General features: G+C 40.7%; 2 protein-coding genes across 7 annotated transcripts; one reads left to right on the top strand and one right to left on the bottom strand.

The window, feature by feature from the left end:
• Window positions 1-495,374: 495,374 nt before the first annotated feature.
• On the bottom strand, window positions 495,375-1,041,266 carry TDRD15 (tudor domain containing 15). Of its 6 annotated transcripts, XR_014796493.1 has the most exons (10): window positions 1,041,038-1,041,266; window positions 1,016,552-1,021,896; window positions 1,015,280-1,015,493; window positions 966,749-966,900; window positions 878,987-879,111; window positions 804,189-804,230; window positions 627,567-627,676; window positions 565,676-565,864; window positions 496,976-497,086; window positions 495,375-495,438 (listed from the first exon to the last, which is right to left on the bottom strand). XR_014796493.1 is itself a non-coding variant. In XM_084900718.1 (2 exons), the coding sequence occupies exon 1, from the start codon at window positions 1,011,164-1,011,166 to the stop codon at window positions 1,004,900-1,004,902; it is 6,267 nt and encodes a 2,088-aa protein (XP_084756844.1). In that variant the 5' UTR covers window positions 1,011,167-1,011,425; the 3' UTR covers window positions 997,066-998,739; window positions 1,002,704-1,004,899. The 6 variants fall into 6 exon arrangements, 1 of the variants encoding a protein (XP_084756844.1); XR_014796496.1 differs by lacking the exon at window positions 1,041,038-1,041,266 and having other exon boundaries at window positions 1,016,552-1,024,843; XR_014796495.1 differs by lacking the exons at window positions 1,015,280-1,015,493; window positions 1,016,552-1,021,896 and having other exon boundaries at window positions 1,041,038-1,041,257.
• A 753-nt stretch (window positions 1,041,267-1,042,019) lies between these two features.
• Window positions 1,042,020-1,079,874, top strand: APOB (apolipoprotein B). Its single transcript, XM_084900717.1, has 29 exons — window positions 1,042,020-1,042,214; window positions 1,042,568-1,042,606; window positions 1,043,566-1,043,681; window positions 1,045,060-1,045,205; window positions 1,047,173-1,047,326; window positions 1,048,126-1,048,281; window positions 1,049,598-1,049,722; window positions 1,050,581-1,050,666; window positions 1,051,626-1,051,845; window positions 1,052,594-1,052,821; window positions 1,053,041-1,053,158; window positions 1,053,263-1,053,409; window positions 1,054,120-1,054,331; window positions 1,054,608-1,054,845; window positions 1,055,370-1,055,546; window positions 1,056,950-1,057,141; window positions 1,058,012-1,058,179; window positions 1,058,615-1,058,829; window positions 1,059,611-1,059,775; window positions 1,061,217-1,061,347; window positions 1,063,470-1,063,680; window positions 1,064,294-1,064,469; window positions 1,064,593-1,064,780; window positions 1,065,255-1,065,388; window positions 1,067,866-1,068,239; window positions 1,068,757-1,076,298; window positions 1,076,681-1,076,795; window positions 1,076,898-1,077,081; window positions 1,077,923-1,079,874. The coding sequence occupies exons 1-29, from the start codon at window positions 1,042,148-1,042,150 to the stop codon at window positions 1,079,573-1,079,575; spliced, it is 13,677 nt and encodes a 4,558-aa protein (XP_084756843.1). The 5' UTR covers window positions 1,042,020-1,042,147; the 3' UTR covers window positions 1,079,576-1,079,874.
• Window positions 1,079,875-1,153,433: the final 73,559 nt, after the last annotated feature.

Below are 1,153,433 nucleotides of genomic sequence, written 5' to 3'. Positions count from 1 at the left end.
AATAGATATAATAATAATTTCTTGCTTTGTAGTGATTTTATAGAGATTAAATCCAATGAATGATATGGCAAACAATGGTGATGATGGATCCGACTTTAAAGAATGTAGGTTTGCCAAAATTATAATTTATAAACTAGATACATTTGAGAATAAGTGTTCATATTGGAAAGTATTTTTTTTTTTACAAAAATGGTTTTCTTTGACTTTCTTATACTAGTACTGGATGACAGCAGTGCATTTTTAAGCATATTTAATCTTTTAGAGCTACAACTATTGCACAATTTGAAATATTGATATATCTGTGTAATAATAGCAGAGCACAGATTAATATTTATTTCAGTACCCAGCTCAATGTACAGAGGCGTAGGACTGAGCTGTCTCTATACCAATCAAAACACTGAATTTGATATTATATGTTTAGTGTGAAACTTTGGTTTGGTGGTTAAATGTGAATGAATTTTGAAAGAAACCCTTATAGCTAGAAGGTCTAGAAGTAAAATAAGTTGAACAGATTCTAAAGTATAATTATTCAATTCATATGTCTACTCCAGGTGCCCATTGTAAGCACTTGCTACGGGATGTGCAATCAAGAAGGCTTCACGAAGAATAAGTGATTTTTGCATTGAATCTTGAAAATTGCATAGGGGTTGATCATGTGAAAAATGAGTCTAAGGGAAAACAGGTACAGAGGACTGTGTGACCAATTGAAAAGCCGGATGATGCACCATGGGAAGCTGGTTTGAGCAGAGGAGCAGTGGGGCAGCTCTGATGGAAGAGTCTGCAGAGAGAGTCAGGAGACATGCTGGGGAGGGCCTCCTCTGCCAGGCTGTAACCTTGCTGCAAATGCAGACAAAGGTGTGAGAGCTTAATAAGCAACCCTTTCAGAGCATGGCAGCTCATTCTCCTCTGGACATTTGCTCTCGCTGAGCCCAGGAGGCAAGAGCTATTATGCTAAAGATCACACTCCTAGGCCAGTGTGCTGATGAACTAAGGCCCATGAAGACACACACCTGTCTGGGGAAGTCAGGTTGAATGTGATCTACCCATTAATTTTTTTTTGTAATGATAGATCATATGGATTTTTTTTTCCTAAAGCACTTGCTATTGCCTTAGTATGTACAGCATTTATATAGTTATTAAAAAGTTGTCACAAAATCATATAAACTGGGGTTGAGAAAGCATTCGATCCCTAAGAATATATAGTGCAAGTAAATCCAGTTATTTCAGAGTTCTGAGGCTCAGAGAGATGTGAATATTGGGGTCAATGGATGTGTTAAGAGAGAAGGCATGAGCTGACTAAGGTTCTGAGGGGGAACTGATGACAGGGACAAGGAATGATAGAAAACCCAAGAGCTTAAAACCAGGACTCTGAGTTTGGCTTGGAAAGCACTTGGAAGTAGAATAAGCTATAAATGCTCATTTGTGCTGTGGTGCAGAAACATCTTTGGTAGGAGCCATCTGGAGAGTGAGAGGCAAAGACGGGCATTGAGCTATAAGGCTTGGAAGCCCTGCGCTTGCCCACAATTGCAGTCATACAAAAGAAAATGTTCCGAGAAAAGTCAGAGGTTACCGGCAGCAGCAGTTGGAGGCAGAATGAACACAGGGAGCAGAGAAGAGTGGAATCTGGGAGGACTCCTGGGCTACTTGGCCGCGAGGACCCAGCGGGGAATGGCACTGCTCAATGCTTTCTTGTTGTTAATCATTTTTCTCATTTTCCCCAGTTGTTAACCCTGGGACCATACTAATCAACTCCTCGTTTCCCTGCCCGTGGCTTACATGGTTCCTTGGTTATTACATCTGAGTTTAATCATTGGCCAAACTGAGCTCCATGTCTTCCTTGCAATTTCACCCCTGATTCAGTTTGTGTTTGGCCAGGAAATGTAGCTGTGCAGGAATGGAAAGAATATATATTTAGAGAAAGGAAAGTCAGGAAGGGGAAGCCTGGTCTAGAAGAGAGAGGCATAGTAGACTTTTTCCCTCCTGATTCCTAAGACAGTGATAAAACAAAACAACAACACAAAAACAAAAACAAAACAAAACAAAACAAAAAACTCAGAAAAAATCAATGTTGTGCGTGGATTATTTTCTTTTTATCTCAGTGCACAATGAAGAAGTTAGAGATGTAAACTGAGAATCAGAAAAATAATTAAATCAAAATGCAGTCAACTTGGCAGTTAAGTTGGCATTTCTGGAAGTCAGGTTTGGCTTCCACGCCCACCTTTCTATGCACAGGCTCCTTAGCTCTAGGAATCCCTCATGCTTCAAACACAGAGTGAGGAGGAGGCAGAACCAAATCAATCACAGGCTCTTCAATATACACCAATTGACAGGAGCTGTCAATGCTGGCCAGCATCCATTGATGCTGTGAGACATCGGAGGTGTTATTGGGATCTCTCCACTTTCAGGTTGTTTAATTTGGAGATGCCAAAGATGAAAACCAGCTCCTTAAAGACCAGCTTTTAAAATCTTAAGGGAATTTATAAAGCGATATGCATATTTTTCCCCTCAGAAACTGCTGTCAGATATTTTGATACCCTGAGAAATACCTCGCTCTAGAGAATGGAGCATTTTTTTTTTATCAGTACAGAAACATGCCATTATTTTCCCCGTCTTTAAAACTGACAAATATATATCTTGGCCCTCATTTTCCACATAAATAGCCATCTCATTTTGTTCTTTTAAATGCAAATCTCCTCCAAATAGTTGTTTATTATATATACTGTCCTCAAATGTTCCATTCCTGCTCTCCTTTGAGTCCATCCAAATTGGACCTTCTCCTACACCATTCCAATGTAAATGCTTGTGACATGAACCCCCTGTATGACAAACCCAATGATCACTTCCTAGCCCTCACCCTATGAGACTGACCAGCTATATCTGATACAACTGTTTACCTTTTCCCACTGGGCACAATTCCTTAGTTTGGCTTCCAAGTAAACATATATTTCAAGTTTTTGTCCAATCTCTCAGGTTGCTGTTCCTTCTCAATTCTCATCCTGGGTTCCTTCTTATCTCCCTGACTTCCTAATATTGGAGTGCTGCAGGGCTTGATACTCAGACCCTGGCATTCTAGATCTTTCTGTTGCTCCTCGCATTCTCCATGTACCTGGTGTTTTAGATTATTTGCCATTTTGTTCACCCTCTTTTAGATAAGGACATTGCAATTCTTACATTTCTATGTAAGAGAAGTTTGTGGTATTGAATTTGAATTTTTAATTCTTATAAGTTAAACTCTGACAGTGGATATGGGCAAAATGTGATGAAAGCAAATCAGTTAAATCCTGGCATAGATGGTCATGTCATGTATTTTGACACATTATGGAAAAGAGTTTCTTTCCCTCACACATAAAAAAGTACTATATTAGACCTAGCTACTTCAACTTAACTTACTGTGTGTACTTTTTCAACCTGTTAAAGATCCTAGGAACCAGACACAGCCATTAGTTGCTATTTAAATTCAATTAAAGTGCTATTTAAGTGAGTTTATATTTGGTTCTATCTATGTTTACAATTAGCAGGATCTTGGTGCCAAAGCAAGTGCCCAGTGTGTTGCAAAAGCAAAGAAGTTAGGTATCCCCTCAAGTTTGTAATATGAGTCAAGTTAAGGCATGCTATTTTTGCCCTGGTGATAAATATCACTTTCCCTGAGTGTCATGTGAATTTGTTTCTGTTTTTCTAAAAAACTTGATTTATTGAAAAGTTAAGTTGGCAGAGGAAGCTTTCAAACTATATATAAAGCACCTATCCCCTTATATAAATTTCTACCCAAATAAGTTTCATTTTATACTTGGGAAGGTATTTTAATATTACAAAAGGTATTTCTTCTTCAGAATATCTTTTTAGACCTTTTGAAATCCTATCTATCATTCAATGTTCATCTAAGAATGATTTCAAATATGAGATTTTTCTTAGCCTTCAGCCAAGTAGTATTTGCTTTCAGTGCCAAGATCTAGCCCAGCACCTCACCTATATCATCTATCCCATTAAGTTGGTTTCATAGTTATATATGTCTATACATGATCAGGATTCCATTTCCAACTTCTACTCCACATTGAAGCTTCTGGTAGACATTCATCTTCTTCTTTCTCTAGACAGTTGTGAATCCTAAACATCTTCCTCTGGTAGAATATATCATTGTGTAAGCTATGATGATCATCCCTGCTTCTGACTACAAATACCAAAAAGTCTGGAAAATAATTCTTTCTTGCTCCCAACACTGGGGTATAGCAGGTAGCATAGTACTACCTAGAACCTTAATTTGTAGTTTGATATCCATTACTAGGGCTGTTGAGATTTGATTCCAGCCATGGTGGTGATAGGATCCATTGTCTGGTGGAGATCATGGCTCTGGCTCAGCAGTGGCCTCCAGGGTCTAATGCTCTATCCAGACCATGAACTTGCCTCTGGTTCTAATTCCTGCCCATTTTCTGGGGCAGGCTTTTCACTTACATGTCAAGATTGCAAGCTACCTAGTTCTTTCTAAGAAACCACCATTTGTGTTATTTACAACCCAAATCCCTATTTGGTGGAGGAGGAATCTTTGTTTTGTTCAGATTTAATTACTTAATACATATTGAATTCTCGAGAGAATGCTGGATTGTGGGAGCTGGGTGCAGATAGGGGCCAGGGGCAATTGGCAGGCCATATCAATTCATTTACTAAGCTGTCATGTTAAATTTGAGTGTGTGAGATTCTGGATCTGTATGAGATCCTGTACTCAGCTTTTCTTTCTTTCTTTCTTTCTTTCTTTCTTTCTTTCTTTCTTTCTTTCTTTCTTTCTTTCTTTCTTTCTTTCTTTCTGAATTTAGAATCTTAGTATAGACTTTCAGCATCCTGAAGGTTAGCTATTTGCCTTTTTTTACTTTTGAAGATATTTGGCATTCAAGTGTGCTAGAAATCTCAAGCTTGAGGACATTTGGAGTCATTAGAGGATTTCCAATTTAGAAGGGGCATAACTGAGTGGATTGCACAGTCCTCCTCTATGGCCTGCAATGGCTGCTTAGTATTTAATGCAAGTATCAGGAATCCAGGTGCAGAAGAGAGGATGCCATTAGGCAGTTTCTCCTTGTTATAGTTTATGTGGATCCTGATCTTTCAAGAAACTAGCAGAAATGAGAGCTTTCCAAACTCTGAGAACTGAAGTGCAGGGTTAGGAGCAGGGGAAGCCCTGTCCTTCCTACAACCAGACTTTCCGTGTACAGACACCACTTGGGTCTAGAAATGGCTTGAGGTTTCTTGGTAGTTCTATTGCTTTACCACCTCCTGTCTGGGATCCCCTGGCCCTGGCAGAGCTATGTGTGTGTGTGTGTGTGTGTGTGTGTGTGTGTGTCTCTGCGTGTGTGTGTGTGTGTGTGTGTTGAGAATGTCCTCTCAAAACAGCATTCTGCCATAAGGGATGGGGTAGAAGCTTTGGAAAAGATGAGTTAGACGGAATTCCTTTGAATTTCCTGGGTAGCATTAGCCAAAATTTGTGAGGTGATTTCTATATGATGCTTTACCTCAAACACTAGTCTAGCTTCTGCCCAGGGGTCTTCCATACCTATTTATGCAAAACCATTTAAATTGAAAACCCAACTGAAGCTTCTGAGTGTGTGATGGAGCCAAAGACACAGCCTGCATGTTAAGACAGGGCAAAGGGCATCTGTTCTCCCTGGAGTGGCTACAAAGCATTTCCAAAAACATTTGGAGACAAAATGATTTTGATGTGACATCTGATGAAATCAATGTGTTGTTTTTCAGAGAAGGATGAGAGGCCATCCCTTCATTACACAGCCCTGGGTCTCCTTTAGAAACAGACAGCCTGTGAGAGCATCATCTTGTATTTATTAGCAGTACTTCTAGGGATGATCCTATTAAATAAATTGTTTTGAGGTCAATGTGAAATGCCAACTGGAATGTAACAAAAATATATCAACATAGAATAGCCTTCTTTGTGATCATTAAGATGATGTTAAAAGGGGAGAAATCTATACTATTGACTCAACTTTGATATTTGTTGCTTTAGTTTAGGGTCGTCATCACAAATCTCAGTTACTAAACTCATTACATGTTGCAGAGACTCCCTAAGCTGCGTGATTAATAATCCTCTTCTGAACCACGACATCACAAATAGTATATTATCTTCTCTGATGCATGAGAAATATGGCCATCAGGGCCAGCTAATATTATCTGCAGCCTGGGACAGTGACTTCTACATGAGCCTCTTCTGACAAATTCTTGGATCCCGAATCTCTAGTGACTTAAGTTATGGAGGCCATGTTGATTAATTAATGTAAGTTCAGATTTGTAGTTCTAGCTCTCTGGTGGGCCATAGACCAGTAGCATCACGTGAGTAGAAGCTACAGAGACAGAATCTCAAGGCCACCTCAGTCCACTGTATTGGTACCTGCATTATTAACAAGATCCTGAGGTGACTTGTATGCACATTAAAATGTGAGAGGCACTCCCACTGTTCTATTCAACCAGAAGTGCCTGCCCCTGTTCCTTGGCTAAGTGAAGAAGATTTATTAGGGTCCTATCCCAGGCTATTTTGAGATGGATTCTTCTGGAAGTGCTCTTTGGTGAAAAGGAAATAACCAAATGCTCTATAAACAGTGATTCTCAACCTTTGCTGCACCTTGAAATCACTTAGAGAGCTTTAAAAGCAGTCTAGTTACTGGGTCCCACTTCCTGATAATTGGATTTTGGTGGTTTTAGGTCTGGCCTGGTCTGGGGAAAGTTTCCCACCTTTTTAGTTGAGTATAATCTGTAGCCAAGCTTGGAAACCACTTCCATGAATGCAGCATTGGCCCTAGCCTGTCTGGCTAAGTGGATAGAGCATCAACCAGGGACTAATGGGTCCCAGGTTTGATTCTGGTCAAGGGTACATATGTAGGGTTGCATGATCAATCCTTGGCCCTGGTTAGGGCACATGTAGGAGGCAACCTACTGATCTCTCTCTCTCTCTCTCTCTCTCTCTCTCTCTCTCTCTCACACACACACACACACACACACACACACACACACACACGCACACACGGATGTTTCTCTCTTTCTATCTCTTCCTCTCCCACTCTCTCTAAAGATCCACTTTTCTTTAATGGAAAATATATCCTTGTGTGGGGATAAATATAAATAAATGAATGAATAGAGCACGGAAGCCCTCCTGCCATGTAGATCCAGTTCTGAGTCAGATTGGAGGCGAACATTTTGCATACTTTTTGTATTTTCATTGACTCTGGATATACAGAGAACATGGGCAGCTTGAGGAACTGTGGGAGGAAATGTTGAGGAATAGAATGAAGTCCAGAGGCAAACAAGGGAGGCATGGGGAGATACGTCTGGTCTGCATTCTTTACAACCTCATACTCACGTCCTGAGTGTGTTTCTCATTTATTCCTGATGGCAGGAAATATTAGCTATGAAGTGTCATAAAATTTCAAAGCACCATAAAACCAGTAGGTGCAGTTACTATTTTAATTTGATGAATATCTACTCTTTCCAACTCTGAGTAATGATTCTTCCCTTAAAGGTCATAGAGATTTTACCCATAACAGTGTCATTTGTTCTCTCTGACGCTACCATTTCTTTTTCTTCCTCCTGTCCTCCCTCTCTCCTTCCACCCCTCCCTCTTTTCCTCCCTCCCTTCTGCCTTCCTTCTCTATTGAGCATACAATTATTAAGCACTGTCTGTGTACTTGAATATAATTTGTCATTGTCCCTTTGATTATGTGTACCTTGTGCCTTTCTGAACCTTTTTTGTTTACTCACAATCCTTTTAAAATTTTGAGTCCAAAATGTCATCCAGAACTTTCATGAAGGTCTGGAAAAGAGAAAGGGTGGGGGATGTGTGACTCTCTTATGTAGGATATTTGTATTTAGCTTGTGAGCAACTTGGAGTCCTTGTTTATATTTTCTTGTCCCAAAGTTCAAATGTTATTCCTGTCTTGTGGAGGGATTAGCAAATCTGCCTAACTTAGTATAGTCTGCGAATTTGATGAGCATGTTGTTGATTCCTTCATCCCAGTCATCAATAAAGATATTGAATAGGCAATAAAGATATTGAATCCTGTCATACAAAGGCAGGGGTGTTTACAATAACACTTGTGATCTAAGAAATCCTGCAGATTAAACTCATACTTTCTTCTCAGATTCAGGCATCAAGTTCATGGGGATTTTAGTTACACCAAAACTTCAAATGTCACTAGAACTGGTGTCAGCCAGTCACCTAATCTCCTTGCTCTTTTGATACATCAAGTGCTTCCCACCTTGGAACCTTCTGTCTTTTGTTTTCATCTTTCATTGATTTGGCAACTTGGGCTTTGGATCATGTTAAAGCACCTGCATCCTGCCCTTGAAACCTTATGATTTCTGGCCATGACTATTTCTTTTCTTCCTCTCCAATTCATAACCTTTGTATCATAACATGTTGTCCCTGCTGTTTATCTGGAAAGAAGCATGGGAGACTGTTTTTGATGTTGATAGGTATGCTGAGTCTTCTTGGTCAATGACCAAGAGAGAAGTGGGCTTTCATTACTTTAAATACTTGAGATATAGTTTCTTCTACATATGGTGAGATAGAAGATTAATACAACTTATTTCTAAGTTTTACTGTAACAGTTTCCCTACTGGGGTAAAGAAGTAGCTCTTGGAATATTTCCGAGGCAATGATTCTTCATTCTGAAATGTCAGGTGGTCAGCAGCCTGTGGCGACGGCTCTTCTCAGTGCTTCCTCTCTATTTGGCCTTGGATTATCCTTTGACTTAGAAATAAAGTGCCAGTGCAGTTAATAATGTAACTGGTATAGAGACGTAGAGTCATTTATCTCCATAGAGGAAATCAAAAGCCCTTATCCAACCAAACAAACAAATGATAGTCTCCCGCAAAGGAACTTTTGCTCATCACTGTCCATCCAGGAAGCTTCCAGACTTTGCTTTCATTTCAACCACTCATTTGAAACACCCATCACAACTGGAAATAGAGACAAATGATGTGCATCTCACTGCACATCATCTCACTTCTTATCTCTGGTCCCCTAACTGCACACATCCACTCTCCTGTGGTAGAATATGAATACCTTCACTGTTATCCATGTATGGAATACTTATCCCAGCATCCAGAACTTTTTATCTGTTCAGTTCCATAACTGGAAAGCAGCCTCCCCATCCACACTTCTGTAGCTGCCTAAATTCTAGTCACAGTCCCACCTTCTCCATCATTCCCTCTTCTGGTTATTGCCTCACCAGAGGAAACATCCTTACCCTCACAGCTACTTCTCCTTTCTCTCCTTTACCAGACACTTCAACACTCGGGGATGATCTAAACTGTAACATTTGTTGTTCACTCATTCACTCCTTCATCAACATTATTATTGACAACTTACTATATGTCAAGAATTATAATAGGATTCAAGGTCCAATAGTGAGCAAGACAGATGTGCATCTACCCTCACAGATCTTATAGTCTGTTGAAAGACACTGACATGAGCAATTGAACATAGTACAAAATTAAAAACTCTTTAAATGCTTGTCTAAGATAAATATTGAATGCTTTGAGAACTGCTAGACTTCTTCCCCTTGACAATGTAATTTTTGAGTTGAAATAAAAAAGATAATCAGAAATTATTTAGGAAAGTTAGGGGAAAGGTAGAATATTCTTGCCACCGGGGGCATGAAATCCCAGAGTAGAAATCAGAAGATCAATGTAATTTGGATGGTGGGGCGTGTGTGTGCTATGGGACAAAACTGCAGAGGTGGCAGAGCTCAGTAAGCTTGTAGATTGTAGATCCTGGAGAGAATTTTGTTTAATCAGGGAGCAATTGGAAACCATATGGGCTTGGTAGCAGGGCAGAGCTATGACAATGGTTTTGTTTCACAAATTTCACTCTGGGCTATCTGAGAAAAGATCAGACAAGAGTGAATGTTTTGGAAGATCATTTAGTAAGTTACTGCTGTAACCCAGAAAAGAGAGTGTCAGCAAGCTTTGGAAAGGACGATTGTGGCAGAGATGGACAGGGTGAAATGGCATAGGAAGTCAGATGAATCATACTCGGTGATGGCAGAGGGTGATGTTAAGGAGAGCAAGAAGCCAAGGATTGCTCCCAGGTTTCCTGTCTGCACATTGTTGGAAGGTGATGTTTTTCATGGAGAGGAGGAAATCATGGCTTTCGTCTCAGTGCTGTTGAGTTTGAAATATTTTTCAATCACAGTAGAGGTCAATGTTTGGCCTTTAGTTTTGAGGATAGGTCTGGACTAGAGCTATCAATGTGGGGTGATTAGATGTGCCAAAGTTCATGAAAGCTCTGGATGTGGGGAATAATACCTAGAAAAAGAGGGTGAAATGCTTACAGCTTTACCTAAACATTGAAGAATTCTATGCTGTGTGTGTGTGTGTGTGTGTGCGCGCGCGCGTGCGCACCCTTCATTATACTGAGCACAAGCCTTAGTTTATTCATTAAGTCTAATTAATATTCACAAGATACTATCCTAGTCTATGACTATTTTTATAATGCTTATTCATTGTTTTACATTTCCCTTAATTTTTACAAATTATTACCCACTAGTCAGCAGTCTTTGTTTACTTCTCATATCTTTCCCATGATGTAGATAAGATTATTTTCATTTTAAAGATAAAGAAACTAAAACTCAGAGGCAGTAAGCAAATATTCAACTCAGACAACTAGCAAGTGCCAAAGCTGGATGAAAACATTCCTTTTCTCAAACATTCGTCCTAAGCTCCTGTGTATAAACGTCAACCAAAGGAGATCTCAGTATAAATACTTGTTTGTTGATTGATTGATGCCAGATAAATTAAATGTCTGAGAATTAGTAAATGTTACTGTCTTCCCATTTTTCTAATCACTAGCTGTGAAATAAGCCTCCTTGTCAGGTCTACCCAATATATAGTACGTTCCTGTCCCTGGGATTAGGACATTGGACAGAGCACATGCCCCAGGTGGTTTGGCCAAAGTAATTAAAAATGGTGGCCCTGGGACCTGAAACAGTTTAAGAATACAGACAACTGTGCTCCCTAATGTATGAGGCCCTATGTAGTAGAGGTCATAAAGATTCACATAAAAAGAACACTGTTGGGAAGTTATGTATTCATAGGAAGGAACATGGAAGTAAAAGAACTGTATTATTTGTCAGTTCAGGTACCATAGGAAAATATCCCACATTGGTGACCTAAATACCAGGCAATATTTCTTGCAGGTCAGAAGGTTGGATAAGAGCTCAGCATGCCAGCAGGGTCAGATCCCATGAAGCTCTCTTTTTGGCTTATGGATAACTATGCTGTGCCCTTACATGGCAGACAAAAGAGAGAATATGAGCCTTCTGGTGTCTCTTATACAGGACACTAAGTTCAAGGGAGAGAGAGAAAATTAGTGAGCCAAAGGTAGAAGGGCAATAATGGCAACCACCCCAGTGGAAGTGTAGGGATCTTAGAAGAATCTGTGGAATCTTGGAGTTCCATGCTGGCTTCTTGGGCTGGGAAGAGGGAGGAAGTGTTTCCCTAAAGGTAGGGATGCAGGGGAAGGTGGGAGACATGGGTCTCAGGCTTCAGAGGAGCAAGTGGAGATAATGGTGGAGTGGAAGCCAATGGATAGTAAGCAAGTTCTAATTGGGCAGAGCCAGGGTGCAGAGCCAGAAATCTGAGGGTCCTGGGAACTATAATCGCATTAATAGATAATATACAAGACAGAAATAACCTGGGAAATTGCTTGGCAAACTACTGTTGTCTGAAGCCAGCTTTTCGGTGCAGGCTGCTAAGCAGAGGATGAGTAGGCCAGCTCACTTAAAGGGCCAGTGTGGTGCAGACAAGCATAAAGAACTCAGAAGGGAATGTAGATGTTATATGACTTCCAGAAAAAAATTTTGATGAAGTAGAGAAGGAATACAAGCTTTAGAGTCAAATAGACCTGGAAGAAAGGTTGGCCACCTTACTTATTACATGCATGGCCCTGAGCAGGGAACTGTACCTCACTGAGCCTCTTCTCTCCTTGTAGATTGGGGTTTATGATATACACCTGGATGACTATGTAATTGAAGTCCCCAGCACAGAACCCAATGCACTAGCATTTCATCTTAGCAAACGTGTTTTTCTTCACACCTCTCTCTTATCTTTCTCAACTCATTCTTGCCCTCTCTACAACACACCTTCTTTCTCTGAATGGTACAGTCCTAAAGAACAGGTGACTAATGGAACAGATGTGTCTGCTTCATGAAGGGAGCTCCCTGTCACTCTGAGTGCATGAACCAGCAGGGTTGGGGGAATAGGGGGAAGAAATGACAAAGGCATATAATTGCCTTTACCCACTAGCAGGGCTGGACCTGAATGCCTATGTAAGCATTGTGTGGTCTGTGGGTGAGCTCTGAAAGACCCTGCCTTGTGTGGAGAAACTAGGCAAGAGCAAACACTCAGCAGAGGTGGCCAAGTCCTCCCTCTCCCCAGCCCAAGAAGCCAGCATGGAACTCCAAGATTCCACAGATTCTTCTAAGATCCCTACCCTTCCACCAGGATGGTTGCCAAAATTGCCCTTTTACTTTTAGCTCACTAAGTTTCTCTCTCTCCCCTAAATGTTCCAAATTTCTCTAAGACAACTCATTTAAAAATGTATATATTTATTTATGTCAGAGAGGAAGGGAGAGGGAGAGAGAGAGAGAAAAAAAAATCAATGATGAGAGAGGAACATTGTTGATCAGCTTTTCCTGCATGCCCCTGCTGGTGATCAAGTCCACAACCAGGACATATGCCCTGAAGGGGAATCGAACTGGTAACCTCTAGGTTCCTGGTTGACGCTCAACTGCTGATCAACACAGGCTGGGCAACATACTCATTTTAATTCAGCCATTCAACCAAGAATTATTGAAATTGAACACCCAATATAAACCCAGTGTTGTATAAGGAACTCACAATAAAAAGATGAAATCAACATTGTTCTTATTTCCAGGAGGAAAAATCAGTGTTTCATAATTCATTGTGATAGCAATTATGTTAATTTATAGAAATGCTGTAACCAAATACCATTCACCAAGGGGCTTAAGCAGCACAAAAACTTATTGCCTGGCAGTTCTGGAGGCTCTGAGTCTGAGGCCAGGTGTGGGCAGGGCCAGGCCCTCTGAAGGTGCCAGAGAAGGATCTGTTCCCGCCTCTCTCCTGCCTTCTGGTGGGTGCTGGCCCTCATGGATGCTCCTTGACTTCTGCTGCATCACCCCTATCTCTACCTCCATCTTCACATGGCATTCTCCCTGTGTGTGTGCCTCTCCTGTCTAAATGTCCCCTTTTTATAAGGACACTGATCATACTGGATCAGGAGTCCACCCTACTCCAGTATGGCCTTCATTTAACCAAAGACATTTGCAACAATCCTTTTTCCAAATAAGGCGTTAGGGGTTGGGACTCAATATACGAATTTAAGGGAAACAATCCAACACATAACAATTAATGGAATGAAGGTAGAAGCTAAGGTTTCTGTAGGGAATGTCTCTGTTCTCTCTCTTTCCTAAATCCTGCACATTCCACAGGGTTCTTCTCCTCCTCCCTTAACTCCTCCTTGGCTCCTCCCCTCCATGCAGACCTTACCTTACATTCCTTCCTTAGGCCTGTGTCCTCTACTAGATGCTAAATTCTGTAAAATTAGAGAATGTAGTCTTCTCCTTCCCGTTGGACTATCTCAGCAGCAATGAGTCATCAAAGCCAGCATATGTAAGAGTATTGGAGTGGGTGACTTGGTGATTTTCCTGCAGGGAGCAGAGTGGTGCCAAGCACCAGCCTTCCCTGCCCTCGTCCTCTCACTGGTCTGTATCCTGTAGCCCTGGATCCTCTTGGTCATAAATCCCACAAGAACCAGCTCTGGAAATATAGGCTCTCCCAGAACTGCCCCGCCCCCTCTCAGCCCCCCAGCAGTGGCACCAAGGAGAGAATTGGGAGAGGTGCCAGCCCGTTTCTAGACATCTGGCACCCTCCCTGTGAGTAAAGCTGCAACAACAGCAAATTATAGCCCTCCTTTGTGAACAAAGAAAACCTCACCAGCGAGCCCACTGATTTCCTTAAAAAGTCACAGAGTGTACATACAACACACAAGCTTTTAGCAAGCACATCAGGTCCAGGAATATATTCACAGAGCTGTATTTTGACATATACCATGAATTGGACACACACACACACACACACACACACACACACACACACACCAGATGAATCTTCACTTGAATTGGTAAAAGAATTCCAGAAACACATATGTAATTAATCTACAGATACGATTTCCATATTGTCTAGAATATTGAGCCTGATTACACACGTATGCTTCTCTGAACTCTTTGAGTAAACGGTTGGGTTTCATGGACCTGGGGTTAGAGACCCTGGTGGCCCCTAAGGCGGCAAGGCAGATGGTACATTAATAATGGGGTATTCAGAGGATAGGTTTCCCAATTCCAGGATATTCATTAATACACTTTAGACAGTTTAATTGCTTCCTGAAACACTAATTGAAAGAGGTTCATTTGCAAATGCCTAGGTTCTAATAATGTACATCTGGCACCCGGCCAGAGAGAGCCCTTAAATACCATCCTAAGATGAATGGTGGCACTTAAATCAAGGCAGCACCATTTAAAAAATAAAGCCGGCGCGGTGAAAGATGGTGCGTCATATTTCTCAGTGCGGGGAAGAGAAGGCACAGTGGGTGTGGGATCCATCCGGTATGGGGGTTTGTGAGACGCCAGCGTCACACACCCGGGCCCCGGGATTGTGAACAGCTGGTACCCTTCGTGGTTTCAGCGGATCGGAGCAGAATGTTCTTGTTTACATAAACCCGTTTCCTAGAGGAATAGCTATGGAATCTGTTATTTCAAGAGAATGTGTGACTCAATGTTGTTACACCTTTGAAGGAAGGCTTCTCCCCTCAGCATCTTCCTGCCTGCTGACCTTCCTCAAATTGTATTTCATGCCTTTGTAGGCATATTGATTCTACACAGGCTCCCCCAGTATTTACCAACCAAAGCTCTGAGCAGTGAGGCTAAACATATATAAAGGAGTTTGCTTCCATGTGAAACATAAATAAATACAGATTGATCAGCACCCAGATTTTAGGAATTCTCCATTTCTTTTGGGAGAGTAACTATCCAGTTAACTAATGACTTGAATTACTGGCTGATGGAGACATGGGCAGACTATATACAGTGATCAGAAGTCCCTAATCTTGCACTAATGACGAGGCCCTTGGATGGTTTCCCCTGCTTATGCAAAAGCAGGAACAAGGCTCTTTACATAAATTGTCACTGATTTAATTTCCAAGAGCTGAGCTGGGTTTGGTGCCCAGGGTTGCTTTGGGAAAAAGTTGAAATCTACTTACTTAGAGGAAAGGCAGGTGAGACCCAGTGCAAATGCAAAGCGTTGCTTGCTGTGCCAGTGGCCGGGGCACCAGGAGTGTGCCTGCGCCTTTTGAAGCAGAGTGGCATCAAGGAGAAAGGAGAAGGGCCTGGGAGCCTTCAAGCTAAAGCAAAGAAGCTTCTTTGTGTCAGGAGACCATGCGCTTTTTAGGGTGGGGGCGACAGTGTCCCTGAACAAACGAGAAACAACTTATTGTTTTCAAGTGCTGTTTTCGGTCCTGTTTATTGCTATCCAGGTGTGAATCTTTGCGTGCCTTCCCACTGTAGATTGTACCAGCGATAAAGACCAACTGACTTCTGATAGTATCTATGTAATAAATGTAGACAGTTCGCAATATCCATTATTCTATGATTGTGCTTTTAAATTTATTGTGCCTTTGATGCAGGTTATAATTTGTTGCTTTTTGTTGTTGTTGTTTATAGAAAAGTTAAATGTTTATTTTTAAATTTAAAAAAATGATTTTCATCTTTCCCTGTCTCTTCATCCCCTCAGCCCTTGGGGACGACGGGATAATGATTTCAATCAGATATTATATATTGTAGAACTAACTGCAAAAGAACTTATTTTATGCTCTCCTCAGGACCTTCTGTTTTTGTTGTTGTTTTTTGTTTCCCTTCTCTTTCTTTCTCTTGATTTTATCTCAAGAAATATTCCCAAGTAGATATCTGGTAAGTTTTGCTTGACTTGAACAAGATAAATACTTTTTCAGAATGCATTGAAAGAGCAGCGATACTTCAGCCCAAGCTGGAGGTGTACAAAGTCAAGATGTCCCCATGTTTGATTTAGTTGCTGAGCGCAGGGAACTGTTGGTTTGACATCCCGCCAAGGGACTAACTTTGAGAGATGATTGAGCTCCGCCCACAATGTCTGAACATCTTCACCCCTATTTCTTTCCATTTAGATAGGGCCCCCTCATACCACATTTCACTGCATACTCACAGACCTGGGGCCAGGCTCAGAAACAAAACATGTCCCCAAAGAAACCATGCCCTCCCCCCATCTCTGTCTTCTCCCCACAATGCCAAGAATTTAGAAAACTCTGATTCTCAGCTCCTCCCCTCTATCATCCTACCCTTATCTCATTGGCCACCGATTTTGCCTGCCTTGCCTCCTCAGCTCTTAATTGGCTGTTCTGTCTTCCACCTCATCCTCTCCTAATCCATTCTCCACACAGTCTCCCAGGTGAAAAGGAGCCTGATCACTCCATCTCCTGCTTAAAGCCTGCAGGATAATATCAAACACTTCAGAAAGGCGTTCTTCCATCATAGCTGTTCAGAGCTCTCGGTGATAGACTTCTGACCCACCTCCAGGTAAGGTTATCTCTCCTCTGAGTCTCCATTGATCTTTTTATGCCACACAGCCAGTAATTACTTGTTTACTTTCCATCTCTAATAATTACCTCGTGGAGGCAGAACCCCTCTTGTTTTTTTGTTTTTGTGTTTGTTTGTTTTTTAACTTTTCTATCCTTAATCAGTTGCCAAAAGATTGACATAGTGCTGTAAAAATGACTATCGACAGTAATTGAATAAAACAAGAAAGCAAACAGTAGCATTGATTTTTAGGTAAGAAAATAAGCTTAAGCAGAATAAGAGTCATATAGTGTCACATTAAAGAGTTCAAAACCATGACTGGTTTACAAGGTATGCTGAATATTTGAGTGCTATATCCAAGCAATCATATCTGTACTACAGTAACCAGACTGTGAGACCTGGATGATGTCGGGACTCTCTGTGTTTCTAAAGAATGAAGACAAATTTTGAAACATATAGAAAGGGATACATTTTAATGATCATAAAAAGTTACCCAGGTAGATTATTACTTGATATCAAACATACTTTTATAACTTGGTAAATTTGATCAAACCGGAGTTTTTTTTAAAAAGTCTCAGATTACCTTCCTGAGGAAGATTTATCTGTAATATAACACCATCCCATGAGTTATATATTGTTGCTAATGAGAAGTTCACCTGATACTGCTTTAGCTAAGGACCTTGAAGTGAGGGTTTAGAGCAGTGTTTTCCAACCTTCTCTCATGATGAGAATCACCTGGTGGAGTTGTTAAAACAGATTCCTGAATCCCAACTAAGAAGTGCTAAACTAGAATTTTTGAGAATATATAGGTAAAATTGCATACCTAACTTAGTGCTCTGTATATAAAATCTGTCTTAGAGCACTAGTTAAGTATACAATTTTACCTATATGTTCCCAAAAATTCTAGTTTAGCACTTCTTAGTTGGGATTCAGGAATCTGTGTTTTAACAACTCCACCAGGTGATTCTCATCATGAGAGAAGGTTGGGAAACACTGGTTTAGAGAACTAGTTCCTAGACCTTCAGGAAAACAACATAATTAGCTGATATTATGATGGGGAAAGGTGAAAAAGAGGGATTTTGAGCCATATTCTGACTATGAGCATGGTACTTTTACTTGATTTTGAGAAAACATCTATTATGAGTTTGTTACTTGTCTCTGGTAATTAGTAAAAGCAGATTCAAATGAAAAGGGTAAGGGTGAGGGTGCTTTAAGGTTAGATACCCTAGGGCTGTGGTCAGCAAATTACGGCTCAGGAGCCACATGCGGCTCTTAGGCCCCTTGAGTGTGGCTCTTTCACAAAATACTAGGGCTTGGTTGAGTCTATTTTGAAGAAGTGGCATTAGGAGAAGTTTAAGTTTAAAAATTTGGCTCTCAAAAGAAATTTCAATTATTGTACTGTTGATATTTGGCTCTGTTGACTATGAGTTTGCTGACCATTGCACTAGGATAAACATCACCTAGTCACAGAGTTTCACCTGCACAGAGAGCCATTACTGTTTGGATCAAATCAAGTAAGGCATTTGGGGTTGAATTGGGATTAAAAGTTACAGCCACCAGAAAAAAAAAACAAAAAATAAAATGCCTGGTATTGATAATAATTTCTAAAGTGTTCCAATTTGAAAATTAGGAAAGAATGAAAGCTTTAGAAAAATTAGAAAAGAATGATTATATATATATATATATATATATATATATATATATATATGAAGATATATATATATATATATATGAAGATATATAGATATAGATATATACACACACAGAGTGAAGATCACAAAAGTCTACAGTAAATAATTTCATTTCAATTTGTTTGCATTTTGCTTTGTACAAGACTTGAAAGAATTAGTCTTACAAACCAAATATAACAACCGAGAGCAGAAAGAGACATGTTTCAACTAGAAACAAGATTAGTTTCAAGGACTTGCACGAAATTATCTGTCTGTGTATCTTTCTATTCATTAAAGAAGGTCAAATACATTTTTTGCTAGGGGAGAATACTTCTTAGGAGTTGTCTCTACTTGAACATAGTGAACTCTCTCCTTTGAGTAAAGCTGGTTTCACACAGAGGACATGGGTCATATTTATTTTGCCTAAATATCAAATCTTCTACCTATTTGGGGGCTACCACAGGTCCTAAAATAATGTTTTGTTCATTGTTTTCTTATGACATTGTGAGATGGCAGAGCAGCATAACTCTTGTTGATATCAATTAGCCTGTGATAACATTGATTTCATGCTTTGTGCTTGCACTTAAAGTCACCAAACCTGTGGTGATTTTAAATGAAAACTTACTGTATTCCACTTTTGTAAGTTACTGTGGAAGGGTCCATCATGAAATTTAGAGGAAGTCAGACACTGCACCTCCCTTCCCCTTGTTTAAAAGATGCAATCTTCTTACGCCAATCGACTTCTACTCCAAAGGCATAAAGATGCAAAGACCATTTAGAATTCTTTTTTTTGTTTATTTGTTTTAAGGTATTTTTATTGATTTCAGACAGGAAAGGAGAGGGAGAGAAATAAATATCAATGAGGAGATGAAATCATTGATTGGCTACCTCCTGCCTACCCCCTACTGAGGATTGAGCCCACAATTCATACATGTGCTTTGATTGGGAATGAAACCATGACTGCCTGGTTCATAGGTCAATGCTCAACCACTGAGCCAAACTAGCTGGGCTAGAATTCTCTTTAATGATGGTGATGTCCAGTGTCAACAAGAGAGATATCAATCACTAGGGTCCTAACCATACTTGACCTATGGCTTGATTTTGGCCCTGAATTCTGCTCCCTCTACTTTCTTCATTACTCTCTTAATTTGGCTAAGAAATATGTTTTTTAAAATTAAAAGATGATCTCATGACCATTGCATTCAATTTATAATTTCAGTCAATTTAACATGTATTTTTGTACCCTCTTACATGACAGACATGTAGAATAATATGTGCTCTGAAATATTCATCATAGTTTTAAATAAATGCACTTCTTTTAAATTTTACTTGGAAATATTGTTTTGTTTATGAGTTGTCTAGTTGAACATGGTGGATTGACTTTCAAGTAATCTCAAATTTTACCCTATCTCTTCTCCCTTCTCATCCAAGCGCCCTGAAGCTGTGATAGTTTACTAGGATTAAACTTCAGAATGGAGCACAGTTTGTTCCTTTTATACTTGGTGTATTACATTATCACTTGGCATTATTATCTAATCTGGGTTATGTTTAAAAGTCAAAGTCATTAAATATTATATGTTTCCTTTGAGGTTTGTCTTATTAGGGCTGGGGCATGGAGAAAGGTATATCTCAAAGAAATTGGTAATGAAGGTGTCAACTCTCTTGTGTAAAAAAGGTCAGGTCGCTATGTAAGACAGAAATTCTAGCTCCCATAAAGATGGACTAAAGAAATCTTGGATCCAAATCTCAGAGTTTCAAGGAGATTTAGAGGTCAACTTTATCTTCCTTCTATCTAAAATAAAAAAGATCTGAGGCTAGAAGAGGGACTTGGTAGCAACCTATAGGTGCCATAGGTCAATCTGCAGAGCCAAATCCATTTTAAAATGTTATGTTAGAAATCCTGCTTTCTCGTTGGTGGTCTGTTTTGCACCAACAGTTAAAAGGTCAGAACTGAGCTGATCAAAATCAGTCAGGGTGTAAGAAAATGCTACTCCATACTTGCCTGCTGGGGGCAATGTCTCAGTTGGCAAGCCAAGCCAGCCTTCCAAACATGGTTCAGCTGTGAGGCAGGCTGCCCACCCAACAGTGAGGACAGATAGAGGTCAAGGGACACGTGTTGTGTATCTACAGGAAATATAGAGAGTTATTTCCCTTTCTTCCCTCTTTCCTTTCCTCCTTCCTTCAGTTTTCCTTTCTTAACTCCTTCCTCCCTCTCTTCCTCCCTCCTTCCTTCCTTTCTTCCTCCCTTCCTCCCTTCCTCCCTTCCTCCCTCCCTTCCTTCCTTCCTTCCTTCCTTCCTTCCTTCCTTCCTTCCTTCCTTCCTTCCTTCCTTCCTTCCAGGATTTGGTTATAACACATTCATTTTCAATTGCAATATATAGTCCTGAACAGAATTTGGATGACAGCAGGCAAATCTGAGTTTCTCCATGGCTTCTAGTAATTGATGTGACAGCTTTAGAAAGACATATTGATTAATAATTCTGTCCTGGCAGTAAGCATCCCCACCAAGCCCTTCTGCTTTTATGATCATGTAAATATGTAATCTGCATAAAATTAAAGCTGTTAGGCTCTTTAAACCCTGCCTGCTCAAGAGATACTTATTCTAAAGAATAGCTATGGCTGACGTCGCTACTCTTTTGTTTTTTAAAAAAATCAAGCCTAATTTTTCCTCTCTCCACTTTAAGACTGTGTTCCCTTGTCATGATCCCCTCTGAAGTAGTCTGTCTTCATCTTAGGCATGTGTTTACAGAGCTGGAAATGGTTCTGAGTGTGAACAATCAGTGATCATGTCACCACCTCTGCCCAAAACCCATCTGTGAAACGCTAACTGCGTGGTCTTGTTTCACACCATGCTGGCCCAGGCTAAAGTGCTCCCAGAAGAAATATCCGTTTTCATCTCCACACGCTGAGCAGGACATGTCTTCCCCCTGGAGCGTGCCCGGCTTGTGGAAAAGACAAGCAGCGGTTTCAGAGTCCACATGTGGCTCTTAGGGATCACACAGCTGGTTTAAAAATTAGTGCATTTGGAATAATTAACGGGTGACTGGAGGCATTCTACTGTTAGTTGGATCTAAAATGTTCTTGACAACTAGAATGCTAGAAATGTCCCCTAAAATTCTTCCATGTCACTGTGTTTAGAAGGCAGCCACAGTGAATGAGATTCCAGGCAGGATTAACGCAGTTTTTAATATAGACTCTAAGTTCCAAGCTCATGATAAGTCTGCTCCCATGTATTGCAAAGATTCAATAAGTTAAAACATGTGAAGTATCTGCAATTGTATCTCCTACATGGGAAGCACGTCATACAACTGTCTGTTCTTATTATCCCTTCTCTTAGTCCCATGACTCTGATCTCCCTGTAGAGTACTTAGAAATGGACAATATCAAAATGTTCAGTATGGTTGTATTGGAGAATGATGTCATTTCAGGAGTTCAGGAGTTGGTAGGGTTCGGAACAGAATTGCTTTCTTATTTGCCAGCAGCCAGAAGGAACACCTTTATAAGTGGTCTCTTAAGACTTTCATTCATGCACTTTGGTTTTTAGAGGAGAAGTATAAAACCCCAGTGTGAAAAGAACCCAGAGAGAACCAATTTTAGGAAACACAGGTCCACGTTTGCAAAACAGTTCATGATCTAGTCATAATGTCCAAGACAAGACCAGTGGGCTCACCATCCTCCAGCTGTTCAAATATTCTGAGGGAGTCCCCATATCCTGCAGGGGTGACTGTAAAAGAACAAGTAGATGCACAGTAACTTTTAGCAAGAAAATAAAATGCTGAAACTGCATGATGAGACTGTGGGACAAGAGCAGATGAGAAGCACGTCTTTTGGTTCTAGAATCTTCTCTGGGCCCTAGCCCAGCCTTCTTTTTCAACAAACTACTGTACAAGGTGGAAAACCCAAATTCTTTCAAGCCTGTTGGATTTGTCTCCCCTGTTAAACTGTGAACAGGTACCTCATCTTAGATTCTCATAGGATCTAGGCATGGGTAGGCAACTTCTAAGATTTTTAGCTATAAAGACTCACTGTCAGTATTATTTGGGGAAAATGAAACAAAAATAAAAACAAAAACCAACAAGAGATAACAGGCATAGAAGAAATATGGTTTTGGTCCTCATCCCTATATCAACATTTTTTAACTTGGACAAGTTTTTTAGGCTGTTTCTATAACTAAGATAACAGACGTTTAACATTGTACATAAAAGGTACTTGGTATATTCTTGTTACAAAATAAGTAAAATAAATACATTAAGACTTCAAAAAGTTTTCTTAGATTTTTATTAAGTTTCTTCTCTGAAGTAAAATCTATACCATCACATAGACCTTTGGAAGCATATTCCACGATGCTTTCTACCTTCAGTGATAGTGGATAGTGTGCAGGTGGTTGGACTTCAAGCCTCAGCTGGTCCATTTTAGCTTGACCTTGTAGAATTTCATACAATGTGATCCAGAGTGTGACAAAAAGAAAATTAACATAAGTCATACCAGCCTCCTTGGAACAGAGTTGGATATTCTGTGCAAAAATCTGCTATTGGATTATATTATGCTCATCCATTCTTTCATCCATTCATTTATTCAAAACAGTTACTGCATACCTACATGGGGCAGGCATTGTTCTTAGGATATAGCAGCGAGCAAAACTGACTAAATTCCTGCTCCTATAGCTTATATTCCAGGTGGGAGAAAAGAACAATATCAAGTAAGCAAGTACACCAGGTAATGAATAGTTCTATGCAGAACATCAGGGAAGGATTAGGGGTTGAGAGAGTGGGGGTTAGGGAAATAGTTTCTCTTTGGTGGGGAGACCTTTCTAATAAACACTTGTATAAGACCTGAAGAAAATGAGAAGCAAGCCTCATGGGTTTCAGGGGTTGGGTAATTGGAGCAGGTTAATTAAAAGATAAGTTAGAGCCCTATCTGGTTGGGTTCAGTGGATAGAGTGTTGGTCCTTGGACTGAAGGGTCCCAGATTCGATTCTCATCAGGGGCACATACCTCAATTGCAGGCTTCATCCTCAGCCTCAGGTCAGACACACGTAGTAGGCAACCAATTGATCTGTCTCACATTGATGTTTTTGTTCCTCCCTCTCCCTTCCACTCTATCTAAAAAACAATGGAAAAATATCCTTGGGTAAGGATTAAAAAATAAAGATAAAGACTTGGAATTTGCAGTTCAGTGGCTAAATGTTGTAATCTGAAAATTAGAAAGTCTGAGCAATTCCAGACATAGAGGCTGGGAATGTGAGAGGACACCCCCGAAGGTGTCAGAATGAGCAGTTAGTGAGATAAGAAGGGAAGCAATAGAGAGCAGTAGTCAGAAACCAAGAAAAAATGTTAATATCTAAAGGACTAACCAATACTAATGACTACCTAATCTAATAAATACCAAGTCAATTAAATATAAATAATTCAAAGCATATATCAAACAGATTGGTAATGAATATCCCTTTTCTCAAGTATGATTCCAGCTACAATAGATCTTTGAAATCTTCTATAGATCATTAAGCATTGGGAAGGTAGCATGGGTGTCTTGGAGGCATTTCACTGATTTAGGTGCAAACTAAGTAAATGTATATATCTAGAAATGATACAGGAACGGCTGAAAAGCCTGTGAGCACTTAGCTGTATTTGCATGGTCCTCCACCAAGTTTGAATTGGTTGATTTAATTCCCAAACATGCTTCAGTTTCAGCAGAGATTCAAACAGTTGTCTCACACCCACCATCTGGAGCTGGTGTCCCAGATGGAGTGCAAGGTCTGATAACATTTCGTGCTTCCAACTGGGGCTTTTTCTGGAGGCAGTTCATAGGAGAGCATTCCTGTCGGCCCAGGAAACACAGGGATAAATAAAGAAAACAAGCCATGGTTGTGAACGTGTTACTGTTTTGGGAGAAAATTCAGTGATTCATTTGACCAATTGTGCACAAAAAGATCACTAACCTGATAGGTTGAGAACACACACACACACACACACACACACACACACACACACACACTCACACACATACACACAAAAACACACAAAAAACAAACAAACAAACAAAAACCCAACAACAACCAGAGTGGGAAAATACAGTAAAGTGAGAAAAATAGGATACACAATTATCATGTACAATATACTTGGGCATTAAACAAAAATGTTCATACTTGGGCATTAAACAAAAATAAAATCATATATTAAAAAACTGAAAAAAATTGAGTATAATTTTTTTTAATAACAGAAAGCACATGCTAATGAAAATAGAAGAAACTCAAATATTTATAAATTTTGTTTTAACATGCAACAGGGGTGAAGAATAGCACTTATTCCTATTATCCTTTCATGAAATTTACCCCTATTTATAAAATTCAGCTTCATCAATGCTAATAGCCGTGAAAGTCAGGCAGCCACCCTCCCTGTCACCAATGAATTGCCTGGGGTGCTGCCTTCTCAAGCTCCTGTTTTATTAATGATCTTGAAACTGAAATACCAGGGAATGAAGAAGTGTTAAGTCTTAGTGATATGCTACCAGCATTTGCCAAGATAATGAAATACGCTGAGATGAGAAAACACTGGGGAGGCCAATGAGAAGCCAACTGTTCCATTTTCAGAGCCTCTGACCTCTGCAGTCATGATTTCTAAAGATGAGCCCTCCTTGGCCGGACTTGGGTGATTCACCCTCTGCCCTTGTGCAGGCATCTTTCCTCTGAGAGGTGCAATTTGTCCTTGATGAAGCTTGGATTGATTGATTTTATTTCCAAACATGTTTCAATTGCAGCAGGGTTATAATTTGGGAGGGAAAAATGGGCTTTAGGCTTTATAATACTCTCACTTTATTAATTTTTTTAATAAAGGAGAAGGATTATTCAAGATATGATTATCCAGTGGCCCAGTTTGCATAAGTTAAATTACACATCATTAATATGTTAAGTTTCATAAAATTAAAAATGCTGTTAAATGGTTCCAGGATCATTTTTTCCCCTTTCAGGCTACATGTAGATATAGTTTCACCACTTGTTTTATTTAAACTGAAAAAAGATAGTGTGTGTTCTGAGGCTGTAATAGGCACCAGAGACAAATTAAAACAAAAGAATGAAATTGTCGTCCAGGTAGTCAGTAGTTGCTTGCTTCTGTCGATGGTCACTGCCTGGGCAGCTCTGCCCAGAGCCACCGGAGTCTTGGGATCACCAAGACATAGCAAGATTGGGAAGCAAGATCTTTGTAGCATCAAAGGAGTTCACTCAGTGTTTAACGTAGCTGACATAATCTAAGATTAAATAACTGAACTGGATATTGGAGATCTGGAAACTTCTCTTACTGGGTAGATGGTGTCAAGGGTCAGATGCCTGGGTCTAGTTCCATCGTTTTGATGATGCTGAAGGATCCCAAGAGATGACTGGGGAAGATGCTTGATAGCAGAAGGACCAGGTGATGGGCATTATCCTCTACTGAGTGTTTGCTAATGTGTGTCCTTGCATTTTATAAACGCTATCTTCCTACTGCTCACAAATGGTCGCTTAAGAGGGTGGTCACTTCTAGTCTTCACGAATGAAGAAATGGAAGCTTTTCAGACTTCATCATTTGCCCAAGATGACATAACACAACAAGCTTTCACACTTGGAGTCCAGAATCCATTTTCTTAAACACTAAACTAGTCTAGACTTTGATGTTATTAGTCTCTTTGTCCTTATCTTTATATTTTTAAAACTTTAAGAACTTTTAAAAACTCTTTTCTGTCATCTCATCCTGAGCATCTGAAAACAATCAACACCTCTAACATGAAATTCACCCAAAATAGCAGGGCTTTCTACTATAATGAAACCCATAGAAAGCACACCTGGAATTCCTGGGAACATTCTCTCTGTGATGAATTTAATTTGGATTTCAGTAACAACAGACACATTTCACCCAAAATAGATACATGTGACTCCAAATCACTAAGTGGTCAAGTGTACCTTTGTGAAACCTTACATCAGATAGTGTGTGCTGATGTGATTCACTCAAGGTGAATCTACATGAATGGTTAAATTCCCAGAAGTACTACAGACATTTTGAAAAGTGTGTTCCCCCCAGGCACCTACAAATGATGAGATTCATTAACATAAGTGCCTGCACTGTGGCCATCAGGCCTCTTCCGAGTCGAGTGCTTGGCCATCTAATTGGGTGACTTCTAATCCAGGACTGTTCAGATTCCCCATCATCTTCATCTCAAGAGCTTTGGTTGATTGGACAGAGATGGGCTATGAGGGTTTTCTCAGAAAGCGTATCCTTAGGCCACTCTACATCAATAGCAGAAGGAATAGGCCCTTAAAGAGGCCTGAGAGTGACATGGCTAGCTTCTCTCTTATCCCTGAGAGGTATACTCTCAGCTTCTCATAATGGAATAAAATGATCTCAGTATCTCCTTTGCTGCATATCGACCTGCTCCACCTGCTGCTGTCCTTCACTTTCCTAACTTAGCATCCTCTTCTCTGCTTTTCCCACCAGAGGTCCTGCTTCCTTCTCTCACAGTAATTAGACTTTTCATTATTGGTAATAAACCATCAAGAGTATGCCAACACAAAAGGAGAACCTGTTTTGCATTGATTCATTAAACGAATATTTATTGAACCCATGTTAGGCACTGTTTCAGGCATTGGACATGATTTAGTGAAAAGAAAGCCTTTGTGAAGCTCCTATCCTTGGGATGGGGGTAGATCACAAACGAGTAATGAATTAGAAGGTCAGACTCTGATTCGTGCTCTGGAGAAAAATAATGCACAGGGGTGGAGGTCCTGGGAGGAGGTGCTATTTTCTTGTGAATAATCAATGAAGATCACAACTTCTTGAGTGTAAAATGAGATATTGAAGAGGATATCTGGGGGAAGAAAGTCCCAGGCAGAAGTACTAGCAAGTACAAAGGGCCTAAGACCTGAAGGGAGGTTATTGTGGCTGCAGAGAATGTAGCAAGGGAAGAAGATTGGAGGCAAGGCCAGGTGAAAAGCCAGATCAGGTAGGGTCTTCTAGGCCATTATAAGGGCTTGGGCTTTTATAGAAATACGTGAAACCTCTAGATGGGTTTTTAGACAAAGAGTAACATAATCTGATTTTCATTTTAAAAGAGTTACTGTAGCTCCCAAGATAAGAATAGATGATATGAGGGTTAAGGAGAAAGCTGGGAGACAATTGCAATAACCCAGGAAAGAAATGATCCTGGCTTACATCAGGCAGAAACAATAGAGGTGGAAATCAGCTGAATTTGGATGAGTGTTAGGGTGAGTATGTTAGGAAAGTTGAATTAGTTGTTGCAAATGTTTTGAACTTCTCCAGCTCCTCAAATTCTTATACCCAGGAAGAAAGTTTCCTGCCTTCTAGATGCCCTCTTCTCCCCTACCTTAGGTCAAAGGCTGCCTGTACCGCACACAGAAAGAACTGATGGTCCTAAGCTGAACACTAGTTCCATAGATACCTGACTGGGGGGGGAAGTTAGTTAAGTTCCCTTAGCCTCAGTTTCTTTCTCTGTGAAATGGAAATACGAGTAGCATCCATCTCTGAGGTTTGCAGTGAAAGTTAAATGAGGTATCTTTATGGAGAATACTTAGTGCAGTGACGGCATAGAGGTAGAATTGAATAAATGCTCCCTATTATTATTATTATTAAAATCACTTTAAATTATTAAATTATTTAATTTTTAAATTATTGGTGTATGCCCATCTTGCTTCCAAGTCCTCAGGGAGGCCCAGCACATTTTATTCTTCTTCTCTGAGTCCTGAAGCTTTCTGTCTCAGCCCCGAGAGGAGTCTACTTCCATCACATGTACATATCAGGCATTTTGATGAAAGGTGGCTTCCCTCTCTTTCATTTCCTAGGTCCATCTGGAAGCCTCTATACTCCTATTTCCTAGATTTCAGACCAACAAAGCTGGACTCTGACAAACACGCATTAGGTCCTTGCATCTATTTGCAAATTTACTGTCTCCTTCCCATACTTTGCTCTTTCCAAACCTCCCTCTTCCCTGCATCTGGCTTTCCTTTGTAATCAATAGTCAATCCAGAGGGCCTGCCAGAGCCTTGTGAGTTGACTTCACTCATGCCCTGCTTGCTAAGCCACAGTGCAGTCCCCATTCCATCCCTTTCTGTTAACTGCCAGGTGTACGTAGCTCCTAGGGATTACTCCTGAGCTGTTATGTGCTGGTGGGCATTTTGAGGATGGGTCCATGGGAAGGAGCTTGTTCAGTACATCTTTGCCTGCAAAGTGTTTACATGTACCAGTTAATCAGTCAATAGATCCTGGTATAGCTGGGTGAGCCCCATATTCTTTTTTGCTTTCTTTTTTTTAAAAAATGTTTTTATTGATTTGAGAGAGAGGAAGAGGGAGAGAGAGAAACATCAATGATGAGAGAGAGACATTATCCATCTGCTGCTGCCTCCAGCATAGCCTTTGCTGGGGATCTAGCCCAAAAACTGGGCATGTGCCCAACTGGGAATCAAACCAACAACCTCTTGGTTCATGGGTCGATGCTAAACCACAGAGCCACACCAGCTAGGCATCTTTGCTTTCTAACATAGCAAATAGAGGTGCTGCCTCGGGGTGTCCCTGCCTGGGTTCCCTGGCTCTGTACCACATTTTCATTCCTGGGGACCTAAGTCACTCTGATGGACTTGCAGTTCCATAGAGCTGGGTGTGATCCTCTCAATCCTATGCTCTTGAAGTGTGCAGTGACCCTCTCCACTTCCTGGGATTTATCTACCATCATAACACAGCACCACTAGCTTTTCCCCATTTCACAGTTTCCTGATTTCCTATGATAGCACTTGTATTGTGGATGCATTCCAAGGAGGACTTCAGAGCACTTAACTTTTATTAAAAGAATGCAGAAGAGGGTCCTCAGAGAAACACGAAGCCATAGGAATTATTATGTAGTGTAAAGGTAACTTTTAGGATGTGACATATTGATACCTTGAAATTTGGTTCTTCATTTTTTACTTAAAAATTCACATATTTTCCTTCTTTTACTTTAATTTCTTTCTAAACAAAAGAATTTAAACAGCACTGTGCAGTTTTGTAATGTGCAGTTTTTCACATTCAGTTATTCAAACAAAACTGGAGGGAGAGAAACATAAATCAGTGTTCTCTCTTCAAGAAGTTTCCCCTCGGGTGGGATGAAGACAGAAGTAACATAATGAACAGCACAATTCTGCAGTTGGAACTATCATCCTGTGGTTGAGCTAGAGCTCTTTAATAGAAATATATCCAGACCAGAGTCCACAGGGCTGAAGAAGCTTCTGATGTAGCTCTGTTTTTGTTGGCTGAGCCAGCAGCTTAATCCTCCTTCAGCTTCCCCACCTGTCTTCTTGGGAGTGCCAATAAGTAACCACCCATTCGCCCAGTTCCAGCCAACTGTGCTGGGCTAGGTGTGTGAACTGATTGCATATGTTACCAAGGAAATTATTGGGATGTCAAATGGTGGTGTCATCTTCCTGGCAACATACTCCTGACCAGATTGTGATCCAGTGACCTACAGGTCTATCATTCAAAATGCCAGTCCCACTGCTGGTCCATCCCCTCCTTTGTTCTTCAGGCAGGAACTCCATGTGGCAAGGGAGACATAGAAGAAGATCCAGGCCTGTTCTAGGGCTGCTGCTCCCTGAGTGACACCCAGTCCATCCAATAAGGTAAAGCCTGAGCCATGTGTATTTATTCCCTCTCCACCTTCTACATTAACTTTTACACATCCCTCTAGATAGCTCTCTACCAGGACTGACAAAAAAGGGATGACAATTTTCTTAAAATATTTTGAATCATGATTTTTCTTATTTTAAATCACAAAATGAAACAAATACTTAAAACATTTGCTCAGAATAACTCCTCACTTTTTCCCCTTTCCTGGGTATCAAATACTTTCCCATCCTCTCCTCCTTTTTTTGAGATCATTATGTATATGTGTTCTTGGACTGTCCCAGGCTTTTCCATGTCCTTTTAATGTAGACCTATTATGATATTCTAGATGACTATTTGTTTAATTATTTTAAAACATACTTATTTTCAGAAGTCAACATAAATCTTTGAGCTCCTCAAAGCTTGCCTTACACAATCTAGTATGAAAGTCTAGCTTGTTTCATTCATTGATATGTAAACTTCTATTAATCCACTCTACAAATTATTATTGAACATTGAGTAAGACATGATGCAATATGAGTTAGAGAGATAACCAAACCAATCTTGTACTGTTTGGCAGATCACATACAATACAAAAGCAAGTGTAGTTTAAAGTTGAAAATGACAAATGCCCAAAGAGAAATGAGTGGGGTAATTAATAGTTCTTTTCTTTTTTAAGATAAAGAAACACATTCCTACATCCAAGCAAATGTGCCTTCACCTTTTTATAGATTTTGCCAAACATCTCTTATAATCAATGGCGCATGCTTCCTACCATTGATGAACACTGGGTATTTTTCACCTCCACTTTTCTTCTGGGCCAATTTTATGGATAAGCAATATAATCTAATTTTTATTTTTATAATCACAAGATAACCAGTGGGCTGGAGTCCCTTTTTATACATATTCATCAGTTCTTGGAATTTCTTTCTGCCTCTTTTATTTCTAGTAGAATCATGCTCTAATAAAGATTTTACCTCGGTGTCCATTGTGTATGCAGTAAATAATGCTTCCCAGTCACTTACTAGGATGTCGGATAACATTCTTAGAAAGATCCAATGCGTAATGTACTCTAATCTCTTTACTGTCACTGATCCATGTGTCATTAGCGCAGGACTTTTGTGTCACAGGAATTAGCCAGAGCCCTGCAGTCCCCAACAGTGCTCTGTAACAAAGATTTCACAGTGCTTCAGTCCCGAAGGGAGTTTGAACCAATAGGTAAAACGAATTCCTCATGCTACTGAATATTTAAGGGAATTGGGATCCAGGTTGGACTGATATGAAATGCGTGTGCTGCCTTCTCCCCAGTGAGCTCCTTGGTGTTCTGAAAAGCATGGTAGTGATTCTGACATGCCCTTCACAGTGTAACAACTGCTTTCGAGTGGGAAACTGCACCCCTACACATTCTGCTGCCCTCTGACCTGGCCTCATCAGAAGCCCGGTCCTTCTACAGCAGGCGGCTTCTCTTAAGTGTACTTTCCTGGGTTGAAGTTTTCCCTGTGATTTTTGTTTCAGACTCTCGGGTCAGAGGCCATTGATTATACCTGCAGGTTCATTTTCCCTTGGCTCTTGTTTTATTTGAGTGTCAGATGTAAACAATTAGCCCATTTCCATCACTTTGAGGGAATGCATTAGCTCATTACTCGCCTTGAAAAATTAACGTCCACCTGCCTTCATCCATCTGTGTTGTTACCAACTAGAATTGTATTATCTAGTCAAGTGAAGATATTTTCATATTAAAGAATTTCCTAGGACTTCTCACAACTAGAATTAAAAGAAAGCACTTGTGTAGAATGCAGTCCAGGTTCTTTGCAAACTATGGCAATACCATCCATTCATGACATACACATACACTGATCTTGTATTGGTATTGTTCATCTTATAATTCTGTCTGAATTTTAAGACTGGCATTCTGACCTATCATATCAATCCATACCCCCTTCCATGGCATTTTTTAAATTATAGCATAATTTACATGTAATAAAACTTACCATATTAAAATATAACAATTTGATTAACTTTTATGACTATGTGTAATCAGGATGTGTACAGCATAATTTTTATCACCCCAGAATATTCACACATACCCCAGACAAACATGTTTCCTATTCCTGTAATTTTGGCTTTTCTAGAATTTCATAAAAATTGAATCAGATAGTATTTTTATATCTGGTGTCTTTTACTTAATACAATGTTTGTGATTCATCCAGTTGTCACACGTATAAATAGTTTATTTCCTTTTATTATTGAGTAGTGCTCAATTGTATGTATTTAACATAACTTCTTAATGCACCAGTACATGTATATATAGGTTGTTTCCAACTTTTGGATATTAAGAAATAACGCACTATGAAATCTTTGTGTAGGTGTATGCATTTACACGTTTAAATACCTACAGGTAAATCTGCTGAGTCTTGTGATAAAATGCCTACTTAGTTGCGAGTTACTGAATTATTTTCCAAAGAAGTTATATTATTTGCATTCCCATCAGCCACAGCTATTTTAGTTTTTCCAAATCTCCCCTAGCATCTTCTATTATTAGCCTTTTTAATTTTAGTTAATGTAGTGGGTGTATAGTGAGCGATACTTCATTGTGGCTTTAAATTTACATTTCCCTGGTAAATACTGACATTAAGCATCTTTTCATATACGTGTTTATCATCTATTTGTCTATAATTACATTTATGTTCAAAGTTTTTTCAATTTAAAAAAGTTGAACTATTTGGATTTTTTGTTGAATTGAAGGATTTCTTTATATTCTGTATCCAATCTTATGTACAGTATATCTGTTGAAATAATTATATCTAACATGACTTGTCCTTTTATTTTCTTGAAAGTTTATTTTGGCCTGGCTGATGTGGCTCAGTGGTTGAGTATAGATTTATGAATTAGGAGGTCACAGTTCGATTCCCTCTCAGGACACATGCCCAGTTGTGGGCTCCATCCTCAGTGTGGGGATGCAGGAGGCAGCTGATCAATGATTCTGTCATCATTGATGTTTCTTTATCTCTCTTTCTCCCTTCCTCTCTGAAATAAACAAAACTATGTTTTAAAGAAAGTTTCTTTTGAAGAGCAAAGGTTTTTCATTTTGAAAAATCCCACTTTGTGTGTGTGTGTGTGTGTGTGGTCTATACCTTCTGTGTGCTAGGAAACCTTTGCCTACCAAGATTACAAAGATTATTCTCATATGTGTTCTTTAGAATCTTATAGTTTTAGTTCATGCATTTAGGTTCATAGTCCATTGCAGGCTAATGTTTGAATGCTATCTAATAAGAAATAGTCAAAGTTTATTTTTTTCACATGTCCAATTATTTCATAATCATTTTCCACACAGAATTCCCCTATTATTTTTTGTAAAAAGTTATTTATGAGTCACTATTTTTGGGGGCTCTATTCTCTTCCAGGGGTTATATACATATAATCACACTAGTGAAATACTCCCTTGATTATGCTTGTTTTATAGAAAATATTTTTAAAAGCTTGTGCAAGTCTTCCAATTTTGTTATTTTTCAAAGTTGCATTGGCTTTTCTAGTTTCTTTGCATTTCTATGTAAATGTTAGAACCCACATGTCAATTTTCACACACAAAAACAGAAAACAAACAAAACAGAAAACAAAATCCCTAGATCAATTTAGGGAGAATTGACATTTTAAAAATATTGAGTCAACTGATCCATGAGCATGGTATATCAATCTATATTTTTGAGATCTTTAATTTCTCTCAACACTGTTTTATACCTTTCGCTATATAATTTTACATATTTTGGAAAATTTAGAAAATTTTATTAAACTTTGCAAGTGTGATTAAATTTAAGAACTTGCGATGGGAGGGCATCCTGGATTATCTAGGTGGGCCTAATGTATCCATAAAAACCCTTAGTAGAAGAAGGCAAGAGTGTCAGGGTCTAAAGAGGTGTAATAAATGGAAGCAAAGTCAGAGTGGTATGGGGTCATGAACCAAGAAATATTCACTATTAAGCCCCTATTTTGATTTCTCAGTAACAGTTTCATTTTCAGCTCTAAAAGTTACATTTGAAGATGTAAGCTTTATCATTTCAATCTTGTCATCTACTTTCTTGACCTCAGTTGGTTGAATAGTATTTATTTTAAAGTCCATATTTAATCATCTCAATATCTTGGTCACCTATGGCTGCATTTTATTATCCGTTTTATTTTCTTTTGGTCCTGTTTCTAGTTATGCATAGAAAGTTTTGATTGCTAACAAGACATCGTGTATTAAAAAAAGTATAGAGTTTCTGGCTGACATGATGTTCCTCTGGGGATGATTTTCTTTGTTTTCTGGCAGATAGCTAGAGTAGAGCAGGTCACCTGTAATCAAGAGCTAAGCTCCTTCAGTGCTGGTTTGACTATGTTGTCAGTCTCCGGCTACAATGGATCATCCTAGTCCTGACATAGAGCCCTTCATAGGCACCAGTGTTGAGGTTGGGCAGTTTACTAAGATCCCTCCCCTAAAAAATTCTAATTTTTATCTCCTCTCAGTACCTAGTGACTTCAACATTCTGCTCCATTATTTAGCCTTTAAATTTTTTCTTCGTGCCTTAGCCTGTTACTCTGCATACCTTAAGGTTTGACAAATACTTTAAGCCTCTACCTCCTGGTTCTCCATCAGGGTGATTTTGTCCTTCAGGGGGCATTGGACAGTTCTCACAACTCTGGGAGTGGGGGTTGGGGGTGGGTTGCTATTGACATCTAGTGAGTGGAGGCCAGGGATACTGTTCAACATCCTACAATGCATTTACCCCCAGGATAAAGAATTATTTGGCCTGACATGTTAACAGTGTGGAGGATGAGAAATCTTGGTCGAAACCACTGAGGGCCATCTTTGCTTCCTTCTGCCTCTCTTCTCTTATAGATCTTATTTCTTCCTGACTAGATTGCCTTGCCAGCTGCAGGAGTCTATATTTTAAAAATCTTCTGCCTCCTGAGGTATTAAATATCTTTGCTAGTTTTCTGTCTTGTAGCACAGAGGCTCTGCCAAGCTCCTCAGCTTCACCTCCTGTGCCAACAATAGGCAAGTCCCCAAGGGTAGGCAAGACTTCCAGAAATTGTGCTCATTTCAATGTGCCTCCTTTTCTGTATCATCAGGCGCCTTGAGTCCCACCTACCTTATTATATCTCCAACGTCATCAGTGTTTTAAAAATTCTGTTGAGTGTTTTTCCAGTTGTTGTTGACCGGAGTCCACAGGCTATGCCTTTATAGCTATGGACCATTGTCCTCCTCACTGAGGAGAGAGTAAGACATGGTAGGCAGAAGCAGTGCTCAGAGGAGTAACTGTGAAGAAAAGTGTTCCATATTCCCTGGGAGACAGGAGGCAGCCTCAGTGTGTCCTTCACAGCCAGTAAAAGGAGACTGAAAAAATCTTTCACGGAAGATCTGTTTGCTCCAAAACTTTAGAGAAAGCTAGAAGCTAGAGAGGTAAGGGGAAACACACACACACACACACACACACACACACACACACACACACACCAAAACAGACAAACAACAACAAAAAACACACACAAACAAACTCATAACAAGGAAACCACCAGCATAGCCAGGAGCTGAATCTGTAATGCTCTCAAGAATCACTTTCAGGCAATGCCCTGCGATGCCGTTTTATTTTTTTTTAATATGTTTTTTTGATTTTTTTACAGAGAGAAAGGAGGAGGGATAGGGAGTTAGAAACATCAATGAGAGAGAAACATTGATCAGTTGCCTCCTGCAGACCTCCCACTGGGGACGTGCCCGCAACCAAGATACATGCCCTTGACCGGAATCGAACATGGGACCTTCCAGTCCGCAGGCTGATGCTCTATTCACTGAACCAAACCGGTTAGGGCCTGGGAGGCTGTTTTGAACCTAGTTCTGGGCTTGGCATGGGGCAAACTCTGTACATTCAGAAACCTGAGTACAGCGGGTAGGATCCCTGCACCCCCAACGAGGCTATACATACAGTTCTCATACAAAATACCCAATGTGAAGAAAGAAAGCTCATAACTAATTGCAATGTGAATCAATTCTTGTGAAATGAATTTTATATGGTTTTAAATAATGTATATCTAGGATGTCAAAAAGTAAATATTTAGAGAACATCCACTAAAATAAACTTTAAAATTATAACAAAAATAAACTTGAGAGGAAAATAAAATGCCTAAAAAGGTCAAATTAAAAACTTGGAATTTATAGCAATGGAAATTAAATAGATTAGAAGAAATGTGGAAAAAGAGCCAGTTGAAGTTGAATTGAAGAATTCATTGAGAATCAAGTCATGACCAACAGAAGGAAAAAGTGGAAGATCATTAAGTGAGCAGCGTAAGGTTGATAAGCCCCCGCTATAGATGCACAAATTCTGGAAGGAGTGTGGAAAAGCAATGTATGAGTGAGATTTTTCAGGTTTTAAGAAACTCGGAGTCCTTAGTTAGAAAATACACAACAAATGCCATGCAGGAAAAATAAAAACAAATCTATAACTTGACACGTAGGAGTGAAATTGTAAAACATTTAAGAGAAAATCTTTAAAGCTAGCCAAGGGAGAAGAGATTACCTTCACATGAGTTGTAATTTGACTCAGAACAGACTTATCACCCCAAAGCATGTCCAGAAGACAGAAGAATCTTATATAGAAAATCCCGAGGGAAGCTCCCTGTTTTCCTAGACACTTATGCTCAGCTAAATCTTCATTCCTGTATGAGGGTAAAGCAAAGGCGGTTTTAGTCACACAAAGACTCTTCCCATTTACAGAATAATACCAAACGATTTGTTACAATGGGCACTTCAGGGAGAGGAGATGTAAGCACAGGGCAGAGACCAGAGGAAAAACAAGTGAGCACAGAAACAATAAAATTATGTCTGTAGATTAAATTTTTTGTACATTTAAGAAGGTAAAACAAAAAATATAGCAATAAGAAAAAAGGTGTGCAATGCATTTTTAAGGCCTGCTAGGATTTCTGACAAGTTCTGCAAATGATAAAAGCATAGAATAACATTAGCCTTTATAAGAAAAATGTGAAGTTAAATTTAAGAAAAATATTTGAAGATTAGTAACATAATTTATAGCTCCAAATAAGCAGAGACAAATGGGTGATAGAAATATTTATTAGTCAATTAGAAACGGGGGGGGGGGGGAAGCAAAGAAAAGGGAAGTAAATAAATTTAAAAGTTCTTATGGTATACAATTTATTTTAGAAAATAAGAGAATTCAACTTATTCATGAGACTTTCATAACAAAACAAAAAATTACAGTATAATACAAAAAAAGAAAAACAGACTGATTTCACTTTAGTTATAAGTCCAAAGGTCTAAAATAAATGTCAATGAATATAGTAATGTCATAACAAAAATATGACAATATACATTTTATGTCAATAATGTAAGGTCATATCAACATTAAGAACTATATCAATGGCAAAAAAGAAACACCAGAAACTTGACAATATCAAGTGTTGGCAAGCAAACACAAAATTTCTCTGAAAAAAACAAAAAACAACACATAACTTTTTCCCTATGACTAAAATTATGACTATAATTAACTGAAAGACAATCATACAGAGTCAAAATAAGCATATTTTAAAATAATGTAGGGCATTAGGAATATGATTGGCTGTTGAAATTAACACTATAGAATGTTTTGTTATGTTATTCATTTTCAAACATTCTACAGGAAACGATGCTTAGTGGTGAAGTACTGAAAGTTTCCTGGTATCACCATCCTTTCTCACTTGGATTAATGCTCCATTCTTTCACAGTTCTCCCTAAGACACATTTAAAACATTTGTTAGATTGTAACAGTTCTGTGCTCAAATCTATTTCAAAGTGTGGCCCGTGGATGATCTCTATTACCTCTCCTATAATTTCTTATCCCTAGTCATGTTTTTGTTTCTGTTTTTTAAACCATTTTTCCCACCCTGATATTTCTTTTTTTTTAAATTAGTTTTATTGATTTCAGAGAGGAAGGGGAAGAGAGAGAGAGATAGAAATATCAATGATGAGAGAGAATCATCGATAGGTAGCCTTCTGCACATCCTCTACTGGGTATCAAACTCACATCCTGGGCATGTGCCCTGACTTGGAATCAAACTATGATCTCCTCGTTCATAGGTTGACACTCAACCACTGATCATGTCAGCCTGGCCTCCCTGGTATTTCTTTAACATGCCAGACACATGCCTGCCCCAGGGCCTTAGCTCTTGCTGCTTGCCTGCCTAGAAAGCGTTTATCCTAGTACCTAACTACCCACCTCTCACCATCATTAAGTTTGTTTCTCAATTGTTATTTTCTCTAAAGTGTCATCCTGTCACCCCTATTTAACACAGTAGCTCCCACCTCTAGGACCCCCTGATCTGGTCTATATTTTCTTGTTCCCTTGGAATGCACACCATTTTTGTTTACTGTATTATGTATTATTTATTTTCCCCTGCTACAATGTAAGTTTCACTAGGGCTTGGATCATGTCTGTTTTATATCCCGAATGCCCACGTGCCCAGGAATAGTATATCACATTTAGTAGGCATTTAAGAAATACTTGTTAAATGATAAAGTGAGGAAATTTTGTTAAAGCTACAATAGTTGCATTTAAAAGTGTGTATTGGAAAAAAAAATTAAATACATTTAAAAGTATGTTTTAAAAATATATAAAACTTATATGTATGTATAAATTCAAAACAACCGTGGGGATGTTTTTGAATTATTTGCATTCTAAAATGAGTCTCTAGTTTATTCATTTAAAATATTCACCCCTCAAAAAAATGCTTCAATTCATTTTTAAGAAATCTGTATCTGATATTGTTTGTGTATGTTTCAAAGTGGTTTTCAACTGGAAGGCCAAAAGCTCAATATTTGATTGATTTTAAGTACTAAACACATAATTTCATGGGTAAAAACCCACCAGATTACTAAATGAATACTCTCAACATCCATGAATACACACATACTACACATGTCTATGTGAAATGGATATATGCATTGGTAAAGTATGTTGCTGAAGGTATTTGGATTCTGTTCTTGCAATTTACGGTGTTTAATATGGAGGGAGAGTCTCCCTTTCAAAGTTTCATCTTTCTTGTTTGTGTTAAAGAGAGTAAACGACATGAGCATGGGTTCAAATCTCAGATCTACAAGTACTAATTGTACAACTAGTAAAATATTTACCATTTTTGGTTTCACTTTTCTTCATCTGCAAAATAAAGTTGTTCATAGTACTTACCTTGATGGGTAGAATTCAGTAAGTTCATAGAGTTAAAGCATTTAGGACAATGTCTGGCATGTAGCAAGTGCCAGATAAATGCATTTTTTCTTTTGATTTTGTGGGGAGCAAAGATGGGCTTGGGAAAATCAATGAGAAGCACTTACGTTCTCTCACATGCACCTTTTCCTCAGACAAACCTAACTACTATGTTTGCCATGCACCCTGCTGTTCCAGGCATTTGTATCTTCACACACATCGTCCTCTTCTCCTGGAAACCTGGGTCTAAGTCCTGTCACCCTCCCAGACCCATCCCAATGCGTATTCCCCCTGAGCACCTGCCTTTGCCATTCCCCCTGTGATCCCTGTCCTCTCCCCATTCATGCGCAATATATGTGTCAATAAATACAAATTTAACATCAAAATTTAACTAATACTTATTAGATTTTTCACTTTGTATTTAGCATTATGATAGTAACTGTATTTGTATTGTCTAGTTAAATTCTTCTTAATAATGCCATGAGATGTTAGGTGTTATTTCCAATATTTACAAGTGAGGATATTGAAGGTCATAGACAAAACTTGACTTCTCCCAATTCTCAGAAACAATAACTGGCAGAATGTGAATTATACATTTGCTTACTTCAAGTCATAGACTTGTTTTTTACCCTCACTAAAGGATATTTTTTCCCATTGATTTTTAGAGAGTGGAAGGGAGAAAAGAGAGACAGAGAGAAACACCCATGTGAGAGAGACACATCAATTGGTTGCCTCCCACATGACCCTGAGCAAGAACAGAAGCCTGCAATTGAGGTATGTGCCCTTGACTGGAATCGAACCCCAGGACCTTTCAGTCTGCAAGCCAATGCTCTACCCACTGAGCCAAGCCGGCTAGGGCAAGTCATGGACTTTTTTTTAATGTTAAACTGTGATTGTTGGTTGTCAGGATCTTGAACTCCATTAGAAGCCTCCATTGGAAAACATGTTATCAATTAGGTTTCATAATCACAGGACAATTTCTGTTAAAGGTAGGCATTAGATGACTATAGGTTGATTGAAAGAAGGGATGAATGAATAGTGCATGAAGGAGATGACAAGAGATTAGGAAACGTGGTATTTAGAACAAAACTGGGGAGGGCTTTTTATAGTATATCATGAATTTAAACTTAGCTTATAGATTTTTAGCAGTTAATGCTACATTTGCTATTGAAAAATAATGTATTAAGAGACCAGGCTGGTGATCTGCCAGAAAGGAGAGGGTTTAGGAGACTAGGGAAAGATGTGAGGAATTAAGAAGCACAGATTTATGGTTATGGAATGGTCATGGGGATGTAAAGTACAACTTGGGGAATATAGTCCATACTATTGTAATAACTATGTATGGCGCAAGGTGGATACTGGAAATATTGCAGGGAACACTTGGTAAAGTCTGTGTAACCACTGTGTGTACACCTGAAACTGATATGAATTGATACTGAAAGTAAACTTTAATAAAAATATTTAAAAATTAAAAATTAATTAATTAAAACTAAAAAATAAAAAAGACATACATTTTCAAGAGATATGCACTGCAGGCAAGTGTGGAGAGAGAGCTTTTAGGAGGTTGCTACAGTAAATGAAGGCCAGAGCGTTGCCCAGACAACAGAAATGTCAACAAATTAATTCAAACTCTGTAAGTTACACAGGGGTCATGAGTCTGGGAACAACTCAGCTGGGTCCCCTGCTCAGGGTCTCCCAAAACTACAATCAAGATGTTAGATGGGCTACGTTCCCACCTGAAGCTCAAAGTTCCTCTCCAAGTTTAGGATGCTATTGGCACAATTCAGGTCAGAATTCACACCGAGGTCCCCATTCTCTTGCTGACTGTCACCTGGGCTCCTCTCATCTCTAGAGATCCCCATGGTTTCTTCCCATGTGGCTCTTAGGGGCTCTCTCCTCACATGGCAGCTCGCTTCTTCAAACCCAGTAGCAGAATCCCTCAGTGCTGATTGCCAAGACAGGGTCTTCTGTGACATAATATAACCACAGAGGACTATTCTCATCATCTTTGACATATTCTGTTCTCTAAAACCAGTCTCAAGTTCTGCCTGTACTCAAGGAAGATTCATTTTAAGGTTAGACATTGAGATACACAGATTGATCATCTGCTAGACCAGCATCAAGGAAACTAGTAGAGTGGTTACAAATGTAGATTCTACTAGTAATAGCTGACTACCAGGGTCCTGTATAACCGTGGGCAGGAAACCTAGGCCTCTGTGTTTTACAGTAGTTTCCCCATCTGTAAAGGAAGATGATAAAGCATTGCTGTCATATGAGGTGGCGCATGTGAAAAACCAGGAAGCTAGCACGTGCTCATTATATATTCACCAACAGTACTTACTATATTTTGGCCAAGATGGCCTTAGCATTCCCTTCAGTTTATCTAAACTTTCGACTGGCCCATGATCTTCCTTTTTTTTTTTCTTTTTTTCTTTTTAAAAAAATATATTTTATTGATTTTTTACAGAGAGGAAGGGAGAGAGATAGAGAGCTAGAAACGTCGATGAGAGAGAAACATCAACCAGCTGCCTCTTGCACACTCACTACCGGGGATGTGCCCGCAACCAACGTACATGCCCATGACCGGAATCGAACCTGGGACGCTCTACCACTGAGCCAAACCGGTTTCAGCTGACCTTCCTTTTCTTATTTATTTTAGAAAACTTGTGATTGGGAATTCTTTGCTCACTTAAGATATAAATCTCCTCCTAGCTTCTTGCCAGTTTTACAACCCAGGGATGTCTTTCTCAAGGAGCCGGGAGCCATCCCTTTGAAAGGTAATCATCAAGGAGGTTAGTAGCCTGACTTTCCTAAGGGACAATCAGCAAACAAATAATGGCTTAATCACACTGACCGACCAACCAACCTCTCCTCTAATGTCCTCTAGCACTTTCTGCTAGCTCACCCTATTTATTAAAACCTACCATTTGATGTTGAAAAATTTTGTTTTGGTGGAGTCCAATCTCTCCCCTGTTGCAGTAGTCTTAAATAAAGTCTTCCTGGTCTATTTAATTCTGGGCAGTATCACAGCAATCCATATGGGAAGCTTCCTTTTATGACCTGGCCCCTGGGTTGCAGCTTTGGAATCTGACCAATAGGCAAAGAATAAAACCAATGATTTTTGCCATTCTTCTACCACCCTTCTTCTCTGCCCCTCTTCCATGAGTTATGGTTGCCCTCGTTGCTATTAGAAACTTCATGTAATTCCCACACTCCAGACCCATATTTTCCTTTTCCCTCTTGATTCATATAACGTAAAGAATGCCATACAAAATTTCTCAGTGGGTTAAAAGCCATATAATGACTCCTGGTAGTATACCTGCCAAGAGAATTTCCATTTTGACAGGCGATTTCCTTACCCAAAATAATTTTTTTTTTGAATTATGGAATTTTATCAGTAATTGCAACCTAGGGGGAGAGACACTATTAGACACTGGCACTTTCTAGAAACTTGCAATTAACTGAACAAATTGCATCCTATTTAGCTGACAAGTGGGCCCTGGTTTGCAGAAATGGACAGAGCATGCATTTACCCTGAAATGAAACGAATGAGCATATCTACAGTGAAGCGAAGAGAAATTCAAATCTAAGTCACATGGGCGCAGTGGAATCAGGACTCATTAGTCCCTTCCTCTACTTAGACACAAATAGATAAAATGGGATGGATCTTCACTTATAATTGACAAGAGGTTTAAACACAGTTTAGTAAGTCTAATGTCACTTAATGCCACAGAAGCTTATACTCTGGGGAATAAGCAGAAGTCCTAACAAGTGCTTTCACCGAGTTGCTCACTCGCAATGGCCAGTCATAATTTCAGAGGACACTGGTCTTCCGATAAATAAATCTGTTCAATTGAGGCAATATAGGACCATCTATCAGAAGGTGTGTGTGTGTGTGTGTGTGTGTGTGTGTGTGTGTGTGTCCACACACGTATGTTTGTTGGGGCCAGTGCTGTGAAGTGCCTGAATAATGGCGGATTTGCATAAGGTCTTTCAAACTCAGGTAGAAGGTGTACTGTACCTATGGGAGGGCATTCTGTTGGCTGAATAGAAAACTGACATTTCCAAATATAGTGTTTGCATTTCTGGAGAAAATGTCGATTCTCTGAGATGTCTGATTTTTGGAACTTTGGGTGTATGGCTCCTTACACTTATATGACCTGAAGACAGATTCCCTCACCAGAGAGTGCTGCTTCTAATTTTGTGAAATTGGAAGTTAGAATTCCATAACTCAGTAAAACCAGCACTAGGTTCAAGATGTTATCTTTGATTTTAATTATTTTTGTTCTCATAGAGTAAGAAAAGTTGATGGCTGAAGCATGAAAATAAATCAAAGATGCAAAAAACCCAAATGAGACATAAAACCCAGTTCTCTTCCAACTCCAAAAAATGATATTTTCTTGATTTGTCTTCTGTGTGTGGTGTCAGAGGGTTTCTTGGTCACTCTGGTGACTCATGCTGAAAAAACCAAGCTCTTTCTGGCTGTTTCTGAGATCCGGTATTTAGAGTGCAAAGACAGGCTGTGGCCTTACCCTGTGAGTGTAGCACATTTCGGTACAATAGAACCTAAGAGTTCTGAGTTAAGATGTCCTCTAGCTCAGGGCCAAGCTGCTCTGTCAGAAGATAGAAGTGCTGAAGGAGGAGAGTTACGTTTCGGTGGCAGAGCAAGGCAAGTAGCATATGAGGCACCATCCACTCTGAAGGAGACCTTGTGAGCAAGTGCCAGCTCCTTAAACCTCCTTGCACTTTCAAGCATGAGGCGGCGTTTGTGATAAATGACGTGGAGACGGAACCACAGGCGAAATACTTCAGACAGTCTCTCTAGAATGAAGCTGGTCATGTATAGATCTGGGAGTCAACCTTTTCAATCTGCAGGGAACAGCCAAGATCATGACCTACAACCCAGGCAGGAGGGAAGGCTTAACTTGAATAAAAGAAAATGCACTGTGGGATAGGCCGCCTCGAACTTGATTCAACCAAGAGGCCCAGGCTGGAAATTAGGCCCCAGGTTAGTATGGGCATAGATTTTTTTGATACATTTCAAAAACCTGGACTTGACTTCCTGGACTTATTCAACACACACAAACACACACACACACACACACACACACACACACACACCGCCTCTTTCATACAGGACTGGGCAGGGAGAAGCATCTAGCATATACTCTTGCCCCATCACATAAAGAATTCACCCCTTGCTCTCAGTGAAGACTGTGAGGACTTCCATCAGAGGGCCTTCCTATGGCTGTTGTCCACCTGGGTGTCTGCGTACACCACAGCATCTATCCCCTCACTCCTTTGTGGTCCGGTGGTGCTGGAGACTTGCAAGGGCCTAGACTATAAAGATGGGAGTGGTGGTGTCTGGGCTGTTGAACAAAATTGTGTAGATTTCCCAAATTCTTTCCCCCGATCTTGTTCCCTGACACAGGAGTTAAGCCTTTAATTTTGCAGAGAGATCAAGGCTAAAGCTCTGAGTCAGCCCCAGAGGGAGCACAGAGACAAGCCCTCCCAGTTCAGAGCCCTGAGGCTGAGGGGCTTGGGAGAGGAGGCTGGCAAAAGGGGCAGGGCTTAAAAGAGATGAAGGGACATAGGTGTTCAGGAGCCAGGAAGGTAAGTGCACAACTGGGTACCCTCTGGAGGCGCTGACGCCTACTTCTGTATGGTGACTGCGTGCTCCCCAAATGCACAAAGAGCTCTCTGCAACCACTGGCATGTAAAGAATGCCTGGTGCAGGCAAAGACCCCTGGGCTGGATGTGACAAATCCTGGTTCAAGTCATGGACCCTCTGCATTTCACTTCTGCATCCCAGTGAGCAGGCTGCTCCCGACTGTTCTGTATTTCACTTAAAAAGGTAGTGTTGGGAGAATATAAAGCACATTCCTTCCTTACCAAAGCAGCAGATAAAAAGTAGCACGTAGACATACGTGCCTGTGGGCCAGAGAGCAAGTTATTATTACACGTGCTGGTTCTCTTTATTCGTCTCCCTTATGTCTAGGGGGCAAGGACATAATGGCAAGAAAAAATATTTGTGAATAGTTGTTGCCTGTTCTTCCGTGACACTCCTCTTGGGGCAGTGTCCACAGTGTAATTGACTAGCAGCATGTCATTCTGATGTTTTACTGTCAAAACAATAGGGTGGTTTTTAAATCTATCAAAAGCCACCCAAGTTCCACCTTTGTAAGTAAACATTTAATTCCTTTTGTATTAATCTTTGCTTTTTACTTTTATAGATATTCATACTGTAAACAGGTACAATCAATTATAGGCTGCACACAGCATTGTATTTTATCCATTAGCCACACCTCGTAAACATTCTAAGCATTCTCCTCTGCTTTTCTCTAGTCTTCCTAATTACTGTTTTCATGGATGCACGATGATGCTGCAGACAGTTAGTTGGTGGAGCCTACGGGATCAGCCGCCTCTTACTAGCTGTTTGTATTGCTACCATTGTTTTGGCAATGAAACTTGCCAATGCTCTTGCTTTATGTTCATTTTCTAAAATGTGTCTGCGGATGGGTTCTAGCTCCTTGGGGAAGCTGCAATGAATGTTGTCAATTTTGGTTCACACATTAAGGAGATGGTGAGCTGGCCTTCTTCTCAAGGCTTGAACAGTTGAGGTTGAGGACTACAATCCCAACACCCCTCCCTGTCCTCTCTTTTAGACCCCTGTCTCTTCCTGAAGAAACTAAGAAGAAAATCAAACCCACTATGCAAAAGACTGGAAACCTGTATTTCTTCCAGAAGAAGTCTAATGTGTTGGAATGGAAAACTCTCCATAGAGTCCATTTGATTTGACAAAATATATTAAGGAGTTACTGCATGATGCATCTGTCATCTCAAGACAGACAGTAATAGTTAAGCTCTGAGACTTTGGCTCAGAGATCTGGGGTTATATCTCGGCTCTGTTACATAATGATTGAGGTGCCACAGAAAGTTACTTCGTCTTTTGAGACTCAGTTTCCTTGGTTGAAAAAAAAAATGTGGAACACATAAGACAAGTACAATGTTTTGCACTTCTCTGGCATCTAGGCAGTGTACCATGAAGCATAGCTACCGTTGTTATTATAATTATTATGTGTCTTCCAGGCTAAAGCAACATAGGCACCTTAACTTCTCTGAGCCTCAGTTTCCATGGATAGAAAATAGAGCTCACACTAGAAGCTGTCTTATAGTCTGTTATAAAGATGAAAGGAAGCAAGGTGTGCAGATAGCTCAGAATAGTGCCCAGCACTAATCCTTCAAAAAAAAAAAGTGGGTTATTTTAGGTTTTCTTTTAATGATCAGAGCAACTTGGTTAGGCATATATCACTATCTCTCCTTACACCAGTAAGGACATGAAACCCCTGAGGGCTTTAATAACCTAAGTCAGTCACTCACCTATTGAATGTCAGAGTTGGAGTTTAAATGAGACCCGTGTAACTTCAAACCTTCTGCTCTTCCCACCCTTTCAAACTCTGGGGAATTCTAGATGAATGAGACAAGTTCTTGGTGATCAGCATTCCGTGGTGTAGTGAGGGGAAACCCCTCGCCTGGGTATCTGAGGTGGGAGGTAGAGGCACTGGCAGGACTGGTGAAGGTGTGGGGGCCTGTGCTAGGGGGCAGCCAGAGCAAGATGAATCCTGCCTGGGGAGAGGGGACCTGTCCTGGGCCTGCTGCTGTTCCCTGAACTACATCAATTGTGGATTCCGGGAGAGCAGTGTGGAAATGAAGTTAATATTTCTCCAGATGAGAAAAGGTGCCCTTAGGGAAGAAAAACCTGGTTGGGCTTTGACATTCAATTTCCAAGCACTTTAGCTTCTAAAGATGCCTTCCTAACCCACTTTTCTGCTACATTTCCCAGCCCCCTCTTCCCACCCTCACCCTTTTCCCTGTAGGCAAGAGATTCTCTCATGAGGAGTTCAGTTCTCTCTAGAAGATAGGATTTCTGACCTGTGTTTTTTCTGGTGGGAAGGCTGAAATGGAGGGTTGAAAAGCAGGAGAACAGAATGAATGATTGACTGAAGAAGCCACACACGCCTACTTTCCTTTTCTTTAATTCACTGGCAGCCGACTTAATGGAAATGTATTGCATTCTTTTTTGGAAAAAAGGGAAGAATGAAAAATCTCAGCGAAGTCCTTGTAGTTTGGGATTTAATTTTGCATTTGACAGAGAGTGAAAAGCATCTTTCCACTTCATTTTGAATCAATATTTGGTGTGACACGTCTCTCAGCACTGGCTGTACTGGTATATTCTCCTGGAGAAAATCCTAAGAACATGTTTTGAGTAAGTTGTAAAGAAGAGATAGGTTGAGGGAGAGTTGGACAGAAGCCATGCGGCTTCTTCTCCTGCATTTCAGAAACCACCAAAGACAGCTTGTTCAAGATATCAAGGCAGAAGTGGGCTTCCATTTCTGTAGTCCACCTTGAAGGTTCTCTTCCATCCAGCCTTATGTAGAGGCAGCAGGCATTTGGTCAGAGCTACTAAGCTTAAATGTAGGTGGGCTTGCCCTTTGGATGACCCCAGAAGGTTAAATGGAGCTGGGAATTCAAGTCCGCACACATCTTTCTATAATCACATGTAATGTTGTCTGTGTAATGTCAGCAACTGTGTCACACTCGTCCCCTGATGAATTTGTCTCCCCTGGTTGGCTGCGAGGTCTTTGAGGTACCACATACTTTATTTTGCAGTTTCTGGGCAAAGAGGCTGCTCTGTGTGGCACAGTGAGCGGTAAAAGCAAGGATTCCAGTGGGAGGCAGCCTCGGTTTTAATGCTTGTTCCACTGTTCACTCTGTGACACAGGCCACGTTACTTGACTTCTCGATGCATCAATTTTCACACTTACACAATTAGGCTAATTTTTAGGGCTCATCTTCAAGTGTAGGCTTACAGAATGAGATACATACTGTACTGAATGCAGTGCTAGATACCTTGAACCCCTTCATAAAATGGCATTTGTAATGATAGGTTTATCACTGTTTTCATGCTTGAAACATTATAAGTGAGCATGGGAAACAGGCATGTGTTGCAATGAGCATTCCAGTTTTGAAACCAGGAAAATGACCTGCAGGTCCAGCTAGCTGCCTCAATGAAAGCCAAACTCATGAGATAGGTGCTGATGTGGAGGAAAGTGCTTTATTCAGGTGCCGGCAACCTGAGAAGATGGCAGGCTCATGCCTCAAAAACCATCTTAACGTCTCATTGCAGGCAGACATTTTTATGAGGTGGGAGAAGGAAAGTAGAACAAAGAGATTAGAGGGAGGGGGCTAGTAGAATTTCTGGCGATGTGAAGTCCTTGCTGAGGCTCATTCTTTCAGTTCCGATGTTCCTTTTCAAAGTACATCAACTGGACATATGTGATTTCATTGCCAGTGTTAGGTAGCATTCCTTGTTTCTGGTACAGAGCTGTTAAACTGTAATGAATGAGAACTAGCCAGAGGTGAACAAACTGGGTTTAATGTTTATAAAGATTAACATGGGTAGCTTTATAAAATATTTTTATAAACTTACTTTGTAAGTATATTTTAGTTTTATTCTATGGCTAGTCAGACCAATACACATAGTACAGCATATTCATTACCTGTTCCAATTTTGCTTTATTTTCTTACCTCCTTAGTCTGAGTTTGGACATTACAGGTAATGATTTCATCTTACCACATTAACATGCCATATATTCACATACATACTATATAATTACTATTTATTTATCATCTGTCTTCCCCCACTGGTGGGCAGGGACTTTGGTTAAGGTTCCTCACTGCATGGTTCCTAGCACATCGTCATTGCCTCTCAAATATTTGTTGAGTTAGTGACTAGATGACAGACAACATCCCTGTAGTTTTACATTTTCTAGTTTTAGACACCAGCAGAGAGAATGGCTATTAGTTTCAAGTTAGAAAATCCCAGGGGAAGGGGACTTTTTCTTGGTTTGGGTCAAATATCCAGTCAGTGGTTGTGGGACCCGATCACATGGTAATATCTGTCATGGATGTAGAATGGAGAGAGAGAGAAGGGCAATCCCAGAACAAGGATATATTACTGAGCAGATTAAAACAGCAGATGCTAAACAAAAATTACACAGTTCTTTCCTCTAGGGAGGTTACCTGTAGTAATTTCATCCTTTTCTCTATAGCCTTGAATTTAGAAAGGGCAAGACCATCTTGACCCAGAAAAACCCTCTGTGCATTTCCCTGAAAGAAGATTACTTCTGTCTTATCCTACAAGCAGGCAGCAAGTATTTACTGAGTAATGATTGCCTGCCAACAGCATGCAGTAAGTACCCTGTGATGTAGAGAGATAGACATGCAAAGCAGAGAAACAGATTTGGGAGTCATTTACATCCTGGTGAGAGAGGGTGTGCTGCAAGCAGATGAGCTCTCAGGGAGACAGGTGGAGAGGGGCAGGAATAGAATCCACGTTCTCAGGAGACATCTCCACAAAGGGAGGGAGGGGGGAGGTGATGTGCCAGCTGGAACCCAGAGGGGACACACTGCAGAGAGCCCTAGTTCTGCAAGGACCTGGACCAGAGGAGGGACCTGCCCAAGGAGGAGCCTCTCCCACAAATACTACAAAATGACAGACTGATAAGCCCATGAAAATGAGCACTCTGAGGGCATAGGTTCTGTCTTGCAAAAAGTTGTTTTCTCGCTCTGTAGGATAGTTTCTATTTCTTAAACAACCACAGGTGGTTTAGGTGCTAATAAAAATTCTTTTTTAAAAATGTATAATGCCGAAACCGGTTTGGCTCAGTGGTAGAGCGTCCATCTGCGGTCTGAAAGGTCCCAGGTTCGATTCCGGTCAAGGGCATGTACATTGGTTGCGGGCACATCCCCAGTAGGGGGTGTGCAAGAGGCAACTGGTTGATGATTCTCTCTCATCGACGTTTCTAGTTCTCTATCCCTCTCTCCTCCTCTCTGTAAAAAATCAATAAAATATATTTTTAAAAAATGTTTCATTGATTTTTTTTTTACAGAGAAGAAAGGAGAGGGAGAGAGAGTCAGAAACATCAATAGAGAGAAACATCAATCAGCTGCCTTCTGCACACCCCCTACTGGCAATGTGCCCTTGACCTGAATCAAACCTAGGATCCTTGAGTCTGCAGGCTGATGCTCTACCCGCTGAGCCAACTAGTTAGGGCTAAAAATTCTTAATGTAAACACACATTGCAGCCTTTAGTAGTCATGATGAACACCACCAATCTCCATGACCTTCACATCGAAAGGGCAAATGGCCCAATGCCCTTAGCCTTTGTCTGATGCTGGTTACTCTTACCTTAACAAGCCTCCATGGGGTGTCTCCCATGCTTTTGAGAGATCCAAAAACACAGTCATATCAGGAGCACATGGTGTCCATGGGGATAGTCAAGCATCCTGAGTTCTACCAGCCTGTGAGCTCAATTGAGAGACTTTTAAAAATGTTTGAAAATGACCAATAGCTGGAGGTTTTAAAATTTATTTCATGCACCCTGTGAATACACTGCTTCAGCTTCTATTTCTTAGAGGGCTTGTGATCCACCCACTGCAGAAGGAGCATGTTAAAAATTGTTCAAGGGAAATATGGTGAACAAATCAAATCAGACTAGATCAGATACTTGTTTGATGACTGAATCCCAGGGTGTTTACTTGGTTCAAGGTCTGTGAGCCCTCCTGCCAAGCAAAAGGCAAACTTGCTCATCTACTTAGCATTTGTTAAGTACTAGGCAATGAAATATCCATGTCCTTTGTTCTCAAGGATGTTAACTAACAAGGGAGGATAAGAGAGGTCTACTTTAAGTGTAACACAAGAAAACAGGTCGTCATTAACAAAGGACAGTGTATTTCCCAGCCAGGCACACTTTAATGTTTTTGAGGAGATGAATAAAAGAAGGCATTGCCTGGGGAAAGTGTATGTGAGCTCACAGAAGGGAAAGGGGATCTCAAAAAGTGATCGTATATACCTTTCTGTTGGACATAGAGTTAGAGAGGAATAATAGGGTTTGGGCATTTAAAGGTGAATGAGGGAAGGGATAGAATATATTTGGGAGAAAAGCAGGGGCAGAAGCATAGAGATAAGAACCAGAGAAACTGGGGAAGCCATGTGGGCAGGTTCATGGCGGATGTCAGGAAAGCTTGCTCAGAGGACAGAAAGGATCCTAGAAATACATGGTATTTATCATGGCTGAACACAGTGTGCTAGGGACCTGGTTCTCGTTTTTTAAATGCCCAGTAAGCTCTCTAGACACAATGAGTCTTACAGAGTTCAGGCTACCATACTATACAGAAGTCACTCTATTATATGGGATCTTCAACCAATTTTTGCACCCTTTACAGCAATAAACAAAGATAAAGTAGAGAGAGTCTAAAAATAGCATGAAAATAATAACTTCAAGAGGACAACGATGTTATGTATATGATTCTAATTGCAAACCCTCTAACCATTATAAAATACCTACTTAAAAAAAATGACACATGATGTTTTATGCAGTCTCTTTGAAGCCTTTTGGTTTTAAGAAAATAATTGCTATTCAACAAGATTTCATGATTCAAACACCTCAAATATATGTAAATGAAATAATGCACTCTTGTTCTTTCACTTTGTGTTGTGAACAAACTGGGTAAATATTAGGAACTTTTTCAAGCACATGGTGTCTGAACATTCTGAGAAGAAGGCTAACCTTGGAGGACCTGACCAGTTCACCATGTTACAACATAGCCATATTCTAATACCTCTCTCCATACTGTGAGATGATTTGCTTGAGGCTTAGCTATTAGTTGCTACTGGGAGAGGGGGCACAGGAATAAGGATGATTGTTGAATATATTACATTTGAATAAACCAACAAGTCTAAACATACAACTTTATTGGCTTATTTCATTCAGATCAACCTTTTGCACATTACTGCTTAAGTATTTGGTTGGTGATTATATTTAACTACCTTACATTCCACTTAAAATAAATGGGAGTATAAAAAAGTAGATTAATATACCTTTCAATATTATATATTAAAGAGATATCAAGTTAGACTACATGAAAGCAGTTATCATGCCATATCTGAAACAAGGGTGTGAATTTAGTGCTTGTCAAGCAAGGGGAGAGCCTTGTTCTTGAGTTCACACTGAACACAGCTGAGAGCTGAGGTTGTATAGGGATTCAGGAATTGTGGCGTTCAGAGATTGGCAGAATTTCAAAAACAAGAGTGTTTATAGTATATTGGCCGATCTTAACTATGAAGGCATGATACTTGAAAATCATTGTTTTTCATTGGCTGCTTTTTCAGAAATAATTGGGCTTTCAATGATTGGCTGGCTGTCAGAAGCATGGTTACCTGTGTGAAGTTGATCAATTAGGATTGATTTAGAATTGATTACTGGTTATTATGGCTGAAGAGAAATCAGTCCTTTCTTCTGAGGCTAGGAAACATTTTTTTTCCCACTAGAAACCATTGTTTTCATCTTCTAGGCTTAAACTTTAAAATTCTAGCTCCCCCCCCCCCCCCCCCCCCCCGCTTTTTTTTCCCCTTCATGTTTAGGAATCCAGTGAGAAAGAGATAAAATTCTTTTTACAAGATAAAGTGACAAAAAAAACACACCAAATATTAAAATAGGCTGTCAGAAGTGTTGACAGGTGAAGATGACAAGTGATATACGAGTCCTTAACTTTTGAATTAAGATGGTATATCTCTGGTTTATGATAGTGCTGGAATGGTCCACGGGTGGTTATGTGTTTGCATTGCCTTCATTATTATCAAGAGTATGTTCATTACTTCAGATCTGTGTTCTCTGCTGGAGAAATAGAAACATGAGAAGTTGAATTAGTTTGACATATTAGTTTTGATAAAAATAAAGGCATAAAAAAGATGTCAGTATTAAATAATTATTCTTCATATTTCTCCTTTGTAAAAGCTGTCTTTTGCAAGAATCTGGCATTGAGGGGCTCTGAGTCTTAACTATTTTATGAAAGACATTGGCTGACATGTGGCCTAAAAAAGAGTGTGGAGGGGGGAAATAATTTGAGAGTGAGCAAACAGATTCTGAGAAATATTTTTTAAATTATTTTTAAATTCAAGAGTCAGTTTGGAGCTAAAAGTTCAAATTTTCCATTTGTACCAAAATAAACAGATGACTTTGTGAGGATATTGACCTTGTCTCATGGTGCCTTATTTAGTACTATTGGAAATTTTGTGATATCATACCCTTAGACTAGGGGTGTCGAACTCAATCAGAGAAGGGGCCAAAATCTAAAATCCAGCCTAAATCGCGGGCCGAATGGTTTACTGAACAGTCATAAACTGACAATGTCATAAACTGACAGCGGAGTGCAGTGATGACAGCGTGGTGCGGGCCACATTGCAAGGCCTGGCGGGCTGGATTTGGCCCGCGGGCCTTGTGTTTGACACATGTGCCTTAGACCAACCTCAGGACTACTGCAATATGTTGGGTTTTTTTTTAATTATTTTAATTTAATTTTATTTTTATATTTCATTGACTTTTTACAGAGAGAAAAGGAGAGGGATAGAGACTTAGAAACATCAATGGGAGAGAAACATTGATCAGCTGCCTCCTGCACACCCCCTACTGGGTATGTGCCAGCAAAGAAGGTACATGCCCTTGACTGGAATCAAACCTGGGACCCTTGAGTCTGCAAGCCGATGCTCTATCCACTGAACTAAACTAGTTAGGGATTTGTTTAATTTTAAGCATCTATAATTGCTAAAGGCCCATGTGGCCCTCTGGGAATTCCCACAGACGGGTAAGAAGAGAGTGGACACATGCCTAAAACTGTCGCAGGATAAGAGGTACTTTGGTGCTTAAGAAATAAGTGATTAGCAAGGGAAGAGAGGCAGGGCAGTGTTAACACAGTCCTTCAGGGAGTTTGAAATGAGCAATAACAAGAGTATTAGCCCACACAGAGTGGCTAGCGAAAGGAGAACAAGAGATGAGCCTGCAGCAGGGCAGGGGCCATGTCTGAAGCAGCTTGTCGTTCCCATTAATCCTAAGCAATGCAGTCAGGATGAGGATAAAGCCACAGAGAAAGGACCCTGTCTGTGCCACTCTCTCACTTTGCTGGAGCCACACCTTGGATCCATTCAAAGATCTTATCATCAATCACTCTTCTGAAGGTTTTTTTTTGTTTTGTTTTGTTTTGTTTTGTTTTGTTTTGTTTGTTTTTTGCTTTTCATTTAAATGCGCCTCATTCTGTGTTGCTCCCTGATGGTTTCAGGTGTGTCTGAGCCGGGATTCCTAGCGGCAGATCTGCACTCTGCTCTCCTGGTCCTTCTCCGCAGAGCTGAGCACGGGCTGAGGGCTGAGAGCACAACTAAGCAAGCCCTCATTTCAGACTTGCTTGGCTGGCTGATGGCAATGGAAGTAAACAGCTCAGGGCAAGAGTGGAAAACATTCATTTCGTAACTGTTGCAGGTGAGACTGAGAAAACTTATGGCTGCCTCCCATCCTTGGACCTCGGTCGGACCATCTGTAAAATGTGGTGAATGAACTTTGACAAAACCAGCATTGCTCCAGAAGGCTGAAGAGTTATCGGGCCCGGGATTCCAGCCTGTTCTTTGCAAGGTGTCCGTAGTATCCCATGGAGAAGTGATGCCTCGAGTTCTGTGCTTGGAATTTCAATGCCCTGGGAAGAGCCAATATGCGTTATACTTCTTCCCCTGCATTTTCATCCTTTAAACAAATAGTGAAAGCATCTTGAGGAATGTTTTACTCTTTTAGTTTTGGTTCCCAAATTATGCACCGCCTGGGTTTGTGTACCCCTCGATAATGAGGCAACATCACAGGCTGAGAGCTAACAATAACTCCCGAATTGGGTGAGAAAGTCGTTTATCTTTCCGTCTCCACTCTGCCGGCAAGCATCTGAAAATCACTAACATCCCTATTTGAATAAATATTTTGGTAAGATATGTTCATTTGAATTCTCACCCTCAATAACTTAGATTGTGATGGGAAGAAAGAAATGAGATGAAATCGTTTTTATTAAGGATTTCCACTGAGTTTCCGAATGTGCCGTTCACATTAGAACATCTCTTCCTAGTTGATATTCTTCCTTTTCCTGAGCAGGTTCGAGTCAGGCAGTTAGAGGAACGCTGCTCAGTAGGGTTGTGTGTATGGGGTATGAGAACAGTAAATGATTGGTGATATCCCTTACCTTCTTCCTACGAGCAGTACCTGCTCTCTGCAGGTGTTACCAATTAAGGTATAGCTGTTGCTACCCAAAAGCCTTTTCATTTCCTCCTTGGGAATTTGAAAAGTAGACACTGGAGCAGGGGTCTTCAAACTACGGCCCGCAGGCCACATGCAGCCCCCAGGGGAGTCTGATCCTGCCCGCCAGGTTTTTTGGGCAGTGAGCGCAGCCAAGGTGTTACAGTAGGAATTAGTAGTTCATATAGTCTGGCTCTCCAGCTCTCTGAGGGACCGTGATCTGGCCCCCACTTTAAAAAGTTTGAGGACCCCTGCACTGGAGGATCTAAACTCAATTGAATTCTGTGCCCCCTTGCCTAGCTCCTCCGATTGAGGCGCTGTCAGGCCTGCTAGTGATAATGCATCATGATGGCCCATAGGGAAGATCTGTAGGAACAGCTAAGTTGGAGTTAAAAGTCTCCTCCAGGTTATGAACTGTGTTTAACCTAATAGCACAAGTAAGCGACTCGCTGGAGGCAATGAACAGGTAGCCACCCAGGGCCTCCTGGAGTTAGTCCCATTTGCTGTGGGAAACACAAAGCTAAACATGACCAGGTCCCTGGCTTGGGTAGCTCACAGGAGATTCAAGGAGATTCCTTACAAACAATACAAGGTTTTTAAGAATGTGGCCCCCAAGTCAAGCTCAGCCAGACTGTGCAATTGCAGAAGGGGTAGATGTATCAGACAGAGGTCCAGGGCATGCGGCACTGAGATTGAGATGCAACAGTATAATGTAGGATGTCCGTATGTATAATCCGTGTTATTGAGTCCATATAATTGCTTCTCTTTTGCTCCCAGGCATCTCCTGCCCAGCTCATATTTCCCAGGTTTCTACATCCTGCTCACATAGCTTCTTTCAGAGGCATGCACCTGCCCATCATCCTAATATTTTGTATAAGCCTGTGTATAAGCTGCCCCGGACTCTAGATTATATCTCTCCAGCACAGAATGGATTCTAAATATCACCTCCCATGACCTGCATAAACTGCATCTTTTAACATGGACCAAGATCATATCACGTTTATCCTGTAGCATCACGCTGTATCTTACGGTTCGGTTATGGCAGCTGAGGCCCTGGCTTCATTTTCTACATGAGTTCTTATTACGCCGTATCTCCCAAGGGAATTTGGGAAATTGAAACCTGTGTGCAGGATTAATTTTGATTTTTGTTAAAATTCAGAGTTTGTTTTGACTTATCATATCATTCTAAACCAATCACATTTTCCTTAGATCCTGATAATACCATCCTATGTACCCCTGACTCTTAAGCCTTCAGGTGAACCAGATTAAAAAAACTATCTCTAGAGTACCCATGCAGTTTTCTAAAAATCTCATTCTATCCTGCTTGGAAATATGGAGGGTTGGATTTATTCCCTCTGCTTGCTGTAGGGAAGATGTTGCATGTTGCAAAGGGGCCATTGTTTTACCTTAAGAGGCTGATGGCCTCCACCCCAAGTTCCAAATGATCTCTGGTCACTGCCTTTTATTTTTCCCCCAAAGATCAGGCTGCCTTGATTTGAGTTTGGTTCCTAAAGAGTTTGCCTTATCAACGGCCAGGTGTTAGCTGGCACAGAAATAATCAGCTTAAGTATCCAGTGTTGTAGTTTAACACATTTCTGACAAGGAGTAATAAAAAATGCTGTCTCCCCGACTGTGCCTTCCGAAATGACTTATGTTGCTTTATGCTAATGCTAACAGGCTGCTTCAGGCTGGAATACCACGCTGAAGCATCCTGGGCTGCAAAGCATTTCCTTTGATGTGACTCCATGCCAGCTCGGCAGGGGGTCTGCAGGCTCTGGGCTGCTGTGGCTCTCACAGTGCAGGGCTCCTCCTCCCGTTCTTTGGAAGACAGCTCCCTGCACACAGCTGTTACCTTCCGTTTCCCTTAAGACTGTACACAGCTGTCCTGTCCCTCTTTCTCTCAAGATTTTCCACCGAGGACAGCTCATGGTTTCAAAATAAATATATTATCGTTGACCCTCTTTTAGGTAATACTTGCTTACTGGTTTGTTTGGGTAGAATGGCATCATCATCACCACCACCACCATCATTATTTTAAGCACAATAAACTGAGAGGAGGAATGGCATATTGACCATAAAGGATGCATTATTAGACAGCTCTAAAATGTTCTGTAATATCAAAACATCAGAAACAACTTCCACTCTGATAAGACCACAGTCACCCCCTTATATGAAACTGAAATCACTACCAAAGTAAAAAACAATATTCCTTCCTGAGCTTTAGCATGTGAATAATATAACCACTAAACATAGATAATGCTTTACTGGCATTATCTAAAATCCCTTGAAGTCCACAAGCTGCCCTAGCTGGTTTGGCTCAGTGGATAGAATTTGGGTCTGTGGACTGAAAGGTTTCAGGTTAGATTCTGGTCAAGAGCACATGCCTGGATTTCGGGCTCAATCCCTAGTAGGGGGCATGCAGGAGACAGCTGGTCAATGATTCTCTTTCATCACCAATGTTCCTATATCTCTTTCCCTCTCCCTTCTTCTCTGAAATGAATAAAAACATTTAAAAAAGAAAGAAGGTTGATGCCATAAGGTTGATGCCACGATCCGGGTTAGTTGCTCAGGGTCAGAGGTTAGAGTACCCAGTTCAAATCCTGATTCCACCTCTTCCTTCCTTAGTTAAGATGTTGAAGTTTCTTAACCTCTTCAAGTCTCAGTTTTTGCACCTGTTAAATGTAGCTCATGATAATATATATCTTATAGAATTGTTATAAGAATTAGCATAGGAGCAGTAAAGTATTTATCCTAATGCCTGGAAATTGGTATCAAACAGTTAACATTTAATGAGTGAGTATTTGCACTGTGCTAGCCACTGTCTTTAAAAGCTGTACATATAGCAGTAATTCAATCCTCACAAGGACTGTTATCATCTGCAGTTTTCACATTAGCAAAATTAAGCTTGGTGAGGAGCAGTAACTCCTTCCAGGGTAAACAACTCATTGGGAATTATGTACAGCAAGAGTAGATCTCAAGTCTAGACATATATATATATATATATATATATATATATATATATATATATATATATATATATATATATATACATGGCTCATATTAAGCAATCAATAAGCATTTTTGTGTGTGGTGGTGGTTGCTGTTTGCAACTCAAATATAAAAGTAGAGACCCTGCCCTAACATAATGAGAAAAAAAGATGATTTAATGATTGTTTCGCTGAACTAAATTTATGGACACAATCTAGTGAGCTCGGCTATTAGTGTAATTAAGCCACTTACTGAGCACTTAACAGCAGATAATACCTCAGGCTTTTTTCTTCTGGAAACAGCCCTGCACAGTCTCTGTCCCCATGGCCTCTGTTTTCCTCCTAGGCAAGACACTAAGAGCGAGCCTTTGGAAGGAAGGCCAACCTAAACTTCTTACCCGCATGATGCTTCTCCTGAAAAACCTACCCTCAATAAAGACAGTTACTAGATGCCTGAAATAATTGCATAGAAATGTCTAACTCATTATACTAGTGCTGTCCCACAGAACATTCTGTGATGATGAAAGTCCTCTATGTCTGGGCTGGCCAACACAGGAGCCACTAGACACATGTGGCTGTTGAGTACTTACCATGTAGCAACCACAACTGAAGACCTCAATTTTTCTTTAATTGTATCACATCGTCACTATTTATTGTTATTATAAATTCTGTTCTCTTTTCATAAGGGCCAACCATACATCATCAAGCTGCCTTCCAGTCTCCCAGTGCCCTGTCTGGGTGGATGGCAGCTGGGCTTGATGTACTGATGCCACGCAGCCATCAGCAGCTACTGTTGACGAGCTGTCAGCAGCATGGTGGGATTATCTGCCAGTTGCATGTAATTTCCGGAGGACCGTGTTTCTGGTAACAGGGAACAAAGCATGTGCCTTGGAACTTCGCAGACAGAAACTGTTTTCTGCTCCTTCCTTCGCAAAAATCCCATCCGGGACATGAATTGAGGGATTATTAAAGCACGAAGCTGGAAGAGTTGAAGGAAAGAAATAAAATGTCATGTGCACCCAGAGACCAGTTATTTTTGGGAGTAGGCTTTCTTTAGAAGTGATGAGAAGGAGTCCAACCAGAGGAGGCTGCGAGGGCTCTCAGCCTGGCAGAGTCTGGGTGTTACAGTGCAGAGGAGAACTCAAGTGTTGGCAGACAGTGTGGGGGAGGAGCGGGGATGTGCCTCTTCTGTCCTTGACTTCTAGGCCCTGGGAGGACCAGCTTTTGTGTGTCCTCCTGTGCCTGGTGTTGGTGAAAATGTCTTTATCATCATTCAGACACAATGTTTACTTGTTTCAGAATAGCATCATGCTAACATACCACAAACGAGTAGCTCACCAACACAAACACTGTTCCGACCCTTAGATCCCATTTCACAGAGTTCTCCAAACAGAAGGAGATTTGTCCTAGCCTGGAATCCTAAAGATTTGCATTTGGAACTCAGCATCACCTCTATAGATGTGTGCCTTTCTTTTGCTCGGTGGTAACTGACTTTAAGAACTTTTAACTTCCCTGGTGAATCTTAAAATAGATGCCTGATTTGGGAGGAAAGGGGCCGGGAATGCATTATAAATAACAAGGCGGTTGTAGCCAATAGTCTGAGATGGAAAGATGGGTGATGGGCAGCAGTGATGAAAGTCTTTCACTGCTTCGCCTTGGCTTATGGAGTGCTGTAACAAACACAACCAAACAGCCAGACCCCTCACCTCTGTGTCAGAAGACCAGGCTGCGACCTTGACAGTGATGTCTAGGCCACGTACTTAACCCCCTTTTCTACATCTTTATTTGCAAAGAAGAAATGATAACCTTTTCTACCTCGTTTTTGGGCTATTTGAACATCAGATAAGACAACATTTGTGAAAATGCTTGGAGAATGATGTTGATTTGGAAATACAGTGCTTTGTTTATTGATGATAGCATAGCAGATACCAATCTCCAGCAGGCTGCTTTGTGGATGACAGGACCTTGTAAGAAGGGCTTTGTGTGTGTGCATAGCAGATACCAATCTCCAGCAGGCTGCTTTGTGGATGACAGGACCTTGTAAGAAGGGCTTTGTGTGTGTGTAGAGAATGATGTTGATTTGGAAATACAGTGCTTTGTTTATTGATGATAGCATAGCAGATACCAATCTCCAGCAGGCTGCTTTGTGGATGACAGGACCTTGTAAGAAGGGCTTTGTGTGTGTGTAGGCAGCATGTTCTCTGCTGCTAATACAATCCTACTCGAATTATAACCCACACCTTTAGAGTCCGATGGTTCCTCCTGCCTCCTCCTAAGCAGAGAATATGGCCTTGAAGAAATCAGCAGAAGCTGAACCATACATACTTTTCCCCTTCCTACGCCCCTTCCCAGAGAAGGGGCGTAGGAAGGGGAAAAGCTCACACAGGTTTTGTATTACATTTAATTATGGAGTATGGTAAGCATTTCTGGGTCCCAGAGAGGGTAAATTATCAAATTTACTATAGACTGAATTCCAGGGACAATGGCATCCCATCCTATATAATAAGAGAGGAATATGCTAAATATCCCTTATGCTGTGAGGTGTAATGGACTGCAATAACTATTGGATCACAGATCTGCAGGAGGGTGAACTACAAGCATGGGTGGAGAGCTATAGAAGGGGGCAGGGCAGCAAGCTATGGGGTGGGGGAGCTACAGAAGGGTGGGGCAGTGGGCAGAGAGCTACAGGAGGGCAGCAGCGACCTACTGATGCACGAATTCGTGCACAGGGTTACTAGTAAATAATAAAGTCATCCAAATTAAATTTGGACATGGTTCAATTTTCCAGAAACCAACATGGTCCATATGCATGCTATCCATACACATGAAGTGCTTATACCCAACTTCTATGCATTAAACTTATAACATATCATTTATAGAAATGTTAGGTAGGAGGAATAGTCTTGCAAAGAAAGAAGATCTGACATGAAGTGCCCTGACTTTTCCTGGTGTATGCTGGGCTTGGACTTAGTTCCTCAAATCTGGAAAAAAAACATGGTGTTGAGTTCTTATGCACCCACAAGGTACAAGCTAGTGTGAGTTTTCCTGGGGAGGATAAAAGTCTATGTGTGTAGCAATAATAATATTGTTAAGGACAAAATGATTGTAAAAATGAGAGGACCGAGTTTCCTGTTTGTTATTTTTCAAAATAATGGCTGTGGGTTCTCTCCCCACAGAAAATATACTATTTATTTTTTAATGATGAGCTGTTTCCCAGAGAAACAAAGTGGCATTCTGTCGACACCATATGGCGGTGGAAAAACAGATTCCACCGTGTTCCATTTGTTAGACTGTCTTCTGCATCTCTGTATCCATAATTTATGTGGGGGCCCCTGTGATTGCCAAAATATTCAAATGGATTTCTCTTAGCAGGGCAGCCTGCATGAGGGGAGAAAGGTTTTCAAAACAGCAGGACCTGAACAGTCTCCTGCTGCTCAGAGAAGAGAACACTTCCAACTTCTGTCCTCCTGGCAGCATTCATTGTGATTCTAATTTACATCCTTGGTTTAGGGGCCGTGTTTGCATTTGGAATAAAGCAGTTTATGTTCTCTGCTGCTAATACAATCCTACTCGAATTATAACCCACACCTTTAGAGTCCGATGGTTCCTCCTGCCTCCTCCTAAGCAGAGAATATGGCCTTGAAGAAATCAGCAGAAGCTGAACCATACATACTATTTTGAACACATGGATTACACAGCTTTGCAGTTTCCAAAAAGACATCCGAAGTGGTTATAGACACATTAAAAATAGCCATGAAAGGCTTCCTTCGCTGTCTGAGCACATGATTACCATCTATGTATGCAGGGGCTGTTCTTGGTGGAAGTTCAAGTGGTGTTCTCTGGTGCATAAATAGAAACGTGGCCAATACGTGATACAGAATAGACAAGGGGGCTCGGATGAGTCAGACTAATTGATGTGGCAAAATGGGATATATGAAAAAAGTTACATGTTCCTGTGCACACCCAGATAACAAGAATCTAAACCATAAGGCTATTGCAAATTATATATATATATATATATATATATATATATATATATATATATATATATATATATATATATATATATTATTCCAGAGAACCTCAGATTTCCAGTAAGCTTAGCCCTTGCAGGTTTCACTGTAGTGCATCCAGGGAAACATAAAATCCTTTTATATAGAAAAATAAAACAGACGTAGGATATACTGTTCCATTGCAGATGGAAGGTCTGGCTATAATGCAATAATACCACTTGAAGGTTCTTTTCCTCAATCTGTAGTAGAATGGGTAAAAGATTAGGCTACTCCAAATAGAACATCATTTGCTATTTGTAAGTACAAATAGTATAGGTAAGGCTCTGGGTATCAGGGGCAGAACTAAAGACCCATTTCTTCAAAACCAATTTGGATAAACTCTTAGAAATCTCTACTATTTTTCAGGATGAAGGGTGAAGGGGTGGGGACATAGCTTTATTCTTTGTGCTGATGTTTGTTCTTGTCAGGAAGAATTTCAGTGAGCCAAGGTATTGGTCTTTGGGGCATAAGTGTTCTAGAAACGTGCTCTTCCATGAGTCTCCAGATGAAGACTTAGAAGACCAGAAACTATAGGGAGCCCTTCCACTGGAGTCCATGAAGACGGCAAGGTCATTGGACTCTCCAGGTGAGGGAAGTGAGGACCCCACCTTTTATTCTGTGGGTAACAGGTACACTCATTTGCCTGGAAAAGGGTCAGAACATCGGAGGCTGAGTTGAGAATCATCTCCATTCCTTTGCCACGTTACTTGGTGCATCCTGACACTTTCACCTGCCTCTAAGCTTAGGTGTAGCAGATAACGCAACACGGACTCATTTCTCCATATTCCAAAATACATTATGTGTGCAATGTTGATGCCTGACAATTAGGATAATTTTGAGAACCTCAATTCTCCCCGGAAAGCTTTAAGAAAGGAAAGCTTTGACATCAGTCCCACCCAATTGTTAGAATTCAAATATCACCCTTTTCTCCTTTTCAATTAAAAAGTTATACATTCAATTAGACTCCATCTGTGAACCTGCTTAGCAGTAATTAAGATGAACATTATGATATGGGTAATAAAAAGTAATAGTTTCCTTGAATCTCTTGGGTTTTTTGAAATCCATTTTCTCGATGGAAATCAAATTATTTTATTGCATAGAAGTGACTCCCCTCTATTCAATAGGGTGAGGTGATGCATGGGCTCTTGCTTGTACAACTGCTAAGTCAGAACCATTAAGCATGAAGTTTAGTAAATAAGGTATTGGGTGGCTGCCTTTTCACAAAAGGTTTGGAACTGTATTAAATTAACAGGAAATAGGTCTCGGGTTTTCTCTAACGAACCTATCCTCAGTGGAGAAGAGAAATGAAATGGCCTTATTCAAGGACATCCATTTTGAAATCCATAAATATTTTATAAGGATGGGATAAATTGCTTATTTTCAAACAGGTGCTATTGTAAAAATTATTCTGATATTTCTTTTGCCTCAAGGGCCCTTAAACAAAATAACAGTACATCATGTACATAGTACTTAGACATTAGGTTATGTCTGTGTTTTCCATAATTGGCTCAGGCAGAGGGAAACTCACACTTAGGGTTCCTCTGCTGTATCCCTAGTGTCTTCCCATACGGAAAATCATGCTTTAAATAGGGCCTGAATTTCATTCCTCACTGCAAATTGTCAACTGAAATGGTCCCATTTGCTTCAAGATAATGACAGTAGATTGAAATGTATTCTGCCTGCCTATTTGATGAATGATACCCACCCTCCATCCACACATTCAAATGTTCCCAGTATTTTGTGGGCAACTTTTATCTGGACCACAGCAGAAACTATATGAGAGGGAAATGGTTTCTTCTTTATTTTTGGTGTTTACTCCTTTTTTTTTTTTTTTTAAGTTCATAGTCTTCCTCTAAGTAATGTGTATGTGATGGAAGTTGGAGATGGAAAAAATATCTCCTTCAAATAAATGATGTAAAATGATGGGTGTCATTCTCTTATCAACTCTCTACTTCAGGTTGCATCTAAAGAGGGGGAAAAGAAGCTGAGCTGTGCCACCCAGATTTTGCTTCTCAGTCCATCTAAGACCAATGGTATCCCTCTTGAGAGGGAAGCAGTGAGCTGATATTGGGGCTGATCTGTGGCTGGGGTCAGGGACTAGCGAGTGGCCATAGACATCATTCATTCCTTGAGGAGTATTACAACGTTGTTGAGACATGGTCTGGCTATGGCCAGATGGTCAGTAAGTAATTGGGGAACACTGTCAAGTGAACCAACTTGTATGCATTTAAAGTCTTGGAAAGGTTGAAGTGTATATCTCAAAGAGAAGTTGCCACCTGCAGTAGCCAAAGGACTAGAAACTAAGAGAATTGCCAACAGAAAACAAAGTTCCAAGAAAAGCATCCTGGGTGAGAATTTGATCATTGTGTCTCTGCTTGCATCACTTTTAAGAGGATGTGCCCCTCGTCGAACCAGAGAACGCCCAGATCCTAGAAGAACCAATGACATGCCGAGTTGATCCAGTCAGAATCATCCTACTGAAAATGTAAACTAGGAGACACAGAGAATATGTAAATTTGTGGCTGAGTCAAGCTAATCATAACAGAAGGGTAAAGGTTCAAAAATGCCACTGCTGCTCCGGAAGCCACGGGGGTTTCTGTGGCCATGTAGCTGGCCCCATGTGGCAGGATACATTATCGATTCTGATTCCACATTTCTCTCCAAGCCCTTTGCCCTGTGACTTTGCAATCCCACCCCCCTCCCCCCGCCCCTTCTCAAAGAGCAGAGTGCATGTTCCTCCCCCTCAATACTGCTTTTGGCTAATTGACTTGCTTTGCCCAGGAGAACGGGGTAGGTCTGACAGTGTGTTTGTTCTGAGTCAAGCTGTAAGTGGCCTTGACTATTTCCACTTGCCCTCTTGGGCCTTTGCTGTGGTATCATGGGAACTGAGAAGCCAAATTAATCTAAAGATTCTTTATGAGCATAAAATGAAAATAACAGAAAGCTTACTGTAGGATTTAAATCGAGTATGAGGGTGAAGGTTTGCACATTTTGAGATGAAGTATATGTAGCTATTAAGCACACACACTTTAAATATTTTTTTCTCAAAGTATAGTGGACATACAATGGTTTATTAATTTCAGGTGTACAACATTTACATACCTTACAGTCTGATCACCATGATGAGTATGTTAACTATATAACCATCTATTGTGGTGCAAAGTTACTTCCATAATGTTGACTATATCTCCTGTGTTGAACATTACATCACTATGACATATTTATTTTAGAGCTAGATGCATGATACACCATCTCAGTAATACTTGTGATGGGCCTGACATGCCTGGGAGAGGAACCTGCACACTGGATGGCATTGCTAATGTCCACACATCTTCCTGTGACATTACCTTCCTGCCTTACTCTCCTTCAGCGGTGCTGATAGTTTGAATTTAGTGTCCTTCCACTTGGAAGCCATTTTTCTCTAACGTGACCTGTACATTTCCCTTCTGATCCAATAAATGTGTTGAGAGAATCTCATACTCAAAGAGAATATAGTTTCACTTTTTAAAATATCTTTGGGAAACATGCTCATATTGATCCCAGAAAAAGAATAGGCTGAACCTAAGATCAATTTTTGTATAAATGCCATTTGTTGTTTAACTTCTTTGAAGATAACAATTACTAGTATACCTAATATTTCTAGTAAAATGTGGGGACATTATTTTATTGTGTGAGCAACTTAACGCCTTGCTCTTTTTTTTTTTCTTCTGTTTTTTTTTCTTTCTTTTTTTTCTTCTTCTTTTCCCTTCATGTTGTTCTGAGTGCGATAGCAGAGCTGAAAGCCCAGGAATTCTGACCTCCTTCAGGGCGAGAGAGACACTGAAAGCAGGATGCATGGGGCCAGCGATCTGTTCTCAGCAGAGCTAATTGATAAGGAACATATTTTATGAATGGAGTTACAAGATAAAAATGGAGACTAATGAAATACCCCAAAGACTCCAAAGTGATTAAGGAAGGCATTCCATACAAAACTTCTAATTAGATACCGAGGCTGAGAATTCACAATAGACTTGATATTCTCCAGTGGTGCTGACCCCTTGTTTAATAGGACAGCTACTGAGAATATTCATAACTATGGAAAGCAAAACCTTCCTTTGTAGGTGACAATGGGCCATTGAAGTCAGGCTGGGCTGGGTCCCGGCAATCACTACCACTGCGGATTTAGCACAGTGGCTGTTTTCAAAATGATTCCTTGAGTCAATTTCAATAGATGTTTTTAAAAATAATTTTTATAAGATAATTTTCAGCTTTAAAATGATTAAAAATAAAGCCACAGACATTTTAAAAATGTGCTTACCATTTTTCTGTCATCAGTTTTTTTCTTCAGCTATTTAATCCAGTCTATTTGTTTTTCCCTCAGTCATTTTTCTACATAATACTCTGAACTTGCTTTGATCTTGCACATTGAACAATGTTTGCACCTCACAATGGAGTTCTTTTTTGTGGTGTTATCATTTCTCAAGGACCTGGTGAAATTGTCCTAGACAGAAAGCATAAATTGTAGTCAATAGGTATTTATTAATTTTAATATCTAATGAATGTTCCAAATGGGAAATCAAATAAAACCAGGTACCTGTGATCTAGAATATTATAGCCTGTGCTCAGAGATGGAACATACACACAAGATAGATAAACTAACTGCATAGAAACATATAATTATGGATGGAAATGGGCATCAGGCTTTATTCTGTAGAAGTCTGGATGAGGATAGAGGAGCAGGTCTAAAATGCCAGGAAAGGATTCTGAATGGGAGCGGACCCTCAGAGGGCATGTGAAAGTCACTGAATTTGGAATGGGAAGTAGTGAACAGCAAGTTCAGAGAAAGTCCCAGAGGGAGCTTTAGCAAGGGTGTTCATGGTGAAGGGGGAGAGGCGTGATTATTGTTTAGGAGTTGGGCTCCATCACTGGCTTTCATGAAAACAAAGTCAAAATTGTATGTAACTATTTCACTTTCAGTCAATCAGGGCCATTTCACCAGGTTGTAAGTAGAGAGGTCAAAAGGAAACGATTTCAAATCACTTTTAATCTGTTATTTTTAAAAATCTTTTTTTTTTTTTTTTTTTTTTTTTTTTTTTTTTTTTTAAGAATAGAATCTTACAGCAGACAGAGATCATGGAGGTTTTTTACTTAAATATTACTCCACCCATCAATGTATCTATCCATCTCTAATCTCAGCAGCTCTAACTTTCCCTACACTACACTGTGCTGAAGCCTCTCAATCAGAGGTCCTAGACTGGCCCTATTTGTGGGTGCAGATCTATATTCAGGAAATTTGATCTAATTAGGAGCCAGTAAAGATGAGACCCTGGTACGCAGTGCTCAGGTTGCAAGCATTTTCTTAATATTGATAACTAATGCATAGTCCTCTGTCCAGAGGATATTAAGATTAAGGGTTTTTTGTTTAAATCATTTAAATTTTTTTTTCCAGTTATAGTTGACATACAATATTATGTTAGCTTCAGGTGTATATCCAGTGATTTGACATTATATAACTTATTAAGTGATCATCCCAATAAATCTCATACCCATCTGACACCATACAAAGTTATGAGAATATTATTGATTATATCCCCATATGCTGTACTTTATATCCCCATGATGATTCTGTAACAACCAATTTGTACTTTTTAATCCCTTCACTTTTTTCACCCAAATTCCAACCCTTCTTCTATCTGGCAGCTGTCAAAATATTCTCTGTATCTATCTATGAGTCTATTTTGCTCGTGCATTAATTTTGTTTTTTTAAATTCAATTATTGATAGATATGTATGTATTATTTTATTCAAACTCTATCATTTCTTATGATACTAGTTTGGTGGTGATGAACTTCTTTAGTTCTTTTTGTTTTGTTTTGTTTTTGTTTCTTTTTGTCTGAGAAGCTCTTTATATGTCCTTCAATTCTAAATGATGGCTTTGCTGTATAGAGTAATCTTGGTTGTAGTCCTTGCTTTTCATCACTGAATAATCTTGCCAATTCCTTCTAGACTGGGAAGTTTCTGTTGAGGAATCAGCTGACAGTCTTATGGGATAAGTGGAATGGCCAGTATGATGTCTCTTGATGTGGGCCTCTTTGGGTTTATCTAGTTTGGGACTCCCTGAGTTTCCTGGACTTGTATGTCTATCTCCTTCACCAGATTGGAGAAGTTTTCTGTCATTTTTTCAAATAGGTTTTCTATTTTTTGCTCTCTTTATTCTCTTCCTGGCACCCCTATTGATTTGATTATTTTATTTCCTTATAAAATCAAATAAAAATAAAAATATAAGACCTTAGGAGATCATCTGATTTAGCTTGCAGAGCTCAGGATACATGTAGAGAAGCATTAGAATGGTGGTGAGTAGAAGGACTCATTTCCATTGTTCCTCCTGGCTTTGTGAGTAGATTTGGGAGGCATTCTTATTTTGGGTTCATAAGCTTCCTCCCTAATGAGTAGAAGCTGTTTAAAATAACCTACTGATTTAGAGTTTTCTCTGACTTGTTCTTTTAATGTGACATACATATTTGAATCTTTCTTCTACTCACGTTTTTCAGAAGTGGTGCCAATAATGTGGAGGATAATAAATTATTCAAAGTGGGGGAGCCTTATAACAAACAGGAAGCCAGCAGTTTATTAAAGATAGCTACACACAAATGCACATTTGCCAGCAATGTCGACAACAAATCAGAAATGATATATGACCTTTCTCGCATGCCTGCAACATTTAATATCTTTGAAAAACATTAAAGATGTCAAATGTTTAGACCACAATCTGAGAAGCAGTGAAAATATAGTATCAATGTTTACAAACCGGCTTAGAGCTTGGTTGAAATTACCTATGCCTGTCTTTTCCTAAAGGGTAAACATTTTTCACAGATTCATTTGCTTGTGTACTTTGCTTTGCAAAATAGTTCTGATCCTGAGGTGGTGTTTGTTAATCCAATCCCACTTTACCATAAACTAGAATTATCATTTCAGAGGCAGTTATACTTCATTTATGTCCAATTTCTGATTTGCTTCAGCTCCCATAATTCACATTTGTTTATCCCCCACCCCAGCCCTATTTTAATATTGAATGATTTATATGGCAACTACTTTAAGGCTTTGAAGACACTCTTTCTTTTTAAGCAATTGATAGTGAATACTTTTTTGTAAGTAATGATTTTGCTTTGTAAGTTAGATTTTGGGTTCTCTTTATTTTTTAAATTTAATTTTATTATGAAATATAAAGCAAACATGTAAAACAATAGAGAATAGTAGAATGAACTCTATGTGCCCATCATCCAACCTCAACAATTACCAAATCATGACAGTATGCTTTAACTATCCCCCTGTTGCTTTAATTTATTTTGAAGCAAATGTTAAACATCATTTTAGTCCATAAATATTTCAGGAATTCTAGAAGAAAATGACATTTAAAAATTATATCTGTGGTACCATAATTGCAAATGGGGACAATTAAGGTTTTGATAACATTAAATCTCATCACTATTTAAAATTATAAGATTCTTCTGTTATAATTTCTTGATATAGCTCTTAACATTTTCTTAGCAGTTCTTCCTCTCACTTTTGTTTGTCTATGCATTTTATTTGTGGGGAGGAAACCCTGATTTTTGGCTGTTCTTCTTTACTTTCCTGTAATCTATACTTTACACAGAGTTTTTAATTATTGCCCATCAAGGGACTGATCCCATACAAACTACTTTAACCATTAACAGAAGCTTAACTTCTTTTCCTTTAAATGCATTCCAGGCAGGCTCTTGTCCCCTCCACTCTGCTAATACTATTCTCCTCAGGGTCATTGCAAGGTGTGTTCGAAGGCAAGATAACACACTGTCTGAAAAGACAAATATTTTTATAACCAGACTCAGATATAAGAGACACATTGGATTTATCAGACAGGAACTTAAAATTATTGCCATTAATATGTTAGAGGTCCTAATAGAAAAAGTAGGCACCATGGAAAATTAGATGTTCAATGTAAGCTGAGAGATGGATGACATGCGAAAGAATCAAAATGCAGGTAGAGAAGCTGGCTTGCGGCAGAAATAGGAATACATTCTTTAACATTACAAGAGGGAAGAAGAAAAAGATTGTTGCAGATGTAGGTGCACATTTGTGGGAATGTTCTTAAATGCTGGCTTGTTTGTCTGATAATTTCAGTCTTCTATGTGTGACTCTCCCCAGGGAACAGAAATCTAACAACTGGGGAGACCCAGGGTAGGGAGAAGCAGTGTTAGGAGACCATTTGCATATACTTTCTTGTTCTTCTTCTGGAACTGTTGACCAGCCTTATCGCTCCAGGGCACCTGGATAGGTTGTGGAGAACAAATAAACTTAATGCATGAAGTTCGGTTTGTGGTTGAGTCTTTGTTTACATAGGCCAGTGGTCAGCAAACTGAGGCTCGCAAGCCACATGCTGCTCTTTAGCCCCTTGAGTGTGGCTCTTCCACAAAATACCATAGCCTGGGTGAATCTATTTTTGAAGAACTGGTGTTATGAGAAGTTTAAGTTTTAAAAATGTAGCTCTCAAAATAAATTTCAATCTTTGTACTGATGATATTTGGCTCTCTTGACTAATGAGTTTGCCAACCACTGACATAGGCCAATGATCATTCAGGATTATATCACTTGTCCAATTACAATAATTACTAAAAAGGGTATAAGCTTTATTAATTTATTTTTATATGTAAAAGGGATAAGTTTTTTATTATTTTTAATTTTTATATTGTTTTAGAAAAGGTGCATATCCCATACAAAACCACATTTTTGTTTGTTTCATTGTTTTTATCTCCAGTATCCAAAACCATGGCTTGTTTTACTACATTATGTTGTTTCATATAATTTTAGAACATGGCAAAATTTAGATATAGCAGAAAGAGTAGAAATGGGCCCTGGAACAGATGGAAAGGTTTTATGACACAACAATTGAAGGTTTTTTTCTCTCTAAATAATATTTAATATAAATATTTTATATTAGGATGAGACTATTTGCAATGGCAGCTATCAAGGAAATCCTGTACTATATTTTCTATCATAAATTTTTTTTGCATTCACGCCTAGAGTATCACTGAGGGGGGCACAATAATAGATACTATGCAATGGTTTATTGATTCTAAGACTCATGTTTTGTTTTCAAATTTTGACAGTTTGGAAGCTGGGATGCATCTTACCATTGTGTCAAGAGAAACTTCCCAGTGTGCAACCAAAACAGTAAGTTGTGATGATGATATATAATTTCCATTGGTAGTATTATACTTCAGTGACTTAAATGTAAATTTGGACCTCTAATGATTGCTTTTAATACCTTTAGAAGATTATATTATGATGCAACATGGAAATGTTATTGTAGCCTGGCAGTGTGTCTCAGTGGTTGAGTATTGACCCATGAACCAGTAGGTCATTGTTTGATTTCTAGTCAAGAACCATTCCCAAGATGTGGACTTGATTACCAGTAGGGATCATGTTGGAAGGAGAGAATCAATGATTCTATCTCATCATTGATGTTTCTCTCCCTCTCCCTCTCTCTTCCTCTCTCTGAAATCAATTTTTAAAAACAACATTTTTTTAAAGGTTTAACAGTTAGGGATGGGAACTACTTTTATATGTACCTTCTTTTTCCACCCAACTAGTACCCACAGCAGGGCCTTCCACATAGTTGTGCTACAGAAGTGTTTGAAAAGCTTGCAGAAATTGAAGGACAATAACTCTTAATGGACATAGAATGTTTAAGGTCATAGAAGAGCATTAAAAAATCCTGACAGAGACCATTCCATTCTTCACACATTTACTCCAGATACATCTTCAGAATCAGCACCATCCTATTTTTAAACATTTCATTTGTCAGCTTTTTATTATTTAAAAAAATGTCCAATTTGCTTAAAGTGCCTCAGGCAAAGTGTGATCAAATTTATTGATGGCAGTGACATTGAATAAGAATGGACAGAGACAGAGAGGCCAGAGGCCATTAAAATGGACCCATGGACAGAGAGCATTCTCAGCTCTACCCTCTACCACATCCAGGGTTTATGTAATAAAACTGAATAATCATAGACTGATACAGGATCACCCTCAGAGGCCATGTTTTACAGCCTGGGGACCTAGTGTGCCATGACCAGACCATGAATTCTCAGGAGACTTTCTGAATAATCATCTTGTCTTCACATGTCTTCAGCTTAAATTGTTTCCCTCAGGAATGAGTCAGGGAGGAAAGGGCCTTAACGTTTTTCGGTGGAATATGTGAGTCAGTGTAGAGGTGACAGATATGATACATTAAGAAATGGGGAAGGGAAAAGAGAGCCCATGTGCTTTCCTATAGCCTCTGCCATTAGCACATAAACAAGTGTTTGTCTATTATGTGAGCCCGATATCTGAGCATGAGCAATTCCATAAAGTGAAGTAGTAACAAGGAGCCAGGACACAATCTAATGTACTATGAAATTGTGACCCAAGTCAATGGAAATCCAAAAATATTAGATTAAAAATCCTGTTTCCACAACTATCCATATGACCATATTACTGCACTCTCTTTGGGGGGGATCAGAGTGAACATCATCTTCATTGTTGGTCCACTCAAATAACACAGGACTCTGCCCCAAGGCGGTGTCCGGGGTGAATGTGGGGTATTATAGGGCTACCTGTGTTTATTGCAGCTGTGATTCAAGCAGGCTCTGTCCAGATCCTGGTGTCATAAGCAGTCTTGCTTGTGGATTCCTAAGTGGAGACAGGTACTCCCAAACAGAAGACTGTCTGTGTCTGTGTAAAAGCTACAGCCCCTTCACAGGCCTTCATCCGAAGAGTCCTGTGGACTTGGAGTGATCCCAAGGGTGTCTGGGAATCTATAGATGCTCTTCTGGGTTTTCCCTCTTCGGGAGAGAGAGAATTCTGCCTACATTACCCACCCTGTAGAGTTCCTCTCAAGCAACTTTGCAATATTCCAAGAAATGAGATTTCCCATTCAGGACCCTCACTCTTATTTCCTAAGAAACTCTGGAACTCTCTAGGGATATTTCAGGGTATTAATGCCCCCAGAAACTCCTGCCCAACCTCCCTAAAGCCCCTTGGCTACTCTGGATTCCAATAATTACAGACTGTTTTTGTTCCTTGTGATTAAACCCCTAAGCACATGACCTTGACATGGATCACCTCTTGCCAAGTGAAACTGATGTGGATGGGGGACCAGTTCTATTGTAACTGAAACTCACCTTCATCTGCTAGCCATTATTGTTGGTGCCAGTGCTTTTCTCTAAGCAGAGAAACAATGCCATGTAAAACTAGCCACCCAGGCTGTCATGTGAACACTTCCTTGCATAGCAGAGGCCCGAGGGAGTAATTAAATGTCACTGATGCCCTATCATCTTAAAGGTTGGGTGTTACACTTACATAAATACCCAATTACCCTGTGGTGTATATTTAACAAGATGCATAGAAGACCCCAAACAGGCTTTCACATGAGACTTTTTGTCTGCCTTTCTCTACATCTGTCACACTGTTTCTCTAGGTCCACTCAAGGGATTCCACTCTGGGAAGAGTTTCTTGATGGTGAAACTGTGCTAAGTTTGGCCCTGGGAAATCAAGCCCTTTCCAGGGAAATACTATTTTTGTTTTCAAGCTTACTGAAATAGGCATGGATAAGAAATCAAACCTGGCCAGCGGGTGGGTGCTGGAGCTTGTGGGGAAAAGAGGCATATGGAAGGGTCAGGGGTAGAGAGGGGAGCCTGGCTGAGATGCATCCCCTAAGGTGATAAAAGAAGCTCTGGAAACTTGCCAGAGAGGATCAGTGTGGCATTGGCACAGAAGTGATGTGCCAGCAGCTGAGGAAATATGATCTTCAGGGAAAGCTTCAATTCAGTTATTAGTGGAGGGAAAGCACCAGCCTGGCCCACAAAGTAACTGGAAGTGGAGAGACATAAATAGAAACTGTGATGACATAATGCCAGGTATTTACCTGCCGCCCAAAGATACTTTGAGCGAAAACTGGGCTATAGGCGAGGCTCCTGACAGACACACCAAGTTCATTATTGTGGCCATTACATCCAGCATGGAAAATAAAGCTCATATGCACAGACCGGCCCATCTGTGCATTGGCAGATGGGACGGGAGCTGCCCCAGTAAAGAGCACAGTGTGATTTAGGGTTGGATATGAATGAACTTAGGAGAAGTATAAGTTCCAATGCAATTGTATTAAGAGGGCTGTCTCAGATTTTTAACTGAATGAATAGTTTCAGAGTTTATTTTATTGTTTAAATTCATGCTAGTGAATGGCTTTTCAAAATCAAATTGACTGGAAGACTTAAACATCAATAGAAGATTAAAAAAATTAACTGATTTTATTCTAAGCTCTAAATTTAGATTTGTATAAAATTAGACATCCTCTTTCCCCTTTTGCAAACTGGTTTATTTCTAAACATGCAATGAGCAAAAAACAAACCAAATTATACGTGGATGCTGACAAACCTTAGTTCAAACTTCAGGCAAACCCTCAATTATCTGTGAATCATTGGTAAGTTGGTTAATGCCTCAGTGTTCTCAATAGAAAAAAGTAGATGATAATATCTACCTTGCAAGACTATTAATATGCTGTTTAGCCCAATCAGTAAAGGTTTGCTACATCATTATGTTTACATTGCATATGGTTCTTTGGGTACTTGTGCAACACTGAAAGAGACCTGAATAGAAGGACAGGACATTCTAGTTGTATCCAACAATGGGAAATGGCACAGAGAAAATAATAGGCACAATTTTGGAATATTTTTTCAGAACATTAATCTTGATCAACAAGAACATTAGCAAAGAGATATGCCAAAACCGGTTTGGCTCAGTGGATAGAGTGTCAGCCTGTGGACTGAAAGGTCCCGGGTTCGATTCTGGTCAAGGGCCTGTACACCAGTAGGGGGTGTGCAAGAGGCAGCTAATCAATGATTCTCTCTCATCGATGTTTCTAATTCTCTGTCCCTCTCTTTTCCTCTCTGTAAAAAATCAATAAAATTTATTTTTAAAAAAGTTAAAAAATAAGAACATTAGCAAAGAGATAGATCATAGAGAGTCTTAGATATTAAGAATTTAGATTTAGCCAAAACCGGTTTGGCTCAATGGATAGAGCATCGGCTTGGGGACTGAAAGGTCCTGGGTTTGATTCCGGTCAAGGGCATGTACCTTGGTTGCGGGCATATCCCCAGTAGGGGGTGTGCAAGAAGCAGCTGATCGATAACTCTCTCTCATTGATGTTTCTAACTATCTCTCTCCCTTCCTCTCTGTACAAAATTAATAAAATATATTTTTTTAAAAAAGAATTTAGATTTAGTTCCTTAGGTCAGTGGTCGACAAACTTTTCTTGTACAATGCCAGATAGTAAATATTTTCGAATTTATGGCCCATACAGTCTCTGTCAAAAATACTTAATTCTGCCATGGTATCATGAGAACGAACATAGACACTATGTTAAGGAATAAAGGAGTCTATTTTCCAATAAAACTTTATTTATTTACAAAACCAGGAAATAGTACTGATTTAGGCTGTGGGCCATAGTTTGCCAACACCTGATATAAGGAACAAGATGTAAATCCAACATCATAGCTATCATTTTTTCATTTAGAGATACACAGACATTTTGCTTTTTGCATTGTTTGGGCTATAGGTAATCCCAAAATATGTTCACTCATTGAGTCATTAATAAATATTTGAGTATTTACTATCACTATCTACTATTCTAGCTGCTGGAAAAACAGCTGTGAGCAAAACCCACTTTTGTAGCTTTAAGGAGCTCATGTTCTGATGGAATGCTAGAACTGTGTTTGTCCCCACCCTCTTGTAGAATCCCTGCCCTACATAAACCATATCCATCAATGGTTGCAGCAGGGTGCATAGGAATTCTGCACCCAGGCCTCCTGTATCTGTGGATAAAGGGATGTCCTAGCATAGTGGATCTGGATATCAGCAAAATATCTGACAAAACACCTGCTGATGTTGCAGTGGACTTGATGGACCAATGTGGGCGGGTTGATAACATACCTCAGTGAACTGGAACCTGGATGAAAGGCAGTGCTCAATGAATGCTGATTGATTGATCACCAGCAACCTGAAGAGCAATCTCCTGTGACCTAGAGGGCCATGTCCTTGCGTCTGTGCTACCCAACCTTTCCATCAATGACTTAGATCAAAACATGGAAAGCTTGCTGATCAAATTTGCAGATGACATAAAGCAGAGAGGGAGACAGCTGACAGGGCCAAGATCTAAAATGATTTCGACAGGCCGGAACAATAGTCTGAATCTGACAAGATGAAATTTAATAGGGATAAATGGAGGGTCCTGCACTTGGGTTCAAAGGTCAACTTGTACATGAGATGGAGAGAAGTGGCTAAACTGTAATACATGGAATAAAGCCTTAGAGATTTCATTGACAGCAGACTCGGTGGGAGTCCGCAGTGTGATGTGAATGTCAAAAAACACCCATGCAAACCAACCACATTGCTTTAAGGGCAGAGTCCAGGGCCAGGGAGGTGGCTGGGCTGTAGCAGTGGATGGGACCAGATCTTATGTGTGGTTCTGAGTGTCAGATGCCGAGGGGGACCTGGCTAGTCTCTGCCTTGATCAAAGGAAAACACTCAAGGAGTACTGAGGGAACCTAAGAACATGGCGATTGAATAAGAAAATAAAGGCTATAAACTCTTAAAACTAACTTTGAGGTTCCATGTCCTTCCACAGAGCAGATTACGGGGGAAACTGGCAAAATTAACTCTTGTTTAAACTTCCTCTACTTCTCATATAGCAAAACTCTTATCTTCTCTGAGGATCAAAGGGTGAGAAAATGTTTGTTAAAATGCAGCACCTTTGGGAAAATGATTCTCCATAGAACTCAGGGAAGCATGTATTAAAACTGCTTTATTTTAGTTACTTTTCATATAGTTTCATGCCTCCGTAATCCATGAACCACTTTATTTATTTATTTTTTATTTGACTGTATTGGGGTAACCTTAGTTAACAAAATATATAAGTTTCAAGAGTACAAGTCTATAATACATCATCTGTATATTGTATTATGTTCATCATCCAAAGTCAAGTCTCTTTTCATCATCATATATCGCCCCTTTACCCTTTTTTTTACCTCCCCTCACCCTATTTCCCTCCACCCCCCTTGTCCTCTTATAACTGCCATACTATTGTCTGTGTCTATGAGATTAATTTTTTAGTGTCTTTTCCTTTTTCACCCAGCCCCAAACCCACATCCCCTCTGACAGCTGTCAATCTGTATCTATGAACCATTTTTAAATAGCTGCATGCAATAGCCCAAGTGTGAGATAGGTGTGCAGAAAACTATGCCTTCTGGCCTCCTGGGAAACTTAATTCTGAGGGCCAGAGCTTTAACATGTTCTCTGAGAGAAACTTCATGGAGTCAGAGGCTCAGGAATGGGTAATTTAATATTTTTATTACCTCCGAAAGTATTTTCACTCAATCCTTATTGCTGCAAATATGCTGAGTGACCATATTATTATGATCTTGGAATGCATAATAGTCTGACCACTCAGTGTGTGTGTATATATATATATATATATATATATATACACACACACACACACACACACACACACACACACACACATTTTAGAGGTCCGGTGCATGAATTCGTACATGCATAGGGGTCCAGCCAGCCTGGCCAGGGGAGGGGATATGGGTGGTTGGCCAATCTGCCTGCTGGTTGAACTCCTGGTCGAGGGGACAATTTGCATATTAGCCTTTTATTATATAGAATATACACTGAGTGGCCAGGTTATTATGCATTCAGAGCTCATAATAATCTGACCACTCAGTGTATTTCTAAAACACTTTTATTTACCTTCTTGCCACTGTGAAGAGAGGGAGGGAAGAAATAAAGTATAAAGGGAGAAAAGAAGGGGAATTCATCTCTATAACATTCTCCGAATTTTTAAGATAAACCTAAATATGGGATGCCTAGTGCAGTCCTATCTGGCCCCTATTCCACATTATCAAAATCATCTCTTCAGTCAATGACCTCCTCTCAGTTCCACTGACTGGCCTTCAATGTCAGTGCTGTCCCTTACGTTTTGAATATTTGGTCTACCATCCCTAACACTTTAGTTCTTGTCAGAAAATGGCAGAAACCACACCTTCAGGGATGTTGGAGAAACATCCTGTTGTCCAAAGTCTAGGTAGGGCCCCATTAGATGCTGCCTGAGCACCCCGTCCTTGTTAGAGCATCATGCTCACTCTGCTGCATTGCAACTGGCTAATGATTGTTGTGTCTTCCTTGTAAGCCCCAAGAGGACAGAAACCATAACTGATCTGTTCATCGTTATATTTCTAGCATTGGCTATGCTGCCTGACACAAAATGTGTGTTCAATAGATTTGTTAAATTGAATTAATCCTTTGGAGGTATTAAGACATTTAGTGACATCATCTTAGGCATCAATAACAGTGTACTACCCAAAAGATGGCACTAATACTGTAGTAGTGACAGGAACCATTTATTTCAGTGTGCGTTTATGATAGAATAAGCAAGTTAAGTTCCACTGAAGAAGATTGACTTGCCCAAGGCCACGTAGCCATCCAGCAGTTAAGCCAACACTGGACCCCATTTATCTCGTCGAGAAGGTTTTTCTGCCGCCCTGTGACTGCCGCCACTGGACTGTGAAGTCACAGATCTGCTCTGGCAATATCAAACATAAGAAAAATATATTATCTCTGAATCCAGTGAAGACTGCTGGAGAACCAGATTTGGAAAAAAGAGCAGGCAATAACACTATTGAGGCTTTTGGGGGCACAGGCTGAGAGGAATCCCATTCTGAATCAAGTCATGCCTTGGAATTGTCCAGCTAGGGTGCTGCCCTGCACTGGGCAGTGGATCCCTGTCGCTGCCCCCGGATCCCAGCTTCCCCACTATGGCCTCATAGTCTGGGCACCACTTTGCTCTTCTCCTGAAGAATTTCTCAACTGTTCCTGCATTTTAATGCTTTACTCCTTTGTGTTCCAAAATCCAAGGCAGGAACATATGATTGGCTGAGGTTATAGATCTGAACTCTGGATGCCAGGAGCTGGAAGAGAAAATACATCTGACCCTATCTTGGTCTCTCCCACGTGAGGCAGGTATGACTAAGGACTTAGTCTGGGTAGCTATGAAACAAAGAACACACTGCCTAGTGACCCTTCACTGCATGTTTTCCGGCTTCAGTGTCTCCATCCCCCAGGTGATTTCTGGCCCTGAGACTAATGACCCAAGAAGAGGTACTGCTTGCATTTCTATGTTTGTGTTTTAAAAGGAAAGCCTGCCACTGTCCCTTTCTGTGCTGCATCTTTATCCTCCCATCTGTAAAATGAATGTGGGGTTTGGCTGGCCTCCTCAAAGGCTATCCTACCTCTGATGCTCAGTGGTTGCTTCACAGACCCACCCAGCATGGGATGTTGGTAACTTTGAGTGGAAAAGCATGTTTGTTAACTTCCCTGACTCAGTAAAGAAAATGTGGTGAGTGCTGAACTTGACTTGGTGGTTGAAACTCTAGTGGAATCCTTGGCATCATTCTGGGGCTCCACATGCCCTTGCTGGAACTTCAGATGAGAGAGGAGACAGACTAATCTGTTGTACAGATCCCAGGACATAGGGAGAAAACTCTATTTCTGGCTCTTACTCTGAGTATAACTACCAACTTTGGTCATATCAACATATGCATGCTTTCACAGATGGACTGGCTTTGAAAATGCAATGGAAACTGGAATCAGAAAATATTTGACCTCAAGAATTACATCCCTCCACCCCCCCTTAGAGCCCAGACAATTTTTGGCTAGATAAGAACCTCTACCCCGTGTCCTATTGACTGGGGAACAGACAGCCCTTGACGTCCATTTAGCACACGTTGTTGGTACAATTTAATGACTTCCAAACTTTATCAAAGGCAAAATCCCAGAGTGACAGCCAGTGAGCACATGGCTTCTCACTCTGACTGAACCATGCAGCTCCTCCAATGTCTGCTGGATCCTTAGTATTCATTCCAGGCAGAGTGTCTCCCTGACCCTTAAATGATTTAAAACCAACTAACAAACACACCAAATGGCAACCCAGGAAAATTCTCCTCTTCCAGACAATGCGGAGCCATTATTCATTTAATAGTATAAACATTACTTTCTATCCCGGGGTTACTAACTTCTAAGCCTTTAATGGACTTCACATTGTACTTAGGGGATTAACAGAGAAGTTCATAATTGATTCTTTTTGTTGGGGGAAATAAAGAAGACAAGTATTTACCTGGTCACGGGTTATGTTACTGATGGAATGTAAAGAAGCTCTCAATGTTTAGAGCTGGAGAATTGTTTATTTCCTTCTTCTAAGACACGTATTAATATTTAAAAGGCAAATCTACAAATGTGTGTTTCGTTAAGAGAGCCCTGGGTTCTAAATCACAGTTCTTTAAATGTATGCACTTAAACAAAGTCGTTTTGCTTTGGTGTGTACCTACTATGTGAGGGGGGAATTTTGGAGTCTCCAGGAAGACAATGTATGTGATGTTGAAGAGCAGAAATGCAGTTCTGATCTGTAGTTGGAGTGGCAAGGGAGAGCAGGCATCACATTAATTTCACACACATGAATACAAAATTCACAAATTGTGATAAATGCTAAAATTAAAAGGAGTGAATTATTATGGGAAAGAAAAAATGGGGGTAGGGGAAGAGGTAGGAGAAGAGGATGGTGGGATTAGCTTCTTTTAGGAGAAAGCAGTTCAGCTTGGTTACTGTTGTTGAGTGTGTAATTGGGCTCCTGAGAGATACTTCTCATTCTGAGCACAGATTACCTGGCACCACATCATGAGTCCTCCGGTGTGTGTGTCAGATGTCAGTTAGGAAAGCTGAGCCACCACTGACCAGTGTTTATATAGAGTAGGAGGAGCAGGGAGGTGAAAGGCTAGAAGGAGGGTCCTGGAACCAAACAACAGCTAGAGCAGTCTTAGGCATGGTGTGGTTGGGCAAGTCAATGCTTGGCAGGATACGTGGGATGCTATGCACATCTGCCTGGTGAAGTAGAACCACAAGAGGGAAGCATATGGAGAGGTCTGTGGTTGCCCTTAGCTCTGAGTTAACCCTGCTCCTATAAGAATGCTGAGTTTGTAACCAAGCATCAGGCACTGAGCTCATGGCTCCTATTGACCAATAGGAGGCAGGGTCAAAGGTTGCATAGGCAAGCTGGAATCAGGACAGAATGGGGGCCAGGACAAGCCGGAATCTGCTGGAAACACCTGCATCTCTGACACCCTGATCTTCCAAGAGTACTAATGTTTGCATCACTTCTATTTTCCAAATCTACCATCCTGGTTTGCTCAAATGTCCCTAGTTTTAACACTGAATGGTTTATATTCCTGGCAATCCTCCTGTCTTGGACAAGCTGGAGGGGGAAGTGGAGGGGAGGGGTTGATCAACATAACATCCAGTGTGAGTTCCTCTCATTGACCAGCTTTCACCCAAAACCACACAGAAGAGAGAACTACGAAAACAGAATCCCTAGCCTTAAACAGGTGTTTTTGTCCCAGGTTGACCCAGCAATTCCAGCATACAGGCTGGATCTCATTTCAAAGATTTGTGATGGGCCAATAGCCAGACTACACTGCCTCCTAATCAGGATGTTTTCGCCCTATTTAGTGTCCTTTTCAGGATTATGATATAGGGGTAATCCTAATTTGAAATAGGATGCTTTGGTGACAGGAGGAACTTTATAACAATCCCCACACTACATTTCAAAGTTCCTCTGTACTTGGCTTACTCTTGGTATCACTCTAGTTCAGTGGCTGGCAAACTGCGGCTTGGGAGCCACATGTGGCTCTTTGGCCCCTTGAGTGTGGCTCTACCACAAAATACCATGTGCGGGCGTGCACGTACAGTGCGATTGAAACTTCATGGTCCATGCAAAGAAATAGGTTTTTGGCTCTCAACAGAAATGTCAGTCGTTGTCCTGTTGATATTTGGCTCTGTTGACTAATGAGTTTTTCTGACCACTTACCTAGTTGACCGGCTTGGGCAAGTGAACATTAATGTGCTCCAGGCATGTTTCCTCTGCTGGCCCTCAACAGAGAACTGGTGACCAGTAGTGGGTGCCGGGATGAAGGGAGATCTTAAAGCCTTCTGATGAACAATTTGACAGCTGGGGAAAGAGAAGGCAGCTGGACACAGTGAGCTTCCATTGGGATACATACAATAGCAGGATCTTCCCAAAGGACCATTGTTCATTGTAGAGCAACCTGCCTGGACCCCAGTGGGTGTGCCAAGCTTTGTAGGAATGAGACCATTGGTGGCCAGAAGGAGGGGGTGTTGCTGTTAAAGCCCAAGGAACAAAAGCGCGTGAGCAAAGGCAACGATGAGATCTGACAAGAGGGGAGAAAGGAGATAAGCTCTGTGTGCAGCTGACTGCCAGAACAGTTCAATGATGGCTGAGGGGGCTGGGGTTTATTGGCGAGGAAGCAGGGACGCTTGGGGCTGTTCGTTCGGGCTCAGCCCTCATAAATGATTTGGAGGACTTTGTAGCCTGGTAAGTAAGCATAATGGTTTTTGTATTGAACTGTGGCCCCCTCCGCCAACTTGAAAGGCCCAAGATTCCCTAGAATTCAATTTACTTTGCATTAATGGGAGATTGGGTGCTCATCTGCTCTAACGGCTTCTTTTATCTAAGCTGCTAAAGAGTCACGTGGCTTCGGAAGAAAATGAAGAGATTTCACATTTGTTGCTCTAAGCAAAATCATTTTGTTATCTGCTTTAACGAGAGAGGGGATGAGTTTTCCTGTTTTAATAATCGCTGCGTCTTAAACTTCTCTTCCATGAAGGCAATATCAACAAACAGCCTCTAGAGGCTTTATCTCTAGGCAATTAGTTTTTCCCTCACTACCATCTGAAGTTCTAGAAATTACTTTTAAAGTAGTGGGAGGCATGTCCTTCCCTCTGGGAATATATAAGGAGAGTGGACATGACAATATTGCTTTGGGAGGTGATAGGCATAATCTGAAGTCTCCATTTGACTTCAGATTTGAGTTTACTCAGTTATTTTATTGCATCTTATTAAATCTTATTTTATTTTTCTTCTCTATATAAAAGTTACCAATGTATTTCTGGGGGTTTGCAAATCACTGGGGAGTGAATGTATAGATGTGTGTGTGTGTGTGTGTGTGTGTGTGTGTATTTAAATATATTTTATTGATTTCAGAGAGGAAGGGAGAGGAAGAGAGAGATAGAAACATCAATGATGAGAGAGAATCATTAATTGGCTGCCTCCTGCATGCCCCACACTGGGGATCGAGCCTGCAATTTGGGCATGTGCCCTTGAACCTGGGGCCCTTTTGTCCCCATGCTGATGCTCTATCCATTGAGCCAAATTGGCTAGACTGAATGTATATTTTTATTGTATAGACATCAGTTGGAAATTCCTAGGACAATTTATTCCAAAGTAATTATGAATCTAGTCTTTTTGGTGATTCTGTTTTGCACGGTTGAGGATATGCTGACCATAGTTTCTGTAGTCCCCATTTTGCATTCAAAGTATCTAACACTCCCCATCAGATGTGCTTTGTCAAAGTCTGCCAGAGTGAAGCTAGGCAGCCTGTCTCAGACTAACATGTAACACCACATCTATCCTTAATGCACATAGGTATACATTATTTATATTTTCTCTACTTTTAAAGCATTTGAAAGAGCTCACAATAAGAGAAAAGTGTCCGTGAACAATGTCAAACTAGAATAGGGGCATAGGAAGTCAGGTGACAGATGGAATTCTGTTCCAGGCCTGTCTCACAGGGGCCAAATGAATTCATAGATCCGACCAACGTGTACTTTTTTCTCAGATGATGGCAGAAATCTCACCAGCATTCCTTGACCTCCAGAATAAGAAAAATTATTATAGAAAAGGTCAAGTTGAAATCTAAATGCACCTCCCACTCCATAAAATATACCACCCCTTACTCTAGCCAAAACAGTAAAGCAAATGCAATAGCATATTCTAGATGGGATGGGAGAAGTTGGTGCCATTGTCTAAGACTTCATATAGGATCTAGGATGCTTCCCTACCTTGTATCTAAATTTAACCAGAAATCAAAGCCTATTGTACACTTACCTGTCAGCTGGGCAAAACTGGAGTTGTTCTTGCTGGACCAATGTTGCTGCTAAGAATCCTTGGTCACTATTTCTCTTCTTTAGGTCACCTGCTCAGGATTTATAGACCCTAGTAAGGACTTCTAATTTGTTCAGCTAAGGTGACATTCTCTTGCTCTGGCAGCTGTGGGAGGAGGTAATGAGGGATGCAGTGGAGGAGAGGGAAGAAGAAAATTTGTTACTACAGCCACTGTGGATAGAAGTCAGAAGTCAGAGATGGGATCAAGAGTGGTCTGTGATGGAAATGAAAGAGCAGGCAGGGACCTGACTTTATAGGATACTTAGATCCTGGTTAGGATTTTAACTTTTTAAAAAAAATGTATTAGATTGGATAAGGTAAGAAAAGGGGTGGTCCAGTGATGTACCACAGGAGGACCATTAACCTGGGTTTAGGCAGTGAGAAGTTGCATTATCTGTAGAGTATTTTAAATGACAATGCAGCCCACTAAAGGTAATCTGTTCTTCATTAGCATTATGCTCCAGAAATGTTTTAGTTTAAAACATTTTAGATATAATTTACATAGAAAATGTACTTAATGTCATGAGTTTTGACAACAATCACTCTAATTTTATATCTATAATTCATATGTAATATATACTTTCTATGTATTCTATTTAGAATATATAGAATATATAATATTACATATGAATAATATACACACACACACACACACACACACACACACACATACTATTTATTCATGTACCTCACAGGGTTTTATTTTTGTTGTTTGGTATACAGTTTAATGAATTTTTAGGCCTGTTTTGACTCACTTGAATCAGGGTACCATCACCACATCACCATAATCAGGATACAAAAGTTCCATCATACCAAAAAGTAATGTTAGTGCTAAAACATTTCCCTCAGTAAAATCTTTTATTGGTCTAAATTCTAGCAATTCCTGTAGTTACTGCTGAGTTAGTTGCACACACACACACACACACACACACACATGCACACATAAATGAACACATTTTAGTTTGTCCTTTGGAATCTGTCTACAAGGAGTTTACTTTGGAATTCTCCCAGGTGCACCTCTGCTCCCCATATCTCACAGGTGTGAACTCTATTACATGAGTTCGTTTTGGCAGCAAGTTCCTAAAGGTTCAGAATCCCATAGTTCATTTGAAACACATTTTGTATTTCCAATCCCAGTCACACCGTATCTGCCTGCATTTAAACAATAGACACGAAATCAGGAATGACAACACAGTGAACAGAAAGAACTTGAATTATTCCAATTGTCATTCTAATTGCCCCTTGGGTTATTTTATTTGTGTTCAGAGTTTTCACAGTGCAACAATGGAAACTTGCTAGAATAGGTTGTGAAGAAACAGGGACTCTGCAAAGCATTACAGTTCCTGATACTTTTTTGTGCATGTGAAATGTGATTTTTATCAATCTCTGTCAAATCTATCAAATCTATCCTTTCAGACTTCGCTCAACTATTTGTATATCTGTTGTTTCATGTCAAAGAAAATATGAACATTAAAATAAAAGTTCTTTATGCATGAAGAAAGATTGACAAATCTTCTGTGCTGTCTATTGCTCATGAATACGTGAAGATCAATTTTGACTGTCAAATTTGCAGCATTTCAGACTCAGAAACTAAATTGTTCTTCATTACTGACACAACCAATATGCAGATGTAGTTTTCCCCTTTTTATAAAAAAATACATTCATGTACTTTACATATATAAAGCAATTATTCTTTTTATTTTTGCTAAAAACTTTTAATCATATATATGAATTATTTCATTTCTAGCATGACTATATACATGCAAAGTTCAACTAAACACTTTTTAATATCTGAGTTTCTGTTGTAATCTTTATTATTATTCATTGCATTTTATGATTATTACTGAAAATAATTTTGTTGCATTGATAAGGGGGTTGTTATTCCATGTGTGAAATATCCCGAGCAGGGTGCTACAAAGCTCATTTCTAGTTTTCCAAGGTGAGCAACTTGGCAAAGGAAGGCGCCCTTTTCTTAGCTGAGGAACAGTGAGAGGGAACCGAGCTGAAAGATGACCACATTGCTGGGACACACTGAGTCTGAGGTGTCATAGAAAGATTCATTGGAAGATATCATATGAGCAGATGGATCCCAGACCCTGAAGCTCAGAAGGGAGGCTTAGCCCAACGTATCCATTTGTGAGTCATCAAGGCCCAAAAAGATAGTGAAACTGGGAGAAAAGATAAAATTGTCTAGGGAAAACTTGCTGAATGAGACTTTAAGATGGCGAACAACTGATTTATGAGGAATGTCAACATCCCAAAGTAGATAAAGATGAGCCAGCAAAAGGAACTGGGGAGAAGTGATCAGCAAGTAAGAAGAAAAGGAGGAAAAATGAGTTGTCACAGTAGCCAATGAGTAGGTCATAGGTCAAGTGACTAAGAGATTGAGTAAGAAGAGAACAAAAAATATATACAGGACTTAAAATATAAAACCTTTTGTGAGAGCAGAGTCAGAGAGTGCTGTGTGGATGGAGACAACAGTTTAGCTGGAAGGGGGGGGGGGGTGTGTGAATAGAAATGAAAGAATGAGATGCAGAGAATGAAGACTACTATTTGAACAACTTTGAAATTGGGAGAAGGGAGTCACTCTATAGTAGCTGGAGGTGGATCCTGGGAGAGGGAGAGGCTGAGTGGAGGGCATGAGGAAGAAACAGTTTTCAATTTCTCTGTTTGAAAGGAACCTCAACAGAACTAGAGGAATTAGTCACTTAAGGGTAATAGGAGGAGGGAGGACAGGATATATGAAGATGCAGATAATATTAGTTAAATATGTAACTGACTCCATGTGTTTGCAGTCTTTCCTTTTCTGAATGGGAGGTGTTAATCGGTTATTCTGTTGTTACTCCATGAATGTCTAATGTGAAGGGAGAGGGGGAAAATTATCCTTTAGATCACAAACTGCCACCGCCAGGGAATGTTCTGGACCTGATGGAGAGAGAGGACTGAGTATTTCCTAAAGGTCTAGGATTTTGGAATAAAATAAAGGGGATAACTGGAGGGGACCTTGAATTGTCTCCTTAGGAGGAAAATGTTTATGTTTGGGAAGAAGAGTGCAGATCATTATTATGGGACAAACCAGAATGACAGATGGTAGGTCACTGCTTACAAACATGACACTCAGCTGGGCAGTGGCCATTCTAGCCAAGGTGGGACTTCCATCCTGGCCACTGTGCATAGTCAGTTAAGATGATTATACCGTTTCCCTGAAAATAAGAGAGTGTCTTATATTAATTTTTTTCTCCCAAAGTTATGCTAGGTCTTATTTTCAGGGGATGTCTTATTTTCAGGGAAACATGGTATTATTACTAGAGGCCCGGTGCACAAAATTCGTTCACTAGGGGCAGGAGGGTCCCTCAGCAGGGTTTGCAAGAAGGCACAGACCAGGCCTAAGGAACCCATCTGGGAGGGACTTGAGAGGGACCACAGAAGGGCTTCAGGGCATGTCTGGCCCATTTCGCTCAGTCCCAATAAGCCAGACCCCAGGAGCAAGCACCCCCTGTTGGTCAGTGCATGTCATAGCGAGAAGTTGAGCAGCCTTAGTATATCATTAGCATATTGCACTTTGGTTGAAAGACTGACCAGATGACCGGACACTTAGCATATTAGGCTTTTATTATATTGGATGATTGAACTTATTACCATCATAAGCATTAATATGCACATATGCCCAGATAAATTTTTCCAATGTTGTACTAGCCTTTCATTCTTAAGAAAAATTTTTCTTGGGCAAGATTAAATCTAGGCACGTTGCTAGATTTGATTTGCCAATATTGTATTAGGATTTTTCCATCTATGTTCATAAGTGTGATAGGCCTATAATTATCTAGTTTTCTACTTATCTAATTTTGATGTCAAGATTAAATCAGTTTCACAAAAGAAGCTCAGTATTCTTTTTAACCTATGTCTGTTCTTTGAAACTGGTTTGAAGGATTATCTCTCTTCCTGTGGTTTAGAGAACATTTACGAGTAAAATTCTTTTATCAATCTGACCTTCATCTTCTCCTCACCCCTCCTTCCAAATTCTCTGCTCCAGGAGCACTGGCCCTTTTCTGGGAGTGGACCATTCTGGCATTTTGTTCTAGCTCTTTTCTCTGCTTAAAATATTCTCTCCCTAAATATCAACATGACTCATTTCTTCGCTTCTGAATCTGCCTTCCTAGGGACATCTACCTTGACCTTCAATTTAAAGTATCAGACAAATCCTAGCTGGTGTTGCTCAGTGGTTAGAGTGTTGGCCAGCCATGAGTTTGATTCCTTTTCATGTACCTGCTTTGTGGGTTTGCAGCAACCCATCAATATACATCTCTCTCCCTCTCTCTCTTTCTTACGCCTTCCCTCCCTCTCTCCTACCCTACTTCCTTTCTTCCTTTTCGCCCTTTCTTCTTTTCTTCCACTCTCTCTCAAATACAATTGGAAAAATATCCTCAGGTGAGGATTAACAATAAATAAATAAAAATAAATAAAAGATCAGACAAACTACTCCACCTCACCCACTTTGCTTCTTTCCACTCCTGTCCAGAACTTCTATCTCCCTAATCCTGTTCTATTTTAAAAAATAATCTTTATCATTCTTCTAGCATATCTTATTCTTCTTATTAAATTATCACATTGCATACCTCTAAAAAATAAAGTGTATTAGCATCCCAGAGGGAAAAATAGATTTTTTTTCTCCTTACTAAGTAAATTTTGGTAATTTATACTTTCCCATGATGTTGCCATTCCTCTGACTTGTAACATTTATTGGAAAATGTTATTCAAACAATTTCATATGAATTTTAAAATATCTTATGTGTGTCATATCCTGCTTTTTTCATCCCTGATTTTTCTCTCCTGCCCCAATGTTTGTTGCGTCTTCAGGATAGTTTATTTTATGAATATTTCCAAGAATCATAAGTTCTTGATTCTCAGGTATTCTTATATTTTCCACATATTATGAATTAGTATTCTACCTCATCTCTAATGTATTCCTTCAATTCTCTTTGATACTAATATCGGTACCTGAGTCTTATTTTGTTCAGCATTTTTTATATATTTACTTCTATCCATTATTTTCCATCCCATTGTGTCATTTGGTTTCTCTTTTAATAATCAATTGCCTTAAATAACCTAACAATAATTGTTTTATTTATTGTAATGAAACATATATTTCCAGTTATTTCTTTCAATCCTTTCATGTTTTTCCTTTTTGTTAACTGTAATCTTCACTTTGTTTTCTTTTTTTAACCTTTCCAATTCAGATATATTACTGTTTTTATATTTTTCCTATTATCCCTAACTATAACTTTATTCCTAAATTCATGTCTAAGTATCTCCATCCTCTCCCAACAAGGCAAAAATTGAGCACATTTTTAACCTCAGCTCTTGAATAAAAGCTAGGCTGATATGAAATTTTGTATTGAGAATTACTTTTCTTCCAGTGACTTCTTTCACATTTTTTATGTTCTGGCATCCAGTGTGACCACAGTCTGCTGTCACTTAGTCATTCTATGAAGTTAAAATGACTTCTCTCTTTGTTACCTTTTAATAGTTCCTCTTTATCCTCAAGTTTCACTATGAAATGTTTGATGTGCATTTATATTTATTCATCCCGAGCATTTCCATTTGTCTTCATGTATTATCAATCTGCTGTTGCATATGTTGTGTCATTTTTCCAACAGAGCCCTTAACATATTAATCATAGTTATTTGAGATCCCCTGTCTGATTATCCCCAAGCTCGTGTCATATCTGCTTGTGGTTCTGATGTTTACTTTGCCTCTTCAATGTGTATGTGTGCATGTTGTCTCTGTGTGGTGTGTGTGTGTGTGTGTGTGTGTGTGTGTGTGTGTATGTATGTTTGCCTTTTCACATGCCTTATAAATTTTTTTGCTCAAAGCCAAACATGGTGCAGTGCATAATGGGAACGGAGGTAAGATTTCTATATTATTCTGGCCTGCAGTAGGCTGTGTTTCATGTTTGCTTAGATTCAACCTCCCTGGGCTCCTTGTTTTGTGCCCTCCCTGAACCTAGGCATTTGCTGAGTTCTCCTTCCCAGGTGGAAGGTGTGTCTTGCAGGTCTTGCACTTGCAATCCACCGTTATTGCATAAAACCCTGCTGACTTGGCAGAGTGGAGTGTGGAGGCATTCTGCAATATTCTGATGACATCTCAGGCTTTTATTGGGGTGACCTCCCTCACTGCAACCCTCATGAATATTTCTAGGCTCCCCCTCTTAGTGAAAACAGGAAGAATTTCAGAAGCCCCCTTCTCAGAGATGGGCTCTCACTATGGCATGCCTCTGGTAAAAGGTGGTTTCCCCTAGAGTAGGGGTGTCGAACTCAATCAGAGAAGGGGCCAAAATCTAAAATCCAGCCTAAATCGCGGGCCGAATGGTTTACTGAACAGTCATAAACTGACAATGTCATAAACTGACAGCGGAGTGCAGTGATGACAGCGCGGTGCGGGCCACATTGCAAGGCCTGGCGGGCTGGATTTGGCCCGCGGGCCTTGTGTTTGACATATGTGCCCTAGAGCGAAGACTGTTTTGTAGAGAATGCTCCGGGTGCATTTCACAATGATCGCTCTTCCCTACCCCCTTCTCAGGCCCTTCACCTCTAGTACCTGGTAACCTCCTAGAGATCAAGTCCCTGATATTGTGGGCCACCGTAGCCTGAGCCCCCTGGAATTTCTCACCCACATACCAGTTCACACTCAGTCTACAGCAGTTGTTCAAAATTACCACTTACATATGCCTGCCAATTTATAGCTCTGTCACTTCTGCTCCTAAAGCAGTTCTCCCCTGGGCTCTGACTCTGGGTTGATCTCTGCCTCCAGTTTTCAAGGGGGGAGGTGGGGCCTGCTGCCTCTGAGGAGTACAAGCAAATTGTTGATTTTTTTGTGTGTGTGTGGTTCAGCTTTTTTGTTATTATTGTATGAATAGGAGTGATGGCTTCTAAGCTATTTAGATATCAGAGCTAAACATTTTAAGTCACTTTAAAATTTATGTTATTATTTTAGAAAGTGTTTGATTGCAGACTTTGCTTTTTCCCTTTTGTCATGTAACTGCCAGGGGCTGGGGACCGCACCCAGTCACCAACTCCAGGGAGCGAGTCTGGCTCGGATCCCCATCCTTGGAAGGGACCCTCTTCCTCTCTTCCTTCCCTTTGCCTGAGTGACACTCTGGTCAGGTCTTCCAGATTCCAGGCAGGGCGACTGTCAGACCAATAGCTTGGCCTTTGGTTTATTGTTCCATTTCAGTCCAGGGAGATGGCTTAACTTGTTTAGTGCTAGAGCTATTTTTAAAATATTTTTTTTCTTTCATCTTTCATCACTGTGATAGAGGGGGATAGGTTTAAAACCCGGACCTATTTCGATTGGAACGCTGAAGTTATGTTCATCTTCACTTGGACTTTTGGACTTTTGTGATGTAAATAATCACATACATCAATTACATGTAGACCCTTTTGTGCCATAATTTTCCAGGGTGGGTAAAATATTATGGAAAAATGCCATGGCCTGTGTAGCTCAGTAGGTTTGGCATCCTCCCGTGCACCATGGAAAGGCTGGCTGTTCAATTGTTGGTGAGGGCACATATCAGGTTGTGGGCTTGATCCCTGATTGGGATGCAGAAGGCAGCTGATGGATATTTCACTCTCACATCACTATTTCTCTCCCTCTCCCTTTCCTTTTTTTTCTCTCTCAAATCAATAAAAAATATGGACATATTTAATAATTATTACTACTCAAAGGAACCTTCCTCAGTTTCTATAAGAGAATGTTGCCTTATAAACTATATTTAAATTACTATGTCCCCAGACATCTAACTTCTAAATATTATAATATTTGAAAGTTTTCCCATGCCGTTTGGAATTATGACAGTGCAAAAACATTACCAGAATTGGTCATGGAGTTATTTAAAAGCCTGATAGAATTTATTATGTGCCAATCCTTTGTGAAAACAAAGGGCAAAAATAGCTGTGTTTACATATGTCCACATGATAGTTATGGGTCAGACATGAATATGAAAAAAGTAAATAGCCCATAGTATTTTTCAAATCTGTTGGAGTTAGGTCATATAAATTATTTGCAAGCATCATCACATTTGCCCCAGTATAAAAATTAACTTCCAGTTTTCCGTCTTTAAGGTTCTGGTAGATTTTTTCAGTTCCCAAGCTGGGCACGTAGCTGCATTTCTAAGTCTCCAAGCCAAAGGGCAGGGGGGAAGAGCCAAACTTGGAAACTTTGCAGAGTCTTTTTAGAAGTAATTCTTCTGTAAGTACCTTAACGAGCAAATGAAATGCTATCTTAATGGTTGAAATGATGCACTTAGCATAATAGTTGCTACTTACAGTGTCTTTTTCTTGCCTGTGATTTACAGCGAGGAAAACGGTTGCTTTCCCCTACAGACAGGAAATCACAGAAATGGAAACGGTTCATTTGGCTGCTCTGTTGATGGAGCCAGAAATGAGGAATGCATGCTGCCGCGCGTAAGAGGCTGGGGCTTTGACAGGCATCCTCTCCCTTTCCATTCTAGGTCAGCATCTGCCTCTGCCAGCTGCCTAAACCCTCTCCGGTCCTCGCTGGAGTATGGCCTGTGACCTCCATCTCTCACTTCTACCCTGTCTGGTGCCTTTGCCAGAACCATGGGAAATTCACCAAAGAAAGCGATGATGAGGAAGGGAAAGGAGCATTTTATTTCCATCCTTTTGGCCTACACTGCTCAGGGGATTTCTGCCCTGGTGTGCAAAGGAGCATGGGAAAGCAATGCCCCTCTTGGGCAGCAAGCTCTTTGGGGGGACTTCCCCTCTCAGACTTCTTTGCTCTTTGCCTGTTTGCCCCTGGAAGCTGATGACAAGTTAAGGATGGGCGAATTCCACCTGCAGCTTAAGTCATCTTTGGGGACCCCTGCTGCCAGCATGGCTATCTCAGGGAAGAGAGAGGAACCAAGGGGTTTGCTCTTTGCCGCGTGCATTGTTTGGGGTGAGAAGCTGCAGTAGGAGAAAGGATGTCTTGCTCCTCAAATGCCTGCCTTTTCAACGCAAGGCAAGCTGATGCTTGCTGCTCTCCTTTTTAAAAAAATAAAAAATAAATTTCATTTATTTCAGAGAGGAAGGGAGAGGAAGAGAGATGTAGAAACATCAGTCGTGAGAGGGAATCATTGATCGACTGCCTCCTGCAAACCCCCCACTGGGGATCCAGCCACAAAATGGTTATGTGCCCCAGTCAGGAATCTCACCGTGACCTCCAGGTTCATAGGTTGATGGCCAACCACTGAGCCACATTGGCCAGGCAAGCCGCTGCTCTTACATTGTCTGTAATCCGATTTGGTCATGACACATAATAGACATTATACATACGGCGGCATAAGAAGTCAGAAACCCGGAAAGTTCTCTGGCAGCAACACCGAACTGTTCGATGCTAAAGAAAATGTCCTTGTAAAATGAACATCATGCCTTTCATAAAAACAGTCCCTTCATTTTCTGAAGTTTCACCGGCAGGCAGGGCCTTTCATTCCATCTCATATAGCCACTGATTGCTCGGAGCACTGTATTCATTTAAAAGTCATGCTTTTACTGCTTTTTGATAATTGCATTCTGTGTGTGCAATGATCTGGAAGCTCTCTGAGGGGAAGGGGCATACTATGACACACATGTTAGAGAAAAGGGCCACACCTCTGCCCCCGCTTCCCGGGGCTGGAGGCCCCTTACAGGGCTGATTTGCTAATGAGATAGACATATTGTTAATTTGTATTACTCCGGTTGGCAACTTATACAGACCTTGTAGAACAGAAAATTAAGCCTATTGAAATCCTTCATTCATGGTTAATTAGGGCATTGAAAGGGTTAATCAGTGGCTTACCAACTGAATTTCTAAGTTACTGCCCTGTTTCTTGCCAAACACTGAGCAGTCCATAAATGAATTCAAGGAGGAGATATTCAGTGCTGAGGAATCCAGGGAAATGTACCCAGGACAAGCAATGTGGCAGCTAATCAGAGCTCAGGGTTCAAAGTCCAAAGAGATAGAAGCAGCAGAACACAGAGGCTGTATCAATAGAAGTCCAGGTCTGATTCATTTATTGACATAATTAGCAGAGTTATTAATAACGTGGCAGATGCAGTTGGCAAGTGAGTGTACACAGGCACTGCTTGAATGAATTGAAAGGACCCTGTACTTATCACAATTAAATTATTAGTTCTGGAGGCAACATGGGCCGGGGAGGCCATCGAGGCAGGCCAAAAGCCACGCTGCCAATTTGTTTTCTCACTCAAATAAAATGTTCAGAATTTTTAAATCTTATCCAGCTGAGTCTGTGGAGCAGAAATGATGATGACTATCAGGCCCACTTAGAACTTCAGTGTTTAGGAAACCATGGGCCAGATTGCCTCAGGGTATCAAAAAAGAAAAAAAGAAATGGAAACATAAAATTTTTTATAAATGAAGCGAGTCTCTTGGTTGAGCAAATGCTCTATTTCTGTATTTTTGCTCCTGGATAAACATGAAAAAGTAAGAGCTAAAAGAATGAAGTTTCAAAAAAAAAAAAAGAATTGAGTTTCAGATTTTATAAACACTGCGTGGAGTTAAATGCAAAGCACAGATAATAATGCCAACTAGAGTTAAAGCTATAGATTAAAAAAAACAACGACTCTTGCCTGTTTCTTTAATTGTGTTTTTAATGCTATTTGTTTTAATCCTGGGCTGCTTTTGTTCATCTGGTGAGAAGAAGGATGCAGACTTTTCTTTAATTAGTGAGATGGATTTTTTACTAACAATACTATTGTATCTTGCTGGTGTATCTTGGACTTGGAAAAGTCAATGAAATCTGCAAGCACACTGGAAAATTAAGAAGGAAAGGTGTTTGTTTGGTGTTTTTTTGTTTTTGTTTTTTTTTTTTTGGCAAAAAAGATTAGAAATTTTAGCAAAAATGGCACCATCAACAAAAACATGCTTAAAAGGGTTCGGTCTGTGCTTTCTGCAGAGGGAAGTGTATCTGGGAAAGTGTGGGAAGATCTGGGTCAGTGTGTAACTGGGTAACACTGAGTGTGTGTGGGGTGGGTGTTAGATGTGCGTGGGAGTTTTCAAGCCCTGACTGTGGTGAGGATTGCGATACTATTAGACCTAGCAGAATGCCTAGAGGATCAGAAAATTAAGAAATGTCTTTCCTGAGGTGGTTCCCCCTTGATTCTTAATCTGATCGCTAAATATCTGATCAGATCTCTGTTACTGTGGCAGAAGAATGGATGGACCTGTAGCAGCAACCTGAAGATAAGCTCTAATGATAGCCACAGATATTTACTGTGCACCGATGGTTTGCCAGCATTTTTAGAACATTCTACCCATTTCATTAACCCACCAACTCCCCAGCAGCTCGATGTGTAAAGATTATCTCCATTTTTACATATGAAAACCCTGAAGGAGAGATTTAGTCCATTGTCCAAGTTCAAACACCTAGAAACAGTGAAGCTGAGATTGAAGCATTCAGGGCTCCAATCTGCTTCTAGCTACTTGGCTACTCAGCTTCTCCAGAGACCTCAGAGATAAGACACCTCTCCTCCATCTGCACCCAGGGGTAGAATTTCCTCTCGGCTGCTTCTCCTAACCAAGGCTCAAGCACCACAAAGGGCCAGAAGAGTGCGGTGATCAGGAGCACTGGTAGAGGTGGAGTGAGGGTAGAACCTTAGGACAGGGAATTTTCCACCTCACGCACTGCCCTTCGACTGCAGCGTCAGGGGTGTCTAGCCCACTGCCTCCCTTCCTTGAATCTGTGTGCATGTGCCTGTCAGCCTGTGAGGTCACTGATGCCTTTGGAAAAGCTTCACTGGGGCTCTTCTCTGTCCAGCCTCATCCTGACAATTTTTATCCACGTTGTTTTAGATATTATGGGCATTCTCAGAAAGCACAGGTGCCTGTGTAGAATCTTGGGTCCTCAAGAGATGAGTTCTATAAGCCAATCACTCTCAAAGGCTTCAGAGGGAATTATATGATACTAGAGGCCTGATGCATGAAATTCGTGCAAGAGTAAGCCTTCCTTCCCCCAGCTGCCTGCACGGCTTCCCTCTGGCACCCCGGGCCCCGGGCTTCCCTTGCAGCACCAGCTTCATCCGGAAGGTCTTCCGGAAGGATGTCCAGTCTAATTAGCACATTATGCTTTTATTATTATAGATGATATTGAAAGAGGGTGAAGGAAGTGCTGATAGTCCCCAATGGGGCACAGGAACCTTTGAGCATCACAGGTCCTTGCCACATCGTCTGTCATGCTGAGTCTTACATTCATATACATAGGAATTTTAGGGAGTAGGAGGGTGCACATGGGTCTTGAATGCTGGGCAGCAAGGAGAAAACCCCTCCTATTTTTCTTTCAGCTTGATGCACTGGGGTCATAACTGCTAGGGCACCCCGAAATGAACATCCTGTTCTCTTATACATAGTCTGGGATTCTTCCTGACCTACAAAAGAGTCTCTATTTTATTTAAAAATCTATATGCATCTCTAGAATGGGAACTTAAAGTGGAATTTTTATTCATTTATTGATTTTTTTTATTGAGGTATAATTTTCCTGCAGAGAAGTGCAGACACTCTAAGTATGCAATTTGTTCCGTTTTGACAAATGCATACACCTGTGTAAGCCACACCCCTATCAATATATTGAACTTTTAAATTCTCTTCTGCAATATGTAGAACATCTAAAGTCTTTCCCAGGCAATCCTCAGCCCCTCCCCACAGGTTATAGCCACCTTAGTTTCGTTTTGCCTATTCTGGAACTTCTTTTAAATCCAAGTATATGTGATTCCCCTCCTTCACTGTTTTTTGAAATTAACTCACATTGTTGCATGTATCAGTTGTTTGTCCCACCTTATTGCTCAGGAAGACTCCATTGTGTAAACAAACCAGCTTGGTGACAGACATCTGGCGTATTTCTACTTTGGGGATTTTAGGAATCAAGCTGCTATGACCATTCTTGCATAAGACTTTTGTGGACATGAAGGAGGGTCTTTTGCCCAGTGGCCAGTGGCACAATCGTATCTTTATCAGCTCATGATAACAGAAGTGCCTGCATGTGGCTGAGTGCCTACCCTAGATCTGTTTACTCAAGTGAGCTCTTATTCTTGCTCACTTATTCCATTAATGACCCTAACTCCCACAGATGTTCTCTTTGCCTTGGAAAGACCACTGCGATATCTTTATTATTCACCCCACTGGAAGAGCCATTGCTCAGAATGATCCTTGGTCTCCATGGGCTCCTACTGATAGTACGCTAGCTCTGGGACACATGCCTGAGTAGCTTGGATTTCTCTTACTTCTTGTTGGCAAATGGCATGAGATGGTAGCCCTGCATGACCGTACAGGGACAGAGCTCACCAGGAAGGCATGGGCTCCCCATTATTTAGCAGGAGGACATGTCTTGATCTCTTGAACCTGTGTTTGGAGTCTGCTGCAAGAAGGAGCACTATTCTATGGGTTACATGACTGCAGCTGGTGTGAACAAAGTTCTGGTCCTCCAACTTTGTGGAGCACCGGGAGACCCTAACATATGGCAAAGTGTCTTGAAATAAGAGAGGGTCTGCATATGGTGATGAGAAATGTATGCATGTTCTAAAGACTTTGTTGGAGGGTTAGGACTTCAATCTTGTGTGTGTGTATGGAGCATGCATCTTACCCCGTAGCTTTGATGCATTGAATGTGATAAAAATCTTACCCACGAATGGGACATCTCCCTCATAGTATTTAAAAACAAAGAGTGCTGACCTTACCTGGGAGAGTTCCTGCAAAGAAAAAGGTGTTCATTTTCTGGGAGACAGACCCTCTAACTTTGGAAAAATAGGAGACTGGAAATTAATTTCTGACAATTAGCCATGAATCTCTTACCGTTTTTTGCTCTAAACAGTCGCTTCTAATTTTGTCCCTTTGATGTTTTCAACCCTCACATATCCTGAAACTAAGATCATTTCTTTTTCTCACACTTTCAACATGTTTAACACCAGCGCCTTTTGGGTTAGTCATGTCCTACAGCACCTTAAGAATTGCATATTGCTCTTTTCTTTAATTTTCTCCTCAGCTGCCTGCTTCCTTAGCACTTAAAATCCTACCTTGTGCTTCACATAGTGGAAACAAAGATGTGACCACCTATTCTGTTTGTTAGTGAAGAGACTTCTGACACAATGAATTTCATCAGGAAGCTGAGTGTCCATGTCAGCAACTTTATTTCCAAAGGCTCTAGGGAAATCTGTGTTTTGTCTTTGTGGCTTTTACTTGTATTCCTCCTCCTCCTCCTCCTCCTCCTCCTCCTCCTCCTCTTCCTCTTCCTCTTCCTCCTCCTTTTCCTCTTCCTCCTTCTTCTATTCTTCCTCTTTTTCTTCTTTTAATTTCTCTCACAAAACAACATGGAGAGAAGCCCATGGTTTTTTCACTTTTTATATAAGCTTTTTGCTGACTAAAATCCTAGGGTGTTGAGTTAGTGTAAATGTTAAACATGTGTACCCAGAGTATAGAAAGCACTTTCTCTATATGCATTTTTAAAAGCATGTTGGAGTTGTGAGTAATGCTGAATTGAAAACGCTGGGCAGCCAGGGCCCTCTGCTTAGGGCGAATCCCATGATATTGTGATTTCTCCAACCTTGGCTCCTTTAATGCCTCCGTATCATTTCTGAGAAAGATAAGAAAGTTCAGTTCTCTCACAGACCTTGGAAACTCTGGATATTTAGTGAACAGTAACTATTATCAAAAATATGGATATACGTTATGCAGATCTTTTCATCTGGATGCTTTGGCATTTTGGGGTCTTACTGATTCTGGAAGGGACTGCCCCTCCCAAGATTAGCTAATACTTTGGCGCAAACAACTTGCCCACCTGGAACTGCACCTTTTACGTGCAGATCAACCAATCTGGGATTCAAACCTCCCTTACCATGCTCTTACCCTGATTCCCAAGGCCAGAGATCAGGGAACTAGGAGCACCCCTACCTGTTGGAGTGTGCCGAAGTTGTTCAAACCAGCCAGTCCTAAAGCTCTGTCACCTGTTTACCTTGTGCTTTCTATGGAAAACCACTATAGAGGCTCTTGCCCATGTTTTCCCCTAGATTCCTCTGGCTCCTGACTAACCCAGATGCTTCACTGTGTGGCCTGCATGACATGCCGTCCCTCCTATTTCTAAGATCCATGAGTATAACAACACTTTCTTCATTGAAGTGTCTCTGTGTTACCATACCCGATTACACAAAACGGAGTGCATTTGGAAATAAAGAACATAAAGACCCACTCAAAAGTAGCTCTAATATAAAGGCTTTGAGGTGTTTGTGAAGTCAAGGACTTGGTTAGGAGTGACTTTGACCTGGCTTAGTCAAAAGTAGAAAGAGACCCAATGTGTATTGTGTGCCTCCTGTCTGCTACAGGAAGTCACTGAGACTTATTGTCAGGCTAAAGAGGGCAGTGTGGCCTTGAGAAGGGCCTTTCAAAAATGGATGGTCTGGGTCCATTTCCCTGGCTGCTGTAGGCTTCTTTTAGCAATATGATCTTCTATCTCATTCTCCCTTTAAACTCTTCACTGCAGAACTGAGCCAACGCTGAGGCAAGCTAGATACTTAGGGCATAGATTTTCACGTGACTCTCACGGAAAGGTGGGTGTCTCTTTAAGATGTGCATCCAGCTTGCCTTGTTGTGAACTCCATTTTCAATCCCAGTTTTCACTACTAGAAATTTCTAAGTCTTAGAAGCCCAGACTTTGATTTTGCCAGGTGCTTTTATGTTTAGATAAATCATCATGTCTAATGGTGATTAGGAATTAAATTGAATCTGGGCATCTTCTTACTCTAATACATATGAAACCAAAATGAATGAGAAGCACTGGACGCATTGTACATTCAAATGTAGTCATCAGGGTTGCTTCCTTGGTATGGATTTTGTGACCATGATACCAGGAAAGCTAGATGAAAGTTTCCTTGCATTAATGTTTGTGGAAGGAATTGAGTGGGAAAATCACAGGATGGTAAAGGAGCGAGGCCATCACTCTTCCTTTGTGTGTGGAGCACACGATGAGTTCCTTTGTTCTATGGGACTTTATTTGCTGGTTGAATTGCTTACATGTCACTATTTTTACTCAATGGACACCTCAAGGGCAGAACCCATTCTTAGTCTTCTCTTCTTCTTTAGCACCTAAGACATACCAAACACCCAAAAATACACACAGGGAAAGCCCTTTATGGAATGAAATTATTTATAATGCATTTGATTTGCACAGGAAGTACATAATTCTGTGACACTGTAGTGACTACAAATCCATCAACACCAAATCACTACTTGCAGGTCCATAATACAAGTCTCTTCTTTCCCATAAAGTCCTCAAGGGCAAGAAATATATATGTTTTCTGCTTTGCATCTACCTCCCACATCATCTAGCAGATGGCTATGAATGTATTGATGTTAGCTTACCTTGTTGAAGGGAAAAAAGCACAATCTACAGAACTGTTATTTTTTAATATTTAACTCAAAATTCCTATGCATTTCATATTTCATTTGGTGGTTAGCAACTGAACATATTGGGTACCTCCCAATTTCCATTTTTAAGCAAAGTTTCAATCTTTGGGTATGGTTGCTTTCCCTTTTGTGCCTGTCTTTTGAACTGCATTTTAAAATCAAGTCAAAAGCATATGGTAGGGTAAATGACATAGTCCTAGGATTTCAATGTAATACTTGAACAACAGCTATGATATTCACAAGACGCAATGGAGCGTGTGTCTACTTATCTGATCGTGCAAACTTATGAGCCTCCTAACAATGGCAATGAAGCATTTTTTTTGCATGAGTGACGCTTCAGAGCTTTTTCTAATAGCCAGAGTAGAAACTTGCACTTAGAGATCAGAGTTTTAGCATTGAATAAAATGGCATTCTTTTAGCTTCTCTGCTGATCTACATTTTGACCTGAAGCCCTCTCCCCAGACACAGCTTGAAGTGGCCTCTGCATCCTGTTCCTTTCTTCATTATATGACCCACTCACCTGTGTGTATCCATTTGTATTGGATTTCTATGCATCTGTCAAACTGATTACTTTTTAAAAGAGAAAGTAGCACAGAGATACGCCCTTTACCGACAGTCAATATATTTATATTCATGACTTTCTTGCCTTTATTCCTCCTGATCATTTTTGAAATGTGTCTGCATCTTTCACTGATAACCATTTCCCCATTTGCATATATGTTTAGGTGTTCTGTCCAGCCTCCATTCAAAAGATGTTCTTTTCAGAACCTCCTCAGCAAGGCATGCAAAAATCAAGTGTAATCTGCAGTCACAGCCTCAATGATGGTGATTCCTAAACCCACCCAGCCTCAGGCTGTCCTCTCAGTCTTTGTTTGATCATCCCCCTTCACCAGAAATGCCCCTAACCCAGTCCCCTGCACCTGCCATTTTTGATCTAGTGTAATACACACTCCTCTTCTCTAATTCTACCTGGCCTCCAAATTGGAGAGGTTGTCTAGCTCCTCTAGACTTTGCATGCTCCCTCTAACTGAATTTAGGACACACTGCTTTGTGCCAAAAGGCTTCTATGTTTCCTCCCATGATATGAGATGCCATATATGTAAAATATCGATTCTTTTAAAAGTAAGTACCTACATTGTGACTCCTTTTGTTCATTTACTAAGAACAAAAGTATTATTTTAGATAACCACAGTATATTATCAACTTTAGTAACTTAACCTTGACACACTCCTTTTTTCAATTGGCCCAATAACATCCTTTATGGCATCCCCTTCTCCCCTAATTGGGGAGGGGGTGTATAAGCTGACCTGTCTTTCTACAAGTCTGTCTCTCATTTAATTACATGTCTTTTTTATTCCACTCAATTGGTTTCTTGACTCACATTCATGTACCTCTTGCCCTTGGCTCATAGCATCTCCCATTTGAATACCAGCTAATTAAGCCTGGCTATTCCGGAGCCTCTCCTTACCTCTTAACCTCCATCATTCTGTGTTGAGAAAGGAGGGTTGATGCAAATTGCAACTGACAAGGTCTACGGAAGTGGACATGTATTGACTCCCACTAACCATGCACACTCATTCAGAAAATTAGCATCCATTGTCTACACACACGGGTAGTCAAATCTCACAGGTGAGGTGATGAGAAGAGGGCTTCAGTTTGATGGGGACCTTTTTCTCTGACATGTGGTACTGTCCTTGTTTCTCCATGTTTGTTATCTTTGTTCCATGATGGCAGCCTTCCATTTTCCCCAGTATAGAATGTGTATGGTCTTGAACATGCCTTTTGGCATTTAACCTGGGTCAAGTCCATTTGCCTCCAGTGGACTACCATTTGGTCAAGTCCATTTGCATCCACACCCCTTTAAAGAGGACCTGGGAGCAGAGGCTGGGTGCAGAAATGGAATGGAAGTGCTTAGCTGGAAATATTCCTCCAAATGCAATCCATTAAGCAGCACCCATGAATGATTCCAGAGCTGAGAATGAGCTAAAACAAAGCAACCAGGAAGAAAGAGGGAAATTGAGTATGAGCTGCAGACAAGAATAGACAGTTTCAGAAGGGGAGGTGAAAGAACTGGCTATGATTCTCTCAGGTTCTAGAACCTGTAATGCATTTTGGTAGCCTCACTTATAGTAGGAAAAAGATTGATAAGGACATTGAGCTGCTATTTCACCATAAACACTTTTAGATTCTTCAATAAAACATGTAAACTTTTTTCTTTTTTTTAAATTTCTTTATTGATTAAGGTATCACATATTTGTCCTCACCGCCCCCATTCCAATCCCCTATCCCCATCCCCATTCATGCCCCCATCCCTCCTATTGTCCTCGACCACTGGTTAGGTTCATAGGTATGCACATAAATCCTTTGGTTGATTTCTCCCTTTTATCTCCACCCTCCCTTTGAGGTCCAACAGTCTGACCTATGGCTCCTTATCTCTGGGTCTGTTCTTGTTCATCAGTCTATGTTGTTCACCATTTCCCCTAGATGAGTGAGATCATGTCCTACTGGAGATATAAGAATCAAGAATGAGACAAGCAATAATCATTATGCTGAAAGGCATATAAATCAGTCTGTAGAGAGTTTCTTTCTGGGCTACCAGTTCTTTTGAGATGCTTCCTGATAGACTTGAGTCATTCCATTACCCATTTGATTACTTTAGAACACATATATACACGTACATGTGATAGAATATACTGACATATAGTACTATGGTAGACTATCGCCAGGCGATTACTAGGAATTACCTTATATCAGGACCACTTTAATCCTATACAGCATCTTTGTGTCTATTAGTAAAAGGGTGGACACAGCCCTGCTCTGGGGCAAGCCTGGCTTGGGAAAGCACAGATTGAATATTAATTAACCTATTTGGCCATCAGATGAACACACTAAGCAGTGCCTAACCCTCACCACTGTTGTGAAAGCCCTAATGATCTAGTAATGTGCAAGTTCATATCAGTCCTCCCAGCCAGATGGGATAAGAGCTACACTGGGCTCCTCTGATTGTACCATGTCCCATCTCCATTGACCTATAAAATCTGAACATATCTTTATTGACCAAAGCAAAAGGGAGTGGCTTTGATTCTGGAAATTTTGAGTTTTTCTGTCTTTACTGGTTGGAAATTACATTGAATTGGGAACAATAACAACAAAAAGGCAGAGTCTGAATAGTTATTTCTGCCATTTCCCTTCACTTAGATGCTCATTGTTAATTTCTTCAAGGTGGATCTTTGCCTTGATTTGCCTCACCCTGAGCTCATAGTCACCTCCCAGACTAACAGTATCTCACAGAGTTTGAACAGTGCCTTTGGTTAGGCTCCACCTAGCTCTGCTATTAAATAGCGTTTGATATGTGGGATAAATGATTTCCGGAGTCTGGACTTCATTGTTCTTATCTGTAAAATGGGGTTCTATAAAGATCCAAAGAGCTTAACAATGTGAAAATACTAAACTATAAAGCACAGTACAAACCAAAGACAATTGAAATTATTTAAAAAAAAAAAAAGTTAATTGAGCCCAAAGTTTAAGAACAATGTACTCGCCCATTTTTCGATCATCCCTGGACACGGTTTAGACATCTATAAAGCACTGAAGAAATATATCATTTTCAACTGTCTGAATCTATAGGCAGTTGATTTCAAAGCTTAATTGTGTTTGAATGAGGAATCAATACGCACAACTGCACTAACATCACTGTGCTGAAAACCTGTGCATGTTTCTGATGGTTTCATAATATATTTCAATTTTCCTTCTATTTTTCCATTATGATCTCATATTTTTGAAAGGGTTCTTTGAGCACAGCAAAGTGGCACAAATCCCAAATGAATGGTAATGATGATTTGTTTCGATTTCAAGATGCATTTGTGAGAATGTTCTTTAGCCCCTCCTGGTTCCAGGCTGTCTTTCCAACAATTCTTCCTAAACTATTTATTTTTTACCATGTTCCTTTCTGGATAAAGGGGAAAAAAGCGTTCCCTCTTTCCCAGCTTGTATTATTATGAGTGACAACCACTGCTCTTTATAATTTGGCCACAGCCATTCTTGTCTCTCAGCTTTACAATACACCCCCTTTTCCAGCCAGGCTTTACACCTCTCAATCCCACAGGGGAAGATATTATTCTCATATTCATTTTCTCTCTCTCTTTCCTCTCTCTCATAAATCTTAACCCTGGGACACATTGCTTGGGAAGCATCTGATTTCTGGGAGCACACTCACTTTAGGATAATGGTGTCATCGATGCCAAAGTCAAGATCAAATGGATCCTCATATCATACTGGGTCCTGTCTCCTTCACCCTTAGCCCAATTCTTTAAATATATATATATATATATATATATATATATATATATATATATATATATAATCATTTTTTTTTTTTACAGAGAGAAAGGGAGAGGGATAGAGAGTTAGGATCATCAATGAGTAACATCGATCAGCTGCCTCCTGCACACCCCCTACTGGGTATGTGCCCACAACCAGGGTACATGCCCTTGACCAGAATCGAACCTAAGAACTTGAGTCTTCAGGCCAATGCTCTATCCACTGAGCCAAACTGGTTAGTGCCTGAGCCCAATTCTTTATCTCCTATTTGGTATAACTCCACTGTGCATTTTTAAAAAGCATTTTCCACTCCCCGACACAATTATCCCTCAGGGTCCTCCCCTCCCCCCAGACACACACACATGCACAACTAAATAGCATCCTTGTTAGAATAACTACATTTGGAGATGAATAGAGAGGATTAAGTATAGTGCTCATCCTATACTCTCCTCTTACAGTAACTGATTTAACATCCATGAGATTTTACTGGCAAAATTGATTCAAATCAAACCAGAAAAATTCAGTCTCAATAACTGAAAATGAGTAAAAGATGATAAGCAAAGAATATAATATGTGGCAATGTCTTCAGATTACTCACATTTTAGGCTTTATATAATTTGAAGTTGCAAAAATGTGTTTAACAAGGGTAGATTTTAAAAAATAAATGTCTTTATTAATGATCAGGAAGCAGAACTGAAGCACAATAATGCCTTTGTCTGTGATGTTAAGTCTGAAAGCGGAAAACATTAAAAACATTGGGGAAGATATGTAAATAACACAAATAGAGCAATAGAGGTTATAAATGCGGGTGGAATGGATAACAAAGATACTTCAGAAATACACAAAACAATTGAATCTGTAGGCACATCTGATTGAAAGCAGAGGAGTCCTCAGCCAGGAAGCGGGTCCTGTGACTCCCTCTTCTAGCTTCATGTCCTATGTGATTCAGGGTCAGTATCACGTGGTATTCCAAGTAGATTGTCTGAAGTACTAATACTGGCATTGGCCAATCAATAACATTGAACTTAATTTTTTTTCTACTTTTATAGGGTGGCCTTACACCCATCTCTCTGAAAGAAAAATTATTTCTCATTGGAGTCTGAGTGTTTTAAGACTGCCACATTGCACAACTCCCTTCAGTCTGCACAGATGGCGCCTCCTGGAGGTGTGCATTGCACACCCACATGACTTCACACCACTGCCTTGACTTTAATTAAAATGTACACTGTTATTCCATGGTGCTCCCCAGGGGCCAGTGTTGTTTGTGTCATAATCCAGCATCTAGAACTTGCAAACTGTCCACGGGATTATGCCAAACAATCATTTACTATGAATGATTTTAATAATAAAATAGTATTCAGCATTCGGCAGATGGCAATCTGAATGATTTAATGATTTGCTGACTATTTTTCTGGGAGAATTGAACAATGCAGCTATCTCTCTCATGTTACGCTGCATGTTTTGTTGGCTCGCAGATTTTTAAAAAGTGATTTCTGCTTATAAATGTAATTAGATTGCACAGTCCTTCTGGCATCTAATCAATGTACAGGATGAAATGCACCCGCTGATTCCAAGATTGGAAGGAGGAGGTCTCATTGTAGACTGTCAGGTCAGAGACTCCCAGACCTGGGGGTGGGCTGGTGCAAGGTCTCCTCTGCCCAGGAGCTTTGAAGTTTTGGTAAAAGCCCCATTTTAGGAAATTATAGAGTATTTATTTCCTGCTATGACAATACTTTTATTAGATGTGCACCTTTGCGTTATTTTAAACGAGATAGACAATAATTATTCTTGAGAAACTTCTGTTTTCACATAATGAAAATTATGTCTGAAATATAGAGTCTTGCCCTCTACAATATGTTTCTGCTTTCTGACATAGTCCTGAGGTTGGTGCATAGAGAATTAGAGTAAAATACCCCTAGAGCCCATCCAATGTGGTTCATTGATTGAGCAACAACCTATGAACCAGGAGGTCACAATTCGATTATGAGTCATGGCACATGCCCGGTTATGGGCTGGATCTCCAGTAGGCAGCATGCAGGAGGCAGCTAATCAATGATTCTCTCTCATCATTGATGCTTCTATCTTTCTTCCTCTCTGAAATCAATAAAATATATACAAATATATTAAAAAATAAAATATTCCTGAAACTTGGAGATCTGTCTTAGAGAATTCAAGTAATAAAATATACATTATAAAATAGGCTTTACCATGTTATTGTCTAGAGGAGGCTGAGTAAATCAACAAGGATAAATCTGCATGAAGTTTAGAAAATTGATGTGAGAGCCCAGAATTATCTGTGCTCCCCTCTGATTACTCCAAGGGTAAGGCACCTGCATGAGTGTCTAGGTCCACAGCCAGCTGTGTGGAGACCCACAGTGGAAATGGTTCATTAGTGCTCACCTGTCAATGCCACCGTCACCAAAATTAAGCCATTTATTTCTCTTGCCAAGTCTAAGTATATCCTGACTTCTCATGTTCCTATTTAGTTCAGTGAGAGTCTATAGTCTATGGGAAAATGAGAGCATTCCGACTTGTATAGGAGTTTTATTTCTCATTAATCAATGGTATGGCATCAGTTCTACGTAAGTTTTATATATATATATATATATATATATATATATATATATATATATATATACACACACACACATACATACACACATTATATACATACTAGGTGTTTTAATATACATACATATTTACATATGTTATATATATATATATATATATATATATATATATATATATATACACACACACACACACACACACACACACACACACTAGAGGCCTGATGTACAAAGATTCGTGCGAGAAGAGAATAGGCTTTTCTTCCCCTGGCTGCTGGCACCACCTTCACTCTGGCCAGAGACTCCTTTTAGCATTGTCATGCAAATTTGCATATTTCCTCCTGATTGGTTTTGGGAACCGCCATTTTGTTGCAGACTTATAGTCAATTTGCATGTTCTATCTTTATTAGATAGGATATATATATAAAACTATATATACACACACACACACCCCGTATTTTCCGGAGTATAAGACAACTTTTGAAACGAAAAAAAAGTCAACCAAAAATCGGGGGCAAAAGACCAAAATTGCACAAAAATTATCTGCAGATCTTGACGGCAAAGAAAGTCTTTTCTTTGAAGTGGGGGGTAATCTTATACAGCAAATATAGGCCTAAACCTATGTTTTAACTGTAAAATTAGGGGTCATCTTATACGCCGGAAAATAAGGTATATAATTGATTTTTTTTTTTTTTAACCAAAAGGATTGGAGAGGGATAGAGAGTTAGAAACATTGATGAGAGAGAAACATTGATTAGCTGCCTCTTTTGCACCCCCTACTGGGGATGTGACCACAACCAAGGTACATACCCTTGTCCAGAATTGAACCTAGGACCCTTCAGTCCACAAGCCGATGCTCTATCCACTAAGCCAAACTGGTTAGGGCTAATATATATATTGATTTCAGAGAGGAAGGGAGAGGGAGAGAGAGAGAGAAACATTAATGATGAGAGAAAATTATGGATCAGCTGCCTCCTGCATGCCCCCCTGCTAGGGTTCAAGCCCACAACCTGGGCATTTGCCCCAACCTGGAATCTAACCTTGGCCTTCTGGTTCATAGGTAGGTACACAATCATTGAGTGACACCAGTCAAGTCATCTCTAGGTTTTTCTATAAGATATGGTACCTGGATTCAAGGTATGATATCAGACACTTGACCTTGGAGCTCTGTTAGTATAATTGTGCTCCACACTTCCCCCATGAACCCTACCCAAGGCCCTGCCTGGATTTTCAAAGATCTGTTTGGCTCTTCTGCACCCCATCATTCCTGCAACAAGAAGGGAATGGGTGTGCAGCAGAGACAGGGTTGGAGTATGTCATCAAGAGGAGGTGCTGTCAGTTTCTTGACCAGAAAACTGAGTCTGAGCAATCAGTACCTACTTACTTCCTACCCCCACCCTGTCCTTGGAATGTACATTCTGTACGTCAATCCCACACTGGAGCTCTTTCAAGGTTGTAGCCTTGAGAGAGAAAGATGTGGAGATCATCTGGCCTGAATCCATGCCTGACCAGCTAAGGCCTCCATCTAAATTTTAAGATTCTTGTGGGTAGGCACAGAAAACTACTTGGTTCACTGCTGCTAGAGACAAGTCTCTTTGTAAGTCCCCTTGTTTATTAGACCTGCCCACTACCAGTCTGAGTGATCTGCCTATTCTCTCTCTCCCTGTCCTCCATGCAGAGACCAGGGTCAATATGCTAATCAACTGTGTGTGTGTGTGTGTGTGTGTGTGTGTGTGTGTGTGTGTGTGTGTGTGTTTGGAGGAAATAAAAATATTACTTTCCAATGGTATTTTCAATCTATTTGAGATAGGATAGTGTTTGTTAGTAAAACTAGTATTTTTTCTTTCTTTCTTTAGCAAACTTTGACTCAACATGTTTCTATCTATGAAGTTATTTAACAACTGATCCCCAAATGTTGCCATAGCTGTTTAATAAAAAAGGTCTTATTGTACTGGCTGTGACTCCAGACTTCACAACAATCTCTGTGTAATTCTGGAATTATTTTAATGATGAGTTCTTTCTGACAGGATGGATTGTGAATTTTGGAGGAATGGCAGATGGTCCTGGTGAATTATCCTTTTTTCATACCGACTGTGTTTTTAAAACCTGGTTCAGTGTAGCTAAATCTTTCCATCTCTTTCTCTCTCCCTCCCTCTCTCCTCCTTCCCCCTCTCCTCTTCCTTCCATCTATGCACATGCATACTAGTTTAAACTGTTTGTTAACAAATACGGTAAATGAAGAATAGTATGTTAATCATACATGCATAGCCTAAAGGCTTAAACAAAGTGAACAGCCTCAGAATCCACCCAGATCAAGAGACGCTAGTAGGGTGTGTTCCGCAGCCTGGTAGCTTTCTATTTGCTGCTTCCAGATATCACCCTCCAAAATTAGCCACAGTCTTAACTCATATCACCACTAGTTCATTTTTGAAATTTACGGAAATGAAATAATATGGTTTGTATTATTGGGCAACTGACTTCTGGCTCTCAACATGCTTTTGAAATGTATCCGTGTTGCTGCATATCACAGTTTATTTTTATGGTGTACTTTTCATTTTTAGGATCCTGCCACCATTTCTCTGTCCTGCTGTTGATGAAAACGAGTTTAATTATTAGGACAGTGCTAACATATTCTGGCATGTGTCTAGTAGTACCCAAATGTATATATATATTCCTGTTGGAAATACACCTATGAACAGAATCACTCTTATGGTGATCACAAATATGCTAAGCTTTCAGAAATGTTATCAAACCACTTTCAAATATGGTTCACAAATTTCTTCCCACTAGTGTTACATGAGTTGCTCCATCTCCTCTGCAGTACTTGGCATTTTCAGGTTTTTGAAACTGGAGCCCTGATGACTTTTTTGCATAGTGGCATCTAATTGTGATATTAATTTGAAGTTATCTGATTAATGAGGTTAAGCACCTTCTCAATCATTTATTTATTGCATCATTTGGATTGTATAAGTGTGTGCATGTGTGTGTGTCTGTGCATGTGAAATGCCCACTGAGGCTTTTGCCCACATTTCTAATGTGTTGGGTGTCCTTATCTTAATGATTTGTAGAAATTCTCAGTATTGCCTGGAGTCCTTTATTTAACATCTGTATTATAAATATCTTTTCTCAGTCCATGATTTGTGTCTCTTAAGGCTTAGGTGTTCTTGATTTTAAAATACTTAAAACCCTTCCTCTTCTGGATTAGTGCTTGTGTGTCCTATTTTAAGAATGTGTTTTGTAAATGATGGCACTTGATGCACTTCACTTCTATTCAGTTGTTTTGTTTTATAGAAAGATGGTTTATATCATAACTATTATATAACAAGTGAGCTTGTGGAATTCAACACTTACTTTTAACAGATTATATATCTTTCTATGCTCTTAGTCATCTGCAAATTAATGAGAAAGCCAACTATCTCCATTTCTATTCAGTATTGTGCTGGAGCTCTGACCTGGGGGAAATGGGGCAAGAGGATATAAGATATACAAGGTTTGGAAAGGAAGCAGTAAAAACAACCATGTCTTCCAACAGCATCCATGGCACTATGGGAAACTTAGTAGGTGGAGTCCTTGGAAGACAGGTGTACAGAATTCTAGAATTTCCTTCCAGGACTCCCTTTCATCTATCTTTCTTTATTCCTTTTTGGAACTGAGACTACAAGAATTTGGATAACAGGGCCCAGGTTGTAGTTAGCAATAAACCAGGGAGTAAAGTCAAGATCACATGACCCCTTGGTTCCCTGCTTTTTTTCCTGGAAGTGTTTGACATCTAAACAGGTACTTGACACAGCATGCTGTGCAACAGTGAAAAGTTTTGCTAACTTTTGTGCAGTGTACCTGTCAGTTAAAAGCCCTCAGTATGTCATCCATAGAACTCTGCCGTTAATTAAATGTGAGTTACAGAAACACTTTGCTGTGGCACGTAATGTTTTAAAAAGCATTTTTTAAAGTAAAAGGCAAAAGTACACTAAAAACATTCACAATCAAAGTAAAACGCATCCTCTTGGTTAAAGCAGAGCTGTGTTACGATGCGGGAGCCAAGTGACAAATGGCTCCGCTAAATGCTCTTTTGGTGATTCTGTAGCCTTGAGAAGTGGTTAGCAAAATGTTTACACATGCAGAATGAATAATCTCACAAATTCTTGTAAAATGTCCCTAAATGTGTACTATTATGAGATGTGAGGGCATTTTTAATTGAAGTGAAGTACATCTGTGTATTCCTAGTAAGAGGATCATTTGAGAAGTAAAGCTGAGGAGAGCATCTCATGTAATATTTGAGAATGGACAGTAAGTGGCAAAGTCTTATCCAAATTAAAATGGCATCAGAGGAAAGGGACTGGATCTGCTGTCTCTCTATCTCTTTCCACCTTTCATTCATGTGGGGACCCATGGGCGTAAATCACAGGTAGGTTTGTTTAGTGTTTTGCTGTGGATTGGTTTTCCCTCAGAGAGTCTTCCTTCACTTATATAACATTTTTCAGTAAAAAGATAGAGATATTCCGAACACAACCCCATCTTTTCTTCCCACAAACAAGTGTCATCACTCAAGTTTGCTGCTGATATTCTGACTTTATGGCTGATGCAAAGAGAAACTGTGTCTATAAAATCCAAATGCATATCCTTATCCTTCAGCAAAATATTAGTTTTTCTATTTGCTATTGTTATGAGTTTATTGTTTCTAATCAATTATATTTGAATAACTCTGACTCTGCTTTCAATCCTATATAATAAAAGCCCAATATGCAAATCAACTGAACTGTAGAATGACCAGTTACTATGATGTGCACTGACCACCAGGGGGCAGACACTCAATGCAGGAGCTGCCCCTAGCCCGCAGGCCCCAGGCGAGCCAAGGCAGGTGCCAATGGGTGTGTGGGGGAATGCTTGATCGCCCTGCTGGTAATTCCACAGATCAGCTATGATCTCCAGCCAGGCCTGGGGGCCCTACCCATGCACGAATTCTGTGCATCAGGCTTCTAGTTTGATAATATATTCATTTCCCTGCTGCTAAGGTTGAAGGATTTCCTTTGTTTAAAATTAGTTTGGGGGCTTTGTTCCTTGCTGCCCTTGGTCCTCAAATTTTAATGGCACCAAGAGCCAGGCAACTATGATGAAGTTACTTCTGGCTGTTTGTGACTCCTGGGCTCATATACCCACTCTATAGGATTTGCCTTTGAATGTTATCTAAACAGAAAGAACTATGAAAAATTCAACAACTTCTGCAAGAGTATGTTTTTAAAAGGGAATTTAGACCCAATGAAGAAGTTAACTGGAAAGAAAGACTATGACTGAGTTACAGAATAATCACACTTTATAAATTGTGAGTGAAACAAAAATATGTTCATTATTTTTAAAAAGATAAGTCAATTTTGGGCTATTGCCTAATAAGGACTTCAGATCTCTTTAGGCAATGAAAATGTCATACACTAAGCTAGCTGTCACAAAGAATATGCCATAAGATGTTTTGCCATAAAATATGAATAATTAATAAATACCTTCATCCCAGCTGGTGAGCATTGACTCTTGCACCAATAGGTCTCTGGTTCAATTCCTGTCAGGGCACAGGCCCTGGTTGTGGACTTGATCCCAGTAGGGGGCATGTAGGAGACAGCCAATTGTTGTTTCTCTTTCATAAATGTTTCTACTTCTCTCTCCCTCTCCCTTCCTCTCTCTTTAACAAAATCAGTAAAAACCATATTTAAAAAGAAAAATAAGCCCTAGCTACTTTGGCTCAATGGATAGAATGCCAGACTGTGGACTGAAGGGTCCCAGGTTTGATTCTGGTGAAGGGCACATGACCAGGCTGTGGAATCGAATCCCTATGGGGGGCATGCAAGAGGCAGCCAATTGATGATTCTCTCTCATCTTTGATGTTTCTATTTCTCCCTGTCCCTTCCTCTCTGAAATCAATAAAAATATATTTTTAAAATGAAAAATAAATACCTTCAAAACTATGACTGCAAATCACCCATATACACCCAAAATAGCAGGACCTTACATTTTATTCAAAACTTAATGTTATTATTTATGTTAATGTTATTATTAGTGATGACACAACCAAATAGTTCCACATTGCAAAGAGAAATATCGAGATGACCTACTCCAGCCAATTTCGCCAGCCCTCTGACAAGCCACCATTAGGGTAAACTGGCCTGCAGCCCGACTGTGGCTTCTCTCACAGGGAAACCATAACAGACATCTAATTCCCAGAATTAATTCCCAAAATATATAAAGAACATATACAACTCATCCCCAGGAAGACAAGCAATTCATCAAAAAATGGACAAAGGACCTGGATAAACACTTCTCCAAAGAGGACATACAGATGAAAACTTCTGAATGTTATTAATTAAGGACATATGGAAAACTTCTCAATGTCATTAATTATCAGAGAGATGTGAAGTAAAGCTACAATAAAATATTACTTCATACCTGCCAGAATGACTACCATCAATAAATCAACAAATAATAAATGCTGGTGAGGATGTGGAGAAAACGAAACCCTACTATGTGATCTGTGAAAAGCAATATGAAATTTCCTCAAAAATTAAAAATGGAACTGCCTTATGACGCAGTGATTCCACTTCTGGGAATATATTCTAAGAATCTCAAAACACCAGTTGGAAAGAATATATGTACCCCTATGTTCATAGCAGTGTTATTTATAATAGCTAAGATCTGGAAACAGATAAAGGGACCATTGGTAGATGAATGGGTAAAAAAGCTGTGAGATATTCCTAACACAACCCATTAGGTTTACCATAATGGAATATTATGTGGCTTAAAAAAAAGTAGTAGAAAATTTTACCTTTGTGACTGCATGGATGGACCTGGAGATTATTATGCTAAGTGAAATAAGCCAGTTGGAGAAAGGCAAATACCATATGATATCACTTATATGTGAAATCTAATGAATAAAATAAATTGATGATCAAAATAGAAACAGAGGCATTAATACATGGAAGGAACAGACTGGCAGTTATCTGAGGGGAGTGGGGGTAGGAGGTAATGGATGAAAGAAGGTGAAGGGATGATTAGTTAAAGAACATACGTGCATAACCCACAGGCACAGACAGCAGTGTGGTGAAGGCCAGAGGGAAGTGGTGGGCAGGTGGGGCTGGGTGGAGGTGGGCAGAAGGGGGGAATGGGGACATCTGTAATAGTGTAAACAATAAAAATAAAATAAATCAAATGAAACATTGTCTTTGAGTCAACACCTTAAATGGTTATTTACATAGTAAATCAATTTTCCTGAAAAGTTGTAAAACCAGGAAATCAAGGAATGCTTAGTGTGTGATTTCTAGATTGTTGCAGGAATCAAGAACTAGTTCTTCACAGCACAATTTAACCAGGACAATGGAGACCTGCTTGCTCCTGTTAAGCCATTTTAATTTTGGCTTCTCTTCATAATGTATTGATTATTCATTGCATCAGCTCTACTACTTTAATAAAACTGGTCATCCACAAAGCAAATATGTATTGCTTAATTTTCAGTTTGAGGGTTGATAACCACTGAAAATTAATCATCCATAGAAAGAGGACTAAGCAGCGCTTCTAATCTCTGAGAAGATTGCCAGTATATTAGAGTTATGTGCTACAATCAATTCACATATAACTGTATAATTTATAAGCTCCAAATTAGATCAGCTATCTATTAGACCTAATAAAAATGGAAATGTATTAATCAGATTAGAAAAATAGAAGAATATGTTTAGCCAGGAAAGGAATGCATCACCCCTAGAAGAAAGAACAATGGCAACTTTTGTTATGAAAATTAAGTAGGTTAAACTAGTTTAACCCTGTATGCAACTATATGCTTTTATTAATTGTACTCAATATTTACATATGAAATTTAAAAAGAAGGTTGAGTTGGGCCCTGGTCAATTTTGGAAATTATGGGGGAGCTAATATGCAAGAACAAACGTTGTTGTTACCATTTATTACTCCAAAAAAGAAATACCATTTATTGAACACTTACTGCATGCCAGGTGTGGGGCTATGATTGGAATACATTTTAAGATTAATATTCCTGTTGAGCTCATTTTCTAAGTTATAGGTGTCATTAACTGTTTTATTTCCCATATATATAAATATCCAAGAAATACTGATTGAGTTTTGCTAATGTTTCAAACCCATACATAGTTGACATTCAGTAAAGTTTCAATGTTGACTAAAAAATCTAGTTTTATTTTCATGCCATACTTTTTCACTTCCTCATTTTGTCCCTTGACTCACCAGCTTAGCTTAAGCCAAACTCCTGCTGAACCAACAAAAGTCACAACTAGTAGAACCAATGACCTCCAACTATTATACAAGAAAAAGTAGAACTGAGATCCCTTCTGTAAAAATATTCTCTGAAGAACAACCCTTTCCCATTGTTTTAAACCTGCCTGTTTTTCCCCTGGTGAAAAAGATTCCTGGAAAGGGAAACAATCAAGTAACACAATGCCTCTGACATTAAAGTAGCCCAGCCAGTGTTTCCCAAAGTGTGGTAAGCATACCTCCAGGGGTATGGGAAGAGTTTGGTGGGGGTACCATTGCACTGGAGTTTGATGGGGATATGCACTGCACCGTGCTTAGCTGAGCCTAATTCTACGTTCTCATGAGTACAAGTAACCTTATGAAAATTGTAGAAGGGGTACACATATGTCAAAAGTTTGGGAAACACTGAGAAGCTTGACAGCACATAGGTTAATAAAAACACCCTAATGAGTTTCTGTTAAACACATATTTGTTGGCCTTGTCATTGTCCTTCTCCATGTATCTCCAAAGTGTATTGGGCATATGTCTGCAAAAGCAAATATCATACATGTAACATTTCTGCATAACTCAGTTAACCTGGAGTGAGTTTGCATGTGCCTGATAGATATACCACTTATTTTAAAGCCTTGTGCAAAGAGCTAATGAACAGCAGGACTTCTGATTTCTTAGACTCTGTTTGTTGTAAGATTTTGTATTAATTTAATATTCTCTAATTTAAAATAATTTATTTTGAATTTTGATAACCGCTCATATTTAGTCACTTTTGTTTGAAAAAAAAAACCTTTTTAAAGAATTCAGGAAAACAATATTTGTATAGATTGTTCTAGATATTTAAAACTCTGAATAAATTTATTTTGAACCACCAATTTACAGAAAATAGAAAAGCAAGGGACATTTCCCAACTCAACATGTTTATTTTCATTAATCCTCACCTGAGGATATTTTCCCCCATTGATTTTTAGAGCAAGTGGAATGCAGGAAGGAGGGAGAGAGAGAAACATTGATGTGAGCAAGATACAGGGATTGACTGCGAGGGATTGAGCCTGCAACCCTTCAGTGTGCATCCTGTAGGTCCTAGCAAGTAGAAAAAGACCAATAGAATAAAAGCCATCTAAGTTGCAAAGGAAGTAAAACAATTGTATTTTATTGCCTACATAGAAAATCCTTAAGATTCTACAAAAAAGGCTATTAGAATTAATGAATGCCTTTAGCGAGGTTTATGTACACAAAATCATATTAAAATACCAATTAAATTTCTAGATAGTAATAAACAGCTTGAAATAAAAATTTATAATAGTAGCAAACACATGAAAGAGTTAGATATACATAAAGCTTTCAAAATATGTACAAGTTCCATAAGTTGTAAACTACAAATGAAAGAAGTCAAAGCAGTACTAAATAAAAGGAGAATTATACTTTGTTAATGGTTTAAAAGGTTCAATGTTATTAAAGTGTCAATTCTCCCCAAGCTAATATATAGATTCAATAAAATCTTAATCAAAATCCCAGTGGTACATTTTGAAGGAATTGACAAGCTAATACTAAAATTAAACCAGTATATATTGAGATGCAAAGGAACTATAATATCCGAAAAGAAAAATAATATTGAAGGTAACACCACCCAACTTTAACATTTATTACAAATGGCTAGTAATTAAGTCAGTGTGATAGTATTGGTGATAGGATAGACACATAAATCAATAAAATAAAATGTCCAAAAATAGACCAAGATACATATATGAACAACTGGCATTGGACAATGGTTAAAGGCAATTCCATGTAGAAATGAGTGTTTTCCTTAAATGATTCAGTAGCTATTGACATCTGTAAGCAAAAAGTAGACCTTGTCACTCACTATAACACTAAATACATAATTTAACTAAAAATGCATCATAGTTGTAATGCTAAAACTTCTAGAAGAAAATACAGAAGAAAAATCTGTAAACTTGGGTTAGGCTCAAGTTGCTTAGGTATGACACCAAAAAACATAATAAATTGGAGTTTATTTTTAAAAACAAGAACAACAACAACAACAAAAAAAAACAACCCCTGCTATTCAAAAGATAGTGTTTGGAAAAGGAAAAGACAAACTACTGATTGAGAAAAATATTTGCCAGACACACATCTGCTGAATGACTTCTATCCAGAATTTATAAAGAACATTCAAAGCTCAATAATAAGAGAAACAATGCAGTAAGTAAGGCATAATGGGAAAAGTATTTGAACAGGCACTTGACTAAAGATGATAAACAAATGGCAACACAAGATGCTGGATACAAATGCTGAGTATCATTTGTCACTAGGGAACATGTGTATTAAACCACATGGGATATCACTGCACATTGATGAGAGTGGCAAGAAAGACAAAACAAAATGAGACCTCACCTGATAGGCAATAACCACAGGATCCAGTAATCCCACACCTAAGTATTTACCCAAGTTAAATGAATGCATATGCATATGTGTATGGTAGCTTCATTCATAATAAACTCCAAACAGTGCAGGTGTCCTTCCACTGTTGAATGGATAAACATGCTGTGATACACCCATACAAGTGAATAATGATATATGCAACGATATGGATAAATCTCAAATCTATGGTAAACACATAATACACTACACCATAGGAACTATGATTCCATTTGTCTGGCATTCTACAAACTAAAGAGTTCATCCTAAGTACTGAGAGTGAAGGAAGAGATTTACTACAATCTGCAGGATTTTTCCCAGGAACTGCTCTCTACCTTGATTTGAATGGAGAAGCTGTGACTCTGCATTTGTTTAAAGGTGGAACTGTCCATTTTAGTTAAGTATCAAGAAAATGAAATACAAAATATAAAATAGCTAAAATCAGGATACATAAACATAAATGATAATGCATTCCCCCAAACAAGTCACATGTTATTTCCTTTTGCAAATTAATAATTGGTTTTAAATGCATAGATGAAAGAATTAAAGTGTACATAGTGTGTGTGTGTGTGTATATACACACACACACACAAATGGGTATTTTTCTGATTTCAAAATGTATGCTTTCCTGTTAGAGCTTAGCAGCAAGAGGTGCAGGTTTAAGTTAATTCATGTGGCCAATGGCATATCGAGCACTGCTTTTAGATTTTCGAGTATCGCATAGAGGACATGGCACATGACCATTTCCTCTCTTCCCATCTCCTACTCACACAGCTATAAAGACTTTCACTGCCCTGTCTCCGTTATCACTGCTCTCACTTTTACCTTGGACCTCTCAAATGTTCAGTGCAATGAGATCATTTCAAGCTTCATCATAACATATCTCAAGACATTCCATACCACTGACCATTTCATCCTATAAGCATTTCATTTCTTGAATTTTAGCAGAACCTGTACTCATCCCTATGATATTTCTTTGCCTACTCCTCTATTATTCTCTCTCTTTGGCATCCTTTGTAGATTAGTCAAAATCTGCTATTTCTTATTCCCTTCTCTCTTTCCAATGAATGTATTTTTTCAACGTAAACCCATCTCCTCCCATGCCTTTAACAACTCTCAATATGCTTATGACTCCTGATTCAGAATTGTCCCCCCGATATCAGGATCTTGAATTGCAGACTTAGATTTACTGCTAAACTCTCTCATTTTCATCATCCTGTGATTGCATCTTTCCCTTCACTCAATGTTGTCATCTTTGCAAATATCTTCATCCATTTTTTGGCCTCCAAACATCTGCCTTCCTCCAACCTAAGTATAAAGTTAATCATTTGCCCACATTTTCTGAAAGATAAAAGCTTGGGAGTAACACTATTATAATAAGTATTGTGTCAGATAACACTTAAACTAGAAAATAATGAGAAGTCAGCTCGCTCTCTCTCTCTCTCTCTCTCTCTCTCTCTCTCTCTCTCTCTCTCTCTCTCTTTCTCTCTCTCAATATTTCTTATGTCCTCTGCTTGTAAAATTACATGGTCATATTTTCTCTTGTTTCAAAGGTACACCCATATTAGATAATTTGGGATATTTGACTTGGTAAACTTAGACATTAAGGCAAAAACTCTTTTACTATCCTTGACTCTTGTACAATGTTTCTTGTTCATTTTCTCTTTATCTTTCACTAATATTCAGTGGAGGTTTGAAAGAATAAAAACTTTACTGCACAAAAATATAAGGGTTTGGGCATCAAAGATGCACACTGAAAGAGTGATACTCCTATAGATTCTTATATTAATGGGAAAAGAGACTCGTCTGTGGGGTTGGGATATGGTTTCCTGGGACTTGAAACTAAAAGAGCAGAGAAGTATTCAAATATATAAGATTTTGACTTTAGGATTGCCAATGTCAGGTGAAAATAGACTCGCTAGTCAGTTCTGCTTTTATTTAACTGTGCTCAACAATTTTCCCAGCTTGATCAATTTTTCCATTACCACTTAATGAAAGATGCTAAGTTCTAAAACTATAGGAAAATACACATTATAAAATATCAATACACAAGTACCTGTCAGCCAGAATGAAGAAATCTAAACATTTTATTGCTTCTGCTTCAGATTTCATTTTATTTTTAAAATAAAAGATATAGAACATTATGGAAAATGGTAAAGTCCTCTTTGTTCCCTGTTGCAATCATATTAACTTACCTCTCTTTTCCTGAGTTACACACTATCCCAAATATGGCATGCTATCTTTCTCTTTGTGTTTTTATTGTTTTGTCACTTATATACAAATAAGCAAAGCACTGATTTTCATTGCTGTTTTAGAAATGTATATTTATGCTGGCATGGTGTGTTATTCTAGTTTTTATTGCTGTATGAATTGTGTGGATGTACAATAATTTATTCATTTGCTAATTAAGGACTCTACTGGAATGGGAATTTTTATGCACATCTATGGTGAATATGTACAAGTTTCTCTTGGACATATATTTAAAACCATCATTGCTGAGTCACAGATTGCATACCTCAATATATCCAGGTTTTGACAGGTTGTCTTTTAAAATATGTTGCCATTTTACTCTTCCTCCAGCAGATAATGAGAGTTTCAGTTACCTTTGTTCTTGTCAAATCTTGGTAGTACCAGAAAGAGTTTGTGTTATTGTTGTCCTTGCCAAATCTTGTTGGTCCCAGAATTTTAATTTTTCTAGTTTAATTGGAATTGAATAATGTATAGATAATATTCTTAAAAGTTGACTGTTTCTTCATATGTCTGCTACCCTTTAGTATTTGTTCTTTTGGGAATTGCCTAATTTAAAAAGCAAATCCACATAGCTTAAATATCATGACTGAGTACTGAGGTCACCTGTGTCAGCATCTTTATATGATTCATGGCAGGAAATTTTTGCCATGCCATCCTGTGCTGTTTATTTCTGCTTTGTAATATAGATTGAAGTTGGGAAGTGTGATGCTTTGAGTTTTTTGTGTTTTTTTGTTTTGTTTGTTTGTTTTTTATTCTGGATTTCTTTGGCTACTTGGGGTCTTCTGTGGTTTCTTGCAAATTTCAAGATTGTTTTTTTCTAATTCTATAAAAATTGTTAATTGGAATTTTAATAGTGATGGCACTGAGTCTCTACAGCCACGTGACACATAATATATAGGTCAGTGATGGACCACATATACCATGGTGGTCTTATAAGATTATATACATAGCCTTGGTGTGTAGTAGGTTAAACAATCTAAGTGTGTGCAAGTACAATCTATGATGTTTGCATAATGACAGAAATCACTTAATGATACATTGTAAGTATCCCCTTTATAAAGCAGTACAGAGCTGTATATGACATTGGGTAGTATGAACATTTTAACGATATTGTACCAATTCATGAACACAAGATATCTTTCCATTTATTTGTATTTTCTTCCATTTCTTTTATCTGTGTCATAGTTTTCAGTGTAGATTTTTTTTTTTACTGCAATTAAATATTTCCCACATCTCTGTTCTCGGGGAAGAGTCCCTGCTTCCATTATATCCCTTAAAACACTGCAGTCATACGTAATTTAACTATTTACATATCGATGTTTTCCTGTATTAAGTACTGTGTTCTTTCATGATGGGGATGTTATCTGATTTATGTTGGTTTTTGGAGCAGTTAATGGCATTTAACAGTACTCAACAAACTCTTGTTGAATACATTAATAAATGAATCAATGAATGAGGTATCTTTCTAGAAACTTCTACAATGTGGCTCTTGCATTTTTTCCTGAATACCTCTTGACTCCCTTGTCATCCTTGTGGTTTACTGTTATAGAGTCTAGTGATGATCTATAGAGATGTGGAAATATCATTTATCTGCCTGTCATAGAGAAGTCAAATTTGTCACCTTTATTTGATTCTAAAAAAACAAACAAAAAAAACAACAACAACAACAAAACCCTCCTACATTTTGCTTTGATTTATCCACTTAGGGTGCTTTCTATCTCTCCAGGTACTATAAATCAAGCATTTCCTTTCTTGTGGGTTTGCTTGGAAAAATTGATCAGCATCTTGGCTGATACCTTGCATTTGGGCCATGGTACCTTAGGTCCTGATTAATTTACAACATGTGACTATTTGCATTTTGTATTCATCCTTTGATGTTTCTTTGTTTTCCTTTGTAGCTGGGTTTGCTCTATTGCAAGTAGGATTAGCATCTTCAAACATGTATATTTGAATTCTCTTGCGGTCCTCCTGATCCCTTACTTGAAAATTCCTTCACTGAGATACCCTTGCTTTTCCTTCAGGGAGATTTCTTGGATGAAGAATGTTGTTGAGTATTATGGAGAATCTCACTCTTGACTTTGGATATCTTTGTTATTGGATATCCTCTAACAGGACAAGCAATTATTTTGTCACCCTGGGGAGGTGTGGGTTTTCTTGGCCAATAACAGTTGATTCAAATGTAGATCCTGTGAGCCATTCAGCTTAGGTGGAAATGATCAACTGTATAAGGCAGATTGAAAGATATTATATGACTAAACTATTACATATCTGGATGGATTGTGTTTCCTGAAAAAGATTTAGGGATAGTGAGCATGTGAAGCTTCAACTCTGCAAATTTCAGTCATCTACAATATTTATGTTCCACATTTATTAGGCACATACATGTGGGATATACCATGAATATGACACTGAGTCAGTCTGCAGGGAAATGTTCAGTATAATGAGGAAGACAGAAATAATAAGTTAACTATAACATGTGGCATGTTCATGACTGAGGTATGCACTTGGAGCTGCCAACATACCCCCAGGTTCTGCGTGTGTGTGTGTGTGTGTGTGTGTGTGTGTGTGTTTGTGTGTTTAATCTTCACCAGAGGATATTTTTTTTTTCATTGCTTTTTAGAGAAAATGGAAGGGAAAGGGAGAGATAAAAGCTCCAGTGTGAGAGAGACACATCAATTGATTGCCTTCTGCATGCCCCCGACCGGGGCGTGGATCTTGCAACTGAGGTACATGCCTTTGATCGCAATCAAACTGGTCAGTCCATTGGCCGACGCTCTTATCCACTAACCCAAACTGGCTAGGGCTCCACTTTTTTATGCTGAACTTTCCTGGAGTGTGTCAGAAGTCTGGCTTAGGATTACTGTTGGCCCTTTGGACTTAGAAACAAAAAAGGCTTATGGTCTGACCTAACATTAATCATTTTGAAAGGTAATGAGTAAAAGTTTAGGCATCCAACCCAGGATAATGAACAGAAGTTGAAAGGAATTAGAAAGTAGAAATGTCTCAGTGTTAATTTTGTCACCTACCCACCCACCCACCCAGAGAAGAGAGTATTTCAAAACTGGAAGACTAGAACTGTACCCAAAGGTCGTAGTGGAAAACCTAGTGATTCTCATTTTAGCATTTAAGACTAACTGGCATATGTTGCTGGCAATCTCATTGCATAAATTAGGTTTTAAATAAATGAAGTAGGAAACATTCTCAGAAAATGAGGACATTCAAATTTAGAATTTCAAAGCTGAGCATCATTTTTTGACCCCTAAACACGTTGCCTTTCTGTTTATAGAGTATATGTGTTAACATATCAGCATATAAATTGAGAAATAAATGGTTGGAAAAAATATCTCAGGTTGTACAATGGAGGCAAAGGAAGAGAAAGGAGCGCATATTTGGCAGAGTCAGTGGAGAGTTAAATATAGGATGAGATGCACTCAACTCTTGGTAGCCTATGGGATTCAAGCACAGAGCAATGCCAATATAATTTCTGTGTGTTTGCAAAAGGAGGCATGATAAAGCCATTAGGGATTAATGAGACAAATACCTGAGCCTGTGAGTGAAATTATTAAAAGAGGAGTGACTTTCACACTTATTACCTCTTTCTAGAGATGTAAAGAATCTACCTCATAGATGCTGGACCAATAATACTATTAAAAGTTAATATTTGTTGAGTTCTGACTATGAGCTAGGGACCATTCTAAATTCTAATATATATCATCATTTAGTCTTTCCAATAACTCCAAGGAAATATCATTTATTTTATAATTAATATCACTTAATATTTATATTAAATATCACTTTGGGATGAGGAAACAAAGAGGATGACTAACTACCCTAAGGTCACACAACTGGAAAGGAGACAAACCAGGATTTAGCCCAAGGAAGTCTAGCTACAGAATTCACTATGAAATTCTTAACCTCCATGAAACTGATCTGGTGGGACTTGGATGTATAGCTATTTTCTTAAAATAATAGCTTTACATTCTGGACCTCAGAATGCCACAGAAATTACTAAGCTAGATAGATCTCTACTTACTTTTGAGAGACTATGTCTGCATATGAAACCCAGAAATCTACTTGCCAAAGCTGGTTTTATTGACTCAACTCCAAATTCATCCTCCAATAAGGGATTAAACCTTTCTCCTTAACAATGAGCATGATGTGAAGCTTTGTTGGGAGCATTGAGAGCCATTGTATGAAAGGGGACTTCTCTTCCTGGTCCTGGTTGCTGTTCTGGCTTCTGTGTGCTCCTGTGGCATGACTGTGTGTGTTGTAGGTGTGCTGGAACATCTACTGATGCTCTTCCCCAACCACACATCCACAGAGCAGACCCTCAGAAACCTCACAGTCAAGCCCAGGCCTGGTGACCACTTGCTTATAGTTCTGTCTAGCCTTGCGCCTGCAATAATGTCCCAACTCTCTTGATCTGCCTGCTTACCAGTGTTGGCTCATTTGTGACTTGGAGGGTTATTGCTACTTGCTCAGCAACTGTGGACAAGCTTTGGCTCAGGGCAACTAGGCAACCTCTCCAATACCAAATAGACTATAACTTATATGACTACTCATTTTCCATGAGGTCTGAACCCTAACCTTAGGGAGACATCCCCTTGCTTTCATTGTCTTTCTTTACACACTCACCACTGGCCCTAGAGTACTCTTCAGAGTTCTCTGTATATTTTTATAGTTGTTCTCTGGTAATAGCTTCCCTTGTTTAAAATTATAATGTGGTTTCTTTACCCTAATTGGATCAAGACTGATACAAAGCCAGGCAGCCTGAGGACTGGAGTATTATGACACAAGTGAAGTAAGGATTAAAAGGCATGCCTCTCACTCAGTGCAGGGATAGTGGAGAAATGATGGTGGAAGTTATGTCAGATTGTCAGTGTGTAAGTATTGAAGTGGGGAGTAGGGCTTATACTTTTCAGATATTCATCGTCAGAATATCTGAGAATGAGAACTAAGTTCACACATATTACACGATAGTTCCTATCTACATGCCACATTGAGCAACACATGTGCACAAAGTGACATCAATGACTACCTTACACTTTGTGATGCTTTTTGAAATCTATTAGAAAGATAATGTAACATTCTTCAAAAGTTGACTAATCCTATATAATAAAAGCCTAATATGTAAATTGACCATCAGAAGGAACAGTCACAATGACACACACTGACCACCAGGGGGCAGATGCTCAATGCAGAAGCTGCCCCCAGCTTGCAGGTCCCAGGCCAGCCAAGGTAGGTGCCACTGGCCCTGTCCCCTGATCACCCTGCCAGTTGCCTCCCTCTGCAGGAGGCAACTGGTGGTGGCAGGGGACAGGGCTGGTGAGCAAGCCACACCAAGCCAGCCAAGGTGGGTGCCAGTGGGGGCCCCAATTGCCCCGCTGGTCACTCCATAGATTGGCTCTGATCGCTGGCCAGGCCTAGGGACCGTACCCATGCACAAATTTTGTGCATCAGGCTTCTATAATAGTTCAAGTATAATTCACAACAATTTACTAATGTGCAGTGGTTATACAGAGACTTTGTTTTGCTTAAGGATTTCCAAATGAAATGCAGGAAAAAGAATATCTGAATAGAGATGGTTCCCTTTTTTAGCTGAATTTATGAGGGCCCACTCTAATGTAGAATGACTTCATATCAACTTTATTGTATCTACAAACTCCCTACTTCTGAATGAGGTTACATTTATAGATTGCTGAAATATATGAATTTTGGGGGGGATTATCAACACAGTAGAGCATCTATACCTTATTTGCCATTTCTCAATCAAACAACTCTCCTCTTTGAGTACTTTCTAATTCATAACCATTTCTCCTGCCATTGAGTAGTGCTGTGTCCCTTACATATGGCATTTATTTGTTTCCTTAGCTGCCTCCCTTAACAATTTTGAGTTTTGGGAAAAATACTGGTTTATTATTTATCTTTGCTTCCCCAGAGCCATCTTCAATGTCTACCTTAAAGCAAATGCTTGATAAATGTTTGATAAATAAATTGTTTTTAAGGGAATACATGCCCTGTCTTCTTCCTCATTGAGGGGCTAAAGCCCTCAAGCACTATTAACTTTTCTTACTGTCATCCTAGCCCTGTTGGCCACAGTTTCATTTTCACCAAGATGGAAAGAAATTGAAACCATGTTCTTGGTGAATTAGAAACATAAACTGTAGTCAGGATGGACTCTCTGAGTATAAAAAAGACAGAAACAGAAGGTAAATCTTAAAATGTTACTGAGAATGTCAGTAATGATATTGACTTAATTCTGCTCACTCGGGGAGGGCCATGACTGAACTCAATGTGTTGAAAAGTTCAGAGACATTAATCTTATCTGCACCTCAGAACTCCCTCTACAAAGGCAAATGAGCAAGCATTGATGAATGCTGCTTCATTAGAAGAATTTAAAAATGCCATTTGTCTTCATGAAAAGGAAGCATTTTTTACATTTTACAATGAATCAGTGAAAGTAAAACTTTTCAACCATTACCCTTTGACTTTGGATGGACTTTATGAGCAGCATACCGGTGCAGTAATAGACTTGCTTCAGGGAAAATCTTGACAAAAAGACATTTTCTAGCAAAACAACATCCACACTCTACAGGTCTGTTCAGGACTCTTTTATAATGATATATTAGGGTTTTAAATTTCCTCTTTTATTTACCTTTCTAAGATACAAGGAAAGTAAAAACTAAAAATAATAAAAGAAGAAACCAAACACAAAACACTATATTTTTTAAAGAAAATTTTATACCAGAGTAAATATATAGCCAGCCCAATCTTGTATTTTTTCTGTAATAAGATGTTAAAATATTGCTTCTATTGATTAACATGAGAATTTGCAATGACTCTGGTAACCCAAACATACATATTCTCAATACTGTATACCATGATTACGTAGACTTTAGACCACATGTGTCAAACACAAGGCCCGCGGGCCAAATCCAGCCCGCCAGGCCTTGCAATGTGGCCCGCACTGCGCTGTCATCACTGCACTCTGCTGTCAGTTTATGACATTGTCAGTTTATGACTGTTCAGTAAACCATTCGGCCCGCGATTTAGGCTGGATTTTAGATTTTGGCCCCTTCTCTGATTGAGTTCGACACCCCTACTTTAGACAAACAGAATTCTAATATCAGTACTTCGTGATTAATTATCAAATAAGTAGAAAATGAAATTATTTAGAAATCCCTATCATATTATCAGTCATATGAAGGTTTTGTAATTCTTTTATATGTTAGTATCCATTCAAGTAATGCTTCTGACATTAAAGTTTTACTCCTCTTGTTACGTCTATTTCAGTGAACTTCAGAATCAGTCATTAGATTGGGGGGCATCAGTCGCATTCCTTTGGATTTTGCCAATCTTTTTGCACTTGCGTCTATTTATAGGAAATGTATTGTCATTAATCTTTTCTTTCTTTGGTGATGGCGTTACCTGATGAACTTTAAAATACTCTGCCCCATCAAAGAGTTCATTTTTAGGAGAGAATAGGTTGAGGCCTGGAATTCTATACTTTATAAAAAATACTCCAGGAGATTCTAATACAGGTGGTGTAGGGACCACATTTTTCGAAACATTCATCTTTTCTTCTACTTAAGTATACCTTTTGTATGTAGAACATCCTTTCTTTTTCCCGCAGAGCTCATGGAATTTCACTGTTGCATCACTGTGCTTCCCTTCCATCCTTTTAACTTGACACATGCTGAGAAATTTTGAGGAAACAACTAGCTGGCTTCACGTCACCTCCTTTGCCTACACCTTCCATTTTTAAGAGTCTCATTCACAATTGAATACTTCGTTTACTTTGACCTTGGGAATCAATCCTGCACAGCCTCCAAATCCCTTTTCCCTGGGTCCTTGGCCTCTATAAAACTCAGCTTCTCAACTCAAGTGCCCACCATCTGGGGGAAAAAATCCTGCTTACACTTCTCCACCTCATCAGCTCTCCATATGGCTTTGAAACTCAGAAATGCATCTCCTTCTTCTGTGCTAAGGATCTCTTGATTTTTTACCTCTTTTTGGGTTATAATTTATTTTTATCTCAACGTCTGTTAACCTTGAAGACCATCTTTTAAAAAGACAGTTTAACTCATAGTTGGCAGTGTAGATTTTAAAACCGATTCCAAGGATTAAAATACTAATCATGTTGGGGAAAGAGAAACTTTCTCTCGTTTGCAGATGAACTGCGTTACGTGCACCTTTTTGTCTTTCCTATTGACTAAAAACGTCACGTTTACTTTTAGTCAGTATGGCATCTTCTAGAGTCATCCAAGTGCCTAAACTGCCTTGTGGATGATGGCACATCATTTTTCTTCCTTTCCTTCTTTTCATGGAGACTCTTCCAGAAGAGGGTCTCCACTAGTGCCTTAAGAAGTATGAAGCGTGGTGTGATCAGAGAGGAAATGGAAATAAATGGCAAATTTGTAGGAAAAGTAAATGTCATGAAATATTGCATCAGAAAGTGATTCAGGGCATAGCAAGCAAAAATGTGTGAGAAAAAGACATAGGAAGCAACGATGCATGAAATGTCTGAAATCCCGGAGGAAATGCCTGACATGACAGGTAGTAACAAGGTGAACAACATATCAAAGACTGGGAAGGAGCAGCCCTTGAGAAACGACAAGATGGATGAAGAGAAGGCGTGACTGTGTGTCTGGGAAGGTGTTTAATATACTCAGCTGGATAATACCCTCCGGGAAAAGATCACAGAATTTATCCGAAAATACCCTGTCATTATAGACTGACACTACCATCAGAGAAAGAAGGTTGGTGGAATTATTTAGAGGGCTTTCTTCTCTCAAAGTCTTAACTTCTCCCACCAAGATATTGGTCAGGAACCCCCAGGGAACTGAACGAAATCCAGTGGTGTAATAATCATATAGGAAGTGCATAGTCTCTAGGCCATAGGTTTTGAAATATTTCATTGTCGATTTCCATTCTTAGGGACTCGGGAAGAATGAAAAAAAAAAAACCTGTGTAAATCCCCATGCTGTTTCCTCTGACCAGATGGGAAGGAGATGGGGAATTCCAAAGCAACCCACACTTACAGTGAGATCCTATTGCAACAGGTTGCCTGAAGCCTTTCATTTCAGAAGATAAATATGTGACTCCATCACACCGTAGAGCACTTCCTGCCCCACCACTAGCCTGCTTGCCTTGTGTGTATGGACATTCTCTCTATGTGGCCATTGAATTAAGTCATCTCACTTTTTTTTAAATCCTCACCTGAAGATATTTTTTCCATTGACTTTTAGAGAAGTGGAGGAGAGAGGGAAAGACAGAGAAAACTGTTGATGTCAGGGAAACACATTGATTGTTTGCCTCCTGCACTTGCCCAACCAGGGCCCTGGGCCAGGGAGGAACCTGCAACTAAGGTACATGCCCTTGACCAGAATCGAACCTGGGACCTTTCAGTCCACAGGCTGACACTCTATGCACTGAGCCAAACTGGCTAGGGCTCACCTTCTTTACAAAGAAAGAATGGGAAGAGGTAACATGCCTCCCATGTAAGGTTAACAGCTAGAACGATAGAGGATCTTAAAGTCCCATTTAAGTCCTGGCAGTGTCAACCAGTTCCTATAGAAGCTACATTTATTCCCCTTTGGCTGACTGCATCAAAACATTCTGAGTGGTCTGATTTTGAAAGCTAGAATCCTTTGACCTATGGTCCTGTTTAAAAAATATATTCTTTTTCATTTAAGTCAAAACTGGAAGAAGAATGGGCTAAAGGAGTTATTTCCCTTTGCTGCTTAATGGGATATGAAGCCTCAGCTTATGACTAAAAATAAAACTTTCCACTTGGGTAAACATAATTTTCTCTCTCTTTTTCCAGAAATAATCCCATTCATTTACAGGGGGATAGTAATTTAGTATGCAATAATTCCCCTTTTACATCCGTTGTAATTACTTGGCTATCTCCCGAGTTCCTTTTACTGTGGATGTTGGACCAGAGACTGAGCTGGCAATAGGAACTGTGTAGGAGGCCAAAGGGATGGGCCCAGAGCCCTTCATGCCCAGTGAAGTCACAGGCTCTTAATGCCATGCTGCTCAGATATCCCTGGAGTTGGTGTCAGACCCAAAGGTGAGGAGACCCTGGAGCATCCTTTTCTAAGCCATGGGGGAAGGCTGGGGCGGCATCTGTTATGTTCAGAGACAGAGATATGCATGTCCAGGTGGCTCTGTGGCTGGCCCAGCGAGGAGCAAATATGATCCATGCTGCTGGAAGGGAGCTTCCTCTGTGGATACATTTTTTATAACATTTTATCTCAGGCTCACTGTTTCCCCTGCCAGATGCACCAGCTTTTCCTTAAGTAATAAAGAGAGGAGGCAGAGATTTGTCATTTAAAATGATCTGCCGTTCTCTTCTGGGGTTCAATTAGTCTTGGGTTCTGTCACTCTTTAATACTAACTAAGTCACAGTTCTTCTTTTGAGAGTGTATTTTGCATGTACTAATGTGCATTAACACGTAGCAAATAGTTTGGGATGGGGTTAAAAACATCACATATTTATAGATGTATCAAGGTTTCATTTCTCTTTTGTGGAAGGAACTGGGACGTTTCCTACAGCTTGTTTAATATTGAAACTTAATGAGTCTACCTCATGCTCTTGCTGAGAAAGGGAGGTTAGGCTCTGCTAGAGAAGGGGCCAGGCCCTAGGGCATTGGAAGAGAACAGCTAACCAGACTTTAATATAGAAAAATAGATAAATAGGGCGATAATTCAATCAGAAGGCAATGTACCTATCATGCATCGGGAGAAAGCACAGCTGGGGGATTGGAAAGTGATTTGGAAGCAAAACCCACTCATTGAATTAGAGACCAAAAAAAAATCAGGTTAGGGGTTGGCAGTAGACTGAAACCTAGTTGCAGAAGAGGGACTGCAAGCTCTTCTGTTGTAAACCAGAATCCTCAGAGAGTCCAGCCCACCTCAAGGTGCTCTTTGGGTTAAAGCCAAGTCACCACTATCCTAAACCTCATATTTGTGCATACACACACACACACACACACACACACACACACACACACACACACACACGGAAACATAATAAAGGCAATTGTTTCTGATTTAGTTGGTAGCCACATCTCTGAGGATTGGCCCTGAGGCTGTCACTGACATCAAGTGTTGTTCATCAGCCATTGTCAGACTAGCGTATAACCTGGCAAGTGTGTGATGCCACAGAGCAACCAGCTAAGGAGAAATAACTTGCAAAATAGAGATTTTCGTTAACATTGAGGTCATACTCACATAGATTAGGAAAGTTAGAGGGGTGGGGGGGATGTTGGTAGGATAGTTCAGTGTTGGTCTGGAGGCCAATTTGGGAACCTGGCACAGAAAACTTTACTCATTGTCCTGTGCAGTCTTCACCGCAGCTCCATGAAGTACATACCTTATTCTTGAATTTGCTCATGAACTGAGTTGAGTAAGTGGTTTCTTCTAGTTTACATAGCTCTCACATGGCAGGCACATAGTAATTTTACCCTGAAGGCTAGCTTCTTAAAGTATATTGCCTGCCAAAACATTGTCCTCAATGTTTGTAATGATTTTTAGGACCTGAAATTTTGCAGGCACTCCAAAAATGTGTACACATTTTAAATGAAAATTACAGCGATTTTTGAGGGATACTATTATGGATTTTAAACAGCAAAATCAAACCTCACCATTTCCACAAAGTTCTAAAATGGAATTAAAGGAAATGTATGGGGGGAAAAAGACCACAGGTGGCATAAAATATGGAAGAAAATATATAGTTATGTGTGGTAGTAACTAAACAATTCAATATTTAAAGTAGAATTCAATTTGTTCTTTAGAAAATATTATAAGATTTTACAGCCAACTATGAAATTTAAGAGAAATGTCTGTATTTCTGGATACATATTATGATTTGTTGATTTTGTGGTCAACTGTCTAATATCATGGAAATTAAATATGAGTAAATTGTCTAAAGTGGACACTTTCTTCTATTTTGATGACAATAATATTTTACATTTATAAACATTTTCATTATTTATTGAGCAACTATTATAGACCATTCACTCTCTTAAGTATAACTTCATTTGAAACATGTAAGTTCTCAATGAGATAGATACTATTGTTACCCACATTTCATGATGATAAAATTAAATTTGTGGAGATGAAAGAACTTAGAAGTCATACACAACATGATGAAGGGCCATGACAATAGACACTGATTGGCCATAAAAGACTCTATCTTGAAATATTGGTAGACACTGAGAATTTTCTTTCACATAATCATATACTGAATCCTATTTACCTTTTCATATTATCCTCTCTGGGTTAGTAGGGTTACTTAGACTTGGAAGCTTAGAAAATGTGACCCAATCAGAACAGGATTTAGATTGGGATGACCTGGAATGAGTAGCTTATGGATTTCAGAGAGGAAGGGAGAGGGAGAGAGAGAGATGGAAACATCAATGATGAGTCAGAATCATTGATTGGCTACCTCCTTCATGCCCCACCCTAATGATGGAGCCCAAAACCAAGGTATGTGCCCTGATTGGGAATTGAACTGTGACCTCTGTTTCATAGGTCAGTGCTCAACCACTGAGCCACACCGGCTAGGCATTATTTATTTATTTATTTATTTATGTATGTATTATAAATCAATCGGTTTATTTTCCATGCCTATCTTTTTATCGTCATGGTGGCAACATCAGAATTTGACCAGGGATGTGGACTGGGTGGTTACTGCCAAAGATTAGGAGTCACATGGTAGGTCTTTCCATGTTAGAAAACAAATAACATTGTCTGGGTCCTCAGCCTAATTTTTCCACCTACTAACCAGATATGATTTTGGCAAATCATTTTTGCAGCATTTGTTCCTTCAGTCTGCAAAATAGGGACAATAATGTATCTCCATATAGAGCTGTTACGATCCAGGGGTCCTCAAACTTTTTAAAGTGGGGGCCAGATCATGGTCCCTCAGAGAGCTGGAGGGCCGGACTATATGAACTACTAATTCCTACTGTAACACCTTGGCTGCGCTCACTGCCCAAAAAACCTGGCGGGCAGGATCAGACTCCCCTGGGGGCTGCATGTGGCCCGCGGGCCGTAGTTTGAAGACCCCTGCAAGGATAGAATTCATTTAAAACAGCTTCCATAATGTTGATTGATGGTAAGCATCACAACATGTCAGCTACTATAATATCAATATTAGTTTCCTCATTGTTGTCATTTGCCTTGGAGAGAAATCCCTCTGTGAGAGAGATTCCTTAGATAAAAATCTGAGATTCTATGACAATTTTGGAAACCTTTTCAATCATTTGGAGAATTCTACCTCCTCCCTGGGGACTGGACAAGACTTTGCGGTTGGCTCTGCTGTGTGGAGTGCCTCTGGTATCTACACAGGCATTGTTTTGCTAAAGAAAGGCACAGATAGTTTCATGGAACAGATTGCTCAATACTATCAAGAGTCATTTTTATCCTGTTTATTTACACATTACCCTTTGAAAAAAAATCTTTTGAAAGACACTCAGTGCATTTGTTGGGATTTATTTTATAAGAAAGTCTGGTATTCGTGGGCCACAGTAACCTCTGTTGTGAAAAACAGCAGTGACTCTAAGGAGTCATATTTCTGAGCTTTGCTTTGTGACTGGAGTGGAGGACAGGAGACCAGAGAAGGACAGTGTGTGTACACAACAGCACACAATGCAAGCAAGCAGGACCAACCCCTCATGTGCCAAAGTAAAACATCACTCCATCCTTGCTGCAGGGAGATGGAAGGGGCTGTATTTTTTAAAACACTGAAATGCTTAGCATTTGGGGAGCCAATTACTGTAAGGAAAATTGTTCTTTTAAGTGAAGAGCTGTGAGCAGCCTGCAGGAAGTAGAGATCTCTTCAGCTCAAAAAAAAAAATAAGGTGGAAATGTGTGTGCTGTGGGGGCGGGAGAGGAGGAGGCTGCAATTTGGGACACAGACACTGATAACTTTATTAAATATTGATTTTTGAAAAAAATATATATGTATTCACCAAGCTGTGAGCCAGAGGAGATCAGCGTTGGTGATAAAAATAATTATTAGTAGTATTTCAGTTTTATTGCAAACAAAATGAGTTGGCATAATCTATGCGTATGACTATAAAAATCACTCCGGTCTCTACCCCACTCAGAAAGTGGGTGCCACTCTCTCTTCTATGACAATAAGGCCCACTTCAGAGTAAAATCATCTTTGTTTCTTTTGTGGCTTCGGGGGCCAGCAAAGCCAGGATTTCTGGCCCTAGAAGAGATTTTCGAAGACTATTAACCCAGGCTCAGACACAAGGGTGCAGAATTTGTGGCGAGCCGGGCCTGGGGGAATATTCTGTGTAATGAAACCGGAGAGGAAAGAGCCACTTGAGCAAAGACCGGGAGTCAGCAGTGGCCTTGCTAACTCAACACAGCATTTATTTGGCATCAAGAGTATTTCAGACTCCAGGGATTCGGAGAGCCTTCAAGGTCAGTCACCTCTGCTGAGCTTAATGAGGAGGAACTATTGATTCTTGCAAGAAGTGTTACCTAAACTCAATGATGCAAATGTGGGCATGGGGGGGAGGGGGTTCTGTGTCTGGTTAGAGAGCATCTACTTTGGAAGGGGCTTCTCCTCACTACACACCCTCAGGCAGAGGCTGGGCCAGCACCCCAGGGGATATGCAATGGGTGGGGTATTGAATTTGGTTGGGGTACTACTGAAGCATGAAAGATTCGATAATCTGCTATGGGCTCAGATCTTCTTTGTATACTACGTACTTTTAGAAATGTAAAAAGAGCAATATACGGGTGATTGTAGATGATGATGATAATGATGCCAGCTACCATTTACTGAAATTGAATGTATTCTGGGCATTGTGACAAATGTTTGGCAATACAAGCATATAATTCGTAACGTTACCCTGACATGCCAATGTTATCTGTTTTATGGATAAGGAAACTGAGGCTTAGGAGGATAAGGCTTGGTTTCTGCCCTTACATATTTCGGAGTGAGATAGGACCCATAAATGTAAATACTTACTTAACCACTTAAGTACCCACTGACATACAACTGTGTGAGAACTGCTACAAGATAATACAAAGTGATGCACAGGCCAAGTGCATGGGCCAGAAACACAGCTGTGGCCCGAGAAGAGGCTCTATGGCAGAGGTGGAGACACTTAAGAGGATAGACTAGTTTGTCAAGTAAGTGGAAGGTTAATGCTTAGTTTAAAATAAAATCTTCACATCGACACAGACAACAGTATGGAAAAGGTGGGGAAGGGGTAGAAAGAGATAGAAGAGACTAAAGCAAGGATAAATGGTGATGGAAGGAGATTGACTTGGGGTGATGAACATTTAATACAATACACGGATAGAATTGTACACCTGAAACTTATATAATTTTATTAACCAAGGTCACCCTGAAAAATTCAATAACATTAAAATTAAGAAAATTTAAAAGAAAAATAAACTCTTTAAAAAATAAATGTGCTAGCTTGAATTTTACTGAGGTGTCAGTAAGTTTCCATAGCTATTGCTATTAAATTGGCTTTGCATTCTGGATAAATATATTTCCCATTTTATTGGGCTTTGAACCCAAGTTACAGAGACACAAATCACTGTAAGCAGGCATATCCAAATTAAATGAGAGTTCAGTTTTGAGTCTACCTGTTTTGGTGTTTTTAAGCCACACATTTAAAAATCCCTTTAGTTCAACATAGTACTGGCAGTCCTAGCCACAGCAATTGGACAAAAAGAAGAAATTAAAAAGAAAATCCAAGTAGGAAAGGAAAAAGTAAAGCAGTCCTTATTTGCAGATGACATGATTTGTATATAGGAGCACCCTATTAAAGATTTCACCAAAAACAACTAGAACTGATAAATGAATTCACTAAAGTAATAGGATACAAAATAAATATCCAGAAATCAGTTGATTTATATGTATCAGTAATAAACTATCAGAAAGGGAAACTAACAAAACAATCCCATTTACAATTGCATCAAAACAAATAAAATGCCTTAGAATAAATTTAACCACAGGCTGTATTAAACTAAGAAGTTTTTGCACCGCAAAGATAAACATCAACAAAATGAAAACCCACTGAATGAGATAACATATTTTCCAGTGATACATCTGATAGGGGTTAATATCTAAAATTTATAAAGAACTTATAAAATTCAACATAAAACAATCCAATAAAAAAAAATGGGCAAAGAACATGAACAAACACATCTCCAAAGAGGACATACAGATGGATAGACTTATGGAAAAATGCCCAATATCACTAATCATCAAAGAAATGCAAATTAAAACCACAATGAGGTAGCATCTCCTTCTAGAATAGCTACTACTAATAAATAACAAGTGTTGGCAAGAATACAGAGAAAAGGGAACCCTGTGCATTATGGAAAACAGTGGGATTTCCACTGTGAAAAACAGTATGGAGTTTCCTCAAAAAATTAAAAATGGAACTACCTTAGGGCCCAGTGTTTCCATTTCTGGGAATATATCCTAAGAAACCAGAAACATTGACCAGAAAGAATATATGCACACCTAAGTTCATAGCACAATTTACAATAGCTAAGATTTGGAAACAGCCTAAGTGCCCATCAGTAGGTGAATGGATAAAAAGCTGGGGTACATTTATACACTGGAATACCACTCATCCATAAATAAAGAAGGAAATCTTACCCTTTGAGACAACATGGATGGACCTGGAGAGTATTAGGCTAAGTGAAAAAAGCCAGTCAGAGAAAGACAAAAACCATATTATTTTACTTACATGTGGAATCTAATGAACAAAAATAAGCAAACAAAATAGAAAGAGACTCATGGATACAGAGAACAGACTGACAGCTGTCAGAGGAGGAGTTTGGGAGACTGAGTGAAAAAGGTGAAGGAAGCAAAAAATAAAAAGAAATAAAATCCCTTTAAATCATGTTAGTGGGGTTCTAATAAAGTCCACATAAAACATATAGGCATTTCTTATACTTTTCTCAACTTGCTCAACTTTTCTGCAAGACACTAGACATACTGACTTGCAACTGTGTCTAGAGAGGCTTTTTTGTCCTTTTGTGAGATAATGTGAATTGTGAGTTGGAAGGGGGTTTTGGTAAAGCCTTTGCCACTGCAGCTATCTGCTTAACCTTAATAATCCCATCTGTGAAATGTGGCCTTTTATATAAGATGTAATGATAGACTCATCTTGTTACAGGATATCTGATTTTGTATTTTTAGCATAAAAAAGGAGTAGAAGAAATTGAATATCATCCTGGAGTACCATAAGTCTTTTGCGTTATCACTTTCTGGAGCAATTTTGGGAGTCATTTCAAGTATACATTTAAGCAAGGAACAATTCTAGATTCTAGTATCTTAACTAATAAAAGAGAAACATGCAAATTAACCATCACTCTGCTACACCCACAGCCAATCAGAGTGAGTATGCAAATTAACATAAAAGATGGTGGATAATTTGCATATGCAAGCACAGAATGGCATGAAGCCTGCTATGAGGGGAAGGGGGGCAGTGGAGGGAACTACTGGAGTGATGCTCAAGACAAGCCAGGACTTGCTGGCTCCCAGAGCAGGGACAAGTTGGCTGCCAGGTGACTGGGAGTGAAGCCAGGGGAAGGAAGGACTATTCTTGCACAAATATTGTGCAACAGGCCTCTAGTGAATTAAATAATCACTCACTGGTGTCTTCAAGGAAAAGGAAGTAGAGATAATCACAATTAAAAACAAATGTCACTATAAATTGATTTTTCTGCTTTTTGAACTTCATATACATGCCCATACTCTGTGCTCTTTTGTATCTGACTTCTTTTGTTTTTGGAGTTCATCCATGTTGTTGCCTCTATAAGCAATTAAGATTTTGCATTTTGCTACATGAAAGCTAAAGTTCAATGAAAAAGTAACAACATATTAGTTAAAAGGGAATAAGCAAAGAAATAGATGCTATTTTTAAAGTGATCACCTCCTGGGTCTCAGTACAGGCTGAGTTTAGGAGAGATTATATTATGGGATAGGGGGATTAGTTAGGGAATTGTTTTCTGTATCAGCAGCTCACTCTTTTCCAGGTTGGGCCCATTCTTCTCCATAGTCAGACGTAAAGGAACACTACTTGAGGCTTGTAATGTTACCAGTCTTCCTCACTGACACCCCACTCAGGACAACATTAAACAACCCGGTACTCTTGAAATAAGGAGGTGACAGTTCTCACCAGCAATAGCAAGGCATGTGTGTGGATCTGGTCTGGGATGAAGCGGGGATGTGACTAGCCCCAAGCATGAAGTCCAGACTCCAAGCTGGGTATTTCCAGTGGTTCAGAGCCAGGACCCAACTTAGACTGAAGTCCTTTCATTCCGTTCTGATTCTAGATGGCTTCCAAAGGAGCCAGGCATCTCATCAGCATGGCACCCTGAGCTAATTTAGGGAGGTGGGCTTTTTAGCGTGGTGATTGACTGAAATCAGCTAGCATTTATATAGTGGTTATTGCATACCTATCTGTTTTTAGGTAGAAATAAATCACAGTGTGATCTTTTAAATGGCTCTGTATTTGATTCTCTTATTCCCTATCATCACTGCCACTACAGCTCCACTTGATATATCATAGACTTAGCAATACTAATCTGCTCTCTGAAAAGTAAAATCATCTCCCATTCTTCACTTTATTTTTGACAGGTTCTCTCCCTGGTATCTTCACTCATTTACTCATTTGTTCTCTACTAAACAAAGATTTTATTCTTGCTGATGAGGACACATCATAAAACAACAAAATAACACGTCCTGTTTTGTGTTTTATTTTTTCCACAACTGTACCTGCTGCCCATGGTTCAAGAATCTGCTTAATTCCCACCTCCCTCAGGAAGCCTTTCCTCTTCTGATTGGCAGCATAGTCACAGCCTTGTCCTTAGATACTGCTTGCTGGCTTACATCTGACTTGTAACGTTTGCTACGTGAGGTTAGATTGTTCTTTAATTCTTGGTATGGTGCTATTTCCATCTCTCAGCAGTATCTCCATCCCCAAGGGACCATGCATTATATATATATATATATATATATATATATATATATATATATATATATAATGTATATGTATATATAGGCTATATATATATATATATATATATATATATATATATATATATATATCACTGGACTCCTGACCATTTTGGCCTCAATACATTGTATACAGTGGGTGTCAAGTGGACAAAGGAATGAACATTTGCTCTCTAGCAACTGTAGGGAGGAGTGAACCTTGATATATCCAAGGTTTCAGGCTAAGCTCCAACATCTCTTAAAACATTAGTCATTCTGATGTAATTCCATTAAAATAGCCAATTAATTTGAACTTTAAGATGTCTCAGCACTACCTTGGGGCTTGGCATATTTCTTTCACTAAAAAAATATTAATTGCCTGACTTCATGATGAAGATCCCATGGTGTTGCATAGGGAGGCACTCATTGGGTGGGGTGGATTGGAAGGGGGGCCTCCTTACTGGAGTGGGCACTTTCAAACAGGCAGTCAGAGCACTGGATTGCCTGGAGTGGTTCTGGCAGCACAGAATGTCATGTGCAGAGTTGTATTCCTCGTCTCACTGTCCTTCTTTCTACATGCAACCCCTATGGAAGAGTTCGGTTTGACAGCAATGGCATGAACGCCTGCTATCTGGATGAAGTCTATTTCGTGTCAGAGAAGAACTCATGCATTGTGAAACTTGCCTTAGTTCCTGGGTTCTATACAACTTCCCCAAGTGAACAAATTCTTCACAGATTCTGAGTCCTCCTCCTCCTACACGGAGCAGGTCATCTTTGGAAGGGGCTGCCCAGCAGTGTGAGGTTCTTGTGAATACAGCAGTCAAGCAGAGACTGTTAGCATGTCTCACAGGACGCGCTGTGGGTGTGACACTGAGACATGACACCACCCTTCATCGGGAGATACCCATTTCCCAGGATGCTGCTTGGGGAGAACTCTGCTGCAAGGGGAGGGAAGGTTGCAGTGAGGGGCTGAGGGTGTTTCCTTAAGTCCCATCAGTGCACAGTGGGAATCCCGGTGAGCTATACAAAGATCACCCAAGTGCACCCAAGTGCAAGGCTGACTTGCAGCCTAAAGTATCTCCACTTAACACTTTCATCTCCATTTTAGTGAACTCATACTCCTCCCCACCTACATATCCCATAGGCTTCTGTGAGGGTGAACGCATTGTAATGTGCTTTGACCTTCTCCCCTAAAAAGTACTGCAAGACTACAAGATACTATCGTTGTCACTTCTCAGATATTTGCAGTTCCCATTGGTTGGTTTCAATCTCCTGTTAACCTTGGATGCATGAAAAATGGCTAGATAAAAAATAGTTTTAATAAATAGAGTTACCCGTGATTTTTAAAAGTTCTTTATTGTATATTTTGATATGCATCATCACCTTCTTCTGACTTTCCACATAAACTCCCAAGGCTAAACAGCCCTGTAATGATATTGCTTCTTGGCTATAATTTAGCATGCTATAAACATTATTTAGCACAAAGAAGTATTTCCAGTTAAAATTTAGCAACTCCTTTCAAATAGATTTACATGGAATCTCAGACTAGATTTCAGAAACATTGAGCAGAACAAAAATTAAAGCTAGTTTATGTTCTCATAAAATAGCTGCTCCTACATGGACTCTTTACCCCATTTTTCTTGGTGGCAGATCGCCTCTTTAGTTAAAATCAACCCACTTTTCTTTCCTCCCTTTTTCCTTCTTTTCCATTCTCTTCCCCATCTCCCGTCCTCACTTCCTGCATCTCCAGATCTTGCAAGCCTTCTTCCAAAATACAAATGGTAGTGTCTGGCATACAAACATTCAGCGTGGTGGTGGTTGTCATATACCAGCCATTGTTTAGGTTCTTGAGAAGACAAAGGAGGTTGAGATTCTGTCCTTAAGAACTATTGCCATCTAGAGAAATAGAGACTTGACATCCAAGCACATTAATAACAGCATATCTTTAGAGTGCTGAAATGGGGAATATAAAACATGTTGTGAGACTTCATAATTTCTTAGGGAGCCAGTAAACCATAACGGTTAATTTCATACACTTTGGAGCCAGATCACCTGGGAGAAAAATGTCATCTGTCTGTTCACTCTCTATGTGACCTTCAACACGCTGCCAGTCTTGCTTTGCTTCATTTCCTCTCCTGCAAAAAGAGGACCTTAGCGCCTTCCTCGTATGGTTGTTTTTGGTCTTAAAGGAGTTAATATGTGTAGAGAATATAGGCCTGTATCTGGAATGTAGAAAACGTTTAATACATGTTAGCTATTGTTTTTATTGGGGACAGGGGTAGGTTATACCAGCACACACATATTCTGTACTTACATTTCTTTACAAGTTAACATTCTGTCGTCCACATCTTTCATAGCTAAATGTTGTGAATGGGTTTTAGTGTTTTCTTCTCCAGACCTCCCCCCTTTTTTTATCTCTTTCCCCCCATATTTTCACTTACCTCCATAGCCATGGTTTTTAATCAAACTCCTTGGGTCTTTCTGAACTAAAGAGTCCTATAGTGCGAAGACTGCAGGCATGCTCAGACAACAGTGCTGGCGACTGACTGACAGGCCTCCTGCTGCTCCCTGCTTCACGAAGACCTTGTTTTCTAGGAGAATAGAATATCTCCTTCTCTCATCTCCCCATTTAAAAGGACTTCCTTTCCCGCCCCTAGACTTCACAAGATGAACAACTATCGATACCTTCATCTGACCAAATCTGTGTCTACTTCCCCATTTCCTTCTGTTTCAATCCTTTTTCCTCAATCATCCTGAAAGGCCAACTTTTTGGTAAGATGAAGAGGTTTTGTTCTTTGTTTTTTGTTTGTTTGTTTTATCTTTCCTCTCCCCATCGTGTGCTCTTCTTGGGTTCATTTCAAACCTTTTAGTAGCAGCTATTTCTCCTCCTTCCTCTCACTGCTAGTAATTTTGCTAGAAAACTGCTAGATACCAAGCAAAGATTCCAATAAACCTATCCACATTGATTTAGTGCACTGACCTTTCCAGGGGCACTTGGAATTTAAAGAAGTCTGGAGAGACGATTCATAACAAAAGGGATATGTCCATAGTGCGAAAACTTTAGGCTCTGAATTAGGCATCAGGAGAACTCTCTGAGACTGGACACACTTCTGTGATCCTTAACGCAGACCTTATGAACCACCATGGCCCCAATGCTATGGACGCCCCACCTCCTTTAACGTTTGCCTGTTAGACTGAAGACAGGAACTTCAAGGGACTGGAGGGGTAGCCTGCACACGACCCGCACAGAGATGATAGGGGAAGAGCAGAAACTCTTGCTTCATCCTTGCTCCTGTTTTCCAATAACTCTTTCTGACCATTCATTATTGGTTTCATCTCCTAAATATCAAATTCTTTTTGGAGAGTCTTAAGCTTGGATCGATAATGTACTGTCAGTCAATTAATTCTTTATATATATATATATATATATATATATATATATATATATATATATATATATATATATATATATCATGGACAATTAGAGATTTTGAAGTAAGGAAACACTTAGCCTGGGCTTAAATCTGATCCAAGCTTACAATGGAATTGATCCACAAAGTAAACTGGTAAACTAGAAGTATTTTTAAAATATCATATTCTGTATGTTAAAACATCAGAAGTAATCAAATTAAACTCCTGTACTGATGCATAAGGTGTGTGTGTGTGTGTGTGTGTGTGTGTGTGTGTGTGAGCATGTACTGACATGCTGTAGTTTGTACTGACAGTTACCATGGGCAGCACCAGGGTTCATTAGAGGGATGTGTAACTCACAAACACACATCAATTGCTGGAACAGTCCAAGCTCACTGCATAACCACTGTGATGTGGTTACAACAAATATTTTAGGTCCTGGCATATTCTGAAAAGAAAATTATGGTGACATGGGTCAGCTGCCAATTATTTGTCAGTCAGAGCAACCAAGTACAAAGTCAAGCTTGTGATTTTCCTTCGATGGATGAGTTTTGAACTCTAGGTGGCTGAGTTTCCAATGAGATTTTCTTGTTTCCCAGACTCAGCCTGGGCAAAGCTGCATTTTCCTCATGTTAGGTTTGTTATCGTGTAGCCACAGAACTCTTTGTATCCTACACGTTTCTGACTTGACAGGGAATTACAGGTGGATCCTCTAACACAGTGTTGTAAAGAATTTCATTGTGACTCAACAACTTTGGAGACTCATGAGTCCTAAAAAATGTTACCTTCGACTCCTCAGATACGAATAGCTTACTTTACAGTGTAACCCAGTAGCTTGATGATTCAATGCTCTCAAGTGCTGGCAGGATCCCCTTCCCTAAGATTTTACCTGTTACTTGCAGTCCCCTGTGGCAAGAATTCATCTTTTGGAGAGAACCTTACTCTTTGGGGTGTCCTATTAACCTGTGAGCAAATCCTGATGGCTATACCTTTAAATACATGTTCAACCGACCACCTTAAAACCACCTCTGCCATTATCAGTTGAGTCCAAACAATCATCATCTGGCTTGGCTTATTGCAATAACTTGAACCCATTTTCCTCTTAGGTGTTTGCTTCCTTGAAAATTCATTCTCTGTAAGCATCCTGAGTGATCGTTCTAACACTTAGAACATAAGTTACTAGCCTACTGAAAGTCCTAGCTGACTCAGAGTATCAGCCTGTAGAAGAGCCACCCACGTTGTCCTGTGTGAGCTGACCTGCTTTGACCCCTGTTGACACCCCACTTCCCACAGCCACATCGGTCTCCTTTGGGTTCCTCAAACTCACCAAGTACATTCAGGCCTTAGGGCTTAATTTGCCCTTCTGGATTCTCCAGGCTGTAATGGTTTTCTCTGAGTTATCCACATGGCTGTTTACTCCTGTCCTGCAGACTTCTGCTCAAATATCACCTCTTCAGAAGGGCCTGTGCCAAACACGCCAAACAGCCTATTTTCTGTAGCATTCCCACCATGCCCAATCCCTCCCTTGAGTCTGCTCATTTCTCTTCTAAGCACTTAATCCTGCCCAATGTCCTGTTCATTTGGTGGTTATCATCTATCTCCCCTCCCTAGAATTGGGCACCGTGTGCATAGGGACTTTTTCTGTTTTGTTTCCTATTGGATCTGCCCATTTAGAATGGTGTCTGACTCAGACAGCATTCAGTAAATAAGAGGCTGAGTTAAGACATATGGCCCTTAGCACAGGGACTTCCTCTTCTCCAGGGACTGTGCCTTTGGCCATTCCAGTGCCTCCATCTGACACAGGAGCTGCTGAGGCAGGCCTCCTCACGGGACCTTCATCTTCGAAGGGTGCAAGTCTGATATCTGTGTAACTCATGTTTGATAATTCTGTTACTCCAGCCTTTAAAAATGCTCCCCTGAAAACAAGCTTTTCTTGCTGGGAAGTTTTGGAATTATGAGAGAAGAAATAATCTTTTGTGTCCCTATCTATACTCGGGCCATTACCTAAACCACTTAGTTCAAAAAAAGTTTGATATGAGAGATGGTGGCCTTCAGAAGGGACATGGTCTTCCTCTTATCACACAGCAAGTTACCTATTTGGAGGTAAAACTCAAACGTGGTGCTTTTTCCCCTCAATGTCCTGTCCTTTGAATCAATTCCAGAGACCATCTACCAATGGTCTCTTCGTCAAAAGGTGGGTGAGGTGGCTCTCCTGTGCTCATTGTCCCTTTAAGGATCAGAATTGGATGAGATGCACGCTCCTTTCTATGAATTATTCCATACGGCCTCTAGTTTCCTCAATTTCTATTTTAGTCTTAGAAGCATTAATCATTTTTTTTCCTCCTGTCTCTTATTGTTGGAGGCACCGCTCAATTAATTTCTGACTTGTCCAAATGATGCATGACAATGATGAGTTCTGACCAGGTAGCTCATGCGGTTCAATGTCAGAATACAACGAAGTACCTACACCCATTCTCTTGAATTGCGTAGAGTTTGAATTAACAATTGTGTTCATGAAGACCCATATTTCCACACTGAAAGTTTTTTTTTTTCTGCCAAAAACTAATGTTAAATACATTTGTTTTTCTGTTGAAGTTTTAGAAAGCAACATTGCATGGTTTGAGAGTGAAACATCAAGGTATGGTTTTAGGATGTGTCAGGTACAGTTCTAAGTTGGTGAGCAAGGGTTGGAGATTGGCTAAGTACAGGTCTGCACTGGTATTAAAATTAGAATTCCAGTAGAATACAGAACAGCAGGCCAGGCTAGCTTAGCTGTGCCTCAGGGGGTTGCACAGGCCTGCTGGTTCACCTGACTTTTGTGTTTATCTGAATATTTAGCTGGGCTCTGCCAGCATGGGGTTATCTATAAGCTTAGCTACCCTCTCTGCATCCACAGGCATATGTGAGTATGAATGCACTAAGCACTTTCACCTCACAGTTTAGGAGAGCTGATTCGATTCGATAATATATACACAAAATCAGAAGTCACACCTTATTTTCACAATCCCACATACAAAAAGAGACATAATACTGTTTTCATATTTGCTCTCCTTGATCACCTGCCTCAGTGGTTGTTTACTCTTGCAGTGAAATTCCTAAAGAAGACCTCATTAGGCTTTTTGTTTCAAGACAATAGCAACTGTGTTATGAGGCCACCATGCTTCTTGAGGCCTTACCTCACTTGCTGCTGAGCCTGTTATTATAACATCTTCACAAACATAATGCCTTTTTGTGCAAAAATGAAAAAAAAGCACACAAAAGATCTCTTATTAGAGTTTCAAAGGAGTAGATTTTCAGTATCTTAGAAATGTATGAAATAAAAATAGATGAAAGGAGACACAATCAGAAATGAAATATCCTCATGATTAATCAAAGACAAATAATTCCATCATTCAAAAATGAATCAGTGCTTAAGGTTTTTCTCTCTATTTCTTAACCTCAGAATTCTGCGAGACTTTGAACTCTCAATAAAAGGAATAAGCTACAGAAAATTTTACTCCATAATTTTTAACGAAGTAGAGAATCATACTTAAAAGCAAATAATAATTGCTCCTTATTGCCAGCCAGATGAAAGCCCAGACTCCTGGGTCTGGATGCAGAAGTCTTCCACAGCTGGAGTTCCTTTACCTGTGAAGTCCATCTCCCTATATCCTTAGCAGGGACCGGACCAAGCTTCTCCCTCCGTGATAAATACCTTCTTTGCATCTCTCTCTCTCTCTCTCTCTCTCTCTCTCTCTCTCTCTCTCTCTCTCTCTCTCTCTCTCTGCATCTTAATCTTCAAGAACCCATTGAAGTCCAGCATACTGACAACCACTTCTTTTTTTAAAATATATTTTATTAATTTTTTACAGAGAGGAAGGGGAAGGGATAGAGAGTTAGAAACATTGAGGAGAAACATTGATCAGCTGCCTCCTGCACACCCCACACTGGGGATGTGCCTTCAATCAAGGTACACGCTCTTGACAGATTTGAACCTGGGACCCTTCAGTCTGCAGACTGGTACTTTATCCACTGAGCCAAACGGTTTCAGCAACAACCACTTCTTAATACTTAGACATAGTGATAAATATTAAGCAGAAGTTTAGTTCCTATATTCAAGGAACCTTTCCTTCCTGCCCGAATGTGGGTTTGTCTCCACTCTCCCTAAACTTTAGAAGCTTCTATCACTTTCCACAGATAGCTCCCCCACCCAGCTTGCTGTAGCATGGTAGACTATAATATTGAAGTGGTAACAGATCATAAATTCCTCAAAAACTGTCAACGCAGCTTAGCTTTCTTTTATATCCCCCAGAGTTCCTAAGAAAGTATTAAGTGAAGGCTTAGTCAATATTTCATGACTTGATATTTTCAAGAGAAGTCTACATTGTTTATGAAAAGGGAAAATTCTCATCTCTAGACATGACCAGGTGAGGTTCCGGTAATTCCTCTTGGCAAGAGTCTTCCTAATGAAAATGTCAAGTGGCCTAGAAACACTAGACTCCACCTGCAGCCTCTCATCAGTGGCTTTCCTCACCCACAATTAGCATTTAAATTTAACACCTGTAAAAATCCCCCAATACTTTCCTTATATGGAACACTCAAGAACACCTGCAAGCAGAGTTATAGCAGCAGTAATTTGCAGTCCTAGTGTGTGATATTATCAAGTAAAGCATTTGCCACAAACAAAGTAACACTGATGGAGTTCCTTAAAATAGAACTTTACATACCATCATTATGAAACAGTGCTTTTATATAACATGTTAGAGTAGACAATGAATTTCACATTCCTTATTTTATCTTACTTTATTTTATTTTATTTCATCTCACTTAATCCTCATATCTAGATTTCCATCCATTATCAAAGATGAAGAAATTGAGGTTGTAGAGGTGCTGAGCTACCCCAGATGAAAAGGAAACATCTGTAGCAGAAATTCAATTAAGGTCGCTTGTTCTTTCTACTTTGGCTATTCTTCTCTGCCATGATTCTACAATACTAATCTTGGAACACATTTTTGGTTACAGGAGAAAGCAAAGCTGAGAAATCCTCTGTAAACTATTTTCTTCAGATAGTCCAATATTTGTAGACTCGGTTTTAGTATAGATTCCCTTTTAACATATATCATTGTACCTCATGTACCCTGTGCCCACAAAGCAAAGCAACAACACACTTTTGCTGAGTAAGCAAATGAGAAAGCATGTAAGCCCAGTAAATTTTGTGTTGAGGCAGGGAAACAAAATTGAATCTATAAGTTTCTGGATGGTAAATTTAACTTCATAAATAATTTGTTTCAAAACTTGGGAACAAGGCCATCATCTCGCACATTCCGTGAATTCTGTTTCTTTGTGGTTATTATCAGTCTGGGGTGATAAGGACTCTGTTATAAGATGCTTACTTGTTAGGGTCACCTTGATCTTCTCTTAGAGAATGTTGGTTTAACGTCATTAAAAATTTGAAAAGTGATCATTTTTGTCAAATGCCAATCATCTCTTTTCTAGACAGATTGGATAGATGGACAATTTGAAGATCCCACTGAATCCTGTCTTCTGATACCCATGTTCTTGGGTGGCCCCCTCCCTTAACTCTGGGCCACGACCTTCTTTAATGATTAAAATGTGGCAAAAAGTCACACTCTGCCTGTTTCAGGTCTAAGCCTGAAAACCTTGATATTTTCATCTTTGTTTTCTGGGGGAAATTCAGCCTCCATATAAGGCATTCAACTGCCCTGAGACCACCTTGCAATGAGAAGCTTGACCTAGCTCTGTGTGTTAATGGCTGAGGTCCCAGCCAACAAGCACAGGTGAGTGCCCAACTCACAGTCCACATGAATTGCTGTCCATGTATGTGAGGTCATCTGAGAAGTGAAATTGTCTTATTAAGTCAAAACACTCCAGCTAATGCCAGGTGAAACAGAGATGGCACACCCTTGGTAAGTTCTGTCCAAATTCTAGAATTGTAGCAAATGAATACAACTCTTATTAACTTTTTTAAGAGTTCTCATCTGAGGATATGGTTTTGTTAATATTTAGGAAGAGAGATAGAAAGAGAGAGAGAGAGAGAGAGAGAGAGAGAGAGAGAGAGAGAGAGAGAGAAGGATTGAGTAAGATAAATGAAAGTAGGATAAAATAAGGAATGTGATGTTCATACTCTACTATAAAGTGTTATATAAAAGTACTATCTATAATAATAATCTATAATAATAAATGTATAATATGCAAATTGACCAAATGGCCAAACAACAGAATGACCATCTAGACGACCATGCTATGGCATGCACTGGCACCAGTTTAGTCAAGGTGGTGCAGTGCGATTTATCAGGGCCCCCACACCATTGCCCCACAATCGCCCTGCAGAGAAAGGCCCAGGCCACAGACCTGGCAGGCTGCATAAGGTGGGTGGGGACTCCCTCTGCATCATGATCACATGATCAGAGAGCCATGTCTGGGTGAGTGGGAACTACCTCTTTGGGGAAATCATCACACAGCCCTGAAATGCATCACCCCACAGAGGGAGGAGACCCAGGCTACCTGGCCAGCAGCACTGCTGCAGATGGGTGGGGCCTACCTCTGTGGGGCAATTGATTGTGGGGCTCCCAGACTGCAAGAGGGAACAGGCAGGCTGAGGGACCTAACCCTCTCCCTGCCCGAATGCATGAATTCCATGCACCTGGCCTCTAGTTTCATAATGATGGTATATAAACATCTATTTTAAGCAACTCCATCAGTGTTGCTTTGTTTGTGGCAAATGCTTTACTTGATAATGTCACACACTAGGACTGCAGTATGTGTCTTGGCCTCCAGTATGTGCCCTAATCAGGAATGGAACCTGTGGCCTTTTGGTGTATAACATTAGAACCAACTGAGCCGCTGGGAGAGGATAATGAATACAAAGCTTGCTTTTAAGATTGACTTAGGAGGTCTGGGGATAATTTGTTATGCAGAAATATATAACCAAAGAAACAAATAATCAGGAAACTGGAAGCCATCAAAAGAAGAAGGATAACCCTGCTTTTGAAAAACTATGCAATTAAAAAAAAAAAAAACTTGTTATCTACCCAGTAGATTCCGAGTCTATTCTACTTGTCTGTTTCCTTAAGCCTCTCTCCGTTCTCCTTTGTTCCTCTTTCTGATTCTTTAATCATTTGCACCCTTCCCTTTTTTCCTGATATCATTAGAACCTTTGGTCACATGGGACAAGATATGTATTATTACAATACAATAAAATGATAAAAAGTACTAATGCAGCAGCAACTCAAAACTGGTATAAAGCTTTTACACACAATCGGGAAAAGAGGAATAATTTTGAATTAATCCTGCTCATTGTTGCCAGAATTTAAGAGCAAGATGTGTTTCTATTTTATTGACCATTTTTGTCATCCTGTTAATTAGTTTTATCTGAAGCCACCATATTTTAAATGAAACCCACTTGATCTGTATTTTTTATCTACCCCAGAAGTAGTTCTAGTCCTTTTGCTGTTACTCTTTAAAGGATTTTAAAGTCTGTATTAATTAATGAAGTTGGCATGCAGCGTTACAAATCATGGCAAATTTACTTGTCTCTGCCACAGTCTATTTTGCTTTCTAATGTTTTCCTTTAGCTACCAAACAAACTATCTGGCTTCCAAGAATGACTTTCAGTCTTTCCCCTAAAAGCTCATTCCCATGAAGTCTAACTAGTGACTTGCAATTTCATAGATTTATTGTAAAAGGAACACGAAAATGTTCAAGGTTACATTAACCTAATGTTCACTATTATGGTTATTACAAAGTGTTTATTAATGAGTGTTTGAGTGGTTTTCTCACAATATAAATAGCCCTGGCAATTCTTCCTTTATTTTTATTCTTTACTAAAACATTTTCCTTTCACTCACTTTTCCCCAAATAACAAGAATCAATTAAGAGTAGATTTTGACGTGTTTATGGCTATGTACTTAATGCAACCAAGCCCAAGAGACACCATTTTCAACATTCCCTGATATATTACTAGGTATTATATACATATAATAAAATAATACATAATAATTATTATCAAATAAAAATGAATAACTAAACCAGTAAATCCTATTTACATTTATTTCTATGATTAAAAAAGGAAAACATTCTGGCGTTGTGAGAAGGTTCCACAAATCAAAAGAACTGGGTTTATAGCTACTCCTTAACAATTACATCCCCTAATGTCAGTTTGCTTGTCTCTACCAGCAGATAATAATCCCCTTCCTCACAGAGTTCTCCGACCATCACAGGAGACCCCAGGTGTGACAGTATTGAGCACAGGCATCTTGGTTAGGCTTGTCACTCAGAAAATGATTGTTGCCTGAATCTGAATGGTTTTGAATACCGGTGCTTACTGAGTTACTAAGGAGGATGCTTTCTAGTTAATATCTATACTACTGCGAACATCTGTCTGTTCCAATGGATCCAGGATAATAACATTGCACTTCACTTCTGTGTGTCATCTGGATGATAGCATAATCTCTCCTTTTCAGCTGCATGAGTGAGCAGGTGCAGGTTATCTGGACACATTGAGAACAGTAAGAATGTACAGGGTGGTTTTCACACCAGCGTAGCTCCCCGATACGGTGAATCACTCAGGTGATGGATGCAATTATTTACATCCAATTGAACAGGAAGTGAGTGCCTGTTACTCATGCTGGGCGCTGGAAATACAAAGCTGGCTCAGACACACCACTTGCTTCCTGGAAGGTTTTATAACCTATTTGTGGAGACAAATGCCCAACTGACCACGAAATGTCACAATGAAAAAGGGTTAAATGTAGAGGAAAGAAAGTTCTATGAACTACACTAAGTAGTAGCCGATTCTATTAAGACCTAGAAAAACTTCAGGGGAGAGGTAAAGTATGAATAAAGACTTCAGAGAGGAAGTAATTCAGAGATTACATCTCTTGTGATTGATCTCTGTCTATAGGCCTCTGTGCTGGGTAGTTGAAATTATCCTCTAGACCTGCTCTGTGCTGTGGCTTTCTGATCCCAAGCCATTGCATCACGTGGCTTTCATACTCTCAGGCTGCAGGTTGGTTTTGACCAATGGGGTACCAGCAGAAGCTGAGGGGAGGGTGAGAATGAGGTCAGTAGTAGTTATCCTTTTGGTTCCCTCCCTGCAGACTTTGATTTAGTCTCAGGTCTGTGCTCCTGACAACTAGCCCTTCTGTTTCTGGACTTCAATGATTTTTCTCCTCTGCCCCCTAGTTTACATACTTGGCATTTCTCAACATCCTAAACCACCTTTAAAATTAAACCTGTCTCAGGTTATTCTAAATTTACATTACTTTCTATTTCCTGCTATGAGCTTGACAAACATACTCTCTTTTCTAAAATGTTGTTGGCTGTTACCCGTAAGAGGTTCTCTGATTTCCCAAGGCACAAGGCTCTTTCTCTCTTCCTGTTGGGTCACACTGCCTCACTGTTGGTGGCACCTGCCCATTCTTCTCCTAGTTCAAAAACTCATCTCTGGGCCCCTATTTATGATCTCATTCCCCCCGCCCTTGACTTTGGATAATATCATATATATATATACACACACACACACAATATATATATATATATATATATATATATATATATATATATATATATATATATTCTGGCTAGTCTCTAAAGTAAGTTCCTCAAGGGTAGAAATCTTATCTTTTCCATCTTCCTGTAATAGTGGTTCCCATAATAGTGGTTCCCATAATTCTCATAATACAGTATATTAGACTGGTCATATATAATGGAATGATTTAGTACTTTATTCACTAATAACTAAAAATCTTATTTTTTGTTGTTTGCTTAATTTAAATTAATCTTGAACTTGATATGTGAAATTTTAAATCACAAGACTCATTTCTGTAGATGAAAATTTGTCCTTGATTAAACTAACCTGGTGGCTGTTCTCTGCTTACTTGTTGGTTTGAAAATGCAAATTCCATGGTGCTGATGAGGGGGTTTAATTTTTTGTGCTATTAAGTACCAGAGTTATCTGTTCCCCTCACTGACCTTCTTCTTTTAACATGAAGTTGTTAACATGCTGTATTTTTTAAAATATGTTTTTATTGATTTTAGAGAGAGAGGAAGGGGGAGGGAGAGAGAGACAGAAACAGAGAGAGAAATGCCAATGTGAGAGTGAAACATCAGCTGGCTGCTTCCTACATGCACCCTACAGAGGATAGAGCCTGCAATCCAGGCATGTGCCCTGACTGGGAATTGAACTGGCAATCTCTCAGTGCATGGGATGATGCTCAACCAACTGAGCAACATTCCTCAGGGCAAGATGCTGTATTTTTTTTCTAGTATGATTCACATGACAAATATATGTCATTCATACTCAGAACATACTGTATGAACTGTAGCTGAGACAAGCCAGTGTGGGTTTTACAATATTTCACACTCCTAATTAATAAAGGACGTCCTCATTAAAAAGATGGACATCATTAAACTGAACTAGCCTCCATCCTGTCCTAGTTTTTTTTGTTTGTTTCTTTTCTTTTTTCTTTCTTTTTTCTTTTTTTTTTTTTTTAACAAAGAAATCAAAATGTAGTAGCATAACTAAGTTTTTGTTTGGTTTTGGTTCTAAAAAGTAGTTGGGGATGTGATGGAATCATGCAATGGGTAAGCCCTTCCTAGCTCCTTAGAGATTGGCTTTCCTATTTATCCATCTTTAAGGTTAGCAAAAGAGATGAAATGCAAGCCATATATTTATTTCCAAAAGATGTTACTTCGCAGGATATGAGGAAAAAGTTGCAAAATCTTTCCATTTTCATAACTTTCAATTCCTTGCTCTCCTTCACTGCTTCCAAGATGGGAGAAATCAAGAGAAAAGAGGCTGAGCACGTTGGGTGATTAGGTGGAAAACTTTTATCTGTTCAAAGTATTATACTTACTGGTTCCAGGAATTCCTTGGATTCTACTTCAATATTACCCCAGAAATGTGGCCACCATGGTCCCCTGTTCTCTGTGTCTCCTGTGTTGGATTTTAAGGGAGCCAAGGGATGTGATTTCTTAGCCCAAAATCTGTCCTGGTAAAATCACAGGTGAAAATGCCGTCAATTTCTTGTTGCCTTGTTTCCAAGAACAAACTAGTTTGATGTTATTTCTTCGATTTTTCTAGGACATCACATTCAATTCTCAACTGTCCTGTTTCTGAAAAAAGATAAGACTTTGGTTGTGATTGAATTTTCCTTGAGATCAGTTGTTGCCAATTCAACTTTATTAAAGGACTAACATTTAGTCAATTCTGAATTCTCTGAGGTCATACTCAAGTTCATCTTTGAATTAAAGAAGTTATTTTTTTGAAGTGTGAATCTTGAGTTATATATATTTTTTCTATGCAAGGAGTAAGAGGATAAGTAAGAGATAAAATGGGAAGATGATTTTTTTCTCCACTTCATATGTAATGCCTTTTTCTTAAATTTCTTTAAATGTTGCTGCATACCTATTACATATATGTACTTGTTAAGCATACTGGTTTTTTCTTTTCTTGTTTTTTGTTATTAGGTTACCAATTTCTGCAGTTTATTTAGAGCAGAATTTTTGAAATGTGAAATCCTTAGAAGAAAATATTTTTTCTTTATTTTAGGACTTGAAAGTTGTTTCTAGAAAAAGTGTGGTTTAGTGCTATCCAAGAAAGGAGTTTTTGGCTCCTCGCCTTACTGTCTCATGGTGCTATGGATGAGAATTTTATATATTTTGTTTTCTTGGAGAGCATCCCATGTGGACTGGTTCTAGAAAATAATGATCTACCAATGCCCCACTTACACCACAGATTAGCTAGCTATTAAATAGTTATGTTGATGACACAACTTTGTAGATGGAAAACCTGGGGTGATGGAACACCTATTTTAGTGGCAAACCACCTATAAGTAGCATTCACTTGTGTGGATATTCAATAGGATGGATGGTGCATACTAGTATGTATACACATAGGATTTGGAGATCTCTCTGAACAGAAAGCATGTCTGTGTAGGTGACATATGAGGGGACCCTGATATCTGAGCTTTAGTTGACCAATTTATCCATGCTTCCCTGAAATGTACACCAGGTACACCATTTAGGGCTCTCAAACTTTGGAAAATATTTCCTCTACTGTCACCTCTCCCACCACTGATAATTTTCTAAATATTAAAGTACAAAGTCCTAATCAAAATCCTATCAAAAAAAGATGAAACAAATCATCTTACTATCAAATTTCTGCTCAGAAATCTTCAACGTTATTTACTTGTTTGGTGGCATGAGGTCTAAAACTTTTTAACATAGAAAACAAGGCCCACCACAGGAGTCATTCCAACTGTATCTCTTTGTTCATGTCCATAGTCAGTTCTGGCAGATGTGGTTTTGCTGTAGTCATATATACTGTGCTCATCTCTGACTAGCATTGTAGCTTTTCCCAGGTGGTTCTCCTTAGTAAGAGCTTTCATTTTTCTGACTCTCTAATAATCTGTCCCTTCTTCTATTCCAGCTAGGAACTTCTCTCATCTGAAGAGATTTCAAGGTCTCAGTGATTTTTCATTTTTCTAAGCTTCTACAGAATGTATTTTTTGAGGTGGAATTTTTCTGTTCCAAATAGCTCACTGTTGTGTCATGGTGCCGTCCTATTCTGTCCCACCAAACAGTAAACATTCCCTCTTTTGGCTGCTTCAATGATTAACCCTGTTGATTATTGAAACAATGTGTCCTATTTTTCTACCTCCAGACTGTAGCAGATAAATGCCTGGGACTGGCCAGGCTCCACCTGAACCTTCCCAAGACCACCCTGGCAGGACTTCAGTCTTCTCAAAATGCCTTTAATCTGTGAATTCCTGAAAGTCATGTCTTTTTCTCTTCTTCCAGTTTCTCTAACTGTGAGTTCTCTGCAGTACAATCTGGCCCCTTTTCTCCTCAGTTTGAATAGCTCAGGAAGCCATCCATGCCTGCATCAACTCCCTTTGGTCTCTGTTCTTAAGACTCTACAGTATTTAGGAGTTTAAATTACATACTGTCATCAGAATCATGGAGCTGATTGTGTTGGCACAAGTGAGAAATACATATGTGAATTGTCAAGGCACAGAGGTCACCTGGTATAACTCCGTTTTTAGGAAATAGAAGAAGCACTGTGGCTGCTCAGTCCATGCTTATTGACCATTTATTTAAAGAATAGTAATTCTGCTTTACTGATTATCTTCTGCCTCTTTCCTCCCACAGGCTGTTCCTAGCTATTCAGTGAGCCAATATTGAAAATTTTTGTCATGTCTCTAAGCTACTTCATACCTGTCTCCTTCCTTTTTTTTTTGCCTTTGAAAGTACTTCACCAATCTTAGCATTTTATCCTTATGCATGTCTTGCTGTCTGGTAGTGTCTACATTTTCAATGATTGTCACTTGGCCTGAAATCCCATACCACCACCCATGTTCAGTAAGTTTAAAAGGAACTTTGTGAATAGCAATCAAATCCTTCCTAGCCACAAGCCCTAATACCTTAACTACTAATTTCAGACTTGACTTTAGTCTATTTTGGTGACTTATTAGATTTTTCTTTTAGCTTTCCTCCAGGGGACATCAATTTCAAACCATCACAAGCACAGGTGCAACTTCTGTGCTTATAATTCCCACCAACACTCCTAACGCCCTCTATCTTCTGATAACACCATATTAAGTCACTAATGGCTAGAGTTTGAAAGATTGAATGTTAAAAGCATAATTAGAGACTTAAGGGAAACAAATTGTACCCAGAAAATTTAGAATTAATTTCAGGAAAATAGGGCAATTGAAGCACCTAGTGCAATTTGAAATGACTTTTCAAAGGAGTGACTGTGCTAGAAATCAGCCCCCTCCTAACTTCCTATGTTTCCTTCTTATTTCCTTCCAAGTATAAGGGCAGGTCAGTGGGGTCCAGAGGCAAGGTGCATTTCTTGTCTGACTATCAAAGGCAAAAAGCTCACCTTAAGGTTAAGCTTTCTCTCTTTAGTGAAAATAGAACATGGGAGGAGGGTATGGGTGAGACCAATCATTGCCCTTGGGTGAGCTTGGGAAATTGCAAGACCAGAACCTAGACATTCAAAGAGGCAGTTCTTCTGAGCTTGGGCTAATCCAAACAGTCAGTAATTTCCCATTTATTATATCTAATATTGGCTACCAGCACTATTCCAGTTCACACACAACCATGTTATACATCTTTAGTACCCTGGTACCTTTGCCCAAGTGATCTCCCTCTATGGGAATGCTGAGCAGTTTACCTCAGTCAATCCAAAACCATCTACTCTTCTAGACACATCTGTATCACCTCTCCTCATGTAAATAGGAAACCTGCTATGACTGCCACAACCCTCACCTGTTTTTACCTTCTCAACTCCACACAAAGATTAAAACAACTAGTTGTGGGTCCATGGGATGCCCTGTGTTGGCTATTATGGATGTAAAAAAGGAAACATATGATCTTCCTACTTTTTAGGGGTTCATAAACCAGTGTGAGAGGCAACAACATCAGCAATAATTATAAATCCTAGTGGTACAATATTGTAAATAGAATGCTATGGAGTCACAGTAGTAGTAATGACTGGTCCTATACCCCTTTCTCCTAGTTAGATTATTCCAGAAAGTTCCTTTCTCTGGTATTCAATGTTTTCATCCTTAAAATGATAAAATTAATCATTATTCTGCAGGATGGTTTTATATGTTAAATGAAATAATGAATGCAAAATGCACAGTAAAACTGACTTTTAGTGGGTACAAAATAATGACTTTTCCATTGGTATTTGCATTAAATATGGGTAAAGAGATTCCAGTTATAGGTTGAATCTCAACTTAAGGCAGTTAGTCACTCTTAAGTTAGCTTATCTGCCATGTAATATCTATTACTCTCAAGAGGTCAAATATGAAGCTCATGAATGAATCAAAGCATCTTCAATAGAAATGCATGACCATGAATGGTGGCTAGGATTTTTCTTTGTTTAGAAAAATTAAGACAGCAAACCCATAGTATCTGAGCTTTCTCAGGTTGGTGAAGTTGGATTGACAGTAAATGTCTGGGAAAATGCTATTAGCCCAAAGCAAACTCAGATAACTACAAGATTTTCTAAATGGTAATAAGACAAAATTCTTCTCTAAAGGACTTACTAGGTCTTATTCTTCAAAGTCCCCAACTATCTCTCTTTTGGTATCACTGAAACCAAAGAAGAGAACAATAACAACAAAAATCCCTAAAATTCAAATACAAGTGCAAATTTAATGCACGCAGAAAAAGTTCATCTCAATGGCCTGCATAATTATTTCTGTGCAGTGTGCATAGGTCTTTGTAAGAATGTCTTTGGTGAGAAATGAAAAACTATTGCTTTTTTTTTTTTCTTTTTGAGAAATCTCATTTGGTGTTCTCCTTCGCTCACTTTTTGCAATTTTTAAAAGTTATTAAAATTTATATTTCATGACTACATCGGTATAAAAATGAACATATATTAATATTATAGTTACACCATTTTCTTTAACCTAAAAGTTTATTTTTTTTTAATTCTATTTTCAAGAGAAATTAAACTATTTCTATGGGCCTTTAAAAGTAATGTGAGCTGAAAGAATTTTGCCTTTGGGTCTAATCTGTAAGTTGGCCTTTTCTCTAAAAGCAATATTTGGAGTGTTTTACGAGGCAAGTATGGAAACAGAGACCAAGGAAGAGGTTTTGCTAAGCATCTAAATGAGAGTTATATCTAACAGCCACAAGTTGTAATGCATGCAAAAACAAAAATTGAGCAAATGTTCTGAATTAATATTTCACAAGACACACAAAGACTATTCAAATTTAATATATAAAACACAAAAATTTCCAAGAATTTTAATCATTTTGAGGCTAAGAAATGTCTGCCAGAGAACTGTATATTATCATTCAAATTAATTTGAACTATAGTTTATATTTTACCAAGTAATGTTCAATATGTATGATTTTGGTATTTTCCATTTTTCTTCCTCATATCTGCACTACTTACAAGCATGCCCATGTGTGCACAAAGCCTTGTTCCTTTTTTAATTACTGGATTATTCTGAGATCAAGATCATCTATTTAACCTCCCACGGTGCTTTATCTGATTCATTTGGGGTTCGGTGTTATAATCTAAGATGCTTATTTTTTCAGATTTCTAGGAAAATCCCCGCCTGTCGCTGCAGGGAGCTCTCTCCTGAGTCAGTTGGGATTTTTTTCTGATTCCCTTGTGGAGTTTATGATTTTATATAAAAACCCCACAGGCCTTGGGCTTTGCAGCTTTGGTGGGGGTGGGAGCCTGGTGAGATGGAATGTGCTCACTTTGGGGAGGCTTTTATCTCCCATCACCAGGGGAGGTTCTCTATTGTCAGTTCTTCTTAAGCCTTGACTGTGCACCCTCAGATGAAGTAATTCATTGCTGCCCTTGGCATCTAAAAAACAAACAAGTTTAACTCTTTATGTGGTTAAAGATTCCCAATCACATAATATGTTTGGAGAAAATATAGCTTTCTACATAGTTTATACCTCCATGTGGGGGAACTTACTAATTCTTGTGTAACAAGTTCTCTGCCCTTGTAAAACTTAGTTCTATTAGGAGAAAAGATACAAAACAAGTCTTTCAAAAATTTTAAGATTAAAATTGTATCAGTTATGTTTTCTGACCACAATAGTATGAAACCAGATATCAATAACAAGAGAAAACTGGAAAATTAACAAATATATAGAAATAAACAACACACCCCTGAACAAACTTTTGGGTCAAAAAGAAATTTTGAGACAAATGGAAATGAAAACACAACATACTGAAACTTGTGGGAAGCAGTAAAAACAATTCTAAGAAGTAAGTTTATAGTGATAAATTTCTATAATAACAAAGACCTCAAATAACTGTACACCTCAAGGAACCAGAAAAAGAACAAATAATCCCAACATTATTAGAAGAAAGGAAACAATAAGTATTAGAGCAGAATTAAAACTTATATTTATTCCGAGCGCGAATTGGTGCACCAGGCCTCTAGTAAGATATATAAATGTCAAATCACTATTTGTACATGTGAAATTAATATATTGTATGTCAACTAAACTTGAATAAAATATTTTTGAAGAGAAAAAAACACACATATATATTGCTCTTTTTTATTTTATTTTATTGATTTTTTACAGAGAGAAAGAGAGAGGGATAGAGAGTTAGAAACATCGATGAGAGAGAAACATTGATCAGCTGCCTACTGCACACCCACTACAGGGGATGTGCCCAAAACCAAGGTACATGCCCTTGACCAGAATCGTACCTGGGACCTTTCAGTCCACAAGCCATCACTCTATCTGCTGAGCCAAACCGGTTTTGGCTATTTATTGATCTTATGCTTTAAAATATTCTAACATATATTTTACATAATAACCCATTTGGTCAGTAATGCATGTATGTAGTTTAGAAATGAACAAGTGAACATATTCTTTGAGTGCCTGCTAAATTCTTTTTATTAATTGACTGTACAGTTAATAAGAGGATGATACCTGTGATTGTTACTTTTTTGACTTTACCAATCCTGAAGCACTAACAATCTATTTCAGCCAAAGGAGTTTCCTAATTGTCTCTTGTGAACACCATGATTTTTTTATCCTCTGCAATCTAACTTTTGTGGCTCTTCAGATTTTTAAGGTCCTACTTCTTCCTCTCTGTCTCTCCAAAGAATAACCAACTTTCAGAGGCCTGTTCAAATATGTCCTGATCTTTGCTTCATTCCCTGGACACTTTAATCTCTAACTCATTGTTCTCCTTCTTCTGGGCACTTAACCAAGAATTTGTAGTCAGTGATCTGTCATCTATTATGCTGATTCCTTTGTCCTAAGATGTTGTTATGCTCTCCAGGATTCTCTGAAAGTCATCCCAACTTGATTCAAAGCTCCTGAGGGCAATATCTGTCTTTCATTCATACCATTCTCTTCTATGGTGGCAACAGAAATGAGCAATGATGGCAATTGGTTATGCCAACAATATCTGGTTCACTGAGCTTTTGAGAACTTCAGTGAGGTGGGTGTTAGCCAGGTTTTGGCTAGCAACTGAGCAGCGTTTTTCTGTAAGATAGATATTTGACACATATACTGACAGAAAGGGTGGTTTCTGGGGTAGGATACAAGAATTTGGCATACAAAAAAAGAGCATAGATTTCATATAAAAAGAATCAGGTTTAAATCCTAGCTCCATTCTTCATAAATATTGGATAAGTTGCTTAAATATTCGGTTTCTTTATTTGTAAAAGCAGAAATAGATCCAGGCATGCCATAAAGATTAGATATGTCAGTAAATCCTATAGTTATCATTCAGTGTATGGTTGGTATAACAATGACTTTCTAGGTACACTGTAATAGCTCAGTACTAGGTGTACCAGTTAATAATGCAGATTTTTATTCAATAGATGGAGTTACACATATAATGATATATATGCGATTTGATACGTATGCTATTTTGTTGTATTGACAGCAAGCTTCAAAATTTCATATGTAAAATTTGCTGAAGGTGTAAACATTATAGATATTTTTACACTTAAAAATGTTGAATTTTATGCCAAAAAAAAAGAGTATTTGAGGGAAGTTTTAATTCATTATTTTTAAGGAAAAGTTATTGTATACTTTGGGAAGCTTATGGTGAACATGCTCCAACTCAAGATACTTATGAATGCTGATTTAAACGCTTTAAAAGTCATGATTTTGATGTGAAAGACAAAGAACATCCTGGTCAACTGAAAAAGTTTGAAGACCAACAAATACAAGCATTATTGGATGAAGAAGATGAGTATCAAACTCAAAAACAACTTGCAGAAAGATTAATTGTCACTCAGCAAACAATTTTTGATCATTTACAAATAAGGGGTAAGATTTTAAAGAAAGGACAATGGGTGCCACATCAACTAAAGAAAAGACAAATGGAAAACTGCAAAGTTATCAGGAAAATGTTGCCTCAACGCCAAGAAAGAAAGTCTTTTTTGCATCAAGTTGTGACTGGTGATGAAAAATGGATTTATTTTGAGAATCCCAATTGCACAAAATCATGGGTTGATCCAGGTCAACGATCAACATAGACTGCAAGGCCAAATCACTTTGGAAAGAAGACAATGCTCTGCATTTGTTGGGATCAGGAAAGTATGGTGTATTATGACCTTCTAAAACCAGGTGAAACCGTTAATACTGATCAGTACTGACAACAAATAATCAATTTGAACCATGCTTTGATCATGAAATGACCAGAACATTACAGAAGACACGGCAAAGTAATTTTGCTTCATGATGACGCACCAACAAACACTTCAAAACCAGTTAAAGACACGTTAAAAGATCTTGCCTGGGAATTATTAACCCCCCTGCTATATTCAGCAGACCTTGTTCCTTCAGATGACCACTTGTTCCAATCAATGGCTCACACACACTTTCTGAGCAGCACTTCAAAACATATGAAGAAGTGGAAAACTGGGTATCTGAATGGTTTGCCTCAAGAAAGTTCTATTGGGACAGTATCCACAAATTACCTGAAAGATAGGGGAAATGTGTAGTTAGTGATGGACATTACTTTGAATAAAGCACTTTTGATGTTTCTCTTGAAATTTCCATGTTTTCTTTTATTACAAAATCTGCCATTATTAACTGGTACACCTATTTTTTAATCAGGAGAAGCTCTATACAGTGATCACTTGTTACCTCAGGATCTTCTACAATCTCCCTGGTTCACATTACTTGACAAGCCATGCCTATTTAAGTTTTATAAAGAACTTATAGGCCTTCCATTCACAGACTAAGTTTCTGCTCTCAGTTCTGCTCCAGAATCCCACGAAAGGGTTCTCTCACATTCCCTTCAGCTCCTCCACCTCCTTACCTCTAGGCCCAAGGCCACTACACTCTCTGTTCCCTGACTTTGCTGACTCAACCAGTTAATAAAGAGGAAGCCTCAGAGCTGTGTGTCGCTGTTCTTTAGTTTTGTGTTTTGTCTTGCTTCATTCTTGCACTTGAAAACAGCAGAGCACCTAGGTTTTCTCCAGGCAGCAGAGAAGGAGCAGGATTTAATTACTGCTGAAGGGCTGGTACAAAAGGTTATCCAACAGTGTGAGATCTTATTTGGTACTGAACTTTGAAGCTGAAAATTATGGATCGTGGAGTGAGATACAACTGCCGGCTGCTGTCCCAGAGCTGGGGATATGGAATTTAAAGGAAACTGGGTTAGCACTGATGGGACCTCTCAGAGAGGTCAGGAAGAAACTCACTAGCCATCCATAAAGCTGTCCGGGCAGTTATTTGAAGGAAAAGGCCAAGGCTTCCCTTCCATTTTAAAAAAAAAAATCTTCAAATAAAAATAGACCATTCTGCATTGACATAGATATGAAATGGGCAGCAATTGAAGGCATCAAACTCAGAAATGAAACTGAAGTAACATGTCATTGTTCTGAGGAAAACATATGAGATTGGTAACCACAGACTAGGCTGGGGAGATGGAGAACAATGAAATAATTTTTCTCTCACACTTATCTAAAACCAGAGAGAAATGGGATGACTAGGGAATTAAGGAAAGGAAAGGAGTGGGGACATAATTCTTACAAATACAGGGTGAAGCTGGAAGTATCTACTATTCCTTCATTTTACATTGGGCAGATCTGGCATGTCTGGCGACCCTGGAAACTCATACCTCTCGTCTTCCTTTGCTAACTGCTAGACTGCTTGGAATTTTGTGATATTGTTACAGAAGACTAAAAAAATACAAGCAGGTTTCATAAAGAAAGGGAGGGATCCCTTTTAAAACTAGTGGACTCCGGGAATAATTTCCTTATCAGAGTGAAGAAACATGCAGAGAGCCTGTCTATATATATACTCCAATGGGGTCTTTGTCTTGCAAATATGCCCCCTGTCCCCTTCGTGGACCTGCAGGAAGGCCCGCAGGTGTCAAGCCACATCCTATGGTCCATCCTGGCACCAACATAACAACCCTCCCATCCTCTCCATCAGGGCAATGCATTGTTCACAGTTCCATGGTCTCTGCATTTAGATAACAAGTTCTGTAAGACCAGTTTCCTTCTCAATATGGTATCTGGGGCAGAGGCGGGATCTTGGTAAAATTGGGAAGTGGGCATACAAGTCCTCCTCTCTCCCAACACTTGGGCATTGTTATCTAATCCTCTTCTCTCACCAGGCATCCAGTCTATTAATGAATCCTGTAAGTCTGTATTGGTTATGAGGCAAGCTCTTAATGACTTCACCTACCTTAAGTCAGCAAAGTTTCATATCTCTAATGCATAGAGCAGTCATAAATCAAGGTAGTTGGAGAAGAGAGAATAAATTCTGTCTTTGAGAAGCTTCCTCAAGGTCAATTGGCTAGTAGCAAGAGTATAAGTCCTAGCGTCTGTCTAGCTCAGCTACCTGTCACCTATATCCAATGCTGTAACTGGGATTATCAGACTTGACCCAGCTTCTGAGTCTAATATGTAGGCATGCTCCAGGCAGGAATCCTATTCTCCCTAAAGTAGTTCACAGCATCTTGAGACAGGGCCAACAATTGCAAAGATTTCCCTGCTGGTAGAGTGGAAAGTTTGCAAATCTATTGATGCATCAGGCCCATACAAAAGGTAGCTGCTAGTATTCATTCAACTGTAACATTCCCTTGGATTCTCAGTTTTAAAACCATATCCATTTGGCTACAAGGATGGCCTTGTCTGCCTCTTGATCCCTCCATGATGGAAGTCTTCAGTGCCTGATGCCTGCTGCTAATGTAGGACACATGTTGAAATGTTTATGCTAATGAAGCTTTGATTGGAATCTCAGAAACAAGTTAAAATGACAAGTTTTATCCCATTGATGAATTAATTAATGAAGACACTGAAATCAGCCCTCTAATTTTTACAGGAGACAGGAGAATTTTCTACTCTAAAACCCAGTAGATTCCATACAGGAAGGTGTGGAGGAATTACATGTTTTCAGGTGGAAGTTCCAAGGGATAAAGAGAAGTTATTATTTTGGTGAATAAGTGATTATCTTTTTTTCTTTACAGGCTTTCTTTATTTTTTAAAGTATTACAGATGTCCTCTTTTTCCCCTCTATTATTCTCAACATAGTAAACATGGAATTGCCTATCTGTTCAGGGAATTACGTCATTCACATGAATCATTCGACCATCAGAAACTGTATCATGAGCTCATCCTATGATGAACAATAGCAACATTGATCCATAGAGTACTCTACTTAGTTCTATAGCCTCAGATTACAGAGAGTCACAAAGAGGGCAAGGGGCTTGCCCCAAATCACATGGGCTAATCATGGTAAAATGCGACCAAAGGCATATTTCCACATCTGGTTTTGACTGTTTCTACTATTTCGATTAGCTAAACAGTCCATTCTAATAATGTCAGATAAAACAATAGTTAAAGGAAATTCAAGTTCAAAGATAAGACAAATTACCAGAGGCTACCCAACAAATTGTGACAGAGACAGATTCTAAGCCAAGACACCAATCAAAGCCAACAATGAGCAATCTATGTTTTTGACTTTTCTAGTCTCTGAGTTACTGTTTAAAATAAGAGTTTGGAAATAATCCTCAGTCCATGACAGTTGTTTACATGTTCATAAGTCATCCATCTCATTTTGGTTAGTCAGGCTGTAGAGACACAACTTTTGTCATCAATGACTATGATTTGGATGGACTTAGTATAAGTAGTCATTTCTGATGTTGCAAACCCTGGGGTTGCAAAAGTCTTTAACAGGTTCATTAATATTCTTTCTTCTCAGAGAAAATCACCAGAGTTTAATACAGTTTAATTATAATAAGCATATAATTTCCATTTTGGATACACATGTCATTACACTTGGTACTGATTAAAATACAAAGATGAGTAAGTTTTGGATCTTGCATCCTATGGACTGACTGTGTATTTATGATAATAGATGTGTTAAAAGAAAACATAAATTTGACACAAAGCAGAATAACCTTCATTCTCAGGAAGATGTACATACTGTAGGCTGTGGGCCTTTCTAATTAGGAACAATTTCATGGACCAAGGGTGTCTGAGAAGTTTCATGAAACAACTAGTATTAATGTAAAGCTTAAAGAATTAGATATTTTGATTGGAGACAAGGAAAAGGAAGAGCGATACAAACATATACACACAAACACGTACACCCATCTATATTTATATATTGTCGACAGAAAGAAATGTCTAGACTTGTAGAGTATTGTTATGAGTTTAGTTAAGCTAAACTGTCAACATATGCGGGGGATGCAAGATCTCAAATACTCCGGAGAATAATAGTTTATGCACTTGAAATTACTGAGAGAACCTAAGGAAGATTACATGAAGGTGGGAGGAAGCAACTCAGGGATTAGATTACAAGGTAGTTAATTAGATTATGCTTTTTCTTGAGGGTTAATACTCCCTTTCAGGGGTAATCCTTGCAGTATTTCAAAGGTGTGTTATTCTAAATACACAAGAACAAAGAACAGGGCTATTTTAAAACCTTTCACTAAAGGACTTATATGCCTGGGGTGTGACTACCAGTCATGACCTGCCTTGTTAGGAATTTATAATCAGATCACCTGTGAGGTTCCTTTCCATAGAACCCCTAGTTTCATGCACAATAATCTGGATTTAATTTTATAGTCTACTTCAATTGCTAAAATATATATGTATATACATACATACATACATACATCCAGGGACAGACAGATTCTTTGTGTAAGGAGCAATTGTTTTCTAAATTGAGAATGAGCTCAGCATCCCTTCTCCTTTGTCCTAAAATGACACAGTTATAGCCTGTGGCTACAACACAGTGGTGGTAAATGCATCAAAGGCTCATATTGCTTTTGCTACATGCTCTCGGGTAGCCGTGCTATCATTATATTAAAAATAAATAAATAACATTTAGCATGGACTTGCAATGTAAATGATTGGCAACTCACTAAGTATTTAAGTGCATTTGGCAGAAAACTTCAAACTGCGATGATTCACAGCATATTTAGAATCTAGTCAAACATTTTTTTTTTACTGGTTATTTGAAGGTTTTTATTTTTTATTTTTTAAATTTAATTTTATTGTTTAAAGTATTACATATAGTAATACATATACTTCCTCCCCCCCCCCCCATTGACCTTCCCGCAGCCTCCTACCCTCTACCCCCTGTTGCATGCCCTCATTGAGTTAAATTAGTGAGTTATTGCCTACCTCTGTTTTTCAGTAGCTTTAGTCATGCTATCCAGTGGATGTCTCTTTGGTGGGGGGAAGGGAGGGAGGAGGGGAAAGGGGAGAGGAGACCCTGTTAAATCAAAACCCAGCTCAGTGACACATTCTTCTAATTGGTAAGAATAGTACAGGGTTGATCCAAGCAATTAATTTTGAGAACTCTACATAATGCTCACTTGCTATATTTATTTTAAGATGGGATCCTATGCTTTGCTCTTAGGTACCAGGATTTGTATAATACTCATTGACATTGTCTCACATTCACTCCCTACATAGTTTACTTGGTGCGCTTTTCTTTTTGTACATACACCTTGAATGGAAACTTAGCAGAGACTGGCTAAATGTAGTATTATGCTAATAAGGATAATAATATGATTAATACTCAATGGCCTTTCATTCTTACGGGGTAAATGTTTTATGTGCCCTTCTCACAACATTGCAAAATATTCTCTTCGGAGCAGGTTAGTAACTGTGTCACATTCAGCTACATTTTTTTATACTCCAGGTAATGAGAGGTTTGCTTTCGAAGACAGCCTTCTGTAACAATATCCATTCCACACTTTTATATTCTTCTCACACAGTTCAGAAAGAAATATAGAATCACATAATATGGAAATATCCATTTTCCAATCTTCATCATTCACCATAAAACATTCTTCTCACATTAGAAAGAAATAAATGCTAACTATAAAGATGACATCTTAGATTAGTTTTCCCTACTCCACTATATCCTACAATATCAGAAAGTATCTATACAAAATTTGTCAAATTAAATGATAAGCTTTTTACTCACAGCTGAAGAGCGACTCTAACTTTATTTTTTTTTTTACTTATTTATTTATTTTATATCTATGGACCCATGCACTGGTGGGGTCCTTCAGTCTGGGACTCTAGCTTTAAATAATTAAAAATATTTTGATTGGTTATAAGAACAAGTACCATTTTGTTTTCACTGGTATCTGTAATATCAGAAAAGAATTTTAAACCCAGAAAGCCCACTATTGACAACAAAATACTTATTTTTACACCCTGTATCCAGGAAGAGAACCTTTTATTTGATGAAGACAAAAGGGCAACAGAGGAAAAGTCAGGGTCATTTGTTGAGGGACAAAGGAAGAGCTTCCTCTAGGAAAAGCAATGTCCCGAGTCTGCTATTTTTCACTCCTCACACTGTGCCAGAGGTTTTGGCCCAGCAGGCATCACGGAGACATCATGAGGCTCCTTCAGAGTCCAAGGCCTGGCCTTCCTCAGGTGCATTTCTGGCCTTGAGCCTGCTGAGGGCTGGAAGAGGGGCATGAAGAGTAGTCAGCACATGTCATTCAGCAAGGTGTCCCTGGGTGTGCTAGGAAGTAGGAGCCCAGCCCCCAGCAGAACCCAGTTCAGGAGGAGTTTCTATTAGGTCCCAAGGAATGGTGTGGAGCAGGCAGGGCTTGCACCACAAATCAAGACCTTTAATTCACGATGGGAAAAGGCCATATTGCATATCCCACTCTCTTCCGTTCCTTTTCCATATTAACGCGCCCTGCGCCTGACTCCCCGGCACATGTTTCTGCTTTCAAGCTAGTGCAATAAGGCAGGGAGGGTTTTGTAATCATTAGGAAGAAAGTCGGAATTAAGCTTTTATTCTACATTTCTTTTGCTCTTAAGTCCAACCTCCTGTGTAATTTATCATTTCCAAAGACAAAGACAACTAATCCTTCAAAGAGAAATCATCAGGATTTCTTAAGCATAGAAAATGGCTGAGCGAGGGGGAAAAAGGGATTTCTGCGTGAAAGTTAATTTTATGAGATTGCAGCATGAATTGTGGCCTGGCGGGTCCTTCCGCCTCTAATGGAGCTGGCAGCAAGGCGCCAGGACGTATAATGAGCAGCAAAGACAAATCGGTGTGAAGGACAGCGAGAAGGGCAATCCCGCTTCCCTCCTGGAAGATTAAAAATTGCAACCGGAATTTATCTAAAGGGAGATACAATCTCAGAAAAAGAAAAAAAAAAAAAAAGAAATAAAAAAAGAAGAAGGTTTTAAGAGAAAAGCTACAGCCCAGTGTGTGATGAAAGGAGCCGGAGAGCCTGGTGCTGCCATTTGCTAAAAGTCTGTGCGGGTTGACCATGCTCCGTCTTAAGACCGGGTAGCAGGTAGTTTTTGACATTATAATTTTGAAATGGAACCATTTTCTAAAGCATAATGCGAGGAAAATGAGCACGTTGCCCCTCGTGCGCTGTTGAATGCCAGCAAGAGACTCGCATGGACTGAATGAATGAACACTTTTATTGAGAGAGGACAAGAGGCAGGTTGTGCTGTCAACCAAGCAGGTGACTTCCTCAAAAAGCACTGTCCAGAGGGGCCGGGCATGCGGGAAGGGCCTGCTCTGAGCTCTCTAGCCACAGGAGTCCTATCAGAGCAATTTCCAAAATTACACAGGGCCTGCGGCTCCTAATCTCCCGGCAGAACAGCCATATTATCCCAAGGACTCGCAATAACAGGAATTATATGCAATTTTCTGATAATGACTCCATTAATGTGAGTCACTGCTGACAATACAATTTGTTAAATATCCCTGGATTTCTAACTCTTACTTTCTGTCACTCTGAAATTCATCTTCCCTACCCCTGCCCCCCTGCCATCATAAATGATTGTCATTGTCATCACCTTCTTCATCATCGTGTTATCAGCATCATTGTCATCATCATCATCATGATCAGAACAGCTATAGACATGTTCAGGTTCACCAATATTACTTTTTCTTAGTTTCATGAACATTTTGAAAGAAAGAAAAAAGCATGTCTAGTCAAACTATCAGTTTTGTAGTCAATGTGTTTGATTCTTTCTTTGGGAAACCAAGACCCCAAATTAATTAAATTTGGACCAAATATAGCTTCACTTCAAATTGTCTTTTATATCAAGGGAAACTGTCTTGACAATGAGGTGCTTCAAATGAGTCTCTGTAAATACCTTCTATTGGTCCGTCCTAATATACCCGGATATAGAACAGACCCTCCACAGCTCATGGTCTGACTTACTAATTGGGAGCAGCAACTGAACCTACTGTTTTGAACCTGAATTAATTAACCCAAACAAATTAAATTGTCTTTGAGCCATTCAAGGGAGTGGCACCAAAGGAAGATTTTGTTGAGGAAAGGGTAATTTAACTTCTTTCAATCCTAAAGGTCAGCTTTTCTATGGAACCGATTATTAGAAAGTTTTCAAAGGTTGGGGGGAAAAAGTAACAAAACTATCTTACCTTTTCATCAAAATATGTAATCTGTAACCTACGTAATACATCATTTCTTCAACCAACTTTCTTTTGGTGATGAAAGCTTCTCCCAGGGCACACACCTCTGTCTAAAGAATTGCCTTTTGACCTGGCAAATTTGCTCTATCCGCAGGATTTATTGTTCTATACATGACACGACCTCTTGTGAGTCTCATTCACTCATTACTGCTGAAGCCACCAACTACCTGGTGCTTGTGACATTCCTGGGTTATTCCACTTGTCTCCAGAGTGGCCACGGGCCTCAACTTCCTCCTTTTTCTAGTTTAAGATGGAGAATTAGCCAAACTAAGCCACACAGTGTTTTCAACTCCTAATTGCCTGGCTCAAGAAAACACCTGGGCTCTCATTGTCCAGTAACATAGTTCTAATCTCCTTCCCTTGCTTCTGGAGCTCCTGGAAGTTGGATTCAGCATCTCACAATCTGGTATATCTTCCTGTGGGCATGCTCTTTGCTCTGATGAGATCTGGCCCTTCCTGTCCTGCCTGTCATTTGGGATTTCTTAATCTCTATCTCCTCTTCCCCCTCCCCACCCTCCCCAGTGTCCACCACATGAAATACACACACAGAGAGAATGGTCCATTCCTACCTTTCTCCACCAGAAGCATTAGATACTTTGGAGAGATAAAAGAATGAGGAACAAGGGAAGATTATCAAGCAGATAAATCATTCCTTTCTTTCTTTCTTAGGAGTTTGCTTCTTTTTAATTCTAAAACACCTATTACCTTTCTGATAACTATCTGAATGAGAGAGGGTTAGCTCCTCACAGAAATGTATTTGGAAACTTGAGTTTAAAGTTGTCTTCATTTTTTTTTCTTTTTGAGGTTCAATTTGAGAAATGGCCCTCTAAAGATTATCTCAAGATATTTTTGTACAACGTCTATCAAAGATTGATGTTCATTAGCATTCATATTTTTTAAAAAACTTGTCATAATAAGTATCACCCTTAATTTGCAGAAAAGTATCTTTTGAAGACTTAATTTTATTACTTAATATATTTTATTTGCTTTTTGTCTTTATGGCCAGAAAGTTGAGCTCAGATTTTATTTTCATTTTCAGTCACTTCTAACCCAGTTTTAATTTATCTCCAAACCCCAACCTATTTTATTTTTATTTTTATTGCTTAGCTCTTTCTATTCTGCTGTGTTTGCATCCTGTAATCCATCTGAAGATGTTTCTTGAAGTCTCTGGGAGGAAGTTACATGGTAAATACATCCCTTTGCAGATGTTTGATTATTATTATTATTATTATTATTATTATTTTACTTCAGGCAAATATTGTTCTGGTTATTTCTCTTGAAAAAAAAAAAAAAGAAGAAGAAGAAGAAGAAGAAGAAGAAGAAGAAATCCAGTGCAGGCTTACTGAAAAGCCATTAACCAATCGGGGATCCTTTGTAGTAAATGTGCTCTGGTTCCCAAGTCCTCCCACCTCCTAAGGACTTTGCCTGCTGTGGGTGTCCCTCTTCTCTCCTACCTGGAATCTCTCTTTACTGTATCTTTTCCATTCCTATACCGACATGCACTGACCTCCTTCAATAAACAGATAAATGAAGCATGTCAACTAGACTCACTCCCTTTCCAGCGATGGCCCACTTTCTCTCTTTTCCCTCTCAGGATCCTGTTGGCTTTTATTGCATACTTTGGTCATGTTCTTCACTCCCAGGGCTGTCAATTCCTCTAACCTGGCCTCCACCACATCCTCGCTGAAACAGTTCTTGCATAGTCACTGGTACCTTCCATGTTGGAAGAGAGCTTCCCCCTCAACTTCTCATCCTCTCTTGAAAGCTTCACCTATCTTAGCTCTTTTGACACACCGCTTCTGCTTTTTCTTCTACCTCACCAATCCCTTCTGCTAGGCTTCTTCTGTATCTAAATATTGGGTGTCTTGGATTTCAATCCTGGATAAATCTTCATTTTGCTATACTCCCCTTAGATCATTTAAATTGTTATCATGTATGTATTTACCACTTATGCTGGTACATTTCAAATGTATTTCTTTATCTCAGATGGCAAGTTTGCATTTCTAACATATATATTATATTTAAATATCTTTTTAATCACTCCCTCCTAGTTATCTCATAGATACCTTAAATTCAGCACCTAGCCCAGTGCTAGCAACTTGATTATATTATTTTATGTAGTTTATTCAAAACTTCTGAGATATTCTATTAATATATAATAAAAGGCTAATGTGCAAATAGACCAAATGGCAGAATGGTAAGTTGCTATGATGCACACTGACCACCAGGGGCAGACATTAAATGCAGGAGCTGCCCCCTGGTGGTCAGTGTGCTCTCACAAGGGAGCACCACTCAGCCAGTCTCACAACTGGGGTGCACATCAGTGGTGGCTCTCCTTCCTCTGTGGCAGTGCTAAGGATGTCCAACTAATGGTTTAGACCTGTTTTCCAGGAAAGTGGACCTAAGCCATCAGTCAGACATCCCCTTAGGGCTCCTGGACTATGAGATGGCACAGGCCAGGCTGAGGCAACCCCCCCCCCCCCCCCCGCTATTGCATTAATTTTATGAACAGGGCCTCTAGTGATACAATTTTTTAGATACAAAAATTTCCATTTTTTAGATGCAAAAAAATAAGACTTTGAGCATTTGAGAAACAGGAATGCTAATCCACAGCTGGTAGGATTAAAAAAATGGTTTGACTTACTAAAATGTTATTTTTTCCTCAGATACAGAATTTCAATTTATTTTTAAAAGCCAATCATATATCTACCACGTAGTCTAGCCATTCCATTTCTAGATATTTATGCAAAAGACCTAAGAAATCTATGCAAAAATTTGTATATAAACATTTATAGAATCTTTACTCAGAACAACGCCAAACTGGAAACAACCCAAATGTCTGTCAATAGATAATGGATAAATCAAAATGTGTGTTTGTAAAACACAATGCTACTCAACAGTAAAGAGGGGAAAAAATATTGATACACAATAGCATCAATAAATCTAAAAATCAGTATGCTAATTGAAGGTGCCTTATTTTAAAATGTATTCTATATGATCCCATTTATTAAAAAAATCTAGCAATGGACAATTTGGTTCAGTAGATTCAGTAGATACAGCATTGGCCCATTGACTGAGGGGTCCTTGGTTCAATTCTGGTCAAAGTACCTACCTTGGTTGCAGGCTTGATCCCAGACACTAGTGAGAGCGAGTGCAGGAGGCAACCAGCTGATGTGTCTCTCTCACATTGATGTTTTTTCTCTGTCTCTTCCTCTCCTGTCCACTCTCTCTAAAAAGAAATGGAGAAATATCCTTGGGTGAGGATAACAACAACAACAACAAAATAAAAATTCTAGAAAATGCAAACTAATCTGCAATTATTGAAAATAAATCAACGGTTGCTTAGAGCCAAAGATGGAGAAAGGGATGGATTGAAAAAAAGCACAAAAAAATTTGGGAGGAAGAGGCAAGGTTCTGAATCTTGGTTGTGACACTGCTTTCATTGGGCATATATTTCAGTGGTTTCATGGATATATATATATATATGTATATATATATATGTATATATATATGTCAAAACTCATCAAAATTTAAACTTGTAATGGGTACAGTCTACTCTATATAAATCATATGTCAATAAAGTTGTTTAAAAGAAACCCTAAAGCTTTGAGAGTCTGGATAACTTGATTAAAGTTTTATAGCTTCATAACAGACTTAGAATCACAAAGCTCATGCTCTAAGCTACTCTGGATTACTGCCTTGAAATTATGAATTATGATATGATATAATTATTTTTCCTAAAAAATGCTCTTGACTTTTTGACATAAGAAACTATAAATTAACTGTAGACTTATTCAAAGCAATGTGAACATAAATCACATTTGTATCTGAAGGTGACATACATATGCTAAAAGCATGGTAAGTGCATGTATGTGTTTCATATGAATACTTATTTTTAAACCATGTTCTTGGCTAATTAATTAATTCCAAAATTTATTACAATACATTCCTTTTCTACCTCTGTTAAGAATTGATCTAATTTCTCTCCTCTTGACTCTGGGTGGATTTATGACAATTTCAACCCAAAGACTGCAATAGAAACGATGCTATGTGACTTCTAAGGGTTCATCATAAGATATGACACAGCTTCTGCCTCATCTCTTGGACTATTTATCTTTGGAGTTTCAATCTGTCATGGAAGAAGTCTGTTAGCAATGAGATTGCTAGGCTATAAAAAAGGCAGGCCACATAGAGAAACCATATGAAGACACACTGGCTGGCATTCCAGTTAAGCCATCCTTATTAGAAAACAACACTTAAGATAATTTTCATCCTCAGCTATTGTCTGCCTGTCAGAGGTTACAGGTGCCATGGAGGAGAGATCAGTCATTCTCACTGAGCCTTGTTCTTCCTAATTTTTTATTTAAAAAATCTGTGGACATAAAAAAAATAAATATTTTAAGCTCCTAAGTCAATTAGGATACACTTAGAGCTTGAATTTAGTACCATGAGTAGGGTTCTGCTGTTGTAAAAACTGAAAACATATGGTATTGGCTTTGGAACTTGGCAACTGGTATTAGATGACAGGTCCTTTAATGTTAGTTATGCAAATTAGCATGTTAGTTAAATCAAGAAGGAACTTGAGAGAACTTTTCATCAACTCTATAAGGGCTTCAGAAAGTTTGGAAGTCAAGGCTGTCCGGACACAGAGGACATTGTCATTGGAGGACTGGTTGTAAATAAAAGGACGTTTCTTATGTAGTGGCAGAAATTTTAGCAAAACTTGTGTTGATGTGAAAAATATAATATTTACCTGTACGAACTAATGGATCATGCTAAGAAAATTTCCAGGCAGTTTTTGAAAGTAGCTACTTATTAGCTGTATCTAAGGAGATACAGAGAGGGGAGAGAGAGATGAGCAAAAAAGAAACTATTTAATATTTTCAATTAAAGTGTAGAGAAAATATAAAGCACTCAGGACTTGCTGGGTTCAAAAACAAAACTATTTTAACTCCCTGTCTTTCTCAGCAAATGCTTTTTAAAATATTTTTTAAATAGTTTTAAGGTCACAGCAACATAGAATAGAAGGTTTAGACATGCCCCCTATGCCTTATCCTCCCTCAGATCTATTGCCTTCCGGATTATCAGCATTCATCACCCGAGTGGGACATTTGTTACAACTGATGAGCCTACATTGATTTATCATTATCACCCAGAGTCTATAGTTTACATTAGAGTTCACTCTTGGTGGTGTACATTCTATAGATTTGGCCAAATGTAATGGGTTGTATCCATCATTATTGTATCAGACACAGTAGTTTTTCAATGTGTTAAGCTTTTTATTTGTTATTAGCATGGAGTGGTGAATTCGCAGCTTCTAACATGCCAGATCAAAGCAGGAGGTCTCTGGAGTTCAAAAGTTTTGTGTATTTTTTTCAAAGAAAAAGAGTTCAGGGAAAAAGAAAACCTAGGGTGCTCTCAAAAATATGGCTTAGAATAAAGATGAAACACATGCGTAACTGTGAAACCTTTAGTTAAAATCTCAGAAAGCTTTGGAAAACCCTTTCAAAAATTTAAGTGGACTTCTGAGGGTCTTTAGGACACTCTTTGTTTACCTTCTCTTAAGAATGGACATTTGAAGAACCATGGAGGCATTATACCACAACTCATAGGAAGCTCAAGGCAAGAGAAGGACTTAATTGTGGATCTGAGTTTAATTTAATAGAGTGGATTATAAATTGATATACAGAAAATCGACAACATTTTTAAGGGTATTTTTCATTAGTCTAGACCGGTGGTTGACAAACTGTGGCTCTCGAGCCACATGCGGCTCTTGGGCCCCTTGAGTGTGGCTCTTCCACAAAATATCACGGCCTGGGCGAGTCTATTTTGAAGAAGTGGCGTTAGAAGAAGTTTAAGTTTAAAAAATTTGGCTCTCAAAAGAAATTTCAATTGTAGTACTGTTGATATTTGGCTCTGTTGATAATTAGTTTGCTGACCACTGGTCTAGACCAAAAGTGATAAAGACAATATAAGATGAAAAAGACTTTTGACACCAATCCTATCAACCCTTTATAGATAGGAGGAAGGCAGAGGAATCCATTTATTCATAAACATAGGCTATTTCTTATTAAAATAAAATAAAAAATGACCCAGAAGATAAAAGCAAGAGGCCTCAGAGGAAAAAGAAAACAAAAGGATCTAATATGTAGAACTGAGAGTCAGAGCAAATAGCCTCCTGGGGGTAGGACTGCACCTTAATCAAGGAACTGGGCAATATGTGCCCATCTGGGTTTCAGAATTGCTTTGAAAAGGTGACTGCTGTGTGTATCCATAGTGCAATTATCTAGGTCGAATCCCGCTCTTGTATTTTTTATGTAAATGTGTAGAATAATTTTTTTAAGTTTTTCAAATCCAGAGATATAGTTATCATATCCAAAATGTCTCATTGCATCTTGACCTTATTTAAATGACAAGATTCTTGAATTTGTAATAGGATGGGACTTAGGGGTCTTGGAGGCAGGTTATCAAACATAAACAAAGGCATGCATTAATTAAAGTGGTGAAGACAAATTTCTATTCAGTTACTATTGGAACGAGGGGAAAGAGATGAGCTCTGTTCCCATGTGGGCAGAGGTAACTGGGTATTGTTAAACTCCCTGGCAGCGCCTACTCTCTCAGGCAGGTGTCTCAGTGGAGGGCTGGGTCATGGAGGGACTCAGCCTCATGTTGCTAGAAGCCAAGCTCCAGTTAGGTCTCTCTTGGTGCAGAGGTTTGAATGGGGTTGTGTTGTGCAGAGAGTTCTATAGTTCTCTGGGGGTGAGTGTATTTTGTATGTGAGAGAAATATAAATAATTTATGGCCAGAGGTCAGACTGGCAACTTTAAAACATAGCCTGCAAATCCTCTGATCCTCTTACTATCAAGAAAGGGTTCTAATCTAATTACCTTTCTCTTGAATCTGGGAGATTCTCTTGAATCTGGGAGAGTTTGACTAATAGAATTTGGCAGAAGTGGTGCTATGGATGTTCACGCCCAACCCATAAAAGTCTTCGTTCATTGGGCCAGTCAAACTTGGAGATATAATCTTCCGTGTTAGAAAAATGCAGACAATAATTCCCAAAAGAAAGAAAGATTGAATAGATCAGAGATATGGAATGGTTACTAGGTACCACTAAGGGACCAGTTGAGGTTCAACGAATAATGTTATAATGAGTGAAAGCTGATTTAATAAATGAGTTAATGAGCGGGTCTCTTCCTAGTAGATAAAGCTGTATCTAAATTGGAACAGCATTAGAATAAAAATAAATTTAAATAATTAATGATCAATTCCAGCATAGTATATTTAAAACATGACAAGATAATGAATCTTAAGTTAGGGTAATTAATGGTCACGTGAGGAACTCTGAAGCTATTAAAAATTTTTCCTGCTGAAAAGGAAAAAGGCCAATTGCCAGGAACAGAATAGCATTTGATTTGTGATCATTATTACCACCCTTTAAGTATTTGTTGTGTGAATGGAAAGCTCACTTTAATTTAACATGCCTGTTTGGCAAGCCTTCTGAGGAGACTACTTTCATGCAGCACACGCCTAAATGTTAGATATTATTTAAAAGCCGATTATACAAATGAGGAAATTGGCACAAGGAAAATAGGTTTAAGACAGGTTTTCATACGCCTTTATGATTTTTTAAAAAGTGTTTTCTGACAAACCACTTCACATTCTTTTTTTTTCTTTTTCTTTTTTTTTTTTTACATATAACAGTTACTTTATCTTGACAATTGACGAATTTAACTTTGGAAATTTACATCCTAAAAAGACAGCTGGTTAAACTTGCCTCAGATAGTTGCACAGAGTATGCCCTGGACCCTCCATGTCTTCACCCAAATATCACCTTCACAGTGCAATCCCGTTGGCTGCTCCCTTCTTCCTGTATCCCTCATTCTGGGCATTCTCATTCTCCCTTAACCTGATGTGATTTTTTTTCATAGCTCTGATCACCTTTTAACACACTGTATATTTTAGATGTGTGTTTTGTTGTCTCCTGGACCCAGAATATAAAGTGTTTTTTTATCTTATTTTGTCCACTGATGTGCACCTATCATTTCTAGAAAAGTACATGAGACACAGAAGGTGTTTGGATGCATTTGCTGAAAGGATGGATGCATGTTTGCATGGTTTGTGTGCTGTGTGTAACATGGTGAACAGGAGGACAGCGCCCCTGGCGGCAGGAAATTTACCCTGCAGCAGGTGAAATCCAGTAGAAGTGATTATGTCCTGTTTCAGTAGGTTACCTTAGCTTAGCTTGCTCTTTGTCAAGTCTTGAGGAGCTAGTAGTTTTTGCTTCATCTCCGACCATTGTCTTGCTTCTCTCCAATGTTCCTATTCACTTAGCCTGACTTTTCACTCTTATCTCGCCCATAATATTTTAAAGAAAATATTAAGTAATTAAGTTTGAAAGAAAAACCTCTCTTTTAGTGGAGACAAAGCATAGAGTAGGGAGTATCTGTCAGTATTTTTTTTTCTCTCTGCATGTTTGCAAACTCTTCATTTACCTTTGCAATCTAATGTGGCTTCAATCCTCATTTACCAGAGCCATCCCTTGTCCCCCGGGCACCCAGCTACCTTCCAGCTTCATCAGTCTTTAATGGGCCTGTTGACTCATGGGGGCTTTTGTCTGCCCCCTGACCTCAAACACACTTTCATTGTTACAGTCATGTTTAGTGAGTTCAACTCTTAGACATCAACCTCCACGGCAAAATAAATAAATATATAAATAAAAACATTGTAAAAAATCCAGTAAACTAGATACTGCTTTACTCCAAATTTATAAATGCTTATTTGCTATGGATCTACCTGCTCAGATGAATTTTTGAGAGGATGTCAGGTGAATACAAGAGAAAGTTCACTTGGGAAGATAAAATTGGAGTTGAAGATCAGTTAGACTGAGGACATTTAAAGAAAAACAAGTAAAGCTTTCAATACAAATTATGACCTCAATTTCTGCAAGACCTTCAGAAATATAAAAGTTGATAGGAGTAAGCAGTTTTGTTAGTCAACCAGAATATGCCAGACACACGGGTGCTTGTTCTCTCTCTCCCTTACACACACTCACACAGACACACATACACACCCTATCACAAAGAAAAAAAAACAGTACACATGTTACACACAATAACAAGATTAAAGAAGACACTTTTTGTTTACTCTTTTTTAAATCTTTATTGTGGGAAGTATTTACAATGCTCCTTTATTTCCCCATTAATCCCTTTTAGCCTGCCCCAAGGCTTCTATTGTCTGTGTTCATAGGTTATGCATATCACTAAATCCCTGTAAGTGATAAAGAGAGTGCCAAAAGTAAGAATAAAACAAAACAAACAAAAAACAAACAAAAAAGCACACACCATGATAACTCATAGCCTGGAGAGTTCTTTGGGTTGGTGGCATAGTTTTATAATAAGGTATTTTATTTTAATGTAATTGTATCATACTTCATTAGCATAAATCTCTATTTGTTACTAGTTATCTTACATTATACAATTTTGATTCTAATTTCTCTCAGTGTCATACTATTTTTATATTTATATGATCAACTTTTAGTTTGCATAATGCATTCTAATATTTATTATATTTTTACAACATATGCTTAAAAGTGATTTTTACTCTCCTTTATTCTCACATTCTCATTGATTATCTTTTCCAAATGAAAATAAAATTTTGTTTACCCACTTATGAAAAATAAAATAAAAATGAGCAAGTAAGAAATACACATAGTATTTTAATGGGACTGTGCTCAACTTTTAAAATACTTCAAATCTAAATTAGAGAAACCTTCGATGTAATAATAATAAGCTTAAACAAAAACACACATCCCAGTGCAAAATCATTTGGTAAAATTAAGCCACTATTGACAGCAAAATTCCATCTTGAAAATGCACATTGCTTATATAAAGTGATAAAACTGATGTACATTAAATCATGATTCTTTATTTTAATGTATTGAATAAAATTCTAGGCATTTCTATTTAAAAATAGATACATAAAGATTATTTCTAGTCTCATTTTCATTTAGTTTTTGAAAAGAAATTATTAGTATAAAACATGGAAAATGAGGATAAATATTTTTTAAAAGTTTTAAATAGCACAATATATCAAATTGATATAAACATGAGCTAAAATGCATTGGGTTTTACAAGGAGTTAAGTATATTAGGAAATTCATAAGATATGTATTCCAAAACAATGATCTGCTAGAAGCAAAATTAAATTGATATTTCTTTTACATTAGCAACAATAATGTAAAATACATAAAAGAGGTCTTAATAAGATACATGAGAATTATATAAGTGCAACTATAAAATAGCCCTGCAAGTTACCAAAGGCCTAAGTACCTGGTACAGTCATTTAATTTAATGGGGAAAAATATGTATAATACCTTTACATTTTGCCTGAAATCCTTTGTGAAAATGAGGCAGAGAATACTTAAGTAGTGTAATTATTATAATTAATTATGTATTTTTGTGCTTTTAAAAAAGAATTTGTATTATTCACAGGCAGGCCATTCCTATTCTTTCCTCCATGAGTTAATGTTTGAAATTTTCTTTTCCTTATTCTCCTGTTGTTTCTTTTCATTTCTTATTATACTTTTGATCCTTCCAATGATTCCCTGATTTATAAATGCATGGCCTTCTCTTGTTGAATAGTTTCCAATCCCCTCTTTTGTTTCTTCAAACTAAAGTTCAGGGGTCTCTACTGTCCTTTTGAACATAGAGTAGATAATCTTTAATGAAGTTTAGCTCTGATGCATTTTTGAATTGTTATTCTTCTGTGCTACAAAATATTTTCTTGTTCCCCAATTGTAACTGGCTTTAAGTGTCAATTTGCACACATGTTCCTTACAAACTCAGTTATTTGTAAATGTTTTCATTTGTTTATATCAGGTGATGCTGACCCTAATGCAGTTCAATCATAATAGGCTGTTAATACTTCAGAAATCTTTTATTAATCTTTTCCAGATTTTTTTCATGTCTTCTAACCCAGTAGCAACCCTTTGGCAGATAATTCAAGGCCATTGATGAGACTATCACTCAGGCTAAAGCCAAAATAACTACATATGATAAATAAATTCATTACTAGGTTTTTCAAAAGATAGTTGGACAATCAGTACAAAATGAAGCTCCCAGCTAAAAAAAGGGGGCCATAAATAATTCATTAACCACGTATACTTTAAACATTTATGCAAGTTAAAATTCAAGAATATTTGAATGATAATGCTAGCAGAGAAAATTTGATGACAATCGTTTTGTTAAAAAAGTGAATTCACATTAAGAGGAAAATAAGAAACAGAGATAGAATAAAAATAAGATTAAAACATAATTTTTAGAGGTGCTAACAAACCCAAGCAAAAAGAACAAATAATAGCAAAACACAAAACCAGTTATCAGATCTGATGAATATAAAACTAGGAATCTTAGATATATTAAAAAAACCAAAAACACAAAACACAAATATGGCTTTGAATGCAGGAATGGTGCCCGGAGAATTCTAACATGCCAATTAAGAACACAACAAAACAAAACAAACAAACAAACAAACAAACAAAAAATACCACAAAACAACTCAGACAAGACAACAGTGTGGGGTGATTACAAAAGTGGGTAGAAAGAGGTAGTAGAGGGTCTACGGGAATACATGGTAACTGGAGGAGTTTGACTTTGGATGGTGAACACATAATACAATATACAGATGGTGTATTACAGAATTGTACACCCGAAACCTATATAATCTTGTTAACCAATATCACCCCAATAAATTCCATAAAAAATGAAATGTGCCATAAAAAAACCAACTCTTTAAAAGAAAGTTTCTGGAATGTGACCAAAATAAGATGCCTAAGACCAAATGATTTGGAAGAGGAGAGAAGAGATGGTGATGCTGGCTGTGCATCATCAGAGCATTATGCAAATGTAGTTTCTAGTTCATATTTTTAAAGAAAATGGCCAATAGTTAGTGGGTGGTCTTTACAAGTATACTAACAAGGAATCCTAATTATAGCATGCTATTTAATTCCATCAAAATCATTATTAATTTTGCCCTAATGCATGACTGTACTGAACACAGATGGTTCCCTCAGAAATAGAAGGGAAGAGACAAAGAGGAATAAAATAAATCCACTTGTATAAACGTCATTCATTAACTATATTACTAAGTAAAGTGGATACATGCATAAATTAATAGATCACAGAGAGTTCTAAAGTGCCTGTCTTTCAGGCATAGTTGCAGAATGTATCATCATTAAGATTATTACTGTCAACTTGTTTTAGAAAAAAAAAATCTAAACAGCTTTATCTGAAAGAGCTATGACAAAGGCCAAGAAAATAAAGCTTGTCATGCTGGACTAGCCTAAAAATAGGAGAAATTCATAGTCTTAATGCTTCCACTGGGAGACAACCAGCAAAGCTCCCTGTGATGCCTCCTCAGGACAATGGTTTCATTAGTAACAATTTCAAGTTTACCTGAGGGCAGCTACTGGGGGCATACAGTTCCAGAAGCCCTAGATATATTTCAGAAAATCTTAAAGGCAGGAGAAAAGTAGGAGAGGATGGATCATGACACTCACAGAATCCACAGAAAACCAAAGCACTGTGGGTCTCAGTTTCCTCCACTAAGACAGGAGCTGCTGGTGAAGTACAAACAGTATCTCCTCCACCTTGCGTCCCAGGCCATTGCCTAGCACAGTGTGTTGGTGGTAAAACAGGGTCAGTGCGTCACACATGTTGACTCAACTTGCTAGATACTTTAGAAGGACCATGATAATCTATGATGTGTGTTTCTCTAAGTTTTGTTGTAGATGCAACGTAAGTGAAATGCCAAGAGTTTTGAACACTCTTGGTTCCAGGCCCTGAAATAAAATACTAAAGGTGGCAAGTTAAGTTGATTGAAACAAACATAAATCTTCAAAATGGCTTCAAAAAAATCTAGTGCATGAACTATGCTGCCATAAACATTTTTAAAGAATGTTACATAAAAAAATATAGATCCCAAATAGTACATGCCCGCTGAATGTAACTTTAAAAATGATTTATGTGAATATATCTGACAAAGACCAAAATAGAATTAAGAACTGAATATAACTTTAGAATGATTTATATGAGTATAATAACGAAGACCAAAATAGAATTAAGAGAAGTGGGAAGGAATCACTCATGCTTGTACAACTATAATGTACCGAGCACTTTATATGTTATTAATAGTTTAGAATCAGGAAAGCTTGGATTTGAGCCTTGGTTCTGCCATTAGTAGCTGAACATTTCCTAAATGTCATGTCCTAAGGATGCATCAGTGAATAAGACTAACCAATCCTGCCTCATTAGGTTTACAATTCTAATAATTTAGTCATACAGCCCTAGCTGGTTTGGCTCAGTGGATAGAACATTGGCCAGAAGACCAAAGGGTCCTGGGTTTGATCCTGGTCAAAGGCTCATACCTTAGCTGTAAGCTTCTCCCTGGTCTGGGCCCTGGTCAGGGCTCCTGAAGGAGAAAACTGATCTATGTGTTTCTCTCACATCAATATTTCTCTCTGTCTTTCACTCTCCTACACTCTAAAAATCAATGGAAAAATATCCTTGGGTGAGGATTAAAAAAAAAAAGTTAATCATAGAAAATATATTTGTGGCTCATCTATCATATGCCCAATACAATTTTAGGCAATGATGTAACAGCAATGAACAAGAAAGGACAGACCCATGTTCTCATGAGCTTACATTGTAGTGTAGAAGAAAAGCTTATTTATATATTTCTCCTCATACCATCTTTACCTAAACGTTCATAGCACTATCATCTCTACTCTTTCTGGTTCTCTCTAGGATATTTAAAATTTAAAAATTACTTATTCTGGTCTTTATGATGAACTTAAAGAAGTATCTTATACAAGAGAAAGATTTCCTAGAAATGGTGATTATGCCATTATTTGACTTGCAGAAATATTTTGTCATTGTTTGGTTCACTAATAAATTCAATGATGTGGTTTATGTCAAACAGGCAACATAGAAGAAAAATACCCTTTTGGTTGAGCTGCAGTGTGTTGAGCATGTAATGTAAATGGACCTGAAGGTTTTGTGGACTTTTTGGAACATAGTTTTAGTGATGGATATTATTCTCCATGTCCATTGAATACTTAGTTGTTGAAATGCACTCAAATCATTTAATAAATTGGTTGCTACAGGTGGTACCAGTTCAAATTCCAGAAATAATTTAAAACAGCACTTAACATATTCTAGTACAGATACAGAGAGCTCTAACTAAATGAAGTTTCAGTGTACCAGATATTTGTCCCAGGTCTCTGGTATCTGATATATTCTGTATCATGCGCACGTTACACTAATGTTAATGAACCCCTTTTTAAAGTCTAATGGGGAATGTAAGCAAGGACGCAGGCAATGACTATACTGTGGTCCTGCTCAGTCTCACAGGGGAGCAGGTCAATGTCAACATGACTTCTGGGGCACAGACGAAGGCCCATCGCCTTCCCAACATCTTGTCTGCATTCTTTCTCACATTTAAATTCTAGAGCTTCAGCAACTCTATAAATAATCTTGACTGAATATGACCTGGAATTAAAAAAAATATTTTAACAGACCAGCTTTTGGCTTTCTACACAATTTTCCTGGCATCCAACTCAGAATGTGTTTCTTGTTTTGACTTGACTCTTTTCACTTGAATGCTGTTAGTTTATGCTGTGTTCTCCTACCTGTTTATTTAAGTCCACCACCATTCCTGGCCTAATGAACTCCTTACTTTTATATGTGCTTCCCTCCCCCTTATTTTCCCTTCAAAATTGGCCAACTGTTTAATATTTTGTAATTCTTGTCATTTTCAAAAAACAGTATGTAGCCACTCATCCAAAACTACTTAGTGCTAAGGATTTAGTTTTAATCATCATAGATAATAGTTTCACCATTTTATTGAACTGTCAGATTTTTATTCAGGTGGTATGTATTTTTTTTATGTTTTGCTTTAAATGAGACATGAGACTTGCAATGCTTTGAACAGAGAAAATAAACAACTTAAAAAAAATGATGATTTTTAAGTTCCAATTATTTGAAGTTTTCAGCACATAAAATCAAAATAACATTGATTTTGCTAAGGCCCCCTAACTTTTATAATTCTTATTTGACTGCTTCATTAAAGAATTTTGAAGTTGGCATATCATTCACATCACAGAATTTCCTCTTTTGAAAAGGGACAGAGAAGGAGAAATTGGAGGATGTTCAGTCCTTACAGGATGAGAGGGAAGTAAATTAAGGAGTGAAGGTGACACAGAACACTGAGGTTGAAGAAAATGAAAGACAGCAGTCACGGACTTCCCATTTCTGTCGAAGCTCAACCCACATTAGGACTTGCCTTAAAATCAGTGTAGGCAAGCTGCACTTTTTCTTGAAAATTTCTCTTTTCCTTCTTGCTTCAATCCTCTCCATACTTAAGGAGCTGTTTTAAATATAACATGCTCTTTAACCTCCTTGACTTCCTTTTCTCCTCCAAACAGGCTCAATCCTTCAACCAAGAACACTGAAAGCAGTTGAATGCAGTACAATGTTGTCAGTGTTTCCTGCCACAGAGATGATGCTGTGTTTTATTGTGTTATATAAATTTGTGCTTCTCCTACGTAAGGAGACTTGGTAAACAAACTCATATCCATTGAACTCATTAGCTATCAGGTACCATAACAGTCACATATTGCATAATGCCCTTATGGAAGCCTTATAAAGTAAATAAAAGACTTCCATTATGTTTCATGACATGTTGTTTTTCTTTTACAATAATCTGCACAATCAGATTTAGTTGGGGATTGTTTTAAATACCACTGTTCTCAGCTAAACTCCAAGAGAGCAGGCACTGTGTTTTGTTTACCTCCCCAGTATCCAGAGCATGGCTAGTCCTACCAACCAATCAATACATATCTGTTGAAGGAAAGAGGAGATCAATAAAAAAGTATTTTATGCCTAGTTTATAAGTGAGAAAACCCAGTTTCAGTAAAAGTAAATAACTCAAGGTCACTTAACAAGTAGTAGCAGGATTGTGACCAGACTCACAACTATTGATTCCCATTCTTATGAAATCTCAGTGCAGACTTTATGGCATTTAACAGTCACCAGCGAGGGAGAGCCATGGAGTTCTTAAAACAGAAGAGGGTCAAGTCACACATGTGCTATCTACTTGAGACTCATTGGGAAGATATTATTTCATCATTCACTTCTTCATTCCGAAATATTATTCATGTATGTAATTAACTGCTTCTCTGATTTTTACGGAGTTCCCAAGGGCTGATGTTGGTCGAGTAATTAAGTGTGATGTCCCCAGGACAATAGACATCTCTTTATCTCTCCTGTTCCAGAAACTGTTCATTTCTCCTCAAATTGCTTCTCCTGATGGTCCAAGAGATGTAATGTTGATTTTTCCTGGCTGCTATGTGTTCACCAAAAACTGTATTTCCACACCTTCCTTGAATGTAGGGGTGGCTCTGAGACCAATTTTTGTGAATAAGATGTAAGTAGAAATGTTTCATAGGACAAAGGTAGAGACAGGTGACATGCTTTTCTTTCTCTCTTTATCTGTCCTGCTGGGATTCGGTTCTGAGTTCTAGCATCCATCCTAGATCATGATCCTACTGCAACCCTGGAAGTAGGCTGAATCCGTACTGGCAACCATGCTGATTCTGGCTCTCTCAGAACTTCTTTTACTAAAGAGCAAAAATAATTGCAGTCTTATTTAAGCCATTAATCTTACTGTTCTCTGTTTTGTTTTGTTTTTTAAACTTATAACCAAATGTAATCCTAGCTGATACTTTTCCTGAAGTAAATGTGATTAAATATTAGCTAGTTTTCTGGCATCAAGAGACATCAAAAGAGAAATTGCATATGCCAATAAATTACTCTTTCAGTTGAGTAACCAATTTTAAGGCAAGGGTTGCTATAAATAAATTATCATTCATAAAATAAAGCTCTGATAATAACAAATTTGATATATGGGAGACTTTCATTTCCATTTAAGACCATTTATCCCATCTTTTAGTGTAGTATGCATTATCTGTATAATAAAAGCCTAAGTGACCGTTACGACAGAATGACCAGAACAACCGATCACTATGATGTGCACTGACCACCAGGGGGCAGATGCTCAATGCAGGAGCTTCCCCCTGGCAGTCATTGTGCTCCCATAGGGGGAGCGCTGCTCAGCCAGAAGCTGGCCTCTCAGCTGGTGAGCACAGCAGTGGTGGCTGGAATCTCTCTTTAGCGATAGTGCTAAGAAGCAGTGAGCCAAACAGTAAGGAGTGAGCAGATGGGCAGTAAGGAGTGAGGGATCCCAGACTATGAAAGGGTGCAGCCTGGGCTAAGGGGACTCCCCACCCTCCGTGCATTAATTTCATGCACTGAGCCTCTAGTCTATATATATAAAAGCCTAAGTGACCAAACAACTGAACTACTGGTCAAACGGCCACTATGATGTGCACTGACCACCAGGGTGCAGAGACTCAATGCAGGGAGCTGCCCCCTGATGGTCAAATGTGCTTCCACAGTGGGAACACTGCTCAGCTGACCTCCGGGTGCCAGAAACTGTGCTCATTGCTGGCAAGCACCATGCAGTGGCTTGAGCCTCTCCTGCGCTATAGCAGCGCTACTGAGTGACGACAGCAGTGGCAGGCGCAATGGGGCCAGAATGAGTGGGAATGGTGCTGCACCTGGCCTGGTCTCCGGCTCCTCCCTGGCTGCCTGCTGCTTTGAACACTATTACATGCCTTGGGGGATGCTGGAATGCCGGTTTCTGCCCAATCCCCACAGTCCCACATCCGCCGAGGGTGCTGATTGAGAGAGGGTGCAAGCCAGGCTGAGGGACCCCACTGGTGCACAAATCCATGCGCTGGGCCTTTAGTATATTATAAAAAATGATCTCATAACTAAATATGCAAAGAATAAAGAAAAGTAAAATTTAAAAATGAAAGTGGAGAAAGTCTTATTAGATAATTATAAAGTAACATGGAATGAAATAGTCTTTAAAAGGTAAGATAATATAACACCCAATTTTGAAGAATAGAGGCATGTGTTTATAAATTCTCTTCTGTGTGAAATAAGAGATCACAGGCAATTAATAATTGAATCATGTTTATATTTCCTATTCTTATTGCCTCCAAATCAAAAGATACCCTTACTGGGGCCTGCACTGGAAAAAAAGTGGCCCGTCCTCCACAGTTGTCTCCAAGGCAGGCCTCAAATACTGGCTCCTTGGAACAAGTTGAGGCGCTCAGGGCTAATGATCCCAGAACCATCTTTGGGGGCCACGTAAGCAGTAATATCCAAAAGGATCTGATTCTCCAATTCTCCTGAGTTTGGTCCTTTGCATTCTCATGGTTTCAGAAACTGCCTGCTTGCGTTTCGCTGCCTGTGGACACCTTTTCCTGCAGGACAGACTGTTAGCCTGACCTCCTGCCTGCTTGCTTTTCGCGGCCTGTGGACTCCTTTCCCTGCAGGGCAGCCTGTTAGCTGAACTCCTCTCATCCCAGTGAGGAGGCCCTTTCTTCCAGGCCTCTGTTGTTCATACTTCACATCCGCTTGGATAGTTATGAAACATGTGGCATCTAAACTGGTTTCCTTCCCCAAATTACTTTCTTAGAGGGCTTGTTCTAAAAATGTTAGCTAAGGACATTCAGAGAGTGCCTGTCAAGGGTCTACCCTGTGCCAAGTGCTGTAGGAGGTGCTGTTGGGGTCTCTCAGGTCTGTTCAGTCTAAGCAGCTCAGAGGAGATTCAGTCCTTTCCTAAAACCAACCAACCCAATGCTTACCTACCTTCTAAGTGCTTGGAAATTATTTTTAAATAATGTGGATTTTTTTAATAATTAAAAATTATTTAACATTTTAATTAATAATTAAATTATTTTAAATTAAACATTTACATGTTTAATAATTAAATTATTTTAAATAATTAAAATTATTTAAATTTTAATTAAAAGTTAAAAATAATAACAATATCAGGAGGAAATGCCTGTGATTGCCCCACCTATTGAGGAGAGCTCAGTGACTCACCATGGAAGCAGGGTGTGATGCTAACCCCTGTGCTGGCCGCTACTTACCTTGGTCAAGGCCTGATAGTGGATCCCAGCGAAATAAGTGATCCTCTCATCTTCTGAGAACAAGGAATTTTGTGTCTATTTCACTACAGGTTTTAAATATTCAAGGAAGAATAAAAGGATTAAATGTAAAGTCTTCCCAATCAGGAAAAAAGAAAAGACATTTTCCCTACTTTTGTGTGCATAATAGTGCTTATTTTTAAGACCTTAATTTGCTTTTTCATAATAATTAGTTAGTAATTAGTGAACAAAACTGTAATGAACTCTGGGTATGATTAATAAAGGCTTAAATGACAAACTCTAACTAGGATAATTTCAATCCTGATGTGTTGTTAAATAACAATATATTCTAAATGAATAAACTTGAAAGAAGTCAGCCTTTGGGGACTACTGGCCACCTGATAATTAAACTTGATCTGACGTGGACATCAAAACCAATTATATGTACCAAACAGAAAGAGACAGGTCAGCTCCGCAGAGAGATGAAATGGACTTGGACAGATGGACAAAATGCAAATCACGATGGGTTTCTTAATGAAAAAGAAATGCAATGCAGTTTAAAGCCCTATGAAAAATCTGGGTAGCTATTCCTAGTGTACAAATTACTGGATAAAACAAACAACAAATTGAAACAAGATGAATTGTCATATTTCCAACAACCAGGAAAACCATTCCCCTAGAGAATTTAGAAGTTTCCTAGGCAATGAGGCTAAGGAGAAAATTACTTTTATAGTATATTTGTATTAGTTTGCTAGGGCTACCATATCAGAGTCCCACAGATGGGGGCACTTAAACAATAGACATGTACTTCCTCAAAGTTGTGGCAACTGGGAGGTCGCTACTAACATGTCCTTGGGATTGGTTTTCTCTAAGACCTTTCTTTTGACTTATACGTGGCAGTCTGCTTCTAGTATTCTCACATGGCCTTTTCTCTGCGTATGCCTGGCATCTCTTCATCTTCTTTCAAGGACACCAGTTATATTGGATTAAGACCCCACCCAGATGACCCCATTTCACTTTAATTACCTCTTTAAAGACCCTCTCTCCAAATGTAGTCACATGCTGAGGTACTGAGAGTTGAGACCTCCACATTCAAATTTTAATAGACATGTTTCAACCTATAATGATACTAAATGCACCACTTCGAGATTATTAAGAGAACAAAAAATATCAAGCAATAGAAACAGTTAAAGAGGAAATAAATTGAGTACCTTGCCAGAGGGGAGTCCTGATCTGCTGATGGGTGACTGACCATCCAGGTGTGCCTGGTCTTAGCACTGAAAGCCCTATAGCCTGGGAAAATCCTCAAACCAGAAGCCCTGGTAACCAGGGTCATGTGTTGGATAGCCCGTGGCCAGTGTTAATGGTAAGGTTGTATTTAGTGACTGAGGAAGTATGGTGGTGTAGTAAACAAGAGCTGTCTTGGGTTCTTAAAATTTTACCAGGAATGTGAATTCCACTCAAGTGGACAGGCAGGCCTCCATACACCAAAAAAAAAAAAAAAAAAATAGGAATTCAGGTCACGGGGACACTAAGAGATCTCTAGTTTGTAGTAAGTGACACATTCTTACTTGCTGGTAAACCTCTCTCAAACATTTCTCATTGATAAATTCTGTCACTTGAATGGAATCTCCCTTTTTTCTTTTTCTTTTTTTAAATTAAGGGATAACAGAATTCTTTTTCCAAATTCTAAGGATGACCATAAGCCCTAATTTTTCTAGGACAGTAGTACCATTTAACCTGTTGATTCAGCAGAATTACTAGTAAGCACCCTTTCATCTTCAAAGCTTCCTATTCATAGGATAAAACACATGGTCACACAACTTACAATGCTCAGATTTCTCCTGGCCTCAGCACATCTTTGTTTTTCTTTTCATAACACACCAGCTCTGGAGATAGCCACTCACGGGCCATGTATCTCTTGCTCCTCTGGGTTGCTTTACTTCCACATCTGACTAAAGCACTGAAGGCAGGACTCACACAGTTTGTTCTGGACCCTCCTAATTAAGCAGACCTTATATTGTGATAACAAAGGAGGAAGCATAATTTGTCCATCGTTTAAGAATCAGGATATAGGAGCTTGCAGTTTAAGTAGGGGGGGGGGGGGAAATAGTGAATTTAAAATAATGTAAGTTACATAAGTGGGCAAAATATGTTTCATAATCATGGAATCTTAAAGGGCTCCAGGAATCATCTACCGGAATCCTAAATCCTCTCTTTTTGTAAAAAGATAAGCTGAGGCTTGGGCACAGGAAGTGATTTGCCACAGGGTCTAAGGCAGTGGTCAGCAAACTCATTAGTCAACAGAACCAAATATTAATAGTACAATGATTAAAATTTCTTTTGAGAGACAAAATTTTTAAACTTAAACTATAGAGGTAGGTACATTGTTATTCACTTAATTAGGATTCGTGGTATTTTGTGGAAGAGCCACACTCAAGGGGCCAAAGAGCTGCATGTGGCTCGAAAGCCACGTTTGCCGACCACTGGTCTAAGGTATAACCTAACTTGATCCAGTTAAAAATTCATAACCACCAATGAATTAGATATTTCCAATACCTAAGTCAGGCATTTTACCACTGATGACAACATATTTTTAATGGAAACTTATTTTGTGTACCTTGAAAAAATTATAAAATAGATGTAAGCAAAAGCAATTTTAAAAAGTATAAGTCCATTTGCTTCCTGGAATTAATCACAGAATTATTTCTCTTATGATTCCTGTTTGGTGTATTTGATCTGTGTACACACTTGTATGTGTGTGTATCTGTGTGTAAATATGCACATTTGCATTTATGTGTGTATACATAAAATTATACTTCCATTCATGTATACATGAAAATTGAGAGTACTTCATTTTATGATATATATTAGCAATAACTTTAAGCCTAAAATGTATATCATGAGCATTTAAGCACTTTCCTGTAATATTGTTTGAATGGTCACATGTTATTTCATTATGTGACATGCCAACATTTATTCAACCACTATGATGTTACCATTGAATATTTAATTATTTTTCTTTTTTTTCCCCCTATATAAGCAATGTTGCTAGAAAAACCCTTATGGTGGTATTTATAAATTATTACTTATATTTTTATTATTATTCCCCTAAAATAAAATACATATACATATATATATTGCTGAGGGTGCACGTTCTTAGTCTTTTTAAAAATGTGTCACATACAGCCACTCAAGAAAGTTGTGCTAATTTATACACCTGTGGTGCTATGTAGAATTTCTGTGTTCCTCCAAACCTTGACAACATTGGCAGTTATCTTTTCTTGCTCTTTGACAACTTGATAGAGAAAAGTAGTGCATTATTGTTTTAATTTGCATTCATTGTCCTACGTTTGCACCTGTGCAGTTTTTACAAGTTTATAGGACTTTTTTGTAATGCCTTTTTCTATTTTTTAACCATTTCCTCCTTTTAGGTTGTTTATATATTTTAACACTTAGCACTAGGTCTTTGTAATAACACAATAATGTTTAACATAATACCAGTTAAAAATATGTTGTGAGGTTTTTTTTACATGGAAAATAATATTTTCCACTTTATTTCAACTATTTTCCTTAATTTAAAGAACTTTCAGAAATTATTATTATATCATTTATTATTTTATGTTGTTTACCACATCCTGAATATTAACTGAAATATTCATTTACACTGGTAAATGCATTGTTATTGATTGATTCATTCATTTCTGCATTTGTATATTATTTCACCTAGAAATTTACATGTGAATATAGTATGGAGTAGGGATGCTATTATTTTCTAAATGTTAGCTATTTATGTCAATAGTAATTGTTGAAAAAATTCACATTTTTTGTTATTTGAGATGACTCTTTATCACATTACTTCAATTGCTAAAACAGTACAATGTATTTTAATATATTCTGCAACAATCTCAGTAGCCTACACAGACTTTTTTTTTTAAAAAATGATTTCTATATTGTTTTGTGCTTCTTTTTCCTGATGACATTTTTCATCACTTCATTATGTCCAATGCTAAATTAAGCAGTTTTTAATGACTTTTATTAATAGAAAATGTTAAGGTGGGGAGAGGTAAAATCATTTCAGGGAACAATCTTTATGCAAGGACACTCTATGCCTCTCTGTTTGGAAAACATCTTTATGTGTGTATATGGGTGTGCTCCTCAGTGAGTCAGTGAAGGGCTTACTTTTGTTTAGTAACCAATGCCCTCTATTTTTGTTATCTTATATTGGTAGGTCACCAATCATACCTATTAGTACTGCATTGGTCTTTAATCGTTTATTTCTATTTTTTTTTTTCACCCAGAAAATTTATAAAGTTATACAATAAGAGTTGGGTAGGAAACACTCTTGTTTTCCTGTGGACTTTGATGCACCCGTCTCTATTGTGATATCACTGTTGATATCAGTAATATATTCTTAATTGCATTTAGGCCCTTCTGTTTTTATCTTACTAAGATACTTTTTAAGATTCAGCGATGAATTTTAAAACTTTTCTTAAATGTCTTTTAGTTTTTTTCCAAGATGATAGTATAGTTCTTCATCAATTAGGGTAATAAAATAAATTGAGTTTTAAAATAACTTTTTACTATTCTGCATGTGGGAGGTTATGATGGGTCCACCTGTAAGTGGGTCACACCCTTTCTGCTCATGTCTACCTGTGTGATCAAAAAACAGGGAGCATAGATATTCATAAGCACTGGTGTTCTGATGATCTCTGTCAAATGACTTAATTTTAATCATCTATTTTAAGGAAATAATGCAAATCTTTAAAACGTTGAGAGGTATTAGCAAAGAGTTGTGTGCATTTATTTATTTATTCCCCCGCCCCCCCAGGGTTAAGTCCTTTTACCTTCCTCAGTATTCTTCCATTCCATGTTTCCTCCTATTACACGAGTCCTTATTCGCCCTCTCTTTTCTGATGCCTCCTTACTTTTTTCTCTGCCAACACCTAAGAAGTAGATAATATGCCCATGGCTTCAGAAAGCAGCACAGCTGGTCTTATGCCTAAAGAGTGTGCGTCATTGTACCCCTCTCAGTTTAAGCATTTACAAAATTGCTGAGTTGCACTTAAATTGAATCAACCTTTTCTTGGGTTTCTCTAACTGCCTCACAGTTCTTCACTCTCTCCATTCATATCCTCAGTATCTCGCACACACTGTCAGCTTCACATTCCTGCAACACAATCCTCATCATCTCTGTCCTCCCACACATAGACATTCACACATTCCCTACGGCCTCTCCAATTAAATAGATGTAGCCATTTCCCTTACTGGCCCAAGGGTTCTCTATTCCAAGGTGATAAGCTAAGCATATATTGCATACTTGCTTTATTTTAACCAATCCCGCACCTCTTTTTAATACTCCACTTGCATTTGTGTTTTTCTTAAAATTTACATTGTGCTTTCATCTTCCTCCAGGAAATTACTTAGGTGGTCTATTTACCTGAAATTGTATTTCTCATTCTGTCTCGCATTGGTTTACTCATTCTTTAAGGACTTCCTATTTTATCTCTGAAACCACAACTAGATAGACTGCCCCTCCTCTTTTTCTCCTAATTGTATGTGGCCCATTAAAGCAGATTCTAATTAGAGAGAAAATTTACACTAATATCCTCTGTGCCCTAATCATTCAACGAGAAAGCATATATTTTTGGCAGCTCTCCCCGCTATCTCTCTGCCTTTCATGAGTTTAGAATAAGCCTAAAGACCAAACCAAAGCATCTATTTGGGGAATCATTGAGGCAGGCGATGATGGAGAGATGGTTTTGCCAGACCCAAGATCATAGCTGAGTCCACAGGAGAGGTGTTAATAATATAAACCTAGGATCTCATCATTCTTTCTGGGACTTCCAACTCTTAATTCCAAATTAAAGCGGAGAGTTTAAGCTAAGTTTTTGATAGAATATCTATTTAACCCAGAAAAAAAAAAAATTTGTGGTGAGGAAGTCAGCATGGCCTTATACCTCCATAATTAAACAGTAATGTCCATTTCTAATAAAAGAAATGGAAAAGTTTATATTTTATTTATGCTTGATATTTCAGTAGACCTGACATAATTTCCATTTTGGATATGGAAAACTCACAATGTGCAGATTACCGATTAATGCCGGGGGTAAGAAGGGAAGGAATTCACCTTTTTACAATTCAATCAAATGCAGAATTGGAGCAGTTAATGATTGTAGAATCTGAATAATCAGATAAGACATTTTCTAGTGAAAACTCATAAATTTTATTTTGGGAGTACATTAAAATTCAGTTAAATTTTAAAATCATAGCAGATCTTGAGCCACCGTTGAATAGTTGCTGCATCTATAGAAATCTATTTTAGAGATATGCAGGTACAAATTATGGAATGTCAGCATGCAATTTGATTTTATGTGCTTTTCTGCTAATATAAATAATGAAGCATGCTGAGAACATTCAGATACATTCAGCTGAATATAATTAAAATACTGAGGTGTAACATGTTAAAAAGAAAGAAAGAAAGAAATTAAGTACTAAAATGAAGTAGGTAGAAGTAGCAGCAATTCAAAGCAATAGCTATGTTGTGATTACAGTAATGTGAATGGGCAAAATCTAATATTTTGGCTTAAATGAAATCAGTGGTAACTGGAAAGTTAATATAGACAGTGTCTTCATATTTTCCGTGAATAATGGGATGGGAAGGCTTCATTGCAGGAGCACACATTTTCTTCCCTATCTCTGAAGATATGTCTCCCTGGTATTCTGAACCAGCATTCTTGCCCAAATGGAACTAACTCTCTAATGGAATTGGCCACTGGGGCCTACAACAAATAATTAAAATGGGATTTGGAAATCAGTTAGTTTTTTGTGTCCAACACTCCCATTGGGTGAGCTGAATGAGAGCAGATCGGCTTCTTCAGACCATGAAAAACCACAATTGAACTTCCCGCTGATCACCGCTAATTACACAGTGGTTGTGACTGCCCACTCACACTAAAGGCAAACTTTCTTTTAAGTCTTGTTGCTGAGGCCCACTAAGGGAGCAGCTATTTATTTGTGCTTGTTTGGGCCAATTTAGAGAGTAATAGGTACTTACTGTGGTAACAAGAAGTGTTTCATTAACTTTGCTTAATTCTGTTTACATGGATTACTTACCTCAACCCTTCTAGGTTGCAGTGATTCCCTAGGTACCTGTGTAATCTCCACTGTGCCCTCCCACCTCAGTTTCACCTTCTAATGGTCAGTTGGGATTTAGGAAAATGGATAATGTAAGAGACGAATAAAAGGATTATCTCATTTTACAACTATCAACAAAATAATAAATGTTTGTAGTTTGGAGAAGAACGAATTTGAGCCAGTTGCTCAATCCTCCCCATAAGTGCTAATCAGTTTTCTACCAACTTCAAATGTGGGTTTAAAATTCAAAATCTAGTTAGAATATTCGTACTGTAAATAAAGGATTCTCTATATTGTTTGACCTTGCTGGGTCCACTTATTCCTGAATATAAAGTCTTCCTCTTTATTGAGTAACCAATTCTTAATTTTTACTCAATAATGTGCTAAAATAACTTCCTGAGAAAGAATAATGGAAATGGAATATATTCTTTATTAGAGATAAACAATGCAATCTCCACTTTATTTCATTACTAGAGGCCCAGTGCATGAAATTTGTGAGGCGGGGGTAGGAGGGAAGGTGTCCCTCAGCCCAGCCTGCACCCTCTCCAACCTGGGACCCCTTAAGGGATGTCCGACCAACTGGGATCGGGCCTAAACAGGCGGTCAGACAACCCTTTCACAATCCAGGACTGCTGGCTCCCAACGGCTCGCCTGACTCTGCCTGATTGCCCCTAAGTGCTTCTGCCTGCTAGCCTGATCACCCCCTAACCACTCCACTGCCAGCCTGATCAACACCAAACTGCTCTCCAGCCAGCCCAATTGCCTCTAACTGCCCTTCCCTGCCATCCTGGTCTCCCGCAATTGCCCTTCCCTGCTATCCTGGTTCTCTTCAACTGCCCTCCCCTGCTGTCCTGGTCCCCTCCAGCTGCCCTCCCCTACAGGCCTGGTCACCCACAACTGCCCACAATTGCCCTCCCTTGCCAGCCATGTTGTGGTGGCCATCTTGCGTCCACATGGGGGCAGCCATCTTGTGTCTTGGTGTGATGACCAATTTTATTAGATAGGATATTGATTGAACTTCTCTATGGGCTGATGTTTAACTCTTCTTTGTGTTAAAATTCTTTGACCATGTTTATGTTCCTTCTTGGAACTTCCATTCCAAATGATTCATGCACAAAACAAACAATGACACAAAATATAATTTAACAAAATGACACCTGTAGAAGTAGACAGCATGAATTCTGCCAATTACAACCTGTGTGACCTTCTGTAAGATCCTTAATCTTTCTGAGCTTTAGTTTTATTACTATTATTATTATTATTATTATTATTATTTGTTAAGTCTCACCTGAGGATATTTTTACATTGATTTTTAAGAAGAGTGGAAGAGAGAGGGAAAGATAGGGAGGAGCATTCATGTGATAGAAACACATTGATTGGTTGCCTCCTTCAACGTGCCCTGATCAGGGCCCCTGGCCAGGGAGGAGCCAGCAACCAAGGTGCATGTCATTGACCAGAATCAAACCTGGGACCTTTTGGTCCACAGGCCAACACTCTATCCACTGAGCCAAACAAACTAGGGCAGGTTTTCATATAGAAAGAGTGATAGGTAAACTGTATTATTTTGTGTGTGATAGCTCCACCAAATGCATGTCAAATGCCTGCAACACAGAGCAGGCAGTCAATAAGAGACCATTTATTTTTTAATATTCTGGTTTGTAATTGGTGAGAGAGGTATCACACTTTTCTTAATATCATAAAATTTTCACTACTCGCTTCTCTTATATATCTTCCCTTGGCTAAATTGAGTTTATGTGTGATCTTTTAAATTCATTGAATATCTACTTATATTTAAAACAAAACCTTTCCTCATTAAAAAGTTTGCAAAGCATCGAATATAGTACTGAGAAGTTCTGAATTAATTAAGTTTAACTTTACTTATCCAATGCTTCCCTAGCAGATTGACAAAGGAACCCTGTTTTGTGCAACATCTACTAAGAAACTGCATATGGTATGTTAAACAATGAATATTACACATACAGAATCACTAGAGTCCACATGTAACAGGAACCTAATAATGAATGGATGAATCTGTACATGAAAGAAACATACTTCTTTCCCCTTCATTCAAGGTTACAGAGGCAGAATGTCTTCTACACTTTACCCACCCAAATCTTACCTATTCTCCTGCTCTGATTAATTGCTATATATTTGCTTTCAGAAGAAGAAATTACTTTTCCTTTGAATAACAGAATACACGCTTGATACCCTGCATTTGGTTATATTCTGTGTTGTTTTGTTCTGTAACTGTTTGTGTATGAGTCATGCAAATGGCAGATCCTTGGAACAGACAAGTGCATTTGTCATTGATTTTATCCCATGCTGACAAAACCTGGCACAGAACAGAGAAAAATCTGCCATCGTGGATTTGCACCTTTATAGCTTGTTCTTCTATAAGCCCTGTGCTCTCTTCTTTGCACCTGGGGACATATTGCCCAAAACATTGCTCACAGACCCCTGGCATCAGCAGAAGAACAAAACAGGGAGCAAAATCACCGTTTCTGCAGAACTCATAAACATCCTGAATGTAGGTCACACTCATTGCCTGATGTGCTGTGTGTGTCATGTTCCAACAAAGCAGCTGCCACGAGTAGCCAAACTCCCGGAAAGCAGCACAGCCCCCAAAAGAGCAGTGATTTGGAAGCACATTTTCATTGACAATTTGGGGAAGTTGGGCATTCACTTAAGAAAAAGCCATAATTCCGTAAGAAATGAGCAATTTATGCACATTATAATCAAATTTATTTTTATATCCAGCTACTCCTACATGTGGCATAACTCAGTCTGGGAAATCATGCTAATTAGTTAGAAATCCATTACATTGTAAGTCTTGTCGCAGATGCAAATTTTGTTTCTAGTGTTCTCACCTCCCTAATGCCTGTGCTTTTATTAGAATGCGTTCCCAGTGCGGGCAGTTCGTCAGTGAACCAGGCTCAAAAGTGCATTTGAGGGGAAAACACTCTCAGGAAAAACCATAGGTAGCATTTCTTCGATGTATTTTTAGGCACTGTGCTTGTCAGAAGATTGGTCAGAGTGGTGAACTTTCCAAGTCAAAATAATAATGATGAGAGCAAGAGTGCTGAGTTCTAATGGCAACGAGACGTGCATCTTTGCTGAACTTGACATTTGGGCATGCCCTTTGCAGGCACTGGGCAAGAGGGATACTCCCTAGAGCAAGAGTAGAAAGACAGAGCTCAAGGCAAGGACAGCTTGTGGGTCACCCTGGCCAAGCCATGAGCCTATCAGATGCTGGGCTGCTTCATTTGTAACTGGAAAGAATAGAACCCATGCCATCTTTCTGGCAGAGTTGTTGTGAATTTAAACTAAGATTACTATCTTGTTTTCAATTTAAAAAATTTTAAAAGCTTGGTTCTAATCATATAATCTCTATTAAGGACTTCATAAACAGTACACTAATTGTATTTTAAAATAAGTGATCTGTAACAAGTTCTAATTGAGGAATTCTACTGACCAAATACGATCTCCTAAAAGATTTGTGATGAGTTAGGGTTTGGGGATCTAGAAGCTCATAGACTGAAAGGATACATTCACATTTTAGCTCCACATTTAAAAAAATTAAAATGAATGAATAAATATATCCTCTCTCTTAGCTTCCTAAATACCACTACCACCACCACCACCACCACCACCACCACCACCACCGCCAAAATCCAAGTCCCCCCTCCCACCCAGTGACTGGCACCACCATCCTCTAGCAAAAGCCATAAGTCAGCAACGTATATTGATCTTTGCCTATTTGTCTGCCTGTCTCCCCTCTCCTGTGCCCTCTGTCTTATAGTGCTTTCTCAGGCCACAGCCATATTTCCTCGGGAAGCCATTTATTCCTTCCTCACTGGGCTCTGTGCCTCCTGGGCTTCTCCACTCACAACCACTCCCTTCTATGACATCATTGGTCTTCAAAAATCCAATTCTGTTTTAAATGGTTACTTTAAAAATATATATTTAAATGGCTCCAAGGAGTCTCAAGATAAAGTTACTTCTTGTCTAGGACTATTAGGACTATGGAATCTACCTACCTAGCTGACACTCACCTTGTCTGTAGAATAACCAGGGGTACACTGTACCCAAGGCTGAGCGAGGTGCAGAGAGGGACATGAAAAAGGGTGTGTAATGTACATGCCTTCTGTCTTGTGTGGCTTGCAGTATGAGTGCACAACACTCTAGGGAACCGGACAGAATGGAGAGACTAAATAATAATTTGTCTACCTCCCTATTTATTTATTAGACATATATTTATTGATACTCTTCTGAGTGGGAAGCAGTCTCCTGGGACCCAATGTAGAACATGGGCACAGATAGAAATGAAACATGGTCTCTTTTAAATGAGCCAGTGTTCAGTTTAAAAGAGAAATAAACTAGGAGAAGCACATACCAAAGGATAGAGATAACTTTAAGTTTGTTCAGACAAAGTTCATAAGCATTTCTTTTTCCATCCTGTGCAATCCACCTCCTGGCATAGTACAGATGCTCTTAGACATTGAAAATGTCAGCCTTTTAATAACAACCACACCCCTACACTAAGATGCCAAATGATTCTATACAGAGGTGCTCTCAATCTGAGGATGGTACCATGGCTGTTTTAAAGCTCCACACATAAAGAAAATACTATAAATCATGTCTATAATTTTTCCTTGTCCTCTTCCTCCTCTTTTCCCTTCCTTTTGTTTTATATATATATAAAGGATCTTTGTTAAAGTCTGTGCAAATTCTAAAACATGAAACATTTACATCAGATTGATTATGCTCTATACTGTTTGGGCACACCTTCAGAAGAACTCTATTATAAAAATATTAACTCATGAAACATCCATAAATAGGCATCACTTGCATATCAGAACTATCCTTATATTTTCTAAGGAGAATCAGTCTCTCAGATTGCCTTTAATAGGGAGTTTCCCAGCCCACTTAAAATGCGTGTTCCTTTTCAATATTGCCAGGTGTCTTTTTAGGAAGGGATTTGTTTTGAGACACACATCATACTTGCATATTCAATTTCAAATGTTAATGTAGTAAACACTTATAAATTCCTTATGGAAAAAAATATATTCTAGGCCATTAGGCTTCAACCTTTCATTTGCATTATCAGAAGGATTTTTAAGACAATGCCTTACACCCAATATCACTTCTCAAGTCACCTTCCCTTTGGTTTGGCAGGCAGGACACTTGCCTAGTTTTCAACTTAGGAGTAAATAATTCAATGTATCTTGTACTCACCACGATTGTACATTATCATAAAACTATTTTTCAAATGCCCCAGGAAGAGGTTCCTAACCTTCAACAAATGCCATATACTTAACTACCATTTTTGACATCTTAGGGAATTAATCAAGTTTTTGTAGGTCTTTAAAGATGCACAGGAAAAATGGTTTTCTAAAGTTTCTTTCTTTTCTTTTTTTTAGTCAGTGAATAATTTGCTGACTCCTCACTTTTAATTTCCAAGAAATTTTGCAAACTGAACATTAAGTACGTGCCTTAAAGTCTACAGACTTATCTTAGAATATGAAATGGTTGCAAAAGAAGAAAGTAATTACTTCATGCAGATAACTCCATTGGATAATCCTAGGTGGTTGATCTGGACTTGTACTAAGATAGAAGAATTGGGCTCTGTTAGGGAAATTATAAAATGAGTTTAAGTAGGAATAATAAAAAAGGCTATTTTGGAGTTGAAAAATAATGAGTTTGATCTGAACATAAAGTTTTGGATGTTGGAACTTGAATCCTTGAGGCGTGATCAAGTCAATTAAATTTTGCCCGTGATGGAGTCGTTTTTAGTAAAAGTGACTTAAAAAGCAGATTTCTCTTCTGCAACAGGCAGCATAGCATCTGTGAATCCCCATGACAACAGTTTCATTTCCTTTGACCCTCAGCCTTCAGATATGATGCTTCTGGGTACCTGGAATACTCTTTCCTCTTCTCTTCACTTGTCACATCTGTCTCTCCTTCCAGTTGTCTGGTTAAGTGATTAGGGACACCTTTATGTCCCTTCCACCTCTGACCATGATGAAATTAAGTTCACATAATGGGTCCCACACTATCCCATATGTCTCTTTGTCAGCCGGTTGTTTAATTAAAATAATCTAAGAACGTATTTGTAACCAACGCCATTGTTTTAAATATCCGTTCTTACTACTTTAGGTATATCTGTATAAACTCAGCACCTAGCACCATGCTGGGTGTCTCAGGAGATCTGTGAAATTTTGTTCTCTGTCCAATGGAGGAAATCCAGAATTAGTTAAATATGAAACACACACAAACTTATTTGAAAAGGGTGTGTTTCAAGGTCAATGACCTCTTAGCTTCTGAGCAATAATAGCCATCACAGAGAAAGTATCTATATATATATTAAAAGCTAATATGCAAAGTGTCCTCTCGGGAGTTCGACTGGGAGAGGTTGATCACTCGCTATGACATATGCTAACCACCAGCGGGCAGCATGGAACATTGTGGGTGACCAGTGGCAGGAGCAAGGGAAGAAGGCAGGAAGAAGTTATATCAAGATATAATGTTCCCTAAATAGCAGCATAATCTGGGTATCACATACTTCTAATGGTATTGCCCAAATTTACTCTTAAAAAAAATCAGCAGGACTTGTGATAGAATTGCCTCGGTTATTAGAATGTTTCTTTCTTTTGTTATACTTTAGTAAATATTTAGTAAACATATAAACCACTGTTCTTATTAATCCATGCTTGTTTTAAATCTTCTTTGAAAAAGTAATTATTTTTAAGCTAATTTTTATTTCCATATTAATGAATTGGAGCTTTTCTTTATTTAGATGCCCCTGAGTTCTGATTGACTCTGTATTAGGAAGCAAAAATAAATGCATAGGTTCATTTCATAAGTGATTCCAGAACATAATGTATCAGTCCCAGGGAACTTATTTACAGAAACCAATAGGAATAGCTCCCAAGAACAAAGTAGTTAATTTAAAAGGGGGTAAAATAAATAAATAAACAAACCAGCATGAAAATCAGAGCATCATACCATGTAAATATATTAAAAAGCCATGCCATTTTATATATTACATGCTATTTGTTTATAAAATAATACAAATATATAGAAAACATCATAGTGGATATACATTTATTTGTGTATTATTAGCATAAAATAATATTTCATAATTTCTTCAGCTTAGTTTTTATGTTAGATTGTAGCAGATTCACACTTTCCAAGGAAATATGTATAAAAGCAGACAACGAATGACTTAATATCTAAGAATCAGTCTTAAGAGGTTGCAGAGTAGAATGGACTTGGTATTAGGACATGAAAGGTAAAAATAATAAAACCACAATAAAAGCAGTAGTCTTACTTGGACTGATAATTACAGTATGCTACTGACTAATGAGTATCAGTATCTCAATTTTGTGTATGTGATGTCCAGGACATTGAACAAAATGCCCTGGAACTTGTCTCCTTCCCACTAACTTATCATTCTGATTAAATTCTTGCCTGTCTTTCTGATGTTGGTCCTAACATGTTATCTCATCCACCCAGTTGGAAGCAACATTTTTTACCTGGATCTTTTTCCATCCCTGATTTCATCATCTTGGCCTTTCTCCTTCATCTACAGCATCAACACCTTTACCTTTATCTTTCTTATCATCTCCTTTTGGCCTCTTTGCTATGTAAACACTGACCTGGCTTTTCTGTAATTCAAGATTTGGTTGCCCACAAGACCAAAAGGCCACTCACTATTTCAAAGAGCTTATCATTGACTCCTGATAGAAATGTGTTTTGTTGAGCCTGGTCTTCTCCACCCCCATATCCTCTACAAACACGGAAGTGTTGTCTTCTAAATAATCAGAGACCTCCCCGTCCACAAGGTCAGAACAAGGTGGAGGGCAGCATTTCCAGGGCTAACCAAAGAAGCCTCAGAAAGAGAAGGAGGAGCCCAGACTGGTTTGGCTCAGTGGATAGAGTATCGGGCTGTGGACTCAAGGGTCCCAGGTTTGATTCTGGTCAAGGGCATGTACCTTGGTTGTGGGCACATACCCAGTAGGGAGTGTGCAAGAGGCAGCAGATCGATGTTTCTAACTCTCTGTCCCTCTCCCTTCCTCTCTGTAAAAGAATCAATATATATATATATATATATATATATATATATATATATATATATATATATGAAAGGGAAGGAAGATTGGGATGGATGTAGAAAAAGACATGATGTTTGCCAAAAAATGTCCTCACATACTGGGGAGAGCATGCCTGTGAGGCTTCCAAAAATGGAATTAATGAGTTAAAGGAAATTAATATTTTTCATGGTTTTTAAAAATAGATATTGACAGATGTCTTTTCATTAGAGTTTTTAAAGTAATTTACATTCACATTTATGTTGGTATAAATATTCCTCTTTCATCTTCACCAACTGGCATTCCTATGTGTATATTAAATTTAAGCAATTGCTAATGTGTTGGAATTAATAAATACATATTGTTATACTATTTATTTATGCATTTGGTTTTTCATGAGGGTAAACTTTTTTTCTTTATTTCAGTTTGTTAAAATGCCCTATTTCTATTGGGAAGGGGTTATTCTTTCCTATCCATAGCTCATTTATTTAGTGGAATCTTTATATATTTGTTATTTACTTTATAGAATTTAGCTCTTTATTGCATCTGGAGTGTGTTATAAGTTATAGTCTAAGAGAAGTATCTATGATTTTAAAAATGGAATATTTTTATTAACCCAGCTCTATTTTTTGTTCCTGTCCTTCTACCCTGATTGAGGATGATTCATTTATTGCATAATAGCTTACTTTATCATACCTTCAGAATGGCTTATAACTTGCATATGATAGTATTCTTATGCTGACAGACAGAACACTTCTATTTAAAGCTCATAATGGCAAGTGTAATCATATCTGAAAATATTTTTAAAATGGGCTTTAATTTTCAAAACTGGGTTTTATTTCTGTCTTGCATTTTTCATGCACAGTAAATAATTGAAAAATATTCTGCTTATTGATTTAAAAACTTGGCAAAAAAAGTTTAATGTATTTCACAAGAAAGTGAAGGAAAATAAATAAGTTATGACCACCCTTGTAGTGTGTTATAGCAGAGTATATTAATCAAGTTCAAATGTTGGTGTTTGAATTTTTAGTGTTGATTAACAGAATTGGGTTCTCTGGGTTTGGATTCTTCATACTTCTGCTCATTCATTTCATCAATCTAACAAGTGCAGCTCCCCAGAGTTTTCAGTGGTTAAAATATGGAATGGTTAGTATTCTCTTTTCTTGTGTTCCGCATTTTTTTAAATTTTTATTTATTTGTTGCTTGGTATGCTATTGACTAGATGCCTGAAACTAGAGGCTGACTCAATATGATGAAAAGTTCAAATGAATGTGCATAGATGGAGAGAACTAACTTGCAGAATGCATGAAGAGATTGCCAGTAAGTAGTTTCAAAGCTGCAAACAGTAACTTTTACTAAGCAGTGCAAAACGGGCCAATGAAACAGAACCAGAAATGGGCAAATGTCACATTCATAGTCAATAAAAGGGAGAAGGTGAAATAAAGAGCTGACAAATGTGGGCTTTATACCAACTTATGACATTGTTATAAAACTATAAATCAGTGGCCCCTGAGTCTCTAAAAGAAAAATAAAATAATATCTCTAGGAGCCTAAACGGGCTCACTAAGAAGTAGCCATGTCCAAACCAGAATCTGTTTTTGTTGTGTGTGTGTGTGTGTGTGTGTGTGTGTGTGTGTGTTTTGTTGTTGTTGTTTTAACTCACCAGTTCTAAGGCTAGCAATGCAAGAAGCTGCAAGAAACATAACTAAGTGTTCTGACATACTTGTGGATAGAGCTATGTATGATGGATACCGGGAAAATAAAGATTAGTGTTAGCTGGTAGACTGAAAAAAGTGTGGAAAAATATGAATTTGGAGAGATTGCTGAGGCCACCAGGATGTTATCCAATACATTTTCCATTTTATCATTTATATCAGTAACTTGCATAACAACCTGAAAGTTAACAGATTTAAATTGTTGAGTGATATTGTGTCTATTGTTCATTATCTAAATATTTACTAAAAAAGATCTGAACAGACTGGAGAAAACCAAATGTAAAGTTGTGAAATTATTAAGAATAAATGTACAAATCAAAAATTAAATCTAAAAAAACCCACAACAACAACAAAAAACAGTTGCATGAGTGCAGGATGGGAGAGACATGATGTATTAGTTGTCTAGTACTATATAAAAATTTAGCCTGAAACTAGCAGCTTAAAACATGAAAATTTATTTTCTCATGTATTTCCTAGTAGTAGAAATCCAATGGAGGCTTAGCTGGATGTTCAGGCTTAGGATCTCTCATGAGGTGCTATTTAAGGCTTAAATGAGGCTGGAGGTTTTGCTTCTAAGATGCCTCATTCACACTGCTGTTGGCAGAAGGACCTCACTCATTTGTATCTACACTAATAAAAGAGTAAGATGCAAATTGAACATAACTTTGCAATGCCCACTAGCCAATCAGGAGTGAGTATGCAAATTAATCCAACAAAGATTGCATCTTAATTTGCATATGCAGGGCCAAGTGGCCAGGGGCTGGGCAGGATGCTTGCATCATCTCAATGGCAATGACACAGGCTTCAGTACCACCCCAGCCGCTCCAGGCCTCTGGGCAGCATAGGAAGGTGAAAAGGGGGCTTTGGTATGGAGCAAAGGCAATGCCAGCAGCCAGGGAAAGGAAGGCCCATTCTTGCACAAATCTTTGTGCATTGGGCCTCTAATCTCTTTAGAAGAAGGGTTATGTTCTCATGACAGTTCTTGCTTCCTTTGTAGCAAGGGAGTTAAGAGAGAGCAAGGCAGGCATAAAAAATATATTTTATAACCTAGCTTCAGAAGTGATATATTCCCATTTGTGCCATATGGTACTGGCCACATAGGAAAGTCTTGATACAATGAGTCAGGGGACTACAAGAGGGATGAAATGCCAGAAGGCAGGAATCACTGGGGCCATCTTGGAGACTGGCCACCACACATGACTTGCTGCGGTTCTCCAAAATTGACTTGGGAATTTTTTATTTAATAAACATGTTAAGTTATTAGTTATTGTTATTATGGAGCCACCAAAAGTTTGTTATATTAGGTGGAATTAAATACATATATAAACACTCTACTCTCTCCCTCTCCCTTTATGTAAACACATACAGACACACACTTGCATGCGCGCGCACACACACACACACACACACACACACACACTTTCTCTTACACACACATCTACTCTGTACCAGTAAAAACATACCTGTGACTTTCTTTGCTATAAATTTCGAGTTCCATATGTTATGAAATGTAAGTATATATTGGAATATATTCAGAAAGAACAGTAGGGAAATTTGAAAGTCCACATTATGAAACAGAAAAAAGACCAAATGTTCTAGCTTGCATAAAAGAACCTATAGAGGGGATTTGAAGGCAATAATTCAATAACTATGATGAAGAAGAAGTTAGTGTGCTTTGTGTCATTTTGTTTATAAGGATCAGAGATATTCATTAATAAGAAGAACACTTCAAAAAAAAAGCACACAATCATATGAATAAGGGAAAACCTGTTTAATTAAAAACTGTATAAAGTAGAAAACTACTGAATTTTTAAATCACTTTTTTTTCTGCTCAAGAAAAAATAGGAATAGCACTTATTTAAGATACCACTGAGTATATTTGAGAATGTTTAAGCATTGGATGACTTATTCATTCTTTTAGTCCTTGTATCAGAGGAAAGTAAGTGAGCATCCACAATATGCTGAAAGCTGTTTTTAATGTCCAGATTGAGAGATTGGCAAATGAGCAGACAAGATCCAATTCTTACCAGGCTTATATCAGATGGCAGGAGATCTACAATTAACAAGAAAGTAAACAAAAAACTTGCTTATCCCAGTGAAATGAAACAGGCTGAGGTAACAAAGTGGGATGAGGAACTGTGGACAGACATAAACTAAAGTTGTCAAGAGAGCTCTCTCAGGGAAGAGACCATTAAGCCAAGGATCAGAATAGCAAAAAGACCTGTTGGAAGAGAGTTTCTGGAAGTTCCATTGGCTCAGGTCAGCATAGCATAATCTATCTGCTGGAAGTTGGCTCCTCTGACTAGATCATCACTAGTGATAGAGAAGTTGGAGGAGACCAAGTAAAAGAGCTAATAACATCAATATCAAAGTATTGGCTTATTGGTAATAGTAATGAGTTTATATTTTATTTTAGTATGTTCAGGAAAATATATAGGTTTTACGTAGGGACTGGAACCATAGTGTAGTTTATATTTTATAATTTTTCGATTTATTATTATTGCTAGAGGCCCAGTGCATAAAATTCGTGCATAGGTAGGATCCCTAGGCCTGGCCAGTGATCAGGGCCGATCTGGGCCTTCAAGCTGCTGGCCAGGGCCCCCCTTCCCTGGCTGCCAGCTGCTCGCTGGAGCCTTCATTCATTCTGCACCACCCCCTGGTGGTCAGTGAATGTCTTAGACTTCAATGGAACTCCCAGTCTCTTGGTCGAACTCCTGTGGGGGCACTTTGCATATTAGCTATATATATATTATTGTTAAAGGTATTTCTCTAGTTTGGGTGAGAAGAGATTCTATCCAGTTATTTATTGACATATCCTCTGGTCCAGACATTGGCTGGTCCCTAGAAATAGAGAGGTAACAAATAAAATGCATGCCTCTAAAGAGCACACTGCCTGTTAGGCATGCATAGCTGTGATACAACTATGGTTGCTGATGTTGTGATAAAGATAATGTTGTGAGAGCAGGAACAGAGACTGAGTGGGAGGGTTCTGTGCACCATGTATTGGCCTGAAAGCTACACAGATAACCCTTGAGATCCTTTCCAAATACGGAACGCTATGATTCTGCTCCAGCTCCCAGAAGGCATTCTTTCAGTTCATTCTGGCTTTGACAGATGGGGGATCTGACATATTAGGATGCTTCCCCTCATCTATGGGCCCTGATTATTCACAAAGAGGCGCCCCTATAAAACCAGTGCAAGGATGGTGCCTGAGACAGTGTCTCTTTTTTTCAGGAGCCAAACCTGAGGCCCATATTTCTGAACTTTTGATGATCTAATCCTTTTAACTCCTTTGAGATCCTTTTTTTTTTCTTATTTGAAAAACACATAAAAATCTCTGAGAACCTAATGCTGTTTCTACCCAGGTCACAAAAGTGTTAAGATGATTAAATTGTCGTAATTGCAGAAAGGCTTTGAAACCTATTTAAAATCAATGGAAAAGCGAATATCTAAGAGACTAGAAAAGTGAATGGCTATCCCAGAGACTGGTTTTACTTAATGTTCCTTTAGAACAGGCCTGAGCTCTAGCTGGACACCATGTTTTGGGGGCACACACAAGAGGGAATGCTATCCCTGGGAGGGTTTTTTGTTTGTTTTTCAGTGCCCTCAGACAAGCACAAATCTCCCTAAGGGAGAAGGAAGATAAATGGAGCATGAAGACAGAGTTCGCCTTGCTCGCACAGGTCACCAGTATTTCATTTTGCAAGACCTTGAAATCATATGTTAATTTCATTTCTCTGCCTGCTCTGGGTATGCGCTGCTAGCCTCATTTTACAGCTCAGGAACCCAAAGATAGTGAAATTGAGTAACTTACACTTGGTTTCATGGCGAATAGTCAGGAAAAAACTCCTGGATCAGACTGTGGTTATGCAACCTGGGACCTAAGGGCAGCTGAGACAGGGAACCGGGTGTTCTCTCTTAATTGCTTATGAGTGCTTTTCTAGGGTAAGGCTTTCTAACCCTTGAACAGGTTCTAGTAGGAAAAAATTTATTTGTTTTCCTTCTTGTGGTTGCTTTTCCAACAATCATTCTTTTATTTGGATTATCCAAATATAGAACTTGACTTTTTTATGCAACTGTACTCATGATGTCAGCTCACTAATTATTTCATTCATTTACCAACGAGATATTGAGCAATACCCGGAGTCTCAGGGAAGATTCATAACATTGTATCTGTGAGGTGGACAGGAGTCTGCTGATTTATTTGAATTTTTTCTTTTGTATTCTGAGAAGCATGAGGCAGGACTATGTTTCATAAATTAGTTGGGAAATAGTGTGATGTAATATCTCCCATTGTGGCTACTTGTGAACTTTGGCTAGTATTGATATCAGGTTGTGTACACCAATACGAAACTTTCCCTAAATTATAAAAATGGCTGAAACTATTTTATATAAACAACTTGTTTTGCTTCTGGGAATCGGATTTTGATAAATTCTATATAGAAGGTACCATATGACAAAGGCTCCAGTCACACACAACAAGCATCCATGGATAACACTTCTCATGAGTTACCATTGTTGGGGAGCAAAGTTCTGTGTGGCTCTCCTGGGAGAAGAGCCTTGGGTGCCAGGGCTTGGTTTTCTCCAGACTTCAGCCCACGTGTCTTCCTCTCCCTTTTTATGTTTGCATTTGCTTTGCATTCCTTCACTTGTTACAAATCTTAGTTATGAGTACAATCTAGGACAACTCTGTGAGTAGTCCTAGCAGATTGCTGGGTCTGGGGGTGGTCTTGGAGATCTCTGGCCCAGGACCCTTCTCTGAACATCTGAGGACAAGGCTCCTCATGCTCTTTTCCTAAGATCGCTTCTTTTCCCCATGAGCACATTTTAGTTTATCTACTTTAAAAAAAAAAAAAAATTCCAGACCTGCAAAAACCAGTCTTATTTAGATGTTTCCTCAAATTTCTAAACTCATCTGTGGGTTTCTCCTTCAACCCCCCTCAATTGCAGCATACATTTCATCTTTTATGATAATCTGCAACAGAAGTGACAGAAGTTGCAAAATCCCATGAAAACCATACAAACAGAGTTGCGGGGGGGGGGGGGGGTACATTGGAAGGAATTCTCATATCCTTAGAGTAATCTCAGCTCTCTTGGGGGCAAAGCATTGTCGGGTCTCACAGGGATGCTTTTCATACTGAGACCTGAGGCCAGATTGGTTGATGACAAAAGTTTGAATCTCAGGGTGCTGGAAACAGAGACTTCTACACCTTTCTCTTTCCTATTGGGTTTAAAAGTGAATTAGAGAAGTTTGAAGCTGACTATGGGGTTGGGGAAGCTTGCACAGAAATTGCATGCTTGAGGCATTCTCAAACTGGCACATGCGCATTGATAAAGCCCTCACAACCCGGGGTCCTGTTCCTGGCAAGTGTGCTGTGTTCCAGCTTTGCAGCACAGGGCCAGGATGTAGGAAGATCCTATGCCCCAGTTTATATATGTCCCTTCCACTCTAAATGTCCAGCTCTCCAATTTCATTTGTGGCCTCGTCTCTGTGTTGTAGAACATGCAATGGAGCTAACGTCAGCCTTTCTGTGGGCAGAGGAAAGGGGTGCCCAGGCCTGCAGTGGGCTTTGGGAGGTGAGCTATGGAGAGCAGAGACCTCGCTGAAAGCAGGGACTTGCTGAGAGAGGAGTCACTGCTGCCTCTTTGTTCTCTCACATAAACATACGGAACCGTCACTCTCCATGGGGAGTGGTCCTATTCGTCTGGTGTCCATGGGTCCCGTTACAGGAGGCAGACTGTCCAAAAATAACACATGGTGCTTTGTCGCAGCATAACGAATGGTGCTTGCACCCGTTTGCTATCACTGAATGATATTTGCTATCCTATGCAAGTTGATCCAGTTATAAACATATAAAATAACTGTAGTTGTTTTTTTTTTAAAGAAATTAGCATATTTCCCCAAAAAGGGATCTGATGTGATATGTTTAGAAAACTTATCAACAGTCTTGACAGTTAAGCAAAATAATATCTCTGGGCACACTACTGGAGTAACAATTGGAATCATTCTGTTTTTCTTCTATTAACTCCTGTAAGGAGCAGCTTACTCCAGAAACCAAAGGAGTAAAGGAAACCCCACACTGTCCTTGAATTTTAAAAAGCTAAATATGACTTTATTTATACTAAAAATCATTATTTTTCACTGGTGATAAAAAAGAATCAATTGATTTCAGTACCGAAAGCAAACACAACAAACAAACAAAAAAAAAAGTTTTCTTTCCACCACTATAATTCCTACTCAGTACATAATGGCTTCAAACTCTGCTAAGTAATCAAAAATACTAAATCTACTTCTTTGTAGCTGTTTGTTTTTAAGATTTAAATTTTTGTTCATTTGAAAATGTTTCTCTTGTGATTATCTGCCTAAAATATGGAGTATGAGTAGATGTTATGCCATGAAACATTTTTCTTCACATTTCAACAGTTTACTTAATTTATCTTTAATGCCTCATTACAAATCTCATCAAGACTAATTTATTGGGTATTTTGATGGGTTTATTTTTATAAATATGATGGGTTGCAAAAACATTTATATATGGCAATTATTTCCAATTTTATTTAACATGTTACACTCAAAATGTATCTCTTTGTAGTAACCTGGATAGGTAGGTATCCTCCCGCCAATGCAGATGTTGATATGAAAATTAATGGCCCTGGCCCCGGTGGCTCAGATGGTCGACAGCATCCAAGGCACCAAAGGATTGCTGTTTTGATTCCTGGTCAGGGCACATCCCCAGGTTGCTGGCTTGATGCTTGTTAGAGGGCATGCAGGAGGCAACTGACTTACGTTTTGCTCTCACAGTGATGTTTCTCTCCCTTTCCCATCCTGTTTCTAAAAATCAATAAAAAAATTCTTCTTTTTAATTTGTTTAATGTATTACAAATAGTACTCCATATGTCTCCCTTTTTTCCCCCCATTTACTCCCCTTGGCTTCCCCTATCCCCTGGCACTTGTCCTTGCCCCCATCCCCATCCCAGTGTCTTGTGTCTATTTGTTGTGCATACAATTCCTTCCTTTGATCTCTTAACCCCCAAACCTTCCCTACCTTCCCTGTGTAGTTGGACAGTCTGTTTGATGTTTCCTTGCCTCAATCTATTTTTGTTCAACAGTTTATAATGTTCTTTATATTCCATAAATGAGTGAGATCATGTGGTATTTTTCATTAAAAAAAATGGCCTGCCAAAACCAATTTGGCTCAGTGGGTAGAGCGGCAGCCTGTGGACTGAAGGGTCCTGGGTTTGATTCCAGTCAAGGGCATGTACCTTAGTTGTGGGTACATCCCCAGTAGGGGTGTCCCAGAGGCACACTGATCAATGTTTCTCTCTCATCGATGTTTCTAACTCAGGGTCCCTCTCCTTTCTTCTCTGTAAAAAATCAATAAAATATATTTTTTAAAAGTTAAAAAAAAACACAGAAAAATAAATAATGGGTTTCAGTAACAGGCACAAGGTAAATTTTCATCATACTTTTCACTTCTTTTTCTCTTCCCCCTGGTTTTCTACATCTGACTTAAGCATCCAGGTATCAATGCCTCTTGAACGTAATAAAGACAATAGCCTTTGGAATATATTGTGACTAAACAAACCATCTCGTTTAATGAGAAATGTTAGTTTATGACCTAATTTGTCATTGAAAATTCTTCCAAATAACCCTTTGAAGGAAAGAGTTTATTCTGCTATTTAGTAGAGTTTAAACTTGAAAGTCATCTTTGCCTCACCGAATTTCTTCTACTTTTAACCCCAGTTCACATCTATGCGGTAGGCGTTTGCCTTTGAGGGAATGGGGAACAATGTAGTAAATGAAAAAGAATGCTCTGGTTTATTCCTCCAATCCATCTGAGGAAAGGCATGGGGACCTGGCAGCATATCCCATGGTAGAGAGCATTTTATGGTATCATGGGTATGACAATGTTAGCTAAAGAAGCAAATGTGCTGAACAAAATAACTTCCTGGAAACTGCAACCTTTTGTTGACAAATGCTGCATGGTGAAGCTAAATAAATCTAATTCCCAAACAAATCCAATTGTCATTGACTATGGGAGTGCTCTTCTGGAAAGCAATGACATTTATGATACCTTCACTAAACATTATGAAAACGTTTAAGCTTCAAGACCAAACTAAGACCTCTGAGCAATGTCCTACTTCCTTAATAACATGTTAAATGTCATTTAAATCATTCTGATGGGTAATCTTTGGAAAATTGTATTATAATAATATACCAGTCAAATAATCTTAACTAGGGCAAAAAAAAAAAAAGCATAAGAAGGAGATAGCAAAGTCACAAAAGAGAGCCAATTAAGGAATGGGGGTAGACATTAATTGCTAAGAATACTGCACATCTGCATGTCTAAGCATTTGTGCAGAAGGCTGGAGCATTTTGCTGAATGTAGAGTGAGGATAATTGAAATAAGACCATTGAAATAATCACTCATTCAAAATAACACCTTGTGAAAAGTCATCCAGCCATCAGCTGAACTTCCACCAAATACCTCTGTGTTTGCAGAGCTTATAAAACCACTTCAAATTAGCACATTCTAAAGGTTGAATCTTTGTTTAGACATCACAGGTTTGATAAACATTCAGTTCTCCTCGTTTTCAAAGTGGTGCTATGGAAACAAAGATGGATATATAAAAATGCCTTATCTTGAAAAGTTCAGAGGTCATTTGGGAAACTGACAACTAAGTATGGGTATTATGGGTATGACAATGTTAGCATGGCCCAGTATGAAAGAAGATGGTTATATGAGTAGGAAAAGAGTTGACTGCACTTGCTGAAAGGGGTTTTGTATAAGGGGTCTTGACAATGTGGGTGAGTGATTATTATATGCCATGTTACATGTTAAGAATATCATCCAGGGAGCAATGGATGGAGTTTTCACAGTAGGGGAGAAAGATTGGGCTCAACTCTGAATATAGCAGGAACAAGTTGAGATTTATAGCCAAGCAGCAGGATGGGGATAAGTGGAGAGAAAATTACTAAGAGGAAACATCAAGCTTGGGGGATTCTCGCTAGATGCATTCAACAGTATTCTTGCTGAAGGCAGGCCAGAGTAATAAGTTATCCAGAGTGGGGGGGTGAGGAATTTGATCAGATATAGAGGGTTAGGGATTCTCTCTAAACCAATTCAGAAAGATTCTTGCTACAACTGGACTAATCTAACCCATTGTCCAGACCTGGTCAGAAAGAGGACACAGAAAAGTCTTTGTCAAGTTTGCTCAAGGATAGAGTCTTTGTCAGTAGCCACCAATAATTTTTGACAGTGGTACATAAATTAGAGAGAGGGAGGCTTAAGGTTGAGACCAGGTAGGAACCTGAGAGGCAAATCAGAAGGGTTTTGTCCAGGAAGTAGTAAGTAAGAACCTAGACCATATCAAAAATAGTAGGTATAGAAAGCAAATAATTGATGTATAAAACATTGAGAAGGTTAAATGAATAAAGCTTTAATTTAAAGCTCAGTGCCTGGTATATATATATAATTTATTAAATAAAAAAACAAATAGGCATGTTTACATTGTGGTTGTCTTTCTGAACTGGCCATTCCCAAATTAGAGAACGTCTAGTCCTGATACCTATCATCAGATGCCAGATGGCATCATAATTAACTACACTCCCAACTCTGTAACACATTAATCATCTCATGGCCAATTGTAACTGGTATCTGAGAATGTTTCTATTTTATGTCCCAAGCCTTTAAGCAAATATTTTGTATTGAATTCCCAGGGTACAAAGAAAGTATTTTCTTTTTAAAATAATGTCATAGATCATTGGTAGGAAATATTTACACTGATAATCATTCAAAACTTTTATTCTAATCCTTGAGAGAAGAGACTAATGACCATGAATGGTTGAAAAAAAATCTGGCTCTATCTTTTACTTTTAATGTGATTGTGAACAAGTTACTAAACCTCAATTCCATTACCTGCAAAAGGACATAATTATATTTATTTTGCAGGGTTTTGGGGGAATTAAATGTTTTCTTATTCTCAAAGTACTTAGCAAGTGCTTAAAAGAGAGTAGGTGTTCAAGAAATTAAAATGGCCCAGACAATGTTGCTTAGTGATTGAGCATTGACCTATGAACCAGGAGGTTATGGTTCAATTCCTGGTCAGGGCACATGCCTGGGTTGTGGGCTCCATCCCCAAGAGGGGCCTACAGAAGGCAGCCAGTCAATTATTTTTTCCTCATCATTAATATTTCTATTTTTCTCCCTTCCACTATCCAAAATCAATGAAATATGTATGTTATCCCATTTAAAGTTACAAGCTAGTAATGATGACCAAGTAATTAGTGTGGCTTTCAGTTACTAGTATGTTTTCCTATTGAAACCAGGGAACCCTTAAATCCCCCACATAGTGTGAAATGTAACAGTGCCTAGGGAAACATTCTTTGGGGTGTCTGAGAACTCAGCTGTTTTATTCATGATGAGACTCCTTCACTGCTGACACTTTTTCTTTTTTTTTTTTTTTAAAGAGGGACCTTCCAGAACCAGTGAAATATTATGGACCAATAATAAACTTTCATTCACTCAGAACAAGTCCAATACATACCACATTCTTTATCATCCCATTCAGTCATTGAGTAATCATTTGTTGAGCATCTATCACTATCACGTATCAGACACCATCCTAGCGACTCCTATTGCACAGGTTATTGAGACACACTCCCTGTTCTCAAATAATTCACGATTCAATAAGGGGCACTGGAACATAAGCAGATGGTTATATAGCAAAGGAATTGAAAGTCCGTGCAAGGAATAATGAAAACACAAAGGACCCTATATTCTATTCTGACAATGGGGTCATGGAAATTTTAACCCAAGGGTTATCCTTCAGGATCTAGCTCTCACAGAAGGAATGAGAAGCATGAATGGCTGATAACAGCTGTAAGGAAAGAGCAATCTTTGATGTCTTCGTTTTTGAACATTGTTCCCTTTCTGCTTGTGTCATGCCACCCTCTCTGAAATTCACATGATTATGTAGCTTCAGCACCCTATTGTTTTTCACTTACGGTGGCCCTTACGTAGAATAAGCAGCAATGAGGGGCTCAGGTCTCTTCCCTAGCTATTTGCATCTGATCCTTTCACCCACGTGTCCCACTAATCCAGGCTCACAGAGCTAACTTTGCTCTAACCTTTAAGAGTAACTCATGACTCATTCCTAAGTCAATTTTTGTGTGTGTATCTCTATGCGGTAGATGAGCACAGTTTTTTTTGCAGAATGCAGATAGCAGATGGAAGATGGGAGTCATTTTTGCCCTGCACTATGAAATGGGAAGTAGAAGGGGGGATGCTGCTATTGGACATCAGGTGAGCTAAACATTCCAAAAATATGAAGAAAAAGTATGGCATTTCAGTTTGGTCCCATCATATGCATACCAGGTATTGGAAGAAGGGGAAGGAAGCTATGTGTAGGGGTCAAGATGGTCATTCCTCATGTTTCTTGCAAGCTAGTTCAGGTTAGTGCCATGGACAGGGCTGAGGCCAGCAGTGATGCTATAGGAAGCTCTGTCACAATGTTGTGGAATAAATGGATTCAGAACATGTGAGATGCAAATAGGAAGTGAAAGGAGCAGAGGAGTTGGGAGCTAGAAACATGGGCCATTTTTGATCTCCTACTTCGGTTATTTATTTATTTATTTATTTATTTATTTATTTATTGGTATTAGCTTCATTTGGTTGTGACTTCTTTGTTGCCATGTTTTCCAGTGAACTGCTAAGACTCTGAGGCTATGGGGCACGTTTTGTTCATTTTTGTACTTAATCATCACATCCTCCCATTCTCCCCTGCTGAAAATATAACAACACAGTAGAATTTATAATTCAACCTTTGGGAAGGTAGGGAACAATGGACCCACAGAGGCTGGTGTCAGAGACTTGAGAGACCTGCACAAGTGGGTGGGGACAGATTTGGATATGTGAAATGGGTGATCAGGAGGATGTCCAAAGAGAAAATATAGGAAGGGAAGAGGAGTGAGATGTGAAAGGAGGGTGGCTAAGAGCTGGAGACAGTGGGCCAGGCAGACTAAAGCCTGAAAAGTCCATTGTAGGTGAGAGCTGGTCATGCAGACAGTACACAGACAGCCTCATAAGGAGTGAGATCCAGTCTACGTTGAGAGTCAGGTGCTTCATGGAGAAAACCAACCTAAAATCAAGGGCAGAGGACAGGGATCATTTCCCAGAATGATTGATAAGAGCAAAGCCAGTTTTCTGCAGTTAGAATGCTGGGGGGTGGGAAGTCTCAAACTAGGAAGAACCGATGCAGATGGAGCTACATTATTAAAAGTGGAACTAAAAAAGATTGGGAGACCTTGATCCATAAGAATAGTGAAACTATCTCTTCCTGAGACTAGAATTCAAGTCCAAAGCCAGGCTGACTTGGTGCTAGTCTATCCCGCTTCCAAGCAGGGAACTCATTAGGATAGGATTGGTTCTCAGGCCTAGGAGAACACTTAGCATGCTTGGGGGAACTCGGGGTGTCAATATGTGATTAAAGAGCTATGGGAAAGACATTAGGTGTGCCCTGTAGTAAGGTGCTGATACCCATCTGATAAGGACAACAGTAATAAAAACCTTGATTTTCTAACCAGTCATCTGTCTTAGCTACTCAGTGGAGACAGTTTTATACTTTAACTCCAATTACAGGATGAACCCAACACACAAGAGGCAGAGAGTCTGGGAACCCCAAGGCAATTTGCCACTGAAGACTCATTCTATGCTTGGGCCATTGGTCCTCAGCATTCTATTTAAATTCTCTACCATCCAAATACGTTCTCTGCCTTTATTTCCATTTTAAATTAAAAGTAGTGTCCTGGTTTAAGTTAGTCTTGGACCAGATCCTAGACGTTTTAGCACTTTATTCTCAGAGGTGTGTTGGCTCTAGCTCAGCTGTTTTTCTGAGAGTACCTGCTTGTGTTGACAAGTGTATTTGGAGAAGCTGCCCAGGCTGGTGGAAAAAATATAATTGGCTAATATACTTCAGAGCTCTACTTAATGGATATTACATTGGGGACTGCATTTTCTGCTGTTGTTTTCAATTTGTGACTAATCCTTACAACCAGGGTACTTGCTTTTCTCTCTGACTCTCCAAAACTTTCTCCTATTTTCTTACAACAGATTCAACATAAAACAGCACCGGAAGGACCTGCCCAATTCTTTTAAATTTCCACAGAAGAGAGAAGGACTCTAGTTGTTAATACTTCCAGACTCTCCTTCCTTTCCTCTTCGCGCCCCCCCCCCCCCCCACCGATTCTTTACCCTCGGAATATTCTTTACCCTTGATTTGAATGCCAGTCAAAATTCTAATTTCAATATAAGATGTGCTATTAAGCAAACTATTGCCCCTTCCTCAAGAAAAGGGCAAGACCTAGACCCTGAGAGTCTTTTCAATTGCACATAGAAAGAGAGGAGGAAAAAAATATGAGGAGCAGGATTGATCCAATTAAAATGCTTCTAGTACACATATTATAGAGTTATTTGTAAAAAAAAAAATGTTCTGACTTTCTTTTCTATTTATTGAGTACTTAATGTAGGCAGACTCTGTGCTACAATCTTTGTATATGTTATCTCACTCAATCTTTACAGCATCCATATGAAGTTGATATTTGTATCCTCAGGTTAGACTTGAAAGAAAAATAATGCGTGCAGGGCAATCATACATGAAAAAAACAAAATTAAAAAAAAAAATACACACAAAAAAAACTCACCACAGGTATCTAAACTAAGTCTGACTCTAATGTCAAGTTCTTCTTGAGTACTATGGCATACTTTTATTGGCTAAGGTGTTAAACTGCTCTTTACTGTGCCTGAAGATAGAAAAATAGACATATGCCTTCACATAGGCAACACCTATAGATTGTCACAATGGGCCAGGAGAAAGGAAACTGGTAAAGGAGATAAGAAAATAGAAAGAAGTCAATCTGGTTGGAAGTTATGATTCTCAAGGAGACATCCATGAAACCAATTAGGGAGTCTGGTCATGTGGTGGTAATAGGAATTATTAAAGTTTGTTGGGGAGACAGAGTGTGGGAATGAGTCTATAGGTGGCATCTTAGGTCTGGCCAATTGAACTACTATGACAGGCTCTTCATCAATAGCCATAGTTACAGAGAGCATATTTCAATCTTATGATGGAATTATGATGAGAAGGTGAAATATGGCTATCTAATGCTAAATTGGCCATATGTTAAGAATACTGTGCTTTAATTGTCTATTGATTAATAGATGGTACAGTTAAGAATAATTGGCAAGGTAAAAAAAAAAGATGAGAAAAAATGAAATCCAGAAGTAAGTGATGGTGAAAAACAAGGATGTGTGATATTTTAAAGCAAAGATGGATGGCACTGAAGCTCTAAGTAGATAAGTGTCAGCGAAGTCCAAGAATAGATGCATCAGGCTAAGCTGAGATAGTATTGAATAACCATAATGTCTTTATGGGATCCCTAGCTTTTCTTATGCAAGTTGATAGAATAAGACATTATTTCTATGTTGAACTGTATCCTTGGCTATATTAGCAACTACTTTTGGGAAACACTTTAGGACAGGCATCATGTATTCATAGTTCAAATGTTAAAACATCTAGCAGAGGCTCACCATATACTAAATTCCACAGAGGAGGAATAACTAATTCTAAGGCTTTATTTGATCTTCAGAGCACTTAAAATCTGAGAAATATTTGATAATAGAACTGTAAAATTGGAAGGGACATTTACTAGTACTACATCCTTTTTATTTTAAAGATAAATTGACTGAGGTCTATAAATCTTAAGTAAAATACCTAGTAAGAGGATAAGCTAGGTCTAAAACTTCAGTCTCTACACTCCAATGCCAGTGTTCTTTCTACAGCAAACACAGTTCATCCTCAAATTTGCATTCTTGAACACATGTTTTTGCTGCCATCAAATACACATGCATGAATTCTTGCTGAACCTTCCAATTATCTAATCTACTCCCTTTACTCAGGATAAAGGCATGCTGGCACAGGCTATGAAGAGCTGTTCAATAGTCATGTCAGTCATATCAATAACTTCAGGTGTCTTAAACCTCCCAGTGACAATCTCTAACACAGCACCTTTCAAATATACCAGAGAAATGATGCGTAAAGGATGTAAACCTAAATGACAACCTGAAATTAAGGTTAATATTCAGTGGCTATATATATTACAATAAATCAGGACTATGTTTTGTAAAATGTATTGAATTTATTGGGGTGACATTGGTTAACAAAAACCAACAGGTCTCTTATCTAAGGAAGTTATATCCCAAAAAGAGGGAGACAGAAAATGGGAAAATAAAAGAAAGATAATTTAGCATAATTATACATACTCTGGAAAAAAAAATTCAAGGTTATCTGGGAGTATGGGAGTCAAGCTGTATAAGAAAGCATCTTCAAATTAGTTATAGCTAGTTGTATGTTTTCCAATGCATTGTTGAGCTGGTAGAAAAGTAAAGAGATGAAATATAAGAAAACACAAATCAGGATAAGAAAGCAAAAACTGGTATTGCTCTGGGAGATCCTGTTTGTTCTTGATGACTGAACACATGGAAAGTTGGAATATAAGTTTAAGTGTATTGAAGGTCAGCATTCTCAGTGGTAAAATAGAAAACATAAATGCACCCTAAATAGGGCACTATGTTTAAGTGATATTTTTTTTAAAGAAAATATTATCTAATGATAATTCCAAAGCACAAATTGCTTTGGAGTTTTGAGGATTAAAATTCACACTCTCTGTACTTTCCAACTCACTTCTCCCCAAAAGATGTTTATTGAAGTTCTAAATGGTAGTTCTATATGTGTTTGTTAGAAGCAAATATTAACCTCTGGAGTAACATGTTCTAAACCTAGATCTAGTCTCAGCAGCCTCTCACAGGTAGAGTTCCAAGGGACCGTGTTCACAATAAAAAGTTATTAAGCAAATTACAGCACTAAGCACCATCAGTGTGAGAAAACAGAAATAACTAACTACATAGTCTGGGCATTGAAGGCTACCAGTTTGATGATATGATATTTCTGAAGAAATAAACAACATTTGAATAGGTAGATACCATTAAAATCAGCAGGGGCATATTTGAAAAAAGAAGTGATTACAATTTAAAACACAAAGATTAAAATTAGTAATTGAATGGACAGAATAAGCATTTAATTAGACACAGCTGAAGAGGAAATTAGCAAACCAGACAATAGATCTGATAATATTAAATGACAATAGAATGAGGACCAGGGAGATGAGAGGTAGGAAAGAGAAGTTAAAAGACTGAAGGTTGTGCCCAATTGGTGTAGCTCAGTGGTAAACCATTAGACCTATGAGCCTCTAAAACTACATTTATTCATTCAAAATCTATCAGCATTGGTTCCATAGATATCCCAAATCAGAAAGAAACAGTGACATCTGTGGACAGGATGTCAGCATATGTGTGAAAAAGCTTATTTATACTATTGTTACCGAAGATTGGGGGAAATAAACAAGCCATGCTTAGAGAAAGAGAATTACATTTTATTATGGGCAGGGTCAGAGGAAAATGTACCTTTCAAATTCTGTCCCGCCCCTATCACCACCACTCCATAACCACCACCCCACGCACACATGGAGGAAACCTTTTCTATTTATATTTTTCCTAGCTCTTTTGTTTCCCAAATTTGGAATGAGACTTCTGAGCCTTCTGGGAAAGAAAGCCTATGTCTGGGAAGGAGCCATGAGACCATATCTCAAAGCCTAGCCTGGTGTCAGCACTAACAACTCTGTCTGGGGCAGTTTATGGCTTCTCTGGAATGGAAGTAGCCTTATTCTCCTTATTATTTAAGCAAGCAAGCATTTACAGAAGCCAAAATAGCAGGGTTAAAATTTCAAACAGCAGTTTTTATATAAGATGGATGCTTCACTATCAGTGTAAAAAACTGAAACCTGTTACAGAAGGGCACTTAAATTTGGTTAAGGAACTACTGATACATCAGGCAAATAGGTAGAATTGTGGTTTTGGAGGAATAGATTCACAATTATGTAAGGACCCTTGAGGACACTGTCTGCCTTTAATTGTCAGGATAATTGGCCCTGTGCATTCTGCCTACTTACAGGAGAAAAAAATATTATACAGGAATTAAAACATATTTGAAGGAGAATAAACATCAGGAGTTAAAAGACAATTATAGAGAAGCTGATCCATCCTTACATCTTGGTCAAGGTAGAAGTTAGAGCTGACTTCATATAATGAACTTAAGCGCAAAGATTTTCTGGACTTGTTTTTATGCTTTGTTTTGTTCATTTGCTACTTTTTGATACTCATTTTAGTCAAGCTAATTTCTTAATTTCATCTACTTCCCCAGAAGTCTTTGTATATCATTATCCCCTTTTTTTTCCCCAGTGAAGTTCCCCAAAATTATAGAGTTGTGTTCTTTTATTGGTCCTGGGAATAATTAATTCCAGGTAGAAAATGTATAAATCCTATGCTGATTTGTTTATTCTCTTCAAGTTAGTTGTGATTACATAACTCTATCTGGTAACCAGAATAGCTCATGCATTGCTGTTCCTGATTGCTTATTTAAAAAAAAAAAAAATTCTGGATGAGTTCATAAAAGGACACCAATTTTGTTGGGCAAATTCAATCTTTGCTACTGAGCATTAAAAAATCTTGTTAACAATGCCTTCAAAACCCCACTTTGATCAACACTATGGCCATTAGGAAGCAGGGATGCAATTATTCTACCTCTTATACACATGCCCCCAAAACTATTTTTTTCACTTTTATCTCTAAACTTCAGTTTTCTTCTGTGTGGAGAATATTTTATTTCTCTTTCATAGCTATGTTGTATAATTTTTTTTAATTATTACATCTGCACTTACTAAAATTTCTGACAAATTTTAAGTGTTCTTTAAAGGATATTATTTTATTTTTATTCCCAGGTATGGTCATTTTATACATATATCCGTTAATCAGCAAACACTTATTGATGCCTGAAAAGATACTGCCCTGGGTATTGGGGATAGCAGGAGAAAAATTTTGCACGAGGTCTGTGCCAGAGTTAGCTTGTAATCTAACTGAAGTAAAGAATCACCTAGGCACACATAAGTGGAGCTGCAGGCAATAGGAGTCAGAAGTACAGCATAGAAAGTCAAGTTCAGTGCATTTCAATCATGTTGGGCGACAGGAATGGGCAGAGGTCCCTAAAGACTGGATCTCAGATGAGGTAGGTCCTGAGGTCTTGGAGTTCAATGGCATCTGAAGCTCTTTGTTAAGGGACACTCACATATGTGAGTAAAAGAGAGGGTGAGGACACATCCCACTATCACTGGTTTTCTGTGTTCGTTAATTTGTCAGACACTCCGCTTTATAAATTATATTATGTATTGTAATCTTTTTATTTTTATATTTGGTCTTTATATATTGGTATTTTTGTATTTTTTGGTTCTGACTCAGGGTACATAGTTCATAAAAACCTTGGAATCTCTGGATTGATGAGTGTTATACTAGTGAGATAACAGATGCTGTGGGCCCCTAGACAGCTTCAGGATGGGGGTGGTCACCAGAAAAACCAAGGCATGGCCGGAAGGTTGGAATTTTCAGCTGTTCCACCTCCAAACTTTCCTCCTCTCCTTCCAGTGCCACCGCTTGGGGAGAGGGTCTGGAGGTTGAGTTTAATCAGAAATAGCTAATAGTTTAACCAATCATACCTAAATAATACAATCTTTATAAAAAATAAAAAAACAAAAAACAAACAAACAAAAAAAACTCCATAAGGATGGGGTTCTGAGAGCATGTGGGTTGGTGAACTCATTGAGGTCCAGGGAGGAGGGTGTGCCAGGAGAGGACATGGAAGCTCCATGCACTCTGTCTCCCTCCCTTTCCCTATGCATTTCTCCCATTTGGCCCTTCCTGAGTTGTATCCTGTATAATAAACTGGTAATACTAAGTAAAGTGTTCTTCTGAGTTCTAGCAAATTATTGAACCTGAGCAGAGTTCCTGGATTTATAGCTGGGTGATCAGAAGTGGAGGTGACAAGCTGGGACTTGCAATTGGCACATGTAGGGGGGTCAGTCTAGGAGGAACAAGCTCCTTTCACTTGTGGGATCAGATGTTGACTCCAGGTAGACAGTGTCCGAATTGAATCAAATTGTAGGAAACCCATTTGGTACTCTGAGAGTTGAAGAATCGATGATTGGAGTCAGAAAACAGTTCAGACTGTGTTCATTTGGCAGACATCTTGCTTTATGAGATACATTATTTCCCTAGTGGAAAGGAAGTTCTCGGCAGTAGATCACATATAAAGGTGGGTCTCAGTGCACAGCAGGATTGGAGAGAGCCAAGTTCCCAGAAGCTTCCATTAGAGGATCTGTGTGGCTGATAGGAAGGGGGTTCGGAGAGATCTGTAGAAAATTGTTTCGGAGTAGAAACCCAGCTAGAAGTGAGAGAGACCCTGGAGGTGGGGTGATTGGGTAATCACAGAGCATGTTGTGGCAACAAAGCTAACAGCTTCATCCTGTGGAATGTACCTAGCCCCCAAATTAAAAATTAAATGATCTCTTTAGCATGAAATAATATTTAATCAGCCAAAGGGCTTTAAGTTAATGCTTGTGGAAAAGCCTCAGGAGTCAGACCATGCTATCTGATAGTGACATGCAAGTGACTCCAGGTGATGGCTAGGATGTAGGACTCTAAAGAGGACCTTATTTTAGATCTTGACCACACCTGCTGCATGACCAGGAAAGCTGGATGCCTCATCCTGATATGCTATCATCTTCTAGTATTCCAGCACTTTGTAAGTAGATATTATTAAAAGAGGGAGGAGAGGTATCCATGTGTGGAGAGGAATGTGAGACGACGGCAGGGAGGGAGGGAGCCTGGGAACCAAAAGCAGATGGAAGAGAGCAGTGGGAGAGAACACATTTATTCCAAAAACAATTTACTCAGCCAGTCACTTTCAGCATTCTTCTTGCCATTACTGAGGCAGAGAAAGAAATATGATGCTGGAGGAGAACCCTCTTTATCTCTCTCTCAGCCAAACCTCCTGCTGACAGCCTCTGCCCAGGGACCATTTTTCTCCAGCAGTGATCTGTGACAGCTTCAGCAATGACCACAAGGCCTAGTACCTGGGCAGTGGAAATGGACGGAGGATCCCTGTGCTTGCCCAGGTTGAGTTTCTGTTCCTTCTGTATCTGAAAGCAAGGGTAAGGGCAAGGTCAGGGCAACCCATAAGGCTGTGTTGCAAATTCCATAGGAGCCAGTTATGCCCAGAGAGTGGCTGGGTTCCACAGACACTTTGGGGAAAATCATTGTTACTAGTGTTATATTCACCTGGGCCCTCCCCTCTGTGGATTCTAAATGCTGTGCAAACATATTTAAAATAAGTACCCTGTTTTTGCTCATAAATTCTCCCAGGCCCAGTTTTATAGTTTTGGACTGGGTTTTGTTTTGTTTTGTTTTGTTTTTTTGTTTGTTTAAAAAATGAGGTATCAGATATGAAGGTCAAGTTTAAGGTACTAGAATCAGTGATGCCAGTCAATCTGCCATTGACTGAACAAAAATTCACTTTAATGCCAAATCTCATCTCCCTGGTGTGTGTGGTAGGCTCTCAAGGACCCCACTTTCCATGCAACAAAAATAACAAGCCATTTCTTCCTTCTGTTCACCTTCTGAGTCCTTTATCAAAACATCTCTCTTACAGATTTCCCAATGATGCAGGGATTTCTATCTCTATTGCATTTGCTTATGGATATGATATATTTTTTTAAATGCTTTCATCTTATATTATTTTCTAGTCATGTTTGGGATAGAGATTGAAGGAGACAGGAATACTATGTTCCAAAGTAGAGGTAGGGACCATGTGAATAAAGAGGAAGATGCGGCTGAGAAATGTTGCTTGTATGATGTCAGTTCAGAAAGCCATAGAAGAATCTGGCTTATAATAATGTTTGAGAGTAGATGTCTTTAAACCATGCTCCATAAACAATGCAGAGCTTCTTGGCAATGTCTGACACATAGTATTGAATATACATTTATTGAATGAATGTGTATATGTATGCATGAGTGTGTGCTTACACACACACACACACACACACACACACACACACACACACATACCACATTCAATAACTCAAAATATTTTTAGTCCTACAAGCTAGGGAATTCTGCGATGTCATCTAAGTTGGCCCTCTCAAGTAGTCCTGCTCCATTAGATGAAGCAATTCCTCCACAAGAGACTTTCCTAGAAATTTGGTTTGTTAAGTGACCATCTCTGTGTTTTGTTTTGTTGGTAAGCTAGCCAGTAGTTTTGTAATTAGAATTTGTTTTATATAGATTTTTGCTTTTTAAAAATCTACTGACTGTTTCCATATTCCTTGAAGGTTGACAGCAGACCTGGCAAAATGTCAAGAATGATTCACAAAAATGCCAATACAGGATATTCTTTAACAGAAGGAATACATCGTTAGAAGATTCTCTATCTGGGTTAATTAGCGCTCTTTCTGAATCTTTCACAGAAATATCTTAGAGCTGCTTTATTAGTGGTTTTATCCATAGCGTCCAAGCCATTATTGGGCTTTCAGTCTGGCCTTAATACAAGGATATCTGTTCTGACAGTCCCTATTCTGGAATCAGAAAGGGGATTTCAGAGAGTCATTATTAGCCATTGTTATGAGAAATTGGCTCCTAAGTTGGAGGTTAGCCTTTGGACTGATTTTTCTCTAGTCCTAGGATATGGAGGAAAAAGTCCAATATTCAGTGGAGTCAAATGGAATGTCAGCCCCAAACTCCACAGTGTGGAAGTTCTGCATTGACTTTCCTCTCTTTGCACTGCTTCCCAAACATTCCTCCATAGGGGGAATCACTGAATCTGGGTCAACTCTCTTCCCTGTCAAAATGCATCAGCTGGCATCCTGAGGATCTGAAGGAGGTTGAGACAGATTTTGGAATATTACCTCCAAATAGGTGTCCTTTTGAAGCTCCCGATTCCTTCCCCCTTTTCCTGATTCCACTCTGGATTCCCTGCTGTGAGTGGTAGGTGAGATAAGAAGGGAAACCCTTTCTATCTTGAAGAGCTGCGCTTCTTCCATCATATGCTGTTTAAAGCCTTTTTATCTAGGCAGGAGAAAAAAAAATAGTTTCTTCATACCGTTCTTTCTGTTCTCTCTTTGCCCTGGGAACACAAGTCATGCTCAGTCTCAAAAAAAAACAGTCCTTAGATTTATTACGTTTTTGTTTCAATAATTGCAGAGCATATTTTTGTAATACTTTTTTTTTTTCAAAGCCCATTCTCAAACATCATCTCTTTTGATGGAGCAGGGCAAGGTGGAAAGAAAAGGCAGCTTTTAAAACACTGTTTACAGTTTACATTGGAAAACCAGAGGAAGAGAGAAGTGAAGTGGCTTTGAAAAATCCAACAATGGCAGAGGAGCCAGAGCTATTGTATCCTGATTTTCGCTTCCCCTGGGCACTGTCTCTGACACAAAGTCACAGGAAGTCTTCTGCCTCGTGAACAGATAATAAATAGTTCTCTGACACCTGCACTGTTTCACCTCATATCAAAGGCGGCATCATAGACCTTGGGAACATGCAGGGAGAGTAAGCCAGGTTCAACCTGCTGGGTCAGAGGATGGATGAAGATGGAGAAATGCAGATTTTAGTACAAAATTACAGTTTTACCATCAAAAGGTTTGTACAACAAAGAGTCAAATCATGACATTGATTAATTAATAACTTTAACATTTCTTGAGCACATATACACATATGACTGTTTCAGGAACAAATGTGTACATAGGATCCAAGAACATACAGAGTCCCTTTGGGAGAAATACTTCAGCAAATACAAAAAAAAAAAAAAAAAAAAACCCAAAAAAACAGCAAAACGACACACAGAAGTCTTGTGATTCAGGATGACAATTTGAACCCTATGCATTTAATTTAATTGCCTTCCCTTTTCAGATTCATGTTTACCTGGGAAAAATAATATATGTTTGTATTTATTGTACATGTATTTATGCAGGCATACATGTCTATGTACTACTATATATCCACACAGAGAGATTAGGGGACATTTTGCATCAGCGTAGATGAGAAGAGGAAGAATGTGTATAAAATGTCATGTTGAAAGTATCAAATCAACTGCTGGATTGGTAAACCTTAGGACTGTGAAGCTATATTACAATGGGTTGTGAATATATGAAGTTGTAACAGAGAGAAAGGGAAAAGCTTGAAACAATAAACAAGTCTACCACATGGCCAACCACAACATGTAAATAGACTTGCTATGCTTATTTAAATTCATTCATGAGGTTAGGACTTTATCCCACCCACCTCAATCACTCATCCTTTCTGGCCACTTGATTCTTAGTTGTTCGGGTCCCACCCCAGTCAACATAGGGCTGTGGCCAATGGGATGCATTCCATGGTGGCAGCCTATAGGTTTCAAGCGTGGGCCTGAAGCCATGTTTTCTGTTTTGGGTGGTCTGCTTGTTCCCGTGGTCCACACATGCCTTAGGTGTCTGCTGCCCCAGAGGGAGAAGTTTGGAGCCAAGCCTAGTTTATCCCAGTAAAGCCAAAGCTTAAACCCACGGAAGCAAGAGCAAGCTGTGTTTGCTATTATAACCTGTTACAATCTTGAAGGTGGCTTGTCACACACAATTGTTGTGGCAATACTGGGCTGATACCCCACGTGTCTGTACAATACTTGGCATGGGGCACACACTGTTTAAGTAGGGAAATTACTGAAGAGGATTTGTTGTTGAGCAAAATCACATCCATTAGGGAGAGACAGCAAGAGCCCGGTTAATGTCAGTGTGTCATAATCAACATGAGGGGCCAAAACTCCAACTATTTCCTAACTAGCAGCAAGATTTGTTACCACATAATGCTTTCTGAGATTACTGTAATGCAATGGTATGTCCATTATGCTGGGGTATCCATCCAGGAAGGTAGTAGGGGTTTAAAGAGAAGGGTTGGGGGCATTGGAGGCAAATTATATGTTTTGGCCTGTGGACAGAGATGCACAGAGCCTGCTCTGGAGGGGTGTCTGGAAGAGGCCCTGCCGCAGCCCCTCACAGCCTGGGCATATGCACCCGCTGGCAAACAAGGGCCGGGGACCTGGTAAAGCTGAGCCACTACAACAAATACAAATGACAGACACAGAGAAACAAATCCATGTCAGAAAAGTAAAATCCCCTTACTGCACAAATGCTTGTCGTTACAGCTGACTATCCCCTCCGCACTTACAAGTGGTATTCTTGTCTGGCAAAATAGAAATGCAAAGACTAGTACAGAGTAGCCAGACCATCATCAGTGGATGCTTAAGGGACATGTCTCTATTTTACTTTGTGTTTCTGTGTGGCTGCCTCTGACCAAAGCAGCCTAGAGTGAGTCTTGCCTGGTAACCTCATGAATTTCCATGATGCACATCCTAAAGTCCTTCCCATCATAAGGTTCAAATGCCCTTGATGATTACCCAGATCTCCCATCCCTCTGGCCCCTGAAACTCTGTTTTGGAGAATTGGGGAGGTGCCTTCTACCTATTGAATCTTGGTCTTATAAGCAATATTTCTCTTTCTAGTAATTCAAGACTATACAATATCTTGGGAAAACATTCACACAATATTGAGTATGTAAATAGAATCCTTCCTTGTTTGGTGGCACTGATTCTGTTTTATATATATATATATATATATATATATATATATATATATATATATATATATATCATTGTAAATATAAATGAAAATTCCATATGTTGTAGTCAAATGTACAGGCTCTGTTTACCATCTTGAATGCATTTCCAGAATCTAAAAAACAGAATTGACAATGGATAATATATGGGAGCGATCTGCAGGATTTGTTTTGTTTGGGAGCACAGGAGATAAAAATTTAAAAGGCAAGCATATACTATATAGGGAGCAATAAGTAAAACTCTATGTAGCTCTCATATTGAAGGGCCAGACAATGGAGAAGAAGCCTCAAAAGAAAATGTCAATGGCATTTTCAAGGTTGCAAGGAGAAAAATCAAGATGGTGCACAGTACTAAAAGCACATGGAAATTAGTGGGTGATAGAAAGTAACAAATATTAGAAAGTGGGCGTGAGAAGGTTTAAACTGGTCATCAGATTGGAAGGTGTGGCTAGTCCTCATGATCTTGGGGAGATCAGTATTAAGAAAGGGCCAGCAACAGATTGTGGTTTTAGGGGATGGGAACATAAAAGAAGAGTGTGTCCCGAAACTGGTTTGGCTCAGGGGATAAAGCATTGGCCTGGGAACTGAAGGGTCCCATGTTCAATTCCGGTCAAGGGCATGTACCTTGGTTGTGGGCACATCCCCAGTAGGAGATGTGCAGGAGGCAGCTGATCAATGTTTCTCATCGATGTTTCTAACTTTCTATCCCTCTCCCTTCCTCTCTGTAAAAATCAACTATATATATATATATATATATATATATATATATATATATATATATATATCCGAATTTGGCTCAGTGGATAGAGCGTCGGCCTGCGGACTGAAAGGTCCCAGGTTCGATTCCGGTCAAGGGCATGTACCTTGGTTGCGGGCACATCCCCCTGTAGGGGGTGTGCAAGAGGCAGCTGATTGATGATTCTCTCTCATTGATGTTTCTAACTCTCTATCCCTCTCTCTCTTTAAAAAATCAATAAATATATATATATATATATAAATTATATATATATATATATATATATATATATATATATATATATATATATGAAGAGTGTGGAAGTCAACCACCCTCTCAGGAAGTCTGTGAGCCAGCCATCTCTTCTCGACTGTATTCTGATTGTTTCTTCACTTGACTGTATTCCCCAAAGGGCAATGCAATCTTAAGGGCAGGAAACATGACTGAGTTTAATATTTGTATCAGCATCATCTAGCACAGAGTCAGGCACATGTGAAGCCTACTCCAACTGTCCCTAAATGAATGAATACATTACCAGCTGGTAAGCACCGTGTTAACCCGGCCTTTATCAAACATGCTGGCGTTGGAGAGCGTGTTCCTAAAACCTTAGCTAAGCTCTCCTGTGCAACCTGAGTAGAGGCATCACTGAAGCTGGAGTCCGCAGAAGCTGCAAGGGTAATTTCAGGCCATCAGGATGCCATTTGCCTAAATGGAATAACTAGTCCCTTGCTGGTTGGAAATCAAGTGTATTCTTGTCAGAGAGCCTTCAGTGCGGATGCTGGCGATGGCCTTGCTGGTTTGAACTGAAGCTTTTAGCTCTCGTCCTGTAAGTGCTGGATTTGGATGTGCATTTAAAATAGAAAACGCTGTTTAAAATATCTGATGGTCCATTAAAGTTCATCATTCTGTCATCTCGCTGTCTCCTCTCAAAAGCAAGTGCGGGGCTCCGCTCCTTTCACAGGGACATGGTCCGCAGAAGCTGGTTATCTCTCCCCCGGGGCTGTGATCTCTCCATCTCCGAACAGGTCACTTTTCAGGAAGGCATTGTTCCGACCCAGCTACTTCCAGTCTCATCATTTTTCCCGTCCACTCTTCTAAGAAAGCATCCATTTCCCAACTCTAAATTCTGTTCTGATTTTTTATTTTATTTTATATATTTCATCTTTCATCTTTTTTTTTTTCCCCTTTTGCCTTTTCTAACAGGTACTCCTGTAGTCATTTATCTGCATACATGCATTTGAATATATATTTGTGTGTATGGATGTGTGTAATTAAGAATTTTTTATACATGGATATGTTTTAGCATTAAGGAGTTTGAAGGAATTGGATGGAGATTTTTGTACCTTATTAGTGGGACTGCTGACCGAGCGTCTGTGGTACCCCAGAGGTAAGTGGGCTCAGTCCTCTTCATCTTCTTTCCCATTTGGAATGAACAGAGCAGAGATATTATCTGTAATTAAGGCTTCTCTGAGGTTCAGGCTAACTTGCTACAGATCTCTCTTGTTGCAGTCTGACATGAGGGCACAGACTGATATTGCAAATAATCACCTCAGGGACAGGGGAGCACTTAAACTGGCAAAATCCCGCATTGAAACTAGATTATCTTCTCTCTCCCCTCCTTCCTACCCCTCATACCTGCCCACTGCCACTCTCTGAAAAAACGTTAAGTATCTGTTTCATTATAGGGAGACTCAAAATGGCCACTCTGATGCCTCTCACTGTCCATTTGGCCAACTGTTCCTCCGCAAGCCTTTGACCATTCTATCCTTGGGAATCTCTCCTTCCTCTGAAATCACCCCGCCCTGATTTCTTCCCAGGCTGCTGTAGACTTCCCATGCTACCTTGACATTGTAGAGTGTATGGTTGCATTCTAATCATTTTAGAGTTGGGATAATATTTCCTTCCTTTCGGGTCTGTTTCTCCTTCAATCTTAGAGAACCCTTGCGCTTAGTAGGAGTTCCATCAGCAGGCTTGTTGACTCCCTGGCAAGATCACTGTTTAGAATTCTAATTTTAAAATGCTTGGTTTTCAATTTTGTGTGACCTTTAGAGACATGGCTCTTCTCCTAGGCAACCAGTTTGGGCTCATCCCTTAGGATCTTGATGACGATTAAATTGTTTTATTTCACATGGGCATAAATCGGGTTATAAGTTTGATCATCATTAAGATAGTATAGAACTGCTTTTCTGAAGGCCTCAAAATAAGCACGGATATTTGTATAGTGGTTAGTGATTTGTGTGAAACATTTCACTTATAAGATCTTGCTTTATTTCACAAAATCATCACTTAGAGTATGCAAGCCAAGCATTATGAATAGGTGAAGTGCCTTACCTGGCTGAACATTCTCAAAGGCAGCAAAGAGCAAACTGGAACTGAAACCACATCTTCTGACCCCAGGACTAATGGGGCTCTGTTTGCTTTCTGTTTCCTTGCTTCCCCTCTACCAGAAGATCCTCCCAGATGTTCACATGTGTTGTGTGCACCTTCACTTAGGTCCCTGGCAATTCTGGGAGTTTATGTTGTCTTCATGTAGTTTTGCATTCTAATGCGGTATCTCTGTTTTCTGTGGTGATACACATGGTTTCCCCAGAGTAAATTATTATTTTTTCTCTAGCAAAATTGTAGCATGGTATTTTAAACAGAGTCCTTCAAGGAAATTTTAAAAGGTTGGCATGTGAGGGCTGACCTTTACACAGAGTGATTCCAACTTGACATTTCCCATGGTTTGAGGTGAGGCTGCTCCCTGATTGCTTCCTTCCCTCCCCTCCCCGCCTTAATTATTCCTCATCTCTTCTACTGAAACTTTGCTTAAGTGGACCCCATGGTACCTACCGGTAGCCTCCTAGAAGAGCAGATCAGAAGCAATTTCCATTACCAAGTGATTGGCTTTTCATTAGATGAACCAAGACTTATGAGAAGAGGACTTGTATTGCATTTGAGGGGCTGAGTCCATGCAGAAAGGGTCCCTGCAGAGCCCAGCACATCAAGCTTGATAAATACAGTGTCATTGTCATCAGCCGAGTCCTTGAAGGTTACTAGTGGGAGGAAGACACTAAACATCAAACGCAGGAGGGGAGTGCATCTCTGCCTCGAGTTGAATAATGTCCTCTACAGATTTAGGTCGAACCAAAACCCCAGAATACGGCATTATTTGGGAACAGGGTGTTTGCAGATGTAATTGGTTAAGATGAGGTCAGAGTATTTCAGAATGGGCACTATATTTTATGTGCCTGGAGTCCTCATAAGAAGAGGGGAGGACATGCAGAGATAGGGAAGATGGCTATGTGAAAATGAAGGCAGAAATTGGAGTGATACAGCTACAGGCAAGAAATTCTTTTTTTTTTTTTTAAATATATTTTATGGATATTTTACAGAGAGGAGGAAGGGAGAGAGATAGAGAGCTAGAAATGTCAATGAGAGAGAAACATCGACCAGCTGCCTCTTGCACACCCCCTACCGGGGATGTGCCCACAACCAATGTACATGCCCTTGACCAGAATCGAACCTGGGACTTTTAAATCGGCAGACCAATGCTCTACCACTGAGCCAAACCGGTTTCGGCTACAGGCAAGAAATTCTGAGGACTGTAGAAGCTAAGAGAAAGACATGGGGCAGAGTCTCTCCTTGAGCCTTCAGAGAGAGCGTGACTTTGCTGACACCTTAATGTTGAACTTGGAGCCTCCAGAACTTTGAAAGAATACATTTCTATTGTTTTGAACTACCTGATTTCTGGTTATTTATTGAAACACACCTAGGAAACTAAATATAAGCTTCTATCCTTTAAAGACTCATACTTCCTTTGAAGGGACAGCATATCTACAAATCTTAGTGCTGAGGGATGGCTGCCTGGGGAGGTAAAGTGTGGCTGATCCAATTCCTGAAGGAAGTCCATTGAACTGGTGTGGTCAGCATGGTGACCATAGAAGAAGGGACTTGATATGGACTTTGCAATTGAAGTGGAACTTAGAACATTTTAGAAAATGGAAGAGAGACACATTCAGGGAGATGACTCCAATGCTTCATATTAAATCTGGGGTTGGATTGGGGATTGTGGAGATCCCTTGACTAGAAATAGGTGATTTTGGATTGTACCTCTTTAGATGGGATAGGGATACTGAACGTTTCTAAATCCTGAAGAACTGTATTTATCACGCTTTCTCTGATTACAGATAAGGTTACTTTTTCTCCCATGTATAGTATTGAATATATTAAAAGCTGTAAGGACAACTATATTGCTTAGAAGGAAGAAAGAAGAAGCCCCTGTTTTAATGTTTTCCACACTTTGTTTTGAAAGAATTACTGTCAGTTCTGGTTAGCCTGCTTTAATTTGGCACAATCAGTGAGAGCCTAGTGTCCTGTGAAATTGTTTCTCTGAGCCTGGAATGCCATGAGGTGGCCACTGAGAATCATTATTCTGGCCTTTTGTTACTAGAAGGATGGTTTCCTGGAAGGATGCCTCTTGAGGACCTGCCCACCACAGGTCAGGCCAACATGGAAGTCCTACACCTTTTTTGGGAAATGGGGACATATGTAATGCTTTCAATAATAAATATTTAAAATTAATCAATCAATTATTTAATTTTTTAAAAAGAAGAGAGAGTTTAGAATGGCCAGTGTGGCTCAGTGGGTGACCATCGACTTATGAACCAGGAGGTCAGTTTAATTCCTGGTTAGGACACATGCTCAGGTAGCAGGCTTAATCTCCTATGTGGGACATGCAGGAGGCAGCCGATCAATGATTCTTTCTCATCATTGATATTTCTGTCTCTGTCTTCCTTCCTCTCTGAAAGTTATATATACTAATATATAAAATATATGTTAAGAGAGAGAGAGAGAAAGATTATTATATTTCCCTCTGGTTTCCCAAGTTGTAGAAATAAATATAAATATAAATATAAATATATCCTGTTTCCCCGAAAATAAGACAGTGTATTATATTAATTTTTGCTCCCAAAGATGCGCTAGGTCTTATTTTCAGAGGATGTCTTATTTTTCCATGTGCTACGTAGGTTATTTTCGGGAAACACGGTGTATATATATGTGTGTGTGTGTGTGTGTGTGTGTGTATATATATATATATATATATATATATATATATATGCATATGCCTGAGTCACTATGACGTGCACTGACCACCAGGGGGCAGATGCTTAATGCAGGAGCTTCCCCCTGGTGGTCAGTATGCTCCAACAGACAGACTCCAGCAGCACACCAACCTCCATGATACCTCTCACCAGCTGGCCAACCTTCCATGGTCCCTCTACCTGGGAACCCCCCTCCCCCCATTAGCCCTGATCACCGGCCAGGCCTAGGGACCCTACCCATGCAAAAATTCATGCAGTGGGCCTCTAGTGTTACAGAACTGTAATAGAAGGCATTCAGCCTAGACTAATATATTTTGTGCTTGCATATGTGTTTGTGCAGGCATGTCAAACCTTGATAAGTTGAAATTTCTCAAATAACCTAAAGAAAGAAATGGCTGCACTTTGGTCTTCCTTTTACATATTTTTGGCTGTGGAGTATTGCTTTTTAGAGCCAGTGATTATAACATCTTCCTATTTGTCATCAAGAAAAGTAATTATCTTTCTGTTTCACATGTAATCCGATCATTACTAAGAGTGTTAATGAAACTCAGCTGGTAATAGAGCTTTGGCACTCAATCTGAAGTTTTTCATTAATCCTGAAGCTCTGCATGCAGACAGTCCAGGTACCTCCAGATGTAATAGATGCATCTCTACAAGACATCACCTAGATTTTTGTTCAGGGCAAAGCTAAGAATTTTATCTGGTAGGTTGTGGGTGTAAACACAGTATCCATCATCAACTTTATTATTTGGCTATATTTAACAGATTTTAAAGTTTAGCCACTAAGTGTGATGCTTTGTTAAACAAATACATTTACTGATATTATATTGTTTAACTAGAGGCCCAATGCATGAAATTTGTGTATGATTAGGGTCCCTAGGCCTGGCCGCCTATGAGGGCTGATCTGCAGGACAACCTGTGGGACAATCAGGCCCCTGACCCCCACTGGCACCCACCTTGGCTGGCCTGGTGCCATACACTGGCCAGCTCTGCCCTCTGCCACCACCGACACCAGTCGCCTCCCTCTGTAGGGTGACTGGGGACAATCGGTGAGGATCCTGCTTGGCACCTGCCTTGCCTGGCCTGGGGTCTGTGGGCTGGGGGCAGCTCCTGCATTGAGTGTCTTCCCCCTGGTGGTCAGTGTGTGTCATAGCAACCAGTCATTAGGCTTTTATTATATAGGATTCCAACAGCAGCCACATGGGATATATATTATTATTTCAATTTTGAAGAGATTAAACAATTTGGACAAGATCATAGTATTAATAGATCACAAAAATTCTTTGTTTTTAATTTTTGTTTTGTTTCTTTTTTTTTTTCTGTCTTCCCTTCCTCTCATGTTTCCATCTCTACTCTCTTCATTTTAAGTCACTCCCTTTCTCTCTTTTTTTTTGTAACTCACTAACCCTCTCAACTCTCTTCACCCCTCTCTTCTCATTTCTTTCTTGTTTTTCTCTCTGTACATCTCATTCTTTTATCTTTGTTTGTTTGTTTTTCTTTTCATGTCCTTCTAATTCACCAACAGAAGAATGAATATATTGTGGTTTATTTATACAAAAAGAATCTACACAGTAAGAAGAATTAATAAAATACAACTGTGTGTGACAGTGTGGTGGACTTTCAAGTAAAATTTTGACTGAAAGAAGAAAACAAAAGGAAAATAGATATCGCAGGATGTCATTGATGTAATGTTTCAGAAGAGGCCAATGAATTGATGGTAATGGAGGACAGCCTACCATTCTGTTACCTCTTGGGATGGCAGGCAGTGAATGTGAGAGACCATAATGGGGACTCTGTTGTGCTAATAATATTTTTTTCTAGAGCTGGGTGTATCGTTACACAGGGAGATTTAAATTCTAAAAATTCAACTGACTGCACACTTATGATTTGTGCTTATTCTGTATATGTATAATATACCTCAATACAAATGTTTAAAAAATGCTGTCTCATAAATTGGCTTGGGATTCAGAAATGATGGAATTTTTTTTCCAGGGGGTTGTAATAGCATTCTGTTTATTAGAAAGTCTATTTATGGGAAAAAGAAATTATGACCTGTTCCTAGTCAAGAAATAAGTTAGGGCTAAGAAAAATGGATGTGGACTTGATCTCGATGGATGAGCATCAGGGAATTAAAGAAAAAGAAATGTGTATGGTATGTTTCTGGACTCAGCTATCAACAAGATTGACTGAACTCCAAATTAAGAGTTTATGCTGAATTTCTGATGAAAAAAATTAGACATTTTGAAGGGCTAGCAATCTGAATCTGTGCCATTAACCTAATGCACATTCTTATTAGCCTATAGGCTAGCCATTGCCCCTTTAATTGCCTGGTCCTGCAAGACCTGTTTACTCCCATTTTTGAGAGGCCATAAAGCATCCCCAGATGGAGTTATCAGGGCTGGTGCGAGGCCAAGTCTTCAGTTGTGGTCTCAAGGCCCCAGCACATGTGGCTTTTTAAGTACTTGCAAAAGGGACCAGGAGACAAAGGGGTAAAAATATATAAATAGAGAAAGCTTCCTCTATGTTTTTGGCTTAGAATTTGAAATTTTTCTCTGGGCCTGCATGCATAATAAACAGTGTCACTCCATTTCTCCTGGGCATTGCTTGGTTTTTCTCCAGTCTTCTGTAGCATCATTTCTCCTGTAGCATCACGTAGAATATATATTTTGAGAGAAAGAGAGGGATTGAGGTCCTCTCATGGGAGAAGACATGGTGGAAAGACAGAAAGATTGATGTGGAATCCAAAGCCCAACATGAACTTAAACCAGTATGGTTTTGCGAACCAATGTCACCGCAATAAAATTTTAAAAAATGACACATAAGAAAAAAGAGAAGGAGACGGGAGATAGAGTAAAAGATGATGCAAAAAAAAAAATATAGCCCTTGGATAAGAAGTTACAGAAGCCTGTGATTTTATTTTTTATTAATCCAAACTTTTCTGCATCATGACAGGAATTAAACTCAACATTTATTCTGAGAGTTTTTGAACAACTGGAACTTTATTACGAGTTTAGTTATTTGTCCACATATTCCATATATATGTATAGTGAGCGAGGAATCAGAAATATTCTCACATTAATACGTGGCAAAACTGTAATTTTCGTTTTTGAAAGCATTGGGGGAAAACCTGGCGGTCTCCTCTTTCTTCCCAGCCAACATGCAGTAGTAGATTGCACTCCATTTATGAACCAGCAGTACGGTAACTTGCAGCGTGGGTAGGATTACCATAAATTAAGGCAAAACTACAACGCTAAGCAAAAGAACAGAATGTGTTTGGCAAAGGGCTATCCTTGACTTTGTAATCATTTGTTTTAGATCTAATCTGCACACCCCAGTAATCTGCCAGCCAAAGAGGCTGGTGAATTAGCAGGTTTAGCTGTTTATAAAACACATGCATAAATATATGTGGGGACTGTGTTTGCATACAGGGTGTACATTTATACATGCAGATGCATCTGTGTGGGCATGGGCACAGCTCCAGATGTCTTGGGAGGGGGAGGGATGTTGAATGTGTGGGTCTGTGTATCAGTGTGTTGAGTGGATAGACAAGTCAGTATGTGAGGGGTAGTTGGAGGTTGTATGCACAGTTGTGCTGGCAAGAATTTGCTAACAAAGGATTGACACAGCCAGAGGTTTGTGTAATTGCTGCGTGGTCTACTTCACCACAATAAATGTAACTGTGGAGCAGACAGTATCATAGGGACATGTTTTAGAAATGGTCATAGGTCACAGCAAGAAGAGATGACCTGCACAGTCACGTGGATGATGGAGACAGGGCTTACTAGTAAACTCCTCCTAAAAATAATTACAGAATGAGTGAACTACTAGTTTACTGAGTAACACTCGTGCTGAGACTAGTAATGAGATTCAGAAGCATGCAGAAGGTAGACTATTCCCACCCAGAGTACTCTTACCGTCCTTTTCTTTATTTGCTTTGGGTGGTAAATGGTGGCCACCATAAAACCTACCAGGGCCTCTGGAGAATAAAGACTAAAATACAGGGTGAGTGCAAGGGGACATTTTCTGTTTATTGAACAGATCATGGTATCTATGGGGTGTGTACATGCCAGGATACCTGTATGTGTGTATACAGAGCAATAGGTGTACAGAAACTAGGTAGTGGGCTATACACTATGAGATCAATAATACCCCTTCCTCCCAGGCTTCTTTATGCATTTGCATTGTTTAATAAGAGGGAATAGCTCTTTTCTCCATATGGCAAGGGGTAACCATTTTCTTTCCTAGAAGCTTGGAGTCTTTTGGAGGAGTAAGAATGACTTTATAACCCTCCCCAAGAACAAGGCTGAAGACCAGGGTAAGGTAACTACTGTGTTTCCACGAAAATAAGACATCCTCCGAAAATAAGATCTAGCGTATGGAAAGATAAGACATCCCCTAAAAATAAGACCTAGCGCAACTTTGGGAAAAAAAGTTAATATAAGACACTGTTTTATTTTTTGGGAAACAGGGTAGGAAAAGGGGAAGCACAAGAAAGAGAAGCAGGGTTTGCCAAAACCTGTTTGGCTCAGTGGTACAGCCTTGGTCTGTGGACTGAAAGGTCCCAGGTTCGATTCCTGTCAAGGGCATGTACCTGGGTTGTGGGCACATCCGCAGTGGGGGTGGGGGGTGTGCAGGAGGCAGCTGGTCAATGTTTTTCTCTCATTGACATTTCTCTCTCTCTATCTCTCTCCCTTCCTCTCTGTAAAAAATCAATAAAATATATTTTAAAATAAATAAAAGAGAAGTAGGGTTCATGAGCTAAGTTTCACTGGTGCAGTTCGCTGAGCATTGTGTGTGTGTGTGTGTGTGTGTGCGTGTGTGTCACACATAAATACATATTGAATATATAAATTATCAGCACATTTCTCTGTTGTGCAGTATTGAGGTTCCAGGATATAGGTGTTTCTTGGAAGTCCTTGTACAACATATGCTGTGCTATTGCACCATCTGTAGCTCAGGACTTTGCACAAGATTCTATTGCTTTCCTTTGGGGCAGAGAAAAAGGAAATTGAGCAGATTTCTTTCTTGTTTGTGACTCTTCTACCCTTGATCTTGTGGCTTTAACTCTTTCTGGGGTGCATTTGGAACTTCATATTTTACTGTTAAGAAATGCTGTGTTCTCACTTGTACAGGGACAATATTACCCTTGCAGACAATACTGTAGAAGCAACTGTATTCAACAATGTCTGTGCCCCAATTCTTGTAAGACCTACCCATTTTTCTCTTCCTTCAGGGCTTCATAAATACCACTCCACTACCGTTGACTTCCTAGTGTGCTCTAGCTAAGGCTAGTCAGATCAATGCTTACCAAATCTAAGCTCTTTATTTAGCTGGATAAACTGATCATGACCAGACTCTGCCTACTTTGCTGACTCTGGTCTCACTGCTGATGTTCACATTCTGTTGTCCCTACCACTTGGATGGATGTGTATGCAGAGTTACACCAATCTGCCACTTTCTAGGATGCCCAATATATTATTTATTCTGCCTGAGGGATGAGGGGTAGTAGGCATTTCTCCCCCAAAATCCTGTTCCACCAAGCCCTCCATCCCTGATGCCATCACTCCAGTCCTCTTATAATATCCTGGAAACTTAAGCTTTCCTAGATGAGTCCTAAAAAGAGAAATCTTTCCATTTGACTTCTGAAGATCAGTGGAAAAATATTGGAGTGGAGGCGTTGATGAGGGACAAAGAAAGAATAAAAACATAGATTTAAAAAAATTATACAAAATGGATTCTTCATTGAAATCACTTGCTCTCAAAGGACTTAGCGACCTCAGTTTTCTCACTCTGATCCTGCCTTGGTTGAACTAGAGAATAAATAGATTTCCTGAGACCTTGGCCAGCATTCTGCCACTGTCTTGGGGAGGTTTTCTCCTGAGTTCCAGGGAACATTGCTGATTCATATTGCTTTGTTCTTAGAATTTGAAAAGGGCAATCAGATGTTACACTGCATAATTTTTCATCTCCGGGCATGCACAGAGGGTTGCAATGAGGGCGTTGAGGGAGATGACCTCCAGGAGTCTCCCTCCCTGGATCTCTCTCTCTCTCTAGTGTCGTCCCTGGCATCCCAATCTGAACTTCTAGACCTTGCAGCTGAAACTTGCTTTTTGCTCATCCTCAGGGTGATTCTGGCATGACCAAACGTGGAGCAGAGGAGACACACTCTGTAATTAATTACCATCCAGGACCTCTCAATGACGCAGTTTGTCAGATAAAAAGAGTGATGAGATGGGAGACCTGAAGCACCACTTGTGGGGTGATGAGATCCATTCTGTTCTTGGCTGGCTCTTTGTTGCCATGACAACATCCTTGTTACAGGGCTCCGTGACTATGCGAGAGGTTGTGGGGTAAATGAGTGGCATCTTTTGGGAGTCAGTCCTGAAGCTTGAAGGACCCCCTACCTCAGGACAGTGCTTTCTCTGTTTTTTATGTGTGGAGGGTGGGGGAGGAATATGGAATTGCCATTTTGAAGCCATTGGCTTATGTGGTTTAAAGGAATACCTTAGTGTTGGGTGATGAGGAGTTGGGAAGCAAGATTGCAGAGCAGGGGGTCCCTGCTGCTGAGCACTGGCATTACTGCCAATGAGCAGTGGTTTGGGCTCCAGGCGGTAAATATCTTGTGAAGACTTCATGCACCTAGGAAGCCTCATCCTGCTCTGGAATGCTGGGTGATGGGGTACAGCTGGCTCATTAACACTTTGCTTCCCATGGCTGCTGGCTTTCAGAATGGTTCCTTTCTCTTTCTGCTTTCTCTATATCTTTATTAACTGCTTTCTAAAAAGAAAAAGAAAAAAAAGGGAAAAAAAAAAAAAAGCCCATAAGTATCTTCACTGCATTCTAATTCCAAGCAGGGCCATCGTTTCTGAGTTGGTATTTCTTTTTTTGAGCTATATTGAGCTACACATGACAAAAAAATTGTGCATATTTAAGGTGTTCCACTTGATGTTTTGATATTCATATATATTGTGAAATAAATTCTGGGAACATATGCTGTAAGGCATGTGTGAGGGTGAGCACTTTGCCAGTGATGAGGTGGTCCCTGCATCTTGCTCCCAGTTCTTGTACACATTCTCCTTATGTAAGATGCACATTGAAATGCATAGCAAACAGTTTATTCATCTTGGCACCTCTATGGGAGATAATTGTGAAAATTTGGAAGAAAAAAATACGGATAAGTATTTTGAAAGGGAGGTGATATTCAACAAAGGGCACACAAATGGTGAAAGATGGTCATGATACAGGTTTCCAAAGAGAGCAGAAACCGCTGCTTAGAGGGCACGAGTTTCCCTCAGTACTGTGAGATAAGGAGGGAACAAAGGTCAAAATGTGGACAGAGATGAATTGCTCCACATACAGCAAAGACGGGAGTTAGAATTCAGGGCAATTCCAGAGTGCAGGCAAGAGGAACTAGATAGTAATCTAGATGCTAGGAGCAGAGATGTGTGAGGGAAGGTTACAATCCTCCCCAATGCTTCTATAAGAATAGTACTGTGGCATGTTACCCAGTGAACTTTTCCATAAGCTAAACAATAATGATACAATCTAAATGTGTGTAATGCAAAGTCGTCCCTACACATGATCTCAATTACTCCTGGCAAGGCAGGATATATTTGCCTTTTTCTCTAGATGAGAACACATTTGGTACATTTTCTGAATAAAAACATCTAATTTTACCAAGTATTTTTTTTCCTGGTATAATATTCTGTCTCTATGGAAAGTCTCAGATATAAAATTTTAGTTTAATTTATGTTTACATGTATTTAGTAACATATTCTTTAAAAGTGAATAAAAGTGCTTAAACTTAAAATTCAAGTTATAGGGTTATATCTATAGAAGTCGAGGGTCACCTTCCACACAAAAATGAACTTCTAGTCTAGTATCAAAATCTGTCTCTGGTTCCTCCTTCTGCACCCAAGAACCCTGAATTCTACCTATTGTTCACTGTTAGTCTTTCCTTAAAATTCTTATTCCTGGTCTCCAAAATTCTCAATTAGTATTTTCCTACCCTATTTTATTAAAAGGCAATATGTAGATTCCTACTAGGATCTGATCTCATATAATAATTTATTACCCTTTTCAGAGTACATATTTGCTTCTTAGAAAAGAGTTTTTGGAGAAATCACACTGGAGTCAGCTGGTTGCTGAGAGGATATAAGTCAAATTTTACAAGACGGCTTCACTTTTGTTGACTAGATGGTACAGCACCCAAGGAACTTGCCTTCACCAGCCCTTTTCCATTTCATCATCAACTTAGAACTACTTTGCCTGCTGAAATTTTTGTACCTTTTCCTTCAAGTCCTCTGATTAGGTTTCAAGTAGGGAATCTCAAAATCTCTAATGGGCCACAAAAATTCAAATGCCTTCAGAGTCCTTCAAGTATTTTATGGAGAGGGCAAGGTATTGTGAGGACCCCGAGGACTGTGGCAAATGAGAATGTGCATAATCCACATATAAGCACTTACATATATATCTCACTTTACAAATAAAATGGTACACCTTCCAAACAAACAAAGCAAATCTATAGCCCCAAGAGTCCAAAGGCCTTCAGTTAAAATCCTCTGAATGTTAGTGATGGTAGAAAATAAATTTCAACATTGAAAAAGAAAAAAAAAATCAGAAAGGGCCACAGATGAGTAGATTAGCTTGATTTATTTAGTCTGCAGTGAATCTTGTAGAGTGGTGCTCAGTACATCCTGTGGAAGGTTTGTCATCCCACGGAGGCTCTGGTGGGGTGTACAGAGTACAGAGCCATGGATTGGAAATAGGTATCACAAGAAGAGAATTTCTGTCCCTGAGCTCCTGGTCACCTGGAAGGAGGGGTGGCCTTGAATGATGATGGTGATGGCTCAAGGTCAGAGTAGCATTCATGCCCTAATCAGTTATTCTGTGTAGCAATAATTCACATTTGAGGGCAGATTCTTGAAAGCATGTTTTGTATCATGATTATCATACTAAGTGTTGTGTTAAAGGTGTTGATTATCTAGGTCAGTGGTCGGCAAACTCATTAGTCAACAGAGCCAAATATTAAGAGTACAACAATCAAAATTTCTTTTGAGAGCCAAATTTTTAAACTTAAACTTCTTCTAACGCCACTTCTTCAAAATAGACTCGCCCAGGCTGCCGACCACGGATCTAGGTCATTTTTAACCATGGGATTTTTCTTTCTTTTCTTTTCTTTTTTTACTTTTAGATTCATACTTTCATAGGGAATATTGCAGCTTCAACCCAGATACTCTCAGATTCCACACTGGGAAGTTGGTTGAGATAAGAAGTTACCAAGTAAACAGTTGGAATCATCAGGGAGTAGAGAAGGTGTTTTTCCAGTGGCATTGCTTCAGGGCATTTATTTGTTAACACTCGGCTTTGGGGAAATGTGCACATAAAATTTTGGAGATCTTGAGAGTACTTTTAAAGTTTAATTTCTGCAATCTCTTGTTTTCATGCTTTCCTATGAGATTAACACAGCCCTAAATGCATTCCACTAAGAAAATCATTCTTTCCTATATTGTTTCTCCTAAAAAAGTAGTGCTGAGTTACAGGAAAGAAAAGCATTCCTTCCCAGTTATCAGTACCAGCATACTGATTTGTGAAGGATGCCATCAGAAAGCACCACAGATGAGGTGACTTAAACAGCGCGCATTTACTTTCTCACAGTTCCCGAGATTTAAAGTCTGAGTTCAAGGTGTTGGCAACGTTGGTTTCTTTTGAGTCTTCTACTTGGCTTTCAGGTGGCTGTCTTCTCCCTGCGTCTCAGGTGGTCCTTCCTCTGTGTGTGCACATCCCTGGTATATCCTTGCGTGTCCAAATTTCTTTTTCTTATATTGACACTAAACAGATTGCATTAGGGCCCAACTGAATGGCTTCGTTTCTGTTTCATCCCTGTTCAAAGGCCCTGCCTCTAAATAGAGTTGCAGTATGAGATACCATGGGTTGCACCAAATGATTAGTGAGACCCCCTTTAGAGCTGGAAGTGCAGGATTCTCTGATTCTAGAACTTGCCTTTCCTCTGACTGCATAGTGAACTTCCATAGAATGCTGGTCTTCTCTTCTCTTGAACACAGTGGTCAGAGAACACCAGCTTTCCCAGAGAAACTGGAAGCATGGCTTTCTGTTTTATGACCTAAGTGTCTTACGACTCTCACCATCACCCCATTCACAGTCTGCTCTAATTCTTCTCATCTTAATCAGGAAAAATATCAAGGCGGGATGATGCAAATACAACTTGTTAGGGAGGGAGGACAGGCTGCCAAATCCTATTTCCTGTAAAGGAGCTAAGTCTGTTGACACATTGCTGTGAGAAATGATAGGCTTTATAGAGATGGAAGAGACATTTATAAGGTAAAAATTCTAGTGCCTGGGCTTCTCATTAAATGTGACATATGAAAAAGAGAAGCATCTAGAATGTCACTGTGAGTTCTGGCTCGTCTGCTTCTGTGGATGGTAGAGCAATTAACAAAGATTAAGTAGTGGAGGAGGTTGTTTTAATAGCTATGTGAAGGGGAAAGGTACACACACACAAATAAATAAAAGTTCTCTGAAGGTATGTATCTATAAATATACAGTCTGCATACGTAGTATACATGCACCATGCATATGTGCTATTATAGTAACATACACTATATATCAATAGGACTCCACGTATGTCATTTCGTGGTTACCTTGCCATCTCCCATTTATTTATTTTTTAAAAAAGTTCCACAGAGAAGTATCTATCAGACTGTCAAATCTCAGAGGGATGGTAGGGGAAGGTGGGGTAAGGGGGAGAGATCAACCAAAGGACTTGTATGCATGCATATGGGCCTAACCAATGGACACAGATATCAGGGGGTGAGGGCATGAGTATGTGTATATTGGGGGAGAGGGGGAGGCAATTGGGGAATAACAGATGTGAAATTCCTTAATAAAGAACTTAAAAAAAAAGTTCCATCATTTCAATTTATGTACATATGTGCTTTATGTTTTTTATTATTTATTTATCACAAATGAAAGTCAGGAATTGTTGTCTTTCTTTTATTTTTTTTATTTTTTATATTTTATTTTATTTTGTTTTTTACTGTTTCTCTTCCTTACTGCTGGGTGTGTGCTCCATGTGAGTGACATAGGTGTTTATGTAGGTGGGTTCCAGCTTACGGCAAAAACTGCATTACATTGTGTCATAGGGACAGATGGCCCACGTGACCTGAGGACCTACTGTACATATATGTAGCATACATATAACAAATACATAAAACTACACCCTGACACATTTTAAACAATGCTAGCTAATTACAGTTTCTGCATTCTTTCAAGCCCTGTCACAGAGCTTGACTTCTTGAACAGTTAACATAAGCATAGCCCCAGGCTAAGGTGCCTAAGAGCATTTCAGTTTTAAAGGGAAAATGGATAAATGCAAGAACTCAACCATATGTAATGTGTTGAGAAAAGGAATCATATAGCCGTGGCTCCAGACACATAGAATTAAATAGTATATGTATCCAATCAAAGGATTGCCAATCATGCAATATTCTAGCTCTCTTGTACAATTCCTTTTTATCAAAAGATGATGCTCACTACTAATTAGTCACTCATTAACAATAAATAATGTGTGGAAAGGTGGTGGAATAAAACATTCATGGCAAGCATTTCATTATGCGATTAAGGTTCATCAGCTGCGCTAACTGCCTGCCTAACGCATTGTTAGTTTGCGGTCTGCACTTTCTCCAGGCACGTTGTCCAGAGTACTGAGGACTGGAGAGAAGATGTGTTGGCATAATAAATGGAAATATCAGGCTACTTTTAGAGAAATGGCAGACCTATGAGGTTCCCCTAATCTAAGATGATATCAACATTCCTTGATGAATTATTATTAAAAAACCATCAATGCATGTTGACTATTGAATATTCAAATGTGATAGAAGCAGGTGTGTTGATCTTATGTTGCCCAAAAGATGAATCCGAATATGTAAGTTCAGTTTCCCTGCTAACCCCAACTATAATCCAATTCTTCATTTTAAAGATGGAGCTCATAGGTTAATACTATTAGGTTTCAATGTCATCAAATCCATAATTGTACCACCTAGAGGTATTATAAGCTTACATACGAATGACCCATCTCTTCCAACACCTATATAACATTGCTGTTTAGTTCAAGAGCCTGGGAAAAAATTTTATTGTTGAAACATAGTGAAGCTGATAATTACCAAAGATGCCTGCCCAATCTCCATGTAACCAACTCATTAGAATAATTTAGTTCATCTGTACACATCTGAACAGAGTCCAAGCACTCTTATCTCATGGCCACAGGCTGCTCCTCCTGTTCCTGCGCCTATCTGCTCCCACCACTGGTGGTCAGGTTGTCATGAGCCAGTAACTATGTTTATATCAGTTTTCCTTAACTTTGTAATTGCACAAATCAATCAAATATTATTTCAATCAAAGAAAAAAAATGTTTCAGATAATTTTTCTGGTAGCATGAATCACTTAGACATTTTAGTGGAATTAAGGCTGGTTAGACAATTATAAAAGACGAGAGGCCTGGCGCACTAATTCATGCACAGGTGGGGCCCATGCACGAATTCATGCAGGAGGTGGCCTGCAGAGATCGGGCCCCAGCTCATGCCCCCAGCCTCACAGCCCAAGCACATCACAGTGAACCATAGAACCCCTAGTCCAAGGACCACCTGCGGTGACAATTAGCATATTAGGCTTTTGTTATATAGGGTGGGGAAAGCTTTGTGAAATTGTGGAGTTCCAGAGACTCTGCATTCTCACTCTCACTTTACAGATATGTTTTTAAAATTGAAGATCATGAGTCATAAATGTGGCTTTTGTAAGAAAACTTTCTGAACTCTAATCAGTGGACCCAAATACAAAGACCAGATGTTGACCCTCCATCATTTATAGAGCTAATGAATGCACATTTAGAATCTTAAATGAAAGTAATGTTTAAGTGATTATTTTTAAAAAATATATTTTATTGATTTCTTACAGAATGGAAGGGAGAGGGAGAAGGATAGAGTTAGAAACATCAGTGAGAGAGAAACATCAATCAGCTGCCTCCTGCACACCCCCCATTGGGGATGTGCCTGCAACTAAAGTACATGCCCTTGACTGGAACCTTGACTGAACCTGGGACCCTTAAATTCGCAGGCCGATGCTCTATTCACTGAGCTAAACTGGTTAGGGTGATGAAAGTGTTTTTAAGTATTTTATTTGCTTTATTGTGTTTTGTTGTTGTTGTTGTTGTTTGTTTGTTTGTTTTTTACCAAATTAAAAATATCACACAAGCTTGTCTACATCAGACCAACTCACAATGAAAATAATACTTGATGCACAGCAGAAAAAGCCAAAGGAAGTTCACCAAAATATTTGCAGTGGTTGTTTCTGTGGGAAATTATGGGTGATTTTTTTCCCCTTCTAATTTTTTTTTCAAAATTGTAAATCTTCTATAATGAGCAGTAACTTGATTGTAAATTCCTTGATCACCCTGTTATCACCCTGAGTCCCCAGAAGGTAGCACAGTGTCTGATCCATTTCTGTCACATGCATAAATGAGACATTTTTTTTGATTAATTGACCAGTTACTGACTCCAAATGTGTTGGAGAAAGAGCTTCTATTTTATATCAGGAGTGAAAACTAGCACTCTAGAAAATATTTATAATCCAACTTTAAGAGCACATTCTATACATGCAAGCATGTTTGTGTATCTGCAGAATCAAAGTCCATGACAATATTGTTTCACGTTGGGTGGTACGGTTTTGCCACGTCTTTATTTCCATTGCTAACTTTTTCCATATTAAAATTTCCTATAATCCTTCTCTACTACTTTTATAATGAGATGATAAACCACTAACTGCTATTTAATGCAGTTTTGCTTTTAGCTCCTCGGTCTCTAATTCTGTCCTTCTACCTCAATCCTGGTCATTGAGGGCAGGCTGCTCACAAACCCCCCAGGAGAGCAACCCTAATAGGGCTGATCTAGGCTTCTCAGATGACATTAGAGGCTTCTTTCCACAATGTGTCTTCATTCACATGGTCTCGGTTCCAGGGACAGTACAGCGGTGGCCTCCACTGGGTCAAGAGGGCTCCCTTTCCTGTGTGTCAGGCAGCCACCATCACCATGGCTTGGCTGAGTCATGGAGGCCATAGACAATATAAGCACTTGAGTCTCAGCAAAATTGACACTCATTTCAATTTGGGAATAGTTTACATAGTTTTTGCCCTTGCAGCCACATTCGCGGGCGTGGGGGGGGGGGGGGGGGACGACAAAAAACAGACTTTTCTTGAACCTGTACTTTGAAACTATACATTTGGATTATTGTTTTAGTCAAATAAGTAAGGGGCAGAAATGATTTATTTGTTTACTGTAGGATGACTCAACTGATAGGATAAACAGCTACAACTAATCCTCAGAGGAAAGAAAGCAAAACTTGGGCTAGAAGACTAAGAAGGTCTTAAAAGGAGCTAACACAGTGCATTTGCTGTCTTGGGCCAGTGAGTTATGCATTATAAAGCACACTGGGGTAACAGAGCAAGCAAGGCACCCCAAATGTTGTCAATATTTTCTAAGAATTCACCTGGCATTAGTACCTGACAGGTGAACATGCAGTTATTTTCAGAATGGCTTGTCTGGTTTACCTCTGATTTTATTATTTTTTGGGTTAAGTAAAATTTAGTTTAGTATTAATTATCCTATGATGTGCCAGTATGTTTCTTTTGTAGGACACTGGTAGCATTTTTCACTGTATTACAAATCATCATGTGCTGTGTCAGATTATTTTTCAGTCATAGAATGGATCAGAGAAAATAAGAGTGAAGGAAGGAATTCAAGGCTACCTCTCAGTAATTCAGTCTGTGGTTCTTGAGTACATTCAGTATCCACAGGCTCCTTGACATCTCAGTCTGAGCTGTAATCTGTCATCCTCAGTCAGTGGAGTATGAAGAAAAAATATCACTTAAATATATTGAGAAAATAAGTAATTCACTTATGTTCTCTTAGCATGATCCTCATATTAATAATGAGAGCTACTATCATTCGCATTGAAAACTTGAGATAATTGAGGATTTGTGAATTTAAAATCAGTTGTCTTTTTTCATCAGAAAAGTCATAGTTAGGGTTTGAACCTGATTCACTATAAAAAGTTCTAAGATACCAGTTGCACATTTGCGGGATGCTATGATGGGTGAATCGATCCCTCTAAATGTAGCGGGATTGCTAACATGCTACAAAGAGCACAGACAAGTCAGCCACACACACCAATCCTCAACTTATTTTTTAAGTCGTTATTGTTGAAAATATTACATAGGTCCTCCTTTTCCCCCATTAACCTCTCCTAGCCCGCTCCATGGGTTATGCATATATGCATACATGTTCATTGGTTGATCTCTTCCCACCCCCACCCCCCTACACACCCTGCCTTCCCTCTGAGGTTCAACAGTCTGCTCTGATTTCACTTTCCATCTGTTCTACTCTACATACTTTTATTTATTATTTGTTTATATTCTTCTTGTTCAGAGTGACCAATGAAATGCATCCGGTAAGATTTATTCTTTTTGGTTTTTGTTTAAAAAATAAACTTTAAGTTATCATTTATATACAATAAAGTATGCATTTTTTAGGTATATGAGTTTTGGTGAATATGCAACCATTCAACCATTTCCATTGCCACAAAACAATTTCTTCGTGCCATTTTGTAGACAATTTTTACACTCCACATCCCAAGCCACCATGCACCTGACATCTAGCTAGCAATTTAATATGATTTTGCCTACTGTCAATTTCAGTTCAACTAGAATCAGAGTATGTACTTTCTTTTTTACTTAATTAATTCAATGCAATGTCTTTGAGATTCAGGAATGATGCTTTATGTCTCATTTTTATCTTTGAGTAGTTTCCTACTATACAAATATACTGCAATTTGTTTATTTTCCTATCGATGGGCATTTGGATGTTTTTTTTTTAATTTTAGGGCTATTATGAATAAAGTTGCTGTAAACATTCACATAGATGTCTTTGGGGGAATATGTGATTTTGAATTTTGTTGGAAAATACCTAGGAGAAAATTATTAGGTCATGGGGTATGTATATTGTAAAATTTACAAGAAACTGCATGCTGTTTACCAACATATTGCACCATTTTACATTCCCACAAGCAATGCATGAAGATCCCAGTGCCAGATTCCTCATCTTTGCCAACACTTAGTATTAAAAACCTTTTTCAATTTTAGACATTCCAGATGGGAGTGAAGAAGTAACTGCTTGTAGTTTTAATTAGCCTTTCCCTATTTTCTTACGCTGTTGAGACACTTTTTCTTATTGTTATTAGCCATTAATATATCCTCCTGTTAAAGTTAAACTGTCTCTTCAAGTGTCATCCTAATTGAAAGGAAAATGATGAATAGTATTATTATTGAGTTGTCAGAGTTTTTAATATATTTGGGATTTGAGTCCTCTGTCACACATATACATTAGTACTGTGAACACTTCACCAAGCGTTTGTTTTGGGATGACTTTTTAAGTACCCTCTTTCTCTTTAATCGCACGTTTTCCCTCCCCAGTCATGCTACTCCACAGTGAGACTCTCACTCACACAGCCTCCTTACACCCCTAAGGACTCCTCCTAGTATTGCATACACTGGGAAGGCCTAATAACACTTGGTAACGCCCTCAGGGGAATCACTGATTCCAGGATACAACTGTGGCCATAGTCACAGCTCTAGCACCTCCTTAGGACTCCCCACCAGAGATCTCACACAGCCTTATAAATGATGTGGTGTGAAATATTTGAGATCCTCACTTTTTTCTCCCTCTAGCCTATAATTTACTTCCACATGCCAACAACCAAATGGTTGCCATTTTGAGGAGTTTATGATAATCTTTTATTTTTTTAATAACTATTCTGCCCATGTGGTGTCTCATGCCAAATCAGAACCCAGGCCACATTTCTGTGAGTGTATGGATTATTTCTGTGAGAAGAGGAAATGAAGCCTCAGCACTTTAGGAACAATAACTTTAAATACAGGAAGGATGGATCCAGTGACTAGCATCAGATTTGCCTGTATATCCAGTGGTGGTATGAATGGTGTTATAAGTAAAAATTGCATTTTGAGCGGGAGTTTGGGGATTTTTGTTATGCCTGAAGAAAATGAAATTGTCAGTTTGAAGTAATATAAACAGTTTGAGGTTGAATGATCTATGCAGCTTTCACCAATAGCAAATACCTTCTAGTAGAGGATACGTTACAATGTAAAATGTATAGTCTTTTTTTTTTTTATCACAATACAGGAGCAGTGGCAACCTGCACAAACCTGTTTCAACCTGTCCTAGCAATTGCCAGGTTGCCCTGCTCATCTCCCCTCTGTTAAATTCCCCATGAAAATAAGGTCCTTTCCCATGTGGGCATCAGGACATACAGAACTAGTCTTACTGATGGGGCAAGAGTTCAGAGCTCATCCAATCCCCAGGTGCACCCAGGTCATGAACCAGGATTTGGGATGTTAAAACAGAAAAGCTGCCCTTGCTGGTATTGCTCAGTGGAAAGAGCGGTGGCCTGCAGACTAAAGGGTCCCAAGTTTGATTCCACTCAAGGGCACATGCCAGGGTTATAGCTTGATCCATGGTGTGGGGCATGCAGGGGGCAGCTGATCAATGATTCTCTATCTCTTTTTCTCCCTTCCTTGCTGAAATCAATACAAATATATTTAAAAGCAAAACAGAAAAGCTAAGCTTAGTACTCTTTCCAGTTCCTGCCTTTCCTGGTAACCTCCTTAGGGATCAGTGGGTCAAGAATGGATGGAGATTTCAGCCAAAGTCTTCATCGTGGAATCAGGCTAAACTGGAAACAAATGGGAAATTTCCAAAATTTCTTGTAGAGAATTCTTAATTCAGTGGTAATACCTGAGATGATGATGGGCCCCTAACCCAGAAAATATAGTGCATGGACTTTTATCTTCTGGACCAAGTCTATCATTTCCTACTCTATAAAGAAGAACTCAACTTAAGGAGCCAATAGTACATTTTGAGACAAAGAAATCATAAAATGCCTTCTTAAAAGATGCAAACTTTAATTTATATGTACTTATTTAAAATTGGACTACTTCTAATCTTAGGAAATTGTAGTGCAGCATGCTGCTGAGAATATTAAAATCATTAGTTGTGATTGTTATACTTCAAATACAAAAGGACTGAAGAAACATGTGGAAGCAATGATGGGTAGGGCATCACTGGCAGTGCAGAATTCCAGCTTTCACCTGAATCCAGGGTACCGATGCTTTTGTGCACAGTGAACTTGGGTCTGCATGAAGAATAGCCTAATTTCAGCAACCCTGACATCTTCAGCAGCCCTACAATACATATCCTACAATTCTTTCTTGACTGATGGCCTCAATCCTTTTGTCACTGAGATAGAAGAATGCCACATTAACCTTCCGTTTCACTATGATAACTGTGTTTTGTGCAGAGTCCAGTGCAGTTACATAAAACCAATAGCCTGTCCATAGGCTTGGTGGTGGTGGTGGCGGGTGGGTTATTGTAGCTTTGCCTGCCATAATTATTAGATGATTTATCATCTTGAAACCATTGTCCTCATATTTGTCCTTTTACGTCAATACTGAGCAGCATGATCATGTCTTTCCTTAAATTGTGGAAACCAGTCTTATGGCAGTAGCTGCCTTGTCACCCTCTAAGAAGAATGGACCTTCCAAGCATGGTGCTGTGTATGAGAGCCAAAGAGTGGTGTCTTGGCTTCTGGGTCATACACACAAAAATGTTATTCAGAAAAGCTGATCTGCTTTCCCAGATACACTGGAAGCCTAGTAAATAGGCATGAATCAACGTACCAATGCATCACCTTGATAGACAGAACCTTACTAATAACCTGTCTCACCCATTTCCCAGAGATATGGACAAGGAGAACTGATGGGGGCTAGTCCTCTGGGTTCTTGTAACCAGAAGAAGGTTGGTTTTGAAAAGTCTAAAGTTTCTTAAAGTCAGATCTAACAACCATTTACATTTAAAAAAATTATGGATAGGAGGGGAGGATTAAACTATTATTATTTGAACAGAAGGTAACATTCATTGCCTGGATTTACAAGGTAGAATCTCAGACTTTCAGAAGTGTTAAATTAAATGTCCTTGAATCTAGACTTAGTGTGCCTTCTCAAAGAAGAAGTTAATTATGTCTCCAAGAATAAGGATCTGCCTCATCAGAAACACCGTAACCGTCCTCACAACTTTTAGCTGTTTTGTCAGTTATAATGGGAAAGCTGTGTTATTGTATCCTTCTCATTACATTTCACATCTTTAAATAATGAAGCCTTTTGAAACTTTTTCATTTATATATTATTTTTTTTATTTTAGCTCACCCAGAATTTCAAAAGTACTGAATCAGAACTAATGGTGCCCATCTGAGAAAGCTTGTTCATGCTCCCTCTTGCTCAGATGTGGAGTGGGAAAGGCAGAGGCAGGGCAGGGCAGCCTGGCCAGGGAGCCTGGGCTGAGGCCGCTTGCCAGCTGAGAAGGGGATGCATCTGTCAGAGGTGAACTCTGGGGAGGGTGGGCAGAGGGATGCCAGGGAAGCAGGGCAGGAAGAAAATTGCTTCTGGAGTTTTCCCACTTCCATTCAGTTCCACAAATGTGTCTGCACCAGAATCTATGTCAGATGCTTGGGAAACAAATATCAATAAAACATCGTCTTTGTCCTCCTCAAGTTGCTCAGAGCCTTTGATATGTGCAAAACTTACTAGCTACATTTTTCACTTTTCTTTTCCCTGAGGGCTTATTTAATTTTGAAATATTCTACCTTTTATCTGCATGGGTAATAGATGGTTGTTGGAGAACATTTTGTATAACTGCAGGAAAATTTTTGTTTGTTTGTTTGAATCTCGATTGCAAGTTGCTGTGCCTTTTCCGGGGTGCATTTATCAATAGTGTGGTGGTGGTTGTTTTCTAGTTCCTCCTCCCTTGGTGAGGAAAGCTCTTTGCTGTTTGTTGGAGGTCTAGAGAAATGAGCTCTGTTTGGAGTGAGGCTTCCTCACTCACAGATTGAGATGGAGGCTGGCTCACGTGCACAGCCCACAGGCAAGCTGTCAATACCTGTCCATTCATTACCTGGTGGGCTCTGCTGAATCGAACAATAATTGCGATTATAGAGAGAATAATGTGTATTACGCAGGATGTGCTCAGGAGGACAGAAGTCGCTGTAGATATTTTAAGCAGGAAAGATTTAATGCAGGAAATGAGCTACTTATAAAAATTTGGGGGAAGCTAGGGTAGACAAGGTCTAAGGCCTGTTCAAGCAGCTAGTTTTGTGGAAACTGGGAAATGCACAGATTATATATGATCTCAAAGACCAGGGCTCCAGAGTGGATGGCTCATAGGAATGTTCTGTGAACCCCACTGTTAACCTTCCCTTATCTTCTGTGTTTGAGGTATTTTGCTAGTCATCAGATATACATTTTTTTCCTTCATTTTATCCACACCAGAGCCTCAGGAATTAGGTAAAACAAATCAAGGGAGTCAAGGACATAATATTGAAGTTACTATTCTGAAATCACACAGGTTTTAGGTGGTGAGGGTAAGATTAATGCAGTCTGTTTGACTTGGACTGAAAATCTAAACTTCAGACTTTCACTTGTACCAAACCAGCAAATGATTGACTGGTTTTATAAATATCTTATATTTACCACAATACTTACAAGGTTTACTCGGGGAATTTTCCAAGAGCATGACCCATTTTTATTTAGAGGCACATTACACACCCAAATCACTAGGACCTCCTGCTCCCCTACCGATCACATTTCCCACACTTTCTAAAGTGGAGATGCTCTTCCTTCTCTTGCCTAGAAGCCCAAATCACAGGGCAGTGGTGGATGAAATGACTTGGATGTGAACTTGGGGCATAAAGTACCATCTGTTTCAGGCAGTCAGGAGACAGATCATGGGAGAGACAGTTTTCAAGATAGATAGTTCTTGGAAAACAACATTTGGTCACGGAATTACTAAGACAGCCCACCAGAGTCATTTCCCATCCACCTAGTGTCCTATGACAGGAGGAGAAAAAAATAGAATGGAAACTGGGAAGTGGAACAATTTCCCTGCCCCAGGGGTTTAGCTCAGGAATTGAGGTCCGTTGCATGACATCTGGAAAGGTCACCAGAAGACAACCATAGGCATCCTGTGTGAGCGATTAAGCAAGACAACGCACTGGTGGGACATGGAGCTGGCTGCCTCTGAGGCCTGAGCTCTGCCCTCTCCTAGGATGGACTCAGCTTCCTCAGTGTCGGGCCTGGATTTCAAGCTTGGAGATTCCTCATTTTAGGAACTGGTTTCCCCGGTTACATTTGGCAGAAGATCAAACAACTGAGAGGACCCAGTGCCCAGTGTAGTACTGAGATGAGCCATGTTCACTGCTCTTCCCTTCACATTTGCACGCTTGCCTTTTTTTTCAGAATAGTAAGGCTGAAAGACCTCATTTCCTTGTTTGATTGTTCTTCCTGAGTTCATCGCCACTGGTCATCATTACGCTCTAACATTGTGTCTGTGATTCTCTCTGAATGCTGGCCATGGGTTGACCTCTGTTTAAAATACAGAGACCGGAAGTGGAAATGGTATTGCAGATGCAAAGCCTCAGGCATGCAGCAGCTCTTTCTTTCCGGGTCTTGGTTAGATGAGCCTTTTTGTCCACAGCCCAAGCGGTTCCTGCATGTCCGCCCCCATCTCCGCTTGGCAGCATCTTCGTGATGAAGTGTCCACCTTCTCCAAACCCTCGCCTCCCCTGCTGCTCTGCTTCCCCTTAACCGTGTATGTTCCCGCTCGCTCATCTCCAGATGTATTCGTTAGCATTTTTCCAGTTGAATCTCATCCTGCTATTTTTTGCTCATATTGCTAACCTCTCTGGGGGCCCATATGCTTCCACACAGCTCTTGTGCCAAAATCACAGAGCATCTTAATACAAACCTTCCTGGCACATCCTCCAACCAGCCAAAATCACAGGCTCAGCAGCCTGCCAGGCAGCTCCACACCCGGCTCTGCTCCAGCCTCATGGGCAAGCAGCAGGTTTGGGTTGGAACCATCACCATGCAGTTCCCACCTGTGTGACCTTGGGCAAGGCCGTTCAATGCTTGACTTCAGTTTGCTCATCTCCATTGGGAGCATGGTGACCACCTCACCCAGTCAGAAGATGAGATGATGGTTGTTAAGCACTTCCCACATTTCCTGGCACATAGCAGGCACTGCTCTGAATCCTGGAAGAGCAGAGAAGTGCTGAGATTGTTGATGAGAACCCAAAGAAAAACAGCCTCGGTGCCATACCCAGACAAGGCAGGAGCATTAATGCATTGGCTGTCTTGGAAAAAGGAACTTGAACTGTTGGGGAAAATTGGTGAAAAACAGAAGGAAGGAAATCGGCATTTGAGGCAACGTCCTCCTCCATTGAGTATGGTTTCTTCTTGTTTGGGGGCTTCTAGGTCATTGCACACACACAAACACACACACACACACACACACACACACACACACACACTCACACACTCACTATGCTTATGCATGCTCAAGCAATATTCTCTTTCCATCCCTTCCCATATCTTTTCCCACCGAACAAACTTCTGTTCAGCCTTAAAGAGTTGAGCCCAACATCACCTCTTCCAGGAAGCTTCCCTACTTCCTTCACCCCTCAGGCCAGTTCTGTGGATCCACATCAACATCTGCAAGTCTATCAGAGCATGAATCACATTGCTGCGATCTGAACCTCCCTGTCTATTTCCAGTCTCCTTTGTGCACCTCTGCAAGGCAAGGGCCACATTCTACTTTCTTGGCTTTTCCAATGCCCAGAACTGTGTTTGAGACATTAAATAAATGCCTGATAAAGTCATGCCAATGAATGAACAAATACAGTAAAAACAAACAAACAAAAAATCATTTACTTTTAACTTTGTTTAATAGCAACTCCAGAATGATGATTTTCAGACTTTATTTTAGTAACAAGGAAGACCAAGCTCCATAGAAATGGCCTGTAGAATGCTGTTTACCTTGAATGGCTATCAGAAACACCACTTGCTCTGCCCTCTCCCCACTGCCAGGGTCAGAGGTAATCACACTGTTCTTTATCTAAAAACTGTTTTTCTGAACGTTTTGTAATAGTGGGTCAGAAATTGAGGAAAGCAAGCAGCAAGACAAGATCTGCTTGCAGTGGTCATGTATAAAAGGAAATCCTGTCAATTGATATGGGAAAAGCTCAGAATAGGCCCTATAAGGGAACAGATAGAATGACTCAATTCTTATACTCTTACATTTCCCTTCTTCTGTTTCCTTATTTAATAATTATTAAGCATTGGCTACATGCCAGACACTGATAGAGTCTTGGAGGGTTGATGTGGTTAACCACAGAGAAATTAACTTGGAAGGAGGGGTACAGTGGAAAAGGATCATGTTGAAATTGTGAGGTTGGGCAGTAGCATACAGTAATGATAAGAAGTATATATTTCTCAGAGATCTTGATTTTCCTAGAGATGGGGTTATGATAAGGCAAGGGCAAAGTTGACATGTGCAGCCATTTCTAGCAGCATAATCCCTGGCCATCAGTATCCATGTGCCCGTTTGCTCATCAACCCTTGACTTCAGTTTGCTCATCCTAGGCTACCTCCTAGTCCATGGCCACGTGTTTAACCTGAACTGAAGATGAGTCATGGGAAAAATCAGAACCTCAAGTTATGGATTCACAATACATTTAACACCTCTAGGTCTTGGTTTATTGGGTAATGAGGAGCTAATAGCCATTTACCACAATGGACAGTTTTTTTTTTTTTAACTTTTAAATGAGATAAAGTCAGCAGGTAGCCATGGAGGAATTAGTAACTCAGGCATGAATTACTCTTCTCATATCTGTTTTCCAAGAAGGCTGCTCTCCTATGGAGGTTGGAAGGATACAAAAGACATTTTGAAGTCAGTGGTTTGAGGAAGACACAGTGCTCTGTCTTGGGATGGAACCTTGAGGCCGGAAGAATATAAGACTGAGAAGCAATGCACTTAAATCTAGGAAACTTTCACTGTTAGGAGCTTCTGAAACATCTGAGAGGTAGGACACAGAGGCTGACAATCAGGTGCTATCACATCAGCAGTGCCCACTATGAACTGTAGTCCAGTGAGGAAAGGTGGGCGGGTCCTTCAAATCCTATGATGTCAAAGGTCAGCCGCTTGAGTCCCAGGCTCCTAGCGTGGAAGATAGCATCAGTGACAAGCATCATGAAGCAGATACAAAATTTAAAGCCCACAGTTTAAGAATTGAACTCTCAGCATTGCTTCCTATATTTAAACTCAACCCAGAACCTCAAGAGGGCATAGAGACAACAATCCTTTGGGGAGAATAAGGGGAGAGAGAGCTCTAGTCATTCAGCTGACACTCACCAAGTGCCTGCTTGGTGTCAGGTACTGTGATAGTCTTAAGAGTAAGGGACAGTTAGGTGGTGACCTTCAGGTCTCAGCCTAGGGAGGGATATAGAAAAATGATTGGCCAACAATGACATGTGACTGTAATTTTGTTGAGCCTTTCTCTGAATTAGATTCAGGCAAAGTATTTACTATAAACCCAGATTTTTTGCCCCCACCCCTGCCTCCATGTATTGAAATAGAATCTCCCAGGTGGGACCCAGAATTCTGTATGAAAAACACAAATCCCTTTTCCGGTGATTTTGATGACCTAGTTCACAGACCTCCTTTGGGAAACACTGAACAGTGTTAAGTACAAAGGACAGCAGATAAACCAAGAAGAGGTACTTTCTCGGCCTCCTGCTTCTTCCAAGGTCCTCCTTCAACATCTTTCACTCTGATTGTATTAGGCTTCCTACCCTCTATGCTTAGGGAAGTTATTTTATTTGATTTGCTATTTTCAGCAGCCATCACTAACAGACTGCCTCCAGAAGGACGGCTCCTTTTGTCTGTGTAATAATAAAAAAAAAGTACAGTATGTATTACACATCTATAGAAAAGTCTCCAGCTTTTACGTACTACTGATTTCAGCTCATATTTTGCGCTTAATAGCAATGTGCTTTAACACCTGGTCTGTGCTGTAATTTGGAACGAATTCAGGAGTCTGCTACTTCCCATGCATAATTTAAAAATATAGGCACCATGTGTCACTTAATGGAGGAGAACACACCAACTGCGAACTGACCTTGCTTGCTCTTCCATTCAAGTGCTCTGCTGAGTTAATTGTTCTTAACTAAGAACAAAATAACATTTTAGGAGAGACCATTCCCCGGGATCAGCTCCAAAGTCCTGATCTTTTCCCCTGCTAATTGACTTGGCCAAGACCTTGCTGATGAATATATTGTGTGAAACTGTCAATTTTTTTTTCTTTTGAAAGCTCTGTTTGACTCTCAGTTTGAAAGTTTCAGCAGAAAGGAGTCAATTATGTCTCTCTCTCTCTCTCTCTCTCTCTCTCTCTCTCTCTCTCTCTCTCTCTCTCTCTCTCTCTTTCTATCTCTCTCTCTCAGCATTAATATAGAAAGAGCAAAACTGCACTTGAAAGTTTAGTGACCTTGCTTTGCTCTTCATCTAGGGGAGAATCCATGATCTAGAAGGGGCCAGATTTTTCCATCTATGAAACATTCATTTCCTTCAAAGAAATTTGGAAATAATGGGGAAAAAAGAAAATGACATCAAATCTGCTGGTTCTGACACCCTTGTCACAGTCACTACCATCATAATTTGTTCCCACCTAATACTTCAGATTTGCCAGTCTGGCCACATAGGCATCAATCCATTTCCTCTAAGACACCGAGTCTACAATTCAAGTTACTATAAGTCTGTTGAAGGGATAAAGCTTATGTCCTACTTCTTGTTTTTCCTCGGGGTAACACAGAGCTGCTATCTGCTTAGTAACTATGCAGCAGCCACTTAATAAATCATACTTATATCTTGTGCTGCCTTCAAAGACTTTACCTTTAAAAGGTGTTGCTCCATTGTATGCAAACTCCGCCTTCATACAATACCCCACTCCCTCAGGAGTTCTCACATGGAAGGAGATGTACCAATAATAATAATAATGGTTTATATTATTTGTTGACTGTTTGTGAGGCATTGTAGCAAAGAGGCAGGTACTAATAGACTCCAATTTTACAAAAGAAGAGGTTGTGGCAAAACAAACAAACAAACAAACAAAAAACCTTGCCCAAGGTAAGATTACAAGCTCAGGAAATCAAACCCCACAAGAAATCACTATCCTTTCTGAATTGCAGGTATCATGTTTTTTACTCACTTCTCTCATACCCCCAAAGCCGAATTAAGTACTATGGTGCTGAGTTTATTCACTTTATATATTGAGTTTTCACAGAATCTTTCAAATAAGTATGGTGTTTAGTGGATAATCTCCTGACCTATGATATGATATAAAATGCCCATTCTAGAGCCTCTTTTTGCTTCATAGAATAGAGTATAATAATGCTAATATTTTTATTAAAAGTGATTTTATTTAGAGTAATGCAAAGAAACACTAATACCTGCACACATAATAACTTCCATCCATCATTTAGTATATACTAAGCAGTGTCTATACCATGGGGCTTGGAATAATCTCCATTGCTTAACCCTCTTTTTGATGAATATTCTGATGCTGTAAATTAAGTGGGTGACATATGATAATACTATCATGTTTATTGAATGTAAGACACCATAGACAGCACGATGTAACATTATTTTATGTACAGTTAAGAAAGAAAAAATGCTATTGCTAAACACATGATGTGATACAGCAAATGCGAAAATTCAATTTCAGACAGGTTAAAATGTAAAAAATATGCACAGTAGCATTAATTAAATATGACTACCTTCAATTCTTCTGTGAAGGTATTAGTCTTAAAATTCATCTTACTGAAAAGAAAAATAATTCAACCTCTGTATATAGAGTCTTGGCTAAGAAAATTAACTCTAGATTTGGACTTCACAAATTAGAATACTGACTCGATCACACTCAAGCTCTATTGCATTGTACAGCTTCCTTTTTGTTATTTAATTTCATCATTTATAAATAGCAATGCATAATATTATCTCCTCATGTCATTGTTAAGATGACAAAGGGTAATTCATATGAAATTACTTAGCATATAATAAGAAGGTTGCTTGATGCAAAGCAGATGTTATGTATTTGTACTTTATAATCCAACATGAAATATTAAGAAAGGTTATGAATATTTTGTTCAAATGTACAAAATGACCACAGGTTCTTTGAAGTTCCTCCCACAAAAAAAGGAGCTTTTCATTTCTATGCCCATTGAATACAAGCTTAATTATATACATTTATTTGTCCAATCGGGGGCCAGCAAAATTAACACAAACAAAAGCTTGAAAAATGTTATTTTTTGCTATCATGTGAATGAATTACTAGATGACGAAAGACAGTATCTCCACAGTTGGCATCAAGTAAACCATCAGACACAAGAGAGAAAAACTACCCATATTTCAACAGCTTGCCAAATGCCAGAAATATATGTAAGGCCATTCAAGACAATCTAGCCCTCAGCTGACCCACCATTTAACTAGAACTGGATAAATAAGCTTAGGAAAGTATAGCAGGAAAATGCACAGCTGAGCCAAGCCCAAGTTTCTAACCCATATAATGGACAACTATTAAAGAACTAGAGGCCCGGTATGTGAAATTCATGCATGGGGAGTGGTGTCCCTTAGCCCAGCCTGCACCCTCTCCAATCTGGCACCCCTCGAGGGATGTTAGACTGCCCACTTAGGCCCGATCCTAGTGGGACATCCCTCTCACAATCCAGGACTGCTGGCTCCCAACTGCTTGCCTGCCTGCCTTCATGATTGCCCCTAACCACTTCTGCCAGCCAGCCTGATCACCCCCTAACCACTCCCATGCCAGCCTGATTGATGTATAACTGCTACCCTACCAGCCTGTTTGCCCCCAACTTCCCTCCTCTGCCGGCCTGGTCACCCCTAACTTAAGGTGACCAGATCGTTCGACTTGTGGCGGGACAGTCCTGATTTCTAACAGTTTTTCCCCGCGTCCCGCAGCGTTTTTAAAAAGTCCCAATTTTTGGAAAGATTGGAAAGATTCTTTCCAAAAATCGGGACTTTTTTAAAATGCCACGGGAGGCGGGGAAAAATTGTTAGAAATCAGGACTGTCCTGCTAAAAGCGGGATGATCCGGTCACCTTACCCTAACTGTCTTCCCCTGCAGGATTGATCACCCCCAACTGCCCTTCCTTGCTTGCCTGATCACCCACAACTGCCCTCCCTTGCAGGCCTGGTCCCTCCCAACTGCCCTCCCCTCCTGGCCTTCTTGTGGTGGCCATCTTGTGTCCACATGGGGTCAGGATCTTTGACCACTGGAGGGCAGCCATCTTGTGTGTTGGGGTGATGGTCAATCTGCATATTACTCTTTTATTAGATAGGATTGCTATTTTAAGCCACTACATGTTAGGGTAATTTGCTATGCACAAAACTAAGAGATGTAACCACAGAGGTACAATACTTCCCTGTAGGTTTTTTTGGTTTTTTTTTAACTGTTTTTTAAATTAACATATATTTGAAAATATATCGTTTTTTGGTGTTGTTTTTTTTTTTTGTCTTATTTTTATTTTTACACAATGTTTGACAACTGTAAAATCCTAGATTAAGACTACTAAACATTTTAGCAAGATCTGAGAACCTTTCAAACCTTCTAGGCATATATTTTCTGGAGTAGAAACAGCTTTTAATTCCTTCTGAGTTATAATTTTAAAATGTGATCATTTTCATTACAGATTTCAAATAGATGTATCCAGTAGTGTCTCTCAATTTTCTGTTATGGATTGTTATGGAAAGCATAATAAAAGCATGGGGCAAACAAGGAATCATCATGTTGACACTTCATTGCTTAAATCTATCTTTGAGAAACTGCTTGTTTGGATTTTGTTGAAAGTAATAACAGGCCACTTAAGCCTGGCCACTTTAAACATGAATCCACAGGAGAACCTTGACATGCGGGCACAGTGCCAAGTCCCTGAGGGTGTCCGAGAGCAGCAAATTGAACATGCTATAAACACAGACCCTAGAAATGTGCTTAAAATACTAACAGTGAGCTCTCTTGTCTGCCAAAAACTTAAACAGCTCTATCCTTCATTACCCTTGAAAAGTCAAATAGGTCTCTTCCTGAAGGCACAGAGAGGGTATGGAGGGCTGAAAAACCATAACTGTTTGCCCCTCTTTTAGGGAAGCCAGCCTCAGTGAAGTGACTACAATGATGCTCATTAACAACAATGTTTTTAAAGAGTATTTACACCCACTGGACAAGGCTAAACAAAAACAACAGCAAGGCTGCATTCGATGTGCTGTGTTTTGCTATTGGAAAAAAAAAAATCCATGAGATCCATGTTAGAAAATCTATGCCAGCATTTATGTCATTTTATTAATGCAGAAATCTAGCCCCTGAAATTAGGAACTGCCTCAAAAGTGTCTGCCTTGGTGAAAATGTTATCCTCTTCTGAATGTGCTGCAATGTCCACTTTATTTTAACACATAAAGCATGTTTGTGTGGAATTATCCTTATTGTGGACTATTCTCGTCACATTTGTATTATTATTTCTAACTAGAGACCTGGTGCACAAAATCTGTGCATGGGGAGGAGTGTCCCTCAGCCCAGCCTGTACCTTTTCACAGTCTAGGACCCCTCAGGTAGTGTTTCTAGGTTTGGCTGGCAATGGGAGCCTATCAGGGCCTGCCTTTCCCAGTCTGCTGGCAGCTGGCCCACCCCTGCTGCTGCCACTGCTAGCCATCTGTGAGGTGCTGCCCCTTTTTCCCCAACCACCCGTTGCTGTTGTTTCTTCTGTTTGCAACAGGCATGGGTGCAATTGCTTGGCTGACCTGGGCCTCCCTCTATGGGGTGACCACTGGCTGGCCCCACATACCCACCACAGCATCACTGGCCAGTGGCCTGGACCTTCCTCTGTGGGGCAATTGATCATGGGGCCCCCAGATGAATCTCTCTACAGAGGGAGAGACCACTCACCCACCACAACACCACCAGCTAGGTGGCTTGGGACTCTCTCTCTGGGGCAATTGATTGCAGAGCCCCCCCCCCCCCCATTGATTGCCCTGCAGAGGTTGGCATGGGCATCTCTCTGCAGAGTGATTGTGGAGTGATGGTGGGTCCCCCCAACCAATCGCATCACACCCGCCTTGTTTGGCCTGGTGCCAGTTTGTGTCAGAGCATGGTCCTCAGGAAGGTTGTCTGGACAGTCATTTTGCTGTTCGGTCATTCAGTTGATTTACATATTATGCTCTTAGTATTATAAATAGCAATAGTAGTGTTAGCAGCAGATGAAGTTATTCTTTATACGAGTTATTTTCTCTACCAGAAAAATTATTTCATGGAGGGTCAAAGTTGTACCTTATACACTTTGCCTCTTTTTCATCTTCATGGCTAGTGCAGTGTTGAATCAACATAAAGAAGGCGCTTCATATAATAGTCTGGCACTGGGAACAACACATTCTCTAGGATGATCATGCCAGCTAAGAAATGTGGTTTTTTTTTCCTCTTCCACACATTGTAGATTTTCACATGTGTATGGAATCAAAAGGGAAACCTTTAGTATCAGATGACTAGATTGGAAATTATGAATACTCTTTTAATGAAAAACTAATTTGGAAGATTCTGGATAACTTGGGAGGCAGAGATTGGAAATGCTCACACAATCCCTTTTGTCTTCTCAAGATGCCAAATGGAAACTAGCAAGGAATTTTCAGACCCACAGTTCATGATTTTTTAATAATCAGGGAAAGAAAAGAGATGAAAATCTATGGGAATCTTCCAAGAAACCTCTCTGCTGGTCTGCGAGCCACCTCACTACTTGCTTGTTTCTAAATTTTTACCACTGAAAAGGAAGATGTGTTTTAATGTTTTGCACACACAAAAAATAGGTTAGACAGTTTCCATCATACTTCTACAGGTTTTTGCAAGACGTCATTAAATATTTATATATTCATCTCTTCTACCTATCACTGAGTTATTCTAGAATGTATACTTCTGCCTTTTATGTTTAGTGACTGCATAGAATCAGTTGCATAACGTTTCAATTATCCATTGCTGCATAACAAAATGCCCCAAAACTTAGTAGCTGAAAATAACAGGAGTTTTGTTTCTTGTCATGATTCTCTGAGCTGAAGCATTCAGATGGGAGCTGAGCTGGGTCTGGGAAGTCCAACTTGGCCTCATCCACATGGTGGTCCGGCAGTGTTGACTGAGCACTCAGTTCTTCTCCACATGGTCTCCCTTCTTCCATTAGTTCTAGATCAGTTTTCCTAGTGTGTGGAGACTGGGTTCCAGGAGAATGAAGCTCAAACTTCCAGGCTTCTGGACCCAGAACTGCCACATGTCACATCTGTCACAGCCTGTTAGGAAAAAAAAAGCCATAAAACCAGCTCAGATTCGAGTGGAAGTGAAACAGAGGCCAACTTTGGAAGAGAGGGTGGAGGAATAATTGGTGGTCATCTTTGAAGGCAATGTTAGTTGGTTAGTTTTAATGAGTACGTGAACAGTGGGAAAAACTAGTCTAGGTGACAACCAGAACTGAGAGCGATCAAATACTGGGAAGAGAATATCTATATTCCCTTTCTCTTCCTCTTTTTTGCCTCTCTCTTTGTATCATTCATTCAGAATTTTTGAAAACAGAATCAGCACTTACCTGAAATACAAATGACAGACACTCTAGATGGAGGGAATACCCTATGCAAAGAAGCAGAGAAATAAAATTACATGATGGGTTTGAGAGGGGAAAAAAAATGTCATTGTATGTGGTTTATGGTACGGAGATGTTTGTAGAAGAATGATGAGAAATGAAGCTAACAGTGTGAAATGAGGAGCTTGTATGCCATGGAAGGGGATTAGTATGTGTTCTTTCAGCAATGTAATCTTGAAGGATTTGACATAGGATCACAGTATGACCCTCATGATGAGATTTTTTTCAGATGTTTGAAATGGACTATATGGACTCTGGTGAGGACAACAGCCTTGTGTGACTTCTTCTTTTCTAGGTTCTCTATTCTTAAAACTCTGCCTCTATCATGTGCTCACTAAATGTAAGAACAAGGTTGAATACATAGGAGCTAGCTGAATCATACTTTTATGTGCTAGCCTGTTTATAAAGTTGCACATCAGGGAGTACATACGGGGGATTTCTGTCCATTTGCAAGAGCCGTGGCTGAGTAACTCTGCAGAGAGGCTTTGGAAGCCATGATGGAGAATAATGGATCAATGTGAAATATTGTCCAACTAGTCCTTTCACAAGGAAAAGTGTGTAGAGATCACACCACCTTATTTATTTTGGACCAAAAACATATTTAATTTTTTCTATTTATTAATTTATTGTTATAATTAAATATAAGTTGCTTTTATACATTATCTTAACTATGTCATAAATATTTAACTTTTGGCATGTTACTTAGTCACCTTAACTCTGTGACTTTTGTTCTACTTGATACAAAGACTCTAGTTCTGTACTTTGCTTAGATCCTATTATAATTGGTATGAACGGAATGATGGCTAAGCTAACACTTACCTCTTCACATTTAAAGGCTTCTATTTGCAAAGCACTTTTGTGTAACATCCTTTTATTATAATATTGATCCCTGCAGCAACTGTATGAGATAGATGGGATATTTGGAACTAGAATCCTTTTACAAATTCTTCCAAAGAGGTGACATTTTGATCATTTAATTGAATGCTAGTAGCAAACCTATACCTTCATTCTGATTTCAGAGAAATGACTCCCATTGAACAATATAAGTGGAACCAAATAAAGCATAAATTCAATACGATTTGGAAGGCTAATAAATTACTTCTTGTATCTGACATATAGGTCCTTTGCTCGGTGAACCTTGGCTTGCCAATTTCAAAGTTCTTAGCAATTGCTTATTTAATAACCTCAGGCTTAACACCTCCTGGGTATGCAAGATCAAGAGCACCAAGAAATACATATTTCCCCTTAAGAGTACCTGTCCATCAGGGCCATAGACCAAGTTCAAATGCATATCTGTAATATACAGAGGTTCTTAGCACCATGCTTCACCATGCAGGGGCTCCAGAGGTGTGCAGCTGTAATTCTGGATCTGTCTTCAGAATCCTGAACGGCCTTTGGACTCAAGTTGGAGGGCAGACTCTGGGTTTCAAACAGGCCTGTATACACAGTTGGATCCCCTTATTTTGCAGACATAAAACAAATCCCACTGGGAAATGTAAATTTGGCTCAGATGTCTTTATAGATTCTCACTTACCTAAATCAATAGAATGATTATACTTAGGGAATCAGTGGTGAGGACGATAAAATGATGATTTTAAAAAGTATATTGTCACTCCTCCAAAGAGAGTGCTTTGTAAGTGAGAAGTGAGGAGGAGAACTCCCAAGTTTTATCAAGGACATGGTAGAGGAATAAGCTCATGTTGGTCCTTTCCATTATCATTCTGGCCTTCAGTCTCTTTCTCCTCCTCACCTGGGCCTTTCCTACTGTTCCCTTGCCCACCTCACATAGCCTTCATTCTCCTTTTTACTTCATTCATATGAATGTGCCATTGGGATGTGATAATCCTGGCTTTTTCCAGTTTTCCCTCTGCTTTCCTAGTATCAAGAATTTTGTTGCAGATGAATTCATGATCATATTTCTGAAGCTGTTAGTTGGTGAGCTGATCCATTGCTTACAGCTGTTAAGAGTGCACACTGGGATATTCAATGTTATGGTTGTAATGTCAGTACTGGCATTTAGATGTGGATTCACACTCTCCCAAACACACATACACACAGACATGCACACACCACTCTACACACAGAGAACGCATGCTGATTCTCCACTCCTAGGTAATTTTGTGTCAGATCAGTGGTGATGGCTTCTCCCCACTCCTCTGGTTTCCACCAGGAGAGGTTTTCTTCATATACTCCAAGCTTCTTGCCCCTTTAATTCTCTCACTCAAGCATTTCCAGCAGAAAGAAGTGTATGCTGATTAATACTTTGGGGAGCAGAAACTAAAGATGTGGACCACTGGTATTTCCCTTTTTCTCTTTGGGATATTCCTGCATACAAACAGCATAAGCACTGGTCTACCCTGGGTGTGGTGTGCTGACTGCAAGGGAGGCCTATTGTTTCCTAGAAGAGCTTCTAATTGGATGGACAAGGTCAATTCAAGGATGTAGCATTAACAGGCCCACCTACTTAATAGGCTTAATTCCATATTCTTCAAGGTAGCCTTTGAGAGCAATAGATGTGATATACTGTTCTTCCAAATTCATTATTTTTCAATGTGAATAGAACTGGGTTTGGGAAGCAAAGGTGAGCTGATTAGTCAGGACTGAACTTTTCCTCTATCACTTGTTCTTAATTTCCTCTAAATGCCCCTCTGGAGGATGAGCATGATCTATCAGTGTTCTCTTTTCCTTTCATTAGTGATTCATATCGGTCCCCTCCACAGAAATAGAAAGAGGCATACTTTGGCTAAGACATGCAGGATGACACATAACCTACCATAATTGCTGACAAACATGAACAATACTGGGGAAGCCCAGAAGCATTAAATTTATTTGCAAGTTCCCTACTAGACACTATTTTTTCTTGGATGAATGGGAAGTAGCAGACTATAGGAAGCTAGTTTCCTTTTTTATTTTTTTCAAGAGAATAATTTGTTTGAAATCTTATTTTAGGGCCAATATATAGCACAGCTAAAAATGACGCTGCCGTAGATAAAATGGGATGAAAGTCCACAGTCGGGTACAACCTCTGCTTCCAGGATACCCTTAGAACACATGGCTGAAACTCATTTTTCAGGCCACAGAAGAAAGATGACTGCACTGGAAGTCAAGCACATGAGAACTTACATCCAAAATCACCTCAATGAACAAAGAACATTTGAACTGGCCTATTCATGTCCTTATCTCCTATTGGAGCTGGCTGGTCTCTTCAATGCCTTCTGGCTTGTAGAATCAAAGATAACAATATTTCAAAAAGCAGAAGATGACCCAATTTCTAACTTCCTAGGATATCACATTCCAATGTTCCATTCTTTAGTTTTCCACAGTGTCTAGAAGAGTACATGGGCACAGGGCTGATAGTCAATGAATGTTTGATGACTGAATGAGTGAATGAATGAATGAATGAATGGATAAGTAGAAAAAGTTGATACTGTCCCTAACAGCAGCAGGATGTGAGAACCAGGCCTGCAATATGTAATACAGGATCTCATTCAGAAAGTTTCTCTACTGACTTTTCAAAAATCGGAAATCTATAGACCTAAAATTACCTTCTCCATCTTCAAAGGTAAAGCTTCACAAAGAGAAACTCCCGTCTGTTGAAATATACCTCTCTCCTGCTGAAAACACCTGCACCTGATAAACCTGGCTTCTTTATCCCACAGAGGCAGTGTGAAGAGACTACCCATAGGCTTTTTTAGAACAAAAAGTTCAAGGAAATGCATTGTTTTATTTAGGTGGCAAGACTGACTTTGGATGAGAAAAGTGCTTTGGGGATGCATCCACATTTTTATTTCAGCTACCTTTTTTTTCATATATGTATATACCACCAGCTTCAAAGGTAGCCTAATGTCCCCCCACCCTCTTCCTACCACTTTGCCACCTTCAAACTATGACTATTATAGAAGACTGTCTGAGAGAATGCTTTAGAATAATTCTTTTATAGCCATGGCTCCAGAAACGTGCACTGGAGTGGCCTAGAATGTTCCAGAGTATTGCAATGGCCATGGTGGGATAGTCTGAATGTTTGCATGAAGCACATTTGTTGGACACTGCCCATACTATGGCTTCAAAGTAATTCACAGTTTCAATATTATATTGAGCTACTTCCTTTTAGATGACGCCATGCCTTTACATGGCTGGGCTGCAGGGTTGCTCTGATAAAAAGAAAACATGGTGTGAAATCATCACGGGACAGAAAATTAGGGCAACAGTGCCCAGTCTCATTCCAAGGTTGGAGAAGTTGTACAGGGTCCTCATGGCACGCAGCTCATTAGTGACTAATGCTAGTTGTTTTTAAACAAAATGACAATTTTAGTTGGCTTTTTTTTAAGGTATGTATATAATTTTTAAATGGCTACTCAGGTGTTAATAAAGAATTATTGGTTATTTGGATCTAACTACTTAGGTAATTTGGTTTAGAGGCATGCACTAATGATAGAGGATAGGCAGTGTTCGATTTCTAAAGGACACTCTCAGGACCCAAACTGATGGTGCTTACACATCTATGGTTTATTAGAGGGAAAGGATATGCTTTAGAAACAGCATTAACATTAGGATATGCGTTGCTGGCAAAGGCTGCCCACAGTAAAGGGTCTGCAGAGACCTGGTGTGAGCACCAATTATCCTCTCCTCCAGGCTGCGCTGGATACACTTCATCTTTCAGATCAGGTACTACTAATTGTGTGTGAGGAACCCCTCAGAACTCGGGAGCCTCGGCTGGATCTTGGCTAGGGTGTCTTAAACTCTCAACCTTGCTGTTATCCATAAAGCATGCCGTGAAACTGATACAAACCTCGCTCCACCCGTTGGTACAAAGTGACACTATTCCTCAGTACATTCCATGACCTGAAGGAGGGTAAGTGGCCTTAGTCAGTCAAACGACGTGGGCCAATGCCAGGCCAGCTGAAATGTGCCCCCCCCCACACACACACACACACAGCGCTGGCATTCTATGAAAGAGTACAAGGCTAGTCATTTGCCAGAAAACCAATCTTGTGGACAAGGTTTTCAGCTTCATTCCTTAGCATAACATTGATCTTCAGAACAAGTAATAACAAAACAGTTACCACATCTCTTTGGGGGGGGGGGGGAGGAGAAGAAAAAAGAAAAAAAGTAATGGAAAAAGAATGAAAGCCATTACGTCTGAGTGAATCATGTAAAGTGGACAAAGAGCACAGGACAGATATTTTTAGGATTATGTACTTGTCTAGAAAATATGAGCTATTATTCCTTTTTATTTTTCCTAGGGGTCCTGTCTTTAGTGCTCATCTCTTCTGATTCAAGCTTTGTGTAATTTTGCAACCTCACCCTTAATCTGATTTAAACTACTATCTACATGGTGATGACTCAGATCTGTCTTCAAGCCTGCTGCCTCCTGGGGTCCAGCTTAACACATCCCAATTCAGGCCTTCTCTTTACAACCTCCCACAGGTTTTTAAGGTCAACATTTCTGCAAGATCCTATGCCTCTCCCTACTCCCCAACTTGACCATTGAACCTGCTTTTCTAGCTCACTCTCCTGTTTTGGTTAATGAAACCAAGACCTTTGAAGTTGTACCATCTCAAATTCTGGCAACAATGCTACTCTCCTACAATTGCCATTTCCTTTTAGTATCCCTTTATTACTTCAGAGCCAATGCTGCATTTTAGTATTTCTAAATCATAAATGATCACAGTTGTCTCCCAAAAGCTATTCTTCACTTTAGTATTTTTAGGTCTATTTCTTCTTCCTTATATTTGTAGGACAGATTAATCACTAAAGAGTTAAGACTATGTTATATTTTTTAGGTTGAATGGGTTATTCACACCCTAATGTCTACCCAGCCCAGAGAGTCATGGCTCCCAATCAGAGCACTCAAGGTTCTCTATGCTCTGGTCTTGCTCTCTCTCTAGCCACCCCACATTTCCCACTTCTCACTGGACTAAACATCTGGACTGACTCATATTCTGGGCTGTGCCCATGGGGTTCCCTTTACCTGGAATGTCTTTTTCACCTTCCCTGTCTAGTTGCTGTTTTGGTTCAAATTCAGGCTTTGTCTCTACTAGGAGTTAAAGTAGGGGTCAGGCCTGCGAGGCTCTTTCTCATAAACTGGTGAGCTAGTGTTTTCCATGAAATCTAGCTCCAGCCATTTATGATCACAGCTAGGAGGGGGTCACAGAGGAGACTCACTGAGGAAAGATGCGATGCCCTGATGTCTAGAAATTGGAATGTGTGTCCCAGCTGATGTCTGCTATTGAATCCATTGGAAAGAGAGGCTGCAGGGAAAGTATAAAAGGAAACATCATGGGGGCATCATGCAAATTATGCACAAACAGTAGTGCTTCAGAGGCAGTGGGGGAAATGCAACTCAGAGATTTGTAAAGGACGCAGTGTTTCCTCCACAGGGTGAGCAAGGTACTATTTGGCACTTCAATGACTCACAGGTTTGGCATCCTGGGCAGGTAAGCAGAAGGCCCCAAGGAGGTACCTTTGTCGATGTCCATGAGGAAGAAATCCTTTATTGAGTTTGTGAACAATGAGCATCAACAGCAAAGCAGGGTCAGAAGGAATAAAAGAGAAACGTATTAGTGGCAGTAAGAGACACCACCTGGAGCTCTCAGAAATACCCAAGGAGACTTCCTGTTACATTAGCAGGTTAAGATGATTAATATGTTAAGATGACTACATCCGTATCCACAAACTTATGGGTATGGGCATTGTTCTTTTTAATATATCCCATCCTCAATAGAACATGTTCCTTCATCAATTGTACTTAACTTTTTCCTGTTCATCTGTGCAGGGTGAGGAAGCAACACTTCAGTGACCCTTATATAGCCATAGGCCCATTCTCCTTGAAGGTAGTGTAAGTTCGTTGAAGGCAGCCTCCATGGTCTTTCCTGTGTTTATCTGCCCTGAGTAGGGTAACAGGCAAAGGGTAGACATTTGCTAATGCTAATTAACTAGAACCGAATTGCCCCAGAGACCGTAGAGTGAATTGGATGACTGAACTATCATTTTCTAATTTACAACTAAGAAGCAAGCTTCCTCATATACAAAGAAGTAATAACTATCAAAGCACTATTAATCAAAATGTGTTCTCTTTCCTACCAGGCTTTACTCATTAGGAAAATGAAGGAAGGGATTTCTGTGCAGGCATAAATCAAGGTTCTTAATGCTGAAGAGAGTTGTGTATATCTGGAATTAGACAAATGACCCCCAGTTTAAAAGAAACAACACTTAAACCTCTGTGTGCATAGCATTCTCTCTGAGAACACTCAAGCCTTCTGTAACTATGGAAATGTTGAAATAAGATTTAGCATCGAAGGAGAGGGATTTACTTACACATCCAAGCATAGTGTCTTTTGTATCTAATTCTGGAATTAATTGGCTCATCTTCCCTGTGTTACTGAATGTCTCTACAGATTATACACATCAATAATAGAGCTATGAATTATGTTGGAAATATGGATAAAAATTGTATTTTTTTCTATTGGTAATTACGAATAACAAATATGTCTGTTGACTAAAACTTTATGATACTGCAGAAAGAAGCTAGGGTATCTAGATACAGAGTCAAGCAGAAATCTACCCATGTCTGGGAATTAGGTATGAGTTTCAGTACCTTAGGTACTGTGAGTGTTGGCTAGAACTGTGAACATAGTCCTGCCTTTGGTTTGGCAACTACAGCTAAAAGGGTTGAAACATATATGGGTTGAAACTTCCCTTCTTGGGATAGACATGAGCATTAGCAATAGAAATGCAGATAAAAAATCTGATACGGAATATGTGACCTCCTGCAGTCCTCAGATTTTAAATTCTTTCCTATAAAACAGAAGGAAAGTAGAATTTTACAGATGCCTTAGAGAGCCTAGATAATTAAAAAAAAAAAAAATATATATATATATATATATATATATATATATATATATATATATATTGATTTCAGAGAGGAAATCAATGATGAAAGAATAATGATCAGCAGCCTCCTGCATACCCCCCACCCCCTGCCCTTATCAGGGATTGAGCCTACAATCCAGGCATGTGCTCTGACCAGGAATCAAACCATGACCTCCTGGTTTATAGGTTGACACTCAACCATTGAGCCACCCTGACCAGGCACCTAGACAATTCTTAAAGACTTTTTTGGTGATGGTCCCAAACTCTACTAAACTATTTTATAGTCTTAGATATTCTTTATAGCACTCTGGAGTTTCATTCTAGTTTCAATCAATGGGTGTTCATGAGATCCAGTCTAGAAATAGCATATTATTTCTATAACACTTATATTTGCTATTTATATAAGTAATTATTTTAATTCTCACAAAAGTCATATGTTATTACCATTTTCATAAGGAACCTGAATCTTATGGAGTTTCAAGAATTTCTCCACAGTCATTTTTATGGTTAAGTGGCATAGCTAGATATTGATTCACATATCCATGAGTGACCATGAGTAACCACTAATTATACACTCTAGGCTGGAAAAAAGATATTTTCTTTCAATAATCTGCAAGACTAAGGGGAAGAAACAGTTATACGTGCCCATCTATGAAAAAATACAACAATAGAGATACACATAATGACATAAAAGCTCCCAAAAAAGAGAGATTAGCTCTGACTGAGAATATCTACTAATTTACTTGACATACTAATTGAACTTGACATAGGGCTTGGGTTGAGGAACAGATTTTTGACAGTTAGAAATGGAAATATTAAATTTTCTAGGCAAAAGCACAATATGAACAAAGGTATGAAAGCAGTGAAAATGTTTTAGCATAGGTATCTTTGGTAGACTTTGGAATAGAGTATATAGAAAGGGAGGAGAAAGATAGAAATATTAATAGATGTAAAACGAAGAGTTTGACACTAGTCCTCCATTTCATTCAATGTACCTTGGGCTTGTTAATATAAGATCGGAAAAAAATCGCATCTATATAAAGTCAAGAATTATATGATTTCACTTATATGTGGAATACAATGAACAAAATGAACATACCAACAAAACAGAGAGAGATTTATAGATAACAGAGAACAGATTGACAGCTGTCACAGGGAGGGGATTTAGGAGCTGGGTACAAAAAGTGAAGGGATTAAGAAAAAAACCTCATAGATATAGTCAACAGCATGGGATTACCAGAGGGAAAAGGAGGTGGGGGAAGTGGAAGAGGGTGACGAGGAGATAAAAGGTGATAAAAGGAGATCTGACCTGGGTAGTAAATGCACAATACAATATACAGAAGATGTATTATAGAATTGTGCATCTGAAACCTATATAATTTTATTAACCAATGTTGCCCCAATAAATTCAACAACAAAAATAAAAGTCAAGGAAGCAAAAAGAAAAGAAAATGAAGGAAATTTCATCTACTAAGTATATTTAAAAATAACATTTTATATGTATAAAAATAGAACGTGTCAGGAATATAAATGGTAATAATTTTTAAATAACTGAATAATCAAATCATTAATGGATATCTGGAATTTGTAATAAATATTCAAAATCACTAATTTTTGTTATTGTATAGACATATGAATTAAATTTTAATGAGGTTTCATTTAAAGTGGTTTAAATGTTTTCTCTACAGTAAAGTAGGTTCTAATTATTACCAGAGTGGTTCATGTTTGGTAATGGCTAGCATTGCTGTTGGGTAGTCCATTAAGTCATGAAATGATTGATTTTCTTTTTCTTTCCTACTTTCAAGGGGATTATTTCTACCAAATATAATTGCCCTTTCGTGAACAGTGTTAGCTTGATGTACTGTGAACTTCCTTGGGGATGATCAGCCTCCGTGAATAGTAGCATTAATCTCGTACAGAAACATTAGTGGCTTGTAAGGATTAATTCTATTTTAAGAACCTTTTATGAACCTTGAGTATACACATGCTCCATAATAACTTGTTTTCAATTTCTCAACTGTCACATCTTTAATTTGGTTATTCACATTGTTTTTTCACAGTTGTTGACTCAAAAATCTGCTATACATTCTTTACATGATATTTCTTACTAACCCTGTCTTTCTGAGAGTAAAATAATGGGTGACAGAAATGCCATTGGTATTTAAAGCAGGTGCATCAAAGGAAGAATGAGTCTTTCAAGCCACCTTGCTTAGGCAGCAAATAAATAGCACAGGTTTCCTCCAAGTGCTGTTTCTTCCATGTTGTCAGCAGAAATTTAGTTTTCAGTGTTAAAATTCAGGTTTCTAAAACAGTGATCACTTCAACTGGGCATGCCAGTGGTTGAACTAAGAGCATTATCAACTCATCAAACAATTGCACAAAGTACCTTCTTATTGAACTCAAGCCCATTAATCCCTAGTGGAAGGAAGCTGTGGCAGATGGGGATGGAGGGTATCATTCCTACCCACTCATCATTGGTCCTAACTCATTAAGAAACTGGTAGGCTTTCCCCCTGAATCTTACAATTGACTGCACTAAGACCCTATCATTTCCCTATTTAGCATGATGGATTATAACACTCTCAGGAAAAAATTTTTGCATTGTGTAATGACTATAGGCAGAAATTGCTTTTGCTAATAGAAGGTTGTTCAATCACAAGCTGGGTGTGCCTCTCTGTTTCTGGCAGGCGAAACATAAATGAGTAGAAGGAAGTATAGTCATATATTATGCTTTGAATTAATTCTAATTGATCCTGGAGAATTTAGATCCTAAATCTAGGAAGGTTAACACAGAAAGTAAAGCTTCTTAAAAAATATATGCCTACTGACGGTTGTGATGGCAATGACATCTCTGGGAAAAATAGCTTTTTTATCCAGAAAGATCCCTAAATTGAGTGTGAGGGTGGAGCAGAGATTCAGCTCATTATCTTCTGTCACAATGCAGATGATGTGGGTAATGGTTAGTATTGTTTACTAGCATACCAGAGTGGCTCTAAGCATTTAATAGAGTATACATGCCGTTTGGACATAGAAAAGCTTACTTCAAAACCAGCCACTGGTAAGTGTTTTCTGGCTGAGGACCAACATAGGCTAATAATCTCTTGGTCAATTAATGAACCAATGATTTTATAATTAGTTGTATACTTGAATAAATCTTACACATGGAAGGCTTTCAAGGTGGGAGGCATCCACAGTTTGAAAAATTTAGGGAAATGGATACACCAATATCACTATGACTGAATTCAATAATTTTTTCCACATTTACAAGCATTCAATAATTGTGATTAAATATATTTCATATGTATAATGCTGTGAGAAACAGAAGTTTGAATGGTAGAATTTCTTTATGCAATGAAGTTTAAGGCCATCACTCAATGAACTGCAATGATTGCTTTAATGTTAGAAGGAGGAAGAAAAAAAAGGGGAATCAAAAATTTAATCATGCCTTAGTTGGTTTGGCTCAGTGGACCACAGGGTCCAGGGTTTGATTCCAATCAAGGGCATGTACCTAGGTTGCAGGCTTCTCCCTGGCCCAGGCATGGATCCAGGCTCATGCAGGAGGCAACCAGTTGATGTGCCTCTCACATTGATATTCCTCTCTGTCTTTTCCCCTCTCTTCCACTCTAAAAAAGAAATTTAATCTCCATGAAAATAGGCACCATGTCATTTCTGATCCTCTTCTCTGCCTAGCAGAGTGCCAAGCATAATTCAGACACTTACCCAAAAAGTCAAGGATAATTTGATGCCAGGGTTATTGTGTTATGGGCTTTCTATTCAGTGATCCCATGCTTCTCATAGTGATATGGAAGGAAGATTCTGGATGGCTTGAGATTTATAATGCTCTTGTTTTAGTTTATACATGCTTTCTTAACAAACTGTTAGTTGGGATTGGGGTGGGGCTAAATGCCCAGTAGTTAATTTGAAGAAGTACAAATATTTGGAGCAAGCAAAGATGAATCATGTAACTCTTTGTATATTGCTCATTTCTAAGTCTTGCTTTTCACTCCTCTAGAATGGCATTCTTAAAGTTAACAGACATCATGTAGAATCTTAAACTGATTCCATTTTTTAAAGGCAAATCTGTTAAAAAACTATATCCATTTGATTAACATTCTGCTTTGTAATGTACATAATCCATATTAAATCATTTAATGAGCTTTTGATTGTCACAATGTTCCCTGCATGTACTTGAAGGTGAATTGAAAAAGTAGTGGGGGAAAATAAATATCTAAATACTATAGAAAGGTCATTCAATAAATAACATTTGCTATATATAACATAGATAGTATATTTGCTTAATAAAATACTTTATATATTTATTATTGAAAGAATATCTATACTGAAGTAGGATTCAAGGAAAAGTAGATAGCATGGGCTTTAAAGACTGAATGTTTATATAACTCCCAGAACGGAACAGAGAAAAATGTGTGTATGCAGTTGTAAAGTACTATAGTAGAGATTTCTCCCAAGTCTTTAACACATTAACATATGCTTAAATAATGTGACTCAGTTTTAGATGAATTGCAAGCATACTCATCTATCATATCAAAGAAATTTAATAATCCTCCAATGGACCATTCATACTATTATTTAAGCATGTAACACATTATATTAGGATTATATATTTTCAAGTTTTTCTCCCTTATTAGACATTTGGGTCTTATTCATTCCATTTCTGTAGGCCCAACTCTTTGCATAGAGACTGTATAAATAGCAACAAATATTTATTTGATAGATTAATTTATTGAATATGAAAGGCATACATTACAAAACTTACCCTATTCTGCTAGTTATTACTATAATGAAAAATAGAATGACAGAATATGGCATTAGTTTTAAAAACGACTAGGACAAAATTGTAAAATTTATTTTTGTCTATCATTCCCCAGCATTGACACGAGCAAACAATTGATTCTATTAAATATCTACTGGAAATTTATTACAGTGACTCATTCTGAAAAAAGAGGCAGTCAAAATGTACATGTTCTACAAAAGCTATTCTGAGATGGCAGGCAGTTACCTTGCTTTAAATATATCTATCTATCTATCTCCAGGCTATTTTGTTCATCCATTACTCTATGATGAAGCATTGAGAGTTACATATGTGCGCAAGTTATAAAACTGAATGAGAGCAACTTTGAAAAAACTAAAAGTCTTTCTGTACTTTTAATAGGATATCCTAATAACTAGGTAGAAAAATATAGTCTAACTCTTACTTGCATAATTTAGCATTAGCTTCACCATCTGGTCATCTTATTAGTTAAAGGCAGAATATCTACAAATATCTACAATTCAGATTAGGTATTGAACTTATCTTGACTTGATGGTTATTGATTTTTCAAATATTTTCTAGTTATTTTTAGATATTCTATTTTAAATGTTGTTTTAGTATAAATAGCCTCAAATTATCTTGAATGTATACATAGCATATATTATGTCCATAAATTGCTCATATCGGTTTATGTGATAAGATATATGTATTTATAATTATATCATTTATAATTATATCATTATACTTATGCAATTTTTGCATAGATATCTAATCATGAAATTTTTAGACTTTGGGAAACTTTCTTGAAATAGAAGAGACATCAGAGGATCTTTAAACACAAGTGGGATTTAGATACACAAATATTTACTTAGCATTTTAGGTGATGTTTCCCTGGATCCTCTCTTACTCATTGCAGAGGAGAATGGTCTAGAGGACTCTTTAGAGGAGATATAATAGAGATAGCTGAAATATCCTATTCAATCAAGGGAATATGTAAATTAACTATCACTCCAACACACAAGATGGCCATCCCATGTGGTCAAGGATGGCTGCCCCCATGTGGACACAAGATGGCTAACAGATGAGGGCAGTTTTGGGTGATCAGGACAGCAGGGGAAGGCAGTTGGGAGGGGCCAGGCCTGCAAGGGAGGGCAGCTGGGGGGGGGGGGGACCCAGGCCTGCAAGGGAGGGAAGATGGGGGCAGGCAATTGGGCCAGCAGGGGAGCAGTTAGGCATCGATCAGGCTGGCAGATGAGTGGTTAGGGGATAATCAGGCTGGCAGGAAGAAGGGGTTAAGGGCAATCAGGCAGGCAGGCGAGTGGGCCTCTAGTAATAGATAAAAGTTAAACACTTATGGACTAGAATAAATAGCCTTTAAAACTCAATGTTCATGGCATCTTCTTTTGAGTTTTTTTCCTCAGTTTGTGATATTCAGATAATTAAAATATGGTTAATCAGATAAAGACAAATACTGCCTGATTTCACTTATGTGTGAAATCTCAAGAACAATATAAATGAATAATCGAAACAGAAATAGACTCATAGATACAGAGAACAGACTGATGGTTGCCAGAGGGGACTTCATGAAGATATGAAGATAGAAAGCGATATTGCTGTTTTTCTTTTGTACAGAGTAGATCTTGTCAATGCAATTATGTTTGTGTGTTGGGAAGAAACATTTGTTCCCCAAGTTCTCAAATCGAGATATAGGTCTTCAGCTGGACTGATATGATACCCTGGCTTTTCTTTCCATTCCCCCACACGTCATCCTTGAAAGAGGAGGAGTGTGTTATCTGACTGATGAGTTTGGAAGAATAAATTCATCATGTTCAGCTCAGCCCATTGCTTCCTTTTCTTTTTGGATCTTTACTATTAAAGATGGATGACACATTATGATCTGCTTTTATCATCCTGGTATGGAACTCTGGGTTCTGGGGACATAACTTGGTTTTGTATAAATTTTTTTTATAAATTCCCCAGAGTTAGCATTGGCCTTTTTGCTATATGTGCTGTGACAAACTGATTTTTTTTTTTTTTTACTTTTATGTAAGAGGCATGTAAGAGACTTGGTATTCTGGAAACAATGTGACTTAAGTGGTTCTGAAAACAATAATATTTTCAATGAAAGACAGCTCAGGCTCCAGTTGAATGCTTACATAATGGGAGTGGGAAATATAACAGAAAGCAATTATTTTCTGTAAGTGTGGAAAGGCCTTAGAATCAATGAATGTATTTTACCTAGCTCATTCCAAAGCATTCTGGTGAACAATCTAAACTCCTTACCAGTTATTCCCAAAACCACAAAATAGAATACTTGTTTTTGTGGGAGCATTCTCATGGAGATAAAAGTAGGAAATGGTGCCATCTTGGTTGGCAACAGACATAATCTTTAAAATCAATAAGCTATGAGGATAGAAACCTGGGCAATATTAGGGGGATAGTACACTCCTTGGGTTTTCTTTGTATTCATACCCAAACTCCTAACCTTGCAGGAAGTCCAAATTGTTTGATTGGTATTTTTAAGAAGTAGCTGAGCATGCTTTGATAAAGCGCACTCTTTTTCTCTCCTTTGTGGGGAGTGAAATTGGCTTCGTAGTAACCCCTGTGGGGTACCTCTCCCTCTATTGGAGGCAGGGATTAGTCTAGTTTTGCCAGGAAAGGATGAGTAAGTCTGTTTAATATAAGGGCTGCATTAGCAAGCCTTTTTTTTTTTTTGGCAGATCTAACGTTATATTGTACAGCTGTTTGGTATTTTTACCACAAATACAGCTAATGTTTTCATATTTGTGTTTCTGTCTTACGTGTTGCACAATTGGTTCCAATGGCAGGGATCAAAGAAAAAGAAATGTGTATTAGCTTCTTACAGATGAGAAAAATGAAGTTAGATAGAAAGCCATCCATTTTAATAGATACTACAATGCCTATCTCTGGAATAAATAGAAGCAAATTAAATGTGTCTATTGCATGATCAAAAATTCTGGTTTGTTTACAACAGTTGTAAAGAAAAATCCAATGTAATCATCTCTATACTGAGCCCCCATTGAGACAAATTATCATTTATTTTAATCTTTTACTTTTCAATTATAGTTTACATTCAACACTATTCTGTATTAGCTTCAGATGTATACCATAGCAAAGTGACCATGAAGGCATGTACTTTACAGAGTGGTCCTCCCACTTCCTCAAGCACTCACCTAGCCCCATATACAGTGATCACAATATTATTGACTATATCCCTCATGTAAGATAAATTATCTTTGATTGAGGTTAGATTTATCTAGGAATACCTTTCTGATATGGATTGAGGATATTACAGGTGGTTATAGAGTATTGTATTATTATTCAAAAATATCTGCTTACTTTCTCTATCACATCCACCATTTCAGGGTTTCATCCATAGATGCCACGCTTGGCCCTCTGACTTGCTTTGGCCAATGGAATGCCAGCAGAAGTGAAATAGGCCACATCTAAGATGAAGTGTAGAGGACCATCCAATTATTCCAGCACTGCTTCCTTCCTTCTGCCAGGAGAACACATGTCCCACACACAGGTAGGCTTTTGCTTCAGCCTGGATCCCAGCCAAAGAAGGTAAGAAATCAACACCCAGGTCTTCATAAGCCACTAAAATTGGGAGTTGTTTTTTAACAGAACAGAGCCTGCCATGATAACTAGTACAGTCAACAGTAGTCATTTACACACATACTTCCTCACTTTCCTTTTTCAAGTCTATGTCCTTAATCATAAATTGTAAAACAAAAAACAAAAACAAAAAAGAAATATTATCCCATTTCATTTTCTCCTCCCTATTTTACTCTTTTAAATTTCTGATTTTCTGCTTGTTTGTATTTGTTTAATCTTTTCAACCCACTTATTTTTTTTTAAAGACTTACAGAATCTGGCTTTATTGAATCATTTTTCCCACCTGGAGTTGAGTCTATGTTTGAAAATGTCCATGAGAAACTTTCTAACATTCAACATTTTGGAAAATTTTGCATATACATGTTATCATCCCCTAAGAGGGAACGGGGATTGCCTGAGATTTATACCATGACAGAGATATCTATGTCCTGTGTGCACTACATTCATATTTTCAGTTTAAGTCATTGAGTGATTGTTTTCTGAAAGAATTTTGTTTTTCTTGGGGGAGGCTGAAAATCATGGCTACGTGATGATTTATTAGGTGAATAAGTAAGTGAAAATGAACAGACTGGTACTGATTTTTACCATAGGCAGCAAATTATGAATAATGATTCTTCCATGCTTGAGCTCCTTTGCAGTGATTCGGCAAATAATTCCAGTTTTCTCGGGTTGTTTCAGCCAAATGGATTTGCATAGGTAGGAGAGGATGAGAGACAGCAGGTTCAGCTGGAAGCACAATGTTGGGGGCACGTTGGAATTTTTATGAGAAATATGCGCTTATGTGCTATTAGGTGCCTTGCATTTGTCACTGTCATATGCATGTGGATCTTTGAGTTAGAGGAGACTAGAAAACAGAATTCTGAAGCAAATAAAAAAAATAAATGGGTTCAAAGGACTTTTAAAATACATCTTAAACATGAAAGGGCTTATAATTAAACTGAAGAGGCTTAAGAAATCATGGGGAACTATCCCTCCCTACCTTTATAAATACCGTTGGCTGGCATTTCTTGAGAGCAAAACAGTATGTTTCTTTTTCCCATGGTAGCATTTTGAATGCATTAGACTTAACCATATGCCATTTCCTTTTATTAGGTCAAAAGCAGTTGACATTTTGCAATTTTATATTGTACAAGAAAGGAACTTAAACTTTGTTATTCAAGTACACTCCATGACAAAAGGTGCATTTATGAATGTGCATAGCTGATCAACAAGTGACATGTGCATTAATAGATGGATGATTATAACTATCAATTTCATTATTTTATAAATATTTTATAGTCTAAGTATGCTTGCTCCTAATTACTAGAACTTCTAAGTTATGTTTTATTTGTTGATATGCCATAATTTATTATAATATCTTAATAGTGCACGCATGGTTTGCTTTCTTAATTTTGGTTTGTTTTTGTTGATAGTGGTCGTGGACTGCGTTTTGTTTGCTTTTGTCTTACTAGGGTATATAAAATGTCTATCCCCCAAAACATATCGTGAATACATATTACATATATTGCACTTTCCTCTTACAAATGTCTGTCTGATTTCTTTATATTATGCCATGTTGCTTTCCCAAAGAACTAATTTTGAACAGTATTGCAGCTAGTTTGTCACTTATCTTCAATTCTGCTTAGATAATTATATTATTTTTATCTTCCTACGTCAACATTTTCTCATTTTCTACCATTTGAATTTGATGCATTACAAGTGAAATTGGATGTTTTGAGGTAAGTTATCATTTAATATTTTAGGGTCATTTATTCTATTGCAGTTTTTTATTTTTTCATGCCTTAATATTTTTGTCATATGCACATGCAAAGGTGTTTGATAAGCATGAGAAGGGGATGGGGGACAAGGCAAGTCAATGAGCAAAGAGAAGCAAAGGTGACCCAGAGGAAACCTCACTGGGCAGGAGAAGACATCATTCTTAGCGCAGGGTGAGGTGAGGCCTCAAAGAGGCAGGGTCAAGCTCAAGGGAAGGGATGTGTCTTTCTCTTCTTATCCCTAATTCTCTCATCTCCTGCTCCCGCCACTCCTAGAATTTGTATCTTTGAAAGGAAAAGGAAAAGAGTGAAAGGAAAAGGGTAGTTTCATTCTGCTCCATGACCATCCTATTAAAAGATCCCCCAAATGAGAAGAGATGTACAGGTATCTAGCAAAAAAAAAAATTTTTAAATGGAGTTATAATTAGATATCTGAGCTTGGCAAGATGCCTAAGATGACAACACATTAGAAAGCAGATGTTCCTCTCACAAGGTGCTACAGCGGGTAATGGCAGATGGGGGTCTCTCTGCGCATGTCTAGCTAAATATGTCATCAAGTTGAAAGAGGCGGTAGGCAGCAATGTGGTCAGAAGTGAATGAAAGTTGTATGGTATGGAAGGCTTTGGTAGTGGTACAGGAAGGCACTTGGCACAGGAGGGGCAAAAGCAGAAAGAGTAAAAAGAGAGGCAGCCGCTGTCCCGGAGGCATGGCATGGCCTCTAGCAAGTTTTCTGCTTCTGAGTCCTCAAAATCCCATCCAGAAATATATGGAGAAACAAGAAGGGAGAAACTCAAGGTCTTTCTAGAATATTCTTGACATATTAAGTTATGCATAGTTGTGTGTGTGTGTGTGTGTGTGTGTGTGTGTTTAAATTTGGAGGCAATTTAATTCTGAATATCTCTTGACTCACATATGTTACCATTCAATGTATTTTATATCCTGAATACAGTGATATTTCTAAATTATCCATGACTCTCTACAAGTTACCCTGGAACCATTATATTATATGTGTAAAGTGTCCAATTTGTACTACAAGTGAACATCTTTTAAAAAAGGAGCTAATAAAATTGAGATAATCATTATACACCATCAATTATTATAGCCTGTGATGGGAGCTAGAGCTCCATTGTAGTGGAAACATGAACTTTTATAAATATTGAATGATAATTAATCAAAATGAAATACTTTGCTCTTAGACATAAGATTATTTTTTTAGAAAATTGAATTTAAAGTAGTATTTGTGTATGTTTGGGCATTAATATTGGGAAACATTTACAGTTGCACAACTTTCTGGACATTTAATTGAAATGCAGATTGTAGATCTGGAAGAGAGATCATCTGCTTCAAGCCTCACTCCACTAAGGAGAGGGGTCAAATGAACTGACCCAGTTGTTGCATTATTTGTCAGAGTGCTTAATTACATCATTTCCGTTTTTCACTGTACCTTAGAATTTGAAGCCAAGGAATTTGGGTTGGATTCCTATAGAAATCCCTCACAGACTGTGTAAAAATAAACTGGTTCTTTTATTTTTTTAAGTACTAGTTTTCCTTACTATGAGATGAGGATAGGGATGATATTATAATAATAATACTCTAAGGTTTTTTATAGTGCTGTATAAAGTTTCAGTGACATTCTGTATGGGAAGGAAATTTTAAAACACTAAAGCAAAATATAGCTTGTGAATATTGGTCTTATTTGTATTGAATTTTAACTGCTGTTTCCCATTATTGATTTTCTTTTTTTAGATGGATTAATTAGAAACTGAACTATGAAGCCTAGTCTTAGACAATTGTTAAAATTTATTTTACATATACTCTCATTTAGATAAATTTTATACGCTTCATCAATTTTGTGACTATGTATGCACATATGCATGTGTTTATGTTATATACTGAATTTGTGGTACTTTAATTGTGCTTGTTTAGTAGTGTTTATAGTATTGAGGACAGAGGGGAGTGTTTTCTGAGAGTCATAGACTGTCTTAACCCTTTCTCCTTATTATAGTTAATTTGAATTAAAAATATCTGAAGACAAAAATTATGGTCCCATACTCCCTTGAATTAATTTCTATCACCTTTGTCTCAAATTTCAACTCATGTAGATCTATGTATAAGTCAGGTATCTGGAAGCCATTTGAAACATATTCCTTTCGTAACATTCCAATTTCTAATTAGGAAACATATCCTGTTGAGCTTATTTTCTAAATAACCATTAAATCTGTCACTTTATCTGCATCTCACTTCCTGTATTGGCTAAGGATTTCATGATCTCACCTCTACATCTTTATAATAGTCTCTTAGGTGATTAATTCAGATAACTCCTCCATATTTGCATTTCCCCATCTTTTTAAATTATATGATTACCATGTGACTTCTCTGCTTAAAAGTGTTAAGTAGTTCTCTGTTTATAACATACAAATTAAAGACAAAATTTCATAGAAAGCATTCAGGGATCTTTCTGATATAGCCTCTGAGTATCTTTCCAACCTCATCTTTCTCTAGTTCCCCACATTTTATGCTTAACTTCCCAACTGAAATATATTTTTACAAATATTTATCCTATCTAGGTTGTGTTATGTGTAATTATTCTAATTTTTTCAAGATCCAACTCCAATGGTACTCTTTGTCATTCCCTTAGACCAGGGCTGAGGAACAGCAGGCCAACAGGCTATATAAGACCCATGGAATCATTTGGTCTGGCCCTGCCAAGGCATTAGGGGGTGAGTTAATTAAATGTTTGACCAAATATAGCAGGTTAATTCTTAAGTTGATAATTTTTTATGGCCCACAAATGATGTTATACATATCCAAATGGCTGTTGGCAGGAAAGGTTCCCCACCCTTGTTTTAGACATTTCTAATAATTTGCTCTGGTAATGTAATGCATCATGAGGCTATAATACACAATGTTATTCTCCAAGGAATAATATTGAACCACTTATTGGAATTTATTCAATAAAATTAAGTTGAAGTGTAAATTGGTAGAGGATTCTCTTTGGTATGTATTGCAATATCAGATCTAATGTAATTAATAAATTTCTAGATCTATGGACATTCGTAATTTTCTTCATATTAGAGCTTCGTCAACTGTCTTCGCTCTTCAAAACGTAAGTGAGAGATCCATCATTATTTGATAAATTCCTTGACCCCAAATCCCTTCCAAAATAAAGGCTTTTTAAAGTTTGTTTGAAATATTCTGTTCTAAAAACACTTATTTAAGTGAAGCTTAAGCACTTTTTCTATGATGTCTTCTCAGGGAAACTGGTCACTAGAGTTACCACAAGAATGTTGTTGTTAAGGTTGGAGCTGCTAATGAACTCTGTAAACACAGTCAGCATCTGGCAGACATTCCAAGGTGAAAGCCAAGCAGATGGCTAATTTAATATAATCTAAGTGACTTTGGATCAGATAAAGCGATTGAATTAACAACACTTTATCTCCACATACATCAGTTCCCAGCCATTCCTAACATTTCATTCCAACAGGCACTTCTTCAGGATAAAAGTCAATGCTAATTGAAAGCTCATATGGTGATGTTTATGTCTGTAAAATGTGTGGCTAAATAGCATATTAAAAACATGTGGGCTTGGATATTAGGAGTGGGAAATGGGTTTAATATAGAATAAATTACAATATCCTTAGAGTTGTTTCATGGATTTTAAGTCATAAATTGTACTTTATTCATTGTGTCTACTATGTCAATCTCAATTTCATTCAGACTCTGTCTGTTAGATCACTGGGATGTATGGCTTATATATAGGGACTTTCAAGTTATTATCCTATAGGATAGGGCTCTGTGTGTGTGTGTGTGTGTGTGTGTGTGTGTAGAGAGTGAGAGAAGAGTGATTTTATTTTGTTATTCCATAGTTATTTTGTTTAATACACTGTACATATACAGAGGATATTTTAATCTTAATCTATACACAGACTAAAGGTCCGGTGCACAAAATTCATGCAGTGTGGGGGTGTCCCTCAAAGGAGGATCGGGCCCAAACCAGTAGTTGGACATCCCTTTTGCAATCAAGAATCACTGACTCCTAAGCACTCACCTGCCTGCCTGATCACCCTTAACTGCTCACATGCCTGCCTGTTCACTCCTAACTGCTCTCCCCTGCTGGCCTGGTTGCCCCTAATTGCTCTCCCCTGCTGGCTTGGTTACCCCTAACTGCTCTCTCCTGCTGACCTGATCACCCCTAACTGCCTCTGCCTTGACCCCATCACCATGGCTTTGTCCAGAAAGACGTCCAGAAGATGCCAGGTCTAATTAGCATATTACCCTTTTATTAGTATAGATATGCATACGCAATAAGAAGTTGTAAATAATTTATCTCATATAATGTAGCCAGTAGGTAATAGAATAATCCCCAAATCAGTGAATTTTACATGTATTGGAAGAAGATGGGTATTGTGATTCCAAAGACCAAGGTCTTCATTCTGGTTCTACAGCTAACTGTGTGACATAGTATCATTAGTTGAATTTTTTTCTGTCTCTTGTTTACCACCAGTCAGATAGAGCTGGCAAAACCTTGCATGATGGCATTTATAGGACTACATGATGTGATGTTTATAATTAATATAACAGGTACTCCATAAATAGAAATCATTGTTATCTTTATCTTCTCACTATTATCACCTATGGCGTGATTGCCATCATTCTTTAATTGGCATACTTGATAATCATTCATTTACTCTTTCCAGGGAGCTGTGCACAGCAGTACTAAAAATAAATAAATAAATAAATAAATAAATAAATAAATAAATAAATAAAAAATGCAATGTAGATATATAAAAGTCTAAGCAACCGGCTGACCATTCATCTGCTCAACCAGTAGCTATGATGTGCACTGACCACCTGGGGGCAGATGCTCAACACAGGAGCTGCTGAGCAGAATTAAATTTTGCAGAGTGCCCTCTCACACTCAGGAGATGTTGGATTGCCAGTTTCAGCCTGATCCCTGCAGCCAAGCCAAGGGACTCCACCAGTGCACGAATCTGTGCACCAGGCCTCTAGTGTAAAAGGAAGAGCGATGATACAGTGATGTGAGCAGGCACATGGGCTTAAAAGCTAAACTGGCTGTGTACAAATTCCAGCAGCACCACATGCTAGTTCTGTGCCCTCATGCAAGGCAGTTAAATTCCCTCTGCTTTAGTTCTTCCATGCTAAAAAGAAAGTAGTATTTGTGTCTCCCTCATACCATTGTTGCCTTAAGATGCTAGTATATGTCGAGAGCTTTGAATTGAATTTGAAATAGAGTAAGCATTATGGAAATTTTTGGGAAGTGCTAGAATAGCAGCTGTGTGAGGAATGAGGTTGGTATTGCCTTTTTTTTTTTTTTTTTTTTTTTACTATTTTCGTACTACTTTCAAAAGTTATTATATGTTTAATAAATGAAAGATACTACCCTTTTCTTCAAGGAATACATAGTCTAGTAAAAATTTAATCTCACAGATCACAATCAAAGTATCTTTTGCATGTATGCTAAATGGAGTTATACTTATACCTGGCCTCTGCCCTTTGAGATGGATTTGTGAGAAGCAAGCAAACATTAATGAAATATGTGCCAGCACTTCATAATTGACTATTGTGCTGGAGGCATAGACTTTTGTCTTTGGATAAGTGGATGAGAAAAGAGACAGGTCTGCCTTTCAGAGTTTAATGAAACCTAATTGACGCCACATTCCCTCCTGGCAACATGGCCATAGGTGATGCCAATTTGCACTCAGTTTAAATTATCTGATTTAAAAAACACACCCCTGTCTCCCTTGCAGAACCCTTTCCAGTTTAGCATGTCTTCTCCCATCACCGATGCTTCTCATCAAAGTAAGCAAAAGGACATGTTACAGAGAAATGTAGGAGAGGGCCTACAAATATGACCTCAATTCTCAATTCACAGATTATTTTATTCCTTTCTTGTAGAATCTTTGCATCTTGTGATAGGCAGTACTTACCTTCTTAGCATAAGAAATTTTGTAAGACGAGGAGTTGTTAATCATTAAATTACTCTTGGTATTACTTTGATCATGTATGTACACACACACACACACACACACACACACACACACACAAACAATATTGCCTAAACATGCTTCAAGTGTAGGGAAGATAGTCACAAGACATGAATTGGATGACCTAGCTACCCCACCAGCATGTTTGTTATAAGAATGACTACTTCTGGATATGCCCTATCAGTAGCTTTCACTTTCAAATGTCAAGAATTTATAATTTCTTGTCCGTGTGTCTCTCCCAGAATCTCCAAGGGAATACAGGGAGTGTTGTCTCCTCATAGATTCCTAGCCATGATCTGTGCTTTGGCAGTGCCTGCTCTTGCTGCTGCTGCATGCTCCCACCTGTAGTTCTCCCTCACAGTAGGTCTCCACCTGCAGAGGGCCACTGCGCTTTCCAGCTCCATTGTTACCTATGCAGTTGTCCTGCTCCTAATCCCCAAGGCCCCTTGATATATCTGCTTTATTTTCCATCTCCTGTCTAATGGTGAAAATATTCTCTGCAAGTCTGTCTTTTTGAAGTATGGATCACATCGAGAAGATTCTGTATCACATCAGCCTTTTTCTTCCCAAATTTTGGTACCTTTGTTGCCATGTTTAAATTGAAATTCTGCCAATTGCTTTATTCTTTCTCTATGTCTTTCCACACTCTAGTTGAAAACAAGTTTCGATTTTTTTCCTCCACAGTAGCTCCAGGACCATGAAAATCAGAGAATGTGACAGGACACTTGTGTAAATGTATTTTACTGCAGTTATTGACTGGGAGACATCAGTGATTCCATGGGGCAATCTGCTAGCTAACTCCATGGGTCAGTGTACCGAGACTTGTTGTTGCAAATACAAACAAAAGATAATGCATGCTAAAGTGACCAACAGAAGAACACTGTTTAAAATCAAAACAAATTTGGGCCTGGCCAGTGTGCCTCAGTGGTTGAGTGTCCAGTCGGGGTACATGCTGGGGCTGGGGTTGTAGGCTCAATCCTCAGTGGGGGCGGGGGGAGAGGTGAGAGTGTGCAGGAGGCAGTTGATCAGTGATTCAGATAATTGATGTCTCCATCCCTCACTTCACATGAAATCAATAAAAACATTAAAAATCAAATTTAGGAAAGAAATGTGAAAGGTTTTGGACCATCCACATCAGGATATTGCCTTGAAACGGAACATCCAAAATAACTCATCCCAATTCCATTTAAACATTTCCTTTTCTAAGCACACCTAGCATGAGTTGTGTATTACTATCATTAATGGATGGATGAATAATAAAATAGTGTGAGAAAGCAAGATTGTCAGTGAATTATGTGACTGAATCTATAGCTTTAGATCCTATTTAAGTAAAGTCAACAACTACAATTGTTCGTAGTGTAACATGTTTTATTTTTTTCTAATTTTTATATTTTTTATTGATTTTACAGAGAGGAAGGAAGAGGGGTAGAAAGAAACACTGATAAGCTGCCTTCTGTACACCTCTTACTGGGAAGGTGCCTGCCAACAAGGTACATTCTCTTGATTGGAATCTAACCTGGGATCTTTCAGTCCGCAGACCAACGCTCTATTTACTGAGCCAATCCAGTTAGGGCTGTAGTGTAACATGTTTTAAACGTCTCCGCATGGCCTGGGTCTTCTCCACCTCTCTAAGTTGATCTTTCTCAGCACTTCTACCTTCTCTTTCAGTTCTAAACATACTGGCTAGCATTCTCTTCCTCCTCAGCCTTAATACACACCATTCCCATTCAAATCTTAGCTCAGTCATTGCTGTTTTGACCATCCCATGCTCTCTAATCAAAGGCTTTCATATATTGGTACAGCCCACTGCTGTATTTGTCACCTTTGCCATTTTATATTCATATTGATTAATATCTCTATCTACCTGTACTCTGTAAGATTAATCAAAGATGCACTCCATCTGTTTTGTTCGCTCTTTGTACTTTCAGCCCTGACCCAATGTCTGGCAAAGAGTAGGCTTTCCATTAATATTTTTTGAATGAATTACTGACATATTATTTTGCTAGTTTCTTCTTTATATTTTTAAAACTTCTGAGCTGTAACTCTGTGGCCAAACATTTTTATGTGCTAGGACATAAAAATTATGTTTTCTTATGTAATTATTTGATGAATTTGAGATTTGTTTTCTGGTTGGTCAGAGCATTGATAGTCTGAGGAGTAATGATTTTGGAAAACCCCTAATTGGAGAATCTTAGGTCACAAGATTTTGTAAGAGTTTGAGGATGGATTCATGATAATCAGGAATTAAATAAATGGCCTTATGGTGAGCAGAGGGAGGTTAGAGAAAAACCAGAAATCATCACAAACCATGGGGGCTGTGGCCACTGCTGTGTGTCCTAGGAAGTGTGGACGTGAACATTTTGGATTAAATAAGCTTGTTCTTGGCCAAAAAATTAAAGTATCTGTCACTGCAGCTGGCCATGATGAATTAAGTGGAACCTGTTCTAAACAGGCCACCCTGCATATTAAACTTCTCAAATACACTAACAAAGCACTTTTGGAAGAATTCTAACTAGGTCAGCATTACATTTGCCATATATCACGCGAATAATTCTAATGTAATTCATAAGTATCTAGGCTTAGGGAAATTGATGTTTTCTGTAAATATTGGAGTGTGAACAACTCTCTCTGCCAGTCAAAGAAGAATTAAATTTGAGTCTGGGACATATCAAGGGAGATAATCGAGATTCATAGATTACAGGGTGAGAGGGGTCAAGTATTATGTATTATCTGGTATAAACAGAAACTTTCAGAGCTGTAATGCTTTTTCCCCCCCATAAAGTTATAGACAATCTGCTCTTCCTTTGAACTATGTTCCTAAGGCACTTCAATGAGATTTTTCTGGAGTAAATGATTCTATTGCTTGCTTGAGCTTACTTGGAAAGATACATTCTCTCAGCATCTCTTTCAAATCATGGTCTTTCCCTGGCCTTCTTGAGTGCCTTGATTAACTTTTCCAAATGTTATCAGTATGACCTCTTCAGGAGCTTCAAGAACTTGATAGGGAATCATCCTAAAGTTTTCATAACCTATTAACATTGTTTAACTCAGGGCAGCAAAATTCCACACACATGTACACACACACACACACACACACACACACACACACACACACACATATATATTTTTCCCCTAAAACTTCTACAATTAATGTGTATCATTTTATAATGTCACTCAGTGGTTTATTCATTCAATATTGTCTGAGTGCCTACCGTGTACCATTCAGTCTTCTAGCTGATCGAGATACAGAGGAAATAATGATTGACATAAATCACCAGGGTGTCATGTGGGAAGATGTCAATAAGAGCTGTGCTGGGACCATCACCTTCCACACTATATCTTCCAGAACTGAAAGAGCAGGAGCCTCTGGCCTGAAACTTGGGCAGGGAAAGTTACAGCAGAGGAAAGAGCACTCAATTTTTTTTTTGTCAATATAAAGTCCTGAGTTTTCCTTTTAGAGTGAAATTAATATGACTTATTGGATATAAACTAATTTTCTTTTCTACATTTTTGGAGTTTCTTGTTGTGAGAAGCATATAGTGTCCTAATTCTCTGTAAGATGTTGTCATCTGTAGGGATGGAAAGTAAAAGTAGAGATCTGTGGTCAGGAAAGAAAAGAAGAAAAAAGATGGTGACTTACCACAGTCTCTTGTTTAAGAAAACAACCAAACAAAAATCTGTTAACTGCTAACTATGTTGATTTTGTGTCCAAATGTTTGCTGAGAACTCACCAATATAAAAGTGGTTTGATAATAGTAGTTGAATTCACTACCCCAAATTTCCTAAATGTCTAATAGGGCCAGAATGAGCCTGGCTGGTATGGGCTCAGTGGTTGAGCGTCAACTTATGTACCAAATCAGGGCCCATGCCCTGGAATGGGCTCTGATCCCTACTGTGGCATGTGCAGGAGACAGCCGATCAATGATTCTCTCTCATCATTGATGTGTCTATTTCTCTCCCTCTTCCTTCCTCTCTAAAATCAATAAAAATATATTTTTAAAAAGAATGGTTACTTTAAAATATTTAATTACATATTCAGCACAACTGTGTGCTCACCAATGGGCAAAATGCCTATCATGCCCATTGAAATTGTTCAGTTTTTACTTTTTTATATGTGTGACAGGTAGCTAAGGCATAACATATAGCTGCCATTCCCATAGCTTGCCTTAGGCACCTGTCACTTTAAGAAGCATTGAGAGGAAACCTGAATTCCCATCCCTGGGCTTTAGAAGGAACATATGGCTTCAGGAAGGCTTTTATATGATTCTCACACTGACCCTCCCATTGATGGACAGCTCTGTGCTTTGAGCTGCCTGACTCCATAGGAGTTTAGCTGTTTTGTTCCATATTTCACTTCCTATGACTTACCTTGGGCGGAACACCAGGACATGTACATTCAGTGCTGAGCTCTCTGGGACTGCTCTTGTGGAAAGTGGGACATACCTTGGGATCCCTTTGTATGCTTTCAGTCAACCATCGTCATTCACTGTGGCTCATATTCCGGTCCTGACCTGCTAGGGCTGGGTAACAGAGAGAAACTGAGGAATATGTAGGGGGATTCTTATTAGGTGTGCATCTGTACTTTTCTTTAACTCACCCTTTTCTTAACACCCAACCACTGTCTCAGAAGTCAGGTGAGCATGCAAGTATGAATTCAGCCTTGAGCTCTTCTTCTGTGGGTCTTGATTCCAGTGAGGCAGCTTCATCAGGTGTGGTCTAAAGCCATATTAAACACATTCTGCTCATTGAGTTTAAAAATAAAAAAGCAAGCTATCTACAAAGGGGGCTGTCTTCTACCTCTTCTGACCTATTGTTCATACTTAGGGAGAATGATCTTTTTCAGATGCCCATGAGATTATGGCAACCATCAGTTTTGTCCTTAAAATTCCATATTTTAAAGATTTAAACTGATTCCCCATTACTCTTGGGATAAAATCTTCATTAAGGCCTAGGCATGCTCTACCTTTCCAACCTCATCTTATACCTTCCACTTCTTCCATTCTTTGCTTTGTTCACATGCCTTTTTCTGTCAGGACCTAGAAAACTGCCTCTTATAACATTTCTGTGCTTTTGCACATGTTATTTGGTCTGCATGATGAAAATCCTCTCGCAGCCAACCCTACCCACCTTCTAACTCTTATTTGTATCTTAGATATGCATCCTTTTCTGTGAGAAATGTTTCTCACCTCCACAGCCATCCTAAGTCTTCATAGTCTACTTGCCCATATATCCTGGCACATCGCCAACAAAGCACCAATTCCACTAGCCGACCTACCCCAAAGTCAGTCTTTCTTGCTGGTTTTTAAATTCATTGAAGACAAGAATCCTGCATGTTTGACAAGACATACTATAGATTGAATAAATTAAAGGCATAGCTTTTTCTCTTGTTCTTGAGTCTTCCTTTATTTTTCTGAGAAATATAAAAACAAAACAAAAACATTTCTATATGTTCTACCTAACAGGAAGAAATACTGACTGGGCACCTAAAACATGTATTCACATTACAGACTGAAGGGTGTAACTTTTAATACATCTTTGTGATATTCTTTTCCTAAAAGGGTTCATCTTCACTTATACTATGGAAGCAGAGGGAAGTATGGTTCAGAAAATGAAATTCCGTTTTATGTATATCCTTCTTCAGAAAACCACAGCTCTTTAAAGAATATGGAATCATCCTCTTTCTAAGGTATAGTTTTTATGGGGAAGAACAAACAAAAATGGGTACAGAGAAAATCAGTTCATGGAGTAGAGATGCCATCAGATTGAGCTAGTCTAGCATTGCCCCTGTTTCAAGCAAGATCTGGAGTCAAGCGAGGTCATTTGGGGCTCTCTTTATTTTTTCTTTTTTAAAAAAATATATTTTATTGATTTTTTTTTTTACAGAGATGAAGAAAGAGGGATAAAGAGTTAGAAATATCGATGAGAGAGAAACATCCATCAGTTGCCTCCTGCACACTCCCTACTGGAAATGTTCCTGCAACCAAGGTACATGCCCTTGACTGGAATCAAACCTGGGATCCTTCAGTCTGTAGGCAGATGCTCTATCCACTGAACCAAACTGGTTAGGGCTGGATCTCTCTTTCTTACGTCAAACTGACCCTTAAATCTTTGGCAAAGGCCACTAGCTGATAATACTGCAGATTAAAACAACAACTAAAAATCACAGATCCTACAAGGGACCCAGTCCTGCTCTTTCAGGACACAAGGGCAACAAGAAAACACTCCATCATCAGCATTTTACAGTTAAGTGTCTACCCACTTTCCCCAATTTTCTCCGTCTGAGCAATCAGGAGTGTAATTGAACACAATGAGGTGTAGAAAGCTTTTGCAAAGTAATAAGGAATAAGATTAACTATTCAATTATCCCTTACAAACCTAGAATATCACTTCACTTGCTTCATAATTCTAAAACCTTGTGTTATAGATGGTTCTTTTGACTTTTTTGAGCTCCTTATTAGTTTAATACCCTATCGTTATTGTCTGTCATTCTACTCATATAACAGATGGGAAGACTAAAGTAGAGAACAATTTATCCTACTGCATTATGCTACCAATACAGTGTATCATGATGTGAAAAATAAGTCCAATGATTACACATTTACATCACTTTTATGCAAAACAAAGAATAATTATGATGAAAATATTTTACAGCAATATCAGGCAGCACAGCAAGAGAAGCAGAATCATAAAAAGCAGCTACAAGAGTTTAAAAACATAGCAGGCTGGGATTATTTAATTGGGGAGGGGGGGAAATATGTCCTTTATGACTCACTGGTTTCAGGGTCATTGCTGAGTGACAGGATGATGTTGTGTATTTAGCAAAATGACTCAGAGTCATCTAATTAATGTAAGTTATTTTTATTTTCTCAGGTTCAGGAGTTAGAGAATTGTGTCATGCTATTTTTTTTTAAAGATTTCAACCTTAAAATTGAGGTATAAAAGTAAATTATGGATACCTTGTGCAGTCAATAAACACCGTGATTTCAGTGGTAAATTCTGTTTGACTCAGAAACCCTGACATGAGGAGCTGCTCCCCCGAGGCCCCATAGCATCCTGCGAAGACTTGTCAGATTCCACTGTAATTGGTTGTGCATCTGTCTTCTCAATTAGGTTCTCAGCCCCAAAGAGCAAGGGCTTAATTTTCTCCTGTACAATACACAGCGCCTGGGCACAGTAGGCATGGGTATTTCCGGGAGGAAGGATACCCACTGGGAACGCTCCCTGTGCAGTCTGCATTGGCCGAATGGGTAAAGATTAAGCAGTACTGAACTCTGAGGTCCTGCAAATCTCATCAGGGATGAAAACACCGCTCTTTTTCTCCATAATGTGGGCATCTTCATAGTTAGGTCTACAGCAGCAGTTCTCAACCTGCTGGTCTCGACATCCCCCAAGAGGCCCCGGATTGTGAGAGGGCATAGGCCAGGCTGAGGGACCTCCCCGGGAGGGACTAGAGGAGGTAGGCCTGTGGGCCTTGGGGAGCGATCCCAGGAGGTTAGTTGTAGGAGCATACTGACCACCAGGGGGCAGCTCCTGCATTGAGTGTCTGTCCCCTGGTGGTCAGTGGGAATCACAGCAACTGGTTGACGCATACATGCCTTTGGTTCCCCTGGTGGTCAGTGGGAATCACAAACTGGTTGACGCATACATGCCTTTGGTCATAACGGTTGCTTTGGCTTTGATAGATAGATAGATAGATAGATAGATAGATAGATAGATAGATAGATAGATAGGTAGGTAGGTAGGTAGGTAGATAGGTAGGTAGATAGATAAGCTCTGAAATTAGTTTAATTTTTTTAGATGCAAGTATATGAATCATGAGGAATAAAACAGACATCTATCTGGCTTGCCAAATAATGGAATTAAACACCAATTTCTTTATTGCCTGTGTGTAATAGGAATGGGACAAAATCAGGTTTATCTTTAACTTTGCTCCACTTAGGCTTAGGGATCCTTGTTCTTTTTCAGCTTCCGCTGTGGTTTTCTCAGTTGTGTAATCTCTGTATAATCTACCCTGGTGTTGTTTACTTGATGTGATACTGACTTACTGAAAAGAAACAGTTTTACATTGCTTTTCATTTGGGCTCAGACTTTAAAAATGTCATTGATTTGTTTGTTGCTGACTTTGCTTATTTGATCTTTGCTCTAGCTTCCTCATCTCTCAAAGAGCCAAATGAAAACATCTTCCTTCAAAGGACTTTTCAGTAGTCAACTTCAGTTTACTTACTGTGAGTGAGAAGCATCCCACCAATTCCGGGTGGCTTTCATGGAATAAGGGTTAACCTCTCCCCCACGCTGTTCAATAATGTGGCTTGGCTGCCACTCTAGCCTGTGTTGCCTTTACTAAGGACTCAAGCTGTCAGAACAACTCCTAAGACATCGCAGGTCTCCTTTCAGATGGAAGAATGGCATGGCAAGGCATGCATTGGGTTGCGAAGCATTCTGGAGGTGGAAACACATCATTCAGTTCACAGTTCATTGGGCAAGAAGTTCTATGCCCAGGTTTGGAGTTAAAGGAGCCAGAAATATAACCCTCCTCCCAGACAGAGCAAATATTTGGAACCAAAATGTTGCCATCTTATCTTTCCAAGCTAATATTTGGCTCTAGGATTAGAAAGCCAGGTTGGTGGTAAAGCCCCTCCTGTATTAATTAGCTTAAGAAATTTAACCCGATGCAGGTCTTGAAGTAATTTTTTAAAAGGCTATGCACCATTTTCTGTAAAGAGCCAGATAGTAAATATTTGTATTTGGGGGTTACAGTCTCTGTTGAAATAGTTGCAGCTTCTCAAGTTGACTGATGTAGCCAGAAAGAAGCCGTAATTATTACAGAAATGAATGGGTGTGTTTGGATTCTACTAACATTTTATTTAAAACAACAACAACAACACAGACAGACCATCAACTGGAATTTTTCTTGCCAGTTACAGTGTGTCAGCTCCAGAGGTAGATTAGACCTTATCTGGTTCGATTAGAAATGCGGAATATCCTAGTAGAGTTTATCTGTTTTTTCCTGCAAGAAGTTTCACTCATAGAAGCTGTGAGGTTTTATTTCTGGCAAGTCCTGCTCTAGTATAAGGCAGGCCATTTTTACCTTAATAGCTGTTGATTGTGTGATAAATTTTCTGAGATGCAGAGACATATTTTGAAACATTGTTTTCAATATACTTTCTTAAAGCAGGCTACAGAAAGGAAAGCTCTGTGACATTAGCTTGGCTGATGGCAACATACAGAGAAGTGAGGAGACATTGTAAGGAGCAAGGATTAAGAAAGGGAAAAGAAACTCTAATTTAACTGCTGTAAGAGAAGTAAAGGGGAATAGTTTCTTGGGAATGGTATCACCCCACCATCTTCCTGGAAAAGGCACATTACTCCCTAGTATCTAAATAGATATAATTGCAATCTGGCCACATGTTTATTGATAGGGACACATAAAACCTAAGCAAAAGCTGACCCTATGTATGTTTTGCAAACCATCGGAGAAATTATTATAGGCAATTACACAAATGCAAATGTGTACTGTAATTGACAAATTGAAACAATGTTATTCTTGCTGAAAATATTTAGCAAAATTATATTGCTTTTAAGACTCAAAATCTGTTTCCTTGCTAATAAGGATAAAACAGGTGCCAAGTATTTTCAAATTTCCACCCCCCCCCTCCAGCCCCGCCCCAATGCAGGCTTAAATACAAAGAAATGTTAATGGATTCATTGAACTTTTGAAGTAACTATTTAACATTTTTAATAAAAAGAAGCCTACCTCTAATCCCAAGTGGCAGCTTTACTAAAGATGTACCTTGTAATTATGCTTCTGTTTTCATTTCTTCCTAATAAGGGGGGCTGGGAAAGCCAGCTTTCTGCATCTGGATTCCCAGCCATCATTCAGACAAAGCTCCATCAACCCCCCCACCCGCCCTTCCCAAACACTAAAGGTCACTGCGGGTGCATGTGTTTGTGCCGCAGTAACCAGAATGTTGCAAAGTTTCTATCAGCAGCCAGGGAACTTCAAAAACACAAGCAAATGGCAAGAGTAGAATGAGGACATAGGTGATAAGTTCATCTGTTAGACAAAATAGAAACACAGATAAATAGCATCTAGTTATTTCCCTGGAGGAAGTCATTCTGCATAGAAGACCAAACCTAAATTGACAATTAGGGTATTTCATGTAAATGCAAAGTTGATTTCCATTAAATGCAAAGTTGATTTCCATTAAATAGCCGGGCTGGGCTGACCTGGGACCTCTTCTTTTCCATTTCAAACACACAGAAGTGCCATTTGATAGGACAAAGGCAAATGTAAATACATAGCTGAGCTCAAACTATAAACAAGAAACAAAATCTCCAACTGAAGAGGGAGCGGGGGGGTTGGATCTTGGATGGACACTGAGCCCAGGGCCCCTCAGGCCTGACTGGCAGGGTCTGGGACTCTACTACCCACTGCAAGAGGAAGAGACGCTTTGTTTGGGGGATTAGAAATGAGCTATTGTTTAAAACCAGGACTCACAAACTGATCCACTTATAAAATGAAAACTACATAAACTCTTAACAATCCAGGAAAATAGGACAGAAACTTACACCTGAGAGACAGAGACAGGGAAAACAAATGACCTGAAAAGAATAACAATCTCAGGTGTCTTCCCCTTCTATGAAATCCAGATTTATACTTCACAATCAATAGCTCCAGTGACCCCAGGGGGAAAGGCCTATTAGAGGCTAATATCTCTAAAGAGCTATTCTTAGAAGCTAGGAAAAATAGAATTTTCACTGAATATAGCTTCTGATGAGTATGAACTTACCTGAAAATTATAAATCATTATTTATTATGAAATTAATATTGAGGGGGGGGGGGGGACTCAACAAGTACATTCAATAGAAGAGAACTGGAAGTAATAAATTAATTTGAAAGAGAGCTTAAACTAAGTAAATTTTAAAATGATCAATAATTATATATATTATTATATATAAATGAATGAAAGCCCAGTGACCCTTTCTGTGGAATAACTGAAACAACCAGAACAACAGGTTGCTATGACACACACTGACCACTAGGGGGTAGGCACTCAATGCAGGAGCAGCCCCTGGTAGTCAGTGCGTTCCCACAGGGGAAGGGCCACTTAGCCAGAAGCTGGTCTCATGGCTGGCTGGCGAGCACAATTGCAGTGGCAGGCGCCAAGAGGTAAGGAGCAAGCAGGTGGGGGGTTAGGAGAAAGGGGCCCTGGATTGCAAGAGGGATGTCTAACTGCACAGTTAACATCCCTGGAGGGGTGGTGAGAGGGCACAGGCTGGGCTGAGGGCCCCCCCAATCCCCATCCCTGTGCAAGAATTTTGGGCCTCCAGTAAATACTATAAGATCTGTACAGTATAATATGGGAAGAGGCACTATTGAAAATAACCAACCACATAGTAAAAAATAAATAAATAAATAAATAAATAATTCAAAATTATTAAAATAAAATAATAAATTGTCTTTGGATTAGTTGACAGGTAGATTGGATATAGCCGAAGCATGAATATATTAATTGGAAGAAAGGTTTTAGGAGATACAGAAACAAAATAAAGGCTGTGTGTTTCAGTGCAAGAACAAGAGGAATTAGGGGAGACATGCTACATTACTGAGAAACTTCACATATTGATGAAAGTTTGAATTTTTCAGATTGACTGAAATCTTAAACCTCTTGAATATACACATCCACACCTGGTTGGATTATAGTAAAATCATATAACATTAAATCTAAAAAATAATTACGTTTTCTGAAAGAAGGGTTCTTTTTATAAGGCAATGCCAAATGGACATACGACAAATATTTTTCCAACAATGCCAAATCCTAAACACATAGCGAAAACAACCGATCGCCTAACGTTTTAAAACGAAGTTAAACTTTATGTAAGAATATGGTAAAAGGTGTTTTTCTAGCGAAGATTGAAGGGATTTACTTTGGACACATTCTCACTGTAAGAACTACTAAAAATTTGCTTCAGCTAAAAATTTGCTTCAGCAAGAAAAACATTGAAGCCAAGAGAAAGGGGTAAAGTGAAAGAATTAGCGGATGTAGATAAATTGAAATAAGCATTGACCATAAGTAATAGGATTATCTTTTAAAAAGTGTAGAAGCTGGTAGAACTAAAATACCAAATGTTAATAGGGAAGGTGAGCTTTGGGGTCCATTGTTTTTAATTCCAGTGTTCTTGCAAACAAAGGGGGCTGGAGAGGTGGATTAACTTTCACTATTTTGAGTCTTAATATTTAAGTGTACATGCTGAAACAAATGAAACAGTATGCATATCTTTCTAAGACGTGGAGAAAGTAAAATAAAATAAAAAAAATTTAAAAATTAAGTAATACAGAAACACCTGGCCAATTTAATAAAGAACAGAAAATAATCAAAAGAAGACATAAAATAAGATGATGTAAATATTCCTAATGTGCCAATAACCACAACAGAATATAGTTATTGAACTCTTATTAAGATCAAAGTTATTTAAAAAAGTAAAATAAAACCAGACACATGCTATTCAAAAGAACTATATAAACAGTGAAAATAACATTTAAAGATCATTAGAAAATGATGAAAATAACAAGTTCAAATATGTTTACCACATTGCTGTTTGAAATTGCAAAATACTGGAAAACATAGAAGTAGATTTCAATAGGGAGAAGTAATAATTATTTATAGATGTTTATGTTTTACATTTATATTCTACTAACCAATTAATTCTTGTGGGTAAGATTGTAATTACTTTTGGATATTTACTTTGCAATTGCTCATATTCTTTAACCTTGCTACTCATCTAATCTATACATATTTGTGCATTAGCCTCTTCTTTCTACTTGACAAAAAAAATGTAATTTTATATTGTGATGGCTAGACCTCTAGAAAAATAGTAATTTTCTTAAGAATTTTATTTTTACCTGAAAAGAAAAAACTATCATCTCTAAATTAAATTAAGATATAAGCCAGGACTGTTTTGGTTCTTATTTGCTTATTAACATTTCTGCTTAGCACAATGCTGGAACATCACAGAAAATCAGTCAATGTTTGTTGAATAAATAAGACAATCTCACTTTTACCAGCAGGATTTTGCTTAAATTAAGCTTTTAAAAAATCCTTTATTCTCCCCAGTCTTTTCTTTTCTAGCTTCTTCCCTGAGAAGGTAATTGTCAAATATATCTTATTCTGATGAAAATCACACTGAATTCTTTGTGACTTGAGGCTACAAAATTTCACTCTTAAAAATGTCCCTCTTTTATTGATTCTTTAAAAGTAATAATTGAAGAAAAGTTAATCTGTTAAATTATTCCTGTTTGCTTTTGGAGATAAAGGGAATGAAATCTCTAATATCTTAAGGAGTAAAATTTTATTTTCAGATGCTCCCTCGATTCTAAGAAGCAATTATGAATAGTAATTGTCTTAATTCTCTGTAAATGGCAATAACCTCTGAGCCAGTATTATAATGGATCATAGGGAATAAAAAGGAAATAAATTGCTCACCTTTTGCAGGCAATTTATTTCTGTGGCTCCTTGACCTGTCTGGCTGGAGGTACTGGGGTGTGGGGAAGATGCTCTAAGACAGTCTAGTGAACATGCACTTCCTAGTCCAATAGTCGGCAAATTGTGGCTCGCGAGCCACATGCAGCTCTTTGGCCCTTGAGTGTGGCTCTTCCACAAAATACCATGTGCGGGTGGGCACGTACAGTGTGATTGAAACTTCCTGGCCCATGCGCAGAAGTTGGTTTTCAGCTCTCAAAAGAAATTTCATTTGTTGTACTGTTGACATTTGGCTTGTTGACAAATGAGTTTGCTGACCACTGTCCTAGTTTTACTCCAACTAACCAGAAAGTGTTGTTCTGAATGGCTGTATGGAGCTACCGGAATATTTATCAGGATCTTGGACTGCAATTGCTTTTGGCCAATCAGAGCAGGGCCTTGCTGGGCTCTCTTCTTACTCCAGGTGGCCTTGTCCCTGTTCTCTCCTGGCCCCTCTACCTCCCCATCAGAGTACCACCTCTTTCTCTCACCCTTGCAGGTGTTTTTGCCATTGAGTAAACATTTTTGAACGAGAAAATAGAAGTTATCGCATCCCCCTAAACCTTAGCTTCTCCAATTATAAACTGGATGGACATACTGAACTCTGAAGATGATGCAGAGTTGTTCAATCAAGTGAAGAATGCCCTGTGGCTCCTAACATACAATGGGGCCTAAAACAGATGCGCAGCGCTAGTTTCCCTCTGTGTTTTATGGTTGCTTTGTGCTTTAAACACCCTCTTCCTCTCATTCTTTAATTATTTTGTAATAAGTCACAAATACATACTTTATGTTGGGAAAGGCAATTGAGTGCATGCAGTCTTTCTGCACCCAATTAGCTACCTAAGAACAAGCCAGGGACCTCCCTCATCGAGAGGTGATAACCCTCAGAATCCGTGCTGGGCCTATCACCTGGTGGGTGAGATCTTTTCCTCTTTCAGACTCAATGTCTATCCTTGGCTTTGCTTAAGTGCATGTATCACATAGCATCCTTTGTGCTGAGGCCCAAGAGGCTAGCATGAAGGCCAATGGCCCTCTGTCAGCTGCTGCAAGTGACACACTGACCCTGGGGAACCAATGTCATTGCTAAAGCTGGTCTAGCTCTGTCTCTTCTCCATGTGAGTAAAGCATTGTTTCATCCAGTTTTTCACTGTGTTGTGTTTTCCTTGGTGACTCTGATACCAAGTGCGGTGGGCAGAAATGCTTCAACTTCTACTCTTGATGGTAAGCAACAGATAGGATTTGCTCTGTGATTTATAACTGCAACAATTCCAGCAAGTTTTCCTAAATATAGAATAAAACATGAAAGTGCATTATTAATCCCCTCTTTTAACTCCTACTTTCTTACCAGAGATAACTATTGTTTAAAAACTGGTATCATGGGACTTACTGGTAAATGCTGGTGGGGGAAGACAGACAATACACAAATGAATATATGGTAAAATGTGTTCTGACGGAGGTAGTAAAAAGAGGACTCAAGAGGAATAAATCAGGCCACGGTGGCTATTTTAAATATGGTTTTTAGAGAAGTGCTCTCTGAGGAAGTGGCATTGTACCCTGGTCAGAATGGGGTGAATGAGTGAGCCAGGCAGGGACCTGGTGGAAGAACATTCTAGGCAGAGGCACACAGCAAGGCAGCAAGAGAAACTGGAACAGTGGGAGGAGGAGGGAGAGTGGTGAGATGAAAAGTGGTCTAGAAAGGTAGTCAGAATTCTGTAATGTTTCGGGGCTCGGAGAATAAGAATATGACTTCACATTTTATTCTTCCTGTGATGAGAGACCATTAGAGAGATCTGAGCAGGTAATCTAAAGAGTCAGATTTGCATTTTAAAAGGATGCTCTACTGCAGTGCTGGGAAGCGAAGATAGAGGGATAACAGTTGAAGCATGAAGATGGGGTTTAGTTTTCCTCAAATGGAAGACCAATTCTCTCAAAAGCATGTTACATTATATACCTTTTTCTCACAAAGTTAAGTAAGTAAAATTTATTAAATCTGAAATTGAATCTATGGATACACATCTCCATGTCTTTTGGTGCATGCTGGAATTCTAGTTATGTGTTTGAACTGGGTCAGGTTTTACCAAGTTAATCTTTGCTTTAAAATTTTTTACTATTGCGCACTTCTATATCAACTGTAGAATCAGCATGAAAAGTTGTATTTTAAAATGTATTGGTGCTTATTTATTAATGAAGGTGGAAGAAATTGACATATTTGCAATTCTGAGTCTTTCCAACAAGGGATCTTTATTTAGGTCTTTTCTAAATGTCTGCATCACTTTTGACATAGTTCTAGGACACTTCTCCTTAATGCGTTTCTAGGAATTCAATGTATTTTTGCAGCCTTCGTAGATGGATTTTAAAAATCACACTTTTAAAATTATTGCCAGTTTGTGCAAACGCCTTATGCTAATTTTTAGCCAGATACTTAATTCAATTGTAGTAGCTTTAATGATTTTTTTGGTTGATTCCTAAGAATTTTTTATGTAATATTTTTAATTAGTGACTTCTTTTACTGTTCTTTACAAACATTTGTACCTCCCATTTTTTTATTTTAATGTATTTTCTCAGACCCTCAACAAAATATTAAAAAGAAAACTGACATTGACCATCTCAACTTCATCAATATAGTGGGAATTATGTTTCACAATTAAATACGTAGTTTAAAACATACTTACTAAATTTTTACTTAATCTTGATAACAATTGAATACCACTATATCCTTACTGCATCCACTTTTCATTTGAGGAAACTAAGGCCCAAAATAAATAAGCAACTTGCCTATAACACTAGTTAATAATGGAATATAGCATTAGAGATTCAAATTTCAGAGTTGATGTATCTGGTGAAAAAAATATATTCAGGTAGGAAAGTTTTTCTTAGTTTACTGAGGGTTTTATCTAATAAAAATGTTGAATTTTATCAACACTCTACCAAGATAATCTTATAGTTGTTCACCTTTAATCTTTTAATATATGGAGTTACGTTAATAGGTTTCCTGATGTTAATCCATTCATGCATCACAACTCTGGGATATACCCTAACTAGTAATGACACACTGATGAGTTAGCTTTGCTAATATTTTATCTGTGCTATTTCATCTTGAGTTATAAGTAAAATTTACATAGATCTTATTTCATTTCACTAGGCAAAATGAATAGTATAAGTAGGATTAGGATAAGCTTTTAAAGTAAAATAGATTTCCATGTTTTCTAATAACACAAGAATAATATTAATGATCCAAAACATTGCTGCAAATGTTGTGAATATGCTAAAGTCTTACATGTCTAACCTCATTGAATTTTTATAATAAGCCCTATGGCCCAATAATATAATTATCACTTATTAAGAGACAATCACAGCTAGGATGTTAAGAAACTTGGGAAGGGTCACACCATTGGAAAATGGCACAATCATGATGAGAACAATTGAATTTTTATATCTGCCTTGTCTTTATTTTTACTTCATGCTTTCAAATGCTGGTGTAGCTTATCAAAGAATTTAAACTTGACAGTAGTTCCCTCAGCACACTGAGATTATTATTTCTTTAGTACTAAGCAGCTACTATGCTGTTGATAAATCAGCCTGTAGGCCAATTTGACTGTTGACCTTGGAAGATCTATTTTCCTTCTTGAAGCTACTAAATGTTCCTGCTGACCAGTGACATTTTTGTGTGTATATGTGATTTATACAATAAGCTCATGTGTGTGGACTGGGGTGGGTACTTAGTTGCTTTAATTAGAGGAGTTTGTATTTAATTCTCTCATTTATTCATTCAACAAATATTTATTGAGTGCCTTCTGTGTTCCAGATACAGTCTTAGCTATGGGATATAAAATTGTGAATAAATACCAGCAAAAACCCTGCCCTCATGAAGCTTGTAGTTTAGTCTTTAGACAGAAAATAACATAACTCAATAAATTATATAGCATATTACACAGTGATTGATCTATGAGGAACAAATAAAGCAAGATGGGTCATCTGGAAATTCAGTTTTGTTTTTAAAAAAATATATTTTATTCATTTTTTATAGAGAGGAAGAAAGAGGGATAGAGAGTTAGAAACATCGATCAGCTGCTTCCTGCACACTCCCCACTGGGTATGTGCCTGCAACCAAGATACATGCCCTTGACAGGAACCGAACTTGTGACCCTTGAGTCAGCAGGCCGATGCTCTATCCACACAAACCAGTTAGGGTGAAATTCAGTTTTTAAAGCAGAAATTTTAAGAAACACAAAAGTCTTCACTGGCAATGTACTATTTCAGAGAGTGAACAATGTGTATACAGAGGGAAGAGAGGTCTATGCAGAAAGAACAGCAAATGCAAAAGCTGGGTTGCAGGAGTGCCCCTGGCATGTTTGAATGTCAGCAAGAGGCCACCTTGGATGTGAAATGAGCACATGGGATAGAAATAGAAGATGCACTCGGAGAAATATTGTAGGTGCAGAGTGGAGAACTTTCTAGGACATGTAAAAAACTCCAGATATTTGTCTGCATGGGCTGGTCAAACACTGGGCATCTTAGCAGAAAGAGTTTCTTGATTTATGTTTTCACAGGATCATAGTGACTGCTCTATTGAAAATAAAATATGAAAGGGCAGAGTAGAAATAGGAACACCAGTTATAAAGTTGTTGAATTATTTTAGATTAAAAGATGATAAGCACATGGAACCCTAGGCGGTAGTAGTGGAAGTTATAAGAAATACAGTGCGTCTTCACTTAACATTGTCAATAGGTTCTGAGACTTTAAGCAAAATAATGTATAATGAAAACAATTTAACCATAAGCTATTTTATTTAAAGAAGAGATGAGGTCCTCAGGCCATGGCTAGGTAGCTCAATTGGTTAGAGCATCATCCATTTATAGCAAGGTTATGGGACTGATTGCCTGTCAAGGCACAAAAAAGAATTAATCAATGAATGCAAATAAATTCATTGGTCAGATTACAAATAAGTAAGTGGAACAACAAATCAATGTCTCTCTCCCTCCCTCCCCAGTTCCACCTGTCTCCCCTTCTTTTCTCACAAATTAAAAAAAAATTAAATAGTTAAGTTCCTATGGCATCTCATCAAAATTATATTTAAACAACATTGAACAAAATGATGTTACTTAAGAACCTGGTGTAGTGAGATTCTGTACATAATTTGAAGGTAAAGCCAAGTCAATTTGCAGATAAATTGGGTGGGGTTAAAAGAGAAATCAAGAGAAATTTTGGCCTCAGCCACTGGGATGATTGAGATGCTATAAAAGATATAGAAAAATATTGGGAGGAAACAGGCTCAATAGGAAATAACACAAGCTTGGTTTTGGGTCTATTAGGTTTGCAATGTTATTAGATCTCCACGTATAGTAGGCAGTAAAAAATCTGAGTCTGTAGTTCAAGATGTAATTCTGAAATATAGATATGATTATGAGATTGTTCAGCTAACACATGAAATTGATGAAATCTCTAGAAGAGAGACTTAATATAAACAAAGAAGAGGGAGAGGTATGGCTTTTTAAAAAGGTATAAATAAAATAACCTGAATAGTGAGCCCATTAGCAGTGAAAAAATATGGTAGACAAAAGCAAAAGAGGGTGGTCTCTGAGAAATGAATTGAAAACATTTCAGAAGAAGAATTCAAATACGCTCTATCCATGGAGCCAAACCGGTTTCATCCTGTGTGAAAAGCTACAGTGGAGCCGAAACCGGTTTGGCTCCATGGATAGAGCTTTGGTCTGCGGACTGAAAGGTCCCAGGTTCGATTCCAGTCAAGGGCATGTACCTTGGTTGTGTTCATATCCCCAGTAGAGGGTGTGCAAAAGGCAGTTGATAGATGATTCTCTCTCATTGATGTTTCTAACTCTCTATCCCTCTCTCTTCCTCTCTGTAAAAAAAAAAATCAATAAAATATATTTTTAAAAAAAACTATAGTGGTGTTATGGGAAGAAGGTCTAGTTGGGATTGGTTTAAGAGAATCGAAATCTGGATATATGGCTCTGTTGGTTGGAGCATAGTCTCATAAAACAAAAGGTAGCAGGGTTGCCTCCCATGTCTAGGTTGTAAGTATGGGTGGCAACCCATTGAGGTTTCTCATATCAATGTTTCTCTCTCTCTTTCCCTCTTGCTCTCTCTACAATCAATATATAAAGAGCTTTCATAGATAAGAAATAGATGAATATGTCAATAAAATGTGAGAAAAAATATGTATGTACAATTAAAACATACATCTATATTAATATATATGGCCAATAATCCCACAAAGTAATTTTTAACCTCAATCCTAATGTAAGAAAGAAAAACTAATACATTGGTTGATATCACCAGAAGGACATTTTTCTAGAGAGTAATTTGCAAAAGAAATCATTAGTTTCAGCAATATGTCTATCCTTTCACTTGTCTTGAGGAATTTTTCCTCCAAGAAAATATGCGTGAAAAACTTTAATTGTTTATCTCAACTATTTCTAAACATTGGAAAAAAAGGAAATTTTGAAAAGGGAAACTGTATAAATAAATTGCTGTGAAAGGCAATTAAATTATACTCAACCAGTAAAATGTCATTAGTTGTACATGCATATTTAATTTAAAAGTTTATGACACACATAAACAAATTCATGATGCTAATTATGTTGTATCCTCTTTTAAAAAATATGATGCACATATTTATATTGTGAAAAATGAGATTTACTCTACTTTGTGTTTGCATCAGTTTGGGTCCATTAGTTTTACCATCGCTTAACGTTTTCTTGATTCATTGTTTCCTCTCTGTGGGTTTGGGACAGGGAGTGGTGATACTGTGTAAATTGGTAATGCCATCTTTCTGCAAAGCTCAACTCCCTGACTGTTTTTGCTAGACCTGAGGTCTGATCTGATTTTCCTTTTAGAAAGATTGCTTGATTATTCCACGTGGCATGGTGTGGACAGAGGTAAAACTGGGCACATGGGAACCGACTGGAGCCTTTTCAGGAATCCCTGAGGGAGGTAATGAGGATCAGGGATGTGAGCAGGTGAAACAGAAAATGGGCAACAGACCGGAGGGTCCAGATGATGTATCTGAAGAGAAGGCCCAGATATTTACAAAGGAAACCCTAGAGTCAGAATCTGTTCAGAGAGATCTACAAAGGCATGCATGAAGTAGAACCAATTCCTTCTCCTGAAAAAGCCAATCCCTCCTTACACACCAGCTTCACTACTACAATTTAAAATAGAGGATTATTTTTGTCCTCAGTTATTCAGTCTGTGTCTAATTATGCACCACTTTCATGAGAGGGAAATAGCAGCTATTTTGAAAAAGCTTTTCAGGCTTCATATCCCCTCTCCACCTGAGCTGGATAAAAGGGGAACGGGAACCAGAAGAGGCACAGGTGGTGTGTCTATGGGCCCTGGGGAGATGATTACCTCACTGGGATGATTGCTACCTCAAGGAACTCAGATTACAATTAGGACTGTCAGGTAAAGCACACAATTAAAGTTCATTGAGAGTGCTCTCTGCACACTGGTATTAGCAAAGCAATGCACCCAGGCAAACAGATGTAACCTGGAAAATTGAAGGGAATATTTCCTTCTAGAAAAAAAAAATCTACTTTATCAAACCTGACAACTTTCACTTGAGTGCTGGGTCCTGAGCTAGAAAGAGCTTCTCATTTGATTTAAGCAATTGGCATGTAATGGGGAGGTTGGAAATGAGTTGACTCATTAAGTTATTTTGCTTAGTAGAGAAGGTAGCGGTGAGAGAAAACTTGCTTACCTCAACACCTTTTGATCTTCGCCTTCCAGAGTTGCTAAAGAGCTAGATATATTGCATTCTACTATGTTAACTAAGGGACGGGGTGATGAATCTCAGACTGGAATATTCTTATAAAATGTAGGGAAAATGTCATATGTCTCTGAGTTTAAAACTGGCCTTCTGTCAATCAGATGCTAGGGCTCTACCTGGCCCATACGTTATCAATCTCTTTAAAAATCTATTTGCATTTACATGACACTAATAAGACAGCGTTCCTATAGGCAAACAGCAATTCTGCTGTTTGGTTTTGCTCCGTAAGTGACCGAATGTATCATTTCCTCTTAATAAAGTGAAGTCTTTTCTCAGCTCACACATATCACAGACATTACCGCTAATCGGAGTTATGCATGAGGGTGGAGTAAAAGCTACAGTTGTATCTCCCAAACCTCTACTCTGTCTTTTCCTGCACTTAGGATATTTTTCATCTAGTCAGTAATAGAGGCAGTTGACCTGGGGAATGGCTGTCACATAGAAAATGTCTGTACAGGGGAAAGGTTTTGCTTTTCTCTGTAATAATGGGAACAGAGTCTAGACTAGACCTCTCCCTGTAAAAGAAGCTTCCTCTGACCACCTCCTGAACCTCCAGAAAATGATCAGATGAGAAAAACAGAAAGTACAATAAAATCAAACACATGGTGTTCTACTTTGGCATGAGGAAAAGTTCTTTCCACAGCCATTGTCTTCTCTGAGTCCTCAAGACACAGGGCTCCCTTGGAAAAATGAACCCCTCTGAGTATATCTCAGTGACTTGATCGGTGAGAATTAAAGGAGGTAGCACATATAAAGCATGTGGTCAGCCCTCAAAGAATAGTCATTTTTTCTCTTTCTCTCAGAATTTTTTGTGTCCAGAATCCACAGGTTTGGCTTCGTGCTTTGTGGGTGGCACGAACTCACTCGTTGTAGAAGTCCCTCTCACTACCCACACTGGCTGTTTTGTCCATGGGACAGTCAGTGTGCAGCTTAATATGTGTCCACCTGTTCTACTGGCAGTAATCCAATATGCTCTATGGAGTCCAGAAAGTACATTGATTCCTTCTAGTTCATATCTCCAATTGAAGTAGCAATGAAATACAACAAAGTGTAAAAAGTGTATCAAGTTTAAGTATCTATATAAGTGTGTTCCTATAGCCGCCATTATCTCATTTTTACACATGTTATTTATGCTTCTTGTAGTAAAATCTTCAAGGACACCTCAACTTACCCTTCCACTTTCTTGAGTATATAAAAACATTATATTCCAACTGGCTCCTCTTTGGAGGAGTTATTTTTACCCCTCTCCCCCACCCCCCAACCAAGGTATCCCAGGCTTTGTGACTTCTGTTACCTGAGAAGAAAACTTGACAACAGGAATGCAATAAGCACTCCCTAAACACCAAGGCCTAGTATGGCAGCAGTGAAGACACTGTGAAAGGCTCAGCAACATGAGAGATGACACCTGATAGTAAATTACTCTCCATAGTAAAGGAGGGGAAAATAAAATGAAACTAACATTGAATCAGTGCCTACACTGGCGCAAGGTTTCTGCTAGGTGATAGATGGAGGTGTAGCTTTTCATCTTCCCAGTATTGTCTATATAAAGCCACACTTAATTCTTTAGTCTTCATTGTTTTACCTATTTCTTCTAAACATCTTGGCAGTGGTGGCCTATCCAAAGCTGTTCTTTGGTATTACTTTGCCCTAGACTAGCACCTCTCTCTCTCTCTCTCTCTCTCTCTCTCTCTCTCTCTCTCTCTCTCTCTCTCTCTCTCTTCCTGTTCCCTTCCCTCCCTCTCTGCCTTAGCCTATACTCTTAACTCTTAGACATTCATTAACATCCAGTCTTCATCTCTCTGCTGTACCCTGTAGGTCAGATTGATGAAAGTCCATCTGTGATTGATTCCTGAGAAGACTCGGCTCCCAGTCTTAGGTGGTTGGCCATCTCATCTATTTCCTTGTTCAGTCATTTCCCACTGGCACAGAGAGACTTGGAGTTTCCAAAAGTGGCATCTCTCGCCTTGAAGGGAGCATATGCTGCTTTACAGATTTGGCGACTGGAATTAGCTGAGTCATTTTCCACCCCTTTAACTGTCTGATTTCTCTACTTGATTCCAGATTTTTTTTTAACAGTTATAAGCATTCTTCATCATTCTGAGCCAATATCCACATTAAACTTTTCTATTATGTTAATTACTACAATTCTTTAACATCCTGTTCAAAGCAATTCCAAACAATGAAATAACATCGTATTTGAAGGGAATTGCTAATGTTTCTCAGGGGGCTTTTCCATTTGATTCTCACACTGCACTGTAATCTACACAAAGCAGCCATTATTATTTTCATGTTTCTGAATATTAAGGAAAAAGACTCAATATCTTGTAATTTTTTATTTTCTCTCTCCTCCACTACAATGTAAACTTCAGGAGAAATAAGGCCGCTGGTGCGTGGTTGGCATTTTTTTTTATCAGTCCTTATCCCTTACCAAACCCTGACAAATCAATAGCGGCCATCACTTGTAACCTGGAACTCCAAACCAAAACAATGTCAGACGAGGTGGCTGCCATGCTGATATGGCTCATCTTGGAGGCCTCTCTTTCCATTTCTCTTTGTCTGAGTTTATCCCTCATGACATATGAGCCCTCTTTAAGTGTGAGGTGCTTGTCTATATTGTAGCTGTCTCTTTCTCAGTGATACTACTGATTAGAGTTGCCCATAGTTGACCTGTCTTGTAGCTTGGGATCTTGGACATTCTGTCTCTTAAATATCCAGATTTTCATCAATGAATCTGCATGAGACTGAGGAGGCTAATACTGGATGGTCTGGATATGGACTGTGAGGCTGAGCCCTGCTCCACCTTAAGCCAAGTAGTCATGGCTCCTGAGGTGGGAGACTTCTGAGCCAGCTCTGCATCTTCACAGCGCCCTCTCCAGTCCCTTCTTATCCCTTCCATTCCTGGTTCTGCTGCATCTCTGCTCCTATTCTTAGAGACAGGATGGGTCTTAATTCTCCAGGGCTGTCAATCCTTTCCCCATGTTTAATCCACATAAAGCAATAATGGAAACTGTGGCCCCCAAGAAATTACAATTCTTGCTTCATTTATTGCTTTTTCAGATTACAATGTGACTATGCAAATACATCATCCTGAATGGGTTCTTTTCTGGAAAGGGCTTCCAAAAGGATCATTTTGCTTTTCTTTTTTTTTCCTTAGCCACTCACTTGGGATTAGTCAAGGTAAATGTGAACAGATTAGATCTGTCCATATGTTTATTCCAGAATTTCCAATGCCTGCCCTATTAAACACCTAAGAAACAAACTGGTACTTTGAAGAGCCTCAATTCACATGGTGTCAGCTAAAGTCCTGATAACAGATGGGCCAAAGACCGTTGGCTTCAGGCTAAAAATTGGGCTTCCCACCAGCATGGACTTTGCAGAGCAATGCAAGCAATGCCAGTTCAACTCTGGTTTGCAAGGTGATAGTAAGTTAAGATTTGATTAAAATAAAAGTTTTGAAGAGCAGTCCTTTGAAAGCCACAAAGCACCCGTGATGACTGCTCAGAGCTGAAGGCTCTGCTGCCCCTTCCTCCAGACATACATGCTGTGGGCTCCTGAACATGGTGGTCAGTTTTATTAGGATTATTATCTTACAGCCCAATTCAGGTAAAGACTTGGTGTTGAGAAAATTAGAAATGCAAGGATCTTAAGAATATGTACTTTACTAAGGAAAAGTTAGGTGGGGAAGGAGAAAATGGTGAAATCCAAGTTTAATCAAACTTAAGGTTAGCTCTAGGATTTGGGTCTTTGATTAGTCCATTCTCATGCTGAATACTTGGTCCCTGGTTGTAACTGAGCTTTGGCGTTAAGCTGATTTCAGTGTGAATCTTGGTTCTTTGGTTGTTTGCTGTGTAAACTTGCTTGTGTTTCTCCTTCTTCTTCTTCTTCTTCTTCTTCTTCTTCTTCTTCTTCTTCTTCTTCTTCTTCTTCTTCTTCTTCTTCTTCTTCTTCTTCTTATACCTGAACCTTTGTTTCCCCATCCATGAAACAGGGATAGGAATATCTCCCTTATAGCCTTGGCTTGAGGATTAATTGGAACAATTCACTGGAACACAGTGCTTGCATGGAGAAAAATACAGTAAAAGCATCAGTCAATTTTTTATTCTTATTGATACTACTACTATTACCCATTTATTTATTGACCTTATTTATTCAACAAATATTCAGTGTCCCAGGTGCCTTGTAATATGCTATGAATATAGATATAAATAATACCCAGTCTCTGCCCTGGAAAAGTTCATGCTTAGACAGGGACCACAGGTAACAGAATCCGACAATTACAGTTCAATGAGTTAAGTGCCACTATGAAGGGGAAAATAGAAATTTTAAGTGCCATGGCCTTGTCATGTTGTGCTCCCTGTGGAGACAGAGCTTGTTCTTCCACTTAGCACCATGCCAGGGGCAGGAGTGATGCTTTACATGGACTGGGTTTGTCCAAGGTGCATTTAAACCACATCAGCAGGGGGTGGCAATGGAGCTTCTACACAATTTCTGCGGGGCACAGGGTCAGGTTCTTATTTCAGGACCCAGATTTTCTCTCTGTGTCCTGCTTCTCACTGGCTATGAAGAAGTACCAGGCCCCTGGGGAACCTTTATCAACACTCTGGCATCTGTTTGGGGTCAAATAGAAGCTGAAAACCCAAAGAGTCTTACAAGAATATGTGTACAATTCTTATATCTCATAGCAGAGCCTAACCATAACCCTCTTAAGAAGCAGAGGTTCAGAGGGGAAAGTTATTTGCCTTAGATGAAACAGCTAGTTTTGGGCAGAACCAAGGCCAAGACCTGTGCCTCCTGACTTTTGGTATGCAGCTCCTTCCACCAGCTAACTCTGTCAGAGAGGTGTGACAGAGCAGCCTTGTAGGTGAGGGATCAGGAAATCACTGTCATAACAACTCTTAATAACAATAGCATAGCATTTAATTATCACCTAGTGCCTATTTGCATCTGGCACTGTTCAAAGATCGCACATAGCATTGATTTATTTGAATCTTATAATAATACTAGAGGCCCAGTGCACAAAATTAATGCACAGGGGTGGTGTGTGTGTGTGTGTATGTGTATGTGTGTGTGTGTGTAGGGGGGGGGGGTGTTGCCTCAGCCCAGCCTTCACCCTCTCCAATATGGGCCTAAACTGACAGTCAGATATCCATTTCACAATCCTGGACCACTGGCTCCTAATAGCTCATCTGCCTACCTGTCTAGTCATCCATAACTGTCCCTCCTACCCCCCTGCTGTCCTGATCACCCCCCACTGCCTTTGAATTCTGGCCTGATCACCCCTAACTGTCCCCCTGCTGGCCTGGTCACCCCTTACTACCCCCCCTCATCAGCCTAGTTACCCCAACTGCCCCCCTCTGCTGGCCTGGTAGCCCCTAACTGCCCCCACTGCCAATCTGGTCATCCCACATAGCCTGCTGTTTAGTCATTTGGTCATCCCTCACTAACTCCCCTGCTGGCCTGGGCACCCCACACAGCCTACTTGTTCAGTCCTTTGGTGGTCCCTCACTAACCCCACTGCTGTCCTGATCATAGGCAGCCATCTTGTGAAGGCATGAGGGTTAATTTGCATATTACCTCTATATTATATAGGATAGGGACCTAAGTTATTGTTTCTATTTTGTAAATAGAGTAAAAAGGATATTAAGTAGTTTTACAGTGTCACATACTAATAGCTAGCAGGAGAGCCTTTAAGCAGCCTATCTGTCTCTCTGAATGTCTGTATCTACTATAATCCTTTGATATAATTTTCTGAATGATCACCTACTCTGTGCCCAAACTTTGCCGGGCACTCAAGGATTGGAAACAATAGTATGACCCCTGATCACACGGTCTAGTCATCACCTCCATAGTGGGAAGGTGTTATCAGCAAACTCAGAGCACAAACTCATAAAACCATGGACCATTAAAAGTGGTCTTAAAAAATCATCAGCTCTTCTGTTAAAATTAAGAAAATGGACTGGAGCCTTGGTTGGTGAACTGGCTAATCCCTAATTATTTTCATTCTTTCATGCATTTATTCATTATATACTTGAGTGTGTCTTCTGAAGCAGGCACTGTCCAGTCACCAGGGAGAGAGATTGAGAGCGCTAGACATCCCCTGTGGCTGTGAGTAAAGGAAGATCCTCCAGGGAGTACAAGTACAGGGTGTGGCCTTCAAATACAGGGCACGCTGGTACCTTGCCTCTGCCTAGTTGTCTTTCCGATGCCCACCTTCCTCGTCTGAAAAACTCTGATTTATTCCTTAAGGCTAAAAGGAAACATTACCAGGTCATTGAAGCTCTCTCTACAGGTAGTGGGAAAATTATTCACCATTGTTTCTGAGTTCCCATTGCATTATATGTGTGCATGATTTATATATAAATCTTACAGCATTCATTGCATTGTACTGTAATGATGCATTTACAATTGCTTCTTATATTCCTGGCAGAAAACATATGTTGCCATCATCGTATTTCCAATACCCAGGATAGGGTTTGAATCACAATATTTAGTGAATGCTTGGATTTTTGAACCATCCCATTATTTCTCATTATTCTCATCATTCCTTTATTGTCTCCTGGGTCCTGACTGTAGATACCTTGATATCAGAGTCGTTTGTGTTTTTTTGTTTGTTTGTTTGTTTGTTTTTTGTTTTTTTTCATTCTTCCTCGCTAAACTGCTAGGAGTAATACTTAGGTATGGCATTCATGCTCTGTCCATTAAAGGTGGATGGGAATGATGTGTATCTTCCCAAGTTTAACTTATTAATTCGTGGGTCTTTAGAAAGTGGTAGGACTAATGTAACCCCACTTGGTTCTCAGCTTATAACAACAAGGATCTCAATGGGAACCCATAATACAGAGATTTATTCCTAGAGGCCATGGGCCTGTGTTCATTTGCATATCCCCAGATAACACTGTGTCCTTGGAGACCTGGAATCTATTCTGGCTGGACGATCTCAAGGTGAGCCATTTGTGAGACATCCACGGTGTGGTAGATACACTGTGCATTTGTTCTTCCCATCCATCCCATCCCATCCCATCCCATCCCATCCATAGTATCACAGTTCATTCCATTTCATAACAATATTTTCTTGCATATCTATTATACTAAGTGCCTGGCACTTTTCTAGCTTATAATGCATTTGTGAACAAAAGCAATAAAAAAAAAATCCCATCTACATAGGGTTTACAATCCAATAATTAATGCATGAAATAAATATATTTTATAAGATCTTAGAAAAATAGCAGGTTATAAAGAGAGGGAAAAAGTTGAGGGAGAGGCAATAACAGTTTTAAACCTATTAGATAGGATGAGTCTCTTTGTGCAGGTAAAATGTGAACAAAGACTTTAAAGGAGGTAAGGAATTCGGCCATGTAAATTTCTGTGGAAAGAGTATTACAGGCATAGAAAACAGTAAGAGAGAGGCTCTGAAATACACATAGGTATATTTGTGTGTGCATACACATATGCATATGCACTAATGCACATACGTTATCTTTTAATGGTGTAGCAAACCTTTATAATTGTGTGCCTGCTTCAACTCTTCCTCTGAGATTGCTCCGACACTTTGAGATATGAGTTAAATGAACAGATTTGAAATGGTAGAGCCTGTCATGATTGATAGTGAAACCCCACAAGATGGACACTATAGCCTGTGGCAGGAATGAAGCTTAGTCCACATGATGGTTACAGACTTAAACCTGTCAGAACTCAGAAATTGTCACGGTTATTAACACGTTCCAGCCTCAGGGAAAAAGGTCTTCGTGTAGAAATCTGTTCAGGCCTGTCTCCCTCTCTCTGCCCTGGACAAAAGCCCTTTGACCCTAGATGTATAAGTAACCAGCCTCTGCTGGTGGGTTCTTGAGGCTGATTTATTCCTCTCCACAGCCCATCTGATGGCCTAATCTGAGTCCAGGGAATGAGTTTCACAGTGAGAGACAAATCTGCCAGCTTTTCCCAGGAGAACTCACTCACCCTGTGTCATGCATTTTCGTGTCTGTGTCTACTCTCCTTGCCAAGTCTCTGAGTCCTTGCCTGGGGGTGTGGGTGCGTAGGGAAGAGGAGTTGGGCATACAGCATTAAACAGGTATAAGTCTATCCACAATGAATTTTTTAAAATATGAAGGAAATGAAAATTAGCCTAAGAACAGTCAGCAACTGAGTTTCCAATGAGTATTTCTATAAGTTAATGGCAAAGAGCTTAGAGAAGACTGAAATCCTAGTGGACTTGAGGCATTAAGGGAGGCTGCCTGGAGGAGGTGAGGGACCTGAATAACACATGGATGGTCTCAGGCTGGAGAAGGAAGATCCTTCCAGGTGAGATCAAATGGCTAGCTGGGGAAATAACTTTGGTGAGAGTTAGGGCTGACAAGAGAAGAAGCTGTAGGATAAGCTTCCAAAATGCCTAATAGTTCTGATTCCATTCTATTTCTTCCATCTACTGATTGTTTTAATAACATCTATATATATAAAAGCCTACGTGACCATTATGACCGAATAACCTGAACAACGGGTAAACCAGTCACTATGATGTACACTGTCCACCAGGGGGCAGACACTAAATGGTCAGTGCGCTCCCACAGCCAGTCTCCCATGGTCCCTCTTCCTGGACAACTGCCCGCCTCCCCATAGGCCTCGATTATTGGCCAGGCCAAGGGACCCCACCTGTGCACAAATTCATGCACCAGGCCTCTAGTTATCAATAAAAACAGGTCTAGTCTTTTGGACAGGGCACAGAATTTTTATTAAGATGACCTGGTTAACTCCTATAAGTTAATGGCATAAGAAATTAGAGAAGAGAGAAATCCCCATGGACTTGGGGCATCAAAAAAGGCTTCCTGGAAGAGGTGAGCAGACCTGAATAACAAATGACCACCATCAAATCAACATCTATACTGCTCAATGGTGAACTGGAGTCCAGTTTCTTTGCCTATAAAATTAGGATTTCTCTCAGAACTTTGAGAATTAGTTGAAATAATTGCCATGGATTCTTTGTAAAGTATTAAATAAAGTGCATATGATATCTCATCACTGGCTTCATCTTGATATATTACATGAGTTGTTGGCATCCAGAAGCTTCTAATTTAAACTTCAGATTGCTAATAACCTGAGGAAGCAAATAAACCAAAAAAAAAAAAAATGCATTCCAGTGTCAACTATTAAGCTAAAATGATGCCAGATTGGATTTATAACAGCTCATTATTTGCAAAGCCTGGGAGGGTTTCTTGGTTATGATATAGTTTCTATGCAGTCTTTGTGTTCTGTACAATGAGACCTCAACCTAACCTCAGGGCTCTGCTTGCAGCTTTGTTCATTAGAGTCCACCTGTAAGTGAAATCATATGGTGTTTGTCTTTCTCTCATTGGCTTATTTCACTTACTAGTATAATAAACCCCAGGCCCATCCATGCTGCTACAAAAGGTAAAGTGCCTTTCTTTTTTATGGCTGAGTGGTATTCCATTGTGTAACCACTGCTTTTTTAGCCACTTGTCTACTGATGGGCACTTGAGTTGCTTCTAAATCATGGTTATTGTAAATAACATTGTAATGAACATAGAGGTGCATATACTCTATCAAATTAGTGTTTTGGCTTTCTTCAGATATATCCCCAGAAGTGGAATGTCTGGGTCATAGGCAATTCCATTTTTAATTTTTAAGGAAACTCCATACTGTTTTCCACAGTGGCTACACCAATCTTCAGTCGCACCAAGAGGGCACAAGGCATCAATCTTCAGTCCCACCAAGAGGGCACCACATCCTTGCCAACACTTCTTGTTTGTTGATTTATTGATGATAGCCATTCTGACAGGTGTGAGGTGATATCTTACTGTGATTTTAATTTACATTTCTCTGATGATTTTTATTTACATTTCTCTGATGATTAGTTGAGATCTTTTCATAAGCTTATTGGCTTATGAAAAAAGTGTCTATTCATGTTATTTGCCCATATTACTTATATTATGTAGGTGTATTTTAAAATAATACATCACTTCAAATGTGTGATTGTAACTTCAATGGTATTGAGGAGAGAGAGGAGATATACACTAAATAAAAGTGATTACTTGGACTTTCTCAATATGTTTCTCTAAGTGTATACTAGTATATAAGGATTAACAATCCAAAGCATTTAACATGATGTTGGCACACAGTAATTACTTGAAATACTGCCCATTATCATCATTATCATTATCCTTATTACTGGCCTACGCTTTCTATTATATATTCATTGTATTTCCGGTCCCTGCACTATGACATTATACCTTCTGCCCTCACTCTGCAGGTGGTGCTTTTATTGAATTATAATGCTTAGTTCTAAATCCTTGCTTGTCCCTGGAACTTAACTTTTGGCTTTTCCTTTTTTAAAACTTTTGACACCAGGCAATTCTTCTCCCTCACTGACAACTGTTCCAGGCTCCTCAAACACACACCTGGAACCAGTACACTAGTTCTTGCTTCCTTAGGAGGATATGTCTTTCCAAAGAAGCCAACAATCCAATATGAATCAAGATAAAAGCAAATAAATAGCAATGAAACCCACAATACAAACCCTGCAAAAAGCATGTACAAACTACAGTGAAAATTCAGAGAAGGTAGCAATTCACCATATGGAAAAGGTATCCCATAAGAGATAACTTCTTGAATTGCAGGACAGTATCTTATTCCAGGATTATTTCAGTTTTCATCCCACAGACTAATCGTTTCTTAAATCCTCTGATTTTTTTTTCTGACATACTGCCTTTTACTGTCCCCTTCTCTCCATTACCACTATCTTATCCCAAGATTGAACTTCCTCACATGCCCAGAGCATGATACTATTCTCTACATGGAAGTGCTTGTAAGTATTATTCACTAATCTCATATACTCTTCATAGCACTTTCAGATTAAAACAACCTTAAATACTGTTTTGATTATGAGAGTTAAGGTTTCTCCCAATGCTGTTACCATGAAAGCTAGGGACTTCTGGTGTGTTTCTGACATCTTCCCAACTTAAATTATCCCATTTGCTGCTAACTATCCATTTCTGTATTCATTTCTTAAGCCAGTCAGTTAGCATTCAGTAAACATACATTTAACGGTTGGCTTCTACTTTCTCTCTCTCTTGCTGTCTGGTGAATGTGCTTTCTCTTCTGGCTGGCACAAAGCACTAAGCAGGTGGGTGTGTGAAATATGATGAGCAAAAAGATTCATTCCTTTATTTTCTCCTAACTGCTTCAGCCTTTATAAAATCCAGTCCTATAAGTTATTGATTTTCGCAAAAAGAAGAAAAATGAGTGGGAGTGGAGAATTATGATGTTATGTCCTAAATGAATTTTTCACAGAAAAAGAATAATAAAAAAAGAAGGAGAACAACAATTCTCTGCCTTGGGAAGTTGGTCAGAGATGAAGTTTGGGGGTGGAATAGGAAAAGCAGGAGCGTGTCTATCCCCAGGGGAGAGCAAGCATTGATCTCTTGGGTGATTGCCCTGACTACCTCTGAAGCTGAGAATTAGGTTCAATATGTTAGTGCTAACATTTAAGTCCTTTCCAATCTCCAGGGGAAGAGTCCACTTTCTCTTCTTCTGCCTCATTTATGGCTAGGTGAAAATCAACTTAACCCTCTAGCTTCTAGCTTTGCTCTTTATTTACACAGAAACCAGGGGTTCATGGAAGCTTTGATGAACTGCTTTTACTATTATCTCACAAGCAAAGTGTGAAAATGAAGTTAAAGCCAAGTCTCTACCTCTTTGATAATTTACATTCTAGCTAACATAGCAATAAGAGACCCGTTATTTTCTCCTACACTCTATGAAGATCAGTCATCTCTTAGCATGGTGTTGCTAAGACCAGACATGTATCAGAATCACATAGAGGTATTTTAAAGTGGCCTTTTACAGATGTAACTTCAGACCTACAATCAGAATCTCCAAGGCCCTGCCCTGGGCATCTGTATTTAAACCAACAACAATAACATTCTTGTCTTTTACACATGCTACCAGATACAATGCTAGTGACCTGAAAGGATAAAGAGAATGCAGATGAGGGCAGAGCACCAAAGTCCTTGGAGCGAATTGCTACAGATCAAACAGTTAAAGCTCTTGTGCCAAATTCTATACAGATGGCCCCAAAGAAAGAGCATAACAAGAGAAAACATGCAATTGCAGACCGCCAGCAGCTTAAAGATTTCCCATAAAAGCATACCTAATAATCTATTGATTAGCATTATGAAATCTAGGGTCAGGGAAGGGGTAAGAAGGAGGTGGAAAATTGTCCTGCAGAAAAAAATGCTCACTCCCATTTAGTAATAGAGGGAGCAAGCGTACCTACCGGCTATTTCTAGCATCTGAAATATAATCTGTTTGCTTAGAAGAAAATCTGGTGAGAAAGTGAGTTGGACATGGAGATTCTGTAAGCTATAGGATTTTGATTTGAGCCATACCGAGCTATGAATGCAGAAAACTGAGGTAATATGTACCCAAGAGGCAAAATATAAATTAGTTTTGACCCGAGGATGTTTGAAACAAGGTCATATAGAGGCTGATAAATACACTAAATTCCCTGTCCCCCTCAGCCTTCTGCAAAGATGTTTCAACAATAGCCAGAGACTTTCAAGAAAGAATAATTTCAACAGAGATAATTGGAAATAAGACAAGAGAAAACTTATTTTAAAAAAAAAAGCAATAAGCCATATTTTGTCCAAGTTAGAATTCCAAGGAAAAAGAGAGAGTTTCAAGTCACTGACACAGCAAGGGGTAGGGTGGAAATATAGTAAACAGAGGTGTCAAAGAAACGGACCCTCAGCCTGTATAACCAGGAGAGTAGAGGGGAATTCATTTATTCATTCATAAATATATTCAAATACCCTTAATGGACTGTCACTATTCAAGGATTTGGGAATACAAAGCTTTACCATAGAGACAAGTCCACAGCTCCTATAAAGCCTATATGCTAAAGAGGGAATAAACAACATAGAAAATAAACAAACAAGAAAAAGCTTTTTTAGAGCCACAATATCCTGGTTTCAAATCTCAGTCATGCTACTTACCATCTGGTATTGTACTTAACCTTGTTGAGACGATTTCCTACTCTGCAAAATTCATACAAGGATGCCAACCTTGAAATATTATGATGCGCATAAGAGGAAATTTGGGCTGCTGAATAGTATCTGAAATATAATAAGCATTTCCTACATATGTGTTGAATGAAAAATTGGCAACATCAAAAAGCCAGTTAAAAGGGAAGGAATGGGATTCAAAACACAGTGGAAGAGTGTACTCTTCAAGGAGGAAGACAATTGATACACACATATATTTACATCTACATCTATATTTAATCTGCATATATGATGAGAAAGAAAGACACAGAATCAAAGAAGATAACATGATTAATAACGTAGTTGAGTTGAGTTGGTGGGTTTGGACTACAGAAGATGAGGGAGTCTTACCTAGTGGTTTTGATTTGCTCTATAATATAGTAAAGAACAAAGTGTCTAAAGGTTTGAGGAGGGCCACATTATTGAGAAAGATAGTGGTTGTATGAATTAGTGTTAAATAGAATGGCATAGTGAGTTGACTGGAATGTCTCTCACTTTTGGGTCTCAGAACTCTGATTTTATCATCACAGGGCAACAGTTCTATCTTTCAGAAATAGCATGAAAAGAAGCTGTTGGATACTTACCTGAACAAGGAACCTATTAATATGTACTGAGAAATAGGACAGTCCTGAGCAAAGAAGTCATGCTCATGGAGATGACCAGCTTCTAGTGGTAGGAAAGGCTACATGGGAAGCCAGATCACAATCATTGAACTATCACGTAGTGTGTTACAAATATCTCAGAACATAGTCTTTGGCTAAAGTAGCTTGAAGAACACTCTGCATTTCCAAGGAAGGCCTGACCAGTTGGACTTGAACATTTTCCCCCAAACCATTGGTCTCTCTCTTATTCTGTTCATCTTGCATGAGTCCAACACTCCTCTGGCCAATATAGACTTTCCTAGACATGTTAATATATTCAATTGCACATATAAATTAATCAGTCTGGATTATTTTAAAATGGATTTGCATATTTTATTTCCCATTGGTTTATATTTAACTTATGACCAAGTACTAGAGAAAGAGTATGATATTTTTCCAAGGTATGACAGGGCCCTACTCTTCTTGAGCCCTAAGAAGAAGACAGATTTTAAGAAGCTCCCTCTGGGGAAAATATCTCAGCTGCATTTGCATAATCAGTAATTAGAAAAATATAGTTATAAAACCTTCTAGAAATTTTGTAATATCCTAGTATATTTGGAAATCCTAAAGTTGTGAAGTAAGCAACTTTAGGATATTTCTATTCTAACATTATAACCATCTACATCATTTAACAGAGACAAGAGAAACTAGAATTTGTCTTCCAATTTATCATTGGTCCCAGTAGATCTCCTGTTTTTTTTCCCCCTTGAGAGTTCTTAGAATCTTTCATTATCAACATTTACTCTTAAACACTGAATAATCTAGACATATTAATACTTGGTATTCTTTCTCATGCATAGAGGCTTATCAAAATTGTAAAGTTTCTAAATGTCAACTAGGGAAACAATGATAAAAACATTCTAGACACGAAGTATACATTATGAAAAGGTGACTTAATTTACCAACTAATTAAGGTAGGTTAGAGTTTACATTTAATATCAAATTATGCAAAGTAGAGACTTGCCTCATCTGGGAAGCTCTTATTCTGGATCAATGATGGTGATATTGGGGAGTCCAGGGGAAAGAATTCAGAACCCATTCCAAGATGCTATTGGAGCTGCCAAAAGGTTTGTCCCATGAGATTGTGAGAATAATTTAATTATTATGGCAGAGACTAATGAGGCAGCAGAATGGATTAATGAGATAATACTTATGAATTTTTAAAAGAGTACCTGGCAGACAGATGACTAATAGTGTAACAATAACAACAATGCTACTATTACTAATAGCAATCTGGGGAGGACAGATTGGAGGCAGGAAAAACAGATATATTAGTAGATGTTGGAAATAATCTATATATGCAAAGTATCCCCATGGAAGTTCGACAAGGAGACCAATTGCCCTCTATGACATGCACTGACCACCAGGGATTGGTGCAGAATGAAGGGAGGCCCCGGCCAGCAGCTGGCAACCAGGGAAGAGAGGCCACGCCTGGCAGCCAGAAGGCCCCAGTTAGCTCTAATCACCAGCCAGACCTAGGGACCCTACCCATGCACAAATTTTATGCACCGGGCCTCTAGTGTAGACTTAAGGATATGGGTGTCAGGAAAAAGTCAACCAAGTGCCCGAGCAAGAAAAATTTGCAAGTCAGGTAAAACACCTTGCCACCTTTTCTTTGCTAGCCACAGCATTTATCATCAATGTTGGGCATAGCTATTCAATGTCCATGTCCACAGAACAGCAGAGTGGTTATTCTGGGAACTTGTAAAAAAAGCAGAATCTTGGGCTCCACCCGAGATGTACTGAATTCTAACCTGCATTTTCATAATTGTAGGGAATTCAGCATTTCTGATTAATGAAGGACCTATTTTCAATTTCAAATGTGGCCTGTTTGGGAGGGGTGTGCATTTCCCTTTATAGGAAGTTGATTTCTTTATTTGATTGAGATGTTGGATGCAGATGGCCCCAACCCTTGACATTTTCTCAGCAACTTCAGAAACCATAATCTCTTCACTCCCTCTCCCCTTCTTTTAATGAGAACACTTAAAAGGCTAATTACAGCTCCAACAGCTTTGAGAATCTAAACTTCCTGTACTTATTATTCATTTATTCTTTTATTTTTAGTAATTCAGAATAGTTTCCCTATAGATCAGTTACTCAATAATGTTTTTACTTGAGACTTTAATAAAATCTATGAAATTCCTCAACAGAAAAAATGGACATCCACACACAACTTTTTATTTTCTTTTTTTGCATTGGAAATAAATTTCCTTCATATATATTGACTATAAAAATCTTCACAAATATATTCTTCTCATGTTTCATGTAAGCATAAATGCCTTTTTCCTGAGAAAGGGTGAGTAAGCCCAAACTATACAAAGTAAACAGAATAAAAACCATTGCATTGTTCAGAAGTAAATTTTAGTGAGATGCCAACTTTGACATCTAGCCGATTCCGACGTTTTGGTTTGATGCAAACAAGTGTTGAAAGCTCTGATTTATTAAGGAAGGATAAGCAAGGAGTGTTAGGTCCCCATGGCTCGCACTGCAGATGGAAGCAGGCTTTCTACAAGGCGCTACAGAATTCTTTAATACCCTTCAGGTGAATTTGTGCCCTGATATTTTCTTTTTTGTCCTCAGGTCAATTAGGCAATATTTAGCAAAGTCTACATTATTGATGTTATCTGAATGAGCATGAGGAAGGTTTTGAATGTATTTCTTCTATAAATCTACCGCAATTTTAAAATTATTGAATAGAAGTAACCTGCAAAAGAAATTATGTAGTTTATTACATTTTATTATTATTATTATTATTATTATTATTATTATTATTATTATTTTAGGCATAACTGATTTCTGACTGCTGAGAAAAAAAGTGAACAAAAGATATATCCTCTCCCGGCTATAACCAATGGAAGTCTATTCCAACTATTTGGCTTTGTACAGACACACACTCTGCCTTATAGCATGGAAACTGTACTTATTCAAGAAAAATCATAATGTGTGGTTTTTTTAGTTTCTTAAAGTTTATTTTTAAATTTTTATTATTAACAATATTACAGATGTCCCCCATTTTCCCTTACCCCCATCCCATGCCTTCATCATGTGTGTGTCCATGGGTTATGCATATATATATATATGCATATATATATATATGCATAACCCATGGACCGAAGGGGAGGCAAATTCCCCTCTGTATATGCAGAGTCACTCTCTCAAGTTACTTTCAGGCTCTCTGATTCCTGCCAGGTGCACAGTAGGGGGCCATTATTTGGATGCTGCAGAAGCCCATGGAGAGCACACTATATATATATATAAATATATATATATGCATAACCCATTAACCGAAGAACACACACACACACACACACACACACACACACACATATATATATATATATATATATATATATATATATATATATATATATATATGTTCTTCGGTTAATCGCTTTCTTTCCTCCCCACTCTCTTCCCCTCTGAGATCTGTAAGTCTGTTCCATCTATCCATGGCTTTGGACTTATTTTGTACATCAGTTTATTTTGTTCATTAGATTTCACATGTAAGTGAGAACAAATACATACAAGTAAGTCAATGAATAAAGAAAATCTACCTTGAGATGGATTTTTTCCTCTCACACTAAAATGTGCACGTACTTGATGTTCATTCAAGTGTTTTCAGAATTCCCCCAGTAAACCAAATAATTTCTGTACATTAGTGATTCTCATATTCCAATTTAATTGCATGAAAACTGTTTTAACTAATGATGATTGAAGGTCTGGGGCTGGTAAAGATAACAGTTTGCATGGTAATAAGTCAAGATTTCTTTACATCAAACTTTAAGATGCTCTATCCATGAGGCACACCGGCCATGGCCTTATAAACAGTTCTTGACTTAGATTCAGTGATTATCATCTCTGTTTTATTAAATGAAAAAAGTGGAGTTCAGAAACAGTACAAGTGATGTCCAGGCAGAACCAGGATTGTGTTCTAGATTTCCTTTATTTCATAATCATCATTTCCAGCTGCTCCATGTTACTGTCTCCCATGAAATCATCTGTACTCACCTGTCAGCCAAAACCAGGAGCGAGCCACCTGCACTAGAGTAACCTGTGGGTGCCATTCCATATATCTTGGGAAGGAATGTCTACAGTTGCTCCTCTTAAGATGTCTTCTGATTATAAGTATTGTTTTATCCCCAAATAATCTTGCAGACTTTTATCCGAGAGTTGTCCAAATAGAGAAGCAGCTATGTCACCCATCACCGCCTGGATTTCAAATACTGGTGTGGAGTTGGTGACTTCCGGTTTAGAGTTTTCACTGTGTTTCCTGTACAGAGTATTTCACTGTGTATGATTCCTCCTTCCTGGTTGATAGTCACAGAAGCCTCTCCTTGAGCCTCACTTTTAGCTATTCTGGAGTTCAGGGAGAGTTTTGAGATCTTCTAGAGTGCACCCCCGCCTCTTAGCCCCTAACAGATGGGAATATCACCAAAACCACGAAGTCTGTTTTAAGCTAGACCACCCCAAGCATGTGCTCCATATATGAAACCAACTTATCCATATGTTTCCATTGAAACAGTATTAGACGACACATTAATAATGTATGTACTTTCTCACTAAGCCCTCTCTAAAAGCAGCCATTGCCAGATTCAACATACCTCTATCTGCACTCTTCACAAAACAGTGTGTGCTCTCCATGGGCTTCTGCAGCATCCAAATAATGGCCCCCTACTGTGCACCTGGCAGGAATCAGAGAGCCGGAAAGTAACTTGAGAGAGTGACTCTGCATATACAGAGGGGAATTTGCCTCCCCTCCTACAGCATAAATATTTCATTAAATGTCCCGCTGGAGTGGCTCAGTGGTTGAATGTCGACCTATGAACTAGGAGGTCACAGTTCAATTCCTGTTCAGGGCACATGCTGAGGTTATGGGCTCAATCCTCAGTGTGGGACATGCAGGGGGCAGTTGATCAATGATTCCCTCTCATCATTGATTTTTTTTCTCTCTCTCTCTCTCTTCCTCTCTGAAACGAATACAAATATTCTAAAAATATTTCATTAAGCAATAATGTATTCTGCCAGTTTGAGGTAAGCCAGAAAAAAAAAAAAGTGTTAACAGAAAACCCTCTTTTTTTTTTCATTTAGTTACAAACCTGCCCAACAAGTAGTATAATTTTCTGATTGTACACATTTGACCTTATTTTTTTTTTTAACCTAAATCACAAAGACTTGCCTTGATGAAGGAAGAATTTCTCCCCCCCCCCCCCCCCAGGGTTTTCTTGTCAAACTTGTTTTGCCCCTTTATAGTTTTTCATTGCTCCAACAAGTTCCTCATGCCCAGTAGGGAAAGTGCAGCCGCCACGCTGGTTTGCTTATGTCAGAGACTTCGATCCAAACCCTGCCTTTTGTCCACCGGAGAAATAATGGACATGCAGCGCCAGAGCTGCTTCCAGGCATTAAGTCTGTTTACCGAAGGCGGCCGTTATTCCGTAATTGCCTCTGCTAATTTTGTGTGTGAACAAAGCTGCTTGGCTCCCCGATGCTAATGAGCTTAGGGCATGTCTGTTGTTTCTGGTCCAAGGAGGGGATTTTTCTCCTTTTTCTTTCCTGCCACCTTCAGGTGAGCTGATGGGCTCCAGCCGCGTTGCATTTGGAGCCGGAATGTCTCCAGTGTCCCTGCTCTGCTTCCATCCTCAGCCAGATTCCTTTTCCTTCCCCAGCTCCTTGCTGGCTTTGTGTCCGGCCTCCTGTGAGGATGGATGCCTGATAGCTCTCCTCCTGGAGACCCCTCTGTGGGGGATTTCTCTCTGTTTTCTGAACACGACTTTTAATTACACTTGGTTATTTGGCCATCAGCTGCTAAGCTAAGCCTCAGAGCCATCGGATGGCATTAGAGAGTGGCTACTGGCCAGAAAGGGGGCCTTTGCTCCTCACTCTGCATGGGGCTGTGTGCAGAAAAGCAGGGGCTAAGGAGACAGTCTTTAGGCCACCCCTCCTAGCTCTGTGCAGCCTGTGGTTTCCACCCGCCCGGCTTGTCAGGGAAGACCCTGAAATTACTTTACTATGTCCCCTCCCCACTTCACCTTTCCATCTCCAGTGTTTAAGCCTGTCAATGGTAAATGTGGATATTGATTATTAGTGGCGTCTGATCTTCTGGTTCCACCTCTGATGAAGGGGGCAATTGTGCTTCACTCAATGGCTGCCCCTCATTGGCATCTGGATATGGTTTCCGGAATTGACTGTGATTTCTGGGACTCTGTGCACTGGAATCTGTGATTCTTTGAATTTGTGTTCATTCTTAGAGTTCTTATGCTTGAGCGCATTGGCTTGATAACAGTGGGTTTTTACAAGATATTTGTTAACTAATTAATGAAAAAGCCTATTGAGAGCAACACACAATTAAGAATGGCTCTAGGAAGCTCCTTTTTGAAGTGAAGAGTCACACAGACTTCAGAAGAAACTTCTTTTTATTTACTTTTTATTTGCAAATTACAGTTGACATTTGATATCATTTTATATTAGGTTCAGGTGTACAGTAGAGTGGCAAGGCATTTATATTATTTACAAAGTGATCCCCCCAGTAAGTCTTGCACCCCCTGGCACCGTATGTAGTTAATACAGTATTACTGACCATATTCGCTAGGCTGTTCTTTACATTCCCATGACTGTGTTGTACCCTTTTTCCCCCAAAATAAGACAGTGTCTTATATTAAATGTTGCTCCCACAGATACGCTAGGTCTTATTTTCAGGGGATGTCTTATTTTTCCATGAAGAAGAATACGGTACACATTTATTGTTAAATGAAAACAAAGGAAATTTATTACCTGTATATGGTACAGTAGTACAGTAGTTGTCAACACAAACCAGACAAACTGTGAATCCTACAGTATCAAGAATTTACTCATTTATTCAATGACAATCATGTCATCATCTTCTGGAACATCATCCTAACAATACAATTTCTGAATTTTCTGGTGAATTCCTTGTGACTCCATTTCTTTCAGAATCAGTGGACCAAATCTCTCACATTTAGCCTAGGGGGGGCCTTATTTTCGGGGGGATGCCTTATATTGAACTCAGAAGGAAAACTGTAAGTAGGTCTTATTTTTGGAGGATGTCTTATTTTCGGGGAAACACGGTAACTACCAATCTCTACTTCTCAATAATTTCATTTTTTTTTTCACCCAGGCCCCTAACCCTCCCAGACTGGTAACCATCAGTCTGTTATTTGTGTCTATGAGTCTCATTCTGTTTTGCTAGTATGTGTATTTTGTTCTTTACATTCCACATGTAAGTTAAGTTGTATGGTATTTGTTTTTCTCTGACTTATGTTACTTAGCATAATACTCTCTAGGTCCAATCATGTCTCACAAATGGTAAGATTTCATTCTTTTTGTGGCTGAGTAGTATTCTGTTGTATATATGTACCATATCTTCTTTGTCTACTCATCTATGGATGGGCACTTTAGTTGTTTCCATATCTTACCTAATGTAACTAATGATGCAATGAACATAGGGTTGTGTGTGTGTGTGTGTGTGTGTATAATATATATATTTAATTACTGTTTTGGATTGCCACAGATAAATACCCAGAAGTAAACATTTGTGGGTCATAAGGTAGGCAGTTTTATTTTTAATTTTTTGAGGAACCTCCATACTGTTCTCCATAGTAGCCACACCAATTTGCAATTCCATCAGTAATGCAGGAGGCTTCCCTTTTCTTCACATCCTGGCCAATACTGTTGTTTGTTGATTTATTAATTGATAATAGCCTTTCTGACAGATGTGAGATGCTATCTCATTATTCTAATTTGCATTTATCTGGTTGTTAGTGATGTTGAACATTTCTTCATATGTGTATGTCTTGTTTGGAGAAATGTCCATTCAGGTACTATTCCCATATTTTTTAATTGAATTATTTGTTTTTGGTGTTCAGTTGTATGAATGCCTTTAAAAAGTGAATGGTAATAATCTAGCAACATTTTCAATAAGTGTCATGCTTCATTATTTTATTTGGTAAAACTTAAGAGTGGTCCTCTTCTTTAGTAGAGAATTACACAGGAAATCATCAAGCTATCAAAACTTGCCATATCATGTAGCTTTTAAAATTATAGTCTAAATATATTTTTATTTGACAAGACATATTTTGTTATCCTCATCACTTAGAGCCAGGTGTTAAAGATCACTTATTAGTTTTATAAAAAACATTCATTTCTAGTTCCTATTACGATAAGTTGTGTAAGAGGTACAATATATGCAAATATGGCCAGATTTTTTTTTCAAAGCCCTTCACGTGGGTTTTGTAAATTGAACATAAATTGTTATCCAGTGGATTGTATAGATGACAATTTATTCTCTGGTATTTTAAAAGACACTTCAGGGCCCCTTAGGAAATCCATACTCGCCAAACAAAAGAAGAACAATGTCCCCGTCCTGGAATAGATAGTCTGAGGAGAAGTAAAGGCAAACACATTCTTTGATTTCCCTGTGGACATTTCTGGTCATGGTATTTAAAAGGAACAACCCAGTAGAAAATGTTTTTCTTGCAAAACTCAAATATCTAATACTAACATTTACCTGCACCCGGCTTCACCTTTGCAAGCTGTAACCGACTGATTTTATAAACTTGAAAGGAGCCCAACAAGTTCAAGGCGACATCTACCTGCACACTCCTTCCCTCTCTGTGTCAAGATCTCTTCTTATGTGAAAACTCACATGCTAGGGAATGGGAGAGAATTGTTCACCTTAGTACCCATATTTTGGCAAGAGTAGGAAAAAAATATATCCTTAGATTAAATAAATAGTAATTGATCACTGGCAGTAACATAATTCTAACTTGGTTAAACTCTTATCATTATAACTATTTTATGTGCAATGAGCTTAGCCAGACTTCTTTGCTAGTTCACTCCATAAACTGGTATTGAGTGCCCACTATATTAGGAGCTGATGACAAAGAAGTGGATAAAATATATTTTTGCTTTTAAGGTGTTCACTATTTGCTGAGAGGGACAAGTAAACATTTTTGAAACACTGTGAAAATGAATATATAGCTGTATGTCTAAAGTAATGGAAGGAGATAGAATAGAGGAAATGCCATGGAATCAACTATCAATATCAATGGGAATGGATTTTCTAATTATTTCTTAGAGAAAAATCAAACTCATTTTTATTTCAAAGGAAAAGGAGGGGTAGGTAAGTCATGTGCAATTTGCTTATATATTGTGGGGGAGGGACTGGTCAAAAAGGCAGAGAGAAACTTAGAAGAAAATACAGAAAACAAGGTGCTGTGTATTGCAACAAACAAGTAGATTGGTGCTACTGGAGCATTAAATAATAAGTGCTAAGAGATGTTGCTCAATAGATAGGCCAACAACAGAGGGGGAGCTTTGTCAACCACCATAATGTTGCCCTCATAGTGGTTTAGAGTAAGTAAAGGCCCTTAAAAAGGGGAGTGAATAATCAGATCTGTGTTCTTAGAATAGTGCTTTAGAGGGCATGTGGAGAGCGGTTTGGCTGGTGGAACAAGGCCAGAACAGGTGAGATCACCTACAAGGGGCCTGAATGAGGCATGATGAAGGTGATGGGCCTAAACTGGATGAAAGGAACAGAGATGAAGAACTAGTTAGAAAGCAAAACCAACAAGAAATTGTGCTTCTACAAAAGAATGAAAGAAAATACAGCGTGAAGTCTTGAGCTGTCATGAAAACTTGTCTATCTTGTCTATCATGAAAACTTGAGTAGATTTCAGTGCTAAGCGGTATAGCATAGAGTAATCAAATTAGGTACCTCATTTTTGTACCTCTGTCCACATAACTGGCATGTAGTGCATGAAATACTTTATCAAAAGGTGGTAATAGGGCTAGGTCTTCAAGGGTGAATACTGTATTGATTGATGGAGACTAGAAATTCTTGATCAATTAGACCAGGTGATTGACCAGGTAAACTGGAGATCAGAGTCTGTATGTAGTCATGGTGAGAGAGGACATGAGGGCTGATATTGAATAAAGACCTATTTAAAGTCAACTGAGTTTATCTAATCTATGGTTATGAAGATGGTTGCTTATTTATGGTTTCATTGTTTTTCCTAATCAATAGGGGCAACAAACTGTAAGAGAAATAGTTTGAGGAAACTATTTTGTCTAATATCTAAGACTGGAAAGGGATGGGGAGAATGGAGGCTGAAGCTCAGTTAAACATTATGTCAAATAATAAAAATAGGAGAAAATGACACAATGGGACAATGGGGCCCTAAATATGAGGGTAATAATAAAACTGTAAGTGATGGACAGGAACAAGTGGCATAAGAACTTGTGTTTATTTTCTTCGTTTTCAAATAAGTTTCTTTGTGAATGTGAGGGTATGTGTTTGCATGATTTTCTGTAAAATTCAAACCACTCTGGTGGAGTTGTGCAGGCTTTAGCAGTCTCATCATAAGACCCTAGGGTGAACCATATGTTTAATACATTCCCACACCAGAAGCTCCCTGGCGGCAATTGGCAACAATGATCGGCTCCCTAGGTTTGCAAGACACTTGAACACTCTTAAGGGGACATCACCTAGAAGACTAGGAGATAGCACAAAACCTCTCTATGCCAGTTTAATTCCCCTTATTCTAGCTGTCTTAATTGTGAAAAAATAGTATAATACTAACAGTGAGGTTTTAAAGAAGAAAAAACAACTCTTTCAATTCTTACTTAGTATTTTGCCCATTGCTTCCACTGTTTTTTTTGTTTTGTTTTGTTTTTGTTTTTGTTTTTTTCTGTTCATACACATATTTTCACAAAGTTCGGTACCTACTCTGTATACAATCCTTTTCCTATTTTTAAACTTACACTTGTATTCTAGATATTGCTTCAATTTCTCCATTATGATTTCTATCGTCTGCTTACCATTAAATCACATATACAGAATGTCTCCCCCAAAGTGTATACACACGTTAATAGCTGATAGCTCAATTGTAAAAATGTATTTTAAAAAATACTGCCTTTATAATTATTCTAAGTGTGTGTACACATTATTTGGGCACACTATATTATAACTAGAGGCTTGGTGCATAAAATTTCATGAACAGGGGGGAGGGTGCGGGGGGGGGGGTCCCTCAGCCTGGCCTGCACCCTCCTGCAGTGGAGGCAGGAGATGGTCCTGCTACTGCCACTGTGCTCGACAGTTGTAAGCCCAGCTTCTGGCTGAGTGGTGCTTCCCCTGTGGGAGCACACTGACCACCAGGGAGCAGCTCCTGCATTAAACACCTGCCCTCTGGTGGTCAGTGTGCATCATAGCAACCACTTGTACTACCATTCAGTTAATTTGCATATTTGTTTTTTATTATATAAGATATTCATAACCATCCTCTCCTCAGTAAATATTTCAAATGTATACTAAAGTAGCATTATAAGCAGTGTAATAAACGCCTGTATATGCATGTAGTTCTTTCTACTATTAGATAGAACATCTGTCTGGTAGAAACAAAATGCAAGGCACAAATGTGAGCCTTGTACTTAACTTTACATTTCTAATAGCCACATCAAAAAGAGGAAAAAGAGACAGGTAAACTTATTATAATATATGTTTTATTTCACTTGATGCATTAAAATATTTTATTTTCAAATAAATTGTTGAAGAGATACCCCTTATTCTGCACATTGTCTTAAAATCCCACTGTGTCTTTTACGCTTACATTATACCTCAATCTGACTAACCAGTTTCCCATTGTCCAGTGTGGCATGTGGCCACTGTTTTGAACAGCAGAGTTTTGGTGAATTTCCTAAACTTAAAGAGAAATTTATAGTCATGGGGTTACTGGGTAAGAATGTTGGCCATTTTGCCCTAGCCAGTTTGACTCAGTGGATAGAGCTTCAGCCTATGGACTGAAGGGTCATGAGTTTGATTCTGGTCAAGGGCACTTACCTCAGCATAACTTCAGAATCAAGTGTGAGGAAAAAAAATATTATATTATAAAAATAAAATGAGCGTATAACTAAATGTATTCATCTTAAAAACTTTTTGTCGCATTTACAAATAAAAGGCCTTGAGAAATATACCCAGGACTGTTTAAAGTACTTTACTATAAACTCATCTTTCTAATAATTAATTTATAGTTAATATCCCATGATTATAGTTAGAACAAAGAAAAAGAAAGAAAGGAAGCTGGGTCTATATAAACATAATCAGACAAAAACTCTAGTATGGCCAATCCCAATAGCTCCAGCCACCCCAGACAAAACATGTGTCTTTGTCCCACCCCTCCAGATGTCCAGGATTTATCATTTCTCCACCAGCAAGGATCCCTTTGCCTAGGTGGGTATATTCGAGTCACAAAAATCTGGGTCTGTTCCGCTCTGCAGGAATGAATTGCCAATCCTGTCACAGCGGCTTCCGCTTGAATTTTCGCCTGTAATTGTGCACATTCTTGCAATACTTATGCTGGGAGGGCAGCAGCATCAGCAAACAGGAGCATTTGCAGTTTCTCTCCATCTACTGGGAAACCGCCTTCCTAATCAATTCTCCTCAGCAAATGCTCCAGGACAGTGGAAAATTCCTTGGGCGGGAGATAATACCACCCAAGGGAAAATGCATTTATAATTGATGTGGTAAAAAGCTGTCAGACAGACATGGGTTTTCTCAACCGTTTTTGTAAACACGGTTAGCAGCACTTCCTACAACAGAAGCCTACAATCTCTCTACCTCTGGGTATGAAATTGTGTGCAGCAAGGAAAAGCCCACATGCCAGACCCTGTGGTTATGTCGATGGCACATGCTAAAACGGAATAATTACTATAGACGTGTATGGCTTATGTCTACCTAACTGTACATTTAAAAAAAAAGTTTGCTTTAACTTTTTAATGTAGTTTTATTGATTTGAGAAAGAGGAAATGAGAGAGAGAGAAAGAGAGAGAGAGAGAGTAGAGAGAGAGGAAAAGAGACTCATGTTGTTCAATTTATTTATGCATTCACGGCTTGCTTCTTGTCTGTGCCCTAAAAATGAACCCACAACCTAAGCATATGAGGATGATGCTCGTCTAACCTACTGTGCTACCCAGCCAGGGCTAAAAAGTTTGCTTTGAAATGAATTATTTGATTTACTGTACTTGGTTTACTATGGAGCATATTGATAAGGATGAAGGGAAAAGGAAAAAAGAATAATATGAGAGGAGCTCCATTTAAATTGAGGTGTCCCTTTATTTTATCTTTTCTTTTTTTTAATCCTCATCTTAGGATATTTTTCCATTGATTTTTAGGTAGAGAGGAAGAAAGAGGAAAAGATAGAGAGAAATATGGAGGTAAGAGAAACACATCTATGGGTTGCCTCCTGCAGGAGCCCAACCAGGGCCTGGGCCAGGGAGGAGCCTACAACCAAGGTAAGGGTCCTTGACCAGGATTGAACCCAGGACCCTTTGGTCAGCAGGCTGAAGCTCTCTCCACTGAGCCAAACTGGCTAGGACAAGTTTTCCTTTCTTAAGTGATCTTAAAAGTCATTGGGGGAAAAACATGATTTCTTAAGATTTTTGGATTATAAAAGATTTCAGAGGCCTGCATGTTGCATTAAACCAGGCATATTCTGCAACTGATAGAGTTTGATAGAGCTCACAAGTTTCAATTATTTCAGCTAGCAGGTGTAAAAATTCCACCTGTGTACATGGAATTATACTCTATTCTTATCTAATTTATAGCTGCATTCAAAAAAACTATAAAAAGAAAGCAAATGCACTTTATTGCATGTGCATAATCTTAAAAGTTAATCAAAATAATATAAGTATTACAGAATTAGGGAGATCTTAAGTGGGGTTCAAGGTGGTTTTCACCTTTCCCAAGACACTGAGTTATGAGTTATTGTGTAATTCTATAACTAGAGTACGATAATAATTTTAAAAAATACAATATTAAAAGTCATACTTGAGTCTGAATCTGGGTTCTCCACTCATGTTTTGATTCTGAGGGAAAATGTAAATATCCTGATCCTCTACTCTCCACCTGATAAATGGGACTAATATTATGTATCTTTAAAGAATGGGGAGATATATAACAATAATATGTATGTAGAATGCCTCACATATAGAAGGCATGTAATATACAGTAGCATTAAAACAATACTAAATATGTGGCAAATTATAGGAAGAATCACTGGATGATTTATTCTGGCTTAGGGAGAATATTCAGCAGGATAATAATAGGATCTACCTCATAGAATTTTATACAAATTTCTAGAATTTAAGTGAAATAGCTCATCAGCCACCTTGAATAATTTTATGGGTGTTTCCTTTCTAAAGCTCCTTTTTGGATTAAAATTTGATCTCACTATTGGTTTTAGTTTGGGCAAAAGACTGGCTTAAGTTTTTGAAATACAGAGTTGGAATTTTAATTTTATAGTATAGCTCTTTGAGACTCCCATGTTTTTTGTTTTTAATTGTGTACTATTTTTTTTCTTAAATCCATGCCTGTCTATATTATTTCAATGCAAAACAGACAACAGGTGAATCTGGAAGATTATATGAAAACCATGGACAAATGCAAAACATTTTTCCCATGCACAAATCTGCCCACATACTTTCTGAAATTATTCTGATGATCTTTCTCTCCTGGAAAAGAAAATAGGCCCTTTGCTCTTGGCTTCAGTTGACAAGAAGATGTTGCAGGCCTATAACAGTGTTAAAAACTAGTTGTCTGACTTCATTTGGAGACCCAGACAATATTTTGTGGTGGTAGGAGCACAGACTGTAGAACTACAGAACCAACATTTGAACCCCTAATTGTGCCACTCAGTAATGATGTGATCTTGAACATTAACTTAATGTCTTCATGCCTCAGTTTCCTAACTTGTAAATGTTAAGGTCCAGGCAGTGAGATGCTATACAGTAAGTCCTCACATAACATCATCCATATGTTCTTAAAAACTGTGACTGGAAGCAAAATGATGTATAGTAAGAATTAAGTCCCTACAGCATATATCTGGTCAGAAAAACCATCACCAAACTTCTAAATATATCCTAAAACATAACAAACATTAAACATTAAAATAAATTTGAGTATACATGTATTTAAGTAAGATTAAAATATTCATGGTCATGGATGGCTGGTGCCTCTCCTGGCATCCCAGGGTACAAGGTGGGTCTCCACCCTGGACAGGACACCCTTTAATCTCAGGGCACACTCTTACACAGCCACACTCACACAGACTGGGACAGTTAAGAGATGCCAACATATCTTTGGGATGTTGGAGGAAACCAGAGCACCCAGAGGGGAGGAGGAACACATGAGACCATGGGAAGAATGTGCAAACTCCACACAGTGGCCCAGGTGGGAATGGATATTTTTTCTTGTCAACATTATAAGGAAACAATGTAGAACAAAAGGTTGTTATTCTAGAGAGACAAGAGAGTTTAATAAAAGCAACATTTACAAAGGGGTAAGGAGACCTAAGGAAAACTAAAAAGAATAGTATAGCATTCTGACAATAAAAATATTACCCTTCATGAGTCGGAAGGGCAAAGGGAGAGACTGGTTAATGGAATCTTAGGAAAGTTACTGCTGCAGGAGTGGGCTAGCTATGGAAGTTGTGCACTTGGGTGGATAAAATTATCCACTATCAAAACAGCCTGGTAGAAAGGAAACCGATGGTGCAAAATTTTTTATCTTTCTTCCCTCCCAATCTCTCATTTCTTGCTGGCATCTTCCACTAGCTGTATTCAACAATGAGGCGGAGGGCAAGGAACCTGGCTGGTGAGGTCAGGCTCCTGGGACCTAGAACGGGGTAAAGAATGGAGGAAACTGGATGTAGACTGGATTAAGGAGAATATTCAGCAGAATAATAGGACAGAATTTTTTTACAAATTAAATGACTTAAAATCTATGAAGCTCTAAGAATTGTGCTTTGTGAACAGTAACCACTACTCACTACATTTATTTTTAACCAAAAATGTTTATTAATAATTATAATCTTCATAGGTCACCAGGCTTATCCAAGACTCTATGAGAACACGATTGTCTCATCTTTAGAATAATTCTGCTAGTAAACATTTAAAATAAATGCAGGGAGTTGAAACCGATTTGGCTCAGTGGATAGACCATCGGCTTGTGGACTGAAAGGTCCCAGGTTCGATTCCAGTCAAGGGCCATGTGCCTTGGCTGTGGGCACATCCCTAGTGGGGGGTGGACAGGAGGCAGCTGATCAATGTTTCTAGCTCTCTATCCCTCTCCCTTCCTCTCTGTAAAAAAAAATCAATAAAATTCATTTAAAAAATAAATGCAGGGATAAGAAGCTAGTCTCTGAGATACCAGGATGTGCCAATAGACATTAGGAAGGAATAGGCTGCCCATTAGCCCACCGATTTCAGCAAACACTACTAAATTAGCCATTTCAGCTTGATTTTTCTTTGTTTAATAGCAAGTATTCACCTTACAGATACAACTAAGTTAAGATGGGTGGGAGAACAGGATGGAGATGTAGAGGTTACCTGACTTAGTGCCTTAGGTTAAAAGCAGAACAGGATCCTAGAGGATATTGGTTCACTTTAATTATCCTGACATTAACAAAAGGTATGAGTGAAAATCATATCTGTACTAATGAGTCCTTTTATTTTTTAACATATTTTTATTGATTTCAGAGATGATGGGAGAGAGAGAAACATCAATGATGATGAAGAATTATTGATCAGCTGCCTCCTGCACACCCCCTACTGGGGATTGAGCCCACAACAGGGGCATGTGCCTTTGACTGGAATCCAACCCGGGACCCTTCAGTTAGCAGCCCAACTCTCTATCCACTGAGCCAAATTGGCTAGGGCCTAATGAATCCTTTTAAATAAGTATCTGCTTATAAGCAGGCAATGGGCTGCTTGGGTGGGAAATATATACATACACCAAACACAGCACCAGATCTTCAAGTGTCATTTTATGTTGGGAAGCAAAGATAGATAGAAAACTAACTGTGATAGGAAAGATATGCTAAGCTCTGAGTTAGTGCTAAAGGGAATACGTGCTAGAGGATTTGGGTAGCTTGAGGGCCAGCTCAGAGCAGTGGAGTTAAATGCTTAATATAAGAGATATATTTGGGTAGGGCTTGGTGCAGAAGATGAATTTTATAGGCAGAAAAGAGAGAGGACAGAGACCTATGTTGATGATGGAGTTGAGAGGGGGAGGGGTGCTACTTGTGGAGAATAAAAAATATGTTCAAAGCAGTACATATTGCAGGACAGGGCAAATTAGACTAGTCAGACAGAAATACATGTAGAGAAGATAGGGCTAGGTATGCAGTAGTATCACAGGTTCAGAAAACATAAGATTGAGTACAAAGCCAACACATTTTTCATTTTCTATTTTCTATTCAGCTAAGCTAAAGACATAGCTTGAGGGAGTTGATTTCTATTTTGGCCTTCAGGTATGGATACAAACACATAATTTCTAGACTACCCATATTTGAATCAATGACTAGCACAGGGAAATCCATGCATGCTAACTGGTTCATATACACGATGCATTTTCTGATCTGTTGTTTGGAATTTATTGATTCCTTTCAACTTTCTATCTACTCCCTGATAGACAGAGAAGTCAATGTAACTATATTAGAATTGATCTTGTATTCAAAATGCTGACCTCGAGCCAATACTAATGGATTGGGATATAGAACCAAGGCTGGACATGAGTGCCTGTCAGTCCTGCATTGGGGATGACATCGTTTGGAGTGATGAAGTACAAGACAAGAGAAACCTGCAATCTTGTAGTCAATCTGCTCAGTTAATACACAAGGCACTTAGGGCTTGTGAAGTCAATAAGCATGGCTGAGTGCTCATGTCTTGCCTCTCTCTTTCTTGACGTTGGAACTCCCCAAATTAATAATATGAGATAGCAAAGGAAAACTGCCGGTGTCATTCTTTCCAGTGTAAGATTGCTAGTATGTCAAACTTGCTATCTCACTGTGCTCAGAAGTTGTTGAGGACATAATAGTTTATAATGAGATAGATATTGCCATTGAAAAAATTCTTACAAGGCACACAGCCCATGAGAAAAGTGAGGGGGAAAAGAACAAATGCCACAAAAATAGAACACCTGAATGGGATGTACAGATATGAAAAGCTTCTTAACATAATAAATAACCAAGGAAATGCAAGTTAAATTTTATTGAATTACCATTTCACACCCACAAAATGAATAAAAGTTTAAGCCTGAGAGTGCCAAGTGTTGACAAGGTTTTGAAGTGATGAGAACCATTTCGTACTGTTGGAGGGGTGTCATTACCAAACACCATTGAAGATGGAGGAATTCTATGATCCTGTGGTTGATAAATTTTATTTCTGGGTGTGTACAAAAAAACACATAAGTACATTGCAGCATTTTTCTATAGAACCAAGAACTAGAAGCAATTGAGACTTATCTATTAGCAATAAAATAGATAAATATTTGTATATTCCTATACCACTATGAAAACTACACAGCAGAGCTGATTCCTTTTCATTGCACAACTTGGAAATTAGAATGACTCAATTTGAGTCCTATAATCTTTAGCTGTACTCACTTCAGACAAGTTCTCAACCAGCCCCCTTGTTCTGAATAATCACCCGCATCCTGAAAGCTCTTAAAATGTTCTTTCCAACCCAGATCTTTCAGCAACTCCAAACTTATAATCAAACTAGAGGCCTGATGCATGAAATTCATGCAAAAATAGGCCTTCCTTCCCCCAGCTCCTCGCACAGGCTTTCCTCTGGCACCCGGGACCCGGGTTTCCCTTGCAGTCCTGGATTCATCTGGAAGGTCATCCAGAAGGATGTCCAGTCTAATAAGCATATTATGCGTTTATTAGTGTAGATACCTACTCAGTATAACCACTTAACCATTTCTGGGCATCTCAAACATAACATTTCCATAACAAACTCTCCAATTCCATCCCAGCCCCCAAACTGTTCCTTCTCCAGGTTCCCATCAGGACATGGTGCCACCATCTACCCAACTGTTAAAACAAAAAACTTTAGATTATTATCTGTGGGTCCTTTTTCTCACTCTCCCAGCATTCTAGCCATCCTGTTGGTCTTCAAAATCTATCTGCAGACTAATCACCTTTTGCCATATCCATCCATAGTTACCACCATAGTTCAAGTTCTACAAACTCTTACCTAGACTATAGCAATGATGCCTTAACTTGTTGCCTTATATTCACACTCTTCAGCCTTTTTTTCATAAAATATAGAATAAACCCTCTAGAAAAAACTCAATGATGTCTGCCTTCCATAGAAAACCTTCCTAAGACTTCCCATCATATTTTGATTCAAATTCAAGGTCCTTAACATTAACCAATGCCATGTATGTAGAACCCTGGCTACTCTTTAGAGTTATCAACCACTCTCTCTACCTCATTCTCTCTACTTTAGGTTCACTGACATTTTTCTCTTATTTTGCTGCAGCAAACATGATCCTGTTTGTTAATGATTCTGCCTTTAGTATTCTTCCCCCTGATATTTTCAAAGCCATCTTTCTCTCTTGGGTTTGGTTTCTTCCTAAATGTTATACAGCCTTTCCTTGGCTTCCTTGTTTAACAAAACACCCCTCAAACTCTTTACCCACCCACTCTGCTTAATTTTTCTTCAGGGAATTTACCATCCCTGTGCATAACTCTAAATGCCTTTACAGTTTCTCATTATCTGCCTCTCCTTCTAGAATAAAAACTTGATGGAGGCAGATAGTCTTATTCATTTCTGTACGTCCATAAATAAATCTATGAATGCAGTGAGTATACAGTTTAAAATTTGATTCTCAACTTTTTAACATATATATTTATTGATTTCAGAGAGGGAGATGGAGAGAGATAGAAACATCAATGATGATGAGAGAGAATCACTGATTGGCTGCATCCTGCAGGACCAATCCCATAGCCCAGGCACATGTCCTTGATCAGAATCAAACCAGGGACCCTTCAGTCCCCAGGCATACACTCTATTCACTGAGCCAATCCAGCCTGGCTGATTCCCAACTTTTAATACCTTTTCCCCCCATGCAGCTGTTCTTAGAGGAGGTTCATCAGTGTCTCATAATCTTGAAATACCTGGTAAATATATGCATATGCTCCATAAGTATTAGTGGATAGCCCTCTGGATAAACAATTATAACACATTAACATTTATGTGCTATTTTCCATCGTTAAAATCATTGTTATTTTCTCTTTTGTTTAACTCTTCAAGGGTTTTGTATTCTTAAATGTTAACTAAGTTAATGATTAGGATTTGAGCAGCACAGACTGAGTAGCCTTTGACCCATCCCTTGCCACATGACTGGTCATGCAGCCCTCTCTCTTGGTCCCTATGAAAGTGTGTTCCACACAGTAATGCTCAGAGTAAGATTGGAGTCCACTGTGACCCGTATACTAGTATGACCCAAGATTACATAGAAAGCTGGACCCAAAATTACATAGAACACTGGACCCAAAATTTTTTATAATTAATGATGTGATAGAGGATAGAGGTAAACTATTTTTTAATTAGCTTTTTGACTATTGCATTTAAGTGAATAAAAATCTTGTTGCAGGTATGGCAAGCAATCCGTTGTCTTTATTCTGAAACCAACATTTCTTGATATTCCCTGAGACTAATCTTCCTTTCATTTAGTCACCAAGGCCAATGCTAAGGCTGCTGTGGCTCTGTCTGAGGGCTGAATCGCCTCTGCTTACTCTGAAGGATCCTTCCTTTTATTCTGGTAATGAAGGACCTCTGCAATCTCACTAAATGAATCTAGTCAAGATGTGCTTGCTCTTGCCTCCGCCACATATCCTCTGCTCCCACTTAGGTGAGTCCACTGTCTTCTTTGAAAGGACTGCTCGCTTGGAAGCCATCACTAATGATATGCCCAGCTGATCTACAGATCTGTCTATATTTTCCTTTCCTTTTATATGTATAGATATTATCCTATAGTTCAAGGTTTACCTAATTGAGGCCTCCTCCATGGAGCCTCGCTTGCTGCCCAGCAGGGAGGAATCTCTTCATCCTGTGAAATCTCAGAGCATGTTCATAGGCACACACCATATATTTGACAGCTGATCAAACACATTATTACTTTGTAGTGCTAATGCTTTCTACACACACAAATGTGCATGCACCCTTGCACGTACAAATTCCTAGAAGACATTCTGAATTTTCTCCACAGCAGACCTACCTTTTAATTCCACAGGTATTCAAACAATCCACCTCCACAGGGTTTTGAATCTTTTTTCAGCTGTGCCACATGCTTTTGCTTTTGCAATGAGATGTGGCTGTGCCCTGCGTTTAACCCCTAAGATTGGGTATTCCAAATGTATTGCTTCTCTTCACTTTTGTGGTCTTTTGAGGGCTGAGAATGTGGTCTCCATCCTCATCATCTTGGGTGCTTTCTGATGTTGATCTATCCAGGGTGGGCTCCCCATAGCCTTTGTGGCAGTAGGAGATGGCTGACACTACCCTGGTCATTCCTTGCAAAATGTTTAGAGGGGATAAGAGGAGAAAGCCTGGGGTTGATTTTTAAATACGAGAGGTATTTTAAAAATAAAGACAAGTGGCACTAATCCCAAGAGGATGTTAAAAGAAGGATGAGGTGAGAGAATTATTCCACAAACTAGAGAGTTTCCTGAACTTCCAGCCCTGATTAAGGGCACAGTCCACAGTGTATGTCTATGTCCCTTCCATTTGTCAGCACTGAGTTTACAAAGCCTTTTTCCATGATCTTAACATTGCTTCACAGCAGCCTTGTAAGTAAGAAAAAGCAGAAATTGTCCCCATTTTTATGTTATCTCTATCAAAGGATGTTTTCTGTCTCAAAAGTCTTTTTTTTTTCCACCAGAAAGGAGGCTTTTTTCCTCTTTAAAACCCTCCCTTGTGAAGTCCTGTGTGCCAGGAGGATGCCCATTGTGGCTTCTGAAAGCCTTCAACTGCCTGGCTGGCCCCGCGGCCCCTCTCCTGCTGTGCGCTGCTTTTCAGCACCAAATAAGTGTCAGACAATTAGAGATGGGACTGGGGATGTGTAAATTGTACTGTCGCCTCAACAAATTAGTAATTTCGTGATAATACACTGTCCTTGTAAGGTGGTTAGAGTTACCACAGGCACCTGCGTACTGCTAAAAGGCCACGGGTAAGGGTAAGGTGGATGAAGAATCCTGGGTGGCGATGCATTTTCCTTCCTGACACCCTCCCCTCACCTCTCAGCTCCCAAGAAATGCGATGTTGACCAGACCCTGGGGCTGGAACAAAGCCTCCACCTCACCTCCTGTGCTCATAGCACCTTCCTTACAGTCATTTCCTGGAAGGTATTGCATTTGTCTGCTTTGAATGGGTGCAGGAAAGAATGTGATTTCTCCTCGGGACTCAAAGTTTGATACTGATTCATAGTAATGAATCCACACCCTGAACGAGTATAGCATTCTCAAGCAAGATGCGCTCCCTCCGAAAAGAAGCTCACCAGCAAAAATTATAAACACACCAGAAAGTAGATGAGAAGACTTGGTGGGGAAGTAGCAAACATTCTAAGGATTTTCCCACCAGCTTCTTTTTAAAATGTTTTAATATATTTTTATTGATTTTAGAGAGGAAAGGAGAGAGAGAGAGGGAGGGAGGGAGGGAGGGAGGGAAGGAAAGAAAGAAAGAAAGAAAGAAAGAAAGAAAGAAAGAAAGAAAGAAAGAAAGAAAGAAAGAAAGAAAGAAAGAAAGAAAGAAAGACCAATGATGAGAGATAATCACTGATAGGCTGCCTCCTGCATGCCCCATATTGGGGATATAGCTCACAACCCAGGCATGTGCCCTGACCAAGAATTAAACCGGTCCTCCTGGTTCATAGGTCAATGCTCAACCACTGAGCCATGCTGGCCAGGCCCTCCTTTATCTGTTCAAGCCATGAACCTTTTTCTAACTTTAAACAAAACTGGGGACCATTGGCCTGATGCCCCTCGAGTGTTTATAGGTGTCTATGTTGCCCATGGTAGGGGTGCAGCAGAGGCAAGTTTACTAAAAGAATAGTTAGCAGAATGGTTGGGACAGAGAGGGCACCATAGCCGGAGACAAAGGTCTTTGTGGCTGAGGCATCTGGGAGAGAGGAGGGTGAAGGTAAAGGTGTGCTGGGCATATGTGAGGCCGAGTGCTCAGTGTTCTAGGGCCCAGCTTCACTGACTTTCTCAACTTCAGCAAAACCAGTCATTTTCCTTTTAAGTAACCACCATTGTCATATTCTGAGTTGAAGGATGATTAACTAACAGGGATACAGAGCTGTTGAAATGTTGAGTGTCATTACCCAGTGACTCATTTAGAGTACTAAAGCCCGAGGTGTTGGACCAAGCGGAACACAGGGTACTGGGCTACATAGAACCCAAGGACCACAAGTTTGAAGCTTCTGTCACTTTTTCTGGAGACATGAAGCTACCTCCTGGAGGAGTGCAGGAAACCCAAGGTGTTACCCCAAATCTGCTGTTACCCAACCCATCAGTAAACAGCCTCTATCCCTTATGCTTTTTTCAAAATAGGCAATGTGCATTGTTTGGTCATAAAAAAGAAAATTGAGATATTGATACTCTACTATTAAATGTTAACTATGGAAGATGAAAGTCAGTGATCTTGACCTTCAGAACATTAAGTTTTCTTCTATAGAAAAACTAATTTCACCTAAAACAGACAATAGAGGCACAGTTTAATACAGTGCGTACCACTTATTTAAAAAACAACAAGAAAAGGAAAAAAAAAAGATGCCCAAATTTTGATAGAGACTCGGGATTTCAGGGAAGACTTAATGGAGAGCAGAAAATGCCTAAGATATGGGTAAGTGGATAAAAGGGATATTCATTAAAAAAAAAAATCCATAAAAAAACATAAAATAACATAAACAGCAAGGCCTTCCTTTCTCTTCATTTTCTTTATATTTCTCCTCTCGTGTTATTTTTGGAACTGCAGGGAATATGCAGTTGGATCACAAATGCTATTCAAAGATCATATGGTTAATGTTGCCATTTTTTAAATGTAGAAAAGGCTTCAGGCTTGCTCTAATTGAACAGTCGCTGTAAAACATACTAAACCACAGAGAACTGAGGCAGAGAAGGGTTTTTAAGTTTATTTATAAGGCCTCTTTGGAGTGGAGGCGGAGGCATTAACAATGCAGAATGCCTTTTTGTGTGTAAAATCAACATAAATATGGGCAGTTGGATTAGAGGATTAATGGTGCCCCCGTTGCCTGATCTTTTTTTTAAATACTGCTTTCAGGCAGACTATTGTCCATAAGGGTTTCTGATTATCTTCCCCGTTATGCTTAGCAAGAACTTCGAAGAACTATGAAATTGGACTCAGTAGGTGTTAGAAAAGTTTATTAAATGCTGATGGGAATCTGTCTAGTTCTGGGGATTTTCCAGTTCTAAGGAAATTGCTTTATTTGCAGCATTTTCATTCCATTGTTAACTGATTGTGTTTGCATCTTTTAAACATATGCCGCATCATAGGAGGGTGGGGATCAGAAAGACAAGTTATGACAGAGGATTGTCATTGCCTTTCTCGTTGCTATCTCGTTCCTTTGTTTGTGCCTGTGCTGTTTGCCAGAGGACTGGACTCCTTTCTAGGTCTCTGGATTAGTCATTAACACCTTCATGTGGGGGCGAGATACACAGGCATCCTGCCGGGAGGATAACGAGTTTGGGATTTTATTGCAGGACTGCATTCCAGTTTCCAATTTTTTCTATAGGTCACTCATATTGCAAGTAATTCTTGAGCAAACCATTCCCCATCTGTTCGGATCTTGTTATAACAAAATCAGCCATGACAAATTATAGTACATAAAACAGAATAAACTTTGCCCAGCTGGAGGTGCGGAGAGCAGAGAGGAAGGAGAGGCAGGGCCCCCTGGCTATGGAGGGCTGCAGTCAGAACCCTCTCCAGCAGGAGGCTGGAAGCTGGGGAAAGGGGATGGGAGAGCAACCTAGAGCTGCCCATTTGGAAAACCACTTCTGGCTACTGATGAATGGAAAGGGGAATATTAGAATGTGTGTGTGTGTGTGTGTGTGTGTGTGTGTGTGTGTGTTTTCCCTTTTAAGTTCTATTTTATTCTGAGAAGAGCCCTTAACATAAAATCTACCCTCTTAACCCATTTTTAAGTGTGCCATATGCTATTATTGACTACAGGTTACAATGGCGTGCAGCAGATTTTGAGAGTTTATTCATCTGGTTTAAGGGAAACACTATGCCTGTTAATTAGTAACTCCCTAGTTCCCATCCCTCCAGCCCCTGGCCATCACCGTTCCACTCTTTGATTCTAAGTTTCTGACTATTTTAGGTAACTCGTATAAGGGGAATCATACAATAGTTGTCTTTCTGTGATTGGCTTATCTCATTTAGCATATTGGCCTCAAGGTTCATCTATGTTGTCCAGCAAGACAGAGTTTCCTTTTTTTTTTTTCCCTAAAAGCTGAATAGTATTCCATTGCATGTTTATACCCCATTTTCTTTGTCCTCTTATCTGTTGATGAATACTTAGGTTCTTTCCATAGTTATTTCCAAATTTTGGCTATTGGGAATAATGCGCCAGTGAATATCTCTACCAGGTCCTGATTTTAATTCTTTAGGATAAATACTTAGAAGTGGGGCTGTGGGATCATATGGTATTTCTATATTTTTTTAATTTTTAAAATAAATGCTCTAGATCTTTTGCCTCTTTCTCTTTTGCCCTTCAAGCAAGATAACTTTCTAGCATGTTCTACAGTGTAATTGAACCTCAGTTACCCAAAGTGGTAGCTCATATTGGCTTTCTTCCTTTCCCTGTCTCACTTCACCACTCTACTGATATTTCCTGGAATCACCTCCCAAATAAACTACTTGTGCTAAAATCCTTTCTCAGGGTTTGCTTTGTAGGAAATCTGACCATAGACACCCACTTCTCATAGATGGTCTTAATAATCATGCCAAATAAAATAGCTTAGTCATCTCCCTAATTTCTTCCTGATTCCCTAAAGTACAAACCACAAATTACTGCCTTCCCATTCAAATCCCTTTTTCTTTATTTTTATTTAATGTTAATTTTTATTTAACTTATTGGGTGACATTGGTTAATAAAATTGTATAGGTTTTAGGTGCACACATCTATAATACATCATTTGTGTATTATATTGTATGTTCCCCATTCAGGGAAATATTATAATTACTTTAAGATTAACATCAAATTGCTACTGGGATTTTAACTTAAATTACATTAAAGCTATTAATTAGCACTTTTCAAAATGTTATTCTGCACAATATTATGCCAAAGGTTAATCAGGTGCTAGTTAACTCTCTTAAATAAGACTTGGTTAACTCTCTTATTACTTTTAATGGAGTTTTAGCTGATTGTCCAAAGTTTTCTGAATTGAAAACTATACGTACAAATAATTGTGATTTTATTAATTCCTTTTATTCTATATAAACCTTTAATCCATATATTCCTTTTATTGTGTATTTTTATGCAAACCTCAAAAATCACTCTGCTTTCTCTTCCCATGGGCAGAATTCCTCTGCCAGGTGAAATCTGATTCTTGGCCAATGTCTGGAACAAGCTAGTGCTTTCAAGAGAGGAAAAATAGCCAGCCAGTGTTAACTCATCAAGCATCTGCCTTTCAAATTTTAATTCATCTAGTCCTCAAGCCTTTCCCAGCTCTCTTACATCTTGTAAAACAGAATATGTATGTTGTGTATTTTTAAGGTGTTGCAAACAAACTTTGTTGACTGGATGTGCTTTGCATTCTCCCCAAAAGACTCATTAAAAAGAAACCACACTTCGACCCATCCTAGGGAAATAGCAGTAGACCAAGAAGGCAAAATGGATACAGAAATGGAAGGAAGCCTTTCACCTACTGGCTTGCCCTGCCACCGAGTGGGGCACATCTAAATGATAAATGTAGGAACACCCACATTCTTGAAAGACTATTGGAAGTCAATTGGCATAGAACTAGTCTAATAAGAGTTTATGAGCCAAAACGGGTTTGGCTCAGTGGATAGAGTGTCAGCCTGTGGACTGAAAGGTCCCAGGTTCCATTCAGGTCAAGGGCATGTACCTTGATTGCGGGCACATCCCCAGTAGGGGATGTGCAGGAGGCAGCTAATGGATGTTTCTCTCTCATCGATGTTTCTAACTCTCTATCCCTCTCTCCTCTTCCTCTCAGTGAAAAAATCAATAAAAAATTATATATACTGTGTATATATATATATATATATATATATATATATATGAAGAGTTTATGAATGAATGTTAAGATGGGAAGAAAGGGAAGAAAGTTCTAAAAACTTGGCTGGATATTAGGTAGGCATCTTCATTCCAGGGAAGAGCCAATAATAATAATAATAATAATAATAATAATAATAATAAAGCTGTGACCTGATGTCTGGAGGAAATGAGCTATTTGCAGGTGATTGAAGCAGGACCAGTTATTTACCAGGGGTTAAAGGCACAAGTCATGATTCAAGTAGTGTTGCTTAGGTCAGAGCAGAATCAGGATAGAATGGACTTAACCTTACATTGTCTGAACCCCTTAGCTGAAATTCTGTGAAGCCAAGTTCTCTTGTTCAAGGGTAAGATTTTTCTCAGAACCAGAGAAAGAACTAAGAGTGAAAAAGTATGGACCTAGGGATTAGGCTCTGCTTTTCTCTCCAACTCTGCCTTGATGTGCTTTTCTACAACTTGCCCTCGATCCGTCGTTTTTTTTGACCCTTACCTGTCACTTGTCTTATGACTTACTAGTGGCTTTGAAAGTGCTACAACATAGTCAGAAGCCAACTCTGAAGAGGATTTCCCTTTGGTCAAAAACTTTTCCTGGCAAAGAGAAAAGGCTGTGCAGATCAAAGTAAATGGAAATCAATACAATGAAGACATTGAAATTCCAGACCAAATTGCCACTGTCACCCACGCAGGGCAGATGGCCTGGTAGCAAAGAGGCAGCGTGATTTGTTAGAAATGAGTTGGAAACTATGCGGTCTGCCAAGTCGGGGTCCTTGTGGATGGAGTTGGATGATTCTTACGATGTCAGTTTGGCCCTTTTCAGTGCTGGGCATTTTGTGACCCATAGGGTGTCTCACCAGAGCTTGGATGTCCCTGTAAAGATGGGGAGTGAGGGAGGAGCTCCTGAGTTCTCTCACAGAGAGAGACAGGCAGAGCACCCCAACCCTGCCCCCACTATCCATCCACCCAGATAACATGACAGATTTTTAGAAAGTATGGGTAGGGCCAAATAACTGTAAATCAGAATAACTGGGCCTGCTTCCATAAGTAAAAGAGAGAGACAACTGATCTGCCAAGGAGTGCTAATATCTTACAGGAGAAGAGAGGGGAGGGTTCTTTGGCTCTTCATTAACACAGGAAAAAAGGCCCCGAAACTCTTTCTACCATCATCCAGGACCCTTTGGGACCTGACTTTGTGTACCTCTCCCACCTCTTCCCTTCTTCACTGAATATTGCATGAATTCCACTCATTACAAATTAATTGCTGTCCTTAAAATATGCTAGACTTTCCAAATTGTGTACCTTTTATATATTTTCCACTATTCAATGACCATCTAAAAAAATTCCCATTCACATCTCAAACTTCTGCCCACACTTTCTTTCCTCTGTGAAGGCCTTCCTAACCCCTGTGTCTCCCCCACAATGTTTCTTCTTGCTGAATTCTACCTCAGGTACACCTCACTGAACATGTGTGCATAGGCGAGCGTCTGTGAGCAACTGTGGGCAGGACCATGTCTTCTCTGTCTTGAGATTGGGTCACTTGCCAAAGTGTCTAGAATCAAGTAAGTTCTCCATAAATACTTGGGAGTTGAAGAAACAAATCATAGATATGTAACAGAATAACATGCACATGACATATCCTTAATTTTCCTGTGGAGATAAGATTGAAGAAACCACTATTGTGCATGCTAGTCTACAAGGGAGAGTCCCAGCTATCCAGGTATTATTTGTGTGACTAGAGTTCCTTGACCTCAGACAACCCATTCTTTATTGTTTCGGGTGTGTTTCATCACAGGGGAAGCCCTCCCAAATGCTTTGTCTAAACTGGACCATCCCCTGATGGGAATTGTTAGGACAGGGGCAAGCATTTTCTAGATCCTGAAACAAAGTTTTGTGCAAAAACACATACTAGTAAATACTGTTAGTAATGTACCTAGAGACTAGGTTGTAGCCAGAATGTTCCGGGGAACAGATTGCTCTGTAAGAAGGATTTATGATCTGTCAGGTGGGAACTTTTATGGTGCTATGCTAAGAGACAAAGAAATTTTAGAAGCTGCTAAAAAGCAACAAAATATGCTTTCAGGCTTAATGAGGAGAGGCGATAGAACTGGGTTGGCATGTATGGCTGGCTCCATGTGTTAGAGAAAAGCTGAAATAGTCTTCATGCTACATATTTTGATTTTGCTAAATTTGTTTGGAGCAGAATGAATATTTATGGCCCTCCACAATGAGCACCAATTTCAATGTCCATCAATATAATAAGGTTTTTATTTGGAAATTGTGCCCCATGAACAAATTTTTTTTGTGTTTCTCATCATTTTTTTCACACAAAATAATTTTTTAAAGAAAGTAGATAATAAATCCATTCTTTATTGTCTTGACTAAAACGACGTAACTATACACATGCTGAATGTCATTTTTATTTAGCTGATTGGAAATATCCCCAGAGGAATAAGCTTAAATGAGATAAAGTGTTCAGATTTGCAATGTTTCTCTATTTTCTCTTCACAGTTTGTTGATCTAACCATTTCCAATAAAGAGTTTTTAGAATAGAATAAACTTCATGATGGGCAGTTGTGACAGACAGACTTAAACAGAGCATAGTCATAAAAGTTCTCTTAGCACATTTTCATTTAAATCAACAACTTAAGCTTGAGAAAACAGAGGTCAAAGAAGTTTAAGTGTTAGACCAAAATTCAAAGAGCTCAAATACATGTCAAACATAGAAATGAACTCTTTCCACACTTTCGGACTGTCATTTGGTATCTTAAATGCTGACAAAACTGTATTTCTATTGTAGTAGTTCTTTTCAATCTTCCCTGAATACTCTCAACTTCACTATAAACTAGTGGAAGAAATGACCAGTTTAGCAGAATTCACTTCAATATCGCTGCCATGCTGAAGGCACCCAAATCAATCACACTTCAAAATTGATACCATAACACCAAAGGTATAAATAAAAGCTTTTGTTGCTTGATCTAGGAAGCAATGAAAAGGAAAGCATGAATAACATCTAAACATTACATTTCTTATATTGTTTGAAAAAAGAAATAGGTTTTGATTAATGTTTTCCAGATATTTATGAATAATTGCATTGATTCATTTATATGTCCATCAAAAAAGCACATACCTGTATGTTCAAATCGTCCTAAAGAAATGCATGACAGTGTTTGAAAAATGCTTCAAATTTTAGGGAAAGAGTATATTATGTTCAACAATCCACTTGGTAAATTCAATCTTAAACCAATAATCTTCATTGTCTCTTTGAGTTAAAATGTCTTCAGTGTAAACAGGTTTATTCCAACTGCTGATGACCTAAACATGGCCAAGACAGAAATACCTCAACAACTTAGAAAAATGGGTCATTGAGATTTGATTTAGTACATCTCCGGTGTTGTGATGGGAATACGCTTTTTTCTTTTTTATATTATCACATAAGAGACTAAAAGTTTACCTGCAAGTACCCTGAAGATCATTGTTCTAGGCTTTAGATTGTTTTTGCCAACTTGAGAAGGCATAGTGGGTCATGGATCAGAGATTTTCCAGTGATTTGATGAATTGCCATGTATTTGAAGTAAATAGGGCAATATTATCTGCACAGAGGCAACTAGGAGGGAGGGAGGGAGGGAGAAAGAGAGAGAGAGAGAGAGAGAAGAGCTGTCTTAGGAGCTAATTGCCTGAACTTGAGTCCTAACTCTACCACAAATTAGATCTGTGACCATGAGCAAATCCATCAATCACCTTGTGTATCAGTTTTTTTGTCCCAAACAGCTAGTAACAGTACCTACCTTGTAAGTTAGTTTTGATGATTAAATGAATTAAGAGAGAGACAGAGAGTACTTAAAAGAGTGTCCATCACATAATATATTCATTGTATATACTATTATTGTTGTGTAGAAAATAACTAAATTGAGATACAAATTCAGACAGAAATCCCAGAAGAGTTCAGTCAAACTCTTTACAAAAATGGGGGAAGAATTAATTTACCTGAAAAGGAAGAGAATGAGTCTTCAGGAAACCTTTTCTATGACCCAAGAAGGAAGCAGAATATGTAAGAGAGGGTTCTTGGACAAAGTCATAAAGAATTTATCATTATGCAAATTGAGTATCTTGATCCTTTGCAAATCCATAAGTAGACACTTGCTCTTAGAAGAGCATAGTCGTGGGAAAAATCGGTTGAGTCTTTGGAGATTATTTTTCTGTGTACATGTTTTTTTGTTTTTGTTTTTTAGAGAGTTGAAGTAATTGAGAGAAGGAGCTATAGTGTTTGTAGTATTTTTCTTTACGGACTGTGATCCTGAGTCTAATATCTATGTCTGGTTATATCACACAGTAGAAGAAAAGGATTATAAGCCTAGACTCAACAAAAGCAATATAGATATGTTTCCCCCAGCAGAGGAGGCTTCTCTCCCCAAGATTATGTGGGAATATACTTTGAAAAATGCATTGGCAGATACAAAAGGATTTGCACTTAAAAAGAAGACAGTATATTGTTTTTCGAACAACCTTTCACTGAAACAATACTTATTATAAAACAGTTTTTATTTTTTATTTTTATTTTTTATTGTTTAAAGTATTACATGTAGTAGTACATAAATCTTTATCCCCCTGCATTGACCTTCCCCCAGCCCCCCTTACCCTCTGTCACATGCCCTCATCCCACTCCCCCGTGTCTTTTTTAAAATAATGTGTTGCAGTAGCAGAAATAAAATCACCCATTGTCTAGAGATTTCAATTGAAACGTTTTGGAGTATGACTATCCATTGAAGAAAATCTTTACTGTCCAGCCATCTATGAGGATTATACTAGATATTTGATGTGTATCTCATTTTGTTCATAAAACATGGTATTGTGGCCAGGTTCCTTTAACTTCAAAATGAGTTGTAACCTAATTTGTGTTGATCAGGTTTAATGGATATTGAGGTCTTCTGCTTTTGGAAAAGTAGATTGTTTCTAATTCTTCTCCATTACAAATAATTATTTGAGCAATAAATTATTTTCTGGAAAGGTCTTTTCAATTTACATATCTAATAATCATGTAAGAACACATACATATTTTCTGTACCCTTGCTAACATGGAATATGGATGATTTTTTTAAAAAATTGGCAAATAAGCTAGTTAAAGGAAAAGGACTAATGGTTATTTTGTTTTGAATCTATTGTTTACTATTGAAGTAAACTTTTAACCAACTGAGGATATAGAATTTGGAAATGAAAATTTGATGTCAACTTTTATGATCTGCCTTAGATTCTTGACTTCCTATTCCTGCTGGTTGGGCTTAAAAATGAGCCTGAAACCATCTGTCTGTGTCTGCTCCTTTTCTGTGTCTTGGAGTCATGCATGGGCACAGTCACACAGACACCCCTTGATTCCACACATAATCAAGAGAAAAATATAAAGCCCCAGGAGAAAAGATTTTCACGGAGCAGGAATTGCACCCGCAATCTTTACATGCTAGAAACAGTCTTCAATTTTCTCCACGGAGATCTGTTTTATGTGTTATTTTGGTTTGCTTCTAACCCTATTTTCTACCGTAAAAAGGCAATTCCTATTGTTGGACTCTTGATTCGATGTGCAGTTAAATGCTACATCACAGTTGAGCCTCGATATTTTGCAGTGGATGGGAAAATTATTAATAAAGTTTGTATTTTCCTCCACATGTAGTACCTGCTAGTTCACTGGAGTTAGGGGTTTCATTGGCCTGACTATGTATAACCATAGCAGCAGATTTTCTACCTTTTCCTCAGAATTTCACTCAAACCCTCTGGTTTGTCTATTTGACAGAATTTCAGACTCTTAGTCATTTAACTCAACTTTTTTAAACTTCTGACTTCTGACCCCCTTGGTCAGTGGAAGGCCCCAAAAATTCAAGGACAACAGCAAATTGTGGTTTAGTCTGTACTCAACCTACCTTCACCACCTAGTTGTGCAGAAGCTATCACTGTCTGTTCTCTATGTTAGATAAATCCCCCCCCAAAAAATGTCTAGAGGAGCCAGTAAAATCCAGTGGATACCCACAAGTCTGTTTCAAAGATGGTAGTGAAAGGAATTCAATTTTGGAAAACTATTAGGATTTCTTCCTGATGGAGAAGAATCATTTTCTATGTTCAAATTGATGAACATAAAGTTACCTTAAATATGAGTATATATCCTATGCAATGCAAATCAATGACATGATCTGACTTTTATTAGAGTTGCAAGAGCTAAGAGTGAAACCCAAAATTTGAAATCAAGATCTTCAAATAAAATGAATAAAACGGGTGGGATGAAGGAGAAAGCTTTATTCCCGAAAGAAGTCTCTTTTTATTGTTTTTGTTTCTGTTTTGTTTGTTTTTTAATGTTTTCTCATTGACTTCTCTGTAGGGGCTCTCTATTCCCCCAAAATACAGCAAGTTTCTTAAGGGCATCTTGGAAGCTGACAGATTTGGATTATAAATCCAGGTTCACCCATTACTAGCTGCGTAACATCAGCAAATGTATTTAACTTTTTGCTTTTAATCAGTTTCTTCATTGGCTAAAAAATAAATGAACATATATCATGAACTTACTCTGGGAATCTATAATGATAAAAGCATAATATGCTAATTAGACTGAACAGGTGGACGACCTTCTGGATGAAGCCAGGGCTGCAAAAACCAAAGCAAGCTGTGGTGGTCAAGCCACCAAGGTTGCTAGGGCCAGGCCCCATGCACGAATTTTGTGCATCAGGCCTCTGGTAAAATATAACAGTGTGTACAAAAGCCTACTAAACAATTTGGGATATAATCAAATTAACATAGGGGAGCTATTTTAAAACATCATTCTTTTGAACCTCTACAACATCAAAATTGGGTTAGCCACAGGATCAACATTTTAAAGTTCTTTTTGGTTTCGAATGGAGCTGGAATACAGCGTTTTCATATATCTTATTGATTGATTTATCCTTTCATATATCCAAGCCTTTATTTGAAAGATATGTTTGAAATATGTCATAAAAACAGAGCTTATTAGAGGGAGGAAAACCAAGTCATATCATTTTGAAAATACAGTGCTTCACACACAGTAGGCACTAAATGTATAGTTCCTGACTGAAGGAACACATGTGTATACTCCAAGCTACTCAGCTCAGTGGAGAAAATGATGTGTTTCCAGAATCTCTGTATAGAGTCAGAATGCAATGATAGGGATTTCAAGTTACCAGGTATGTGCTAGAAGTTTCATCCAGCTAAATGTAGAGCATGTAGCACATTCTAAGTTTGCTTGACTAAAAAAAAATGAATCTCTCCAAAAGAGGAACTTGGAAATTCTATTATTGTCTACAAGGAAGAAACAGTTTACGTATTGGAAGCCAAAGTATCTTTAATTTACCTTAGCTTTTTTTTTTTGCAGAACTTATGTTATTTGGCTGCTGAAGAAGGTGGGCTAGCCCTTTAATTACATTCTACTTTTTGTGTTGTCTCTGCTATTTTCCATCATTGTCTACTTCAGTTTTCTTTCCGGGAGATTTCCTAAATTTAACATGCATCTTTTCCAGTGCATTTAATACTGAAGAGCTCTTTGCGGCTATGAGACATTTGTTTTCATGGCATTCTGTCCTTGTGCATGCATGGGATGCCTTATTGTATTGCTCTAGAGACAGGAGTGTTTTAAGATGGTTGTGGATTTTTTTAAAATGTATTTTTATTTCTTTGTGTGCGTGTGTTTTTATTGTTCTAAGTATTGTACCTCTCTGCATTATTTGTCTTTCTGCAGACATCCTTTTCTCAGTCCTTTTTTCTGAAACCCCTTCTGTTGACTCTCATTTCTCCTTTCCCATTTAGCAGTGAACCACTAAAAAGCTCTATGTGCATACCTGTTTTTTGTTTGTTTGTTTGTTTGTTTGTTTGTTTTTCATATTAAAGGGCTTCACTGTACAGTATCATGGTTGCACTGTTTCATTGCCAATGATAACTATTGCTATCTATAACGCTACTTGAGTTGGTTAAATTAGCTACTTAATTTTGTCAGAGTCCAGATATCCTATTGGCCTAAGAGTATAAAACTGGCTGGTAGAGACTAAGATAAGGGACTTGAGGTTCAAATTCAGTATATACATATTTTATTATTCTCTCTTTTCTAGTTAGCATCCGTGCCCAGAGGGGAGCTGGATCCAGTGTTCCAAATCCAGAGACACATGATAGGAGAGGGGAGGGGCTAGCGCCTGTTTTTACTGGTCAGCGAGGTGGGAGAGTTTCTTAGAGAATCTAGGGTCCCAAAGAGAATGTTAGCCAATTCTTCTGAGCCTCACATGGACCTTGCTTTCATAAACCATTGAACCTCTCATGCACACCTGTTTTCTCTGGGTTCTCTGGCATATAATCACAAACACTGGGTTCTTATTGTTATTGCTGGTTTATGTATTTATTCTCTGGGTCTGTTAGGTGAGTTACTACTTCATCTATTCATCGCCTTCTAATTCTTTTTTAAAAATATATTTTATTGTTGTTTTTTGTTTGTTTATTTGTTTTTTACAGAGAGGAAGGGAGAGAGATAGAGAGTTAGAAACATCGATGAGAGTCATCGATCAGCTGCCTCTTGCACACCCCTACTGGGGATATGCCCGCAACGAAGGTACATGCCCTTGACCAGAATCGAACCCGGGTCCCTTCAGTCCCCAAGCCGACGCTCTATCCATTGAGCCAAACCGGTTTCAGCGCCTTCTAATTCTTTTTGTTGTTCCCTCCTTTTCCTTTTGCTTTGTCACTGAAAATTTGTGGGTCACCAAAAGTAACCAGGGGGCTTCACGTCTCCATGTTTAACTACAAGTCTCAGTCCTTATGTTAGAAATACAAGTGTTGGATTCTGAAAGTGGAGATTACCATGAGGTAGATGTTCAACTAGAATCTATAATGAGATACGAAAAAGAAAACATATGTGATTAGGAAGGAAAGTGGCATATTGTTTTATGAAGAGTAAGCCAAATTGTAACTCTGTATCTTAATATGTTAACTATTGATAATTCTAATTCTCTATATTAATAAGTTTACTAATCTGGTAGATCAATGCAATACATTAGGTGGAGTAAACTGGATGGAAGCCGGATGAGTATTTCAAGATACGGTAGCCTCACCTTATCATCAGGGGATAGTTTCCAAGATACCCAGTAGATAGTGCCAAACTCTGTACATGTGATATTTTTTCCTATATATGTCAATGATAAAGTTTAGTTTATAAATGAAGTGGAATGAGGCATTAACAATAATAAGTAGTACTAAAATTGAACAATTAGAACAACATACTGTAAAAAAGTTATATAAATATGACCTTTCTGTCTTTCTCAGATAACCTATCTGTTAACCAAGATGACTATAAGTGACTAATGATGGGTAGTGTGTACAGTATGGATATGCTGGACAAAGGGATCATTCATGTCATGGACAGAAGGGAGAAAGACAGTACAGAATTGCATCACACTACTGCTCAGAATGGTGGCAATTTAAACTTAGGAATTGTTTATTTAGTGAATTATTAATTTAATATTTTCAGATCATGGTTAACTACAGGCAACTAAAACCACAGGAAGTGAAATTGCGGATAAAGGGGGACTACTACAGTGTGTTTTCACTTAAGGATGGGGAAGAGTAAGGCTAGTAGATAGGACCTAAGAGATTGGAATTAACATATAACATGGTGTTTAGTCATGGCTCTATTTGGTGTGTGGCACTGGATAAGTTACATAATCTTTTATGTCTCACTTCATCTATGAAAATAGCTGTTTATTAAGGTTGTTGACTGTGTTAAACTGGATAATATACAGTATGTATGGTGGTATGCCAGACTTTCATCAACTCAGTCTCATATTCACCTTCTTCACAGTGGAGAGGCTGGGGTTACATTTCCCCAAATCATTTTCTAATAAACTTTTACACTATAGTCTGCCCAAGAGAAGCCCAGGTCTGAGATTTCAGTGAGAAGTGAAGGGAACACATTTTTCTTTGCTGGCAGTTGCAGGCAGAGCTATAAAATATGGCAGATGTGAAATGGGGTCCCTGGCTGGTGAGCTTCCTCAAACCACCCACTTCCATCCTGCAGTCATGTGAGTGCAACAGCTAACACCTTCCTTACAAGCTCTCAAGTCCCATGCCTCCTACTGCAGGCACTGGCCTGTGATTCCAGGCTTCCAAATGTGAACTCGTGCAGTAGCTTCTTCGATATTCACTTGCCCATCTCTTCCAACTTTTCTTGAGCTTATAAAACACTATTGAAATTACTACTACTTCTTCACACTAAAATATGCATAATGGGTGGTGGGTCATAGTGTCAGAAACAAGACTGACCATGGATGAAAATCGCATAATCAGATGACCAAATGTATATTAATACAATATCCAAAAAACATAATGATATACCAAAGCAACAGGTCAAATCAAATGAAAATATTAAGTTTATTTGAAGTATATAATTTATACAGAAATTGGGTTATAAAAGGAAAGCAACAGACCCCATTGGTTATAAGTATTATATCCTGGCTCAATCTTAGAAAGTTTTTATACTTTTTTTTTTTTTTTTTTTTTTTTTTTTTAGTTTGTTAGTATTATAATGAACCTGTCATCTTCTTTTGTGTTTGCCCTGGATCAGTGTCTCATTTGAGCAAGTGACCTTGTGTTATGGAGTTCCACATTTCCCTCAGCACTCAGCACAGAGCCAGCCATGTAAGATACCCTCAGGAAGACTTATTAAATTACATTTTCTTAAGTCCCTTCTGGGCTGCCCATTTGCCTTCATTAATTATGTTAGACCTAGAGGAGATGACCTCTATTTGCTGTCATGATTGAATTACATCTTAGACCTGGAGATTCTTTGAACAACACAATTTTTGAGGGGAAGAGATAAACTATCAGAGATAGGCGCATGCTCATTTTACAGATGAGGAAGGGGACATTCTTATCCTGCAGGAATTGTACTGCCTCCCTCTCCAGCCACATGTATGTACTCTTGGCCCCCCTCCCCCCCCGCCGCCCCCAGCCCGCAATACACTTTCTCTTGCAATCTCTTCTGGCTGCAAAATAATGGATTTGAATGAGAATGGAGATATGCCTTTTCTTTTTGTCTTTTCAGCTCCCAAACCACAAATAAATATCAGCGACTTAACTATTATCATGCACAATACAAAAATGCCATGTCAAACTGTATTTAAATGATAGATTTTCATATTTTAATTACACTAAGTAAGATTTAAGAGATTTTAAGCTTTATGGGCATTAATACCTTTGTGATTATGATTTGTTTGCCCCTAATTAAAAGAATCAGCAGTATGGCGGGGAGAGGAAATTGATGCACCAGAAACACTTATGAAGAACGCTGTGACATATTTTCCCCTTTTGCTTCAAAGATCAAAATATCTAGCACGTGGCATAAATGAGGCAAGTTTCATACGTTGGGATAATTGTGACTGTGTTCTCTGTTTCATTGTTCATTAACAACAGCATACAAATGAATCCTGGATTTTGTTAATCTGATTATCTTGGCTTTGATTTTGGTAAACAGTATAAATTATTTCCTGAAGAGCTGTGGAGGAAAATATGAGGTATTATTGCGGAATGCAACAACCTCATAACACTTATACAATTTCTCTCTGGCCCAGGAGACACCACCTACCCAGGTGTCTTGAGCAGCCCAGGGGAAGCCATCTGATAGGCCCTCCCTCAGCATCCTGGTCCCCAGGTCGGGCTGCACCTGGATGAAAGAGAGTGCCAGGATTTCTTTAGCTGGCCTGTGGCTCCAACATAAACCAAAGCTCCTTGGGATGCTCCCACTTGCCTGCTGAGGAGAACACGTTACATCTGTCAAGCGTTTTCCATACATTATCTTGTTATAGCCTCACAGAGCCTTTTGTGTAGAAGCTGCAGCTACCAACTGAAAAGAGTGAGTCTCAAAGAGGAGGGACTTTGAAACTCTGTTGGTTGGTACTTAAGTGAGCAGGACGATATAGTAATTTCTAGAACTAGTCCATTAGTAACATGAGCCCTAGAACCTTCCTTCTTCCACTCCGTTCTGTTGATGCCTGAGGTTAGCTGCTGAATCATTTAGGGAAGTGGTCAGCAGACTCATTAGTCAACAAAACCAAATATCAAAGATTGACATTTCTTTTGAGAGCCAAATTTTTTAAACTTAAACTTCTTCTAATGACACTTCTTCAAAATAGACTCGCCCAGGCCATGGTATTTTGTGGAAGAGCCACACTCAAGGAGGCCAAAGAGCCACATGTGACTCATGAGCCACAGTTTGCCGACCACAGATTTAGGGTATTCTAAAGGAAGGAACAAGAGTCTTTCTAGCCCACTGTGTGAATAGAATACTGTCATGACATGATTTGATTGGTACTTAATTAAAATATGATTAACACTAGAGTGCAGGCTTCATGAAGGTGAGGACACACATCTCTTTATAGTTCAATGATATATTTCAAGTCCCTAGAAGAGGCCCTGCCATACAGAAGACACCCCATAAGTAGCTGCTGAATGAATGAACTTTGCAGGTTAAGATGACCTCCAATGCCCCCATTGCTTTTGTTTTGTTGCAGAAAGGAAAGGTTGCTCTTTGGAGGAATAAATAAACCTTTTAGAATTCGCTGAGAAAAAGATAATAGAAGTTCCTCCAAGCCCCAGCTTAAATAGATATGAAGTCTCCTGCTGCTCGTTCAGAGTGGCTCGCCACTGGTTATAAACTACAGGCATTTCGGCATCCAACCCACTGGAAGCATTCCTTTTTCTCCAGAATAACTGTCAGTGCATTAATCAAACCCCTACCAGCAGCTGTTGGTGCCTGTTGTGGTAGGAGGAAAAGTATGCCTTTGTCTAAACAGGCAGGATGCTGCCCTGCCCAGAGAAACAACTTCCTTTCCGAGAGGTTCTTTGTTGTCTGTCCCTAACCAATGCCTCTCTCTTGAGGATGAAATGCGGAGAGATAACTACCTTCCAAGGATTCGGTAACTACCATGCTTATATATGGGTGTTTAAAACCAAACAGAAGAGAACCAATTTTAAAAAATGATAGAAAAGCCTAAGAGGAGAAGATAGCTTTATGCAAATAAAATAGAGAGGGCAAGATACAGAACATAAAAAGCATGTGAATTCAGAAGAAAGGGCATTCCATGATACTGAAAAGAAATGGAGTCTGAAAGTTGACTATAAGGATATACCAGTAATTACAAATATTATGTATATCGAGAAAACCAATGTCATACGCTAATGAGTTATCCCGCAACTGAACTACATAGACTGCCTTGAAGCATAGAGTCTAGGAGGAAATGAACAAAAATAAATATCAAGGTTTTGTTTTTTTAATATATTTTTATTGATTCCAGAGAAGAAAGGAGTGGGGGAGAGAGAGAGTGATATCAATGATGAAAGAGAATCACTGATTGGCTGCCTCCTGCATGCCCCTATTGGAGATTGAGTTCCTCCACCCTCATGCCCTTCTCCCCACACCCTGGGGATGTGCCCCTACCAGGAATCACACCATGAGCACCTGGTGCATAGGTCAATACTCAACCACTGAACCACACCAGCTGAGCAAAAATAAATATCAAGGTTTTAAAAGTTTTCACTTCCTGATTTTTATTTTTCATACTGATCCATGTTGTGTAGGAAAGGGCGGATATTTGCTGCTGCATGATGTGACTATGGCAGAGGACAGTTTGCAGATACTTCTTCTAACTATAGCATCCGGGCTTTGCAATCAAATAGGTAGTTTGATCATTTATATAATCATTATTTTTAAGGGAGTAATTCAATCCTGGAATTAAAGAGCTGATGTATGTAAACTGATACGATGTTCCCTTAACAATCTCATTGAGAAGCTACTTTTTAATTGCTTTGCTTATAATTTCAACTTCAAAGCCAGTAATAGCTTTCAAATTAATAGCTCATAGCCCATTTGATACTCTGATATTTAATTAATGAGTTCATAACTCCGGCGGCACATTGCCTCTCTGACAGCTCCTCCAGGTTGTTAGTTTCCATATTGCTGACTGTTGTCTGCGAGCCATTCTCCGGGAGGTCATTTTGCCGATGTAAGCCCTTTGAGCCGGATGGTGAAGAAGGCTAGGCTCAATAAAAATGAAAGGTGTCACTTTCCTGCTCAGCAGGGTGGCAGGCTTTGTTAGACTCTGAGGATAGCTGGGATTTCATCTTGTGGGTGTTTTTTCTTTTAACTTTAAAATGCATCCTAAACGGATGCTCTCCACAATACCACTAACTAAATAATGCCATCTCGAAGGGGTTTGGAGATGGGCAGGTGGATAAATCAGTCCACATCCCTGCCTTCTTTCCAGAAGCTTCCCACACCACCCTAGGGGCCACTGGGTGCTTCCTCCCCAGGACTCCCCTAGTCACTTTGAAGGAGATGACAAAGGTGGCCTTTGAACTAAGAATGTGTTAGATTTTTAAAGGATTATAACAAACAAAAAAGAAAATGTTCATCATTATGAGAGCCCTTTACCGAGAAAGCTTGCTGATTCCTGAAGGATAATCCCCGCTCACCATCAGCTTTTGTGATTGAAACCCTTCCATTGGGCAAGGCTCGGCCTATTTTCCTCTCCTGTTCACATGACAACACGTTTGCTCTAAGTGTTGATGACAAGGACGGGGCTTCTCCATAACAGACCACCCCTGACCCTGCTCATAGGCGCTTCCTGCAAAGGAGGCAGGCAGTCACTCAGAGGCTGCCTGGCATTCACCATCCCCTCTTTATGGGAATTAGCACCGCTTGGTATTGTAGCATCCTACAGGGTTTCCAAGTCAAGTAAATGTGTCTGACTCTGAATCTCCCGCTACAAAATCACCCTCCCTCCCCCATGTCCTCAATTGTGACTCCTGGTATTCGGTCCACCATTTGAAATCAGCTTTTTGGAATTTAAAATGATGACATTACAGAAGACTCTACTGCAGGGCCATGGCTCTGGGAATGTTTACACCCCCGGTTATAAACCACCCCCAGGTTACCCACCATGGTTTGGCTGGTGGCCAGTTGGATGGAGAGAGTGTGGCAAAGGACAAGTCCTGAGAGTGACCGTGGACCACACCTTAGTATCAGCCAGCGCCCTGTGGAGAACTAGATTATCCAGACACTTTCCAGGAATGGATCTACACAGGAAAAAGGACTCACAATGCCAAAGGAGTAGAGGGGGGAAAGGCAAACATATATGTCTACATCAGTGTCTAACGGAGGGCTGATCCTGCCAGAACATTATAGATTGGCGTGAAGTTAGAAGTAATTAATGATAATTGAAATAGCTGTGATTTATTAGTAGTATTTGGATTATTAAGATAAAGATAATTATAATAAAATTAGGTACTTCAAGTAGTTATTGCATTAATGATTTTAATTTTAATGATTGCTTTTAAAGTGTGCTAGGAATAGATTTTCTATTAATAGACTAATAATAATAAGAGCTGCCATGCATTGAGTGCTCACCATGCATTGGGAATCGGGCTGTGTTCTTCATATACATTACCTTAACAGATTAACACCATAATGAGTAAAGGAACCCCTGTGAGTTTTGAGGGAGTATTTGCCTAGAAAGTTTGCCTAGAGGAAAGGATTTGCTAAAGAAATATTTCACTAGAATTCCACACAGGAGAACTTTCCATGGCAAACACGGCTCCCCTAAGCTGCAGCACCCTGGGACCAGCAGGAATAGGACGTTTGAGACAGGCTCTGAGCACCCTCCGTGGGCTCCAGCCCAGGGAGCTCCATCCCATGTGCAGGAATGGGAGGCTCCTGCAACACATTCAACTTTAACAGGAGTCCTTACTCAGAGCCACCCCTCAAAGCGACAGCAAAAGGCGTTTCTGCTCTGTTCTGAGTCTGGCATTTCTAAGTCTACTATCAGCTTCTGAATACGGTGCCTGTTTGTGCAAGGAGAATACAGGCAAGTGGAATTATATATCAAAGTTTGTGATATATAAACCTGCTAAAAACGACGAATCTACTTTCTATATGGATTGACCTTGAATTTGTCTCTAATGACATTGCTTCCTAAAAGAGATGGGCAAACAGGCACTATTTATTGAGTGCTTAGGGTGTACACGGTACTGCCAAGCACTTGGTGTATGCTATGGCATTTGAGTGAGTGGGTAATATGAGCCCCATTTTACTTGTGAGGTGACTGAGTCTTAAAGAATTTCTTGACTGCCCCAGTACCATGCAGACAACATGAGGTGTAGCTGAGATTTAGGTATGTGGGTACTTATAGTATTGCTTAGCTGTTAAGCTATCCATTGTATACCAGTACTTTGGTAGTTTGAGATAACATTCTGTGTGTGTGTGTGTGTGCGTGCGTGTGTGTGTGTGTGTGTGTGCCGTGCGCTCGCTTGCCTTTGCATTATGAGCCCCTGAGAATAGGGGCAGCGCCTCTCCCAGCACACAGCAGTGTTATGTATTTAATTAGCACATGCTTTGATGATGTTGATAGCATGCGGCACTTTCCTGTTTTCTGCTCTGAGATACCTGTCAACAGGAATCAGGATCCTTTCTCTTGGTACCACTGGGGAGCTAGCCATAAGGTGTGCGAGCAAAGGAAAAGTCATTCATCCAATTTCAGGGTACCTCTCTGCTCTTATTTTCTTTCTGTACGTGCACACAGCTGCTTTGAAATTTTGAATATTTCCAAAGCCCTCCTGTCTACCGAGTTAAAATCTTTCCCCTTCATTTACTCCATGAAACAGTTTATTTTTTTCTAATGAAAAGGTACAGGATATAAGAATTGTTTGACACTATAAAATTACTACTCTGATTGCGCTCTCAGATTTTGCTCAACACAGCTTGGCTTGGAATTGAGTTAAATTATTAGAGTCATCATATACATAAATATAAAGCCTAACCATTAAAACAAAGAGAGGTTGTTTATTAAACCCCCTGGATGTAATTTTCAAAAGGCATTTGTTCTTCCTCAGAGACAAATATTTTAATATATTTATTGATTGATTTTAGAAAGGGAGGAGAGAGAAGAGAAAGATAAACATAAAATATATCTATTGATTGATTTTAGAGAGAGAAAGAGAGAAACATAGATTATTCTACACATCTATGCATTCATTGGTTAATTCCTCTATGTGCCAGGACTGAGAATTGAACCCATAACCTTGGCATATCAGGGCAATGCTTGCCAACTGAGCTACCTGGCCAGGGCATCAGTAACAAATGGTCCAAGTTCCTTCCTTGTCACAGAATCAGGTCACAGAGAGCCCTTTGTGTGGGCACATTAGTTTGGACACAGGCTCATGGAAGCCCAAATGAGGCTTCCCAGCAAAGCTCCCTGGGCATCCTCATTCTTCTTCTTAATGATCTTTGGGAAGGTGTAGTGTTATTATTTTATTTTTTTAGTTTATGGGATGGTAGCTTGCAGTTGGCAAAGTAAACCAGAGGAACACCCAAAGTTAGGCGCGTGAATAAAATACAAGAAAAACATAGTAATGACTAATAGATGTAAACGCCAAGGAATTTTCTTGTCTTTGAAATTAGACATCTGTGTCCTATTTTTACATGCTCATCACCATAAGCGTTTTAGCATGTTTCCCCCAGTCTGTCAGCGCAGACATATTCTGAAGGCCTTGAAGCTTTAACACCTTCACTGCTAACGGAGATGCCCTGGCAGCCGCTCTCATGAAACATCTGCTGAGAGAAAGCCATGTGGGATGCAGACCCTACCCCGAGAGCTTTGTTAGAGGGCTTCGCACGCGGCTGCTCCTCTGCTGAGAGAAAGAACTGTGTTTCTGGGTCATGTCTGCAGGAAGATCAGCTTGGGGGACACCGCATCACCCCGACAGGCCTCCGCTCATATGGATTCACCAGTTCAGAACTTGGCCTCCAGTCTGCACAGGAGGGGGGCAGCAGATGAAGGGCTGTCTCCGAACTGAGCCGCTTCAAGGCCACACATGTTTGCACAGCTTGCAAAGCAGCAAGAGCGTGGGCCGTCCTCTCTGCAGAGAGCCAATTGCTCTGAAGTGCTCCCATCTGACCAGGCACGATGCTTACGCAGCTTGCTTAGCCTTGGAAAGCTTCTGGGGAAGGAGGATAGCCAGGGTCTTAGGAGCCTGCTCTGCCCACTAGAGTGAGCCTTAGCCAAAGGCAAATGGCTTGTAGAGGACCTCCAAGTTCCCAATGCTTCCCAAGCTACCAACTCACTTATCTGCTACCCCTCTCCTCCGCACTCTGGGAAAAGTTTGTCTTAATAATGAAAAATGGCGTTAAAATCAGAACCCCCCGATGTGGGGACAAGAGATGGCAAACATATGTTGGAGTGGGAATGTCTGATACGTTGTTCTAAAGAGCAGGATAAGGAAGTTGACCCACTGAGAGGTTGATGGTAAGAGTGAGGAGGAGGGCCGAGGCAGAAACCATAGCAGAGACTTATTCAGGGAACCCAGGTCTGTGCTTGCAACTGTGTTATTAAATCCCAAATTCAAAAGGGTATTCTATGACAATATGTGTCTGTTCTTTTGTTGAGCATTTTACATCATATCCACTGGCTTGTTAATTTATCCAATAATTCTATTAAGATCTTTCCATTTTAAAAATAAAGTAACTAAAAAAAGAGATCGGTGACATACAAAGTTAGCTAAGAGAGATGCATGAATGATATTGGGAAATAAATGGAATTGGGAGTTGGACCAGCCTAAGACACAAATGTGACCTTGAACCAGTTATTTGATCTTGAGCCACAGTGCTCTGTGCTTCAGGTTCTGTGTCTTGTACTATAGGGATGAAAGTATCCTCTTTTCAGAGATCTTATGAGAATAAATGTTAAATGACGTGTCTAAGTTTACACAACTGGAAAGGAAGTGACATAAGCACACAGAGCAATTCACAACACATGCTAAAGACACAGTCACTAGTGAGGGAAGTGGCAGATCCTGACTGCAACTCAGGTCTCCCAGGTCTGTGTGTTCTATGCCCTGTCACTAGAGATGGTGTCATCGTCACACTACATGATTGCACAGAACAAGGAACATTTTGCCATTTATGCTAGTTTGAGATGCAATTGTAGCCAATGATGATGTCAAGATACTAGTATGTCTGGGGGAAATTATTCATGCTGATCATAACCCTCTCTTCAGGAAAGAGAAGAAATTTCTAGAAATGGATCTCAGCATATCCCCAGAGTATAAGGAAGTCACTCCTGTACACATAAGGTTTAGTCTGGTGATCTGTGCTTCCCAGAGTCCTCCATTCACTCACCCTCAGACCTGGGATCATGCACAGGCAACTTGTTTCCACAGGAGAGAGACACCTCCACAAAGGCCACATGCACATCTATCCAGAACACAGGGGGTGTGGTAGTTCAACTATTTATGCGGACAAATCATCTGGAATTAGCTCTCACTCTCCTGCCGGGAACTGAACATTTCTCTCTTGAGTTTAGAAGCTTGCCAGAGAATCCTGCATTCTCTATGGGAGAATTACTGGAGCTACTTATTTGATTCTTGTAAGTGAGCTTAATTTGGCTATTTTAAGTAACTAAACATATGACCTCACATTTGAAATGATTTTTGACTGACAAGATTTTTTAAATTTAGTCCAGGTTGCCAAATGTTTACTATGAAGGGTGATGACTGGTCAAATTTAATTTCTGAAATTAAAATCTCATTTCTTAGCCAACATCAAAGAAAAATCATAATGGAAATTAGAGTATGTTTAGAACTAAAAAGGCATATGCTTCATATCAAAAGTGTGGAATGAGTTACAGTCTAACAAGGATGGAAATTTCTAACCTTAAATAGTAAAAGAAAAAAGTATAAGAAGGCATTCATTTTGAGGTGTGTGTGTGTGTGTGTGTGTGTGTGTGTGTGTGTATGTGTGTGTGTGTTTTGGTTTAAAGAGTGGAAAATGAAAGTGTGACAGTCTAAATCAAAATATAACAAAAAGAAAAATGATGATACATTAAGAACCAAAGAGTATGATCAACTTCTAGCAAGATTTATCAAGAGTAAAAGAGACACAACATGTGTCCATAGGGCTTATTTTGCCCAAGAGAGTTCACACCTATACCCACTGTTCCAGCATCAGCAACAAGAGTGCCCGCTTTCATCCTCAAAAGCCTCAGGGTTTGATTTGTAATTATATACTTACATATGGACCATTGCACTGTTTATAGAAGAAACAAAACATTGCATAATTAAAGGTGAAGCTCATTTTAATCCTTTTTATAAGTCCTTGTATCTGAGACTAAAATTTTTTTGGGAAAATGACTTGATGCTCTAAGAAAGTGAATTGTAGGAAAAACTTTAGTGTGCCTAGATTTATCCAGAATGGAGACATTTAGGGCAAACATTTCGATGGGGAAGAAATAAGGAAGGGTGACTGCAGTCGGCTTAGGCAGTTTACTGCAGTTGTTTAGGCTGGTGGTTGGCAAACTCATTAGTCAACAGAGCCAAATATCAACAGTACTACAATTGAAATTTCTTTTGCGAGCCAATTTTTTTAAACTTAAACTTCTTCTAATGCCACTTCTTCAAAATAGACTCACCCAGGCCATGGTATTTTGTGGAAGAGCCACACTCAAGGGGCCAAAGAGCCGCATGTGGCTCGAGAGCTGTAGTTTGCCGACCACTGGTTTAGGCTACTACTCTGAATTTTGGCTATGTGGGTTGTAATTCCAGCTTCATCATTTCACACTGGAAATATAATAGTGAAATTACATAGTCAAAACTGAACAGGTTAGTATGGGCAGCCCTCATATAACTAAAGCATTAGAAAGGAATGCTCATGTGCCCTGAGTACTGAGGCAAAATTGGAACAATGAGTAATTTGAAATAATATCTACCATCCTTTCTTGGTCATTTGCTTACTAATTTTTTTTGCCTATGCAGAGTGTGAGATATGGGGTAAAGACAGGAACTAGCTATTATAATAATCAGGAAAGACGTTGCGAAAGAATCTGTATTCATTTACGGTATTTCTTCCTGCTCAGATGGCATGGATGCTCTTTAAATCACTGCACAAATTTATAGACTCTGTCATTCCATCGAAAGCATTAATGAAACCTTATTGAAGATATTATACTACTAGATCAAAACAAAAACCACACTTGGAGTCTCATACAATGAATATGTGTGTAATTTCCCTGAGGGTTGATAAGAGTTGCTTTAGCAGGTGGAGTTGGCCAGGGAACTGGAAATATCATGATCCTGACAACCAGAAGCTTTCAGGGTTCAACACAATCTGTCATACGAGTGTCTACATTCAATGTTCTTCTGCCTAGACTTCTTCATGCATTATATATAGGTTAAGAGAGATTGCCGTAAATAGCAGGTTCACAGAAAGGACAGATTGAACATTTGAACTCTTTGCAAAAGGGAGAAAAAGTGAGAGAGAAAGACCATTTTTCACTTCCTTCCTTGACTCCCCATCACCCTTCTAATGCCGGCAACTACAGAAGCAACATTAGTTCTACATTAAAATTCGATAAGCCTTTCTCTTGATTCCAGTCTGACAGATCTCCCGCATGGCAGAGAAGCCACAGGGCTGAATGAATGTGTTTCTAAACAAATTGGGTTAGATGCTGCTTTTGCTTGGCTTACTTAAGATTGATTGGTAATTAATTGGTTTAAAATTGCTCCTTTCCTAGTGGAGCAAACTTGGAGCAAGGCTTTTCAGATTTTGTGAGGTCTTCAGAGGATTGGGAAAGGGGCAAGAAAAGTCACAAGAAACAGATGTTTTCAAGAGTCTTGTGTCTAAAGAATGGAATGTGGTCTCTTTTGAATATCCCTCCAGCAGGGGGCCAATACATTTAATGATGAAAAATTACTCCATGGTCAGAATTGAAAAGGAGAAAGAGTGTTTTCTCTTCTAAAAAAAAATGCAGAAAAATAAATGTTCATCCATCCCCCCTTCTCAAATCAAAACCACTCATTTATGGACTAACCAGCATATGCACAAATGAATTGACTCTGGTGGCCTAGACCAGTGGTCAGCAAACTCATTAGTCAACAGAGTCAAATATCAACAGTATAACGATTGAAATTTCTTTTGAGAGCCAATTTTTTTTAAAACTTCTTCTAATGCCACATCTTCAAAATAGACTCGCCCAGGCAGTGGTATTTTGTGGAAGAGCCACACTCAAGGGGCCAAAGAGCCACATGTGGCTCTCCAGCCGCAGTTTGCTGACCACTGGCCTAGACAATGTTTGGTAAGTGGGCGCAGAGTCAGTGTGGGCAGAAATGGTGCCTGGAAGAAGCCTAATTGACAGCCCCAGGGGTAAGTCAGCTCAGGGTGAGACTAAAAAGATTGTGCAGAAAAAATCCCAACACCACCTATTCAGGTCCCAGTAGAATACTACAGAGTATTTCTAAAAATCCCAGTTAAAGGAAACTCATCCCTTTTGTACTCCTGAGGTAATGTAAAAATTTTGCATAATTGTCTTGTATTAAATAGAAAGGACATTATTAACATTATAAATGATGTGTGCATTTGTTTCTCACAACCCCTAACATATGTGATCTGATATTTCTACTGCATCTGTTTTAAGGTGACAGTGACTTATTTCTATTCCTCTAGAATTCAATGAAAGTTTCTGTAGAATGTGGCACAAGCTTAAATATTCTTAAAATATATGAAGCCAGACCAAAGACCTGTGGTTCTTTTGTCATTGTTGTTGTTGAGGGGTACAAGGACCTAGGTAAATTTATCTAGTTTTATATTTTGAGTTTCCTGGGAGCACAAAAAAAATATTTCTAATGCATTTTTTAATTTAATGTAAGTTTCTGGACAATAGACAGTTGTTGATGGAAATAGGACAATCAGATAGGAATCCTATTTTTAAAAATGTATGTATTTCATAGGCAATAAAATGATAATGATTCTATTCAGTAAAAAGTTACAGGGTTCAAAAGCACAAATTGATATGTTAGTTGGATTAGTGGAGACCTTTCAGTGGTGGAAGTCAGGGAAAACCCTGCTGGGACTTGAATTTGTGTAAGTTGTATGCACTCTGTGAAGAATTAAGAAAAGCAGCCCTATGGGTTAAAGAAGGGACAAATACACAGAACATTAGTGACTTGGCTGCAGGGAGGGTCTGTGAAGGAAAATGAAGGAATAAGGAAATATATATATATATATATATATATATATATATATATATATATATATATATAGTATTGATTTTTTTACAGAGAGGGATAGAGAGTTAGAAACATCCATGAGAGAGAATCATTGATCAGCTGCCTCTTGCACACCCCCTACTAGGGGTGTGCCCACAACTAAGGTATATGCCCTTGACCGGAATCGAACCCGGGACCTCTCAGTCCACAGGCCGATGCACTGTTCACTGAGCCAAACTGGTTTCTGCAAGAAAGGAGATTCTTGAGAGTTAGATGGCCAAGGGCCTTAGGTGACCCTTTGAAGACCTGGGGCTTTGTTCAGTGATCAATGTGAACCTACTGAAGACTGATGAGCACAGCTATACGCAAGGCAGATGAATTTGGTAATGGTATTCAGGGTGGATTCACCTAGGGAGAGCCCAGTTAGGGAATAAGGTTAGTATTAAAAGTGTGCCATCAGGGAATCCTTTCATGATGTATATGATTATCAAATCATCACCATTACACTTTATTTTTTTAAAATATATTTTATCGATTTTTTACAGAGAGAAGGAGAGAGGGATAGAGAGCTAGAAATGTCAATGAGAGAGAAACATCGACCAGCTGCCTCCTGCACACCCCCCACTGGGGATGTGTCCGCAACCAATGTACATGCCCTTGACAGGAATCGAATCTGGGACCTCTCAGTCCGCAGGCTGACGCTCTATCCACTGAGCCAAACTGGTTTCGGCCATCTCCATTACACTTTAAATATCTTACTATGTTATTTGTCATTATACTTCAATAAATATGGGGTCAAGGAGCATGCCAGAGAAGTACAATGGGTAAGAGGCACTGGCTCAGTGGTGGAGGGAAAAGATGTGAGAGCAATTGGTTTCAGGCATGTTGGATTCAAGCACCACAGCCAAGTACTTACATGAAGGTGACCTAATTTTCAGAGCCTTTGATTACCCATCATTATGCCAAAGACTCTATATGTAATGGCACTTTAAAAAAGTGTGAGTGCCTTATTTCACGCTGATTTTTGTTAACCTTAAAAAAAAATCATTTTCATACTTGAAGCAAGTACTTTTCAACCTGGGCTTTGCATTTAAATTTTCTGAGGAGTTCTTAAGAGGAAGAAAGCTTAGAGCATCACCCCAAACTCTCTTGAGATGGTGCCCAGAAATCTATTTGCAATGTTCCAAGCCAATTCAGATGTGTAACCTAGGCAAGTTCATGCTCCCACACGGAATGCAGGCCTACATTATCTGCTGCCTGTGACTGCAGGAAGGAACAGCAATTAGTGCAATCACAGACACTTAAGTTGGGTGATTCATAGAACATTTTTAAATTTTATGAGATTCCTAAAGCAGTTTGTGATTATGCATTTTGAATTATTTTTAAAACATTTCACTTGGTTTTCTCATTGGTGACAAGATTATTCTTGAAACTTCATATGGAATGATTATTTTTTTTTAAAGGTCAGTATCATTTAATTGATGGAGTTAGAAATTATTTCTTAGTGTCATCTGAAGCTACCATTTTTTTTTTGTGTGTGTGTGTGTGTGTGTGTGTGTGTGTGTGTGTTGTTGTTGTTTTGTTTTGTTTCTAGTGTGCATATTGAGGGTACAATAAGAAGTGGTGCAGAGTGCCCCAAATAAGGCTGCCACACCATGTGAAGCAAAAGCTCAGTCAGTTGTGTCTGAAAATATTGAATCTTAAAACACTGTTCAAAAATTGGAAAAAAAAAAAAGGGAGAAGGCTTTCTTGCAAGAGAAAACATGTCAGAGAACTGAGGCAACATTGAAGAAACCAAATAGAGTAATGAACAGAGAGAAGCAGGCCCGGAATACACCTGTTTGAACCCTGAGCCAGGCATGCATTTTATTTTTTATTTTTTTATATTTTATTGATTTTTTACAGAGAGGAAGAGAAAGGGACAGAGAGTTAGAAACATCGATGAGAGAGAATCATTGATCAACTTGCCTCTTGAGCACTCCCTACTGGGGATGTGCCCGCAACCAAGGCACATGCCCTTGACCAGAATTGAACCCAGGACCTTTCAGTCCACAGCCAACGATCTATCCACTGAGCCAAACTGGTTTCAGCATGGGCATGCATTTTAAACCTTGTCCTTGAAATATCCAGATTCTAGTATATTCCATTTTTCGTTAGAGTTCATTTAGTTTAGGTTTTCTCTTAATTTGCATTATTATAATAGACAGTGATGTCATGGTGTCATCTAAGATTTTATTGACACTACTGCATGCCACCAAGTTGGAATTACTACACATCTGTGAAAGGAACAGCCAACTCACTCCTATTTGTCTCATTTTGGAATCTGGTGATTTTTCTCTGCACAGTCCCTCAGGATTCTTCATTATTTTTCCAAGCATGTTTCCTACCTGCCTTGAATGTAGGCAGCTCTTGAATGTAGGTCTTTGTGAGCCAGAACAAACTTCTCCCTTAGGGATACTGGGGGAAAAAAGAAAATGCATTTCACATTTCCACACTAAAGGACATTTTCCTCAAGATGAATTGGTAACCTTCACATATCGGACGACTGACTTTTCAGACCTAATTTAGAAAAGAATGACTTTAGATCTGATGAAAAATATATGGCCTACCAACAAACCCCTCTGGTGGACTAGTCTCTCACCTTGGACCCTGGATCACAATCTTTGCCTTGTCAAGGACTTTGTTCCCTCATTTATTTCTTCTCTTCTGTTCCAGCACTCTCTGCTCTGTTGTTCTCTTATTTCTTTAGACAAAGAAACATGCCTAGTGTCTCTCGTTAATAATAAATATATAACCAGCACAACAACGCAAAGTCCCTTTTCTCCTCGGGTTCCTCTGGGAACATTCCCATGTTTCTGCTTCCTTTTAGGGCCATCCTTTTCAAAACGATTCTGTCCACAGTGTCCCAGTCCCTCCCTTGTCAATCTCCAGTACAGTTACTGTCCATAATGTGTTGTTGTCAAGGAACTCTCTTCTGCCCTTGTCTCAATCTCTTGTTTCTCCTTAATGAAGGATACTTCTCTTGGCCTGTTTGATACTGTATCTCTTCCTGGCTTTCATGTGACTACTTTGGTGGCCTTCTTGACTTATTTCTCCTCCTCTACTATTTGCCTAAATCAGGGACTGCCTCACAGAACAATAAGGAGCCCTTATTCGTCTCCACTCTTACCCCTGAGGTGGTCTATCATCACCAGAGCCATGACAAGTATCTGCAAGATGACAACTGCAAAGTTTTCATATCTTTAGCTGAGATTTATCCACTAGACGGACAGTACAGATTTCAAACCTGTGGACTGTATGTCTACATTTGCGTGTTTCAAAGCCATTGCAAACTTAACAGGAGCGTACTTTCTAATTTTGAAACTTTTCCAGAAAATACTTTTTTTTCCTTATTCTTCCTCATCTCTTTAAAGGGTGTCTTTGTTAATCATTTGGTCAAATCGGATATTTGAAATATGCCCTTGCTTTTTCTCTCTATCTCACCAACAAAATCAAATTTCTTAACAGCTCAGTGTTTCTACAAAATATGCCTTGAACCCCTCCTTTCCTCTTGATAATGATTCTTTAGCCATATTTTCAGAAATAATCTTATTTGAAGACAATTTCTATAGCTTCTTACTTGGTCTTCCACAATCAGTCCATTATAATCCATTTCCTTCATAACAACCGGCAGACAATTTTTCCAACGTAAGTAAAATCATGTACTCCCCATTTAAAAACTATCAGTGGCTTCCCAAACATTTGATAAGAAAATCCAAATTCCTTTCCTTGGCTTACTTTGTTATACGTGGTCTTCCCCTAGTCTCTCCAATCTTATGTCATGAATCTTTATCTTATCTCATGACAGTCTCTCTCTCTCTCTCTCTCTCTCTCTCTCTCTCTCTCTCTCTCTCTCTCTCTGTCATGTTCTTTCTCATTTCAGATACTTTGCATTTTCTAGATGCTTCACCTGATTGTAGTTCAATTGTCTCACATTTTCAGGTTCTTACAGGCTGTTTCCTTCTCATCTTCAGCTTGTTTTTTTAAAATTCTTTATTGTTAAAAGTATTACATACTAGAGACCCAGTGCACATTTTGTGGACATGTGGAATCTCTCAGCCTGGCTAGTGATCAGGGCCTATTGGAGCCAGCCAGAGGGATGGACCATGGGAGGTTGGCCAGCCATGGGAGGTTGGCTATGGGAGCACACTGACCACCAGAGGGCAGCTCCTGCATTGAGCATCTGACCATGGTGGTCATTCTGCATCATAGCGACCAGTCATAATGGTCGCTTAGGCTTTTATATATGTAGACTAGAGGCCCAGTGCACGGAATTCATGCACTGGGGAAAGAGGGGGAGAGGTCCCTCCGCCTAGCCTGCACCCTCTTGTAGTCTGGGACACCTCAGGGGATGTATGCCTGTTGTCTTAGGCCCAACTCCCTCCTTCCCCCTCCCCCGCTGGGATTAGGCCTAAGCTGGTAGTCAGACATCCCTCTTGCAGTCCAGGGCTCTCACAATCCAGGATCCCTCGCTCCTTACTGCCCACTTACAATGGAGGCAGGAGAAGTTCCCACCACCACCAGCTTCTGGCTGAGCAGTGCTCCACCTGTGGGAGTGCATTGACCACCAGGGGACAGCTCCTGCATTGAGCATCTGCCCCCTGGTGGTCAGTGTGCATCATAGCGAACAGGTTCCACTGGCCATTCCGCCATTGGGTCAATTTGCATATTAGCATTTTGGATATCCGCTTTTCCCCCCATTGTCCTCTCCTAGCTTGCCCTGCCCCCAGTTCATGCCCCCCACTTCCCCCACTGTGTCTATTGGTTATGCTTATATGCACACAACTTCTTTGGTTGATCTCTTATTTCTGCCACCCATCCTCCCCTGCCTTCCCTGAGGTTTGACAGATATTCCATGAATCTATGTCTCTGGATCTGTTTTTATTCATCAATATATATTGTTCATTGTCTTCCACAAATGAGTGAGATCATGTGATACTTATCTTTCTCTGACTGGCTTATTTCACTCAGTATAAGGCTCTCCAGGTCCATCCATCATCCTTCAGGTTTCATCTCAGTCCACACCACCTTATCTCAGGAAATTCAACCCAACAATGTGATTTTTATCACTGAGATTTCTTATGTCAATGATAGCACTTGCCACAAGTCTGGAATTAATACGTTTGGCTATTGCATATTAGCCAAACACAATAAATAATTGTTGCATGAATTAACACCATAATTTACTGGGCCTAAAAAAAGAAGATGTGTATGTAATGGTTACCAGTCTCATATTGGCATGAGCATTTTTCACAAAGCTAAGATTTCACTTCACTGGTACTGTTTGTTTGGGTTTTTCTAGTCTTCCATTTTTGGTTTCCCATTTACTGAATTTATTGGGGTGACAAAATTATACATGTTTCAGGTGTAAAATTCCACAACACATCATCTGTACACGCTTACTGTGTGCTCACCGCCCCAAGTCAAGTCTCCTTTTATGCAGTCTAGAGATCATAGCTTGGAGGAGAGCTGGGAAGTGTTCTCTATTTTATGGGAGGTTGGACTAATTTGCCAATAAATTTAAAGTTTGGATGAAGCAGAATGCATAATTAAAATTTTAATAAAAATGTTTAAATGATAAACAAAATCACATTGCTCAAGCAGTAAATAAGCAAGAAAAGTAAACAAACGAGGAGAATTTTACTTGGCAATGTTTACCCCTTTTATAATCCTGCCAAATCTTCTTTGGCTCCCTGGAAACCAGATGGTATTAAGATGGTCCTAGTGTTTACAAGCCAGGAGGCACCAGTGGCTATCCTCCAGTCAAGAGGCTAACTAGTAACTACATGGGTTAAAGTGTGTCTTAGTAAACTTGCCTGATCCCTTCAAAATCTTCCCTCAGAAAACTGTGTTAATATATTTCAGTGTCTGATGAACCTGATTGCAATTTTCTTGACATTAGGCTCTTATTTAAGGTTTTTACACATGTACATTGTTTTTTTTTCTTTTTTCTTTTTTCTTATTTCCAATTCCTTGTATGGGAAAGAGAAAATCAAAATAATGAAACATGATTAGAGAAAATTTAAACATTTCTGAGCTTTTTCAGGTTATCTTGGGCCTACATCTAGAGTAAAATTAGAATCGTGACTGATTATAAACGAATTTAAAGAATGCTAGAAAATAGTGAAAACTGTTTCATGAATATCCAAACTTGAATTAGCATTGTATTAATTACAATGCTTCTCACCTTAATAACTGGCTGAATGGACCAAGAGTCCATGATACGTCATGAGTAACAGAACCTTGGAGAAGTGCCATACAAGAATTAAGGGAACTCATTACAAAGAAACAAGCTAAGGACATTGTTAGCAATAGAATGTATTGATATAAATCAAGAAAAAGGCTCAGGTAGAGGGTAAATTAGGGACATATTATAGTGACAAATATAAGTATCCAAAGTTGCTGTTCATTGTACCAGGAAGTTCCAAGTTCATGACCTAAACTATTTACTCTGATTCTTTAAGCCCACTATCCAGTATTGATCTGTTTAAGGAATATGCCTTATTTATATTCACATTATATTGGCAATGGCTGTTGTTTGTAATGTTTATTTGGTTTGGATCCTGTTCTTTTAGAAAGAAGCTGGATAAAATCCTATTAAGAACTGAGCATGTATTTGACAGACACCTTTCTTGCCCTCAGCGTATACTTGTTTATATTATAAACCTGCTAATCTTCATTTGTTTTTAGGAATTGGTAGTACAATTAAGATACCCTGTATTTGAAATTAAGCGTAGTTCTGTTTAGTGGAGGTTATTGTAACTTTCAGACAAAAGACAAAGGTACATCTAAAAAATTCTCATGACAAAGCTTTAATCATATTTTCAACTTTCAATTCATCAGTGGAATTTAGGAGGTTTTTCAAGCTTTCTATTAACTTCACAGGTTATGTTGGGGATCAGGATAAGAAGAGAGAACAAAATTATCCCAACTTTTGATACATTCCCTATGAATGTGTGTGTGTGTGTGTGTGTGTGTGTGTGTGTATTTGTACACACTCTCATATATTTATACAATATACATTAGGAAGAACTAATGTCAGACATGATAAAACTGTTTAAAACACTGATATACCTCAAACAGTAAAAGAACAATGTAGCAATTTCCAAAAATGCTAAGAAGGCAAATTCTTATTGAAAAGCTAAGCAGCCATTTAAAGATTGCATCAGTCCATGTAGGCTATTGTTGTTGTTGTTGTTGTGTGTTTTTTGTTTTTGTTTTTTTTATTTTTTCTATAATGGGACAGTATTTTCCCCGACCATGCTTATCACTGAAATGAAGAAACAAAGGCTTAACGTCAGAAGGAAGTTGGTAAAAATTTGTTATTTAGATTAGGGAGATATAATCAATTTTAAATTATTAAGAGCTAATAGCTGTTATTACAAATTATAGCCAGGTGTTTCTACCTTAAAAATTATTTTAGATCTTAAATGTGATATGCAAATACTGGTAGGGATTTATTGTTAGTACTGTTATTATAATAGATATATTGGTGGGGACTAATTTGAGTAACTATAATGCATGCTATTCAATGACCTCATAGATATTTCTGCTCTTTGGAAACCTAACTCTCTCCAACCAGCACTAGCATTTGGTGTCTCTCTCTTCATCCAGAAGTGATACATGGAACAATTAACACAGTTCTAAAAATGATATTGACTCTAGAAAGCTGATTTTATTCAAGAAAGCATAATAAGTAAGTCATTAAAGTAATGCTTTGATTAAGGAATTTGGTTTGTTGTAGTTTTATTATTAAAAGTGGAGATCATTTTGAGTAATCACAATTAGAAAAAAATTTATGTAGAACAGAAGATATTATAGGTGGTAGCTTAGAAGGAAGAGCTGGAAGCACCTTCACAAGAAACTACTTTTAGCTCTATCTGATGAATCACTGTGCTGCCATGCATCTGATACTGTGCACAAGTGTATCCAGTCACAGGTGAAGCATGCCTTTTGGCCTCAACTCTATAGATTCTTTTTTTTTTTTAATGTTTTTTTTTCTTTTTGTTTTTAATTGTGAGAGAGAGAGAGGAAGAGAGGGAGGAAAACATTGATTTGTTGTTCTACTTTATTTATGCATTCACTAATTGATTATTGCATGTGGCCTGACCTGGGATCAAACCCACAACCTTGGTGTTTCTAGACAGCACTCTAACCACTGAGCTACTTTGCCAGGGTTCATCTTTATGAAGTCTGATCCAGAAGTTCTGTGTGAAGCCCAGAAATGTACCCAGTGCGTGGGGGGGATTCTGATGTTGGTTCTTGCATGAAAGCTCACCAGGAAGCATGGATCTGAAAATACCTTCCCATCACCAGAGCCCTGGAAAGAGCTTCCCTTCAGCCTTGCCCTTTCTCTGCTGAATGTTTCCCTGGTCTCCCTGGCTCCTTTTAACACTCTCTGGGAAAACTTTGCCAGGCACCCTCAGCAAGTCAAAGCTCCTCCTCAGAGTTAACTACCTGTCCCCTCCAGGAATACTGCCTTAGCACATCCACTCCAGTGGTTGGCAAACTCATTAGTCCACAGAGCCAAATATCAACAGGACAACGATTGACATTTCTTTTGAGAGCCAAATTTTTTAAACTTCTTCTAATGACACTTCCTCAAAGTAGACTCACCCAGGCTGTGGTATTTTGTGGAAGAGCCACACTCAAGGGGCCAAAGAGCCACACGTGGCTTGCAAGCCACAGTTTGCTGACCCCAGGAATATACTTATTTTATTCTGTTTATTGTTCCAAACTTGTTTGTCAGCTTTTTAAGGGCAATGACAAAACTTCTATTTTCTTTTTAATTTTTTTTAAAATCCTTGGTGGGGATGACAATGCCTAGTATATAGGAAGCACTCAATATATAATTAAATTAATGAATACATTAAAGTGAATGAATAAAAACAACTGCCCCACTCAGGCTGCTTCTATATAATGATGGCTCTGACTTTGAAAGAAGCTTAAACACATGGAAACATCATTTGGGAGGATCTGTGTTCTTCCTTTGCGAATGCCCTACTTCATGCTCATTTTGCATTCTCTGCATAATTTTTAAGCACATAAGTTCTTGGCAGATATCCTGGTTTACGACTAAAGTAACAAGTGGCTGCCAGTCCAGAGTCATTAGTATCTATTGTGTAAATCTATATTTAGTACCATAAAATGTAATGGAATCCCAAATTACTGATCATAAGAAATAGCTGATTTTTAAATACTGAGAGTAAAACATCATGCTAAGTGCTTTAATTATTTTTTTTCCTCGAAACGAATGGTTTTATTGTATCTGACACTATTAAGAAAAATGAATTCTTTGGGGAACTAAAATCTGAAAGGACTGCACATTTTAAGTGCTTTCTCTTTGGGTGAAGATTTATTTTATTTTAATGTGGGACCACTTAGTGAGTGAGAAGGTTGTAAAAGACTTTTGTGTGCACATTAAAATTTTATATGCTCTATGTGCTTAATATTTTACAATGTATATCATCATGTATTTCCAGAAAAAAGTTGAGGGTCCCTCAGAATGGGAAGAAGTACTTAAGCCAGCCATCTGTGTGCTAGACAGTCGGATACCTGCTTTATGTATATACATAGGGATTTGGAAGGGTTCCGTGGGAGATGGTTGCTGCATGGTGGGTGGTTTTCCTTTTCAATGAGAGAAGCAAGCGTTTGAAAAGACCTTTTGGCACCTGTTTTAATTCTTCCTTAATATCCTCTAAGGGGAAGTAAATCGTGCACAGCTTAAATTTAAGGTAGACCTATGCTCGTGATAAATGTGCTTGATGAAACATATATTAGGACAATAAGAGGTACATTTCAAAAGTAGTAATCATCACAGCCAGTCGCCTGAGCTTTGCCCTTGACAGTCTGAAGCTGTCTGCCTGGGTAACCCCAGTCCATTGTTGGCTATAAAGCCATTGTCTCTTCAACTGGGAAACACTAGGAAAACTGTCAGTTCTCTTGGTCAGTAAGGAATTTAATCAACCTGGCTTATGGATACCCTTCCCAGGGAGACCTTCTTGCCACAGAAAGCACAGTAGGACTAGTGAAAGTAGGTTTTAGGTAAGATTTGATATTTAAGACAATAGATGATCCTACTATTTTCACTTTTCCCTGTGGATCCGAGGCAAAGGGTGTATTTTTTAACTACATCAAATGTGATATGTTTTGCAATCATTTCTTTTGCATTCTGAATGTATTTGGCCTATTCTGGTATCACTTGAGCTAATGAAACCCCAAGAAGCAGCCTCTCTGAAAACTTCACCTACACATTTCTCTCCTGGTTAGAAAACAATTAGAGTTCCTTCTCCACAAATGCCTGTTTTCTTGTTACCTATAAAGAGTAACTACTGCCAGTAGCTACTGAAAACAGCTTTAAATTGGATGAAGAGTTATATTTGCAAAAGTATGATTAAATTAAAATGTATGTTGTTATTAAAAGAATGTTCTGGTAGAGTGTCAAATGCAGAGACAACATTATTTTGTGTAGGACTTACCTGTTTTGGAATTAAAGCTTAGGTAGGTACAGATACTGTTCTTGCCAGATAACGGGGTGACTTAAGGCAGTCTACTTCTCTGAGATTCGATTTCCTAATTTGTGACATTTGTAAAATAAAATGGCATTTACCTCAAAGAGTGGCTGGAGATATAAAATGGGTCAAGAGTTTTGAGCACCTACTCCAGTGTCCGGCACACACATCAGCAGGCTGTGATTTGGTGCTGAGCCATTTTCCCATTCCAAAATCAGACCCTTGATCCTGCCTTTGAGAAAGAAGCACAAATTCAACATTTTATCCAATATAAATGATAGGCCCTGGGTGCTTTACAACTTTCACAAGACAAGAGTGCATAATCAGTTAAATAGAGCAACTCAGTAGCCAGCCATGCAACTGATGCCCTTCATATGAGACATTAGCATCTTATTGTTGTAAACATGCTGCAAGTGGCTTTATCATTGTTTTTTCACATTAGAAACCAAAAGAACGATGTAGAACATCTTTATTAAAATTTTGGAATTCATTAGGATTTCTAAAAGATCATATCTATGTGTTTTAAATGTGTTATATGAGTTTCTGTTAAGCAGTTAATAATGTTTGGGGTCAGGTCTCTTTGTCCTAACTAATAAAAGGGTAATATGCAAATTAACTGTCACTAGGAGGTATATAACAAAGACATAGTTTAGAATAATGGGAAAATTCAGAAAAAAAGAATGGGATCACTTGTTAGGAGAAAGAGAGATTTTCAGTCATGTTCTTACATTACATGTGATGCCAACCGTGGACTATGATATAAATAATCCAGTAAACCCTTCTGCTACCTGGTGGTTGTATGTCTGGGGAGGGAATGAGGGATATGGATGCTATGTTCATACATTGAGTTATCAATGTATGCTATGTTCATACATTGGAGCACACAGTCTTGACTGTTGGCTTATGTAAGTAGTACTATTACAAAGTGGTACCAAAGTGCCCGGAGAGAGAGATTTGATGTTACTGGTTGCTTGAACCTCCAGGGAGTTTACCAGAGTGTTTAGAATCCTTGGCTGCCTCCTGACTTAACTCAGACTGGTACTTCAATTCTAGTCTAAAACTTAGATTCTCCCCAGAAGAGTCCTGCATTGTTTCTGACCTTGACCTCAGGAAATATTGTAAACCCCATATACATTTCTGAAGTGTCATAAAATTCCATAGGAAAAGCCCTGAAATAATATCGCTGTGTTCAGAACAAAGAGGACCCAGGCTTTATTGTTCTGTTTCTATAAGGGTGGGGTCAGCAGCTGAGCTCTCCTGCCCCAGCCCATTGGGATGTTCTGTATTCTCCTCCTTTTCCTCCTTGACTTTCTGCAAAGAGGACCAGCCCCTTTTCATTGTGTTCACAGGTTTGGTACCATTTAGAATGTGGCCTTTAAGAATTTTGGGAATACAAATTTATTTCCAGAGAAGGGAGGTGGGAATGAGTAGTGTTTTTTCTTGGGGTCCCTGTTTTGTGTGTGGTTGTAGATTTCCTATACTCCCTTTTCTCATAGGAAAGTGGACAGCAATGGAGGGTTATGAATATTCTATGCGATAGCCATATGAGATGAACTCTTTGCATTAATTCCTAAATTAAAGAAATAATGATGATTGCTTTTGCTTGTTGCCGTAAATTTAAATAATGTTTGAGCATAATTCTTCCACTCAAGGTGACATTAGTGATAAACCTGGGATGGGTGCTCTGTAAATATTAATAACATATCAAAACATGTAATTTGTCATTCAATATTGCTACAAAATTGGCCTGAAAAATGGAATATGAAGCATCAGTGACCACCAGAACAAACTCAAAATATGCCCAGATTTATTAAAAGAATTAGAGAAAATTGTTAATACACACTTTCTTTTTAAATGTCTTTGCATTATTTGGTTGAAAGATCATTTTGCATTATAGCACTACATTTTAATGTCATTAATAGTGCCTTATTTTCTAGGAAAGCTGTTAAGAAAATGTAACTCAGTGATATTTTAATTGTTATAACTAACAAACATTACATTTATAATTAGGAAATAATATACATTAAAATAATAATGGCTCAGGATTGCTGCCCTTAAAATTTAAAAAAATGCAAAATGGAATTGTAAGCAATGCAAATCTAACTCCATCTAAAACACATTGACATGATAGATAAAATGTTTAACTCTATATTAAATATCTATATGATGGGTGTAGTATAGTAGTAAGTGTCTGTACTCAAAGTCATAAGCACAGTTTCTGAGTAATGCAGAGAGAAAACCCTAGAGCCAAAGGATGGATGGAAAGTCAGGACCACCTATAGATAATCTGGTCCAATTGTTATTGTCAATGGAGAAAATATGCCAAATTAATATCAAGCTTGGTAGGAAATCAGAACCAGCTTTCCCAGGTATAAATAGGGATTCAAACCCAGAATATTTTCAGGATCAGTCACTAAAAGGCTAACATTCCCAGAGGATGTTAATCACTTTGATTAATATGAAAATAGGAGGCTTTCCCCACTGGAGACTCTATGCTTAATTTTACAATTTGACTTCCTGTTCCTGGGAGTGATTTCACTCCTCTCCCATCGCCCTGTATCACAAGACTTAGTGACTCACTAAAATGAGTTTACATGTAGAGAGTCATCTCATTATTTTGTATAAGAAATTATACTTTGTAATATTTTGCATAAGAAATAGCCCTAGAACAGTTCGCTTCAAAGTGTGCAGTGAAGACAACCTGGATGTGTTATATGGGTTTCTGTAAGGCAGTTAATAATGTTTGGGGTCAGGTCTCTTTGTCCTATCTAATAAAAGGATAATATGAAAATTAACTGTCACTCCATCACAAATATGGTGGTGCCCATAGTATCCAGGGTAGGACACTGGCAGCGTCCCAGCAACACAAGCCCAGCATCCTTCACCCCAAACACGCAGAGGAAGGGATGGTCCTCTGACAGAGGCCAGGGCATCTTTGCAGGCCAGGCTGAGGGACTCCCCCATGCCCCTTGTGCATGAATTTCATGCACAGGCCTCTAGTATAAGATGCTTGCTCTTCCCTTAGGGAATCCACGAGGTAATTAGGACTTGAAGTAGTACTGAGTGCTGTACTCTGGTGAGCACTCAGTCAGGAGATATGTGAAATAGGGAAGACCTCAGGGGAGATTACAGATTTGCACTGGAGGGTCAGAAGGATGAAGCTTTCCCAAGACAAGAGAATTGTCCATGGTATTGGGGATCAGAGGTGAAACCAAGCAGATCTGAGAGACAGGAATGCATGCTGAAAAGCAGTGGAGGTCAAGTTTGTCTATGTAAGGCTGGCTCAGGTCATGCAAGATCATGAAAGCCAGGTTAAAACTAGAGGTCAGTTGCAGATCAAGAGTCCCTTCAGATCTCTGAGTTTGGGAGTGAAAATAGTCACTCCTGGGGCTTGGGAGTCAAATTGAAAACCTTTTGGTCACTAAAGAGTGATTATTTTTTACACGTTAGTCCTAGTTAGAATTAGAGACCTTTGGATTAAGGCTCATTTTATGAATGACAACTGACAGCCTCAAGAGTCTGGCAAGCCAGAATGCCTCATGGAGAGAAGATGCCAAAAAAAGCAGATTCAATATCATCCATTGCCACCCTGAACTTTCTTTCTGCACCCAATTGTCCTTTCCCTGATGATGGGCCTGGTTAAGGAGAAGTTGTACATGCAGACATGAGCACGTGCCCTCTGACTTCACACAATTCCACAAGAGAATCATAGAAGAAGCTGAAGCAGAGAAATTAAGCCACTTCTGCAGGTCACCAGGAACACCTGTTCAAGTCTAGATTAAAACTCAGGTTTGGGGGAAGGGGGCTTTGAATCCTCTGTTCTCTCAACTGTCACCACCTTCCAAGGAGCCAAGGGCTATGGTACCAATAGCACAGATCACATAGGATTCCAGCCACACATTCTGCTTTCCAGTCCCCGTAGATATCTAAGTACCATTTGAGAGCCTGCTCTGCTTTCTCTATGAAGGAAGCCTCAAGACAGCGATTTAGCAGATGAAATGGGCACTATTTGGAGGGGGACTAGGAGAGGGGTGTGCAATTGGACCAAAGACAAGCATGGCTGTATCTGGAAATAGATGCTCTGCTCCACTACCTCCTCACTCGGTGTGGATATTTCCCTGGAAGCACCCAGGGGGCTATTATATGCAGTACTTAGATTATCAGTAAGTGCTGGGTACAGTCTGCGGTGGGCGTCTCTCGGAGTTGCTGAGGCAAGAGATAAGCTTGAGGCTCAGTCAATTGTGAAATTGGTTAAAGGGGAGAAAACAAATACCATCCCCCAATCTGTATATACATACATATGCAATGCCAACCTTCTTAGTGGGGAAAAAGTGATTTTCTTGATATTGAAATTAACCCTTTTGTTACTGCCACCTGCTTTTCCCTGTGTTTGAGAAATAATTACATAAATTTTTTGGGAGATTAAGATATTGCTAAAAGCAAATACCTAATGGAGTGCTAAAGTACATAATAAGGAATTAATAATTATGACTGAGAATCCAAATAAAGTCAGTAGTTTAGTTAATATTATAGTAATGCCCTGATGTTTATTTTATAGTTTCAACAAATGTACCATGGCTGTGTCAAATGTTAACATAAAAAAATAAATAAGGGCATTCATTTGTCCAAATGTAGTATACCCTATGCCAGAAGCCAATTCCACCATGACATAATTGCAAGAGTTTCATCAAAAGGTTGATGAAACTTGGGGACTCTACAAGGGCTGAGTCACATATGTTATCACATGTTGGGAATGGCTAAAGGCATTTCTCCCCAACCTGAAAAGGATGATTGCCTACTGCCAGACCGCTCAGGGCATCTTAATCTATATGTTATTGCCTCCTGTTGGCCAAACACTTGAAGGGCCGAAGGCAATTCCCCATTCCGACAATGGATGCTGTACCTAACCCTACCCTTTCAAGTGTATATCTCCACCTTGCCTTAGGACAAATTGTGTCAATGAAAAGCAAGGGGTCCTGAGACAAGGAGAACTTGGTTTCTTTAGTCAGACTCATCCATCCCCCTCTCAACCCCACAACTCCCACCCCCGCCAAATGCCTTTCAAAATTTGTTTTGTCTCTGGACTCTTTATTAATTTACACATAACCCCTTCTCTAGATTGCTGAACCCTTCTAGATGCCTGAAAAAGAACCATTGGCATTAAATGGCACCCAATGTCCATGTCCGTCACCCTTCTTAAAATAGTCTTACTAGCACTGATAGTCTTTCTAGTATAGAGTCTTAGATCTTATGTTTGGAAAAAGTACCTAAAGGGCTACAGCTTGGGCTAGTGTGGCTCAGTAGTTGAATATTGACCTATAAACTAGGAGGTCACAGTTCGATTCCAGATCAGGTCACATGCCAAATTGTGGGCTCAATCCCTGGTAGGGGGTCACTCAGGAGGCAGCAAATCAATGAGTCTCATCGTTGATGTTACTATCTCTCTCTCCTTTTCCTTTCCTCTCTGAAATCAATAAAAATATATTTTAAAAAATGAAAAAAACAACAATAGTACTTCAAGCCAGGTCCTAAAATTATCTCTGCAGTCGGTTAGGTTTCTTCATAGTGAACAACCATACGTGGTAGACACAAGCTTTTGGGTAGACATTCTGTAAAAGTCCAAGCATGAGCTGTTCATCTTGGCTTGAAGAATACTTAACCAAGAAATCCAGAACCCAGAGACCAAACTAGAAGGGGTCTTTTTGGGATTGGTGGCACCGTGGAGGCATTTGAACCACTGGCATTTTGGGAGAATTTGAATCAGAAGCACTTGCCAAATGCTACCTTATAATTGTCACTTGTAAACCATTTTATTAAACTTGTAAGGGACTTTATCAGGTGGGAGTAGAGGGAGTAGCTATTAGGGATAGTGACCTAATTGGACATTGCTTCATCAAAAGCAGCTGTGTTTGCAGCTACAGAACACCCTCCCCTCCCCACCCCTCCTCTGCTGTGAGTGATAGGAGCTGAGGAACATGATGCAATAAAAGGGTTTGCAGACACAAAGCAGTCTCGTCCTAGGGCTGGAGGGGCTCCAGTGTTTATGAAGTATCCACAGCAAAGCTACAGAATTGGATATGACAAAGCTCCCGCACATACAGCAGTTGTGATAGCTGAGGGCCCTTAGCAGCTGACCTTTAGGTGAACTTAATGACAATCAGCAAGAGAAAAATGCCAGGCCTTTCACACAACATAATGTAGTTTCTCTAATTTGTTTACCAGCAGTGCCCAGCAAGGGCGGTCTTCCCACAATAGGCCTTGGCATGCAGAAATGGATTCAGGCAACTGCATATTGGAGAGTCTGGCAGATTAGGCTGTGAGGTGTGCACATTTGAAAGGGAGCAAGAGGCCTGGGAGACAAATCCCCTGGCAGTTTGCTGTTCCTTTCGGGCTTTTTTTGTCTAACTGTGTGTTCTGAACTTGTGCAGAACTACTTAAGAAACCATGGAAATCATTGATGTCAACAGGCACCATAAGGATATGACTTTTGGGGTCTTGAAGGGATTTTGAGTGATCTATAGGTCATTGTCAGGCTCATATAATCAACATTGCTTACACTATAAAGATTTTTTTTAACTAGAAGAGAAGAATAGCATTGTTTTTCTGTTAATATCTACTAGTCTAAAATTGAATTTCAACATGATTTAAATACATTTTAATGAATAAGCAGATGATTAAAAATTCCAAAATTATTTCTAAATTCACAGCTTTGTTTCCAATGGTCTTCTTCTAAATGAAGTCTCACATACACACACACACACACACACACACACACACAAGCACACTATAGACCCAAGAACTCGGGCTCCAAGTGAAAGGTAATGATAAGATTAAATTTTGGGTATTTTTCTTTGTTTTCCCTTGCAACTAGGCTTAAAAGAGTGCCTACATTGTTACTGTGAAATTTACTGATGTTGATGACTGGGATGCAGAGGTACATGCTTCTTTATCTACCAAATGACAGAAGTATTAAAGTACTCCAGACTACATATCTAGCAAGCAAAAACACCGTGCCATTACTTGTTGTGTTTTTTGTTTGTTTGTTGTTTTGTTTTGTTTGTAACTGGTTAATTCTGGGTAGGTTTGACCACTTGAGTTCTATTGTGAAAAACTTTTATTTTAAACTCCCATTCTTCCCTACACTGATAAAATAAAAATAAATGGCAAAAGGAGGGCGAATTTAAAAATAACTCATAAAATAAAATACAAGCCCAATATTTTAATTATTATTATATTCAACAGATATGAAAATTACTTTGTCAAATGGCTATAGAAGTTTCTATGTATTTACTTTCAATCTCTGTGTTTGATAGATGGATATTGCTACACTGCTCTAGGCCTCCTGAGTTTAACATGAGTTTAACATCCTCATCTTTTTTCCATGCTTTAGACCAGGGATTGGCAACTTTTTCTGACAAGGTCCAGATAGAAAATAGTATTGGCTTTGAAGGCTACACAACAGCTACACAACACAGCTACACAACATTAAAATTATAACATGAAAGCAGCCACAGATAGAATGTCAATCAATAAACATGGTTATGTTTCAATAAAACTTTATTTATAAAAAGTAGGCTACAGGTCAGTTTTGGTCTGTGGGTGGTAGTTTGCTGACCTCTGTTGTAGACAGTCTAAACTCTATTTTCTGCATATCTTCAATATTTTGTGTTTTTTAAGATTGTGGGGTTTTTTTTTTAGAATAAGGTACTTACAGCTCTCACTATACATTTTAAATACACATTTTGCTTTGATTTTTATAGCTTTTGGAAATGCTACCAATAAGAAGAAGTTCTAATATTGTAAGGATTAAAATATTGTGAAGCGGGGAAAAAAGCACCATAACAAGCTGGCAGAGACAGGACCCAAACTAGACCCTGTGCAGATGTAGCCTTTCTTTCCTAAGGCAGCTGGGGATTTTCAGGGTTAGCTAAAGGGAGTTTCCGATTCTTCCTTGCAAACTCAGCTCAGATATCATAACCTCTTTCATGCTGACTTCCATTCAAGCTTTTCAGAATGTGTGTAAGTGGCACATTTTATGTGGGAGAGATTGTGACCTTCTGTGAGACTTTCCTGTTTCCTGTAGAATGTGTCAGCCATTCTGCTTCCCCCCAAACTCCTACCAGTTATCAAATTGAACAGAGTTGTCTGTTCTTATGTCTCCTCATAGACTGTGACAGATTCGAGCCTCTTCAAGAGCTCTCTGTTATTCCCAGTGCTCAGCATAGAGCTGGAAACACATGGAGGTTATATATATATTGAGTGGCAAGATTATTATGATCTCTGAACGCATTATAATCTGGACACTCAGTGTATATCCTATATAATAAAAGGCTAATATGCAAATTGTCCCCTCAATCAGGAGTTTGACCAGCAGGCAGGCGGGCCAACCGCCCATGTCCCATTCCCCTGGCCAGGCTGGCTGGACTCCATTCATGCATGAATTCATGCATTAAGAGATCAAATTAATCTGACCACTCAGTGTAAACATATAATGTAAATAGGTGTCTTGTGCACATTCACTCAATAATTAGTACAACTGTGCAGAGAGGATGGGATATGTTTTCATGCTTATATATGAAATTACAATTTGGGAGTTAAGGGTGCCAAACCCCCACTCAATAGAAAATCCACTTATAACTTTTGACTCTCCAAAGACATAACTACTAATAACCTACCACTGACCGTAAGTTATACCAATACCATAAACAGTTGATTAACCCATATTTTGTATGTTATATGTATTGTATATCATATTCTTACAATGAAATAAGCTAGGGAAAATAAAATGTTATTAAGAAAATCATAAAGAAGGGAAAATACATTTACAGAATTTGTTGAAAAATCCATTATAAGTGTGTAGCACTGCCTATTAAGTTAGAGGAATTCAAAATGGAACAGAGTGATTTGCAGTGTGATCAGAGGAGGAGATGAAAAACGGCCTATAAATGTGCTAAACAACAGACTCTTCCTGTTACACAGAGTTAGATCTAAATCCTGACTCAGGCCGAAACCGGTTTGGCTCAGTGGATAGAGCGTCAGCCTGTGGACTGAAAGGTCCCAGGTTCGATTCCGGTCAAGGGCATGTACCTTGGTTGGAGGCATATCCCCAGTAGGAAGTGTGCAGGAGGCAGCTGGTCGATTATTCTGTCTCATTGACATTTCTCTCTATCCCTCTCTCTTCCTCTCTGTAAAAAAACAATAAAATATATTTTAAAAAAAGAAAAGAAAGTAAAATAAATAAATAAATAAATAAATAAATAAATAAATAAATAAATAAATAAATCCTGGCTCAGTTCATTGCCTGTTTTATGATCTTAGGTAAATCGATTTAACCTCTCTGAATCACAATTATTAGGATTAAATGAAATAGGAAATTGTATTATTAATGGACTACCATGATTAATCCAAGCAGTTGTCATCATTTGTATTACTGGTGGTAAAATATTAATAGTAAAAGAGGGTGGTTATATTTTTGGTAAGATAAGATGAAGTAAAGCCCAGCTGAATAGGAGTCTTACATTGAATGAAAGCTTATGGTTTGAGGGACTGAGGAAAAGTGGACTCACCTCTCACAAAGTGTCTCTCCGTCAGTTTTCTAGGATTTTTGTTTAGGAGCAGTTTGGTAAAACAAGATGAGGAAATGGGTCTTGAGAAACGTAACCAAATCCTTTAATTGGTCAGGCAATATTCCTTCTTGAAAATCTTGGAATTTCTTGATGGCAAGTGGATTTGGATGCAATAAGTGTAGAATATTTATAAAAATCTGTGTTAATTTCTGTCATTGTACATGATAGAAGAGGCTAGTTTGGATAAAGTCAGTTGCTTATTTATTATTATTATTATTATTATTATTATGTTTTATTTATGTATTGCTTTTAAACCAGTTATTTTACTACACACACACACACACACACACACACGCACACACGTATATTTATTTATTTATTTATTTATTTATTTATTTATTTGTGTGTGATTTTGTTGCCAGCTCCTGGGGACTTTTACTTTTAGAAGCTGAGGTTGGCAATATTAAGGGAGGGGCACTTCAGACAGTCTGGGAGGCTGAGAGTTGAGGAGGAGTACCTGCTAATAATTCTGTCCTTCTGGGATGTGTGAAGTCTAGAAGGAAAAAAAAAAGATCAAGGGTGGGCCGGATCTGAGAGGAGAACAGATGGGCCGTGGGGATGCCTGCCAGGGGCACAGGCAGAAAAAACACACGCCAAGCTGTTGCTGCTCTCCTTCCCCGCTAAACAGGGAGCATGCGCACCAGAGTCCGCTGTGACGGGGCAGGTGGGTGCTGAGAGGAGCAGGGCAGAGTCTTCTTCCGAAGAGGAGCGGGCAGCCCAGGAGCCTCCTCCCTGAGAAACCACAGCCTGGCCTCTGCTCTGCATCTTCCCAGGCAGAAAGGAAAAGGTGCTGGGAAAGATGGCTGCTGTTTACAGTCTGCAAACATTGAGGACAGCCTGTCCCACCCTCTAAGAATTAGTCTAGATTTGGATTCCGAAAGATTTACCTGTTTAATACTTTAGCATACACCTATACTACTCTACACTTCATGGTCTTCACCCATGGCTGCGGCTGTGGTGCAAAAACAGCCCTGCTTCAAAAGCCTGGTCTCCAGACCAGAAGCACCAGCATTGCTGTGGCCTTATTATGAATGCAATTTCTTGGGCATCATGGCCTGGTCCACTGAGCCAGAGGCATTGGGGATGGAGCTCTGTAGCCTGTTTTAACAAGTCCTCCGGTGATTCTGATGTTGGCTGAAGAGGTTGAAGGTTGAGGGCCCCTGTGACAGAGTTTAAGGTAGAAGCTCTCAGTTCAAATCTTGGACCACTCCTTTAGTGGTGTGGTGACTTTGGGCAGATTGCTAACACCCCACATAGCTTATATTTCAGTTCTGCTCAGAGGATCAAGTGGAGTATTGTCTGTATAAATGCTCAAACAACTGGCATTGCAAAAATCAAGCCAATCTCTAAGCAGGTACCAATTACGAGAGAAAGAGAGAGGCACTCCTGAGCAGCTATGCAATATTCACTAGAGAAAAGCACTGTGTGTTCCTCCATGTTTCCCAGCCTGCTTTGCAGTTCGTTTGACAACTGGTAACTTGTAACTAGTCCTGGTGGATGGCCTTTGAGGTGGTGATGTGGGTCACCACCAGCCAGAGACAACAGAACTAGGGTGTTGCCTCCATAATCTAGTTTTCCTGCCATGAAGTGCACTTCCTGTCCTCCCAGACTCTGTGAGCCAGAAATAAATCTCTGTTGTATTCAGCTACAGAGATTCCAGGAGTGATATGTTGTGGCAGCTTGCATAAATTATCTGGGTCAGCAATGTAGAAGGAAAAACAATGAGAGAATAAGATTGACAATGAGATGTCAGCGAGAGGGAGAAACTGGTTCAAAGAATAATATCACTCTCTAATGATAGGAAGCAGACACTGGGCCATCTGTTTAACTCCACCTGTCCTGGGAAGCAGACAGAGGTCTCTAAAAGACTAATGCCAAAGAAGAATAGGTAATTTTGTAGAGCAAAATTGTCTAATCAGTGACTGTGAGCATGACCAATTTAGATATTCTTTGGTTGTAATATGAGATGGGAATGAGGTACCTTGAGCTTGCTTCCCATAAAATATTCTATTTCTTAAAAACAAATTCTCCTAATGGGTGTCCTGCCTTTATTGGTATATAATCAACTCATTTGATGTATGATCTGGCCTCCTCTTTTTGTTTCTTTCAAGTTCCATCCCTTAACATTTCTCTCAATGCCTTCTTATTTTAAGTTTCAGTCATACGGGACCATTTGTGTTTTACTGAATGCAATCTGCCTTTTCTGACATTTCTAAATGTATCCTCCTGAACATTTGACTTTTAGGAACCAGATTATGACACCACATTTTTTTCTTTAGGGATTATGGTCTTCCCTGACTCCTTAATGTTAAGTTGTTCATCCTATGCTGTTTCTTAAGGTATAGATTTAATGTACTCCCATTGAATGTAAGGATGGAGAGTTCTGGTCAGTTAGAGATACTTTTCTATTCAAAAATCTCTGTCTTTTTCAAATTAACTTGAACAAGAATGCTTTATGTAATAAATAGTGCTGATAAAATCAGCAAGTCATTTGAAAAGAAAGCAAACTATGTCCTGCCTCATGTCAGAGATGGATCTAATTGTAAATGCATTAAATATCTAAGTGTATTTTGTCTTACATTTAATATATAATTTTGTTATGTATAGATTTCTAGATTGACAGCCATTTTTCTCAGAACAGCCAAAAACTATCAAATTATCTCTGTCTGCCACTTAATTTCTATTGAGATAATAGCTGTTAATCTCCTTGTTGTACAGTTGAAGGTAACATCTCAAAATTTTACTATTTTAGAATTTTTTTTCTTTTTTTGTATTCTCAACAGTTTTACTTTGTGTACTAGTGTAATTTTCTTTGCATTTATTCAGCTAGACATTCATGAAACTTGATAAAACTATGGATTGATATCTTCGTAAACGGTCCAACCAATATTTATTTTATTTCTTTAAGCATTGATTTCTTCCATTGTCTTCATCTTCTCTTTATGTAACTCCAATTGAAAAACCTTTACTTTTAAAGGTGATCTTAATAATAAGACCTTTTTCAAGCGAATGGCCACTATTATGCTAGGAGAATGGAATGAGCTCTGTAACATCCTATTTATATAAATTCTTAGGAACTTAGATGATTTGAGGCTTGATTGCACTTAAGGCAAGACTTCTCCTGATTTATTGCCTCTCCCAGCGTATTTCCAATAACAATTTCAACCAAGAGCCTATGGTGCTCAATGAGGCCTCTTCCTTTGGTTACTGAGCTTTAGCCCTCAGTTCCTCATCACCAAAGAATGCCAAATCCTCTGCTTTCCATAAGTTTGGTTTGTTTGTTTGTTTGTTTTTAACTGAATAGTCTCTTTCAAGGTGCAACTGAAGAATTTGTCAAATATCTAATTGTGGAGCTTAATGATATTCCCTTCCTTTTTCATCAAGATTTTAGATTCTTAGTTTCTTGCCTAGAACCCATCCCACAGTGATCCTAAGGTGACCAGCATCTGCAAGATATTGGTTCACTTCTTTGGAGTGTCCTGTCCTATATATGGTCCTGTCCTCTCAGTTCTTAGCAGATGCAATAGAAAGCCTTATTGGCTTCAATCAGATTTCTTTTCCCATGTTTTCTGTTTTTCCTAATTAGTCCTGGAGACAGCATTGTTTAACCACCAACTACCTTCCCCATCCCTAATCTTAGTGGGATGAAGCAATGCTCACCTTGATATTCTGCAGTTCTCAGTTTACTAGTGAACCTGTACATCCAGCTATTGCTTGATGGCTAACTGGATATCATAACCTATGTTGTATGCATTCCATCATTTCTATTTTTCTATAGCATTTCCTGTATTTCTTAAAGTTTTCAGGAATTCTTTTATTATATTTTAGACATTAAATTCCTTTTGGTAAGGGCCACTTCAAAGAGGTAATTGTAAACTATCTTCTTTCTGCACACACTATATTTTCCAGTAAACATTTTTTTTTCTTTTTAATACAGGTAATTCCAATATTTTGTTTCATATTTTTCTTTTTATTAAAGAAATCATTTCCTGCTAGGGGCCTTCTTTGGTATCATCCCACATTCTCTATTATTAACTTCATTATTTTACATTATCCACTTACTAAGTATTAAAGCAATAGGGGGTAGCTGTGAAAACTCTGAGACCTAGTTCTTGGTTTCCATACTATCCTCCAATAAAAGAAACTGTGTCCTTGGGGAAATGGTTGATTCTATGACTTGAAAATGAAATATATAAAATGAGCTTGAAAGGTTATATAGTGCTATAAATTAAAGAATTGTGCGCGCGCGCGCACACACACACACACACACACACACACACACACACACACAAATGGACGGTAGTACATTTTTCTTCAGAAACAATGCAAGTAAAAAGTCAGTAGAGAAAAATCTTTAAAGTACTGAAAGAAAAAGTCATCTTAGATTTTATGCACATTGACAATATTTTCCAAGAATGAATATAAGAGAAAGACTTCTTCAGAAATACAGAAGGGAAAACAGAATCAGCAGCAGACCTGTACAGGAAATGTTACTGGAGGTCTCTGAGGGGGAGGAAGGGATGCCAGAGGATATAGGGACACCAAGGACACCAAGGGTATATTTTATGAGATTTTAAAAGGATGATTAGAATATTAAATGAATTTTCATGTCAATAAATTTGTTAATTAAAATAGCAAAGATATAGGCAAGTGTATAAGGTATTCTTATTATTTATATATATTTAAAATATAATTTATTGTTAAAAAATTATAGCCTGTATTGGGCATTTATAGTATGTTTGTTATAATTCAGAGAAAAGAATATTACCTGCAATAAAGAAGGTCATTTCCAATAAAGGAATAAATTAATCTAAAAGCTAGATTATTTCCAAAATAGTATGTGCTAAAAATAGTTCATCCAAATATGTGAGGCAAGTAATGTCAGTTTAAGGAGAAATTGATAATACCAAATTATAGCTGGAAATGTTATTAACTCTCTTTTCATAATTGATGGAACAAGTAGATGCAAAATCATCAAGGATATGCAATACTTGAATAACAATATCAACCAACTTACCTATTGACATTTAGAGAACACTCTAATCAACAGCAGCAAAACACACATTCTTTTCAAGGTCACATGAAATCTTTACCAAAATAGACCATACTGTAGGCCATAAAAACACCTCAATATAATTTTAAATGATTCAAATCATATAATGTGTGTTTTAAAACCATAATGGACTTAAATTATAAATCAATAACAGAATGTTATCTGGAAAATTCCTCTGTGTTTAAAAGCTATATAAGACAGTTCTAAAAAATCCATGGACCAAGAAGAAAAGGCACTTTAAAATAAACTTTGAATTGATGAAAAATGAATAAAAATATATAAAAATTGTAGGATGTCTCTAAACCAATACTTAGTGGGAAATTTATAGCACTGAAGACTTATATTAGAAAAGATGTATGGTCTTAAATCAATGATCCTCGTGTCTACCTTAGGAAACTAAATAAAAAAGAGCAAGTTAAACCCAAAGCATAATAAAGGAAATAATAAAGACCCAAGTTGGATATACTAATAAATTAAAACAAAGTCTGGTTCTTTCAGAAGATCAATTAACTTGATACAACTTTAGTCAGGTTAATAAGGAAAAAGAGAAGTTACAAATTAGCAATATCTAAAATGACAGTTGATGTTACTACATATTTTATGAGATATTAAAAGGATGACATGAGAATATTATGAACAAATTTATGTCAACAAATTTGGCAACTTCAATTAAATTTTAAAAATCCATTGAAAGATATATACTATCAAAGCTCACTCAAAGATGTAATAGATAATCTAATAGACCTGTTATCTATTAAATAAATCAAATTTATAGTTTTAATCTTTCAGCATAAAAACCTTCAGGCTCAGATGTTTTCTTTTGTGAATTATACCAAGTAATCAAGGAAGAAATAAAATTAGTTACACACAAAGTGATCTGGAAAATTGAAAAGGTGTAAATATTCCCAATGTAGCATATGAGATCAGAATTATTGTGAAGCTAAAACAAGACAAAGACATAAAAACAATAACAAATACTTGACTATATTATCCCTTGTGAATATTAACAGATACAAATATATATAATTTTATTTAGTCATATCCAACAATATATAAAACAAATCGTAGATCATGATCAGTTCTGGGGCCTGCTCCAGAAATGCAATGTTTGTTTGACACCCAAAGCTCTATCATTGTAATCCAACATATTGACAAATTAAGAAAGAAAACATGTAATCATCTTAAATAGATGCAGAAAAGCATTTGATAAAATTCAACATCCATTCCTGATAAAAACCTCTCAACAAATTAGGAACAGCAGGAAATGTCCTCAGCTTCATAAAGGTAATTTATGAGTAACCTAAAGCTAACATCATACTCAATGGTAATATATATATTCACTTTCCCCACCTAGCTCAGGAAAAAGCATAGTATGTTCTCTCATCACCTCTCTTATCTCTATTGCGCAGGCCATGGATATACTGAGAGAAGATGAAATAAAAGCCATTCAATAGAAAGAATTAGTAAAAGTGCATTCATTCATAGACAAAACCCTAGAGCATTCAATGGAATCTACAAAAACTATTTAAATAAACGTGTTTGTTTGCATGTTTATAAGACGTGCTGAAGATACAAAAAATAAATTGTATTTCCACACATACTAGTATCAAGTGACTGGAAATGAAAATAAAAAGATATCACTTAAAATAGCATAACATTAATTATATAGGAAGACATCTCACAAACTATGTGTATGATTTTTCAAACTGAAAACCATTGCTGAGAGAAAGTGAAGTATCTAAATAAATTAAGAGACACATGGTATTAAAAGGTAGAAAGACTCAATAGTGTTAAAATATTAATTATCCTCAAATTGATCTACAAATCCAATGAAACTATATCATAATCCTAGCTTGATTTCTTAGAGATATTGCTAAACTAATTATAAAATTCATATAAAAATGCAAAAAACAGAATAGCCAAACAACATTTAAAAATAACAAAGCTTGAGAATTTAATACTTACTATAAGGTTAATCAAAATGGTAAAGCATTGGCATAAAGATAGACAAGTAGATCAATGAAATGCAGCACAGTAGTGCATAAAAAAATAGAACTATACATATGTGAAAAACACATTTTTTACAAAGGTGCAAAGGCAATTCAGTAGAGAAAGAATAATCTTTTCAATGAATGGTACTGAATCCATTGTAATAAAATTGTAAAAGTAAATTTTAAAGTCAATCAAAATGTTAAATTTATGCCTCTTATAAGAGATTCTCAGGAGAATGAAAATACAAGCTATAGATTGAAAGAAAATATTTGCAAATTATATAGTTGACCTAGGACTTAATGTCTTGAATGTATAAAGACTCTTCAAAACAATAGGAAAACAATTCAATTAAAAAATAGCTGAAAGATTTGAACAGAAACTTCACCAAAGACGGTAGGAAATAAGAGTGGGCAAGACAATAATGTAGTGATATGTAAAAATGTCATGCAGCCCAACAGAGTCACCAAGCCACCCTCCTCAGACAAGATTCATTAGTCCTCACATCACTTTGGCTGCTGAGCAACTTCACAGACATGCATGCGATGAAATGGAAATGTGCCTGCACTTTATTATACAAGTCTTCTCAGTATAAATAATGCAGGAGCCCTGGGTTTTTTTTGTTTGTTTGTTTGTTTTTTTTGCAAAAAGATGTTGTGATAGAAGAGGAAAACTGTAAACAGATTTTTAGTGATAGGTATGGTACATGCCCTAGCGTCTAGACAGCATCAAGCTTTAATTCATGTGTGGGTTTAAGTGGGTTGTGCACACGCACACACACACACTCACACACACACACACACACTCCTTTAAATATGCTGGATTTGGGTGTTAGTTTGGTTTCCTTTTTTTATTCTTTTTATTATTATTATTCTTTTCTATTCCTCAGTGTCTCTCTACAGAATCTGTAATGTGAATGTCCTTTGTTCATGGTATTTTACACAAAATTCCCTGAAAATTAATAAGGCTGTCTCCAAGTCAGAGCCCTATTTGCATACTTCTCCCCTACCAGGTAGCTTTTGATTTTTCTCTGAATCTCTTTGTCTCCAGGCTATCGCTGGATGGTTCCTCCACCAGATCCCAAAGCCACCTTTCACATGGATCACACATAATACAGTTCTTTCATTCTGGACCTAGTGCCTGGCCATTACTCCTGTAAGGATCATAGGTTTGATTATATTATATATAGTTCACTTCCTTTAAAAGATAAAACATAGGTGTCAAATTTGTTTGATAAGGCATCGCTAAGTGTAATATGCTAATGAGAACAGATGTCCTCATGGATGTCCTTCCGGACGAAGGCAGGGCTGTGAGGACAGCCCATATACAGGTGCCAGAGAAAGCAGGTGCCAGCAGCTGGGGGAAGGAAGGCCTTCTCTTGCACTTGCACAAATTTTGTGCATTGGGCCTTTAGTGGGTTAATGAAAACAGAATTATATCATGATCATTAGGATTATAACCACAAGCTTTCCAGTAAAGCCAACGTACAGCTAACCCTTTAAGAGTATAATGTTAAACCAAATCTAATTTATTAGAGTGTTGAATTGACAAATATTGGTCTCTTTTTGCCTGGCTCCTGGGATCTCTCTGGGAAGAACTCAATTAGAGGATTACTTATCTGCTCCTTCGTGCCTGAGATAACTGACGTCTTTGATGCATGGACAGATAAGATCAGACATGTGGAGGATGTACTTCCAACACTGTCTCTTCTGGGAATAACTCTAGTTTCCCAGGAAAGCTCCATTAAGTGCCACCAGTCAGTGGCATTGACAGGACCATCATTTAGTAACTTGTGATTCTGAAGTTGGGGTTAGTAGTCCCCTTTACCCAGGAAAGGGCACACTCTTCCATCCTGGCCATCAGAAATCCAGCTCTTAGGATTTTCATGGTCCTTGGCCTGTCCCAAGATTTGGAAAAACTCCTCCTCCCAAGAAAACTCACCTTCTCCTTGTAATCGCCAAGGGATCCTGGAATGGGCAGTTTGTACATATTTATCTTCCTCCTCTGAAGAATGTGAAAGCTCAAATACTTAACTCTATAAGACAAAAACAAATGCACTTTGGATGCTGACACATGGGCAATGGATAGTCTTTATGAAAGCCATAACCTAAATTTTGAGTTGCTTTGGAAAAAAATTTAAAATATATCCCTCTTAAAGCTTCCAGGTGGGATGCATGGTTGGAGAAACGTGGTGAAGGAAGGGTAGAAGGACGTGTTTACAACAGGCTACATCCCGAGTGTCAATAGGCAAAGTGCTGTGTACAAGCAGCGTGAAGCAGTGAGAGCCGCCCCTACAGATTTATTCCTTTCTGTAGAATCTACCGGTTCTCTTCAAGTAGGACGTAGAAGAAAAGTGACAGTGAACCAGGGTAAGAGAAACTATATTGCAAGTTGTGCTGAAGCAGGTTGTTTGTGAGTAAAAAGCAGGTCAATAATGAAGTTAGATATCAGCTCTGGCCAGGTACCCCGTCTCCCTGGCCCTCCCATCACACTTTCTACTTGGTCTCCTTGCATCTGTTGACACAGTGCACTGTGACTATCCATTTCCTTGATGCTCTCTATTCCTAGACTCTAAATTCCTTGAATTCTAGGATTAGGCCTCTTTGGAAGGTTATTTATCCCCATTGATTACCAAATAGCCTAGTGACTGTGGGTTTCCAATGTTTTCAGGAACATTTATTATTTCCTCCCATTCCTATGAGAGAAGAAATAGAATATTTTAACAATCATGTCCTCCAGCCCTCTCCTATCTCCATCCCCCATGTCCATGAGTCCCTCCCCACAAAGATACTTAATCCAGAGTTCCCGCCTCTACATGTTGGAATCACCGATCACTCCACAAACTGCCCATGTCTGAGCCTCTACAAAGAGCAGCAATTCAGTAATCCCTCTCTGGATGCAGCTGATGAAATACCTTATTTTATTTATTCACACATTCAAAAATATGTTTTAATCCTGCCAGGTAATTAAAATATGCATCCAGAATTGCTAGTCACTGAGTTTTCTCTGCTCTGTGTTACTGATTTCTATACTCATCACTATGTATTTTGTAGGTAAATTTTTCATCATTTTGTTCCTTTTCTCAGTTTTTGAGTAGTTTTGTGTGGCTTTTTTTTTTTTTAGAAGTGAATATAAATGCCATCCTTAAATTGTTCATATTTGATAAATGTATTTTTCATTTGCCATTAAGAACAACTAAAAATTTAGCTACCTATACAATTATTTTCCCCCTCAGCAACTGATGCAAGTCCCGCTGTCTTCTGGAGCTCAAGCTCACTAAGGAGAAACATAATCTAGCAAATAAGTTTCTCCATTCTTATGAGCCACTCCTTTAGCTTTGCAAATGTATCCCCTTGAATGTATTTGCAGGCAGGAATCAGATAACTTAGGACCGTTCTTAGATAGAGCAACTTTTTCCCACTTTAACTCTTTGAGAGGGTGGCATGTTAATATTTGCTTTCTGTTAGTTGCTTTCTTTTAAGCTATGAAATGCTTTCACACGAGGGGCAGCTTTTTTCAGATGGGACTGTCAGAAGTTCCCATCAACTCTCCTAAGCCCCAATGAAAGGGGCAGATGTTTAATTCTTGCATTTCTTTATAAGTATGAGTTCAAGGTGCTCATTGAGAGGAGGAAATGAGCTACTGCCGGAGACTGCCTGACTGGCGAATGGCTGCTGCGCCAGATAGATGGTTTCCTTGGGGACCGGGGAGAATGAGTGTCTATTTTAGAGGCTGCCTGCAGTTTGCACCTGTGGCCTTGGGAGAAGCCGGGGTTCTCATGAGCACACTGCTCTTTTATTTGGAAAACACCGTCCTGTGCATTTTGCTAGACAAGCTGGTTTCTCGTTGGGGGAGAGGCTGTGACAAAGGAAGAGGAGTACCCTGTATTGTAGAGTAACGGGAATTAGAGTCATTCTCTTTAAGACCAAAAGGAGGCAAGGACCCTGGAAAGAAAGAATGGGCTTGGGAAGAAGTCTGTCTTGGAGAGACAAGGGCATCCAATAGAGCTATGCCCACCATTACATTCTAAGGTGTTCACTGCTGCCTACTGTGCTGTCATGCCTGAACTGCAGAAGGAGTGGGTTTGCTTTAGTGACGCACTAGGGAAAGCAGGAGGAAGGACGCTGTCTGGAGTTGGAGTGGCCATTTAGAAGGTCTGTGGAGTAAAAGCTGACCAGGAAATAAAGTTTTTCCCAGCACAGGGATCTTTTTCCCAGCACAGGGATCTTTCCAAATGACGGGAAGGATGCCAAAAAAGATTTGAGTCATTTTATTCCTATTAAAGAGACAGTTCTGGGGCCATTGGAGACAGCAGAAATTATGCTTTTGTGAAGTACAAATGACTCAACTCTAACTATTCAAAATTTTTTTTCTATTACAGTAAACATTCAATAATATATATATATATATATATATATATATATATATATATATATAACTTTCACTTTCAGGTTTACTACATAGTGGTTAGACATTTATATACCTTGCAAAGTGATTCCCCACACTAAGCCTAGAACCCACCCAGCACCTTACACAGTTATTAGAGTACTAGAGACCCAGTGCACAAAATTCGTGCACTTGAGGTGGTGTCCCTCAGCTCGGCCTGTGCCCTCTCACAGTCTGGGAGCCCTCCGGGAATGTCTGACTGCTGGCTTAGGCATAGGGAGTGGGCCTAAGCCAGCAGACAGACATCTTTAGTCCTGCAGAGGAGGTGGGTGAGGCTCCCGCCCCCACCATTAAAGCTTGCAATTAGTGAGCCCAGCCTCTGGCTGAGCAGCGCTCCTCCTGTGGGAGTGCACTGACCACCAGGTGGCAGCTCCTGTGTTGAGCGTCTGCCCCCTGGTGGTTAGTGTGCGTCATAGCAACCAGTTGTTCCATTGTTTGGTCAATTTGCATATTATTCTTTTATTATATAGGATTATTGACTATATTCCCTGTGCTTCTCTTTACCTCCCTGAGATGATTTTTTGACTACCCATTTGTACTTCTTAATCAACTCTTAAAGTACTCGATAAGTACTCGAATTAAGCAACTAGCATGATGCTCCTACTTCACCTAGGATGTTGCTCAGGACTATATTTCAACTGGTAATTCTCAAATCCCTTTGTTACCGTGAGCCCCAATTTAGGTGGTATATGTATAGTTCCTCTGGAAACTCCATACACTCTCCCCAAACAGACTTTTTACTCAAATGTTTTAAGTTTTAAAATGTGTATCAGAAACTTCTGTCTGTTGTAAGTGACAATATGCCTGACAGGAATTTCTTATTCTTCCTATAGATGGAACTTTCCCATACTGATAATTTTATGTTATTTTATATTTCTGTGAATCTGAGAGGGCAGCTGAATGGCCCCATTTGTGTTGTGCACATTTACATGAGGGAAGTTTCCAAACTTTAATTTTTTAGGGTTTTTGTTGTTGTTTTTAAAGACTTTCTGTTAAATGTGAACAGGAAATTTTACAACTGTTGGGCAATTTAATTAGCTCATGGTCCCTAACACATTGGAATAGAAGCATGAAATGTTGGGGTTCTGATGAGCTTTATTCTGGTGATAGCTTGGCGGGTGCATTTGTTGGCTGCTGCTGCTGTAGCAATGCCCACATGCTCAACATGTTCTGGGGGTCAGAAGCCCATGGTGGGCCAGCAGGGCTGCGCTCCTTCTGCAGCTCCTGGCCTTGCCTTTCCTAGCTTCTCATGCCCGTCTGCATTTCTTGTCCCTCCCCCTCTTCAAAGACGGTAGCATAGAATCTTCAAATCTCTACCTCTTTGTATTTATTTTATTTCTCTCTCTTTTGCCCTCACATCTCCTCTCTGACCATGACCCTCTGTGTCTCTCCCATAGGACCCCTCATATTTATACTGTGCCCACCGGAGTAATACAAGACAATCTCCCTCTCTCTGAAGCCTAATGTGCTCACATCTGCAAAGGCTCTTTGGCCATGGGTAACATTCACAGGTGCCAGGTGTTAATATGCGAACATCTTTGGGGTTTTATTTTTATTTTGTCCACCAGAGTGAATAAGAACCTCACTACCTGCATGCAAATATCAGGACCATTGTGGAGGCTTGCAGTGATTAGAGAATCATACTTGGTATAAAATAATTGTACTTAAAAAACTACTCCACAGAACAACTCCTGTCCCACGGAAGCAGGAGCGTCAACCCATGAACCAGGAGGTCACTGTTCAATACCAAGTCAGGGCACATGCCTGGGTTGCAGGCTGATTCTCAGTAGGGGGGCATGCAGGAGGCACTCAATCAATGATTCTCTCTTACCACTGATGCTTCTATCTATCTCTCCCTTTCTCTCTGAAACAAGTAAAAACATATAGTTTTTAAAAAATACTGTCCTTTCTCCTACCTTCAGCCTTCAAAGATCCAGCTTTTTCTACATAGAATATTTTACCAATATCCCCATTTTTCTACTCACGCTTTAGATATTAAATGTAATTAATGTTGAAGTGTTGTCAGATGGAGTTTTGCAGGCCTAATGATTTTGGACAACACTTAGTATGTCAGTACATCATAGTCTCTGGAGTTGCTCGCTGAGTGATTTTAGATGACTAGTAACCTCATAATTAGATAAATAATTGATATGGTTCAATTATCCTCTATGTTACAACTTTATTAATATTCCTATTTGAGCTGGAGCTGCCTTCCTGCTCTTTACCTGGCTGGGAGAAAGCTTAGACCCCTGAGGATTTGGTGTAACTTGCTGGAGAACCCTTGCCTGAAGTCCATGATATGGAAATTAGCCATCTTGTTCCAAGGCATCTTGTGCCAGCTGTTGTTTTTAATTCTTAATGAGATGGTCAGCATTTGCTATCCAGGAATGAAACCAAGTAAATGGGTTTGGTGTTCATGTCATTTGAAATCAATTTATTATTCAAGAATTTTGAGCCAGATTAGTGGAATATATTCTTACTGAATTCGCTTCATGGTGGTAAGCACAGAAGTCTATTAAAATGAAGTGTATTCAGATAGTGTTTTATAGAATGATATACTTGAAACCTATATATTTTTATTAACCAATGTCACCCCAATATATTTAATCAAGTTTAAGGTAATGTAGACTTCAAAAGGGAATAAAGTATCTATCTATTCTGTTGATTCAAATTATATTAGTCCAGAGAGAAGTAATTAAGTGGTTCCTGATTTAGATTATGGAACTCTAAGTGACCTTATGATATTTCTCTACAACTTAAAGCTGTTCTTAGCTGATATTTTTAAGTGATCAGTTATATGCTGTGGTTCCACATACACCAATACTTCTGTTTTGGGCTATCAGTACTTTCTTTGTGTTTTACATGAGTTAGTAACTATATTAACTTGAGCAAAGCTTGCAACTAAGAAAATAAAGTAATATAGACAATGCCCAGGACACCAGATGACTTCACAGGGAGAATTTTCTCACCAAGTTATTGTGCGTTCTTCTATTTATTGTTAAGAAAGACATTTGGGGAATTTGGCATTCAATTCAATGTTAGAGAAAAATGGTGGATCTTATTTCTGATGCCTGGATGTTTGTTATAGATGCCAGCTTAACAAGCAAATAAGTGGAGGGGAAATCAGTACTCCCTGGTTAGCAACAAGTCGGTCTGTACAAGGAGAGATGGACATGCTAAAGGCAGGCTTGTTAACAAAGGCCACTCATCAGAGGGCTGGGATGCTAAGTTGGTTGGCGACACTTAAGATCATTTGGAGCAAAGATTCTCCCCTACTACCTACTCGGGTGCCATTTTAGCGTTTAATCAATCAGATGACTTCTGATTAATCAGAAACTTGAGAACTCTTTATGGCCTTGGGAACAAAGATAGATAATTAGCCTTAAATAAATTGTTTATTTAATATCTTTAGTAGGTGGGGTGAGGCAGAGACCAACTTGAATCTCGCTGTGATAGTTGGTTGCTCAGTGAAGACATGTAACAATAGAGGCTGTGTTCTTGGTGGCTGTGGGAGATGGCTAGAAGCTGACTCCTCCAAGAATGCCTCAAACTTCAGGCTTATAACGCCCTGTCTCTCCACTTTCTATCCTTGTGGCATTGGGAGCTGCCCTGATTTTCACTTGTAGGAAGGCCTAGGAATTTGAAAGTGTTTATCTTCTCCAGCTGATCAAGAATGAGGTCATTAGATCATGTAAATGTGAGTCTTCATCCATTTCAGTCAGGCATGGAGGAAGAGGTAGGTGGTGGTTATGCTGAGTGTCAAGTTCCACATGATTGGGTTGTTTGGGAGGAGAAATCAGTAGTTATCACCATGAATCCCAAGCAAGAAGGAAGGGCTAAGGGCATGCAAGGGAGGGGCTGTGCTAGACAAAGTTAGCCAACCTCAGCTCGTCTTATCACCAACAGTCTCTCCTCTGTACAGACCCCATCCCAGCGGCCATTCACGTAGGCTGAATTCAAGGTTTGAAGAGGGCCTTGCTCTCTCCCAGTCTGTCTCCCACTCTCATTCTTAAATGTGTTAATAGTTGTAATGATTAAATAAGGTGATGCTCTAAAACACTCCGGGGTCAGGATTGAGCAGGGGAGACATTACGTGTTTTTAAAGCTGATTTCATATAATACTATTGTATTTGCCATAGGAACCATAATGCTTACTTTTCCTTAAGAAGTGATTTTAAAGTTGCCCAAATCCAGTACAGATTGTGAATTCGATCATTAGAAATATGGGACTAATCCTGTAATAGACACGTGTCACTCTTGCTAGCAAACCTGGAAGGGAAGTGTGAAACCCTCCCCCCCCCACTGGCAGAGACTGGCTAAGAAAGTGGCACCCTGTGAAGTCATAAACTGTAATATTAAGTTTAAATTAAACCTTTTGGAATAAAGAAGGGGTCCTTGAACTAAGTTTGAGGTGCATGCTGTAGGAAACTGAACTGAATCGCTTTGCCAACAAAAGTGAAAGTGTTTTTTTTTGTTTTGTTTTTCTTTGTTTTTCCCTTTTTTAAGGGATGGACCAGAGGGAGCTAGAATGGGAAAAGGGAGATAAAAGAGAGAGGCTAAGCAAGTAACTGAGCTGTGTGATTTTAAAAAATGCTCCTGAGGGCGGGAGAGATATTTATCGTGTTATATGAAGCCTTTGGGGTTAATAAATATAAGGCTCCTTTGTCTTCCCAAGGCACAATAATTCCCCTGCCCTAGAGAATTAAACTGTATTTTTGTGTGCACATGCATAAGAGCATGAGGGAAATGGCTAGGATAGATGACAAATTGAGATAGATAGATAGATAGATGTGATGGATAGATAGATCAATAGGTAGATAGATGATTGTTAAGTAGGTGGATGGATAGATAGATGGTAGATAGATGATTGAGAAATTGATGGATAAATGATAATGTAAGTGCTATAAGGATTCACTAATGGGTCTTGGTTGATACTATCAGAAGATACCCTTTCTATATTCGGTGATCTGATAGGCCTATCTGAGAAGGAAGGGGTCAAAAAGTTTACTAAAAACAAACAATCAAGGGAATGAAGTTCTAGGATGAGAAAAGAACAAGCAAGTAGCTTTCCAGGCAGGTCAGAGAGACCTTATGTTTTAGGAAAAATTGGGGGTCAGCATTAAGAAGGAAATTGATTCACAGAAAGTATAATAAGACGAGGTTAATTTGACCTGCTATGTGTTTAAAAATAAGCTACTACATGGAAAATGGAATGGAGAGAGACAGATCAACCAAACTGATCAATTCAAATTAGAATATGATTCAAAGTCAACATTTAGATGTCTATGAGAGTCTGTCTTTATTAATCACACAAAAAAGCATCGAATCATTTTCTTTTTGTTTTGTTTTGTGTGTTTTTTTTACTATAAAATGAAGAGTTGGTTGTCCAGAGAATGTGGTTTGAAATTCTCAGGATAGGAATCTGGATCTTAGAATTTCAGAAAATTAGATGGTAAACAAAATAGTTTTGTACCAGAAATAAACACTTTCTTATGTGGTCAAATGATTTTTGACACTGGAATCAAGACAATTTAATGACGAAATAAAAGTATTTTCAATAAATTATGCTGGTTCAACTAGATATCATGCAAAAGAGAAAAAATATATTATACTCACACTGTTATACAAAAATTAATTAATTAGCCAGAACCAGTTTGGCTCAATGGTAGAGCATTGGTCTGCGGACTGAAAGGTCCCAGGTTTGATTCCAGTCAAGGGCATGTACATTGGTTGCGGGCACATCCCCAGTAGGGGGTGTGCAAGAGGTAGCTGGTAGATGTTTCTCTCTCATCGACATTTCTAGCTCTCTATCCCTCTCTCCTCCTCTCTGTAAAAAATCAATAAAATATATTTTTTAAAATTAATTAATTAAAAATGGATCAATATCAAAATGGAAGAGTTAAAACTATGGAACTCTCAGAAAAAAACAACATAGGTGTAAATCTTTCTGATTTCAGTCAATTAATTTCTGAATGAATGATCAAAAAGAGCAACAAATGCAAAAATAAAAACTATATACAAAATTATTTAGCTTGACAATGGTTTCCAAACCAAAACAAATATATAGTGTGCTTTCTCAAAAAAAAAAATATGGGGATTATGAAGAGGAGATCTTATCCGTAGGAGCAGCCACATTATTAACTGTCAGAACTGATGGAGAGAGCTAGTCATGTCTGATTGTGTTGATGGGAGCTATCTCTGTGAAGCGATGTGGATTTTGCCACTTGAATAAAATTGTAGTTTTATGACTACCTCTGTCTCAAGTTTTGGGGTTTCTCTATGCTAATCACAAATGCAAAATATATCCGAATTCTAGTCTCAGAGACATTAAATATTCTAGTGTGGGGTTACAATTTTTGTCACCCTGTCATCTAGAATTGTTCTTGGTGCAAAGTAAAAATATGAGGAGGTTAGCACTTTGGTGATAAACTGTAGAGTTCCAGACAAACATTTTAACTGATTTTTATCTGTTATTCCTCTAGGATAGCTATCTGTATCTGATATGTCTAGACTCCAACTGATTAGTGAATGCTGGGGGGACATGTCTTTAGTGTATGCAAATTGGCTGTGCAACACGGGGAGCCCAGCTGTATGCCCAAGGAGTGAGATCTGTTAGGAATGTCAGCATAAGCCTACTGAACTAGCTGTTGAGTGAGCGGGGAGCACACTGAAAACCTTAAGAGTAATTCATTGGCCAACTCACCTGGAGGGATAGGGGCATATAAGAGCCTTGAGCACACCTGGAATTTTCAATAATTGATCAAAAATAGCCTTATCAGTGATAATTCAGTAATCAATCATTGCCTAATTGCTTGGATGCATAGAGACAGTACCATGCAGAACAGTTTTCTTGCAAAAATTTTAAGAAGAAGTACAGAATTTAAATGACTTTTGTGAGTTGCTGATAAACTAAAATGAGGTTTAATTCAAGAAAAATAACTTCCCTATTTTCAGGGAAAACATGACTTAATTCTTATTTGGAGTCATTGTATTTTTAGGTCTTTACATCTAATAAAAAGGAAAAAAAAATGTAATAGAGATATATAATGTTCCAGTTATCCATATGAATGTAAGAAAAACAACATAAGGTAGCTGAGGAATAGGGGTTTGATAAAAATCTTCAACAAGTTTGAGAAACACTTAAAGAGTTTCCTTCCATTCTTCTGTCAAAGGGGCTATGGACTCCATTAGGAACTGGAGAGAAGGTGTTTGAATCTGGATGTTGCATAAGATAACTTAAACCTTTGTACCAGTTTCCTTTTGTGTAAAGGATATTCACAATTGTCTTCAGAATTATTGACAGGATTAAGTGAGGTCACGTATTTTTAGTATTTATCCAATACCTGGATAAGTGTTCAACAATGGCAATGAAAATAATATTATAAAAAGTTAATATTATAAATACTAATAATAACTAACAATATGCCATTTATTTCATAAACATATGAATCATTATAGAAAACGTTGAGCAGGAAAAAATAGAGACAGCATAAATGTGTCTAAACAAAACCACATTGAAAAGCTTGTTTTGGAGGTGCTTGTGAACAAAATCAGGATTTGGAATACAATTTTGGCAGTAATAACTCAAGCATCCTTTGGTAACTATAGTGCTAAAATGTCCTGGATCTTGGCCAGGAGTGGGGACAGTGAGTACAGGAAATGATTCTGTAGTGTTTGGAACACGTGTCCCCTCTTTAAGGAGAGATAGGCAGTTCCATTTGTACAAAGGATTGTTACATTGAATCAGAGAGGAGTATGTGGATCTTGCTAGTATTACTGTCCCAGGTTATGAATATACAAATCTATGGGGCTGTGTATGCATGTGGAGTAGCTGATTGTTTGCATTGGTCCTCTCAATCTCTATTTTACTTTCTTTCTATTTGAAAGGTTTGAAAAGATAAAAATACATTTTCCAGACTCTGCAGCTAGAGTTCTGAGCATTCATTAGTCTCTACCAATTAAATGCACTCACATGAGTAGGATAGCAGATTTCTCTCTGTGACAAGTACCCTCTAAGAGACATGAGTATCTGAAGTGGATTTATCTGCTTGCCATCAGGTTCATGGGTCTGAGGGATGTGGCAGTGATGATAGTGGTTCTATAAAAGCAGATCCTTTCTGCCACTGAGGCAGTGTCCTGAAGGTGTCACGCTATAAAGCAAACCTAACGGTAGCCCCTTGACTTCAGATCTCCGGCCTTTGCAGTGATATCTGTATTAAACCCTGTTTTGATTAAAAAAATCTAGAATGGTTTTGTTTTCCTGCACTGAACCTGTGCCGTCTAGGAAGCTCTTTGAAAAGGTTACAGTAAAACTTCTAGAGCCAACAACTCAAGACCAAGGTACTTTCTATGTTTCCTACGCATCAGAACCCATTATTGAGAGCACAGCATAGAAGAGAAACCCAGAATATAGATTAAAAAAAAAAATAAAGTGGTTTGATGAATGCATGGATAAGAATACTTTAAAATGATTAATAATCAAATGAATTCATCAGTTTAATAAAGAATGAATTCCAGAGAAAAAAAAATGTGACCTGATAATTCTCAAACCCTTTACCATGTACTAGGCATCATCCTATATGATTTTCAAACATAATTTAATCTAAGACTCATAACACGTACCTATATAAGGTAAATGCTGTTATTATCACCATCATAATGGTGATGTTATGTTGGGTGATAGATCTTGGATTTGAACCCCTAAGGTTATCTTTAGATCTTCTGTTGTTAATGATGCCCTATTCTGTCTCTCTATGACCTATAGATCATTTTTCCCCCCTGCATAGATAACTGGAGAACATCTCAGCTAAAAGGGAACCTAAAAACCAGTGTGTCTAGCTGTTCTCTACCAGGGATAATTTTGCCCCTGGAGGACACTTGGAAATATCTGGAGACATTTTTTTATTGTCATCATTAGGAACTGGGGGTGTGTCACTGACATTTAGTGGGTAGAGGCCGGAGTTGCTGGTATACATTGTATAACTTGCAGACTATTGCTCACAAGTAAGAATCACTCGATTGAAAATGCCAGTAGCATTAGGATTGAGAGACCCTGGATTACCAAAACATTTCCCAAACCTTCCTGTAAAATTTCTCTGTACTGTGAAAACTAGGGCTGCAGTTGAAATAAATTAAAGTGTGGGATGTGCTATATATTTTATTCCCTTTTTGAGTAATCTCTGTGTTGATTACATTATAAAGCTTATTTCAACATATAATTTGAAATTGTAAGAAGTCATGCAGGAAACATACCTGCTTACCTACCTGTATCTACTCCATAGTTAGAGAAAGGCATAGTTTGGATTGCAGATGGGGATGGTCACACCAGTTTGATGTTTACCCAAGTTATCAGTAGAAAAAGGCAAAATTAAAATGCTCCTTTTTTGACACTGACTCTAGAAGCTATGAAATATATTTTCTAGTAAGGGATACATTAACCTTAATTTTCAGAGTTGAATACTTAAATAAAAAATAATCCAATAATATGCACATTTTATTTTAGCCAATTGGCAGAGATCAACCTTCATATGTGCGCAAAGTTTTATGTGAATCAATGCATTCCTCCCAGTTGAAGGTAGAGAGAGGACAGAAGTGACTATGGACCTCTCCAAAGATCCCACCCACCAATATCCCATCTTTTCATGTGGGGTGTGACAGATAAACTTCATCTTATAAGAGGCTTGAGCTAATGGCATGTGATGAGTTAACTTCTGCAAGGCTGTTCCTGCTCAAGGGCTCATGGGTAATTACTAAGCCATGTGCTTGTCTCAGCCTTTGCTCTCTTTGGAAAACTAACTACACACACAGTCTTGACTCCTTCTTTGCATGCTGCCAGCTCGTTAACACCATATGTTGGACATGCAGTGTTCCCATGTTCCCTTGCAGGGTCCTTAAAATAGTAGAAAGGGACACAAATCTATTTAACAATGTTTTTCTTGAATTGAGAGATACAGATGGACTAAGGTTTAGTGAAGTCAAGAAGGAACCCATGAAGAAAAGCAACAGCTTTGGAATGGTATTATTACAGAAAACCGGAAAAGAAGCAAACAAGAAGGGAAATGAAGTTACATTTATTATTATTGTGTGGGCTCAGAGAAAAATGCCTCTAGAATTCTGAGTGAAGTCACACAGGAAATTTCCTACCTTTTTACCCTTTTTGTCTCCCAAATATGGGGTTTTCCAGCCCCCTTTGCAAGTTCTTAAAGAGCCCCTGTGTGCTGGGGCCTTGATACCTCAACCAAAGGCCTGTCCTGGTGCCATCACTGATAACTTTATCCGGGGAAGGTTTATGGCCTCTCTGAAATAGGAGTAGTCTTATTTCCTTATTATTTAAGCAAGCAAGCATTTACAGAAGCCAAATAGCAGGGTTAAAGTTTCAAACAGCAGTTTTTATATAAGATGGATGCATCAGTATTTCTCACCATGCTCCAGATTGAACTAGAAAAGAAGTGTCTGCCATTCGGACTTCTACCCCACACCTCTTCTGCACAGCCTAATGCAGTGGTCGGCAAACTGCGGCTAGCGAGCCACATGTGGCTTGCAAGTTGAGGTTTGCTGCTTCGTTGACTAATGAGTTTGCTGACCACTGACCTAGACTCTCAATTCCAATAATTACAGGCTGTTGTTCCTTGTGATTAAGCCCTTATTCCAGTGGTCGCCAAACTCATTAGTCAACAGATCAGCAAACCGTGGTTCTCGAGCCGCAGTTTGCCAACCACTGGCCTAATGGACAGCTTGGCACACCTCTGGGTTCCTTCAGACTTGGGTACAAGTGCTTTTTCCTTCCTCGTAATGAGATTTAATCAAGCAAAGCCAAAGCCATTGCTACAAGTTAAACACTCCCCGGGGAGGAGCGGCCAGTGAAGGGGGGGGGGGAGGGGCAGTAATGAACCTCTATTTAATTTTCAGATTTTGTTAATAACAGTTTGACTTGGACTGGTTGGAGCTAATTAGTTGCTGCAGCTTCTCCATTAGTGGCTTATAACGCGGGGCTTACCTTGTGCATGTTAAGCAATTTTCTCAGTGTGGGTCATTCTAGAGAAAACAGAAGGAATCTAAGTGTCTTAAATGTGAACGATGATTGTATTTGGTTGCGGTTTCCTTTCACTCGTAACTTCAGGCATGTGTAGGGTCAAGTTCTGACAACTTCAGGAGGATGTACTAAGATAAAATGATTTGGGCTCACGTTGAGATTAGCCCAGTGAGTTGTCAGACATTAAAGAATGGAGTGCCAATGTGTATCATGGAAAGAACCTCAGACATGGTATAGAGTCTCCGATTCTGTAGCAGTATGAAACGTAGGGAGGGTGCTGCTGGTATTGAGCCTTAAGTTCGGGGTTCTCTTCAGAATAAAATGTACCCACTATATCCTTAGGTTTGTAATGTGTGGCATTGTTCCCAAAGCAGATCCCCTCCACTGCTTCTATTCTCTCCCAGAATGGAATTCTAATATAATCAAGGTCCTTCCATATACTGGATCTTGATTTCCACACAGCATTTTTAAAAATCATAAAAGGGATCATGCAGTATCAGGATTAGGAGCAAGAAAACAATGGTCATAACACAGGCTCTGGTGGCTTTAAAGGAAGTTATTTGTAGGAATTATAGAACATGGGATATTTTGTATACCAGTGTGATATTCTAAACCCTGATGTCACTAGATTCCAAACTGGATTTGGGGATGGATGTCGTCTAACCTGATCCTGAAAAATGCTCAGAACTCTGGGCTGATTATTTTATCTTCTCTGTGGTCCTTGACACCTGTCTTTGACTTCTGTGTCTCATCTTCTCAATTGCTAAAATAAAGATTTGGAATTTGTTCTCCATGGTATTTAGGATTCTGTAATGAATAGAATTAATGTGCTGTTAGAATATATTTGCTAGTTAGTTTGAATTCCTAATAGGAAATGGTCAAGGCTATTTCAGGCCTTGAGCATTGGATGGGGCAGGAATAACTGAGGAATGAAAGGTGGGAAGGGACTTAGGTTGGTGCTGATTAGAAAGAGCAAGATCAGACTCATGTTTCCATTTACTAAATCTAGTCATATTCGTGCATTGGTTGTTAAACCACACAGCATAAACAGGTAAAGGGAAATAAACCTGATTCCAATGTTGAACACTTGACTAATGTATCCATATCTGACGTCTTTAAAGCCTTTATTTTCACACATTAAATCACATATTAAAATCCAAACATGATATATTTAACTATATCACAAATTTGTGATTAAGCAATGTGTATGCAATCTAAATGTTCATGAGCTAATTAATATAGAAGAAAAACATAACATATCCATACAGGCATGATTTCATGTACATGAAATGTCTGGAGTAGGCAAATCCATTCAGACAGAAAATAGATTTACCAGGGGCTGGAGGAGGGGCAAAATTGGGAGTGATTCCCACAGGATACAGGATTTATTTTTGGGGGCTGGAGGAGGGGAGAAATTGGGAGTGATGGATAATGGATGTAGTATTCCTTTTGGGGGTGATGAAAATATTTTGGAAAGTGTGCACACATTTCTGAATATACCCAAAACTTCTAAATTGTACAAGTTAAAAGGATAGGTGTTTTTGGTAAGCTTGTGTTTTGTAGGGTTGCCATGACCAATTGCCAGAGCTTAAACAACAGATGTGTGTTTTCACATAGTTCTGGAGGGCAGAAGTCCAAAGTCAGAATGTCCTCAGAGCCACACTTCTGCTGAGGACTCCAGGGAAGAATCTTCTGTTTCTTTCAGCTTCTGGAGCTCCTGCTGCTCCTTACATTGTGAGAGCATCATTTCACTCCCTCCACCCTCTCTACTGTGTGGGAACTCCCTCTCTTTTCTGTAATAAAGACATCAGTCATTGGGATTTAGGGCCCACCCTCAGCCTAGGTTTATTCAATTTTGAGATATTGCAGATATAAACCTACAAATAAGGATTTCCAAATAAGATCACATTCTGAGATTTGAGTGGACATAAATTTAGGGGGACACTATTCAACCTACTATAGTATGTGAATAATATCTGAATATTTAAAAAGTCATACGGACTACCAAATAGTTAAAAGTATCAGTGCCTAGTCTAGTTGCGGCAATTTTTTAATCCTTACCCAAGGATATTTCTCCAATGATTTTTAGAAAGAGTAGAGAGCAAAAGACAGAGAGATATCAATGTGAGAGAAGCACATGGATTGGTTACCTTCTGCACCAGCCCTGACTAGGGCCTGGGCCAGGGAGGAGCCTGCAACCGAAGGATGTGCCCTTGACCTAAATCAGACCTGGGACCATTTGGTCTGCAGGCAGAGACTCTATCCGCTGAGTCAAACCAGCAAGGGCAATTATTACATTTTTTGAGGAATTGAACCCACCACCTTCTGATGTATAGAAAGATGCTCCAACCAACTGAGCCATACCAGCCTCAACAGTCTTAACCATGTCTAATACCAGTAAGTATTTAACCATGTTTCAGAGATTAGTATGTTTTCCTTTCAGTGCAGAATTTTAGAAAAAAGTTACATGGTGTCTTATTTTGTGGCCAAATTGGCATATATATGGGGGTGGGCAAATGTAGGTTTACAGTTGCATTGTAAGATTCTTTTTAATTAATAAGCTATTACAATAATCATGACTTGCATGTCATTTTCCATAGGAATAACTGTAAATCTACATTTTCCTGAATATATATGTGCAAATACGTGTGTATTCCCCTGAGTATATATGTGTATATATGTGTGTATCACTACTTAAACAATGTTGTTCGGGCATGGATTTCAACTTGAGCATCTTCATTATTCAACCACAACATGCTAGTCTCTATATGATTGAAGAGTAATTAATTTTTTTAAAGGCAAACTGTTTTTTTATGGTAGTACATGTTTCCCTTTTAACATGATAAATTTCAGGACCTAATAGTATTGAATTGCCATTTGGTTACGCTTTTCACATTTCAATTCACTTTTTAATGTGTTTTCATTTGATTTTCACAGCAACACTAAAACACGGTTTAATAGGAATTATCATCCCCATTTTACAAATGATGAAAAGAAGGTTCACATAGAGGTTATTCAGCTAACCCAGGAGCTCACATTTACTATGAAACAGAATCAATTGGCTTCAAGGCCAATTGTATTTTCCACAGCATTGTATCTGTCTATATTTCTAATGTTTCATGAAGGCTGTAAATAATTCATGCAAGTAAACTTTATTAATAACGATGTCTCCAATCAATCAGCTAAAGAAACACTGTGAAGTTCCCTATTTTTATTTCACATGGATTGTTGGGTTCCGGGCTGTCCTCACAAATTTCATTGCCCATCATGACATGGATCTCCGTGGATAGAAGTATTCCATTCCTTCAGCAACCCAAGGATAAAAGGCGCAAGAGGATACATGGCCCAAGCAATTAGAAATGAAGACCTAAGGTATACTGATTGGACACGCACTAAAAGGGGGTGACAGACTTAATGTGTTAGGAAAACTGAGACAAGAATTGAATTTGTTTCACGCCATTCTGCCTCAGCCCCGAATGGGGTCAAAGCGAAGATGTCAGTGTTGGCAGTAAGAAAGAGGAAATTGTTGAGCTGGCATGTAAAATTAGGGAAAGGAAGAGAAACTTGTAAGCATGAAATTTACAACTCTGAAGAATTCAATGGAGCTCTCTTGGGCAGTCAATAAAGGTTCAACAGAAACACGCATTGGCAGATAGGTGACTCTGAAGCCAACCTTATGGAGACTGATCAATAATGGTAGAAGCTTCCGCTGATCGGGGAGTAGAGGCCCCTAGGAAAGAATAACTAATTAGAAAGCATGGGTTTCTGAGGCATAATTTTGGGACAGATTCAGGACTTTAAAATGCATGGTTCAAGAGAGTCTCAGAGAAAATGTCCTTTCAGTAATGGGAGACTGTGAGAAGCAAGTTAAGTAGAGCTGTGGGTTTTGCAGTATCTACCTTGAGGGTAAACTAGAAACATTATCTCTTACTACCAGGAGTTTGAGGCTAAGCTTTAAAGCTTCCTTCCTGGGCAGCTTTAGGCTTTTCCCAAGGCTGGGACAGTCTCTCCAACATATCAGACTATATCCCTTTGATGTTACTAATAATAAATAATGTTTCCAAAGGTTTCTGTTTAATCCTGATGTGTTTATATCACCTGATACTATGTTGTATCTCAGGGTTCCATCCACTGAGGGTAGGATCTCATTCTCATCCAAACCTTTTTTTTTTTTTTAATGTTTTATGTCCCCTTATTGTCATAGAATTTGTCAACACATTTTAATTTTGTAAGATATATTTTTATTGATTTCAGAGAGGAAGGGAAAGGGAGAGAGAGAGAAACATCAATGAAAAGAATCATTGATCAGCTGCCTCCTGCACGCCCCCTACTGGGAAAACTGATCCTACCACCCAGGCATGTGCCCTGACTGGGAATCGAACCTTGACCTTCTGGATCATAGATTGATTGATGCTCAACCACTGAGCTATGTCAGCTAGGCACTTTTTAATTATTTTAGATCCTGTTTAAACTGTTGGCATTTCAAAAATATATGAACATAGCTTAAAATGATCGAACTCATATTTCCACAAGCTATCCTCATAATTGTAACTCTTACAGAAAACATCAAGTTTTCTTTCAGTAAAAAGGAACATTCTTTTAGGTGTTTGAGTTTGTCCAAAAAACCTTGCCATTCGTTTCCCAAATGCTGTCATTAACATATGGACTGGGAGGACTCACCATCCCTAAATTGTTCTCATGTAGGTGCGGGGACCCTGGCGAGCACATACATTTGTAATAAGTAAATGAATAAATGAAGCAAATGTCCAGTTAATCTACCAATACTTTTAAAGATCTGGACTTCAGGAGGGTTTGAATCCTGCTAATGCATTCAGGACACCAAATGCTACACCATTAGGAGCAGTCGTCGTCTTTGGTTTTCATAAGGCACGTCAAGAGATGTCCAATGCTCAAGGTGACAATTAGGCACACACAGTAGACATGTAACGATTCTTACAACAATCCTGTGAGCCAGATGGCCTTTGCCATATGTTGCTGATGGAGAACGTAAGCCCAGAGAGGGCAGAGGAGCTCCGGGGCTCCTCAGGGCAAGGTGGCAGAGCCTGTGCCCATCCACCTCTGGTCTCCACCCCATGCTGTTCTAATGGCTGGGCCCCTTCTGCAGGCAGGGCTGTCCCTCCATCACCATTTTGTAAGTCTTCAGGAAGTACCTTGTTATTTGAGTCTCTCTACGCTGGATTTTAGAGTAAATGTTTTATCCTAACAAAACCAAGCCCCCACTGGTGTTTCGGGCCCCTGTAGCCTCATCACAAAACAGTGAGGCGGACCTCCTGTTCTAGGCCCTTGCTCCTTTATCCATATCCCAGCTGAGTCTGTGTGCAGGCTTCCTGTAAAGAGAAGACACTTGGACAGTGCCTCAGAACTAGTGGTTTTTTGTGATGGGGTGTTTATGATTGTGGCCTGGTGAGTGAATGAATTCCAAAGCTTGAGGCTTCCTAGGTATGGTGCCTGTCAAAGACAACTGATAATGTTGTTGGAATGGGAACTCATATGCAGTAAAGAAAAAGTTAGCAGTCGCTGTCATGATCAGATGGACTGCTTTAGTTGATTAGTTTCTCAGGGATTCTTTGATACAGGAACAATTGTTTCTGGTTGTCTGTGCTTATCTACAGAAGACTTGAAGGGACTTATTCCAATCTCTCATGAGCATATTTAAAATGAATCAGCATTTGAGTAATGTGTATCACCATCAGTATCACATAACAAAGGATGTAGAGAAAATCAGCTGAGGACAATGTAAAGCTAATTTTCTGAATGGGTGTGATAAGGAGAAGGAATTCTTCCTGTGTGATATATCAAGGTGATAATGTGCCCCATTAGGACAATTTGTTTTATATTTCCTAAAATAGATATGACTATAGAAATGACAGATGGAGGTCAGGAAAAAATTCATGAAGACCTTCAACTAATATCCATAAATCAATTACTTGGTCCCAGAGAGTTGGCTAAAAATATATTTCTCTTTCAGATGAAGGAGATTAGGTTGTGAAAAGAAGAATGTGTTGACTGAAATGACTCTGTCATTAACACAAAGCTACAGCATTATGAAGAACTAGGAATGTCACTTTTTTCCCTTTTACTTCTACTTTTCCAGTAACATCCAGACCTCTGTTTCTTCCTCTCTCTTTCTCTCTCTCTCGCTCTCGCTCTCGCTCACATTTTCATTTTGTAGATAAAACCATGTGAGTTTATGGTCAGAAAAATAATTAAGTTCAGCTAAATGTTTGATCTCAGGGAGCAGAAATAGTTAAAGAAAAAATAATTTAGGTTAAAATGGACCAATCATATTTAAAGGGGAACATTAGGAAAAAAAAAATCCAAAAGAGGCACTGTTGAAACAATACTAATGCCTGAAAAAAATAGACTTTGGATGTTTTCCATTCTATGAAGCCCGTACCAGCATCAACTCTCAAAAGAAATCAGTATAAAGAGATCCGTATATGAACTGACAATCTTGGGTTGAGAATGCAGTCATTAAGTTTCAATGCGGAAAACTGACTTAAAAAATAATAATTCCTTTTGAAATATAACTGTAACCTTTTAAACTTATAATCAGCTACAACTTAAATTATAATGAAGGTACTTAACGTGTCAGGAAACAAGGAGAACAAGTTCAAATGGCAAGGTAACACTGCGAATTTCTAGTGGTGGTTGCACTCTTGCTTCTATTTTTTCTTCCTGCATTTCATCAGCATCACAGAGGGGAAAAACATCCTTTAAAGAAAGACATCCTACAGCTTATAACTCATGACGGAGAAAACTCGTTTAATGCTTTTGTTGGCCACGATGTTGAAAATAAGTCTTGATTGAGGGAAGCACAGTTATATATTGAAGTACACAAATAGCCATGTTTGCTTGGTTTATTCCCTAGCTTCGCTGCAAGAATGCAAATGTGCTTTTCCAGGCCTCCTTGCAAGCTGTCAAGTGACAAAGTGGGGAGGGGCAGGACAAAAAAAATCAATGGAGCTAACCTAGCACAGAAGTCTACAGATTAATTATGGTTTGAGAAATCGAAAACAATGTTTTTTTGCTGACAACTTGAAAGATTGGTGCCTGAAACACTTCTTAATAGTATGTAAACAAATGGAGCATAATTGAAGTAAGGGAAGGCAGTCACCAAACCTAGAGAGGGTGTACGGTGAGGTTGTGACTTTCCTTTCAAATACATGAATTGGACTCAGAAGACGAGAGTCATTTTATGGCTGCAAATAGAACTTATATATTGCGTATGGGATGGTGACAGATAGGTATTGTGATTTCAAATGCCAATTAGGTACCAGTGTGCCTATTCTTCCTATTATGACTCCAGCCCTAGAAATTCAAGAATAGTGAAGTAGGAAGATTGTACCTTCATTCTATCCCTAGCATTTCTTAGCAGAGACCTGACCTCTGAGAAGTACAAGGGTGTGGGTCATCCTCATCCTTTTTTGGGGGAGGGTTCACTTGATACATTAAACTCAATTTAGTACCAAATTGTTACACAGCTATTGATTCAGTAAGTCAAAAAAAATTAAAACATTATTTTGTATCTTGGCCCAATCCTGACTTAAATATTGAAAAATTTACTTGTGTATTAGCTAGCTGATGTTGACTGAGAATTCAAGGAACGTTAGCAATGTATTCTACAATTAAAAAGAAGGTAATGTTGAGTTACAAAAGGTTCAGTGGAGGAGATCTAACTATATGGAACTTCAGAGAAGAGCAGACCAGCTTCACAGAGGCCTTTGAACTTGACCTAGCACATGCAGGCATTCAATACTTTTTTAGTAATTAAAAAAAATAGTTGAATGTAAAGAGAAGACTTACTCAAAGAACTCAAAATGATCTGGAATGGTTTGAAATGGCACACATACACCAATGACAGCAAGGAGTTCAGCAGTGGAAGGAGATGAACATGAAAGAGGGTGGATTAATTGCTTGAAATGAAATGCAAGGAAATAGATTCTAGTTTTTAGAAGTTTAGCTGAGATCGGTGGTTAAGCAGAGATGGCATGCAGATCTTGCAGAGATGCACTAAATAAAGAGAAGATACCTTTCTATTTTATTTTTATGAAATGAGAAATTAGAAGATAGTATTTGGCAAAGCATTAGAACTACAGGATCCTTTGAAGACATTTTTCAGGCTTTTTAGTTGAAAGTCAAACAAATACAATCATATTATTTCTAACTCTAATTGGCTAAAATCTGCAGCAGAAAATTACAAATAACAGATTATTCATAGAACTCTTGTTTTGCTCAATGTTTTATATAACTTTTCATTCTTTTTTTTTTTACCAAAATGTAGCAACTATACTTAAATTTAAAAAAGTGTCTATTAACTTAAGTCCATTGTGAACATGAATAAACATAATTATATAGTCATTGCATGAATTTTTAATTACTGAGCACATCCATTCTGTGTAATCTAAGGCTTCACTTTATAACTGTGCAATCTACACAATGTTTCAATTCAGAGATTTAAATGTGTTTGTCCTCCTGCGTGTACTACATTTTGCCAATAGTCATACTGCATTGTTGATCAAGGATCTTAGTGCAGGTATTTATTATCCTTTTTGCCAGACCCATTCTCCCTCCCATTCTGTAGTGAATAAACATATTACAAAAAAAAATCCACTGCAAAGTACTTGCCCATTAAATTGTGTTGGGAATATTAAAAAAAATGCATCCTGTAGACTAACAAGACAAAGCTGTGAAAATTCATTTATAGATTATTCTACATATATGTATGTATACATACATATATACATACATTTCAAAGTGAAGGTTGACATCTTAAAAAATTCTCGTCACAGTAAGCCAAGTTACACCACTTTGCTAAGCAAAAGCGTTAAATTATTCCCATCGTATGCATTGCCATCTGGCATGCTTGTACTTTTTTTGTGAATTACAGAAAAAGCAATCCAAAGCCAGACATTAAATAGACTCATAAGTAATCATGGACATATTAAGTAGTTTCTGAAGACAGGTTTGAACACGTACATTCCAGCAGGATTTTCTTAGCTTGATAGCCATAAGCTTGTTCATTGAGACAAATATTTTATAATCATATTGTAAAATAATTTGGCAAACTGTTTCTATGTACAGCTGCTTGAATATACTTATAACATGCTCTACAAAAATAGTTATGTTCTGTGATTCATACTCCTCCCCTCTTCTTTGATATTTTTTCCATGTTTTATTAATGGGGAAACATTCCTTATAATGAAGAGAGTCTTTCTCCTGCAAACACCCAGATTGTTTTGGCTTCCAGATCTTAGGACTCTTCAGATTTGCAGGAATGATGAATGAAGCTAACCTGCTTTATTCATGGATTGAGTTTCATGTTAAAGAGACCACTCAGACACTCGCCCATTAACTGTGAGAAGGCAAGATAACCATGTCAACAGGAACACTGGTTCCATCTTTTTACAGTTTTAATCTTGAATAATGTACCTTGATAGTTAACCTACACAGATGTCCCTGCCAGCATCACTGTTCTGGAATTGCCTGTAATTCCACATGGAAACCATGCCTGACTGATCACACTAACTTATATATCATCGATCCTCTTTAAACTTTATATATATATATATATATATATATATATATATATATATATATATGTGTGTGTGTGTGTGTGTGTGTGTGTGTGTGTGTGTGTGTATGTATATATATATATGTATATGTATATGTATTTCTTTATTGATTTCAGAGAGGGAGAGAGATAGGCACATCAATGATGAGAGAGGATCATTGATTGGCTACCTCCTGTACACCCTACATTGGGGACCGAGCCCACAATTCAGGCATGTGCCCTGACTAGGAATCGAACTGTGACCTCCTGCTTTATAGGTCAATGCTCAACCACTGAGCCATGTGAGCCAAACTTGTTGTCCATCTTTAAATATGGTTCTGGGCCTGAACACAAGACTCCAAATATGACCAGGCCAGGTAAAACATTTGAGGAGTTCCCACTTTTGATGTTTCTCATGGAAATATTACAATAATTTGTAGACTGCATTGGTCTTGTCAGGAGAAATTATAAACTGTTGCCTAAAACTGATCTTAACTCAAGCAGATCATAAGTATTTTAAAATTATTTTTTTGTTTTATTTATATCTAAACATAAACATTTACATTTAGCCCTACTAGATCCCATTCTATTAGTCGTTTCTCATTTTAACTATTAGAAAATTCTCTTTGTCCTTAGCTGGTTTTGCTCAGTGGATAGAGCAACAGCCTGTGGACTGAAGGAACTCTGGTTTGATTCTAGTCAAGGACATGTACCTTGTTTGCAGGCTCCTCCCTCTCCTAGGCCCTGGATGGGGCTCCAGCAGGAGGTAACTAATTGATGTCTTTCTCTCACATTAATGTTATCTGTTTTTTCTTTTCTCTTCTACTCTCTCTAAAAATCAATGGAAAAAATATCCTCAGGTGAAGATTTAAAAAAAAAATGACTTAATTTTTATGACCAGAAAAATAAAACACCTTTTAGTACAGAAAAAAAAAAAAAAAAAAAAAAAGTGGTAAAAATAGGACAAAGTAGACAAGTGTTAGACAAAAATAGGACATAATATATATGAAATATATTTTTTCAAATATGAAAATGCCTAAAGCATCACCATCACAATTATGCTTGTAGCTTTTTTATGCTGCCTTTTCCAGATATATAATATGTGTTTGTGAGTAGACATATAGATTTCCTGAGTGGGTGGGGAAAGGAGAGAACCTGGGAAGGTTCCAATGTGAGTTAGCATGACACATCCTATATCTGATTCTTAACTGTGGGGTTGAAAGTTTATGGAATGGTCGGTGGTACATTGCAGCATCAGACTAGTCCAGAAATGGATACCTGGGTGATGTCCTGTCCAAAGGTACTATGATGGACCTGACCTGTAGTTCACCTTCCTTGTTTCTTCCACAAACATTTTTATAACAAATGGAGCAATGAAAGTCTAAAAGTTTAGCAGGATATTACCATTACATGAAAAAAAATGTATGTGGGAAATTCATCCAGAGGTAACTATAAAACGACATCTTTAATGGGATCTGGTCCAAACTGTTATTATTTTTCCTGAGAAAGAAAATATTCCATTGAGACTTTCTTGGTCAGTTCAGTGGTTTACTTAGTGAAATCTGTAAGCATTTCATTACTCTAGGCTAGGCACAGTGTGAGACATTATAGCTTATTTAGACTAATAAAAGAATGTCCCTTTTTCCCCCCTCAGGATATTCCTCTCTATACAGGGTTAGCAAAAAAATTAACAGTGATGTGGGCAGTAATATAAATATGCACAGAGGTCTATGTGAAAATCCCTGGGACACTACGAATTTTATCCTTAATCTGTTCTTTCCTCTTCCACTTTAACTAGCACCCCTATCTCCCCTAGTCATCGATGTCTGTTCTGTAGTGAGTAAAATGGTACAAGGGTACATAAAAGAATGGTGAGTGGGCATACAGTGGACAAAGAAATCTACTTAAACAGAAGTACACTCTAACCTAGACCCCTGTGATCAAAGAACACTGAATTACCTTTAGGCAAGACCCATTTGGGAACTTGGCAGCTAATTCATCTAGTGGTATTTTCTGGCACTTGCTTCTCTTGCCACTAAAGACAAAGACAGATGCATGCTGAATATGAAACCAGGTCTGATCCCTAAGTAAACTGAGGTATCTCTATGTTAACACTGTTCTTTGCTGATTTTTCAGTGACAGTACCATGTTGCACAGCCACGGATGTTTGCAGATCTAAACGTAGAAGGGCCAGGGACACAGAGAAGAGATCTGAGTGACCAGATCTGCTAGTTAAGAAGACCCACAGAACTAGAGAGGGAGATGGTGAAGAGGTAAAATAGATGGAAGTGAAAAATCTTATCAGGCTGCATCAGAAAAGGTTACAAGAAAGCCCAGCTCCACACTAAGAAACCAAAGGGCTAACACTCTTTCACTATTTGCATCTATGGCTGTGGCCACCAAAATACTTCACCTACAGTGCTGCTTACTAGGTGAAAGGTTTGCACTGCACATATGAGTTATTAAGAGAGAAAATTCCAAAGCTCCAAATGCTTTATAGTATGGACATTTGTGGTGAATAAAATTTCAAACAGACCTCCCTTACATTTCTGGGAACCCTTGGCAAACATATCCTCATCCAGGTCATCATCACAGATGAGAAGGACAAGGTCCAAACCCTCCAAATGGTCAATAATTGAGAACCATTGAAGGGAAAAGAGTACATGAAGAAAACGAAGAAAGACCAGGGAAGTCAAGACGAATGGTGTCACAGGACTCAGGGAAAGAACATCTTTGAAACATTGAGTGGTTTAAAATATCAAATATCAAGAAAGGTTTATAGGTGTGAACTGGTTTTGACAACCAGGATTTCACAGATGATCATAGCACAAGTGAGGTATCCTGAGAGCAGGGTAGGATCAGACCAGATGGTTGTGAGTTGATGAGTGAAAGGAAGATGAGAAAATTAGATATAGTAAGAGTGGACAGTTATTCCAGGATTATTTCATGACATCTTACTTAGGAAGAAAAGACCTGATGATGTGTCAATAACTTTGGGATGCAATCATTATGCAGTAATGGATAATTCCTTTATCTATGATGTTACTCACACATCTCTATCTTAATTCTCGTAGTCTTCCATGTTCAAGCAGCATGGTTCTGGAAATTTTTATAGCTCTCAGTTTGTTCACCTGTAACTGTATTTCTGTATTATCCCAACTGTGGTTACCTAATTGTTTTCTTTGAAGACACTGCAGAAAGAAGCAAAAATCAATGTAGTGATGTGTCTTGCAAAGTACAAGGTAACAGATTCCAGAACTTGGGTGAATGAATTAATATTTCAAAGGAGGAAGGTCTCTTTTACAGTGTGGTACAGTAAAAGAGGAAAAGATTTACTTTTAGTGGTTTGGCATTGAAAGAATTCCAGTTTCAGTGGCATTTATTTTCTGTAAAATAGAGGTAAAAATGACAGCTCCAAATAGGTTACAGAGTTGGTGAACAGAAGGCTTGAGGGAGATGGCCAAGACTTAAAATAGCTAAAAACAGTAAAAGTTTACTGAGGGGAAAAAAAAAACAACACAGGATTTTCAGACAGTCCTCAGTGCCCATCTGACACAGGAGAAAATAAATTTAAAGGAACAGTGTTTCTTGAAGCTCTAGTTTTTCTCTGAATGGTACACCCAGCCTGGCACTTGATTAGGGAAGGATGGCGATTTGTATGTCTAGAATTAGCATCTATAAGGAGGATTGGAGAGAATATTGACCCAGTGAAAAGATAATAGAGAGGGATGATTTTCAGTCTATTCAAAACTGAGAAGGTAGTGGGTGGGGTGGAACACTACACACACACACACACACACACACACACACACACACACACGTATGTATGTGTGTATATGTATGTATGAATAGAAATAATAGAAGAATGGTGATCTTGGCCCGATGAAAAACAAGTTGGGATAAAGGCAATTGGAGAACTTTGAGGATAAAATTTGTAGTAAAAAATCAACAGGATGTTTATATTTTACTAGAAGCTCAATGGAAGAATAGGGCTTCCTTTACCCAACTGCCGGCACCGCCTTTCTACTCTGGCCCCAGCCCCGCCTTCCCACACTGCCCAGAGGCCCTGAGTGGCTGGGGCAGTGAGGAATGCCCTGCCTCCAGCCACTTGGTGCCTATGTATGCAAATTAACCCACCATCTTTGCTGGGTTAATTTAAATACTCACTTCTGATTGGCTGGTGGGCGTCATGAAGGTAGGGTCAATTTGAATCTTTCTCTTTTATTAGTGTAGATAAGTAGAGCTCCTCTAGATTTGAAGGACAAGGGTACACCAGTGTGAAGGAGTACACAAAAGTTTGGAGTAAAAGGTAACAAGACTTGTTTTATGCTTGTTGTCATTACATCATCATGAATAGTTCCTTAATCTTACATTTTTTTCTTAATCTTATATTTAATAATTCATGTTTCTTAATAAATGTAAAAGGTTTAGTATACTTAACCTAAAAGAATGGAAATTATAAAGAGTACATTAATAATCCATAGACATGTGAATGAGGGGCTCCATTTGTACCTATATTTAAAAGTTTATAAATAACAACCATTGCATATCCTGGAGATACATTGTAATCTCATTATGCCACCAATTCTCCTTACAGAGGATGGTCCTACTTTGTCTAGTGGATGTGCTCTAAATTCAAACTGCACAGCCTCACTGTATTTGAGGATCGCTCTTTAGCTGAAATATTGATCCCTTCAGCAATCTATTTCCTGCTTATACATGCACACATGGGGAAGTCAGTGTGTGTGTGTGTGTGTGTGTGTGTGTGTGTGTGGTTTTGAAGTTTATAAAGATGATATACTCTTAGTAATGGACACACAGAGTTGCCGTGCAGAATGACCCACAGTTCTATTCTAAAGCCCCAGCCCCGTTGCTGTTATTGTCCTCACCTGCATATGTACAACTGTCACGTGCAGGAAGAAAAAAGAAAAAACCACTGGGACCCTAAATCAAAGTGGTTATTTACACTATTTTGCTTCAAATAAGCTTCACATTCAAATATAATTCAAGAAGTTACAGTCTGAAAGGTATTTTAGAATCCTATGTTATGACCTTGTCTTTCTTAAAGAAAATTGATGCATAACTCCTGGGTAATTTAAAAATACATCACAACCTTCTGGATAGTTTTAAAATGAGCATCTGTACATTATCAAATTCCATTACCAACTTCTCTCTGAGTTCACTGGTTTCTAGAATTTGCCTTAAGCCAATGTCTGAGATCTTCCAACAACCATGGAACCCACCCCTAAAAAAGTACCTGATAATTGTTTTTCAAATTTAGAAAAAACATAGATTCCAGTTAATCTGGAAATCAAGGGTTGAAAAGGGCCTAACATACAGATTGGACCCGCAAAGACAGCTTTATATTTTATTACAGATCCATAAAAAGTTTTGTCTTATGAATAAATGATGACAATTCTCAAAGACTTCTCTTAACATGGTGGCTGGGTTAAAAGAAGTACATTTTTTTACTTACACAGCACTAAAATGACTACCAATTTATTTTTTATCTGGAAAGAGCATTTTAAGAGTCTCTGAAAGAGCAGAGAAATAATAATTAGAAGATTAAAAGGTATTTAAAATTTTAATATTAAATCTTTCACACAAACTTTTTCTCCTTGCATGAAAAGTATTAAATAAGTTACATTTAAATGCCCCTCTTGTATTATATAAAAATGAGATACTTCTCATTTAAGATAAAGTGAATAAGATTTAAAATATGAAGGATAAGGGTAAAGAATGAGAAGTATATCTAATTCAAATCACATTACTACCTAAATGTAAAATATGAGCAGCAGTTAAATTTTCTAAAAAGACATAAATATCCAGTAATCCCCCCACCAAAGTAAGTAAATTAGACTAAAGAGAATAAATTTACATGGACTGAGATATTCCCTTACTTTACTTATAAAAAAAATAAAATATTTTAATGTTTATCTAAATTTTTAGGATTATTTGTTAGAAATACATAACTCTACTTTCATGAACAGATCAACAAGAGGAAACAGCACAATCATTTGTTGGTTCTCATTCTGTTGGGTAATGGTTACTTTTATCTTTTTTAAAGCTTTATTGAGGAATAATTTATATTATTGAGGAGTAATTTATATATAAAAAGTTGCATGTTTAATGCAAATATTTTTTTGTTGTTGTTTAGACATAAGCATATCTTCATGATACCATCACCACAATCAAGGTTTTAAGCATGTCTATTACCTCTAACACTTTTCTTGCATTTGTGTGTGTGAGTGTGTGTGTGTGTGTGTGTGTGTGTGTGTGTCTGTAGAACACTTAACATGAGATCCATCCTTAACATACTGTTAACTAGATGCACTATGCTGCACAGCAGACCTCTAGGACTTACTCATCTTGCATACTTTTAAGGCTTATTTGCATATTTAAAACATACCATAACATGTCCTATGTTGCCATGTAGACTACAACTATTTTTAAGCCAACCTTGATAAACTACACAAGGACCAATGACAATTAAGGGGGAAACTAGATTCCATACTTTTTTCTTTGTCTTGTTTTTCTCCCCACTGAAACTCACTGCTATCTTTTTGGCTGCTATAAAGACGGAATTAGGAGTGGATGGCTGAGAATTGTGGTAATTTTCTTGGGATTGGGAGGCTTATGTGATTTTTATCATTATTTTCTTCAACATAATTTCCTTGGAAAATGTTCACTGTAGTTTCTTCCTTCCTTTTATTTTTTTTTTACTTTTATTTTTTACAAACAGGAATGTCAAAGCACTCATGTTTCTGTTGAGCTTTCTAGTTTTGATTCATTAGACATTCTCCCTATATTTTATCTTTATCTTTAGGAAGCCAGTTCTCAGAACAGGCTCACACGTATTGTAATTCAGTGGGAGGGGAGAATTCATTTCATCTCACAAACTACCAATAGTCAGCTGAGAAAATTGCAGGAACTCAGTGCACCACGCCCTCTTCCTGTGAGAGCTGTTCTTTTGCACTAAAGCTACAAGCTTCTGAACTGAGGCTCAAATTCCACAGTGAGTTCATCTGAAACCATATCCAGATCCAACCAACTGAGCGTTCGTTCACTCACACCACCATCGAGATCCAGACTTGATGGAGTCTCTGGATTCATGACTACTGCTTTTTTTCACAACATGTTTTCCTATGACACACCAAGGTAGGCTGTCATCAAAGATTTCTGGTGCTTTCTTTGTCATTCACCAGGTAATGTACCTGAATTTTCTTCTATTCAGAAGTCACTCTTCTCCCTCTGAACTCCCCAAGTGCTCTTGTATTCTGGGCCTCAGGGGTGCTCAAACTGTCTAGGTCCTGAAATGAAGGCTCCTGGAGGAGGAAATTGTAGGACCTCAGAGAGTTTTAAATGCATAACCAGCTGAACTGCTCTCTCCATCTTTCCAGCCCTCAAGCCCCCAAAGGAACAGAGGTCACAGAGGTCACCTAGCACACCTTAACTGGCATTTGTACCTGTACATCCAGACTCCACATCCTCCAGCAACCCCTCTTTATTTTCAACATGACCCAGGTTTAGACACACATTCCTGTTCCATACTGTGTAAAGGTCGTTGGAAATTATGAAGCCGAGGAAAGGGGAGGGCAGGCTGCTCCCAGGATTATCCAAGTGGGTGCAGACTTTATATGGCTCAGCCATAAATTACTTAGTAAGAATCGTCATGAATGAGTATACATCAACAAAATATAATTAAATGAAAACTAAATACTGAACTTTGAGTCTTCGCACACCATATATCCAGGAAGCCAGCAAGTGTCTGGAGGCCTAACAGGGAATAGACATCTAACTTTCAGCAAGTGGAATGGTTCTATGTGATGCTACTCTGATTTAATTACCTTCAAAAGTCCAAGTTTGATGCCTTTCAAAATGTAGCTTCTAGTGAAAGCCTAATGATTAAAAAATGAAGCTGGAGAATAGAGCCATTACAAGATAAAAGTAATCAACAAACTCCTACAGATCTCCTGTAGCGATGATTCACCCAGTATTTCACACAGAACTCCCATTAATGCTAATGAAACTGGGTAAGTTACAGGCTGAACCTCTCCCGCACATTGATAGGTGAATAGTTCCCTGAGGTACTTCCTTAGATGAGGGAACTTAATTTTCTCTCCACTAATCCTCTCTGGATGAAAAATAAGAATTCATGCTTCACAAGTTAAATTTCTCTTTAAAGTAGATGGGCACAAATTCGGAATCATCGGAGTGAATTAATCAAACTCTGCATTTGGGCATTTTTGAGCAATCAAACCACCTTCCATTCAGATAACCAATTGGCCAAAGTCTTAGAAAAATCAGTCTGACTGGTGTCTCTAAAAGTAATTCATTAAATTCATTCAATCTTGCTTATTCAAGATTCTAGAAAAAAGTAACTGTGCAATTATGTGAAGAAACGAGTTGAGGAGAAACAGGAATTCCTCAATGCCTTAGCATGAATTAAAGAGTTCAGGCACTGATTTAATTAGCTGCCTAGGGAAGGGGAGATCATACATTGTTGAGTTAGAAACAATATAAGATCATTTAAAGATTCAAAGACTATACAGAGGGACAGTGCAGGTGTAATTTAGTTTAGGGGGATAAAAGCTTTTTTTGGGGTATGCGTGTGTGCGTGCGTGCGTGCGTGCGTGCGTGCGTGCGTGTGTCTCAGAGGAATGAAACACCTTTCACTAGCTTGCCAGTGTTTTTGCTTGATAATAATCAGTATAATCTGAACTTGGTTGTGTATAATTCTTGACTGGTAATTCTTAGTTACAATTCTAGCAAGTGGTTATAATTTTAGGGTCAAATAAATATTCTCTTCATCTTCTAATTTCTTGCAACCTCCATGTATATAGGTAGAGTTGTGATTACTGTCTTATTTTACAATTTTAATAAGAGAAGGCTCAATTCAGTTAAGTGACCTTATAGAAAAAAAACACATTAAACAAACTTAAATAAAACAAATGTGCTGATTTGATGATGAGAATGATGTCATAGAAAGAGAAGATTCTTAAAAATCTCATTTAGGCTAACCTTCTCCCTTTAAGAGCTGATGCAATCAAGCCATTAAATGAAAATTTTCTAAAAATCATCACCCAAGATCTTAATGTCAGGAGAATTAAATTGTCTTGCCATTTGGTTAGTGATATTTAGAAAATGTTTTAAATAGTGATAGATCCCCAAATACCAAAATATGTCTATGATTAAATTATTCATGAGCACATACACAGTTGTTATTATGTGCTGCTCAGTGAACAGTATCTGATACTTTTTATTTTGACAAAAGTCCAAATTACATTGAATTTAAGCATCAGCAGATATATTTTGGCTAATTATGAGGCTTAAACAAATAAAGGAAACTTTGCTAATTTATCAGATATTAAGAATCAGCAGCACTACACATGGCATATTAAAAAGGACTGCTGTAAAATCCACCGTTATAATTGGATATGTCTCCATGATACATAGAACAAATAAAGTGAAAATCAGTAAGCAAATACAAGATCCCAACAACACCATCAACAAACTTGATCTAATTGGCATTTTTAGGACAGAAGGTAGAAACCCAGCAACAAATGAAACTGGAAACCAATAGAAAATAATTGGTATATTCTCAAACATTTGGAAGTTTAAAAACATACATTTGAATAAAACCTGAGTCAAAGAATAAATTAGAAGGAAAAATATTTTTTTAATTAAATGAAATAGAAAATGCACGTCAAAATTTATGTGACACATCTTATGTAGTACTTAAATATGTTCATCTAGCATGGTGGAGGGAGATATGTTTCAAGTCAGTTTTTGGAGATTCAGCCTAAGAAATTAGAAAAATAAGAGTAAAATAAATTCAAAGGGGAAAAAAGGGAGGGAGTAATAAAGATAAGAGGAGAAATCAGTGAAATCGGAAATATAAAAGAAATAGAGACAATCAATAACATCAAAATTGGCTGTTTTGAAAGACCAATAATAATATTGATGTGACTCTGGCCAGCCTGGTTAATAATAAAGAGAGAAGACACAAACTACCTATAACAAGAATGGAACAGGGGACATCACCTCAGATCCTACGGGCATTAAAGGTATAAAGAAACATTATGAACACCTTCATGCCAATAAGTTTGATAACGAGAAAAATTATTTGAGAGAAACAGCTAAAAAGGGTACATTTTACTACATATATACGTATTTTAATAAAACTGACTTTAAAAAAAGAGATTGGTCTACCCAGGAAGGGAGACCACATGTGCACGCTGTAACTAATACCTGATACATTTTAAAAACTTGATTTCAGAGAGGAATGGAGAGGAAGAGAGAGATAGAACCATCAATGATGAGAGAGAATCATTGGTATGCTGCCTCCTACACACACACACACACACACACACACACACACACACACAGCCACTGGGGATCTAGCCAGCAACCCAGGCATATGCCTTGACCAGAATCAAACCTGGTTCCCTTTAGTCTGCAGACTAATGCTCTATCCACTAAGTCAAACCCGCTAGGGCCAAATGCATTTTTAACTAGTTTTTTTTTTGTGTTTTTTTTCCTCTCATTGTTTTGTTTTTGGGGCAACATAAAGATTATAGAGCAGATTTCTTAATATCGGGGAACTACATATTTATTTCCACACTCACCCATCATTTTTTTTCTTAACAAAACTTGTATTTAGAGCAATTCAATTCCGCTTTTGGATAATTTCCAGAACAAGAGAAGCATTCAGATATAAGAAATAGAGCTTAAGGGTCATCCCCCCCCCCAAAAAAAAAAAATGTGGTAAATCCATTAGGCTCCCTGATTTATTATTTTGCTTAATTTGGACCTTAGAAACTTGACTAAATTGTATTAAACCTAATGAGTCCACATGGATGCATATTTTGAGGAAGGTCTGAAATGCTCACATTACTTTTTGCACCTCATCATAGCTTTGGGCTTTGTGAGCTGCTAGCCCATCACTAGAATAAAATAAAAATGTTTTCTAACATGATCATTAAGTATTCATTAAGTTATTAATTCTCCAATGGATCCAGGAAGAGAAAAAAGTAGATTGAGATAGTAGAATTAGATAGTGTTAATAATAATAATAATAATAATAATAATATGATAGCTATAATTTATGGTACACTTATGTGTGCCAGTGTGCTAAAGCAATTTTCATTCATTACTTAAATTAATCCTCATAACATCATTAAGACATGAGAATAATTCTTATTTTACCACAAGGATATGACACTAAATACTTAGAAATATTCTGCCAAACAAATTAGCAAAATCTAAGAGGGGAAATCACCAGTGTTAGCAGTGGGTATTGGAAAATGTATGCACCTAAGCTTGGATTGTAGGTTGGAGGCTACATTGGTAAAAACTCTTTTATTAAGTAATCTCCAATATATATCAATAGTCATAGAGGTGTTTTATATTGTCTTAGAGTCTATGCAAGCCTATGAACATGGTCTAAGAAAATAACCCAGGCTATAGGACAAAAACAAAACAAAAACAAAACAAAGCCTAGGATTAATTCTATCAATTCTACCAATTTGAGCAGTAGACATATTATTTAATTTATTTTACAATGTTTAATCATTTAACAATTAACATAGCTATTTAACAAATTAAATTATCTAGCAATATATAATATTTAACAATTACCATTAAATAAAATAAAGTGTAGCCATATGACTTTATATTAAACGCAATATGCTATACATACATATATACCTATGTACATTACACATATGTGTATACAATTAATATAGCTTTATACGCACGTATTCCTTCATTAAAACTATGCTCAAAGCATGATGCCCAGACAAGCTTACAATGGGCCAAACATTTAATGTCTAGCACCTAACATCACTTAGGCTATAGTATCACTACAAGAGTTGCTTGCTTTTAGAACCCCAAATGAAGCTGTGGCATGTGCCTAGATCAACGGTTTTCTTTTTCCTAGAATGACCTTTCTACCCTTCGTGTCTTGAGTTAGCCCAACAGGAACTGCCTTTCCTTAGAATCTTTCTCTGCCCCCTCCCCAGGAACACCCAATCCTCTCTCCTAGCATCTGACACTCTATTCTGAAATGGTCTCTGTGGAGGCTCTGTAGGCTCTGCCTTCTCCCCTGTGTGAGTTCAGAGCTGTTCCACTTCCTCGTATCCCCAGCATCTAACAAGTCCTGGATGTGCAGAAGTATCACAAGCTTCTCATAAACTGAACCCATATGATCTGAAGTGCCAGCAGTGTTTGCATTAAAATTATATGTTTAGATTAAGGTAGAATGTTCCCTTTGCTTAATCCTATATAATAAAAGCCTAATATGCAAAGTATCTGGTCATCCAGTTGGCCATTCAACCAATCAGAGCATAATATGTTAATGATATGCTAAGGCTGCTCAACTGCTCGCTATGATGTGCACTGACCACCAGAGGGCAGGCCCTTCAACCAGTAGGTTAGCTTGCTGCTGGGATCTGGCTGATCAGGGGCTGAGTGAGAAGGGCTGGACAAGCCCTGGAGTCCTCACATAGTCCCTCCATGGCTGGCTAAATTCCCCATGCCTCCCCAGCCCTGATTGTGCACTGGTGGGGTCCCTCAGCCTGGCTTGGCCTTCTTGCAATCTGGGCTGAGGGACACCTCCCGCCACCCAAGTACACGAATTTCGTGCACCAAGGCCTCTAGTTTCTAATAAGGTTATATTGTGGTTATAATGATCAAAATACATGCATTTACATAGATGAATGTCTACCTATTAATATATGGGTTCCATTCTTCAATCAGCACATTTTAGAAATACCTGGAGAAATAATTGTAATATATTTTATGACAAACTTGAAACATTTATTTGAAATCTGGGGTCAAACTTGATGAAAGCTTACATTAAAAAGCAATGGTGCTTGCCTGTAGAAGTCACCTTTATGCTACTGAAAAGCATATTTCAAAATGAAAACTGCAAGTAATTTATCCAAACCTGAGATAAAAGAATTGTTGCAAAACACTGTATAAAAAACCTGAGGATAAAGTCACTCAGCCAATAAGAAAAGCTAAGTGTTATAAAATAATTCAAAACATACAATGGAAGGAAATCATAAAATGACATACAATGTTTAGACATTCCAAGTATTGACTTAGAGAGATGTTCTTTCATAATTATACAATCTGTGGTCGTCCTGCCCCCACCACAGACACCCAGTACTTCTCCTAATCCCTGTGGTGGGGGTGATTTCAGGGAAGTAAAGAAGAAATGACAGTTAGGAGATGATCTTACATGTCCTGAAGACACTTATTTGACCAAGCTTTTTAGATTTACTGAGCATCAACAAAGACAGTTGAGTAGCTGGTTTTTGGTGTGTGTGGAGAGCTGATTTAGGGCGTGTATAACCACCAATTGCTCATTGGGTATTAACACAGAAATAAAACTAAGAAACCCATGAAGGAATACTGAGCCTCTGTGAGGTGGTATTTATTCAAGATACCAACTATAAGATACCCATCTGACACATTAAAAGTTATGGAGGCCAACGCATTTATTTTTAAAATATTATTGTGAGGCTCTAACGCAAAGAATCACTAAGAAAAGGGAGCTGAAAAATAAACACAGTACAAAGTGAAATTACAAAGTTAAAGCCCAAACATTATAACTTAGCATAGAACAGAGCAACTTTGACCTTAAACACATACTCAGAAAACATCAGAAGGCAAATGTTACAGGTAAAGTGAAAAAGGGATTGCCTCAAGAGAGAGAAGGGAAAGGTGCCATTTAGATGCACTGTTAGAAGGGAAAATACAACCAGGCGAGCGGGGAAAGATCTGAAAATTGAAAGGGAAATGGAATCACTGGCTTTTCTGCCTCATTCATCAGCCAGCACCGAGACAGCACACTTTGGAGCCCAGTAGAGTGAAAACGAGATTGGGCAACTTCGGCAGAAACATATCCTCTCCACTTTTAAAATAATGAAAACAGGAACAGAGGCATGACTAGGAACCAAATGGAGTAAACACCAGGGAACAGGCCCCAGGGACAGGCTGAGAGGTAGCGAGCGGGCGGTTGGTTATTCCTTGGACTGAAAATGCAGTGCGGTTGGGCCAGGTGCATAGATCAATGGCCTGGAAGAAATGAGTTGAGAAAAATGCAAATCAGCTAATGATCCATTCTGTCAAGCAAGGAAAGGGTTTTGGGTTGCGTAGGAGAGCTGGGTCTGGGTTTTGAAGTTGTAATGAGACTTCCAATTCCCAGCCATGGCCATCAGAGTCCTCACCTTGCACCCACAAGATTTTATATTCCAGGGATGAGTTAAATCACATTTGAGGAAAATTTTGTATTGCTGCTGGCATTAGACTTTGATAGTTGTCTGTACTAAACATAAACAGATGTTCTTTTCATGTCATTATCTTCTATACAGTACAGTGTGCTGACTACGTATACAGCAATTACATTACACTAGGTATCCCTTGTGATCTAGAGATGACAACGTTTATAGGAGGAGGTGGGTAGATTATATGCAAACGCTATGTCATTTTATGCAAGGGATTTAAGCATCTGACAGTCTTGGTATCTGCATGGAAGAAGGTTCCTGGAACTATCCCCAACAGATACCGAGGGATGACTCTGTACATAGGGAGTATTGTGCTGCTAAAGAAACTTGGGGTCTGGACTGAAAGGCCTGTGGTTCTCTGAGACTGAAAGATGACCTTTGCATTTGTCAAAAATACGGATTATGTTCAGCTACCCAGGAATTCTAAAAATTCCCAAAATAGTCCCTTTAACTCAGGAGCATAAAGACAATAGGAGTGAAGGGATTATTACAGATTGGTAACAGAGCTGGGTTTGGATGCAAGTTCCATTATTGGTGAGCTCTGGAACAGTAGGCAAGTTAAACGGAAGTAATTATAACGCCCTCTCTAAAGCCATTGGGAGGATTAAATGCACGCAATTGCTTAGCATAATTTCCACGTCAAGTCACATGGAACGTGTCCAATAAATCTTAGCATTCATTGTCAACATGATGCTGGGACCCCCGTGCTTCTCTGGGCAGGAAATTAATTGAGAAACTGTTATAAATGGAGCCTCTTTCAGAACAGTAGGAGAAGGGCCTCCCAAAGGAATATTCCCTGCCTTCAAGAAGGTGGTATACACAGCATGTGCCCTGCGGGATATCAGGATTTCTAAGGACAAATAACTGCTAAGGATATCTCATATTCCTCCTTCCAGATGGGAATGCTTGTTGCAATCATTCTAACTGCATCCCACCACTATTTACTAACGGTGAGTGGGAAGACTTGTTGTTAGAGCTTGTAGGTTTCTAGTCTAAGAGGAGGCCCGTCCAGATCTGAGGGAGAGACCATTATTACACAATTCCTAATCGTTAGATCTGTTGTTAAAGTCTGGCTGGTCTTCCTTGGCAAAGGTGAATTTTGCAGGGAGATGAAACTTTCATGTATCAGAAGAATAAACTGTAGCAAAATCAGTGTCCAGTTCTCCTTTCCTGCCCTGACTCAGAAGAAGAAGCGTACTTCTCAACCTCTTTGCAGTGATCTGAGACCTCTTGAACGGTCCTGGCTGGTAAAACATATCACTTTCAAGAGAGACAGGGAAAATTCCCTGAGGACCAATCCCTCCCCCAGCCTCCTGGGCTAAGTGACACAAGTTAAAATTTGAAAGGTATTGGCAAGTCATTTCCAATAAGTTTTAAAAGACACTGTGCGTATGTGTGTGTTTTCCTATGGGTTGTGTTATATAATACTAGAGGCCCGGCACATGAAATTCCTGCACAGGTATGGTCCCTAGGCCTGGCCTGTGATCAGGGCCATCTTCCCTGGCTGCCTTCAGTTGCCCCTTCCCCCGCACTACCCTTCCCTGGTTCCCCATTTGCCATTGGGCGATTGGAGCCTGCTGGCCAGGGAAAGAAACCAAGAGGTCGTCAGTGTGCCCCATAGTGACTGGTCAAGCAGTCTTTCTGCCTTTAGGGTCAATTTGCATATTACCCTTTTATTATATAGGATTGTAATATCTGTGATTTTTTCATAGTGTGTGGATGAGTATGCATGCAAATGTATGTCTCTATGTGTGTATGTGTTAGCATGTGTGCATGCATGTGAATGTGTACCAGAATATAAGGTCTAGTAATAATTAATGTCGTTTTCTAATACAACAAAATTTAATCAACAATATAGTTGCCGTTGTTTTCTACTACTTGTGCCCAACGCTCAGGAAGCATTTTAATCCCTCTGTTGTAAAATTCTTGTGATTTTGATGCAAAAATTCGGTCAATGCATTTTTGAGGCATTCTTCATTATTAAATTTTTTTCCAAGAAGAAAGTTTTGCAAAGAACGAAACAAATGGTAATCGGAAGGGGCAATATCAGGAGAATATGCAGGTTGAGGGAGAACTTCCCATTCCAACTGGCGCAGTTTTTCAGCAGTGATTCTTGCAGTATGTGATCGTGCGTTATCGTGGTGAAGAATTACGCCCTTCCGATTAATCAGCGCGGGTTCTTTTTCTCTTAAAGCTTGGGCTAACCTTTCCAATTGGGCACTATACACTGCACTTGTAATGGTTTGGTTAGATGGTAAAAGTTCATAATGAAGAATTCCTTTAAAATTCCACCAAACACACAACATCACTTTTTTCGCATGCAAGTCAGGTTTTGGCGTGGGCTGCGGAGCCTCATTTTTGTCCAACCATTGAGGCCGCCTTTTCAAATTAACATACAGCACCCATTCTTCATCTCCGGTAACAATTTGCTCTAAAAACGGCAAACGGTTTTGACGAGAGAGGAGCGAACTGCAAATTGTGACTCTTTGATTACGGTTGTTGTCGGTCAACTCATGAGGAACCCATTTTCCAAACTTTTGGACTTTGCCAAGTGCACGCAATTGATTGGAAATTGTTTCTTGTGAACAATTTAAAGTTGTCGCAAGCTCTTGTTGGGTAATTTGAGGTTTTTGCACCAAAAGAGCTTGAAGAGCTTCTTGATCAAAATTGGACACACGGCCTCGACCACTCTTGTCATCTAACGAAAAATTTCCCTCGCGAAATTTCTCAAACCAACGCTGGCATTTTCTGGCGCTAACTGTATCTTGACCAAGAGCACTACAGATGTTTTTTGCAGCCTCACTTGCTTTTCTTCCTAATTGGAACTCGTAAAGCATGCAGTGCCGAATGTGCTCTTCATCCGCCATCTTCTTAGCCCTAGTTTTGCAACAAAAACCAAACCAAACACAAACTTTTTCAAGCAAAACTTGTTAATTGCACTTCACATGTTCTGTAGATACCACGTGTTTGAAGGTTATGTCAATACAAGTCAACGCCAAGCAAGATTTTAAAGGAATGTTAAAAAAACGACAGTAATTATTACTAGACCCGATATTGTGAAGATTGACATAAAATGTGCATTTTTTCAGAATTCCTATATGCCAAAGCTTCCAGTCAGAGAATATTCAAATGAGGATAGGATCCTGGTTCTCCTTAGACTTTTACTCAGAAAGCCAGGGTGATTAGCTAGCTGAAGACTGACATGACACACCTGCACTGCCCACAGCTGTGTGAAGCTGTCAGCTGCCTATCCGGAGATGACCTCACAGAACAGGGTCCATGCTTCACTAGATCTGTTATAGCAGTGCACTGGGGAGGGGGACAGACCTGCCTCCCATAGGGAAAATGAACAGCCAGGATCCGGAAGAGAAAGGATGGAAAAGGACAGGCCGGTTTGAAGAGGGCTTTTGTTGTGGCTCACATGTTTCCCCTAGAAATGGACACAATTACTGAAAATTAGAAATGAAGCCGGGCTTTGTACAGTGAAATGAGATAATTTCGAAGCCCAAACAAGTGGGCTTGCATTGAAAGGAAAGCCATTAAAATACACCTAAGCAGTAAGTTAATGGGGGAGAAATTCAATTTGAAAATGAGAGAACATTTTCAGATAGAAAGGGCAGGCAGTGGAACGGTGTGCTTAATGAGGTACAGTAGATATATTCAAGCTTAATCTAGATAATTTTAGATAATTACAGAAAAAGCTTGGGCTAGGGTTTGTTTTTTTCTCTATCTCCACCCTTCCTCTTACCCCCCCCCCCCCCCTCCACACACACAGACACACACATTGCTTGATGCCAAGTATTTTACTGGATCAGAAAAAAATATACACTATCATCTTATTATGTGTTTTTTTGGTATAAAGTCTATTTCCAAAAAATAAAATTTCAAAGAGATTTTCTGTAGGCGTCTAGATACATGTTCCCTGAAGGAACTGCATTGGCAAATTAGGCTCAGACAGTGACATTTGGGGTTTTCATTGTTCCTGACCACCTACTTCTGTCCAAAGAATAAGCTCACCTAGGTTGTCACCCCTTCTCTCTCTCTACCTCACCCACTGAACATCTGTGATGGGAATAATATGAGGGGAATCAACACTCTCTCATAGCCCAAGGCTGCTTTCAAGGTCATGATGGGGTTTCCCAAGGATAAAAACTTCTCAATGTTATGCTCTTCTGTTTGTAGCTGTGCTTGCATTCATTCCAACATCCTAAAACCCTTACCCAGATTTCACATTCTTCTGCAGGTCTTTGGGAAAGGTTCATTGGTTCTCACACAGCTTGTATCTTCTCTTCACTGCCAGGACTGTACTGACTCCTCAGGGCTTTGGGATCGGCCAGGATATAGCTAAAAGGAGCACAAAGACAGAAAAGACTTTTGCACTGGAGATAGGTGGTCTTGCCTCTGCTGATGCTAAGGCTTCAAACCTGTTGGGATACTCTTGGTGTCATTAGGCAGACTTGGGTGGGCAGCTCTGAGGTTCCAAACTTAGACTTAGTTTTCTGTTCTGCACTGCTATTATTTCTGATCAAGTGCTATTTGAATTAAGCTATCTGGAGCTTAATGTGAAAATGCTCGTCATTGGTAACTGTCGTTGGAGTAATTCTTGAGATTTAGTTTGGTGGGAAAACAGTTGGGGCATAGGAAGTGCTAGAGAAATTGAAGAAAACTTTAGATGAATATGAGATGGTATTTTAAGAAAAGTCTATCATTGAAAATGGCTGAGAAAGATCTAAGAGAACCAAGCTAAAAGAGCAAAGGTATGTAATTTTAAAAATCCAAGGTTTTAGAGGCCATAATTCAAATAAAAGGGATTTTTAAAATGTACTTAAGATACATTATACCAAGATTTAACTACTTTTAATGTTTTGGTTGGACAAGGAGGAAATGTTTTTATTGATCACCTGTCTAGAAAAAGTGATTAGGACTTGTGAACTCTAATGTAAGACTATAGTGAAGATCACAGAGATTAGACTGAAATAATTCCCTTTGGGCTGAGCGAGGACTAAGGAAACTGTAGAGAAATGCCATCTCCAAGTTGCAGAGAGAGTACATAAGACCTCATGGAAAAATGCCTCCTTGAAGATTGTGATAATTAAAATAACAGCTTATATACTGGTTAGGTCAATGTAATAGGGGAACACTAGGAATACCACTGTAAAATGCTCAAATTATTGTCATGCAAGTTTCAAGATAGTCATTATTATATGTAGAGACATGGGTATTAACCATTTTCTCAAGGAAAGTATCTTGGAAATTTTATAAAATAAGAAATCTAAGGCAAGATAAAGGGTGGATAATATGAACTAGGGAAGACAGGCAGAGCTCAACTGGTAGAATCCAGACCTGGGCTGGATTTGGGGTTTAGAGAAGGATATGGTTACCTCACTCAGGAGAACAAACCTAGGGATGTTTTGACAGAACAAAAGACAACACTATATATACATACACACACACATACACACACACACACACACACATATATATATATATATATATATATATATATATACACATGAAACCATTCAACAGGGAAATTAAACACAACAGTTTTTCCAACAAACTAAACATTGAACACATTTACACATCAAGAGGGACTCCCAAAAGTGTTGTGAGGACAACACCCACATTGAAAGGACAGACAGAATTAGTTTGATAAATGTTTAGGGATATCAAGAAATTGAAGACACCCAAGTATGACTGAATGAGGTCAAGCATTTATTTGGAGAGCAAATAACTGGAGGTTGTCCACATTATAAATCAAAGTATTCTGCCAGTAGAATTGCCTGTCATCATTATAAACAACCCACTGTCAGGAAAAAGCAGCATTTGTGGAAATGTCTTTGACTTGGAGTCTAGGAAAAAAACTTGATCATAGAAAAAGCAGACCCTTAGATTCTCTGAAGAATAGTAGGACCGATAATTGGAAGGTTCATTGCTCTTCATGATGATACTTTGATAGGGCCAGAACAATTAAGACAGGGGTCCTCAAACTTTTTAAAGTGGGGGCCAGATCACGGTCCCTCAGAGAGCTGGAGGGCCGGACTATATGAACTACTAATTCCTACTGTAACACCTCGGCTGCGCTCACTGCCCAAAAAACCTGGCGGGCCGGATCAGACTCCTCTGCGGGCCGCTTGTGGCCCGCGGGCCGCAGTTTGAAGACCCCTGAATTAAGAGAACACTTAGAAGTTTACTTTTAAAGCAGTGACTTTACTTGTGTGATTACATCTACCTTCCTGCAGAATGAGAACACTGAACATGGTTTTCTTCTTTTTACCTTATTTTTTTTCTCTTCTTCCTCTATCTATTCTTCCTTCCTACTTTCTTTCATTTTTTTAAGGAACATAGAAATGTATGACTTGTTTTCAGGAAAAAAATATAATGATACAAGATATGGTGAGAGGTGGTTTTAATTTATCTGAACATGTTCTTTTTTAGATTGACCAGAAAATTGCATATATTCATTTTTTTTTTCAGACTCTGTACATAATTTCCTTTTGAAATATTTGATAGGAGAAAGTGATTTGTATTCCAGTAGGGCCATATCTTTATTGGAATTTACATCAATCTTGATGCTGTCATTTGATCCCATTACAGAATCTCTAATAGACTGTTTGGAACAAAGGGCTTGGAATAATTGGGGACGGAATATCAAAATTCTAGCCTCCAATAAAGTGTGAGTGTAGAATAGATATGGCCATTGCACTGTTGCAATCTATTTTAAAAAATTGGGTTGGCAAAAACTGCCTATCTGGTAGTATTTCCTGGAATACAATCAAGGAGAGTTGTTACTACTGGAGAAGTGGCCTTATGATATTGATCTCATTCATGATGGAAGAATAACCACATTGTGGACTGACCAGAAGCTTAGTGACTACATCAAGTGAGTTAAGAGACAGCAGGACATGGACTATTTGGAAAAAAAAAATTAAAAAAAACTTCCTCCCAAGGTAATGGTTTCTCAGGTGAGGTCAAAGCCCCATTATTGTGGCGTTTGTTGCCCCTCCCCTTTACTGTTCCTTTAAGCAGATGGAGTAAGCCATCCTACTGGTGCCTTTGAGAGGGAATTGACTGAGGTAGCCAGCTTCCTTTATCCCCTTACTCAGATACACACTGGCTAGGAGAGACCCATGCATTTCCTTGGTTTTGGTTATTCATTCCGCGCAGAGGAAGCTGGCTCTTTTGTATGAAGATGGGAGTTGGATATAAGATAATGTTGTAGTTCTTGGGAATACGTTGCATGCTATATAAGATGCTTGCTATATAACTTGCATGCTATATAAGATGCAGTTCTTGGGAATACGTTGAATTTAGGGAATTGTCAATAGCAAGAAGTTGCAGAAAGGTCAAGTTCTTGAAGTGCATCTCTGCCCACGTGGGAGCAGCATGCTGAACTCTTAGAAGCATATTCCCTGTCAAAAACAGATCTGAGTGATGCAGTGCATCTTTGAGGAGTCCCATTCGACAAAATAGACTAAGAAAGAGCAGGGTACCCTAACTAGCACAATTTAGGGGAGTTGGGTGATGTGAGGCTGCCACCAGAGCTCATTCTTGAAACATGAGACTCTTGCCATAGTGATTGAATAGCAATAAGGTATTGAAACCACCATGGTTTTAGAGGGAAGTGATTTTAATAAGCTTACCAGTTATCGTTTTACCATTTCAAAGAGAGGTACCACTACAGAGAAGTGTATGTTTATTCCAAATATTGTATGAATTAGCACCAAGACAAACTAAATTATATTTGCAGGATTTTGTTACTATGTAATTAATAAGATAGAATTTGTCATGTTTACAAATTTTAAAAAGCCATTGAACAACCCATTGCAGTTATTTAGAATTTTGACTTTTGATAGTACAAAATATATCTACTTTAATTGTTTGGTTCAATAGAAGTTATGCATATTTTACATGTTTTCATAATTTAAAATGAATACATCAGCTGATATTGGATAGATAAACAAGTTCACTTTCACTTTGAAGCCGACATGAGAAACTTGAAATATTTGATTCCATAACTCACCAGTTCACCAGCTTTTTTAGTAACTTATTCAGAAACTGACAAGATTAACTTGCAAATTGTTTTTTTAATCTCTAAATGATTTCCAAGTTTATAATTAATGAGCCTAAAGAAATAAACCATTTTTTCGGTATCAGTAAATGTGTGAGACATTAAAATAAGAACAATCAATCATTTAATTTATCATCTTTCTCACATTATGTTCCCTAGCTCACTGATATGAGATCCTTTAACTCAATTTTTAACAGATATGTATTGAATAATGCACAGAATAAATCTTAGTATTTATAGAGGAATATGTATCAATGTCATAACTTCCTCATCCATGTCCAATTATTCTCCATCCTTAACAATATTCAATTTATTTCTCATAAAGTAATTCATTCCCAGGGGAGGTAAGAACTTTATTTTGTTCAGCAAACTTTATGGTTAGGTGTGCTACCTTTCAGATCTGATTTTTATTATTAGCAATCAATTCATCTCTACACATATTATTCACAGATTAATAAGTAAAAAGGCTTACATTAATAATTAATGACATTTTCCTTATTTGCCGAAGACTGAAATTCAGTGAGCTGAGAACTTTTCTTAATCTTTTTAAATAATATCTAGCAAAACTCTCTGCAAGTTTCATTATATTGTACTCTGATATTCTAGCGCTACATATGCTTTATGATAAACATATTTTGGATAGGTTAATCAAATTTATCCAACTTTTATTAAGACTCCATTTTGACAAAGTAGCATGGGATATAGAAATGGGAAGTGTATGGGATTCTTTTTACTCCTCAGATATTTCTTCGTAGAATATTCTGACTTTCTATGATACCTCTCTTGATTTATGTGTTCAGCAAATAGTGAGATCTTACCGTGTGTCAGCACTATTTTAGGACTGGGTGGTGTTGAAAACATTGTTTTTGCCCGTAAAATCCAGAAGGCAGATAGAAAATAAAAAACAGTTTGATAATTTAGTTTGAAATAATATGTGAATGATGTTCTTTAAAATGAAGTATATCTGAAATTAAATTTCTTTGTATAGTTTTTCTGTTTGTATATTCTGAATGCCTAACCAAAGGATGAATCAAAACTGGTTTTCTCAGTAGTAAAGCAATAAAAATAATTACTTAGCTTCCCAAGAGGACTGCCTCAGAGGAGGAGGAGTTTTGTAAACTCATCAAAGACACTGGCCACATTTATCTGGTTTGTCAAATATTCTTAGAACATAGTAAATGAGTTTAGCATATAAAGGAAAAAATGCCATTTTGTATTTTTAAAAGTTACATTGTTGCATATTTCTGTAAAATCTGTAAAAATTACTATTTAAATGTTTCCTGGAATTCTTATTAGAAATCCCTTGACCATTCACATCCCCCCTTTTCTAGAAGATAATATATCATTTTCTCACTCCTAAAACCCCATAAACCTTCCGTTCTCCATGCACAGCTAATGTCTTTCTTTCCTATTTTTCTGAGAACATAAACTTCCTAAGAAAAGACATGTCATGGGCTTCTATGATTACATCTGACCACTCACCTACAGCCAGGCTCCCGTGGTATTTCCTCTCTGATGTTATCGTACATGAATTACGTATGATCCGAACAGTTCATCTGCTTTCATGGGGGATTTCATGACTTTTGGCCATTGTAGCATTTTGCTTCCATATCGTGTCTCTTGTGTGCCATTAAAGTTTATCTCTCTCCCGCATTTCTCCCCTCAGCATGCACATATCCTATTCTCTCACCCTATGTCACCCCTTTGCTATTACGCTTTTCTTTCCCTGGAAGCTAAACTCTCCAACAGTGTTGACTATATTCACTTCCACTGATTTATCCCTTATCAACGTTGAACCCTCTTCATTCAGGACTTCACCTCCACCAGGCTTCTGAAAATGTTGTTCTCAAAGGCACCAATGGCCTCCACATTTCTAAGTCAGTAGTCAGACTCAAGCCTGGCCTCAGCTAGCCTATCAATAGTATTTAACGGTTGATTACTGTCTCCCCCTAGAGTCATTTTTTATCTGAATGATTTCCAGGTTACCATAATTTCCTGTTCTCCTCCTCTCTACCGATCTTCCATCTCCTTGGCTGACTCTCCTTAACTTCTTCACCTCTACAACCATTTAAACTTTGATGGATCAGTCTCTTTTTTTTTTCCCTTGACCTTTATTTTTATTTACTTCTTTTTCAAATTTATCTTTAATTTTGAAAGGGTTATAGATGTCCTCTTTCCCCTCCATTGATTTTCCTCCATCCCTTGATTAATATTGTCTCACCCACTCACCATTCCTACCCATGATCTCACTTTAATGTGGAATCTAATGAAAAAATAAACTGATGAACAAAATAGATCCAGAGTCATAGAAGCACGGAACAGATTGATGAATCTCAGAGGGAAGTGGGGATGGGTTGGGAGTGGGGGTGGGACTAGATTAACTAATGGTCAGTCTTCTTACTCACACACTTTATTCTCTATAATCGCTGTTTGGTAATCATTTTCAGTTACATAATTTTGAATACCTTCTATTCACTGATGACTCCCAGGTATATTTCCCCCAACCTAGACCTTTCTCTTGAATTCCTTATCCCCAAATGATATGCAACTGCCTACTTCATATCACCGCATGGATTTATAACTGGTATTTCAAATTCACATGGCAAGAAGCTGACTTGAAAACCATTCTCTCCTCCATAACTATTATAGGATTCTCTGCAGCTTTTTTCACACTAATTGAGGACAACCTTGTCTGTCCATTTGTTCAGACTAAATCTTGGAATGATTCTTCAATCTACCCTTTCTTTTTTTTCACCACATACATTCCAACAGTAAATCTATTCTCTCTCATCTCAAAATATAGCCAGAATTTGACTACCTTGCAAAACCATGACCACCCATCATCTTTCACTTGATAATGCCAACTATTTGCCAATGTAGTACATTTCCACTAGCAATGTGTTCTACATTCTCACCCCATTTGGTATTGTCAGTCTTTTGTAGTTGATATGCAGTGACATTTTATTTTTTATTTAATTTGCATTTCTCTGGTTGCTAATGAGTCTTCACACATTTTCATAATAGCCACTTGGAAATCTTTTGTGGAGTTCCTATTTAAGCTTCTTGTCTACATTTCAACAGTCTATTTTTTACTTATTTATTTGAAGATATGTTTTATACATGCTGGCTATAAAAATGTTTGTTTACTACATTAGTTGTAAATATCATCCCCTACTCATTGACTTGCTGTTCTGTTCTTTTATTTGTAGCTTTTAATGAAAATAAATTATTGCTTCTGGTAGTCAAATTTATCATTCTTTCCTTTATGGTTAGTGGTTTTCAATGTCCTTACATTTTTTTCCTACCTTAAGATCATGAAAATCTTCTTCTAAATGATCTTCTGAAAAGTTTGACTTTTATATATACTGGCAGATGTAGAATCTCCCACAATTTGAAACATGTATACTGTAACAAAGGATGAAACAACTTTTTTTTGTTCATATGGATATCCAATCTCCCCTTGGGAAAATAGTTCTTTTCTCCACCGATCTACAGGACCACCTCTACAACATATTATGTCCAGATAGAGTGATTTTCCCCTTGGGTTCTTTATTGATTCTACTAAATTATGATGAAAGGTCTACTAAGTCAGATAAAACCACAGAAGTCATAAAACCAGTTGGCAACTTTTACATTATTAAAATTGATGTTTCTAAAGTCTTGGCCTGATATAAATATCAAAAAAGTCAACAACAGATAAGATATTATACAAACTGAGGAAAACATGCTTGTCATGTATAAGATGTAAACACTTCTGTGAATCAGTATGGAAATGATGAGTGACACAGTGGTAAAACAGGAAGAGGATATAGATGGAGAGAGTTCACCAGGAAACCAATGAATATGGCACATGAACATATAAATACTTTTGCTTGTTTTATTATTTAAAAAATAATATTAAAATTAATAATGAAATGCAATTTTCATCTTCTCAGAATGGCAAATGCTAGAATATTCTGTTATTAATAACGAATGAGAACTGGATGTTTTAGATTCAATTAGTGGGAATAAAAATATGGGATACCTTTTAAAAGATACTAGTACATCTTCATTGGCCTAGCTATTCCATTTGTACATGTTTTCAGCAACTCATTTAATTCTCACAAAATACTATGAAGCCAGTACAATTATGATTTCATTTTCCAAATAAGGAAACTAAAACAAATTAAGATCAAAATTACTTTTTTTTTTTTTAGAAAGTACTCAAATTTGATTCCAAATAGTCTACCTCCAGATTTCAAGATCTTAACCAAGTCCCCTTGCCTTTCCATGAATGTGTGCATGTTCATATCTTTAGTGAACACAGTATTAAATAGAGCATTAGTACCACACAATCTAGACTTTAAAATGTATTCATGAAATGGAATAGAAAGCAGTCATTCTCAAACATACTGTAAATCTGTAAGTGCTGATTAAAAGATGTAAAGAAAATTGGTGATGCTTATTATCTTTGTGGTATAATCTATAAATCTGGAGTCAAATTTATTTTTTATTCTGCTACACTCTTTCATGGCTTTAAAATTTTTACCATAGGCATTTGATGCAATTGTGTGTGTGTGTGTGTGTGTGTGTGTGTGTGTGTGTGTGTGTGTCTGTGTGTTTTACTCCTGCCCCCTCAAAAAAAAAAATAAAGAAAAAAAGCAGGATAGTAATCTGAAATCTGTCTTTGTAATGGGAAAATGTGATGAAAACTGATCATCAAATCTGGCCATGTTCAGGTAAAGACTGCAGTAGATGCTCATAGCTTTGTAAGAAAGTCATTTTATTGTTCTTTGCTTGCCATCAATGTGGAAGCCAGGGCACTGTGCCTAGAGCAGATTTGGTATCAAAAACTCACTGTGGTTTTGTCCTTCCATTGGTTATTAAGGGAAAAATATAAATATCTGTGATGTTTGGGAAGCAAATTGAGGAGGTAGCTCAAAGCAGTGAGGCTTCCTGCTGGGCCCTGTTAAGCCTTCCAAACACCCTAATATTTCATTTCTCAGAAGAAATGTCAAGCTACTCATGCTGTCAGCATAGCAGATGCTCTGCTGATGTCTTTGGGGAACAGTGTCAAGTGACTGGAAAATGGATGCCAAAAATGACATACAATTCTTACCTTCATGGTTAAATTCCATGGTTCCCATGACCCAGTGTTCATTCATTTACCTTGGGCTTGTGTTAACACTGGCCTGGGGGAGACTCAACCATGTGACCACTGGGGCACCAGGGGACCTGGGTGTCTCTCTGCCTCTTTCCCAAGATAGTCTCTGGCATCATGAGAAGAATGTGTCTGTTTAATGCACTCAACATTGTAAAAGTTTCCCCTCTTAACTGACAACTTTTACTTTCTTGCTACATAGGTCTTAAAATATTCTATATTTATAGAGAACTTTTATTAAGAACCAAAGTAAACAATAAATCAGAAAGTTTCAAGTTCTCCTGTGCTTTCTCTAAACACACACACACACACACACACACACACACACACACGTACCTTTCAGCATAGAAAAATCACTTTAGACCAGGCATTTCCAAACACGGAATCTTCCTCATAATTTTCCATGTCTGATGATCTGAAGAATAGACACATAATAGTTGCTGACATTGTATAATTCCAATATTATCTTTCTTTTATTACTCCAATGTTTTTTTATTTCAGAAAGTGCAGGACACATTACACATTTGTGATTGTGACACAGCCTCTGGCCATGGGCTGTTGTTCAAGAGTCACCCCAGTAGTCATTCCCTAGTGGTCCTTTCTACATCAAATTGGCTAATAATAATCTGATTAAAAACAAAGTGAACCACACAACCATGATTTAATCAATAAATTATCCTTTTAGAATATAAAATAAGATAAAAACACTTGCTTTATAATAACAATTTAACGCTTCAGTTTAATATTTATCAGTGTAAGTTCAAACATATTTTCTAGTTATTGTTCATTACTAAATATTTTGCAATATTATTTGACATAATGAGGTAACAAATATGCAATCTCAATTAAAAAAAAACTACAATAACAAAATAGATCCAAATGAAAATAATATAACAAAAAAAAAGTCTTAAGGGAAAATAGTATTGAACAAGCTAAACAACATATTGAACAATAAAAAAAATAATTCATTTGAAGAAAGAGCGATAAAAATTATTAAAACTAAAACATAAAAAAACTAGTTACAAATATGTAAAAAATAAATAAATAAAATTGCCCTGTTTAGAAAAATGTAATGAATTTTACCTCTCTAGCCTATGGGACAATATAATGAAGGTAAAAATATTCTCAAAAGAGTAAAAAAGAAAAGAAAAAAGCTTTGGACAGAAAATGTATTTCATGAAAAAATGGCAGAACATTTTAAGTTTGATGAGACAGAAACACAAAAATATAAGAAGGTCAAAGAACCCCAAGAAGGATACATAGAAAGGAAATTACACCAAAGTTACTTACAAATCAATTTGTTGAAAACTAATGATAAGGAAATTTTCTTAAAAGTAACCAGAGAATATAACCCATTTCTTTCTCAGACACAATTCAAGCTGGAAGAAAAAATAGAATAGACTTTGTAGTAACTTAAGCTTCTTGAATGAAATGAGCATTCATGAAAAGGTTATGAATCCAGAAGTGTTATAAACTAATTTATACTATTAAAGGATCATCTTGCCTTCTAGGATTAAAATAGACATGGGACAGGAGATGAGTAGAAGCAGAGACATTTTATAAACTTATTATTTCATCTTACTTGATCTGTCAGCAGTATTGGAAGTATTAATTCCTTTCTTACTCTTGATAAACTATCTTCAATTGGCTTTGAGGAATATTTTCCTCCTCTATCTCTGATCATTCCAAAAAGAGTCGATGATGTCTTGGACCAGAGAGGAAGCAATTACTGTGGTGAGACATGGCAATTTTCATGTGTATTGTAAAGGAAAAACCAGCATCATTTCCTAACAGATTGGATATGGAATATGAGAGAAAGCAAGCATCAAAAAATGACTCTAAATATTTTGTCCTGAGCAACTGGAGAGATATGATTGACACAGAGGGTTTTTTGTGTATGTTTGTATGTTGTTGCTGTTTTGTTTTGTTTGGAGTGTGGAGAGAGTGGTGTGAGGCAAGAAGAATTAGTAGTTTAGTTTTGAATAAGTGAATCCTGAGTTTTCTAAATGTTCAAAGGTAATGTTGAGTATGCAGATACATATATAAGCCTGGATTTTAGAAGAGCTAACTAGGATGGGATTATACAATTCAGGGCATTGATACATAGATGACATTTAAAACTGTAGGAAAGTTTGGGATCATTGAGTAGACAAAGGACTCAATGGATATGTATTCAGTGGATCAACCATAAGAGTATATGTAATCACTGAGTAGAGAAAGGACTGAGTTCCAAGATACTCAAATATATATATATATATATATATATATATATATATATATATATATATATAAAATCAGGATATAAGATAGTGAAAAGGAATGGCTAGTGATAGAGAAGGAAAATAGGATTCCTCAAAGCCAAATGAAGAGAGTATATCCAGAGTAAGAAATGAATTGATACTACCAATACCACTGACAGATCAATAAGATGATGTCATTGCTGATCCGGTAACTAGAAGAACTGGTGTTTATTGTGAACACAAATCACAACAAAGTCTTTTAATATGTGGAGGAGAAAAGGACACAAACCTATGATAAAATTTCATAGTCACTATCTTACAAAGAAATTATGTGTTTCTAATATCATAAAATATGCCCAGTGTCTAATTTTTATATTACAATTCCCCAAACATTTATTTCACAGGGTTTTTTACTGGTGTACAGGGAGGAAAAGGGACGGAATTGAAAATCATTTGCACTTCTGTTTGGATGTTACAATTCATACGTGCTCTTATGCAACATTCCTTCATTGACATGTAATTTGATACAATTCTCCAGTGCTTTTTGTAAATTGAAATATGATTCACATAACATGAAATTTGCTATTTTAAAAGCACACTTTAGAGATGTCTGGTGTATTCACAAGTTTATGAAATTATCACAGGTAATTCAAGAATATTTTCATCATCCTCTAAAGATGGGCTGTATCCATTAGTAATCATGCTCTACCCTTATTTCCCCCTCGCTCTTTCTCCCCTGCACCAGCCCCTGTCAATCATTGTCCATTCCATTTCTACCTAGAAATGCTACTATAGATTTGCCTATTCTAAATATTTCATATAAACTCAATCACACAATATGTAGCCTTTTATGCTTCTGTGGCTTAGCATAACATTCTTAAGATTCATCCATGTTTTAGCATGTTTCAATACACCATTCCTTTTAAATGACTGAAGAGTATTTTATTTTGTAGACCCTTTCATCAGTAGATGGACTTTTGAATTGTTTCCACATCTTTGCTATTATAAATATTGTTGTAATAAACGTGTCTGTATAATTTTTTGTGTGAACATATGTTTTTATTCATCTTAGGTATATCATTAAGTTTGCTAAGGCTGGGTCATATGGTATCTCTATGCTTAATTTATAGAGAACTGCCAAACAGGTTTCTAATGTGGCTGCATCATTTTACATATTTATTAATTTTGTATGAAGATTTAAATTTCTCTATTCCCCTCATTCTTGTTATTGTCTGTTTTTATTTTAGTCATCCCGATGGTGTGAATTGATTTTGATTTGCATTTTTGCAATAATTATTGACATTGAGCAGCTTTTATCAAGTGGCTATTGACCACTTCTATACCTTCTTTGGGGAAATGTTATTTTAAATTCTTCATCCATTTTCAAAATTGATTTATTTGTCTTTTTATTGTTAAATAATTTTATATTTTTTTAAATATATATATTTTTTCCCCTGTGTACTAACTTTATAAGATACATGACTTGTAAATATTTCTTTTATTCTATAGGGTGATCTGCTCCTTTCTTTATAGGGTTCATTAATGCCTAAATATTTTTCATTTTGAAAAAGTATAATTTATCAAATTTTGTGGTTGCTTTTACTTCAGATGCAATACAACTAAGAATCCATTGCCAAATCCGAAGTTACATTTTGTTTTCTAAAATTTTATGCTTTATATGCTTTTCGTCAAATAAGTTTGAATTAATTTTGGTATATTTTGGGGCATAGGATTATAACTTTATCCTTTTACATGTGAATATCCAGTTATTCCAGCACCAACTGTTGAAAGACTATTTTTTTCCTCATTAAATTGTCTTGGCATACTGTCAAAAATCTATTGACCACAAATATACGGGTTCATACCTGGTATCTCAATTATAGTCACTTGATCTATTTGTCTACCCTTAAGTTCTCTTGATTAATGTATCTTGTGGTAAGTTTTTAAATCAGGAAGTGTGAATCTTCCATCTTTGTTATTTTCCAAGATTTTAAAAAACTATTCTGGGTCCTTGAATTTTAATATAAATTTTAGATCAACCTCTAAATTTCTAGAAAAAATCTAGCAGGGATTTTTAAAAAAATTGAACTGAGCCGGAAACGGTTTGGCTCAGTGGATATAGCGTTGGCCTGTGGACTGAAAGGTTCCAGTTTTTTTTTGTTTTTTTTTTTGAGTCTTTTTTTAAAAAAAATATATATATTTTATTGATTTTTTTTTTGCCCTCCTCCCTCCCTCCTGTACATACCCTCCCTCCCCAGAGTTTTTTATGTCCATTGGTTGTACTTATATGCATGTATACAAGTCCTTCGGTTGATCTATTATCTCCCCCAGATCACCCTTCCCTACCCACTGTAAATTGACAGTCTGCTTGTTGCTTTACTGTCTCTATATCTATCTTTTGGTTCATCAGTTTATAATGTTCTTTATTATCCATAAATGAGTGAGGTCATGTGGTGTTTCTCTTTCATTGATTGGCTTATTTCACTCAGCATGATGCTCTCCAATTCCATCCAGGTTGCTGCAAATGATGAGAATTCCTTCTTTTTTATGGCAGCATAGTATTCCATTGTGTAGATGTACCATAGTTTTTTGATCCAATCATCTGTTGACGGGCTGTTTCCAAATTCTGGCTATTGTAGATTGTGCTGCTATGAACATAGGGGTGCATATATCCTTTCTGATTGGTGTTTCTAGTTTCTTGGGATATATTCCTAGGAGTGGGATTACTGGGTCAAATGGGAGTTCCATTTTCAGTTTTTTGAGGAAACTCCACACTGTTCTCCACAGTGGTTGCACCAGTCTGCATTCCCACCAGCAGTGCACGAGGGTTCCTTTTTCTCCACTACGTCGCCAACACTTGTCATTTGTTGATTTGTTGATGTTGGCCATTCTGACAGGTGTGAGATGGTACCGCATTGTTGTTTTGATTTGCATCTCTCGGATAATTAGTGACTTTGAGCATGTTTTCATGTGCCTTTTGGCCTTCCTTTTGAAAATATTCTATTTAGGTCCATTGCCAATTTCTTAATTGGATCATTCATCTTCCTTTTATTTAGTTGTATCAGCTGTCTGTAGATGTTGGAGATTAAACCTTTATCAGTGGTATTATTTGCAAATATATTCTCCCACACCGAGGGCTTTCTTGTTGTTTTGTTGATGGTTTCTTTTGCTGTAAAAAAGCTTTTTATTCTTATGTAGTCCCATTTGTTTATTTTCTCTTTAGCTTCCATTGCCGTAGGGGCAATATCAGTGAAGAAGTTCCAGGTTAGATTCTGGTCAAGGGCATGTATCTTGGTTGCAGGCACATCCCCAGTGGGGTGTATACAAGAGGCAGCTGATTGATGATTCTGTCTCATCGATGTTTCTAGCTCTCTATCCCTCTCTCTTCCTCTCTGTAAAAAATTATTAAAATATATATTAAAAAAAGAATTGAACTGAATAAATATGAAGAATATTGACATCTTAACAATCTTGTCTTCTAATCCATCAACACAAGGTATCTTCCCATTTACTTAGATCTTGATTTCTTTTAACATGTTTCATAATTTTAGTGCATCAGTCTTATACCTCTTTGTTAAATTTATTTCTAGGAATACAAGGTTTTTAATGCTACTATAAATGAACTTGCTTTATTAATTTCATTTTGAATTTCCACCTAATTTGCTTTTACACCAATGGTTAATTACAAGAAACTAAGCAGAAGGTTCCTCTTCTCCATCAATTTTTAAATAAAACTTGCGTTTAACTTAAAATATGTATTTCTTTAATTTCTTTCTAACATGAAAGAGACATTCTTACCTAATATTGTAGAATATCTGGTTCATTTCCTCACTAGAAAGATGTGTTCTCACCACTGCCCCCTGCATTATAGCAGAAAGATTAACCCTATGTCACAGAAAAACAATTCCATTTCAAATAAGAATTTCCTGTCTTCTCCCAGCCTGCTTGTCTCTCATCCAAGGCATATCCAAACCTGAATTCATTTGGCTTTTGGTAATATTGATGAAGATGGAGCTGGGAAATGGTGATGGTTTAGAGTCAGGTGTGTTTATGTGTGTACACATGTATATGTGTGTGCATGTATAGGCAAGCCTTTGATGATCTTACACTTGAATATTAATAACAATTGCCAGTTTAAAATATCAACAGATTTTTTCCAGTAAGTAACTACTAGCAATATGGCTTTGAGAAAAAGAGACATTTCCTATACCGATTTTGTTGAGAAAGTTTATTTAAGCAGCGTCAAGCTGGATAAATGAAGAATGCATTTGTTTCAACTCCAATCTACAGCAATAAACTCATTAATTTTGATGGATTATAGAAGCAGGGTTTTTTTTTTTTTAAATAACACTTGTATTTCTGTGCTAAGAAGCTAGTAGAATTTTTAGTCTCTCAGCCTGGTTTTCTTATTTGTGTGTGTGGGGTGTGAGGGACCACTGAATCCTGACAACCTGTTGGATGAGATCCAACAATAACCAGTCAGATCAGCATAAGCCAGAGTGCCCACATGGGACATGACAGGAAATTTTGCTGTCCTTCAGGATGCAATTACCCTGCTGGTTGCTGGAGAGAGTGACCTCTTTTACTCTGGCATTCATTGAATCCAGACCTAATGTCTGGTCTCATTTCAAAGTCCCTGTCTGCAATGCCTACCCCAAGGCCAAGTACAGTAGACAGTGAACCACCATTGCTGCCAAGAATTAGTACTTTGAAAAGCATCTCTGCCAGGAGATTATCATGCCTGTTCCCGTTAGAATCAACATTGCTTTTTCTGGCTCATTAAATGTAAAATGCAATTCAGTTTCAAAGATAAGTGCTTTAATTCACAAACGGTTGACAGCAGTAGGATTATAGTGCAGGCTCTGAACTTAAAAATAGTTTGGGTCTGGTTATGAGTATTTCTACACTGAGAAATATTTAAGAGGATAGGAACCGAGTAGACGATATTAGTATTTTGGCGTTATCAGCTCAGGAATCAAGACACATGGGAGGCATGACATTTGAGGAATGGGATTTGGGACTGAAGTCATGATCTCCTATTTCACATTAAGAAACATTTTGAAGAGTAATGTGTAGGTTTCATTAAAATGTATGCTGTAAGTTATTTTATTAAACTTCTGCAGTGATGTATTAGACATAATTGCAAAGAAGAGGTAGTTCAGTTTTTCCCTATTTGACTATAAGTTACCTACTCTTGAGTCTCAAATCTGGGGACATGTCCTTATTAAAATGCAACTCATAATTAAAATTTTGTGCATTTCCTACAATCCAAACATGCAAGAGGGAACATTTAAATGCCTAGCAATTAAAATGAAAACATTTTACTTTCACTGGCAGCCTTTTAACTTTTCAGTTCATCATATTTATAGTTATCATTATTAGACATCTGGAAAAATATAGTTATGCTTGCTATTTATATGACCAACTAAAGACTTTGAATCACTTTGTAGACATGATCTCATTAATGCTCTCTACATCTCTGTGAGGTAAGAGCAATTATCTTCATTTTATTGAGTTTAAATTACTTTCCAAGGTGTCAAAGAAAATTATAGTAGGATGTGGAAAAAAAACCAAGGTCTTTCAGTGTCCACTCTAATGGTAAATTTCTGTTGAATAAAATTGTAAGAAAGTAAATCCAGTTTTAAGTGCATGGGGCATAATTTTCTACAAATAATCACTTGATGTAGCTTTTTGATGGATAACATTTTGTAGTTATACCATTTCCAATATAATTTATCAGTTTGACCCATATTCTAATGTATCTGTCAAATCAATATTTTATGTAATGACATTTTTCTAAGTTTTCCAGAAGAAAGTTTTACAAAGAGGGGGAAATATAATTTACTCTCTGTGAATATTTTTACTTATTAAAGTAGTTATTATTGCCCTTCTAATTGTTCATACTTTTTCAATATCTATCATCTACATCTACATGTATTATCTAGTTTGGTTTTTATGTGATGGTTTAAAATACATTTCCTTTACATTTTAAGAAAAGAGTGAAAGGCTTGCTAGTATTCATCTTGTGAGTTTAATGAATTATCATGGAATTGAACCCCTTACCCTAAATATTTCCTACTTCTACACTTTTATAAATGGTAAATACTTGGGCTAGCATTTTCATCTCTAACTTTGTTTCCAAATAGTCAGATATAATGTGAAAGATATTATAACTGATTGTTATTCTTTTTTTACTCTAAACATTAACACTTATATATATGGTAAACTGATTTTCAATAAAATTCTTAAGTGGTTGAAAAAACAGTCTTTACAACAAATGATACTGAGACAACTGGATATCCAAATGCAATCAATTGAATTTGGATCTCTGTTTTATAACACATGCAAAGATCAGGGTTTTCTTTTCTTTGGTGTGTTTTTTCTTTTGTTGTTGTTGTTTGTTATTTTTAAAGGACCTAAATGTACATAACAAACAATGAAACACATAGAAGGAAACTGATGCAATTCCAATGACCTTAGATTAGGCAAAACATGGAAGCACAGTTATTATAATAAAAAATAAAACACACTCCTAAAAATGAGAAAATTTGTTGTTTCAGTAGTCAAGAAAGTAAAAATTATTTGCAAACCATAAGACTATTAAGGGGCTTGTATATAGACTATGCAAAGAATTATCATAATAATCTAAAAATGACCCATTTTAAAAATAGACAAACTATTTGAATATAAATTTATTCGAAGAATATATACAGATGGTTAATAAGCATATGAAAGGAGAACATAGTTAGGCAATAGAAGAAATTTAAAGTCATGATAACATCTCAAGTTTACAAGGATGACTAAAATCAGAGACAGGCCAATAACAAGTGCTGACCAAACTACTGAAAAATTGAGATCCTCAAATATTGCTAATGGGAATGTAAAAATGGTACATTAGTTTTGGTAAATAGTTTGGCAGTTTCTCAAAAAAGTTAACCATAGAATTGCTATATGACCCAGCAATTCCACTCTTGGGTGAATAGCACAGAGTACTGAAGACATAAATTTACACAACAACTTATATATGAATGTTCAGACCAGCGTTATTCATAATAGCCGAAGAGCGGAAACAACCCAACTATGTATCAACTAGGGATAGATAGAAGAAATGTGGTATATCATACATGAGATATGACACAAAAAGTAAGAAGCATGGATACAGGCCCTAGCTGGTATGAACCTTGAAGACATGTGAAATGAAAGAAGCCAGTCACACAAGCATTTATATCTACATCTTTCTCTCTTTATTTTTTTCACTTTTCTTTTTTAGCTTGTTAGCATGATTTTTATGAGTACTTATGTGTAACTTTGTAAGAAACAGAAAAACTGTGTTCAAAAGTCTGGTGCTTGTAGTATATCCACATGCTTACAAATTCTTGATATTATGCCTTTCAATATAGCAAGTAGGTATATTCATTGTGATTTTACATTTCTCAAATGACTAATTATTGTAAACAACTTTTCATGTGCTTATTATCAATTTATATATCTTTTTTGTGTGAAGTATCCAAATGTTTTATCGGATTTTAATTGTGTAGTTTGTCTTCTTATTATTGAGTTGTAATTATCCTCTAGAAACCAGTATTTTATCAGACATATAACTTGTAAGTATTTTCTTCCAACCTCTTTAATTTTAACTTTAAATGCGATAATATTAAGTACAATTTTGTTTATATTTTAATGAAGTCCAATTTATCATTTTAGTATTGTATGGCTTATAATTTTGGTATTGTATATGAAAACTGCTTAATTCAAGATCAAGAATATTTTTCTCTTATATTTTTATTAAATATTATAGTTTTCCATGTAGAACTATGAGTACCTATGTTAATATTTGTCTATGGTTATATGGTGTGAGGTAAGAGGCTTAGCTTTCTGTTTATGTGTTTGTTTTTGCATGTAAATATTCAGTTGTTCCAGCACCATTTATTGAAAAGATTATTCTTTCCTATTTGTTACCTTGGAAACTTTGTTTAAAGTTGATTAACCATAAATTTAAGAGAATATTTGTAAATTACCAACTGAGCTACATCTATCTATAGCCCCACACTTTGCCCTTTCCACAGAATCTAAATTACTGTGGCTTTATGGTCGGATTTGTAATTAGGTAGACTAAAGCTTCCAACATTTTCCTTCTTTTTCAAAATATTTTGGCTATTCTGGGTCCTTTGCATTTCTATATCAAGTTAAAAATCAACCTGTCAATTACTGCACAAAACCCTGCTAAGATTTATATAGGGATTTCATAAAATATATTCATCAATTTGGAAAGAATTACTATTTTAATGATGCTAAGTCCTACAATTTTGTGACCCAAAATAAGTCTGCATTTATTTTGATCTTTAGTAATTTCAGCAATGTTTTATAATTTTCAATATAAAAATCTCATACATCTTTTATAAAATTTATTCCTAAGTATTTTATTTTTATGACATTGTTAATATAATTATTTTCTTAGTTTCATTTTTACATCTTTTGTAGCTAATATGTAAAACATTTTGAAACATAAGTGGAACTATCAATTTTCTACAACAAATTTAATCAAAGATAACTATATAATTATTTTATTTAATGAATGTATTATTCAAAGACATGTCTGCATATAGGTCATCATAGAATATAATTAGACCTATTGATTTGGAGGTATATTACTAGAGTAAATACTAGTGCAATGAATATATATATTTTCTACTTCCTTTATTTTTATGTAAATTTGTGGTCCTGAATGTTTTGTCTTCTTAGATCTATTCAACATTATAAGAAAGTGCTCCAAAACAAAAGATAGTTACATTAGCTAAGATGAGGTTCTAGCTATTTAGCATTCTTATTTTATATGAGTATCACTGTATCTGCCATTAATTCCACTAACATAGCATATCTTATTGCTTTGATTACTAAATTCACTCAAATAGGGAAATTTTTAACTATCCTAAGCACTTTTCCAAGTCTCAACCTGAAACTCTTACTTTAGAATGATTACAAGGGAACAGGTTTTTTTTTCCTGTTTGATAAAATAATAATAATAACCCTGCAAATTTAATAGAGAACTATTTGCAAATGGAACTGCCAGATAAAATGTACTATAGAACTATTTTTGGAAGTCCCAGAAAATTCTACAGCATGCAATCAGATTATATCTAATCTGGAAGTCAGTAGACTTACAGGATGTATAATTCAAAAAAAATTAGCAATGGTTTCAGAATCCCTATAAGCAAAAAAACTCCAACACTTAGACAGAATAATTGGACTAGTGCCCAAAAGAGTCCAATTAAATACTTATAAATTGTTAGCTAAACTTTCCCAATATCTTCTTAAAACTAAAGCTAAGAAAAGTCTTCAACCAATAGAAACCAGAAAAAGAGGTACTAGAAAAATATATATCTACTTTTTTGTATTAGTGCTTGCAATATGCTAATCTAATAAAAAAAATAACCTAATATTTAAGAATATAGATTTATCACACAGAGGCAGAACAATTAAGTAACTTTAACTTGCTTCTAAGTATTGCCTCACCTAAACTTAACAATTCATAGCCAAATTATTTACTGTAATAGATTTATCCTTAGCTTTTTTAAAGGTCTTCATTAAAAAGCATACCCAGCCGAAACCGGTTTAGCTCAGTGGTAGAGCGTCGGTCTGCGGACTGAAGGGTCCCGGGTTCAATTCCGGTCAAGGGCATGTACATTGGTTGTGGGCACATCCCCAGTAGGGGGTTTGCAAGAGGCAGCTGGTTGATGTTTCTCTCTCATCGATGTTTTTTAGCTCTCTATCCCTCTCCTCCTCTCTGTAAAAAATCAATAAAATATATTTTTTAAAAACATACCCAATATTTACTTATTTTCACTTGGAAAAAAGTCAACAATTTGTTTGGAGAGTTACGCTACAAGAATTTATGACATTTTATTCTATTTCTGCCAAGTCTTATACCAAACCTAAATGCTCTGTTTCTATGTGCTGTTGATCTTGGCAATTTAGCACTTATTCTATCCTTCTACTCACTTGAAAAGAGCATAACTTACTCAGAAAATTAAAACACGACAATGTTGTCAAACATTTTATTATCTGTCATTGAAGGAAGGGCATTATCTAAAGAGTATCACATATTTATTCAAAATAACTCAAGATGAACCTACTCTGTATTGTAAAAGTATGTTCTAAATACTTCTGAACCAGCAAGCCCTCTTTTTTTTTTTTTTATTTCACTAAATCAAACATCTGAGAAACAATTCCATGGACACCAGAAAGCTAAAAGACCATCCCTGATCTCAAAATATCTTTTCAACATCCATCTATACTGACTCTTAGGTTATCATAGCCCTCATTTGTGTAAGTAAATGGAAAGTTAGGTCTTACTCTGGGCATATTTACTTAATAACATAACACATCCAGGGGCCTATCCTTAGATCCGGTAGCCAAGGTTTAGTCTTCTTACTCTAAATTTCTGAAAATGCTACTCCATTGTTGCTATGCTGTGTATCATTGTAAAAGTATTAGGCTTCACTGATAATGGAAACAATCTTCAGTGCCACCAACTGGAAAAATGGCCTGGCTTTACAATTAGAAAGAAAATTAGCCTGCCAGTGTGGCCCGGTGGTTAAGCATCAACCTATGGCCGAAGCCGGTTTGGCTCAGTGGTAGAGCGTCGGTCTGCGGACTGAAAGGTCCCAGGTTCCATTCCGGTCAGGGGCATGTACGTTGGTTGCGGGCACATCCCCAGTAGGGGGTGTGCAAGAGGCAGCTGGTCGATGTTTCTCTCTCATCGACGTTTCTAGCTCTCTATCTCTCTCCCTTCCTCTCTATAAAAAATCAATAAAATATATTTAAAAAAAAAAAAAAAAGCATCAACCTATGAACCAGGAGGTCACAGTTCGATTCCTGGTCAGGGCACATGTTTGGATTACAGGCTTGATCCTCAGTAGAGGGTGTGCAGGAAGCAGTCAATTAATGATCCTCTCTCATCATTGATGTTTCTCTCTCTCTTTCTCTCTCTTGTCCTCTGTGAAATCAAAAAATATAAATATATTTAAAATGATGTCATAATAGTCTCAAATATTTAGTCTAAGACCTAGAAGAAACTCCAAGATCCTAATATGGGACTTTAGGACAAACCAGGCAGTTGAGGCCTATATGCCATTCTGGACTAAAGACAAGGAGGGAGACAAAGGTCTGGGATGTCAGAGTGAAAGCAGGCAACTCACAGGTAGATGAGAAAGAGCAAACATGTAATAAACAAATTCTTGTTGGTTCCCCAGAAATAATTGGGACACGGAGGGATTCTAACCAACAGACTTGTCTTGGTGCTCCCTGTCAGCTGCATTTAGTTTTGATCTTGATACTGAGGGATAGACCCTTCCTTCTGAGCAGGCCTCTTGACTTGAATACCTGTAGGCAGGTAAACAAGGTGCTGAATCTTTTGTTTATTAAAAATAACCAGCGTGAAATCATCCGTATCCCAAAAGGCATATTCTGGGATGGCTAACTCTGCTAACCTCCGTCCAATCAAGGAAATGGATGCAGGCTATATGGAAATGGTATTATTTTCACAATTTTTCTGTAAATCTAAATGTGTTCAAAATGAAAAGGTTATATTTAAAAAACCATCAGCTTTCTGTGTAATTCCAATAGTCAATTACAAGGCGAAATGCCATTCCGGACAAAACATTATAACAATTAGAATTAAAAATACCTAGAAAGCTTTGGGTCCTAAATGGAGAAAACTATGACAAAACAGAAAAGGGCATGGGGGGTGAGAAGATACGTATTTCCTGTTTTCTGAAGAATAATAGTGAATATTGTACATGTGGGTGTTCTGTTTTGTCTTTGCTCCCCCCCTAACACCCCACCCCCACCCCCGCACCAGTTCTCTGTTGTTGTGGTTGCATGACAGTTAAATTCTGAGGTTCCTCTGGAGAACAAGCAGTTGAGGAATTGTGAGCCAATCTGGTATAGTTTATACATGTTTTCAGTGTGTCAGTTATACAGGCTAAAGAGAATCAGAGAGAAGGGACAGCACAACAAGATGCTAAAATTCTTACCCTATCTGGTTTGGCTCAGTGGATAGAGCCTTGGCCTATGGACTGAAGCCAATCAATGATTCTCTCTCATCACAGATGTTTCTATCTCTTTCTTTCCCCTCCTCTCTGAATATATATATATATATATATATATATATATATATATATATATATATATATATAATATTTAACTAGTTAATTAATTAAATAAAACTCTGGAGCCACGTGCATTCTTAATGCTGAGGACATTTTCATCCATTCTCCACAAAACCTGTGCTTGGTGCTGAAGAGGAGGTGGGTGAGGAGTGGAAATTGTCTCTGGAAACCTCAGAAGTAAATGCAGGGCATGGGGTTCTTTGGAGAGAGGAGGCCTACATAAGGTTTAATTGAGAATTTTTATAAGATTGCTAAAAATCAGTCCCCTTTCTTTAATAGGAAAAGGAGGTCATTTTATAAGAACCCAGTGAATCTAGGATCCAAATCTGGGAGAGACAGAGAACCCAGGTACTCTCAATGGGATTGATTCTTTCCCTTAGTATAAATCACAGGCACCACAATCCCATTACCCTCAGGCCCATTTTTTTCAAGGTCAGACTCTATTTTTTCAGTGCGGGTTTGTTCCGTCCTTTGATATCTTATACTCTCATATTTTAAAAGGTAAAATAGGTTCTGATGATTGATAGGAGGGGAATGAAAAGTAAAGTATAACCTGAAACCAAACGTTTAGACTTTTAAGTTATTCTTGTTTTCTTGATTTTTTTTTCCCTTTAAAGGTGAATGGACTTGTCACCACAGACTGTGTTTTTTATTTGTCTCTGGAATGAACTGTGGTAATTCCACAAAGGCTGCTGAGAGCTTTTAAAGAACAAGGGAACTCCATGCCTTCGGGGACTTGTCAGCACTTAGCATTGCTTGTTTTCTGTTCCCTTTGTCTTCAGTAAGAGGCCAACTTGAGAATTTAAAGGGGAAATGCAATCCTCATTAACTCATTTGTGTGGGAAACAAAAGAAGCTGGAGATTTCCCCTTCCTTCTATCCAGTGGACCTAGCCTGAGGTCATTAACCAAAGGACTGGGTGGTTTGGCACCTGACAGGCTAGGGTAGTCCCAGAAACCTTGATAGCTGTGAGAAAGGGAGGCAAATCTGGACAATAGAACCCTGTTTATTTTTCTATACTTTGATCACTGCCCTAAAGGACACAAATGAAGTTATGGAGATGTATTTTTTTTTGGCATCTCCTGCTAGCGACTGTCCGTAGAGGGTGAGTAAGTGGAAGTAAGGTCGCCTGAATCATGTGATGTTCTATTTCAAAGTGCATTTTATTTACATTGTGTATTTATAATTGACAGCGTACCTTCATTTATATATGTCTCTCTCTTTATTCTAAACAAAACATCCGTCTTTTTTCCTTGAATTTCCCAAATCTTGAATTTAAACCCCCCAAAATGTCAAATTTATACCTCAACCTGAACTCCGCATTCATCCAGTAAAGCCAATGTCTTAAATGCTGTCTACCAGCTTCTGGGCACTTTCTTACTTGACTGCTCCAGGGACCTGGATGCCCTGCTAAGGCCCTTTCTATTTTAAAATGCCTCTCTTAGCTTGTGCATCTCCAGTCTTTCCTTCCTCTCTGGCCACTTCATTTTAAAGTTCATATTCTCTATTTATGCCAAAACCGGTTTGGCTCAGTGGAAGAGCGTTTGTCTTGAGACTGAGAGGTCCTGGGTTCGATTCCGGTCAAGGGCATGTATCTCGGTTGCGGGCACATCCCTGGTAGGGGGTGTGCAAGAGGCAGCTGATCGATGTTTCTCTCTCATCCATGTTTCTAGCTTTCTATCTCTCTCCCTTCCTCTCTGTAAAAAATAATTAAAATATATTTAAAAAAATAAAGTTCATATCCTCTATTTAGACCTTACACTTCATATTTAATAACCCCTTATTCTGCCTCCCAATTTTCCTACTTTAATCTATCTTCATACCACTTGAATGCCTATGTTCTAAATCTCTACCTTGAACCCAGAATCTTCCCTAAGTCCCAGAATATTTTTTTCACACTCCATAAACATCTGCTCTTGGATGTTACACAGAACTTTCACACATAGGAGGTCAAAACCCAAGTCCTCACCTCTTCTCACAAACCTGCTGCCTTTATCCCTAAAGACATTCCATCCGAAATCATGGCCTCCTGCTAGTCTCCTCCTTATGTTCCCTTTTCCCATTGGATTGGCTCCTGTGTCCTCTTAATCGCTAACATTGATGGATTTCTCCAATCAGTTTCCCCTTTTGCCATTTTTGCAGACACTGCTGCTCTGCTTTATGATCTCTTCTCCTAGAATTTCTCCATGGATCCCTTTGCTTCCCTCTCACGTCATTTTTCTAAACTGAAAAATGTGTCATATGGTTTTGATTCTTGACAGTATGTGCACCCCCAGTGATTACGGGATGAAGTAGAACTCTCCCACTTTCATGGGCTCCTCTTACATTTACAATGAGGCCCCAGATACCTGGTCTCCACTGAGCTCCAGACCTTATTTTTTGAATGTCCCTCATGGTGTTTGATGCTGAGTGATGAATTTCAGAATATTATTTCCTCCCTGTGAAATGAAAAATTTCTCATCTCAAAGACCAATGTAAAATTTCCAATTGGTAACGTCTTGTACTAATACACTCCTCTATCCACATTACCACCGCCTGCATACATTTACTCATTCCCTTCATGTGCTTAAAGCATTCTGTACAGACCTCTTCCCACCTACCAGTCCTTTCCCATGGGACTGCTTTGGGAATTATATATTCACAGATCCCAGCTTTTTTATTGCCTCTGACCTTTCACCCTGTACCTGGAAAAACAATGTGGTCAAGGACTTCTACATGTTCATCTTTGTATTGCTAGCACTTAGCGCCTTCCTGGTAACTTATAAGCACTCTAAGATAGCTAAAACACAAGTAGACATGCATCAAAATAGGACTTCCACGGAGGGGACAGGGTGCGTCAGAACCCTCCTTACCACTCTGATGGGCCCATTCTTTAAAACACATTTCTCAAAGTTCCAAGGGCTAGGACTCAGGTGGCAGAAAGGATCTCCCTCTGCATTGCAACTGGTCACTTGTGTTCAGAGGTTGGGAAATTGGCTTTTCCTATTTTTTTTTTCCAAAAAAATTTGGCATGACTGCCAAGCCATCAGCTATAAGGGAATATTTGTGTATGTCAGCAATAGACATTCAGAATTTGAAATAGAAAATATCCAAGTTGCAAGGCTATGTTTTGCCTGAGGTTAAAAAAAATATTATAGTGCTCCTGCTATAATATTATGTGACATTATATAAATTATATTATAAATGATTAGAGGCCAGTGCACAAAATTCTTACACAGGAGTGGAGACCACTCACTTGCCTGCCTGATTGCCCCTAATTGCTTCTGCCTGCCAGCCTGATCACCCCCTAACCACTCCTGTGTCAGCCTGATCAACACCTAACTGCTCACCTGCTGGCCCAATTGCCCCTAACTGCCCTCCCCTGCTGGCCTGGTCACCCCTAACTCCTTTCCCCTGCTGGCCTACCTCCCCCACCAACTGCCTTCCCCTGCAGGCCTGGTCCCACCCACTGCAACTATCTTCCCCTGCAGGCCTGACCACCCCCAAACTGCCCTCCCTTGCAGACCTGGTCCCTCCCAACTGCCCTCCCCTTGTGGCAGCCATCTTGTGTCCACATGGGGGCAGCCATATTTGACCACATGGGGGTGGCCATCTTGTATGTTTGAGTGATGGTCAATTTGCATATTACTATTTTATTAAATAGGATGTTACAGTTTCTACCTTGCCTTTTATTTTTGGCATTTTCTATGTTAACTTTTGCTTCCCCACCATTACCTTCTTATTGTTCCAAAAATAGCAATGACACTGAATCTCTAATGAACTTCTCTAGTTGGCAGCATTTCACACATGTTGTTCCAACTCCTTGCTGAGGGGAGTAAGTGCACCCTATTGACCTCACTGGGAGAGGACCTTCGGAAGCTCATGTCTGGTTTCCAATGGACTTCATTCACCCATTAGCTTTTTTTTTTTTTTTTTTTTTTTTTTGCATTTTTCTTATTTTGCTTTGCTTTCTTTCACTCTAATAAATCATAGCCACAGGTTTAAAAAAAATAGTGATTACAAAACAACAAGCAAGAGATATTGCTCTGTCTGAAAGAGAAAACTAGAATGATTGGAATTATAATGGTTAAATCATTAAGTGCTCCTGTACCAGACTCTGTTCTAATAAGTTGACAAAGACTTATTTGTATGACACTTTACAAATGCGTTAATCTAATATTTAGAATGACTCTAATGGTTAAGTACTATTATTATTTCCAAGTTACAAATAAATAACTGAGTCACAGGAAGATGAACAACATACCCGAGATCAAAGGGCTAGTTAGAGCTGGGGACCCAACCCAGGTCTTTTGCTCCATTAGCTGTTTCTCTAACCATTAGGCTATACCACTTCCTTATTGGGAAAAAGCAACTCAGTGTATTAAACTAAATACACAGACTTTTAATCACACAGGACACATCAAAGGTGAGTTTATAAATAACTTGTAACTATTTTAAGACATTTTCCATTTATCCAAATCACTTAGAGGAAACTATAATTATCCTAGAGATAACCACTTATTAATATAGACAACTTAATCATAGTCGTTGACCCATGTTGTTTTTGAAAAGGACAGCAGGTTTAATTTATTAAAATTCACTGTGTAATGACCCAGAACCACATTCTCCGAACAGGTGATTTAGCCTGTGTAAAAATAACCCCGATGGCATTCATGAATCATGGAATCCCAAGGCTTTGGTACAAGCTGCAACTCAGAACAGGAAGTCCTTCAACCACCAGACTTTATGCACTGTGATTTTTTTCAGCCCAATTTTATATGATCTAAGGGATTTGTCAAAAGGCCATCCATATTCATCCTTTGTGTGTTTTGTGAAACTTATTAATTATACACGACTTCCTTTGTCTCGATAGGCAATTTTGTTTTGTTTTGTTTCTTGCATTTGACCTCCTTCCCCAGGTTTATCCTGTGATGCTTCAGTATTTGTGTCGTCTAAATATCATCCTACGCTTCAACATCCTGATTTTGCTGCTTATATTTTGCCCTCCTTAACTGCAGACGGATAATCCTTTTTATGGATTAGCTGCAGTTCTACAAATGTGACCTCACTTCAGCACATTAAAATCCCTTTGACTCACACCCTCTCCCTTTTTTTTCTCTGGGGCTTTTTTGTTTTGCTCTAAATTTTCATGTACCCCTGAAAGTTTTTCCTCCTATTTTTTTTTTTCATGGTTTTGGTCACATATAAGATGATCTTGGTGGTGATCCCCAGGGTTCTGTCCAGAGCCCTCTTTCCATTCTATGCTGCGCTGGGTGATTATGCCCCAGCCCATTGGATATGATAGCCATGCTCATAAGTAGGCCTGTATTTTATAATTTAGATAATTAGATATACTTCTAATTAAAAATCTGTGACTTCATTAACAATTACCTATGCTGAGAAAACTAGCACTTCAGTAGGGAAGACAACTATAATTCAGAGCAATGGAAAGCACAGAGGAGGGGTATCCAATACAGTCTGGGTGTCAGAAAGATTCCACAGAGCTGACATAGTGAGGATGAGTAATAGGGATTGGCCAAAGAGATGGGAAGACAAATGGTGAAAAATCACTTAGTCTGACAGAAGCACAGTGCATGAGGGGATGATGCAGTGCAATGTGGCTTCTGAGGTAACCAGGGCAGATCGTAAAAGCCTTACCCCTTGAATGCAGTTGGATATGGGCTTTAGAAATGTAATTCTTAATGTGGCATGGAGATTAGATTTTTAAAGTAGCAAGACAGGATTCAAGAAGACCAGTCATGGGGTTTTTTTTGCATGAGGTCTCAGGACAGACGTAGATTGAATTAGACTTGTCATTTGTTAATTTGGAGACAAGTAAATGGACTCAAGAAATAGTTTTAAAGATAAAACTGACAACTTTGCAATTGGATACCAGGCATATAGAAAAGGTGATATGACAAGGTGACATAAGGGTATATGGCTTGAGTAGCTAGATAGATTCACTGTGTGAATGTAGGAGTTTTGGCTAGGGATGGAAATCAGGATTCCATTTGAAATATGCTCAATATGGGTTTTATATGCAACATCCACATGGAGTTCCCTAATAGGTAGTTAGCTATTTTGGATGAGAGCTCAGAATGAATATATGGGGCTGAGATTTTATTTTTTTATTTGGAGAAGAGATGATAAAGAGCATATGTTGGGGGGAGGGGACTTTGTAAAGTATATGACTGTCAAACCACTATGCTGTACACCTGAAACTAATACAAAATAACATTGAAAGTAAAGTGTAATAGAAATAAAAGTTTTTAAAAAGAGCATATGTAAGAGCCTTGGTTGAATCTGAATAGGCCTCCTCTGGGCCTGAAAGGAAAGGGCAAGGACACAAAGGATTTGAACATATTTGCTGTGCCTGGGTACAGGAGCAGTTGGCATAGGTCATGTCTGATTGCCTACGCCTCTTCACATTATAGGAACTAACAGTATCTACTAGGTATGGAATGGGTGGACCCCGATAGCTTCTTCAGGACAGGATGGCATTTTAGAGTGGCACTGCTGGCAAGGAAAGTGGAACTGGCTAAAGGCAGGCAAATAATGGCTAAGTGGTACAGAAGGCTTTCATGAGTCTGGAGAGCAATTCATGGTGGTAGTTTCGGTGACCGTGATGTGGCCCAATTTGCATCTGTGGCTTTAAACACAGATGGATATTACCAGTTATAAGCATAATTATAACATGAGCCCAAACAGTTTGCTGATGACTTTGAAGTACGTGCTATCATTGAATCCCTAAAACATTCCATAGAGCAATGCTACTCTGATTTCTGTTTTAGAGATGAAAATAATTACCTTTAGAGAGAATAACTAACTTTCTCGGGAAACCTAAAAAGTCAATGGTAAAACCACTATACATGTGGACAAATGGTCTGTTTATTAATTTGGTAACCTTGCTTTCCTCAAAAAGTGACTTCTGTTCTGTGAGCAGCACTGGCCATCAATCTCCGGTGACAGCCAGGCTCTGATCAGGGACCCGTGACAGCCACCCAGAGGCATGGACAGGGATGCCAGCCCAGGGCAGGGCTGCATGAGATGACTTACGAAGCACCTTCTGCATTTTCAGTTCTGACTGCCCCTGTTGTAAATGCCAGTGGCCAGCATTTTTCAATTTCATTTCATGATGTAAAACTCCAGCAGTGTCTGAAGTTTTAAGTTACTTAATTGCCTTCTTCACTTACTGCTACGATGAAATATGAGTTTGTTTAGTGAGGTTTTGTGTGTGTGTGCACAGAGCCAGCGATTGGACTTTTGCTCCTTATTGCATTTCTTAAGCTAGCTACACTTGGCAATTCATTTACATCAATAATTGAAAAGCCATCCGTCTCCTCTTGTCTTCGACTCCTCGCGATGCACACTAATGATATGCATGATTGGCTGTTGCCATAAAAATGCGCCATAAATTTTTTAAAGATAATTCAGCTACAGAGAATGAATCAATGTGAACTACAGTAATAACATACGAGAGACACTCTCTCTAATGCCGCTGCAGAGCAGCTAGTGCTCCCCTCGATGAGAAGCCATCATTGCCTCCAGTTGGAGTTTCAGGTAGTGGTGTAGCACTTCCCTCTTGCAAAACTCGAGGAAGGTACTATATTCTCACCCAACCAGTTCTGTAGACAGCTCACCCCTGCTGACGCTGCTTTGCTTCTGTGCTTCCTGGTTTTCTCTTGTCTTGGGGATGGAAAGGACCTGTAGTGTCTCAGATGTGCATCAAATTGGGCATGAAATGTGTTTGTCCATGCACTTATGCACTCATTCATTCATTCATTCCAAAGACTGTCATTTGTCCTTAACTTGATAGTTGTCTCATGTGCTAGACTACCACCCAAGAGAAGGCACACAGCACAATAGAAATCTGAAATAAAAACGACCTGGAGGCCAATCAGTGCTCAGACGGAAGTGCAATTCAGTCTAAACCGAATGGAGGTGCGCTGGCCCGAAGCCTAGGATGATTTTACCTATTTGGTTCTAGAAAGCTGAGGCAAAGGTATGGTTACTTAGAGCTGCGTCGCATATATTTGCACACAACTGAATCCAAAAGTCGTCTGCTGGGGTGGGATCAATAACTTCTCTTAAATCTCAAAGTGATTTCTTTTTTGAATCCCAGGAGTTGAAAGTCAGTTTATCAGGGTTTTGTTACCTGGCAGTATTGTTATTGATTAAAGAAAGGCCCTACTTGGGTTTGTTTTGTTTTGTTTTCATTTTCCTTCTGTTCCCATTTTCTGTTTGTGTTCCCCTTACTGATCAATAGATCTCCACTCTAAAGCATGTGTATCCATAAATATACATACTAGATAGTGTTGTTTAGCATACATATTTGTTATTGTATTTTAATCTCATTCTATTTCTTACTTTATTTTTAAAGTATATTTCTAATCTGTTTATATTAAAGCATATTTTATCTAGTTCACTGCTTTTGTTATAGGTTATTTGTCCATTCCCCTGCCAATTCCTCATATTTTTGCTTACAGTAAAACACATGTACACACACCCCAACTGCAATCAATTGCTTTGTGCAGATCCCCCTTATAGGACATCTCTGAGATGTGTGCTCCAGAATGGAAGTGATTTACCTTAATGCTTACCTAATTACAGGAAGGTGCTTCTGAATATTTCCAAAAATGGCTTAGGACACTGATATGATCAATGCGCCTGAGTTCTATTCTGGCCACAATGTTACCAATACATGGCATCACACAACTTTCCAATTTTTGCTAATCTTACAAATGTTGCCTGGTATCTCCTGCTGTTTAATTTTCATTTCTCTCATTTTGACTTAGTTTGAAGGATTCTTTGGGAAAATTTCAAGTATTTTAGCTTACATCCTTGTGATTTGTTTTTGCCTATATTTTTTTTTGTGGGGGGGGGGGGGGGGGGAGGAGGGGGAGGGAGGAGGTTGGATTTCAAACCTGTTTTCCCAGTGTTAGAAATAAGACATTTAGTGGAGACAGGCCAGAGCACTGGGGTCAGACAGAGGTGCTAGTCTCCAGTTCACTATGTATAAGGTGCATCATATTCAGCTAGTGGTTTAGCTTCTCCTTTCTTCTGAGTGAAGAGAAGGAAGACATTGGGGAATGTTCAGTGTTGTAATTCAGTTACTATCACTACTGTATGGCCCACAGTAATTTTTGAAATGTTATTATTCTTCCTTAAATACTTAACAAAATTCAGGGTGAAGCCATCCAGGCCTCAAGTTTTCTGTATAAGAAGTTTTCTCAGCATGATTTAATTACTTTAATAATTATCCAGTCATTTAGATTTTTAATTTCTACTTGTATCATTTGTTTTTTGAAGAAATTTATTAATTTCATATAAAGCATCACAATTATTCAATCATTTAGTACATTCAAAATATTGCTCAATCTTCATTTCTCTCTAGCTCCCAAACACTTCCATCACTCCAAAGTAAATTTCTAACCACAGGAAGAAGTTTCTCTCACTCCTCTCAGATTCTTTGGTTGCTTAGTAGCATGATGTTCAGTCTCCAAGTATTTATTTTCCCAATGTTCTTCCTATAGTTGATTTCTAGTTTCATGCCATTGTGGTCAGAGAAGATGTTTGGTATGATTTCAATCTTCTTGAATTTACTAAGGCTTGTTTTGTGGTCTAATATGTGATTTATCCTGGAAAATGTTCCATGTGCACTTGAAAAAATTAGGTACTCGCCAGTTTTGGGATGAAATATTCTATAAATGTCTATAAAATCAATCTAGTCTAATGTGATATTTAAGACCATTGTGGTTTGCATTGAATCTGTTAATTATCTTGTATAGTATTGAAATCTTAATACTATTGAGTCTTCTAACTCATGAACAAGGAATATCTCTCAATTATTTTTCAGGTCGTCATTAATTTCTTGAATGTTTTATAAGTTTCAGCATGCAAGTCTTTGACCACCTTAATTAAATTTGTTAATATGAATATTTTAATGCTATTGTAAATGGAATTGGTTTCTTAATTTCCCTTTTGGATTATTGATTGTTCATGTAAAGAAACATGGCTCAGAATATAGGTTCTTGTTTCAGCAGGCAATGTCATGATTACCTTAAATATGTAGACTTGCTTTTGGTGTGTTGATGCAGATCTGTGAAATTCTCACAGTATTTCCTAAGTCCTCTGCACCTGATGAGACACATCCTTCAAATCCTCCCCCCGAGGGTCTTCTTAAGGCTTGGTTTAGTCTCCTTTTAGGTGGAAATAGGGCAGGTCTTAGAGGTGAAATCTTTACTCCCATAAGGAGTAGCCTTTCTGTTATGTTAGCTTGCTGTTAATGGATTCTTAATGAGGTTTCTCTAGTTGGACACAGCCATTATTCCACTTTCAGCATTACTTTTCCCCCACTAGTTCCAAACTAGACTCTGTTCCATTCTCAACCCCATAGTGGCTATTCTCCAGTCAGTCTTAGTTGGTCTCTTCCTGGGCACATAGAGCCCATTTCAACTACAAATCTGTAGGGCACCCCCATAGTGGATTTTGGGCCTCTCTTCTCCACATCTTCCACATCCCCAATATTTTATTCCTCATATTCAACCCACGTCAGCAGCTTCAAATTTCCATTGATTCTTCTTAATTTCAAAAGGGCAGTCCTGACCTATGATAGTTGCATTGACTTTTGCCAAAATAAAGATTTCCCCTCCCCCCAGGAAAGTGAAAGGAGCTCAACTCCTTCTCTTGTGTTCAGAGTCCTGTGCTACCTGCTTTCTAGTGCCTGACAACCAGCAAGCACCTGGGCTTTGTCCAGTTTACAGTTGTTATGGCAGGAGTTACAGTCGGATCAAGTCATTCCACCATGGCCGGAAGTGGACACTCTATCATAATCATTCAAATGTTTCTGTCTATTCCATCTGGGCCATCTCCTGAGTGTTTTCTCTTTTACACATGTTAATTCTCTTGTGTCATCATGTACCTTGAAATTTTTGCTTGAATGCTAGTCAGTTATTTTGTGTAAAGTATAGTGGAGAATAAGATAAGTGGTGTCCGATTCTAAAAAAAGAGCACACTGCTTCTTCTGTTAAGGCAATATTGGGGAAGGGGTCTAAGTAAGTTTAAATTTTTGATGACCTATGTCCGGGCATTGTTGTAGGTTGAATTAATTTAGTTCACCACTAGTTGCAAACTTTTGAGGGCTATATCATGATTTTTCCTCCAGGAAATCTTGGTATTTGAATACCAGGTATATTCCAAATTGTTTTTATGCTTCACAGACAAGCTTCCTCTCTCTGGATTCTGAGCAACCTCTCTCTACAGACTCGCTCTGAGCTTTAGGCTTACTGAGGAATTCTCTGTTACCTTATTCCAATCCGCATCCTGCTTTCTGTGCCTCCAGAGATCTCTCTCCTTTTCACTGCCACTTTCCAACTTTCAGAAGACAGTTGCAGTATATTTGTGGAAAGGAATTTCTCACATATTTTCTATCCTGCATGTAGCCTTCAGCACATTACCCATTAAATATGGGAATCTGTTTTTGTGTGGGTGCAGGCTCAGTCTGTGGCTAGGGCTCTTTAGAATCCCAATCCATTTTCCAGCCCCCACATTCATGTTATAAATTTGTAGAAAGTTGACTTTTTCCTTGTGTAGGTCTGCTAAGGATTGCATCAGCTGTATGTTTCTTCTTCTAGCAAGTGCTCATGACTATTTCAAATTTAGTTTGTTTTGGTGGCTGTCTGCTGGGTTTCTTAAGAGCTAGCTCATTGCCATTGTTAGGTAGAGACCATGTTGTCTTGCAAATGTATCCTCTGTGCTTTTGGTTCTGTATATATGAATATATATTTCCCCAAAGTCAAGTTTCCACAAAGAGGCCCTGACAGAGATCAACTATGCTTCGAGTCTTCCAATAATCACTGTTCGATTTTGGAAACACAGGATTCAGAACACAAAGCTCTGAGCATGACATAGAGTTAGAATGTAAGGGCTGGGACCCTTTAAACTCTTATGTGAATATATCTTAGAAGCCAAGATACCAAGTGTAACTATTCTCTTTCTGGGGTACAAGCCCTTGAAGTTCTCCCTTCTTGACTATTTAATCTACTAACTGTTTAATATATGATATATAACTACTCCTTTCTAGGGTAGCCCATCACCTCTCTTGAATGAAGCAGGAAGGATAAGGGAATGAGGAAGACTCCAAAAGTAAAGAATCCTAGAGGTGCAGGTAAAGAATATAGAGACACAGAGATGGAAAGAGGCAGACAGGGTGGCTGGAACACTGGGAATAGCAACAGGCCAGGAGGCTCTGGGGAGATCTCGGGCAGGCTTCCTGGCAGGGCTGGAGACTGGTGGCTAGAATGCAGTATCTCAGCCCCATGTGTCCTCAGGATCATCTGTGGGGAAAGCCGGCCCCCAAAGGAGAAGAGGAGGCTAGCCATGTTCCTGTAAGTTATTTCTGGATGCATTATTCATATTTGATAAATCATTTAGAGGCAGCTACTTTATTAGCTTATAAAGCACATTATATGGTTTTAAATTGTTAATACAGGCTGTTGTGATGCATATTGTATCTCAGAAAAGCCATGAATCATTTTAATTCATAGCCTCATTATGAAGCTTGTTACAAAGGGCTGCATTATTGCATGAAGGATAGTGAAGTAACGTTTCTGCAAGAAATCTGAATGTTTTATTTACATCATTGGTGTAATGCATGGGAAGATGGAACTAGATTAGATTTTGGGCTTTTGAGGAAAAGGCCCAACATTCACTCCTCCAGATTCATCATAATCCAGACTTAGCACGCAGGTTCTAGTCTGCATAGAGAAGTACCCAAACAATCTTGCTTGGTTTCCTTGGGTGGGTTGGCTTGTTCAATTCTCTTGAATCCTCGTAAGCATTGGTATAAACCTGAGCCTAGGACCTGCTTTTCATTTATTCATTTAAGAGACATTGATCACCATCCATGTACCAAGGACCATTGGAGATAAAACAGTTAGCAGAATAGTATGATTTGTAACATTTACCAGTCCTTCTAATAAGAAAGAGAGATGGGGATGGATTTTTGCTGGACTACTAAAATTAATTGAGTTTTATACAATTTGTTGATGCCAATGGTAACATAGTAGTAAATTAAGCAAATATTCAAGTCTGAGTGATTGATCTATAATACATTTATTTATATTTTATTTTAAAACAAATAACATGAAAATAGAAAAAAATGAATTTATTAATAATGAAATTCAAACTACCTTCTCCAGGAAGTCCACCTTGAAAAGATGTCAAACAAATCAAAGTTTGAAGTGGTTCACATACTGGCCATTTGTCCTAAAAAGGCTACTGATTTTCATTGGTACTCATCTGTAAAAATGAGGATAATTGTTGCCTTGCCTCACTGACTCGCTACAAGTATTCAATACATAAACACATACTTACCTGAGAGGCTGAGACATTGCAGGTGCTCAGAAAATTATTGCTTTGATCCTTTAGCGATTGAAAGCAGAGGGTGGCTGTGCTCCTCAAACTCACCTGAAACAAGCATAGGGGAACACCATGGCATTCACAACAGTAAAGCATCAAGGACAGAATTGTATTTTAGGTTCCTGGTAAATTCTGTAAACATTAAAGGCTCTTGCTAGATCATGTATAATCTAACTCAGAACCTTTGTCTAGACATCTTTCTTTCCTATGGAACTGCTACTCTGTCTATGCTTTCTAAAATAGGGCACTGTTTCTCATTGGAAATCAGTGCAAAATCCAGTTAGCTCATGGTGAGGGTTCATAATGAAGAGTTAGTGGCAATAATGTAGGTTGGAAAAGGGGAAGTCCTAAAGGGCATTGAATTAGTCCACAGAATCCAGACTTGATGAGCAGACAATAGGGAGCCAATACTGGTTTCTACAGACTTAGAGAAAGCACTAGATCATCAGAGATTGGCTTTTGGAAGTCTATGGATCAGGGCTATGAGGGTAGTGGGGAATGGGTGCAAATGGAGACTAAATTACAGGAGAAGACCAAGTGTTGACTAGTTTGGACAGTGGAGCCATCAGTGTCTTCAAGATTCTTTAGTTACTGCTTCCTCCAAGTTTTATGACATCTCTACCACCCCAACCTAACTCTTATATTGGCATACCCGCCCCCCATGCTACAGAAAAATAATGCCACCTGCAACCATCATTAAAAAATGAATGCTCCTGTAAGTTTCATAAACTCGCCTAAGAAAAGCAGAGTTAGGAAAACTTTAAAAGGAATGAAAAGTATTACCTGAATGATATAATTATAGTAAACTTTGGGATGGGAAAACGCCTCCTTCATATCTATGGAAATGGGCAATAACATTTGCCTTTATGTTTATTGTTAGCTTATGGAACAATAAAATCTGTATGCCTGGGCCCCAAATTACCTGCGTGCTGTGATGACTTTAGTCTGACTAGAAGTCATTTTTCATGATCTATAAAACACTTTTTTGAAGGTTTAAAAAAGAAAAAAAGGAGACAAAGATCACATATTTTAAAATTAATGAAGCTCAATGTTATCAAGTCATTTACATTAAAAATAGCATAGGAAGAAGAGGAATATGCAAATGTTTTAATGATATCTGTGCTAACAGGTGAATATCCATGTTTAGCTCATGCCCCATCACACCTTATCTCACTACAGGCCATTCCACAGGGTGATGGACATACCCACATGCCTGCTCTTCCAGGCATCGAACCCCCCTACATCGCTATGGGGGGCAGGGAAGTGAGAGTCAGGAAATGAGGGTTGAGCTTCTCCTTTTCTCATCATTCACCATCTGCCCCCACCCCTCTCTTCTAGACCTATCCTCTGAGTGCCCTCTGATACTCTTAGACATTAGTCTCTGTCATCCTGCAACTTGGCTCAAGGCTGCCTTGTCAAGTTATGCTGCTTGTGCACTGCAACACCAGGGGGCGCCATTTACTTTTGTAGTTAAAGCCAAATGGTATTTCCTGGCAGATGGCAGTCAAGAGCCTGGAGGAACAGGTGGCTTTTTCTCCTTTCTACAAAGGCACCTTCTGAGCTGTGGGCTGATGGTAACTGTTGTTTGGCTGTATTGTGTCTGGCAGGGACCATAAGAAGTCAAATGGCTGTGCCCGCTGCATATCCAACTTTTCTTTCCCAATGATCTGGATGATCTGAATGGTATTTAGTCCTTATCCCAGACCTGAAGTTTGTAATCTGATGAATACAGGCCATAGGTATATATTACTGCTTTCAAATAACTAGATTCAACACCTTAGTCAGGTTTCTCCACGCTTCTTGTTCTCCACAGCACATATCACTTTCCATTGGTCAAGTCTGTACATTTGCTATATCTTCTTTGCATTAAAAAGTTTGTAACATGATGGCTAAGTTCTCCATATACATTTACTATCTTCTTTAAAAAAGAAAGAAAGAAAGAAAGAAAGAAAGAATGAAAGAAAGAAACCCTTGAATTTTCTTCTGTCCTTGATCAAAAACACTAGAAATAAGTTTCTGAATCTTTTCATGCTCTGTTGATATTGACTACTTACACATCACCCTTTCCCCACGTTTGTATACTCTTCTTTGGGAACATGGACTGCTATGTTCTTTATGTAAATATTATGAAAGTGAGTGAACAACCTCTTAATCGGACATGCGGTGTTTCTGGGTTTTTGCTGTTATATTTATTGTGAGCATCTTTTTGTACATTGCAAACTTTTTTTTCCTTTTAAGATAAATTCTGAAAATGAAATCATTTGGTAAAACAGTAGAAATATGTTTAACGATCTTGAAACACAAAACCAATTGATTTACAAGGAACACTGTGTTATTTTATTCTCCTAATAGAAGAATTTGAAAAAGCGTGCCTCACTGCACCATCACCAACCTTGAAACAATTTGATAGCAAATAGAACTCCCACGTTCATAGGCATTTATTTCTTATTTTCTGGAGAAGTCAAACATTCTCTCATATGTTTATTAGCCAGACTATATTTATATTTCTTCTTTTGGAAATATTTGTTCATGTTCATAATCCATTTGCCTATTATTGTGTTAGTATTTTATTTATTTATTTGCAAGGGCACATTACTTATTAATGACATTATTTATTTATCAGATATTTAAAATACATACCTGACTTGAGATTTTTTTTAGATCTCTATTTTATTAGATAAGAGTCCACTAACTTCAAGTAACCACAGAGAAAAGTAAACATTTTAATTATGTAATATTTTAGAATTTTTTTAATTGTTTAAAATACTTTAAATTATCTGGAATTTATGTGTCCATATAACATGCATCTGTGTGGTGTGGTGTAACTTGATTATCCAAATAATCCCTTTTGCCAACCACTTTTACTAACGACCATTTGTTTCCCATTCGTTTGTGGCTATTCCTTAATTCAGTGGGAATCAGCACACTTGGTATCTGTCTGCTCTCTGTTCATTACACTTCAGCTTAGCCCTAAGTCACCCTGACTTTCTTGCCTTTGATTTGACTTCACCATCTGAATAACCATCTGAATTTTAAAAACAAACAACAGTAAGTTTAACTATGCTGTGTTCCTGAGGTAAAATAGTAAAGACCTCTCAATTATTTGTTAAAAACTCCACTTGGTAACTCTGAACATCTTCGCTGTATTTTCTTAAAACTAGAGAGATGCCAAATAAGACTGATGAGTCAGTCTAATATCCAGGCAGGTTAGGAAAACATGACAGGGAAATAGAGAGCCACACATCTGTTGGAAGGAGATACACATAGAACACCATGCTAGATAATTGGGTGAAATTTGGGTGTAAGTTTTTATGTTACCTGAAAGCTCAGAGTTCTCTGAGGCATCTGATATTCCCGAAGAAGGCACGTTGAGGCTTTGTGAAGACTGGGTGAGCATAGAGGAGCCTTTGGGAGAACTGACCAAAGAGAAAGAAGGCTGTGAGTCAGCGAAGAACGGGTGGGATATAATCAAATATTTCCTTTGTAGCTTCAAAACGAACCTTGGCATTTAGCTATTTCTGTTTCAGCTATTTCAATAAATCTATACATTCATGTATCTCTCTTATTTTTATGTAGAAATTATATCACTCTTTCAGGTATCCGAATTGTCTTACCTGACCACATAGTAGTGGCTACTGCTAAGTTGAAACTCTCAGATTCAGACTCTTCTCTAGCCAATCCACCAGTGCTCAAGTTATTGGGTGTCAGTGTATTCTTCTACCATCTACTGGATCAAAGAGCTAAATTCCCTATACCTCGCCACAGCTGTGCACTTTGTAAAATGGGAGAGGTAATCATTTCAAATTGGTCGTTGTTTTTTTGTTTGTTTGTTTGTTTGTTTGTTTGTTTTTGGGGGTAGTGCAGATTGGGGAAGGGCTCAGTGATATCCCTCCTATCCCTGCTGGGCAGGGAACAAATGCTCACTGTTAGCTGATATAATGTGAATTCCCCACCTTCTGGGGCAGTGGTCGGCAAACTCATTAGTCAACAGAGCCAAATATTAACAGTACAACGATTGAAATTTCTTTTGAGAGCCAAATTTTTTAAACTTAAACTTCTTCTAACATCACTTCTTCAAAATAGACTCGCCATATTTTGTGGAAGAGCTATAGTCAATGGGCCAAAGAGCCCCATGTAGCTTGTGAGCCTCAGTTTGCTGACCATGGTTCTGGGTAATGTTAGATGTTGTCTTATCAGTGATTCCCAAAGTGGTCTATATCGACCCCCAGGGGTCAATGACAACCTGCAAGGGGTCTTCGTCAGCGGAAAAAAAATTGGGGGGTCCATGAAATGAAAATGGGGGTCCACGATAGTGGATCTCAACATACACTGATAGTACCTATTTACTTACATCATATTATCTTATAATATAAAAACATATAAATTATTTATAGAAGTACCTATGAAGTAAAAAATTTATTATATATGTTTATAAAATTGTGTAAGTTGTAGGATAAAAACCTGCACATAATGATATACCAGTATCATCTTGTTATAAGCATACGCGCAGTAAACATTCTTGCCAATTTTTGTCTCAAAGCTTCGCGAACTTGCACTGACTTGTTCAATTCGTCACTCTATAAATATGAATGTGAGAAAAATACGTTCATTCGTTTCCTGAATCTTGAATAGGAAAGTGCTGAGAAAATATTTAAAAAAATATAAACTGGTAGTTTATCATACAAATTATAGTGAATCAGTGTTATTTTGTTTGAGAATGCCGGAGAAAAGTAGGTACATTATTTTTTATTAAATTTTAACACTAAACTTCACTACAGTTAGAAATTTACAAAAAAATCAGTATTAGGTAAGTAGGGGGTCTACCCAAAACCGAAAAACATGGCAAGGGGTCTACGGCACAAACAAGTTTGGGAACCTCTGTCTTATAGGGATGTGGAAGAACAGAAAGACTGCATGGCCTCTTGGGGACAGCGTTGATCTCAGTAAGAAAGAAAGTTGGTCTATGGGCTCATTGAGGGTGGAGAGTGTCCAGAGCTCTGTGTTGAGAACATAGTCCTTGGCCCCAGAAGATGATGAATGCATACCTGTCAAACTGGGGACCAAATCCAACATGGTTTGACCTGGGAAAATATTTCTATAGGGTCTCTGAGGCTCTAATATACAGTGATGAGTATTGTGGCTAACATGGTAAGGAAGCAGAAGATAACCCTTCTTTTCTTAAGCTCCATAACAGTTCTATAATGTTCAAATTCTCAGACTTTCTATCCTAGTCTACCAGGACAAGTTTGCTCCCTGAGTACACGAAGGGCAGCACCAGCACTGGGCTGGGTGCAGAGTGAACACGCTGGAGGTGCAGAGCTAGGCGGCCTTGACCTAAGCCTTGCAGCTTCCTGCCACTCCCAGGCCAGAGGAGGTCTGCCTCATGCATTCCAGCTGCAAGATAAACCAAGCATTTATCCCAGTCAATCTTAACAGCCTTCTCTCAGTAGGTTCGCATGGGGCTTAACTTTCAGAACACCATGGGAAGCTCATAAAATCTCAGCCTGTGCTGACCATAAAAAAAAGAAAGTATTTTTGCATATCGTTAGGTCTGTGTATTTCCCTGAAACACTGGAGGAGCTGCAGGGGCCTTTAAAACTAATTAACAGCCCCCTGTTGGGGACAGAGTGCTTTGCAGTGATTTATCCTGGGTGGCAGGGCCAACCTGTGCTGCAAGGACTTGTACAGTTGCATGCGGATCTGCGGGGATGCACGAAGTGGTGTTATTTACCACACCCACTTTTTGGGTAGGGAGTGACCTAAATGTCTAATGCTGCCTTAGATAGATTTTATTGACTTCAAAGAGGGAGAGGGAAAAAGAGAAATTTCAATGATGCCAGATAATTATTGATTAGCTGCTCCTGCACACCCCACACTGGAGATTGAGCCAGCAACTCAGGCATGTGCCCTGACTAGGATTCAAACTGTGACCTCCTGGTTCATGCATCGGTGCTCAACCACTGAGCCACACAGGCCAAGCTTGAGCACACTTCTTGCCCTTAGAAGTCCACATGGTGTGTCTGGATGAGAGAACACGTGAGATCCAGCTTTGTCCCTCCTTCCCAGTGCCTGGTCACCTGTTCTCCTGATTCTTCCCACCTGTGCTTTGAGCCAGGCTTCCCCTGGGCTCCCAGGTGACCTTTGCCCTCTGAGAGGCCACAGGAGCCTGCCCAGCCTTTTTGACTCATTCCTAAATGTTTCCACAATCGTCTTAGTTTTGAGTCTGTAAATCTTCATAGGCAAGACAGAGTGATAGGAGCAATGTAAGCTGTGCCGTGGCCATGCAAGCATGCAGATTCTGAGGCTGGAAAAGCCCCCTGAACGGTGCAGGGAGAGAGTCAGAGGCATTCTCATCTATAGAAAAGCATTACTTAAAATTTTTTTTTATTTAACACTGCCTCTTTCCAGTACTTTCCTCCTTTCCCTGGTTCAGTCAAAATGGCATGAAGTGATGGGAAGAGAAAGACCAGACAGGCATGGAGCATAAGCTCAGATGATACAAATCCTACTAAACAACTCACCCAAACTGAATTTGAATTAATTCAGTGACACCTGAATATGGTAATCTTTTTTTTACTGAAATTTGAGAAAATATAATGGGAAAGTATGTAGTAAAACTTCTTTGCACATGAAAGACATTAAAGAAAGATATAACAATATAATACCACCTTACATTTATAAGAACTGCATATTTTAAAGGTTTTTCATGACCAGTAAAAGACTGAATCTGATGTGTGAAAAGAAAACATGGAGACTATTTTTATACCAATCTAGAAAGAAGGCAATGGCTTCTGGGTCTAAGGTCGTACAATCCATTAAATAAGAAGGTCCCATTGATGGGGTTAGTTATGAAAAATGGTCAGAGTTGGAGGATGTTGTGTTTTTAAACTGATCTAACTTAGACTCAATCTGGCAAAATAAACCTAGAGGAAAAGGCAGAGGGAGAAGAGGAATAGCCATTTCTTTTTCTTGAAGTGAATTATATGTACCATATTTTTCGGACCATAAGACGCACTTTTTTCCCCCCAGAAGTGGGGGGGAAAAGTCCCGGCGTCTTATGGTCCAAATATAGCCTACACATATACTGTAAAAAAAAAAGTTTACTTGCCCGGTTCTGTGTGGTCTCTGTGTGCTTGCCCAGCTCTAAAATGGTTCTAAATGCTGCTGTTTACTTTACAGGGTTGGTTACATGTGTTTATGACTGTGATGTTGGGTTTTAATGCACATAAAATATTTTAGCACACTATTTGTTTCAGAATCTTTTTTTCTTCATTTCCCTTCTCTAAAAACTGGTGCGTCTTATGGTCCTGTGCGTCTTATGGTCCGAAAAATACGGTAATAGTAGTTATCAGAGTCTAAAATTAAAATATAAAATTAGCCAATCCTAAAACCTCCAAATACCAATGGAAATTTATGACTCTAATAGTGAAACATCTTCATACTGTTAGATTTATTTACCAATAAACAATTTTATGTTTGCAGGTTTAAAATAACTTCAAAGATACATGTTTATTGACATGGAGTAATAGAATGCCAATGACCATTATATATTTTGAGGATAAAGATTATGAAATAGAATGTGATTTTGTTTCTGTTTGAAATACATATATCATATGTAACCTGTAAGAAGAGAAATAAGCTGCAAATAGCAGCATGAGGTTTTCTTCTTGTGTACTGAGTTATAATTGACAAAGCAGCAGGATATTTGAAGTGTTGGGTGTAATCTTGATGAACACATGCATATTAAAGGCAGTGCAAACACTTAATAGCCACTATCTTTAAATGTTATGATGACTTTTTTCTCGTTTACCTTTTTGTGTAAAACCATTTAAATTCTATTCTCTTAGCAAATTTCAATTATACAATACAGTATTATCCTATATAATAAAAGGCTAATATGCAAATTGACCAAACAGTGGAATGACTGGTTTCTATGATGAGCACTGACCACCAGGGGGAAGATGCTCAACACAGGAACTGTCCCCCGGTGGTCAGTGCGCTCCCACAGCGGAAGCTCTGCTCAGCCAGAAGCCAGCTCAAGGCTGGCGAGCTTGGTGGCAGTGGTGGGAGCCTCTCCTTCAAGGCAGTGCTAAGGCTGTCTGACTGCCAGCTTAGGCCCACTTCGTCAGACATCCCCCAAGGGGTCCTGGACTGCAAGGTGATGCTGGCTGAACTGAAGGACCCCCTTTCCCCACCAATGGTGGATTTTCATGAACCGTGTCTAGTCTTGGTATATTAATCTATACTAGTAGTCATCATGTTATATATACATTAGATCCTCAGACCTTACTCATATTATAACTGATTGGTACCTTTATTACCACTCTCTTCCCATTTCCCCTCCTACCTCAGATTCTGACAGCCACTTTTTTACTCTCTGTTTCAATTAGATTAAATTTGCTTTAGATTCCACATATAAGTGAGACCATGTGGTGTTTGTCTCTCTCTGTCTGGCATATTTCACTTAGCATAATGCTAAGTCCATCCTTGCTGTCACAAATAACAGGATGTCCCTTTTAAAGGCTAAAATATACCTTTTTTTTTTCTTTATACATCCATTTAAAACAATTTTTAACCTCGTATATTTCAGTCCAAACAGCAGACTGCCTTTGCCTGATCATTTCCTTCCGAGATGAGACTGTAGGGCTATCACTGTGATCGTAGGGCTCCAGTCCCAACACCTCCATAGCATGCAGATCACACCAGAAGAAAGGCATCATGCACTTCACTGGTTATTGGAAGCTTTTTCTCTGCATCCATTCGTGCAGACTTCCTTTTCTTTATGACAGCTGCTGAGACCCTGTCCTGAGACCCTGAAGTGCTGACGGGATGTGGGAGGGAAAGAGGAATTCTTCAGAGCCAGATCTCTGAGCACTTCCTCATGTTCAGCTTTCTCGCTTACTCCTTTAGTGACTTCAGGCACCGTTTTCAACATTCCTGTGCTTTAAATACCTTTCTACAGAACCATAGTGCCTATCTCTTAGGGTTGGGTGAATGGTACACCAGATAACGCCAAGTAACAAACAGATAATTCCCAGTGATCAGAGATGCATGCTCAATGCCATTATCAACCTGAAGGTCTGATGACTTCATTGCAAGCCCAAGGCAGTGACAGTTCTGTGGAGAACAGAGAAAGGCGTGCATCCATAATTAATAAGATGAGCTTGATGGCAAGTAAAGGAACAGTGGCTTACACAAAGTAGAAGTTGGATATATCATGTATTAAGAAGTCTGGCGGCAGCATTTCCAGGATGGGTTCCGCGGCTCGAGAGAGGACACCAAGGACTTGGGAGCTCCCCGTGTTTTTCCCCAATTACCATTGAATATCATTTTGTCCCATGAATAATCTATGCTGTGGCTCCAGGCAGAACACAGATGGTGGAAGCAAAAGCATCTGTAAGAAAAAAAGCCTCCTAGGAGCAGACCCTTTCCCCTCACCCTGGAGATTTTACTTTATCACTTTATGTCTTGTTCTGAAATGGAGCAGAAAACTAACTGGGGGAGAATCCAGAGAGAAAAAAAATATGGTAAAAAAAAAAAATCACAACCTGAATTTCGTTATCCATTCTCAGGAAAGGGGTAACAGGGTTCTGAGCATGGGCAGAGCAGGGTGGTTAGGCAGTCTGGGCACGCAGTGTCTGTCACAGAAATACTTACCAGAACTTGCAATCCTAGCACCACTGTGACAGGCAGGTGGGGTACCATGGACCCTAAGAATTTGGAACTCATGGTGGGCAATGTCACAAGATTAACACTGTAGGCCTGTTTTGCCCTACCTTTTGGGAAAAGGCTTTGCAACTATCCCTGTTTATAATATAGCTCACCTCATGTATTGATTATAAGTTCGATGCCAGGCATACTTCTGAGTGGCATGGAGAAGTACCTACAATGAAATAAATGCTTTTAATAACAGTGCTACAAACACAACAATGGCTTATCTCCGAGTAGTTTACAAAGAACTTTTTTTTCCCTTCATTAGGTTTACAGTGAAGACTAAACTTTCTTAATTGATTTCATTACTTGTTTTACCCAAGTCTCATTTTGCAGTGCGTTCTTTGCACATTACCACATAGCTTTAGTGCCCGAAATAATCCCTGATTTAGATTTATGGGGAGAGTTTACATATTTTACATACATGGCTTTTCTTCTAGCTCTAGCAAAGTGCACTTTTTTGTGTACAAACAAATGATTTATCTATTTTGGAATGCTTTTATTTAAATTCGAATGATTTATGGGCCCTGTAGCTCGGCTACTCATGTAGCATTTTACCCGGTCCTTCCTAAAACCCTCCCTCTTTAATAGACCAAGGCCAAGTTGTAAAAGCTGGTTGATCAGCATCTTGTGATTCGGCATTATCTTTATTGGGAGAAGGGGGAACGGGGTTCTATTTAGTTTTTGTTTGCTTTTATTATTTCCTTCAACTCTCTGGCTGCTTATTGCATTCCTGTATCATTTTGAAATTTATAGTCTATTTAATAGCATTTTTATTTTTTATGATGATGTCAGTCTCACCCATAAGAGGGTCTTGGGGAATATGTTTTGAGTTTCTTTCAATAGCAACCACATCTAGAAACTACCTAACTGAATTATGAGTTTTATTTTTTTACCAGAGGGAGCTATGAAACAGAAATGGTTTTAGATGTAGATTATAATAATAATTTGGAGGCATCTTTATGATGTGTGAGTTTCATATCACACGCCTGCCTAGCACTCTCTGATTATTACCGTTCTAATAGAACATCGCAAAACTGCTGCACATATCCAATAGCAATCGCTACACCAGGGCAGGTGCAAGGGAGTGAGTGGGTGCTTAGTACCGAATCATTCACCAAAATGCCGAGAACAGTTTATTCAAACTATCCCAGAGGGCAGCAACAATGGGTGTTCTCAGTCATGTGTTTGCAAGGGCAAAAACATTAAGCTATCAGCAATGGGAGGGGGAGATAATTTATTGGAAGGATAGAGAGATGCTCCAGGGCATCCGAAAGCACAGAGTCCATGTATGTGGGACCAGACCAAGAAATGAGGAAGGTCTCGGAATAAGGTGTCTTCCTCTCTGTCCCTTCTCACTTGCAGACATGGGAAACCTTAAAAAGGAGAAGGGAGTGGCATAAATGATAAGTGCTGATCATTTCTGTTGATGACCCATTGAAAAATTAACAATAGGTAATATTTCCCTAGAGTAGGACTTTTTGCAGTTTCAAAAGCATGTCACTATTTTATATTCAAAAAACATGAAATAGATTTGGCATGTGAGACCCCAATTGAGGTAGTCAGAGGCTGACTATTTATGTGATTTGTCCAAAGCCACTCAGCTTGTAAACAGGAGAGCTGGGCAGAGCACCAGCTGCCGATGTTAGCCCAGTCATCATTCCACTCAGCCTTGCTGCCTTTCAGAAACAGCCTTTTAAAACCCTTACCTCTTATGAGAAATGATGTTTTGTAAAATTCAGTAAATCTAAACTCCTTGAAGTCAAGGCTTGAAAAATTGGAGATATAGTCACACCATGTTTGGCCTCCACACCATGGACCTATGCAATGTTGGGGAAAATATAATTATTAATACTTAAGAATTAGATGTCATATAAAATTTTTACATTTCCAGTTTCTCTAGTTAATGAGTGAATAATCTATTTATCTATACCTGGACCACTTTCCTGAGTGGAATTATGGGACTGGACTGAAGTCCAGGCAAGAGTTCTTTAGTTTTCCACAGTCAACATAACTCCCTGTGGGGTCCTTAAAGAAGACACCATGACTGAGTCCTTTCACCCCTTTGATTCATATGCCAGCTCTGTGCAGGCAGGTCAGATTATGAGTGATAGTTAACATATTAAAGTCATTTCCTGATACCAGACACTGGAGCAGATGATATAGTGCTTCTTTTTTTCTGAGATTTCTTGGAGATCTCTGTAGATTCCAAATAAAGAAAGATAAATCATCTGTTTTCAAGTGAGATTGGGGGGGGGGGTACTTATCTTCAACCTGGCAATGATTGGCATCTGCTGATTGCATGCCGTCGCTAGCTGTAGAGCTGACATTGGCAGGCTGGTCTGGTAAAGAATTGTGAAGTCGAATGAGGTAGCTAAAAATACTAGTCAGGTGAAGGGCACAGATCGTCTTATGAAACACAGGCAAACTCAGCACAGGCTCATCTGCCACCAGATGAGCTTAGCTTTAGGCCATTTGAGGACCACAGTTTGCCTGAGAACTCCAAACTCACCCCATCATTAAGCGGATAGTAAAGCAGGCCTCTTCAAAGGATTGACTGGTCACATGTTCCTCCCCCCATAAATATAAATATGAAAGGTGGTGAAGGCAGTTGAACATCTGTCTTCAGCTCTCAGATTTTCTACAGTCTGTTGATTAGGTTATGTTTTGCATTATTCCAATGTCCACAGCTGTCAAGTCAAATGGGAGCAGGCCTGCCCCAATCAGGGAGCCGAGGTCTGCAGCAGCCTGTCACGTTCCACGTGGTAATAGCCGGTGACAGCTTCTGCTCCAAGCAAATTGTTTTCCGTGGGTTGATGGGTCTCAGCTGTTCTAACCTGGGAAGCGATGAGTTTTGCTTTCATGTGGAGAGGAAGATCTGTTGAAGCAGAGCTGCTGGCTTCTTTGGGTGTTAGTGCTTTGTCGTTTGTGTGTGTGGATAGTTAAGGGTGTATGCATGTGCAGTTGGGTCCATTTCTGAAATCAGGTCCTCAGCTTATCAAAGCCTCTCGATGTTTGTGCCACTTCTGATAGATGGGAAGGGGAACTCAACCCCAGGGCACGGGAGCGTTTCAGACAATCTCACTCCAACCAAGTTCTCTGAGATTGATTTCCCATCTTGACTCAAGAGCTTTTGTTCTCGGGCTGATGTCTTTCCTCATGAGTGAGGTGAGCTCACATCAGTATCCTGGGGGAATGCCAAACAGTGGAGTGCCAATGAAAATGGTAGGATGGGGAAGCACAGGGGGCCTTCTTTCAGAGGTGCCAGGCCTGCAGACTTAATTTTATATGCTCTAAGTGTATGCACATAGCACAGAAGTTGAATATTTTTAAAATGGGAAAAGCCAAAGGATTTCCCCGCAGGGCCTTCATGTTCCCTTCCCCTGTCTCCGTATCAAAACATGGTTTTAGAAAAGGATCTGAACATACTTTGATGCAAAGGTATAAATAATGAATGATGTCTTGGTTGCTTGCACTTTAGTGAGAAATAATTAAAGGTATCTAGTGCTGTCCAATTCAAGTTTCTGTGATGATGAAAATGTTCCATATGAAATGTGGATAGCACAACCGAGGGACTCGGTTTTGATTTTAATTTCATTTCAATTAACTTTAAATAGCCACATGTGGCTAGTAGCTACCATATTGGAAGAGTGGAAATAGATCATTAACGATGAGTTTTAAAGCTTTCAGCTCTTTCAAATGAAGTGTGTATTTTTGAGGAGGGCTTAATTATCCTGGCATTACTGAGATGGCATCAATGGCCACCTAGAAGAGTAGCACTGATCATTTCTAGTGTCCAGCACAGAAGTATTCCATCATAGATATTGAAAGAATGAATATGTGAGTGAGTGCATAATAATGATAACAAATGACACAATATTTGTATGAGGCAGGCACTGTGAGAATCATAATTCTTGCATCAACTATGCAACAATTCTTTGAGGTACCTATTATTGCCATCCTTGTTTTGCAGATGAGGAAACTAGGGTGTAGAAAGTTAAATCTTGCCTTCAGCTAAACACTTAGCAAATGATGGAGTTATGATTTCAACACACCATATATGTCTCTAAAGCCCAAATTCACAATGGCAAATGCTATCCTTGTTGACACATTTACCTAGCTAGTTATTAATACAGAAAGGGAAGAAATAGGACTAGATATTAAGACTAATAAACTAGGGAGCCAGATTGGACATTAAACCTGATTCTCTAGGAAATTGCATTATTCATGGACTCCACAGGAGTGGGGTCATGGTGGGGAGAATAAAAAGGTGGGGAAATTCCTTTGCTAGGCACATGCACAGTAGAGAACAAGAGGAAGCAGGTGGAGGTAGACACATGTGCAATAGAAACCCAACGATGAAGCAGAATTTTGAGGCATGTGCAGTAGGAACCAAAGTGATGACATAAAGAGTTGAAGTCTTGCCTGAAAAAAATCTGGAAAAGAATCAGATTGGATAAGGGATACAAACCCCCAGAAAATCCAGAAAAGAGATTGGTAAGGGGGAGGCCCCAGCATAAGCCTAGGAGAGCCAAGAAAGAGATTGGTTGGTTTGAAAGAAAGCCTGCTCTCTTCAAAGCTTGTTGGAATAATAGGCACTTGCGACAGTGCTTTGTTTCTGCTCCAATAAATCTTACCGCTACACTGCGTCCTCCTATACTTGGGTTCACAAAATATTTTCCTCATGACTATAAAGGAAATCTATTTCTACTGGCAACATCATGACTATCAGCTTTAAAGAACTACTTACTTTAAGAGCAATTAATGAAGCCTATATATTATGGTGTCATAAATCATCAGGGCCTTTATTTTCTTAACTTGATAATTATGTTTAAAATAAAATAATGTCTAGATGCAACTGGCAGAGAGTAAATACTCCATAAAAGGCAGCTGCATTCTTTTTTACTACCATTGTAATTATATGACATTTGCATAAACTCCAATTGCATATGTGCCATCAATCAGAAGGGTCACTGAGTTATAGATGAATCTCATAATTGATTCCACCCTCAGTGCCACCAATGACAAAAGAACCACAAAACCATAGTTCTGAAGATGTAAGGGTCCCCAAGAGAGTTGCTAAGAGCATTTTTCCCCAGAGAGAAGAGCAATCCCTGTATAGGATTCTATTCTCCACTCAAAATCAGCAATGCTCTTTATGAATGTGGTTACCAATATCAAAGCATTTTGGAATTTGCCTCATCATGAAATTAACTATTGCATAGTGAAGTTAGATGGGGGTGTCTGTAAACTATATTGAATTTTTATTTGAAGAATGGATTGGCTCTGCCATCCTTTCCACTGAGGATATCTAGAGCTTTCTACCACTCACGGTCCCAGCAATGTAATTCCCAGTGTTCCCACCCCCAGGGCCTGTCAGCCACTGCACCAGGCACTGAGGTGGAAACTCATCCATTAGTTATATAATGGGGGAGGGGCAAATCTACCCCACAGGGCACTTAGCTGGCAGCCGTCTGATCTGAGGTAAATTCAATGGAATTGATTTGTTTTAATTCTTCAGTTTTTCTAATTGGCCCCAAGCTGATTGCCAGTTAGCATTCATAACATAAAATTCAGGTTGATCATTTGATTGCTACACTTTGCATTACCAATAGAGTCTGCAATTTCAGGGCTCCTCGGTTTGATTGTAACTCTTTGTGACGATATTCATATATATGATTTTTCTACTCCTCTATGGATGACATGAAATTTATTCAGTGAACCCCTGGTAGACAGCGAAGCCACCAAATGCCTGGGTGGATCACTATAGTGGTTTATTTTGGTCTCTATGGCAAAGAAGACTTGCAGAGGTGGTGTGTGCTACACTGAGATGAGGATAGGAAACTACGCTTAGAGATTGTTGGAGCTGTGATGCCTGGCAGCCAGGCAGAAGCGTGCAGACTGGCCATTCGTGGTGCAGGAGTCCTGGAATTATGGGGGATCTCGGCTGCCGGTCAAGCCTTTAGAAACGCCAAACTTCTGAGTGGGGTGGGGTTCATTGCAGGCCTATGGACATTAAACCTGATTCTCTAGGAAATATATTGCTAGGTTTTGAGTGGTTTTGGTCAATTAATGCGATTATGTTTCCTAGAGACCTACTTTATCCCAGGTACTGTTCTAGATTCTGAAAATGTACGTATGAATAAGAGACACAATGTTCATAAACTTGTAGGGCTTACATTTGGTGGAATGGGGTGGGAGTGAGTTGCATAGAAAAGAAAATATACAATTAAAAATAAATAACAAATAGAATTCTGAAAGGAGTTAGGATAGATGGGAGAGGGTGTAAAATCACTTTAAAAATACATTTTATTGATTTATTTTACAGAGAGGAAGGGAAAAGGATAGAGAGTTAGAAACATCAATGAGAGAGAAACATTGATCAGCTGCCTCTTGCACAGCCCCCACTGGGGATGTGCCCACAACTAAGGCACATGCTCTTGACCAGAATCGAACCTGGGACCCTCAGTCCACAGGCCAATGCTCTATCCACTGAGCCAAACCAGTCAGGGCCACTTTGTTTTCTTTATGTTGTATTCCCTGCGCAGCGTGCTCCCAGGGTTTTCATCTTTGTAGTATGTTCTGCAGACCTCAGCACAGCTCACCGGCTAAGTCAAGGTTGTACAAAACAATGTGATCACCCTTAGCTTTGAGAAAACGTACCTAAGATCATCTGGATTCTGTGCTACTTCCAATTGTTTTATTTTGTTTCACATTAATTTGTCAATCTACATTTCAAAATATTGAAACTCTATTTCATCTCCTTAAGTTGAGATGAAAACCTGGGCATGAACCTCTGATGTCCCTCTTACGCCCGGTATTAGTAGTTGAGACATTACCTGTGTTGCCATAGAATTATACATGCTGTGTTGAAGAAGCTCTAGGCAGAGAAAGATCTATCTTTAAACACACACACACACACACACACACACACACACACACACACATTTTTAAGAGAATGGACTTAACCCTGGAAGAAACAACATCTGAAACACATGGCTAATTTGGAAAATTCAGAAATTAATTATGTAGAAACATAAGGAGCAAATCTCTAGCTTGTGCAACCACATTTTGTCCCTCTACCATCTGGGTTAGCCTCCTGTGTCTCCGTCAATGGAAACGATTTGACAGCTTTCCATCTCCTGCTTTGCTAATCGTGAAGGAAAGCTTTGGGAAAGAAGTCAGGAAGATAACTATATGCTCGGGTGCACACTATGGCCTTCTTTCATCATCTCACCGGCGCCAACGTGAGCTGGGTCAGCACAGTGGATGGAGAAGTCTTTTAAGCCGAGATAATATGTGGGGCCTGATAGATGACAACCTTGCACTAAACATTAAAATTATACTTTGTGGACATTTCTCTCCAGCCTTGAAGGACTGATTGCTGAGGCAGGTTTTGTCATTTCTACCTGAGGCTCACAAGAGGCACTATGGGGTCAGCAAAAGATTAACACAACATTAAAGATGAGAAAATTGAGTATTTAGCTGATGCCTCGTATCCAGATTTATGTGCAGAAAACAGTGGAAAGAAAATGTGGATTGCAGGGAAAATATTTGCAAATATCAACTCTTCACTGGGCTTCTCTCTCGGTGCACAGGATGCGCGAAGGCAAACATCTCCCAAGGTATTGGCACAAAACACACTCTGAATTAGCGGAATTCCTTCCTCCCCACTGTCAGAGCATTTATCCATTCATACCTGATTGCCCGCCGTTCCTGAGTGTTTATCCCTGGGATGGGTAATTCTGTGTCAGCCTGACTGGGCCACAAGGGGCCAGGCATTTGGTTGGGTGTAGCTTGGGTGTCTCTGAGGCTGTTTCTAGCTGAGACTAATACCTGAGCCTGTGGACTGAACAGGGTGCTCTTTCTCATGTGGGTGAGCCTCATCAAGGCAGCCAGAGGGTGAATAAAACAGAGAGGCTGACCGTCCCCTGAGGAAGAGGAAACTCTTCCCAACAACTGCCATGAGCTGGGACACTGGTTCCTTCCTGCCTTTGGGCTGGAACAGGAACTAACTAACTTTTCTGGGTTCCAGCATGCTGATCGCAGATCTTGGAACTTGTCAGCCTCCATAATTGTGAGACACAAGTTTCTTATAATATCTATCTATCTATCTATCTATCTATCTATCTATCTATCTATCTTCCCTCTCCCTCTCCCACTCAGCAGGTACATGTAACTTCACTTTGTACCTGTTTTGCTCACTTCTGTCACATATCTATATATTAATGTTCACAACTTCAAACAACTCAGAAATGTAGGCTTTGAATGGGTGGCATCCTTCTCTCATGGTTCACTCTCCTTCCCCTCCTCCATTTCTTCACAGCCACTCCTGTCCTTTGTCTATTGCCCCTGCCCCCCAATGCTTAACCTCCAGATGAAGTTCAAGCCTTTTCTCCTCCCGAAAACCTGCCCTGAATACTCCTGCCCTCCTCTGCTACTCAGCATAAGATGCAGCCAGTGACTAGCTGTTCCCTAAATATTGTGTTTGATTTTTCCAACTGGACTGTGAACTTACGGACAAGATCTGGGGATAAAACATTTCCTCCTTGTTAACAACACATTACTGGACCATAATAGCAGCCTAGTAAATTCAGAATAATTTTCAGCTAGGTGTATCTTGAAATTTAGCCACACATTTCTGGAACATCCCTTAATTTGCCTCCACTCTAGATCAATTTTATTTATTTATTTAAAACATGGAAAAACCTGGCATTTTCTCAGTTACAAGGGTTCTCGCTTACCCCCTGGTAAATATCCAGTCTCCAATCTTGCCTAACATCTCCCGGTACCTAGAAGAAGTATTTTATTAATTTGTAACCACATATGTTTTCTATAATAACAAGAGTGAATTCTGAAATCCCACTGGAAATAAAGGTAGCTGATTATCTAGGTGATTTTTATGCACAGCAGCATAATTTTTCATTGGGGTTAAAAATAAAACACTTGCAAAACATGATGCTCCACACACAAAACTATCAGTGCATATTTTTTATTTAACTTGGTGAGATGCGCTGGACTCAGATTCAGGAGAACTCCTGTTTTCCCCGCCAGCTAAGATTATTATTTTTTCGCTAGATCTCTGGAACCTTGTATCTTGTGGAGATTTGATGGTGACCTCACAGGTACCTTATTAATAATAAACCAGAGGGGCTCAGCAGAGCGTGGGTTCGGTGTAATAAATCATACTGTAAGTAAGTGCCATGTTTGCAGTTTTGGAATTTAGAGGATCATAATGACCGCGATGGAGGGGCTGGCATACAGAGAGGCTGACTAGAGGTGGGGGCTGGCTTTGCACAGGTCTAGCACGTGCTTATGGGGTTATTAATTACTTCTACATTTTACATTGCTAATTGCCATTATTCTTACCAGTTACAATGTAATTGAATTAAAAAAAATGCCTCAAATGCCAGGTCATGATATTACATTGTGCCTCTGCCCAAAGAAGTATACACACAGTGTAAGTTACTTGAAGTGACGGATAATAAGGCAAATTTCAAGGTGACTAATGGCACCCAAGGCAGCAAATATTCATATTGGGAGATTCCATGAGCTTATAAGGGAGAAAAAAGATCATGGAACGTTAACATGTGGGTTTTTGCTAGTCAATTAACCTCTGTGCCATTCAGTTGTTTATCAGAAAACTTTAAGACACCAAGGCAGATAGCTGGTAGGGTAGCTCTTTGTCCATGTTTTAAGACATAGTCTGTTTTCATGCGCTGTGTGCTTAGGTGATGAAGGCGGTGACATCGGTTTAATATGGGTCTTCAGTCACCAAAGCATCGTTCTCTGGGCCATTTAGGGTAGTTCAGTGTTTCCCAACAACTTGACCATGGACCTCTGGGATGTTCTAAGGAAAATACTGAAGTCTTTCTAATGCACATGTGCATAAGCATAAATATACTAGTGCTTGTGAACAAATTGGAGAGTCCAGGGAGGAGATTCTGGTATTCCCACTCTAATGGATCCCGGAATGGGAAGGCCTGGTGCAGGGGCAGCTGACCGGTGACCCAGCGACATCCCCAGCCCATCATGGTGTGAATGTTCTTCAGCTGGCTACTGAGGAAGGTTGAACCGCGCCTGTGCCTTTTGTCCTTTCTTAAGAAGGCAGGTAGATGGGTGATGGCATTTTTGATTAAAAATTTCAAGCAAAATAACTGTTCTCTAATTAATCTTTCTAAATCAAACTGGGATAATAAAAATGCTATTGATTACAACGATCGTTTAGTCCTGGGTTGTAAGAGTTGAATAAGGAACTTTCAAAGATGGAAAACCACCTGCCGAGGCTCTCTTCTGTACTTGGGAGTCCTGGAGCATTGTCTGTTTTGACAGTTCCCGTCTCCTCTCATGAAGTGAGAAAGCTCTACCAGTCAGGACTTCACCCCTTCTTGGGGCAGACCCAACTGCCTCCTCTTCTGCTGTTCACATATTGAAGCATCATACTTTTCCAACGCCTCCCTCCTCATCACTTACACTGCCTGAGACTTCATCATTCTCAAAGAGGAATGCAATAGACATCCGCATTCCCCAGAATCAGAAACCTCTCTTTTTAAAGACGAGAGAACAGAGGCTTATGAGAAGGGTAGTGATTCTTCTAACGCTCCAGTCAGCATTGGCATTGAGAATGAAAGCCAGGCCAGAGCGCTCAGCATCGGTGTCCGCATACCACTGGGGATACAGTTCCTTGGGATTTAGCAAACCAGTCCTAACTGCTTCCAGGCAGTAAACAGCCTGGGAACATTACTGGCTTCCGTTAGGGAGAAGCCTGCTCGTAGATCGCACAAAAATTCATGTCTAATGGATGTGTTTTCTTCAGTGCCTCCCTGTAAGGCAAGATGCTTTTAAAGGCATCATTGAAATTACAGTATTTTGTTCTAGTTTCACAGTAAATGCTCTGACGGCAGTGTGGGCTCTCTTGGGTTTCTTCTCTCTTTGCTGCTCTGTGAAAACACACACGGCACATACGTTGTTATTACCATTGTTGCTAAGAAGTAAGAAAGCATGAGCTTCTACCCCATCATCTGTGCCGAGCAGGGGCAGTGAATCCTGCCAGAGTGTAATAACCATCTATAAGTAAACCAGTCATGGTAAAACCTATCAAAAAATGCAGCAATTTATGAAAATACGTCCCTCAAGCACACCGAAGTTGTCATCAGAATGAGTTAACTGTCAATTAACTTCTCCATCTCGTACAAAGGGCCCAGGATTCTAGTGTAAAAATAAAATCAGTTAATGCATACCTACTGTCTGTGAACAATAAATTTGAAACAAGAGCTGAATATACCACTTAGTGCTTTCCAAAGGCATGTTACCATCTTACAGAATGCTGCTGCTCAGGCTTCTGATTTAGGAAAATGACTTTCAAAAGAGATAATAATGAATGTTTTGTGCCTACACATTTCAACCAATGAGCATTTACTGAGTGCTGACTATGTTCTAGGCACTGAGTCACAAAAAAAGCATGGCAATGTGTTAAAAAACTGTTAGCCTAAAACCAGTACATGTATTTTATTTTTTCAACACATCTTCCACTTTTCACATTGAGCAACTGATTATCTTTTGGCAAATTCACCTGTGTAGAGAATGCTGCTTGTGCTTCTGGGAGGCGGGGTGGTGGTGGTGGTGGGGATGATCAAGAGAGAAGGCGACATTTGCTCCGGCCCTTGAGAGATACTTAGGTCTTTACCATTTTCAGGCATCCTATTAGTGTGTTTTAGTTCTGCTTCACTTACTTAGCTGAGTTCTCTCAAAAACAAAGAGATAAACAAAATTAGCAATAGCCACCTTTGTAACCTGCCTCTGCACCCTGAGCTTACTCACATTAATGCATTCCTGCTGTACTTGGTCTCTGAAACACAGATGTTTGCATGTCTTCCCAGCATCCCCACAGTCCTGGGACCAGGGAGGAGACCCCTGAAGCCATGTAACTGACTCTAATACAAGAATTTCACGTCCCTCTTGAGAGCTGGTGAGGGAAGCATTTAGTCACAGAGGGAACACAGTGCTTCTCCTCTGCCATTTGCTCACATATCTTCATGGCAACACCACACTTTGAAGGACTCTTCCAGCAAAGCCTCTGTGATCACCAGCCCAACTACTACCCAGTTCCACCCCAGCCCTTCCTTGACCTTTAAAAGTAATGCTGTCCCCCACACCTCATGGATCATCCCTTCCACTTTTCTGCTTTGATGATTTTCTTCAGTGATATAAGTCAACAGATACGTATTGAGCCTACTATATTCTAGGTATTATTGGGGAAGCTTTGAAACAGCACTGAATTTAAAAATAAAAACAAAACAAAAACAAAGTATTTTCCTCTCCTGAGTTACCATGAATTGTGGGGAATAAGACAGGAGAAATATATGTAGCAGATATAGTAATAAGTCCCTTGGAGAAAACTAAATTGCAACAAAAACAAGTGCTTGAGTACCGTGAAATATTAGAAAAGATGATCAGGGAATGCTTTCTTGAGAGGGAAGAGCTGAGCAAAAATCTAAAGGATGTACAATGCAACAAGAATTTACTAAGCAGATATTGTCTTAGTACCCCTGGAGATTGTAAAATAAATATATAGATGATATATAGAAAGATAGATAGGTAGATAGGTAGGTAGATAGATAGATAGATAGATAGATGATTGGTTGGTCTCTTGTCTCTATTTCAACCCTAAATGCAGAGTTAGATACATAGCACTTATAAAAATGAATCATCAAAGGCATGAGAAAATGAATGTTGTTTTATATTTCCTCAGCTTTTTAAGAGTTAGTTCCCACTTCCCAAAAATGTTTAGGTAGAGACAGTAATAGAAATCATATATTTCATGAGCTCCTCCATATTTCTCAGCCCTCTTTCCTTCTAGCAGGGAAAGATGGCTGGCTTTATCAAATAAAACATGAGCTGAAGTGACATGTATCACTTCAGAGCCAATACATTTCAGAGATAAAGCATGACCCTCTGATTTTTTCTTCTCCGGAAGTGGAAATCTTGAAGGCCACATGTTGACATGAAAATGTCAGAAATAGAGTACTTTGGATCACTGGGAGAAGAAGAGTCCCATTAGCTTGCAGCAGATTGTAGAAGAGGGAAATAAACTTTGTTTTGCTAAGTCACTGAAATTTAGAATTTTGTGCTACATAGCATTGTCTAATCTAGCCTTGTTAAATAAGTGAGTGAGTATACCCTTTTTTATACATTGCTAATTAAAGTGCCGAGCAAATAAGACCAAGTTCTCATTAAATATATTGAGGTGCTTTGGTTAATTGAAAAGTCATAACATCATCAGATCAGTACTAAGAAGATAAGGGTTTTTGTGTGTGCTTTTAAGATATCCATGTGGTTTCTGGAAACCCTATAAATAACAAAGAAGGCAGGGAGCCCCCAACTAAGTTTCTTTGAGATTTCATTGCTATTCCATCCACTCGGGATGCATGGTTGCTCCAGTCTATTCAAGGTCCTGACGTGCTCCTAGGAACTGAGTGATATGAGGCTCTCAACTATCTTGGGAGAGCCCATCTGAGGGACTTTCTAACAGGTAAATGCAATGAACACTTTATCCAACTGAATTTTGATGGACTTAATACTCTTGATCACTCTATCCTCCTCATGGTTCTTACAGACTACCTAGCTATCCTGTGAACTCCGGGGTTATGGGAATATTAACCTGTTATTCTCACACCACTGACAAAAAGAAGGATCAATAAATTATTGAGAACTATATTGAATTGCTTAGTTCATTCATTGGTTATTTACTTGGGCAGTTGAAAAACAGTGGGCAGTTGAGGGTGGTGGTGGAAAAACAGATGATTTTCCTGTTGAGAAATAAACTTTCAAGGAGAGAGAGGTAAGAGTTAGGGGGTTAGGGGTAAGAGAAGATAAAACAGTGAAATAAACAAAATAAAACAACATAGACTGATGAGAACACAAATTTACTTTTGGATTACTGAGAGAGTTTGAGCTGTCAATTCCTAAATTAATCAATCTTAGTTTTCACTGCTGTAGACACCAAAGACCAAGCTATTGGTAGATGTGCTCATTTATAAATAATAATAATAATAATAATAATAATAATAATAAGTAAACTAACTCTGGATGATTTGAACAGAAAAGAGAGGTGAATTAGAACCAGAATCAGAGTTATGGAACAAGAATATGCTCAAACTGCCCTCAACTGCCCACTGTTTTTTACTTGCAGACCTGATATGGTGAGGATGCCAATACCAAACAGCACACTGGCCCTAAACCCTACAGTTTGGGCCACCAACACTACTATTCCCAGACACTGGAAGCCACCATCAGTATCATAGTCATTGCTGCCCAGGAGGCTTAAAACTTCTTCCTCTCAAAGCCTGGCTATCCTCTCTCCTGTGCGCTTTAAAGCCAATCTCCTAGGAATCGTATGCTTCATTGGCTGCATTCATTTGTTTACCTCACCTTCAGTCTGCAACTCAGAGCAATTGACTTCTCTTCTCACTCCACTGATGCTGCACTTTGACTGACATCTCAGTGACTTTCTAACTGGTAAATGCAATGAACACTTTATCCAACTGAATTTTGATGGATTTAATACTCTTGATCACTCTATTTTTCACTGGCACCTATTTTCCTGCCCATGCCTTAAATGTTAGTATCCCAATGGTTTTATCTACAAACCACAGGCCTATTCACTCTGCATTTCCCAGGAAATCTAATCCACTTTTGCAATTTTAATTACCACTCTTGCCATTTTAATTGTAATGATACCTTCATCAATATCTCTAATCAAAACTTGTCTTCTGGGCTTTAGATTTGTATGTGAGCACTGAAGCCAGTGGTTGGGAGAAGGTCAAGGAGCCTGCCCCAGGCATCTCTTGAGCTTTGGGTTGTTTGTAATTTTCCCTGGATAACCAGACTAATAGAAATTATAATTGCTTATTAGAATTCCCATGCCTCCCATAAACAGATTATAATAACACATTTTTAAAAATTAACAAATAGAACTTGAGAAAAGCATATAGGGTTTTGAGGGAAAAGGGATCTAATTAATGTGGGTATCCAAGGATGTCTACCTTAATCTTCATTTTCATATCTACGTATTCTTTCTGCCCACTTCTTTCTTTTCTCTTACTATCAGCTCATTCTTCCTGCTTCTTAGTCTAAATGGAGTAACTTACTGCCATAAGATCTGGTTTTAGTCCATTTGCTGATATAATAGAATACCATATACTGGCTGGCTTATAAACAATAGAGAATTATTTTTCACAATTCTAGAAGCTGAAACTCCAAGGTCAAGGCATCAGGAGATTCGGTGTCTGATAAGGACCTGCATTCTGGTTCAAAAATGGCTGACTTCCCTCTGTGTCTTAACAAGGTGAAAGGTACAAGGGAGACCTCTGGAGTCTCTTTTATTGGACACAAATCCCAATCATGAGGGCACCACCCATATGACCTACCCAGCTCCCAAAGGCCCACATCCAAATATCCTCAATCAGGAACTAGGTATTAACATATGAATTGGGGAAAGGGACACAATCCTTCAGTCTATAGCAGATAGAACTGAGTTGTTTGCGTGTTTTTTTTTTTTTTTTTTTTTTTTAGATGACTGAGTGTAAATTTAAATAACCTAAATTTCAGGTAATCAGAGCAAAATACAATTTCCTCTCATTTTGTTTCAAAAATCCTGGGGAAGAATTTGGATTGGTATATTATGAGTTGCAAATCCCCCCTCATGGGGAAGGAAGAGAAGTTCAGGGGCACAGATAAGTGGTACTATCCTGGCAGGTCAGAGGCAATTTTGGTTATTAAATGGGGAGATTTATTTACTAGATTAAAGAAGAAGGGAGTTGTGTTAACAGAAAGATGATAACTATACACTACAATGACAATTCTGCACATATAGCTGCATACTTCATAGATTAAAAAGTTATTTTTTATCAAAGAAATTCATAGCTATTTTCTTACTTCATGAAAAAACCCTGTGATTTAAGGGACATTATCTTAATTTCACAGATGAGGAAACTAAGATGCAAGGAGAATGAGAAATCTAATCTTTAGATTCAAACAGTAAAGACTAGAGCTAAGGCATGAATAATTACATCCATTCTTTAATACAAATACCTTGACATTTTGATGAAGTCATGCACATCTGGGAATCTCTGAAAATCAGTGATGTCTTTCAACATCAGGGTCAAGCACTCTGCTAGGTGGGTCCACTTTCCCTTTTGAAAGTGAAATCTTGTGTAAAGAGGAAATATTGTTGAGATCTTTGCATACATGAAACTAATTTCTCTGTAACTCTAAATTTGTCCTTAAGTTAGGCACACCAGGCTTCTTAATTTTCATTACACCTCTGGGATCATTTACTCAGCAAGTGCATTTTTATCTCTGGGGTCATTCATTCACTTGGCATCTTTAGTGGGTAATACTGCATGTTTGACAGATGGGAAGCCAAAAGGGCCTTCTAAAAGACACCAGTTATTGCTCTATCCTATACAATAAAAGCCCAGTGACCATTACGGCGTAATGATCAGAACGACCAACAACTAGATGACCAGACGATAGCTATGATAAGCACTAACCCAGACCTTGCTGTGGGCTCTGTAACAGCCCCAAATCCTGTTCACCCACACCCCTAACCCTTATAGGAGGAGGGAGACTGATACCCATATTCTGGACCGTGACATAGGGAGGCAGAAGCCCTCATGGAATCGGCCTTGGTCAGCTTGCTGTTGGCTTCCTGACAGCCCCAAATACTGTTCACCTGCACCCTGAATCCTGACAGCAGGCAGAAGTTTTGACAAATTCTCTGAATGACAGATAGTTGTCAGCCTTTCAGACTATAAATGCGGCCATCAAAGATCAAACTATATACCCCAAATGCTTTTGTAATCAATGTTGTTTTTATATCATGTTTTTTTTTGTTTTTATATCATGTTTTTTTTGTTTTTATGTCATGTCTTTGTTGTTATATCAAGTTGTTATTATTAGTAAATTTATATATTATTTTCACATACATTTTACTACTTTTCTTTAATCTCTGATACTTCTATTATAGAGAAAGGGCAAACAGTCATATTAAATATTTCTTCTAATTAATTCCTTTTCAATGTGCATGAATTAGTGCACTGGGCCACTAGTGAAGAAATAACTATGCTGGGTATAGGAGGTCACAGAAATACAGCAAAGACATTTTGTGGCATTTACCCTGATCTAATCTTGAACTCAGTATTTGTGTAGGAGGAAAGATGTAGCTAAAGTTAGGGGATATTGTGAATATAGTCTCATAATGAGGAGTGAGGGGAAAAAAAGAATTTAAGGATGACTCACTGACTTTTGAAGTGAGCAACTGGAGGAATGCTGTTGTCACTTGCTGATATAGGGAATAGGGAAGGATGAGTCAGATTTTAAAGGAAGAAGGGTTGACGCATAGATTAGATTCCTAGAGCTGGTAGGTGACATTTGAGACATCCTCATGGAGATGTCAAGTTCACAGTTGAGACTCAGGATGAGGTCAAGAAAAAATTGAGGGTCATCAGAATATAGATGGAATTTAAAGCCATGGGATTTGATAAAATCAGCTGTGGAGTGAACATAGAAAAAGAAGTTTAAGAACCGAGATTTGAGGCAATCAGTCATAGAAGATATATTAACGTTCTGAAGCCAGTCCTGTCTAATCAAGCCTTCCAAACACCTTTAGGATGTGTGTGCTCTTTAAGATCAGCTTTTCTTGCTTCCCTCTGTTCTGTCCTTCTCTGAACTCCAGGAGGCTGATGTCTAAGGAATGCTTTAACCAGGCCCCCTGCTTTCTTGCTTCAGTTTGGATTGAACTATTAGTTGAAATCAGCAGGAGGTTGGAGAGAAGAGGAGAAAGAGGTTGGAGAATTTATTTCCCTTGCTCCTCCAACACAGGGTTCTTGGATGTGATAAATGACTATCAGAATTGAAAGTAACTTTATAATTTCTATATGTTCACTGTGATATCAACTCATTTAACTCCCAAGTCACATGTATAAGCACTTTCAAAAGTCAAAGCATCAGTCCCTGCTTAGACTCTGAAAGAATAAAATACCAGATTATTACAATTTCCCTCACAAGCCTAAAAAATTCTAAACTCACTGGTATTCAGTATCTGTGATGAATGAATGAATACATGTCTTTAGTATTTTCCAGAAATAAGATTATATGGGAAAAAAAAAAAAAGCAAATGGAAAAACAAACAAACAAACAAAAAAAAACCCACAAACCTAGAGTTGGGGGTAGATTGCGAAGGCAGAGAGAATCCTGGGAACTTGGAAAATAGAAGATGGAGAAATATTATCTCCTTGGAAACATCCCCTTGACAGAATTAGCCTGGGGCAGAAATGGCTCAGGGCTACAACCTGGTTTATAGATCTTGACTTGGGCTTCCAACTTCCTTCAGACTCTCCAGTGTCTTGTGGGGAAAGAGCACTGAAGCCTGAGTGTGTGTTTTTAATTTGGTTATCTAACAAGGAAAGCAATCTAAAGTTATGGGCTTGGATCTTTTTCTGCTGCCTGTTCTGTTCATACCATCTCCCTGGGCCGTAAGGGCCTTGTTCCATTGACAGGTCAGAAGTGTTGGCTGAACTGACAAAACCAGTTAAAGCAAGACAACATCCAAAGTGATGTGATGGGCAGAGAGACTCCCTCCTGTCCAGTCTCATGCAGGAGTCCTGTGACAGGGTGATGCAACCTTGACCATGTGGGAAAGGTTGATAGACAGTCCTGTGCTTGTTTTACTTTGGATCACGTGCTGACTGACCTTGTAGCTCTCTGGCGTTTTGTGATAGTGATCGAGACCTTCTCTAGTCATGTTGGAATGGTTTAGGATCAAACCACTGTGCAGCTGTGGGTTCACCCTAACAGACTCATGCTGATGGGCCTTGGCCTCCAGGTCAGGAGCTCACCCAAGCAGCACTGACTCTATTCCATTCCCTGACAGCTCGAGGAGTCCCAGCTGTGCCCATGATTGATTTCAGGCATCATGGCTCTCCAGCCACTTCAGTTCGTCCAGAAGCTGATGTTCTTGGGCATCATGGCTGTGTGAAATCGTCAGTACCACAGAAAATGCTCTGTCTGAATGGGGAAATAAGTTGAATTTTTTAATCAAAGTCATTTTGCAAATGGATGCTTAGGAGGACCATCTATGAAATCATAAAAAACTAGATATCTTGTCAGTGATGAGTCTGCCCCAGGCCATTTCTCTGGAAAGTAACTATTCTAACAAACACAAGTCTCTGGTAAAGAGAGTGAGGTGGCATTGATCAATGTATAAAATCTCCTCTTTCTCCCTTTTATAGGATCTGCGACATAGACAGCATCTGCAACCATCTGGCAGACTTTTGTGCGTGTGATGTGTACATGTGTTGAATATTCAATCTTGCAAAACAATGAGGGTTATTATTTTTTCATAGTAAATGTGCAAAGGTATTTATTTCAGCGTCGTTGAGGTATAGTCAACATATACAGTTGTAAGGTTTTTAAAGTATATATACTCTATGCATTATAAAAAGATTCCTCCAATTTAGTTCATTAACACATCCATTATTTCACATATTTATCTCTTTTCATGGGTGTAAGAACATTTAAGTTTTACTCTTTTAAAATTTTAATTCTGCAAGACAGTGTTACCAACAACTGAAGCCTTGTTATACATGAGATCCTCAGGCCTTATTCATGTTACAGCTGGAAGTTCACACCCTCTTGTTGGCCCTTCCTGATTTCCCAACCCCCAGTCCCTGGCAACCAGTTTTTTAATCTGTTTCTATGAGTTTGCCTTTTTATTTTTTTTTAATTTCTATGCAGTATTTATTTTTCTGTGACTCTTTCATTTAGTACAATGTCCTCAAGGTCTTTCCTTGTTATCTAAGATGGCAGGATGTCATTCTTTCTTGTGGCTTAATAATATTCCAATATATACAGGGTATTCCAAAAAAAAAATGAATATACACTTTCACAGCTGATAACTCAGGTTTGAAAAGGAAATGTATGTTAACACTGTCTTTATAATTATTCAAAGCGCATGTATACATTTTTTGGGACACCCTATATATGTATCACAGCTTCTTTGTCCATTCGTTTATTAACAAACCCTTAGGTTGTTGTTTTCATATCTTGCTATTGGAAATAGTTTTGCAATGATTCTGGAAGTACAGATATCCTGTTTTCATTTCTGGATTGCTGGATTAGATGATAGATATATTTTTGATTTGATGAGCAACCTTCTCTATAGTGGCTGCACCAAGAATATTATCTATTTTTAAGTTTCAATGTGTTTATTGGAAGAGATTAATCAATACAGCTGCTAGCCCATTAGGGAAGCATAATGGAGGGGCTGAAAATTTTGTTTAAATCCAGCCTCCACTATTGACTGGCAATGAAAACTTGGTCAAATTGCTCACTGCCTTCATATGTCAAAATGATCAATCACCATATATATTATTTATAAAAATTCATACCATAGTGTATGTAAAATGAGATATTCATAGGAAATACTTTTAAATACTTTCTGAAAATATTAAACCCTTACTTATGTACTTAAAAAAAAAAACTATTATGAGAGTAGCATTCTTAGATAAAACCTTAGGCTACATAATGCCAGCAGGCTTTCTTTGTGTGATATTCAGAGCAGACTAATATAAACAGATTCAGGTTAAAGGGATTTGGCATTGATGGACTAAAAAAAATAATAATAATAAAATAAAATAAAATAATAACTATGTAATCATTTTTAGATGATTGCATAAGAGGAATTCAAATTATTTTAAAATTCTAAAGTTCTCTAAGAGTTGGGTGGCTTTATCAGCATATAGATAAAGAGTTTTTGTGGTCAGCACAGAGGGAATTCAAGATTTAAAAACAAAACAACAACAACAAAAATTTTGTCCTTTAGTGTCCAGCAAAAGCTTTACCACACCTGTGACTTCCACATTCCTATGGCAAAGGTCTTGTGGGCAGGGCCCATTTCCTCTTTTCCTGTCTCTCCTGAGCAGAGAGATCAGCAGAGGGAACAAGGTATGTACCAGTACTTGATAACAGCCTGTTGGATTGATTCACTTGCTGCATTTCAGCTCTATGTCTAAATAGAACACAAAATGCCAGTTGACTCCCCAAACGTAGCAACACTGAATGCTCCTATGGGTTCGGTACTGTGATTCTTGTGAAATGAGACCCAAAGAAATTGCTCTTTGGACACGCTTCCCCACGGAGCAGGGGCTCTGACCCACTTTGTTGGGCTCACATTAGCACAGACCCTGTCCACCCCCAGCACCTCTGCTCATTAAAGAAGGCAGGCCCTTAGCACTCCACCCAAACCTGAAACTGCTGCCTCACTACACAATCACTGTCTGGTGTTGCTTACCCCTTTTCTTCTATTAATAATACATTAAACCTCAGTTCTAAAAAACTCAGAGAAAAAAAAGAAAAACATAATGATTTCTTGACAGATCTTGAATGGAAGGCTTTAGCACAGCATTAACTGAGCTTGACACACCATTTTTAATGTGCAAGTCCCTTCTATTTCCCAATCTCTTCACACTTAATTGAGAAGTCCCGCTTAGGGATGGAGCAAAGAGTTTAATGAACCTTCTCCCTAGAATCATTAATTCAAAATATCTGATGTTGATTATGCATTTTCTTGGTGATAAGTACTCTCCCTGGTGATGTCTGCAGAAAGATGGGTTGAATAACCATGTTTTGTGAATAGAACCCACACTGTTCAAATTGGAATGTTTTATTAATCACAGTTCTTAAAAGATATTGAACGTTGGAGGGGGTAGATCAGGAAATAAATAATGCATGCTCTCGAAATGGCCCTGAGATGAGTAGCTGTTCCCTTTATAAATATTACAAACCTCACATAATCCCTTAGGTAAAGACACAATATTCAACACACATAATGATGAACAACAACAAAACGGCATTTTAATTTGAACCAGAGTAACCCTGGCTATGGCTTTCTCATCCTGTTAATAAAATATTCCCTCAGGTCTTATGAACTAGGCTATTAGTGGCCCCAAGTAATAGATGATTATTCTGAGATGCAACAATTGACCCACATGTAATACATTTGGTCACTATCAGTAACTAAATAATATGAAAGGAAAGGGATCATCTGTAGGCATGGAGGGTGAAGGTATCATTTTAGTATCATGTATAGAACCACGTTTACTTTAGGCATACATGCATTTTAGTTTTTGTAATCATTGACCTACAAGAATCTGTGTTTTGCTGAAACTTGGAAAGTATTTTTGACCTCATTTATTCTTTAATAGGAGTAATTATGGCATAAGTTAGCACTGTAAAACTAATTGTTCTAATTAGAAAATGCCATCAGTGACAAAGCAACTCAGAGCATTTTGTTTTCTACAGCTGTCATTAATAATTTGTTTTTCCTTAAGAAAGAAAGAAAGAGAAAGAAAGAAAAGGAGGACAATGTGTATGTGTGCCCATTGGGTTCTCTTGGGCCAGCCTGACCCACGTTCCCTTTCCCCTGAATTTTGGAGTTAGCTACTAAGATCAGGGGTTAGTTCTGGGGTACTTCCAGTCCCTGGAAGCTCCTTTTCCCAGCAGCCCTGACATTTCTGGCTGCTATTTTTGCAGTGGTCTCTCACTCTCTTTATAGCTAACTATCTGCTGACAAATTTCAGGCTTGTCTGTTCAAGTAGAATGAGGCTGGCAGCTATGTCGAATTCATTGCTTTATGGCTATAATTTGAGCCTGAGAAAGTGTCTTTTTACAATCTATAAATATAAAAGCCTAAGCAACCGTTTGACTGTTCAACTGGTAGTTATGATGCACATTGACCACCAGGGGGCAGACACTCAACACACAGGCATGGAAACATGGAACAGACTGATGAATCTCAGAGAAAAGGGTGGAGGGTAGGAAGATATTAACCAAAGATCTTACATGCATACTAGAGGCCTGGTGCATGGATTTTTGCACCTGTGGGATCCCTCAGATTAGCCCGATGCATGGATTCGTAAAGGTGAGATCCTTTAGCCTAGGCTGCAGTGTTTGTGCTGAAATCCTGCAAAGTCAGAAAATAAAAAAGCACACCTGCTTATATCTATCATGTTTGATTAGAAATGATGTAGCATAAATTTCCAAATCCTGACGTTCTGTAGAATGCACTGATAGCAAATATCCTTGGAAGTTTCTCCTATGGAGAATCATACTCATGAGAAGACAGATATTGCTTCACTTTACTAAACACTTTGAGTACCTACTAGGATAAGTCCTTGAAGATGCAAAGCTATGTACAATTAAAGCACAATATATGTACAATATAATTTCAAGATATGTTTTGGGAAAAAATGTATACAAATATATAATAGAATAGAAATAAATATGAGATAGAATGAAAATTGTTTTAAATAAACTCACAATAGACTTGATGTTGTCTGAAATTTAGGCTGGTTAGGCCCCTTGTTGAACTCACAAACTCTTTGGGTACAAGGTGTATGATTTTATTTCCCCATATGTCTGAACTAGAGGCCTGTTGCATGAAATTTATGCATAGGGGGGTTCCCTCAGCCCAGTTTGCACCCTCTGCACCCTCTCCAATCTGGTAAGCCTTGGGGGATATCCAACTGCCGATTTAGGCCCAATCTGGGATCAGGCCTAAATAGGCAGTTGGACATCCCTCTCATTATCCAGGACCTCTGGCTCCTAACTGCTCACCTGCCTGCCTGATTGCCCCAACTCCCCCCCCCCCCCCCCCCCCCCCCGCTGGCCTGGTCACCCCCAACTGCTTCCCCTGTTGGCCTGGTTTCCCCTCACTGCCCCCCTCTGCAGGCCTGGTCACCCTTCACTGTTTCCCACCCCCTGCTAGCCTGGTCACCCTATGCAGCCTGCTGCTCAGTCTTTTGGTTGTCCCTCACTAACCCCCTGCCAGCCTGGTTTCCCCATGCAGCCTGCTGTTCAGTCATTTGGTAATCCCTTACTAACCCCCCTGCCGGCCTGGTTGCCCCATGTTTCTGTTCCACGTTGCAGCTGGGTGTGGTTCAGCACCCAGGGCAGATTCAAGTCCTTTAGTCCACGTGTGGAGCCCAACACAACCATGCACCATGCAGCCACAGCGCAGCCCCCTGCAGCCGGAGCCCCACAAGGGTCACATGTGAGGCCAAGAGAGGGAACTTCCTTTGTTTGGACGTTTATATATTTAGATTTCTTGCACTTGGAATGGTCATACCCACTTGGCCAATTACCTGTTTCCTGGTGCAACTGACTGACAAGTTTGTTCCCAACCAGAACAGTAAGCCAAGGTTTAACACACACACACACACACACACACACACACACACTGGATCATGTCTCCAGACACCAAAGAATGAGCTCAGCAGATCAGAAGATTTAAGCAAAATCATGGAAAATTTATTACAAGCAGATTCAGAAGCCTTGTAGTCCAGGGCTGTATATTTGCTACAACCCTACTCCTATATTTATCTGTGTGGTCACCTGATTGATTCCCTCAAATGTTCTTGCCCAGCAATGGACCCGAACTTGCCCTGTTTCTATGTGTTCTTTCTCTGTTCCTGTGCAGAACTTTCTTTGTTTCTATGCGTTCCTACATCTGCTGCTGCAGGCCCTCCCTTGTTTTCCCAGGCCTCCTGCTTTGAGTCCAGAAACACTTGATTATTTCTGCTTGGTTGGTTCTGTGATTAGGCTGTTCAAACTGCCGTGTCTGCCCTTGCCTAAGTTCCACCTGCCTTGGTTTTCCACTGGACCCCTGCCCCTATGTGCCTGCGTTTCAAGTTACCCCTCTCACTGGGACCCAGAATGGAATTCTTTGGAGAGCCACTGCATCTTTACAGGAAGGGTGGCTGAGATATCCCAGAACCCCTGGAGAACAGGAAGTTGCCAAGCACATTCCTGACCCCTCCTTCAGTAACTAGCATCACTTTCTTCTCCGGAGTGGCTCGCTTAATGGGGACCAGTGAACCTGTCTTCACCCTGAATTTCCCGACCACTCTAGCCCACACCGATTTTCTCTCCTCCACTCCCCAGGGCAGGTAATCTGCACAGGGCAGCTTTCCTGTCACCTCTTAGATGTTCCATGTGCTTTGGGCCCACCATCCCACCTAGACTGGGAGGTGCCACCAGTCCTTGAAATTCTTTAACCTTCAAAACACACACACAGAGCAGATTGAAGCTTGTGAAGGCAGAATCTGGTGGGAAGGGCCCGTGTGTGTGCGGGTGCTAAGTGGGAGGGCATATTTCCTCTCCTTACCAATCAGGGAATCAGAATTTCATGATAATTGCACATTGTAGCCTCTTTGCCCTAAAACCTATATTTAGCAATCCCTAAAGGGGTTCTCAGAACTGTATGTAAAGGCAATAGAGATTAAGTAACAATGGCTAAAACCAGTATATAAAATAACTCTATGTGGTTTTCTAACTTCAGCATAATTATGCATTTAGCAAACTATAAATTGAGGTTGGAAGTGTGGCAGAGATATTTCTTTCATTGTTAAAGCACTACTGTGACTTTCAAATTACTTCATTTTATTCTATTCTAAATATATATTATTTCTTTACCTACATGCCTCTTTCTTCTAACAAAACCATCTGCTGAGAACCAATCATGTAGACTGACAGAAAGAAAAGAGAGTATGTGGAAGAAAGAGTGATGCAAAGCTGTTCTGTTTAAACATGGAGCCTGTGATTATAGTCTCTTCTCTACCCGCTGGGCCCCATTCTTAGATTTAGGGACCTATAGACTCTAAAGAGGGTGAGCTGTAGAATGAGACAGGTCTGAGATCAAGCCTTGATCCTTCCACATACATGCAAAATAATTATGGGTAAGTCTCTTAGCATCTATGAGATGATATAAGATAAACATAATAATAGTTAATATATTATCCTAAAGCATTGTAAAAAATTAACAAATACAGGCTGCAGGATATGGCATGTCCTCCTATAAGGCAGATACCATTATTTTCTGCTATGTGTCATGTCCCGGGTGCCTGTTGCCAGCCCATGTTGAAGTAGCCAGTTCCTTGTGTAATATGATTGTCACAGGCCCTCGCGGAGAAGACAGAAACAGATCTATCACCATTTATATCTGATACTCATCATTCCCAATGCCTCACATGATATGCCACATAAGTCCCGAAAGTTAAGACTGGAGCATTCTCTGAGCAAAGTTCCACACTCTGGTTGTTGTTTCCTGCTCTAACTTAGGCCTCAGATTCTGAAGGTACCACCAAGGTCATGCCACAGGTCTGTGCCTCAGCTCAGTCATCATTTCCCCCTACCTCTCACCTTTCTCTGTAACTATTCCTACGCTGATGATGAAGACACACTACAGATGAAACTCAAGAGAAAACCTTCACTACCCAGGCAAAGGGAGGCAAATGGTTTGTTGTTGTTGTTGTTTTAATTATTACTTGTAGCTGGGGTTCCACAAAGAGTTGCCTAAATGGGAAGAATCACAGTGGTTGTTGGCTTGACTCTGACACCTAGGTAGCCCAGGGACCCCCCACCATGCTTACAGACACCCCAACAGGTCAGTCTTTGCATTCATCATCCTTGCTGCCTCTAGCCATCCACCTGTGCTGCTGATTTCATGAAGTGAGTAGCAAAATGTGACTTAGCTGTGCTTAGGGGAGAATCAGAGTGCCATCCCACTGACACCCAGCTCTTTTCTGGGGCCACACCCAGCCCCCTAATACTGGGGTTTGCACAGCCAGCGGGAAGGACCTGAAGGAGCTCTGGCAGGAGCTGATACACTGTACAAGCAGTCATTGTTATGATATAGACCTTCTCATCTATAATAATAAAAGCATAACATGCTAATTAGACTGGACAGCAGAACCATCTTTCGGACATCCTTCTGGATGCTTTCCTGACAAATCTGGGGCTGCAAGGGCTGAGCCCCTTGCACAAATTTCATGCGTCAGACCTCTAGTTATTTAACAATATTCATAAATAGGGCACATGGGTAATTTTTAAAATCACTGTTATAGAGCACATGGGCCCTGAACAAGGTGCACAGCAGTTCATTTTCACGTATGAATAGATGGACCACTTATACGTGGCTCTCAAGTTTGCATTGCCTGCAATTAGAAATACTTCAAGTGAGGCTCCTTCCTACTTTCACAGGTTAGTTAGCTAGAAGGGAACTTGGGATGGCCTAGAAATTGCATATGTCTTCTCTCCTATTTTCTTTTCAACTTCTAAGTGGAAAATCTGTACCTTTGGGCCTGTTGGTAACCCTGGGACTCAGTCAGGGTGAAAAGAGAGAAAGTTTAGCTCAAAGTCCACCCTTTATGACCTGGAGGGGATAGTAGAGATGAAGGGTGGCCAGAAAGTCATCCAGTGCAGGTAGTCCATCCTGTGTCCATTGGGCCCTGCTGGCTGCAATTTGCACCTGACTCAGGTGTGAAAACCTTTCCTGGGGAGAGGAAGATGCAAGACTGCAGGTTAAAGTCACTGTCCCCTTGTTACTGAAAAAGCGGGTCCCTGGCTTGGCCTCTGATTCTGCTCAGGCCCTTGAACTATTCGTACGCTATTAGACACATATGAAGGGAGGAAATTGGACTTTCTCAGGTTGCAGATGTATCAGCAGGGATGTACGGCTGAAAATTAATTCTCTGACACAGACTGATGAAGCCAGCAGTTTCCTGAAATACTGACATATATTTTATATTTCTTACTGCACATGATCGCAGTGTCACAAGTTTTCCCTAGTTCGACATGCTGTGTATGTCTAGACAATGGGGCCTGGAATTCTCCATTTTCATAGACCATGTTCATGTTAATTAGTCAAAATGTCAAGAAAGTGGTCAGTGTGTCTAGTGATAAAAATATTCCAATGAAATCTACAGACCTTATAATAAATACAGATTATTATGTAAGCATGAAGTGCTAGATAAACAAACATACTGTTGGGTCTACATTTTAGCTACAACAAAAAACTAAAGGTCCTGTCTCTTTACTGTTTTATTTATCTCTAGTGTCTACTTTTCTACACATTGTCTTTTCTTTTTAATTCCCTGCTTATGCAAGTAAAAGCTTAAGCATTTTCATTTGTGATGTATTGTTGGATGTCATTCTTAAGCCAACTTTATGACCTTATATTTTTTTCTTCCCTTCCCTTCCCTTTTGTTCCCTTCTCTTCCCTTCCCTTTCCTTTTCCTTCTCCTTCCCTTTTCCTTTCCCCTTCCCTTCAATGGCTATTTTGACAAACAAATAGCTGGCGTATGTTGGAGAACTTCAAAACTGATTAAATAATATACAAATTTGTAAGAATGTTGCTACTACTGTGTGATTATCCTAACCCACATTCTATTTGAAAGCATAATCTGATCAAGATGGTGAAACTCTATAACATAGATAGCATCCAGAGAATGCTCAGTATATTGTCAGAAAGACAAGACCAAACACTATAAGCTTAGTTGGTTGGACTCTCTTATCTGGGCATCAAAGCCAAGTAATTGGGGTCTCTCTGTGCTATGTATACCTGATACCAGAGAACAAATTTAGAAACCAACAACGATGATGGAGAAGAAAGGCAGAAACAAAGAATCAGCAAGAGCCAGAGGCTACAGACATCCCCCAAACACATCCAATAACAGCTTCCCTTTATCTCAGCAAGAGCCCATGCCAGGGTTGAGTTCAGGATGAAAAGCAGTAGTCCTTTTTGTACCTGAAAATCAGTAATATTGGAGATGTGAGGCTTGTAGTCCCCTATCAGGCAAATCACTGCATCTCTCAGTGTTGTAAACAAATTACTTTGTAAAGTATTTTTTTAAAAATATTTTCATTGAGTTCAGAGAGGGAGAGAAACTTTAATAATTTGAGAGAGTCACTGATTGGCTGCCTCCTGCACACCCCACACTGGGGATGAGCCCAGAGCCCGGGCATGTGCCCTGACAAGGAATCGAATCCTGACCTCTCGGTTCATAGGTGGATATTCAACCACTGAGCCATGTCAGCCGGGCGTAAAGTGAGTCTTGAAAGGGTTTTGAGTAGACCAACCAATTGTACAAAAAGCATAGGAAGGCGCTCACTATCACCCAATCCCATTTTTGTGAAGTGAATGGCTTTTCAGAATTAAGTTTGGTGTGTGTGTGTGTGTGTGTGTGTGTGTGTGTGTGTGTGTGTGTTTCCTTTTGAAAAGGGGAGAAAGTTTAACCATAGGCTAATGTTTTTAGAAGCAACTCTCTCTGCAACTTTATTCTTTTTGTTTAGATAAACTATGGGATCTCAATTAAAGGAGCCTATATATTTTGGACAGGTGACAGGTGGTTTACGTTGGGCTTACTGGTAGATGGGATCAGGAGAGGGCCTGAGGATGAAGGAGGCACCAATGATAAAGAAAGGAGGAAGCGAGTGACACCACTCTGAGCACTGTTTCTGGGTTGGAGGGAACAGTGGGAAAACCAATAGTAAGGGGAGGAAGGTGGTTGCGGTGGAATCCTGAGATACAAGGTTATCCTTTAAAATATTTTCAGATACTCGCTTGTTAGAATATGGAGTCTTAAGGTAAAATGGCCAATGAAGGCTTTCAGAGTCCATGACCCCCTCAAGCTTCAAAGTACATTAACCTTCTCTTGAAGGTGAGAGGAAGGGGTTTAGTCCTCCTGGCTGATCTACAGGAAAGAGCCATTTAGAAGGGCTCAAAGTGATCTCTTTCACATAAGCAACCCATTGATGGTTGTTCTCCTCTGCTCAGCATGCTGATATGAATATAGTTATACAATATAATTATTAATGTTTTTTTCAAAGATGAAATATGCTTTCTTGAATCTGTGTATCTTGGTTTTTATAGCATTATACATGGAAATGTATGCTACAATAACAGTATAAGAATAAATTCCATGCCTCCAGCTTGAGAAATTAATGCTAGGTTGAGATGTGAGTGTATTTGGTGAAAAACAAAAGGGGATGCTACAGTATTTATTACAGATGAAGTACACTATTAATTACCTATAAGTTTTTATGGCTTGGTGTCAGACATGAGGGCAAGCCTGACAGTGGAGACCTCAATTCAGTCAATACTTATAAGATGCTTCTTGTCTCTTCCTCAACATGTAGGATGTCAAGACGAGTCCTTCATAGCTCTTGCTTATAATTTCAAAAATAAAGAATTGATAAAATAGGAAAGTAAAAGTATACTTTAGTGGGTGGACTGTTATATTAACATGAGGAATTGGAAATGAATGAAAGTTTGATCTGAAAACAACCTGTCCACAACATTTTTACCTTAGTACCATTACTTTCTTAAATAAAAGTCCCAACTACCCAGCATTTTCATGATTCCATATTGGAAGCTGAGAAAGAAAAGGGCTGGGTCAGCTTGATCTGATAACTGAATTGGTTTTCTTCCCAATGCTTTCAAATCTTTTTGAAATTTCATTTCTATGGGTTGAGACATTCTGAATATATTTTTCTGCCCTTTATTACTCAAAAGACCCTTTGTTCACAAAGGGTGAGGATTGGAAAGAAAAGAGTTTGGAAATCTCACTGGTATGAAAACCAAGGCCTATTGTCCCTCTTCATTTTGTTCTATTTGACATACCAACAAAGTACTATGAAGTACTGTTTCTCAAAGAAGTGAGAATCCATGCTCGGCTTGTATATCAGGAGACTTCACAGAGCAGGTGGGGCAGAAATATGAATATGGACGACAATTTTTATTGGGGAGATAGTTGAGAGAGAACATTCCAAGTGCAGAGGTTATGAATGGAGGTGCAAAGTGAAAATAGTATGAGACATGATGGGAATCGTGTGTGGTTATATTTGATGGGAGCTTAGCAGGCCATGAAAAAACAGTGTCAGGTAAATCCTGGAATGCAGGTGTCATCCCGATTTTGGAAAGCTTTAAATTTCTAAGATGTATGCATAGACCAGTGGACAGTGAGAGAACCACAGAGATCTTGCTGGCGATAGTAATGTGGCTGAAGTTTATCTTAGCAAAATTAGTATGGCTGTCATAGGTGCATTATCTAGAATACATCCAGAAGGTGTTAGAGAAACCAATGAAAGAACTATTAAAAAACGCCAAGGCAGAATAGAAGTCTGAAATAATTAGATGGCAATAGACAGCGAATGGGGTGGACAAATGAGATCCATATTGCAAAGGTAGAATTCGATGTGATTTGACATATGCGACTTGGAATACAGTAGTGCTCTGATGAATGTAAAGGAGAATGGGCGGGAGAATCGATGCAATTCCATGAATATGTGTCTGGTTGATTAGGGATGTGAGGGTGCCATTATTGGAAACTAGATGATAAAGAGGGGAAGCTGCTGGTTCCAATGAGGATGCATGGCCACGTGGAAGTCTGGGGGTTTTGGGAACAGAAGTTTATTACTTGCAAAGCCATATTTTAGAAAGATGAATCTGGTGGGAGCATGGAGGATGGATTAGAGGGAGCAGTGCTTTGAATAGTAGTTGTTTGATCATTATGAGAAGATTCAAAACACCCATTACAAAGTGGGAGGAGAACCAGGAATCAGCAGCCATCACAGTGAAGGTGATTTGTGTTGCATCACTGAATGGACTTGTGTCTAGCAAGTGGCCGTGCGCATTGTATTTAAAAACAATTCTCAGAGCCACAGAGCCTGCTAGGTTTACATATGGAAGTCAATTTTCAACAGAAGCTGCAGTCCCTATTAATCCCCTGTGAGGCACACACACACACACACACACACACACACACACACACACACACATCCACTGAAAAGGAGGGGCGAGCTCCATTTATTTCCATTGAGGGCTCCCATAATCAAAAGACAGAGACAAGAAAGACACATATTGATAAAGAAACGTTAAAAACTGGAAGGAAAGGATAACACTTTCCCGCTTACAGAACTTGAGTAAAATTACCTGGCACCTATTTTTTAAGAGAGAGAAGGAAATTTAATTGAATGCACAGTTAGACATCTATCAAAATGAATTTCCTTTAAAAACCTCGTCGAGCAATATCCCATTTCTCTCTTGGCATAATGATTTCTCACCAACAAAGGCTGTCAGTGTTTCCTAGGAGCGAGATTGAAGTGACTTCTTGCTGAAAACACAGCAAATGAACTTTTCTGCTCCCAGCATCGCTCTCCTCATTAGGCTAGTTAGAAATTCGCCCGGGGCTCCCGGCCCTTCTTCTCTCTGACCGATGCTAAGTGTGGCGAAGCTAATGGACACTTTAACTGTTAGGGGGCTTTTGATTCCGTCCCTTGCAGCCTGGAAGCTCATTCCAAGTCCTTTCAGAAGAACTGCAATCATATCCACAAATATGATAGCCAAATACTGGCTGGAAGGGAAATAGCTTTTTTTTTTTTTTTTTTCATTCCTCGTGACTAAAGGAGAGACTTGTTAAAAACAGGAAGGGACACATGAAGGTTTCCAACAGACTGGACTCTCACCTCTTCTTGAGGTTCCTCCACTGGACTGTCCCTTTTCTTACAAGGGACCAAGGCAGAAGGAAGCTCTTTCTTTAGCTCCAGCTATGCCAATACAGCCTCCTCTTGCGGGCCACAGTGCCATGTGTTTTGTCAACATTTTTCTTTTTCTTTTTTATTACAGTCTACATTCAATTCTGTGTCAGTTTCAGATGTACAGCCTAGTAGGTCAATAATATCCTAATGACTCTGTATGGATATAATTGAAATATGGAGGGAACCACTCTATAAAGTACATGATTGTATAAGGACTATTTTTTCCCCTTCAAAATACCATCTAATGTCAATTGGTAATGGAATAAAACCACCTTAAAATAGTCTAAATTTTAAAGAAAGAAAACTTGCTATGGACTTTGTGAATGGGAAACCGGTTTTCATGTAAATGTGTATTATCTGAAAGTAGGAAAAATTAGCAATTTTTCCAATTCCTTCAAATTTCTCTCATTCCGCCGTCCTCCCTGGTACACTTTTTGCCCTAATATCAGCACCAAAAAAAATTGGTTAGTGAATGGTTGCTCACTGTCTGCATTCCCTAGTTGGAAGGCTTTCAAATAAGTTTCTTTTCTCAGTTTGTCCACAATGAGTTTGGAACTGAGGGTCTGATTTTACAATTCTTGATTATATTCTTACTAGTATTCTACAGGTTGAATTTGGTTTGGGGGATATTGGCTTGATATTTTAGATTGCATAGATTCAATAACCCACAGATGTCTAGACATTACAATGAAGTTAGGGGGAAAAAAATCTATTCTTTGAAGTTTATTTAGCAATTCCAGACATGGATTTGGTGTGTCTTCCACCGGCAATGGAAAGAGAAATTTGTTCTGATTCTAAATACAAATCAAAGTGGTCAGACCCAGGCTGGGTTATCTTTCTATATGTAAGCTCTCTTTGAAACCTATGAAGACACTCCTATGAATTTGGCTGTTGCTGAAGCATCAGGGCACAATTTATCCAAAATGACTGCCATTGCTAGGCATCAAGAGCTGCCTGTAAAGAGGCATTGCTAACTTAGGCATCGGAGCTCAAAATTCAATATTGATGGGGTGGTTTTCTCCAGAATGTTACCTCGTGATTTCTTCAAGTCTATTGACTAATTTTTCTTTTCTTGGAAAAAAAAATATGACGTATTTTCTATGGTGGCTGTAGGACTTAATGGTGTAAGATTCAGCTCATGTGTCTTCCAAGACTCTATAAAAACGAAGGGCTTCTATATCTGTGGCTATCTCTAATGCTGCTTGTTCCGGCCATAGCACATTTCATTGTTAACACTGATGGCATGAGCTAAGATAATGTGACACAGACTAGAAGAAGTAATGTAACAGGGTAGATAAAGCAGGCAATGCTGCGCATGAAAACTATGACATCCCATCTGAAACCAATCCTGATTCCAGCCAAGCTAGTACCTCAAAGGTCATATCTCTTTTGTCTATATCCTTCAAGCTTTTGGATAATATGAGGGCCATGTAAAGGCCACATCTATTATGGCCACAGAAGCAAGCAGGATCTAGGCAGTGCCACGAGGCAATCTTGGAGAGCTAACGTGCTGCAGAAATCAGCTAGAGGAGGCATGATTAGGCGGTGAGCATGCATGGCCTAGCTCCTTCTCTAGGTCTCTAGGTCTGATGTTTATAACAGAGCAGTCAGGTTGCTCCCCAGGCACCCAGTGGAATGGACATTGAGAAAGCAGCAATGTGGAGGGCCAGGATTTCATTGCAGAAAGTTCCACAATGTAGTCCAAGTTCATTTCTTCATTCGTTTTACTTAGTCCCTGTATTGGTTGCATGTAGCAGCCAGGGTCCAGTGAAAAATACAGAAACCACTCCACAAATTTAAACAGAAGACCATTTAGTACACAAACATATTCACACATTGCGGGAAAGGGTTAAAGGAACTCTAGGGGATGGTGGGACTACACAGAGATCAGAAAGTAGAGGAAGTCACTATCCCCAACTCCCAGAGCTAGAGAAGAAAAAGTGAGGAGGTGGAATAAATTCCTCGCCCCAATTTTTTCATTCTTCTTCTTCTTCTTCTTTTTTTTTTTTTTATTTCAGAGAGGAAGGGAGAAGGGGAGAGAGAAACATCAATAATGAGAGAGAATCATTGATTTGCTGCCTCCTGCATGCCCCCTACTGGGGATGGAGCCCGCAAACTGGGCTTGTGCCCTGACCTAGAATCCAACTATGACCTCCTGATTCATGGGTTTTTGTTTGACCACTGAGCCACACCAGGCAGGGGTCATCCGTTATCTGCTGCTTCTATTTCTAGGACACAATCCCAGAATCTAACTAATAAGGAAGTCTAACAAATGTAGTATCCAGTCTTCTAACCCCTAAACTACAGAGTGGAGGACACAAGGGTGAGAGGGGGAATAGGGTTTGTTACAAGAAGATGTAAATGTTTGGCATATTTTGCTTTAGTTGTTGTGATGAAAGGTGAACAAGGCAAGAACACACACACACACACACACACACACACACACACACACACAGAGAGAGAGACTAAATTGTGATATGTGCTGGAGGTAAACATTGTTATAAATGTTTATTCTTAGCTTTATTCATTCACCTAGGACTGGGCAATAGGTGATACATATTTTCATTAGTGGGATACAGAGTATGTAACATTAACTAAAGATGTGACATATTTAGCTATAGTGCACATAAAAATGTTTTAACATGGCTTATACTTTAATCCCATTTACCAAAGCTTTAAAAATAAATTTAGCACAATAGTTCTCAAAGTTTGGAAAAGATATGAAAGAGTAAGTTAGAATTCATGTTTTGCTATTAACTATCTCCTCAACTAGGGCACAATATATATTTGATATTTAAGTTAAAGACTGATCCTAATGCCCATGGAAGAGAGACACATATTTAATATAGTACAAAAAATCTGTAGAACTCCGTAGTTCTCCTTGTAGTGCAGCATAAAGTGGGAAAATTATGGAAAATTAAAGATTTTACATTTGAGTCACATAAATAATTTTCTATAGCTAGTTTTTGTTTGTTTGTTTAACATGCCACAGAAATTCCTCATTATATTGACTACTACTGGGAAATGAAGTGTTCCACTTAGGTGGGTTTTTCACATAAGCAAAGACGAGCTTCATAAATTTATTTTTTAATAATTGTAATGATTTAAGAGTAATACTGTTTTCTTGCATAAAAACAAATTAACATGTAATGGAGAGTTATATCAAGATTACAAACAGGTTTGTTTTTTTTTAATGCTTCTCTCCCCACTGAAAGTTACCTGAAATAACAGAAATACTATTTTAAAAAAATAATTTTATATAAACACTAGAAAATAAGAAAATATCCAAACCATACACTTTTAGGAAATCCTGGAAGAGAGAAAGTAGTTGGGATACATTTTCAAGAAATCAGAGTATAGAAAATTGCCAAATACCAACCATAAGAACTCTACATTCATACAAATTTGGTCAAAATCTAAGCTTTATGACAACAAATACAAAACCAGTAGAGACCTATCAGATAAAAATTAGTGAATTTGGATTAGCTGGGCAAGCTGGCTGTTTTTAACTCTCCTAAGTGCATGTTTTTCTTTATCTTATACTAGAGGACTGGTGCATGAAATTCATGGACTGTGGCAGTGGTGGTGGTGGTGGTGGGGGGGGGGGGTGGGGGCTGTGTCCCTCAACATGGCCTGCTCCCTCTTACAGTCCAGGAGTAAGAGTGCTGCTCCTTACAGCCTGCCTGCTGGCTGTTCCTTAGTGCTACCATGAAGGTGGGAGGGGCTCCCACTACCTCCTTTGTGCTTGCCAGCAGTAAGCCCAGCTTTTGGCTGAGCAGCACTCCCTCTATGGGAGAGCACTGAGTGCTCCTCCTGTGTTGAGCATCTGCCCCCTGGTGGTCAGTGCACATCATAGTGACTGATCATTCTGGTAGACCTGCCATAACAGTCACTTAGGCTATTATATAGACTAGAGGCCCAGTGCATGAAATTCGTGCACAGATGTGGAGGGATGTCCCTTAGCCCAGCCTGTACACTCTCCAATCTGGGATTTCTCTCACAATCCAGGACTGCTGGTTCACAACTGCTCACCTGCCTGCCTTCCTGATTGCCCCTAACCACTTCTGCCTGCCAGCCTTATCACTCCCTAACCACTCCCCTGACAGCCTGATTGATGTCTAACTGCTCTCCTACCAGCCTGTTTGCCCCCAACTTCCCTCCTCTGCCGGCTTGGTCACCCCTAACTGCCCTCCCCTGCAGGCTTTATTGCTCCCAACTGCCCTCCCTTGCAGTCCTGGTCCCTCCCAACTGCTCTCCCCTGCTGGCCATCTTGTGTCCACATGGAGGAAGGATCTTTGACTACATGGGGGCAGCTATCTTGATCTTGTGTGTCGGCGTGATGGTCAATCTGCATATTACTCTTTTATTGGATAGGATAGAGACCTGGTGCATGGGTGGTAGCCAGCTGGTTTGCCCTGAAGGGTGTCCTGGATCAGGGTGGGGGTTCCCTTGGGATGTGGGGCGACCTGGGTGAGGGGCCTGTGGTGGTTTGCAGGCCAGTCATGCCCCACAGTGATCCAAGTGGAGGCCCTGGTATCTGTGATATATTTTTCTTCTACAATTGAAACTTTGTAGCCTGGAGCGAAGCCAAGCCTTCTGCTTGCTCCGTGGCAATAGCTATTTCCGTTGCAGTTTATTCACCTTCTATAATTAGAACTTTGTAGCCTGGAGCGGAGGCCTGGGCTGGCCAGGGTGTGTGGAAAGCTTGGCTTCCTCCATTGCCTGGGAAAACCAAGCCTCCCTCCTGCTCTCTGTGGCAGCAGCAGCCTTGGTTGGGGTTAATTTGCACACTTGCTCTGATTGGCTGCTGGGCATGGCTGGTGGGTGTGGCTTGTGGGTTTAGCAGAGTGATGGTTAATTTGCATATTATTCTTTTATTAGTAGGATTAGGTAGCATACTGTGAGTGTGCCTCTTTTAATTTTATTAAGAAGTCAACTTAGATGCTGAGATTTCTTCTCCTTCTTAGAGTAAATATTTACAAAGTGGATTATCTTTATAATCTGAGAACAATTTTAGGTTGTCAAGTATTTTCTTAGCTATTTATATTTTAATTTTTTCATCAGATTGAGGCCAACTTGGGTTAATATTTGGCAGTATATAATTGATTAGGAGCATATAATAAATTTGACTAGATCTTTTTGACTTGTCCAATTTTTAAGATCAGTAGCTGGGAGGACAGTGACTATACACAACTAATTACCAAATTACCAGTGTCCTGTAACCCAATACAAACTGTCTTGCTATCTCATTTTGTCTGTATACTCTTTGGGAGATGGGGTTGTTTGTTGTTTAATCTACAGAAAAGAAGAAACCTAAAGAATGTGTATCTAGTCCCCTGCCATAACTACTATGTCCATGTCTAAGACCACTAAAGTGCATCGCTCCTGTAACTCACTTCAGGGCTATCCCTTCATTTCAGCCAGCAGTCATAATTTCACCTGGAATTGTATGAAGGCCCAGCATAAATGTACCAGGTGACATCCAGGTTAGAGGATGGGAGAGAGAGGTATCCAGGAATGAAATGGATCTAGATATTTCAGAAATTACTTTTCCCATGTCTTAGGGTGGGAACATGGAGTTTGATTACCAGCCTACTGAACTGTAAATTTATCAAGTCACACTGAACATGAAAAAATATATATACAAACTTTTTCCTGTCTAAACAAGCTCTTCTTTTTCAAGAGAACAGTTATGGGCTTTCATTTTATCATGGGTCCTGGTATATTTTTAACCAATAATCCCCTAAATTCCAGACATTGATTCCCAGCATCCTTTGCGCATTTTCACACTCATTTGTCATCTAGTGCTCTATAGTCACCTCCTTTACTTCAAAGTACAAGGCAGGATTATTTTTATTTTGAAGCTAGAGAACTTTTTCCCCCTTATCCTCATACTTTTAAATAATTTGTCAATGATCAAACAGCATCTAATATAGTGGATTCAGGATTTAATTCGAGTCTCTATGTTCCTATGGCCATGCTCTTTATTTCTTTCTCTTTTAAAGTTTGTTTTCATTATAGCATAAATCACCAAGAAGGTGTGATTCTCACTAGGGCTTAAAAGGTGGGGAGGGTTTTAACAGGCAGAATGACAAAAGTAAGCATGTGGAAGAGTAAGGAAAGCTGAACAATTCAGAAGCAAAAAATCACATCATTCAGAAAGACATCTACACTACTTTGGAGTGTAGTACATCTACGGACCAGTAGTGGCAAATCAAACAATTGTAGTGAAGGCACTGGACCTCACACTGAGGAAACTATAGATGCCTCTGTAGGAGGAGGTAATCATTAAAAGTTGACTTATTCTTGTCCGCTAGCAATGTATCATGCCATCTAGTACCTCCACCTTGGAGTAGAGGAAGTTATAAAAACAATAAGGCAAGTTAAGAGCACATTACAATTTGAGGAAATGTGTATGTAGAATAAAATTAAGCTTAATTTAAAGGATTTTTTTTAAGATACAGTTAAATACATTCATAGATGTTGTATGTTTGTCCATATATGTTGGCTTAAGTAATGTTCACATTATTAATTTTATCATATTAACCTTAGAAGGTAGATTCTTATTTTCAAGATATGCTGAGAAGATAGATTACCAAGCAGATGATGTCTAATAGACAATTTAGGTTTAGGTCCATCAGGTAGCTGAAGGTTGAACTTGGAAGTAATCTAATTTGAGGTGCTACATGTATCCAGTATATGGCAGTTGCTCAGATATCAGTTAAACTGAACTGTGTTGAAGTGAATTGAATTGAGCAGGGTCATCAAGTACCACAGAGAAAAGTAGTGAAACAATGACAAGGGAACCAAGGTAGTCAAGGTGCAGTGTTACCTAAGTTTAGGAGGAGTCTGAAGGTATCACATGAGGCAGGGCAAGGGCTGGGAAGAAGACTCTGGAATTGGAGACACCGGGTGGTCAGTATGTTAGCCTGAGTTCAATGAGTTCTGGTAATGTTACATTAAAAATACATGTTTCTGGAATGTATACTATGGTTAATACAGCAAATAAAATGGTGAGCCGCCTTTACATGGATGTAGCTGTTTATAAATTACAGTGCAGCTGAAACTGGTTTGGCTCAGTGGATAGAGCGTCGGCCTGAGGACTGAAAGGTCCCAGGTTCGATTCCGATCAAGGGCACATACCTTGGTTGCAGGCACATCCCCAGTGGGGTGTTTGCAAGAGGCAGCTGGTCGATATTTCTCTCTCATCGACGTTTCTAACAGTCTATCCCTCTCAATTCCTCTCTATAAAATCAATAAAATATATTTTAAAAAATAAAATAAATTACAAGGCAAGCGCTGGCATGAACTCCATATAGAACCTGCCTCTGAGGGGGGTGCAGACGTTCCTCTGGGAGAGAAAATGAGTGCAAGAGTAGAAAAGTGAAGGTGATTAAGAGTTGATCACAATTTTGCCCTTCCCACAAATATTTTATTCCAGTAACATTGGCTGCTTCCTCCTTATTTCCTGATGAATGAATGAAAGCATAAAATGCACTTCTACTTCACTAGACTGGGAGCTCTATGAGGTTAGGGCTCATGTCTGCCTTGTTCATGCTGCTTTCTCAGCACCAAGAATAGGACCTGGCACAATTAAACACTTTCTGTTTATTTTATTTTATTTTTAAAAATATATATTTTATTGATTTCAGAGAAGAAGGGAGAGGGGGAGAGAGAGGTAGAAACATAAATGATAAGAGAGAATCACTGATCATCTGCCTCGTGCACACCCCACACTAGAAATTGAGTCCGCAACCCAGGCATGTGTCCTAACCTGGAATTAAACCGGGACCTCTTGGTTCATAGGCCAATGCTCAAATACTGGGCCATACTGGCCATGGCAATTAAACATTTTTTAAAAAATGAATTAATGGATGAATGGATCTCTGACTACTGTTCATATATAAACACTGCTCTATATAACCTTCTTCCTTTTTCTAATTTTATTACTGTCTACATATTTCTCCTATTGCTTCAGTTCTTATTTTGAAAGTTTATAAAAGGTAGTAAGTACTCAGCAACTCTCCTGTTTGAAATCTGTCTCACTGTGACTCTCAACCTGATGTCCTTGATTTGTTCCTCCAGCATCACAGGGCCAGCCAAAGCACCTTAATGTTATAATAAAGGATACTGTGAAGTTCTTTTTACAAATAGAAAAATGTAATATTCTTCACTTTCTCAAAATGATATAGCTTTTGGAAATATGAGACTTTTGACCAACTTCTGAATTTGGAGCTAAAGAGTTGCCTCTCAATTACTTCCCATGCGAACATACTGTGATTTGGTATTGTCACCGTTTCAGGTAAATGGGGAGTATTTGCAATGAGTCTGAGAAGAACTGAAAGACGTGTTTCGGAGAATTGGTCAGCCTTTGTCTGACTTTGAAGTCCTTGGGGTTTTCAAAATACATCAAATGATTTGAAGAGAATATGAGAAAACTTATTCTCATTATACTGAGACCATTCTCTGACTTTCTAAGCCTTCAGACAATTTAGAAAAGAATGCATCCAATGCATGTCTCTTTCTAAAACGTTCTCCCTTATTTTTTATGATAGTGAAAGCACAGATCTGCTCTATGTGAAGAAATCTGTGGATTCTGTAGAGAAGGCAACAGTGTGACATAAATATCTGGAAGGCGTCTTATTTCATAAGTTTCCTGGTCATTTCCTGCTATTGTGTGAGGCTGGGGCTCTTTATCACAACTGTCTAGAAGACTTCTGAGATGACTTCATGAGAAATGAAAACTCCTACATGTTGGATCACAAAGGGCCAGAGGTCAGACTGTGTATGTAAGGAATAATGTGCTCTAACATTACATGGTAAGTGTATGGTTCAATTTGTAAAGACAGCATCTGTATTGGCTTTAAATGGGCTTCATGAGAGAAGCGGCATTGAGGGACTTTTTAAAGGGAAGTCAGATCCTATATAATAAAAGGGTAATATGCAAATAAACTAACCAGCAGAACAACTGGTTGCTATGATGTGCACTGACCACCAGGAGGCAGACTCTCAACACAGGAGCTGCCCCCTGTGGTCAGTGTACTCCCACGGGGGGGCACCACTCAGCCACAGCAGTGCTAAGCAGGTAGTGGGTAGCAGGCCTAAGCCATCAGTTGGAAATCCCCTGAGGGCTCCCAGATTACAAAAAGGCTCAGGCTGAGCTGAGGGACTCCCCCGAGTGCAAGAATCTCACGCACCAGGCCTCTAGTAGTCATATATCTATGATAAGGGACAGAGAATATAACATAGGATTTACAAGTGAGAATTTTGTTTCTCAGATAATTTCTATGGGCTGGAGAGGGGAGAGATAGCTCAGAGTGGTGAAGGCCAGGAGTTTGCTAGATAAATAGAGGAAGGGCCGTGGTTTACTAGTGATAGAAATGACATTGGAGCATATGTTATAGATGAGTGAGAAGGTGGTAGAGGAGCCATGTCTAGCAGGCATGCCTAGGAGAAATGCCATAGAAAGGATTTTCCAGAAGCATCTGGATATGTCCAAACACAAGGAATTTTCCATGTGCTCTTTGCAATACAGATAATTTTCTGATAAACGGAAATGCTTAGACTTGATCTCCACACATTTGGAGGCCACTCTGGGTCTTTGATGTGGAAGAACATGATGATAAAAAGGTATCAAGTTATTACTTATAATACTCACTAATAACAGCTAACAATTTTAACACTTAGCTCATGCCATGCACCTCCCTTTATACTTATGAAGTAATTATATCACAGAAAATTTGATGCGATTTTTACTATTGCCTCTGTTTCACAGGGAAGTAAATCAGAAAATGTAAATAACTTGCCCAAGAAAACACAGGTAACGAAAGGCAGAGTTGGGATCCAAACCTGGGCATTTAAACTCCAAACTCAGTACATCATCCTTCTATGCCTTCTGTTTGCTTAATGCCTGTTTGTCTATACCTTTAGTAATAATATTTCCAAAACAAAATAACTTTTGTAAGTTTCACATAATTGTTTGGTAGAAATATATCAAAAGCTATTTACCCAATTTTCTTTTTCGTAAACAGTTTTCCCCACCCCATTTTTAAAAAATGCTATGATAAACAAAGACATGTGAATTTTTATCTTTGCAAACACACCTCCAGGAGAATTCAGTTCTTAGCAGCGAAATGACGGATCAAGGAATATGCATATTTGCAAGGATTTTGACATATATTATCATAAATCATTCTCTAGATAAATTTTTCCAATTTGTAGTCTGCTGTCAGAGATGGAGATGATCAATATCCCTAAGCCCTCCCCAGAAATTATGAGGGTTTTTTCTTTATCTTTGCAGTTTGATAATCTCAGTATAACTCACTGTACTTTGAATTTGAATTTTTGATTGCTAACAAGACAGTTACCTATTTTCATGTTTAATACTAATGTATATATCCTCTTTAGTGAATTAAGTGATCTTATTATTTGTAATAATATTTTGAAGAGTACAAGCATCACTCTCTTTGTTATATTTATTGAAAATATTTTCCCTAGATTTTTAAAATTCCAGAAATGTAAGGTTTTAAAAAATTATAGTTGGCATACAATACTATATTAGTCTCATTTGTACAATATAGTGATTCTACATTTATATACCTTATGATGTGATCATCACAATAAGTCTAATAACCATATCACCATACAATATTATTGACTACTAGAGGCCCAGTGCACTAATTTGTGCATGGTTGAGGTCCCTCATCCTGGCCAGTGATCAGGGCCCATTGGGGCTGTCTTGCCCAGTCCAGTTTAGGGCCAGCTGGGGCTGGCTGGCTGGGGGAGAGGGACTGCATGAGGTTGGCCAGCCACAGAAGGTTGGCTATGGGTAGTTGGAAGTGCACTGACCACCAGGGGGCAGTTCCAACATTGATCATCTGCCCATGGTGGTCACTGTGAGTCATAGTGACTGGTTGACCGGTTTTCAGTTGCTTAGGCTTTTATGTATATAGACATTCTCTGTGCTGTACATTACATGATATTTTTATAATTGGAATTTTAAAAAATATATATATTTTATTGATTTTTTTTACGAAGAGGAAGAAAGAGGGATAGAGAGTTAGAAACATGGATGAGAGAGAATCATCGATCAACTGCCTCTTGCACACCCTCTACTGGGAATGTGAATGCAACCAAGGTACATGCCCTTGACCGGAATTGAACCTGGGACCCCTCAGTCTGCAGGCCGATGCTCTATGCACTGAGCCAAACTGTTTTCTCGGCTATAACTGGAATTTTGTATGTCTTATCCTCTTTCGCATTATTTTGCTTTTATTTTGTAGTGTAACTTATGCTTTTGATTAAAAAAACTTATCTGTGATTTATGTTGATGCTTTGTCTGCTAAAGGCATATTACTCTTTGTTTTATTCTCAAATAACTGGCCACATGTCTCGAGTTTTTCTGGTCAATCATCTTCCCTTCCCTCTGACAACCACCCATTTGTTCTCCAGAGCTATGAGTTTGTTTCTGTTTTGTTGTTGTTTTGTTTTGTTTTTAACTTGGGCTCTCACCCACAGCAGTCACCCACTCACTGCCCACTCCCACTTTGGCTGCAGCCAGCCTGCAGAAGCCCCCAGAACACCCAGTCTACTCAGAGGCGCTCCTACTCAAGGCCACTCCTTCAGGAGAGGTAGCTGTTTTTTCTAATTCCATAGATTTTTAATTGTATATATTGTTCAGAGATAAAGAAGTTTTAAAATTTATACAAATATATCATTTTTTATTTAGAATATCAGCATTTGGTTTGATGTTTACAAAAGATTTCCCTATTCTGAATATTACTAATTTTTTGCTTTTATTTTGTAGTGTAACTTATGCTTTTGATTAAAAAAAAACTTATCTGTGATTTACGTTGATGCATTGTCTGCTAAAGGCATATTACTCTTTGTTTTATTCTCAAATAACTGGCCACATGTCTCGAGTTTTTCTGGTGACTTTTTAATCATTCTATAATATTAATGGTAGCTACTACACAATTAACATAATGTTAATGTATTAAGTAATACTGAATCATTCAGCTTCATTCATTTTTGCACTAACATGAATCAGCTATTTTCCTGGAGACCTCCATCTTAACGATCATGGTGCTGTTTTCATTTGGTTGTTAGAAAAATAACTTGTTTTTAATACGGATTTATTTTAGAACAAATAAGTGCTTGCTCAATAGGAAAAAAGAGACAGGTGATAATCACTATTAAGATTTTAGGTTAGATCCTTTCATTTTTGTTGGTTGTTGTTTTTGATATACATTAAAAAAAAAAACTAGTCATCTTGATTTGCAATCTGTTTTAAATTCAATAATAGCAGACATTTTTCTCTACCCACAACTATAACACAAAGTGTAATGACTGAACAGTATGACAGGATAAAAAAATGTGCCGTAGTTCAATCAACCAATCTCTCATAGTGATTTTTCTAATGTTGCGTTAGTAAACAATAACATAGCATTCATGTATCTCAATCTTTGGGATATGATTGCAAGAAGTGAAAGCATGGGTTTTCTGGAGCATTCTAACATTCTCCCCCTTGAATCTAAATAAGTGACTGAGATCAAAGTCCTTTTCCTAAAGCATTGTTTGAAAATAAGGGAAAAATTTAAATGAGGTGCATACTCCTTAAGTATATAGCTTTGAAGAACTCATGGTCTATATAAGCCAAAGTCACCACCACCCAGCAGGCCTCATCCTCCTGTGTCACTCAGAACCTGTCTTTCCTTTGTCCCTCAGATCTGTCTCTCAGCTTCCCTGACCCTCTCACACACCCCACTCTGACCCCAGATTCCTCAGCAGGAAGCCTGGAGAGCTGGAGCTGCAACCAGAGCCCTCCTGCTCCCCCTCAGCCTGGAAGCCTATAAGGCTCAGGATGGATCTCTCTTAGCTGTCTCTGGCCCCCTGACTCTGGAAAAGGAGGATATTTCAGCACTATCTTCCCAACTGCCCACACCTCTGTCCTGTTCCTCCTTGAAGGCCACAGGAATGTGTTGGGGAGGTGACAGCCATCTCCTCCGGTGTTTGAGGTGAGTTCTATGGTCCTTGCAATTTTCTACAGCAGAACTGAGAGCAAGACTCCTGTCGTAGTGTGTTTAATTTTAGGAAAAACATATGTGGTTATAGCTTCTTTCTCACTTACAATGCAGATAAAGATTTGTCGTTTAACCATAATGCTTGTTAGGATTTATTCTTTTGTGTGGGTCTTTTAAAATTTATAGCTATTGAGTAAATAAATTATAGTATGACTTTTTCTCTAATTGTATTAATCATGTTGCTATCTTAAACTCCCTTTTTTCTAGTGTTATACATAAGATTTGCTGTGTTGCTCTTTTGTAATCTTACTTAAGCTTAAATAATGCTTTATTTTTTTAAATAAAAGTAAGTAAATCTATAAAATTTCCCTGAGTTATATATTGATTTTTGTGCCAAGTTTGGTAGGAATTTTTTGGTTCTTATTTCATCAAAAATAAAACTGAGATAAAAATGTATTTATTAATTATTTAGCAGAGTATATTTTAAAATTATTTTTCAATTCCTAGTGATCTGGTATTGGGAGATTTACTAGCAAATAATAACAGTATTTCATTGTGTATAAAGCATTTACTGTTTACAGTCTATTTGGTCTTTTTTTATTAAGTAGAATATGATAACTATTGTACTTAAATATTACAAAGGCAATTCAAAAGCATGTTTCATGTTTGTTTGTAGGACAAAGAGTTCAAGGTTTACCAATTAAATCTAATAATTGATTCAAATTCTCTGTCTTTATTCTTATATACCACCCCACTTGACTAAAGGAAATTATTATAGAGACCCAGTGCACCAGATTCGTGTACTGGGGCCAGATGGAGGTGGAGGGGTCCCTCAGCCCCAGCCTCACCCTCTTGCAGTCCAGAAGTCCTCTGGGAATACAACAGATCCTTAGCACTGCTGCTGAGGAGGGAGAGAGTCCTGCCACCCTGGGTGAGTGGAACTCCCCCGATGGGAGCGCACTGACCACCAGGGAGCAGCTCCTGCATTGAGCATCTGCCCCCAGTGGTCAGTGCGCATCACAGCGACTGGTTGTTCCACTGTTTGGTCAATTTTCATATTACCCTTTTATTATATAGGATGTTAACCTGGTGACTAGGTGATTTAGGGACATGAGTAAATGGGGGTATAGCTGACATACCTCTGCCTCAAAAAGAAGAGAATAAAATGCTACACAACAGTTGTAATGGACAGGTGACTCAAGTAATCAAATCATCAAACTCACAAGATAAGATATTAATCTTATATTGATATGGTGCCTTACCCTTTCAAAGTTATTTTATATGCATTTTTCCTGCATTTAGAACAACCAAATGTTTGAGTAATATAGTTCTGAATTCAGAGATGTAGAAGTATCGTAGATAGAAACTAAGCAGTTTATTTAACATCAGGAAACTTTAAGTGGAAGAACCAAGGCTGGAACTACATTTTTATGAATATTTTCTTTCCACAACATTAGAATTGCTTATGTAATTCAATGGTCTTGTCAATAAATTAACTGGAAAACCTCAATTTATGCAGAAGGCCAGAGGTTTGGTCAGTTCAGAAGCTCATTCAGGGCCCAGATTATGTCTGTTTTCTCATCATTCTTAGCGATGGTGACTTTTGTCCTCAGCTTATCCCTTGGGCTCTCAAAAAAACTGTAAAGGCTACATGCATCACATTCTCATACTCTAATGTCTAAGAAACCTCTTTCCCTGCCGAAAGAGAACTTTGTCTTCCATATGTCATTTTTAAAAATTAATAATAATAATAACAAAAACTTTCCTAGAATATTCCTCAGCAAATATTCCCCCAGGGATTGCCCTAACAAATTATGGGCTAGGAAAATGGAATTACTGGTATTAATTTTTACTTATCAAGATTTTCACCTGGAGACATGAGAAATGGACCTCTGATATTGCCAAAAACTAAAAATGCAAATTTCTATTGTCAAGAATAAGTCAAGGGAGCGGCTTTGAGTAGGTGACAGTGTCTGTGACAAATGATCAGAGATAAGAAGAGAGAGGATAAGTCAAAAACCATTAGAGATCATGCATCATTGGATATTGGTAAGGTGGGTTATTATTGAGAGGAATAGGAATAGAACAAAGAGATGGCATTCTTGATGGAAAGATGATAGCTTCGTTTTGGTACATGTTGGTCAAAGAGATAGGATTTTCAAAAAGAATTGCAGGCACATCGCTGCAAAGATTTGAAGATCACAAAAGCAGCCAGAGTACAGAGTGAGTCTTAAGAACTTCTTTATAAATATGGTAGCCAATGTCATGAAGGTAAGATTACTTGTAGTGACACTGGAAAAGAACAAAGACTGAGCTGATGCTAATTAAGAGTACAAATTAGCTATCCCTAATTAAGAGTACAAAGATACATGTAAATGTAGAAGGTACAGATGGATACAGGATATTATTTTTAAAAGGCAATGATACTCCACTGCAAACATAGACTATTAGATTCAATATTGTATTATTAACATTCCTCATCTTCTTTATTCTCTCTAAGCAAATATTTTAAAATCTTCAAGTATCCCATTAAGTGGCTTTACCATCATTTATTTAATCATGTTGTATATATACTTACTTGGAGTTTTTAAAATATATTCCTTTAATCTAGTTTCAGTCTTTTACCTCAAAAATCTAAGCCAAGAGTTATATAGTCTGAGAGCAAGAAAATTTTTAGGAGATAACTGGCTTGTAAATAATGTTTAATATGAGAGAAAAATGCTTGAGATTTCTTTGCAAGCTTATGTGAAATAAGCTTGGCTTGTAAGACAGTATCTGTCTTCTCTCTTAGTTCAGACATGATACATAAGGCTTAACTACAAGTTCAGGAAGAGGGAGAATGTGATGTAAAGAAAGTAAGAAGAAACCCAACCCTTGTCCTGAAGTATTATGGAAAGATAAAAAGGCAATGAAAGAAGTAGTAGTTGATCAGATGGGTGTCTTAATATTTCTTTCTTTCTTTTTTTTTAATGTTTTATTGATTTTTTCACAGAGAGGAAGAGAGAGGGATAGAGAACTAGAAACATCGATGAGAGAGAATCATCCATCAGCTGCCTCTTGCACACCTCCTATGGGGATGTGCCCGCAACCAAGGTACATGCCCTTGACCAGAATTGAACCTGGGACCTTTCAATCCGCAGGCCGACGCTCTATCCACTGAGCCAAACCGGTCCCGGCAATTTCTTGGTCATACCTTAATCAAAAGATATCAAAATGTGTCATGTTGATTAAAAAAATTGGGGGCTCAGGAGTTAACTCTCCTCATTTGATCCTGTATAATCATGAAGCAAACCAGCATAATTAGTGGATAGTGTTTTATGGTAAAAGAGAGGATTCTGGTTGTTTTCCAAAGCTTCTCCTAAATTCTGTGTGTGTGTGTGTGTGTGTGTGTGTGTGTACACACACACACACACACACACACAGCTTAACATGCAAGAGCCTGGGCCCACTGCTTCTAATGCACTTAGCTCTGTACATTGAGAAAGCTTATTGGAGATAACTGGAGTATCACAACTTTCCCAAGTTAAAATCCATGGCCTACCCTGATCCAAGCTTTATGTTTGTGCATCTAATGCTATTATTTTGAAAATGTCAGAATATGTTTAAAGAGTGTTTCCACAGGTACCTGGCCTACACTCAGGCATTCAGGTCATCCTCTCATTTGCTCTGAAATTTCCCACCGTAGCTTTCTTCTCTTGATCTTGCCACTCCTTTTTTAGCTCACCTGTGTTCTCACTCCCTTCACATTCTCTCAGATTCTTATTCCAAGTTATTTTGCCTCTAGTTTTCTGTCTTCTCAGGCAAAACACACCAACCATGAGAACCTTCTTTTTTAACTAGCTCATATACTAAAGAGTGGAGGCACGGGCATGAAACAGTCTAACTTTTCTCTGATAGCTGTGGCCAACTACACTAGGGAAGTATCCACTGCCTGCTGGTGAATATATATCCTAATACTACGTTGGGCAGAATCTATAACTATCTTGTCACTTGGTTATTAAAAGTCAATCCAATTCAATTTAACACTGAAATTTCGTAACTACATCAAAGCTGTCTCTTTCTTATTGCTAGCCACATTTGTGACCCAGGAGATGTGAAGCCAGGAGGGTTATGGCCAGACTCTGGTATACATCCATTTAATAATATTTATCGAGTTATTACTGCATGCAAGGATTAGATTTAGGCAATTAGAACTCATCAGTCACCTTGGCAGCAGGGGCTGCTGTATAATTTGTGAAGCTTAGAGCAAAATGTAATGGAAAGACTCTGGCCAAGGTCTCCCTGTCTCATGAAATCTATTGCACAAGCTCATCACAGGTGAGTTAGGAGCTTTCACTGCTGTTAAAAATGTGCTCAGTATGGGGCCTGGGTGAGGGTGAGAACACCTTGCATTGCCAGGATATAGTAAGAATCAGTGCTGCTTTGCCTTTGAGACTCCTCTGGGCTTGCATGGAAGCCCTCTTGGTCCTCATACCCTTATTAGGCTAAAGGGCAATGATAGCTCACTGCCACCCTTCCCCAAGGACAAGGGAAGACCAGGTATGGCCCAGGGTGTCATGGGGTGGGATGCAGGAAGCCTAAAACTCATCCTGAAGAGGCACAGAGGTAACAGGATGCAGGGATTGAGAACATAAACTCTATTACCAGAGTGCCTTGAATTTTAATGCAGGCTCTCGCATACCAGGTGAGTGGCTATCAGCAAGTCACAGAACCCCTAGCAGTCAGGATAAAAATAATAAAATAATGTCATCAAGTTATAACCTGATAGACTTGTTATGGGAATAAAATGAGCTTATAGGTGACTGGCTTGGATGGAATAAATGGCACCTAGAATGGAATAAATGCTATACAAAGGTCATTGCCCAATTGTTATTATTACCTTTATCATTATTAGTCACTTATCATATATTACATCATAGTAATTTGTCAAAAATTATCTTAAGCTTCTTGAAGGAGGAACCCATTTCTCACCTTCATTGGATAATTATAACAATCCATTCACTCGACAGATGTTTACTGGGAACTGTGCTAAGCACTTGAGAAACAGTGATGAGCAAGATATATATTATCTCTGTTTCTTGCTTCTTACAGACCAGGAGAAGGATAATTTAAAAAGAAGCTATATCAGTATCAATAACTCTGATGGGAAATGCAGCATGCTAGGAGGGTACATAGCAATGGGATCTAGCTAACGGATGGTAATTCTGGAGTGCTTCCTATAGAAAGTAACATTTAAACCAAAAAGGAGTAGTATTTGGCAAGGTAAATGGAAAAACAGAGTGGAGGAAAAACAGAGTGTGGAGAAAGTAGTTAAGAAGAGAGATGAGATGAACAAAGTTTTATAGGTGAAGGACAATATAGCATATTGAAAAAAAAAAAAAAAAAAGACCAGGTCATTGAAAATGAAGACAAGAACAGCCTGTTGAGATATTTTAGAGGGTTTAGACTATATCTTAAAGATAGAAAGCATTGAAGGATTTAGTGGAGGAATAAAAGGATCCTGTTTGCATCATAAAAGAGTCATTCTGTCTTCTTTGTGGGGCAAAAAAGACTGTAGGGATACAGGACTGCTAGTGGGGAGGAGGAGTAATCAACTGTCTTAGTGATGTAGTGAGTATAATAGAATTAGACCACAAGGATAAACAGCTAGAATGAAAAAGAAGTGATAGGTTAGAGATAAGGTTATGGAGCAGAACTGATAGAAATTCTATTTTATTGGACATAATTACTGAGGGAAAGTGAAGACCCCAGAAGTACAAAGGTTTGGAGAAGTTTGGCGAGTTCAGGGTATACTCTAAGAGCACAGCTGGAGCCATAAGAGAAATGGCTCCATTGCCTCCAGGTGGTAGTGCCCGGTAGGTAAAGTCTTTATGTTCAACATCATGTCATGTGCATGATATTCCCTGATTCCCAGAGTCCTGGGGATTCGGGTTGAGATAACACTTTAGGAACTCTAGACTTATCAAGTACTCATCCCAGTACCTTCCCAAAGTGAAGGGAAGGAGTCAAGAAAGAAGCTTTTCCCCTTATTTCTTACCTGGTGCTCTGTGCCCTGCAGCTCACTATGTTTCAGTAGGCATTGCTTAAGAGCTTTCAGAACAGATGAATTTTAATCCTTTGTATGGAATATATTGGATAATAGTCTATTTTACCCCACACATTGAACAAGGTTATTTGAAGATATTGAAGGATGAAGTGAGCAGACCATGAAAAATGAGACAAATTACAGAGAACCTGAAAATAAAACTTCAGCTTCCATGGAAAGTCACCTCCATTATGTGGCGCAAAGCACATTTAATTCTTTATTTTAAGAATGCGTGTCAGGGCAAAATGATCCAAGATCGCATTCTTTACATGCTGAAGATGGAAGGCTGCTTTTTAAGGTGCTGATTACAAATTAGCGAACATTACGTAGGATGATTTGTGGGAGGTGGTCAGAGAGAAGCAGAAATAATATTTCCTGAATGGTTGCCCTGAGTATCATCACAGAAATGACATCTCATATAAGGCTATCACAAGTAGCACATTTTCAGAATAAATTATAAACAAGATAAAATGAAACAGCAATAAAGAAAATAGGGGGGATTGTGACACTAGGAGAAGAAAAATGTGGGGAGAAAAATGAAAAATTATAAATGGTTGCACATAAAAATTGCAAGTGAGGACAGTGTAACTTTGAATATAGAGAAACAAGAGTGGAAGGTGGATGGAGAAATAAATCTCAGGCAAGGACAGCAGAGAGCTATGCCACTGAAAAGTGTCAATCCGACTTCCTTCTGGAAGAAGCTGATCTCGGCAGGACAGACAGACACCGCACCAAAGAGGACGTGCAGCCAGAGTGGCAGGGCCTCATTTCCACCCCCAGCGTGACCTGCCACACGTTGTTCATTACATGTCAAAGGGATATGTTCTCTTTCTAGACCCAAAGAGGGTGCAAACCTTTTTTGGTACTGTTTCCATCTTTATACATTGTAGATGAATCTAAGACCCAAATACTAGAATATAAATGGAATAAAATGGGCTATTTCTAGAAGGGGGAACTTTCCATATTAGTACCATTTGCTGCGTAGATCTAGGTTTTGAAAATATCTCCTTGCTAGCCCCTGGAAAGGCAGGGGGAAGAGGAAAGCATTTTCCACCTTATAATAAAAAGTTCTTGGTTCTAGATAATTATCTGAATGCCCAATAAAGATTGTTAGAATGGCCAACAGTTGAGCTCTCCCATAGCCCTGAGTGAAGCATTTGACTTGAATTGTGCCTTGTAATAATTGCAATGTCTCTATCAGAGTACTGTCCCCCCTGCCCCTCCCCACACACACATGTCATAGGGCCATGGTCAGCAAACTGCAGCTCGAGAGCCACATGCAGCTCTTTGGCCCCTTGAGTGTGGCTCTTCCATAAAATATCATGGCCTGGGTGAGTCTATTTTGAAGAAGTGGTGTTAGAAGAAGTTTAAGTTTAAAAAATTTGGCTCTCAAAAGAAATTTCAATCGTTGTACTGTAGATATTTGGCTCTATTGACTAATGAGTTTGCCGACCACTGTCCTAGGGGAGGAAATGAGGACTTATGGATGTTCGTAACCTATCCAGTTTCCTCTAACCAGGGTCAGAGCCCGCATGTCAACCCTGCCAGTTGGATGCCAGGTGTCACACTCTCACTGGTGTGTGTGTGCTTCCCTGTGGCACAGACAGGGTGCTTTCATAGTGTGTGCTTGACATATCAGAGATGAATATCTTATGAGCACATCTACCTCAATTCAAAACAGACCTGTGGGCCCCGGCTGTGTTTCCACACGCTGCAGTAGGAAGTGGGAAGGGGAAACTGTTGAACTTCGGCCCTAATTTGGTAGGATTTGTACATGCAAGTAAGCTGTGGAGAATGGGCTGGGAGGACATACAGCAAAGAGGATAAACATATGACAATCAAACTATAAAATACGTATTTTAGCTAAAACCGAGAACTAAGAGGCTAAGTAGACAAACCATCCTAACTGGTTTGGCTCAGTGGATAGAGCTTTGACCTGCAGACCAAAGGATTCCCGGGTTCCATTCTGGTCAAGGGCACGTTCTTTGGTTGCATGATCCTCCCAGGCCTGAGCCCTAATCAAAGCTCTTACAGGAGGCAACCAATCGATGTGTTTCTCTCATATCGATGTTTCTCTGTCTTTCCCTCTCTCTTCCACTCTTCCTAAAAATCAATGGGAAAATATCCTTGAGTGAGGATTAACAAAAAATAAAAAAAATACATAACAATAAAGGATTGCCTTCTGGAATTAGTGGCAGAGCTGTCCTCAGCTCCTGGGGTGACTGGCTGGCTGCCTAGCACCTCAGGGACTCCAGCATGCATCCCTCACCTTGGGGGCATTCACAGGGCCCTCCCATTGTCACATTTATTTACAAGCGAATTACCTTCACCCTCAGCTCTTTTTATCCCAAGAACATTTCAGAGCAATGTATTTAGGCATGATGTGACTGGTAAGTAAGATTAACCAGGAAGTTCAGAGAAGTGTAATAATCAAGGGATTTGGCTGTTAATAAAGAACGTACTGAAAAACAAGTGATTAACACGGGATAGAATTTGAATCTGGCTAACGCAAAACCTAGGACTGCACGGAGTACACTCTCTTGAGTATATGCCATGGACACGTGGAATCAAAATGAATGCCCAGTGACCACGCACCCGTTCCAGGCAATGAGGATATCCGGAGTTGAGAGCTTGAGAGCTACTTTAGACTCCAAAGCCATGCCTTTGCCCTGTATTACTCAAATCTTTAAATAAACACACATGTGCTTCCTGGTGGGCTTCCTCAGACTCAGCGCCTGCCTTATGCCCTCATGCACACCCACACGCACGCACAGGGCCGATGAGTTGATAGAGTGTATTACTCCTGCTTTACAGATGGCTAAAGGGATTAAGCAAATATCCTCGCTGCCGCATGAAGCTGAGCCTTTGTATTCATTTATAAAGTTAGGGAAGTCACCGAAGAGAAAGAGAAATCATGCAACTGGAATGGAGAAGAAAAGCTCCAATTATAGTTCCCGAATTGGCTGCCACCTCTGGTGTTAACAGAGTGTGCACGTTTCCCAGAGGTGACACCTGCATTGTCTGCTGGGAAACATTTAATCCCCGGAGTTGCATTAAGGAGGCTGGGGAGCACACAAGTGAGCAGCAGCGATGTCAGCTCTCTGGGCAATAGGAGAAGCCACACTAATTTAAGTAGGAGCGCATCAGAGGGTCCTGCGGGCTCCTCTTATTTTGATTCTACTTGTTCTGTTCCACTTTGCCCCTGCAGACTACCGAGAAATTGCAGAAACACGTGACTGTTGGAAGGGAGCTGTAATTCTTACATTTCCTGCTGCCCTCTGTACATGCCTTTCCCCTTGATTAGCGTTGTTTGTGTGTCTCCTTCTCAAAGGAAAGGTTTTTGTTTTATTTGACAGAGTATGGCCAGTGACTAGAGTGCGCTGTGCATGTGGTTGGCATCTGGGGAATGTTTATGGCATGAATGGCTGCGTGTTTACCAAATAGAGTCTTACTTACAATCACTTATCCAACAGCCTCAGCCATCTAGCCCACAGCTGGGTATTAAGGAATATGATGGTTTTGGAATAGCCAGAATGGAGTGATAAGGAGGTCCATAACTAAAATCTGAGCTTTATCCAAAGGAAATCATCCTGCGACTTCACAATAACATCTATATTCTTAGCCTCATTTGCCCCTTCCACACCCCCTTGCCCAGCAATTGTCAGTGCCTGCAACATAGCTGGTGCTCAATAAACATTTTGCATCAAGACAGACTGAGACGCCGAAACCGGTTTGGCTCAGTGGATAGAGCTTCAGTCTGCGGACTGAAGGGTCCCGGGTTCTATTCTGGTCAAGGGCATGTGCCTTGATTGTGGGCACATTCCGATGGGGGTGTACAGGAGGCAGCTGGTCTATGTTTCTCTCTCATCGATGTTTCTAGCTCTCTATCCCTCTTCCTTCCTCTCTGTAGAAAATCAATAAAATATACTAAAAAAAAATAAGAGTTTTACATCTGAAAGTGTCGAATGTGCTTAATGTTTGGGCACTCTGATACATACATGTTGGCATCCTGACAAAGCCACTCAGGATGGTGGCTGATTCTCTGGTGAGTCCAGAAACACCAAGTGTTTTCGAATTGACTATTTCCAGGCAGCATCATGGACTCGTCCCAATAGAGGGATCTGGGAGACTCAGCCTGCTGCCGAGTGTGCTACGAGAATGAGAAGCCAAGACGGATGCGGCTGCTCCTAGGACGCTGACACCTTTGCAGATAACTGGCTTCACCTGTCTGCCTGTTTGCGGGGAGAGCTGATTATCAGCCGTGTGCAAATGCCGGGGACCGATCTGATCTCTGTGATGTTTTACACCACAGGCAGACTCATCTTTCTAGCCAGCGTTCGCTCGGCAAGGCAGGCAGTATAATTAAGTTTTCATGCATATTCCCGCAGCGCCCTGTGCAGTCACTCAATCATTAAAAGAAAAAAAGTGAGTCAGTGTCACCAGAGTGTTTGTTTGAAGACAATACCTGAGAACGTTAGAGCTCTGAGAGGCAGAGAAGGTGGCGTAAGTAACCTGAGGCCCGGGTGGGGAGAGCGGGTTTCTTAAGAGAGTGAGAAAGGGGTCACAGGTGACCCTGGGCAATCATTCTGCAATGCACACAAAGTGCATTTAGTCCCATAACAGGGTCCAGAAAGTTTTTAATGGGAAATTTTAACCTTAACCTTGACCCGCTTAAAGGAATGCAAAGGGTTAGGCAGTGGGCAATGCTGCCTGAGGAGAGTAGTTGCTGTAAGGCTGACCCTGGAGTGATGAGGGACTTACTGAGAATATCTACATAAGCTGTAAATACAAAGAAGTGTTATTGGACCAATAATCCTAAAACACAATTTGCATCCCAGCTCTGTCAATTATTGCAAGTGATTTAAACCCTAGAGCATCAATGTCCCCGTCCATAAGATGCATCTGCTAATACCTAGTCATAGTATTATTGTTTCTATCAAATCAAACAATGTATTTAAGGAAGCACATGCACCGCCTGGGCCTTAAAAGCTGTGGTTGATTTTATTGACTTTTTGTTGTTATTGTCTCCAGAATGTGGACATTGCTTCATGAAATACTAGTTCTATCAAATTCACACACACAGAGAGAGAGAAATTAAGAAAGCACTGTTAACTACATCCTCTTTTTGATAGGTATAATGCATGCTAGAACTTTAAATGCTCTGAAAAGGCCTGGGGCTGAACCAATAACTAAATCAGTAATAACACAAAGCACTTGGGGTAGCCCTAACCGGTTTGGCTCAGTGGATAGAGTGTTGGCCTGTGGACTGAAAGGTCCCAGGTTTGATTCCGGTCAAGGGCATGTACCTTGGTTGCAGACACATCCCCAGTAGGAGGTGTGCAGGAGGCAGCTGATTGATGTTTCTAACTCTCTGTCCCTCTCCCTTCCTTGCTGTAAAAAATCAATAAAATATATTTTAAAAACACACACTTGGGTAGTTATCCTGGCATTCTGCAAATATATTTGACAAGCAGCATGGTTTTCTTATATTTACCTCTTACTAATATTTCTAGTCAGTCATTGTGACTAATATGCACTGCATATGTCACAGATTATATTTTGGGAAAAGGCAATTTCTAGGTCTCTGATGTCCCCAAAGAGAGGTCTACCCTGGATCCTCAGGTTATAACCCTGACCACAGGGCACTTGGCTATCATGTTGCACTCAGGGCCAAATAGTCTATCATGACATCTAAGCTTGGGTTCCACACGCAACCAGCCAGGGGGCTTTAGAAATTGCTCTCTCCAGAGAGTCTCAAATAATAGCTATAGGATATGGCCTGGGCACTTTGTTTGAAAAATCCATGTAATTCCAAAATGCATCTAAGTTTAAGAACTAGTACAGAAGACAATCCCGGGGCTATTATTTCTAATACTGTTGACACATTTTTCATTCAAATTCGAGAGTAAGCCTACAATCATGCTTTGTTTGTTTTTTCAATTTCATTGAATTTAATTTGCAATCAATTTTAGAAACCTCAAGGGTATGGCACACCCTCCATGATAACATGCAATGTCATTCATTCTTTAATTCATTTAATAGGCATGTTCTGGTCTCTAAGGCAGCAGTCACTTTCCACAGGCTTTGCTCAGCCATTGCTCCTGCCACTACACTTCTCAACACTCCTTGTTTTCCTCAGTTACTACTACTGCCCCGATAGCGTTCCTACACAGAATAAAATGCAATGTCCAGCACAGTTAGTGACCTTTCTGTCAGTGTTCAGATCACCCCTTCTTCCACCTAAGCTCAGACACCAGCTGAAACTACAGGCTCTACATTCACTCAGACACCAGCTGAAACCATGGGCCCTAAGCTCACTCAGACACCAGCCGAAACCACGGGCCCCTAACCTTAGAAACCAGCTGTGGAAGTGTGAAGGCAGAGCATCTCCCACAGGAAAGAACACCAGCTGTCAGTAAGGCACACAGGAGTGTACCTAGGACTCCACCTCTTTCTGAAGCTTTGGTCTTGGAAATCTTCCATTCCTCCAAGCCAGTTGCCTCACAATAGGGCTGACAAGGTAGCCCTGGCAGAGCTGTAATGAAGGCCCAATGGGATAAGGTCCACCAGGTTCACAGACCAGAGCACAGGGCACCAGCAATTAGCAAACAAAGGACCCTTTCCCTGCTCTCCATGCTGACCTTTCTGAGACCTCAGTTCATTGCACCCTCATGTGTACTGAGCAGGAATGTGCGACACCTCAGAGGGTAATCTTGCAAAATTCATATCACTGAGCACAGGGGGAAAGCTGGGGAAATTTTATGCAAAGTGATTTTCCCTGAAATCATTATTTTCCTGCCACAAATAAAATAATTAAAGGGGGGGATAATAAGGTCCCGTTAATACATGAATATAAAGAGAAAATAGGTTAACATTCTGGATAAGTAATGTCCTCAAATAGAAATAAATCCAATGAAATTTTATTTCTGTTAGATTTGAAGGTATTTCTACTAAATACTGAGAGAGAGAGAGAGAGAGAGAGAGAGAGAGAGAGAGAGAGAGAGAGAGAGAACATGAACATGAAGCAGATTGGAACAACACATTAGCAGGTTATTACCTTGGCTAATGGAAACTACAAAGAAACTGCCTTAAAGACACAGGGAGGCCCCAGGACCCGCCGGGAGCTATGTGTGGTTACAGTAGAGCCTCAGAGGCTTGGAGCCCGCTGTGTCTCTCTACCAGACCAAAGGACATAGCCACTGACACAGATGCTGCATCTGTCATTACCCTCTCTCCTGTCTGGGTCAGGGGCCTGCTGTCCTCCACAGCCATGCGTCATTTCTGTTCCGTTTGGGCCTTACAGACTTCCCCCTGGACCATTGTAATGGTCCTGAAATAGAACTGAAGTTGTGTGTAAGTTGTTGGTCTCATGGTCTTAGCTGACCTGCTCTCCTGTGGCCACACAAAGTTCAGAGCAAAAGTGATCATGGAGAGCAGGGCTAGTGTGGTTCAGTGGTTGAGCTTTGATCTATGAACCAATATGTAAGGTTTGAGGCGCAGGAAACTGACCACCAAGATATTTTAAAGTAAGTTTATTCCCCAGTAATGAGCGGGACTCATTATGGAGGTAGAGAAATCAGAATTGAAGGAGTTGGGGGGGGCGGGGGATGGATCCAGTCGGGCTGCCACCTGGACATGGAGGATCAGCAGCACGTGGCTGGTCTGGGGATCTTTTTTAAGGGGAGGTACAGGAAAGGGTTGTACCCAGGGAAAACAGGAAGGGGTGGGTTCCAGGACACTTTGGCATGTGCTGATTGGTGGATCAATGTATTGGGATGTCTCTGTGACAGATGCCAGTAATGTCATAACTCCACCCACCAATTGGGAGGAGGGAGAACCTTATACAAGAGGTCCCTGTTCGAGCCCATGTCAGGGCACATGTCCGGATTATCACCCATAGTCAGTGTGAGGGAGGCAGGTGATCAATGGTTTTCTCTCACTGATGTTACTAACTCTCTCCCTCTCCTTTCCTCTCTGAAATCAATAACATCTATGTTGTAAAGGGATCATGGAGAGAAGCAGAAAGGGAACAGATGACAGGCTGACAGTAAAGAAATCTCAGGCTAGGCCGGCATGGCTTAGTTTTGAGCATCACCCCACCCCCCAGGAGGCTGCTAGTTCTATTTCTGCTCAGGGCTCATGCCCTGGTTGTGGGCTCCACCCCCAGTGGGGGCATGTAGGAGGCAGCTAATTGATGCTTCTCTCAGGGAAGTTTCTATCTCTCTCCCTTCCTCTCTCTGAAATCAATACAAACATATTTTAAAAAAAGAAATCATAGGATAATGCATCCATTATTGCCCAATCAGATGGCCCCTGCTTCTCTGAAGCCTTGATATAAGCCAGGCAGCCAGAGAGGAGAAGATCACCACTTCTAAAACCAGGTGTCAGGTCCATCCGTGGTCCTGGGTTACACAGCCCCAGGAGGGGCTGCACTCGGCTCCAACTTTATTTTACTTTTTAAATTAAAATATATATATTTTATTGATTTTTCACATAGAGGAAAGGAGAGGGACAGAAAGTTAGAAACATCAATCAGCCGCCTCCTGCACACCCCACACTAGGAACATGCTGGCAACAAAGGTACATGCCCCTGACCAGAATTGAACCCGGGACCCATCAATCTGCAGATTGATGCTCTATCCACTGAGCCAAACTGGCCTTGGCTCAGCTCCCACCTTAAGGCCTAGGACTAGTCTGTTCATTAGGGAATATGACAATTTACAATTAAAAAAAAAAAAAAAGAGTGCTAATGCATGTTTCACATAATGTCAGGCAAATAATTAACATACAATAATGTTAGCTACCACTCTATTATTATCATAAAAAGGGGAAGGGTGTAATATTAAGCACTACAAAGGGTCCATATGAAGATTAGAAGTTTGAAAAGGGCATTGGCTTTCTAGGAATTTAACCTGAAGAGCCCTGAGGGCAAAGGGCACTGTGTGACTAGAAGGGGAGGAAACTAGAGGGAGACTAGAAAACCTTCAGAAATTAGCCTGAGAAGAGACTAGGCTGCAGCTAAAGAGGGAAGCCTGGGTTTTAGGAAACCTTTTGTATTTTCATTCTCTCTGTCACTAGGATGTGGTAAAGCTGAGGTCCTATGATTCCCAGCTCTCCTGCATCCCCCACCTCCAGGGGCTTGCCTGCTCCAGGTCCGTGGGCACAAGTAGGCGCCTTCTAATACCAAGACCTTCTGGGACAAGTGCATGTTTCTGTTTAAATGGCTGGTCCACAGGGAAATGGTAAGAAACCAGTAGAATGATGTTTTTCTTTTCCTCATCCTTTACCCTGACCTCAAGCTGAAATTTGATCAGCCTTATCTTTCTTAAGTTGACTCATTTAATCATCCTTCTAGGGATCCAGAAGGAGTGGGTGGACTCATTCAGCCGAGGCCCAGAGGCCAAACCTAGAGCAGCCCTGGAGCCCCAGGAAGAACATCTGTTCTACCAGGTGACAGGAGCGAAGCCTGACTCTGAGGGTGACCCAGTTCCTTTCCCTGGCGAATGACTCAACTCTGTAGTCTCAGAACAGAGCTGACCACGTGGGAGCCTGCCTGCCTGGTCTTCATTTGAAGTCTTCAGTCTTCTTTTAAAAGATTCCCAGGAGCTTTGAAAGCTCGGATACAAAGGCATTGCATCATCACATCATTTCTATTCTGTCTCTGTGGTAGCTTTGTTTTAAAGAGTATTACAAGCCAAGAATTGGTCAGTAAAAATCAGTCTTTGATCATCCGTAATCCCTGGTGTCCCTTAGATGCATTCATGTTCTGGGCTTCTGTTGAAGCATGCATCTTATATAAAAACTGCTGTTTGAAATTTTAACCCTGCTATTTAGCTTCTGTAAATGCTTGCTTGCTTAAATAATAAGGAAAATGAGACTACTTTTTCACTTCAGAGAGGCCATTAAACCTTCCCCAGACGAAGTTATCAGTGATGGCACCAGGCCAGGCCTTTGGTTGAGGTCTCAAGGCCCCAGCTCTTTAAGAACTTGCAAAAGGGGCAGGAAATACCCCATATTTGAGAGACAAAGCATGTAAAAACATAAGTAGGGAAAATCCTGCCATGTTGCTATCTAAAATTTGAGAGAGACTTTCCTCTGGAACTGTGCATAATAAATGTAACTCCAAACTCTGCGAGCATTGCTTGATTTATTCCGGTTCTCTATAACACTGTAGGCTTCAGTTCCTAATATTCTCTTCTTGCATCAATGATCCTATCCCCCTCTCAGTGGTCATATTTGCAATGCTTTCTAAATGACATAATAACTGTTGGAAACAACTCAGCAATTGGGTTCAAGATCATGTATGTGGATTGTTGATTATACAAATGTGTGGAAAATATGTCTATGATTATGCAAATCTGGCTCTGCCTAGGACAATTAACAGTGCCCATTGTCTCAACTTATCTGTTTCTGTTTTGAGAAGATAACATGGCCTAGACTTCAGAAATTTTATAGATGTTGATAAAAGAATGAACTCTTTGTAAAATCTTTTAGATTAGTTTTTTTTGTTGTTGCTGTTTTTAATTAAGATGGTATGGTCTTTTTAAACTCTGTCAGCTTTCTGTCACCTGGAGATAAATCCCCAACTCTCTGGCATAGTAAAAAAAAAAAAAGAAAAAAAAAGTTTTTTACAACCAATTTTTTAACATACTTCTCAGATTACTGCCAATTGCTCGTGAAATGGCCCAGAAACCTGGCCCAGAAACCTCACCAGGCATTTAAATAAAAAATAAATCAAGTGCTGATTGACTTGCCATACAATGCAAGATATTGTCTCTGTATCGTCGTATGGCTCTGATAGATACCGGATGAGCTGACAAAGTCTCAGAGCCAAACAGAAAGACCCTTCTTACAACCTCTAACCCTCTGACGCATAAGGCTCATCCTGGTCTGGTCCCAACCCACCTCTGCAGGCTCATCTGTTACTTCCATTCATCCCACTAATTCTTTCTCAATGGCAGCTGTCATATTTTATAAACCTCTGTGCTATTCATAGTATCTTTTGAGGTGTTCTAAAGCTGCTGTGTTCTAAGGTATGGTCAGACATATTTTCCACACATTTGTATATACTATTTCCTCTGCCTGGAAGTCCCTAGCTATACACCTGTATCTAATCAGAAACCGCTCCTGATAACTTTATATTTACTTCAAATGTTCACTCTTTTGTAAAATGTCTGGCAACTCCCTACATAAAAATGTCATTTATAAAAGCCTGTATCCCATTGACTATCCTCACTCATTGTGAGAATCTTACATTAGTATCTGATTGTAATTGTCCAGCTCAGATTTTTGTAAATAATAGTTCATGAGTAAATGAAATGTGAATATTATATACTCTTTACCCAAGGTAAATTGCTCATCTTATTTCCAAGTTTTAAAAAGGTATTTGAAATTTGATAGTCACACTCACTCCTTGACCAGCTGGTAGGGCCTGACACCCTCCCCTAGGAGCTTCAGATCTTTAATTCAAGGGTTTGATTTCTGTTAGAGAATGTCCACTGTGTTCGGATAAATCATAATGCGAATGGTTACATTTCAGTTTCTTGGCAGGATAGATGCTCCCACATAGAAACTTTGGAGGGAGGTGGGGGGGTTGGGACTTAGTGCTTATCTGTCTCATCATATTCTTGCTAAATATGGGGAGAATCAAAGAATTGGAATGTGGCTGCTCCAAAGCCAAGCAGTGAAGTGGAATCAGATCTAGCAATGGAATGTAGGTCTCCTGATAAATGAGCCCAGGGCTACTGAAAATAAAATTAGAGTAGGACATCTGAGTTCTATTTTTTGTTTCCGCCATCAATAAACTGGGTGATTTCAAGCAAGGCCCTTATACTCTGTGTTTTGGTTGCTTTATCTACAAAATGAGTAAAACCATACCTATAGCTAAAAGGTGTTGTGAGGATTAAGTGTGATAAAGGAGAGGCAAGGGCATTGTATAAATCACTTTACAATATGTTTACCCTAATTTTTACTACAAAGTTATTTCTAGTTAATGGTTTATTGGCAGGTGAAGAGCCCTGTGGGTTGCAGCTCTGGCTGAACTCTTCCTGGCTTTGCTGCTCCCATAATGGGAGTATTTTCTCCTGGAGTAACTATTGGCAGCTCCTCAGGAATAGGTCTTTATGTTCCTATGAACCATGCACTAGTGGAAAGAGAGGCATCTTAATGATTGGATTTCAGGCATTTCAGGGAGGAGAAAGAAAGGTCTAGGAACAATGGTGGAGTGCAGTTCAGGGTGCTTACTATTACTAACAGTGACCTCATATCCATCCAGCAAGCAGTTGCCCTTCCTAGCATATGTCTCATTTAGGCCATGCCACACAAACCCAATCATGCCACCTCTCTAACCGACAGGATGGTTGGACTTGACTTTCAGGCACTCAGTGGCTAATAAGTACTTGTACCAACATGGAAGTATGTGTAGGACACACACAGCTTCACAGCTGTGTTCTATGTCGGGTGGGATGCTTGATGGGAGGGGATTTGAAATGTGTCCATGCACAAACCCTTGTTTCACACCTACTTTGTAACCCATATCTCTTCTACCTCTTTGTACCTAGAATAGTATATATTATACTAGAGGCCTGGTGCATGAAATTCATGCATGGGTAGTTTCCCTAGGCCTGGCTGGTGATTGGGCTGATGGGGGCCTTCTGGCTGCCATCTGGGGCCTCCCTTCCTGGCTGCTGACTAGGGCCTTCCTTTGTTCCATGTCACCCCCTGGTGGTCAGCGTACATCATAGCGAGTGATAGAACTCCTAGTGTCCTGGGCGAACTCTCATGGGAACACTTTGCATATTAGCCATACTCACACACACACACACACACACACATACAAGCCATATGCATATGATCAGTACAGAGGGGAGATGATGGTCTCCTGCATTGGCAGCATTGTATGCACCTTAGCACTTTGTGGGCAAAGCTGGCCAACCCCTCCCTACCCTGCAAACTAGAGCCTTTCATCACATTCTGTCCAGATGGCTAATATTACCAACTACGTGTATGTGTGTGTGTGCATCTGTGTGTGTTTATTAGGTAAAATTTCCTAAGACACTGCATGATGAAGAGAGACATCACTTGTTATCTGCTTATTTTTGAGATGCCCGGAGCTCAGATTAACTCCCAAGGCTTTGAAGATTGTCTCAATAGGCTTTTCTAAAAACCAGAGTATTATAACCACTAGTTACCCTTTAGCCACCCATTTTGAAATTTGGATACAGAAGCGATCCCATTTTCTTGCCCTGTTTTATTTCCCCTCCTGGCTCTATTATCACCAAGGGACACCCAGATTTATCCACCTTAATAATACATTTCATTGTTTTCCATAGAACTAGAGATAAATGGATTTGTGAGGAGAAATGGAATTGGATTTTTCTCCTTCTTCTGATAACTTAGTAGGGATTCCAAAATTATTACTTGAGAGATTTTCCTCACTGTGACTAGATTATTGTCTGTGCTGCATTTTAATTTCTCTTGCCTCCATCAACATTTTTTTAAAATATATGATTCTTTAAGGATACACTGCATTTACTCTCCCTGGATCTGAAGAAAAAGAAGTGAACAAGTTTCTGTTAATTAAAACTATGTGCTGGAGGCAGGGAGATCCTTATGGGTCATTCTTTTCCTTGCTAATTTTGTGGTAAGTAAGCTGTGGCCCATAGCACTTCGTGTCTGATTTACTATCACTTTGGACATTTAAATGTTAGTTATCTTGGTGTTCTAAATTATCCTCTCTGACTTTTCTAGGCCCAGTGCCCTAGACATGGGAAGCCATAATTATGCTGTGGAGATATTGTCACTCCTGTTTCTTCATGCTGACTGGTCTTACTTCCCGATCTGCTGGGTCATTACAGGAAAGAATTAGAGAATGAGAAGATGTAGGGGATGAAAATGTATACGTGACATGATAGGGAAAGAAGGGCCAGAAGTGGACCTGAGGAGCCCTAAAGAAAGCAATAAGAATTTGGTTTGTTGGATCCTGGCTGAGCCCACTGGCCATGTAAGGACAGGGAATTAGCCAGAAAGCTGGCTGGTCCAGCAGAGCACATTCACAGGAAATTGTCTTCTTGATAATGAATCTTAACTGATTTGTCCTCACTGCGTGTGTGTCTGTGTGTGTGTGTGTGTGTGTGTGTGTGTCCTGACTTATTAGATAGATTAGCTACATTGATTTCTTTTACTTTGAGATTTCCAGGCAATCACACAGTACTTAAATTTTTCAATCCTGCTGCTACATTATATGTTCGTGAAAGCCAATAGCAAACATTTTAATAGTTTTCCTAGATTAGGGCCCTTCTAAGAATCAATAGTCTCATTGACACGGTTCAAAAAGCTATCAATTCCGTGAGGGCCACGAATGGCTGCAGAAAGCATGAATGTAAACGCCACCAGAAAAAAAATCAATGTCCTCTATAAGTCATCGACAATTCTTTATGGCAATTGGAGTTATGAGAAAACATAACATGCGCCTCATGGCTTAAGCATTTGAAAAGAATCCATGTCAAGCCAGCTGGTGCCCAGCTGTCCAGGATAAGGCAACTATTGATTAAGTCTTCTTGATCTGATAACTTAGGCATGGACAATATCTATGAGTTCTGAGTGATAGTGCCCTATACATTCATGGTATGACAGTGAGTAGAGTGGAAGGTAAATTCACATTATTGTGAATTCTCAGAGAGAGGAGAGAAGTTGCACATTGGCCAAGCCACTTTGGGGAGAGTTGGGAACAAAGCCCTTTCTGGTTCCAGTTCTTCCCCCTCAGTGGTGATGTATACCCACACTACCATGACTGCAAATGTGATTCCTGCTCACAGATTCTCAACAGGCTACAATTTAGCATTTTCCAAGGAAACCTGAAAACTAGTGAAGGATCCAGAAGGCTCAACTACATAGTGCAACCTCACCTAGGTTTACAGAATTGACACAGAGAGTATTCATTGAAGGACAAGACTATACTTTTCATGCCCTTCAGCTGTCTCCGTGGTTACTGGAGTGCCTCTGTTCTCTCAAGTGGGTGGCATTTGGCATTTCTTCCTAACCTGCCCCATTTTAGAGGGAGGTAGTGACAAATAGAGCTGTCCTTAGGGAGATATCCAGCTCTCAGCCCCAGCATGGCCCCTTACAGTGATGAATGAATGCATCCTTTATCCCCTAACTGCAACTTCTTTTCTGTAGCTGATTCTGTCTTTGGCTGAGTATTTTTAAAATATACATTTTTATCCAAATAAAAAAAAATGCTTACCAGCGTAAGGAAGCCTTCCCCTCAAAGAAACAGAATTAATAGGAGAAAGGAATAATCCTCGGAGCTCCTGGATACAGTAATGCATTCAACATTCTTCAATCAAGTTCAAAATATAATTAAAGGTAATTGTTCTTTTTTTAATGAAGTGCTTTTGACATAATGCTACATTATTATATAATTAGATAATTAACTCCATTAATCACCTTACAATTTATTTTTCTCCCTGTTTTCTTTAAATATTTAAATGCTGTGCCCATTTTTACAGCCACAACGCTCAATGGTAAGCAGGAGTGAGAGTCAGGGGAGGCAGTTGAGCTCAGTGAAGGAGAGCCATTGGTATTTCTTCTCTAAGCACATCTCACTTGATTTACAAGATTATTCAACATTTGAAAAGTCTCTTCTATATTTTTGAACCTGTGACAGGTACTCAACATTTCATCTACCATTTGCTGGTCACCTAATGGGCATCATTCAAGCCTATTGGAAGCCCTGGATTCAAAGGAAAGGGATGGCAAGAGATGACTAAGATATAACATTTGCCCTAAAGGAGCCCACAATTTACTGATAGAGAACCCATGAAGAATGCTCATGGCTCCTTCTCTGAAGGAGTTCACAGTGCAATACAGGAAATCAAGTGCCATACCTGCCACAGATATGAGAAACTTATTAGATTTAGTGCCTCAAGAATGGCAGCAGAGTTTTCTGGCTGCGTCCATTCTTCTCTGGTGACCTTGACCTGGTTATATTTTACACGTGAAGTTACCTCTGACTCATACATGGATCCTTGCAGGTCTGCGGTAAACAGCTCATATCCTTGCTCACAGTCTTGCCTCTCAGTTGATATACTGCCACAAAATTATTCTAATTTTCCATATGGCTAAGCGTTTTTAAATGGCAATTGTCTTGCCCAGGGACAGTTATCTAACCCAGCTCTGCAATCTTCCACGATATAATCTTGACAGGTTACTTAACCTTCTGTGACTCAGTTTCCTCACCTGAAAAATGGGATGTTCATAGAGCAATGGCAATTTCAGCCATAATTATACAAACTCATCAGATAGGTTAAATACACTTCCTATAGTGAAAGCATGTTTCTCCCTCACCTCTATTTTGCACATTTCCTGAAAGAAACCAAATTAATGGAACACAATAATGACACCATTTGCCCATTTATTACTTCTTTCCCAGCTAACCAGTGATATTAGAGCCCTGCATCTTTTGTATATCACTATTTACTAAGGCAGGATAATTTATTCAGGATTGGTAAAAAAGCAAGAAGGGCTACAATTTGGCTTCAGAATTAAAAAAAAGGCTAAGATAATAGTTTAACCAAAAATAAAACCACCTTTAAATACACCAGTGAGACAGGCTATCATAAACTAGACAGATAAAAACCAATGTTGAAGGGGTTGTGGAGAAAAAGGAATCTTCATTTATTGCGGGTGGGATATAAACTGGTACAGCCACTATGAAAAATGGTATGATGGTTCCTCAAAAAATTAATAATAGAGTTACCATATAACTCAGCAACCCCTCTTCTGGGTATCTAGCTGAAACACTTAGAAACACTTATTCGCCAAGATATACACACCCCTGTGTCCATTGCACCATTATTCATGGTGGTCAAGACATGAAGACAACCAGAGTGTCCTTTGATAGATGATTGGGTAAATAAGATGTTACATATTGCTCAGCCATAAGAAAAGATGAAATATTGCCATTTGCAACAACATGCATGGGCTCTGACAATATTATGCTAAGTGAAATAAATCAGAAAAAGCTAAGAATCATATGATTTCACTCATATGTGGGATATAAGACTGAAACTCATAGACATAGACAATAGTACGGTGATTACCAAAGGAAGGGGGTGTGGGTGGAGTAAAGGAAAAAGGCACCAAATATGAAGATGGTTTGACTTTGGCTGGTGAGCACACAATGCACTATGTTGAGCATGTGTCACAGAAATGTACACTTGAAACCTGTATGATTTCATTCACCAACGCCACCCCACTCAGTTTAATTTAAAAATCCAGCTGTTCGAGATATTAATTTATGTTCCATTAATTCTATTGATACCAAGAGATGCCCAAGCACTGAAATTGTGATCTTTTTTAATTGTATAATGATGCCAGAAACTTCTGAGTGAATTGGGGGGAGGGGGGAAATGACAGTGTATGCTGATTAAAAGCGATAATTCACAATTCATCAGGTGACTAAACATAAAGCTTTTCAGAGAAACTGAGAACACAGAAGATGCCTTTTCTCAGGCATTTACAATCTAACCCAACTGGGGACACCCTAGGGCTTAGAAGTAAAACCAATCCCTCTTAACCTCAGTTTCACCACCAGTAAAATAGAAGAACAAACACCTGCCGTCCCTTTAGTGTAAGGAGAAAAGGTGTGTGGCAGTCACTTGTTCCAGTTCAACAGCAGGACACTTACATATTTGGTTTCCACCCTCCAGGTGTACAGCCTCAGAGCTCTGAGTCCCCCCGCCCCCACCCATGCCCCTCACCTTGTCCCTGTTTCTGGTTGAGGTGTTGTTTGCTATGTTTGTTGTAAAGCTGTCCAATAGTCCATTCCCTCTTTTGTGCTCCATGAAAGAGCCACCCACAGCCTTTTAAATGCATATCTCCTACCACTTCCAAAAAGTAATTTTCATGATTGGGCAGCGTTTCAGGTACAAGAAAGGCTCGATGGTCCAGAATTGTTCAGTAGGGCCCCTTACCAGCTGGGGAGCTGCGATGCTGTGTCTAAGGCTTAATAAGGAAATCTAACTGTCTGCCTGACAGTGCTGTCCTGGCTAAGTCAAGTGCACACCAGAAGGCCTTGCAGGAGGGCCCTTCTATCATACCATACCAGTTGAGGAGTAGGGGAAAGTTAGGGATGCCAAAGACCATTTTCGTGGCATGGAATGGACTCAAATGCACAGAAAACACCAAGTCAAATGTTCTAAGTGGAGCTTCTTCATTCCTCTGGCAGGGGCAGGGGGACAGGGAGAAGGAGTTCCACTCTGCAGGCACTAAGAAGAGAGAGGAGTCTGAAGATGGATCAACCAGCTCCCGGGAAGGGGCAGCTGAAGGAGACCCCAAAGACCACAGAAAGTTTCAGGCTGAAGGTGTAACCTCATTCAGTTGGGGAAAAAAATAAAAAGGGCTTCCTCTGATTCTGGCAACCCGGCAAGAAAAAGGAGGTATTAGCAGAAGTCTGAGCCTTCAGGGGTCTGGCCCACATCCCAGCCATATACTGAGGAAATGGCAGGTCTTCCAAAAAATCTCGTGGCAGCGATCTGCGTTTCTTGTCCTAAATGGTTAGGCCATCTGGAATGTCTGCTATGGAAGTGGTAAACGTATGGAACTGTCCTCACAGGCTCTCAAAACCACTCTGAGTGTTCCACGGAATAAAAATAAGTTGAATAAAAACAAACTATGCAGATTACCAACTCTTCTAGGGGAGGAGGCACAAGTGTACCAGAGTCATATGGACATATCAAAATACAAGAACGAAGATTGTAAAAAGGACATTTCACTGAGTGATTGCAAAGAGAATTTAAGACATGGAACTGGATCTAAGGCCAGGGCCTTGGGCCATGGTCTTGTCCTGAGGTTCCTACACTTACCTTCCTCCTGCGTGCTGATTGTCTCCAGAACAGTGGGATGAATGAAGGAAAGCAGGTGGGTTCATGCTGCAACCTTCGCCTCTGAAATAGCAGCTCCAATGCTGTAAGGATGGAGAGGCGGGCCAATCGTCTGTCTACATGCAGACAGCATTGCTCTCTTTTGGGGGTCATTGCCATTTTAGGATGTACCTGTTAAGGAACAGACAAGTGAAGCTACATGTTAGGAAATAGGTGTCAGCATGATCCCAGTATAGTATCCCAGTTTTATGTTGCCCCATCGCAAATTATCACAAGAGCAGTGGCATGAAACAATACACATTTGTCATCTCTCAGTGTTGTAGGTCAGCAACCCAAACAGTCTTAATGGAGTTCTGTACTTTGGGCATCAGAAGGCCAAAATCAGGGTGTGTGTCAGGCTGGGCTCTAACCGGGAGGCTCTGGGGAAAGAATCCAATTCCAGGCTCAATCTGGTCATTGGCAGAATTCGGTTCTGTTGGATTGTAGCACTGAGGTCCCTGTTCCCTTGTTGGTGGCCAGCTGGGAGCCTCTCAGCTCCTAAGACCACCTGCATTCCTCCCCAGCTAGCCCTTTCTTCAAATCAGTGAGGTCCATTAACTATCTCTCACCCTTAGGATCACTCTGACCTTCTCTTATGCCTGCAGTCTGAGAGCAGGAAACTCTCTGCTTTGAAAGGACTTGTGTGAGCAGATAATCTCTTTCTCCAAAATATGAAGGACCTAATCACAGGAGTAGCACCAGGATGTGGAGATCTTGGAGATCGTTTTAAAATCCTGCCTACTGCACATATCTTGGGACTTCCTGGAGAGACAGACACAGTGTGTGCTTTCCGATGGGATGATGGCTCTGTGTTTGAGCAGAGCCCCAGGAGGTGGGTGCCTGATATTTGTGTGGAAGCTGCCATCTCAGGGAGTGTGGGGGAGTACAGTCGTGCTTGTCACATCTCACATGACTGCTGCTTAGTATCTTCTAAGATGACCTCAGACATATGCTCCACCTCTAACCCCCCTGGACTCCCTCCATCCCCAGCCCCCATCCTAGACATGCCAGCCCTGAGGCTTGAAAAAAAAAATCTTACTTTTCTCCAGCCTTTTTGCCCTCCTGAATAGTTCATGCTGCTGGTTATGCTCTGTCCACACGTATTTCCCTCTATAGAGCCCAGAATTCTCGGAGCACCTCAAGAGCGGCTGGAGTGCCCCAGGAGATTCGACACACCTCTGACCCACCGGCTCAGCCCTGTGTGACACCTGAGCCAGAACAGGTGCTCACTGACTCACTGTTAGACTGAACTGGGTGTTGCCATCACCCTGTACAGTGCTATGTATGGCTGTAAAGTATATACCCAAGAGCTTTGCATGCTGTTATGTTAGCAAAACAGATTAAGGTTTTAAGCCCCACAATAGCCAATCAATATACATTGCGAGGCAGAATCCATGCACTTCTAAATGAGTTTGTACAGTTCAGTTACCTTCTTTTTCCACTCAGGTAATAATACAATTCTCATATTTAATCTGTCGGCTGATATGTGAGCTCTCAGAAGCCAGGGGATTATTTTCTTTGCTTTTGCAGCTAATGTCAGAATTGGCTGCAGTGACTAACTATGCCCCTGCCACTTCTGCTCCAGGTGACCATGTGACTTGGGTAATAGGCAACCGGGGCCAATAAATTAGCTCTTCTCCACTCAGATCATCCCAGTACCAGATCACGAAGCCACATTAGTGTCATTTCTACCCCAAGGAACACAGGAAGCTCAGTGCCACCAATCAAAACGTGATGTTGACGTCTCATGGGTGCAGCCTGCTCTGTGATGAAGGACAGGATGGGGAAGGCATTGACAGGACCCACGGGCAGAGAGCAGTCAGGTGTGGAGGCACCTCCACCAGAAAACGGCATTTAAGTCCTGCCCACGGAACACAAGCAGCTACCTCTCAGGCATGCAGGGGGAGAGTGCGAGCCTGAGCAGGCCTCGCCCTGGATGCTGGGAGGAAAACACCCTGATTGCAGGGATTGAATGCCTCCAGCGACTTGAATTTAAATGTTGTCCTGAGGCTAACACGGATCCAGGGACTTTTCCTGAATAAAATGTCATTGGAGAACCGCCAAGAGAGAGGGGGAGGGAGAAATCTGCGGTAACTCTGACTCCTAAGTGATCAGACAGGGGAGAATCGCTGAGTCAGGCCGACAGGCCCCCAAAATGGCCTGGCTCTTGGGCTTCCAATAGATCAAACACAGAATAAATGTCCCACAGAATCAGGTACAGGGTTCAGACATGGATACTTGAGAAATACTTCCTCAACTCTCAGTGGTCTTATTGGTGTCTCCTCAAGGTCACTGGGGGCCATAGAATATAGCAACTGAAAAGGTCCAGTCTGGACACTGGCTAAGCCTTCGAGTGTGACGTAGGCTAGAAATTTAGAGAAAATAGACAAGCTATATAGAAGGAAAAATCAAAAACTAAAGATGACTAAGAAAATAATGTCTTTTTTGTTTACCATATATTGTAGGTTACCATATATTCTTTTTTTAAAAAATATATTTTTATTGATTTTTTACAGAGAGGAAGAGAGAGGGATAGAGAGTTAGAAACATCAATCAGCTGCCTCTTGCACACCCCCTACTGGGGACGTGCCCGCAACCAAGGTACATGCCCTTAACCGGATTTGAACCCGGGACCCCTCAGTCTGCAGGCCGACGCTCTATCCACTGAGCCAAACCAGTTTCGGTAGTTACCATATATTCTTAAAATAACATTTAGGCTCACGTTTAGATGGTAAAGACTAAATATCTGGTGTTCTCATTCCTTCAGCATAAACCCCTTTAGATGGGGCTCAAAAAAAATTCAAAAACTACCCAGAATGCATTGCAAATGTGTTTTGCAATAAATAAGTACATCATGGAGGTGGATCTAAATGGATCTTGCTTTGTTACTGTTGTGGTGTACTTTTTTCCCCCATCCTTTTTTTCCCAGGGAGCCCTCTTGTGAGTGCTAGACATATTACTGAAACATAGATTTTCACTGGCCTGGTTGGAAAAAGAGTTGAGAAGACTGCTTTATGGTTCATTCATGATGAGCCTGAATATGTACGCTTTCTCCCCACTCCCAGCCCCACCAACACTGTTCTCTATTTTAAGCTTCCCAAATTTAGTTCTATAATAAGAGACTTCTAAGCTTTCAGAGGCCATTAAAAGTCACCTGGTCTGGTGGTCACCAAACTGACTGCTCCTCATTCTCACCCAGGGAGCACTTTAAGTCACATATCCTTGGTATGTTCCCCAAGCTCTTCTGGGTTGGTAAGTCTGGAACAGAGCTAGCAATCTTTATTCTTTTATATATCCCCTGGTGATTCTGATTATGAGTCAGACTTAACCTCGAAATTGTCCAACTCCCCTTCTGATTATACTTGCTGCAACCCAAGGGATATTCAGCATTAAGGTTATTCAGTCTCTTTCAAACGCAGCTGTGAACTTGACAGAGATAGGGCCCTGCTTGTCTTCCTGCCTCCAAACCCCCAAGAACCTAGTGCAGTGGTGATTAAGGAGTAGGCACTCAATACATGCTTATTAGCTGGAGTTAGGTAATTCTACTCTATTAATCTACATTGTTACTAGTATGCAAATTAGAGTTCCAATAGACTGGCACTCTGAAAAACCCTGACAAAGAGATTTCAACATAAAACCTCACAATAATCAATTAATTTAAGACCTTACAGAATCTGGGAGCAATCAAACAAATAGTGTGTGTATATGTAATTCTATTGTTGAATAGTAGGAATAAAGTTGGTATTTGTTTTCCACACATCATTTTAAAAAAAGAGTGTGTTGTTATATATCAGTTAGAGTTAATAAAGCTTTCCAGCCCTTCTCACCATTCAGTGTAATGTATTTGTCTGAGAACAGTGATGGAAAAAGACAATCTGCAAGGAACCCCACAACATGGATTCTCTCATTTATATGCACGCTTTTTTATTCCAAGAAAATAAGAGGCAAGATACCATGCATTTACCTTTACAAATGCAGGAATGAGACAAGATTGGATATAAGCAATTGGATCTGACGATAATATATTCCATTTGCAATTATTAGAGATTTATGCAAGATAGCAGGTAACAACTCCCTTTTGAATTCCAAATGCTGTATAACCTTTTGAAGATAACAAGGAATAGTCATCTGAAATAATGGTAGAAAATTTATAACGGAGACCACATAATTAGTTGTTATTTTTTTGCGAGGACTATATATTCTGATAGGAGCATGGTTTGGAGGATATATATATATATATAGATATATATATATATATATATATATATATATATATATATATATATATGTAAAAACTCATCTTCTTTCTTTCTTTTTTCTTTTTCAGCTGAATAGATTGGTATATACTGTACCTAATAATTTAGAATAATATAAAATGTAAAACAGCATCCTGAAATGCTCATGGGCTATATTGCATTTTCAGATTCAAATCTAATGTATATCCTTATCAAAACAGAAAATTATATGGGTCTGGGTTAAATTCTTTAGCATGATAGACCTCTTTTAGACCAGAGCCTAGCAATTCAATAGGAGAAGGAAGATGCATAAAGTAATTAAGGGAGATCACTCTGTAAGTGATGTTTTCCAACAAAATTCAACAGTAACGCTACTACTCCAAAAAGCTACTCCATAGTAGCTTTTCTCCTACAGGAGTAACTCAGTGGGGGTTTCCCTGGAGCCATCCCCTGACACTTCTGCTAATCTAGGCTAATATTTTAAGCTGACATATCCAGATATGACCATTAACTCCCTGTGGCTGAAATGGCTCATGCAGAATAAACTATTAGACAGACTCATCACATAACCACAATGTGCAGCAGCTACTACTAAGTCATGCACAAGTGAGTCCTGCATTCATCTCTGCCATTCCGACTCCGGTCTGGTGGTTCAGACAGAGTGTCATCCACCCCACTTCACTAGGCACTTGATGCTGGTGAAATGAGGTAGAGCACCTCTCCTTTTGCTTCCTAAAAGGCTACTTCAATTCCAACTGCTAAGCCAGTAGCTTTAAAGGCACTTCTTTTGCACTGGACTCTGGACATGATCTCAGAGAAAATTCCTCGACCCCCTGGCGATGCCTCTATCACCTTTCTCCTGCTTGTATACAGCCAGAGAAAGCATTGGTCTAAACACAGTGCCAGTAGGCTAGTTTACATTCATCCATTGACTTCTGATCCTGATCCTTCTGATACTTCTGTTAAATATTAAATGAGGGATATCTCCCCCCTGCCACCCCCAGGAAAAATATTAAAAGTAATCACTCTCCTTTGAGGAAACAAAAAAGATAACATGTTAATAGTAATATAAGTTCTCAAAATATAACAAGAAAGTACTGTAGACAATAAAGTCCATGGAAATTCAGCACACAAAAAGGTTACATGTTCCAAAATAAATGAGAAAAGATTTGTGGAGAAAGTTAGATGTGAGCAGGATCTTGGAAGTAGGTTTTGACAGTGGAAAGAATGGGGCACAACTGAATATCTTGTTTGTGGACACCACTCTTAGAGGGGCTGCTCAGTCTTTGCAAGTACCTGGTCACTAGAGTTGTCACCAGGTACACTCAGTCTTACAGCCTCCCCTTCAATTAGAACTTAAATGTCAACATGAGGATGACAAAGCTTTAGTTGAAAATGATTGAGCACACAGGACTGAATGTGAAATTCATACTGTTTGCCAAACACAGGATTTGGGAGTATATAGATATTTTCAAATTACAAGTGAGATCCAGAAATAATTGCATTGTGATTCTTGTATTAATTATCATACAAATGCTCTGTAATGAAGTGGTTTAGACCTGCATTTTACTCCTGTTTCCTAGTACTGATTTTGTAATTCTCAAGTTAGAAGATCATTTCTTTTTATTAGTCCATCTTCTCCTTTCTCTCCTCCTTGTTCTAAGCCTCCTCCTTGGTTGTCACAGAGTTTTATATTCCAGAACTTTGTTTTAAAAGTGCAGGCACTTTGCCCTAGCTGGTTTGATTCAGTGGATAGAGAATCGGCCTGCAGACCAAAGGGTTCCTTGGCATGTACCTTGGTTGTAGACTCCTCCCCATCCTGCAGCCCTGGTCTGGGTTCCTGAAGAAGACAACTAGTCAACCAATCAATGTGCTTCTCTCTCACCAATCATTCTCTCTGTTTTTCCCTCTCTCTCCCACTCTCCCTAAGAATCAATGGAAATATATTCTCAAGTGAGGATATATTCAAAAGTGCAGGCACTTTTGTTTTCATAAGAGACCTCATTCACATTGTTTTACTGTGCTGGCCATTTATGGTATCATTTAATGCTGTTGATGAGAGACAAAATTCAGTCAGGGCCCAACTCTTCCAGCGTGAATGTTCTGCTAATGCATTCCACAAATGGCTTGCACATGGGTTTTTACAAAATGCTTTCTGCTACAATAGTAGGAAAGGTATTGAACTAAATGGTATATTTCATACAGAGTACCCAGGGGAAGATTTGTTTTTCTCTTTGTAATAATTGGGCTCTTGAAGTTTGCAAGGACAAAGTATTCCCAAGGTACATTAGTAAGGGGTTCCAGCATGAAAACAAAACAAAACAGTTCTTACATGAGACTATATCTCCTCAGTAAAACATTTTTAAAAAGTATTCAAGGTACCAACCAAGAAATACTATAATATTGAATTCTTTATCATGAGTCCCCTAATAGTCACACCTTCAAAGAGAGAGGGTCTCTATGGATCATCCCCTCTCCAGTATGGATTACCCCACTGAGCAGAAATGTTCACCAGAACACATATTGGTATTAACCCAACAATCTATTAGTACCCCAAACTGTCCTAAGTGCTGGGGGTCCATTTTTATTTGAACAAAACCTTGCCTTTTCAAAGCTTAGATTTTGGTCACCTTTCTCTTAAGAGCATTTTATTTATTTTTTGTAGCTAGTCCAAACACAATAGAGTTTGGATCAGACAATAATAGCCACAATGGATTTCACTTGACCCAAGTGGCAGGCCCCACTACAATGCTATATAGACACAGCCTCCAGGAGAGTTCTTTCATTGGAGGGAATATTAGTTTGATGAGTTTTATGAGCATCCCTCCAGGACACTTGTCCTGTGAAACTGTCCTCTGTGGTCTCTCCTGCCCTCACTCCCCAATGACCCTCCAAATAGCCCATTTCTGAAAAACAGTTGTGTTAGTTCTCTTATGCTTTATTCCCATGTCTGTATCAGTCGCAAATATCAGGAAACTTAAAGAAATAAAAAGTTATAAAATAAGCAATCATTTGGTAATGAAAAACATGGCTAATATGGTTTTACTGAAAAGTAAGGAATTATTCTGACATGTGAGACACAATCCTTTACAATTTAGAAAATAAATGTATATGCTTTCAATTGTACCTTCGTAATAGTCCTGGAAGGTCACACACGGAGGCATTACTGCTTTCATTTTAAAGACAAATAAGGAAGCTCACATATTTTCAAAGTGGGGGAATTAGAATTTAGATTCCAGTTTCCTGGCTGGAAAGCCAGTTCTATTTCCATGCTGCATTCTGCATCCTGTAAAAACTGATTTGATTCAGCAAATATTTATTAAATGTAGAGTTGAGTTTTATTTTCTTCCGGTCTTCTACTGGATTGACTGGGGGTTGGAGCTGATGGTTGTAAATGGCAAATTCTATCTCACAGCATTCACAAAGCCACGGGGCATTTCTGTGCATCATTTCAAGAGATACTGTTTGAACAACAAAAGGCTCACCAACATATCCCAAACCTAGAGATGAACACTTCTTAATAAATTTACACCCTGAAATGCTTGAACAAATAATTTGATAAGTATAGATATAATTTCAATGCCTAGAATGACCAGAAGTGATAGAGATGAAACTACCCAGGAGCCTGGTGATAATTCTAACATAGTATATATCTGAAATCTCTAATCACTTCTTCCCTTTCCACTCAGATCCCTGAATTCTATTGATTGCACCATTTGTCCCAGTTGAAATTCTTATAGTCAACAGCATGTATCATGAGTTCTTTTGTTTTGTATTTTTCATGATTTATGATTGCATAATATATCTTATGGGTGGAATAATTTTGGGTGAAGGATGCGTTTCTACTTCTTAAGGTACCCCCTTACCTTTTAGCATAGTGCTCACTACATTTGTAGAATAAAATTAAAACATCACCAAGCACTAGAAACACCCATTTGATAAGCAATATTGAAATGACAAAAATCTGAGTTCTCTATTCACTTCTTTGCCACTGGAGCGTACTAATTTGGCTAATTAGATTCTAAACATGTGCACCCATGTTACTAAGAAAAAAAAAACATGGAAAGAATTTGTAGTCCTTTTAAAGAAAACATTCTACTTATTGATTCACTAAAAGACTCCTTTTCCCAGAACACTTTCCCATGTTTGTTCTAAGGGAGAAATGTGGTACAAAGTCTTCAGGCAGAAATTAAAGAGAGAAATATGCTTCCACTGGGACCCATTGACTACACATTTGAATAATTCTGAAATGGAAAGAAAAGTGTTCGTTATTATCTTAATTCTCAAGTGTTATGTTTCTTCCCTTCAGGGTTATAAGAGGAGCTGGTTCTTATGGGTCATAAATGGTAGCCTGAGTCCCAGGAAAGGCTTTCAGAGACTCAAGACTGAATGCCCTTGAGGTGAAATTAGAGAATTATAGCTGGCCTCAGAAGAAAATCTGAGAAAGACAATGGAGGTGGATATTAAATGGCAATATCTATTATTTTATACAACCTCCAGAAAACCTTGCAAGTTAGTTATTATGATCCTATTTTACAATGGAAGGATATAGATTTCTGATGGTTCCAGTTATTGAAGCATGAAAATGGTTATCGGCATACTTCTACAAACTTTTTTAAAAAAATTAAATCATTTTTATTTTTCAAGCACAGTTGATGTACCACATTATATTACTTTCAGGTGTGTACCCAAGGGATTAGACATTATATAACTTACAAGTGATCATCCTGATGAATCTAGTACCCATCTGACAACATGCATAGTAATTAGAATATTATTTATTATATTTCCTGTGCTGTACTTGAAGGACATATAAAGAGCTTCCCAGGCAAAAAGAAGCTAAAGGAGTTTATCACCACCAAACCAGTATTATATGAATTGTTAAAGGGTATTGTTTAAAAAGAAAAAGAAAAAAAAGATTTAAAAAATGTGCGATAAAGTGGCAATAAATACATATCTATCAACAAATGAATCTTTAAAAAAAAATAAACAAGGAACTCTACAAACTGTCTTAACACAAACTTCTTTGTCTATGTGACTAATCTGAACAAAGCTTATACATCTTTTAGTTCACTGTTTTATTTGCTTTCAGTATTGTTTTAACTCTTCAGATTAGATGTAGTTTTTCAGGCTTTATTGTGATGGAATATACTCAGAAACATAATGTACCTAATTTTGGTCATATTAAATTTTGTATAATTTCAAACCTACAGAAACATTGCAAAAATAGTGCAAGAAACTCACGTATAAACTTTCCTCAGACTTCCCAATCATTAATATTCAGACCCATTTGTTTTATCGTTATTTATTTCCCTCTCCAATATATTATATTATACTGTATATACTCTATTATTTTTCTGATCCATTTGAGAGTAAGTTCAAGACAGCATATTCATTTCCCCCAACAACTTTAGTATGTATTTTCTAAGAACAAGGATAGACTCTTAAATAATCATAGTACAGGTATCAAGATCAGAAAATTAAGAATTGATACAATGCAATATTATTATATAACTAGGAATCCACATTTAAATGTCATCAATTTTTCTATTGGACTCCTTTAAAGAGAGTTTCCCAGTCCATGATCTAGTCTAGAATCATATGTAGCTGTTAGTGGTATCTTCTCCGTGTTCTCTTTTAATCTGAAACAGTTATTCATTTTTCATTTTTCTTGGCCTGAGCTAGTATTTTAAAGAGCACATGATGGTTACTTAGTAGAAATAACCTTGTTTTAGTTTGTCCAATATTTACTCCTATTTAGATGCATTTTAAACATTTTGGCAAAAGTATTACTATGCAGTTTTATGTGTATCTTATTGTATCGTAGCAAAATGCACATGCCAGCCATTCCTCCAGGATTGGTACATTGGTGCTATTAGCTTTGAACCACTGGTCACATGGCTGACCTTCACACCAAGATTACTATGTTGCCTTTTTAATCAATGTGACGGATGAAGAAACACTAAGTAATTTGTGGTGGATGTGATGTAACCTCTCTATTGCTCATCAGACCTTCACCTGCTAATTTTAGCATTCTTTACTGATTTTCTAACACCATTATTTCTATAGTTATTAGATAACATTCCGCTGTAAGGAAGACTGTTCCTTTCTTCATTTATTTATGTTTCATTTATTTCTTTACATCACATTTTGGGCTCATAAATGATTGCATTATTCATTAGATTATAATCCATTACTATCATTTAAAAAATTTGAGGACAAAATTGTCCCAGATTTGATCAATGCAAGTTCTTACGAGCTAGATCCTATGTTCTTTTAACACACCCAGGGTTCCTTTAGCATCCATCACTTTCTGGCGCAAGTGGTTCATGTGCACTCTCTTGTACTGGGCTGGGTTGGCTTCCTGACCTTACTTTGTACATAACTTCTCTCCATTGACCTCTTATCTCAGTTTGCTACTTATCGATTCTGTGGAAGCATTCTCCAAGCCCTGGACTGGTCTTTATCTCAGTGCTGGCGGTTAGCATGTTTCCAGTGGCCTCAGCCAAGTGAAATGACAGGCTCCTTCTATAAGCAACTCCTCTCTGTTCCGCTCACACTCTAAAAATGTGACTATCATTAACCAAAGAACTTGTATGGCTATATGCATAACCCACACGCACAAACAATAGTGTGATGAAGGCCTAAGGAGGGGGCAGGAACAGGGTGGGAGGGGTCAATGGGGGTATCTGTAATACATAATACTTTCAACAATAAAGTTAAATTAAAAACAAATAAAAATGTGAATACCAGCATTTGGACGGCTCCTTAAACTTCTAATCTGCATCCTTGCTTCTGTAGCCACACCACCCCTCTTTGTACCAGATGTAGTGCTATTTGGCTGAGAAATTAGTCCTCTGAGTTAGTAAAAAGTCCTACAGAGCAGAGGCTGTGTACCTTCACCAATACTACATATACCAGGAGTGCAACACTACATATACATGGTGACCTGAGCAGGCTCGACAGCATGGTGACACCATGGTAACACCAGAGTGCCAACCAGCGGCTGCCAGGAATTCCTTCATACCAGTGACTGATTGAACGGAAATGAGAAAAGCTCATCCTGACACCCCTCCACTCGACACCTCATAGCTATGTGACTTTGGGGGAGTCATTCAGTATCTCTGATTTTCCGTGTATTCATCTGTAACGAAACTGGGAAATGTGACATCTGCTGGATTGGATTTGAAGAGGTTTTTAATAGAATGTAACTCTAAAGACAAATAATGTCTTATCAAAGTACCCAGTCAGTTCATTTGGATGTTCGCTTTGTTGAGTTAAATTTACTACATAAACATTGTGTAGGGTTGTCCAGAAAAATGTATAACACAGTGGTAAATCCACCAATGATCTTTATATTGTGAAAACTGCATAGACTTGCTTCCGTGACAGAGGGCTGCTACGATGACACCCAGTGCATGGGATGTGGCACAGACAATTAGTGCAGAACTATGTCAGCAGCTCCTCAAGCACTCACACCCCAGTGCCGCCAGGGCGGGGGCTGGAACAGATGCTCCGTATCACTCTTCCCCTGATAATCCTCTGCCTACTCGCAGCTCATCCAAAGTCATGTCTCCACCAAGAGAGGGGTTCATTGGAATTGGGTTTTCACAGACCGACATGACGGGTACTCAGAGCAGAGCATTCCGTCCCAGGTGCCTCAGAGACTGCTGCCAGCCACGTTGGCTAGGTCCCAGCTTACCTCTGCAGCACCCCTTGGCCCGGGCGGAAGGGAAAATGTACCGAGTCTTTATGGCAGGGCCTGTAACTTAAAGAGAAACAATGGCCCTAACTGGTTTGGCTCAGTGGATAGAGCATCGGCCTGTGGACTCAAGGGTCCCAGGTTCAATTCCGGTCAGGGGCATGTACCTTGGTTGCACGTACATCCCCAGTAGGTAGTGTGCAGGAGGCAGCTGATTATCAATGTTTCTCTGTTTCTCTCTCATCAATGTTTCTAACTCTCTATCCCTCTCCCTACCTCCCTGTAAAAAAATCAATAAAGTATATTTTTTAAAAATAAATAAAGAGAAATAACGTCCCTACATTTACCTTCCTCACGGGGATGGGGCCCAAACGGAGCACAGTGGAGGATGGAAAACACTAGGGCACTGCTCCATGTGGCTTCACAACACAGAAAAACATTTCCCAAAGACACAGAATGTGTGATCCTGACCAGTCCCTCCGCGCTGATTCGTGCCTTATTTTAAAGCGCTCTCTCACACCTTCCTCCTTGAAACTGAAACATCGTTGCTTCTGGATATTGTGCCCTTATGTTGATTGATTCTAAAATGTTGATAACATAGCAATGGTACGATCAATAACACATGAATTGCACCAGGCTCAAAAAATGGTTACTGCTGGGGTCACGAACTGGCTCAATGTGAGCCTTTAGGTGGATGCTTGCTAGGCTGGATTGTCTTCTTTCCTGAACACATCCCAGTTTGTGTATATGCCTGCTTAGGTTGGTGTGTCTCATATTCTGGAGGGAAAAAAAAAAATCAAACGAGGCGCATCAACTCCATCATGATGTAATTTATATTATTTTCCCGAATTGATCATGTTATGTGAATTAAGAAAGTCAATGTTCTGAAAATTATTTTCCACAGCCAACTACTTTGTTTCAAGTGCTATTGAAAATCCCATTAAAACATACAAAGATTCCCTAAAGATGGTTGTGAAGACTCATGCTATGTGACCTCCATTCTGAATGGCAGAAATAAAACTCAATGGTAATATATTTGCTACATAGCCCAAGCTAATAAGAATAATGACTAAGAAGGAAGCAAAGTCAAGCACAGTGCCGTGGGCAAGCTTCCATGGTGGCAGGCATCCCTTGCCTGGGTCAGACTCAAGCCATGGATGGCCAGATATGAACTAGGTAGGCTAATAAAGTATTCACTTTGACCTCAAACATCATTAATCTCTCACTTTTAAACACCTCATTGTAATTACAGCCTGGCAACATAGAATGGCTTCAATAAAAAAATATATCATTTATGTCTATATATAGGATACAAAAACAATTCTATAAAATGTAGCTATTAAATAATTATATTAATTACAGTATGCAGATGATATAAAGTAGGGGTGTTGAACTCAAGCAGAGAAGGGGCCAAAATCTAAAATCCAGCCTAAATCGCGGGCCGAATGGTTTACTGAACAGTCATAAACTGACAATGTCATAAACTGACAGCGGAGTGCAGTGTTGACAGCGCGGTGTGGGCCACATTGCAAGGCCTGGCGGGCTGGATTTGGCCCGCGGGCCTTGTGTTTGACACATGTGATATAAAGCAATAACATACACAGGTCTGAAATGTTAAATTAAAAAAAAAAAAACAAACCATAAATAAGCCTGCTGGTTAAGTCCACGATCTTCAATTTTATGATCTTCTCTCATTCATCAAAATAATTACATACATGAAAGTACTAAAATCTTCCATGTAGAGACGTATGAGAGAATGTGGCCTACAATGTAATGAGTGCTTTGTCAACATTAGACTATCACCTGTCTACTAAGGCTGGTGTAGAGATCTAAATTGTTTCCATAAACTGCAGGTCAAAGCCACAATGGTTGAAGTCAAAACAAGGCATCAGAGGAAAATTAAAGGAGCCAAATTCAGTTAGGTTTATTGTAACTTTACTCAAGCCTTTCTAATGTAGAAAATAAGGTGTTTATGAAAGCAGAATCAAAGTATGCTTCTGTTTATTACCAGCTCCATTTGAAGACTTCTCATCTTACATCTGGTTCACTGAAACTGAATTTTACGCAAAAAAAAGTCTAATTTTAGATCTTCCCATCAAGCTGCAATGAGACCTCATACTGGGAAAATGATTATTAAAATATGATAGATCTATGTCTTTTTTCAAGTATAACCTAAATCTGCTAATTCTGATACAGTTGCTAATGGTAACTAATGTATTTTGTCTGTGTTTACCATTCTGTCATTTAAATGAAGAAAGCATACGCTTGCTGTCATTAGCCAAGTTGGCAGGAATATAATTTTTATGGCTATACTGCAGGCTTTTCAATTGGAAAGAGTAACTGTCTTTAAGCAGTCTCTGAATTTTTTTTTTAAATTAGTGGCTACAAATATTACAAAGCCGGATTGTATTGACAAACTTTGATTATGCTTTGCTTTGATTCTTGGCAAAAGGTAGAAGGCCTTGCTGGGGTTCCCTTTTCTTCTTCATTTATTTTTTTTTTTTTACCTTTTTCGTGTAAAAATACAAACTGCAAGATTATAACAACCAAAGCCATTTCGAGTAAACACTGCTGTGATTTAATCATTGAGGGCTAAACACTATCAAATTGAACTACTTTTCCTATTCCCTTCATAAAATATTATGATTGGATGTTCAGGCTTAACATTGACAGAACAAGTACATGAAACACAGTCCTGAGAATAAATTACAAGGCATGTGCACTTGGAAGAGTCTGTCCTATTTCCTACAAGTGTTTTTCTGCATGTCTGCTAAATGAAACAATGATGTTGTAGCTTTGTATTCCACTTTCTTACCTATGATGCCCATGGAGGACAGTCTTCTACAACCTGACTTGTGGAGGGAGCACCATTTTTGAACTCTATATGGTTGGAAACTTGGGTTGTTTTCATTTGTTTACACTCTGAGAAATTTGAATGCAATCTCATTGTCATTTTGCACAAACACTTGCCTGTATCTCTCTCTTTTCAAATTTTTAAATATATTTTGATTCATTTCAGAGAAATATGGAGAGAGAGAGATGGAAACATCAATGATGAGACAGAATCATTGATCGGCTGCCTCCTGCATGTCTCCCCACTGGGGATAGAGCCAGCAAACTGGGCATGTGCCTTGACTGGGAATTGAACCATGACCTCTTGGGGCATAGATCTATGCGCAACCACTGAGCAACGCCAGCCAGCCTCTTTAAAAAGTTTAATAGATTATTGAGTTACATTGTTGGAGCAAAGGATAAGTTTCCAGTAAGGCTTTTGGTAAATTTTGAATTTTGCTTTGCAGTTGTTACCTAAATTCACACTCCCATTAGGAGGGCATAAAAATGCTCATAAAATTCATTCTCTCTAGTATTGAAATGCATTTTTAAAAAATATATTTCAATGTGGTGAGTGAAAAATCAATATCACTCTCATTTACATCTCTGATTACTTGTGAAGCTGATGTTTCCAACACATTCTCTGTCCCCTGTTAATTGCTCATATTGAATGACCACTTCTGTATTGAGGATTTTTTTTAAAAATTGCTTCTTAAGAACCCTTTGCAAGGTGAAAATACATGTTGCAATAATAACGAGTTTACCACTTGCTTCACGAATTTACTTTTATTCCTGGCTTATAAATGGTATATTGTACACATAATAAACTTTGTGTGATGTTATCTCTTCATTTATTTTATTTTATCTTTAAATTTAAGTTATTTTAATTATATGAACAAAATGGATTCTCCTCACTGTATGATATTAAAAAACAAATGGTAAGGTAGAGGCTCACCTTAACCTTTACATAATCTGATTAGCATGCCCCCAAATCGTTTCACCAGCCTCATGTACATATTTTCTTATTTTATATTTTTCATAAAACCAGAATCATATATTTACTTTGGATCTTATATTTTTACTGAACTGCATGTTTTGGATATCTGCTGGCTTATTTATACTTTGAAAATATGTCTTCTCTACACACACACACACACACACACACACACACACATCCATATGCAGGTTAGTATATTTAGTAGATTATTTTCCAGGGTATCTTCATTTTTTATATCAGCTTTTAAAGATATGAAATATAAAAAAAAGATATGAAATATATACTAATGAATTGCATAAGAAAAACCTAACTTTATGATTCTGATATATTTAACCATTCTCCTAAAACAATATCCTGCCTGAATAATTAATTTCCCACTGGTGCATGTTACTTTTTGAATTATAATTAGATTCTAATAAATTCTTTCATGTAGTTTAAGGCCAACTAGTCTATTAAATTAACATGTGTTCTGACCCTTACACCAATTCACCTGTCTTCTAGTCATTGTAATTCTATAGTTACATATCCATTCAAACTTGAGTCAGTTTGTACCACCTATTGTTTTTCTAATTAAATTTATTGGGGGACATTGTTAATAGGACCATATAGGTTTCAAGTGCACATTTCTATGATGCACGATCTCTATTATGACTTTCTGTTTGATTGTGTTTTTTCCCAAACTTTCAAACTTTGTCAAGTCTATTCTGCCCATGCCAGAATAAATAAAACAATCTCATTTAGTAAATCTTGATTGGAATTATCTTAAATTTCTATATTGATTTAGGGAGATATATACTTGATTCTGCTATTTGGAAATGTGTATGTCATGCTGTTGTACAAGCCAAGCAGGTTTGCTTTTCTGTTTGATTTCTTAAGCTCTCCATACTTCTTATCAAGGTGCCACATAGTCCACGCTTCATTGCTCTCATGAATACCCCATTTTCCCATCGCATCTTCCAATTTGCTATTTCTGGTGCATCAGACAGGTTTGATTCACTTCATAATATATTGAATTCTATTTCAGTTCATTATCCTGTATTTCCACAAAAGCAACTCAAATTTTCATATTTGTCTCCTTATTAACAATCACTATAGATTTTATTTGTGGTCATGTATCCTTTTTTGTTTAATTTCAATTTTTTTTCTTATTTTATTTAGTTTATTAATGTGATATTGGTTAATAAAATTATACAGATTTAAGGTATGCAATTCTACAAAACATCATCTGTATATTGCATTGTGTGTTTGCCACCCCAAGTCATGTCTCCTTCCTTCATCATTTACCCTTTCTTTACCTTCTTTTACCTCCCTTAGTTCCCGGTTGCCTTAATTTGGTCTGTTTTAAAACAGACATAACAATAGGGATGGTAGGAAATCCTATCTAATAAAAGAGTAATATGTAAATTGACCATTACTTCAACACACAAGATGGCTGCCTCCATGTGGGCATAAGATGGCCACCACAAGATGGCCAGTGGTCGGGGGGAGGGCAGTTGGGAGGGATCAGGCCTGCAAGGGAGGGCACTTGGGGGAGATAAAGCCTGCAGGGGAGGGCAGTTAGGGGTGACCAGGCAAGCAGAGGAGGGCAGTTAGGGGGCAATCAGGTTGGCAGGGAAGTGGTTAGAGGGCGATCAGGCTGGCAGGCAGAAACGGTTAGGGGCAAACAGGAAGGCAGGCAGGCAAGCAGTTGGGAGCCAGCAGTCCTGAATTGTGAGAGGGATGTCTGACTGCCCATTTAGGCCCAATCCTGATGAGCAGTCGGACACCCCTCGAGAGGTCCCAGATTGGAAAGTGTGCAGGCTGGGCTGAGTGAAACACCTCCCTCTCCTCCCCCGTGCACGAATTCTGTGCACTAGGCCTCTAGTCTATAATAATGAAAGGGTAATATACTAATTATACCAGAAGTCTTCCAGACATTATTCCTGACAGCCTTCCTAACAAAGCCAGAGCTGCTGGGAAGCCAGCCCAGGTCCCAGGTGCCTGCAGGAGGCCCCAGAAGGGAAGTAGCCCAGTCCCTGGGTGCAGGCCACTGGAGGGAAGCTGGTGCCAGCAGCTGGGGGAAGGAAGGCCTACTCTTGCATGAATTTTCAGGCATGGGGCCTCTAGTTTTGTCATGATCTTCACTGAAGGAAGAAGGGCTTCAACATTTTACAGTAACCAGAATATTAGATTAATGACTGAGAATTTATATCATGTTAGTTTAAAATAAATGTCATGTTGAAGAAATACATTTATCCATGCTTACTTTTTAATAATTTCTTAATAACAATAATGAAATAAATCCTACCCGCTTGTCATAAATTCTTCTATTAATACTGTTTGTCAGTAATTTATTTAGAATTTTTGCAACTGCATTCAGAAATTGTGGTCTACAATTATGGGTAATATTAATCATGGTTTGCTTCGCAGGCTGATATTAGCACCATAAAGTAATTTGCTAATTTTTCTATATTTTCCCAAGAGATGACATGACTTTGGAATACTTTTTAATAATATAGAAGTGCTTAGTAAAACTATCAGACCCTAGTAAACCTTTCATTCTTTTTTATTCTTTCCAATAGGTATTAGACATTTTTTGTTTCCTGAGTTCTTGAATCACTTTTCATCGGTTAAAAATATACTATAAAAGTATATTTTTCATAAAGGTTTTTGTATTTTTGATGTAGATCTTTACATAAAAATGCCTTATGCTTTTTAATGACCATTCTGGTGACATGTGGTCTTTTAATTCTAATGCTATCTATTTGTGGTTTTGCTCTTCCCCTCTTAATAAAGCAACCTCTTTTCCTATTTAATTCATTATGTTCCTAAGGACCCCACAGAATAAATTCTTCAATTACTTTTTTCAAATGTCCTTTTTTAATCTGTAGAAACAACTAATTTTGATATTCTTACTCTTCTGCTGCCCTTAAGCTGGTTGTGTTAATTTACCAAAGTTGAAGCTTAGCTTATTAAGATCTATTAATGAATTATGAAAGCAGTTAAGACTCATGTGCCTCTAAGGATAACTTTGGGTACATTTCACAAATTTTGATTTAAAAAGTATCTTCTGGTTTCTCCAAACAAAGTGAATTTTCCCCCTCCTTTACTGAATATATTTATAAAAATTTGTATTTTTTCAAAGTTTGTTTTGTTCTTTCAACTTTTATTATCTCTTTCCAGTAATGTACTTAATGACTTTGATGTCAGAGTCTTGTATGTTTATATTTAAGTATTTGTGATATTTTAGAGTTTATTGAAATATGTTATTTTTAAAGCAAGTATTTCATGAGTTCTTAAAAATTTATACTCTGTAACTATGTTTTTTGTATCTTTAGTTGTACTTTATTAGCGATTGTGGTTTGTATTTCAAAATGCAAGTTTCAGAATATTTTATTCTTTTCTAGTTTTTATAAATTGGTTTCTTTTAAACTATCCATTAAAAAGCTAAGTATTTCTGTCAATTCAGTCATATGTTCATAATAGACTTTATTTTATATATTTGAGAAAAAAATTTTCATGCAAAGAAATTTATTTCCATTATGTGATGATTATTAGTTTTCAATGGAAAACTCAACCTTATTCAGTGTAATGTGAAGGTTAAAAATACACTGATGAATTTGGTTTTATCTTTGTCATGTTGTTTTATGATTTTAAAAAATTTACATTTGTGCTGTGACCTTCTCTCTCTTGCTACATATACTTTTATTAATTTTAACAATTGCTAGCTCTTATACAAGGATATTTTTTAAAAATAGCACTGCAAAGAAAATTTGATTTGCAAAAACTCATTCCTAATATTATCTTTTAAAATTAGAAAATGAATCAGATATTGCCTTTTGTATTCATCATTTCAGGCTAGTCACCTAAGTCTTTGCCATCTTATTTTGAAGTTTGAAATGTAGATCACTGTTCATGAAGGATAAGGTATCATTTAAGGTTCATGGACAAGTTTAATATTTGCATTCTACTTTGTTACCAAAATTTAAATCATTATGAAAATCATTTATTTCTATACTCAGCTAGGCCTTTTATATATGGTTATATTCAGTTATTACTTTTCATTTGTTTCTTTACTGGTTGGGATTATTAATATTTTTGAGTTGAAAACATAGAATTATAGCACTTTTCCTTGCATGTATAAAAATAGCTACTTACTGGGTATACATTTATTTCCTTGGAGAATTTTCCCTTACATTTCTATAGACATTGCTTTAGGGAATTTCATTTGTTTGTCTGTGGGGTATTTGCTGGTTTGTTCTGGCATTTTATATTGGGAGGGGAAATCTTAGGCCAGCCTGGATTTTGTTTAATGAAATTATCCTTGTTTTACAACCTGCTTTTTTTTTTTTTTTTTTTTTTTTAGCAGTTTTTGTCCCATGTTTACAGTGTTCTTGCGATTTTCAAATCTATTTCATCACTCGCGCCTTGTTCTAGCAGCACTTGCTACACCTCCCACAGCCCATTAGCTACCTAGGAACAAGGGAGGACTATAAGGTCAAGCTTAATTGTGTTAGGAGGACTCTGCCCTCCATGCTGGGACTTGTTTGTGGCTTGGCAATAAGTCAGTCTGAGGCTTGACGCTATAGCCTCTCCCTACACTAAATAAGTAGTTAATATTCCCATTTTACAGATAAAAATATTAATGCTTAGAGAGACTAAGTAAGCTGCCTGACTGGTGGAACTAGGGTATAAGTCAGTTTCCGCTGACTCCAGGTACTGGCCACTGCATTATCTTGCAAAATGAACACAATATGTCCAGGAAATATTCACCATAACACAGAAGTGGGATGGGAGTGGCTTCCATGAGCTCCAGCAAGGTTTAGAAAATGTAGTGAGCCAAGGTTTTTGTCACCATTTCCTGGCTGCACAAATGTTTTAATTCAGTGGCAGACTCTACATAAAACATGATCTTTTCTTCAAGTCAAATTTATTAGTCTCATTATTAGTAAATAACATCGCCACATTTTCACCTGGGCTCCCCTTTGTCCCCAAATTCCAAGAGTTTGAATAACTTACATAATTTTGATATTTTTATTTAATCACATTATATTTGACATTTTATGGGACCTTGGAAAAGACTCCATTTGTCATTAAATGTATGTGTGTTTAGATTTTAAGTAGGAATCTAGTATTTAAAAATATTAGCGGTCCATGAAATAAACACATGCACACTATTTATGTGTTAAATTACTAACATTAATTTTCTACTAAATTAAACATGCTATATTTTAATAAAACATTACATGTTGTTTTTAAAGGGGTCCAGGACAATGTGGGAGAACTCCTTATAAATCTGGTTGGGAATTCTGGTAGCGGAGACCTTGACTTTGTTGAGGGCAGACCTTATAGCCTACGTTGGCTCACTAGTTATAGAAACACATGGTTCACTGAATATCCTTACCCTCTCACATTTTTAAAAAATATATATTTTATTGATTTTTTACAGAGAGGAAGGGAGAGAGATAGAGAGCTAGAAACATCAATGAGAGAGAAACATTGACCTGCTGCCTCCTGCACACCCCCCACCGGGGATGTGCCTGTAACCACAGTACATGCCCTTGACAGGAATCTAACCCGGGACCTTCCAGTCTTCAGGCTGACACTATCCACTGAGCCAAACCGGTTTTGGTGTTGCCCTCTCATATTCTGACTGAATGCCATTTTTATCTGAAAATGTCTCCTTTCTTATTTTTAACGAGGTAGTCCACTTGCAAAAGTAATTTTTCGAGATTAGATCTGTGCAGTAGACTTACAGTTTTCCGAAGACTAAACTCTTTCACAGAAGAGCCACAAAGGGTGCTCCCTGACTGTGAAGGGGTCAAGGACCCACTGAATCTCAGTCCCTGAAAGCCAATGTTTCATTCTATGGCACACGGTAAAAGCCAGGGTATGACTGCCACAGGGCAGATAAATACCAGAAACTCAATGTTTATATGCAACCAGCTCATTCCAATAAACTGTGTTCAGTTCCACATGGTCCAGCGTATCTCCATCCTCTGGTCATCTCTGTCTGAGCTGAAACCAGAAGCCAGAGTGTTTCTGGTTGACCTGAGCTGGGACCATCAGGAAGGGAACCCATGGATGGAACTGTTTCATTGCTCTGTGCAGGTCCACAAATGACTGCAGACCACAAGTACCCATTTGAGGGTGAGGTGTAAATTTTAGTGAGTAGGTGAGTTGCAAATACAGAATGCCCAAATAATGAGAATTCACTGTAATTGCATTTTTGTTCTTTGCATCGTTATGCCAATTTTAAATACCTTTCCTGACAGCTTTTGCTATCAAAATTGTAAGCTGACTGCCAACCTCTGCTTCTCTTCATGAATGATTCCTTGTATTTCCTTCTAGCAGAAGCACAGAAACACAGGTGCACACACAACACACACACACATGCAGCCACATACTAGCCATACCATATTGTGTTCTCCAGTGCATGAAGCACCATTCAATTATTCATTGGCCCGATACACAAAGCAGCAAGCACACGGGACATTTTCCCAACTACAATGTAGTGAAGATGAAGCATCACAGCAGTTGTCCAGGACTGAGGGGGGTGAACATGGCGGCACTGTAAGTGGGCACAAGGCTTCTGCTCAGGATGATGAAAATGTTCTGAAATTAGATTGCAGTGACGGTGGCACTGCTCTGCAAATATATCACAGATGATGACCTTGGACACTCCAGACAGGAGGGGTTTACACTATGTAAAGCACACCTCCACAGATCTGTCATTAAAAACAAAGTGATGTAACGGCTACCCAGGCAGAGGCCTGCGGAACAACGGGGGACGTATCATCTCTGCTCAGGAATTTACACTCCTGAGGATGTTCTATGTACAGTTGCCACATGCTTGTGCGGCTTTGTTATTCACCTGTCACAGGAAACCTGCAAAGCCCCACGTGCTGGCATGGGTTGGAAATGTCTATTAACTTGTCAGCAGATGAAAAGGGTGAGGGGTTTTCATCTCTGCAGATGAATCAGAACAGGTGCAGTGTGCCTCCCCGATCGCTAATTAAAACTGCTCAGGACTCGTATTTACTTCACATGAAAAAGAGCTTTACACGTGTTTGAAAAGAGTATGGAAATACAGCTTTGGAAAATTGGACGATAGCATTGCATGTTATTTCTGCTTTGCATCACTTCATGAATGGAGCCTTTGCTAGAGCTGTGCTCACTTTTGGATTAATACACGGTGTGTTTTTACATTCCACATGCCCACGGAACCAATGTGGGCCATCTTTATTAGCAAGAGATTCGAGATAGTCTAGGCATGAGTATGTGTTTTTAATCTGTACCATTTATATATGACTGCATGCAATGACACTAATACATTTCTTAATGTAATCTTTGGAGAGTCTGAGGCTCTATCCTTCCAGATTCTGCATATTTCTTTGTTTGTAGCTCAAGGAAAGAGAATTAAGGTACATGGAGAAAAAAAGGCACAACTTGATGAGTCTATATTTTACATTCTTAAAAAAAAATTTGAATCTGAGTATAAGAAACTGTATTTGAAGAACTTAAGAAATTTTAAAGAAGTCATCGAGCCTATCCATTCCTTAGGTAATTCCTTGAGGCCTAGCTCAAATGCCAATGCTTTTGCAAAGCTTATGGGAATCTCCTGAGCTGGAATCAAATAACTCCTTCTTCTGCCTCCCCCGCCAGCACTGTGCAGCTTATGTGTATATTCTGCCTGTAGCAGGAGGTGTGGAGAAGGCACGGGTTGAGAGACAGTATAACAGTGTTGTGATGAGATGTGGATTCTGAAGTCAGAATCAGTAGGAGGGATGAAATCCTAGTCTGACCACTCACTAGCTGTGTACCCTTGGAGAAGGTTCTTTACATTAATTGTCTGCAGGATTCATAGGAGAATGGTACTTGCCTCCCTCAGTTTGCTGTGAGGGTTAAGTGGGAAAAGCCAAGGAAAACTCTGAATGGGGTCTGGGAGGAAGCTTTTGCTCCAGAAACTATAGTTGTTTGTATCATTCATGGAAAAGGTGAAGTAACAGCAAAAAAACAAATCTGATAAAGGAAAACTGAGCTGAGTCTTGACTCCCAGAAGCTAGCCTGTGATCTGGGAAAATCAGTAAACTCTTCAATAGCCAATTCCCTCACCTACAATGCCCCCACTCCCTACCCCCACCCACCAAATGCATAGAAGGGTGCAATTGAGTGTGTGAATGTGTTTTATAAGTGCTAAAGCATTGTTTGAGTATTAGACATTATTTGTAGGAAATCTGGTGTTCTAAACTAGTATATAATGTGTCATCAATTAGACCTGGATTTGATTTCTGGCATCATCATTTACCAACTCTGTGGTTTAGTAAAGTACTTGTCATTTGTGCATCAGCTTTTTCATATCAATGAGGATCTGATTGGTCTTGCAAGCATTCAATTAAACAGTATTTTAGGTACCGGATCCACCACCAAGTACGTAACTGAAATCTCTCTCTTATCACAGTAGGTCCTGTCACTTGTGCATACATGTGTCTGATCTCTTGGACAAAGAAAAATAAATTGCACAGAGCTGGCAGGACTCCCACCCCAAAGCCCTTGAATGCACTCACATGATGAAGGAAGATGTTAGCCAGAGCGGCTGGACAAGGCTGTGTTGCAGCTCACCTTCCAGGCTCCAGACAGAAAACCAATAGATCTGGGATAGGTTTCCTTTGTCATCCTTGAGGCTTTATCCAGGAATGAAATAAGTCAACAACTACAGAAGGACTGTGACAATTTCCCAGCCTTTTGGTGTAAAGACATTTCATTGTCCAGGGGCTGTTCTTGTGTCAGGACCCTGCCTCCTGCCTCTCATCTGACCTGCCCTGCACTCTTCTTTAGCTGGAGGGCACATGGCATCATCAATAGAGTCCCCTGGCCTTGTGTGGGTCATTGCGGGACCGAGCAGTCAGCTGCCTGCTTCTTTATCTTGAAGGAAGAATAGTATCTGGATTCCACCCGGCTTACTTTAGTGTAACCACCGGCCTACAGGCTTTGAGTTTTAAGTTAAGAATATCAGTGCTGCTCTGTCCTTTTGCTCCTCAGCCCCAGCAGTTGAGAAGCAATGAAAGGGAGAAGGCCAAGTCCTGCCTGAAATTACTCTCACCTGGCTAGATAGCTTTTGCCTGCGTCTGCCTGCACTAGGCCAGCTTAGGAAGCAATGCGGAATGTAGGGGAAAGATCACGGGGCTTGGAACTCAGCTTTGAATAGAGGAGGAAGGGAAAATATACAAATCATATGTCAATCAGAAAAACAAACAAAAAAATGTTTTGTTTTCTTTATGATTGACATGACACCTGGCAGCCACTGAGAGGTCTGGACTGACAGTGAACCATTCCTGGGCCCAACACGAAGTCAACACTGATGGTTTCCTATGGGTAGCTCTTCAAAAAAAAAAAAAAAAAAAAACAACCACTTAAAACACACACAAAAAACCAAAAAACTTTTGTCTGCCTTTCTGGTGCCTGTCCTAGGGTTATGGATCATTCTGGAGCTTTGATCATATCAGGTCTGCCAGTGACCGGTAATCCCAGCTTCCAACACTCAGTGAAAATTAAAAACAAATGGAAGACCCATTGAAGAGTAGAAAAATAATCCAATGGCTGTGGCTCTTTATACATATGTCTTAATCCCTGGCAGTGCCCCTTGGTCCATATGCCTTGATTCCAGCCATTGACTGATGTTCATAGAATGAACAATAAACTAAGAGTCCAGAGGTAATAAGAGAAAAGAAAAGGAAGGAAAAATGGTAACAAAAACTCCTACACCGAGTAATATGTAAATCATGTGATTGATTCCAACTCAACTGGCCAACCTACACTTTCTGAAGAAAGACACCTGGCTCATTTCCAAAGCCCTGCTCAGATGTGCCCACTGGAGGCAGTCATATCCCCGGATGCATATTTTTGAGCAGCTGGTCAGTCCCAGGGAGTTTTAAACATTAAACACTAATTTCCCCACCTTCTGGCTCTTTGCTAGCTACTTCGCATCCTCTCTTTGCTCTCACTCTAAAGACAGAGAGAAACCAGGTGCTGAGTTGCTGCACAGAAAAACAGAAGCAATTCTGCCGCTTGCAGCACATCCCAGCCAGGGCAGCCTCACAAACTTCAGGTGCTTGGGAAGCCATCTGTAGCTCTGGAGGCGATGAAACTAGGCCGAGAACCGTGTGCTTTCTGGCCACTCTGTTTCCAGCTGGAAAGGCCACCGAGGAAGCCAAACTCAGCATTTTCTGCAAAATTGCCTCTACCCGTCCCATCTGGTGTTTGCCAGTGATGGAGAGTCCCTGAACTGTCCCAGAAACAGGAATGGATTGCCACGGTCCCCTCCAGAGGGGGATGAGGGACTTGCGTTTTCCAGGTTAATCTGAGATGCCTGCCTCATGCCGGCAGTGCGCAGGTGACCTGAGCCCAGGGCCAGGTGGGGCTCAGGCACAGGTCTGAGCAGCTTGGGTGGGGAGGGAGGGATTGACAGAGGTGGACCAAAAGGAGAGGAGCTGAAACACAGGGAGCAAACCACAGACCAAACTCGACATAATGAAATCACAAAACAAAACATAGGAAACTTTTAGCAAAAAAACAAAAAACAAAACAAAAAACCTCACAAAAAAAACTTGGATGTAGTCAGACTGAAATGAAATAGAAATCTGAAAAGTATATAAAAAGAAAGATGAATAATGGCCAAGGGAATGTGAGAGAGAAATGGAGAGGAATTGGGGAGAGAGAAAGGGAAGCCACGGGAAGGAGGGGTGCTATCCTCACCCTGCCCAGCACGCCGCTGGGGATCAGGGGACTCCATCTCCCTGCGCACTGTTTATCCAGGCAGAGGCACAGCGTGCTTTTCCTGTGTTTACATCACTTTTTCAATGTGTTCCCACAGAACCGAAGCCATCCTGTGGCATGCTGACAATGCCCTTTACCCTCCTTTCATTTGGTCTGTTCTCCAAATTTGTGGTTGTTTCTCGGGACCACGTGTTGGGTCCTTATCATCTTTTCTCAGAAATGATTATCTTTAGGCCTGTTATGTGAAAAGCTATGACATAGCACATAATATCCAAGCCCTTTCAAATGGACCCCCTTGAAACATTCTGGTGACTATGAGACAGGGACCTTCTGGATTAATGTCTGTGTCGTTATCAGGGATGACAATAAGAAGGCACCTCCAGGGGCTCTCACCTGGGAGACCCCCAGAAAAGGGGAAGGGAGAAATCTCAGAGGTAAATATGAAATTTGTATATGATTTAGCTTATACGCTTTCAGAGAATAAATATTTTTCTTTTTAGTAAATAATTAATATGTAACCTACTTCTAATAATGACTTGGGATGACTTAAAAAAAATTTCGTTCAGAAATATATACAGGTAATTATCATAACAAAGATGGAGAAGGATATAAATGTGCCAAAAATATGAACTATTATAGTAACATAGCATTGCTTCTAGGAAGCCAAAGCAAACTATTATAGGATGTTTCATTATGAACACTTGAGCAAAAAAAAAAAAAAAGGGCATAATGATTAATCAAGGGGAACAAATATTTTTCTGAAAATGAGTTCTAAAATATACTTTAATATACTTAGATAGCTTAGGTGAGATACATAATCATGGGCACGAACAAAGTCATGGAAATTGTCTGTGTGTGTGTGGGGGGGCGAGATGTGGGCTTTGAGAACATCTCATCATTTCACACTTGTGTCTCAAATATCTGTGAATGTATGTGAAGGATCTTATAACATAATGCTGTCCAGCTGAAGCAAACTGTATCATAATTATTAGCATTGGGGATTTTTGAATCATGCCTATTCTTCCCATCTCCCAGAAAATTATGATTCAAAGGGTATAATGGTAAGGGATCCATTCTCAGTAACATAACTGATATACGTGTACACCTTCCATATCCCTTCCTAGGAGAGAATTGGTTGGAGCTATGAGGAAAATAAAAGAGAAGGAAGCAGCTAACTGTGTTGCCATGCTGAACTTGGGATACCTCATGTAACCCTATAGTTATGGTCCAATCTGTCCTCATCAAAATTTCACTCCAGACAGAACCTATTTTGCAAAGTAATTTCAAGCAAGGTCCAGGGCATGGCCAAACTGGAGGCCACGTTCCTAAGAATAGATCTACTGATCACAAAGGAAAGGCAAGACCCTAGTCATGGAGTTCATTAGGCAACTGGAGAGTATCTATCATTAAATTCATAGATACTAGAGGATCATGGATCTGGGCACCATACTGTCTGCGTTCAAATCCTGCCCTGATAACTAATAGCTGTGAATCTATCCAAGTTATTTAATGATACTTCTATGTCTCAGTTTCCTTTTCTATTTCAAAGAAATGACTCTAGGATACGAAATACCTATCCTAGAGTTTTCCTGTGGGAATTCAACATGTTTTCATTGGTAAAGTGATTTAAGAAGTATCTAGCTGAGAGTAAGCACTCAATAAGCTAGTTATCACTATTTTTAATATTCTTTTCCAATGAAATCAATTTGTCACCTTCTTTGGACATCACAATAGCCATGTTTGCTTATGTGTGCTTTCTCAAAAATATGCATTTTAGGCTGGGCCAGTGAGGAGTCCACATCAAAGGCAGCCTCCCTTCCAGAGCCCAAAAATGCAAATATTTGCCCTTCTACAAAGGAAATATCTATCTTTGTATTCCTCCCCCATGCATCATTGTGCCTTTAGGTCATAACTCAGACCATCTGACTATGGGAAACTTTCTCTCTAGCTCAATTTCTCTCTCTTTCTCTTACTCTCTCCAACAAACACAGAATTTCTTAAGAATTTTTTTTGTTACCATATGACAGCCTCTTTCTTTATGTTTCTCAATTTTAAATTTAAAAGACGACCTATGCCGGGAATTGTTCAGTGATGTTGATTTATGAGACGCGTGCAGAAAAAAAAACTGTCTTCCCGATGCACGTATCTATTTGGCAAGGCAGCAGTGATTTATAAAAAGACAGTCTGGTGACACTCATATAAAGGCAGCTTTCATGTGCCAGTGTAAAGACAAAAAGAAAACTACCACAAGTTGAATGACAAAGTCTTTTTATATGTTAAGAGGAGTGCAAATGCCACCCTAGTTTCAACTCAAAGTTCACTCCTGTGGAGTGTGCCATCTCAGGTTGGGTGCCCAAAGTGAGTTTATGGTACCTGTTCTTGACCTCTGAAACTCAATGTCAGGCCACTCTTTTTGTCTAATCACCACTGACAACTTCTCTAAACTTCATGGAGGTTCTATACATTGTGTGAATATTTTTCATCTAGATGACCCACAGAGAGAATGATATATGGCATCAAGTTTTTTAATTTATCCCTGGAGAACGTATGCCACATTTCCTAAAGTATGTTTTATGAAAATTTAACTTGAGAGATCTGACTGTGTTCAAGAGATTCCGGGACTATTTTTCAATGCTCTAGCCTCAAGCATCATTGGTCTGGTTTTACACTGAAGTTCTTTACCCCTTCTCTCAAGTCAACTAGCATCCCACAGCAACCTTTCTTTCTTGAGACTCAGTGTAGAACACCAGAGGCAGGAATCCAGCTAGAACCCCAGACCCCTTCCTGACAGAATCCAAGCTTTCAGGCAGAATGCCTGCAACAGTAAATTGAGGACACACTATTTGTGTCCTCACTCTCTGGTGGTGAATTAGCAAAGCCTTTCCAAGACAGAGCATCACATAGGATGGACATACAGTGTCCACATGCCTCAAAGACCCAGAGGCAAGGTGCTCACTGCAACACCCTAAAATGATCCTTGGGCTAAGATGATGCTGTGTGATGAACTGATTGGGAAAAACTATTTTGCAATACACATATGCACTGGTAATTTCTAGGGGAAAAAAAAGAGGAAGTCAATATATATTTACCATGTATTCATGAAGTCTATAGGTCAAGAATGTTAACAAAACAGGAAAAAGATAATGGATGGCTTAGACTCTTAGACGCTCTGAGAATCTTCCAATAGTAGCTTAGAGAGAGACAGGGATGAACAAAATCAGAGTGCCTGTGCTTTGTGTGAAATCAACTCTTCCTCAGCCCAAGGATTAGCAGAGTAGAGATGACCTCCACCTTGGGAAGGAAGCAGCCCTCCGTGGTGAGGGAGAGATAAGACTGTGTGAGGGCTGATGGGTTACAAGTATACAGAAGCACTAGGTATTTCCACATAGAATGGAAACTTCCTTTCCTTCAGAAATGAAAAGCAGCAGCTGAGAGTGGGAGGATATTAGTATAAATTGCAGAGGGCAAAGAGCAGAGAAACAGAAAGTAAAGGAAAGGAAGATGAGGTTGAGAAGGGAAAAGATATACTAATCAAGGTAATGATAGCAGACAGAAGAAATCCTGCAGAAGAACTGGAAGGTGCTAAAAAAAAATCAAGGTAAAGAGAATACGTATGTTTTTATTCACAATTGCTAATGTTGAGATCAGTATCTTTGATTTCTCAATTTAACGGAATTTGCACTGAAGCTCTTCATCCCTTCTCTCAAGTCAGCTGGCATCCTACAGTAGCCTTCCTTTCTTGAGACTCAGTGTAGAAATTCTTGAATGGCAGGCACTGGAAATTAGAAGTTGAATAATTCACAGACCCTGACCTCCAGAAGTTTATATTCTAGTAGAGGTGATGGTTAATAAACAGGCAATTCAAAACTGTGTAATTAAATACAAATAGAATTCAATTCAAGGTGCAAATCAAACACAGGAGAGTGGCACCTGTACTAAACCAAATGGGGGGATGGAGTAGCAAAGGGAAATCAGGAGAGATTCTCTGGGATGGTCATGTATACTCTTGTAGTAAAGCATAAATAAGGCTTCACTGTGAGAGAGAAAGCTGTACTTGAGAGGACAAAAAAAGCAGATGCAAGTGCCTAGAGGAGATGACAGAGCCATAGATGGAAGGTTGTAGTCTGGGATGTCTTGTGTGGCCAAGGCTGGAGAAACCAGTGGAGAGCCCTCGGGTGTGAATCACAGACCAAGGTCCTTGCATCAGCTGTGCCTCTGATGAGTTGGGAGTGGAGCCAAGACTGGACTTCCCTGGACCTCAGTTTTATTTCTGATAAAAATGACACCACAGAGCTGAGCTGGCATAGCTTAGTGGTTGAGCACTGACCTATGAACCAGAAGGTCACGGTTTGATTCCCGGTCAGGGCACATGCCCGGATTGTGGGTTCAATCCCCAGGAGGGGGCATTCAGGAGGCAGCAAATCAATGATCCTCTCGCAACATTGGTGTTTCTATCTCTCTCTCCCTCTCCCTTCTCTCTGTAATCAATAAAAATATACTTTAAAAAATGACACCATGGAAGTATCTGATATCCAAGAAACATTGACACCTGACATTACAAAAGGTCAAAATCCAAAAGTTTTCAGTGGAGAGCTAGGGTTCTGGCAGCACTTATTAATTGACTATTAGAGTAAAGAAGAATGATGCCAATTTCTGATTTTAAAAAGCCTCTAAGGGACCTAGGAGTTTGGCTCAGTGGATAAGAGTGTCAGCCTGCAGACTGAAGGGTTTCAGGTTTGTTTCTGGTCAAGGACACATGCCTGGGTTGCAGGCTTGATCCCCAGTAGGGAGTGGGCAGGAGGCAGCTGATCAATGATTCTCTTATCACTGATGTTTCTATTTCTCTCTGCCTTCCCTTCCTCCCTGAAATCAATAAAAACATATATATTTTTAAAAGGCTCAAAGTTTATTCAGCCCCCCCCCCCCCAATTCCAGACATTCAGCATCCCTTGTTCTCCCTTTTAATAAAGATTGTAATTTGGCTCTGCTGATGTTGCTCAATGGTTGAGCATCGACCTATGAACCAGGAGGTCACAGTCACAGTTCTATTCCAGGTCATGGCCCATCCCAGGTTTTTTGGCTTGATCCCTAGTTTGGGCTGTGCAGGAGGCAGTCCATCAATGATTCTCTCTCATCATTTTCTCTTGATTCCTCTCTGAAATAAATAATAATATATATTTAAAAAAAATATTGTGATTGGGACCTCATTGCCACTTGAGGCAGCCTTTTCCAATGGCAGGCTGCTTTAATGTCTGGAAAATACTACCACAGACTGTGCTGAACAATGGTAATGAGGAGTGAAAGTCATTGCAGCATCTTAAAATTGCTCCGAAAGTTAGTAAGAGAAGTGACCACATGAGGGACTGATGGCCCAAAGCAGAAGCTCTGAGCATGTCCACAAAGAAGGACCAAAGACACAGAAAGAATGAACAGATATGAAAGATATAGAAGGAGAGAATCTTAGGAAATGAAAAAAATGAATGAAGTTGAGAGTCTGAGGTTGACTGAGGAAAGAAGAGGGCACACGCATCGGGGGGTAGGGTCACAGAGAGAAGGGAGCCAAGAGAACTGGTGTGTGAGAAGGAAGCAAGGTGAAGGAGGGAGGATGTATTTTTCACCCATAAAGTTCAGTAGTGCTTTTAGAATTGCAAATATGCATTTAAATTTGATAATACAGTTATGCTATATTAAATGTCAAATTACTGTTACAGAAAAGCACTTAAAATTAATACATATGCATGAGATAAATCCTGTCTAGTTGTCAAGGTCTGAATTCAAAGTTATATAAGCTAGGTTTTTGCACTGAATTTTCTTAAGGTTGCAGCTTAAGGTTGCAGAGATCTATGAATTTCATTGGTATTTAACAAAGAAGCATGAGCAAAGCTTAGTTAGAACCGAGAGAAAAGGTGGGGTGTCAAGGCAGTGAGCAGAAAAGCTTAAATGCAATTCAAATTCAAAGTCAAATTGAAGGTAATAATGGTCTCCATCATTCTTATCATCATCAGCATCATTATGATTACTAGTGACAAATTGACTATTGTGGTACCTAAGTATAGCTCTGTATTATCAAGAGGACCTTTTCCCCATCCTCCTTTCCTCCTTCCTCCCTTCCTTCCTTCTTTCCATTCTTCCTACTTTCATTCCTTTCTATCATTTACTGAAAAAATACAACAATGTTAAGTCTATCTTTTAAATTATTGAATATATATATACTAGAGGCCCAGTGCACAAAATCATGTGTGGGTAGGATCCCTAGGCCTAGCCTGCAATCAGGGCTATCTTCCACCCATACACCATTCTCCATTCCTGCCCTGCCGCTGACACCCACCCCAGTTCCATTTTTGCCATCTGGTGATCTATCAGAGCCTGTGGGCCCTGGGGAGGGACCAAGAGGTCTGCCTTCCACCTGCTCCCCTGTCCTGCCGTCCTGCTCCACCACCACCCACCCTGGTTCCCTGTGGTCCCCTGTTGGCCATCCAGCGATCGGAGCCTGCGGGCTGGGGAGAGAGACTGAAAGGTGGTCAATGCACTTCATAGTGACTGGTCAATGGGTTGTTCTGGGCGTGACACCATTATGTTAGCTAGCCTTTTACTATATAGGATACTTTTAATCATGAAGACATGCAGGAAAACAGTGAAAGTTTCTTTTCATAATCAATATCCCTTCACCAACTGTATTTTTAAAAGTAACTACATTGTGTCCATCCAAACATTTCCCTTCAAGGAAGCCTTTTTCAACAAACTGGTGGAGTACTTCCAGAGAGCCAGTCATTTTAAGCAGCAAACAATGAACAGTGTGCAGACAGAGCAAGCGTGATTCGCATGTGTGTATTCTGCACAGAAAGGACTCTAGGAGGGTCCCATCTCCTCAGGACTGGAGGCAGATATCCTGAGAGTTTCCTTGCTCTCTAAATGGTGAGGTCAAACATGTGATTAAACATGGTAGATTGAACAAAGGCATTTGCCTTTCCTCTGTTCTGAAATGCCAAACAAGTCACAGTAAATGAATTTTTTAAAAACTGTAAACTCACAAAGACAAAGAGTAACAAAACTACAGCAATGCAATTTTAAACACTGGAAAACAGACAGGGAAAAGTGACTAGTACATGGAACACAGCTCCAATCTAAGCCAGCAGTGGGGAAGGCTCAGAACAGGCTCATGTACAACAACAACCCTCCAAAAATCCTCAATGTTTAGGTGCCAATAGTTATAAAAGTCAGAATGCATTTGTGTTTTTAAATAGTATAACTGATTGAAAGTGCTGGGGGATTTATTGTTGTGGTAATGGATGGACATATAGCAGATTATATGTATTATATCTATATTAGAAATTCCCCCAGATTTTGCCTGCTCCATCCCCACATTAGTAACTAACCAATAGCCTCACACTATGAGAGTCAATCAGTATAGCAGTGGTTTGGGGAGATGCTAACATGCATATAACAAAAAAGACAAAGTGTTAGGTAATAAAAAGACAAGAAAATAGGGGAATCAATTCAGAAAGGAAGAGAGAAAGCAAGAGAGAGAGAAAGAGGAAAATGGAAAGGAAATTATCAATAAAATGTCCAGGCCTGAATAACATTATGTTCTAGTACCTGTCAATTGCATCACAGTGGCTGGAAAAAAAAGATCCAGATCAAAACACACCAGCCTGCTTCAGCATATCAGGCCATGGGGAGTCAGGGTTACCTTGCCCTCACCCCACAACAACATTTGCAGAATCCCCTCCTCATTTTGGCTTCTGCTCTCCAATGGACATGCCACACTGTCCAGGGAGAAGGCCATAAGAAACCCAGAAACCCAGTGGCCATTTTTCTCCTTCCATCGTCACAGATATGAAGCCAGGTAGACTGTATCACTCTTGTTTTATTACTATCACTTATATTTGGGGTTCATGGGAAATTAACCTGCCACTTAGCTTTGTTTTAAATGTTCTTCACAGGTCACTGGTTTTACATCCTCTGTTCTTTGTTTTTTATGGCATAGTTTGAAGATATTCAAATAGGCTATGGCTCCTACTGTCCCAGAATTTTTTTTGGTAGATTTTTGAATTTTTAAAGATAATACACATGTAAATCAACAACTTACTATAGTACAATTGTTATCTCATAGTTCTGTAGGCCAGAAGCTTGGCACAGCATGGCCGGGTTCTATGCTTAAAGCAGCATAGGCTGCAATCAAAGTATTGGTTGGGCTATGTTTCCATATAGAAAATCTTGGAGAAAATTTCCATCTGAGATAATTCTTTTGTTATTTTTTAGGTTAGGTTTTTTGTTTGTTTGTTTGTTTGTTTGTTTTTCCCCCAATTATAGGATGATGTCCCTCTTTTCTTGCTGGTTGCCAACTGGGGGTTACACTTAATCCCTGGATGTCATCTATATTATTTGATGCATGGGCCCCTTCACCATTGATTAAGCAATGGAACATTTAACCTCTCTAGGTGTGAATCTCTGACTTCCCCTTCTGCCTCCAGCCAAAAAAAAAGGTTACCTCTGTTTTTAAATGGTGCATGTGATTAAATTATATCCACATGGATAATCTTATCTGTCTAAGGCAAACTCTGCCATATTACATAGTATAAACATGAGAGTCAAATCCATTATATTTGACTTCCCAGGGATGATGCAGAGCATATATACAAGGGTAGAAGTGGGAAACTTCTTTTTATTTTTATCTATTGTACTTTAGAGTGGGAGAGAGAGAGAGAGGCACTGATTTGCCCTGACCCAGAGTGAAACCTGCAACGTTGGCCTATCGGGATGATGCTGAAACCAACTGAGCTATCTGGCCAGGGTGAGAGTGCAGAATCTTGAAGCCTGCCTTAAAATTCTGCCTACCACAGTACCTCTTCAAATGATGGATTCAATAATCAAATACAGGAAATGACTATCAAAATCACAACGTTGTTTCTAATGGAACTGACTGAAGAATGTGGTCTTGGGACTTGTGGCTTAATGTGCTTGCAAATAGTCCCTCACCAAATTAGGCCGTGGTACCTTCCCCATTCTTGACATCATGGACAACTTCAGGCCTGTTTTGGTAAACTTAGCTCACGCAGGACAGTAAACCAGGCTGCGCCTTTCCTTTAGCCAGGCAGATCTGAGAATGAGAGACCATAAAAAGAGGGGGGAGTTCTGGATAAAGTGCTTTGCTGCCCTGAAGGAAAGTGTGAGAGGGAAAGAGAGATCATTTACTCCATGAGCAATGCCCTCAGGTACTGGGACAAACCTAAGAAAATGTAATCCCCTATCTTCAAGATCTGTCATCTTTGTCTGATGGAGTTTCCTCTAGTCTCACTCCAAATTGTCTCCCTTTGGGCCTCTGCATGACAAACTCCTTAATAATTTAGGTGAATTCAGAATATAATCATTGAGGCACAATGTATTTTTTAGACCCTCTGACAGATATTGCAGGGCATACATACTTAAACATTGTACTTTTTTCTTGAAAAATCAACAACTTGATAACCAACTAGTGGGATAAGAGAAGCATGTAAATAGTTAGAATGAGAAGTACAATTATATACATGCAATGAAGAAGAGCCATAGGAATTGAGAGGAGGAAGTGGGTACATTTAATTCAGGATGAGAATGGAGAGGGAGAGTGTAAGATCCTTGAGAAGTGGTGGGAGATGGGCATGGAAGTCAGGAGGAAGTCAGTCTGAGGAGAGGGATCACCACAAACAAGTAAAATACTCCAGTCTTAGATGACTAGAGGTGAAGGTCAAAAGGCAACCTGAAGCCATATATGATTATTAGTACCTCATGCTTGTTCTTAGCCCCCTAGCTGCTTGTGTCAAAGGGGGAATGGTCTATAGCGCACCAGGCCAGGTTAGAATTTCTCTTTCATAACTATGTATTTTTAAATTCAAGGAGGCTTTCCATGCTGAAGTACAGGAAATATATTTCAAGTCATTATGATAATAGCCCTTCTTTTTGGTTTGCAAAGAACCACACTGACTTTACAACATGAAAATTACAGCAATGGCAGTATGTTATTCCGCAGGTTTCTCGAACTCAGCATGTCCCAAACTGAACACATTATTCTACTTGTCCACTCAAACCCATTTATCCTCCTGGTGTTCTTCTATAGCAATGTCATCAGATGTAAACCCAAATGCAATAGATTTTCTTTATTTTACTTTTTTAAATATGTTTTTAATCCATTTTGAGAGAGAAAGGGAGGATAGAAATATCAATGAGAAACTTCATCGATGGACTGCCTCCTGCATGTCCCCTACTAGAGATGGAGCCCAAAATCCACACATGTGCCCTAACTGGGAATTGAACCACTGACTTCTTGGTTCCTGGGTTGATGCTCAACCACTGAACCACAACCACCTAGCAGGAGATACTCCTTATTTTATAACACCAATTGGTAAATGGAAACACTGCTATGTTTAATTCCTAATTATATATTTATACCTTTTTAATTCAGACCCTTAATATGTTGAGATTACTAAAAGTTACTTCCTATGAGATGACACTCTTACTTCTAGTCTCATCAACTTCCTTTTCAAGTCTTCTTCCAACCTGATGATAGAGCAAACTTAATAAAACAAATAAAATCATGTCATGCTTAATATGCTAATTATTTTGTCTTACAAACGACAAATGTTTGTAAGTTTACTATGTGCCAAACATTTCACTATGAGTTGGTTTTATAAAAATGAGATACTCTGAACTCTGACAGCTAATGGTAAAGTTAGATGTGTAAAACATACTCACAGTATAGGCAGTGGTAGGCAAACCGCAGCTTGGGAGCTGAGGTTTGCCGCTCTGTTGATTAATGAGTTTGCTGACCTCTGGGATAGGGGTTTAATCACAAGGAACAACAATAGCCTGTAATTATTGGAATTGAGAGTCTAGATCAGTGTTCGGCAAATTCATTAGTCAACAGAGTGTCAAACCACAGCTTGCGAGCCACAGTTTGCCGACCACTAATATAGGGAATCAAATGCTATAATCAGAAAAATAACAAAGAGCTGTATAAACACAGCAAATAATGAGTAAATTCATCATGGTAACATATTCAGATTATACTATTTAGGCAATAGTTTGCCAATAAAGGACATTAAGCAATACATGCAATAAATCCCATTTAATTGAATTGCAGCTCTATGGCAGAGATGGATGAGATGCCTACCAATCTATTTTCACGTTCTGAGCACAAGAGAAAACAACATTTTCCAGCCTCTCTTGCAGTTAGGTCCAGATGATACCACTGTGTTCCGGACACAGAAACAAGCCAAAGGTGTGTTTGCCAATACCACTCAGAGTGTGTTCTGTGGAACACTGCCTGTCCATGGATTGTTTTCTATTGATTCACAATGATTTAAGTTTAGAAACTGAGAGTAGAAATTAAAATGTATATATCACAATTTGACAAAGTAATTTTGTCTATTGAATATAAAATTTTAAATATGTACTTATAGTGTGTGTTTTACCTTGATTTTTTAAAAAATCAATTAAGTCATTAAGAATCCCAGATGTATGCTTCTTCCAAATCTGATCCATAAAATATGTCAAGTATGTACTCTCTCCCTCACCATAACTGAGCATAGAAGCTGGGATTGCCGTGTTTACCAATTTCTGGAGAACTCTCAAGAGTCAACTGACCCACAGTGGGCTTTTAATAAATGAAGATTAAACTTTTATTGTGTTAGGCCACTAAGATTTAGGGTAGTTTGCTCTAAGAGCCAGTACTGAGTTCTCAGAGAAATGGCCAAAAATAGTCTTCACCTGATAGCCTTAGCATCCTTTTCCAATCTTATCTCTAGGCAGTCAGACCAAGCATTTTCTCACCTCTATTTTTTTTTTTTACTAATGTTGTTAACTTAATCATTGCCTGAAAAACAATAACATCTGTAATATTGCCCCTTCCCATTCTCCTCGTGATCTCTTTCCGTATTTATCATTCTGAATCAAAAGGCAATAATATTTAACAACTCCAATTTTTAAATAACTTGGCCAAAAAAAACAAAAACACTAATGTTTCAAAAATACAATTGGCCAAAATGTTAGACACATGGTTTAAATGGACATTGGATGTCTTCCACAAAAATTGGCAGATCTTGAGACAGACTGAGTCAGCTGCTAGGATGAACAGGAGGGTAGAATGGAGTGGGTGGAAGGTAACACTCCTGAGAAAGAAAGTTCATGGGATGGCTTGGAACAGAGTAAGCCTTGCAGGGCCAATGGGAAAATCAACAACAAAACAAAACGAAGGGCACATCTGTAGGTCCTTCAACAATAAAGATAAATTAAAATACAAAATAAAAGGACAGTAAAAAAAGAAATGATTGGAAATTAAAATTGTGACATACACAGAGAGCCCATCTTTCCAAAAAATAACAAATGGGCTGTGATAAATAAGGACCCTTCACATGGGGAGAATGCCGATCAAACAAAAGACTCAGGAATGAGCTCCCCTCCCACCCCCCGTCATAGTAAGAAGCAAAGGAAACCTTTAGTAATACATTTAGGGATATGGGAAATGCTTTTGATCATAGAAAATGGTTCCAGAGAGAATGCTGGAAGTGTCTGGGAGGGAGAGGAGTAAAAGGCAGCAGGGTGAAAGGAGAAGAAACAGAGAAGCCGAAATATTAGATGTAGCCAAAGATAAATAGATTTTAAGGATATGTGCACCTCTGTGAGTGGACTTCTAATCGTGATTATTCAGTCTGTGGAATAGAGTGTTCAGTGCACTTGAAAATAATGGCATCTGCTCATAGTGGTATGTATGGGGAATTAGAGAGAGAAATGGAGAAGGATGCCCTCTCTTCATTGCATACTTCCAACTGTATGTAAACCTTAAAGGACTGCAGTTACTTTTACCTGAGAGATGCATTAGAAACCACTCACTCTAAGCATGCATACAATGTAAGAGCGTTTCTAGAATAACCTTCCACTCGCTTCTTCAACACCTGAGCAATGGAGAACTGGCTACCTCACACAATTGACTTCTCCAATTTCAGACAATTCAATTTTTTATTTTTATTTTTTAGAACAGTCTACATCTGCGTCCATGCAACTCCCATATATCAGTCCTAGTTCTGTTGGTTAGAGCCAAACTGAGCAAGCCTGCTTCCTGTTCTACATGACAGCACATCAAATATTTATTGACAGTCTGCATGTCACCAGTGTTTTCTCCGGGCCAAACTCCCTTAGGTCCAAGCTGTCTCAGAATCCTTGGAGTATGGCAACACAGACGATGTACGCTTCACTTTCAAAATCACTAACACCTGTTTCAGATACCAAGCGGTATCAAAATAAACAGAATCTCGCTCAGCATTTACATCTGGGGTTCCCCTGGCATATAATAAGACACATCTGCCGATGGAAAAGCAAGTGATTCACCTTCAGAGTGACACCGCTGTGCTGATAAATACATGCTCTCTACTATTCAAACAGCAAATATACTTTACACCCATGTGTATATTGGTTTCAAAGAATCACCACTGCAGTTTCACGGTTGGTAACTACCAGTTATAACACACCGATTTTATGAGAATTGTAGGTCAAGTGAACTGAACCATAAAATAGCAAATATGTCTGAAGATCATATTCTGTCACTAAGTTAAGTTATATTTGTGCTCCAGATTTCTGCCTTAGAAAACTTGGGAATAAAGAATGGCTCGGGGAGGCTCAAACAATACCGAGTTTCTCCTGTTCATTTCTGCTTGCTTAAGAAGAGGTCCCTGGACTTACTAAAAGCAGGAAATGGCACGGGAAATGGATGTCATCTCTCTAATGATAAAATGGCCACATGGTCGGACAGTATGGTCATTACTGAAGGTTGCTTTTGCCGCTTGCATTTCTGGCTTCAATTAACACATAACACAACTCTTATCCAACAAACTAGCAGACTGCAAGCACCTTCTCTAAGCAGAGTGCTGTGCTGGATGCCACATGTGTGCTGGATGCCACAGTGAATTTAGCAGCTGTGTATGCCAAGGCCCCTTCTTAAAAGAGCTTTCAATACATTGCCATGAGCAAAGATCAGTCATAGCAGGTGTGAAGGCATGGGTGATGAATGAATACAAATATATACATATGCACATACATATAATAACAGAACTACATTAAGTCCTGGCTTTAACATATTAGCATCGTGGCCCCTGACCAGACACTACACCTTCCTAAAGTAATATTGGGGAATGATAGTGACCTTTGCATTGCAGTATCAAATGGTCACTCCTCCAGTCTTCTTTCTTACCATCAAAGAGGCATGGAATACAACTGATGTTTCCTCCTTAGTGAAACCTGTTTTTCTCTAAAGTCCTGTCATTGGCCTCTTCTCCGTCATTGGCTGCTCCCTCACAGGCTATTTACCTACTTATCCATCTCTTTCAGTATTCTCAAATGTGGACTGCTTCAAGACTTGTCCCTGTAACCTTTTCCCTACCAACTCTTCTAAACCTTTTCCTCCCCTCCAGCTCCATATATATATATATATATATATATATATATATATATATATATATATATATATATGACTAATCATAAAACAAACAAACAAACAAACAAGAATACAATGAGGATCAGGTTACTTGTCTGCCTAAAAATAGCATTTTATGCTAAAAATCTTAAAGTCTTCATGGGACCTATGAAGCTCACATTATTTTATCTCTAGCTACTTGTCTGACATCACTGCTCACACTGCTTCCCTCACCTGCTGTGCTCCCGCCACACTGGCCTCCTTGAACATGGTGAGGGCTCACTGGGTCTTGGAGCTTTTAGACTAGCGGTTACCTCTGCCTACAACTGTGTCCACCTCTCTTCATGGCTGGCTCCTTCTTGTCATCCAGATCTCTTTTTCCTGAGAAACTTCCTTGAGTGTTCAATACATGTGGCATCCATGAGAGTGCTCTCACATGCCCACACATAGGGAGCACATTGACACGTCTGCTGCACTTTGGTATCTACTGCTGTCTCTGCACCAAAGCCACGCCTCCCTAGCCAGTGACTGAGTTAGCAGAGATGCAAAGGCAGGCCCACTCCTAGGAGACACTGAACTCCCCTGACAACCATCTTTGGAATGAAGACTCACAGGTGACGTTGCCAAATCTTAAACTGCACAGCAATCTCTGACTCAGTCATGACTTCCTCCCTCTCCTTCCCTCTGGGTTACACTTGCGTTAAGCTATATCATTCTCCCAGCTTCCCTGAGCTCCCTCCCTATGTTCATGCACAGAGCATGTGCACTAGTACAATTCTCCCACTTTTAAACCTTTCTTTGTGTCTGCTTCTCAGAGGGCCCCAATTAAAATAGCATAAATATTTGATCCTGTGACATTAATATTTTTTTAAATCTGCATGAGATCCTAATTTAAAAAGGTGTTTATATTGTTACATTATTCATCTCACATACAATATTATCCTCATTCAATGCATTAGGAGCTGAGGCTCAGGAAGAATAAATGACTTGGGCTTAGGATCTGAATAAGCAAGTGTAAAAGGAAGATTCGCCTTCTAATTTCAAACTCCTTTCACTGCATCTATATCATTTCCTCCTCTACACCAAGGAGTGCCTCCGAGATGCCTAAATAGACTGAAAACTCCACCTGATCTGCATTCAAATTATGCTCTGGGGGTTTGTACTTTGGTTGTGACTGACCCTGGGGTTATGCGTTTAGTTAGGAAGGACAGAATGCTGAGCATTTTTATATACATGCCATTCTTCTCAGGCAATAACACACACTCCACATTATGCAAATGCATTTTCGTCTGACCCCTCATTATTTTAGTGCATCAGGTCTACCAAAGGCCAATGTCTTTGTCAGCAAAAGTGGGGGATGCTGGCAGGGTGAGTGACAAGAGCTGCAGCCTGTTAGCAGTCCTTGTCAGCGACAGACTGTGATCCCTTCCTCTCTTGCCCTCGCGGGCAGATTTCACCCTCCCTTGGACCAGCCTAGAAGAAAGAATTTGCTCTTCTTTTATGTTCCTGAGCCAGATGCAGGTACTTCTCCAAATGCCCAGCAAAATTACGCTGGCTGTTTGGAAGGGTCATTTCATTGCAGACTTTCTACTTTGTGGCTCAGCTCTCATTCTTGCACCCTGCCTCTCAAGGGGACTTAAACCCCAGAGACCAGAGAGTACAGCCACTGACTCAAAACTCCTGAAATAGCAAAATATCAGAAATTTTCAGTGTACTGCACACTGTGTACAAATCCTTCTCTGTGGAATTTGGATGGTATGCCACCATTTTTTTTGGAAAAGCTCCAGTCTGCCAAAATAACACCCATGCAAGCTTTGTGCCCCTTTCTCCATTACAAGTTTTATTCTAAAATTTATATGTATGTGTATTTTCATGTGATACACAGGCATATTAGGAAACTCTTTGTTAAAAAAAAAGCAAGGAGAGAAAAGGTGTAACAGGTACAGTACAATTGATTTAAAGGTAGAAAACATGGTGTGATTCTAATATAATGAGACTGATGTTTAAGTGTAGTTTATAAATACCTCTTTATGAATATTCTTTTTAAAATATTGTATAGACTGATAACTATCACATTTACCAAAGTCAAAGGACACACTGTGATTCCAGATATAAAATATGACTAATAATATAAAATCCACTACTCTAAAATTATGAAAACATGAAGTTTACTGATTGTAACTTTATATGGGATTCAGTCCATTTCTTGAGCTTTCTTTCTTTTTCAGAAAAAAAAAAATGAAACCGAATTGCTAAGAGGAGGATTATGTTTTGCAAAGAGATATATCAGCTAAGTGACTAAAAAAGACTTAGACTCCAGATTTGTTAGTACATAATTCATTTTCTGTTGTATATGCCATGGTAAGATATCCTGGAAGTGCTGTCACCTTGTATCTCTAAAAGCATTCAAAAAGTAGCTGGAGACTACTTGTCAGGAAGTTTAGAGATCTCTACCCTGATTTTGAGGAGTTAGGACTTGAGTTGAGTTTGTAAGATTGGGTAAGAATCAGGCAAATGAAAAGAAGAAAAGTGATTTAAAGAATGGAGAAAGAAGAGCACTGGAGGGTAGAAAGTATTTACTATGAACAGAGCAGAGGCATAACCAAAGGCTGGAGTAGTCAGCAGGACCAATGTAGGGCTCTTAGAAGCTGACTGGAGAAAGGGGAACCTGGTTAAGTGTAATAGACTCAAGTGGCCAAGGCACAAAAATGGCTGGCAATGGGAGAGGTCGTGGAATATTTCAACAATATGAATCTATTCAGCCCTACATATGAAACATACAGTATTAACAGTTAGCCTGAAATACTTTTGTTGTATTCAGAGGTGGGTGCAGAGTCCCTGTGGCTTCTGAACAAAACTTGTAGGCATCTATGGGAAGGTGGCTTTCCTGAGAGCCATATGCGCTGAACAGCAGCACATAGGGCAGACTCGGGAACTATGAACTTGCAGTGCTGCTCTGGAAGATGGTCACAGGTGGAAATGGAGGTAGAATAACCTGGATGGATGCAGGATCCATCCATGGGAGCCAGAAAAGAAAGCAGGGGCGAATGTGAGCAAAGAGAAAGAAATGGAGATATGTTTATAGAGAGGGAATTGAAGGGACCCAGCACTACAGATGAGTACAGAGAGAAGTTAAAAATGTTTTATCTAATCTTTCCTCTCCCTTAAGTTCTCCTTCCTTCCCACTTCCATGTAAAAGGTGTCAGCAGGTGCTCAGGTGCCATCATGAATTATAAATGTCTTTAAAGCTGATGTGGTCCCAACCTAAACATGCAGATGCAGCTTCCCACATGTTCTAGAGCCCACAACTGACAACACCCATGGACAACCCCAAAACCCAGGGAAGGAACCTAAGTCTTCATTTCAAACAGAACATTAGGCCACTGACTTGAGTGTTTAAATGGATGGGTGAAGCCCACAGGTCAGGAGAAAAATCCAAGGTACACCAGAACTAAATTATAAGGTGCAGAAGCTTCATCCACATAAATGCAAGGATTAGCTGATCTGAAAACTGGGTTCAACTAACACCTTTGGGAAAATCAAATCTGTCATATTAATAACAAGAGAATTAAGATGATCCTCCTAGTCAAATGCAAATCACCAGAAGGGATTTTCTAGGTGTTATCAAGCAAAATAAAACATTTTTCAAACATAAAGGTTCTGCATACTTCTGGATAATACCTCCAGAGCCTTATTAAAAGTGTTCACACATTTAAATGAAATTAACTTCCATCCTCGCCACCTCAGGCGGATCGCTTCATCTGAGGTGCCTTTTCCCCACAGTAGCTTCTCAACAACTATGCACAGGGGATTTCACAGCCATTCATCTCTCATGGCACCACCGATATTGAGTTCAGATTATTCATGCTGCAAACTAGCGTTTTAATGATCTAGAAGCTATGTCCACACTCTTAGCACCTAATCACTTTCGCCACATAACAGCATTGAAGAGTGATGATAGCAAAGAAAATGCAAACTCCTAGAATAAGATTTATTTCTGAAGGCAAAGCTGCTAAGTCCTTTTACCTAAGCAAAATGATCCATGTATATGCAGAATGCTACAGCACAGAACCTTCAGGTGTTTTGGAAATACATAATAAGCTCATTAGGTAGAGAAGCTTACAGTCCAATGCTTTCCACACTCAAAGCAACAAAGCCAGAGATTCAATCCCAGATTCTGAGCTTCTTTCAAGATTTCTTCAACCATCTGGCCTGGTGATGACCATCATAAGGTATTCAGCAAAGTCTTATGCATTCATTCTTAGCACTGTATCAAGCATATTAGTCAAGAGAATACACATCCAGCTGCAGAAACTTCCAATTTGTCAAATCTATGTGATTTAACACAACCACGGTATATACCAATACATTCACCAGCCCCTTTGTGCTCAGGTCCCGGAGCTGCCTCTTTCTGCTCTGGGAGCCATCTCTTTCTGCTGCTCCGGCCCCACTTTCCCACGCTGCCCAAAGGTCCTGAGAGACCAGGGGTGGGGCAGAACACTTGGGTCACTGCCATGGTGATGATGCAAGCATCTTGCCCCCATCACTCAGCACCTGTGTATGCAAATTAACTGGTATCTTTGTTGGGTTGATTTGCATATCACTCCTGATTGGCTGGTGACATAGCGGAGGTATGGTCAATTTATATTTTGTCTATTACTTGGTAAGATAATCCTCACAGCACTGAATCCATGGTTATAATTCTCCTCGTTTGTAGATATGGGATATGAGTTTCAGAGAGATTAAATGAATTTCCCAAGAACCATTCAAACTTTCCACCTTGTATTGTTAACACTAAACTGAACCCCTTTTTTCCTTATGGAAAGAGGAAACAGTCTTGGCTAAGGCAGATTTAGTACTCTTAAAGAAACCTTGAAGAATTTTAGTATGAGAACTTTGCTAGGGAATCAATAAAAATGTCATAGGAAAATAAAAGATTTAGGTGCATGTATGTGTGTACGTGTGTGCACTAAAACTAATTTCACTGTTATTGTCCCTTTTATACTATAAAGGTTTTGAAAATATTTGCATATATTTTCAAGATTTTAAGATTTTTATTGTTCTTAAGTCACTAAAAATTAAGAACAAGAGAACTGTTCATTTATTTAGCAATCCTAAAGCACGCACACACACACACACACACACACACACACACACACACAATGTGACCTATACTTCCTTAGCCAAAACTAAATATAAAAACCATCACAATGCGCTGAATAGTTAACTCTTGGAAAGGAATGACCTGCTTCCATTCAATTCTATCTGGATCTTTATATTTAGCTGAAAGTAATGGATTCAGCTGATGAGTCACCCTGCCAATGTCTGGTTAGCAGTAAGTCAAAAAAAGAAAGTAAAGCACCTTCCAAATCTCCTTATAGCAATTAAGTTCCTTAGCTGAAGAAAACATATGAGAGGAAGATATAAAGTTATACAAAATAGGATATGTGCCTCATTCTAACAGTAGGAATATTTTATGAGGAATGATCTTAAAATGGCCACATTCAGATGAGTTCAGATACAAGAGGGTATTTATAAAGTAGATTTGATGCTTATGACACCAGTTGACTGAAATATTATGACCTTTCTTTACAGAGTTGGATACCCAATGCAATAAATATGTAATTGCAGTGTGAGTGTGTGCAGGTGAGTGTGTGAGTCTTGCCTACCTCCTTTTTCTTAGAACAAGATGTGTGACGTTAATAAAATGATTACTTGTGGATTGAAAGAAATTATAGACCCTAAAACGCTGGACTCCTAAATTTCTAGCCCTGATTTTCCTACAATTAGATTCACAATGAAAGAAAAGGGGGACTGGGCATTTCTGAGTGCCTATGAGTCACAGGAATAGCTCATTTATGTAGGCTCTAATGATGTCATTCCAGATGATAGGCCAGAGAGAAAAGAAGAAGAAAAGGCAGGGCCAGAAGAGCTATAATTTTCAGGAAAGGTATAATAATGAGTCCAAGTCATCATCCAATTCAATATCAACAGGAACCCTCAATTTGGGGTGAAGCAAGAGGAGAAAATGCCTTGTTCACTTTTCTTGCACTTTTGGCATTATTGGTGCTTCACAAGTGGAATCTAAAGTGTTTGGCTATTTTTTTTTGTGTAGCAAATAATAGAACTAATACATCCATCCATTCACTTTTCACCTAGAAGTATCAGTTGCAAATGAGTATTTCATGCTAAGGTTAACTTCTCATTACAAAACCATAAACATCATCTAGGTTTAGAATTGTCCTTCTATTCTGAGGTGTCAGACTTTATTTTTAATCTTAAAGTAGAGGCAATGGAAGATACTTGAACTGATTTGATGTCTTATTGGAACTGATTTTATCAAACACTAGAGGCCCGGGGCACAAAATCCATACACACATGAGGGTCCCTCAGGCCAGCCTGCACCCTCTCACAGTCTGGGAGCCCTTGGGGGATGTCCAACTGCTGGCTTAGGCCTTCTTCCCATGGCAGGTGGACATCCTTAGTGCTGCTGCTGAGGAAGGAGAGGCTCCCGCCTCCCACTGCATTCGCCAGTTGTGAGCCTGGCTCAGGGCTTCTGGCTGAGCAGTGCTCCCCCTGTGGGAGTGCATTGACCAGCAGAGGGAAGCTCTTGCATTGAGTGTCTGCCCTTGGTGGTCAGTGCATGACACAGTGACTACTTGTTCTGCCATCTGATAGATTTGCATATTAGCCTCTTATTATATAGAATACCACAGGTATTTCAGTGGGAGTACTAGCGCAGCAAGTATATGTTTCAATAAGTAGAGAGAAAACTAGCATTAGTTACTTGCTTGCTTAATTCTCCTTGTCTTATAAAATAAGATGCTTGAATAAATGCAATTTATATAATATAGGCATTAGGAGGGGAAAAAAAGGAATGTGTGACCAGCACAGACATTGCATGGATTCTGAAATACCAGTCTTAAATCTTTCCAACTCCCAAACATGGAAAAGTCTAGAACCAAAATCCAAACGTGGAAAAGAGCAACTTGACCTGTCTTAGTCAGGATTTTTTTTTTTTTTTTTTTTTGTGTGTGTGTGTGTGTGTGTGTGTATTTTTTTTTTCAGAGAGGACAGGAGAGATAGAAACATCAATGATGAGTGGAATCATTGAATGGCTGCCTCCCACAGGACTTCAATGGGGATCGACCTGCATGCCACCACTGGGGATAGAGATGGCATTTGTCCCAACCTTACCAGGAATTTAACCATAACCTCCTGATTTATAGGTCAATGCTCAACCACTGAACCATGCCAGCCAGGGGTAGTCAGGATTTTATAAATAGTAACACTAATGTTGAACTAACTTCAAAACATTAAAAAATAGTTGGTACAAATTAAGTGAAAAATTATTACTACTTTCTGAGTTTGTGTATTAAAATGAAATGAACTGAATCTATAATATATTAATGCTGTAAACTTGCTTTTAGGTTTTTTCACTATTGTTGTAGTATAACAAAAATACAAGATGATTGGGTTTATTTATTAAACCACAAATTAAACTTTGCTATAAATTTGGCCTAATAACTAACAAATTTAAGAGGGGAAAAATTATCAATCACCTCATATTTTAAAGAAGTTATAAAAAATACATCCTTAAAAATGTTTTTTCCCCAAGAGAAAAAAAAAAGTGATTTTTATCCTCTTTATAAAGTTTGAAAATTTGAGTGAAATATAAAAAATCATTCTGTCTCTAACAAGAGGCAAAACAGAATAGTTTCACCATCTTAGAAGCTGTAGAAAGAAACAATGAGTACCTAGAAGTGGATAATTCTATTAGTTTGCTTGTTCAGTAAAAGCAACTTAAAGAAAATATTTTTTCATAGATAGGTAGGTAGGTAGGTAGATAGATAGATATCCTTGAAATATAAAATGGCCAACATATAGTTAAGCAGGTATTATTCAAAGTATGTCGAAGGCAAAATTATAATTGGACATCTTTTATCACAAATGACTTAAAAGATTGGGCTCTGTAGAATATAAATCATCTGCACACTTATATATTCTGTTACATCAACTTGGTGAGCTATTGCCACTGCTGCTCTAGCATGTAATTTATTAATAGTAATATTAAGCAATATCCCCTTGATTTCCATAGCTTAGTTTCCTAGGACAGTGTGATGCCATGAATACGCTAGGATAATGGTTGTTGTCATTCATAGTCATCACTTTGCAAGCTGCTCCAAAAATAGAACTACTAGCAATAGCAATCACATCTGGTCTTGTGTTCAGGGTGTTATATTTTAAGAAACTCTTGCTTTATAATGAACCGCAGTCTGTTGGTCACCTACCAGCTACCCTGAAGGGTCTCTAACTAAGTATTTAGAGGACTCTTCCCAAAGGCTTGAAATTACCCAAAGGCACACTTAATAATTTAGTTGGCGTGAAGGATACACTGCAAAGCACATCCTCCCAACCAGCCGTACAGGCTGCTGTACGGTTTATATGCACAAGAACTCGCTGTCCCAGAGCTTCATCCCCTGAGGAACGTTTCTCAGATTTTGCTTTAAGCACATCATACCTTTCCTGCCTATGATAGACCTTGGCCTCTCACCATGGGATAATAGCATGCCATTGAGGAGAAGAGTGACATTCAGGGAGCAACTCTTGAACAAGGAAGACTTGAGCGACTATTGCAAGAAGGATCATTTATAAATGTCAAAGATGATTATTCCCTAGGATACAAAATAAAGGTAAGTAGAGAGCATAAATCTTGTGTTTCTACACTGAAGGTTTTATTGTGTTTCCCCTACTTATTGCAAATCTAATTTTCACTTGGAATCCCATTGGGTGTGTGGCTCACACCAACTTTTTGAGTTTGAGAATTATCAGGAAATGAAATTATTGTATTGCTTTTGGACTCAAATGCAAATCTAATATGAATATGGAATAGGCAATTCTGTACATTCTGAAAGTATGCTTCTTTTCAACTAAAAAAAACCAACAATCTACAAAAAGACATATTTCTCCCCAAACATTAAAAAACAACGGAGCTAAGTTGCAAAATACCTTCTCTTCCTAGGTTGCCAAAACCTAAAAAAACTGCAGCACTTCCAGGCCCTGAGCCAACCTTTTTCAGGACTCAGGAAGGTGGGGGGAAGCAAGCATTCTGGGTAAATTCTCACTGTAAACTGCTACAGGAGCCTGAGGAGATGAATCATCTGTCCTTCCATCTCTGCAGTTTCATCCTGGCCCAAATAGCTCACCACGTTTAAGATGCCACCCCCACGCCGAAGCTGGTTTGGCTCTGGATAGAGCATCGGCCTTCGGACTGAAGGGTCCCAGGTTCGATTCCGGTCAAGGGCATGTACCTTGGTTGTGGGCACCTCCCCAGTGGGGAGTGTGCAGGAGGCAGCTGATTGATGTTTCTAACTCTCTAACTCTCTATCCCTCTCTCTTCCTCTCTATAAAAAAAATCAATAAAAAATAAATTTAAAAAAAAAAGATGCCACCCCCAGCCCTCCACTCACTCAGCGTACTCAGGCCATCTCTACAGACTGCATTGCCATGCTGTGTCTGCACACATTTCCTAAATATTGCCAAATCAAGTGGTCAGTTTTATCAATTAAAAGAAAAAAAATGAGATGTTAGTCACAGTGTATGATTGAGCTGACAAGGTCTGACAGCAACAAATGCTTTCACAGCAGCAGGGACTTTCTCTCTGTGCTTTGTCCCAGATATCCTTCATCAGTTGAAATGACCCTGCAGCAGCCAACATATTCATGTGAGTAAGTCAGAGGGCTCTGGCTGAAATGCTCTCAAAGGTCTCTGAGCCAGCCCCGCACCACCAAAAGCTTTCTCTTCCCTGAATAATTGCTAAGACCCATCAGCACCTTATGGCTTCAGCTGGTTTAATGTGCACACCTCAGCCTAAGACCATCCAGCTCAGAAACAGTCCATGTGTGCCCCAAACCAACATTCACTCCTAAGATAAAGTATCTTTTGAGTGAGACGAGATCAAAGAAGTGGATATTGGGCTTTGAGGATGTATTTGAGAGAGTCTCAAAGCCAGATAAAACCAACTCTGATCTTCTCAAGATTAGTCTAGTGGTGATTAAATAAAATAGTAACTGCCCCGTATAGCCATGATGGTCTCATTCTTCATTATTTCTCCAGGCTACCTGTTCATGACTCTCCTGAACTCCCAAGGAGATGGACATGCTCACATTATTATGCCCAGGAACCCGAACAGGCCATTGTTTCTCCCCAGACATAACAGTCTGCCATGTGCTTGCATCTCTGATGATGCCTGGAGCCTCTCTGATCTTCGTCATCATCTCCTAAGCTCAGAGCCCCTGCTAGAATTAAAGCAGGTCCTTGTTTGACCGAGAGAATCAATACATTCCGGTCTGCATTTCAAAATTAACTAAACTCAAGTTATTTTAGCTACAGCATCTCTGATTGTCCACATATTGTCCCAAATGAAACACCAGGTTTACTTATAAAGAAAACTTAGCACTGTCTTCCACTTTCTACATCTCCTGAGGTTACAGAGCTACAATGTCCCTAAACAAGTGGCAGCCTGCTATATAATGACCAAGTTGGAGTGGCCTTGGGTTGGATATTGAGCTGTAGGAATGCTGGCTGCTATGTATCACTTCATGCCTACAATTTCCAAAATAAGCAATTCAACTGATATAAAGAAATATATTCATGGGACAAAAAGAAAGTAAATATTTTCTCAATAGAGTACACAGCTTGTTATGAAATAATTAGTTTTTGTCTTCAAAGATGAAAAGGAAATGACCACGGGCTAAGAAGGGAGTATTGGAGAAATCTCTGTACCTTCCTCACAATAAAACTGTGTACCTAAAACTGCTCTAAAAATAAAATAGATTCTTAAAATATCAAACTAGTCCTAAAATAAATACAGACATTTGGAATATATTACATTTAAAATATAACTCTGGAACTGTTGTCCCTATCAACACTATTCTATTAAAAAATTGTTGGTTTTAAAACTATGGTAAAATGTACATGACATAAAATTTACCGTTTTATCCATGTTAAGTGTATAGTTGTAAGGCATTAAACACATTCACAATGCTGTGCAATCATAATCACTTTTCATCTCTAGAACATTTCATTTTCCCCAAATGAAACTCTGTGCCTATTAAATACAAACTGCCTATTCACCTTCCGCAGCCACTGGCAACCACTATTGTACTTTCTCTCTTTAGGAATTTGAGGACCTTTTAGGAACCTCATATAAGTAAAACTGTACAATATTTGTTCTTTCACGAGTTTTTTTTATTAGCATATCATCAATTTTCATCCATGCTATAGCTGTCAGAATTTATTTCCTTTTAAATAAAATATTAAATAATTTTCCATTGTGTGTACGTAATAATTTTTTAGAATTCACTCAGCAATGAAGGCTTGGGTGCTTCACTTTTATTTTTACTTTTTATTATGTATTTTTAATTTTTTATTGATACTTATCCCCTTCACAGATATCCCTTATTCCCCCCCCACACACACACACACACACTTTGCCTACCTCCACCCAGCCCGTGCTCCCTTATCCCCTGGCTCTCTCCACATTGTTGTCTGTGTCCATGGGCTATGCATATATTAATTACATTAATCATGAAATAATTTACAACAAAGAGGAAAGAAGCTGATATCAGCATTTTTTTTAAAAAGGAAAGCAGACCACACTCTGAGCCATAAGACATACCTTAAAATTAAAAAAGAAAAAGAAATGGCCATATTGTGTCAGCATGAAAAGAAACAGCTAAGTCATTTGTTGAAAAATCAAAGTGGAGGAGATAGAACTTGAAAACTCTAGAAAGTTATGTTACTATTGTAAATTTAATGGAGCCTTATATAATGTCTATATTCTAATAATGATAATATTATACTCACATTTTATCACCTTACTTCTAACTTATATTCTTTTTTTAAATATATTTGATTGATTTCAGAGAGGAAGAGAAAGGGAGAGAGAGATAAGAAACATCAGTGATAAGAGAGAATCATTGATTGGCTGTCTCCTGCACACCCTCTACTGTGAATCAAGCCCACAACCCAGGCATGTGCCCTTGGCTGGAATCGAACCTGGGATCCTTTAGTCTGCAGGCCAATGCTCTATCCTCTGAGCCAAATAAGCTAGGGCTCTAACTTATATTCTTTATTTATTTATTTATTTATTTTTAATGGTCAGCACCTCCCTTTTAAAAAAATGTATTTTATTGATTTTTTACAGAGAGGAAGGGAGAGAGATAGAGAGTTAGAAACATTGATGAGAGAGAATCATCAATCAGCTGCCTCTTGCACACCCTCTACTGGGGATGTGCCAGCAACCAAGGTAAATGCCCTTGACCGGAATCAAATCTGGGACCTTTCAGTCCACAGACCTACACTCTATCCACTGAGCCAAACTGATTTCAGCTATATTCTAATTTTTATTTCTGTACCTCACTTGGAAAAATAAGTCACTAGTATGGATGGTTTGAGGCATAGCTAATAACAGGAAGCACACGGAACCCTGCAGATCTGAAGTGTGGGTGCATCTTGACAGTAACCTGTGCACAGAGTCAGGGAGGGTTCTGTGGATGAGTGTAACCAATAAGTGAAAGTAGATGACATTTATTGAACATGAACAAGTGCTATGTAATGATAATAGTGTGTGTTTATTAGGCTCTAGTTTGTAGCAGGTTCTAATTGCCTTATCTGCACTACCTCATTTAACTCTCACAGCAATCCCAACACCCAGTGACCACTACTGTCCAATTTTACACACACAAGGATACGGAAGCACAAAGTAGCTGAGAAACTTTCCCAACTCCCCTCAGTTGGTATGTGGCAGAGCCGGGATTCCAAACCAGGCACTTGGATTTCAGTAACTATGCTAAGCATGTTCTATTCCCAAATAAGAAGGCAAAACAGAAGCCCGGCTGAAGGAGGAATGTTTGAGTGAGAAATGAATGATGATTTTTAAAAAATCTCTCTGAAAAGTCAGAAGCTGAGCATTTCCAATCTCTCTCCTAAACCTTAAGTGAACAGCCAAGAGGAAGAAATTCTTAGAGAAGTATTAGAATTGTCCAAAGAAGAAGGAAGATTGGTAGAAACACACACAAAAAAATGGGTATGTCAAGGCTTTACAACACTAAATTTACTAAGAGTGGAAGCCGTTACCCCCTGGCAAATGGCTGGTGAAGGTAAATGATCTGAAGGAGAAAAATAAAAAAGTCATCTAATCTCAATCTTTATAATAGAACTAGAGGCCTGGTGCATGAAATTTGTGCATGGGACGGGAGGGGGGAGAGGCTCCTCATCCCAGCCTGCACCCTCTCCAATCTGGGACATCCCTCTCACAATCCTGGACCACTGGCAACTAACTGCTCACCTGCGTGATCACTCCTCACCACCTCTGCCTGCTGGCCTGGTCACCCCTAACTGCCCCCCACACTTGCCTGGTTGCCCCCCTGCTGGCCTGATCACCCCCAACTACCCTTCACCAGTCTGTTTTTCCCTTACTGCCCCCCTCCCACCAGCCTGGTCGTCCCCAACTGCTTCCTCTGCAGGCCTGGTGGCCCTAACTGCCCCCCACCCATGCTAGCCTTTTCACCCCCAATTGCCCCTCTGCCAGCCTGGGTGCCCCCAACTCCCCCCTCCCCCCGGCCCATCTGGTCAACCCATGCATCCTGCTATTCAGTTATTTGGTCATCCCTCACTACTCCCCCCCCCCCCCCCCCCCCCGCCTGCCTGGCCTACCCATTTAGCCTTCTGATCAGTCATTTGGTCATCCTTCACTAACCCCCCCATCAGCCTGGTCGTCCCATGCAGCCTGCTATTCAGTCATTTGGTCGTCCCTAACTAACCCCCCTGCTGGCCTTGTCGCCCCATGCATCCTGCTGTTCATTCATCCATCTAGTTGTTTCAGTTGTGATGGCCCCTGGCTTTTTATATATTAGGATAGCAACATACAGAAAAATGTATATTCCATAATTCAGAAATTACAAAATAGAGATCAACATTAATGAAACAAACATAATAAATATCCTTAAAGAGCTACAATAGAAAATATTAGTGACAAATAGAAAGTATTAGTGACATTAAGCAACAATTATCAGTTATCAAGAAGAAGCAAATAGATTTACTGTATATAAAAATATAAATATGTTTAAAAATAACAAGGTGGACACCCCTCTCATGAACAAATTTCGTGCACCAGGCCTCTAGTTAATAGATAATAAAAGAACAGGACAAAACGACTAATAGGTGTAAGAAGAAGCTGTCAAACTCACTAGCAAGCAGAGAAATGCAAACAAAAATAATGAGATTCTGTTTTACATCTGTAGGTGAAAATAAAATTGCAATGACTATCACATATCAGGAAAGATGTGTGCCCTTGTGTACCACAGTGGTGTGCAATGGCCAAAAGAAACCCAGGCTTCTCTTGGCACTAGTGTCAGTAGCTAATGAGGGCACATCTCAGACAGGAGACATGCCAACAGAAATACAGTACTAAGTACACAATTCTCAAAGTCATTTTTTCCTAGGTGATCTGGGCATTAGTTTAAATACAGAGAGAAAAAAAATGGGAGAAAAGACAGAAGCCCCATGCTCTGAAGCAGAGAAGTTAAGGCAGGTGTTACCTCATAGCTACCCCACAGCATCTTGTGAACTTGGGACCCATCTTCTGGGGGTCGCCATTCTCCAAGCTGGCCAGTGATGCCCTAGAGGTGAGTGGCTTATTCTTTTCATGTTTTATTTCCTGAGAGGAGAGTAAACCCTGAATATAGTGGGTTCTCTCTTTCTAAGTTGTAAGCAACCAGATCAAGATCACCCACATGCACCTGGTAACTGGAAATAAACTAACAAAGGGAATCTCTTACTTCAAGTTAATTTCTGATTAAACACATAATTGTGATCTGTTAGCAATTACCAATTATTTGTTTGGCTAACATATCATAATGATGAATTAAATGGGATTCATATGAGAACCCCAAGAAGTACCCCTCCACCCAGTGCCTTTCCAACTCAATAACAACCATGATGCCATGAGTTTCTCCAGGTGCCTTCACCTTGCCTGCTGACCTTCACACAAACACACATCCTCTTGGTCACATAGTCATGGCACGTTGTGCTGAGTGTTGCCAGATAAAATACAGGGCATCCAGTTAATTTCAAATTTCCAATATGAACATTTTTTTTTAAGTGTATGTATGATCCAAATATAAGCTGGGGTATTCTTACACTAAATTTGGCAACTCCACCTGTGCTCCCACATTAGCCTGGTCTGAAGCATTATGGCTGTTGGTACTTAATATTCTCTTCTTTCTATTTACTGTTGCCAGAACTGAGTCTCATTCTTATAGTCATCGCTCATTGCCCTCAAATGTATATCTGCTGACAAGAGAAAAGAAGGAAGCAGGTACTTTTTTCTTAAGTCAATAAACTATGAAGTAGGCCTTATTACCCTCCATTTACTAGAGAAAACATATGAGGTTCAATATGTTCACACATTGCACCTGAGATCACACAGCTAACAAGTAGTCAGTCCTAGCATCCGAGTTGGCGCAGTCCAAAGTCATTCCCTTTCCACTTGGATGAGAGTAAGGGAGAAATCCAAAGACTTGGCTGTGCATTGGGCTGGGTGGATGAGGGAGTATTTTTGCACTGATTGGCCAGGAGCTTGGACCAAAGTGGGACATATTCTCAAAAGATTCCAGGTAATGGCCTTGTGATCCCCAACTGCCCCAGAGCAACGGTGCGTGGACCTTTGTTAACAGCTCAGCTCACTGTGCGGCTTCTTATAGGTTATCTCCTAGAAGCCCAACAAGGCAGAATCACTCTAGACAGGAAAGTACTGGGATAAGAAAAACCCACAGCAGTGACTTGAAGCTCTATTTACTTTATTCTGTACCCAGAAGCCCAAATAAGTCATCTGGAAACTTCTTGCTTTAGTCGCCATATATACAACCAAACAAAGCCCAGTTTCTAAATTGAAGGATCAATTTACAAAATCCAGTGTGTTTTTCTCCATTACCCTCCTTCATTAAGAAGACACAAGTCTTCTAGCTTTGGGAAAATCTCCCAAATTATATGAACTAATTATTATCCATTATATTTCTCTTTTGTTTGTTTTGTTTTGTTTTCCTAAATTATGGCCAACTTTAAGAGAATCCAATTGCTTTATTTAAACAGAAGATTAAACTACCAATTAGAATGTAAAATAATGTGCTAATTAGAGTTCAAATAAAATAATAGGACACAATTTAAACTTATACTTTAAAACCAGATTATTCTCACATTTGCACCTCTAATTCCACGGGCTGGAAATAGCAGAATGACCCAGAGTCATCTTGCATTGTCCACTCTTACAGCCTGACAATGACGGCTTTTCATTTTGTTTTGTTTTTCAGTCTCTTTCAACCTGAAGTAACTGCTCTTAACTGTGAGATTATGCAGCCCTGTTTGGAAGGCTTTTGTGAGTCCCTGCAGAATAATGATTTTCCTTTAGAGAGCATGTAATTTTAGGTTCTTGCATAACAGCACAGATTTTTATGGTATTACTAAACTTTGTAATTTTATTTCCCTCTGACAATTAAGTGCACATTGATGTTATGGAATTTTTCTTCCCTCTATCACAGTTGGATGAAATTGGAAAGGCAGGATGTGCTGTGTTGGGAGTGCTCATGTCTAGAAGTGTAAACGTTTTGTGATTCCCTTGCTGAAGATCCATTTCACACATAGGCAAATCCATCACATCTCGACTGTTTGCTTTCAGTTACAAACAAGCTGTGACCCAAAACACACAATGCACCAACCCAAGACAATCAATGTGCCACTTATGCACTGCCTTTGTTTAGGAAATAGTCTTACAGTTTACAGTACATTAACTCAGGTGTTTAAACTAACCTTTCTGCAGAATGTGAGCATCTTCCAAAGAAATTCCTCCTGGAATTTCTCAATACTAGCCACAACTCTCTCTTGTCTATCGCACTCAGACCCGGGCAGTAACCCATATCCTCTAAAGAGACCCATTTCACTTGTTCCAATCTAGGTAGCTGAAGGCAGACCAATGTATGTGTCTGTAAAATGGGCAACACCATTTGGACACATATGATTCACTCTGCCTCTCAGAGGCAAGGTGAAGCCTTCTCTAACACAAAAAGGAGTGTTCCATACCCATTAGACTTATGACAATTGGCCCATGTGTCTCTCTAAATTGAATTATGCAATCTACCAAGATTTCTAAGTATGCTAATGCTCCCTTTCTCATCTTCATCTGTTGGCTTGAATCCAGTCCCTGGTGATTAAAGTTTTTGGAGACTTGCTAGGACTAATGTTGCATCTTGTAGAAAAGTTTATGTGATTAGTAATCATATGATCCCAAGACAAGGTAGATGAAAATTCTGAAATGTCATCTGCCTCAGCCTCTACTCTGTGGTCATGAACAGGCATTTCCTGCTGGAAATCACTTCTTGTAGTCGGCAGATCTCAGGTCCTTAAACTTCCGTTACTCCGATTCATGAAACTCGGGCACTAGATAAATATTTGTGATTTCTGCTTCATGGAATAACTGCCTTAAAGCCTACCAGTAGCTCTTACTCCTTCCCCAACACTTTCTGTGATGGACTTTCTGAGCTGCCACCCTTCATTTCACGAATTGAAGCCCTGATCCTTAGTGTGACTGCTAAAGAGGTAGCTAATATAATTCTGTGTGTGTGTGTGTGTGTGTGTGTGTGTGTGTGTGTGTGTGTTGCATGAAAGCTAAAAGGCTTTCATTGGAATTATTAATTTTGAAGAATGCAATAAAGATTTTCTATATTTTACCTGGAGATTTAAAGATCTGAAATGGACTTACGTGAGTGGCTCAATCAGCATTAGATTTCTTCTTTCCTATGAATGTCTCCCTCCAATGGAGTCTCCTGACCCCTCAATTCTCTTTCCTTCCTAATTTCAGTACTTTCAGCTAAATCTCTGAGGCATGAACTACAAGTACTTTAATCGAGAACGGCTAAGGATAAATAGATGTGGAGAAGGGAATGAACTTACGCGCCTCTTGGTCCCAGGCACCTGATCACTAAAGGTTTAAGCAGTGAGAACTCAGTGATCTTGGTCCTCAGATTGGAGAATTTTTCATTTCCTCCACTTTGTGACTATGGATTATGATTAATGCTTCTCTCCCCACACATTTGGCCCAAAGCCCCTCTACATCCTCCCTGGGGACTTGGGTAATGAGACTAGGCATGCATTTCTCTCCCCCTCCAAACTCCATCTTCCATTCCTGGGGTGCCTCTGCTGCTTCCAATTGGACAGGGCTGAGAGGGTAGCCTGCATATAAGCTGGCCAAATTTAAAGCAGGATTTATGAATCTTGAGCGGGATTTTCATGCTGTCTACACCACCGTGAAATTATCTGCTGATTCCATTTAGTAAACAAGGCAGCAGGTTGAAGCTGCTGTTCCCAAGCCCAGCAGAGAGACTGTGTGGCCGCAATGCTAATGTGCTGATGCAGGGACTAAAGGGACTGCTGCTGGGGAGGTGGGCTTGTCTAGCCCAGCATGGCTCTCCTCCTGCCTAAATAGGAGGCAATTGAAGAAAGGCATGTTTGCACACTGTTTCTCCCCTCATTACTTATGCACAGCATATATTATTCAAAATAAGCAATTATTCTAAAGAAAACAAAACTATTTGCATTTCCCAGGAGAGAAGTTTGCCCCTTTGAGGAAGCTAGTGTCAGGCAGAGAGCAAGCAACCACCGAGAAGAGCAGAAGTAGCATGATGGTCTCTCTGCAGGACCAAGTCCAAAGCTTTGGCCTGACATGCCTGCCTTCCACATCCTGACCCTGCCCAGCCTCATCTCATTTCACTGCACAAATGCCCAGAGGGGTGCTTGCTGTTGAGCAGGGCTGAGTCCTGTTCATAACAGAGACCAACATTGTAGGCATCAGTGTTTACAAAATTATGGGTGGAAGAGCATTTAAAATGAGACAAAATCATTATCAAGTCCATTTGTTTTCCTGTAAATTATAAAAGACCCCCATTACCCACTTGTTTGAGTGAAAAAATATATACATTACAATCTAACTCTTCAGCTTAAATTCTTTCCTAAGCCTTCTACCCACAATCATTTCCCTGTAATTTTAAAGTAGTTGTTTTGGAATTTTCACAATCATCAGAATTCCCCAAGAGGTTTGTAAAAGCAGATTGGTGGTCCCCACTCTTACCAAGTTTTGGATTCAGTGGGCCTTGACTGGGGACCAATAATTGGTATTTATAAAACACCCCCAAGTGACTTCAGTGCTACTAGTTGAGAGGTCAAATTTGGAAAGTATTCTTCTAAAATTATGCTGGCTACTAAGGTAGCCACTAGCCACACGTGGCTATGGAGTTCCTGAGCCTTGACTCATCTGGCATGAGATATGCCATAAATGTAAAATACACATTAGATTCCTAAAGCTTTATACAATTATAGAAGGAAATTTGACATATTAATAATTTTCAATGATTATACATTGAAATGATAATATCTTTGGATATTTAGGTTAAACATATCATATTATTAAAATTAATTTCACCCATTTCTTTTTACTGTGGCTACTATAGTTTAAAATTATAGACATGGCCCACAATATATTTCCATTAGACAGCACTGTTCAAGAGGATAAGGTAAGATATTGTCAATATAAAATTAAAAGGCAAAATAGATTCAAAATGTGAAAAACAAATTTGATTACTCAAATATTGATTGACTATTCCAAGATCCGAGGGAAGCATATGTCCAAATCATGGTAATAGAGAGGTGCTGTGAAGTAGCTAAGATGGTCCAGTTCAGAGGAAAGAGGTAGATCAAGGAGAAACTCAAAGAACAATCCAGGCCAAGATCATCATGTATAATTAGGATTTGCATGGAGTCAAACATAGTTTTCCATTTGCCCATGCTTACAGGTGATAGTAGCATATAAAACAGAGCTATCATCCAATTAATTTGACTTCTATGTGTACAACTTTTCCCTTTGGGGAGATTGCTGGTTTTCCAAGGGCAAGAACTTAATCTGCATTTTACATAATTTGGAGCACTTAGCATTGCATCAATCTACACTAGAAAATGTTGAGGAAAAAATATAAACAGCCCTTCCTTCTTAGATATTCACAACAACAACAAAATATATTTTATGCATAATTACACCAAGTTCTTCAATTATTAAGCTTTTAAAAGTTTCACTAAGCATTTTATGGAAACATGGGATAATTTTTGCTTACAGTGTCCATTAACTCTTCAGACATTTAAGTTTCTATGGAAACCACTCTGGAAGAGCTAAGCCAGTGGCACAAGTTTCCTTGCTCATCATCACCTCTATGGGCCAGGAGAGAAGAAATAGGAAGGCTATTCCTCTGATAAATCATGTAGACAAAGTGTCTATTTCACTCTTCCTTCTACCCTCCCTGTCTGTGGAGGCAAGAAATAATTCCACCACTTTAGCTCCTCCATTGAATCCTTTCTGGACTCAGCAAAACCAAGTACTCTGAGTGAGATCTCTGCATGGTGAGCCATGCCTTACTCCTGACTTGAGGAAAAGACACAGGATGTGTGTTTTGGTGTGCTGATTGCCAAGCCCAAGATAGCTCTAGACCAGTATCTGACAGATCCCGGCAGCTTTCTGGCTGGGAGAGCAAGCAGACAGTAAGAAAGAGGAGTGGAGAACAGTAGAGCTATATTCAGGAGGTAGGGTCCCTGTTTCCAGCAACTTTCTTTGAAAGATCTTTAAAGATGCTTGAAAGTGACTAATAATATGTATTATTTTTCCTAAAGCCTAGACAGTTACCTGTGGATAAAAAGGAGTTGGGTCCTTTCATCACAGCAGAGGCTAACGTAATTTTGAAGGCAAATATTTAAAGTAAAACGATGTTGCTTACCTTCGCCCTGAATCACAAACAACAATCGTTCTCTCTTCTGAATTGATTTGAGATTCTCTGATAGCATTTTCACTCTGGCTGGACATATCCCCCACAAGCTCCAGTTTACCCTGTGGAAGAAAGAACAGGACTGAATTATCATTATTTCCCCCCCAAACACTATCTAAGGTTGTATTGCTTGGTTATGTGTACGCATGACATGCAGCTGCACTCCTGAGGGAGGGACTATGCAAGTAGAAGGCATTGTTGGAATTTCTTTGTTTTGTGATTCTGTGTTGTTATTCCCCAAGCCTAAGCATAGAGTTTTCTCTTCTGAAGCAGAACCAGAAGGCATTGTGCTCACAGTCATTTGGCAAATATATACTTCAGCAGGCGGGCCAGGCAACTATCCCTGCCATATCCTTGTGTTGGAGAATCCCACTCAAGCTAATTCTCTCTTTCTTAATTTCATAAATATTCATTTCATCAGAAAAAAAATGTATCCAAGTCGAACTATGTTATTCTTGTAAGGGACAGAGGATAGGGCATGAGCAGGGTTCACTTCTCAAATCCCAAGGCATCTACCCTGTTGAGTTATAGCATGACATTTCATTAGAGTATTCTTCCTTTTATATGGTGGGTAGCTAAAAGGAACCAATTCACTTAACATAAAATATTAGCATTCATCAAGATTTTTTTAAAACACCGTGGAAACATATGTAGTTCCTTAAATGAGGTGTGACTGTACCAGCCCCAAGAAAAACCCTAGGCATGGAAATGGAGAGGGGAGGCGGGATCTCAAGTCGACACAGAAAATCTCTCTCATTATTTTACTATAAGAATCTTAATTAGTCCCAAAGGTTTATCTCACTCATTTTAAAGCAAACTCGGGCAGATCAGACAATGAAATATGTGTCAATCAATCTTTGTGAGAGTCAGCTACCCTACTGACAGAATTTGACCCTCTTTACTTGGCATTGTGAGTTGGCCAGGAGCTTGCTCCATTCAAAATAGCAGGAATGTAGGTGGAATTGTGCCGATAAATGAGCTTCTCTAATTGAGTTCATCCTTGTAAATTAATAAAGATCCCTGCCAATCAATCGTGTGCATGTTTGCAGGAATATTATCAGTAGGTAATGGAGATAATTAATACTTCATGACATCGAGGTCTGAAATTAAAATCAAATCTGAGTCTTAACTGCGATTATTAAATCTGAGGGAAATTATCTTTCCGATGACAAGTGTCACAACCTTCAGCACCCGAATTAATAACAGGGGGTGAGCCTCCAAAGCACAGTGCACACTTCTTTTTCCCTCTGTTGCCATAATTACCACTTCCTGACATCAAGGACCTATTCCTGGCTCAAGATACCACCACAGAGCAGTGAGGTATCACTGCAGCAGAAAACACAAACTTCAGGCAACTTATCTGGTTATAAAATATCCCTGAGAGAGTGCAGAACCGGGAGGCGGAGGCTGGTTGTAGTTCGGGCTTTCTGAGCCCTGGGTTCTAGCCCAGATACTTTCTCATTTTATTCAAGCTAAGCCAGTCATTTGTCTGGGTCTTAGGTGTGCCATCATGTGATGCTAATATTTGCTCTGTTATGAAGACTCCTGTAAAGATCAACAAGGAGGGTTTTTTTGTTTGTTTGTTTGTTTTTTAAGTAATGAATGTATTTTACTTGTTTTCTTTTTATTTATTCATTCTCCAAGCACTATATATTGAGCACTAACCATTATGTAGGCTTCTTGGAAAAGAGAGATAGAAAAGAAAGAACATGGACCCTGATCTCAAAGAACTTCACAACCTGGTCAGAGAATGTTCTAGGTAAATAGTGAGACCAGGAGGGGTTCAAAGTCTCTGGGAGACGTGTGTCATGTGGCGCCACAGGTGAGGATGAGCTGGGGTGGGGAAACTCCCAGGGGAGATGATGCCAGGACTGAGTCTTGGAGGACAAGGGCCTTTTGACAGATGAATGAATGTTTAAGGGAATGAGGCAGCTGTTCATAAGCTATGCTTCCCACCCCAACTAGATCAGAGTGGTTGATTTCCTGACAATAGTTATTAATGTGCAACTATTATAGGTACATGGTGAAAACAAAACATCCTTTTCCCCAATCACAGCTGCATTTTGGAAGTGGAGCTGTATGGTTTATAGGAAGAAAAATAGCAACTTGCCTGGGATAGCCTACTAGAAAGATTGGAGCTAGAATTCAAAACCCGTGGTCTTATTAGTGTATGTATGACCTTGTTTTGTTAAGATACAAGAATTGTCGGGGTGAGGCCTGAGAGGAACCTTTCCCATGGGAGCTGGACCCCAATAGAGCAGGTAGATTGAGGAGACATCCCAGATGCAGAGAACAACACCACACCCTGTGGGGAGCAGGATCATGGAGACCAGGCTGGTTTGCAGGGGTGAGTATGGAGCTTGAAAGCAGAACACAAAGTTGTGAACTATCATGGGAATGCCAGAAACAGTGGGGGACTGATAAGTGAGATGTGAGGGGCAGAGCTGCTTATCCCGTTGTCAGTGCCACCTCTTACTGAGGACCCGCTGAGTGTCTGCAGACCCAACAGAAGCATTAGGACCAAATCTCAAGTCTAGGTTTCATGAGAGTCCTATTAATGTGGCGGTCTGCAGTGTATTTTTAAAGAGGCAAATGCATGCTAAAGTTTAAAGGGAGCTGAACGTCCAGGCCATATCTAGTCTCCTTGTAATTTGGTATGTGTTACCATAACTAGAGAAATCATTTTTTGAGCGACCCTCCAATGGTAAGAGGTGCAGTGCGCTCCCGTCAGCTCAGGAACCCGGGTGGGCTGCATGTCCACTCTGTGTGCTCTAGAGAGAGGGATCTGGAGGAGCCTGCCCCGCCCTCAAGACAATGTTTATTCCCTGCCTTATCCTCCAAGAGAAGGCATATATTTCTTCAATTTGTTGCTTGCAGCAAGGTGCAGCTCAGAGGGGAGTGGAGATGCGCCTGTGTTTGCCATGAAATTAAATAAGAGCAATGATACATGGCCAATGTGCACCCATAAATTTCAGGAAGGAAAATTTCAATGTGGCATGCCGATAGAAGTGGCTGATATATTAGGAGACAGCAACACTGAATCTTGTGCAAAACGAGAGAAATATAATTTCCCTGCATTATCTTGTCCCTTTCTTAATTGCCTACCAGGATGCATTCATCAACTGGCTTCCCTGGGCCCGAGCTTTCGCTCCCATGCATTTTTATAGGAAACCAGCTTGTGTTTTAAGTACAAAACACACTGCTTGTGCTATCACACCCGACACAGCAAATGGATAAAAATCTTCACTTGTCAGTTTCTAGATACAACGCACTTTGCATTTCAAGCCTGAGAAACAGGCTGCAAACACAGAGCACTGACAATAAACACGGGACTCAGGAGCAGTGGTGGGGCTACGGTTCTGCAGGCCAGGCTCGCCTTGCTGCCCGGGCTTTGTGCAATCTTGGTGTTGGTCGGGAGGTAGGAGGGCTGTCCATTCAGGTGATTTCCATCCAGGTGGCAGGCTCAGTCCCCTCCCATCCATCCCAGACTTGGGATGTACTGCTGAGTGGAGAGATCAACTCAAGCTCCTTTCAACCCTAACAGCCATGAAGGAAGGCAAGTTGGCAAAATGCGGGACAACCAGCAACTCAGAAAACATGAAGGCCATGCAAAAGGGGCCAATATAAAGATAGTTTCTCCTCCTGGGCAATAGGTCCTCTTCTATGAACCCCCAAAAGGCAGAATCTAGAAACTATTGGTGATCCCCAAATCAGAGTGCCAGTAAGAAGAATGCTCATCAAACTTAAGTCCAATGAGCCCCTCCATCTGCTTGTGCTTCCAAGGGTCCCATCCAGTCTCCCGCCATTCCCCGTTCTCCATGCAAACGCTGTACAATCAGGGCTTGGCACAGAGAGCTGGAAACACAGGGAAAGGATTCCTAGTTCTGACACTAACAGTGTGATTTTTTACAGCAAATTATACAATCTCTCTTAGCCTCAGTTTTTAGTGTCATTGTTCTTAGTTCCTTTGTCCACTGTCCCCTTTGCCTGGCATCCCGCTAGTGACAGCTACTCCATGAGATGAGGAGTGTGTGAGTGTGTGTGTGTGTGTGTGTGTGTGTGTGTGTGTGTACGTATTTAAGCAACCATTGAGTCATTTAACAAATATAAGAAAAAAAGAATGATTGCAATAGCTTTCCCCATTTAATTTCCTCCCTTGCAGCCTGTGCAGAGAGGACCCCTCCCAGCCCAGGTCTCCAGCAGACAGTTTGGTTCGCATGTTCCGTATGAAGGAAGCCATGTATTAAATTGGGATGAGCCCTTGCAATTCATCACAGGAAGTAAGTGTTGGCTTGAAATGGAGATCAGCTCATGTGGGTCTGCGGCAGTGGCTAGGATCATAAGCAGCTGCTGCTGCGCAAAGGACCGAATTATTAAAACTGTTGTTTATGGCCCTTATCATTTACAAACAGGCGAACACAGAAAAAAAAAAAAGACTTTCCATTTCCCTAAATTAATTTTCAGTTGAGGGTTCTCTTGTGTTAAAAAAGATAAGAAACTTGTGTAGAATTACAGTACAAGAAGTTTACAGCTGTCTGAAGGACCTGCAAGTCTAAGGTTATCTAGCAAATATGGATAAAATGACATTTGTCAGGATGACTGCTACTCTTTATGACACATTTGAGAAATTGGAGCAGCTTTGAGACATATAATGCCCTAATTCAGGATCACCTCACCTGTGAACAGCTACCTGGGCAGGTTCAGGAAACATGGCCTCTAAGAAATTAATTGTTATCAAAAGAGATAGTCAGGATACAGATGCACTGGGAAGCCCAAAGTGGGTGTGATTATTGTAGTTTAGTATCAAAAAGTCCATTTCCAAAGCCAGTGACGCTTGCTAAGAGCAAGGCTCCTCAGCATTTCAATGTAAAAAGGTATCAGCTTTTATCTCTCTGCACAAAAGCACACCCTTGCTACATATTCTCACTTCTACAACACTCTCTCTGTATACCTCTCTCCAACCTGCATTCACAAACCTCTTGTATATATGTAATCATAATGGTGATACAATATTTTAAATAGCAATAACTTTTATTTGTTGAGTGCCTACATGTCCAGGTAACTTATCAAGTATCTAAGATGCACTAGCTCATTACCACCTCTCAGAGACAATTCCTGATATAACTACAGTAACTACACACTTTACGCATGAGAAAGTTGAATCTTAGAGGTTGAGTGACTTGCTCAAGTTCCCATCAGTAGCAGAGAAAGGTCTCCAAAATATAACTTCTCTGCTTCTGAAACCTATGGATGTAACAGCAGCACTACAAGATCCATCCATTCATTCATTCAACAGCCCTTTATTATATAACTGCGCCAAGCACTATGCTAGGTGCCTTCCAAAATAACCCCACTTCCCTCTGTATACCCTGTCCTCTCCCACTTCCTACTTTGTAATTTAGTGCCACGTGTGGACTGTTATTAACATTGGAGTATGTTTCTAATAAAAATTCCCTTTTGTTTTTTGATATTTAAGGTGGTGTTTATGTGTCCTCTCTTCCATCTATTCATTGATTGTGCCATGACAAATTATTCTAAGACAAATTCAGATCTCATATCCATGCCAGGTTTCTCCTCACCATCCCAACCTATGGAAATTACTCCTGCCTCAGAGAGTTTGCTATTTCGCTTAGCAAATAATTTGAATCATGTGTGTGGGGTTTTTTTTTCATTATGGATTATAATACTGTATGTAATATATTTTAATATCCTTTGTGAGCACAGATCTAGACACCCAGTTTAAGCTTGATGGATTCCTGTTAAATGATCAGATAATTAAGTAACCGAATATTACTTGATCAAAATGACAATGACAATAACTGCAAATAAAAAATCAATAATAATTTAAAACCAAGTTTTGGTGTCTTTTGGGAAAGTGGTGTCACATATAAAAGCCAAAGGAATAATTTCTATATGAATGTAGAGAACCAGAAAGGGCCCAGGGAAAAGTAAAGCAAAAATCTGGCTTACATTAGGAAAAATTCCTCTAACTCTTTGTGCTGTGAAAAATGCCACCTCATCTTTTGCACAAAGTGAGTTGGAGTAGCTGTGATTCATGTTAGCCACCTTCTCCTGGCTCACATAAGTCTCAAATGTGACACAAAGATCACAGTTTATTATTGTATTTTTAATGAACCAAATGCACCCACAACAGTGTGGGGATGGGTCTGTCAGGATGAGATGTTCAAGATTCTTTTGCATGGGACAAGGGATTGACATTTATTAAATACTGTCCTTCAACCATTTTACTCTCATTATGCACAACAAGAGCTTTGGATTGCAGGGATTAAATAACAAATTAGTCTGAAGCAAGAAGCTTTAGCCTCAAAACTTAAAAATAGAAACTATCTTAAAAAAAACAACAACAATGTAGGATTAGATTATGAACTTGTTCAATGAACAGTCGCATTGCAATTTGCTAAGGTAATTATTACCATTAATTTGAGAGCCAATAATTATCATAGCAGTTCAACCATTTCAACTCTCATTTATTCTGAAATCCTAGGAGCAGTTTCTTTTTTTCTTTTTCTTTTTTTCTTCCAGATACCTGGTTTGCTTGGCTGATCTAAAAACTTCCATCCTAATGACGTCTATGATCTTTGGTATTTCTTGGTGGGAAATGCAAACATCTCAGCCTTCTTCCATGAGTGAGGCAATGCACCAAGGTGCAAGAGGTAATTCATCTTGGTCACCCTTCTTTCTGCAGAGGACTCCAGCCTGGAGGTTAATAGAAAGGAGGCAGTGGCTGCCATCTTGTATCTCATTTCTTTTCAATTTTCTGGTCAACAACCACCATGATTTTTCTAGCCAAGAGGGGTGAACGGGAGCACAGAACTTTTTTCTTAATTCCTTTCCCTGGAGCACTTCAGTCTTTGGAGTGCAGGACCTAGTGCTGGTTTAATTGAACTGCTGTGCTTGACTTCCCCTCTGAAAGAGAGAGATGTAAAGTCCCTCCGGTGACTTGAAGCAACAGATTTCAAACCGGGTAGGATTTTACTCTGTGAATTAAAAAATGCTGCTTGAGATGGAAAGCCCTGTGAGAAGAGCAACTTCAGACACTGGCTTGTAAGCAGACACTGGACAAAGGGTGTACAAAGGTTCTGGTTTCTCTTCCACATGGGCATTATAAATTAGCAGTGCTCACTTCCCTTTTTCAGAGTAGTGGCTGGTTTGCGGTGTGGGTGATCACAGTCTATGTTGGTGGGACATCTACTAAATCTGTTCTTGAGGCAAGAAAATACTAATATTCTTCACTTAGAGAAGATATTAGCTTCACATTCTTAAAAGGAGAGAATTGTTAGCACTAATACATTTGCTCACAACAGATTAGAATGGACTCATTTAAATTCAAATAACCTAATTGCATTGATGATTTTAGAAGAGCTAGAATCAAAACCTTACAGAATCTGGAACTACAGAGTATAGCCTAAGAATCATCTAATGCAACTACTTGAATATAAAAACAAAAAAAAAGGAAAGACCCCAAGGCCAAGAGAGTTAAGTGACTTGTGATTTGTTTAATGCTCAGCTGGTAAAGGAAAGGATGAAGCCAATATTGAAAAGCTTTGGGGATTTCCTTGACCAAAGACTACTTCTGTCCTTTACACAACAGTGCTCTGAAGTGCTTGGGAAAGTTCTAAAGACCATTTCCTAACTATCTTACATAGGAAAAGGATGAGGTATATGGGGCTTAGTATTGTAGAGCCCGAATAAGACAGGATGCTTGACTGGACTAGAAATGACAAATAGCAGACAAATAAATGCCCCATGTTTCTTCCTATATGTGATCTCAAAATCCAGCTTTCCATGCACTGCATGTAAGCTAGACTAATGATGGGACCAGCTACATTAGGATGAGTGTCAAAAGTTTCCATGGATTTCCATGTTGGGCTCATTACCAGAGAAAATCTCTCAACAGAAAAAGTGGAAAGGAGGCTATCCAGGAGATGGAGATCATGGAGCACAAAATAGACACTGACCTGGATTGGGAGTGTCACTAGTAATTGGGCCTTGGTAGTGGGAGTTGGGCCTTTAATTCATTATTGCCCTTGAATGACTAGTATGAAGAATATCACAAATGAGAGCCTTAATGCAACAGTGATTGTTCCTACCTAGTTTACAACAATGAAATCCAACCACTTATTAGATCTCCAAAGGTCTGCCTCACTCTGTACAGGAGTGAACGGGCCACACTGTCTGCCCACATGAAAGATACAGACACCTACAGTGAAGCTTTCAGAGCAACATGGTATCATGACAGAAGTAGCCAGTGGTCCTAGGAAAGGAGCTAAATGGGATTCAATCCAGGAGAACAATAAAGAGATGTCTTTCTTGCCTGCAATTAAACCTTCCAGAGCGGGGAATGGAGTGAACCCTGAGCCTTTGTGTAGGAAGAACCTGTATCCAAGGATGAGTGAATACAGTTGAGGAAACAGTACTGCTATTACAGGAGGTAAAGTGATCTTTCCTTCAAAGACAGGATGACAAAAGAAGGGAATTCATCAGTCATGGTCATCTCCCAGGTCACCTGCCACAGGGCAACATGGTTCTGCTACCCTTTAACCCCCCAAAATCTGTAACCACTGAAAAGGCTGAAATGTGCATAGGATACTAAGACCCTCCTTCATAGGGGAACAAAAATGAGAGAGGCCTTAGTGTGGTGGGCCCAGTACAGCTGTTAATAACAAGTGGGCATGAATAGATGTGCAGCACTGTTTGTGTTGTTTTCAATCCACACTTAAAATAAGCATGATACCTGAAAAGGGAGACTATTCAATTGCATAGACACATGCTTCTGTTCTGAGCTTCTATTCTGCTTTTACTTGGGCCCTTTCTTAAGCAGTCACTTCCATGCAATGTAGTATTTGGCGAATCCTTTATGGGTGAAGGAGTTGAAGATGGATTTGTAGAATCCCTCTATGTAGCATTTGGCGAATCCTTTATGGGTGAAGGAGTTGAAGATGACACGTGAACCCTGATCTGCTTTTTGAACCTGGGCAAAGACTTTCTTTGGGCCCTGGTTCCACTGTGAGATCCCCTGAAGATATGGCAGATGGAGTGGGAGACCATCCAGGAAAGCAGTAAAGAAATATTGATTCAAAGACAGCCTCCAACTTTACGACTGTAAAATGTAAGGAAGCAGCCCAACATCAGTGCTGCCTGGGAGTGGGAGCAAAGAGAAAAGAGGTAGTAAACTCGCAAAGTGTCCTGGAGGTGTTTTAGGTCTTCAGTGCAGTGAAGCAGAGAAAACGAGCAGAGTCTGGCTCCACCCCTTCCTCACATGCCTTGGGCTCCATAGAGAACAGCTCCTCATCATTATCCTGCTCTACCCCAGTGAAGAGGAGTCCCTGAGACAGAGGGATAACTGATACTCGGAGCACAGTTTCTCCCCTGCACAGAGGATTCCGTGTCTCAGATTGCACTTCGCTGATGAATGTCTGCTGTCTGGGGATTCCGGACCCACTCAGTTACCAGCCTGGCATGGCAGTGAAACTGGCTTTCTGGCTGGGACCAAAATGGCTCAGGGACATATATAATTCAGAGTTATTTTTCTCCAGTGACATCCCTCTGGCAAGAGCCACAGCCTGAATGCATGCTTGAAGATACTGATGTGGCCCTTGTTCCCAACTGCTGCCACCTCCCTTACATATAAATATATGTAACCTAAAGGAAGCCTGGAGACATGGAAGGCATCTCCAGGCAAACATTGGTGGGGTGATGTCTGGAATGGATCATTCTAGAGCCTGTGTCACTGGCTTACTCAGTGTGCTCCCCAAGAAATGTGATACTTGGTTTTGCTTTTCATGGGTGATGTCTATGCACACCCTAATGCACGTGGGGCTCCACTTGGAAGACATCGACTCTGCACTCTTTTCCTTGATGGTGTGGATGTGCCACTTCCTGTCCTACTTATCAAACTCGTTTTCCCAGTATGTGCCCTTCACAATTCCCTGCCTTATTCCTCTCTCTTCCCTTCCATTCCCTGTTCCTGACATTTCCTGAATATTTACCACTCTCCCCTAGTGCCATCATGTTGTTCACCCTGGTCTGCTCATGAATAATGCTTTGCCCACACTCACCTGCCCAGAAGAATCATTCCCTTTTCAAAATATTCCGCATTGGCATAAATGTGATTTCTCTTGCCCTCTCAAACACTGAAACCTAAGTGATGTACTGGAGATTGTCTTTATCTGCCCCCAATCCTATGTTCAGATAAGTCCATGCTGATACCTTGAGATTAGCCATGGTGGAGGGGGTATAATTTATACCAAGAAAATCAGAAAATGCTACAAATTAGACCTACCTGCTCTCCCTACCACCAGCCTGTTTATGAAGAGCATCTGGCATAGGAAATTTACAATGAGATGGTACTCTGTAACTTTTTATTGAATGGTTTTTCACATGTTAAAGGTATTTCTTTTGGGCTTCCACTATACAGGATATATATTTTTGTTTGCTTTTTTAAGAGAAAAATATTTAACCATTGTAGGCAAAAGGACTTGGTAAAATTATAAAAGGTAGGATTTGTAAAGACCTTGCTTTGTTTACAAACAGAATACATAAAAGTCAGTAGGGACCAAAGCATTAATGCCCTCTGCAAAACCCACAGGCTTCCTGCAGCAGACAGGTTTGTTGATCTGAGGATAAAGGTCTCTTCTGCCAAGAATAGACTTCTGAAAACAATTGTCAGAACCACAAAATAACGGTGGCTCTTTATCTTTCCTTTATTTCTTTTTTCCAGAGCAAGAATAGTCTTAAAAGAAATTTTTGATCTGAGATACCGATTTTTTTGGACTATAATCTTAGCCCACATGCCATGGAGCTATGAACTTCCTTTTGATAAGAAAAGCTGAAGAGGAGAAAAAATTGTTTGGATCCCATCTGAAAGGCAGGAGTTATGAGGCACAAAAATAGTCACAAGTCTACAGAATCTTCAGGGAGTGAAAGAGGCAGCCATGTGACATTAATTCCTGGTTCTAAATATCCCCTAGCCTTTGATTTTTGAGCCTTATTAGTAAGTACTCATGCATGCAAGAACACAAACAAACTTTGGCTCATTTTAGTGACAAAGGATATGGAGTAGTTCACAGATCCAACAAAATTCTGGTGAACCAGATTAAGAAAATGGGCAGGAATCAAGAAAAGAAGGTGGCAGGACACAGCCTAGCACATGCTCATGACGACTCATATGTTAGCACCTCAACACTTCTTTTCCCCATGGATAGTTCCCCATCTGGGCGGTTGAGCTTCTTCCAGATTCCAGTGTTGATATTGCCATTAAGGTAAAATTTGAAGGTATCTAAACACTGACACACTACTTAATTAATTGTATAAATAATCCCTTTCACTTACCTATCTACTAGGTCAGGTAACATGTTTGGTCCAGCATTTGTTTACATAGTGGAGAGAAATAGCATTTGGAGCAAGAGATCTTGATTTTGTCCTAAAAAAAAAACTAACTTCAACTCGTTTTGCTTATGTATTAAAATCAATGAATTATCTCCATATCAATTTTTCCACGGCATCTTTGAATAACAATTGCTCCCATTTTAAAGTTATAGAAAGTAATTTTGATATTCAGAAAGCCATCACAGTTCTCACTATTGGTTACCTGCCCCATATTCTTAGGCCCATTGGGTAATTTCTAATACAAAACTCTTTACATCACGTATCTATCTTTACTTTGCATAGCATACGCATCAGGTGCATGGCCACTAATCATGGCCACTCCATTCCCCTTGCCAGGGATTGCCTGAGAGTGGGCATGTGACCTGACTCTGGACAATGAGATATGAAGGAGGGACATGCTCACCTCTTCATATGCTGTATGTTCTTAGGACCAGATGTGATGGCTGAAATTGTTCCGGTCACCATGCTACCCAAGCCTGAGGCTATTCGTTGGGAAAATAACTAAGAACCAAATACATCACACATCTTGTATAGAGCTTTACATGGGGCTTTCAAGACAGGGACAGAGAAACAATGGATTGTTTTTGCTTTGTGGAAGAACACAGCAGCACACTCTTACAAAAAAACAATCCTAGTCTTTTAGCATTAACTCAACCTGAAGAGCCAACTTGCATGCTTTCACACAAAAAAGACCATATCTGAGTCTAATGATCACATGCACAAAATGTGACATTTAAAGTAATTTCTCAGTATTGTGAAGCTTACTGCATCTATCTATCTATCTATCCATCTACATAAATATTTTACCATTTGTATAGTAATAAAAACATGTACAACCTTCGTTTCTTAGTAATGGGAGCTGATAAAGGCCTTTCTATGAAGGGATATTATTTAGAGAAAGAAAAAGTGAACACAATTAGTTGGTGAGATAGGAAGCAGGTCCATTGAAAAAGGTTAATGCAATATAGCTACCATTCGCCGCCTGCTAATTGTATGTCCTCTGTGACCCATGTGCACCAGAATCATGTAATCTTTAAGCAACCCCACAACTTACGTTTTATTAAAGCCATTCCTCTTTGAAATAAAGTAGGTTTCAAAGAAGTTAAGTCAAGTATCTATGATCACATCTCTAGTAACTAACAGCATTGGAATCTGAATCCAGCTTGCCTGACTTAATATATTTATCTTTTACTACATCTAATTTCCTGGGCTAATAATCCCAGTGAAAATAATGCTAAGAGAGGCTTCTTTTGGTCTTTTTTCCCCCCTTTCCTTTCTTTTCTGTTCTCATATTCCTTTTTTCATTTCATTTTTTCCTCCATTACTTCTAACAAATTTAGAGCAACTATGAAGGATACAAAGCTGAAAATATCCTACTCTTGCTGTTTCCAAAGGAAGCTAACTCACACACCTACAACTTAAAGTGGAAATTAATATAATCATAAAGAGAGACAAATGAAGGATGATGGAAATTAAGAGAAAACTAAGTGATTTCATAACAGTGAAAAAAAAATTATATGAATGGAGTGCAGAAGTATGGTTCTTTATGAAAATAAGCAAACAAGATCTGTACTATCATTAGGCAGCAATGTGATGTCAACTTTTAGAGATGACAGAATCCTAGGAGGATATAGCAAGGGCAGGGGAATGTCTCACATTCTAGAAACAGCCAAGTGCCCTGGGGTATATGAGAATACCTTAAATGCAACTGCAGTCACCCAAGATGTACTGGCATGAATTCATGTGGATTGAAGGACCAGAGGAGTGGCCTATTTCTCCATTACACTAGGTGCATAGTCCATTCTTGAGGATTCATGATCCCTAACTGTCATTCACACCTGCTTCCTAGGCCATATGTAGGCATCTATCTGCCACCACCGAGCATTCAGAAGGACCTTACAAGATTCTTCCTATCTCTATTTCTATGGAAGCACATCTTTCACATGAACATTTTCTCCTTTGAGAGAGAATACATAGTGCATGAGAGTAAAATATTACTTAAGGTTTTAGTGTGTTTGGGAGATAGAGGGGTGAGAAATATTGCATCCATGTTAATAATTCTCCTGGGGGCAGGAAGGTAATTTATTATATTTAATAACTGAGATTTGGAGAAGGGGAAAGACTTCAACACTTCAATCAAAATAACCTTCTCTTACCCTTGAAAAGTAAGTCCTCATTTCTCTTCTTTCTACTCAGGTAACTGTGACTACGTACCATGATATGAATACAGAGAGTAGTAGACTTTAAATGGGAGAGGATGATAATATATTTAATATGGCTATATATCATCTGTGCTTTCATGAAGCTCTTACAACAACTATTTGTTCATTCAAAACTGTGTTTGAAAACACCCTTTTCCTGGTCTCCTTATCTCTTGCCACATGGAACTATCAGACAGAGGAGATTCATGAGCTTTATAAAAATAAGGGCTCCCTAATGTGATTGCTTCCATATTCCCCAGGAGTGTCATTACATTATGGACATACACCAAGTGGCATAATTTTATCTTTGACACTTAAAGCAGTGTTAACAGGTTGTAAACATTCAAATCCACAAATCTCATCAGCAAATAATGCAGGCAGTAAGAAAACTGCCAGATTCCCCATCTCGAGTCTCTTCAAAATTCATGTTGCACAACGTAGTGGTGGACCCATAGGGAAATGGAGGCAAGGAGAAACAGAATACATATCCTCAGGGAAGTGGCAGTCTATTGTGGAATATCAGGCTGTCACTGAAGGAATGATGCAAGGCAGATATGGTTAGTGAGAAATGACAGGTATTCCTAAGTGCCATGTGATTAACAAGAGGACTGCCCCTGTGAGTGTAGAATCAGGAAAGACTTCAAAAACAGTTGACATTTCAGCTGCACCCTGGGGAACTTAACACACCCAGATGGGAGCAAGCACTTTGGAATGAGTGACGGACGGCTGTGGATGGGCTTGGGCAGTCTGTGCTGGGACAATATTGGAACAGATAGGTCCGAGCCTGACATCAGCAGAACATGGATTCTAGGTAACAAGACTACATAAAGCTTCCTAAATTTCTTTAGGACTTGTGTTTTTCCTTGTGAAATGAGTTGAATCTTTACATAATACAGCAAGTCTTAATTAGTTTGTCCTGAATCCTATATAATAAAGAGCTAATATGCTAATTAGACCGGACTGCGGAAAGACCTTCTGGGACAACCAGAGGGCGGGGGACAGGTCCACAAGGCAGCTGGGTCTGAGGTGGCAGCTGGGGCTGCAAGGGCTGAGGCCCTTGCACGAATTTGGTGCAGTGGGCCTCTTGTATTAAAAAAAGTGATGTGTACATGTGTTTAGCATAGCCTCTGGCCACGGGGAAATCTTTTCTTATTTCCTCTCCTGTAGTCTCCTCCAGGGTTCTCTACTTAGCAAACCTCATTCATTCACCTATACAGAGACATAAGGCCCATGTTCATCCATCCCACAAGCAATTACTCAGCACCATTCATGTCACTCACTTTCTTCTCCCGATATCAACAGGTTTACTTTCAGAGTAGTAAGTCAACTTAAGAGCAAAGACATATTGACGTGTTCTGTCTCGCTTAGTTTGACTTATCGGGACTTTTGGATGTGGCAGATGGGAGTGAGTGTCCTGTGTAAACAAGACAATCAAGGTGGGGAGTCCAACGGCCCCCCACTCTAGCACAGTGGTTACCAGCGGTCCCCCTCGCAAGCACAGCAGGTCCCAGACTTGAGACAGCTCCGAGCTAATGTAGACAATAAACCCTGGCTGTAAGATTTAATTTTCCACTTTTACTTGTCACTTAAAAACATGGCATAATCCAGCTCTGGTTCCAGAGAGAATGCACCCATTGTGTCATCAGGTGCTCACAGCCCAGAGAGGCCATTGGGCACAGAAGGAAGAAGATAAGAGAAACGAAGTGCATTAGCAACCCTCTTCTCTCCACATGTTAACATAACTGCAGCTAGCTTCTTCCCTCATGGCCTTCAGACTCTACAATGCAACATCCCGCTGCTGTTTTCTTCTTCCTTTTCCTGTAGTGTATGCTACAAAGGAAGGAGAAGGCAGGAGTGTTATTTTCCCTACACAGGAAGAAGAAAGGAGCACTGCTGAAGAGTCGGGGGAAGTGCCTGATACGCAGAGCCACGGCTGCGAGGGCCCTGGCAGGACCCTTTTCCCTGCGTGAAAAATGAGCAGGTTCTGTGCTCATTTCCCTGGGTCAGCTGCCTTGGAAACAAGTCTTGACAATTATGCATGAAGATCATTAAAAATACAGTTTCATTTTTACTGTTTTTTTTGTTGTTGTTGTTGTATGCTTTGCTTTATTATCTTCTTTATCTTCCACCCGCCTTCCTGAATTCTATATTTTATAACTTCTCAATGGCGAGAAGGAGAAAGACAGCCAGAAAGCCCCACTTTTACAGAATCAGCTATGAGAAGATGAGCAATATCCCCCACCGGGGTAGTGGCTACTTAATGGGAGAAGCGATGAAGCCTTTACTACTTAGTCATTATCTTTTATACCAGTCTTTAGAGAGGTCCTCCCCCCGAAAAGCTAATGAATGCCCACAGTCTTACAGAAATAAACAACTGATAAATATTGAATGGGGATTGATAAGTCAGGCAGAGCTATCTTCTCCCTAGTTGGTGAAGTATTAAGAAAAGAAAATGTATGCCCAATTACATTGCCTTTCATTTCTCCTAAATTCATCCATTACAGATTCATAAGTCATTATGAAATATTATCTTTAAAAGTTCAAATATTCTTTTAAAATATTTTATTGTTTTCAAGAGAGAGAGAAAGGGAGAGGGAGGGAAACATTGATGTGAGAGAGAAACATCCATCAACTGCCTCCTGCATGCCCCCTATCATGGATCAAGCCCACAACGTAGGCATGTGCCTGGATCAGGAATCAAATCAGCAACTTTTTGGTGCATGGGATGATGTCCAACCACTTGAGCCACACAGGTGATTTTGGATTTAAATATGACACAGGAGTTTAGGAGAGAGGGAGAGGGAGAGGGGGAGAGAGAGAGGGGAAGAGGGAGAGGAGAGGGAGAGGGAAAGGGAAAGGGAGAGAGAGAGAGCTTTGCCAGTGATAAACTAGGGTCAGAGAGTGAAGAGAGAACATAAGAGAATTCAGGACGTTCCAAAAGCCCACCTCTAAGTCTATGAGACACTTGATTTTTGATACAGTATAAACACTTCCAGAGGGTGGCAACATTCTAATGACCACATTTCCTTCAGATTGTTGTTTATTATTAACAAAGGAAGTGCCTGGGAATAATCTGAAGCTGAACACATCCTTGGCTAGAGCAGCCTTCTCCAGATGTGCCATTCCATGCTGTGGTAGTTGTCATGGTTGTTGTTGGAGTTAACTTTTCACGTTATTATCCAAGGAACAAGGTGGGGAGTCCACCCTGGACTGAGAGGATGTGCTCAGTTTGAACACATATTTATTCCTACCCAGGGATACAGCCACAGACCTGGATGAGAACGTTCCTCAAAATGCTACCCATCGGTATTGGGTCCTGGTAGGGGACATGCCATCATTCACTCGGGAAGGTCACAGTTCTAACCTAGGCCGTGTTCTCCTCCTCAGCCTTCAGGTCATCGGGATCTTGCACATTTTGTACTCTGTCTTGCTCTTTTCCTTGCTCCCAACTCACCCCAATGCCACTCAGCTCATGTTTGATTTAGCTTCTGGCATGATGCTTCTGAGCATGTTTTCAGTAAGTGAAGATTTGGAAAGTTACAGGCTTCTAAAATTTTTTTTCCAGACCGCTCCACTCCATGAGAAGTTTCTGTTGGTTCTTTCTTCTGTCAGAATCTCTTAAAGATTGCAGTTTAATCCCTGCTTCTTGTTAGATGCTTTATTCAAAAGCATCCTGCTTCTGGAAGGTTCAGCTTTCAGTGGTTATTTTTAGTACTCAATTGATTCAAGCATCTTCCCAATTCTGAGGGAAAAATCACTTCAACCCAGAGATTCTATCAATCACAGCGTGGTTTGCATGCTTATTTAGTGGGTTAGTAATTAAAGGCGTCTAAAAATACCAGGCATGCATGAATGGTGTGATTTTTATATCTTAGCTCCTTTCCAGAGAAAAGGCAAGTTCCATCAATCAAACAGTTGGTAGCTGAAGTCATTATCACTGAAATTAAGGTAATTATATACAAATGAATATTAATGAAGTATCTAGTCAAAGTGAGGGTCAGTTCTTAATACTTAAAAAGAAATTGTAGAGACTCCAGGTTCAATGTTAATTCATTGTAAAATACCTTAAGGACACACCTTCCATATTAAACTGTCACTTCAGTTAAGGGGGCTCTGCCATAATAATGTGGTTGTTGTTTTTTTGGTTTTGTTTTTAATTTCAGGGACAAATGATTTTATGTCTTTATTACAGCTTTTATTTTAAGATTTCAAGATGGCCTATAAGCCACACTGTATACAGTATTTGACTGTCAGTCATTGTTCAGCCCCCTAGGTTATCAGATTGACTGACAGGGTATCATAGTGGTTATATCCAAGTAATCCTTATTTTACTTAAGAATGGTCCTGGGGTGCAAGAGTAGAGATACTGGCTGGCGATTGGGATTTTCTGAAGAGAAGCTGTGAAGTGCTTTCTTTTACTAGTAAGTGAAAAGGTGAGTACAATATAAGATATTTTGGGACCATAGTCTCATAGCTTTTATTATCCTACATTGTTATAATTATCCTATTTTATTATTAATCATTGTTGTTCATCTCTTATTGTGCCTAATTTATAAATTAAAATAGATCATAAGTTTGTATGTTTAGGAAAAACATAGTATATATAGGGCTCAGAAACCCACAAGGATATATATATATATCCATCCCTCCCCAAGGTTTTCAGTTCAAAGCTAGGACTGAGAATTACTATACTCAACTGTAAGCCACTGGTGAGTAAATGTTGTGTCTTATTTTTCTCTACCTACACATTGTGCATTCTAGATAAATATGTTTTACATTTTTTTAATGTTGTTTTAAAAGTCAATGCAGGCCTGGCGTGGCTCAGTGTTTGAGCTGCTACCTATGAACCAGGAGGTCAAGGTTTTGATCTTTGTGCATTAAGAACCTATTCTGGGAAGGGAGATGCCATAATGAAAAAAAAAATGAGGGTTGGGCTGTGTGTCCCACACAAAACTTAGAACCTGCATTCTTCCCACTCCTTCTAAAAAGCTCTCGTCGGTAATGTTTGGTTAGTTCAACAGTGCCCTTTCCTTTGGAATATTTTTAAATGTACGTTGTGGGAACAGAACCACAAATACATACATAAGTGATATTAAGAGAGATTCACTCTCAGGTGTCTGTTACTCTCACGTTAGGAAAGAATCCCGGTTGTGCTCAGAAAATTCTATGTGCTTCCATATCCAAAATTCCAGGAGCAATGTGCTGCTTTGCTGACAGCATCTACAATAAACCATTTATAGAGAGACAGTTCTCCTTAGTATGTTCAATGATGTGGTAAAGGAAGTTCCACTAGACAGTTTTATTTTTAATTATGCTATTGTGAAATAGGGGCTAAATATAAGATTTACATATGCCAAGGGTGCTACTTTCCCCCACTTATCTACATGTTCATGCACTTAGGGTATTATTTTCATTGTAAATGATGAATTATGTCAAGAACATACAAAATCACAGGAAATTATATCATAGCCATAAATACCATAATGAAAAAGACATTCACCTTTTTTCCAAATACCTTCAGCTCTCTTTAAAAATATATATACTTTACAGATTCAGCAAAATACCTCCTTCCCTATGGCTTTCTTTTCCTTCTTCGCTCCCTGGAGATAATTAGTCCCTCCTGGTTGAGATGTGTATCATTTATGTTTTATGCTGTTACTATAGCCATGTTTTTACCACCCCCACATCATGTTTCTGTTAGTTCATACAAATATAGGTCATGCATTTTAATAGAGTACTCTAATACATGAACAAGTGAGTTTATTCATTTATTTTACTGTGAAACAATGGGGCTCTTCCCTTATTTTTTTTTTACTAGCACCAATATTTCTGCAGTGAGTACTATTGGAACAAACATTTTGTGCATGTGGGAGTCTCTCTAGGGAACACACTGTAGAGTAGTTGGGACTCTTGTGGAATCACATACGCACATTTTAAATCTTTACTAGACACTGCCAAATTACTCTCCAAGTGACTGCATCAATTTGTTCTCACATTAACTAAGCACATTAAGTTGCCTATTTGCACGTATTTCCAAAATTCAGTTTGATCAGATTTGTAAATATCTATACATTTGATACTAGTAGATGTGATATTTACTCACATTGATTTTCATTGGCATTTTGGGGGTTCTCAGTCAAAATTCTATCTGCCTTTACCTTTTATTTTTACAGGTAATTCTATACATAAAATTTATTTTACATAAATATACGCATACCTATATATGCATTTATGTAAGATATTTTACTAGCATGTTTGTTAAATTTTGTCATTTTTAAAATGCTTATTATAAATGACTTCCACAATTAACTCAGTCTAGCATCTTCTAAGAGCTATACTTCTCTATTCACTTAACACAAGGGAAACTGTTCAATGAGTAATAGCTGTAGGCCAGGGACTCATCCTCAAATAACTTCTACTAAGTAGGCATCACTGTCCACATTGGACATGAAGATGTGTGAAGGAAAACAATTCTCTGAAAAATACCCAATGGGTTGGCAGAGCTTGGATTTACAATCAGGTTTGTCTACCTGCTAAGCCCCTTTATGGTAAAGCAAACAATTCCCCATGCATGCTAAGAAAGCCTCCAGAGATGTGCCTGCTGCCTTCAGGGGCAGAGGATGCTGGTGTGTGTGCACCTGAGTGTGCCCCTTATGTGGAGAGGTGTAGGTAGAGAGTGCCTAAGACATGGTGTGATCATGAAACTGGTTCAGGCAGTGACACTTTTCACTGATTTGCCCTCTTTCTTTCTGCTCATTCAACAGCATCTAAAAAACACCTTATTTCCCTCCTCACCGACTTTCGATTTATTCAGCACTTTCTGCTGACGGTGCCTATTGTGTTCAGGCAGGTGAATGTCACAGCATGCACACTGCTTTGTAACACAAGGGACTGTGAACAAGAATCTTACTCTGAGGTGGAAAGTAGCGGGGATGGGAAGATGAGGAGGCTGTGCAGAGACAACACATGAAAATCAATGTGGAAATTTCTAGGTTTCCAAGAGAAGATACAATCTGTGCAATGCTGAACTTTTGTTGAATAGATTGTTATTAAGAGCAAAGCACAACTATACATCTTTCAGAGGCAGAAGCATCATCTTAAATATGCTTTTGTTTCAAGGACCTATCATAAGAGATGCAGGGTAGTCATTCAATACACTTTTGTTAAGCTGAAAGGGTTACAAATTGGGGAAACATAAATGCATGCTAATATTGTATATTTTAACACATTTCCAAGTGCTTAGGAAACTGCTTTATTTTTTAGCCATAATGAATCGGATGTCCTGTGTTCCTTTCCTTCTTATATGGACTAATCAAGGTCATTTCTTAATATGAGGAATCTGAATTTTATATCATCCTAGCACTTGTCAATGTGGCCAGCTCACTGACTTGTACACAGTAGGTCCTCAGCATGCACATCATTAACAATAAGGATTTTGTCCCTGGAAAAACAGAATGCACACTTGGTTACAATCCCTTGGCTATGAGCAGCTAAAATCAAGGGTCTTCACACACAATCGCTCATTTTTCATGTTTCAGCTAAATGCCACCTCCCATAGAAACTGGCTGTGGCAGTTTGCACTAAAACAGGGTCACCTTCCTTCTTCCTCTTCCCAGAGACTCTCTTCACATTTGCTTAGAATTTATTAGAATTGGCTTGTTTCATTTAAGAGTGTTTTTAATTGATTTCTGACTGTCTTTCCTTCTAGACTGTAAGTAAGCATCACTGTGTTAGGAATCTAGTCTTTTTCACATGTCCTAAACATGGGACTCAATGGTTACTTAATGAATACATAATTCAGTAAGTCATCCTCCTTTTATTTAACCAAGAAATAAGAACAGTTGCTCGGAGCAGAGAGCAGCAGCTCAACCTGCCACTCCTTCATCTCCATGCTCAGCACAAGCTTCTGGGGCTGCACCCCAGGACTGGGGTTGCAGAGTGGTGGAGTCTCTCTGTGTTGAAACGCTCCTTCCATGTAAAATCCTCCGGTGCTTTCCCTGCCACTCAGCAGCTGAGAAACAAGTCTCTTGTGCAAGCTCTGAGAGACTATTGATAAAAGGAAAAGGATGACATTTGCTTCTGGCAGTTTCACTCAAAGGTGTGTGTCTGAGAGTCAGAGAAAGATATCATGAGCCATGGGAAGCATTGAGAGATCTCCTAAGAGACTGTAGGAAAAGGCTGTTCACAGGTAGCAGCCCTTTCCCACGATGCCTGGCAAGAAGACGCAGCTCAAAGACTGAAAGAAGGAGTGGGACTTGGTGAGTGAGGCCAGGAGAAAACTTTCAGAAAACTGACTCTCATCTCTCCTGTGTTATGACCTACGCCCTACTGGAGCCTCTGTGTGAGTGACAGCACAGCGGTAAACAGAACTAAGGCCAGTGATCATTGCAGACACTTTGAGATGATGGTTTAATGAAGAACTCAACCAGGATGTGGATGGATAAATCTGGTCAAGCGCATATCTAGCTTGACAAGAGACAAATCAAAATAGTTAAGCAAAATATTTCTGGGAAGGATATTGACTAGCGAGACGGAAGAAAATTGCCCTAAATTTTGTTATAGTTCTGCTGAGATTTCACAGCAAAATTCACCCGAGAAATCAGCTGACTCCCAGTCGGTGTTCTAATGCAGCCATTTATAGTGCTCCATGCTGCTTCATTGCCCAGGTAATTACTTTTCATCAAACTAAAATTCTCCAATACTTTCAGCTGGAAAAGCTAGTCTTTATTCCCCCATGTTGGAAGTCAGTTGCAAAATGTTATTGACCCAGGTCTGCTTCCATCTTCCACTTGAGTGCAGGTGCATGTGTAAAAGAGTTCTGTACATTATTCATGGCTGCTTTCATAGATCTTTAAAAATGGTACTGAGCCATATGGATGGATAAATGCATCTATAGAATAAATGGATGGATAGATAGGAGAATGTATTATAAGTGGAAAAGTAAATAAATGAGTGTAGCGTACCAAGAATAACTTCATTTATCACATTCATTCTTTAATTCAACAAACATTGAAAGTATAACATTATCTTTTTGTCAACTTCAAATGGGCAATTTATCAGTCAGGGTTTAATTAGAGAACCAGAATCCCTTTGAGTAATCTAGACTAAGGAGGTGATTAAAGGGAGTCGACTACACCATTATAAGAGCTAGTTAAATGGTCTGTATATGATTGTTCCTTTTGCATAAGGTGCTGGGGCATGGCAGGAAGCTTGAAAGTAAAGATGCTATGAAGTTCCATAGAGAAAGGGCAATAGGACCATGATATGACCAAGACTCCATAATGATGAATGGGAAACTTTGTCAATTGATCAATGCCTCTAAGCTCTGTTTTGAAGATGCAGGTTACTTCTAGAAGACGGTGCTCTTATACATAGATCTAAGCATGCACTTGACCCAGAAGATAAAGAAGCTGAAGTAGGAGATGCAGTGGTTACTACAGACTGCACGCCTGGCTATTGATTCACAAACAAGATGAGCCAGCAGCAGATGGCAATACTTGTGCAGTTCAACAGCACCTGAACCTACACCCACATTCTGAACATAAAAAATGGCTTACAGACATTTCTCTCATGGCCAGTTTTATCCAGAACCAACACGGAGAATTCTGGTAAATGAAACAATGACTCCCAGAGTGAAGCCCAAGTGAGAGAGGGTGGAGAAAGGCCTTGGAAATAATTCCTGGTGAATAACAAGAACATGACTATATTCATCCCAGTTGGAAATGTTCACTTTTCTCTATTATGTGACCCAATAAGTACTTTTAATTTTGCTTAAGCTGGCTCAACTTGAATGTCTCATGCTTAAAATTTGAAGAGATCTGATCAATGCATGCAACTCATGGTAAGTTGGAGTTACTAGGTGAGAATGTAAGTAGGGGGTGGTAATTCAATTACAAAAGCAGTGTCTAATGTATTTACATACTTAAAACAATAAATTAATGAATGAATGAGAGATTAAAAATGAGAAACATCATAGTGCATATTTGTGGAAAGTACTGATTCCCCCCCCCCAAGAAAATTACATTTGCATGAAAAGAGCTTCCAAATGAGTTGGCTTCGCTGTAGCTCCAAAATAGACTTTATGACACAGTTTTTCTGTCACTTGTTATCATCACAGTGATTGCAGACATTTTAAATGGTACAAAACCAAGGCATCTGTATCCAGTTTCTGTATTTGTTTTCTTTTAAATGCTTTGCAAAATGCCTATTATCATTGTGGACCAACAATTATGATAAATCAAGGTACATTAATCTAATTAAATTATTTGGACATTAAAGCTGATCCCCTTGTGCTGTGAGTCCTGACATTCCAGGATTCTGTAGTTCTGGAGGGGAAATGAAGTCTCAGAGGTGACTGGGTTCTTATGTTCATTTATTTGTCTGAGTTTAATTTCTTGATTTTTACGTGCGAGCTTTCAGTCTGGATTCCTTATGTTCCATGAGGAAACCATCTGGAGGCAGTCACTAGCAGGCCTGACCATTTGTGCTTCACTTTGGTAATTGGTTAGAGAGAAAAAGGATCTCTCAATGGACTCTCTTAAAAGGCTTAAAGGGAAAAAAATTATTCTCAGCACCTTTAGAATGTGCTGCCTATGCCCTCATTCAAGTTTTGCTGGCTGGGGAACACATCTAATTATTTTGTAATCTTGTGTCTAGAAAAAAAGAAAGAAAGCAGCTTTTAATAAGGAGGAAAGTGAAAGGATTTTAAAAGAAGGTCCAGCCCACTGCCTGCATTGGCCACGCAGTGTGCGGGAGCCCAAGGCCAATAGGGCTTTTCTCACAGAGCAGCAGCAAGGCTGCCCGCCTGGGAAGAAGCTAAGAAAACAAAACCATTTTCTTTGTGCCACATATTTGGCTCCTCATAATGGGGTTGTCTAATTTTCTGCAATGTATCACTTAGATCCATATCCTGAAAACTTGGCTTACAGTGGCTTATGTAAGTTGACGCTTGTTACCTGACATAACCAGAAGTCTGTCGGTAAGGGGCTGAGGGCATTTGTTTAGATGCACAATAATCTCAGGTCGGGTGCTGCTCTGATTTTCTTGACATCTTTCTCACTGCTGATACATTAAAGCTGGCTATTGACTCAAAGATGGCAGCTGCAACTTCACAACTCATGTTCATGTCAGGAAAAAAAGGTGTGGGGAAGCCATACCAAATGCACTTATTTACATGAATTCTTTTTTTTTTTTTTAAATATATTTCATTGATTTTTTTACAGAGAGGAGGAGAGAGGGATAGAGAGCTAGAAACGTGGATGAGAGAGAAACATCAACCAGCTGCCTCTTGCACACCCCCTACCGGGGATGTGCCTGCAACCAATGTACATGCCCTTGACCGGAATAGAACCCGGGACCTTCCAGTCCGCAGACAGATGCTCTACCACCGAGCCAAACCGGTTTTGGCTATTTACATGAATTCTTAAAGGCAGACATCTCCCCCAGAACATCCAGCAGGTTTCACTTATATCTTAATGACTGGAGTTCGGTCTACAAGGAAGAAGGACTAGATAGATACTGGCTGGGCAACCAATGGCTACTGGTTTGCCTAAATGGTTGTGAGTCCTTGAAAGCAGTGACTAAGTGCTATACTTCTTTTACATTATAAGTTTAATATCTTCATTTTTCTTCTCTGACTATAATTGTGAGGGAATTGGTCTGTAACCCCTGATGACTTATTTAAATTAAAAAATTAACAGTATTAGAATAAAAGCACTTAACAATGTGATGACAGTGTTTTAAATTGACAATCAGATTAATACAGACATTGTCCAGTGCATGGTTAGTCAACTAAGCCGGGAAAACTAGAAGAAACAAGTAAGCACAACAACAATACAAAGCCCAGATCTATCTATGCCAGACTTGGAGAGAAAATATTCTATCAGCATCTGAGCAGGAGAGATGCACCATTACCTTATAAACAAAAATAAATATATTTGTATAAATAATCTTAAAGACCGTGTAAGGATACCAATAGGTTTCTGAGCGTGTTTTGGTGATGTCCAACTGATAAATACGGAAATCAGAGTTTGAGTATGTGTGTTTGAAACATAAGAGAAACTACCATAATAATTAAAATGTACTGCACAATGTCCAGGTTAGAAGAAGAAATAAAGAACAGAAACGTAAACAATATTTTAAAAGACAGTAAACTTCTATAAAAGCATAGAAACAGAAAGCAAAACATAGGTCAGACTTGAACTTCCAACTTTAGCTTGTTTCTGTCAAGAACACCTAGTCAATCTGGATATCAAAAGAATCATCTCTCTGCATGAGAGCTGGGAGGCTATCAGCACTTGAGGATGCAAGAGAAAAGAAAAGGAGAGAGAATGAGGCAGTGGGCTGTAAGCCACTTCTCTCCTCAGGCTTTCTAATTCTTGGGAAAAGAGGATGGCAAACTCTGTTCACAGGCCCACAGGCAAGAGGCTGACAATTACCCTTGCTGTAGAAAGATGACAACTGGAAGAAGTGGGGCCAACAAAGGAAGGTAGGGCGTGAGAGGCCAAGGTTCCAGAGGAAAAGATGGTCTCTGCACCCAGCCCAGCACTGGTGCCTCTCCTTTCTGAGGCCTTGGCCGAATTCCAAGCTGTGCAGGGAAGAAGTTCAGAGGCTCCACAGAAAGTCACTGGAGTGCAGAGCTGTGTTTTTGGCAGTCTCGCTGAACTGGAGACACAAGATTGGAATCCAGGGCCTGCGGAGGACCAGAGACCCTGGTAAATACCCTGGTCTCTCACTGGATCTGAGGAGAGGGTCATTCCACGAGTAAGTGTAAACCAAAAACAGACTGAGGCTTTCAGCCCAGCCACAGTCAGTGCCTGACTGGAATAAAGTGATTAAAGTGATGTTTTTCCACTTATTTCTAGAGCAGAATATGGTAAACCCATTCTGGCCAAATATGCAGGGTCAAGAATTCAATTAAAAATTAAATATACATATATATAAACATCTATCTATCTATCTATCTATCTAGATATTCATTCTATGACCCACCCATTCCACTATGTCTTCTACATTAAAAGAATTATAAAATACTGTCTATGCAAGTGTTATTTATATTGATCTCAAACTGACTGTCCACTGGCTATAGAAATTACAAATACACTTTTTGATTAGTCAGAACACTGAACTCTATACAACAGTGAAACTACAAACTTGCTTCAGAAAATACCGATGTTCACGAAATGAAAATGAATAAATGAAGTCAGATACAAAGATTATGTGCAAAATGTAAATAGAATTTATTTTACATAAACTTCAAAAACAGTGAAACTAATCGCTATAGACTGAAAGTTTATCTCCGCCGCCCCCCTCCCCCCCCCCCAATCATCTGTTGAAAGCTAATGTGATGCTATCTGAAGATGGGCCCTTTGGGAGGTGAATATCTCACAAGAGTGGAGCTCTCATGAATCAGATTGTGCTTTAGTAAGAGACCCCAGAGAGCTCACTCACCCTCTTCTGCCATGTGGGGGCTGTCTGAGAAAGGAGGGGTGTTATGCAAAGCGTCCCTTGAGATACACTTAACCGTGCAGTTATTCGGACATTTAAGTAGTTGCTAGCGAAGAGACTACTCTAAGTAGGGCAAGGGTAGGCATCATCATCTGACCTTATATTAACATAATTAAGACTGCAGAGGAATTAAGCCACGCAAATATATGCAATGGCAAATCACACAGCACTTCATTACTCACACTCACACTCCTGGTGCCGTGGCTACAGGCTCAAGGGGATCTCAGTCGTGTTGAGTGTCGCAGAGCTGTAGTCATTTCTGGCTGGCATCTGGTCAGAGAGTGGTTTCAATTTTGGGGTGGTGTCGCCATCAGAGATCCTTGTGCCCCATCATGGTGTGGCACGGACCAATCTGAGGCTCATCCTTCAAGCGGGGACAGTACCCAGACCAGGGGAAATCAGAGATGCCAAAGGCAGTCCAGCGATCAGACACTAGGGCAGTGCTGGGATCAGAGTCATCAGCAAGGGCAGCGCATCCAGCGATCAAGCAATGATCAACTGGAATGGTGCTCAGCAACCCTTTAAACAGCCTGTGGTACCCACGGCAGTCCAGCAGGGAGTAGGGGAAATCTGGTAGATAAAATGCATAACAAGATCTCCAGTTTAACATTAGTTCCAATGGGCATATCAGTAAAGAAACTGGTAAACACACTCAGTTTTCACTCCCATGGGGAGGAGTACACATCATCACACATGCGGTTATCAGAAGCTCAGTCTGGTCAGCTGCTTCGCTTCAATTCCTAAGTCTCACAGAATAACATGATTTTTAACTAAGTCCTAACAGTATTTCTAATTTCTAACTAAAATCAAACAACATTTCTACTTCAACAAGGGCACAGCAAAGGCAGCTATGGCCCAAGAAGCAGATCTACACTAGACACAGAATCTGTGGCTTCCTTGTCTCAGACTTCCCAGATGGAGAACTGTGAGAAATAAATGTCTGTTGTTTTCTGGGCCACCCAGCCAATGGTACTGCATTATAGGGGACAATGACCTATGGTTATAGCAAGCTGAATTTGACATTCAGTGGTGGCTGAGATGAGGCATGAGAGGGGTCTGTGAAGTTCTATACCTTAATCTGCTGGTAGTTTCATGGACATATGCACTATAAAATATATCATTGAGTTTTACATTTATAATGTATAACATGTCCTATCTATTTTATCATTAACAGTTTATAAATATTTTATAAATTATATAAATTATCAAAATAAATGATACTAGGCTAAATTCTTTTTTTTTAAATATATTTTATTGATTTTTACAGAGAGGAAGGAAGAGGGATAGAGAGCTAGAAACGTCGATGAGAGAGAAACATCGACCAGCTGCCTCTTGCACACCCCTACTGGGGATGTGCCTGCAGCCAAGGTACATGCCCTTGATCAGAATCGAACCCGGAACCTTTCAGTCCGCAGGCCAATGCTCTATCCACTGAGCCAAACTGGTTTCGGCAAATAGGCTAAATTCTTAATGAAAGCCAACACTGAGATTGGTTAAAAAAAAAATCAGTTTAGAACTTTTGTTAAGAATCATACTGAGATAAAAATAACAAAGAAAGATACCTGGTAATAATAAAAAGAAGGGCAGATGGTGGGTAAATGCCTATATTAGCCATTTTATATAAACAGCAGGAATAGTGATCTTAAGAAATGAAGAAAGCATTCACTTTGAAAATGTACTGTTGTCAAGGATTTTAGTTCTGAATTCACGAATTCCAAGTAGACAAGAACAACTTAGAGAAACCACAAGCATGATGAGAAAGAAAAATAGTCTCAGTAGGTGAGTGACATATATTGCTATATTTTTATAGCTCAATTAGAGCAAAATAATGGATATAATATTAGAGTAATACAACTGATATATATTTGCAAACAGATGATATCAAAAGCTGTCCTCTATAGAAGAAGCATTTCTTAACATTGTTCCAATACATTTACAAATAAAAGTTCATGGTTATTATCATAGATCCTCTATTCACAATGTAATAAAAGCAAAAACTTATTACAAAATAATAAAGAAAGTGAATCTAATCACTTGGAAATAAAAACAAAGAGTTCTACTAAATAATCTTTGGATCCAAAGATTAATCAAAGCTCCTAGGACAAGTTATTAAAATTAACTACAATAAGATTTTACGTATCATAATAATCTCTTTGTAGTTATTTAATCACTCCCAGGCATGGTTAAGACTTTAAAAAGAACAAAATTCATTTACTTAATTATATTTTTCATTAAGTAAGAAATAATGAAACTAAATGAAATAAATATTCAACTCCCGAAACTAGAAAAGTTGCAAAATAAACCTATTAAATTAATAAGTATTAAATTAGAAAACACAAAAGTTTTCAATGCATTTGAAAACTTTTAAAATAAAAAACCAATAATTCATATGCAAATATGTCAAGTGTATTGATAAAAGACAAGAAGAAACAATGTGCAACTTGAGGAAGGTGAAAGGCATAAACCTCAGATATCTAAGAGACTGTGGATAACGCTGCTTTTTCTGACAAAGAAGGATTGTGAAGAGTTTCTCTAAGTGCCTTCATGTGCTCAGGCTGTGCTATAATTAGTGAAATGTTTTGGGACTGGATCACCCTTCTCATGTGTGCAGCCTCAGATTTTTTCCCTATTGTCATTTTAATAATTTCATCAAAGAGTTTTGGTTTGTTGGTGGTGATATTTTTTCTTTTCCTTCTTCTTTTATTATTATTATTATTATTATGGTTGATGTTGTTATTATTATTTTTGCCATTTCAAGGCCTTTTACCCCTTTTGTTAGTTTCCAGAGAAGATAAAAGCACTAAGGACAATGACAATGTGAGAGCAACATGCTATTTTGTTATTAGAGTCACTTTAGTGGCCAAACATGTGCCTGTACAACACAGGACTTTGTAAAATACATGTGGAGTACTGGCTACTCTCAGGGCTTGGCCAAGGTCTAGGTCCAGAGGCCCCTGTCTTATACTGACTGCATCCTGGAGAGCAAGAATCTCAACACCTCATGAGTGATGGATAGTGAGTGAGCAATGGATCCAAGTCTCTAGCTTGGGGCAGACCTACTTAAAGAGGATGCAGCACTGGATGTGTTAGAGTGTGTGTGTGTGTGTGTGTGTGTGTGTGTGTTATTTTAGCACACAGTGACCTTGGTGATTACTAGCATCCTGGCATCTGAACAACCTGATAAGCAACTCTATCTGGGAGGTAGAATGGCAAGAGAGGAAGATCACACAATTGTTTTCCCCAGGTGGGCATGTCCTGAGACAGAAAGGATTACACAAAGGCTGAGTAATATAAGCATACCTTGCCTTAGTGTCAATCAAGGGACTCCAGCAGCAAGAATGAAACCCTGGCCCTGGATTGGGTAAAAATGTGGCTGTGGATTTTCAGTTTTTCCTACTGATAATTTATAGGATGTGAATAATCAGCCTGATTTGGCTAACATATGTAAGTGGTTCCTAATATTGCTTAAATAACAAAGACTCTGTTATGAGAGCACTTTATAAAAGTGAATTTTTTCAGAATAGAGAGTGCCTTGAGAACAATATTTTCCTGAGCCTAGATACAGACGGGCGAGTTGAGCCCACTGTATTTTTATATATAACTGTGAAAAACAATTAGCATTCAGTAAGCGAAAAGGCATGCACAAAAGAAATTCTTTAGAAAATAGTTCATCAACAGAGACCTAAGGGAATTGAAGGAAAAATAACTGTTGTTTAGAAACATTTGTTCCTGCCTCTAATTAGAAAAACAATATATTTAACCCCTGGTCTTTACTGTTGGGTGAAATCTTTGGTTTCCTTCCTAATTTTATTCCCCAAAGATTTTCTGGGACACAGCGTGCTGAAATTATAAAGATGAATGAGAACCCAGAAGTTTGTCAGAGACAGATCTATAAGCATGTGCAATCCATCTTGTGGTTTCTCCCACGGAGACCTGATCGCAGGGATTTAAAAATATCAGTGAGAATTCTGGCATGTGGAGTCATCAACCAGAAATAACTTTGCATCAAATCCCCAAATGGCCTTTCTGATTGGCAGGCGTGCACAGGCTGAGACGATGCATTTCCTCTTTCTTAGACTCGCTCTGCCCTTTATGGAAAGGAGACAGCAGTTCTAACTAAAACTCTTGAAAGCAATAGATCTTAATGTGGATTCAATGCCACATCAGTGGCAGTTCCCTGCATTATAGATAACTGGTAAGTTATAAAGGACTTCCTGGCTGTTTATAGAAGCTAAACTTAGACAGTAAAATTTTTAAACTAAGTGGAACTTGAGGAAGTATGATATTCATGGTTAATTTTTTTTCATTTTGCAAAAGAAAAAAAAACACACTAAGATTGAAGACATCTAGATGTAACAGGGTTGCATTAAATGGAATCTTCAGAATTATTGACTCACAAAAGTTATGTCTATTATATCAATATTGTATCCCACTCAATATGAATACTTTTTTAATTGAATATATCAAGATGCTTTGCTTGATTGTTGCTAAAACGTAAAAATTGTTAACAATCTCTGAGCATGAGAAATGTACAGGAAAACACAGGAGAGAGATTGTCTGGATTTTTAGAAGGTAGTAGACAATGTAAGATGTATTGTTGGAAACATGTGACTCCAGTTCTGGTTGATGGCTTCAAATATGTGAAGAATAAGACGACATTGACATTGGCGACTAACATGGGGGAAAACATCAGGTCGCACTCAATTTTATTCCTTATTATCCAGATGAGGGTAGTTAAAGTAGGTAGATCTTAGTTTAAGAAAAACTCTTGAAAGCTTACTTTTCATTCTTTCATTCTATTTTCATTCCTTTTGCTTTCATATCATCTGAAAACATGGGAGCCAGACCACTGTGCTTGTGAACTGGTCTTAGAACTGCTTAAATCGGAAGCCCAGAGTAGGGTCACTTCTGGGGCTCTTGTCAGCCTTGACTGGACTTCCGAGGACCCCACTCAAGATCCCTCCCTGGGCTCTTTGATTCAATGCTCTGGGCCAACTAAAGGACAATACATGGAAGGCTACATACAGTTCCCTGTCCCCAGAGATGGTCCAGGATCCAGAATAACCTCTGTCTTTCACAGGGTAGACTGGTATCTTTGTTTCTGTCTGAGTCCTGAAACTTGTCAAGCCATCTTACTTTTATCTTTCTAATGTCCTCCCCCCCCCCCCAACCCATTTCAAAGCTGCCAGAAGCCTCAGGTGTGGACTATGATTCTTTGGGCTCCGCTGCACACAGCCCAGTGACTTCCTCCCTTCTGAAAACCAGTCTCTTCTGCCACACATGCCTTCATCTTGTTACGAAATAGGGCATAGGAGCTCACGAGGCCCTGCCCAGGGAACAATCAGCACGCTGGCGATTGCTTTGAAAGCAGCATTATAATAATACAAGATCTCATTAGAACTCCTTCCCGGGAATTGGGGGTTTCTTCTCCACCCAGATGGAGACTCTGGGTTCATTATGTGTTCCGAAGTGCTGCTTCTCTGCACCATCAATTGGCCCGAGGAGAAAAAATCTTTTGACCTTTGTAATTGCTATAATATCATGGAGGGTTCTTTCTCCTTATGAACAGAGCAATAAATACTGCAGAGCTCTACATTTCCCCCTAAAATGCAATTAAATTAGAGGGGGAAAATTGCTTCTGAAGACATTTCAGGGGTGCCATGCCATCCACCCTCTGGGAAGGGAGTTCTTGGGGGTAGCACAGCAGGAGGCCAGACTGGAGGTCCATGTGGGATCATTTGCAGCAACTGGCTGAGGCCTCGGGTTGCAGAATGAGCTCACGCAGGGCTTCGGCTCCTGGTTTCAGACTCATTAAGACTGTCTTGTCAGGGTAGGTATGTGATCAGTTCCTGGACTGCAGACTAAGCCCAATAAATTGCTGAACTCGGCTTATAAAGTTAATTACTAAATCCTGTGCATGCTGTGCAGAGGGGGAAAAAAGAACAAAAATACTACAAATTAATGTGCAGACAAGCATTTTTATAAAAAAAAAATTAACTTCAAAACTACAAATATTCCATTGCTACTCGTTGGGCCTGAGCAGAGTTTCAACTCAATGTCTCCCTGTTTCCTTTTTACTTGCCAACCCGTGTCCTTTTTCTTTCCTCAGTCAGGTGCCAGGGTATCCGGCCAGATCACACGCACCACACAAGCAGAGTGGCTTTCCCACACATAGCAGACATGGCCACGTTTAAGCTAACTCTGATGTGTGTTTTTTAGTAGAAAGAAATACTGGGTTTCAGTTTTCCTGAAGGGCCACCATTTTTATGAAGGGTATTCCATGGTGCTTTTTGGATTTTTCCCCCCTAACTGGTAATATAAAATGAAATTGCTATTAGTGCCCACAGGGGTCCCAGTCATGGGCATGGAGCTTTGAGAGCCATGACAGGAGGCAATGAGACCATCAATACAGTCACTTTGCACTGGGGGCAATTTAGGAGAGTGGCTGACCCTCTCCCTCCCACTCTGTTCTCTCCCTACACCCCAGGTTTGGTTGAGTGGAGTGAAGGAGTCGGCCCTGGTCTGTTATTTGTTTTCATCCCCTCATCTTTGTGAGTCACACAGAAATATGGTTCCTTTTAACCAGATATGTTTGAACAACCCTAGCTTTCCTAGGGCCATGTTTAAATAAGTAGAGTTGAGCAGGAGGTGCTGTAGCATATAAGCTCTCTAAAAGCAGAGACCTATCTTTTCATCCTTGATCTTTGGTCCATGGCACAGAGTCAGGCATCAAAAATTTACTGGGACTTAGTCCTTGCTGCAGTCTGAGGGAGAAGCAAAGCAGAGGAAGTGTGATCTGTTCGCTTTCAAGTTCATGGTCTCTTTAAAGAGACACAATGCTCACCGAAACTGGTTTGGCTCAGTGGATAGAGTGTTGGCCTGCAGACTGAAGGGTCCCGGGTTTGATCCCGGTCAAGGGCATGTACCTTGGTTGCAGGCACATCCCCAGTAGGAGGTGTGCAAGAGGCAGCTGATCAATGACTCTCATCAATGTTTCTAACTTTCTATCCCTCTCTCTTCCTCTGTGTAAAAAATCAATAAAATATATTTAGAGAGAGATAGAGAGAGAGAGAGAGAGAGAGAGAGAGAGAGAGAGAGAGAGAGAGAGAATGCTCAAAGACCAGTGTATAAGGGCTGCAAACATGTGCAAAGATGGAGTGCCCGCAGGACATGGCTGAGTTTCAATACACATTGAAGAAATGGTTTGAGGGGTGTCACACTCTGGGTCTGTTTCACACATAACCATTTCCCAGAAGGCTACCCTCTTCCTTATTCCAGTCCAAAAGAATGAGCACCTCCAGGATGCTGGCTTTGGGGGCAGGGGGAGGGGGAAGGAGGAATATGAGGCACTCCAACTCACTGTGCAGAATCCTTCAAACAGTTTTGCTTAAGTATAGTTACACCAATTCAAAAGATGTAGAAATTGAGGCACAGAAAATGTGGGTCACTTCTCAAATGTGCAGCAGTAGCAAGGAACAAAGGAAGGTTTAAAAGCTCTTATGCCTTAAACACCAAGCCTACTACCCATCTGCACCACCATGCTTTACAACTAGAGAATAGGAGAAGTAAAATGTTGTCTTCTCTGCAAGGAAGGAAAAGTGTACACATTTAATCTCCCTTCCCAATTTTTCAAGTGCTCTATTCACATCTTAGTTGCTTTTTTATCAAGATCTCCTAATAACTTTAATTTGCTTTATTAAAAATCATAGGGGGGAAAAGAAAGCCTAGAAAATCGACATAGCCAGTAAACATCAGCTCCTCCTAAATCCTCCAATTTATCCTGCAAAAACATTTGCAGTTGGCTGATGGTTACATCAACAAAATAACTTCTTCCTCTTTTCTCATTAAATAAAAGGAAAAAAAAATCAACTGCTGCACTGCATCCTTGTTGACCAGTGGCTCATTACAGAGGCTAACAAGAGAAAATACATCCTCATATACTGCTCACTGGCGCTCAGAGAATTTGAGGACAGCCACCTGCTGAGTAAGTAGCCATCTTTGTTTCTGACTTTGTATGTATTAGTCTGATCAATTTCCCCAAGCTGGCCTGATTAGGAACGTTTTATGAAAATAAATGGAAATGAATCTTGAAGTTAGCAGAGGAAAAAAGAAGCTTGAACCGCTCACACAATCTTTATCCTTGGCCAGATGTGCAGACCCCTGGGCGGAGGTCTGTGGCAGAGACTGCAGTGCCTTCATCAAAACCTGAGGCTTTCCTTCAACACAGCTTGACTACATTGCCCAGCCTCCCCTGCAACCAGCCGCCCTCTCCCATTTTCCATCTAACTGAGGGAAATGAGGTTGCTCCTTTCAGATCTCAGCAATAAAACACCCCCACATGCATAGTTTCTCTCTCTTGAATAAGTCAGTCTGCAAAATTAAAATATGAATAACCCCTAGAATGTGGCAGGGAGAGCTTCACAACACATCCAGGGGAGGACAGGCTTACTGATGACATGTGCAGTACTGTGTGGTAAATACAATAGAGGTACACAGAAAATACAATAGAAATTTGAGCAATCACAGAAAGATTATTTGGGAAGATGACAACACAGCTGAATCTTGAAAGGCTTTGGATACGAATAAGCTGGAAGGGGACAACCCTAGAAAGACAACAGACTGGGCACATTTCTCTACATCTCATTCTGCTCCAAATCCCTTACATGTCAAAAAAAATATGTACCAATTTTTTATAATAGTTATTTAGAATACATTCATTAAATGGCTGAATATATGACAAGTTCTCAGTCAAATGGAGAATGAGGAATTGTTTTTTTTAAAAAAAGGATGATCTCAGATCTACAGGGAAACAAAACAGAAGATTTTAGCTCAAAATACATGCAGAGAAAGAAGAGCTTTTGAGACAGAAGCAGTGAGTGGAGTGGAGTGTGCTTTGAGCTGCAAACACGAAATGAGAAAAGAGTCGTGAGTTCCCCTACCGCAGAGTCTGAATATGAGCCTCTCTGGGTGGGTTCCATGGGTCCACATAGCACCATCAGCCTCGGGCCTTTCTTCTATTCCTTCTCTGCTGATATCATCTAATATCAGGGTTATATACAGTTTCTTAGAACTACAAATTCTGTTTTCTGACTTGAAAATCTCTGAAGCAGGAGAAAAAGAATCAGCAGAGAGAAGACCTTCCTCTCACGAAGCTCTAACTTCCGTAACGGAAGAGAACTCTTTCCTGGAGACCTCGGCATACATAACAGCACCTCAGTTGCTATGTTCTTGGCAGCCAGATTTGGGCCACACATTCGTCTCTTGACTAATCACAGACAACAGAGCCTGCAGTGATTGGGTAAAGGTATCATCATTCAAACTCTGGGGCAGGACATAGAGTAGCTCCCCAGAAATAATGGTCCTGGTAGTAAAAATAATGAAGGATACAGTCTGTTGGTTGGATAACTAAATGTTCCAGGTGTAAGAAACTCGGAGTAGGGTCAAGAGGCATGATGAACGGGAAACAACCTGGCAATAATTGTTAGGAAGATTGTTATTAAAATAAGGAACTACTAGCGTACTGAAAGAATCAAGTCCCTGTGTCCTTTTCACTGTTCTAGTTTGTGCTTCACCATCACCATTATATGCCTTGGAACCAAACAAAGCAATGAATATGAGTGACTGTGGCTGGGCCTTACCTGGGTGGTTTCCTAATCCAAGAAGTACAGATTGCAAACTACCAGTAGAGTCCACAGATAAGCACCTTCTCCCACTACTAAAATATGCAAAGGCAAACTCCTGGAGTCACAGCTTTCATTCACAAGGAGGTAATCAAAAATTCTGAATGCATGTTTAAAAAACAGGATAGAAGAGACGCACCCAACTAAACTCAATGAACTGGAAAACAAATCAAAATTTGCAAGCATGAGAAGCACAAAAGCAGCAAGTTTGATAACTTCAGAGAACTTCAATTATTACATTCATAAACCAAGAAAAGTCTGCTAAAATAATTAGAGATCTTAAGAAATAAAGTCCCAACAGTTAGGGCAAAGACAAATTAAACAGGAGAGGCTCAATTCTCTATTGAAAATAAGGACATAGATGACCATCCCTCCTTCCTGTTTTTAGAGCATTTACTTTAGGAAACTTGTACTTCCCAACTCTGCCTCTGTCTCTCTGAAACACATGAAAATCTCTTTAAAAGCTAAGTAAGGCTTTTGCCAGCTTTCCAACCCAGAAGTGTCTTTATCAAGGGCCTGAGAGATATACAAAGAACTAGTGCCCCCCTGGGTTTCTGTGGGAGGGTAAGGAGCCTAACTTAGGTGGCCTGACCCCCACCTAGCTGTAAAACTTGTTCAAAAAATACAAGCCACCCCGCTTTGGATAAAGTATTATACAATAGATTAGCTAATATGGCTGTCCACCCTACTGACCAAGTGAATTCAGGATGCCTTACATGCGACACATGGAGTTGTAAGTCCTCTTACTAGTACATGGAGACTGGTTTTTTTTTTCATCATGCATGCAGTGCACTGTTTATCTGCATGTGGTAGGTTGCATCTGTTGGGCTATAGTAATGGTCGCCAAACTGCTTATTTGCTACTCTGTTGACTAATGAGTTTGCCGCTCTGTTGACTAGTGAGTTTGTCACTCTGTTGACTAATGAGTTTGCTCACTGCTGGGCTATAGGAAAGAGTGAGATTTCCTCCTGGTTTGTAAACTCTTTGAAGACTACCTGCTTATCACAGTTTGGTTTAATGTTTATTTAATAGTAAAGCAATTTCTTGCTCTTCTACTGGTGTGGAGAGGTTTTAGTGGATAGTAGAAAGGTTCTTTTAAAATCATAATTTCCCAACACTATTAAGGGACAAATTGTAGAGTTGGAAGAATGAGGTAACAAATGCCCTCTGGAAGGCAGCATATTAAATGAATTTAATGACACACACACACAAAAAAAAAAAAGTGACGTAGAGGATAGATCCAAAAGCTCTACTATATATTTGATAGAATTTCTAGAAGAGAACTATTATAATTGAGGTGAGATGTAATAAAGAAAAAAGGGAAAACTTTTCTAAATTTAGGGAAGGCTTTACATTGAAAACAAAACAAAACAGTTTCAAGGAAGATAATCAGAAAAAAATATGTATGATACTTCAACATAGCAAAGTGAACTTTTAGACCTCTGATAAAGTGATAATGTCTAAAATTGGTTTGCAGAAAACAGGATTTGCATTCAAGTTAAAAATATAAAACAAATCATTGTCACCAGAAATAACTTTTTATGACCTATCCATGGGGCAGGGCAAACTTGTAATTACTGAACATCTCATCTCTGTGATGTGCCCGGGAAGACCCTTCTCCCCTCTGAAGCTCCAAGGAGCCTCACCTTATCCTTAGCTCAGAATATCATAGATCTCCTTTTCCCTTTCTGTCCTGGAACCTCTCATGTATGTGGGGTCTCTGGCTTTCTCATGTATGTGGCATTCCTATATGTAGACGTGTAACTCAACTTGGCTTTTTTCTCTGGTTAATCTGTGTCATGCTACTTGATTATTAGATTAGCAAGAAGAATCTAGAAGGATAGAGGGAAGTTTCTCCTCCCCACAGTGTCACTCCATATGCCTAAGAGCAGAGAATAAGGTGCTCCATTACCACCTGCATAAACCCTTCCTTACATAGTGGATTTTGCCTTATATGATATAAAAACAAAAACAAAAAAGAAACATTTCACTATGTCCTCAACTGATGACTTCCTTAAATACTAGGTCTGTGAAGCCAATATATCAATTATAAAGCAGATACTCAGCCACCTCTATGCATTCTCCTTAGAATAAGAAAGATCAGGGTCCACAATGGAAGTTATTCAGTCCTCTCATCCTCCAAGGCATCAATCTATGGAGGAGGGAGAATTCCGATCTTTTTTTCCTAGACTAATTTCACCCCTGCATGTCCGCTGGGTCAACAATTTAAGTCGTAAGGCCCATAGAGCCTTGTCTTTTCTTTGATCCTAGCAATGCCATGTGGATTGCTTTTAAGGCATGGCTATTCTTCAAAAGGCTTGATCTCTAGTTTAAGAATGTGAGTTAAGTAGGGATCTCATGGGAATTTTTTGGCTTTAGAAAATAAAACATAAGAGACCCCCTGCCTCTTAAGGTCTTCTGCAAATCTCCGTCTCTAATTGTTTCTCCCCTTCAAAGCAAATTCCCATACTCTTCATAACACATTAGTGGAGGCTCCGACAGGCGAGTGTCTAAGGGCCTCTGCCATCCAGGCACAGTTCAGCAAGAAGTGATTAGCAGTATTTGTTGTCAGGTTGTCTCCCAGAGATGACAGTTTAGATCAAATCACCGGATGTCAAAATTTGGAGGGTGTGCCAAGGTGAAGATGTAATTGGGCAGTTCCCAAAGGCGGATGGAATTTCATGCTCCACAGGTGACCGCAATGCCTTTGCAGCATAGAGAGGGATATGGCCTTTGAAGACAGCCAGACTCGCTTACCCCACCACCCACCAGCTGACTGAGCAATGCTGCCTTTGCCCTAAGCTATTTGCTGTGACGTTCGGAGGCCTCCTCCCCTCTTCCCCATCTGCTCTCTCTCCTACCCTGTCTCTGCCAACTCAGAGCCCCGGGCTCTACTCCTCAATCCTTTTACTCTCCTGGCCCTCTAGGTGTTGGTCTACTTAGCATGTGATGAGCCATTTTCCCTATTAAACTCCAGCTTAAACTCGGCCCAGCCTGTTCCCCCATCCCAACCTAACTGTGACATTCTCAGAAACCAAACCCTGGCTCCAGCACTGGGTGTGGAGGCTTGACGACATCCTCTAAGTCTCCTGTGATGGAATGCAGGATCATTCCTAGCGTAGGCAAAAACAGGGCTACACAAAACAACATCCTGACACAACAGCAACCGGGGAGTTATTCTTTACCATTCAGCGGTACTTCCAATTTGTCCCTACATCACAATGACCCACTCTTAGATATCACAGGAGAATTATAGCCCTCTGATCTAATTAGAATGCCATTCTCTGTCCCCTAGTATGTCAATTCTGGTCATAGGGAGAATAATCACTCCAGCTGACTGAATTTCCCCTCCAATTTTTATTTTTTCCTTCCCATGTAATCTTGCTTTTCATTAGGTATCACCAAAACAGAAAGGACGTTGATAAGAAGTTAATCATCTCAGATCGAATAAATAGGGGGAAAAATGATTTCATTTACATTTGAACCTATTGAGGTCCAGAAAAACGGGGTAGGTATATAAAAAGCACAATGTCTGCCACTTTTTGTTTCAAGAATCACCTCCTCATTCATTTCCAGAATTCACAAGTGTTCCTATTTCCGCCCTCTATTGTAGTCACAGGTACCTGTCCGAAAGAAGTAAATTTTAAGTAAGAAAAGCATCATACAGGAGCTTGTGACTAAGCAGCTACTGTCAATCTATCCGAGACAATACAGGGACTATGAGATTGCATTTTGAGGGCTATGTCAGCAATTAGCCTATAAGGTAGACGTACAATCTGACCCCAGATTCAGGGGTTGAAACTCGGCATATTGCTGGTGTGTTGGTCTATTTGGGTTTCTAGGAAGGAATGCCATAGACTGGGAAATCAATAAACAACAGGAACTCATTTCTCACAGCTGTGGACATTAGGAAGTCCAAGATCAAGGTGCTGGCAGATTGGGTGTCTGGTGAGAGCCTTCCCCGTGATTCATGGATGCCCTTGTTTTTGCTCACACAGATGAAGGAACACGGAAGATCTCTAGTGTATAAGGGCACTAATCCTTTAAGGGCAGAGTCCTCAGAAACTAATCTCCTTCCAAAGGCCCTACCTCCAAATACTAGCACTGTGGGGATTAGGTTTCAGCATATGGATTTGGGGGAAATAAATGTTTCACTCTTATTTGAAATCAGAGTTAATTCCTTCTTTTAAAAAAATAAGGATGCTCCTTTATTACATATGTTTTAAATCATTCCATATTATTAATTCCAAGCTACTAATATGATGGGTGTACAATAGGAAATTATTTCTTGAAATGATTATGTTGTGTTCATTGGTTTGCCAATGATTAGCATATTTCTTTTCCCTGTATTTTTAATACATATTTTATTTACTTCAGAAAGGGAGAGGGAGAGAGAGATAGAAAAATCAATGATGAGAGAAAATCATTGATTAGCTGCCTCCTGTATTACCCCCCTCCCCCAGTGCCCTTAACTAGAATCAAACCTGGGACCCTTCATTCCACAGGCAGATGTTCTATCTACTGAGCCAAATTGGCTAGGGCTCCCTGTATTTTTAGCACCTTTTCCTTATTCTACCTCACCACTGCACAAGTCAAATTTCCTACATCAGCGAGTCTTCAAAAAATAATATAATTGCCATTCCTGACAGATGGTATAAGAAGAGGGCTAGTTCCTTCTTGCCTAAAATAATGGACAATACTGATGCATAAGAACAAGTTGAAAAATATCACAGGGCATTTTGTATTCTTTGTATTGTACTTGATTTTTTTAAAAATGGACAGGGCAGCCAGCATCTGTGACCCCTGTGTGTTCAACATTCTGAATTCATTTTATGGACAGGACCATGACGTAAGGTAAAACAATGTGAAATGTCAAGCTTTTGCCATGTGCCCTTTAGCACAGTCGGTGCCAACTGAGTCATTTATAGAACATCTTATTGTCTGCTTCCGAAATCTGGTCTTGTACAAGTAACAGGCTGAGGTCTTTCGCCCTTTGTGGTAGGAGGTTACCTAATTTCGATTCCCAGATGCATGCCATGCTTGCTCTTTATTATTATTTTTTTTGTCTTTTAAAATAAATGTGTTGCCTGAAGCTAAATATATAGTACTTTGAACAGGACAATGAAGCTATTTTTAATTTGTCCTTTTGTTTTAATTATGCTGTTGGTATTATTGTATAGGTATAATTTGTAACATTCCTGCTGCCACCTGCAGGCAACCCTGTGCACCACCTGTGATGTCTGGGGGGAGGTTCAGAATTATCTGATTATCCTGAAATAGAGATCTTGCTGCTTTGCTAACCATTATTTGTCAGAATGGGTATGAGTGTGTTGAAAATATTTTTCTAAAATAATACCTGCATCTTTATTTAAAATAAAATAAAATAAAAATATCTGCAAGATCCTTAGAAAATTGGTAAATAGGGCAATCTCTGCAAATAGGAAGTATTCTCTTGGGACACTAAGAGAGAAATCCTACACAAATGTGTCCTTAATTGTTTCCATAAGTAATAACACAAGGATGTTTATGAAAAACCTAAATGCATAATTGATCAAAGCAAGCTTCACAGTTTAAAATTTATTAGCTGATTTGAAAAGGGAGGTTGAGAGGGAAAAAAATCTCAGTTGGTTAAAGAGTAATTCTGTCTCATTGTGACAACCATGACTAACTGAGCTGGGCTAACTCTGAAATAACAGCACAGAAAAGAGAAGCAGAAATGGAGAGGAAGCAGCTATTAAGAGACCACTTAACACACAAGAAAATAAAAAGAATGAAAGGAAAATTGCGATAGAATCCCAGTACTCTCTTGTGAGTCTTAGTCCTCGCCAGGCAGGGAAAGGTCAGCACTTTGGAACCCAAAGAATGTTCTCTCTTTGGGAAGCTGGCCTCAAAGGAGAGAGGGAGGTGATTCCTAGAATAAGCGAATGGTATTTAAACAACTCCTTATCCATCAGCCATCAACTTGCTTAGATCTTCCTACTGGTATGTGCTCAATATACACCCCTCGTGCAGTAAAAGTCACTACTCACAATAGGATGTGGAGGTGTGCCTGCCACTGTCTCAGTCTTTAACCATCACAACCCCTGACCCTAAATCTCGAGAACTGGCCACTCTTGCGCATAGTACAAAGCAACAGTTGAGAGTGGGAGAGAGAACCATGCCCTTATGTCTGCGGACAATCCATTCAACCTCTCTGTGTAACCTTTGGTTTACTGATTAGAGAACCTAGCACTCATTAAGTGCCTACTGTGTATGCAGGCCTTGTGCTTGCAACTAAGGATTAGAGAGAAATGTGACAAAGTCTTTTTTTTAATATATTTTATTGATTTTTTTACAGAGAGGAAGGGAGAGAGATAGAGAGCTAGAAACGTCGATAAGAGAGAAACATCGACCTACCGGGGATGTGCCCACAACCAAGGTGCATGCCCTTGACCAGAATCAAACCTGGGACCTTTCAGTCCACAGACCAATGCTCTATCCACTGAGCCAAACCGGTTTCAGCAGTAACAAAGTCTTTCCTTCATGGGGGTGAGAGACACAAAAAAAGTATCAAGGACTATTAGAGAGGTAGGGCCTGGCACAAAGGCAGTGCAAAAGATAATGACTCAATGGCAGTGCAACAGAGAATGACTACCTCTCTGCTGGGAAAGCCATGGGGGAGGGGGAGTCAAAGGACAGGGGAAAATATAAGGTAAAATATAACAGAGAAGAAAGCACAGCACTGCTTTCACCATCCATCTCCTCACTCCTTCCTCTCCTCTCTTTTTGTTTCTTGCCTATGGGAGGATTTTTTTAGTTAAAATCTTAGCAGTACAATCTCACCAATATCAACTAGGACCCAGGGCTCAGCAATTTAATTGCAATATAGAAGCTGTTGATAATTCATTACCAAGGCTCTCTCCAGGACTGTCACTTACAATGGAAATTACTCCAGAAATGTATAGCACCCCTAACCTTCCCTATCACACTTTTTTTCATGAGAACAAGAGAAAGACTTGACCACACTGTAAAACTGGTAAATGAACATAATTGGATGGACATGACCATTGTGACTCCCTACCTCTTGCCCAAATCCTAGATCCTGCTGGAATTTTTCCCCCTCCAATTTGTATGTTTTCTCTTCTCACAATTCATTTCTAAAATGTTATCAATGTTGAAATTAAGTAGGAATTACTCTTATAGCATTTCAATTTTGGAAAACTAAACTTCTTTCACATAAAATAAAGCAGAAATAAGGAAAAACATTTTATTTCAACAATCATGTTCTCAGAAATGTCAGTATACCTCACCATATGAGATCCTGTGATAGGTATAATCTTTGGATACATTTCTTCTCTGTAAGAAGTGTTGCAATTTATAAGAAGAAAAAAAATATTATAGAACTATACATAAAAGTGGGCTAGCTTGGCACTGGAAATGTTTGAAATTGATGAAGTCTATTACTAGTGTCTTTATATTCCCTTTTTGTCCTATTTCCCAATTTCCTCAAAGTATTTTCTCTCTCTTCACTATGCATGACATTCTCAGGACCATCAAACATCTATGCTGCTCAAAACTCCCAGTGTCTCCCACCATGAGGGAGGAAATGAATCAATAGGGTAAAAGTTTTACTGTTCCCCACTCCCTGGCAGTGTATGAGTTTCAATCAAACCAACCAGACAACACACTGTTTACACCAACAGAATAATCACTCCTGGCGGAACTTCTGCAGCCAACAGCTTGTAAAGAAAGAGACCTGTAACAATCCTAAAATCACTGGGGGACGTCTCCCTGGCTACTCTATATATGTTGAATGCCTGTTTTGAAAGCATCAGATAAAATGTCAGGATTTACAATGTGGAGTATGAAGCAAAGGAGATCAGTGAATAAACATAACAGTGCATCCTCCAATAGTATGAAAAAGCTTCCTGCAAAAAGATATGAGCAGTTCTTTAAGAAGGACATGATTTAGACAGAGAAAAGGGAGGGGTTGGGAAAAGAAAGGGCATCTAGGGAGAACAACAGCAGACATACAGCATAGGCCTGGCAGACAGGGAGATCAGGGTTTTTCGAGAATAATTTAAATGAACACATTTTAAGTTTACCTGTAGCTTCTGTTAGTTCTAGATGAGTTTTAGAATACTCAGTGTAGATTGACTACTTCTAGATAAAATGATAAAGGAGGGGAAAATGTTTTGTTTTGTTTTTTTTTAACACAATGGTTCCTCATTTTTAAAATTTACGTAAAATACAAGATGGATAGAAACATAATATTTGACCGTTTTCATGATTGTTTTCAAATACAGTATTAGATTTACTGTAATGAAGTTTAATAACCAGTATGTCTTTGAATTATTAAAGTCTAATTTCAAAGTGGATTTTAAGTAAGCATGAGAATTAGGGAGGGTTTGGAATGAATTCTGGTGAGTTCCTCCACAGATAAATCTGCAGTATTTTTACTTTTCCCTAGATATATTGACTCTGCTTGGATTCTGAGAATTCTTAACCAAACATATTTCATTATAAATTACATTTATAGTTGAAAGAATATAAAATATTATGTATAGAAGTTCTGTTGCCCCTCCTCAACATATCTTGTCAATGTTAAGTTTATTTTTATTCTTTCTCTTGTACCAATGTAAGTATATAAGGCTATGAATTTTCCTCTGAGCTCTGATTTAACTCTGTTCCGTTGTTTTTTTGGAAAATCTGAAATTTAGGTTTTCATCTTTAATCGAAGAGTATTTGAGGAAGATTTTATTTAATTCTAAGTATATTATATCTTGTTATCATGTCTAATTCATTGCATTAGGATAATTTTAATTGTATAGAATCATCTCATATTTTAGAAAAATCATTCTAAACAGGCATGTGTTCAACATATAAAGTTCCAAATATATTTTCTTGCTTATGTTGATAAAGCATACCAGATTCTTAGGTGAATTTTTGTTCATGTGTTCTATCTAGGTCTGAGAATAGTAACTAGAAGTCTCTGATTATTTTTAAAACTTTTAATCTACCATAATTTTTAATTTATAAAGTAACTACCATGCTATTTTATATTTTGTGAATTATACCACTTAACATATTAAGTATTATTCTTTGTGTCAGATAATGCTCATTGACCTAATTTATGCCTTATCTGTAGTCAACACCAAGACCTCTGCTTTTTCTGTATTTCCATTAACTAGTATATCTTTACCATTCTTACCTTTTCTTTTCTTTTGGTTGTTCTGAGTCACCTTGTTTTGTTATGTCTCATATAAATTAGAGTTGAGTTTTGCTTTGTAATTCTGTATAAAAATCCTTTTGCCTTTAAATAATTTGTGATTTAGGCTCATTTCTATTTCTATTTATTAACTAGAGCCCAAGAGCACAAAATCTGTGCACTTGGGGTAGGGGGGATTCCTCAGCTGGGCCTTCACCCTTTCAAATATTTAAAAGTATAATATAAAGGAACTTGGGGATGTCTAACTGCCATGGAGGTGAAAAAGGCTCCCACCACCACTGCTGCACTCCCAGCCTTGAGCCTGGCTTCTGGCTTAGCAGTACTCCCCCTCTGGGAGCACACTGACCACCAGGGGGCAGCTCCTGTGTTGAGCATCTGCCCCCTGGTGGTCAGTGCGTGTCATAGCGACTGGTCATTCTACTGTTCAGTCAATTTGCATATTAGCCTTTTATTATATAGGAAATGGTAGGAATGTTTCCTTTTAATTCCACATTATTCTGTTGTTTTTCTATTTATATTTTTATCTAATGTCTGGAAATTGATAAAGCCTATTCCTTTGTGTTTTATAACATTATTCTAATATTTATAAAGGTTAATCTTTTAGACTATAGTGCTTCCATTAGCTTATATCTTTATGTAATACTTTTTGCCCCTTATTTTTAGACAGCATTACCTCTAAATTAAAATATTAAGAGATAAATCATCTCTTAATTAAAATATCCCAGGATCAAACCTATTTGTAATATTTCAATTTGAAGAGAAGTTGAGATCTATTTAAATATCATAGTTCTTTCTGGAATATATTGTAGGTATCACTTGTTTCCTGGGACTGAATGTTACTATCAAAAAGTATTTTGGAAATTTTATTTCTTTCCCTTAAAACATACCTTTTGCCCAAACCTCATTTTGAGAGTTAAATAGGCCATTATTTATATTTATTTATATTTATAGAACAGAGACATAAACTAGAATGATCCCAGGGTAACAACCATATGGTTTTCCTAGCTACAGATGACTTGATATTTTTATTTGAGAGCCTAAAATTACCTTTCCCTTTTTATCATATTATCTATTATATCCTAGCTTACTGAATTACATTTATCATACAAAAGATATTTTCCTTTCTTTCATTTTCATCCAAATTATATTTCAGTGTTGACAATTCTTAATTTCCTCTTAGTGATTTTTTAATATGTAGATTTTTTATCATTATGGTTCATAAAGTTTTCTTACATTATATTTTAAATATTTTTAATATCTGGTGTTTGTTTTCTTCATTCTCCTTTGCATATATTCTATTCTATATCCATAATTTTCCCTTTTAATATCTCCGCTTTTCATTCATTTCATTTATTTTTTTTCCATTTCTATCTTTATTGTTCATATTAGTTCACTATTACCCATCAGTCATAATTCCTGCCAACTAGAAAGTCTTAAAATGTGCAGGTGTTTCAGCCCCTTTAGTCTCCCCTCATACTGACTCTTGACTTAACTAGGTGACTTGTTGTCTGGCCAAGGTCTCCTCAGCAAATGTGACACATGTAACGGCTTGAGATATACTTGCTTCTAAGCAGTTGTTATCTTGAAATGCTACCATCACCATCTGAGGAAGGTTAGTTTCCATTCCTAACAATAAAGGAGCATATGCAGAGACAGGCTCAGCCACTGCAGCTTATCACAGTCCTCAGCCAATTCACAGCCTCAATTCAGCCACGTGAGTGATCCCACTGAAACTATTATGTGTTACTAGACACACCCTACCCATAAAACTGTGAGAAACATTGTCATTGTTTTAAACCCCCAAATAGTAGGTGTTTTTTTTTTTTTCTTTTTCTTTTTGTATGCATTGTCAGAGAACTTACAGGGAAATTGTCTAGAAGGAGGAGTGGCTGTAACAAAACCCCAAACATGTGGCATTGGCTTTCGAACTGGGCAGCAGATGGAGGCTTGAGAAGTGTGAGGAGCCTGTTGGCAAGGGCTAAAGGAATGGCAAAGAAACTCTGGCAGAGGCTTGCAATGAGTTGAGGAAGTCATTAGCAGCAGAGGAAATGGCAGCCCATATTTCATAATAGCAGAACATTTGGCAAACCCGTCAAGTGTCAGTACACAGGAGATAGAATTGCACCTGATGAACTAGTGGCTCTGACAAAGGGCACTCCTGGCAGAAGGTTGTAATAGCAATTGGCTTCATTTAGGTGCATATGGTAAGGCATAGGAGGAGAGGGATAAGCTAAGAAGAGAATTATTTCATTTGCAAGAGGAATTTAGAGATGAAAAGAGGTAGGGCTTTCTAGGTTGGGAAAGAAAGCAGTTTCGCATTTCCAGACTTTCAAGTTGGCAGCTCTCAGGAAAATAAATGGCCTCTAGGTAAAGACAAAATCAAGCATATGAATGTAAAACCCTTTTCTAGATCTCAGAAAGATTTAAAGTGATTTTTAGTAGACACTCTTATCTAAACAGAAAGTCTTCTAGGGGACTTAAAAACATGATCCCATAGCAGTCTGAGATACCCAACTTAGAGCAAAGACTATCTTAAAGAGTTATGAATGTGAACTTGAGGCACAGATTGACTCCCAGCTATATACACAGGCAATCATCAGAATCTTTAAGATAACTGTATTAGTGTGGACTAAACAGGAGAGAGTTTAAAGTTAAAAGAGCTCTCTGGGCCTCCACCTCAAATTGCCCCACCATCACAGTGCTATTTGGAAACGCTCTATAAGATTTCTTATCACACATTGCCCAGCTAAACACTTGAATAATGAGGTTAATTGAAACTCCACAGAAATTCTGGACTTGATTTTCACTTGGGTCAGAAGGAAGTGAGCAGAGTCAGTTCACTGTACAGAATCAGTGACAACCTTCAAAACTGTGTGGAAAGAAAGGAAAGTTGTTGGGATCTTTGAATTATGAAAAATATTCTTAGCCAACCAAACTTCTACTGGCAGAAAAATGGCCCTGTTTGGGGCACACCTGTGACAAGTTTAATTCTTGACAGCAGTGTAGTGTTATTGTGTAGGTCAAGACCAGAGCTAAGTAAATTCACCTTAACTCCGTGTTTCCTATATGGTATTTAATGTCGGCAAAATTTCTGCTATAATTATGGAAGAATTAGCACCTAAGACCCTCAAGATTGATTAACTTTATCAGAGCCAGAGCCTTAAATTAATTCCTGTACAAAGGCTTTTATCCAAAATAAAATAAAAATCTAATATTAAGCTACTGCCTTTACACAGAATTGTATTAGTTTTCAATTTTATGGAGAGTGAAGTGAAAGCCCATACTTGGAACACGTATCAGAGAGTGATCTATTCAGAGAATCCCTGGAAGATATTTTTGACCATGTGAATGAAGCAAATTTTCCAAACCAAGGCCTTGGATTAACTATTATAAATGGCACTAAAACTTAATGAGCAATTTTGGATAAACTGCCATTTTAGAAGTGGAGTTTGGATACAAACAACTTTGCAAACTTTCAAATATTGGAGAAGAACTTCTGAAGATTGGAGTCTCAAGTAAATGAGCATGCCAATTTTTCTGTAGTCAAAAATCTGCATAAGATTTTGTGATTTTTTAATGTCAGATCTGCTCGGGAAGCATTAAATTCCTTATCTTATTATCAGATATTATAAAATTTTTCAGCACTAATATTTTCAAAACATTTAACTCTTGCATTTCACTCTTCAGATCTTCTGGACATTTTGTCACATGAGGAGAAAATCAAATTTTCTTGTAAATGTTTTCCATTCCATATGTAGACCATACTCCTTTCCCTTTGTTTTCAAATGTTTTAAAAATCACATGTCAAGTTATTATATGGCAAGGATAGTCCATTAAATGTTTTTATATGAAAGCAGAGGAAGAAAGGAAAAAGGGTTGAAAGGAAAGCATAGAGGAAGGAAGGAAGGAAGGAAGGAAGGAAGGAAGGAAGGAAGGAAGGAAGGAAGGAAGGAAGGAAGGAAAGAAGGAAAGAAAAGAGGGAGGGAGAGAGGGAGGGAGGGAGGGAGGGAGGGAGGGAGGGAGGGAAAGGGAAGGAGGAAGGGAGGGGGGAAGGAGGGAGGGAGGGAGGGGGAGGGAGAGAAAGGGAGGGAGGAAGGGAGGGAGGAAGGAGGAGAAAGATGTAAACTTTGAGCATTGTGCTAAGTAATTTTACATAAACTATATATAATTTATTTTTAATTTAATTCAATATCTCAAACACTTTTATGAACATGTTTCACAAATTAGGAAAATGGATTTGAGAAAAGTTAGTTGCTAACACTTTAGACAGAGATATGTAGGGAGACTATAATCCTATCTAATAATCCTATCTAATAAAGAGGTAATATGCAAATTGACCATCACTCCAATATACAAGATGGCTACGCTCATGTGGACACAAGATGGTCACCACAAGATGGCCTGCAGGGGAGGGCAGTTGTGGGTGACCAGGCCTGCAGGGGAGAGCAGATGGGGGGGGGGGACCAGGCCTGTAGGGGATGATAGTTAGGGGTGATCAGGCTGGCAAGGGAGGGAAGTTCGGGAGGGAAGTTCGAGGCAATCAGAACAGCAGGGGAGCAGTTAGGCATCAATCTGGCTGGAAGGGAATAGTTAGCAGGTAATCAGGCTGGCAGGCAGAAGCAGTTAGGGACAATCAGACAGGCAGGCCAGCAGTTGGGAGTGAGCAGTCCTGGATTTTGAGAGGGAGGTCCCACTGGCCTGGCCTGGGATCCAGCCTAAACGGGCAGTTGGACATCCCTCAAGGGGTCTCATATTGGAGAGGGTGCAGGCTGGGCTGAGGGACACCCCTCACCCCATACATGAATTTCATGCTTTGGGTCTCTAGTTGATTATAAAGAACTAAGCCAAGGTAGTTGGCAACTGGGTTTAATTTGATCTATATGCATATGTATTTCCTGACTTTTAAAATGCATATTGAAATTTTACAGAAACAAAGATGTATATAAGCTTTTATTAATTTAAGTATGTGACATAGTAGCATGTCCATTGCTAATGTTATATTAAATTGTTCAAACTTAGCTCTTACTCATCTTACCCCTGTTGTCACCAGTGTGCTATCAGTTGTATGGCTTGCAAAGTCACCAGGTGTAGGCTTACCCTTAAGATACTATACTTAAATTACCCCAGAAGTGTAACATTAACTTTTCCACTTCCCTCACTGGGTTATTTTAAAGCAGGTTCCATGTATCATATTCTTTCATTAGTGAGTATTTCAATATGTATTTCTAAAAGATGACCATTCCTTTTCAAAATGGCACAGTGCCATTATGACCCAAAACTAATTAAAATAATTCTTAATATAATCAAATATATTGTCAGTGAACAAATTTCCCTGGTTGTCTCATAAGTGGTTTGTTACATCAGTGTCCAAAATCTTTATAATGAATGTGGTTGACTTGTCATAGTCTCATAATCATCCTATTTTATTTTCTACTTTTCATGATTTTGTAGTAGCATTTCAAAGCCTTCATTCTATCCCATGCTATTTACACAATTTATTTGAGCAGCTCTCTATTATTGAGTATTTAGCTTATTTCCAAGTTTTTTCTTATTAAACAATATTCCAATGAATATGCATGCAGATAAATCTTTGAGCACACCTAGAATTATCCTATTAGTATTAATTCTTAGAAGTGGAATGCCTCATGGGTTTTTTTTTTAAAGCTTTTGATACAGCTTGTCAAATTACTCTTCAAAATGATTGAACTAATATATACTCATACCAGCAGTATGAGTGTATCTGTGCCCCCTACACTCTCATCAACACCGCATATCTTTATTTAAAATATTTGCCAATTTGATAGACCAGAAAGATATCCTGCTGTTTTAATTTGCATTTTTTTGATTAATAGTAAGAGGAATGCCCTGAATCCTTGAATTCTTGTTCAGTGTTCACTATGGCCCAGAAACCCACTTTCTGATAAGTCCACAAAGGACATATATATTTCAAAAAAAAAAAAAAAAAAAGGACAGGAAAATGTAGCTTTTATTTTACTACATTTAAGCAAAAAATTCTACCCCTGGAGAGTCCATAAACTGCAAGAATTTATTTATTTATTTATTTTTCTTAGTGAGGTAAACTTAAGTACTTTTAAAAAATATATTGTTTCCAATAGATGCTTTCACTAGAATGGTGACACTTCCCAATTGGGACACAGTTTCAGACCCATGGTACTGTCAGTCACACCGTTCCAAGAGAATGTGGTCCCTAAAGATCCCTTCATCTCTTTGTCAAACACACACACACACACACACACACACACACACACACATACACACACACAGTAACTCCATATACCATGGCCAAATAGTACCCTTGGAATATTCCTGACCAGCATCCATGCTCCTCTTCCCTGGAGTAGAATTCCTGGGCAGTACGGGGGTGAGGCATGGTGCACACGGATTAGGAAGGAACTGACTTGCCCCAGAATTGGGAATGGCCAGCCAAAGTAAACTTTTTTTTATAGTTTTGTCCATGAGAGTATATCTCTTATGAATCACCTATTCATTTTTCTTGCCAATCAATGAGTGATGAGCAAATGAAAGAATGAATGATCACAGTTTGGGTAAAATCCTTCAATGAGTTACAAGTCCAACAAAGTCCACTGTCTTTTAGTCTAAATTTCACTTTCTTGTCAACTTTTATTGCAGAAACTATCCAGTCTGGTAGCCCTCTATTTTAAAGCAGGCTTTTATGTCTAACTTCTTACTCAGAATTTTTCAAAGTAACTTAAATAGTCTCATGCCTGTGTACCCTTTAAATGTGGCCAGTCAAGATCCCACTGGTCTGAAAAACAATGAATCAAAGATCACAGAACTATTGAGTGTGTGTTTGCTTCTTTCAATGTTGTGTGAAGAAGGACCCTCTTTTCTGAGAATAACCTAACCATATGCCCTGCATTTTTATTCAATTCCTTTCCTTCATCCAGGCTCTTCCTCCACCAGTCACCTCCTCTCTTTTAGATCATCAATCTTACTCTGAGAACTGTAGTAACAAAGCCTTTTAGTCCATCTTTTCACAAATGACTTAAATGTGAAATTCTCTTTTAGTTCTTACAGTGCTTAATTTATCGAAAGGAGTAGCAGAAAATGTGTACTCTGCAGAAAATGTGTACTTGGAATATTGCAATGGCCTGGCAATTAATGTCTTTACAAACTCATATTATGCAATGTCAACATAATTTAGACAGATAGATAGACAGACAGACAGACAAACATGATTCTCCATGGCCTATAGATAAACATTTTTTAAATGGGCTCCAAGGAACTATAGAACACTTAAGATTGTTATTCAGTATGCTCAGATTATTTCTTTGCAGTCAAATATATTTTAGAAATGCCTTTTACATTTGTTCCACTTAAGATTCATAATACACATAAATATTAGCATATTAAACACTCTGAGAAATTTTACACTGAAAAAAAGCTTACTTAACTTCATTTACCTGAAGGTTTTCAATTTATTTGACCATGGAATTGAAATTTTATTTTGGGTTTCTTTTGCCTTTTAATGATTATCCCATTAATATTTTTAGGAAGCACTGTGATAGAACATAGGTGAAGATGTTTGGAATGGCAAATGCTCTAGACTCAGTGTTGCTGAGCTCAGTGTTCTTGTTCATCTTTCCTTAACTCCTATAGCTCTCATCCAATCTCACCACGCCCAATCCTCCAGTGGTCCCTCCAGCTGGCCGACCTCCCATGTCCCTCCCCAGCTCTGATCATGCACTGGTTGGCTCCCTCGGCCTGGCCTGCACCCTCTCACAATCTGGGACCCCTCAGGGGATGTCAAAGAGCCAGTTTTGGCCTGATCCCACAGGCCAGTTCGAGGGAACCCAATGGTGCATGTATTCATACACCGGGCCTCTAGTATTCCATAAATCACAGCCCATGTGACAGCTATTCAGCAAGACCTGCCAACCTATGTTTTATACTCTTTTCTTCTTGGCTATCCTAGAATTTTATTTCTCTTTATAATATTCTATCTATACTATATGTTCTATATATCTGTTTCCCTGTTTAGACTCTTTATCCTAATGGCAAGGTACAAAATGGTATCCATTATTTTATATCTACCTACCAACACAGTGTCTGGCACACTGTCTGTTTTATAAGTTAATTCATTTTCTTACCCAATAAAGTTATTTTCGTTAAGGTATATGGGAAAAAAATCATGTTAAACTTGTCATTTATAAATTTGCATTGATTACTTTGTTAAAATGATGATATTTGGGGTATATTGAATTAAATGACTCATTACTAAAGTTAATTTCACTTACTTTTCTTTACATTTTTCACGTGGCTAATAGACAATTTAAAATCGAACATGGCATATGCTATCTTTTAATTGGCCCTCAGTGGCAGATATGATTCTCATGCACACCAGATATTGAAGTTTGACTCCCACAGCACCTATTGCTACCACTTCTCCTTGTTGCAAAGACTCTAAATAAAAATTATTTCCCCCAAATTCCCTTGAAGTTATTGTTTCAGAGATGATTTTGTTTCATTAATAAGATAGAGAATAAGACTTGACTTGGGTACTAATGAGAGATACAAATCCAGACTATTCATTGATGCAGTTCATAATAGAAGGGACTGGGTTCAGAAATAACAGGTGTGCCCATGCTTTCCCCACTCGTCTGAAAAATATTTTGATTGTGGAAGAATAATCAACTGCCTTGATGGTTCATTTCTGCTTTGTAATGTCAGCAGTCAATCATATAATGTCCCTTTACTTTGTCAACAATTGTATAAGTCATTTAAGAGTCTATAATAACTCTATTTCTTCTTAAACTAACTAAAGTTGATTCTGATCTCTGCATTGGAGCACTTCTCCATACAGAGTTGGTAGAATAGATATTATCCATTTAACATTAAATACATCTGCTAAAGCACACGTATATGCAAGTCACTTGTTAATATCTGTTCCCTCATTGCCTTCTATAATTACAGATGCATAAAAGCCTTAAATAGTGTTGAATGCATTTATATAATATAAGAAAATATCTGAAATAAATGACTATACATTCCATATGTTATAATTTTCATAGGATCTCTTTATTATCTAACATTGAAGTAATGTGATACTAAATTCCACACAATTGCAAAAATCACACTATTTTCTATTGTGCCAACAATTTTTCCTAACAAATGGGTCATCTACAAGGCTTTGATGTTGTTCTTCCTTGGATCAAAAGTGTGTCCTTTTCTTTGTTTTCATCATAAGTACTACATGTATTGCTTTTGATACAACAGAACTAATTCAAACTTTTTGCAAATTACAGCAGAGTTCCTAATGAGGACATGCCCCTGACTTCTCCACCTAAGGGCCTGGGACCTTAGTTTGCTCTTTAGTTCATGGCTTGACATCTTACAGAGAAAATCAAGGAATCGGTGACTGCTTTGAAATGTTCACATCAAGGTCAGAGCAAGCTAAGTTTGGCCGTGCTCAAGCATCTTCATGTTGGAACAAAGGTCAAATGCATTGAGGACTGAGATGGCCCTGATATCCCCATTAGCCAAAGTCCACGGAAATCATAGCTGCCTTGGGACCCTGGGTGCTGCGGGTCAGAGAAGGCACCCGACCATGCCATAGAAGTCTAAAAAAACAATTAAGAGTTCTCTCATTTAATTTTCCCAGTTAATTAGCTCTAGTCCAGAGGATGCCTTTGAATATTCTATCCTTTCCCAGTATGCAAATTTTTAGCTTTCTAAATCAGTGGCGATCATACTAATAACCAGTTGGTGCTAACAGGAGACATAATTCTATAACCATCGGCAGTCTGAGTCTGGCCACCCTTTTGCATAACTCTTTTCCATTTTTAGCTATCATTCCAACTTCAGTGCCACTGACCAGCTCTCCACATGCACACGACCGATTATCAGTGAAGCAGAAAGGGTAAGCTGAAGAATTGCAATATTATCAAAGTGTAGACTTTCTTTGTTTCTAAGGGATCTGACCTTCTAAAGTGGAAGAAAAGCACCAAGAGCTCCTGGAAGAGGATTCAGTGTTAAGTGAGAGATCTTTGGAGTGACTGTGCACATGCATATTTGTGTTTCAGGACCAGAGATAAAAGAGCAAGTAGGATTGATAAGAATGATGCAAAAGGAAGAACAATGGAGCCTTTGGGGAACAGAATTTGACCACACTGGTTCCTGTCCTCACTGTAGGTAATGCTATTAGAACATCATGTTTTAATTCAGAAAAATAGAACTGGGTAGAATGGACTTTTTAGAAGAGCCATTTCTATCAGATAAAACCCTCAGGCATGCTTCTGCTACAATGGACCTGACCCAAAGTGAAATCATTACAGTCTACACAGTTCATGCTTTCGAATGAGTCATTCCTGCAGGGAATCCAGGAATACAGAGAACTCTATAAATGCAATGATCCACCCAAAAGAGAAATTGGGAAGTTTAAAACTCATCTTTGGCTCCCAGGTGGAGGCCATCCAGAGGGCTGGGCATGGAGTTCAATGAATGTGAGTCTTGTTAATGCAGAGCAGCACTTCTCTGTGTGCCTCCCTAGATTCAGTGATGCCATGGGGAAGCACTGCAGCCTTAGGAACAACCTGCAGAGGTGTAACAGCTCTGCCAGCAAACCCTCAAAGACCTTATCATCCTGCTGTTCATCGGCCAAGAGAGCTGGGCACTATTAGGCATATCTGTTTTCAAGACACAGTTTGAAGATATAACATGTTGAACTTTTTTATTCACTCCTCAACCCATACTGTGTGTCCCTCATTCATGGACCCAGGACTCCTTTCCACACTCCTAAAAGTCAGTATACCAGACAAACTCCCGGGTCATTTTCAAATGTCTCCTCAGTCATCATCCTCCCATCCAATCCACAACAACTGAACCTTCTCTCTTGTCACAAACCAGAACTCCCACTCATCACTGCAGTAGCCCAAGACTGATGTCAGCAGGAAAGCAATGCTCTGCGATCTCCTTAGAGTACGGCTGATTTTTAAGGAAATTGGTTCCTTCCCTGGAAGTTCTCAGAGACCTGAACATTTTCTATTAAAAAGACTGCAAAAGACATTCCTATCCATGGTGGGAGATGGGACCAGACCCCTGAGCTCCTTTCAATCTCTGAAATTGGAAGCTGTGAGTAACCTGTGGACAGCTCCACTCTACCACTGTAATACATGTTTTTAAAGAGAAGTTTGAGGTGATGGATATAGAGTTAGGTTCCAGGGGCCCATTCCTAGCTCAGCAACTGCCGGAGGCGAGATAGGTCATGGTTCTATTGCTATTTCCACACCTGACTTAACACAAGCCCCAGGAAGACAATAATACATCATCTTTTTCCTCAGTCAGGGGTACATAAAGTCCATAAAGTTCAACAAAAAAGCCAGTGGGACCCTCATTTTTCTCCTCTCAATGTACTCTCCAAGTCTCTGGGATTTTGACTCAATTGCAATGTAATTTAGGGTCAGGTGAAGAAGAGAACAGGACTGTTGTTGGTTCTGAAATTGGAATAGAGTTGTTTTCGGACACATTAGCCATTGTGTACAGGTAGGCCATTTCAGCGTTCACATATCTTCCTCCTGGCCTTTAAATGTTAGTTGCATTTGCTTTGTTGTTGTAGCAACGATTGTGGCAGGTGTGGGAAAGTCACAGTTGCCAACTGCAGCTGGAGCTGAGGCTGGAATACTAAAGCAGCTGTGGCCTCAGCAGCTGCTCTTAAGATGGACTGGAAGGGAGAAGGAGAGATATGATAGGCAAGTTACTAAAAATGAGTAAGCTTTTACATAACAGAGCTAACAAGATTGCCTCCTTCAGAAAACATGTAATTTTATTCAGAACTGCCAATTTCAGAGATTGAAAGGACCTTCCAGCTAAGGTACTTGAGGGGTCATATCCATTATCATACAAAGCCATTTCCTTAACAAATATGATGAGAAATGACATATCTCACAGCTTGGCTCAAGATCAGTCAACCTAGCATTACAAATAATTTGTTCCTGAGTATAATTATTTCCTGTGGAGATACTATGAGGAACAGCTTTCAAAACTAGCTCAAACTAAACTCACACTAAAGAGGGTATGTTCTGGGTAGGGGTGTGCCTGGTGTCTGTCCTCTAATGCCCTGTGAAATACAATAATTTCACTGGGGCCTGAATTTCTCTGTCTATCACGAAAACGCATTTTGGTTCACATGGCTTAGGATTTGAAAACTTGGGGCTCAGAGACTATTAGGCCCAGCAGATATCAACCCCATGATCTGTCCTGGTGAGTAAAATTCATCATAGAAAGTATTAGAAGGATACAGGACATTTAAGGTTGTCCAGTGTGTTCATAGGAAAGCAGCAGGGGATACAGAGAAGGAGAAGTAGTAGGACAATAGGCATGGTGTTAGTAACATGAATAAGCATGACTACTGGTCAACTTTTTCATAGGATTTGTCTCAAGAACACTGGTGGGGGGAAAAATGAGTCAGTGTCAAATGCATAAATATTATCAGTTTTTATAAACATCCTCTATCTAGTTATATGATTAGTAAAAATCACTCTATTGGTCGAATTTAGGAGGAGGAAGCAAGACAACTTGGCCTTTTGGTGAATAGATCCCCATTTAAGTGCCCAGCAGGCTCGTACACTGAGAAAGTTGGCTTCCTCTAGCTGACACCTTTAGGATGGCCTCCTCATTGTCTACATTGTCTTCTTTCTCATCTCTCCCACCTCCAACATGATCAGTCTGCTTTATTCACATAACCATGGACCCCGGAACGGGGTAAGGGCAAGTGCAGAGGGGGCCACCTCTGGAAAGCAAGGTTGGCAGCACATGTGCATTTAGACAAAAAACAAACAAACAAACAAACAAAAACTTTGAATGAAGACTATGCACACCTTGTAGGACAATTACTTCCTAATATAGATAGAAAATTTTAAAACAGAATTTTCTGAACCACATCTATAATAATAGAAGCATAATATGCTAGTTAGACCAGACGCCCTTCTGGGGTTACTACTGCAAAGGATGAGGCAGCAGCTGGAACTGCTGCCTTACCCCCTCGAAGCCCCTTGCACAAATTTCGTGCACCAGGCCTCTAGTATAGTAAATAAGGTTGCTTGATTTGACAAAGATTCTCAAACAGAATAGATATATTCTGGTGGACTCACAGTGTGTAAATGGTTTATTTCACTCTTCCCAAGACCCATTAACTCTTACTCTGTAGTGTACTAGTAATACTTTCCTAAGATCCCAGACATTGCCTCCAACAGCTTAACAAGTAGTACTATAGTAAACAGGAGAAAAAAAATGAGCACTTATTTACTTAAAGGAAATAAGTTTAAAGACTGTTCTGTTGTCATTGTCTCCCCAAAACAAATGTTGGGGTTAAGCCTTTTTCCTTCTTTTGAATTTAGAGGTATTTAAAATCAATTGAGAATCACTTTCAGAAAACCCAGACTGGTCTTCAAAGATACAGCACTACCTGTGAGTCCATGAAGTGTGACCCTGTGAACATCTGCAAACTCCTGCGGGTTACTACACCTAAAATACCCCCAATCCAGCGTGCCTCTTCCGAGATAAAGGACTCTCCACACACCACAGTCCTGCAAAACACACGGGGGCGGTCTGGTCACGGTTGGATTGTCGCCCAAATTAGTATTCATGAGGGTCCCTTTGACAAATGGAGTTATTATCCACAGATGCTATAAACATAAATCAGGAGGATATCATCAATAATGCTGTATTCTCTTTGTCCTCATCGTGTTTACAGATCTCGCTTTGAGCAGCACATAAACACTTAGAGCATATTGTGGGGAATATGCCACTCATCTTATTAGCTTTCTCTGGCTCCAAGCTCTGATGCTGATCATCCCCTGACAGTGTTTGCCAACAACAAAAGAAGCCTATTGATCACATTGCTTCTCCCTTTGGCAGCCTTTCTGCCCACAATTACCTTGCATCACTTGCCTTAAGTCAAATGTCACAGAACAACTTACAAGGGATGTGTCTATCTAGTAGAGCAAAATGTATTACCCTGAGCTTAATTGGAGGAAAATCCTTTGGTATTATGAATTGTTTACAATTTAGAATTTTATTTCTTGGCGTTAATGAACAGTCACAATCAAAGCTTACTTTGTAAGCTCCAAATCCATAAAATTGTACTCATTTGCAACTTGTTTTCTGAACAGTTTGCAGAGTCCCGAGTATCTTGGAAGCTGACGCATCAATCATCCTCAGACTCACTCTATGTATGAGCAGTTTTCTCTGCTGGCATTTTCTTTCCATAACAGAGGATCTCTATTGAAATTTCCTGGTAATTTGTCATCTGCAGCACAGTCTTCATTTGTCTTTTCACTTTGATTCCACAGAGATACTCTGAAATTATATATTACTTTTTTTGTTTATTTAAATTTAAAAGAGCACTTCACAGATTAAAGATTTAGGGGTATAACTGGGATTTACACACTCTGCATGAAAATTAGAAAGGTGTTTGTGGGATTATTATTTTTTTTTGGGGGGGGGGGGCAGGGAGCAGCCTGCAGCAGTGGAAAGCCATAAAGAACAGGTGCTCACATGAAAAGGCAGTCATCTCACAACTTGTTTTCCGGGTGGTTTTAAGTCTCCAGGCTCTTACCTGTGTTTGTAAGGCATGGGTAGAGGGTGTGTCTGCCTCAGACTAACTGGAAGCAATGCCGCTTCACTGAAGCTTATCCTGTGCTTTGGCTGACAGTGTGTACCTGCAAGCCCATGTCCCTTGACATATATAATGAAGGACATAGGAACTCAGCCATCTTTACCCAGACAACTGGTCCTTATTTCTGTCCTTGAGTAAATCTTGAATCTTCCATTGCTGTCTCTTCTACCTTTGCTGATCTAGCTCTACTACCCAGCTTGGTGTGCAATTCAAGTATTGGCCATTTGAATTTCATCACTGGCTTTTTTGACTTTTCTTACCATTCGACTTTTCAGATTCACAACCTCTTTCTAATCTTGTCAGCAGGACCTAAGAGGTTGTATATGTTTAGCCAACTGACGGGGTCCATTGGACAACTTTCTCCCACAGCCACCCACTCACCATGCAATGGTGTCTCTGATAAACAACACACAAATGGGCCTAATATTATCAGACCCAGAGATTTACAAGCATGAACTTTGAGATCAAGAATTAAAGAGCCTATGTACCATGTTTAAATAGCAAGTCTGAGTCACATCAAAGTCACAAATGTGGCTGAAATAGAAAGCATCTAAGAAAGTTCTGCACAACCTATTGAATACAAACTAGAGAAAACACTTATTTAATTAAGGATTTCTTGAACTCTCCTGTAAGCTACTGAATCTACACATTTCAAACACCAAATAAGTGCATTAGTATCATTCAAGAAAAGACATGTTTTCTAAAACTCTATGCCATTTGTTAAGTGCCTGTTATGTACTTGGCTACTTTTCTTCATTTTCTCATACTCACTCGCTGTCTTTATTTTTCCTTTGTTCCTTTAAACATGCAAAGCAACCTCCCACTCATTTCTCATTGAATTGCCTTCTTTGAGTTCTTTGTCTTCTAAGAAGTCCTTTCTGAACTACTACATGTCAATCAGTTTGAACATCAATCATTTTTTACTAGATCATATCTGACACATCTGGACTGGACTTGTGAACCACTACAATTGCATCAGCTTTACCTGCCAAGATCTGGGCCTATATGACCCAAGATCTGGGTCTATATGATCATTGATGGAGTCATTTGTTAATTTATTCATTCATTCAGAAACTAAGTAGGAGCCAGACTGCTTACCTGGAATCTTTTAGAAAGTAACAATAAATAATCAAGGCTTGTATAAATCCCTAGTATTACCTTGGATTTTTTTTTTCTTTTGTAAAGATTCATGAGTTAAGCCATCAGGGTTTTAGACCCTGAGGATGGAATAGGATCAAGACTGGAGATCCAGTTGTGAAAATAGTGTGCACTAAACTGGCCCCTGCAAAAATCACTTCTTCCTCTACCTCTTTTATTTTCCTAAGGATATCTGGTAAATAACTGAAATAACTGCAGAGATACATACTAAAAGGCTCTTTGTAAACCCAGGGTATTATTGTCACTATAATTAGGCTACGCACGATATATGAAAATCTTGATTAGAGTGCTGCTTTTCCAAAAGCTAATTAGCTTGCACAACGAAATGTTTCCTGGATGTGTTTTCAGAGCATTGTTTTATATTTTCTTTTCACTCCTGTCCCCAGGGAAAATGAACTGAAGTGTTCTCAAAGGAAAACTCTGGACCCTTCAGGGTGAAAGCTGCAGAGCAGCTGGATAAGGGCATTTCCCTGAGTTGAGGCAAATAGGTGGCCAGACTATCTGGAAGCTGTCGGCCGTCCTGTGATTGTCAGAGGCAGAGAACCCCCATGGCTTCATGTGTAGGGTGATTTTGGGAATCTTCCCTGTCGACTAACCATTCTCATTCTGTTCAAATATCCTGAAGCCTTCCCTGACCTTCCATGGACGCTGTGCCCACATAGCATTTATTTGACTTATTTTAGTATTAGTTGTTTAATATGTTTGTCTACTCAACTGGACAGGGACCTCATTTTCCCATCTCTATGACTAGTTTTTTTTTTTTAAATGGAATAGGAAAGCACCACCCTCGTTCTTTAAGTCATCAATCCTCAAACTTTCTGTACCTCAGAATCTCAGAATCTCAGAATCCCTCCTCAATGAAATGCACATAAGAGTTTTTCATAAAGTTTCAATAAATTTGCAAAGACCCCTGACTCCTCAAAACACATACACTTGTTCCAGAAGAACCTTACATGAACTCTGTCCACCTTCCCCAAGCAAAGGCAGCCATGGTCCTACATTTGAGTGTTGGCACAGTCCAACAACACCTGGTTGTTTCTGAGGCCCTTGGAGAAATGATGGGCACTGTCTTCAGGTTGCAGATATTTACTTCTGAGAATCACAAGGGAAGGACACTTGGGCTGTTCCACCACAGAGAGACACAGATGTTTGGAAAGAAATGTTGGTAGGGAAAAATTCTAGGGCTCTTGCCTCTGTGGAAATCATTGCTAAGGAAACTCTCCTTGGTGGTCTGAATCCATGTTATGCTACTGCCACCAGCAATGTATTCGTCAGAGACTCCTCTACTACAAATATGGAATGGTTCTCAATTGATATAAGGGAGGAGCATATTATCAGAACCACTCAGGAGGCTTTTATTAAAGTACACATATCCCACTTTGCTCTTCCATGAGACAGGGACATTCAAGGAATGGGGGATGCTGTATTGAAAGAAGTGACTTTCTGTGGCGAAGGGACCCTATGCTACTTCTCCAAATGGATGAGCATTAAGATAATTTCATAAACTTATAAAGAAACTTACTGAGAATGTTATATACACAAGGCACCATTCTAAGCTCTTTTTTTGTATAGTTAATGGTTAATATCACAACCATCCTATGGCATAAACAAAATTGTTGCCTGTAGTTTGCAAATGAGGTAACAGAAGACCAAAGTTTACATAGCATATGGCAAACCCAGACCAACTGACTCGATACAGTATGCCTGGAATCTCTATTCCTTACATTCTTGGGTGCCTGTGACACCCCCACCCTCATCCTCAGTCAGGTGGGAACCACATGATAGGACTCTAGTTGGGAAGGCAGCAAAGCATCCATCTGTTCCCAAGAAGCAGCCCCATCTTCTGAATTCTCCAATTATCTCTCACCCTCCCTGCCTCCTCTGCCCCTTTCTCTAACTTTGACCGTGATTAGAAAACACAGATCCTCATTAAAGTCTATCCCTCTATCCTATTGGCACAAATTAAAACTAGCAGTGGCCCATGCAGTGAACTCAGTGGGATCCTAGCTAATCATTTTTGTAAATTGAAAAATAGACATTTTCTTCATAAGCACCATCTGTACCTTCAGGATATGCTTATTAACACTTTATCTCCTGGGCCATGTTTTCCATCGAAAATAACCAGATGTAAAGGCCACAGAGAGTCCCATCGATCTGGCCTCTGAGACTTTTCTAAAGGGCTCAAAGCAGCCAGCGGCTTATCTGGCCATTATCTCAAATTATTAAACCCTATAATACATGCCTTACTATGTCCATAGTATAGATGAGACTACAGAACTCAGATACTTGGAAGGCATATGCCCATTCATGGAGCAAAAGCTCTTGAATGTGCAATATGTAACAAGCATTATATAAGTTCTTCAAATTTGAAAGTGAGCAAAGCAATGAAAACTGAGTCAATCCTACAACTCCCTAGGGATTTTGCCTCTAGACATCACAGCAGGGGCTTCCAACAGTGAACCTGAGAGAACAGGAGGATCACCCAGAGGTCTGAATCCCTCCCCAGCAGATTTGCCATGGCTATGAGTTCCCACTCATATTTTTGTCATAACTCCATATGGTGCCAGGTCAATACTGGAAATGTTGGGAGGAACACTTTCTAAAATATATGGTTGTCTAACTGCCATGATATACACCTGAAACTAATGCAAAATTATATTGAATGTAAAAAAAAAACACAAATAAATAAAAGAAAGGGAAAAAAAGACAGGGTGGGAGAGATCTCTGATTAAGGACACGGCCATTTCTTTTAAAAAAAATTAAGAGAAGAGTTCTCCTAACTAGCACATATTAAATTTCTTTACTGTGTCCTTATTATTGATACATATTGACGTTGGTTGATTAAATAGCCAAATGCCAATCTAGTTGCTGATGACACAGAGCTTAGGGCTGTCAGCCCATTTCTGAAAGAAATGTCAGAGTCAGGGCCTGTCCAGGAGAGGTTTACAGTCTGCAGGGAGAACAAGGTGAATCTCATGCTACAATTAGAGGATAAAAGTAGACAGTGCACAATCAGGGGTTAGTTTGAGAGACAGCTGCTCTGCGAGCTTTAGGACCTCAGAGACAGTGGGCAGGGGCAGAGCACTAAATAATGCAGGTCTCTCCAGATGTGCCAGGGGTGTGTTCCCAGTGTTTTCTGATTTACAAGATGTAAATTGTCTCTGATCTTCAGTTTCCATCAACTCCTCCAGTCACAGCAAGTTAAGCTCAGCATACAGATGCCTAGGATGCTAGGAGAAGATTAATGAAGCACACTAGTAAGAGTTTCAAGTACACTCAGGGCTCAAATCCTCCTTCTCCAGGACAGGCAGGAAGCATTTCCCTCAAGGCAGCCTTAAGGGACCAAGTCTCTCTCTCTCTCTCTCTCTCTCTCTCTCTCTCTCTCTCTCTCTCTCTCTCTCTCTCTCACTCACACACACACACACACACACACACACACACACACACACACCACATGCTATGTACAGAGCTGAAAACCAGGCAAATCCTAAAGTTTGGCTATTCTAGATTCCCCAGTTGAATTACGTGGGATGTAAATTTGGTCCTTGACAAATTCCCATAAATGGGATTTATAGTGAAAGCACAGTAATAAACCAATAGGGAAACTCACATTTGCTCAAAGTCCTGTGGGCCATGAAATGACTGTGATTCTCGCTCTGTGGGCCATAGGACTGGGCAGTGCCAGCCATGTAGGCCTGGGTCTGATGTGTGAAGTATCCAGGTTATTTTTGATCCAGAGTTCATCAAGTTACTTCTAGTAAGATTCAAGTACAAAGTGGAATATCCTTACAATAATTTTATCAACTAACATTGAATGAGGAAATGCATGCCCAGAATGGCCACACAGCACAGAAGAACTGTCCAAGATTTTAGGTAGGTCTGAGCCTGGAGCCCTTGCTTCTAATCACTCATCTATTCATATTTGGCAAATTAACAGCATTGGACATCTGGCACATATATCTTTGTGTGGGTGTAAGCAGGTATGTTGCATGTGAAATGCATTCTACATGCACATGTCATTCATGTGGTTATCTAATACATTGGGCTGGTAAGTAAGTTACATTTTACAACTGGTCAATCAGCAAACTTGCTTTTCAAGTGCTTTGTCCAAAGCGTGGGACATGGTTGGCCTGCTTTAGGTTTGAGAAGTGAATGAATGAAAAACTTAAAGGTATGCTATTCTTTCCTTTATGGGCCTGTTTTCACTAACCAAAATGTCATTTCTTATTCAAAGTGATGTTATCCACGAGCAGATGTGTGTGAGCTTCTCCTGCAGTGTTTTGTTTTTGTTTTCTTTGGCTGCAACTGGCACAGTGTAGCTTAGGCAACATTTCCATGTAGCCATTGAACAAGTAAAAGGGAATAGTGTTTCATAAAATTAATGAGGCTTTATTTGTGGGTTTGCTGACTTTCTAGCTACAGACATCAGCTCTTATAAGAATGTTCATTTATTTTGGATTACTTTTTTTTAAAGCAATTGCACATAGATTTTCCCACAACAGTTGCATAAAGCTGGCAGGGAATTACAATGCCCACATACAGCAGAGCAAACTGGGAGTCAGAGAATCCACATTTCTTCTGAGCGCTATTGAGCCAATAATGGAGTCAGGACTTCAAATGTGTGTGTATGTGTGTGTGTGTGTGTGTGTGGAGGGATAGAGCACACACACACACACACACACACACACACACACACACACATATGTCAGCCAGATAATGCATTTACTAAGTACTCACAAAGTAGCAATGTGTAGAGATGCATGGGTTATGGGCTTTGCACTCAAATTAAGGATAAAAACATGTAAACAATAATTTTCAGAGTCAAGGGTATCACAATAGAAATGCAAATAAAGTATGACATCTGGCAGAAAGGATTTCTGTCTAGGTGGGAAATCAGAGAAATCTCATCAGGGCTATTTCAAGTAGCCCTGCAGGAGAATCGGGAGAGGCAGGGGAACTTGGGAGAAGATTCTATGTAAAGAGATGCACATGAGGACAGTGAGGAGTTGTGGAGGCTGTGAGCACTGCAGCATGGCTAGGGATCCAGAAGCAGAAGACAGGAATGGGGAGGAGTAAGGTGGGAAAGGAAGAGGCAGCAGGGTTACTAGTATCCCTCCAAGGCAGGCCAGGCCAAAGAGTGTGGACTTTATTTTACAGGCTGCCGGGGTTCTTGCCCCAGCGTTACAAAGGGTTCAGCATTCTGGAGAAAGGAGCTGATGCATAGAAGATTAAAGAGTCTGGAGATGAAAGATAATTTTGAAAGGCATTGGGGGTCAGAGGATCTTCAGCTAAAGGAACTGAAGACTACTTCCTGGACTCAGGACCCTGCTTTTATTAATACAATGTCCTAAGGCAAGGTGTAGATATACACGTCAAAGGGTAGGGTTACAGAAGTATTATCAATTTGAGGATAGCCTACAGTTCTTCAGATGTTTGGCCAACAGGAGGCAATAAAATGCCCTGAGCTGTCTGGCAGTTAACAATCCTATTTAGGTTTGGGGGAAGTGCCTTTTAACTATTCTAACAGGTAAACTACATTTGACTCACCCTTGTAGAGCCACCCAAGCTTCAACAACCTTTTGATGAAACTCTTGTAATTATTACATGCTGGAATTGGTTTCTGGCAACAGGCATTGAAGAGGGATCACCATAGGCAAGTGAAATGGAAACAATAATTTCTATGAGGAACAGGGAAGGAATTGGAACAGTTGATAGGGATGTCCTGGGTGAGAAAGGTCCTCCTTCTCTGTAAAGCCTCCCTTGATTCCCCTGGGAAGTAAAAGTAGAAGCTTTTCCTCTGTGATCACCTTGCCTCCCCATGAGCCCCTAAAAGCACTCAATCTATTGTGGTTTCTGCTGTCTGTGTATGTACCTGTCTCAAAATGGCTTCCTTTTCCTCTACCCCACACAAATCACACTGGACAACTGGAGACAGTCATTCCCATTTCCTATGTAGTTAATCTTTTTAGCCAAGCACTGGGCATATTCATTGGGTCACAGTAGGTGCTCAAATAAAAGTCTATTGAGTTTCATTCAATGGAATCCATATAAAAGAAGACAAGATGAATTAAAATATTAACCACTTTTAGGTAGAATAGAAGTAGTCAAGAAATTTCATGTTCGATGATCATTATTTTCTCAGTGTGATAGGAAGAAAAATCACCTATTGTGAAGGAGAGAGTATAAATTATGATGATTACTTAAGGAAATCAGTCAAGGTTTGACCTTGGAGGATGCAAAACAAAAATCTAAAGTTAAATGGGGGGAGCATGATGGAGGGGGAAGGCCTTTAAAATTTCACTACATGTCCAGATGAAAATAGAATGTATTACTGTGGAATAAAGCATTTAGGTTTAGTTATATGGCTTGCTTCACCAGGAAAAAAAAAAAAAGATGTTTTAATGAACTTTGGTTGGAAATCTACCAGGTACTTGGGTTCAAATGGTCAAAAGAAATGAGGATATCAGAGTAATAGTCAGATAGGTGAACAGGGCACAGAAGCAAAGGAATGAGACTTGAGATATTCCATTAATACATTTTAAGGGATGGACTATAAAAAAAGAGGGTAAACACCAAGTTCCACAGATAAAGCAGAAAGACTTTTAAGACCATTGAAAAGGCAGATACATGGGAACAAAATCAACCTTGATTTTAATTCCAGCTCCACCACACATAGTAGCTATGGCCTGGCTTGAATTGACTAACCACTCAGAAACTCGCTTTCCACTCTAGAAAAAAGGTATCACCCCATGGTTTGCAACCTGAGAGCTTTGCTGCATTTTCAGCCCAGAGCTCAGAACCAAGGAATCCCACAAGCTAAGTTCAGGGGACCACCAGGAGTTGAGATCAGCAACCTCCAGGCAAGAAGTGCCACTCACAGAACCGACAGGCACCAGGAACCCCGGCCCTTGTTGTTGCTGGAAGGAAGAATACCCAAATACTAGTGAGGAGGTTACCCCCTCCCACAGATACCCTGCTTGTGCATCAGACCCTCTCTCCACCCTTTGACATCGGAAATGATGATTTTGAATCCTAACAGCAGCACCACTTCTCTCCCTCTTCTGGTTGGTTTCAGCTATTGTGAGACATCAGCAGGAAACTGAAGGGCAGAGGAGAAGCCAAGGCACTTACATCCCGGCTGGCTTCCGGTCAGATCACTAGTTGCCTGTGGCAGTGTTTTTGAGACCGGAGCCCCTGGCAGGCAAATGCTCTCAATTATAAATCTTTATCCATGCCCATGCTGGGTATGGAGAGTCTAATGAATGATACTTAATCTTTTTTTTTAATCAGTTGACTATCTTGCACATTCTTATCATTTTGAGCATCATTTCTTACTACTCAAGATACAAAAGCCATAGAAAGGTGACTGACATGTTTTATCAGTTGTTTTAATATGTGTGTGTGTGTGGGGGGGGGGTGTCTGTTTATTGTTCTGTACCCCTGTTGAACTAAATCATGAACTTGCCAAAACTTTCCCTCCATCGTAAGATGGAAATGCAGCTAGAAACAAAAGTCAACCTCCTGAACTCAAACGTGTGTCCTTAGATTCTGGTTAATGGAAGTGGACAAGAATACACATGCTGAGGAAGCAAAAGAAAGCCTTTCCCAGGGAGGTTCTGCCCAACAAATAGCACAGGACTGACAAGCAGTGCCTGGGAAAGCCGACTGCAGGACCTGGAGACTATCAAGTGCTAAGATTTTCCTGTCTCTGAGAGACATCTTAGAAAGGAAGAGAAATCCCCGGGCTCCTGAGCTGCTGTCGGAGCCATTAGGGGGAACGCACACACAATCAGCGAAGCCCATGTGGCCGGCGCTGCCCGGCCGCCTTTGTTCACAGCGCACCTGGGGAACGTGGACCCAGCAAGCCTTTGCCGCTCACCTCACAATGGTTGTAGCCTGTGGTGCTGGGAGGCGCATAAAAAGCCTAAAAATAAAACCTGCCACCACCAAGTATTCGCGCCTGTTCACATTCTCACTGCTCTCTCCTTGTTCAGGATGACAATGACAGAGCAGTCATTAATCAGTTATTAATAAAAAGCATTTTTTAAACCTTCACCATAAGTATCAAATATTCATCAGCTCTCCAGAGAGTCAGATTCTTCCCTGTAAGCAGGCAGACAGAGATTTTGCTTAACTTTTTCTCAAGAGAAAAGAACTTATTTTTATTATAACTACCTGATGAGGTCATAGTTCAAGTTATAAAATGTATTTATGGGGAACAGGTGGGCCAAGATAGCTTCTAAGCATTTGCATCTACCCCTACCCAACCACACAGAAATCACATGAAAGAATGAGAAATGTACTTTAAAATGAATGGCAATACCATGCCGAAACCGGTTTGGCTCAGTGGTAGAGTGGCGGTCTGCAGACTGAAAGGTCCCGGGTTTGATTCCGGTCAAGGACATGTACATTGGTTGCGGGCACATCCCCAGTGGGGGGTGTGCAAGAGGCAGCTGGTTGATGTTTCTCTCTCATCGACGTTTCTAGCTCTCTATCTCTCTCCCTTCCTCTCTGTAAAAAAATCAATAAAATATTTAAATAAATAAATAAATAAATAAAATTTAAAAACTAAAAATAAAATAAATGACAATACCAGTGTTGCGAACAAACTAGAAAGGTACAGGACTTCTTAAGAGACAGACGGACAACCAGCAGAATTAAATCTCTGTTCAAGCAAACCTGGAGGATGAGAGAGGATGAGACAGCCAGAGCACACAGGAGAAGGCTGCTGCAGAGCCAGGGCCAGTGTGGAAAACTCCGTACTCACACCTCCTAGAAGGAAGGAGAGGTAGGAGGCGCTGGAGCCTGAAACCCTTAAATATGATTTGGAGAACTCTCTAGAAGTGCTAAGCTCAACAGTGTTTCTGGTTGGACGCAGGGGAGGGAAGCACAGGGGTCCTCACCTTCATCAAGGTAAGGAGAGGGGGGCTGTAGGAGCAAGAAATTGCCTCTAGTGGCTTCTAACCCCCTAATTCCCTGAGAGATGTCAGCAAGCCCCAGCAGCTGGGAAATTTTTATCCTCCACCTTTGCAAGGCCCTCCTTCCCATGAAATCACAGAGGCACATCCGGTTGAACAAGTTCATCACCAACTCAAAGGCAAAGAGGGAATCACAATGTACATGAGAAAACAAACCAAGTTTGACAATTACATGACAGGCAGTATTTCCAAACTTCACTAGCAGTTCTGATGCCCAAAATGCCTGAAGAAATTAGCAAAGTTTATGGCTTTTGCATCTTATGGGAATACTTATTTTCTTTTTGAAAACACTTTTAGAAAATGCTTTTTGTGTCAGCAGTAAAAAAATATGCACTCCTGAGCCTCCAAGATGACACAACTTGATACTAAAATAGCATCAAAACATATTAAAATGAATATAATTGCCTTAATAGTTCGTTATTATTACATAGTGTAACAATAGGCTTTCCTTGTGCTTGTGCTCTATCGTTTGGCTGATTACTTCTCCACAAGGTCTTTTGTAGATATTGGATACTGAACATGTAACAAATGCTCGCAAACAAAACGATTTGGGCATTAACCTTTCATTTAAAGGTGGGATCAATTTTAAAAGGACAAAATGAATCAATAGAAATAATATAAATGACATCTCACTTTCAAATAAGGTTTTTATTATAAATGATCACTTGGCACCACTGCCTTGGATTGTGCAACTTGGAGTATTCTCCGTCAAGCACATAAGACAACACAAAACCACTGAGCAGCTGGAACTTTGGAATTGAAATGAGATTAAATGGGTTAAAAAAAGGCTGAAGACATACAAATTGATCCACCCAAATGGTAATTTACTGCTCACAAAGTGTACAAAATTCCAATACAAAGCAATATTTATTAGCTAAGTTTTGAGAATTCCTGATGCTCACAGGGATGTATGTTGAAGAGCACTATGTACAACTGTGACAATCAGGGTCATAGTGCTCAGGTTGGAGGCAAATATGTAGACAGGAAGAAAACTGGTTCCCAAGGAAAAGTCATAAAGATGTTTTGTTCTACAGAAAAGGAAAAGCAAATGAAAAGTCTGACAGTGGCCCTACCTGGTTTGGCTTAGTGGATAGAGTGTTTGCCTGCGGACTAAAGGATCCCCAGTTCAATTCCAGTTAAGGGTGTATGGCTGGCTTGTGAGTTCATTCCCCAATAGGGGCCATGGAGGAGGCAGCCAATCAATCATTCTCTCTCATCATTGATGTTTCTATTTTTCTCTCCCTATTCCTTCCTCTCTGAACTTGATATATATACATATATATATATATATATATATATATATATATATATATATATATATATATATTTTTTTTTTTTTTCTTAAATAAGAAAAGTGGAGTTAAGAGACTATGGAGAAGGGACCCAGAAATTCCAGCTAGAAAAAAAAAAACAGGAAGAACAGAAAAGCATTAACAAGTAACTGGGGGGAAAAACCTACCTATTCATAAGCCAAGAAAGATTTTTTTAAAAAACCATATGTAAACAATTTGGCATCTAAAAAATTTGGTTTAGAGAGAGGGATGCCAAGAAAGGGATAAAGGAGGTGATGGGGGGAGATGATAGGCTAGAATTGAAATGAGATTAAATGGGTTAAAAAAAGGCTAAAGACATACAAATTGATCCACCCAACAGACCACTATCTTTTAAAATATGTTTCACATGGCTACAGAGCTCTAAAATATTTAAAACAAATCTTATGAAAAATACAAGGAAATATTCATAACTGTTGCTGGAGAGATTCATGCCATCTCTCTGTATTGGACAAAACAAATAGATAGGTAAAAGTAAATAAGGGTATTGAGGATTAAATAAACAATAGCCTTGCAAATACAAAGTGCCACCATGCAACATAAACCACATACTCTGCAAAAAGAAAGAATACAAATATTTCCGCAAAAGCACACGAAGCATACACTCATACAAGATGGCTCTAAAAAAGCGCCCAGTGATTTACAACCATATTCTTAATTAAAATACAGCAAAAGTAGACATCAAAAATAAATTAAACTACCAATAGGCTTGAAAAGTTTTACACTGCCATTGATTGATTGATTGATTGATTTGCTTAAATAATAAATATATTGCACAAGGTTCTGGGGCTAGAGGTCTGAGATCAGGGAACTAGTAGTATGGATGAGAGTCATCTTCCTGGTTGTGACTTCATAGGGTGAAGAGAGAGATCATCCCTCTTCTGCCTCTTCATATAAGGACATTATCCAGTCCAGAAGGATCCCATATCCAAACCTAATTACTTCCCAAAGGCCCCACCTGCAAAGACCATTAGGGCTTCAACATATGGATGGGTGAGTCAGGAGACACAAACATTTATTCAGTCCATAGTAACAATCCAATACCTTCATCTTTCAGTAAAGACCCTCATGTTTCATATTTATTTTCTAGTGTCCCTGTGCACAAATTTGTGCACCAATGGAGTCCCTCGGCCTGGCCTGCGGGATCAGGCTCAAATAGGCTCTCTGACATTCCCCAAAAGGTTCTGGATTGGGAGAGGGCACAACCTAGGCCAAGGGACCCCACTGGTGCATGACTGGGGCCAGGGAGTGATGTGGGAAGTTAGCTATCCAGGGAGGGACTGTAAGAGGACTCCAGGGCATGTCCAGCCCATCTTGTGCAGTCCCAGTAGCAAGCTAACCTATAAGTCAGAGCATCTGCTCCCTGTTGGCCAGGGTATGTCATAATGACTGATCGACTATCTGCCCCTGGTGGTCAGTGCATGTCACAGCGAGTGGTTGAGCAGCCTTAGAATATCATTAGCATATTTTGCTTTGATTGGTTCAATGGCTGACCAGATGACCAGACACTTACCATATTAGGCTTTTATTATATAGGATTCTTTTTCATGTATTTATCTCCTTTCATTCTCATTCTGCACTTTCATTTTTTTCATTCTTAATGGTCATTCATTCTTAAGTGTTTAAAGTATACTTTTGAATCAGGTTTCCTTGTAAAGCATGTGGTATTATTCTACATGCATGCAATAACACTATTATGCTTGACTGACTTTTGATTTTCACACTGTGATCATGTGCTGTTTTTATGGTCTATCATGTCAGTATGCTTCTCTCTGTTCCCTTGCCTACAACTGCTGAATACTGTATTACAGTGAGCACCCACTATGAGGAGCACTTATCTAGATTGCCTCCCAATTCCTTTTACCAGAAACAATATTGTAGTGAATACTCTAGTGTGTATTATTTTTATCAACACATAGGAGAATTTCCCTGAAACACATACCTAGGAAGGAAATTGCTGGATCGCATTGTATTTCTATTTTCAATTTGACTAACTCTTTAGAATGCCTGTACCAGTTTACATTCTCCCTATGTGTAGCTTCATGCCGCCAAATGATTTGAGGAAAGCATCTTGTCTTATTCATCTTTCTATCTGTTATGAGCTTCTCAGCACCTATTATATAGTCCTAGCTCAACACATTTTTAAATTACAGTTTACACCCAATATTATTTTGTATTAGTTTCAGGTGTACAGCATAATGGTTATATAATTATGTACTTTACAAAGTGTTCCCCCTGATATTTCTAGTACCCACCTGGAGCCATACATAGTTATTATATTATTGACTATATTCCCTATGCTGTACTTTACATTCCTGGGACTATTTTGTAATTACCAATGTGTACTTCTTAATCCCTTCACCTTTTTCACCCAGTCCCCCAAGGCCCTCCCCTCTAGCTACCATCAGTCTGGTCACTGTATCCATGAGTCTGTTTCAATTTTTTGTTTATATTCCACATTTAAGTGAAGTATTATGGTATTTGTCTTTCTCTGCCTGGCTTATTTCACTTAGCCCAATATTCTCTAGGTCTATCCATGCTGTCTCAAATTCTAAGATCTCAGTCTTTTCTATGGCCAAGTAATATTCCTTTGTATATATGTACCACAGCTTTTTAAATCTACTGTTTTGATGCCATGAAAGTAAGCTGAATCATTATTGTGTCTATCATTAAATATGCCATATTTTAAATAATTATCATTTTCTATGTACTTTTTCCAATAGACATTTAGCCTCATGAAGGAAGGGAACTATATTTGTTATGCCCTTTAATCAAAGTACTAATCAATATAGCCCCCAATGATTAAGTGCTCAATACATGTCATTGAATGTACCTCTTATTTGCTTCGAAACATTGCAAGACTTTTTATCTGAAAACTTCGGGGTTTTTTTTTAACAGCTTGGGAATATGTTCTGCTGTTAGATTTGTTTGTTTGGGTTGCTTATTTCTGCTCCATTTGTTCTGGTTTCCTCTCTAGAAAACCCCGTTGTTCTTCTGCTGGCTCTCTGCTCTCTGCCCTTTTATCTATTTTTTCACTCTCTCCATATTCATTCCATGACCTTTTCCACATTCTGATTTGTATTGTACAGCACTGATTTAATTCTAGGCTGTGTGAGTTCTGTAATCTATTGTCTTCTATGAAAATTGTAATTCTTTTTTCTGAGGTTCTGTTTAGCTTTTTTATTTAATTTTTTGCTTTGTTGGTCATTGTTCCTCCATAGTGCACATTGCTTAAGAGCACTTACTGTAGACATAATCTAGTTTGGTGGTAGAGAGACCAGGGATGTGTAAGTGTGACTTTTTGCAAATAACTCACTCTGAATTTCAGTTATCACATCTGCAAAATGAAACATCACAGGGTTGTTATGAGGACTGAATGTAACAAAATATAAAAAGCCCTTGGAGCAGGAAGGGCCATGCCTTCCCCACAACTGATGCTTCCTTCGGGCAGAGCATTTCATAGAAAACATAAACTAATTGCTGTCTGCGGTGCACACAAGTATATTTTTTGCCGATCTGACCCAAAAAAAGAATACTGTGTTTCATTCCCACAGAATGGCTATTGTTGTGTTGGCTATTGTATTTTTTTATTTGATAATCAAAGGGGAGAGAGGTTAGTGTCCCTGCCTAAACAGTCAGGTATTGCACATTTTAAAAATTCTTGCAGCACACCAGTTGAAAATCACTGTGATAGAGAAGTATGTCCCTCCCTTTGATTTACTGGAGGGTTGGTATAAAAGCAATCCTTAAGGTCTTTCTCTCTTCCTTTGGACTCCCCCTACCTACTTGGAGAGGGTAGCATGCATTCTGAAAAAAATATATTTTTTCACTGTTTTATTTATTTTTTAACAGAGTGGTTCAAACTCAGATGGGAAAGGAAAGAGGAGTGCTAGTTATTGGGCTACCCCAGTGGTCGATAAACTGGGGCTCACGAGCCACATGCAGATTGTGAGCCTCGGTTTGCAGCTCTGTTGACTAATGAGTTTGCCAACCACTGGGCTACCCTGAAGATCCCAATATCTGATGTATTAGGCTGGGGATCTTGAGGAAAAGAATTCTGGTAGATCACAATCACATCGAAAGTTTGAGGCTGATGGCACAGCCAGAGGGTGTGACTGTCATTCTGGGAGGTGCTGTGCTGGGCCATGGCCACATGGTCTTTCCCATTTGTGTTTTTTATTTTTATTTTTTGTGATAACTATATATTTACTGCTTCTAAGAGGAAAATAAGAGTTCCAAGATTAGAAGAAACAATTTATTGTTTTGTGTGAATATAATCCTGCTTCCAATTCCAAGATCCAATATCTGTTATCCTTAGTGCATCCTTATAGTTCTTGCTGACTTTTGAATAATAATGGTTAAAGATTATATCTCTTACAGCACGCATTGGTTTCCTATTCTTTGGCCCTGCCTAATTTATAATAGAGAGAATTTCACCGAGCTTGGGCTAACAGTCACTGATGCTTCCCACCTTGCTAAGTCACTGGGGAATAGCTTAACCCACGGAGAATGCCAGATGTTTGATGGAAAGCCTCGGTAAACTTGGCTTTCATTGTAGTTTATCAAATTAGAAGGTTTTACAAAATTGTTTTAAATGTATTGAACTTATTTTCTATTGTATGGCATTGATACTGTTAGATATAAATAATATTGTTACTATCATAAATACTGCTGTAATAATCAATTTTGAGATGTCTCTTGATTTTTAATTACTTTTTAGAATGCATCCCTAGATGTTGAACTGGTATCAAAAGGTTACTACATTTTAATCACAAATAGTACTCTAAAAAGAGTTTTCTAACCCAGAGTATGGTTTGAGAAATCCATTTCTTTGCATCCGTATTTATTTCTACCTATACATATCTTCACAACTATATTTCTGTATATATATATATATATATATATATATATATATATATATATTGATATATATAGTGATATATGTAGTAATATATATATATAGTGATAAAATCTATGTATATATTACTATAGATTTTATTAAATGTCCTTTGAAACTTCTTTCCTAGGACTCTCAGGAGAGAAAGTTTTGTAATACCACTGAGTACAAAAGAGGGAACCCAGACTTTTTTTTTTTATAATTCTTCAGTTACTGTAAGTTGTAGATATCACACAGATACAATGACTCCTGTGTCACACTTAATTCAGTGCCACAAATCCCAGTCTATTAAACATCCTAAGACTGGACATGGAAAAGAACAATCAGTTCCAATTTCCTGCCTTGGTTCAATTCTTTATTTTTGAGAATTATACAGCATTCTTTTTGCTACTCAAGTCAATCACCTTATATTCTCCCTCCTGTCTATCAACATCCAGCCAATTTTTCTGAGCACATGAGGCATTCATCTAGCAAAAATCTATTGGGCTGACCATACAACTAGCACTTTGCAAGGTTTGGGAAATAAAGAGATACTCAATTATACAAAATGTAGAGATTTCTCTCTCTTCAATCATCCTCTGGCATTTATTACCTGAGCCACTCTTTAAACCTTAAACATAAAAGCTGTGGTAGATAGATTAGATTTCCCAGGAAACCAACTCCAAGATGGAGATTTGCCTTCATGTGGCATATTGGTTAAGACTGTTAGGAACAACAAATGTAACCAAGTTAGGAAAGCCGAACTGGGCACTGAAAAATACTGAAGAGGGATGTATTGTAACACAGGCTCCAGCTAGTCCCAGGAGGAGCTCTGTAGCTAGAATGGCCCTTCAGAGATGACCCCAGTCTAGGCCTTTGCATTTTCCCATTGACCAGTTATTGGATGTGCATGATCCCTGGAGAGAGAAAGCAACCTTGGGTAAGGCAACTACCTCAGGCCACGGGGAATACTCATATGTGAGAAATCAAAGGGCATTACTCTTGAGGAATGAGTATGTGGGTCAAAAAGAAGCAGAATCTGGGAGGCATGCTACAGCATTCACTGTACCTTCTAAGTTAACTTGAATTAAAGACCTGGGTTCTAATTCTTGTATTCATATCAAGAACTTGCTTTTCCATGAGTCGTACATCTCAAATTAGATTGTAAACTTCTGGAAATCAGGAAGGGCATGTAAAACCTTTTATTTTTACCCATAGAGCAAGCATAATGCTTTGTAAGTATTAAGTGGTCAATAACACTTGCTGTTTAAAGTTTTAAAAAAATCCTATCCTTTACTTTTACAAAACAGTGTGGTCCCTATATTTGCTTTCTCAGTTCTAGCCACTATCTTAGCCTAAGCATTCATCACTCATTGTGTGGAGTTCTGCTTAAAATTTATATGCAATTCTTACATTTCACTACTTCAATAAAACCTCTCAAGTTTAGCAGGAATATGGTAGAATGTGTCCTTATAGTTAATCACCATGGGGACTGAACTTGGAACACAGTGTGTTAGAATGGAGTCATGTATTAATATCCAGTATCTTCTTTTGTATAACTTGCATGTTTACTGGGCACAGATTTATGCACCTGATGGCAGAAACTGTGTCTCCCTAGCCAACTTTGCTTAACACTAAGTCCAAGTACATGAACTTCTAGTCAAATATTTTACATGATGCTTCACGTGGAGTCTCAAGGTGAAAGCTAAGAGAGACTAGGTGAAGCTTCAGCAGCAGGAATTTGAGGCAACAGCCAGACAGGATTCGGGGCCCAACTTATCAAAAGGTATTGTCTTCAGGGACCAGCCCTACTGCTTTTTCTAAAATTATTTTCTCAACAAAATGACAGTTCTTCAGCAAAGGAATCCCAGCTTCTGCTTCATGGTTTATGTTTTCTTTCAAAAAATCAGAAGATGTGAGGCATCTGTCAGTAGAAAAGAGGAAACCTAGAAATGAAGGTGGATACACTGCCATTCATGGAGGCACTCAAGTGATGGCACACATGGGACTGATGTATGCCTCAACTTGACCTATTTGTTGAAATTCCAAATCGTGTTCTGTTCTCCCCAACCACCATACTGATATTTTAGAGACCTAGCATAGGTATTTCACATCCTCTGTTTTATCATGGAATATGGTTAAGTTCATTTTCTTTATGTTCCTGTCTTTGTCATTCTCTCATTGATTCTCCCTCCCTCCATTCTCTCCATCCTAAATGGTTAGACACCATTTTTTGAGTTCCTGTTATAAACCAGATGTGGTACCAAGTGCTTTATATTCAACATCTCAGTGTATCTAATCTTTATAACACCTGATTATCCCTATTGTACAGCAACTGAGACTTAAGAGATTTTTTCCTTTCTTGTCAAAGGTCACAATGCTAGCAGATGAAAGAGCTGAAAGTATGGAATAGTCCCAATGCTCCATGATGCCTGTTCACAAACACCTGGAGGGAAGATTTCTCATTCTGGAGATAAAAACCAAATAAATAAAACATATTTCCAGTCTTCTTGCTGATCTAGAGACCTGCTCTAGGTCTAACCATTCTAACATCTGTCAGCCACAGGGGCAGAAGTCAGCTAAGAGCATCTCCATAGGTGGGCAGGTGAGCAAAGGAGAGCCCAGTCAGGAACAAGGCAATATAATACCAATGCGGGACTACCATATTCCTTACATGTGTCCCATCACAGCTCCTTGTCCCAGACAATGCTGACTGCTTCAAAGTATCACGTGTGTGTGACCACTAGTACACAAAGCTCCGTGAAATAGAATGTCATCAATAAACATGAACATGAGATGGAATAAAATGTATGTGAAGAAATATATCCTGTGTTAATTTTGCACAGACAACAGCGTGTTCTGTAGACCTTCTTGCACGAGGCAGCGACACACCACTGCATTATTAATGCTTTGGAAAAATTTATTTATTCTATTCCATTAGTGTACTTTAACAAACATTGCTTTGGGACAGTATGCCTGCCAATTTATGTTTATGAGGCTGTCAACATAATTTACATGCAGACAAAAATATGATACGATATTGCCAGTGCAGAATCGGCTTGTCAAATGATATTGTCACGAAAAAATGAAACAGTACCCCAGCTGAGGAGCTGAGCATATTCATCACTGTTGGTTGCTCAGCATTGGAGGTGACACGCTGAAACACATTTAATGCCTTTTTTTCATGCATCAAATGAATAAAAAGTGAATGAATGAGGTACTTTTGACTGCCATATACCGTGCAAAAGCAAGTAGATTTCTTATTTCCCAAGGTAAAGAAAAAAAAAAGAATAACAATAATAATACATAGGATTTTCAAAATAGTGTAAGAATTGTATCTATTATTCGTCTGGAAAACTCTGGATACTACAAAAGTCACAGAGAGTTGGAAGTGTTCTGCTACAGTGATGCTGTGAGTGACACCATAGCTGAAGGAGATCATGCCAACTTAGGGTTTCTGACCTGCCAGGAGGAAGGGCCAAGCAGGAGAACAGTAGTAGTCATTTAGCCCAAGAAGTTCCACCCAACAGTACAAGAAGTTTGAGTAAGTGAGCCTCCTTTGGAAGTGAAGAATTAGAACGGTGGAAGTACTTTTTCTGCACTTTAAAACTCCAACCCCAAGGCCAAGGTGTCTGGGCACGGGGGGTAAGTCCCAGTCTTGGTTCAACTGGATGTATCTGAGCTGCAGGGATATCTATGTAACTATCTCTGGCAAAGATTTCCTAATTCTCCTTGTGCTGGTGGTTTGTGAGTTCAAACGATTTCACCTGTCAAAGAACACCCAGATCTTTGCCAGTCTAGGTGGACTTGCTTTCCAGGAGTTGCCTTCACCCACCGAGGAAGGCCCCTCCGTGCTGGAGGCCAATGTGATTCAGGCCTCGCTGTGGCCTGTCTGAGACTGTCTGCCTGGTAGGAGGGAAGTGAGCACACTTCTCCTCACAGTGGTACGGTTATCCCATAGGAATCCCTAAAGTCTGCGAACCCAGCTCTAGTATGTTTCCTGTGATTAGAACAGCAGGCTTAGACCTCATGTTTTCAAAAGGGGATTTAAAAGAAGTCCTGCTCAGAAGCTAAGGAAAGCAGCTCACATTCACAATCTGCAGGCTATTGGGTCAGCAGCATATTGAGGATATGGAGTTCTCCTCTGAAACCTCAACTCACCAAACTGAAACCTGGGAATCACTGATGAGATGGGGAAGACTTTGGGAAGCAAGAGGGAAAATGCCCAGGGCTCCAGTCTGAAACCAGACCCTGCCATATACTCCCTGAGCTGCTGCTCACTCTCTGAGCTGCTCCTTATACAATGAGCTGCTCTTCATCCCCTCAGCTGCTCATCACTCTCTGACCTGATCCTCACTCCAAGCTGTTCCGCAGTGCCCTCATCTATCAAATGGGAATAATATTAGCCTCACAGATTTGTTGTGAGGATCAAATAAGAAACTGTTAAGCCTCATGAGCTGCCAGCCATTTCTGATGGACAAAAAAGATAATGTCAACAACAACAGTCCCACACAGGTAATTCATGCTTACCTGATGTTGGATAAATAAATATAACAGGTTAAAAGTTGGAGAAACTATACAAAGGAGGTAGCATATCGTTATTTTTACTACCACTAGCAGTACTATTGGTATTACTACCCTAAGCATTATTCTCCATCAAATATATGTAAAATGAAATCTGTGAAATAGGACATTCCCAATATCTCAGTATCATGTCATGAAACACATGCTCATCTACCTTAAAATGGATTCAGATTCCTGAAGCATATTTGGCCATTTATTCTCATGCACCATGAAAACATCAATCCTATCAGAAAATGTTATTTCTGGAACTGACCTCTCATGCAAGACCCTGAAAACTCGGTTTAAGCTAATGTCTCTCCTAAGGTGGCAAAAAACTAGTTATTTCCCATTTTACACCCTTATTGGCAACACTGTCAAAACAGCAGCTGGCTTCAGCAGTTCACAACAGCATGCCAGTGAATGCCCTAATTAATGGCGGGGCCGAAGAAATAACAGGAGCGTGTGGGTGGCCAACACACCAAGAGGAGTGAAGGGACAGCCACAGCTCCCGAGAGCTCCCAAGCCCAGATGCGCACACAGTTCATTAGGAAAGGGGGTGAGGAAAAGGGCAGGGAGTGGGGAAGAAAAGTGGTCTGAGAAAGAGACACTCAGACAGCAGGTAGGTAGAAGGAAGAGCAAGCATTAATGGAGAAAAATTGCTGCAGGAAAACAAGGCAATGCATCATCCAGAATACCCCACTCCTGCTGGGTCCAAGAGAGGCAAGTGTGGGCATTAGGCACCGATTGGAGTGAATGATGTGACACTTTTTCTCAGGCCAGAATAAAATACTTTCCTGACCCCAGCTGGTGGTCAGATGGTGCCCTGGAGAATGAAGATGAATGGCCTGTGTTGTTTCCTCTAAGTCCAATCACATAGGACAGATGGATAAAAAGAGGAGTATGGAACCATCTCATCATTAACCACAAAACTGGCTTAATTCTGAGCTGCTGAGTCCTCCTTTGCTCTGGGAGCATTTATGTCACCAAAGAGAAGTCCCTTCTCCATGAAGTCATGCCACCCTTCTCCTTCAAACATATTCATGAGATTGTATTTCCGGTGTAAGTGAAGTGGCCAGAGAAAGGTTGCTCTGCTCTTTTCACATCTGCAGGTCTCAGGGGGCTAGGAGGGCAGAAGTGGAGGTAAGCGTGGGCCAGCAAAAGCCCGAGGCTGCGGCCAGAGCTGTGTGCCTGGAGAGGCGCCAGCTGCAGGCACAGAGCTCTCCAGAGGTCCTTGCCTGAATGGCATTCAGACAGGAATTATGAAGTGGAGGGAAGAAGGGGTTATAGATAGGAGTTGTTTTAGGGAAGCCATATGATCATACTCTGGGCAGAAAACATCACCCCTTCCTCCTCCCACCAGAACCATCTCATCCCATGTTCTGAGCCTTGGAGCTCTGAGGTCCTGTCTCATGTGAGTGGTGCCTGTGCATACATGTCTTGCCTTTCAGATTTCAACTGCTGCAGGGCCAGCAGCTCCGATGGGAAGCCTGGGCTGTAAAGTCACCCTCGGAGCAGAAATGAATTGACAGAGATGCACTTATGCTCAGGGCAATAAGGGGATCTGGTCAAACACCTTCTTTCTCATATAAATAGGGATCATGGTTATGAACCATATCTTTCCTGCTTCATTCATTGCAGGGGATGGTTTTGGTCTGAGAGCCTAATCTCTGAGGAATTCTATATTGAGATTTTTGCAGGGACTGTGTTCTCCCTTCATTGTCTTAAAACAAAAACTGATATTTTTCCTTCTTTCTTCTCTTATCCCCACCTCCCCCCACTACTTTTTCTTACCGCCTGCTACTTTTGGTGCCATAGAAAGATTGCTCTGTCCAACAAGATGTGGAATATTCCAGATGCATTGCCCTGAGGATGTGTGTAGCACAAATCAGCTCGTCTTGAGCCTCTCTGATATATGGCCAGTGTTTGAATGTTCCCATTTACACTGATCTGTAATACATCTTCATAGTGTTGGCTTAATCACAAATGACAAGGGTGGAAAATGTAATAAAGACAGGGGCACATTAATCTACTTTGTATGAAAATGTGGAAAGGTAATCCAATTTTGAACTGCTTGTTCTTAAAAAAAATATAGAAAAGTTTGTAAGATGCCTGCATCTTAGTTGGGGAGATGGCAGTCCGTCCTAAAGAGCCATATTTTAGGGTGACGAGGCCTACAAAGCTGTGCACAGCGGTAGGTGGGCCCAGGATGCGAAACGAAGCCAGGGGCTCTGGGCTCCAGGCTGCCTGATGATCTACCAAGAAGAGGTCTCTGTCAGGAGATTGGCAGGCTGCATCCAGGCGAGATCATTCTGTGTGAGCCTCAGGAAGATCCCAGGGATGGATGGGAATGTGGTGTGCTTTCCTGCACAACCCTTTAGGCTAGTTCATAGGAAAGGACATTCTGACACCGCTCCCTAAAAACAAGCTGCAGTTCATTTTGTGAGAAGTCCTTAGAAAGGAGGTAGACAGAGCTAGGGTGCATGTAATAGCAGGGAAGCTGGGGTGAGGGAGAGAGTGGTGATGCTGTCAGGTGTGTCTCAAATCACAGCTGATGTTATTGCAATAATTCCATATGCCTGCATTTGTGGGGCGGTGCATGTTTGGACATAGCTATGCATTTGGCACTCAGACCTAACGGACGCGCAGTGTGGAAACCATGAACTCCAGATTTAAAGGGAACAGAGTTTTCATCTCATCTTCTATTTGCTCTGTGTCATTGAGCAAGTGGCTTAATTCTCTGAACCTCAGCTCCTTATCACTAAAACATAGATTGTTCTTCTTGCCTTGGATTGTTAGAAATGCAGAACCTTGCTATTCCACTCCTTTGTATCTACTCAAGAGAAATGGAGACAAACCTTGCACAAAATATATACAAAATCTCCTATGTGGATGTTCATAGAAGCATTGTTCATAATAGCCAAAAGATGGAAACAACTCAGATGTCCCTCAACTGATGGATGGATAAAGAAAATGTGGAACATGGAAGCAATGGAATATTATACTTCCATAAAAGGGAATGAAGCACTGATAAGTACTACCACATGCACAACCCTTAAAACAATTATGCTAAGTAGAAGAAGCCAATCACAAAATAAAACATATTATATGATTCCTTTCATATGAAATATCCAGAAGAAGGTACTATAAAGGGAGAGAGAATAGATCAGTGGTTGCCCCGGGCCAGGGGAGAGGGGACTTGGGAGGCAATAGCTAAATGTTACAGTGCTAAATGTATAGAAAGTCCAGAGTATACTATGTTTACTTTGCAACGCCTCCACCACAGATCACAGCCCTGCCACTGGGGCACAGGGTCAGAGTGTCATCCCAAAACCCTCACCTGGGACAGTCCTGTCCCCTATGGAAGAGCCTGGTTGAGTAAGTTTGACTTCAAGAACATGGGCAATTGGTAAAGCACCCTTATCCTGGAATATAACAGCTGGGAGGGGATCTTACCACCCCTGAGAGATCACTAATGACTCATTTTATTTGGGAGATATGAGGAAATTTGGGAAAGTAGGTAATATTAGAAATCTGTTCTGGCCGAAACCGGTTTGGCTCAATGGATAGAGCGTCGGCCTGGGGACTGAAAGGTCCCAGGTTCGATTCCAGTCAAGGGCATGTACCTTGGTTGTGGGCACATCCCAGTGGGGGGTGTGCAAGAGGCAGCTGATCAGTGATTCTCTCTCATTGATGTTTTCAACTCTCTATCCCTCTCTCTTCTACTCTATAAAAAATCAATAAAACATATTTTTTTTAAAAAGAAATCTATTCTGGATCGTTCTTGACACAGAATGATAATGATTGTTCACTGACATAAGGGAGGAACTATTTCAATAAAGGTTTCTAATGTCTAGTGAATAGGAAGTATTTAATAACTTACATTGAAAATTAATTTCAGTTCAAACTGGTCCTATTTATAATTCTATGTGTGCTTCTATTGGCCCTGACCAAGCAGCTGCAACACTGAAGTTTATTTTACTACTAGAAATTGAAACAAGGGATCATTGAATGAAGAGAGTGGTTGATTTTAAAAAGCTGAAATTAAAAATGTGGATTCCAACATCTGGAATGTGAGAGCTGGGAATCTATTCTTATAAATGGAGACATGGCATCTGAGAGTTTATGTAATAAACTGCCATTCCTTTCTATCTTCTCATTCTCTCTCTCCCTCTTGTGATCCTTATGCCTGTCATTTCACTTTCTGGTAATCAAGAGGATGCAGCTCATTAAGCCCTTGTTTCCTCATCTTTAAAATGAGAATAGTATCTATGTACACAGCATTGATGAGGGCATTAAATAAGTGAACTTATACACAGTGACTAGTGGGGTAATACCCACTAAGGAAAAGCCATCTGAGTCTTTAGACACCTTTTCGGCATCCATTGTCCATTTAACACACAAATATTAAGTTGACAAATATCAATGGGAGCATAAGCTACTAGTTTTCTGTGATGATAATTTGTGCACAGACTTAAGCATTCCTACTGCTGTATTTGAGGGAGGCATTGAGATGTCATCCTTGCCATGGTCCATCCTGAGGGACCTGCCCGAAGGCCCTCTCATTCTGAGCTACAGAGTATTTGGTCTGCCAGATGCATGGTCCACTGAGCAGGGTGGACTGGACTGTCACCACAGTCCTGGCTTCTTCATGAAATTTCAAACCCCGAAGGCTGTAAGCAACCTTCCAGGACATAGGACCCCATGACATCCCAGGTGAGTGGCTATCCCGTCCTTGACAGGGGTCGTTCACCTTCTGTGTGAACAGCATAAGTTACAGGAAGAGCTGTGCCTTACAAGGCAGCCTGCTCTGTGGTTGGGCTGCCCCATTTGTCACCTGCTTCCTGCTCGCATTAAATTGAAACAACATCTCCCTCTACCTTCTATCCACTGGTCCTTCTGCAGGCTACCCAAGCAGTCTGCACCCTCCCCCACATGACAGCCCTTCAGGAAGATTTTCTTTCCCTTTGGCTGGCCACGTGATCTTCAAATCCAGGGAGTTATTTAGTTTAGTACATAGTAGATAATCATGCAGCTGCCAGACCAAATACTCCATAGGTCTTGAACTTCTAGAATAAGGTGTGTGTGTGTGTGTGTGTGTGTGTGTGTGTGTTAAATTTTATATGTATATGAGGTAGGGTGCTCACCACGGAAGTCTACCAAAAACATTAGCCTAATGAAGAGCACCAAATTCAAATTAATCAGCATGTTTACTCTGTATTGTTTGACAGTTTGGATTTGGTGGTAGTTAGAGAAATGGGAAAAATGTGTTTAAGAATATGAGCTATGGAGTCAGACTGAGTGAAAAATGTTTCTATTCTCTCCCCTTTAGTACCTGTCACCTAGAGCAAATGGCTTACCTCTCTGAGACGCGTACATTCCAAAGATGTTGCCTTTGATCAGAATATGTCTGTACTCTTTAGAATGGACTTCAGAGCCAGTTGATATATTTTTTTAAATTTTTCAATGGTAACAAATTGTCTTTTACAATATTTCCAATAAAAAACAGTCACCCTCTTTTGGAGTACATTCAAGTATGAGAACCCACAGAAGGTGTTTTGATTCAGAGATAATGTTGCTAGCCTTGTTGGAGATGATTACAATTTACCAACTTTGGATGGACCTCTGGGAGTTAGCCAGGAAGCTAGTGAGAAGAAAGAATGAGGAGACAGATGAAATAGAATGGACAGGGAAACGAAAGAGAACGGAGCCTTCAAGCAACTACAAGATTAGAGCCACGGTTCAAGGGCAGAGCGTTTACAGAGTTGTGTTGCAAAGTAGACTTATGGAACCGGACTGGAGCAGTATCACAAAAGGTTGTATTTGAAACATTAAGAAGCACAGCTTTAACTTTGAAAAAGTAGGAGGGAATAGAAAAGCCCAGTTCACAGGGACTGCAGTGAGACAAAACCAGGAAGGCGATGGCAGAAATGCATTCAGAATGTCATGAAGATCTGGGTGGAGGTGATAGAATGAGGATAATGAGGGGGTATGGATTTTAGCTAGTGCTGCTGAGAGGATCAATTAAGAGGATTTGGTAACCAACAGGAAATGGTAAGGAAAGGAAAGGAGGAAGGCAATTTATTACATTTGGCTAATTTAAGGCCCCTCTATTTCTAAACATTATCAGAGAGGAGCTCTATGCAATAACATCTGAAAGAGTTAAACACACACACTGTATAATGACTACATTTCATTATTTTTAGTCAATCGCTAGGTCATCACATAGAACGCAGGTGATGCATGAGGCCAGAAATAATTTTAGACCTCTGTGTTTTGCATTTATTTAAGGTTATTACTGAGAGATAATAGACTCTGTGCTACTTAAAACAGAGCTTTTTTAAAAGAAATTAAAGTAGCAAGAGTGAAATACCTCATGCATGGCAATGATATTTAGCTTCTTCTTTTAGTTTCTTTCTGCGATATGGGGTCCGAGGTGGTTTTTAAAGAGCTCTTGGAGACTGCTGTGAGTTTTTCTATTGATTTCATATGCACAGAGACTTTAGGTGGACTCCTAATGTGCCTATTGTTAACCTGTTTTAAAGGGGAAAGCATTTACTTTAAATAAAAGCCATTGAAATAACTTTAGGCCAAGAGAAAAACGGCGACCACCTAAGACCATGCTTTGTACATCTATAGCTACCTCACTGCAGACATAAGAAGTGTCCTAGACAAAGACCGTATTCTAAGAAAATTCTTTCTTCTGGCATGCTTAAATCTCCTTGGCCAAAAAAACAGCAACAATTACCTCCTTCCCCACATGAAAAATTCTTCCTATGGAGAGCCTGAGGGCTGGGCAGTAATCTGGGCAAATGTTTGTTGGGGCAGGCGGCAAGGTTGCTGGCACTGGTAGGAGCAGAGGGAAGAACTTAACAGAAGAGTTGCCTCTTTCCTAAGTTCAAGGCCTGACCTCACATAAGGGTCAAGATACCAAGGACCCAGAGAGCACCCACACAAATAGCTCTCTGCTTAAAACAAGTCTAAATGAACACAATAAACTGTGAACTCAATAGACCCAGAGACACAGAAGCATGGAACAGACTGATGAATCTCAGAAGGAAGGTAAGGGTGGGTGCTGGGTGGGAAAGATTAACCAAAGAATGTATATACATATATGAGTAGCCCATAGACACAGACAATGATGTGGTGTCTTTGCTTCAGCAATTTTCTATGAAAGTTTAGGACTAGTAATGAGAATTGATCACTCCTTACCAGTCCTGAATAAAATCATAATCTGTTTAAGTCCTACCATAACACTAACCCATTAGAGTACAAGATGAACAGGGTCCAATATCACAAGATCGGTGCATGTTGAAGGGGCAAGGAGGAGACCATCAGCATTGGCTTCCTGGAGGAGACAACACTTGAGCAGGACATGGAAGGATGCGCAGGAGTTTCACAGCAGAGATGGAGCAGTGTCCCCACGAGTGGATATGGCGCTGAGAAGGTGTGCATGGCATGTGTTTACCTTCAGTACATTAGTCATTATCTGCCTTCTGGAACCAAGTGGCTTCCCCATGTGTCATGACTGAGTAGGCAACACCATGCCCTCCAGCACTCCCTAGAATGTCTCTCCATCTGCTTAAAGGATGTCACTGGCTCTAGCCTTAGAGGATTAAAGGGGCACTTACGAGTCACACCAGCCTGAGATCTGACAGAGAAAATTATCGAAGAGCCCAAGAAGGGAGAGTATTTTGGGAAGCCAGAGCATTTATATTTAGAGCAGACATGGGTTGGGAAGCAAATCTGCCAACTGGCGACAAACTAGAGAGACACTGCAGCTCTCTGGGTTATATCTCAGCACTTCCTAATCCCTTTTTAGCCCCACTGTTTCCTCTTTATCTCACTTCCCACTACATCAAGGTACCGAGATTTGGTCTGAAACTTTCCCTGCTTCGGTTCCCCTGAAATCCATGGAAGGGTAAAACTGAACCATAAATTGGAGATAAACTAAACACTTTCAGTCCACAAGGAATGATGGAAAAAGCAGCTAGGTTTGAGGTTGGAACATAAGTGGTTCTTCTTGAATGTGGACACTCTGGAAATCCTAAAACAAAAACCAGCCCCTGGCATGTAGGATGCAGTGTTTGCATCATATAAAATCTTTTGCAGGACACAGACCATCCAAACCCACCTGTTTTAAAGATGGAGAAGGCTTGGATGTTACAATGGCCTTGGTGAGGCTGCAGTCGTGTGGGCGTGTGGGTCTCAGTGCCTGGGTGAGTGAGACAGAGCACAGAGAGCAGGGTCACAGCCTCTGCCACAGGGCCACACCCTGCTGCCCCCCAAGTCTGTTGTGTGGGGGTCTGTTGCGTGGCTCCATCCTGATTCTCTGAAACCAGAGGCTAAATATGGCATTTCCTCTTGGAGCACCAATTTAACTTAACTATTAGAGGATGAGTAATCTAAATAATCTTTATTCAAAGGGTAGCTAATATGTATTAAGTACTTCTAACTGCTGGGCATGTCTTGAGTGCTTTACATAAATTAACTAGTTTATCTTCTCACTTGGACAATAAGATAGAAACAACTATATTTCAGTTTTAAGAATGAGAAAAGTGAAGTACAAAAAGCATGAGCTGTATACACAGCATTAAGTGGTGGAATCAAATTATGAACTCAGCCTCTTGACACCAATATGTTGTGGCCTAGAATAAAATTAAAAAACTTAAGTCACATATGCAACTTCAAGAGAAAGAGCAACGTTTGAGAACAAAATTTCCATTGTACCATCACAACCAGTGAAGCGGAGCTGATTAACGTCTCAGAGAGAGCATTAGTATTCTCCTTGGTTTGGTAACTGGGAAGAAAGAGTTCATCAGGGACACTGAATCCTTCAGCGCAACTGTTCATCCAACAGTGTCCTCAGCAGGTGTGTCCAGAGATAGAGTCCACGGACAGGTTACTCATTAGTATACTCGGGGTGGGGGCAGAAAAAGAATGGCTAGAACATCTCCTGTGGCCCTCACAAGAGAAGCTAAGAGTTGCAGGAGCTCAGCAAACGCAGAGGGAATGGGCTCTTCTTCTACCCCCTCCCCGAGAGGGTTTGAACATCGATGGAATTGGTGCAACCACCTACAGAGGGGTCACCTACAAAAATGAGGTTCACAGGGCCCAGAGACCACTTGGGAGATGGAGTGAACCTCCCTCTGATAAAGTGTGCATGGCTTTAAAGAAGTATTTGCTTTGCAATTTGAATCATTTTCATCTTTTTTTAAACTTTTTTATTGTCATATTTCATGTAAAGGAGGATCAGTAGTGAAAGGCATGCGCTTCTCTGGAGCCTTTTATGTTGTCTTGTAAATGTTGGGTCTTCAGAAGTTGTATTATTTTTGTCTCTGCTCTGGAGGCCTGCTCTTTCCTTAATTGATGTGGTAGCATTTATTCCCATAGTCACATAATCATTATTTTCCATCTCTCAGTTGTTGCTCCATTTCATTAACTTTTTTTTCAAAAAATTGCTCCCTATTTATCTATTTATAGGTTGTGAATGTGTGCAGTCTTTGTCCAAAACCAGTATGATTTCCTTTATCTGATTGCTTTTGATCTTTAATTTTCCTTTGTTCAGAATCAATCATTTCCCCCTCCATACTTCCTTTGATATTCCCTTTTTTTAGCTGCTGCCACAGTAATTGGAATTTGTACATAAAATCTTTTGGTTGTGGGTGGTCCGTGTGGGGCTTGGTTCTCATGTCCCAGCTCCTAATCATGTGCCACAGGCTCGAACCCACTCCAGCCCCATTTCCACCCCCTCCCTATACCAGCAAGTTCTCTGGGCTCTCTGGTTTCTCTCTTCCCACCAAGTAGCTTTTCTTCCCTGGTATTGAGCTTTTCTGCTTTTGCTGGCCTATCATTTCCTTTTTAACCCAGAGACTAAACATAATATAATCCTGGTCCTGCTTATGCATTTTAACTTGTTCACGTTTTTATATTAACCCCTAGGACCACTATTTACTTACGGATCTAAACTTTTAGACTTTATATTTATTTTGTTTGTTGTTTTTTTTGTTGTTGTTGTTGTTTTTACTGTCAAATAGTATATACAAATGGCCTTTTCTTTGCTCCAAGTACTCATTGGTTTAATGTAATCGTTATCTTGTAAGATCATTAGGTCCATTTTAGTGGATTGATTCCTTTGGCATCTCTTATCCTCAGACTTGAGCCAAGAGGAAACTGTGTAGTCAAGTTCAATATCCACCCGTGGAATGAATGAATGAAAGGGGACCCATGTGTATCGCTCTCGGAAGCAGTGCCCACTATCTCGCCATCTCATTCCGTGTTGCTTTCAAGGCTGTACATTTAGATCCAGTCAAGCGAGGGAAGGCTGTGAGTCTCCAGTTTCTCTGATTTCAAGATTTCACTAACTGTTTATGAAACCTTTTATCTAGTTAACTCAGCTGCTCGCTATTAAGATGTTATCTTCCTGGCTCAGAAAGAAAAGTCCCAGGGTAAGGAAGAGGAGCCCTGCATGACTGTCCCTGGCTTAAGCTTCCTTGGGCTAAATTATCTATTACAGATCTTGTTTTAACACGGCAAAACGTGAATGCTAAGGAATGAGGGCCTGGATCTGAGAAGGCTGTGGTTCTGGGAAATGGTCTGTGGAAGGAATGAGTGAAGCATACACTCTGTTATTCTAAGTTCTGTGTCATTTTTCCAGACTTTGCTCTTGCTATGGAATGTGCCATACCAAGTGCCCTCTCTCAGTTTTCTGTCATTCCTATTTTTGGTGGCTTCCCATTAGTCCCTGAACATTTTCATAGCTACCTTTCTTCTATACCAAACATCTTAGGTGATGTCACTGCCACCCCTTCGAGTCCCTGTCAATGATGGTCAAAGTGTTACTGGGCACCAGCCCGCCTTGCACTGGTGTCCCTCATTCAGGGCACTGCCCTGGCTGCTTACTATCTTCAAGGGAGATGCCATGATACCCAGGGAGAGGTTGGTAGTAGCTCTCATTGTTCCGAGAGTCATTGGCACACTGTTCGTCCATAGGCATGTGGCACTCCTGCTGCCACAGGTGCTGAGTTGGGTGCTCCAATTGGGGAGTACCCACCCTGGATGCCACCAGTGCGGGTCCTGCTGTGTGCCCAGCACATGTCTTCTAGAACTCTCTTTGTAGTCCAACTCATGCTGACTCCTGCTGAAGCAGGAAGAGGGTCTCCACTCCCCGTTGGAGTTAAGCTTTGTCACAAGGGACCAAATCCTGGGCTTCCTCAGCACACGTGGTCTCAGTGGGATTGCTGTCCTTTGCCTCACTTTTGCTCCTTGCTTGTGTTCTAACCTGTATGTCTTGGGTTCTGCTAAAGAGGCCTGGGTTAAGGCATTATGGAGAAAGTGAGAGTCAAGAGCTGGAGAAGTCCCACACTCCCAACTGCCCTCCCCCGTAGACCCACTGTGTATGGAGCATCCTTATATTCTCTTCTCTTGTCATTAATTGTGCTCTCATCCAAGGGGAATCCTGGATAATTTGCACAACTGAACTTCCCTGGTCTTTGAGGTTTGCTAGGCTTGGTCTGGTGCATTTGAATCCTCCACTGAACAAAGACTATATTCAACATGAGGCCCCTACTATAAAGGGGTGATTTCTTGCTACAATATAAAGGGATATTAGCTCTCCTAATCCTGTTCATCTTCATTCCCCAAAACCCTTTCCAAACAGGCACAGCTCTGCAGGTTACAGAACTTTTCACACCAATCGCTCTACTGGTTTCATTAGGATGTTGTGAGGTACAGAGCACAAGTATTACAGTGTTTTAAACCTGAACAAACTAAGGCCCACAAAATTTCCCATTGCCAAGGCCACATGATGAATGAGTTGCACAATTTGAGCTGAGCTCAGCAATTTGTTAGTTCCTATGACTTTGCCACATGACACTAATTCTCAAAGTCCCCTCGATGTGATGACTGATGAAGCATGCATAGGGCTATTCCACGTTCAATCATAAGTATCATTCATTAAGGAGTATGAAATCTTAGCAAAGTTTAAAAAATGTAAAACCTATCTGTAAACTAAGTTGGAAATTTGGTAAGGGTGTTTTCTTAAAGAGAATTCCTTGAGAGCTAATTAACATTGGGTGATTTGAGCTAACAGAGCGGGGAGACAAGTCATAAATTGATTCAATTTCTATAGCGACTTTGATTCAGGGGATGGCCTCACTGGCCAGGTGTGAAGGAAGTATTTGCATGCAGGCCACCAGGCATGGACTCATGCCACCTCTTTGTCAGGCCCTGGGCCAAGGTGCAAGGAGAGATTGCAAAGATGATTCTAAATTGGACCTTAATATTATAGGGTTCTCAGTCTGCTGGGGGAAATAAAACTATGGGACATGTTGAATGTGCATAGAATCAGGTAAAAGCTGTGGCAATCCAGGGGTGTAAGAAATATGAGTGATGAAAACATTATCTAAAATGTACAAATCGAATCTGCAGATGTAAAATGGCCCAAACGCCCCACCCCAGCCTCAGAGCCTTCTGTTGAACAGGCAGGGTGTGGCTTGATCCTCCCTTGAACACAATGTTTGGAAGGGACTATACCGTGTTCTCAGTCTAGGGCCGATTTTAGGATCTTTGGTATTGACCACTGGAAATCTGGCCATTAGCAGCGTGGGTGATCACTCAGCCAGTGTCTTCAGTCACAGGCATTTCCTAGTTTCCTTAAGGGCATCCATTGTCCATGAGGCGGATTCCCATTTCAACAAGGTGCACACGACTCGCTAATGATGATTTCAAATGAGGAAGCCGTGAGCTTCCTCAAATTGAGATCACACCTTCATCCTTGAAACGCAGGTGTGATTACATTAAAGAGGCACTGCAAGTCTGTCGCCTCTCATTTCATTTACTGTGCATGTGAGCTGTGTCGGATCACTTCATCTCCTGTTAAACTGCTAGCGTCGCCTCTGCACTCAGATGCACCTCCTCTAACACAAAACAGCAGCACACCCAACAGTCCCAGTTGGGAAGTGAAAGGAAAGGCCACGACCACGTAAGCCAGTCTTACACGGTCCAGTAAGCACAAACCTGCTTCCCCTCAATTCCAAAATGTGGATCTAAACATGATGTGTACGAATTGCCTTCAATTTTCTTTTAAAGAGATAAAACCTGGTTAGCTTACACCTGCTCCATCTCATGTTCACTGTTCTCTTTGCTCTGAGGGGTACCAGGCAAACCCTCTTCGCTTCCTATGCAGGGATATGACAAAGATAACCATGGGCACTCAGGGCTTTGGGGTACCTGGCTGTGTGGTCAAACGAAGGCCATATGGAACCACTCTCTGTAAGATCAATTAAGGGAATACTAATCAATTATGTTTTTACATCTATTTATTTTTTAAATATTGAGAATTTTCTGTTTTATAAATGTTACAGAGAGAGGCAGACGAGAGGGGAGAGTGGGCGGGAGAGAGAGAGAGAGACAGATAGAGAGAGAGAGAGAGAGAGAGAGAGAGAGAGAGAGAGAGAGAGAGAGAGAGAAAGAATATTTAGAAAAAGGAAAATGTTCAATATTTACTATATATATATATATATATATATATATATATATATATATATATATATATAATTATATGTTATACACATTCTAAATTATAACCCATCTCTACCAATTAATATTTATTGAACAGTGAATGGGCAAAATATAAAATATGCTAACCTGGGGATTCAAGAACTGAGTATAACTAGGTATTAAGATTCTAAGTATATCTTCCCAAACATGCCTCCCTTCTGTCCTCAGTGTATGCAAAGATGCAAAGGAAATAGAAGGTAACCCTTAGCTTCTCTCTCTCTCTCTCTCTCTCTCTCTCTCTCTCTCTCTCTCTCTCTCTCTCTCACACACACACACACACACACACACACACACACACAAACACACACACACACACACACACATCATTACCACTTTTGATAGGGTTAATCTATTGACACATTTTAAAAAGGGGAAGGAGGACATGTAGTGCAATCACTTAGTGTTGGACTCACAGTTCGGTGTAGTGCTCTGCTCTCTCCCCTGGTTCCACTAGCATTAGACACTGGCCCTGCCCTGTGCTGGGTGATGTGTTAGACATTGTGCTGGGTGATGGGGAGATGCTGCGAGTGATATGCTCTGGCCCAGAGATCTCAGTCTGTACATGGTATTGCCCTTCATATGGGAAGGAAAAGCATTGGCCTGGGAATTGGGAACCTGAATTCTACTCTGGGCTCTGCCCCTGACAACCAAGATCACTTTGAGCAAGCACTTTAATATCTCTGTGCAATAATAGCCCAGGCTCTGCCTTTCCCTTGGTAATTGTAAAATTCAAAGGAGAAAACTCATAGAATGAAGGCTGGAAAGTAGAAATTGCTCCAAAAGTGTATATCTATAGTGTCAGTAGGAATATTTAGAGCTGTCAGAAATACAAGTGTGGGTGGAACACAGAATATACAGGCTTCAGAAGGGCTCTCTACTAATAGTATATACATCCTAAAGGGTAGATGAACCCGTAGCTGATGGTGGTTTCTCAAACCTTTATGAGACCAACATGTTGGGATGCAGAGGGGACAAAATAACTTGCCACCCAAATGCAGACAGTCATACACGTGAAATGGCTTGGGCACACAGGTATGGACTATTGCCTCTCATTTCACTTATTGTGCATGTGAGCTGTGTCGGATCACTTCATCTCACTGTCAGTAGCATTCTAGACTTCTCAGTTTCATCTCAGAAAATGAGTTCTCCGTCAGGTTGTCCTGATGGTCACTGCTTTGTACCTTAAGACACCATTTCTGTGACATTTGCCATTGACAACCTCAATCCCTCTCTGATTTCCTCTGCCCACCCCTCCATTCCTGCCAGAAGAGCCCACAGATCATCATTAAGGTCTTCCTGTTCATCTCTTTTGTGAAGAGAAATCATCATGGAGGGCTGTCAGATGCTAAATGACTGGACATAACCTGCACAACTGGAGTAATAAACTTCAAAATAATCATCTGTGCCATAAATTGCTAAAACATATTTTAGTTTAATTCACTATTGGCAAAGCCATAGATATCTTGTAAGTTTTCCTTTCTGCCCAACCATAACCCGCTTTTCTGAGTGAGGCCACACCATCAGCAGTGCTGAGGGATGGTCAACAGTCCATCCACCATGCCAGACCCCAAGCTTGTGAGCACTGGGATCTGTGAGGTCCACAGTAGTGTCCTTCCTGCCTGCATGTTAGATTCCCACAAGAAGCCCTGGTGGAATGAAAAATATCAAACATATTTTACTCCTCTGCTTGGCTCTTAAGACCATCATAAACTGCCACTGTTAGTTACTGGGAAATAGAACCTAAAATATTTAACAAAATTGATTTTTTTTCCCCCTGTGTAAGCAGCTTCAGAGATAAGCTAGGGTTAGAATATTATCCTTACATTTCCCTTCGCATATACTGGGGAGAGAAGGGCGGGATGTTGGGAAAGATGCAGATAGAATCTTAATACCTAGTTACACTGGGGTCTTGAATCCCCAATGAAGTATATTTTGCCCATTCACTGTTCAATAAATATTAATTGGTGGAGGTGGGTTATAATTTAGTATGTGTTATACATATAATTTCCCTGTAACCTATAATTATTTTAAATGTTCAAAAGGGAACTGATTGGACTGAAAAACATAACTTACTTAACTTTTTAAAATGTCGTTATAATCTAACTCTATAAAATCGCCTACCTTCAGACATTTCACGTAGAGAGGCATACCCTATGCTATGTTCCAGCTCAAGGAAGACAAGGCTACAGCTGACACTGAGCTCAGCTCTATGTATGTGCCAAAGCTCCCTAGAGATATCGCTGGTATGTGCCCAGCTCAGAATGGCCACTTCCCATGAAAACTGCCTCCTCCACATATAGGAGCATTCCTCCCATAGCCCACTTGTGTTCACTGATAAACGACTGGACCTCAACTCTTTTTTTCATTCGAAAGAATCTGTTTATGATTATTGTTTACCTAGGGGGCAAGGTGGATACACAGAGTTGGTTAGCTACTGGGGATAAACTCTTGACTTAAGCCAAATCCATCAGATTTTCTCTCCTAGGAGGAATATGGAACTGGGATTCAATTCAGCCAGTGCATCCTCTGTGTCTGAAGCTAAAATAATATAACTGGAAGGTTATTGGACAGAAGAATGCTGTACACATAGAGAAAAATAGGGGGGGAAATCAGTCTCAGAGAGAGAAAGAATGAAGACGTGAAGATGAGCAGAAAGGCAGAGACAATGGACAGAGAAAGAGCCCCCACCACAGGGTTTTCTAATGGTTTTTCATCCCCTCCCTCCTGGCCTTTAATAGGCCCCACTGCCCTATATCCCACAGGTACACCAGCATCCTGAAAAACCCACTTTCATCCCACCGACCCTTTTTCCTCTTAAACTGGTTCTAACTGGTTTCTTTTTCTTGTAATCGAAACAATCCCCACCCAGACCATGAGCAAATTTTAGCTCTTTGGGAGAAAGGCAATTAACATGTCAGCCCCTCCCTGTTTTCCCCAAGGAAATTCCCACTGTCTACTCTGTAAGCTCCATTTGCCCATGAACAAAAAATCAGTCACTAAGTCTAACTTTGTTCATCCCTATTGATGGAGATGAGAATAAAACATGGTCTTTATTCTCAGATAGCCAAACACTTCCAACCAAGAAAACAGAGCCAACTGAGTGGCAGCTACCTCAAGACTCATAGCCCCAACTCTGTGGTGGGAGGGGTGTTAACATAGCACAATCAAGGGGAAAAAGAATGTCTCCACTCTTGCTCACTTACACACAAATCCCTGCCCAGACATCTGTGTGCACATGCCCATACATACACGCATGAGCACAATGGGAAAAAGTTAGGAAAGCTCAGAGGGCAAACCTGCTCTATGTGTGACATCCTCATTCTTCACATCCCTGGATCTCAGAATCCTGGAAGCTTCTACCCAGCCAGCTCTCCTGTGGCGCTTGTGATCAGAATTGTCATTCATATCCATCTCTCGGGCTCCTTGCTTTGCAGTTCTATTATTGTTTCATGAAACTTTAAAACGTCCCACCCTTCTTTCATTGAAGTCAACTTTAAATAAATTCAGTGTCACTTGTTAAAATAAATGACATTTAAACAACCTCAGCATGGTAACTCATTCCTCATTATCATAGAGAGCTCTTCTGAAAGGTCTATAGTACATTATCTCTACGAAATGGATTTTACCTTCAATATTAACCTCATTGCTCAGAAAGGACAGGTGCTAAGCACTCTGGTGAGAGGTGGCATAGCAATGCAGAGGTAGATTGATAGGACTGAGCAAGTGATGGTGAACTAAAACAAAAGCAGGGAAAGGGTTTAGGTTAAATATTAGGTAGCACAGCTGAGCCGAGAGAGAGAGAGCTGGGATGATTGAGCAAGCTGCCATGGAAGACTGAAGAACAATTTTATTATTTTAGTTCCTGAAAGCTCACTATGCCTGTCTCCTAGCAAAAAAAGCCACCTGTGGGGTGTGGCTGATGACTACAGACCACCTCAGACAAAGCCCTCTGTGCCTTAGTCCAATGCTTTCATTTTACAATGTTGAGGGCACTTGGTGAATGAGTAATGTAAGTGAGCCCACAGTGCAGTCCTCAAACTCACCACCTGGTCTTCCCTAAGAACCATTCAGCTCTCAGTGTTCCTTCACTTTTTCACTCCTTGCCTCCCCAGCCTTTCCTTTCTTCCTCCTTTGGAGTGTGGACCACGTGATCAGAATGCCATGCACCTGCCTGCAAAGGTGTTTCCTGTGCCTGCATTTTTCCAGCATTATCTATCTTCATAAAAACAAAACAAAACAAAACAAAAAACCACATTTCATCCTTAATAACCCATAGAACTAAGAGGTCCTCTGTTCTCTTGGTGGGCTCCAAAGCCAGGTCCCAGGAATGAGGCTATGGCCACACCATGAGCACATCATCCCCTCTGTCTCTAGATGGGGAATCCCACCAGCATGGCAACTTTCCTACCCTCAACCTCTTTTCGAGTCCAAGATGCCAACCTATAGGACTCTGATGAGGAGTACAGGCTCTTGCACTCTGCTCAGGTGCTATGATCTTGGTGAATTTTCTAACTAAACCTTCATCAGCACCTGTGCTACGTGCTCCATCCTGAACATACCTGGGAAGGGCATTAGACTGAAAAAGAACTGAGCTTTCTATTTATTTTATAGCCCAGGAGTAGATGGGAAAGCAGGCGTGTTTCACATGCATGAGGAGAAGTAAGAATACATGACAGCTCCCATGGGCTATTTAATCTACTGCAAAAATGAAATAAAGAAGCCAGTGCGGGCCCGGGCCAGACGGCAGCAGGAAAGAGTATTGGATAGGAATCAGTATTACTTTTACAACCTGGAAAACAAGTCTATATTTTTTAAAAGCAAGTATGAACACAGGAATGAGAGTCTAGGGATGAGAGCTGCAGTCCTCATCCAAAACCTAGTGTGACCACAGAATCATTCACTCTCACCGGGTTCCCTCACCTGCATGGTCAGATACCTGGGCTCCCTTTGGGTTGGGTCCTTCTGCCATGTCTCTGTAGGCCCTCCCACGTGGTGTCATATGGAACAATAAGCCAGTTCCCTAAGTGTTGCCATCTGCTTCCTCTAAATTCCCCTGTTGCCACAGTGACTCATGCATTTTATAAATTTCCTCACAGATTAATAACATTTTCCTAAGGTCCAAAAAACAGTCCAAAGTGCATCTTCAAATCTCATACCACTAAGTGTTTAAACTAACTATTTACGGGCAATAATGAAAATATTTGAGGTACTCTTACAAAGTTCTAGTTGTGAAATATCAATAAAATAATTGCCTAATTCCAAACTGTGTACTGTTCTAATTAATTCTGCATGAGACATTTTCCCAGCTTCAAAGATTGCTTTACTTGTATTGCATAACAAAATAATGGTATAATTAGGAATAAATTTGTCACTTTTATAAGTAATTCCTTTTTATTATGTGTTTGGAAGCAAAGCACAGGCGCGATTAAAGTCCCCTTTAGAAGGTTATATTAATTATTATGATTATTATGGATAATAGAATCCACAAGCTGCAGAATGCACCCCAGGCAAGATGAGCAAAGTTACAAAATGTGGGAAAAACAGGGATGGATGCCGGGTTCAGGTTTCCTTATCATCCATGGTTCACAACTCTCTGTCTGCCAGGCAAGGGAGCCCAGGAGAACTTCACTGTGAGTCTCCTTCTATCTCAGCTCAGGCACCTCCCTGCTGGGCAAGCCAATAAGAGGATGTCCTCAACATCCTCTTGCCTCTACTTACCTTGCTTCCAACACCCCCATTCTTATCAAAGCCCAATCACTCCTCACAATTAAGCTCTGAGAGTCTTCTGCTAGGGAGCCTCCTCTGGCTGCCATCCTGGACTGGGGCTTCCCTGAGTTATCCTTCCTGTTGTGCTCGTGGGGGGTTGAACAAATTGAGGGCAAGGACAGAGTCTTGTCTCTGTGTCTGTTGTGTTTTTATATCCCCAACACAAAGAGGGGTGTAGTTGGCACTCAAGAACATTTATATAGATCAATTAATGACAGAATAGATGGATAATAAAAGCCCATCTTCTCATTAATATGCATTTGTTAAAACCCCAAGACTGGACTGGACCAGTGAACATGGGCACCAGGAGCAGGGTATCCAGCCAATTGCTCTGGTGAGTAACTGGTGAGGCTACCACCTAGAACTCTTTCCCTCCACAAAGTCTGAACTACCCACTTGGAGAACCATACTTTAACCTAATAGTGCCTCACCAGTATTTTCTCAACAACTCAGTGTAAAGCCACAATCACATCTTCCAGTGCCCATTGGAGAACAAAGATAAGGGTGGATCACTCAACATCAATTTGGTTAGGTGACAGGGAAGTTTGGTTTCCTGACTTCTAGATGGGAGCTCTTTATTGCGAATGGCCAGTTCACCTCCTTCTGGATCCTGAAGAGGACACTATACCCAGCGCCCTGGCTATCTCTGAGAGAGGCAGAGGAGAGAGGAGAAAGGAAGCCCATCTCTACTGTGTCTTCTTTTTTCTGAAATATCCCTAGTGTTCACCAGCATTTCATAGTATTATTGAGGTCCAAAGACTATAAGAGCTGTCAATCCACTTCATTTCCCCTGCTTCCCTGCAGAGGCCACCCCTCTGCTTCCTTCTCTTCCACCCAACTCCCATGACCCTCACCCTCACTCCAAGTATCAGCTAAAAAGCAGTAATGTCTACCAAAGATGACACCATCTCCATGGAAACCAATGAAAATGAACGTGAAGAAGAAGCCATGTGTCTTATTTTTTAAGTCCTCAGCCTAGCTTTCCAAACTAGCTCTGTCTCTCTGCCTTTACTCCAGCCCTCATTTCAGCAAGTGCCTATCCGGGGGCACCTCTGGAATACAAGCCAGAGCACAAGATGCTCTATGTCAGGGGTCCTCAAACTTTTTAAAGTGGGGGCCAGATCACGGTCCCTCAGAGAGCTGGAGGGCCGGACTATATGAACTACTAATTCCTACTGTAACACCTTGGCTGCGCTCACTGCCCAAAAAACCTGGCGGGCAGGATCAGACTCCCCTGGGGGCTGCATGTGGCCCGCGGGCCGTAGTTTGAAGACCCCTGCTATGTGAATAAACACTATTCTGAGCTAAATTGGAAAGTTCTTCCTCACTCCAAGAACCACACCTAAAACAAATGTGGCCATTCTGGCTGCCAGTCCACAAATGGCTGCCCGTCCAGGAATCACCCTCTCCCAACAACCAGGGAAAGTGGTGCCTCGTTAGGAGGAACCAGAGGAGTCCTGTCCTCTACATCCTTGCCTGGTCTTACAAGACTCCCCCAGGAGTCACGTGGAGGCATCCATGATAACAGTCATAATAGAGTAAATAACTCTGCTCTCCTTTAATTAGTTCTTTGCAAGTGGCTTTAGTCCTTCTCAATTGCCTTCTCTAAGAATTTCTACGAATATTTTTTCCCAAAGGACCCATCATATTCTGAGAGAAAGCCAAGAGGGGCTTACTTCTTTCTAGGTGACACCAGGCTTGATTGAATGACAAGGCTCTATGTGTGACTTCATATGGTCTAGAATTTACCAAAACTCCCTGGGTCAGGTGAAGCAGAGCAAAGTCTGATCTATGCAGGAGGAAGAACAGAAGAAAACAGAAGATCTCCTTGTTGGGTTTATCAGGTGAGGAAGGCCAGGCACAGGCCATTGATCTAAATGTGGGTTGGGCAGACAGAAACACAGAAGTTCTGGCTCTGAGGGGACACCCAGAGAGGAGGATATCTGGAGCAATAGTTTGAATGGCACCCCACAAGGGAGGAGATTGTAGCAAAGGTAAGTGTGGGGGAGAAGCTAATGTTGGTCTCCACTAAAACCACCTACCACATTTTTTATTTCTTGTTCTTTTCTTCGGCCACCTTCAGCATGCACTTGGTTTCCCCATGTACTTGGTTATGTCTTGAGAGTGTCCAGCCAAGGCACCTTAGCATCTCGCCAGCCCAGCAAGGTGGAAAAGGGGAAAGCTGGCCAGTGAGAGGAGGGGGTCAGAGCGTGATCATGTTCTCGGAACATGAATAAGTGCAAGGAGGCTTTCTTCATTTATCAGATGAGGGATAGCTCTTCCCAAGACTCATGCTCAGTTTTTATATAGTTTCATTCCTTGCCTTCTAGATAAAAAGACTTTCTACCACAGAAAAGAAAATCACAAACCTCACATCAGCAACCAAGCCTCATAGGAGCCCCTGCATTTTCCACACTAGAGAGAGTCGCACCCTCTGAAGAAATGACTGGTGGGCTGGGAGCACTGGATATCCCCTTGGAATACAGTGCCATCATTTCCAATTTCCAAACAAAACCGAAATCCCCCACCCTGTGTGCTCCATCTGGTTTCTCCAGCCTGTTCTGATAGCTCCCTCAAGACACCCATCCTACATATTACATGAAACTGTTTAGAATTCATTTTCTGCTATTTTTATTCTCGTATGACCTGCATCTAGACCAGGAGCTCCTTGAGGAGTAGATGATGTGGCTTCCATTTTTCTTACAACCTTCATGGTGCCAAGGAGATAGAAACTTTTTCATTTACTCATTTATTTCTCCAACAGTGTTTGAGCACCGCTCTGTGCTAGGACTTATTCTAGGCAGTAGACTTGCAGGGATGAATAAAATATGGTCCCTGACTTGGGGAGCTCTCAGCCTGGTGAGAGAATCGGCCATGTGGGCATGTAATGATCACACAGTGCAGTAAACGTGCTACAAAAGCGCCAGCAGAGTGGGTTTCAGAAGAGCACAGGGGAGAGGAGAACAGACTCAAAGGGAATGGTGGGGAGACTGGGAGCCATAGCTGCTCGATAAATATTTGTTGATTAATTAGGGGAGGAGTACACTCTTTAGGGACTGCAGGACAAAATGTCCTCATTACCTGACGATGAGAGAAACATTTTCCTTACAGTCAGGAAGCTCATGGGAACTGGCAAGCAATAATCTGTGTATTAATAATACCAAAAGGAAGAAACACCAGCGGAAGCACAAACCCCACAGGCATGTGGAGCATCAGATAAGCCCATTATATGTCTGAACATGCAGTGCCCTGTCCTGCCCATGGGACCTTCTTCTGCCTGGCTTTCTCCCCGGTCCAGGGAGATGCTTGCATGCTAATAGAGCCATGTTCCAGTAACCCAGGCCCAGGAACCTCTGAGGCTCAGACCAGCCACTGACAGGCTAACAGATGTGCAGGTCATTCTTCATACCCTGGCCTGGAATGCAGAGGGAGCCTGTGTGTGTGGCCCAGGCTTTGCCTGCATGGTTATTTATTCTGCAGCATATGCTGGCTCAGCACATGAAGGCGGCTCCAGTTTGCTGTATTCACTTTAGTCCTCCCTCAACTCTCCTAAGTTGCCTTTTGCAGCCATCTCGCCCTTACGGTTTATAAGGCAAGCAGCTGTGATTTTTCATCCTTTGCACTCCTGAGCCAAATGGCTTAACACTATCTCCTAGTTAACCTCTCCCCTGGATCTGGTGACCGCAATGTAGTGGTTAGTAACGAGCATCTTCTGCAAGGCTGGCTTATGTTCACACCCCGCTTCAGTGCAACATGGTGCTGGCTTGTCCTCAATCTGTCCATTAATCACTGTCAAGGTAGGAAAAACACTGACTAGTAAGCAAGGGAAACTGCTTTGCTCAGCTGGAGGAGAGAACTAATTGTACGTGTAATGCAAAGAGTACTCGCAGCTCTTTCAGATGTTCTTGGTCAGAGACAGGCGGACCTGCATTACCACCATTTGTCCACCAACCAGATCTGAAATATCATGGCTGGCATGTACACATAAGGAACTATCTGGCATTGAAATTGGGACTCAAAAGAACTGTTGGCCCAGAAAGGAACTCACTATACAGACTGATTCATTTGCCTCTCAGCATAACCATTATGGCTTGTTGCAGTTTAGGTTCTTACAAGGGTATTTCTTGGATCACATGATTTCACACATCTAGAAGAAATAATGAACAACATAAACTGACCCAGAGAAAGAGAAGCAGCGATCAGACTCTCAAACCTCAGAGGGAAAGTAAGGGAGGATGGGGGATCAACCAAAGGACTTATGTGCATATATATGGGCCTAGCTAGTGGCATGGACAACGGGGGTTGGGAGGGCATATCTAGGGAGGGGTTTGGGATGGGAATGGGGGAATAAGGACAATTATGTGAGACCATAATCAATAAAATAAAATTTAAAAAATTTTTTAAAATTTTAAAAATTTTCCCATTTATATGACTACCCCTCTTGTTCTGTATGGACAATTGTAACCCAGGCCATGCAGCTGTCCACAGAATATTAAACAGTAAAAGATAGAAGCAGGTCTTGTGGAGTAACCAATCAGAAGAAAGAAATGGTATTTTTAATCCTGTTTATGCTAAACTGCAGCAATATTAAGGAAAAGATTGATACTAAAACCTATGGTATTAGAGAAATTCATTTCTATATGGGTCAATGGTCTATCTCTGCCCTTTGCCATACATTTTTTTTTAAACAAACCAAACCTGAGATCTTACAATGTCAACAACCCTTTAGTCTTTGGGATGTCCAGGTTCAACAGCAACATAGCTAGTACTCCAATATTCATGCTTGGGTTGAACACTGGATTTCTTTATTTCATCATAACATTTCCTTTGTCATCCCAAAGTTTGCCCTCTGGAGGTCTATGCATCACATGAAAGATGTCTCTGGATTTTAGCTCTTCCCACCTGGATAGGAAACCCAAAGGGAGGGAACTTAATTCAAAGAACTTGGACTATCAGGAAATGACAAGGCTGGAACAGAGTGCAGATTTAACTATAAAACCTGTACTTCACCTGTAGTCTAGGTTGTGTTTCTTATTTATTTATTTATTTATTTATTAGCTTACTTATTTTTGCCCTTTCAATATTTATTCTTGAACATAAATATTGGCCATTGGCTAAGATGCTGAGCCTAAGAGGAAAGCTGAGTTCACGCTAGAATGCTAGAAACATGGGGGGGAAAACAAACTTTAAAGAAAGAGGAAAAAGAATTACGAATTAAGAGAAAGACAATAATTCACACATTATAGTCCCAGTCCCGTAAAATAAGGGTGGTTAGCCTCTGTTTTTGTGCCTGGTTTTCTAGTTAGGTTCCAGACTGATGGACACCCTGACAGTTGGTGCTGACCATGCTGCCCTTGGGCTCTGAGGCACAGCCACACTTAATCAGAGTTACAGAGTTGGGGCCTGGCACTCCTGATGAGAAGTGAATGGGACTACCAGTCAATGGGTGGGCCTACAATAACAATTATAGAAGAGTTTGGCATGAAGCGGGGAGGGTGATACAATTAGTAGTTACTTGCTCAAGTGATCAAGATTTTAGAACTAAAGTGATTAAGATTTTAGAACTTACTGGTAGTTCCATTCAAACTTTGGAAAGAGCAGTTAAGAGGCAAGTGCATATTGTGGACAATGGAAGAAAATGCCAGAAGCTTGGTTCCTAATGGCTCCACTAGGTGAGGGTCATAAGAACAATGGCAAGGTATTTATATTTATCTTTCCCCAGCACTGCCTAAAGCCAGCCCTGTTTGAAATGTGTTTCTCCCACTCCTGGCATAGTTTCCTCTTAGTTGAGTGCTCCACAGGCAGAATGGAACAGAAGGTCCCAGGATTTGGATATATAGGTCAAGCTTTGAAGTCACACAAAAGCACAACTCTGCTGCCAGCAGGCTTGCCCCTGGCTTAGGGTCTACTATTATAGGGTTATATATAGACAGGACATGATGCTTGCTGTGTGCCCACAGGTTGTACTGGACTCTGGGCAGGAAATTTAAACTTGGGGAAAAGATGTTCTTCATATGAAAGTTCTTTGATGTAAAACCAACTCTTTCTTGACTCTATTAGTGCAATGTATGTAACTTCTCCTCATGGTAGCTGCCCGCCTGGCAACAGACTAGACTCAGAGATGCCAGAAATAAGCCTCAGCATTAAGAAGGGTCCAGATCAGAGAGTTTGGGTTGCAAGTATCCACATGTGTAAGAATTCCTATCTCCCTATATTAGTAACACTCTTCAGAGCAGAGGTTCTCAATTAAGGCCACTCCCCTGTCCCCAAACCAAAGGGATAATTGGAAATGTTTAGAAACATTTCTGGTTGTTACAATTGAGGAGTTGCTACTGGTATCTAAGGAGTACATTCCAGGGATGTTGCTAAATATCCTACAGTGCACAAGACAGCCCCCAAAATGTCAATAGAGTCAAAGTTGAGAATTCCTGCTCTAAAATCATTCACGTATTACACAGCCAAAAAGATTTCTACCTGATATGGACTCATGAAACCCACTTGGTATGACCTACCCAAGAGTTTAGACAGGTTCCTATACTCTTCTCAGGCCTCTCCCTATGATGCTGGTCCCTATGCTATCCTAAAACATGTGCTTGCACAACATGTTCATTCTATAGATGCTCAACTTCCCATAATAGTCTCAATGGGGCAGGAGGGTCCGCTGTGCAGGAGTACATACATAGTCAGGGCTTGCTGTTACACTATTAAAGTGGCTGCTTTGAACTTGGCACATAGTTCAGCATTGACCCTCCCCTCTGAAGCCTTCAGATAATTTATGGACAGATTGGCTGGTAATATCCTCTTCTGATCTCCGCATTAGTTCAGATTTCTAACCCTTAGAATTAAATGCACTTCATCCATGAAACACTTTCTGTTGACTTGGCACACATTATTAGTCCTTTATGTTCTAAGAAGTTCCATGCCCATAGCCCATCTTAGTGCCCCATTTCACAGCCCATCTCTGCAAGAAAGCCCTCCTACCTACTCTAGTTGATATCTCTTTCCTTTTACTGAGCAACAGAGCACTGGGCATGGAATGCCCTCACTCCCCCCCCCTCCCCACCACCATTCTCCACCACCTTGTATTAAGTGGTTACTGATTATACAAATCTTATCTCGGCAATGAATGGTCATTAAGGACATTGGATATATAAAAATAAAAAGTAAGACATTTCCTTGCATTATTATCATTTTTATTATTGTTAGCACTAGTGCTTATTATGGGCCAGGAACTATGCTAAGCATTTTACATGTGCCACCTCAACTTTGCAAGAAGCATATTATTTTCCCCATTTTTCACCTGGGTGAACTGAGCTCAGAGAAATTAACTAATAAATTGCTCAGGATCACCAGCTTTTAAATTCCAGGTGTTCCACTTGAACTTAGATCTGTATGAATCTAATAACCCATGCTCCTAGCTAGTCCACTGCACAGTCTCCCTCAAGGTGTTCGCAGTCGAATGGAGGGGTGCATATACTCATGTGGAGGAATAAAGCCTCCACAAGCCAAGTCAGGCTAATGAGCTTGTTGGTGACTGAGCATCACGAAGCTCCAGGCGGACATCCCACTGATGACTTCAATGCACCTTGTCTGAAATCAGCCTTGAGGACCCAGCAGACACGTGGCTCAGTGCTGCACAGTCTTATGAATAGTAATGAAACCCAATCAGGAGCATAGGCCTTCGGTTTTAATTGAGCTATCCTTTAAAGGGCTGCTTTTCTCAGTGTCAAGGTCATGTTCTCCTAGCGAACGCAGTCTCTTTATGTGTGTGGCAGAGATAATAGGCACTGGAGACACATTGAGGACAAGTGGCATACGTACGGCATGAAAGAAAGGAGGAAATCTACAGAAAGCAATCATTGAAGTATACACTATAGACCTTCTCATTGATAATTGGTTTAAATTATTAAAGCACATAAGAGGTTATTAACTAGAGAGAGTATAACTTGCATTTTTTTGCTGAGCATGACTTTTCAAAGTCTCCCAAACTTCCATGGTAAACACACACACACACACACACACACACACACACACACACACACACACACCAAAAAAAAAAAAAAAAAAAAAAAAAAAAAAAAAAAAAAAAAAAAACACCAAGTTTTAAATGCAAAGTCATTAGGGAAAAAATTTATTTTACAATTTATCTCCACAGTGAAAGCAGATGCTTCATGAATTGGAGATCACACTGCCTTCCATGAGAATATGAAATGGGAAGTGGTATTTAAATAATGCTAATATTGCTCTGGGGGTGGCTGGCAGGGGCTGAGTCCAAAGACTCCGGCTGGTAGGACCTTGGGACATCCCTGTGGGATCGAACAGGTAGCTGAAGACACACTCTCAGAACTTCTGGCAAACTCTAGGATGATGGCTCTGGAGCAAGCCTGCGTTAGGATGGAAGGGCATGTTGAGTAGACACCGCGAAGGGACCTGAGATCTGATTGTATCACCTCCACCAATGTGCAGGAGCTGTGGCGGGAGTTGCTGAGCCCAGGAGATTCTAGGAAGGCGCCCGGGCAAAGCAAAATGAGTGACATACATCTTCCTTCTCACACTCCATATGCTGATTTGTATCCCTGTGCTCCAAGCCCTTCCGGACTTTTCTGCAAATAGGTCTGATGAGCTTGTTCTTATCTAAGGCTTCTCCAATCTGTTGGGGCTCTGAATTAGCATTTTTAGGATGTACTGTTCTGGCAAGAGACCCTATATCTAGTAAGGCCAATTATCTCTTCAGATTCTTAGTCCCATCTTTATTCATTAACTCCTACCTCCTCTCTCAGAAATGAGCTCATTTGGGCCTCTTGCCTTCTCTTTGAATGACTTTTCCTCCTTGTGGCCTAAATCCAGGATCAGATTGCTGGAACTCCCTCTGGGCCTCCTCCTTTGCCCTGTGGATTCCTCACCTTCACCTCTAGCCCACTGATGGGGCCCTCACTGGGAAAATGAAAATGCAGAGCAGAAGTGCTCTCCTCTGCCACCCAGCCAAGCCAAGCTCTGCTGTGTCTGCCCCGTCAGGATGACAGGTATGCTACAATTACAGAGCTCTGTAAAGGTCATGATGTAGCTTTACCTGGAGTAAGAAAATATGAAACAACATCGTGCATGCGTGCGCACACATTCTAGTTGACTACTCCCACCAACCTTTCTTGGAACTTATTTTCTTTTTATGATTGTTCCTCCCCAAGTCCAATTATATTCTTTTTTTCCTAAAAATAATGTGTTGTGTTTTTTTTTTTTTTAATTTTAGAGAGAAAGGAAAGGGGAGAGATAGATACAGCTATGAGACATGTCAGGAGAGAATATGGGGCATCTCAGACATTGAAAGAAAGACACACAAAGAGAAATTGTATCCAAGGCCTTAAACAGTGTTCACAGAATGGCACCAGAAGCCTTAGTAAACACTGAAGGTGGTACAAGCCCATGCTGGAAATATAGGATCTCGGACTACATAGGTATTAGAAACATTAAATAAAAATTCAAGTGACAAACCACAGGACAAGAGAGCAACATAGGGTAGCCTCTGGCAATATATGCGCAATTACCAGGTATGTGTACAGTTAAATTGCACTGCTGGATTCAGAGGTAAGGGACTCTATAGCCTGAAATGACCATAAAAGAGCTCTTAAAAAACATGCCATTGCTTTAGCCTGCAGAATAAAGAGACTAATAAATATCCAAAGAACAGATATAGCATCGTGGCCTAGGGCATAAGTGACAGCCAAATGGCTGAAAATAAGACATACAAGTATGTTTGAGAAATTTGACTACTTGGTTATTACACAGACCTGATAAACAAACATTGATCAATTGCGCTGGAAATGTTACTGTATTCATTGATCTGGTTTTCAAATTGAGAGTCCAGTGTGTGTTAGACTCTGTGCTTGACGCTGGGGATGTAGCAGTGCAGGGGACAGACAAGAGCCCTGCAATCACCAAGTTTATATTCTAGTGAAGCAAATGGAATATAAATATACACATTAGGCAAACATCACTGCCTTCAAGTCTGAAGGAGAAAATTAGTATCATCTAATGTACTAGAGAATGACTAAATGGTAACTGTATGGAATGTTCAAGGAAAATCTCAGTAAGGAGTTCTTTGAGCTCAGAGGAGACCTAAGTAACTAGAATTATGCTTGTCCTAGGACATGATCAAGTGGAAGAGCATTTTTAGACAGAGAAAAATGGTATCCTAGACCTAAAACAGGTTTTTCAAAAATGTGTTTGGGGAAATAAATGGAGACCAGGATGGCTAAAGCATCTTGATGAAGATGCACATAGGGTGTAAGACTGGCAATTCCTGACTCATGAGAGATAATTACTACATTCTCAGGAGTTTTGTGAATCAGCTGACATCACTTGGGTAGCTTGTCATGGTGGGAGTATTAATATCAGAGAAATTAGCAAACACCAAAGAACAAGTCCTGGCACCTCTCCATCCGCAGAGAGCCTTTGTTAAACATTTACCAGCACAACACAGGATGACATGAGAGAAGAATATGCAAGGAAGCTGGAGAAGTAACCAGACCTAGCATTGAAGGCTTTATAAGCCAAGGAGTTATTTCAAGTGTGATATGAAGCCATTAGAGGATCTTTAGTAGGACATGGGCATGATCTAATTTCCATGTTTAAGATAGTTTTGGCTTTATTGCAGAAAACTGTAAATACCTAAAAGGGGGACCAGGAAAATCAGCAGGCAGGCAACTGCATAGTGTGGGTGAGAACTGGCAGTGGCTGTGACTAAGATGTAGAAGAGAAAATGGAGAGACAAAAAATTTGAGACCTAATATAGTGGTAGAGTCCATGGTTTGTTTTTGTTTTTGTTTTGTTTGTTTGTTTTTTTTTTTTTGTGTGTGTGTGTGTGGTTTTTTTTTTTTTACTTGGGAATTTCATGCAAAAACTAATAGAAAGAGAAGGATAATTTTTGACATTTGGCTTGAAAAATTAGGTATATGGTGGTGCCATAAACTGAGAGGTAGATAATGTATGCCAAAGGAGACACAGAGTGAGAGATTATGAAAATTATATGCATCCTGCTAAGTTTGGTATGTCTATATGACATCCACCTGGCGATGCCAAATAGAGAGCAGGCTATTCATACTCGGGATTGCTGGGGAGAGAGAAGAACTAAAGATATAGTTTGAGAGTCTCTGAGATGACATATAGGGTGGATCAGAGAGAAAGAGTTTGGGGAGAGAGAGAGAAGATCATCGGTCAAAATAGGAGTAGAAGGGAAAAGGCCAGCAAGGAAGAGGGAGCAGGAACACATTTGTTCAGAGGAGAACCAGGAGAGTCTGAGGCCATGATGCCAAGATGAAACAGCTCCAGAAGGCTGGAGTAACTCATTTGGAGATCACATAAGATAAGAAGAGAGAAGTCACACAGATTGGCGATAGAGGGATCACTAATGCGCTCCATAGTAGCAGGGTTAATGAAGAAGTGCAGACTGTGTGAAGCCTCCTTGGAATCAGTTCAAGAAAGGATTTTCAGTGAAGAAGCAGAAATGATTACAAAAGGAGGATGACAACAGCTGGCGGAGGATGTGAGGTCAAAGAAGTGTTCGCTTATTTTTTTTAGGTAAGAATAATAAGGATGTGTTTATTACTAAATAGAGGCCTGATGTATGAATTCCTGCATGGGTGAGGTCCCTCAGCCTGGCTGGCAACTGGGTCCTATCGGGGCCAACCAGCTGGGGAGAGGGACTGCAGGAGGTTGACCGGCCATGGGAGGTTGACTGTGGGAGTGCACTGACCATCAGGAGGCAGCTCCTGCATTGAGCATCTCTCCCCCAGTGGTCAATGCATATCATAGCGACCGGTCAACAGGTCATTTGGTCGTTCAGCTGCTTAGGCTTTTATAAATATAGGTGGGAACAATCCTATAGAAAGGGAAATCTTGGAAGGAGGAGAGAGATGCAGAAGCAAATTCCTTAAAAGAGTAAGAAAGAAGGGATCTAGAGTGCAAGAGCAGCGTTTTCAGTTCAATGACTACTAAACGTTCCCAATGTGCCATGTTTCACTGTACAGGTTTCCCATGTCAAATCCAGAATATTTTCTAACATCTGTTTTCCCTATTAGATTCAATCTGTTTAAGGGCTCAAACCGTATTTTGTAATTGTTTCAAGTCCCAAATCCTAGCCCAATTCCAGGCACACAATAAGACTCAATAAATATTTGTTGGATATGTACAGAATGAGACTAAAAAGTTTTAACATAAATTATCACCATTAGCAGTTTACTTGAACATTTGATTTAATTATAGCATTCAAGAGACAGATAGAACTAGCAAAATATAGACACCTTCAATGACAGCATTTTTCTTCTTACTTTAAATTTGACTTGGATTGACAGGGGGGAAAAAGTTGGGGCCAGATGGGTGTGGGAGTCGAATTGCAGAAGAGATAGCTCCTATGTAAGTCACCAAAGAAAAAGACAGCTTTTTTACATAGAACCCAGTTTATTTTAATTCTTGACAAAACAACATGAACATGTAACCTCAGTGTTCCATGGCACAGTAAACAGTGTCCACTTTTTAGTGTGTTTAGTGTGTCTTCTCTAAGATGCATCTTCATCTCCTAGACTTCTCTTGAAGCATACTCCACCTCTGCCTATGCATGTGGCCCAGAGGCCACTGAGACCAACAACCACTGTTTCTCCTAATGCCAGCCCTGCCCCATCACCAATACATCTGGTCTACCTTAAACCATGTGTTCTCTCCTCTGGAAAATTTTAGTATCCAAATTCTTCTCATCTTTCATCATCCAATTCAAGTCCCACCAACTCTAAGAAGCTTCCTATTAAGAAAGGAATCTATCCAATTGCTTAAATTCTACTGTAATCACTGAATCATTTAGCAGTTGTCAAATAACACTTGATTGAGTTGATTTTGCATGAGCATACGTGTGGGGGTGGGGGGAGAGAAGGAGGGGGCAAAGAGAGAGAACGAGAGATTCCTGTCTGTCTGTGAGAACTAGACCTGACAGAAGATAACAGATGTCCATATACAAGAATTCAGCAACAGCATCTCTTTTGCTCCTCCACTCTCAGCAGCCAGAGAGCAAGGACAGAACTGGGTGATCCTGGGAAACTCAGCTGTACGGGTGGCTGGAACATTTTTAATTGTTTGCTATATCAACTGAAATCCCCTGATAGTAAGGTGTTGACTATTCTTTGAAAGAAGTTATATGTATAATGTTTAAAAATCATACACACACACACACACACACACACACACACACACACACACACTGAGTGGCCAGATTATTATGATCTCTGAATATATAATAATCTGGCCATTCAGTGTATATCCTATATAATAAAAGGCTAATATGCAAATTGTCCCCTCAACCAATAGTTCCACCAGCAGGAAGGCTGGCCAACTGCCCATGTCCCATCCCCCTGGCCAGGCTGGCCGAACCCCACCCATGCACGAATTCATGCACCAGGCCTCTAATGCACACGCGCGCACACACACATACACACACACACACACACACACACACAGAGTGGCCAGATTATTATGCATTCAGAGATCATAAAGATCTGCCACTCTGTGTATATACATATATATAATATATATAAAATATAAACATTTCCAAATATAAAGTAAATAAGTTATGAGGATATAATATACAGCATGGTGAGTACAGTTACTAATACTATATTGCATATTTGAAAGTTATTAAGAATAGATAATGGAAGTTCTCATAAAAAATATATAAGCTTATTTTTATCACTTTTTGACCAAGGTAATTCATCCTACGTGTTCTGTCACATCACATAGCATTTAGAAAACGAGCCCAGGCCACCAGAGTGGATATGGCAGAGCAGTGGGGGTACGTGCAGAGCTCACAAAATGATTTCAGAAGGCCGGGGACATTCTTCAATCCTCTCAGAACTGTGTGATCTTGGGAGAGTCACCTTCTTTTCTGGGCCTGAGTTTCTAAAATGAAAGGTTTTGAATATAGGGTCCCTGAGGTCCTCCCAGCTTGTCAGCCCCCAGTTCTAGGGGTGTGAATGAGATCTGAGTTTGATCACCATCCTTTGATCAATAACTTCAGAGCATGCTCTTTCCTGACATGCTGTGCTTCCTGGAACATCACTGAAATAATGTGGGTGTCATATCTCCTTTGATTCCACAAACATGGGCTGGAGTCATGAATGTGCTCGTTCAACCTTTCCACAAAGATCTCGGTTTGTTTCAGCTGGGGGCTGATAAATAATTATAATTAAGTATCTCCAAATAAAGAGAGAGAGAGAATATTTAAGTCACTGTATTAGATCATATCCATGTGTCCATATGGCACCCAGAAATCATTCTCCCATTAGCGACTGGCTGTCACTTAGTGAAAATGCAAATGAATTTACCAACCACCAGGGCCAAGCCAGAGCTGCACCAACCCCTCCCAGCCCCCTTCAATGCTGTCTGGCTTGTGGGGGCCGGTGCAGGCTAGCAGCTAGCAGTACCCACAAATCGCTTGCAGAGATGGGCTCTGTTGTTTGCCAGGGCACATGCCCTCTGGCAATCTCTCCCTGTGCCCGCCTTGGCAGCAGAGCTGGCTGCCTTTTCTTATTTGTCTCCTTGCTCCTGTTGGCGTAATGCGGGTATTTGTTTTACTAAAGGGTTTGATTCGCTCACTTGGTATTAGGCTCGGGGATCAGATATACATAATGATTCAGCCTAGAGCAGCTTTCTTCTGATGCTGCCATTTGTAAGTGCGCAGCCGGTTCCTGCAGGGATCTAAGATACAAGAGAAAAACCACTCCCAGCATCACTGGAGGTTTATGCCCCTGGAGAGGGGCCTGTGGAACCCTTTATCTGCTGCGACCCTGCAAGTCCAAGGAGATTCTGCAGCTTTTCCGGGAATTGTGGAATCCCAGGACCCAGCCCACGGCTCTGCCACTCATGTCTCTGAAACTCGGTTCGTACCTTGCTCTTTGGTCCCTGGTGACCTTCACTTGTGCCCCCCCCAACTCAAAGCCTTTGCCTTAATCATGCCTGCACTGACCACCTCAGGGCCTGTACTTCAAGAAGGCCAGTGTCATATGCATGATTGATTCTGGGCTCCTCATCTCTAATGGCTGCTTTTAAGAATTGACCAGAGAGGTGAGCATTCAAATTTTTGCACACAGAATTAAATTCATTCTGTTTTGTTGTTACTGTTGTTGAGAACTGCTGCAGAACCCAGTTTCTACCTATTTCTGAAACATTTATGAGGCTCCAAACTGAGCTGCCGTCCATCAGTCAAAGGCCTCAGTACCTAGCATCCGAAGACGTGCGTAACCACAGACAAGCACTTTCAGACATTCCTCAAATATTTAATGAACAGTCAAGTTCTGAGTTCTGTGGATGACTGGTATTTGCCTTCCTAGAGATTATAGTCCAACAAGAAAGACAGAGAATTGAGCAGACACAATTACTGTAAAATATACGAGTACTGCAGAGGCACGGTACATGGGGAAGGGAAGTCGATGGCGATCACACCTTCTGAATGAGTGAGTCAGCCCAGAATGACTCTGTGACACATTCTAAACCGTGCCTTGTCCTCATGTTGATGTCTTCCTTTTTATGTTTCTGTTAAACCAATATCATCATTGAATGTAGTGATGTATATGTATACATATACCTTCTCTCTCTCCTTCTTCCCCCCTCCCCCCGACTACACACAGTCATGATGAGGTCATCCCTGTTCAAAGAACACAGTTGGTAATTGAAGAAAAAATACAAAATCCCTTCCCCTGAGGAGCTTCTAAGCTACATATTGAAAGCATTACACAGAAAACACAAATATGATATGAGGGCTAGGTAAACAGACTCAGAAGAGTAGGATACATTTTAAAAACTAGTTTATCCATCACTACAACTCGAGTAAGTCCAGAAAGACTTCATTGAGGAGGGTCATTAAACCCAAGCTGCCAACTTCATTAAGTTGTGCACCTTCCATATTCCAGGCCTCAGGATGCAAAGGACAAGACAGTGAGGCCTGAACGCCAGGACAAAACTAAAGCTCCAAGGAGATACACAGAGAGGCACAACTGTTTATATGTGGCCTTCATAGTCAGACTCTTCAGATCCCAATCTTTGCTCTTCATCTCACTAGCAATGTGACCTTGGACAAGTTTTTCATCTGTAAAATGGGGGAAATTAGTACTACTTACCTGATAAGGTTATTTTCTATTTAAATGAGATAATATAGTTAAAAGTCTAAGTATAATTATTAACTTATATGGAGTGTCGATAAGTAATAGCATTCTTTTATTAAAATGAAGCACATAGTCTAATAGAGGTTCTCTTATATTTTCTTCCAGGGCAGAATAACTATAATTAGCTGCAAGATAATGGAACCTAGCAGAACAGAAAAAATTCTTCCAGACAGTAGATATTGCCACTAAGAGGTATTCAGGCTTGTGACTGAACCCCTCTGATGATCAAGGAAGTAAATGTATCTTAGAAATAGATTTGATTGACGTAAATGCTTAATTTTCTCTCCTATATCAATGCACAGCGCACAGCATGTACTGATGCTGCTCTGAGCTCACAGGCATAAGAAGGTGGGTAGCACATTCATGACAGCCATTTGCCCTAATGCTTTCAGTCATGCGGCTCTGTCCGAGGCTGAAGCCTCTGACTCCTACAAACGCACCGTTTTCTGCTGCCTGTTCCCATTCAGTAACTCCGGGGCTCCTAAGCGCTCTGTCAGATTTGTGCCATAAAGTATTTTCTAGAAGCTTTGCACAATAGTAAGATTCCTCTTACTACTACTAATAGCAGAAATTCTTAACAGTTATTGTGGGGAATAAATATAAAAATAAAAAGTACTCAGGATGATATCTGACACATAAGAAAGATTATCATTATTATCGAGAATTGCTCATATTTTTTTTCCCCTAATTCAAGCTTTGGGGGAATGAGAACTAGGTCCTTACATACAGGCCTTTGGAGAATACCACCATCAAAATTTCCTGGTGGAAAGTAAAAATGGTGTTCTAGGAGACAGCTCCTTTCTCACTGTTTTCCTCCTCCTTCCAGGGCCCTGGGTCCATTTCACAGGAAATGGGTGAATACCGAACACCGAGGAGATGAGCTATGTGAGTTACCAGTAAAACCCCATGTCCCAGGAGTCCCCAACCTGCAGCACTGTTCACAGAGGTGAAGGAGAGTCCATTCATCTGCTCACCAGTCACTTAGCAGCCATCCTCCAGGCCTTCATGGCCACAGAAGGACCGGTGATAGAGCTCAAGTCCAGGACCTTGGGCCTGGTCTGTGCACCACTCAGCCTGGAGCCCCCAAGAGAGAAGAGTGAATTCCTCTCTCAAAGCTACCCGTTTGCTTAGGGAAAATGGAACAGAAAGTACCTAGCAAGTCCCTGGAGGTCCTGTTCATGATGCTCTCCTAGGCGTGTGCAGAAACAAGAGCACAGAGTTCCCTGCGGGAGAGAAAGATGTGCTTCTGAACATGTTTCATATACCCCGATATAGTAGCAAACATGCTGGTTTGGAAATCAGGAGACTAGCATTAGGCACGGCAGCCTCTACCACTAACTAGCTGTGTGACTGGGGGCACCTTTCCTGGACTATAGGATACGTGAGTCAGCTTCTGTGTGAGATGATTCTCCAGCTCCCTGATTCTCTGAACAGGTGAGGCTGTGATGGACTCCACTCAGCAGAAAGCAGTGAGACCTGCCAGCAGAGACTCCGCAGTTTCCAAACTGCATCTGAGCTCTTTCACAGTCAGAGGTTATGGGTTGACCAGTTAACTCGATGACACATCTGTGACATTTGTCAATTGAAGACAATTACTGGTGAAAATAAAAATCTATCCAGTTACTACAAGGAAAAAAAACCTGAGAGACTAGCCATCTATCAACATATTTTAAAGTGCCCACTTTTGTTCTGAGAAATGCATCAAAATTAGTTTTGCATTGGCCTCTGTTATAAAATAATAACTCAATTTTGGGGGGGGGAAATTGTAAGGAAGGTTTTGGACAAGCTGAGCACTGGAAATAGGAAGTTCTGCCATATTTAACTTTATGGTCACTTCTCAATCTTCCCTAATAAACATTGCTTCCACCTTTCCGTAGAAATGATCACAGGTCCGGGGCTCCACTCATTGATTGGCTTGTGCTGGTGGATTTGGATGTCATATTTACTAAAGTTGTCCGCTGCTAGACAAGTGCCAAACCCCAAACAGAATATCAAGCTGGATGGCAGAGAGTGGGCCCAGCCTTCTTGCACATAGCAATGTGGACTTCCGAATGTGTGCAGAGACGGAAGCTGGCCGAAGGAAGCCTGTGAGTGCATCCAAGGAGGGAACATGCATTACCCTCCTATTTCTGGAGTCATCACTTAGTGAATTTTGTACATTATCACCAACTGTACATCATGTATTATTTTAAAATAATTCATTTGAATCTTTACAATGATATATCATTAGCACCTAAACTTGGAACTGGGCAATCTAGAGCCGCAAGTCTCTGTGACAATGAGTGATTATGAAACAGATTCACGTTTTGAATTGTATTTGTTGTGCTCAACACTTCATTGGACAAAGAGGAAATCTTAGTTCACGGGCTAGGAATGGATAGTTGCCGGATGATGGATAGTATGCTGCCATCTCTTGGTAATCTAGCACACAGGAAAACAGTTTTCAAAAAGAGGGATTTTGCATTTTTATTGGCCGAAGGCAATGTAGTTATGAAGCATAATTCTAGTCTTCTGGTGTCAGAACAATCTATAATTGCTGTTATTATTTTTAGCATTTAATGCTTACGGTGCATATTGAAGCTATTCCCTGACAATAATATCATATTAAAAAGAATCCATCACATAGTTTCACTGGTTCAGTTTTCACAAAGCAAGGTCTAAATTAGGTCAGCTCAGCATCTCCTCTCATACCTCTGCCTTTTCTGCATCCATGCTGAGTATTCACTCAGTAAAACTCACAAGCTAGGCATGACCCATTTGAGTTCTGTGCACTAGCTAAATTTTCTCTCTTCCAACATGCATACCCTTCACAGACACAAGAAAAGGGTGGGCCCGGAGGTTGGTTGTGGTGGAATAAAAAGCTGGGAAACTATGGATCTGCACATACTAGTCCTACAATGTTGGCCAAGCCAGTCACAGCTCCTCAGTTTTCTCATCTGCAAAATGGAGACAGCCATCTCCATTTTCCCTACCTCAGCCTGTGACTAAGGATCAAGTAGAATTGCAGATATGAACATATTTTACAAGGAGCAACACACTGTATGGACATCAAGGATGATCAGAGTTTTCTCCAGGGGAGATTTTGTTAATGACTATAGACTTGCACTTGGCTTCCTTCATAGTTGCTACTATTTTTCTCAGAGTGGAGTATCTGATGACACCATTAAAACAATATGAACAAGCCGACAGACTTATGGAGGAGGGGTTATCATTCCTAAGCTGTCCTGTCAGGGAAGTTGTCAGTGCATCATTGGCTCTATGGGATAATTTTGGTCACCCAGACGCATAGCACAGACAGGAAAGCCTGGAAAGTTGGAGAAAGCATCCTGCCTCACTGTTCTTGTATACATCCTGATGTCATGTTATATCCACAATATGCCTTTCACAGAAGTTATCACTCATAGAGATACTTAAATATATTTTATTGATTTTTTACAGAGAGGAAGGGAGAGAGATAGTAAGGAACATCGATGAGAGAGAGTCATCAATCAGCTGCCTCTTACACTTCCCCTACTGGGGATGTGCCCGCAACCAAGGTACATGCCCTTAACCAGAATCGAACCCTGGACCTTTCAGTCCGCAGACCAACGCTCTATACACTGAGCCAAACCAGTTTCGGGCACTCATAGAGATACTTAATCGCATGCTGTTTTTCCCCAAAGACTGGGACCTCCTGGGTTTGCTAATATGTGTCTCAGGAGAGCTTAACACTATACCTGGGGCAGTATCTGTTCCTTAAGTATGTATTTGATTATTACATTGAAGCAAGTTAAATATTACCAACCATTCTCCATATTCTAGGTGCCAAAGAATCAAGAAGAGTGAGTTCAAATAAATTCTGAGTGCAGTCTAAACATTAAAAGCAATGTACCCATTTTGAGGGAAAGTGAAATTTTTATAAGAAAAAATGAATTAAGAATGCCATAAAGCAGTATGTTGTTCGTATTTTCTAAAGTTTGAACTATTTTGATGGGATATAGAAAAATCAGGTTCATTTAGGAGCAATAGGTGAGTTGAGAGGGCAGGGAAGATTCTGTGCTTTACATAAGCCAATACAATGGAAGGCTGCCTATAGACCGCCACTGAGATGCTGGATTGCATCAGGAAAAAAATAATAACTGAATATATTCTCTCTAATCTGTATATTTATACATCTGAAGTATTTCATTAAGTTATGAGCTATTTATTCAGAGGATCATGGCAAATTTTCCAGAAAATGGCAATCAACATAAAGAAGATTCTGGAGAAAATGATTAGTAGAAACAGAGGAAGAAAGTGAATAGCAGGTTAGAAGATAAAGCAGAACTTTCCAGATATCAGAAAACAGAAAGATAACAGAAAACGCTCTCCATGACAGATGTTGAGGGTTGCTGCCTATGCGTGGTAGGTAAGAAATAAGATCATTGGCAAAAATGACAAGGAAGAATCCTCTCAATATTCAACAAAGCAAGAGCAATCAGAAGTTTCTAATGGGAATCTCAAATGGTGTGATGGGAGGCCCAAGGTGGAGATGAGCTTCCTGCCCCCAATGTATTTTAGGACAGGGAGCAGGATGGGGCCACCAACAAGGTGTTGACAGGATTCATAAGGTCAAAGGTTCTTTGGGGAGCAAAGGTTCTCCATAAGTGAAGCAATAAATTCTTACCATTTAAAAATAAATGTACAGTATAAATAGTTTATTTAAATATATATTTATTAATACTATGTGACAGATTTGTTATTAAAAATAAGGCTTGAAACAGGAATGGGGAAAGCAGAATCCTCAGCAGTGAAAGAATAAAGCAAATTTGCAAATCTTGGCAGAATCCCCAGGTATGAGCTGTAGCTATCTGCTGCAGGGTCGACATTTACATCAGCTCTGTGGTGTCACCTGTAGCTAGGCGCCATCTGTAATCTATAGGTAGGGAGGTTGCCTTACATATAATCACTAAAGCAGTTCTTCATCAAGGTGAGTTTGTCTTGTATTTAGATAAAATGATTATAAGTGTTTGCTTTTGAGATTGTAACATCCTCTGTACCAGCTCCCCTGCCTAGTTCATAATTAACCTGTCAACCCACCCTGCAGTAATAAGTGTGACAGACAGGAAATATATTAGCAAGGAACTTTTGTGTGATGTGCTTTCAAGCCCTCCTTTATCCTTCAACTATCGTTCCTTTTAATTAGCACTTGGGTAACAGCACACCTTAATGAATTACCATATTACTGTTATCAATAAAAATTATTTTGAGTCCAAACTAGTCATTAAGATGAAATGTGTAAGACCTACTCTGGATGGTTTGTAGTTGGTTGGAAATTAAGTCTGTGTTCTGTATATTAATTGTAAATGATTCAGGGGATTCTCAGATGTATAAACACATATTTACTAAACATAAAGATGTGAATGTGTTGGAGATAAAGGAGAGGGAGTAAATGCATTCATCCGGGGAGAATACAGCACTGATATATTAAGGAAGGCAGATGGAGTGCACACATTTATCTCTGCCACCTCTCTAGAAACCTAACACAACAGCAAGAGGACTATTTACATCCCAAAAGGAAGAGGAGAAAAGATAATAATAAACAAACAGTGCCATCAGAAAAGCAGGATAATGAGTGAATCTTACTTATTAGATGTGGGCACATTGAACATTCACCTGGTGGTAGACAAAAACAGAGGAATAACCCAAGCTACTCCCCACAATAATTCTCCTATAAGCTTAGGAATTGTCAACATCAGTATTGTAGCCCAGGGCGTGGGAATAAGAAAAAGGTTCAGTAAAAGTGTGTATGAGGAGCGGGGTTGGAGATCCCCTTCTCTCCTTGGATCAGCGCGGCAACAGTCTTCCCATACCTGTTAGTTGATTGGTGGTGGCAGTGTCATCCTTGGACAGGAAAGAAGACTAGACACAGCTGAGAGCAGAAACATGATATGATACCTCTCTCCCACATGGCTATAAGGGTGTCTGCATCCAAAATCACACAAGTGAGGAGGAAAATTTGCAGTCCAAGAGAAAATTCTTGAAAGTTTCCAGTGAAAAACCTAGCCACTTCCTCCTAGAATCAAACCTACACACACATCTGATTAGCACCTAATCAGGCTTTTTATGCTGTTCTCTTAAATGAGCAGGTAGTAAAAAAAAAAAAAAAGGACATTTAAAGACAACATCATGCATAAGACAAAGAAAAAAACAACCAGAATATCTTTGAGGAAAAAGAAATCATCTAGGAAAGAGAAACTTAAACACACACACACACACACACCAAAAACAAACAAAAAACAAAAAACAAAAAAACCCACTCTAAACATATCCCTACTGAAATCAAAGAAAATATTTCATTCTCCAAACAGTAACAGAGTGTTACACAAGAGTATAACCATAAAACAAGGGGTATTGGAAAACAAATAAAAGAAGACAAAAATGGAACCTGAATAACTGATAGTTGTGAGCATTTGTAAGTATCCTCCAGAAAGAAGAAGCAAGAGTTGGGGTTAGTAAAAATACATTAAAATAAAAACAACAAAAAATTGATTACCATTAGTCCAAGAGGTTTCATATATGTAATATAAATAGAAGAAAGTAATATAAAAAAAGCTTCCCAGATATGATTATGTGAGTTCCCAGAATGAACAATGTCATGAAATTCCCTGCAAAATGAATAAAATATAATACAGGGCATAGCATCATGACATTTTAACAACACTAGAATAAAAAAAAATCTAAAAATTGAAGAGATAAAATGTTTTAAAAAGCAGCTACTTCAAAGGAGAGAGAATGAGAAAGGTTTCAGGCTTCTCAAAAGTAGACTGAATTTAGAAGATAAAGAAACAAAGTTTTTAAAACTTTGAGAAAAAAGTATCTCCCATTGTGAATTCTTTCTCCGCCAAACCCTGTCTTAAGTATGAGTATAAATAAAAGCACTTTAAGACATACAACATCATATGATTTGTCTTTGATGCACCCTTTCTCAGGAAAATGCTAGAAGAGGTATTATAACCAAAGTTAGAAAGTAACCAGGAAATGAACAGATATGGGATCTGGGAATCAAGGCAGATAAAGGAAATCTCTAACTTGATAATGGAAAGAGATACCAGAATAAAAGCTGCAAATCAAAGCTAGAGACAAACCAACTCAGATTAAAGTAGAAGGACCAAAAAATAAAAGGATTCTTCAAGAAGATAAAAGTAATCAAGTATATAATGTGTTTTAACCTACTGAGTAAATATGTATGCATTACTGATAAACTTTTAAGGATAAATTAGTGGTACACTAAACATACAAAAGACTATTCTTAATTCCTGGGAAACAATTAAGTTTTGCAAGAAAGAAAAAGTAGTCATAGTATAGTGCCTGGCTTAATGAAAGACAATGTTGACTTGGTGATAATGATGCCATGTCTTAATTCCAATTTGACTAAACTTATGTCACAATAGAGACCAGATCCATGGATTCACACATGGGTGGGGTTCCTCAGCCTGGCCAGTGATTGGGGCCCATTGGGGCCCATCAGACTGGCCAGGCGGTAGGAGGGAATGCAGAAGGTTGGTCATCAAGGGGAGGTTGGCTGTGGGAGCGCACTGACCATGGAGGGGCAGCTCCTGCATTGAGCGTCTGTCCCCTGGTGGTCAGTGAACGTCAGAGCAACTAGTCATTCAGTAGACCCTTTGACAGGTTCTAATGGTCAGCAGGTCCTAACAGTCATTTTGGCTTTTATATATATAGATTATGGTTGTGAGATGGGAAGTGAACATGTGGAAGTTGAGCAGTGAAAACAAACGAAAGTGGACATAAAGTATTTCCTCTTCTCCAATTTCCATAGACTCCCTTCCCACCCCCCACCCCTTTTTTCAAAACAAGCTCTCTCTGAAGGAATCTATGCCTCTCACCCTCTCACACTCCTAGTGAACTCTCCGTGGTGCTGACTACAGTCCTGGCCAAAGGAAACCAAGCAAACACTACTGGGAGATAGAAGCACATTTAGAGGTAAACTGTTCCAATGTTTAAAGCAATTTGGGCCTTGCAGTGACTCAAGAAATGCAGAATATCTCAGATGCTTGAAAGAGAAAAGTTCAACTAACTTATAAACCCATTTAGCTCAGCATAATGTTGATGCTGGTTGGGGTGGAGGCAGGGCATTATGTCTGTCTCAAGGGATGATATTCAAAACCATATTCTAATACTCCACCTCAGTTACACCAATGATAATTTTGAAGCATAGTACAACATTTTGACACAAATCCATCAGGCTCCATTCCATATCTTAATCCTCCCTCCTTAACAGACAGCTTCAGTGTCCTTGGTTGCTTCTTTTTTTATTTCTAAAACTGTATTGAGATATATATGTATTTGCTTATGCTTCCCACTAAACTTCACTACTCCCTTCCCTATCTCCTCTTTCATCTTCCTACCTCAAAATCCACCTTTTGCTAACTACCAATATTCTTTATGTTACAGTTAAGCAAATAGGGTCCTGGAAGGGATGTAACAAGTTAATAGACTCATTAGCTGCCTGGATGATAAGACTCCCCTTTTTTGGATTCTGTCACTGTGTAGCACTGCAATATCCTATGCAAATATAATGTGAGCCACATCTATCATTTTATATTTTCTTTTAGCCACAATAAAATGTAAAAATAATCAAGTTTTGGATAGCTGTAGATACCAAAAGTACTGCTACTGCAACACGCAAACTATAGAAAAATCAGCAATATGATGTTTTTCATACTATGTTTTTGAAATCTGGTATTCATTTTAACTTACAGATATAGACATTTGGCCCATTCCTTTTCAAGTATGAATGGCACATGTGGCTAATGGCCACTGTATTGGAAAGTGAAAGTACAGAGTCTAAGAAGCTGACCAAACCTTTTCTTTATAAAGGTCAGCCAGTTGAATGAGGACCTCTGCCTGTGCCAAACATACAAGTAAACTGAGACCAGGAAGGTGAAGCAAATTTGAACTTGGAAGTGTTGCACTGATGCATCATAAACTGTATGGTTATACACCATTGTCTCTGTGCTAAGACCCTCCCCACTCCCTTGTTTCTACTGCTAGTTCCTAAGAAACATAATTTTGCTACCCATGCGAGAGCTAGGTCTCCTCTGCTCTGAAGGTAGTGTCATCTCTCTAAAAGGAGAAAGGGCACAGGATTTGGGGGAGCTCTTTTGCTTCAGATTAACTAATTTCCACTGGTTTGTGTGGATGGGGTGGCTGGGAATGTGACCTGTGAACAGTGGGGCATTTCTTCAGGACTTACAATGAGAAATGAGACTAAGCCTTAGTGGGCCAATTCCTGCATCAAAGGTTAATTACCTTTCTTGAGCCATGAGTTCACTGAAGGCAAATACGTGGCTGGGTTCAAATAATTCAACAAACATTTTCTGGATTATCATTATCCTCAAGACATTCTATAAATATCTGTCACTCTGTATGCATATATGAATGTGTATTCCTTTGAATATGTATATATTCCTTTGAATGCAAAGAGGTCTCAAGCGTTCTATGGTGTCACTGAGTCCTGCCAGAAAATACCAGGAGCTTTGCTTAGCTGGTCATTCATATTCTCACCACATTCCCCTTTTAAAGAATAGTACAGCTTTGGGCTACTGTGTGCTAGCCTTACAACTCACAAGAGCTATGGAAAATTAGATGTTGTATCCAAGGAAAACTAAATGAGCTTGCACATAAACAAATTGTAATTATGACTGTGGAGTCTATATATACCTTGCCATGATCACAGACATCACAAAAATGAAAGAAGAAAACTCTTCTTTAGATTTAAAAGGATGGATATGTTTAATCAATCAAAAAATACCAATTAACCTCTTTACAGTACACAAGGTACTGTAATACAAGGGCTAGTATTAGGAGGAGTTGGAAATGTGTGCAATAAGGAGTTAAATATAAAAATAACTGAAATTAGGGAAATGGGAATTGAGATACTTTTTTCAAGTTTTCTGAAACATCTGTGCTAGGATCACTATCATGCCCTAGATACAGATCTCCTTGCCATCTGCACTGCCCAGAGCCTGGGCAGCTCGCAAAGCCACAGCCCTGAAGGTCCCGACTACAGCCCACAGGCATGAGGGACAGGACACCCTGGCCTTCTCAGAAAACGGAGCCCACATGACTTTGCCTTTGTACACATGGGTCATTGACCTCCAATATAATTGTCTTTACAATTTCCTATGGACTATGTGAGAAGTTAAAATCAAAAATAAAACTCCTTCCTCCCCCCAAACCACAGATTCACAAAAACAACATTAAACCCTGACTGATAAAACCACTTTCTTTTCTCAAGCTCATTCCGGGTGGGTACATTCCTTCCTACACAGTGTAGGTTAAAGACAGCCATAATTTGTCCTTGCTAGTTTGGCTCAGTGGGTAGAGTATTGGACTGCAAACTGGAAGGTCCTGGTTTCTATTCTTGTCAAAGGCACATGCTCTGGCTGCAGGCATGATCCCCAATACAGGGTGTGCAGGAGGCAGCCAATCAATAATACTCTCTCCTCATTGATGTTTCTCTCTCTCTCTCCCTCTTTTTTCCTCTCTGAAATCAATAAAAATTTTAAAAAAAGGACAACCATAATTTGTTTCAGTGTAGTTGACTTTGTTTTTGCTTCTAAGTGTGCTGGTACATATGTACACACGTACACACACACACACACACACACACACACACACACACACACACAATGTAATCTATTCCACTTAGCCTTGTGCCTGAACTGGTCCTGTGATTACCTTTGACCAGTAAGACGCCATAGAAGCAACTGTGATTTCAGTAGTTGGGCCTTACAGAAATCTCCAGCTTACAGTTTCTCGTAGCTGAGATATTCTGCTGTAGGATCCCAACCACCATGCGTGAGGAGCTTCCTCCACACACAGAGGCCATAAGGGAGAGAACCAAGGAGCCTGGCTGACAGCCTACCTGAGCTCTCTGGCAGCCAACCCCCATGGTCGTCTCCGTGAGTCAGTCATCGTGGACATCACAGTCACATGGTGCCTTTAGGACAGTGCAGCCCCATCCACCACCACACAGAGCAGAGCTGCCGGCGGAGACTGGGCAGACACAGCATTCTGAGAGATTATAAAAGGTCACTGTTTGGGGCTATGACGTGTTGGGAGTGGTTGGTTATATTGCAATAAACACCTAAAATACTTCCCATCTCTATGCACTCTTAGCCTCAATTGAGACCCTGACTATTCTCAGTATTTTGGAAATACACTCCCAAGTACTTGGCACATAATAGAGCCTGAGCACGCGTGTGTGTGTGTGTGTATGTGTGTGTGTGTGTGTGTGTGTGTGTGTATATACACAATCCATTTCCCAGTACACCACAAGAAAGATGTTTTAGAAAAGTAGCTGGTAACTGGATGTCCGTAGTGTTTTTAGATCCCTCAGGGGACATCCCCATTCCTCCTCAGCCATCTCATCACCGATGGAGACCTGTGAGGGGGCAGTGCTGCTGCACACACTTTTATCTGCCGCTGCTGCTTATATCCCTCACCTGTGCCCGGCGGCCCTTTCTAGGTCGAGTTCCCTGTGGGTTTCCCATTGTCAGGACTAGAAAGACCATTTATTTTCCTGAAACTAGGTTGTCTCTATGACCCACACTCCAGAATTCAAACAGGAAAGACTCTGATGACGAGGCTGCATTGTCAAAACACTGAAGAGGACATTTTAGAGGTTTGTTCGATGCACAGATCATTCTAACAAGAATCACAGATTAGAATCTTTTCATTCATGAATTTTTTTTCTATTTTAATAGGTCTTGGGTCTTCTCTATGCATGATAGAACCTTAGGCATCTTCCTTTATCATCCCAGAAATTCTAAAGACCTCAACTAGACTGTCTTTAATGAACTGTTTAAACAATATTCCTCGCATGTGGACAGTTCCTTAGGATTCTGAAACTACTTGAAAAACACTGTCTCCTTTGTTTCTGTCTGTCTGTGAACCGACTTTCGTTGGGCTGTCGAGGTCCGCCTTCTAAGGAGGGTGGTTGTGTAAGGGCTATTGATCTAGCAGCTGTGCGCCTGGCTCCTCTCAGTTGCTTCCTAGGCCATTGTCTTTGTTGCCAGGCATTTGTAAAGGCAGGAAATATACAGATGTATTTTATTCTGGGGCTTGTAGCAGCTAATCACTCCCCTGCAAGCATTCTGAAAGAGCAGAGGCGTCTCTGCTGCTTTACAAGTATGGAAATCTACAAGCAGGGAAGTGCCCTTAGTTTCTTCTCTTGTGAAAGCAGGAGGGGTGAGTTGGAGCTGGCTGTCAGGTGAGTGACCCGATCCAACAGCATGAACAAACGCCACAGTCTCATTTATTTTGTGATCCTGGAAGTGAAAATCCCACTTGTGATGCCTTTTCCATGCTAGAGAAATACCTCCATTAATATGGAATTCAATCACTTGAAATCCCAGGATCTTGGGGGACTGTAAAGTGTGATTTTGCTCACTTCTTACCCCCCACATCACTCTCTTATAATCCCTTCTAGAGAGAATTTTTGGCCAATCACATATATTTTTAAACCATAAAATACCACTTCCCATCCCACTCGGAAAAGGATGATTGTGGTGAGGAGAAACAGAGAAGAAATGAATAAAGCACAGAGAAAAGCCCTGGAGAGAACCTCATGACATCATAGGGTATCTGCTCTGAAACACAGCACGGACATGCCACTCAGCTCTGGCACTGGGTATACTGCTTAAACCATGTAATTTCTCAATCACTGCATTTATACATTTGAAAAGGATGTTGTTTAATACATAGACTTGCTATGAGATAACATGGATAATGTATGTTAGAGTTCCTGAAGTAGTAATTATCCATCTTACATCCCACAGACACTCCTTAAACAACTGGCATGAGCCAACCCTGTGCCAGGGATTGAAAAGGACATAAGGACATTATCTGGACAGGCCAAGGGCATACAGTCAACTTAGGGAAGGATGACATACATACTAAAAACATAGCATGAGACATAAACAAGAACCCAAGGGAAGTGCACATTGAATGGAGACATATGTGGTCAGAGAAGACTTCTTGGAGGTGGCAGACTTTGAAGAGAGGGCAGATTTTTTAACAACTAGTAGAATAAAAGAGAAAAGAAATCCATGAAAGGAGATGGGTGAGCATGGTTATAGATGAGACGTTACATTTTGAACAAAGATCTGGATGTGTTTGGGAGAAAATATGCTAACCAGCCTCTTACAGTCTACCGACCCATGAAATAAAACTCTTATGCATCTGTGGATCATTGCACTCTCTTACACCTTCCATGCTCAAGCAGGAATAAATAACAGGCTGGAGATGGAAAGAAGCAAGTATTTTTTAACTAATGCGATACACAAAAAGAGCTAGTAAAGCAGGCAATAAGGAAGTCACAGCCAAATATGGAGCTGCCTGAACACACAATACCCGGCAGGTGGGTGTCTCCACTATCAGATGAGGGGCCATGGGCAGAATGAGAATAATTCTCTCCTGGGTGTGCGTGGATAAGCATGGAAACAGCACTTCCTCACACTGGTGGCTGAACCTCAGTCTTATCAATTCCTGTTCCCTTCATTGCTCCTAATAAATTTGGTGACTGTTTTTACATTGAATTCTGAGTGATAGAAATTAGAATAAAATGAACAATTAGATGAAATTACAAGTTTCATAAGTATGATGCCAATAAAGGGATGTTATATTATAAATAAGTCCAAAGACCTAGACAGTTTGGAAATAAAATGATTGTTGCCTTCCCATTCCAAGAATATTCCAATGGCCAACACCCCTAATAACCTTGCATGGATACGTGCCAACTTCACCTAATGCATAGCAAAGATTTAACAACTAAACGCAAAGCAAGCCCTGCCAAAGCCTTAAGCACATGGTGCAACCACAGAAAATAAAATATTTTAATGCCAGAAAGGAAAAAAAAAATCTTTGATGATGAAAAAAAATCAGTTTAAATTTATTTTTAAGTTATTTTGGCTGGATGGTCTTTATCAAGAGAACATGGATGAAAGCAGACTGGGTGCTGAGGGAGAGGAGAGCAAGTTCTCCTTACAGCCCAAAGAACTCAAGATACATTTTCCTCAATACTATTTTGGACTTTATTCTCCCCATAAGCTTTCAAATTTCAATCACTACCCCCACTGAGTCTGGGGAGAAATTGATAAAGAAAATAATATAGCAGGCAATCACAAGTGAATTGAATTTGAGCACAATTGAGATGAAGTGCAGTGTTTAAAAATAGAATTATTTCAGAAATGGGCTTAAGGGAGAGCGTTTTTCTCTTATGTGTTGCTTAAATGTTTGAGACAAGAAAAGAAGGGGAAAAATTAGAAGGGCTGCAGATGGGAGGTGGGGAGGTGGGCTGTTCGCTGGCTTGACTAAATGTTTATTTCATTTCTTTCCGCTTTTTCATTGGGGGGGACCCTTCTCCAAACTACCTGAGCAGCATTCAAAAGGGAAATTGTTAAAAATAAAATGATGTTGCCTTCAGTCACCAGTGAATTGAATTTTTTCACATGGGCTGTGGTGCATAAAAGCCTTTTCTTTTATATATATACAATTAGTGAGGTTTGAAAAGAGAAATAAACAGAATCACAAACTCATCGACTCTCAGAATTGAAGGAGCCCTTAGCCATTGTCTTCCTCAGTTCCCAACCTGCCTGCACCATCAGAATCCTCCAAAGAACTTAGAAATTATTACTACCTCATTCTGTTCAAGATCTACTAAAGTCACATTCCCTGGAGCTGAGGCTGCAGAACAGGAGATAAAAGCTCTCCAAAGAAAACCTTAAAGAAGTCAAACTGATGCCTGGAACCTCCTGATTTCCTGCATCTCTCATGATTTACAGTCAGGAATCCGAATCTCACGGCAGAGCATGCCTACAGATATTGACAGAGCCTCTGAGTGACACCTGGTGCACTGTACTTTCCACTACCCCATAAAGAGACGGAGGAAGGAATAGAAAAGTCCCTGGATTAAAAGAAATCCCCCCCAGGAAAGTGTGGGTGTCCTCAGCTGATGTGATAAAGGGTTTCCAGATCACAGAGAGGCATGACCAGAAGTGCCCGGCTCTTTTCAAGGCTGAAAGCTGAAGGGATCAGCACGGCTTCAGTTAGAAGTCACAGCACTCTGCCTCCCGCTTTGGTCCCTTGAAGCGTAGGCTCTTCGGACAATAATCACTTCTTTAATTCCTAGACCATGTAATTAACAGGCTAAATCCCAAAATGAGCTCGAGCCAGAGGATGTGAAGATACAGGTGCAAGGCCTTACCCACAAGGCCCATGCTGGGCTTGCATCAGGAAAAGGCTCGTGTTGTAAAATATCTGGAGAACAGGGCAAATCAACATTTCCTGTAAGCAGCTCTTTCTAATTTAGGAAGATGTTCATGCTAACAGCGGATTCTCGGTATTTGGAGTGACTTAAACTCCATCTAGTCCAACCTTTCACCGAGGCAGCTATCTCGTCTGCAATACCCACGCCAGGTGGTGGGCTGGCTCTGCTAGGACATGCTCAGTGAGGTGGAGTTTGCTCTGATAAAATTCTCGTGGGGTAGGCCCCGGGTAAATGGTTTCTCCTGAGGATGCTCTGGTATGTTTTTAAATGAGGCAACGTTCTCCACTGTGCACTCTGAGACCAGGCCAAGCTTTGGAGGAATAACTCACCATGAGAGCTCCTGGGACTGGAATTCTGACTTGGACTGCAGCACTTGGCCAAGGACAGTGCAGACTTCCCTGTCTCAGCTCTGGTTCCCAGGGAGGTTGTTGCGCATGGGTTCTGCTCAGGGAAGTTGGGATCCTTTGCATTTGCCTGACGGTCCCTCCAATCTGGGGGACAGTGTGACCTCACTTCTCTTAAGGATCTAAGGAGAACTGCTGAATTTTCAGTCTGTTCCAATTTTCTCTTGTAAGTTAAGATAAAGTGGTAACTTCCAAGCTTCTTACATGCTGAGCAGGAAAGTGGAGAACCATTCATAGCCTTTTTGTTTTGGTACATAGTGTGTTTTGGTGGGTGTTTGGTGTGTGTGTGTGTGTGTGTGTGTGTGTGTTTAAGATAATGCATGTACAACATTATCTGCTGTGTCTAGCAGATAATAGATGTTAAATAAATGTTTATTATTTCATAGGTTTGGGCCTATTATTCTTGTTGGGCAAAATTATCCGAACCCTGTCAAACAGCTCATTAAACTGACCCTCCTAACTTTGGGCCAAATGAAAATGTAATTAGTCTGCCTCCAGTGTTCCCAGATATTGCACTGATTGAAGAGACAGAAACACTGAGCTCTGATCCCAGTTATTACAGACATATTAATTCACACATCTTTTGATACATTTGATTAATTGCTTATATAAATAAATCTACGACATAAATCATAAAGCTTCATTCTTTTCCTCCCTATAAATTTAATCTCAGCGTGTCATCTCATGTGCTGGGGTGACATTGTGGGGGACACCGGCTTATTCTACCACGAGACATATAGCCCATATTTTGTGTTGACGCAGAAAGGCAAAACTATCTGGCAATCAATAGAGGAACCACTTATGTATTCACATCAATGGGGCCACCTGCTCATCGCTGCTGCTGCTCTGCTACTCGGAAGCAAGGCTCTAGGCGGGTAAGCTTCACATTTCGGGAAGACACTTATAGGTTAGAAGCTAAGCCACCATTTTTTACCTAAGTCCAGAATATCTTGTACAGTCCCTTAGTAATCTGAACATGAATCTTGATTCGCTAAGAATAGTATGAGCAACATGAGGGCAAGCACTCTGAATCCCATCAATATCTCCCTCCCTCTGCCTTCTAAGGGATCATCCCCATGATCTTGGAAGATCAAAGCAGAAATTGGTCCTTGGAGCCTAGGGATGTCTGTGTGATCTCTTCCCTGCCCCCCTCATTTTGAGGTCTACTGAGTGAGAAACTAAGATAGAATCCTCGCACCTCTTACCACATGAGAATCTGAGATGCTTTAATTGTTCGATGGTCACCTTCCAGAGCTTCCTGCCAGATTACCATTACTAAGAACACAAGACTAGGAACATACACCACGGACACACACACACCCTAGGATGCTCCTGTTTCTTTTTTTTAACACCATTTTTAAACATATATTTATTATTTGAAATTCAAGCATAAAAGTACTTTTGACTTCATCAAGTAGAGGATGAAGACGTGTGTGTTGCTCTCTACTTTGTTAGTTTCCAGTTGGTGCGCCATCTTGTTCTTGGTCACCTGTACCTTTGTCCTCTTGGTCCCACTGTTTCTTTACAGTGGGCATCTCTTTGTGAATTCTGACTGTCACCTTCTATTTTTAGGTACTCTCAACTCAATGACATAAAATAGCATATAATTCTGTTTTAAAATCTTTCCACATCCCTATATCTCCTGCATATATCTCTCATGAAGTGCATTCTGGAAGAGCCAATTAAAAAATGTGCTGAAAATGTATGCGATGCCTCGTCATGGGTAAAGCTCTCGGCCAGCTTTCAAAAGTTAAAAAGAAAAAAGACTCAGCCCTGCCTTTAATGAGTTTATGGTCAACACAAGGGAAGGGATACCACCTGGAAGGCCGGTTCATCATTCTGTGTATTAGGGCTGACTGTGTATTAGGGACCATCAGTGCCACACAGGACAAACTGCAAGTTTGTTTCCCAAGTGACTGGGAAACGTCACAGAAGGGCTGGCCCTGCAGCTCGTTGTGAAAAGACTGTGTAGAGGCAAAGTGACATTTCCAGTGTTTTAATCATTAAAGTGTACTGAAAGCTATATATCCTGTTGCTTCCATTTATTCAGAAAAAAAATAATTCAAAGCCAACAATTAAGCAGGGGCCTGGGGCCAGTGCCTGCATAGAGAGGCCTCCTCTTTCCTGGGGCCTCGCGGGTGAGCAGCCTGGCAGAGGACAGCAGGGACACAGGGTGAACATTAATTAGCTGTGTGTGCCCATTTTAGAACATTATTTCCTAATGTGAAGGTAAGACTGCATACTGAGAAGGCATTTTAGATGCAGAATTCTATTTTTAATGTATGTTGAAGTTTTATCATAAGTTTGAAATCCATTTATACCATAATAAAAAAAAAGAAAAATTAGAATTATTTAAGCAAAGGAACAGAGTTGCTCCTCAGATGATGAAACCTGAGAATCCTGTCTATAAAAGACAGGAAGAAAGAGAGGAGTGAGCATTTAGAGACCTATTAAAACTGGTTGGCTTTTAACACTTAATGAAGTTCTGAGATGCTTGCTCAAAAAACTTTATCTCCTAAGTACTTTATAGGCTACAAAAGGTCTTAATGAAAAGAATTAATTGCCTGACTGGCTTGACTCAGGAATTGTGCATTGACCTATGAACCAGGAGGTCAGGGCACATGCCTGGGTTTTGGGGTCCATCCCTAGTAGAAGGATGTTTCTACCTCTCTCCCCCTCTCCCTTCCTCTCTCTAAAATCAATAAAAATATTTTTAAATTAATTAACATTGCAGCAGTGACTATGACAAAATAATCAACAGTTATTGGATCAATAAACATTTGGTGAAAGCCTGATATGCCAAGAAGAAACTGGCCAGAACAATTGAATTTTGATTTTTAGAGCTCTGTATGCAGGGGTCAGTCCTAAGCAGGCAGAGAAGCTCATGCTGAAGGAAGAGGAGTCCACAAACACAGGAAATGCTAAAATATCTACACGGTAAACATTTTAATGGCATGGGAGGGTGCAGGGGAGGCAAGGGAGTGTGGAGGGGCAATGGGCCAGGTCACAAGCACAGGGTTTAAAATCCAAATGAGAATGTCTGCTGATTGTGCCTGGAATTCCTTATCACAGCTGGGCTCAGCCAAGAAAAACTCAGAGAAGGTAACTGAACTGATTCCCAGGAACTGAGCCTGCGTCTGTGCTATCCCTTAACTCAGGGTCCAGTTTAAAGCAGTGCCCAGGCGCTGCTTGGGGGCTCCCATTCCAGGTGTGGCATCTGGAGCCAGCAACTATGCCAGCGTCTTCTAGTCTTTCTCAGCTGCTTTGAGCTGAGGGCTGAGTGTCACTGCCTGCTGGCATTGTGGTACAGATGACAAATGTCCATAAGGTCTGCCTGAGGAAGCAGGTGAGGCCATGAGCTCTGTGTCAGGAGAAGCTTAAAACATGGCCTCAGTCTTCCTCACTGTCCAAGGAAGACACTGCCAGCTCGCTAGCCTCTTCCTTCTTTAGCAAGTACAACAGCAAACCAAACACAACGAAATGACATTGTGTTGCCTTCCCTCATGATAGCACATGAGTAGCAATTGTTAATGAAAAAAAAAAAAAAAAAAAAAAAAAAAAAAGCAAAGGCATCTAATTCCATTATCTAATTTTCTAGTTGGAGACAACAATTTTCTTTCTCCCTCACATTGTTTGGATAACAAATATTCTAATGACATATTACTTCCACATCCCCCAAACAAGTGTAAGGTTGACAAAGAGAATACAAAATCAAGATGTAAACTTGGAGAGATTCTAAGACGGAAAGTCTGTTGAGAAAAGATGTTGGGTAACACATTCCTACACTACAATTAGGGGTAAACATCCCCCGGCTTGGGGGTTGATTTTTTTTCTCTTTCCTGGTAATGGTGGTCTCCTCAATGGACTGGTGTATAGGATGAACTGCCGGGTGTAAATAAAAGTCTCTTTTTCCTGTTGAAAAGGAGACCAAGATTTTTTTGACAGACTACTAAATACCTTGACTCTCATGAGACCATCCAATGCAACAAAGTCAAACAAATATTTTAACCTGGAGAATAATCAAAAAGCCTTACATTTGGACTTCGATCCTATAGAGACGAAGGTAGCAAAGGCAGAGAGGTGGCAATAAGACAGCACTACATGGCTGTCAATAAATGAGATGGTATGGAATAGTGTAGTGTGGTGTGGCGTGATCCTAGTTAAACCCTCATGCGACCATTTCTACATCATCCCAAAATACACATTTTGAAATGTGCACTGTTTATAAATATGCACCTTTATACTCCTTGATGCACCCTTTGCCTTTTATTAATGTGCACATCATTGAAGCAACCTTCATTCAATAGGTTTCCCTAGCTTCCTTTCAAAAAACTACACCTTATCTGTGATAAAAGTTGAGGAAGAGAGGTCTTTCTTGAACTTAATAGTACAGAAAGAAAGGGACATACAGGAAGACACCTCAAAGGTAGAAACTGGGAGAAATTTCACATTTGCTACCTTGAAAAGTGACAGTGTGGACATCCCCAGGCATCCTCATATCCTGACATCTTACTTCTCATCTGTGTGATGGCACTGCACCCATTCAGAATAGTATCAGTAGCAGATTTATCAGATAAATCAGCCAGGTCTTTACTATATTAATATGATATATTCTTGCTTACTGAATACGGTGCTAAGATTTGGACAACCCTCCAAAAACCAATAAACAAATTCTATAGACTCATGATATTTTAATTAATGTTTGGCTTGAGCAGTGCTACCATTTACAGCTTCATCTGTGTGGTCAGGAGACCAGGAAAGACCATGTGACCTCCTGCATCACACTTGTTACAGTGCCTGAAACAGGACATGAGCTGCTTTGTCACTGTCCACCCCCCTCAGGTGGCTCTGTGTCTGCAAGGTCAACTCCCCCAATACTGCTGCATGTGGCTCCGACATCATGCATGCCTTGGATAAGAGAATGGGGACTGATTTTTTAATGAAAATTATTATATTTTCACTTTTTAAATTTAAAAAATACTATAGAAATACTTTACACTTCAAATGCAGGTATTAAAAAAAAAAGAGGTGATGCATACCAGTGGTCCATCTAAGAATGGGTGACGGGAGATAAGGCCTGAGAAGAGGAGTTGCATTTGTAAAGTTCTGAAACAACCCTCGTCAACAGTGATGAGTCTGCCAAAGAAACTTCCTTAGATGAATAAACAGAATTATAATGTTGAACTCCATGAAGGTGTACCAGTAATGTATCCAATTCTGAACACCAGGATGGAAAAATAGTAATGGCCTGGAGTGCTGGATTGAAGTAGTTACAGGTCTAGAAATGGATAACTTAGGGCAAAATTAAAGGCAGAGTGGACATTTGGTTTGGGGAGGAAGACTTGGGAGTTAATGGAAATGCTATTGAAATGTTTGAATAGTATCTGATAGAGGAGGGGACAGTCATGCTGTATGGCTCTGAGAGGCCAAAGTCCAGCTGGTAGACATTGTAGGATGCAAGTTTTTACCCATAAATGTATCATCTTTGACCATTCTCGGGAGGTCATCAGCTCCCCATCACTGCGGTGCTCAAGCAGAGACAACATCCACTTGGGGAGGATATGATGGCAGGTGGACTGAACTTGAAGGTTCCTACACCGCAGCAATTCCTCTCACACTGTTCCCCATTCTCCACTTCTCTCACAAGGTCACCAAAAAGGCCAGATATTCCTGTATAACTTCCATCTCGGGGCACATTTTTTTCACTTTCCAGAACCACTGCTGTCCTCACAGGGTGAAGGAGCACACCACACAGTGCCTCTTGCTTTCTTGCTCCCTGAGGAATGTGCTCCAGTCTGGGTAATTACCCTCTGCAAGCCTAAATCATTCCTTCGATTTATATGTGCAAGGCACTCTTCTTTAATATCTATCCTAAATTGTGGCCTAGTGTTTCTGTGTACCGGTAAATATTGCATTCCTGCCAAGAACCTTGGACACAGCCCCCCCCCCCCCCCATTTCCCAAAGAACAAGGACAGATTAAAACTAATTAAAATGTACTTCTATTATTCATGCACTTTCTGCATGTTTGAGCCTTTATGCTGGCACTTAAGGGAAATGGGCCTCGTACAACCTGCACTTCCTTTCCTGGGTTTTGTGAAAATTTTTTAGTTCCCATTCCTTTCCAATTCCTGCTTTACCTAAAGAGCCCCCCCCCCTCAAGGTTGGTGAGTGGCAGGAAAGAAGAATGTGTCAATAATATAAAGGTACAGTGAAGAGGTGGAGGCTGGGCCTGGACCTCCCACCCCCTTCATCATGGAGGTAATTTTTAACTACAGCTCTGAAAATTCAATCACAGTCATGGCCAGTCCAGTCAGAGGCTATATCACACACACACATAAACACACACACACACACACACACACACACACACACACACGTCTCTGATCTCTGATCTCCTTTAATGCTCCCAGTATCTCATTGTTTTTCCACATCTATTGCTTTGTATCAGGCAAGGGGCACATCTGGGCACTCAGAAACTTGCTTGGAGATTGTGAACATCAGATGCTGACACTTCCCCAGGGGTGTGTTAGGTAATAGATTATTGGCTCTGAGGCCCTAGACAGCACAGGCTGGGTCTCCTTGTTCTTGCCTCACAGGGTTAACACAAGGTCTAACATAAATGGATGTCCAGGGGATTTGGTTTTAACTGACATGAACTGAATGGAAGAAGTGAACTGCATGAGAGAGTCTCTAACCTCCAATACTTCAAGACCCTCCTGAGCATCTGCCTAAGGGCATGACTCAGTTCTCTGACACCCCAGGGCACCTTTCCTCCTTCAACACAGGCCTTTATTTCTCTGTTTCTCTCTTCTTTGAGGCAGAGAAGACTCCTTACAGGAGGGTTCTTTGTCCCTTTAGGATTCGAATCTTCTTCCTCAGCCATTTATTGCTGGGTGGAGATGTTCATTTATTTGTACATATATTTATCCTTTCTACTCATGCAAATGTACAATGTGCCCCAAACAGGGTAATTTTCAGGGTCCACAGATAAGAGCTCATGAAACCTGCAGTGTAAACAAGTATTGATAAAAGCAATTATTAACTTTCTGTTTTAGAGATGAAAAGTGCAAAAGGGAAAATGTGATAGAGAGAACACAATCCATTGTCTTTAGGTGAGACGGGCAGGCATCCATCAGCAACCCTGGGTGATGGATTGGGAAGTGCTAGATGCAACCTCCCCTGTGGTCCTGTGACCTCTCCCTTCACAGCCGGAGAGCAAGCTCAGGAGAGGAGAGTCCAGGAGAGGAGAGAGTCCTGGACTAGGAATCAGACCTCAGACCCCGCAGAGTCCAGGGAAAGCCCCTTCCTTTCTGGGCCTCAGGCTCTGCTCAGGCTCTGGAACAAGTTCATTGACATTTCATGCTTCTCCAGGCCAACGCCTGGACTTGCAGTGAACAGCAGGCGGGAATGACTGGGCGGCTCCTTAGGCCTGACGTCTCTGATCAGGAGAGGAACACCTGAACCTTAGATAATGTCTGCTTTCCCATTCACTCTTTCCTCCACCAAGTTTTCTTACTATGCCAAACCGATTCACAAATGTCTGCAAGAATTCGGGGGCTTATGTTGGCTGTGTTGCAATGGAGACAAGTGATTCAAATATTCCCAGCACATACACTTAATCAAAACAAGCCCAATTAAGCTCAGGACTCCAGATTCCACCTCATTAGCTTTCCGTTCCTAAAATATAACAGATGTCATTGCTGCAGGCCCCGAGGTACAGACACATTTTTCAGCTCAGCACTTACAACGCGACCGAAGTCAGAGGAAGATTTAATTATTGCTTTCCATTGCCCTGGCTTCCTGTTGAAGCTCACTGTTCACTTAATGGCAATATCTTTCTACCTGGTTGCCCACTGCCACCAAAACAAGGGGTACTTTTCCTCAAATGGAGAGTCCATGAAACGTCTCGCAGCAGTCCTCTGCTATTTTGCCTGGGAAGCTGGTTTTGGTTGCTCAGGAGTGATGCCTCTGCACTTACTATGTGAATGGAAGAAGGAAGCAATGGGAAAGGAAGACGCCCTAGCCTTTCTTAGTAAGCTCTGGGCTTATCTGCTGGCTATTCCTACAAAGAACTCAAAGAAGGCTCGCATTTCCATGTCCCCCACTGCACTTTGGGCAACCTTGTGTTACAGCCCTTCTGTTGCCTTGCAATTCCTCATATGTGTTTTCTCCTCAAGGCCACCAACTTTTCTAAAGCTGGGTCCTACCCGTATGTTTATTCATATCCCCAGCTCCACACACACTGGCACACAGTACTTGTTTTAAGAATGAAACAGAAAGAAATACCAGAAACTCTGCTCTGGGCAACAAAGGAAACAAAAATGCCTCATGTGAGAGTGAGGGTTGATGACTGATTCCTATAAGTGGAATAATTAGTGATTATTTTCCAAAAAGCGAATAACTATAAATCTCAGTATTATTCATTACTCACAGATCCAATTTTTCTAATCAATACTAACATTAGTTCACTGGGTCTTACTTCTTTTAATTAAATATGTTTTTTATTGTTTAAAGTATTACAAATAGTAGTACATATATCTCCTTGAAATATGTTCCTAATTATTGTGGATATGCCATATTTTGATATACGAACACCCAGGGAACTAATAGGTATTCTGGCAAGTGAGATATACAAGAAGCCCCTCTGTGCCTTCCCTCACAGCTCCAGGGAAGTAGGTCAAACTGAACCACCTACTCCAGGTAAATTTGGACCCTTGCATGATCAGGACTGAGTTTTATTCATGGGGATGTCTCTCCTCCTCCCTTCACTTTGTATTTCTAGATAAGTACTTATTTTCTAAAAATATCCTAGGTAGTTGTTTGTTTTTTTAATTCCTGGAAACATTAAACAATAAGAAAGACTCCAACACAGCCACACCATGTAGATATATCTCTCACTTTTCTTTAGATTTGCAGATGGCTATGGGCTTAGAATTTATAATCATCTGGGGCTAACTCAGATGCATCACACATACATACACAATAAGATGATAAAAATATGATTTGTAACTTCAAAAACTGATAAGAATATATAAATCCAAGTGATGTATATATTAGAGTCTCTTTGGTGACTGAAAATCATTCAAAAAATGCTGACATCTTCGGAATTTCCAGAGCTTTCTTTAGAAAACTGCTTAAGAGCCATGTCTGAGTCAGCTCAGGCTGCCATAACGAAGGCCACAGACTGGGTGGCTTAAAGCAATGGAAATTTATTTGTCCCAGTGTTGGATGCTGGAAATCCAAGATCAGGTTGCTAGCCAATTCAGTCCCTGGTGAGAGCCTGCTTCCTGCCACCTTGTCACTGTGCTCTCATACTGGCTCTCTGTAGCTGTGCAAAGGGAGAAGGCCCCTGAGCTTTCTGGTGTCTCTTGTTAAAAGGGCACCAATCCCCTTGGACCAGGGCCTCACCGTGATGACCTCATTCAACCTCAATTGTCTCCATGAAGGCCCTATCTCCACATACAGGCACATTGGAGAGTAGGACTTCAACACTGGACATTTTGAGAAGCAAAACATTCAATCCATAACAAGCTGGTTTAATAGAAATACTATAAAATTTCAACTGAATTGTCTTTGTGTTTCAAAAGGAAGAAGCAATGCTTGCTTTGCTTAGTCACCCACACTCATCTCACTTATTAACTTGACTTGGCTTCAGAATTTCACCACCAACATGTAACAAATTGCCACTCCAGAAATTTAAAGAATGTATTACAGAATCTGAAGGCAATTCGCAAGGAGGAATTCAATATTTATTTGGAATGATTACTGTATCATTGAAATTAGCGCCCAGGTGCCCAGGTTGACTATTATGCAGGGAAAAGCACTTAATCAGAATTAACATGCAGAATATTTTATTCAAGGCCACCAATAGTCTGAGTACATAGCAATACCTTCTAGTCATACCACATCTATGTATGATTAGTTGTGATCAAATAATATCTTAAGTGACAGCAAAGCATAGGGAGGTGTAATACTGATGCCTTATTTTTAAATTCCTTCAGTGTAGGACAGTATTTGTCTTGTTCCTGACTTTATCTCTAGGGCCTAGAATAACACTGAGCATAGGGTGCCTCCTCCCTAATCTCATAACACCCTGCCAGGCCTCTTCCTAGCACAGGCTTCGCCCATTGAACTGTATCTGCCTCCTCCCCAGGCACAAAGTTTCTTGAGAGAAGAATAAGGATTTGCTTTTTTCTTTGAATTCCTAACACCTAGAACAGAGCCTGAAAATCTGAAGCATGAAGAAAACAACAGAAGAACAAACAAACTTTGATATCCAAAGTCATTACTAACAAGTATTGCCAAAGACAAGTCTGGCTCCAGGGAGAAGGGGAGAGCCATCTTTAATCACCCTGTGCATATGCAAAGCTACTGTTAGAGTGCAAAGAAGCACTTTGTTCTCTTTAGCAGGTTAAATGCGTCTCTCTGCAAACATGGTAACATCCCTCCTTCGCTCAGCAAATCCTCTTTTCATGAACTGTTCAAAGGTAAACTGTGTCCCCAGGTTGGATTATCGTAGCCTCCCTATCTGTGTGCATGCATTCAGCTCCTCTTGACCATCCTAAACAGAAATGACTCTCCAGCCCCACATCCATCTCAAATATCAACTAACTGTTCTCTCCACTTTCATAGCCAAACATCTTTAACAACTCGTTTCATTCTCTCTCTGAGAAAACTCCCTTCTACCTTTAATGACTTTTCTGATGCCCAGCCTCCTTCGGGGACTCTTTCTCTGTCAGCTTTTGAATGCTCGTGTTTCTCTAAGCTTCCACTTCTATTCTTTTCCAACACTAGGCAGTCTTCTGGAATGAGTTCACTTCCATGGCTGAAGGGACTCCTCGTGGACGAATTACCATTCCCAGCTCTTAGCATCTGCTTTAAGTTCCGGGATTATAATTACATACTGTCTACTAGACACCCTTCCTTGAAATGCCCATAGACCGCCTCTAACACGGCACTAAGCCCTTTCCCCAGCCTCCAAGTTCCTCATCTTGGATTTCCTGTCTCATTGAACACCACCATCACCAACTCTAGCTTCTGGATTACTCAAAAGTCCCTCACAAAAGCAATTTTACTTTCTCAAGAGTCCCCAAATATTTCCACACCTTGCAATTCCCCTGCTGTTAATGTGCTTCTCATAACAGTACATTTACCTGGTCTTATCCTAGTAACAACCACTGAACGGGTTTTCCAGTCTCAGTGTTACCCACTGTAGGACGTTCTTGCTTCAGTCTAAGATGCAGGCTTGATCAAGGCACACACCTACTTTCAGATACCTCAGCACAAGCCCAAACTCCTGAATATGCTCTTAAAGGGCCTTTGTGACCTGGGGCCTCCTTCTTGCTTTCCTCCACTTACTGCATCACTGTTCGTCACACCTGTCACTCACACTATCCTCCAGCCGCACAGAAACATTTTGTTCTCTGAATATGTCTCTCGCTCTAGCCTCCAATCCTTTTCCCAGGATGTTATCTTTTCAGAGTAACCTTAGCCCACTCAAACCTTCCCCTGACCCCTGTTAGGGGGCCTTGCTGTGTCTCCCTTGGAGCCCTGTCACTTCCCTCACACCCCACAGACCACGTTATGTTTTAACTGCCTGCTTCCTCACCTGAACCCCACACACCGCTGGCCTGTCATGTGAAGTCAGAACACAGGTTGATGTTGGTCTGTCATATATTCCCAAAACCTCTCCCCAAAACCTAATACCACCAGGCACTGGGCTGCATGCAATCAATAAATGTGAAATGTTTATAAGAATGCAATCAATCATTTCTGTACTTCAGTGATTACTGAAATGTATCCTTTTTGTGTGTGTGTGTGTGTGTGTCTCCCTCAAAATAATGAGCACAGAGTATTAAATAAGGGACCAGTTTACAGGTCCAAACCTACAGAAGTAACTTGAAACGGCAAAAGGCTGGTAGCATGTACAATACACAGAGAGCCCCTGTTGTGTTGTCATCATCATTGTCCTCGGTGTTTCCTAAATTAGTTCTGTGGCTTTGAAATCTTTTCCTTCGGTAATTGAGAGTAAGGTCTGGAATGTGATCAGCACTTTACCACCAAGGGATGATATGAGATGTCCCTACATGCTCATCAATGTCATCAATGTCTAAGTATGCTTCAAAATCGTAGTCCTCGAACAACTCTTGATCCATATCGGAGATCACATCCCTTTTCCTGGAGCCCCTCACAGTTTGTTTGGAGGCTCACCTTGACATGCATTTGCCTTACCTCTGCTCCCTGCCCTCCCCTCAGACTTCACCTACATGCCACATCCATTTCACTCATCCCTGGCCCATCTCTACAAAACTGGGGCAGGGCTTTTAAAAAGACACAAATCATCGTAGGGTTGGCATCATCCACATCTCCCATTTCAGTCCACTTGCTATCAGCATCAGTGATGAGGCTGGGCGGTGGCTGCCAAAACTGGGGTGTCACCTAGAGGAAGTTTAGCTGGTGGGGCTGAGGCCAGGCTCACTAGGGAGCGGATGGTAGAGCTGCCTAATGGTCCTCTCTGTCAGCATGCCTCTGAGGGAGCACAAAAAGCATAGATTGCTTTGCAAAATCTCTCGTAATTAATCATAAATAGTGCCTGATGGGAAGATTGCTGCTTTCATCTGCGTTACATAAAACACAATCACAAAATCCTGTTCTTGCTCCAGGTTTTCACAGCGCTGCGCAGGTCGCCTCCTACGCATCTGAGATGCAGGAGGCCTCACCCTCACCGCATCAGCATGTCACTGAGAGCCTCCTTAGAGTGCACCATCCGGAGCTGCCCTGGCCCCGGGCCCACCTAGGGGTTCACTGGGAAACAGGATGGCCTAACAACCGCACGCCTTCCCAGCAGCTAAGAAAGGAGGGGAAAACCCTGCCCTCCAGACTTGGAAGAGTTTGCCTCGCGGCTCCTCAGGCTGACCTGACAGCACACGGGGAGAGGACAGCCGAGAGCCACTGTAGCTTGGGAAGATGAAGCAATCATCGGGCAAGTTCAGATGGTACCAATGGGTGCCTGAGTGCGCCAGGATGAGCTTGCTTTGTTCTCTGCCCTTTGAACTCACAGATTTTCCTTTCTACGAATACAGAGGACAAGTAATGAAGGACTTAACAGGCTACTAAAATGGACAATACATAATCAGCCTCTTGTACTGGTTACATAAGTGCTGCATATTAGGGCTTAAATATAGCCATTTACGGTGGGGCATCCATGGAATGGTATGGTCCTGGGTATTGGCATAATGAATAGTGGCACTGTCCTTCTCTCTCACCAGCCTCTATTTAAAAAGCTTCAAAATTAAAAAAAAAAAAATTAAAAAGCTACAAGTTCAATTTCTCATCTTCTCTCGCAGCTTCAGGTAAGGTCCTGTGTTACATATTCCTTACCCAGTGAAATATAAGGAGACGTCTGCTGATAGCTCTGTTCCCATCTTCCTAGTGCCCAGAATGAGGAAATGTACCAGCATGTGGGACCAGGAAGACAAAAGCCACAGGCTAAGGATGGAAAAACTGGAGAAAGCTGACTTCTTGCTGCCACCTGATTAGCCTCGCCAGCCCTGGCTGCCTATGCCCTGACCTCAGGGCACCAGACACTCCTGTGTATTAAGTTGCTATTGATCAGTCAGGGCACCTGTTTCAGGCAGAAGACATCTTTCCTTTCTGAGTTTTTCCTTTAGAAACAGCAAAGCCCCTTTAAGCCCTCAGCCAGCACATACATATTCCACCAAAAAAAAAAAATTGTCTTTTGCATTGTGAATAGAGAAAAATAGATACTGGTCCCTGCCTCTCAATCCTGACCCTGCATTCCTAAACCCCTAGCATAGACAGGTGCTAAGAGAATCTTGTGTTCCAATATTCAGCCCTTTACTTTGCAGCTCTGCTACTTCCAGATGCCTGGGGATGTCTTGAGTGATAGCTGTGTCTTTTGTTCTGATGAGCTGACATTTCTGTGGGTTCCTGAATGGGGCTGGTCACATTTATCAGAACCAAATTATCCGTTTCTGTGACTACCTCAATATATCTTTACTCTCCAAACCAGTTTATTTACAGTTGCACAAATAAATAGCTTGACTAATTCTTTTAGAATTAACATTTATGAAAGGATTTATATTCCCATAACCTGGCAAAAAGTGTGTGGTTCAAGAACATGACAATACTATAGGTCACACCATTGGCTAATAGAGAAAGTTGTGAAAACTAAATATACAATGTATTTTTAAGCACATTTTAACTAATGGATCAGGTACCACCTGTATAATTATGTTTTCTCAGGGGAAGTAAATACTTTGATAATTTTAAGAAGGAAATATCCATGTTTATCTTGGGCACAAATTTGGGGCTATTTTATCTGTGAATCCAGTGTTGAATGCCATTTTGGGTAGCCTTGAAGCAAAAGGAAGAAAAATTAAAATGCCATTCAAAGTATGCTGATGCAGCTCAGATTGAAAGCAATGCAATGTTCATCAGAGAAGTGATACATGTCAGTAAGCAATACAGAATACTTCGCCAAGAAAGTCTCAAAACACCAAGAGTTTTCAGTCCCTGTGGCTCCTTAGTAATGACTTAGTGAAGTCTATCTACCCTTGTTGTCCCTGGACATTCTTGCTCAAGGTCACAGGCATGTGCAACAAATCTCCATTGGTAGTTTTCCAAGACAAATTTGATTGTCTCAACATGGAATTATCAATATATCCTATTGTTCCTACTTGGATTCAGTGTGTTCTCCCCTTGCTACAAAAGACTGACTTTATCAGTCATTACTAATAGCAACAACAAATCAGCTTGTGAGTTTTTAAGAAAGTATAATAAAACAAATTCCCTTAAATGGAGGTCATGGAAAAGAAGAGGGAAAAACTTTGAGGACTGGGGTTAAGACATCATCATCATGATACCCTAAAGGTTAAATAAAATAATCCTTTCCTATCTTACAAGATAGTACATATTTTCAGCAAACAGAAGACACACTTGCACAAGAATGATGATGAAAATTACATTATCACCATAAGTTTAATAACTGTCTGAGATTTTCCCAACTCTGAAGATGCAAACTGTGGACAAGACTGTGCAAATGAACTAGAATATAAGGATGGAGGATAAACTTCAGCAAACAAAGAAGCTCCAACTGGGAAAGTCACCCCATGCTGTCATTATTAAAAATGAGCCTATCAAAGAATCTGCCAATGTTCAAATCCAGCTCTTTATCCAGCCTGCCAAGGTAAATAGGAGCCAGAGTGATGGCCAGACGATGGGTACAAATCCATCTCCGTCAACCACCTGGATGTTTATGAACAGTGACTGGAAGGCATATCTAATTCACATATGCCAATAAAATATTACTCAGTAACCAGGGACAGGCATCAGGCATCAGCAGGGCCGATGCAAATTCAGATGTATTCTCAGCCTGAAGACCAGGCAGGAAGTAGTCTTTCTTCTCCTCTTCAGTGTGACTCGGCACATTTACACTCCTCCCCTCAAGTGATTGCATCACCGCTTTTATTAGGTTGGGGTGTCTCTCCCCATTCTCTGAGTGGAATCGAGCCAGAATGTGCCCTTCAATACTTAAAAGCTAACATTATAAGCTGGCGATTTTCAACCCTTTTCATCGCATGGCACACATAAACTAATTACTAAAATTCTGTGGCACACCAAGAAATGTATTTTTGCCAATCTGACAAAAAAATAATACATGTAATTTTGATTCATCCACATTGGATGGCTATTGTTGTGCTGGCTGTTGTCATTTTTTTTTTTATTGGACAATCTCAAGGAAAAGGGGTCATTGCCCCTGACTAAATAGTCAGGTACTATGTGTTTTGAAAATTACTGTGGTACATTTGTTGAAAATTGCTGTTCTAGGTGGTGGGAAACAGGAGAGTGAGGGACAAGAAAGTGACAAGGCAGGGGGGTTGCTGGATTTATGTGACTATGTTAGAATCAGGAAGAAAAGTCATATAAATTTAGAACATAAAATCTCTTCACTTGCCTTATGCCATGCAAACCCATCCGACATCATGCCATTTGCAAAGTATCTCATATGTTGAATTGATTAAAGCATGCTCTGAATTTAGCATAGGTCATGACCACTCAAATTGGGATCTTCGGTCACCTCCTTTGAAAGTAATTCAATGGCGGGCTGGCTCTACACAGAGGAATTCGGGGCAGGTAAGCCGACTTAACAGTGAGTTCTAAATCAAAACGTTACTTCGGATCTAAACGTAACATTGCAATCAGCCAGCAATTATTATCCATTTGCTCAAGACTTGTGTCCAAAGATATGTAAGGAGATGTTTGGAAGCTCACAACTTAATTGACAAAAATAAGTAGAAACCATTTTTTAGAAAAACTACAAAGACACGCCATTATAATTCAGTTCTTAACTAGGTAGTACAGTCTGCACATCCTTTCAGAGTTAGGGAAGGTGACTGCAGGGCGGGTTAGAACCACCAGAGAGACCTGAATTGATGTGGTCAGATCTGAATGAGTCATTGATCAATAGGATTTAATTGAAGATGAGGAAGGATATTTTGGGCAAGGGAAATAACACAAGCAAAGGCAAGGAGAGAGGGATAGGGAGGAGGAAAGTGGTCTTCTTTTAACAGCAATAAATAAGCATTTCTTTGCTCCTGGACTTCTCTGCATTGTTTTAACAGCCGTCTCTGAACTAGTTAAATGATGAATGTTTCCAGGGGAAAAAATAGGGAGCATACATATAAGCGAGGGTAGATTAAAAAAGAAGAAATCATCAGGAGTTGAAACCATAAAAGAAAAATTAAATTGCTGAAACTATATAATGGATTCAAATTTTCACTCACAAACTGATATATGCAAAAATGTAACTTATTTTTCTATAGTCAAATGTAATTTCTATCATTAAGCTCCCATTTCCACTCAGAAGCAGAAAACTGGTATCAAGTTGCTTTCAGGTAAATTTCTTCCTATTCATGAAACTTCGCAGTCAATGAAGGTTTATAATGCAGCCATATTCAGGTTTGTTAAATCACTCTCAGGTTATATTCTCTCTCCTCCTCTTCCCCATATTGATTCAAATCTCTAGGAAACTTAAACAACTGTCATTACAGAAGCAGTAAAGGAGGAAGAGAAAATGAATCTCCATTCCACAGTCTCATGGCTACGTCCTAAGATGCCTGTCTATGAGATGCTCCTCATCTTATATGGTCTTCAAACGTGTCCCCTTCATGCTGACACTCACTGAGGAGAACAGTTATCTGGTCAAGGACGTGGGTTGATAGTCTCTGTCCTGTTCATTTATTGACGTGTCCAAAGCCCTAGTCAGCCTTCAGGTTGTAGGTCTTCAGCCTTCAGCTACTCAGGGTTTTGCGTGTTCCTATCCTTAGGATTCTTTTGCTGTTTCAGTCCTTCCTCAGTCCTTCTCTACATTTCCCATGGGTATTGGGAAGGCTAACCTATTCTGCTAGTCCAGTGGTTGGCAAACCGTGGCTCTCGAGCCACATGCAGCTCTTTGTCTCCTTTGAGTGTGGCTCTTTCACAAAATACCACTTGTGGGTGCGCACGTATAGTGCGATTGAAACTTCGTGTCCCATGCGCAGAAGTCAGTTTTTGGCCTGGGCGAGTCTATTTTGAAGAAGTGGCATTAGAATACTCAAGGGGCCAAAGAGCCGCATGTGGCTCGCAAGCCGCCATTTGCTGACCACTGTGCTAGTCCATACTAAGGCCCTGATCAGCTTCGAGTCACCAGCAAGTACTTTGCCCCTAACAAACCTCCAAGCATCCCTTCTCAAGAATCCCTGCACCATAATTTCCAAGAGACATTTCACCTGTAATTCTCTATCACTGAAACTCTGGGCTTGGCAGACAACCCCCTCAGATACATATTGTCCCTGCTCATATTTGTCCATTCCATCCTCTTGCATGTTATCACCAGGGAGGGAATGTAAACAGTGCCACAGACTCAGTGAATGTCCTCTCCCCTTCTCTACTCCTTTCCCTAACTCAGAGTTTAATTGGCTTTATTCTGAGAACTGAGTAGGATAAGAAAATGGGATCTGCCACATCTATTCTCATTTTCAATTTTTTATTTTTATTTTTTGTTGACTTATAGGTAAAAGTACCTTGTGAACTTAAGCACACAGAATAAGGTATATTTATTATTCCTCTTTTGGACAGTTCAAAATTGGAAGATTTTTCAGCAGCTAAACTGAAAGGGTGAGAAAGAGTACAACACACACCCAAATTATAATTCACCCATCAGTCTACCACATATAGGATTTTTGATGTCAAAAAGTAAAAGAATAAACTGAAATGTAGTGGTAACTCAAGACTTGACCAAGCCTTGAGCATGATTTCTAAGATTCTGAGACAGAAATTCTATCCACTCACTATTCATTTACTCATTCATTAATTTAATAATATTCATCTGGCACCTACCAATGACAAAGTATTGGGATACACCAAGAGGCAATATTCCTGTACTTACTGAGTAAGTATTATAATGGGGGAAGATAGATAATCCTATATAATAAAACCCTAATATGCAAATCGACCTAACAGCAGAAGGACTGGCAGAAAGACCAGTTATTAGGACCACCAGGGGGAGGCGACCAATGGCAGCAAAGAAAGGGGGGAAGGGCCAGCCAGTAGGCAGCACCAGGCCGCCAGCCAAGGCAGGTGCCAGCGCCCAACCCCCCCCCCCCCCATCACCCCTCAAGCCAGATGCCCCACAGATGGCCCTGATCACCAGCCAGGCCTATGGACCCTACCCTAAATATTGGGAACAGTCTCTTAGATTTAAAAATTAAAACCTGGCAAGCCTACTCTAATACTGAAAAAACAGAATGATGCAGCGATGACATGCAAGGACTCTGGCTTGCACATTTTGTAGTCAGCTCTGATTCTGACACTTATAACTGTGTGACAAAGCCAATTACTTAACTTCTCTCTGCTTCGGTTTTTCCACCCATAAGATGGAGAAAGAGTACTACTGCCTTAGAAGGATCATGTTATGTACTACTTTTTATAATTAGGGCAAAAAAAAAAATGTAGCTGCCCATACAACAGCAAGATGCCTTTTACCTGTATGAAAAGTATGGTCACTGGTGCATGCAGTGTCCCAGATGGTGAGGGGGATGTCTGACTGCCGATTTAGGCCTGACATCCCCTAGATTGTGAGAGGACACAGACCACGCTGAGGGACCCTCCTCCTATGCAAGAATTTCGTGCACCAGGCCTCTAGTATACAATAAGCAAATACTTAATAGTTATGCATGCTATGAAAAATGTAGGTTAAAAACTCTGGAGGTAGGGGACACTTTAGAATAGTTGTTAGGATGATAAAAACCAATTTTTCTCTTATAGGTTTTAATCAAGTTTGGACTTTCCAACCAAATAATGCTGAGAAAACTATCTATTTACTGCCTTCCTAAGCTAGAAATACAACTAATGAGAATAGGCTCCACTGGCCTTCCTTCTCCTAAAATGGAGCTTTCAAAGGCTTGGAAACAAGGAGGGCTCCAGACTCCTGTTTGTGCTGCTTTTGTGAGAGTTTAATTGCTTTTGACTGCATATGAATGTCAATTCGAACCAGGCTAAATATGTCTTCTTCCAGACAGAGCATTTGGTCTTTCTTTCAAGTTCTTTTGTTTGCTTGAATTGGCTTTGTAGTTTAACAGATGTTTTTGGAGGAAATGGAGACATAAGCTTTTATAATGCTGAAAATTAAATGAGAAACAATACTTTTCACCTTCCCCAAAAAACACACAACCCAGCAAAACTGGCAACCCACCTTACGCAGCAGAAAATCTTCAGTCTTAGAGGGCACCCCTTACTAACATGAAAGATAATTCCTGTGTAACCAGAGTTCATTATATATTGTTCACTCTTTGGGGAGATACATAATTGAATGTGTAAGTGATTATCCTTTTTAGCCCTGGGGAAGGAGAGTGTTTCCTAGATTCATCAAATTCCCTCCCTTTAATTAAAAATAAAGTAAAACTGCCTCAGGAATATGAATGTCTCGATCTTCTGGGCCAAGCTTTACCCCTCCAACCTTCTGATCTACCACACAGGCAAACGCCTGAAATCCCATATGCACACTCTCTTCATGTTTCCGCCAACTTTTCTTGTATGGTGTTTCCTGACCTGGGCTTCTTTTTCTTACCTAAATCCAACAATTGGCATTACTTGTGTGTCATCCTTGCTTCTACATTATTGTAAGGTCCTTACTGGAAGATAATAGAATATAAGGAGCACTGGCTTTGAAATAAAACCTATGCTAATTCTAACTATACAATATTCTACTTATGTGATCTTAGGTCAACTAACCTTCCCCAAACTCAGTTATCTACTATGTGATGAAGATGATCTACATGGAAGTTTTTGTACTGTTACCTTATGTAATACTAGTAGCCCTGCACACGAATCAGTGGCCCCAGTAGGTCTCTGCCGCTCTCCACCCGCTGCCTCACCCTCCTGTAGCTCCCCCCCATCCTCCCTCATAACTTGCTGCCCTGCTCCCCCCTGTAGCACTCTGCCTCCCACTTGCTTGCTGCCCTGCCTCCACTGCCAACTTGTAGTTCACTGCCCCAACCTCCTGCAGATCTGTGATCCAGTCGTTACACAGTCAGTTGTTACACCTCAAGGTGTAATGGATAATTAGCACATTACTCTCTTATTATATAGGATATCTAGGTGCCTGATATTTATCACTGGGGGGGAAAAAAGTTATGGCAGACATGAGCAGAGCAAGGGCAATGGGCCAGATACAGAAAGGTCAGCAGGGTAGAAAGTGCCAGGTACCTAGCAACAGGCAGAACTAGGAAATCAAGGGTAACCTTTCCTCTGCTAGCATATTGCCAGTCATGCAGTTTAGACCTCCTTGGTCAAGGAGTTGGGTCCTCCTTGACCATTCCTACCCTGGCATATTTCTAGCCATGCAGTAGACCCCCTTGGAGGAGGAACAAGGGGCCTAAGAGGGGCCTCCCATGCAAGCCTTTGCATGACCACTCCCTTAAGCATTAACCCTTAGGGATAATGTCTAGGCTACAGTTATATGTTGTCTATTGGAAAGTTACTAAGGGGTAGATCTTAGAAGTTCTCATCACATTCTGGCTGGTGTTGCTCAGTGGTTGAGCTTCAACCTATGTACTAAGAGGTCACGGTTCAATTGCCAGGCAGGGCACATGCCCAAGTTGCTAGCTCAATCCCCAGTAGGGGCATGGAGGAGGCAGCCAATCAGTGAATCTCTCTCATCATTGATGTTTCTATCTCTCCCTCTCCCTTGCTCTCTGAAATCAATACAAATATTAAACATACACACTCACACACACACACACACACACACACAAAAAAAAAAAAAAAAAAGTTCTCATCACAAGAAAAAATGAATTTTAATTACATGAGGTAATGGATGCTAACTTAGCACGGTGATTATTTCATAGTACATACACAAATCACATCATTATGCTGTACATCTAAAACTAATACTATGTGATATTTCAATTAGACCCCAATAAAAATAAAAAGAGGCATAGTGCCATATTATTGAAGCTGGACTTTGCCTTTAAAGAGACATGAGATATTCACAAGTTAGAGCTATCAACAGAAACAAAGATATACCATGACAGATATGCACCAAGCAAATCTCCATGGATTTTATAAAAGTGGCCCCACCTCATAAAAATGGCAAAGGCTAGCCAGAGGCTTAATAGGTAACAGCCAGATTAATTTGTTAAGAAACACTCTTTATCCTTTGGAAAAGTCAGTAGGCATCAAAACTTCAAACAATTGTCACTGAAGGTATTCTTTCTCTTCCGTTTCTTTTTTTTTTTTTTTTTTTCTTTTCAAGTTGGAAGCCCAACAGTATTAAATATTTAGGGATGACATTTCTTCTAGACATTCAGGAGACCACATTTTGTGAACACAATGAAAAGAATAATTCTTACAAATATAAATAGATGGTCATTTTTTGGTCTCTGTTGGGGGTGTTACAATTACTCAAGACATAATAACTTCTTGCTGAATGCCTTCATAGTTGGGATGTCTTTCAAAGGCTAAATGCACTTCTAAACTCCCTCACAGAGCAGCACAGGGAGCCTCCCCCAAAACCCCAGGAATCATCCTCCCTTCTTCCTGCCTCAGGAGCCCGTGAAAGGGACCTCAGTGGACGCCCGGTGATGTGATCCATTTCATTGGTTGTTTATGATTTCAAAACCTCAGCCGTATATAAACCCAAAGAGGTATTTGATTCTATTTTTGTTTGAAAAACAGAATCAAACACATGCCAATAACCTCATTAGAAACCAGGGGCTTTCTGTCCCTGAGTCGGGATGCTGCTAACACTAATATGACATGCATGATGCTCTATGAGTACCCATTTACCCTTGGGAATTCACTAAGTTTCTACTCTAGGCATATTGTAGGCAACATCTACACTAATAAAAGAGTAAGATGCAAATTGACTGTACCTTCGCGATGCCCACCAGCCAATCAGAAGTATGGAAATGTACCCAACAAGGATGGTGGGTTAATTTGCATACACAGACACTGTGTGGTCAGGGGCAGGGTCAGACATTTGCATCATCACCATGGTGATGATGACGCAGGCTTTCCACACTTCCCCAGCCGCTCCCAGCCTTTGGGCAGGGTGGGAAGGTGAAAGGCAGCTCCAGGCCAAAGCAAAGGCAGTGCCAGTAGCCAGGGGAAGGAAGGCCCATTTTGGCCCAGATCTTTTTGCATTGGACCTCTAGGGTAAATATAAGATTTGGCTTTGGCCCTCCTGTTGCTTAGAGTGTAGCTCATAATGCACAAGGTCAGCATACTATCGCCCAGAAATGGCTCATTATTCAGTTATATACTGGAAACCATGAGCAGTTAATGCTGCAAACATGCTAAACAAGGAGATCCAGATACAAAACACACATTGGTGAGGCAAGAAGGAGAGGAGATTTAAGTTGTACCTTTAAAGTTAGAAATGTTCTCTCCCTTCTGGATTTTTTTGTAGGATTCACAGAATGTACTTCTTGTACCCTACACACCCAGATCGATTTCTTCCTTCCCTGAACACATATGCATATATACCCTTAGGCCTATATTGAATATCATGTATGTATGTGTAAATGCTAAGTCAAATAAGTTATACAATTATCAATTCAAAGTTTTATTTTTCAGTATTGTTGATAATACGTCGATAATTGAGATAATATGTTATGTGCTCAAAAATAGTCTGGAACATAATAAGCCCCTGATAAATATTTATTTCTGTATTGAATCAAACTTGTGAAGGAATATAGAAAAATTTGTTTGCTTCATTAAACCTAAAAATTGTAATGTGTATTTACTTTTAAAATGTTGAAGCAACCATGCTGAATCCTAAAAGAACAGACATGTTTATGGGTCCTACATAGTTTTCAACATACTTTGTTTTACAAATCATCAGTAAAAAATGCCAAGGTGTGAAGTTCAACTAAGAATTTAAATCTGAGCTCTGTCATTTATAAACTGTGTTGCTTTAAGCTGGTTACTTGACCTCTCTTTTGGGTTTTTCATCTGTAAAATATGTATAATAGTTGCCTTGGCTACAAAAGAGCAATGACAATGTTACATCCTTCAAAATCTTATTGGAAAAATATATGGAATCACATTAGTAAAGTGTTTGTCTTAAAGTACATTTAAAATGCAATCTCATATAGAGTTCTAGCATTTTAAAGTGCTCTTAAATATATTTTATTTCCATTTTAAGTATTTTAAATACCAAGGCTAATGTAGAAAAATATTTGAACTTATATTTTATAATTATGGAGGCCAATATTCAGTGAATCACCTACTATATGAGCTTGCTATTGTTGTGTAATAATATTACTGTAAACATAGCAGCTTAAAACGACTCATATTTATTTTCTTACACTTATTCTGGACCTGTGTCCCATGATTGGGGTATGGTATGGCTATGATAAAGATGCCACCTAGTTTGCACCTCGTCTGAGGTCCATTGGGGACAGAACTCACTTTCAAGTTCACTCAGGTGTTGGATAGTGGACAACCTAAAGCAAAATGAGGACCACAATATTATATAATTATATAATCTCATACATTCCATTACCTTACTGAATTTTACTGATTAAAGGCAAATCATGGGCCTGCCTACACTCTAGAATAGGGGTGTCGAACTCAATCAGAGAAGGGGCCAAAATCTAAAATCCAACCTAAATCGCGGGCCGAATGGTTTACTGAACAGTCATAAACTGACAATGTCATAAACTGACAGCGGAGTGCAGTGATGACAGTGCGGTGCGGGCCACATTGCAAGGCCTGGCGGGCTGGATTTGGCCCACGGGCCTTGTGTTTGACACATGTGCTCTAGAATAATAGATCATACAAGGGTGTGACCATCATGAGGTGGAGATTGTCTGCCTGTCACACTTACCCAAAGGCATATTTAGGAGCAGAGCCAGAACTATAACCCAGTACCTTTAGTTCATATTGTATGCTCTTTCCATGTATGCATTCAGTTCATTTTCAGGAAATATTTAATGAGTATATACTCCATACAAGGTGTTACTCAAGGTAAATAAACGCTTTAATAATGGATATGATGTGAAAAACTATCCTCAAAGAACAGGAAATCTAGGAGGTACTTAAACAATTATTCCACAATGAAAAGAATGTTAAAAGTGCATTATGACTGAGGAAGATAAAAACTAGAACAATAGTTACAATGAATAAAGAAAAATTTTTAAGTTTATAGAAATGGAGTAGGTGCTGGGAAAGGCTATAACTTTCGATAAAAAGGTTAAAAAGTTTTAACTTTGTTCCATGAGCAATCCATAATATATTTTTTTTCTTTTTAATATGATTTTGAAGGAAAGTACTATGTTCCATGTGAGGCTTTGGTTATTCTGAAAATAATGCTGCTAAAAATATACTAGAAACAAGTCACAGAAAACTTGGCCACAAATTGTCATTTCCTGTTCAAAGACATTTTCTAAATATGAAAATAGATCTTGGTGAATGTTGGTTGTTTTAATACTCTGTGATGTGCTCTATGAAAAACCTCATGATAAATACTGGCAATGATACAACAGTTATCTCCCCTTCCATGTCTAAGAGCAAGACGCCTTAAGCTGTTATAATGTTAAGCCTTATCAGTGGAGGTATTGAATGGAAAGGCTTTAGGCTGAGGAGAGAAAAATAATTTAAGGGTTTGGATGAATTGAGCAGGCCTGTAAAATGGTATTAAATCAGTTCTGAAAAGATTTGAAGAGGACACAGCACCCTATAAGTGTGTAACATTTTGGTATCATTAACAAATGAATGGACAACACAGAGGAGGGAAACCTGAGGCAAAAATTGCAGAATTGCACAAGACACTTAAAGTCTTAAGAGGCATCTGAACCATAGCTGACAACTAGGCTCTTGCTTCTTATCACACAGATACTGATCACTGGAGGGAAGCTTGCTTTCAAAACAGAACTCCCCAAGCCAGGGACTGAGAAAGGGACTCCGAGACATTTTGTTTGTGTGGATTTTTAAACGTATTTTTATTGATTTCAGAGAGGAAGGAAGAGAGATAGAAACATCAATGATGAGACAGAATCACTGATCAGCTACTCTTGCAATCCCCTACAGGGGATGGAGCCCACAACCCAGGCATGTGCCCTGACTGGGAATCAAACTGTGACTTCCTGGTTCATAGGTCAATGCTTAACCACTGAGCAATACTGGCTTGGCAACATTTTGTTACGTCTTTGATCAACTCAGGAATGCTTTGGCCATTGATGATTGTGGCCATGAGGTAAATCAGACTGGGGAAGTCTTAGGAAAGCTAGATTACCATTAAGGGAGAAGGCAAGGACAGTATTCAACAAAAGGAATTGAGCAATTAACATTTTAACATCTATTACCCAGTGCCTTCTTGTGACCTCTTGGCCGTTTAGGGTCCCCATGCAAGGTGCTATTGTCATTGAAAATTATGTTTTCAACCCCTATGTAGTAGGTTTTTCAGTTGGTAAACAAAGGGAAAGATTTCAGCCAAAGATAATGACTAGTTAATTTTAATGCATTTCTTCCCACACCTGCTAAAGATTACAATGGTGCCAATGGACACAACAGACAATGGCTGATTTTTCTTGGTAATCTTGTCCTACTGCCTGTTCTAAGAACTTCCCATGTCTTATTTATTTATCCTCACAATAACCCCATGAATCCACTTTCAGATTAGGAAACTGAGATCTAGAATAGTTAAACAAGTGCCCGGAGTAAGTAAGGATGGAGCCGAAGGTGATACCTATCCACTGGGCCCATGAGCCCATGCTCTACACCCCCACCAAACTCCCAAGGACAGCTATGGATGCTGCCGCCAAAAATTCTTTACTTGTTAACAATGATTCCCAATAAACAGGAAATCGGAATTATTTTGGAGTAATTAAATTTTAGCTCCATAAACTCTAAATTTGATCTATTAAAATACTGGAGCTATCCAGTTGATAGACTACAGTGGTCTGTGTTACCTCACAGTGCAAGCGTCTGCACTTCTGTTCCTGGCTGGTTTGCAGAGCCAGATGCCTGGGTAGCAATAAGATGCGGAAGACAGGAAAAGGATGCTGTGACCCCTCCCTGCTGACATTTTAGGTATTTCAGTAAAGAGCAGTGATAAATTCTCACTAAAAAGGCAGGGAGCTGATAGTATTACTTTTATTTTACAATGCATAGGAGGAAAGCATGTGTTACGAAGTGGAGGAGGATTACAAAATACTAATTAGCCCAAAAATGAATGGAACAGATGCCTAACAAGACAGGTCCTCCCAGGATAACTCCTATGTCCTGATCTATTCCCTCTAATACAGACTTACACAGTCTTGTCTAGTCTAGGGCTCATTTTCCCTAGATTCCCATTCAGTACCTGGAACTTCTATTCTACTTTAATTAACTAAGGTTATAGTGACTGTAGAGCATCAAAAGGTTGCTCATTAGAGTTCACATGTACTATACAGCAGCTGATGCCTGCTTGTGGCACAGATTCTCAGCCTGGGATGGCTAGACCACGTGAAGGGAAGCCATCTGCAGCCAGATAACAGTGGGTTAAAGCAAGAGAATTCATAGAAAATTGCTGAGATTAAGAAAGACACCGGTTGGAAGAGACACATATACTGGGCACTCTAGTTCAGAAAAGCAAATCTCAGGATACAGCAGGGTACAGCAACTGGAGCAACACTTCTAAAAATGTAATGTGCATAAGAATCACCTGGAGGTTTTGATAAAATTCAGATTTAGGTTCAGAATGCTTGAAGTGGTGCCTGGGAGTCTATGTTTCTAATAACTCCCCAGAGGTATCTATGCTGCTGGTCTGTAGATGATGCTTGGAGGAGCAGAGCTGCAGGACAGAGAGAAAGATGGGTCCCCTGTGGCATTGGGTAGGAGGAAGCAGGAGGCATGCCATTCCCCTGACAGTGGCCAGGAGGGCAAACGGTCAGGCAGCTTTTGCAGGAAGATAAGCATAGGGCTTTATCCTCAATTCCAAAGCACCTACTCAGCTAATTGCATCCCCCCAATCACTGGCTGTTAAAGAGCTTTTATGCTGGACCTAGTCCTTGTGTGGCCAAGAGTCACCCTTCTGCCTCTATGTAAGCTGTTGTGGGGAATCTTAAGAGCAGGGGGCCTTGACGTCCCTGATCTGCCTTGAGTGTTTCTATTCTCTGCTTGTCATTTTGACATGACCACAGTTTTTGTGTCTATGAATCATTCTTTCCTTAGTTGTAAACCTGGGGAAAGAATACCTCTTCTGCTATTGGGTCGGCAGCTAAGTAATTGCGGGTTTCACACATATATGGCTTCAGTTGAATTTTTAGGTTTGCAGATGTAGTACAAATGTAAAACACATTTTGTTATTTGATAGTTGGCTATTCAGCTGTTAATCAGTAAAAAAGTTTTTTGATCTGTTTTGTAGTTTTCGTTTGGCGTTCGTTGAAAAATGGAAAATCAAAAGGAACATTTTCGTCATATTTTGCTTTTTTATTTCCGCAAAGGGAAAAACGCATCGCAAGCTCATAAAAAGTTATGTGCTGTTTATGGTGACGAAGCCTTAAAAGAACAGCAGTGTCAAAATTGGTTTGCCAAATTTCGTTCTGGTGATTTTTCACTCAAAGATGAAAAACGCTCTGGTCGTCCAGTTGAAGTTGATGACGCCCTAATCAAAGCAATAATCAATTCGGACTGTCACAGTACAACACGTGAGATTGCAGAGAAGCTTCATGTATCACATACATGCATTGAAAATCACTTAAAACAACTTGGCTATGTTCAAAAACTCGATACATGGGTTCCTCACGAACTGAAAGAATCACAGTTAACGCAACGCATTAGCAGCTGCGATTTGCTAAAGAAACGTAATGAAAATGATCCATTTTTAAAACGACTGATAACTGGCGATGAAAAATGGGTTGTTTACAACAATATAAAGCGGAAAAGATCGTGGAGCAGGCCAGGTGAACCAACTCAAACAACATCAAAAGCTGATATTCATCAAAAGAAGGTTTTGTTATCAGTTTGGTGGGATTACAAAGGAATTGTCTACTTTGAACTCTTACCACCCAACCAAACGATCAATTCTGATGTCTACATTGAACAACTAACGAAATTAAACAATGCAGTTGAAGAAAAGCGGCCCGAATTGACAAATCGAAAAGGTGTTGTATTCCATCATGACAATGCAAGGCCACACACATCTTTGGTCACTCGGCAAAAATTAATGGAGCTTGGTTGGGATGTTTTGCCACATCCACCATATAGTCCTGACCTTGCACCATCTGATTACTTTTTGTTTCGATCTTTACAAAACTCCTTGAATGGTAAAAATTTCAATAATGATGATGATGTCAAATCGTACCTGATTCAGTTTTTTGCTAATAAAAACCAGAAGTTTTTTGAACGTGGGATTATGATGCTGCCTGAAAGATGGCAAAAGGTCATTGATCAAAATGGGCAATACATTACAGAATAAAGTTATTTAGTTCCATGAAAAAATTTTAAAAAATCCGCAATTATTTAGTTGCCGACCCAATATATTCATCAAGGAAGGCTAATCACTTTAAGAAACAACTGCCAAAATAAGATGGCTCAACCAACACAACTTTATTTCTTGTTTGAAGGACAGTTCAATAATGGTGTTTGGCAGCTGGCTTTAAGCACTGTAATTTAGGAATTCAGGATCGCCCCCTCTCTTGGCTGCAGTCCTCTCTGTATCATTCAGTGTCCTCCTGTTTCAGCCAGGGGTGGGAAAGCATATGAAGGAGCAAGCAGAAGGATTTCTATCAGCCTGCTTCAGACATAGCCCACATCAATTCTACATGAGTTCTACTATGAGATCTTCGTCACTGGGCACCATGTCACTTCCAGGAAGGCTGAAGACTATAGTCTATCTTTGTGGTCAGAACAAAGAGGATGTGGGTTCAGTGAATATCAATCCTATGCTTTCTCAACCCAAGAATTAAGTCATAATGCTCTATGACATCCATGACATGTAATGAATGAATTTCTCTCTTTTGCATATAGAATGGAGGCTTCTACATATTCTACTTGGAAATTTTGAGAAAATCATCATTCAAATTATCTTCTGTAGTATTTAGCCAATCTCTACTATACCTGCATGCCACTGAAGGTGGCTAGAAGACCAAGTGAGGAAATCTATGTAAATAATTTTAAGCTACACAGGACTACATGAATAAAAGCAGTCATAGAAGAAATAAATAAATAAATAAACAAACAAACAAACCATGCTGGCGTGGGGGGCTCTGTGCAAGATGGCTTTTTTTCTTTCTTTTTTTTTTTTTTGCCATATTTCAAACTTCCTGTCCTATATCATAACCTCTACAGCCTCCCTCTGAAGTCTCTTTCTCCATAAGGTGTTACTGGATCCTTCCCTCCAGCCCAATGTGTCACTAATTTCTCTATAAACCCCACGCAACAGAATGTATTCCTCAATCGGCATACTGTATGCCTGCAGTTACTTATTTATATGCTTGCCGCCCACTAAGAACAGAAGTCACTTTGTATTCCTGCCTCTTTACTTGGCACCTAGTATTAGACGTTCATTTCACATGTTCTGAAAAGCTTTGGAGGCTTTGTCAGAGCAGAGAGTGCTGTTGTCTGTCTGGATTAAACGGAGGCTCCGTAAGCACTTTCATATCCTCCAATGTTCAAGGGCAGGTCCCCAGGGACTATCTCACAGTTCCCATCCTGATACCGTTCACTCATTAGCGCCTTCTTTAAACTGGCCAAAACCACATCCTTAATTTAGACCAAAGGAAAAGTAGTTGATGGACTTGGCAAGCTTAGTGACGATGGTCTCAGACACTAAGGTAAGCAGATGCCAATGATCTATGGGGGAGTCAAAAGCTTTTCTCCATGTTCCCCTAATGATGCTTCATAGTATCTATCTGCAGCACTAAATGTGGGTACAGGATGGCGTGAACATGATGGAGAAGTACATTCGCTCATCACTCTCTCTTATCACAATTTTGTTTCCCAGAATGGTTTGGAGCTATGCTTTGTGTCTCTGGAAGAGCTCTGTTGAAAAGATGAAGATTGAGGCGTATTCTCTCTATCACTCACTAATGAGTTCAAGAGATGAGAAATCTGTGTTGCAAACCACCTTCCTCGATTTGGTTGCACAAGAGAATCAAATGAATGTGTGCTTTATCTACTTAAATCTCATGAATTCTATACAAGTCTAGCCCAGTGGCTGACTGTGACAAGCCATCAGAAACGTCTTCTTAATTTTATTTTTCCCCATTTCACAATGGCTTGATAACTGATTCTTTCAGACAGCTTTTAATCCGTGTGAGAGTGATCATTGGTGATGAGGGCTTTGGAAGAATTGTGTGTATATTGTCCTCCCGGTGCATCCCTTTACCTGCTTTTTAATCAACAGATATGCCACACACTGACAGCGCCTTTCATCACATGCTCTAGTCAGGGCGTCGGTGTAATTTTACTGCTGGTACATGATAAGAGTAAAGATGCACCCTCGACTACAAAACCAGATTTATTAATAAATAGCGGACACTTTGTACCTTTGCAGAATACCAAAGCAATTAGTGACAACAGCAGAATGATTTCCAATACCTACAGAGCAAAATATCATATTGATTGGAGCTCAAAGCTTACTCTAAATAATATCCAAGGAATTGTCTACTGTATTTGGTCAATTCTTTTAAATGGCAGGTAGGAAAAAAAGAAAATGCATCAGTAAAAATGCTCTGAATGTCCTTCCCCTTGGTTCAGCTGGATATATTAACCAATTTACCAATATAGAAAAACCAGTAGGCTAACAATATCAGAAATTATTTTGGTTTGTTTTTTATCTTAGGTTTGCATATGTATGTATATGTGCATACATATGTATTGTATTAACATATATATAGAATATATATCACCAATAAAATTTATCATCTCTGAATTTCATGCAAAAGTGAGATATTCATTTGATTTAAAAGCAAAGGGTTCACTGTGGGAGAAAATGGGACATTTAGATCATGAAATTTTAGAAACACAAAGTCATCGTACTATGAACCAGAAGAAATTCAAACAGATGGACTAGTCCAGCTCCTTCCCTGGGGAAATATGATGTTTTTCATACTCCCAACCTCTCCTAAGTCACAAAATATTATAGAGTACACACAGAAGCCAGTGAAGAGAACCTGATGATACAGCAAATAAGAATTTGTGATGGATCAGGAATTCTACACTCCCCAGTTCTCAGCACCTTCCCCCAGGAAGTATGCCTCCATTCATTCATCCCAGGCCTACTAAGTCTTGGGCCCTGTTCTAGGTGCAGGGGAGTCAGCAGAGAACAGACACAGAATATATTCCCCCCTTCATAGACCTGTTGTTAACTTCAAGGAGACAGATCATGAATGCCTAAGGAGATAAATGATATTTTGTGAAGTGATAAATGCTATGTAGACAAACAGGGGAAGCAGGATAGAGTGTACAGAGGGAAAGGACATGGACAGTGATGTTTTGAATGTGAAGGTCAGGGAAAAGCTCATTGACAAAGTGATGAGTAGGGACCATGGAAGGGAAGAAGAAAGCCAAGCAGCTTTCTAGAGAGAAAGAGCTCTAGCCAGTGACCCCGAGGTGAAAGCGCCCTTCCTATGCTCACAGGTGTGCCTGCCACATGCTTGTCCTCCCTCCGACTTACTCCATCACACTCTATTCCTTTCAACTTCTTCATTGAAGCTGTTATTTTCTTATTTGTGTCAGAGACTAAGATAGCTCCACACATCATCACCTGCTTCCGCCACGACTCCCGAATCTTGGAGCTGGTCCATGTTTGAGTCACTTCCTCCGCTTCTATTCCAGCCTCCCAGCACAACTGTCAACCTCCCCCTACTCTGCCCAGTTCAACTCAGGACACCTCCCAGTTCCTCCGCCAGGAAGAGCCATGCATAATCTGCCCTGTCACATTGAGCATGGGGGGCTTATTTGACCCTTTTTTTTCTGTAAAATTTTAGTTCTGCCTTCGGCCTAATCACCCTGGGAGAGAACAAGGCAGTGAAAGAAATACTGAGGTGCCAGTTACAAAGTGGGTCTGTACCTTCAATGCCTCTCCACTGGCCAAGAGCTGGGGACCTCCCCATGCTGAGCTCTCTGCCAATGCTGGGGATGCTGAGAAGGCCCTGCCCTCAGCGTTCACAAGAAATTGTTCTTTGCCATCAGCAACCACCTTGGGCCTGAGGGCAGCAAACCCAGCCACATCCTGGTCCTGCCCACAGACAGGTATTGGGGGCCGGGAGGCAGTGTTGTCTTGAGTACGTGCGAGTTTCACTGTGGCCACCACTGTACGAAATGCCATATGGCAGGATGAGAAGTAAATTACATGATTTCTCCTAAGGAGCTGGCTGCTCAGTGGTCATGACAAAAGATAACGATATACCTGGAAAGTGACACAGGAGAGTGCCATGAAAACCAGAGTTCAAAACCACAGTGAGGGCACAATAAGACTTCTTCCCAACATCACACTCATCTACTCTAAGGCAAAGCGACCCCACCCAGAGGAACCAGCTGCATTCCCATCCCCAGGGATTTGGATCCTAATGATGATTTTCATTGTTTTTTTTTTTTGGGGGGGGGGGTGTTTGTTTGTTTGTTTTTGTTTTGTTTTGTTTGTTTGCTATAAATAGCAAAAGACTTATTTTCTAAAATAAATTTCCCGTGAATTCTAATTTTAGAAGTATCAATATACATCCTCTTTATAAACCCGGACTCTGTAGGCACATAGGTAGAGGAATCCATTAGCCAATTTTCATTTCTATTGATGACACCTTAGCAGCTCACCTCTAGTGGTGTTTTTTACTGCTACCTACCCACTATTTGGTCTACTGCAAGACGCTGGGCTACTTTTTAGATCCTTCTCAGAATACTTAGCTTCTAGCGAGCAATCCTATGTGAGAATCGGCTCCGCCTTTTCAGTGACTTTCATACAAGGACACCGTCACTGCCCATCTAGCTTCTGTTTCTCTCCTTCCCTCCCCTGTTCACTCCCGTTAGCATCCCTGCATGGAAACTGCTCCGCCAAGCTTCAGTCCTGTACGTAGGAAGTAAATACACAGAATAATGTACCCAGATATCATCTCTTCTGGTTGAGAGCTCTGATGAGAAGGGAACACCCATGCCGAACCAGGAATATTAACATTAGAGGTGGAGGAGCAGTTCTGCCTTGATGGCAGGGCCAATTTTGCTCAAAGAGATGGGGTTGGAATAGGTACACTTTACAGGAGTCATCATTTATTTGCAGGCTAACTAGCAAAGGTATGATTTATTTATCCTCCTGTCAAATTATTCTCTCTGATGTGATTCTGAACATCCTGGGCACCATTAAGTCTGAATTCTTATCTGCTAACACCAGGATTCTGTGTGCAAGGCCATTATTAGCTTGTCCTCGATACGATGACAGCAGATAGGATGCAGGAGCTGCTGGGGAGCGGGTCTTCCTAATGATCATCCCGTGCGAATCCTACTGATTGGCCCCGGATGACCAGTCAGATTCTGGAGGAGATGGTGACAAGTCTCCTTCAGAATGGGCAGAAAGCCTCATTCCCCTGGCTGGTGGAGCTACAGTAACAGGCAGCACAGCCCCCAGGAGGAGCCAATATGGGTTCCGGACATGGGCTCATAAAGTAAAGGGCAGCCACTTAAGGTCTTAATGCCTGAAAATCACCCTGTGCTAATTAAAAGGATAAGTTAGCACCCTTTTTATCTTCACTGTTGTGTGCCTTTTTATTTTTTTTTAAATATATTTTATTGATTTTTTACAGAGAGGAAGGGAGAGAGACAGAGAGCTAGAAACATCGATGAGAGAGAAACACCAACCAGATGCCTCTTGCACACCCCCTACCGGGGATATGCTCACAACCAATGTACATGCCCTTGACCTGAATCGAACCTGGGACCTTTCAGTCCGCAGACCGACGCTCTACCACTGAGCCAAACTGGTTTTGGCTGTTGTGTGCCTTTTTAAAATGTCACCTTTCACTGCTTTTCCTTTGGGAGATACATTTCAAAGCTTTAGCAAAGTCCAGCGTGAGTTTGGAGTTCATGGCCCTATGACTTTGACCTCATGTTGCCTAAGCATGTGTGTGAGGCCGGTTTCTGAGTTGTGAATCATGCGTTGTGTGTTTCTAGTGTTCCTGTCCCCATCACTAAACCTGCTTTTCCCTCAGCTCCTCACAAGCAGCCCAGCAGCCCTTGACTTCTGAGGAATGTAGGACAGATACTGATTTTGCAGGCCATTCATTCAGCAGGGGTATTGTCTGCCCTCTACTTCCCCATCTCCTCTCTCACCAAACCTTAATTTTGTAGGCTAGGGAGGCAGATGGTTAACCAATGGTGAATTTTGGTGACTCAAAGAGGAAGTCAGGCTGGAGGTGTGTTCTTTACTTGCCTATAAATATTTCTATTAATTAGGTTGACAAATGTGAACTGGGTACATACTCTTTGCCATGCACAGTGCTATGTATCGATAGATCTTCCCAAACCTCACCATCTGTTACAGAAATATGAATTGAACATGTGTATAGGCTCATCCAGGCCCACTGTTCCACCTGGCATTTAACCTGTCTTCAGGATCTCACTCTACTAGTATGTCCACTTCATCATCATTTCCACTCCCTTTTACACCCTCTCATACATCCTAAATGGTGGTACTTCAAATTTGATACAGTATGTCTCCAGATGGCTGACAAATGTTACATAAAATCAGTTTATTTAGATTCTATTATTCATATAAGAAGCATGCATTAAGGCTTTGAGGCAAATTAAATGAAGTCAAGTACTAGCCTTTTTTTAAACTTTTTTAAAAATATAAATCTTTATTGTTAAAAGTATTACATATGTCCCCTTTGGTTCTCCCATTGACCTCTTTTAGCCTGTCTCCACCCCACCCCCATGCCAATCCCACTCCTGCCCCCATCCCCAGCCTTCACCTTTACTGCCCTGTTGTCTGTGTCTGTGGGTTATGCATATACGCATACAAGTTCTTTGTTGATCTCTTTCCATCCACCGACCCTCCTCCACCTTCCCTCTGAGATTCCATAGTCTGTTCTGTTTCTGGATCTATTTTGTTCATCAGTTTATTTTGTTCATTCAATTCCACATAGGAGTGAGATCATGTGATACTTGTCTTTCTCTGACTGGTTTATTTTGCTTAGCATGATACTCTTCAGGTTCCTTTTAGCCCAAGTATTCATAATCTGGTTATAGTGACCAAAAAGATATGCATGGCACGTGGGGCAAATATGTGTAACACAGTGCAATAGAGATGAGCCCTAAGGGAGGTCAGACAATCTAGGCCACGTATGTCTGGACAGGCAGAATTGGAAACTGAAATGTTCCTTAAACTGAAATGTTACTGTAAACCTAAGCTATAGCACAAATATAAAAAGGTCTCATAATCATTGAAGTGTTCTCAAAAATCCTCCAGATTGCAAAGCCTATACGAAGAGAGTAAATCAAACAAACAAACAACTAAAACCACACTATCATTAGGGATATATTCTTCAGCTGGAATACACACACACACACACACACACACACACACACACACACAGTGTGTATACATAAAAATTCAGTTTAATGTATACTAGTATTTGTATATATTCACAGCTCCCTCTATAACATACCATAAATATATGAAAGAAATAACTGAGAATCAATTATGAGTTTAAATTGAATTAATATGCCAAGGCAATGATGGTTTCTGGAAATGCTAGCATATCTGAAAGTATGAGAATGAAACCTGTGGAAGAACGATGCCCAGAATCCTTCCTGGCAGAGATAGAAATCCACGTGGGCCTTGAAGGAAGCGAAGGGAGATGGCTTGCCCACCAAGCTGGGAATACATTCTTGCACCTTGTGTTGTGCAACTGTGGTTATGTGTTTCCAGCAGAGACTCCCCATTTCCAGCAGAGACTCCCCATACCTTTGAAAAGATCTATTTTTCAAAGAGATTTTTCTTCCCCTTGGATAGAGGAGCCAGCAGCCATCTAAAAGGCATCTGTTTTGTGTGTTCAGGATGGTTATATTCTTAGATAAACAGTGCTGGGGATCCTTAGTACAGATTGATTTCTTAAGGGCAGAGTCACCTCAGTTACAGACTGAAGATTTAACAATCTGAGGTAAATTCATTACAACTCTATTCACTTAGAAACAAAATGTAATTTCTCATGACCCAGTAAATGAAGGGTAATTATTGAAAGTACATAAATGATAGAACTGAAAATTTTCTCCTCTTGATTATGCTCATGACAAGATGCAATTTCAGACATCTAAGTAACTGGTGCCGGAAGAGACAAGCCCAAGACAGACCCAACACTTGGGACAGAAAGTCAACATTAAAGGTCATGTCACATAGTCTTTGAGAGATCTTGACAACCACTGAAATCCTAATGTGAATTTCACTGTCCCTTCAAAAATATTTAACTCACATTGAAACTTATTTGAAGAGATAGAACCTGGGGGATGTGACTGAAAATGCCTAGCATGACCCCTTGACTTCTAAACCAAAAGCCTGGATTCTTTTAAACATAATCAATGACTTTCCACAATTTCTCTCTTTTAGGGATTTCAGTTCTCTGTGGTGCAAAGATGACTGTATAACCAAACAGTACTCTGACTACTTCTAATAAAAATATTTATAAAATTCTCCTTCTACAGTCAAGTCAAGCCAAGTATACCATTCTGGGCTTACTCAAGAACCCCCAAGTCAGTACTTTATCTCTTTCAGCTTTGCACCATTGAATGCTTAATTTTTTAGCTTTATTAGAAAAAAAATGATTCTGTCATGCACTCCTTGCAGAGAAAATCTGCCTAAATGACTTCTTGTTCTTAAAATGATGCCAATTCCTTCCCCAAAACTGTAGGCACCACTCTATGATATATGATTAGAAATTGTAAGGCCAATATTCCAAAGGTGTTCCTTCATTTGCATTAGCAAAAAGTGTATTTATAATAGTCCATGCTAATGAAGGACTTTCATATGCAAATGATTATATGTAGATGTAATTATGCTGCTCCTATACACGGAATGAGGTTTTAATCTGTTATACAAATAAGTGTGTAAATATGCATTTGTATTTTTAGTTCTACTAGGAAAACAAAATTGTGTCCATATGTGTAACTATTGATAGGAACAGAAATGAAAGAACCAGCAAGGGTGACCTGTTATATTCCAGTAACATTATTTTCATCAGCCAAGGCATTATGAATAGAACTCTCTCTTCTCACCTTCATTCCCTGTTGTAGAATCTTAGTCTTTAAGCCAGGCTTCATCTTCTATTATGATGTGGAGCCTAGTTACCTTCTCTTTGCATTTGGGTTACCATTAAGTCAACCCATCCTCCAACCTTCCACACATGCCTGGATTCCATTTGAGTTTGTTTTCCAGCAGATGCTCCAACCTCATATAAATCAGACTCTGCACTTAATGCCCAGGAGGGCGTATCACTTGCTCTGCCTAACAAGAGTTCAGTTCTAGTCCAATGGAAATACATGTTATATAAATGTTTGCCCAAAGCTGCCTTATCTGCCATATATATGCCTTCTGAGCAATCACAGTTAGTCCAAGGGAAGTAATTTTTGAAGGGATGATCTTTTATTATAAAACCCAAACCATTCAGCCAAGACAAAACTAAAGACTTGCATACCGCCATAAACTAGCAATTCTCCAATTCTCACTGTTGAGAACATTTTCTCTACACAATGAAGCAGTACAAAGTGACAGATCTATTTACCAGAGAAGATGCTGTTACTAATTGACAAGGTGGCTCATTTCTGTTTGACCCAGAAGACTATTTCACCGGATGGATAAATGATGCAGCGTTGTCAAACCAAGAACATTTCTCCTACTTTACCTCATTCCCCCAAAGGATGGTGAAAACTAATGACTGGAATAGATCTGCCTTGTTTGACTACAGATCATATCCTCTGTGAGACAAAATCTAAAAAAGAGATTTACAGGTAACAGTTCCTGATCCTCTTACTGGAAGACTTGATGAGATAAGCTGTGACAATATTTTCAATCTGAAAGTGAAGCTCATGGTCTGAATAATTATATTTATCTTGCTTTCAGGGCAAGGAGAAACTGAGATGATGTGACCTAGATGAAAGGTATTAAAATTATAAGAACATTTAAATGGTTTAATGGGGACAGCAAGACAGAAGACTGAAACAGTAGACATCATTATAGCAAGCCACAGTCTAAGAGGGGGGGAAATGGGTGATTTTATTGATGTTCCTAAGAGCACTAACTGGTCCATAGTCACAGAAGAGACCCTGGGGTTTCCTAGAACTACTTGAGAAGAGGGACTGGTGGATGTACAATTGTTGTTGTTTTTTTATTGTTACTGAAATTCTACTTTTATTGCCATACTGATATAGCTTGGAATATATGAATTACAATAATAACTACATTGCCAGTTTCTACTCAGTTAGTACAAGTAAGGCTTTCAAATAACTTTCATGGATAAAGCAACATTATTAGTTTTGATAAAATCTAAAATGGTCATTGGACATTCAAACCTGGCTTGACTTCAATCAAATTCAACCCTTGGCAAGAGTATTTACTGTTTTAAAAGCATTTTAAAAGCATTTAAAATTTTTATTAGACTCAAAACTTTCATTGCTGCATCTTACCCCTGCAGCAAGAGCGCTAGTCTATTATCTCATAAATCTGGACTGGAAGCCACAGAGCCCGGGTATGGATGGTAAGGGATAGGTTAGAATAAAATAAAGATCAGATGGTAAATGAAATGCAAGTGTTTGTCCTTTCAATAGATAAAGACAAACACAATGTTGAAGCAGATAATCGTTCTGCTTAGAAATGTCCATTTTTCCTCACAGTAAGGGATATCTGTATTATGGTATCTTGCAGGAGATGTAGACAAAACACAAAGAGAATCCTGGCTTCCCCATAGCGTGATATGCTTGTTCTCCATGGAAGAAAGGAAAACTATCAGCTCCACTTTACTAATTTAAGATGGGGAAATGAGATAATTGTGAAATACAGAGCAAAGCCCCAGGGTCTAACTGCAGAATTCTCCCCTCTTTGCAAAGACAGCCTTAGCGATATAATTTATCACCCATCCATTTAAGTACATGCATTCAGATAATTTCCCAAGATTGTTCTTAATGGAACTATCTGAGTATCAGTCAAAAATATCACAAAACCCAGTGTTAATCCCTCGTCTGATAGAAGTTAAAAGACAGTTTGATCTCGCATGCTGCCAACCAGCTCCCAGCCTTGCATTGTGCTCTCTCTGATTTCCATCATAGACAATTTTATCTCTCAGAGGAGCCTGAAGTATAATCACATTGTAATACAACAGGGGTTGTGTGTACTTGTAAGCAAACACTTCTCTCTGGGAAAAACCTCACTTGGTCTCTTACCCTACTGGGACTGGCAGGCCCCCCAGCTCCTGCCACTCAGAACAAATACATCTCAGCATCAAGCAGTTAATAGATATTGACACATGAAGAGCTTTGCCTTAATAGATCAGTATTTACATCTAGCTTGTTTCAAGTTCAATTTGCAAAGGAACCTTATCTCGCTTGCTATCAAACATGCTACTTACCCTGCCATTTCCACCTGACAGCACCTGATGGTGCGGCTCTCATTTCAGTGAACCCCACAGCTGCCTTCCCCACTTGCACATGCCTTCTGGGCCATCACATAACCATGCCGCTACACACACTGCTCTCTGTTCCCTTCCCCGCAGCACCCTGGACAGCATTATTTATCTTCAATGCTCAGCTCACAGGTCCGCTCCTTAACCAAGCCTTCCTCCACCTTGAGACTTCTTGTGTAACTGACCCAATCCTCTCTTGGAGCAACATTTTCTAAAGATTTTGTGACACATTTTTGTCTTTATTTATTTATGGCCTTGTTCTCTCCAAGTTAGGATTTAAGATCTTTGAGGGCATAAATGGGTCTGTATTCATGCTTGCATTTCTAGCTCAAAGTATTATGCTGGCACATAGTAAATCTTCATAATAGGAATCGTTCTGAAATCTCTGAAGAAATATGATATGTTTGCTTATATCACAATTTAGTTTTAAAAACTCTTAAACTAAAAACCCATTCCCATTAAGAACTATTCTCCTGTATCTTTCCATCTGCATTTTTGGTATTATCTCCATTTTCATAAAATTTGTTCTCAAGGTTTTCAAAATCCCTAATTGGTCCCAAGCGACATAGTTAACTTATCAGGGCAATATGGTGAACTCTGGAATCATCAAATTAGTCCCAATAACAAGGCTTGTAGAATAAATCACTCATAACTTATCCAAAAAGTACAAATTATCAGTCCTGTCACTCCAAGTGTCTGAGCATTATTGTAAACGAAGTAGGAGTGAGCATATTACAATACCTCATTTCCCTTCCTCTTCCCTTTGTATATTGAAAAAATTAGCAAATAATTGAGAGCCTATTGTGTTATATACATCATCCTAGACACTAGAGAACAAAAACCAAATTTTGTGTCATGTCCTAAAAGAGTTCATTTCTAGAATAAATAGGAAAATGAGTTTATTGTCTCAAAACTTATTATGAAATGTATGCTAAGAGTAGTGTCTATTCTAAAGGAGTTTATTGTCTAGAAAGGAGTTTATTGACATAAAAAACTATTATGAGATACACTAGAGGCCCTGTGCACAAATTTGTGCACTAGTGGCCTGGTCTGTGGGATTGGGGCAAAACTGGCTCTTCAACATCCCCCGAAGGCCCTGGATTGTGAGAGGGTGCAGGCAAGATTTAGGGACCCCACTGATGCATGATTTGGGCCAGGGATGGACCATAGGAGGGCTCCAGGGCATGTCTGGCTCATCTCACTCAGTCTCAATTAGCCAAATCCCAGGAGCAAGCTAACCTACTGGTCGGAGCATCTGCTTCCTGGTGGTCAGTGCAACAGCGAGCAGTTGAGGGCCTTAGTGTATCATTAGCATATTACACTTTGATTGGTTGAATGGTCAACCAGACACTTAGCATATTAGGCTTTTATTTTATAGGATAGTTATGATGGAGATAAACACAAAAACCAATGGAGAAAAAACAAGAGACTTCAAGGTGCTTTTCATCCATAATCCCTTGTAGATTGCCTAGAATGATGTCTACAGGAACAAAACATTTTTGTTCCCGTAGACATCATTTCTTTGGCTCTTACATCTATTTCTTTGGCTCTTACATCTACTTTTCAACTGATACTGGAAGATGTCTTGTTTTCACTAAACTGTTAACAGACTGATTCAAATGATTTAAAAAAAGCAAAAGAGAAGTCCCCTAATCCATTAATATTAAGGCATTTTCTCCACCTATTTAAGTCTATGAGGTTTCTCAGCCTATGTTATTTTAGCTGACCTAAATACTCTTACATTATTTGCATTACTTGACAAATTGGATTGACCATGAATCCAGATGCCCTAACTCCATTTCATGTCATTGTCAGCATGAATTGCTCATGGAGCAGCTCAACTAAATGTTTAACAATCAGCTATAACATGTATGGTCATTTGTCCAATATTAATGATAGAGACACTATCACTGTACCAGTGGCCTCCAAAGCTATAAAGTTGACAACTATTTCAATTCACTGTAGTGATGAGGCCAGCTCCAGCAGTTGATCATGAAGGACTAAGATCTGCATATGCAGCTATCATACCTAAGTGCACTTATTCTGGGGGGAATTAGGAGGGGGAGGGGGCGGGAATGTAGCAGTCAATAGAAATGTGTGTGCACATGTGTACACATGTATCTATGTATAGGTTTTAGTCCTAGAGTAGATATTGTAGTCTACTAACACCAGAGGGAGGTTTGGAGAGTTTGCAACAGAATCATGCCATATAGTGGTATAAATGACCCACTGAAAGTGCTTGGATTATATGCTGTCTCTAAAGTGGAAAATGTGCAATAGCTACAGATAAATGGCTATACAGACAATTTCAGTGACAGCTTCTGAACCGGAAATTCAGCTTCTGTTCCATGCTTCCATCCAAATCGTAAGCACTTTTTTCTTTAGAAAGAAAAAATCTATAACATTTAAACTGGCAGTCTGATTAAGCTAAACCCAAGTGCAACCATTCTATTTCATCTATTTGATCTTTTATGAGGCCAATTACTTATTTCAACATTCTTTCTTGTCAGAGATATAAACTGAGCATATTAAAATGGTCTGGCTGAGTTTGATTTCCTGGTATAAAATAAGAGATTAGGTATTCTATTCTGGGTATAAACATCCAGAATTAGTAATCCCTCTCTAACCAACAACTAGCATTGGGAACTGAGGTCAAACTGGAAATGCTATCTAAATCATTAGCTACAATTCCCTTATTTGAATAACAGCTGGAGTCTGTCTTAAGCAACATGAGGTCTATAGATGTGTCTGAAACTGTCATAAATTGGCATGTCTATACAACTTGTTTCACTATCTCTAGGGACCATGAGTCTTGTTAGTTAATCATTCTGAGTTGAAGACCAATTATTTCTAGATTGTGTCTCTCGTATACTCCTACAAAAAAAAAACACAGCAAAACCATCATTTTACATTTGAGAATCGCTGAGCTGCATAACATAATACTCCTTTTCTTATTCCCTTGGAAAATTTATAAATTCAATAAAATATACAGAGTCTACAATGATCCAGGAACTGTTTTAGGCACTAAGAAAACAAAAATGTGTGAAAATCTAACATGATGGAGTGAGGTCAACAAGTAAAGAACTACGAAGGTATCCAGACTATCAAAACAACTTTAGTACTCTGGAGATTGACCAAAAGCACAGGGAAAAAAACACATAGTTTATTTATGAAAACTATTGAAATGCAAATAGCTACAATAGAATCTGTGATGTTCTTGACCAGGTCTGCTCTCATCCTTGGTTCCCCAGGGTGGTAATTCAACCAGAGCAGGAGCAGGCTCTGAAAGTAAGCACCTCTTTGCCACCACAAAGGTACAAGATCACCTGACTTTTATATGTAGCAGTAAAATATTTCTGTAAAATAAGGATTCAATGAACTATAGAATATGCACTTAAGAATGTTTCATGCTAACTACATTTCTAAAATAAATGGGAAGTAGAGGAGGTATGCACCTACAATTTTAATAATTGTGGGTTTTCAGGGAGCTGCAACTGAATGCTGGCTTCATTAGAAGGCTTTAGAAAAAATAACAGATGTTCTTTGAATAGAAACCTGCTGAGATAAACCATCCAAAGTGTCCAACCAGGTAAATGGAATGAGTCATGATTGATATTTCTTACCTGTGGAGCTTCGTGTGGCTTTCCAAATTTGGACCTTTGTTTCTGAAAAGAAACACAACAGAATGTCAAGGAGATGTTCCTCCTGAAGCCACTGAGCTGCCTAAGCTTTCTGCAAGTTCCTGAGAGCCTCGGTTCCCAGGCTGGGAATCAGAACAATCAGTAGGAACTGTAGCAGGCAGAAGAGAAGTGAAAGGTCCTAGGAAACACCTTGGCAATTCAGTCAAGGCACATACCCGGTACAAAATCCTGAGAACAGGTAGGGGTGCTCAATGAAACCCAAAGGAACAAATGGTTTTTTGAAACTTAAGCTGTGGCTAAATCTATTATAGGACTGAAGATGTAGAGTCAAAAAATAAGATGCAGACCCTGCTGTTAAGAAGCTCATAGATGAGTCATCTGGCATGGCTCAGTGGTTGAACCTCGACCTATGAAACAGGAGGGTAAGGCTCGATTCCCAGTCAGCGCACACACCTGGGTTGTGGGCTGGATTCCCCCAGTGTGGGGCATGGGGGAAGCAGATGATCAATGATTCTCTCTCATCATTGATGTTTCTATATCTCTCTCCCTCTCCCTTTCTCTCTGAAAAACTACAAAGAAAAAGAAGCTCATAGATGAGTAGCAGAGAAAGATGGTGATAAGTAATTATATCTGTGAGAAAAGCAATAACTGGAATATGTACAATGAGGAAACAATCACTTCTGCTTAGATCACCCAATTTGTACAAATTCCAGCAACTGAAAAAGTTTTATGCATCTAGGAAAATTCTCAAAATCTTGCAATATGACAAAACCTTAGAGCTGATTTAATGATGCCATTTTCATTCTATTAGTTAGGACTTTCAGGGTGAAAGTATTAAAAACACAAAACCAAACTGGTGTCAACTAGATAGATAAGTATTGAGAAAGGTTGGGCGTGATGCTGTTCCTCAGAGATGGCCATATGACAGTGCAGTCTCCCCCCAAAAAAAATTCTCTCCACCTCTCCTCTTCTCTCTGTTTCTGTCTCTCTGATGGGTTTTTTCCTTGCAACCAAAACCATACTTACTAGTAACTCCAAAATTTGTGTATTTCCACTTTCCCAGGGAGAGAAGATCTGACACTTACACTCCCTATGTTGATTCAAAAATCTAGAGAAAAAATGATTACGACTTGGGTGGGGTCACTATCCCTGTGCGAGTTCATTATAAGTGCAGGGTCTTCACACCAGAAACATATAATCTGTTTGGAAGAAGACAATTTCTTATAAGTAAGTAAGAAGGTACATTTCCAAGAAGAAGGACCAAATGTGTACAAGCAGAAAATGTAACACTTTCCCGTGACACTGTCCTGCTTTCAATAATGTGATCCATCCTTTTTTCAGATTTTTGGAATCTTGACCTCACTTCATCCCTCATTCAACCCTATTACAAGTCTCCTCTCTCCCCCTACAGATACTACACAGACCTGTTGTAAAAATATGGTAGTGGAGGGAGGTAAAGCAGTATGCTTTCTAGATTTTTCACCTTTGGGAATGGGAATTAAGAAGGAGATCACCAGGGACTGAATTTCCCCAGAGATGGAGGCCAAGGTGCCATACCGGAGAAGCTGGTGAAACATGGAGGATATAGAGTGTAGTGACACATTCAGTAATTAGAGAGGCATTTTAAGTGATCTAGAGAACACACATTCTCTTGACAGATATTTTGAGTAATCAACTTTCTTTATCAAGTATGAGCTCTGAGTGCTTCTGATAATACATTACATCTAATCATTTTCCCCCTTTTACACATAATGGCACATTAGCCACAAAAAGGATAGCGGTGATTATCTTCCCAATGAAATATGGAGCAAAACCAATCGCTGCAATCCTAATGTCTTGTTTATCTATAATAAGCCGAGCGCATGTGGATGCATGTGTGTTGAGGAGGGGCAATAGGCAATGTCAATCAATGGCATTCGTAAACACAGCGTGGAGGCAGTCCTGAATAACTTAGACTCTCTCCTATAAGCAGGCATGCTCATGTCGCATTACCAATTTGATGGAATGAACAGGGTCAATAATGTCACTTTTTCTCATCCAAGGCAAGAAAATTATTCTGAATGCAATCATCAATCAATGTAAGTAATCAGTCTATTTAAAACACCTTGGGCTCTCACACCACTGGCTATTCCTAGGAACACAATAAAAAAAAAAGGTCACAGTTTTTGGTTGTCATGTTAATCCTACTATATCCCTACTAAAGTGTTAAAAGAACAGCTAGGATTAAACATGTGTTCTGCTATTAACAAGATTATGGCAAGGGATTCATTTGAGAAATATATATATATATATATATATATATATATATATATATATACACACACACATATATATATTCATTTGAGACTCCTGCACTTGAGACCTCTTATATCTTGCGTTCATTTGCATATAATTGTTTATCCATTACTTTGCCATACCACACAACTACACTAGTCTTTCTATAATTCCTGGAGGTTAATGGCTTTTTTTCTCTTCTAAATTCAAAGTCAACACAAACTGACACTAAAGTCAAGAAAATGTGCTTTTCAGCGCATTGTAACCACAGTTGGCAGTCTGTACATTGTGAAAAATGTATTTGATCAAGGGACTTTTGCAGGCAGCATGCCAATGGATCCACACTGATTTCCTTGAGAAATAAAGGGATTAATCCTCATCTTCCATTTAGCTATCAAAAGCAGATCGAGACATCTTGCACCATACAAATCTCTGACTTCGCCTTCACTCCACCTTCTGTACAAGTAAATATAATTACTGTGCAAAGGAACAGAGGAGCAGGTTCCCAATCTCCCTTAGTGGCCAGAATAATCGGCAGGCAGCTGGCGATGAGCAGGTTGCAATGGCAGCTATCATGCTCACGGATGCTCTGACTGCACACCGTGTTGGGGAGGTCTCGGGGCAAGGTCCAATGATGTGACTGGACAAACTCGCCCAACATTATTGGGATGTGGGCTCCTGATGCACTGAAGAGATAGATACTTCCCTTCCTTAATTTCAACCCTCAACTATGTACTTTCTGTTTTTCAAAATTCTTCAGAGGAATACTACTTTTAAAAATGCTTCAGCTGAACAACTTAGGTAATATATTTTTTTAATTATTTTTTCATGTAGCTAAGGCAGTAATAAAGAAGGGCAAAACACTGCCCTAAATGTGACAAGTCATTGGTGAGCTGTTAGGTCTGACCAAATAATCAAATCGATATCCCCTCCCCTGGGCAACAGACCTTTAGATCATTTCACAACTGTTGTTCCCTTTCACCAAACAGCATTCCATTTGCTAAAGCCAGTCACTTTCCTCCAGACTTGCCTAGGCTCTGGATCTACCCAGAGAATTCCCCCACTGAAAAAGCCTGCCTAGATTCCTTTAAAATCTCTGACTCCCCATCCCTGGGTCCCTGGTGCCATTTGGGGGCCTAGCCCATCTGGTTTCCAGATGACCTAATAAATCCATAATTCTTTACCTGTCTTGGCCTCATGCATAGCTCCTTCGGGAACCCTAACAGAGCTATTACCAGAATCAGAAAGAATACTCTGAGGACTCCTGCCAATAGGTAGGGGCCTAGATTCAGCTTTGTAAAAAATAAATAAATAAGTACATACTTTAATTATGATTAAAATACTTATAACATAAAAGATGCTATTTTAACCACTTCAACCATAGCATACAATTTGGTGGCATGTTCATCCTCTTGTGGAACAACAATCACTATTCTTTGCAAGTCTTTTCCTCACCCCAAACAGAAACTCTATATCTGTTAAGCAATAACTCCCCATGTTCCCCTCCTCCAGCTCCAGGTAACCTAGAATCTACTTTCTGTTTCTGTAAATTTGCCTGTTCTAGATAGTTGATGGGAGTGGAATCAACTTTGAGAATAATATGTTAAGTGGACAAATACTGTATGGAATCATAACATATTATTCTCAAGGTTTACCCATGCTATAGCATGCATCAGAACTCCATTTGTCTTTAAGGCCATACAGATTAATCCTCGTCCTAAAACCAGTCTTCAGGAAGAGCAGAGACTCAGGGACACCCGCCAGCCTCCTCCTTTCTCATTGCTCTTTCTAGCCACCTAACATTAGTTACAGTGCTTTGGACAAGGCCACAGAGGCCCCTGAATGGGGGTCTTCACACTCTAAGAACTCTGAAGGCTTGGTAGACTTTGATAAACAGAGCACCCTGCTCTGTTTTCCTCATCAGATGAATACCAAAACCCTTGTCAAGGTGATAGCGCTATTAAGTGCCTATTCACACAGCAATCAGAAATTGGAGCATCAATCAGCAATCATAAAGTCAGGGGCATTTTCTCACCAAGTCAGGAATTCAGAGGGCTTTCAAAAGCTAATCAGCAGGCATCAAATAGACAATCAATCTAATTAGCTGCTCACTTGTGGATGGCACTCAAAGCAAGTCATTAGCAATGATATTGAAAGTTGTGATCTGTGCAGTATTCAGCTAAAAATGCGTGTCCTTTTCTTGAAAATAGGTAGAGAGGATGTGTCTGTACTGCATGTACGGTGTGCCAATTCAAAATGAAGATGCCAGAAACCAGACCAGTGCTACTTGTGCTTTTCTGGTGGCCTCACCATAAGGAAAAGGGTGGGGCAATTATTCTTAAGTCTGACAACAGCAGGTCAGTAAACAGGGTGAACTGACCCACCTTACAGAAAAAAAGCAAGGTAGACGGAAGTGAAGGGGATGTCAATGATTCTGGAAATTTACTGTGTTTCAGGAAAAAGCCATTGTTTACCTCGAAGTTCAACCCCTCTTGACTTTCAAAACATACCAAGTTTTATACTAGGAATACCTTCTTTGGATAACCAAAGTCCCTGGGAGGTATCCTTCCAAAGCAAGCACCAGCCAGCGAGCTGCTGGCCACAGTGGCGGTAAAAGGCCTTCTTCATAACCCAGAACAACTATGCCTCACACAGTTAGCCAGGTAACTAAGGGATAGGGATGGTCACCACCTCCAAGGGCTCATCCTATCTCTGGATAGCACCAATGGAAAAGAAAAACAGCAAACATTAAAAATAGCATGCTGTTAAGGGCAAAATCTGGGCGACAAATCTGCATATCTCTGGGTTTGAGAATTGAACAGAAGGAAGAAGACTGATATATCGAATGTCAAAAGAGCCTTCTGGGGAAAGCTAGAGGCCAGGAGCCGGGTGCTCTCATCGTGGTCTATTTCTAAAGTGCCAGCATTTCAAGAGAACTGATAGTCATTTTTAGTGAAGTTTAGAATATATTTCAGAAAGCTAGCACAACATGGTCCCATCATGGAACTTACAGGAAAAAACTTATAATTGCCACATATTTGATGAGTTTAGCACACGTTTAAGAGCCAAAGTTCACTCTATTATTCTCCTTGGTCAATATTTTTTTTTTATGAATGAGAGATGGTAACAATATTCAGATACCATGTCATTTAGATAGCATGTGCCCAGCTGGGGCCCAAGTAAATTCCTTAAAGGGAAAGTCTCCTGTCACACAAATTTGGGGACATCTACATCAGGGTATGGGGTGAAGCAGGGGAGTCTGCATTTAAACTCCCTTCAAGTCTCTGCTCCAAGATCATCTCCTCTCTAAGGCTTCCTGACCCTTGTTCCACCTAAACCAGTGTCCTATCTTTTTCTAATGCCATCCATACTTCTAACTCCACCCAGACCTAAAAGATTTCTGATGCACATTTATTGACTTTTTTCTGTTTCTTTTTTATTTTTATTCATCCTCACCCAAGGATATTTTTGCATTGATTTTTAGGGAGAGTGGAAGAGAGAGGAAAAGACAGAGATAAACATCAATGTGAGAGAAACACATCCATTGGTTGCCTCCTGCATGCACCCTGGCATGGGCCGGGGAGGAGCCTGCAACCAAGGCACATGCCCTTGACCAGAATAGAACCTGAGACCCTTTGGTCCTCAAGCCGACACTCTATCCACTGAGCCAAACCGGCTAGGGCTATTTACATTTTTAATTCCTCAATTAGATTGAAAAAACCCTTAAAACAAACAATATCTCCCATCCAATTTTGTAGCCCCATTTCATTAATATGTGTAGGCTGAGTAAAACAATGACTATTTTCCAATCAGTTTTAGTTTACGTGGCATCGTGAGTTCTAGGGAAGGTAAGTGCTTCTGACATTGAGGGAACCATTTCAGGGATTTACAGGAACTCTTGGTGCCCGGAGGCTGCGTGTGAGATACGAAGCCTCACATCTCTGTCTCCAAGGAGTTTCTGGGCCGCTGTATGACAGATCACTCGTGGATTCACACTGCGGGGAGTTTAATATGAGGGCTGGAGAGAACAAGCATTCAAAGGATAAAAAAATCTGGTTTATGATTAGAAAGAAAAAAAAAAACCCTAAGAGGTGTTCAAGGGGCTTGTTATATAGAAAGAGGAGTTTAAAAGGCAGGGAAATAAATGAGGACAGGGTATCTTAAGGGAGAGAGCAGGAGCAGCCCTGCCTTTATACAAAGAAGAACACCAGTGTCTTGGAGAATGCAGAGTGATTCCATTGAAGATATTTAAGCTCCTATGTTCCGAGATAAAAATCTGTAGATGAAAGGTGCCGTAAAGGAACCAGGTGCTAAAATCCCTGTGAGTAAAGCAATCTGTGAGTTTCATTTGTTTTCTTAGGTTTTGATGTCTCCGCGCTCAGAGCGCTTGATCATTTTAAGACTGGGCTCCCCTGGACTTGACAATGGCACCCGGCAGGAGGAGTCTGGAGCCAGAGCCCAGGGACACTACTGCCAGCCATACACCCCAGAGAGCACCCCCACTGGCAGGCAGGAAGGAGGTGCTGCAGTTTGGGTTTGAGCTGAAAGGCTTTTGTTACAATACACCCTGAGATAAGTGGCAGGTGACAGCTGCTCATCTCAGAGTGTATTATAACAACAGGAAAACCTGAACGCCCTGCAGAGAGAGGCATGTGGGCCAGGAGTTGCCCTGGCAGATTTGGGAGGGATCTTACTGCAAGAGGCCTCACATCTGGGCATGTGTACTAGTTTGCTCGGACTGACATGACAAAATATCACAAACTGGGTGGCTTGAACAACAGGCATTTGTCTTCCCACACTTTGAAGGCTAGAGGTATGGAAGGGTTAGTTTCTTCTGAGGCCTCTAGTCTTGGCTTGCAGACAGCTGCCTTCTCCATCCTCACGTGGCCTTTCCTCTGTGTGCTTGCATTCCTGGTCTCTCTCTGTATCTTAATCTCCCCTTCTTATAAGGGCACCGGCCATATTGGATAGTCATGTCTGTAAAGGTCCCAACTCCAAACACAATCCCATTGCGAGATGCTTGAGGTTAATACTTCAACATTTGACTTTTAAGGGGTCTCAGTTCAATCTTTGAAACCAATGTATCTGCAATTTTCTTCAGAAAATACCTTCTAATCTTCTCAGAGATATATATTGTCATTGATCCAAGAAAAACATTGTTAATATTTTAAGAGTGCTTGCCAGGCACGATTCTAAGCACTCTATATGGATTACTTATTTCATAATCACAATAATCTTATGAAGAGAATGGTTATTGGTCTCATTTTACTTTGAGATTCCAAAATACATTTTTAAAACATTGCCCACATTTTAAAACTTGTTTCTGATGTATAATCGATATAAAATAAACTGCCCATAGTTAGAGCATATAACCTAGTAAGATTCGACATATGTGCACACCTGTGAATTCATCATCCAGAGGAAAGTCCCTCCTGTCTCTTTGTCATCCTTCCCTCCTGCCCCTTCCAGCAATCCACCCTCCTCATCTCCAGGCAACTACAGTTCTGCCTTTAGACACTCTAAAATTACTTGCATTTTCCAGGATTTTATAAGAATGGGACTCATAGTATATATTATTTTCTGACTTCTTTCCCTTGACATACTTACTTTTGAAGTCATCCATATTGTTGGGCATCTCATTAATTTATCCCTTTTTTTACTGAGTAGCATTATAACCCATACCACCACCTTCCCACTATAGCATAATGGGTCAACAATGTTCTCTTCTTTATTTTGTTTGGGATCCATTCTATGTTATCTCAAATTTTAACTCATTGTCCCTTAGAAATTCTAAGGAGTTATTCCTATTGCAAATAATATCACCACAAACCAAACTCTGTTAAATCCACTCCTATCAATTAATGTGGTAACCAGGACCCAAGAGATCCTACACTATTACTGGGCAGAAGTGTGTTTTCAGCTTTCAAATACATGTATGAGCTGTAGAGCTAAAGGATTTGGCGTAGGATTTTTATATCCACCCATTCTTACTAATGACATCAATCCCTTCCCTCTTCCCCAACGCTTTTGAAAATCACTGTACTTTTTCTTTTTCTGTCTGCAGTGCAATTTAACCTCCCACTTGAATATAGAGTATAATTCAATTCAGAGGTGTGTTTATATCACATGAAACACAATAAAGCATGATGAAGTATTTCTTAAATCGTTTGCAAATGAATGGCTACAATATTCCCAGGGTGCTCTCTGTTCTCCGGCAAACTAAAAGCAACTATGTCTATTTATTAATATATGGATCCCAAACGCCTTCTTGAAACATTTAAAAGCTAGATGAGATGAGCATGACCTAATGGAAAAACCACAGAAAAAGACATTAAATGGAAGATGTGCACTGAGACTGGTAGAGAATTTTCAGATGGAGAATAACAGAGGCATAAATTATCTGATGCCATGATATAGACTGGATTGAATAGTGAGACAAAATGAAAAGAAATGACTCAGGAACCTCAGAAAGGGTCAAAGCCATGGTCAAAGTTAGTGGTGGGAGCAAAAGAAAAATCAACCAAAGATGGACATCTGATACAATGAAGAGCTGGTCCATCCTTAGTCCTTTGTTACAAGAACTATTGTAGTACAACACTAGCTCTCTCAATGCTTCAAGTATGTTTTTTCCCCTTAGTAGCTGTTTTTTATTTTAAATCAAAATCAATTTTTAACTGTAAATTTTATTTTTAATATATATATTTTTTAATTTTTTTTTTTTTTTTTTTTTTTTTTTTTTTTTTTTTTTTTTTTTTTTTTTTTTTACTTCAGAAATGGAGAGAAAAAAAGAACATCAATGATGATAGAAAACCATCAATAGGTTGCCTCCTGCACACCTCGCCCTGGACATTGGGCCTGAAACCTGGGCATGTTCCCTGACTGGGAATTGAACCGTGACCTCATGGTTCATAGGACAACCACTGAGTCACTCCAGTTGGTCCTATGATTACTAAGAGGTAGAGCTGTCTAAGACCTCAAGATTTCTGCATTGGTTCAGTAAGTAGCCACTGCATCAATAGTGGAAAGAAAGAGCCATTCTGAGAGAAGTTGCCATCACAGGATTTCTGCAAAGTATCTTTATTTCTGTGCTTGTTTTCTCATCTGAAAAATAAATACACTAATTGTATCTAACACATGGATGTGTAATTCTCTCCTAGAAGAGATCCATCTCCTCTTTCTAGTCCTTTCCCTGTCATCAGAGTGCCTATGATTAAAATTTAAGCATCTCATGTAACCAGGACTGCATCAGTTTTTTATGACACAGAGCACTTGAGGAAAAGGATCCGAAGGACTCTCGGTTTCAAGTGTCAACCATGCGAGCAATGATTTGAGTTCAGATTCAAGTAGTAACTCCCTGAAATAGATGAAAGCTTTTCTCATTTGTCACTTGTTCCTTTGTAGGATGTGCCTATGATTGCAATTAGCAAGCAACCCTTATCCCCGTGTCATAGAGAGTAAAGGAAAACCATTAGGATGGATCCCAAGGAGTCAATACTATTTCTACCAGACTCATATTTCAACCCTTACAGCTACCCAGAGAGGAGGCTTCCATTTCAATTATGCAGCCTCTTAATGTTCCCTTTCAACTTTATATCCTGTAGGGTGGGAGGCTGGGAGCTGGAGAAAATGTTTCAAAAGTGTCCTAGGTTTCCTTATCTAAGGGAATCCTAAGGTCACTTAGAATGGCCCTCCGGTCCCACACAGGTGCCCTGAGTAGGATCCTTAGGCCCAAACATGGTGATTCCCACTGGCTTCCACTCACACAGGGGCTGCCTCAGTAAAGGGACCTTCTGAGAAAATATAACCCTGCAGCAGGCCTGAGTCTTTGTTCCACAGACAATGGGAACCCATACTGAATGCATTCCTCCAGATATTTCCTGCTGGTTGAGTGTTCCTGCACAGCAGCATGTCTCTGGACCATTTCTGTTTTGCAGCAGGAGGTCCTGGGAGCTTTCTCACTTTGTGTTTTACAATTGAATGGTTTTAGCCATGGCATCTGGAAAGAGAACAGCCTTGAGGAAAAGCAGGTGACATAAATGAATTCTTTACCCTTTCATGCTAAGACCCCTTCTAAACTGTCAACAAAGGAAAGATTCCCTAGAGGGGGCTGTCCATCAACCAGTGGGAGAGAAATCAACCAACTAAGTAAGCCCTGTGGTTCAGAGGAGAGCAGCTCTGTCAAGAAGGGGTTCCTTCCTGGTGTCCCAGCCTCCCCGCCAGGGTTTTTAGACATCTTTTATCACTGTCTGAAAATCCTACAGCCTTTGCAGGGGCTGGCACCCCACAGTTAACAAAGATGTTGTCCACAGATATATGTGACCCTGTCCAGATAGGAAATCTGGTTTCTTTAGTGCCACTCCAGGTAGGGGGTGGTCAGATCATCCCAGCTTCCTTTATGTTGCCAAGGTTGGTATAATGTTCCCACTAATCTAATGGAAAGCCCTCTAACTTCTGATTTGTGTTTTTAAGACAGACATGCAGAACAAGGTACACTCTAATTTTAAAGAAGAGGACGCTGAAGCATGTGAGGTTTGGTGGCCCATCCTAAGTCAAGTTCAATAAGAGAAACACTAGACCATCATAATTCCTTTTGCTCATTCAATAACATTTGTCCGGTAGTTTGCTGCTTTTCTGTCTCCTGGTTGATTTGGCTGACAAACCCCAGACCCTGAATGGGAGATTAAAACCCCAAAAGCAAATTATTGAGAGGCATGCATCTGGTCCGACCAAGCCCAGCAGATGCTGATTTCCTGGAAACAGTATCATTAAGGAAACAAGATTCCACATCTGGAGCTACCAGAAATTCATATATAACCGTCAACAACAGAACTGTTCATTGTGGGGTACCAGCAACAGGAGCTGCAGGGTTTATAGACAATGAAAGACAGCGATAAGAATGTCTAAAAATGTGTCAAAGCGATTTTGAAGAATAGGAAACATGTGGGAAGTCAGAGGTGACATAGGAGGGCAAGCAGACAGCACATGTGTAGAGGAGGATCATTTTGTCTAGAGATTGGTGTTCACTGTGGTTCTTCTAGAGTTTTCTTCTCAGGGCATGAGGTGTGAGCCCTGCCACCAGGCAGCCCACCTGTCGGGCACTGTGCTGCGCTGGCCACGCCAGCAGGGGAAGCAGAGCCTACGGAGGTCCTGAGGGCTCAAGGAGTCACATCAGGAACATACCCACCTAGGGAACTGGTCCCCGTTTTCTGCCCAGCAGACATGACAGTTTAAAGCGATTCTGATCTCTTCAAAAATGTAACATGAATGCCTGTATAAAATTGAGTTTGCAGTAGAAATCATCTTCTCATCTTCTATCTTTGTATTGAAGTCGTAACTGAGCACAAGCATGAACTGGGGTCTCAATCTCTCCCAATATGTGTCTACACAGAAGTTTTGGAGAGCGAATTTTTGAAGGCAGATACCTCACCTCTCAGCAGAGTGATTACAATGCCCTGCTCCTGGAAAGTGCTGCATGGATCCAAGAGGCTAGGGCAGAGGCCCAGCTGAATAGCTGCACAGACAGAAACTGCCTATAGGACTGGCCTTGTCTCCAAGGGTTCTTCCTCTTTTGGGGGGTGGTGGTGGTGGGGCTGTGTTAGGCCCAAGCTCCTGTCTGCCCTCTAGTGGTCTTTCCTGCCTGCTTTTCTTGCTCTTTCTCTTCCTCTTATCCCTTGGCAGACCCTACATGAGACACTGGCCTGGATAAAGGAACAGATGCCTGTTCTCCTACCAGTCCTTAGGCAAAAACTTCCAAAAAGATTCAGACTAGCCTCTTTCCAGACCCCGATTTAACACTGCACATTGCTTTGAAACTCCTTGCCATTCAAATTATCTGTAAAACTGTAGACTTTATAAGGCACCTTGAAAAGTGTTTTATAAGGCACTCTGTAGGCATGGCCATGAAAATTAATTGAAGTATCATTAAAGGGACGCCTCTGAAACAAAAGTCATTCTCATCATCTGTTTTTTGCAGAGAAGCTTGTCACACTTGGCTCAGTATTTGCTTCAGAACCGGGCTCTCACTGTAGCCAATGCCTCCTTCCTCTCACAAAGAGCCTCTGTGCCCAGCACCACATCTGAGGTGCCTTCTCAGCCCAGGGACGTACATATGCAGTCCTGGATCCCGGTGAGGAGTCTATGACTGGATTTCGATGAGAATTTTTCTTCTAGACTCTGTTTTCTCTCATTATTACTGACAGTGAATTGCACTGTGATTTGGGGGCTGGATGGCTTCCAAATTTTTTTATACCACCTGATTTCTGGGATTGTTTTGAAAGTCTCTGTTTTATTTTGTGCCTCTTAATCAGTCCAAGAGGTCAGTCCCCTTCAGAGAGAAGCCCTACAAAACAGGATGCTCTTGAGCTGAAGAAGTAGAGAGGTTTCCAGGGAGGGGTAGGGAAGGATATGAGAGAGGCCAGGGAGTTCTGGGGGGCAGAGGAGACGTGGCTAAGGACACCAAGTGAGGAAGAAGACAGGGCCTCCAAGACCAAACCCTGACTTCAACACTGTGCCCTAGGCCAGGCCTGAATCCTAAAATTGTGATCAGTAGCTTAAAATGTGTTTTCTTCCAGGTCTTTCTTTTCAAAAGATTCCGTTCTCAGCTTCACTCTGGCACTTGGCAGTGGTGCTGCTCCTAGAGCACACGTTCTGGTTTAAAGGCTACTCTCTGTGACCTTGGGCAGCTCACCCAACCTCTGTCTCAACTCCGTTCTTTCATTAAGTGCTGCTGACAGACCACCTGCATCAGATCCTCCTAAAATGCTGATTCCTGGGCCCTGCCACTGATCGACTAGGTCAAAATCTTCAAAGGCTGTGCTCAGGGAATCTGGATTTTTTTTTTTTTTTTTTTTTTTTTTACAAATTCCCCAGGTAATTCTGAGAGACAATGACATTGGCAAACCAGTCACTTCCCTTCTGAGAACACGGCCACTTATGGCATAGAAATTATTTCAACACACTGGCTGCAACTGAGACATCAGAGGAAACACCATCTTACCATCCTACAAAAAGCCTTTTTCCCTGGTGAGCTTGGTCAGAACAACCTTGAGATGCCAACATGAAAAACGAAAGGCTATCAGGGCCCTTTTAGTAACTGCAGAGTTACTGGGTAGTTTGGGGTTGTTTTTTTTTATTCAAGCCATTGGGTACAAATTATGTTTCTGAACGTGTCAGCACTTTTCTAATTCAAGTTTCCCCTAGTAATCTGCTTTGCTGTGAATACTGGGTAAACTTCATGCCCAGCAGCTAAAAATTTTGAAAGCAACGACTCATTTACAGAATTCTCATATATTCATCAAGGAATGAAAGTATGGTTTTACAGAATTGAATTTTATGCAACTGAAAATTATATGGACCAATTTCCTTATTTTAAATTAGAAGCTTTAACGTGATGTTTCTCTCCCTATCCCCATCCAAATCCCCAACGCATCATAGCGTGCCTGATTCTAAACATCCTTCAACTCAAATGTCACCCACTTAGCCTCACTGGGTTTGCTCTCCCCATCTCCTATGCTGCCTCAGCACTTTGCCTCAAACTCTTATTGCATGTGGCACATCTGTCTGGTATTAGTTTCATTCATATATATGTAATGAAATATATATATATATATATATATATATATATATATATATATATATATATGAATGAAATATATATCTTACCTAATAAAAGAGAAGCATGCAAATTAACTATCACTCCACTATGCCCACAGCCAATCAGAGTGAGTATGCAAATTAACTCAACAAAGATGGGGGTTAATTTGTATATGCAGGTGCAGAGTGGAGTGAAGCCTGATATGAGGGGAAGGGGGACGGTGGAGAGAATTACTTGAGTGGTGCTTCAGACAGAAGCAAGGATGTGCTGGCTCTGGGCAGCCCGGGAGCAGGGAACAGGGACTTGCCAGCTCCTAGGCAGCTAGGAGTGAAGCCAGAGGCCTATTCTTGCATGAATATCGTGCAATGGGCCTCTAGTTTATATATATGAAGCCTTGGAACATAAACTACATATTATTGGTCTCTGTAGAATGCAAGGTACTGTGTTTGATAAATTTTTTGGAAAAACATGGCAATGGGCATTCAAACCCATAAAGTGAGTTGGAGTGGGGGTAGCAGAAAGCATATCTGAACTGAAGACACTGGAAGAATGGATATTACTATTTATCACAGACATGTATTTAGTTCTTGCCATGCACGGGTTCTAGGTGCTTTCCATGCATTATCTCACTTATTTGTCACAACAAATCACAGAAGCATATATTATTGTTTTCACAGTTTTGAGAGTTGAGAACACTGAGGCACCGACAGACCAAATACCGTGCCCTCAGTTAAATGACTAGAATGGGAGAGAAACATGATTCAAACAGAGAAGTGTGAATCCAGAGACTTATCTTATTACCACACTGCACTGCTGCTCAGACTGGCCATGCAAGCCCCCCTTCCATAGCCTTGCCTTTCCCACTGTGCACACTCCGTCATGGTCAAAGGGGAGAAAGTTGAGATCGTGAAAGCTCAGTGATCAAGGAATCACACTCTATTACATGATCAAGTTCCTGAACTGCACAGCATGGCCACAGAATTGTGGGATGTCAAGAATAGGACCAGAACTAATATATTTTTAACATCTTTATAGATTTCTCATGATAGCAGCATATGAGGCATGAGATATATGACATCAGCCCATCGATAATTGTGAAGTGAAAGGCGTAAAAAGTACAAAAATATTCATTGCTGTACCACTTTAGCTACCAAATTGGAAGGAAAAGGTTATGAGAAATGTATATGCCAAAGTCTTTCTTGGAATAGGACAAACTAGCAAATGTGTATGCAGTGGACAGAAGACCAATGCAAAATGTATGTCTGATCGTCATCTATACAGTTACATAAGTGCCTAACATAGTGCCTTGTTTATAGAACTTGTTTAATAAATGTATGCCTAATTTAATGGAATAAAAATACAGAATAAAAAAGATTCTTGCCCTAGCAGGTTTGGCTCAGTGGATAGAGCGCTGGCCTGTGAACTAAAGGGTCCCAGGTTTGAATCCCGCCAAGGGCACATGCCCGGGTTGTGGCCTTGATCCCACCCAGTAGGGGGCAAGCAGGAGGCAGCCAATCAATGATTCTCTCTCATCACTGATGTTTCTATCTCACTACCCCTCTCCTTTCCTCTCTGAAATCAATAAAAATATTTTTAAAAATAAAAATAAAAAAGACCCTTGACTTCAATGCTCAGTGTTTATTTCTTCTAGCACCTGCATCACATTTGGTGGGTTTGTTTGTTTTGTTCTGTTTTAAGGGTTTTGTTGTAGATTAAAAAAAAAAAAAAATGGCCTAAGGCCCTTTATTGTTCCAGGTACCCATGCTCTTTGTAATGTGTGTAACAGAACGGTGCAGCTGCTTTTGTGAAGAATTGGAGATTATTTCCCCTCCACATAGTTCTGGACTTGCTTTGGACAACAGAACTCAGTGGAAATGAAGATGTGCCAGTTTGAACCAGCCCTCCCAAGGCTGTGCACCCTCTGCGTGCCCTTTGAGGATCCTGGGACCACCATGAAGACAAGCCTGGGTTAGGCTGATGGAGGACTAGAGATTAATTTCCTAGTCGATTTCTTGCCGCAGCCAACAGCCAACCACGCTCAGAATCCTGGCTGCCTGGCTGACCTGCAGCTGACGGCAGACACATGAGAAAGCCAAGGTGACACCAAAACTGCCCAGCTGAACACAGCCCCAAATGTAAACTAAATAAAAGTTGTTGTTTAAAACCACTAAAATTTGGTCCTGGCCAGTGTGGCTCAGTTGGTTGGGCATCGAAAGGTTGCCAGTTTAATTCCAGGTCAGGGCATATGTCCAGGTTGTGGATTTGGTCTCTGGAAGGGGGGGCGTGCAGGAGGTAGCCAATCAATGTTTCCCTCTCACACTGATGTTTCTCTTTCTCCCTCCCTCTCTCTTCCTCTCTCTCTCAAAATCAATTTAAAAATATACATTTTGGAGTGATTTGTTACATGTTAGCTACCTGATAAGGTTCTAAGGGTTGGCATCTGATGGTTGCGATCCTCAACTGTAAACAAGAACCGAACCGAAGTGGAGGCCCTAATCTAATGCCAGGCTGGCTCTTGACCGGCCCTCGATGTTGGATGTCAGACAGGTTACCAACACTTCTCGCTGCTGTGGTGCCTGCTGCTGTTCTCCAGGTTTGCTCACACTTGCAAGTTTTAATCTCATGTAAATGAAGATGTGGCTGTTCAGACAATTTGTTTGGGTGTAATTATGCCAGTCTCCTAGGAAATTTCTGCCACCTAAGTTATTACAGCTTCACCTCGGAGACACTGCATCTGGCTGCTGCTTGTTCAGTCGAGTGTTCCCTTGCCGTAGTCCAATGCGGAATACTCTAACACTGCTTCAATCCTTCCGCCTTTCTGGCGTGACTCTGGCCAGCAACACCAGCAGGAAACAGCACAGGAGAATCAAAAGGAGCCGGTATGTCGGGGGCACACTGCAGCAAGGGGGTGATGGGGTCAGCTTCAAACTTAAAAAGATGACACTGGCTTGACTTTCCCTTTTCGTTTTTCTTTTCTTCTTATTGTCTTGAGAAAATGACTCTTTTTTTTTTTTTTTTTTTTTGCTTCTATGGAATAGCCTGTCTCATAGAAGAACTGACAGAATAGTCAATGTCCAGGAGTTAGACATCCTTGATCTGCAGGGACTGCGTGGGAATTCCTTCGCTGGGAAGTCTATTTCTATTGGGAATTTTGAAGAATAGTGATCTGTGGCCCTAGGAAAGTGCGCAACTTACAAGAAAAGACCATTGTGCCTCCAAGCAGCGGCATACCAAGGCAGAGTGTTCAGAAATAGCCACCCCAGCTACTGGTAATAAAATGGACTATTATCTACAGGGAATTTAAATAAAACAGACAAAAAGTCAGTCTTATTTGACTTTTTGACATGAGCCAGCCCTTCTAACAATGTCAGGGATATGATACTGCTCCCTGTGGGATCCCACCTGCCTCCCTGTGTAGGCACTTCTCTTCGGAGCAGCCCTTTAAGGAGGCTGCAGACCTCACCCGCTGATGCTGGTCCAGCTCACACCATTTCAGGACTCTCTCTACATAAGCCCTTCAGTCCTTCTTATCAACTGAAGGATCAATAGGGAGAAATGGGTATTCTTAGATATGGAAAACCATGGAAAGCCAGACTGTTCTTTGCTACCTGGCCTGTAGCCAGGGGAGCTTGTGAGGTTTCTGGGCCCTCCCTTGTGTGGTGGAGCTTAGATAGAGAACATAGCCACCCCGAGAACCATGTTCCAAATCCCACTTCCTCTCCTGTAACCCATATGTATAAGCCATATATTTGTATAATTTACTAGAAGCCTTGTGCACGAATCTGTGCACCAGTAGCTCACCAGTAGCTTGCTGCCACTCTCCAACAGCTCTCCGCCCACTGCCCCACCCTCCTTTACTCCCTCACCCCTCATAGCTTGCTGCCCTGCCCCTCCTATAGCTCTCCACCTGCTTCCCCGCCCTCCTGTAGAGTCCTCTGACCCCCAGCCCTCATAGCTTGCTGCCCTGCCCTCTCCTGTAGCTCTCCACTGCCCACTTGTAGCTCCCTGCCCCACCCTCCTGCTGATGCCTGATCTGTGATCCAATCATTACTCAGTCAGTTATTATGCTTCACAGCGTAAAGAGCATTTGCATATTACATCTTTATTATGTAGGATATAGACACTGATAACATCCAGTGGTTTCTAATTTCAAAGAAGTATGGTTTCCAGACCAGCTGCATTGCATCGGCAGCATCTGGGAATTTACTGAAATACAAATTCTTGGGCCAATCCTATACCTACTGAATCAGAAAATCTGAAGAGGGTAGCCAGCAATCCCTATTTAACAAGCCCTCCAGGCAATTCTGATACATGTTAAAGTCAACGTCTGCTACAGAAAATGATTTACAATCAAAAGTATATGTTAAAAGTGTCTATCTATCTACCTATCTTACTTTGCACATTTAAATCTCCCCAGAGTTTCTGATATAAACTTCTAGTTGATAACCACTACTCTGAAGAAATAAGACTTCAAGTAATTCTTAAATAGACTCTGAAGAGTGTTCCCAGGACTTAGTTTTAACTTATGCTATGCCAATGAGTCACTGCACAGATTTGTTTGATGATGATCACTTTTATAGCCAAATGTCATTATTTCATTTTTAGACCTTATAAATAGGCTCCCTCTACAATTTTGCAAGGTTGTAATTATATGAACTGTGAAACTCTTTCCAAAAAGTTCATTTCTCTGACATTTCAGGCCTCTTGCCTTCCTGTAAGGATCAGAATGACAAGATGATAAATGAAATCTTATCAAGTGCTAAACTAGTTCTAACTTTTTGACATGACTATATCACAAAGTTGTCTCTGTATCTAAACCTATTACTCCTATTTCATAACCCTCTTCTAGTCCCATTTTCTTTGTGAAGTCTCCTTAAGATCCCCTGCTTCCTTCTCTCCTGGCACTTGTCTACCTACTTCTTCATCAGAGCTCACCCAACATTTTATAGTTAAATCATATAATGGACAATTTTCAAATAATGCTTAATAATTTTAGTTAATTATATATGTTACTTTCCTGAGATAAAGTATAAATCTCCTTACCTTCTATTATGTTCCTATTCTCATACTTTTGAGATCATACCCTATTGTGCTGGTCATAGAGAAACTACTCAACAAATGTTTGTTTGCCTCTACCTGCTATTACATTTAGAGGAAATTGTACACTCCTTGTTGCTAGTGATTAATTATTCACATAAAAGGGAGAGAAAAAGCCTGACGTGGACTCTGGGGAAGCCACTTTGAATGTCTGCTTAAGGTTTTCTTTTACTTTTCTCCCATGCCATCTAAAATAAGCTGAAATTAACACCCGGCTTAAATCTTATCTTGAGACATGTGGAAGCCAGACCCCTCTGAAGATCACAGATGCATTCCCAGACATCATGCAACCTGCTCACACACATGTTGTAGTTCTAAGTGCAGCAGAGACTCAACAGGGTCTCTATACGACCATTCTAACATCCACCATCTATCTTTGTACAGATAATTTCCAAATGTTGAGTTCCGCAGAATAATGAACCAAGCGAGCCGGCATTGCTAGAGCTCTACATTCACTACCATCACTCAACCTGGATTCTCAAGAATCTAGGTATCCTTACTTCATTCGCAGAGTCTATATCGACATGTCACTTTGACTTCTTTGTTTAAGTAAAGTAAAACTAAACCTTAACTCTTGGTGAATGGCGGGTTCAGAAATTGGCAATAGAAAGAAGTACCTCTACAACTGGACAAGTGCTCCAATGTTCATGGGAACTCTTGTTCCAAGAGTGTCCTAGAAAAGAAATCATTCCTGGATTGGCCTCAAGTAACTACTTGCCAATGACTGTTTAATCAGTGGTGTCTGGTTGATTATGAGTACCCCAACAAGGACACTTCCCCATATCCCCAAAAAAGGAAGAAAGAGGATAGGAACCTTGCACCTCACAATACTGAAACTGAAGATATCAGAGCACCACACAGGTCTTTATATAAAATCAGGAATGAAAAGGGATGCAATTTTATACATAATAAATAAAAACCCAGGCAAACAACAGTGTAGTCAACTTCTGCTTCTGGGAAGGGCGAAAAATCACAACAGAGTCATTTCCACCCTAACAACAAGAAAAGACTAGGCAAGTTAGAAGTCATTGTTTCTATTTTTCAATTCACTGAGTAACTAAGGGCACATAAAAATTGAACTGAACAAATTAAAGATAATAACAAGCCTTTCTAGGAGACAGGGAAACTATGGTGTCTTTCATCCCTGGTGGAGCAGCAGAAGGCAGAAGAATTCACTATGGTCAGGTATTAAGAGATAGCAAGCAACCATCAACTTCTAGTGAATGTGTAAAGGCCACCTTGACTCAAGTCTGCACCTCCCTGTCATCACAATAGAGGAGATGGAAGAAAATTGAGAGATTATCTCTATCAGTGAATGAGCACTTTCTCACGTTCAGGGCAGCAGCTACCAAGGGCTGTAGATAGGATATAAGAATAAAGAGAAATTATTGTATAAAAAAAGAGAGCACAGAAAAAAGCCCTGTAACCCAAAAAAGCTGGCAGCTAGAATCCAATACAAAGTAAGATGTAAAAAGGCACCTATGTCAAGATCTCAATTTCTCTGCTGACATTAAACAATAAAATATTAAATTATTTTACACACACACCCACTATTAACCTGGTAGATAAAGAGAAATGCACTATTCCAGAAATAAATAATAATTTTGTCAGTCTCCAACATTCTCATACAAAATTGCTCACAAAAAAATATAACAGGGTGGGGCACTTAAGAAATAAATCCTATATAATAAAAAACTAATATGCTAAGTGTCCGGTCACCCGGTCAGCCATTCAACCAATCAAAGTGTAATATGCTAATGATATGCTAAGGCTTTTCAACCACTCGCTATGATGTGCACTGACCACCAGAGGGCAGACACTCTGTAATGGGATTCCTAGAAGGAAAGATAGCATAGGTCATTAGAAATATTAGAGCAATTGGCAGAAATATTTCTAAAACTGTTGAAAGACTTCAATCTAAAGATTAAAGAAACTCATTAAAACTCAAGCAAGATAAATAAAAAGAAAATAGAACAATTTCTAAAAACCAAAGATAAGGAAAAGATATTAAAAGCAACCAAATAAAAAAGATTATATACAATTAAAACCTTATTTTTTTAAAAAGAAAACTAGCTTGTCATCCAAAATAAGGATGCTGGTAGTATAAAAAACAATAGCTTCAAAAGACTGAAAGAAAACTTTGTCAACCTACTATTCTATCCTAAAAAAATAAGGCAAAATAATGACATTTCTGGACTGAAAAAAATAACTATTTAATTTGCTTTCAAATGACCCACATGTTAAGAACTGATAGGAGAATTTCTACAGACTGAAGAGATGATAATGAATGGGAGCCTACTTGAGCAAAAGACATGATAAAAGTTGAATAAGATTTGTTGAATAATATTAGGTAACAACATTGTATCAATGCTAATTTTTTTTTCAGTTTGGTATTGTACTGTGGTTATGTAAGATTTTAACATTTGAAAAATTTAGGTGCATTCTTTGTATTGTTTTTATATTTTTTGTAATCTGATAATATTTCAATATTTAAATTTAAAATATATTAAGGAAAAAATAGTATTAGAGGATTTATAGCACCTGATCAAAAACTTACTATAAAGCAGCACTAATCAAGAAACTCTGGAATTGACAGGTTTTTATTAGGTTGGTCAGATCTTTAGTCAATAAAGGAAGAGGCTCCCATCTTGATGCTAAATTGGTTGGTGACTGTGATATTAAGGCAAATCAATAGGTAAAGGAACATCTTTTCAATCAGTGCTACTGGAACAACCAGTTATATGTATGAAAAATTAACCATTACCTCACACCACACATAAAAGTCCATTTGAAATGGATCACAAACCCAAACTTAAAAAGAAAAACTATGAAACTTCTAGAATCAAAGGTAGAACTTTTCAAGCTTAATGTAGGAAAAACTCATAAGATATTAAAAGTATAAAGCTTAAAAGAAAACAATTGATAAAATGGACTTTACCAAAAATAAAACTGTTGCTTTTTGAAGACTCAGGTAAGGAAATGAGAAGCAAGATGGATGAAATATTATATATGAAAATATTATATGTATCTGGCAAAGAATTTATATCCAAAATCAATGACGCCCTTCTACAAATTAGCAATGAAAAATTAAACTTCAATAAAAAATTGGGCAGAATGCTTGAATGGACACTTCATAAATGAAAGATACACAAATGGCCGATAAACACATTAAAAGATATTCAATGCCATTAGTTGGCGGGGAAATGCAAAATTTTAATATGACATGTCATTTTACAAACACTGGAATTTCTATGCATTTTTAAAAGCTGGTAATATCCAATGTTGAAGATTTAGACCAGTTAGAGCTGTCACACTGGTAGAAATATACAATCCTATATAATAAAAGCTAAATATGCTAAATGTCTGACTGTTCATTTGACAGTATGACCAGTTACTATGATGCACACTGACCACCAGAAGGCAGATGCTCTGACAGTTAGGTTAGCTTGCTGCTGGAGTTGGGCCAATCAAGACTGGGCAAGATGGGCCAGACACGGCCTGGAGCACTCACACAGTCCTTCCCTAGTCCCGATCATGAACTGGTGGGGTCCCTCGGCCAGGGCCGCACCCTCTCACAATCCAGGACCCCTCGGGGGATCTCAGAGAGCTAGTTTCAGCCCGATTCCTGTAGGCCAGGCTAGGGGCCTCACAGGTGCACAAATCTGTGTACCAGGCTTCTAGTCATTCAATAATTTTGAAGAACTTTTTTATAGGTGTTGAGAAAGGTTAGCATACATGTACCCTATGACCTAGCATAATATCTCTCTCTAGGTTTTTACCCAGGAGAAATGAAAATATATGTCCACAAAAGAACTGTATCAGCCTTGTTCATAATAGTCAAAAACTGGAAACAGGCCAGTGATCCTCAATGAGAATACTGAGACATAAATTCTGGTCTATTCATCAGGTAGAAAGGAACAAACTACCAATCCCTCAATTTGGATGAATTCCAAAACAAATATTATGTTAAGAGAAAGAAGTCAAGCATAAAAGGTGAGAAATAAAAGCCAAAAAGGTATATGCTCTACATTTAGATGAAATGAAAGAAAAGGCAACGCTAAAATAATGGGAATCAGAACATTGGGAGTCTGGATTGGAAAGGAACAAAAGAACTATCTGAATTGAAAAAAATATTCTAGATCTTACTTGGGGTACTGGTTACATGGGTATATGTGAGTGTTAAAACTCATTACAATGAACAATTTAGATGATAAATTTATTGTATGCAAATCATACCTCCTAAAAGAAAAAGGAGGAGGAGGAGAGGAAGAGGAGGAGAGACATATAAGAAGAGGAAGGAGAGATAGAGGGAAGGAGGAAGAAAGAAATGGCAGGTCTGTGAAAACAGACCATATGCTAATACCAGAACCAAAATATGCCACATTAATTGAAAGCAGACGTTATAACTCATGGTAGTAATATTGGCTCTTTCAAAGAACAAACATTGTTACATATTTTTCAAGTTAATTCACCATTACACTTCCAAGAAAATTAACAATCCAACTGTAAAATCTGGTCTCCTCACATGTAAACAGAGTAGAATCCATAGAAACTGATTTTTTTAAGCCTTAGGTCATAAAAATCAGATTTCTGGCTGAATTTCATGCCAAAATGGGTGATTATTTCAAGGTTTGAGATTGTGCACAGCAGGCCCTGTGCCCTCTCTCTCAGGTATCAAGTAGATAACAGCATCTTTCTACACCCCAGCAGGATGTAGAAAATTTTCTCAAGAACATGAATTCAAAAGTCCTATTAAGAAGCTTCTGGAAACATCCTAGCCTAAAAAATTAAAATTTCAGCCTCAGCAGGCTCTTTCTCTCACCCTCTCTACCCTTAAGAAAAAAAAAAATATTAGAGCCTTATGCTCTTAGACAACTTTCATTTTTGAAAGCGAATATCAGGTTGTATTATTATTTGGAGGTCACATCTTTAATCTGCACCATTCATTCTTTAGTTGATAACATAGGGAAAGTAAAGGAATATTTGCTTGAAACAGGTGGATTCATATATAAAAGTGATATTAATGAGTTCTTCATTCTAACAACAGAAGCACCCACCTATTTCTCTATGCCTTATTTATTCCAATTTGAATTTTCCAAAAATAACCACTGGTCAGCTTCTGGTAACTAAATCTGGAGACTCAAGTACTTCCTTTATTTTATTTTTTCTCAATTTATGTATTCTTTCTTTCAATGTCTGAGGAAAAGGGACCAGAAAACATTTTGGTAATGTTCAGTGAATGTGGCATTGTATTTATGTATTTATGTATTTACTTATTTACTCATTTATTTATGATCTATTTGGAGAGATGGTGCCAATTAAGAGGGCTTTTTCCCTCCTCACTTTTTCCATGGGATAGTAGCTAAATACCAGGGAATTTTTTTCCAGGATCAAAAAATCATTAGAGAGAAGAACCCTCATCTGGGACTATCCTATGGGCTCAAGTGGGGGCCCCTGATATTACTTGTCCCATCTATCTTTGGCTATGAACATGTCTAGTTAGTTCTAGAAATTGGTGTGTCTCCAAACTCATCACCGAGCCCTTCCCCTCCTGCCTCCACATTCAGTGCTCACACTGCCAGTCTTTGGCTGTATCTCCCACCCAGCTCCTAAACCCATTTAGACTACCAGATCTTTCCCTCCACTAACTTCCATCCCTGCTTAGGGTGAACATAAATGGCTTGGCTGTGTTGTTTTGCTTTTGTTTTTCTTTGAGGGAGAAGGGGGCTTTTCTCAGCTGTGTCTGCCCTGTGATGAGGTATGAAAAAGAGAGAGTTTACACTCATGCTCTCAAAGATACTGAGCCACTGTGACCATAGGATTTAGCACATGAAGATTATTGACGGAAATCCAAAGCACCAAATGTATGACCTTTCAAACATTATTCATATAGCATGTTTATAGCATGTATACTCTAGGCTAGAAACCGTTTCTGAGGCTACACAGAACAGCGATAAGACAGACATAATCTCTGCCCCCTTGGAAATCATCAGCTAGATGGGCTTCCAAAGAGTGGACAGAAATTCCAGGTTTTGCATCCATGTGGGGGAAAAACAGTGATGCTACAGGAGCACCTGAGATGGGCCTGACTGGTGAGGGAAAGAAGAATATTCATTCAACACTCTTCTCTCCTGATTTTAATTAATAAATCACTAAATATTTCTATATTCCATATACTGTATCCAAGATTGCACGTCTCATTGAGACTCTCCAATTGAAACTCCGAAGTCCTATCTTAAAACAAAGAAACATTGATCATAATTACAGTGTAAGCATTAATAAGACTTTTCATTCATAAATTTGCTAAAGGTTGACCCTGCTATTCCAAAACAAGCCTAAATGTGATTTTTCTCTCTGCTTGAGTGCCTTCTGTTCTGCTTTCCACCAAGATTTCTCAGTAGCATCTACCTGTGACACTGATGCCACAGAGAGAGAACTGACAGCAGTGAGAAGCTGGACTAATCTTCTCATCTTGGCTTAGCCAGGCACAGGAGCAGACCAGAGGGAGCAGCAGATCCAAATGCAGCAATCCCAAAGCTAGAGCATCGCACCTGCTCTTTGCAATGGTATTCTGCTTCGTCAATGTAAGGTCAAGGTTATTTTCCCTTAGTAAGACCAAGATGACTCCTTTCTGGTGCTCACGCTATTCACAGCCACGGCTGACACCCTGTGGTGTCTGCTCCACGGGTCAGGCTACAGCTTTCAAGTCACACCATTTGATTAAAAAAGAAAAAAAAAATCAGAGATGTGTTGCCCTTGGAAATAGGCTGCGGTAAAAATAGATCAAAATAGCTGGTGTCTCCAGGAAAGCTCAGGTTATTGTCTCTTTATCCAATTTCTTTAAATTTGTTAAAGGCAGGAAGAGCTCGAGGTCTCTGAAGAAATTGTACAGCTAAGAGTAGATTTAATAATATAAACTTTTCTCCTGCACCATCATAGTGACTCACAAAAATCTGAACTCGCAAAGCATTTAGGGTTGTGACATCCTGGGGAAAAGCGAGAAGTTGGAACTCATATTTATCTTGCCATAATTAGACCTTGCTCCGGCTGTCACAAGGCACGCTGCATGGCTCTGAGACGCCGGCAGCATTCAAATTTGGAGGGATGCTAAAAACGAAGGCAGACTCCACTTTCAAGCGAGCTAATCGGTTCGGAGAAATATCCCAAAAGAAGACTTATCATTCCAAGTGCTTTTTAAACTTGATGGTTTCTCTGGAATTCCTTCCACCTCTCAGGCACACCCGTCTATTTGAATGAGACGAGGGCTGCACATTAAATATCTCCGAAGACCTTTCTGGAGCGAGATTAATGTGAGTGGTCATTAAAAGCTGTGTCAGGGCCTCGTGAACACAGGCATCGTGCCGAGTTTACAGAGCAATCCATCAATCAGCAACAATCCTTGAGGGCCTGTTCCAAAGACAGTGGGAGCCCAGGAAGGTCCTTGACCAGATGACTGCCATATGGAAAGGGCTTTCTGTCTTATGGAGACCGTTGTCTCTTATCGAGATCGTGGGTGACGAGGGCAGCTGGAGGGGAAAGCCAGTCAGGAGACAGTGCAATGGTTCAGAGCCATTTGAGGGCCATACCTAGGCTGGTGACAGCCAATGTGGAATGGATGACTGTGAAAGGCTTTGAAAACAGAAAGAACAGGGCTAGTGTCCAATGAAATATAGGGGCCTGAACAGGTGCAGGTGATCTGGAATCCAGACAACCATGTCATGGAAGTGAGGAAGGCAGTGCAAGCATCAGGTATAGGAAGATCAGAACCTAAATCAGCCGGTGTGGGTGGGGGGAGTGGGGGAGAGGAGGCAGATTGCGATATGTCAGAGAGTTTGAAGAGGGAGGAGCCTTTGAGAATGAGTTATGGCTGAATGGCTCAAAGACCATAGTTTCACTATACCACCCTGTCTTCCCCTTCCAGACACCCCACCCGCCATTGAATTGCTCTTCCCTTAATAACCACAGGTCTCAATGCAGCTCTGCAAGCCTTACTGTAATTGTTGGCTGAGGGCTCCAGCACTGACTCTAAGGCAGGCAGGGAAAGTCAGCTGTGCATAGAGCCATCCCATCTCCATGTCCCAGGCACTCCCAAGAGGAAAAAAACCACTAAGTGTTTCGGAATTGTAGACATGTCAAGGGAGCCGTCGTCTGTCAAAGCCACAAGAAGCACTGTGCACCCAGAAAGGCACCATTAGCAGCTGCAGAGATGGCTGCCCCAGCCATGTAGCAGAGAGACACAGACAGAGCGGCACAGGAAGGAAATCAATCCGGGAGGCAAAGGCACACTTTAACCTTTCATAGTGAAGCTCTTTTTCCTCAGGTTTGGGCAGAGCAGATCCAAAATATGCTTCAGTTAATTCCATGTTGCTACCAGGATCCGTTTCATCTCCTGTGCTCTGTAACACTCTCTCCATTCTGCTTGCTTTGTCAAACTGTTGCTTTTGGGTAACCCTACAAATGTCTGTTGAATGCTTTGTGTTATATATGACTCAGCTAGATGCTAAGTGGGGCCAGATGAGGCTAGAGGGTGGATGGAAGGAAATGGGAGAGCAGCACCTGAGAAGAGGCACAATGCTAGGGAGAGAAGCTAGGTTCAAGGTTCTAAAATGGATTCTTAGAGACCATCAAGACAATCCAATGGATGACAGAGAAGTGATGGTTGGAAAACAGGAAACACACCAGATGGAGAACTCCTACTGAAAAATACTGCAGGTTCCTATAGATGGCATGCTTTGAAGACCCTCAGAGGTGTGTGAGTGTTCTCAAATCACCAATGCAGATCACAGGGAACAAAACACTCTTGTGGTGAAATGGAGAGTGGACTGAGGGTTGGAAAATAAGCCCGGCTCTTCCCATCAGGTCACATAGAACTTTAGCAAAGGCCCCAGGGCGTCAGTGTCTCCACAAGTCCAAGAAGACAGGTGAGTTGCATACTTCCTGCCACCACAGGCTAGCTCTGCCTTTTATTACTATGTTTGCAATGCAACAGGGCTTTGCTCTTCCCAACAACATTCTTGGTGACATCCATTCTTACTCCCCAAGAATACTTTCATTTCATCTTCCCCATAAGACTTTTTTTCCCCCCGATAAGTGAAAACATTATATTATTCTCTATCTACACCATGGCCTACCTGAGCTAACCCTCAAACAAAACCCTACTCTAGAGTTAAACCCACTCTAAAACTCTCCTCCGTTGTCCTTCCAAAAAAGAGTCATCGCTGGAGGAAGTGGTGTATATTCACCCATCTCTTCACAATGCAAATTTCCTTGTCAATCTCTGGGAGAAGCTGAAGCAAAAGAAACCAGGCAAGGGCTGACTCTTACGTGGAAGCCAGCGCCTGTTAAATCAGAGATGACCTACCTTTGCAATATGTCATTTCTGAATTGGTTTGCACATATTAGGAGAGAGCTGATTTTCCTGATGTTATTTCGTCGTAAGCATGATTGCAGAAACCATAGAAATGAGACAAATATAGCTCCGTGATTCAAAGGGCTCTCTGACTTTCTAAAACTCATTTGGCAGGGCTCGATCTTTTCTCCAAGCCACCTTGTAGATATTCCTGTTAACCTTATCAGCCGAATGCAGTTACTCCTCTTGGAGAGTATTTCAAGGACAGAGACCACCACTAAATCACCCCTGCCCTGCACAGAATATGGCACTGAGTATGTGCCCAATAAATACTATGCAGGCACCCCGTGAACAAGCAAATATAGGCAGCAAGAGGGTAATGGACTCATTCCATAGGTCACCAATGAGATTCAACAGCATGTGCTGTTGGATTGGTTTTTACCAAAGAACTCGTCTGTGTGCCTCACAATGATTTCTGAATGGTGTAAGTGTAATAGCAAGAGTCCCAATTTGAGCCCCTCAGAATGTCAGATTATGGGCTAGTTCCTTTTTTTATTTTATGCAACAACCACACAGATACCATCATTATCTTCATTTTATAAAAGAGGTAACAGACAGGAGGGGGAGGAATATAACTTGCTTAAGGCTATTTCATAAACCTGATTTTGAAAATCCAGAGCCATCTAACTGAAAATATTGTGTTCTCAAGCACTATGATATATGCGTCTCCAGAGGCAACTTAACAGAGTAGGTCGATGTCTGAGCATGTGTTAACCTCATAGAGGATTTTACGTTGCTGAATCCAGAGTAGCCAGTTGAAGGCTCACCGGCCACAGAATAGTCCAAAGTCTCCTGTTGGCTTGCTATGTGACCAGGATAAAATACTTACTCTTTAAATTTCAGGTTTCTTGTCTACCAATAATGGGTATTGAACTTGGAAATCTTTTTCTAGAATATATTCTGATTCTACTAGATCTTATGTTTTAATACAGCTTTTTCTTCTCTATTAGCTTTTTCTCATTGGCTACGTCTCCTGTCACCATTCCTTGCAAATGCAGATGTACTTTTCAGTTAAAAAAAATAAAAAAGGCAACAGTAAGATCTTTGGATCAAGTGGAGTATGAAAATGAACAGGGTGAGAGTGTTAACTGAGTTTGATGCTGGAGGTGACATTGCTAATTTCTACCGCCTCTCCTGTCTTTATGAAATGCACAGACTGACAGAATATCCGTCAGGGAGTGGCAGAACGCCCTGCCTCATCACAGTCCTGTGCAAATGTAAAGGCTTTGCAGAAGGTCAGGAAAAGAGAGAGGAAGAAAGGGTAATATATGCCAGGAAGACACTGAAGCCCTCCCACCCAACCCCTCCTACCCCCCTCAAAAAAAAGTTGTAATGGGCTGCTATAATGCAAAAGGAGGAAATAAGAGATATAAAATAAATGTTCATTTAGAAGACACAATGCAACGTCTCCTTTTCCCTTATAGAAATGTGATAAATACTAGTAAATCAGTGGAGAGCATGGGGATTTATTTATGCAATTCATTTGACTGGCTACCATCACCACTGCTACGTGCAACTGGGCTGGCCTCTGCTAGGAGAAACTCAGGGGAGGTGTCAGTTGCATCCTGTACTTAGGGAGCTCCCCATCTCCAGAAAAACAAGCGCAAAACATGAAATAAACAAGAACAGATGTCATAGACTACATCATGCAGTATTCCCAGGCCCCGCACTGGACCTGCCAGAGAGGAAATGTTCTAACCGCGGTGCTGAAGGGAATCAAGGTGAACTGGAGGCCTTTGCAGGACCAACCCCAGATGGTGAGGATCAGAGGGCAAGCTGGTCCAGAGTGCTTCACGGAGGAGGACTCACCCTGGGCCAGGTGACAGAGCAGTCAATCTTCCACATGGTCAGACAATATCTCCCTGGGTTCACGGCACCTTTAAAACTATGCAACACAACTAGAAATGTTCACTTCTCACTTGATGTCCAAATTGCATCTGACTTGGGTCAGTTCAAGAGCAGAATACTGAGAGCATAATTGAGAGCATAATAAGAGGTGGGTGGCACCCAGATGGTGTGGCTAGGTGGATTGAGCATTGCCCCAGGCACCAAGAGGTCACAGTTCTATTCCCAGTCAGGACACATGGGGTTGTGCGTTAGATCCCCAGAATGTTTGGGGGGGTGGGGGGGGCATGCAGAAGACAGCTGATCAATGTTTCTCTCTCTCAATAATGTTTATATATCCCTCTCCTTTCCAGTCTCTCCAAAATCAATAAAAACATATTTTTAAAAAGGGTTGGTTGGCAAGATGCAGAGACAGATTTCTAACCTCTGGGTTAGAAAGCTTTTGATACAGATTCATTATGGATACTCATTGAATAGTTGCTCTTGAATGAAGGAGTGATTCCTTTCAAAATACAGGAGAGTCAGACAGCAGCTGATAAAGAAGACTGGAAGCCAGTGTGGCTCCTTGGCTTGAGCCCTCCCCCACTCTCTACCCCCCAACCCCTGAGACCTTCCACAGGGACCCTGAAAGCCCTCGGGGCAGACTGGAGCACAGGTCTAGGGAGAACTGCATGGACAGCAGTGGCTCCTGCCACGGACCCACCAGCTACACAAAGCAACCCTTCAACAGCAAGTCTGACTTCCACAACGTTCAGCTGGGTGAGATCATGAAGCTAGCCCTGCTGTTAACAAGGTAGTGGCCTCCAAAACATATTCCTTTTATTCTATCTGCATAGGTTACTGTTATTTGTGAAATAGAAAAGAAAAAGAAAAAGAAAAAGACGGAGAGCTGTTGGAGGGAACAATTATTAAAAGTGCTTATGGAGAACTCCGCAATAGAAAGTGCTTGTTAAAACTGAGAAGTACTCACTGTGCCTTCCCTGTTTCCCTGACTATGAAAGCCCCACCGGTGGGAATAGAAGCTTGCCCAGACAGCAAGCATTTTGAAGCTGATGCTTCACCATTTAAAGCTGTCATCTTGCAAAGGAGCTCATTATTTCAGAAATATGAGCATTTTAAAGACGCTGCTGCAGTTCTCAATCACAAATTTGCACTGCTTTTATTTAAAATAAGCTTTCTCGAAACCGCTTGCCAAATGCACGGCCTTGCACCCAGGACTTAGACAGCAGCTATGTGTGTGCACGTGTGTGTGCATTCCAATGTGGCTGTGACGTCTGGGGGATGCCTCTTTCAATCACCCCTGTTAGGATGGCCTTTCCCCTTTAGAATTCCCATTCGGTTGAACAATAAATGGGAGACTACATTTCCTTTCATACACCTCATTGAAAGGAGCTTTCGTGAGAAGTTAACTCAGCTAATTTGTTTGCCTTGCATAATTATTATAATCACCCACTAAGTACCACCAGCCAGTAAGCACTAATACCCTACAAGAATGTCACAGGCACTTTTTATAAATCCTTCCTTTTAGTCCAAGGACCAGAATATAGCTTCCTTCCCTATAATGGGAGACAAAGGGAATCAAAGTGCTGTCCAGTTGCTAGTAAAACCCTGCGTGTAAATGAGCTGTGATGTCCCTGTGAGAGGGTGACAGCCAGGACAAGGGCAGAGATGACCACAGAAAGAAAACAAAAAGACGCGGCTGAGATTCAGGCAGTGGGACCTAGTGCTCCGGTATCTGGCCCTGCAAGTGGACTGCCATGGTTCTACAACATCTCGTAGGCGTGGGACTGTTCCTTCATTTCCCTGATTCCCAGTTTCCTCATCTGTAACGGAGGCATAATAGCTTATACTTCAAATTTGTGTTGTGAGGATCAAGTGAGATGATTGGTACAGAGTCTTTATAAAAGAGTTTGACCTATGAGAAGTGCTCGGGAACGGTTTGCCAGTGTGAATGGCACATGTTTGGAGGGACTGCCGGGGGCAGGCACCCGGACCCCTTTTCAGGAGGGAGCAATAGCAAGAGCATCAGGCCATGCCCACGCACCTGTGCCAAGCTCTCCTCCCCACAAAGGCAGGGGGAGACGGGGAGGCAGTGCGTGGGAGCTAGAAACCTGGCTTTCGTCTCCAGCTCTGCCCATCTGGCTAGCTGCCTTGCGCGGAGATTTAATTCTAAAAATGTAAAAAGGAACAGCAGTAACTCTTACCACAGGGTTGCTTTCGGAATCGATGGTTAGTATGCCCGTGAAAGCACTTTGCACACAGAGGAAAACCAGCAGCTACAGACCTGGTGGTGTTCATGCTAAACACATATGGATGTGTCCGTTACTGCATATTACATCCGGTTTCAGGTACCCACATCTGCACTTAACAAAGCGCAGGTTTTTGTGACCCCTGTTCCTGAGAGTGTTCACAGTAAGGACAGAGAGTGACACTGGGTGGGTGGAGCCTTCCCCCACAGGCCCTGCCTGCTGCTTCCCTGCAAGGTCTGATGCAGGGACAGACATCAAGAGAGCCTGCCCTTGTGTGTGTCGGGGCAGGGAAGGAGTGTAGAGTGGGAGGGGGGGGGGAGGGGAGGGGAGGGTGTGAACATGCAAATAAAAGAGAGGAAGGTGAGGATCAGAATATTCCTATGAGGCGGTGCTCTAATTTGCTGTTCACTGATCCTCATGCAGGGCCTCTCTGGAGTGGCCTCACCCAGCTATGTCAGAGGTGGGTACACCCTACTGTGGGTGAGGAGAGGGCTAATCCACATTTTTAAACTAAATGTGTTGGGGTGACATTGGTCAACATGACCACATAGGTTTCAGGTATGGGTTTCTATGTTACAAGATCTGTATATTGAACCATGTGCCCACCACCCAGAGTCGAGTCTTCCCCGTCACTATATCCAGTACGAGGACCCCCTTCTCCTCCCACCCGCTTCCCCCTGGCAACCACCACACCACGTTTTAGTTTTATATCCCACATATGAGTGAAATAATATGGTTCTTAGCTTTCTCTGACTGACTTATTTCACTCAGCATCATGTTGTTAAGGGCCCTCCGTGTTGTTGCAAATGGCATTATTTCAGCCTTCCTTGTGGCTGAGTAGTATTCCATTGTGTATGGATACCACTAACCCACAATTTTATTCAACCAATGTTTACACACAGTGGCTTCTAAGTGCAAGGTTCTAGGCAGGACACCAGGGGTACCTCTGTGAGAAAAACCAAAACCCACTGTGCTTTTTATCCACTTGATCATTTAGCAAAGACAGTGTCCTATGTGCTGGGCCATGGTCTAGGCCTGTGGTTGGCAAACTGCGGCTAGTGAGCCACATGCGGCTCTTTGGCCCCTTTCCACAAAATACCACTGCCTGCGGAAGTCTATTTTGAAGAAGTGACGTTAGAAGAAATTTGTAAAAATTGGCTCTCAAAAGAAATTTCAATCGTTGTACTGTTGATATTTGGCTCTGTTGACTAATGAGTTTGCCGACCACTGCTATATGCACTAGACCTGCAGGAGGAGGAGAACAGATCTGGCCCCATGCTTCCCGAAGCTTGCATTTCAGTGGGAGAGATGAGTCACAGACTAACTGCATCCTTTCTAACTATGTCACTGCAGTAATAGTGCGTGCTGGGAAAGAGAGGCACAGGGCACCGTGAGAACATGGTGCAGGGGTCCTGCCCTGCACTGAACGTCAGGGAGAGCCGCTTGGAGAAAATGCAATTCTGTCTGAGATCCAAAAGCTGAGCAGAGGATGTATGAGGGGTAGAGGAGGAATGCTTTCAGGAAACTAAAAGGATGCGTAAAGTCTCTGATGCAGAAATAGTCAGCGGCTCTCAAAGCATGAGGAGGCAGGTGGGATGGGTATGGGCAGTGGGTGGTGAGGTGACAGGTGAAACTGCATGAGAGCCTGAGGCTTGATCATTCAGGCCACGTAGGACACATTAGGGGTTCTGAAATGTATACCATGGGACTGGGAAATATCTAAGGGCTTTATAAGGAAACAAAACCTGTGTTATGAAAGACCACTCCATATACGCTAGGGGGAATGGACTGGCCAGGGCAGTACCGCACAATCACCTGGGGACCCTGCTAAGTTGCGCTACAGGCTGACCCGGAGGTGCTGGGGTGGGGCCAAGGTTCTGCATGTTGAACAAACCCCGCCCCCTGGGATGCCACACCTGCTGACCCCAGGACGTTCTTTGAGTAACAAAGATGAGGACCTGCAGTCTCAGAATTCTTTTTCTTTTATAAGGAAAAATTTTAATCACAGAGACACTCAGCAAGAATAATATAAATTAAAAGCTGGTATCTTTAAACATTTTGCCATATTTATATCATCTGTGTTTGTGCCGTGATAATTAAATGTACATTTTAAACAGCATGGCATTTTAGCACCGGTAAGTATGCATCTTCAAAACTCAGGACATTTCCTGCCTCACCACAATAACCTGTCACTGTAGGCAACGTTAACAATACTTGCAAAGTATCATGACACAGCTTAGTCGGATTTGTGTTTTAGGAAGGTAATTCTGAAAGCGACATTCCTCCCTCCCCTTTCATGAGAAGATACATATGTGTGTAAATATATATGTGTAGGAAACTGCATCTACCTATACTGCCGTTCCTAGGTGCAGAGATGAATTTTTCTGTTCCGGGGTGCTTGTGTGTGTGTGTGTGTGTGTGTGTGTGTGTGTGCTTTAGCACAGAGAGGAACACAAATCCAGTAATTTCCTGGGCTCTCAAGAGGCAGCTGCTTGCCCCTGGAGTGGGCTGCTCAGGGCCTGTGGCTGCTGCTTTTCTGTGTGGTGGGAGCTATCTCAGTCCATGACTGAGTCCCCAGGCAGCCCTTTGGCAGATGTGATAACTTCTGTGTTCTTGGTGCAGAAGCGGCAGGAGCGGAAATAGGACAAGAAATATAAATGTGTCCAATATTTCAGAACCTGAAAACCAAGGAAGCATCTGGAACTCAGCTGGGTCACGCTGAGCAGTACAATTTACATGGACCTAGGGTGATGAAGGATGTGGTGAGGTGGGCGGGCAGAGGGGGCTCAGATGGACCTCAGGCTACCCTCCTTATGGCTCAGGAAAGGCCCAGCGTCTGGAGGGAGAAGACAGCCTCGTGAGCTGCTCGAGTGCCTGCTATCACACAGCCCTCCAGAGAAGGGCTCGGTGTATCTTTCTCCTCCCTATCCCCTCCCCAGGCTCCTTATCATATCAACACTGAGGTCCCAGCCAATAGGACTAAAATGTTTAAGGCTTTTCAGAGAAAGAATTATAGAAAGGATGAGCTGAAAAGTGAGCTGATCAAGCATAGCCAGTGAGTACGGACTCTCCTGATGGGTGCCTGGAAGATAATCTCTCGTCTTCTCTAGGAATTGTCAGAAGTGACCACAGCCCATAGGCCCAATCCAGGAATTATTAATTGCTTTAACAATATTGGAATGAGACACATTCCAACAGGGGAGAAAGTATGTATAAAAGCCATCTGGGGGCATGTTACGGTCTTTTATATATACAGATAAGAAGCAGTGGATATATTTTGCTTAAAAAATGATGTTCCGAGGATGAAGGAATAGGTGGCAAGTGGATTACCTAACTATTGCAATTGTTTGATGTAGTTTTGGGTCAGAATACAGTCACACAAGGCTTAGCTGCCAGCTGTTGGATGGGTCAACTGGGGTCTCTCCACCTGGTTTGAGGTTTAATTGGTTTCCATAAAACCCTGAACACATTTTAACAATAACTCCCTGGCTCCGCCCCCACCTAACCCCCACCCACCCACCCACCCAGACAACCTGCAAACACTGAGTCACCACGTCCTGCATGTGAGGGCTGTCCCACTGATCCTAGGCAGGGCCTCTGAGAAGCAAGCACTCCCAGTAGTAGGGCCTGTAGAAGATGGGACCAGGGAAGGGGGTGGGGGGAGGGAGACAGGTGTGGCCTTGACATTCATGGATCTTTCACGCAGCCAGAGACCATGCTGCTTACCTGCCCAATCCAGAAGATGGAGAGGCGGCAAAAGGGCCTAGTTCAATCCTTCTCCATGAAGGATTTCACTGTGCCACGTGGTCTGTTTCTCCCTGAGGGCTTTGGTTGTGCTTATAAATCTCTCCTCCCTACACACCTCTCTTCAGTGCCTACCCCCAGAAACCGGGAGGGATGAGATCACTTCTGCATGTCTTCTTTAGCTTTAATTTGTCCTTAGTAATCAGGCAGGACACACTGGCATAGATGGGATTTTTCTCCCAGAGCACTATTGATCAGCTTATTTGGCACAAAATGTGGGCATGATTAAAAGGGCTACATGAGAAATAATTGCATCCATGGGGGATTGCATATACTTTCAATCCAGCCATGACCTGACACAGAAATTGGTCTATTTTATCATGATAATAGCCAACAAACTTGGCTTCTTACTGAAACTGGATTTCACATCCAGACATATGGTTATACATTTTTTAAAGTTTTACACTCACAAGTTGAAAAAAAAAATTCAATATGTTCTAAAAAAAAAAAAAATGAAATCCTTGCAATTATTCATGGGAACAACCTACTGTTGCTGTGATGTTAGCTGGGAGGAAAAGGTGTTAAGCTAGGAAAAGTTGCTCTCTGAAGGAAATACCTCCATTACGGATCCCCTTCCACTATCAGCGAGTGTGCTAGTCTGAGCCCTAGCCTGTTTTAATACCCAGTCATGGAATCAAAAGTCCTGGTGAGCTTTTGCACCTTTGTGCTATTGCATTTGCCGCCATCTGGACTGCTGAAGTCAGAGCAGGAGCATTATGTGATGGAGGGCAGATTTTAACAAAAAAAAAAAAATGTATGATGACCATTTAGCAAAAGATGAGCACATCATTTCAGAACAGTTATTTCTGGGAAAACCCACTGGCCTCAGGGCAAGCAACGTCCATCTTAGTTCCAAACCTCACTCATAACTGGGGATAAGACTTTAACTTAGAAATAAATGGACAGTTCTTAAGATGATGAATATAGATCAAAAATGGAAAGATACAAATGTGCTCAAATGAAGCCCTAAAAGTCATCATTAATGTCAGAGACAATACAAGAATGTTCACTATTGCCATGTTCCTTACTTATCTTTAAACAAGTGCAAGCCAATGCAATTTTTTTAAAAAGGATAGAAATAAAGATATAAGGTTGAAATTAAAAAGTGCCTCCATTATTTTGTGGATGACAGACATTTGTAATTTTAGAAAACTCAAGACATGCCCAGAAAAAAAATCATTAAAAACAAAAGTATATCTTAACACATTTATATAATTAATATTAAAATAAAATTTTATATATCCTATATAATAAAAGAGTAATATGCAAATAAACCAAATAGTGGAACTACTGGTCACTATGATGTGCACTGACCACCAGGGGGCAGACGCTCAACACAGGAGCTGTCCCCTGGTGGTCAGTGCGTTCCCACAGCGGGAGTGCCGCTCAGCCACAAGCAGGACTGACAGCTGGTGAACTCAGCACAGTGGCGGAGTCTCTCCTGCCTCCATGGCAGTGCTAAGGATGTCTGTCAGTCGGACATCCCCCAAGGGTTCCCCAACTACTAAAGGGCGCAGGCCAGGCTGAGGGACCCCCCTCTCCCCCGAGTGTACAAATGCCGTGCACCAGGCCTCTAATAAAATATAATTGAAAAAGATATAGTGAAAGGAAAGATGCAATTAATAATGCTACTCCCAAAATAAAATAGCTTAAAATTACCTTGAGAAATTCATTAAGACCCGTAAGAAGCAAAAAATACTACTACTGAGAAACATGAAATACAATTTATTGTCATGTTCTAACTTGATAAGAGGACTTAATATGGAATAAGTACAGAGTGTACCAAAAAATGTACACACACTGTAATAGTTGACAGCTTAACTTTGAAAAATGAAATGTATTTTAATAAACAGTGCCTTTATAATTATTCAAAGTCTATATATATATATTTTTGGAACACCCTATATGTAAACATTCTGCAAAAATTAATATGCATATTTTAAATGGTCCAAATTAAAATACCAATGGATTTTTTCAGTAACTTGACAAATAATGCTAAAGATTATCTGATTGAATGTATAGAAAATGTTATCCAAGAAAAATCTGAAAAACTATAGTAATGGAGGAACTCAAGCCCAGCTGCATATTTTATATAATAAAAGGCTAATATGCAAATAGACAAACTGCAAAACAACCAACCAACCAGTTACTATGACATGCACTGACCACCAGGGGGCGAACACAGAACATGGTGGGTGTGGGCAACAGGCAGCAGAGTGAAAAACATGGCGGGCATCTGCCATGGTGGGATGGTGGAGAAAGTGAGTGGGGTGCCAGACCAAGGCAGCGTGCCAGTCACTGTCATAAGGGTCAGCCTCTGGTGGTTACTGAAAAATTCTGTGGTCCCACCCAGCACTTACACCTATTGTCGGTGCCAGCCATACTCTCATCTGCTGCCGGCGTCAGAGCCCCTACTCGCACCCGCTGGCAGCACCCAGCATGGGCCTCGATCACTCAGCGCTGTTAGCAAGTGCAAACAGTGTCTTCTGGCCCCAATCACCCTCAGGGCTTCTCCACCTCCCCCTGCTCCTGAGGGGCGATCGGAAGCAACTGCCATTCACACCCACTGCTGGCACCAGCCCCAATCGCTCTGCACCATCAGCAGGTGAGAGCTGCAGGAGGGGCCAGGCAGGGACAGGAAAAATGGGGCGAGACCCGCCCCTGTGCCTACTGCAGCCTCGTGGCACACAGTTCCTTCCAAGGTGCATGAATTCGTGCACTGGGACCCTAGTTAAAACATATGATGAAGTCATCATCATTAAAATGGACACATGACAAGTATATAATCTTATTACCCAATATCATCCTAATGAATTTAATTTAAAAAATGTAAAGCAAGCCGAAACCGGTTTGGTTCAGTGGATAGAGCATCGGCCTGCCGACTGAAAGGTCCCAGGCTCGATTCCGGTCAAGGGCATGTACCTTGGTTGCAGGCACAGCCCCAGTAGGGGGTGTGCAAGTGGCAGCTGATAAATGATTCTCTTTCTTCGATGTTTCTAACTCTCTATCCCTCTCTCCTCTTCTCTGTAAAAAGACAATAAAATATATTTTTTAAAATGTAAGGCAAAAAGTAAAGAAAAAATAAAGAAATGAAAATGAAATCAACCAAAGGACTTGTATGAATGCATATGAGGACAACCATTGGACACAGACAGTAGGGGGTGAGGGCATGTGCTGGGGAGTGGGGCAGCCAGGGAAAGGTCAGTGGGGGAAAAGGGAGGATTATGTAATACATTAAATAATAAAGAATTAAAAAGAAATAAATAAAATTAAAAGGGAGTAAAATTGAAATGGCTGTGGAAAAAAAAGGAAATAGAGTGGTTACAATTATCTTCATTCCTTCCCCCTTTCGTTTATTGAAAATACTTGAAAAAAATCTATCACCTTGAAAGAAAAAATATTTTTTTGCTTTCACTAAAAACATCCTGCAAATTTTCCCCCAAAAATTTGAACTGTATTTAAAGTAAAATGTTACCAATTTTATTTATTTTTTACTGTTTTTGTGCACCTAAATTTCCTCTTAATTCAAATTTAGTATTTTCATACATTTTAGTAATTGCATCTACATTTGATGAAATGTGTGAGAACCATATTTATTAGGTTGTAAATTATTATGCAGAGTGCAATTTTGATTAGCAAAGTCCACCACTGTGTTGTTATGGGTTAATAAGGGGAAAATGTATGGTGTTACCCAGGGGAAATGAGATGAAACTTGAGCTCACAAAAATAATGGAAATAAATGGCTTGATTGTCATATATGTTAAACTGAAGGAAAAAAAAATTATTGCTATCATCTCTCTACCACCTGGCTCTTGAGAATACTTGAATAGTACTTTAGTATCTTTCCCCAGAATATGCAATTTATAGCTAACTAAACCACCTGTACCATTATCCCATTTGCTGCATTGAGTGCATATATATTCAAATATATTTTTATATATTCGGCGATAAATGCAAATATGTACATAAAAGAATATAAAAACAATGTTCGTGAGCATGATTTAGTACCAGCCGGGCTCGGTGCTTTGGAAATGGGGTTAGCGATATTGCCAGGAGTTTAGCAGGACAGTGAGTTATAAGATAATTATTCTTTTTCAATGGCTCTCGCCATGACAACTCAGTTTGGAAATTCAACTATTATTCAGCTCAAATTATTGTCAAAGTTTAAAGGTTGAGTTTTATTGACCTCCTTCTACTATCTGTGACATCTAATCATCTGGGTTATGAAACCAGATCGTTAACAGCAAGAGCAGCTCAAAAGATTCTTTACTGTACACACCTGGACAGTTCCTTTGTTAAGCCCAAGTAATGGCTCAGCCTCTGGGCTCTGTTGTAATACAGAACCACCTTGAGGCAGAAATTGAACATGGCATTCTCATCCCCCTTACTATCCGGCTACAAATCTCTCACAGCCCAAACATCCCACTTTGTTTAATAGTCAAACATACATAATCTTGTGACTTCAATTGCAAATCCCTGATCAAATTTTACACACACACACACACACACACACACACACACACACACACACGGAATAAGAAATATATTAAAAGAGTCATTAGAATTTTGTGCCAACAACTCTGATAAATTACCCTGGCTTACCACGATGTGGGCAAGTACCTATCCATTTATCCTACTGTCTGGTTTTGACCCATCTACAGAATAAAAAGGAGAGAAAAGTTTGTTGCCAAATGTCAAGTCCAAAAGAAGCATGTCTCCTTACCCCCAAATCTGACAACTTCTAGCACCGCCCTGAGGGTCTTAGTGCATGAGATGCCCTGACCTCCTCCAGGCCTTCTGTGTCCCAGAGGCAGGTCTGTCAGTCAGAACACAGCCTTCCTCTCCCTGCCCTCCACAGAGACCCTGTTCTGGTCTGAAAGTCCCTCCTGGCTCAGCCAGACCCGGGTTTCGGAGGCACTTACATTGGCATCTCACTTCCGGACAAACTCCAGGCTCTTCATCATGACCTTTCATCTCCTGTTACCTGGCTCTTCCTATCCTCCTTCAGGTTCTGCATTCGTGTGTGTGTGTGTGTGTGTGTGTGTGTGTGTGTGTGTGTGTGTTCTTTATTTTCAAATTGTCTCCTGCTTCCCTCAACTACTCAGAAGTCAAAAGCTCATGGTTTTATTAATTGTGAGAATCAATCACCCAAACAGAGGCACCCTTAAACATTCTAAAATATCCCACTAAGATGCCCAGCACGAGCATCCCCAGAAAGACATTACTAGAAGATGCTTCCACCTTTCTGAAGGCTGAGGAAAGAGTGACGCCCAGCCAGGGGCTAGAGTGAGGTGGGGAAGTTCTCATCTTTCTTTACTAATTTTCCCAGTCCCACTCTCCAGTTATGTTGTCGTCTTATGCTCATCCCAGAACAAAAAGGGCCCCCAAATCACTGCTCTAGACTCTCCATCAGCACTTTAAGTCAGATTATATGATCTCATGTTGTTAAGACACTTCAGGGGAAGTGATCTTGAATGACAAATCTTCAGAGAACTGCCTTGATTTCCACTTCTACCAGCCATGGGCTTGGAGAAGGGTGAGGGGACAGGCAGAGCTTACTGACAACTATGGCTGTGCAGGGCCAGCCGTGCACTGCAGGCAGGCAGTCGGGGTGCAGACCTCATTGATTTTTGTAATAGGTCACTCCCACCCACGTTCATTGTTCTTCCTCCTACAGACAGACAGGCCCCGGGGGGGGGGGGGGGGGGGGGGGAGGAGGGAGAGCTGCATCGCGTTTCAATAAGCTCCACCTGAATCCATATGAGCCTATGATTCCATCTGAAACTCAGCAATTCACTGAACGGGCATCCTCTTGGCAACTCCGCAGTCAGTGCCTCTCCGAGAACAGCTACAACTGAACTGGAAAATTAGAGCTTTTAGCTGCATTCCCTGGAGGGGCCTATGTAAAACAGAATAATAAATGAGTGGCATGCCAGCTCAGAACACAGAATCAATCATGGCAAAGGCGGGAGTCCGGGGTCCTGCGGGAAGGGCCACTGAGGGTCACTGGTCACCGTCCTTTACCAGCAATGAGGCCAGCACTGGACCAGCAGGTCTCCGCCGTTGCCTGGACCAGCTGTGTGAGACATCTGTGGTCGCAGGTAACAGTCAGAGAGCCCACCAACAGGAAATGACTTCCCGGTGCTATTTTTTTTTTCCTGCCGAAAAATTCAAAAGTCCAGCCTGAGGCGGTGGAAACACAGCCAGGCCGCTGACATGATGAACACATTTGTCATTCCTTTCAGGAAGGGAGGGGGCGGGAAAGGCATCCCAGAGACCTCGGGGAGGGGAGGTGCGCTGGAGGAGGCTGTGAGGCTTTCCAAAACCTCTCTGTGACCAGATCGGTAAGGTCACTGAAAGACCATAGGGCCAGCCTCTTTGATACAGACAAGCCTGATGGTCACTGGCAAACAGCAAGGATGCTGCCTTTCGAGAGCTGGCTGGAGTGCGCCTCTGAGGGCCAGCCAGCTTAGGGGTTGGGGCCTCTGGGGCAAAAGCAGTTAGAGGTGCTACTCAAAGGGTGTCCCTTCATAGTCACATCGCCTGGAGGAGATGCAGCACCTCAGGCTCCAGCCTGGACCTCCTGAATGAAAACCTCTGTTTGAGCCGAAACCGGTTTGGCTCAGTGGTAGAGCATCGGTCTGCGGACTGAAAGGTCCCAGGTTCGATTCCGGTCAAGGGCATGTACATTGGTTGCGGGCACATCCCCAGCTGGGGGTGTGCAAGAGGCAGCTGGTCGATGTTTCTCTCTCTCTCATCGACGTTTCTAGCTCTCCCTTCCTCTCTGTAAAAAATCAATAAAATATATATATATAAAAAAAAGAAAGAAAACCTCTGAGCAAGATCGCCAGGTGATTCCTACATGCAACGGTGGGCCCGGAGCACTGCTTCCTGGCCTTTCAGAGACAGTGCACAGCTCTGCTGGTCTTGGCCCACACAAGGCAGATGTGTTTTTGTCCAATTAATGTGTATACATCACAGTGACAGACCTCTATTCTCCTGGGATCTCTGTGGGGCATAAGTCCATCTAAACACAGCACTGTGGCCTCTAGGTCAGCATCACAGGAGGAAGGTGGCCACTGCTCCCTAGTCCATCAGGAATGGCTGTCTGGAAATGGGACTGGCCCTGTCACTGAGTTCAGGAGAGGTCAGGTGGGAAGCTTCTGTAGAGGAAATATCTGGGATGGAAACATCTGAGCACTCCCTGCGATGTACTGGGCAGAGAGGACTGGGCAGTGACGGTGTGTGGCAAGTTCCTCCAGAGGAGCACTGGAAGGAGGGAGATACATGTATCTAAGACTGGGGTTCTGCATCTTCCCTGCTTTCAGACCTTTTTTCTGTCCCTGGGTCCGGGCCTCAGGCTCCACCCTCTCCTCCCACACCCCACCCTCAGACCACTCTCCCCCACACCCTATGCCTTTTCACAAACCAAGGCTCCCACCCCAACCCAATCTTCTCCTCCATCTAGTGATCTACTACCCCACCTAGGCTCGCAAACCTCCACCTCTCTCCTGAGGGACAGCAATCCTGAGTCAGGGAGAAGTTATGGCGAAGGCCTATTTAAAACCAAAGAACGTCTCTCAGAGGCTTCCTAAGCCTGCCCTTTCTCCTGCACCTCACTGACACCCTATCCCTCCTAAGCTTGTATATGCTCCTGAAGTTGAACTGAAGGAAAGGCTGGGCATGTAGAGAGGGTAGAGGAACTAGAGTTGGCACTGTGTGCCCAGGGGTCAAGGGAAGAGGGTCCCTTGCCCAGTCAGCAGACTTCCTCTGGGATTCACCCACAAAGTGGCATCTCCAGCCCGCCTCTGCTATTAGAAATATTAAGTTCTCAGGACTAGCAGGTAGGAAGGATGGAAGGTCATCATAGCAGACCCATATGTAACCAAATGGGTCAGACAGACCTGGGTTGGAGTCTTCACCCTCTATAAGAAATTAGCAATTTCTCTTCTGTAAAACGGGGAGTAACAGTGATATGATAAGGTTACTTTGATGCACAAAATAACATCAGAAAGTCAGTCAGATTTTTTTATTCTATTAACTACATCAAACGTCTCCAAACATATTTTCTGTATATTGGAAGTCATTTCTAACCACAAATGGTTTTCAAATATCTAAAGGCTAAAATTTGAACTTGAGGGTTTATTGGTTGAATGGTAGGAAGAAAGGCTGCCAATGACTTCAGACTTTGGAGACAGATTGATTAAGCAATAGTCTACCAATGTAAGTATTGATAAAATGGGGACATTAGAGGAATAAGCTGGTGGAGGAGAGGAGATGGAGGGAAAATGTTTGTGACACTGTGTTTGTAAATGCCTCTAGCATAATAGGAACCAAAGGGAATCCAATATGAATGTCATGACACAGCAACAGCATCATTAATCTCCCTCTCTTTGCATGTCTAGTATCAAAGCAAGGCATCCTGCTTACAGGCAATTGCATGTTCAAGTATTGCTGATTTCAACTCCTTGGTACTTAGTGCAGTTCTTAGGTAACACAAAAATAATTTTTTTGAAATGCAAACACATGTTCATTTGCCAGTGATCCTGAATTCATTAAAATAGAATCTACCAGCTTCTATCAGCACCTTTAGGAACCAAACCCTACTCTTAACACTGAGATAAATCATCTCCCAGTTATAGTACTTATCAGTATTTAGATTTCAGCTATCATCAATACCTAGGCTAACATAGTTACAATTAAAAGCATGTCTTGCAATAAATGGTTAAGTGTCAGATATAAAAGTCAAGCACTGCATGTGTGCATTTGAAAATGAATAAAATGTGACAGCTAAAAAGTGTATTTTGAAAAGTGTATACGTATCAAAACAAGCGAAAGTTCAAACATCATTCTTCCCTTAAGTTCAGTCCAATATCAAGAAATGTCATGCCACGTGAGTCTAATTTTGGAAAGTTTCCACCCTGGGGGAACAGGGCCAGTCTGCAAGGAAGCTCGGGTGCATTTCCCACTATAGTGTTCACTGTTGCCAACCTGACAGCAGCGTGTTGGAATTTCAGAAGAAGGACACAAAGAGAACATGAGAACAAATGCATGGAAGGGTTTCTTCAAACCAACACTATGTCATCAGCAGCTCTCCTCTCTGGGGATCCAGAGAGTCAGAGAGATGCTCTCAACCTGGGTACCCAAATGCAAGCACTAACAGTGGAGCCTGCTGCCTAACCTCCCATGTTCATACCTGCCTGCCCTCCCCCACCCGCTCTCTCTCATAATTCTGTTCCTGAGGGAGGGAGCCCTTCTTTCTTAAGAACCTTGTGTTTTACACATGAAAATCAGTATCTCCCAAAGAGGCTCTGATTTATAGTGTGTGATGCCTCAGGCTGGAATGCTCTCAAGTGGATGGAAGAATAGATATTGAAGAGGACCCCTGGGAGATTTTTGGCAACCCGTTTAGAATATCCCAACCACAAATATTCCTTAAATATCTCGTCTCTAAACTGAAGCTCTGAGCTGCAGGGAAACCAAGAATCAGAGAGCACCCGTGCCCACAGGGAATATGGGCAAACCTGTAGCTGACGCATTCTTTCTCCTCAAAGTTGTATAACCAAAGAAGCTGCACTCCACCCAGGGGCAGCAGACCATCCCATGAGCCACCTGGGCAAGAAAAGCAATGGTAGTCTCCATCTGTTCAGCCTCTGCCATCCCAGGTCCCGGAAGACAGGGCCATTGAAGATTTTTAGACAATGACTGCAAGTCCATTAGAAAAACCTCTCTGAGACCCGCCAAATAGCAGATGCATGAGTTGGGACAGAACTGGTGGCATTGGAAAAATGGCCTCGTGGGCACTGTGTGTTTGTCAGGTCAAGCCCTGGGAGTTAGCCCTCACTATCTATCACTCCTTCATGCTATGTCACTAGGTCTCCGTAGCTTCTGCACCTCACTTTCACAGTGTGTGCTGGGTGAGGCGTATGAGCAAGGCGGGCTCTACTGGTCACCAGAATTTTAGGTCACGCACCCTTGAAAAGGGTCTCAGGGAAAGACACACGAACACAGACACTTTGCTTGCCTGTTCCTCCCTCCCTAAGCCCATCAGTATTGCAACTGTCACCATCCAGAGTGACACCCTCAGAAATGCGTCGCTATGTCACCTTTGGCGGCTGAATCAAGGGGCACCTTTTATGTATTTATGAGCTGAGCACTGGGGAGCAGTGAAGCCCCATCTCTCGATCCACAGGGCTGCCGATTTGGGGAGAGGAATGTATTTATTCAAAACAAGCCTGGGCTGCGTGAAACCTCCACACATTTGTATGTAAACGGACTGGAATCATTCATGCCTCCCTGCGGGCCCCCATTTCTGCCTTCCCTAAAGGCTGTAGGTGGCTCTGCGGTAAGAAGGTCCCAGACAGTCGGAAAGGCAGCTTTCATACCAGGTGATTGGATTTCTGCTGTTCACCTGAAGTGCTCCCAGCCGCCCTGGAGGAGAATCACTAATCTTCCAGAAAGTGCGGCCATCTTCCTTCTCCCTCTCTGGAGACAGCCCCCAGCAGGAGCACCAGGGCTTGGGCAGGGAAGGAATTCAATGCCTGCCCCCGAGAACAGCATGACAGAGGGACACCCAGGCTCGACTTAACTGTCAACCCCACCTGCTGAGCTCTGTGTGCTCCCAACCCAGACAGTGAGTGCATGAAATCTGAGGGTTTCCTCTTCGTTGCCAAGAGCTCAAGGCTCCCAGATGCCTGTCTTCGCTTTGAGGCTCTTCAAAGGGGGGGAGGGGGGGCATGCTAGCTAGATTTGGGTGCACGGAATACTAAGGACCCAGCTTAAAATCAGGTTCTGAAGTCAGGGAATAGTCAAACTGCTTTGGCCTTGTTTTTCTTCACTTTCTCTCTTCAGGGAGGACTTTTTGGGTAATCTAGCAGAAACCTGAACTATTTTTTCAGGCAAGTCCAAACTGCAATGGGGAATTTGAAGGCATCTGCCTGACAGGTGGGGGAGAAGGAAGGTGTTAAAAGGTGACAGAGACCCCGCACACACTGTACAACAGCAGCCAGGCCCTCGGTTTGCCTGTATTTCAAAGAGAAGAGAAATATGAGCAGCATGGAGATCTGCAAGCTCTGCCTCTTGCTCTTCAAGGCTCAAGATTTATAGCCAGGGCTTCAGTCCAAGACTTCCTCGTGGGAGGCCTGTTGGCTGTGGTGTGTTTGTTTTGTGTTAATGACCTTTGCTATACTGTGTGTTAATGCAAACTAAAAGCAGCACTTGAGTGATGCTGGGTGATGGCTGACAAGCAGTATGCGGGTATTTGGTACTTTGCCTCAGAGGTGCCATTCCCTCCTCTGCTCTAGCCTCCAGCTCCTATACTAATACATCATTCCCAGACACAGCCTCCTCTGGACCATGAGCCTTTCTTTCTTCTGTCACTTACTCCTCCATTCAATAAGCTACGTGACCCTAGCCCAGTGGTCGGCAAACTCATTAGTCAACAGAGCCAAACATCAACAGTACAACAATTAAAATTTCTTTTGAGAGCCAAATTTTTTTAAACTTAAACTTCTTCTAATGCCACTTCTTCAAATTAGACTCGCCCAGGCAGTGGCATTTTGTGGAAGAGCCACACTCAAGGGGCCAAAGAGCCGCATGTGGCTCTCGAGCCGCAATTTGCCGACCATGGCCCTAGCCAGTTTGGTTTAGGGCCCACGGACTAAAGGGCCCCATGTTCTAGTCCAGTCAAGAACAGGCTCCATCCTTGGCCTTGGTTGGGGTATGTGTGGGGGGCAACCAATCAGGATGTCTCTCCCATATCAATGTATCTCTGTCTTTTCCCTTCCCTTCCACTCTCTCTAAAAATCAATAGAAATATATCCTCTAGTGAGGATCAACAAATAAAATAAGCTACTTGGGTGGCACTTAATTTATAAATGCCAGAGGTCAAAGGTTGCAACGTAAATTTAAGTGTGCAGATGCCATAATCTGCATATTCACAGAACCCTTTGAAGACCACACAAAATTCTATTGAATCACAATGTATTTTGAAGATGGGTCATGAGTAATGCAAATGCTGAGGCACCTTTTGTAAGTATAATTAACTCATGAACCTTCTATAAAGTACATGTGAGACATGGACATTTGGGACTTATTTTTTTTTTTATTGTAAGAGAAAGAAATGGAAGCTAATTATCATAAAGTTTCCAGAGTGTGACATTCTCAGAGAAGAGTTAATACTACTTAAAGTTGCTATGACCCTTGCAAAGATGAGGCCAAATAAATTAATTCAATAAGAAAAATAGTTTCAGGAAGAATAAGCTGCTATTCCAACTTAAAATTATCACTGCCCCTAAGAGCTTGTGGGAGACCGTGAGATTTAGAGGACAAAGCTGAGTGGAGGCACCTTCATCCACACCTAGTCCTGTAGCCCCTGATCTTAGCCATTGGCCAAAGCATATTCCTCTGAGATGGAGGGAGTTGTGCCAAGAGATTTGCCAAGGAGCAGAGCTTTCAAAAGGGATGAACTGTAAGGAAGGAGCAACAGTGGCTGGAGGAGACATTTGCCTGAGACCCATTTCTTGGTAGTTGGTGTAAAAAACTAGAAGGCTCTGACTTGACTTAACTTGGGAGGACTGGTACACTGGAAGCAGCTGTGTCCCAGAGCAACATGGCTGCAGATGGCCAAGACACATAGAGGCCCTGACTGGCACAGCAACTGGCTCTTGTACTTGGCTGGCAATCACTGCCACTGCTATGAATTGCTTTGGGAGGATGGCTAAAATACAAGCAACAGGAGAATTTAGAGGCTATTTCACTGAATATTTGCTAAGCATCTGGGGATATCAAGATGAATAAGATACCATCCTACCCTTGAGTTGTTGGAAAGAAGGCAGATACAAGTTAGAGTGATTAAATCAATACAGTGAAATATGACAGCACCACCTAGGGAGTGGTGGCAAATAAATATGGAAAGAGTTTGAAAACAGATGACACTGGTGTGGGTTGATGAGTTAGACTTTGATTTAGTAAAGCAGTGAACCAATAGATGGATACACAGGAATTTGAGCTCTGTATTTATAGGCAGTTGCTCTGGTAGCATTTGCAAAGGTTTGATATAGGAATGAGTATTTGATGGATGCGGCGACGACTAGTGAAAAGCTGTTGTTAGTACAGCAGACCAAAATAAGATGGTGGGCAGTACAGTGAGTGGAGAGAGTAAGAAAGGAGAAAAGACGAGGGCTCCAGGACCACTGAGAAGAAAGGTAGTTCTGCAAGAAATTCATGAGTGACTGTAGGTGACCTGTGAAGGAGAAATTTGATAACCTTTATGCTTTCAGCCCATAGTGTAGTGATGGCAAGAGCTATGGAGAGGAAGGGAAGAAAGGATCATCCTATATAATAAAAGCATAATATGCAAATCGACCAAAAAGATTGACTGGTTGCTATGGTGTGCACTGACCACCAGGGGGCAAACACTCAATGCAGGAGCTGCCCCCTGGTGGTCAGTGCACTCCCACAGAGGGAGCACCACTCAGCCAGAAGCTGGGCTCTCAGCTGGTGAGTGCAGTGGTGGTAAGAAGCAAGGGGTCCTAGATGCGAGAGACCCAGACTGAGAGAGGGATGTTTGACTGCCAGCTTAGGCCCAATTCCCCTCTGGGGACATCCCCTGAGCGGTCCCAGACTGCGAGAGGGTGCAGTCTAGACTGAGGGACACCCTCGAGTGCATGAATCTCATGCACCGGGCCTCTAGTATTTTATAAAAATGAATTACGACATTCAAGAAGAGGTACCCAGTAGGCTTCTATTCAATAAAAAGTATACATTAGGCAGTTGGATCGAGTGGATGAAACTCAAGAAGGTGGTCTATTCTGAAGACCAAGATTTGGAAGCCCTCACCCTACAGGCATTATCTGAGACTTTGGGAGATCAAATAACAGTCACAACTTTGCCAATGGCAAATCCTAGTGGCCAAAACTAGGACAGCAGCTCCAAGGGCTCTGCTCTTCCCTTCCCCTGTACTGTGAAGACTAAAAGAGCAGAGCACCCCCCCCCCCCCCAAGCAGGCAAAACAGTGTTTCCTCAAAGATACACACATCCTAACCCCCAGAACTGTGTTAGGGAATTAAGGTTTCAGATGGGATTAAGGTTGCTAACCAGCTAACCTTAGAATGGGTAATGGGTTGCTGCATAGGAGAGGGAACTGGTGGTGGCAGTGGATTTAACTAGAGGAATGAGCCGAGTGGCAGATACCCACATTTCTAGGATGTCTCATAAAATCCTCCTGCTTCCATACCTCACTAGGAAAGTTGCTGCTTCTTGCTACAGCACAGAAATCCCGACCTGGTTTTGCTGCAGAATGATCACAGCACTCGAGAGTTTGCTGCATGAGAAGCAAACTCAAGACCCACCCAGAACCCAAACCAGAGTAATTATGATGCAGGACTCCTGTGCTTGCCCCTCTCCACTTCCCAGCCACGGTCCTTCCAGCTAACTCACCTCTCAATTACACGTGACATAAACTTCTCAGGTGCTTGGTTCCCTGTTTAACAGCCAGGCAAATAATAGTCTTAATTGCTCATGAAAGACCTCTAAGGTTTTAGAAGGAAAAGCTAATAAAATGGGAAAGTTGCTCTGGCTTGTCCTGTCAGAATAAAGGGCCCCACTGATGTGGCAGGTGACCCTGACTTGTGCTTTATCTTTCTCACCTTTTCATTTCCTTGGTTATAGCTGCTGGGGTGACAGAGCAGAGAACGCCACTTAGAGTGCTGTTATTGATCTGAAACTGCCTTATTGCTGCGTGGAAAGAAATTGCAGGAAGCATTTCTAGATATTGATATCTGTTTGTCAGAGAAAGTATAATCGTTCACAGAGGGTGTTGACAGGTCCATTTTATAGAGAGAAGCTGCACTTTCTTATTTTCCAGCATCTGGCTTCTCTCCCAGGGTTCACAAGATAAACCCTGGAATCCTCGACTGGCTTCTCCCCTACCTAACCCTGCCCCACACTGGGGTGGAAATAGTCCCATTCGCTTTAGATCCATGTAATTTACTCATCCTCCAATATTTCATTTGCAAATGGGAACATAGCTGATTTTATTATTCTGCATTATTAAGCAGCGTCTGTTTCCAGATGGTCCGAGGAGCAGGTCTGAGCTGAGTGTGTGTAGCTGGGCTCCTGCTAATCTATCGCTGGGGGCCCATGTTCTGCAGGCCTCGCTTTCAATAACTGGCCTGTGTTTCTGCAAATGGATTTACATTTTTATGTTCGACTGATGACTTCTCTAGAGACACATACCATGAACGTCTGGCTCACGATTATTACATGTACAAGTCATAAAGCTATGTAATAAGACTCATAAAAACATGCAAACAGTCCCTTTCCAGGGAGGAAGAAAACATGATAAGCCCTAAAATCAGAAGCTTTTCAAAGCTGATTGTTCTGCTAGGAAATGACAGGAAGGGGGGCAATCCCTCCTCTGGGATGTCTATTTGTAAATTAATTAATTAATTAATTAATAAGCCTAAGATCTCCAAGATTTGTGGGGCTGGAGAACCACCTCCAGTGGTCAGAAGAGGGGCTCTGTGCTGTCTTGCTCCAAAAGTATTCTCCCTGCTCCCCACCTTGGACCCTTATGGAAGCCCTGTCATTCATACTCTGCACCCCTGAGAACTCAATCTTGAGGCTCAGCTCTCCATTCAACAGCTTTTCTTTCATCCTCCAGTCCATAATGGCTCCTTCCCTCTGGGGCCCTCTGCTCCATGACCCTCAGCTCTTGATTCTCTATATAGCCTGTGCTTTTTCTTCTCAACGGGGATCATGACTCTATTTTCTCCAAAAGATTTCAAGCTCTTCAAGAACACATACTTCTTCCTCATTGACTCCCTCACCCACATGCCCTGCACACTCTAGAGCTCATCCAGTAGCTGCTACAAGTGGTGGGCACTCAGTAAAAGCTACACCCTTTAGGTGTACAAAGCATGCGCCCAATGGATTCTCTGCATCCTTCATGCTCCCCTTCAGGCCATTCTTCATGCTGCAGACACAGTAAATTTTTAATGCAAATCTGATCACATTCCCTCCAGTTTAGTAACTTGCCTGACAAGCCCTCCAAAGTCTTGTTAAGCCTAGGGCCTGCCCTCTTCCCCAGCTCCCTTTACCTCTCTCTGCCTCAGCTCTCCTGCTCCAAACACAGGGAGCTGCTTTCACTTCCTCAAACTCCAGGATTCCTCCTGCGCAGGCTATTCCTTCTGTCTAAAGTGCTGTTCCCCCTCTTTGAACAGTTACCATCTATCAAGTGACTGGCTCACCATTCAGTTCTCAATTATTAAATACAGGAGGCCCGGCGCACGAAATTCATGCACAGGTACGGTCCCCAGACCTGGCCTGCAATCAGGACCATCTCCAGCTGTCCGCAGCTGGCCCTGCCCCCCAATGCCACCCATCCCTGGTTCCCCCTTCACCATCAGGTGATCAGTGCCTAATGGCCAGGGAAGGGACCAAGAGGTTGGCCATTCCTGCCTGCTCACCAGCCCTGCCCCCACAGCAGGTGGGCATCGTGCTATCAGAGCCTACCAGCCAAGGAAAGGGACCAAGAAGTGGTCAGTGTGCCTTACAGTGACTGATCCAGGGGTCATTCTGGTTGTTCTGCCATTAGGGTCAATTTGCATATTACCCTTTTCTTATATAGGATTGCTCCTATCTGGAGGTCTTCCCTGCTCCTCTAAATCACTGCAAATCCTCCTGGTCTGCAGTCCCATAGCACCTGATACTTCCCTTTTGTCATACCTTCCATCTTTATAATTAATTTACATAATTTTTGAATTCATCTCTATCAACCTCAGGAAACTGTCCCATGATGACAGCTTAAAGCAGTGATTTTCAACCAGTGTGCCACAAAAATTCTTAAACATGCGACACCTGACTAGTTAGCCAGGGGCACTGACCTCTTTTCCCTTAGACTGTCAAGTAGAAATATGACAACAGCCAATACAACAATGGACTTCTAGTGTGAATGAATCAGATTGAAAAAAATATATATTTTTTTAGTGTGTGGCATAATTTTAGTAATTAGTTAATGTATGCTTAGAGATGAAAAGGGTTGAAAATTGCTGGCCTAGAGATTAGCATGGATCCTGGAATGCAATAGAAAAGCTATAAATATTCTTTAATAAATAAGTGAATAAACACAATATATGATGCAGTTTAAGTTCCCCTTCATCTCTGGTCTTTTCCTGAATCTTGAATCTTTAGTAAAATGTTGGCCATAAGTACTTCAAAAAAAGTCCCACCTACAGCACGGAGCCTACAATTATCCCAGGGCTGTCCAGCTCCCTCTTAGTGTCTGCTCCTTATAACCTCCCTCAGTCACATAACTGAGCAACAGCAATGAAGCAGAAGAGGGAAGCAGAGCATGTGAGAGTGAATATGGCATTGCTGAGAGGTCTGCCCTTCCTGAAATGCCCTCTCCCCTTGGATCCTATGCTACTCCTACCCTTGGCCTCCTCTCTTCCTGGCTTCCTTCATGGGCTCATTGAACTAGGTCTGTCCTTTACATGCTAATGGTCTATTCTCAGAGCTCTCTCTACTCACTCTGAGGCTCAGACATGCAAGCCCAGCTACCTCCTATAGGTTTAATGTCCCATAGATACTTGAATTCATGTAAAAATAAACTTTTCCTCTTTATCGTTCACTTCCAAATAGAGCAAAATGAGCAAAATCCTCCTCCTCCCTCTGGATTCTCCAGCTGAGGGAATGACACCAGCTAAGAGAATGGCAGCACCTTGGGTTCTTTGTGATTCAGGCCAACAAACTCTGATGATCCTTAATCATGTATCATCCACTACTCAGCTCCATCTCCTACTGCTATCACCTCTCCTCAGGGTCCCACATTTGTCCACTCTCTACTCCCACTGCCACTACTCAGTCCAGTGTCATCATCTTCCCCCTGGACAACCCTAATAGCTTCTTATCTAGACACCTGCCCCTTGTAATTGTTTTAACTACAAACCAATTGCAGTCAGAGTGATATTTCAAAAAATAAAAATCTGATCATGCCACTTCTCTGTCCAACCCATCACTGACTCTCCATTGCTCTCCACATTCAATCCAACCCAGTATGGCATATCTTGCCACTTCCCTCCAACAGACCCTGTGGTCCAGCCATTCTGAACCACTTACTTCCTCATTATGATTTCGGTCCTCTTTGGGTTTTACATACACTGAGTGGCCAGAATATTATGATCTCTGAACTCATGATAATCTGGCCACTCAGTGTATATGTATTAGAGGCCTGGTGCATGAATTCATGCATGAGTGGGGTCCGAACAGCCTGGCCAGGGGGAAGGGACATGGGTAGTCAGCTGGCCTGCCTGCTGGTCAAACTTCTGGTTGAGGGAACAATTTGCATATTAGCCTTTTATTATATAGGATATGCACTGAGTGGCCAGATTATTATGCATTCAGAGATCTCGAATGCATAATAATCTGGCCACACAGTGTACATTCCTCCCTCTTCCTGTCCATTCTTATTTAAACTTCAGGTGTTAGCATAGGTATTATCTTTCCTATAGATTTCCTGATTCTGCCTGGATTAGGGTGGCTATTCCTCCTCTATTGTCTCACAGCAACCAGTCACCTGCCTCACCCCAATGCTTACTCTGGGGGTACTCACCTCTTTAATTTCTGCTTGTACTATTATGCTCTTGTACCCTCCCCTTTTTGCTGCTAATTAGTAAGAGCCCAAGATTTACACCAAAGGCATGATCTCTTTGCCCAAAAATCTACAACCTTAAACTCATTAAGATAAAGAGGTCAAGTGAAACTGACCATAGGTAAAAGGGCAAGTTGAAATGGCATCTTTGTGTTAATGGTTATTTAGATTTAGAAGATAGGAGTACAAACCTTATGTCACAAAGTCAGAGAAGCAAGGGATAAACTGTGGGTAAGACTTTGAAATGGAGACAGATGTCATAGGCAATGCCCTAATCACGCTATGTGATCCTCAGTGCCATTAGCTTGTGGAGAGAGACCATGCTGTCTTGCTCACCACTGCAACCACAGTGAAAGAGTTGTTGAACGAATGGGTTAGAATAGCAAAAGCTACATATAATTGGCAAACCAAACTTTAGAGTCCACTGAGTTTGAAATATCTTTTTCCCAACACCTCATTGATTATGTATATCTTATGAAACAAGCAAGTTCTGGATGAAGGATGACCAGAGTTAATTAAGACATCTTTGAGAAGGTCAAACACGTGCCTGGGTTGTGCGTGGGAGGAGGACAGAACTGAATATGGGGCTGCAGCCCAGAAAGTGCGCAGTGGGCTGGGAGTTGGGGAGCTCATCACTAAAAGATATTCACAGTCTCCTATTCTTTTTGCAACTTGGTTTCCTCTCCTGTAAACACGGGATAGGCATACTTACCTTGGGAGGCTGACATAAAAGGTGAAGGAAGTAACAGTTTTGAAATCGTATAGCTCGTAACAGGTGCTCATAAATATTAGTTGCATTATTTATTTCATAAATCAAGACTGCTTTCCTTGATGTGCTCAGCAGTTGGCAGGAGAGATAAGAGCAGACATACACACATAAACCCAAATGTGAAATGGGGTGGGATCAGAACCACCAGGAAGGAGGAGTGAGTATTTTCACAGAGGGGCTATCCTGAGGCTGGGAAGTCCTGTGAGGTGCTGCCAGGTGCCTGCCACCCCCCAGGTTCTCCTTTCCTCCTGTCCACTCTCCATTTGCCTCACAGTCCCCATCAGGGCTGAGGAGGTGCTCCCTGCTGGTGCCTCCCACTTGTTAGGCTGGAACTGTAAATACTCCATCTGAAACCAAAGGAGGCCTCTCTCCCGCCTCCAGTTTTATTACATTAGTGAGTCTCCCTCTGAAATATAATTTTATCTACAGCAATAAGGCCAAACGATGATGTCAAGTCATTAAATATAATTTGGTCCCCTGACGCTTCAGGTGATTTCTTTTGAAAAGTTTATTTCCTTAGGCATCTATGTTTCTTCCTTCCCCTGCACAGCACTGCCCCTCCCTACAACATCCTCTCCTGTCCAGATGCCAGGCCTTCAGAAGAATGTGACCTGCCCCCTGAACTCCACACAACATCTGCCTTGTCTTCCACACCAGTTAGGCCCTAGGCAGAAAAAAGAGCTTGTGCAAAACCCCCAGCAGCAGCCCCAGCCTCAGCCCCAGCCTGGCTGAACCAACAGCATGCAAGCTTTCTCTGATCCTCTAATCCACATGTGTCAAACACAAGGCCCGCGGGCCAAATCCAGCCCGCCAGGCCTTGCAATGTGGCCCGCACCGCGCTGTCATCACTGCACTCCGCTGTCAGTTTATGACACTGTCAGTTTATGACTGTTCAGTAAACCATTCAGCCCACTATTTAGGCTGGATTTTAGATTTTGGCCCCTTCTCTGATTGAGTTCGACACCCCTACTAATCTGACATGTACTCCCCAGGTCGGACATAACACCCTTCCTGGCCTTCTCCTACCCAAGTCCACATATCCCCTTTGATTCATGGATTCATCTTACAAGACAGAATTTGTCACCATTTCTGAGAAACTGTCCCAAATTCCCCTGAGAGGTGTTAAATCATTTGGGCCAGTCTTTTCTAGCCCAAGGGATGTTCACATAATGAGCATTTTCTATCCTCAGACCTCTACCGCCACCATGCAGGAACTCAGGCCCTTGCCAAACACTCATGGCAAGACCTTCTGGACGGCCCTATGCACGCCTCACTCATGCTCCTGATCACTCTGGCCCCGGTGGGAACCCCATCTCCACTCGGTCTTGTGCAGTGTTTTCCATCCAGATCCCCTCTTTCCCCCTGAAAACTGGGGTCTCCCCAGGATCTTCTCTTGCCCCTGTGGACCCCACAGCCTGCACTTTGCCTGGAGATGCTGTGTTCTCCACCAGGACTTGTTCACTGTCCCTCACCCCCATTTACCACCGTTGATATATCTGGCCCAGCTTTCCAAAGTGTCCTCCCAGGACCAGAGTTCTGCTCATGTCCACGATTAAATAAGGGGAGAGATTGTGAATTGTTGTTTCTCAAAGTGTAGTCCTTACAACAGCTGCATCAGCATTACTCGGTAGCTTCATAAAAATGCAGAAACTTGGCCTCACCGAAGTGTTAACAAAACCCCCTTGTGGATCTTATATGCATTCAAGTCTAAGAAGCTCTACTCTAAGTTAAACACATTAGGTGTGTTTCTTTATGCCGGGTCCTTGGAGCCTTAAACATGCCGGCATGGGGGATAAGTCCAAGGGGCACAGAAAGATTGCAAGGCTTGTGTTTCCCATATTTTGGGAAATCCTGGATTAGAACTTCACCAAGCCCAACTGTACTCCTTTAAGAGATAAGATATCCTTCTCTTTTACTCTGCTGGGTACATTCCATTAGTGCTGGTAAATGCTTAATGACCAGTTTCCCACAGGACAAAATAGTCCCAATTTCCTTGGCAATTTCCCTGGTGTAAATACTCCCACCCTTGCCAATTTCAAGCTACCCTAGTGAGGTCACTGGAGAGAGATGCATATGGGCAGCTCCCATAAGCCATTTGCTGTTGGCCTGAGAGCTCCGCCAGCTGGGGGGCCACTCCAGCTGTGCTGCTGGCACCCCACTGACACAGGCAGGTTTCAGCAGGATATCTAATCCAGCTGTACTTCCTTCCTCCACTGGCCCTGTAGTAACAGTCACTAAACTGTCCTCAAATTATCCTTCTCTGCATGTCTAAGGCTTTTTAAGGGGGACGAACCTCACCATCCTCCTTCACTCAGATCAGTACCTGTAGCACTAACTCCTCCAATTTGCCAGATGTGGTCTGACAGGATGACACAGGCTGAGAAACCACAGGCAGAGGTGGAGCTCGCCCAGACCATCGGGGCTCCCAGGAGCATACCCTTGGTACAATGTGCTATCTGCTTGCCCTTCTCTTTCCCCTGATCCACCACAAGCTCCCTCAGGGCAGAATCTTGTATGAGGCCATTTATGTCCTCAGTGCCAGAACCTGGCTCAAGATAGGTGCATGAGGTGCAGTCACAAGTGCAAGGCCATGTGCTCATGGCATAACTAAACTCTCACCCTCGCTGCATCTAAATCTCAACCCCCACTTCGAGTTTCCGCTTAGGCCAGTGGTCAGCAAACTCGTGAGCCACAGTTTGCCTCTCTTCAAACTTATGAGTTTGCTGACTACTGGGATAGGGGCTTAATCACAAGGAACAACAACAGCCTGTAATTATTGGAATCAAGAGCCTAGGTCAGTAGTTGGCAAACTCATTAGTCATGTGGCTCATGTGCCGCAGTTTGCCGACCACTGGCTTAGGCCATCTGACTAAATAAAGAAAACAGAGCCGCTGCTCCCTTGGTCCTGGACACTTAAAATGTAGCTCAAGACATTTCCCAGCACATGGTACTGGGGTCAAACACAGCCACGGGACACACAAAGTAAAAATAGGAGGGCATTTCCCTCTTTTGTCACAACTGTTTGGAAATGACTTCTCATTCACGGCTGCTCAGTTGCTTCTTTTTTGGAACATTTAGCCTGTCTCTCTTCTCTTCTCTTCTCTTCTCTGCTCTGCTCTGCTCTTCTTTCTGTTTTCTCTTCTCTTTTCTCTTCTCTTCTCTTCTCTTCTTTCTCTCTTCTCTCCTCTTCTCTCTCCCTCCCTCCCTCCCTCCCTCCCTCCCTCCCTCCCTCCCTCTCTCTCTCTCTCTCTCTCTCTCTCTCTCTCTCTCTCTCTCTCTCTCTCAGCTTCTTACCTTGTCTTCACTACAAAGTTTGCATATAAAACGTTTTAACACAGAGAACCTAGCAGATGGGAGAAAAATTACACAGGGAGAAGCTTTGTAGTGAGGGACTAGGATAGATAGCTCTTAGAAGCAAATAATCTGCTTCCCAGCAGGGCTCTTAAACCCAGCAAGACCTGAGTGTTCAAGGATCTGCCATCAACCACTGTGTCTGGGGAATGCTGGCCTGGCTGAGAGGGCCCTATGGGAAGCCACTTTTCTGCAGTGGCAGCACCAGATCTTGGCAGCTGCCTGGAAACCAGGACTTCTGAGGAGCCTTCTGTGCCCCCAGGAGGGCTCGGGTTTACAAATGGTACACTGAGCTGAACAGGAAGGATCTGCCTATCAGGAACTTCCAGCAGAGTCAGAAATGATTAGCTGGGAAGAGGCTGGGGATGCCTGGCCACAAGATTCTATCATTAAAAAAGAAGGGAGATGGTTTACCCTATGGTCTTTATCTTCCATCCTCTGAGGCACACCTTTCTTAACTTTGAGGGCCATAAGGAGCCCACTCCTAACTCCTATTCCAGCTGTCAGTCAACATCTACTTGCTGAGCACTGAGCTACACTGAGATAGGTCAGGGTCAGTCTTGTCTCACAGGGAGTGGGGAGGGGAAGTGCCACTGCCAGGTTCATACAACAAGGGACAGGGTGGGGATCAAAATACAGCCTTCTGGATTCCCAGCCCAGGGTTCTTCCCTTACAGGATGCACTTGGGAGCTGTCCTTTGTATAACCGGTAATGTTTCCCAGTGTGAATCTTTGCATGTACCAATCTACATCGCTTTGGATCTTCCAGTCTGTTTTGTAGCCAAAATGCTGTGAATCGACTGACTCAAGATATTTGCTTCTTCCAGCCTTGGATGAAACTGACACTGGAATCACACTTCCATCTTCTGATTCACAAGAAGGGAAACTTCCATTCATTTACTCATTCAACAAATACATATTGAGCACCTTTCCTGTGTCCAGTACTGCCCTAGGCACTTAAAAAGCAGAAATAGAGAACAAAAATGAATCTCCGCCTTCTGGTATCTACCCTGTCACAAGGTTGGATAGAAATCCTATATATCGATAATAAAAGGCAAATATGCAAATCAACTGAACAGCAGGACGATGACCTGTTGCTATGATGTGTACTGACCACCAAGGGGCAGACACTCAATGCAGGAGCTGCCCCCTGGTGGTCAGTGTGCGCCCACAGAGGGAGTTCCCCTCAGCCAGAAGCCTGGCTCACCACTGGCAAGCGCAGAGGCTACGGCATGAGCCTCTCCTGCCTCCATGCAGTACTAAAGATGTCCAACTACAGACATCCCACGAGAGCTTCCGGACTGCAGAGAGCCCAGGCTTGGCTGAGGGGCTCCCCACCACACCCCCCTGCTCCAAGTACACGGATTTTGTACACTGGGTCTCTAATAAACAATAATCTTGATTTAAAAGGAGCCCATGTGTAATTTCAAAAGAGGACAAGGGCTTTGGTTGTGTACTTGTACCACCCAATTATTAAGCAATCTACTTTCAAAAGAACTTTTGCATAATGCAAACCTCACAGTGCTACTCCTCTGATTTAAACCCTCCCATTGTTACCACCATGTTCAAGGTAAAGCTCATGGCTCTGGCCCTGCTTGACCTCCCGGCTGGGCCCTTATACAGATGCCTTTGCCATCCAACCTCCAGGCTTGCTGTCCCTGTGGCCCCGGGTGCTGCTCTGCGTGTTTCAAAAGACAATCTGCCACCCATACTTCTGGGTCTGCATTGTGCTCTGTCCCGTATGGAGCCTTTGTAATACTTACAAAACTGTACCAGCATGACTCAACTTCCACTTCCTTGTTAACTCCTAAAAGGTGTATCGTATCTTTCTATATATATATTTTTAAGCAAACTAACAAATGGATAGGAACCTAACTGGCCAGACCGTGCTTGCATGTCACAACGTGGAGGATCTTTTCATTCTTGGCCAAGGAGGCAAGTGGGCATCTCACTTTACAGGCTCTGTGTATTATTTAGGTCACTGATTGGCTAAATGTGGCCTGCAGGCCAAATCTGACCCAGCACCTGTTTTTGTAAATGACGTTTTAGTAGAACACAGACACTGTTCACATATTATCTAAGGCAGCTTTCGCCCTGAAACAGCAGAGTAGAGTAATTGCAACAGAGACCATGGGGCCTGACAAGCATAAATATTGACTATTTGCATCTTTCTTTACATGTAGTTTGCTGACTTCTGCTCTAGGCTATCCCAGACAGAGTTGTTTTGATCATTTTTCTAACATGTACACAATTAGCATAACTTCTCAGGTTAGTCCAAAAACAGGTGCAAATCCATGTGCTCTACCTATTGGGGACACAGCAGTCACTTGCCAGTCTGACCTTCCCTCATTGCCACAGTTTTGTATATTTCCTCCTGAGCATTAAGCATCACAACATGCCCTCTATTATTTGTGGATCTTACCATCCCAATGCTACTAGTGAGCCTGATTCTCTAAATTCCCCGACTGTCATCCACGGTCTTTAGAGAGAGCTGCCGTGGCGTTCCGATGCCCTTCTTTCTAGTACATTCTCTTATTGCTTTGAGAGATGGGGCATCTTCTGGGTCCTCCCTCTAAATGTAACCAGCTGGTGAGTTTCCCAGCCTTACATGGAACATCATACTCTAGCATGCTCATTTTTCTGAGACTTGATCCACCATCTGCCACAGCACTTCTGGCATTTTTACGTTCCTTGATTCGAGCCACCACTTTCTCCGTGCTTCCCAGAGCCATCCTAACAACATGTTAGCACCATCTCCTCGGGGTTGTTAAATCCTGTGTCACAAAAGAATGTGTCTATGTAATAAGTTCTCTCTCATCCAACTTTATGTCCCATCCCCCTTGATTTGGCACCTTCAGAATACACTCCCATTTAGACGCACCATATGCACTTCCCTGGCCAGTTTACCCCAATTTGAATAAAGCCACTAGATGAAGTCTGCCTCCAAGTAAGAGAGCAGTGACCCTAGGAGAAGGGTCTAGATTGAGCTAGCAGCTGGGGAACTATAAACCAGCAGAATTCCCATCATCTGCAAGAATGGAATCTTGAGTGGTGAAGGGGGCTGTTTCTGAGTGGCACATCCAATGTCCACTCCAGGAGATTGTCCAGCACTCTCCTATCCAACTGGATGAAAGTAAGACCTGTCTCCCAGGAGGTCAGTTCCTGGCAGCAGGAGATCTAACAGGTATAAGACTTCTCCAAGGAAAATTTTGCTATCAGAATGGTACAAGAGAAAAACTGAGACCTGGAGGTCAGGTGCGGCCCTGCTAACACAGTCAGAGTTATGACTCCGCCACCATCGTGATGCTGTAGCAGAGCTCTATGCTGTCAGCTTCCCTATGTACAACCCAGAAGGTGCCCCCGCAGAGCCACCAACATTTCCTCGGACTTTCAATGTGCTTATTTGTCAACTTAACAGGAATTTAGATGACCACTACGTCCTCTCCTCTCTCTCATATTCTATGATTTGAGCTAATAAAACAGAGAAGTCGGAGATCATAATTCAAGAGAATGGGATGGCTCCTATTGACAGTTTTCCTTTAAGCCTAGATGTTTATAAAGAGGAAGAGCAGCCGAAACCGGTTTGGCTCAGTGGATAGAGCGTCGGCCTGCGGACTGAAAGGTCCCGGGTTCGATTCCGGTCAAGGGCATGTACCTTGGTTGCGGGCACATCCCCGGCGAAGTGTGTGCAGGAGGCAGCTGGTAGATGTTTCTCTCTCATGGATGTTTCTAGCTCTCTATCCCTCTCCCTTCCTCTCTGTGAAAAATCAATAAAATATATTAAATAAAAAAAAAAAAAAAAGAGGAAGAGCAGGTCACGTGGGCATATTCCAGAGACTAATGTCCCCCATCAGGAACTAACTCTCTGAGGGGAAAGTGGATTCAACTAGGAACCCAAGCCACTCTCATTCCCACTTCTCTGGCAGTTTTATATAAATACTGGAGGCTCAGTGCACAGAAATCATGCATGAAAATCATGCATGGGTAGGGTCCCTAGTGGCTGCCAGGAGAGTAGGGGAGCCTCCCTTTCCCAAGCCACCTGCCCTATCGCCAATGTTCCAGGCCGCCCCCTGGTAGTCAGCACATGTTTAACTTTCAGTCAGTCGAATTCCCACCCATAGGGACAATTTGCACATTAGCCGTTTATTATATAGGATGGATATTTCTTAAGTCATAAAACACTATGTGAAGGACCCCAAGAATCAGAGAGAAATTCCCTCATGGGACAAATAAGGGAACTGTTCGGAGCCTTATGACATCTAAGGGAGTTACCAGCACAATGTGACTGGATCCCATTTTATCTGACCCCAAAGTCAGTGTGTTTTACCCATCATCCCACACCATCTCTCTAAGGGCCACTTTGGGCAAAGCTGACAATTGAGATAGACTCTAAGGTAAAGCTAGAATACCCTGTGTCTGTCACCATGGTGCCTCCTGTTCTGTAACGCCCTTCCACTGGATGGGCAGGGGCTGCTGGCCTTCCAGCAATTTCCATGCTCCCCACAGCTTGGCCCTGGTGGCTCCTCCCAAAAGGGCTTGCTTTTCTCTCTCTGCTTTTCATACAAATGCATTTTTTAAGGGAAATGACCTAAGCCGGGTGATTGGAACAATCTCACTGAGGGGCTGCCTTATTGCGCTTACACTTTCTCAGAATTTAACACAAATTTGCCTCTGTGGGTAACACAAAGCTATTTTTGAACAAGAGCACTTTCCCTGTGGCCCTTGCCAATTCCCACACTCTCCCCAAGTCATAAAGCTCCGGCTGTGACTCTCCTAGATTTCCCTTTCACAGTGCAGGCACCTGTGCCCAGAGAAACACCTGCGAAAAGGACTGGTGATTCAGAGGGGCCCCCATGCCCACTCCTGCCATCTCCAACACTGCCCAGGGGAGCCAGTGCCAGGGAGAGGGAGGAATCCACGCCCTCCATGAGGCAAACACACAGTGGTTGCATCTAGAAAAGCAGAAATGGCATCACTGCCCCAGGGAGAGAGTAATGGCCTGAATTATGGCCTGTCAGATGAGGCAGCGCCTGCCCCAGGGAGGCCGCAGTGTGCGGGGCTCACAGAGCAGGTGGAAAGGAAGCATGCTCCTGGGAAGCCCGAGGGACAGACACTCTGGCTTCAGACCCTGACTTCCCCTTTATTTTCACTCTGAAGTCCCCTGGGACCTTCTGGGAAACAGCAGGACATCAGGGCATCCTGAGCCAGCGGGGGTGGTGGCACATACACAAGTCACCCTTTAAACAAGACTACATAACCAGGAAACCATCCTCTTGAATAGAATCCTTAGACTCCTTCTTCTTCCTTTTTCTTTATTTTTACATATTTTAATTCTGCAGAATTTTTATGGAGGATGGAATGGTATAATAAAACCCTACTGCCTGAAGCAGTGAGGTGCAGAGATAATGGAAATCCCACTCATGCTAGGGGCACATGGGGTGGACCCCAGCCTGCTTTTATAACTGGGCAGCCTTGGGTAAGGCATTTTCCTCTCTGAGCCCAGTGTTCCTCATAATATGCCTTCACACAATGGCTCTGAAGATTAGGCATTCTTTCATTCAAAAGACACACACACTGTTATTGATCACCCATGCTATGCAGGGATATACTACAATAAGTAAATATTTGTAATAGTTGCAGTAATAATAATAATAGTAGCTGTTACTGTGTTGTAGGCCTTACAGGAGAAAAGTAAGCGTCTATTGTCAGACACAATTGCACAAATTTTACATTATTAACTCATGTCAGACCCTTAATAACCCTATGAGGGAAGTCCTGATGGAATACTGTTTTTCATAGTTGAATAAATTCAAAGGATAAGTAAATTATCCAACAGCTATAACCATTGCATTCGAATAGCATATCCTATTAGAATAAGATACCATGAGCAGATCGTTATAAAATCACAATGGAAAATGCCAGATTACAATTTAAACAATAGCAGGAAAGAGACTTCGTTAGATCAAGTGGTCACGGATGACACTGAAGTTGAGATAAGAGATGAGAAAGCACCAGCCACAGAGTAGCGTGGAATAAAGAAGCACCTGACACACCATCCAAGGCAGAGCAGTTGCTTAGTAGGTGCTAATCTCCCCTCCTGTATCAACTCCCTGTTAGAGAAAGTTGACATGAACCCATTAGCATGTTTATAGTAATCACTGTGAAAACAACTGTATTTCTAAGATGGAAAAGGAAGTGATGCAAGTAGACTTGACCTTTCAGCCAGAGAGCCTGCCTGACTGTATAAGACCAAAGGTGATAGTAGCCCCAGGAATGCTAAGAAGTGTTCTGTGGCTCCCCCAAAATGATGGACCCCCCAAAAGTCTGGTCTGGCACTATGACAAGAGAGTATGTGGACTGTGATGGTATCCACCATCCATGAGACACTTGTGAACAAACCAATGACTTGTCTAATGACACCTCTCTCTGAAATTTAGACATTCGACAATCAGCTGGGGATCTTACTCTTTATAACAATTTGGATGGATAGATGCATGGATGAATGGCCTGTCTCTATGGCATCTCTAAGTGACTATTTCAAGCATCACTTTCCTATTACAGAACAACTAATCCATCCTGATAGTAGCTGGGCTTAGAGTTTAATAAATACATTTTCTAGCACACAGACAGGGGACCTATTAGGTAGGCTAGTAATGGAAGCTGCACTTTCAGACCAGCTATTTGTGGCAAAATGGCTGTTTAATATATTTTGAAGCTTCTTGATAATCCATCTAGTGCATCTTCCATATTCTGTGACAGCTCCAGGAAATACTTCAGGAAATGGGAAAAAAGCTAAGAGGGAATTACAAGTTACAACAAGTGTAGATTCTATATGTGTTCTTATATGTTGGTGTTATGCCGAAAAATGCATTTGAACTAAATTATTTATTGATAATCAAGGATCCAATGTAAGTGAATATGGAGATTCTTCTTTGTATGTAGATCTGTATAAAGTGTGTGACAATAAATCTATAATTAAAAGAACTTTAAAAAGCTTGCTGTTTTAAGGATACCACAATAAATTAAGAAATATTATCATAAGCATATGCTATTTTTGGTAAGTAAATGAAGATTTTTGGACTATCTTAAAAACAATCCAGTAATTTTAAATATTTCCACTGCAATCTTGTTTACACATTTGGGCCAATTCATTTTAAATTCTATGTAAGACTTTCGGTTTCCTTTTATAAATGAAGGGGTTTAAGAAGGACAGACACCTAGGCTGTTTCCAAATTCTGGCTATTGTAGATTGTGCTGCTGTGCCCGTCAGCAGATGATTGGATCCAAAAACTATGGTACATCTACACAATGGAAAACTATGCTGCCATAAAAAAAGAAGGAATTCTCATCATTTGCAGCAACCTGGATAGAATTGGAGAACATCATGCTGAGTGAAATAAGCCAATCAATGAAAGAGAAACACCACATGACCTCACTCATTTGTGGATGATAAAGAACATTATAAATTGATGAACCAAGAGACAGATATAGAGACAGTAAAGCAACAGGCAGACTGTCAAATTACAGCGGGGAGGGGAGGAAGATCTGGGGGAGATAATAGATCAACCGAAGGACTTGTGTACATGCATATAAGTACAACCAAAGGACATAAAACTCTGGGGAGGGAGGGTATGTCTGGGAGGGATGGAGGGGGGGCAAAAAAAATCAATAAAATATATTAAAAATAAATTAATTAAAAAAAAAAAAAAAAAAAGGACAGACAGACCTGCCCTAGCCTATTTGGCTCAGTGGAAAGAGCATCGGCCTGCAGACTGAAGGTTTCAGGTTTGATTCTGGCCAAGGGCATATGCCTGGGTTTCGGACTCAATCCCCAGTGGGGGGCATGCAAGAAGCAGCTGATCAATGATTCTCTCTCATCATTGATGTATCCCTCTCTCTTCCTCTCTAAAATCAATAAAAAAAATATTTTTTTTTTAAAAAGGGACAGACCTAAGAGTTTCAGAAAACAACCAGCTCATTATGAGCTGTCCATTTGATGTATGGATTAGAAAATTGGATGGGTCCTGGACTGAATTAATAGATGTATATATTTCATGTCAAAGGAGGTGAAGTTACCATACTAGTAGCTAAATTTTTTAAGACTATTAGTAACACAGAACATTCCCAAAAAATAATCAAAATATTAAGGAATATAAAACTGTGATATATAAGAAATGTTTATAGATCTAGAATTGGGGATTATAAACAATATGATTTAGAGAAAAATGTGATGATAATCTTGATATACTCAAATTTATTCTTTGCCTGATGTGAGTAGACCAAAGAATAAGGGGTGGGCATGAGAAGGAATAAAGCTCCAGATCTAAAAGACATTTCCAGAAAGGGACTTGTCTGAGTTTCTTTTCTTGAAAAAGTATGGGCAAAAAAACAAGAACCACCACCTTTGGTGTAATGCAGAAAAACATGCCACTGGTAAGAGAGTGAACTACCAAGTGGATCTCAACATGCCACTGTGAATTCATTGCTAGGTTTGCTCTTAAGAATCATTCAAAGAGCATGTCTTAAAAATAGGGGACCTAGGTGGAGCCAAGCAACGTGGGCCTTCTTGCAGGGGGGAGGGTGCATGACCTTGTGAAACAACAGAGACCTACTGGAGAGAGGTGTTGGTGCGGGGAAGGTGATGAAGGTGGAGGCGGATGTGGCTGGATGGTGGAGTCTGAGCGGGGCAAGGAGGATACCTGAGCAGGGGAACTGGTGGCAGTGTCAGCCCAGTGTGTTGTGTCAGATGCAGAGCATGTGAGAAGCAGAGCAGATGAGAAGCAGTGTGCGGGGCGGTCATGGCAGGCTGGCATCCAGTGCTTGTGCAGCCTGTTTAGGGGTAGCAGAGCCTAGTTGAGTGAGAAATGTGTTGAGCAAGGGCAGTAGTAGCCACTCAGAGGGGAAGGGAGGAGCACAGTGAGGACACAATGCAGGGAACAACAAGGGTGCAGTCTGGCATGGGGCATTTAAGCCCAAGAGAGGCAGGAGGAGTGGGGCTGGGGATGGGATAATGGTGCCAGTGACAGGATATTGGTTGCATACTGGGGGAATTTTTCAAATAAGTCCATATATGGAGACATGGGAAGAGCAGGCTTCTCACAGCTGGGGAAAGAAATTATAAATATGAAAATTAAAAAAATATATAATTAACCCAGAAGTGTCCAATTTAAATGGAGTTTAAGGTATCAATTCATGATTTTACATATATAGGTATATTGAATCAGATAGCTAGCTACAGATATTAGTATGTATGTGTGTATATGAATGCATATGTTCCCTGGCTCTGACCACTGAGGATGAGCAGCGGTGATATCAGCAACAATGCACACACCTCGCGCTGAGATCTTAGTATCTGAACAACATCCTCTAATAGAAACCGGGACTCCTTGGAGAAATAGCTGAGTCTAGGGTTGGGGCAGAAAAAGTACAAGATGAGGATGGATCAACTTTTTGTGCCAGAAAATAAGGAGATACCCAATGAATAATGGGAGCCTAGCGACAGGACACTAGGAGCCAGTTCAAAGGGGTCCTTTCTGCCCAAAGCCAGGGCATCTGAAGTATCAAACTAAATAAAAATAGAGACAGATTATAAACCAATAAATTAAAGAGGAACTCGGGAATCCATCCTGATGTAGGTTAATGGAGAGAAGAGAAAGTTTTTCTTTACAGTAAAATGCCAACTGATAAACATACAAAAACCGATGGAGTTTGGAAATCACCAGACAGCAACCATCACAGCGCTGATTAGTCCAGGCAAGAAACATCAAGGGATAACAAAACTGGTGTGTAAATGTGGGATGAGGCATGTGACCACTTCAAAGTAAGTGTCCTCAAAATAGTTATTGGTTATAAAAGGAAGAAGATATTTACGGTGGAAAATCCTGAGGGCCATCGCCTCAGTCAAAGATCCTGATACCAGCAAGACTGTTTCTCTCTCCCAATTTAGGTTGCTCCTCTGGTGTGCACTGCTCGTTTTCATCTTTGGAGGTTGTCTGTCTTTTACTTAGTGACATGTATGATTTTCTGTACATTCCAGACTATCAGTTATTTGGATTGCAAACACCTTCTCCTGGACTGTCATTACATGTTTAGATTGCTCCTAGTCTCTTTGGTCATGGAGGGTTATACATTTTGAGTCAAATATATCAGTATTTCCCTCAGTAACTATGTATGTGTGATTTTGCTTACGAAATATTTTCCTTCCCACAAGGTCACTGAGATGTTCATATAAATTTCTTCTATGAATTCTAAAGTCATCTTTTCCCCATTGAGTCTATACTCTCTCTGAAATTGATTTTGTTTCTAAGAGACAGAAACAAAATGTAGCTTATCTCTATTTTCATATGGAAAGCTCATCTTTCCAGTCCCAACTCACACTTCCCCAGTGATTTTTAAAGGTTTCTTGTCAACTACCTATTCCTGTAGCAGCTCTTGTCTGCTTCTGGACTTTGCATTCCACTCCACAGGAGCAACAGCTGTTGCCCCAGTGACGGGGGAAGAAAACTCACTTCGGAGCCTTGGTTCCTACCGTGGGGACATCCCAGGAGCTTGGCTCCCCTGTCACTAGTGCTGTGGGAGGAGAAGCCAGATGGCCAGCCAGCTTATGGCCTTCAGGGGACTTGGCTTTGGTCTCAGCTCTGCATCAACAATCCACAATCCCCCTCTCACCTCACAGGCACTGACACAGGAGATGGCACAGGGGAGTGAGGAACTAGTCAGGCCCAGGAAGGCAAAAAAGCACCAAGGACATTCAATGGCCATTGAGTAGACATTTCTGTCCAGAGTGAACATTTTGAAAGAACAGGACAATCACTTTGACAACATATTTAGAACCCCTCCATTGCTGGGTGCTCAGAATAACACATTCTTATTTGGTGCATCAAAAATAGTTAGATCGCATCCTCTTGCTAGCTCCTGCCTCTCTGTGTTAAGTCTGAACACACTACAGAAAGTCTTTACACACAGAGAAAGCTGTGTTCAAGGAGCTTAAAAAATATATTTTTTAAATGCACAAAGCACCTGATTTCTCCCCTAGCTGCACAGGTTCGTTCTTCCCTCACGTTTGTGAAGAAAATATGCACGATGCACGTGCTAGAACCACAGCAGTAACGGAGCAGGTTGGTGTCTGATTAAGTCATTGCAAAGCTTGCCCTGTGCCCGTATTAACCTGCTGCCACATTTAAGCAGGAGGTTGCTGCAGAGAAGACAGGGCAAGCTTGCCCCATGTCTTCCAAAGGGAGTCTTGGCCCACACCAGAGGGGTTCCGGGCCTGGGGCAAACCTGAGCAGGAGCATGTGTGAGATGAGCCCACTTTCCTGAAACGGCCGTGTGGAGAGCCCATCAGCGCCTTTGCAAATGGACAAGTCATCAACCTGCCTAATGACTTGGAAACTCAAAATTGCCCCTTTCGTTTTAAAGAATTTTTAATGCTGTCCTCTCCAATGGGCACCATTAACGAAGGCACCCTGCGCATCCCTCCACATGGTTTCCGGAGCAGGCCAGTGTGCTTCCAGTAAGACCAGAGGAGGGGAGAACTCTCAGTGGGGAAGGTCTGCGGGGGGAGAGGAGCATTTGCTAATGTCTCCAACCCGCCCAGCCCACGGAGGGAGGCGGGGGGCTGCGGGGTGCCCACCGCAGAGAGAGCAGAGTGAATCTCCGCGGCGATTGCATCTCCCAACAACTTCATTTTTGCTCCGCCTTTTGACGCCGTATCATAATACTTCCTTCAAGGAACGTTCTTTAATCTTATAATTTGAAAACAAATTCTATTTCAGCGGCCCATCCGGTAGGCGACCTTTAATGCTTTTGCTACAGGAAAAATCCTGTCTTTGTGCTGTTTCCCCCTCGGCTTTCTGGGTATCAAATTGTTCCGACGCTGCAGTTTCTGTCAGCGATAATATTGCCCTTTCAGAATTTCTCTGGAAGCAGCCTGAAAGGATTCATTCGGAGCGGTAGTTTCATTAATTTATTTAAATGCGTTTCTCAAACAAAGCAGGTTAGTTGTTTCGAAATGTCAGGGTCCATGAGCCAGTCTGAGAATAATTCTGCAAAATACAATGGTCCAGGCTTTGTATTCCCGAGGGGAAGAGAGGGGGCGTTCCCCGAGGCAGCAAGTTGAGGAGTGGCTGTGGGCTGTTCCCAAGGCTGAGCCATCCTGCTCAAGTTAATGGGAGCGCTCAGGCCCTCAAATACCCCGTCCCACCTATGAACTGGGCCCCCTGGCGGCTCTCGCTGAGCCACCTTGCCTGAGTGCAGCTTACAGTTCCCATGAGTGGAAGAGCCCTCCAGTCAGGATCAGGACAATGGCTCTCAGCACTTTGGTTGTCTTAAAACAAATCCTTGTGAAAAATGACAGCAAGCTGTGTTCTGGAAGAGAGATTAAGCCTTGGCCAGAGTAAGCAAGAGACAAAGAACGTCCTTTGTTGGAAGTGCCCCAGTTGGGTCTGCAGCCATCAGAAGTTTTCCTTCTGAAGAAGAGAACATGGGTGTGGATGGACTTTCAAGCCCAGAGGAGGTAACGTTCCCTGTATAGGAGGAGAGCACCCACCCCAACCCCTTAGCTTCCACTTTTAGAATGGCAGTCCTGACTGTCCAGTGTGTCCTGGTTGCTGGTGTCCTGACCCCAGACCCCATGACCAGGGAGAAACAAGAACATGGTGTGTGTGTGGGGGGAGTATGGCATAGAAGTCCATAGAAGAGTGGCAAGAAGAAGGGAGAAAGGGAAAGAGGAGTGAAAAGGAAAAGAAAAGGAGGATGGGGGGGGGGGAGAGAAAGAGAGGCAGTGTGGGGACAGTCACTCTGGGGACAGTCTCGGGCACCACCAGGCTGATCTCTACAGGGCTCGGGATTGCTATAGAATTTTGAAGAATTCCATCATGAGCAGAGCCAGGAAGTGGGAGTATTAACTACATATTTCTCCTTTTTTATTAAAGTATTGATAATTTTCATTCATCCTAGTAATCAAAATCAGTCGGTTAACTCCCAAAAAATACCTCCGCACCTCACCATGTGGGCGAATATGTTCCCCTTGCCCATCCTTCCAAGTTCAGCCCAGATTGTATATACCTTTGTATCGCAGCCCTCACCAACCTCCAGCACTGGGTAATGATGCCACCCCCTTCCTTATCCGAATTCACTTGCCAATGAGTCACGTACTACACAAGACATCTACGCCATTGTTCTTGAAAGCCTTATTAAATGCAGAATGAACATATGTCCAGATTCAGCCCTGGCAGCACTAGTTTATGCAGGTTAGTCCAGATTAATAATTAATAGCACCCCAATTTACTCTCCCAAGCATCTGGGTTGGGAAGATAAATAATATGCTCTGCAGACCTCAGTGTAAATTCTCAGCCATTGCAGACTCCCTAATGAGAATCTAAAAGCTGCTCAGGGCGCTCTGTCATTCCCCACACCCGCCTGGCTCCTTGCGCGGGGTGCCCAGGAATGTTTTTATTGGGAGCATGAATCTCCCTTTTCATTTTAAAGGATGGAAAATGAACAAGCCCTGCAAACTTGTGAACATGTTGAATGTAAGGAGGGAAGTTTTAATTGAACGGAGGCGGTCACTGGTTTCATTGTGTGAGACGGAAAATGGATCACATTTCAGAACTGCCGATGAGTGCTATTATCAGATTTGCATCTAATTTTTAAAGTTCATGAGGAAGGAGGAAGCGCCAGTTCAAATGCAGACCCCCCCACACCTGACTCATTGGCAAGTGAATGAAAACTGCCCCCCTCCCTCCCCAGAGAGCTCAGGCTGCCTGGGTCTGCAGGTCACCTTGGGTTACTCTGAAATGTATTTATTCAATTTCATCCTTACAGCAATATAACTAGCACTGTCAGGGAACGTGAAAATTTAAATGACAAACACTCTGAAAACAACAGTCCAGAAAATGAAATCTTTTCTTTCTTATTGAAACATCATGTTCCCTGGGTAAAACTGAAAGTCATTTCTTTTTGCTCCCTCTTGATTTCCTTCTAACGGGAGAAGCAGGGAGATTACTGCATTATGCTCCATCAATTCATCTACCATTGATCAATGCCAATTACATGTGCCATGTGCAAAGTTCTGTGCTCTGTGCCAGACACGAATGATGGGAGAAAACGAGGTCCCTGCCCTGGAAGAGCTTACAGTCTGATATGCAAAGCAGCATCAAAGGCTAATGGAAGAATTGTGTCATTAACATCTGAGCCCTGAGGCGCTCTGCCCCATTCAGTTCCCTCTGGTGAGGTGAGCTTCCTGGGATCCAGTGTCAGAAACTGCAAATTTCTGAAGCCACAATGCCATGCCAGCTTCTCTCTTATCCTGAAGACCAGCCTGGTTGACTACCTCGAAATGCAAACACATTACCTACTGCTTTTTCTTTCATTCAGAAGAAACAAACTCAACAAACTCAGGAAAAGAACGATGACATGCAGATAATCTCTTTAAAACAAGTGTGTAGGGCAGGGGTGGCCTAGAAGAGGTCAATGGGACATAAAGGGAAACATATGTAATACTTTCAACACGGAACATTTAAAACAGAACAAGTCACATATACACTCTGCTGTGATTACAATGATGACGGCCAACCACTTAGAAAGACCAGATGTGAGTGATACGTGCTATGATTATTATCTGTAATATCCACTAGACGGTGTGCTAGGCACCCTCACTGGCATATCATTTGTAGAAGGAGGTATGACTTAGAAATGTTAGGATTGCAAGTGACAAAAACCCACCTCTCAATAGCTTTGGAAAAGGAAGAGATTAATTATTCAAATACTGCTGGATCATCTCAAAGAATCCAAATTGGGAATATGGCTGGATATCAGGACTAAATGGAAGTCTCTCTCAGGATTCATTCCCTGGTTCGGATTCTCACACCTCTCTGCAAGTCCACTACACATTCCTTTCTCTTTTTTTTTCTGTGCTTGTTTCTTCCTTTATTTTCTATCCTTCTCATGCCCCAGACCAAATTCTTCTGTTCTTCAGGCCCATGTGGAGGGAAGCATGGCCTCTCCAATGACAATGTGCTACCAGTCTTACTGCCCTAAATCAGAGAAAGAACCTGGCCCTGCTCTCTGGTCTCAAGTACAAACCTAGACCAATTAGCGGTGTCTAAGAAATAGAATCACTGTACTAGCCTCATGCCTCTTACAGCCACTTTAAGGATGAGCAGGGGCAAGGCCATTGTTAGAAGGGAAGGCTGAAGAGACAGCCCCACCGGTGTCTTCTCTGAGTAGCCACCATGTCAATTCATGTATCTGGCAGACACCATCCATGTGATAGAGTGGGCCAAGGACGTTGTCGTCCATAGCATGGAAGCTGTGGGTACCACTGCATGTACCCCACTGGTACTCTTTAAATTGCTCCCCTTTATTATACACTTAATACCTTCCCAGAGAATGGAGCAGCCACAGAGTCTACGATGGTAGCATAGTAATTGTCTGCTTTAGGAATGAGAAAACTCAGTTTTGGAGAAAGGAAGTGAACAGCACGAGTTTATTCAGCTAGTAAATTACAGCTTCAGAACTTGAACGCCTGTCTGACCTTCAACCCGGCACTCTGCCACCAAGACACTCTCTCTTTCAGTTAGAAAATATGCAGTATTCACAAAGCCTGATGCCAAATGGGAAAAGTCCAAACGCACATCGCGGGTCGTGAAAGGAAAAAAATATTGTAAAACAGAACCAGACTGCATTTCCACCTGGATGCCCCTTCCCCATCTCAAATGAAAAGCTGACCTTGCTCACCTCAGTACTCTCCAGTGACTCCAGATGGCATTGCAGGACAGACGGACAGCCACTCAGCAGCTTCAAGAAGAATGCAACACCATCAGTCTCTTCTCCGTGGCTTTGCAGGGAGGTCCTCCGAGTCCCTGAAGATACAGAAGACCATTCTGTGACACAGACTGTCACTTGCAGACAAAGGGTAAATAGCTGCCTCGTTCCTGTGTGAGGCCACCCGAGGCCCGGGAAGCAGGGGCTGGGTTTGGTATGCTAAGCACGATGCATGGCTGAGCTCAGGCTTTGTTGCTATTTCCTTCTGATGGGGGAGAAAAATGAACACTGAAACATTGTATTTGGCCTAGCTAAGCCCAGCACCACAGACACCTCTCAATAAATAACTGTCCAGGAGACATCCAGAAGCCCAGGGCTGAAAATTTCCACCTCCCTCTCCACGGAACCCGCCCTCCTCCTGTGGAGGGGGTGTCACGCTGCCCGAAAGTGTCTCACTGTCTCCCCCACGTGACTGTGTCCTCTTCGCTGTGCATGCCCGGCATCTAGCACAGTGCCTAACTTGGGAGGTGGAAGGAAAAGAGGGATGAGGAAATGAGGGGAGAGAGGGAGAGAGAAGGGGGTGAATATAATTCACCAGTCCTAACATCAAGGCAAGTTTTTGAGCAAGTCACCTCCAAAACTAGAGGAGTATCTGTTAACACCTCGAGATCACGACAAGGACAAGACACCCTGCCTGGTCACTGGACTCCACAACCCTCGGGCAGAGAAGAGTACAGCCCTTTGCTAAAGGCCCCCAAGGCTGATGAGTGCCTGACTGCTTCCTCTTGGAGGACGCAACCACCCTCAGCCTCCACTGTTTGAGCAGGAATGGCTGACTCGAGAACATGGCCATTTATCTCTCCTTCTCAGCCCGTAAGGAGATCCTCCTAGCTCTGCCAATTAAATTTCCATTTCCCATGTACCTTCAACGACTGTCTTAGGAAAAACCTGAGCCTGCAAAGTAGGCTCTCTGACCCTCACCAAGGAAATCGTGTTAATTGTGTATCTTCAGGCTGTGGGACTTCAGCCGTGTAAATTGAAAAAGTAAACCCAATTTGAGAGATATGCAAATGACAAACTGAAACGAGAATTGATATTTAGCTTTACAAACACACACATACACACAACACAGGTCTCCTCATTATGAGGCTGGTGTTTCTGTAACCAGAAGGAGAGAGGAAATGTTGGGAGCTCCTGCAAGTGTGCAGCTGAGAATGCTGGTACCTTAATGAGGAAAGGGATGCTGATTAATGGGCAGCATGAAAGCCAGAGAGAAGCTCGCCTGCCTTGTCTTCCTGCCAGCGAGGGAACAGGCAGCCTGCGGGTCCCCGGGCTGAGTGAGAGCTCGGTCCCCGAGTCTGCTGCTGGCTGGGGCACGTGTGGTCTGATCATGCTCCCTTCAGACAGACTGACAAGCACATCTGGGCTTGTACAGATCGGCCCCCCTGTGGATTAGGTGCATTATCACAGAAATCCACCTCTCTCAAGCCTCCCTGGCCGTAACTGACCAGGGTCCCTTTATTGTTGCCCAAAGCCGGTCCAGGAACAGATTTTCTAAAAGTTTAGCTAAATGGCAATATTGATTTGTACCCTTACTACTTTCTTACATTCATCACATTTCTTACGTTTGCTTAGTACATTCCACGTCTCCACGGTTCGACAGCCAGCATGATATCTTTTAAAACAACACAGCAAAGAACTACAAGTCCCCACTTTAGACAATCACATCCGGGTCACAGGGAGGTGGAAATGCCGTCACCCTGAGGAAGAAGGGAGGCCTTCTGGCTGCTAGCTGGTATGATGGCTCTGAAGACAGCACCGATTTGGAGAAAGAACTCCTAACTGTCACCTCTGAGTCACAGAAGCCAGGAGCCACCAGGAATGAGAAGGCCACCTTCTTTCCTAATAAATCACACAAAAATCACCTCCCTCTGCCTGGTTCACAGTCTGCACATTGGCTGCTCTTTATGCTACTCTACAAAAAGAGGGCTTTCTGTGAACCATCAGGGGCCAGACCCCATTTGCTGTGCAGCTTGGATGTCGCCACCTGCACTCCATTTCCAGCAGCCTTTCAAACACAGATGTCCTCTGTAGCTCATGCCAGTGGTCAGCAAACTGCGGCTCACGAGTCACAGGCGGCTCTTTGGCCCCTAGAGTGTGGCTCTTCCACAAAATACCAAGGCCTGGGCGAGTCAATTTTGAAGAAGCGGCATTAAAAGAAGTTTAAGTTTAAAAAATTTTGCTCTCACAAGAAATTTCAATCCTTGTACCATTGATATTTGGATCTGTTGACTAATGAGTTTGCGGACCACTGGTCCATGCCATAGCCGAGTTGCCTGAACAAGAAAGGGAAACTTTGGTGGTGTGTAGATCCATGCTCTTTGGCCAAGAGTTCAGCCTTAGAAGGAGGTATTCTAATGAGATCTAATGCTTACACACTTTTGAGGGCCCCATGAATGGGAGAGTTTTGTTAAAAGCAGAGGATTTAAACATCTGGACACCTAATGATGTGTCTCTCTTTATTTCTATCTTTAGTTAGTTCAGTGGCTCTCACCAGGTACACAAGGAATATCACACAGGAGTGTACTACTAAAGACTTGTATATTTTAATATGTGGATAGTATAAAAGACTTTCATGTGTGGTTTTAACTATAAATAATTTTCACCTTACTCATTAATTTTTTAACCTAATCCACACAGGAGATGTGACTTCACAGTATTTTTTCTCATTAAGGCAGAAAAGTACATAATTTCCTTTTCAATGAATAATTACATGACAGACACTTTCGTTCTATAACCTGGGGGTGGGGAGGAGCATGCTGGAAACAGAAGTGTGCAGCATCCCGATAAACCACTGTAGACACAAAAGGAAATTGCATCTCTAATCTCCAAATCTGATTAAACGTGAAAGAGTGGGTGGTGATGAGAAAGCTCCAAGGAATCTTAGCTAACTCTTGGAAGAAGGGATTCTAAAACCCACATTGTATGGCTTATAATTTGGATTCCATGTTTCTCCTATAAATATGAACCTATTACAGATATTACACATTTGGTTAAAAACACTGAAAAGACTGGAGTTTTTACTTTTTAATATCTATGTGAATGAAAATCACAAATTGCAAGTTGGCAAACAACAGCCAGGAAGGATGCAGGGGAGACCCTAGGAATTAATGTGTGTGCCCAGCTCTCCTGTCAAGTCCCACCAAGGCCACTCCAAGAAATCACTCCCTGCCTCCTGCTCTTGCCAGGACCTAGCAAGTCCTAAACTCAAGCAAGTCTCATCTGGAGTTTCCTACTTATCTTTTGATGATTGGTTTCCAAACTTGATTTCATTCATTCATGACATCAATAAATACTTCTTAAGCATCTGCTATGAACCAGATACCATTCCAGGCATTGGACTTACAGCTATGAGAGAATATCACTGTGACAGTCTATTACACTGAATAATATGAAACTGCCACTTTTATAGGTCAAGTATCAACAGTCTCATGTGGTTCAGCTTAATGTTGGAAAGACAGAAATATAAATATAATTGGTAAGAACGGAGTGTGTTAGAACCTCTTCTGAGGTCGTGGCCCTTGACACACTGATCTCTTATTAGAATCACTGCCTTGGGTGGAATCCTGACCTTATTTCCTATCCCAGCACTGAAAAATGAAGCCCATGGTCCCCAGAACTCATCAAAAGGTCTCAGGAAAAAGGCTCCTTTTAGTGATTTTCCTGCCCTCCACTTCTGGTTTCACTGGATTTTGGGCCTATGATGAATCCCAAGTTTCTTAGTGGCTCCATAATGGATTAAAAACCACATATTCTTTATTCAAGAGTGTAGTTATTTTTAACAGGAGATTGGACAGAAAACTGTTTTATAGTATCTGAAATTAAGGAACTCATTGGTAAGTATTGGGACCATTTCCATTATCCATTTCTAACTGTAATCACACCTGATAAACTAAAATTTGCCCAGTTCTGATGGTTATGGCTTTTGGGGATGGTGGTAATTTTAAATAGAGTAATCAGATGCCACCCTCCTAAAGCAACGAGACACACCTAGGCTATAGGGAAATGCTGTATCCAGGTATTTAGATAATTGAGCCCCTGGCCCCAAAGATGCAGACTAATGGCACGAAGTCATCTTAGAGGTGGGATTTATTTCTCACTCTCTAGCACACATGTTTCTTACCACTGCCTTTTGGGTTATTGCTACAACTTGCCACTTTCCAACAGTATGATATTGTCAATGCAATGAACCAGGTTATCTGCCTGAGAACAAGATCATGACAAAAGGCAGGAGAGTTGAGGTGTATTGTTGCTCATGCCAGATGAGAGCCAGCCAGCTTCCAAGGATCTTTAGTAACAAGAATAGCAAAAAGGGCATTTGCCAGATCACTAGCTGCATCCCAGGTGCCAGGGAATGTGCTGATTTGCTCTAGCAATGAACCACATCTGGAGCAGCAGCTGCAATTGGAGTCACTACTTGATTTGAGTTTATGACAACCCATTGTCATTCCCCAAAACCCATCTGTCTTCTGCACAAGACAAAGGAACCAGTTGAATAAGGATTTGGCAGGAATCACAAACCTTTCCTGTGTAAGGTCTGTGGTGATGGAATCATTTCTCCAAACCCTATCAACACATCGTGCTCTAAATTAGCAAGCAACATACAGCACTGCTTCTCCCTTGGCCATAGCTCAGAGGTCCTGGAATCAAGGGTTTTAAAGATGAGAGTGGTCTTCATTGAGACTAGGAAGTCTCTCATTGTTACCCCTAGCAATCCACAAAAGAAAGTCTTGCTTTCCTACCGCTGTGGACTTTTAGGGGCTACAAGACTTTCTTAGGAAGGATCTTCCACCAGAGAACACTCAGTGCTTTACTGAAAATGGTAGTTGAGACAATCACTGACCACTCTGATTCTGTATCCACTTTTGGAGATAAGATTATGTATTTCCAATTGTACACGGGATTGTTGTATTATGTTAGGCTGAATCATGAGTTTTCAATTGTCTTTACTTGGAAGATGAGTATAGTTAAAAGATGACTCATGGACACGATATGTCAATTTAGTGAAGCTGGAACCGTGTGTCCCAGAAGTTCCTTCCCTGCACAGTTTCAGGTTAGTATGAGCTGAAGAAAAAGTTTGCACGTGACTTAGAAGGCAGAAGAAAGAGCAGTAGACTGGTGGTCAGTGCTGAGCAGCTGTTGCAACTCATGCACACTGTTGCTGACTCACCTGGCTTGCCTGGGGCAGTGGCCAGGCTCCCAGAAACTCCAGTTCCCACTGCATCTGCACACACTTGCGGTAGGTGTGTGTTTGCCTCTGTGAGGAAGGACCCAGTTTTTCCAGCATGTCACCTACATTGTAAAGATGGGCATCCGGGAGGTAATGAGAAACTGATGTGTCTTCCAGCCCATCTTGTGGACTCCACATCATGCAAATGAGTTCTAGTTTATCCTGACTCTCTTCTGTTTCACATCCATGTCTTCTTCCCAACTGACTATCCTGCTGCTTCCAGTCCTAACAATGTACACAGAAGGAACTGATTTCCATGCGCTGTATAACCAGCTTCCACAAACGGCCTAGTTCGGATTCCTACAACAAATCCCTTATTATATAATTACATAATCACTCTTAGTGGTACTGCTGCTCTGACCCACCCTAACTGAAGGGTACACAGATGGAAGTGCCATAAGCTAGAGCTCACGCATAGTTCATTGCTAATATTGATTCAGGGTGCCTACCACTAAACAACAGCTGCCTCCACCATAATAACTCAAAGCCATGGAACTAGATGGGGTTGATGGTTTAAAACAGCATGCTGGCCATCACCCTCCCTCTTGGGGAAATGGAGACATACAGACTGCACAAAGAGCTTTGAGATATTAAGATGATTGAATGTCTGGTCTAAAAGGAGCAGGTTAATGAACTGAATTCAGCCTGCAGGGGAGGTCTCTGGGAGCATGTCCCATCCCAGGGGCTTCCTTCAACTTTGGCCCATTCAGCACTTTTGGCTGCAAATTGCATAATAAAAACAGAAGGTGTGTTGATCAGATTTTCAGATGACACAAGGCTGGGCCAGCTAGCGAATATGCCAAATGATAGAATCAAGAATCTGCAAGATTTGACAGTATGAATAATGAGTCACAGCTAACAAGATGAAATTTAACATGATAGATATCTAGTTCCACCCTCCAAGGCCCAGCCCTAGATAATGGTGGTGCCGACACCCTCCCTACATTGGGTATCACTTGAGCTCAGGGTGGGCAGAAGCACATGATGCTGATGATAGGTCTGCTTCAGGGAAATGCCCCAGAGTTCAAAAATCATCTCTACAAATACAGACTCAGAGAGACTCGGTTTAATAGCAGCCTTTGTGAAAAAGACATTGAGCTCAATATCAATCAATGCTATGACTGTGTCCCAAGTATTCATTAGGTACTCAGACATCATTATTCAAAGCATGGTGTTCTGATACAAGTTGAAGATACTCCTACAACTTTTCCCTGCTCAAAATCACAGAGCTGGAGTTCGGGGTACACTCCCGAAGGCCGCACTTTAGTTACAAAACAGAATTTGACTAATATAGCAAGGGTATGTAATTAAGTAATATGAGGAATATGTTAAGGAGGGTATTCATGAGAGTTGGTTCTAAATAACTTAAGAGTTTCCATATAGGTATAAAATAGAATTGCATTTATACTTCTAGAAAACAGATGGACCCCAATTACAGAAAAGTTTAATCACTCTAAAGAATAAGCATATAATATAGTGGTTAAGCTGGGCTCTGAAGCCAACACACTCTGAGGTTAGAGCTCACGGTACAATCTCCAGCCATGAATTTGTTGGGAAATTAAGTTGAGGAAATACAAATAGAGTCTAACTCACTGAGCTGTTGCAAGAATTAAATGAGGCAACATACATTTACAAAGCATTTAGAAAAGGACACATGATCAGAGGTCAATAAATATTTGCTAGTCTTATTATTATACGGAAGTGCATTCTGAGGGTTGCAGCTGTCCCCAAATAGAATGTCCTGCAATGTGAGTGAGTGGCCTCTTGTGTCTGGGTGTGTTTAAGGTAGGCTCTTCACTGATCAAGGATACCTCAGCGTGGTACTCCTCAAACTTCAATGCACCTGTGAATCCCCTGGGCATCTTATTCAGATGAGAGTTCTGACACAGCAGGTCTGCAGTGGGGCCTGAGAGCCTGCACTCGGACAAGCCCCCAGGTAGTGCTGAGGCTGCTGGTCTTGTTACTGCATGCTGAGCAGAGAGGCTGGAGAAGGACTCTTCCACACTGCGAGTAACCTGGAGCAAACAACCTAACCTCAAGCCGTGTCCATGTTTTCTGCAAAATGCTTTTTAGGACAGGAGCGATTTACATAGCAAAATCCAAAATGCTCACATGGAAGCTGCTCTACTTCAGCAGAGGGTTTCATTCCCTAATTGGCTAAACACCTGTTCCAGTTCAGAGCACAGATTTATCTTTATCAGATACTGATTGGTCTCTGGCTCCTACTGGCTGTTGTGCCTTGGAGTGACATGGAACAATGGAGGGCAGCTGTGGGGTGTCAGGAAGCCCCGGGAAGAGAGCAAAGAAGGGCCAGAGAAGCAGAAAAGAGAGACTCACAAGTTACTGGCAGAAAAGAGTAATAACAAACTTCCTGAGCCTCAGGCTGGATAGAACGAGATGGGGTTAGAAGGACCCTTAGAGGTCACCTGACCCATTCGTTTTAGTTTTCAGATCATGCAACAAAGTTCCTCTAAGAGGCTGTGACTTTCTGGAAGTAACACGTAGAGGTGGCATCAGAACTGGACGTCAGGCCGTGTGGCTCCTGGTCCAGTGCTCACCCTCTGACCATGCCTGTTTCCCCTCTCCTCCTGGGGACACCTTCCCCAGCAATGTGCTTTTCTCTTCATGCTTCAGTATCCAGGGCTGCCAGTTTTGAGGATACAGTTAAGAGAACAGGGAACTAATGCTCACTCAGGTTAATAACTCAGCCCCCTCAAAATCAAGAAATGTTTCTGTATAACTCACATTGTTCATTGTCTCTGCATACATTAGAAAGCAAATGTAATACAATGACCTTTGGCCTGTCTTTTTAAGAGCCAAGAGGCCAAAGTCAAGCATAATTCTCAATATTTCCCCCCTAAAGTCCCAGGTTCTTTCCTACCCCCTCTTCTGTCTATGAACTCCCCAAGTTGCAATAAAATGTCATCTCTGTGTGTGACCTAATCTCCACCCTCTACCACTTGAATCTCTTTGTTTCTTTATACATTTGCTGGTAATAAAAGTACAGGTATTAACCACCCATCACTGAAATAAGAGAAGATGCACTATTTATTGCCATACATATACTTGGAGCAATAGAAACATCATACACATTAGCAAAAGGGGGGCCCTAACTAGTGGTGTGCTTGAGAGACTTCCAGAGTCATGCCTTTCCTTGCCACTGCCACACAGCGCACTTGGCCAGTCTCTAGAGCAGTGTTTCCCAACCTTCACTCATGATGAGAATCACCTGGTGGAGTTGTTAAAACACAGATTCCTGAATCCCAACTAAGAAGTGCTAAACTAGGATTTTTGGGAACATATAGGTAAAATTGTATACTTAACTAGTGCTCTAACACAGATATTATATACAGAGCACTAAGTTAGGTATGCAATTTTACCTATATGTTCTCAAAAATCCTAGTTTAGCACTTCTTAGTTGGGATTCAGGAATCTGTGTTTTAACAACTCCACCAGGTGATTCTCATCATGAGAGAAGGTTGGGAAACACTGCTCTAGAGCACAGTCCAACTCGGGAATGCAGAGGCTGCCTCTCAGCGGGGAGGTGGCATATGGTTCTCTGTATTCAGTTATTTTGGTAACTTTTCACTGTTTCTATAGAAATGAAGGGCTGCCACTTGTTTATAAATCAACCCTGGTCCATGATGCCCGTGGGTGGGTAGTGAAGTCAACTGCAGGCAGCAGGAACAGTCTGAGCAGGCTGCTGGCGCTGCCACAGCATTTATTACATAGGAGGCATTTGAAAATCAGAAAGGGTCTTGGGAACCACCCATTGCTCTTCTCTGCCTTTTGCCAAGATATATCTCCAACATCACTTCAGACCGAAAACCAGTTCCACGTTTAGAACAATGCAGAGAGGTGGCAAACTTTTTCCCTGACAAGTTGTTAACTGTGAATGTGAAACATCGGGTTGACTATACAATCACTACTGAGTCCTGTTGCCAGGCCAGCAGTCCTGTGTTTATCAGCCATTGTCCATCACGGTCGGCAATAACAGGACCAGTGTCAGAACCAGGTCCCACAGAGAGGAGAGAAGGACAGTCAAACTGCAGCTGTCCTCCAGCACTGGGCCATTGCCTTAGGGGTATTTTTCAGGGAGGCTTTGGTACCTTCCTTCCTCCCTCAGGACAGGCCAAGTCCTAGAGGGTGACAGCAAGGAGGAAAACTGGAAGGGATGGTCTGTATGAAATGGCCACTTTGGTTTCCCTTGTAGCTACAAAGTTAGAACTAAGAGCCTCTTATCCGTATTTGCATGCAATTTTCTGAGTTTGCTTTAATGGATATGACATTTCATTAATTCTGATTCATTGTGTACTCAAGCCAAAACACATGCAGTTTAGTTCCACTTACTGACAGAAAATAGGAGCTGAAAAATTCTAAGCCAGAGTAATAACTGAAGGTATGTAATTACTCATTACCCAATCAGCTACCAGGTTCAGGGGGCAAGAATGGTTTGGAGATAAATTGCAAGTTTTGTGAGTGAATCTGACAGACTGGGTTAGTTAGCTGTGTTCCTTTTGATTAATGACACAAGGAAGAAAGGTTTAGAAAAGGTGTTTCCACTGATTCTGCTACTTTGAGGCTGACCCTTAAAATGTTTCTACCAGTTACCAAGGAAAACATAAATTATCATGAGCAAAGAGTGAATTTTATTTTTTTTAAAAAGCATACTAAAATGTTATGTCCATTAATTTCTCTGCTCTAATTACACACACACACACACACACACACACACACACACACACACACACTCAAGATTATTATAAGTCCTCGGATATACCGGAATGTGCCATTCAGTAACAAATCTCAACTTTCTCAGAAAATACAGTCATTAACATAATTTTAAAAAACACAGTTAAGATTATTCATCATAGTGAATTGATATAAGAGTTTAAATACATCACAGTTAAAGTATAGGTTTTGATGGCCTTCAATATTTTTCCAACAGATCAGATTTCTGGGGGTAGAGCAGCACACTCATGAAATGGGTCCAGAAGAATCCTTCCAAACCCTTGCCCTCCATGAGTTTCCTGCTTAGAGGCTATGGTACGACAACCACCCCAACACGACACACATACACACACACACACACACACACACACACACACAGGATCTGAGGGTATCCAGTGAACTCACATAAGGAAAAACACAGACAGTGCTGACACATTGGGAAAAGTCTTTCAATCTTGGGATTGTTTGGGAAGATTTTACAAAGGAGTTAAGGCTTCCATTTGGCCTTGAGGATGAGGTAGGATGGATTGCAGAGAACAGTTTGGCCAGAAACAATCTTGATTTGAAGAATGGGGGTTATGTCAGTAAGGTGACAGTAAGAAGATTCTTATTCGTAAGGATCAGATGGGGCCCCTCTGGAGGTGAGGGAGGGATGGAAGGAGATTTTGAATGTGAAGATTATTGGTTAAATGAAGAGCCATAGGAATGTTGACTCAAGGTACTGACACCCCACATGGTTCTTCAGAAACATGGGTCCCAAGAGCTCTCCATAAGGGACTGCAGTGGAGGAAGGAGAGAGCACTTGTGTGTTTGTGTTAGTTGGGAGAGGATAAGAACCTAAACTAGAGGAGCAGCAATGACAAAAGAGAAATGAAAGAACAAACAATAAAAGGGGGAATCTGTAGAGATTTAGAGACTGGATAGGTATTTGAGATGAAGAAGGTAAATAATACAGATGGCTCTGAGATTTTCAGCTTGACCAGGAAGTCAGGAAAAAGAACCAGCTTTAAGGTAAGGTAATGAATTCTTTTCAGGAAGATGTGCTATAAAGAATGGATGGATGTGGCAGATGTGCAAGCAGAAATCTGAAACAGGAAGCTGTGGATATAAGGCTGGAGCAGAAGTGAGCATCCAGATCTAGGTCTGGGGTATGGAAAACAATGAGCTCAGTGAGGTTCAAGTCAAGTCCTACACCAAGTCCTTCTCCCAACACCATCGCTGAAATAAATTCCGCAGGCGTGCAAGCTCCTTCCCCAACCTTCCCTTTCTATGGAACCCTCATCCTGACTCAACACAGCATGAGCAAGTAGAAAGGATGTCAGCATCTGTTTATGTGGGATGAGAAGAGAGAGCTATGTGTGGAGGGAAAGTGTCTCAGTCTATTCAGGCTTGTGTAATAAAAATGTCATAAACTGGATGGTATATAAACAACAAACAGTTATTTCTCACAGTCTGGAGGTTGGGAGCTTCAGGACCATGCTGCCAGCAGATTCCTTGTCTGTGAGGACCCACTCCTCATTGAAGTGGGAGCTCTCTGGGTCTTCTACAATGAAATGGCATTAATCCCACTCATTATGGCAAAGCCTAAAAGGCTCCACCTCCTAATAGCATCACCCTGGGCGTTCAATTCTACATATGAATTTTTGGAGGACGCAAACACCCAGTCTATGCCAGAAAGAGTCCTGTTTACGTGCTGTTGTGAAAGTCCAGCAGTTGTCACAGTGGAGTATGATGAATGGAATCATGGAATCTGAGAGTCAGAGGGCCTGGAAGAACATTCAAGAGGGTCTTTGTAAACATTTTTAGCCATGGGAATCTTTTTCTTTTTTTAAGTGAAAACATATGGAAATGTTAACGACTAAGCTGTTCCCATGGGGGGTGAGGGTGGGGTCTGTGGGAGCCCAAGACTATTTGCTCTAGCCTGGCTGCCTTATTTTCTACACGGGGACACTGAGGCCCAGACCGGAGAGCCCAGGAAACACAGCTAAGGTAGGACTGTGACACAGGGGACAGGGAGGAGCCCCAACCCTGCTCTACCGTACATCATCACATCAGGAATATACAACAGAATATTGTTGAAGTCGCCTTAGAAAATCAATAAAAAACACATCCAGTATCTTTACTGACAAAAATTTTAAAAGAGGGAGGGACTCATCCTCAGAGATGGGAGGAGGGAGCTTCAGATATGGGGAGAGGTTCAGGAATGCAAGCCCACCTCCAATGCCAGATCAGAGTGAAGCCAACATCCATAGAATCCTCCAGCTAACCCTGGGCAGGGGCCATGCCTGGTCTCTTTTTCTTAACTCCACCAGGCTGTTCTCAGCATTCAGCCTCCAAGTAGCCTCTGCATGTTCTGTAGTAGGTCCTTCCCTGCAGATCCCTGCTCCGAATTTCTTCCCCACAGAGGGCTCAGCAGAGCCTGAGCTGAATAGCTCTGGCTTCAGGGAGAGATTGCCCCAGGCCCTCTCCCACTTCAAGAAGAAAGCAAGAGTCTAATTTGCTGTGAACTCTCATGAACAATAAAACGTTCATTAACTTTAATTGTAAACGCTTTAAGCTCAATTGTCGTAATGAAAGAATAAATAGAAAATTAAGAGTTAAGTACCCTTTTAAAATTTCATATCTGCTATCTTCACCTGGACTACTTACCAGACAAAGTCAGATTAAACAATGCACCTACTGCCTGCCCCCAATTCCATGGGACAAAACCCTATCCATCTATCTACCAAGATGCAGCTCAAATAGCTGCTCTGAACCTCCTCAGCTGTAAGGAGTCTGCCCACGCATTGCACCCTAAAGCATGGTTCTGGTACTTCTGAGAATGGTGCTTGTTTCATAATGTTTTCCTTGTCCTAAATAAGCTAAGTTGCTTGCCAAATGGTATCACATCTTGAGCATCCCTAGCATTTCGGCCCCAGAAATATTGTCTCCTGCACAGCCATTGCTCCAATATAATTGTGGGTGGTTTGAAAGAATGGTTTAAATCTTTTTGAAAGGCTAGTAAAAATTCATTATGAAAGAATCCAAGATGCATTAATTTGTTTAGTCTATAAATACGACTAGATTATACATCATACTGAGGAATTCTAATGGCACATACATCATTTTGCTATGTGTTTCACACCAAACACTGTCTAATTATCTGTGTATTTGTTAGCTACAATATTTACATGCTGAAGTTGAGTACCAGGTTCAAGATGCCCAATTTTACATCTTAATTTAAATTCTTCTTTGTCTTTGCCTCGGATAATATTCTAGTGCTTTATATAGTAGGCTTTAGAAGAAGTCCTTGTCTCTGTCTTCTGAGGAAAGAAAAAGACTTAGGACAAATTTTAAAATTTATGCTTCTATCCCAAAAGTATGCAAGCAAGTCATCAGAAAAGAAATTCATTTCAATTACTTTCTATGGGCGAAGTTAAGTGTGAATGAATCCAAGAACCGAAGTATTAGCTTCTCAGCCAAATCAAATGGCACAAGTCATATTATTCCTGCTTCATTCTTACTGAACTTAGAATGGTAATTTAAAACTGTTCCTTCATAGGTCACAGAGCCTTCATTTGTGTAAATGATGACGCTGACTTTCTGTTCAGAAACTACTAAGATTAATTATGTACAATGTCTAAACTGAGATCCCAACAAACCAGCTTATTTTGTGCTGGTGTGTTGAGTCCTATAGTAGCGTAGGTGTTGCATGTTATAAGTTTGATAGTTCTGCTGCTTAGAAAAAAAGGTGTGATGGTTTTGTGATGTGCCCACTTGGTAGGCTGAACTACATTTCCCAGGATCCTCAGGGAGGGGGCTGGAAGGAGGGCAGAAGGGGGATGCAGTCATTCTGTGGCACACACATACTTTCTTACAGATGTGCTGATTCACCTGTGATATGAAGCAGCATTAGGACCAGATAAGTGTGTTCAGGCCCATGACAAAGGGCTCCAGCTTCCACAGGATACTCTCATGACAAAAGGCAGAGGCAACCAAAACAAACAGGTTTCAGGTCATCATAGCAGGGATCTATATAGCTCATGCTTGCAGGGTTTAAGCTTGTGTTTATGGGATTCCAGCCTGCTGGTGATCTTCCCCTTCTGACTGTCTGCCCTATAGACTTCAAGAACCAGCATTAGGTGTGGAGACAGTCTTACAAGGACTGCTTTACCAGCCTCTACAATTGTATAAACAAATTCTCTTCAATGAATATATAGAATGATGATACGTAGATGACAAATGGATGGATAGATGGACTGATGGATAATAGACAGATTATAGACAAGTAGATATATAGACAGATATTTGCTCTAGTTACACTAGAGTTCTGCTTCTCCAGTTTAACCTTGATTAATACAGAGGCTTTCTTCAGAATCCCATGCTGATGATAACCACATGGAGCTAACTTTGCATATACATTGTGGGTGCCGGCTCTTTAAAAAAAAAAATAATAATAAAAACACTTACAAATGAGACTGTGTAAAACAGTCTCAGAGAGAGAAAACGACTATTTAAATTTTACCTTCCTGGTTGACATCTAACTTCTACTTCACTAAAGGACTTTGCAGTCACTTCTGAAATCAAGGCCTGATTCTGCAATTGTTTTAGTGTGTGTAACCTTTAAGTCCATGCCACTTAATTTTTAATGTTCCGTTTTCTCTGAACCAGTAAGGGGGAGGCAATAATGTTCTGCCTTATGAGCTAATATGAAGATTAAGTGCATGATGTATATAAAGTTCCAAGTGAACCACCAGCATGGAAGGAGCTCCCCTGACCTTCCTTTCACATCCTTCAAGCCCCACCATTGTTCCATTTAGTTCTTGAGACCATCCCCAACAATCCCAGACTCCAGGGGCCTCCCACCTCCTTTCCTTCAATTCTACTGTGCCACCAATGTTAACACCTTTATGCTGTATACTCTATGCACCCCGTCTGCTAGATTTTATGTTTTAGATCAAGAAGCATATGCAATGCTTCTCTATTAATAAGAACTGCATTTGCTTAGCAGTTCATCTCTCACCATGCACTATGACACATACTCTCTTATTGCATCCCCACAGTGAGCATGCTTAACACCTGTGGACACAATAAAATGTCCACAGTCTGTAATCAAGCTGTACTTGAAAAAGCATTAATCTTCCATTGCTTGGCATTAGGAGCAAAGTGAATGGCCACGAACAAGGTACAACTACTAACAGATGGGCTGGTTATTAAATAAGAAATGCAAGTGGCTCAGCCAATACCACACTTGGCACACAGAAGTTAGTGTTTATCCAGATTTGGGGCAAAAACATATAATAAAAGGTAGAAGTATACTGTTGAATGGCCATGTGACATGCACCTGTCACAGGAAAAATTCAGGGGAGCTGTAGAGTGGAATGTTGTTTTCCACTTATTATATCATCAACATAGAGTCCACCTGCTGATCAGATATTAGTTACCAACTACTAAGCCAACGTAGACTTTTAAATAAAAACATTATTTTCATTCCAAATGCAAAGATGCCAACTTTTCAGTGGAATGGGTCCCTTGAAAATGCCCAAACTATAAGGAATTCCCCCTGAATTTTAATATTCACTGATGTATGCACTCTATTTAAATAGATCCTATGAATTTCACAATTCATTTAAAATTATTTGGATTTTAGTAATCACAAATTTATCTAACATTCATTTTTAAAATCATAGTATATAAAAGACATATATATTTTCCATCTGTAGATAATGTCAGAAGGGCATATGGAATTACAGATCCCTTGTTAAATTTCCCATGTCCTTCTGGAGTCCTCAGCACCCTCACCGGAAACCAGTGCTCCAAGGCAAATTATCCTGACCTAAGGTGACTAAAAGGGAATAATTGGAAGTTCACTTCTTAAGCCTCTTGGAAGTGTTCACATCAAAAGCCATTGAAAGTGGATTAACCCCACATTTGAAAGAATTGTTTGTCAAGCATTAAAAATTGGTTTTAAGACTGAAATACAGAGTAGGGATAGATGGGCAAATCTCTCTGCATATAGCTATGAAGAGTAGCATAGATAAAATATCTGAGGGCAAACCTTATTTACTGCTCTATGAATGGAAATAAAAGAAATTCAGTAAGATCCTCATGTTTAGATGGGCTAGAAGTCTTTGGCATGAAAGCTCAATTGATAGAAAATATTTGGAGGTTTCAGGAGTACACAGAGTGTGAAGAGATAAATTCAGTGTAAAAAAGTATTATGCAAAACAACTGGAGAAATTATTCCAATTTGTGCTAAAGAGCAAGGAACTTGTAAACATCACTTATGCCTCATGACAAGAACCTGAAAGTTTCCAAAAGAGCCTTTCTTAACATTTGTTAGCCTTATAGACAGCTCTAGGGAAAATGATTGATTCATTGTTGGGCATTGTGATGAAAGGGTCTAGAATTAAATATGAATAATAAAATGACAATAAATATATATCTACTAACAAGTACTTTAAATGCAAATGGATTAAATACTCCAATCAAAAGACATATGGTGACTGAATGGATAACAAAACAAAACTCTTATATATGCTATCTATAAGAGACTCACTTCAGATTGAAAAACACTGAAAGTAAAAGGGTGAAAAACTGTATTTTATGAAAACGGAACCAAAACAGGATAAAAAATCTGGGCTAGCAATATTTACACCAGACAAAATGGACATCATAACAAGTAACAAAGAAGGACCCAGCAATTTTACTTTTATGTAAATATCCAAAGAAACCCTGAAAAATTAAATCAAAAAGACATATACATCGGTATCTTTATTACAGCATTATTTACGCTATCCAAGATATGGAAGCAACCTAAGTGTTATCATTAGATGAATGGATAAAGAAGTGATATATACACATACAATAGAGTATGATTCAGCCATAAAAAAGAATGAAATATTGCCATCTGCAAAAACATGGATGGACCTAAAGCATTTTATGCTAAGTGAAATAAATCAGACAGATAAAGACAAATGTTAGATAATTTCACTTATATATGTAATCTAAAAAAAAAAAAAACAATATAAACAAGCAGAACAAAAACAGACTCATAGATACAGGGAACATTTTGATGATTGCCAGATGGGGGAGGGTTTTGAGAGATGGGTGAAAAAGATGAAGCAATTTAGAAGTACAAATTGGTAGCTACAGAATAGTCAGAGGATTGTAAAGTACAGCATAGGGAACATGTGTGAAATGAATCATCCAAGGATGTGTTTATCAGATAGTGGCTAGAGACCTTGAAGAAATTATCTGCATTTGGACATTTCTTTTTTTAAATATATTTTTTTTTATTTCTCAGAGGGAGGGAAAGGGAGAGAGAGAGAAACATCAAAGATGGGAGAGAATCATTGATCAGCTGCCCCCTGCAAGCTCCCTATTGGGATCAGCCAACAACGGGAGCATGTGCCCTGACCAGGAATCGATCCTGTAACCTTCTGGTTCATAGGTCAATGCTCAACTACTGAGCCATGCCTGCTGGGCTGCATTTGGACATTTTTATTTAACATACAGGATTGGTTTTTATCCCTCGGAGAAGACTAGACTTTGCACTAAACCTCAAGGAAGGCAGCTCTCAATTCTCTCCCACAGAAAGATTATGTATAATCCCCTGAATCTTAACTTTTTCCTTGACACACACCCTTCATCAGAGGCCATTGTTTGCAGGGGAAGCACATTGTGTAATATGGCAGACAGAGAACGAGGCCTATTCAGATATAGAAAACAATGTGTATTCAAATTCCCTTTGAATATAATCAAGAGGGCTTATTTCACATGATAGACTGATGATTCTGAACCAACTCTAAGTTCTCTGGAGCATCTTCTTAGGCCTTTTCCAGACATGTGTGGTCCAAGGAGAGCTCATTAGCTTACCCAAGTTGACCTCTCTACCTTTCTCAGTGTATACTCAGGGATAACGCAGTGTGACTTCTTTCCAATGCCTGCTGTTCCCTGACCGGCCCCAGATACTCATTGCAAATGAGACATTGTGTGCTATTCAAATCTCACACTGTGGCAAAAAAAAAAAAAATAATAAAATACATTAACTGACAAAAAAAATTAAGAGCTGCTCTAATCCAAACTCAGACTGAGCTTTTAGAGATTAGAAAGTTCAGAGAGGAAACAAGGTGCTTGAAGGTAAATATAAAATAATTACACACAAACTTCATATCTCTATGCATGTGAACCCAACGGTCCTTCAACTGTACAGCTCTCCCCAGATTTCTGGAAGTCCCAAGAGTCTTAATAACATTAACAAAAGTCTTCTCATGTGGTTTTCTAGACATTTTCACCAGCATCAACTACTAGCCATTTGAATGCAAAGTTCAGGGCCAGAGCTCATCAATGGACAACACACTGTCTGAGCCAGGCTCACGGAAGTGACTATAAGAAAAGCACTGAGCAGAATTAGAGCTCAGGAAGTCCTGGTGGTAGAAGTTCAAGAAGCACTGCAAACAGGTTGATGATCCCTGCTAAGCATTGTGTTTTCTTTTGGACAGAGCTTTCAGGAGAAAATAAAAGGGTGGGTAACACATTCAACAAGCTCACTTGCCCCATCACGTGATTTCAGGATAATGTAGTCTTGAAGGACAAAAGAGGTCAATGAAGTATGATCAGAAATACCAGAGGATGGGCAAGGGGTATGGGCTTCCCTGTATTGTCTTGGTAATGGTAAAAAGGAGAAGAATGTGTATTATTCAGGGTCTTATTTGGCAATAGACAACACACTCAAGTTGAGTAAAGGAGCAATTAACAAAGGAACTATCCACAGATGTGCAGGTGAGTGTAGTAACACACACAGGAAAATACAGTACACTGGGATCTCCCCACCCCTCTATCTGAAGCAGCAAGGGAAGGGAACAGGTTCTGTAGCTTGGAGAGACTTTCAGACAGAAGCTGTGACCTTCTCTTCCAAGACCAAGTGACCCTGAATGGCAGATCACATCACACACTCCTTCCTCCTGCACAATGCCTTCCAATGCCCCCACTGGCTGAAGCAACCCAAAGCCACGGGATGTGGGGGCCAGTGGAGGGAGTCCGTACAAGACAGGGTCCTATGAGTACAGAGCAGAAACAAAAGGAAAGAGAACGCATCTGGAAGGCTAAAAGGAAGATATTCAGGCTGGAGATTTTTTTTTTTGTTTAAAAAAAAAAAGCCCTCAGAAAATCATCATCATCATATAGTTATGATGATTCTTTGAGGTTTGTGCTAAAATGCTGTTCATGTATTGGCTCATTTAATCATTTTTTTTAACTCTGCTGTCTGTGTTGCTACGTTCTCCCTCGCTGACTGATTCCTTCCCTGTAGTAGCTCAGAGCCCTCAGTGCATGGGACCACCCATTTATCAGGCACAGGAACTGCAGCTACAAATCAAAGGTGCCATCCACAGTCAGGAATGCCTGTGGGAAACTAGTCTGCAGCCACTGTAGTCCAAAGCATCAGTTATCATGCAGAGAGATGGCTTGTAAGGGGGAAGAGGTTTAAAACCTCCAAACAGCTGCTGCCACTGTTTGCTTACCCAAGTTGCCCTCTTTAGCCAAAAAAAGCTGTGCTAGATCAGTCCTTTCCCACACTCACTTCTTTAAACAGTATATTCTGGGCTACAAAGCCCCAGAGAGCAGAGACAGGTTGGTTGGCCATGTCATGCCAGGTGGCTCCTGTGCAGGACACAGTAGTGAGTAGGCAACAATGCACTGTGGGAAGTTAATCCCAGAACCAGGTCCTAGGTCCCTAGCAATGCAATCTTAAGTGATTATAGGGATATCCATGCATAGCGCCCAGGGTACCTCAAAGAAAGGCAAGAATAACCACTGACTCTGGGCTCCAGAGCATGATTAGAGAGCAGGCAAAGCAGCCAATCCTACTTTTTATGTAATCTGAAAGAAAGGTCTTGGAGTGATTTAAGTGAGATCGTGCAGGAAGGCAAAGAAATGGGCAACATAAACCCATGATGGCTTGTTTATTCCTTTATTTATTTTTAAATACATTTTAAATAATTCATTTATTTGTTTGTGCCCCGGCAATGGAACAGGAATGGCACCTATGATCATGAATTAAAAAGTGGGTAGTACATCTATGCATAGCCTGTAAAACCCGGAGAGTTGCACTCTACATTCTCCACAGAAACTCTGGGCCGCATACTCACTGAACTACAGAATATCATAAATTTCTTTTCAAATGAGAAGGATCCCAGTAAATCTCAAAAGCAAATATTCAATTCTGATATTAGACTCACTTGACACTTTATATGATTTTTTTCATTGCTTTATGCTTTCAGTTTCCATGAGAAACTTTCTTACGCAATCTCCAGAGATTCAAGCTTTCACCATATTACCCCCCAAATTATTAACATTTTAATCTTGCTTTAATTAACTCTTGTTCCAATGGGATAAAACTGATAAGACCTGAGTTTGCAAACTAGAAGCCGAAAATCTGGCCTACTTTATTAGCAGCTTAAAACAACTGTGAGGACCGGTTTCCAAGCAAATACAACTACAGTGGAAGATGTATGAAAATTCTGTCATTTTGTTTTCCTCCGATAATCTCCCCACCACCACCTCCCCAAGCCCTGTCCTTTGCCATCACACATGTGAGGGAAGTCAGGTCCCCAGAATCAGAAGTAACAAACTTTCACCTAACAGATAAGGGCATGGAGATGTCATCCATAATTCAGAAGCTGAAGAGGCCAACACAGTTCTTAAAAAAAATTGTCAGGTATTAAAATAACTGAAACTCCATCCTCCACTCAGCTCTGAGGACACCCCAAAATCTTGTCTCCTACTTCACTGATTTTTCCCCCTTAGTCTCCTTTGCTGATTCCTCCAATTCTCCCTGGAATCTTAATTTTTTAATGTTTATGTGTTCTAGAGTTCATTCCTTGGTTTTCTTATCTCTCTATATATAATTATTCCCTTGGTGATCTATGAGTCTGTGGTTTTATATAGCATCTTTATATCAATGACTCCTAAATTTATATCTTCAGCCTAGACATTTCTCCTGAAGTTCACCTATCAAACTGTCTATTCAATAACTTCACTTGGATATCTAAAAGACATCTCAATGTTCCACATATCAGAAAGTACTGACCTCCCCCTCCTCCATCTTGATCCACCTGTTGTCTTTACCATCTCAGTTGACCCTTCTGGTTGCCCAAGATTAAAAACTTTGGAATAATCCTTGAACTCTTACTTTCTCTCAATTTAAATTGTATATTTAATTTTGGTTGCAAAATATGTGTAAAATCTGACCACTTCTTACTACCTTCACTGCAGGCCATCATCATCTCATATCCTGTAACTAATCTTCCTCCTTCCTATCATGCTCCTCTGTTATCTATTCTTTAAATAGCAGCAAAGTGTTTCTTTCCAAGGTAACTTGGTTCATACCATTCTTTTGCTTAAAGTGGCTTAATGGAGCCCTATTTTACTCAGTCAAAATCCTTACAATGGCTTCCAAAGGCCTATTAGTCATCAACTCTTTTTCTCTATCCTATCCTTCGCTTGTTCTATTCCAGCCACACTCCTGCTTCATATTCTGTGCACTGGCTATTTCTCTGCCAGGAACACTTCCCTATCCAGATAACTATATGGATCATTAATGTCCTTCAGTTTTGGGGGTTTTTTTTGTTTTTCAAATACCACTTCTTTATTTAAGTCTGCTCTAACTTCTCAATTTAAAATTATATTCCCCTACTCTCCCCCAGATATCAAAAATAACACAAGGATGTCCAATCTCTCCACTTCAATTCCAAATTGTATTGGATATTCTCAACAGAGAAATAAGACAAGAAAATAAAAGGCATCCATATTAGGAAAGTAAAATTATCTCTATTTGTAGGTGACATGATCTTGTGTATTTAAAAATCTAAACTCACAAAGGATCTTTAGGAGCTATAAAATGAGTTCAATTTCATATCTATACACCAACAATGAATGATTCAAAAATAAATTAGAAAAAATTTCCACTTATTATAGTATAAAAAAAGTAAAGTCCTTAGCACTAATTTGAGTTTAAAAAAAATACAAAACCTGTACACTGAAAACAAAGGATATCATTGAAAGAAATTGAAGGAGACTTAAGTAAATGGAAAGATAGTCTATGTTTATGGATTGGAAGGCTTAATATTGTTTAAATGGCTATGCTCCCCAAATTGATGTTCAGATCCAATTTAATCGGTATGAAATTAAAACTGGCTTATTTTTAAAGAAATTGGCAAGCTGATCATAAAATTCATATGGATATGCAAGGAATCCATAATAGCAAAATAACCTAGAAAAGAAGAGCACTTTTCTCAATTTCAAAATTTTATTATTAAGCTAAAATAACAAAAATAATGTAATAACTGGCATAAGGATAGATACAGAGATAATGACATGGAATTGAGAGCCCAGAAATAAACTCATACACCTACTGCCAACAAATTTTCAATAAAAGGGCCAAACAATTACACAAGGAAGGAAGTATCTTTGAACAAATGTGCAGAGACAATAGGATATCCACATGCACAGAAATTAATTCTGAATAAATCAAAGAGCTAAATATCACAGACAAAACTAGAAAACTCTTTAAAGAAAATGTAGGTATAAAACTTCATGACCTTGGAGTAGACAATGGCTATGACACCAAAAGCAACAACAACAAAAGAACATAGATAATTGGATTTAGTAAAATTAAAGTCTGTACTTCAAAAGATATTATCAAGAAAGTGAAAATATGCTTGGCTGGTATTGAAAGGGGGCAGAAATTGAATGTTGGGGAACCAGCTAGTATTGTAAGAAACATTAATCATGCTGTTAACCATGATTGTTTTATTCTGATTAAAGAGGGCACTTCAACCCTGGCTGGAGCTGACCTGGAGATGCAGCCTTCCTCCCCATTTGGAGCTGCCTATCATCCTGGAAAGATTAACAAAGATTTGATACAGAAAACAGAATCTCCAGCTGTTTGAAGATCCCCAGCCCTTTTTGCACACCTGCAGGCCTTTGCAAATTCCCAGGCTGCTTACTTAATTTTGGCACTCCCTTTAGCTATTTTCCCAAGTAACCCCAGCCCTTGCATATACTAATCCCTTTGAAGACCCCTAGTCCTTTTGCATATCTGTAAACTGTCCTTTTGCGTACTTTTCCTTTGTATTTCTACCTATATAAACAGCTGGTTTATGGTAGGCTGCAGAGAAGATTTTTGTGGATAATCTGGTGCTCTCCCATACTGCCAGTCATACTGGAATGAACACTCATATATGATTCAACCCTGTCTTTGCTTAATTGACAGCATGGACCCACTGTTTATCCAGTTATTGTATGGCTCAATGGTTGACCTATGAACCAAGAGGTCTTAGTTCAAGTCTAGACTATTTTCCTGCTTTATAGGTCTTCTCCACCTCCCTCTCTGCCTACACTATGTATTCTCCCATACCTAGGCCTATTGCTACCAAGAAGTCTTTCCAGCTACTCAAAGCTTCATTAATTGATCTCCTTATTATCTGAATACCAGGTCTGTTAATGTGACTTACAGCACCTGACAACACTGTGTGCACGTGTGTGTGTGTGTGTGTGTGTGTGTGTGTGTGTGAGAGAGAGAGAGAGAGAGAGAGAGAGAGAGAGAGAGAGAGAGCCCATAGCTCTCATTAGTTAATAACCCCCCAGTAACCAACAGTGAGCTGGCATGCCGTAGGTCCCTACCAGAGACAGATGGGTGAAGAGGCAGTTGAAGATGATAATTCGTAAATTTTGAGTTCAGAAAATGTTGGAAATCAGTCTACTGACAGGAGAAGAAAAAAAGAACAGAAAATAAAAAGAATTTTCATGGTCTGCATAAAAGTGTGACTATTACAGGTGGCCCAATTCCCAGCTACTTTGTTCCTGACACCAGAGCCCTGTTTTTCAATCAAAATCGCAGCAGCTGAGCAGCTCTGAGGCTGAGCTGGCACCTGGGTCAGAGGTTCCCCATTAGTGCTGGCAGATTTTTCATAATCAAGACACTTCTGAAGGGCTGAACCCTACTCAGTGTCAAAGGTTAACGATTCAGTGTGCAAAGACTGAAGCGCAAAGCAGGGCAGCAGACAGCTCAGAGAGAGATGCCACCAGTGGCCTGTTCGGGCTGCTCTCCTACGAGTCTTGAATCTATTGGACAGTTGCCTTTTTTCTGAGGAGTCATTCACTAGAGAACATTCATTAAGCAGGCTGCATAAATCCTGTTTTGCTAACCCTGGTTCATGTTTACGCATGTGGCAGTCCACATTTTTTAGCAATCCTCCTGTTCACCACTAAGTCTGGTCATGCACAAGCAAAAAAAAAAAAAAAAAAAAAAAAAAAATTGAAGAGTGAAGGGGTCAACCTGCTGAGTTCAGGGCAGACAGGCAATCTGGATAATTTTGCATAACAATTATAACTTGCTTTCAGTTGCAAAATATTAGTAGTATATGGGAGACTTCTTCATTCTACTTTATTCCCACTCCTTTGGGCTATTTCAAATCATTATTGAGCAAAATAAACTAATGTTGATTTTGATTAAAATCTACTGACATTCCTTAAGAAAAACGATGTTAACCTGTGGTCTCAGAGACGGAAACAACTGTTTTAAACAGCCAATGTGTCTGTAAATCATTAGACTTCTCTATCTTACTGAGTTCTCTCTTCATGGAGCATCACTGAGCACCTTCAGTAGATCCACTCCCCAATGCCTCATTTCCCTGTTGTTTCAAAATCAACATATTTCAAAGAGTACTTACCAATTTCCTCCTTTTTCTATTCCATATCATCTCTGGACTTTTGTTTTCCCATATGTGTCAATGATTCTCTTTTCTTAAAAGCCGTTGTTTCCTTTACCATAATGGAAAACCCATAGGCAAACTGCCAGACTAGCCAGCTCAGCCTTTTAAATCTAATCAGTCCAAAAATGTTTCCTGCATTGTGTGTAGGGATGGGTTCTCCAGAGAACAGAGGAGAGGTGGGGAGAGAGAGGGGGAGAGGGAGATCTACACTACTCAAGCCTATTGATTTAAATGTTAATTTCATCCAGTGGGGTTGACTGGCCAACTGCATGGCCCTCCCCCTGGCCAGCCCCACCTTGATTGGCTCCCCCCACCCCTATTGGGGATGGGGCTGGCCAGCTAACCACCTGCAGCCCCTCTCCCTGGCTAGTCTGGCAGTTTGCCTATGGGTTTTCCATTTGGTACCTCATCATGTGTCACTCCTAACCTCAGGTGCTATCCATTCTTCTATTGGCAATAGCACCAGCTCCAGGTGATGATCAGGCTTTCCATTCGGATATATACTTTCTCATAATTAATGTCAACCCATATCAAGTGCATCATAACACCTCTAGGGTCTCTAGGCCATTAGAGATTTTCAACCTTTCCTCAGAATGCTTGACTCACTGACTTTTGCTCAACATCATCTCAAGGGGAAATCACAATGTATTTTTGTAACAAATATTTATTGAGGGCAACTCTGTGCCAGATACTGTGTTATTTCATCATTAACATTATTCCTCACCAACAAGCCTTGTATTTTTACGGATAGGTAAATTAGAAAACCAAGACTCAGGCCAAGGACTTTCCATTTCAGTACAACAGTCACATGCCCCTGTGTCTCTCAGCATGGGCTACAAAGGGGCCAGGCCCCCTCATCCTGTGGTTCAAAGGCACGTGGAAAACCTCACCTGCCTGCTGCGCTAAATGGAGCGAAGAGGAAACCTCTCTGAGCAAGTCAGACAAAGTGAAATTTGTTTTGCTGCAAATGATTCAAATCATTAAATTCAACAAATACCCATTAAGCCTCTATTATGGGTAAGGCTCCACAACCCTGTGCAGGCGCCAATGATAAATTAGATTTGCGTTATGTGAAATCCTCCCCTGCTACTGCTAGGCTGCCGTGCCTCGTTTTCACTTCTGCCCCACTGACAAGATCTTTAAAAAAAAAAGAGAGAGAGAGAGAGAGACAGACATTTCTAACCCATGTCAAGGTCAGACATCCCTGATGAACCCATGGCTATTTCAGGAAGAAAGAATAAGGGCAACATGCTGGCGAAAGCCCACAGTCATGCTTCCTTGAAGCCTCCCTCACCCTTTCTAAGCAATCGTAAGCTGGCTGGGGGGGTTCCTCCCAAGCCCTTCCCTGGCTAGCTGGGAATGCTGATGTCTCATTAGCCTGCAGAGGAGCAGACACAGCCCCATCTGTTCAACCTCAGTGCTCTCCATTCCTAGCTCAATTCTAAGGTTTACAAAGTCAGAGAAAGCTCCCCTGCACCTTTGAGGCCAGTACAAGGCCTCCTAGGTCATTGTGCCCTGCCGACCAGACCAAGCCTCGGAAGCAGCTCCATGAAAAATGCCCTATCGCCGATGCTGGTCAGCACTTGCCTTCCAATGTGGTAATAAGGGGATTAGGGTTTAATCATAGCTGAACCAAATTCCTCTCCTGATTTCCCTTTTGAATATGTTCCATCGAGACCTTGGTTTTTGCGACTTAATATGCAGAAAGATAATAAGGAGCTTAAGATAGACACATATCTAAGTCCCCTCTGAACTTGGGAAATCAAAATTGCAACAAATGCCTCCCAACCCTCGGGAGTCGGAGGCGTCAATGGAGCCAGACTGGGGAGGATGATTTGTTCTGCGTTCTCTCGGATGCACTGCACAGGCTGTAAATAATGAAAGCTTGCACTCGGCCCCCTCCCTTGTTCTGAAATCAAGGAACCAGACTCAAAGGAGGTGGCCTCTGGCAGTGTATTGATACCTAGCTCTCAGCTCACTTTATCCAGCATCAAGAGCCTTACACATGAATGTTCGCTCAGAGGCGTCAACTGCTAAGGAAGAAAATAGAAGCTGTTGGCTCTGTTCATTCACTTATTCAATAGTTATTTCTTGAATGCCTACCCTCTTCTCTACCCTATGCTAAGCTTAAGTCAGATCACCTTCCTGAAGACAGAGAGAAACATCAGGCACCATCCATGCCCACCCAGAGCTTCCCAGCAGAGTGAGTGGTAACTGAATATGAGGCAGTCTGTGTCAACAGGCGTATGAATTAAACCCTAACGTAGGGTTTGAGGAATCTGAAACAAATGAGTCCTCAATGAACTGGCAGATCAGAAAAAAGCTTCCTCGTGAAAGGGTTTCACCTGGTGGAGAAGGATGGCTAAAAGAATTGAATGCAGAGAAAAGAGGACTTTTGGATGGCTAATGTCCTCAGCAATATGGCACCCAGATTGAACCACTTGTTACAAACATCTAAGAAGGTTAATTTTAATTCACTAAACTTGATTTAGCATGAATAGTCAAGAAATGAAATAATTTCGAACCAGAGAATGAGTAAGCAACCTTGAGATTTTAAATAATCACTTAGACCAACGTTAGCTTTAAAGCATTTATCAAATCTAGTAAACAAGATTATCAGGTATATCATATGAGTACAATGAAATATTATTTATCCATAAAGGAAATTAAGTACTGACATATGCTACAACACATATGAATCTTGAAAACTGAAAGAAAATAGGCTCAAAGACAATATATCATGCAAAATGTCCAGAATAGGCAAATCCATAAAGACAGAAAATAAATTAGTGGTTGACAGGAGCTGGGGTGGAGAAAATGGGGAGTGACTGCTAATGAGTATATTTATTTTTAGGATGGTTGTGGAAAATGTTCTCAAAATAGACATTGATGGTAGTTGCACAACTCTGTGAATATACTAAAAATCATTGAATTGTACCCTTTCAAGGAGCAAATTGTATGGCATGTGAATTATATCTGAAAGCTATTAACAAAACAAAACAAAATACTAAGAGAGAAATATAGGAGTAATTTAAAGAGTCACTGATGAGGATAAAGGTCAAAATATTAATTAACCCTAGACTTCAACTTAGGCCTGCATGTTAAAATTTCTATAAATCACTACAAAAAGAAATATCGAGTATATTTTAAAAATAAAACAGAAAAATGTAATGAGAAAAATATATAATTGCAAGTAAAGTCAAAGAGGAAAAAATAAATATAGAATAAAAAGAAGTAAAATGGTATCACTAGAAAACACAAAATAAATGTATTATACTTATATGAATATAGATATAGAAATATATTGAGTGTGTATATCAGTAATTATGATAAATATTGATAAATAAACTGTTTTGACTGAAGATTATAAAATAAATCTAATTCTATGTTAACTTAAGAAACACATCTAAGGCATAGGATACAAAAAGAATGGAGTAAAAGAATGGAAAGCTATAGTATGTAAATATTAAAAAAGCTATGTCAATGTTAGATGAAACTGACTCATAGGGAAAAACATAATTAGGGAAACAAGAAAAGGGGTTCTCTACCTAATGCTAAAAGATTCCATTTATCAGAAAGTTGTAATCATTATCAGTGTGCATGTACATAACAATATGTCCTAAAAATATTTAAAGCAAAAAATGCTCTAACTATAGAGAAAAACAGACCAACTGCCATCTTATTATAAGATTTTTAAACATCGCTATCTCAGTAACTGTTAGTCCAATCAGGGGAAGAAGCCATTAAGAATACCAATTGAAATCAGGCCATTAACTGTATAACCTAATGTGCATTTATACAACATTCCACCCAACAATTAAAAACAACAGCCTTTTCAATCAAAATCAACAGCATATTGGGCCATAAAAAAAGTTGCAACAAATTTCAAAGGATTGAGTATCAAACTAACTTCACTGAGCACAAAGAGAAGGTAAGAAATAGTAGCTAAATGATAACTAGGAACAGCCTCATATTTGGAAATGTAAAAACACACTCCTCAATCACTCACACGTCAAAGAAAACTCATTATATTAGAACATTTCTACAGCTAAACAAGAATGCTATGTAACAATTTCCTGAGTTGTGAAATGCAATTAACACAGTGCTGATAGTGAAATGCACAACCTTGAGTGCTTGTAATAGAAAAAGAAAAAAGTCTGAAAATTATTGAACTAAGCATCTCTCTTAGAACGTTTAAAAAAATAGTAAGAGAGAGAACAGCAAATTAAACTCAAAGCAAGTAGGAGGAAATCAAAAAGATAAGAAAAGAAGAAACTAATAAAAGAAAAAAACTCACACACAATAGAGAAAGCAAAACAAAGGCCAAAAGTTGGTTCTTTACCAAGAGTAATGAAATTAACAAATCTCTCGCAAGATTGATCAAGATAAAAATAGAGAACATTTGAATAAACAATATAAGGAATGAAAAGGGGACTTAATTACATATGCCACAAAATTAATAAAATAAGAAGAGATTATGAAGAGTTTTGTGCCAATGAATGGAAAATCTTAGATTAAAAAAAAAAACTTTCATTTACTAAATTAGCAAACTTTTTAAAGTGAACAGAGACAGCATTCCAAGCAGAGAGCATTCTGTGAGAGAAAACTAAAGGTAGAAATGGCAATGGCCTTGTGGGGTGCACTCATGGATTTGTTATACAAATACTCATTCAAAAGCAGTCTGTGTTGCACAGACTGGGCTGGCTACCATGTAAGAGACACAGTGCGTTGGCATAGAGATCATCCCTAAAGAGCCCGCAGCATGGTCAGAGGAAAGCTGTCTGTAACCTGGATTAGAGAAAATTTAGGACTGCTCTCACCTGGGAAAACCTATATATATAAAAAGCCAGTGTCCGTGATGATCAGGATGACCAAACAACCAGTAACCATGACATGCATTAACCAAGTCTTGATACCTTCCCTGCTACCCCAACCCCCACCCCTCCTCCCCGACCCTGGCCCGCAGTCTCTGATCACAGCATGGTGAACAGGGAACCAGGACAAACAGAGCAGCAGGGTGGGATTGGCAAGCAGGCAGAATGGCAACCTCTTGGTCCCTCCCCAGGCCTTCAGGCTCCAATCGCAACTTGGAGAATGGGGAACCATAGCGAAACGAGGTGAGTGGCATTGGGGCAGGGAGAGGGTGGAATGGCAACCTTTTGGTCTCTCCTTCTGGCTCACAGGCTCTGAGGAAATATGCTGCAATTGGGGAACCACAGCGAACCAGAGGGTGGTGGCAGGGACTGGCACGCAGCCAGAAGATGGCCTAGGGACCCTAACCACACACGATTTCATGTGTGCTTGGCCTCTAGTATATATAATAAGTAAAGACATCCATTTACCATAGATATTCACCAAGCTCCTACTCTGCACCAGGCGCAGCCTTGCCTACAAAAATGCTGCCGTCTAAGAGGGACCAAGATGTTGTAGAGTTGGCACTGAGTATTGTGCTGCCAAGTGTCACAGGCTGAGAGAACAGGATGTCGTTTTTGTTGTTAAACCCATTTGGTTTGAATTATGCCAACTCTTCCTTCTTGCCTATCCCACATTCTAGTGGCATGCAGAGGGCTGGGAGGTGACCAGGTGGGAAAGCAAAGGGAAAAGACAATGGACAAACATCCAGCAGCTACTGGGAGCCAGACAGCAGGCAGATTGTCAGAAAGAGGAGGCACTTGAAGACAAGAGAAGCTTGGGTTGCGGAGCTCAGACAGGCAGCCAGAAGACAAACTATCCTTTGGTTTGATTTGAGTCACTTCTATAAAGGTGAGCTGATGCAACTTATTTTCAAGTTTGATCACATCCATCTTTGCTGTCTGACTCCATGTGGCATTGCAGAGAGCTGGGTAAGAAAGCCCAGCTCTGAGTAGGTCTGCATTCACTCTCTGATACATCATTTATGAGAGATAAACATGGGACTGTGAGACACTGTGCTAACTACACCACGGACAGTCCCATCTACGGTAGCATGCGGAGGACACATGTGTGGGAGAGCAGCTGGAAACTTCCTCAATTTGTTCTCTTCCTCTACCTCCACAGTTTGTCGAATAAGTGAACCTGTTTCTGGGATTCTGAAGGGTGTAAAAAGAAGTTTAACTTTTAATATTGTTCAAAAACACAATCTAAAAATTAGCTCACATTACTGAACTTGGGCACATTTTATGCACTACCTGCCAAGGTCATAGTTTCTATTTCACCTTCAATTATTGACAGATAGCCTAATAATTTGAGAAACAGACCATTTTTTAGTTTTGGAAAAGGAAAGCTCTTTTAATAAGAGATTCAAGCCTGATTATATAGCTCTTATCAGGAAATACCTCAAAATTGGAATTCCAGAAGGCAACTATATAAAATGCCATTGAAAAATTGGAAATTATCTACTTACACAGCTTAGAACAGACCCCAAGGGGATTTTGTATTTGGTGCAGAACAGAGCTAAAGATTGTTCTGTGGACAGAACTAGACTGGAATTTCTTGAACTATCATTGCTCCTATCGCCAAACTTCCTTTCGAGTTTCTAGATAATGGTAAGGAAGCAGACAAGAGGTCAGAACCCCGGACATTTTTGCCTGAGGTATCACTGATGATACCACTCATCAAGATTCGAAACAAGAGTGGATCAACTCATATTTTAGAGGAAAAGGAGGCTCAAGTTCAAAAGCGCTCAATGGGCAGACCTCAGCCAGAAGACAAGGAAGAGATGTAGCAAAGCAGGAGCCCATGGAGTTATTTTTAAACGAAGACTCAGTCATGAAAGTCCTAAGACTCTTGAAGGACTAAGTCAAGCTAGTGCTCCAAAGTAGGACTCAAAACTTTGAGGAGGAGAAGCCAAGTGGCCTAACATCCACAATTACTTACACATGATACAAGGAACAAAGAGACCAGTGGACTTCTGTCTACAAGGTTTAAACTACCCACACCACCCTTGAACATGGCTTACACTATCATCTGACTTAGGACTGATTACTTTTGAAACTTCCCAAATGCATTCTGGATTAAAATATTTTGAGGAACTGTTCCAAATGCAACACAGCTATACAGATCATGGGAAATAAACATCAATTATCTGTGCTCCTCCATCTCCCCACCTTCTGTCCATGCCCTTACTGAGGATTGGGTTTTACCTCCCTTCATGAGCATTTTTTATTACATGAGGAGTGAACACTCTTCCAGGCATTCAAACTGACCTTGGAGAAGTTCCTGTCTCACTGAGGCACACAGCAGACCCTGACAGAACAAGTGAAGGCCAAGCAGACAAATGACCTTGTTACTTTCTCTTATCTACTTGGCCTGTCACTCAACCATTGAGACAGAGAAAAGGAGCTTCAGCAAGACCCGTTAGTCACAGAGTCATGCTGGTCCTGCCAGTACCTTGGGACTCCCAGGTGATCCAAAACGATGAATAATTTGTCTAATGTCATTACCAAGCTTTGAGATTAAGCCACAAATCAGGAATTATGATAATCTCTTGTTTCCCACTATTAAATACAGAAACTACTATTTTAATATCTTGTTTGGAAGAACCATTTAAACCATGAATATGGATTTTGTCTAGGATTAATGATGAATGTATTAAACGGTGCTGTCAGGAAACATTTTGCTTTTGGGACATGAAGACAAAGGAGACAGATTCTGGATTTTTTTTTTTAAACATTGAATCAACAGCTCAGTGGAAGAAAACTCTATATAAATATATACACATTAATATTTTCTTCTTGCTGAAATATATATTTATCATCTATGTATTCATCAGCTTTCATGCAGGCTGTCAGATGTGGAAAATTAGCTTTCGCATTTACTAACTCCTCTGCGGGAAAGAGGCCCTTCATATGTGTTTAACAAAAGGGCGCTTTATTGTTTATGAGATTGAAAAATAAAGGTTGCCATGGCTTTAAGATCTGGTGATTGGTAATCAGTTTTTATAAATGACCATGAATCACTTTTGTGCTGGCCGGGCTTTGTTTGGAATATGAGATGACTGTTCTGTCTTACAAGCCAAGAATTATTAATGTACCCTCCCTGGAGGGTTTCAATTTCACCCATACAAATAGCTGTATATCTACCAAGTATATGTTCCGTGTGCCTATCTATGAAATTTAAAATTATATGCTTTGTGTAAAACAGAATATATAATAGACTCTGAAATTGAATAAAACTTATTGGAGTCATTTTTTATCCTTTGTGACATTTTTCTAGTAAGGGAGTTCAGACAAAAGGCATTGCCACCAAGGAGCCAGGCATGCAAAGTCCTGTCCAATTTAAATAATCACTCCTTTCTGTCATGTTTTACAAAGAGATGTATTCAAACATGCTCTTTGAGCATTTCTATATTCTGTTCTTAGTTTTTGCAAATATGAGCAGGCAAAGATGTCCTCCCTACCCTGTTTGTATGTTTTTGTTACTGGAAAAATATATATATTCTTGGCAATTGTGTTATTTTAAAAATGAGAGGGCTTTCTTCCATGATAAATAGCACAGAGGCCTGGCTCACGTGAGAGTATAATTTTGTTCAGAATTTCGCACTCTTCTTCTTCTCAAGGAATAAGGTAAGAAGTAAATGCCAAGATAATAAGGAGCATGTGGCAAATCTGATGACGTCACTTGCCTTCTTAAGACCCTTTGTTGGCTACTGTACCATGTGGCCCAAACTTCTTAGTGTGCCTTGCAAAGGCTTTTCATTATCTCTTGATGACCTCTCCAATTTCATCTCCCAACTCCTCTTTGCTAACCCCTCTTGTTCTCCAGGCTTCTGAACCTGGATTCAATTCTGGGAATGCAGCATTCTCAAAATAATTTCGCACACTTGGTTGTGTAGTGTCTCTTCTGTGGTGGGTGTTCTCTGGCGAGCATATATGTATGGTAAACATTTCATACATCATAACAACTCCCATTTGTCCATTCGCATATTAACCAAGAATTCTGTCTTTCTAATCTTTCAATCTATTTTCACTCACCACTGTCCATGAGTCTATACATATTTACCCTTGGGAGCCATATCCCTTTTCATACAAAATGGGTGGTCAAGTGCATTATGCAAAACTTAGAATTAGGAGAATTTACCCTCATGGCTATCTTTCAAGGCCACCTTGAGGCTATCCGGTAGAAGCTATTTACTTTGGCTTGTACCCACATAACAAGTTGATCCACTTATAAACCAAAATAGTATTTTTGTTCCTTCAACTGCTTGAGTAAAATTCCTATACAGCCACAGACATGATCTGAGGAACGGTTCCTACAGAGGGTGCAGGCAATCTGCTCATGTATATGCTTGTGCCCACTTGTCCTTCTCCTGTTCAGCCAGGATGCACCACTTCCATCTTGCAGTGAAGTGTGGCCTACCCAACCTATGGCTTCATGGATCTGACAGCACTCAGCTGATCATGAATAGTTCCAGCAACAAGTTGTGTAAAAAAAATAATAATAATAATAATTTTAAGGTAAGTAAGCAATGCTGAGAACATTTCAGCCAGTAATATGTAGTGTATTTGATTTAAAAAATTCCTCTCAACACTGAAAAAGGAATAATAAAATCAGAATTAAATATTCAACAAAAAATTTAAGAGTCTTAACATGATTTGAGCCTGTGATGTTGGCCAGCTATCAAATGCCTCGAATTCTTAAAACAAAATGTTTTTTATATGTACAATAGATTATTTCAGTTATGAAAAGTTTGTTGTAGAAAAATCTAACAAATTTTACAATTGAAAGATCCTCCAATAAGCAACCACACAAATGTCACTAGAGCAGCAGACTCTCCCAACAGTATTAAACATCGGTTCATTCAAACTTTGAAAAATTTCAAGTCCTTTTCATTAGCTTTCTATGAGCCATGCTTTATTAGAGACACAGCCCAATTAATACTTTGGTGTATTTTGTCTCAACAAGACATCTAAGTTTATAAAGAAACATCAATTTTCCAACTAAAAAATCAGACTCGTTGCATAAATATTTTTTTAAAGTTTTACATATCTCAAAGAAAATTTTCACCTAGATATGAGAAAGTAGTTTCTGACTATGGATGGTGTTTCAACTACATTAAGTCAAAATTGGACTTACTGATATTTTAAAACAATCCCTTTTGGATTTATCCCACCATATAATACATATTGGAAATGTTTGTGTTTAGTTTTCTGAAGCAAACTCTAGGGAAAACACCTTTGATATAGTTCTAATATCATGAAGTATATATGTATAAAAATCATCACCAGTTTATCAACTTTTGGGGGGAAAAAACAATGAATTTAATAAGCTTATTCTCATTGGTTGAGTCATGAAGGAGTTGTATAATGAGTTCCTGAAATATAAACTCCAATTTTAATACATTATAAACTCCTTAGACAAAAGGAACATTTGCCAAATATTTAGTAATCAAATGCAAAAATAGTAGTGCAATTTACATTTTCTCACTGATATCACCATGCATATGAGTAAACTAATTTTAAAGCCCCGAGGAAAGAAAAAGTTTATTTGTGACCTAGCTATATGGTCAAGTGCATTATGCAAAACTTAGTTGTTTAGTGTCTCTTCTAATTTGTGGGCAAATTTGTGTTGAAATTAAATTTTTTGTAATACAAATCAATAATAATGATTTTACATATTTCCCAACATGAATCAATATGAACACTTTAATGCAATTGACAGCATTATGTAAATTGATTGCAAAGTCTATGCAAAATATTGAAGAACATTTTTATATTAATAAATTTAGTTGCTTTGCAATTTTTCAATTTATGTATTACCCCTTTGAATTCAATTCTAATAATATTGATTTGACAAAAAAATTAATTCACTTCATTTTAACAATTGTAGTTTTGAAACTGACAAACATTTGCTTCCTTGTCAAATCAATTCTTTATAAGGAGACTAGACTTCGGGTGGTAAGCACACAATGCAATATACAGATGATGTGTTATAGAATTGTACCCCTGAAATCTATATAGTATTATTAACCAATGTGATGCCACTATAATTTTAAAAATGAAAGTGAATAGAATAATAGACCAGTTTTATCAATGTGGATACAGGTATTTAAGGAAAATTACTCTTTTCGGTATTTCATTCAGTTATCTGTCAAAATTTTAAGTATGTTTGGAACAACTTGGGCATGTGAATCTATGTTTTCAACTGAAATTTTATAAGCTCAAAGATATCCCATGAAAATTTAACATGTGAATTGATGTATAACTATACAACTCATCTGAAGTACAGAAAACTTTGTATAAAAACTATCTCACCAGTAATTTTATATTGATCATGTGTTAAAATTATAATATTTAAAAAATTTTGGGTTAAATAAAGTATGTTATTAAAATTGCTTAACTTGCTTCCTTTTATTTTTAATGTTTAGAAAATATAAACTATATGTGTGGCTCACATTTTATTTATATTGGGCAGCCTGATCTAGAGCTTCTCGGCCTATATTTGATAGAAAGTAGGAACATTACCACAGCCCTGAAGCATAGACACAAACACATGCAGTTATCCATTCCACATGATGAGAATGTGAGCTGTTTCTGAACTCTTTCTGGAATAGTGACAAAGACGAGCCAGTCATCAAATCCATGGCTGTGTGCCACGGACCTGAGGCTACACTGATCTGCTCCAGCAAAGACAACACATCTGGCAAGGCAGCTGTGAATGGGGCTACTACTTGGTTGAGCTTATAGTAATTTATAATCATTCTCCCAGCTCTATCCTGTTTTTGCAAAGACAAGACTCAGGAATTAAATGAAAATATGATGAGGACCGTGACCTGCACCCTCTCGATCCATTAACTATGACACTAATCTCAACCATCCCCTCTAGAGTTCAATATTGGTTTTGATTCACTATCTTGGCTACAGGGGTTTAGAGGTGTGATCAAAATATTCTCTGTGGTAGCTTTGACCCCACAAACTAATGAATAAATATTATGGTTGCACCAACTGCCAATTATATCAAACCCAAATGTATGTTTGAGAATGAGGAAATGACCACCAGACCTTGTACAATACCCCAAATGCACCTACTCTAACAGAAGGAGGATATGATTTGAGAACAGAATGTCCAAGATGATAATGGCATTCCTGAGAGAATGGGAGTTTGGGAAGAAAAATAATGAGGTGATATTACAAATAACTGATGACAGTAACTGTGCATTCCAGAAAAGGTTTTCTACAAGGTGGGGCAAAAGTAGGCTTATAATTGTTCATATAGAAAATAACATAATAGCCGAAACCGGCTTGGCTCAATGGATAGAGCGTCAGTCTGCGGACTGAAGGGTCCCAGGTTCGATTCTGGTCGGGGCATGTACATTGGTTGCAGGCATATTCCCGTTAGGGGGTGTGCAGGAGGCAGCTGGTCGATGTTTCTAGCTCTCTGTCTTTCTCCCCCTTCCTTTCTGTAAAAAAAATCAATAAAATATTTTTTTAAAAAAGAAAATAACATAATAACAATGCAAGAATAAAATGTGTTTCACATACTCACAGTTGTAAACCTACTTTTGCCCTACCTTATACATGTACTATATTTCTAGTAGCGAGAGTCTGGATTCTGGGTCAAAGAAAGAAATAGGCTATACAAATTTAGAAATAAATAGTAAAGGCCTTGGAGGAGGAAAGTTTGAAAAAATTCACATACCTGAAAACTGAGGTTTAAAATATACTCAATTGGGGGATGAGGGAAGGAGTTGTCTGGAGGGAGAAGAGAACCCACACAGTGCCCGGAGAATCTCACAAAGACAGCTAGCTCATCAATGCAGCAAACCCACCACAACTCCCATGAGCCACCTGGCACAAGTACTGCACTGGCACTTAATTTTCCCCAGTTAATGTTTGAATGTTTTTTCATTCATCGTTTATGATAAATGTTGCCAGATCTTTGATGCTGTTTTCCCTCCAGGTTAGAGCCCATTCCCTTAAATACACAAAAAGAAAAAATGTGTTTTTGCTGAGAAAGTCTCTGAAAAAGATCTGGAGGTAAAAATATTTGCAGGGTGAGTTCTCCTGGCTGCTGCAACATCATATCCCCCATTTCAGGGGTCAGTAACAAGCCAACAGCTTGCGCCAGGGCACAGATCTCCAGAGATGCCCTCTGGATTTGCATCCTTGATCTGTGTTTAGATAGAAGGCCAACTGGCAGCACCATAAGGCTATGACTCCAGTCTAAACATTCAAAATCCACTTAAGGAAACTGGTAGCCTCTTCTTTTCACATTTAATAAAAATATGCAGAGCTAATCTTCTCTGAAAGCTTGAGCAAACCTCTTCTTCCAGCATTTTCTGAAACATTACAACCATCAAAACCCACATGCCTTGCATCAGTTTAACTTTGGCTACCTTCTGCACAGCTTTCCCCTTCCTTCCTAAATCCGTGCTCTCAGACCCCAATCCATGTCCACAGGTTCTAAGTCTTTTCAATTACAGCTCCTTTCACCTTCTCGCTTTACCTAAAACATGGCTTTCTCCTGTGGAATCACTTCTGCTTCCCTCTCACTCTGAGACATCCTTCTTGCTAGCTTCTCAACTTCTGGGCTGGTTCTCCACTGTTTTCCTATAAAAGCCCTCTGCTTCTTCTAGACTTATGCTGTTCTACTTATGGATCATCATCTATCAACTCCATATCATGTCTTAGTCAATAAAGACTGTAGCAGCTGGTGCTCAGGTTTCTTCTCCACTTGGAGCTCTCTCAGAATATCCTTTCAACAAGGCCCTCATTCAGTCTACTATTGTAGTATATCCTCCTCATCTTCTCTTTCATTTCTTTTCCCCATCTTCACATCATGGGCAGTTTACTGCCACCAAGAACCACATCACCTTTGAAATAAAAATAAGTTAGATATTGCCTTCTGAGCACCACACTCTCTTACAGTGATTCCTCTCACACCTTCCACAGTCAATCTTCAACAACATGTAGCTTTTTGGTCCTTTGACACCAGCACCTCATACTCCCTACGTGGTCTTCATTCAATCCTGTTCTTGACAGTGCCCCCAGCTCTGCTGCCAATAGATATCCTAGTTTGGGCTACCATAACTTCTCTGCTGGACTACTGAAACAGCTAACTAATTAATCTCCCAACTTCCTATAGATCTCCAATCAAATCTCTAAGAAAATATTTCTTAACTGCCAACTTAATACATCAACTCCCTGCTTTCAATATTTCTGCACCCTGAAACTGTTTACAAAGACCTTCTTGCTCTACCCATTGTTTTCATCTCCTCAACCTGCCTTCACTAACTTCTGCTCCCACTGTCCTGCCATACTCAACTAATTTTGGTTCTGAAACTGAAATTCCTCTTCTGCCCTCTCCTTCTTTCCCTTTCCTTCCCTTCTATTCTCATTCCTTCCTTTCCCTCTTTTTCCTTCCTCTACCCTTCCATCCTCCTCCCTAACTCATCTCTTCCTACAGGATGGTCCCAATTCCTGAAATACTTGTTTCCCACCTTGTTTTCCCTGGCTTCTCAATGTTTCCACGAAGACTTTCCTGGCTCCTAATTAGCATAACACATCCTTATCCTACACAAATTCTACTTTAGCTTTATAAAAGGTCTTGTTATCTGAATTAGAATTGCTGTGACTCCTTAGTATTTGCTCCCACCACAAGATGTGCTCTCAATACTCCCTTTGCCATTATCATCTGCCCACTTCTCTCCTGATCTTGGCACGCAGACTCCTTCACAGATCAGAGCCAACCAACTCTCTCCCCTCATCTTCCATCCCTCTCCAGCCATAACTCACTGCTGGATACACTTCAGTACTCCAAGCTCTGTGATACCTTCTTGTCTGAATATGTTTTGCTTTCTGCTTTACTAGTAAAAGTAATTTCTTCCTCTCTACCTAGAGAACCCCCAACCCAGCTGTGAAACTTTAGAACAGATGTCAGCTCTGACATGAGTCCAGTTCTCCCCTGTGTGTTGAATCAACATTCTACCCAAAACTCTCTCAGAGCATAGGGAACTGTATTTCCAGGTTTATACTAGTATGTGTGCCTCCAACTGAGACAAGGGTACTAAAGGGCATTAACCATCTATTCAACTTTGCACCCATTAGATTTTGTATGTTAAGAAAAAGAGAAATGGTTTCAAAATCATTAGATAAGAGCAGTACAGTTAAAAATATTTCAAGTCCACAATTTTCCTTAGTTGCCTAAATTCAGCTGTTTTTCAACCAATCCCAATTGTCAGAAAATCACCCATTAAAATTTATGTGCCATACATTTTGCTTCTAACTATTCAGTATTTATAGACAAAACAGTCTAAACTGCATTGTTTATGTTTTCTTGAGGCGACAAGAATTTGCCAAAAGCAAAGTTGGTTGTTTTGACCATACATTTCCATATTTTACAGGAAGATGAATTGATGATACAATTTCATTCAAGAATAAACTACAAGCCTAAGTAAATATTTATTGGAACAAAATTATTTTATATGTTTATTATTTTTTTGCATCCTACCAAATCTACTACCATATGAATAAAAAGTCTGAAATTGAAAAAGAAACAGCAAAAAGTAATTGGCTTTAACTCCAGAATTTGATTAATGACTAACCTTTTTGAAAATAGTGTTATTTCACCAAAATAATAAAGCTTTGGGATTATCATTTACTAAACCTCAAAATAATACATTTCTAGTTTCTTGTTTTGTTTTCTGTCTATCATATGAAGTAAATTTAGTTCCCTGGAATCACAAATTCTACTGGGTAGTAGTTAAATGTATATTCTCATTTACATTTACATTACAAAAATCATATTATCAGTAGATCTAACTGGACCCCTGCACTCTGACTTACACTGAGTCTATAAAATATTGGGGAGTCAAGGAATACAAGATGAGTATCACTAGAAAATTCTGCTTTACCTTTGCTGTAATTAATCAGAAGATCAAAGTTAATAAAGTATTTTTTAATCAATAAGTATTTATTTGTTGCTTATTCCGTACCTAGAAATGTGTGTAAGCTTGGGGAATACCACAATTGAAAAGGGAGACACCATCATTGCCCTCACAGAGCTTCTAGTCTATTAGGAGTGACAGATAATTAAATAAGAAGTTACACTGCAATATAATAAGTGCTATTATAGGGGAAGAATAGGGTGTCATCATTATATTGTCTTAGGGTATTAAGGAAACACATAGTAGGGTGTCGAATATAAGGAGTCATAAAACTGAACATTATCTGATTCTCTAAACAATACACACCAATAAGTATGTTACATTTACCGTTAGGAGCAAAACCAAAGAATTCACTTTTCAGACTCCATGGTATGTGCTCAAAAATATGTATTGGATAAACAAGTGAAAAAACGCAGAGGCTCTCAGTAAAGGTAAAGGTGGTCTCCTTGGTCACTGACAACAATGCCTGGGGTTGGGCCCAGTGCTATATAATGACCTGGCCCCAAATACATCAGAGTGAATGTCAAGCTTCAGGAAAAGGCTGGAGCCTCCAAGTCCCACTTCAGGATGAAAGACCTCACTAGAACAGCTAGAGTTGGAATGGCAGGGTCCCATCCTGTCACTCCCTGAAGACAAAAGCCTACCCTCCAGTAACAGAGCTCAGGACTGGAACACTGCTAGCCACACTCACACATATATTACCCCCAACAACCCAAATATGTCCTTCTTACATTTTACTGAATTCCCACTTACATTCATTTCCCCACAGATGCCTTGGGACCCTAAAAGAAGACGCATTTTCTGTGCAAATATCTGAAAAACCTGTCTGTAAATGACACTTCGTATAGTCTCCAGATCAGCTAGGCCCTCAGTATAAAGCTGTCCTATAATGGATTTGAAATGTGTAGTTTCAAGACTTAACTTGGCAAAAGGATCTGTGTCTTTGCCAAACCATTTAGCGAGTGCTCACAGCACTTCAATCTGTCATAAGCTATGCTTAATAAGGCGTGTGCTTCCACAACTACCCCCACTGGGCTGATTGGAGCTTGTCACCTGCTGGGTGGCTGCCATCACTCTTTGCCAATGAGAGAGGAATGTGCGTATGATGAATGACCATAGAGACAGAGAGGCTCTGTACCAGTAGTGCGCTCCTGCTCCTTTGAGGACATTCCAAAAGTGGTTCCCTGAGGCTGGGACCTAGAGGTGAAGGGCAATTGAAACACTCGTCTGAATGGAAGAGAAAAAAAAATGAACCACAAATGTTATGAGAGCTCTTCCCTTTTCTCAAAACTAGTAAAGATTAAAGAGCCAAGAGCTCAGAAAGGTTGAAAAGATCTTCTGGTAATGCCTGAAGCATCTAGACAAATAAAACTTTATTTCAACTTTATAAGTAAGATGCAGCTAAAGAGAGGGCATGCATGTTGTTCAGGGCCATGCAGCAAATTAATAAAAGGTTTGAGTCTATAAATCAAATATCTTACTTGCAAATGGGCTTTGTTAGAACTCTCAAACTTTAATTACAGAAGAAGGTATACATATACTCCAAGGGAAGGAATTATAACCCATAGACGCTGGCCTGTTGAAATTAATAAGATTTCACTTTTCCCCAAAATTATCATATAGAATTGGTGCTTCAAGAACATGCCATGTTTGTTCTGTATCTTTACCTAACCCAGGGCTCTTTGCATCCAAGTTCAAGTAACACACCTTCCCTCGTAAGAATACAATTGTTGGTTCTCTGATTTCCTTTACTCCATCCTAACGGAGTTCTGTTAGACAAATGCCATTTTGCCACCTAAGCCATCTAGACCCATCTCCTGAGATGCATTTATGGTGGAATAAGACAAGGACAGAACCACCCTCTTCACACAATTTTTGCTTTTTAAGCTCAACACTCCAATCTGTAAAGTTATTTCCCAGGCCTATGCCATAACCCCATCTGGCCTAGACAGATAAGGACAATGAAATAAAATACATTATCATCTTAAAAAATCTATCTAAATAAATCGTTTCCTCACCTTTCAAATATGTATATAAGAACTACAGCAGCATGGAAAACTCATAGTAACTCTGTAAGTCGGTACGGAACCACAGAATCAGGACATTATTATGGATCCTGGTTCCATGTGCTAACTCTTAGCCTCTTCTGGGAAAAGCAATATACTATGGTAGTCATCAAAACCAATCTTCTTATAGCCATTCATCTGTCTTTTCAAATATATTCATAAGACAAATCATATCTAGCCATCTAGGGGAAGACTCAATTAGGTGCAAAACGTTGAACAACAAATGCATAATAAGTTAAGCCATGAATGCCACATGCATACCCAAGAGTTGCTACTCTCTTTAACGAGTGTTGCTGTATTTTGTACAGATACTACATACCTACCCCTGTAAAGTCAGGGGGTTCTTCCTGTGCAGAGCACTCCAAGACTCTGCACCTGTGCTGGCGATGTGTCAATTTCACTGGGCCACAGGGGTCCAGGCATTTGTTTAAATGGTATTGCAAGGTGTACCTGGGAGAGTATTTCTGAATGAGATTAGCACTTGCATTGGTAGACTAAGGCAGATTGCCCTCCCCAGTGGGGTGGGTGTTAGCCAATCTGGTGAAAGTCTGAATAAAATTAAAAGGCTCAGTAACAAAAAAATATCTCTTTCTGCCTGGCTGTCTTCAAACTGACACATCAGATTCCTGCTGCCTTCAAAGTTGGACTGGAACATGGGCTGGAATTGACACCACTGGCTCTCCTGGCTCTCTAGCTTGCTGACTACAGATCTGGGAACCTGGCAGTCTCCATAATCACATAAACATGGACATCAATTCATGTCTATGTAGAGTACACACACACCGCATCATCTCTCTATGTGATATAGCACTTGCACACATACACACACACCAAGATATATATTTGGTACTTCTCTGGAAAACCCTAAATTACACAGCTCCCCACTGCTGCCACTAAAGCTGGAGCTGCCCAGAAACGCTCATGGCTACCGACTACTTCACTGTCATTTCCCCAGTCGCAATTATATAGAAATGTCTTTTTTCTCTCGTTTTGAAATGTTTCCTTTAAAGTGGCAGCATTTTCTGGGTTTGTGCTGTCTTTTATGACAGTTGAATAACTGAGTTTTATGGTAAGTCTATTACTAATAGACTTGGATCCCACAGAGAAATTTATGTATGCTTCTTAAGTTTAATAAAATATTTATGCATATGCTTTTTTATGTTTTTGGCAAGATTTCCAACACAGTGGCTTGGTGCAATTTATACATTTTTTTAATTTTCTATTTTAATATACGTGTTACTACTTGGGGTTTCTATTTGTAATGCTGGAGGACTTAGAGTGGGCATTTAGAAATAAGGGCTGTTATTTAAACCATCCCGCAATGCATAATTAACTGCATGGCAGTGAAGGGTGTCACAGGACACTTGAGATGAGGTCAAATGCAGTGGCAACTTTAAGGCAAATAGTTGGCATTCTAATCCTGGCACTGGAGCTTTAGAGAGTCAGAGTGTTACCCTTCCCTCCACATTTATAGCAATACTCAGAAGGCCACAGCTTTAATAAAGGAGGCGGTGACAATGGGGCTGTCTCTCCAAGGGATCCATCCCAACAGTAATAAAGGGATGCCCCTGAGTAACTGAGGAAAAAAGCACATTGTCCACAAATTATCAAGAGGCCACCAGTGCCATCAAGCCCACCCTATGAGCAGCAGCTCTTTGACTGCTGAGGAAGGGGGCACTTTGTCTCAGCTCCCTGCCAGTAGGCTGCCTTCCCACGTACCCCTGCTGGTGCTATAGCTGCCCACGCAAACCTAGTGAAACAGGCTGTGCCCACATGCCAAAATAACACCTCCTTCTTCTTTCTTTGCATTCTATACCCAAGACCCAAAGGAAAATATCACTTGAAAAGAATCCTTTGCCCTCTGCCCCCTGTAGCCTATGACTATGAAAACTTCATTGTGGTTCTGCTAAGAGGGTCTTCCTGAATACCAAGTCCTGAGCCCATATCAGATCCCAAAGTGGTGTAGTGAGCACCTACTGCACCAGGCCCTGTGCCAAGCGCCAGATGTATAATATAGTGACTCAGAGCCCCTGCCTTGGAAAGGAAATTGGACAAAAGTAGATCATTCCAATGCAATGTCATGGGTGCTAGGTGGCACGTGGTGCTGAAAACTTAGGTCAGGGTCACTAATTCAGCCTAGATTCAGAAATGACTTTCTGGACAGCACAGAACCTGAACTGAGTCTTGAAGGAGTTGGAAATGTTGGAGGGACAAGTGGAAGTCTTCCTTAACTGTCTTATCTCTAACTTCTCATTTGCTTTTCCCAAAATAGCCCAATGAAATAAAAAATCCAGATCCCACTCTAGCCAGTTTGACTCAGTAGATAGAGCATTGCCCAACAGACTGATGAGTCCTGGATTCAATTCCAGTCAATGGCACCTACCTTGGTTGTAGGCTCAATCCCCAACCCTGGCGGGGATGCATGCAGGAGGCAACTAATTGATGTGTCTCTCTCACATCAGTATTTCTCTCCCTGTCTCTCCCCCTTCCTCCAACTCTTCGCTAAAAATCAATGGGAAAATATTCTTGGGTGGGAATTACCACCCCCCACAAAAAAAAAGCCAGGCCCCAAAGCCAAAGGGCACAGCACTCTAGTTACTGGAATTCTTGGTGGTCAAGATCACCCCAGGACACAATCCAGAGGATCACCTGTTTGGTGCAACTCACACTCACACTCTCCTGCCCTGCTCTGCGTCCACATGTCCCTGATGCCCGGCCTCAGCATCTCATCAGGGCACCGTGTTCCCTCAGTGCCTGAGGGGATGAGCTTACAAATGCCTTCGCCTTGTGTGGGGGAGGCAGGGATATTGGGAAAATATCTAACCGCCTCAGAGGAATTTCTAGAAACACAAAATAAATGAGGCTCATGTGTCCTGAATGTGAGGGAGATATTTTCCAATCTTTAGTGAATGGTTACTGCATCCAATTTAGATTTTCAATCCCACAGGCTAACCCTGCTTGGGAAGCCAGAAAGAGCCTCAATTTCCAGGTTTATAAATGTTGGAAATTGGATATTCTCCCTAAAATTGTGGTGAGCATTTATGTGTTCATTAAATGTGATCGCTGCAATAACAGTATGTAACTAAAACTCCTTTAACCATTTAAGAGCACATTTAGGTTACAACAAAACCCCATAGCACAGCATTAAGACACAAGGCTTTACTATGTGGGGTTTTTTTTTCTCCTTTTTCCTTTTTAGCAAACCAATTACAGTGCTGGAGTGGGTGAAATACCCCAAGGAATAGTCTATAAGATCATATAGTAATTGGGTCAATTTACAAAAGGTAACTGAGAAATGCTTAAAATTGTCATTTCTCCTGGTTAGGGCTGAACAGGAAAAATGTGATTAATAAACAGCTTAAGCAGCAAACAGAAGGTACTTACTTACAATGCACAGATGCTCTGGGGAGATGAAGTATTGAGAAAATCATTATGACAAAATGCAGGCATGCCTTAAGCTTAAAGAGGCTGAAACAATTTTTCAAAATATCACATTAGAGGGATATTTGGGCTGGAATTACTTATTAAGATTTTCCTTTAAGTGGCCATTCAATTATAAGGCCAAACTCTGGCCGAGTTAAGGTGAGCTGAAATCAAGAATTTGTCAGGGCAGATGAGAACCTAGGGTCCCGGAGCCAGGACCAGATCTTTGGCCTTCTGCCTTGAAGACAGTGCGGGGTGTCATCTCAGCAGCCTGTTGACATCATCCAGGAGGGAGAAGGGGCATCATCTGGGTGACAATGGACAGAATCAGAATGTCCATGGACATCACCCATCAGGGAAAAAAGCTCGGGCTCCCAGGGGCCTGCTTTCATAGAGCTGTTTAGAAAACACACCTGGTGCTGTATGGGTGCCATTCCCCAAGCAGGAGACAGACGGAGGGCATTGAGACACTAAGCACTTCCAGTGTTGACTCTGACAATCCCATAAGTTGAAGGGTAAGTTTATCTGGCACTCCTTCAGTCACTCTCTCTCTCTGTCTGCTTCTTCCTAACACAATCTCTGTGGGAGACGTCAGTTGATTTTAACCACCAAGCATGCTTTCCCACTTCATTTGGACACAACAATCCCTTTCGTGGGAGGACTGTCTCTCCTCTCTTCCAGACAGCTCTGAGGGGGCTCCTAACCACAGTGCCCTCCTCCCCTCCCTCTCACCTTCTACAAGAAATCCAGACAACACAGGTGTCACCCAATGTGTACCATCCCTCCAGTCACAGAGACTGGCTCCAGGATAATGTCCTAACCACACCCATCAGAAGCTTTCTTTCAGTGTAACTGGAGATGCTGGGTGTGCTGGGCGAGCCAGCTGCTCTGAGAACCAAGGCCAGCACACACAGCACACATGAGTCTGGAAGAGCTGCCTCCCAACCCCATGACGCCAAGCATGCAGTACCCTGTGCAGGCCAGCTCCAATGAAGATGAGCACCATAGGTTGGTTCTTATCTGCATTGGTCTCGAATTGACAGCATAAACTAATAGATTATTTAAAAAGTCAAACAAGGTGCTTATTTACTCATGCCTAATAGTTATTGAGCATCCGTTCTGTGCTTAGAGCTAGGGGCCAGAGGCCGGGGCCGGGGCCATGCAAGCTCAATGCATCCAACAGTGTCCCAACCCCTGAGGGGACAACAATAGAGGTCACGTGATGTTGTACTTGTGGTTTTCACTTCAGTCCACAAGGCCAGGTGTCATTAAGCTCTCCTCCTTGACCAGGATTTAGGAATATATGGGAGCTGAATTCAACTGCAAAGAAGGATTGGGGAGGGGCCCACTGCAGACCAGGAAGCCTCATTCCTCCAGAGCTACCAGAATAGAAAAATGAGGATCCGGTGAGAGATGCTGGGACCACGGGAGCATGAAACAGAAAAGTAAAAGCGGGATGCAGGTTACTACAGTGAAATCTGAAGATTAATTAATCTATTTTATAGAGAAAAAAGAGAAAATGCATCAATATCACATTTTTGAAAGCCAGAATCCATTGCACATCTCCAATAGATGCTGGTGTGGACTCAGGTATTGAATGTGGATTGATTATCAAGGCCTTAACTGTATACATTTTAAAGCAAGCTTTCTTTGAAATTCAATAAATGTAATGTTTAAAAATGAAAGACCTTTTATAAAGTGAACTGAGGTTAAACCAGGTTCTTAGAGTCATTACAATCACTGTCATAAGGATGAATTAAGAAGGTTGTTCTGGTCCCCAACTTAATAACACTTTGGACTGCCTCATAAATTGTGTGATATATGGTAATTTGGCATCCAGTATTTGACTGGCTTGCTCCTCCAACCCTTCTTCATAAATTAATGTCATTGTGAACACAGACAAGTTCTTTCCTACTTTCCCTCATCTTTCTTCAATAGCTACTAACCCTTGCTCAAGCAGCAAGTAACATTAATGTAACAACAACCAAGAAAAAAAACAAAAACCCTCTAGCAATTGAAAGATTCAAAATTATCTCTAATTATCTAGTTGTAAACATTTAACATTGGGAACACCTGTTTTCTTCTCAAATAAACAAAAGAAAAAATTAGCATTCTTTCCTATACACAAGGCTCCATGGAGGTTCATAATTATACTAGAGGCCCAGTGCATGGAATTAGTGCACACGTAGGGTCCCTGGTGGCTGCCGCTAGCAGCTACCAGCTGCCAGCCAGGGCCTCCCTTCCCTGGCTGCTGGCTGCTAGCCCAGGGCCTTCCTTCGTTTGTGCCGCCCACTGGTGGTCAGCGCATGTCATAGCAAATGATCGAACTACCAGTCAGTCAAACTCCCAAGGGGACACATTGCATATTAGGATATATATATATCTGAATGCCATGCAGAAAAGAATCCCATGGCTATCTACGTTTAATGGGTGTGTTGTAATCAGTATACTAGCAGCAATTCCAACATTTCCCTGTGATGGGGAGCAGAGAGAATCACAGAGGACTGGAAGACACCAAATCCAGTCTTTGTGAGGTCAGAGAAGCTTCTCAGAAGTTTTATCAAAGCAGAGATAGAGTAGGGGAGCAGCCTGGCAAGAATGTATGCAATGGGGAAGGGGCAGAAGCAATGTATCCTCGGAGGTAAAGAAAACCACACATGGGAATGAGCATTGCTTGTCTGGAGAACTGAACGGGGCTTGGAATGGTCAAGGCGTAAACATCAAGAGGGAGACATTGTGGAAGGTGTGGCCAGGGAAGTATAAACGAGTTCCCCGAAGAAAAGTCATGTAAACAATTTGTTCATATTTTCTCCTGAGGGCAATCTCCGAGCAGGAAAATCTTCTGAGCAGGAAAGTGATAAGCTTAGATTTGCATTTTTTACATCTCTCTGACTAGCAGTGAGAATCTTTTGGATGAGGCAAATCCAGAAGTCTAGAAACCAGTTACTAGAAGAAAGGCTGCTGTGGTAATCTGGGTGACAAATGATGGCCACCTGGACTTGGGAAATTACAGTAAAAATTGAGATTAATGATCATATTTGAGAAGTACTTAGGAGGTAGGAGGAATAGGATTAGACAATGGAATGGATGTGACAAGTGATCGAAAAAATGGGCCAGTGATGATACCACTGACTTGAGCAAATGGGTGTAGGAAGGCCATTCACTGAGATGAGAAGCACTGGGGGAGGCACAAGTTTGGGAGGGAGTTAAGACTTCAGTTGAGACATGTAGAGAATCCCCAAAGATTTGGTAGGGTTGAATATTTAGTAGGCAGCAGGATTTATTAATCAAAACACAAGAAAGATCTGGGCTGCTCGGACAACTTGCTTTTCAGAAGCATGCAGTCTCTTGGAATATGGCTGCACTAAGGCCATGTACAATCGGGGCCTGAACTTATAGAAGCAGAACATATAGAGGGGGGCACAGTTCACAGACAGCTGTGAGAACAGGAAGGGCTTCAGGGAGGTAATGTTTGATTTAAGACCTTTAAAGACAGTCGGGTTTTGTTAGAGAAAAGGTGGACTGTTTGAAGCTGGGGGCGCTTAAGCTAAAGCACGGAGAAAAATTGATTACCTTATAGGGAATCTTTAATATTTACATTTGGCTAAGGTTGAAGGTCTGTTTGTGGGTGAACAGGAGGGAGTGTAGCTGGAAAGAGGAAATCACTGACAGGCATGAAGCCTGGCCTTTATTCTGGGATAAAAATTCTTCAGAGGTGTTTGAGCTGGGAAATGACAGTCTTTATGAATTTCACAGACCACTTCTCATCCCGCTGAGCCTTCATGAAGAAGGTAAGATTAGAGAGACACCAGCACAGATGTGAATGTGTGTCCTCCGACAGCTCTGGGTTCTAATCCCAGCTTCGGTGCTCAGAAGCTATGTGATCTCACCGAGGGAGGTCCTATTTCCTCAGGTGCGCGGTGGGCAGCGTGATACCCACACCTCATGGCTGCTGTGAGCTTTAAAGGTCACAGGCTTCAGGTAGTCAGGACACAGGGGACAATTACCATAAGAAGTCCTGCTGGACTGGCGATGATGAAGATGGTTGTCGTTCTGTGTCATCTCTCCTTAACCAGGCTGGCCCCTCCGGAGGAGGACACAGTAAAAGCAGCTACCATTTCAGCTGGAGAAGCGCATGCCCAGCTGGGGAGGAACCATATCCCTTCTCAGAACAAACATGCCTATTTCCTGCCAGGCAGGAGCAAAGTCTCAGAAGACAAGGGGGTGTTGTGTTTGCTCTCTTAGTCCCTACAGTGTTTCCACACGCACCTGGGCTACAAGTCAGTACTTGGGGGCCCCACCATCCAAGTTACTTCCAAAGGCACAGCTTTCAGAGTAACTTGCCCAACTTTGGAGACAGGTCCCAGAAGTGGCCATTTACATAATACACCTGAACTTCTCCTCCAGGGCTCATGATGATGCCAATAAATTGAATGTGTAAGACCCAGGCTGCAATGCTTGGCCACACATCAGAGATTCTGTCTGCCCTGCCCACAGAGGTTAATGAGGCGAGTACATGTGATAAAGGAGTTTGGCACAATAGGGAAATGTGAGGCATTTTATTTCTCAGAGGTCAATGATAGACTATGCTACTGGAGATCCTTTTTCTTTTCTTTTTTTGCAAATCCACTTTTATTTGTTTACTATTCAACTCTTTAAATCCTTCAGGGGTACACGGGAATCACACAAATTCTGTGTCCAATGGCCTTAGCAGGAAGGTTGCTGCAGAATTTGGCATGAGCCACCCACTGTTTCCACGAACACAAGTTCCTTTCCCCAGATGCCTGGTCTTGTTGGGTTTGCCCCCAGGAGTCACTGTGCTGTTCTTTGCCTTATAGTCATGAGCACATCCCTTGCCTAGATACAATTCAGCTCCAACTTGAGCATACACACCTCCAAATCTAAGAAGAGCTGAGTGCTCCCTCTGGGTCTGGAAACCCTGCATATCGCCAGCAAGAATGGCCTTAGATCCCAGCCTGACGGGCATATTTCTGGTTTTAGAAGTCCTGTTCTCAGTGGCTCCACAGGCTCCACGGTGGTGGAAAGAGTCGTGGATCTCATACAGAAGGCATCTCCTCAGACTCTGGCCTATGAGGACCAGGTACAGTAGAACAGAATACTCCAAACAGAAGAACTCTATCTTTGGAATAGGCTGGGGAAGGCATGACATACTGGCTGTCAGGGTATGCAGAGAACCTAAGATGTTACATTACCCTACTCGCAAGCTAGCAAGTGAGCTTGCCCCAATTTCACGGATGCCTTCTTGAGTCAGAGACAAAAGACTTGTCACAACAAGAGCAGTAGCCAAAGGGTCAGCACCATCACTGAGCCCTGATTGCCTCAGGGACAGCACAGGTGCCCCTAAGATGGATACACAGGAGGTGGGCTGTGTTACAAGAGAGTGAAACTGAGCCAGGGGAAGCCATAGCTTTACAGTGGCGTACAGGGAAGTCTGCTCTCTATCTTGGAGGAGATGTGACCTCATCCCTCCAAGTTACTTGCAACAAACAAAACTTGAAAATGGGCCAGATAAAGAGTGGTCAGTGCCCTGCAACCTCGGCACACTCCGTGAGACTCGGGGGAGCACAGAGGAACTTTAAAGAAGTGTCTCCCCACACTAAGCCCTATCCCATGGGGGCTGGCCTCTCACCAACTCAGCATCCCAATGCATTCTCTCTCCTCTGAAAGAGGTATCTTGTTCTGAAGACCAAGGCAGGGGCCTTAAAGCTTACCAGGATGATGCCATTCTACAGGCACCTATATTTAACCAGTCTCCTTAATAATCCCTTACTGACTGTGACACAAATACCAAGGGACACACACACACACACACACACACACACACACACACAATGGGGGATGGGAAAGAGAGACAGAAAAAGGGAGAAAGAGAAATAATTTCGCTCCTCTTCAAAGCTGTCGTTGACTCCATAATGCTGAAATCAGAATATTCCAGCCCTGGGGAAGAAACTTTTAATTCTCAAGGAGTTCACAATCTGCCACATAAATCAGAGTAATACAGTAAGCTCTGATAAGCACAGGGACACATGTGGAGTTGGATTAAGTCTTTTGTTCTCCCCAGGGAAAGGGAGAAAGACTTCTTTACATGACACAGCAATATCAACGTAGCTGCTATTTTTTTAATATCGCATACCTTAAAGCTATACCTTGGGTTGTTTTGCAGTGAAGAGTGAACTGGTGAATAATTTAGAATGGCATTTTAGCACCTGCCCTGCATATAAAAAAATGTAATCTGACTTAATTGCATGTTGTCATGATAACATTAAGAAAGCCCCCAAGGGGTATCTGGGACATGCACAGCTTAATGAAAAGTCACAGGACATTACTTGAATCTGTATGAACTCTGTGTTCGTGCTTGCACTGCATGTGTTTCTGAATGTGGTGCCATAATCCCTCTCCTGAGCGTGTGGGGCGCACAGCAGTGGCTGAGGTGGCTCGCCTTCACTTAAAGAGCTAATTAACTGCTTATCATGATTTTCTCATTTGGAAATGAAGAGGCTTATGGAAATCTTTTGGAAGCACAGGTTGGAATTCATGCAACTTCATTACTCATTGAAGTCGGAACGCTTTTGATTGTGACAGTTTGTGTGTTGTTGTTTTTTTCTTTCTGGTTCATCCATAACACTGACAGCCATCACAGGCCTGGGATCAGTGTGCCTACATAACAGCAAAGTGAGTGCCGGGAGGGGAAAATGCACAGAAGTGAGAATTACCAAGGCAGACTATGTCAGCATTTACATGAAGACAAGTGCCACTCGGGGCTGACCAGAGCACAGAAGAATTGGGCCACATTTTTATGGCAAAGAACTAGATCCCGTAATATTGATCAGAATCAGCACCTAGACAAGAACTAGAGACTAGGCAGGTCAGATGGTTTGCGTCATCAGGGTTCCACAAATGCAAAAGAGACAGAGGTGAGCACTGAGAATGCCAAGAGAGAAAGGGATGGTTAGAGAAAACTCAAGCATTGAAAATCCCATGGTCATGGTCCACTCACAGCCCCTAGATATATGTGGTTTCTACATGTACCCCTCCTTTCTTTCCCAGTGGTGAATCCTGTGCTTTGCACAACTACTGGCATTTATTGAATGAAAGTTAAACATGAGGCCTATACAACTTACTTTTGATGCCTCACCTCACTCGCTCCTCCCACCACAAACACACACCCCCCCCCCACAATGCCCCCATGGTCCTACCCACAGCCCTCTTCTCACTCCATTCCCTCCTCCTCTACTCCCTCTCTTTCTTTGCTCTTTCCTGCTCTCTGCCCATCTAGATATATCTGTTCTTCAAGCCATAGTTCAGATGCCAGCTCCTCTAAAAACTTTTCCTCGATCTTCAACTGCCTTTTCCTTTCATCAGAATTCCCTATTCCTTCACCTGTGTTCTCATGACTTTTCATGATTACCTGTAGTATAATACCATCACACTTTCACTCTGTGCATAGGTGTGTGTACATGGCTCTCTAGCTCATTTGGTTAAGTTATTTCTTGAGCACTGTATCCATGCCCCTTTTTTCTTTCTGTATATATGTGAGTAAGAACAGTGCTTTAAATTTAGCATAAGCTTCATAAGTATGGGCTATATAGTAAGTTGAATTTAAGTGAGCAAGGCCATCTTGGAAGGGGGAATCGTTCTGAAATTCCCAGAAGATGACAGTATGCAAATGCACAAGGAAAGCTGTGCCCTCCATCCTGGGAGCTCACTGGCATTCCCTGAGAGGACTGAAGACACATCGGCAGCAGAGCCCCCATCCTTTTGGCCACACTATGAAGAATGTGTTGCATGCAATGCAGGAGAAAGGAATTACTCCACATAAAATTGAGAAACTCAGATGACATGCTCCAAAAAAAGGGGGTCTAGGGACTGGAGACCAGTTCTGTCACTGCCTGCAGCTCATCACCTGGGCCTCCACAGTGCAGAGCAGTCCATTACAGTGATACGCAGTGACACATCTGGCCCAAAGTAAATGCTCTGTTTGCTTCTTAAATGTCACAATGTTTATTTCATCTGAGCTGCCTCTTTGTGAGTTGAGGCACTTAAATCTATCAACTTTCCCGGTGGCAGTCACAATAAACCCCTGCTTAAGGTCTCCACAAGTGACACAGGTGTCTGGATTGGGTGGATTAAAGACAAAATGTTCAGGCAGATGGATCATGCCATACAATTGCTCAAAAGGCCTGTAGCTCCCCCAAATCCAAGCCTTCATTGAGATATGGGTCTAGTTGGCTTACTGACTTTCTTTATTGCATTTCATAAGGATGGTACTCTTTAAAGGAGAAGATGGCCTGGCAGACTCTGAGGGAGATAAGGGCACATGGGAGTCTTGGTTGTTGACTGGAGAATCTTTGACACAAATGTTGATGGAGTTCAGACAATGCAAGCAGTTGGGTAAATTCAAAATTGGTTCAATTTAATCTGAAGAGTGGAAATATTGGCAAGCCCAATAAAAGCAGAGAAAAGTTCAGTTGGGTATAAAAGTGTGGAAGAAGGAAAAGGTATATAGATTATGGCTGGAAGATTCTAACTGAGGTTCAAGGTGTTCAGGTTGTCTAGTGATAAAAAAAAAAAAAAAAGATCTGAGAATGGTCATATCTATGGGTAAATTTTAGGGACTGGGGACAAAAGAAACAGTCCCAACACTAGGATATCAGACAGTCGTTGAAACCAAAGAGGATATAAAAAGATAGGACAAAAAGTTGATTCAGGTGATTAATCAATAATTGAGGAAAGTGGCAATCAGTTTTGGAGGCAGTAGAGGATGGAAGCATGGTTTACTTTTAAATTCAATTCTATAAGTAATACATATGCATACATGTGTGTTTTCCCTAAAAGATGTATTTATTTCCTGATCTCAATAAACTCTGAATGACTTCAGTTACAGTTGTAAAAAGAAAATCTCTCAGAAAGACAATCAGATCAGATAGTGTGTAAACATAATCAGGTCTTCTAAGAAAAAGCAACATGACAGATTAGAAAGTGTGTCTTCTGTGGATACTGCCCAAGTTGTCAAGCCCTCTTCCCACAGTGACAGCAGGCTCCCTCAAACTTCATGGATGCCCTGTCTTCCCATTCCTTTATGGGAAGCCAGCCTGGAGCTATATCTGAACCATTCTGTCAAGAAGACTAACAAAGTGAAGGCCCCAACTGGGAGTTTCCAGCAGCTGATGCTGGTGCTTCTAGATGTCACCCTAGAGGTTCCATTTTACAGAGCTAGAAGCTGAGGTGGAAAGAGAACCAACAACTCTACCTGCCCTTCTAAGGAAGGGATCTCTGTCCTTTTCCATGTGAAATTTGTCAACTCTTGTCTCAATTTGGAAAACCCACCAGCCACCAACCCAGTCTTTACATTAGCTTGAAGTAGAGCAAGACCAGCAAGAACATCCATAGCTCACAGCTATGAAGATGTTAGAAGGAAGACGCACTTAGCCTTTCCCTCTCTGCACGGCCATTAGGGACCCTTGCTAGAAACTGGCCACCAGCCCAGGGAGAAAGGGCAGAGCAGTGCTGAGTGAACAAAGCAGCTATTTAGCGCTTATAGATAATATCCAGCTCGGCATCAGCGGAGAGCTTGGTGGTGAGGGCATCTCCTAGGAAACCATCTGATAACACTGGGAGAGACAGGCTTTAACATAAAAAGAGCTGCAGGGGAAACAACACAGGCAGCTAGAAATGAGCCCCGCATCACAATTCAGCAATCAGTCCTGCTCAACAAACAGGCCTGCACTGCTCAGGTGGACACATGGCGCTCAATACAGGAAATCCTAGGCTGCTGACACTCTGGAGGTCAGCATCTCACCTGCCAGGTGAAGTGACCTGTTAGACAGCTAACCTAACCTGTCACCTTGCAGGCCAGCCCTGCGGGCTGGCGGGGAGCAGTATACTGCAGGGCAAGCACTGACCCGAAATGGAGGTGACCTGAAGTGTGACTCACAGGATGGCAGCTGCTGACAGAATCTGCAAGCCTTTCACCTTTCTCTTTCCCCACTGCCCAAAACCATGCCCTTACCCTCCTTCTCCTCCAAATGCGCTCACACGCACAGACACAGACACACACACACACACACACACACACACAAACACAGTCATTTCAGAGGTCTGTTCTGCTCTTATCCTTTCCAAACTACCTCCAGAATTCATTAGGAGGTTAGCTTTAAAAAATGCAAGATGGATTTTTGGACAGTCGTTCCTTCATTCATCTGCCTATTTGTCAAGAAGGCATGTGTGGGGGTGCCTAGTGTTTGCTAAGCCAGTTTCTGGGATGGAGCAGAGGCTGAGTATCCCCTGCACAGCTCCAAGCCCCACGTGGATGCCGGCTGAGCCAGACATAGGACCCAGCAAGGTTGGTCCTCTCACTGGTGACTATTCAAACTCTTGGTTGCCAAGCAACAGGTGGTGATCGCACAATAATAAATAAACATCTCTTTGGAATAATTTCTGAAGCTTGTCATTTAGCCTTTTTTTTTTTTTTTTTTTTAATGAAAAGACGTCCTTGGAGAATTCAGAGCATGCATATTGTTTCCTTGCTGAATGTGGAATGTGGAGTTCCTGTCTGCTTAAGGATGTGGCCACCCGAAAACCTCTATTGCCCAAGAGTTTCCTGCTGAGATTGTCGGGAAATATGTCAAAATTTCTACATGAACGCTGCACTGACTCCAAGCTCTCATGACTCCAATCAGCCACACTGGTGTCTCGACCTAGAGATTCAGCGCTGATGATGAGGAAAGCCTCCCAAATGAAACTCAACTGGGCCTCCTTCAAGACAGACATGGTTTGTGAAGTTAAGTGATAGTGTAAACAAAACCACCAGAGAATTAAAGGGACATAAGAAATGTGACATTTCTGAAGGAAGAGGTTAGAACCACAGACGAGCATGCTGATGGGAGGGGTGTCAGGATATTCTCATTCATTCATTTCAGGAAGGTTTCTGGTCAGGCATCTCTAGCTTAAAGTCTACAAGTCAAGTCGAGGTGTGATCTGTAATTCAAAACAGAAAATGATCCTGAAAGCTGTCACACCAAACCATTGTTAGGGATTAAATGAGCTAAGTAATGCAAAGTGCAAATTCCAAGCCTGGCTCATAACAGATGCTCAATAATTACCCCCTCGCCTCCGTGCCTTATGCTGGACAGAAATGCCACTGGTCCATTTCAGCTACAGCAGCTTCAACTGCTTCTACTGCACTGAACGAGAGCTCTCATTCAGATCCACACAAACGCAAAACGACCTCGTCTCTTCAGCAGACATTAACGATGCTTCCTGTACTAACAGGGACAGGTTCACACTCCCCATTTTTACAAACTCTTTAAAAGACTCTCCTCTCAGTCTGTAACCAAGACTCCTCCCCTCACTCACTACTCTTCCCTTTCTCCCTGCTCTCACTGGTCCTCTGTCTCTTTTATTCTGCACCTGCCTTCTGCCCTCACCCTGGACACGCTGACCTCCCTCCCCCTCCTCCTGCTAAATTTAGAGTCCGAGCTGTCTCCCTGGTGTGAGAGGTTGGAGGGCCATGGCAGCGGGATGTGGAGCTGGTCCTGAGCTGGCTGTTGGCAGGGAGGGAAGGACAAATGTCAGCGAGACCTACTCCCCGGCCACCTCCCCCAGCACAGCTCTCACTCCTCTGCTGCCTCTCTTGACAGGCAGGGTAAAAGCTGGAGGGCACCGAGGCCTTTGAAGTCCGGCTGCCTGTCTCCGGAGCTCACAGAGACCAAGGCCTTGTCAGAGCACGGTCACAGGCCCTCTCTCTGCCCCGATTAACGCTGTCGGCTCTGGAAGGGAAGGGAGTGAAATGCTCAAAATGGAGTCAGAAGCAGAGGATGCAGGTGCAGACCTGTGGCATCTACAGTCTCCTCTAAGCACCACATCCCAGCCATGGCGGGAAAACTTCATTCACTTCTTCAACTGCCCAATAGGCCCTAGGCCAGTGGTCAGCAAACTCATTAGTTAACGGAGCCAGACATCAACATTTTGATTGAAATTTCTTTTGAGAGCCAAATTTTTTAAACTTAAACTTCTCCTAATGCCACTTCTTCAAAACAGACTCACCCAGACCGTGGCATTTGTGGAAGAGCCACACTCAAGGGGCCAAAGAGCTGCATGTGATATGCGAGCCACCATTTGCCAACCACTGCCTTAGGCAGTCAACCTGGAGGTGGGCACCCAAAGATTCTTCCCGCTGGCCCCCCATGAGCTGGCCAATGTAACAATCCTATCGCCAGAGCTTCCTTCCTTTATTTGGGCTTTACTTTTTCCCATTCCTCAAATCTCCCTGGTAACAAGAACCAGTCACTTGTAAGAAACAATGAGTCTTTGGCCTCATTGGTTTGGAAAAGGAAAAGCTCGAACTCTCTGGAAGTGGGTGTCAGGAGCACTGGGGGAGTCGCCAAGACAGAAAGACAGGAGACTCAAAAGGCCAGTGCCCTTCCCTGCCTCTTAGCCCCTTCTTTACCACATACCACTGTCTCAGTTCTGAAGGTTTAATTGAATAAATGTGTTAGATTCCTGCTGTGCGTCTAGCCTTGCCCAATGCATTTACCCATGTTCTGTGGAGGAGCTAGCACAACCCACAGGTACAACCCACAGGGCAGTTCTCACTGCCCCGGCCGCGATATTCCAGGCTCCTCTCAAAGGACACAGGGAGGGGTAGAGGGCAGGAGAGGGAGCCAAAGGAACCCCAGCCACATCGCTGGAATGGCTTCAAGTCAGCACCCAGAAATGGGGCCAAGAGGCTGGAAAGGAGAGTGAGTGCTCAGGGAGAAAGCAGCCTTCAGTTCAGATTAAAATGAAAGGATTTCTTAAGGTCCAGCATCACTGGGGACACTGTGCTGGGTGGCAGCAGGCTGGGCAGTAGAGATGGCACTGGAACAGGACTCAGCAGTCATGAGTCCTGTGCCAGCCCTTTCTCCGATCAGCTGGATGGTGTGGCTCAGCCACCAGGCCTCTCTGAGCGTTCGTTTCTAGGTCTGTATAAAGGATACGGCCTGGCCCACCTCACAGGTGATGTGAGAAACAGGGTCCCGTGGGCAGGAAGTGCTTGGTAACCGGCAATGTGGGTGTGGGGGCCCTGGGACTGGTATCCACGGTGACAACAGGAGGAGGAGAAGACACAGAGGATGTGGGAGAACAGGGCTCCCCTAAGGCGCAGGTGAAGACACAAAGTGAGGAGGAGGAGCCAAGCGTGGCTTTGATGGCTATAGGGAGACTGGATGTGGAGCCCACTGACCACACCCTTGCCTCTTCCCCTTTGTCGTTCTGTCACAATTAAGGCAGCAGGCATGCTGGGGTGAGAACAATCTGTTTGTCCAGTGTGTTGTGTTGAGCTCTTACAAAGAAAAGCAGTGTCAATGCTGAACAGACAGGTAGTCTTACATGATGTGTTATAATACTACATTTCAACATTCCATGGCCCCAGCCTTCTCATTCCATGACTCCGTTTCACTCATTCGACCTCCAATGAACTAAATGTGCAGGATGGCGCTCTGAGAAAAATCAAACCCAGAGACCTAGCATGGCTGAGCTGAGGGTCTGCTGTGGGGTGTGGTGGGTCCTGCCCCGATCCAGGTTTCCTAATCACACTGACACCGCCACCCTGCCCAGGGCCAGCGAGAGTGGACAGATCTGAAATGGGCCAGCTGGATCAGCAATTCTTTGTGACCAAGTACTAAGAAACCGAAAAAAAAAAAAAGGGAAAAAAAAAAAAAAAAAAGGCTGGGGTTACGCCAAGGGGAGAAAATTGTGAATTTGGCTCGTCACTCTGCCATTTTGCTACTTCGCCTGACCCTGTGGCCTCATTGCCTTCCGTCCAACCCATTACTCATTTGTGAAGACCACAGCATGTGAAGGAGCGGCCCTTACTTGGGAGAATCGTTTGTTAGTTCAGCAAATGGGCACTGACCAGCCGGTATGTTTCGGGCCCACGTTAAAGGAGAGGCTGTGAATCCTCCCGGTGTGTGTCCCCTGTACATACAGTGAAGCAACCTGATCGGGCACCAGGAGAAAACAGGTGACCCTCTGCAGAGAACGCCAGGGATACTCACTGGCAGGCCGTCCCCTGGGCCGGGGGCTCCACTCTCTTGTGGGTTGGGTGGGGGCTGAGGTCTCTCCTCTCCCCAGGAAGCCGCTGGGAGAACTGCAGAGATCAGCACCCACCAGGGCTTGTGGAGGCATCATTGGACTTTATGTCCTCACGGAGGGTAATGGAAATGAATATTTAAAGGTATGGGGTCATAAAACTGTGGGATATGAGAAAACAGGAGCTGTTGAGTCCTGCCTGCTCCATAATATGCAGGCGCTTATATTTCCCCAAGGCTTCTGGCCCAAGCACAGGAATGCCACACCAGAAAACTGGCCTTGTGCCTTCCTCCTGGAAGCTTCAAAGTTACAGAAAACAGTGTTTGTGACTGCCCAGCCCAGCAAAGCGAAGGCCGGGGCACTGGCCGGGCTCCCCGTGTCTGAGGCTCCGCACACACGAGTGCTGGTGCCCGGGATGATGACAGGACAGGCAGGAAGCAGACCTTGGGGCGCGTCAGAGGACTGGTCAGGGGGAAAATGGATTTTATGATTAAGGGCCCTGTTGAAATTGTTCTCTCCAGGGGAGTTAGGAAGCTATTTTTGACGACAGGTGCATTCATATGCTAGAACACTAATCTCCTAACTACATACATTGTGTTGTTTTAATACCTGCATGTTTTACTATATACAGGCCTACATGCAGACATAGGTACATACATGCACATTTCTTCCCCCAAAACTGGTAGCTGCCACATATATAACATACATATGTTAAAAGCAGGCTTCGCTTGCATGCTAACTTCTCCTATGCTGTCTCGGTCATTATAGTCCTGCTGCTTCAATAGGATAAAGCTCTGAGAGTGAAAAGCACTGCCAGGGCCATAGTTTTAACAAGAAAATCGCTGATTCCCTCTATCCCAGCACCGGGGGCCACGGGGCTCCCTCCTGGGCATGAACTCCAGGCTGCGGAGTCAGAAGGACACTAGTAAAGTCTGGATTTGGACAGACTGACCACAGGGAAAAGGAGGCACAGACTGAAGCTGAGAACCACATTTCCAGGACACATTACCTCCCGCTCCTGAGCAATGAGGCTGTGACCTCAGCTTCTGGAGCAAGGGTCATCCTACTAAAGGGGGCGGGGGCGGGGGCGGGGGTGGGGCTGGAGCACAGGATTATAGGAGAGAAAAACATGGCTCCCTTTGGCCTCTGGGTAAGGCACCAAGGCAGCCCAAAGGCAGGGACAAGAGGGTATTGAGAGTGTTATACACTGCATGTCTGAGTCCCCCCCCAAATTCACACATTGAAACCCTAATCCCCAATGGAGGGTATTTCGAGGTGGGGCCTCAGGAAGGTAATCGAGTCATGAGGGTGGAAACCACATGATGGGATTAAGAGGAGACACAAGGGACCAGCTGTCTCTCTTCCCAGCAGTGAGGACACGGCGAGAAGACTGCAGCCTGCACACCTGGAAGAGGGTGCTCAGGAGGAACTGAGTGGGCTGGCACCTTGATCCTGGGCTTGCAGCCTCCAAGCTGCGAGAAATAAATTTCTGTTGTGGTGGCAGTCTGGGCTGACTGAGAGAGAAGAAAGGCCAAAGCTGCCACCCAAAAGTCCTGAGCAGCCACTGGAGACAGGGCCATGGCATTTGTCAAGAAAACCCTGATCCCCAAGGAGAGGGTATTTGGGCACAGGCTGACGCTGAGAACCTCATTTCCAGGACACATCACCTCCCTGGTCAAGAGGAAATGGGTTTTATGATTGACGGGCCTGTTGAAATTCTCTCTCCTGCTCTGTTCACATATCCGAACCAAGGGGCTGAAGGAAAGCTGAGCAAAACCTGCCACACTGGCGTGGCCCTGCCCCAGGAACTCCCTGTGGGGCGGTTCTTTGTGACCAAGTACTGAGGCACCAAAGAAGGGTTGGGAGAGGGTGCCGCGCTGAGGGGATGCGGACTTCCGCTGGGCCTTGGGAATACGGAGCTACCAGGAAACGGCACTGGTACTGGGAATCCAGAACGCTGGGTGCTGTCACAGCTTGGACACAGCACATGGCAGCCAGCACCCCAGAGTCTCTGTTTTCTCATTTTCATGGTTAGATGGGGTGAGAGCTGGGCAATCCTGGGCTCTCACATATTATGAGGAAAGAAGGCACTGCCCGGACCCAGGGTACCGTAGGGGTACCATAGTGGATCTGGAGACAGGGGCCAGACCCAGAGGGCATCACACAGGATGAGACATCAGGGCTGGGCTTGCCCTGGGAGTTGAGAATGAGGAGGGCATCAGGCAGGACAACTGCAAAGGTGGGGGCGAGGAAGTTGTGAACCTGGATATGGGGAGAGACATCCGGGCTGACGATATATCCTTGGGTTCTTTGCATAGATCCACCTCGGGAAGAGAGGAGTAACTGAGGTGGGGGTGAGCGTGAAAAAGCAAAGACCCTGACGACCACCAAGCGGTTGAAGGTGTCAGGAACAACGCGTTCATCTCTCCTGCTCTGCTTGGTAGCTTCAAGCTGAAATGTTGTGTAAATTGGCTGGGGGTATGGGGCAGAGTATTTACACCACAGAAAACTGCAAACAAACTGGAGTTTGTTTTTGAAGAGCCGTGTTAAACATTTACCACTGCCCAAGGGCATCTCATTGTAAGGGAGGAGACAGAGGCCAGTGGAAGAAAACATAAGCACCTTCAAAGATGCAGGCGCAGGCATAAACCCGGACATGTCCAGCGCCCTGAATCCGAGATGGGAGCGGGCCCAGAGGAGAGGGTCTCTGTAGGAGTGGGCCACTCCGGCTGGGCCATGTACCCTGGCTAACAGGCCCAGACTGCAGTCACCTGCTGCTGAGACAGCGGGCTGGCCCCGTGCCTGAGAGGAGTGACTTTGGTATGACTTCTAGGCCTGCACCACCTGGTCAGGTGCCACCTATGGCCTTGGCCTCACCATGCCAGTGACAGCTCAAACTTTTCCTGGCATTTTCTCTAAACCTTTGGCTTTTGTGGGAAGAAAGGCATAATGAGAAAGCTATTTTGCAACGTCTGAATCTTCCCCTGACAACATCTCGCCACAGATAGAAAAGTAGCATTCCTCCTGGAGTCTGCCAGGAGAGCAATATAAAGGAGATAAAGCCATTAACCATACTGTACCCAGACACCCCTCATGCACCCACATCCCGCCTCGTGCACCCAGACCCCTGGCACTCCTGGTTCTGGGAGCCTCCCCCCTGTCCCCCGATGGGGCTCCTTCTCTGCAGAGCGCTGGCTGGCAGGCAGCAGTTACAGTATGGATCTACTTGGTGCTCAGGCAAGAAACCATTATGTTCCCGGATCATTATTGACATCCTGACATTTGTCACCTCCTTTCATAGCAGTTAAATCTCGCTTTATCTGTAAATGTCACCATGTCATTTATTCATGAAAGGGGTCACATTCCCAAAATAGCACGCCTCAGTTTAAAATGGAAGCGTGGCTCTATTCGCAGTGGGTAATCCCCAAACAAACTTTGCTGCTGATAAATGCTTTTTTAGTGGAGTTCCTTGGCCTAAAATGACACCCTCAAACGTAGAATGCAGTCCCGTGTTTGTGGAAATAAAATCTGAATGCTGAACAAGAGAGAAGGTGTTGAGATTGGAAAAGGGAAAGGTTTCCAGTTGCCACCATTTGTGGTAAGTTGGGTGCACACCAATTTGAGTTTCCTGAGAGTAAGCTACAGCTTCTGTAAGACTGTGAGTGCTTCTGGAAACACGCCTGTGACCTTTTTGAGTCATTTATTCCTCTGAATCTCACTGAGATCAGGGGCTCTTTGACCTTCCTGGGTAACCACTTAGCTGGGGACACTGGAGGAGAGAGTGCAATAAACGTGACATGCTCATGCCTCCGCCCCTCCAAATCCAAGGACATGGGTTGAGGAGATGATTAACTCTACGCCGGAGCCTATGTTGGCAGGAAGGAATGTCTCTCCTGTTTACACAGCTTGCTCAAAGTTCACTTCAAGGTAGGGAAACTATATAACTTACGGTCCAAACTCAGACAATAAAAATACTTAGCAGGTATTAATTGATCTACATCAACCATGAACCCAGTCCAAAAAAAAAAAAAAAAAGGGCATACAGCCACCAGAGGCTTTACCCAGGGTCTGGTTGAAGAGATGTGCATCCAGCAGCTGCTGACTATTACCCAGAAAGACTGTTCTCTCCGCCGGTGGTCCTGCAGCTATTTGGTTCCCTTTCATTTACCTCATCCAGTGATTCTACAAGTGAGGGCCACGAACCGAAATGGCCTCAAGAGGTTGTTCAAACTACAAGTGCCGCCCTAGCTGGTTCAGCTCAGGGGATACAGTGTCGGTCCTTGGGCAGAAGAGTCCCAGGTTCAAAGCCAGTCAAGGGCACATTCTTTAGTTGCAGGCTGATCACGGCCCTGGTTGGGGCATGTGTGGGAGGCAACCAATTGATGTGTCTCTCTCACATTGATGTTTCCCTCTTTCTCACCATCCCCCCTTCCCTTTCACTCTCTCTAAAAATCAATGCAAAAATATCCTCCAGTGAGGATTAACGACAACAACAGAAAACTGCAGGTGCCTAGTCCCTACTTCAGGTCTAAGTGAGAATCTCTGAGGATGCTGCTCACACCCCTGCATTTCACCACACCTCCCAGGTACTGGAGGTGTGATGCCCACAGGAATTGGAGAGCCAACTGCTCTGATCAAAATCTTTCATTTATCCTCTGTGTGTTCTGGTCACATGGTGGTAATAGGAAGTGGGTGGATAACTTCTGCTCTTTTTACCTAGAAAAGTACCTGGCAGACGGGGCATGAGCGGGAAATAGATTCTCCATTGTGCACAAATACGAAGGCTGTGACGTGCATACTGCCATTGAGCATCAATGTCTTCCCCCGCTGAGTTGTGTATGTAACCGTTTCCTGCCCACTGGGTGCAGGCCACACGCACACATACAGCCTTAGAGCCGTTGGAAGATAAGAAAATGGTTAGATGGCAGCGAGGTCATCGTGGAGGGTGATCAAATGCAATTGAACTGCTCGCTGTGAGGAAGCCAGGGAGGAAGATTTCCCCGGCTAATGAGAGCCCTGTGGAGTGTGCTCTACGCAGTAGCAACAATCTCACACCGCAGCTGAACTCAAGTTCCCGCTTGAAGTCCAGGCCAGGGTCATGGCCATGTGGCCATCACTGCCTCAGATAATGTCCACCACAGTCAACACTGCCTTGGCAACTACAGAATGCCTTCCTTCATCCTGCAATGGCCACTGTGGGGGACCCTCAAATCAAGGCAGCAGGGGAGACAGAGCATTCTGCTTGTGTGCTGCTTTCACACTATTTCCTCCTCAGTGCCTCCCTCAATTCAGTCATACATGAGATATGGGTCATGTATGGGTCAGTTTCAAAGAATAACAAGACAGATCCTCCTAACACCCCAGAAATTGCCTTGCGGGATCCTTTTTTTTTTTTTTTTTCCTTAAATATATTTCATTAATTCTTTACAGAGAGGAAGGGAAATGGATAGAGAGCTAGAAACATGGAGGAGAGAGAAACATCGACCAGCTTCCTCCTGCACACCCTCCACCGGGGATGTACCCGCAACCAAGGTACATGCCCCTGACCAGAATCGAACCTGGGACTTTTCAATCCACAGTCTGACGCTCTATCCACTGAGCCAAACTGGCTTCGGCCCCACCTTTTTGAAAGCCTCGCCCTGAGCCGGATGCTGAGGGGAAGAGGGAGCAAGGCCACTTCCTAATGCACGGAGAAAATACTGACCTATCAGATCCCAGGGAAAATTGAGGGAGATGATGTATGTCTGATAGCTCACACAGGGCTTAGCACACAGCAGGTCTACACGGTGATACCCTTTCTGCTTACGCAGAATTAAACCTAACTGTGGTCGTCTGCTCCCCGTTGGGAGTAGGATTTTACTAGCTGCAAACCGCCTGGCGCTCGGACTTGTTCTGTGCCTGTGAGAGGGTCAGTTATTCTCCAGATGCCTCTGGTTCCTCCTCTGTGGACGGTAATTGCTGTCCCTCCAGCTATGCATCTCTAGTTACCATGGAAAGAGAGGAAAGTGGAGCTGGCTGGGAGACCCTTTCCAGAGAGGATCGGGGTGAGGTTCTATTGTGACCACTGGGAATGAAAAGACGGCTCTATTTTCTATTCTGTCTTTCTGTTCCATTGAACCTCAGCCCTGGAAATTAATATCCCCACTGCATTTTGGGAAGGTGGCTCTATTTTTATAGGCGCCACAGAATTGAGTTCTAATCTGTTATGCTGCAACCTTTCGCTGGGCTCTGCATCAGGGAATCATAATTCAGGGAGAGCCTCTGCCTTAGAAACCTCCGCAGGCCTTTTATGACATGAGTGCTGCTGAATATTCTATACAATCTCCTTGGAACACTGGCCCACATTTCTTTATAATCTCCCCAGACTGTTTCTGAAGTCTCTTACAGTTTGTTTTTTACCCCAAAAATCCAGCGTTTCTTAATAAGGATATGGGTCTCTCATAAGGGATTGGGGAGAGGATACGGCTGGATTGGGCCTCCAGGGGAAGCTGCATTGGGCAACAGAGGCCATTCAGCAACTGTGAAGCCCCTGGGTAAGGATTTTCAGTTTAGAGGCCATCAGCAGGATACAGTCATTTCCAGTTGATGGCGATAGAGGCCATATCCACCAGTGCTCCACTGGGTTCCAAGTTCTCCTAACCTTGAGAAGGAGAAGGTCAGTATAGGACCCAAAGCTAATATGCCTCTCAGATACCTCAACTGTCCTTTGCTTGCTTTTGGTTAGACCACACCTGTGCCAAATTGTCCCTTCACTTCTGCACTTATTCGAAGTATAGCACCTTGGGGCACAGTATCTGGCTCTCTGAACATCCACTCGGGCCTAGATGACACAACCTAAAAAGCATAATTGAGTTAACTCCCTCTGGATGTAACCTTGACCAATGAGAAACAGAAACAGAAGGAAATAGCTTCTTTTTCTCCTCAGTGTGAATTGCTTCAAAGTGTGTTTTTTCTTGCACACCTTCCCAAGAAATCCAGTCTGCCAAGGAAACATGCCCCTGAGGACCTAACGTCTCTACAGCGCTTGTCATCAACCTGCCAGCAGTCACACAGAGCACTGCATACGCTGCATCTTTCCTGGCCTTGCTTTCCTCTTTCTGCTTTCACACTCATCACCTCGGGCTTGCATCTCCCAAATACACGTTTAATTCTTGCCACAGGCACTGCTTTACAAAGTACACGCAGCTTTGTCAAACCTGAAGGTCAAGTCAGTCATGATGGGCCCCCACAGAGCCAGAATGTGACCCTGAGGGTCAGAAACTTCTATGTGACTTATCTCTATGCCTTTGCCTAGCACAAGGCTGGGCACATAGTAGGTATTTCATAAGGAGCTAAAATATATTCACTGAATTAAGGATATTAGAACCAGGTATAACCCTGAACAGCCCCTGCCAATGTTTTCTACTCAGAGGAATCAGTTATGAGCGTTTGCTTCTGCCCACCAGGCCTCCTGGGAGTAACTGCACCTGAAAGAAGCCCCGGAAAGGATCCAAGTATCAAATCTTCACCTACATTTGACAGGGTTCTCCAAAGAGACAGAAGCAAGATTATATATATAATGACCTTTTGAGAGATGAGACAGAGAGAAAGACAGATTATGAGTAGTTGGTTCACATGATTATGGAGTCTGAGAAGTCCCACAATCAGCTATCTGCCAGCTGGAGACCCAGGACAGCCAGTGGTGGGATTCAGTCTGAGTCTGAAGGCCTGAGTACCAGGGGAGCAGTCAAATAGAGGAGAGGACCAACATCCAGGTGATGCAGTCACACAGGAGGGGTTGAATCTTGCCTGCCTCTGCTTTTTCTTCTACCGTGGCCTTTGATGGATTAGATGCTGACCATCCACAACGTGGGGGGCAAACTACTTTATAATCCATCAACTCAAGTGTAGTCTCATCCAGAAACACCCTCACAGACACGCCCAGACATAATGTTTAGTCTGGCATCCTTGTGGCCCAGTCTGGCTGACACATATAATTTACCACTGCATCACCTTCAAACTTTTACAATTTTCAAGACTCTTTCACGGATGACAGCCCATTTGATACTCACAGCAGACCAGTGGAGGGCATTTCCACTTTCTGGACATTTACCACATGGGTACACCAAAAGCCTACCAAGGTGACAGGACTTGCCCAGGCTCATACTAAGCCTAGGCCCTTTAATGTAGCTCCATTATAATGAAAGCAATAAGGGCTCCAGGCAGCAATTTGGTGCCACATCCTTAAAACTAATCCCACAGTAGAGAGAGAGATCTTCCTTTACCAAATGGCAAATGCAGCCCACCTACCAAAGAGACAGAAAGACACTGAGCCAGATGGAGAAACAAGGCAAAATTCATTTTTAAAAAGAAATCTGAATTCAATGAAAATGAGAGTGATAACCACTTAGAGTGATGAATGAATGCAAGGGAAAGGAGCATTTTGAGAAGATCATCCTTCCCCCCAAACAGAGAAAGAGAAAAAGAGATCTGAGTTCTCTGAGTAACACCTTGCTGTGCAATGCCAGGGACTCTTCCTGTCTAGTATCGTCCTGATGCCAAAAGCAACATCTTGCTCTGGAGGCAACCATTTGCCAAATGCTAAGTCCTCAAATATCACCTCTATCTCCTGGGTTTAAGAATGCCACCAGGAACCACACGCTGGGCCGGGGAAGGGTTCCAGACTCTCCCTTTACTTGGGAGACAGAAGAGAAGAGGGCTAGGACCTGTCAAAAGCTCTCACTACCCTACAAATATCCAGAAGAAGGTACAGACTTGCTTCTTCTTTCCACCACCTGTTAGATCTCAGTCTGGCTCACATGCCTGACTGGTTTTAACATCAGCACAAGCTCTGCTCTTTTGTCTTTCTTCTTTGAAAGCCTGAGCTCCTCCCTGACCTCCTGTATGCGGCTCAGCCCTGGCACCTCTGCCTGAGCCCACCTGGAGCTGCCTCAGGGGAGTGCTCAGACACAGCGATCTCCCTCGCAGGTCCCTTGGAGACTCCGGTGGCCATAACCCAGGAGGTCCTGATCCCCATTCTTCCCTAACGGGCCTTTGATAGAAACAGTGATTAGAAAACAGCAAAATAAACGGGGGGGAGGCAGAAGGAGCACAAGACAGACAGATGAAACTTCCATAACTTACACTGGTAAGTGCATGTTCCTCCAAGGAAGGTGGACATGTTTAGATGTGTTGTCTTTTGCAAAGCCAATGTGATTCTGACAAATCCATTCCACGTGGAACAAATTGAAACTCAGCAAAATTAAAGAGGCTTTGGCCAAAAAAAACAGCCCCTAAATCCCATGTACTCACTTGATGCTACAGAAAAAGTAGGACCACCTTTGCATCATTCCTTGTGGGCTAAAAGCTATGTTTACAAATAAAGACACTTTGGGCAGTTTTCCTGATCCCAGGATTCGTTAAAGAGAGCAGTGTCAGCCGAAACCGGTTTGGCTCAATGGATAGAGCATCGGGTTCGATTCCGGTCAAGGGCATGTACCTTGGTTGCGGGCATATCCCCAGTAGGGGGTGTGCAAGAGGCAGCTGATGGATGACTCTCTCTCATCGATGTTTCTAGCTCTATATCTCTCTCTCCCTTCCTCTCTGTACAAAATCAATAAAATATATTTAAAGAGAGAGAGAGAGAGAGAGAGAGAGAGAGAGAGAGAGAGAGAGAGAGAGAGAGAGGGAGAGAGCGAGCGCGAGCGCGAGCACGAGCAGTGTCAAGGGCCATCACTAACATGGACAGCATTTTGAAGTGAGAACCCACCACAGGGACAGTTTCTGATAGAAGCTGCCTGCCACAGTTCAAGCCAGAAGGTGACACCGTATTAAAGCTCTATGACCACAGGGAGACTTCTTCTGAACAAGAACGCTGAGACCTCAGGAGGGTAAAACCGACCAACAGCTTCAGCTTACAGATAGTAAAACTGAGGCTTAAGGAGTCTGGAAACCTAGGGATAGAGTCAAAATGCTCTCACCCAAAGCCTATCAGGTCTACTTCCCCCGGATAAGGCACACAAACTGAAATGGAGCCCCAACTGATAGGGGCAGAAAAAGAATACTGGGGACCAGCTATAATTGTAAGAAATATTAATCATGCTCTGTTAACTGTGATTGCTTTGTTCTGATTAAAGAAGAGCATTCTAACTGGCTGCAAGTTGCATGTGTGACCTGGATGCTCACCTGGAAATGTGGCCCATCCTCTCCTTCTGGGACCTGCCTATAATTAGGAAAAGATTAAGAACCTTATTGCAGAAACCAGAGCCGCCAGGCCTTTGAAGATACCCAGCCTTTGCATACCCTCAAGCCTTTGGAAATCTCCAGCCTGCATTGCCTATAAACTGCCCATTTGCCAAACCCTTTTGCCCACTTCCCATGTAATCTTCGTCCTCCTACCCAATATAAACAGCTGGCTTATGGTGAGGTGCAGAGCAGATGTTTGTGGATGACCTGCTGCTCTCCCATACTGCAACAGTACCGGGATAAACACTCATATGATTCAACCCTGTCCCTGCTTAATTGGCTCAAGCAGTGACAGGCAGCCTGGACCCACTGAGTGTCCCGTTACACAATTCTGTTTTAAGTAGGAACGGCAGGCAGCAATGTGTCTCTTCCAAAAAGTTCCCGACAGCATGTGCTTCTAACCGAAGAGACTTCCGTGAATTGGAAGGCACTTTTGTAGGGCAGCTCCTTCCACAAGGATACAGGGTAATAAGCAGAGGTCCCGTGCCTGTGGGAGAGGAGCCGCCAGCCAGCCGTGAGGAGGCAGGCAGCCGCCCCAGCTCTGTGAGGTACCAGCCAGCAGCAGCAGATCTGACTGCCTATGATCTAGCCTTCCATCTCTGGAGACCTAAGGAACTAAAAAGTACGTATGGCCAGAGGCAGGGAAATCACCCAGCAAGCCTTGGGCACGCTACTGGATTTGCGCGGCTTCTCTGCTGAATTTTAATGAAGTAATTAAGAGCTAGATAATAGAGATGGGGCTCTGCAGAGCGATGCTCATGGACCTAACCTCTTTGATATGTTCCTGCATCAGGAAGGAAGTCTATCACTAGTTGGCTTCATTAATATTCCGGCCAGATCTCCTCTCCTAAAGTGAGCTATGCCAAAGTTTGTTAGTCTTTTAAATTACCTGCTGAGCTCACCTGAAAAAAAAAAAAAAAAAAAAAAAAAAAAAAAAAGGACATGCTTTCTTGGGAAGAGCAGTGTCACCGAGGGGTGCTAGAAGGGAACCCATCGGGTCTGCGAACATTTCCTTTGCAAAATGAGCCTGAGTCATACAGAAGAAACAATTCTGGGATTAGTCCACACAGACTGGCCGGGAGCTGGGACTGTGGCGTGGCAGTCCAGAAGAGCAGGAAGCCTGTCTTCCCCTGGGACTCCTGTCTCTACGATAGGGGTGTCGAACTCAATCAGAGAAGGGGCCAAAATCTAAAATCCAGCCTAAATCGCGGGCCGAATGGTTTACTGAACAGTCATAAACTGACAATGTCATAAACTGACAGCGGAGTGCAGTGATGACAGAGCGGTGCGGGCCACATTGCAAGGCCTGGCGGGCTGGATTTGGCCCGCGGGCCTTGTGTTTGACATATGTGCTCTACGAGCTGACCCCATGGGGGATAACTTGACCACTGGACCACCATGCTGTGAACTCTTTGGCCCAGGATGGAGAGAAAGTTACCTACTGCTTGGGTTCCATGTGACTCCCAGAACTTTTTTCAGAGCAAAGGAGTCCTCTATCCCAGAGGTATCCCTTAGGCACGCAGGGTCAGGGAGCAGAGAAGAGCAACATGGACCAGAGGAACAAAGGAAGAAGCCTTTCCACCTTTAGCTCAGCTGGTGTGTTTTTCCCTCTTCTCCTTTGCCCGCCTATTCCTCAAGGTGCATTTGAAACCTCACCTCTCTCGGGATACCTTCCTGTATAACCTTAAAAGCTTAGAGATGGGACCTCAGGTTCAATGTACTCCTATCCCTTCTCTTCCCCCCACCCCTCTCCTGTATTTTCAATTAAAGAATCCCTGATAAAGAAAAAACCAAGTACTCTTACAAATGTGTGTGCCCTGAGGCCCGAAACCGGTTTGGCTCAGTGATAGAGCATCCATCTGTGGACTGAAAGGTCCCAGGTTCGATTCCTGTCAAGGGCATGTACATTGGTTGCGGGCAGGGCACATCCCCGGTAGGAGGTGTGCAAGAGGCAGCTGGTCGATGTTTCTCTCTCATTGACGTTTCTAGCTCTCTCTCTCTCTCTCCCTTCCTCTCTGTAAAATATCAATAAAATATATTTTTTTAAAAGAAAAAGAAAATACAACTTCTATTTGAGTGCTTCCAATGAGTTCACCAGGTACAATTTCACAAGTTCAATGCCAGGCATTTCTTGCTTGAAACATATAATTCTACTGAGAACTTTGTTTCCTACTCAAATGAATTAAAATTAGTTGTCTGGGATAATAATAAAGGAGTAGCAGGAGGGAGCCTTTTGGTCACTTTCAAGTTCTATCCTGACTGCGGCAATGTTTACATGAAGCTATGCACACACACACACACACACACACACACACACACAAATACACACATATATACACGCTAACACACAGATGGGTATATGTAAAACTGGTGAAATCTGAACCAGCTCTGGAGATTGTACCAATGTCAATTTCCTGGTATCAATACTGTACCATAGTTAAACAAGGTGTTAATTTGGGTGGGGACCTGGTGAAGAGTACATGAGATTTCCCTATACATTTCTTTGCAACTTCCTGCAAATCTATGGTTATTTCAAAGTACAAAGTGAAGAAAATAGCTTGCATCACTTGAAAGATTCCTGCTGCCATACGCGGTTTAAATATTTTTGGATGAAAATGCAGGCATTTGTTTTAGGTATCAACTCACTTAAAATTGACAACCGCCATAAAAAGAAGGCAAATGCCAAAGCTGGGATCGGAGCCGGGGTGTCCGGTCCCAGAGCATTCCTGCTTGACCGCTACCTTGCCTTAGGACACTCCACCTGAAGAAGGGAGTGGAAATAAACTTCACCAGCCATAATGCTGATCTCTATAATCACTCTGTTAACAACTAATAGAGAGAATTCTGCCCCTCAAAGTACAAATTTCGCATACTGTATCGCATCAGATCCTCACAGCAACCCTGTGAGACAAGGGTTTGTTTCCTATGATTCTCAGATGAGAACCCTGAGCTTCCAGCCCTCAGACCCTACATTGTAGGCTCCGACCCCCACTTCCCATGCTCTGGCTGCTTTCCTGTACCGTCAGAAAGAAACACCGCTGAGTCTTTATTAAGTCCAGCCAGACTTCACCTGCAAACAATGACCTCAAAGCCCAGGCCCTCCAAGAGGCTGGCCAGAGGAAGTGGACAGGATGACCTGTGCCTAGGGGTCAGGGATGGCTGCCTAATGAGGTGGCAGGAAGCATCTCCAGGGACCCACCTCTGCAGAAGTCCCAGGTCATCATCTTACCTTCCAACAGCAGGTGTCAGCACAACTAAGTACTCTTACAAACGTGTGTACCCTGAGACCCCACAGTAATTTTAAATGGAACCAGCTTGTACATTTCATTGTCTCCCTCTCTACCTCAGTCCCAACACTGAGGAAGGGATCACAGAAGCAGGTGAGCAGGTCTCACCATAACACAGGAGGATTTAAGGAACCTTTATAGTGGGATTAGAGTGAGGGGAGCATGCAAAACTCTCCACCCCAAAGAACTGACAGCCTAATACTGTTTTTGGTATTCTATCATTGGGGATTCATTTCTCTGCCTAGAGAAGTCTTCTGCAACTCCTAGAATTCCCTTTAAAAATACAAATATCTCTGAGAAGGATTATTTTTCATGTCTTTATGAATTCAGGTTAGTGGGGATGAGCTGACACAGCCAGGCAGCCTTTGCTGGGATGAAACATCACAGTGATGCCTGAATTTGGGGAGGAGGAGGATTGGGGGGGGGGGGGAGAAAAAGGAAGGAGGCAAAGTCATATGGCAAAGCTCATGAAGGTACCGTTCTATCATTGGGAAAGAAAAAGAGCTACAATCAATAATCTATCAGTCAGTAATAACTAATATACTATTTGAGACAACTTCCCAAATCCTCAGCTACCGGAGACAGAGCAGGGATTCTGAGGCCCAGGACACAAGACAGAATCAATTGGGCTCTCGGTGACACTTCCTTCCCTCCTGACCTCGCACAACAATGGCCCATTGTAAAGAGGAAGCAGCTGCAGACACAAAGGGAAACATCCTTCATTGTGTCTCCCTGGCTTTGCTCCAGGCCTAGCAGAATAGAGACCCAAATCCCAGGCAGCCTTGGCACTGGACTAAGGCAAGTCATCTCTGTAGCCAGTCTGACAACCAGAGAGAGTAGAAACATAGGGTCAAATGTCATGGCCAAATGCCAGACCTCCCAGCCACTCCCTGCCACTGTCCTCAGACGCTCCGTGTCCTGGTCCCCAGGAAAACTGAGGTCACCCACTCTTCAAAGCCATACATTAGCAACTGCCCTTTTCAGAAGGGCACACTCTGTGCCCACACCATGCAAAATATTCTCTTTTGATATACTCTTCTGAAGACGCTGTGAGATGGGCATTGATCGCCCCACTTTCAGATGGGTTTCTAAGAGGTTAGATTATTTTCTCAAAGCTATGTAGCTCAGACCTGACAGAGGGCCAGAGGTAAAGATGAACTGCATGGAGGTCATGGGGCTGGACCCCAGCTCTTACGGTCTCGGTTCTAGCACTTGTTGCCAACATCAAAGCTGTAAAAGCACTACGATAAAAAATAGGGAAGCGCTCTGGGAAGAAAAGAGCTTTCAATGTCTGTCACAGAATAGACACAGGAGTTCCTGGCCTAGGACTTCAAATCTCATCTTCCATCAGCAACCAGCCCATTCTCTGGTGGTGACTAAAAACATGGTATCAGCAGAGTTCACATCAGGAAAGTGTTACCGTCCAGCTACCTGGAGGCTGTCTACTAGAGGAGCCGAGGGTGCCCAATGTGGTAGATGTGGGGCCTGGCCTCCTGCTGAGTAATCCAACAGGCCTGGCAGGGAGGCCCCAGAAAGAGTCAGGGCTCTACCTGGTTTAGTCATTCAAAATCCTCTTTCTTCTAACCCCCTACTTTTACAGGGGTCCACTCCCCAAGCTCAGAGGGGCAGAGACAACTGGCCTGCTGCTTTGGTGTAGCTGACGAACATGGCAGCATATTTCTTCTTTGATGGCAGAGAGACTGAGGCTCCCACTGCACTCATCTTGTGGGCCAGACGCACTGTTACTAATCAGTCAGCAGAGAGCGACCCCCCCCCTTCTCCTAGTCCCCTCTTTCTCCTAGCCCTCCACTGAACAGCCTGGTGGAAGGGGCTTGGCAAAGCCTTCTGAACCACTAAGGACAGTCAGACCCAAGGGAGAATCTCTCCCCTTGTGAGCCGGGCTTTCCTTCCTGTGGGAATCAACCCATCAGCAGATGTTCTCGTGAACTAAATGAAGCAGATGGAGTCATCTCAGCCAGAGTCATTTCAGCCCTCACAAAGTGCCCTGTTTGAATGGGGTAGCAAGATTCACACAGAAGCAGCCAAGGACATCACATTCTTGACAGACAGACTGTACAGGTATCACAGACCCTCAGAGCAGTAGGAATTTACATGATGGAGAGAGACCACCTGTGACTCTTGGCTCCTGAAGAAGCTTGAGCTGGCTCCCGAGTGAAAGACACATCAATTTAAGTCGAGAGAAGGCACAGAGAATTTTAAGTGGGAAGCATCACGTAAGCCTGGGTGTTATGGTAAGATATGCAAACGGTAACTTTTCAGCAATGGCAGAATGGGCCATTCAACCCCATTGTATAAAATGATGCTGTCTTCTTAGGCTTGATATTAGTTTAAAATAAAATAAAACCATTTCCCGCTTGATTACTGTTAGAATCAGAGAAGGGTTTGCAGTATGACCCTCGGTAGTGTTTAAAATAGTGGAAACGAGCAGATAAGGCATTGAATAAAATAAATGTTTCTGATCTCAATCCAGTTACTGCTGAATGCAGCAGCAGACTGGAAAGGTAGGTTGCCTCTGGCATTCTCAACCATAAGAAATTTAACGATGGATGAAAATGGATAAAATCAAGATGCTCTGATAGAATGGGGAGGCTTCAATATCTCAGAAAATTAGGATCCTTGTAACCAATTTTACAATGGTTGGATTATAGCTAAATAGGATTTTAAGTCTATTGTAAATGAAAGGAAATCTAATTTAACTGGGCCACATCATTTTTACTGAAATGCGATAAATGCTAATTCCCTTGCCAGGCACCAATGACTTGGCTTGTGATAGCTGTTTGCGGGGTGCTGAAGTCTGACCATCTCAAATTGGCCTTTTCCAGTCGTAAGGCTGAGCCTGGGATCCAAGCGCTCAGGACGGGGTGGGAAATTAAGGGAAGCTATTAAAGTGGTACCGTGTTGCTCGAGGGCCTTATCACTTGGTGCCCAAGATCATTCGGCCACATTTTAGAACCAACTTTGGCCTGAACAGAGCTGTAAGACAGCACCCCAGACACCTGCTTCTATTTCTCCCTCTTTACTTTTATTATTCCTGTCTATGTTTTAAGCAAAGAAAAATTACCCCCAAAAAATATCCAAAGGCAACATTTTCTTATACACAAAAAGCCAAGAATCAGAGAGGGACAGGCCAGCCTGGCAGACAGGGAGCAGTGAACATGGTTGACATACAAGATATCAGATGGAAGGCAATGGCAATGTATTACTGAAATGTCACCAAGCATTCCAACTCGGGAGTCTTCTTTCTCTTAATATATATAAACAATAGAGACATATGCTAATTAATCGGGACACCGTAATGGGTCAACCAGACAGGAGGAGGTTGTGCACACAGCGTCAGAGGCAGGGTAACTGGGGCCTCCACGCATCTGCGCTGGGGGATGGCCTGGTCAGCGGCCACAGCCGAGGCTGCTTCAAGGGTCAGAGAGGGAGGCAGGGCAGACCCTCAGCAGCTGCAGCTGGGCCGGACTGGCGACTCCAGGGTGGGTGGGTCCGTCCATGCATCTTGACAGCAGACAGCAGGGCCTGCTTGGCCATCACCGTGGTGTGGAGCAGGCAGGCCCCGCAGAGAGCAGAAGAACCATGGGGAGTGGCCTAAGCTGTCAGTAGGACTACCCAGAGGCACTGCCCCTGTCCCTGTGCAGGAATTTCATGCACTGGGCCTCTAGTATTCAAATAAAATCAAAGGAGCCTATACTTTGCCTTGGGAATGCAAACATGTGGTGGCTATTAGTCCCCTAGGCCAGTGCAAACCATGACTGACACTAAATTATTGTTTTGAACCAACTTTCATGAATACTTGAGGATGTCATAAAAATTAAAACATAAGTACTCCTAAATTCTAGTAGATATCACTTATTACATAGCTTTGCTGACCCTCTCTCTCCTTAGCCATGGCAGTGTAGCTGAGATCTGCCCCTGGCTCAGATCAGAGTTTATTCTGCTAGCTTGTCTTTGTCTATTACCTGGGCCCCAGTCCCAGTCCCTGAAACCATCTAATAATGATAATATCATTCATAATTATAGCTAATATTTACTGAGCATTTCCATAAGACACTGCTTTGGGCCCTCCATCTGCATTAATTCACTTAATCCTCCTAATAGCCTTATGAGGTGGGTAATCTTATATTCATTTTTTACAGATTGAGAAGCTAAAGCACAAACAAATTATCCAAGGTTTAGAAAACTAGTATATGGTAGAGGTTAAAATTCAAAGCTCAGAGTCTGACTCTAGAGATAGTGGTCTGAGCTACTTTCTTTCACTGCGCATCCAGAAAACAATCTCTTTACCCAAGGAAGACCTGGTTCATGTTCATATATAAGGCAGTTTAGCATTCTGTAATGGCATGGCCAGGTGATGGTGCCCAGTTGTTTGGTCAAACACCAGTCTAGATGTTTATGTAAAGGTATGTTTTAGATGTAGATGTTCAGTAAGAAAACCAGTAACTTAGTAAATGGCAAATAAGGAGATAAACAACTAAATAATGGGTAAATAATTGATAAACTCAGTAAATAGTAGACTTTGGGTAAGCTAATGTGGGTGAGCCTTATCAAAGCAGTGAAGGCCTTAAGGGCAAAGATTGAGTTTCCTGAAATAGTAGGAATTCTTTCAAGATTGTAACATAGTGTATTGTCCACTTGAAATTTGCTGTTTACATTTTTCCTATCACTCCTGTTCATTGAAATATAACACATCCTATAAATTTACTGTTCCTTTAAGCATCATATGCCTCTCACAGGACGTAACTCTCCTCCTGAGCCTCCATAGCCCTCTGCTCACTCCTCACATTCTGTACCGCACACTCGGTTATCTGTATGAATGCTTACCTCCTCCTCCCCAAAGGATACAGGGAGACCCAAGAGAACAAAGCTATTTTGTAATCATGTTTCTCTTGGTTGACACATCTGTACTCTTACCAGCCTGAGTTCTAACAAGTAATGGCAGGGCTCTATCTTAGACCATAGCAAACCAGCATGAAAGACTCTGCCTATCACAGGAAGCCAGATTAATTTTATATGACCCTATAGAGAAATGTGGCAGGAGCACTTCTGAGCCCATGGGAATCACAAGTGGGGTTGGTAGCATGGGATTGAAAACCAGGATTCTGTCAATCTATCCAGGAGCTAAACTAACACATCCTGATAGGGGACTTATGCTCAGATAACGTGCCACTTTCCTATGGGCTGAAAGAATTGGCCTGCCATTACCTGGGTTTTTCAAGACAACTTATAATTTAAAGAGTGGGAAAGCCAGAGAATGAGGAGACACCAAATGTGGGGACTTAAGGGCTGATCAGAACAAATAGATCCAACAGAGTCACCAGGCAAGCAGTCCTTTGGGGAAATGTCACCTGACTGTGGTCCTCTCTGTGATACGAGGGCATGCTTCTAGGCCAGGAGGACCAAACACATGAAGTGAGCTGAACTCAGGAGCCACTGATGTGAATCTTTTCATCATTAAGTGCTTTCAAATAGGCACTGCTACCAAATTGGCACTACTGCTGGTGAATCAACCAGCATCCTCCAACTAAAAGCTCTTCTTACTACTTCAAACTGACCACGTTGTAAGTTGTCAAGCTCCTTAGGGTTAGGTATCCTATCCTGCTTGTCTTTGTGAAACTACTCTACAGAAATGCTCACCAAAATGATTGCTGAGAACTGACAAAGGAAATTTCTCAGTGCAACAGAAGTCTGGGACTAAAGAGCCTATAATTCATCATGCAAAATGTAGGCAGAAGAGCACTGTGACCTTAAAGTAATTTATATAGATTCTTTTTATGGCTTTATGATTTAATATTTTCAAATGAGAATATCCCTTTTTTATTATAAAAGCAATGAATGTTCTTTATTTTAATAAATCCAAAAGATACTGGCATATATAAAGAAATATAAATCGGGAATTCCATTCCTCAGAGATAATTAATACTTTTATGCTACTTCTGTGTATTACTATGTACATATATATTCTTGAATATCTTATTCATATTTATTTTTAAAATGGAGTCACTCTCTGCATACTGTAAAACTGACTTTCTTAATATAACAATATATTGTGGACATATTTCCATGTAGTTACACTCACTTATCTGTGTGAATGGATAGTTTAACAGAATTTAATTGTATGAGTACAACATCATTTATTTAACCAATACGATATAACGATGTTTAGGTGATTTTCTCTTTTAGTTAGTACAGTAGTATCCTCTTTCCCACAATTTTGCTTTCTGCAATGTCAGTTACCCGAGGTCAACCACGGTCTGAAAATATTAAATGAAAAATTCCAGAAATAAGCATGAGTTTTAAATCGTGCACTATTCTGAGGAGCATGGTGAACTCTTGGGCTGTCCCACCCTGTCCTACCCAGGACATGAGTCATTCCTTTGTCTGAAAAATCCACACGGTATGCACTACCTGCCAGTTAGCCAGTTAGTGGCCCTCTTGGTGATCAGATCGAGAGAGAGAGAGAGAGAGAGAGAGAGAGAGAGAGAGAATGAATGAGAATAGTCAGATAACTTTTATTACAGAATACTGTTCTGTTTAATTATTGTTATTGCTAATCTCTTATTGTGCCTAATTTATAAAGTAAACTTTATCATAGGTAGGTATTATATATATAAAAGCCTAAGCGACCATTATGACAGAACAATCAGAATGACCAGTTGCTATGATGTGCACTGACCACCATGGGGCATATGCTTAATGCAGGAGCTGCCCTCTAGTGGTCAGTGCATTCCCACAGCCCACCTCCCCCAGCCGGCCAACCTCTTGCAACCCCTAACTCCCACCCCGGCTGGCAGGCCCTGATCACCTGATTGGACCTGGGCCCCAGCCTAGAACATGGAACCAGGGGTGTGTGGCAGTGGACATGGCCCCTTTCCTAGGCAGGCCGAGGGCAAATGGGCAGGCCCTGATCAGCATGCCAGCAAGGGAAGGAGGAGGGGGCGGGGCAGGGAACCACACAGTGGTGGCAGTAGCAGGTGTTTGTTCCTTCTGAGCCCAGCCCAGCAACCATCACCTACTCTCTCGACCCATTAGGGCCTTTAGACTCCTATCGGCCCAGCCCTGATCGCAGGCCAGGCCTACAGACCCCACCTATGCATGAATTTCACACACCGGGCCTCTAGTCTATAATAATAAAAGTATAATGTGCTAATTCAACCAGTTAGCCAAACAGCCTTCCAGACATAATTCTGAATATCCTTCTGGACTAAGCTGCAGCAGCCGAGATTAAGGCAAAGGGTGATCAGGCAGACAGGTGAGCAGTTAGGGGTGATCAGGCAGGCAGGTAAGTGGTTAGGGGCGATCAGGCAGGCAGGCAGGCAGAGTGGTTAGGGGTGATCAGGCAGGCAGGCAAGCAATTAAGGGCTATTAGGCAGGTAGGCAAAGGCAGTTAAGGACTATCAGGCCAGCAGGTAAGCAGTTAGGGGTGATCAGGCAGGCAGGCAGAGGGATGGGGGGGGGGGATCTGGCAGGTGAGTGGTTAGGGGTGATCAGGCAGGCAGGTGGGTGGTTAGGAGTGATCAGGCAGGCAGGAAGAAATGGTTAGGGGTGACCAGGCAGGCAGGCAGGTGGTTGGGGGTGATCAGGCAGGCAAAGGCAGTTAGGGGAGATCAGGCAGGCAGACAGGCAGAGTGGTTAGGGGTGATCAGGTTTAGGCCCTGTGGGATCGGGCCTAAACCGGCAGTTGGATGTACCCCGAGAGGTCCAGGATTATGAGAGGGTGCAGGCTGGGCTGAGGAACCCCCTGCCCCCCATGCACAAATTTCATGCACAGTGCCTCTAGTGTATAGGATAAAGCACAGAATATACAGGTTTAAAACTATCTGCTGGGGGTCTTGGAACGTATCCCCATGGATAATGGGAGACTACCATAAAGCATTACTTCAATTGAAAAGCGTTTTGCAAAAATCTCTGGACACTTGTAGTTATTTCTTTAGGATTCATTAAAGTTATGTACATTTTAAACACTATTCTACATTGCCAAACTGCCTTCCAAAAACTGTATAATTTATATTTTCATAAGAGAAGTTGAAATGCCTATTTGATTGTACCCTTACCAGCACTCGGTATTATCAAGCCTTTAAATCTGTATTAACATGGTAAGTGAAAAGCTATATCTCATTGTTGTTTTAAATTACATCTTTAATTAAAGAACTTTTTATTTTTTCATTGATTTTTTGTACTTTGAAAAATTACCCTTACATGTATTTTGCCCATTTTCTCTCAAGTTGTTCATTTTTTCTATTTATAATAATTTATTATACATTTAAAATTTTAACTTATTGTATGCCATATTAACTATCTATTGTTCTCATTTCTGCCTTGCATGTCATAGCTACACAATAAATACCAGCTGACTGAAAGAATGAATGAATGCTATACTTTGGCATACAGAAATTCTGAACTTTATGAAGTCAAATTTATGTTCTTTTTCTTTATGGTTTCTGGCCATGACATTAAGCAATAGGGGGGTGGGGGGGAGCCTTTCCACTGAAAAGTTTTTTCTAATGGTAGATTAGATTACAAACAATATGCAATCTTTAATTCAGGTGGACTTTCTGTGTGAAACGTAAAATAGAGAATTTGAATTTCTTGCTAATTTAGGCCAATTACTCTAAGATCATTGACTGAATAATCTAGATTTTTCTCCACTGATGAGAAGTACTGCCTCCATCATATGTGAAATTCTAATACAAACTATGCTCTACTTAAAAATGTTCTTTTCTCTTCCATTTATCTACCTATTCCTTTGCCAATATCACATTATTCCCATTAAGTTAACCTCAGAGCATACTGTGATATCTGAGAAGGCATATCCACCAATTTTTCTTCCATATTTCCTGGCCATCAGTATTTTTTTTCTTCCAGATGAAAGCAAAAATTGATTTATTAGGTTTTTTTAAAATTTGCAATTTGTTAGAATCAGCATTTCAAGAATACACTCTATTGGCCAGAACTGACATCTCTACAGTATTCTTGTACTGTAGAGAATACATACATCAAAAATCAACTCCCAGCATTACTTCGTATAGCTCTGAATGCATTCTTCATTTTAACCTAATAACAATAATGTGTAATTATTACTGCTAAATTGTTTTATCCTTTTGACAGCAAATATTGAACATTAATTATAAAATACATTAATTCTGCATTGGCATTTGTTTCAGGTTATTGGATTACAGGTTTGTTAAAATATGACAGCTGAGTGCAGCCAGGTCTCTTTAATAATTAAAAATCTTGTGACCCCATAATGGACAGAGTTCTTCCACACCAAAGTAGGGTCATGATAAAATCTATTCTTTCAGGTACAAATAATCATCATAATAATAATGATAATAGTTAGATGACAGTGTTCTTAATGTATACACCTTGATGAGTTTGGAGACCAATAGAGATGTGGCAATGGTTTCATTGGTATACACTTATCTCCAAACCCTAGGACTTCTTTCTCTGTCTTAGCCTGGGAGGGCACACTGTTCCCTTACAGCCACTTGTGTGATGGCTGTTTACCTACTTTCCCACACTCTTTACACTTCTTGGCCTGGAAGTGATAGGTATTCCTCATGCTTATCACTGATTTAAAATGAGAAATTCAAAAACTGTGCCACTTAGAGAACCAATGAATGTCTACTCCTTGCTTATAAAATGCTTGTTGAAGGTGGGTATCACATTTACATCAGGGATGACAGGCAAGTGTTAAATTGATTCAAATATCTTAGGAACACAACACCTGGTCTGAGTCTTCACTTTCTGTTGTGAATAATGATCCCTGCCCCAACACAGCTCTTAGAGCACACATTGCATCCCTAAAACATAGAGATATAGACTCCGAAGCCTAATCATTCACCCGTGGGGAACGGTTGTCAGGGGAAAATGGAGATGTTGAGATCCTAATCATGAGATTTTTTCTCAGTAGAATTTCCTGATTGTGGCAGATCGGTTCGGCTATGTAAAATTTTTACGTAAGTATGTATGCATGGGTTTTGTTGTATGTGCAAACATAAGCAAGGGGAATTTCTCCAAGGGAATAAATCCTTTGGGATTTTTTTCACAGTCAAGGAGATTCTACATGGGAAAAATGAGGATGTAGAGGGTTCCCCTGACACATGGCTCATCCTTCAGAGAGTTCTGGGCATTTGCAAGGCCTGGTCCTGTCAGTCATGGGCAAGGAAAAAGCTGAGGCTTCCCACCGCCTTCTCAGCTCCGTGCTCTCTTGAGAACCTCCCACCACTAAGAACACACTTCATGTGCTTGGTTAAAGAGCAATCCAGACCGGCTGGTGGGGCTCAGTATTGGAGGTCATGGTTCCCAGTCAAGTCACATGCCTGGGTTGCAGGCTTGGTCCTCAGTTGGGGAAATGTAAGAGGCAGCTGATGGATGATTCTCTCATCATTGATGTTTCTCTCTCTCTTTCCCTCTCACTTCCTCTCTTTTAAATCAATAAAAACGTATTTTAAATAAGTAGTAAGTAAATAAAAAAGAACAATCCATGCCTCTTAAGTATTCCCACAATGCCCTTTCCTACAGTGGAGAAAGTTAAAAAATTAACAACACAGATGTTGGTGAGTATGTGGAGCAACTGAAATTCTCATGATTTGAAACAATCTTGCAAAATAGTTTGGTAGTTTCTTAAAAGGTTAAATAAACATCTACCCATTGACCCATGACTCACCAATTTCACTCAAGTAAGTGAAATATATGTCCACATTAAGACATATGCAAAAATATTCTTAGCAACTTTATTAATAGTAGTCAAAATTGGAAATAAACCTAAGGCCTACAAGCAAAAGAAGGGATAAATTGTGGTATATTTATACCATGCAATTCTTCTCAGTAATTAAATTGAAACTACATTGTTATGTGCAACAACATGGATGAATGTCACAGAAGCTACAATAATCAAAAGAAACTAGACTTCCCAAAAAAATACATATTGACTTATTTCCTTTCCATGAAAATTCAGAGCAGATTATTCTACTCTACAGTGATAGCAAAATAGAGGTTGCCTTTGGTGGGGAAGAATTGCTTAGAAATAGCCCTGAGGGAACTTTCTGGAATGAGCGTAATATTCTAATTGACATGTGTGTTTACAGGAATGTGTACATTTGCTAGAACTCAACAAACTACACTCTTAAAACTCACGTATTTTATTGCATGTAAAGCATCCTATATAATAAAAGGCTAATATGCAAATCGACCAAACAGCTAATGACTGGCTTATATGACGCACACTGACCTCCAGGGGGCAGACACTCAATGCAGAAGCTGCCCCCTCTTGGTGGTCAGTACACTTCCACAGGGGAAGTGCCACTCAGCCAGAAGCCCTGACCTGGGCTCATAGATGGCAAGCACAGTGGCAATGGCAGGAGCCTCTCCCACCTCCAAGGCAGTGCTAAGGATGTCCAACTGTAGGAAGCAGGCCTAAGCTGTCAGTAGACATCCCCTGAGGGCTCCTGGAAGGCAAGAAGGTGCAGGCCAGGCTGAGGGACTGCCCCTCCCCACACTGGGCCTACAGTACCTAAATAAGAAGACAAATGCTCGCTTTTATACCAGCAACAATTAGAATATGTAATTTTTAAATATATGTCTAAGCGATATAGTCTATTCTATAGATTTATATGTATATTCATATGCCACTTATAATAAACTAAAATTATAAGAGGCATAGTCATATACAATTCTCTCCAAATTAATCTATAAATACTATAAACAAAGTATTTTATAGAACTTGACAAGCTAATATTAAAATTTAAACCAAAGAACAAAAGCCCAAAATTATCATGACAACTGTAGTAAAAAACAAATAGGGAATTATGTTCTGACAGATGTGAAGACTGCCTCTATTGCGACAGTGTGATACTGGCACAGGAACAGGCAAACAGACTGAGGAAAACAACAAGGAATTCAGAAGTAGACTTTAGTGTATATGGTAATGCATACAAGAAAGGGGCAGCATCAAAGCCTACACATGAATTGTATTTAAAAAGCCGTTTATATGGAGGGGAAATTAAAGCCCACCTGGCAATATAAACAGGGTGGGGCAAAAGCAGGTTTATAGCTGTGGGTACATGAAACAGAGCTAATTCTTGTCTTATTATTTATTAACTAGTGGCCCAGTGCATGAAATTCGTGCACAGGGTTGGGGGGGGGGGCCTGCACCCTCTTCAATCCGGGACTCCTTGGGGGATGTCAGACCAATCCCGAGGGCCTAAACCGGCAGTCAGACATCCCTCTCACAATCCTGGACAACTGGCTCTTAATTGCTCGCCTGCCTGCCTGGTCACCCTTAACTGCTGCCTCTGCCAGCCTGGTCACTCCTAATGGCCCTCTGCTAACGACCAGGTCGACCCCAACTGCCCCCTCCCTGCCAGCCTAGTCACTCCTAACTTCCCCCCCCTGTTGGCCTAATCACCCCTTACTGCCCCCGCCATTGGTCTGGTCAACTCCAACTGCCCCCCCCCCAACAGCCTAGTCACCCCCAACTGCCCTCCTTGCTGGCCTGGTCTCCCCCAACTGCACTCCCCCCTACTGGTCTGGTTGCCCCTATTTGCCCTCCCACCACCCTGGTCACCTCTTGCTGCCACCTGGTCACCTCCAACTCTCCCCCCACTGTCCTGGTTGCCCCAAATTCTTCCCCTGCCAGCCTGGTCACCCCTCACAGTCACCACCACCAGGCCTGGTCGCACCACAGCCTGCTGTTCAGTCATTTGGTCGCCCCTCACTAACCTCCTGCCAGCCTGGTCATAGGCAGCCATCTTGTGAGGGCATATGGGTTAATTTGTATATTACCTCTTTATTATATAGGATTATTGTGTTATTTCCAGACGAACAACTATAAGCCTACTTTTGTCCTACCCTATATACATAAATCTCAGATAAACTAAAAAGCTAATAGCAGAACTTTAAAACATTTAGATGAAAAGATAGGTCCATACCTTTATGGTCTTAATAGAGGAAAGAATTTAAGAACAACATTTGCAGATACTGATAACCAGTAAAGGATAAGATGGATACATCAGATTGCATCAGTTATTTACAACTGCTTCACAAACCACCCCCCAAAACTTAATGACTTATTTGCTCACAAATCTGCAATTTGTGCAATTTGGTGGGAGGCTTTCCTCTTCTTTACCTGGTGCCGTTTGATTGAGGTAAAGGACCCACCTGTGATTTGCTGTGTGTGGTGAGAACACTTACAATCAACTCTCTTAGCAACTTCAAGTGTACAGTCCAGTATCGCTATCTACAGTCACCTTGCTCTACATTAGGTCCCCAGAACGTATTCATACCGCATAACTGACATTCGGTACCTTTCATTGTTCCCTACCCCTATTCCCAGCAAACGCCACTTTACTCTATGCTTTTATGAGTTTGACTTTTTTTTAGATTCCACATACACGTGAGATCATACATTATTGTCTTTCTGTGTCTGGTTCATTTCATTTATCATAATGTCCTCCAGGTCCATCCATGTTGTTGCAAATGGCAGGGTTTTCTTTCTTAAGATTGAGTTAACATTCCACTCTGTATGTGAATTCATCTGTTTACCTATTATAAATACACACGCAGGCATATGTCATTTATTACACTTCCCTTAATGATGCTTCACAGATGTTGCATTTTTTACAAATTGAAGGCAAGGCCCTCACCAGTGGGAGATTACAACTCTCTTCATTGCAAGACTCGCTTTGTTATTTGGTCTGAAACCAAACCTACAATAATATATCTGTGGTATGCCTGTATCACATTTTCTTTATCCAATCACCCATAGCTGGCCATTATGAACAATGCTACAATAACTGTGGGAATGCAGACATCTCTTGGAGGGTGGTAGATAAATTAGCCTGATTGTGGTAATCATTTCACAATGTATACACATATCAAATATCACATTGTATACCTTAAATAAACAAAATTTTTACTTATCAATTATACCTCAATTAGATTGGGGAGAATAAAGCATCCACTTTTAAGGTGGCTCACTCACGTGGCAGGCAAATTGGTGATGGCTGTCCAGTGGGAGTTCAGCCACGGCTATGGGCCAGGGCCTCGGTTCTCCACCTGTGAGCTTCTCCACATTCTGCTGGGCCTTCTCTACAGCCAGATAGCGGGGTTCCAAGAGATGCATCCCAAGATCACCTGGCAGAAGTAAAAGGCATTTTTTGTGACTTGGTTTTCAAAGAAATATAACACCACTTTTGCCAAACTCTATTGTCAAGGTAGTCACAAAGTCCTTCCCAATGTCAGGTGCAAGGGACATAGATTCCATCCCTAGAAAAAGAAGTAGCCAAGTTTTAGAACAGCATGTTGGACAAGAGATGTGGTGGTAGCTGTCTTTGAAATATATATTCTGTCATAATTAAATTAATCACATTTCATCATATCATATTAAATTAAAAACAAAAACTTTACAAAAATTAAAAAGTACACAGTTGGTGAAGATTTCAACACATACTACTATACAACATATATCCACAATATATAAAGAGCCCGTATACATCATTTTTTAACATGTAAAAAAATCTAGTGGAAAAAATGGTAGAAAACACAAACAGACTTGCTTCAGAAGAGGAAATCCAAACATCAATAAAAATATGAAAATATGTTCAACTTCAGTAACAATAATCTGGGAACTATATAACAATGAGAAACGATTTTAAATGCATCATATTGGCAAAATTTCTGAAGTCAGTCATTGCCAAGTGTTGGCAATAAAGTGAAACAGGTAGTCATCTCATATACCACTGGTCAGAATTTCAAGGGTTAACTACTTTGAGTGCTAGGTAACATCTGGTAAAGCTGAGGATATACATAAGGCTATGATTTAATTACTACTTCCAGGTTTATACATTACATAAATACTCATATGCACAAGGACACAAGTTTACAAAATAATGTTTATTGCAGTATTATTTGTGGAATGGTGAAAAGGAAAGACAATGCACATGTATGTTGATAAGAGAAGGGATATATAAATTGTGGTATTTTTATACAATGGAGTATTATAGTAGTTAAAATAAACAAACTAACTCTATAATAAAATAGCAAAATACATGCAATATAACGAGGAGCGAAAACCAAAGCTACAGAATGGTATATTCACATTATGTCACTTACATAGTTTGAAAAAATTAAAAACAATCCTATGTATTGATTATGGGTATATGCCTATATTGAAAAGTGTAAAACCATGTATGATTATATTAAACACAAAATTCAGAATAGTAATTACTATAGGACAGTGGTCGGCAAACTCATTAGTCAACAGAGCCAAATAGCCAAATATCAACAGTACAATGATTGAAATTTCTTTTGAGAGCCAAATTTTTTAAACTTAAACTTCTTCTAATGCCACTACTTCAAAATAGACTCGCCCAGGCTGTGCTATTTTTGTGGAAGAGCAACATTCAAGGGGCCAAAGAGCCGCACGTGGCTCGCAAGCCTGTTTGCCAACCACAGCTTTAGGAAAAGCAGCAAAAGAAGACGTAGAGTAGGATTAGGTTGTGGTGCCCAGTGGCCTTCAACTCTGTGCAAAATATTTTATTCCTTTAAAATCAGAGGCAAAGATGTCAAATGTTTAGTATTGTCCAATGTGTGTCCATTATCTTCAAAGTAGACAGTTTGCTATCTTTGAAATGTATCTTAATAAAGCCCTTTGTTTCTATACCAGAGGTAGAACAATTGAGTCTTATAGCTAATTTAATTCAATAATCCTTTTTAAAATTCTTTTAAATTTATCTTTATTGTTGATGTCCCCCTTTTTATCCCCATTGACCCCTCTCCTCTCCACTCCTGTCCCCTCCTCAGGCCTTCATCCTGCTATTTTCTGTGTCCATGGCTTATACATATATGTTGATCTCTTCTCTTTGAGGATCCTCAGTCTGCTTCATACTTCCATGTCTAGCAATCCTTTTCTACCATGGGCCAAAACTCATTTTGCAGATATAGAAACTTGTGTCCAGAAAGAAGACTAAAGTTCCTTAAATCCACATAGTGAGTTATTAATATAAATTGAATAAGGCCAGTCCCACGCTTTTCAGAAAACTCCTTTCTTCTATAGCTCACTCTTCAGGAAGATTTTAAAGGATGACCTTGGCTGCATCTGTGAGACAGAAGTGTCAGGTGTGACAATTCCTTCCAAAGCAAATTCAACAGAAGGGAAAGGAGCAACTAGGTGAGCCTTCATACCAAGGCAGGATGATGGAGTATAAATCTAGGTATAAAATTCCTAAGACCCCATCATTCATCTGACTTCACCACTGCCTTCATTTCCTAGAGAAGGAAAATACCTAGCCTGGCTGGCATGGCTTAGTGGTTGAGCATCGACCTATGAACCAGGTGGTCACGGTTCAATTCCTAGTCAGGGCACATGCCTGGGTTGCCAGCTCCATCCCCAGTGTGGGGCAGAGGTAGTGATTCTCTTTCATCATTGATGTTTCTATCTACCTCTCTAAAAATCAATAAAATGAATTAAAAACAAAAAGAGGAAACCACCTAAAGTAGATATGAGGTCTTCAATCCTCAGAAAGATTTTAGAATGGTCCAGACTTGGTGACTTTTATGAGGAAAGGGAGCTAGGCGTGGCAGGGGACAAGGCTGGAATGCTCATACATACAGTAATAAAGTGGCACTGTGCCCGAGCGAATTCAATTTATCTAAGCTCAAACCACTTAGGGGATTTCCTCTAGACCCTGAGAAAGTGGCCAACCATCCTACCGTCCAAAAGATTGATCAGAATGGGAACAGGAACTAGCTTCTATTTCCAGACAAATATTTAACATTTTGAAGTCTTGTAAATAATTTAAGTAGCCTAATACTCATTAACTTTAATGTATTCTCCACAACTGCTTCCATAAAATGTTAGCTATTGTTTCCTTCTTCTATTTTTTCTTAGCTTAACGAAGCTCTTAGTCTTATTGTGAGCAACAGCATTCATGATGGAAATAGCTTCCTTAGATAGGACACCAGAACCTCTCTCAAAATATTAGAAGATAAAGGCAAACAAATTGTTTAGATCACCCGCCCCCACCCCCTTACTCCCACCCCACCACAGTTCTCTATTTGACCAAAAGCTGTCCAAAACCCTGGCTGGTACCCTGGGTTTCTGAAGGACAGTACCAACCCCTACAACCATTTAGTACATAATGGCCAGGTATCCCACAAACGTGTTGTTTCATACAACAGTGGGATTTGAGATTTTGGCTGCAATCCCTGCTCTGACATAATCTCTAGGTGACTCTGGGCAAGTCAGGGTAGCCTCCCTGAGCTCCTCTCTCCATCTGTCTAACTGGCATCATGATTCTGACATGTTCTACACAGGGCTTTCAAAGTGTATGTATGTAAGTGTGGGGAAGGGTTTTGAAATATTGTTGTCTCTGACTGCAAGTTCTGGGAGATGGTAAAGGTTCTACACGGAACATGATCAATTGTGTGGACACTCCACATGTAACTACATCAGTCCAAAAGGGAAGGGAGAGAAAGCAAAACGAGGGGGCCATTTGAATCCCTCCTCTGTGACCACGGTACCTTCTCACACTTCACCTCCTTTCCTACTCTTATTCTCCATTCTTCATTCATTCTTATTCTCTACCCCATCCTTTATATCTGGCTCAAGACAGGATACCAGCTGCTATAGAAGCAAGAACTTTCATTGTCAATGGTCCAATTCCCCCACCCCTTCACTTACTCATGCTGCTTCATTCTCATAAAAGCTCTAGGATTTAACTGCTGCCCCACACAACACTTTTCCACCTCTCTTGACCCTCAGTGTACATCACGATAACCCAAGGGGAGGATCTTCACATTTAGGAAGAAATTGTACTGAAATGCACTGGTTTTCTTTATAGGAATGCCACATCAGACCTTACAACTACTTCCCAATCCAGGAATGTGCAAACTAAATTATATTTTCCTGGGTTTTCTTAATCTGCCTTCCAGCTTAATTAATATTCTGTGCCTTCTTCCCCACTGAACTGTTCTTTCACTTATGCTTGCAATAAACCTGAGATACATTAAAAAATAAAAACCTGAGGCACCATTCACTTATGAGGTTTACACCGGGGACAAAGAACATCATTAACCTTTGCACCACGGGCCCCCACTCTCCATAAATAGATCCTCACCTCATTTGTACGTGGAGGGCGGCTCTCTTCCCCCGCCTCACTGCAGCCGCATGCTTTTTCTATTTGAAAAAGGTGATTTTAATTCCTGGTCACACTCCCATGAACACTCTGCAAACTCTCCCTATGATGTTTGACCCTTATATTGAGAAGTCCTGCCCTGGGCATATTTTAATCAGATAAGGTTCAATGATAGGTAGTCTGAAGCTTTACTTCTTGCTAAATTTATAACATCGTTTCTTTGAAATCAGTCTCTTTAGTTTAAATAAGTCATTTGTACTTGATCTTTTGATTTCTCTTTAATACAAAATGCAGACTAATCTGCAAGCATTTTTAAGATTGAAGTATGGCAAAGGTGAGATAGATGCTGCACTTTATATAATAATTATTTTTATCACAGCACCTATATTTGACTAAGGGAATATAAGAAACGGGAGATTGCTACTATTAGAGAGTTTTTCTTGTTTTATATATAAGTGAATCTCCCAATCTTTCCATTTCAGCTTCCAAGTCGAAGCCAATGACCATACATCTGCTTCAGCAAGGTGGCAGGCATGGGACCATCACAAGGAGCTCCCGTGCATGTTTGCTGAGCAGGTAAATGTTCCAGTACTTGGGCGTGGCTGGCAGTAAGGGGGTGGACGAGGTAGGATCTCTGAGTTCAGGCATCTTACAGTCAGGTGGGGAATAACAGTCACATAAACAGTTATGATTCTGTGTAATAAACACTATTAAAGAGAAAAGTGGGACCCCAAGAGGGCCTCCTAATCCAGTCTGGTCATGAGGTTAGGAAACATCAGCAGGTGATTTGTAGGAAGAGGGAAGAGATGAAGGTAATAGCGTGAGATGGGAGGCCAGACACTTGAGGACCTTATAGGTTTTATTAAGAAACTTGGGCTTTGCCTTGACAGCAATGTAAAGTTAATGTGTAATTTTTAAGCAGGTGGTGGGCATAATCAGGTTTTTGAGAGAACATTCCGTATATAGTATGGAGAGAAATTGAAAGAAGTCTAAAGACAGGAAAAGTTAGTCCTGAGAAAGATGGTGGCCTTGCCTGGGGATTTGTATTAGAGAGGGGAGGGCTGGAATTGATTTCGGAAACTATTTAGGAGCAGAATAAACAGGAAGTGGTGATCTGCTGGTTGTGAGAGACAGATTTAAGAGGAGTGCAAGCATACACGTAGGAAAGGGCATGTTATATTGGAAATGCCTATGGGAACTCTCAATGAAAATCCTGTATAAGCTGTTTGATATACAGAGCTAAGGCCCTGAAGAGAGAATAGGTCGGCAGGCACAGTTTTGAACAGTGTCCCATTTTAGGTGGTAAGTGAGATGAAGGAGATTGCCAGTGGAGAGCGGGGGAATGTGGAAGGTGAGAGGTGGAGAAGGCCTAGGACAAAACCCTTAGAAGCATCCAGGGTTCTTGAAACATACGGCTGGTAGAGGGAGAAAAAGAACATCAGAAATTAAAATGAGTTCTTTAACTATTTGGGATGCTCAGGGGTTTCCCCCACCAAAAAGTATTATGGTTGCGACTTTTTGACACCACTGCTTCTTACATAAATCTGTTAGTTTTCACTCTAGAGAAATGTAATTTCTTTGTTTTACTATTTTAGTTCACATAAAACAGAACTCATCATCAGTCTTATTCCTATCTATAAATAAATAATATGAAAACTATTCGATGCATGTTCCAATTTTCTTTTCAAGTCACATATAATGTTAAAGTAACTTAGTCTAACAGTACATGTATCTGTTTTGTTAAGTCAGATAACTCATGTTATGTGTTGAATAAAACAGAAAAGCAATAAAGTTTTTTAGGTAAATCTGACAATATAAATATGTTTGTTATTTTCATAGTATTCATTGTCCTGGAACAGGATAGCAAAAATATTCTCTAGTCAAGCATTAATAATAAATTAGAGGTGGTTCATATCCAATAGCTTTGTAAGTATATGAATTGGGATTTTCATGTGTTTATTAAATAAAACAGTTCATAGCTATTTTATCATTAAAACTTACATCCAGTATACTCACTTATATAAACATATCCCAAATAAGTAAATCTCAAATACGAGAGAAAACCATTTGTTTTCTATTTAAAAGTACTGCTATTGGCAACTGAAAAAAAAAAGAGAGAGAGAGAGAGAGAAATCATATCTAACAAGATCAGCTACCTATTCACCAAAAAAAAAAAAAAAAAAAAAAAAGGAAAAAGAAAGTGATTTCTCTTTTCAGAAAAGTGTTTCAGCTGAAATGTGAATGCCCATCCAGGAACTATCTATCCTTCTCCATTTTCTTGCCCCAATGCTGACTAAATTCAGAAGATTCTGAGACCCTGGGATATGACAGAGCCTCAGATGGAGAGAGCCTGGATCCCTGAATCACTATATGGAAGTAAGTTACTTTTGTTGGACCTTTACATGAGCAAGAAATCAAATTTCATTTCATTAAGCAACTGAAATTGCGTGCTTTATTTATAACAACTAGTGTTATGCAAAGTAACACATCAACCAAATGCTCAATAGTGCATAATAATTGAAGAAGCTATCGCGTATAAACACAAGATAGATATTAGCATTTCTGGGGAAAGCACTGTGTTGAGCCCCCCCATACCTAGCCTAGTGTGGGACACATGGAAATTACTCACTGTCTAGGCTACAGGTGCAAACACCCACTTTCTCCCTTTGGATTTAACTACACTTCTTTTCCCAAAGGCAGTCTATTTTCCTTTCCCCTTAGACCAATCTCTTTAAGCTGCTCAACCTTCTGCTTTAAACCAATATTATAGAGCAAAACATGTAAAAATCAATAGAGACCTATCTTGAGATTATCAGGCTAATGATACAGCTATCGCAGTGCAGAATGCTTTGTGAAAAGAATACCACTGCCGGAGAATAAATGTGAACATGTTTTCTAGGATTTTACCAGGTAGCGACACTGCATGCATGTGCCAGGTTTTTGTTTGGTGTTTTCCTGAACTGCTTAAGGCTTTTGTCCAGCGGAGGGACAATCCTGCCTAATTACTACAATCCATTTGTCCTATACCTAAGAATACATAGTTTTGTTCTTTATTAGTGTCACCCAGCACCGCAGAACTATGACACAGAATCTGAACTCAAGCCAATTAGGGAACTTTTAAGTTGGAATAAAAGGAAGAGGCTCCATGCATACCTCATAAAATCTGCATTCCAAAAATAGATCTGAAACATCCAGGTGGGCCAGAGCCAGCAAGTTCGCTTTCCTGTCACCGAGTCACCACTAATAGGAGAACGGACGTCTCCGCACCACCGAGGAATATTTCCTTATGTGCCAGAAGGAAATCACTTTCCCCGAGGAAGCCAGCCCTCCGATCTCAGAGATATAATGGTGAGTCAATCATAATCTCCCTGGCACAGCACATAAAGGAAGCAAGGATGCAACCTACTAACTTAGTTCTATTCAGTGTACTTTGGTGTTTGTGTTTTCTCTCTTGTCCTCTTGCATTAGATTCTCACTATGGAAGCTGCATTAAGTCTTTTAAAATGCCAGCTCCTATCAGTCCTCTCTCAAAGCCCTGCCTTGGCCTCCCATTTCAGCCCAGAAGGCGGCCTGTATGATCTAGCCTGCCATGATCTCACATCCTCTCCTCTTCCCTCACTAAATCTGTGCCCAGAATGCTGGCCTCCTTGCTGTTCTTCAAATAGAAGAGGCCACTGAAATGTCCACACAAATAAGACTGAGATTTTTCTGTCCAATGGAAACTGTGAATCTATATCCTCAGTTGCATCTTCATTGACCTATCAGAGTGGCTCCATTCCACTTTGAGCCAATCAAATGTGAGGATGTGGAGTCCTCATTTGCATGAGGGCAGCCCAATAAGGGAACAGGAATGGGGAATTCTCTCTCTGTCAGTCAGTCCCCCTCTGGCTTGGGGAACACTTTCCATTTCCACTGAAGACTGCATGCCCACCTGGATCTGTTAACACTAAAGGCACCAAAGGTGAGAGGAGCTGTCTAGCCAGCTGGGGTGGAGCAGAGCAGAGCAAAGCAGAATGGACTGGAGCCGTCTAGCAAGGGAGGGGCCAAGCGGACACCCTGGGGCCAGAGCCACCTCTCCCCAGAGTTGCCTTATAGCCCTGCTGTTCCACAGTTGTGCTGCTCCACAGCCAAGCTATATCACAATGCAGCTGTTCCACAGCCAAACTGTTTCATAGTTAAGCTGGGTGGTTTCATACTTTACACTGAATTGAGTTTCTCTCCCCTCACCTCACCCCAATTTTGGGACTCCTGTTGGCATTAAGTTCTCAGCAATGACCTTTGGTTGACAGTATGTATGATAGTTACTAATAACAATTATAACACTACAATGTAAGTTGAAGCATTTGACAGAGGGAAAGCTGAGCTTTCAGAGCAGTCAAGTTGCTCATGGCTGCATAACTATGGGGATCCAAATCTGACCTGAAGACGTGCCTATGTTCTTCCATCCCTGCCATGCTGCCTCTGCACCAGTGCCCAGTCCAGTCCTGACAGACCCTCCATATCTGAAACGTAAGGCCTCACACTGCCTAATGTTATTAAGGAAATCAATCATTAGTGTTTGGCAACACTTACCCACTCTTAGTGAAAAGATTACATAACACTTTGCAGTTAATCATTTACTAAGCAGCTAAATTACTATTTTAATCTAATGTAAAAACAGCTCTTAAGTTGTTAATGTTAATGAGAAATTGTCATATCCATATTACTGACTCCCACTCCTAAATAACTGATACTCCATTAATATTATATTAGTTTGTGATATAGTGTTTTCTGAAACTTAGTTTAATTGTATCAAGTAACTTGGAAGGCACAGATATACTAGTAAATGGGATTCAAATTGGGTATTTTAAATTCAGGAAAAGCAACCAGTATTAGAATCCAAAAGATAACATATCTGCTCCAACTTTCTCTACTCTAGCCTGCTAAAATTAGTTCCACATGAGATGGATCATTAAGATTCAAAAGTAACAACTGGATAATTAGGAAACATCAGAGCACAAGAACAAATTATAAAAATTTACTTCTAAGTTAAAACCAGAAAGTTAAAATGTAAGTCAGAGAGTAGCACTTAATTCATCTACTCTTTACTCAAATAAATGCACAAGAAATCTCAAAATGAGAAAGAAAATTGTAATAGCACTATGAATCAGTAATATCAGTAAATGATCTGTCAACAATGTCGTTTAAAAAATAATTTTAAATCTAAAATATATAGGTGGGGTCTCCATCAGAACTTAGGGACTAAACACACTAATGGTAGATTTCCAACCAAGACATTCCTTACCTCAAACTCATTGTGTGGAGTTGAAGAGGCTGGAAAGAATAGGGACAGAAAAGTATATATGTGAAAATTATGGAAAAAACTTCTCAAATAATGAAAACAATAAGCCTACAAGTAAACAATTCTAACTAACTACAAGCACACAAAAAATAAGAAAATAAGATAGCTCATAATTTTCCCATTTCCTAAAATCAGTGGATAAAGAGAAAAATCTTAAATACAGTCATATGTGTGAAGGGAATACACCTCTATAAATAGAGAGTAAAAAATATCATGGTGACAGCAGATTTCTCATTAGAAAATGAGAAAACAGTGTAGCAACGTGTTTAAGTACTGAAAGAAAAAAACTGCCAACCTGGAATTCTATATCCAGCAACAGTATCTTTTAAATATGAAGGTGAATATATAATTTTTCAATCATATGCAAACTGAAATAATTCATTACCAACAGATTAACACTTCAAGAAATATAAAAGAAGGCAGGCATTTTTCAAGCAAAAGGAAAATGGTAACAAATGAAAATATGGCTTCACACAAAGAAATTAAGAAAATGGAAAATGGAAACTACCTGGTAAGTATAGATAACTTTTCTTATAATTGTATCTCTTAAAATATAATTGTTTAAACAAAAATAATGCTGCATTGTGCGGTTTATACCACATACTAGAGGCCCGGTGCATGAATTCATGCACAGGTGGGGTCCCTTGGCCTGGCCAGCAATCAGGGAAAATCAAGGCCACGGGAGGTTGACTGTGGGAACTCACTGATACTGATGACCAGGGTGCAGCTCCTGCATTGAGTGTTCCCCCTGGTGGCCAGTCTGGTGGTCAGTGTGCATCTTAGTGACCAGTCGACCAGTCATTCAGTCACTTAGGCTTTTATATATATATAGACAGGGACATGGAATGGTAATGACATAACTGGGCACAGGATTCCTCAAACCGCACTGCTATTAATTCTGTATCACCAAGGATATGAAATCCTCCAAATGACCAACATAGGCACTGTCACTACCCAGAGGATATTCCAATATTTTGTCTACCATGGGCAGTTTGAAGAATGGTTTCTTGAACAATGCATGCCATGGGGAATTCTATGCGTAGGGAAAAAATTGAAAGGAATTGTGCCAACAATCACATGTAAGTCAACTGAAAATTTCTACCAAAATACTTTGACTTGTCTTGTAAATCTTCATTAACACATTTAATAGAGCTATCTCATCGTTTTATCAAAATTCAAATCCATTTACTTTACTATAAAATGTAGAAATGTCTGATTAATAAAACAAGTTGCCTTCCTATCTATTTTAATTTTTATTTAGATATAATTTACATCAGGGAAAATACTAGTATCTATGGATGTGTGTCCTATTGTTTCTTTTCACCAGCCTCATGATCAATTGATGAAGGTAATCAACATCCACCACAAGATCCAGGACATGGCTCATGGCTGTGCCTGGCCAGGGTGGGAAGATGAGCAGACATAGCGTAGCACTGTCGATTCGTTCACTGGTTAGGATGCCTCTGCTGGAAGACCAGAAGGAAAAGCAGCACATGCTGAAGCGTTGACACAATCATGAAGCATAATTTACAAGAAACAAGCTCCAAAATGAATCTCACAGAAAGGCCCTCCCAGACTGCATCACATCAATCAAAAGCAAGAGGGAACACCAGAAACTTAAAAAAGTAAAAACCTTTTATGAAGTTACTGTGGAACAAATCAGAGAATATTTTCATTCATTTAAAAAACTATCATTTATTTTTTGGTGAAAACATGAATCCATATAGCATAGTAAGTCTGCTAGACAATATATAAACTTATTTAATGGTTATTTTAAAAGAAATAGTGTTGACCCTCGTAGACATTTCCTATCATCACTTGTAGGCATAACTGGCTGTTGCTTTTTTTCATCACATCAGGGCTTTGACAAGCTGATGTTATCTTGGGCTCTCATTTATTTATTTACATGGTGTGAGACATTGTTGTTAAAAATGTAAGCTGTCTTTAAATCAAGCACATCCTAATATATTAAAACCCTGGTTCTTAACAACCAGTAATGACGGGAGGCTGACCAACCAGAAATAAGTGCTGGCCCTGCCCCTAAGCAAGTGGTAAAGGACAATCAGGCAAGCAGGCAGAGGGGTTAGGGGTGATCAAGTAGCCAGATGGCCCATTGCCGGGCTGGTCCCAGCCCCAAGCAAGTGGATAGAGGCAATCAGGCAGGCAGGCAGAGTGGTTAGGGGTGATCAGGTAGGCAGGTAAGTGGTTAAGGGACATCAAGTAGGTAGAAGGCCCCTCACAGGGCTGGCCTCCCCCCAAGCAAATGGTTAGGGGCAATCAGGCAGGCAGGCAGAGTGGTTAGGGGTGATCAGGGAGACAGACCAGCAGTTAGGGGTGATCAGGTAGGTAGATGAGTAGTTAGGGGCAATAAAGTAGGCAGATGCCCCCTTGCAGGGCTGGCCCCGCTCCCCGGCAAAGAAAAGAGGGAGGCCCAGGCCAGCCAAGCCATTGCACCCCAGCCTGTCACCTGCAAAGGGAGGCCACCGGTGGGGAGGGAGGGAAGGCAGCGCTGCACAGATGGCAAATAGTGGTAGCGGCGGGGGTGGAGCCAGCTGCCTGCAGCCTGGGGAAGGAAAGCCCCAATAGGTCCTGACTTCAGGTCGAGCCTAGGGACCCTACCAGAGGGGTCCCGGATTGTGAGAGGGTGCAGGCCAGGCTGAGGGAGCCCCCTGGGTGCACGAATTTTCATGCACTGGGCCTCTAGTTTAAAATAAAATGAGTTAACTCATTTACAACCTAGCAGAAGTGCTGTGGCGAAGCTCTTTACCCAAGCACCTGAATTCAACCGGAGGTCCATCTACAACAGGCAGAATTGCTAATTAGGATGAGGTTACCACGGACCTCAGAAAGGTTATGTTGCTCTTTTCCTGCACAGAGTCAGCTCTGTGCTCCCACATGAAACAAGAGGATTTGTAATGGCAAAGCTGATAGCATACTGAAATTGTTTATGAAGAGGGGCACCTAAATACCATCTTGAGCACACACAGCCTAAAATAATCAAGCAAAATGACTATTCATATTCAGATCCATGCATAACTCTATCTTTCTCAGCAATACACTACTTGCAGAGATGAAGTTTCCATATTCCCAGTACCATCAGAAGGACTCCATAGCATATGATTCCCCAGCTAAAGTCCGCAGATTAATCACTGTGAAGGCAGCTAGACCTCTTCTCCCTCCATAAAAAAGTAGACCACAGGGAGGGCCACTCTTCACACACTGTTGTACCTGCCAAATAATGTTAAGAAATGGATGCAACAGCATTCCCATTGTGCTCTGAAAAATCATTTTAATTATACGTGCATGTGTATGTGCTATTTCTCCTCATGCACACTCTTCAATACTAAAGTGGAAAAAATAAACTAAACTCAATCATGACTGTTCCATGAAAAAAAAAAAAAGTGTGCTCTGCAGACCCATGCACAAATTTCTACAGATTCTGGGCACACATGGTGCACAGCTGTTGACTAAATCTGGCCCGTGGGGCCGGATAAAAGAAAACACAATTAGAGGTGAAATAAGCAGGTGCCTCCCTCTGTTTGTTTGCTTTCATTATTTGCGTGGGAAGAGCAAGATAACTTCCTATATGGCAAGTTACACTGAAGAATTTCAAACTCTTCATCTAATTGCTTTGTCTCTTAATAGCAAAGCGACAATGTTCTTTCTGGAAATAAACTCATCTGCATACCCACAGAGTATAAAGATTTTAAAAAAAACAGTCTTTTTGGTCTAAGCTAAAATTAAAATACATTCGTGACACTAAGTCCTACTCTGCTCTATTCCTTAAATACTGAGTGGACATTAATGCAGAATTTACTCTAGCCTACCTTTTATTACAGATCACTCTAATTTTCCCATCTTCCCTATCAAAAATAAACTTCCGGAGGTAAGGAATAATATTAATTTGTGTTCCAAACACAGATATTGCATAAATATTTATGGAATGATTTGCATCCAGTAGGCACACCAAAATATCTCTAGAATGAATCGATCCTGAGTCCCTGAGGGAAATGCTATCAGAACAAGATCTTTTTTGGAATGATGATATTTGAGACAAGTGTAGTCTATTGATAAAGGTAACAAATTCACTTGCTGGAGTAATTTAGTGCAAGGAAACAAGTGGACATTTCAAATAAAATCCTCATGTTTCCAAGGTAGAGAGGTAACAGAATGAGGAATTATCTCTCTCCCTCCAACCACTTCTATTATATTGCCTTGCCCTGTATATTACTTATATAGTTTTAAAACAATGAGAATCCTAACAAACACATAAAATTAAGCTATATTGCTATGTATGTGTGCACATACACATTATAACATGTATGTACTGTGGGCTTATTTCAATTTAAAGGCTATCAGTATGATGTTGGCTCTGATGTCTCTAAGAATACTTTAGGCAGCAGGAGTTACTTAAAAAAAAAATCCTATGCCTGAGTTCTAATAAGGTAGCCAGTGCTGGATTAAGTACATGCAAATAAAAGCATACAAATATTTTTAAACGAATGTTATGTTTACACCTACAGATACACACAACACATTGTGTGTGAATGGAACACGTTGAAGTTATCATTAGAAGAGTAAAACTAATTAGACACCTTTACTCTCTCTTTAGTATTTTTCATGACATAAAATCCTCCATACACTACCACCCATGCAATATTTTTAGTATGGAGCATCTCAATTGGTCCTGGAGACAGACCTTTTTCTAAAAAATATGTTTTTATTAATTTCAGAGAGGAAGAGAGAGGGAGAAAGAGAGAAATATCAATGATGAGAGAGAATAATTGATTGGCTGCCTCCTGCATGCCCCCTACTAGGGATTGAGCCTGAAACCCATGTCCTGACTGGGAATTCAACTGTGTCCTCCTGGTTCATCGGTCAATGCTAAATCACTGAGCTACACTAGCCAAGCATGGAAAGACCTTTTTAACCAGCATGATGGCAGTACACAACTGAGAGAATCTCAAGGAAAAAGAGTAGGAATAAAATTATGAATTGTACATCAATCCCCATCACACCTCCACACTCAAGATTTTTCTCCCGTTTTTTATAGTTCTAGGGCTTGTTTTATTAAGAACGATGACACTACCTTTAAAAAGTTCTATTAGGTAATAAACAGAAAAAGCATCCCCAGGTTGGAAAAAAACAATTTCATATTTTATTCTACATTAAGTATTTTTCTATATAACTTTATATCTCTATAGATAGAAAATAATAAATTTAAGCCATGTAAACACACACTAGTACTTATAAAAATATTTAAATATAAGTAAGTCTTTAAAATAAAAACTTCATATATTTAAATTTTATCCACAATTACCTTATTAAAAAATTTCCATTTTCCCCCATATCTCAAGTTGACTGTCATTCTACACCTCTGATCCTAAAGTCTCATCACATTGAAAAAGCTTAAAATCAAAGAACACCTACCATTTGTACTACCAGCACTTTAATTTCAGAGTGTTATTTTCAACACCCTTATATTTGTCCTGACTATAGAGAAAGTATTTGTGGTCACTGTCTATCAGAAAGGGGGTAAAATTCATCTAAGAGCCAACGTGTATGTCTAATTTAGAATCTCTCTTCCAGTGTAAACTTGAGTAAGAATAAGGAGGAAATACTTCTAAATGCTCATCTTTGAATCACAGCAGTGGCCATCCTGGGAAGGCTACTTTACTAATTTTCAAGTTAAAAAGTGAGCTGCCTTAAAGTTTTGTTTGGGGCAAAGTTCAAACTTACTGTATTAGGAGCTCAAATAGGTCAGTGGCTTGGCTAAACTAAGGTGATGCCATTTCCCTTTGACCACTGCGCCTGAGTGTCTTCCCCGTTGGGTGACTACAGGTTTGCTACTGGAGATGCAAAGCTCTGGGTCATCGCAGGATGACCTTCACAGTCGCACCATCCTGCGGACAGCTTTGGAAGCACTCACGGCGGAAAGCAAAGGACGCGATCCTCACTCACGGAGGGCTGACTTGAGGTGTCGTTCTGATTTACCTCCACCAATCTTCGGCGCTTTCAGCGATTTCCACAGACTTTGTTTAATCTCTTGCTGCAATTAGTGCTCCTCGCAGAGCTGGCATATTATCTAGCCGCTACATTGCCAGCCTGAACACATCTCGCTGTCCTTTCACTAATTTGATTAAAGGTCTCCTTGTTTCCAGAGCTGATGATTTCCACCCCTGATACATATTCTGGTAGTATGAAGCCATATGAAATGCCCACTTAAAGCTTACAATATGTACACTCCAAGTCCTTTGCTCTCAGAATGCTTCACTCTCAACAGCTGTTGGATATTCTCAATGATAAGGGCACTGCATACAAGTGAGGGTGGAGAGTCAATAAAGTTATTTCCTTCTAGTTTATATTCTATTTTTCACACAAACTAAAAACACCACGATTGCTAGTATTTCTTGAAAAAGATATCTGTTCATTGTTCCACAAGACCTTGCAGCCATTTTTCAGGCTGTTTTCTGTCTTTCTATGGCTATTGCTTCTTCCCAAAACCATTTCTTATAAGACTAATAAATTCAAACTCAGAACACCAGAGCAAAGACACATATAGAACCAGTTGCCTAACCATTTAACTTTTCACAGCTGCCACTACAGAAAGAAGAGGAAATACGTAGACATAATACATAAATAGTGTAATTGACTGGATTCTATCAGCAGCTAAAAGAACCTAAAAAGGGATATAGTTAGAATATTTGCTAGGATAGAGTCTAGACTTACCAGTGGATTGCTGTAAGCACAGCTGAACATGTCAGCATCGAATCCATATTTTTAATGCCACATGCCTTTATTCTACCTTGAATGCTCTCTCTTCCTTACTCTAAAAACTCTAAGCCTTCTAGATCATTTCAAATGCCACTAATCAATGAAGCCATGCCCTCAAATACCAAAAGTAAATTATTTCCTCCTCAGTGTTCTAAAAGCAACTTTTATAAATTTCATTATAATTTATAATCCAAAATCCACTTGCACACCTCCCTACCACCAGTTATAAATAAAGCACAAGGTGTTACATAAAGTAGATACATATTTATAGAAAACTGAATTATCAATAAGCTTATGTTATCTGTTACACAGAAAAAGTTCAGAGGTCAAATTGCAGAGCAAAACTCAATATATCCTTATAATGGAATATTAGGCAGCCATTAAAAATGTTTACCAAATATTAAGAAACTGTTCTGATATAATGTTAGGTGAAAAGAGAAGAAAAATAAATTGTACAGAATTCTGATTTCAGCTCTATGTAAAATGTATTTTAAACAAATATGACAAGAAAATACAACAAAATATTAATCAGATCCTTCAAGGTCATAGAAAAATCAAATATATTTAATGGCTTTTCTCTAAAATTGAAATGGCTTAATATAAACAAACTTCTTCCATGTCTGTCCTAAAGGAGGAGGGGAATACATCCACATGTCAGAAGTTCATGTAAAACATGCCATAAGGGAGTCCAGGAGGAGGAAAAGGCAAATTTTACATTACTGTGAAGGGAATCCCTAACCTGGAAGTAAGTTGGAGGTAGTGGTATCCCAAACAAAACCTCCATTCACAGTTCCAAAGCTTGGGTGTCAGCTACCAGAGGTGAGAATGGACTGTGAAATAATAAGTAAGGAGCTAATTCCGCCAGCAGCTCCAAGGAGAGGCACCTATTCCCGCCCTCAGCACAGCAGCCCTGATGCTCACCCCCGGCCTATCCTTAGAGCAGCAAGAGTGAAGCAAGAGAGGCTTCTAGGGCACAAACCTGAAGACGTGTAAGCAGGCACCTATTGTCAGGGTCCTGCAAGCCCACTAGGCCCCTCACTGGCCTCTCACTGGTCTGCAGGTGTCTAATTAGTCGGGCTGCATCAAAAATAAAAAATAAAACCAAACATTCTGAAAAGATGCCAGTCTGCACGGTGAGTGAGATTATTGTGAAGATAATGCTGCCTAGTCATTCCCTACACCTAACCATCAGGATAAAAATCAGTAAGTGACCAATCTAAAGTAATTAAAACAAATAAATTTTCTGAAGCAAAAGTTAAGACCCTACTAAATCTTAATTTAGTATCCTCATGCAAATTTGAAAACACTGCATCTGTAAAGAAAAAAAGAGAGACAGATATTAAAATATACTAAAAATTTACCATTAAAAACTATGATACTAGCACCAAAATAAACAGATATGGAAATGAACATAATAAAAATTCCAGAAATAATCAAAAACATATTAAGAAATGATTGATTTGACTACACTGATATTAAGACTTTGTGTACACCAATTTTAAAACCTCTCTGTAAACAAATTAAAAGGTAATCAAGTGTAAACAAAGCTAAATGGCAGGAGAGAGAAGGAAACCACATTTTCGATATGAGAAGGTAAATATTCTTACAACATAAAGGTCTCCTAAAAAAAACAGAAGGCAAAGATTCAATAAATATGATTCAACTCAACAAATCTATATTGAGCACTGTTTTCCTTTGCTTGGGTTTTGAACATTAAAAAGTAACTATTTTAGCCCAGCTGGTGTGGCTCAGTGGTTAAGTGTCAACCTATGAACCAGAAGGTCATGGTTCGATTCCCAGTCAAGGCACATGCCCAGGTTGTGGGCTCAATCCCCAGTAGGGGACATGCAGGTGACAGCCAATTGATGATGATTCTCTCTCATCATTAATATTTCTCTCTCCCTCCCTCTCTGAAACAAAAAAAATTATATATATATATTTATATATAAAATTTTAAAAGCCGAATTAATTCTCTAAAGTCTCTAGTATGGCATGGCAGAAAATGAATGATTCTACATGTTTCTACAAAAATAAAATTGAAAGGTTGAATTAAAACTTACCAATTGCTTTCATCTGGCACCTAACACTCTGGGAAATTGGAATTCTAGACCTCAAGCACTCAAAATGTATGCAAGTTCAAAACCAATAAAGTTAAATACAATGTAAACGGTAAGTGATATAATAATCATGCAAAAAAACATCAGAATACAAAAGAGGAAACTATGTCACTTTGGTTCAGAAGAATTAAAGGCGGCTTCAAAAATTACACCTTGTCTGAGTCATCCAGTCCAGAATATAGAAAGAGTTATACTATCGGGGCCTGACCATGCCAATATGTTTGGATTTTACTCTATGCTGAATGCATCTTTGACAGACATGGGCAGGTCATCTTTGTTTCAGGTCCAATAGTCTGACAGGATTATAGGAGGCCAATGGGACAGAACAGAGAGATCATTCAAAAGGTGATTGCCATTGGCAGGGAGTGAAAGAAAACTCAAGTGGAGTTCAACAACATCTTCACGAGGGGACAGGGGGAGAAAAGGCACGTGTGTCCTCTAATGTTCAGGTCAAATAGCATATAGGTCACCAAACATTTTTCATCTAGCATTACCACAAAGACCTTATTTTTAATTTATTTTTGTTGTGGCCATCTCTGGAAGCAAAGTAAATGAAACCCAGTGAGGAAAATGTTGTAAATTATTTTAAATTTCTTTCCTGGTGTCTTTTTCTTTCGAGTGTGAGGAAGTCATATTCTCTAAGAACTTAAAGGAAAACATTTATCGCTTTAGGCATCTCATGTGGACACGTAGCATCCAAACTACATGGCACCATGAAAAAAGACCAAAAGTAAACGGAATGAAGTTATCTAATCTGCCGATTTTTCCATTCACTGAGGAGAGAACAAGCAGACTCCGACTTGCCTGGACAGTAAGAATGTCCCTCAGAACATTCGGCTGCAACACACTTCTGGAAGCCTCCTGCTCTGGGACCGTGATGGCCTCTCCTCTCTACAGGACCAGGAAAGCACACTTGAGTTACACCTACTTTATTATCATGAGTTACGTTCCCTTTTTAAACTCTTCCCTGACTGGCACCTTTTTTCCACTAACACAAATCCCTCAACTACTACAATCTTACCACTGTGCCCTACCCACACGTTGTAACTTTCCTCAACAGCCTGTCTGTACTCTCACAACCTAACTTCACCACGGAATCAGACAAGTACCCTGACGTCTGAATGATCTTTGGATGAATTTATAATTCCTTTTTATAACAAATTGTTAACAACACCAAACCTTCCTGAATATAAGTAAAAACTCAGGGTGTCCCAAAAAAATGCATGCAAACTTAAACAGCAGATAACTCAATTTTCACTCCTTTTGGGGGTTAACTGATTTGAAATAATGGGTGAAGCCAGACTAAGCTTCAAAGAAAGAAACTTTATCTACTAGACTTTTTTACGGAGATACATAAAAGATCACGTTTATAGTACAAAAAAAAAAAACCCTGACAATAGCTGATGAATTGAGGGCACACAAATACTGAACAAAATTATTCTTGATATTTGCAATTCCATTGTTTCATGTTATCACCAGTGCCTGGACCAGAATGATCATCAATTTGAAAACAGGCATTGACAAAATGTATATTCATTTCTGTAGATTCTTTTAAAATTTTTAAAATGAATTGTTTGTTAATAAATACTGACTTTAAAATCATTCAAAATGTGTATATTCTACTATTTTGGACGAATACCCTATTTATCTAAAGAATAAAATTGATAGAAATGTACAAAATAGGACAGCAAGAAAATCAAAGTATTTGGTTTAAGATTTTTACTTCTCAGATAGTAAGCCTATCATTAAAAATCAGTCTAGGTCTCCATCTGGTGGCCAAATTTTCTACTTTTAAATTGTAAAAGACCTCATTATTTTTCAGTCTATCTTCCTGGGAGTGAATTACAAAAGATAAAAGGCATAATAAATTATCCTTTAAAATGCACAAACTTAATAATTCAGAGGAGTATAAGTTCGAAAATGCACAGCTTAAAGACCTACTTACAAAATAAAGTCCATCATTCTTTAGAGCCAAATCTCATGCAAAAAAGAAAACAGGTATGTCCTGAATTGAACACCAAAAAAAATTCTGTCACAATCAGAATTGCACTTATTTATGCATTATTCAGCAAATATTTATTGAGCACATATCATTTATCAACTAATTCCCCTAAGTGTTGGGGCTACAGTGAACAAGATAAGGGCATTTGTTTCCTTAAAAGAGCTTACATTCTAGTGCGGGGAGATAAAAATAAATACATGACATAATATCAGTTTGTCATCCAAGTTATGGAATAAAGTACAACAAGGGAACGGAGAGTTGGAGAGGTGATGTTAAATACAATGGTATTGGCATATATAATAAGGCTATCCCATCTAATAAAAGGGAAATATGCAAATTAAGTGAAAGGTGGCAGAGTCCATAGTCATAAGATGGTGGCACCCTGTCTGTCCCCTCAGCCTTGCTGGAGTCCCCCAATCTTGGGGGGCTGCCACTGGGAGCAGGCAGCTGAGCAGCCTGGCAGAATGCTTGCTTCATTGCCTTGGCAATGCCCCGCTGCAGCAGGCCTCTGGGGGACAGGGGGCCAGCCCACAGCCTCCACAGCCATGGAATCGAGTCAGTGTGGGTCCCTCCTGGCTCCCGCAGAAGCTGCACAGCTCCTGTGGAAGCAGCACGGCTCCCAGCAGTGCACTGCAATTCCCGCCAGCTCCCAAAGCAGCAGCAAGCAGCCTTCCGCGTGCAATATTGCACAATGGGCTACTACAATAGTATTCAAATATAGTAGATGTCTAAGGAGAAGCATTTTAGGCTAAGGAACAGTACATACAAAAGTCCTAAGGCAAACACGTGTTTAAAGATCAGTAAGTGGGACAGTGAGTGACAGGAAAGTGCACGGTGAGATAAGAGAGGCAGCAGGGGCCTGGGTCATGCCGGGCCTTATCCGTACAGGCCACCAAAGGACTTTGGGTTTTATTCCAACGTGAGAGGAAGCCGTTGGAGGTTTGTAACATAAACCAAGAGCTATATAAAGAACAAGATGGGGGAGAGGGTCAAGGGGTAGCAGGGAGACCACTCAGAAGTCCACTGCAGTGATCTGGGTGAGAAATGCTGGTGGCTTATTCTCTGATGCTAGTAGCACTGCAAGGGGTAAAATGACAGAGGGGTTTGTCTTTAAGATAGTGCCAATGAGGATGCTTTTGAGCTTTGAGAGAAAAAAAAGAGCAATAAGGAATAACATCAGGGTTTTATCATTACAACCAACTGAACAGGAAGCCAGTTACTAACATGAAGAACACTGAGGGGAAAGCAGGTTTGGAAGGAAAACCAAGAATGTAATTTTAAAAATGTTAAGTTTGAATTGACTATTAGGCACCCAATGGAAAATTTCAAGGAAGAAGTAGGATATATGAATCTGCAATTCGAGTCAAACGAAAGAAATGGAAATATAAACCCCAACCCAGTGTTGTAGAACCTGTGCTGTTGAGTGCTAGGAAAAAATAGATGGATGACTCAATACAATCTATCATGAGCTGAACACATGTCAGATTGATGGCAGAATAATTCAGAGCGTGTGGGTATATTTTATAATTGATTAGTTTCAAAGCTCCTTCTATGTGCTGACCATATATATGCCTCCCAGGCAATGTGATTGATGTACAAAGAAAATAAGTTTCAGACCCTGAATAGGAATTTTCAGTTCTGGGTAGAGTGACAAGGTAAATTAAAAAAAATAATAATTTAACAGGAAACAAACTCTTGTTTTAAAAAACAAATATATTAACCTTTGTTCTATAACTTACCTTTCTGGTCACTGCACAGCCATTGTCCTTATGGCTTCCGTCACTTTACATACTTCCTAGCTATTGCCACCGATTCTCTTCCTCCACTCCACTCATTCCTATATATTGCTATACATTGAAAATCCAAGCACACTGTGATTTTTTCCCCTTTGGAGGTAAGGTAGGTCAAGTTTGCTGATGATGAATGATATATTGTAGCTAATACAATTCCTGCTGCATAGTATATGTTTAAGCCAACACACACTTGTTAAATGTTTACTATAAGGGAGCTCTATATTAAGTATTAAAAAATTGAGGTCATATTTTAAGTATTAAAAATTGAGATGAGAGTTTCTGTCCTCAAGAAATAAACACATAATCAGATATATTTAAGTTATATTGCAGTCTAAGGGGGTGGGATGGAAATAGGATCTCAACTGATGTTTGATGAATTAACAGTTAAGTTTTTTAAATATGTTTTTATTAATTTAAGAGAGGGAGGGAGAGGGAGAGAGAGAAACATCAATGGTGAGAATCATTTATCATCTGTCTTCTGCGTGTCCTCTACTGTGGATTGAGCCAGCAAACTGGACATATGCCCCGACCGGGAATGGAACCGTGATCTGGTTCATAGGTCAACAATCAACCACTGAGACATACCAGCCAGGCAACAGTTACTTTTTAAAAAACATTTATCAGTCCTTTATAAGGACTGAGCCTCTTCCTTTAGTCTGGGGTGATATTCAGAGTAAAGGGGAGGAGGATTTTTTTATAAACTGGGCAGATGATATGCAGTTTACGATTAGGGAATTATATCATGATGTGTTTAGTATGAATGACAAAGATAAAGCAACCAGGCAATCCAATAAATTTTTTTTCTTGCTCTCCTAATTCAAACACATAAATATTTACATAAAAGCCTAGTGGTCCAAAGTCTCCAAATAAAACTTTGTTTCTTTTGTGGCTGAACAAAAAGGCCCAACTTATCTGTTTTCCAGCAAAAGTCTATTGAAATTGGGATATAAGAAACACAATGCAAACATGTTTTATGACTTTGAGCTATCCCTAAAAATATGCATCACTATACTCTCTGTATAAAATATAGAGGGAAACTGTGATATATATTCACAATGGAATAGTATGCAGCTATAAAAAAGCTCTCTCACTCTTTTAGACAGCCTATAGCAATGATTCTCAACCTTTCTAATGCCGCAACCCTTTTAATACAGTTCCTCATGTTGTGGTGACCCCCAACCATAAAATTATTTTCATTGCTACCGGTACTTCATAACTGTCGTTTTGCTACTGTTAATGAATCATAATGTAAATCGTAAAAAAAAAAAAACAGGGATGCCTAAGACCATTGGAAAACAAGAATAATTACATTATGATTCATTAACAGTAGCAAAATTACAATTATGAAGTAGCAACAAAAATAATTTTATGGTTGGGGGTCACCACAACATGAGGAACTATATGAAAGGGTTGCAGCATTAGAAAGGTTGAGAACCACTGGCCTAGAGGTATGCTAAGCAAGATAAGCCAGTCAGAGAAAGGTAAGTATCACATGACCTCACTGATATGTGGAACATATGAACAAAATAAACTTAAGAACAAAATAGATACGAAGACACTGTCACATGCAACAGAATGATGTGTTTAAGAAGTGGGGACTGGACCTGAATAAACAAAGAATTTATATACATATATGCTTAGCCCATGGACAAACAGTGCAGTATAGGGAAGGCCTTGGGAAGGGATAGGAGTGGGGTGGAGGAGGTCAATAGGGGAAAAGGAGGACATTTGTAATACTTTGAATAATAAAGCTTAAAAAAATTTTTTTTCTAACAAATTGGTCAACTTACTTTACTAGGGAGAACCACACAATGGAGGAAAAAATCATATTAAAATACCATCTTCTAGTAAAAAAAAAAAAATGAGGAACTTAAGAGTATTTTTTATAAGAAAAAATTATGAAGTCAAATAATATCAGGGGCCAGTGAGGATATAGAGGAAAACCCTGCTTTTATCAGTATAAACTGGTATAGCTTACTATCTTAGTTTTAGTTATTTTCCTCCAGTATGACTATATTTTTCTTTTAAATGGAGTGTTTATTCCATTGACATTTATGTAAGTAGAGATATATATTTGGCTTATATATAACGTCATTCCATTTGTTTTCAACTTGTCCTACCTATATTTTTCTTATTTCCTTTTGAATCAATTAATTTATTTTTATTGCATTTTCTACTAACTTTAGTTATATTATTTCACAATGCCTTAATGGCTATCCTGAAAATTACCACATGTATCCATGATTTAGTAATGTCTACATTTTTATTTTAACTTCTTAATGACATGGTTACAACTTAACTCCATTTCTCACTTTTGTTTTTGCTGTCATACATTTTAATCTCATGACCTTTCACTTAACACTATCATCTAATCTCATTAAACAGTTATCTATATATATTTACCCACATTTCTACTATTTAACTTAGTCTTCATCTATCCTGTGTTTTATGTTTCCTTCTGGGATCTCCTTCTTTCTGAAGAACTTGTTTCATATTTTCTTTAACACATGCCTTATGAGGAAGAATTTTCTCATTTTTGCCTATATATATCTTTGCCTTCAATTTTAAAGAAAATTTTCAGTGGGTGTAGAATTTTAAAATAGGTATTTTCTAATTATTATATATGATAGAACTTAATTTTATTTTTTAAATATATTTTTATTGATTTCATAGAGGCAGGGAGAAGGAGAGACAGAAACATCAATGGTGAGAGAGAATCAGTGATTGGCTGCCTCCTGCATGTCCAACACTTGGTTTCAAGCCCATAACCCAAGCATATGCCCTAACCAGATATCAAACCATGATCTCCTGGTTCATAGATCAATGCTCAACCACTGAGCCATGACGCTTGGGCAGGACAGAATTGTTTCAATAGAATTGTAGAATAGGTATTTTCTTTCAGACTTTTAAAGATGTCTTTCCATTATCTTAAGATTTACATCTATTTTATGGAGAAGTAATCTGTAAGAATTATTTGTTTTCCTTTCAAAGTGCTGTGTTTTCTCCTTTGGCTGTTTTTAAGGACTTTTTCTATCTCCCTTTTTTAAGTTTTTCTGTGATGTGCCTGGAACATATTTGTAATTACCCAGTTTGGAGTTTGTACTTTCTGAGCCCTTAGATTTGGGAGCAAGGGTGGCAGTTAAAAACTGTTAGTCACTATATCTTTAAATATTTCTTTGGTCTATTATCTCCCTGTCCTCTGGGATTCCAATCGCATCATTTGTTCTGTGGCATTTTCTTTATTTCCATCATTTTCACTTTATATACTTCAGTCTACGTATTTTATACTGACATATCTTCCAGTTACCTAAATTCTTTAACTATGTCCAATTTAATATTACATCCATGTGAAAAAAGTGTAACACAAATTTTATGCAAAGTCTTTCATAAATAGAAATTAAGAAATACTCTCCAATTCAATTTATAAGACCAATTTAACCTTTACATCAAAACTTCAAAAGTTATTAAAAGAAAATGTGTAGGTAAATCTTTCTAATGATTAAAGAGGTAAAAACCTGAAAGTTAAAAAATAAAGTCAGAAATATATAAAAATTATAGCGCATCATGACCGAGAATTTAATACATAAAAGTAAGGCTGATTTAATATATTTTAAAAATAATGGAATAACCACAACAGAAAAAATCACATGACCATATCAATTTGATAAAATTCAATGCTAAAGTTTTAGCAAATTAGAAATAAAAAGAAACTTCCCTATTAACTGTTCTTTAATATTTTTTTGCATACGCCATACTTAATGATGAGATATTAAAAGGTTTTTCCAAGATTGGAAATGACACAGGATGCTCACAAAAATCAATAACATTAAAGCAAGAAAATTAAATTTAAAGGTATAAGGATGAAAAGAAAAAATGTAATTTTTCATAACCAACTTTGTTAGAAATGAATGAATTTAGCAACATTACTAGATATAAGATCAATGTATTGTACAAAAGTAAAATAAAAATTTGAAAAAAACATCAATAATAGCATCTGAAATAACAAATAATGACGACTATATATAATATTGATATAATAAAGATCATAAAGTTTTTTAAAAGAATTTTAAAGACTAAGTAAATCTAAGAACACACCATATTCATGGACTGGAAGATTCAATATTATAAAGCTGTAATTCTTCTCTAAATAATCTATAGATTTAAGAAAATCCAAATGAAAATTTTAACAGCATATATTTTGTAGAAAATAAAAAGCTAACTTTAAAATGTTTATGATGAAATGCAAAAGCAAAGAGGACTAAGGCAATCTTCAAGAACAAAAACACTACTGGATTTATATGGGCAAAATTCAAGACTTAGTATAAAACTATAGTAATTAAGACATTTTGGTATTGACTTACTGTATGGTATTATAGTAAAAAAAAATAATAATAATAAGTTAAGAAACCAACCCATGAATATATAAACACTAGATTTATGACCAAGGGGATACATTAGTATAATGGGGCAAGATTGGTCTTTTTCAATAAATGCTACTGGGTCAAATATCTATATGTAAAAAAAAAAAAAAAAAAAAAATACTAACTTATTTAGTATCCTCTCTTATATAATAAAAGGCTAATATGCAAACAGACCAAATGGCAAAACTGGTTGCTATTAATTGTGCTGACCACCAGGGGCACATGTGGACAAAACATGGTGTGGAGCAGGTGAGAGAGGGCACCAGAGCAAGATGGGGCACAGGTTGCTGTCATCGGGGCAAGCCTCTAGTGGTTACTGAAAATTCTTTGCTCCTGAGTGCCACATTCTCACCTGGTGCTCGCACCTGCTGCCAGTGCCAGCCCCACTCACACCCGCTGCCAGTTCCAGAGCTGCTGCTCACACCTCTGCCAGCGTCCAGCACCAGCCCCAATCGCTCAGCAGTTGCTATTAGCAAATGCAAGCAGCAGTTGCCTGCCCCAATCACCCTTCATGGCTTCTCCACCTCCCCCCCCCCCGCTCCTGAGGGGCAATCAGGGCTGGCAGCCAGTCACCTCCAGCAATGATCTCATTTGCACCCACAGCCAGTGCCGGAACCGCCAGTCCCAACCGCTGCAGATGCCCAACGCTGGTCCTGATCACTCAACACCATCAGCAGGTGCGAGCAGTGGCTGCCGGCCCTGATCACCGCTGAAGGCTTCTCCACCTTCCCCTGCTTCTGAGGAGTGATCAGGGCAGCAGCTGCCACTTGCACCTGCTGCCAGCACCAGCCCCAATCACTCCGCACTCTCAGTGGGTGGGAGCGGGGCTGGCAGCAAGTGGGAGTGGCAGCAGTGGGAAGGGGGATGCCAGCAGATATGGGACAGAGTAGGGAGAGAGGAGCCACAGCAGGAAGGGCCAGGTTGGGGCACAGAGGATGGGCCAAGACCTGCCCGTGTTCTCACCGCAGCCTCGCAGCTCATAGTTCCTTTCAAGGTGCACAAGTTTGTGCACTGGGCCCCTCGTATCTTATATAAAAATTAATTTTAACAGAATTGTAGATTGAATTTAAAAGCAATATAAAATTCTTCTAGAAAACTGCTTTCATCAGTTTGGATATGTAAAGACTTCTCCTATAGGACACAAAAAGCATTAAATGCAGAAAATAAATGTATAAACTGAACTAATTGAAATTAAGAGTTTCTATTAATCAAAAAATATTAACTACCACAAAAAAAGCCGCTAAGTGAAAAAGATATGGACAATGAAGGGTGTGTATTCAGAATATGCATATATAAAGAATTTCTACAAGTTAGAACATGTCTTCCTCATAGAAAAGTGACCAAGTAACAGTAATTCTTAATTAAATGACCAATAAACATTAAAAGTTATTCAACTTCATTAGTTATCAGAAAAATGTAAACTAAAGCCACAATAATATTCCAATACTTACACCTAAGAATGACTAAGACAGTCTGGCCAGCATGGCTCAGTAGTTAAGCATCAACCTATGAACCAGGAGCTCACAGTTCAATTCCCAGTCAGAGCATATGCCTAAGTTGCAGGCTCCATCCCCAGTGTGGATCATGCAGGAGGTAGCCAATCAGTGATTCTCTCTCATCATTGATGTTTCTCTCTCTCCCTCTCCCTTCCTCTCTGAAATCAATAAAAATATTTTTAAATGATTTAGACAATAAAAGACAGACAATGCTAAGTATTGCTAGAGATAAGAGTAACTGGAATTCACATCACTGGAAAAAATGTATGACAGCTTTTGAAAATGCTTTGGGCAGTAATTGCTGACTTACCTATGTGCCAAATGAACCATCAGTTTCTCTATGAAATATATATTCAGCTGAAATTCATGCACAGAAAGTATTAAGAGCAATTAACAAGAATGTTCACAGTAGCATTATCCCATATAGTCAAAAACTGAAAACCCATATATCCATCAACTATGAACAGAAAAGGAGACATATATTGACAAAGAAAATACAAGACAGCAAGGAGCATGAATGAATGTTGTTGCATACCACAATGTGGATAAAACTAACCACGTGGTAAGTGAAAATATGAGATATTAAAAAATTACATATTATTTATATTAAGGCTAATAACCAACAAACTGAACTGCAATATTTAGGGATTCAGCTTAGGAGGCAAAAATATGAAGAAAAGCAGGAAGGCGATAATGCAGACTTAGTCATTAAGAAGAGACAAGAATTGTTCTGAATAACTGCTGTTCACTTTGTCATAATTCTTTAATATGGCATTTTACTTTATGTATATACACTGAGTAGCCAGATTATTATAATCTGGCCACTCAGAGTGTGAGAGAGTGTGTGTGTGTGTGTGTGTGTGTGTGTGTGTGTGTGTGTATAATATATATATATTTTAGAGGCCCCGTGCATGAATTCGTGCATGGGTGAGGTCCAGCCAGCCTGGCCAGGGGGAGGGGACATGGGCAGTTGGCCGGCCTGCTTGCTGTTAAACTCCTGGTTGAGGGGACGATTTGCATATAAGCCTTTTATTATATAGGATATACACTGAGTGGCCAAATTATTATGCGTTCAGAGATCATAATAATCTGGTTACTCAGTGTATATATCTATACATATAGATATACAAGTGTGAATAGATACATAGATGATAGATATACTTGTATGTATTTTTAAATTAAAATAATTAAATTTCAAATGGATTAATATTTAAATATAAAAACCCAGACAATAAATACTTTGTAAGATAAAAAAAGGAAGAAAAGGAAAGTGGAGGAATACAATCCATCTGTGAAGAGTTTTTTAATTACATCTGAGAAACTCAAAGTGTCTCAAAAACAAAACATAAAAATGTTTAATTGTATGACAAGTTAAAACTTTGTTGTAATATCTTTTTTCCATACAAAATATTTGTAAACTGGATGATAAGCAAGGGTTAACATACAAAGTGCAAAAATCAAAATTAAAAAATTCATAGAGAAATAAATTCAGAGTTGTTCAAATTCTCTAGTAATCAGGAAAATGAAATTAATAAATCACTTTATACTTCTGTGCAGGAAAATCTGCTAACGTTGCTTATTGACATTTCACCTGCTTTTAAAAGCAATATGGCAACATCTGTTAAAATTAAAAATACACTCATTTACCCACCAATCTCACTGCTAAAAAGCTATCTCAGAGAGACAAAGTCATCCCTATGTTAGGATACAGATGTACACATGTGAATTGCCACCACATCCAAGGTGGCAAAAACCACAATGATAAATGTCCATCAATAGAGAAGTTGCTGAAAATGAAATTAAAACATAGCCATATTTTAAAAAATTATGCATACATTGAATAAATGGAACTATATTTCTTAGATTTCTAAGAGATGTATAAAAATGTATATGTTCTTGTTTTTCTAAAACATAATAAAAATGTGTACATTGTGTGTGTGTGTGTGTGTGTGTGTGTATATACATAATGATAATGATATTCACTCATGCACCAAAATGGATGAACATGGAGAAAATCTAGGCAGTTACCATGACCTACCTTAGGACAGGGGTAAGGAAATTATATAAATGGAAAAAGGAGTAAGGTAGGAAAATAAAAACAAAACACTACACTTACGAATAAATGACATGATTATATTTATTCATCTATATTAAATTATATATGAGGTATATGCATAATACACACCTCAAAAAATGGTATTCTCACTTTAGACACCTAAAATACCTCTTTCCTTAAAAAAAAAAGTTTTAAAATTGAGAGACTATAGTCATGGAAAGAGGAGTAGAAATAAAGCTAAAAGGAATTTAAACCATTACTGCCACTAGATGTCAGTAAAGCCCTCCAAAAATAACAAGAACATTTTTTCTTAGCTAAAAAAATCTGCTCTTTTACCTCCAATCTTTACCTCATAAAAAATACTCAAATTAGATATATAGTTTACCAGGAATGAAGTTCCTTAAAAGGCAGACAATTACCCTTATTAATAAAATAATTAATATCGATATACAATTCCATGTTTCCTAAGTCATCCATAACATTTCACATTATTTTAAAGCTCATGACCTATGCCCTCTGAAAATATAAAATTTAATATTCAATCAATATGCATTTATATCATATAAATTATGTATAAAACATAGAGGCAAATTGAAAGAGTATATTTATTGAGTTTTCAATCAAGTAAGAGGACAAAACAAAACGCAAATGAAATAGAAAGTTTACAAATAAACCAGTATAAACTCATGTGCAGTGGCACATCAACTATCTAGAAATCAGCCACAGCCATATGACTTAGTACAGTGGTCGGCAAACCACGGCTCGAGAGACACATGCTGCTCTTTGGCCCCGTAAGTGTGGCTCTTCCACAAAACACCACACGCAGGCACGCACATCCAGTGCGATTGAAACCTCGTGGCCCATGCGCAGAAGTCGGTTCTCGCCCTGGGCGCGTCTATTTTGAAGTGGTTCTAACGCCGAGCCACACCCAAGGGGCCAAAGAGCCACATGTGGCTCTCAAGCTGCCGTTTGCCAACCACTGACTTAGCAAACTAAAACCAAATAAATGAATAAATAACCAAGCCATTAAGCAGCTAAAAGTGTATCATAAACTTTTTCACTAAAATTCATATTTTCTCATAAAAAAAAAAAAGCCACTTTAACTAAACACCATAAGGTTGAATGAGATTTATAATGTGGTTTTTAAGTTACTTTCCAGTTGTCCCAGTTACTACCTCAAAGCTTAGTGGGTAAAATTACAACTATTTTATTAGGTTCACGGATCTTACAGCTTAGGGATTTGGACATGAATGGCATGATGAAGTTAGCTTATCTTTGCACAATGCCCATGGCCTCAGCAAGGACACACCAAATGGCTAGGGTCAGAACAGTGGACAGGAAGGAGTCCTTATGCATAGCCTTCCCATGTGGCTTCAGTTTCCTCACAGCTTGGATGTGGTCGTGGATTTCCTGCATGACGGTCCAGGGCACCAGGTGCAAGTGTGTCAGAAAGGAATGTGAACGCTGCATCACAGTTTATGACCCAGCCTCGTGAGGTCACATGGCATCACCCTAAGCTTTGGTCAAAAGGGCCACCAACCTACCCAGATCTAGGAGACCTACTGTTGGAGAATGGCAAGTTCACCCTGGATAAGAGCAGGTTAAGATGAGAAATATTGATGTGGCAATCTTCGGATAATACAATGTAGCACAGTCTGAGCTCTGGCCACAACAATTCACACCATTCCCACATGAATAACACACTACACCTTCCCCAAGACTTCTCCGTCCATTAGGCATCAGGACAGTTTCAGACCTCATCCTTTCAATCAAGTCCCAAAGTAGATTAGGTTCCCCAGCAGTGGATTCTTAAGTAGAGTTCTTCTTGATCTGAAGACCTATGAAATAGAGTGGCATATTAGCCCACACACGTCCAACATACATTTGTGGGACTAGCATAGAATAACTTCATAGGCACTCTCATTCAAAAAGGAGAACCAGGAGGAATATAGTAATCACTGGGAAATCTCTTCAGCCTCATTTCTTGGTTCAATAGATACATTTGCAATTTTCCATATTATGGCAGAGCAATTTTGCTAACTTTCCTTACAAAGGTCTCCAGCCTCCTTTTCTCCAGCTCCCAACATTTTCTCCAATTCTTCAAAGCCCTCACTGACAGTCTCCCTCAGGCTTATCAGGTTCCTCTCCTCAAGGCCCTTTCAGTTTCTTCCCACTGCTAGGTCCAAAAGTATGGCAGCATCTCCCTTTTGGTACCAAAATATGTTTTAGTTATTATTTCCATAAATAACTTCTTCCATAACATAGTGGTAAAATAATGACATTATGTTGTTCATAAACTGGAGAGGCAGAAATTCAGACAGAACACCTCAGGGTTGGCTTGTCTCTGCTTCACAATGTCTAGGCCTTATCTAGGGATACACTCATAGCTTTGGGCAAGCTGGCGTGGCTCAGTGGTTGAGCATCAACCTCTGAACTAGGAGGCCACAGTTTGATTCCCTGTCTGACCACATGCCTGGGTTGTGGGTTCATTCCCGAGTAGGGGGCTTTCAGGAGGCAGCCAATCAGTGATTCTCTCTCAGCATTGATGTTTCTCTCTCTCTCACCTTCTCCTTTCCTCTCTGAAATCAATAAAAATATATTTAAAAAATAAAACAAGTTTACTACCTACCAGAAGAATATTCAAAATATTAAGAGAAAGATAACATAACCCAAAGCTACTACAATATATACCCACATTGTCTTTGTTTACCATGTAATAAAAAATATTAGGGAAAGAAAGCAGGAAAAGTGATAGATAACCAAGGAAATAGTTTAAGGAAGGATTTATTCATGATGAAAATTCTCAATAAACTTAGAATAGAAAAAAATGTCCTTAATGTGATTAAGGGTTATAACAACTACACAAACATCATACTTAATGGTGAAAGACAAGGCCTTTCTCCTAAAACAGACAAGGCAAAGATGGCTACTCTCACCACTTATTTTCAACATTGTAATAGAGGTGCTAAGTACTGCCATCGGGGGGGGGGGGGAGGAATGGTATCCAAATTGGAAAGGGAAGACTAAAATTTTATTTATTGGCATATGACATAATCCTGCATTCAGAAAACCCAAAAGAACACACATATGCACAGACATACACACACAAATTAGAACTAAAAAACAAACACAGCAAGGTCAGAGGACACAAGATCAAAAATCAATTGTATTCTTATAAAGAAACAATGAGCAATTGGAAAATAAAATAACACAGTATCTTTCACAATGGCCTCAAAAGAAATATTTAAAATTATATAATAAAAACTGTTCAAGATTTGTGTATTAAAAAATTATAAATGTTACTAAAGGAAAGGAAAGGTCAACAAATGGAGATATATTTCCCTGTTCATGGCTTAAAAGACTCAATATTGCTATGATAGCAACTCAACCCAAATTAATCTTGATTCAACTAATTGCTATAAAAATTCAAGCTGGCATTTTTGCAGACTTTTACAAGATGATCCTAAAATTCATTTGGAAATATAAGGGATCCAGGAGAGGCAAAATAATTTTGAGAAAGAACAGATATGAGGGCTTATACTTTCTGATTTCAAAAATACTCCAGAGCTATAGCAATCAAGAAAATGGGTACTGGCTAAAGGTTCTACAACTCAACAGACAAATAATAGTCTTTGGTAGTAAATGAAGCTGTAAAAACTGAAAATCCATCAACCTTAAAAAGGAAGAAATTTCTAACACCTTACAACATGCCTGAACCTTAAATACAGGCTGCTACATGAAATTTCACATAGGAACAAATCACAAAGGGACAAATACTATGTGATTCCACACATATGAGGTACCATTCATCAAAATAAAAAGTTGAATGGTAGTTGCCAGGAACTGTGGGAAGGATTTAATGGGGAGTTAGATTTAATTGATAGGTTTTCAGTTTTACAAGGTGAAAAGAGTTCCAAAGATGGATGGTGGTGATGGTGGCATAACAATATACTTAATAACACTGAACTCCATACTGAAAAATGGTTAAGATGGTAAACTCTATGTGCATTTTTCCACCACAATTTTTCAAAACTGAAGAAAGGCAAATAATCAAAATTAAAAATGAAACTGGGAGCATCATTACTAACTCTACAGAAATTAAAAGTTTTATGACATATGATGACATTATGCCAACATAAACAATTTGGGTGAAAAGGACAAATTCCTAGAATGACACAACCAAAAGTTAACTGACTCAGAAGAAATAGAAAAACTGAACGCATCTATAACGAGTAAAAAAATTTAGTAGTAATTAACAATTTTCTCATGAAGAAAAGTCCATGCCCAAATTGCTTTACAGGTGAATTCAGAAATTAACTTGTAATGCAAAAAATATAAATAAAGTTACCTTGCCTTGAATAAACTTCCTTTTCAGGATACCAAAATTAAACTTGAAAGTATTCATAAACAATACTACTTCTAGAAATTGTTTCCTAATCTCAAAAAATGACAATACCAACATATCCAATGTACATGAACAAATAACAATAAAACTGATTGTCCCTAGCAAGCTTAGGAAATATCTAAGTTTTTCCAAATACTCTTTAAATCACCACCTCTCTAGATCTTCAAATCTATTTGGCTTACACTGACTCTTAAGTATACTTACATAACTTTATGGTTCTATCTTTACACCAAAACAAGACTCACAGTTTGCTCAATGATTACTTACAAAATGCATTTCAATACACAGGTAAATGCATTGACAAACACCTACCCTCCAAATAGATAGCAGTGTTCTTAAATGTCACAAATATCCACAACCACCAAAAATACTTTATATAAAACAAAATTAAATATACAACTAGAAAATAAAGTGAAAAAATGAAAATCTCTCATTTTTTTCTTGTGAGCTAGAGGGATGAAATTAAGCTGACTTCTACATCCTTTTAATAAATATTAGTCCTATGAGCACCTACATTTTCTAGGGAATATAGTATTAGTTCTCTATGTATTATAATTATTATTGTACAAAGTAACAAATTAAACAAAGGCTTTGTTAGGAGACACCTGAAAAATAGCTGAAGGTAATAATAAATTATGTAATGACTGTGAAACCACCTGCAAATAGTGTATCAAATAAGATGTTTAGCCTTGAACAACTTGGAGGTTAAATGCATTGATCATCCGCTATAACTTTTGACTCCCCAAAAAATGAACTATAGTCCTTCAGTGTCCAGAGGGGATTAGTTCTAGGACCCCCGTGAATACCAAAATCCATTGATGCTCAAGTCCCTTATATAAAACTAGAGGCCCGATGCACAAAATTCGTGCAAGAGTAGGCCTTCCTTTCTCCGGCTGCCGGCACTGGCTTCCCTCTGGCACTCAGGAGCCAGGCTTCCCTCACATTCTCAGCTTCATCTGGAAGGACAGACGGACGTCCAGAAGGACGTCCAGTCTAAATAGAATGCTACGCTTTTATCATTATAGATGGTGGAAGAAAATGTGCACATTGACCCTTTACATCCAAATTCTGAGCCTTGGACTGAAGATACTGTTTTCTATCTGCAGTTGGTTGAATCTATGGTTGTGAAACCCAGGGATCTGGAAGGCCAGCTGTATATTTACTGAAAAAAATCCACATATAAGCAGACCCATGCAGTTCAAACCAGTGTTGTTCAAGGGTCAGCTGTACTTCAGGGGTGAGCCACATTTCCTATCTAAGTTTTTTCAAATCATAACATCACAATTCTTGCTCACACAGAATTTCTATAACATTCCAGTCACTGTCTCCTGGGGAAGTAATGTAACAATCTAGATTCCTCTAATGTACTTTAATGTTAAAAGTTGTCCTATGCTTACCACTTTGATTATGTATCTGGAGCATCTAAAGCAAAAGAGTGATTATTGGGTGTCCTATGTGTCATTTGTTGCCGAACTGATGCATAAACGATCTGAGCTTTCATCTCCCTCTATTGAAAAACAAGCAAAAATTAATGATTTTCAAGGCACTGTATATTTTATTGAGAATTATTCCAGTTTATTTTGAAAATACCTACTATAATTAGAATTTATTTTTACTTAATTCCTAAGAAGTCACAATATAACAAAAAAGGGCACAAATTATACATTTTATACACACTATAACATATACACGTAATTACACATGTAGCCTAACAAATAAAAACATATTTTCTTAAACAATTAGTAATATACACTGAGTGGCCAGATTATTACAGCCACCTGAAAAATTGTAGGCAAGTTAGCCGTACACTGCATCATATGGGATATGGAAGCGAAGGCCTGTTCGAACACCTTTGCTGTCTGCAGTTACCAAGATAAAACATCTCCAATTCGCACAGGAACACAAGAATTGGACAGTCGAGCACTGGAGAAAGGTCATGTGGTCCAATGAATCACGTTTCCAGTTGCATCATGCAGATGGCAGAGTGAAAATTTGGCAGAAACAGCATGAAAGCATGAACCCCACATGCATGAGTTCAACCCTTCAAGCTGGTAGGAGTGGTGTTATGGTTTGGGGCATGTTTTCCTGGCATGATTTGGGCCTTTAATTCATGTGGAACAATGTCTGGATAGCACAGCATACTTAAGTATCATTGCTGATCAAGTTCATCGTGTCATGTTGACAGCGTATCCCAATGGAGATGGCTTCTTCCAACAAGACAATACGCCATGCCACGGTGCTCGTATTGTGCAGGAGTGGTTTCAAGAACATGGGGGAGACTTTACCTTGCTTAGGTGGCCCCTGCAATCACCAGATCTCAATCCAATGGAGCATTTGTGGGACAAAGTTAAAAGAGCCAACAGGCAGCTGGTTCCACAACCATTAAATCTCACAGAACTGCACAGTGCCATTCATCAGACATGGTGTCAGATTCTTTGCATCATCTTTCAATATCTCGTGGAGTCAATGCCAAGAAGAATCACCACAGTATTGAAGGCAAAAGGTGGCCCAACAAAGTACTGATGGAGTGGTCATAATAATCTGACCACTCAGTGTATATCCACTTTGGAGAAACACATATAGCCTATTCTAGTCTTTATTTAAAGCTATTAATTGTCTCTTATCCATAAATCCTACCTTCAAAAAAGAAGTGTAACCATTAATCTATTACTCATCTGTGCATGTGTACAGATGCATACACTATCCTAAATATTTGTTTCTTGCAGTATCAAAAACTTAACTTACTGCCCAGCCGGTATGGCTCAGTGGCTGAGCATCAAGCTTTGAACCAGGAGGTCAGGGCTCTTTAATTCATGTGTAACAATGTCTGGATAGCACAACTGGGTTCGTTTCCCAGTCAGGGCACATGCCCAGGTTGAAGGTTTGGTCTCCAGTAGGAGCCAGGAAGGAGGCAGCAGAACAATGATGTTCCTCTCTCATCTACCCTCTCCCTATCTCTCTGATAAAAGGACACTAAAAAAACAAACAAAAAAAAACTAAAGATATATTTCATCTTTATTCTTCAAAAATGAGCCCAGGAAGCTCCCTAATTGCAGCATTTATTAATTTGAGGTCTATGGACCGTCAGAGAAGTTTTGTGAAACCCTGAAATTATCTGTAACATGTACACATATGTGTGGTTAAAATCCTCTATACTTTGTTTACATTCTCAAAGGTTGCTGTTCAAGTGATAATTTTATTGTTCAAATGATCACTCCAAGTTTATTCATTTATTCAGGTTTTTTAGTAAATTTTTTTGCAGTCGGATATTTTCAATTTGGATAATTTTCATAGATAAAAAAATTTTATAAAGAATCAAAAATAGCTGAAGCCGGTTTGGCTCAGTGGTAGAGCGTCGGTCTGCAGACTAAAAGGTCCCAGGTTCGATTACGGGCAAGGGCATGTACATTGGTTGCGGGCACATCCCTGGTAGGGAGTGTGCAAGAGACAGCTGGTCAATGTTTTTCTCTCATCGATGTTTCTAGCTCTCTATCTCTCTCCCTTCCTCCTCTCCGTGAAATATCAATAAAATATATTTTTTTAAAAAGAATCAAAAATAGAACCTACAAAAAGAATCTACTTTTTATAACTGGCTACTTACCCTTTAAGTGTTCTTCTGATATTTTTCCATTAACATGCATTGCTTGTACTGCTGTTCTCAAGTCCATTTTATTCTTTTTCTTTATTTCTCCAATTGGTAGCTTTTTTGCTATGTTTTCAATGCAATTAGTATTGTTCTCCAAACCATTAGATAACAGTTCCCAAAATGAAGCTGCTGCACTCTTATCAAATGGAATGGTACTTTGAGGATTATGTTTTCTACTTTCAACCTTATTCCTCAGTGTTAGATTTCTAGAATATAATCTTTTACTAACATGGCTTTTGCTTAAGGGGTTCTTACAGACATCTTTCCTCTTTATACTTTTCTGCTTTTTTAGCTTCTGTTTCTCAGTGCATATACAATTTATATTTTCTCTTTTGTAACAACTGTGATCTAATAATGAGTAAACAGGTTTCCTCTGTAATTTATATTGGATTTTAGGAGATCCAGTAGTAGTAACTGCATCAAGATGGTCTGAATCTTTAGAATACATTGCAAAACCATATGCAACTAAGATATCTGCCAGACTGTTTTTCTCATAAATGACATCTACTTTCAGTTTTGTTTCAAACCTATATTCCCTAAACTGAAAATCTAAGCCTGGCATACTTAGGAAATCTAGAAAAAAACTGTTGGCTTCTTCACTCCAGTGTTTCCCGTTAGCAGGTAAGATACCATATAAGGCACAAGGATAACTTAGCCTTGGCAAATTCAGAAGGTCCTCGGGAACAACTCTAAGATTTCTTATCTCTGAATAAGGTATGTAAATGGAAAACCCATAGTCAACCAACACAATAAGTAAAGACTGATCAGAGACTTCAGAAATTTCTATTCTATTCCATTGATCTTCCAGTCTATATTTGAACAAACAGCTACAACCGGGAATTATGTGCTCTTGAGGCACAGTTTGCAAGGTTTCTGGTAGATCAGAAAGCAACATAAAGACAGATTTCATTGTGTCAAAGAAATCATCTAACTGAATGCAGAAGTCTGATGGATCAGAAACAGCAGTGGCAATACCAGAATATCGCCTACCATTTTGGAGTTGTGCCCAAGTAAAAGATCTTATCATACATGATGACACAGGAGTCTTAGATGCCACACCGGAAATAATTTCTGAAGATATAAGTTGGTTTTCTTCAACATGAACTGTATTTAAATTTAAATATTCCATAAGTAACAGGCCATCTACCAAAATTTCTACTTCCCAGGAAAAGTTTAAACATTTTAGGAAAAGGATATCTATTTCCGAACGAGCAAATAAATGCACAATGGACTCGAATGGCATGTTTCTAAAATTTTCAAACCAAACCCATTTACAAGGCACAGCTTGTCTTGGAATATTTCTGATTTCATCACTAAGTACCCTGATATTACGTAAAGGCACTGCATCATACCTACCACAATCAACTAAAAAAACAAGCACTGTCTCATCAGCACACTTTTTTTCTACTTTTGATCGATACCACTTCAAAGTATTTTTAGATTTTGCCAAGCATTCTAAGCCTTTTTCAATATTTTCCATTGGTGAAAAAGGTTGTTTTACTTCTTTAGTAATTAGTACTGTTAAATCTGATAATATTTTTTTATTTTTAGCTAACTTCACATAAAATGTCCCACTTTTTGAAACATAAAGAATTTCAGCCTTCTCGAGTTGTCCAGGTTTTAACTGTTCAAAAGGAATATTAACCAGCTGCCGGTAGGATGGTTGAAGGATCACAGAACTTTCATATTCATTTGAGCTCACTTTCTTCATTTCACTATCATCAGGGTTCACCTTCTGAGAAACAACCTGAGGCCTTTGCAATACAGTTTTCTGTAGTTTGGGACATGCTGTCCATTTCAGAAGCTCATTAATGACACATTTTTCATCACAAATTATGTTTACTTCCCATTTCTGGTCATGCTTTTTCAAAAATTCACAAGAAACTGTTTTGTTACTTACTCGTGAAGCAAAATAATCTATAGTTTTACTGTCCCATATTTCACCAGGCTCATTCCACTTTACTCCACTGAGAAAAGAATGGAGTCCTAGCTGAGGAATAGTTAGGAATTCTCTCGTAAGTTCATAAATTTTAGATATGTTTACTATTTCAGTGTTACCATAGTCAATAAATTCCACTTCAAAAAAATTTCCTGGAAAAGTGTTCTTAATAACAGCTCTGTAAATGGCATTTTCAGTAGAGTATTCTGCAATTACAAGATCTCCCACGATAGGTTTAACTGATTTTCTCTCGCTCACTATATCTGCTCTTCTTTCATTTAGAGCATTAGCAAGTCTGATGATTACATTTTCATTCTCCTCAAGATGAATATGGAAACTTGCTGGGTTACTGATATTAGAAATATATCCTTTAACTTTAGCATTCAAGTAAATTTTGAGTTCAGGAAGGTCTTTGATTTGTGGTCTTGTAAGATTATATGAGTTTTGTGAGGCTACTTGATGTAATTCTCTGATAAAAGACTGCGACACAACCCGTCCTGATTTCTTGCCCACATCACTTTCATCAAGAGTAGGTGCAAATCCAGGGACAACGTCTGCACCTTTATTTTTAAGTCCATCATTCAAAGACTTCTTTACTTTGTTTTTTGACACAGGCTCAATTTTATAACGAGCTGATGATTTCAAAACCCGAGCATATATACCTTTGGAATTCATTAACTGATGTATTTCCCTTTCAGGATATGTTACTAGGCTAGTTTTATTTGTCATATCATGGTGATAGTTTTCTCTCTTGCCTTTCAAAGAAACAGCAAGTCTTTTATTTTCATTTATTTTAAGGCCTTTTTCCACACAGTGTGCTGGGTCACAATGTTTTTTTCCATTAGCATGAAGCAACATTTTAATTTTCTGACTTATATGCTGATATCCATCATACAACTCTACACCAAACTGGCCGTCTGCCTCCTTGGACAATATTACTGCCCTTAATGGTCTTCCCAAGAAACTATCTTCAAACCACTTATTGATTTCTACTGGAATATCCACATCTCTAAGATCTGACAAAAAGCACTTAACAGCTTGCATAGGTGTAAACAGCAACTCTGGAAACTGATCTGAAATAACCCTCAACATACTTTTTTCTACTTGTTGTTTATTTCCAAAGTCCACAAAATAGACCAGAAAGTCAGATAATGAATCTGACTTTGGCATTGCTAAAGCTCTATAAGAGAGACCATCCTCTATATATTTACATATGCACAATCTCTTTTTGCTAGAATATTCTGGATAATTTTTGAGGTTATTAATCTCTGTGATTTTTGTTTCTATAATCTTTAGGTCTTTATTATTTCTACTAAATTGGCAATAAAACTTTTTGGGGCTGTATATATGAGATATATATATTTCTTCCTCACTTCCAATTTTTATATTAAAGGAGGAATAACAGTAGCTGTAAAGACTAACTGAAGATGGGAATGGCTTTGATAATGTAATATACTGTGCAGAGCCATGATTAATAAGAAATTCTTTTGCACTTGTAAATGGAGATTGTAAATCTACCAAGTTACATAAATGGTTTGGATGTATAAGAACTAAGGCACAGATGACACAAGTCAATAACCCTCTGGATGAAGAAATAAAATTCCCAAAGTCTCTGCATGCTTCTCTTGTCCAACTTAATAATTTACAACTAATGGGTTCAATTAAATGGTTAAGTCTACATCTGAAAGCTTGGCCTTCTAAAAAAAGAAAATATGGGTTAATCGCACAAAGATCTTTAATTAAAACTCTTTCCTGGTAACCATAATCAACAAATACTACATCAACTTCTTTATTTGATACTTGAGTCAAAACAGCAGCTCTATACCACTTCCTATCTTTGGAATACTTAGCAACACAAGCTATCTGCCCAATCTGATAAGGATCAGAATGAATGCTGTAATAATTCTGAATTTGTTCCATCAGTAATTTTAGGTCTTCTAACTTACATTGAAGCTGGCATGAAAAGTCACCTGGGCCATAATAAGAAGAACACTTAACTTCAAGGACTGTTCCTGGTTTAAACATATATTCTTTATAAGGCCATGGTAACTCAGGTCCCACAGACAAGGTGAGAGGATTTTTTAAATTGGAGAAATTAATAGTTGGGGACTTTACCAAAGAATAACTACTTTCTTTAAGTTTATTTTTGTGATACTTTTTAGGTTTAGATCCTTTAGGAAGGGCAGATAAGATCTTCTTAATATTAACTTTGTTTTTAGATTTTAAATTTAACACCGAATATTGACTTGCATAATTTGGATAACATTCTGGCTCTACTTCCCAATATTCTGCATATCCAGCTTGTACCATAAGAGAGACAACATCAATATTTTCAGAGGCTTCAATACTCTGAATATTTACAGTGTACTTGTCATCTTTTTTTGCTATAACTTGAAGCAAAACTGCTTTGTTTAAGACAACTTTTTTAAAATAATCAGTTGCTGCCTTCACCCAAATATTTTCAACAGGAACTATATGTACAAGTGAACAGCACATGGCTAAGGCAGGCAACTCACAAAATTCTGGAAGCAAAGTTCTTACATCAAAAAATGGTATGGAATCAGTATTCCCATAATCCAAAAAATACACATTAATCTTATAACCATTAATTTCCTTGATGACAGCTCTGTAAAAACGTCTGTCCTTGCTATATCTCGCACAACAAAATGATCCTGGTTCTGGATTTCTTAGAATTAGTTCATCATTTTCACATAAATCATAAAATCTGTTTATATTTTTCATTATATCTTGTAATTCATTCTGATATTCATTGGTGCGTACCCAGAAATTTGATGGGTTTAATACATATGCTACGAAAGCTATGTAGGCAGTTTCTATCTCCATTTCTATAGTTTTAATAGGAAACCCTACTTTCAAAGTGCCTTTATTATTTAGAGAGTTTATCAACTGTTCTGTATTTCCAACAAAATTCTCAACTGCAATGTTATTTACAGCAGAAGTACTAGTCTCTCTTAACATATTCGATATTTTTAAATCAGAAAGTGGGCAAAGTACCTGTGTGCCTACAGTCTTCAGCAGACACTTAGAATTATTTGTAGACTCTTGAGTTTGTAATGTTATGTAATACAAATGCTCATCCTTATTGAGCCAATTAATTTGTGCATATACTATTTGTCCTAACAAGGCTTGTTTAAATACACTGAGTTGAAATTTTCTTACATTTTTATCTGGGCTGTGCAAATATGTCAGAGAACATGGAAATGAAAACAATGGTACTGAAATAAAATCCTGTTTAAGTTTCTTTACATGAATTGAGGGTATAACCTCACTACTGCCATAATCCATAAACCAAATTTTCACTTGATTATTAGGCAAGAGCTGCTGAAGAATGCCTCTATGCCACTGTCCATTTCTCCTTTTGGCAACACAGAGTAGTCCAAAATTATCACAAGTAGGACTACTCTCTTGATCGATATCATAATGCAAATTCATGCACACTGTCAAGTCTTCTAACTCTGGAATCCATTTAATTAATTGACAATAAAATTTACTTGGGCTCAATGCAGATGATACCTTTACACTTTCAATATTACCTATTGGCAAAGATGGCTGCAAACTATCCAGAACATGTTGGATATCAAGTAAAGAATCATTATTATGTAATGATAATTCAAGTGTCTTATGTTGTAATAAATCAGGAATTTGATGTGGGAATTCTTTTAACATTTCCACAATAAGACAAAATGAATCCCCATCAATAAGTCTTCCTAATTTTAATTCAAGAACCTGGGATATAATTTTTGGCACTTCAAGAAGAATCATGTGAAGAGGCAATATAGCTTGTATTATACAACCTTTCACTTGAAGTCCTACTAATGACTGGAAATAATTCAAGGCCTTAGGAGACCATTTTTCTCCAATCGGTAGTATGTTTGCAAAAATACCAAATACTACCCGTGGTGGTAGTTCAAATAACTTGCCACAGGCTGAAGCAACCTGCATACTACTGACTCTTAGTTCTTCTCCACGATCTATTAGAAGTACAGTATAGAGTTCATTTTTCTTTTCCAAAACTCTTCCTCTCTGCCATTCTCCAGATACTCTTTCTTCTACCAAACAAAATTCATCAATGTCCACATTCTTTTTTACTTTTGGAATATGCTGTATCTCCCTCTGCAATATGTGATAGTCAAACTCACATTCAATATTACTTCTCCCTTGAAATTTCACCAGAATGTCCTTGGGACAAATTTCTGTACGTGATATTGTCAGATCCATATCTAAAAATGTTGGTAATAGAGATGTAGAATCCATTTTCTAAAAAGCAAATAATAAATACTAATTAGCTTCTAGACAGACAGCTGTAAAAATTAAATGAAATTAACATTATATAAATTCACACATAAGCATAGCCTTAAAAATAGTTATATGCCTGTATTTATCAAATTGAATATGTTAACAAAAATTACATACACTGGGCAAGATAATAGATAAACAAAATGCACCTAACTCTTCACTGCCTTTCACATTTTTAAAAAAATTCTACTGAAATAACAAGACTAAAAATAGGAATATCTACATATATAAAACTGCTGTAACACAAAGAACAATCTTTAGTTTCCAGATACTAACAAATTTATACTAGGTATTGGACAGATGTGATATAAACAGAAGGAAGCCAAATAAAACCCATAAGAGATCTCTTCCTCCTGTGAGAAAACTTTTTTCCCCTCATGCAGACTTTTCCTAACCCATAACTCAAAGAAGTGAGTGCTCAAAGCAACAGTAGATGGAAAGCCAACAGGGGACACTGCACTCCCTACCCTGTGTCAATTAGTAATATTTGGGTGTGGCAGCATCATTACACGGACTAGGATTCTTCTTAGACCAAGAGCAACAGGCTGAGTCCTGGACGGCACTAAGGAAGGCAGCCATGGAGAAATTGTAAGGCAGGTTAGGCCTTGTCACTGGCATGGCTGGCCACAAAAAGGAGAGTAGGTGGAGAAGAATTCTTTAGCACAGAGACAAAGATCCAGACAATTGTGCTAACTTTCTCTAATTGTTAGAATTTTAAAAAAATATTTTTATTGATTTCAGACAGGGTGATGGAGAAACAGAAGCATCAATGATGACAGAAAATATTGTTTGGCTGCCTCCTGCACACCCCACACTGGGGATTGAGCCTGCAACCTGGGGATATGCCCTGACTGGGAATCGAACCATGCTCATAGGTCAACACTCAACCAGTGAGCCACACCGACTGAGCCAGCTGGTTAGAATTTTTAAAATGGCTAGACAAATATTCATAATTATAAAATATTCCCCCAATTCCAATAAGATCCAACTCTATTATGATAGGACACTGCTCAACTTTGAATCTGAGTTAACAACCTACAATTATCATTTTTTTTGAGGATGAGAAAGAGAAAAACATTGAACCTAAAAAAAAATGATGGAACCACTTAAAAGAAATGCTCCCCTCAGCAATACATGTACTGAAGGAAAAAATTCTTTTTCAAAAGTCTGATTCCTGTTTTCTAAAAGGTCAAAAAAGAATATTGCATTTTATATGACTAAGTAGTTATTAAGATGCCACAACTAAGATTAAAAGTAACTCTATACACATAAGAAATTTAAAATTGCATGGTAAAAGTTAACACAAAATAAAGATTAATGAGGTAGAAGTTTGAGAGAATAACCTAAGAATTCATGGGGGGAAAATAAAAGGATAAAAGAGGAGCATAGGAATATAAAATCTTATCAAAGCATAAATGTTATCTCAGATATAAAATGACAGAATAGGAGACCTTACTAAAACTTAAGACCCAAGTCCAATTGAAATAGGCAATTGGAAAGGTAGAGGAAGAGATAAGATTTAGGAACATCTGGGTACTGACTATGGCTTTTATTTCATTCTAAATAATTAATTTTGTGTAGCAATCAGGATCTCTGATATACAGACATTCCAGGCTATGCCTACTTAATCCTAGAATCTCTTAAAAATAACATCAATGGGCAACACACTAAAGATATTTATTAGAATAAGCCAAAAGAGTTCAGAACAAGAAAAGCCTTCTTAAACAACCATTATTTAAATTCACAGGCCATTATCCAATTCCCAGACTTTAGCCAATTTATAGAACTGTAATTCCTTACATGAATGAACTCCAGATACTTTTTTTTCTTTTTTTTTTTTAAATATATTTTATTGATTTTTTTACTGAGAGGAAGGGAGAGGGATAGAAAGCCAGAAACATCGATGAGAGAGAATCATCAATCAGTTGCCTCTTGCACACCCCTACTGGGGATGTGCCCGCAACCATGCTACATGCCCTTGACCGGAATCAAACCTGGGACCTTTCAGTCCACAGGCCGACGCTCTATCCACTGAGCCAAACCGGTTTCGGCAATATTTTTTTTTTTCCTAATGGATTCATTGGAGTGACTTTGGTTAATAAAATTATATAGGTTTCAGGGGTTCAATTCTATAATATATCATCTGTATATTCATTCCATTGTGTGCTCACCACCCCAAGTCAAGTATCCTCCCATCATTTAACCCCCTTTTACTTTCTCCTACCTCCCCTGACGCAAGACCAGGACCAGGTACCCTTTTTTTTATCCTCACCAAGATGTGTTTTTATTGATTTGAGAGAGAAACATCAATGTGAGAGAGAAACATCGACTGGTTGCCTCTCACACATTGCCCCAACCAGGGATCAAACCTGCAACCTTTGGTGTAAAGATGACGCTCTGACCAATGGAGCCACCCAGCCATGGCAAGACCAGTTACTCTTTTTTTCTTTCTTTTTTTTTAAGTTTATTATTTTTTACTATTAATCTTTATTGTTGAAAGTATTATACATGTAAGACCAGTTACTCTTAAGAATCCTGTGCTGACTTACTATACCAAGAACACTCTTTGTGGTAGCCATCCAAAAGGCCATGTGACCCATTACCTGAGTAAATGGAAAAAGAGAAGAAAAAACTACCTGAAAGAATTAGATGAAAATATGGCAAATTTTTTTTCTTACATTAAAATAGGCTTTCTTCAAGAGACAAAACCTAGAGGCTACCAAAAAAAAAATTTAATGATAAAAATCACATTAAAAAAATAAAACTAACAAAATTAAAATCAATATAACCTACCTTTGGTCTTTCTTACAGCTTGAATCTCTTCTTTGGTTAACACTATTTCTACAAAATCCTAAAACAGATCCCTATTATTTGGGGGGTGGGGGAGGAGGAAGGGGGGGCCTGAAGAAACTTTGGGGTATATTAACGGGTATGTTTATCTTGATTACAGTGCTTTCATGGATGAACGTATGTGTCAAAAGTCACCAAAGTCCACACTTCATGGGCAGATTGCTGTGCTTCCATTAGGCCCTAAGTAAAGCAGTCAAGCCCACACGCAGGCGCACACGCACCACAACCTAAATGTTTATTGACGACCACGTGAGGACACGGTGAGAAAGCAGGGAATATGCAAACCAGGGAGAGAGCTCTCAGCAGACCCCAACCACACTGGCGTTCTGACTTCAGACTCCCAGCCTCCAGAACGGTGCGAAAATAAATGTCTGTTGTTTAACTCTGAATACATACATACATACATACATACACACATACATACATAAATGTTTACTGACGGTGGAATATTAGAATGGTGAGAAAATAAATATCTGTTGTTTAACTCAATAAATAAATAAATAGATAAATCAATCAATCAATAAATAAAATAGATAAATAAATAGATAAATAAATAAATAGATAAATAAATAAATAAATAAATAAATAAATAAATAAATAAATAAATAAATGTTTACTGACGATGGGATGGTAGAATAAATTCTGGAGCTCTTTTCATTGCTAAGAAAAAACAGTGAAGTTAAAGCTGGCGGCTGAGGGCGGGCACAAGGGTCAGGTCCCAGAGGGAGAAGGTGCTGGAACAGCAGCAGGGGGGTCCCTTTGCCTTCTCTCCAGCTTCTGCTTCCTTTTAAAATCCCAAAGGGCAGGAAGCTCTGGTTTTTTGTGTGTGTTTTTTTTTTGCACGCGTTTTGAAGTCAGACAACAAGGAACCCACTGGGCAGCCATGAGTTTCTTCAGGAAGGTGCGTGCGCCCTGGCCGCACAGCCCGCGGGGAGGCCAGGCCCGGGCCGGGGCGGGCGCGGCGGGCACTGCCCTGACCCCTGGCCGTGGGGCACACCCTCCCGGGACCCCGGGACCCCGCACCCCGCACCCCGGGGCTGGGCGGGCCGTTAGGAGGCCAGGAGGATGGCGGGGAGCCGGGAGCACCCCTCCACAGGCGGCGAAGGCCTGGCCGCTCCTCTGAGGCCACGGCCACAAGGTTCAGGGGACAGAGGGGAGGGGGAGAGACGCGACGCCATGGAAACAGTAACGCGGACGTCAATAAGCAGAGCTGGCACTTACGGGAGCTCCGGGTGCAGCTCCGGGAGGACCGCAGGCCCAAGATGGCGGCGGGCTGCAGGCTGGTCCCCCGCTATGTAGGCCCCGCGCATGCGCGGTGTGCAGGCCACGTGCGGCTCCCAGCCAGGTGCGGGCAGTGCTCCGCCCCACGCGTGCCCTCTGATCCCGGGCTGTGCTGATCTGGGCGCTCAGCTCCAGGTGGGCGATTGCACAGGCGCTGGATGAAAGGGTGGTGGCATTAGTCAAAGGGCAGCGGGGAGGGGAGGGAGATCTGGGGGAGGTAAGAGATCGACCTAAGGACTTGTATGCATGCATATAAGTACAACCAATGGACACAAAACTCTGGGAAGGGAGGGCTAGTATGGGGGGGGGGGGGGAAGGCCCAATGGTAAGATATGTACACAGATAATAATTTAATAAATAAATAAATAAATAAATAAATAAATAAATAAAAGGGTCGTGGCATTAGAAAGGCTGAGAATCACAGCCCTAAGGGAAGATGTCTTTTCTATTTAAGATGCAATTAAACCTCAGCTTTTCTTTTTCTTTTCTTCAAATAATACTCAGGGTTAAAATGAGGAAGTGAGGGATAAGAACTTGCCATATCCTTGTGAATTATACACTTAAAATTGGTGGATTTTGTATGAAGACAAATATGTGATGTCTTAATCAATAAAGAAAATTTAATAATAATAAAAGGGGGAAAAAAATTTAAATAAAGTGGCCTAAATAAAAATAAATAAATTGGTGGATTTTATTGTTTGTGAATTGTAACTAAATGAAACTGACCAAAAAAATAAGATGTCACCTTTTAAGCAAGAGCAGTGGACACATTAAGGAACTCTGTGGCATTCATTTTTAAAAGAGGGTATTTAATATGTAGATCTGAGGACTCAATATGTTGACTTTGGAACTTTGTTTTTGGTTCCATTGACCTTATCTGGCCCAAAGGGCTATCGCTGGCATTGAGTTGATGGAAGAAAATAAAACTCATTAGTCAACAGAGCCAAGTATCAACAGTACAAAGATTGAAATTTCTTTTGAGAGCCAAATTTTTTAAACTTAAACTTATTCTAAAGCTACTTCCTCAAAATAGATTCGCCCAGGCTATCTATTTTGTGGTATTTTGTGGAAGAGCCACACTCAAGGGGGGAAAGAGCCGCATGTGGCTCGAGAGCTGTGGTTTGCGAACCACTGAGAGCGGGTTTGGCTCAGTGGATAGAGCGTTGGCCTACAGACCAGAGTCCCAGGTTGATTCCAGTCAAGGGCACTTACCTTGGTTGCAGGCTTCTCCCTGGCCTGGGCTGTGGTCGGGGCGCATGCAGGAGGCAACGGATTAATGTGTTTTGTGAGAGCAGCCACAGTGTTTGGACAGGTTCAAGCTTCGGACTAATGAGAGGGCGCGGTCCTGCAAGAAGTCTGTTCACTCTCCAACAGTGACGAGAACCACTAGCAAAGCCACGGGCAAGTCCCAGCTTGGACGGCAAAGTCCTCCCAGCACAATTATAGTCAACAGCTATAGTTGTAAGCTTGAACTTATGGTCCAAACCTGTGGTCCCACGTGGCTGAGTGATGTGGGCTTGATAGAGTTCAGGTGCATGTAATTGAGTAGATTAACATCTTGACCACCCCCTTACTTTACCTCGTGGAATCTGGCTTTAAAATAAAGACTTGGCTTGCAGGCAATGTAGCTGTCTCTCCATTAGAGAAGCAGCATCCCTCCAAGACTCAGCTTTTATTATCTTGTCTGTCTTTTTTCAATCCTTCACTGTCCCCCCTCAGGTTCACCCTTGGCCATCCTGGCATGGCACAGTGTTTCTCTCACATCAATATTTCTCTGTTTTTCCCTCTTTCACTTTCTCAAAAAAAAAAGAAAATCAATTGAAAAAATATCCTCAGGTGAGGATTAAAAAAACACACACCAAAAAACTTATCAATGTTTTACTTGACTACACCTGAAAATATTTCCAATGTATAAGGACAAGCTGGCTCCACATTACCTCAGAAACCTTTTACTACAGTGGCAGAGGCACTTAATACTTGTGAAGGTAGCATCTCTCGACCTGTGTCCTTGCACAGCAACTTGGGTCCTCCACAAAGAATTTACAGCAATTTCTCTGAAGACCATCCCATCAGATCTCTGAGTGTGTAGAGCTGACTCCTCTGTGCTGAAACAGGCCAGAGGCTGATGATTAGTGTGTCACCTGTGCACTCAAAATCCAGGTGCTGTGAGTGAGAGGGAACCTGTGGCCAAGCCCCACAGATATTGCTCCTGTCAGAGAAGAGAAGAGTCCTCCTGAGCCACAAATCCTTCCATTCCTTACTAGAAATTCAGCTCCATTATAATCTTATGGGGTAACCATCATACATGTGGTCTACTGTTGACCAAAACATCCTTATGCAGTGTCCGATGTGTGCACAGTACACTCCACATCATTAGCCATCCAAAAATGCCAATAGTGCCAAGGTGGAGTACCCTGTTCTAAAGCAATGAAGTCCAAATCTGGCTAGTATTTTATCAAAAAATCAAAATAATCATCTGTTCAACTTTTTCTTTTTAATCTATGTGCCTGAGCCCCGCCTCTGAGATCCTGAGTAAGGAAGTATGAAGAGAACCCAGGGATCTGCATTGTTTAGAAGCTTTCCAAGTGATTCTTACGATCGGCCAGAGGCAAGAGCTGTGCACGCAGACCCTAACAGAAGAGAGCCAGCTGATAAACATTAGCAGCATGCCCAAAATAGGTTAATGGCTCCAAGGCACCTACCTCTTCTATTTTCTCCAATTACCTATCTCTGGATTAATGGAGTCATTAAGCACTTCAGACATGCATTAATTTCCATCCCTTTTCCCCCCACTTCTTTCATTCTGCATCAATCCAGTTTGCAAATGATTACATCTTAAGTATTATACACTTTCTGTTTACAAATAGAACAAATGACCTAGAAAATGTTTGGCAGCTGTCTTTGTTCTCTGGAATAGCTGGGAATATGGGAATAGCTGAGCAAACAGGCACACTAGCCCTGTAAGCGGTGTGGTGTGACATATTAATAGCTAGTCTTTGCTACCAGCGGACTTAATACATGGAAGTGGAATTCATTTTAAATGGCCTGAAGTAGTATACTTTAAGTCACTACAATTCTGCTAAATGTAGAAAGTGTGAAAATGAATGAATTTTAGCTTTAAAGCTCTTTTCACTTTCCATCATTCTAATAAATTACAACAAAAATGAAATGATCCCAGCTCTTAAGAAACCAAGAAATAGTATAATGTAGCCATGGACATGAGACATAAACAAAAGGAACTATAAGAAGAGATATTATACATTCTCAGAGGATAGACATTTGACAGGAAGAGAATCTTCTGTCTGGAGAGACTGGAAATGCATGTGGAAGTAGCTTCATCTATAGCTCTGCCTTACTCATGCCTACCTCATGCTAGATCCACCATATTGGGAGCTGGAGATAAGTAGACACTATCCCTCTACCCATGGAATTTATTTCCTGGAGAATGGTCAGTCAGACCACAAATATTTATTGCGTGCATTCTGTGAGTCAAGCATCACAAACAGGCAATAATGATTTAGAGTGATCAGTGTTCAGATAGGGAAGGGCATGATCTAATTAATTACTGGGTGGCGTTTTATCACACGGAATCCTCCTCTCTAAGTATGGATTTTTCTCTGAATTCATTTGCAATGCCAGGATCACAGGGCATTCACTCACATTTAGCCTTGACACAATTTAGCAATATGTTGTAATCATCGAGTGGATCACTAGTGTTAATTTCAAGAAATCGGTAAAGAATTGTAATAAAAACCACTAATATAATCCTTGGTTTGTTAAAACTTTTGAGGAAGCTTCCCATTAGAACTATATATTGACTCTTGTCTATAAATCTAGCAGTGATATCAATTGTGAGACTGATTACTCAGGAACGTGGTCACTATACAGAGTGTGGCAAAGGCAGGTTTACAGTTGTTGGTATAGAAAATAATGCAATAATTAATAAATAATATTACAAGAATAAACCCTACCACATTAACAGATGTACTAGTAACAAGAAAATCTGAATGATCATAACAATCAGTAACCTAATATTTATTTTTGAACTGGAAGTGGCTTTGGATAGTGTCATTATCATATTTCAAAATAGTCTCTCCATTGGCTACCACCACCCACATTTTCAAGATCATTGAAGTGACCCCACATTGCATCCAAACTCAGGCTGAAATCTTTGAGTATGGCCCTTCCTCAACACGAAACACCCCACTCTCAGAGCACATAGCTGACAGATATTCTTTTTATAACCCAGCCGGGATGGAAAGGGTCTCTTTGGAGGAATAATGGACACGTGGACATTGCCAATGAGAAAAGGTGAAGGGATAAGAGCATTCCCAGGGCCAGCCTAATTTTGTAATGTGTCAGGCTGGTCAGACCCTGTCCTGGATGGACATGCTAAGCCATGGGAGATAACAGCAATTAGACGGTGTTAACCTTTAGGGCCTTGAGCTCTCCCAATAGCCCGGGTAGAGCCCATTCTTGAGTGTGTAGCTTCAAACCCTGAGAGGAAGTGACTTTGTTGGTAGGTTTTTAGTTACAAAACCAGACCTGATACTAACGTCAGGTTATGCTGTCTCAGCACGTACTGTTCAGAACTCCACGAAGTATGCAGAGGACAGGGAAGGGCAAATTGCAAATATCTAAGGAGGCAAAATTTTGTATAATGTAAACAAAACAAAAAACATTAAGGCAATTATGTTTTTATCATCCAGAAAAAAATCATGTTGCATCAAGTTAAATAGCTTGTCTAAGTGGTTAGAGATCTGTTTAGAATTGTGTAAAAATAGGTAAGGGCCCACTTTGTAAGACAGGAAAGAACCGGCTCTCTAAAGAAAAAATGTCTAGGGAGGAATATTAATTCAGGGACTCATTTCAGAGACAAGGCAGCGAACCATAGGTAAGAAGTGACACCGGCCCGTGTTGGAAGCATTGACACGTTTCTCACCTTCCTTCCATTCTCTGAGGATGCAAATGAATAAATACATAGGGCTTTTGTGAGAAAAGCTAAGTCCTTTGGGACGGTTCTGAAAAGAATCTAATTTATTTGGAGGATAAGTGTCATTTTCATGACAAGCTACATAAACTGACTGAATTTTTTATCACGGACATAGTGGCAGCCTTCCCTGGCCCTCACAGTCTGGCTGCATGAGGTATCCCTCTTCTGAGTTCCGACAGCGTCCTGTGCATACGCTCAAAGGAGCACTTAAATTATTTTTTAAGATTTTTTTTTTTTTAACTTCAGAGTGAAAGGTAGAGGGAGAGAGAGAAACATCAATGATGAGCGAGAATCATTGTTCTGCTGCCTCTTGCACTCCCCCTACTGGGGATCGAACCTACAACCCAGCATGTGCCCTGACCAGGAATCCAACTGTGACCTCCTGGTTAACACTCAACCACTGAGTCACACCAGCCAGGCAAGATTCTTTTTCTTTTTTTTTTTTTTTATCTGCTTTTCCCACTAGTGAACATCTCAAGAACCCAGGCATTGTTAGCATTTGTGTGGTTTTCAGTTTTCTAGGGACTTTTATCAGAGATTTGAAGGCAGGCATACTTTCTCACTCTGGGAATCGTGTTTCATTTTCAGGTGTTCCATAGGCCAATTGGCCCCTTTCCAGATTAGGTGATTAATTCAAAGGTTAGCGCCACAGCTGAACTCCGCCAGAAGACCTGGTGGTAAATCAGATTGAAATATAATACTGAGTTTCATCAGCATTGGGGCTGACCTCCAAAATCAATGCCCCATACCAAACTGCTCGCTGGCATGTGTTCAGTCATTACATTGGCTTCAATCCAGATGTTTGTCTGATGGCACTGTAGTCAGGCCTTAGGTGAACTTTCTCTGCTGTGTCCGCCATGATGCTAAAGAAACAGATTGCTCAGAGACATCTTTAGGGCCAGAAGGAATGCAAGCACCTTCCCTGTGGCCAATCTTCATGAGAGGGGTGGGGCATAGGGCAGGGCAACACAGCTATGGGAGATTCTGATTTATGTCCCAGGTCATGTACCCAGATCCCAGATAGGAGATCAGAAACTTTATTATGCCTGCAGGTTCCAGATAGTCAGACCTAATCCTAGGTCATGTCTTTTTTTTTTTTTTTTTTTTTTTTTTTTTAACCTCATTCTCTGTTTCTGAGTAGATCTTTTCAATGGCAACATTATAATGGATTCTCCGGATAAGAAATGTGTTTTCACCAAATCTGAGGGTTATGATCTGTCCATTTAACCCCTCAGGTGAAAGTTCACACAGACAGTGCCTGTGACAGCGCAGACACAATGTCGGTGTGAAAAAAACAAAGAGAGCACTAACGTCCATGGGTGTCCCCAGGAAGCACTGGCCTGCTGAGCTGGTCCTTATCTCCAGAGCAACTGAGAAGGCCTTTCCGGAACTCCTCCTGCCTCTGCGGCCCAGGCTCCGGGGATTAGAGCCCGCAGACAGGAATGCACCTTTCTTAGGTCAGGAGCACACGGAGGGGAGACTTTGGAGCGAAGAACTCATATTTGTTGAAACCTTTGCCCTGAGCTATAAAACTGTGCGCTGCGTGGCAGGGCTGTCTCTGACTCTGGAACAGAGAACAAAGAGCATATTAGTTAGTCACACAGAGGAAAACACCGAAGATGCAGAAACCACAGGGGCGTTAATAATGTTCCCCTGGCCCTTCCCCGTCGGGAGAACCACCTGTCTTCCCTTCATCTCCTCCAGTGGAGATGTCTTGGAGCATTTCAGCTCTAAATCTGGGTGTTTTCTACCATAAAACTAACACCAAAATCACCCCTCAGGCCCTAGAGATTCATTTCTAATTCTGATGAGTTCAGATCTTTCCCGGAGTTGTAAGCCTCAGCGTGGCCAACAACCTGGAAGTCTGCATTTCACTTCATTGTAGAGGTGACGGAGTGACTTTACGATCTAGTATTACAAAGCCCCTCAGAGGCCCACCAATCCCTGCTACACCTGCCAGGTTCTTTAAACATTTATCTGAGTCATAGATATAATAAATTTTTATTGAATAAAAAAAAATGTCAAATGATGTGAACTATTAAAAAAAAGAAAAACACTTTTATAATCCCAGCACAATACACTTTGTTCAGTATGTCTTTGGGGGATTAAAAATAAAACGAATATGCTAAATCTTACAGAATAAAAAGGGGAAATGTGGATTTCTTCGATTGATGTTTAAATCTTAAATTTTGGCAACTTAGCACATAAAACATCAAAGCACACTTGGACGGGGTCCTTGTTCCAGGCAGGCTGTAGATTACTACAGGGTGTGAAATATTGTGAAATCAGCCCGGCTCCACGGGAGTGTGAACAGCACAACATTCTCTGTAAGATCCTGGCAGTGCCCAGAAAACCCTGCATTCCTAATTGGCCAAATCCTGCTACCGTCACTTGCAGGACACAGCCCATAATCAGTGGAGGGATTCCAGAGGTGTGTGATATTACCCCTGAGTTCTTATTACAGACTCTAAACTTCAGGCAATTAAATCTGAGAGAGAAAGCAACGTAGAGCAGGTGGAGAAAGAGGGATCGTGCTTTGCAGATTTGCATTGATCTTCCACTGATTGGGGATGTCAACAGAAGCCTCCAGCTGCCCTGCAGAGGTAAAGGGACAGATCTTCATCAGGTCATTTCCAGCATTATGTGAAGTTATCCAGGCTTAGAAGGGGGTTGTGGTGAGAATGAGGATCAGCTAAATGCTAAGCCAGGCCCTGCCAGTTATAACTCCATGTACAAAGTGTTGGGTTCCCTCTGATAATTCAAATACCCACTTGGCACTATATGTAGTTATTACAATACTAGAGGCCCAGTGCACGAAATTCATGTATGGGGGGGCGGGCAATTTGGGGTGTCCCTCACCCGGGCCTCTGGCCAGAGGCCCCTCCTCTCTCTCTGCACAGCCTCTGGGAAGATGCTTGTCCTGGGGCCTCCTCAGGGCTCTGGCCTGCGACACCCAGCAGCTCTGGTACTTGGGGGCTTGGGCTCCCAGGTCCTATTTCCCCGCCAGCTTGCTGCACATCAGTTGCCATGGGAGCCATGCCTCAGGAGCTGCCCCCTCGAACCATACTACTCGCATGCACAGGGGGGCGGCCATGCAGCAGCGCTTTGATGTCTCCAGCATGCTCACTTGACTGCCTCCCAACCCCCACCATGGTGCCATGCTGGTCACATCCATACTGCCGGCAGGAGGCTTCCAGTCTGGGACTGGGGCTGCTGGGCTGCACCTGGGGGCTGTGATCAGAGGACCCAGGCACCCATAGGGCTCCATCAATGTCAGGAACTGGGAAGACCCATTTTTCTGGGTCCTCCCAGCCCTGTGTGTGGCCAGGGCCCCTCCCACTCCCTCCATGTGACCGGGGTGTGGACACTGGGCTCGTGTCAACAGGGGTGATGCAAGCCCAGAGGCCCCTCCCCTCCCTCCACAGCTGAGGAGTGGATGCTGGTCTCGAGTTGCAGGGGCAACACCACCTTGTCCACCCTGGCTGCTATGGGCTCTGCCATCTTTGTCATGGAGTGATGGTTAATTTGCATATTACTCTTTTATTAGATAGGATTAAAAATAATTGTGGAAAATACGTGTGTGTATGTGTGTGTGTTTCTAAAAGATCGTTAGAAATCTAGATTCCTGTCTGTATATAGTCTGTAACAGTGAGAAGGAGATAAGTGCAGAGTATCCTCCATAGCAAAACCCTACTCTCCAGGGGCAAGAGTTTACTTAGCCCACCTGGGAGATGCACCTTGCCCTGTCCCCTCCACCTTTTCACCCTTACCTAAGAGGGGAGGGGTCTAAGAACCACTTGTGAAGGATACATCCCAGGGTCCCAGGCTCACTAAAACACTGAGATTTACTCATAAAATTCGAGATCACACCCCTCCCACCACCAACCCAACCCCACCAACAGGGCTCTGACATTACAGTGGATTACAGCTCAACTTCAAATCCGACTCTAAAGAGGAGGGTTTTTTAGTTCCTAAAGACAACAAGGCAGACAAAATCAAAGATACTACAGAAATTTGAAGTTTCTGGCACTTCCAGCTACAGCAAATGCACACGGCACAACTCGTAGCAGACCTGCATAGCTTATTATTTCGGTCATTCATATATGTACTAACCTTATTAAAATCTTTCACCGGATTTTCGATTGGTTATCCAGCAAAAGATGCCTAACCTCACGAATACTTTTCACCTTATATGTAAATGATTGTATTATTGTGTAATTTTATTTCTGCCTGGCTTAACGCTCCTTTTTCAACTGAAATCCTTTAAGGACAGGGCTGTGTTTCATTTTTCTGTACCTTCATAGATAGCTTAAATCAGAGCTGGCTGCATGAATTTAGCAAATGAATATTTCTTTTCTTGCTCTGGCTGGTATGGCTCTGTTGGTTAGGTGTCATCTCATGCGCCAAAAGGTCTCTGGTTTCCCAGTCAGGGCACATACCTGGGTTGCAGGCTCAATACCCAGTAAGGGGCATGTGCAGGAGGCAGCAGATCCCACATTGATGTTTCTCTCTCCCCTTCCACTTTGCCTCTCTCTAAAACTCAATTAAAAATCATTTAAAAATACTTCTTTTCTCCTATCCTATTAATACCTAGAACTTATTGAACGCCTGCTACATTCAGGCCCTATTTGAAATGTATCACCTGTATTTTGTTAAATATATTTTATTGATTTTTTACAGAGAGGAAGAGAGAGGGATAGAGTTAGAAACATCGATGAGAGAGAATCATCGTTCAATTGCCTCTTGTACACCCCCTTCTGGGGATGTGCCCGCAACCAAGCTACATGCCCTTGATTGGAATTGAACCAGGGACCTTTCAGTCCACAGGCTGACACTCTATCCACTGAGCCAAACCAGTTTTGGCTGTATCACCTGTATTAACTCACTTATTCCTAGGAGATAAAACTATGTTATCCCCCTTGCACATAGGTGGCATAGAAAGGTTGTATAACTTATGTAGCTGCTGACAGATCCAATGTCAGATCAGCGGCTATGCTTTTCATCTGGATGCTTCTGCATGAACAAGGGTAGCAACAAACTTCAGCTCTGCCCTCAGAACCACTGGCCTCTTCTGTCTACAAATAATTCGCTTGAAAAATTAAACTGTTATCTCAATACACATTGATAATGCAGAAAGATTCTGGGAAAGAACACAATTCCCCGGAGAGCAAAGAGATATTTGCTACTGGCTTCATTTGGAGGGAGGGACTTTGATATCACAGGTCCTGGATTGGGAAATCAATGTGTGGAGAGACTTTTGACCTGACTTTTCGACATAATGCTGCTCTTTTCCCTAAAACCTTATCAAGCATGAGTTTGAAAGGTGAGTCCTGTCATTGCAACATCACCTATGTTCCTCCTACAGATGGGGTTCTGTTTGATTTAATATTAGGGAAGGCTTCCTGGATTAGCTCTTACACAGAAACTGGATTTAGGAAGCTACATGACATTGCTTCTTCCCATTCCTTACCTAAGAACATACTGAGATGATCAAACACATTTTACAACTGGTTCCAGAAGAATTAGTAAACAGGGAACATTCCATCAACTGAAACATGTACTTTGAGTCCTACAAAGTTTACATGGTAACAGGTATGATAAAGGTTAATTCTAGAACTAACAAAGATGATTATCAACCTTCAGAGTTGCTGGGCCTTCTTCCTGCCCTACCAGCCATGTTTCTCTCTCGTTCTTTTTTCCCCATTCTTACTTTCCCATTTCTCCCCTCAACTCCTCTCTCCTCCTGTCCTTTCCCTTCCAATCACTCACAGGAAAAGAGCCTCATATAAGTGCATATAATATATATATATATATATATATATATATATATATATATATATATATATATATATATGGCATCTATTCACACTTTTATTTTTTTCACCCATATACTCATTTATTCATTCAACAGATTATTCTGTGGCTAACTGTCCTTACCCTACCTCCCCATCTTTGGACAGATGGAAGTTTGTGTTTCCCCAAGGACATTGGATTTAGCTGGAGAGGCCCAAAGTAGCAGAGATTGGGACATATACTTGATAGTTTATCACCGATCACAGAGTCAGAGTCTGGTAGATTCTAAGCCAAAAAGTTATAGCCTTAGGAAGACAATCTGCTTGGAAAACAAACAGAAACAAAAACGTTCCCATCTGGTGCTTTCATTGGGGTGCTTTCCTTTCTGGAACTCTCTCTCTTTGAATTCTGGGAAAAGTCCATGTTCAGGTAGGAGCCAGTGTCCCTCTCTCAGTACCTCCTATCTGTCCACAAAGGAGCCCTACAAGCTTGGGAAACATTTCCAAAGTGACAACCCACCAAATAATGGCTCACAGAACATCTAGATATCATGCACGAAGTGTAATTATACTTCATAAAAGGCAAGATTTCTGAGTATTATATAAGGTTTTAGCATAAAGATGTCCTCAGGTACAATGTCAAAACCCAGACATGGCCTTTGACCAAGATTAATATACCATTCTGCTTATCAGGTAGTCATTGAGCACCTCCTGGGCACTCAGCATGGCATTAGGTATTAGGTACATTCCTGATCTTTTTGGCACTTACAACCAAGTTGACTAGGCTAGACATGTACTAATAAGATGATGGACTCAGCATGATAAAGTGGGAAGAGCCTTTGACTTGGAATCTTTAGACTGGTCATAGCTCTAAATGTCACCACTGTTAGCTGTGAAACTCAGTTTAGAATTGTTGTAAGGATTAGTTTTAAATATTATGTAAATTACTAGAGGCCCGGTGCATGAAATTTGTGCTTGAGTGGTGAGGGGGAGTGTTCCGCAGCCCAGCCTGTACCCTCTCCAATCTGGGACCCCTCAAGGAATGTCCAACTGCCCGTTTAGGTCTGATCCTGGTAGGGCTGTTGGACATCCCTCTCACAATCCAGGACTGCTGGCACCCCACTTCTTGCCTGCCTGCCTTCCTGATTGCCCCTAACCGCTCTGCCTGCCAGCCTGATCACCTCATAACCACTTCCCTGCCAGCCTGATTGCCCCTAACTGCCCTTCCCTGCAGGCCTGTTCACCCCTAATTGCCCTTCCATGCAGGCTTGGTCCCCCGCAACTGCTCTCTCTAGCAGGCCTGGGTCCCCCCAAACTGCCCTTCCCTGCAGGCACAGTCGCCCAAACTTCTCTGCTGGCCTGGTCACCTTTAACTCCCCTCCCTTGCAGACTTGATTACCCCCAACTGCCCTCCCTTGCAGGCCTGGTCCCTCCCAATTGCCCTCCCCTGCTGGCCATCTTGTGGTGACCATCTTGTGTCCACATGGGGATAGCCATCTTGTGTGTTGGAGTGATGGCCAATTTGCACATTACTTTTTTATTAGATAGGATAGAGGCCTGGCACACAGGTGGAGGCCAGCTGGTTTGCTCTGAAGTGTGTCCTGGATCAGGTTGGGGGCTTCCTTATGGCATGGTGGTGAGGGGCCTGTGGTGGTTTGCAGGCTGGCCACACCCCTCCATGACCAAAACAGAGGCCCTGGTATCTGGGGTTTATTTATTTTCTATAATTGAATCTGTAGCCTTGAGCAGAGTCCAAAGCAGGCTAGGCAGTTTGGCTTCATCCATTGCTGGGGGCAACCAAAGCCTCCTGCTCTCTCCAGCTCTGTGGCTGCAGCCCTTTTTGTTGGGATTTATTTGTCTTCTATAATTGAAGCTTTGTAGCCTTGAGTGGAGGCCTGGGCCGGCCAGGGTGTGCAGGAAGCTAGGCTTCCTTCATTGCCAGGGAAACCCAAGCCTCCTGCTCACTTTGTGGCTACAGCCATCTTGGTTGGGTTAATTTGCATACTCACTCCTGATTGGCTGGTGGGCATGGCTTTGTGGATGTAGCAGAGGTATGATCAATTTGCATATCACTCTTTTATTAGATAGGATGTATGGATAGAAAATATTTTTATGGTTTTTAGAGAATTCAAAATGGAGTAGAATTACTTGTCAGGTTCAATATAACTCAATAAAAAAAAAAAAGCCAGTGTTTTGCAAACAAATTATCAACCACTGGTGGCTCATGAAATCAATTTAATGGGTAATGCTCTTTTTTGTTGTTGTTAAGTGGAACAGAATAGAAAATATCAGAGTATATTACATGTTGTATGGGCATTTTTGTTTCAGGTAAATTTTGTCTCTATTATATATAGATTTGTGAATATTATACTGTTATGAGAAAATATTTTCTTAGTATGGGTCACTTTCCAAAAGTTTGAATAGTCTGTATTTTCTCTCCCTTGGCTCATCTTCTTTCAGCCTTGACCATGGCCATTTCTACATACAGTAACTGTAAGCCAGAAAAGGGCAAGAAATGGAGAGTGGACCAGTCTGTTATATGAGACTTGCAACATTTGTGTTCTTGATGCATGTGCTTGAAGTGAAACTTTTCTGTCAGGGTATTCTCACAGAAGCTTGACCTCTGCACTCAGGACCTATCAGTGACACATCCTACCTACATGACTTGGTGCAGCTCCACTATAAGGCAAGGGATGAGGATCTTCTGCGACAATGCTGACAGCTCTGAATCAGAGCTAAAGCCATGGCCCAAGTCACAAGGACTTTAGGATGCCTTCCAGCTTTGCCTAGAACACCCCACGAAGCATGAATAGAGCCCATCATGTTGGGACCTCCTTCTCTGTCCCCACTTCCTATTCTCTCTCTCTCTCTCTCTCTCTCTCTCTCTCTCTCTCTCTCTCTCTCTCTCACACACACACACACACACACACACACACACACACACACACACGAATCAACAATCTCCTCACCCGTAGGAAGACCCGATTCTAAGGCTGGAGCAGGAACTTAATTTGAAGCCACCACTGGGTGTATTCTTTCCAAAGCACAAAAGTTTTGTCACAGCAATTGGTTTTGGTCCTGTGGCTCCTCCAGAGATTTTTCTGATGACAGTTTAAGTACATTAAAACTGTACTTTTGCCCAAATGGCGTGTCTCAGTTGTTGAGCATCAACCTCTGAACCAGGAGGTCACGGTTCTATTCCTCGTCAGGGCACATGCCTGGATTTCAGGCTCAATCCCTCTCATCCCCAGTGAGGGGTGTTGCAGGAGGCAACCTATCAATGATTCTCTCTCATCATTAATGTTTCTGTCTCTCCCTCTATCTTCCTCTCTGAAATCAATAAAAATATATATTTTTAGAAAAACTGTACTACTTAATGAAAAACAATGATATTCTGATATTCTAAGATCATGGTCACTGACAGCAGTGACCTCACTGATGACTTGCCCAGTGTGGTCAGGTTGGGGTTGTTGTGCCTGCCCTTGATTGCCACCCACACCCAGCACTCACAGTGCAGCCCCACCTTGCCAGCCTTGAGGAATCCTTTTTTCTTGGGATCATGTACTGGGGGCAATGGTGGGAATGTCCTCTGGAGATGGCAGACACCAGAGCACTGAGTTTCTAGATGATTTCCCATTGGTGCCCTGGAGCTCCCTGTGGTGACAGCACCAGCCTCAACCCCTGGTCAATTATCCCCACAGGATCTAAAAGGTTACTCCAGGCCAGTCACTGAGCTAGGGAGTGTAGAGATACAGAGATGAATAAAGTGTGAGTCTGACCCTTTAGTTGTCACAGTAGGCACCTTAACCAAGGAGTTGCTGGGCTCTATAGACAGGGGTCAGGGGCTTCACGACCTGAAGAGTGAAGTTCTATGCAGTTATTTGCTGGACATTTGTAGATTTTTTTATAGTAACAGGATACTAGCTTTTATCAGATCATCAAAGGGCAGGACTCTGTGGTCCCAACATTTCAGAAATGGTGAGTTTTCTCAACTGTGATTTTTATATATTCTCATATTAAGAAGAGGAATAGCTCTCTACTCCTGAATTTTAAAAAATGAGGGGAAGGCCTTTTAAGTAACAGAAACTAGCTTCTCTCTGGTTGACCGCCCAGCATCTACTCAATAAGTAGTCAGTAAGCAGATTCTTCTGACCAGAGTATCATCTCCTCAGTGGGAATATGTTTCTTGTAGATGGTGAATCAGAAGAACTTTAACCAAAGCGAAGGGCTGACCCTCATTTCCTATAAACACAGGCACTGCACACTATAACACTTGTGCAAGTATTCCAGAGTCTGCCCTATTTAGTAACATGTTCACATTAAGTAAATCGATGGTAGTCAACCTGTTGTGAAATGCAGCCAATCCCACTGTTTGTGACACCAGGGTGAGGAAAGGGAATTGCCTCATGGTGAGTTCTGTCACCATGATTACTGCTGTGACAATTTAGAGAGAAAGGACCAGGTTGGATATAATATATCCAGCTGGGTCAGGATGTTTCTTTTTGAGTTAGCTTAATGAAATTCCGAGTCCCCGTTAGATAATTGTTGTTTGATTGCATTGTGTGTATACATTTTGATTTCTAAAAATTAAATCTAAGCAAATCTAAAATGGGTAATTTCAAATTGGGTAATTTTTCTTTGCTATTGTTGTAGAAGAGGGTTTTTTTTTCTTTTTTAATATATATTGATTTATTTCAGACAAGAAGGGAGAGAGAGAAAGAGATAGAAACATCATTGATGAGAGAGAATCATTGATAGGCTGCCTCCTACATGCCTCCTACTGGGGACTGAGCCCACAACTCAGGCATGTGCTCTTAACCATAATCAAACTCGAGACCTTTCAGTCCACAGGCCAATTCTCTATCCACTGAGCCAAACCATCTAGGGCTTTTTTTTTTCTTTATTGCTGAGGATCTGGGGAGAAAGTTTACCTGAGGAAATTGTCCTCTAAATTACTAAATAACTTTTACATAATTGTGTAATCTAAATTCAGGTGTTTGTATCAAAAGATTAACCGTGACCTCATTTCACAGCTTGTAGCTTTCCTTAGTTTAAAAAACATTCATTCCCCATGCTGTGCACCTGAAACTAATACAAAATAATGTTAAATGCAACTGTAAATGAAAAAAAAGTAAAAAATAAAACCATAATGAGATATCACCTCCTAATCAAAAAAAAGACAAGAGGTAAGTGCTAGGAAAGTGATGAAGAAAGGAGAACCGTTGAGTACTGTTGGTGGGAATGTAAATTGGTACAGCCATTGTGTAAAATAGTATGAAGTATTTCTTTCCTCAACAAGTTAAAAATAGAACTCCCATATGATCCAGAAATTCCACTTCTGGGTACATATCCAAAGGAAATAAAATCAGTATCTCAAAGAGATATCTGCATTCCAGTGGCCATTGCAGCATCATTTACAATAATCAAGGAATGGAAAGGACCTATGTGTCCATCGATGAAAAAACAGATAAAGATGTGGCATACATATAATAAAATATTACTCAGCCTTAAATGGAAAGAAGTCCTGTCCTTTGTGACAATATGGTTGAACTTGGATGGCATCGTATACAAAATGAAATAAGCCAGACAAATTCTTCATGGGATCCCTCGAATGTGAAATATTTTCTTTTAAAAAATTTGAACTCATCGCCAAAACCAGTTTGGCTCAATGGTAGAGCATCGGTCTGCGGACTGTTCAATTCCGGTCAAGGGCATGTACATTGGTTGCAGGCACATTCCCGGTGGGGGGGGGGGGGGGCGGTGCAGGAGGCAGCTGGTCAATGTTTCTCTCATTGACATTTCTAGCTCTCTATCTCCCTCCCTTCCTCCCTGAAAAAATCAACAAAATATATATTTTTTTAATTTTTTTTTGAACTCATAGAAGCAGACAGTAGGAAAGTATATAATTTCCATGGGATGGGGGATGAAGGAAGAGGTTAGTAAAGGGGAATAAACTTTCAGTTATAAAATGAATTATTTCTGAGAATCTAATGTGTAACATGACTATAGTTGGTGACTCTGTATTGTAATTTGCTAAGAACAGAGAATGTAAATGTTCTGACAAAAAAGAAAGGAAAACATGGAGTGATGGATATGTTAATTAAATGCATACATATAGCAATTTTTTTCATTGTACACTTTCAGTATCTTAAATTTATTTGTCAAGTATATGTCAAAAAAGCTGAGGTGGAAAGGTTGACTCCGTACTTAAATTGAGATTGCTTCTTTCGCTTTGCATGAAAATACCTAATTTTTTAAAATAATAAGTTTCTTACAGAGACTTAATACTAGCAACATTAATTCATTCACTGTTAAAAGCAGCAGTATGACAACAGGTGAAAACTTTATGATGTAGAAAATGTAAGTTGTCCTCTATTCATTCTGTCCAATATTCTAAATCACAGCTGGGTAATTATTTTTATGAAATACTAAAGGGTAGGAAAAGTTCATAGTTAATTATACCATGTAACTTCAGTTATGTAATGTTGATTTTGGAGAGCAACATAGAAATAATTGTAAAGAATAACCTCTGGTTTGCTGCTAAGATAATAGAAAATAATACTAGGGAACTTTGTGACCAGTAAAAATTTAATACAACAATTTAAAAATATCCATTTAGATTATGAGGCTGCATTTCAAATACATATTTAAGTGATAATGGGAAAGATTATTAGAATTGGCCCAGTAACATTTTTCCAGTAGTTGAGGTATAAGAAATATATTCTTCCCTCCATAGCTTTATGTTTCATTGGCATGAATTGATAGATTCTTTGCTAAAGATGTGAGCTGGTGGTCCATGTACCAGAACATTTATACTTCCCAATTCTAACTACTATATTTTTCTAAATCCCAAAGAACTTGCATTAGCTGATTTGGCTCAATGGATGGAGTGCTGGCCTGCAGACTAAAAGGTCCCGAGTTCACTTCTGGTCAAGGGCATGTATCTCACTTGTAGGTTCAATCCCTGGCCCTGGGCACGTGCAGGAAGCAAACAATCCATGTGTCTCTCTCACATTGATATTTCTCTCTGTGTGTCTCTCCCCATGCCTTCTACTCTCTCTGAAAACCAATGGGAAAATATCCTCAGGTGAGGAATAACCAAAAAACAAACATAGAAAACCCAAAGAATTGTACTAGAGTGAAAGCATGTCTTATTACTGAATCATAAAATCAAACTGAAAAGAGCCTGTGCTATTGCTCAGAGCAGAACAATGTCTTATGAAGTGGAGAGCCCACAAGGAATTTCTTATGACACAAAGGCCAGACAGACCCTAGAAATCACTAATACACAGGCTATGTTAGCAGTCACCGTGGCATATTCCACATGGGCCTGAATCATGGCTCATAACTTAATTCAAAAATAAATCATTTCAATTTGGTACCAAAATGGTGGTGATGATAAAGAAAATGTGAAGGAAGAGGAAGAATAGTATAGACAACTTTAACAGAGGAAGTGGAGATTAGGGCTTAGGCTTGGTAACAAGAGCAAGAGTGAGGGGAAGAGAAGTGACGGGAGAGACTGAGAGATAAAGAAAGTCGCACACACAATTCTGGAAGAATTTAAGAAAGGGAAGAATTTCCAGAGGGGTGAACGAGGAGCAGCTGCTCTCTGCCCTAAAGACAGGGATCCACTCAGCAGTTGGATGGAGTTATCTGAGTCTCCCACCGCTCACCTCCCTCCTCTTGGGGAGGGTCTAGCTGCTCTGAGCATTGAGGGAGAAATAGCTTATCTGCCTTCTAATAAGGAGACACAGCTCTGTTGTTAATGAAGTGAAACCCAGCAATTCTCTGGGCAATTCAAACATCCATCACCATTTTCAACTAACATGTTCAGATAAAAAAAAAAAAAAAGTCTAAAAGTCAAGCAGAATAGATGGATCCGAATTAATTGCCTCACTTTACCATTTTACATTAGAATTGTCCAAATTAAGTCACATACATGGTGTTTAGCTGTGCATATGGGTCAGCAGTGATGGCGAATGCTGCTGGCGAGTGATCTGGTCTGGAATGAGGGGACAGACATCATTTCACACTGACTCATTCTGGGAGGTATTTTCTGGGAGTGAGGCTGTGTGTCAATCCAGTAGGATTACCCATGCCAAGATCATGATGAGCAGGATAAGAATGGAAAAAGAACAGAGGTGTCTGAGCCAGCTTCCTGTTTACCTACTTGAGGAAAATGTATGCAGGCATTTGGAAGGGGAAACTAACAATCAACAGCATTTATGCTAAGACCTCATCCAAAGAGCAGCAAGCACAGGTGTCTCGGCACATCGGTGCTTTTTCCCCAATCACATTTCCTCGGAAGTCTGGATGTTAACAAAGGCATAGCTTAGCAAATGCCACTTAGCCACCAACCCTCTCCTCTTGGCGGCATTATTTTCTATGGTGTTTTCATTTTGTCTCTCTTAGTATCCTCTCTGAGAGGCAGCTCAGGCTCAGAACCCCAGGCTTTTTTGCTCTAAAAAAAAAAAAAGGAAAAATAAGCCAGATTTAGAGATCTGGATTTCCTAATGCTCTCATTGAGATTCAGGTTGGTGGAGTACAAAGCACAGAATGGCTGAGCTTGAGCTCTAGCTCAGTGAGTTGTGATGCCAGGTGATCCTGAAAGCCGCTGCACTCCAGGAAACCTTGGGTGTCTCACCTGTGATATATACCACCAACTCACATTATTATGAAAAGGATTAAAAGAAATAATGAACACCAAAGCCCTACCAAACCTAACAACAATGTGCAGTGGCTGCTCTTGTTCATATAACCCTGACTTATTTCCCCTGATAGAGCGTAAGCAGTGTGTGGATGCTCAGAATCACTGAAATGCAACCTGATGCTATTTGACCCTCTTACACATCCATCATCATCTCTTCTAGCTGCCTAATGAAGACAGTAGAGTTGGGTGAGTAATGCAGAAGGCAGCCCTGGCTTCCTTATGGGTAGGAACTGGGGTTAAAATACCTATTTTGTGGGTTTTTTCTTTTGAATCGTAAATGAGATCATCTATGAAATTTAGTTATCACAATGATAGGTACATTTTTGGTGCTTTATAAAAAAAAAATGTTTTTTAACAAATATTTGGAACGACCTGACTGAGCAGAGGGATGACTGCTCACCCTCCCCAGCACCTGGCACACAGTAACCATGTGAAGTATGAAGGCCCCCTCTCCTTTTGTGGTGGTTGTTTAGTTGTTTGTTTCTTCCCCACCCTGACTTCACATCACTACTCCCAACCCCTGTTCTCCAGTTCACCCCAAAGCAACCGTTCTAAGATGTTTGGTGTCACTTTATTTGTTAAGTATTATTAGCTTTGTATATATTTGCTTGTAAAACATATTGAGCTGTTTTGTGTGCAGGAGAGCTTCATGTCTCAACCAGGGCATATTTTCCAAAAGAAAAAAAGAAGAATGGTCATCAAAGGGCAATGAACTACAAAAGCAGACCCAGAGACCGAGAACATCCCTTTTTCTCCTTCTGAGAAGACAAGGGCTCAGGGCCCAGCCCCTCAGTGACTGTGGCTCTCAGACCCATGTGACTGGTCACCAGTTGGAAAGCACCCGAGAGGTGCAGTGCCCTGATAAGGGACTGGCCTTGCTCATTGAGCAAGAGGACTGATGTCATCCTCACATGAGGAGAGGTCGCACCCTGTTAGCAGGGAGGCGGAAGAGGTCACTCGTGGCTATGCGCAAGCTCACAGAACCTGAAAATGTCTAAAAATAAGGCTCAAAATGAATCTTTCATTCACAAAAATTAATAGAACGTAGACATAAACATAACGTCTAAAACTATAAACCTCCTGGAAGAAAATCTATACTAATAAAAGGGTGATATACTAATTAGACCAGATAGACCAGACATCTTCTAGTCATCCAGTCCTTCTTCTGGGCAAAACCATGGTGGCGGGGGCCGAGGCGGAGGTGATTAGGGGTGGTTAGGCAGGCAGGCCTAACTGGTACAAGATTTCTTTTTGAGGTGATAAAAATGTTCCAAAATTAATTGTGGTAATGGTTGTACAATCTTGTGAATATATTAAAACCATTAAATTTTTCACTTTAAAGGGGTGCATTTTATAATATTAATTTTTTCTCAATAAAACTATTTTTAAAAGAAGTCCCTTTCCAGGGTTGACCATAGAACAACTAAAGGTCTCCATTATTTTTAATGACTTTATTAAAAAGCGAAATGTTGCCATTAAAAAAAGAAAGAGAAGGCGCCCCTGAAACTAATGTTTCTACCCCCACTTGTTTCTACCCCCACTTTTGCTTTAGTAACCAAAGCTGACAGTTCTGGGGGTGGCCTGACTTCTTCCTCCTCCCCACGTTAATAACTTCTCCATTTCCCTTCGCCCCTCTGGACCAAGAGGTTCAGCCCAATACCCATGGCATTCTATACAATCTAGAGTTTTCATAATATATGTGCTAAATTTTATGCTAAATATATAAGATGCAGTTTATACAGTAACCCATGGTTAAACAAAGATGGAATTGGTCAAAAAGTCCTGTCCACAGCCCAGGCACAGCGAAGTATGCTCTCTCCCAGTCCTCATCCAACTTTTCTTCACCTCTCCATGTCCGTGGACTCAGCTGGCTGGCTGGGCTACAGGCTGTCAAACATGTCAAACATAGTGTCAGCTTCAGGCCATTGCTCTTCAGTGGTGCCACCCAACCCAATTCCGTCCATCAACCAAGATCCTGCTCGTGTCTCACCTCCTCCAGAGCCCGTAAGAGCACTTTAGACCAATGCGATCTAGTTGTGTAGACCCTCCCTTGTGGCTTTATGGGCACTCATTCCTAGCTGAGATGCGTATTCATGCCCCTTTACTTTTTTGGTAAGCTCTCAGTGGACAGAAGGCTCAGGGGCTCCTTAAGTCCTTAAAGAGAATTAGTGGTCCTAGGAATGCTGAGGCTTATTTATCCAGCCAGCCAGCCAGCCATTTATTATGAGCACTGGTCTCAGTCTTATGAGGGTAATTCTTTCATGGTTCTTAGTCAGAAAACTTAACACACACACACACACACACACACACACACACACACACACACAAATGGGTAAAGAGTAATTGACCACCCTGACCAGTGTTGCTCATTGGTGAGAGTGTTCTATTTCTCAGGCAGTGTGTCTTTGTAGAGGTGGGTCACCTCCTGGAAAACCCATCCTGCTTAATAGTTCTGAATTCTCAGCCCCTAAATGCCCTGAGGCTTGAACCCCATATAATGTATGCCTTTTTTTTTTTTTTTTAAATTACCACGTCCTCATAGAATCAAAGTAGTCCGAGCTACAACGGGTCTAAGAGGTCATCTAGTCACACAGATGGAACCAACACTCAGAATCTTAGAGTTTATGATCCTGGTTTACAGATGCTGCCCCCTTTCATAGTGATTCAAATTCACCATACATTCTGCATTAAGCTCTAAACATATAAAGCAAACCTATCTCACAAGGACCATCCCACATTATAAGCAGAGTGTTTACTCCTTAGCTACTATCTGCCTAGCCAGGAAGAGGTGTTGGTGAGGGAGAGGAGAGAAGAATACAAAGGTGAAAACTGCATACCATTCTTGCCCTCCAAGCTTATCTCTCTGGTTGTCAAAGTACTATGTAAACAGGTGAAAAATTAAGTCATCTTGCTGGAGAAAAATATAGACAGTTTGTCGGAAGGCCCTCTGGGGTCCATTGCCCTATATAGAAACTGATAGGAGGTCAGGGTCAGAGGCCTGGAGGTCTAACTGGGCTGGACAAGTGAAAGGCTCCTCGCAGCAGGTGGGGCTGGATGGATATGCTCTGCATCGTCAAGGAAGTGATACTTCATCCCACAGAGTGCACATGGACAGTGCTGACTTTGGGCCTCTTTCCCCTAGAAGGAACTGCTGCTCCTCAGCATTCTGACCTTGGCTCTTGGATAGCAGAAAGGCAGAGTAGGAAGGTTTCTTTCTCCCTCCTCACAGGAAGTTCATCATCCATTGGTGATATCTCCATTTGGTTGACCCTGGCCCATTCCACCATCTCCTACCTGTGTCATTCACGTGAAAGCCCCTACCTTTTCTTGATAGTTCTTGTGTGTGTGTGTGTGTGTGTGTGTGTGTGTGTGTGTGTGTGTGAGAGAGAGAGAGAGAGAGAGAGAGAGAGAGAGAGAGAGAGAGAGAGAGAGAATTGGCATGTACAGACCACACTGGGAATAGTTCCATCTATAATTCTTAAAGTTGACAAGATTTCCAGCTTCTGGGCATCATTTGCAATTATAATGCCATCAGAAGCAGAAAAGAGATAGACTAATTAATCATTGTCAATACTCGTCTCTATTTGCCAAATGAGTGTTCCGGGCAGCATAGCTGGAGGTACTTTGTATCAAATCCAGATACCTTTGTTTTATTTAGCATCATGGTCACTGTACATAAGTATCCTGGTAGCCATTGGTATATGAAAGGCATCGATTCATTGATTTGTATTCACCAAATTCTGTACCAGAGCACCTATTTCAGTATGAGAACAACACTGAACTCAGAATGTGGGCTTCTGAGGGGCCTTTCATAGCATCCACGGTTTCCTAGACTGGGCCAGGACCCTTCCTGTCATCTTCAGATAAACAGAGTGCATTGGCTCCCTTCCAGAGGCCCTCACTGCTTTAGCCCACATTATCCAATTCCTTAAAATTCCGCTGGCCAGGCTGCTTTCCAATGGGTTCCCAGAGCTCTGTGATTTCTCAGACCGATGGTTCACCCCATGGGACTTTGCATTCATGAACTGATAAGCCATAGCCACTCACTGAGATTAGCTTTGTGACAGCAGAGTGTGTCTCTGCCGGAGTCACTGGTCTGTCTGCTGGAGCAAGGCCTCCTTTCCCCTCAAGAGAACAGTGATTTCAAATACCCAGAATATTAGGCATCAGCAGAGATAAATGGTGTCTCAAGTTCAGCAGCAGCCACAGCTATCCGTACCCCTCCTGAATGCCCTCTTTTGTTTCTGAACCCTATCTTCAGCACTGATTTCCTATTTTCGTCCTATTAGCCTGTTTTCATAGAAGTTGTTGTTAGCTAGCTCCCATAGGTACCCTAAAAGGCACTTCCTCTCTAACATACACATCATAAGTTACCAGTTATTGAGGATCTTTTCTTTATTGGGCATCATGCTATCAACGCAACTATCTGCATAATTGTTTCATTTCATTCTCACAAAAATTCCTATGGGGAAGGTAGATCTTTTAATTCTGTTTTAGGGATGGTGAAAAAGAGACCCAGGCTGGTGAAGTCTCTGCCCAAGCTTTCAAAACTCACCAGAAACCCAGCCGGGATTCAATTCCAGGTCTTCCTGACACTGCTTTCCTTTATGTAAAGCTGGCCTCTATGAACCAGTATTTTCTCTGTCCAATGAGTAACTTATACTGGAAGGTTTTCTGACTCTTCATTCTATCTGAGGTCTCTATATGAAAACTGGTCTATAGTCTTGAAACTTAAAACATTATTAGGAGAGGGAATTGAGAAATGTTCTACTTAAAGAGGAAGGAATGAAGGGTGATATCTGTGGTCCCAAATAAAACTATATTTTCAAATCGCTTTTGAAAAAGGATCTAGGTAGATTTTGTAATTTAAGAAACATCTTATGCACTAAGCCTTATCGTATTTTCGTGAGTATGCTCAAGTTCAACTCAACAATTCAACATGTGCTGTGGTGCTGGTGTACTTGAGAATGAGCATGGAGGCCCAGCACAGGGTGACTTCCAGAGGAAATCAGAGAAAGGAGGAGATCACCCCAGTCTCCAGGCTTTCTCCTTTAGAGATGACAGTCAACCCAGAGAGAGCCAAACACCCCACAAGTTTTCTCTGCACCCAAGTAATCAGATTCATTTTTATTCTCAAATCATAAAAATCACATCTGTCTGTTGATGCTGATTCAAGGACAGCGACTCCATCTGTTCCCAACATAGAAAGCCTGTATTTGTGCTGGTAAATTAGAGTTAGCCATCTCTGTCTGGTTTCTTTGTGACTCACCCATTCTCCTTAAAGAGACCATTTCCTAAAATACAGCAGCTCCTTCTCTGGCAAGTCAGTCACTTAAAATAGGTGTGTGTGTGTGTGTGTGTGTGTGTGTGTGTGTGTGTGTTTTAAATGCTCAGAGAATACACCTGAAACCAATACAAAATAATATTGACTGTAAGCTATAATTAAAGAGTAAAATCTTGCCCAAACCGGTTTGGCTCAATGGATAGAGCATCAGTCTGCGACTGAAAGGTCCCAGGTTCAATTCCGGTCAAGGGCATGTACATTGGTTGCGGGCACATCCCCCGTAGGGGGTGTGCAGGAGGCAGCTGGTCAATGTTTCTAGCTCTCTATCCCTCTCCCTTCCTCTCTGTAAAATATCAATAAAATATATTTTTTTTTTAAAAAAGAGTAAAATCTTATTTATAAAAAAATTTTTTAATGCTCAGAGAAATGCCATTTTGGAGTGTCTAGCTTCTCCAGCACCTTCACAGTTCAGTGGCATAGGCTTGGCCAGCCCTGGGTTGAGACCTTCGTAATATCTCCTCTTTACAGTATGAATATGCCACGGATGCAAAGCAGCTGACCATTGAAGAGAGGGTGGCTGCCCGCAGGGGTTGTATTAAACACCATGAAACCGTACATGAATGAGGAGAAGGGTGGGGCTCCGAGGCTAGGAATAAGGCCACATTGTGGTCTTTGTACACTACTACTGTTTCAGATCATGACTCTTCTGGAATCATCGGTCCTACCACCAGAAGACTTAAACAGCTTCACAATTATTGGTTACATCCAGATCTGGCACAGAAACAACGCGTTTCAGCAAGTAGTGACTCTGTGATAGGCGCCTAGGGTATTCCTTAGTCCACACTCTCTCTTCATGGCCCCTCCATGCCCACTCTGCCAGCAGGCATACCTGCACCGTTCTGCCCCTCCCACAGCCTACCTCCATGGCTCACCAGCAGCTTCCTGTTTACCCATCTTGTCTCCCCAACCAGATTGAAGGTGCCTTGTGGACACGGCCAGTCCTCAGCGATCTGCACTGAGCGTGATTCTCTACGGCTAGGGATAGTCTCCTGTGGGAACGGTCCTGCGGAGAAGGTTCCGGATGTTTGGGAGGAACGCGGCATATCCAGTCCACTACTCTGCTTCTCCTTTCCAGCCTCCCAATCTCTGGAGGAAGCCCAGGCTCCTCCCCTCAATTTGCCCAGAGGACTCTGCCAAAGGGGTGGGCTCTGGGGTGTGGAGTGGGGGGTGGGGAGACCCCCACTTCATGAGGGATTCTGGACGATTTGGGCACCTGGCTCCTGCTGTGAATATGACTTCTTTGCCCCTCAAGGTGACTTCAGGCCCCTCAGGGTAACTTTGAGTCAGTTACTCGCCAGACCTCCCTCCTTCCCCTTTCTCTCTGCTGCCTTCCCGTGACCTGAATCCTGAGCAGATAACCACAGCCACACATATCTATCGGGATTAGGGATGCCCTATCAACCCAATATCCACCCAAATGGGAAAGAATGGAGAGAAAAATGTCTCCTCCAACATGCTGTGAAGGGCTGGCTCCCCAGTGGGCTACAAAGTGGGACCAGGGAGCTGGGGTGGGTTGGCCCCAGTGCCTGGCCATCTGAAGGCCCTGCTGGGCCAGGCAGGCTTCTCAGATGCCAGCCCACTGTCCCCATGGCCTCGCCCTCTGAGACCCCCCACCCCACCCCCAGGAGAGGACCAGCCAGCCAGAGGAAAGGCGGTGTGGCTCTGTCTGGGTCCCAGCTGAGCCCCCTGGCCGCAGGCCCCTCCTCGGGTTCTGAGAGGAGCCCTGGAAAAGCAAACAGGCCGGGGGCCGCCCTTTGGACCTTCTGCAGTTCTCTGGGCGTTCCGAAAGCGGGGCGGGCGGCCTCATATAAATAGGGTGCCGACTCAGGGAGCGCATTCTCACCTTCTCATTCAGTGCGGAGGCCTGCCTGCGTGTACCCCTGCGTGTACCCCTGCGTGTGGAACCAGCGACGTCCTGAGGCCAGGCCCAGCCTGCGAGGTGCCGAGAGGGAGCAGGCCCAGGTCGGCCATGGGCCCATCAGGCCCAGCGCTGCTGGCGCTGCTGCTGTTGATGATCACAGCAGGTGCCCGGGCAGGTGAGTGCCGCGGCCTCCTACCCGCCTACCCTGCTGGGCCACAGCATCCAGGGTGTCCAAGAACCCAGACAGAGGGGCAAAAAGCCAGTGGCAGGAGGGGTGACTCAGACCTGCTGGGGCAGCTCAGACCTGGGTCAGAGGGAGGGCAGTCACATCTAGGGCCAGGGGCCAGGGCCTGGTGGGTGGGGGGAGGCCTAGGGACAGGGGATGGAGGGGCTGGGAAGACGGTTCTCCAGAACCTGCTTCCTCCTAAAAGAGAAAAGTGCTGTGCGTGCAGAGGTCCTCCCTATAAGACCCCAGGGCCCACTGGAAGACAGGGAAAACCCACAGCTCTCCTTCTCCATTTCTTACAGAGGACGAAGTGCTGGAAAATGCCAACCCGAGCTGTTCAAGTAAGGCGCTTCCCCACTGGGCATGGAAGGGCACCCCAAACCCCCACCCACGCACCCACCTGCACATCAAGATGCCAGGATGCTGCACTGAGCCCTAGGAGCCATTCCTTGGGCCTCTGCCCACCCCAAGGGGTCTCAGCTCCTTTCTCCCTGACCTCCTGTCTATCCTAGCCAGGGGTGGGGTGGGGAAAGAATGTCATTCTGTTGACCCCTGGACATTTTGGGACATCACCATCCTGTTTGTCAGTGGCTAATCATTGATTCCAGGCACATGACTGTGAACAAACGCTGACTTTAACCTTTGTGCAGTGACCCAGATCCCCTTTGTGTTTACCTGACCCCTAAGGGTCAAGGGAGCTGGCCTTGCTGTGGTACCCTGTGTTCTTCTGAGAGCAGGAGGCTGGCCTCTGATGGGGAAGCACTGCCATCTGGTGGAAATCTGCCATCACTGCAGCTGTCTCAAATGTCCCTTTTTTCTCAAATTGTTCAATAAATTCCTCTCAAGCTCAATGGCAACATTCAGGTGTTTCTCCACTCAGCCAGATACCCCTAATGCTTAATGAGCGTCGTCTCTGGTATTTAGGAAAACCAAGAAAGCACCACAGGATTGTGCTTTTTTCTAGCTGACAAGGCATTAGAGATCTCTGCTTTATGTTGTCTTCTTAATTTTCCAGTCTCTCCTATCGATTTTCTGAGCCCCACCACTTGAAAATCACCTCCTTGTATCTCAAGTGACATATTCAAGGAAATCTAGCTAATTGAAATGTTAGCCTCAGCAAAACATGGTGGAGACATTAAGTTGATAAAGGGAAAATTCAGCATAATACAAAGTCAACTAAAAATAATTTGAGTTTAATTACCTTTTTAAAAAGTATCTATGCCACTGCCCCTCTCTGCCCAGAACTGACTCTTAGAGAGTTATTTCTGCTGCGTGGCTGACTGATCTCTCCTCATTTTAGAAGGCACAACTCGATTCAAGCACCTCAGGAAGTACGTGTACAACTATGAAGCCGAGAGTTCCAGTGGCGCCCCCACGTCTACTGATTCAAGGAGTGTCACCAAGATCAACTGCAAGGTAGGAAGGGGAGGGCGTGAGGGAGGAAGGCACTGGACGACCCGTAGCCCACAGCTGAGCAAACCCAGCTCATGCCAAGACGTTTGTGATCTCAAAGGGCTGGGAGCTGGCCCTCCGTGTGAAAGCCACTTTGCTGAGAAGTTGTCTGCACCCCCCTCCCCCCCAAAAAAAATGCCAACCGGATTTATTTTCCCACCAGCTTCTAAGATGTCATTGTAATTGAACATGACGAGAGAGGTCTGGTGGGTGAGCAAGGGGAGTGGACATCTCGGGAGAGCATTCTGAAAGGCGGTGTTGATCATCTCAGTCAAATAGCTTCTTTTACTAAAAAAACAAATGGGAAAGGGGGGAAAAGGGAAGCATGCAGTTTGTTCTCAAGTCAGACTTTTCGTATTGAGGCTGAGCACACTCATGCGTGTTGATATGGGACAACGCTAAGAGCCACTATGGGGGTTCAGGGAGTCTTCGTTCTAAGGCCCCATCGTCTGTGTGGTCAAATAAGGTAGCCATTAGCCACATGTAACCATTTCAATGAAATAAAAGTAAGACTTCTGTTTCTTAGTCCCACCAGCCGCATTTCAAGGGCCCGAAGGCCACACCCAGCTGGTGTCTCCCATGTTAGATAGTGCAAATAGGGATCCCACCCACCATGTGGCATGTGTTTTAACAGTTCTGGGTAACAAGTAGGGAGCTATTTAAATCCAGCTAGATGTGAAGGCTTGAATGGTTCCTAAGAGATATGGACGGGTTTGATTTTTCTGATTTGTGTGTGTGTGTGTGTGTGTGTGTGTGTGTGTGACTTTTAAGCACACCTTTGCTATTAAAACCAATGGAAGCCCTCCTCCCACCTCCTGTTTTTCTTATTAACTCACACTCCTAAGGCTACATGTCTTCTAACCAGTCATACCCCTTTATAGCTGAAGTGACCACTTCTAGAACCAGTAAAAGACATCCTCCTTGACTTGGTACCCCAGAACAAAAAGTCAAAAAGAGGCCTGGCTGGTATGGCTCAGTGGTTGAGCCTCGACCTATAACCAGGAGGTCACAGTTTAATTCCTGGTCAGGGCACTTGCCCGGGTTGCGGGCTCTATCTCCTGTAGCAGATATGTAAGAGGCAGCTGATCAATGATTCTCTCTCATTATTGATGTTTTAATCCCCCCCTCTCTCTCCCTTTCCCTCTGAAATGAATTTAAAAAAATTTTTTTTTAAGTAGGACTATGTCTAGGTTGATTCAGGAGAGCTCCTGAGGCCTGTTAAGGACACCTGCGGTTCCTCTTGGTGTCTGATTAGAGAGGAAGCCCTGGGCCTCGGGGGTGGGGCTGGGGTATCTCACCTTCTTGATGGAGGGTCTTAAGGTGCCGCTCCTCTGTCTTCTAGGTCGAGCTGGAGGTCCCCCAACTCTGCAGCTTCATCCTGAAGACAAGCCAGTGCACCCTGAAAGAGGCGTATGGCTTCAGCCCCGAGGGCCAGGCCTTGCTGAAGAAGTCCAAGAGCTCAGAGGAGTTTTCTGCGGCCATGGCCAAGTAAGCGCGGGCCTGTGGATTCCAGCTCGTGAGCTTCCGGGGTTGTGTTGCGGGTTAGGGTGTGTGTGTGTGTGTGTCCACTGAGGTATGAATGTGTGTGCTCACAGTAAGCACATAGATGAAGGTATTTGTATTTGATATTCACCATGGATCAGGGAATTGCTGAGTGTTCGCAACAGTCCAATAGAGAAAAGTATTGTTTACCTTCCCCTTATGATGGTCCCCTAATTGTTATTGAAATGAGTTTCTTAAAGATCTCATGCTTAAACTCCTTGAGATAATAAAGCTGAGATGGTTTGTTTAGACACGGAAATTCTTGTTTAAGGAATTAAGCAAGAGTGGGTGCATGGCGGTCTCCAGGGAGGGTCCCAGCAGGACTGGGCAAGGGCTGGTCTGCAAGGGGTCCAGGCCTGGCTTCAGGTAGTCCAGGGGGAGTGCAGGCCTGAGCCTCTGCCAGGACACCCCGACTGGTTCAGTCCTGTGCTCCACCGCTGGCACCGCTTCTGACTGATCGTGGCCAGCTGGTACCATATGCTAGATACTTTGAAAGTTGCTCCTCCTCATCTTCCAATCATTGTTTGTAAATTCCTGCGAGTGTGGAAATATAGGCAGTCATAGACTCATGGCTTCAGTAGCATGGAAACTCCCTGCCCATCTTCCGGTTGGCAGAGAAGGCCTTGATGCTGCTGTCTCTCATCAATGCACCTTGTGTGACCTGAGACTTAGCTGTAGATGAGGGAGCAGGTACAGTGATGGAAGGGAGTGAGCAGGAGTTACGTGTTGGTCCTTACCCTCCTCCAAACAAAAGGGACTCCTGCTCTTGACCACCTCAAGGCTTCGCAGGCCTGCCTCGCAGTGTCTGGAACTTTCTGCGGGAGCGAGAGCTGGGGAAGACGTGCCTGTGCTCCTTCTCCTCCTGACTGAACTAGAGCAGGTGTGGCAGCTCCCAAAGGCAAGGCCCTGAGAATGAAGGCCCAGCCATGGCCTGAGACCATGTCACAGAGTGAAAGTCCAACAAGTGCATGAAAAGGAGCTCAAATGGCCTAGCAGTCAGGAAATGCAACTGATGTCCTAGGATCTGTATCCCCTTATACTCATAAGATGACAAAAATGTGAAGCAGATGCAGCACCTGTTGCTGGTAGGTCTGTGAGGAAAAGAGTACTTCCGTGCATTGTTGATGGATGAGAACCATTAGTCAATATCTATTACAATTAAAAATATGTTAGTCTTCGGCACAGCAGTTTTGCACTGCAGGATTCCAGTCTATGAAAAGAAAAGCAGTAATGTGTGGAGATATAGACATAAGGATAAGGATGTTCATTTCAGTGATGTTTAGGTAGGAAAAAAAATCCAGAGAGAAAATTAATGCCATTAAATAGGTGAATGTCTGAATAATAATAATAATAATAATAAATAATTCTATATAAGCCTAGAATTCGGTGTTTTGCAGTTTCTTAGAAAGAATCAGTTAGGGCTCTACCAACTGACTCAGAAGGATTTTCGTGGAGGAGAATTGAAGAAAGGGAAATCGAGAAGGATGTGCAGAGTGCGAAGCCATTTGCACAAAACAAGCGCTGAGGAACTCTTTCTGTGCAGATGTTTATACCCACACTTCTATTGGGACTGTCTGAGTGGGGAGGGATGGCAGCAGAGATGAGGGTGGAGCAGAGAGGGGACAGGTGAGCCAGCATTAAATGAAAAGAAAGAAAAGAATGCTATCACATACACATACTTGTATACCTTCTTAAAAGGTAGGGATCTATTTCTAAAGAAAAGATGTAAAAAGAAAAAAAAAAGTAAAAAAAAATGTTAAAAAGGCTGCAAAGCCACCCAGCTTATGTCCGACAGGCTCCTGCTGTAGAAAGGACACTTCTGTGATCTCTCTCTCTCTCTCTCTCTCTCTCTCTCTCTCTCTCTCTCTCTTTCTCTCTCTCTCTTTCTCTTTCTCTCTCTTTCTCTCTGACAGGTTCGAGCTCAGGCTGGCCACTCCCGAAGGGAAACAGGTTTTGCTTTACCCAGACAAGGAGGAGCCCAAACATATCCTGAACATCAAGAGAGGCATCATCTCCGCCCTCCTGGTTCCCTCGGAAACGGAAGAGGACAAGCAAGTGTTGTTCCTGGTGAGAATTCAGAAAGCTGATAAGAATGGCCCTTTGACCGCTTCTCCCCATGTCTGAGCTGGGTCCCACTGTCCACATGAAGTGGGGTGTTGACTTAGCTAGTTGCACGGGAGGCCCTACGTCCGGGTGAAACTCCAGTGCCCACGGCTTTCCTGTCCTCCGGGCTCACTGTCAGATCGGCCCGAGCAGATCTCAGTTCACAGCAGTTCCTGGGGACCCCTGGCCACCCTACTCCTTTGTTGGGTTACGTTCTAGTCCCACCAGGTGCAGCACGGTGAGGCCTCTGTGTTGAACCGATTGCCAGCCTTGTTTAAGAATTCAAGGTTTCGATCTGAGAGAATTCCATTTCCTTCAGTCCCAGGACCATTTCTGAGCCCTTGCTGGGTTCTGGGTTCTGGGTTCTAGACTGTACTACGATTGGAGAATACAGAGCTGCATCCTGCAGAGACCTTTCCTTGAGGCCTTCCTGGGGTCTGAGGGGAGAACCAGAACAGTACAACCCAAGGCAGATTGGAACACATGTCGTTAATGAGCAGAGGAGAAAATGCCCTGAGAGCACAGAGCATAAAGTTGGAGTTGGCTGGGTCCTAGGCGGCCAGCCCACTGTGCCTTGGAATCAAAACCCCCTTCCCCAGGTCCTCACTCTCTGCAATGCCCACGCTCTGCGTGGGAGGAGGAAGGTCCCTCCAAATCCATGTCGCTCCTACCTTTTCTTCCGGCTCCTTTCCCAGCCCTTTCCAAAGCACCCAAGGATATGTTCCCACATGGAATGTGCCTGTTGTATCTTCTACTTCCATAGGATACCGTGTATGGAAACTGTTCCAGTGACTTTACCGTGAAAGCGAGGAAGGGGAACGTGGCAACAGAAGTTTCCATCGAAAGAAACCTGGAGAAGTGTGACCACTTCCAGCCCGTCAGCACAGGAGTGAGCCCACTGGCTTTGATCAAAGGCTTGGTAAGTCTCACATCACCATTGCTCCTCACACTATCCCCTTTGGTAGTAAACTCCTGGAATGTAGAGCTAGGAGGGATCTCAGAGAAGGACCTGCCCAGCCTCCTCTTCTTATAGACTACAGTGGGAAACTGAGGGCCACATAGGAGAAGGGCTGCCCAAGGCCACATGGCCTGTTATGAGTTGATCCAGCACTAGAATCAGGTGTCTGACTTACAGTCCTGAACTCTGTCCTTTTTGCTGTCATTCTGTCATTGGCACCAAAATCTTCTGCCATCACTTGAGAGTAATGGCTGGCCATCTCTGAGAAGGCACCAAGACCCAGTGTAGGCGAGCAAGCCACATACGGTTCCTTCCTGTGCAAGGGCTGGATGTCCGAAGTTCTAAGCCTCTAACCTCCAAGAAGACCTGGGTTCTGCTCTTCTCTCCCCCTAACTCCCATGGGGTGGAATGGCTGAGAGCACTCCAGGGTCCTGTCTTTTCATTCCGTGTATGACCCTGATCCATGCCTGGCCCCTCTGTCTCCTGCCTGGGACACGCCCTCGGTACTAACCTCTGATTATTCTTAACAAAGGTCATGTATCACCTCATTACCTGAGCTTACCTAATGCTTATACTATCTCCTGGACATGAATCACAGCTTCACTTAGTAAACACGAAGGACTTGAGTAATCACGCCATGCCTGGAAATGCTTCTGGTCACTGTCCTTGGACCAGAAAACAGGGAGTCTGGTGACCACAGGGCCATAGCCAAAAAAAGGCCAGTGCACTGGTGTCTGTTGTTTTTTCCTAAGGAGCTACTGTGTGCTCAGCCCCACTCTGGGCTGCACAGACGGAGGGTCAGTGGCAGGTGAATGTGGACCTTGTCCTCAAGGTGTTTTCAGTCTAGTGCAGGAATATGGCTCATACGCATGTCGACAGAGGACAAAGATGACACAGTGATGAACTGAACAGGCCAGACAAGCAGTCCTGGGCCTGACCACAAAGGGGAAAGCACTAGTCACCTAGCTCTTTGGGCAAAGCAGCTGGTAAAACCAGTTAGGAGAAATGATGGGTGAACATCATTAAATCTAGCTAAGTTTCACAGAGGATATGGACCATGAGACCAAAAGATACAAAGGATGCATCAATGGAAGAGACACAAGGATGGGCTTCCAGGCAAAGGAAACACGGGGAGCATAGTGTGTGAAGTACTAATGTGTGGTGGGGCAGGTATGTGTACCATGCCAGGCTGTATATCCTTTGTGTAGGATGAGATGTCCAAGGGGGGCAGAATAAGAAGAGTCTTATTAAATGCTTTTCGCTCATCTCATTCACAGACCCGACCCTTGTCAACTCAGATCAGCAGCAGCCAGTCCTGCCAGTACACCCTGGACCCTAAGAGGAAGCATGTGTCAGAAGCCACCTGCCAGGAACAACACCTGTTCCTGCCTTTATCCCACGAGTAGGTTACCTGCTGCACCCCTGGTTTATCAGTGATGGGGTCAGTGTGAGCTGAATGATTCTCAGCTTCCCTCTTCCAGGCTAGGCTGTGAAGAGGTACAAAGCAGAGCCCATCCCTGACCCCTTTTCAAGCTAACAGTTGATTTGTTGGGGAAAATCTTAGACATTTTGCAAAAACTGAGACCCCGATTTTAAGGGTTATAGGTCAGGAAAATCCAGGATCATTGCAGTCTGACTGGTTAGAAAGACTTTGTGGAGGATTTGGAATTTAGACTGGAGACCTATGTATCCAACTCCATTTTGAAAATTGGTCAATCAACTAATGTTTATTGAATAACTTACATTCTTGGCACTGTGTGGTGGGAGAGACCAAGGAATTTTTGAGGCACAGACTTAGTCCTTTACTCTCCAAACACTCCAAACTGGTTGAAGGTATAAGATGCATATGCCCTTCGATAGAAAGATAGCTAGTGTGACCAGGAGGAGGTGGGTCCTATTTATTAGGAGGGTCAGGATGTTTGGATTTAACTATGGTTTAAAACACATGTGTCAAACACAAGGCCCGCGGGCCAAATCCAGCCTGCCAGGCCTTGCAATGTGGCCCACACCGCGCTGTCATCACTGCACTCCGCTGTCAGTTTATGACATTGTCAGTTTATGACTGTTCAGTAAACCATTCGGCCCACGATTTAGGCTGGATTTTAGATTTTGGCCCCTTCTCTGATTGAGTTCGACACCCCTAGTTTAAAAGGTGGGCAGGACTTAGGTAGAAGTGGAGGCAGGGGTAACATTCAACATGAAAAGTTGCTCTAGGGAGCAAGCCATCCCTCGTTACCTGCTGTCCTTCCTTTATCTCCAGGAACAAGTATGGGATGATGGCACAGGTTACACAGACTTTGAAACTTGAAGACACACCTAAGATCAATAGCCGCTTCTTTGATGAAGGTAAGATTTTATACCCACATGTTTGTCAGGGCTGGGAAATCTTCCCAACATAGTCGACATGTCATAGCTTAGCTCTTTGCTGGGGCCCAGGAAACTTCTGCTGACTAAAGAGGTAAGTGGGCTCTGGTTTTCTAGCTGGGGACTACTGTAGTGAGAAAGCATGTTCATCGGAGAACATGAGAGTGACAATGACATTCAGGGAAGGGAGAAGTTTCCCAAAGCTACCTAGATTTTTATAAGTAGGCAACTGGCCTCCTAAGTCTAACTTTCGTAGATCTGACAACCTCATACACCCTGTGATAAGGCCTTGAACCCAGGGCAAGTGGCAGAGGGCCTTCAAAGTCAGGAGTCAGTCTTTGGAGCTGGTAGGAACTTCAGAAATCTCTAGTCCAACTCTAGCCCTGCATTTGTCTTGTATTTAAATCTGTCTTATGCATTACACACATACACACACACATCCTCCCTAGCAGGTCAGAGCAGAATACCGGGAGGGTCACTAAAGGGTCCTCCCCTCCCTAACAAGATGCTGTTAGATTCAACTGGAAGAAATAATGGGTGTGCCTCAGCTCTCGTCTTAGCTGTAGCCATATTAGCAGCAGCACCTACTCAGGGGTTCTTGTGGGCAGAGAGGTCATCTGCTACCACATTCAAATAAGCCTGGATTCAATTTCAGCTCTGCCTCTTACATCCAGAGAGGGCTTGGACAAGGCAAGACACTTCAATATGGATCTTAGTTCCCTTATCTTTTAGTTGAGGAGTATTACTCACAGGGATAGTGTGATGACTCAGTGAAAACCTTGAAGTCACGTGCCTAGCACAGAGCCAGACACATAGTAGGCACCGATACAGGATAGTTTTCTTTTCTTCTCCCCTTTGCTGGTTCCCAGTTTCCAGTAGACCTAGATAGAATTGAGCTGTAGAAGTAAGCAAGGGTTCCTTTGACACTTTCCTCCTTCCAGGTACCGAGGAGGTGGGTCTTACCTTTGAGACCACCAAGTCTACATCACCACCAAAGCAGGCTGAGGCCATTGTCAAGACCCTCCAGGAACTTCAAAAACTGCACGCCTCCGAGCAGAATGCCCAGAGAGCTAAGCTCTTCAGTAAACTGGTCACTGAGCTGCGAGGCCTCAACAATGAGGCGGTCTCATCCCTCTTGCCAAAGCTGGTCGAGGTGTCCAGGTATTTCTTCAATGGTGGCAGCTCAGACTTTCATACACCTTATACACCTATGGCAGAGCTAGACGTTAGCCAAACAGAATCTCAGGGACCATTGAGATATTGACCCAGCTAGTCAATTAGTCGATCAGTTCATGTTTGCTGGATAGAGAAAGAGCAGCTAAGCTGCCTAGAGTTCCATGGGGAACACACACATACATACACATGTTGCATCTAAGATATGTGTGTGTTTTTAAATAAGAAGAAAATATTTCCCACATTTTGATGGGTATCTTCTCATTCCTTGTTGTGTTACCCTGGGAGGTTTCAGAGACAAAGAAGTCTGGCCTTTTGTGGGGAGAGAACTCAGGCAAACAAAGAAACAAAGTAATACTGTGGTTTCTGTGTACTTCAAGCCACTGGCTCTTAGTGCTGTGAAGGTCAGAGAAGAAAGTGAGGGATGAGATGAGGCCATGCCGATATTTTCTTGGCATGTTCTGTGTCCTGGCCAAAGGGCAGTGGTAACAGTGCTCTTTGAGTTATAAGACCAGAGGTCCTTCTTCAGACGTGGTGCACAATGCCTCTTCGGTGGAAAATGCTCAGAGGGAAGACTTCCTGGTCCTTGGGATAATGGTTCTGAGTTGGATTTTGAACTAGATTGGGTTTGGACAGTGAATAAGGGAAATAAGGGCAGGAGAAATACCATGGGCCAAGGAGATTTTAGCTGCCTTGAAGGTGACCTATGTAACTGTCTCTGTCCTTTCCTCCTCAGCCCCATCACTTTGCAAGCCCTGATTCAATGTGGACAGCCCCAGTGTTACACTCACATCCTCCAGTGGCTGAGAAATGAGAAAGCCAACCCACTTCTGATAGATGTTGTGACCTATTTGGTGGCCCTGATCCCAGGGCCCTCAGTCCAGAGGCTGCAGGAGATCTTTATCACAGCAAAGGAGCAGCAGAGCCGGGCTACTTTTTATGCTCTGAGTCATGTGATCCACAAGTGAGTTTTTCCCTGGTTCTCCTCCTAAGAGCTGAGGAACACCCACATCTCTATATTAAGAGTATACCCCTTCTTCTACTTTCAGACTCTAATGCTCACCCTTGTTTTTCCCCTTGGTCTTTTTGAGAGTAGTAACTTGAAATAAGAAATCGGCAAACACAGTTTGGATTTTGAGATAAACCTAGTCATGCTTACTGGGTCCTAACTCTTACTTTGTAGCTATCATAAGACACACCCTACAGCAACTCAAGAGCTGATAGACATTGCTGATTACCTGGTGGAGCAGATTCAAGATGACTGCACTAGGAATGAAGATCACACCTACTTGAGTCTGAGGGTACTTCTATCTTTTCTGTAATATGCATCATTTCAGAAGCCCTTTTCATGGCCTCCTCTTCCTTCTCCTGCATCCTGATTCCCTCTGTTTGCTTTTCAATGCAGGTCATTGGAAACATTGGCGGAATCCTCCAGAAGATCACCCCAAGACTCACATCTTCAGTCTTGCAATGTGTCAAAAGTACAGCGCCATCCCTGCAGATTCAGAAGGCTGCTATCCAAGCCTTGCGGAAGATGGAAAATAAAGACGAGGTAAGGTCCACAGAGGAGGTCTTACATTGAACATTATTCAGACTGACAAGGATTTGGAATGCAAGCCTTAATCTCATCATTCTATGGACTTAATTCTACTGCTTTCTAATTGTAAACTTTCAACAAGCCTATTGACTTGACTGCCTGGCAGTATGTGAACATGAGAGAAATATTTGACCTTGCTGCTGCTCCAGAATGCAGGGTTTGAAATGTTCATTACATGCTATCCTCCTACCAAATTGAACTCTTAACTTAGGAAAATAGACGTGATTTTCCCCAATCTAGGATAGGCAACCTACAGCCATCTTAGATAGCATTGGCTCCATATCTTTAGATTCTACCTTATTTATTAGCCCCAACTCTCACTATCCCTTTCTACCTTTACCCTCATATTGAAATAATTTATATTAAAAACAACTTTATTTTCAGTTAGTGGCAAGTCTCCAACAAGTCATAACTTGGCCATCACTTGCATATTTTAATGAAATTGAATTTGACATGCATTTAATAGGAGTCTTCTGAGAACCCCTCTTTGAGGTGGTTGCTCTGGAAAACACTAGCAAGAAGATTCAGTACCAGCATTAGGAGAGTTATTAAAGAGAAATTTGGCTTACACATTATAAATTGCTTACAAATCATGACAACTGTTTGCCAGGCTTGTTCTGTGTCAACCAAAGGACAGTGGTAACAATCTCCTCTTTTGGCTCCAGGTCAGGGAAGTCCTCCTTCAGACTTTCCTGGATGGTGCCGCTCCAGGGGATAAGCGACTGGCTGCCTACCTCATGCTGATGAGGGACCCTTCTCAGTCAGATGTTAGCAAAATCACCCAACTTCTCCCGGAGGAACAGAATGAACAAGTGAAGAACTTTGTGGCCTCCCACATTGCCAACATCTTAAACTCAAATGAATTGTATGTCCAGAGGTAAGTAAGAGTAGTTTCCCCCACCTGTTACAAAGGGCTGAAATTCCAAACCTAGATTTGGATTTAGCCACTGACTATTCTTTCTAAAGCATTCTTTCTTCTGGAAAAAAAAACAACAACAAAAACACTTTTTCAAAAGTGCAGCAGACCTGAGTCAAACTCTCGGGGCTCATGAATTTGGTAACAATTAGAAATCCATCTTTACTTGGGGTGAGAGAGACAATGCATAAGTTACATGATGTGTCAGCTCAAAATATACTCCTTCTTTTCATCTAGTTTGAAAGAGTTAGTGAAAGAAGCTCTGAAAGACTCTCAACTTCCAACTGTCATGGACTTCAGAAAATTTTCCCGGAACTACCACTTTTCCAAATCCGTTTCTCTTCCATCCCTTACCCCATTCTCAACCAAAATCGAAGGTAATCTTATATTTGATCCAAATAATTACCTGCCTAAAGAAAGCATGCTGAAAACGACCCTCACTGTCTTTGGACTTGAATCAGCTGACCTCTTCGAGGTAAGTGTGAGACTGAGAAGAATCATGTTTTCTATCCCGTTGGGTTCTACACCATAAATAGAAAGTCAAGAGATCATGAGCCAATAGGAGAAGAATAAGAATGATCACTTTGAGGCCTTTTTCTTCCCACCTCCCTGCCTCTCTGCTAGGAGTCATCTGAATCATAACTTCTTATTGTGAATGGAAATGCAGAAGTCCCAGGAAAGACCTTGGACCCAAAATCCAAGGGAGTATATGAGGTCTGCTGTCAGACAGACCTCCCAACTCTGAACCTTTGATTTAATTATTTGTTCTCTTCTAAACCTTAGCTGCCTCTTCTGGAAAAGGGCACTGTAGTAAGTCCCATCTTTCAAGGTTCTACTAAGATTTAAATAATTCAACACCTGAGGTGTGCTAAGTTCGGTTCCTATCTTACGGTATTCGCCAAATGCTTGTTTAATTGGATGTACCTAAAGAGGGAAATGGGAGGTGGAAATGCAATGAGGAAACCTGATAGCCTTTTCTTCCCTGGTTTTCTTTCTCAGCTTGGTTTGGAAGGAAAGGGGTTTGAGCCAACCCTGGAAGCTTTATTTGGGAAGCAAGGATTTTTCCCAGACAGCGTCAACAAGGCTCTGTACTGGGTGGATAGTAAAATTCCCAATCGTGTCTCTGAGGCCCTGGTGGACCATTTTGGCCTCAAAAAAGATGATAAACGTGAGCAGGTATGTGTTTGTTAAGAATTCTCTTAAGGAAAGCTTTGGGTCTCAATGCAAAAACATTCTTTTTCTAAGCCTAAAAACAACCAAGAAATTATTTAACTGAAGTGACAACTATGACTTTTATTAATCAGTCCTATGAAAGTAAGAACCAGTATCTTCTGCTGTTATGGACCTCCTGGCAATGTAGAGTGCTTAGGAACCAGACTTTTTAGAGGCCCTGAAGCCTATTGACTAAGAGTGTGAATTCTGGGGCATGGGTTTGAATTCTTTCCTCACTGTCTTCAAGCTAGGCAACCCTGGGCATGCTGCTTGATATTATGTCTGTCTGTTTCTACATCTCCAGAATGCTAATAATAATCCATACCTCACAAGATTATTTAAAGACTAAATATGATAAAGTATATAGAACATTAAGCCGAGTGCCTGGCTCTGATACTGATTATTCAATAAGCAGATACTATAAATAATTTTTAAATTCATATTTTCATTATTATTCACTTCTTTCTTTGGCTCGCACATCAGTGCAGTAGCTTATTGAAAGCAAAATTCACTTTGGAACTAGCAAAAGCCCCCACTGACAGAGTAGAAAATAGATTGTATAATCTGGAGCTTCTTAGTCTTTAACTTTTTGCTACCCAGAATGTGGTTCAGTCACTGGCATCAAATCAAAGTTTGTTAGAAATGCAAGTTGCCAAGCCCCACTGGGATCTACTGAATCCGAGCCTGCAATTTAATAGGATCCCCAGGTAACTTGCACACACATTTCCATCTGAGAAGCAGGGAGGTCATTTATGCCTAGGTGATCACAGATAGCCCCGCCTCCATCTTCTAATCTACTCACCTCCACTTGTGGCTGAGGGTCCTTGATCTACTTTGAGTCTGTCAATCACTCTTTTCTCTCTCGATGCCTAAGCATCAGTCTATGGAATTCTCATCTCTAAGAAACACTTGTTAAGTGTCAGGTATTTTTCAAACTTTTGGCCAATTTATTTGGCAACTCATTTTCCCAAGAATCCCCTACCTAGTATTCTTCCGTAGACCAAAGAGAGGGGGCATGAACAGGGGAGGGGAGAGAGATAGAGGATCTGCTCATTGTATGGAGCTATAGAGATTCTAGCATCCTAGAGAGCAGAGATCCCTCTTTCTATGCATTCATTATTCAAAGTAAGAACAGTGGGGAAGCACCGCTGTCCCTGACAAGACCTTAGTTTTGTTCATCTCAATTTGAAGAAGCTCTTTGTCCTTCAAAGAAGAGGCGAGAGCCTGATTCCATTGTCTGCCCGGTACCTGACCCTGACTGCTTGTATTTAGTCCTTCGTGGTCAGCAGACAGGCACCATGTCAGAAACCTAAAGGTGTTTGACAGCCCTGACATCTCACTAGATATGTTATTGTTAAAAATCCTAGGACATGGTCAAAGGAATTATGGTTAATGTTGAGAAGCTGATCAAGGACTTGAAATCCAAAGAATTCCCAGAAGCCAGAGCCTACCTCCGCATCTTAGGAGAGGAGCTTGGCTTTGTCAAGCTCGAAGACCTCCAGCTCGTGGGAAGGCTGCTCCTGAATGGTGTCCGTACTCTGAAGGGGATCCCCCAAATGGTAAGTGGGTCAGGCCCCATCATGGGTGATGAGATTAGTCTGTGCTCTTTTTAGCTCTCCCTGCAGATTCCAGCCACACAACCCAGCAAAAGTGTGTGAGCTCCCATCAAAGGTTTGCCTGGATGTTCAGTGAAGAAGATTCTTGGATCACAGGGAATTGGTAACATTTAGAAATTAAACTGTTAGATGAATCTCTTAAGACCATTCATTTGTTCATCTGGAAAATAATGCTACAGATTTATTTTAATATTGAAATGATGTAAGAATATATTTGGCAAACATTCACCTATTATCTAAATGTGAGCTATAGTTTTTTTTAATTTATTAAGAAGGAGAAAATATGGACATTTACTCCCTAGGATTTAATAAATAGTTTGCTTTAAAAAAATATTTCAAGTTATTTTCTAGCTATGTCTTAAAAAACAAAAGCCAAAGCAAATTAATATGTATGTCATCTCAATAACTCAGTTTCAAAAACTCAGTGATTTTTAAATTCATTTTATCGCAACATATTGTACTTTGAGTAAATCTTCATTTACGCTTAAACTCAAAAACAAAAAACAAAAAAAACAACAACAACAGAATAAAGCCATGCCAGACAGTGAGACTTCAATCCCAAAAGCTTTGAGGCCCAGCAAAGTCTTAAATGCCTGCAGAATCATCTGTTGAAAATGATATGATATCTATCCAGGGCAATATTTTATATCCCAATGTGTTGAAATCAATAATCATTCATGTTTACTTATTATACTACTCAGCTAATCTATGCTAGATCCAATAGAAGAATTATTGTCTAATGGGAGGGAGCATTTCACAAAGCCCACTTCGAGGTGGCTGACATTTCATGGTTCTCCCCTGTTGGGTCTACAGATCGCAGAGGCCCTAAAGAAAGGTTCAAAGAATGACTTGTTTCTTCACTACATCTTCATGGACAATGCCTTTGAACTTCCCACTGGACTCGGGTTACCGCTGCAAGTGTCCTCCTCTGGAGTCATCACTCCTGGAATCCAGGCTGGGATGAAACTGGAAGTAAAGGATGTAAGAGTCCGTTCACCTTCTGATTCCTCCGGTTGTTCTTTTCCTCTTGGGTGGTGCCCTTGTGCAACCTTCAAATGTGTTTCTGGTTCATCGGTGTAATCACCACATTCATGTTTATGAAAAACTTTAGGGTTCCACCTCGCTAGCTGCCATGGGGCATGGTGGTCACATAAGAACTCAGCTATTCTTTCAACACATGAGGATCCCTGTCATCCTTTTATCTTATGCTTAAAGTTAACTTGGGCACTTTCTGGTCCTGGGTATCAGTGTTGTCTGGATAATAGAGAATGGAGACCTTGGCTTTCTTCCTTCAAACAAATCACAGTAATGTTTGCTGAGGTGTGCTCTATCCAGACATGTTTGCCCAGGGATGGGGAGGGGGGCTTGATCTGACTGCATGGGACTAAGCTGAACAGGTCATTTTCTGACTTACAGAAGATGCAGATGGAACTGGTGGCAAAGCCCTCTGTGTCTGTGGAGTTTGTGACAAATATGGGCATCGTCATCCCAGACTTTGCTAGGAATGGGGTGCAAATGAACACGAACTTCTTCCATGAGGCGGGCTTGGAGGCCCGAGTTGGCCTAAGCTTCAGGCATCTGAAGTTCAGCATTCCAGCTCCAAAGAGGCCAGTCAAGCTGCTCAGTGTCAGGTAATTCCTTCGGTTAATTCTGACTAGCCAGTTTGAAAGAGAATGGAGTCTGTACCTGCAGGACTTGGCCAGGCCAGACAGTTAATTGAGATAATTCTGGCCCCAGTGGATCTACGGGGACAGAGGGAGAGAAGGTACTGGAATGCCTATTTTTAACCTAACCTAGACTCACTAAATAATTACAATTTCCCCAACCCTTCACATTTTACTAGAGACTAAAGACCTACTGATTAACTAGTTGTTATTAGGTTGTGACTTTTCATTATTCATTTGTTTGTTTTGAGAATGAAAAAAACACTAGCTCTAGAGAAATCATCCTTGGGAGTGTGTGTGTGTGTGTGTGTGTGTGTGTGTGTGTGTGTGTGTGTGTTTGTTTAATGCAGATGGAAAAGGGCCAGTAGAGTCTGAGGTTTCAGATGAAAGAGACACAGGGCACTTCTTCCCCTGCATCACAAGAAGGAAGGGACACTCCTGAGGTCAGGTCCCAACAATGGTTATTTAACACCTCTGAGCCTCTGTTTTCTGTGTAAAATTAGGGTCCTCATCCCTGCTGTGGTGGGGATTGCAGATAACAAGTGAAACACAGAGCCACTGTGCTTGTTAGCCTTGTTGATGTTCTTCTTACTATGATTTGTTTCAGAATAAATCAAAGAATTTGAGGTGGGTTTAGACAGGGGGGATGTAAAGGACAAAATCAGGGGGCATTTGTGCTTAGAGAATCAGCGATGTTCATTTCGATCCATGACTTGGAGATAACTCGGGATTTTTCTTTCTTCACTAGTAACACAATGCATTTGGTCTCTGCCATCAAAGAATTGACTCCACCTCTAACGGAGAACAGGAATTCCTGGTCAACTTGCAAGCCTTTCTTCACTGGCCTGAACTACTGCACCACGGGCACTTACTCCAACACCAGTTCTTACTTTCCTCTGATCGGAGACACCAGGTCAGCCATGCTCAATGTCTCGCCCAGCATCTGCTTACCTTCCACCTTATGGCCACCTAACAGGGCAACAGAAAAAAATGCTGTGTGTTGTAGGCCTGTTTCACAAGCCTCAGGGATTTGCACCATCTATCAATTATTTAAAACAGTGGTCCTCTACCCGGCACACCTGAAGGAAACGAATTCCTGCCTAAACTTTGAGTCTAGGACTGGGTTCTTCCATGGGGGGGAAAGGAGTGGGCAGTATTGGAAGGTGAGAAGTCATGACCACTGAGGGAAGTCTTAGCTCAAAAAATAAATAGCCAAGTTTATTTATTTGAGGGACCTACACCCTGAGGGACCTACACCCCAAGGGACATACACCCATGACCATTGAGAAATACTCCCTGAGGGACCTACACCCATGGCCATTGAGAAACACTCCTTTCAAAGCATCTCTTTGGCCCTGGCTGATGTGGTTAGTAGTTGGAACATCGGCTTCTGAACTGGAGGATGGTGGGTTCGATTCCCAGTCAACACACAAGTGGAAGGGCACCAATGGATATATCTCTATCATATTGATATTTCCTCTCTCTCTCTCTCTCTCTCTCTCTCTCTCTCTCTCTCTCTCTCTCTCTCTCTCTCTCTTTCTCTCTCTCTCTTTCCCTCCCTCTCTCTCTACCCTTCCACTCTATCTAAAAAAAAAAAAAATTCAAAAAAATATCCTCGCCGAGACTGGTTTGGCTCAATGGATAGAGCATCGGCTTGGGGACTGAAGGGTCCCGGGTTCGATTCCGGTCAAGGGCATGTACTTGGTTGCGGTCATATCCCCAGTGGGGGGTGTGCAGGAGGCAGCTGATCGATGACTCTCTCTCATTGATGTTTCTAGCTCTCTAGCTCTCTCCCTTCTTCTCTGTACAAAATCAATAAAAATATATTTTAAAAAATATCCTCTCTCCTTGGATGAGGATTAAATAAATAAATTTGTAAATAAGTAGTAAAAGCATCTCTTTGTGGAAGGTGCCCCCTCTTTCTCCTTATGCATTAGATGAGGGGATCACAGCATAGATTCCAATTTGCTTCTAACTCTGAGTTTCTGAGCCTCCAGATACATTGGGGTGGCCTTTCCTGGAGCCCATTGTTGTCCAAAGCCTTTGCCTTGCTTAAAAGCAACTTTTCTTCAAACCCCTACCCCACTTCCACTGCTTGGTCTCAGCTTTGCTGACACAACCAGCAACTCCTGCTTTCTACTTGTTCAGAAACCTTGGGAATCCTGGGCTTTGTCCTTTCCTTGAGCTCTTGGAGGGACTGAAAGGGACCATAAAGCTCCTCATTAGTGAAGGAGAAGAGTCAATGTTAAAAAAAAAAAAAAAGTACCATGTTTTTGTTGCTGTTGAGGCTAAGTTGCTTTGTTGATGTTCTCATCATCATGGAAAGCTCTAACAACTTTCTCTATGCATTGTAGCATCTTTAGGTATGAATTGGAACTGCAGCCTACGGGAGAAGTGGAGCAGTATTCTGCCAGTGCAATCTACAATCTCCAGAAAGAGGGTGAGGCCCAGGTGGACACACTGGAGTTTGTAGCTCAGGCAGAAGGTAAGTATCTAGAAAATGGCTCTTCCATCTCTTCCCTCAGTCTCAGGTCCAGAACTCACAAGGAGGACATCTTCGAGTTAATGTGTATAACAAATAGGTACTGAGTGCCTGTTATGTGTTGGGCCTATTCTTAGAGCTAAGGCTAGAACAGTAAGCAGTGGAGATGGTCTCTGCCCTTTTGGAGTTTATAGTAAACTAGAGGCCTGGTACACAAAAATTTGTGCACTCGGGGGGGTCCCTCAGCCAGGCCTGTGCCCTCTTGCAGTCTGGGACCACTTGGGGGATGTCCACCTGATGGCTTAGGCCCACTCCCTGCATGGAGCGGCAGTGGAGCACCCTTAGCACTGCCTCGGAGGCAGGAGAGGCTCCTTCCACCACCACTGTGCTCGCAGCTGTCAGCCGGCTTATGACACTGACCACCAGGAGCACACTGACCACCAGGGGATAGCTCCTGCATTGAGAATCTGCTCCCTAGTGGTCAGTGCCTGTCACAGCGACCAGTCGTTCCAGTCATTCTGCCCTTATGTTTAATTTGCATATTACCCTTTTATTATATAAGATAACCAAATAAGTAAATATTGAGAATGTCAGATTGGGGCTGAGGAGAAAAATAGGACCTAGAGGAGTCCAGAGAATGTTGGGAGTAGGAAGAGATGGGAAGGAAGTGCCATTTTGAATGATACAGTCTTACCACTAGAGGGAGCATAGAAGAGAGACTTGAAGGAAGTAATGGGGTAAGCCATAAGGAAAACTTTACAAGCTGAGGAGCCAGTAGGTACAAAGGCCCTGAGGCAGGTGTATGGCTGCTGTGGTTGAGGAAAAGAAAGGAAGCAAGTATGACTGAAGCAGAGAGAGTGGGGAGGAAATTGTGGAAGATGAGGTCAGAATGAGAAGGGAGGTGGAGAAAGAATAGCCTTGTAAGTTTCAATAAGGACATTGGCTTTTACTAAGTGAAATAAGAAGCCACAGGAGAGTTTTCCTGATTTGATTTATGTTTATGTTGAGGAAAGACTCTAGGGGCACAAAGGCAGAGAAATTAGTACATAGGCTATGGCAGTAATCCAAGCCAAAGGTGGTGGGGCTTTGGATTAGAGCAGTGGCCTAGGAGATCTGAGCTGTGATTGGATTCTGGCCATATTTGAAGACTAGGCTGACAAGGCTTGCTGATATAGTGGGTGTTGAGTGTAAGGAAAAAAGGGATCTGACACTAAGTTTTTTTGGCCCATGCAACTTAATAATGGAGATGCCATTTACTGAGATGGGCAAGGCCACTAGAGAAGTATTTTAGGGGATGGGGCAAATTTAGATGTTCACTTCCAAAGATTTTTTTAGGTAGGAATAGTGTGTTCCAAAATTAAACTAGAAAAACAAACCCACAGGGTGCATGCTAAAAAAAAATATGTCATGTAACAGTTTGGCAAAGAACATAAAATGGGTAAACCTCCGAACTGAAGGAAATATGAAACGCTGTTACAAAGAAAGAAGGAGTCAGGGAGGAAAGAGGGTGAGGGAGGAACAAGGAACCTGGGAGGGTGTCATCATTGAAGAGTCATATAGAGTTGTCACATCTGCCTGACACAGAAGAACCTCGAGCCCTTACTGACTCCTGAACATGCTTAGTGTTTCCCACAGCAGGTCCTTTTTAAGATTCTCTCTTCCCAGAATGTACCATGGCTCTACCCTTCTCTTCATTCAAGTCTCTGCCCAAATATCCCCTTATCAGGGAGGACTTCCCTGGCTACCACACATGAAATAGCACCTCTTGTATCCCTTTCTAACTTTACTGTCATATCCAGTTGCAGTTTCTTTACAACATTATTTGCCATCTGACATAAATAACTACTTGTTTATTATCTGTATTCCCACACCAGGATGTGAGCTCCATGAAGGCAAGAACCCCCTCCCCATTCCCCAGTGCCAAGAGCAGTGCCTAGCACATGATAAATATTTGCAGATTGAACAAGTACATTAGCACCACTGAGTTAAAAAATTAGGGTAAAATCCTGCAGTGTTTCCTCCTTCAAGCCCATAGAGTACTTGGTGTTTCTCTACCCTTTTCTCTCTTTCCTTCCCAAACAAAGCTTCTGAATGCACGTCTTAATCATCTTTTACAATCTTTCAGGTGTAAAGCAGACCGAGGCCACGATGACAATCAAATATAACCGGCAGACTATGACTTTGACCAGTGAAACACAAATTCCAGATTTTGACATTGATCTTGGAACAGTCCTCAAAGTTACTGATGAATCTGCTGAGGAAAAAACATCTTACAAACTCACCATCGACATTCAGAACAAGAAAATCACTGAGGTCGCCTTCACAGGCCACATAAGGTAAGGAAGGCTTGGGGTGATCTGTTTGGAGCGGCTGGCCCTCATGGCTCTTTCCTGTCTTCCTTTGCAGCTCTAAAGCTGACCAGACCCATCATTCCCGGTCTACAGTCCAAGGGGCAGGGCCCTCAACATTCTGAGCCTCTGCACATGTCCAGTTAGACCTGTTTGCCATTTACTGGGTACTTACTATTCATCAGGCAATGTGCTGGGTGTTTTAAAGACATCATCTCAGTTCTTATAATAAACTCCAAAGTAGGTACAAGTTTCCCTGTTTCATATATAAGGAGACAGTAGCTCAGAAGGGTTAGGTACTTTGGCCAAGATCATAGAGCTCGTAAATGTCAGAGCAGCATTCAAACATTTTTTGAAACCCTTCTCTTTCTCCCATATCCCCCTGGAAAGTCCTGAATTTGTTCTAAGTTGACTATAGAAGTTGACTGGGCACTTACTATTCATCATTAATTTGATCTCTGGAAATTTCTCTGAGCCATCCATGTATTTCATTTTTATCACCACAAGTCGGACTTCTGTTTATTTTTGTGTATCTTCTCTTTACTTTTGTGTATCTGGAATGGGCAAAGTCATTGATATCAAATGATTTTCTTTCCAATAGTTATGACAAGATGGAAGAAGGCAAAATCAAAGGTGTTCTTTCCATACCGCGTTTGCAAGCTGAAGCCAGAAGTGAAGCCCTCGCCCAGTGGACTCCCACCAAACTGCTCCTCCAAATGGACTCATCCGCCACAGCATATGGCTCAACAATTTCCGAGAAGCTGGTATGGCGTTATGGTGAGTACCTCTCCCCCATAGGAGCGCTTCTGAGAGCGCTCTGGACTTGAGTGCGGTGTTGGGGGCCATTGGTTAGAAGCTGACCTCAGACCACTGACAACTATTTCACATGTGTGCTTTCAGATGAAGAGAAGATTGAATTTGAATGGAACACGGGCACCAATGTAGACACCAAAAAAGCAGCTTCCAGTTTCCCTGTGGATCTCTCTGATTATTCTAAAAGGTTGCATATGTACGCCAACAGTCTCTTGGATCACAGAGTTCCTAAAACAGACAAGACTTTCCGGCACGTGGGTTCCAAATTAATAGTTGTAAGTACAAATCAGTCAATAAGTACATAGTTATAAGTACTAATTACATGCTCAGCCCTGAGTTAGGTGAAGGAGGGGATCCAGAGATGGATAAGGCATGCTTCCTGCCCCCAGGGAATTTTCTGGGGAGAAAAGAAACACGCATGCATGGTGAGCCGGTTACCCAAGACTGTAGATGATAAGTGCAAACAAATATACTAGTAAGCGAAAGAGTTTGCCAAGACAAAGGAATCAAAGGAAGTGTCAGGCACTGGCTAGGAGTCTGACTATGTTATATGTTCCTTTAATAAAGTACAGGAAGTGATCCATGGCTGACAAACAAAAAATGTATAATTTTCTATAATTTGTTTTTAACTTGCAGTGCATCATCCTGCTTAGTAATTGATCTGTCAAATATGGATTATCACCTAATGTTAATTGTACTTTGAGTCCTTTCTATGCCCACTGCTCTGAAAATGTCTATTATTTTTGTAGGCATCAAGCACGTGGTTTCAGAAGGCATTCATGCATCTTCCTTATGCCAAGAATTTGCAAGATTACCTAAAACAGTTGAACCAGAAGTTGGCACTGACAGAGTTCCACATTCCAGAGAACCTCTTCTTGAACAGGTATAAAAAAAATCAGAACGTTTTCTTTTTTTATATTTTCTTAAATTATTTTGTTCTTCTTTAAAATATATTTTTATTGATTTCAGAGAGAAAGGGAGGAGAGAGAGACACAAACATCTATGATGAGAGAGAATCATTGATCAGCCACCTCCTGCATGCCCCCTACCAGGGACTGAGCCCAAAACCTGGGCATGTGCCCTTGACTGGAATCAAACCTGGGACCCTCAGTCCACAGGCAGATGCTCTATCAACTCAGCCAAGCCAGCTAGGGCCATTTATTATTATTGACAGTACTGCAGATGTCTCACTTTATCCCCTCTTGGCCCTTCCTCATCCCCCATCCCCCTGTTCCTGTCCTATACCCTAGGCCTTTATCACACTATTATCTGGGTCTATAGGTTATGCATGAATGCATACAAGTTCTTTGGTTAATCTCTTTTCATCCCCCTCCCGCTATGAGGTCTGTCAGTTTGTTCTATGCTTCTATACCTCTGGACCTATTTTGTTCCTCCGTTTATTTTGTTCATTCAATTCCACATATAAGTGAGGTCATGTGATACCTGTCTTTCTCTGACTGGCTTATTTCACTTAGCACAATACTCTCAGGTCCCACCTTGCTATCCCAAAGGTTAAAAGATCCTTCTTGTGTTTTATATATAGCCACATAGTATTCCATTGTGTAAATGTATCACAGATTTTTTTTCTATCCACTCATCTATTGATGGGCATTTGGGCTGTTTCCATATCTTAGCTGTTTATAGTAAATAAAAAAATTTCTTGAATCACACAAAGTAAGCGGAAGATTTTACTTAGCATGATTTAGACTCTAATTCACATTTTTAAGGGAAATAAATTAAGCACTTTAAGGAGAGTTATGACTGAAGCATCAACACTGTGGCATTTTTGCATTATTAAACATGAGGTCAGAATGTGAATGCTAATCCAGTAAGAAAGAAGCTAAGAAATAGTTGAGGATTCTAATACTTTCACCCTAGTATGTTTTATTCACTGCAACCTGAACTTGAAAGCCATTCAGTTTTCTCCATTATAAGTAAAGTCCCCCTTTGTTCGGGATCAGAATGTACTCATAATTGTTTGTGAAGAATTCAAGAGTGTCTAGCAGAATTGTTGACTACAATTTGCCATTGAGCTCAGAAGGGGCAGTCACTGAACACTGAAGAGAGGCAGCATTCTGAGAGAGTATTTCACTTTAGCAATAGAGCTTCATCCTCACAGTGAAGTCAGAGTCCCAATTGCTCAGGCCACTTTTACATTTGTGGAAATGCACGTAATGCTTTGCTTTATTTCCCGGAAATAAAATTAAAAATCTGAGCATGAGCTGTAAAGGCAGTAGTCTTTTCTAGATTGACTCTTCTCTGTATGATCTTCAGGGTTAAGAAAATAAGGGGCCTGTGTCACATGGGCCTTTCCATAGTATGTGGCTGAGCCACAGTTTACTAAACCAAATAAGTGTGAAAGAGACGAATTCTACCAAAACACTCACGTGGACATGCCTGTTGAAGATAAGCAGGAAAGAGTGGCAGCTTCCGAGAATCCAGGAACCTCTTCCTTCACCACCAGGGCCTCTGACCAGCAGTCTTCTTTGTGCCGGAAAGACAGGACCATGGACCTTAGCATCAGCCTTAGCCCCTCACCCCCCAGTTCCTGTCCTATCCTAGGCCTTTACCATGTTAATTGCACTAGTGTATGGCAGAATCCTGGATGGGCGGCATCCAGTCCCTGTTGGAGTAGTGCAATGAACAGCTGATTTACTTACAACGTTTAAAACTCTGCCATCCTACTCTATTCTTATAAGTAATGATAATAGGCCATGATCTGTGGATAGTATTGAAGAGATTGCAACCTGGTTTGGGTATTTTTCTCATTTGCTATTTACCACCATGAGGTCAGCAGAGATCACTGCACACATAACATCAGAAAAGTGAATTCAAAAACACTTCCACCATCAGTGGAAGCTAGCACTCTATCCTGTGTTCTTTCCACATGTCATCTTGCTTGAATTCAGTTTAGCAGGTATGGATTAATGGTCCCCTATGTGCAAGATATTACACTTGGTGCAGTGAGAAGAATACCCTAAAAATGTAACCCTTACTCCCAGAAAGATACCATGTAGACATGGACAAAGTGGGAGCAAATAAGTTCTAATTATATAAGCAGATTTATGACATGCTTTGAGATAGGTGTAAGGGGCTGTGTCACTATCAGAACAAGAAAAGTTAACTGTGACTTAAATAGGCTGGTACTGATAAGGAAGTGGTTCTTGGGTTTGGAATGGATGTGAGTATTTGATAGGTGGACGTACAAGCAGAGGGACTCAAGCATAAGAAGTAGCATGAGGAAAAGTGAGACTGGGCTTGGAAACGGGGTACACACACTACCACTTGGAAGACCAGATAGCAGAGAATTTTGAGTTCTTGATGTCTGATTATGGACATTGTCTTTGTTCTTTATTTCAGTGATGGCCGGGTCAAATACACCTTCAACGAGAACAGTGTGAAGATTGAGATTCCTTTGCCTTTGGGTGGCAAATCCTCCAAAGATCTAAAGATGTTAGAGACTGTTCAGAGACTAGTCATGAGCTTGCCAGTTTTAGGATTCTACCAGCCACCTCAAGAGTACCAACTCCCCAATTTTACTGTTCCCAAGTTGTATGAACTGCGGGTGCCTCACTTGGGTGTTCTAGACCTCTCTGCAAATATCTACAGCAACTTGTACAACTGGTCCGCTTCCTACACTGGTGGCAACACCAGCACAGACCACTTTAGCCTTCAGGCTCGGTACCACATGAAGGCTGACTCTGCGGTTGACCTGCTGTCCTACAGTGTACAAGGTGGGTCATGCTTGGGTAGAGGGTACACAGGGCTAACTCTTTGCAGGCTCTGATGGGATAGCCTCCTCCTTAGAGAAAAAAGACTTGGGCTTTTTACAAATATTTTTCTTGTTACTTGGATGTCTATTCATTTATTCATTCATTTTTTCAGCCAATAAAAATATTTTTAAAACATATAAAATATACTAAGTAGCCTACTAGGCAGTAACAGGGAAAAAAGGTAAAATGGCAATTAAAATTCACCCTAAGAGGTACTATGATAGCGTATCATGTATAAGTATAAGGTACAGAGGAAGCACTTAATAACGAAATCCAGAAACATCGTTAGTGGCCAGGGAAGTCTTCCTGTAGGAATACTCTTTGCTATCAGATTTTATGCTTATGGTAGAGATGGAGGAGACTGTTATTCAACTGACTAAGATCAATGGGGCTTTATTATTGAAAGTCTGACAACACAGAAATTGTTCTGGAAATGTATCGCCTAATTTAACGCATGTGATTTTAATTTTTGTGCTAGGGTCTGGAGAAACAACATACGACCACAGGAATACGTTCACGTTATCATGCGGTGGATCTCTACACCACAAACTTCTGGATTCCAATGTCAAATTCAGCCATGTAGAGAAGATGGGAAACAATCCAGCCTCCAAGGGTTTGCTAACATTCGATGCATCTAGTGTCTTGGGACCACAGATGTCTGCTTCCATGCATTTGGACTCCAAACAGAAGGAGCATTTGTACATCAAGGAAGTCAAGATTGATGGGCAGTTCAGAGTCTCTTCACTCTATGCTAATGGTGCATATGGCCTGTCCTATCAAAAGGATCCTACCACTGGCCAGAGAACCGGAGAGTCCAACCTGAAGTTTAATTCCACCTACCTCCAGGGCAATAATCAGATAATAGGAAGATATGAAGATGGAACATTCACCCTCACCTCCAGCTCAGATCTGCAAGATGGCATCATTAAAAATACTGCTTCCCTGAAATATGAGAACTACGAGCTGACTGTGAAATCTGACACCAACGGGCAGTACGAGGACTTTGCCACTTCTAACAAAGTAGATCTGGCCTTCTCTACGCAAAAGGCATCCCTGCGTTCTGAGTATCAGGCTGACTACAAGTCCCTGAGGTTCTTCACCCTGCTTTCTGGATCCCTGAATGCCCAGGGTCTTGAACTAAACGCTGACATCCTGGGCACTGACAAAGTTAATACCGGTGCTCACAAAGCAACACTACAGATTGGCCGAGATGGGATGTCTACCAGCGCAACGACCAACTTGAAGTATAGCCCCCTGATGTTGGAGAATGAGCTGAATGCAGCCCTCGGGCTCTCTGGGGCATCTGTGAAATTAACAACCAACGGTCGCTTCAGGGAGCACAATGCAAAATTCAGTCTAGATGGAAAAGCTGCCCTCACGGAAGTGTCACTGGGAAGTGCCTATCAGGCCATGATTCTGGGTGTCGACAGCAAAAATATTTTCAACTTCAAAATGAACCAGGAGGGACTGAAGCTTTCAAATGACATGATGGGCTCATATGCTGAAATGAAACTCCACCACATACACAGTCTGAATATTGCAGGGTTATCACTAGACTTCTCTTCAAAACTGGACAACATTTACAGCTCTGACAAGTTGTATAAGCAAACGTTTAATCTACAACTACAGCCTTATTCTCTTGTAACTACTTTAAACAATGACCTGGAGTTCAGTGATCTGGAAGTGACCAACCATGCAAAATTACAGCTAGAACCCCTGAAGCTGAATGTGGGCGGGAACATAAAAGGAGCCTACGGAAATGATGAAATAAAACACATCTACACCCTTTCTTATGCAGACCTGTCAGCAAGCTATAAAGCAGACACGGTAGCTAAAGTGCAGAACACAGAGTTCAGCCATCGGCTCAGCACAAACATCGCCGGGCTAGCTTCCACCACTGACATCAGTACAAGCTACAACTCGGACTCACTGCATTTCAGCAACGTTTTCCACTCGGTGATGGCTCCGTTTACAGTGACCGTTGATGTACATACAATCAGCAACGGCAAACTGGTTCTCTGGGGAGAACACACTGGGCAACTGTACAGCAAATTCCTCTTGAAAGCAGAACCTCTGTCCCTAACTTTCTCTCATGACTACACAGGATCCACCAGTCACCGTCTCAAGTCCAAAAGGCACCTCATCACTGCCCTTGAACACAAAGTCGGCACCCTCCTCACTCCAGCTGAACAGACAGCTACCTGGAAACTTAAGACCCAGGTGAACAAAAATGAATACACCCAGGAGTTTGATGCTTACAATACCAAAGACAAAATTGGTATGGACCTTACTGGGCGCGCCCTGGCTGACCTCACCATGCTAGACTCCCCGGTTAAAGTGCCATTAGTTGATGATCCTGTCAATGTAATCGATGCTTTGGAGATAAAGGATACTATTGACCAGCCCCAGGAATTCACTATGGTTGCTTCTGTAAAATATGACAAGAACCAAGATGTTCACACCATGAACCTCCCATTCTTTAACCTCCTGCCAGAACATTTTGAGAAGAGTCGAATAATTGTTATAAATGCATTGGAAGCCATACAGAGGGAATTGAAATATATCGATATTGATCAGTTTGTGATGGAATACAGAACAGCCTTGGACAAACTCTCACAGCTGAATGAAGTCAACTGGGAGACACAAGTTTCAAGAGCCAAGGAGAAACTGACTACTTTCATAAAAAATTATGGAATTACAGAAAATGATCTAAAAATTGCACTGGACAATGCCCAAATCAACTTTAATGAAAAACTATCTCAACTACAAACATATGTGATACAAGTTGATCAGTATATTAAAGATAATTATGATTTGCATGATTTTAAAGCAACTATTGCTAAGATTATTGATCAAATCATTGAAAAATTGAAAATTCTTGATGAACATTATCATATTCGTGTAAATTTAGTAAAAGTAATCCACAATTTATATTTATTTATTGAAAATATTGATTTTAACAAAGTGAGAAGTAATACAGTATCTTGGATTCAAAATGTGACTGATAAGTATCAAATCAGAATCTGGGTACAAGAAAAATTGCAACAGCTCAAGACACAAATTCAGAATATTGACATGCAGCACTTTGCAGAAAAGTTAAAACAACAGGTTGAAGCTATTGATGTCAGAATGCTTTTAGATCAATTGAAGGCTGCAATTTCATTTAAAAAAATAAAGCAAATGATTGAACATGTCAAAAACTATGTTAGAAATTTCATTGAAGATTTTGAAGTAACTGAGAAAATCAATGCTTTTAGAAACATGGTTCTCAAGTTAATTAATATGTATAAAATAGAGCAACACATCCAGTTTTTAATGGATAAATCAGTACAGTTCGCCCAAAAATATAAGTTGAAGGAGACTGTTCAGAAGTTGGGCAATGTCTTAAAACAAGTTGGGATAAAAGATCACTTTGAGAAATTGGTTGGGTTTATTGATGATGCTGTCACTCAGCTTAAAGCATTGTCTTTTAATAATTTCATTGAAGAAGTAAACAGATTCCTTGACGTGTTGATAAAAAAATTAAGATCATTTAATTACCACCAGTTCATAGATGAGACCAATAACAAAATCCGTGAGGTGTCTCAGAGAATCAATGGGGAAATCCAGGCTCTGGACCTTCCACAGAAAGCTAAAGCACTAAAGGAGTTTGTGGAGGATATAAAGGCTGCACTCTCAGTTCAACTGGAAAACCTAAAAAACACCAAGATAACCTTCTTCATTGACTGGTTACAGGAGGCTTTAAGGTCACCATCTTTAAATTACATGAAAGCCAAATTTCAAGAGACCCTAGAAGATATACGAGACCAACTGTATCAGATGGACCTTCAACAAAAAGTTGAGCAATACCTGTTCCTAGTAGGCCAAATTTACGACACAATTGTTACTTATATTTCTGACTCATGGAGTCTTGCTATTAAGATCCTCACTAAATTTGCAGAAGAGTATTCTATCCAAGGCTGGGCTGAAAATCTGAAAGCATTGGTAGAACAAGGGTTCATTGTTCCTGAAATCAAAACCATCTTTGGGACCATGCCTGCCTTTGAAGTCAGTCTCCGGGTCCTTCGGGAAGCTACATATCAGACTCCTGAGTTCATAGTACCCCTGACAGATCTGAAGGTTCCATCAGTTAAAATAAATTTCAAAAAGTTAGAAGATATTAAAGTCCCATCCAGGTTTTCCACACCAGAATTTACTGTCCTCAACACCTTCCACATTCCTTCCTTCACAATTGACTTGGTAGAAATAAAAGCAAAGATCATCAGAATCATTGACCAGATGCTGAACAGTGAGCTGCAGTGGCCAGTTCCAGAAGTATACTTGAGGGATCTGATGGACACAGACACCATTCTTGCTAGAATCACTCTGCCAGATTTCCATATATCAGAAATCACAATTCCAGAATTCGTAATCCCAAGGCTTGACCTTAAAGATTTTCAAATTCCTGACCTTCACATACCAGAATTCCAGCTTCCCAAAATCCCACAGACAATTCAAGTACCTACTTTTGGCAAGCTGCATAGTGTTTTGAAAATCCAATCTCCCCTTTTCACGTTAGATGCGAATGCTGACATTCACAATGTAACGACATCCGTGAACGAGGCAGGGATTACGGCTTCCATCAATGCCAAAGGACATTCCAAATTAGAAGTTCTCAAATTTGATCTTCAAGCAAATGCTCAACTTTTGTACCCGAAGATGAAACCACTTGTTCTGAAGGAATCTGTGAGTTTCTCCAGCAAGTACCTGAACACGGAGCATAAGAGTGAAGTGCTATTTTTTGAAAATGCTATTGAGGGGAAATCAAACACAGTGGCAGGTGTGCAAACAGAAAAAAATACAATGGAGCTTAGTAATGGTGTGCTAATCAAGATTAATAGTAATCAGATTAATCTGGACAGCAACACAAAGTACTTTCACAAATTGCACATCCCCAAATTGGATTTCTCCAGTCAGGCTAACCTACACGAGGAAATCAAGGCCCTGTGGGATGCTCAACAGATAGCATGGACTTCTTCTGGGAGAGAATCATGGAAATTGGCCAGCCCCAAATTCTCAGATGAGGGGACACGTGAATTACAAATTAGCTTCACTCTCAGAGGACCTCTCACTTCCTTTGAATTTTCTAATAAGATCAATAGCAAACACCTGAGACTAAACCAAACCTTGGCTTATGAATCTCGCTTCCTCGACCATTATCAATTGGAAATCCAGTCACAAGTTGAATCCCAGCATGTAGGCCACAGTATTCTCACTGCTAAAGGCACAGCACAGCTTGGAGAAAGGAAGATAGAGGTAACTGGCAACCATGACGCTCAATTAAATGGAAAAGTTAGCGGAAGTTTGAAAAATTCTCTTTTCTTCTTAGCAGTTCCATTTGAGATTACTGCATCCACAAACAATGAAGGAAATCTGAAAGTTATTTTCCCATTAAAATTGACAGGGAAAATAGACTTCCTGAATAATTATGCACTGTTCCTGAGTCCCAATGCCCAGCAAGCAAGTTGGCAAGCCAGTGCCAGGTTCAATCAGTATAAGTACAATCAAAATTTCTCTGCTGGAAACAATGAGAACAGCACCGACGCCCATATAGGATTAAGTGGAGAAGCCAACCTGGATTTCCTCAACAGTCCTTTAACAATTCCTGAAATGACTCTACCTTATACAGGATACAAAATTGCCCAGGTGAAAGATTTCTCCTTATGGGAAAGAACAGGCTTGAAGGAATTCTTGAAAACAACAAAGCAATCATTTGATTTAAGTGTAAAGGCTCAGTATAAGAAAAACAAAGACAGACATTCTATCCCAATTCCTTTGGATGCATTTTGTGTGTTTATCAATCGGAACATCAAGTCCTTTAACAGACATTTTGAGAAAGTCAGAGGCAAGGCATTATACCTTCTTACCAAATCCTATAATGAAGCAAAACGTAAGCTTGACAAGTACACGGTTGAAAAATCTCTGAACAAAGGACCCATGACCCTTCAGATTCCTGGATACACTATTCCAGTCGTCAACACTGAACTATCTCCATTCACAGCAAAGATATGGACATTTGGCTTTGAGGTCAGCACCCCCAACATCAGCACCCCAAATTCTGACTTCTATGTGCCGTCCTATGCAATAGTCCTGCCATCTCTAGGGCTGCCAGCCCTTAAAGTCCCTAGGAATTTTCTCAAGTTTTCTCTTCCAGAATTGAAGGTATTAAGTATCCCAAACATTTTAATTCCAGCCATGGGCAATCTTACCTATGATTTTTCCTTTAAATCGAGTGTCATTACACTGAATACAAATGTCGGACTTTACAACCAATCAGATATTGTTGCTCAGTTCCTTTCTTCCTCCTCTTCAGTTATTGATGCACTGCAGTACAAATTAGAAGGCACCTCGAGTTTGACAAGGAAAAGAGGGTTGAAGTTAGCCACAGCTTTGTCTCTGAGTAACCAATATGTGGAAGGCAATCATGATAGTACCATTAGCTTAACCACCAAAACCATGGAAGCTTCAGTGACAACAACAGCAAACGTTCAAATTCCAATTCTAAGGATGAATTTCAAGCAAGAACTGAATGGCAATACCAAGTCAAAACCTACTGTCTCTTCTTCCATTGAATTAAAGTATGATTTCAATTCCACCAAACTACACTCTACTGCTACAGGGACAGTTGACCACAAGTTCAGCTTAGAAAGCCTCACTTCTTACTTTTCCATTGAATTAGCTAACAAAGGAGATATCCAGGGTTCAATCCTTTCACAGGAATATTCAGGAATTATTGCCGAGGAGATCAGCATTTACTTAAATTCCAAGGGGACTCGGTCTTCAGTGAAGCTACAAGGGGCTTCCAAAGTTGATAGACTCTGGAACCTTGAAGTAAAAGAAAGCTTTGCTGGAGAAGCCTCTCTCCGACGCATATATGCCACCTGGGAACACAACACCAAAAACCACTTTCAGCTAATGTACCCCTTAACATCCGGAGAGCATTCAGGCAAAGCCACCCTGGAACTCTCTCCATGGAAAATGTCAGCCCTTGCTCAGGTCCATGCAAGTCAGCTCAGTTTCTTCCTTGATCTCAAACACCTTGGCCAGGAAATGTCCCTGAATGTTAACCCTGAGAACCAGAAGGCCAGCTGGAAAGGTGAGGTCCAGGTTGACTCCTTGTCTCTCCAGAATGATGTACAACTCTCCAATGACCAAGATGAGACACGCCTTGACATTGCAGGTTCCTTAGAAGGGTACCTAAGTTTCCTGGACACCATTGTCCTACCTGTTTATGACAAGACCTTATGGGAATTCTTTAAGCTGGATGTAACCACCAGTAAGGATAGGAAACAGTATTTTCATGCTTCCACAGCCCTTGTATACACCAAAAACCCCAAGGGCTATACTTTCTCTGTCCCTGTGCAAGAATTGGCTGATAAATTTGTTATTCCTGGACTGAGGCTGAATAATCTGAACTCAGTTCTTCGCACACCTGCATTCCTAGTCCCGTTTACAGATCTCCATGTCCCACCCTACACACTTGACTTCAGTGAAATAAAGATCTACAAGAAGCTACATACTTCTCCATTTGCCCTCAATGTACCAGCACTACCCAAAGTGACATTCCCTGAGGTTGATGTGTTAACAAAGTATTCTGGATCAGAAGAGTCCTCAGTTCCCTTTTTTGAGATAACTGTGCCTGGATTTCAGTTAACTATGCCCCAGTTTACATATCCAAACAGTATTTCTGTCGGTGCTACTGTTTTGGATCTAAATGAGATGGCCGGCCAGATTGCAGACTTCAGGTTCCCAAACATCACCATTCCTGATCAGACTATTGAGATTCCTTCCATTAAGTTCTCTATACCTGCTGGGATTTACATCCCTTCCTTTGGAGCGCTGACGGCACGTTTCGGAGTGGCCTCTCCCCTGTATAATGCTACTTGGAATGCTGGCTTGAAAAACAAAGACGATCATGTTGAAACATTCCTGAATTCCACCTGCAGTTCAATCATGAAGTTCCTGGAATATGACCTTAAAGGTAAGGAAATGTCCCGATTCCTCCTGTATAAATTCTACATGGGATATGTTTTCAGTGAGAGTCGTGAATCAATAATGATGTATTTAGATATGACTAGAGGCACAATTACTCTCTATAGAAAATTTAAAAGAAGAGATTCATCTATACCGACATGTAACATCCTGTAGAAATCTATTGACACTTAAGAAGACCATGCTCAAAGAAAATAGAATTTTCTATAATGACTTTAGGACTGATGTCTCCTATTTATTTTTTAAAAACGTGGCTACATGTTTCAAATATATATATATCATTTGAGTTAAGATAGATTTCTCCTGTTTTTCACAGTGAAAATGTTTGTGTCCTACAGTTATTAATCAAATGAAAAATTACTCCTTTACAGTTATGGGAACATACAAGATTGAAGATGGCATGTTTGTCTATGAGGGTAAAGGAACGTTTACACACCGTGACATCAACGCGGAATATGAAGAAGATGCCAAATTACGAGGATATCCGTATAAAACTTTTCTTGAAACTTAGTTCCTTTTCAGACCATTGTGATTTTTTACCACCTTTGTACCCCTTTCATGATGGCTCATCTGCTTTTCTGCCCGCAGGGACTGGAAAGTAGAGTTCCGCCTGGACATCACCAGCCCCGCATTCACTGACGTCCACATTCACTGTCGTGGTGTGCGTGAAAACGTCTACTACTCAGCAGCCTCTCCAGCCATAGGCACGGTGGCCTTGGACTTGGAATCTGATAATAACACCTTAACATACAATGTCTACTACCGCCCTCAGGTGAGTCCCCCCTAATGCGGAGTAAAGGTTTAGGGCAGATAAATATAATTCAGTCCAAAGCGTTGTCTCAGGGCTTTCCCAGATTAGGTGAAACACAGCAATGAGCAGGTTGAACGATTCTCTGGGAAATATTACAGTGAGTCTTTCATCGATTCTAATTATTAGATGTACCTGTGACATCATTTCACCACTGTTACTTTACTACTATTGGGCAAATAGAGAGAGAGGAGGCTTTGGCTCCCCACCTGAGGCATGAGCAATGCTGAGTACATTTCCAGACAGTGGCTTCTGGAGAATTTGAGATATCCCAGATTGTTCTCATTGTACTTTGCAAACTCTCCGGGGTCAAGTCAAAGATGAGAAGAAGCTATGAGATTCTATGACTAAAGTTTGTCATAGGCTTGGAAAAATGAATAGCTTCTGCTGCTGGTATTCTAGACCTCTGCTGGATGAGCCCTGGACTTTGGCCTGTTTTGCTACTACTTTTTTTCTCTGAATTAGTCTTTTCCCATCTCTTTCTCCCCTTCCTCCCCACCCCCGGCTCCTCCTCTGATCGTCAGTCCTAGGAAGGCCTTAATGTGAAGTGTTACTGTGTATAAATGCCATGCATAATTTTATCCTTTCTGAGGCGCGAGATAAAGAGGAATTAACAACAGTAGACTTGTTTAACCGTAAGACAAACACATGAACTGACATGAGAAAGATAAATTCCCTTGAGAATGTGAAAGGCCCTCTGATCTTTACTTTTAACTGCTAATGAAGTTTTAGTGTAGTATATTATGTAATCAGGATAATTGAAAACATGTTCTTTTTATTCTTTTTTTTTCTTTTCTGATTTTAGTCGTCTCCAGATAAAAACCTCAGCATATTCAAAATTGAGTTTAGGCACCCTAGCTCTGAATCTAATGAGAAATTTCAGATGAAAGTTAATTGGGAAAAGGAAGCAGTGTCTCAATTGCTCAGTTCTCTGAAAGACAACGTGCCCAAGGCAACAGGGGCCCTTTTTAACTATGTCAACAAGTGCCACCAGGAGTACACAGGACTTAATCTGAGAGAGGCCTCTTTAAAACTGAGAAGAAGTCTGCAGAACAAGGCTGAGGAGACCTACCAAGGAGCGTTGATTCTGATTGACAAGGTGGACAAGACACTTGAATTCAAGAGGGTGACCCTAGATGCTGCTAGAACCTACCAGCTGTATAATGACAGATTCAAGATTCTCTACCAGGGTCTGTTGGATGAAGAGGGCAACATCGATCTCCAGAAACTCCAAAATAAGGTGCTTAACATCCTAATAAATATTACTAGAGAATGGGAAACAATAGTCAGGCAGGTGATTTCCTGGCTTATTGATTACCTGAAGCTCACAAGATTCCAGCTACCAGGAAGAGCCTTCACAAACACTGCAGATGAACTCTCAACATTGGTCATGAGGGAAGTAGGGAAGGTACTGCTGCAGGTACATTCAAAAATCCATAATGGGTTAGAAATACTGTTTTCCTATGTCCAAGACCTGATGGAGAAATCTGAATTAATAAAGGACCTAAAGATTAAATCTCCTTTTGATTCAAGAAGTTTTAAATTAACCAATGTAACCTTGGAGTATGGGAAACAGTTGAACTCTTTCTCACAAATGGTCCAAAGGATATTGAATGCCTTCAAAACAAACAAAACTACCGTAATACTAGGTGATCTTCAGAGATATTTGGAAGGTGTTTTTGAATACATAAGAGAAAAAATTAACCACTTAAAGAGGGAGAGACTTCCTATTATCATTCAGAATTTCAAACACGAGATCAAGATCACCTTCGACAGTTGTATTCAATATGTTTCTCGATTCCTGAAAGAAAACCTAAACCTTGACTTTGATAAGTTAAATGATATTGTTCAAAACAAATTTCAAGAAGCGTCTCAAAAGTTAGAGCAGTTGCATCAGTACATAAAGGCTCTTTGCAAAGAATATCTTGATTCAAATGTGGTCAGCTGGCAACTGAAATATTATGAATTTGAAGGAAAGATGATCGACCTGGTCAAGAAGTTGGTACATGCCCTTAAGGACTTTCATTCCAAATACATTGTCAATGCTGCTGGCACTGCTTCCCAACTCTATAGTGAAGCTGAGCAATCAGTGCAGAAAGCAATCCAGAAATATCTTAGCATTCTTGTCGATGCACTTGGAAATGGGAAAGAGAAGGTTGAAGTGCTTTATATCCGTGCTCAGGAAATAATTAAAAGCTGGACCACTTCAATGAAGGAAATCATTTCTGATTACCACCAGCAGTTCAAATATATACTAGAAAATTTTTCAGACCGACTCTCTGATTACTATGAAAAATTCATTGCTGAGATCCAAAGATTAATTGACCTGTCCATTCAAACATACCACATGTTTCTGATATATATCATTGGGTTACTAGAAGAGCTGAAATCGACCACAGTCTATGACATAAGCCGTTATCTAAAGATTGTTCCAGGAGAATTAACTGTCGCCTTCTAATTTGTGTAAAGCGATTCTCATTTATTCTTCTACTCCAATTAAGTTTCCATATAGTAGGGAAAAAATCAAACTGGATGCATTGACATAATTATACACTGAACTAGTCCTGGAGCAGGCAGCTGACTGAGCAGAAGCACATGGGAAGTAGACCTGCACTGAGGTTGGTGGCAAGTCTCTGAAGGTCTCTGAACTCTGGGAAACATTTTCTTTTGCAAGTGAAAGGAAATCAGTATCCAAATTATTTTGTTAGAACTTGGGGAAGGGGAGGGAGGACAAATAAATGAATTCTTTATTATGTATCATCTCTCTCATATGGTTTATTCCTCTTGAAAGCAAAATGAGGGTTTTGATTCATATGTCTGATGTTTCCAAAACCCCAGCACACACTGTATTTAGAGTGACAAAGGGAAAAGGGAAAATTTGTGAAAGGAAATATTTTGCCACTTAAAAAACAAATAGGTAACTTATCTCAGGGATTATGTTTGCCAAGTAGAAAGGAAAAACAATTTGCAAAGGTCGTCACATAATTTGATCCCGAGGAGCATGTCATTTGTCCTATGTACCCACAGCCTAGCTCACCAACCCTCCCTCCGCCTCTGCCAGGCCAGGCTCTCTGCTAGACTCGGAGATAACCTGACCCCAGAAGTCTCCCGGGAGCCCAGGCAGGATCCATTGAATGCAAAGAAAGTAAGGGTCGAAGAGAAGGGGGTATGAATTCCTCACATATTTATTCTCTTGAATGTCCTTATTCTTCCAAGTGTAATCTCTAACAATCCCAAGTGTAATTAAGACCCGAAGATTCCCCTTGCCACATCCACTCGCTTCAAACTCGATTGTAAACATTGGAGAGGTCCCGTCAGAACATCCTAGCTGAGCTTCAGTAAGGGGAAGCGGCAAAGATCCTAAGCAACGCAACTTTCACTAACATCATTGGGAAAACGAAACATGGCTTTCCTTTCCGTGGCACTGAAGAACAAAGGAAGGCTGCGTAAGTTTGGGGAACAGGAAATGAGTGATCACCCCCAAGTCTTACAGGAGGCCTGTTTGGAGAAGGCCCTTCTTACCCAAAAATGCCTTCAACCTCCACCATTCTTTCATAAAGCCTTCGCATTCTCTTGGTGGAGCACACGTTATCTAGAAAAGAAAACACGTTAGCCCATTGGGAACTTTGCAGAATTCTTCAGCCTGGAACTAAAGAGCCAGAAAGTGCCCTAGGAAGTGAGATCCATGACAGTGCATGGATCTGGTTCTCAAGAAAAGTCTAGTAAATAAAAAATATATTAGATAATGAATCGAATGGATGAATAAGTGAATGAATGAATGAATGAATGAGTATATAAGGGGTCGGTTACAGGTGTGTGAAAAGGGAAGAAATTCGCCCAGATCCCAGAGTTTCCTGATGAATTATGAGCAGCCAGAATCTACTGAACGTTTAAATTGAAAAAAGGCCTGGAGTTATGACTTATTTGAAGGGAAAGGAGGTTCCTGGTGCTCATACGATGATATGTGTATCTGGGGCTAAAAAAATTGACACAAATTTAAAATGATCATGTAATTTACACAGCACCACCTTCCCAGGTCCCTGACTAATAACCTGTTATGAGGTGCTCCCAGCTGGCTTACAATATCTTCATCATTCTCAATAAAGTGGGAAGACGCAGGGGTTCTTGGGATGGCTGGGGCTTCATTTGATTTCTTCCTTAGTCTTTGACAGTGTATCAGGATACTCCTTTGAGTTCAATCAATGGCTACAGTCTTTACTTGCTTATAGCTTTGGGCAACCTAGTTCCCCTCTGTGAGCCTCAGGTTTTGTGTCTATAAAATGAGAATAATATCTATCCTGCCTGCCTTGAAGGGCTGTTCATGAACATCAGATGTGGAAAGATTTGTAACTTTTAATGTTGTAGAGAATCAAAGTGCCATTTTTATCAGATCTTACTCTCTTTAGAGAGAGAGAGAGAGAGAGAGAGAGAGAGAGAGAGAGAGGGAACATCCAGTGAAAGTTTTTGAGTGAGAGGCTGATATGAGTTGTGATTTATAAAAAACTGAAATGGCAACTCATGCAGAGTGAACTATAAATGGATGAATCTTGATGAGACTGTGCCAGGGCCCAAGTAGAAGATGCTGAGCATTTTATAGAGGCTGGGAATGGTGAGGAGGGTTTGGATATAAGAAACATCATGAAGGCACATCAAAAGATTCAGAAGGCTGATTGGTTAGAATAGAAGGGTCAGATTCAAAAGCTGCCAGAAGTAGAGCTGCCTTGGTAAGTCTTTGGAACCTAGAATGGGAGAGATAAGAAGAGCAAGGGTGAATATTGAGAAAAGCAGACTTCAGGGTTATGAAATTTTGAAGCTGCATAACTTGAAGAGCTGCGGGCACCAATAGAAACAAAAGGAGTGTGTTGAGGAGAGGGATATTCTTAGTGTAAGGCAGGGACTCAGAGACTCTCAGAGCTAGAAAGGGACTTTGAGATCACATGGTGAGTCTCAAGTTTCAGTGGTATGTCCAAGCAGAAATATCTGGCAGACTACTGAATTGGAAATATGGGCTAGAAAAACAATATCCAAAGGAATATTTTCACTGCTGGTGGGGATGCAGACTGGTGCAGCCACTTTGGGGAACAGTATGGAATTTCCTCAAAAAAGTAAAAATGGAACTCCCATTTGATCAGTGATCCTACTTCTAGGACTATATCCCAAGAAATTAGAAATACCAATCAGAAAGGATATATGCACCCCTATGTTCATAGCAGCACAATTTACCATAGATAAAATTTGGAAATAGCCTAAGTGCCCATCAGCAGATGAGTAGATTAAAAAACTGGTACATCTACACAATGGAATACTATGCTGCTGTAAAAAAAAAAAAAAAAAAAGGAATTCTTACCATTTGCAGCAGCATGGATGGAACTCGAGAGCATTATGCTAAGCAAAATAAGCCAGTCAGAGAAAGATAAATATCACATGATCTCACTCATATATGGAATATAATGAACAGCATAAACTGATGAACAAAAACAGATCCAGAGATAGAGAAGCATCGATCAGACCATCATAACCTCAGAGGGAAGGTAGGGGAGGATGGAAATAAGGGGGAGAGATCAACCAAAGGACTTGTATACATGCATACAAGCCTAACCAATGGACACAGACACTAGGGGGGTGAGGGCATGAGTGGGGGTGGGGTGGGGGCAATGAGGGGATAAGGACATATATGTAATACCTTAATCAATAAAGAAAAAATGACATTTTGGATATGATGGATTCAATAAAATATGTTATTCAAATTAAAAGAATAAAATATCTGTTTTCTTTATAAAAGGAATATTTTAACCAATTATTGCATTGATTTGATGTTCTTATAAGTTCCTTTACAAATTAAATAAGAAAACAGAGCTTTCCCTCTTGTACAATTAATTACTAATTGGCCAATTATCCTGAGAGTCAGCCAATGTGTATATATCTCCTAAGAACATACTGTACAATAATGTGGAAAGTCCTGCTATAAACACAGATATTCCTCCTGTAAAACAAATACCCAAAGCTTAAAACCAAAGGAAAAATGAAATCATGAAACCTAGCCCAGGTTCATAGAATTTTGGAAGAACTTTTGAGCTGTGTGCTTTGATTTGACTCCCACATCCTGCCTAGACTAGTCACTGCGCTGTCCCCAGACTATGCCTTGTCATAAATGGGTCAGTTGGGAGTGGGCACCACCAGGTGAATTCAAAGCTACCTCCATTTTCTTAGCTTTTCACTTGAAGGCTGGTCAGCTGAGGAGCCCAATTGCCCCCCCCCCTTTTTTTTTTAATATATTTTATTGATTTTTTACAGAGAGGAAGGGAGAGAGATAGAGAGCCAGAAACGTCGATGAGAGAGAAACATCGACCACTTGCCTCTTGCACACCCCCTACTGGGGATGTGCCCACAACCAAGGTACATGCCCTTTGACTGAATCGAACCCGGGACCTTTCAGTCTGCAGGCCAACGCTCTACCACTGAGCCAAATTGGTTTCGGCCCCAATTGCCCTTTTTTTTTTTGGTGAGGTGATCAAAGCCCCCTCTGACTTCATATTCCAGGTCCCTCTTGAGGCTCTAATTTATGACTTAGTCCCCATTCAGTCAGAGAAAGGACCAAGCTGGACCTCAAAGGGGCCGGCAATAATATAGGAGCCAGAGTGGACAAACAGATGTTCCCTCTAAAAGTGTCTAATAACCAGAGATAAATGTGCAGAAACAGACCCCACCTCTTAGCTCATCTCCTCGTCTTATTGTTTCACAGTAAAAGGTCAGCTACAACTCCCTTCAGAGAATTCCATTTGCAGGTGGGATGGTTGAGTGGCCAACAACAAATAACATTCCAGGGCCTCATAAAAGTTGGTGGAGTAGGTACACATGTTCTACGAGGAGAGGGGCCAGCCCTTCTTCTCTTTACAAACAGACTCACACATGCCTCAGGTCCGAGCAGTGCTTCAGGTCAGTGATACTGGGTACTAGGCACCAAGCTCTGACCCTGATGTCAATTTTATCCCTTGACAGCACATTGGAGACTTGGTTTTGGGTGAAAAGAATAACTCAAGCCTGGTCTATGGGCTGATGACCTGTGTCCATCCTGGTTTTAAAGCAATGGCTACGGCTACAACTGTACCAAAAGCCATATTGAGCAGAGGCCCCCAGAGTGTAGGCTCTAAACTAGAGTCTGGAGTGAGGAAGGACAGCTCAGCAACAGCTCAGCTCCACCAACATGCCTCTCTACTCCTTATCCATTATGTGAGACCCAACCAGGCTGGCATGTAGGTCCCTGTAAAGCAGTGGGCCCAGGATAACTCCAGAAGCCTTATGGCCCTTGTCCTTGGGCTGGGCTAGCTGGCCCCATGATGCATTGGGAAATTATGGGGGGAAACAGTAGGGAGAGTTTGGAGTACTGAATGCAGCTCTACTGAACTGAGGTTGAAAAGCCTGGGGCAGTCAAAATGTTCCTCTTTTCAAAAGAAGGCCTAAACTCTGAGGCCAAATTTAAGTGTCACTATTGGTGAACTATGTAGCCTCAGGAAGGTTACCTAACTTTCTAACCATTGGTTTCATCTTTAAAATGGGTATCATTAAAGAAGGATAGGTTGAGGCACTCTGAACAGGTGTAAAAAGTGGTTCCCTCTTGTTACAGGACTGTAATAAAGATTAAATAAAATCATGTATGTCAAGTGCCTGCACACAGAGTGGATAAATTGATTGTATCATGTTGACAGAAGATAAATGAATGAAGGATAATTATAATTACACACAACTGTAGAGAAGAATTTTACCAGTGTGATATGGAGTAAAAAGGTAAGTCCCAGAAAGTTAAACACAACACTGATTCCCTTGTAATAAAGTTAGAATTAAGTAAAACCAAATAATTTGTTTTCCAGAATGATAGTTTTAAAGAAGGGGAATAATAAACTTAAAATTCAGGGTAAGTTACATCTGGTGGAGAGAGGCAGGGGAAAGGATGGATGTATTAGTCTGAGTTCTCCAGAAAAGTGGAACTGAGAAGATAGAGAGAGAGTGATAAGAGATTTATTATAGGAATTGTCTAGGAAATGGAGGCTCAGAAATTCTACTACCTGCTATCTGCAACAGGAAGAATCGGGAAAACCAGTGGTGTTTGAACTTGAAAGCCTAAGAATCTGAAAGCCAATGGTGAAGTCTAGTCCAAAGGCCCAAGAAGTAAGAGTACCAATGTCCAAGGGCAGGAGATGGAAGTGCAGCTCAAGGAGAAGCCAGTTCTCCCTTCCTCCACCTTTTCTTCTATTTAAGCCTCACCAGATTGGGTGATGCCCACTTAAATGGGTGAGGACCATCTGCTTTACTCAGTCCACATACTGCTCTCTTCTGGAAACACCCATTGAATCCTGAGAGGCCCCGGTGGATACCCGGCCTTCCAAGAGTCCCTTGTCTGGTCAGTGGGGCAGCCGGCCATTTCTTAGCCAGGGCCACTACGCAAGAGAGCTCCCCCACTGCAGTCATGAATCATTGAGCAACATCCCATCCAGCCACAAGATGGGCCCTCCCGGAGGCTGTACCAAATGGAGGTTTTATAGGAAGAAAGGTGGGCAAGATATTAGCAAAAGAAAGAAAATGATTATATTTAGGCCAGGACATCTTTTGGAGAAGAGAGTGCAAGGTTTTTATCATGCGGATCGCCTCCTCTTTCTATGGAGGGGATGGAGAGGGCCCACCCACTGATCCTTGACCAGAAAATTAAAGACTAGTTGATTAAGATTATATTTCTGGGAGAGGTTACAATTGCAATGAGGTCAGGTATTGGTATCATGGACACCATTTGGGGCCGTGGCTTTCTCTTTGACACCGTATATGATACATTTTCCTCACAGGAGCCCCAGATTGACGGGGGGGGGACAGGAGATGTTTCCTGTCATCTCATTATGGCTGACACATATCTGAGCATGGGGTCTCCTTGGGGAGTCAGCTGATAAAGTTTCCACTCATACCCCCAACACTGGGTTCCTCCTGCCTCCTTAACTCTGCACCATGCTTCCTCACCCACCTCCAGGTTTCACTTAACCCCCTTCCCATGCCTGGGACTCCCACCCCAGACTCCTTAGGGAATATGTGGGGTCCTCTCAAGTCCCACCTCCTCCAGGAAGCCTCCTAAGACCTGCCAGCTCTCTCCTGAGCTCTGTTGGCCTTGACCATCTGTCTGTGCATAGTGGAGCCCCACTGTTCTCCCTCAGGTCTGCTGTTCCCACCCTGTGTGACACGGGATGGTCACTTTAGTAACCTCAGCCTGGACCATCCAGTCTGCAGGCCCTCTCAGAGAGGGGGTGAGGTTCCCTTCTCCACTCAACCCCCGTGAAAACGGGATTTGGTTGTGCTCCCCCAAAGAAGGTATGCCCAGCCTAGCTCTGGAGGTGGATGAGAAAGACCAGCCAGTTATTTCTTTGTGGTGGAAAAGGCAGGTCAGGTTAAGGCGAGACTGGACTTGGGGGCCAGCGGGATAGGGTTCTAATCTCAGCTCTGCTTCAGTTGTACCTGTGACCTCAGTCTAGGAAGAAACATAATGTCCCTGAGCCTGTTTCTTCATCGGGTCATCTCTCCCTCTCACCAGTGCTCAGGAGCTCCTGGTGGCTGCTGGAGGCATTGCACACACAGCCTGGCACACTGCCTGCACACAGCCATGCTCAGAAAGGTATATTGCATGGGTAAAGGAGGGTCAGGAGTCCTTCTTTCCTGGAGCCCTCACCCACCCCACCTGGCTCTACTCAGGGGCCAGCTTGGCCCACCCACCTGCCCAGCACAGGCTAGCTCTCCGTGTGACCTTGATTCTCTGATTGGACAGAATGCACACCTCCTGTCAGCTTTTATTTCAGAGGGCTTGTCTGCAAGCAGGGCATTCTGTTCCTGGAATTTCTTGTTAAAATATTTCATTTAATTAAGTTTTTACAGCCAGCTCTGCTTCGTGTCTGTCAGAGGTAGGGGACTGGGCAGCCCTCTCCTCAGCTCTCCGGGAGGCCAAGTCACGGGGACTCTGGGGAGAGGCGAGTCCAGGCCTGGGACAGCGCCCCTGGGTCTTGGGCATTCTATGCAGCCATATGTCTGGGATCTCAAAGGGTGGGCCACTGCAGGCCCCGCTGGAGACCTAGGTGCCACCACACGGCTGCCTAAGCCCTCTTAGGTGGAAAGGTCTCTCAACCTGGGTGCCACCCTGTGTCGGAGCCACAAACACAGACAGTCCAGAACAAATAATGGGTGATTATAGCCATCTCTTAGCACCCCAATACTCCAGCCCACACCGTGACCCCTTCATTCCCAGGACTCCTCCTCAGCTCATTCCTCTGGCCTCTTTGAGCTTTGCTCGATCCCTCCCCCACCCCCCACCCCTCAGGGCCTCCCCAAGTCAGAGCCCCTGCCCTCCTCCACCCACACCCGCATGTGACTGTACCTCCTGTGTGACCTGGCCCTTTACCCACCTCTCACCCTCAACCAGGGCACACCCAGGCCACAGCTGGGGCACCTCTGTCTCCTGCACAGTCTCAGCTCAGAGCCTCGCTGAGGCAGCCTCTGGAAGTGCCAAACTCAGCAGAGCATGGCCTTCCTTCTGGCCACAGAGCCACTGCCATGGGACAGGAATCTGTGGTCAGGGATGAGACAGGGCGTGCTGTTTTGAAAGGCTACAGATCATGTGTGCCTAACGGGCAGAGCAGGAGGCCACAGTGGGAAGGGCAGGTGCCCAGGCAAGCAGGTGAGCAGGTGGCTTGGGCCAAGTGTTCCCAGCTGAGATCTGGTTGCACCCAACCCCTGGCATGGAGCCTCGGTGAACTCTCTTTACACAACAAACAAGCCAGTGCTCCTCTGTCCCACTGAGGATTCTGTGGCCACACACCCTCCCCCAAAACTACTGGAACACCAGGACAGGGTGCCAAGGTGGCTGCTCCTACCCCCTTCCCAGCTCAGCACCTGGCTGAGGACATACCCCGGCCTGTCCCTGGGGAGCATGGGGCGCAGGCACTGCCTCTGTGGGCTCCTTCCCCACAATAGGCCTTCCCTACCCCGCCGTACCTGGCCAAGGGGAACCACGGTGGCCCCGGGGTAATTCCGGGCTCCGCCTGCCCGTTGCTAAGCGCCCGGCTGCCACCTGTCAGGAATCTGCAGTCAGGGATGTGGCAGAATGCGCTGTTTTCCCACACTCCCGTTTTAAAAGGTTACAGACCATGTGTGCGTAACAGGCAGAACATTAGGTCACTTGTCTCACTTAGAACAATAATCCGTTTTGCTAGGGGTCAGGTGGACACAAAGAGTCTGTCCAGACCAGGTCTCTGGATGGGACGGAGCCCTCCCCTCCAACTAATGAAATTTTCAACTCGCGGGTGCTGGAGTTAATAAAGTGTGCCACGCATCTGCCCCGGCCGCTGGCAGAAGAAAGCGCCGGGGCTGGGTTGTGAGATCCCTGACATAATGTTTGAGTGGCCTCCCGCGGGCGCCCGGCGGGAAACCAAATTAAGGAAAGCCGTGCGGTGAATGTGTGAGAAAAAACATGAGTGTATACACACCGGGGCCACGGCTCCCCGCGGGGAGGGCGCGAGGGGAGGCCCCGGATTACAGACGGAGGGTCCCGCGGGGCTCGGCTGGGATTTCACACCAGTGGCCTACAGGTAATGAATTATTTTAAAGGAAATTGGCACCAACGTGATCTTAGGTCAGAATGAAAGGGGGGAAAAAGCACATTTTCTATGGCTGTTGAATTTAGCGTTAACGTAGAATGGGATCGGTTCTCAACAAAATACAAAGCTGGAGGTGAGGATATAAAACAGCCCCAAGAGAGCTTAGGTTTCAAGCCCATGGACCCCACAGGATCTGGCCACCTTCCTCTGTGCCTCTCCCCGCCACCCCCTTTCCCCCTCCCCAGGCTGGGGCTGGCTCAGGGGCCAAGGAGGAAGGAGCCCACGGCCCTGGGACATAAACTTGCCACCAGCTTTCCAGCTGCCCACAGACAGAAAACCAAACTTAAAATTCTTCGGGATATGCAACCCCCTGAGGCACTCACCCATCCTGGAGAGGAAGGGGAGAGGGGGCCCTTGGGGAAGGGGGAGAAGTTTCCTCCATTGCACAGTCTGGCTCCCAGGAAATACCGCAGTGTCTGCTTGGAGGTCCCTTTAAACCAAAGTGAGGCCAGGGTAGCTGAAGAGTGAGGGGCACCTGTGCCACTATGCCACTGCCCTGTATCTCCCCTAGTCCTCCTGGTAGAAGGGTGTGGGAGGGATGGGGAGGGAGGGTGCTGAGGGCTCCCATGGCCACAGGCCCCAGAAAGGAACCTGAGACTGTGCGGGCTGCAGAGGCGCACGCCTGGGTGAGGTCCAGGCCACACCTCAGTCCTGGGGCTTGGCCAGCTCTTCTGCAGCAGGTGCTCTGCTGGGGCACCAAGGGCAGGCAGGGAACCTCCTGTTTACTTGTCCTTGATTCTTTTGTCCCTTCAAGCGCCTCCCATGTGCTTTGGGGCCTGCCCCATGGGGTCACAGAGGGCCAGGGTGGTGTGAGCACACAGGATGAATAAAGGAGCCTATAGCCAGCACCTTGAGGTGTGCACACATGAGGAAGGGGTTCATAACATGGCTTTGCCAGCAGCTCCCAGCCCCTTTCTTCCCCTTCCCCCTGGGACCCTCGTTCCTCTGAGCCTTCAGCCCTCTCCTCCTGTCCCTGTGGCCTGTGCACTCGCCATGGCAGGCCTGGCCTCACACATCTTGTCCCTCTGGGCTCACCAGGCCCAGGTCCCTGGCAGGGGCATAGGTGGTCCCAACTACACACTTTTGGGGGGGAGCCAGAAGCCCACCCTCCAAGGGAAAGCCAGGATCCCCTTCTGGGTGAGAATCCAGCAAGTGAGAGATGAGAAGCAGGGCGAGTGGGACTGGTCCCCAGGAGGGGCCACACCATGATTAATGATGCTCCCCGGAGGCTTCTAAGCAACTGCGCGTGGCCGCCATGGAATGTGGGGCGAGCTGCCGCTCCCAGCTGCCCAGCTCCCCTCTTCCTGGGAGAGCATGTCCGTGCTTTTCATCTCCAGCATTCAGCCCAGATCTTCCCAAGGGGAAACGAGAGCTCTGTCCCTCAGCCCCATCCTCCAACAGGGGGCACAGAAACAACAGATTCCTGGATCGAATCCCAGCTCCCTCGTCACCTGAAGTCTGTCCCATGTCATACATCTTCAGACCCCCGCAGTCCCGTCTATACAGTGAAACAACCCAACCACGTGACTCCTAAAGGCCTCAGGTTCTTCTAGACTGCGGAGGGGTCCCTCCTGTTACCATCATCATCATCATCATCATCAGGAATAATAATAATGAGACTCATGCATAGATTACTTTCTGGGTGCAAGGCAGAGTTCATAGTATTAGAGCAAACCTGTCTTTATTTTACAGATCGGGAAACTGAGGCTCGGAGAGGTGAAGTTGCTTCCCTTTACAACTTATAAACAGCAAACAGGGCTTCAATCTAGCGCCGTGTGATCGCCAAAACCATGCCTGGAAACATGCACTGTGCCATTTGCACAATACAAATGATGGCACCAATGTTCACAACTTTCCCATGCCGGGCACACCGCATGGACGTAGTCCCGTCTCGCCTTTTCACCACCTGGCATCAGGGGAGGGAGGCCGGCCCAGGTTTCCAGGGGGTTATACAACTTGTCTAGAGCCAACAGAGTGCCCTTTCTACCTGCAAGTCCCGCCCTGGGACTCCTTTACTGAAACGCTAACTCACCTTATCCATGTTTTCCTAGTTACACACCCATGTTCATTATCAGTGACAGCAGAATTTCTCCCTACTGGCACAAGGAAGGCCATGCCAGCTATTCAAAGTTTGAAATGCATCTGAACACATTGGTACCTAGCTACTCCCACAAGCTCTTCACAGGCTCAAATAAACTCTTAAAAGGTTTACTGTGCTTCAGCTCACCTTGTACCACCTGCATAAAGGCGCCGTGCATGGGCGTGCGCACACAGATCCACATAGGCTTGTACTCTCATGTAGAGCGCAGACCTGAGGCTGATCTTGGGCCCCAAATCCTCTCTAGAATGAGGATCTTCTCCCCACCCAGACCTCACCGCCCAATCTTGCAATTCAAGGGGGTCCCTGCCCCTGACACCAGCTGGACGGACAGCAGGGGCCTCGGGCAAGGCTAGTGGGAGAAAGCCTTGGGGGCAGCATGCTGGACAGAGCTGTGCTCCTGCTTCCTCCCCATCCTCAACAGGAGCAGGACGGATGGAAAAGCAAGAACACAAGGCTGCTTTGACTCACCTTGGTGATAGTTACCATTTCCACCTCTCCGGGGCAGAGGTCCAGCCAACTGGCCTGAGCCAGCTGGCCTGTTCTATGACCCTGAGCAAGTCATATGGAATTTCCAGCTCAAACAGGTCATCATCTGAGGATGAAGAATGGATGGTAACCCCCAGGCCCAGGCTCTAGGATCCACATGTTTCTGGGAAATGCCAACACTGTACCAGCCACGCTCTCCTGCCTTCCCTCTCTCCACCCTGGGAAAGGAGGCTAGTGATGTGTTTGCGAATCAAGCAATGGGAACTGGGGCTCTAGGAAGCCAGGTGAAGAGTGAGCAGGGGAGCAGGCAAGTGCTTGCTCGCAGCAGACTGTGAAACGACACTGATACCTCTGTAGGCCCCTGGTCCCTGTGCCCCAAGGGAAGCCCAGGCCAGGAGGACTCAGAAATGTGCCTCACAGGCATTCCTAGCCCCCGGCTCCTTATTAAACATTTCCATACTCATTTGGGCACAATCAGAATTTTTTAATCACCTTCCTGAGCAACAGTTTTTGGGGACAGATCATTTCCAGATGTGAGTCACACACACACACACACACACACACACACACACACACACACAAAGCACCTCATTGATTAACAAATGGTTTCTGGATGGAGAATACATGTGACTAGCAATCTCCAGCTGAAACGTGCATCAAATCCTGGTCCCCCTGGGCTAGTCTGCCTCTTTTCAGCTGAGTCTCTTCCGCAGGCTGGCTCCAGATGCTCCTGTTTCAGGGCAGATCAAACAGGAGCTGGGGAAGGAGCTTTGGCCTTTATCAGAGTCTCTCTCCGGCTTTTGGTAGTGATTTCCCACAGCCCCCGAGCTCTGAGTCCAGGGCAAGAGCGAATGATACTTGGAGGAAGAATTCAGAGGTGCCCATCAAAAGATAGCTTTCTAGCCCCTACTCTACAACACGCTGCCTAAGCCAGTGTTTCCCAACCTTCTCTCATGATGAGAATCACCTGGTGGAGTTGTTAAAACACAGATTCCTGAATCCCAACTAAGAAGTGCTAAACTAGAATTTTTGGGAACATATAGGTAAAATTGCATACCTAACTAGTGCTCTAAGACAGATTTTATATACAGAGCACTAGTTAGGTATGCAATTTTACCTATATGTTCTCAAAAATTCTAGTTTAGCACTTCTTAGTTGGGATTCAGGAATCTGTGTTTTAACAACTCCACCAGGTGATTCTCATCATGAGAGAAGGTTGGGAAACACTGGCCTAAGCGACCTCCAGGAAGGCTCATCCCCCACCTGCTCTATCACTCTGCACTTGGCAATTCGCTTTGAAGATATTTCTAAATCACTTCCCTGGGCACTTGTCCCTGATTAGCCTACATTGAGTGTGCCCTTGTTTAAGGCAGACATTGCTAGCCGATGACTGCACACTTTCCCAAAGATCCTTCACTTGGCGCAGTAGACGCCCACTGAAAATCTACTCCTGCCTCATGGGCCAAAGAGAAGGGTGTTTTTCAGAACTCAAAGCTGGGTAAGACTCAGTGTCCCCACCTGAGCTGGTAATTCAACAAGCGAGGCAGACCGAGGCACACCTGCCTCCAACGCAGCTTGAGCAGGGACTCCAGATTCCCAAAGTGGGAGGGGGCTTGTTGGGCTTGGTGTTTGGGCTCTGATGTAGACACTTACTAGTTCAAACAGAGATGCACCCCCCTGGGGTAAGAAAATAATGATGCAGAAGATGACCCAGAGCCCGTGGAAGCCTCTAGACTAGACTGGGCACCCGTAGCCGAGTCCTGGCCATGCGGGGACGCACTCTGCTGCTTTCCTTGGCCTCTCCGAGCCCCCGCAGTTCTCTGGATGCTCCACATTCCATCGGTTAATTGGTGTGTTCCTTCTCTGCTGCGCACAGTCGCTATCACGTGACATCTGCATTGCTCTCAACCCTCTTTCAAAGGGTATCAGTTCCTCCAGTGACCGTAAGTGATTCTCAGTTCCTGCCTGTTTCCCGGGGCCACTGGAAGGGCAGATGCGCCTATCGAAGAGGAAACACATCTTGGGCTGCAACCAAGCCACAACTTAATTTCCTCCTCTGGCTGGACTTCTTGAGAAGTAAATAGAAAAATGGGGCTGGGAGAACTCTGTCTCAGATAAAGAGGCCGCACTCGATAGCTGGACAAACAAGGTGGTTGGCTGGAAATAAGATGTTCTTTGGCTGGCATCTCCAAAAAGGCAAAGATCCTTCCTGAATGCTATTTAAAGCATGCAGCAAGCTTCCCCTGCCTCGCTGTGCTGCCTGCAGCAGCCTGTAAAACTCAGGCAGAGTGCAAACACAGCACCAGCACCACTGACACTAATGAAGCTAATGTTTTTCAGGGAGCAGTCATTGAGAGAAGCATTTTGCCTGTGTTCTCTCATTTAATCCTCACTGCAACCCTCTGACGTTGACAGAATCCCCATTTTTCAAGTGAGAAAACCGAGGCTCAGTGAGGTGAAGCAAATCACCCAAAGACACGCAGCCAGCAGGTGATGCATCAGGGATTTGAGCCCAAGACTATCTCCAAAGGCCGTGGTCTTCATTGCTGGAGGTTATGCCTACGGACTCTCTGTCCAGCCCCCTGCTGGCCATCCCATGCCCAGAGGATCCTGGTTGGACTTGTCATCATAACAACAAGCATTTATTTGGGTCACAGTGGCTCAAAGATTCTCAACAAATCAGAATTCCTTTCCATTCTTCTTCCAGAAAGTTCGGGGGCCATGTTCTGCAGGTGGGGCTTCTGACGGGCTGGGAAAGCACAGGGGCTTGAGTGCCAGGTCTCTGGCCCAACAGGACTGTCACGACTCTGGTGTAAGGACAGGAATGTTTCTGATGAGCCGTGGAGCGGGCTGAGAGGAGGTATGTGGCTGGTTACCGCCTCACACTGAGGAAGGAAATGCAATGTGAAGGCCAAAATACAGACCATTGACAATGTGCCACTTCCACAGCCAAAAAGCTAGTTATTCAGGCAAAGAAGAAATTCTATCTTGAACATACCTCTCTGTCACAGCCCAGAATAATGACTTTCAAACACAAATATAAAATAATAACACAGAGAATGTGTCATGGATCTCAGTTAACCACTTGTTTTCGCCCTCCAGGTATAACCGTTACCATTTCCAGCTGCTGGTTCCTTTCCCTGCTTCCACCTCCAGGGCCCAAGCCAGAGAGGAGATGGGCTGGTGTCTGTGCAGGCACCTCTGAGCTGGCTGCCCAAAAACTGCCAGGCTGGTGGGAGGGCTGACATCTGTTCTGTCCTCACTATTGTCGCCTGAGTGCAACGGCTTTTCCATGGGACAAGCAGATTCTCGTTGTACCATTGTGGAGTCTCTGGGGTAGAGGAAGGGTATTTTTTACCTTCTAAGGCAGTGGTTGGCAAACTCATTAGTCCACAGAGCCAAATATCAACAGTACAACTATTGAAATTTCCTTTGAGAGCCAAATTTTTTTAAACTTAAACTACAATATAGGTAGGTACAGTGTTATTAATCTAATTAGGGTACTCCTAAGCTGGCCTTTGCTAAACACTCAAGGGGCCTAAGAGCCGCATGTGGCTCGCCAGCTGCAGTTTGCCGAGCACTGTTCCAGGGTATTCCTGCAACCCTGAACATGTTTTCCAAGTTGAACTGGATTCTCCAGGCACAGGACAAAGTCCCCCAGGACCACCTTTAGGAGGTCTTATGCTTGTCTTTTCTCCACATGTCCTTGGTCTTGGGGACTAGCCAGGCTATAGAGAACCATCCTGGTGACTTTTGGCCCTAGATTTCTATCCTGGAAGTTGCTGGGTCTGGGGCTCACATGCTCTTCTTTATTTTTATTTACTTTTTTTTTTATTCAATGTATTGGAGTAATATTGGTCAACATGAACAGATAGGTTTCAGACGTGGGTTTCTGTGTTACAAGATCTGTACATTGCACCATGTTCCTACCGCCCAAAGCCACATCTTCTCCTGCCACTCTCATGTTCTTCATGGTTGCAGACTTGCTCTCCTGTTTCCTCCAAGATGCTTCTCAGACTCCTTCCCTGTGGTTACCCTCTTGCCTCCGAATTGGCCTTGAAACTAGGGCTTTCCCAACTATGAACTCAGCTCCTAGCCTAAATTCATTGACCTTTCAATGAGTACAGCCCTTGTAAGGTTCCCAAAGCAAACGGGCTTTCTCTACTTATGCATAGCTCCCCTGCACAAGACTTTATGTTGAGAACAGAGGCATGACCTAAACATTGAAGCTATCAGCACCCAAGATTGCTATAATGAAAACACCACTCAAACGCGTAAGTCAAAAGAGGTCACATTGGAAGGTAATGAGGGACATCAAAGGGCAGAAACATAGGGAGGTCTTCCGGAAACCCAGCTAGGCAAGAGAAAGTCCCAGAACCCCAAACCTGGCTCTCTCCTTCCTCTGTCTCTTATGTCCCTTCTCTGCATGTGTGAGAAGGCGTTGACCACACAGTGAATAGTCCTTGGACCCTTATGAGGGTGGCCTGTGCTAGAGTAACAGGTTTCCAGCGCATTAAGCCCTCTGTCAAAACCCAAATGTGAAGCAGAAATGCACGAGCAACAGCAGACACTGCCCCTTAAAGTCAAGGTTTTCCCAACTGAGAAGGTGGCTGTGCCCTGGGACGAAACGAGGGGTGCAGTAGGACAAACAGAAAGATGAGGGAGAAAATGATATGAACTGGGGTGTGTGTGTTTGTGTGTGTGTGTGTGTGTGTGTGTGTGTGTGAGAGAGAGAGAGAGAGAGAGAGAGAGAGAGAGAGAGAGAGAACTGCTTGACGGTGTCCCAAGTCCTCTCTCACCCTAATGGATTAGAAAACTGGCCCAGCGGGGGTGGCCCAATGGTTGAGCATTGACCTATGAACCAGGAGGTTCCGGTTGGATTCCCAGTCAGGGAACATGCCCAGGTTTTGGGCTTAATCCCCAGTGGAGGGCTTGCAGGAGGCAACAAATCAATGATTCTGTCTCATCATTGATGTTGATGTCTGTCTCTGTCTCTGTCTCTGTCTCTTTCTCTCTCTCTCTCTCTCTCTCCCTCTCTCCCTATCTATCTATCTATCTCCTTCTCCCCCCTCCTTTTCTCTCTCAAATCAATAAAAATGTTTGTTTTTAAAAATAACAAGAAAGAAAACTGCTCTCACCCAATCTGCAAGGCTCTATCTCCTGCTTCCCTCCCCCTCTGGCTCCATCCTTGCTCTCAGCACCTGCACTTACAATGGAAACCCTGTAAGCTCCAATGTTTTCCCTTTACCCACACCCTAATCTGATTAATAAAGACCCAAGAGCTATCAGGCAAGGACAGCAGATGCTTCTTAGCAAGCAAGGTAAGGGCATGGAGGGGGGGGCGGGTCTTATCGTGGCAGAAACTGAGCCTCTGGTACTTTTGGATCAGAAATGAATTGTCAGCTACAATGAACAGATTAGAAACTGAGGCCAGAAGAATTAAATAACTTTTCCAAAACAAACTAATAAATGGATGTAAACCCAGATCATTTGCAAATAAGGATTGTTTTTAAGCTACGAAGAGCTGCCACCTATCCACATTTGCTATTAGTTCACTGAAATGAGACTGCTCATCCCACCACCCTTCCTGGGTTGAACATAACGTATCCTCTCCCACTCTTGATCTTTGACCTCTGGGGTGGCACAGGCATAGATACACATCTGATGTACACACACAGACCTGTGCACACCCACTGACCACAATGCACACTCATGCCCAAGAGGCACACTCCTGCAAAGTCACCTACTGTGTTGGCAAAATCTCTGGCTCTCCCCTGGCAAAGGAGAACCTGTTATTTGAAATGGCTCCTGAGAATCCAGAAGTTTTGCAATTATCCTCCTCTGCTAATTTGCAAGGAGACAAATTCTTCTTACCAATGTAGAAACAACCTTAGGCAATGATTGTGCTACAGGGAAAGGCTAGCTGACCAGAGCCCAGTTCCTGGGAACAGCATAAATGGCCAACCAGCTATGGCATGCCCTGTTTCCCACCAGGAAAAGCAAAGGGAGGATGGAGTCTGCCTCCTGAAAGACATGGGCAATTTTAAAAGAAGAGGGTTTTTTAATATAACAAGTTGAATGTTTTGTGTATATTTGTAACAGAAATATTGTGAAAAATAATCATTGAATTTTTTCTCTTGCTTTTCCCTGTAGATGACCTGTGAAGGTTTATATGGGTTGGGTTGGGTGGGATGGGCTGGCTAATATTCTTACAGCAGGAATGCATAGAGAGAGAGTTAACATTCAACTCATATTATTGAAATACGATTTCACAGTAAGACAATAGGCCTAAAAGTGAGCATTGACTAGAGAAGAAAGGATGATCTAAATCACTCCAGCTTCTATTCACCACATTAACCATCAGGCAGGCAGTGGGGGGTGGGGAGAGCAGTATTTACTGAGCCCCTTCTCGGCTCTATTCCAGAAGAATTGTGTTAAACTTAGAGGAAAGAGAGGGAGGATAAATAAACAAACAAAGGACAATATTAGGGATTGTCAGTGCTACAAAGAAGATGAAGTTGGTTGGCGTGTGTGTGTGTGTGTGTGTGTGTGTGTGTGTGTGTGTGTGTGTGTTTTACCTGGGTGTTCAGAAGGTCCTGTGTTACTTACGGAGGTCAGGAAGCACTCACTGACATGATGACATTTCATCTGAGATCTGAGTCAGTAGATAACAGCTGAGCAGAGGTCTAGAGAACACTGTTCCAAGCAGAAGTAACAGCAAGGTCAAAGTCCTGAGACAGGAACAAGTTTAGAAAACTGGAGAGAAAGACAAAGGATCATTGCTGCTGGATTGTTGTGAATGAGCAGAATGGAGAAAGAGGAAATAGAGGTTTACAGAGAGTCGGTTCTATGGGGCCTTGAAGACCAGAATAAATAATTCAGTTCTATTCTTATTACACCAGAAAGCAATCTGGTTTTTATTCTGGGAGTGATGTGATCTAATTTATACTTTAGAAAGATCACTCTGACTACTGTATAGGAGAATCAATCTGTGGCAGTGTTTCTCAACATTTTGGGACAGGCTATTTTTTGTTCTGGATTGTCCTGTGTCCACTAGAATTTTTAGCAGCATCCCTAGGTTCTATCCACTACATGCCAAAGCACACCCCTCCCAGTACAGACAACCCAACAACATTTTCCAAGATTGCCACATGTCCACTGGGGGACAAAATCACCACCAGATGAGAACCTCTGTTCCATGGGGACACTAATTGAAGTAGGATTCCCAGTTAGGAGGCTGTAGCTGTGGTCCAAGGGTCAAAGATGGTAGCTCAGGTGCCTATAGTAACAGTGGAGATGGTGGAAGTGTTTGGGGTCCAAGATCTACTTTGAAGGTACAGCCAATGGAATTTGTTGATGGATTAGCTGTGGGGTGTGAGAGAAAGAAGAGTCAAGATTTAAAATTTTGGCCTGGGCAACTGAGTTGACAGCAGTGCTGTTCACCAAGATAGATGTTGAGGAGGGGGTGCAGCACGGACAAATATTTCTGGGATTGACTATGTTAATGTTAAGATTTTTTTTTTACATCCAAGTGTGAAGAAGGCAATTAGATATGCAAATATGGAGTTCTGGGTAGAGATCCAGGGAAAAGGTGAATATACATTTGAGAAGCCGCCCATCAATTGAAGAAATTCAGAATATAGAATTTTTTCAGTAGTGTAGACTGGTCAAGAGATTGGCTGAGGCAGGTACCATGTCGATGAAGGAAAAGATAGATGTCTAACCCTTCCCATTCTGAGGGATTTAGAGGAGGGGGAACACACAGAAGGTGAGATGGGAGGCTCCGATACAGGGTGTCCCCCAAAATTGTATATATAATATTAACAGCTGATAGCTCAGTTTTGAAAATGAAATATATTTAATAAACACTGCCTTTATAATAACTCAAAGTGTGTGAATACAGTTTTGGGGGACTACCCTATATATTGGACAATTGGAAGGAAAAAAACAGAGGGATGGGTCTTTTATCCTATTTCCCAACTGGGACTCTGGGTTCATTTCACTTCAGAGTCCACTTTTGGACCAACATGACAGCAACCACACCAAAGTAAACTTAATAGATAAACCACAGGCATAGTGCTAGCTCATGTAAGAAGCACTCTTCAATGCCTGTGACAGCTGAGCTACCACCAAGGCAGCAGACAGAGCCAAGGCACAGGGACCTGCCCTCCAAGTCTACGCCCAGCAGCACTGACCCAACTGGGGCCATTGGATGGGGAGCTGGCGGGGGGGGGGGGGGGGGGGGGGGAGGAGGGAATAAATAGCTAATATTTGAACACTAGTGCCCTTCAGCTGCACCCTACAAAACATGGACTGCCTACTTTTCTTTGATTTATGACTTCATGTTCTCATTTTATTGAGACACATTCTCTGTACGTAAAATGGGACCAACTTGAAGTCCCATGCCTACCTTTTAATTGCACAATCAATCAGAAACCCAGGCACCTGGCCCTGGCCTTGGCTTTGGCACTTGCTCTAGAACCTGGGCAGTGTTCTGACCTCCCTGGATCTTCCTTTCCAGGCTATGAGGGGATTAAACCTCAGGCTCTCTATCAGTCTTCCAACTTCGCCAACTTGGGCGTTGAAGAATGACTGTGGTACCAGGCTGCCCACTGCCCTTCTTCATTGTAGACAGCGAGGCGATGACTCAACCAGCCGCCCCTCTCCTGGTCCTTAATTCTCTGATCTTTGGGAAACTCTGGGTCTCGTTTCTCTCCTGGATGGCATGCTTAGCCCTGCAGAGCTGGCCCCGGGGGCTGGTAAGACTTGACAACATTCCCCCTGGCAGTCAGGGAAGCCCATCTGAGAGGACCCTGTTTTCCTTCTCCGGGTCCCTCAATGCTCCCTTGAAGCTGGAGGGAATGACATCACAACACAACAAAGTTGCCAAGACATACTCTACAAAAATGTCCTCACATGGTTACATTTTCTGCAAATTACAGCGTTTGGAGGATAAATCAGAGTAATTGTTTAAATCAGAGTGACTGTTGAAACAGATTTCCAGTGATCAAATCAAAAACGCAATCATTCTTGCGGTTCCTCCGGTGCTCGGAGCCCCACATACTTCTGAAACTGTCGGTTGTCAGTTACCCGGAGTGTTTACATTAACATGCTGCCCTAACAGAGAAAATATATATTTTAAGAAGAAAATGTGAATCCAGGGTTACAAGAATGTTTCTGAAACAGCTAAGTCATCTTGTTTCAAGTAAAACCAGATGTTTGCATCAAGAGAAAGCCAATCATTTCTTTTAATTATGCTCAATGGTCAGGCCACCAGGAATACCCACATGTGTACACATGAGCCGGTGGAAATCAAAGGCTTTGTGACAGAGAAAGCAATCAGCAAGTCCCAGACCACCAAATGGCATCCCCAGCACCAGCTCTGGGCACTTTCCGAGTTCCTCCTCGGAGAGCCAGAGCCCCGGGCCAGGCCAGGCCCAGGAGTGGATTCTCTAGTCAAGATGAAGTTGCACACAAAAAGGGCCTCGTCCCCTTCCGTGTGCTCCCAGGACACTCCTTTAGCGCCAAGACTCAGGAAAGGGAGTCCAGGCAGAGCCCACTCCCCTGGCTTCATCCTGAAGGAGACTCGGGGCGGGGGGGGGGGGGGGGGGCGGGGGGGGGGGGCGGCCCGCACAGGCCGGCCTGCCTCTCCGGGTGGTGGGGGAGCCTGAGTCTGTGAAGACACCTGTTGTTGTCCTCTGCTCAGAGCCACTGTGAAGTGTGATGGCCCTGGGGGAAGGTTCTCCCAGGGCTAGGCGATGATGTCCCTGACGGGTGTGGGGAGGGGAAGGCTTTGGCGCAACGGGCTTCCCTCTGAGGACGAGTCTCGGTTTAAGAGAAGGTCCACTCTCCTGAGCACACTCACCGACTGCTCGGGGTCTCCATGGTGGACTCACAGGGACTTGACTAGAAAGATCGTGGAGTCACTATGCTCCCCACAACTGGAGAGAGCAACCATGCCCTTAAGGCTTCCTCCAACACAGCCACAGCACTTGAGCCTTCCCCCAAGTAGTGCTGAGGATGTGTCCCCAATGGTCCTCCAGAATACAAGGGCCTCTGAACATGGCCTCTGGGAGGACAGCAAATTCATGTTCCCTTCAGCTCTGTTCCCAGACTTCATTGTTGAGGTTCCACCACCACAGCTTTTACTGTTTTAGTTTTTGTTTTTTTTTATGTTTTTATTGATTTGAGAGGGAGAGCGGGTAGAGAGGTAGAAATATCGATGAGATAGAAACATCGATTGGCTGACTCCTGCACACCTCCACAGGGATTGAGCCCACAACCCAGGCATGTGTCCCAACCTGGAATCTGTGTCTCCTTCAGGATAAAGCCGGAGAAATGGGCTCCTGGTCCACAGGTCAACGCTTAACCACTGAGCCATACCTGCTGGGCTATTTTAGTGTTGTTGTTTTTATTACCGTATTTTCCGGTGTATAAGACGACCCCTCTAATTTTACAGTTAAAACATAGGTTTAGGCCTATATTCGCTGTATAAGACTACCCCCCACTTCCGAGGCAACACCAGTTCTTTTTTTAATAGACTGCCTCTCTGACTCTGGCCAATCTAAGCAAGCTTTTTTTTCATTTCAAAGTCGTCTTATACGCCAGAAAATACGGTAGCATGTTTTTCCTTCCTTCCTTTCTTTCTCTTTTTGTTTTTACTTAAATGGCTTCTTTAGTCTTTCCCTCAAATATTCACGTGTATTAGTTATATATCTTTTTCATATGTGTAAAAATTAATATGTCATTGGAAAATATTTATCCAAGTCTTGGCTAACGTCTTCTCCAGCAGTGCTTATCCACTGCGGCTCTAAATTTCTTTGTAGATCTCTAGTGTTTCTTCCAGACCTTTAATTCGATCCGTCAGTGGATGCAGTGATAAATGCTAGGGAAAGCTTCTTCTCTCCTCCTCCCTGTTCCATAAGCCCAGGAACCGCCTTCAGCACATTGCGTGGAGGTGAGGGGAGGAAGGCCCCTGCTTTGTTGGACCCAATAGGAACAGCCACCGTCCCCATCGAGAGCAGAAGAGGAACATTTTTCTCCACCGTTCCTTCCGAGAGGATGGAGACGAGAACTTCAGGAGGCATTTAACGTCCTCTCCCAGTCTTCACTTGTGCCCCCAAACTTCCATGGACATCTCCGGTTTTTCCCCCAGAAAGATTCCCGCACGGGAAGTTTGAAAGGAAAACTAATCCCGTCTTATTATTAAGCTAAGGACTCTGCTTTGAACTCAGCCCAGGAGGCAGACCCATGTCTAAGGAGCAGGCATCTGCTAATCGCTTCTTGGCTGCGGTTGACTGGTAATGTCCTCAAAACCAAACCATCGTGGGGATTCCTGAAGTCGGAAAGGAAGTGAATTGTTTAAAAATAAAACACTCCTGTTTCGGGCCCCTTGAGATAGCGGTTCAATAATCTGTGATTGTTTTAAAGAGTGCTTTGACACCGTTTTTGCTGAATGTTTACTTGGGTCTTTCAACCTCATCGATTCAATACCCTGACTTGGCTCCATGCCGCGCTGTCCTGTCATGTAACAGTGGGTTCACGCAGCACTCCGACCTCATAGCACAGAAGCTTCATCTGCAGTCATCTCTGAGGTCCCACCTAGTCATTTGTCCAGGCAAACTTTCGCTGAACAATTATTAAGCACCTAAAGGATGCAATGGTCCCTGGTATTTGCTTTGAGGGTTTGACGATGCATTACTCCTGCAGACAACTGACCTTTTCCAATCCACGGTCAATGCTGGGAACATTCCGTCTTCTTTTAATGTACTAGAAATAAATCTCAGAACAATGCAGCAGGCTGTTGAGGTAAGAAATTTCTTTCGAAAGTCACTTTTCTTGCAACAGATTGAGTCAAAAACTGACGGGAGTTTAATTAAAGCATTAACTGAAGATGCAAATGGGTACTGATTTCAGTGAAAAGAGAAGTTGAGGAAAGCGGTGAGACATATGAGCTTTATGTCCCAAACATCTCATCTCATCATCAGCACCTTCAAAAACCACTGTTAGCCCTAACCAGTTTGGCTCATGGATAGAGCTACAGCCTGTAGATTGAAGGGTCCCAGATTCAATTCCGGTCAAGGGCATATACCTTGGTTGTGGGCACATCCCGAATAGGGGGTATGGAGAGGCAGCTGATCCATGTTTCTCCCTCATCTATGTTTCTAACTCTCTATCCCTCTCCGTTCCTCTCTGTTAAAAATCAATATATATTTTAAAAAACAAAAAACAAACAAACAAAAGAAAAACCACTGTGAGACCCAGAAGATGCATCCAGGTGCCTGACATCCAGCTGAGTCCCCCAAAGCAAGGTGGGTCCCCTGAAAGGAAGCCCCTCGGCCCTTGGAATCTGATCAGCATTTCTGCCATTTGGTTATGACACCACTGGATCATAATCAGGGTCAAGAAGAAACGTTACCATCTTGGGACTCGGGAGCCTTGCAGCTGCCACCTCAGAAGTATTGACCTTCAACCTGGTGATGCCAGGCTGTCCCCACAGTGAGCTCCCACACTGGAAATCCAGCAGCTGACAAGGCTGGAGAAGGTTGCTACCTTTAATGCTATGGCTTGAAGTCCCTGCGGCCGAATTTCATACACTGTGAAGGGGCTACTCAATATTCATTGACAAATGGATTTTTGAGTGAAAGGTCAGTACTCATCACACGAGAGCATTACTCCAGGAAAGGTATTTTCAAAGAACTCACAACATACCTGCGGTGCTATACACTCCACCTGGCAGTGAGGCTCACGTGGCCCCTTCTCACAAAGAAACCCGGAATCTGGACGGCGCCGGTGCCCCATCAACAAACCCAAATTGGAAGTCGGTTACAGAGCTTACCACCAGAGGGCAGCAGCGCACATAGACACAATGGAACCTCCCAATTGGAGAGAGGAGAAAACGGAGGTCACAAGAAGGGCTAGCAATGCACCCAAGATTCACGGTTAATACTCCACAGATCCCAGACTCAGAACCCTAGCCTCCCAACTCCCAGCCAATGTGCCTCCACTTGACCCCAGTGACTTAGGAAACAAACCCTTTGGGTGGCTTTTGCATCTTTTTGTGTAGTAAATGAGTTGCCTGGTCAGAGCAGCAGCATAGGATGTTGGCTCACCTGTCTGTTATTCAAACAGACTGTCCTTGTGAGCAGGGCAAAGGAAGGCTACCCTGCTGGCTTTGAAATTGGAGGAAGGGGACATGAGCCAAGGAACGCAGGTGGCCTCAGGGACTAGAACAGGCAAAAGAATGCACTCTCCCCTAAGAGGCTCCGAACAGGACACAACCCCGCTGACACCTTCTGTTAGCCCGGTGTCAAACTTCGACAGGGAAGGAGGCACCAAATTGTGTTGTCTGAGCCACTAAGAGTGATGTGTTACAGCAGCAACAGGAAGCTGATACCGATTTTGGTCACTGACGTTGGAGCCTGTACTCTCCTAACATCTCTTCCATGTTTCAGAGCAAGAGGAGACAGCATCGGGTAACACAAGCATGACAGTGGCTTAGCAGGGAAGGAACTGGAAGCCGGTTCTTTGAGGGCAGAGGGAAGTGGCCTGCCCATACGGAGTTCGATTCTAAGGCTGGAGGGAGGATGAAACCTCAACAGCACACAGAGCCCAGGAGCCGCGGGACCTGCTGGATTGCCGTTGGAGACACGAACAAAACATATCGGGGCCTGAGTCTGCCCTGGAAGCTCATGGCAGAGCAGGCCTGCTGCTGACAGAGGACTGGCCTCCTTCTAAGGCAGGGGTCTTCAAACTACGGCCCGCAGGCCACATGCGGCCCGCAGAGGAGTCTGATCCTGCCAGCCAGGTTTTTTGGGCAGTGAGCGCAGCCGAGGTGTTACAGTAGGAATTAGTAGTTCATATAGTCCGGCCCTCCAGCTCTCTGAGGGACCGTGATCTGGCCCCCACTTTAAAAAGTTTGAGGACCCCTGTTCTAAGGAATGCCTGGCCCAGGGCAAGAAGCCAATGTGAGGGCAACTTCGCACGTCTGAAGTGCCCTGCTTGTCCGTGCTCCTGGATTGCAAAGCCCTCGGGAGGGAGCCATGACAGGTGGCAGGTAGGACACCTCATCTACACACCAGGTGTCCTACTAGATTGAATTGTAACACAAGCAGTGTGGCCTTTGTGGTATACCGGACACAGTCTGCCTCTGACCTTTGCCACGTGTGAAGCCCTGGACCGAGCAGAGACCAGGTGTGACAGTGAGTGTGTGAGTGGCACATTCCTGCTGTGTCTAGGACCAGGGATGACACTGATCTCACCTGCCAAACCCTTTCTCCAAGCATGGGCATGGGGTGCACCAGCGCACCCTTCCAAGGACTCGGGGACTCAATGGTAGTAGGGAGGAAGGGGAGCAGTTGAGCTTGGACTCAGCCACACTGACCTTCAGCCGGACTGGGGCTGTGCTGTTTCCAAGGGTGTAAGCAGCCTCAGGGGACAGAGCCCTGGCTGGCTTCACCCAGTCACCCATGGCAGTGGCCCACACTGCTGCCCAGGTGTCATGGCTGGCACTGGGGAACCTGCCTCCCTCACTGCCACCTGTTGGGTGCTGACCGCCTTCTTAGGGCGCTATGGCAGGTGGCATGGGAGCCTCCATGGCTACTCCAAGACCCCAGACTTCCTCCCGCCACAGCCAGGCTCCAGGGATCTCCTTCTGGACTTGGGGCGATAATGGGGAGCCCCTCTTTTTTTTAAGTTTCTTCCAGAATATCTCCGCCTCTCTCTTTATCTCTCTCTGTATCTTTTCCCCTTCCTTCTCCCTTTGCCTCCCTCTTCCTCTCTATCTCCCTCCAGATCTGTCTCTCCTCTTCCGTCCCTCCCTCCCTCCTGGTCTCTCTCTCCGAGCCCTCCAGACACTAATCTTTTCAATGGTTTTAGACTTTTTGGAAAAGAGATCCAGGAAGGAGCGCCCGTCCAGACAACTTCTGCTTTTAGCCACAAATCTCCCCGGAGGCAAGGAAGCCTTCAGCCTGGCAACCGCTTCAAACGGGATGGAAAACGGAGGGAAACGCATAAATCAAAATGCTAATTTATGGAGATAAAAACAAATTAATATGTTAAGAAGTTACCCTGCCGTGGTAAAAGTAATAGCTGTCGTTTCTGCATCCATTTACCTAATAACTAGTAATCCAGTGCCCGCTCTGTGCCCGGAGGGGTGGGCACAGGGCCCCTGCTCTCCAGGGCTTTCCTTCCGTGAGGAAACAGAGCCCAGACTCTAAAGAAACACCGAAACATCAGGCTCTGCGGAGGCCCAGAGCCGGGGCTGCCCTCGATGGGGAGGGAGAGCCACCCACCCATGGCCCTCTGACCTCCAAGTGAGACCTCAGTGACCAGACACAGGTGGGTCAGGGTTCCCCTTGCATGTTCCGAGAACTCCCCACCGGCTGCCGGAGGTCATCCTCATGGCCCACCGACAGAACCCACAGGGTTCCTGTCTCCATGTTACAGACGAGGAAACTGGGTGCACACAGATTAAGTTCCCTGACAAAGATCACTGCACCGAGCGCAGGAGAGCCGGGAGCAGACAGACGCAAGGTCTGTCTGGCTCTGAAGCCACAATCCCTTCGCCGCTGCTGGTAGGGGCTCCAGTTGCTTCCCTCTTGGAATTTCCCCAAACGTTCCAGATGGAAACTTCTTTCCCACGAGGTGTTGACATTGCGATCTTTTCTCCTCGGTCTCCTGGCAGGGGCAACCTGCTCAGAGCCTCCCATCCCACCGCCCCCTTCCCTGCCTCCCCAGGAAAGGATAGAGTTGTCCTCATGCCACCCACACTGGCCTCGTTCACTCTGTCCTGCCCCCTCACCTGTCCTGCCTGACACCTTGCCCTCCGGCTCCTGCCCAGGGGCCCCCGCCCGCTCAGCCTGGCCCTGACCTGCTGGCCGGTGGCTGGGAGAGGAGGAGGCCAGCTGAGCTGAGCAGAGGCCAGAGGGACTGGCTGCTGATATTCCAGCCTATTTTTATTCACAAAAATCTGGTCTGTATTTTATTCAGCTTTGGGGCAAGGAGAGGTCAACTCCCCTCACCTCCGCTGTAAGCTGAGAATCCTGCAGGAAATGAAATGACAGGGAAGCCAGCCCGGGCGGGGGAGAGGGCAAATTACAGGGAAATTAAAAACCTGTGTTCAGATCAGAGTGGAGGGTGTCAAAGCTCCCCTTCCAGGGGTCCCTGCTCCCTGAGGCCCTGGAGCATCTTGATGGACACCCCACGCTTGGCAAACCCCACATAAAGGCCGATGACATGGGCACGGTAGTCTGGCACGGATGCCACATGGCTCCTGACTCCCGAGGAAGGTCCTGGCTTAGGTGGCCCTACAATCGCCTCTGCCTTCCAGCTCCCCTGGGGTCACTGGAAGCCCCCCCCCCACCCCAAGGCAGCAGAGCCCACAGCCTATGGCCTGTCTCCATCTGCATCCTGGTTACTGAGGTCCCTCTGAGTGCAGGTCACAGCGATCCTGTGCTGTGGAGGCAGACTGGTGGAATTATTCAGAAACTCAGATTCGGTAGCTCTCTGCTCCCTCGCTGTCCCAAAGGCATGACTTCAGCTCCTACATATCCTTCAAGGCCCACCACAGAGGCTCCTTCCTCCATGCAGCCCTCCCTGAACTGAAGCAGAGACTGCATTTTTATTTTTATTTTTATTTTTATTTTATCCAGCATCCCAAGAGCTGGGAAACGGCAGGTGCTCACATCTCCTCTCCCCCTGGTGGGTGCAGAGACATTTCAATGCCGCGCAGAAAATGACCATCAGCTCAGCCAGTCACTCTGGCCTCCGCTCAGCTCAGCTGGCCTCCTCCTCTCCCACACACCAGCCGGCAAGTCAGGGCCAGGCTGAGTGGGTGGGGGTCCTGGGCAGGAGCCTGAGGGCAAGGTGTCAGGCGGGAGGTGAGGGGGCAGGACAGAGCCAGTGTGTGCTGGGCTCTGTGCTAGCTATGGGCACACAGGACAAGTTTCCATCCACAGAGACCCGGCGTGCAGGAGGAGGGAGGAATAAGAGGAGGCACAGTGAGGGAGAAATGAAACTGGAGTTCCAACTGGTGGGAGGAGTGCAGAGTGAGGGCCACCCATGCCAGCTGGACCATCAGGGCAGACCAAAAAGATGGGCGGAATTTTATTTTACTTTGGTTTTTGTTTGGGCAAAAGAAAAGAAAGTAAAAAAGAAAAGTGGCAGAGCCCTGAAGGATAGGAGAATTGTATTTTAGCGGGGGAGGGAGTGTTTGAAAAATGATGGAATGGAGCACTTAAGCCCTGGGTACCTTCGGGAGAAGTGATGGGCCCAGTGAACTAGCCTGCTTGGGCTGCCATAACCAGTACCACGGACTGGGGGCTTACCCATCAGACATTTACTGTCTCACAGCTCTGGAGCCTGGGAGTCGGAGACCAAGGTGTGGGCAGTTTCTGTGTTTTCTGCTCCTGCCAGGCAAGCGTCAGAGAGCTGTTTGGGGCCGAGGGGTGACGGCTGGCCTTTTAACCCATCAGGCATCAGCCCCGTCAGCTTTAAGACCTGACAGATGCCAGGGGAGGCCAGAGGCAAGAGTGCCAGAGAGATCTGGTGGTGCCAGCAAATGTGAGCTGAACAACAGTCCTTTTGCGGGGGGAAACAGTTGCCATAAAAATAGAGTCTTCGGTTCTCGTGGTCCATAAACTTAAGACGTTGCTACTGAGGACCTCAATAGCCATCCGGAGGTCTTAGGGTTTCATCCTGAGAAAATGCCTCAATCGGCAAGGAAGGCAGCAGGCACATGAGTGGACACTGTCCCTTGGGAAGGGCAGGTGGCATCGCCCGCGATCACAGGCTGTGCAAGGGGGACTGGGACCCGGCTGCTGAGTAAAACAAGCTTTGCGGGTGCATGGAGACCAGTGGCTCTTAAAGGCCCAGGAGCTGTTCCCAGGGCTTTTCTGATGTGGGGCCAGGAAATCAGGCAAGAGTCCCTTTGTTTCTCTCTGCAACTGGACAGCACATTGAGCCCCAGGAACAAACCAAAACTCCAGTTGTGAACTACCAGGTCCCAGGAGGACACGGATTAATCAGGCTATTTGCAAAACGCTGTCAACACACGCCAGAGGGAGCAGGCCAGCCCATGCCAGTGACATTTTGCGGGTTTCTCGTAGCATGTTTTGTCCATCCTTTACTTACTAAACATCCAATTCCTCTTCCTGTCCCCTCACACAGGATTCCGCCGTCTGCTCACCCGCAGAGCGCCAGTAATCCAAGACATATGCCCGGGGCCACCCTGGGCTGGATGTCCCCAGGGCCCAGTTCCACCACATCATAAACAACGCACACAGGCACACACACCAGGCGTGCACCACACAGATGCTGCAGATGCAAAGCCAGAAGCCTTCCCAGAGACGGGGTCCCTCAGCCGCGTCCCCAGAAGTCTAAGCTGCCCCTGTACCACAGAACGCCTGCTTTGAACAAAGCGCTCCCTGGTATTAGCATGGCAAGCGATACCCCAATTTTTGCTGGGAGAAACTGAGGCCCAGGTGGAAGCAGCATCTGGCCCAAAGTCACAGAATTCTGTGTAGTAGTCAGCTAAGGTTTAGAGTAAAAGCAAAGACAAGTGTCTCTTCTGTGCACAGGAGAAAGAGGCTCTGCCCTGCCCGAGGGCTCCTGCCTCAGCTCTCGGCCCCAGATCCGGGACACATCACTGCTCACCACCGCCCTCTTTACATGTCACTCAGTCCGAGTCTGAGTCCGAGTCTGGCAAACCCTTACCTGGGCTGTCAAAGCCACACCTGGTGGCCTCCTTCCTGCCCAGATGCTCAGCCACTTAGTTGTAAGACTCAGCCATCCTGGCTTCTGACAGCCAATTGCTAAATATTCAGGAGTCTTGCTAGCCGGGTGTTTAAAGTTTCGCATTTTACAGTTGACCGTGGTGGGAGTACACGTACCATGGAAATCAGCACCAATCAGGGACTTCGTTCTCTCCCTCTTTATCAGCACATGACCTCTTGCCAGGGAAAATCGCTCGGGTCTTGGGGAGTGAAAGGGATACCTCCCAGGATTCACGGTTGCAAACAACAGAAGCCGACTCTGGCAAGCAGAAGGAGGAGTTTTAGGAAGGACAGCAGGTAGCTTCCAGAACCCACAGGAAACCTGGAGATGCAGGATCAGGAAACAGGCTGCACATGACGATGGCACTGGATGCACATCTCAGTCCCTTGATGCCTCTGGGCATAGGACCTGTATCCCAGCTGGGGGCTTCCCTTTCTACCAAAGAGAATCCTAAATGGCTCCTGCCTAATATATATATTATTGCGTTTTTACAGAGAGGAAGGGAGAGGGATAGAGAGTTAGAAACATCGATGAGAGAGAAACATTGATCAGCTGCCTCCAGCCCACCCCCTATTGGGGATGTGCCGGTAACCAAAGCACATGCCCTTGACCGGAATTGAGCCTGGGACCCTTCAGTCTGAAGGCCGATGCTCTATCCACTGAGCCAAACCGATCAGGGCAGGCTCCTGTCTCTTGGCATCCCCTGCTCCAGGTCTGAATGGATGCATTTGGTTGAATGACTTGAAGTCGGACAACTGCAACCCCAGCAGCCAAGGTCACAAAGAACAAGTCTCGGGCTCCTGCTGCTGCTGAGGGAGGTAGGAAGCTGGCCCCCGAGCAGATTCCCCAAACAGAGGAAATAATAAAAATGCCCAGTTCAGAACGTCTCCACTCAGCCTGTAGGTGCTGCATTGATTGGTCCGAGGGCAACAGAGGGGAGTGAGGGTCTTAAAGAGACCTTCCCTCCAGTCTCCTCCCCTACCCTGACAATAGTTCTTCCCTCGTCTCGTCTGCCCACCTAGCTGTGATTTCACAACTGAACCCTTCCTTTCAGTCAATAAGACCCCTCTCTGCAATGAAATAGCCTTCCCCAATTTCTCTGGGGCTCGAGTGCTGTATTATTACTCACACCTTATCATGGATCAGCTTAATCTGGCATTTTCCTCTTACCCCTTTGATTCCGTTGAACTGAAAAAATGGGAGAAATTCCTAAGTACATACATTCATGGAAGAGTTAAACACGGATAATCCAAAACAGCAGGCACCTAAGGGATGTTTCCAAGTGGCTCTGGGATAGAGCGTAGGAGTCATCAATTACACAAAGGAATAGAGCTGCCTCCGCTAATTGTGACTTCCAGGGAGATGGAACCCACAAGTGCCTTTCAGCTTAGAGACTATGGAATCAGTGGTACCCAGCCGGCAGGGAAGACAGCTAGGAAACAGCATCAACCAAAGATCACAGAGCATTAACCACATCACTCAGACAAGGGATAGGACAAGATTTATTACATAAAATTTAAGTACCCAGGTACCTAGAAGAAGGCATCTTTGCATGCATCCAGACTCACCTAATTCCTATAAAAAGGAACAGAGGAGGACCAAAGAACTCTTCAGTGTTTAATTATGATTATGAGAAACAAAAACAAAAAAAAGTTAGGGAATGTTTTATTATTCAAGGAGGGCCTGGCGGGAAAGGGGAGGGACAGCTGGCAGGCAGGTGCCAGGCACTGAGCCACTCATCACCTGTTCTTCAGGCAGCTGAGTCACGTGGGGCTGAGGAGAGACGCACAGCTCCCCGGAGGCATGTTCCTTTGCAGCATGTGAAAGGAACCCGAGAGAGTAACAAGTACCAGAGGCAGGAAGACTTTGCCTCTAAGTGATCCCACATTTGCAGCCTGTTGTTGATTTTGCTCAGAAGAGAGGAGGCAAATCACCACTTTCCGCCCAGAGGCCATGGCTCAGCCCTGCCTGGGTTGCCCGGTCATCCCGTAGACCCTGCATCCAGAGCGGCGTCTGAGCTCCTCCGGGCCCAGGCCTCGCAGCCGACCTTGGGGATGTGCAGTGAGGGCCCAGGGGTGCTGTTGGCCCCTGAGCTTTCTGGTTCAACTGGAACCAAGATGGGCTTCGACCTCGGAGCCCAGGAAAGAAGCCCTGTGGTTAAAAGGTCAGGCTCCAATCCCACTGCCACCCAGCTCCCAGAGTGGGCTGGGGAAGCCCCTGCCTCAGGGCCCCAGAGCGGGCTCTGCCAGCTCTCCCTCCTCCCCATGGTGGCTGCTCACAACACCAACAACTGCCACATCACTGCACACATCACTGCATACATCAGGGCACCAACCCAAGTGCAGACACAGTGCCCTCCATCTTTTGCCACCTCCCAAAGTCCCAGTCCCTCAGGGTCCATCCAGACCCCGGTAGCAAGCAGTACCTGGCAGGACTCACAGGATTGAACATGAAAAATGAAAGCAGGTTTGTACCTGAAAAAAAAACACAGGAAAACATCCTATCTGATAAAGAGGGAATATGCTAATTGACCCTTGTGCCATTGCAAAGATGGCTACGCCCACAGTCAATAAAGAGGGAATATGCTAATTGACTGCCATGCCCTCAAATATGGTGGCACTCACAGCCACAAGCTGGTGGTACCCTATCTTCTCAGCCCTGCTGCACGCCTATCTCCAGAGTTCCCCAGTCCTCTCAGCCCCCCAGCTGCCCAGGGCCACCCGAGGTTCATGTAACCAGGGCCAGCTGAGGCTTGTACTGCTGGCAGTGGCAGCAGCAGAGGTGTGATGGGGGAGTCACCTTCCTCTGATCGCCGGGTCACCTCCCACCCCTCAGCCTGCCCTGCCCCTCTCACAGTTTGGGCCGCTAGTATTTTATAATCCAGAACCAGAAAAGGCCCTTTTCAGCATGACACAAGACCTCAATAGTCATAAAAATACAAGGTTGATAAATTTGACTCAGATAAAGAAGAAAAACCTAAAACAACAAATGAAAGCCTAGGAAAAAAATGTTTGGAACTCATAGATAATTGATTCATTTCCTTAATCCTTACAAAGCTCATGTGGAGTTGGAGGGATCTAATCAATAGCACATCTCTTTCCCTACCCAAATTCCAAACCAACTTGTAATAGATATGAGAATAGGCAGATGAAGACCTCAAATCAGCTTTATTACAGAATGAGAGTTTGGCGGCCATGCTTTAAGTGTGCAAGCATTGGGCCTCTTGATGCTGAACCCCAGAATGAGACAGGCCTTGTGGGCCCTGGGGATGGCGGATTTGGAGCAGCCAGAGGCCAAAATAAACACACAGGAGACATAAGTGCACAAGAGGGGTCAAAGATGAGGACAAATCTCACCAGCTAAGAAGCTGGGCCTGTGAAAGACAGATGTGTCTGAGGACGAGGAAATGCCTGCCCGCCGCTCAGAGCACCGTTCGGAGTTGGGACGAAAGACAAAGGGCCTTTAAGCATACAGCCTCCACTTCCCAGCTACTGTGACAGGCGTTGACATGGCCCTTCCATCCCACCAGAATCTGGAGAAAATCATCCTGTGAGGAGACCACAGCAAAGAGAAATTGTTCACTGCGGGCCATCCATCAGCGGGAAGCCTCTGTCCCAGAGCTCCCCTCCTGGAGCGGGCGGCTACCCCCAAACAGCAAGAGTCACAATGCACGACCCTGCTCAGCAGCAGGGATAGCCAGGCATCAGTATAGCTGCTCACAGTGACAGGCTGGTGTAGCTCCAAACTGGGGGTGCATCTGTGAGGGTGTGTGGTGGTTGATTTTATGTGTCCCCTTGGGGTGGCTGACATTTGGCCAAGCATGACTCTGGGCATGTCTGTGAGAGTGTGTCTGAGAACATTTGAATCAGTCAGCTGAGTCAGGCAGACTGCCCTCCTTAGTGTGGGTGGCCATCATCGAATCAGTGGACGGCCTGAGGAGTAGAACAGAAAGGCTGATGCTTCCCTCAGTAAGAGGGAGCTCCTCCTGCCCCACTGCTTGAGCTGGGACATTGGTCTTTTCCAGGCTTCGGACCAGGACCGAAATGTTGGCGTGCGCATGTACATGCCTGTTTGTGGGCAGTCACTGTTTGGAACTCTTCTGGCCTCTGTGGGCACAGCAGCAGGAGAGGACGGGTTGTGGCTTCGCCCCTACCATGGCGCACCCCAAACATGGTCTCCCTGACTTCTGACATCACCTCCCTTTCCAGGGTTTTTGCACCCATGAATGCTACGTCCCAATCTGCCCACTTTACCTTCCTAATAAACCATTCGTTACAAATCCAAGAGCCCACAGGGGCCTAGCTAGTAACATAAATGTCTGAAATGTAAGTGGTGGAGAGTGTGGCAAGATGCAGAGTGTTGGCCCCATCAAGCCATTTAAATTCAAATTGCTATTAAACACCGAGCTGACGAAATAAAACCACCATTGCATGACCTCTGTAGGCTATAAGCTCCTCAAGGCTGGTTACAATCAAAACTAAAGTTCAGATCAAAATAAGGACCATCAGTAGCACTGCAATGAATAACCAGAAACTTTTCTAAGACAGAAAGAGAGTGACATAACAACCATTTCATGAGGCACCTACTACTATTATTCATTTTGCAGTAGAGAAAACGGAGGCACGGAGAGGTTGAGGCACAGAGAGGCTTACCTAAGGTCACACAGCCTAGCAGTAGGACAGTCAGAACTTGAGCTTCAGTAGTCTATCTGCAGAGTCACTGAAAAGCGGGCTTCCTGTGAAGTCAAGAGCTATAAGGGAACTGGGCTCTGCTATAGGGGGGCATGGCTATTTATGTCTCTGTCTTACTCCCCCGAAATGGCCTGAAATCCTGAGCACACGTTAGGGATTTCCAATCCCTATACAGAACCAACCTCTGCCAAGAAATCCCCTCTTTTCTCAAGGGGGAGAGGGGTGGCTTGGTGGATTCCCTGGGTAAACTGTCGCTGTTCTCTACTTTCCTAAGGGCAGATGGACAAGGACCAGTAAATGCCAATGCCTTTCTGATTCAGCCAAAGCCAAGGCCTTGCCGTGACAGACCACCCACACTGTGGAGGGCAGTTCTCCACACAGCTGTGTGACCCTGGGCAAGTCCCCAAGCTGCAAGGGCCTTCCCTTGTAAACTGAAATCGGGCTTCTTGCGAATTCGAGATGGAGCTGGAGCAGATCATCTCTTAAGTCCATCCAGATCCACACAACAAAAGTTAAAAATAGGGCATCAGAGCTTGTCTTGGTCAGCTCAGGCTGCAATAACAAAATGCCACACACCGGGTGGCTCAAACAACAAATATTTACTTCTCACGGTTCTGGAAGACTGTAAGTTCAAGATGAAAGGTCTGGCAGATTTGGTGCCTGGGCCGATTTGACACCAGTCAAACCCCCTTTCTGGTGGGCAGGTGGCCACCTTGCTGTGCCCTCACAGGGCAGAGAGGACTCTGGTCTCTTCTTCTTCTCAGGGCACTCACCCATCATGGGGGCTTCACCCACATGACCTGACATAAACCTAATTCTCCCCCATCGCACACACCATCGCTTTGGGCACCAGAGCTTCAAGTGCTGAATCTCGGAGAGACACACTCCATCCACAGCAGGGCTGGCAGATGAGCTGCTGAAAAAGTCTCTTGAAAGAGTGTCCGATGCTTACCACACACCCTCGTTCCAGCCCTGCCCCCTTCCTTTCTGTCTGGCCACCTGCTCGCTAGCTAACAACGTGCATTGTGATTCTGGGGAACCTCAGCCCTCCCTTCCAAGTCTCCATTCCCAGACCATTGTGTAGCCTGAGCCTTCACACCCATTCTTCGGGGAGTGTGAGGACTTTGAGCATAAGCCAGAGGGTAACTGGAAACCCCCTTACTCTTGCGGTTCCCAGATCCACCCCCTGAGGACCTGCATATTTGAGTTTGTTATTGGACTCATTTGCTAAAAGCCAAATAAAGAACTTGCACCTGAGAAACACTGACTCTTATATGGACCCTTGGACTTGCAGGGTCTAAAACCGGAGGCTAAGCTTATGCTCCTGCACAGGAGAGCGAGCGGAGGAGCCAGAGAAGGAACTTTCCAAAGCGCACAGCTGGCCCTGGCCGCCTTCCAGCTCTGCTGGGGAAGGAAGGGTGGGCCGCTCCCCAAGGGCCCGGCAGGCAAGGCCTCCCCAGGCCAGGGGCCAGCCAGGGGAATCCCAGAGCCCAAGGCCCCTGGCCGTCCTAAGGCCCGGCATGCAGGTCGGGCAGAATGCTGCTGCGACCAGGAGCCACCACCCACCACTAGCTGGTGGTAGCACGTTCAGCCTCTCCGGGGGACATGGCTCTTATGTCCACACAGACAGCCAGGAGAGGTGTTTAACTGAGCAGTGATGCAAGTGTCGCGTGCTGCTCAACTAGCCACCCCAACCTAACGGTATTAAACTCTGATCAGTTATTATTATTATTTCTCATGATTGTAGGGGTGACTGGGTGCTTCTCATCCCGGAGCCTCATGTGGTGGTAGCCAGGCAATGGTATGAGCAGGTGTGGTCTTGAGGTCCCTCCCTCACACATCCAGCCCTGGGAGAAGCTGGGAGCTCAGAAGAACACCTCCCGAGTAGTCTCTCCATGTGGCCTGGACTGCCTTACCTCCTTCTCTCTTAAGGTTCTGCCCTATGAGGGGCAATAGGAGGGACCAAGGAGGTTAAGGTCATGGTATCCACTTTCCACACATTCAGTCTCACTGGAAGATGGAAACACACACACACACACACTCACACACACACACACACACACACACACACACACACAAATATTTTTAAAAACTAAAGAGCCACAGGCAGTCACTTGTGATGGTAGGGGTTCCCTCTCTTTCCCAATGCGAACATGAAAAGTCAGTGACTTGCCTGAGGTCCAACAAAGCTGCTTAGTAGCAGAGTGATATATGAACTCATTCTGATTCCCCAGTCCAAGCTCTTCCCACTGTTCCAAAGGTTCTTATGGGAGGGAGGCAAGGAGAGGGGCCTGGCACATAGCAAAGAGGAAAATAGGCAAGACAGAGCTCCACACAGCCCCATGAGCGGTGGATCATGGACAGTGGTGAAGGGCAGGGCAGGGAGCAGCGCTAACCATTTGCCACTGCCCATTTTTCACTGAAAAAAATTCCCTGTCCTACAGGGGGAGAGAAGCAGGTACCCCAAAGAGCCGAACACCTGCTCTCCTCACCCCTGGCTTCCACTCTGTCCTCTGGCCTGGCATGTGTCTCCTGTTCCCGGGATGTGCGGAGCGACCCTCCCAGCTGGGTCCAAAGAAAACATCCACTTTGATTGCAGAAAAGAGGTGCATCTGCGAGCCTGGATTTGTGGGAGAGCCCGACATCCCTGCCTTTCCCCCCCTTATTAGCCTTCTTCTCCAGGAAAGACATGTCCTGCTCTTTAAAGTCGAGGCCATAAAATTGTGACAGCTCGCCCACAGACAGAGCCGGTTCTGGGACACGAAACAGCCCTTCGAATAAAATATACAGCTCAGGTGTGGGAGGGAGGGGGCCGGGCCTCACAGCCCAATCGGCTGCTCGTTCCATGTTGTTTTATGGGACGATCCGGGCAGATCCCTACTGTAGAGCATCCCCAGTTCCAACATTTCAGACATAGTTCCCATTAGCCCTTTATTTGAAATTTTATGTTTCCCCTCATAAAAGCCTTCAGCAGATTAATGTGCTGGGGATGTTTGTTTAGAAGTACAGCTGGTCTTCCTTCGAGTTGCTTTTATGGTTGGGCTGCTTGAGCGTGCCCTCTGTGCAACAGCGAAAGGGTGGGACTGCACCCCCGCAAACGGCATCATCTCAGAAACGAGGACACACATGGTGGGGGAGGGGAGGGGTGATGGGGGACACCAGGCAGGCCTTTGAGGTTTGCTCTTCAATGAAACCTTTGGGGGGCAGAGGGGGGGGGGGAGGAGAGACACCTTCTGCCTGGCTGCCCTCATCTGCACGGCGAACGGGCTGTGTGTGGACAGCAGACACGGAGAACCTAATGCAGCAGCCTCCTCTCTCAGAGGGACCTTTCTGCAGACCCTCCCTGTCAACGCAGCGGGACTGCCTTGACCTTGTCTGATCAGGAGCAATTCTCCTTTGAGCTGAAGAAGAGAATCAGGGGTCGACCCAGGTCGCCGGAATCACTCTCATCTTGGACGAACAACCACTTCTTTTACAAGATACACGATAATCAAATGCCTTGTAAATTTCTAAATCTGTACCGTTCTTTCCTCCATCCTCCTGCTTTATTATTTTTGCACTAAAAATGAGCCATTTCATTAGTTTTTAAAGGCCATGTCTTTCATCTTGGTGGGGGTTTTTTGGGGGGATAGGAAAGGGGGTTTTATGAAGGACCACCAGATTGCATGTTCTCATTCTGCAGTTGGCTTTTTAGATCTCATGCCTTGTAGGAACACGCTTTAGCAACTTCACTGAAGAGTGTCCGCCCACCCTCTCTGTCTTTCCCTGGGAATGGAGGCAACTGCCCTTGACTGTTAGAAAGTTCTTTCAGCTGATATAGCCCAAGATCTAGGGTCTTAGCTTACAGAAGCACCAAAACTATAATCCTCTCTCTGGGACTCCAGAAACTGCTGCTCTGTGCTTTGGAGCCCTGACTAAAGTAATTTCCACCAAAGTCAGCTCCTTCACCCAACCCCCAGGAAGCGGGAGAGGCATACAGGGAGGAATCGCTTAGGCACTGATCAACCACCAGCCTCACAAAGACCAGGCCTCCTTCCAGAATTGCTCTGTCCGGCAGTATAGGCCTGAGCTGCTCAGGGCAGTGTTTGCTTTGCTCAGGATGCTGATTCCAGAGACAACCTGTGTGTAAAGGACTTCACTTGTTCTCTTTTAGACCTGGATAGAGCATCACTTTCTCCCCTGCCACTCAGACAAGAGATAGGTTCAGAAAGCATCCCCACATTCCCATTCTCTCCCAGGCTTTAAATTCCCCCTCATTTTGGTTGAAATGTCTTATGCAGCTTGAAATGTCTTCGGCATGTCCCCTCAGTGAAGGCAGCAAAATTCTCATGAGGTCACATACATGCACACCAACACGTGTACACACATGTATTTTCATGAATGCATGAACACACATGCATATGCACACATAATCAGTCGTGTGAGTCCTAACAGCATTGGACACCCCAACTTGCTTCAGGGGAAGTATTTCTCTTGCTGAGTGAGGCTGGTTGATGTGTCTTACCTGCGAGAAAGATGTTGAGTGAAACAGATCCAACCACCTTCTCACGAAATATTCCAGAGCCCATACTGAGTATCCTGATATACTGAGAAATGCCACATATATATGTATGGGGTGTGTGAGCATGTATGGGAGGCCAAGAGTAACATGGCATGCAGTCCTGAAAAAGTGGGCTCTAAAACAAATCCTGGCGTCTCACATGTCATGTATAACACATCCAGGCCAAATTCAAGGGTTCCCACTATCTCCACAAGGGGCTGGACAATGAGGGCATCTAGCAGCCTCAGGCTCTGTCCCATGCAATGCAGCCTCCTGTTGCTTTTCCATCAGGCACCTCCTCATCTCTGGCAAGTTCCCCCCAGATCTGTTCTCAGGACCTTTTCTTTGCCCGGGCCATTCCTGTTCGGATTTTGTGAAAATCAACTTTTACAAAATAAGTTGTTGCATAGTTAACTAGGCTGAGGTGGGTTTTTAATTTGTTTGCTATTATCAAGAGAAGCGACAAGCCTCTGAACCTGTGCAGTCCATCATTCCATCCCATCGATCCAGATGCTTTTGAGATGATGTCTAAACTATACGTAACAACTGATGGGTGTGGGAAAACAGTGTCAGCCTCATAGGATAGTGGGGAGGAGCAATGAGATTACGATTGAGAAGAGCTTCAAAAAGGATCGTGCTTTGGGCATGCAGTAATTGTTGACATGAGTATTCCCACCAGGGCCCAGCACCCCGAGATCTGGACCACCATGGGCACCCTTTCCTGCCATGAGGGGCTCCTGCCTGGACCCTGAATCCTAACCCCTGAAGGTTGATCAGAAAAGGTAGCATCTGGTCCCGTGAGGCCTCGGGTGCGCCTCACTGAGGCTGATTCCCACGTGCTCAATAAGGGAGGCCGGGGGCTTCAAAAGACCAGACAACTCTGAGTTCCCTCCCAGCCTTCTAGTCTACCAACAATCGGCCCTCCTTTGTCCACTAAGTCCCTGGGGAGGACGAGGGACTCTGCAGGTTTTCAGGTGTCGCTGACCTGACCTTTCGTGTGAATGCCACTGGAGCTACATGGGGCAGATGATATGCTCACAAGTGAAACAGTTGCCTCCTTTGCAAGTTCTGGGCTGCAAAGGGAGACGGCAACTCCATGAATTCTCCAGTTCATGTTTCACTTTAGTTTAGAAGAAAAACCACAGAAAAATAAACCGTGTCAATCAGCCCCGCTGTGTAAACAAGTGCTTGATAACCCGTGAGACAGTTTGCATTTCTTTATGGAGCGGCCAGCGACAAAGATCTAAAAACAAACCTTCTCTTTCACGGTTATTTGGAAAAACAACAAGGAAAGCATTTGTTTTACCTCTGGGAGCTGCTGCAACCAGCCCCTCCCTTCCCTAACAGCCTTTCTGAGCAACAAGTTTGTGGCTCTTGCCTGGACTGGCTCTGGGGCCAACAGGCAGCCTGGGTTGGGCCAGGGTGAGGCCCTGAGCCTGAGCCCAGGCTCCCCTGAGCTCCCAGCCTCGGAGACATGACCAGGATCTCCTCCTTGGGGCCTTGCTAGCCCATAAGGCACCTTTGTGCAAATTAGAAAAAGACAGCCCCTATCTCTCAGATGCAACTCTGTCTTGGCAGGCAGACAGAGCCTCTGCAAATTAGAAAAAGGTGCCTCCACCTCTAGCTCAGAGCTCTGCAAACTTTCTTTGTCAAGGGCCAGATAGTAAATATTTTAGGCTCTGTGAGCCGTAAGGTCTCTGTCACAACTACTCAACTCTGCCATTGTCACACCCAAGCTGCCACAGATGACACGTCAATAAATGGGTGTGGCTGTGCTCCAAACTAGCCTTATTTGTAAAATCGGGCAGTGGGCCTATTTTGACTCACGGATGGTCCATCCTTCAGATGGATGCTGCCCAGCATCAAAAGCCTGGCAAGCGGAACACAAGCCAGAATTCACCCACTGCTCATCCCTTTGACTGGATATCCTTGAGTCAAACCTGCATGGTCCAGCATGGAGACCCTACCCCTGAGAACCCAAGATGCTGAGGACCTGAGAGCACAAACTTCTTGGACCTCGAATGGACCACCCCAGAGAGTCTCAGCATCCTTCATCCCACCAATACCTCCTGCTCCAGCAGCTTTCGGGTCTTGGGGTCACATCAATCAGAGTGCCAACCTCCTTGAGACCCAAAGCCCCTTCCTCACTTCCTCGAGTATGAACTTCTCTGAGCATGGCTTTGAGAACCAAATTTCTTCTATTACTTGAAGAGATAAAGACAAGATCTGCAGAGAGACAAGAGGTCCAGGAGAGGCAGATCACAGGGATTCTCAGATGAGCAAAGCTGCCTGTCTTCCAAGACCTCTTTTTGGCAAAACACCAGTTAACCAGAGAATGGGTCGGAATGGAAGATTATGATGGTTGGCAGAAACAAGTTATTTCTGGACATATTCCCCAAACCAGTCTTCCAATTATAATTAAAATGCAAACCATGCAAACCGTGGATAGCCCACAACCTCGCAATCCAAGCAAAGTCGACAGAAAACTCATTTCCTATAGCACCAAAGAGCAACCGTGGCAATGGTTTCTGGGAACACATGTCTGACTTTAAGTGGAATACTCTGTTATATTACTCACCTTTCACTTGACCTTCATAAATATCAAAAATATTACCCTCCTGCATCCTGATATTTAATTCTTTCCTGTCGTCTAATGAGGCCACATTTTGCTGGAAGGTCACTTGTCACTTACAACGTGGGGAGAGACATATCATTTTAATGAAGCTCCTAATTCAGAGCAAGTCATGAAATGGTGGACAAGATGACAGCACGTGCTGGCCTGGAGGCAGCGGGGGCCCTCGGACTTGGCCGGGCCTTGGTGGGGTCGCAGTGAAAGAATGAAAAACAACCCAGTAAGGCTGGCATTCCTGCACAAGCGGCAGAGCCTGGCTGATGTCACTCTAAATTCAATTATCCAGAAGAGAGTGTGGATTCATGCTCATGTATTTTACAAGGTCCCATAATTTATCATCCTTTGTTTTTCTTTATGAAGAACAGATTTTTCCTCCGCTAAAAAAGCACATCGGGGTTTGGTTGGATGGGAGCGGGACCAAGAGCCACTTGTTTTTTCCTCAGTGGAATGGAAGGTCATACGAATTCTTCTCCCGGAGACAGCTTGGCCACGTTTCCACAGAGAGAAGTGCTAGGCAGAAGCACATGGCAGAGACTCGAATTGCAGGCAGACCCACAGTTCAGAGTAGGGGGGAGGAAAACAGGCAAACTCTAGAGCAGGGGTGGGGAACTTTTTTTTTTTTTCCTGCCAAGGGCCATTTGGATATTTATAGCATCATTCTCGGGCCGTACAAAATTATCAGTTTAAAAATTAGCCTGCTATATTTGATGAAACATTTAATTAAATGTTTCACCCCCAATGCCTTGGCAGGGCCAGACCAAGTGATGTCCAGGGCCCTATATGGCCCTCGGGCAGGATGTTCCCCACCCTTGCTCTAGAATAATGATGGTGGAGGGTGATTCCAAGTATAGCCTTTCTGAGCAGTAGCTGGGGTTATCCAGACCCAGCTCAGGTAGGCAGGGACCCGCATGCAGCAGTCAGGGTTTGATGTCAAGGACAGAGGCTTGGACTTGGTCAGGGGAGGCCAAGCCCTCTCAGATGGCTCATTCATGACTCACCACTGTGTGTCTGCAGGGGCCAGAATGTTCCGGAAGATCTCTAACATCGGTGCTTCCTGCCACGGCACAGCCCCTGCTCAGCAGCACACATGGGGTAGGGTGTAGGGGAGAAGGGGGAAGATCTCACACTGGTTGTTTTCACACTCCTGAGGTCAATAACCCCCTCTGGTGTGGTCAGAAAATGGAGCACTCTATCATAGTTGATGCTAATATGGTCAGAAGTACCTGTGGAGGGCTTTAGTGTGAAGAACTGTCAGCTCTTTTCTCTGATGGAGACTTGAAAAGAGGAGAGGGAGCTTGGGAGCTGGGAGGGCTTCTCTCATGCAGCTGACAGGGGCCTGCCTTGGGGGACGTGGGCGGGGAGGGCTGTAAAAGGACAACAGAAAGATGGAAGGCCAGCCTGGTGAGCTGTACCCACGGTGATATGGACGGATTATATCTTCCAAAGGTAAATGGAACCATCTCTCTCTCCTACCTGCATGCTTTTCTGCACGGTGATCTAGGCACTATCCCACCCCCTTGGATCTAGGAGGAACCTGGATGGCTTTGACGCGTTGACTGTGGCAGAGATGGCATGATATCCGTTCTGCATCCTGCCTTGGACACGCCGGCTCTGGGATGCTCCCTCTGGGAATCAGCCACCGTGCTGTGTGAAGCCCAAGCCACTCAAGAGGCCAAGTGCAGGCGCTCCCCTTGGGTGACAGCTCCACGGAGCTCCCAGCTGGCAGCCAGAGCCCACTGCCAGCCACAGAAGTGAACCATGTTCGATGCCCTGCCCAGCTGAGCCTTCAGATGATGTCAGCCCTGACCACCATCTGGCTGCAGTCACAGGAGAGACCCCAAGGGAGACCCATTCCTCCAAGCTGGTCCATGCACAGAACATTGACCAATAATAAGAAATTACTGTCTGAAGCCACTAAGTCTCCGAGTGGTTTGTTGAGTATCAATAGGCAACCGAAATACATGACTCAGTATGAGCATTGACCAATTGCAATGGATGGCAACTGGTAGTAGGGCTGGATCAAGGCCCTTAGAGACCTCCTGCTCTGCCAGGAATCTTCTCTTTAACTGGTGGACTGTGAAGAGGTCCAGCAGTTACTGGGGGGAGAGGCCACAGTGGCAGAGGGCACTCAGGGAGAATGGGGCAGCGAGTGTCTCGGTATTTTAACACCAACTATGACATGCCCATGAGCTCCAGCGGGGCATCCTCATGGCCCCCTCGCCCTGGCATTCATCCCTCCATCCTTGCTGGGCTCTGACAGACATGGGAAGGCAAACATACCCAGATCAGGACACATAAGTAGGTGCCACTCCTGGAGTCCAAGAGTCCCCAGAGGACACAACACTTTCACCTTTTCAGACCTTTTTCTATCCATGACTGCATTTGAGCTTCACAGCGGACCCGAGAGGCAAATGTTACCGGCCCCGATTAGATGGGTGAGAAAATCTGAGGACCAGAGGAATCAAGTAGGGTTGGAGGCAATAACGGAAAATGTGTGGATCAGGGCGCTTTATTTCTAGTTCTGGTTCTGCCACATCAGTCTGGGACCTTAACCATAACTGTACCTTCTTCGAACCTTTGCAGCGGTACAGTGAGAGGAACAGCAAGGTGATTTCCGAGGGCACATCTGACTTGGTGACTTGCCTGAGGGCATCAGGAAGGGAACAGCATAATGAAGGCATGGTCTCAAGGACCCTGACTCCTTCCCCAGTGCTCACAGGACCTCCCCGGAGCTGCCTTGCTAAGACACCTCAGTGTCATTATGCAAGGGGGGCAGCCAATTCACCCCGGTGCCGGACAGGAGAAGGTCTCCAGGTCCACACCGTGAGAGGAGTTTCTCTACTGTCTCTGTTCCTGGACCTCCTGTCCCGATACCTAAACCCTCGCCCTCATGCTTTGTAGGGGAGTATGTATGGGGGTGAGGAGAGAGGAGGATGGGGGGAGAGACGAGGAGGGGGTTCACTCTGAACCTCAGCCAGATCTGCCCAGGCCGACTCTGAGTAAATCCTGCAGTCACCACACAGGAAGCTGCTAAGCTGGGCAGACACTGTCTCATTCAGGGGTCCAGGGCCCCTGTCCTGACCTAGTCCTCAGGCAGCGCCAGGAGGTGATGAATCTCTCCTGAGATTGTGTGGTTTCCAGGAACGCATTCCAGAATCTGAAACCGGCTTCAAAGGAATGCATATCTGCTCACTCCCACCCTGGCTGGGAACCAGCCCCGGGCACCTTATTCTTATTAGGCTGGAGATGTCTTGGACACTAAGCTTGAAAAATGCACCAAGGATTTCGACACAGATGGGGAATGGTGTGAGTAGGCAGAAAACCCCATTGTTGGCAGCCCTAGATTTTCTCTGAAAGATGTTTTGGGGGCAAGTAATTCAATTCCTCTCCATCTCACATTTTCCAACTTTGAAATGGAAATGAGAATGGTTTTTTTGTCTTATAATCTTCCTCTACCTGTGAGACGGGATGGGGCAGAGTGGGAGTAGAGGCTTCCGTTACCTGCTGCTGGAAAGTGCAATGTGTCAAACACCAGAATCCAACGTGAAGGAGAATCTCCAGGTAGAGGGCAAGGAAGAGAGGTACCCAAAATGGGGTGTCAGAGGAAAGGGGCCTGACGTGAGAATGAGATGGGAGAAATCAGAAAGATCAGTTTGGACAGAGCATATGTGATGAGATGGTGATATGGACAAACCCCTGACCAGGGCACCAACAGCCCTGCCCTGCCATATGCTGAGTGCATGGGCGTGGTGACCAGGGTGAGAAGGAGGGGCCTCTGGGCCAGTAGAGCAGCCTGGAAGGAATAAGTTATTCTTTGTTATTTGTTGAACCTCATCTGGACTTGGGTATTAGGTTCCCATTAGGTATCTCACCTTGTAATGATTAATTTTATGCATCAACTTGAGTAGGCGACAGTACCCAGATATTCAGTGAAACACTGGTCTAGACGTGGCTGTGAAGGGTTTTTTTTTGTTTGTTTTTAGGTTGCATTCACATTTGAATGAGTAGGCTTTGAATAAGTCAGATTACTATCCGTAACATGGGTGGACTTCATTTAATCAGTGGAGGGCCTTAAGAGGAAAAAGAGATTAGCGTCCCCAAGAAAGAAGAAATGCTTCTTCCAGACCTCCTTCAGACACGATACTTTCACATCACCTCTCTCCTGGGTCTCCAACCTCTTGGCCAACCCTGAAGATTTTGGGCTTGTCCGCCTCCATAATCACATGAGCCAATTCATTAAAATAAATCTATCCTATATATATATATATATATATATATATATATATATATATATATATATATATATGTATATCTAATATATAGATATGTACATATAATATATAGATATATATATATAGATAGATAGATAGATAGATAGATATACATATAGTCATACATCACTTATTGAGGAGAACACATTTTTTAAAATGCATTATTTGTTGGTTTCATCATTGTGTGAACATCTTAGGGTGCACTTATACAAACCTAGGTTGTTTAGCCTACTACACACCTGGGCTATATGATATAGCCTACTGCTCCTAAGCTACCAGTCTATCAGCATGCTACTTTACTGAATACTGTTCGCAAGAGTAACAGTGGTATTTATGTTTCTAAACATAGAAAAGGCGCAGTAAAAATATGGTATAAAAGATAAAAGATGGTACACCTGTATAGGGTACTTACCAAGAATGTATATTGCAGGACTGGAATTCACTCAGTGAGGTGGTGATTGATGTGAAAGACTAGAGCATTACTGCACACTCATGTAGATTTCATAAACACTGACCCACAAGCCCTCTTTGCTTTTGATTCCACTGATCCTCTCTAGCACAAAGGGCTCTCTCTCACATTGAATTGATGAAAAATAAATAAATAAAATGTATCACTGCTTTCCCTCATTACAATCTGAAAATATTTCCAATGTACAAGGACAGGCTGACCCCACACTACCTCCAAAACCTTTTACTACAGGGCAGAGCACTTAATACTTGTGAAGGTAGCAACTCTCGACCTGTGTCCTCGTACAGGGTCTTGGGTCCTCCACAAAGAATTTACAGCAATTTCTCTGAACACCATCCAGCTAGATCTGGGAGGCTGGAGCAGCCCTCTGAGTGTGTAGCACTGGGGGGACAGGTTCCTCTTTGTGAAACAGGTCAGAGGCTGACTGATTAGAATGTCACCTGTGCACTCAAAACTAAAGTGCTGTAAGTGAGATGGAATATTTTGGCCAATCCCCGCAGATATTGTTCCCATCAGAGAAAAAAAGAATTCCTCCTGAACCATGGATCCTTCCATTTCTTACAGGAAATTCAGCTCCGTTATAACCTTATGGGACCATTGTCATGTTGGTCAGCACTCTATTGTTGACCAAAATGTCTTTTTGGGTACAGGATGATATATATGTCAGAGAAGAGTAGGGAGGAGGTGCTGGGAATGATGTCAGGTTGGTGATGAAATGGTCTGTGAGCAGATGATGCGAACTCTGTGGCAGACTCACGTAGCAGCACCTCTGCCTCAGCACACCTAGAAGATGTACAGACTCCACCAAGGTTCTGTTCTCATTCCTCCTCTCCTCCCACTCTGCCCATTTTCCCTGATTGACTTAATCTCATCTCTTAAGCCATCTCCTCTTCCTGGATGATTCCCATATCTCTATTTCTGGCCTTGACCTCTCTGATGAGCTCCAGAACTATATACCCAACTCCTTCTGGACAATCTATCTGGAAGTACCACTAGCACCTCACACTCAATGTGAATAAAGTAATCACCCCCTACAAAACAAACAAACAAACAAAAAAACACCAAGCCATTAATTTGAGAGTCAAGATCATTCCTCTCCTCCCCCTGCCACATCCAATACTCACCAAGTCTTGATTATGTTGCCTCTTAGGATCTCCCAGGGATAAAATTATTTCCATAGTTCAGGATTCCTCTGACCTAACTACTCAAACAGCCGCCAACTGATTTCAGTGATCACACCAACAGTTTATCAAGGGGATGTCCCAAGTTGTCCCTCATGTTAGACTCTTGCTAAAAGAAGTTTTTTTTCTACCTCTCAGAGAATAGACTGGTGTGGTCAAATTTGGTTCAAGGATAGCTACTTTCAAAATATTTCCTATGCAAGGCTCCTCCTTGCTTTTTTATCTTAGAGATGCATCACTCATACATTCTCAGGTCTGTTCAGAGCTTTTGGTCAATCTTCCCACCCCAAAGTGGAGAACCTAAGTTCCATTCAAGGGTATCAGAAAGTCCTCTGCGTCATAAGAATGGAAGCAAAGAAAGATTCCCCCAGCTGACTTAGGTGGTCTCCATGGCACATTTGCAGTGTAATATGCCCTTTGGGGGTGTTGACCTGGCCATCAGCACCTTGGAGAGCTCCAACTCTGACCTCTGTTGGGGAATTAACTGGACCAGAGGCCTGGACTCCTTTGATGGTGGTGGCATGGAGAGGAGAGGGTTGATGTTGACCACCTCCATTAGCCAAATACCCAGTCCAGAAATTTCAGGGATCTCAAAAATATGAATGGCCCCGATGTCAGCCCAGACTTGGATTTCAGGGTCTCAGTAGCCTCTGCTCTAGTGACCCACAGAGGTTATGATCCTGGGTCATGACCAAGCCAGCTGAACACTGGAGACAAGTGCACCCCAGACTGCACAGAATTCAGCAAATTTCATGATTTCATTTCAGGTTAATTGTCAATGAAAAGATAAGCCACCTTCAAATTTTTTTCTGGGCTACCACCAATAGTACTTTGTCTGATGGAGCCCACCCCTGCAGTTCTCACTGGATGTCCTAGCATGCACCATAGGAAGAAGTGGGCAGCAAGGACTTCAGGGATGGGAGGGTTCCTCTGACCTCTGGTTCAATGTGCTAGACTCTACACATTTCAGAAAGGAGGTGTTGCCTCTGGTCACATGCTCAGGGAACCCTGGGGAGATCAGCCCAGTGGGTCTATCTTTGTTCCTATTGGACCAGAAGACCTCTAAGGCTGGAATGCAAAGGAGGAGTGGATCTCCCAGGAAGATAGCATAGGTCTGGAGTCACAGACAATGTCTTTGCTCTCTGGAGTCAATTCAATGGCTCCTTGCTCACCTAGGCTTCCTGAGATCGAGCCCTGTGATATCACAGCCCTCCCCAGCCTGCTCTCTCTGTTATGGCCCCATCGAGTTCCTACAGCTGCGTCATCACAGCCTCTGATTTACTTACAAAGTGGTTCACAGCTCCAGTGGCCCATCCAGTTTTCACAACAGTGGTGTAAATGGGGCTTTTTGGTGATTCACAAAGAAGAAAAGCAAGGATGAAAGGTTGTTTGACTTGCCTAAATACACAGGGCTCCTGACTCCCGTTAGCTGCCCTTTATAATTTCTTAAAAATGGCCATCAAACCCCTCCGTGGTGCCCAGAAACACTGCAGTGTGGGCTTGTAATCCCACCAGTGAGAAAACACAAGGTGAGAGACCTGCCTTGGGAAGACTGTGCTCCTCTGCCTGGGGTTGTCAAAGCCCATCTGCTACTCTCTGCCTGCAGAACACAAACAAACACCCAGTTCCCTGGGAGCCTGTCAACAGCTTCCTGTGGGTTTTGTGAGATTTCCTGGGGACGCTTCCACCCCCTCACACATAAAGGTCAACCAAAGCTCTAAGAGAAAGAGCAATTCTTTTTTTTTTCTTTTTTTCTTAAGACTCACTGGCAAACATCTTGACCTCCATTTATTTTGTCAGGCTTGCCTTTAACTCTTCATGTACAACCTCCTCAGAAAGATGATTTGAATTCGATAAAGGGAGAGGTGTTCAGCTTTCCCTTGTCTCCAAATGCTTGGGAGACATGGCCATACTGAGATGTTCCTAATTAGCCAAGAAAACTGTGGGGAAGGGGTGTTGTTACCCACACCCATGATCAGCAGCCCCTACTGTGAGGCATGTATTGGTCTCAAAGGGGTGACATTTGCCTTTAAGTTTGGTTATAGTACATCACCCCTTCAGGCATACTGGACCTGCTGAAACTCAAGGTCGATGGGGTAACTATGTTGAAGACCAACAAGTTGGCATTCCTCTCACCCTCTTCCACTACAGGTCCCTGCATCTATGCAATAAATGCAACATCATCCAGATCAACAAAGAGTATTTATATGGAAGAAATGCCTTATTCTCTAACAAGGAACAAAATCTCTGTTCTTTTGCGTTTACCCTTAAGGCCCAATTAGAATTTCTCTTTGCATAACAGATGTGCTCTTGCAGGTGTGAGGGTAAATCACTGTCTGTGTTTGTGACTCAAATCCTGTCTGAAATTTGCTAGAAAAGCTCAACTCAAAGCCTTTTCACAAAGAGAGGATATCTGCTGAAAGTTGAAGAATCAACGTCACCCTCGTTAGGTGTGAGGGTAAATCACTGTCTGTGTTTGTGACTCAAATCCTGTCTGAAATTTGCTAGAAAAGCTCAACTCAAAGCCTTTTCACAAAGAGAGGATATCTGCTGAAAGTTGAAGAATCAACGTCACCCTCGTTAGGTCTGACCCCTTTGTCCCGAGGTGCAGAAAATAGCCTCACCTCACAATGCTCCACAGCATCAGGCTCTTTCCCCTCCTGATTTTTCCTGGAGCAAAATAGGTCAGAAGGCCTAGTCCATCTGAGGACCTTAAGCTTCCCTGTTATCTATCTTCTCTCCTCTTTTCTCAGTGATCCTGTTCCACAGTTCTGTCCTCTGGGGGCCCTCATGATTTCTAGACTCCATCGAAATTTCTTCTCTCAAGGTAGAGGCAATGCCAGCCACTTGCCCCATCATGGTAATCAGATCTTTAGCTCCCTCATCTGAGGCATTAGCATCTCCCACCTCAATTCCATGACAGCTAGAGAGGCTGTCTCCTGGTAAGGGGTTCAAGCCTTCTTGAATGAGAAGAAAGCATGCCTGGGGATGGAGGGTTCGAGGGGGACCGTTAGCCTGTTTTCCCTGCAAACAGTCCCAGAAAGGGCTGCCGTAAGACAGAAGGATCACCTTTAAAATGCTGCCTGGAATTGGGTGCTGAGCATGTGCCAATCAGAAACCAAGGTCCGGAGTAAGAGGCGGAAGAAGAGACTGTAGCAGCTGTGAATAAACAACACATTCCAGAGCAAGGCTTTTTCTTGCCTTCTTGGGTGAAGAGCGGGAAAATGTGGGGTCCTTCTGTGACTCTCTTCCTCACTGGGGAGGTGTCACCCGTGAGCTGGGAATTCACAGAGGCCACGACAGCAGCACCCGGAGGCACACTGGGAGGTGGGCCCAGCCAGGAAAAGCCGGAGATGGGAAAAGAACCTGCACAGCTCTCAATATGCAACCCGAACACTTGGAAAATGACCCATCATCTTTGCCTTAAACTTTTCCATACGCTCCGCATTATTAGAATTTCTCCTTAACGACACCAATCATCCTTGGGATCCGGGACAGCTGTGGGAGAAAATGTGCTGGGCCCCACCCTTTCTCTGGGGCTCTGATAATGAAAGAGCTTAGTTAACACAAATTACCAGCTTTGCTTTCTACTTTTCTGACAGATGAACAAACATGAAGTCAACATTGCTGTGGAGGCCCCGTTGGCCGAATCCACTCCGATGAGCCATCACCGGGGCAGAATCCTCTACAAGAGGGGAGCGGACACAGCCGATTTCTGAGTCTGCTCCCCTCCAGTGACTCCAGGAAGCAGCCTGCTTTGTGCTCACCACCGGGCTCTAAGGAGACCTTGAATCTAAATCAAGCTCTCGAGGTGGAGTTTCTAACTTATTAAATAACAAATAGCAACCTAAACTCTCTTTTGCTGATACAAATGAGGAAAGAGGAATGGCGTATGGAGTTGAAAGAGCTTACAGTGAAAGACAGGAGCCTTGGTTCTCACCCAAGCTCACCAGCGAGTCTCTGTATGGCCTTGATGTGTCCTTGTCACAGCCCAGGCCTCAGTTTACTCATCTGCTATTTCATATTATATGCCCTGGGCTCTAGGGACCCAAGAAGTTACTCTGCAGGTCTCAGAAATGTCTTATTTTAAAACTTTATATTTAAAATGTATGCTTAGCCATGGCAAAGATGGGACAGCCATTTATCACTGTGAAGACTGACAATAATTTATGTGATCACTTTTGGTGAGCTCCTCCTACCCCTAACTAGCTGAAGGCCATTGAAATTGCAAGACCATTACCAAACAGTAATCATTTGGACCTACTCATTGCTGTGAATTCAGGTGTTTTTTCCAGACTGTGAAAACAAAATGAAATGTAGAAATGAATTGGATTCTGAAAGAAGGATCACCACAAGGCCTAATTTCTCTCTTTAAAAAAAAAAAACATATTTTATTGATTATTTACACAGAGGAAGGAAGAGGAATAGAGAGTTAGAAACATCATTGAGAGAGAAACATTGATCAGCTTCCTTCTGCACATCCCCTCTGGGAATGTACCCACAACCAAGGAATATGGCCTTGACCTGAATCAAACCTGGGACCCTTCAGTCCACAGGCTGATGCTCTATCCACTGAGCCAAACCAGTTAGGAGCCAAAAATTTCTCAATTTTGTGCAAATCAGAACAATCTTCTTGAGCTTTTATATTTTTATCAATGATAAAGTAAATACAGTTGCAAACATGATTTAATTTATTTATCATTAATCAATAATAAATATCAATATATGCATAAATAATGCTTCCTCTGCTTGTGTAACTTAAGCTTCCCTATAAAATTTCATTTGGAAAAAAAAAATTGTTCCAGTCCTTTATAAATTTTGAAAACCACTGGCCTAATTATCTCTACGTAATTCTCCTTGCAGCAAGAGGATACTTGATTCAAATCCTTCTCTGGGGATAGAAGAATTGTATGACTTCCGGAAGTTTCTGGCTTAATCAGAACAGTCATAAGGAAAACAAACAAACTAACTTCCACATCTACAAATTGCCCTGCCGTCCTTGTTCCTTCTTCCAAGGTGAAGGAATGCAGCCGAGGCAGGTTCCCAGTTACTGCGTGAGGCGCCGAGGGTACCGGGAACAGGGGATCTCACATGGGTCTCACAGCCTCCGTGTGGAGACCTACTGTAGCTGACTGACTGATGATGATAGTGACAGAACGCGGAGCCTGGTTTGAGTGGCTACTCTAGGCCAGGCTCTGTAGCAGGCTTTATCGGAGTCATTTGATTTCTTCCATTTATTTGCAATATTTTTTCCTCTTGCAGATGAGGATGTAGAGGTGGTTACCCAGGCAGTGCATGGCAGAAACAGATCTCTTCACAAGTCCCAACCCCCAAACTTGTTTTCAGTGAGTGGTGAACAGCAACACCAGCTCCTCGTGTGGGATTCCAGAGGGAGGAGTAATTCCTGCAGATCGCGGCAATCAGAGAAGGCTGCACGGAAGAGAGGCACTTGAGCTGGATCTTGAAGGATGAAGAAAAATTCTCCAGGAGGCAAAGAGAGGAAAAGTTTCCCGAGTGGAGGAGATGGTCCCAGACAAGCAAGGAGAGAAATGCCTTAGGAGAGAGGCTGTCCCATCGGCAGAGAATATCCTGTGTGGCAGGAATGAGAGGTGTGGGTGACACAGGGGTGAAGCCGGCAGGGTGGCGATCTGGGAGCAGAACACGGCTCCCCGGGGCTAGAGACTCAGCCTGGCACACCAGGCTTCCCACCCCGTGCCCCCAGCCTCGTGTCCCATCCTCCATCTGGCACAGGATCCTGGCCGCCAGCGACCCAGGCGGTCCTCTGTGCCTTATGCCCCTGAGCCATCCACCTGGCAGCCCCTCCTACCCCACTGCTGCCTGGGAGAGTCGTCCCTGTCCTTCCAGGCCCTGCCAAGTTCCACCTCCCATATGCAGCCATCCTGAGCTCACCAGGCGCAGTCTCTCTTGACGCTCAACACCCAGCATTTTCCTTATTCAGAGCAGGGCCTCAATGGAAGACCATGCAGTAAATATATTTCTTGGCAAGAAACATTTTCTGTGGGGAACACTGACATGAGGGCTGGGGTATCAGCCTCCATAACATCAGACTGAAATGAAATGTCATTTCACATTTCAACAGGGCTGACAGCCCCCGTCCCCCAGCCCCTGCCTTTGGGGCTCAGGATGCAGGACGCCTCCCCAGGGAGCTGAGCAGTGGGGCAGGGCCCTGGGTGAGAGTGCCTGTCCAGGGCACCTCGGTCTGCGCATTCCCAGGGCATTCCCTCCCCCTGTGGCAGAGGTGCTGGCACCTGGGAGGTGCTTGGGAAGGCTCAGTTGAACCCAGGTGAGCGCTAGTCCCACTGTCCGCAGTTCCATCCAGTCCTCTGTGATGTGCATCTTTGCGAAGTTAGTGTCTCTCACATTTCTTCCGGCCAAAAAGGTTTTCATTGTTGCCCCTGTTTTTAGGTCATCATCTGATGGTTTCAGTCTCATTCAGGGCCAGCTCAGACCACACAGTAGGACCACACAGCAGCACTGCACACAAAGCTCCCCTGCTGTGGCTGCTGCTCCCATGATTCCTACATCTCTCTCCACCTCACTGCCCAGTTCCGAGCAGCTATTCTCCTAAGAAACCCTGTTGCAGTCCTCCTAACCCAGTGGTCGGCAAACTGAGGCTCGCGAGCCACATGCGGCTCTTTGGCCCCTTGAGTGTGGCTCTTCCACACAATACCACGGCCTGGGCGAGTCTATTTTGAAGAAGTGGCATTAGGAGAAGTTTAAGTTTAAAAAATGTGGCTCTCCAAAGAAACATCAGTCGTTGTGCTATTGATGTTTGGCTCTGTTGACTAATGAGTTCGCTAACCACTGAGCTAGGCCAAATAAACCCAGTCTCGCTTGCAGAGGACCGAGTGGGTGCCTTCCCCTTCCCACACATCCCCGTGGCCAGGCAGGGAACTGGGCGCTCCGCAAGTGCCCTGGACACACTCGTCCTCCCAGCTCCATGTCCTGTGCAGCCGTGAGCTGGGGCCCAGGACTCTCCCACGGGCCCTGAGGGAGGCCTGCAGACCAGCAGAGCCCGGGCTTGGTGGCCAGCCCGGCGTGCAGGGAACATCAAATGCCGCACATGAAAGGGCTGAGGAGGATGCCGGAGAGGCACTTAGCCTGGAAAACCTGAAACCATCCGCTTGACGGAGGGCCGCTAACCACAGCCTCAATGAATGATTAATGATTATGGCCAGGGCTTATTGCAAACAGGCATGTGACAGCAGCGCCACTACCCACCCGCAGGACCTGCCGCGTGATTGATGAGCCCCCGAGGGGTGCGGAGGGGCTGCGGGGGGGACGGGCTGGCTCAGGCTGCAGCGGCCAGGGAGCACCCATCCTGGGGGGGAACTGGGGGACACCAGTGCTCAAGTTCTGGGGGGCAGGCTCATCTCACATGCGTGCCCCAGACAAACCAACCTGTGCAACCTACCTGGGCGACGGGGGAAAGGGAGGGGAGGGGGTCTACATAAGTTGGGTGGGTGAGGCCCCTGGCCCTGCAAGGGTCCCTGTCCAGTGGGGTGCATCAAACAATCTAACTACAGTTCCAGAACAACCGAGTGTCCACTGGGGTCCGAGAGGCAGCTAAGAGCTCTGTGTGGACAGAGCAGGCTGCAAACATGAGCTGCCGGCCCAAGGCATCTCCCCCAGCTCCCTACCATCAGAGACCACCTCCCTGACCCTGAGGTCACTCTCCAGCAGGACGTGCAAGAAGAGAAGAGAGTGACTGCACGAAGTCGCCTCTCTCATCCCTTCTCTGACCTTCTCCAGAGCCCTAACGCGTCCTCGTGCTGCCTCCCTGTCCCAACCTGCACCCTCTCCGGTGGCCAGCCTGGGGTTCTGGGGTCCCCGCCCAAGCCTCATCAGCCAGGAGGCAGGGCCTGGCTCTGACACATGGATCCGGTACAGACCCTTTGGGTTCACCAAGAGCGAAGTGGGAGCTGGAGTAGGCACAGCTCCGGGCATCAGTTTGGTCACCTTAGCGAGTTAGGCTTCCCTCCCATGAAACCAGCACACAGAGAACAAAGCACCACCCAGATCTGCTGCTGAGAGACGGCGAGGACAGGGAGGGTGGGTGACACTGGCCTGGGAGGCCGTTGCGGGTGGCCGGAGACCCTGAGAAGCTGCAGGCCTCCTCTGCAGGCAGAGCCTCTGTCCAGTCTGGGCTACCAAAGTCCCCGAGGCCACCACCTCCCACCTGGATCTTCAGAGGCCCCTCTGAGTGGCTGTAGGACAGTGGCAGCAGCAGACCTGGTGCGGGACAGGCTACGAGACAACCCGGAGTGCCCGCCGGGAGCCTGGGGGTGACCTTTGGCGGGGGCTGGCCCTTCTGCAGACTCTGGCTCCGTTTCATCTTAATACACTCCTGCGCGTACCTGACATCGGATCCCCGTCCCGGAGCATGCAAATCTAATAAATTCTTGGCTCCTGCAAGTTTCTTTAAAAAATATGAAAGAGGATCATATATAAAGAAGTTGATTAATATACACCCTGCTACAACAGCCTGGAACATCTGTGTATTAAGTTCATTTATTAAATTACACCAATCTGTATTTTAATGAGTGAAAGATACAGTACTTATTCTGTCATCCATCAAAATAAACTCAGGAAATACTTAACATTATAATCATTTTTCTTGTTTGAACACGAGTTATGAAATATGAATCCCACACTAAGAATGCTGGACTTGCCATCGTGATCAAATATGTTTTCACAGGTGCAGCAAATATTCCGTTTTCATTTCTCTCTCCAACTGTTGAAAATATAAACCATGTTTTCTGGTTCGGAGCTGGGTAACACTGCCTTCCCTCCACATGGCAGCCATTACTGCCGACTTATTACCCCACCACTCTTCTTTCCCCAAACACGCTCCTCCTAAAGTTGCTTAGTAATGAAAACACGGGCTTCTGTGGGGCCCCTGGGCACCGGCTCTCCCCCTCCGGGCACTTTGGGCTCAGGCTGGGCACTGCACTGTCCCCTTTGCCTCCATCCGGGGCCACCTTGGTTAGGGCCGGAGTCTGGGAAACCATGAAAGCAAACAGGACAGTTGCTAGATGCACAAAAGGCAGTTGGCCTCAGTTTCCCAGCTGAGCTCCTCTTGGCCATGGTGTTGCCCGGCCCACGCCTTGTCTCCCTCTTGCCCCCCAGAGACCATAAGGACTGGAGACCCAAGAGTGAGTGCAGGCTTCCCCTGTGCTCAGCTGTCCTAAAGCCAGAGGTCCCAGGGCCCCGACAGCAAATCCGGCAGCAAAGCAGCGGGTTCCCAGGAGCTGCGAAGGCCATTCCCCCTGCCCAGTGGCCAGGGGTAGCTCACAGGCCGCAGGCGTCTGGGGGAAAGCCCCAGCGGGGCAAGCTGCTGAGCAGGGACAACTCTGCCTTTGGGGGAACTGCCCAGCGCACCCTGAGTTGTAAGAAAGCAGGGTGTCCCCAGGACTGCAGATTGAGGGCTGCTCTTGGGAGGGAGGAAGGGGCGATGGCCGAAGGTGGGTGATCACCCTGCACTCCCAGCCTGCCCCACCCACTCTTAGAACAGAGGAAGCCCTCCAAACGCCACAAAAGGCGCAGTATCCCTGAGGGGCAGAGGGATGGATGTGGCGGGGCCCTGAGAGCAAGAGCTGCGGTAAGAAGCTGAGCTGCATGGCAGCACACCTCATGCCGAGGCCAAGCGCACGGGGCACTTTGGATGGCCGTGCTTTCGTCTAGAACCTAGACTTTAGGTAGAATGAGGGAAGCTGGTTTGGAAGCCGGGGCGGTAAATGCGCTGAGTGCTGTTCCATCGCCTGCTGTCCAGCCCTCTGGTGAAGGAGGGCCCCTCACCATGGCGCAGAGACCGATGGCAGTGATCAGGCACACGGACTCAGCCCGGGGGAGGCACCACACGCCACGCAGGGCCACCCAGGGCCGCCCTCAGGAGTACAGTGAGCCAGAGGGGTGGGGTGGGGATGGGGCACCTGGGTCCCCCAGGAGGATGTGACAGGCTTGTCTGAATAATTCCATAGGGCGTCAGGGAGGCAAAACCCGCCGGGTGCGGACCAGGTGGGGTGCAGCCGGTCCAGCTGACAGGAGGGGAGCCTTTCCCGCCGTGTGGCGGAGCCCACAGCTAGGCCTCGGGGGTCCTGTGAGCCTCAGCGATGTCAGGACAACACATGGCATTTCAGCCTCACCATTCCAGTGGGTTCCTGCGGGGGGAGAGGAAGGGATAGACGGGATAAACAGAACAAAAGACAAGGGAGGCTTGGTGGTAGTGTGACATGAACTGAGGCGTACGTCCACCTCAGTTCTGTACATGTGAGGCCCGCAGGAATAAGTAACTTTGTAAAGAGGAAAAAACAAGGAGCGATAAAGAATGAGGTTCAGATGTTGGGGGAAGGGATGGGCTAGGCTCTCAAATGGGACCCGGCTGCAGCCCTGTGTTCTCAGCAGAAAATGCTATTTGTTACAAAATGTCCTGGGAGCGATTGCCCATTGAGATAGTAAGCAGAGAGGGAAATAAAACTTCAAACAGAGTTTAATGGCTGAGCTAACCCAATTGGGTGGTGAGGCAGGCTGCTCCGTGTGTGACCAGAGCAGGGCGAGGAGGCGGTCAGCTGGGGGCCACGGCCCGGCTAAGAATGTGTTTTCTCTGTCACTCAGACACCTGCCCCAAGAAAGATGTTAGAGTTACCTTCCGGAGTCCACAGGGAGCAAAGGGAAGACCTGATGCCTAATAAAATGCAATGAGCCCCACCAGTGGGGCTCAGTGGTTGAGCGTCTAACTATGAATAAAGAGGTCACAGTTCGATTTCCAGTCAGGGCACAAGCCGGGGTTATGGGCTCAATCCTCAGTAGGAGGCATGCAGGAAGCAGTCGATCAATGATTGTCTCTCATCATTGATGTTTCTATTCTCTCTCCTTCTCCCTTCCTCTATGAAATATATATAGATTAGAGATAGAGATAGAGATAGAGATAGAGATAGAGATAGAGATAGAGATAGAGATAGAGATAGAGAGATAGAGATAGATAGATAGAGATAGATAGATAGAGATAGAGATAGAGATAGAGATAGAGATAGAGATAGAGATAGATAGATAGAGATAGATAGAGATAGATATATAGATATATACAATAGATATGTAGATATTCAGATATGTAGATATGTAGATATGTAGATATGTAGATATATAGATATATAGATATATAGATATATAGATATATAGATATATAGATATGTAGATATGTAGATATATATAGATAGATAGATAGATAGATATATAGATATATGAAAATGAATGAAATGAGGCTATCATTTCAAGGAGAATTCACAGTTTTTGTCCCCAGTGATAAAATTCAAGCTTCTAAATTAAATTCAGAGTTTTGGAAATCTTGCATCTGCCGTTATGAACTTGAAAGGTTTCCCATACCGTAAACACCTTTCTAAGGAGATGAATGATTATTTAATGAATATGATTTTTTATAGCATGTAGAGAAATGTCTCAGTCAACATGTGGAAGACTGGCTTAACTCAGCCAACCAATGACTTTAAAATAAGTTTGTTACAAAATTGTGCATGTGTAAAATTTCTGTTCAAAGGGCAAGACAGACCAATAGAAGAGTATAACAGAGAACAAGAAGTTCATTCATGTGACTTCAGATTCCATAGTGAGAGGCTGGCTTTGCAGATAAGATCATGAAGGTATGGTTGTGTTGACAATAAAATGCCCACAGAGCATCTAAATAAGAAATGTCCAGTAGGCAATTGACGTCATAAGCTCAGAGAAGTATGGGGTGGAGACTTTTTTTTAAAGTACTATCAGTGTAGGTGGCAGCCAAAACTATGGAATGAGGTGGTTTGGAATATGTATTTATTGTCTGAAGAGAAGGCAGCCTGAGAGAGAACTCTGGGAAACCAAAGAACTGAGGACATTGGGCTCATGAGGAGGGTTTAAGAAGGTATCATGAATGAAAAAGAGCCTCAAGAATGAATGAGGAAATGAGGGAATGATGAACATTGTCAAATGCAGCAGAAAAGTCTGGTTGGGGAATTAGAAAATTAACCGTGACTTTAGCAATAGCAGTGTTCATGGACCGGAAGAAGCAGGAGGGCTATACATTAAAAAATGTGGGGAAGTGCAGAAATGGAGGGCATTAGCGATCCTTGGAAACAGTGGCAGGAGAAGGGAGAAAGGAAATCAAAGGCTAATTAGAAGTCAACATGTGAAAGGAGGGCTTTCGGGTTCTTGTTTTATGTCTGTGGAGTTTACAGACTGAGAAAAAAAGAACCAACAGTGAAGGGTAGGATGAAAAGCCAGAAGACATCTCCATGGGCGGATCCCTGATGCAGCAGGGCCAGAGAACTTGCTCCATGCTACAACCTGAGCCTGCATCTCGCTCTGGCCACAGGCTGCGGGATGTGAGAAGACCCGAACTGAGCTGACACTCCCAGATGCTTTTCCTCAAACTAGTTTTATGTTCAGTAACATCTGGGCTCAGCCCCATGGCCCCTCACTCCCACCCACCACCCCAGCAGCCCACAGCATTCGTTGGTTTCCTTCACCAAGTGTGGGTGCGTGTTAGAAATCCAGAAAGGAGGATAGAGATGGGATTCAGGGGTGGTGGGGAGGAAAAGGTGGGAAGAGGATTGGATGTATACAACTCCTATATTTGAATCCCTGCTCAGGGTTGAAAAATATGGCTCCTGGATGGTGAGGCTACTGCATGAGCCACCACGGAAGGGGTGGCTTCTATGATAAGGACAATGATTGTGGAAGTCAGCTCAGCTGTCAGCCTGCCTCAAGGACAGAGGAAAAGGGAGAAGTGAACACTGTGTGCAAAGTCATGTGGAGGGAACAGCAGTCAAATCCCTCTGAAAAGCATGACTAAGAAGACTTTGGAAAATGTGAGGCTGGGTCAGATGTCAATGAGGGATTAAGGTAATCTTTCACAGAAGACCAGAGCCAGCCATGCCTCTGAAGGAAAGACCAATCAGGGCCTAGCTGTGGATTGTTTCCATGTGTTTATTTGTCAACAGTCTAATGAAATAATGCAAAAGCAGTGAGAATGTTCCAGTCCTGGATCTTCCAACTTGGGGTGCTAAGCAGGCCACCAGGCTTGCAGGCTGGGGTCTATTTTCTTCCCCTGATCCAGACAAGCCTTTGGGCCTCAGAGCCAGGATGATAGGGTTTCACTTCAGTGAGGACTTGGCCATTTCCCCCATCAATCTTTCTCTCCTTCTGCCCCAACACACACAGAACTGGAATGCCTTCTCTCCTTTGCTGGGGCCTCCTTCTTTTATGTAGAAAATCTAACTTTCCTGTCATTATCGGCTTGGAAAGGGGGCTTTTTATAAGTATAAAAACAACTGATTTAATAGCATCAGAAAGGCCTAATGTTTGTTCCATCCATGGACCTACATTCTGACCCTTTGGTATGATGGAGGGGGTGTTACAATGGCAATCCTGGACTCTATCTCAGACTAAGCAATGGTCTGACCCAGGATAAGTGAACTGGCCATGGTTGTTGACAAAGACCTGCAATTGGTTTTAAATTTTTTTAGTGAATTCATTAGGTTATAGAGATGCCTTTATCAGAGATGATCTCCTTAAGTCGATCAGTCTCTTGGGGAAGGGGAGGAGCGGGGGAGTAATAAAATTATTCAGAACAACACAGAACAAAACAAACACATGTCTGCCTGGCCAGCTTAATGCTATGTAAGTCTGGGTCATACATTGGAAACAGGTCCTCACCTAGCCAGTAATTTATGCTCCCTGCTATTTTCCAGAGAGCATCTGGTGAAATAACCCCTGCTCCTTCGCAGAGGCCCCGGTTGCACAACCCAGTGTCTCTCTTGCTTGGTAAGCTCTAGATGCTCCTTAACCATCTGAGGCTTTCCACACACACAACAATGTGTGTCCATTGTTAGGGAGCGATTTCCCAGTCTTGCTCTTGAGAACCAGTCACCGCAAATCTTCATTCATTCATCAGTCATTTAGTTATTCAGAGTTTTCTGATAGGTGTCAGACACAGGTGCCCTGCCCTCAGGGAGAATGCAGTCCAATGGATGAGACAGAGAGACTTATAGATGGTTATGACACATGTTAAAAAAAATTATATATATATATATATATATATATATATATATATATATATATATATATATATATATTGCAGAAGGGCATACCCAGGAAACACAGAAAAGGGCCTGTGAAACTCACAGTCAGGGATGGGAAGACCTCCCACAGTGGGGGAACACGTAAGTCGATTCTTGAAAGATCAGCAGGAATTGTCCAGAGAGAGAAAGGAGAGGGTGCTCCTTACACAGGATTACCAATCATTCCCAAGGGTTTTGTCTTTCCTGGTCCCTGTGGGAACTGACCATACAACAGGTTACAATTAGAACTATACTAAACCCTCAAACATCCTTCCCTTAGATGCCAACAGTTACCGCCAGGGCTGGCTAAGTATAGCCACAGCATTCTGACATTGGGTGGCTATTGCTGTTTCTGCAGTCACCAGGCCCTGAGTCAGCCAATTCCCAGGGGAAACTCTCCCAGGTCCATCTCATTCTACAGAGATCTCCGAGCCCCCCTGTGCGGCAGGGCCTGTGTGCTCCTGGTCATTGTATGGTGGGGCTAATGCCAGTTACTGTTAAATTTAGACAAGACGCAAGTGGGCAGCCTTTCACCGGCTCATGCTCTTGCCCACGCCTATCCTCCGTCCTCTTTTCTTTCCGCTGCGGGGTGTTGAAAGCCTTCTTTTTCACACTGTGCTCCCTGAACACAGGGACTCTCTCCTCCTGTCTTCTAAAGTAGCGGGTTACGAGGCTGGCAGCTGCAGAACCCAGCTCTGCTTAAAGGAATCAGGGAGAGTCCTGAGGATGGTGCAGAGATGGGAGGTCAGTATATATTCCCACATCTGCAGGCCATCTGTTTTGCTTGCAGTGAGTTGGGGATTTCTTCTTCGCTTCATAAGAACTACAAAATTAACTCGTCTGTGCCGTCAGTCACCAACTCTCCCAATGTGTCCAGTTCTTCTACCAACCAGATACTGTTGCTACTGGGTTATGGACACTAGAGAAGTTCATTTGAGGTGGGAGATGTTCCAGAATATTTTCTGGACCAACTCTCTGCTGAGAAAGACCATGGGCATTGACATTCAGCCTTAGTACAGGGGAGTCCTGCACGGAAGGGACCTGGCCAAAGAACTAAGACATAATTGACATGTGGAAGGAAGCACAGGGAGCTGGAGGTGCATTCCCAAGGAGCTGCAGAATCTAAGGCAGAGGAAGAGGACCTGTGATGGACAGTCGGTATGGCCAGATGGATGGTAAGGATGAGAGGCAGCGTGAGAGGCCACAATGCCAGGCAGCAGTCATTCCAAAAGGAAGCAGTGCCTCAGACAGCGGCACATGCCTCAAGGAGGCCAGTTAGACAAGATGTAAATGGCCTTTCACTGGATCCAGGAACCAGGAGGCTGCTGATGAGCTCAGCCAGAGCAGGTGCGGTTCAGTGGTGCAGGTAACAGCCAGCTTACAGCGACTCGGAGAGGGACCAATGGTGGTGATGGCTGTTCAATGGGAATTTATTTACCGCCACTGAACTGTACACTTAAAATTGTAAAAGTTTCTGTTACATGTATTCTATAACAACAACAAAAAAGAATAAAACAGCAACAACAAAAAATGTGTTCAGGGAGCACAGCTAGAATGTAAGTGGGAGGCAAGGAAAGAAGAGAGGATGGAGACGGGAGAGATGTGATATCATCAATTTCTGTTTTGTGACAAGAATGACTGGAGCATGTCCATAGGCCAAGGGGGCAGAGCTGCTAAACATACACAACAGAAGACTGGATGGCTCGAAAAGAGGAAAAATGGGGGGAACTGGGAACCAAGGGCAAAGTAGAGTGACTGGCCTTGGAAAGAAGGAGGACCCAGCTAGTCCTCTGAAACCAGAGTGGGTGAGAGGAGGGTGTGGAGGGGAGACGACAGCCATGAGGAGTGAAGGGGGTACAAAGGCAGCCCATATGGCACAGTGGCCATGCTCCGGACTGCGCTGTGGGGCAGGAGAAGGCGTGCAGAGCTGAGGAAGGTCTGTCTTTTTGGTACCGAGCTTACCAAGTAACCCAAGGGAATGAGAACATGCTTTTCGGGTGCGTCATCCGTCTGCTCTGGGTCACTGGCTCTCGTTGTGAATTGGTCATCCTGCCTCCAGTTGCCAAAGTCTCCTCAGAAGGAAACCCAGACAAATGCTCCTGGACTCTCTAGGCCAGTGTCTCCAGGAACCTCAGGCCAACTCTGCTGGGGAGGAGGCGGCGGAATGTTGGCTGGACTCCCAGGCTCAGCTTTGGGCAACCAGACATGGGCCTGAGGGTGACTGTGGAGATCATGGGCAGCGCCTCCAGCTTAGCTGCTGGACCAGGAGGCCCCGCCGTCCCTGGATGCCATTCCTCGGGCTTCCTGTTCAGTCATAAGGACAACACGCATGCAGCAGGCAGCCCCAGACGAGGACCAGGATTCTCCCTTTGGCTTCTGCTCGTTCTCTGTAATCATCATGGTTATGACTGCTAGCACCACTGTTATCAGCCTCATTATTAACGTCATTTGAATGTGACCCAATGCTGGGACTTGGAGTCCACCATGGAACACCGGTGCCACCCCACAGCACTTTCTATCTTGCCTATTTCGTATGTTAAGTTTCAGTCTCTCCGGATTAAAACCAGCTGAGGTCTGATGGCCTCCTCAGGCCCACTTGACTACCTTCAGGCGTCCCGCTGTGGTTTGCCACCCACGGAAGCGAGGGCCCCTCTGGGACGCAGACAGCAGGGGCTTGGAGAGGCTGGCAGGCGGGTGGTCTGGAGAAGCCTCTAATTAAAGCTCCTCAGACCTGCAGCCATAGGCTCCTAACCTCTGCTCCCCAGGGTCTGAACAAGGCTCAGATCCCAGACCTTGGGCAAGACTCTGAGGGACAGAAAAACCCAAGAAACAAGAGTGAGAGTTTGGGTTAAGGGGTCTTTTCCCTGAGGGAGGGGATAGGGGAGAGTTTTGAAGAGCAGGCTGGGTCTGGCTTATGGTCACACCGTTCTTCAGACTGCAGGCATCAGGGCTAACCCAAGAGAAAAGCAAAGGGAAATGAAATGCTAGGCAGAGAGACCATCACCATGGTCTGGACTCAACCAGCAGCACTAAGCTCCAGTTAGCATCTACTGATGTTCAGCCATGCGCCCTCAGTGGTGTGACCAACCTTACAATGGCCTGAAAATAGATCCCATTGTCTCCACCCCCACCACCATTAAATAAGGGTGGTTTTTTTTTTTTAGCACATACTTTCTTGATACGGGATGAGAGAGAAATCATTGATTTGCTGCCTCCTGCCTGCCTCCACCTGGGGATCAAACCTGCATCCTATGTATGTGCCCTTGGCCAGAATCAAACCCAGGACCCTTCAGACTGCAGGCAGACACTCTATCCCCTGAGCCAAACTGGTTAGGCTTTCAAAGTTTCTCTTATTTCTCAACTGTCTTTCAGGCAGAGGGACTTACCATAACAACTGAAAATGCCCAAATACAGTTTCCTAGAATTAGAATTAGAATTAGAATTAGAATTAGAATTAGAATTAGAATTAGACTTAGACTTAGACTTAGAATTAGAATTAGAATTAGAATTAGAATTAGAATTAGAATTAGAATTAGAATTAGAAGGCAGGAGCCTTGCAGCTGTGTCTCAGGTGTGTTACTGAAGGTACCCACCAGATATTTTTGTGATATTAAGATAATTAAACTAATGTTTATCATGTAAATATATATATATATATATAAGAATAGGAAAGAGCAGCATTCTGCCAACTTCCTGGATTATGTGAGATAAAAAGCAGCGGTGAAACAAATGTTTTTCACAATCATCCGCCCAGCTGGATCCAAGTGATACAGGAGGCAGCAAACACTTTGGTGGTTTGAGTTCAAGACTGTGAGCAGTAAGAATAATGGGCTGCTTGCTGACTTCCTTACTTCACTGGGGTTTTAAGAGGGTTAGACTGGTTGAAACACTTTGAAGATGACAAATGTTTAAGTGCTAAGCATTATTATTATCTGAAATTATTACTACATCAATTGCTTGTGTAATCAAGTATTATTATTGGAAGCTCTGCCAGAAAATCTAATCTTTGGAGATTTTCGGCTCTCTTTGCAGAACAAAGAGGCATGGGTATCATTTATCCTAAGTACTTTAGACATGTAGATCAAGAGTATCTAGACAGTGAGTGAGTATTTCTTGTTTGCCCATATTTCAACTAATAAGAACTTTGTATGTATTGGCATCACCCAAAAAGCAATATAGTACTTTGGGAAGGAAAAAAAATACAAGATTTAGATTCTAGAATAAGGTGAAACTAACATGGAACCTACCCAAACATTTTCAGCTGAGATTAAACCCTCCTGGCTATTTGAATAAATTGCTCTTTACGTAATTAAAACTTGTAGCCGATAGTCTTTAGTAAATTCTAGTAATTTCTCTGTAGTCTGTTTCAAGTGTTTTTCTGTCTGGCTTCTTTCCAAAGAGTACACCTGTGTGTTAGTTGAACAATGTCTTACTGAAAGATGAAATTAACTAATTTTGTTTGATTTGGATCTTGCTTAAAAGTCTGAAGTTAGGTTTTTATATGCACAGCCACATAAAGAACACTAGCTTAAATGACTCCAGCAGGGACTATAATAAGATTTCCATTTAGCCAATAGAACATTAGAATATGCTTAGCTAATGAAAACGATTCATCCCTGTGTTTCTATCAAGCACAAGAGTGGGAGAAGCGGCAAAGAACTATTATTTTAAGTATAGAACTTCTAGTATTTTCATTTTCTCCCCTTTCCATGCTACATCCCCTTCCTAAATTTATGCACTTTCGTTTCTGAACTTTGAAAAGACCGTGATCTATTTTAATTCATGAAAACCCAATAAAACACTGCTTTGTCATTAAATAATGGGTCTTTAATGCCTTTGATCCCCCCCTTCCCATGTAAAATAAAAGCCTAATGATTCCTATTAGGTGGGAGGAATAACATTTATTCCAATAACTACTTTCATTTTATGAGGGCAATTTAAGTTTTCACTTGTGCCCATTAATTATTTGGGATGTCACAAATGTCAGGAGATGGGATTTGTTTATGTTTCCAATCTTTAGCTCAACCTCAGTTTTCTTTTTATACAGAATTAACACATAACTGAGCAGGGGTAACACCAGGCACCCTTCCACCACCTGGTGCCAGTGAGAATCTGGTGCCACTCACAGCCGTGCTAATTTCTGAACAATCATACTTTCCACTGAGGCTGCGCCAGAATGGCCTCAGGATGGCCTCCCAGGAGCCCCCATCTTGCTGTCAGAACACACAAGTTCTCCAGGCAATTAACATCTGGGCTTTCCCAGGTCTTGACCGGAGGAACGCTGCTGATCTCCCTAGCCAGGCTCTGTGGTGCCCAACACAAGAGACCAAGTCAAGATTGAGAGACAAAGTTCAGTTCAAGAAAGAAAGACAGCTTTTAACTGTATAACGTGCCTCTTATATCACATCCCAAATCTTTTGCAAGCTGCCTTGGGGAAGGCAATGAATGGTTGCAATTTTTAAAAAAATTCAACTCTACAATAAAATAAAATAGAGAAACAAATAGATGAGAAAGATAAAGCTAGTTTAGAAATAGGTATCATGTGAGAAACATTAGGCAAAAAAGTAGAACATACAGATGCTTAAACAGATTGGAATGGATGGAAGAACCAAGTAGGCACTCAAGATTCATGAAGCAGAGGATTCATCAAATTTTCATGAGGCGCTAAATATTCATGAGATCTTTAGCCACCTGTTGATGATACCCATTTAACCTCTACTTGTTCTCAACACACCACTTAGTTCAGGGTGCTTGTTATGCAGCATTAATATTTGCGGGACTCCAGTGACCCACAGAACTGATGCCCAAAGAGCAGAAGTAGAACCTATATCTTTGAAGGCCATATGTCCAAAACGTAAACTACACACATACAGGAAAGGCCTAATTGTACTGATATATAAAGAGCTCTTACAAATCAATAAGAAAATATGAACACAATTTTTTAAATTGGCAAAAGTTATAAACATGCAAATTCACAGTAAAAGAAATGTGTTAAAGCATGTTTTAGAAGTGTATATGATCAAAGAGAGACATAGAAAGAGGGTAGAGTTTGGCTTTCAGGAACTCTCACAGCTCCTGCAGCTATAAGAAAGAGGGAAAGGGAGGGAAGACTTGGCAGATAGATGCTACATTCTCTTCTCCGGAGGTCGGTGGGGCAGGCAAGTCCGTGCTGGCTCTCTCGAGCAGCACACATGTGCTTTTGTGGAGGGATGTGCATTCCTCTAACTCATCGGATTCACCCCAAAAACTATAATAGGTATTGTGAGGAATGTCTTAGGGTGCAAATGCTGATGAAGGTGGTCTGGGATGGGGCTGAGTTTCTGCTCACTTAGACATTTAGATTCCATGTAGCTTATTCTGTCCCAGCCCTTTCCATGGAACACTGATGTCTCTGTTGTGAGGGGTTTGTTACCCTAAAGTCACAGTGTCTCCCTCCACTCAATGGGGAGAATGGATCACTCCAACACGCGGTGTCACCTGTTGTCACCCAGATTCCAGAGAAGTAAATGGCTACAATTCTCACAAGAGACAATTCTGACATGGACCCTACTAAGGAGATACTATTGCAAAAGAATCCAAAGGACATTCTCTGGGAGTGGTTCCATGGTATGAGCCACAGAAATAGTATTGGGGTCATAGCTCTCCATCCCTCCTCCATTTCCCTCTTCATTCTTTTTCTACCTGATCTTTAACTTATATAGCCTTGCTACTCAAAGGGGAATTTGTTAGCAACATAGAAACTCAGCCCCACCACAGGCCACCTTCATCAGAATCTGCATCCTAACAAGATCCTCACGTTATTCTGGAACACATTCAAGATGGAGAAGTGCCAATTTATAAAATTTCTGGATTCTCCCACTCCCACTATTCACAGCCACGTTTATTTTTAGCGGGATGGCTCTGCGGGGCGGGGGGGGGGGGGGGGGGCAGCCCTAATCCTCTTTTATTCTTCTTCATCTGCACAGAGATGCCCTTGGCAGCATTTTGGTTCTGGACCCATTCTTTCTCGTTTTCTTCTTAGCCTTTTTTGTGTCCCTTGCCCTTCTCCTTCAGTTAATAAATGGCTGTCCAGGCTCCTTGGCCCCACGTATCCCCCTCCCAGCGAGGCTGGAAAAGCACCCCAGAATCAGCTGTGGCTGACTTGATGGGCCTCACCCTGCCTTTTCTTGTGCCAGATGTAATCATTCCCAGAGTTCAGAGGTTTATGACTTGTTTCTTGTCGTTCCAAATGTGCGGTCAAGATGCCCTGGTGTTGAGTTGGCAGGACTAATGGCTTATTTAAATATTTTCCAATTCTGCTCCTTCAGAACACTGCTTCCACGTTGATATCGCTTGCATGGGAAGATGAATGTAGTGAAATCATATGGCTCGTGTCTAGTTTGTCTTTAAACTGTTGTACTGATTAAGTCACTATGCCGGCAGTTTCCACAAACTATGAAAGAAAGGGTATCTGTCGTGGACCCTACTGAGGAGATTTTGCCCCAAAAATTTTTGCATAGGTTCTTGGATGCACTTTGTGATTTTGCTTCCTAAACACGGCAAGAAATTATATTTGAAGTCCAAAAGAGGCAAAGATGGCTTTCTGTGTTTCTCGGGTACTGGGGGAATTCACCTGCATCCACAGAGCCCAGTGCTTTTATATGAATGCACACACATACATACACACATGCACAGACATGAACATATACATGCACATTATTGCCCAAACTTATTGACCCCTTCAGAAACAGGGGAGGGGGGTAATGAAGGTTATCTCTAGGAAGAAAAATCAACTGTAAAACTGGTGATGCTATACCTCTTATAGGCATTGGGATATTGAGGACAAGTCAGCTAAAATTGAGATTTAAAACAAGCTGCAGATAATTTCCCCCCCTAATTGAGTCAGCCACATAGATAAACTGAGGCCATTTGGGACTCATTGAAAGAATAATGGTCCCAAAGAGCATCCCTTGATGAGGCTATGGTGACATCTGGACTCTCCAGACTTCTGCCATCCAGAGTGAACGTCTGTGCTGTGGGTCCATAAACAGCTCTATAAACATGTTTATTTCTAGTCTGGTCTAGTCATGATCAAAGTTCTAAATGTTCAGCAAAGCCCATCCTGCTTACCTAACATCAATAAATAATCTCTCCAAAAAATCTAAACCAACGCTCACACAGGCAACAAAAGAGAAAAATAGATAAATTAGACAAAACTTTTGTGCATCAAAGAACACCGTCAATAGGGTAAATAGACAACCCACAGAATGGAAGAAAACATTTGCAAATCATATAGCTGATAAGAGTTTAATGTCTAGAATATATAAAAAGCTCCTACAACTCAACAACGAAAAGACAAACCCAAATTAAGAATAGGCATAGGACTTGAATAGATATGTCTCCAAAGAAAATATACAAATGGCTTTATACAAATGACCAAAGATACTCAATGTCATTAGAGAAACGCAAATCAAAATCACAATGAGATTGCTATAATTAAAAAATAATTAAAAATGAAATAGCAGGGATTGGTGAGGATGTAGAGAAATTGAAACCCTTGTGCTTTGGTGGTAGGAATATAAAATAGTGCAGAGCCCCTCTGGAAAATAGTTTGTTAGAACATCAGAAAATTAAACCTAGAATATTTGATCCAACAATTCCACTCATATGTATATGCCCCCACAGAATTGAAAATAGGGACTCAAATATATTTAATGCTAATGTTCAGGGTAGCATTATTCTCAACAGGTGAAAAAAGCCCAAGTGTCTATCGATAGAAGGACAAAGAGATAAACAAAATGTGGTATACGCATAGAAGAAAATATTATTCAGCCATAAAAAGGAATGGTGTTCAGATACATGCTACAACGTGGACTTTGAAAACATTATGCTAAGTGGAATTAGCCAGACACAAAAGAAAAAGTACTGTATGCCTATGCTTAAATGAAATACCAAGAAGAGGCAAATTCGTAGAGGCAGAAAGTAGATTACCTGGGCCTGGGGGAGGGAGCCATCACCTGAATGGGTAAGTCACCCAGATTCACAGGGGGAAGCCATGGACTCCTCTCTTCATGGAAGGATCGTCAAGTTTTCCCTTATCTGACTACATTTTCTCCCCTTATTCCCTTCTGGCCTGGGAGGACTCCAGCTGAAAGCGCTCCCACTCTTCCTCCTGGCTCTCTCTCTGCTCAAAGATGAAAAGACAAAACAAAACTGAGAATTTCATTGTCAGGCAAAAATGCAAAAACACTTAAGGAATGGCCTGAGAATCTCTAACGAGCCCTCCATCTAGAGGGGAAATAAACAAAACAAAACAAAAAAAAAAACACTTAAAACGTAAATAGTGAATACGGTGTGAGAAATGCTGTAACTGATGCATGCGGTTCAGAGGAGGGCAGGGTGGCTGTGGGAGTGGAACACAGAGGACACAGAGGTGTCCTCATAAATACACAACAATATCCCCAGGGGAGAAACATTTGCCTATTTCAGTGGCACCACTAGTTTATTGAATACTTTTATCTCTCATCATATAAATGACTTCAAATGTCAGTATTATTACTTAACATACAGCATTGCTTTACTAGAAAAATGTTGATGTTGTTTGGGTCCCAGTTTTGCTCTACTTTCTTTGCTTTTTCACCCTGCTGAACTCTACGCTGGATTAAACATCATCTGAGTTCAGATAAAGTTCTACCACCACCTGTGACCATGATTGCCTCCATGTTTTTGCATAGAAACCTTGGCCAAGGTACTTTCTCTCATGCCAGCTGTGGCAAAGTAGGACGGTTACCTAATGCAGCCCAACAAATAATGTGCCAGTGGTTTCGGGACCCGCCTTGATGTTATCACTGCGGTAGTCATCTTATTTTATTACCTTCTCCAGCTAAACCTCCTTAACCTAGTTAGCTGCTCCATGACCTTTCCCTTTGAGCTCCCTCGATGATCTTACTGTGCTTAGCCCAAGGTTTTGCTTTGTTTTGTTTTTACAGGACATTTATGTGTTCCAAATAACTTTTTCCTCTTTAGCTAAATCAAGCAGCAAAGCTCCGGGAGATGCATTGGTTTGGGATACTCTCCACCCACAGATTCAAGGCATGCTAATCCAATATCATAGGGATTATGATCAATGATGTATTGCCCTATTTTAAATTAGTAGTGGAACCAGACAGAATCTACATAGAGCCTGCCCCCTCTGGCACATCACACTGAGTTTTTCTGAGCTGGCTGTGACCATCACAATACAATGTAAGCACACTAGAAGTATAGGAGAGACAGATTATTACAATCTAAGGAGATTCTGAAGACTGGAAAGATAGGAGATGGAACTGGACCTTCAAGGCAGGGTAGGATTCAGAAAGTTTAGAACAAGAGAAAGGCCCCCCAAGGAAATGGAACATCTTGAGCAGGACATGATGGTTAAGGAAGGTCCACTTAGTTTTGATGGAGATTGAGTTTTTTGGGTGGAGCATAGAAGAAGGGAAAGTGAAATAATTGGGCCAGAGCCAGATCCTGTAGGATTTGGGATGACAAGTTGGGCATGGACTTTATTATGGATGGAGAGGTTTTAAAAACTTAATAATTAGGATACCAGCTGCTGAGAGGATGAGGAGGAGGAGGAAAGAAATACTGTGTGGTAATCAAGGTGATCAAATTGAAGTCAGGTTGGATATGGCAAAGTAGGAGTAAAGGAAGAAGAAGAAAATAGAGGAAGAGGAAAAGGAAGAGGAAGAGGAAGAGGAAGAAGCAGAAGCAGAAAAAGAAGAAGAAGAAGAAGAAGAAGAAGAAGAAGAAGAAGAAGAAGAAGAAGAAGGAGGAAGAGGAGGAGGAGGAGGAGGAGGAGGAGGGGACATTATCAAAGATTAGACAATGCATATCAAAATATTCTCCCAGTGCAAGGTCCAAGGGAGGCAGTCAACAAATACTCATTGAAGTCGATGGTTCCAGGATTTGGAGTGTAAGGACTGGTGATGACATTGGCCAGGATTGGGAAAAGAAAACTGGGTATTTGCAGGAAGATCACGGACAATATGTATTTGAGGTGTTCTGGAGACATTCAGGTAGAGATGACTAATTGGCATTGGACTTACAAACCTGGAGCTCGGGGGAGGAGATGTACTCTCCAACCCTACTTCAGAGCGAATAAAAATAATGCTTTTCTTTTTCTTTTTAAATATATTTTATTGATATTTTACGGTGAGGAAGGGAGAGGGACAGAGAGCTAGAAACATCGATGAGAGAGAAACATCCACCAGCTGCCTCCTGCACACCCCCTACCGAGGATGTGACCGCAACCAATGCACATACCCTTGACCGGAATGGAACCTGGGACCTTCCAATCTGCAGACCAACGCTCTATCCACTAAGCCAAACCGGTTTTGGCTC

Source organism: Pipistrellus hanaki, assembly GCF_964339955.1.
Source record: "Pipistrellus hanaki genome assembly, chromosome: 12".
Classification (NCBI taxonomy): domain Eukaryota; kingdom Metazoa; phylum Chordata; class Mammalia; order Chiroptera; family Vespertilionidae; genus Pipistrellus; species Pipistrellus hanaki.
This window is presented reverse-complemented; position numbering and strand designations above follow the sequence as displayed.

Bases quoted from the DNA above. Each gene is read 5' to 3' on its own strand.
- TDRD15 (XM_084900718.1), bottom strand. From the start codon at position 1,011,166: ATGGATTCTACATCTCTATTACCAACATTTTTAGATATGGATCTGACA.
- APOB (XM_084900717.1), top strand. From the start codon at position 1,042,148: ATGGGCCCATCAGGCCCAGCGCTGCTGGCGCTGCTGCTGTTGATGATC. The intron at 1,053,159-1,053,262 runs GTACTTCTATCT...TTTTCAATGCAG, and splicing joins ACACCTACTTGAGTCTGAGG to GTCATTGGAAACATTGGCGG. The intron at 1,053,410-1,054,119 runs GTAAGGTCCACA...TTTTGGCTCCAG, and splicing joins AGATGGAAAATAAAGACGAG to GTCAGGGAAGTCCTCCTTCA.